Below are 986,749 nucleotides of genomic sequence, written 5' to 3'. Positions count from 1 at the left end.
AATGTCTGAAAGTGGACAAATGATGTGCAGTCTGATATCTCTAAGTTGTTAAAATGCTACATTAGCAAAAATATGGATCCTAATAATTGTCATACGTAATTGTAACTATTCTTGTTGATCAAAGTAGCCTTGCCAGACATAAGAGACAAATCTAAAAATACATTAAAAAAAAAAAAAAGTTAGATATCATTTATTATATTCTATTTATTAGAAGGTATGATCAATAGGTACATCTCATTATTAAATCTGAATGAAACATAAATTGACACATTAGAAATGAGTTTAAAAGTAATATTTTTATTGTTTTCATCAATTTTTTCCCATCTCAACCTACCATAAAGAACCTGCTTTTAGCAGGGGGGGTTGACCTCGATGATCTCCAGAGGTCCATTTGAATCTGTATGATTCTGTGAACTCTCTCTTAAAAGTGTTCTCAAATATTTTTGGACCTGTGCTCCGTCTTTATTTTTGATGCTCAGTTGCTATTGACCAGGAGTATATTTGTGTTTCAGCCAAAATTACGAACATAAGCACTGAAGCAAGTATAAGATGAACTCAGCAAATTTTAATCTAATGACAGGGAAAGTCTCCAGGAAAATTTCTAGGTTGAGAAAAAGAGACCTGAGGTAGAAGTCATACACTGTCTATTTGCTGTTTGAATCACATTGTTCATTTACTATAACCGTGATCATTAACTTTACTGATATGAAAGAACTGCTAACATGAGATGTTTCTTTTAGGAAAGTGAAATAAGTCAAGAGGATCTCACTGCCTTTCAATATACAACATACACCTTTCCAGGATGCAAAGAACAAGTCCTGGACTTATTACTACCATCCTTCTCTTCTGACTAATGAAAATAGTTGGTTGATGCTGTAAAGAAGAGGTAGTGTAATTTTGCAGCTCAGATAAAAACAGGAATGTTTCTAGGATTTCATTAAGGTTTAAAATAAAATTTTTAATCTTTCCTTGCATGGGAGATCAAATTCAGACATTTTTTTCCTACAGTTCAAGCAAACTAGACTTTGACAAAAATTCGTTTGATTGGATGAAATATATGTATATATAAATTACAACTAAAAACATTTATTGACTTGTGAAATGTTAACGCTCTTAACTTCATATTATAGAAGTCTCTCTACTTTTTCTTTAGTATTTCTGGGGTGTGTAAGATAGGCATACCTCCCTTCCCCCCCCCCCCCCCCCCCCCCCCATACTTATAAAATTAAAAGAGAACACTTTACTGCTGCTTATCACAGGCTACAACTTTACTCTTCTTTTTCTTTAGCTCAAAATGATATAAACTTGTGTTTTCATTTTGGGTTCTTTGTTTGGGAGGTTTTGGTGGAATCTCAAAATTAATCGGGTCTTTCATGGTACTTGCAGACCTATAAAGGAAATAACCTTTTTCCAATTTTCTAGCCAGTCAGTGCAACATTTTGTCATTGAAATTTCAAGGCATCAAGCATACAAACCAACTACTATTAACGTTACTCTAAGCAAGAACTGACAGCTTCTTCCACATGAAGAGAAGCACCACAGTTAATTTCAAAGCCAGTAACAAATTCTGCTTCTATAATATAGACTGGTACAATAAATGTGCAGGTAACATTGCCTTAACATCAGAACTTTGCTAGGGTTGAGTAGTCTAAACTTGAATTGCTTTGTACATTGGAGAACAGTTTGCTTTTTATAGAAACAGCTCTAGTCTCAAAAGTACAGTATCATTATCCATATAAATTCAAATTCAAAATGTGCCTAGATATTGATTTGGAGGTAACTCTGAATAACTCAGAGAGTACTGTGTTTAGCTCTGGGGCCCCCAGCACAAAAAAGGACATGGGCATATTCGATCAAGTCCAGAGGAGGGCCACAAAGATGATCAAAGGGCTGGAGCACCTCTCCTGTGAATGCTGAGGGAATTGCAGTTTTTCAGCTGGAGAAGAGGCACTGGGGAGACCTTATAGCAGCCTCCCAATGCCAAAGTGGGGCTCCAAGAAAGCTGGGGGGGACTCTATCAGGGAGTGTAGTGATAGGACAAGAGGTAATGACTGTAAAATAAAAGGGAGGAGATTTAGATTAGACACTTGGAAGAAATTATTGATTCAGAGTGAGGCAGATCTACTGGATCAGGCTGCCCAGAGAAGCTGTGGATGCCCTATCCCTGGAGGTGTTCAAGGCCAGGCTGGATGGGGCTTTGGGCAACTGGTCTGGCGGGAGGTGGTCCCTGCCCATGGCAGGGGTTAGAATTAGATGGTCTTTAAGGTCCTTTGCAATCCAAACTATTCTATGATTTTGTGAAATATATGCGGATATTTGCCTATCAACTGTGGACACTTCTTTGCCTCCTTTTTAACTTTGTTCCAGAATCAAATGATGAAACATGACATACTTTGAAAGCAAATTATCTGGAGGCTTGTGAATTTATTTGAAGTTTCCTAATCTCACAGACAAACCTCAGTGAAATAAGTTATTTTGTTTTTTACATCACTGTATTGTCTGCTATGTAGTGTTAGGATAAAAAATAATAATAATATTAAAAAAAAAAAAAGTTTACTGTGCTGAGCAGGCACTGTTAAAAATAGCACAGAAACCGATTTGACATAGATAATTGTCACATACAGTATATATCATGGGCTCCGAGACAATGTGGACTACAACTGCTCACCAGAAATCATCAAGCAGAATGTTTCTCTGAAAACTGGAGAGGTAAAGGTCTCCTGTGTGACAGGTTAAGGTGTATCATAAATGTCTCTAATCAGATGAGATTTTTTTCCCCTTACTTGTGCCTTGATGCATGTTTTAGAAATGTGTGTGGGAAGGTTCAGTTACATGAAGATGCATATGCAAAATAACATTTTGGTTAAAAATCCAACTACTCAGAGTTGTCTAATGACCAATGAGTGTTGTTAGCATTTTAAATTTTACTTTGATTTTTTTTCTTCGTCTTCCAATAACACAGTATTAGTTCTGGCCTTGACACTATTCTTTATTTTTTTTCCTATATAAAGATTTTTTTCAGGCTGACTTCTAACAAGGGTTGAGGGTTGATATTGTGCAAACAGGGAAGAGCAATAGTGAGTGTTACCTGTTGTTAAATACTGACCCCGTTTCTCTGTCTCATTGACAATTTCCCTCCAGCAAAGCTTTCTTCTCCCTCCCCTAGATGTACTAAAAGGAACTGAAACAAAGGGTTAGTGACTGTATATATGGCTGGAGTTCAGGATATCTGTATGATAAATGTTGGCTTTCCTTTGAATAGCTATGATCTGCTGTGGGTGCGCTGAGTTAGGGATTGGGTCTTGTATTTCTATTGACTTCTTTTTATTTTATTTTATTTTATTTTATTTTATTTTATTTTATTTTATTTTATTTTATTTTATTTTATTTTATTTTTTCAACAGGGACAGGTGCATATCTTTGTCTTTTGCACTATGTCCCTCAGCACTTTTAAAACCCAAGATGAAAATACAAGACAATTTCAGTGTCACTGGCTCACTTTTCTATGGATACTCCAACGTAGCACTTAAAATAAAGAAATAAGTGAATAAAAAGTGTAACTATTTTGTAATATGCATGGATTTCACAGATATTTTCAAAATTTTAAAATCAGTGTCCTTCCTGTAATTAATCTTAAATCTTACCAAGTGCATCCTCAACCAAAAAAAAAGAGAAGGAAGTAGGATGAAAGAAAAAGAGAAAAAGAATGGCATCTCAGAATAACCACTACTTCCACAGGGCCATTCACTGTAGAAGTAGAAGGTCCAAATTAAATCATATGCAAGAACAGCCTAATCACAGAGTCAATCTTCTTTAGCTAGAGAATTATTTATAGAAAGTGGGACAGCTCTGTCAGGAGAAGCTCAGGTGCAATGTATAAATCACTCTATCTATGAGTACTTCTGAGAATCTTGCATTGCATTTTTACCCTCTCCATGTTGGGCTCTATTCCAGTGAGATCTAGGTGTGTACAGAGCCTCTGTCCTGCCAGTGATTTGGTTATCTAGGGAGGTAAAAGTTTCTCTTCTGGCCAAGGAATCATGACCTGAAAGCTCTGAGCACCATTCAAACAGACTGTATTTATAGTTTAATAATTATGGGACTCTCCTGATGTATAGAGTTACATGTTCCAGCTACTCCTCTGTCTTAGAGCTTAATTTGTGATGATGATACTGCTTTTTTTTCTTTTTTTTTTTTTTTTTTCGGTGTGTGTGTGTGCCTTGATTCTGTTTTGTTGGTTTTTGGAGAGAAATGTATTGTGCAAAATTGTGATTTGAACTTGCAGGTTTTGCTTTTCTTTTTTCTTTATATTTTTTTTATTTCTTTCCTTTTTTTTCTTTTTCTTTTTTTTTTTTTTTTTAATTAAATTGATGGCAAAACTCCAACCACCTATTCAAATGTTCTTGGGTGAGTTCCAATGTATTTTCTAATACCACAGGAAACTGAGATTGGGATTCAAAAATTAATCAGTTGGTTTAGTACTATTTTCCATAGGATTTATAGGAGTCCCTACCTGCTTCAGCCCTTATAGACACTCCTATGTAGTTTTATACATGGGTCTGGATGATACTTGTCATCCAGAAGAAGGCTAATGGATTTTTTTTTTTGGTGGTGGTGGTGGGAAAAAAATAAATAAATAAATAAATAAAATCATACTACCATATATGAAAGTAGTCTTACTGCCTCTGGACTCTTTTATGATAAACCCATAAACCCATAGCGGCTTCTTTTTCTTTCTTTCTTTCTTTTTTTTTTTTTTTTTAAAGGTGGCTTTCTAGCAAATGGGAGGGGGTGTCATTTCTTTATTTCTTCTCATCTGAGTAGACCCCACAATTAATTTATTACTTCATGCTACTAAAACTTTGATTTCTTATAGTGAAATAATTCTAATTTCATACACAGCTTGATAGAAGACAGTTAATTAGTCTAAACTGTTTAGTTCATTAATTGATTTCTGAATTTACTTTTCCCTGCTGGAGTCTGTGTTTGCCTGTGTAACCTTTTTAATGACCATACTTTAGTTCAAGCCCAAGTTTGACTGCATCTTGCGATGTTGCTCTCTTTTGTGAATGAGCAGCTGCTTGTTTTGATTTGCAGTGAGTTTGAAACCAGATTTCTTTCTACAGGGTACTATGCCTGGAAGTTTCACCCAAAGTTGGAGGTAGAAGAATCTCTCTGACAATATGTTTAATAAAGTTGCCTATGTTCTGCCATCTACTAAAGTGTTTATATATTTTTTTCCACTTAATCACCAAAAAGGAGGCATGGCAGAACCTATGGAGTAATGATTTTTTATGCTTCTTTTTGGTAGAAACAACAGTAAAATAAAATAAATAAATAATGCAGTGTAAACTGTGCTGAGATCTTTATGCCAGAGAACTGATAGAGAAATCTCATGTCATTAAACTCCACCTCTGTGGAGTTTTATTTGTGTGTTCTGGTTCCTGTTTATGGGAAAAGCCTCTGATCTCACTGAAACTCTCTGAAATAGAAAGCTGAGCTTTGATTTTGTTGAGACTTTCACTGATTTGAAAGGGAGCCAGATCAGTCTTGATATTAATACAAGATATGGATATGTTCTGGATATGTTCACAGTTTTAAATTCCCGAGGTCATTTCCTGCTTTCCAGTTTGTGTCAATATTCACCCATCAAAAACATTTTAAATGCGATTTAATGTAACTATTATTTCCCCCTCACTGGTTGCTTCCCGTGTGAGTACAAAATTTACTTTGCAAGAGTAGCAGTTGAAAATCTGGAACTGCAGCTCATTGATTAACTTGGGTAAGTCTAGGTCCACAGTCTGATGTCCATACCACTACCAGCCATGCTTTGGTCCTAAAGCAATTCCACTACACTTTTCTACAATTACTTGAAGAGTAATCTATATTAAAAGACCAAGACTCTATGTTGTTGCTTAAATGCATTGCCATGTTGGTATGTGTGTAAGAAAGTAAAAGCAGGAAATAACGGGGTATTTACAGCAGACTTTCCAAGAAAGAGAAGTTACTGAACCTGAACAACTTTGTTCGTAGCCAACTGTAGAGCCCAGTCAGAGCCACAGGTACTCAAGCTAAATGGTTTACAGCTTTTGAAATTAGAGGGTCATCCCCACAGAAGTCCTTTCAGATTTGTGCATTTTAAAACGTGTAGTTGCTTATCTACAAGAATAATATATATGTTTGCTGTGTTTCACTACTTGGAGAACTTTAATAAAGTACTTAGAGTGTTTTTTGTTTTTTGTTTTTTTTTTTTTTTGAGGTGCATAAAATGCTCAGATTTTTCTTTCATATATCTTGCCAAGCATTCAAATTATGTTGTTATATTGCAAAATATGAAAGAACTTTGTTGATTAAACATCTTATTTTTATTATTTGTATTAAACATATCTTCTTTTCCTGAAGGTTAAAATGAGGCTTTTTGGACTAACCTTGTGTGTGAGTGGCTATGCTCTTAATAGCTGTGATGTAAAAAGCATCCAGTGCAAGTAATATTTAAAAGGGCTTAATTGTTGCTACCACTTGACTTTTCAGAATAGACTACAAACTTGAAAGGCAAAGAACAGCAAAATGGGGCACTTTGTCATTGTCCCTGGTGGTGAAATGGTTCTCAACATTTCACCCAGCAGGTGGGTGCTCTGAAATATCATGTACTTCACTGATCACCTAGATGTATTCTAACCATTCACTTATTTTCTGTGACTTAAGTTGGTGAAAAAGATAGAGACCTGAAAATAGACATTAAAGAGGAAAACTGCAAAGAGATTAAAGAACACGGAGCTGAGTAATAGTTGGAAAGCTTGTAACGTAAATAGATGGTGTAGATTTTTTTTTTTTTTTATCTGTGGTGTGGATTATGCAGGAACATTCAGTATCTCTAGTCATCCAAAACACGTTTTAGAGTCATGATAATAGGAATAATTTCAATTTATCAGCATGACTTTGCTAATGTGAAGCAAATGTTTAACAGGGTTGAAATAGAAAATACATCTTTTTTCTCTTCAAAATTCATGTGTTACTAATTTGAAACGAATGAAGTAGGTTTCACGGAAAAGTAGGTCATAATAGCAAGATAATTTGGCTTTGTTTGTGTTTCCTTTTTCCATCCAATAAGGTTTTATTTGAATTTTATGTTTTCAAGAGTCTCTTTGAGAAGTAGTCTTTCTGACTGGCTTTCTATGAAATAGTTGCATTTCAGAGTTGTGTGGCCTTTCCAGTCCTGTTGGGATGGTTATACAGGGTAAATATTATGTGAAAAACATTTCAAGAAGCCAGGGCCAACTGAGAAAAAATGGGTTGTTTATTTTAAATTTAGGTACTGTAAGGACAAAATAGAATTATCTTAAAAATCACCACAAATAATTTATCATGTAAGTTAGGTACTTTCTTTCTTGCCCTGTCATCAGATCTAATGGCTCTTTCTTAATTTATGACAGAAATACTGTGGAATAAGGTAAATGCCAACTATAATGATGCTGTTTGTTATGATGAAAACACCGAGAAAAGGAAATTATGTTTAATGCATCAAAGCAAGAAATTTTAAATAGGTTATTTCAGCTGTCTTGATTTATAACTGAAAATAACATTGTGGAAACATGCATCATAAAGAATAGTTAAAAGACTGTTAGATTTGGAAATGTTTCTCCCATAAATAGACATACAAATCTTTCAGAGACTATTAAACATACTAATATCCCACCATGTAATGACCAATTAGTACTTCCTGGTATAAAGAAATGTATGACTTTTCACATAAAAAGTAGTGATTTATACAGTTCTCTCATTGAGCAGTTATCTTTACCAGTTAGCAGTTTAGCAGTTATCTTGATTTGGTTCAGATAACTTATTTTTTGTTGGGAAAACCTTGCACCAATGATTGTATTGGACAACAGATCTTAGGTGAAACACGAGACTTGTTCTGAGAATATTTTTGAAAATGTGTGCAGAAATAGTATGAGCTATAGTTCAAGTCTTGTGTTGAAACAGCTTATCAAATATTTTTGGGATTCTGATGCTAAAAACATGTTCAAGTTCATAGGTAAAAGTTTTGTCATATTACTGCCTCTGCTCTAAAGAGATCAGGTGGTGTTCTTATGCACCATGAAAGCTGGTGGAGAGTTTCCTCTGATCAAAATAGGGAAATCCAATTTTATGACATGTGACCTTGGGAATACACTTGACTTTCTTCTTTCCCTGTCTGATTCATTTATCTTGTGTAATCAGAATTTACTGTATTTGTGATGAGAAGTGTTTTGCTATGTATTTTGTGCTCTGCCCCAATGAAATCTCAGTCTTGTTAGAAGCCCTAAGATAACAATAGCAATTACTACTAAATAACAATGGGATAGAAAAATATGTACAGCTTTGCAGGTGTCAACCTAACTAGTGTTTAAAAAAAAAAATATAGCAACGCCTGTGCTATGTGTCTTTCATAAATAATTATGAGTCATATTTTTGTTAAAACATCAAATTTAACAGACTTCCTACTTTTCCAAGTAGGTGGAAGAATTAAATGTGTGGGGTGTTCCCATGCTTGAACCATGGGCTCACAGAGCAACAATAATTCTGTTTTCCAATACTGAGCTTTTCTGACTCTTTTCCATTACTAGCAGTAGCAAAGCTGATTCTGGCTCTTGCATGATATGAAGCAAACAGACAGCATGTGGCATTTCTGGTTCAGTGATGACTTCTGACTGGCCTTTCTTTTACACTGTCACAGTTGAAACTCCCCCTCTCTCAGCAGCATTGAAGAATTAGAATTAGATCAGTAAAATGGTTTGTTCTTGGTTCTTTCACTCCATGTAATATCCAAATTAGTTTAATTCTCCCAGCTGCATGCACTAAGAGGCTACTCAGATATGAACTGTGACTTCAGCATGTCCTGCTACCACTATAACACATCATATTCTCAAAGCTAGCTGAGAATTATCTTTCCTGACTTCTACTTGTGCACACCTTCCCTGTTGAGTAGTATGTTTGGTTTGGTGGCTTCTCCACAGAATATAAGCAGCCCTCACTCTTCTTTTATTGTAGACTGGACAGGTGGCTACAAAGAGCCAAGGCAGTAACAGGCCCCAAGAGAAGCTAAGAGGGAGATGTATGGTCATCAGATAGACAACATGCACTTGTCTCACCAGCTGCTGAGTGCTGCCTCTGCGTGTGACTTCCACACCTTACCAAAGCTCTTAGGCTTCACTAAGCTCTTGCTTAGATGAGTCCTTGCCTGTGCACCTGCTGAGAGGAGGTTTTCAGAGATGAAGGAGAGGGACTAGCTAGCTGTTTACAGAGACACAGAAGGATTTGGCATTAGAAAAATTTGGCTTGATACTTACTACTCACTGGGCAGATGAAGCAAGAGAGAAATTATTCTCTGGCTTTCTTCTGACTTAGATTAAGATGGAAAATGTTACATATATAAGTGTCTCAGAACATAGTATTCTCTAGGGTGCCAAAAAACTCAGCACCATTTTTCTTTCCATTTTGTTTTCTCAGGTGTCTTTTTTTTGTTGTTGTTGTTTTGTTTTCCTTTGTTTTGTTTTCTGTTTAGGTCATGCCCAAGAAGTCTTACCACTATAAGGCAATGCCACCTCCCTCTAGTAGCACGACAATTTTTAAGAAAGGAGCATGAGCATAAAAGGATGGCTCAAGCAACAGAGGAGATCTATAACATGAGTTTAAAGGGAAGCAAAATAAATCTACCTCAGCAGCAGTCCCTGCTAATTCACTCTGATAACACTGGTTGCTCTAAGGGTTGACTTTACTTCATAACCGTTTTCTGAGTTTTGTGCAGTGAGGCTAAAGGATAAGACACAAGCTCTCAACTAAACTCAATAACAATGTAGTTGAAAAAAAGAAAAAGGCTTTGAAACCTTTGCTGTGTACTCCACAAAATTTTTAGATTTATTTTTGCCCAGCAGAAAAACTCTTGTTTCTGATTTGGCATTTGTTCTTTTGTGATAAGATATTTAAGGTCACCACATTCACCGTCCATTGAAATGCGGTAAATATTTAACATTTTGTTTTTTTTTTTTTATATATGACCAAATTAAATTATATTGTCTAATCAATCTCCATATGCAGGCATACATAAATACTCCTACATACATAAATACTCATACGTAAATACATACATATATACTCCTGCAGACACTTGCACATTCACACGTTAAAGCTTTGAAACAGAATGACAGAAAAAGTACATAATGCTTTGTGCTTGATGAAAAATAATTAACTTAGTCCTCAAACTACTCCATTAGTAAAGGAAAGATTAAGCCCATTGTCTAGAAGTGTTAACATAGGCCCAAGAGTGCATGTTTCACATGAGGTATGACAGGACAGATGGAGTCAGTGCCTGGGCCGCTACTTAAAATTCAAGTGGTCCTATTAACCCAAACCTCTTCTATAATAAAGAGAACAACCTTAAAGTTGGCAATAGACTGAAGCTTTCATGTAAATGTTATTTGGTGGTCACTGAAGCAAGTCTATTTCCTAATAGACAGATGTCCTTTTAACTAAAACCCTCCCAGGTGACTTCTTGTTTGAAGCTATGCCAGGTTAAGCAAAGACTAAGTAGACATGTCAACTACAGTATCCTCTCAGAACTGCTAGCATCTTTCTGTGAGAGCCTGGTTGCTAGCTCGACGGCACTTTTTTGTATGCCACTTTTGCTTGTGGCATACAGTTTTGTGATAGGTCTGTCAGGCAGTTGCTTTATATCCACACTTTGAGGATATATTGTTTTGTTTTTTTAATATAGCAGTACAAGGTGAGGTATATTTGTAAATTTTTGTTTTTAAAATGCAAGAAACTCAGTATTGTTTAGATTTAAATAGCATTGTCAAACGGAAAGTGTTTTCCTACGTAAATTAGGGAGTGGGGACCAGTGGTTGTTTTTTTTTTTTTTTTTTTTCTTTACTATCAGTAAATATCTGTCCAGCCTTGAGTAGACTGAGTGGTGGAGTTCAGCAGATCTTTTCAAAACCTACATTCTAATAATCATAAGTAACAAGAATTAAATTAATATTAACAATAACTTTTTTTTGGCTTCATATCATGTAAATTAGGATATGATCCAGGAAAGGCACCCTTAGAGGAAGATTCTGTACCCATGTCAGTACCCACTGAAATGGCTCTCTGTAAGGAATTGCCTGTGATGATCTGATTGCAGAACCTGCATATCATCTTTTAAGAGTTGAAGTAATGAGATATTGCAGGCTTCTTCATTTAAACTATAATGCTACTATTTGGTGACAAATCAAAACTTCCAAACATTCTCTGAAGAGAGAAAAAAAAAGCCCATTCTTCTGTACAGCCATCAAAGAAACACAGAGATTCGAAAAATTACTGTTAATTTCCCTGTCAGGAGCACTCATTAAAAAAATGACCCACAGAGACTTGAAGAATAAGAGGAAGCTGCAGTAAAAAATGATAACAAATGACTTTAAGGGTCCAGAAATAGAAACCAATCTTAATAATAGTAGGTGGGCCTTCCTGGCATTTCTCCTGTGTTCAAACGGCATCAATAACAATTTGGGTGTGAATGTTATGTACTGGTAATTGATGATTCTCTCCTGTAACAGATGATCCATTCTTTCAAATCCCACCCCTTAGTACAATAATATTGAATTGTCTTATGGAAGAGGGGAGTAAATTAGAACCAAGCAAAAGAAATGCTATTTCTCACAACCTGTTGTCACTGCCACAGAAGGTCATGGAGTTTAATGCTGCCCTTTTTTCTTTTTTTTTTTTCTTCTTTTTTTCAAGGATACCTGTGTGACCATTAACAAGATGTAAGCTAAGATGAGAAGGTTAATTGGACACTAAACATCAAGATAGGAGGCGATGGCTCAGTATGGTAAGGAAGGAATTTCTCCTACCTCTTGTTTCTCACTGCACACAACATAGAACGATGGGATGGGTTCATGCTGGTTTTTTCCTATGAAAATACTCATGGGTTTTCATGAAGAGTTGGTTAGTGCAAATGCACCAGTGAACTAACCTGGAGTGTAATCTGTTTTCATCTAAACTTTTTGTTAGTTTAAGCAAGACACTTGCATATAAAATAATTGCATTGTAATGTGCAAAAGGTATGTTTAATGCTCATGTAAGGTAACGTTAAACACTTGTGCAATTTCAGACTGCCACTGTAACTGCTCTGAGTAACTCCCATTATAGAAGGTTGTGAGTGGAACTGTTATATTGCTGTGCTATTTTCTTCAATATCTGAAGGAGCTCCTAGGACTTGGAATTAAATAACATCCCAAAGATAACACGTGAAGGTTGGTTAAGCTGACCCAGGATATGGTTTTGGCCAACCAGACAGGAAAAGGGGAATAGCATTTTCCAAATTAAAGCTTTAGGTAGGTGAAAGGCATATAAAATTTCTGTGTTTATCAGTATTTCCTCCTCTAATAGAAGCTCAGGTCCCAAGCAGCGTAAGGAGCAGAGTGTTATGTGTGGGCGAGAGGAAATAAATATTAGATGGCCACATTTGTTTTCCTGCTGTATGAGTTTTAAAAGAATATTCTTCCTTTGGTGCCTCTCTACGGGTTGCACTAGCATGTAACACTGCAATAGATGATTTGCAGAAACATCAGCCATTAACCTCATTGTAGTTAAACTACATGAAAGAAGAAGACTACTCCCTGTTGTTAAAAAGCATTGATTAGCCTGCAGTGGTGCTTCTCCCACAGACACTAACAGTGGAGCTGAAGTGATACTAACATAACTGAATACATTTTGGAAGGGAAATCGTAGCAAAGGAGGAGCAGCATAGCTAAAACTTGTGGGATTTAAATTTCTGAAGTTCCAAGGACAGCATACGCTGAAGTCCCAAGAAATGTGCTCATGACTTATTAGAGGCCTGCATTGGCCCAGGTCTGATTAATAGACTCCTTTTTAGAATAATATTTTTACAGGATCAGTAAGTTCTGTTCTGGATTTTTTCCCTAACTTCAACTTTCTGTAAATGCTTAGCATATATTGATTAGAAGAGACCGTTATCCTTTTTCTACATTCTCCTTTGATACCTTGAAGTAATTATGGAGCTTAAGATTTTTCAGACTCTTTATACAGATGACACCAATTTGTGTTTTTAATGAATAAGAATTGAAGAGAATGAAAGGGAGGAAGTACAAATGATTTTATCTCTGTGGAGGATGCATATTAAGTCAATAATGCATTCATTATTTAAAGTGAGTTTACTTAAATTTAAATTTTAGCTTCACTTCAGCCTCATTCCTTTCAAATTTTCAGGCAGTGCTCTTTATCACTGGAATTATTATTTAGAATTACTCTCAAAAAAAACCACAACACTTCTGTTAGTTAGAGGCTATTTGTGAGCTACAAACTCTTAGTTGTGCCTTCTGTCCTGGTAAGTATTTCCACAGTCTTAAGTGAAAATTTCCACTTAGCGTGGCCAATTCATGGCACATTTACTGTATGCTTTAAATAGTCTGAAAGGATAGCTGGTTTCTGGATAAGGCCTCAAAATTCTTAGTATTATCTAAACTGAGGATTAATATATATATATAACTTTCCAAAGGTTTTCAATATATTTCCTACTTTGCCTACTGTGCATTGTACATTATTAAAGAGTACTGCTCCGACATGCCCCCCCCAAAGAAGCAAATTAACATTTCTTGTGAACTCCGTTCTTTTGCGGAGAAGTAATAATGACTCAAGCAGCTCCAAAAGTTTCTCAGATGAATCAGAATTTATTACTTGTAAAATTAATGGCCGTTACACTCAGTGATACTGTGCATAAACTGTCATTTACAGAAAAAAGCACCCTTTTTATAGTTAGCTGTTATCGCTAACAGACCTGTGACTGTTGTGTAGAGGATAAGAACAAATGCAGCATGTGAAGGACACCATCTATGAGATTTCTGCTCATCATCTTTTGTTCCCTTTTTGTACTCCTTTCTTCTGTCTCTTAAAGTCAATTTTAGTTGTGATTTGTTACAGCTTTTAGAGGAGAGAAAGCCCATTCTAGCCAGTCCAAAGATGATGCCTGACTTCTGCTTTGGATCTGGCTTGAAGCCTCTTCAGTGTTAACATTTTTTGGGAAGTATTCACCTGCCAACGGGGACCTAAGCAAAGTAGAAATTGCTGCTGGTGTTTGTTTGTTTGTTTTGTTTTGTTTGCTTGTGTGTTTTTTAAAGATTCATTTATCTTGCTCCTTATACTGATTTAGTTTGTCTTAACTTTAAAAACTTCTTCCTCTTGAGCTAAATCCTTAAATTTTGTAGATAACCAAGTGTGCTTATTAAGTCCTGTGACTGAAAAGAGTTGTAGTTCAGTTTTGTGAACACAAGTATGCTGGTCAGATGTCATTAACTTGATCTAAGTCATATATCTTAGGAAATGCATTCAGAAAGAGTTGTTTAGAGAGAGATGATCTACCTCTACTTACACCTCCACAAGGACTTTCAAGTCTTAGCAATGGCTGGTACAAGTTTGGAGCAATTTTTTGTGTGTGTGTTGGAGCAATTCTTTGACTTCTGTGTCTTGTTTCTAGTGTAACTTGACATAACAAAGTTAGAAGAAAGTGTAATAAGACATAAAGTGGGGATTTGGACTAATTTATAGGAACATAAAACGCTGTGCAATTCTCTGTCTGTGTAATGGGGATAATGTATTTAACAACAGCAGAAGTCTAAGGATTAATTGGTTAATGTATTCATAGAACCCTGAGCATGAAAAGTGTGCTCTAAATGTTTTCTAATAGAAATTTCTGCACTACAAAAAAAAAAAAAAAAAAAAAAGTACATTCATTGCTTTTTTAAAAAAAAAAAAAAATCCATCAAGAACACAGATAATTAAAATCATATTAATAGATTTTTAGGTCTTCATTTTCCCCTTGAGGCCAGGTGTCCCTGATTTTTTTTTTTTTTTGCTTTCTTTTATTCTTTTTTTTTTTCTTTTCCCCTTCAAGCAGTGTCCCTGACTCAGTTGTCAAAGACTGAGAAGCAAAAGTGCCCATCTAGCTTTGAACTCGATACCTGTGGTGGAGTTACAAGGTTAAATAAATGGGGTGTGTGGTGTTTTTTTTTTTTTTTTTTTTTTTTAAGCTAAGCATAACACTTTAAAAAGATATTTTTTTTTTTTTCCCCCCTCCCCTCCCCCTAACATATTTTTAGGCAGCCTGCACTCCTGCCTATGTTTCTTCCCCAGTCCCAGCTGAAGATTTCAGGGTAGATGAGAGCTCTATTTTGTTTCTCCCTTGTATTGCAGATAGGGGGAGGAGGTGGTTATTAGAGAGAAGCACTCTCACTCGCTCGCTCTCTCTGTTTCTCCCTCTCTGGCTGATAGCACTTATCTCTCGCTCTCTCTCCTTCTCCTAGGTGATCCATTTCTAGGCAACGTGCTGGCTGGTGCTGGAGCTGCCAGCTCTCTCTGCATCCCACTAGCAAAGCGAGCTCCAAAAGCAACCTGCAGACCATCATCTGCCTTCCTCTGCCTTGCTCTGGGCACTCCTTTGCTCTCCTGCCCTGTCCAACCACTACCTTGCGCGACAGAGACTGCACGCCGGGCTTGATTTGCAGATTTATTTCTTGATTTTTTTTTTTGTTGTTATTTTTTTCTTCTTCTTCCAGTTGTGGGAAGAGATTTTTAAGCCGAGGGTGGGGGGAAATCTCTGCATTACTATCCGCATTACCTTGAAGTTCACTTTGTTTTTTGGCCTCCGGGGGGGCTTTTCCTGCAGGAATCCGGCTGCTGGAGCCGGGGCTGCCTGCCCTCCCGGCTCCCCGCTCCTCCTCGCTCACTGAAGGCGAGCCCATTGCTGCGGGCTCCTGGGGCTTCTCCGGCCAAGAGGGTTTGTGCGTGTGCGTGGCTGTGTGTGCTTGTGCCTGCGTGTTTGTGTGTGTGTGTGTGTGTGTGTGTGTCTGTGCGTGGGGTGGGTTGGAAGTTGCCGTGCAGCAGCCGGGACCGAGCGGATCCCTGGACCCGGCGGAAGGATGGGGATTGTCTGACCAGCAGAGGCGTCTGCTGCCCGCCGCGGCTCCCGGGCTGGATGGATTTGCTGCCGGAGCTCCCAGCAACTCTGGCGCTGCCCAGGAGCCCCCCGAAGTGACGCGGGGTCTCGCCGAGGAGCCTCGGGCTCTCTCCCTCGCCCAGCCGCAGCCGTGCGCCAGCCAACGGGATTTACTCGCCCCTCCGGCACCTCAAACTCTCGGGCTGCCCTCGCCGCGCCATCCTCCGCGGTGGCACCGCTCGGCGAAGAGAGCTGTCATTGTAAAGCCTGGACCTCCGCCGGAGATGGAAGTTTTCTCCCTCATCCTGGTGGTGTCCGTCTGTTGGACTCGGAGCTGGAGAGCGGCGATTGCAGATTCGATCATTCACATCGGTAAGGGGGTGCTGCGTCTGCCCGTGCCGCTGCTGGACACTTTTCCAGCTCTCCTTTTGCAACCTTCTCTCCTCCTGGCAGGCTTCCCCCCTCCCCGCAACCCCCCCTCTCATGTATCCCTCGCTGTCTTTGCCGGTTTTTGTTCGTTCCCCTCTCGCAATCGCTTCCCACAGGGTTTTCGGGCGTCCTCTTTCCCCCCACCGCCGTGTGCGGGGTAAATGTGTGTGCTTGAGACCTTGAGGTTTTGCGGGGCTGACGATCTGGGGGGACACACACACACAAGGCTCGGGGACACTTCCCCGCTCCCTCCCCACAGCCCCCCAGCTCCAGCCTGCCGTCCTCCTACCCTCGGCCGGGGATGGGGGGCACACCCCAAGCCTCCCCCCTTTATCCCCAGCCACGCAAAGCGCCCCCCCTTCGCCTCCCTTCTCCTCTCCCCCGGCGGAACAGGTGGTTTGGCAACGTGAGCGCTTCCCCTCCGCGGCTCAGGGGGGGCTCCTCCGGCCGCCCCTCTCCCCCCCCTTTCACCCCGGGCGCCTCCCGCGGCCGTACCGGGAAGGGTGCCCGGCTCCCCCGGCGGCGGGTGCAGGGAGGGCGGCTGCCGGCGGTGCCCCCCCTCCTTCTCCCGGTGATTGCTATGCACAGCGCTATGCCGGGCTTCCCCCCGCCGCCGTGATCCGGGAGCCTGTGTGTGTCCCCCCCGCACCTCATTGAGCTGACCGGGTTTGGTTCCCGCAGCGGGCATCCCCCCACCCCTCTGTACTGCTCCGCCCGGCCGGGGGGCGGCGGGGAGAGGAAGGAGGGCGCTGCCCCCCCCGGCCGCTCGCCCATCTGCAGGCACCGCACGCAGGCGGCGCAGGAAAGCGAGGCGCTGCCCCCGGGGAAGGGGCTCCCGGGGACAGGGTCCCGCTAGGGCCCTTAGTTTTGTTTATATTTTATTTTATTTTTATTTTTTTTTTTGGGGGGGGGGGGGGGGTTGTCCCCGTGCAGGGCCCGCAGCTTCCCGCTGTTCCCGGGGGTGGCTTTATAAACATGTCCGCCCGTGCCGGCTGTGGGATCAGCGGTGGGTTTTTGGGCAAGGGGACTTGGGCACGGGATTTGGGCAGCCCGGCCGGCCGGAGCTTTGTACAGGACACCGGCATCTGGGCAGAGAAAAGCCTGGCCCCCGCTTAGCCCCCCCTTTCCCACGCCGGAGCCCACGGGCGGCTGCTTCCCTTAGGTCCTGCAACTTTATAGGGGTCGCTCCTCATAGCTGCGTGCGGCCGGAGCATCAAATAATGCACAGGGGAGGCAGCGCTCTGTGCCCTCCTTTTAAAGGGAGAAGGGCTTGAATTTTAGTATTATTTATTTATTTATTTTTCTCCCGGTTGTAAGCTGTCAAAGCGACACTAGGAGACGGTTCTGCCTTATGATTTGTTACTGAGGAGCTTGCAACAAAGTGATCAGATCTTAGCATCTGGGGGGGAATTTTGACTGAGTAACAGATGAGGAGTTTGTAATTTTCTGCCTCTCGTCCTCCCGGCTAAAGGAGCGTTGTTGGGTGAGCTGTATGTCTGCATTAGCATCAAGGGAGACGATAGTTTCTCTTTTTTCCACGTTAATGGCATTTATGCTCATTTCAGTTGTTATATATGGTGAATACAACACGTTTTACTGCTTACGCTTTTTTATAATGCAATTAGTGGTTAGATGCATCAACACAGTAAATCCTCACTGAAAGAAAAAGATACCAAAGTATTTGCTTCTCACACGATTAATTTGTCTTGAGAGACAATTAGTACAGTTGACAAGGGGATTATCTCCTTTTATAGACTGGTTTATGTTGCCATGAAAATGGCAAATTGATAATTGTTACACAGAGCTTTAAATCTATTAAAATGAATAAGTTGAAAAGAAATGATCTGAATTTAGAACTGTTTTAACCGTAAGTGGGGAGACAGCTAAGCATTGCAAGTTGTACGGCTCATGGATGAAAATTTGGCCCCTAGTATCACCTCTGCATTTTAGGACCTGACCCCTTTCTGTTTTCTTACATTTGTGCTGAGTAAATTTATGGATAAAATATTTAGAGATAAATAACATACTGCATTTATTTATGAGTTATGAAAGGGAGTAGCAGGGTACTCTGTGAACGAATTACCTACAGAAGAATTCATAACGCCAAAGAAGAAAACAAAATGCTCACTTCAGGGGAAAAGAAATACTACCAGAAGTAGTACCAGTGCCTTAGGCAACAAGCAAAGCAAAAGCTTTATCATTTCCTAATTCTACAGTGTTTGTAAATTCAAGTGGAAAATGTTTTCCTATGTATGGAAGGGGGACATGATCATAAGAGATATCACATTACCTGTGCAATCTCGTTTTCCTGATGGCACATACTTTTTCCAATAATAATACACTAACTCTCTTGCTAGCCTATGTATCATTTGATGTGTTTCCAGCAAAGAGATGCTTTCTCTAGCCAAGTATGCTACCAGCTGTTTCTCAGACAATGACAAAAATGTTAGAATTAGTGGGTAGATTCATGATTGTAGTAGGAGGGGAATGATAACTGGTTCTTACCTATGATACACTTCCTCGTATTTCTGTCCTCTGAAAAATTATACGTGCAGCTTTTGATTAGTAGAGTAGGTCTGTGTGTATGTAAATGAGCATATTTAAAAATAAGCATTTTCCTGTATCATATTTTGAATGTTGGTAGGGCTGCTTGTGGTCTGTACATTTCTGCTGGCCTGCTATTATAAATAGAAGCTGGCAGTTCAGAAAGACTGCATTAAGCACTGTTGTGAAAATGTTGAAATGAATCAACTCCACTGCAATTTTCCTTACCCCTGTATTAAAGGAAAAAAAAAAAAAAAGGCAGGGTTACCATGTCAAAACTATGCAACTCTGTCCTGTGCTGCTTCCCTGAGCCTATGCATTGATTGAGTAATTTCATCAGCCCCACATTACTTGATTGCTTAGAAGTTTCCTAATGATCTGTATGCTGTAGGAAGAATCTGAAAGTCGTGAGTGGAATGGCAATGATTTTGTGTTTTATGAGGCTATTCAAAAAGTCGCTCTGATTTATGTAGCTCGAAAGCTCCAAAGTCTTTGAGATTAGCCACGCTGCCTGGTATTTTCTTCATACATCAGTCGTCCCACACTCCTCACTCCCTAAACAGGAGTTTAGAACAGTGCTTTAATTAAGCAGGGATTAGGTGGCATTCCTTGTCAACTGCACAATTTGTGTATGCTTTGTATCTTCTGCAGTTGATGGTCTAATGCTTTTATATTTTGTACTTAACACCCATTCTCATTTTTCCCCTTGACATATGTACATAGTAATATACCTGTGCATACAGCTAGCCTATTTCTATTGTGCATATAGAAATGTATGCACAAACACGCGTATTAAATGTGGCAAAATCAACCAAGGCAGTGGCTACATACTGTGGGTACAAAAGTTTTTGCTGAAAAAATACACTGAAGCGTTTTTTTAATATTAATTCAGTACAGCACTGCACAGCAGTAGTTCAGATACCCTGACTACTGCAAGTTGTTTCTTTATATTTATCAGTGCTTTAAGGCATGTTCTCTCAGTTGTGTACTGCCCTTAACTTTGTTTTCAATGGTAAGTTTAGATATATAGTATACAGTATAGTTATATATTATATGTTTTTATAGAGAGGTACGTATATATACACATTATACATGTATAATAACTTATATAAGTATATATATATATTTATATATATATATTTTTTTTTTTTTCCAAGAGAGAAAAGTAGATATGCTCTTCCCTTCCTCCTCTCAGCCTGCAGACTTAATGGGCCAGGAGAGGTAAATTCCTTCTGTGTTAGACAAACTCTGGGCATTGCTGGATCCTGAGATGGTTCATATTTTTAAGCTCTTCTGGATAATAATGTCAGGGCAGTTCCAACATGGGGTTTAATACTTTTTGAGATTATAGTGCCTTTAGAATATAAAAATTTATAAAAATATTTGTAAGGAAAAGGAAGTCGTCTAGCTTGGTAATATTCACATCCACGTTTTGTTGTTAGCTGTTGTACTAAAATGCACTTGGTTTGTATTGCTGTGTATATCAGTAGCCTCCTTAGAAGGTATATAGTGTATGTCACAGACTTTATTACACTATTCTCACATGTGTTTTGCAAAGAACAGGACAAGCAACTAAATGGATTTATTAAAAAGAAAAAAAAATCCCCAATCTATATGTGCCTATAGTTCCTGTAGTATCTACAGCTGAGTGTTCAGGTCTCTGCCTTGCTGTAGAATGTACCAAGGTTATTTGCTTAGCTTAAACATACATACAGTTGAAAATCTGAAGTACAGTGCACTGTGACTTAGAAGACAGTAGGTTTTATCAGTAGCTATGTTCTACTTAAACGCACAGCATGCGTGACATCCTCTATGTTTATATGCACTGTGTCTCCCAAGAGCTTAAATTCGCACTAGTATTTCAGTCCCTGTAATGTGTTTTAGTGCCAGTTACTCTGCAGCTAAAGAGGGATAATTTTCCATGCTGCAGACTGCAGCTTGCTATCCTCCAAAGGCCTGTTTGCCATTAGGTGTCACTGCTTTCTGGAGTGTTTCTTAGTGATCATCTGGGCCTGATCCAGAGTCTGTCATGATCCAGGTGAGTTGTTCTGTTACTTCAGGAGATTTTAAACTCATCCTGTGGATTGCTGACTCCAGCAGGCAGCTCCTAATCATGGTTTTAAATAATTCTTAGCATTATTTCAAGTTCTTTGTCCTTTATAAAGACAGAGAGGGAGAAAAAAAAACCAACTAACACAAAACACACAACTATCTAGCTTCAAGTGGCTTCATAACAAATGTCTGCCGTAGCAATCACTGTGGCTGGTGCTGCTGTGTGCTTTCAGATGACTCCTTATAGATGCACAGAGTCTTTATTCTCACAGTACCATCTTTGAAAAAACACACTGGAGAAAAATCTTTTAAGACTGTGACTACATAAACCTACCAACTAAGGTTCATTTAACTTAATGAACAAAGGCATTAAGTATGGTTCTCTTCCACTCCCTGGCCCTGTAAAGCAAGTGGTATTGGCAGAAGATTACTTTTGTAAGCCATTAGGTTACTCCCTAGATATAGACTTGAACTTACATCATTTTCTTCCTTTTGATATATAGCTATCTATAATCTGCCATGACAGTCTGTTTTTTGCTGAAATTTATTGGAAGCTTTTGCCTTTTGAGTTTCGTATTTTCACTCTTTGTCACTGCTGTTCCATTTCTTGATCTTATTTCAGCATACTAGTGATGGTTTTAAAAATGATTTGTACAAAAGAGTAGCTCTATCTGGCTATCAATTTCTAATTAGTTTTTCCTCATTAACTGAATTATGTATGAAAGCATGGTACAATGCTTTTTACCAACCTACCCTCCAAACATAGTGTTTTATACCTTCAGTGTTCAAAATAGTTACTGGGCATAGCCAGTCACTGTTGGTTTTTGGACTTGAGTGACCAATAGGAAAAGGAAACTATTTATAAGATGGTCTATATCAGAACAAATATCAGAAAATAATCAAAATTTGAATTCATGTTCTGTAAGTATGTATTACAATATTACAATACATGATAGCTTGGTATATGGAAGACATTGACTTGGAGTGGTACGCTTGTGAAGAGAGAAACTAGAACTGCCTACTTTTGCCTAGTTCGTATCTGCAAATGCAGCTGTCAAATTCAGGTGTTTGTTTTTTTTTTTTTTTTTTATTAGATTTTAACTCCAAATGGAACAAATTGTTACCTAACCAGTTGAGATTGGAATAAAACTTTGATTTCAGAGGCATACTTGCCATCATTGCTGAAGTCTGGGCAACTCCACACCCCTCCAACCCATACACCTTGTAGTCCAGGTCACTGTTCTCATCATGCTGACACCCACCTCTGACAGCCCCAGATGTCCTCATTTGTTTGTGCTATCTATGAATTCCAAGAAGCAAACATGACAATCATGGCTCAATACTAAAGCATAACACCCAGTTAGCCAGCAAACCCTGCTGTTACATCTGGAAACTGGGCATAAAATGGGGCTGAGGTTTCTCTGAAGCATTTTTCACCCTAGACTGATTGGCAGTCTAGCAAATAGCTTCATGCTGGGCTTCTGGAATGGAAGTGCTATTCCTTTCTGTCTATGATGTTCTTTTGTCTTCCTGCAGTATGAACAATATCCATTAGGTGCCACTTTCCTGGTAAGCTTAGGGATTGACCTCCTAGAGCTGTAGAAAATGTTAAATGAAGCTGTGGACTCTGTTTTTGTGAGAAGTCCAGTTTCTTCCCAAAAACTAATTATCTTGGGCAAAAATGCCTTGCAAGTCAAAGTGCCCCTTCACTGCTAATAAACTACTGGAGAAGATGCAATACTGAGCTGCTGGAATGTGATACTTGGCACTGAATATGTGCTAAATGCATGTTAAATAAGTGTAGTACTAGCTAAACCATCTTCAACACCAGGTAATAAAGGCTCGGGTGAAACCTCCCAAGGTCAGTTCTTGGCTGGCTAATTCATTTGAAGCAGTGCTCAGAGAAAAGGAAAAGATTATTTCTCCCGCTATGATGCAGAATTTAATTGTGTATACTTGACGTAGAAGTAGTAATTTAAACATAGAGTCTACCATGGAATAAATTAGTGCTGGATGGGTGAGGAAAGGGTGTGTTTCTTGTGTTACATTTATGTCCCTCAGCATCTTCCTACAAATGCAAGAAGGGCAGTTTCCTCCGTTACTCTTCATTTTAGATATCAGGCTCTATTTTCTCATTATTCTTTACCAAACGCTTATGTGAGAAATGATGGTGCAAGTGAAAGATGCTCTTATGCCTGGAACCGCTGTAATTAATAACGGTTGTGTGACTTGGAGAGTTATTGCTGATCTGTATAACATGGAGGACACAGACTGAATTGAAGGTTAGCAGATGAAATGCATTGGCATTTGGATGACAGTTATGAAACTTGGCAAGTGAGAAGGCTTGAAATTTTGTAGTGTTGTAATTTTGTAAGTTTCAAAATTTATATCCTAGTTTCAGTGATAATATACTTAGTTCAGCAAAGGAAGCATTCGGTATTCTGTATTGTACCGCAGAATGTACTTCAGCCTGAGAGCCCTGTTCCTGCTTCGGTCTGGGGTAACCACACCAAGCTCAGGGAAGGGATATTCTATGAGTTGTAAGTGTTGCATTAGAAATCAAAAACAAGCAAAAAACCAAGATGGGATACTTGCTTTATGATGAGAAAGGATAGCAAAGATAACACAGTCACTAGAGTATTGAGTATCTTTGCATAGTATTCAACTTACAGTGGAAGACTTGGTGCAGCGGCAAATGTATGTTATGCAACTGTAAACTGATGGATATCCCATGATTGTGTGCAGGGATAGATTTCAAGTATGAATCTGTTGCACACATTAGTTTTGAGATCATGTGGAAGTAGGGTGGAAAAAAAAAAGAAGATGAAAGGGAAAAAGTTTCCTGAAAGTTATGCTGGGTTTATATGACAAGCTATGCTCAGGAGGAAATTGAAAAGGAAGCTGAGTAAAAATGCAAGCAGACGAGGAAAATAAGATATCAAAGGCAAGAGCCACTAGTTCTCTGTTTCTGTTTTTCCAGGAGCTGTGTAATATTCCTGTAAGTGTTATGCTAAATGGAAAAGTTCTGAACCAGAAAGGGGAAAATGTGAAGGCAAAGAATTAAAATGAAGAATTATACGTGTACTTTAACCTATTAGATAACACTGTGCTGAAATGCTAATTATTCCTAATTGTTATATTTGCTTTACCCATGAATAAAATATCACATATCTAATAAAATATGCAGTGAAAATCACTATAAAATTCCTCTTGGAGCCTTTCATGCAGATTTAAAGGATTTAATCTCTTATTTCTTCATTGCTTTTTAAATCATTAACTTCCTATAATCAGTTGGATTGTTAAGGCCAATACCCAGTGAACCTAACAATAATTGCTTGTTTTGCAGAACAATTTTTTGTTAGTCCAACTGTATCTTTCTCAGATGCTTAAACCAAATTGGTGATTTCATTATAATAATTAACTTGCAATAAATCAAAATCAAATAGTACCTCTCTGGTGCTGTGGAAAGTAGCTCTGGATGAAAGCTCTACAGAGAGAGCAGAGGGTGGCATGCCAGCAGACCTGAATGTTAGCCTGGATTTGCTGTGCTTTATTTTGCTGTGTACAGATACAATTATGACGACTTTAGCAAGTCCATTTTAAATAGAGAAATGAGAATATGCGTAGAACAGGCTTTCCTGCTTTGTGACTCCAAAAGCTGCTCAGGACTCAGATTTGATGACAGAAGGTAACTTGGTTTGTTTTTAAAGCGCTCAGGACTCAGGTCTGACTGGCTGCCACTAGAGCTTAGCCTCCCGAGCCACTGAGATGTTTTGAAGTTGTCAGTTGTCTTTCTCAGGTGATGAGATACTCCTGCAGAGTTACCTAACTGATTGCAACCGGTACTGAAAGTTATCTGACACTATAGCCCATGCTGACAGCACACAGCAGGCAGATCTCTGAACCAAACTATTAAGTAAGGACATTTGTTGCTGCATGCTCTTTGTCTTCTTGCATTCTTTATAGTGCTCACCTTAAATGTTTGAGAATGTTGTAAATCCAATTTATGTACTGGGGAGTCACTGAAGGGAAAAAGAGGGCAGAAAAGATCCATTTCTCACTCAGCAAAGCCAATGTAGAATTCTGCAGTGTGGTCTGAGTGTTAAATGGCAAGCAAAAGACTGATATCTAGTACTGGGCATATTAAAATACACATACTTTTTCTTTTCATTATTTTTATTAATTTCTTTCTTTCTTTCTTTCTCATATTCGAAGCTCATGGCAGGTAGTTGTGACAGTAGCTATGTTCTGTACTCTTTTATGTATATATATATTTCTGTTCAGGAAAATAAAGTTAAACATACCATAACATAAATCTCTTTTATTTGGACAGATACAGCTGCTTTTTCTTTCTCTGCATTTCACTTATTTGATCTCTTTTGAGACAAATACACCCTCACATACTTAATGCTAGCCCTTCTTCAACTCTCCTCTTTGTGAATCTGCAGACCCAAATAGTATTGCACTATATTCACCAATATACTTGCTATAAATATCTTCTAATGCCCTACTCAGGTGTCATCTCCATGCTACAGGTTTATAACTAGCAATGGGGATTGTATTTATGTATGTACATACAATGTATAAATAGGTGCTTTGTCAATAAGCAGAGGGATTATTCTTTAATTTAGGATGAAATTAGTTTCCATCTTGTAAGTGACAACACACAGACCAGGGAGGTTTTTCACTTGCAGGCAGGAAGTCATAACGTGAATATAAATTGTGTAACGGCACCCCACTGTGCTAGAAGCTGTACAAATGCAAAATAAAAAGTTTGGCTGTCAGAAGATTTCAAGATGAAGTGAAAGAGAAGGCTTGGATCTCTGCACCCCAGACAGTTTGTACACCAGGAGACAAAGTTGCACATCTTTAGGCATGTTCTGAAAGACAAATTCATTCATTCTTGCTTGTGAGTGATCGCTATGTGTACAAAGAAAGGAAAGTACGTAGATGTCTTCAGGGACGTACTGACAGGACAGATGTGGTGTGCGTGATGTTAGTACTCCTTGGTTTGTGACACAGGATAACAAAAGGTTATTCAGGTTGGATATTAGGACAAATTTCTTCTCAGAAGGAGTGGTTGGACATTGCAACAGGCTGCTTGAGGAAGTGGTAGAGTCTCTGTCACTGGAGACGTTTCAGGAAAGGGTAGATGTGGTACTTGGTTTAGTGGGCAACATTGGTGGTAGGTGGACGGTTGGACCAGATGATCTTGGAGGTCTTTTCCAACCTTAATGATTCCATGATTCTATAAATGTTACAGTGGTATGGTTTAAGATAACTGACAGGAAACAAAGGATACCAATGTGTGTATAATCATTACCTGCAATGCGTTATTGTCAATGGAACTGGTTGTACTGGTGAAATAAAAATAATCATTATCTTACCAGAGGCCAACATTTTACTCTCTGGCTTTAACTAGAGCAGGAACTAATTCATGCTTACGTATATGCACTTTCTTTGTCTCTTTCCTTTGGACAAATGTTTCATTGTACAGTTTTGGTAAGATTCTAGGTAGAAAGAAAAGAGCCTTTTGGGAGAAGGTGGAAAAATACATTGCAAAATACCCTAGTTTGTTTTAAAGAGAGATTCAAATACAATCATTGTTTCAACAATATTTTGATAACTTCCTAGGAACTTCATGTAGTTAATGAGGCTGTAGTTGCTCTCAGAACCAATCTAGAGCAATTATTTTCTAGCTCCATGGAGTAACTCTTCTGTGACAGAATTGGGTTGCAATACAACACATATCTTCTTGGAAACATTCTGTTGGTTTTTTTGCTTGTGGTGGAAAGATTCCAAACTGAAGTATGGACTACTTCAAACAAAAAGGCTGAGGGTAGCAGGTAGGAGGAAATGTGGCCAGTGTAATGTATAAGCTAGGCAGGGAATAATTAGAAGCCCTCTATGTCACCACCATGGAGGACAATGTCTTGGTTTCACCATCACTGCTGTGCCTAGCTGCAAGGAGAGAAGGAGTTTGCAATAAAGGACAGGAATCTACAAGAACCGAAGCATTTCCACGGCTTTTTCTCTGCAGCAGAGAGGCTCTGGGAACAGGAGTAATATGGGGAGGGTTTTGGTGATACCTTATACATGGAAACTTTGGAAGGGGGTAGAGAGTTGTGGTTGGTAGCAGTGAGGGTTTGTTAGGAGGTGAAGGGGTGCAGGAAAAAAAACTGGAGCCTGAGTGATGGGCCAGGATAGCTTTGTAAGAGCAAAGGATAATTTTAGGGAGTAGCAGATAATGTTACACTGATGTGGTCTTATATGCAGACCAGGCTTTAAAAATTCGGGACAGGCCATATAAAGGAGGTGTATGTACATGCATATAAGGAAAGCTGGGAAATCCAAAGGAGTGAGGTACTGGGATTGGCCAAATATTGCTGGGAAAAAAATAATATAGTACAAATGATGTTTTGAGAACAATATATCTAAAAGATAATACTGAGTTTAAAAGAAACTAAATTATAGATTAGAAAACGTGGTTGTTTCTCCATGTCCAGCCTCCAGAGTTTTCACTGTAAAACGTTTGGTGGTTGTGGTGTGTGGTAGTTTTGTTTTTTTTCTTCTTGAGCCGATAATTGCACCTGGTTACTCTGCAGAAAGATGAGATCCATTTTATCTTTATATTGTCTCATACCATTGTACACAGATATAAACAGCGAGTGCTGAAGTGTCATCTTTCTCCTCTCTGCTCCCAGGATAATTCTGAATGTATTGTACTTTCCAGTGCCTTGGCATTATCCCTCTGATTAAATAATCTTCCTCTGTGCAGCAGTTTATTGCTGGTCTGTACCATGTATGCTCAGCTTTGTGGTGAGTGGGAGGAAGGGATGTACACAGCCAAAGCTTCTGCTCCATTGACTTTTGACCTAATTTAGGAAGAAAGAAAAGGAAAATAATGCAACGGGCTTCTGGATTCAAAGCCTGTGATCTCTTTCAAGGAGTGGGAGAGAGATGTCTAGCTTTGTCCTCACTTGAATAGTTGCATAGCTTGCCTTAAAATGTAGACCTCTCATCAGCGAGCTCCAGTGTAGTGAGTGGATCTGCTTTCATGCTTATCTAGTAGCGTATGCCCTCATTTGGGCTGTTGAGGCTAAAGCCTGGTTTTCTTTCAACATCAACCTTGTCCAGCCCCTATTCAAAGCAACAAATACAGAGCCACTAACTTGTGTTTTCTTAAAATGATGCACAACGGGACCTGGGGATAATAGTTCTTTAAATTTACTTCCATTTGAGATCAACAATCTCTAATAACAGGACTGAATGATGTATGGAAAGAAGAGGTAAGTACCTCCTCGGGGGAAGGTAGATAATGATAGTATTTGAAACTGTTATTGCTGAAAATCATCTTCTGCAAGATTTAGGAGTAAAAAGTGCTGTTCATTAAAGTACTGTTTTTTTTTTTTTTTTTTTTTTTCCAAGCATTTTTTGTTTTTTAAAGAGATGCATTTTTCCCCATTTTCTGTAAGACTGCCAAATGTCCCTGAGGCTAGAATTAATTGGCTCTTTGTGTTGTGTCAAGTAAGGAGTACAACTGTTTTCAGAAAATACTAGGTTTATAGACTCCCATCCAGAACATGAAAGGGAGAGAGAGGCTAACTTTATATAAACAAGGTCCTTGCGTCATGTTGTAGCAATAGCTTGGAGTAACAAAGAGAATATTGAAATTGTCGGTGTCTGTGCTTTGGAAGTTGTTAAAACTGATCCTGTAGTCCCCATCCCTTCATTCTGCTGAATTCTCCCTTTAGAACAAGCATGAATCCTTCACTATCCCTCTCACCTCCAGGCATCTGCAATGAATAAGCAAATACTTAGGAATAACCAGTGTTTGTTTTTTGAGGCTGCTTCAGGAGTAAGTGCCATGGAGAGGTATTTTGTTGTTGCTTTTGTCAGTGTTTTATAGGTTGACAGTTCAGATTCATTTCACAAACTCCCCAGGACCAATTTGGATTCTAATGTATTTTATCATTTTTAATACTGCTGTTTCAAAGGCCACTTCTCGTGATAGTGAGAGGTCAGTGGACAGCAGCAGATGTGTATATATAAGCTTTGAAATGACTCTTTTATGGAGGGGTTTGATAAGTATGTCTTTGAGCTGTTGCATTAAAATTCTGAAGTGTTAACTTAAATGTAATAATGCTGTGACAAAGTGTTACTACCATCTGCTAGTGAGGATCAGTACTATTTTTAAATCTCCATAATTCCCAGGAAGAGCAGAGGAGTGATGGCATGAAGAAAGTAACTCTAAATTAGTATTTAGTTCAAGGAGCTACAAACTCTTTGTGGGGACCACTACCTACAAGATATTTTGAGTCACACTCTCAGCTCACATAAAGGAGTAAATATTTGTGATATGTGAAAATATGATGCCCATTTCTATTGCAGCAGAATCCTTTCTACTCACAGCCACTTCTCATTCACATCACAGTTGCAATTCAGTGGTAACTACAGATACAGTTTGTATAGTGAAATAACTAGGGAACGTGCTCACCATGGGTACTTAGAATGCTTCATTGATGAGCCATTCCTTATCATTTAGCTCTCATGGACTGAGATATAGTTCTTTGCTTAGTATTCCTATGGGGTTTTGAACACCACTTAAACACTCAGCCTGTTCTGTATGTGAAAGTCAGTTTACACTTAGAGAGTGATATATTGTTGGAAGTGTTCTCAGTAGCAGAATGTCTCCATCCCCAGATTTCTCTCAGCTGAACATGCAGAAACAATTAATTTTCTAGTAAGAAGACTAGTTTTGAAATTATACCAAAAGTCAGCAAAACTTGCTGGTATCTGTTAGAAAATTATTTCTCCAACAGTATTAACGCACTTTCTTCATATTAATGAAGAGCTAAATCTTATTCAACATATAAAGATGGGGTCAAGGAAAAATCAAATAATGACAGACTACATATAGCTGTTGATCTTCTAGTTCAGGAAGGATTTTTGAGATTCGTGTTAAAAGATCTATTTTATAAAAATGCGAGGAAAAGGGGAAATGGGGGGGGCAACCATAAGCTTTTTTTTTTTTTTTTTTTTTTTTTTCCCTTTCTCTTCCTTGTCTTGGAAAGAATTCACCAGGTTTTATTTAGTCAGTCTTACATGGAATATAGTTGATTCTCTTTACTAGCTCTGCAAAGAAATAGACTCTCTCTCTCACGTTCCTTTAGTGAAATATTTTTGTAGTCAATATTGCTTCCTAGTGTACAGACCATGTGTGCAATGGCTATGTGGTGCACATAGCCAAGATATACTAAGACCAACTCTCTTAGATAACATACCAGCTCTTGCCTTTTATTCTTCTTATGTACTGTTTTTCCTTGCTGAAATTAAGACTCGGACTTCTTGCTTGTTCAAAAAAACAAGCAAATAAGCAAGAGACAGAACTCTCTCCCTTGTTACTTTAAGTGTAAATATCTTGACCTGTTGCAGTCTGCACCCCTGGGAAGTCACACTGCTTTACCAGGTTTTCATGTGGAAGGGTTGATCACCTGTAAAGGTACTTGCTTCAGACTAGCCACTGCAGAGACAGGGTAAATGAAAGGTTTCTTAGCTGTCTGTGGCCCAATCCAAGCGACTGTCTTATATTGTACTATCACTGAGAGGTGTTCTAGTTTACCCCGTTTGAGAGTGGGAGTACAGAGAGGCTTCTTGTGATAGAAAATGTCTACCAGAGGCATAGTGAATGGAAGCTTTTTGTACTATGAGAATAAGGTCTAGCCTTAGGGGTATTGTTGCTTTTTTTTTTTTTTTTTTCTTTCACCAGAATGACTTCTCGTATCTGATGTATATGGATCCACAGTCAGTAGTCATTAAACCTCCTCCTTCAAGGAAGCTCTGTGTATCATGACTGGCTGCTGAGTAATCTGTACAAGGTCTACTGGATGGTGACCCTTCATGAGAATGAAGCCAGACTTACTCCCACATAATTTGCACTGCTAGTTTTCTTTTAATGAAATGTTTATCTTTCTTCTTAAAAATCATTTTAGTACTGATATATTCAAAGCATATATGGTCAGAGACCGAACTTTGTTAAGAAGCAACTTGTCGTAGAGCTAGCGAGGGTGTTTTCCATCTATTGAATCTCTTGTTTTTTGGAAGGATTCATGGCTATTTCTAGTAGCTATGTTATTACTTCTCTCTCTCATTCTCATCACCTCAGTGAAGAATCAGATGGATTTCACCAGAATTAAGGGAAGGAAGCACTTGCTCTAGTTACATGAAAGAGTAAGGGTCAGGGATGACAGGAGGTGTTTCAGCTGCAGGTTGTAATGAAGTTTTTTGCCCCAATCTGTGAAACTGTGTATAGTGTGGATGATTATTAGCTATTCCTTCATTTAGATTTATGGGGCCAAAATATTTTTGAAAGTGTCCAGATAAGTGCTTTTCGAGTTTGTTTGTTGATTTTTTTATTTTTTTATTTTTGCCCACTACCTATCTCTATAAGCAAATGTCTTTTTAAAAGTGTGGTTGCCAAGAAGGTAGAGAAGTCTGACTAAAACTGAGTAATGTCAGGGGCCAAAATGAGACAACTGAGAATAAGTTAGCCCAGAAATATCACAGTATAATTTTCTTTGGAGCCTGATAGCTAAGCCAGATGATACTTCTGTGTCAGACTGCACATACTGTAGGGCAGGTATAATGTTGCCCTCTTTCCATACCTTCTGATAAAATAAATTCAGACATGGTCCTGGCCCCCCTGACCCTCCTGCTTTGTGTGTATGCTACTGTCTACCTTTCTCATTCCCAGAAAGCTTATTTCATCCCACCCCATCCCAAGTTTACTCTTATCCTCCTACTACAGATGCCACTTACAGGGGTGAGTAAAATCTTTACCTGCACACCAGCTGCTTCTTGTGCTTATGAATTGCTAAGGGGCAAAGCCACTTAGCAGTGTCTTACCACAAGCAGTTGTCTGTCTCAGGCCAGTTCCTCCAGAATGAGTTTGATGCCTACAAAAACATTTATCAACAGAGTACTCATATTGCAAGCAACACCCTTGGGCTTTTTGGAGATCCAGGCCTTAAAGATAGTGTGACTGTGTGTGGTTGCAGTTTAAGTATTTATGTTGGGATCCAGAATAATGGTAGCAAGGAAGGACAGTAGTTTCTGAGGCAACAGCTGTCAATGAAGCTTATAGCTAAACTATGAGAAACATGCCTTGTGTTCCCTGTTGCTATTCGTCTAATAGCATTGCTTAGTGTTCATGTTGTGTTAATAGTACAGTCCCACCTGAGATCACAGCCCTGTTTTGTGTGATGTGTACATAGTAAGAAAACAGTTCGTGGTGAAGTTCCTGTAATCTTGCTGTCTTGTTGTTTCTTGTCAGCTTCATTTACTTGGTCTCATGCCCCAAAACAATACTCTTATATTCGTGTTTCCAGAAAGGCAAGGGAAAGCTTCAATAACAGTTTTAGCCTGAAACTGTATAGGAAATGGTTCTGGCTTCTATTACCTCTTATTTTTCCCCATCTGTACCAGCAGATTATATTTATTACTACAACACAATTTTTGGAGCTAAAATAAAAATCCTCTTAAAATTGCTTATTTATCTGTCTGCTCCTTGCAAAATAGTGTTTTTAGATTCTTGCTGGTGTCATTCATGTAGTATACTGCAGTGCCTTCAGATGGCATCCATTTGTGTCCTAAGGCTAACTTGCCTGGGCATAGTACCATACTCACTATTCCTTAGGCTTTTGCTCGGTATACTGTATTCAGCTGCTTTCCTACACAATCAAAAGTGAAGATAGATCAGATAGACATTTTTTTTCCCCAACCTATAATCATAAATTGCAGCCAAGAAGTTTATGCAGTGGTACAAGAATGGATTTTGCATACGTTTTCTTCCATGTCATGCAAAACAATGTTTTTGCCTTCAGCTGCTGACCATTTAAGCTTCTGACTGAATACAGTCTTGAAATCTTCTCACATTTAAAGAGTTCCGCCCCCCCGCCCCTCCCCATTCTCTAAAGATCTGAAAGAAATTATCATCATTTCATCTCACCTGCTGAGCAAACCAGACCATCATGTTCATTTGGACATGTTGCTGGATCCAGATGGAACTTTATTCCTGTCTTACTTCCTTTTAGGCAATAGCTCCTAGTAGAACAGTCATCAGGATAAAGACTGCTGGCCATGTTTCTTTTTCTCATTTCTAACTGGAATGTGACAAATGAATAACATTTTCAAAGTAGTTGCTGACTGCTACTTTTTCAAGTACTGCATGTAGTTCATAGCTCATATTATTTTAATAATCCCTGAAGGCTGTGGTAGTTTGGCTACTAACAGAATCTGATAGACGTGAGTGTGTGTGGATAGTAGCTTTTTGGGAGATGTCGGGAGGGGGAGGGGGGAAGAAAAAATATTTCTGATGTGACACATTATGAAAAGCTCCCAGAGCTATTTTAAAGGAAAAAAAAAAAAAAAAAAGGACTATAACTCTTCTTACAGATGATAATTTTACAGTAAACATCATGTCCTTTGTTACAGAACATTTGGAGAAGTACATATGTAGCATTAGGTCTGAAAGCTGTTCTCTGCTTTTTCAGACTCCTTGCATGACTTCTGAAGTCAGCATGAATCATTCCATTGGTTTTATTGGACTTTGGATCACATCTTCTGTGTTTATCTCATTCCTTCTTGTCCTTTTATCCTTCCTCTCTTCCCCCATCAATTATTTCTTTGCTTTTTTTTCTTTTTTCTTTTTTCTTTTTTTTTTTTTTTCCCCACCAAAGTCATTAGTGGATGCCAATACTCATAAGCAGCCTTTCAGTAATGCATGTGGAGTATTCACGAGTGAATCAGAGAGAGAGTTTAGGGAAATTTTCACACTTCCAAATTTAAACATGGGTGAAAATCTAACTAACACATGATTCCTGTTGTTATTCTAATCTTTTGTATTGCTTTCAGTATTTCTGTCTCAAGGTGTAAAAACCTGATTCAGTAGTTAGCTTATTTTCAGTGGGCTTAATGTCTTCTGAAGCATTGATTGCTGTCAACAACTAGAAAAAGGGACAAGATGGACCATTGATCTCCACTGATGTCTGTCCAGGGCAACCCATACGTACCTCCAAATGTATGCTTGGTTCATTTGAGTGCGAATGCCTACTTTCACTGATAGAAATGGAGACAAAAAAGCATTTCTATGGCTGAAGAAAAAGACTAGAACTTGTGAAAGGTATATTCAATATTGGACTCTTTTCTGACCTTAAGGAAGACATACAATGATTGAAGCAGATGAACTGTTAAAATTAAACTACCAAGGCTCTTTATGCATTAGAGTTGTAGAGGCATTAAAGCTGTACCCTGTTCAACTACTGTTTTGACTTGTTAAACCTAGCAGAGAAGAGAATATTAATTATTTTCCCACTAAATATTGCACACTCAAAACAAGTGTTTTCTCTTTATGTCCTTACTGTAACTTAATCATATTTGCCTTTCTGGTGACTCAGATATGTCCACTGTTAAGTTTGAAAGGATGTACTACTGTCCTGTTTTGTGACTGGAGTTTCTATAACCTGCGACTCGTCCTCCTCATCAATCTGTCCTTGTGTGCATGTGTTAGTCTCTCCTCGTGTGTCTGTGGCAGCAAACTCCCCTTAACTTTCTTTCTCTCTTCCGTCTGTAGTTGCCTTGTACGGGTATATGAGGCACCAGTACAAAGGTTATCATACAGACATTCCTTTATTTGTTACCTCATGGGGATGTCTGTACACTGAAGTTCATGTGTTTGCAGCACGGTATACTTAAAGTATTTAAGGGGATTAAGTTTGAATGAGCTTTCAAAAGTTCATGTACTTCACAGCTTATTTTGAAGTAGTTCAGAGCCTTCATTTGGAAGCCCTGTTAAAATAATGAATATTTTTAACGGTATTGCATGACAGGCCAAGCAATGTAACTAGAATTTTTTTTTTATAGTTACACAACACAACAATTTTTAGCCCTCAGTATGTATGAATTCACATTTTAGAAATATTTTGATAGTTTATTATGCTATCTGGATTAATTCAATCATATTTAAAACACCCATAGAAAGAAATGTCAGTACTCAGTGCAGAACTTTAGCTTTAGGAATATCTTCTGAGCAAACAATGTCAGATGTGTAACGCTCTTTAGAAGCAAAGAATAATGCTGTTGTTAAAGCACTTGACTTGCATCCAGGAGATTTTTTTTTTTTTTTCCACAATTCCACAATGTATTGTGTGACATTAGGGAAGACACTTTTCTTGCTTCATTGTCTGAGTAACAGTAGCTTTGTCTGTATCTTCAGAACATCATTTTATAAGTGAACATGGAAAAGTAGGGGCAGCCAAGCAGGATATGGAGCTTCAAGCAAACAAATAAGACCCCCCTGCCTTGAGCTTTTCCACTTTAAGACACACTCAGAATGTTCTGTTCTGTCTGAATGATATGATCTGTAATATGTAATGAACATGTCATTGTCAGATCTTGACAATGTGATGACAGCATATATATAAAATGTTTTAGTGTGGTAGTGGGAATACTTCCTAGACTGTTCATACACATATTTACTTACATCGTCACATGCAACTGCATACTTCTACTATTTTCTTCCCCCAACAATATTCAGAGAGATGATTTACTTCCACCATTATTGAAAATGGAATATTGCTCCTATTTCAACAACAGACTGAAAATATTTACCTGAAGAATTTGCCCATTTCTGGGTGAAGGTTTATTATAGAACCATGGCTGACCCACATACTAATATCAGAAGTGAGGGGAGTGATATATAAAGAAAAATAACCCGTATCTTTCTCTTTTCTTTTTGGAAAATATAAAGATATTAAATCAGTGGGTATTGGATATTTTTATAGCTTAACAAAAGGTTCCTTTTTATGCTGTGCTGTTTAAAATGATGGCTTAACCCTTACTTGAGTGCTTTGGCCATGTTCTGTCCAAATTGGTTATGTTAAGACTGATTACTGTAGAGGATAAATAATTTTATCTGGATAATAACTTGTATATTTCCTGTATACTGAGTATTTTTATTTTCTGTTCCAACATGCATATATAGTTTGATTCTTCTATGTGTAATTCTGTATGTGTTTGTATAATCCTACAGTGTTTTCTGATAGATTAAGGAATTCATTTGTCTTCTAATTTTCCTCTTCCCTTGTTCATCATTTGTAACTATGTAGAACAATAATTAAGACAAGAGGGAAGAAATGTAGTGTGTTGATAGCTCTTTAAATCCATAGCTGCCTATTAAAAAGGACAGTCAGCCATAAACTCTGTTTATCAGTTAAATAGTACTTACTTAGGTGAGCCAGGTGGGGATAACATTAGCCATTAAATGGTAGTATTAACAGATAACTAGGTCTTCTATATGTAAATGTAGTTATTTTCTGCACCATACTGGCTTTAATAATATTTTGCTGATATTCTCTACCTAGATCTAATGCAAAGTCCAGTGCTGTAGGACGGAAGTAATTTGATTTCTGTACCACAACAGTTCTTAAAACTTCCTATGAGACTCTGTGATAACTTTGTTGATTGACTTTGGTCTGAATGGAAAGATGTATTTTTTGCTGTGTGAAAAAGTAGGTGAAATGCATTCCCTGAACTCAGAAGAGGAAGCAAACAAGTGTTCTAGATGAGATAAGCCTATTTAGTTTCACATTTAAAGCTATTCTGGAATTATACTGCACAATTGTTAGATTAGCTGGTCCAAGTGGTGCTGGAGGATGATAAATTTTAGCCATTAGCACATTAGCAATGTGAAAAAAAAAGAACGAAACGCATTTCTATTAACAGGGCTGATGGACCAGTCAAAGTAGCTTGAAACTCATTAGATGATGTATTTCCATCAACGTGTATGTCTGTAGTAATTGAAAAAGCCTTAAGGATTTGGAGACTTGTGATTATGATTCAGACACTTGCCTTCAGTAAGATATTTGGTTTTTAGCTAGTTGTTGTGCTTAGAGATATTTCTGAAAATACTACAGAGAACTACTCGGCAGTTTCCTATTCCGTACATTGTTGTGCAACTACCTGATGTATGCAAAAGACAAAAGATTTTAAGTTTATGAACAGAGGAAAGACAAACTGAGTTTGTGGAATTGTTTTCTTGATTTATTCTGTTTTACTATATATGAGGTTGGTGTATCAAATGTGTGACAAATTCAAGAAAACACTGTACACTCAATTCATTCTTTGAAAATACAAACATAATTGCATTCTAGTACTTGTTTGTGGCAGTGACTGCTGCCTGTGATAGCTGCTGGATTGTTTGCAGTCAAATGAGCAAAAATCAGCTTTCACAGTACCTAATTCAGACTTCTTAGCCCCTTGACTTCCAGCTGCTTGCTGAACAACTTCTGACCTAAGTAATTTGTTGTGGTTTTTATTGCTGTTGTTTCCTAGGAAAAGGAAAAAGTAGAAAAGCATTCCTCCCCCCCCCCCAATCTGTTAAGTGATATCTTTGAAGAAAAAAATTCTGCTGCAGAAACAAAGGAAAGCCATAAGGGTTAGAGTTGTTTGCTCCCTCCTATCCACAGCCCTCAGTTGAATACCAAATTCTTTTGAATCACAGGTGCTAGGCCACTATGTAGTATGTTGCTACTTAAGATTCTTTTTGAGAATGAGGAAGGGCTGGTGGAGGGCTGCTTACATGTAATTAATTGACAGCCAAGGAAATCAAACATTATTATAACATTTGATGCTGCTTAAAACAAGGCTCTCTATAGATTAGGAAGTATAAAGCATATTACTTTCCTGTATGCCATATTGATTTATATCAAACCAGAATAATGCATATTGATTCACATATGCATTCTGTTGGCATGTGGAAGTCCCTCCAACACATCTTCCGACTTGGCTGCATTTTCTTGTAATGATACTAAGTGTCCCACAATCAATTTACTTTAACAGGTGTCCAAGGCTTAGTAGTGCCCCAGAGCTTGGCTATAGGACAGCTTGCAAAACAAGAGTGTAATGATGTTTTACTATGTTATGTTTTGCCCTCTGAGTTGATGAGGTTCTCTTACAGTAACCATACAATTGTAGATACAGTTTCTAGTATAAGTACCATTGTATCATTAATATTAGGAATATTGAGAGATACTCGTGTAAACGTGAAGTTTCATTGTTTCTGTTGAATAGGGATAGAATAGTCTGCCTTTCAACTTCAGAATTGGGAGCCATATGGGATTGTGCAGAAATCATATCAGCTCCAAGTTATGAAAGTCATCTGCTTTCTGGCAGGTACTCAGCTGGTTTTCAAACATCTGCTTGAAAAGATAACATCTAGCTTTATTTTAGAACTCTACATTTTGCTTTAAATAGAAGTGACTTACGTGTCTGTGGACAGTACAATTGACAATGTAGTCTTTACTAAAGGTATTTTTAAGAACTATGCATGTGCTGCGGTTTCAACCTAGCAAACATTTTCAATTATAAACCTTATATGGGCAGTATTCTGTTCTGTTCATTTAGTTTGTTTATGTGGCTCTTCTGTATGCCAATATTCTTTCCTTTAAATAAGATACTTTTGAACTTCATACCAGAGTTTCCAAGAGACACACACAATTTAAAAGAAATCTTAACTTCTGTTCCACTTTTCTTTCATGCTTGCTGATACATACTACTACTGAAAACCAACTTTTTTTGGGTCTTTTACAATAATTTAGTTAAGTCAGTGCTGCCCAGATGAAATCAGTTAGCCCTTTTTGAATTTGTTTAACCCACTCTGGACAAATGCTAACTGCATGGCTTTTGTAACACAGCAAAGCACTGGTATCTCTCCTTGGTTTTGTTAGCACTCCTATGGAGTCATTTCTTAATGAGATCAGGGACTGGGTAATTTGTAATCGTACAGCAGAGGAGGTTACAGTTTATGACATTAATAGAATAAGTATTTGCTGCTAAACCACTGAGATCTGCTTAATAAAATAGATGATCTCATGAAGGAAAAACTTTTAGCAACTGATTTGAAGAATATACTCAAAATAATGGTTGTGGGCAGGAATCTAAGGATAGGATGAAGTCCAAATATCTTTGAATTTGAAGGAGTAGCTGAGGAAGAGTTTATGGGTGTGAACTGAAATCAGACAGGCTATGAGGAGAGTGTTGTCTAACCCCATGAGAACTTTATAAACCTTCATAATTTTTCCAAGCCTCATTACCCTCTTTTGTTAACTGTGGATGGTGTACATGCTAGCACTAAATCTGCAACCACAGAACCCTGGGGCAGGAGGTATGCTACATTGTGGAGTGGCCATCAGTGAGGCTTTCCCTGGTTGTTCCCACAGTCTCAGATTGGCATGGTACAACTCAGTCTAAGCACAAAAAGTGATGCACAGGGGAACCTTTCAAGGTCCCAACACCCTGTCTGTCCTCTGGTTCCCACCCTATGAGGTGAGTGGTGATGAATTATCATGAAAGCCTGTGTTTTAACTCTCCTTTTTGTGGTGAAACTGAATGCGATAGATTTGTTGACATCCTTACTGGCTAGAAACATTAGAGTCACTACTGATGTAAACATATTTATGGGAATTGCATTTGCAAAAGAGGATGGAAGACTGAACAATTTAGAAAAGCATGTAATCTATGTGCTTTCAGTCTTTCTTATTTTTATTTTAATTTAGTTAAAAATTTAGCTTTTGGATAACTTAATTATGAGTTATAAACTTGTGAGGACATCAGGAATACTAAAAGCTTTCAGACTGCTGTACAGAGAAGGAATAATCCAAAGATGACTCTTTCAAAGAAACAGCTTTAGTGTGGGTTTTAGAGTTACACGTACAAGTATGTGGTTGTGTATAATCTCAGACCTATTGCCTATTTCAGCTTTAATGTTGAAATGTTTTATTTGTTTTTCTTTTGGATTGCCAAAGTGGCTCTTTGAAGAAGTCTTTGAGCTTATTATCCATGGAACAAAAGTTTTTAACTGTGTTGATTTTTGGACAGAAAGTATTACGAGATAGGGCATCTACAAGTTAAGAAGAAAAGCAAAAAATAGAAATCATAACTGTAAAAGAAAGCATTTGAGAAGAAGAATTAAAACTACAAATCATAGATTTGAAAGAGGAAGATTAAGGACTCCATAATAAGAAAGAATTTGGGTCTAGCTTAAATAAACAACCCTACAAATTGATAGAGTTCTCGGCATTTAAGGAAAAGAATAAGTGTACTGTCTTCGTTAGTCTTCAGTAATAATCTTATTTAACAGATATATTTTCTCCTGTAAGACTTTATCTCTTCACTGAAAACTGGAGTAATGACTATTGACATTTCCAGGTACTTCTGAAATTGCCTTTAATATGCTAGTGTATTCTTATTTTTACCTCTAATTAAGGTCCAGATGTACAATCTTTTCTTAATAATCTTGTATGTATGAAGCATTGTGCTTATGAGTGACTTCACGACTTATCAAAGACTCCAGAATTATGGGGAAACAATTCTTTTGATATGCTCACACTACAATGTCATCTCCAAAATACTTTGAGGCTTCTTGATTCAGAGAGCATGACCATGGCATCTTAAATCTATGGTAGTTAGTTCTTCTCCTGTGTAGCATTATACTGAAGCAGCAGCTGACTGTTTAAAGGATATTTAATGAAGTACTTTAAACTGATTTGTATAAACTGCAGCCACTGAAATTTAGGACAGTTCAAAATTTTCTGCTTAAAGTCTGGATTATGCACAGGCAGAATGTACAGGTCTGTTATCAGACACTTAGAGCTCTTTTGCAGGGTCTCCTGACCCCAGTCATAGGGAACTTCTCTAGGAAATAAGAGGATGTGCCTTGGACTTAGTATAAACCATGGATTTACCACATTTACGGTGCTGTCAAACATGGAGTTGGACTTGTTCTGATTTGGAACCCAGATAGATACATATTCCCAGAACTATCAGTGCCATATAAATCCCTAAAAGAAAGCTGTAAAGAACTGAGATTTGTTGCTAATATCAGTTGATCTGTTGGTAGGAAAGGATTACTAGATGGGATAGATTACACAAAATGTGCTGTTTTACAAATAAACGTCTGCTTGCAAAGAAAATGCAGGTAGGTATTTCACTCCCACTAACCTTTTGGCCTTGTGGCCTTTCATAACAATTGATAAAAAAAAAAACAACCAAGTAAACACTGTTGTTGTGGGCACGGTATGGACATTGTATATCCCTACTGTTATTTGAATAGGTAGAGGTAAATCAAAGACAGTGTTATAAGGTATCCTGAATTGACTGTGGTATGCACTAAGACAGGAACACATGGGGGACTTTACTCTTTGGGATCATGTTTCCCAAAAACTGATTTTAACCATTAAAATCTCAGAAATAGTTTTAAAGCACATATAGTGTTCCCCAAATGAAACTGAAGAAATTTTATAGTAGTGCTGAGCCTCAGAGTCCTTCCAGATTTGCTTCCATGGAAGGTTAATATGAAAAGTGCTCTTTTGGTTTTGTCAGATATGACCACTCATCCTAATCCATTTCCTAAGAGTGTGTGTGTTTATGTGCACACATGCACACATTTGCTTTCTTTTCCTCAAGTAATCTTTTCCAGGATGTCAATGTCAAATAATAAGGGAAGAGATTATTTTGACAGAAACACGAGGATGCTGTGACTGGAAAGGTCATGTCCTTCACAGACAAATCGTGGAAGCATTACCTTCAGACTGATGTTTTCCTGGAGGCAGGCCATGAAGAGTGCAGTGCTTTGCAAGCTAGTATGACAAAGGAATAAAATAATGGGGAAGGAGGGATTTGAGATGTAGAGCTTGTGGGACTATCTAGATGTGTTTAATTCATTTGTTTTAAATCATATTTCTCTATTTTAGATTCAAAATGATTTGTTAGTGAAAATCTGTGAAATTATTACTGTTAACAGGTTTTTATTATTATTAGATAAACCTGGGCTGGCTGGACTGACAGATTTTAAGCAATTCTATAAGCTTTGTTGAGTCTGTGTTAGTTTGCTGCATCACCTCCTCAAAAAAGAGGATGCTAATACTTCAATCTGTGTCAATAATCTTTCTTTTGATATAGCTGATGAGTTCTAATGGACCAGCAAGTATGACATGGAGAATTTGAGGGCAGCTTTAGCATCACATGATGATTTTCTGTGTAGAAAGAAGGAACAAGCACAGGAACATCAAAGGGTGGACCAGCTTGGTATTAGTTCATCAGCCCCAGTGAAGTTTTCTCCTACTTCCCCTCACCAGAGTTGAATGTGAGTCCTGAGCAAAGTAAACAAACAAAGATATTATGGTGGCGTCTTTTAGCACAATTCTCAAACAACAGATCTATGAGGACACCTTTCCTGGTAGGCTCACTCAGTACTTGTTACAGGAAGTTACCTTCAACATTCTGCAGAAATTTACCAGATTTATTGATATTCCCAGTTTATGTCTGGGGATTTGAAGTCTCCCATGAGGACAAGAGAGCTGATCCAGAAATTTCCCCTAATTCCCTATAGAGTAGCTCATTCACACAGTCGTCCTGAGTGGGTAGTGGATAGTAGATACCCCCAACAACTGTTTTGCTATATATCCTCTTAATCCCTCAAAGGCTCTCTAACATGTCATCCCTAATGGCAAAGGCTGTCCAGTCTAATCTTTCCCTTACATAGAGTGCAATACCTCCACCTTACCTGTGCTTCCTATCCCTCCTGAGCAGCCAATAACCCTCCATCCCAGCACTCCAGTCATGATATTGGATTCATCCCACCATGATGAATGGTGGATAACACTAATGCCAATAATATCACAGCTTTGGGAAAAGACCAAAGCTTCCAGTTTATCCTTCTCGTTCCTCATACTATATGTGTTGGTATACAAGCATTTCAGATGTGCTTCTGAACCGGCAGCACTCCCTGAATCAGCATAGATGCTGCAATTAGCCTTGCCACCCTCAGACAGTGCCACGCTATCCCTTGGTTTAACGTTGGTGTTCCTGATGGTATCCCCCTACCCCATCAATCCTATTTAAAAGCCCTCTCAATCAGTCTTATCAGTTTGCAGGCCAAGAAACATTCCCCCCATCAAGACACGTGGGTCCTGTCAGGCCGCAGCAGACCTAAGACTCTTCCATGATTATAAAACCCCAAATGCTGTGAGATGCATTGGTCTTGGAGACAGGCACTGATGATCTGGGCTCTCTTGTTTCTTCCCCTGTCTCTCCCCATTACTGAGAGGATTGCTTATGTTCAGCAAGTTGAAACACCTTTTCCTAATTTGATGCCAGTGACATTTCCACAGGCACTTAGTGCTCTGTCCTGCCAAAATTTCTACTGTTTGTCACAGGCAAATCTACCTTGGCTCACACAGTCCCCCGAGGCTGTTGATCCATTCAGACTTCCTCAGATGGAGGTCCAGGAGTCCACAAAGCTGTATTCCAAAACCGAATTCTCCTTTCCAATGGCATTTGGTATTATATCGGCTTTTCTTTATTATCAACTAGTAACCTAACTCTGCTCTACAAGGCAGGATGAAGGTAGAGGCCTTAAAGCATTTTTAAATCTGCATATGAGTAAAGCTGTACTTATGCCTGCTTTCAAGGTTTGGACTATGGTGTCCGCCTACTCGCTCCAGTGGACTTGGCAGGTGGGAATTCACCTCCTTAATTTAAACATTTGCCAGGGAGAACAGGTTGAGGATAAACTCATGACTGGAAGCTTGGTGCCTCTTTAGTTAATTATGAATAGATCTTGCATGAACTCATGTAGTATGGCACTGATAAACACATAGGCGTTTGTGTGCAGATCAATTGGGTTTGGTATTTGAATACAGAGGGAAAAGATTATTTATAGGATTGTGCTGAACAGGAGGAGAATAAGAAAGGAAAACAGAAATTAAGTTTACTTGATGTGGCTGTTCTTTAGCGAGGCACACATCAGTAAACTCCATTCAGTTAACCTTTTCACTGGTGGCATTTTCTAGAATGTAAGCAAAGAAATATTCCTGCTGATATCCATTATATATGTTGTGGCTACACAGAATGATTTTATTCTTGCCACTAATGCATTTGTGCAATGTTCAGGTCTGTAGGTCTGTAACATGCAAGAAAGGTCTGAGTTCTGAGGTCTGAAAAGTTTTTTGTTTGTTTGTTTGTTTTTTTCTGATTAGAAGTTCAGACCTTGACGTACTGTGGAACTGACTGACTGGAACTCTGAGATACGTGTTTTGGTTTTGTGTTCTTTAATTATACTCAGATGTTATCTATAGTTTTATCCTTCATAAGCATCTTGGAGTAAAGGTCTTTGTTATATATTTGCGCTGCAAGTACTACGACTGGCTAACAAAGCACTGACATATAAATACATTTGTGGTGGTTTTACTCAGGTGGGCAGCCAAGCCCTGCCACAGCTGATCTCTCACTACCCCTCCTCAAAAGCGAATGGGGAGAAAATACGACACAAAGAGCTCAATGTTAGAGGTAATGATGATTTAATTAAACGGCAAAGGAAGAGGGGGAAGAAAAAAAAAAAAAGGAAAAGAAAGGCTGTGTGGAAGCACAGAGAGAGAAAAGCAGTTACTATCTACTTCCCATCAATGAGCAATGTTTGGCCACGTCCTGGGAAGCAGGGCCTCAATATGTGTAGTGATTTTGCCCCCATCTGGGAGAATGAGACAGCACTTCGGTCACATCTCCAAAATAGCCAGCAAATTAAATAAGAGCAAATCATAAAGATTTGTGTAATCACAAAATCTAAGTCTCCAATTAAACAAAAAAACCCCTAGCTTCTTTAGAATAAATCACCCTTGCAGGCCTTCTTTGTGTGCAGTGAAAAGAAAAGTAAATAATCTATTCATTTCTTTCTCTTCACTATTAACTCTAATTTTCTTCCTTTCATTCTGGTCATCTTTCTCCTCACAAGCTGCTAATGCAAATGCAGCCAGGTGATGATTTCTATTAGAAATGTTATTCAATGATGCTCTGTTCTTTTCTGGAACAAGCATAGCGCTTCACTTGGTCTCAGATGTTTAACTCCATGATCCTGTCATAGCAGTGCTCTTATTTCCTGCAGTGTGGTTCTCATCTAAAAGAACATATTGCGAACTTCAAAGCAAATGGCTTGGCACAAAAGTACTTTGAATCAGATGGTTTGGGGGGTTTATGACCATGGGACTCTTTCTGAGGACTACTTGGAAGGGGTAGTACCCACCTCAAAAAGCAGGGAAAAAACATTCCTGCAAGAAGACTGTCCAACCTTGTAAGGAACACTTTAAGGTAGGGGAAACAGAAAAGGGAGAGGATGTCTAGCAATGGATTGAGGAAGAGGAGTTGGTTAACATGGAATGTTTACATTTAAGGGATGACCACTCAGTGGGTAAGGAATTGGCTGGACGGTCACACTCAAAGAATTGCGGTCAACAGCTCAGTTTCCAGGTGGAGATTAAGTGGCATGTGCTGTTCCTCAGGGGTCAGTATTGAGACCAGCACTGTTTAACATCTTTGTCAGTGACATGGACAGTGGGATCTATTAAACCCCCAGCAAGTATGCTGATGACACCAATTTTTGTGGTACAGTTGACATGTTGGAAGGATGCAGTGCTATCCAGAGGGATCTTGATGAGTTTGAGAGGTGGGCCTGTGCAAACTTAATGATGTTCAACAAGGCCAAGTGCAAGGTCCTGTACCTGTGCTGGGGCAATGCCAAGCACAAATACAGGCTGAGTGGAGAACAGATTCTTTATTCTTTTTCTTCCTTTCTTTCTTTACTTCTTTTTACTCTTCTTGTTGTTTCTTCTTGCTTTTTCCTTTCTGCCTTTCCGTTTGTTTGTTTGTTTTTCTCTTCTGTATTTAACTTGGGTGTAATGCTTCAGTGCTGGAAATAAGCTATGAGGAGATTAAGTAGGTAACCTCTGAAAACTGCTTTGGTATTAACAAATTGCTGTCTATGTATATGATAAGCGAAACTTTCTGACAGGGGATTTGAACAAGGTAAGATCTGTAGGTATGAATTCAAAATTTGAGAGAGAAGCAAAAGTGAGAGGGAGATACAGAGACTGAGCAGGCTGGTTTAGTGGCAGGAAAAAGACAACAGGAAAATGGTGTTGTGTAGGCAAGTATGGAAGCATGTGGAAAAAAAGGAAACTTAATCTCTACTATGCAAAGAACAGTTGACAGAAGGGGCAGATAAGAGCCATGGTCACATCATCAGTATTACGAAGGTGATCCCGTCAGCATAGGAGTTTGCATGAAGTCAAATGATTACACATAGAAAAACTGTGTCTTCTTATCAATAAACAAAGTCAACAGGAACTTTCTAAAGACAGAATGTAGAAAGTGACTGAGTTTTTTTTTTTTTTTTTTTTTTCTTAAACTTGCCTGTGTAACCTGTTGTGTGAACCCCTTTTCCTTGGAGCAGTAGTTCTGCCTTTCCTGAAGGTGCAGCAGAATTTGAACCTCTATCTGTCAAATGCAGATAGATCCATTAGTCATTTATTTTGCCTGGTGACTCACTAGGTGACCCAGTCTTACCTTTTCGTGCTTGTCTTGCACAACAAATTAAAACTGAGTCTGTTACCCAGAAGCAAAATGAGACTGAAAGCTACTGACAGGCTTTCCTTTCAATTAAGCCTTACAGTTTATCATCTTAGTTCATTTCCGTCTTTCTGAAGGCAGATTTGGGAATGGAAATTTGGAATGTTCTTTCTTCCAATGGCTCCAGTCCAGAGCTATAGTGAGTTTTCAGTTTAAAAAAAAATAAAATAAAAAAAAGGTTGTGTGTTTTTTTTTTTTTTTTGACATAACTGTTGAAATGCTCTATAGTTCTGGCTTAGAAAAATTTCTATTATTGACACGCACGCTTGACTTACTAATAACAAATTTAATTAAAATAGCCACAGTACTGGGACATCTCTCTAAGGGTAACCTAATGATACAGAGATGCAATGACTGCTGCTTGATCAGGGTAGAATTAGTCTATGTTCTGCTCTGTGGCACAGCAGCTTGCTAGTGCTTTGCTACTAGATATTTCTTAACCAGGTGATAAATAAGTGTGAAATTTCTAATCCAGATACTTTTTAATGCAGCAGATTAAAATGGGAAGCAAACAAATTGTTGGAAATCTTGTTATTTTTCACTTTTAATTTTGTTTTGGTTTCATCTTGCTTTTCAGACAAGGCCTTCTTTCTCCACCAACTCAAGCTTCTCTCCAACTAACGGTTCTTCCCTCCATTCCCTCCTTTCCCTCCGTTCCTTTACCTGTTAATGTGTATTATGTTGTTATGCATCAATAAACACTATGCCCTATCCTTTTTCAGGGCATTCATAAATTTCAGAAAAGCATTGTATATTACTCTTTTAAGTGGAACTAATCATGGAATTGAAGTTGTGTTGATGGAGGCCATCACCAACCTTCCATTGACTTCCGCATGTATGACCCATACTAATAAGTCTGCAAGACAGGAACTGCATTTCAGATGTGGCTTAGATATGTAGGTCATACCAGTTACTGATTTAAGATAAATGGTGTTTGCATTTTGTTTATGCAAGTAGGTAGATAATGTTCCTTGATACTTTGCTTTTACCTTGTTGTTCAGTGTGTTTCCCTATATCCTATATCTTATTTACCGCACTCTGTTTAAATTCTTTCTGATGTCAGAATTGTTCATTTTCTCACGAGCACTCAGAGTATAAGAGTGTATTACAAACATTAATGAATTTATTTTCACAACAGTAACTTCCATTGACTTCAGTCACTGTTGCAGATATTCAGCACTTCTACAAATCAGACCCTAGGGTCTCCAGTCAAGCAACCAGAAAATGAGAGCATGCAATTGCTGACTATCTGTGAAAGCCCACTATGTGTGGGTATTTCTCGGATGGGAGTCATAGATGCTTACTGACAGCAGACTATTGGTGAGATTGGGGATTCTTTGGTTGCATTACAGGTTCCAGTGTGGAACATACTCTGTTTACTCCAATATTATCAATTGACTTATCCCCCATTTTCTCCTTTCCTTGTTCTAGGCTCTTTGCTTTGTGAGACAATGTTTTCAGTCCTTAGGCTTGTTGTCAGCTTTTTTTTTTTTTTTTTTTTTTTCCCTGTGCCCTTGTATGATTCAGCCTTTTTCTTCTTTCTTTTATCTTCTTTTTCTCCACTTCCCTTGAGATTCTTGTTCTATCATGTCCCTTGATCCAAGAACAGATTTCATTGTCTCCTTCCTGTTACAAGTACCATTCCACCACTATCCTGCTGTTGAATTGTCTCTACCTCAACAGTCATATGTTCAATTCAGATCTTTTTTTTTTTTTTTTTTCCTTTGTATCTATTATATTTCTTCCTCTTGGCCAGTCCTTTTTCAGATTTCTTGCAAAACAAATCCAGACTCCCACTCTCCAAATTATCTACATTTCTCATCATCCTATCCCATCATTATTTAGGATAATTTCCCATAATTCTTGTCTGGAGTGTTATATCATTCCTTCTTCCTCTGCCTGTAATGAAGTTTCAGTTTCCACCCAGTGACATTCTCCATCTTTCACAAGCATCTTCCTGAATGTTAAGCACCATCACTAATTCCCTTCAGCCTCCCACTCCCACTTCCCCTCTTTAGTCATTTTTCTTACCTACCGAAGAGTGTCAATCAAAACCATTCTTTCAATTTTTCTTTAATCTCTGGTACCCCTCCCTCCCCCTGATGCATTTCTTGTCCCTCTTTTGCATTCTTTTCATTAAAATTCCTTTGCCATTCTCCTTTTCAAAAAAAAATAAAAAATAATAAAAAAAATAAAAATCTTGAAAAGTACAGGAGAAATGTGCTGCTTGTTCTCTGCTCTACTTTCTGGGCCCAATTTGTCTGCCAGTCTACTAGGGCTGCAACTTCAGGGACATTCTCCGTTCATGTCAGGCTGGAAGTGGGTAGTGAATTCGTGTAGTAGGACACCTTGTGAATTTGGCATCACTGTACCTTTGAACTTTTGCATGTCAGAGGTCCATGAGGGTGGCTGTGGAATACCTTTGAAGTGAAAAATGGTAGGGCTGGGAAAGGATGCTGAGGCAGTAACATAAGGAACACTGTCACATCTACAAAAACAGCTTAACTGCTTTTAGAACCCCCCATTAGGGACTGGGAGGCTGCTATAATATCTTCCTGGACCCTTCTCTTCTCCAGGCAGAACAACCCCAACTCCCTCAGCCTTTCTTCACAGGAGAGGTGCTCCAGACCTTTGATCATCCTTGTGGGACTCCTCTGGACTCGGTCTAATACTTCCATGTCCTTCTTGTGCTGGGAGCCCCAGAGCTGAATGCAGCACTGCAGGTGGGGTCTCACGAGAGCAGAGTAGAGAGGCAGAATCATAGAATGGCTTGGTTTGGAAGGGACCTTAAAGATCGTCTAACACCAACCCCGTGGCCAATAGATAGGGAATCACCTCTCTCAACCTGCTGGTCATGCTTTTGATGAAATCCAAGGTAAAATTTGCTTTCTGGGTTGCAAGCACAAATTGCTGGCTCATGTTGAGCTTCTAATCAACCAAGTCTTTCTCCTCAGGTCTGCTTTCAATCCATTCTTAGCCCAACCAGTATTTGTGCTTGAAAAGTAGATAAGACATTTTTGAATCAAGTAATCAGCTTTGATGAATGCTGTCGTGTTGCTGTACCTTGAGTTAACTTGTGATCATTTATGTGATCATCTACCCATCTTCCGGTATACAGAGAACACCAGAGAATTTTGTGGTACACACAAAAAAAATGAAGGATTTCCTTCTTTCTCAGTAATTGAACTGGTTCAGAATGGAGTAAAGGAGCCTGAAAAGTTCATTTTTCACCTTTCTGTTGGATAGTCACAGCAATTTCATTTTGACTCCTATGAGAGTTGAATTTGGTTACATATGTGTGCATCACAGAGAATTTTTTAGGGAAATAATTTTAATTTTGATATGTTGTTACAGAGCATAGAGTGGACACCTAGAACTGGAATGGGCTTCAGGAGGTAACCCTCTTGCCCCAAGTCATTTTATGTGAATTGTTCCTAGCAGATATCTGTCTTGCTTGTTCTAATTACAGACTTTGCACATCCTGCTAGGCAATTTGTCACAGTCTGTTTCTCTCTTCACTATTTGAAAGTTTCCATTATGTTTAATATGCATTGTTCTTGCTGCAAGTTGAATCCATTAATGAACATGGAAAACAGGCTATTTCCATCCTCTTTGTAGCAGCCTTTTATGTACCTGTGTGTTATCATCATCCTGTATCTCCTCTAGCTTATCTGTAGCCTCTCCTCAATGCTGCTACACATTATTTTGCTAATCGCTGAGATCTCAGATGAGAGCATTTTATCCCAGCTTCTTAAGTAACATTTGCTGGAGCTTATCTGAAATTCTGAAAAGGCAGATACTATATCCAGGGAGGCAGATGGATAGATTTAAAAGACTGAAAAAAATGCCATCCTTGTTTACCTGGAAGGAAATGTCTCTACTAAACTTCATTCAGATCTCTGTGGATTATTTTCCTACCCAGCTTGTTGTTACTAACAGACTTTGTTTCCACTACATATTGTAAGTTTTTCCACTGTATATTGTATGTTTTTGAATGATTTTTTTTTTGTCTGGCTTATATTCAGACTGTCAAGGTACTCCTGCTTCTATAATTGCTTAATGATTTTAATGCATTTTAGAAATATCTGGGAAGTAAGTTAAATGAAAAACTTTTTACTTAAACAAAACACTTCTATCTCTTTCTCTAAAAACAAACAAAAAACCTAACCCACTTTGAAAGCAATTGTTAAGAAAATGTCTGGTTTTATGTGTGAAATTTAGACAAATTTGTTACTGTTTGGCAAACAAACCACAGAGGATGTAACCTGTTTTAGCTGCTTTACTCTTTTGAGCAGTGTGAGAGAATAGTAAGAACATAGTTACATTTTATATGTGGCTTTAGTGTCTAAGCATAACTGTCTACTCAATCACTTTGCCCTGCTGCATTTTTTCATTGTTCCCCATCCTGTTTCCTGGGAGCTGAGCTAAACATTTTGCCATCCTATTTGCATGGCAAGAGGATCATTCAAATGGGTTTATTTCTTCCTCATCTCCATTTCCTCAAGTTCCATGTTTTGGTTTTCGGTAGTTGACAGCCTTGGACTTCTTCCTCCTGGTTTTAGTGAGGGTTCTTAAGCTATGTGCACTTGGTCTTCAGATTCTTGGCCGCTTTCTCAGTCATGGCAGTTGCTAGTATATTGACTTGTTTTCTGCTTTTAGTATGAACTGCAGTCTTTTGGCGGATCCTTCATTGCAACCTTCCTTGTTTTCTCCTTTGATTGTTACCTTCAGCTTTATCACTTTTCCTTGGAACTGCTGAACTAATTGGGCATTTTGTAAACAGTGAGAAAAGTTTCACAGTATTCCCTATAAGAGTTTTTAGCTGCTTCATATTATAGTGGCTGTTCTTTTTGACTCTATTTTCAGACCTTTCCTAGTTTCATAACCAAGTGTGTGAAGGCTTGCAGGTTTGGGGGTCTCTTGCCACCAGTTTTTTTGTCTGTTTGTTTGTTTGTTTTGTTTTGCTTTATAATTGTAGAGTAAAGGAGGAGAAACTAAAGGAGGAAGAGGTTAAGAGGTTTGTTCATATGAAACTGAAACTGGAACATAGTAGGCAATAGAAGCAAGAAACTAAATGGAAAAGAAGCATGAGCATGTGTGTAAGCAGCTGTTTGCAGGATAGAAAGCTGAAAATAAGCTTGGAGCCCAATGGTAAAGTAATTTAAGTTGTATATACTACTTATCAGAGCCACAGTGAACTCATTCACAGTTGATATAGAGTTTTGATGAGATCTGCTGGTAAGGTAGACATCCCTTGCTCCTCTACGGAGTGATCTACACAGAGTATCATAGTATGTGTGTTAACAGTTCAGAAAGCTTATTGTATTAAATTAATTGTATGATAAAAAAAAAAAAAAAAAAAAAAAAAGGCTCTACAGCCATTCCCATAGTACAGCCTGCAGTACATAGTACTATGGGAATGAAGCAAAGTTGCATAGATTCTTTATTTTCTTTATTTGATGCATGTCACATGGAAAAATGAGGCAGAAGAAGAGAAAGCAAAATACTCTGGGAGACTTCACTATAGAGAATTAGCCTTTGTTGAATATCTAGTGAGTCATACAAACTTAAAATTTCATGCTTATTTTTTTCCAGATCCCTTACTTAAATAGATGAGGTTTGACTTGAGCAAGTTCTGAGTAGCCATAGTGTTAATAATATCATTGGAAATGCGCTACATAGAGATATGTAGTGAGTTCTGAGATACTGTTTTCTAACTAGCCAGCTACAATTAATTGACTCACGGGCTATTTAACCTTTAATTGCTGCCCTTCAGTTCCTTGTGGATAATATGGACCACCTTGTTTTACAGGAGAGTTGTGAAGATAGATTAATTACGTTTGCTTAAAAGAGGAGTACACTAAGATAATACAATAAGAGAACCATCGAAAGCCCATGAGGAAAGTAGTAATTCTGTATTCAGTACAGACTTTGGATGGTGTCCAGTAAATACACTGTGGGATTACACTCTGAGTAGTGAATATGAAAAGAAATGATGAATAACTACCAATTGAATACTATCTATACCCTGCCTTGAACAAAACAGATGTCCTGTAGAAAGATAATGTTTGAATGTAAAAAGAAAATATGCCATATGCATATAAGGATGTCAGGGAGAGTTGGTTTAGACAGAATTATTTCTGGAATCTTCCAAAGGCTAAGGTTTTGAATTTGCTACTTCTGTATTCTTGAAATAGTAAGACTTTTTGCTGTAGGAATATAAAATGTATGATACCTGCATTTTATAGGATTTCTACCTTTAATTTAGTCTACTGATTTAAAACTCATATTGGAAATTTTCTAGAAGAAAAACAAGTATTGGTATAATTGCAAGGTAGTATATGAAAGATGAGGTCATGAGTATATAGAAAGAGTGTTGTGTAGTCACTGAAATGCAATGAAATTGCACTGAAAATTCAATGAAATGCACTGAAATTTCTAGAACTAAATTTAGTATACATAATAAGACTGCAATAGTAATTGCTTGATCAGTGGACACAATGAACGTGGCATACCAAGAGATGTCACAGACTTGTCAGGAAACACAGGAAAAATGTGTTATTTCAGTTTATCGTGATTGCTGCCTCCCCATGTCAGCTGGGTAGTTGTCAAGTCACTTCAGACTAAACTTTCAGTCACCATAAATGACTTTTCATTGAAAAAGCTAATCAAGGAATCAATAGAGGGGCAGTTTATTGACATAGTGTTATTATACCAAGGTAAGTTCTGTAACAACATGCTTAAATTCAACATCCTTTCAGGAACAATAAAAATTGGAAGAATCAATACAGCAGTACTTCTACAGATGGGAATTTTAGAAAAAACGAAGATGTTGAAACAACTAAGAGAAGGAGCTAAAAAGTCATATTCACAGGTGGCATGAATATTGCTTAAAGTACTGGAAATATAAAACAAATGCATTAAAGCATTTTAGAAGCACCAAATTAAAAAAGCATCATTGTTAAACGCCAAGATTACAGAGATTACTATGTACACAAACATTCTTCACAAAGTTGATTTCCATTCAAATAAGATTTATTTTTACTTTTAAATTTAATTTGGTAGGGTATGCAGTAAGAGCATATATACAGAGCAAACAAGATTGAGGAAGAATTTCCAAAGACTTTTGTAGATCGTTAGGGAAGGGATTCCTGTCAGGTAGACTGTAAGGCCAGCGGATGATCAGAATGTAAGAAGCTGAAGGACAGCACTCACGTGTACACACACATACACACACACAAAAGCTTTGTTGCAGTAGTAGTAACTGTGAAATAAAGTGGGCTGATTCCCAGGGGGTGACTTTTTTGTTTGTTTGTTTGTTTTCAAGAATGTAATTTAGTAGAAGAGGCAGCAGAGCAAACTGACAAAATAAACAGTAAATATTGGATAAAAATATCTGAACTGAAGAGTTCTAGAGGACACTTAAGGGTGAAATAGTTAAATTGTAACTGTATTTACTGTGTTGCCTCTTGCCTAACACTTCTTCAATATCAAAGGGTTGGAAAATATTAATGTGATGTTAAGCTATAAAACGGTTTCTTGAGAGTATCCGGGGAACTACTAACCAGTAAGCCTGCATTCAGCAAACTGATAGAAACTATAACAAGGAGTAGTTATTGGACATATAAATACCTACAGTATGCTGGGGAGCACTCCACATGGCTTATTTAATCATTTCTCATTGTTACAATTCACTTTGGGGGCTAGAGTGGTACTATTGATAGAACTTAGGTTTCCAGAAATCATTTGATAAAGTATCTCACCAAAAAGAGTATTGAAAAAGCTAACCTGCCCTGAGAGAAAATAAGAGGTATTTAACATCAGTAAATATTTATGTCAAAGAAAAACAACACCACCGACAAAAACAGGTAGGAATTAGTGTTCATGTTCTTGTTCGTTTGTTGATTGTTTGGTTTTTGATTAGTTTTGCTGTTGTTGTTCTAATGGAGAGAATATCACAGCATTTTGCAGAGGGGTCTGAGCATTCTGGAGAAATGGGTTTAAAATGAGTAATTATGAAATTCTCCTGAGGTTGCCAAGCTAGTCAGGGTAACATAGAGAAGAAGCAACTTCTAAGAGCAATAAATGCAGATGAAGTCTAAGTAAATGCAAGGAGCTGCACAGGGAGGTAAAAGAAATTCCAACTGCAGCCATACACAGTAGTAGGTAACTAATTAACTACTGCTTTTTAAGGATGGGATACTGGTGCTGCAGTGAAAATTTCTAGGCAGATGTTCTCTCAGTCATTTGTGTCTGATAATAAAAAAAAAAAAAATAAAAATAATAAAAGGCAGCATTCACAATTATTGGGAAAGAGGGGGGAAAATCCCATAAACATTTTACTGCCTTTCTGTAAATTCACATAATGTCTATGCATTTAAGACTATCTCCTAAGGCTGTATTAGAACTTGCAGGGTTAAAAAGAAGAATGACAAAGGTTATTAAAGAATTGTTTTATCCTAAGTAGCAATTGACTAATCAAGGACTCTTCAGACTAGGGCAGATATGACAGGAATCCAGAAATCATTGTTAGGTTGAGGGAAGATGAACGGCGAATTATTATTTACAGTTTCTTCCTTGACAAGAACAATAGGGCATCAAATGAAGCTAGCAGAAGGCAATTCCAAAAGGAGAAAGAGGAGATGCTCCTCAGAAGACATAATTAAGCTGTGCAAAGCTGTACTGTGAGATGTTAGGAATGCTGAGTGTTTTTTTTTTGTTGTTTTTCTTTTTTTTTTTTTTTTTTTGATCTGAAAAACAAAATGGACAAAATCAGGGAGAAAAAAAAAAAAAAAAAAAACAGAGGGCTTTTCAATTCAAATGTAACACTACTGATTGGTAAAGTTCTTAAGCATCAAATCACTGAAGGTAAAAAGCTTTAGATGATGAGACAAGTATGGGAAAGGAGAGGCAAAGTGTAGATTTATGATAAGACTAAGCAAATAATAATTCTTAATAAGTTCTTGAAGGTCTTTTCCAACCTAAATAATTATGTAACAGTGGTGAGGAAGCTGTGAATATGATATATGAGAAAGGGTAGAGACAGAGACGTGGGAGCAAAGCTGGTAGCAACTGCAGGTAGAATAGCAGCAAGAATGGGATGTTGGCATCTATGCTGAGTAGCACTGATGTTATTTAAGTATGAGAACCACAAAAGAACGGCAAAGAAACAGAGTCAAAAATTGATATATTTTGTGTGTATAACAATATATCGTTCTTGCATTAAATTTTAGAAAGGCTATTGATTCTAATCTGGTAGTACAATGTAGGTTAGTTGATTTGAAGTATTAGATTGACTGAATATTTTTAAAGTACAAAAATTATATTTAAGGCATGTTTGCAGGCTGTTATTTTTAAAGAAAGTAACATCAGGGAACTTTTAGAATTGGAACAGTGTTGAGATTTAAATTGAAGTACAGTGAAAGTTTCTGAAGTGTGTTTTCTTGCATGTATTATAAGGAAGTAGGGATCATCAGCTAGTTTATTAGATTTGCAGAGCACATAACGTAATTTAATTCCCGGTCTTGTCATAGAACTCTTATATCAATAATATATACGTATTGGTTTTGTGTTATTTTGTTCTCTTATTCATTATTTTGTCGTTTGTTAGCATACAGTCAGTTTAACTTGTTAGCATAGCAAGAATCAACAGAAACATCAAAATCTTGGAGGTATTCAAGCAAAAGCAAGTAGAAATCAATCTGTGAGCTCCAGAGCTGTGTGTTCTGTAGGAATATTCCCCAGTGAATGAAGTGATATTACAAGCTTTCCAAAAAGTTTATTACAGAGAGGCTCAGGAAAGGCCACTGAGTATGAGGTAAGTGACTGTTTTACATTAGGCTGAGACATGGAATTAGGCTGATAAACACACTGCTTTCAAAGGCGTGCAGAAGTTGAGCTCAAAGTCATAGCTAATGAAAGGAGCAGGAAAGAGGACGTTGTTTATTGAGTAGCGTTTTTGGCCAAATCACTGGTGAATCCTTAATATAGTTATTTCCAATGTGTTGTTAATTGAGGCATGCAAAGTACCTCACAATTACATATTTCATATAAAACAGAAATTATCCAGTGGAATGTCAGGTCAAGGAACATTGCTAAATCATATTGATTGCCTTCTAACATCTGCTAGCAAAAGGTGATTTTGTGGGGTACAGTCTTGCTAGATTTATTTGTCTTTTGTAGATTTAAAAGAGGATTAGCTTCCCTTTGAAAGCTGATTCCTTTGATTACTGGTATGCATGGTTTTATTTCCAAACTAATATTCTATGCAGAATACATTGCACATGACTCTTAAGTAGTTCTGTTATTTATTTGTCCCGCTGCAGTGGGAGCTGGTTCAGAATGAGAATCTTGTATTAAGTGTTGGACAGGTGTTAGATGCAAAGTGTGAAACCACAGAAACCACAAGCTTTACCTGAGGATTTTTTTTTTTTTTTTTTTTTTTTTTTTTACTGCAGATAGCTTAGTCTCAACATTAAGAACTGTATTGCATACGAAAATGCAAGTAATCCTGGAGTTCCAAGTTTTGAATGAGAAATAATCATTTTGCAATAGTTTTTTACAAGGAAGTTCTGTCTGAGGCTTAGGTCTTAAATGTTATTCAGAAGGACTGTGATGGTGATTTTTGGGCCAGCCTGATATAGTTGTTTGCCTGCATAAAATGTTATCAGTTATTCTAAGACTATTTGACTTCATTATGCTTATAAAGAGCTTAGATCTTTGCCTGATTGGATTTTCTTAAATTGCATTTTTTAAATGCATTCTGATCCAAACAAAAAAAATCTGTTTTTCCACATATGAAACCTCTTCTGTCTGTTGTATTTATTCATATTCTGTACATTTTCATTGTGAATGGAAAAGCAATTACTCAACCCCTCATGTTTAGAGGTTTTTCAGTGGCCTTGTGATGTTACTTCTGTTATCATTCATTTCTAGAAATCTTTTTATTTGTAGCTTTATGAAATGCTTAAACCACATATCTGCGTCAGTTTTATCTGTCTGGCATAGTCAGTCTGTCTAGGTGTACTTATCAGTGGTAAAAGAACATTGCCTGTCTAAAAACAGTTATCAGTGATAAAAGGACTTCTGCAGAATAGAAAGACAAGGAATATTTTACAGAGTTGTAGAGATATTCAGAAGAACGTTTTGCATTTATGAATCTCAGGGCCTGATACAATTCCTATTGAAATTAATCTGAAATAGTGATTTCATGTGGATAGTGTTTGGTTTCAGGCATAAAGGGTTGGTCAGGAAAAAGCAGAATGGAGTTGGATTTTAGGTAGGAATCTTATGATTCTTTGCAGCCTGATTCGCCATTATGTAGTACATGCTGGACTGCTGTTAAGTCACTTCAAGTCTGGGATGCCAGAAGAATTTGGATTTTTTTTTTTATCGTAAGCAATTCAACATGGTGAAATGTCACTGGCTAAAGGTAGAGGTATATTTTAGGTCCTCACACCCGTTTGAAGAATCTATACCATCTGCCCAGTATTTCTGAGAACTGACTAATCTAGTATTTTATTGCTCTGAATCACTGACAGGGAATGACACTACACATGCTCACATGCTGTCATCCTTCATTTGATGAATACCAACAAAATGTAAAAAGTGCTGACATAATAAAACAGTAATTTATAGGCCTCTCGATTGATAGTTTCCTTTAAGCAGTGTTGTGACAAAACAGTATAAACCATATTTCTTAGTTTTTTTTTCAGTACATAACTATATATGATTCCTCCCTCCCCCAGCCCCATTGATTTCAAATGCATTTGAGTTGTCACAAGAAAGCTTGGATAGATCATCAGAACTGAAACATGGAGAGGGGAAGGTTATTTTTTAGTACAATTTGAAAATATACCAGGTATATTTTACAGTTTTCTACATAAGTTATGTAGATTTTGAAAATGTATTCTTTGGTATGTTTTTCATTTTTGTAGGTCTTTTCAGTTTTTTTGTTTGTTTGTTTGTTTGTTTGTTTGTTTGTTTTCCTATCTTTCTAGATTGTTTTTCCTTTCAGTTGTAAGAATGACACTGAAATGTTTTCCTTTGCATCAAATGACAGGTTGCTCTTCAACAGCTTCTGAAATGTGGAGAGGTTTTGTTTGTTTGTTTGTCTGTTTTATGTTTGTTTTTCATTTTCATTGACATGAAATATATACAAACACATCAAAGAGGTTTTTGTAGAGTAAAGTTCTGGTGTTAAATGTCTTTTGTAAATGCTTTTACACTAAAGATTTCTTCCTAAACATACTCAACCTTACACATGTAAAATGTTAGGCTAATCATAAATTTAGACACAGATATCTTTATTTACATAAAGGCAGACATGGTTTAAATAGAAAAAAAAAAAAAAAAAAGAGTATTTTTATTATGGGGTGTTAAAGTATGGCAAATAACAGTAAAGAATTCACTGATATTTCCAGAGGAAATCTTGATTCATTTGGAAAAATACCAACAAGATGCTAAAAGAGACTGACGAAACATAATTACAGTTGCTTCATAGTTAAATTTTCAGCTGTGCACTGAATAATAGAAGTATTTTTCTTTTTTTATTCATCATTCCTTCTCACGGAAGACCTAAACTTGAAAGATTCATTAATGTTTTCTATAATTATATGTGCTTCCAATAAAAATTTGTTTTTACTTGATATAATTACCATTTGCATGTAGTAATTGAAATAAATTTGCTTATGTAAATCAGAACACTTCTTAGCATATAAGCTACTTTTAATAGCCATGTAATTTTATGAAGTTCTTTATTCCTTTAAACCAGATCTTGTTTTCTAATTTGCATACGCCTAACATGCAAATTACTCATATTGCCCATATCTCACTAATGTTTTACTTAGTTTTAATTGCTAAACTTCTTTTCATGTGCTTTGAATGGGAGAGTTACACAGACTTTCACACTTCTGGCAAATGGGATTTTATTTTATGAGCCGTTACATGACAGAGAGTCCTCCATTGAATCAAGATTTGAAAATCAGATGCTATAGTAAACCCTGTGCTGCTCCTTTCCTTCAAGAGAGTTCATGCAGTAGCAGAGATGATGAATTTAGGCATACACCACGCGGTCTCTCACTCCAGTAGTCCTTTTAATTACACAAAGGAAGATTTAATAAAGAAGAAAAGTTGCCTCTTTGTCTCCTGTCTTCCATGGCCATCACTAAAACTGATGCAGTCCACTGCTGTTGTTCTGTTTTCTTTTTAGAGTATCTAGTGATGTCAATACAGTGACCCAGCATAGTTGTTCTTAGATGAAATTTGTTGCTTACTGGTGCTGTAGGATGTGAAGCTGGGAGGTGAACCTTTGCTCTAGAGGAACTTTGAATGTTTCACGATTATCAGTCCCTTGCTAATTCTTCCTTACTCAATTCTATTTTTTATGGTCTTGTTTGACGTTTTTGGCAGCTCTGTTAATTAAGCAGAAGTTATCCCTGATTAATGTACTGTAAGCTGCTTCTGAAGTGCTATAAATAATGTGGTGATTAATTGGTGTATCCAAATGCAGTCATCCCTTAGCATACTTCACAGATGGATTGTTTTGGTGATGTCCTGTTCTCATATGTATTACAGACATTGATTGCAGAAAAACTTATTGCTCCATTTTCTTCCGAATAATTCATTTCTTTTGATCATTAGGGCAATTGGTATAGAGAGGTCATTTTGAAGGTACAAGCATAATATTTCTGCAGATTCTACATAATAGGCACTGCAGTTGAAAAAGAATAGCACAGAATGTTTCAGCTGTGGAATTTTCAAATCTTAATGCCTGAACTTGGTTCAGTTATGAATTTACTTACCATACACAAAGCAAATACACTCCCTGGAGGATAGGGAAAATATTTCAGTATCAGTTGGCAAAACAACTGTGGTTTTCAAGTTTTTCTTGCCAACAAGGCATACAATATGCAGACAGAGATGTGATTTTTTTTTTTTTAAGAGTTGGTAGCATCCAATTTGTGTCAGAGAAAAGGCTGAGAATAATGTACTGAAAGCTTATATTAGTACTTCTGAGTTAATCATCTTTATTGTTTATTTGAGATTCTGATTTTAAATATATTAACTGGAAGGAGACTAGTAGTGCAAAAAAACAGCGAAGTTTTTCAGAGTTTGTCCCTTCCCGGAAAGGAATTCTCTGTAGCACAACAGAACTGTTTTACTTGATTTCAGATTTGGCTAACTCTTTTGGTTCTATTAACATTGAGAGAAAGCCAATTATCTCATCCCACACCTGTGAATAGAGTACTTTAAATCATGTGTATGTGTACACATGCATGCATGAAGAAACCTGTGGGAAAGGGATGGCACTTGGCAATATAGAAAGACAGAACCCTGGCTTGAAATCAAAGATTAACAGGATAGTTGGATATTTTCATGCAGATACGTTATTATAGTAACCTGCTACAATGACTCCTGTACAATGGTGGACACTTTATTGGTCGTGGTTTTGTATTGGCCATGAAGGCCTCTCTGTTTGCTTCATAGTCCAGTGGATCTGACTCTGGCTGTGTGTCAAGGACTGGAGCAGTGAAACAATGTGGTTCAGAAATTCTGGACTGCTACTCTCTGTGAGATATGGTGTTTGTCCAGATGGGATCTCACTGAAAGACAAGTCTATTATTACAGAGGAGGGGGTAGGAATGACTGATATTTATAGGAAAATTCTAATCTTCATCTGATTTTAGTGAGTTAATAAGTTGTCTTTATTCTAACACAAACATTTAACTCTCTCAATGAAACAGTAGTGGCCTCTTCTTAAGACTGTTGCTATTAAGTCATAAAGACTATTGTGTCTGAATTAGGAGACTGTCTGCACAGCACAAATTCATAACATAATCTACTGTTTGCACTAAGAGGCAATAATGTATTTCTGTAATTGTCTTCAGTAATTCAGAGAGTAGAGGAAAATGAACTGTTAATGTGTCTTTTTTTTTTTTTAAAGTGATCATGTTTCTTTTCTTTACTGTCTTGGTATTGTGTTTGTATTGATGTGCAAAAGGCATTATTTGATAACAAAGAAGTTAAAACTTTCTGCATTTGCAAGCACCAAAACAAATAAATAAATAAAACAGAAAAGGTAACATAGAAAGCCTGGGTATCAGCAGTTTAACAATTTGTAGAAAAGTTCAGTTGCAGTGGCATTTGAAATAGCCCTAATTATTATTGATAATTCTATCTGATCTATTCTTGTCTTTAGCTTAATTATGTTAACATGCTTTTTGTTTGACAGTATATGCTGAAGGATAAACTAATTCCCATTGAAGTCAGTGGGAGCTGGAAAAGATCCCAGTCCTGCAAAGATTTACATATCATGTTCACATTCAAGTATGTGAGAAGCTCTGCTATCTACAGGGAAATCTGCACATTTGTAGCAAATGATGCACAAATGTAAGTCTTTGCAGAATGGGAATTTAGGACACTTCCTTGTTCTTGACAGTCTTTGTTCTGATCTCAACTTTTTACTTCTTTCTGTATGTTTGAGAAAGTACACCGTATTGATCCAAAAGGCTTTCCCACCCATTTGAATTGGTACAGTAGATGCATAATTATGTAGGAAAAGAAGATAAAAATAAAATACCCCATCACGTATTTCCTGAATTGATGCCACAAATGTACAGCTCTTTTTACATGGCCTATATTTAAAAGGGCTCTCATACAATATTTATTGTATGTTTATACTGGGCTAACATAATTCTGCTCATAAAGTACAAGCAGATAGTACTGAGAGCACTATGAATAAAATATTTAAAAAAATAACCTGTATATTAGGGCATATTTAATTACAAAATTTCTTAGGCCTCAGAAACATCTTCGCATTCTTTTTACATGCACAGTTTAGATCAGTAATTATGAAAACATCAAGTATAGCATACACTCAAACTGCAAACACTGCTAATAAGAAGGGCAGTATATTTGCAAACAGACATTGCTCTCAACCAAAAAATCATGTCTTCACAGACACACTGTTCATTCTAATACGAGTTTAAAACAAACAAACAAACAAAAACAAAATAAACAAAGCAGTTTAACAGGAGCTTAAATGACTAACATTTTTCAACAGTCTGTTACTTTTGAACATTTTTCCAATTAGTGCTCTCCTTGGTACAAGAAGACAAAATGCTGTTGATACATCAGCAACATAAGAAAGCAGAGAAAAATCCTAAATCTTACGGAAAGTGCTTCTCTTCCCTTCCCATGAGAGATATATTGTTAGATATGTCCTAGAAGTAAACAATAGAAGTTGAAGTCTAAAATCAGTTCAGTCTTTTCTCCAGTTCTGGTTCTCACAAATGATGTCATGTGCTACCAAAAGTTTGAGAGAACTGAAATGTGAAAAACTTATTGAGAAGATGCCTTTTGGCTGAGGACAAAACCCTGAGAGCAATTACTAAACTAAGGGTATAGTGTCAGATTCAGTGGGTAGGGAGATAACAGAATAACTATGAAGAATGGCTTAGTGATTTGTAAGACAGGATCAAGGAGAAAAGGGCATGTGAGGACTTGCGATGCATTATATATAATTTCTGTACTGAAATGTACAAAAAGAAATGATATGAATGCAGCTGATAGCTCCTAACTGTGAAATAACTTAGGTATGGCTAAATGTGTGAGGAGAGAAAAACACTTCAGAGTGGAAGTCTGGTGATCCTTGAAGAAAAAAGATGGTGGTCCATAATGCGAATACAATTAAGAAATGAACAATATCATACACTGCAGGAGGCAGACTACATTTGAAAAGAACTTGTCTTGTGGTGAGCTACAGAATAGCAAGAGGTATTGTTTCACTACACCTGCTACTGGACATTATGGGGGTAATAATAAAGAAAGTAACATTTTGAAACTGTTTCATTAGAGTTGCCAAAGACTGATCTCTGTCTCAAGAAGTATGCACTACAAGAAATACAAGAAGCTGACTTTATCTTTTTTTTTTTTTTTTTTTTTTTGAATTAATCTAGTACTTGATGATCTCAGCTTTGCTATTCTAATTTGTTTTCCACCTTTATGCTTCATTTCCTCAAAAGAACACAATCCAAATCCTCCATTTGAGTGAATTCTGTTCTTTCCCCATATTGACTTAATTGTATAAAATAATTAGGTTTTCTGCTGCCATCCTGGGGAATCAGAAATACAAGTCTATTAAGCTTTTTAATTAACTGTTAAAAAATGTAGTTCTTTTAAGTGAAGTGACGTAGTACCCTCTAAACTGTAGCATATGTAGCATAAGAGCTAGGGTAGAACATATTTTTCTTTGCCAAGTGACCTAATTTATGATTTAGGATGCAGTAGATATACTGTCAAATATCAATATATTTTTTTAATTTTTCATCCAGAAAGAAGTGTTATATACTCACCTTTCAGAAGTTCAGAATTCAAGGTCAAGTTAATTTTAAAATACAGTTTGCAAGTAAAGTTTTATTGAAACAGCTTTTATAAAGGTGACAACTTTTACAGTGGCCTTTTTTAATTGAAAGAACATAAATTACACATTTCTGAGGGCATAAAAATTATGACAAACTGCATTTCCTGGAATAAGGACATATAGTTTCTCTTGCAGATGGAAATTTATATTTTGCAGCACACAATTCTAGAGTCAGTAAAACTCGATTTCTAGTCATATTTAACACTTGATTTTGGACAGCTTTTTCTACCTAATGGGCTGGTTATAAGAAAACTAAAATCCATCGGCAATTAGTAAGATATATGTATTCTATTTTGGTTGAAGAAATTTACTTTCTATAGTCAACTAAGAAAATAGACTAAAATTGGAATAAGGTATGTGTGTATTAAAGTACACATAACCTGTGAAGTACACAGTAACCTGTTTAAAGAAGGTTAAGATCTGCATCTTATTTTTACTTTTGGATAAACCACTCCCTCACTACCCAAACATTCCCTGGGGATGAAATGAAGAAGCAAATCATAATCGCCTGCCTTAGTTTAAATTTAAAGTAGCTAACTTGAATCATTGAGTTATTCTTTTGAGGTAAGTGGGATTATGTGCTTAAAACTAATCATTCATTCATGTAATGGAATGATTTTAATTTGCAAGAACACTGAAATTTTCTGACTGTATATACATATATATATAAAAAAAAAACAAAACTCCACAGACAAAGTTCATATCCGTTATGTCTGTCTGTCACATAAGTATGAAGAAATTTACCAGAAGTTACTCATTAACATTTTCAAACAGACATTTCAAACAGAAAAAATTCAACAGAAGTACGGTTGTGAAACTATACAACTAGCTATGCAAAAGAATTTTGAAGCCTTCCTCCAAACCTTCCTGCCTGTTTGGTGCTCTGCCTAGGACAGACTAAGATGCGATATCACAATACATTAATCTGTATATATTAAAAATAATAATAATAATAATAATCAGACCTACTACTACAACAACTGATTTATAACTATATGATTAATAGGTGTAGATAGGTATTGTAGACAGAAGTCAGTTAAATTTTGAAGTTGAATGCTTATTTGCCATAGACAACACTGCTTCTGGGCCCCTGCAAGGCTTCAGCCAGGCTGTAGCAATATAGCAATATTGGTTATTTGTCCAGAAAAAAAAGGATGTGTGTGTGTATATATATATATATATATATATATATATATATATATATAACCAAAACAACAACAGATTATATTTTGCAAACATTACCTACCTACAGTTATGAATTCAACAAAATTGTTATTTCCTGAACTAACCTAATTCCAAAGTAATCAGCAATAAGTGGGTTATTGTTAGCTCTAGATTTTTTTTCTCCTCTGAAAGTACCAAATGTACTGACTGAAACATAATAAGATTCAAAAACTTTTACCTTAAAATTACTATAGTTACCAAAAATAATAAAATTATATTTAATATCCCAAGTGTTCTACAAAATAGTTAGAGCCTGCTTTTTCATCTTTGAATGGTACTTAAGGTGGTAGATAGTGAAGGGAGGTAGTGAGTTTTCTTTCCCCAGCTTTGGGGAGAAGACGGAAGTAGTTTCTGTGCTCAGAGTACAGCAAGGCATGGGTCAGGGTACCGGTGGATATCTCAGCCTTATGTGAGAAGAGCTGAAAGATAATGGAAAACAAGAAGATGCTTTTGGCCAGATGCATGGATTGCAATAGAAGAAGCATGTGCAAAATGTGTCGGCATTCCAAAATATGTGTAAAGGTGTTAATATTCTCCTATGAACATCAATAAGATCTAGCATGATTATTTCTAGACTGAAGACAAAAAACAAAATGCTTCTGTTTTATTCATCATTTTATGACTGAAGTCAAAGAAATTAGACAAAATCTTTTTTTTTTTTTTTTTTTTTTTTTTTTTGTGTGTGTGTTTGTGTGTGTGTGTGAAACTGTGCAATAGATTAATGCCTCCATTTCCCATGCTGGGATATGAAAATGTTGTTATTACTATGAAAAAGTTATCTTATACAAGAAACCAAGATTTCAGTGATCACTTTCTCTGTGATGCAAAGCAAAGTATAAACAACATAAATTTTATATGCATATTTTTATATGTAATTTTTAGTCTTTACGTTGATCAGAATTCATCTCTGTTGTGTTTCAATATATATTAAATATAATTATGTTACACATTTCTAGACATATTTACATATATGTTGTTTATAACTTCAGTAGGGGAAGTAACTAATTATGAGAGAAAAGACATAGACATCTGGGGAAGTATGTTTATTTGCTTATTGTTATCAGTACACATAATTAATGTAAACCATTGCCATTTCTGTATTCTCTATTAAAAAGAAAGTATTTTAGCATAAGTGATTTCGAAACAACTGAAAGAAAATATTTTTTTAAACTTTACAGATGAAACACTAAAACCATCTAGTGATAGTCCATTATGTTGGGCTGCTTTTATGATTAAGACATCTTGGAGGCTGTATAAGAATTTTTTTTTTCTAATTCTAATGAAGATATAAAATTGATAACTAAAACTTTTTAATTCACTTTTGGCTTTCTACTTTTTTGTTTTGTTTTGTTGAATTGGAAGTGAAAGTTCACTGTATAGAGCGAAAAAGTAGCTTAAAAAAACAAACAGTAACCAACCAACCAACCAAAACTTTTGAAATGTTTTACATCTATTGAAACAAACATTCAGCCAGAATTTCTAGTACTTCTGCCACTATTGCCAAGTGGTGGTGAGTGATAAATAACAGGTCTGCTTAAATGATTGAGATTCTGAAATTACTTTGGCTGCAAGATCTGCTGTATCAGCAAAAAGAAAAAAAAATAATAAAAAAAAGAACATTTCCCAGACAATATTTCATTAGCTTTCTTCTTCCGTAAGTTATTCTTTGCCCGACTTAGATGCAGACGCTAAATACATGTGATATCCCTGATGCTTTGTAGGGTGGCTCAACTTATTTTAACTGTTTTCATGTGGGTTTACTAGCTTATTTTCATCATCTTTCATTCAATTGATCTGTTTATAGCTTTTTGTTCACAAATATATTAAAAAGGTATTGTTAGCATAATGAGGTAAATGTTAGTGATAGAGAAGTCCTCTAATTTTTTTTGTTTCCCAATCTGGACCAAGATAGACACTCACTAAGAGTTTAATCATACTTTAAAAAGCCTAAACACCCATTTCAGAAGCAAAATTACCTCAATATTATTACAAGAATTTCATTCAGGAAACAGATCATCTAGTCAGAAAAAAATGTCATAACTTGGGAAGAACAGAATGTACTTAAGATGTTGAAATCCTCGTAAATAAGCTGATTCTTAGACAGAAGATAGCAGAATGAGATCTGTGATGATCATACATTAATAATAAAGAGTAAACAGATGTTCTCCAAAATGATTTTCACATGAAATGTTGGCTTTGTTTAAGGAAAGAAAACAGAGTTAGATCTTCATCTAATATGAATTGTTATAGCTCCATGGAGAACAGTAATATAGGTGCTGAAAAATTTTATATCCATAGAGGTATACTTAACATACAGCAGAATAGCAATAGAGTTTCATGGTCAAAATATAACATTATTGAATACAACCAGACTTATTTTTGCACAATAAAATTGTGAAGTATTTATGTGCATTTTTATTATTCACTGTACAATTGTCTTTTTATTAAATATTTATTTTGATATAGATAGAAAAGAGCTGGGCAGTTCATTCTGAAGTCAAGACTATTTGGTTTCTTCAAAGTAATTGTTTAGCATTTGGCACAAACTTGTTTTCACTTATTCTCCTTTTGATATTTGCCTGACCGTAATATCAAAAGCTCACATACTGTGGTCTCTGGGCAATCCTTTCCATTCTAGTAGTAAGAAACAATTTGTGAGTCCTTGGTTTAGCCCTGGTTAAGGAAAGTTTGAATTTGTTAATGGTATGTTTTGACTGAAAATGTATATTTTCCCCACTTTTAAGCTTATGCTGCTAAGATCATTTTCTCTGTATACAGAAAAAAAAAAATAATTAAAAAGAATCACTTTGGTAAACTGTGATAAGTTTTGTGTTTGAAAGAGAGTGTAGCTTATGAACTTACAGCCTTTAAAGCATATAAATATTACAGAGGATTTTGGAAGTAGCCTTCTTAAACTCGGAGTGGGGGACAGCATAATATATGTATCGGAGGGCAGTGTGTATTCCTGTGTCTGCTCTTCTGACACACCCTTGAGTTTAGGAATGAAATGGCATTAGAGCATTATACTTTGGCTAATAGTAAATGTCTCGAGTAGAAGCATAACAGTAGCTTGCTGTGGCTTTATTATGAGTTACAATATACTTTTAAACAATATTTAAGTAAAGGTGCATTATATGAGATGTGTTGTCACTGAAATCAATATTCCCTGAGTTGCTGAGTTGTTACTTCCAGTGCAAGCACAGACTTGTAAGTGTAGAGTTAAATGAGAGGTATGTGTGAAAGAGAAAGGAAGGCAAAGAAACAAATCAACAAAACTAATAATAGAGGAAAAAAGAAAATACAAGATGTTTGTGGTAACAATTAAAGAAATAGTCTCTATAGTAGAGAATCTGGAGCTATTCTATATGCTTTTGGGATGAATTCTGAGGCTAAACCAGCTGTAGACAACTTCTTGCAGCTTCTTTTACCTTTCTGTTTATATGTCAAGTTGAGTAATATGTTTTATTTCCTACTAACATGCACAAACCTGTATCTTGTATCTTGTAGGTACCACGGTCACTTTTAGCTTGCTTCTTTGTCACCTGCTCTACATCTTGCCAAAAGCTCACAGAAGGAATACAGTCTAAGTGTCAGGGCAAGGCTTCTGTCTACCTGCCTACTAGCTCTTGATTGAAAGGTGGCTGTGGCCACTTGTGCTGCTTGTGCCTCATGTATCCCAATGTGTAAATAATGAGCTACTACAAAAGAAGTGCACCCTCACTGTGACACCCATAGTAGTGCTCCCACTTCCTGATGGCTGGTTGCACTCTCCATCCATAGAAGACCCATTGTAAGCATTCTCTTCCGTTATATACACTTGATCACACAGTGTTAAACCCCTTGGCTCCTTAACAGAGAATGTCTATGTCTACATTCCTAGCAGTGTCAGTGCTAAATAAACCATGCTGTCTTTATCTTTAAAATGTTATGAATTGCTCTGTATCACTAGTAACTGTACTGTGCATCCAAACATGTTGAGTTTTTTGAGGATACTGTAACTGGATTAGCAAAATTCAGACATGATTGTAATTTAGGTTACTAAACAGTTCATGATGTTCTTGATAACAACTTTGAGGAAAAGTTTATTATTATTATTATTATTTTTTATGAAGGATAAAAACTGACTCTGCTTTGAGCAAGAGGATGGGCCAAATCACATGCCGAGATCCCCTTTAACCCTCATTATTTTAAGAAAAGTGACTACTATACATTTCCAAATTCCATGGGCAGATCTTCAGCTGTCATGAATCAGAAGACTTCCTTTAGAAACAGTAAGCTCAGGTCACTTCATACAGCCTGAATGTTTTTCTTTATTTTTTTAAGCTAGCAAATTTTAATTGTCATATTCATCCTTATTTATATGCTTTCACACAGGGTCTAAAATTTTGCTATAAGTATTATATTTGCACCTCACAATTCTTTATAATATTATAAAGTACTGTAGATGCTGGTCATAAAAAATCTGTTACCTAGCAAAAAGATCCAGGGGTCCTAAACCTTAATTTCCAGCTATAATCAGTTGACTACACTTTCTCAACATGAACTATAATGCAGAATGGCTGTGCACCAGGATGTATACAATTCTCACAGCACTCTCTGTAAATAATCATCTTCATTCCAAATTTGTATTATAAGTATACTGATTAAAAAAGAAAAAAAAAAAAAAGACTTCATGCCACGGGCACAGCAACTTTTCCATATACTTTTCCATAGAACTCTGTCATGCACTATGACGTTCAGTACAGTGTTGCATCTCACACAACAATGGAACATGTGAAAGCTGTGGGAGAATCACAGAATTGTAGGGGTTGGAAGGGACCTCAGAAGATCATTGGGTCCACCCCCCTTGCCAAAGCAGGTTCCCTATAGCAGGCTGCCCAGGTAGGCGTCCAGGTGGGTCTTGAATATCTCCAGAGAAGGAGACTCCACAACCTCCCTGAGCAGCCTGATCCAGTGCTCCGTCACCCTCACCATAAAGAAGTTCTATAGCATGTTGGTGCGGAACTTGCTGTGATCCATTTTGTGTCCATTGCCCTTTGTCCTGTTCCCACATACCACTGAAAAGAGGTTGGCCAAATCCCTTTCTCTCCCATGAGATACCCCCAAGTAGTTCCCAGAAAAAGTTGAAGTTAGATCTCCAAAAGTCCAGGGTAGCAATCCTACTTTTTGCCTTACTTCATCCACTCCAGATCTTCAAGTCCACCGTCTCATGATCGCTGCATCCCAACCTGCCCCCAACCTTCATGTCCCCCATGTAGGTAAGAACAAGGTCCAGAAGCACCCCCCACTTTGTCAACTCCTCCACCACCTGTGTCATAATTACACATTGTAGGAACCATTTGAACTATGTGTGCCTGACCAAGTTCTGTCAAAAGATCTCCGGATAATTAAAGTCCCCCATGAAAACCAGCATCTGGGATCATGAGGTGACTTCCAGATGCTTGTAGAAGGCCTCATCAACTGCCTCCACCTGATCTGATAACCTGTAGTAAACCCCCACAACAGTATCACCCATACCAGCCCACCCCTTAATCCTCACCCACAAGCTCTCCACTTGTTCTTCACCTCCGCCCAGGTGGAGCTGGGTAAACTCTAATTTCTCTATCGCATAAAAGGGAAACTCCTCCTCCTCAATTTCAGTCATGTAGGCTGTCCCAGTGTGTCTCTGTGTTTGCAATGAGATAATGGCCTTGTGACTGTACACAGATCTTCAGCTTGTCTTCTGTATTTCCCATGCTTTGCATATTGGTATGCAGGCACCTTAGGGTAGTAGCAGGCACAGTTACCTCTAGATGGACACAAGAAGATTCTGGATCGGGTATCAGGAACATTACTTTCTCTGAGGAGTGGAGGATGTATGCAATAGGAAGGTAAAGACATATTCCTTACGTGTTGTTAGTGCTAGTTTTGTATTTTCTGTCTCAAAATTGTTGTTGCAGACCTAGAAAGAACCTTTGACGTTCAAGAGACACAATGTGTCACAAAAACAGCCTGAGGAACGAGATGCAGAGGAGGAAGGATCTTTGTTTGTTCTTTACGTTCATTGCTGTCTTTGTCTTGTTCTACTCACCAGTAAAAGTTAAGGTTAAATATTGTTAAAATAGCATCAAGATGAGATAAAACTTTTATGAGTTTAGCTGTCACCCCAAAGCAGTATCACCTTCTGCAAATTGTTATGAATTTTGGATAACCCTTGTATTGGAGTATCTTATTAGGAGTAGCTGAGTGATTCAGACAGCTTATATATTGTCTTATAACTACTTACAGTTCATCCTTAATTTTTGCCCCTTTGAGTCTGAAAATGTTACAGTAAGTATTCGCTAACTCTGGGAAATGGAATAGGGATTTTCTTATCTGCTAGTAGTTTATGAAGTGCACTTTCAGCTATTACTGTTGACTTTGACCAATCCACACTAAAGTGAATGATTCCCAAACCAAATGCAGTGTAGCCATTGTCACTGTTAGTCCTACAGTAAAGTGAATACTATGGAGGGTCTTTTCTGCACCTCCACATCCCTTTGTCATGAAGATTATTTCTGGTGTTTGTTTGTTTTTTTGGAGGGTGAGGGGAGGGAGCAGGGAGGAAGCTGGTATAGACCAATTAAAATAGTGTGGAACTTGTGGTCTGCTGAAGTTGTATTTTTATAGCAAGAGAAGAAGGATAGGTGTTACATGATATGGAACTTAGTATGAGTATATGAGAGTGTTCAAAAACACAAAGCTTGCTGGGAAAGTGCCAGAAAAATTTGCCAGGTGGAGAGGGGTCAAATATTGTTAGAGGTCGATACTGTTCATACTGCATAGAGGGAATATAACTCTGAGGGAAAAAAAAAAAGTCTCAGAATGGTCTTGTTGACTTGTAAAGACAGTTGGGAAGCCAGAAAAATTAGAAGACTGTGAACCAGCAGCTCACTTCCACGATCACAAAGTCATGATTGATAATGTAAGCTTAGTAAACGTAGACTGGAGAAAAAAATAAAAATAATAAAAAAAAAGTTTTTCCAAGCTCTGTTGAACATATCTTAAAAACTTAAATGGGGTAAACACATGAAATGGAAAAAGATGTCCTGCTCTACACAGTGTGATGAGGTTCATAAAAAGTATTAATGTACTATATGTACATTATATGTAACAATAATGTACATAATGTACTTCTCAGGTGACATTAGAGAAGAGGGATTAGTAGGAGCTTTTCTTAACTCTATTTGCTAATATGGTCAAGTATGAAGCAGGAGGAAAAAAATAAAGAGAAATTGACAAAACTATTTTCTTCCCATATAAAACATGAAGACTATTTCTGTGTCACACAATTATATAAAAAGTTAGAACTGACCCCTTTTTTCTGATGTGTCAAAAAAAGATAAGTGGCAAACAATGTCATTTGTTTCTATTATGGGAAACTTAGCCTTTAATAGCCTACTTAAAACATTCAGATATCCAGTTCTTACTTAAAAGAAAATCCTGTGTTCTGCTAACAGAAAACATTAGCTTCTGTTTTTCTTACAAACTCTCTAAAAACACCCCTGCTTTAATTAAATCTATTTCCAGTAGCTTTTTGAAAGTATCTTGTTAGATCTTTTCACTCTGAGAAAAACAAAAAAATAGTAAAAAAGAGTGAATTTTAAAGTTTTCCTCATTTTCCTCTTGCTCATTGAAGCTAAAAGTCACATGAGAATAAGTAGCATACCATTGTTTCTTTGTTTCTTTTTCTATTTTGTTCTGTACTTCATAAAGACTAGTTAATAGTAATAGAAATTTTTCTCACTTCAATGAAATATGGTCTATAGTTTAAAAATAGCTACAGATCCTTTCCTTAAAATAAAATTCCTTGCAGTTCTAAATATCGTTTCATACCTCATATTGTCTTTTGAAGTCCTGAAAAGTTAACTTTTACATGTATTTCCACTGCTTAAATGTTATTTTAATTTGTAGATTCTTTTGAGGGGAGGGGAAGGAAGAAAGAAATTTGAAAAAACTAAATTTCATAGGAGTAATAATATATATTTTTAAATATCATTTATTTTTCCTTCCTAGGGAATTAATTATGTCAGTTCCATTGAGAGCACTTGTCAGCTTAAAGCTTTTAGTTTTACAGTCAAGTAATTAACAAGAGACTTAGATAGTATCATCTATGTTAACAGATTTATGATGAATGTTACATAGTGTAAAATTACTTCGCATTACTCCTGTCTGCATCACTGCTGCAGGAGTTTATGCACTTTACAATAAGAGAAAGTAAGGATGATTTCCTCATAATAGAACAGAACTGTGTTTATAATAATGTTCAAATTGTCAATAATTGCTAAAATCACAGCAGCTGGGCTTTGTCTTCTACTTGATGGATTGCATGTGTTGGAAAGGTCTCCCTGCTATAACTTATTTGCAAGTCCTATTTGAAAGCAAGAGATTAGCTAAAAAGCTGATGCTGTGATGTAAATAGGAAATGTGATGGAAATCATGCAAAGGGGGTGTACTAGATTTTTACTGACTCCCTGTAAAATGATTTCTACTTCACGGAAATAATAGATAAGGCTGCTTTGTAACAGGGCTTAGTGGTCTTGAGTGGTGATTTCTGTGAGGATGTTTTTTCTCCAGGTATAGAAGAGGGGAAGGTGTAATGTGAATACATCTGAGTCAGCTCATTTATGAGCACTGTCACACTTGGTTATGATAAGTGAATTTCATTCCCAACTGCCATTTTTTTTTTCTTCTTCTCCTGTCTGAGAGATAAGTCCCTTGGTGAAGGCTGCAGAGGGAGGCAAGTCCTGGAGAGAGAAATAAATAATACAGGTATCTCTGAGAATCAGTTTAGTATGTGAAACACGCTTTTTATCCAGTATAAGATCTTATGTTACTCATGTGAAAGTTTAGGCAAAAACGGAAGTTAGCCATACATAAAGTACTATTTTTTGTCTACTATGGAAAAAATGCCTGACTGTTTTACCTACTTAAAGATGCTCATATCTGAGTCCAAACTGCTTCCTGAAGTGAACATACCAATGTCTAGTTCACTGATTTATTTGCTGCTGGTTGTAAACTTTTCAATAATTTTGACTCTAGTTGTACCATTATTTGTGAAGACAAATTGAGACTCAGTGGGACAGTAGCTTTTGACATTATGCTGAGGGCATGCAAAGCACTCCAGCTATCACTCCATAATCTGTTTGACTGAAATACTGTGTATTGATTGAATTCAAGCACTTCAGTAAATGGCACAACTGGTGTTTAAATTAATAGGAGTAGGGAGCCACTTTCACTAAAGATGTATTTGGCCTCGGCATGTTGGAATGGTATAAAAGCCAAGCTTATTTGCTTTTTCCTCTGTCTTCCCTGTCTGTGCCAGAAACATTGTTCTGATGCCAGATTTGCCATTTGTGCCCCCACTATTACTGCTTTGTCTCAGCTGTGTACTTAGCATCGCTACGTAGCTTACAGCTGAATTAAGTTTAAGTTCCTGTAGGAGCTTAAGTAGGAGTTTAAATCACTTAGTCATGGCTATTTTAGTTCAGGTGTGTTTTGTTTTTGTTTTGCTTTTTAAATGGACATCAGAAAGGAATTTTGCTGTTTTGGTCTACATATTCAAATTAAGTCTATGCAGTGTAATTGCATGTCTTATTCAAGGGCAAGAGTATCTTTGTTCTTTGTTTAAATCCCTGTCACTCAAATGAGTCATTTTGCTATTACTTTCTAATCCTGGGTCCGTGTTGCAAGTTTGTGAGTTAAAGGCTTCTGTCTGGATGTGGTCTTATGTCTTGTACAGCCAGGTAGTGCAATATTAAGAATGTGCTTTGGAGTTCAATACCTATTCAGCCTAGCTCTTCTGATTCATCAGGTAGTGATTAGTTTCCTAAAGACATGAAAAGCAAAATGTAGCCCCCTTCCAATGGTATTCTTAAACAGTGCAATATATTACTTTTTTATTGAAGGGGATCATAGAAACCAAGCAGACACTATTTACTATCAAATGCCTCTTCCTAGAACTCTTTGGTTAGCATATGACCTCTGCCTAATGATGCCTCTTGGTTAGAAAAAATATTTGCCACAAATCCAATTATCCTCTGATACAATCTGTCCTCAGAAAGCACTTTGCTCAAACCGCCTCCTCAGTCTTTGCTATATATATATATATAATTTAAAAAATACAGAAACTTGCCAGCAGATTTCCAGTTGGAACTCCATGTTTTTATAAGTCCCTTTTTAAGTACTGAAAAGCCGCAATGAGGTCACCTCACTGGAGCCTTCTCTTTACTTTAGGCTGAACAGACACAGCTCTCTCAACCTTTCTTCATAGGAGAGGTGCTTTTTTTTTTTTTTTTATATATATAACTCAATAAGCTGTAAATATTAAGAAGAGGTAAAAACTAGTTTTAGTTAGAAAGTAAATTTGAATTAATTTATTTTTTGGTATTTTTATTCCCATCTGCCAGGCACTAGAACAGGCTCTATGGGGAAGTGGTCATGGCACCAAGTCAGATGGAGTTCAAGTATCTTATTTATTTTGAGTCCATGATCCTTGTGGGTTTGTTTGAACTCAGGATATTCTATGGTCTGGTCCTTTTTGCACCCTACAAGGCAAAAGTCGGTTTGGGTTCAATGAGAGTATCAATGAAAATTATTTAGTTTATTTACTGTTTTACTAGCCTTTCAAGGAAGGAGATGTATTTGCGTATTAGACTGTTTATTTTCTGAAAGTAACCAGGCTACATAGCATGAATTTAACCTACTGCTTGAATTTTCTGGTGGCCAAATGTTTTTATTCTTCATATGACATTAATGATACATTTTGCTGAATTGTCTGTTCAGGCTAAGTAATGCTAGAGAAATGAGCAACTTCCTCCTATTTTGGTGGTAGCATAGTCACATACATTAGACACAAAATCAGTTGTTCAGACGTATGAAAAGACAGCTTTGTTAGCAGGACAAAGGTTATATACATAATCACCCATAAAGGATTTTCTTGCTGTGTTATCTATGAACTTCTGTGTGTATCTTTGGTTGCCTGATGTAGGATCACTGAATTGCTCAGGTCAAAAGGGAGCTCAAGAGGTCTGTAGTCCAAGCTCCTGCTCAAAGCAGGGTCAACACTGAATTCAGACTGTGTTGTCCAAAGCCCAGGAAGTCTCTGAGGACAGACCTTCCACAACCTCTCCAGATAGCCTGTTCTGATACTTCATTATCCTCAAAATGAAAGCCATTTTTATCCCCTATTATCCAGTTGGAGCCACATCTGCTTCAGCTTGTGGCTGTTGTCTCTCATCCTCCCACTCTGCACCACCTTGAATAACCTGGCTAAGTTTTTCTTTCCAATAGTCGCCATGTAAGTACTGGGGTTATGCTGTTAAGCCCACTGGAACCTTCTCTCCAAGTTCAAATAAGTCTTGTTTTTTCCAGCCCCAACCATCTTGGTCAAGGGTCCACTGCTTTAGCCAAACATCCACAAGGAACCCTTGATCCTTCTCAGCAGAGCTCCTACCTAGAGATTTTGGCTCAGCAGTATGAGTGGAAATGGAAATCACAGGCACACAACTTTGCTTTTGCCCTTGCTGAATTTCCTGAAGTTCTTCATGCAATATTTATATAACATGTATTTTATCAATACATTTCATTTTGTTATATACCTTCTTACAACTTGTTACAACAAAAATATAGGAAGCTAGATCAAGAAAAGTTACAGGAAGTTATCCACTTCTATCTCCTTGAGGTAGTATTATGATATTGTATGATGATGCTGAGACGTATCACATCCATCTTTAAAAAATGTCACACAGTATGCATTAAATGTGAATGCATATATATATTTACAATACCGCATATTAAGTGTCAACACTGAGGGTTAGAGAAACTATGGCTTAGCAGATAGGATATTCATGTGCAAATTATAAGACTTGGTACTTGATGTGGGCCTGTTACCTACCTGCCTTTAATAAAGATTTGCTTGTATTATTTCATTATTTCCCCCCCCCCCCCTCCCCCCCCCATCAAGAGTATATAATGGCTTTAAATGAGATGAAAGAATGCACCATAAATCAGGACATACACTGAAATTTAGAAAACAAACAGAGAAAATGGCCATTACCTTCTCTTGTTTGCACTGTGGGATGCTGTTTCTTAGGCAACATTCATTCAAATTGGCAAACACCTTTTCTGAAAACTTCATTTCTTGTGCAACCTGTGCTTTTTGGTCATTCATACTGAGCACCATTTCTAACCAGGTTCTATAAATGATAGTTTTTTCTCAAATTTCCAGTTGACTTCAGTGGTCATCAGGAAAGCTAACTGAACTAACTGTTCTGCTTTTGGTGGTTTATTTTTCTTCACTGCCTCAAAAAAAAAAAAAAAAAAGTCATATTATCCCTGTAGTGATTAATGTCCCTTCTACTACTATTTTCCCTGCAGGAAAAAATGTAACCATACTTAGTTAAAAGCAAGCCTAATGTGACTACATGCTTGGAAATCTTTGTGTTACTCTGTATGACTACTCCTATAACAAGTCCTGTTAGCTTTCCGTCTCTTTCTATAAGATATAAACTTGGCACAGTGTGCTTGTGGCATCACTGATCTTCTTTGAAAAGAAGAGTCTTTGTTGAGTCACAGTTTTGTTTGTAGTCGTGGTGAAACTTATAAGAATACTCCTTCTGGAGTGGTTAGTTCATGCAGAACTTACTTGCATGTTAGTCCAGGTCTGATCCACTCAGCCAGGATTTCTTTTGATAGAGAGAAGGATAATTTACAAGGAAGATCTTGAATTGGATATGCCTGCTGTCCTTGAAAAGAAGGGGAGGGAATGTGTGAGGAAAACTGAATTGAGTTGATATTTGGTAGGCAGAAGGATTTAATTCTTCTTCATAAGCAGCCATATTGACCTGGAGGTGCTGATATTCACAGAACTACTCACCGCTAATATGTAGGACTCCCTGAAGATAACAGTGTCAGTTACATAGAAAATTAGTGCTATTCTTTTTTGAAAGAGAAATTCCCATCTATAATGGCTGTAATATTTGGTTTTCTTGCTGTATCCTGGTTTATGATTATTTGTTACTACTTAACCTCAAGTTTTTTATAACTTTATAATGCAATTTTAAACCCATTCAGGAGGAGGGGAGGTGCTTTCAAATGATCTCATAAAGCATTATGCTTTAAATCAGTTTTGATGTCAGGAGTAAATTCAGAAGCCTTAGACAGAGCTGACAATAGCCATCACCTGTAAGCCAGCATGTCTAAATTGACTTTCTTTGATTTATAGGGCAGTCTTTTTCTGAGAGCTTTATAGTGTTGAATAAGTGAGGAGGTTGTGTTATTCACTCTACAAGCACTGTATTGACTCAGCAGTATTGCCCTATTTACTCAGAGGGCAATTTCAGTTCATTAGCCATAGCAATCTTGTATTTGTGCTCTTCCTAGTTACATATTTTTGTACGCTTACAAATTCAAAGGTCTATTTTTGTCAGATTGCAAAATGTGTGTAATTTATTAGAACTTCTGTACCCCACTCCTTCTCCTCTGACTCTGTGGAATTATTATTATTATTATTATTTAAGCATATAGTTCTTTTTGTTACTTCTTCAGGACCACAAATAGCAATATGCATTACAGCAACTGATCACAACTGAAATCAATTATATTTTATCTTATAATGGGGTGCAGGAAGGGAGAAAGGCTGTTTCTGTTCCATTCCAGCAGGTGGGAATTCAACACCTAGGGGGTGTAAAGCTAAAAACACTAATGCTTAGTACACAGTTTTTTTCTGTGTTCCAGGAATTATCCCAATTTTGGGATGCATAAGTGATTGTTTACTTTTTTACTTGTGCTTTGAACCAATTTCCAGTTTGTAGAAGAACTGGCTGCTTTCTGAGACAAAACTGTCAAACCATGTCACCGTTAACAGTAGAAAAGGCTTACAGCAGCCAAATGACTGAAAACCACATCTGCCTTTTGAAGTCGAAGAAAGTACTTCATTTCAAAGTTACGAGCTGATGCACTCTCTTCTGTTATCACTCATATTTATGGTGATCAATAACTTCTCTTTCCATCTGGAGAGAAGCAGCATTTCCCTAATGCAACATCATCTTAGTTTCCTGAACATCAGGATGGTATTTGGTACTTTAGGTGCATGAGGAAGTATAGGAAAGTGAACAAGGTACCCTAAGAAAAGGAGTGTGCAAAAATCTGCTGCAAAGTTTGTAGGTTGTTAGTTCTGTAGACTTTGATTTTTAAAATTACTTTTCAAAGGCCTAGTCCAAAAATGTGAAAATACAAGGTTGTAAAGTATGGCATCTGAAGTCTATGGATTTTTTTTTCCTTAATTTCAAAGAACCATATGGATTCACACAATGGATAGTTAATTACCTGCAAAGGTCTTTCCAGTACAGTCTCCCTTCTCTGATCAGGGTCAGCTAGAGCAGGTTCCTCAGGGCCATGCCTAGTTGGGTTTTCAATATGTGCAAGGGTGGAGACTCCACAACCTCTGTGCAGCCACTGTTCAATGACCCTCACAAGACATATTAAGACATATATCCATATATCTATATAAGATATTAAGACACAAGACATAAGCAAAAGGGCTTCCTGATCGTTAGAGAGACCCTCTAGTGTTTTCTTATGTTTAAATGTTTCCTATCTTAACTTGCATATATTTCCTCCTGTCCTTCTTCTGGATACCTTTGAGATGAGTTCGAATCTGTTCCTTTAATTGCTTAACATCATGCATGTTAATTAGACTCCCTCAAGGCCTTTCATGGGACTGTGTCATCTCCTGTGCTGGGTTCTTACATGTAAGGGTTCTTACATGTTTCATGTGCTATTTTTGTACACTGTACTTGTACATCCATGTATTTCTGAATCAGGCAGAGAGCAGCAATGCAGTTAAGAGGCCCAAATCCATGCAGGAACTGGGGGTACTCAACCCTGCAGGATGTACTTGAAAATTAGCATGATTGGGTCCTAGAAAAGGACTGGTATACCAAATGAAAATGCTTCAGTATCCTACTACTGGACATTACCTGTTTTTATTTTTAAACTTAGCTGCAGATACTTTGAGATAATCTCTATTTATGCCTAAGGTATCCTTGTGGTTCTTCTTCTAGCAATAGAGAGGTTAAGGGCAAGCTGATTGTTTTTTTTTAACCAGACTTTAACAGAGAAGTGATAATAGCAAGTATATTTAAGTTATCACAATTAAAAATAATAAAAATAATAAGAGCTTGGCTTGTTTCAGTAAATGTGCACATAGCTGCTCAAGTTGTCCTTTTTAATTAACTTCCCCAAATGTGAAAGCACTTTTTTTTTTTTTAACTAGAAGATGATCAGCTCTAGGTTAATTGATTTTTTTTTTTTTTAATCATCAAAACAGATGCCAATCAAATATGTATGTGCAGGTCACAAAGCATTGTCGTTGTATTTGATATCTACTTCTACTGTTGTCATGGTTCTAAACTGGCTATTGTTATTACAAATAATGAGCCTGGGAAAAGCTAACATAAAGGTTTACCCAATTTGCTACTATTTTGTACTAATATAAAAAGCTCTAATTTTATTTGCATACGTTTTGATTTATAGATCTACTTGCCATTCACTACACAAAATAGCAGATTTCATTGTTTGACATTAATTGTGAATTGAGAGAGCTTCTGAAGGAAAACTGTGGGAAACCAAAGTACTCTAGAACAAGAAAATCAATTAACATTGAAATGAAGAAATAATTACAGAACTTCCTGTCATACAAGTTAAAATATTTTTTCACTGTTCTTTATTTTACCATGGAAGTACCTCTATTTTATTGAGTATATATAATGTATGCTCCTTCCCTCATGGAAAAATGTATTATTAAAGTATAAGAAGGAAAATAATTTCTTTTTGAACTACTGAAATTTGGTTATAACACTGGAGGAAATTTTCTTCTGTGTCACCCCCCCCCCCCTCAGTTTTATTTAATTGAATTATTTTTTCTAAAATATTAATGGTTGATTTTAAAATACTTCATCGCATAACCCCTGTTCCAATGCTATGTTTAACTTCCATAAATGTTTCTAAGTATTATATACAAAATGGCTATAAATTTGAATACTAACAATAAGCCCTTAATATATTAAAATGAAAATTTTGTAGGGAGTACATACAATATGAGGGGGAAAACTTTCAAACACTAGTAAGAGTTGAGTGCAGCTTCTACTCTGCAAAATCCAGTTTTCCTCACTATTATATCTTTGAAAGGATAATTAACTTAAATGACTTTTACATTTTGTCCTTTTCTCAAACAATCTATTTTTCAAATTATTGTTCAGCTATTGATCAAATTAACATTATGATTTGGATATACTTAATATAAAACAAAGAGTAGTTTTTACTACTGTGTAGTAAGTTCTGCAGTCAAGTTGGATTTTGCTGTGTGTTACTTAAGCAGTTGACATCATGACATACTCCCTGCTGTCTCATGATCACAGAAGTTGTGCAATCGTGCCCACTCTTCCTGTCTGTAGAGCCTGCTTTAGTTTCCATGTGGAAAGCTAAGCTGATGCTATTTATATGCAGTCTGATGCTTTTTATATTCATGCTATGTTTCATTTAGAAGTTTGCTTATGTTTTATTTCTGGAATCCTGTGAGTAACATTCAGTGTCCAAGTCCTGTAAAGAAAGATTGTGGATGAGGAAATGGGCAAGACTATGATCTGTGTTCTTCATTAGCTCTGAAGTCTGCCTTCTGCTAAATAAAACTGTCTTACTGAGTTAGTTTTATTTCCACTTGAGAACTGCTTCAAGTATTTAACTGATGTTTTCTATGGAGTTCAGTTGTACAAAATGTGTGCTTTTAGGACAGCATGCTTATATTGAAATATAGTGTTTGTAACTTCCAAAAGTTGATAATTATTTGGTAATTAGACAATCAAAATAAATACTGTGAAAATGAAATTTGGGTAAAGCTATACACATGCTATGCTGTTTTACATTCTTCAGTTCCTCTGTAGCTGGTAAAGGGGGAAGAAAGGGAAATATAATCTGATTCACATGGCATTAACTGAAATTCAAGCATATGGTGTCAAAAAGGTAACATCTTGCCTGAAAGTTCAGGTTTACTTCCGAATGTAAATGAAAATACTGGTATGAAAAGTGGCTATAAGGCTAGAAGCTATAAACAATGTCATCATACATAGTGTTTCCAAAGAAATGGCACGGATATAAGGTTGCTTCTAACATATTTTGCAAGACTATACTCTGGAGCTGGATGATACATTTAAATTGTTTTGGTAAATTATGTTTCCATTAACATGGTAGTGATAATACTAGTGACTTTGTATAGCCCATGGATTTAAGACTCTTGAGCCTGTACATAAGAAAGATACCGTAGATTTAAATAAGTTAAATAAACAAAAGACACAGGTGCAAAATGTGGGCAATCATAAATTGACCAATTATTAGAATTGTGAGCTTATACAGATATGACCATGACTTCTGCACTTAGATGGAAGTGTATTTTAATATTTGTCAATATTGCCTAATCTTATCTTTCTTGTCTACATTACTATGCTTTTGATTCTGCTGCATTTTCTGCAGGAAATTCTTCAAAGAACTTGCATAGGTCATGAGACTGAAAGAGATGAATTGGACAGATGGGGAATGAAAAGTTGAGGTGACAAAGCAATGAACATATATCAACACATTCTCATGTAGGTGCCTTATTTAGAAAGCAAATAAAGCTATAAAATAATTGAAGATGAATCATTTTGATCATATAGACTACTTGTCAAATGGTCTTCGAGCTATTTCAGTATATACTTTTTTCTGTAAGTTAGTAAAGAAAGCATTAGGTGATGTTTTAAATCCTGTCTGTCAAAATACGAAGATGATCTTTAATAGTTGTTAGTTAGAATCTTTTCTATATTTGCTTAAACATCTCATTTGAATAACGTGAATGGTAGAGAACATGAAGCATCAGTTATGCCTAAACTATTACAACATACCTGTCTGAAGTTCTGGGTACTCGGTTGTACCAGATTGTTTGAGTTTTTTCAGTAGGCAGCAATAAAATCTACAACTTCTTAAGCATAACTTATATGGTCTTCCCAACAGCCTAACAAATAATGTCTGTTATGTATCATTTAGGAAGGGATGCTCCTACATCTTAATATGTGAAAATTTCAAGATTAGAGCCTGCACAAGTTGTCAGAAAACCCCACAATGAAGAGTTAAGTTACTGCTCATCTGCAATGAAGTTGTCTTCATAAAAAAAGGAAGCTACAGATGGCAAAGTATGGTAACTGTGAAATAAGTTTCCTCAGGGGCACTTGGAAAACTTATAGTTTTCATTTTTATCAGGAAAAGTGACGACTAGTGTCAACAAAATGCAAGTTGGTATTTTGTGCCTTTCTTTATAATTTCCTGGGTTTCATGGTGTGTTTTTGTTGTTGTTAGCTTGTCCTATAACATCAGATACCTTCCCCAATAAGATAATTATAATTTGGCAACTAACGATATCTTAAAAGAAAATACTTTTCAAATGGTTTACTGAAAGTTTTCAAAAAAAAAAAAAAAATAAAAATAAAGAAGATCTTGAGAGAGAGAAAAAGGAGAAAACAATTTTGTGTTCCAAAGTGCTACATTGTCTATTAGATCAGAAGGCAGAATTTTGTCACTTACTCATTCTGGAATTTAAATATCTTATTTCCCAACAGTTCCTCATACTAGTTTGTACTTTACCTGGAAAGCATTAATGGTAGTCCAAACCATATATATTGTTTCCTAGCATAGTAGCTAGTCAGCTGGATTTTGTATAGGCATAGGGTGTTCATGTTGATTTTCAAGGATTATTCAAGACCATATATTAATCACACTGTCTCTGTATATAATGCTATGGGGCTATTAAACTGGATTATTATCAGTTTAATGTAAAACAGGTCTCTGATTTACCCGGTCTGGAGTAGTAGGTCTGTTTTCCTGGTGCTGTGGTTGGCACGGTTGAGGTATGGACAGGCAGCTATAGAAACTCATTGGATTTCTGTAGGGTGTCTGGTTGGAGATACCAATAGGTCTTTGTGTGCATCTCCCTCCATATAGTTTTAGAATACTTTGTTAACTTTGTTATTTATGTCACTTCTGTAACTTTAACAAGTCTCTTCATTCTGAGCCCTTTTGAGGGCATTATACCAGAAGGATTTGAGAAACTAGGACAAGATCTGACTGTTTCTTGTACTTGGTGAAGGGTGGTACTTTTTCTTCTGTTGCCCTGCCACATTCAGGCCCTGCGATCTTAGTGTTCATGCAAAATATTTTCAATGAAAGTTGGATGCAGCAGAAAGTAGGATGGAAGTCAGAAAAATAAGGGTTGAGAACATTTATCCTCAGAGAGAAACTTTTGTATTTTGTGTATGACATGTGGTGACTAATGGAAAAGTCAACAGTAATGTGTTAGAAAAGTAACTCTTAGATGAAGTTTTTAACTCATCAAAGGCTGAACTCAGTGTTCAATAGTTTCTTGAAATGCAACAAAGATATTTTATCTATTCATCTCATATGTTAAAGGCATGAGATACTACCACTGTTAATAATGTACTCAGGGAACTTTTAAGTATGTGGAGAATAATATTAAACTTGAAAAAATAGATTATGCATGTAAAAAACAAACAAAAAAAAACTGTAAAGGGGAAGAAATGAAATAACTGAGAAGGAGCAAAATTGAAGTCTACATAAATGACACTGATTTTAAAAATTATCTTTGGTACCCAGATGTCTTTATTGTAATGCTTGTTTGCAACTATGTTGGCATGATATATTTTTCACAGTTTACACATAAACAACAACAAATTTAAGGAGAGATTAGAAGCTATTTCACACTTTAAAATCTTTTCTTAGGTACTGCATTATCAGTTGTAATATAAATTATTATATTCAGTTATTATTATCAGTTGTAATATAAATTACAACTGAGGGATTATTGTAGGTTGTTTGAATCTACAATCTGTCAGTCTTCAACAGTCTGAAAATAACTGTAAATTCTAGATACAATTAATTAAGGAATAGCCATTTTATGTTTTTTTATTTATTTATTTTTTTCTACTGGGAATATGCAAACTGTCCATAGCTTTTTCTTAAATCACCATGGTCATGGCACCACTTTAAAACACCCAGAGTTTTCAGAGAGTGAGAAATTTGAAATCATATGGAAAATTACTGAGAAAAATCTAGTTTTTTCTAAATTGTCAGGCACAAAAAAGGGTGAATATGACATCACACTGGTTCCTCCTGCATTTCCCAATGCAGCTGTGGGGTCTAAGTTTAGTATCGGACAATCTTATTCACCTAATTCTATAAGGCATTTTACCTGGGTGAAAAGAGGTTTAAGATTTCATTATCAATCTCTAATATTTATTAATGTTTGTACATTCAGTATTCTACTGTAAATTTACAGAAGTGCAAGTCTCAAGCTTGAGACTGAAGTCTGAAGTAAAAGGCAAAGCTTCCCTGACTAAGAGGTGCTTTAGACTGGCAGGTTTGATGCACTTCATTATTCCAGAGATGAACAATCCAAACATTGCCATGAGTGAAAATTACTTCTGTTTACATTCATGAGGGACTCTGACACCTGATATGAAATTTTATAATATCTTGACTTTTAAAATAACTTTTCAAACATAGTATGTTAACACTGCTTATCAGTATAGACAGTTTTCAATCTCTTGTTTATGCAAAAAATAATGTGACTACACAGGTATGTGCAAGGGCATGCAATACATGGATACATCCTAAAAGAAAGACTGTGCTGTGTGGCAAAGGGATCCAGAAGATCCTTGACAGGCTTGCAAGATAGGCCTGTGCAAACCTCATGAAGTTCAAGGCCAAGTGTAAGGTCCTGCATGGAGGTCAGGGCAATCCCAAGCACAAATACAGCTCGACATTAGTCAGCAACGTGTATTTGCAGTCCAAAAGGCCAACTGTACCCTGGGCTGCATTTTAAAAAAAGAAAAAAAAAAAAAAAAAAGAAAAAAGGCATGGCCAGCAGGTTGAGGGAAGTGATTCTTTCCCTCTTCCCCAACATAAGAAAGTCATGGACCTGTTGTAGTGAGCCCAGAGGAGGGCCACAAGAATGATCAGAGGTTTGGAATGCCTCTCCTGTGAAGACAGGCTGAGGGAGTCGGGGTTCTTCAGCCTGGAGAAGAGAAAGCTGTTATAGCTGTCTTCCAGTACCTAAGGGAGGCCTACAGGAAAGCTGGGGAGGGACCTTTTGTCAGGGAGTGCAGTGATAGGACAATGGGTAATGGCTTTAAACTAAAACAATGTAGATTTAGTGTAGATATAAGGAAGAAATTCTTTACTGTAAGGGTGGTGAAGCACTGGAAAAGGTTGTTGAGAGAAGTTGTGGATGCTCCATCAAATATTCAAGGCCAGGTTGGAAGGGGGTTCAAAGCAACCTGCTCTAGTGGATGGTGCCCCTGCCCATAGCACGGGGGTTGGATCTAGATCATCTTTAGTGTCTCTTCCAAACCCAAACCATTCTATGATTAGCATAAAAGAAAATAGCATGAGTGAATAAAGGTGGTGCATGATACCAAGTTTTGTTAACAGAGCTTATGTCCATTTGCCTTTGTTGCTTTTGCAGGTTTATATTTAACACCAAGTAAGCAATCATAGCAGTTGTGAAAATTGTATGAGAGTCATTTGGTGGTTTCATAGCTCAGTTTCTTTTCATTGTTGTATGTTTGTGGTGGTTTCATTTCTTTAATAAGTATTATTCATTAAATGAAAAGCAGTGATAGATATTCTTTCCTTTAAAAGGGGCATGTTGTAGCAGTGACTATCCCCAAATTTTCTTTATGGACTCCTCAGCCTCTGTGGAGCTTATTAAACAGCTTGAGATACTGTTGTTGATCCTGTGGAGGAAATGTCTTAGTAGTCACGGGTATGTGTTTTTTTTTTTTCTTGTTAAGAGAATTCTGGTCATGTATGAGCAATGTTTTATGATGTGCATATTGGTCAGTGAGCTTCTCACTTTCTCGTAGTAGAAAATCAAGAAGAGAATAGATTCATTGTTTAACCGAAGTTAGTTCAACATAGAGTAGAACTCGGTATTACTGGTTTGTATAAAACTAGCATTTTACTGATAATTAAATGTGTCTAGAAATAGTAGCTTGTTATACTCTACAGTTTATTCTGCAAGAAGTGGGGTGGAACAGAGGAAACAAATTATTTGATGTACTTGGTGGACAATTTCACAAAGGTGTATGAATCTAATTGCAACTGAATGATTATTTCAGCACTTCTTCTTTTTGCACTAATGACATTTTCAGATAATAAACTACTTTTACTTTAGTAAACTAAAAAAAAAAAAAGACAACTGTATATAAATGAAAGGTAAGATGATGATAATCTTAGCCCAATTTTTTCTTTAAATCTTTTTCTTCCCTTCAAGCAAAAGAGTGTTGAATAGAGGCTTGACTAGTTGTGAATGTTCTGAGCATACTGCAAAATTTTGCTTCTCTTTAAGACAACTGCTCTAATACTTATTTTCTTGCTTTGATGGATCACCTTTGGTGTAGAGTACTGTGATTTTTTCTGGGGATGACTCATCCCAAAATTCCATTTAAAAATCTCCAAGTAATCTCATTCTTCGGCTTTTTAGGATATTTGAACTCTAGCAGCTATGAAAAAATAATAAAACTAACCTATAAAGAAAGCTGACTCTTTGATCAAAGTGAGAACAGGGCAGGTCTCTTTTTACTTATTGTGTATATAGTCTGAAATTGGAGCTAAGGATTTAGTCTAATTTGCTGGTCACTTCTGCTTCTGGTCTGACACCTAATTATTTTGTAGTTAGGAGTTACAAATTAGTGCATTCTGTATGGAGGCAAAGATGCTCTCTCCCAGTAACACAAATAGATGTTGTGTTGTTGAGACATTTATGATCAATTTTACTTAAAGTCCAACTTGTAAGGCCATTAGAATATTTGCCTCTCTCCATCAGAAAACAGGAACTGTTGTGAAGAGATGCATAGACTCTTGAATTTAATGTTTTCTATCATTGCTTAAAATTAAATGCACCAAATAAATGCCCTAAGCTTCTATTGTTCCTTTCTAAGGAACAAGTATTCAGTAAACTTGCCTTATAATTTTAAGAATCTTTAGGTATACACGACATGGACTTTTCATGCATATGTTTACTTCCATCTACATTTTTTCCCTCTTGTCTGCTCTTGAACTGAACATTTGCATTCTTCAGCTGCTAGGCTGCTTTTTCTCTCTAGTGAAGACCATTTTTATGCTGGTAAATCTGCAGGGTGCTGGTGCAGTTCTAATCTTTGGCACTGTGGCTATAGCTGTGGCAGGGTAAAATTTTCCATGTTGTTATAGCAGGCGCCTGACACCTAGAACTGCTTCAGACGTCGAAACAGATTTGTTTCTTAACAGTGATACTTCATCAAAAAAATTACATGATATATCATCTTGACAATTTTCAATAGCAAAAGATAAAAATAAAAGAAATCCAAATGAGTTGAGAGTCATATTGAGAGAAAAACAAGCATAGTGCTTCCTTTGATTAAAACGCTTCATATGTTAATGTCAGTAAATGGAGAATATCTGGATTAAAATGAAATAAATTTGGAATGAAATGAATCATAAAAATACAGAAGGAACAGCAGTATTACTTTCTGCAAAACAATTTTATTTGAATTGAATGATTCAACAGTACCAAGTTTAAAGATTTAAGTGGTCAAAAATGCAAATACTTTTCATAATAGGATTTCATGGCAAATCTTTACATTTGGTGGATTAAAAAGAAGAAAAACCTGAATGCTGGGATTCGGTGTGAAAAGCAGCTTTCTAACAAAGCTGCTGCTGGATTCTTGCTTTAACCTTTCCACTGTTGAGTAGCAGTAAGAGTTCTCCCTAAAATAAATAGAAGAATCCAGTCTGTCAATTTGATTATTGACCTATTCCCAAACTAGAGATTTTGCAGATGTTTTTATAGTAACGTCTATGATTCCTTGGATGCATGTATGGCCGCAAAACAAATGCATGTTCCCTTGTCAAATATGGAGCCTGAATAATTGCTTTTTATTATTTATTTGATTTCGATATTTTAGCCATCGATTGAGAAACATGAACCATGTTTCTCTCAAACGTAAATCAGTTTGAGATTGACAAGCTTGCCTTCCATTAAACTCCATCATCTTCAGAAAGGAAATAATATAAAAAGCCCCCTAGTGTCAGGCTTAAAAAAGGAAGCACCACCAAAAAAAGTTACAATTGGCTCATAATGGCAAACTGTACAGCAGTAGCATTCAATGTCTGCCTGCATGAGTGTGGGGATGAGCCATGAGTGACTGTCCTGTGAGCCGGGGTGGTTGTTGCCCTGAGAAACAAACAGGGCAGGTCATGGGGATAGGCCTGGTATCACTCCTTTTGATCTGCCCTAAAGGTCAGGAAAAGTGCTGGTGTCCCAACCACTCCTAGAGCTAATAAACAGGAGCATGTACAAATCTGTTGGGGGATGTGCTCAACACCAGCTATCCTTCTGTTCCTCCCAGCACAGGTGATCTCAATCTCTTACCTGCCAAGTAATGCTAGGCCTACCTTCATTTCCTATAAAGCTGCATAGCTCAGGTAGATATAACTGTGTTGAGAGTGCCAACTTTAACAGAGTATTTATTCTGTGTTCCTATTTAAGATGTTTATGCGCGGGCCTTGAGTGTAATCTCACTTTAGTCCACACCAAGGGGATTTGTGAATCTGAGTCGATCACACAATTGCACACAGGTGGGACGTGACAAAGGGGAACACCCATTCACTCAAATATTAACACAACAGTTGAAGAATGCTGATCCTTTTAGAAAATCTAGATATAAAAATCTAGATGTACAGTCTATTCCTTTATGAAATAATCTGGAATTGGAGGTTATATCTCATTCAGGAAAGCTTTTTTGATGAATTTTTAATGGCATGGCCTCTTTACCCATCCCCTTTGCATTTACTGAAAATGGGCTGATGCATTCAGTTGAAAAAGACAAAGGAAATGAAAAATGCATTTATTTTCATTCTCAGCAGAATGTCAACACTATAAATCTATGTCAAGTTTATATAAGGAAAATGTATCAAGGAAATTCCTACTACAATATGTAGAACCTCTTCTGCATTAGTAGAGTACTTTTTGGAACAATTCCAAATCAGATTTTAAGTTACATCTCAAGGGTAAAGCTTCATTAAAATAGAAGGATTAAACCATCAAAACTTCTTCCTAATTATGTAAGTCCCTATGACACTTTAGCTTCCTGGATAGAATTCCTGACACAGGCTAGGTTACTGTCCTTCTTTCTCTATATACTATTAATATCATAGAGCTATATTATGGAAACTAAGGGCGTGTCTCTTTTGTAAATAACAATGGGTGAACACACCATGGAAAACTATTCTCCTTGGCTACAGCTTTATTTCATTGGACTGCAATTCAGAGCTTTGATACAGAAGTGGATCGAGATAATTAGAAATACATTATAAAGAAAGAAAAGTCCACGCCTAGAAGTTTAAGAAGAATATTAAAAAACAGTGTTAGTAAGGTTTGTTGGTTATTTACTTATTCCTCAGTATTCTGTGGCTTTGAGGTATCTAACTGTCTTGTGTGATATGCCTGAGATGAGTTTATTAGAAAATGTTTTTAAAATAAATGGTGTATAAAGCTTGGTATATCACTGCAGTGTTTGCTTATAAAATCATGAGGGCCATTCTCCCCTTTAAATGCTGGACTTTTCAACATCTTAGAGAAAGTACAGGCTTGTTCTGTTTCTTATAAAAATAATTCCTTTACTGAAAGGGTTGTTAGGCATTTGAATGGGCTGCTCAGGGAAGTGGTTGAGTCACCATCCCTGGAGGTCTTTAGAAGACGTTTAGATGTAGAGCTTAGTGACATGGTTTAATGGAGTATTGGTTAGTGTTAGGTCAGAGGTTGGACTAGGTGATCTTGGAGGTCTCTTCCAACCTAGATGATTCTGTTATTTGAATGATATGGGCACTTGTTAATAAATTCCTCTGCTATTTTTGAAATAATTCTCAGTATTCTCACATTGAGAGCTACAAGTATCTGCTTCTTTCTTTTGACAATAGAATCCTTGATACTCTAACAAAAGTGTTTGTGATGCGGAAAAGTAAAAATCAATTTTTATAAAACATAAAATGAAATAAAATACTGCTAAAATCATGCTACTTTTGTGTGTGTGAAAACTTGAGTCATCTCAAAACCTGAATGTGGAGAAAACAGTTGACCACAAGTGGTTTGTTCAACCACTATTGCCTTAAAAAAAAAAATATAAATAAATAAATAAATATATATATATATATATATATATATATTGAAAAAAAAAAACAACTTGTGAAATACTGTATGAAAGCTTTGAATGCTAGAGGCCTGGCTTTGGATGCTGATGTTTGCCTTGCCGTATAATAAGGTAACATTAAGGGTGATGTCATGAACCAGTAGGCAGCGTCATATTGTCATGCAGATCCTTGTGGTCTGCCTTCTGGTTTCTGTGGTGCTTTTGCCAACATAAGTGCAATACCATGTTCCCCTGCTATGAAGTGGAGCTTCTTAGTCATCTTCACCAGTCAGTGGAAACTGCAGAGGACAGGCTTTTCAAGTCACAGGTTTTTGACCCCCAAGATAACTGGGAATGAATGGATGTAACTGTATAGATTAATCATATCTATATATCATATAGATGAATAAAAAGATCATATAGATGAATAAAATATTTTAGCGATTTTGTCAATGGATATTTCCAGTTGTGATTCCAGTGATATTGGCTCATGAACATGCATGGCCTTTCATTTGAGGATAATAATGTTTGTTGTAACACTTTTAGCACCTTATATACGTTTAATTTTTTTTAGAATCTTATAGACAGTTAAATTATTTTTTTTTGAATCGTACCATGAAGAAGTGGTATGATTCTCATAATCACTGCTCAGATGATTTTCCTGATTTCTAGATTTTCCTGTTCCAGAAAAATATATATAGTAAGGTTCAGACACAAATGCTAGTCCTTTTTCTAAGCAGAAATAACAGTTTGGAAGACAACAGCAGCAGTGTGATAGAAATCTGCTGCCTTGTCAAAACGCCAGTCCAGGATGGAAAAGGGTTTTTGAACTTGCGTTGCATGGAGGTAACTAGGAGATATATATATTCTTCCCTCCTTGTTTATATTTTCACTTAAGTCAGTAATATTTGCATAAATACATCACTTCGAAAGACATCCAAAATTACTTTGGTTTAACCTTGCAGGAGAACAGTTTGTCTTTGCGTGCAAACCATATTGCACTTAGTCTGCAGTTCTTGCCTCTTTCTTGACCAAAAATGAATACCGATGAAACTCTGGGGACTCTGGCAACAGCTCCTCCATGGAGGATGCAGTAGGTTTCTGCTTTTAAATAGTATTTTAAATATAAACTTTTGAAGGCTTTTCTTACTTCCTATATTGTTGTTTGCATTTTTAATTTGAGAGAGTTTTAAGGATAATTGGTGAAATAATGAAATGTAATCCATTTGAAATTAGAATAGAACTTATTTTTTGAAGTAATTTGGCTGCACAACAAAATATACGGGGTCTGTGGGAAAGTGTTGTGGCAAGGGATATTCTTATGCTGAGAAGATGAATAGTGTGATAAAGAAAATGTGGCAGAGTATCTAATGTGGTAGAGAATCAAAATATGATTTTTTTCCTGGTTTCAGCTGAGATACCTTTCTTCATTGTTTTGGATTTAGGAGAAAAATAATGCTGATGTTTTAGTTGTGGCTGAGCAGGGCTTACACTAGGGCAAGTCTGCTTCTCATACTGCCCTGCAAGGAAGCTGGGAGGGGACAGAACCAGGACAGCTGACCCAAAGTGGTTAAAGGAGATTCCATACTATATGGAATGTGTTGTTGAGAACAATAAAACTGGGGAGAGTTGGCTGGGGAGCTGCTGTTGCCTAGGGACTGTCTGGGTGTTGGTTGGTGGGTGGTGAGCAATTGCGCTCAAAAAAAAAAACCTTTTTTTTTTTTCTTTTTTAAACTTAGTTTTTCCATTCCTTTTCTGTTCTGTTGAAGAGTCCTTATCTTAACTCATGAATTTTGCCTTCTGCCATTCTCTCCCCCATCCAAATGGGGGGGGGGGAGAGAGAGTGAATGGTTGTGTGGTGCTTAGCTATGTGCCAGGTTAAACCACAACAGATGCCAAGATCTGAAATAACATCATAATTTCATAATTTTAGTAGAGTTTGGACAGAATTTGAAATTTGAAAAGCATGCTAGTAGTTTGCAGTTTTGCAGAAACTATGTTGACTTAAAAAGTAAAATAATCTAGAAGGAAATCAGAAGAAATGTCCTTGCAAAATATAAAAAGAATTACCCTGTTGTGAGGATTACAAAATTATTGTTTTTGTAAATGAAAAATTCAGCAAGCTGCCAAAGGACATGTCAAAAAGGAACATCTATGTCTATTTGATGAAAAGTGTATCATGGAAGGCATGCCTCTGATATGTTGAGGGAGAAAGTATATGAAGGTATTTTTTCTTCCTAAAGTGTCAAGGGACGGGTCAATCACGTCTGTTTTTTTCTCAGGGAAATAGTACCGATATTCCTTACTGAAAAATACATAAGTTTTTCTCATGAGCCAGATGTGTATCAAGATCAGGACTAATTATTTTACTTAGTAAATACTATAATACATAGGATATATAAGATTAATTGTAAAATACAATACTTCTGACTGTAGCTGAAACCAGGGGATAAACCTTTTGAGGCAATAAGAACTCTTATATTTTCTTCTGAAACTTTGGGATAATCCCAGAAATAAGAGCACAAAAGGAGACCTATGAAATATTTTTGTTTTTTTTTTTCCAGAAGTGAGGAAACTTTTTTTTTTTTTCCTCACTACTCTCAAATGTGCCTGTATTTTCTCTGCCCTTCATTTTCTGAAAATTACGTAGTCTAAACTCACCTAGGTAGAATTCACACAGGGATAATGCAAACCTGAAAATACTCTGTCTGGTGATACATCAATTCCAAATGCAGTATAGATATTGTATTACATACAATTCTAAAATCAGTATTGGGACCAGTGCTTTTTAGCATCTTTGTCAGTGGCACTGAATGCACCCTCAGCAAGCTTGCTGATGACACCAAGATGTGTGATTATGTCAACACGCTGTAGGGAAGGGATGCCATCCAGAGGGACCTGGACAGGCTTGACAGGTGGGCCCATGGACACCTCATAAAGTTCAACAAGTCCAAGTCCTGCAACAAGTCCTGCAACTGGGCTGAGGCAATCCTAAGCACAAATACAAGCAGGGCAGGGAATGGATTGAGAGCAGCCCTGAGGAGAAAAACCTAGGGGTGTTGGTGGATGAGAAGCCCAATGTGAGCCATCAATGTGTGCTTGAAGCTCAGAAAGCCAGCCTTACTCTGGGCTGCATCAACAGAAGCGTGGCCAGCAAGGCGAGGCAGGTGACTCTCCCTCTTTGCTCTGGTCTTGGGAGACCCTATCTGAAGTCCTGCATTCAGGTCTGGGACCCCCAGCTCAAGGAGGACATGGACCTATTAGAGCAAGTCCAGAGGAGGGCCATGAAGATGACCAGAGGGCTGGAGCACCTCTCCTGTGAAAGCAGGCTGAGGCAACTGGGGTTGTTCAGCCCGGAGAAGTGCTCTGGCCAGCCCTTATAGTGGCCTTGAAGTACCTAAAGGGGGCCTACAGGAAAGCTGGGGAGGGACTCTTTGTCAGGAAGGAATATGACACAGTGGAATGACTTCAAACTAAAAGAGGGTAGATTTAGATGAGCTGTTAGGAATAAATTCTTTACTGTGAGGTTGGTGAGGCACAGAAACAGGTTGTCCAGAGAAGCTTTGGATGCTCCATCCCTGTAAGTGTTCATGGTCAGGTTGGATGGGGCTTTGAGCAACCTGGTCTGGTGGGAGGTGTCCCTGCAGGGGGTTCAGAATGAGCTGATTTTTAAGGTCCCTACCCAAACAATTCTATGAAAATACGTTGGTGGGTATGTGGATTGTTGGTCTTTATTTTCTTCTGATGTGCTCCATCCATTTGAGGAGGATTGAACATACTTTTTTCAAATATGAAAACTTCAGTGGAAGCCAGCCACTTCTAAACCCTCTCCTTATAGCTCTGTGATATCAGAGATGGTGATGTGCTGAGCATACCTTGAAGTTCATATAGCAGTGCATGAGCTATCTGTTGCATCATAACTTTATTTTGTTACTTCTGCCTAAATGTCATCTTCCCATTTTAGGGTCAGCTTTTGTAGTCTGGCCTCAGACAACTATGTTTATAAGGTTATTGGCTTTTTAACCAAAATTGTATCCCACTCCCACTATAAGGAGAAAAAAAAAAAGTGTGCTTGATGCATGGGATCATTGTGTCTTAGGGTGCACAACTGCATCACTCCTGATAACAATCCTTAGAGCACAATTATGAAAGTGGACTTAGATGACAAGCTGATAGGATGCTTCCTACCAGCTGAGTTTCCTGAGGTAACATTAGGCTGCTTTTCAGATAAAAGCTATCCAGCAAAAATCATTTCACAAAATATATTGGGTATATCTTTTATACTACAGTAAATCCTAAAACACATTGCCATACCATCTGTCAAAAGCTCTTCACAATATTGGTCTGAAAGAATAAGCTTTTTCAGTAGATAACCAATATTCAGTTCTTCTAGAACTGGAAATATAACTAAACGTATTTTGGAAAATTCTGATTCCAGTACCAGCTCTCATGGCTATACAAATTGGAGCATTCATGATTTTACTGCATTACGTTCTGAGATAAAACTTCTGGGGTGCCTGAAACAGTTTTAGAGTATAAAGGCTGTCATTGCATTACAGAGCACACCTTCAGGATGCTTTTTTTTCTTGGATAAAAATTCTACATAAGACTTTTTCTATCTCCTCTGTTTCTGATTACATGTTTCTAGTACAGAAACAAGAATGAAGGGCCTCGGGCAGTGCAACCTAACATAGGAAGACTGCATTCCCTCACACAGTTGTTTTCTACATCCATTAAAAAAGTCTATTCACATTATCTGCGGATTGTTTCAGTGAAGAAAAATTGTTGATAGAAGCAGGTATCTCTGATGCTATCCTAGTTAAGTAAAAAGGGTGTATTAAGTCCAACCTCTCTGAGTATTACTAAAATCAAGTAAGAGGGAGATTTTGCTGACATCAGTCAGCACTTTTCAGGAAGAATTTGTCCCAAAATATCCTACCAGGCTCCTCCTAGGCTTTCTCCTAGACCTTTTTTTTTCTTCCTTATTTTGTTTTCCTTATCTTCTGAAACTCCCCCCACATACTTCAAGCTTTACGTCTTTATTACTGTCTTGTAGAACTTTTTAAACAAAAGGTATTTTTTGAGTTCTGTGGAAATATCAGGATTTATTTCTGGTAGTAGTCGTAGATTCAAATCTGTGTACACAAAAGACAACAGGAACAATTCAAATCTTAAAGGAGGGGAATAAAAAAAAAAGTCAGAGAGCAATTGTACTGTAAAGATAGATGATGTGGTGATTGTGAGACCTGGAAAGAATATAAAAGTTTTATTCTCACATGCTCAACAGTACTCTGCCTTGCGTTATTAGAGATCTGCTTTGTTGAGGGATGAGATGGTGTTTATCGTGATTAAAATTAACTGTTGTTGATAGAAATCCTGTGAAGGACAGAGCTGTAATAGCCAGCTACATGACTCGCCCGCCTCCTTTACCTGTATCACTCATGATTTGTTGACTTAAATTCTAGTATAGTTGAAAAGGATGCATAAAGTTAATGCACAAAGCTTGATTATCAATGGATTACTCCATCTGTACAATGTGCACTTCAGAATGAATGGAAATGCATTACTCAAATAAATACATAATTGTCCCAATTAAATTGCTGTGTATGGCTATGCTTGCCTGCCTCCCCTTAAATGATGGATTTCCTGAACAATTTTGTTATTTTGATGACTATACTTACAAACCAACTGTTGTCAGTTCTTTATTGAGCTGTTTTCAGTGAAGGATAAGATATTGCACTTGTTGGTTTGTCAGATACTTTAAAGAATGATGGCAGCATGCAGCGAGGTATTTAGAGGATGCATGTTAGCAGCTAAAGCACCAAAATGAATAGTGGAGAGTTTCGGCTTTGTGCCTTCTACATAACAGATTAATTCTGGAAGTTAACAACTACTCAGGATTCCCTCCAGCTGCAGGGCTCTCTGAGGAATAAATTAAAACAGCATGTGAATAATTGTCTTCCTCCTCCTCCTCTCCTGGCTGTTCCTATTCTACAAGTTGGTTTTGTTCCAGAAAGAATGTAGCCTACAACTTTTTTAAGGAAAGCCTAGCAGAGATTTGATAAAAATTTGGTTATCCTGTTTTTCGACCTTAAATCTGTGATGAAAGCAAAACTGTTAAAACTTACAGTAGTACAATTCACCCTTGACACTAACTTGGTCCCATCAGAAAATTGTCAAGTCATCTTTGTGATTTTTTTTTTTTTCCCCCTCGGACATTAGCCATTTCTCTTGCAAAAGCAAAGGCGCAGATTCTGTCCCGTGTCTTTTTCATCCCCATCAGCTAGAGCATCATCAGTTTATCCATTTAAGAACCCACACCTATCAATATTTTTGTATTATGATACCTACAGAATAATCCCGTGGAGGGGATCCTGGTATACTGAAGTGTCATTATTACAAAATATACAGCAGTATATGCATTAGATAGAATCTGAGAACGTATGATGATACACAGTTTCATGTGAAAGTAGAAGAGTAATTAGGATGTAGAAGTATGTTCTATTCATCTTCATTCATTTGCAACTGGTCTGTGCCATGAAAATAAAAAGAGCAGAGGCTGAAGTGAGATGCAGCCATTTGGGGGAGCATCTCAAAAAAGCTGGATTTATTACAGTAACAGGTTGAACTGCATCCCTTGCACTTCTTCATTACTTTCTTTTTTGCCTGTTTCATGTTGTGGGCCATGTGCTGTCAATTTTTCAGCAGAGGAACCACACAAAAAGAAAGGAGTGGCTCTACGAGTACTTCTTGTCAGGTTCTGTTGTTTTCAGGTACTATAGGTGTGATAGTAAACTTGGCTGAATTGACTGACTCAAAATAATAATAGAAAATATTTTTTATTTGAGTGAAGAAAAGGGGGGGAAAAGATAAATGAGCATATTTGTTTTTTGGTAGAAAATAGACTTTTACCGTCCAAAGCTGGTTATAATTATTTCATTGTGAATTAGAGACTATAATTTCTGAGGCCTGCTGAGATTCTGCCACATCAGGCTTCTGAAATAGCTTGTTTTTAATTATTATTATTTGTGTGTACTGTAAGCCTACGATCGCTTTGCTTTGATAAAGAACGTGCATTGCAGTAGTGTGTTCATCTGTCTGCTCCTGAATTTGGTCTTAAAAGTCTTAATATATGATTTTGTAAAACATTTTCGTAGGGGATTGAATTATTCTAAAAGCTTAGTACCATTGCTTATAGATTCAGAGACCTTTATTGTCAAGGGTAAAAACAGTAAACCATGTTTTTTTCAAATCTGTGTTTTATATAACTACTGGGTCCTCCCAGATGTCTTTCATCAATGCACAAAGATCTCAAAGCAGTTGTAAAGTCACTCAACCTTTTGAGTGTCACCCACTGGCAGGCCCACGATCCAATTGGGAAAAAAACATGCTAGCATCCCATCTGCTGGTAATTATTATAAATAATGCAGCCAGCAAGTCAGGTTTACTGGATTTATGTCTTTTTTTTTTTTTTTTTTTTTTTTTTTCCTGGGCTTTTCATCAATAACAGCTATGTAGCTTACCTGCACTTCCACATAGTCGAAGCTTAATTTTTGGTCCTGGATTCAGAGCTATGACTTAAGAGTAGTAACACACTTAAGAGCAACAAATGGAAAGGCTAGATAAATACTATTTCATGTTGATGATTTTCCTTTCTTGGAACCCAGTGCTGGAAATGTTGGGGGCAGAAAAATTCTTATATCCATTGTTGATATTGGTACACTGAGTTACTTATGGGTGCTGGGGAGGGCGAATAGAAATACGCAGCAGCGAAACTTGAGGTCCTAAGAAAAGAAGTAGGAAAGCTATTTTTAAGAAAAACCTAAGAGCAGCCCAGTACTGGGGCCAAAGCTAATGAAGAAGTAGTGATTCAGGAAAAAACTCAGGGACTGGTTCTCTTTTGTCTCGTGTGTGCAAAGGAACTGCAGGTCATTACATGTGAGAACGGAGGATCTCACAAGTGGTGGCAAGTTAGATTTTGTGTATTCAGCTGTACTTGAAGTTATTGGGAATCTCAGAAATGTACTGGTACATCTTTTGGTGCAAAATTGACTCTGTAATGGTTATGTGTTTTAATAATTCCAAGTAGGAAGCTCTGACTGGATTTCCTTTGCATGTCACCTATCTCACAGAGGAATATTCGTTATAAATATGGTTCAGCTCTAGAGTTCTGGCAGCCAGCTGAAAGAGCAACCTGTGTGTTTAAGCCTAAGGGAACTTAAAGCTCAGTCATCTGTTGATGGTCTAGAATAACAGCAGTAGCAAAACAGCTTGCAATATTGGCAATGAGAGAGCTAGACACATGAATTGAAGAGCCCGTACTGTAGGAAATACAGTTTAAAGGTTCTTAGACATCAATATTTTAGAATCAGTTTTCAAAATTGTTAATAGCAATTTGATGTGTTATTTGCATGTGAAGTATTCCTAGCGTGGGTGTCAGTAGTTATCTCAGTGCTCAGAATTAGAGGAAGAAAGCTGTTTTTCCTTCAGCTTTATTATAGATTTAACTTAAATGTGTCCAAAGCTGTAGTTTCAGTGATATATTTGTTGAAACCATTTCTTAGAGGATTCTTTTAAGCTAGCTGTAAATAGTCTATTGTGTCAAAGGTGGTCTACTAGAAGTGAATGAAGGTGTTGTAATTGCTTTTAGACATCAGGCCAGACTATAAAGCTATGTAGGGATTTTAAACAGAAGTTGTCTATCTGAGTATGGAAGTAAGCGGCCATTGTCTCTCATCGCATGCCTTGTTTGTTTAGATATCTAAGGTGAAAGAGCAATTGAAGCATGTACTTCTAACGTGTCTTCCAAGCTGGCATGAATTAGAAGAAGAGGGTTGCCTTTGACATCAGAGAGGCTGGAAGAGGCAAGAAAGGAAGGAAAACAAACTGAGGGGAAGACTCGGCGCCCAGGACCTTGTTATTAAGAAAGCAAAGCTTTGTGCCACAGATGCGCAAGCAATCGCTATTGGAGAACTGCTGGATCTTCCCAATCATTCTAATGATTTCCAGACCTCCCAAATCTGGGGAAACAACCTCAGAAAGTGATTAAGAATTCTTTTTACTAGCTACCCACTAAAACTTCTTTCTCATCATGCTTCCAGTATGGGAAGTGTCAGCCTTTCTTAGCACTGCACTTAGCCTTGACAAGAACACAGTCAGAAAACTGTAAAAATGATGATGACCAAGATTTCTACAATTCTATTTTGATTACAGAACTTTAAGATTAAGTTTTGTTGTCCAGTACAGTAATGAATCCAGGAAGTTTCTCCATACTTCACTGTCAGCACAAAGAAGACTGAACTGCTTTAAGCTATTGGTGGGGGGGGGGAAGTAAACTATGTCATGCCTGTCAGTTCTGTCAGTTTATTACCAGCAACAGAGGTCATACCAGTTTGAGATGATCCTAAGTTGGTGAATTAGAGGCACTTGCCTGCCTATAGAAACTGAAAAGTGACTAAGTAGTTGCTATACATTAAAAGAATATATGCTTATTCCACATACAGGATGTATGGATGGCTTAGCCTCATTGCAAAGGCATGACTTGACTTTAGTGTCTGACTTTTAATTTGCATGCTAAACTAATTCTCAAATTCCTTACAAAGAATAGGATTTAAAACAAACAAACAACTCAAATTTCAAACAGGATATTTTGGTGCAGTGCTTATACCTGTTGCCAAAGCTTTTATATATATATATATATATTTTTTATTTTTTTTCTGTTATATGAAACATAAGTGTTACACCTTGCTTAGATCTCATTAGTTTGCAGTGGCGATGTTCTTGAAATTGCCAAGAACGGTTTATGTCCTCAGCCTGTTATTTCCTTCTTATTGTTAAAAAAGGAAAGGTAGATGGTAAATTGGTAGGGAATAGTTCCCTGAATGAGTTCTGAAGAGCTGTCAACATATAAAATTTCACTGAGTCTGAGAATCCAGATACAAAATAAGTACATTTCATATGCTGCTTGTAGTACTGTAGTGACAATCAAAAACTAGGGACAATATCTTCGAATACTGCACTTGTTGTAGTGTAGGTCTGCAGTTCAGTAATGCATGCTGTAGACTCTCAATTTCAGTTGTCTTAGAGGTGACTCTAGACATCTGTTTAAATTTATTTTTTTCCTGTCTCTGCTTGAAGGGTAATTTCCTATACTGTGAAAATACCTTCTACATACTGTGATAGGAATACATTCGATTAAGCATGAATGGAAATGGTATTCACTCATGGATTTGCAAAACACTTGGACTAAATCTGACTTAGTCCAATTATCTTTCTTTGTTATGCTTTCCTTCATGTCTATGACATTTGCATGTTCTTAGTTAAATAAGTTCTAAAGCTTACTTCTTCTGTAAGAACTTCTTTGCTCAGATGTTATTTCTCTGCTTAATTGCCTGAAATGTATTTTTTTTCTCAGACATTTTTTTTTTTTGTGGCACTAGGGTATCCTATCTGTGAAAAATTGAAACTAACGGAACCTTTTTTCCTAAGAATTAATTTAAAAAACAAACAACAACAACAAATAAAAACAAACAAAAAATGACTTAATAAAATTGCATATTTAATTGTAATTTTTGCTTTGCTTTGTAAGGACTTTTCTGCTTCATGGCAAAGAGAATGTGTGTGAGCAAGTATACATGTACGTACGCCTATATAAATCAAATGAATGTACATATAAAACATGAAATTAAATGAAACAGGTTGTTAACCAACTCATGTTACCTACATTTAGAAAAGAGCTATGCATAGTTAATATGGCTGCCTTTTGCCTTCTATCTTTTTAATTATTTGAGTGATTCTTTACTACTGTGAATAGTAAATAATGGTTCCAAGAAAAGTTGCTTTAGTTTAGGGGAGCAGAAGTATTGTTTAGTTGTGGTTCCTGAGACCAATAAATAGTTTAGGCTTAAGAGAAGGAGACCTACACATACTGATACATGTGTAGGTGAAAGCATGACAGCAGAGTTCAAAATGAAGTAGCCACCTCAAAGACTTGACTAAAACTGTGAATTTCAGAGGTTATGAGTTGTCGAAGAGAAAGCAAGGGTTCTATTATCATACCCATAGTAGACCATCTAACACCATCTGACCATGGAAGAGTTAGAATGAATTAAGTCCTTGAAAACAAATTTATCCAGAATGACTTTCTGTCAGGGTAACATTCCGAACTCTTTATGTCGATCCTTTTTTTTTAATGCCAAAGAAGAGACTAACAGTAACTGTCATCAGATGATTTCTTTGATAGTCTTGATGTTTTTTTCCCTGAAGGAAGCAAAACGTGGAATACTACCAGCTTCCCCTACTTTACCAAATAAATACTAATCTCACCTCCATCTTCAGTTATTAAAACCCACCAAATTATGCATCACAAAGTTAGAGGCAAAAGATGATCTCAGCATATATTTACTTTAACAGAGGGAGGTTAAGGTTGTCAGAGGTGAGACACATGACAGTTTTAGCAGTATCTCGATAGTTACTTTTAACACCAGATATGCTTTCAGCACCAATCTGGTTGTCAATTCAATATTTGATTTACATTTACTGGAGTGCTGAAGGGTTTTAGAAAATTAACACTGGGGCAGTCTCATGCTGATGACTGTCTTTTTTTTGTTTTGTATTGTTTTGTTCAAAGCATATTCTTTGTTGTTCTCTTGATGATATTGCCATGCACCAAAACTCTGACCTAGCTTTTTAATTTTAGCTTAGAATTAAACTTAGTCTTGCACTTAGTGTTATATTCATTTAATGCAGTAAGTGGTCATTAAGTGAAACCAGTTCTCTTAAGGACTCTTTATTATCATTTAGGTTTCCTGCCTTGTTTCTCTACGGTTTTAACTAGTCACCTTAGTGTCATGACCATCCCCTGAGCTGTATTTTTGATATGATACCTAATTGTTAACAAGATAATTTTTATTCATGCACAAGTGCTGAACACTCTCAAATGAACAAGTCTCAAGGTATGCATAAAGAACAATAATAGTAGCAGGGGGCAATTTTTGCTATATTGAAGACAGAAAATCATTGGTGTGGATTAGGTTTCTAGGTATTTGGTGGTGTTTGGATGGTTTTCCAGTATGTATCAATCAGGAAGTGAAAAGAATTTGGATTGAGTGGAAGTTGCTAATCAAATAGGTCTGCAGAGGAAAAAAAATGCTTAACTATATCTTCATATTTCTTGCAGAGGGACAGAAATTATTCATTCCAAAATAGTGCTTATCCCCCCCCCCCCTTTTTTAGGGTATTTGTAGTGCTGCAGAGAAACTTTTTTTTTTTTTTTTTTTTTTTTTATACCGTCATATATTTAATTTACCTCTAAACTAAGGACCAGAACCTAAGTGACCAACCTGAAATAAATGGAAAGAGTGATCAGATAACAGTGCTGTGGTGGTTTTACCGAGCTGGGCACCTGAGCTCCATCACAACCACTCTCTCACTCCCCTTGCTCAAAGGGAAAGGGAAAGAAAATATGATGAAAGCACTGAGATAAGGTCGGGGAGATCATTGAAGAACTATCATCATGAGAAAAACACTCAGCATAAGGAGATTAGAGAAATTTATTACCCCTTGCTAACAAGCTAGAGCAATGAGAAACAAACAAAAAAACAACAAACAAACTAAAAACACCTTCCTCTCATGCACTATCTTCTACCTCCTCCCCCCATGTGTCTCTCAGTCACTCTCTTCCCTGCTCCGATGTGGGGTCCATCCTGCAGGATGCCGTTCTTCCTGAACTGCATGAAGTTTAACAAGGCCAAGTGCCGGGTCCTGCACCTGGGGCGCAATAACCCCAAGCAGAGCTACAGGCTGGGAGATGAGCGGTTGGAGAGCTGCCAGGCAGAGAAGGACCTGGGAGTGATGGTGGATAGTTGGCTGAATATGAGCCAGCAGTGTGCTCAGGTGGCCAAGAAGGCCAACAGCATCCTGGCTTGTATCAGGAACAGTGTGGCCACCAGGGCTAGGGAGGTGATCGTCCCCCTGTACTCGGCTCTGGTGAGGCCGCACCTCGAGTACTGTGTTCAGTTTTGGGCCCCTCGCTACAAGAAGGACATGGAGGTGCTTGAGCGGGTCCAGAGAAGGGCGATGAAGCTGGTGAGGGGCCTGGAGAACAAGTCCTACGAGGAGCGGCTGAGGGAGCTGGGCTTGTTCAGCCTGGAGAAGAGGAGGCTCAGGGGTGACCTTATCGCTCTTTTTAGGTACCTCAAGGGAGGCTGTAGCGAGGTGGGGGTTGGCCTGTTCTCCCACGTGCCTGGTGACAGGACGAGGGGGAATGGGCTTAAGTTGAGCCAGGGGAGTTTTAGGTTAGATGTTAGGAAGAACTTCTTTACCGAAAGGGTTGTTAGGCATTGGAACAGGCTGCCCAGGGAAGTGGTGGAGTCACCATCCCTGGAAGTCTTCAAAAGAGGTTTAGACGTAGAGTGGGGATTGTTAGCGTTAGGTCAGAGGTTGGACTCGATGATCTTGAGGTCTCTTCCAACCTAGAAATTCTGTGATTCTGTGAACTCATCCTACATAGGCTTCCTGCAGGCAGCATCTCTTCAAGAACTGCTCCCACATAGCTCTGTTCCATGGAGTCCATCCCCCAGGAGCAAACTGCTCCAGCACAGGTCCCCCACGGGTGGGTGGCAGCTCCCCCCAGACCCCCTGCTCCTGTGTGGGCTCCTCTCCACGGGCTGCAGTTCCGGCCCGGGGCCTGCTCCTGCGGGGGCTCTCCATGGGCTCCAGGCCACATCCACCTGCTGCAACGGGGGCTCCTCCACAGGCTGCAGCGTAGAGATCTGCTCCATGTGGGACCCATGGGCTGCAGGGGGACAGCCTGCTGCACCAGGGGCCTCTCCAGAGGCCGCAGGGGAACTTTGGCTCTGACGCCTGGAGCACCTCCTGCTCTCCTGCTGCACTGACCTCGGGGGCTGCAGGTCTGTTTCTCACTCCTCACTCTCCCAGCTTCTGTTGTGTCACAGTTTTTCTATATTATTTTTCCCCCCTTTATTAAATCTGTTCTCACAGAGGTACAACCAACATTGCTTATTGGCTTGGCTCTGGGCAGCAGTGGGTCCATTTGGAGCCTGCTGAAACTGGCCCTTACATGTATCTAACGTGGGGCAGCTGCTGGATCATTCTCACAGAGGCAGCCTACTGCTACCAAAACCTTGCCATGTAAACCCAATACAGACGTTTTAAGTCAGTGTTTTATAACTCAAAGAAAGACAACTTAGATCATAGATCATCTTCAGAGGATTAAGAATTATTAACAGGAGCTACATGTGTGTAGCAGAACCGTTTCATGTTGGAAAGTGGATAGGGCTCTTCCTCTGACATGCAGTTACTGCAGTATGATTGACTCAGATAAGTCTCTAGGTTGGTGAAAGACTGTCTTTGCATCTGGGAAATTTCAGATCAACTGTGTTTCTGTTGAAAACAATGGCAAAGCTTCTGTTGACTCAAATGAGACCAGTATGGTCCCTGCAATCAAAAATCCCATGTGTGTGTGTATATATACATATATATGTATATATATTTTTTCCCCTTGTGTTTCTCTTCACCCATGACTGACTTTGGTTTTCTGTTTGGCCACAAAGCGTCTTGGGTACTTCAGTATATAGCACAGTTCCCTGAGTGTTTTTGGGGAATAAAGCATTATAATTTTGATTTGAATCTATTTTATGTTCAATATTTTGTTGAAATACTCTTATCCTAGACACTTCCTGTAAAGTACTACTCTTTAACAATTCACTTTCAGCCTCCATGTCACACAGTTAAAAAGGAGAAAGCACAGAAGTGTTAAAAGGAGCACAAAAGTGTTAATAGAAGAGTGTTAAAAGCCAATTACCTTCTCAAGCAAACATGAACAGAAAGCATGAGGAGTAAAACTGCTTTAAAAGTGTGCAATGATCAGATTTTTTTTCTGAGATTTTGGTTACAAAAGACTGAAACAATGTAATATTTAGCCAAGCTGTTTAATGACTTTTTAGAAATAAACTACCCCCACCACAGACTGGTATACAGAATCACTGTTCAGGTTTTTGAATATTTCCCTACAGTGTTTGACATTTAGACAAAACAGGAGTGTCCAGCTGCTTGAGAACCTGAAAATAAAATTAATGGATAAATTAATTATTCTACTTTTAGCATTCATGAACTTCACTAGGCAAAGTAGAACACGGAAAATCCGATTGATTTGATTTACTGTTTTCTAAGCATTTTATGGATAATTACCTATGTATTGAATCATTTCTAGTCAAATGGGAAGGTGGTGGTGTATGTGTAGATCCATCTGGGCTTTCACTTTAGGGTTTTAGGTTGGGGTCGAATAGAGGTTTGTAAAACAGTATGAAATCTTACCCATGGGTTAGGCATTGTCCTTACCTCCTTCCTAAACATTTATTCAATTGCAGCTAATCTCATTTCTTCGGTGCTAGATCTATCTATCCTCCTGCATGGGGAAAGCTATTTTGGGAGAGGTGAATGGGTGAAGTCAGACCTCAGATCCACTTCGAAAAAGCTCAGTAGGTGAATAAAATGTGTTGCGTAGGTGCCACTGAAACATCAGAGGAGAGATTAAGGCACCCAGTTACTAAAAGGGGGTGACTCAGACTTTTCTGTAGTTTTGAAGACAGAAGAGGAAATTACAGAAGAGCCTTGTCTGTAAAAGAGATTGTAGTGATTGCTTTGATTAAAAGAGGAATTGCAGAATACTCCATGCGCAGCCCTTTCATATAGTTAAATAGGATTTATATTATTCATCAGTGATGGTGTTGCAGTTAAACCACAAGGGTATTTTCTGTAGTTCTTGATTCATCATTGATAATTAGAATGATATTTGCCTGTCAATATAAGTCGTCTCTTCACTAATTAGCACAGCACTCCTGTGCAATTTGCTCAATGAAGTTAAAGAATTAGAACTGCATATATGACACATCCAGAAATGAAACTTGGCTCAGAAAGTAGGGGGCCTACACTGTTGTTCAATGTGTTAGCAGAAACAGGTTAACTCCCAAAGAAAAAAAAAAAGTGGTTTAGTGGCTACAATTCCAATAGGTCTGCCAAACGTCATGAAAATCAGAGGCAAGGTTCTATTGGTTTCAGTATCACTGGGCCACATTTTAAAACTAATTGAGGGGTTAGGAATTGTCAGGCCTTAGTGTTTATGGTGGTGGTTACTGTTGTTTTCTTTTGGTTATGTTTTAACCAATTATTGACTGTGGCAATAAGTACACAGCAGAAGAAACTATGTGAAGTGTGAATTACTTTAATATGAATATTTATATTCATGGGGTATCATGGGTAGTAGAAAGGTAAGTGGTCTTTCCCTTTTGATTTGGAACTTCCTTGAGATACAGAAATTTCACTGTTGTATGTTTTCGGTTCCGTTTTATGATGAACTTATATGACTTCCTCTAACAAAAACCTTTTACAACCCAACTCCTTCTGTATTTTGAACTTCGTGTACTGTAAACCTTTGGAATGATGTGGAGTGTGTTGCATTGGTTTTGGTTGTTGTTGTTTTATGAAATGAGTTTTTGTTTTGTTTATTCCTTACCACTTTTTCTTCATATTTGAATTTTTCCTCTCTGTGAAAGGCTTCTTTTCTGAGAGTCCTGAGATGCATGTTATAGACTACTGTACCATATAAAGGGCTGAGAGTTCAGACTTGGTAATGAACAGTGGAGGTGGAAAAGCGGAGATAGTGGAGATAAACAGATGCTAAAAATCATATTCAAACTATTTTTTTCAGCTGCTTAATTGTTGAGATCTTAGTCTCTTACCCTTTGGGAACATGTACTTTCAGATGTTATTCAGTTGCCACGAAATCTGGCTACCAATGTAGCATCTGAGTGTGAGACCCAGGTGCCAGATCACAAAGAAAAAGCAAGCAAGACAGTCGAATTCTTTCAGTTTTGTGTTTCTGGGACCTCGTTTTCTATATCTCATGCCATGATGAAGAGGACTGTTTTTGCTTCCATGGAAGACAAATATGACTTAAAATTTGGGAAGAATAAGCATTTCAGAACTAACAATTCTAAACAATCAGCCTTTCTCTATAAAAAGACCAGGAGAGGGGAACAAAGGGAGCTGATGATGGATGTATGCCCATACCCATGTTGTGTGTGTGTAACTTCAGTTTGTATCCCAACTTTTTTTCTATATTTTTTTTTCCTTTTTAATGCTACTTCTATCTCTAAATGAAACAAAATCACTGAAATCTCAAGTTTAGTGTAATTGCAAAAATCCTGTGTGTTGGCGCTTGGGTCAGAAAGCCAATGACCAGAAATGAAATGAGTAATTGATGTTATTTGCAGTGTTGTAGAGGGCTCTGAAAAATGAGGTCTAATGGATGTTGGCTCGCATGAAGCAAGAGTGATGAATTTCACCTGTCCTTTAGAAAGCTGAACCCCTTGTTTCTGTCCTTCTAATTAAAGCAATAGGAAAAGAATTTCGGAGATTCAAACATAAGTGCTAATGTGGTGTTACAGGCAAAAAGGAGTTTTTTTTTTTTTTTTTTTTTTTTGAACTGTGGCCAAATTGCTTGAAATGTACTAATGGGACCAGGGAGATCTACTAGTGCAAAATTACATGCATTGCAGAAATTCAGATTTCTTTTTAGCAAAAGAGTAAATTAATTTATATTAAATGAATTCAGTAAATTGTTCATCTCAAATACTTTGTTCCTTTCTTCCATTTTTCTATTGTTTATTTATGACAGAAATAAATTATTTCCACATTCCATTATTTTACTTAGCAGATTTTTGTTTTGTTTTGTTTTACAATTTCTGAAAGCAAAACAAACTAGTTTAACAGAAAACAATTGCTTTTGAGTTATAAGAATGGTCATCCTTTGCCTGGTGCTAAATTATGTCTTTGCTCAGCTGCTCAAGATTACTAATACTCTTACTCAAAGTAAGAGATGTTGATGTTGGTTAGTTAAGATGTTGTCAATTCTTGTAGGAATCATTTAATGATTATTGTGTTGAATTCTGCTCTAAATAGTGGAGGGGGAGAAGGAAGAAATATGTTCCAAGGACAGAGTGTGAAACTGAATAGTTAAAAATACAGTCTCCTGAGGTGTTTTGCCTTCTTCACTTTCTCATTAAAGTAGTGAGGGTAGTAAAGATACTAACGCAGAAATTAATATTCATGGAAAGATATGTAAAGCTAAAACAGAATAATTTTACGAAGTGTGTGAAATAGTGTATTATATCAGTTGCTAGTAGCAACTGCTGTAAAATACTGTCCTTGTGACTCCCACTTTTCACACATCTATAGTTTTTCCTTAACATTCCCTTCCTAAAATAAAATTTTGGGAGGATTTTCCTCCTTCTGCAATATTTTTGTTAAGGCTGAAAAAATTGTATTTCAGTCATTATCCAAACAAAAGTACAAATATAATAAATAGCCTATGTAGGTTTTTTTCTACCATGTTTTTAATAGAGACATGAAATAACTATTTGTCATTTGAACCAGATGTATTACTAATTGAATGTATTTGATTTTTCCAATGTGCATTCTAGTTGTGGTAATTGCAATCTTTTAGTGGTAATATGAAAATTAAGATTAGTTCTTTTCTTGCTTTGATAGCTTTTCATGGTATCAAGACCATTATCATATGAGTACTGTGGGTGCTTTTCATGTTTAATCAGATCAAGTGTTAGTCTTAGATGTTTTAATAGACCTCTAAAGCTTTTGGAAGTATGCTGTCAGTATTTGGATTGTGTGAATAAATTAATCTCTGATGGCTTCTCCCTAGGGGTGATCTCAGTGTAAGCAAGACAGGCGAACACATTCTGTTTCTTGAGTACAATGTGTTTGTTGTCAGTCTTAGGGTCCTGGGCTGTTCTGTCAATGCCTAGAAAATGACTGTCTCTTGATCACTCTGAGTCCTCCCCCAAAGGTGCCTTTATTTTGTAAAGGCATGATTAATAGGACTGGAAAGGACATGAAGTGTTCAGGCAGTCACACCTCCTGAATCCTAACACAAAAACTCTTTTATGTCAGGTAAATAAATAGTGGAGGTGAATTCAGTATGAATTTTCCTAAAAATAATCAAAACACATTTTTGTTTGGACTTTGGAAATCAAGGAAGTCAGATTTTTTTCCAGTGGGTACTTCTCCTTCTCTCTTTCCTTATATCTTTCCTCACCGATCAGGTTTTTCTGATCTCACTGTCCTCATTGTCCTCACCTTGTTATTCTTCTTTTGTTTTGTTTTGCCACTCGACCACCTCTCCCACCTGACCCAACTATCATATGGTCCCCCCATTTATGGGACTGTTTCTTTTTAAGTGGTGTACAAAGTGGAACATATTCCGATAGCTTCCTTGAGAGCAGTATGGAGAGTGAAAGTACTAACTGATGTGTCTTTCTAGACTAAGCACTAATTTGTACATCTCAGTTTCTTTCCCTGTAAAAACATAAATGTTTACTTACATTAAGTTTGTGATCCATTATTATATGTAAATGGTGTTGTGCTAAAATGTTACTTAACTTGATATTTTTCATCTTGTATTATATATATATGTTGCACCCAATGGGACAATAGTCTTTTAAGAATTCATGTGTTTACAATTCTGCTAAACAATTAGGAGCTCGTATCATGCTCATGCTTTCAAGATTAGAGGCTCACTTTTGTGTTTTTCCTTCTTTTTATATCATATGAAACTATGCAGTGTTTCTGTAGTGGCTCCCATCCCAGACTTCAACACATTTTACAAGAAATAACTAGGAATCCTTAGCGCTGACTTCTTTCTCTCCCTTCCTCCCCCATAGAAATTCCATATTCTCAGGGAATGTGTTATCTTTATTTTGAGTGCGAACAGGTCAAACAATTGTGTTGTTGTGTGTTGTCTAGCATTAGTCAGAGATCTATAAAGTATAACATTGTTTTTATTCCCACAGAAGCTAACAAGATTAGGCACAGAAAACAATCTTTCCTAGCGGAAAGGATCATACCTCTGTAAGGGTTTGCCTTGCAGATAGCTGAAATCATCTATAAAGGCCTGAGTGATTATTACCTCAGTGTTGTTGATGACAATCATTAGAAATGTCTGATTTTAAGAAACCACCTTCTGAACATCTTGGATTAACAAAGACAATATGATGTTAATGAAAAGATAACCTTTTAAAAACTTTTTTTTTTTTTTTTTTTTTTTAAGTTGAGAACAATGGAGGGAATTTTGGTGGTGGTGACAGTTTTTGTTTTTCCTAGGATTTTTTAGTTTTAAAGTGTGAAGGGCCACCATATTGTCAGAGCTGATGTGCAAAATAGCTTGCGTGGACTGGTTGTTATCAAGGAAAAACCCAAATGTTATTTTCTCAGGGAGAGGGAAAATTCCATCTTTATTTAAGAGACCATCCTCTACCCCCAAAATGTTTTGGAATATATAGTTCATATGTGATATCTTCACTGGTGTTTGTCATCAGACTTTCCTCGCTGATGATATGACTTCTTACAGATTAAGTAATGCAAAATGTAATAAATATTGAACCTGAATTGTTCTACTTGTTTTGCGGGCATCGTGCATTACTTCTGTCCAAAGAATATCCAAAATACTTGACTTAGCTGTGAGTTCTTCAATGGCTGGTTGAGAACGGTATATTTGGTATTGAGAGTAAAATGATCTAGACGCAGTCTTGGCTATCACTACATTTCTTCAAATGGGTTTTCTTACGAATATAGTAGGACTTCATACAGTGAAAGGAAAGTTGAAATGAAACAATAGATGAATAATACTTCACCCAGAATGCACCAGAGAGATGTTTCTTGCTCAGTGAAGTATGACACTTCGATCCTAGTCTTTTCTCCAGTTTAGAAAGCTGTGGGACTGACATTGAAAAACTGTAATTTTAAGCACTCAGAATGCAGGTTCTGTTAATATAAATCAAGCAAAATATAAGTGATAGCAAAAACAGGCCTATTCAGACTGCATGTACTTACCTCTAATCAAGTTTTCCCATGAGGTATATTTTAACTTTCTTGGTTTTCCATATGTAATGTTTAATTCATGCTTTAGTATTTTGCTAATGTCAATTATTTATTTTAACTATTGTTATTTTATGCCATGAATCCTGCATGTAGGCTGGATCTTCATTACACTAGACACACTTCGAGCAGCTAGGGAGGGTGCTGCTCTTCACTGTTCACAGCCTAGACAAATTCAGACAATACATGCAAGATTTAGCTGAAAAGAATACATTGTTCTCTGGTTCCTCAATCTGAGTACAATGAAATATTTCTCCATACTTGCTCATTATTATCCATTTGCAAGGGCACTAAACCATTGTTTGCTCAAACATTATCAGTTGAGCAGTGAGACCCTTAGAAATATTTGAAAATGTAAATACTGTACATTTGAACTTTGACAATGTATTATCATTTTCAGCTGATAATTCAAAGATTAACTCTGAAAGATATTACTCTGTCTGCAGTGTAATAGAGAAAAAAAGTTTTTTTTCTAGATATTTTTTTTCATAAACTATATGGTGTGACAAAATTATTCAAACAAGAAGCCATTGTTAAATCACGAAGACTCAGTAAAAGATTTTTTTTTCCTCAAGAGTTCTTTGGAAACTTGCCAAGAGTTTCCGAATTTCAGGAGACACTTTACTTTATTGGCTTTGAATGCAAGACAGTATTGAAAGGATGTATAATAAGGTGGTTATTTTTGTGGTTATCCACTTGCAGTTGGGCCTTATGGCAGAGCTAATACTAAGAACATGAAATAGCAGTACTACCATTTTTGTATGTTAGATGAAAATTTCACCCTTCCTCTTCAGAGATGATATATATTGGAATTATAAAGATATAATTCCTGGTGGAACATTGCTTATTTTACCATCTTCTGAAATAATGTTTAATGCTTTATTTCTTAAAAATATGAATGTTTACTCTAATACAGAAGTTTGTGACTTAAAAAAGGAAAATATTGAAGGAAAATTAGATCAGGAACTTCATTACAGATTCTTTAGACTTAGTTAACTGTTATCCACAAGTTTACCATTCCAACTTAGAAAAACTGAGTGATTTCATGTACTTGTATATGGTAGTAATCAAATGCTTTATTTTTGCATTTCAATGTCAGTGAATACATCACCTAACCTGTTACAGCCACTTGCTTTTAGCTCCTCCCCACCAATGAACTTCTTATTATATCAGAATCACTTCTTTCCAGTTCTAGAATAGGCTTGCTGAGATACTGATCACAGCTGCATGCAATATTCATTAAGTAGCTACACCAAGGATTTGCAGAATGATAGGAAAACAATTTTATTGCCTCTTCGTGTCCTAATATTTTATTGAACTGATGTATTTGGAGAACTTTACACAGTATTATGTGCTGGGAGGTTTTACACTATTTTTAGTAGGAAGTTATACAACTTCTTCCAACAATTTTGCCATGATTTCCTAAAATACGTGGAACTTATTACATAAATTCTCACCTGGAAGGCAGGGGCAGAAAAGAGGACTTAACTGTGTAAATATATTTGTAGAAGTATATTAAATACCATTTCTGTGGAGGTGCTTTCACTCTAAAGATGTCTCCCCATCAGTTTTATGGGTTGGTTTTAAAAATGAAGATATGTTGAAATAATAAGTGTAAGCTTACAGTAGATTTTTATATTGGAGGATAGTTGACATGGACAGCTGATATCAAAGTACCAAATATACTAAAACAATCAGAATTGCTAAAAGACCTTGAAATAAATTTAATTTTCTCCTTATTTCTGACAAAGGTAACCTGCTAAGGTGGAGAAAAATAACTAAAAGAGCAACTATTTCAGACTGTATTTTAACAAATACCAAGTATAGAGCTCAGTCTGAAAGCAGAAGGCCATTAGGATAAAAGTATTCAGAAACCGCCTTAGAAACATAATGCTTCAAAGAATCACTTGGACCACTGAGTACCATCTCTCTGACAATATGAAAAAGAAGGAATGGTAGTAGAAAATCAGTGCCAATGAGCTTTGGCCAACTTATAAAATAACTAGAAGTCATTTAAGGGATAAAGGTCTTGCATAAGGATCCTTAAAAAGGCATATTCAAAAGCACAACACACACCAAAAAAAAAAAGTGGTGTAAAGCACAGATAGGAAATGTAGTAAGAGCAAAAATATACTTAAATCAGATCTTTCTAAACTCAGAACTAAGTGAGTGGTAATAATACCATCTTGCTAATGGAATATATGAAAGGATAACACAAACATGTAGGGGCAAAATTAAAAAGATGTAAAAAATGCCAGTGACTAAAGGGCCATAAAAGTGTTATATTTGCCATGTTAGGAAACAAAGGAAAACATTAAATCCATTACTTAATGAGGAGGAAGAGAAAATAATGGAGAGCACCGATAAAATTCAAATGCTGTATTATCTTCTGTGTTTCAGGCCTTAAAAAAATATAACAATTAAACACAAATAAAATAGGATGAGAATGTAGGGCAGAATGGGAAAAGAACAAGTCAAAGAATATTTATCCCAGCTTGCTGTATTTAAGTCAGTTAGGTCTGATGAGGTTTACCTGCAATCCCTAAGGAAGTAACCGAATCAATGGCTCAGAAACCAGCACTGTTTATCTTGGAGAGCTCACGGAGGATGGGTTGGCCCCAGAGGGCTGAAAGAGGGCAAACATAGTAATTAATCTTTCAAAAGAGTAAAAGTGAGCGTGACTGATCTAACGTCCTTTCCTTCCTAACTTCAGGAGCTGAAAAGAGACTAGAGCAAACTAACAGACAACAAGATTTTAAGAATTTAGAGAATGGGAATAAGCAGTCTGCCTTCAGTTCAGTTAAAACATGGCTTTTTGTATTAAAATAACCTCCTATTGTAAATGAAAATTATATTGCCCCCTGCAACCACCGTGGAGACAGAATTTGAACATCTTCCCATGGAGAAGAAATCTCCACTTTTCTAATAATTGATGGAATGGGACATTTTTCTAACTGCAGCTTATATTTTAATGCTCTCTTTTTTTTTTTTTTTTTTTTTTTTTTTTTTTTTTTTGATATTGTACTTCAGTTTCTTTCTCTTCACAGAGTGGGAATTAGCAAGGATCATTGATTATGAAGTTGGAAAGCAACATTTTGCTAGTGTCTGAGGACCTGCATAACTTTTTATCCCCAGAGATATGTACGCTTGCTCTCAGATCCAGAGTAGGGGATATACTGAAAGTTTGTGGAAATTGATATAGAGGAAAAAGGGGGGGGTCTGCAATGGGGAGGATTTTCTACAAACCAGAAAGATAAGGTTCAGGCCAGGACCTGAACCTAGGCAGTCAGGTCTAGGTTCAGTCATCACTAAGTCATCACTGCTACTCTCTACTTTAGATGCAACCTCTCTGTTTTGTTCTTATAATAGCATTTATCTCATCTCTCAGGAGACATGTAAAGATAAAGACATGTTAAAGAGGGCATTATGGTTAGGAAGCTTCAGTAAAAGAAGCCTTTGGTAGGTAATGGGAACCCGCCAGCATATCTTCATAAGCTGTCAAGTGCATCTGGTCTAAAGAGGAAAATTTGGAAACAGAACATGGAAATGATTTAGACTTTTTTTTTCACGGTACTTCAGAAATTTGTTTACTACAATTTTATATACATGTATAAGTATATATGTGTATATATTAATACACACACACAAAGTGGGAGAGAGAAACATAAAAAATAAATGTTAATAGTACTTCAACAGCAGCTTCCAGTGGATAAAAACAGAGCATTCAGAAAGAGTGTAAAGCTTCAATAAAGAACTGGATCAGAAAGGTAGAAAACTTTTAAATTAAATTAAAAAAAAAAAAATTTGATGATTACAAAGAAATATCAGGAAGGTGTTCGCATTTTTTTAATGAACAAACTGTAATAGAAGTGTTTATGGACCATATGGGTAACATATTTGTTCTGTAGTTTCCTGAACTCTCTATTCAGTGTTGGAAAGTGGGATTCAGGAAGCAATTAAGTTAGAATAATAAAAATTAAAGCACACAATCTAGTTCTCCAAAACAGCAAGATAGCAGAATCATTATATTATTTTGAATAAATTTGAAAAAGATTGATTTATGACTATCCTAAATAAGGATCATTTAAGAAGAAGTGTTAAAGAAGTTGAAATAGCTCCTTGCAACTTTGTTCATCTGCATATCTGGCACAGTAGGTAAACAAAAATATTTATTTTGTATAAGGGCAAGGGGGAGTGTAAATACTATGACACTATTGAAAAAAATACCAAGTTTTACTCATTACATTTAGAGACAAATCAAAATTAATACTGTGGAAAAGTGGGAATAAAGTGCTTACTCCTTTTGCCTATTTCAAATTGACTTGAGACAAGTATCCTAATATTAGAAGATAATATTGTTGCAGTGCATTTGGATAGCTTGACAAGAACTTTTTTAAAGGGACAAAGCATTCCTCATAACTAAACTGCAGGAAATTGTTCCTGCCTGTTACAGGGGTAGCAACTAGATAATCTTAAATGTTCCTTCCACCCCAAACCGTTCTATGATTCTAGATTTAGAATCATTCTAGATTTAGATTATAGATTTATTGTAGTTCTCGTTGTTAATGTCAGTTCAGTGGTTTGCAAGGATCCACCCTATAAATTAAACAAAGCTGCTCAAAACTTTTTTAAACATTATGAAGATTAAAGAATTTGTTTCACATTCTGGTAGCATTTAAGTATGACAGACATGTACATGACAATTTGGTTTATTACTTTTTTTTATCTTGGTATTGATCCCAGTTATCTGTGTCTGAAAGGGATACCTGAAACACTACAAATGCTCATCATTTTAAAGAATTCCAGGTGGTCATCCAAACACAAACACCCCTCTTCTGTTCTCTAGCAAGGACTTACATTTTGTCCTGAAGTTAAACTTCACCTTTTGGATGCTTCATTTTTTACAAAAAGTTTAGGCTGTGTTTAAAGCTGTGCTAACCTTTTGCTGTAGGGAGCCATAGAACAATGCTGAATAGTCATGATATCATTCATATGGTGGATGGCTTTGTTATAATTCTTTCTTTGCTAAGTTGTTTATACTAAAATTGTTGCAGTAAAGATCAGTGATTTTTAGTTTGTGCTTACATTTATCAGCATTGCAAGAGAAATATTTTCCACTTGGCAGAGCATTTCTAAAGCAATGCTATAGGTTTGACAGTTACACAGAAGATAGGTACTGAGATTGACAGTCACTGTGCAAGAAGACTGACCTCAGGAGGCTGAAAACCCTATAGCTATTTTAAAAGTTCTCAAAAGCTCCTTTTGCACTAAGGAAAGTCTGCCGAAGTGTTTGTTTAAATGGATTTTCCAGTAGGAATAAACCTTTAAAGCTTTTGAATGACTGCGAGGGCTTTCTCCTTTGGAGGACAGAATTCAAGATAGCTTTTGCTGCCAAAACCATTTTGAAGATTAAGATTTTTCATTTGAAAAGTCAAAAGAAAACTCTTACAACTTAAATGACCATAGAGAATTTCCTAAGCTTTTGCTCTCAGCCAAGATAGGATCCAGAAGAACTGTCGTGTAAATGAGTAGGAGATCTGGAGTATTAGTCAGTAGCTCACATGTAAGACGAGTATATATATATGTATTTAACTTTAGGACTTACTGCTAAGTAACAGCAGAAAAGAAATATATCAAGAAAAAACAAACCCCAGCACTCTCCTGATGCTGGGTGCTATTGGGTTGATACAAATGATAGAAATTTCTTAGCTTTTTTCTTCTACCTATTTCTGCCTTTTATCTCGCACCTGTTGTATGGGAATTACATTTGTGCTTTGTTGAAGGGGAAAGAAAGAAAAAGCTGGCAAGGATAACCAAGTTCAATAGCCCATAGGAGACTCTGATCTGGCATACCTGAATTAAAACAAAACAAACAAAAAAATAAAAATAAAAAATACTCCTGCTCCTCTCCCATAGCCAATAACTGTAGCATCAATAACACAGTCATGACGGGATTAGCAAGGAAGGCGTGATTTTAAATCCTGACTCCATTCTCAGCAATGCAAGTGTTGCCAAGGATTAAGATGGGACAAAATTTCATTTGTGAAGAGGAGCAAATTATTATTTACCTTCTAAAACATAATGCTAGTCTTTAGAAAGGTAGCATAGATGATAGGTTGGTGTGGACTTCAGCAGGTAAAATAAAACACAGAAAAGAATTTTGTCTGGGCTCCAGGTGACTGACTTTTAAGTGCTGGAAGTGTTGGCTTGCTTTTTTTTTAAGCTGATTTCTCTTGGTTCTATAGCTGCACACAAAATCCTAGATTTTTAGCTCAGTAAAAGTTATGATCATAGCTGTTTTGTGAGGCCTGCATATATTAAAACAAGGGTCTGAGTTTTTAGTTGCTTTCATAGCCAAACTTCTCGGTTTTGTTATGTTCTCTGTATGTTTATCATGTAGAGAAGGTACATAGAATGCTGAGTGACTTAGAAGCCATACTTCTGGATAACCCTTTTTGGGTTTTTAATGACCAGTACATTGCAAGCATGCTTTGTTTAACATCCTGTTTCTCTCTTGCTTCTATTCAAAGGTCAAAGAGCCCCTGATGATTTTCAGGAACTACTGTTCAATATCTATTGCCATGGTTATAACTTTTGCCTCTAGATACCTCTCAGTTGGTCACCTTTGATTACTATTGAGCATTCTTCAGATTTTGGGTTTTGCATGCTCAACTTCAAAAAAAGAATTAATATTGACCCCTTCAGCTATCTTCTCATTCCAGAGGGAGGGCATATGTGTACTGACATTATTTTCATCTCACTGTTGAAGAGTTGGGCTAGTTATAAAATGATATTGAGTAGAATATAGAATATTCTATATATTCATTCTATATTCTATAGAATGTAGAATATAGAATACAGAATGAATGGTATGTTGAATTGCAGGTGTATATTTTGAATTCCAGGTGATGATCTGGGATAGCCTGTGGTATTGTCTAATCAATCAGCCTGAAATAAAATTAATATATTTATGGTTATCCTTTTTTTTTTTTTTTTTTTTTTTAATTTTTTGGGGAAAATAACATAATATTCTGTATTTTTAGGGCTTACAGTGAATTTTCTCAAGTCTATTTTGAATATTGAATGATTTTTCTATTTTCCATCACTTCTCCTTGAAATTAAGTACACCATTATCTCTTGGTTTATGTCACTGTAGCTTTTTAAAACAAAGGATTCTCCAGAAAGTAGAGAAATACAGAGGTTCATAATTTATTTACAGAGTCTGACACTCTCACTCAGCTACCTTGAAGGATTCAAAAATAGAAACTGATAGCTTGAAAAAGACCAAGAAGGTATCAAGAGCAATAAAATATTAAAAGAACTAACACTGAAGTAAAGTAACTCACAGACTGAATTAGAACTATTACTTCCTATTTTGTAGCCTTTGGTTACCTTGGCTCTTGAATTTAAAGCGACACTGATGATACCAGCTCAATGCTACTTGAGTTCGTCTGCCCTCAATGGAAGAGGTATCTCCATATACTGTATAAATTTGGCAGCTTCTATCTTAGCGAAGCATGCTAGACTTCACTTAATTTACTTTTGTTCTCCTTCAGAGAGTTCATATTCTCCGCATTTTAACTTTACTTGATAATAGGATGTTGCCGGCTTAAGGTTGTATGGCACCTTTCCATATTATGCCAGTGCAATTCTGCATTCTTAGATGCTCAGTCAAGGCTGCAGCATCCTGATGTTTCTGCCATGTACCAGGACACTTTGTTCTTACGTAATCTAAATGCTTTAAGGAATCAGATTGCAGATAATGATCACCAGCCACTGTGATATTTAAGTATTAGATTGCAGTATGCATATTCTTTTTTTGGTTGACAAAGTGAACTAGTTCTATGTATGTAACATACTCAATGTTATTTACATTAGGGAGAAGCTGTATTGGCTCTTGAATCAAGTACTCAAATTATGTACTTTTTTTTTATGCACCAGACTCGCTTGTGAACATGTACCCAGGAGGTACTGTTGACTCATGGTTTTGGAATGTCATTGGAGTTCCATAAATCTATTTCTTTCTGAACAGCTTATTTGTCTCCTGTGATGAAAAGAGAGATGTGAGAGGGATGTCCAGGAAAGTGTAATGCATTTTAACCTCAGAATTGTGCCATCTGTTTTTTCTCAAGCTGATATCACAACTAATAAAGTTCTTCTTGTTTTCTAGTGACTCTACACTATAACTGCATAGCATGTACACAAAACTAACAGATTTGTAATTTTAATACATTATGGACAGTGTGCCCTATGCTGTCATGCTTAGGGCTAGGTCTGCATTTTCTAGATTGCAAATGAAGTCTGAGACATGACGAAAATGAAGGGGAAAAAAAAATCAACTAATGACTTCTGATCCATGGTTTGTCATCCAAACCTAATGGATATTTTCAGTCTCATGAATATATTCTTTGCAACTATTAGATTGAACAAAATCAGTCTTGAAGATAAGTTGTGAAAACGAAATGCACTAATGTAGTGTTTTAAATTTCCATACTGATTTGAGTACTTGTGTGACCTTTACATGATAAAATAAGCTTTCTAGGTTTAGTATGCACAATTCAACATGCAGGTCAACTTCCAGGTCTAATGAGAGCCCCTCTCCCGTGAAGGGGAAATCTATCATTCTGTTGGATGCAGCTAATGTGGTAACATGACATTTATGCACCCTCTGATACATTCAGATATTGATACACAATCTCTGTAGATGCCTAGTCGTGTCTATCACTGAGTTTCTAGCAAAGCACTTTTTTTTTTTTTCCTTAGCTAAAATCCATATTGCTTAGAAGAGACTTCATACATGTAGGCCATTTTGATATTGCCCTAAGCTTTGTGTATTCACTTCATAGTAAGGAGGAAAAAAAAAGGTTTTAAGGCAGGGGAACCAACCTATAGTTCAATCAAAATTCTGCTGGCAGAAAACAGGTTTTGATTTTGACATAAATTAGGAGTTCTAGATAAGTAACTAATGTTTGTGCATCATCCAAGTATTTAGTACCTGTGGTTAAAGTCCAGCTTGTTGGGGCTTTAGAAACTGTTAGAAAGAGCGAAGTGGTTGGTTAACAGTCACTGTAACATTCACAGGAACAGCTTATCAACCTGATATGATAGTGTCTATCAAATTAATCATACTTATCCTTATGTATTGGAAGATAATACTGCTTTTTATTAGGTCTTCAGCATTTATGTACTCTGTTTTACTTGTTCTTAGCATCATAGAATATCCTGAATATCACCTAGAATATCACAGAACCACCCAAAAGTCAAACCATGTGTTTGAGAGCGTTGTCCAAACACTTCTTGAACTCCAGCAACTTGGTGCTGTGACTGTTGCCCTGAGGAGCCTGTCCCAGTGCCCGACCACCCCCTGGGTGCAGAACCTTTCCCTAGCACTCAGCCTGACCCTCCCCTGTCCCAGCTCCATGCCGTTCCCTTGGATCCTGTGACTGTCCCCAGATCGCCTTCCCCTCCGCTCCCCTCCCCTTGTGAGGAGGCTGCCATGAGGCCTCCCCTCAGCCTGCTCTGCTCTGGGCTGAACAAACCAAGGGACCTCAGCTGCTCTTCGTACATGTTCTCATGCTCTTCCTGATCCTTTTGCATAGCATTAAGCTTCCTTCCAAGTAAAATTCCGTAAAGATTTTGTGAATGGTTTTCTTATGATATGTCGCACTGCTGTTCATGAACTATTTTTGTTCTTCTAAGTTAAGACTATAACATATATGTATGTTCTTAGTTAACATTATCTAAACAATGCACACATAAATTAATCATGTCTAACTCTTTTATCTATGTGTGTGGAGGAAATAGTTATTAGCCTTTTCCGAGAGTTTGTCTGGCATGCATATGACTGCATTAGTCTGAATTCTCTTCACATTTTATGTTTGTTTACATTTAAAAATACAAACAACAGAGGACCTTCATGGTGCTGTGACAAAAAAGTACAGCATGTGTATACGTATATGTATATAAATGTATATGTGTACATATATAGAGACATATATTCTGCTTCACCCAAAATCACAAATTTAGATATGGATGTTCATGCAGATGTCAAAATATAAAAAAAAAAAAAATCTGATGATGAAGAATGCATCATGTTTTATAGTGATTTATTGAACTCCTGAGAGAGTGGAGTGATGCTTAAGTATTTCTAATTGCTAAGGTGTCTGATTTGATGATAAGTGCCATGTGCTTTGAGAAATGGGTAGTCTAATATTTACAACTCTAGATGATGTTTTTTGTAGAGGGCTCTAGTATGCTGCATAACAATATTTCTTTCACTGCTTGGGTACTGTACCCTAATCTGTGTGCTTGCCTCCTACTTTTTAAGCTGTATGTTTTCAGCACTGGAAGATTTAGGAACTTTAATATTGCATTTTGTTAAAATGATGCATGATTTTCTGCACAAAGTAGCATTCTTTTCCAGGCTACTTTGATGTTGAAGTCAAATTTTAGCTCAAGATCTAGTTAGGTTAAGCCCTACAAGATGTTGTCACCAAACTCTAAGTGATCCGTTAAATTTGCTTGCATGTTTCTGGGCAGCATAAGCTAAAAAAAAAAATAATAAAGAGGATGAATTATCTACAAATATCTTGTAATTTACAATAGTGTTTCCGTGTTCTTCTCAATATTACAGTCTTTCCAGAGCAAGCATACTTAAGTATCTGAGTGATTTCCATTTGGTATTAATTGCTCAAGAGAGAGCTGTTTTGTGCTTGCCTTTTTTTTATAAACGTCCTGAAAACCTTCTGGTTACAAGATGCTGGCCAAATAAGTGCAGATATTAAGTAATGTTTTGTTTGTGAGGTTTTGTGGTGGTGGTTTTGTTTTTTAGCTGGTAAAGTAGCTGGACTGCAGAGTTTATCAGTTTCAGTTAAAGTTTTCTGGTCTTCTGGCCCTGAAGTCCAAAGGAAAGTGAGGCTTGTGTAGATAAACAGAAAATTTTGCAGATTGTTCTTTGAACAAGCATTAGAAAACTGTTGGGGACCAAACTAATAGAAAAAAATGTTGGAATCTTGGCTTAAACTTGAGAGCCATTTTCAATCCCCAGACAAATCAGCTTCCCTTTCCTTTATTTTACTTAGTTTTATTTTATTTTATTTTAGATTTTGACAGTATCCCTTGGGTTGCATTTCTTAGTAGCACATTCTCCACAGGAGAACTTACTTGCATTGGCATTAAAAAGCACAACAATAAGAAGCAGGATGAGGCTCTTTAAAGTGGCAACAATAGATAACGTATATTAAGTATTCTTATATTTTTTTCATTGTATATACAAGTTTTCTCTAGATGTTTCTGATTGTTCTCCAGGTGTTCCAAAGAGTCCAGGGGCCTGAGAAATATTACATTTTGAATTCAATTTGAAAAATTGTTTTAACTATAGCAAAATTATGTGCTAAATTCCTTGCATTGATAGAGGCTATAATTGAATTAGAAAACTAAGAAATTAATAATTATGGATGTTCTAGAAGTTAATCTTGAGACAGAAATGAAAAATTAAAAAAGGCCCTTTTGTATTGTTTGCAAAATCTACCTTTTTGTGGTGCTTGTAGGAATTTGTAAGTTGCATGTAAAAGTAGGTGTCCAGTCCTTAAGAAAGCTACCAATTTAAATATATTAAATACTAGGGGTGCTTTCCTTCTGTACAATCATATACTACACTTGGGGAGATGTGGATAAGGAGCAAGTTCCATTTGGCCAAACCATACTGAAGCAAAGATCAGTATTTATATGATTTATGTCTAATGTAGTTCACAGTAAATGTCCTACTGTGTTGTTGTTGTTATTTTTAATATGGAATAGAATGTACTTATTTAAAATCCCTAGAGGGAATTGTAGATGAGATAATCATTAAGGTGAGTGTGTATTGATACACTGTTTATTAATGATGAATTCAATCAAATTAAATTTTGCTGACAGCCTTCTCAGATAATTTTCTGAGAGTTTTCTATGAATGTAGCATTCTAATACATTTTCTTAAGGGGAGAAGTCTGTATAAGTATTAGTGTAAATATAAAGAATTATCAAGAAACTGCTGTCTAAAGTAGCGAGGCATCGGGTCACAGATCGTTCTTGTTTCCTAGACACAGTTACATCCATTTATTCACTCAGGTTTTTTTCTTCAACCTATCCATACCAACTGTCTTCTTTCACTGCTTGTTGACCAGGCATTAGGGATGGTTGGGTTCTCCTTTGTAATATGGAAGACTTGTTAGTAGGTCAAAGCTCGTACTGTCTCCCCAGTTTCTCTGCTTTATGCCTTGTTCTCTGGAGTTGCTGCAGTAACTTCAAGTATCTGGGAATTGAAGTAATTTGTAATTTACCTATTTCTCATTCACCGTGAGCTCAAGCATCTCAGATGGATTACATGTCATTACATAAGATGGTGCAAATTAGTTGACAGGTGTTCAGTTGACTGTCATTTCCGTTCTTAGCTGCTTTGGCCTGAGTTTTTGAGATAACAGAAATGTTGTCTGAAACATGCCTGAGCTAAAAGTGCAAAGGAAGGTATTCTTGCTTTAGGGCCTTCAGGCTTATCCAGATCTGAAACCTGAATGCAACTGCTGTGTCTTTTTGATCCTCTGATTATGTATATTGCATTGTGGGGAAAAATGTCCCAAGTCAAGCCCAATCTATTGGTTGAAGTCTGTGGAAATAGTGAGTGATACATTGCTTAGCTGTCTGCTTCCCTTCTCATGTAACCAGACTTGGCCCCTGCACTTCAGATATAAATTTTACTTAACATTATGTCTGTTGCAGTGATTACTCTTTACAAGTTTTACACATTAACACAAGGGCTATCTAGGATATATAGGGCATTAATCCAGTAATTAAAATAAAATAAAGACAGACAAGAAAAATGTTGCCTATCTGCTTCTATCCTGTACCATTATCTTTTCAGAAGCAGAATAACAGAGTCAAAGATGAGCTTTTCAACATGGTAAAATGGGCAATATCTGGAAAAAATTGCATCTACACACACACTTGAAATATGTGCTCCTAGCTGGAAACAGCTACCGCTCTCAGGTCTATCCCTTCTAATTTAAATTGAATAAGGAAGAAATTATAGCGAGTGAATCCAGTAAGAAGCATGGAATGAAGGAAAAAATAATAATTAAAAAAAAAAAAAAAAAACAACAATTTGAGAATGAAAATAGCTCTTTCTGGAGAAACTGTTGAAGTTATAGACTGAGACTGTCATGTTCTTTCTCAAATGTTAATGGATGTGAGCTTTTCTAAGATATCTTTGCTTCCCTAAAGGAAACAGAATGTAGAGCTGTCAGTTTCACTGTTGCCTATAACCATTCTCTTTTAATGAGCAGTTTGAAATTCTGGGGATGAGCTAAACAATTAGCTCTTAGAATCATAAAATGACTTGGCTTCAAGGGTCCTTAAAGATCATCTAACTCCACCCCCTGCCCTTGACATTGGCAGGGATGCCACCCACTAGATCAGGTTGGCCAAGGCCCCATCCAACCTGGCCTTCAACTCCTCCAAGGATGCGGCATCCACAACTTCTCTGAGCAACCTGTGCCAGTGCCTCACTACCCTTACAGTGAAGAATTTCCTCCTGATGTCTAATCTACATCTATCCTCCCTTAGTTTAAGACCATTCCCCCTTGTCCTATCATTGTCTACCAGAGTAATGAGTCCTTCTCCATCTTTTTTGTAAGACCCATTGAAGTATTGAAAGGCTGCAATATGGTCTCCCTGGAGCCTTCTCTTCTCCAGGCTGAACATCCTCAGCTCTCTCAGCCTTTCTTCATAGGAGGGGTGCTCCAGCTCTCTGATCATCTTTGTAGCCCTCATCTCTACTCTTTCGAACAGCCCCACACCCTTCTTGTGCTGGGGCCCCAGCCATGGATGCAGCACTCTAGCTGAGGCCTCGTGAGGGCAGAGTAGAGGGGGACAATCACCTCCAGGAGCACTGCTTGTGCTCCATCATCTTTCCAAGGGACATAAAGTCCCTTTTGATGTTTCTGAGTCTCCTTGTTGCAGCCTCAGTTGTCCCTACATGAAAGAGCAGGAATGGGTGATAGTTCTCCAGCTTGACCAAGCTCGGTAGCCTCTTTGCGATGTCACAAATCCAGGCCCCAGGCAGACGGCAAACCTCTCTTGAGAGATTGGTTGGGCAGCAGATGGATGCCTCAGTGCCTCTCAGAGACAAATCTCTGATTACCAGCACCTTCTGTGCTTTTTCTGTGGCACTGGTTCTTATACAAGTGTCTACCTCTTGGCAGTTGCCCTTTCCTGGGTCTTGACTGTTACCAGTGTTGTTGACATCCTCTCCTTTTTTCAGCCCCAGGGCATCGTATCTGTTGCAACGGGGCACTTTGTGGGAGGGAGAGGGGATGCTCCATGCCTTGTCAGCCACCCTTGTGAGGGCTGCTGGGTCTTGGCGGCTCCCTTGCCTGCTTCAATGTAGGGAACCCTCTGCATGATGCCATCTCCCTCTCAGCTGTAAAGCATGTCTGTCCTGGAGCCAGTTGCCTCAGTGAGTCCTACAGAATGCCTAAAAAGTCTAGAAATCAGCTCTGAAAGTTATACACGTATCTCTGGAAGATGAAATACAACTGGGTCAGTGGTCCATTAAAAACAGTTGGCTGCTGTTTTCTTCCAGGTGTTTGGGTTTGATTATTTTTTATCAATACAAGTAAGAATTAAATTGAAAAAGAGATAGTTGTGAGGTTTTGCTAAGTGTGTTACAAGTTGCTGCAGCATCCTCATTGTGGTCTGAAATACAGCTGGGTTGAAAAGTTCAGGTTCACATTTACATACAGCGTTTGACTGTTGACTCTGAATTTAATTTCTGACAGCCCTAAATGCCTTAATGGAATCCAGACATCACAGCAGAGAGACTACTTGCTTTTAACAGCTCATCCTATGAGGCATACAACCCTTGAGTGAAGCATGTAGAAAAACTCTCAAAGGCTGAGCCAGTTTTGTTTCATGCCATTCCTCTGAAGGCAAAAGGAAAGTGTGTTACCGTGTACTACTGTGTCCTTAGGGCTACACTGTTCTTTGATGGCATTAAACCTGATCTAAATCCAAAAACTAACTGATAATAAAAAATGAAATGAAATAAAAATTAGATGGTCAGAGCTGAGAATAACTTGAAACAAAAGGAGGGGAAAGTAAAGTTTGTTCTGTTTCTTTTATTTTATTTTGCTTCTTTATAATGTGTAAGTATAGAAGGCTTCAATTCTATTTTTTTTTCTGTTTAATATGTTTTTTTTATTTTTATTTTCTGGAGATCTCTGGTCTTCTCAGGATTGATATCTTCATAAGAAATCCTTGTGATTAAGGGCTATCCAAATCCGTTCCCAGATATAAGTTAAACATGTTTGCCAAATACAGAATACTTCAAAAACAATAATAAAGTGTGATTTTACTTAATACACAAAAAATGACTTTTTTTTTTTTTAAGTCATAAGTCTTACAAGATTTCCAATGGATATTCATCTGAGGGAGAAAAGGTCCTACTGACATTTTTATTATTATTATTTTGAAGTCTATGTCCTTCTAGAGAGACTCATTATTCACTCTCTTCTAAAAACACAAAGATATAAATCACCTACTAATACCTGCTTCTGCATATCACTCAGATATACGTGAAGAGAAACAAGGAGATCTTTGCCAAGGGATTTTCTCAGTTTGCAAGTTTCTTCCGACTTAAACCTTCAGTAAGCAGATTTAACCCCCAGAGTTCTTGATGATAGAGTGGTTTAGAATCGGGCATTTTAAGTCATGAAGAATATTATTCCTGCAGTTCATATTGGAAGAAAAAAAGTAAGTGAAAGGGAACGGCATTTTGAGGTAACCAGTAGAGAAGATCATGTTCAACTGAAATGTAAAGGATCCAGCTCCAAATCAGAACTGAGTCCCTAGTTCTGTCTCAACCAGAATTTTCATCCTGGGTTTTAGAAGTTTTCTGGACTGATCATTTGTCCAAAGAAAGGTATTGATTCTGAAGAACTGATACTGTTTGGGGAAAACACGTTCTTGAAAAACTTTGAGACACAGCAGGAGAGATACATCTAAGCTTATAGATGAAAGCATTTGGATGTCATTGCTTCTCACGTCTAGTATTAAATCCAGAGAACTGTTGCTTTCAGGTGCACTTAGATGATTAAATCTCTTTGGTGTTCCAAAGCATAGGTTGGATTTTCAGACTAGAGTGCATCCTGGATCATTAAAAAACATTGAGCACTTGTATCTTGGCTCATGGACAGGCAGGATGTCCTGCTGCCAGGCCCTGGATGTTATGCCAGCTCCCTCCTGGCTTTCTGTGGTGAAAGAGGTTGGGTGTTGGGGTGCACACACTGCTGGCATAGCATTTTGTTAGGAGTCGGGCTGTCTTGAGTCGTGTCTGTGGGACTGCTGGATTAAGTGTTAATGCAGTTTAGGTTTGAATCCAGATAGACTAAAGTTTGTATTCCGAATGTGGCTGCCGCAGGTGCCAGCTGCTCTGCATGCCTGCTTTCTGCAGTGTTTGGCCAGCTCCATGAGCTTTGTGTCAGCCCTAGGAGTCTGATGCTCAAGAGTTACCTGAACACCAGCTTAGTGAAGTTTTCAAATGTACTCTGTGGTCTTCCACAAAACTGTGTTTCCTGTCTGTTCTTGATAGTGAATAGCAGGTCATCTCCCAGCCATCTCTCCGCTGTCCTTGGATCACGAGGAAATGAGCTTGAGACGTAGCTCTGTGAAGACACTTATTTATTCTGTTGTTATTTTTCAAAAGATTTCAGAAATATTCTCACTGTTTTTCTCGTCATAAGATTTAGCCTTTCAATGTGGCTGTACTGAAAATGGTTAAAAACAAAAACAAAACAAAGACAAAACATAAGAGAACAAAAATGTGCAGTGGAAAAGCAATGAGCAGCAGTACAGAAAACACAGGAGTCCTGTTTGCTTCACACTGACACTTTGAACTACTCCTTGAAGAAGGGTTTAGCAACTGTCACTGCCATTTGAGTCAGATGGCTGACATTTTGCTGGAGGAGCTAAGAAAACAGATCTGTTTTATCTCTGTAATTTTTATTTCCTTCTGTGGTACTAGAAGCAGTATCATTAAGGTCTCTGGTATTTAAGGTTTCCAGTCCCCACCAACAGTACCTTTCTTCTTGCCTGAGCCTTTGAGTGTGTGTTTTTTTTGTGTGTTTTTGTTTGTTTGTTTGTTTTTTGGGGGACAGGGGGTTTGTTGAAATATACTGATACTGATACATACTTTTCAGAAATAAGCAAGTTACCTCATCTGCAAAGTCCAGTGTAGTACATTATATGATTTTTTATTTTCTTTTCCCAACAGTCTTCCTTATCCCCATTACTATTATTGACATCAGAAAGCCAGCTAAATAGGAAACGTGCTTCTGGCTTTACAGTTCCAGTTCTGATAGGGGCAAGTAACATCTTATAGTTGGACTGGGAAGCAAGTTTACTGCCAGACAGTAGAGGAAAGCATTTTTCTACTTGTATTCCTCATGGACAGCTTTGGTATTTTAGCACCATCTCACAAAGAGTTCCAGCTTTTATTTATTTATTTATTTTTATCCTCTTGTTTTGCACAAGGTCATCCAACAGAAATGGCCACAGGGAAAGGTTTTACAATATTCATGCAGAATTAATGCAGATCTATAGAAGAATTTCCATACAGGAGAGAACCTATTTCTAATGTATGTTGTTGTTGTTGTTGTTTTTAATTTTATTTTTTTATTTAGGGTCACTTATTTCTTCATTTAGAAGGTAATGTTCAGCCATCAAGATCAAAATTTGCTCAGCAAAATTCCTTGGTCCTCAGTTGTTTGTCTTGCTGACTAATGTTGCAAGCTGTAGTTTTAAGCTCTGCAGGTGAGAGCTCATTGTAGTAGTATTTACTATGAGATAGACATGATGAAAATTAAAAAAATATATATACATTGAGATAGGATACAGGCAGCCCTGCTTTATGATGCACATTTTCACACCAAATGTTTTTTCCTTGATCTTTGTTAATACAGTTAATAAGAAAAGAATTAAAAAAAAAAAAAAAACTGGCTAGTGTTTCTATATTGTTAACTACTTGTGTTTGATGTAATAGAATATCATATAATTTAAGGTCTCTGTTTTTTCTTTTGCCTTTTCTTGCTTTATATACATTTCAGGCTTCTCAGACAAAAATAATTAGCTAACTCAAAAACTAAGTTGGTCCAATTTCCTACTCTAATTGATGCATGCAAACCAGCCTTTCATCAAATTTTCTTGTGACCCATCCCACCCTCTTGATTATTAACCTTAACAGATGTCCAAAATGTTACCTATTGTAGCAGACAGCTATCATCCTGAATCACTTAATGGTGTCAATGATGAGCCATTTTTGTTGAAGAAGAGAAAAAGAGGAAAAAGGGATCTGTCTGCTGTTTGCTAGGCTGACCTTTAAGACAATCTTTGTACTTGGAATTTTCTACCTCTTGAATTGTTTGTTCAAAGCATATTACTTGGTACCAGTGATAGTGCTGTGACTCAGTTGCAAGCTGGTGGAACCAGCTGAAGATTTAGAGTGACTGGCTTTCCTAAAATGAGATGTCTGTTCCCACCCAAAGACTACTTGAGAAACAAATATTATTAACTTTAAGAAGGTATCTACCAAATTACACTTATTATACAACTGTTTTCTCTGGACGCCACATCCATTTTGTTAGTTGTCAAAGATTTAGAGGAAAAAGAGCCAGAGAGGTGGTATAGGGTCAAGCTGACCATGGGTGTTACTAAATAATCAGCTCTGTCTAATTCTTACCTGAAGCTGTGTATGCCCCAGACATAAGCACTTTTGTATTCAATGTGATTATAAGGGCTTCCAGTTCTAACACCCCGTGGCTGGCGATTTGAAGAGAAATCTGACAGCAGGACTGCTTGCGCATGCAATGAAATAACTTGTTTTCTTCTAAAAAAAAAAAGGCACTTCTGCCCTCCAGGGCCTCCAGGCCTCTCTGGAGGTCAGTGTTATTGGCCGTCAGCTGAACCCATGCAGGGTCACAGTCTTGATTCTGTACCTTATGGATGAGTTGAGTGACAAAAGCATTTAAGAAGCATAAAACTGAGAAAAAACATTTTTTCAGACTATTAGCAGTCATGACAGTGCTCAGGCAAAATGAGTACCCCAGGTTTGTTTTGGTTTATGACTGACAACTTTCTTTTTAATATGAAAGAGACTAAATCTCTGACTTGGGCTTGCTGGCAAAGCATCTATAGGTGTATTTTACGGTAGAGGACTATTCATAGTCTGGATAACCCAACCATAGCTGTTCTTCAACTTTTTGTATATTAAAGTGAGGATTTGCACAGCTATCCATCCTGTAGAGTGAGAGGAAATATATTTCCACATAACATTTTGAACTGAATCCTAGAAACCTCTCATTATAATAAGTTTTCTTCCAGAAGTCTTTTTTATGAACATCCACCATGCAACCTTTGAAGAGCCAATTATAGCTGAATGTATGCTGCAGTTTGTCGCCTCCTAAGGGTTGCACGCGTTCAGTGCAGGGACATTTGCTGAGTTTTACGTTGTTTTGTTTGGGTTTGGCAGGTGGCAGGTGTTTGCTTTACTTTTGTCTGAATTATGTTTTAATGGGAAAGATACAAGCTGCAATCGCACAGTTAACTGGAAAATAAAGGACTTTTTCCTTCATTAATAAAGTGTACGAAAGAAAAGAAAACTGAAGTGCTATGCATTTTTCATGCTCTTATCTATTGCAAACCTATCTAAACCTCTTCTTTATCAGTGGGTGAGCTGCCCTGAAACGCTGGGGGTTAGTTAAAAACAGAAAAAGAAGTGCAAGGATTCTGGCTGCAGCATTCAATTACATGACCAAACTATGCCTTTCCCAATTTTAGGGTGTTTTCTTCTTTCATATAGATACTGAAGTGCTGTATGGCTAGATGCTGCAAATAGGGTGCTCACTTTATTGAATGAATGAAGACAACTGATATTTTAGGAATGTTCTGCAGGATAAGGTAGCAATAAGTTGTGTGGTTGAGGAGCAGCAAAATCAGATTGTGGTTTTTTGGTACGTTCATTGCAGAAGCAGTAAAAACAACTGAATTCAAAGGACAGACCTTCAGCTACTCTTCCCTGTCTGTGATAATGTAAAATGGCACCGGGCCTTCACAGATCTTGTTAAATTCCTTAAAATTTGATCACAGTCAGGCCTGAATAATTGACAACAATTTGTGTATTTCATTTTTGTTAGATTAAAATAAACTTTCAGCAGTATTTCCCAGCTAATTGCACGAGTTATAATTTAAGCTTTTCAGGCCTACAGACAGGTAGATAGCTCAACAGTACACTAATAATATCTGTCTATATTTCTTTTTTTATTATTTATTTATTATTTATTATTATTTTTTCTACCTTTTAGTTTTTTGGTACTGTTAAAACCACAGTAGAGGATTATATTATCTGGTACAATTGCCTTATCTGAAATTTGTAAGAAACACATTTTACCATGAGGCAAAGCTGCTTCTGTCTTTACCATAAATTATACCGTTTTCTGGCCTTATTAAAGTCACAACATGGAAGCATTTGCCATTTTTTCTTCATGGGGCTGGTCAAAATGGGAACTCGGAATACTTATGCTTTCCTTTTCCCTTTCCTTTCACTTGTTCCCTTTTTAGCCTTATTTTGACATAAATTTACAACCTAATTTTTTCTTTCTGCCTTTGTAACTGCTGCTTATAAATGGGAAAAGTAGCACTTTAAAGGGATGTTGACAATTGAAAATCTTATAATTTCCAGGAAAAAAAAAAAAGTGATTTCACAGTGGTTACAGAAACTGCATCTGATTCTGGCTCACCCTGCCAATTTTGCCATGTTCTTATAAATGCAATTTCATGTCACTTATTTCTCTTCTTGTGTTGTTTAAAATAATAATATACAAATGGAAACAAAAGTTGACTTCCTAACTATAAAAACAGGTGTGAACTTTACTGTGTAAGGAGCTTTGTAGTTCATAAATTTAATTTAAGGAATAGAAGAGTACATGTTTGTTTTAATGTAAGTATTTTTAGATACATTAGTTTAGAGTGGATTTCTAAACATTCACCAATAAAGCCTCTTCAGATGGATGTCAACTTTTTTGATAAAAAAAAAAAAAGTCAAATTCAATACAGTGTGTTTGCAAATGGGTAAGTGTGACTAAAGCTTGATACATCTTCAAACTGTAATGATGTTCCTTGGACGACTAGTTACCAGAAAATAGGGAACTGTAGGTCCCATTGTCTGGAACCATAAGCCTTTATTTCTTGAGCTAGAAGGCAAGCCTGATGCAGTTTCAGAATCGTAAAATGTCTCTGGGGTTTACTGAATGGTGGATGGTATAGTTACTTTCCCTAATTCAGAATCCTTGCAAAGCCTTGTGTACTTGTCTTCTGTACAAAGGGAAAATGATTTTGTGTTGAAGACTTAAAGATATTCCTAGCCCACAGTGATTCACGTGGTGGCCAGGATTCGGTCATTGAGATGTTCTGAGTCTTGGTAAACAACAGACATCATGAAGTTGATTTCCACTTAAAGTACAGGAAAAAAAAAAAAAAAAAAAAGAAAAAAAAGAAAAAGGAAAGAAAAAAACACACAAACCAAGAAGCAGTATTTTCTGCAGAAACCTGCCCGTCATAAGATGTTTCAGTTTTGATAAGAGACCGATTGTGATGAAAACCACTTAAAAGCTAAGGAGAGTTCCAATGGAAGCCCTCCTTTTTGAGAGATATGCATCAGAAACTTGTCTACCTTCCTACCTTCTTGCCAATTAATTTTCTGCATACTTGGCAACTGATCTGAATGATTGCAAAGTATATTCTTTGTCACAATCCAAATCTACTCCTGGTCAATTTCCTTCACCTATATATTCCTCTAATCTACGAGTACTTTTCTGGAGGTGGTAATGTCTGCTTTTCATTGCTTCGATCCCTGATTCTTTAGAGAAATCTTGCTTTCAGCTCCTTGAAACCCTCCACGCTCTACTGATGCAGAACATGGATCTTACCATCTTTAGGCTCAGTGTTTCTCAGACAACAGAAAAGCTTCCAGAGCTCTGTAGGCTTTATGGTCACTGACTTTTTTACCCAGTATCTTCCTGCCTGAAGACCTTCCACTACATGTTGCAGATTGTCTTCCAGAGGAAATTCAGAACAAGGAAATTTTTAGGTAAAAGGTGCATGAGGTGTGCTGTAGACAGTGATGAAAGGTGAAAAATGAAGATACAGCCCTGTGGAAATACTACCCCAAATCTGTTTTTGAAGAATTGATTTAAGGGAATCAAAGCAGTAGTAAGGTAGCTCTGTACTGGAACAGAAATACGTCTCTCACAACCAGTTGGTGTTGGCTGGGAACATAGTTAAAGGGAGTAATCAAAGAGGAGAGTGAAAAATAAGCCTAAATCAAAATAAAATAAATAAAATCAAAAGAAAGATGTTAAATCCCCAACAGGGTGTCTGCATTTAGAGGCAAAGTCATTTCTGTAATTCAGTCCTTCATAGAAAATATTCACGTAGAGGAACAAGTCTTCTGAAGAGTATACTCTACAAGAAATTGTTCACACTAGAATTACTTATGTTGATTTCTCTAAACTTGGCCAGCATAGAGGAACCTCTGACAAAGAAACTGTTTAGCATGCAGTATTGATCTGATGGTTAGAGGTGCTGAGTACCCAGAATCGCACACAGAAAAGGTGACTGGAGCGCATTTTTGAATGACTTCTTAAAAAAAAAAAAAAAAAAAAAAAACTTGCACAAAAGCATATGTCTCCCTTCAGAAGTCAGAGCAATAGCACTGGTTTTGCTGAGACCATTACATAAAGTTAAGTACATGCTATTCTTTCTTCTTAAGAAATAAAATGCCTAGTTTGTGTTCATACCTGTCAGATATGGGGCAGAGCAAAGAAAGTGTTTCAGGTTTTTGTTATGTTTCAAAGAACAACAAATAATATTGCTGCATAAGACATTTTATAAGGAACAAATGCAGAGAGCATCGACACAGCATGGTGCAGTACTCCAGAGATTATTTGGTATCTAAATGTGGTAACTTGACTACTAGAAGCCTTACGTGTCTTTTAATATTTCATTTGAGATAATTTGAGTGGGAAAATATATACTATCATTTAGTAGCATATACTGAGTCTGACTGAGCTGCAGTTAATTTCCATCTGTGTTATCAGTAGACCAGAAGACTCCAGGTTCTTGATTGTAAAGGCTAATATTACCAGGCTTTCAATAATCTTTCTAGCTGTTAATCTGGAGAGCAATCTAAAAGGCTGTCTTCAAAGAGAAGTCCACTACTGTAAAGTTAATAATACCCTTTCTGTTTTCATATATCTGTTCCTAAATGAAGGGAGATGAAAGTCATTCAGTGCAGGGTGTCTGAGGTGATTAAATAAATTCTGTCAGAGCAGCATGACTCCAGGAGGAAAGAAAGATGTGAATTCTGAACCTGTTCTGGCTGCTGGAGGTGGTGAAGATCTGTCCCATTGTTACTTTAATTTTGTAGACAGCAGAGGATGAAACTTTTCATGAACTTGGGTTGAAAATTCCTCACTAAGAGTCATTTGTAAAGCAGTGCTAGAATGCTGCCTCTTGCTAACCAGAAATAACAGTGAGTACTAACCTTTAATGGATTAAGAAAAGTCACTGAGTGCACTTCTAATGACAGCAACTGAATATTTTCTGGAGTCTGAAAGCTTTTCAGGAGGTTATGAAATTGTGCCTGATGGGCAGGCTTCAGTGGTAGCTGAGCGCTTTGGGCAATTTTGTCATCAGCTGTTTGCTATGTGCTGTTCTTTCCCACGTTAACTTCATTAATGTCTGACACATCGAGGAGAATTACATTGACTGATCTGCAGTAACAGCCCAATTCACTGCCCAGTGAAGCTAATGGATGTCTTTACACAGGCATAAGTTGATTTTTAGATTCCAGATGCTCTTCATTGCATATTGTAATTAGCACCATTGTTCTCAGAAAAGAGGAACGACATCTCTGAAATTGGAAACTGCGTATCTGCAAAATGATAGAGGTTTTTGTTGTTGTACTAGGACTGAATGATTTCAGTCTTAGTATGGTATTTCTATTTAAATTAAATAAAGCCTAAGTCTAATGACATAAAATGTAATTTCAAATTCCATTTTGAATAAATAAAAATGTATACTCCACATTAGTATGTCTTTACATAAAATTTGCGGAAAATTAGTTATTAATACCTAATATTGGAATCATATAGCTAACCTTTAACATCGGATTAGCAATGCTTGCACAATGTTATATCGCTTATTATTACGGCTAAAAATCTTCTCCCAATAAAACGTCAAGTATGCAGTCACAGGAAGTTCATATTATATGGGGAAAGCCTGGCCTAGTGCACTTCTAAAGAAAGAAAACTGATATCTATACCAATGCTTTTCTGTTAGCTATTGAGTGATAATAGCAAACATTTCCAAATGCTACAAAGAGCAACCCAAACAAAGATTTCCTGACTTCCTGGATTCTTCCTTTGACATTTGCATTCTATCAGAATGGACTTTTATTGATTTTTTTTTTTTTTTTTTTTTTGAGTCACTAAATCATTAGTCAGATCTGAGGTCAAGAAAAATTCTATCTTACTTTCTTACTTCTCCAATGATAATGATTGATATTTAGTCCAAAGCAGTGCAGCATCAAGAGATTTCACAATTTTTAGTGAATTTTACTTCACACCATTTCTGTGAGATTGGGAAGTGTCTATTATCAGAAGCCCTTGAAAAATGTTATTTTTTCTTTCAAAAAATTTTGCCAATATTTAAATGATGAACTGTTCTGCTCCATTTGTAAGCAGCCAGTGCTATTTTAATTATGTTGTTTTAAATCTAATGTAGGCTTCTCAATTACTTTGTAAATATAAAGAGAGATTGCTCTTAAGGCTTGCACTTCTTTCTTGCAACCTCCATTTGCTTCTACACCTACCTATTTATATTTAGCTTGCAAGAAAGTGAATTTAGAAGGAGAACAGCAATTAAGGCTTGTCATGGAAAATAAATAGATATGCGATTCTAAGGCAATAGTGCAGCTGGAAATCAGAGAAACTGAAGAAATAATTTCATTTAAATAGCTTTCTTTTCCTGAATAATTCTCTCTAAATGTGTGAATGGGAGTAAAAGTTTGGGGTGGAATACAGAAACCATATGTAAGTGTTACATATGGTTACCTTTTCCTGTTTGATTTTTAAGCATTGTGCTTATATTCTAGAGGCAGAGTAGGACTTACAGGTATGAATGAAACATATGTTCCTGAAAAAGATGGTAAGGAAATGCAAGAAGCTGATGTTTGGAGTGGATGGGGAGATCATTTAGTAAATGAAGCAGAGGAAAAAATGGAGCTAAGGCTGAGAATGGAAAGAAAAGAGGTAAGAAGAGAATGTGGAAAAGAGAAGCCAGATGTTGGTGAATAGAACACTGAGAATCAAGATTAAGGAAAAAATTAATTAGACTTTTTAAGAGGACCCACACTTGATTGTATTGTAGCCTGAGATCACAGAGGTTTAATTCAGGACCATTTCCTGAAGGATGAAAATTGTATCATTTGGTAATCAATCATATTACCCAGTTAACAAGTTAAAGAATATAGATGTGAAAAATTGCTGAGGGAAATGTGTTTTGTTTTCAGACTTGGCAGACAGTACATCCCCAAATTTCAGGAGATTTTATTCGTTAACCCGTTAAAAGGGGAGAATTGGGATTTTTTAAAAATCATTCATAGTAGGTTCTGATCAATGCAGAACACACCGTTTTTATGCTTCTATACTACTCAAAATATTTGTCAAAGAATTCCACGTTGACAAGCCATTTCATTTTTTTCCCCATTTCTCCATAAATTTGTGGAGTTGGAAGCAACATGGGACTACTCAATAATCTAGCAAAACTTTCATACTTTAGTGGCACCATCAGAAGCAAAGTAAAGTTTTGAATTATCTCAGTGAGAAATTTTGCTGATGAAGGGTAGCCTGTTAAGTCTCTAAGTGAAATGTCTCCCACCTTCTAGTCACCCCAGCAGGAGACACAATGTTTATTCAAGTTCTGGCTATCGATCTTAAGATATTTTGCAGTTTAGGTTGCAGATGTTCTTCTTTTCTTGTGGGTACCCAAACTTCCCTGACACAGATTGATAGATCTTTTTTTTTTTTTTTTTTTTTTTTTTTTTATCCCACTCTTCCCAGCATCTTTTTTTTAATTTTATTCCTTGTCACTGCAATCACCTGGGGATGTTTAGAAGCCTGTCTTCCTTCCTGAAGCTCGAGGGTTAAAAAGAGTAATGTGATGCGGTCTGTGTGATTGATCAAGAATAGATATTGCCGTCTTCCCTATTTTGTCTAGCAGGGTTACTTTATGCTATCCATCGCTTCGACATCCTCTCCCTGTAGGTTGTAATTTCAGCCTTCCTTCAAATGCATGTAGGCCAGAACCCTGGCAACATACCTTTTTATCATCTTTTGATTTCATTCACAGTGGCTGAGGTATAAGTATCTCTTGCGGCAGTTCCTTTACTTGGCCACAGAAAAGGCAAGAGATGGCATTCCTTCAGCTGATGAACGTATTGCTTTCCCTAAAGGGAAACGTGCAAGGAACCAGTTTGCAGTGTGCATATATTTTGTTCTTGTTTTTGAAGCTGAAGGCTAGTTGCCTATTTAATCTGTTTTGAAAATGAAGCAAAATCAAAACTGCCTTCTGGCTTGTCATTGACTTTTAAGGTCTTGTGAGTCATTGTCCTTGCTCCAGAAGTTCTGAGCTTGAATCTGTGCTAGTCCTCATGGGTATGGTTTTTGTTGTTGTTGTTTTTTTGTTTTGTTTTTAAGAGGTGGTTTGCCCACCATTCACTGATTCACTGTAGACAAACCGAATTTTACAAGGCCTAAACCTTACTGGAACTAAAGCTGCTGAAGTCCTGAACTGTTTTTATCAGGAAATGGTTGTGACAGTTTGTGACACAGTAGGTAAAACATTTTCCTAGATGGTAACATATTTTTTTTTCTTGCTTTCATCTCATCATTTAAAAACCTTTCTACGAGATAAAGTTTTCATTAGCATTGACTAAATTTCCTTCCATTTTTTTTTAACATTTTATTTTGACTTATTTCTTTACATGGATGTGAAAAGCTATTAAAAAAAAAAAAAAAAAAAAAAAAAAAAAAGAAAAGGCAGTTTGGCAATAAAAGTGGTAGAACCAGAATTATCTCAAATACCTGTAATGCATTCAGTCTCTGCCTGCATTTGAATCCCAGCTTGTATGCCCCACCATCTATAAAGGTTTCTGATTTGATGTGAGCTCTTTCTGCCCACTGATGCTTAGGGCATTTAGTGGCTTAGGCTCAATTACTGATCCAATAGCTGGTTGATCAGGTGTTGGACCCATTTTTGCCACTGAAGCTATTTTTAAAAAGCACATTTTGTTTTGGAAGACTCTTCCCTGTTGAGCCTACTTGTTCCAAATAAAAATAATAATAGGTGCACACCTATATATGTGTGTACAGCAGCACTCAGTCATGCGTACACTGGAGAGGGGTCTTCCCCCAGTCAACTCCTTCAATTGACACTCTCCTTGTAGCGAGGAGAGAACACAGCTAATTTCCACCAGTAAATTGCTTTAATTTCAAAAGGGGAAAAACGCTTCCTGTTTCCCAAGGGGTTACTTCTGCAGCCCTTTTGGAGAAAAATTAAATCCCCGCTGTTCAGAAGCGTTTATGCGTTTCTTTAAAAAAGTGGCTCCGGCAGATGCAGCATGGTTTGCAGCATATTCTAATTGAATTCAACAGGATGAGTGTAAGTTGCCAACAACAGCAACAAAAGATGGTGGTGGGGGAGGCAGGGGGAGAAACAGAAAATGTGTTGACAGTGTATCTGACCGACAGAGCCCAAAACAATAGGATGCATGTTTAGCATGACTGGCTCTATTCATTCTCCTGTCAGCACTTGGCATGCATGCCTCTCAAAGGCAGCAAAGCTGCAGGAAGTGTCTCTTCCTTGCACAATATAGAGAGAAATTTCCTTTACACTATATTCTTTAGTAGTCACAGATTTATGGTCTTGGTGGGTTTCTGATTAGTGAGCAGCTTTAAAAGATCTGGTAAGTTGATGATGATGATGATAAAGACTAGTATGTATACATGGGAAAGGCCTGTTATATAAATCAGTCAGTGACTGTTGACTGAGCTTTTCTCTTGTACTGCACAGACTGAGTATTTCAGCTTGTTAAAATGTGCAGGAATAAGGCTGTCTGCACCCTATAAATGCTGTTTTTCTTGGTTCAGATCCCTTCAGCTTCCTAGAATGGAGCAGCAAATGATCAATGCTCTTCAAGAATATGTTTACCTTGCAGCTGACATGCAGCCTGTGTCACATTTTCCTTTAAATACAACCTCAGGACACTATTTAATCACCTGCCAAGTCCATTAATTTGACAAGAGAGATGCTTGAGAATGACATGTAAAAAGTGAGCCTCCAATTACTCTATATTTGTAGTACTCCAGTACAGTACTTCATTTGCACAGTCACATTCTGGTGCAAAACAATCATGTCCACTTCAGGGTGCCTGGATAATGCCTCCAATCCCACTGCAAATCAACCACAAATAATGCAAACTGAGAAACTTTTTTTACTAATTTGCTTGCCATTTCTGCCTCTTTTATTCTTTCGTTTCTTTAAATCTCATCTGCAGCTTCTAGAGCTGCACTGTCATCCTGACGTCCATTTGTAGGATTTGCACTGAAGTGAAAAGATTCAAGACAAGCATTTAAACTGTAATTTAAACTGATGAACATATAAGGATTCCTGGTGAAGGGTTTCAGTCTATAATCTTCTGGTGATTTGTTGCTCTGTAGAGTAAAAGCTAAGCTATTAGTTTCCTGTGGTTGATATAAACCAGACTCCATACCCTAGCAGCATTCAGTCTCCAGTGCTTGATGAGAATCTGGTTTTGAATGGTTTTGTTTTGGAGATGATGATATGGGCTTGAGCCATGATGAACTCTCAGGCAGTCCTCAGTGCTTTAATAATCTATTAAAGAATGTGGACCAAGTGTCAAGCTTTTCCTGAAACCCACTGAGTTTTTCAGGTTTCTTGGGAAATATGTCACAAATAATCTTTCTGAAAATTAGTTCTGGTTTCTCAAACAAGCACTTAATTATATTCCTACCAAGATTGTTTCAGTCTGTAAATACTGTAACCAGGTAAAAGATGGGGTTAGTCTCTCTACAGTGATTATCATGATTTCTTTCCTTCTTGCTGCATCAAAAAACTCTTTTAAACCCCCATTTTAATTAAAATTGCAATAAATATTTTCTTAAACACAGATATTATTTCCAGTATCTCAGGGTAACTTGGTATGTGCTTTGCAGTATAACCACCAGATGCTCATTGAAACTTCTGCACACTTTTACGTTTGTGAGCAGATACTGAGATTTTGATAGGGTTGTTTAGAAATGAAAATAACATTCAACAACAGTAAAAGGGCCAAAATATACCAGAAGATATGTTCACAAGCAGATTTATTCATTAGATGAAAGTAAGGTTCAAACTAATATGCTGGAGTTTTGTTGTTTTCTTTTTTTTTTTTTTTAATTTTTCATCCTCTTTTCCTCGTTCTTTAAATAATAATAATAATAATAATAATAAGCAAGATAAAGCTTTCCAAGACATAGCTACGCCAATTTAATTTGTAATGAACTACATAACAGACCCGAATTGTTTCAGAACTGGAGTCAGCTTCTGTGATATGACAGAGTCATGTATTAGTTGGCTAGGAACATGGAGAGAGTGCAGAAACATCCAGCCTGAAGCATTGCCACCAGGACAAGAAATGATACTTGGGAGACTGAGGCAAATCCTATAGACTAATTCAGTAATGACACCAAATGCAATTTTGTTCCTATTGGGCATTTCCCTTCATGTTGTAAATAAATATTGAACCATAGAAACAAAATTCAATTGACTTCAAAATAAAGCCTGAACTGTTTTCAGAGCAGGAGAGATTTTTGCATCCATTTGACACCAAAATGGCGAAACCTTGTATAGTAAAAGCACAGTAAACACTTGAATAGATGAGCAGTTAGCTTTGAATGCACAACAAAATGTCTAAATAGAGGAAATGTACTAAAAATAATCAAAGCCCTGTACCCTTTTTTTTTTCTTTTTTTTTTTTTTAAATAGACTTCTGTTGTTAAGTCATGAGTTTCATACTGCTGTTCTGTTCTGTTTTTCTTGCTAGGCTGAGAGGTTTATTTTCACATTTGTGCCAGAACTCTCTTGATGTTAAATACTACCCAGCTAAAACTTGACTTAAGGCAGTTGCAGAGAAGTATACTAGGAACATGAAGCAATTCTCTAAGTTTGTAGCCACTTCCACAAATCTTGCTAGATCATCTTAACAGGTTTGTTTACAAGAGTGCAAAATAAATTCTCAACTTCGGTAAAAATGCCTCATTGATGGCTTTTAGTTTATAATTATTGGTCTTTACACTGAATTATACTGCAGTATCATAGAATGGCTCGGGTTGGAACGAACTTCAGAGGTCATCTAGTTCCAAAACTGCTCCAGCGCAGGTCCCCCACGGGTGGCAGCTCCCCCCAGACCCCTGCTCCTGCGTGGGCTCCTCTCCACGGGCTGCAGCTCCGGCCTGGGGCCTGCTCCTGTGGGGGCTCTCCATGGGCCGCAGCCTCCTCCACCTGCTCCACTGGGGGCTCCTCCACCCATGGGGGGGCTGCAGCGTGGAGATCTGCTCCATGTGGGACCCATGGGCTGCAGGGGGACAGCCTGCTCCACCAGGGGCCTCTCCACAGGCCGCAGGGGAACTTCCGCTCCATGCCTGGAGAACCTCCTTCCCTCCATCTCCACTGACCTTGGGGTCTCCAGGGTGGGTCCTCACTGCTCTCACTGTGTGTGGTGCAGGTTTTTGTTTGTTTCCCCTTTATTAAATTTGCTCTCACAGAGGTACAACCAACATTGCTTATTGGCTTGGCTGTGGGCAGCAGCCAGTCCCTTTGTAGCCTGCTGAAACCAGCCCTTATCTAACATGGGGCAGCTTCTGGATTCTTCTCACAGAGGCCACCGCTGTAGCCCCCCACTACAAAAACCTTGACACATAAACAAAATATTTATGTGGTAAAGAGACTTCTCTGGAGTCATATGGAAGAGAACATTAGAAGCTTTGTTGTTATGGGTGTTGGTGCCTTTTCCCTTTCCCAGGCAGGAAGTTGAATTTTGCATATTGCACTGTGGATTGTAACCTACAGTTTGACTTCAGAGGATATCTGAGTACAGTCTTATACCATAGTGTGTCAGGAACACAGGATATGGATGAAGAGAGGAGATCTGAATGTGAATACTTGCTATCATTCTATTTCTTTGGTAAATATTCATCTTTATTGATGGCCAGTTTAGTATATATACTATGTTAGGCAGCCCATCAAGTACATAGCTCTCAAGTCCTATGCAGTATAGTTTTCCTGAAGAATTTTGTCTTACAGTAAACCTTACTTTTTTAACATTTATTGTGGGAAACCATGACTTCGGTAAAGAAATACTCCCTTTTAAAATATGCGTTTTCTGTTACTACTAAATGTGGGATAATGATGCCTTAGATATCCTCCTTGGGCATGGAAACAGATCTAAAAGATATAAAAATCTGCCAGAAAACCAGTTATTTGGAGCAATGCTGGGGAAGCCCTGTAGCAGGGTTTACTTCTTCATTTTATTGTCCTAACCTTCATTAAGGAGCTCAAATACCACGAGCATGGGCACAAGACACATATATATTAGGTAGATTTCTGACATGGTCTTGTGCAGACATTTGGCAAATTAATTCAACATTTTCACAGATAAAATGTGCAACAATATAGTGAATGTATTCTGTATTTATTGGTAATAATACAGTAATAATGACTACAAAAACGATGCAATAATTAAGTGATATAGTAATGATGAGATGAAAATTCTCTAGACAAATTTTAAAGATTTATTGCCTAGTCATGTGAAAGGCCTACAGGCAAAGTCAGTGCGAGCAAGGTTTGCTCATCTTTTCCAAGTCGCAGAAAGACTTGATTAACACAGGTGTCTGAACAATGCAGCTAAATGTATGTGCTGAAATCATTTCAGTGCAAAGGGCACACATTGGATTCTAGGGTTGAACGTAACTTGTCCCTGGGCTTTGTAAAATCATTTCCCAATTTCTTTTGGTGTCCATCTTTCCTATATATATTGGGATTACTTCCTCAAAGTTTCAGAAGTAGTATATAAGAAACATATTTTCTTAAAGTAGTGAGCTGGGAGAATGACTAATACTAAAAGTGACTACAAGAGTAATAGTATGAAGGTTATGTTTCTTGCATCGGTTTCCTGTGCATTCATCACTTGGGTAGTAATCAAATGTGACAGAAAAAAAAAAGCACATGTTGTTTACAGGCACTGTTCTGCTGACTCAAAACAAAACCTTGATCTCTTCCCAGTCTGGTAACACAAAATATTTTAGGTTGTATTAGGGCTTTGCTAAAAAGAAAGTCTAATTTAATGATGAAGGGGGACAGAAGGGGTAGGGAGGGGATTGCACGTTTTTTTTTAATCCCTTTTGTAAATTAAGAAGAAAAATTTTCAAAATATTTTGCTGGCTGCAACGAGCTGCTGCCAAAGTACAACTTTTTGCCTCATTTTGGATCACAACCTTGGATTGATCAGCAGAGATCATGCAACAATAACCAAGTTTTTGTTCCTTCAGTAATGTTAGTTCTGGGTTTCCTTGTGTTTGTTTTATTCATTTTTCATTTTGATTTTATTCCTATTCAGTCTTTATATTGCAAATTTACATTTGAATATGACTGGCCACAAGATTGCTTTCTTGGTTTTCCTATATAATTTTAGCTTTTTTTTTCTCTTAGCTATTTTCAAGTTTACAATATGTTAAATCTATTTAATAACCATTAGCTTAAGTAGAGTTTTTATTTATTTGTTTATTTTCTGTCAGAAGCATTTTGAAGAGATTATGCACAAGCTTTTTGTCATGTTCAGCCTATAAGCATTCCTTCTCCCCTCACTTTTTGCTATTAATTTTTCCTATAAGATGGATCTATGATAATATCATACTGATGTTGTTTTTCATATCAGTCTTCCAAGCTTATACTAGTTGAACGATAGAAATAACAGCAGGTACTCTGAATAAATTACATTTTTAGTAGATTTACTAGTTTTAACAAGCGAATAATTACTTGTAGTGTCCGGGCAAGTCACTGTGTATAGAATTTTAGAATTATTTAGGTTGGAAATGACCTTCAAGATCATCAAGTCCAACCAAATACACGTGTATTTCTATGTGTAACTCTTGAATTCCATACAAATCTTTTAGAACCAGACAGCCTCCAGATAGAACCATTTTACAAAAGATTTTTTCAATGAACATAGAAATCATCAGGTCTGTTTAATATTACTTACTCTGTAAAACTGGAATATTATTACTCACGTGTATAGGGCTCTTTGTTAGTGGCTCTTGAGAGGTGATGTCTGAAATAAAGTATTTGGTTCTAGGCTTCAGACTGATTTGAGCACAGAACAGCTATGGTCTTGGAGATTGAAGTAGAAAGTATGCTTCATTTATTTCTTCCTTGGTTATTTCTTTAAATGTTAGAGAATTAAGTTCATCTTAAGCCCCAGTCTTTAGTTACAGTAATTGTTCATCAGAGCATAGAGCAAAATTATACAGTAATTTCTTAAATTTGCTTCAGAATATATATTCCCAAAGAAAATATATTGCTGCTTATGACATTTTCAGCCTGAGGTTTGCAAATATCCTGTTATATAGCACCATCACAGAAGTCTCCCAAAAATGTGGGAAGAAGGAAGGGGATATTTGGATTGAGAGAGGTGCCTGACACATATGGAAATAGCTCAACTGCTTGCAGTCTTGCTTTGTAAATTTGCCACATAAGAAACAGCTGAATTTGTCTTAAAATCAGAAATTATGACTCTTTTTTTATAGACTTCTTATATGTTGCTCCTTGGAAACTGCTTTTCAACAGAACTTGACTGCATTTAATTGACTTGCAGTGAGGCTTTGGGAAATGTAAATTCATAGACATTTCATATGACAGTGTTATAATTTTCAAAGAGCTTTATATCACTGAGGAACTGTGGTGTTATTAAAAACAAAGCACGAAGTCAAACTGCAGCAGAGAACTGAATTTAAAGCAGAACTTTTCAGTCATTTTCAAGGAGGAACTCACAGAATGAAATTTTCTTTTTTCTCCATTTTCATACTTACTCCTTCCAAAATTATAACCAGAATTACCAGGATTTCTTGGATGAAACTTTTGAAATAAGTCTAACTCAGATTATCTGTGAGTTATATTCTGTCTGTATTGTTTTAGAAAGATGTAAATTATGAATTGCAGAAGTAGAAATTAATCTCAAACCACACTCTAACTATGAGTAAGAACAACAAAGAAGATACGGCACTCTCTTCTATAAAAAATGGCGAGCAGTTTAAGTATTCAACATCCATGATTATGTCACTTTGAGCTCTGAACATTTGGAGAGCAAATTTTAGAGGAGGGTGGGTTAACAAAATAGTAGAACACAACGTTTACAGTTAAAGAGTGACACTAATCCAGAAAACCTGTTCTGAGAGGCAAATAGGAAACATGTTTTTAGCAACAGGGACATTTGTACTCTTTTTGGAAAGTGGATATTTCTTAGGACATTTGTGTGTGCATTATTCATGTTGAAACTGGAAACCTATATTTGTTACCCTCTGTGTGACGTAACAGTGAAGAAGGTTATATACATTAATTTTCAACTGCAATGTAAATGACATTGCACGGGAAAATCCTGCGTTGGTATTGAAGGTTGGGCCAGATGACCACAAGATTAATTTGTCTGCTTTCTCCCATTCCCATTTAAAGAGGGAGTTTGTGTGTAGATTCACTGAATGCTTCTATATGCAGCAGAATAAAAACCTGCTCTAATGAAAAGAAAAGCTGTTTAAGGAAGGGATTAATTTCAGTCAGCCTTTCATTTTTAGAGGAGCACATAAAGCAGTTATTCACTGCTGCTTTCCTCCTGCTGTCATCTCATTCTTGACCATGGTGTTCATGACATTTCACATAGGATCAGATAGATTTTTAACAGCAATATATTTCAGAGTTATCTGACTTCTCAGTGATATGCTGACTCAGCAGCTCTGTCTTAATTTTTAATAATGTAATCTACAACAAAAGGGCTGGATTTATATAGTGTGGTACTCAATAAATAACCTTTTATTCCTGTAGTACCCTCCAAGTGGCAATCTTTAGTGTCAACACCTGTATTCCAGTATTGTAAGCCAGAGTGCTCCACTGCATGAAATGACTAAGCTATTTGGAGCAAAAGGCGTGAGTAAATTTTAAAGACAAATAGGAAAGGAAAGCAGAAATTGTCTTGAAAAAAAATCTCTTACTGTAGTCTTTTTGTCACTTTTATGTGTATATGTAGGCGTATGTGTATATATTAACAACATCTCTAGCATATTGGTAATCTTCTTCTCCTCAAGGTTCAGCTGCTAGTGGAGTAAGTTGCTGCAGTTGCTCCACGCCATTAAAAAAAAAAAATAGTTTGGCAGTGGTTTCCTCTTCATCTCTACGCAGTAGTCTGCATTATTTTGCTAATTAAACATTAGTTTACCTTTCAGAAATGACAAAGTAAAGTTCCACATAGAGGCAGCGCAAGGAGTATGAGAGTAGAAGATAGTAAGCAATGACATAGCTTAACAGCTGTTTAGGATTTCGGGGATGAATTGACACTGACATTGCTTTGTGAGGTGTTCTTGCATTCACAAGTAGGAGCTAATAAAGATGACTATATAGTAAATTGAATCATTGTTTGCTCTGGTTCTAAAATGAAATATAAGCAAGTTCTTAATGTACATTATATAGCATCTTTTAAATATCTCTTTGAAAAATGCGGATAGTATTCAGCAAATTTATTGTCATCACATCAGCTTTCTGTATGGGACATTAATAATGTGGCAATAATATCTACCAAACCAGATGCTTTTCACAGCTAGACCTAAACTTGATAGTTATGGATATGATAGAAAATATGAAAAGCTTCACATTATTATCAGCTCATTTGTTGCATAACGAAAGTGAAGATTCTATTGCTGTAGTTAATCACCATATCAAGTGTTTAGTAGAACAGTGCAGAGAAAATACTTTTATTCTTATTCTGTGAAAGGTATATAGTGTAAAAACTGTATTGTTTTTATGATGGTAATATATATCGGTATCATGTATAGAAGTAGACAGCAGTCTCCAATGCCGTAACTGGTATTTGTGCAGTAATTTGGGGTTTTCAGGAACAAAGTCATTGTGATTCTGCAACATGTGCCATCAATTAGGTAACTGTAAACATATATGAGGCATATTCCGATTGTTATTCCTATTGATATTGTAGTTACTACATTAGTTTTCTACTGAAGGATCACTTAACTTAAGTAGAAGGTAGATCAATTGAAAAGATAATGTATTATTTACCAGTAGATTTTCCAGAATTACCTTTTAAAAATACGTTTTATTAGATATTTTGTAGATGAAAATGCATTTTTAATGTTCCCATTTTTTCCCTCCTCCTTGTGCTCTCCAGCCAGCAATAATATCTCCCAGAAAGGGGCTAGCAAAAGACAGCTGTTTTTTATGAGATTAACGAGAATCAGCAGAATTTGACAAATTGTATCATTTGTTGTATTAAACATAAGTGTTAAATGGTGGCTTAGAACTTGAGAACAATTAGAAATGTCTGTCAGGATGAGCTCAAAATAAATCAACAGTGATTGGAAAGTGTTCGTGCTTGTGCATATGTGCCTGACAGACAGTGTAAATAAGGAGGATAAGATCTTAGAGTCTGTTATTTCCAATTGTGAACATAATTCCCAGTGACACTGATGTGTATCTGCAACATAGCAATAGAATTAAACAGGAAAAAAAAAAAAAAAAAAAAAGCAATGTGCTTAATAGCACTGCAGATTGTGAGAACAGTAATTTTTAATATTTCCTGAGAGCACTACCTCCTCCAGCACCTGTTGTGGACAAATTAATTGACCCAAGACTATCACTAAATGTGTTGTTGAAACTAAATATTGTAAAAGGCAATGCAAAGACAATGGGTTCTCTACCTTCAGGCTTTTGTTTCTGCTTCTCTAGAAATTCTTTATTGCTTTGTAATTAATAGGTGTGTCATACAATACCTGAACCACTGCCTCTCACTATATGTAAATCCATTCAGAAAAACTTGTAATGTAAAAAGCTGAGTCTCTGTTTTCTTCGTTAACCTGTCATGCTTCCATAGCTGGGTAGTAGGCTCAGGGGACAGGTGTGGGGGTGTGGGATATCATTTAATACAAATACCTTCCTGTAGTCATTTCAAACAAACAACACTACAGAGGAAAAAAAAAAAAAAAAAAAAGGCAGAACTATATGGTTGTTTTACTGTGAGATTGGTATGTTAAAAAACAACCCTGCTTCAGCAGAAGGATGCAGAGCCTACTCTGTGTTTAGATGATAACCGCATTTTTCTTACTTTCATTGTATTTGAAATAGATCTTGCCTCTAGCAGTTTGGCAGATCGAAAAAACTGAGAAATTCCTCGTTCTCCCCTTTGTTTTATATATTTAGAGCCACAAAGCAAAAAAGCAACAAATGGAAGGAACTTCTGCATCATTTGCATGATGTCTCAGCCACATAGTTGCTCTGAGAACAGGGAGTAATTCAGTTTAAAAAGGAGCAGAAATGGGCTACATCTTTTTGTTTTATAGCTCCTGCAGTGAACAGAGGCACATTCTGCCATTGTTTGAGTGTGTGGTGCCATACAAAGTTGGCAGTGTTGTATTAAACCTAGTAAAGATCTTACTTGTCTCATTTTAAGGTGTGACTTGAGAGAGATGACTCACATGCCTGAAGTCAGGCTCACACATAGAAAGCATTTCTGAACTTGGGTATGAGTGAGGAAGCATGGTGGAATACTTCTTCTCCAAACCAACTGTTTAACTTTTGATTTCATTGTTGTGTGGGGGAAAAAAAAAAAGTGGAAAATGTTTTGTGTTGGTTTGCTTTTTTTTTCTCTGTAAAAACTGTGTTCTGATTGGGTAGAGACAGTATATTTACTCATTTTTGACTTTCTTCATTAGACAAGTAATATTAAAAATATATGCAATTGCGATGGATTATGTAATGTATTTTGGAGATAGCTACAACCTTTCCTGCTGTATGCAAGTATATGTAATGTGTGGTGAACCAGCACCGTTAGTCTCAGTGAGATTGGGACAGCTCATGGCATGACCTCAAAAAAAAAAATAAAATAAAAAAAAAAAAATTAATCCAGCCCTACCATATCACCATATTAGAACTAGACTTTTCCAAAACTCCATTGGAAAAATAAATAAATAAATAAAGGATGGTGGGTCTGATGCTCCTTGCATTTGCACAAGAAATGATAATAATGAAAAACATGTGCTGGTGTAACATCATTCAATTTCTTGAGGTTTGCTCATACAAATAAGAGATAAATGAAGTAGAAAGATAAACCCTACCTTTACAGTTTGGTGAGGTGAGGGGTTGGCATTACTTTCGCTTTGTTTTCACGTTGTGGTTGCTCTGTATGTTTGCCAGAGCTACTCTAGCAGCCAGTTTTCCTCCTCCACAGGCTACCAGTCTACCTTGGGCTTGTTCCATCCAGGAGGAACTGATGCCGGTGCTTCTGGGCGTACCTTGCTGCTCACCATCATCATGGGAGCTGTGAAAATATTGAAAAATTAAAATGAAAAAACAAGGAGCATTTTCAGAAACTTAATCGTGGCCTAGACTCTGTGGTGCTGACATCACCATGGCGCAGCAGTAGGAATCTCTGGGGAACAAATGAACCAGTCTGCTGACTTCAACATCAAGGGACTGGCACTGCCTTAAACTAGAGCCCCACGTTGGCAGGGTGTGAACCAACTACGGTCCCCAAGGGCCAAGAGGCTCAACAGCCGAGCCCTGTGCCTTGCTTGGTGTCTGCAGTGTGACATGTGAGGGAGCTGAGGACACATCTGCTGGAAACTCCCGTGTGCTACAGAGGAGTCCTGATGGAGGACTTCTGTTCCATTTGTACCTCCATTATATAGTTGGCCATCCACTGCTGCATGTACATATTGAGTCAATAAAACTTGATGGTCTGCAGTTCCACTAGGCATTTGCTGTTATAATTAAAAAGGAATGGATTTTATACAAAATTTCCCAACCCATGAATGCTCATGTGCCCTAGTAATAACATGGGATTTTATCCTACACCATCTTTCAGGATCAAAAATATCAGCCCCATTGATTTAAGCACCTAGAAACTAATGCTTCCTAACCTTATTTCACATGTCCTTCAAGACATGTCAGATGAGTTTTGGCGTGAGGACTCAAAACTAGTAGCTTCCACTCCTGAGTCTTAACAGCATGGATTTCCTTCTCTCAGCAGCTGTATTAAGTGTCTCTTTTAGAATAAGAATATATATATGTATTTTTCCTCTACAAACATTCCTGGACTTCTGAACTAGTAAATTATTGGGCCAAGTGTATTCTGCTTTTGTTGATGAGGTATGCATGTGGAATGGAGAAAGTGAAGAAAAAGCTTATGAGCTGAAATTTAACTCTGACTTCAGCTTAACATGGCATGTAATCCATATACTCCCCATCCCTTTTGAAATGAAATACTCTCACAAAATTAACTAACATGGGGCATAGAGGTGCAGAAATGTCATACTTTCATAGATAATAAGATTATGATACTTTAAAACACTGCAAGCAGTGGACTTTCTGCTTCCTTAGCCAGTGAAAACATGAATGTTGGTTAAATCTCGTCACATTTCATCCTTCCAGTTATGATGAGTTTCTGTCTCATTTTTTATGTTTTCTGGGTTGATTCCAGTAGGCTGGAGAAAATTCTCTAGAAATAGCCAATGATATATGAGTTGGATTATGTTTTTATATATTGAGGTCGGTAGGACAAGCGATCTTTGGAAAGCCTTTCTAATGATGTCATCGGTGCTTGGCGAAATTATCAAACCTTTTTCTAATTTGTCCTAGGTTCATTTAAATTGAGATTTCTGGTGACCTTATTGAGTGTGAATGAGATGGTTAAAAAACAAGAATTTTCTGCTAAGCTACAAGACATTATTGATGCGCTGAAGGTTTTTAAAAAGCCAGTGGAGAATTGCATTTGTGCTGTCCTCATCTGGATTCTGAAATAAAGCTGAAAGTAATGACATGCTAATAAAACAGGGGGGGGAAACTGGTCTTAAGTAATTGCTGTGTCAGCACACTGGCTCCTGATGCAAGCATGGCAATACTCCTTGAGTATAGTTAGAAATGACATGTTTAGTATGAGGCCTCTTTCAGCTGAGGTGGGCAGTGGGGGTGGAAGAAAAATGAACAGCAGCTAATTTTATATCATTTTGAAGACTTTTTTCCTTTTCCAAACAGTACTGTTGCATCATTTTGTAGAGTCAGTATCTGGAGGAATAATTTTGCTGCATCTTTCAGCTTTCCATTACTTCCTGTAACAATTATTCCCCATAGCCAAAAGTGTTCATTTTGGAAACATAGTCCAAACGACTTTGAGGTCGTTCCAGTTCTTTCATTTTGCAGCTGCTTGTGAGGAAAGGAGAAAGTATGTAGAAGTTAGTGTGATAAACTTCAGTTATTATTTTGTTTTCTTTGTTTGACTTGGTTAAAAGAATATGTTTGGAAAAATAAGCTTCAGAATTTTAGCATGGTATCCAGCCTCAGCGAGGGAAGAAGATAGCTTCCAATACAAAAGTAGTTAAGGGCTGTATTTAGAGCTAGCTGTAAAAACTTCAATAGGCACGTTTCACATCAGAAAATTCACTTCTGTCCACCAGAGTTCAATTCCAATTTCACAATTTTATTTATCAACTGAAATTAAACAAACCTTGACAAGCAATTAGGAAATAAAATTTCTTTTCTCCTCACTGTTCAAAGCTGCTGTGCACTGGCATCTCCTGAAAGTAACAGTGTTGTCTTTGGTGCATCTTAAAAAGCTTTTTGTGTAGCGAAATTAGATCTTCTAATGGATAAAGTTGTGGTTTCTGAAGGAAGATAACCTAATTCCAGCTAGGATACTTGGGCAGGAATTATGGCTGCATTTTTTTCTCCAAATAATTTACATATTTCTTTGTTTTACCGGTGGAGATATTCATAAACTGACGCATGAGTAATACAGTAATTTCTGTAAGGTAGCTTATTTAAAACGTCAGATACAGTATTGTTGAGATGAGAAGTTTTGAAATTTCTGCCTGATACATGGAGCTATGAATGAAATAAGGCAACAGTAGGAGCAAAACTGGAGCATTTGTAGTACAGTGAATAAAAGCATCGTTTCTGAATATTGCACGGAGTTTCATCTAACCCAGCACTTTATAAGTCCAGATGCCATCAGAGGTAGGATTTGCATCCGGCTTAGAAATGATTTTATTAGGGATATCAGTGTGTGGAAAACAAGAAGATTTTCAGAAAAGTTAATTTGTTGAGAAACTTGATCCTGAACTGGTGAATGCACTGTCTTGGAAGCAGTTCTCTGCTGAGGATGAAGTGAATTTCTGTGATGGCTCATGCAAAAGAAACTCTAGATAATTTGGACTTCTCTGCATCCACTGCTCTGTAAGTTACCCGTGTTGTTCTGGCAACAAAACCAGGCTTAAGGTGACATCTCCCAGCTGAACTCTGCAGCGTTGGCTGGAAGCTCTTTGTTTTGCCGTGTTCTGCAGTGGAGTCAACATCTGCCCTGCGTGTGTGTGCATGCAATGGTAGCGTGTTCACTTCCTCCTCTGAGGCATTTGTTACAGAATTACTTTACAGGAATAGAATTTGATTGAGTGCTATCATTATTTTCCATTTTTCCTCAAAATTTTAAGTTCTATTTAGTAACCACGTAAAATTGTTCCTCTGAATGTTTGCTAACTATATTTGCTATGTTGTACAGTCATCAGCAGCATAGGTGTGCCCTACCTAAAAGACAAGCACAAGTAGTTTTATGAGACTAGAAAAACTGGTTTAAGCAATTAGAAAATGATGCATATTTTAGGATATTCCATTTGATAGTGTTTTATACCCTTAAATACTACTTGGATACAAAAATAGTCCTTTTCATGGAGAAGGCACAGTTTTCAGCATCTTGCACACCTAGTGTTTTCTCAGCTATGTGGGGCTTTGCTTTATGGAGCTAAATAAAACAAGGGAAATAGAAATGGAGGCACAGGAGGAAAAAGAATGTTTTCAGCTGAGATTTGCACAGAGATGACAGGTGAATGAGGTGGAGAGGTAAAGAACAGCTGTTCCAGATGGCAGCAGCTTCAGGAGGGAAAACGCTCGAGTCAAAGCGGTCAGATTTGTATGAAGAGATGACGCTCACATAGAATGAGTGGTGCTGGCAGGGATATGGGTGTTGGAGGTCAGTGGAAAAATATGATAAATAATGTATATAAAGTTTACTTCTCTTAAAGTAGCCATTATTTGTGTCAATCTTTTTCAGTTCTTTTCCGCATGCTACTTGCAGTTTTTTTTTTTTTTTTTTTCCTGAAATCATCAGTAATCAGTATTTTCTGTTATCTTTGGCTGCCTCACCACATACACTGCCTTAGTTCAGTTTTGGATTGACAATGGACACTCAAGAATAAATAAACCTGAATTTTAATAACAATAAATACAATTTTCAGAAGTCTGTTTTTGAGACATCCTTTTTGACTCTAATCTACTAAAAAGAGGTGCTTGAAAGCCTCACAGACATGATTTAGGGGTTTTAAACCATAAAACATTCTTAATAGAACCATTGCATGGATTTGAGCCACGTCTGCTTAAATAGTTCATACAAGAAACAATAAAATAATAGGGAAATTAGTGATGCTAAAAATAATAAATGTATAGATTAAACAAAGTGAAAAACTAAATCCTCTAGCCTGGGAATTCTTGTTCAGTACACCTGAAGAATTGGCTGTATGAGCTTTGAAAGCCTTTACTCTGCCAGCTCCTCCTGAGTTTAATGGTTTCCCGTTTACAATGCTCTGCTTGAAGGTTTTGAGGAAAAGGCAGAACAGACACTTTCTGTCAGATTCATAAAGGGAGAAATGATTTTAATTAACCTATTAAATTTAATTTACTGACTTAAAAGTCAGATGGCTAGCTGGAATGGTAGTTTTACAAATCTGACAGGAAATAGACCTGAAATAGTGTGTATCAGCTGCTGACCTGTCTATTGATCACAGTTGTCAATTCTAACTCATTTTCCCAGTGATACTACAATTTTAGTCTTATTCTCACCTTATTTGAACTTTATATTTTTATTTAATTATCACTAAACATAATGTTCAACACAAATCCTAGCCCAGCATGGTCATTCAATGTATTAAATGGCACCTTTGGAAAGGTAATTAGTTCTTATTTCTTGGCAGTGTTCCTATACAGATACTTTGTTTTGTGCCGAGCCAGGGTTCCCCAATATTTCAATGCTTCAGAAGGAGAAAAGTCAATGCTTCTCTTCCCCTTCTGCCCTAAATTATGTTAAAACACAGAAAATCTGATTATTTTGAAGTAACTTCTTGACACTGTGTTGAGTGAACTGCTCATTGGAAGTGAATGAAGAGGTGATGTTATTGCATAAAATATGTCTTAAGCACTTATGATTAATTATTTATTATATTACAGGTAAAAATGTGCAACCTCATTTTTGTTCTTTTTTTTTTTTTTTTCTTTTTCCAAGGGGCGATTTTTGATGAATCTGCCAAAAAAGATGAGGAAGTCTTTCGAATGGCAGTTGCTGATCTCAACCAGAATGATGAAATCTTACAAACAGAGAAAATCACGTGTTCAGTGACATTTGTGGATGGCAACAATCCATTTCAAGCAGTTCAAGAAGGTAAGGTATCTAAACTGATTTTCTGCTATTATTTCTTCAGAGGTATGCAAAGTACTACTATGGTAACTTCTTACCTTTGTAAGACATTGGTACTTTTTGTTGGGTTCTTTTTCTGTAGACTATTAAATAATGCTTTTGATTTTGGATTTGGCTGGTATGGTTTGTGTCAGTCTAGTGACTTCAGATTGTAAACTTGAGCTTTTATCTATTTTGCAATTATAGACTATTGCAAAATGGTAAGAAGTCAGACAGTTTGACTACATCCTCCATCTTTTTCAGGCTGTTTTGAAGTTATTGTCAAACCAGTAGTCTTTTCTTTATGACCTCTTAATACTACTTCTTGGTTTCATTTCACACAAATACCAGCTTACTTAGTTGGAAAGCATAGGTTGTGGTGTGTCTAACCTTTTCAGCACATACACCTGAAGAAGTTACCTCTTTTATAGGAGGGATTAGAGATAACCTGGTGACTCAGAAAGCTGCCTGTGTCCAGCATGATTGCGTACTCACTCCATCTGTTGTCATTGTCCAATTATTGTGCAAGAGATGAAGATGTTGCTTGGTTGTTTGGTTTTTTTTTTGTTTTTTTTTTTTTTTGATAACAGTAAGATGATAGTAGGAGTCAATACTGGAAATCCCTCTGAGCTGGATTAGTAAGTCACCACTGTGACTGAGCAATTGTCTGGAAAGACAGCTATATGAAGTCTTTAGAAATATGGATTCGAATTTTTTTCCTAAGCATTTGTATCTCTTCCTTGTTCTACCCTCTTTCTGAGATACAGAACATATGTTTATTGTTGGTATGTTATTAGACTTACGTTAAAAAGAAAACAAAAATTGGTGACTTTCTATACTTGTGTTGGCCACTCTGAGTTCAGGTAGAACTTCGGATTTAATTAGCTAACTTGCAAACTGTTGCCGCAATACCTGTGAAGTTAAAGGTTAATATCTCTTTGGATTCAATGGGCTGTTGACAAGGTAGTGTTAATAAAAAGGTGCTTATCTAATTTTTTTTTTTGTCAGTGACATTCTTAATTTTTGAAAATGTATGATTTCATATTTTTGCTTCATTTGTACATGCAATGAATAGATCTGTATGGCAAGAAGCATTACAATCTGGACTTTGAGAAGGCTGAAGCAGAAAAACATGCGAATTTGAAAGTATTTCAAATGAAATCAATTCAATCTATTCTAGTCTTTAAAAAAAATATCATGAGAACTGAAGCTATCACGTAAGTTTAGAATCCAGAGGGGAGGAAATGGCTAAGTGAGGTCAATCTTTTTTAGAAACTTTCTGCATTGTTAGTAGTTTTTCCCAGTTGGTCCGGATGGATAATATTAGTTGATGCTCTGCGATTCACGTCGATTAACAGTAACATTTAACAATTTCATTTATCAATGAGTCAGAGCATTTGCAAATTATTTCACAGAACTTTGTTTTAAGAAATCTATTTATTTATTTCTGGTTTAAAGAAGGTAGGAGTGTCTAGAAAAGTAAAGCATGCCAAAGGAGTTAATGACCTTATACTTCAATGTTCAATTACTCATTTTTGCCAAGCAGTTACATTTGTCATTTTCGAAAATAACTTAATATAGTCAATACCTGAAACGTGAATGGAGTAGATTTGACGTAAGTTTTAATATCATGTGTCAAGGGGAAAAGGTCTGTTGTGATATTGATGAGTTCAAGAAAGTATTTGCCAGTAAAAGCTGTTTCTTGTAAATGCATGGCTGCATACAGCTCCATGGCTAGCAAAGCCTTGTATAATTTCAGTGAAGAACAAAGTTTAATCTTGCGCATGCAATATCTGTGAAAAGGTGTTTGTTAACCTATTTTTCTACAGTTAATATGTATGCTTTTAATTTGTTCTAATTGAATATATGCATTGTACTGTAATGTTTCAATTACTTCATGCCAGGTTCCTCACTTTTCTTTTTTTTTTCTTTTTTTTTTTTTTTTCCTGCATCTTTATGTCAATTTTCTCCTGTTCTTCATTGAATTTCTTACAAATGTTAATAGCAGGGAAGAGAATCTGTAACTGTTGCCACATATTTCATGCCTTATCCCTTGGGAGGTGGGGGTGTGGAGTGAGTCCAACCTGTAAGTAGAAAAACACAGAAATCTTAGATGAATAGAACTATTCTTAGAGGAAAAAAAAAAAAAAAAAAAAAAAAAAAAGCAATGTAGAAAATACTAAATATATATCATTAAAGCATTTGGGCTTGTTTCTGTATCATCTTGAAACCATAGGGTAATCTTTAAAAATAAGAGCTTTCAATGTTTGGCAGAATGTTCATTTAAAGTGTTAGACATAATGATAAGTTACAGCTGTCTAAATTTGTATAAAATATACTGCTTTTAGTGAATAGGAAAAGTTCGTACAAACTTACCTCAGATTATAAATCTCAAAAAACAGGAAGCCCATGAGCAAAGATCTGATAAAATGAGGCATTTGTGGAGAAGATACTTACAAATGTATTTTTAATAAATGGTCAGTACGTATGATCTCTACCTTTTCTTTCATTTTATTAGTTAGGGAGTTGCTTGCTAAAAGCAACTCCCAAAACTACGTAAACAGGAACACTCAGATATTTTATATATATTTTTTGAATGTAAAGATAATTAATTTGATGGGACTGGCTGACGTACTGTACTTAATGTTCTTTCCTCTGAATCTGTTTTTATAAATTATTATGGTGTCCTGAAATGTCTTCCATTTGTACCGTAGGACATCTCATTAGTGGTTCTGATTGGAGCAATGAAACCGTATGGCAAAGCTGAATGGTTTTATTCCAGAAGAGCTGTGAATGACATGCCCCATAATATCACTGGAAGTGCCCTCAGGGATGATTTATAAGCATGTTGCAGAGCACAGAAATAGGAGATGAAATTGATTTTCTTTAAGTTAGGGAAATTTTCCTCCCCTTCAGTGTATGCTGTGCCAGAGAGGACCAACAGTGAGTGTGATGCATGCAGTTTTACAGCCTGTTCGTGTCTCAGTCTTGTAGGGCAGTAGGGGCGCTCCATCCAGATGCATCGAGGGCAGGCTGGACTGTGGTGGGTGGAAAGCAAGCCCAAGGCAGATGATTTGGGATGAGGAGGGTGAGGGACCAGTGAGGTGTGTGGCTAGCATGTGGAGCTGCAGCAGGGTGGGCACAGGTTTGCAGAGGAGTGTGGCCAAGAGGGATGGCTGAGGCAAGTAGGTAGCACGTGCCAGACCGTCTTGGGACAGCTGTAATCCAGCTGCTGAAATGTGTATGTACCTATGGTAATGTATAATATGGATTTTTCCTTCCTCTCTTCCTCTCTTAATTCACTGCAAGATACTTCACGATATTTATAATGCTCTTCTTTTATGTGAGGTCTCAAAATATTTGTGTGCCTGCATGAGTGAGAGGAAGATTGTGCTTGGTTTTTTTTTTTGTTTGTTTGTTTGTTTGTTTGTGGTTTTGTGTGTGTGTGTGCTGTGCCAACCTTGGGTAGTACAAAGGGGTATCAGGAACTTACGTTGTCCTTGTATGGACAATGAAGGAAAAAGTGATAGTCAGTTTTTGCACAGCAGCAAGTTAATACTGCAAGCACTACAAAACAGGGAATTAGAGTCTATACTAGTGCCAGTTATATATATATTGTAATAGCATAGACTTGCTTTCTTCCAAGACTTCAATTTACAGCGGTATTTAAATAGGGGTGGGATAGGCCTTCCACAATATACTTAAACTGTAATTAGTTTTGAAAGGTGGCATATCTATATTTCTTTTGAATGGACTTTTTTTTTTTTTTTTCTTTTATGGGGAATTAGATCAAAATAAATACATCCCTTCTTTCTTGTTTGTCAGAAAATCACTGCATTCCTACCTCTCTCACATTTTTTATTATTCATGTGCTTACTTCAATACAGTAATTAAAAGCTAAATTTTATGGTTGAAGGCCTGGTATTACCTGCAATCCTTAATTTGTCATTAATAATATGATAATCTTGTTGCTGAAGGGCTCATGTGAAATATATGCTTCCTAGGGATTCTCAGCCGAGTTACCTTGCTAGACACCACTAGGTTTCAGTCCACTGCTACTTATTCTCTTGTCTCCCTTGTCTTCTGTTTTCCACAAAGTCCTATTATTTTAATACTGATTTACGTGTATCTGGGGGAAAGCATTTTTCACTGATGCAGGTATTATTGTTCGCCATAATTCCTATCCCAAATTTAAGAGGGTAAGTGGAGGATGGGCGGGCTATGGTAGCTTGAACCAGAGAATAATACTTGGGCTTTTGCTGATCAGCCTCCTTCAGCAGTACACTTTCTACAGTCCCTATACTGCCATTTTCACCTGCGTGTAAGTGTTAGAGAGCGAACCCTGCAGATGTTAGCAGTGCCAGAGGCACCCACAGCATCTGGAGGGCTGTCAGAGCTCAACAGAACCCATACCCAATGTGTATGAAGGGTCCTTGGAGATCTATTGCCAGTATCTTAAAGCCTGTGGCAAATGTTTCTGTTTGGTACTGCAAACCTTTATTCTACTCCTTTTTCCTACTTTTTTGTTTTGTTTTGTTTTGTTTTGACAATAACATGTTTTACCTGTCTTAAATAATATAAAGATCTAAAGATCCAATGTTTTATTCTATAGGCTACCTAAAGCGCATGACAAATAGATTTGACTGATGTTGTTTGAAATCCACTTTGTTCGACAAGTTTTCCCATTGCAATCATATAAATATAGGTTTTACTTTTATTTTTTTTTAACCAACCTTTTTGTCATTCAGGTTAGTCACCAGAGTATGCTTACAGACACCAACTCAAGCCTTCGTAATGGCTTTTGAAAGCTTATTGTGATCAGTGAAGTAAATAAGGCAGTGAGTCATAACTAAATGGGATTCAGCTGTAGAGTAAGAGAGGTTTGTAGGGCAGCAGTGTGTATGAAGGTCACATGCAGGATTTTATTCAAGCAAAGTTTTATGGTCAGAAATTATGGCCTGATGGATAAATCTGCTTTGGACTTTGGGACTAGATGAGTGTAATAAGATTGTCCTTTCCTGTTTCTTTGATTGCTATGGAAAACTGTTTAAATCCACAGATTGCATGGACTGCTAAACTTTCTGTCACTTTGTGTCAGTTATTTCTTCGAATTTCTTAGCCTTCATGGTGCTGTTTATTAGCCAGTGCATGTTCAGTTTGAGATTAAACCTTTACAAGTTTGCCCTTCTTCATTGGCTTTCCATTTCATTCCAGGTTTGCTTTCTTATTTCCCAATAAAATAGATTTTGATGTGAAAAAATATTGATACCAATATTGAGGGGGGGGGGAAATCATTTTGGACTAGGATTTGAACTATAAAATATTTAGGGGGAAAGGAGTAGAACTGTTTCAGAAGTGATATAAAATTCCATTGTAAATTCAGAAACTATTGGAAATGTTGGCAACTGCCAACTGCATGTATCATCTGCACTTCAGTACTTCAGAAAATATGGCAAAATGCTTTTTGAATTACCTAACCCTTTATGCGATTGCACAGTGTAGCAGCAGTGGTGGCGCTGACCCTTTCCCAAAGCTCTAGGTGGGAAGTTTGGTACCCTTCCACGTTTCTCTCATTTTAGTCCTACAAACCCCACAAAACCAGCCATATCAGATTTGCAGAAATATGCCATGAGGAGTCCAAGTGTTGGCAGCTGAAGAAAAAAGCAGATTTTACAACTCCTGTGACAGCTGGGAAGACAGGGCTTGCATGGGAGAAGATCAGGGAGAAGGGAAGAGTAGGTATTGACTGAACTAGAAAAGGGCATGCAGTAGAGGCTTTGCTTAGGAGGAGCAGAATGTATATTTAACACATTTTCAGCAACAATTTCAAAGCTATTGTGACCTTCCTTTGCCTGAAGGTAATTTACCAAGAGCATACTGCAAGCTGTAAAAGGACCAGATTTATTCTGAGTAAGGCATCGTACTGATTCAGCAGTTACAGTAATTGCAAGACTTCCACAGCTCTCCTGACATTGAATTTGGGGCTCCAGTATTTTCTAGTTCTGAGTTCTTACTGTAGTGCTGTTTTCTTCACTTGCAGTGCAACTTCCAGTATAGTTGTTTCTAGCTTGAACACTAAATCTGGCAGCTGTAAACTGTGCTTGACTTCCAGATACTTGAAGATAAAAAAACAAACAAACAAACAACGTTCAGCTCAACCCCCACTCTCCCTAAAACCAAATAAAAGTAAAATAAATAAAATCATTCACTCCATCAAGAATGGCTTTTTCCAGAGTACTTTATACAATGTTAAAAACATGCTTTCAGGAAAAGAGATGCAAGCCTCAATAGTCCACAGCATTCACAGATGGCAAATCTGAGAATATTAAACTAGAGATCAAGTTTAAACTAGAAATACTAGTGCAGCTGAAGAGCTGTTTCTGAAGGATAGTGTCCAAATAGCTGAGGAAAAGAAGTGAGGAGGAAGGGGTAAGAGGCCTTGTATGGTGCAAGGCAGGGCAAAATCCTGGCATCTGTAGTTATTGTTCTCCATGTTGTCTCAGCGGGTGCCTAAAACCCAACAAACACATGGTTCGTGACTGCTGTATATCTTTGTTGTGGTTTAAGGGGAAAAAAATACTGGAGTTTCCATGGAAACCTCTTCTCTTCAGGTGACCAGGAAACCTAGTAGCATCCCACTGTTACACTCAGCCCTATCACAACATTCAGAGTGATCAATACAGCTGGAGGCATTTCCGTGGGACCATGCATCAAAACAAGGAGTTGGCATTTAGGATTTGGCATTGCATACCCTCATTACCTTTTTTCAGTCTTTCTTTCCTCATACTTTCTCGTGACTTTAAAATAGCAGGAGTGATTTTCCTAAAGTGAACACCAGTTGCCAAAGTTTGGCTCAACATTAATTTTTTGTGCTGTATTTTGAACTTTCTGTCACAGAGCCTCCGCTTTCAAATGACAGACAGCAGTTTAAATGGTCCTGAAAGAACTTCTTTCCCAGACTTTTGGTTAAAAAGCATGTGACTCTCAGGCAGGCTACTAGCCTTTTTTTCCTCTTTTAAAAAAATGAATCAAAAAAAAAGAGTAAATAACTGGACAAGTGTAAAGCCCTTTGATGCTGGAGTGCAGAGTGAATTTTCTCACATCACCATTGTAGTAACTATATAGGCTGATATTTTGCACTACTGGCACTTTAAATCGAGATCAGATCATTTCTGGTTTTGCAATGTGCGTTTTTCCACTCACAGTTCAAGTGCCCAGTACGTGCTTTCATATATTAAAGACAGTACTTCAGTTTGCTGTGTTAATGTACTCTGACATGCTGCTAGTAGTTTACTTTAAAGAGGGCAATACAAATTGTGATGTGATTAAATAATATCAGTAGTACACTTAAATGTTTAAAGCCACTGTGCCTGAAGGCTTTTGGGGTATTTTATCAAACAGAAGTATAGAGACAAAGCAAATGAGAGGTGCTTCATCTTCCCAGATGCCAATTATTTATCTAGCACCCTAGGCTGTTAGTCCCCCAAAGCAATCTCCTTAAATAAGTAATGGACATCCTATCCAGATTTCCTCCACATCTTTTTGAGAAGTGCTGTCCACAAAAATCACTCCAGCAGTCAATCATCACTGTCCAACTAGAAATGCATGTTCACAGGCAGGCCTCACAGCATGTGCTGGCAACTACCAAGCAATCAACAACTGGTTTGGGTTGTTTCTGGTATGTGAAAGTAATTTCCCAAATCCTTTTTTTAAAAGTAACGTTAATGATAATTTGGGAGTTGTGCTTCTGCATTTCCCAAATTCTCTGAATTAAGTAAAAGTCACTAAGTCTTTATATCATGTGATCACATCCTATGTTTTCTTTTATCTTCATCTTTATATCTTTTGTTGTTGTTTTTCTAATCTCTTAGCACTTTGAGCACAGCCTGTATTCTGATCTGCATCTGAAACATTTGGGCATGTATGTGGTACAAATAATTTCAAGCACACTCCTCTATAGGTATATAATCAGAGACAAAATGTATTTTATGGAGGACAGGAGTGTTTTAAAATCTAATTCTGATAATGAGGAAATGAGCCATGACACTCTAGAGGTGAAGCCTGAAGTAAATTATGAAGGTCATTCTCCTAGATAAGGAAATTAATTATATTTTAGCCAAGTTCCCTGTTAAACAGAACCTTTATATTGTATACAAGCAGGTAGTTTTGACTAAATATCAATTTATGAAAAATGATCTGATCAAAAGAGAGCAGTTAGAGAGATTTGGAAACTAGGTGGAGTTTTATTAGAACACTACTTGTACCAGAAAACGTAACCTCATGTTATCTTTTTGAAAAAATGTCTGCTCTTGGACTTTAACACTCATTCTATTCAACTGTTGATGTGACTTTAGCTGTTTTGATTACTGTCCCTTTTGATTTTTTTTCCCTTTAAAAACTCAGTAATTTTTCTGTTTATTTTAAGGGCATATTTTCTGCAGAAATTTGTAGAATTTAGCAGCATTTTTGTATCCTGCTTCTCTGGGCTGTTCCACATAGCTATAGCTCTATTATTGCCCGAAGCAGAAAATGTAGCTGCAGGTCATAGCCATGACCTGTGATATCTGGAAAAAGCTGAAATCAGAACGAACCTTCCTGAGTGTGAGGCCACAAAATGCAATTAAATAAGTGAAAGTCTACAGAGGTTTTTCTTCTGACTCTGTGTCTTATGACAAAAGGGTTGTGATATATCGGACTCTGTCATCACAAAGTACCAGAGCTGTACTCAGAAATTACAGTTTAATGTCACAGAGAAAAGATTTCTGTTCATCCCAATCTTCTGTAACCTGGTGCAGGAAGGGAAGCAAGCAAGAAGCGACTTCCATTTTCAAAAATGTTTTGTTTTAATGCCAAGTTGTGTCTCAGTGGCAAGCCTTGTGATAGTCAGCCCTTGCAAAAGAGATGGGAAGGGAGCATGATCTCCCCTTCCAGGTGCAGTCAAAGGTTGGTAATGTTGGATGCAAGAAACCAAAAGGAATTTGTGGTTTAATGGCCAAATACAGATGCAGCTAACTGCCTTCAGAGAAGACTCCTACATTTCTGAGATGTCACTCATGCAGTGAAAAGAGGTGCCACTACTTCAACTCCTGAACAGGGAAGAGGAATGTTCAGAGAAGATAAAATTCAGACTACCAAAAGGAGGTAGTTTTGTTTGTTTGTTTGTTTTTAATTGCCTAGGTCTAACAGCTAATATGCTCTCTAATGAGTGAAATCAGAAGTGTGAGGTGATGTTAAAAGAAAGATCTGTCAAGGCACTTGGAAAAAGACTCAGTAGTACTACTTAGAACATGTGAAATTTTGAGTTTCATTCTGAAGTCTTTGCTAATCCTAATTCTCTGATATAAGAAAGGAACAGGAAGTAAATAGGTATACATGAAAGAAGATAACTACTACTTGATTTTTTTGCCTTTCCAATATTTTCTGTCTTTACTTATTTTTCATTTTAACCTATTTTGACACAGATGGATCAAATGCTGAGCTTACTCTTCTGTGTGCTTGACTAATTGAGTTCAGTGCATCAAGGGGTAGATCACATACATTTCAATTCTGTAATAGGATGGAACTTTTTTTTTTTCATTGCCTTTCGTTATTTGGAGGATTAACCTTTTAAAAAAGATCACCGTCCAGGTCATCCCTGCACAAAATTGTCACTTTTCCCTGTGAGTCACACTAAATTTACTGTTCTTTAAGCATAGACATACTTCTTTTTCAATATTTGTCACCTCATTTTATTTGGAGAGCTTTGGAAGAAATCAACATTTTAACGTTTGCATTACAATACACCATGAAGAATTTCCCTAAGACTGTTTTGTTTCTTCCTCTTTGCATGGGATCACTTGACCATCACCAATTTCTGTTTGAAAATGTATTATTGAAGTTATTTTTGTGTCAGAAGGGAGAATTAGCAGTCATAGTTCATATAAAATAGTACTTAAACCTTCCACCAGCTGAGTCTTTGGGTCAATAAGGCTTGGTCGAGGCAGGTTCAGGTCCTTCACAGGCAAAATGCCACCAAAAATCAGTCGATGGGTTGGGATGTGTTACATAGAATCACAATTCTTTAAGAATTGGATTCCACATATAAAAAGCAGTTGTGGATGAAACAGATAGGGCTGGATGTGGCTACTCCCCACTCCTTTCTCATATCAATACATTCAACAGGAAAGGCAGATGGTTAAGATGCTTGTTTTTAGCTAGTGCTGTCATCCTAAGACACCATGGAATTTGTGTAGAATGGTTCTCAAGCTCAAATCACTGTTTTAAGTGAAATGTGCCTGATAAATGCATTTAACAACAGCATGATCATTGCTGTTGCTGGAGTGTGTAATAACTGTGGAGAATTTGTGGTTGCGTAATGCAGTGAAGGGATGGAGCAAATGTAGATTGTCTACCTTCATTGGTGCTGAGATGATGATATGTTCATTTTGGTGTGGGGAATCCTTTTTGTTGATGCAAGTGAAGTTCATGAAGATTGTGTGATGAATGTTGATGAACATAATAGGAATTTCTAACTTGGACTCTCGTGTCCAGTCCCACAATGAGGTTGATCCAGGTAACGAATTTGCCGGATCATATACATTTCAACTCTATTTTTAGGTGACTTTCTGCTCTTCAGACATTTGGTTCATGTGCAGTCTAGCTTTATGGGAAAGTTAGAAGCTGCTATGAATCAGCAGATGCCTTTTTCTTATCTGAAACTGAAGAAGTAATTCATTCTAGAACTTAAAAATGAGTTCAAAACTGTCTGTGGATAAGTGGCTTCACATCTGATTTGATAAAGAATTTTGAGAAATTTTTCTTTATGTCACTGTTTCTTGTATTGTTAAACTTCTCCACATCCTTCTCCACAAACAAATTTTCTAGAAAACTTCTTGAGTTCTTGTTTTAGGGATAACAATAACATATCCATTTCTCTTCCCATGCCCAATTTATCCCTTTTATTTTTCCTTGCTGGTCACTGGTTATTTGACAGTGCTTGTGTCTAGACAATTTCTATAACATGAATGTATAATACAATTTCTATAACATAAATGTACAATAAGCTAAAACAAAAGCACAAATCTATAGCTTGTCTCATGGAAAAGTCAAAATTCAGTACTCTGACTTACCTCTGAAGAACAGCATGGTTACTCGTGTTGGAAGCAGCAGGCTCAGCGAATCTTTCTGAAAACTTAAGTGAGATTAGGTGTACAATAGCAAGATGGAAAATATTGAATGTAACATATCCATGGACCCAACAATGTCTGCCATAGTGATTTATCCAATGTTAATGCTGAAAATAACAGAAATGGAATAAAAATAATACATCTTACTGTATTATTTTCCATGTTTTGTAAAAATTGCTTGCTGCATGAGATCTTGGTTCAACCAACTCTCAACTAGAATTTCCTGGATAATTCAAGTCAGACTATTGATTACCTTCACAATGCAAAGGGGATTCAATCTGAGTAAAACTAGCAGAAATATGGGGAATTAAAGGAAGGTCTGTCAAAATGTAACAGAAGCAACGTAGCGAATGAGATAGTGGATAACTGCCATCATATTTTTTTTTTCCAGATATTTCTTTCTCACAGACTGACAAGCTGAACTGTGTTACTGATTTGTAGGAAAACAGTGAGGGATGGTATAAAGAAAAATGTGTAAGCAGTATTTAAATATTTGTTAGTGCCTTTCTTAACAAGCTTAATATCATGCATGTTTGAATGCAGTGGTTTTAATGCTAGATCTTTATAAAATATACAAATTGCAAATATTAAAACAAAAACTTGATGATGGCTTTTGTAATGCTTTCTGGAAAATGAAAAAATAGAGTAAACAAAAGTGTAGGTGTTTATGGATTGTAGCACAATAAAAATGGCTTGCAGTCTTTAATCTCTGCAACCTCCTCAGATTCTGAATATTAATGGTGACATGGAGCCACTTGGGAAGCATTATAGGATTCATTGCAAGAAATGTATCCCTTATATAAAAAGGCTCACGCTTTTTTGAGAAACAAACATCCCAGCCAGAAGCAAGGGTTCCAAATGTAGTTTTTGGTGACACCTTTGCAGCACAGGAGATCTTCACTTGCTGCCCAGCTGCAGGTTACAGAGTGAATGATGATTCTCTTGTCTAGGATATTATCACTTCCTCTAACTTTGTAAATTGCTCTGTTCCTTGAGATGCTGGCCATTTCGATTTCAAAGGAGAAGTATAAGTCTTTATGCATATTATCAGAATATTCATATTTGTTATTCATACTCAGATTTTGCAGGGTTGGAAAGCTTTAAGTAACCTTGTGGTGTGTATATTGGGATACTTGAAAGGGTTAAGAGGCTTTTTGATCATTTTAGTACATGATACAATTTAGTACTAAATAGGTATCTTGTTTCCTCTATAAAGACCACAGAAAAGCTGGAGAAACACTGGTGTGAAGAAGCTTGTGCTACTTCTTTCCATTTCTTTGTGGAACCTGAGGAATAAAAGGATTGCAGTCTCTGAGGGTATCAGTTGTGATGCACACAGAAGCACTTTAGCCGAATTATTAATTGTTAGCATTTATCAAGCAAGAGTAAATTATATCATTCAAAGAACTGGAATACATTGACAAACATGGTTCTTTTGGAACATGAAATGAGCACCTACTTTTCACGATTTGAATAATTTATGTCTCATATGGCTGACTAATCTGGAATCTCTTCTACCTTCCAGCCCCACTTTCTACTGAGGACTCTAAAATTTTGTTACTAGAGATGAAAAGCTATCTCCCATGGGGGAGGTGTATCTTTAATTGTGTATAGATTACAGAAATGGATAAGGAGTATTTAAGGCTAATTCTATAGCTCTCACTTTCAAAATGGGAGAAAACGATGAGTAGAAACCGATTTCTGTAACCTCTGTTGGATTATGAACAATGACATTGCAAGAAAGAGGTGGGTTTGCATTTTTCAGCTAATAAAGGGAATTTGAAGTTGTTTCCTCAAATTAGGCATATGTATGAACTCTTGGTATTTATATATAGCAATACATCAATGGGAAAGAAAGTACTGCAATTATAGAGGAAAAGAAAAAACACCACCACCTTCAAACAATAGAATAGTTTTGGATAAAGAAGTGTGTGGGTACATACAGGATATTAACTGGTGATAAAATTCTTATAGTTACCAAGGCTACAAGAACATACACGATGTGATCTTAAAATGCAGCAATAATCTCTTCCTTTAAACCTATCGTTGTAGCAGCAACTTAAGCATTTCAAATAGACATTCCCTAAAGCTTTACCTGGTATAAAAATTACTTGGCAGACACATCTGTCATGCAGAGTTGTTACATCTGGCAGCTGGAATATGTATCTAGATGGAATAGACTGCGGTTTTGGAAATACTAGAATTTTTAGAAAAGCAGGATATAATTCCCACGTGTATGTTACGCTTGGATGAAAGAAACTTTGAAATGTTTATCTAGCTTTGGTAGTCTGTCTGTAAACTCTCTTAGAGCTCATTAAGAGAGTATGCAGTCTAATTGTTTCTTAAATTGTTTAATTATCTCCATATACACGTGACTTAAATTTAATAATAAGGTTTCATATCTGGTCTGTCACTGTCTCTCATAGTTACGGAAGTGTAAACTTAAATGGTCTGTATAACGAGATTTACTTTTCCTGTTTCCAGTCTGTTTTTTTAAACAACTGAACCAAGTTTTGTCTTTCTGTATGCTGTGCTTTGGACTTCACTACATTTGGAAAAAGCACATGCTACTTGGTTGGATTCCCTGTTGCAGACCTCCTCACTAGTGGTCTGCAGGGCAGTGGTCATATGGACTAGGAACAAGAAAGATAAGATTATAACTCCAGTGGGACAAAGTGGGGTGAAAGTTACTTTGAACCCAAAGAAAACATTTCGTGTTAAGCTAGGATATAAATTAAAAGAGGATTAACTATTTCTGAACAGATCTTTTTATGGTCTCTTCTGGTCTACAGAGAATGTTGGCTATGAATGTCCATGAAGATATGTATATGAAAATAAGAATAGTTATTTTGGAACAAATTTCTATGCAGGTAGAATCTATGATATTCAAATATCAAACTTGAGACAAAGTTTCATTGCTCTGCTTTAGGATGCTTTGCTTTGATTTTTTTGATGCTTAGTTCTGTGTATGTAAATGCATTATTTGCTTTGGAGAAGATGGAAGCAGAGCATTAGGAGAAGGCAGAAGAAAAATTATCAGGACGCCTGGAGGTTTTATATAGCATTTATTTTTCAGCAGAGTAAGTAACGTATATGAGATTTCACTACAGGAAAAAAAGTCCTGTGGTCTTACTAGTTGCTGCTCCTAGGGACAGTTGTCATTTCATACAGTTTTGCCTATCAATGTAAATAGCAGTTTATACTGGAGTTAATTTTGGATTTTCTAAAACCAGTTCTCAAATATATATTTGGGTGTATATATATAATAATAATTATTTTTTTTTTTACAAGTGTACCTGCACTGCATCTCAACTTAATACAGTTATCAGATTGATGGGTACTGACTAAAACCTGTACTCTTTTTTTTTTTTTTTTTTTTTTTTTTTTTTATCAACTTGGGTAGGTTTTCATTATTCTGCTTATGATCATCAATACTGCAATGAGAGGCCTGTAGTTACGGGGTTACTCTCCTTCAGTTTTGCAAAAATACTATTTGTGTTATTGCAGAAAATCTTCAGTATTCCAAGTGTTATTGAAAAAAAAAAAAAGGGGGGGCAAACGAAAATTTACTACTATCAGATTAGCTATTATTTCATCAGCTAACTCCTAAAATTCTTGGATTACAGATATTTATTTTAGCCTTACTAATTTGAAAATATTTCTCCTTATGAATGAAACTGTTTCTAGAAAATTATATAAACATACTGAAAATTGATCTTTGTTTGTTTATTTTTTTTGAATGGTGGTGCTGTTTTTCCCATCTCTCTCTTTGCAGCAGCATGCAGCCAGCAGCTCAGCCTTCCTGTCTGTTTACAGCATCAGTATTTGGGCTGTTCAGAAGGGCTGCCAAATGGTGTGATGATAATCAGTCACAAGAAGCAAGGCTATGACAATGCAATGCAAATGCCCAAGGAGAAGAGAGAAACGTTCCCTTGGCTGAGTTAATATCAATCGCCATTCTCAATTTTCAGAGGCTCCCAAGAGTGCAATTTAGCATAATGTGCATTGTAGGAAGCTGAGAAAATCAGGGATGGGGTTGAGATGTTTCGGAGGGTTATAATTGTTATCAGTGGAAAGGCACCATACCTGAATAGCAAGAATTTGACATTTATGAGCATTGTGACTCCGTTCCTTTCCCTTTTCCCATTTCCCATAGCATCACATTCAGGTTGTTTTCAATAACACTTTGTTTTCAGTGTACTAACAAATTAAATCTGTTTACTCCAACACAGATTCCAACTTCAGGAGAGACAAGCTCAAGTTTATTGCCTGATTCACTTTTTGCTCTTTGCTCTGCATTATTATAAGAGGGCAAGAGAGCTTCATGTTTTATTCAGTTAATACAATATATATTTAATTTGCATTTTTAATGTTTTTGAAGGTGAAGGATAACAATTTCAGCAGTGCTGGACATGGTAATTTAATTGGTTGTAGTGCAATCCTAAGATTCTCAGAAATTTTTTTTTTGGTGAAATCTTGCAGAGCCTGAAACGTCCTCGTCAAAAAGATCACCTGTGTTTAAACTATCATCCTCACCCCAAGAATTAGTAGGGAGTCACAACTGCACAGCTGCCTTGGTGCTGCCTGTTTGTTCATCTCTTTACAAACGTTTACAGAAGGAGAAACCCAATCTAAATGGACGAATAGAGACCACCAAGGCATGCTGAACTCTTCCTTTCATTTCTCTGTAACTGGAAAATGTCGAGGTTATCATTTAAAAGCCATGGTTTCTGTACCTGAGAAATGGAGGAAGAAATACATATTATATTTATATTATTATTATTATTTGATATTGTATATTATATTTATATATACTACTTCTATATATTAGGTGATTATTATAATGGCATTATACATATCACTATCAATAAATAATTTATATAATACATAGTATGTAATATATTTATTTAATAATATATTAATATTTTATTTTATTATATTTATTAAAAGGGTGTGTATATGAGTTTATGATAGCAAAATTCATATTTCCTAATTCAGTATCTGCCTGTAGGATCTGGGCTTCTAAGGCAGCATTTTATTTTATTTTTATTTTTTTACCTGTGCAGATTGTGTTATAGAAAAATAAGCAAAATAAGATAAGACATATACACCCCAGGACTGCTGATGGTTATTGTATGCCTTTTGCTACGTTGTTTGTGACTTAAAGGGATGTGGACAGTTCTATTAAACAAAAGGATCTTTATTCTTCAGATTAGATGAGCTGATGATATTTTCATCCAGCTAAGTGCAAGCACAGACAGAAAAACTCTTTAATCAAATTAAAGTAATTAAAGTTGGTCCAAAAAGGCTATTTATCTATAGTGTGTAATTGTACACACTACATCAAACTGTAATTACCAAAACAGAGATCACTTAAAACATAAATTAGGTACTGTTTTTTTATAGTGTTTCTTCAACATGCCTAAGTCTCTCTTTTTTTTTTTTTTTTTTTTTTTTAAATTACTAATATCGTTGGTGGTCAATGCAAGCCTTCATTTGCTTAAACAAGTGCACATTAGCATAACTAGTCCCCCAGTGCTGCATGACATACACACTAAAGAACTGTGTGTTTTCCTCTTCCAAGTCTGCTTCTACATCTTCACTCTTGATTCATTGTTTAGGCTAGTATACATGTATAATGCAAACTAAAACTCTTTTCCCTACACGTAGTTTGCCATTTTATTCTTTTCTCTAATGCTTTATTTTCTTTTGAAGAGTTCCTGGAACACAAGATGTTTTAGATTGAATTTCATAGTTACAACATGAACATGAAAGTAGCCAAAGTGTCTAAAATTCTTTTGCCTTTAATTGGGTGAATCTTCCCCAAATTGTACTCCTACCTGTTCCTGCAGTGATATATCATCTTCATTATTATTATTGTTGTTGTTGTCGTCCTTCTGGTTTACATTTGCTGTACAGTGGAGTCACCATCCCTGGGGAATTTTAAGGTTTAATGCGTAATATTGATGGTAGGGGGACTGCTGGTCCAGATGATCTTGGAGATCTTTTCTAACCTTAATGATTCCACGATTCTATGATTCTGTTTTACCATTTGGAATCCAGAATTATGAATATACTAATTACCCCTTATCTGAGGCATGACGAATACATTCAGTTCAACATGTAGTAGGCTAGCTTTTTATTCTTTAACTTTGTTAGGCATATTTTTAGGCTGCTTAACTCGGAAATGTATTTGACAAGAGAATCATCCAAAAAAATTCCTTGTATTTCCCTTGTAAGCCAAGCCATACATCCAGAATGGGTCAGGGGATGATTTCATTGAAAACGCTTATTTAAAATTAGGTCACAATAATTTCAGCAACATCAAGTCATAGCATTTGTAAGGCAGTTTAATCCTGTATGAGTTATTGTTTAGTTAAAGGTTATTAATTACCAGCTGCCATTCAGTAGGTGGCAATGTGCCAAGAAAGCACTCAGAGGCCTCCCTGTTCACCCATCTATCCATTGTAGTCAGCTGGAGTCAACTAGAACATTTGGCTGTAGAACAGAAAACTTCAAAGAATTTGTCTGCCAAGCTTTTAAGTTCTTTCAGTTTTTCTTTCTATTAATGTAATGCAGACCTGCAGCATCATTTTTAATGTCTGGATTTAAGTAGAGAGGGAGGAGAAAGAAAGTTATTGCGATTTGTATTAGTACTGTTGTATCATCCCACCTACTAAAATATTATTACAGGTATATTAGTAATCAACTCCAGTCACAACTGTCTCAAGTTGTGGCTTTTTTTTTTTTTTTTCTGAAGTCACTAGTCACTGATCTCTTTTGAAAATTACTTAATTTTTATTGATTATTCTGTTATAATCTCTTCTACCCATCACTCTTTCCTTTTCTTTTCCCCTAGAATATTTGTCTTTGCAAGACATTACCACACAGTGTAATATATTTTTCTCTCTTAACAACTTATCAAGACCCATTGGAAATTATATTATTACAGCATATACAGTGCAATAACCTATTCAGAAATATGAAGAGAAAATCAAAGGAGAGCAAATTTATTTTCATTACACTTATGCCACTTGACACTTGTAATTTTTTTATGTGATGAACTAGTGCTTTCAGATAAAGAGCAGTCAGAGTATGTAATTCATTTGTGCATTTTGCAGTGCAAGGTTGTGAAGGAAAAGCAGGACACTTCACCAAGCGCTTCTGCATCCACAGCAGAAGTGATAACATCCTCCAGCCAGCTCCTGCACATCACTGGGAGCCCTGTGAAAAACATGCACTGGCTAAATGAGCACATATTCCCCAAAGAAACAATTGTGGGAATTTGACTTAAACAGACACAGTGCTGCTATAAATGTGCCTCTAATTTATTTTTAATTTCACTATACAATAAAAGGCCTGTAGGGCACTATGCAGATATTGATAAACACTTGTGCAAAGGGCTTTCTGTATTTATAGTGCAAGAATAATTCCAGTGACATTAAGAAAAGTCACAGTCATGTTTAAAACAAGCAGCAGAGTCCTACATGCTATTTTGGGAAAAGCCAGGCATTGTTAGGCTCTTTCCTTTGTGAAATATAGATTTTTCCCCTGAGATAATCCTGCTCAATATAACCAAAAAGCTCTACCATAAATTGTGTAGGTGCAAATACAGTTTTACAGGAGATTTTATCATTTAGAAGCATTATTACAAGAAAATGTTGTAAGGCCTCAAGCAGAAGCTCTTAAAACAAGAAGCTTTAGCATTATGTATTATTAAATAACTATAACATAGAGAGAACCATGTGAAGAATGGTTATTGAGAATTGTCCTTGAAGTTGTCCAAATAATCTTGGCACAGAGTAATCTTTTGTCTTTTTTTGTTGCATGTTTTATTTCTATATTTTTATTTCAGTTATAACACACGTTGTACATATTGAGGTATATAAGTAAAGGTTTGCAGCAAACAGGACTGTTAGCAACCTTTTGTGGTGCTTGGTGCGTGAATTGAGGCTTAACTGCTCTGTCATGTATCAGCAGTACTGTAAACCACTTTTCCAGCTAAAATTTTTATTTTGACTATTTTGGTATGCTAAATGAGCAACCATGCATGAATGGACTAAGAGGGAGAGAAGGAGGCAAGCAGAATGCGGAACTGTTGGCTTTGATGCAGAGCATGTGACAGTGGGTTGGTTTGAGGGAGAAGACCCACTCTTCAAACACTTATCTTTTCGAGGCAATAGATTTCACCTCCCTGGTGCTTGCAGATCGTAGCAGTGTGATTCAGCAGACTGAGAACATTACACTAGTGCCGAATACTGTTACTTACCTAGGTACCTTTGAAACTAATTTGTGTAAGTTCAACTTACTCTAAAAGGAATTTAATTATTTCTGTGAGGAATTACAGGATGGAAGATGGGAACTTGTTATCCCAGGCATAGTTCTGTCTCAGTTCTCACTGTAGATCTATGTACCAAATGAGCCCCACACCCTTGGGAAGGATCTGAACGCAAAGCTTGAGATGTATAACGACTTTCTGTGAATGACTGACATTCAGGATATCATTAAATGTAACTGCAGGCAACTTTCTGTTATCTCACTCTTCCAGTGCAACAGTTTTAGACTAGAGGAACATATTTTATGACACCTTCCTGCCTCACGATACTCCTACATGGAAGGAGCTGCTGTTTCCTTTCATCTTATAACTTCATTCATCGCTCTATGTGTTTGTAGGAAGACTTTACATTCAACTTGGTGCACAAACACCTGGCAGCACAGGACAAGCACCTGAGGATATAAAAGCTACTGGAAACTGAAAAGGTCCTTAATATTCTCCCTGCAGGGAGAGAAGAGAGAGAAGAGCTATGATGCATATATTTTTGTAGACAAGTGGAAGGAATAGGGAGGAGGTGCTGGCAATCAAATGTCTCAATTCCAGTGATGGAAGGAGATGAGAAGCTGTTAAGAACACTTACTGGATTTCCACTTTCAAAATCTACAACTAATGTCAGTCTTCCCTCCGTGAAGGTATAAAGCCAGTGTTGAGACCTAGGTGCATGCTATTCTGCTGAGATTGGCATTGCTGGGTAGGAAGTAATTTTTTTATGCCATCCTGGTACTAAGTCAGGAACTTCCAAAGTGGTGTAGAGATGCCTCAGCTCTACAGATGCTTCAGTAGCAAAAGTGCACAAAGGAGAAACCTTGGGCAACAGTTGTATTTGCTGTGCATGGCTTTCTGGGCTTGCTTTTCTAGTTCTTCTTCACAGTTGCTAAACAGACCTTTTAGCACTCAGTCCGTATGGGTTGCCAGCTTGATCTGTGTCTTTCCCCACAAAACTCTTGCTCTTCTTGCTTTCTCTGGACTCTCTGTGATTGCTGAGTCAGTTACCTTATTTATCCACCTTTTTTCGTCTGCCTATCACTCTGCCTCCTGAAGTGAAAAGCAAAAAACAAATTGGTTGAAGGGATAAACTTAGGTCACATTGTCTATCTCCATTGGATTAGCTAGCATAAGAATTATGCCTCTTATAGTCTGTAAAGCATTGTTGTGCATTATCAAATGGTGAGGGCTTTTTCATCCACACGTGGATAGATGTTGTGTTAGAACAATTGAGCCCTGAACACTGTGGTGGTTTTACTTGGGTGGGCAGCTGAGCTCCACCATAACCGCTCTCTCACTCCCCCTCCTCAAAGGGAAAGGGGGAGAAAATACAATAAAAAGGGCTCAAGGATTGAGATAAGAGCAAGGAGATCACTCAAAAATTATCATCACGGGTAAAACAGACTCAGCATTGGGAGATTAATGAAATGTATTGCCTATTACTAACAAACTAGAGCAGTGAAAAACAAAGAAAAACTAAAAACACATTCTCTAATCCACACTCACTGATGGATTTGAATTTATAATTAACTTATTGGTCTTTAAACTGAATTATATTGTAGTATCATAGAACGGCTTGGATTGGAAGGGACTTGAAAGGTCATCTAGTTCCAAAACTGCTCCAGCACGGGTCCCCCACAGGTGGGCGGCAGTTTCCCCCCCCGACCCCTGCTCCTGCGTGGGCTCCTCTCCACGGGCTGCAGCTCCAGCCTGGGGCCTGCTCCTGCGGGGGCTCTCCATGGGCCGCAGCCTCCTCCAGGCCACATCCACCTGCTGCACCGGGGGCTCCTCCACCCATGGGGGGGCTGCAGCGTGGAGATCTGCTCCATGTGGGACCCATGGGCTGCAGGGGGACAGCCTGCTCCACCAGGGGCCTTTCCAAAGGCCATGCGGGAACTTCTGCTCCATGCCTGGACCACCTCCTGCCCTCCTGCTGCACTCGTCTTGGGGGCTGCAGGGCTGCTTGTCACACCTCACTCTCCCAGCTGCTGTTGCCCAGCAGGTTTTTTTTTCCCCCTTTATTAAATCTGCTCTCACAGAAGTGCAAACAACATTGCTATTGACTTGGCTCTGGCCAGCAGCGGGTCCCTTTGGAGCCTGCTGAAACTGGCCCTTATCTAACATGGGGCAGCTTCTGGACTCTTCTCACTGAAGCCAAACCTGCAGCCCCCCACTACCGAAACTTTGCCGCATAAACCCACTACAAACAGTATTTCTTTTGTACCACGTGAAGTTTTGGATGTATTTGTGATCCTTTTTGATGAGACAAGCTATGTAGATGGGAGCAGGTCATGTGGGCTTTACTAATAAATAAAAACTGGTTTCTTCTTTTTCTGCTTGCAATGTAATAGTCAGATGGGAATTTGCTAATGTTTCCAGCAGAATGATATTTGTTGTATTAGTAATAGGGAGACGAAATTGAAAACGTTCTTTGTCTGACCAAATGGCCAACTTCCTTGCTTGTATGTCTGTTCCACTAATATTTATGTGGGAATTCAACAAATATTTTATTAGCAGGATCATGAAATTCTACTGAGCCAGCCTACCCCATCAAACTCGTATTGTTTGATAGTAACAACCATGTGCTTATTCTCACTGTCTGGTTTGTTGTTAAAATGATCATCTTCTTTTCTCATAATCATTATAAGTGGAAACAATGAGTCTTTGCATCTGCACTGTTAAGTTTTCATGGTGATTTTATAAGTCTAATTTAAGCAAGCATCTCTTTCTGGAGAGTAGGGATTTCTTAATTAAACAGTTAGGCTTGAGCTTATGTTTTGTATTTCATGTCAGAAACAGTATCAAACACTGTTATGGGCATGTAGAACTACTGAGGCTTAATTCTGGAAAGAGATAAGCACACGTAAAATTAAATTCCTATTGTTACTGATCTTCCATATATTTCAGTGAGATAATTCATGCCTGCATGCAGATGAATAGGTCAGTTGGAGAGCAATTTATACCTTCTTTTGAGGCATCAGATCTTGCTGGAGGAGCTGACAGTCTACAGCTATCAACCATTCTACCCTTTAACCTGGTAATAAGAAAAAAATCACTAATGGGCTTACTGAATTTTTCCTTTATTGGGTATTGCCATCAGTCTGGAAGCACAAATAGACATAACACATGATGCCAGACTTCATTTAAACAAGCTAACAGTAGTACTTAAAATAGAGTGGGAGGACTTACTCCCAGTTTGGTTTGTGACTTGAAATTCCTTTGTGAAATATGTCTTTTTTTTTTTCTTTTTTTTTTTTTTTTTTGTTAGTTTGTCTATTGAAGAGTGGTTGTGTTTCTAAAATGTAATGAGCTCTCACAGCACTGCTTAAATAACATTCTGGCAGTGTTATATTTGGAACAGAAAAACCAGGCACAGTGCTGTGATGGGGCACAATGTTGTGATGGGTATGGATTTCACAGTTACGGGGATTCTGAAGGCAAGAGCTTTAATTTTTATTCAGCTCTTATACTTGGCAGCTTTTAGCATTATGCCTATTAACTTTTATAGATGTCATACATTTTTATGTTAATGGCGCAGCTTTGAATATAGTGAGAAGCTCAACTTCTGCTCGTCAAACTAGTGTACAAGCAAAATTATGACACTCCTGCAAAATGGTTAAAAAGCTGTTTTTATTGTTTAATATCAATTCATTGCTTGTGCTTATTGATGGTAGAGAGGGATTTGAGGAAGGTATGAGCACTAACAGAACTTCACACCTGCTTAGGAGAATAATTTATACTGAATTTTATTTCTGTAGATATATGCACTGGCAATTTCAATTTTGCTGAGACTTGTGCCACATTTAGCAGTGAGGTAGTGGAAGACCACCTGTGTTTCTGTGGAGCTCGTTTTAATCATTCGATAACGAGTAGTCTGGCAGTCACATGTGACTTTCCAAAGTCTCACATCCGAAGAGTATTAAACCTTGTTTTCTTTCATTCACTATAGCCAGAGGCAAGTTTCCTGTGTGGTTTTTGTAAGGGAAACACCATTCGTAGTGCAGGTTGATGTATCTCAGAAATAATTGAGAGCCGACCTGTACTAGAACCCTTCCAACAGCGTGAAGTATCCAGTGAACCATGCAGGGGAAGAAAAATGAGTCCACCTCTGTTCTGCTGGGAGAGCTTCTGGCATGAAGGAAAATACACCAGCAGACGGATGCTTTTGGTAAGTCATTTGTCCTTCTATATGTGACTACCTTGACAGAAGTTTCTTCCACTGACCCTACCCTATTTCCCCATTTACTTCTGTTTCTCCCATTGTTCTTCTAGTGTGGAAATGCTGGTCACTGAGCTTTGGTTTTAAGTGAGTTTAGGGTTTGCTAGATCTTTATTTATTTTCAGAGAGTGAGAGGGGACGGGTTTAATTTTTGTTATGGTTTCTTGACCTACGTCAAAAGATGGTAAGAAGAAAAAGGGTTTTCTTCCTTCCTTTCTTCTGTTTGATTTGTTCTATATCCAGTGTCATTGCTATAATAATGTCCTTGTTTGCAAACAGCTGTCTAGCAGACTCAGAAAAGTACAGAATGGAGTACAGTCCATTGCAAAATTTGTAGTATTATTTTCTTTCACTTCAATCATTTGCAAATACAAAATTGCGCACATTCACAAAGGTGGTATTCATAAAAAATTCATTATGGACTACTTTCTGTATTACCTTGCCCGTATAACTTCAGATAGAAGCAAAAGAGGGAAGATACAGTCCAACTCTGTTCCTTGTGTGACCTTGGATAAATCACTTAGACTCAATTTTCTCTATGGTGTCAGTAGAAATTGTTCCCAGGTTTAAAAAAGAGTCGGTAATCATTGAATATGATGACGTTAAAAATCTGAAACTCCTCGAAATATACAGTGACCTAATCTGTCAATAGACTTTGTCCAAATTGCCGTTTGGTTGTTGTTGTTTTGGTTTGTTTTGTTTAATATGTGTATGGTAATTGGGACTAAGTACCACTTAAACTCATAGGAAAATTCAGCATACAATGTTGGCTTCTTATTAGATCAGACGTATTTTTCCTTTATTAGGAGAAATGTCAGGAGTCAGATGTGAGAATTTTCTTTTTTGTTAAAGTGTTTTCTTCTTTTTCCACAAACTGGTGCAAAAGTTGCTATTTTCCATGTTCACTTTCACCTTCTTGGATATTTTCTCATTTACAAATCATAATTTTTTGATATTCTGTACGTATCTTTCTTGCCTAGAGGGGATTTTTTTCATTACAAAAATTCTAACAAAATATATGGTAAATAGCATAATTGTCTGCATCCCAGCTAGAGATGGTCCTATTTTATGAAAAGCAGTTCTGTTTATTTGAGCAATATGCAACTTCGGAAATGTAGATTTGTATAAGTGTAAGAAGTGTAACCACCCCCCCATCACCCAAAACAAACAAAAAAACACTTATAAATGCCATTTAATGTACTTAACTTTTCTTCTGTGACTAAACAGAAATAGAATTTGTTGGTTATTTAGCCATTTACACCCAAAATTTTACCATATATATGACTGATTGTCCACTGACTTACATATATGTCTCCACATAACGAAACAAGTAAACTTAAAAAAATTATTTATACAAGAACAGTGATGCATACCACATGAAAAAAAATAATTTAAAAAATGGTGCCTATTTACAACCTTTCAAAATTAACCTTAAAGTAGTTATTTGCAAAATCTGAATGGAAAACTTTACAAGATTAAAACAGTTGTATTTTTCCATCCAGTTGGCACGAGATGTGATGGAGTATACACAGGTACTAAACAGGAGAAAATCATTCCCCATCAGCCAAGATTGAAATATCAAGATGAGCATGAGATCTAGTGGAAATTGTCTGGCATATCTGCCAAGTAGGATTTAATTTTTATCTGATGTCATTTCTGTCTGTGACTTCCAAAAGGAGAACAATGATAGTGTTATGAACACTGATGGGGCACGACAAAGACAGGATGAGCGCTGCTGATCCCAATGGCTATGTCAAAATAATTTGATAAATTCAGTTTACCTTTGGTAATACATTTAATAAACTTATTAAATGCAGTTAGAGCAGAGATGATATATAAAAATGACAACAGGAATGAACACAATGTTTGGCAGAGGTAGACATGACCCATTACCATACGCATGAGAAGCCTGAAGAAGCTTCTTGAGATCAAAAGATATATATATTTTTTTTTTGGCATGGAGTTAGTGGGGTGGTAAGTGCATCTAATCTGTGTGGTGTGAATTAGTCATTGAGTTTCTCTTAGTTTTGAATCAGAGCCATGTAATTTATTCCTGGAATTAGTGCAGTAATACTACTCTCAATTAGTACTAATCTCTCTCCTTTGGGATGTAATGCAAAAAGTGAAATTTTCAAGAGGGTACTTTTAAATGTCAATTTTTCTCTTGCATCATCTTCACTGCCCATTATTATTGTTTCTTTTATGCTGTTTTTTCCCTAAAAAATATAAATTATAAAGGAAAAATGTTGCTTTGTTATTATAAACAGAAGAAACCGTAGCAGATCTTAGCCACATTGAGTAAAATGTTAAAAACTGCATCACAATTCAGATAATGTGTTCTACAGTACACTATGTCTATTGCGTTATAGCAAGTGTGCATTAGATATTTGCTGAGTGTAGTGATAAGGGCTTAGATCGTGTAAGGTGCTTAGTTCCTAAATTTCTTCTAGTTTTCTTTTAGGATATTTGAATAAGAGGCCTTTGAAAATCAGTGGCATAGCTTCTTATTAGATGGTTATGCATAAATTATATCTACTGTATATAGAGTCTTCTCAATGTGATATCGTACAGGCAGATTGAGTGGCAACAGGTCATGTACTATACAAATAAGTCAGTGGAGAATTTGATAATTTTTTTTTTTTCCTGTTTGCTGTCCAGATATCTTATTTGTGTGTTTTATCTCTTATTGACTAGGTTGCTTTGGCTGGGAAAATAAGAAAAAAAAAATAATAAAATATATATATATAGAACAGTAAAGGCACATCACGGAGACTTTTGATGTACTGCTAACCAAGTTATACACAGTGAAAGAAATTACTGAACAGGAACAGCAAAGGCTCATTAAATCTAGTTAAGTGGTCATTTTCCCTCCTTCCTTCTCACTCAAAAAAATCAGTTTCTTCAGAAGGAAAAAAAAAAAAAAAAGTAACAATCTGTTATGAGAGCCAGCAAGGTGTAAATCACTATCTTTGTCTTCTGTGTGTTTCATAGATTCTAATTAGCCATCCCATTTGACAGTCTGCATGTAGGCTTCAGATTAGTTTGCTTTGCAACCAAAAAAGCACCAAAGACAGAGACTTGTTACCATCAAACGCATTAGTAAAGTGGCTTATATATCTATTCTGCCCATTAGAGTATGTCCTGCACTTAGAATATGTTTATATCATTAAAAAGATGCAAGAAGCAAATAGCCTGTCTTGGAATTACAGGTATATGTATTATTTTTATCTATCTATCTATCTATCCATCTATCTATCACATATTTAGTTTGGGTTTTATATTCCCTTTAGCTGAAGCAACTTTCTGGTGTGGGCTGTCCTAAGTAGCTGGGCAATCCAGCCTGTCCATAGTCATGCTCATCAAGTCTAGGATGGGAGAAAATCTCTACATCTCTGGCACTCGTTGTGTTTTTTTGTTTTGTTTTGTTTTTTCTTCTTGGGTTTCCAGCTACTGCAGTTGTCTGTGCAGCGAATTTGGTGTTGAAGAGTATATTTCTAGCAGGCTTTGCAGAAAAACACATTTCTTGTTAAGCAAAGGAGGAAGGATTTATACCATATACACCTGCACTTCTCACTGACATCAGTGTTTTTATATAGCATAATGACCATGCTGGTCCAAAGCTGAATGATACTCTATCCATGACTGTAACTTCAAAGGATATGAAGGTACAACCTGAAATTAGAGAGGAGATAAAATGTTTTGAATCTGGCTACAGACAGAAATAATTAACAGTAGTTCAAGGTTCCTTAGTCATCCTTGTACTGAACACTTGAAAATTCTACAGTACCTTTATTTCCCTGCAAAGCAAACTTGGCAATCACAGTTATCTGTAGCAAAAGCACTTTAAGCATTCCTTTCAGTTGGCAAGATTGGCGAGTGTTGATTTATTTATTTCTTAATTGATTCTATATTTTAGTGATGGAAAACATTTTCCAAATCATTGGAAATGTTTAACTGCAGTGTTTAATATTCTGTTCCACATACACAGCCATGACTCATTCCAGCTTCTCAACATTTGCTCTGTTCTCTCACACTGCCCAGCTGAGTGTTCCTCACACCATGAACTGAAGCTCCATTAGGTCTAGCACAAATTGCCTGTCTGTTTGCAGGAGATTTGTAAATAATATTAATCACAGAATCATATGGCTTGGGTTAGAAGGGACCTGAAAGATCATGGGTAGTTCCAACCCATCTGCCCTGGGCAGGGATGCCACCCACTAGATCAGGTTGGCCAAGGCCCCATCCAGCCTAGCCTTGAACACCTCCAGGGATGAGGCATCCACAGCTTCTCTGGGCAACCCTTTCCAGTGCCTCACCACCCTCTGAGTTAAGTTTGTTAACTGATGCACTTACTCCATCATAGAAGGCCACCAGGTTGGGCAGGCATGATTTGCCCTTGGTGAAGCCATGCTGGCTATCTCCGAGCACCTCCTTGTCTTGCAGGTGCCTTGACATTGCTTCCAGGAGGATCTGTTCCATGATCTTTTCAGGCACAGAAGTGAGGCTCAGCAGTCTGTAGTTTCCCAGGTCCTCCTTTCTACCCTTTTTAAAAATGGAAGTGATCTTTCCCTTTTTCCAGTTACCGGGGACTTCACCTGACTGTTAAGACTTTTCAAATATGATGGGGAGAAGCTTGGCAGCTCCATCAGCCAGTTCCCTTAGGACCCTGGGATGCATGGCCCCATAGACTTGTATCTGTTCAGTTTCATCAGATGCTTTTGAACCTGCTCTTCACTTACAATGGGAGGGACTTTGCTCCCCCTGCCTTCATCTACATGTTCAGAGAAACGAGATGTGGGAAGCCTTGACTGGCAGTGAAGACTGAGGCAAAGATGTTGAGTACCTCAGCCTTTTCAATGTCTGATGTTACCAGTTCTCCTTTCTCATTTATTAGAGGGGGCACACTCTCCCTGGCCTTTCTTTTCTGGCCAACATACCAATAGAACCCCTTCTTATGTTTTGCATCCCTTGCCAAGCTCAGTTCTGTCTGTGCCTTGACTTTCCTCATCCCATCCCTGCATTCTTCCCAGGCCACATGGCCCTGCCTTCTTGCTCCTCAGTCTGACCAGCAGGTCCTTGCTCAGCCATCCCAGTTTCCTGCCTTCCCTGCTTGCTTTTTTATGTGGGGATGGAGAGTTCTTGTGCTCTGTGAAAATGTTAGTGCAGTTGACTGCCAAACATTGTGATGCCAGAAATTAAGATGGGCTGTTTGAAGTCTGAAGCAGGCACCTCCTTTTTATCGTGGTATGTTTTGCTTCTTCTAGGAACAACATAAGACCAATAGCTAGTATTTTGTAAGCAGGATTGTTATTTTAGAGACTCTAACTTCTTGTACTTTGCAGCTAATAGGTAATTTCAGTGAACCACAGTTGTTAAAACAATTTGGGCAGCAGAATCAACAGGAATATTGCATTTCAGTATCACTAATAATTTCTGGTGACAGATTTTAAGCGGTATAAAAGAGTATGGGAGTAGGAGTTGAGATTATGGTAAAAGAGGTGAGTAAATCTGTGTTCTGTCCCCTTCCCAAATCAAGGCCAGTCGATTAACACAGCAGTGCTGAAACCTTTTTGGACAAATGTCAGCAAATCAGGCTACAGGGCTTGTTCTGCCTGTAGTCTAAATGGGTAATAACTCCCAAGTGCCTTGAAGCCAGACAGCTTTTCAATCCCCAATCTGAATTACTGCTGCAGTTTTAACCTGGTTACGTGAATAAATCATTCTCAAAAAATAAAAGTAAGAGGATATTGAACAGCCTAAGTATTTATGGCCTCTGGTTACACTGGTGCCGGACACAGGGCAAGAAAACCAATTTCCAGGGGTGGCCTACTTCATACATCACTAGTCAAGTATGCTAAAGTGCTGATGGCTAGGAACACCTAACTATGCATGATTAGACCATGGTGGCAGCACACATTTTTTCCTTCTATGTTCCTTGGCTTGAAATTTAGAGGACATATCACTCTTCAGCTTGAAAGATCAAGGGTCAAGAAGTTTCAATCTCATCTTTCTCCCATCTGAACCTTCATTTCATTTTTCTGCCCAAAACACAAGATCTATGATTAGGTGCTGTGGTGAGAGTCACTAAAACATGTCTCTTTTGCTAGTCATCTGTCTGTCTCAACAAACTAAATACAAACTATCAACTAAATGTAAGAAATAGTTTAAGAAGATCACTACTAGCATGGCCCCCATTTCCTCTGTTGGATGTCAGGCAGACAGATTAGGACTATGAGGAACAACTCTGTACAGTAGCTAGGTGTTTGCATTATCTTGCATAGGTGTCATGGTGTCATTGACCAGGAACTCTGTGAGACACGAAAACCATGAAAAAAAAACCTGCAAAGATGAGATAAGGTCCTATGTCTTAGACCAGTGGCCATGAAACTGAATGTGCGTTAATGGCATCCTCCAAGACCTTTTGTCGTTGGGAAGTTACATCACTGGGCTTTAAACAGATGAGTACGGTCCCCACAAAATTTTGCGAAGACTCAAGATGGGGTCTTCAATTATGTTGATTGTTTATTGACTTGTGGATAAGGATTTTAAAGTGTCTTAAACTGAGCAGAATGCCAATACTGATCAATTGCTGTGTTTTTTTTTTTCTTATTCTCTTGTCTAAGGAAGGAATTGGGACAATCTGATAATCAGCTGAGTCATGTAGAACAGGATCTTTGAATTCCGTATTTCTAGCATTTAAGCTTTGCAGCTTTGTTATGCAATGAATCTGTAGACTTGTTAAATATATTTATATAGAATATTCCCTACCAGAAAGTACCAGAGCAATGTTTTATACATTTGTACCATCATTAAAATTGTGAAGAAGGGATATAAAAGAGTCCTAAACCTGATAGCAGCTTCCTTGAGCAACGTCTAATGAATGCAGAAACTGCATTCAGGTGATGATTAAGAAGCTTTCCCAGTCTTCGTTCCTCCAATGTATTTGAGGAGGTAGCTATTAACTGAGAAGATGGTTCTGTGTTATCTCAGTCTGGGAATGAGACTGATTGCTGGGACTTAAATTATGCCAGAACAAACAAGTGAGATTGTATGACCTTAACAGCTCCCCGGGTCCTTTCACTCTCAGCCACATGCTTTTTCTCCTTGCCTGTATGAAATCCACTGGTCACTTTTTCCTTTGGGAAGCGAAATCAGCTCACCAATTTGGAAGAAAATAAGCCTGTCCAAAACTAACCAACCACCACCACCAAAAAAAACAAACAAGTGAGTCTCCCGTTCAGTGGACATGGTTGTGAGTTGAAGGCCAGGAGAAGAGATTTGATAGAGAACAGTTTTCATAAAGAGAAGTTTGTTGGATCAACTTGCTTGTGAAACTTAAAGGCTTAGAGTATTTTTCAGGAGTTGCAGCTGCAGCACTCACTGGCTTGGGTGCTCAGCAGAGGACTTGCTCCTGCCAATGTAGTGGCATAAAAATATTTTTTATTAGTTCTTTTTTATCTTTTAAAAAGTAATTTAAGAAAATGCCCACATTATAATAAGAGTTACTAAGCTCTGGATGTGGCTGCAATTCTAAGAACTATTTTTTTTGACACAGGGATTTGTGTATACTAGTTCAGTTGGAATGGGTTCCATATCTCTTGGAATAGAAAGTTAAGAGAGCTTTTCCTTATATGTGTTTAGAGAACGTTTGCAACACTGTTGATTTTTAAAATTGCTTTGGACTTTCAGTCTTCATACTTGAAAGAATTAACAGCCTCAACATGCTTTAAGACATTTTCTCTAACAGTACAATTGTGTACAATATGTATTACAGGGTTTTTGCTCACCTCTGAAGTACTTGTTAAAGGTCTAGTGAAGACAGAAGTTGTCATCATCCATCTAGTACCACCTCTTTTGTTCTCCTGTGCTTTATAGTAATGGAGATAGGAAAAACAGAAGGAGCCTTTAATACAAGGTCTTCTATTTATGTCCAGTAACATTTATTGTTCTCCATACTAAGAAATTATTCTTCAGGATGTATCTTTCAGGATGCATAATAAATACTAAACGAAAAACAACAAAAAAGCGCAATTTTCTGAAACAATTAAGTGAATGTTGCGTGGTCAAGCTCCCTGAATTCTGTTACTGGCTTCCTGGCTTGATAGACCAGCAGCTTGATACAGCTTGGCAATCTCTGTGTTTTTAATGACTTCAACATTGTAGTTTCTTAATGTTTTTTAAGATTTACTTAAGGAGAAACCTATTTGAATGCATTTTTTGTGTAATTGTAAAGTATTAATTTTAGCAAATTTGTAATCCCCTTTTCTTTATATGACAGTCACCTTTCTTTTCCCTTCATGCACACACATGATTTTTTTCTTCTCTTCTCCCCCCACCTCTCTGCAGTTACTAATGAAAATCTAACAGACATATTGTTGCTTTATCACTGCCCTTTGAGACCCAGACTTGCATAATGGAGGACAAGGTCATGCCACTAATATATGAATTCAATTTCAATTTGCTGATATATGTACAAAGAATACACATTACTTGAAATTTGATAATGTTCCAAAAAAAAAAAAAAAAAAAAAGAAAAGAAGAGTAGAACACAATTTAAACCCAACAGAAGGTGAATATAAATCCTAAAATGTTTTTGTTCATCTTTTTCAAAAATTCCACACTAAACACTGATGGAGGTATAATGATATTCAGCCACAGCTAATACTTGATTAACATTTTTGTTTTCAGTATTTCCATATATAAAGATGAGCAAGCAATTCAGGTATTTGCAGGGGTAAATGAACTTTGCTGAACTTCTTCAAACTCTGTATCATGTTTTCCTTTTTCACTAGTTCTATCATGTGACTTGGCTTGCATATTAGTGTGTTACTAATGACAGTAATGATGTGTGAAGAATGCAACTTTAAATTGCTATACTTAATTATAGATATTTTTTCCTTTCTGCTCTCCTGCAAAATTGTTTCCTTTTTTTTTTATTTAATAGCCAGTGATCAAATGATTTAATGAAATGATGGGTAATGAATGAGAGGTTCTACTGAAAGCAGATTTGACACCTCTGATAATTCAAGAGGTTTTGGATCATTTCTTAGGAGAAATGGCTTTAAAGAGTCTCCAGGGCTTTAATATTAACTTGTGCCTCTAGTTTAACTTTTGGATACAATTTTAAGGATGTAGTCTCTTCAGAATTGCATTCTTTGCTATTTAAAGACTGGTATTCAAATGATCTAATGAAATTATCTGTCAAAGTCCAGAGTGGTCTAAAGCAATCTCTTGTGTTAGACTTCAGCTACCTTTAGATTGAGCTATAAAATGTAGCATTTGTTGCTAGGTTTCAGGAAGTACTGTCTCCATCCAAGAGATCTTATTAAAATCTATGGACCTTTTTAGCACCTGGATTAGCTGCCAGTGCTCTGAGTAAATATATTTGAAAGAAAAATGGGGCCGATGTCATTTCTCTAAATTCCTTTTGGTTACTATCATCTTGGGTGTCACTAAATTGGATATAGAAACTTGATGTAGAAATGTGCCTTTTCTCCTGCAAGTTAATGTTTATTTTGACTGTAAGGCACAATGTAAAAACCTGCTGTCTTTTGCTCAGGGGACGTGTTGCCTGGTTATAGCACAAGGCGGGTGTATTTGTATTTCCTAAATTCTAACTTGTAAATTCTTTTGCATTTTAATTCCAGACAAGTTGGGAGGAGGTTCGGTATGGGAATGAGAGGCGCACAAGATGAGAATAAAATAGCTGAAATGGGGGGAAAAAAATTGATATACTAAATTAAGCCTCTTGTTTCCATGTTATGATAGAAATAAGTTACACAGAATATTAGGAAGCTTATGTTGAAGTTATTGGAGCAGACAATAGCACCTTTCTGGGGCACTTATGAGCTTGTGAACTAGCAGAATACCTCTCCAAGAAGCATATCAGGGCAGAGAGATAGGCAAAAGAAGTGTAAAATGCTCTCTTTATCCTTTCCACCTCATTAGTGCAACAACGTAATGAAGTTTAAGTGAGGTAGTTTGTTATGATGGAAGCTCTGCCTGTGTGCTATCCCATACTGTAGAAGAGGTCAGGCACTGCAGTGTTATTTGAAAATCAGTGCTAATGGAGTAACTTAATTAAAATTAAGTGGGTATGATTCTGTCTCTTAAATATAAGATTGATGTAGGTTACTTTTAGCTGCTTGTTTGCGTAAGGTTAAAACAGCTTGCTTGAGATATCCTCTTTTCTTTCTTTTGTTCTCCTATTTACACACAAACTGAAGTAAAAAGAAATGGTCCAAAGATTTAAGAATTTAGTGTTAGAAAAGACCTACCAGGCCATCTCAGCCTGCTTTTCTACTAGGCCTCATTAACATTTCCTAATTCCCTCATTCTTCAGCATGTCTGTTAATTGATGTCACAATAAGGACTGTGTTCATGAAAGCAAAAAGCAATTATACATGATAGGGCAATCTGCGTTGCTGAAGTTATATATCATATGAACATGAAGTCTGGCCTTTTTTATTCAGTGACATACTTAGCGCTGCCTCAACTTTCATATGGTAGCCACAGACTATGGCCTATAGAAATATGTTTCACATGTAATTCCACGCATCTATTTATTGAGGGAAGATGAAAAACAGGTATCACGTTATATCTTTTGTAGAAAGGTAATTTTTTTTAAGTGTTTATCTGGATTTTGCCCTTGGATGAAGCTTACGTTACTTATGTTTTCTCATATCTGGTGTGCTATTTATTTACTATTTTTTACATGTACCAGAAGGTAGAGGTAGCATTTACATGTATAAATATTTGCAGATATAGAAAGAAAAAAGGAAAGGTAACAAATGCAATTGTTAATTTTTTTGCTGTTGAAAATGGAATATAACGTTTATCATCCCATTTCTTCATGGTAATGCATTTCAAGAAAGATCAAATTGCCTTTGTTCATGTCACTGTCACCACAACTCTGGAACAATACCTCTACATACCACAGACTGTATAACTTGCCAGAAAATACTATTTAGTTTTACTGTGCAGTTGACACTTTACAAAGTAGAAAACTGGAAGAAAAAAAAAAAAAGCAAAATCACAGTAGCCCACAGTGTATCTCTTGCTTACTTCGGTGCAAAAAACTTGTACCTTAAGCAGTTGTAATTAGATGGGAGAAAATTGTTTGGGTTGGAACTAAGGTTAAATGCCTTCAATCATTAAAGATATGCTGCTAAAATTAAATGTGCATTGCCTCAGAGAAAAAGAACTTGAAAAAAATAATCCATCCTTAAGTGCAGAACATACATGGTTATTGTTGCTTCCCTCCAGAATTTAGGTAAACACAAGGAGTATACAAATGTACGTGCATCTATCTAATTTCCTGCTGTCCCCACTATTTGAGCTTATTTTTAATATGATTATGATTTTTGTTGCTGTGTTAAAACTACTGGGGGAACAGAGTGAGTTTGTCATTTTTTATAGAGTTCAGTGCTTTTCTTTGTGTGTTGTCATGCTGATATGAACTTCCTTAATCTTCAGGATGGTATTTCCCTTGTAAGATGGAATACTTTGCTATCATTTTGCTAGGATGACCTAGTGCTAATATATTTTCTCTTAGACAATTCTTGTAAAAGCTCTAGCAGCTTCCTACTGAAAGACCAGTGAATCATTAGCATGGCAGGAGAGAGTTGTAATGGCTTCTGATTAATCTGTAATACACCACTACTCCAATATTCTTTGTTAATGGAATTTTCGATTAGATTGATATTTGAATTAAAAGTGTTTTCATCAAATCCTTTTGTAAAGGCTGTATGTGCCATGGCATTACCATTTGTGAGCATTTAGTGAAAAATTGGCAGAAGCTATAATGGATCAGTCTCATCTTGACACCTCAGTCCAAAGTCTGAAGGAATCTCTTCATTCTTGTAATCATTTTCCTCAGCTTTTCTTACAAACTATAGTGACTAGTCACTACTGCCAAGACATTTTCCCAAGTTACTCTTTTTACAGACTGATTTTATTGCTTTGTGGGCAGATTTTCTGCTTTAGTAGGCTGTATGAAAAAGGATTAGGTGTGCAGTGGATATCTGGAATGGGTTTTGGTACTGTAATGTATAACTTACTGTGTCAGAGACTGAATCTGAAAGCAAGGTAGTATCTCTGGTATATACAGACAGTCCCCCTCATAGGATTAGCTGTCCTGACCAGGTTTTAAGTGTCTTTTTAAAACTTTGTTTCTGATTAACATTTTGTCCAAATTTTCTTAGTCTTCAATAAGGCAGAGCCTCAAAATGTTAGTAGCTGCATCACCATCTCTTGGACCACGGAGTAGATTGCACTTCTCTGCACTTCTTTTTGTTGTGATCCAAATTTGTAGATGATTTCTAAAAAATCTTAGAAAGTAGAAGTTCTTTCTGTTCTGTAGTAAAGCATCAGAGAAATTTTCATGAGAGCTTTTTGATGACTGTAAGAGCCTAATTTTTTGAAAGTTTTCATGCTACAGAGTCTCTATAAGCATAACTGCAAGCCTCCTGGAGGGCTGGTAAAAGGTAAGGGGCAAAAGGTTCCCTGAAAATTGCTATGAATCTATCTTGAAAATGAGTAGATTTGACCAGCAGTTAGGTAATACGCTAATCTAACCTTTCTGAGAGGTCATAAAATAGATTTCATGTGTCAGGCTGTTTCACATTGTATATACCTCTTCTCCCCTGTTATGGAAAAACACTTCAGTTACTTAGCAGAGAAAGATCAACTGTATAACAATTTGATATACTTTGTTATTGTTATATTTATCAAATAGTGAAAAATTATTTACTAGATACAATGAGGATAATGTTTTAGTTTGAATTCACTTTGATTCAGTTTGAAAGTGCAAATAAAGTTCTAGAGAACACCTTGCTGTAAATGTGTACAAACCTGAATTTCATCAAAGCATTTGATAAACTAGAGAGATTTTTTAATTATGTAAAATAAGCCAGCACTGCTGTTAAAATTTTGAGAGAGATCAAGCGTTACCTGCAGGAAAGATCCAGGGAGTTCTGCTTAATAACAATAAATTATCAAGGCAAGCGGCATTGATCAGAATAGCACAGGTGTCTTGGAAATTAAAACTTACTGTTCGCAAGGTAGCTCTCCAATGAGCCTACGCAATAAATGTTAAAAATATGACTGCTTCAACTACATGCAAGATTCTTGAATTTAGGGGCTTTCTAGCAGAGTTGTGGTATCTATTGGAGAGAGGGTGCAGGCAGAAGTGCATGTTTGTGTGTGGGTAATGATGCTAATCAGTTGTCAGACAAAAGGTCATGAGTTTGTATCTTATACAAATATTTTTCATTCAGTAGGTGTGATAAGGCTGTGAGTCAGCCAGATCTTTTAGATAGGTTTGCCTAGACTTTCTCTAGTCCTCAAAGTCAGTGTGCCCAAAAGACAAAAATGGTTTTTAAATCAAAAAGCCGGGTTCACCTTGAGTATAAATTAATACTTTAAAGCAGAAAAGAACACTCAAAATAGCCATATAAACTGCAAATGAAATTAAAAGTTTACAAATTTAATTTTGCCTGACTTTTCAACACTTGAAGTCTTCCCATACCTTCCCTCAAACCACTGCAGCCGTTCCTCCACGTTTTCACCCTAGCAATTTTGTGGCTGGAGAACAACATTTATGGTGTCTCTTCTGAGTCTCTAGATAAAGGCTTTTATCCATCAACTCTGAAACCTGTCTATGCCTGCTTCTCACTTCTCAATGGTTTCTGCTGTCCAGTCTCACTTCTGTCTTACAAATTCTCCTTCCCAGTCCTTCTTCTGCTTTCCCTCTCTTCCCTCCCCTTAGGTCTCTGCCCCAAGGAAATACTTTTTGTCCTCAGAAGCTTCGTCACATCTCAGTTTGCAGCAAGCAGCAGGACAAAACAAATAACAGCTTGCTCCCTGATGTGCACCCAAATTGTGCCATGTTATAACATACCTCACACAATACATGTGTAGATAACACAGTAAGTTGTGAATTAAAATAAAACAGATGATGGTCATGACAACACATTTGCAGGAGAATGTAAATACATTAGAATATCATTAAATGTCTAGAAATGTAGGAAGGTCTCTGAAGACTGAATAATACACAGACAATAAAAAGTACACTGCTCTTATTTGCTAATGACCGATTCATGGTGGTAACTAAGGTCAATGGCAAAGCTTTCCCTTATTTCGTTAGAACAGGATTTTGCCTTAGTTAGTTATACTTAAAGGACCCTGAGAAATAAAAAGAACAATCAATGTTGCAGTGAAAAGGATAATGCAGTAGATACATAGGAGAAAAAAAAATATTTCTATATATATAAAAGCAGAAATGTACTTAGCATTATGATATATGGTCTTGTTAACCTCAGACTTGAAACAGGATGGTTTTGGGAATCTAATAAAACTGCCTGTTATAGTAGCAGGTAGAAAAGCAAGACCATACATGAGAGGAAATCAGATTAATGCAGGGAACAAAAATGTATTTTTATGAAAGAAAAAAAAATCAGTGTAAAGATAAAATTTCAGATAGGGGATAAAAGACTGAGAGATGACCTCTTTGTTTCCCTACACACATGAGTATTATATACTATAAAAATATGAAATATGACTTGTTTTCCTTGCAAGTGGAAAAGAACATGTAATTGTAAATCATAGTCACAGCTGGAGGCAGTAGAAGTTTGGTATAGGTATATAACATTTTTCCTTTTGTCAGAGTTCTTATACTATGAAACAATTTACCATATAATGCTTAGACATTCACATCAAAGAATGATTTTAAGGGAAGATTGTGTCTTCCCTCCGTATTCTCAATTAAATATAGAAATAAAAGTATTCTCTCTTCCTTCTGTTGTATTTTGCCCACTTTCATCTTCATGTCAAAGCTGTGTTTTGTATGACTGTAGTTTTTCTTGCTTGACGTATTTTGACGTTTCAGAGCTGACATATGAGGGTTCAAATGTCCTCCCTTTTAAAAAGGAGGAACTGGATACCAAGCTAATTTAGGAATACTAAAAGAAAACAGTACAAAGGGAATTCCTTAAATGTAACATGGCTGTTGCATGGTGTCAGTTGCTATCAGTAATTGTGAAAAGAACAGAGTAGAACCAGCATCTACCAGTGCTCTGCTTGGTTTGTCCACTCATCTTCCTGCTACTGCTGTGTTTGGTAGGTTTGGCTGGGCTTCTGTAAAGTTGGCTGATTTGTTTTTGAACCCATACATGCCTGCATTGTGTCAAGGAGTAGACCATAAAACAAACAAGACTTCAAAATAAAGAAAAAATGCTACTTTTTTTTTTTTTTTTAAACATACTAATCTCCAATAATTCTTTTCTCAACTCAGTTTTTCTGCCCTGAGTTTCCAAGAAAGTAGAGTTTATAATCTATCACATATTAATACCAAACAACTCTCTACCTGATATATCATCTGCAGAAGATATGTGAGTGTACAGCGTAGTTACATGAAGCAAGAACAATCACAAATTTAGCTGTAAGTTCCTTAGAGATCTGTATGCATATATTTTGTAGTTGAAAGTGAGGTCTCAGTACATACAGGTGTATATTATGGTTCAGACAGACTTATGCTGCTCCAAAGAAAGGAACTGTACCAAGTGAATCTCTGGTCTTGCATAGACATAAGGTTGTTGGTTGTGTGTGTTTTTTTTTTTTTTTTTTTTTTCCCTTATTTTCTCTGTGCATTACATCTAAAATATGAAAATAGAGTGTTAGCGATACTGTAGGTATCTGTGCTCATGTTTAGTTAATTAAATGGAGTCCTAGGATGCTGTCTAGCTTTGAGAGGAGCATAGTTCATGAAAATAATCTTCTTCCATGTATTATGATAATCCTAAATTTAGTCTGTTATAGGTTTACATTCTTTAACTTTCAACTGAAGGTTTATTTTAATCATTTAATCATCTTTCAGTAGTAGGAAAGGGGCCATTCATTTTCACTCTGCTTTATTAAAACAATGGAATAAGGAAGACTTCTTACATGAATAGCACAGGCAATCAGATCCAATAAGAAAAGCACAGAGAAGAACTAATGGCCAGGAGAGAAACATAATTGATTCTTTCCTCTGGACTTTTAATTAGAAATATGTAAGTTTTCAGAAGTTAAATTTACTTGGTAGAAATGAATCAACTCTTTAAAGTTCATTTTCACACGTAGTTTCTTTTTTCCTCTAGCAGGTTGTATCTCACTTACATGCTATAATGCAGTTTGGTTTTCAATACATTCTTTACACAGTCCTATACACAGTAAGGCTGTTGCCCAATTTTTTTTTGTTTGTTCATTTTGTTTTTCTTTTCCTGAATTTATCCAAAGCTTACATGAGATTGTTTCAAGTAGAAATACTTAGACATCCTCATCTTGGTCCATATGCATGTAGTGCTGCAGTCACTGCTTTGATGCTGGTTACCATTATTATCAAATGTTCAACCAACAGGGATGAAAAATTCCTTCTCACCAATTCAGAGGGCTCCAGCTGGCAGCACTTTGTGATTTGCTCAGGAGATCTGTTGTTTTGCTGTTTGTTGTTTGCAATGCAGATGTGCGCAACCATTTTACAGAAGGTGAGGATCTAGGCTATTGAGGTGATGGCAAATAGTTTCTGGATTTTGTCATTTAGCTGAGATGGGACACTTTGGATGTGACATTTGAACAATGCCAATGACTAACAGTCATGGACCTATTCCTTTGTCTCATATGCAATGGCTATGCTCTTTGGTGGTTTGACTTTAATTTGTATATTAGATACAGGTGCAAAGGTTTTTGTAGTTGAGAGCTTCTGGGCTCCTCTGTGAGGGGAGGCTAAGGCTACCCCGTACCAGAAAAAGCCAGCTCCAGTGGCCCACCATGGGGCCTGGATGGGACCTGCAGCTGAGATGGTGGCACCTCAGGGAAAACGTGTTTACCTAAGGGCAAAAAAAATGCTTGACAGCAGCTGCGAGAGTGAGAAAAAGAGAGAGCCAGCCCTGCAGACCTCAAGGTCAGTGAAGAAGGAGGGCAGGAGGTGCTCCACATGCCAGAGCAGCAGTTCTGTTGCTGCGTGTAGAGAGGGCTCAGGTGGAGCAGGCTGTCCCCCTGTGGCCCATGGGGTACCACAGCAGAGCAGATCTCTGCGTTGTGCCCTGTGGATGAGCCTGTGCTAGAGCAGGTGGGCTGCCCAGGGAAGCTGCAGCCCATGCAGATGCTGAAGCAGGCTCTACGTAGAGGTGACCATGCAGGAGCAAGTTTTCTGTCAGGAACTTCTGTTCATGGGACACCCACCAAGCAGTCCTTGAAGGACTGCATCCTGTAGACCCACACTGGCACGGTTTGTGAAGGACTGCAGCCTGTGGGAAGGCCACCGTGCTGGAAATGTGTAAGGAGGGAGCAGCAGAGGAGCTGTAATGGACTGGCCACAGTCCCCCTCCCCATCCTCTTGTGCGTGGGGAGAAGGGGAGGAAGTAGAGGAGCTGGGAGAAGGAGTAAAGATGAGCCTGAGAAAATGGTATGTTTGTGGTTTGTTTTGTCCTCGTTTCTCACTACCCTACTCTAGTTGGCAATAAATAAAATCTTCTCGAAGTTGAATCTGTTTTGCCCATGATGGTACTTGGTAAGAGATCTCCCTGCCCTTATCTCAATGCATGTTGCTGTTGTTGTTTTTCCATTTTGTCCTCCTGCAGAACGGGAGTGTGACAGAGGCTTGTCTTAGAGCCAGCCACGGTTAACCCACCACAGGTTACAACATTAGTTTTTCTTGGAATGGCACAGCACAGATTGCTCTTCGAATGAGTAGAAAAGTAGAAGGTGCTGGGAAAAAACACAGGGATAATTGAGGAATGCACCTTCCCCATCCAACCTAGGGGACTCCATCCCTGGGAACTACAATAGATCTTTTGCAGATGTGCATAAGAAATGTGGCAGGATCTGCATTTACTTTATGGTAGAAATTGATTCAGTGAACATGTATTTTCTAGTGAAATTGAATGGAAGCCCCAAATCGAACATCATCTGTGGAAACTGAAATCACAAATATAATGAACTAATGTTCCTGCTTGTCAGAAGTTAAAGTGATGAAACAAAATTTAGTAGAAAATTTTGGGGAACTATTTTTAATCTGTACTTCCTTGATAAGCAGCTGTAGTTTGAGGAAGTCCAGTAACATCTGGGTACCGATGAATCTGTACAGAAATGCTGTGAATTATGGTATTTGCGGGCTCCTGAATTCTTACAGGATTTTTTTCATGTTCCAAACCAGCAAGAACAGGGTTGTGCTAAAGAGATATTAATACCAGTCACTTTGTCAGTCATGTTTTGCTTCTAAAGTGAAGAGGGAAGGGGGAGAGAGGAAAAACAGTTCTTTGACAAGTATATAGCTCCAGGTTTGTGCTTATTCCAGTTAAATTTTTAGCAATGAAAAATGAGTAAAAGCAGGAATGTTTGCTGTCCATCACTATTTATATGCCCCATGGAGTAAGAAAAATCAAGTTAGTGAATAACCCAGGATTCTGATGCACAAGTTCACACTCTGCTCTAAACACGTTTTGTTTTGTTATATTCATGTGCTAAAGAAGCACACTTGAAAATGGTGAAATTTCCATATGTTAAATGTCTTTAATTTTATTTCTGTTTTGGTCAAGTGCTTATCACAAACTAGAATAATGCCCCACCTACCTCTTCTGTTTTATATTTCCTTTTCCTCTGCTTTTTTTAGAAACTGGGTTGTTCATGAAGGTATGTTTTTCAAACGCCTTTCTGCATTTTACTTTCTAATTACATGACAAAGACTGAGTTATTAATGCTGTAATAAACTATCTGACTGAGATAGCTGGAGGGAATTCCATTTTTGCTTAACTTCCAACATTTATCAAACTCTAAACTGCTAAAAATTAAATTGGACCCTTAGAGATAACACTTCCCTACCAGTGTTGTGCTGAATCTGACACCAACATCCAGGGGTTATATTCAGTATTTCTTGATTGGCATAAGTAAAAATCAAACTAAAAATTACATCACATTTCTGAAACATGAGATTTTATCTTTGCTTATAGGCATTGCTTTCTCCTCTCATTATAAATTAAAATTACAGCGAGATGCATCAGTATTCCATACAAATAATGCCTAATATTATCAACTGTCAGGTCTAACAGATATCAAAGGCAATTCTTGGCCCATGTTGCCTTGACAACACATCTTGGTTTTGGCCTTCTTTGTCAATTTGAATTCTTGAGTTCGTAGAATTTAATTAAGCTGCCTTTTTTTTTATTTTTTTTTTCCCCTTAAATGCGAATCATTCAGGAATGTCACTGAATTTGAAATATATTCAAATAAAACAATTAAGAAGTGGCTGCTAGCACAATTAGTTTACAGTATGTGCTGGAAACTGAGCATATTTTACTTTCTTATGATCTGCTCTGCCATGAGGTTTCAATGTGTGGTACTGTCACATAACAGAGGTCTACTCACTGCATTTGTTTCTCTCTCAACACCCCTGTGATCTTCTCTACAAGCCCAGTCTTAAAGTTTTGTGAGACCTTTCCTCCGGGAGCTGTCACTGAACTATAGAACCACACGTTTTGGAAAGCACTAAGCTTAATGTTAATGGTTCTAATACTGTAGAGCTGATGTCAGCCCATGATACGATGCTCCAGTGGTTCATTGCCTTTGGAGTTAAAAATATCCTTCTTATTTTTAGACTGAATTAATCTTACTTCAAGTTTTGGCCATTCATTTGTGATTCTTCCATTATCAAATTTTTCTGCTTCATGTACTACTTAAAGACTGTAATCACTGTAATCAAGTCACTCCTTCATGTTCCTTTATGTCAGAGAAACAGATTACTGCTCCATTTTATGGCATATCTTCCCTGTTTCTTCAGACTCAGAGCTTGAGGTTCCTTTTGAATGTTCAACAGTTTTTCTGAAGTATGAACAACCAGTCAAGACCCAGCAGTCCAGTAGCACTTTGATTTAATAGTAGGTACAAACTAAGACCCTACTGAACTTAATGAGCATTTTCTTATTTATACACACTAAAATGTATTTTTTTAACTCACACTGTGGCAGGAGGTTGTGCAGGCTCATCTGACTAGATGCTGTGACGTCTAAGTCTTTGTCTTCAGACACTGCTCCCCAGGAGAGAATCGCCATTCAGTAAATCTGGTCTTTGCTGTTGATTCCTAGGAATATCAAAGTGTAATAGTCAACATGGAAAAGTAAGAAAAATAAGGAAACAGAAGAGCAGATGGGTTAGTTCAGAGCCTTCATTACAAAATTAAATTACATCCCAGATTTATATTAGAAGATAGAAAAATCAGACTGTGGCATTTGTTTTGACTCCTATCTGCACAGATTGTTTTCCTCTAATTTACTTGAAATTCAGGGTTTACTATCAGTCACAGTGTCACTATCTGTTTACTGGTCTGCTGCTCAGTAAAAAGGTAGCAAAAGTGACAAATCATTAATCAGGCTGGAGTATAAGTAATCTTTTTATATCATTTTGTTTTCAAAATAGATACCTATTGGATGACAAAGCAAATGACTTCTCTATGCCACTTCTTGGTTATTGTCCATTTCTAGATACTTCCTTTCTACTGGAAACTTTCACTTCTTTGATGCAACTCAGCCTGTTTGCATATATGCAGCTATTTTAGCAAAGTTATGTTTGTCACTTCTTTTGTGTCTCTATATTATATACTTTACTAAATACTTGATAGACCACGTTAAACTTCCTGAAGAATCTTTTAAGTTTTCATTTCCCAGTTTTCATGGATATATGTTTCCAGTGAAGCTTTTTTTTCAATAAGGCATTTTGTATTGCATTTCTGAAGCTATATTCAGAGTGAATGGACAAGTAATTTTCAGTTGGGATATTTAATAATTGCCATTTGAAATGAGAATACACATTCATTTGGGGCTTAAAGAGGCTAAAGTAACTTAAAACAGTAAAAAAAATAAAATGAAAATTTACCTCTATTCTTATATGTTTGAAGAAATACATCAGCTGTTTTATTGACTTAACTCCAACAGCTTGTAGGTTTCTGTTACAATTTTGATCTGGGAGCAGATATATGTTTTTTTTTGTTTGTTTGTTTGTTTTTTTCCCTTTTATGCTGGTAGTGATTTGTGGGTTTGTTTGATTGTACGTGGTATCAAAGGTCCCTAGTTAGAAATAAGCTGTCATCAGCTTAGCTGTCTTTGCCTACAAATGGGCAATCTAGTATTTTAGCCCTGTTTTAAGGAAAACACAGTAATTATGACTAGAAAGTAGTAGGAGAGGTAGGAATGACAAAGCTAAGTATAAAAAAAAAATTATCACAATCTTAGATGGATTCATAGTTTCAAGCTATTTCTTTACCTAAGTCAATAAATAAATTTTACCAGTTTTCTGCAAATGCCTCTCAGTTTGGCAATAATTTCGTAATTAATAGTTTTACAAATCACAGGCAAGAATTAATTCTGAAGAGATTTATTTGAGAAAAAGGTGGAGTGCACAGAAGAGCAAGGTACCCAAATGAAAACAAGCAAATAAATAATAAAACCAACAGCAAAACAAAAACTTGTGTATTACAAAGCTGTCTTAGAAACACACTTTTTTTTTTTCTCTCAGACTGCATCCTCTACTCAGTATGCCAGATTAATTTGGACTATAAGGGTGAGACATCTGCCACTGTAAACTCTGTCTCAGCATAGGGAAAGCTGCCCTTGGCACGGTAGACCATGAGGATTATACAGGATGGGGGACAGCTTGTTGCACTCATATGCAAAGGGCTATCTATATTCAAGGCTTCTTGTTTTACTCCTGAACTTCTCTCTTGCAATTTTGAAAGCAAATATTTGCTTAAGCTACAAGTACCAATTTAAAAAGTTGCACATATGTTTAAAGAGCTTTATGGTTATACTTTACAACTGGAGCTGTTACAAAGAACTAAGCTTCTTCCTGACGGATGTATGATTTTTATCCCTGTCATGTAAGGTGTTGTGGCAGAATTGAAAGCATGTTTAAGATGCATTTGCGCGGACCAGGTCACTTCTGAACTGAGAGATTTGGAGCAATTTTTGGTTTCAAACGAAGAGTTATAAGAAGGCTTTATCAGAGAAATGGAAAAGTGGTTAAATTAGCCCACAGTAGATTTAAAGGAGCAAGTTTGAGCTATTCAGCTCTTACCAGTTGTTCACTTTTCTGTTCTGCATGTCAGAGGAAGTCTCAAAATTACTCCAGTAGTCATTCATTTTTGCACCGCAGGAAAATCTGGGCCCTGGCTGTATTAGCTCCACAAGCCTGGGATAGACCCATGATTTATGAAGAGATTCCTGTCAGTGTATTTGAATATTATGATGTCTCAAGAGGATTTAGGATAAAAGAGGTGTTTAATAAAGTCTGCCTCTCACTTTCTCCTCTCAGCCTTCCCGCCAAAGGTGCTATTTGACTTTGCAGTGAGGCTAATGGATCTGATTGATCTTATTTATTATTTATGGATCTGACAACTGGCAGCATGGTTGAATGGGGGTATGTGGGTGGGCTGCCAGCCTGGAGCATGGGCCCTCAGAAATGAGGGCAAATTTGAGCTGAGAAGTGTTTCAGGCTGAGCTGCAACTCCTGCAGGAAGGTAGGAAGAAGAAAAATGGATGTGACAGGGACAGGAGGCCCTGGAGGTCCTGAGAGATGCTGTCTTCACTTCTCCTGTCCTCCTGAACATCCATAGCTCTGCCTTGGCAGAATCTGCTCAGGTTTGGGTGAGAAAGGATGCAGTTGAAGGCTTGGCAAAGCCCTGTCCTTGGAATTGTTTATTTTGCTCTAGTCGAATTCAACTCCTAACGCTCAGCCCATGGGTGTTAACTTTTTGTTATTGGTTACAAGGAGAAATGATGAGGAGCTAGAGAGATGTTGCAAGAGTGGCTTCTCAGTGGACATTCTTTGTTACCCCTCAAAGGTTTGGCACCTTTTTCTGGGCTCTTTGGCCAGTGAATTGAAGATTATGTGGAGAAGCAGAAAGTGATAGTGGACCTACCTTAGCCTTTTTTCTTAACATCAGGCTAAACAAGTTGCACTGTTTTCTTTTTATCTTTGTTTTAGCACCTGTGAACATTTTCCTTTGCTACTCACATACTGAGAGAGCATTTTGTGTCAAAAAGGGTGGCCTTCATTCTGCATAAAAGTGTGAATATCTACATCCCATTGGAAAATTGGGAGTGTGCCAGTAGGCTGAATATCTTGGCGGGAGCTAACAAGAAACTGATTGCACCATCGTAGAAAAATGCTAGGAGTAGTCAGAGTTACAGACTTTTTAATCAGCCATGAGTATTTCTGCACATGGTTCCTTATATGCCTTTTCACTGTGTACAGATCAAGTAATAAATATTCATATTTATGCAACCTTGCTAAGCATCAGATGAAAACTTTCAGCCAAGAAAACACACAAAAATGAGGCAAAGAGGCAGTCTCAAACTGCCAGCATATAATAAGGGAGCTGAATGCCTTCTAGGCTTATAAAGAAATGCAATCAGTGTTACGTGAGCAAGTAAAACGCTGTGACATTGCACTTGGTATTCACACATGCTGAAAGCAAACTGTGCCTGGCCACACAGCTCTTCACCTGAGGGCACCTAGCTTTGCCATCAACCTCAGCAACAGTCCCAGAGTCAACATGTAGCAATGTAACAGCTTGTAAAATCCTCAGGGACTCCAGTACAGAGCAATGAAAAATTATACTATATGGTGGTAAGGTTTTTTTTTTGTTTTCTTTTGTTTTCAGGAGCTTAGGGTTAGTGGAGAGACTTTTCGACTATTTTATCGAATTTCATTAATTATATTATGAAAATAAATTAAATCAGCAGATGCAGGAATACTCTAGTTACCTACAGTTGGGCAAACATGAGGTTGTTCTTGTAATGAAATAACAAGTCCTTAATTTTGACATTCCCAGTAGGCAACTTGGCAAGCAATTACAAGCTTTTTTTCTGCAGCTTGAATGAGACCCGTTTTCCTAATCATTTTGTGCTATGTTGTAGGATATCCTGTAACAGAAAAGGCTCCACTCAAATTACCTGAACATTGAATCCCTCTCCTAGTATTAACAAAATAGCCATGCTCAGCAGCTTTTTTGCATGTTAACAGAATGTTTGGTCCCTTTTTGAAAATGCTTTGGATTCCCATGAGATATACCTACCAGTCTCCTAAAACTGTTCTGTGTGCAATACATTCTATAGAGTACATGTCCTGATAGTAGAATTCAGCACAGATTTTTTGTTTGTTTGTTTGTTTTAGCAGGAGAGCAGTGAATCACCCAAGTCTTGGATTTCTGTGAAGCCAAACTATGAATAATGAGTTGCATAAGCAAAGACAGAGCAGGGCTTTGATAGTGTTCATGGTTCCTCTAGGAAACAATAGTGAATGTCGCGTCATGTTGCTTGATTATTTCTTTGAAATGTTCTGTGTATTCTGCGCTGCCAATGCGGTATAATTTAGAAAGTTGCCATTTAAATCCACATATCTTACTGTGATATTAAGTGTATTTAAACCCCATAAAATGCCTTCTAATTTATTTTTCATTTAGTCCATTTAATAAAATAGCAATAATGTTCTTTCAAGTGAAGGTTATGGAAGGAAAATTGCTCATACTTTTAAAATATACTCCTCAATTTGCTGTACCATTTATTGCACTGCAGAAGTCATTTACCCTCTGGAACATTCACTTAGAATAAAATTATTGCTTAATTTCTTTAAAAAACACTGGAGATTGGTCATGTTTTTCATAACTTTAAATGAAATTTTGTACATTGTTAATGCTTCACTGGTATACCTCACAATAAATTGTAAATTTATTTTTTTTCGTATTGTTTTTGAATTTACTCTCTGGAAGCTTTGTCTTCCTCTGCAATCTTTGGGGAGGTATTAAAGAATGACAGAAAATGTTACACTGGTAATGTTACGTTATCTTAAAGTGTTTTATATTCCACTGCTGTTGCTTTCAGGTTTTTTCCTCTTACAAAAGAAACCTATTTTAATTTATCCTATATTGGCTTTGAACATGTATGGGGAAGGCACATTTGGCTTACCAGTGGTGCTGCAGAGACATGCATTTTTGAAATAGCTAGACTGTTGAAATACACATAGGAAGACAAGTTCTCTCTGAAAATGAGAACACCTAGCAATCTGTTTTTTAAAATTAGCTCTAAGACTCTTGAGTCTGCTCGAAGTCCAAGCACCATTTTTTGCTTTGGGAACCTTCCACTCTCCTCTTCTCTTCTGGCACCCCTGTGTGCAAGCCTTCCATTCAATCAATATTGTTTTCAGAGGGTGAAAGTCCAAGTCAAGCAGATCTGTAACCATGACATTTTTAGAATTTAATTTCTGTATTTCAGTGATTTTCATATAAAGTATTCTCAATTTACAAGTAACAATATGTGTTTTCTAAGCTGCCAGCCCTACATAGTACCTCAGGGAGCTGTAAATCAGGCTGTGCTGCAACTTTAATGATGTTGCTGTGCTTAAATGATATTTTTCATTGTATAATTGCCCTCCACTTACACCTGTGCAACCCTGTTATTTTCAGTCAATATGAGTACTTGTAACTGTTTGGAACTGCTGATTTGATGCATAAAAGCAGAGTTAAATCACTGGTTTGCCTACATTGTCCTGCAAACTATGGCCTTGGTTTATGCATCCTCGTGGAGCAGATTCATTCCTATCTAGCTGATTATTACACTTGCCACAGTATTTTACTGATGAAAACAAAACAAAACACACACACACACACACAAAAAAAAAAAAAAAAAAAAACCCTTCTCCACCTCTGGAAAAAGAACAGGATCAGTTTTCTGGTTGGGAGTAATCTTATATAAAGGAACATAAAAATACCCCATTTGGAGTTTCAGCTTGGCTTTAATGTTTTAGGCTTAGGCTTCTTCCTAATGACTTTGATCTTTTTTTTATATATTTTTTTTTGTTTATTTTTTTTTCTGTGAATGTTTCTGTTTTTCTGTGAATGATTTGTGTCTTAATTCTGCTGTATGTATCTGCTTAGTCCCAAAGACCTGAATCTTCATCCCTGAGGGTTCAAGAGTATGGAGACAGAGTGACTTCTTCAGTAACATGGGAATCTTACAGCCTTCATAACAACCAAGAACAGTCTTAGCTCATTTCCAAAATACAGATTAAATCCATTTGTCACGCTGTTTACAGTCTGAAACAGGGTTTACTCTTTTACAGCTAATAATACCAAAAATATTTTTTACTTATGGAAATTAATGATCCTAAGTGGGGTTCACTGTTCTTTCAGCAGATATCTTGTAAAGTTATTGGTTGTCTCTGTGGGCGTCTTATTATTTGTTTATCTTGCATCTAAATTCTTTTACATTCATTGAGTAGCACCTAAATATCTTTTCTCCGTATAATATCCTGCCAGAGCTTAGAGCAAATGAAACCTAGAAGATAACTGGCCGAATTATGGAAATCTCAGTGGCCTTAACTTGGTATCAAAGTCAGAAGCTGTAAATAATTACACATGCTCATTGGCATAAATGAAGTGTGTTTTTTTCCTTCTTCTCTACATAGGTGCAGTGGTGTGTTGGTAGAGGTGTTGTGGCTAGCAAGTATGTGATAGAGGTTGGGCAGTCATGTAGTAGTCAAATATAACTGCAGAGTTTTCGGTCAACCTGGTTAAAGAAGTAGATCGAATTATTACAACAGAGTCCCTGTTAAAAAGGAGCAAGCATTACATATGAAATAGAAAAATGCAGGATCATGTAGCAAAAACATATGTGCAGTGGTCTAGGCTCTCACATGGTACCTTAAACCTCCAATGGGGTAATGAGTATTTAAACTGCAGACTCTTTCTATTTATTCGCATTCTAATGAAATATTTTAAGAAATAAATATATTTTTTTCAAAGCCCACTTTACAATTTGTTTCCAAAGTACTGACCATGTTGTGAAAGTCCCAGCTTTAGCCCCACAGTGCAAATAATGCATCCTTGAAAATGTCTTGCAATGATGATGAAAAATATGGAAAAAAAAAAAAAAAGAAAAAAGAAAAATAGGGAAAAAAAAAGAGAGAGAATCCTTTGCGTAGGAAGGTAATAAAAAAGTGTTGTAGCAAACATATCTACCATTATCTCTGATGGTAAAACAAATGCCTAGATTTAGGTCTTTAAAATATCTTGTTGTATTCATATACAGACAGAAATGCCTGAAAAATTAGTTTCAGCATGGGAGTTTTGCTTGTGCTCTAGTTAATTAAGAACACATTATTTTAAATATTCCTTCTAGTGTCAAAAATAACATTATTGCATTTTTGCAACAGGTAAGACAGCTTGTTCTACTGTTCCTACATTATTCTTGAACTTTCCGTAATACCTTTCACTTTGTTTGTGATGCCACTGCAAGCTCCACAAATGGGCTCAGCTTTAATTTAATTAGAATTTCCTATTTGTACAGAGCAGTGTGGGTGTGTGTTTACAGATGCACAGAATTGTGTGGGTTTAAAAGCTTGATGATTTGTTCTTTTGGTGTATGAAAATTAATGTTTAATTCCCAAGCTCTTAATGTTCTTTACTAGGGAAGTACAAGCACTTTTGGTAGAATCTGCATGAACATTTGATTTTCTATAGCTCGTGAACAGAGGTTTCTTGTAAATTCTCATGACAGGGAATTAGGCATTATCCAGAGTCAGAACCGTAGACAGACAGATAAAACTAGACTAACACTTGCTGATTTGCCCTTGTGAATGTATTAATCATGCCTGTCTATTATATGTCCATCTTATCTTTTCCCCTTTTAGTCCACACATACAGTGTCATTGCACTACATCTCTGCCTGTATTTCCCAAAAGGAGAGTTCAGTTAAGCTAATATTTCCTTTACTGAACAAAAAGGCATCATAGGAAGTGTCTTCTCTCTCTCTTTTTTTTTTTTTTTTTTTTTTTTTTTTCCCCTCAGTGTTTTGCATAAATGGAGCATAAGTACTTAAAAAGTGTAAGAAAAACCATCTGGGGGGGGGATGCCATTTGTTTAATTTATTCAGCTCTTAAAATCTGTTATCTGGCTGCCTCAGGTCTCCTTGTTTTTATGAGGTATTTACAATTCTTTGCCTGACAAATAAAATTTATGGTGTTCTCTTCTCAAGTTTATTTGGATTCCTGCAATGAGTGCAGTCTTTTCCCGAGGACTTGAGTGGGGCTGTGCTTTTGGAGATCATGGTCACAGTCCCGTATCACGCCATAGTTGGTCAGTGCTCTTGAGTCTTTTCAAAGGATGGAAAGGGTGCTGCCCCCTGCCCGCTTCAGCTCGAGAGTTAGCTGGGAGATAGTTTAGAAAATATGGAGATAATGTGTCTGCATTAAACTAGGGGTGGGTAGGAACTGCTTGGCATACCCTGGGTCCCTGTAAAAAGTATCGCAAAGAGGAAGCTTGCTATTCTTAATCACTGAAACTCCAGTTAGTGCTTGAGGTATCAGTAGCCTCTCTCTTCGGAAGATGTTTTCATGAGGAACAATTAACTCTCTGATAACAGCATTGTGTTGTTTTTGTTTTTTTTTTCCTGTGTTCTCTTAGACATTGGTAGTGTCATCAGGAAATGTTTTCCACCAGGTGCTGGCTGTCATTTCAAAGGGGCTAAAGCAATGTTCTTTATCTGCTCTCCATTAGTGCAGGGTACATCATTCCTGGTTGCTGTGAGCAGTGTTGTCTCTTTTCTGTTGTTTGGCCTATAACCTTGATCTCAGTCTCAGTTTTGATTATGTTTCATAGCTTGGCATCTGCTTCTAACATGATTTTCTTTTTATGTGATAGCGCTAACATACAGCTTTTGTTAGCCATGCACAGATCTAAAAAGGCAGAACATTTTGTATCCTAGTAATGCAATATTCTGTTTCCTGGTCTTGGCAGATACCATATTTTCTGATCCGCATGCTGCCAAAATATTTTTCTTAACCTATGACCTAGGGCATTTTGCCTGCTCTTAGTTAATCTCTGTAATGGCCCTCCCTTCTCTATTACATCAGAATACGATGCCTATTTTTAATGTTAATGATGGTGAAGGGCATTCCCAGCCTACACATTGTTCATTAGATGTCATATGGTTGCATCCGGTTTTAGTCAGCCTGTGATGTAAGGATTTTGTCATCCATGTAACAGCAGAATTACATTTCCTCCCTCTTCCTTGGGAAACACTTGCATCAATACACAAAACCATCAACCACCCTGTTTCTCTGTTACACCTTTCCTTAGTAAACCCTCTGTCTCCAGAAAAAAGCTTGACTGGTACAGCTATTGTGCTGACTAATAATATCTCATAGCTTATCCTTGGCTTCTCTCCATAGTTTTCTCATGCCTTGTACTTAGATTGTCAGGTCTGTAGGGCAGAGACTGTCCTTTTTGTTCTATCTTGCAGTCTGACAGGGATTTGGAAACAGCTCCTGGTTCATGGAAGAGGTTAAAATAAAAAACTTGAGAATGTGGGCAGTAAGCATATTGGGAACAACCAATATATAAATTGATAGCTATATGATACCTACTTTTAACGGAGGAGCCATGACTTTACAGTCTGTTACTTTTAGAGGAAAAGAATACTTTTCCTATATATTATTTCTCTGCCTTACACACTACCTTTGCTTTGAAAATTTGTCTGTATGGATGGTTTACTTGCCTGATTTAAATATAAATCTGTGGGCTGATTTTTTTTTTTTTATTTTCTGCAGAAAAATTAAAAGGAAGAAGGGAAAAACAAACAAACAAACAAAAAAAAACAACACATGGGATAGATTCTATAATCTGAGTTATACCCAAGGAATTGATTCAGAAAATAAAGAACTAGAACTTGCAAAGCTTAGAAATTATTATAAATGAAGGTCGTCCTGTTTTGTCTTCAACTATGAAAATCTATATAAAATGTATAGCCTTGTGTCAAATATCACTTAAGAGAAGTAGACTTGTGTTTAAATGTTTTTTGTTTACACACTTGGCAAATATTTGCTTAAAGCTCACCACTTGACTAGTCTGATAAAATGCTTTACTTCTGATGATAACCACTTAGAAGAAAACAAGGTATAGTTCAGGCAAATTAATTCTGTATTTACAATGTGAGATATCAGTGTAACTGAGCTTTTTTATCTTTCCAGCTTTGTATTTTATTTTTTCTAAGACCTTGCCTTAGGGTCTTGGAGCCCTAGGAGCCAGGAATTTATGATACAGCTCTCTACTGTGTGGTTTACTGAAGCATAATCTCTGAGTTCAATCCCAAGACTTTTTTTATTAATCTCCATGACTCACTTTTCCAGTACCCTCTATACTTACCTATGCATTTTTCCATGAGCATTTCGTCTAATTTACTATAGCATAGCTATTTTCATTTTTTTTGAGGAAAACTTCCAACTTTTTGAGTATAACATCACTTTTGGGGTTCTCCAGCTTCTCCAGCTTGTTTTTTTCTGCACACACACACCCACCCACACACACACCCCTTAATTCTCTTTTTGCTTTTTATATGCTTTTTTCCACCACTGGAATAGCTATGTGACTGTGCTCTACAAGATCAGAGAGCTGGCCTGTTGAGGCCATGATCCTGCTTGCATCAATGGCTAATGCTTGATGTGTCAGGGGTAAACAGGGCAGGAAAACATACTGAATGACACTCCGTCTTGCTGAAGATCTGAAGTTATTTTTAGAGGAAGTATTCCTTTGTGATCTCTGTGGTGAAGTGCTAACACCCAAGGGTGTGACACTGCCTCTTCACTCCAACTTTCTTGCTTTAAATGAAAAATCTATTTTCTATTTTTATACATGTTGCCAATGACAAACTCATAATGCAAATGTTTTCCACAAAAAACAAATCAAAAGGGAAGAATGTCTTATCTCAGTGTAGGTGTAAAATAAACTATTGTATTTTATCTTCGTGATTTATCTTTACATTTCCTATACAAGTGAAATAGCTTCACTTTATTAAAATGATTGTGCTACTGTGCTTGCAGTTTGCAGTATTATTTGTCATATGCAGTTGCATTTATATTTCAGGCCTTGCTGTAGCAGAAGATCATATGAAAATCCAGCTGTTACATTTTTCATCATTGAAGTTAACAGCTATGGATTTGTAATTATACCAAAGTATAGAACTTAAGCTTTTCTTCCACACGTATAGCAAAGAGCAGTCTAATGTTGAATGTTTCCATTTGAAACACAGCTGGCAAAAACATGGGAAAATTATTTATTCCAGCGTGTGCTATCTAAATTGCTGAGAGTTTTCGTCTCCATTCATTCATTCCATTATAGTGATAATGATAATAGTTTAAAAATGGCTTTAATTAATAGGGCTCATTTGTGATGATTGCTGGCATCTACTCTTTAATGCAGCGTGTCCAAAATAGCTGTGCTTCAGCTGAGTGAGTGCTGCAGATTGACAACCAAACTTTGCCCACCTTGTGCAATATAGAGGCAGGTGGCTTGCAGGTTCCTCTTTTTGCCCCCCTTACATCAGGGCTGAAATTCAGGCTGAGCAGCAGTGTGAACGTCCTAAATTTCATAACATTCACTAGGTCAAATCTGTTGCTGAGGACAAGTGCCGCCGTTTTATTGACATCCTCTTTTCCCATTCCTGAAATACTTCTTCAAAGGAATTTTGCTATGAGAACACTTAAGTTGAATCTTAAATGGAGGGTAAGGGAAGATACAGCTTGTCGTTTATGAAATATTCTGATCTCTGTATTATTAGAGTGAGGGCTTGCATGTATGAATCTCTCTCTCTTTAAAACTTACTTTTCTAAATGTTGCACTGTTTAATAGTTAAATTTGAAACCATCAGTCTGGTTCTGACTATTTCAGGATGCATTTAAGGAATAAGAGTAATAAGTAATACCCAGGCTTTCTAGATATTTTCAGATTGTGGAAATTAGGTTTTGATTCAAAGTAGTACTGATATACACCGATCCTGGACTACTGGACTAGAAGCAATGATGCACTGAAATCTGTCTTTGCTGGTTTATTGCATCAGTAAAAGTTTGACTTTTTTTTTTTTTCCCAGCCAAAATACTGGTCTAAGTATGTCTGGAAAAGTCAGACCCTGGCCAAAGAGGGCTGGGAGAGATTAGGACATGTCTCATGTAGATGTATGACGCTTGGGGAAGCTTACATTAAATTATTTGGCATCTCTTGTCACAGAGTATCCTTTTAGAGAAATAAAATGCACATCCTGTGTTGTTGGTCATTGCAATTAAACTCTTGAGTCATGAACAGCCCTTCATCTGTGAGATGTGCTTGACAGATTTTCTATAGATTTCTATCCTGATCCTGGGTGATATTTTTTCCTGAGATGTGCTTGACAGATTTTCTATAGATTTCTATCCCTGGCCCTTGGTGATACTTTTGCCTAATGGGCATCCATAGAGAATTAAAAGGATAGCTTTATTTTTATCATTATTATTATTAAATGAGTTACAAATACAGAGTTTATGCTCCTAATTATTATTATTACTGCTAGAACTACTATAGGGTTTGCAACTTACAGTTTGGGAATACTCAATGGAAATTAAGTGTGTTCAGAGCTTAGATCTTATTAAACAAACAAAATGAGAACAACAAAACCAAAAAATATTCTTTTCTTATTTTAAGCCCAAAACCATTGTGGATTTATGGCAGCTGTTTTTATAGTAGTTGTTTTGTAATTGTTTCACTTATTGCTTGTCTTTGATGACTTTGCAAACCCCAGCTGTGTGCCAGGCTACAAGTACAATAGTACTTGTCCCTGTAACAGCTCAGAATTTCTCAGTGCTGCAGAGGCCAGGGCTCAGTCCCATTAAATATTGTTCTGGTGGTGTTCCTACTATGGTTCGTCCTCCCCTTCTGTTTAAGTACTGCTTATCGCAGGTAGTGTGCACTGTGTTTGCAGTACAAATGCTTTAGTATATATTTGAATGGAAGAGAATGCAGGGTTAAGCATGGAAAGCCAAATTTTCAGAAGCACACAAGTAACTTGGAAGCAGTTCCTTTGCAAAAATTAGTGGAGGTTGTTCTCATGCAGGTATTTTTGAAAATCCCAATGAAACACTGAAGTCTTTGTAAAATACATATGTATATTTATACCGATAGGATCTCACAATTTTTACAGTTGGACTTGATGATCTTAGAAGTCTTTTCCAACCTAAATTATTCTGTGATTCTATATATAAATATAAATATATATAATAATAATGAAGGTAAACAGTCTTAGAATCACTTAATGAATTTTAAGAGAGACTCTTAGAAAAAGAGAGGCTCCTGTGGAGTATATATTTTGCTTTTCCCTGCACATAACCAATTAGCTTTGTGTCTATTGTATGTTAAAACTCACACATTGCTGACCTCATGTTCTGTTTGATTCTGTAATGCATGCTTCAGTAATTTTCTTTATCAAAATAAAGGAATAATAAACACAGACTTCTCAGGTCCCTAAGAGTTGTTTCACGTTTTGGTGTTTGGCTGTGTTATCTAGAAAGCAATCTATTTGTTATAAGAACCATATTCAAATCTTAACCTCAATATTACTGGAAAGTAACAGTTTCATTAAGAAGATCTTCTTAATAATTCTTCTTCTTTACCTAGAACAGTTGAAATAACAGTAAAGAGGGGAGGGAAGGAAGACAAAAAGGAAAGAAGAAAGAAAGATTGTAAAAAGCACTTCAAAAATATTTCCATTACTGCCTTGGTACTTTCTTGCTATTTGAAAAGCAGCTCATGGCTTCTGCAAAATAACATGCAGTTTCAAGCTTCTTTTTTTTTTTTTTTTTTTTTTTTTTTTTCCCGTACTCTTGGAGAGTTGGTGGAGGCTGGAGAAAGCAGCATGATTTTTAAAGATTGCAATGCAGTGCATAGCTTGACCTAAATTTTCCAGACAGTGGAAGGTTTGAGTGAAATCATGTCAAAGGAGAGACAGTGAGGATTTGAAAGAATGGTATTGACAGAAAAAGCAGGAATGTGCTGGATTCAGTAGAGAAGATAAACTATTATGGACCTCATCACTTAAAACACAATTCCTACATTGACAGCTCATTGCTTCCCAACACCATTCCCTGCTATCATTCTGTCTGCTCCCTTCCCTTCTAGATGTCTTAAAAATGAGGTTGAAAAAAAAGAGGGATTAGATGAATAACTCATTAAGGAAAAAAAATCAAACAAAAAACATAAATGGAGTGGAGCCTTGATAATGACTAGTAGAAATGAAGTGGTATAAGAGTCAGGAAATCTTGTCATCTTCTTTTCTTTCATTGCTTAAATAATAATGAAAAAGTGTAAGGGTTTAATTTTAAATTTCTTCCTGTGTTGGACAGGGACTGAGTATTTCCCTGTAGGACTAGTTGTGCTCCTGTTCTTACTAGTTACTCACATCTAAAAGGCAGTACTGCTGTAGCCAGTGGAAACTGTCAGTGAGCTGACACTTCTGCAGTGTCCTAGCATCTAGGTTGGGGATTTGAAATAAAAAATAAAAAAGGAAAAAGAAAAACACTGGGAGGAACATTTTATTTTTAAGAAAGATCAACTAGACCTACTGTAGAATCTTGCAGTCAGTTGTGAGAGACCAAATGTTGTGGAGTTTGTGGAGTTTACAGGTAGAAGTGGAAGTACTTATAAAAGTACTTTTTTTTTTTTTTTTTTCTTTCCACCCCAAGGGTAACAAATGTTAGTTTCCATTTATTTGAAAATAACACCTTCAGTTCAAAGATCACCTTTGAGCTTTGGCTCTAATATGATAATGCCATAAAATGATCTAGACCTAAATCATTTCAGAGATTGCATTTTCTAAACTGCTGTGTTTTGCTATTGTTAGGTAATAAAAGCTTAAATCAGCTGTAGTTTTCAACAAAAATCAGATCTCTGTTGTACTTTGCTGTGATTCTGAATGAAATACAATCAGGGTGTGTCATATTCGAAGTAAAGACTGATATATACAGTTTTGGGACACGATTATTTTCTTTTTGGGAAAAAAATAGTTGTCTTTAGCTATGTCTTATTGAGTTTTAGGGACAGGTATGTGGTTTGGTGTGTCACACTGTCTTCAGTAGCTGCTTATGTTCTCTAGAAAAAGGTATAAAGCATAAGCAGAGGTGGATTGTAGAAAATAATGATTAAGGAAGACCTCCTGTGTGATGTTTTTTTTGTGTGTTGGAATCTGTTTATAGCTGTCAGTTGTGTATTTTCCATCTTTTCCAAACACAGAAAGCAGTAAGATATTATTGTCTTCACAAATAAATCTTATCTTAAATAAATATAATCTTATTGTCTTCATAAATCAGGGAGGGCATCCTGTGTGTGTCACATCTTCAGGCTGCACCTCAGTACATCTCAGCTTCATCACTTAGCAGGCTGGCTGTTTTTCTAAAAGCTAAATAACCAGGCCAAATCCAACAACTTCAAGCAGAATGTGATTATTCATTGTTTTATTTTAAATTCAGACCTGAATGTATTTCAAGGCTGGAGCTGATGGCAGCCATCAACCCTAGCCCGAACCACCTGTCTGTGTTCACATAAACAGCACACATGCTAGGAAGATTATGTGATTAATGTTTGTACCATGTGCTCTCTAATTCTTCAGTATTTATTTAAAACATGCTAAGCAGTGTTTGTGTTACAGCTGAATGTTTCTAGCAATAGGTTGGAAGTTGCATGTCTTGGCTATTTAACCCCAGCAGTTACGGTAAGGAAAGGATGTCACAGCTGTCACAAAACTACAACAACAAACACGGGCCTGAGTGCCAAAGCACTTTTATTATTGTTGTTATTATCAGCGTACGCTGCAGAATCAGTGTCAGAGGCCTTGATTAACACAAAACGAGATAAGCTCTTGTGAATTGATGTTAGCAAAGTGCTGGTGAATTTGGAATGGCACAGTCTCTGGGTATTGCTTATTCCATCATAGTGCACCGCTTGCCTATCACATCTTCACATTGCTCATTTCCCAATGATTGATTTTTAAAGTGACAGAACATATTCCTTTCACATCATAAGGAGCTTAAACATGTGCAAAGAGATTATGCAATGAAAAGAAGCAGCCTCTCCTACAAAAACAGCTGAATGCTGTAAATGTTTTTTCTTTGATTAGGAATCAGTTCTGAAGGAATGCACTGCATAATTCAAAGATAGATCCTCTCTTTGCACACAGAGGCTAGCATGTATCAGGCAGGAGGGCAAGTAGTGTTTTCTAAGATAAGGTGGGTGTTTATCAGCAAAAGTGACAGTTATGAATTATTATTTTTTTCTAAATTATTATTGAAAGTCTACAGTATCAATTTTAATGGCTGAAATTAAATGAAGAAATGGCAGAGCAGTGAGAAGGAATTGAGCTGGTTTGCTTTTGTTGTATGAGAATGTGAAATTTCAACCTCATATTTCAAAAAACAATATAGCAAAGAGTGTACATAAAAATCAGGAATGTCCTGTGTTATGCCACTGGCACAAGCCATATTGGTGGCTGTCTCTGTACTAGGCTGTATGGTTTCCAAAACCTTATATTGATTGTCACCATGTATGCATTTTCTTTTCTTCATATTTTGCTTTCCATTCCATACTTTTTAGATCTGATTGTTGATTACAGAACAAGCTGCCATTCCTGGCATTCAGGAGCACCTATTCCTTTTGCTTCTATAGTCTCATAATTCTTTGCATTCTCCGGGAAGCTGCCATTTCTCTGTTCTCCAGGCTATACCTGCTTTTTTTGCTTGTGTGATCTGGGCATAAGAATTTGCTTCGTGTTCATTTGAGATTAGAGATCTTTCCCAGTTCAGTTTGTTTTCTGTTTCAATTATTTAGGTGTGCCGGCAGTTGTTTGTGTTGGTCTGAAGTGTGTATCTCCTTTTTGTCAGACAGTCTGCCCAGAAAGTCTCCACCAACATTTGGAATATGTGGAGAAAAAAAAGAACTTGTTGATCTGCTTCTAAGATAAGTTGACAGGCAGGTTCATTAATCCAAAACTTTCTGCAGTAATACTCCTGCTAGGGTTGGCAGCATTAAGACTTATCATCAAATATAAAAACCCATAAGACAATAGCTGGCATCCACTTAGGAGAAAGTAAAGTACAGTTACAGAAAGCCAGGATTCAGATTCCCACCCTGCTTGGTACAAACCTTGGTCACAAATAACCCACATTCCTGCTTTGCATTCTTTGAAATGCTCTTGTTTCTAAGCAATGCCACGTTGTGTTAATCTGCTCATTAGATCTGCAGGTTGAGCCTAGCTCTCCTGTGCTGTAGGTTAGTGACATTTAATTATTTGTAGTAATGCCAGGCAGAGCAAAAGTCCATCCCTGCAGCAATGCAGCAGCTAAGACACAGTCCTGTATTGAAGGAGACATAGGTTCAGGACCTATGCTATGTGCTAGGCTTGGGATCTCCCAGGTGAGTGTGACATAATTTACAGTTTTACATAATGAAATAACTTTGCTCTTTCGGCTTTATTCAAGGAAAAATTTCATGAACCCAGGGAACTCCCATAACCTTATAGCTTTTGCACTGAGCAGTGAAGATTCACATGGCACAGAAATAGTAGGACTCATCCCACACCGCTAAACCTAACTTCTATCAGCAAAGAGGCTTTACAATGAAAAAATCACACAGAATCACAGAATTTCTAGGTTGGAAGAGACCTCAAGGTCATCGAGTCCAACCTCCAACCTAACGCTAACAGCCCTCCACTAAACCATATCCCTAAAAAATGCTAGTGTCAAAATAACTCCATAAGAACAGTAATAGTCTCAAAGACTAAGTCATTTTTTTTTCCATTGAGTCATTTCAAGGAAAAAAATGTGATATATATGGTATATATGATATATAAGATATCTATATATAAATATAGATATATATATGGATATATAGATATTAAAACAGGAGCCTAAAGAAACAATTCAGAACACCTCCTGAGTTGAATAGCAAATAACAATGTTCAGCTTTCTTGAACCTTCCCAAAGTGCTCAGTAGAAGGGATATAATTCCCTTTCAACCTTGGTAGGAGTGTTCAGCTGAACAGTAAGCTGACGGATTATTTATGAAAATCTTTAATTATGAGAACCATTCTTTATTGCTCTCCTTTATCTCTGTAGCTCTGTTATAAGCAGAAATTCAAAACATGGTTCTCTAATTCTAAAGGAAATTGTCTTTCTAGAAGTTTTGAGACTATGGTTGGAATACTTTCTTCATAGAGATCAGTTTTGCTAAAGGAAGAGTGTCTTGTTTCTGTCCTTTTTTTCACTTGCATTGTGCATATGCCTTGTTAGCAATGCTACCTAAAAAATCAGCAGTCACTTGAATACTGATCTAGTTAAATACTGCTGGTCTCTGGGAACGCTGGTCTACATGGGCCTTAGTCAGAGGTATTCCAAATGACACATCACTTACCTTGAAAGACAATTTATCAAAGATACTCTTCGTAATATTTGGAAATGAATTAAATTTTCTTGGCTTTTTATTTATTTTTTTTTTTATTTCCTTGTGTTACCTGGGTTTTCTTACCATCATAAATTGCACAGGAGAATGTGTTAATGTATGAAAGACTCTCCAAGGTGAGAGAAGCAACTGCTGGTTTGTATTCTCTGGAATGACAAAAATCTTCTCATCTCTCATTAAGCAATTTTGTATTTTGACCTTTGTGTACTGAAAGAAAAGATCTTTGGAAGTCACTGAAATGAAAAATATTCACTTCTCCTTGAGTGCCTCACTGAAGTACAAGTATGTATTTTGAACCGATTAGAGAGCTTGGAAATAAATAGGAGTAAATATATGTCACATCATACATTTGCAAAGAAAACAAAAAAAAAGGGAAAAAGAGGTAATGAAAATAGGGAAAAGTGAGTGTTATTTTTGTAATGTCATGAGACTGTGCTTACATGCCAGATTTCCTTTATCGTTCTCTTTTCATAACTTAAATTACTATATGTTTCTTTATAGTTCATGTTAAAAATCTTGCCCGTTCAAAACAGTGTTGTAGTTGTGTGCTGTACTGGGGTCAAAGGCTCCCAGAGTGACCCAGTACAAAATGCTCATGTTGCTGTGGCAGACTCTGAAATTAATGGCCAGTGTGGTTTGTTGTGATTTTCACAAGGACATATTGGATCAGTGCAACCCAAGCACGAGATGTTTCACTCTTGCAGGAAGGAATAAATAAATCACAGCCTGAGTGCAGCCATTCATAAAGGCCTGTCAGAAGTGAAGGCAAGTTTGGATGTCAGTTAATTAAAATATAAAAACGGAAGGAACTATGGGATTTAAATATCCTAATGAAGTAAAAATTGGAGGATACGTGGCTTTTCAATCAACAGTACACAAAACTGTGAGGATTATTCTTTGTGTATGCTTTTAAGCCTTTAAATCATGTGCATTTGACTGGCTTAGCTTAGCTTGAGGATGTGCTAGTCCCAGTCACAAATAACCTGTCTGTTATTATTATATTTTAATACACTTCTATATCATTAGAAACCCTTTGTGCGTAAGATTCCCCAGAAGTAAAATAAACGAGTTTAGTATTGGAATCACTAATTAAATGAAAGAGGATAAGCAGCATTTCTCAGAGCTACTTGGATTGAAAGAATCCTCTAGGTATGCAATGTGGTTTTAAGTCTTCATGGCTGTGGAATTTCAGTACTAGAAGTGTTACACAACACTTTAAAATATAAAATATTTATAGTAAAGAAAACTTTTAATATTTAATCAGAAAATTCTCATTGTAGTAGTTGTTCTTGCAGGTTTTTAAAATAGAGATAATTCTGTGCAGTGTTGCTTGACTAAAAAATGAGGCACATCTTAAAGTCGTAGTCCTGTGAATCAAGAAATTTAGAAACTCATCGTAGAAGAATAAAGGATGTGCCTGATGGAGTTGTAGGTAATCAATTAATTTTTCTCTTGGCCTTCCTACTTTCACATTATGCCATTTGCCTTGCTCCCTGGTTTTGCTCAGTTCTTTCTACGACATCTTTCTCTTTGTGCATGCTAGCACAGTTACATACAGGCAGGCACAAGCTCCCCCAGCCTGTGCTCTGAGGTGCCCGCAGGCTGTGTGAATGTGGTTAGCACAGTCCTGAACCCAGGCTAAAACACCCTATCTCTTCAAACAGATTATTTCCTCGGGCTCAGGCTTTGCTAAAGGCAATCTCCCTCGTTTGGTCAACTTTGAGTGCACGCAGAGCAAGCTTGTGTCTCTCTGAGAAATGCCATCTAGATGTTTGTGTGACGATGTCACATGCTGTGTCACTCTGATTTGAGGTTTCAGCCACTGAATTCACTCCTTTTTCTCTAGTTTTATGTTGAATGGTTCTGGGTTGATTTACAGTGAGTTTGCATGCACAGCATAAAACTGTTTCAATTGTTTACTTCTGGCGTTAAATCTGTATCTTGTTAAATCTGTAAATCTTGTTAGGATATACCTTTACATTGAAAAGGTTTTCTGGACCTTTGCTGTTCTTAACCCTTGTCATACTTTTTATCTTCTTAAATTTATTGTTGAAAAAATCACCTTATTTCTTGAGGTACAAGTCTCACTAGAAATTGTATCCATATTATCAGAATATACTCACAGTATTGTACGATACCTTAACTGCAGCCTGAAAAACACCGTTAAATATCCTAGTTCTAACTGGAGTCTGTGTGTATAAGCTTATTTCTTCATCTGCAGTATGTTAATGTTTGCTATTTCAATTATGCCTAATTTCAATGATATAACAAATTAACCTTTGGAAATTCATTCCCTTGGTTATGATCTGTTTCCAGATAAGTTGGGTAGTCTTTTTTTATCATCATTTTTTAACCACCATAATAAACGCTTCATCTTCCAATCATCCATAAGAGGTATTATCTCCACGTTCATCTGAATCTTACTACTGTCTCAATTTTAAAATGCAAAGTGAATGATGATTTACAACAAAGTCATGGTGTAAATATTTAAGATTTATTGAACACAGTAAGAATATTTAACACATTATTAGGCTTTTGGTACATAACATATAGGAACATAACATTAGGAAATTTCCCCAAATGATCTACAATAGCTATTTTCGTAATAAAATTTAGAAACAAGATAGCAACTAGTTGTGATGTCGGGTACTGAGAAGTAATATCTTCCCAATCTAATATCATGTACTGAGGGGGTTGTAGTAGCTGCAGGTTTCAAGGAATTCTTTGTGATGACAATGGGGAAGTTCAAACAACAAGGTGAAGATTAGGCAATGTAAATGTACTAATAGGGAAACAAATTATTACACTGACCTCATAGCATTGTAAAAAAAAAACCTCTGAATATGCGAAGATGAATGTTCTACAAGTACTAGCTCACTGTTTTTGGCTGTCCATACTTTTCCTTTGGGTTTTATAGTAAGAAGACAGAGAGAAATCTATTCCAGAAGAGGCACCTATTCTTTCTTGAAAATGTAGATGGCATAGGATAAGATCTTCAAAAAATAAAATAAAATAAAATAAAGTCTTCAGAATTCATGGTTAGATGCCAAAATCAATAACCCAGGTTTCTAATACTGGAGACAAGGGTAGGGGGGAAAGGGAGAGGCTGGCAACATGTTTATGACAGGAACCCTGAGGTAGTAAATTCTTTTCAATGCCTGAATAAATATTCAGGTGATTGATTGAAATTTCTAAGTGTTAGATCATTAACACTGAGATTATTAATTTGATCACTGCTAGTGTAGCATCTGGGAGTGTCTCAAATGCTAATGAATGCATCCATGCAGTGCAGTCACAAAAACAAACAAAAACTCCAAACCCTCCAATTTGCAGAGAGGGATTAAATATTCAGCACTGCTAGTTGCCAAACAGTAGAGAACTTACCTATAATTTGCCTTAAATGAAAGAAAGAGAAAATATGTGACAAACCTGGAAACTGAACCTGTAATGTTCGGTTTCTGGAGAAAAGAAGGACCTCACCACTGTCTTCCTCACCAAGTTTTGAAATTTATAAAAGTTCTGTCATCCCACAGAGGACTCAACACTTTTAATTTCCATCTGGAGATATCAGAAAGTATTTTATACTGCTAATGAAAATTCTAATTAATGTAAATCATTTCACAAGTGTGGCACATTTCTACCCAAACAGTTTTTATTTCACTGAGTACTTAGCATTTAGTTCAGCTGGGGAGGATGCATGCTAATATACCTGACATAATATGAAAACATTAGTGTTTTGTGGAAGCGATACAAGAATAATACATAGATAATAGTGGTCAGGTGCTGTTGATAAAAGACACGTATTTTTATTTTCTTATCATCTTGTGAAGTTAATAAAAACTAAACATATTCATTTTGGGCTACTGGAACCTAACAACTCAAAAAACATCTGTGATTATTGTGGTCCTTCCCATTTTCTTATCTTCCATATTTTTCTAGTTGGTAACTGGTATGTTAACCTCATTCAGAGGATTCCCTAGTTCCTATCTAAAAGAGGAAGCAAGGATTTAATCAGCCCTGCCCTCATTAAAATCTTTCTAATGTAATCTGTTGTTCTCAAAAAGCTTAGCCTCAAATCTACCAAATATATTTTAATTATGTTTTAGATAGATTGTGTCTGAAACTGCACTGTTGCTGAACCAAATTAATCCATTATGTCAGCCAGTTCATATTCTTTGTATGAGAAAATTTACAGAAGAATTGCAGAATATCTAAAGTCACATGATGCATCTTTTTTAAATTGTGATTTCGTATACTGCATTCTTTTGTCTCCCACCTATGCATGGAATCCTCTAATAAAATTAAAAAAAAAAAAAAAAGACAATATATGCTTCATTGTTGTTTATTTTGTTGTTTACTTTCAGCTCTCAGTGGTAGATATTAGGAATGATATTTACCACAGTTGCATTCAAACATGAAACTATATTAATTTATCTAATTCTGTCTATAATCTGTATAATCATTAATAGAATTGCCATGATTAGGCATTTACTACAGAAAGCATACAATAAGCAGCAGATGATGTTAAATATAAAAATATTTTTTTCAGCTAGAGCATACTATCCTGGAGAAGTTCATTTTCCATGGAAAATAATCACTTCCTGTTTTAATAAGCAACCACTAAACAATTGTGGAAGACACTGCTGACCGATTCATTAATCATTTTTTAAATCTTGCTAAATACAGTTTAGGTATGGTCTTCAAAGTAGCTCTAATTACTTCAATTAGCTTTGAAGTGTATCCTTTCCCTCTGACTGTGTCTGTAATTTTGAACCCAAGAGGGCTGTCTAGGCTTCAGATCTCAGATACGTTCCTTATCCATTTCAAAATAAAATCCACTCCCAACCCTCCTCTACCTCCTTGTTTTCATAAAACAAACAAACAAACCAACCAACCATCCAACCAACCAAACAAACAAAAAAGGCATTTTTGAGGCATTGCTACAGTTTTTCCTTCTCCCATTTGGATCTTATGGGTGAATGAGAAATGGGAAACTCAGTGGACCTGTTGGTGTTTAGTCAATAAACAAGTGTCTGTGTGCCCTTTACCCTACAGATATTTGTGAGGACTAATGGTAGCAAACAAGTATTCCACATAGTTAGACCGACATTTTAAAAGACAAATATTCAATTAAACAGGCTGATGTTGAAAAGAATTGAACATTCAACAGCTCATGGGAAAGTCAATCAGCACTTGAAAATCAGACCTATTCTTTTAGTAGATAAATATGTACTTAGGAGCTTTTCTCCAGGGTGTCTTATTTCTGTAAATCAGAATATGAAATTCCCATGAAAGCTGAAATACCTATCCTCATCCCATTATCAGCTCTTAATCTATTTAAATAATCAAGTCTTGGAATAGGAAGGCTTTTTTTCTTTTCTTTTATAGTCTAGGTAGAGGAAGGGAGGACAAGAGGAAGAGTCTTGCTCAGAGAAATGGTGAAAAGAGTAAATATTTCATTTGCTTTATCATCGCCTTTGCTGATGCTTTCCTACGTCTCTCTTTTGTCAATCCTTCTTGACAATTTATGGGAGAGATGTTTTCAGAACACAGGGACGCAGTACGAATTCCAGCAAGAAATAGCAGGACTGCTCAAGATGTTGCTAAATTATATCTCAGAGGAGCAGACACCTCACCCTGTCTGCCCACTCTACATAGACAGATCCCATTTCCTTATTAGTCAATCAGGGAGTGCTGCACTAGCAAATGGATGAAAGCATTTAGCCTGGGAGAGGCTCAGTTAGGAGCCCGAGTTCCCTAGGGCCCTGCAAATGGCCCTGAAAGCTTGGTAGACTTTGGTATTTAAATGCGCTTTGGTCTGTGCTCTGTACGCTTTAGTGTGATGGCATGGCACCACAGAAAGCTGCAGAAAAGATCGATATCTAGCTTCTCTGATTTTTTATTTTATTATTTTTTTTTTTAATCAGTATTACAGTCTTGGAAGTACTAAGATATTCTCTATTGGGTTGCCCAATAATTTGTTTGTCGTAGATTTCGTATTCCTGTGGCTTGGGTATTTAGACCTTCATGTGCTAGCTCAGCCCCTGCTCTTGGAGTTGGTGTTTGTGGGAGTTCCCAAAACTGTCGTGTGAGGTGATGCGTTTCTTGCAGAAATGGTATCCTTAGCCAGCGATCTTAACATTTCAGCAAATATAAACTTCATTAAATGCCACATTGGCTACATTTTTTATTTTTTATTTTTTCAGTTTTTGTTTTAGTTTCTTTGTTTGTTTCTTTCCTGGTAAAGGCAAACCATGTGCTTGACAGGTTAAATGACTCCGGGACATTTTCTTTGCAAATGCTTTATCCTATCTGTAACATACTTGGAAGTCTAAAAAGAAAGGTTATTTCTCTGATTTCTGTGAGTAATATTTTTAAAGTGGACTTAGGTATTTTCTTTTTTTCAAAAGTACCACTTTTAGAGAAGCAGTAGATTATGTTAAATTCCCACTTGTAATGTTCCCATTTCTGTTGTGTCGAGAACATAATTACTCTTACCAGAGAGAAAGAATTGGAAGCATCTTATAGCCCTATCTCCAAACACCTGCTCATGCCTGAAGTGATCTATAATGGGGGCATTTCAGTCCCAGTTATTAACAATTTTCATGTTATGTTAAAAACCTTTCTGTACTCTCATGTATAAGGATAAAAAATAAAGCTGGAAGTTGGAAGAAACAGTTTATGAGATATGTAAGCTCCTTTACATGAGAATTTTCATCCTTCCAAATACTTGTATGGACAACCTTCCTTTATTCTTACTATTCTTTTGCTATATAGTGGAAAAATGGAAGAATACATAAATTATACATGTTAATAAAATTATATAACATCTTACAAATGTTGCTCAAATTTCATCTTTTTTTTTTTTATTTTATTATTTACTTCAGAAGATTAATGTGAAAGTTGTATTCACTTATTGTAGTGATTCTTTCAAACCCTCTTGGCTTTGCTTCTATGTTCACATTTAAAAAATGAACCGCATTTAACACTACAAATTTATTTGGCATTAAAGGCAAATGTTACTTCAGTTATGTTGCATACAGCCTTTAGATTGCTAAATAAGGAATGAGTTTGAGGTCTGTATCGAGGAATTGTTAATCCTTTCTTATGTGCACTTTTTATAGCATTTGAACTTCACAAGCTTTTTTAATGCTATACATCTTTCCTAGGCTCTATACGTCTTTGCTCTGATTTACAGGTAGAACTTTTTCTCCACTGAGCATTAGCGTTGCCCTCAGTGAGGATGTCTTACATGGCAATCTATTGTAGCAATGTGCTGAAGTAAATTGAAATTAATTAGAAGTTAGTTAAATTGAATAAGCATATATTTTCCTTAGTATTTCTAATACTCTTTCAGCCTTCCATTTCTATGAAAAACACTAGAGAAGATTCATAGGGGACTGTATTGTGCCTGTCTGTATATTACTAAACTTCATTTTTGTTTTATTCAAAATGTTTTGCCTCCAGGCTACTGAGTATGTTTGTTGACCTGTTTTCTCAGCTGATGGTTGCACCCTCAATCATGGGAAAATTGATCTAATATGTTCTCCAAACTGAGAAGATAAAAAAAAATAAAATAAAAAAATCACAGTTAAATATTTTAAAATTCAGAGAGCATTCAATACAAGCTCCAAACAAAGGTTTGCTTAGCTGCTGTGAAAACCTTTTTTTAGTCAGGTCTTCATACTAAACTGATATCTTCAAATTCAGTACTGTTTTAACTATTATCAGGCCTTATTGGGGTAGTTTTTGAAGAGCTACTGCCTGTGGGTAGCCCACACAGGATCAGTTCAGGAAGGACAGCATCCCGTGGGAGGGACCCCATGTGGAGCAGGGGAAGAGAGTGACTGTGAAGGAGCAGTGGACATGAAGTGCTGTAGACTGACCACAACACCCATTCCCTGTGCTGCTTAGGGGGAGGACATAGAAAATGATGGATGGGCAGGGAAGATGGCTTTAGTTTGATTTTACTTTTGCTCTCAATTTTGTTATTACTTGGCAATAAAATATATTAATCTCCCTTATGCTGAATCTGCTTTGCCCTCAATGGTAATTGTGATCTCCCTGTCCTTAACTCACAGTTTTTTTTTTTCTACTGTGTTTTCTCCCACTGTTCTGTTGAGGGAAGGGTGTTGTGGTGCTTGGCCGTGCATGGGTGTGAAACCACCACACCCGTTTTCATGAATCTGTTTGGGAAGGTGAGCCCTTCCATTCCCAGCTCCAGGAGAATAAAGTTAGCATGATTCCAGTTTATTTGGATCAGGACTGACTAGCAAGCTCCCTTCTAATGCTGTCAATAGTGAGACCAGTTACTGATTTAATTTTTGGACTATGAATAAAATTTACCTTTCTCTACTTTGATTACTGAAAAAAAAAAAAATATTAAAAAAGTGGGTATCCTAATGAAATGTAATTGCCCCTAAAACCAAAATTGTGCACTAAACAATAGCCTTCCTGCTGACTTCAGAGACAGGAACATTGCATGTGGTATTTGTTAAGGACATCAGAGGCTATATTGATTGAAGTTATGTTTTCAGTCCTTGACTTATTGGGAAATTTATTTGGTCAATGTATTCAGGAGTTGATGAAATTTTAAGAGATATTGAAAGACGGATATTAGAATGGTTCCTTAATGGCACAGCAAAGAAGGAGGATACAGTATGATGAAATTTATTTATTTTTTAATAAATGGATCAGTTATGTTTCCTGACTGACATCTTGCCAAAGAAGGTAGGCTATATATTTTTTTCTTTCTCCTGCATTGTTTCACAATATTTCTGCATGCTTTTGTGAAAGAAAGTGTGAATGCTTTTGGTAAGCCTGGAAGTCAATGGAAAAAATCAAAAGTTGTAAGGCTGAAAGGCATTCAAGCCCATAAGGACCACCTTACAGAATTGGCATTTCAAAGTTAACTTGGTATTTCTGGGGCACAAAGGTGTGATACACTTAAAAAATAAAAAATTGCAGAGAAGCCAATGCATAGTCTAAATTTATTTTGGAGAAGGTAAAATGGTTTTGCAGTTAAGTATTTTGAAAACTGCTGACATAATTCATGTATATATTTTATGCAACTCTTTCCTTTAAAAGAGTGCATTGAGTCATTTTTTATTTCTGTCATTTCAGCATAAACACAGAACAAGTCGATTTTTCAGTAGCTGAGACTGGTAATTAGGCACAAAGTTTACTGTCTCAAGTGAAGTTATTCCCAGAAACCTTTCCAGATAGGAAGTTTCCAGCTTTCCCTATACGTGGCTTTGATTCTTACAAATTTAAGTTTGTTAGAAAGATTCCCTAGTGTGAGCTGGATTCCTGAGATTAGCCCCCATTTTGAGTCTGGAAAAGTATTCTGTGCAATTTCCCAGGATCTGAGAATGTTTGCGGGTTCTTCAAAATTTCTGCATAATAATGTAAGACAAACAAACAAACAAAAAGGTGCTTTTTTATTGTTGTTGTTGTTTTTTTAAGCAAAACATATGAAGTAATATGTTGCAGTATTTGCATCCCCATTGTTCTAATTGTGCACATATGTTGTCTTTTGTCAAAGTTAAATGTAAGATAAATTACTCTATAAATACTGGTGGTGTTAACCATTTTATTATTGGTAACTATTAGCATCAAAACCTATATTGGCTGTTTTATTAATGGACATGTATTCTCTTTTTGGTCTTTCTAGATGCTGAAGTGCTAGTTGTAGTATTTGCAATATTTCTGTTTAATTTTTTTTATTAAGTTTACAAAGCTAGATATAAGCATTAAAGGTTCTCAATAGAATTAAATATTAAAGCACCCTGAAGCTACTTTTAGTGCTGCAAAATGAGAAAATGGAGATAAGAAAGAAAAAGCATGCTCAGCATGTAAATTTACGTTTCCAAGTAATAGGATTTGGCTGGAAATGTTTTTTTTTTTTTCTTTTTTTTTTTTTTTTTTTTTTTTTCTTCTTCTCGCCTGTAGTAGTTAATGCAGTAAGAATGTGGCGAGAAGCTTTATATTTTTCCAGTGGTGCTACACCACTGGAAACTAGAAAATGTCTTACGCAGCAGGTTATCATTGACTATTGTGTGCTAGATTTCTGGAGATTTCATGAATGGCATTTGAGTGACAACAGTTAGCCAAACCACATTTGTCATTTGTTTGGAACAGTCTCTATCTGCTGTATTCTGTGCACAGAGCCAGATTCAGTGGTAACTGGCTTGTTTTTCGTATATAATCTGGACAAGGCATGTGTGATTTTCTTATCTCAGGTCTCCTACTGAGCCCATGGTTTTATTGTTGGATTCTAAAAGCTTTTAATCACTAGCCCAGGTATCTTGAATAACAGATCTGAATAACCACGAAGAAGCATTTGTGCTCAAGGTGTCATACTCCTGACTTTCCCCATGCGATGTGTAAGAATTATAATTCCCTCTCTGATTTTCTGATAGTATTGAAGAGCTTCAGTAATGCCTTTCTTATATCTGCTTTCTGAGAAAACTTCAGCACTTCCGAAAACCACATGAAAGCTCTAAACAGATTTCTCCCAGCCTGCGCCACATCTCTCATCCCTCTCTCTCACCTTCTCCTCATGCAGTTTTGGCCTTGGGGCCTCTTGGGCTTGGCCCTCAGTTCATAGACCATGCTACTTTCAGCTGATTTTGAGTGTTTAAATTGCTTTGCTTTTTCATTTACATTGCTTTTTTTTTTTTTTTTTTAATTAATTAATTTCTGCCCTAAACATGTTTTATTTTATTTTAATTAATTTATTTATTTACTGTGTGTGTGTGTGCCCAAATTCAGGAATTAATCTCAAAAGATTAAAGCAATCAAAATGTGTAAGGTTTTTTCTCTGCAATGTGAATTTTGCTATTTTAATAACCAGTATAATCTGCTTTCTTCTATCTCATTCTTTTGTTGTGACTCATAGTCTTCCTGTAATTTGGAAGATAAATTCCAAAACAAAAATTGAGTTGTCGTTTTAGATATTTTAACTCACCGTGAAAAAGTATGTGGTTATACAACCAGGCAGTGTAATAATGAGAATTTGGTGTCAATATCCAGTACTAGTACTGTAATTTGAATTTTCTATTGGCTAAGTAGAATTGTGCAAAACATTCTAAAGAAAAAAATAACATAAGAATAAATAGAAGGGAAGGAAATTTAGTGTTGTGTGGAACTACTAATAAAACTTATATTTATGAATTCATTTTCAAGACAACTGAATAAATTGTGGTCTCACATATGCTTTAGTTATTTGAGACACTTTGAGACAGATTTGTTATATGAGGAAATAATTTTGAGTATAGAATTTTGTCTGCACACTTTTAGATCTTCCTTGTAACTCTTTAATACTCGTACATTAATTGTTGCCTTTGTTGGTATTCTTAGAGACTGAAATAAAATCAAGATAAGTAAACTGAAAGACAAATGTCCAACTGCATACTGCAACAAAGAACACTATTTTAATGCAAGTATCTCAATTACTGTTTTTATTTTACATTTGTCTTCAAAGTCAACAAACTATATTTAAATAGAACTAGAACCAAACAGTGTTATGATGGTTTCTGTTGAGACTAAATTCATTTTAACAGCAAAATTACTCTTTCTCATCCGTGAGAAGGCAGTCTTGTGTTTCTCCTCAACAGGCATCATTTCCGTTAGACAGAATCCAAGCTAAGATTCTTAATTTCTCTGTTTTGCCCCAGTGGGAGTAAGAATTTGATGCTTAACTTCTGAGATGATGAGTATGACAGCCTAAACCCAAGAGTTCCTTCAGGCCTCATATAGATTATTATAGCAAAACCAATTCCCTGTCCTGCTCTTTTTCTTCTCAATCTTCTTTGAAAAAGAAGTGGGAGAAGACTTGATTAGAGTCTTACCTGGAGAGTAGCGAGCAGCAGAAAATAGAGAATTCTGATTTCAGGCATGCTCGTTGCATCTGAACTCCAAAAATCTCTTTTATTTTCAAGAGTGTTAAGTTTCAAACTTCACTGACTGAGTGGTAGATAATTGGATTCAATTTCCTGCAAGGGGCTTCAGGAAGGCAGCTTTGACTTTAATTTTGAGCACTAGCAAAAAAAGCAGAATGGCATGTGATTAGAAAGCAGCTTTTATGGAAATGCAATGTAACAACATTACTCTGATGAAACGGCAGCTTTGCATTTGTGGTTGGCATCACAGCATTGTTTGTATGGCAAAGTACAACTTCTGATGTTGTTATGCATTCATTTTAACATAGATAAATGTAAAAGTGCTTATACAAAAATCTAGTCTTCCTAATTATTTTACAGGTTCATAAACGTGTTTTGACATTATCACATTTTAGTAAGATATAGGTGTGTATGGCATATTGCCTTTAAAAAGAGTACGGCTGTTCTGCATTCATGAATGTACATATAAATCTCCAAGTAAGAGACCTAACTTCCAATTACATATTGGTCCTGTTTATTGCATCTCCACTTGTGCTCTGTGATGGGAGTTGCTGAATTGCCACACAGAAATCAGTGTCTTTCTAAACAACAAACAAGTGGAGATTTCACATAGAAACTCTGAACTCTCAGAACTGTGTGTTCTAGTGTAGTTAAAAAGTGGACCTAAAAACCTAATCTGACATGTCCTTACTCGTACAGATATTAATGTTAAGCAGAAGTTAACATTATCTAATCCATCAGTGCTAGCCACATGGAGTGATGTGGTGTCTTCTGATATTCAGTCTCACTTTAGCTTCCAGGTAACCTGGAGGGGGGAAGCATTAAAAATATACACACCTTTTTGCCATAGTTCACTTTTCTGCAATGTGCAATTTTAGGATAGCACATTAAGATACACACAGAGTATTTTGTGTGAGAGCCCCAGCCTCTCCTCACAAAGGCTAGCCCTCGCAGCCTGGGCATCTGCACCCAAGGTGCCATTTATTCACTACAAAAAGTATTTCAGTATGGAAAACATTTTGCTTCTGAAATTTCTTCTACAGCCTGTTAGGTTTTGGAAGTCCCCTTCAAAGGTTGATGTGTCAGAGTGTGGAAGCTGTGATGAACTGCAGTGTTTTGGCATTTGGAATGGAAATGCGTGAGTTTAAGCGTTATAGTGTTTAATGAAGCAGATCTGTTTTCAGAAGGTGTTTCTCAGTTTTCTGGTTTTCGTCATGTCTTGCATACTGTTTCTGCCTTTGCCTTCTGAGTTCCCTTTTGAAGGAGATGTTCATGGATTGATCTGAGTTTCCTCCTTTCTCTGCCAGACGTCCTTTTCTCTGACCCTTTCCTTGATATCTTCATCTCTAAGTCAGAATGGCATGAATAGTTCACCTCAAGTTAGGTTTGGAATCCAGATTAATGAAAAAAAAATTCCCTCCAAAAGCCTGACTAATTATTTTCCATATACTATTGTAATTCAGGTATTTTAAATGTTCAGATAGAATATTCATAGGATTTTTTTTCATGAAATATTCATGGAAAGCTCTTTCTGATATAACTTGAATAATATTTTCTAATATTCTGTGCTCTTTTTTATTTTTTCAGTTCATCTACTGCTAAAATTAAATTAGATAAGTATTTCAGGAATTAATAATTTGACAGAATTAATCCAGAGCTCTAGTTCTAAATTCAGAATTTTGTGATAGCTCAATTTCAAAGAGGTAATTAGATAATCCTTATCTCATATGTCTTTAGTCTAATTTATTTTCAGTAAGTCAATGAGTGAAGAAAGTAAATGGTCATTTTGGCTTCGCTAGGAAGGTATGAACGTATAAATTGTAGATGGTGTGGAAGGTTGTATTGACCACTTGTTTCATGGTCCTCTTTACGTAGCTAGTACAAGTTCCCTCTCCAAAAGAAGACAACAAACAAACAAAAAACAAATTATAAAGCAAAGAAAGGCAGTGTTGATGCATTCAAGATAATGACTTCCAAGGGTCACCTCAGTTGTGTTAGAGGTGTCTGTTGTTTGATGGTATTTGGAAAATCAGAGCTTTGGAGTGGTTATGCAAATCAAAATTTCCTTTCTTTCAGCTACAACAGTTGAAAGATTGGAAGTCTTGTAGAAAATCATTTTTGGTTCATTCCATTTTATTTTTTTCTCCAATGTCCCTACAATAGAACGCATGTGTAGCCTGAGGACTTCCAATATATAAAAGTCTATACTGAGATAATAGCCATGCTTATAACATGCTGACATGTACTGATCTGATTTTAATCTGCAATCTGCTCCAATATATAAAAAATAAATAAATGTGGAAGTCTGTTTTGTTTTTGTTGAATTCTGAGAAAGATAAACTATTTGTAGAGACCTTTAGAAACAGATGAGGTTAAAAAGGTTAGTCAATGCCTTTGCCATCACTTAGGAAAAATCTCTAACGATAAAGACAAAGCTTTTGACTAAAGTATTTTCAAATACCAACATGTTTTTAAAATACATAGTATCTATTTCTAACCACCTATTCAGAGTGATCTGTTAAACATCCATGTCTGGCCCTGCATGTATTTTCTTTTTTTTATTTACCCTTTAAAAAAAAAAAAAAAAAAAGATAATTGCTGTAAATCTCCATATGATATTAAAGCCCCACTTGGTTCACACTGATTAGTATAAATTAAATATAATGGTAATCAACCTCAGCGTTTAGCATGTGATATGGAAATCTATGATTTCCATTGATTGCAGTGAAAATATTCATGTGCTATTTACGCAATATGTGAATAATGCAAAAATACTTTTTACCGCTGATATTAGTATATTTTGCAATTAGAGTGTATCCTTAATCCTAAGAGGGTATAGAGAAGTTCACAAATTAGTACTCTAGAATGGCAACAGTGCTTAAATGCGTGTTTAACCTGAAGCGTTGAAATAGTTTCACTGCAGTCGGTGAAATTTTGCCTGAAGAGTTCCGCTGGATTTGGGTATGTCAATACCATAGGTATGCAGTTATCTTGGGTGTACCAGTAGTCTTGTTGACACACAGCTGCCATCAGGAGAGCTGTATGTGTTTACTACTTGTAGTTCTCTGCTAACTACTCAAAGGCACTCTTCTTACAAGCTTCTGCCTAAAATTGAAAATGTTTCAGCAGTAGTCTTCTATAGTTTTTCATCAGTTGTCTCTCCTCTTGTTAAGCATAGGAATCGGCTTCATGGCGGGCTTCAAGGTTGCCCCTAGGTTAATAAAGAAACAGTTATTTACATTCACAAAGTATTTCTTTTGTTCAATGAATACAAAATAGTGAGGAAAAATGGGTCTTTTCAGCTCTGCGTGGACTTATAATAATGTGGACTTGAGGTTGCTACAGTATTGTTCATTCCTAGAGGAATTATGTCAACAAGTCAAGTAATTTTGCCACACCGATGCTCACATAAGTGTCATTTTTTCAGAGAGATTTTAGTTTAGTTGCAAATCCATCACTTGTAGTTCAAATAAGTTATTTAATTGCTGATATAAGAGCTTTTCCACTAATGCATGTTTTTCATTTCTTTCAAAATACATTTTCTCCTTATAGGTAATAATAACTGTTAACTCAGCAGGTAGACCACTCTGAGATCTAAAACAAGTGTATCTTTAAATAAAGCTAAGAGAATTCTAAGAGCAACAAAGCAAATGAAGCTGAACATTAGCTGCAGGAAAACACGAAGGAATGTCAGAAATACACAGTTGCTGCAACCACTCAGAAAACCCTCTAGACAACTGAAAAAATTGGAAAGGAAGTACAAAGTGGGGGATACAAAGCGCGGGAGGGCAGAAAAATAAGATACTAAAACCACAGAAGAACCCTTGTCAAGAATAAAATCTCCTAAAATGTAATGATAACAACTTAAAGATGCATAGTGCCTTTCAGCCCCCCACTTCTGAAGTACTTTGGAAACTACTGGTGGCACTGCTATAAAGACATTCACACATGAAAAGTGGCATCTGTAGAGGACACGAGTAAATAGAAAAGACAAATATTTCTCTAATAAAATTGAAAGTTGGGCAAAATATCAGAGCCATTTCCCTTATGTGAACTTCAGACAGTCCAAACAGTCTGAGTTTGCAGATAAACACACTGCTGAAGAGTTTTCTACTCATATATTACATCTTTATAAAAGCATAAAATATTAAACGTTTCCTGTTTTGTACTATTTGGACATGTAAGCTTGAAATCAAATTATGTAAAAATTAAGTATTGGAATTTAATTGAACTTTTTTCTTTCTTGAAATTAACGTTAATTCATATGACTTTGATATAAACTTCATTTCTGGTTTTGCATGTTAAAAACATGTATTAAAACTTAAATACGGATACGTAACTTGCATGAAAAAAAAAAAAAAGAAACTAATGAAACATGAAAATCTGGAGCAGGTCAAATTCTGGTTTTGTGTATTCTTTTGATGCTTTTGTTATTGACACTGTTATGAAAGGACTCATACAAATTTCTTTGGAAGAAGAGTGGTGTAATCACCTCTAAGCTTTTTGCACACTTTAATTGTCATCTATATATTTGAAAAATCATGAGGATTCCCCTTCCAATGCTTGTATGCTTGTACTGGTGAAGCTATGGATCGTTAGACTGTAGTTAAACCTAGCATTAGCTGGGAATTCAGATACTGAAATACTGCACAGGTCTATTTCATGTAAAGTCTTGAAAACCTACATGGATTAAGAATTAAGATGGTGTTTAGGATCTGAAAGATGCTTTCATTCACATTCTCACATACATCATTAGACTATAATTAAAATGAAGACCAGGGTTGCTATGAGAAAGAAATTATTGAAGACCTGTATATTAGTTTTCTTTCAGTTAACGTAACTAAAATGATTACTGCTGTCAGATGGAATCATAAATTGTTTCATGTGTGCTTTCATAAAGCTAAGATCCTTCCAGATCTCATAAAAGCTAGGGTTCAGGCTGGAGTTAGGAGTGATATTCTGGCAATCAGGGTTAGAAGAAATGTATTTCTTTTTGTGCTGTGTCAGTGCACCAGATTTTGGATGAATGTTGGTATGAGAAGGCGCAGTAGCGGACTTTTTGCTTTCAATATCTGGAAGTATGGCATTGCTCTGGTTGAAATCGTGACATAGTATGAATAACTTAAAGGTTATTATTATCTTAATAATAATTGAAGACCTGCGGGACTACCTGCTGCTCATGCATTTGCTGGCTAAAGCTAGACGTCCGGTTAAGGTTCAGGAACAAAAGATTAAAAAACTCATTGTGCATTTTTGCAGGCCCTTGGAGAAAAACACAAATGACAAAAGAGACAGCTGCTAATTTTTTGAGGCATATTGGTCATGGCCGTTTTGCTTTATTTAGGGTTATGGGAAGAAAAGACTTAAAATAGTGATGTGCTAATCTTGAAGCACAAAGATGGATATGAAAACAGAGTGGGTAACTTCATATTCTCTTTGGTGCAGGAGTACAACCAGTGATTAAACACAGAATTATGGTTAGTATCTGAGCATGGGAAATCAGTGACCAAGGTGCCCTCTTTATTGTAGGAACTTTCAAAGCATTGGGTACCCAGTCAAAGGAATAAGTGTCCTGTATTTCCTTTTCCATGACAGTGAGGGTCACTGAACAAACAGAAATAAAGATAGAGCTGGAATAGGAGTTAGAGGTGGGGAAATTACAAATCGGAGAGTTCTGTTTATTGAACAATGCCTGGAGAAATGTAAGCACTGTTTGTTGTTCATTGTGGTGAAGATGCAGGCTGGAGGACTTTAGTTAAAGCTACAGTTACAGTCTGAAGAGCAGATGTTTATGGACCCAGAGGGTACTTCATGAAAGAGTAATGCTCAACTAAACTAATATAGAATAAGAAATACGTCCTTGTTATTTTCTTCCTCTAGAAGCAGGCATATCCACAAGGGTATATATGTCTTTAAAATCGTACTGATTTTTCAACAAGAGGTTAAATAGTACCTAAACAAAGATAAAAAGATAACTTGAGTAGGTTGTTTAATCCAGTGGGCCGACTGAAAATATGTTTGTTTATACCCTAAGAGAAATGTGAGTATGATCCTAGCACTTGGATGCACCCCTAAGGAGACTTAGAGACGAGTGACTGTTTCAGCTCACCCTGAACAATATTGTGCACAGACTCCAGATATACCTTAAAACAATGAATTCAGTGTCTTACAGCTGTGTAACTCTTACAGTCACTGCACACGTTAGCATTCACCATCGCGTACATTACCAGAAAAGAAAATGAATGGAGAAAGGATTGACACAGCCCGTCTGTGTAATTAGCAGAGGTGATGGGAGCACAAGTGAAAGTGTAAGCTGCAAGTTCATGCTTGAAGGCTGGTATACTAGGAAGAGGTCCCCAGTGTATGAAGTTTTACTTTGGAGTGCCTTAGTAGAAAATGCCATGGGACTTTTTTTCCCATTTGAGAATGAAAAATGTCTCTATACTTGCCAGACCTTTGATCACTCCTCACTGTGATCATTTCTGGGCTTGCAGAGCTCCTACACAGATGGCAAAATAGGCTGATGTGATATGTCTCCGAAATGACAACACTTCTCGTGCTAGAAGGAAGCACGGTGTGCATCTGTGAGGAATATTTGTGTTGCTATTATTACCATGAACTTACAGGTAATGGTTTGGACCTTTTTTCTTTCTCCTCTCTTGGGAGTTTGTGTGTATAGGAAGGGAAGACTAATACCAGCTAATACCATGAAGGGGTATGATTTAAACAGAGACATTGTAACTTACAAACATGACATCTGCCTTTCTTGGCAAGAGAACTGAGAACCTGGAATGAGAATGCTTTGGAACTATGGGGATTCATTTCAGAACAAGGTCAGAAACATAAAAGCAAATTACATGGGCCAGTCTGAACATTATTTTTCATTAAATATCAGTGCCCAAGCTTACTGTTAGGTGCATTATTATGACCATATGTTAGGACTAAAGAAAAACAAAATGCATTTGGAAGATGCCATTGATCTTTAATGAGTATGCTGTCTGTGATTTAATGAAGCATATAGCTTGTCCAGTTCATGAAGTGGAAGGGATTTTCACTGGGGACATGTTGACATGGCAAATGCCTGGTACATTTTAGCCTTCCTATTGTCATTTTCTAGGTGTAGTTTGCTGTTGCATTGAAGGTGGTTTGACCTTTGTAATGCAGTGGAATAACAACTGGAACTTGAAAAGAATTCCCAGTGAAAGGAAAGATTGGCAGCATTATGGCAGCATTACTGTTTTCAATAACTCATTTTAAACTGAATTTAGTTCTTTTTATGTTAGAATGAAATGTGAGAATTAGGTTATCATTGGTGATCTGTATAGCAAAATGATAACATCTCATGGTGTAAGCTTTTTGAATTTTTTTTTTTTTCTGGAATGAGGAGTACCAAACTGCACGGTTGATTGGATATTTCAGGTTTATCAAGTTTCTGAATCATTTAATTCTATGGAATCCTGGTAGTTCACTTTCCATAATTTCTGTAATTCCAATTTTCACATAGAATTCACTGTAAATGATCAAGTACATGGAAGAAGTCTAACAGCAGCAGTTGTTTACCCAAACATTTACATCACAAAATCACTAGAACAATGGATTGTGTCAGTGAGCAGCTTAATAGCTGCTTTTTTTTGTCCCTCACAGGCAAGGGTGATTGGACATCAATACTAAAAATATCAATATTTGGCTTAAGAAAGAATGAGAAAACACTTAAATAATGTCAAAAAATAAAAAGTGGGGAAGAATTTTATACTGTGTCTCTGCGGGTTCACCTGACTGTCACTGATGGCAGCTGAGATGGTGGGTAGTGCAAGAATCTTCCTCTGCTCTTCTTACGCCTGTCAGAGGGCCCTTAGGCATGGTGAAGCAGTACCCCCCTCTTGATAAATTAGTTCCATTATCATAATTTTCACCTCAGTCACTTTTTGGGAGGCTTAGGCCAAGCACTATGCTCAGCAAAAGAGAAAATCCTACTTGTTTTGTCAGCTGATTATGTAAGCTTGATAAGGTTCAGACATGCAGTGAACTCTGTGTTAGCCATTTTCTATAGCGTTACTTTTGCAAAAGAAATCAATTGTACATGTCATAAGTTGATTGAAGTTTTGGCAAGTACTAGTATATATCTTAGAGTCAGTGTGCAGCTGAAATCTGATATGTTTCAAAATATAAGAAACAGGAAGTCATGGGGATAAAAAATACTCAAATGCTACCGAATCTGGCATTTTCCCATTGTCTACTATGTGATTTTTTATTTTTTTTTTAACTTTTCAAGTGTACAAGATGTCTCTCATGATGTTTGCTTTTGAGATCTCTAAATCTTTGATTTCCAGAAGCTAAAACATTTGCTGAAAGAGAAATATCAGTTTTCTAGTATATTATATCTCTCTCTACTCATCACTGTCAGCACATTGAGCAGGTGGTCTTTTGGTCAAACCCATTATGGATGCTCCTAAATGTTTGCATTATGTTCTGTAGTTCATCTATAAACTTATTATCCACAGTAAAAGTGCCTTAGAGAACCAAAAATGCATTCAAATACATATAATCATTAAGCTTCTTTTCTTTACTGGACACAGATGTGCCTGTACCATCCAATATCTTTGATGATAGCTTGAGATTTTCTAAGCACATATGCATTTCTATTTCTCCTCTACCTAATTTAACTCACCTACTTCTTCAATATTGATTTCTGGAACTTATAGAGCATCTTTAATTTAATTGTTATGTTAATCATGAACCTGAGCATACAGCCTTGTCCATCAGAACTGAAAACCCCCAGGATTTTCTTCACCTAATGTTCAAAGCCTGAAAATGATGAACAGACATGACAAAAAAATTGAACTAATTTTTAAGCAATATACAACTGTCATTGATTTTAGGTGTTATTTATTGCATCAGGCAATTCCTCTCCAAATAGGTGCTATATTAAGAATTCACTCCTTTACACTGGTAGATAAGAAAAATGAGTAGAAGGCACTATACAATATATATTCAGTTGGTACAAAAAAATTAAGCACTGAAATGACAACCAAGGCTAAGTTCCATTTTCAAAACCATGAAGACTTAGAGGTGTGTAAGACAAACTTGAAAATGGAATTTAAACACCTAAGCTATTGAAAATTGTTCTTAGCCTTACAATAAACTCAAACAAAGGGATTATCCATGTGTGTCAAGTTAGGCATATGCATTAATTCTTTTACAGAATCAAGGCCTTAAACTTGTCAGTTTAAATAGAATTTTGCATTCAGGAATTAAACTGACTCTTCGCTGATTCTTTGTTCAAATCTCCTCGCAGCAGGAGCTCTGGGTGGGCTCCTTGCAGTCCAGGTGCACATGCAGCTTCAAAGTAGTCTCTTCCATACAGGAGAAAAATAGAATTGATGATGAGAGAGGGGGAAGAAGGGGAGTGAAAAAGGGAGTTGGAAAATTAAACAACATCTCTGCATTTGAAAACCTGATTAAGTTTTTCAAAATCAAATGGCAATACTTTGAAAATTAAAGTCCTGACTTTCAGTTGCAGACAATCTCCAGCTGCCATTAACATCTGCCCATGGCTGATCAATGTCCTTTCTCCCTCTGTATCAGAAAGAAGCCTGTGGTCTACTAGTTACACGCTCTTGTAAATTGTACACATAGATATTAACTGAAGTCCCTATAACGTTTTTATTTTTAAAAGGTAAAAATGTGTCCTATTTGTATTGCTGCTTTGAACACTGGCACATTGTCTTCATCTTCTGTTTGTTCAGCTGTCACCTAAATACCCAAGCTGTATGATCTCACTTGAAAATAGCATCCTATCTGGCAACTTCAGTATCTAATGGCAATTCTGTGGGTATATGCATTATGTCTGTTTAACTATTAACCATTGTAAATTGTTTGTATCCCCAGGAACCATTAATAATGTTCAAGGTCTTTGAGGAGAGGGGGACTGTGATGTCATTCTGTTGGTGTAAGAGAATAGTTTTGAAGGCAGGTGGTGGTGGTGTTGTAGCCAATGTTTCTTCACTACCTTCTAGCGTTTACATCAGAAGTTTTGGAGGTAAGGTTGTAAGAGTAGCTCAGTTTTGTGACACAGTTTTGGAGCACTCATCTTCAGAAGATTTGAAGTAAGCAGAACTGAAAGTCTGACTATACGGATACTTTCTAGTGCTTCCAATTTAAAAACAGCTTGAGGTTGCTTGAAAACTCATTTAGAAATACCTACACAGAGGAAGCTTTCTTTTGCCTATTGAATGCAGTATGTAATGCAGCATGAACACTTCTCTCTGTTATCTTCTCTTTGTGGAGTGATCAAAACACAAGAAGCCCCGATTCGGTTTGTTTTCACCCAGTTTTTATCAAGTGCTGTGTTGTTGGGGGCCACTTTTTTTTTTTTTTTTTTTTTTTTTTTTCACACAGATTTCTCAGGAATCTGGCAGAGTTCAAGTTCTTTCTTCAAGAAAAGAGGCAGGGTGACATTTCACTGCTGTGTACATACTGCCTGCATAGGTTCTTAATATGTTAGTAATACAATGTTCATGTTAGCTGTTGATGTGTCACATTGTCCTTATGTTACCCTGGATTCTCCAAGTTGATGAAAACTGGAGAGAGGAATGCCAGGACGTGGCTTTGCTTGCATCCCATACTGTGTATATCTGCATATGTGCCTCTCTGTTGGTGGATTCCTTATGGTGATACACTATTTTCAGACATATTCTATATATAGCCACCATCATTATAAAGCAATGCTGACTTTCAGTTTCTGAGTGGATGTTGCCCCACTGCCAAAAGCTACTGAAAAGAATGATGGATGATGACATTTCAAAGTTTATCGTTATTTTTAATATGTTTTGAGATTCTAAAGGAAAGGTGCTCTACAGCATCTAATAATGTTATGGCTGTGTGTAAGATTTTCATTTCACAAAAGCCACCTCACTGCCTAGATTTAAAAATATTTTAATTCACAAATATTTCTTACATGTATTGAAATAACTGTCAAGCAGAATAGGCATATTAAACTGCTCAGTAGTAACGTTTAATTCTGATGATAATCCTGGGTATTTATAAATGTTAGAAGTCACAGTTGCAGTTAGAAATTCTGCAACAACTTACAGCTGAAGTCAGCAATTCTGCACAACTGCTCATCATTGCTCTGTTCCACTCCCTAGTCTCAGACCAGTTGTCTAACCAGAAATTTTCACATTATTCTTTTTTTTTTTTTTAATTCTTCTTCCCAGCAGAACAGAACCTTACATTATCCACTATCAAACAACTAGAGCTCTATTTCTTTGTATGTATTAGGCCTTTCAAATGCTTTGAAAATAAAACACTGCACAAGACTGCAGTTCTGACTGGCTCATCAGAACAGACCCTGATGAGCAGATAATAATTGTGTTTTCTTACTGTACTGTGCTTAGGTGTTACACAAATAATAAGGTGAGTCTTGTTTCAAGGAGCTTATGATCTTATTTATTAGCTGTACTAAATCTTAGTAATAGAGTGGTAGGAGGTCCATTTGGCAACTAAGAAGTAACTCAAGAAATATAGCTGTAAGTGCTTTAGCCAAGCTTTATAGACCCAGTCATGCAAAGAGAGTGAAATTATATATAACATAATTAATTACTCCACACAGTACATACCTTGAAGCTCTTTTTTCTTAGTGTTTTCTGAAGTCATACTGTAGCTTGAAGGATTGTCATGTAAGCTAGAGTAGGTTTCTGCTAAATAATGTAAGCAATTTAAATTTGGTTAATACAACTGTGAATTATGGGATGTTTAATACCTTTCCTGCATTATGTCTGGAACTACATAATCCAATTCAAAAGGACATTTTGGCATTACCAGTTTTGTTTCCACATTGACAACTATTTTGACTGTTTTGCAGGGGGGGAAAGACTATCCTTTCCTCCAAGAAAAAGCACCCAAACCCAAATACAATGAATTATCAGGCAAAGGTTGTCTGTCTTTCATCATATGGAAACTGTTATACTGTCTCTAGAAAAGAGCAAAATGACAATTTTGCAGTAAATAAAGTGAAAGCTTTGCCAATAAATCTTACCACTGTTCTGTACTGTGATGGAGACACTAGACTTCTGTCTCATCAAAATGATACCAGAAACAGATACTATTTTAATCTGGCATAGCATTTTGAGAATACATTAGGATGATTTTTTTTTGGACTGCATTGTTACTGTTTTGCCGAGAAGTAATGTTTAGTTTCATTCTGGAGAGGAGCCATTTGGCTCCTGTAGGCTCTGAATTAATGTTACCAATCAGCAGTGTCCACCTGAATTTTACTTAAACAGTAAAAAAAAAAAAATATAGATAGATAGATGTGTGTATATACATGTATGTATATTTTGAAGATAAGCCTGCAAATCTTCTCTCACTTTGGCCTATATTTATCTCTCCTTGCTTAGGAAACAAAACATATATGTTGTACTTTTTCTGGTGTGTGTTTTTTTTTGTTGTTTGTTTGTTTGTTTTTTCCCCTATAACCAATAATCCTACTCTTATTTGTGGTACCATTATTCTTTGGCAGAGACATTTAAAAATATTTATATGTTCAGGAAAAATAAAATCATGCTTAAGGTTCTTTATAAAAAATGTAGCCATTGTTACATGTAATTGAAAAACATAGAAATATCAATTTAAGGAAAAACTGAGTTTAGAAATAACTTAGCTATGTAGTTGGTTGGGCCATGTGTGTGTCCTAGAAATCACATGCTCGATTCCATCAGGGAAGTATCAAAAAAGGCAGCTGTTTCAAACGTACTTGAGAATATTGTCTGTTCTCCTTTCCCATTGACTGCCACTAGGGAAACAGCTCTTTGAAGCTGGAGGATGGCTGTGGCAGAAGCTGTTACTTGCTTCTTGCTGGTGAAATGACAGCAAATTTGTTACACATCACGTAAGAAACATATTAAAGCATTTCTTAATAGTACCTCACAGTAGTACAACAAAGCCCCATAATCATCCAAAATGTCAATGTGAGAAGCAGAACTAATTTTGCCCTAGGAACCAAAAGGCTGTTCCCAATAAAACCTCCTTAATCTCTGTGGCACTACCCAAAGCAGGCACGAAGAATTATCACCACAGCGTGGGTGGCAAATTTGAGGCCAGAGGAGCGCATGTGATTTACCTGGCACCTCACAGCAGCCAGGGCATTAGCTGCAGTGAGGCTGAGGAATCATGCTCACTGCTTTCCTACAGAGTATACAGCTACCGTGGCTTTGAAGAAAAAGGGAGGAGCCTGGTGTTGCTGAAAATGATGATCTTAGGGGAAAATGTGAGTAGTAAAATGGGAATAATGTGTGCTGCAGCACACGGCTTACTCGAATTTAAAAGAAACATGATAGAAATCAAATAAGAAAAACTAGTCAAGCATATTCCCTTTCCAGGCATACGTTCTTAGCAAAGTGGATTTACAAGGTCACTGCTAAAGTAGCATCGCTTCACAATCTAAACAGAAAGTGCCCTCTGTCAGCTTCTATCAAAAGTTCACCTTAAGAAACTTCTGTACTATGCTGTCTTTAGCTGAACATAATATGGTCAATGAAAATAGGGTTCTTCTTCCCTTTTTGGCAGCCAGAGGGTTACGTGATTGTTTGATTAGAATGTGGTAAGTCAAACTGAGAAGACAAACATGAAAATGAAACCACCTATATTGCTGGCGGCATCCCATTGAAGTGGTAGCAATGACCATTTCAGTTGTGGATTTTTCCCATGTAAGTTATGCATAATGTAGAGTAACTATCACTAAATCCAGTGAAAGCATGAAGATACACTGCTGGAAAAGATTAAATAATGCTGCAAAGAACAGCAATACGAAGCAAATATCTAAAGCAGATAATGGTAATCTGTTCACATTCTTCAGGATGCACTTTAATCTTCAAAGATTAGTTTATAACCTAAAGTCTTGACCACAATGACCCTTTCAGACTTATTTTTTCTATATTTTCTGTGCATTTTGAGCTGCTTTTTCACTTCTTTCTTAATACTTCTAACTTGCTAGAAATCAGTGTTGTTTACTATTTTCATTTTCAGCAGAGTACTTCCAAATGTCTGTAAGGGCTGGAACATCTTAAAAGCTGGGAAGGAAAACATATTAAAGACTCTATGCTTCTCATTTTACTCATTCTCTATCCTTTTAAATGGTAAATTACAGAACCCCTTCAAAAGCAGCCTATACTGAGCACCAGATCAAATTAAAAATGTCAACACAGTTTGTATGCTTTCAATTTCTATTTTTGATCTGCCAGCTTCACGCTGTAGGTTCATGGCTATAAGCCAACAAAGCCACAATTCCAAATTCCATCATTTCTTGATGGATATTTTTCCACTCTTTCCTCCTCCCCAACCCCCCCTCCCACCCCCTGGAAGGAAATTCTTTTCTCATAATAATTACAAAACAACACAAACTTCCCATCACTTCACAATTACAAGGGCCCACAAATACAGTTCTGGCTCTCTGTGGAGTTCAATTTTACCTGAGGCATCTACGTTCCAAACCAGAGGCTGGCGATTTTTGCAGACTTGCCTTTACCTCATCTAAACTCTTCCAAAATAAATGAGAAGCAGACAATTTCCAGAGTGTTTTTTTTTTTTTTTTTTTTTTGTAAGATAGATCATCCTAATTACCCTTTGGAGATTCCTGTTTCCTTCCATTAACTATAGTGAGGTATCTATGAATGCCTTAGATTTAAATACATAACTCTTGTGCATCTGTTTTTTAAGTCTTGTTATAATGTGTTGCTCTCTCTCTCAACTCCTCCTTAAAGGTTGCCTTTGACATGATGCCACTGTCCTGAATGCCAGAGTGCAAAAGGCATTTGTATTGCACACTCAGCTTAGCCATTTCCAGGAGAAAAATGGTATATGAGTACAATTCTTGTGGGTTTATTGTTAATTAACTTTGGACAGTATAACGTTAAACTTCAGTCTCTAATCCTCTTCTCTTTTAAAAAGGCAATTTTTATACGTATAACAGCTATGGCTTCGGGGCTTAATAACATTTTTTTAATCCCAAATTTTATCCAAAGTTTCTGAGACTTGGAAAAATTATCAGAAATCTCCTGTTAGTTTATTAAAATCACAAATACAACAGAAAAATACTGAGTTTTCCAGTATTTTTCTGTTGTATTTTTCAGTATTTTTTAAAATTCTGAAGCTGAAACCTTTTAAATTTCAGGTAAAATATAATTTATCATATGTGATGTTCTCATTTTAGATCCATCTATCTCCTATTTGCAATCATGTCACATTTTGCATTTTCAACTTTTGCTTTAAGTTACTTGAAAACAGTAGAATTAATGCATTTTCTTCACTCATTTTTGGTGTTATTTTAAAGCCAGGAATAATGATTTTTTTCCTTTTTAATATCATGTTTGTTCTATCAGTTGATCACTAAATGTATATATATTGTTTAATTTAGCACTAGCCAACCTTTGTACTTAAAGTGTACAGATCTTTTAGCCCTGGAAGTAAGTTTATATTAAAAAACTTAGCAAAGCAGTTTATAGCATTGATCAAATGAGTTACTGTGGCTGTTTTCACCTTGTTGTTTATCTCCTAAGATTTCAGAAAGTGAAGAAGGATACACTGTTGTCTTCTATTCCAAATGTCTGACAGTTTTGCTAAGCAAAAGGTTACTGTTTAGCTAAAGAAAGAATACAGTTATATTGATGTGTTGTATATCTTATAGTATCCACAAAATGTAGCTATAACACAATATCAAAGTTGCTTCATTTACTTTTTTCTATTTTTTTCACCATGATCTTAGTGGTCTAGCCTTGAGTATCTGTACCATGTTCACAAACACTTACAAATTGGTAGGTAACATTTTTGTCACTGTTAAGCAAGTGCGTGTTTCAGACTGGGATATTTGATTGGAAGAAACAAGTTGGTAGGCTTTAATAATATATATTTCAGAGCATTTTTCGTATTATTTCACACCAATCTGAGTCTTAATGTGCATCCCACAATGTTTTGATTCAGCAATGTGCACAAGCCCTCCTTTTCTGCCCCTGTTGCTATCACACACCCGTTGCATTGTACAGAAAACCTGAGGACATGACCCAAGTGCCACTCTGTACTGGTGCCATCCCAGGTGGTTAGGGGATCCATGTCACACGTCAAGTAATAATACAAATCAGCCCAAGAGACCATGTAACTATTATTACCATTATGAGTGGAGAACCTCCAGTGTGAACATAGGACCAGGAAGAAATACTGTTTCCAAATTTAAGGGCATACTGATGATCAGTTAATAGATTACACAGTTTTAGACAATTTATAAACAATAAGATTATTAACGTAAGGAGCTCAACAAAGCATTATCAATGGACGTATTTAATGCTGCAGGCTTAGCAGATGTTTTACTAGCAAAAGTGTGATAAGGCTAAGAAGGATGAGATTCACGTTCCTGTTCTGCTATACATTTCTGCTTCTTTTCTATCAGGACAAAAATAATACACCTTTTTTTTTTTTTTTTTTTAAATATATATATATTACTTGTAAGATGAAAGATTTGATGTAGCAAGAAACGTGTAACAAAAATATGTACTTGATGCACCCAATTTGGTCTCTTCAATCTCTTAGTGTTCTCCCCACCCAAATTAATATCCGACAGATGACCTCATTTAGTGCTGTCAGATTATTGACCATTTGATTAGTAAAATGATCCTTCTTTTATCCATGTCTGTTTATGACAGTTCTTTTTCAAGAAGAGAGTAACAGTATAATGCTGGGTGGATTTCCCTGTAGGACAGGTTTTATAGACATATGAATAAAATGAAGTTTGCACTAGAAAAACTGTATTCCGTTCAGCAGATGCATTTGTCTTCAGTAACTTCAGTCTGTCCTTGCTGGAGAATCTGTTAGGGAGATTTACTTGTCTCGTGAACAGATAAGATTCAAGCACACAAATGTATGGCCATACATCCTACAGACTAGCATTTGTATCTTTCAGACTGGTACAGAATGCTGATAGTTAGAGAGGTTTTGCAGTCAGATTAGCTTACTTTCCCAGGTTTATATTGTTCAACCTTTTTGTATATGTGTTCAGTAACAAAATACTCCATTCCTAGGTTGGAGTGATCCATGATCTTCAGAAAGCAAAGCTTACTGATGTCTCTTGTAAATAGTCCAAACCAAACTTAATCACCAAGTTTCTTCAAGACTAATTCTCAGTGTCAGTTCCTGAAGAGTGTAAGGAACCAAGCAAGAAATAAGGTCCTCTTAAGGATATTCAGCAATCAGAGAACTCATTCCAAAAATCTAAATGTTCTGCAAAGGTGGGGAAAAAAATAAGTAACTGTTGCTAGGAAGCCTAATATGGAATATTTTTGTAGAAACTGATTATCATAACATCTTATGCATTCAGCTCACCTTTGTTTAAATAGTGCCATGAAGTTTTACTGTTTCTACATCACCGCTTGAAGGTCAGTAAAAAGATCAGATAAAAGATGACTTTTACTTACCTTTATTTTCAGACAAACTATGTAAATCTGACATTAAGATGTGCCTTCTTATAGAATATCCAAATATTCAATTATATTTCTTAATATTCTTTTTGTTGGGAGCTTTCTAGTTTCTTCGGTTTTAGATTTATTTCAACAGCACACTGAAAAACAGGCATTTTTGAGTCAAGATGTTCTTCCTTCTACGACAAGAATGAAAAAGCTCTTCTGAAAAGACCCTTTTAGCAAATCATATTACAGGAAAATATTTATCTGCAAGCTATGTACTATATATTGGACCTTGGAAGAAGAAATGATTCAGAAGACAAAGAGCTAAGTGTTGTAATTGAAAATCACTGAAATGAGAAATATACATGTATATATAACAGATAGCTGCTAGGAAGGGAGAAAATGGTAGCTCTTTCATTCTTAAAATATTACTAGGATGGAATTAATTGATCCTATTAGAGGCAGACAAGATTTTTTTCATTAATGCCACTGGGACCAGAATGTTTCTTCTGTGTTGTCCTCTGGCAACTTAACTCCTCACTGCCTTTTCCTCCTCCAGGTATTGTTCTGCTTAGGCTCTGTACTTTAGGGAGTGCTACTACAGTCATAAGTAAGAGAAAATAAATGTGTTTGTAGAACACATATCAATGTTCTAGAATCATAGAATATCAGCGTTCTTTGCATTTATTTCTTTGCAGCCATTGTTGCTGGCAAAGAGAAGGACACCTGCTTTGGCTACTACTGACACTAGGTTAAACTGTTGTGTACTCTTCAATTGACTGATACCAGATTAATGCATCTCAGCCAGTTAGAACCTGATACCAATTGCTTAGTTCTGAAAGGCTTTCATTATTTTCTTTGTATCAATCTGAAATAAAAATACAGCTAGAGTAAGATTCTTTAAAAATCCTCTAATGTAACTAATATTCTTTGACTTCCCCTTGCCTGCTGCCCCCTGAAGTGTCACTTACTCAGGCAGCTTATACCATGTTTAAACACTTTCTTCTAAAACAAGGACTTGTCCGAAATTAGATACCTCCAGACAAGTTCTTATCTTAGTAAAGCCAGTGTAAATCCAGATAGATTCTGTTCAGATATTTTTTGTATTTACAGTTCACTCTATATCATAAAAAAACTGCCTGTAGTGTCACTTGGTTGTTTTTCTTGTTTGGCAGAAAGGTTTTAGAGTAGATGTAGTACCTGAAAACACTTCTAACTCATCTTAAAGAATGAAGTATGTTACCAGTTTTATTTCTTTAGACTTGTAAAAGCCTCTATAAGCATAATATCTAAACGGTGTGTTCTGCAGCTAACAGGAAGATAGTTATCTTTTCTGCTGTTCATGTAACTACCCTGTCTTCTCCCCACTTTTGCATGGTTTTAGTATTCACCAGTGACACTACATCTGAAACTTAGATGTGTTTGGCTTAGACCATTGACACCAGTTTGACAGAATTCATTGGGAAGGAGCATCAATCAAAAAGCTGAGACAAATAAACTTATTATTTTGTCACTGTGGTTCTCAGGCTTGGCTTGCTGGCACACCATTATCAGAACAGAAAGTGATCTTTCCTGTTCTCCTGAAGGTGTTCTGAAAATACAGTTCTTGAGGCATTAATACAAATACAGATGCTTAGTTGATATTGTATCCTTTTGCCATATACCTTGTTCATACTTCCTAGTTGCTTCAAAAGCCTCAAAATCATGTTTTTGCACTATTTACTAAGTAAAAGCATTGCTGAGAATTAATATACCTTCTAATACTGAAATGTCCTGAACTAGGGGACAAAAAAAAAAAAAAAAGGCAACAAAAAGCTCCTTCTTTGGAGTCCAGCCTGGGTAGCTGTTACAGCAGATCTATGTACATTCTTACTCTGGGATGTGTGAAGCAGAATGAATGTAAAATAGGACCATATTATTGTGTGCTTACTCTGGGTTGCTCTGAGTGAAATTTTGATGGTGAAAGCCAAAGCACCAGCCAGAAACATCTGCTTTGTAGCATATTTCCTGTCTAATGCTGTGTAATATGCATGTGTTTCATATTTGGCATAAATGTGATGTATTCTCCGATGACAATACAGAAATGCACTCTGAGAAATCTTGATGCAAACCAGAAAGGGTGTGGCATGAAATACTTTCAGTCTCCAGGTGAGCAAGCAGCTTATACCAATGGTGAGAAGGAATCACATGCATGGGAAGGCAGAGCACCAGAAAACAGAAGTATGAACTCTGGCAGCTAATTGCAGTGCATACCGTATTACTAAAAATGCACTTTAGGGAGAGGCATTAGTGAGCCATAATACAGGGTGCATTTGAAGTGAGACATGTTACATACTATGCTGAATTTACATTGAAAGCTGTTGGAATGATATTTATTTGGAACATTTTTATCTCTTCATAATGAATGGCTACATATTTATGCAACTTTTGAGAGCTGAAAAAGAAATTTTAAACAGCTCTCAAAAATACTGTGATAATTCTATGTCTGGAAAAGCTTCTCAAAATGGTCTTTTTGCTTCAGCCTTTACCTTGAAACCTTTACCTGTAAACCAACAGAAAATTGGGGAAAGAGCCATAATGTCTGGAAATTAATATTTATTATTGATTTACTTTAAACAGCTCCGTAATAACAAAGCAGGAACTCTGTTGCATTAAGAAGCTCTAATTCAAAGGTAGCTACTGAAGAGCCTCTTGTACTCCCCCAAAGTTGAACATCTCTGCCACTAGTCCAGGGAAAATATCTTCTCAGCACTCAGCAGACTTAATAAATAAATACATAAATAAATAGTCTGTACTAAGAAAGGAATAGAGGCCCCAACTTGAGTACTGCATCCCGGTTTGGGAGTTTGGGGTCTCTGGCACAAGAAAGATGTGGACCTATTAGAGCAAGTCCAGAGGAGGGCCACAAAGATGACCAGAGGGCTGGAGCACCTCTCCTGTGAAGAAAGTCTGAGAGAACTGGGGATGTTCAGCCTGGAGAAGAAAAGGCTCTGGGGAGACCTCATAGTGGCCTTGCAATACGTAAAGGGGGCCTATAGGAAAGCTGGGGAGGGACTCTTTGTCAGGGAGGAATATGACACAGTGGAATGACTTCAAACTAAAAGAGGGTAGATTTAGATGAGCTATTAGGAAGAAATTCTTTACTGTGAGGTTGGTGAGGCACAGGCTGCCCAGAGAAGCTGTGGATGCCCCATCCCTGAAACTGTTCGTGGCCAGGTTGGATGGGGCTTTGGGCGACCTGGTCTAGTGGAAGATGTCCCTGCCCATGGCAGGGGAGTTGGAATTAGATGATCTTTTAGGTCCCTTCCAACCCAAGCCATTCTATGATTCTAATGCTGAAAAAATTACAAAGCTCTCGCATACATCATAAGTGCATTATATTGTGGAACATGAAGCCTCATTTCAGATAAACCTACAGCAGATAGACTAGAAATGTAAGGGAGGTGGATTGTAGGCAGTTAATTTTTCTTATTTCTTATATTTTCTTATGTCTTAGCGAACATCACAGCTTATTAGAAGAGATTATTGAGGCTTTCTGCCCTTGACTGCAAAGTTTGAGTGCGACTGAATGCATTAATATTCACCATCAAAATCCCAATTTGCAGGGAGAAGGCCTTGCAATGAAATATCAATTGGATTTCAAAAAGCATGGACCTTATAAAATAGGCAGAGTCAATGCTGAACATGAGCTACATAAACTGTCAGTATGGGCTGGTGTCATTCACTTGAGGTACTTTCAAGTTGAATGAATGCTTAAGATGTTAATTCAGTCATAGTTTTGCGATGATTGCACCAGGTAACTTTCGTTAATTTTAATAGTGTTAATGCTATTTGTAGTTCTGTCTATCCACACTTCTGCTAAGAAATTTTAAACGTCACTGTATAGACTAAGCAGATGTATTTCACAATATGCATTTTTACATTTAAATATATGAGAGAATTGTTAGAAGCTAAAGCAGCGACGTATTTAGTGGTGCTCCGCATAAATAAATGCTCTTTTCTTCTTCCAGATCAACAAACAAGTTTTAAAAGTTTGTCCAGGACACTGAATTTTAAATCTGAATTATGTCAGCAATATGCTTTGCAATTCAGGAAATCATAAACACTGAAACAGTCCCATATCTTGTGTAAATCTGCCCTTTTAGGCAAATTGCCTTGTCTTCCATACAGCTACCTCAGGAATTAATTTGACAAATAATGTTCAAAGCATAAAAAAGATTTAACCTCTCTTTGATATCTACTAACTTTGGAAAATGTCCTCTGTTGTGAGAGCCCATGTTGCATTTAATTTCACTAGTACCTGAGGGAACTGTTTTTTTAAATTACAGTTCTGGCTAAGAAGACATGGACAGGTTGGAACTAGATGAATGATATTTCCTAGAAAATCAATGGGTTAATTATACAGAAAAAGCAAAGCTCCTTTACACTTTTCCTTGAAAGTCAAACATTCTGCCCTTACAAGTTATGACTCAGTTTTATAGAGGTGGTTATTTCCTTCATTTATGAATTAAATTAATCAAGATGCTATAAGGTATGGCAACAGAATACAAAGGTAGAAGAAAGAAGACATCTCAGTTTTGATTTTTGGAATCAGCCGTGGGTTCAGTCATTGTTCTTACTTGAATCCTTTGCATTTCCAGATAAGTCACAAATTATTACTAATTTTACAGAAGAATATTAAAATATTTGAAAAGGTAAATAATCATTTATTCCAAAGAAAGCTTTCTCTTTTTTTTTTTTTCCTTTGAAATTTATGAAAAAGTATTATTATTATTATTATTTTTTTTTGTCAGCTGATTTCACCAGAAAAAAAGTCTTTGATACTCCTTGTTTGGATAGCGTCCCTTTGTCGTGTGTCTTCTGATGAAGTGTCAGTGCTGATTATGTATACAGTATAGATTGTCTCTTACTTAATAAGTTCTAGGTGATGTGATTTATGAGTCTATTTTCACTGAGTCTTAAACATATTACTATCTGAAGTTTTATAATACAGCTTATGATTTCCTTAACTTTTCAGCAGCATTTTTCATAGCGTCAATAGCTTTTCATTTTCTTGTTTGAAATCTTACTGCTTTGTTAATTCAAAAGGTGCATTCTAGGTTGCCACAGCTCAAAGTTTTTAAGGGATTTTTTTTAGCTGAATAGAAATAAACACAAATGGAATACGGAGAAAATCCCAGATCAAATTCTTGGATTAAATTTATCTGAACCCTATCAAACATCTGATTTTTGCTTCTAATTTAATCCGTAATGATAGGTTCTCAACTTTCTAGACCATTATGTGCCAGCCAAGCTGTTGTTCAAGTCATTGTGACTATGCAGGTATGACTAAGTGTGAATTAGTTAGCAGAAGTTTCTATATTGAGATCTGGCTCATGTACTCCACCCCTACAAAGTCTGACTGGCAGCCCTCAGGGTATGATGTTCTTACAACTCTACTAATCAGAGAACATTGCCTTTGATGTATACCTCTGTCAGTTGTGTCAGTGAATTGGGACCCCATAACTCAAATTTAGTTCCAGCATTGTGTGCCTTTGGCTTGTAGTCTGGTCTTGCCTAGCTTCCTTCTGTACATTACATTTCAAGAATGTATGGTGCTCATCACAGTGTATGAAGCAAGCAATGAATTTGCAAAAAATTGAAAGTCTGGGGCATCAGCAGCTCAAATCAACATATCAAAAGGTTTCATTTAAATCTCTTTCAGAAGCTATGGACAGACCCTACCTTCTCTGAGTTTCATTTTTTCTGTCTTCAAACTCATTATTGCAATCCTTTGCAGCAGGCAGAGGAACGTTGTTAAGTTTAATTAAATTTAATGAACAGCTTTGTAATCCTCCTATGACATTCACTACAGGAACATCTTGTATCGTTATTTATTTTCTAAATGTTTTTGCCAGGTTAATGGAGAAAAGATAAATAACATGTACAGAAGGGAAAATATGGTGGTCAGAATATGATTAAAAAATAAAAATAAAAAAATTGGGAGAAAGAAACTTACAAAAAAAAATGGAATGGGGAGGAGAAAACTTGTATCTGAGTGTGCTTTTGCACAGTACATTCATTTCAGAAATATCTCAATATTCTGAAAGTCTTATGCATACTCTGGTATGTTAGATTAATTATGAACAAGAATGCATTATATGTATATGAGCTCTTATCTGCCCTGTCTAAAACCCTGTCTAACAGTAAATGGAAAACAGCTGCTCTGTTTATTTCTTTATTTTTCTCAAGGATTATATTCCCATTTCTGTTCCTCCTTTTTTTTTTTTTTTTTTTTTTTTTTTTACTGCAAGCTTTATGATATACTATTGTTTATGAACTGTCATTTTCAGTTTCATAAGAGCACAGATGTTACAAGTGATGACTTGCATTACGCTTTTTTATATAAATCTGTCTTCTAACATCTCCTCAAAGATTTATTCAATTTCTGTTGCCTAAGACTACAGTTCTAGCAATAAACAATTTGGAAAGGCAGAAATTTACCACCTACTTGCCTCCTAATCACGTTAAGAACGTTATGATACTTTTGTCTGAATGCTTTTTGAGAATTCATTAATAAATGTGCAGCGGGGTGAAGACCTACAGCATGCTATTCAAAGTGGTGGTACTCTTGTTTATTTTCAGTCCAGTGGAACAACTTTGAGATTTTTCTCATGGGAAACAACTTATTTGGCTTTGTCCTGGTGGGAGAAAATGCTCCACTGTTTTTGCAGCTGCTTATTTTCTTTTGATGCCACCTTTTCCATTCTTCAGAAGACAGAAGTACTTTATTCCTAAATTCTAGGTTGAGATTGTCTACAGGAAAGGGTGTAAGAAATGTAATGAACGTGTGTTTCTGAGTGAAAAACCAAACTGAAGTTCTGCAATAGTTGGGACTTGCTCCAAAACTCATTTTCAAGTCTTCATGTGGCTATGAATGCAAACTGAATCAGTAAGGTACTTCAGAGTTTTAAACGTTTTTAGAGAGCTTCTTCTAGTCATCAGGAAGACTTATATGTTGCTTAAGAGAAAGTACACACATTGTTTCCTTTTTCTAAAAAGGGTCTCAGATAAAAACTGAAAAGTGGTTGCTAGGGTTGGCTGGGATAACCTTGGATGTTGAACATACTAGCACCAGTGGCACTTCTCCATATAGTTGCAAGATAATCTGTGGAGGAGGTCTGTACAGAGCATGAAATATAAAGATAGCTTCGAAGACAGCTCAGAAATACTGCATGTAACTGTGCAGTAAGGAAAGAGCCTTAACTGGTAAATGGGAAATGAACAGACCACTGGGCAAGTAAATGCCACATGTTGGTGTTTGTCAAAAGTATGACTTCATTCACATCAGATGCAGATGCAGACCATATTTTGGGGTCAAATTTCCAGAGTATATCCCAGCATGATTTCCGTATTCGAACTAAGAGCTTGAGTCTTTTAGCACTTCAAAATATCTAGTGAGTTAGATTTGGTCTGTATGGCATTCTCAATGGAGGGGTTTTGTTTGTTGTGTGTACTTTTTATTAGGGAACAGACTTAAAACAGTGATGTTTCTAACACGTTGTTGCTGTTAATGCTCTAAATGAATCCCATGGTGAGACTTTCCAGATGTCCTAAAGAATAGTGTTCTCATTTTCCCTACTTCTTCCTAGAAAGAGGCTGTATGACTTCAGTGTTAGTTAAGGTCTTGTTTAGTAAATGTCCATCTTTTTGTATAGACTTCATTTGAAAAAGCACTGAAACTACAACTCATCAAAATCTGCTCATGCTGTTTGTAACTCAAGGTTTCCCTGGAGCATACATATTTATTAAAAAAAAAAAAAAAAAGTGAACTGGGATGAGAGCTCTGAGATTATACTAGTGTATCATATACCTAATCTAGATAATTTTATAGACCGGTTTTTGTCTTGGTTGAATTAAGAGTTTGACAAAGTTAGGGGTGGGAAAATATTTTGAGTCAGTTGGTCCAGGCCTAAACACTAGATTTTGAACCTGACACAGGTGTAACTTTGTGATCGCATTTGAAGCTTTTTAGATGGAATTACTTCCAGCATTTCCAGTATACTTCAGACAGTAGTATAAAGATTTCCTCTTCTTTCTGTAGCAGACTGGGAAGGATGTTGAGGGGCATCAGCATGGAGAAGGGGTGGAAAAATAGCAGTAGAAAATGAGGGTAGAATAGCAAAAATGGTTCTTATTCCAAGAGTGAGGTCTGGGTTGTCAGATTGATGGTGAGAAGCTTGAGAGGCTTGGGCTTTTTGATGAAGTACTAATTGAAATACTGTTTTACCAAAGGGGAAATAAGTTGACAGGGAAAAGCAGAAAGGTGCTTATGAACAACAAAAAAAAATATTAGTGGAGCATGAAGCAGGGAGTTGTATTTGCAATGAGGAGAGGACATGCAGTATTAACAGCTACTCTGAAATCTTAACTCTGACCCTTTTAACTGCTATCAGGGGATGTTTAAAGAGTGTTTGTGGCTTGAAGGTCACAGAGTCATGACAGGCATGTCAAAATAGTTGAGAAATACTGTATAATGTGATAAACAATCTTCCATAGTGACTTTTTGCAGTAGAGAGCGATTGTGGCATTACTCGTACTTAGTAAAATTCATACTAATGCAATAGAGCATGTGTATACACCCCCATAAATACATAACATGCAAATTGTTGGTGAGTTATCTCTGCTTTTGCTACTTATGTGAAGCAAAGCCCTATTTTAATGCATGTGCAGTGAAACTTATGGTTGCCATGGGAACTACTACTCTACATTTTGTGAGAATGTGCTTATTAATTTTGCAATCATATGGAGATTTTAACACGGGCTTTTTTGTTGCTGTTGTAATTGGTCTGGTTGTGTGTTCTCCTGTCTGACTAAAAAGCAGCTCAGAACAAATGAGTGTTTTCATTATTAGATGTTTATCAGATCCAGAAACATGAAGAAAATTGCTTTCTGTCAAGGCTAAGGAAGAGAGAAGAGCCACTGAGCCTTTGTCTCATTAATTTTACAAACAGAGTAGAGTAGTTTGCAGTTAGCACATACAGACAGTGTCTGTTTACTCTGGTAAACCTTACTGTAAACGTGATAGGTTAAATTTTAATATAAGGCTTCTACAGGCTATCATGAGGACAGATGGAACTGTGATTTTATTAGAGAGCTTAGATACCATTTATTTTCCCATCTTATTTTCACAAGGTTTTGGACAGACCTTAAACAGAAAATCCGTTTCAAGTAAACGGATTACAATGTTGAATTTTCAGGAAAACCGTGGAGACTTAAGAGGAGAATGGTCAAGAGACTGACTATTTTGTACTTGTTGGATGATAATGACAGTTATGAATGAGTTATTCTACAGGGACAGAAATCTTTTGTAGAAACTGTTCTGGTAAGTCTCCAAAATGTAATTTGCTTGGCTTACTGGGAGCTCTCTAAAAAATTAATCATTGTTGTCCGAATCCGTTTCATAAATTGATACCGTCAAGTTTTTAATAAAACTTTTATTGTTTATAAATAATAAAAACCTTGCCATTGCTTACTCAAAGGTACATCTTCTGAATTATTTTATGTGTTTGTGTATTTTAAGTGTGTTTAGTTGTGTACAATAGCTGATGTACAGGTTCTGAACCAGGACTATTAATAATTTTGGGTGAGAGAGATACATAGGTGTGTGTGCATATATATATGTATATGAAGTAAATGATTATATATTAAAATTCACCATAGATTTTTATTAGTATTTTGAATGTCTAGGTACGTATGTTTTGAAGGCCTTCTCTAGTACATTTTCATGATGCTTTGGATGCTTTCCTCATGTGGTACTTTATTGTTGTTTTTGTTGTTAATCGGTGGTTTACCCTCAAAGAAATATATTCTCAGTAGCAAAAGTGGAGACAGTTAATTACTCAGAATTTAATGTTTTCCAGCAGTGAGATGGTTCATCTGTAGATTCAAACTTCCAGCAATAACTTTCCATGTTTCAGTAGCACAGACCTTCTTAACTAAGAATGGAGTAATAAAAGTAATGAGCTCTAAATGAATCTGTTAAAGAAACTGAGATGAATGTGAATCACTCAGGCTTCTTGAAAAGCAGACTGATAGTTTCTTTGACGGCACAGGGCAGTAATGTTAAAGCAATGCTTACAAGAAATCTGTTAAGCAGCTGTTGCTGAATATATTATAATAATTTAATAAATGGGACGTAAAGTGTCATTTCCTTTCTGATAACTAGATAGCAAGAGAATTGGTCCTCTTGAAGTTCATTATTACAGATGTAGACTGTATTTTTCTCAACTTCCTCCTCTGCCTAGATTTTGCTCTTTGCTGATTGCCCTGAAGCTTCCTGGTCAAGATTTTTATTAGGAGATCTGTTAGGTATTATTATAAGCACTCTGTGTGTTTTCAAAAGGAAGTCCCATTGAGGCACACAACTGCATGAGTGACTCCTGACTTGACTGCCTGAAGAGGGGAAAGGTAAACCTGTAAGGGGCTGTGGTGTTTTGCTCTTCATTGCAAACCTAACATTTGTTTTCCACATCTGCTTCAGCCGCTACTTGAGGGTTGGAAAGCCTAGGAAACCTGTTGTCAGTGGAAATATTGCTGGACAGTGATTAAAGTATTAAGGATATAAGGAACACAAACTAAAATGACACACATAAGATATGAGACTAGCAAAATGAGTTCACAGTTAGTTTCTCTGAAAAGTTATCTTATTTAGAAGAAAAACAAACAACAACAACAACAAAAATAACACTCTCTCTAACCTGAACCTCAAACACACAAGATATCAATAGTATTGCACACCTGGCTGAGCCTAGTGCACTTTGCCATTCCAAGGCTTAGTAAATATTCTTTAAAAAATATTGGTGTTATTATGAAGTGATAAAAAATCAATGAGGCAATGATTTTCCAGTCAGATGGAGTGCTTTCTTGTTAAATTAATTCTTTAACCTGGGGCTGCAAGGTCTGAAAGAAGTTGGGAAGCAATGCTGGGTGACTTGATGGAGGTTTACTTGATGTGTTATTCCAGAGAAGCCTAAAATGAATCTGCGAATGACGTTTTTGACTACACTAGGGCACCTGCAATTATTCACTTCAACACTCATAGAAGACATCATTGATTAAATTCCAAAGCCTATTGACTGTAGCAGTGGTGTTGAACTTATTCTTTTCTTGAGATTTTGCATTTACAGTGTGCATTTAAAATAAAAGTGTGGTTGGTTGGTTGGCTTTTAAACAAACAGTAGGATGTGTTTACTGTTAACAGAGCTTTCCTCTGAACTACTGAAATTTTGTTTCTGCCAAATTGAAATGTGAGATGCAGATTTAAGAGCTAGAGTAAAAGGTAGGTCTATTTGCAATGGAAGACTTAAATAATTTCCTGTAGCCTTTTTATTTTGCTGGTGAGATGGTTAAAACTGAGCTGAAAGACTAGAATTCCTCGGTTTTTCATGTCGTATGTGTGATTTGCTGCCAGTTATGGCACTCATAAAACTGAATTAAATTATGAAAATGTCATTAAAATGCTGTATTGAAAGTTTCAGAAATTGAGCAATCTGAATAGCATTGGCTTTAATAAAATGAGAGAAAATTAACACTATTAAAGGCTTTGTCATAAAAGTGAATTGGAAGTCATATAAAAATTAAGCCTGCCTATGTCATCCTAGAAGCAAAGGAGAAACTGTCTGAGTGACTGTAAATTTAATAGGGGAAGTTATTTTCTTTTCAATAGAAAACAGGGAATATCTTTAAAATCGTGCTTCCCAATAAGTAACTGCTGTGGAACTCTGATATGTCAACAATTTAATCTTGGTGGCAAAATATATTTGAGAAGGCTGAGATCTCTTTAGATAAGTTAAAACAGATCCAACCATTACGTATGAATCTATGTCCACAGATGTGGAGTAATTTTCCAGGCATGTGTTTTAATCTCCTCCTATATGTTGGCCATTACCTTTTTAACATATCAGACAAAAGCAGCACAGGATGCATACTAGGACATGCTTACAGGTAAGGTCAAGACAATGACAAAGCCTAGATGATCATGGCCACTTCAAATGGCCCATGAAATCTGTAGGTTTTGTTTTGTTTTGTTTTGTTTTCCATAGTGAGTCATTTAAAAAGTTGAAGCCATTCAGAATGACAGATGGGAGAATGCTGAAAGTTTGAAGAGGAAACAGACTATTTGTTGTTGTGAGTCCTCTTCCTACTGAGTTATTAGGTATTTTAAAGGAAGAATAGTGGAATTCCTTTCTTTTTTTTAGGTAGAAAGGAGTTTAAGCAGCTGACCCTGGCAGAAAATTATTGCCTTTCTGAACTTGAAATTCTCTCCCCATCCCTGTGCTCAGATTCTACTGATGATTTATTTAACTTGTTTTGAGATTAAGTATGTTGAAACGGGGTTTACATCACTACATTTCTGTATTAATGTGGCCTTGATGGAATAGTTTTCATTTGCCTTATTTTAATTTTGGGTGCTATAGGCAGTGTCGCTCCAGAAATGGAGTTATACCAGTGTTTATCAAGGTAGATCTGTTAATGAGGAAGAATAGTTCTTTCCTGGCTTATGTTACTTTCTCCAAATAATAAATTGTGATTTTTGGAAACAGTTAGAAGTTAAGGGAGGAAGGGAAGAAGAAGGTTATAAAAATATATATTTAGGAAAAACAAACAGACAAAAAAAAAAACAAAAACCTGTGTCATTGATAAGTTTTTCCTGTCTTCACCAATGGTTGTGAATTACTGCATGAGGCTGAAAGACAGGAATGATTTATCATCACAGATCTACCTGGTTTGGGTCTATAAAAGTGACTGAGGTACAATACGCAAACTCCTTGTTTTGACCCAGTGTGTGTTTAATTGTGTTCCTGTGTAATGAGAGATCACAAGGTCTTTTTGCTGTAACACAGTTAAATTGCTTTGTGTTCATGTTTTGGCAGTCTTCACTTCTTCCTTAGGGAAATTTCCACTCCTTTGTGGTATGAGTGAGACCTCAAGACAGTATTATGATCACAGAAGTGGAAGATATCAGATGCATATGTAAAACATATTCTGCAAACTTGCTTTGCCGTTGTTTTCCTATTTCTGTAATTTAGAAATAATTATTATCCTTCTCAGCAACTGAAGTCTTGATGTCAAATCACTTTTTGAGGAAAGAACAGCCAAATAAGTATTGCTTGCCAGTAGTGCTTTAGTGCTACTGACCCTCATACAAAGGAAGTGACCCAACAAACACAGTTTTAAAGTAATTTATGTTCTCTCTTACTCCAAGATGCAAAGTCAGACTTTCCTTTCTCCAAATGTATGGGATAATTGCAAGAGCAAGTGGAGCATTGAAGTGCTGCAGGAGAGGGTAACTGGCAGGTTTTCCTGCTTGGAAGGTTTTAGGTGGTAACTTACACAATGTCAAGTTCAAGTTTGGTGTTTCCAAATCTCAAGACCATGTAAAAATGAGACCGTATATTTCTTTGTGTTCATAAATCATAGTGAAGTAAGATCTAGATAGCCTCAACTATCTGAGAAACTCGGACCCAAAACAGATTGGAAGTTTATTTAGATATATCATTTAAGGATCTCTGTTACAGGTTAATGGCCAGAGAGAAGCTGCAAATTTCCATCTATCTGTAATTATGATAACAAATCCACGTTCTGAAAATCCTCTCTAGAGTGTCTTAAAAATTGAAATACTAATTGTAGGTTTGCAACTGTAGCTGTGGTATGTAATTTTAATTCACTCATGCAGTGGCCAGAAAGAGAATCAGAACAAAATCACAGGCATTTGGGGTAATCATTACTTATGTTATTTAAACATTTGTTCTCAAAGGGATGCTGATATGATAAAAAAAAAAAAAAAAAAAAAAAAAAGAAATCTCCTATGCTACTGACCAAGGTATATGACAGAGATTAAGCAAATAAATTACTGCTGAGACTTAGCAGCACTCATGAGCACATGTTAAACATGAAAACAGCGATATCATTGGTTTTGTATTGAAGCTTCCTGACAAGGTATGTTTTTAAAAAGTACTTTGGTATTCTGAATCTTCGAAGTGTTTCTGTCACTTTTGGCAATGCAACATATTTCTCTGTCAATTAGCCTTACAGAAAAATGTCTTCTTACTAACAGCTCTTAAATGCTAAATTTCAAGTTGAAAATAGAGAAGATACTCATTTCAGGAAAGTAGTTTTTTTTTTTTTTTTTTTATTTACTCATGTTATGTTTACATGCTTTCTTAACTGGTTATTTACTGTGGAAGAATCCTGAGATGTGTCTTGGTATTGTTATATATTTTAGGTTGCATAGATGCCTGAGGCTAAGTTGAAGAATGCATCATTTATTATTAAATTTATTTCAACTGATTACTGTGTCAACTTCCTCTTATTTTGAAAACCAGATTCATAATGGGAAAAGAGTGCCTTGTAGGCAAATCTGTTACCTGTCTACAGCATTTAAAGCGATGACTTCTAAGGGGAAAAGGCAAATTTCTGAATCCATGAGGATGATTATATGAGAAAACATGGCAATCTCAGATACGGTCTTTTCTTTGTATGTACTTAAGATCATCCAAAGTACATTATGTACTTGGATTTCAGTTTTGTCACCTTTCAAGAGGTTATAAATCTCATGTTGTATATTTTTAAATGAGTAAATGTGTTTGATGTGGCATCAGAATATCTGCATATTCAGTTAAGAAATTTAGAAGTTTTTTTCATGATGGAAAAATTTATTCTTGATTTCTAGAAAACAAAAAGAAATCTAAGAAGATGATTATAAGCAGAGATACTCTAGTTCAAGAAGAAAATATTTATTTATTTATTCATTCATTCACATGAATGAATAAATATTTATTTAAAATTATTTTCTAGCTTTGAAATCGTTTTGTGAATTTCAACGTTTGGATCATTCAAACTTTTAATTCTAGGAGGTACTCCTACTTGAAAGTACTTAAATGATAACTTTCCAAATATAAGAACATATTAACAGACAGAATTATTCCTGTCCTATCGCAACAACAACTACAACAACAACAACAACAACAAAAAGAGAGAAAAGAATCGTACATATGAAGAAACAGGATTTATGGTACAGCAATAGTACCCAAATAGCTTTTGGTCTGCAATGGTAAGTGGATTTATGTGGCAGAGTTAAATATTAAAGATTAAATCACAAAAGAAAAGAAATATGATGTCAAATGAATTCAACCAGATACTGTAAAATTTTAACCAATTTTTCAGCAGAAGATGAGGTCACAAAGGAGTCTGAAGTCATTATTTATGTTTAACTCTTTCACTAACATCTGTAAACAGAGCAGCATGACAAACAATATTATAACCTCTGATATTTTACTGAAATTGCTGAAAGGCAAAACTCATATCACGAAGAATTTTCCATGACTTAACAAATGCTGAAGTTTGGAGATCAAGTGTTGCAATAAATATAAGCCTAAACTATGCTTACATTTTTTACTTTTTTTTTTTTTTTTTTTTTTTTTTCTCTCCAGTGCAGTACTCGAGGTGTTTTTACTTTGGTTTAGGTTGGATCTAGGCTCTTGTATCAAAATGGGAATGTTACTCCTGTAGTATTGATTTCTCTGTCCACTGCATCTGCCTTGTAATCCCATTCTGAACTACCCAGTTTAGCTGTGTCTCTTCCAGAGATTCAGGGTCTTGCTGTAAGACAACCTGAGCTCAGATGCCTGAGAAAATTGTGAAGCTGTGAGAAAGTCTGCAAGAAAATAAAAAGAAACTTAAAATTTCAGGCAGAGGACTGTAGAGACATAGATTGTTAGTACCCCAGAGTCAGGAGGAAAAGAGCTAATAGAAAAGTGTAAAAAAGCTAAAATAAAGAAAATGGAGGGACTGGTTAGAGGTCAGCAGATGTAGTTGTGAGCCACTCAGGTCCTTGGTGCCAGCAGAGTGTCAGCTTTCATGAAGAAAGCAAAAACCCTTTGAGTGTTTTATCAGGGTAGTGAGCAACCTAGCGACTCTTAGACTTGCTGTCTTGTGTCTGTTCACCTGTGTATGTACTGCTGGTGCAGTCTTTTTGTACGTGCCTGAGTGCTGCGTAAGCGCTGCTGTGCTTTAGGAGGACTAAGAAAAAAGGGACCTTGGACAACTGTGTTTGAATAGTTCTATTTTCAACGTTTGTTGATCTCTACACTGTTAATCAATGGACCAAGTGTCAGCTAAGCATTCTTTAAATGGACTTGCAACAGTGATTCATACTCTCTCTTCACCAGAAGCAATTTAGTAAGTGGTTTTGAAAGATGAAGTGGTTAAAATGATTTTTCTGGAGCAATGTAGTTGTGTGTTTGTCGATGTGTTTGTGTATATCTGGCTGGTTACAAATACATGGTGGTGTGATGGAGGGCCTCCTGGTTAATTGCCTTGCTGCATGTTTCCTGGAAGTACACATCCAGAGAGAGAGAATTCCTGATTTGTTGCTATTTTGATTGCAATGACAATGGCTTCATTGGCCTAGACACGAAGAGAAGGATGATGTAGACAGTGGCATTAAGGTGGTAGCTTTATTATTATTATTTTTAATTAACCTAACTGAAAAACAAACAGAACAAGAGATGAGTTTAGCTGAATTTGAAAGGTTTTTCTTCTTTCCAAGGTCATAGTCTGCAAGCCTGGGTTCTATTTTGGGTATCTTAGATATGGCTCAAGAGCCTTCAGGTTGCTCCAGGTTCTAAGGTTGCAAGGGCTAATAACTGAAGCTTACTTGCATGGTGTATTGGTAGTTTAACAACTTTGTTCTGGCCTGCTAAGGCTGAGCAAAGGAACTGCTATTTACTTTTTGGCAATCTGCTAGCTCAGGTGAATTCAGACTTATATATTCTTGTACACCTAGAGTGCAATCATCTTTCTTTTTTGGGGCTCTGATGAGGGTGGCCATTAGTGTGTCATCCTCCTGCCTGGCCAGACCTTCACTAATAGGAAATCTTCTTTTTGAAGTTTCCAGTCTGAATCTGGGTAGGGCACTGAAACTGTTATTGTTAACGTGCAGCTATTTAAGAACAGGCACATAATTGCTGAAAGCATCATTCAAAGTACCATTACCACTCAGTGATCATTAACAGCAGAGTCTGGACTGAATTCAGCACTTCCCAGCTGGCCATAGTCAAGGAACTGAATCACTACAGTAACTAGCTATCTTAAGCAAAAATAGCAAGTTTTTTGTCTTTGCATTTTGTTCGTATAAAATAATTGCATGAATACATTGGTTGTAGTTGGAAACTTGAACCTTTTTCTTCACAATTGTATCTGAACTTGTATTCTATGTTAAAAAGTAAAATAAGCTTCCGTAGGAAGTCCTATCCTCATGACCAACAGCGGGTTTTTTACTAGAATGCTTAACAGCATCCCCTGTGACAGTATTAGAAATTTTTTGAGTTTGGATGTTAGCATAATGTAATTTGACACTGGTAGCTCTGTATAAATTTAAAATATGTAAATGCATATGCATGAAAACATGCTCCAGTGATTTTTTATTCACTGAACTGTGCTTTGGATGATCAATCATTAATAATAGCAATTTTAATAATAATAAATAATAATAATAAAGAGGCCTTTGTTTAATCTGCAATTGCAATAGTACCTGTGGGATTTTATCATGCACCTCTGAAATTGATAGCAAAACTCCTGTTGACTTTCAGGGCTACCCTGTTAGTATTTACAGCATGATTGCTGCTTCTGGTCATCACAGATGGTATCTGCACTGGGCCTGGAAGGTTTCTCTTTGACTTCAGTTGGACTTGGACAAGGCCCCATCTTTGAAACTGTCTGCAGATCTCAGCAGCTAGAGGTCACAAAAAGGGGAAAGAGATATTACAAACAAGTACAAGGTGAATTTGAATGCTAGACTCATGTCCCCAAAACAGTTCCTTAAAAAAGCCTGTATCTGGTGAATTCGAATGCTATGCATGACATGAAAGACCAGTTGTCCATTTGTATAGCTATTGCTTGCTTTGCATTTGGAAAACCTTTTAGCAGATTTATGAGTCTTTGGCAGAGAAAGTCTGTACTTGGTTATACATTATTGAGCTTTCAGACTCTCTCGTACATGCCCCCCAACATTTGAAAGATATGAAGGATAAGAAATCAGTGAAAATAAAGTTGAAAGAAAAGGCATCAGTGCTAATGAATATGGCAGAAGAAAATTATATAAGCTATAAAGTATGAAAAGTGAATTGAGATTAAGTACTTGGAGCAGCATGCATGCACACACCAACTTTCTTGCACGGAAAGATGTTCAATTTTCAATATATTGCATGTGACTATTCATGGCAGGTATGTTATTTTTTCCAGCAGGATAATATGATTCATCAAGCTGTTTGTGAAGGATGGGGTAAAATAATAATAGCAAATAATGGCTGATTAATAGTACTCAGCTCAAATTCAGCTCCTGATCTTGATGTACTCTTCTGAATTGGATACGTGGAAATTTTGAAACTTGCCCACTTTCCTAGGGTGATAAAAGCAGTATTACAACTAGGACTTTGCATTCTTTTCACTTGTGCTTTGTTGTGAGAAGAATAAATCTGGCTACTTTCACTGGGGCATATGTAAGCAGAAACTACAGGAAATCCTAATGATATTTTCCTCCTTTAAAGAAGAATTTAATCAGTTCTAGAAACTGACTCCCTCAGTGAATACTTCACGTATCATTCTCACTCAGCTGTCCCCATTGTGTTTGCCCATGGCCCCTTGTCCCTTGTAAGATGAACCTGGAACACAGAACATTCCCCTGGTAAACCACCTGGGTTTGCAGGTTGTCTGTTGCAAGTAGGAAGAGATCAGGGTTGCACATCTGGAGGTTAAACTGAATAAGAGCATGAAAACATCTGTATGTCCTGCAGTTGTGCAGGCACTCTTGTTTTCTTCCTTTTTATTTCATGTAGGTGACTATTATTAAGATGTTCTGATGGGGCTTGTGGGCTCTGTTAGGAAACAAGTTTGTCATCACGATTTGCATTCTGAGGTAATGGTAAGATCCAGACCAATTGCTCTGAAGCAACAGAAACCTTGGGTAATGGTTTGAGAATCAATGCCTAGAAAGAGCAAGTGGCTGTGAATGGCTTTTGTTGTGGTGCACAAGCTGCCAAAAGGGTGAGATGTCACAGAGGCAATGCAGGTTTAATTTCCAGAATGGGTTGAGGAGGAATTATAATACTGAGTACAATTAAATGAAATAAATGTTCAAAAATAAAATAAACGCCCTGCAAGCAGCACCCTACTCCCTGCATTTTAGATTCTCTGTTTAGGGATGTTTTCAGTGTATCACATCAATTAAAGATGCAATTTCACATCAGGAATGTATGGATAGAAACTGCCAAACCTAATTGGAGAGCAATAACTATTCTTGTGCAGAACACTTTTTTGTCATCTTTATATCAGCACAGTGTAATAAAAATTAAAAATCTGGGTTTAGCATGCTTCATTCTTAGGAGGCAATCCTAGCATTTTTCTCACCTTAGAGAGCAGCTTTTTCTTCTCCAGGTGTTTGGCCTCATTCCAAAAATTTTGCATTGCTCATTCTGCTTCCCAGTCACTCTTAAGAAAACGCTTCTCTTTGCTTTTCTCATCTTTCCTTGACATTGCTTACATCCAGAGGTATTTCTGAAGATCCAATTCCTGTTAAACTGAGAGCTTTTGAAGTAAGCATATGTATATTTAGAATTTACTGAAGCTTCCTTGAAGAGCTGTTCTTGAACTCTTTGAGTAGCTCTAATGAGTTTCCTTAGTTTGATTTAAAAACGTAATACAGCTCAATGTTATAGTAAAGACTCCAGCTATGTTTCATAATACATGTTATGGAAATGTTTGATGCTGCAGGAGAAAAAAAGAGAAAGTCTGGGTGTTGTTTTTGGTTTGTTTGTTTTTGTTAGTGAACTGGCAGACAAAGAACAAGCTAGGAATGAAAGCTGAAGCTACCACCTACCATTTAACATGATAAATAGTGTTTAAAGACCTGTGGTGCCAACCGAATACAATATAGACAATAGGCTTAGTATAAGAAATCATTTATATATATACACATATACATAAGTGTGTGAGAATGACTTAGCATTTTATTTAATAAAAATAAAAAATAAAATCAAAAAAAGAAAACAAAAGTTGATGGTAGTGTCCATTGCTCTGTTAATGGAATTAATTAAATCACTGGGAACAGGGGCTGAATCTTGTCCCTGATGCTTTATTTTCTTCTTAGATGTAAACTAAGTGCTTGGAAGTGAGCACAAAAGCAAGGCACAATTAAGAAAACCTGATTGTCTCTTTAATTCATAAATCTTAGGTAAATGTGCTAGGAATCTTTTGTGTGTTGTCTTTATGTTCTCTTCCATGGAGCATTTGATCTCCAGGTAGATTAGAAGTCCTTACAAGATGCCAGTGACAACAAGCATCATGTTAAAATCACTGGATCTATTCTGGGATTATATTTAAAGAGAACTGTTTTCTCCTAAAAAGCGTAACCCAAGTGATGTACCTCTCAGATAACACCTGTTAGGAACCCGGAATCTTTCAGCAAGCTTGGTATTTGCACATGAGCAGATGGATTTCAGAAGTAATCTAAGAACTGAATGAGAAAACCGAATGCTGCCATAGCTAATCCAGTTTTTATTTCCTCTCTAGGCCATTCAGCTGCAAAATAAAGTAACCAGAGCATTCTGAAGAATAATATTTTGCTTTTAATATAACCATGGTTCTTCTCATGTTTTCAGGAACCTTTCTTCCACCTTCATCTGAATACTGTGTTAGGAGAAAATCTTGACTCTAGTTACAGAAATAATTCTATCTGATGGTGATCCCCAATATATTAATCAGTTTTCCTCAAAATAACTTGGAAACATTATAAAGTACCATCCCTGAAACTCTCCATAGTCTGTAGAGAATTTAATGAAAATTATTCCTTATATTCAGCCGTGTAAGATTTTCTGTTTGGAAATGGAAGTAGTGGTAGTTTTTCCCTGTTTTGAGGTCTGATGGGATTTGAATACATTTCAGTTCTCTCTGTAGCCGGGGAAGAATATTTGCAGGCCAGCGAAGTAAGGGTAAATTTGCAGTTCACTAGTACTAGTTCCCCATGGCTATGGCTGGTGTAGATACTCTCAGTTCTTTACTCCACTGCATGGAGGTACTTCATAATTGTGCTAAGAGTGCTTAGAAGGCAAAAGCCAGCTATAAGGAAATTGTGTGTTAAACACTTAATGTCCACTACTTATATGCAAAATTATCCTATGCAGAAAAGCCCCCAGAGCTATTACCTACAATATATATCAATAGGATTTTTTATCTGAGGAGTAATGCAGGAGAAGAATCTGAGTATCTAATAACCTATAGTTCATGTTACCAGTCCTTTTTCCACTTCTGGCTTAATGTTTCCTACTTGATTGTTGTTTCTTTGCTTGTTTGCTAAATTTGTTTAATATTGAAATTTTCTCTCTAGAGGTAATGGACTAGGAGAACTAAAAGACATTTCAGAATATAAGAAAAAAATGTGTAAATATCTTTTCCTCCAGGTGGATTTAGAGGCATTTACCTTCATTACAGTCACTGCTATGCCTACAGAAGACTGCTTTGTTTTTGCTGTTGTTTTTTTCTCCAGAAAATCTTAGCTCAGAGGTTATGGGTGACAAGTAAACTTATATATTGAACCAGAAGATAATGCCAAGGCCTGACCCTTAGAAGATTTCTCTACTGTAAATACTTTAACCAGGATTTTGAGATCAGTCCCACCATGCAGAAATAAGCTACGTAACTCAGCACAGATACTTCTGTGCTTGTATGTAGAGATGTATTTTCAGAGCTATTTGTGATTAATGGTGATTGCCTGAAGGCAAGAAAAGGGTTGTGTTTTTTTTTTCTCTCTGTGAGAAAGGCAGTAAGTGTGTTACCAGTTCAGCATGCAATTACCAGTCCTAGCTTAGGTGCATAGCTGCCTAAAATTTGCCATTTATTCGATGTCCTTGTCAGATCATCAGTTATGCACCTGCAACAATGAGAGGCTATCATCTGGGACTAAAGGCATTTAGGAGTTGTTGATTTCATTTTCTGTCTTAAAATTTTTTGGTGAGTGATGATGGAATTAAAAAAGCCTCACATAAAAAGCCATTAAAAGACAGACAAGACAGGGATGCAGTAAGGCAAATAAAGCTGCTTAGTGTATATTAGCCAAATGCCATAGGGAATAGCTGCTAGTGAATTGTACATTTTATTCGACTATAAATACTCTGAAGGGGTTTGTCTTCACTATTTTGTTCTCTGGATCAATTTGTTCCAAGAAAACGCAGTCCAAAAATTCAGAAACCTGCAGCAGTGCCTGTGAGTTCACATTTGTGTACAACAATTTGCAAGCAAGAACAAAGGTACAGGCAAGTAAATGATGCTTTTTGTAGTGCCAAGGTAACTGAGGCTTTAGTCTTAAGTAATCTGAAGATTTAGTGATTAGCTAATGCCTGGGAAATGTTTCAAACGTGGATACACTGCAGATTCCAAAAAGATTAGTAATTTGCTTATATTTTATCAACACAGTTGCTACTGAGTGCTGTGGCAAGGATGATGTATGTGGAGGCAGCTCTGGAGAAAAGCATGGAGAAAGCAAGAGCAAAGGGAAGTGGAGAAGTAGGATGCAAGAGTTAGAGATCTGGGGGAGGGGAGCCATCTAGTTAAGGTCAGAGTAAAGGGACAGGAACCTGATAGAAATGGAAAACCTGGGTCTGTAAAGTTGGTTACTAGTGTGTGGGAGGGGAAGAAACAGGGTGACATTGGTGGGGAGGAGGAAGAATGGAAGCTGGGAGTCACAGAGACAGATTTAGAATGTTAATCTCACCACTGGCATTTTAAAATGCATCTAAGCCATTTTAAGGAGGATGTTTTGCTTTATATTTTAACATTATTATTATTAAGACTTCTGAAGGCGCTGGTAGTAAATTACGACAGCAAAAATCAGGCCATTTATATGCCAAGTATGGCTGGCATTGGTGACCTCAGGGTACCATGCAGCAGGTCCCCAAAAACACGGTGCAAAGGGGCGGCAAATCGTCTTCTTCACTTCCACATGGAGGATGTGCCACAGGGGAGTGTTATCTGTACGGCATCACTTGCCCTTCAGAGAAAGGGCAAAACCTGATTTGCTACTAGGTTGTCTGGAGAGGGCTCTAATCAGGCTTGATCACAGCAGGGGCAGGCATGTCAGTGCTTTCTCCACGTTATGGTTGGAGCAGAGTGTACTGAATTATTTCACCCTGACGATGTATAACTCTTACAGCTCAGGCACATCTCAAGCCTTGGAGCACTTGTTTAGTTTTACTCTCTCTCATCCTATCAGTATGTAAACCAAGGCTAGCAGCTCTCCAATGCCTTTACCTTTCATATGTGGTCATGCCCAGAGGCTCAGTCTTCCTGCTGCATGCTAGAATCCAAAGAGTAAGAATTCACTACTACTGTCTAATGGTCTACTTGGAAAAAAATCAAATGTGTGGTGCTGTCTTGGAGTGCTTCTAGAGTAACAGACACATCTTTATTTCAGGTGAATGGAACTTCTTTCCTGACTGTTTGCAATGAATCTCTCTCTGTAAAATAGTATACAATCCCTAGCTGTTTTCGTCATTGCTGAGGTTCTACCTGGTCACTGCTGGAAGTTGTGGCCAGCTTGACAGTAAATGGTAAGCCAGCCTTTCTCATGAAATTGGACCTGTGAAGTTCTGCCAGCCCTGAGTATGGCCGTATGTGTCAGGATCCATTAAACTGCTCTCCTGTTCATCTTCACACTCACTTATGACACAGAATTTCTGCGATGTGAAGTGACTCCTCAGAATGATACTTTGACATGTTGGTGCTCTTGGACAAAGAATTAATGAGAACTAGAAGGCAAAAATGGTAAAATAACAATGATGAACCATGCAGAGATAGTTTGAGAGAAGTAATACCTTTGGTGTTGGCCATCTCTAGATTGGCTAAGCCATGGGCCTTTCAGTTTGTGAACCAATTTGTAAGTCACGATATCCTGGATCCTGAAGCAGTCACAGACATGTTGAAAGAGCTTTTCTTAAAACAATAATTCATCTCTGCACTGTCTGTTTTACACAACTAAGCTTTTATCACATTGGAGACCAACTGCTGCCCACTACAGCTGCTGCACTAGTTCAGTTGACCTTGACTGTCTAAATAGAAATTGCAGTGATCAGATCTCTGGATTTGTGACCGTGGACAAAAAATTAATGAAAGATATTATAGGAAATCACTTATGACTGCTTTTCTTAGTTCAACCACCAATGGATCTATTTCCACGCCATGACTTTCTGAAATAGTTGGGAACAATCTTATCAAAATATACTGTCAGGTTACCATCAATAAATCAAATTTCCTCCTTCCACACCAACACAGCAATGTTATCCTTTCTGCAGATTCAACAACAGAAAGTGAGTTTTCATCCTCCTCGTGCCATGAAAAACTAAGTTGAGGGAAACCCAGATGTTCTGCAGTAGCAACAGAAGCTGGACACCAATTATTTTTCTCTAAGTAATCAGCAGAGAACAAATTTATCCTTCTTAGATGGAGGCCCATATGCTCATTGATTGTAGGCATACACTGCACAGGCTGCTGTCTTTCATGCACTGTGTTGAAGGTGTAAAGAAGGCTGGAGGGAATAAATATATTTAGCATTATTAAACCTTTTATTGTTGGAATAGGAAAGTATTTGTGATCACTGAAGCTGTCAGTATTTACTGCAGCTTTTTTTTAGTCCAACAAAACAAAACATTCAGCTGGAGTGATCTGTGACCTTAAGACTGTATGGGTCTTTTATCAGCTAATACAGGTGCTCTTTGCAGGTTTAGGGTCAGCAAGTATTAGGTACTGCTGTATTAGGACTCTGCTGAGTCACACAGAGGCATTATTACCTTCTTTGTTGCTAGGCCTTCTGCTGAGCAGTGATGGCTCAAAATTATATATGAATGAGAAATGGAAAAAAAAAAAAAAAAAAAAAAAAAAAAGCTTGGGTAAATACTTTCCCTGAAGTTAGCAAGCCAAAATTTTTTTGCTATGTGTGTTGGTGTACTTGTAAGAAAATACAGTGTATCTTCACTTTGCAAAATGCTGCATGATGCAATTTTAGAAACTAAGAAGTTCTGGGAAAGCAAGGATATATGGATTTTAAGGAAAGGAGAAAATTTTCCAGGAATTTACTGGATGTCAAGATGTAGGAGAATATGTGATGGACTTGAGCCTGCTAACTGAGAATGGCCTCTGAAGCTTTCACACATGAGGATGGTGAAGAATATTAGGGAATCTTTAAATATCTTTTTGCAAAACCAAAGACTTTTGGAATAAAATATCTTGATGTTTACTTTCTCATTAAGGTGTCTGTCCTAACAAGTGTTAAGTGTTACTTGTTCATATTTGTGGGAACAGAAAGAGAATTTCCCAATATGTTTTTAATCAATTACGTTTCTATTCTGCATGTCAGTAACATCAGTATGATCATAATTCACGTGTTTTAGGATTAAAGATGGTCTTTCTAGTTATAAGCATCTTGGAATGCATTAACTGATGTGACTGTAGTAACACCCTATTTGACTGGAATTTATTAAACTGTAACAAATGTTTAATACCTCAGAGGGGACTGTCAAAGGTGAATGGTATTATCTAACCATGTCTAGACAACTTGTCAGACTAGCAGAGCAATTGGAAAGATTGCTATTTTTAGTTTGGATTAAAATCAGAGACTTGAACTGAGGTGAGGTGAAGTTTGGGATATCTAAAAATATCAGGTAATCAGGATATATTTATCTTTTATTATGGTCTTTTAATCCTATCTACAGGTTGTATGGTTTAACTATAATACTCTTGGTACTTTAATGTCTTTGAATGGGAGACACTATGAGAATGACAGGGTATTGCCACTGAGCATTACTGAGTATTTCAACTATTTGTATGTGTTTGTTGTTAGTTCTTTGAGGTTATTCTTGATTTTAGGTTGAAAACAACACCAAAAAAAAAAAAAAGTTAAATTTCTTTAATGTTCTTTTCTGATTATTCAAGTCCCAAAGTTTGCTGATGTTGTTAGGAGTCTCCTTTGATCCCTGTGACCTTTGGATCAGGTTGTAGACACTTTGTTTTCCTGCTATTTTTCTCTTCTTTCTTTGGCATAATGAAATACTTGGAACATATCCTGAAGTGTTCTGGAAGTGGAGTATTTTTTCTTATAAAAAAAAGTTATCTTTGCTGGAGATGTCCTTGGATTCTTATTCTTTGCTTTGAAAAAGTGTTTAAGCATCAGGGTATTACTCAGCTCCAGCAGACACAGGTCACTAAGACACTTCATTTTGGTGAGGATTTTGATGGGAACGTTTGTTATCCATATGAAAACTCTCAACCTGCATTTTTGTTTTCCTTTGTATAGATGACATATATATACTAAACCTTTACAACTGTCTTAGAATGGTTATTTCCTACATAAAATAAATCACATCCAAAAATTGGTTACTAAAAAGAAAATATGTTTTATTTCCCTGAATGCTTTCTTTGTACAAACAGCAGTGTTACTCATAATTAGTACTCATACCAGGTACTTTGAATATTAGAGAAGTTGAGTATGTCTCCGTACTCGAGGCATCGTGTTCACTGAAATTCTGTTCTGTTTAGCACACAATGTAGTAGAGATATTGTAGGTTCACTGTATATTTTTCCACCAAACAGTGTGTTTCTCTCACCCGTGGACCCAATTGAATTCCACTCTTACAGGACTTCAGGGAACACTGACTGGGGTTATTAGACAAGGTTTTGTTTTAGAGGCATATTCCGTCTTTAGATCTGTGCATTGGGTTTCCACCGCGGTTAGTATGTGACCACTGAAACTAGTAGAAAACCTCTATGTGGTTTGAAGCTCTGCAGCTTCAGGCGTATAAGGATGTGGTTACCCAAGAGACTGCTTCCGTTGGGCTGCCATGGTCCCACAGCCATTAACATCAAACCCACCCAAGCAGGACCTCAGTGGGAGTCGAGCACGGTGAGCAGGAGTCAGGAATGCATCAGCTTCCTGCTGTGTCTCCCTTCCCACTTGGTTTGCAGTACCTGCAATTGCTGGTGCCTGCATTCCTACCATCCGTCTATCTCATATTATGTCCTCGTGACATCCAGATTTGGGATTGGCATGGAGAGAGGTTGATCTCATCTCCAAATAAGAATTGATACAAACACAGAAGACAACCCTGCAAGCCATTTTTCTCATCAGCTTTGAGGAATATAGTATGTGTTTTGTTTTAACATGTTTAAAGGAGTGTCTGTTACTGTTCTGTGTTTCTGAGGAGTCAGCTTCAAGAACTCAGGAAGAAAAGACACACTTATTAAAATATAAATAAGAAGTCAGGTCTACCTGACTTGGTAGCATCTACCAAATTCTGCTTTAAAATACATTATTATTCATTATACACCTTCCTACTGGGGCAGCGATGAATTTGTCCCCAGGCATTTCCCTGCTGTGTTGATTGAATTCAGACACTGCATTCAAATCCGAGGTGTGCTTAGGAGCTGCAGAACACAGGCTTTGGCTGCTTGTTTCCAACCCTGGCATCTGGGTGATTGGCTCTGTCCTCTCCTCTGACCTCTTGTCCAGCTCTGCTGCTCAGCACTGTAGCAGCTGTGAAAGTGTCCAGAGGGGCTCACGAAGGGTTAGATGGCTGTTGGCTAATTATGCAGATGCGGCTGTCAGGAATTTAGCTCCCTGTTTGATGTCTGGGTACAGTACAGCAAAACGGCAGTCTGATTTTTTTTTCCACTGTCTCTCTCTCTGCAGACTGCACACTTGTAATGTTTTTAAAAGACTGCCGATAGGTATTTTCTTGGAAAAGAAAAATAAGCAGTCGTACTCTGACCCCCGAGCCAGTATGTTTTGGTGCTGTTGTTATTTACACATCATATTTGTGGATCAGTTACATAAGTGAGTTTACACTTCAGAACCAGTTTTGGTTTTGACTCATAAAAACAAACAAAAACGTTTTTCCTCCAGATAAAAGTATTATATTTATTTTCTTACTTGTGGGACAGTGACAAATTAATTCAGGCCAGTGACACGGTACTTGCCATTTCCTGTGATTCACAGAAATAGGTCTGCGCCAAAGCCTGATGTTCAGATGGCTTTGCAACCTCAGAATGTGGAAGTAGTCTGTAAGCAGACAGGACCATACCTGTCCCTTTCTCTATCACTTGCACAACAGGCTTTGCAGCCCCCAGTCAGCTACCGCTAGGGTCCTTATGTTAGGGTCTGATTCCTTTCTGCGCCAGCAGTGGTGGGTGCTGAGTGCTTGGTCTCTGCTGGGCTCTGCAGCTCATGCTGGTCTCCCATTGAGATCTAGAGGCTTCTGTGCAAGGGTTTCTGCAGGTTAGGTTTCCTTAATTAAAAGTCTGAGAAGCCTTGGACAAAACTTAGGTTGCATACTGGTTGTGAGATAAGGAGAACTTTGGTGACAGGGTGCTTTGTGGTGAATGCTCTATCCAGTGCTAACAGCGACCTCAAGTAGTTACCTCATGACTAGGTGCCGTGGTAGCATGTGATGTTAAAGAATGAGTATTATTTGATTTCAGATGCATCCTTGTGTTGTGTTCCTTACAAATAATTTAACACTCTTATTGACACCCCTACAATGAGTTTCACCTTACAGCTAGACCCACTGAACGGATTTACACTGCAAGTTAGAGGGTAACTGCTGAGCTATTCAATCTGCTACAAAAACACTTAGCTCGAGTACAAGTAGTAGCATAGCTGTATCAGCTCCAGAGCCTGCAGCAGCCTGAAATGCCACTGAGCGTGGGAGCAGAGGTATCATAATACTCCCGCGTGGGAGAGCTGCTGCAGGAGGAAGCCCATGGGAGAAGTTTGTCTGCATTTATCGAGACGTGTGCGTGCTCACAGACTTGGTGAGGGTGTTGTTCCTCATCAAAAAGTTTCTGTTTACAAGTAGAACAACAATGAAAATTGGCATGCTGTCAGAAACTGGTTTTATGATGGCAATAGTACAATAATGTTGACTTTTAATTAAATGAAGTTGACATATTTTAAGTCTCCAGATTAACCATCTGTTGCTGCATTAATGAATATCCTTCATAGCATTAGATCATGAACGATGTTTTGCTATGTTTTCCTTTTTTTTTTTTTTTTTATATATTCCCCCAGATAGCTTTCTAAAACATATACTTGTTGATTAAGGCATGAAATATTGGGCAGAATCAATTTGGATGAGGCATTTACCCACTGCGGGGAAATGAACTTTGTGCACAGGATTGTATTTCCTGTATTCCTGCATTGCTTCTCAGTTAAAATGTTTCTGAGCAAGAATTTTTGATCGTTATCTTTATCACAATTCTGTGCCAAATACCTCCTTCCTATAAACAACACCTTCTGATTTATGGTTTGTGAGGAATCCCTGTAAACATATGTATCTTTTGCACAGGCAATTAAACTTGGAAATACTTCTGCTTCTCTTTATAAAGGTGGGATGTTTCAAATGATTGTGTTAACTTAAGCAAGATATGTTTCTGTATATGTTTTGTATATTGAATTTTTATCTTCAGCACCAGATGTATTGTGCATAAAACAAATATTGTTTTGTAAAAATGACTCCTGCAACCAGCAGCTAAACAATACATTTAGCTCCATAATGACAGAGCAAGTAGCTGTAAAGAAGGCATTATGCCATAATTTGCAGCTGCATCTTACTTTGCTTTAGGTATTTATACTGCTAATTACTGATATGATATTTACTGTTTACAAAATGAATTAATTTTACTATAACTTAATCTAGATGAGCATTATTTTCCTTCTATTACCCCTCTATAGGGAGCTGTTTGGATATTGAATGTGCTTTCTGACATATCCTCAGAATGTTGTGGGTTTTTTTGGTAGTCTTACTGTTTTTATCTAACAGTTTGATACTTTCATGGACGCTAGTAAAGACACTAGTGTGTTTGTTTGTTTGTTTTTGTTTTTTGAGGGGGTGTGCTTAAAGTAATAGAATTTGTTACACTGGTTTTCATGCAATGCTTTAGCCTTACTGGTGACTGTTGAGATGGGGTTGAACAAGTCTCAGCTGATAAGGGTAATATTTAATTTAATTTTATTTTATTTTAGTATTTCTAACTGAAGAAAGTGTGGTAGCTTAGCTGACAGAAGCATGTGACTACATTGGATACTCATCATGAATTCTGCTTTGCACAATGAGAATGCAGGTTCTTTTGGGTTTGTCATAAAAAAAAAGGCACAGACACTTGAGACTGATAAACTAGTGTAATAAATGACTGAGTCCCAAATAGGATTACAATTAAAGTTTACAATTTATTAAATGAATAGAGGCAAGCAAACAGTGTTGGGTGCGCCGGGAGTCTCTGCTCCACCAAGACGCACACCAGTTACATCAGGTGGCTGGTTTTTATGCTCCTAGGCTAATACATATTCATCACCACTTTTGGAAAAGGCAGGGTTATTATAATTAGTTTCCTGGGACCTGAACCATCCCACGGACGCATGCGTATCAGTCTCCGATGATGCCTCTGTGGGTTACTTGTACCGAAGGCTCATAGTCTTCCTCCCAGGCTTTGTCCTTCGGTCATTCTTCAGCTTCCCCCCTCTCCTTATGTAGTAGTCTCTGGGCCAGATGTCAGAAAGTTGTGTCTCGTGCAATAGTCAGCAGTTATTTCAAAAAACAGCCCCCTATTCTCCTATCTCCCAGACCCGAGTTTCAAGGTTTACCCTTCAAACCCTCTATCAACACGAACTGCTAGACCATTCTTTTGCAAGATACAAGAACTATATACACTAACCACTCTGTTTCTCTTGGACTTGTGGTTATACAAGGGTATGTAAGACAGAAGGTCACATTTCATCATGAGGCCCAAGCATTGTTCCATATTGACACGAATCAGATGAACATATTTCACAACTAGTTTATTGTGTCAAGAAATGAAGTAATAGAAAAGGTGGAAGCAGTAATAGAAAAGGCAATAGCAATCTTATGACCCTTCTGACATTAACAGAAGTAATGCGGATGGTGATGGCAAACGTAGATTGCCATCCTTCTGATGCCGGAAACCTTGAATATTGCAGCACTGGGTGAACTCCTTCATATTGCTCACACTGCACAGATCCCATCCATGGTAAAATTTGTCAACATTGTGGTCTTTGGAGGTTTTATGGGATTTTACTAAAAGTAAACAAAGCTATTAATTATTTCTGCTGTCAAGTGGAGTCTTACATATAGATATGCTGTTTAATGTCAAGATAAAATAAGGTATGTATATGGTGTCATCCACATATACTGGGTGATAACCATATACAGGCTCCTCCATTTCAGTTTGTCAGCTAAGTCTGTCCAGCAGCCACCAAGTTTTCCAGAGAGCAGTGTGTTCCTCCGCAGGAACAAGGTAAAGGCAATCCTGGTGTATGCACAAGTTATATGGAGATTATTCAAGCCAATTTATGGGTCTTTACAAGAAAGGCCTGTGGTTACACTCTGCTTAGATTCTGCCTGAAATCGCTGTCTCTTTTACTACTTCTTCTGGTGGTCTGCTGCAGATTCCTATCTGGTTTGTGAAACAGCCAGACATAGCTAAGGCGCCCTGGAGCAGCCGTTTGTGTGGCACGGTGTCTGCTAAAAACCTTGTGGTGTGGTCCAGGTGTTCCCCTTGCTGTGTGAGCAGCATTGACAGATGTCCTGCTTTATTGATGCTGCCTTCTAGTTGTCCTGAACTGAATGTGCAGAAAAACACACAGCCTAGAACAAGGGACAGAGAGAAACAGCTTTGTGCCTGAACTCCTGGGGAAGAAGACTTGATGTATTGATCGTTTAAGATCCTTAAAAGTCAGATGTTGTCTGAGTAAAGATGGATATCTGACAAAATAATGATGAAGTAAAACCAACCCTGTGGAGGGCTTTAAAGTCAACAGTGCCATTTTAATGTTAATTTTCCATTTTAAAAATCAGCCTTTGAAAACACCTTCTATATATCTGTATGGTATCTCCCATTAATTTGATTAATTCCACATCTACTAATGTTCTACTGCAAACAGAACCCGACGGTTAACTGCTGGTTTTGTTCTAATATTTGAAGAAACACACACACACACACACACACACACACACAAACAAAACACACTCTCTTGAGTCCATTAAAGTGGGGTTGTTTTTTGTTGTTGTTTTTTTTTTGTTGTTGTTGTTGTTGTTGTTGTTTTTTTTTGAGGAAGGGGGGGAAAAGCTTTGCACTTTTGTTAGTATAAATGTTGTTAGGCTTTGATATACACGTTTTTCATGCCTAATAACTGATTGTTATCATTTATCAGTATAATTTGAATCACTGTTATCCTGAAGGGAATTGCCTGATTAAAATTATTTATCTCTCAAGAAGATGAAAGAATGCCAACGTATAAAAGATTACCAAGTCAAATTTTCTAAATTCAATGCAAAACCAGAAAGTGAAAGGTTTTCTTTTGTGACATGCTGGCAGAGAGTGAGGAGCTATTCTCCCTGTCGCTGTATTTTCCCTATGTTAGAAGAAAGAAGCTTCAGCTACTTGGTGAGTACTTCTGGTTCTAGAGATCTTCCCTGTAAACAACCTGTCAATAGTGGTCAATCCAAATGCCAGTTCAGCTGTGAAAGGGCTTGTTCCTCAGCTGCTGCTAACTGCTTGTGATGGAAATGAAGTTCATATTCTTTTAGGTCTTCCTCCTCAGTGTTATCACCTGCTCAGACACATTACAATTTCTCTGGAAGCCAGGACTTCATTCTGAGTGTGTCTCTTGCTTCTCAAAGTCCCCCTCATGAATATTGTTTCATTTAAAAAGATGACACTGCCAGCTGTACAGGAGGGATGGACTATGGCTATGACTGCTGTCTCTTGGAGGCGGTTTAACCCAGCCTGGTGCTGTGAGGTTTGACAACCTGAAGCTGCAGGAAAGATCAGTGAAAATTAATTGGGCTTTCACCAGAAAAGCAAGGTCAGGCGTCAGAGCCACAGCTCCTTGGCGGTGGACACTGTGAGCAGCTGAAGTCAGTGGCTGCTGGGTGTAGTAGCTACGTGAATAAGCCCAGCTCCCTCTAAGCTGTGCAAGTTGCACAGTGTTGCAGGTGCCAAGGTGGTGGCAGACTGAAGCAACCTGTAGAGACAAAGCAATGAAGGTTGCCAGGGCAACCTGATTTCTTGAATCTGAATGAACATAAAGTATGAAATATCGACATAAATATGGTTATGCTTCATTTCCTAAGAATACAAACTCAAAATAAGTCAAGCTTTATTATTGTTTCTATCTGCTCTGGAAATTCTTTTAATTTTAGTGTGATGAGATTTTTTTGTCAACAGAGCTTATATTCAAGTGTTATGTAGTTTACGTGCAATGATGGGACCCTAGAGAGCAGAGCACATGCAGGCTTATGGTTAAAAGTGTGCGGGGACTATTTTCAGACTTTGTATACTGCGTATTTTTCATTTGCTTTCCTGTTAGCTTATGGCAATTAGTAATGAGTTAGTGATTTGTTGCTTGGTGGTTGGGCTATATAGAAAGGTGATATTTTTAGAGTGAATTCAATGGCTGAAAATAATGCTTTCATCAATAAACATAAAAAAAAACAAACAAACAACAACAACAAAAGAACACATTTAACTAGAAAAGTTGCGTTAAAATATGTCTTGAACTCTTTGGGAGAAGTCTAAAAGCAGAGAGAGGTATCTAGCACTATGGAAGTGGGCTGTTTTGGCATTATATTGCATTTTACCTATACAATATTGCAGCATCTGAAGATATATTGCGGAGCCTGAAGTAGCTTGTTCTCACTTGTGATTGAGATTTTTAAGTGTTGGGTTTTGTTTTAAAGAAATTTCAGTTTGACTGCAGACTTCTGGTTTTCCTATCTGAAAACAAAGCATGTTAGGTAAGAAAAATGTGAAGAACTGCAGAGGCTGGGGAACATAGCTGGGTGCAAGTTCTGGTTATATACTCATATTCTATACTTGTTTGACCTTGGTTTGCTGAGCAGCTCCCTTTTCCAGTGGCTGGAGCAAGCTTTTTTAGCAGGAGTATGCTAGTATAGTACGAAGCCTCAGCAAATAACTCCTTCCCAGAGAAAGGCAGTGTTCAGCTGGGAAAGAACCACAACTTAAATAAGGGCTATAGCACATATGAAGACAATTATCATTTGGCTGCATGGGTGTATGGCCTCAATTTCTTGTATGTCCTGCTTATCTTTGTAGGATGGAAGTCCAGAACAAAAGGAAATAATGTCATGGGAAGTTGTTGCTGTGAGATTTTGACAGCAAGAAGGAATTGAGATAAATCCTTCATGTAGCCAGGCAGAAATACTAAATGGTGATACAGAACTACATTTCTAAAAGAGGAAAGCTATGAGGAAAGTTCAGGATCTTATTTTAAAATGTGGGATTGGAATAAAATTTGAAGGTTTTAGAGCTACAGCTGTAGCAGCACTATACTATACAAAAGCTAACATACGTAGAGATGCTGGCTCAGGTAGTTTTTCCCTGTTCTCATTGATGCAACGCAGACATGGATGAAGTGCTCAAGGTTTACAGTCAAAAAAGTGAAAATGAAGTTATAACCAAGTGTTTTTATCATTCAAAAATTGGTAGAGTTTGCTTCAGGACTGAACTGTAGTAAATCAAGGAGATCAGGCACTTTATTATGAAGGCTTATGGTACAGGCTGTGAGGGTTGACAGATGAGCTCAGCACTTCCACGTGTGTCTCTCTCTGTTAGGAGTATAAACGAGAATTTGAAATTCTACAGATAGAATCATGAAGCCAGGGATCTGTTGTCGTTTTAATGTTAAATGATTCAAAATCTGGATAAATTGTTGCCAGTTCATCCATTGTTCCATTTTCCTCTAGAGGTAATTGCCTTAAAATAGCCAATACTACTATATATAACTCAAATATATATATATTGGATTTAGAATTAATTTCCTTAAAATGAATGGGAAATGAATCAAAGCATACAGGTCTTGCCCTTTAATAATAAAGGCTATCTCGAAAGCCAACATTCTTTTAAGTGTTTTTTGGGTCTACAGGTGTGTAGGGGGAGTTAAACATCGATTTCAAACTCAGAATAGCATGCAGCAGGTCTGGTTTGCCTCTCACTGTTTTATGAAATACATCTCTCTGCTTTCTGGAGTTTGTTTGTTTTTTTCTTTCTTGTTGTTTTTTTCAGTACTGCTAGTAGCAAACTTGGAACTGCATAGCCAGAATGGCAATGTGTAGGAAAGCCCTTGTGTCCTTGCTTAATGTGTGACTTCAGCTAAGCAGGAATTGGTCAAATGGTAGAAGGGCGTAATGAGAAGTACGTCTAGCTATGGGAAAAATTCACATGGAAGTGATCTGCACTGAAGTTTAAATATGCATAAACTGCATCTTAAAAGCATTGTTTGGTGTGTCCTAGACATGGGTTTCCCTTTCACAGTGTACCCCAGCCACAAAGAATTTCCCTTTCACATGATACAATTTTATTTCATGCTGAAACTTTATTTCCATTTCTAACTCTGAACTTCAAAAGCAATCGCTGTTTATGACAATGGCAACTATTCGTTAGGTAGTTGAGCTTAATTAGAGCTGAGCTTGATTGATTGTTTTCTATTAATTCTGTCAGAATCAGACTTTGGTTAATATAACTTATATTTATGAAATTTTGCTCCAGTTTGCTGCAATATTCAGTTTATCATTCCAATTGTGTCCTTCTAACACAAAACTCAAATGAAAACTGACAGTTCTTCACACAGTGCCTCTTCAGAAGCTGTCACTTGGTGAATACCATTATCAGCATAAATTTGGGTTGTTGAGTGTTTTAATAGAAGTAGCCTGATATTATCTTAAATAGCCTGCAAATGTAATTATTTAGACATAAACAGCATGTAAATAACTGGTTATCTATCTGCAGGAAGGAAACTCTTTTCAGAATCATTCAAAAATGCCTTAGACATAGGAACTGTTGATGGTATTTTGTGCTGCTGGTGACAGATTGACAACTGTGAAACCAGCTCTTGCAAATCTCTGTTCATTATCTGTTAATTACCCATTGACTTGTGCCTCTAAACTTTAGCCTATTGCATTTGAAGGGTAGGGTGTGGTGGTGGAGGAAAGTAGAAATGTTTTTCTCAACCTGAGTGCTATGGTTTTAAGACCATTAATCTAAACATCTGAAATATGAGGTGCAGAATGGCAATTTTGGCTTTCTTTAAAAAGATATCAAGGCTTAGATCTCCTGTCTTCTTTCATGCTGCTTTGTGCTGTTCTGGCAGATAGGAGCAGCAGGGCAGCTGGCACAGCTTACTGCCCAGGGAGTGTGCTGGAGTCAAGAAAATCCCTCGGTGGCATTGTGCCAGAAGAGCCGTCTTATTTCACTCCTTTCTGCAGCCTGCAACACAAAATATGTGTTAGAGGACATTTTGGCGGGGAGGGGAGGAAGAGGGAAAAGATATGCCTAGAGTAAATCCAAGGGTCCAGGAAGGCTTTGTCTCAGACTTGAGTGTAACTTAGAGCAGCCTTGAGACAGCTCCAAGTGGTGATGTGAAGTCAAAAGGAAAATGGGAAAGCCAAAGGACCAGTGCTTCAACAGGGTCAGGAAAAAGCTCTGCTGTGAAACATTCGTCCTGATTTATTTAATATTGGTATACAGAGGCAATGTGCGCAAACTGTAAAGACAAAACTAATTAAGTTCAGAGTTTGAAAAATAGGTATAAAGCATCCATACCTGTTCTTCAGCATGAACTTGGAGGTACATCTGATTCAGAAATAGTTCTTTAAATGGACTAGACGAGAACAGAACAGGAAATCCATTTTACTTTTACTGTTGACCAGCTTGATTTTTTTTAAGTGTACACCATTGTACAGAAATTGGCCCTTATATCATAGGAAGCCTATCACTGTAGTGTATGGTATATTTGCACTATCAGAGCAATAGGATATTGGAGAGAATTGAAAAGCCAAATTGCAATGAAACTTCAGAAAGAAATGGTCAAGATTACAGCCAGCTGATCTATTTAAATTTATATGCCGAGGCAACAGCTGCAAACTGTTAGGTTTGACATAAATCTTTCTATAATGCACACACATACATGTAAGTTATACTTACATGTGCAAACTGTGTCCAAAATATGAATGTTAGTGTCCTCCATGATGTATATTTGGATGTTGTATTTAGTACACTTCATTGCTACTTTTCACTAAATATTCTACATCATAATTATCCGCGTTGTAGTGGGAATTTTTGGTAGATGGCCATGGTCTTGAAGTGCTGCATAAACTTTAATGAATTTATCCCAGCCATACCCAAAGGGAAGTTATTGCCTAATCTCTATTTTTAAAATACATGACTGACTCTTCAGGAGATTAGGACTAAAATTGTCAAGTAAACATTTGTTTGAAGAGGCATGATTTGAATTTTCAGAAGTATGCAGTTTTTACAGCAGTATTCCCATTCAGAAAACTGTTTCAGTCAGACACAGTTGCAGTTTGAATGCTTAGCACTTCTGTAAATCTGGCCTCAGGTGTTGCACACTGTGCATGCAGGAAATGAGAAACTCACAATTAGGAGCCATCTGTGAAATGTTTGCCCAGCATCACATTGGAGCTCGATCGCAGAGATGGGGATGGAATACAATTCTCCAGAGCAGCATTCAATTGTCTTCACCATCAAACACTCATTTCTCTTCCGTCTGTCTCCAGCACCATTTATTAACTCCTTGCAGCATTGGCAACAAATGAGGCATGGACAACCTTCACTACTCAGCCCTGATTCATTTGTGTTGTGTGGTCCCATACTACACATTCAGTGAGGCACTCCTCCCACCAGAGAGGGGAAAAAAGTACGTTTGTAAAATTAAAAACTGATAGTTAAGAGAGAGCTGAATACAGACATTTTTCCATAGGTTCAGAGTACTTGTTGTTACATCCTTATTGTTCTTTTAGTGCAAGTCTGGTGACTTTAAAATATTTTTATATGTGTGTGTGTGCTTTCACGTGTTTATGTATTTAAATAATTTCTTCGATAATGGCAACTGTTTCTAAATTCTTAAGCAACCTAAATGTATTGGATAAAAATATACTATAAGACATTTAGTTGTGTAGGTTTGGGAAGAAGTTGGCATTATTAATATTAGTACTAGTATTAGTACTGGCATTATTTAAGCTTTGACCTGAGAGCAGGAATGGATAGTTCCGAGCCTGGAAAATGCAGACCAAAAAGAAGAAAGAAATCAATATATCTTGGAAGTTAATCCAAAACAAAATGTCAAAATGATAGTATCAAGGAAAAAATGTTTCAAGAAGAGCTGAATAGTGAATTCCTTTGCTAAATACCTGGAAGGCTACTCAAATATAGAAAGGCAGTAGTTTCATCTTTATTGTATAAAGCAAGCTTTGGTTTCACAGATACACTCTTCTACATTGAGATAATTTGCTCTGTTGCACTGCCCATCAAGGAGTATTAAGGTCTGTAGGTGAGAGGCGAAGATGCGTTGTTTTTTTTGTTTTGTTTTGTTTTGTTTTTTTTGTTTCCTTCAGATTTCTCTGAGGACCTGATAATGATAAATTCTATATCAAGAAAATGTGGAGAAAACAGCTTGAATCTCAGGCACTCTGATTGCTGCTTAATCTAAAACAGTTTGCCAAATGCATTTTCATCAAGATTTGGAACTTGGGAACAGCCCTTTAGTTTTGAGTCAATAGGATGTTCAGAACTAATAGATTGGTTATCACTTAAGACTTTCAGATAAGTTAACTGCTCAGATAAACTACAGAAAACACCCAGACCTAACTGTACGTGTGCAACATAAGTGATGCCCACAGGACGTGGATGGTGAGCTCTGCTGAGGAGTCTTCAAGGACAGCAGCAAGCAGAGGTGATGTGCAAGGAGTATAGGTAGTTCAGAATATGACAAAGTCAGGGATGGGAGGGTCAAGGAATTGATAGTTGTACTGAAGCGTTTAGGATCTGTTTGTGGGGAAAAGGAAAAAAAAAAAAAAAAAAAAAAGAAAGAAAGAAAAGGCTCTCAAGTACTGTATTCTGCAGGCTCTGCTCTCTGCCTTCTACAAGCAGGGTTTTCTGTCACTGTAACAAGTCAAAGCCAGCTCCTGATGTTCTCCAGCATCTTTCTAAACAGCATCACTTGGTGATGACTCGTCATCTGCTGGTCTCCCATGGGTCACTACGTTTTTGGTGTTTCAAGTCTGATATTCGAGGTAAACACCAGAGTGCAACAGCTGGATTTACAGCTGAACCAGAGACCTGGAGCCACCCTGTTACCTGCTGAGACCTTGTATGCACTCATTGTTGCACTAATAAAGTCAGGTGCTTTTTATTATTATCATTTTCAGTTATCCAGAGCCAAAGCAGTAGAGTAGATATTTATGAGTATATGAGTATATTATGAGTATATATGAGTAGATATTTGGCTAAGATAATTTATGTAGACACTCCGTATTAAGTCCAGAAAACAGTTGCAACAACAGTTAGTGTTGTTTATGACTACTTAATGCCACCATGGAAATAGCAAAATAGTGATAGTACTGGTTATCTGTGTTCTGCTACCAATACAGGATAAAACACAGGGAGTACAATTTTGTAATAAATAAAATTTCGGTTATAGAAACCATGATCTGTCAGACTTTCACGTGACCGTTTTTGCTGAACGCTTTTTTTCTGATTTTTTCATGGAACTTCAATTAATGTGTGTAATATTTCTGGAGGCCCACTTGTTTAATACAATAATTTTATGTCCATATAGGAACTTCAGGCAAGGATAATGATTACAAGACTTGGCAATAAAGATGGGATGTTGATAAATATGTGGAAAATGCATGTGTATGTATGATTCATATATATTGTATGCAAGTATGACTGGACTCATCTTCAATCTAAATAAGAGACAATTAAATGTTTCATAGTAGATAACACACGGTGTTATAATTAGGGGTAAAATTTGGGAAACCTAACTCAAGGCTTTTTGTCCCAACCCTTACTCATGTTAGTAACCTTATTCCTGGAACAACATGGACAGTTCTACAAATGTTGTTTCTGTAGAGACTACATGATAGTGACAAAAGGCACCATTAGGCGAATCTGTGGGTGAGTTGGATGAATGCAGCTTTGTTATATTTAGCTTGCACATCTTGGGATCAATAATGTTAATTGCCTTATGGAAAGCACTTCATCATGTAAATTTTGTAGTTGGACTGTGAATATTTGAGCTTAAAAGAACAGCATTGACTTACATTTTTCAGTCTACGTTTGGCTGAAAAACAGGAGAGGAAAGCCCCAGAGGTAAGAGATTTTGTATGTGCTGAAGTATGAATTACTGTTCCATGTAATAGGAATTGTCTATTGAACTGAAGTGACTTACCTTTTTGTCTCACAATTCCTGAGGGTAATTGCCATCTCAAGTGCTAGATAAGTAGAGTAATAGTATAAAGCTCTCTGGGGAAAAATAGTATCAATTTACTCTTATTTCCAATTAATATTTTTTCCCCTCTTATGTTGAAGTTTGTAATTAATTAAAGTGTGTGTACATACTGGGACAATATGTACATTGTTGGTGACCTAGAGACACCCAGGAGCTGGTACCAGCAAGCAAACAACAACAGAACTGCAGCTTGTATGTTAAATCTTTAATACCTCTTTAAACCTTAGCCTCAAAACATGTTTAACCAGGAAAATGACCTGAAATGTTGATGTTATCAAACTTGAATTAATCTAGCTAAATCAAAGTACTTGTGCATAGTTTGATACACAGAATAACTATATTTACCACTACTAATCTCTGTTGTGTTTCTGTGGGATTTCATAAGCTTAACAAGGCTTAACCATGGCTTCTAAAATCAGCATAGGTGCTGCTGGACATAATGTGAGGTGTCCTCTTCCTTTTTCATTTATATTTCATTGGTGTTTAAAAGTACTATGCTATTTGACCTCTTGTCCTTATGATGAGTGACCAAGATAAAGAACTGGACAGACCATTTTAAACCTTTTGGTATGTTCTGCAAGACAATGCATGTAAAATGTAATGTCTTAGACAAATTTCAGTATCAGTAATTTAAAGTTTTCTGCAAGTTCTGGTATGTCTTGTCCATCTCACCTGTGCTCAGGAATTTCTTTTTAATGTAAATTTGATTGAATCTGAGTCTTGATGAGGTCATAAAACTATTTTGACAAATCTCAAAAAAAACCTGACGGATTTATGTTGTATTTTGGAACCAAATAGAAGTAATTTCTCATATCCTGTGAGTGTTCAGGATGTTTTTGAGCTTAGATGAATTAAAACTGATAAATCAGTCTCAATAAATCCATGCAGTGCTTGGATAGATTGGTTTCTTCTGTAGTTTCCATTACATGCCGTGCTGTATGAACATTATTACTTTGTTACAGAAGGTAACTTCCATAATTTATCCCAGAAGGAATTAACTCTTTGTATTAGACAGCAAGCCACTAAAAAAAAAGTATGTTTTTTTTTTTTTTTTTTTTCTGTACTGTAGGCATTAGACATCAGAGTTACAGTTGTTATCTGTAGGTGTGTACTGTATAATTATTTTTGCTGTATTTTTTTATTAAGCATATAGGCTAACTGAAAAGCTTTAAAGGCATATAGGAGCATGAAAAATGCCACTTCTATATAGCTTGTATAGCATTTATTGAAGAGAGCCTCTTAGTACTGAATATTTTAAAAATAGCATGGACAGCTGGTGAACTTGGGTCATTATTGGACATTAGAGTCTATCCTGTTCTCATAATCACCATCTTGAGACAACACACAGGAAAAAAAAAAAAAAAAAAAGCATTATGGCTATTTCTGCTGTGCATTTCGTATCATGAAATGCTATAAAAGCAGCTGTGGGTCCTTATGGGTCCTTACTGGTCATCCCTATCCAGCTATCTTCATTGTGGCTCCCGCACAGGTAGGCAACCCCAGGGATCCAGTTTCCCTGGCTAGTTCCTAGAGGGTACTGTTAGGGTGTCCCAGCTGGTGTGGGTGGGTGAAACCTCAGGAGCACCCAACACCCAGAGAGTGGGCAGACAGTTTGGATGACTTGCACTTTGCAGTGACCCACTTGGAATGACCCGGTTCTGCCAACACACCTCTGTGAAGGACATATGGCATGGCCCACACCATCATCTCCCACCGCCACCAGGATGCTTCCACTCACAGTCTGTTTGGAGCTTCGGTGTTGCTCAGGGAGAACCTCTCTGCCTTCCTTTCAATACAGAGCTATCCACAAGGCCACATGAAAGGTCAGGAAGGCATGTTCTGAAGTAATGGAGGTAATTGTCTTGAAGAGAAGATCCAGAAGAGCTTTGACAAGGAAATTACTGTCTCAACTGTAGAATAAGCATATCTTTGAGAGGAGGAGAGAGAGGGAAAGAAGGCACCCTGGACTTCAGGAATGGAGGAATGTCTTAGAAAACTTGTCAAACGTCTTGCATATTTACGTAATTGTGAGCTTTCCTTATTTACAGAATTGCGAGCCCTTAGCCTTAGACACATTTTATGGCCAGTGGAAAGACTTTTTCTGGGGATAGCATGCCACAGTCTGTGAATTAACAGTTGTCAAAATACCTTCACTAGCCCTTTTCCAGAGCCGTGAGGAATCCATAGTGAGCTACAAGGGTTCACCTGGACCATACCTTTTTTTTTTTTTTTTTTTTTTGCTTCACCCTGAATGAAGAGGGAAAGCCTGCACTGTGGTTTAACCCAGCAGACAGCTAAGCACCATACAGCCATCTATCCTCTCCTTTCCCCTGGCCAGTGGGATGGAGGAGATAATCTGGTAAAAGGAAAATAATAATAATAAAAACACGGTAAAAGCTCTCGGGTTGAGATATAAACAGTTTAATGGGACAGAAAGGGAAGGGAAAAATGATAATAACAATAATAAAAGAATGCACAAAGTAAGTGATGCACAATGCAATTGCTCACCACCCACTGACAGATGCCCAGCCTGTCCCTGAGCAGCAGTACTCACACCACCACCTTCCCTCTCCTTGCTCCCCCTCCTGCACCCTGGCCAGCCCCCCCGTATTTATTGTCCAGCATGACACCACATGGTATGGATTCTCCCTTTGGCCAGTTGGGGTCAGCTGTCCTGGATCTGTCCCTTCCCAGCTCCTGCTACACCCCCAGCCTGCCCGCTGGCAGGGCACTGTCAGAAGCTGAAAAGTCCTTGGCTTAGTATAAGCACTGCTCTGCAACAATTCAAACATCAGCATGTTAGTAGCATTGTTCTCATGCTAAATCCCAAACACAGCACCATGCCAGCTACTAGGAGGATAATTAACTGTATCGCAGATGAAACCAGGACAAAACTGCATGTAACTGTCTTCCAGACTGGCATGTGGTTTAAAAAAAATAAGAGAAAAATAAAAGATCTGAGGAATACTGGTGAGTTTTTTGAGTGACAGGCTTTCTTCTTTTTTTCTTTCAAAAATATTACATAAGGAGAGCAAGGGTTTATGCTGACTTTGTCATCTCCTCTTTTCACTCAAGTGTAGGATGAGACAGAGCAGAGAAAGCAATGTCTTCATTGTGTGCTCTTTAGTTGTTTTGACTTAGGGTGGACTTTAATTTGGAAATAAGAAGTGGACAGCCATATACCAGGTCAAAAACACTTTGGAGAATATCTCAGACTCAAAAGGCTGGCAGTAGCCAATAATATAGGACCAACAAGACTGTCATTCCTTTTTGGAATGGTAATTAGAGGCTGAGATCGTTAAGCATCTGAACTGGCACTGGGACATAACCCCACAAGTCAGTTACCGCTGGTCAGGACTGGGAGATCAGCCATCACCCCATCTTCCACCACAACTGTGTTTGCTTCCAGACTAAGTTGTGCACCCTCTGGACTGCTGAATCTGAGTTCAGCTGTGTGGTCATAGCTCATCATTATGCCGTGCCCAGCTGAGCATGGATGAATTTGATTTGATAACAGACATATGCTCTGAGTGCCCACAGTTTCGGTGCAAGGCATTGGTGCAACTTAATTATTGTTTGTCTGATGGTCTTTCAGACCATCAGACTTTCAGAGGAATGTTTTGTGGTTGTTGGTTTTTGTTTGTTTGTTTGTTTTGTTTTTGTTTTGTTATTCAATTTCTCTAAGGGTCAAGCCAGCGTGGTTTGCATTTATGTTCCTTTTGTGAGCTATCTGCCCTATCATGGAAGTAACCTTTATAGTGAAAGTAAATCTGAAAAGGTCTTGAGAGATCTTTTTCCTGTAGCTAAGTGCTCTCTTTCAGAACAGTGACACTTTGTATAGACCACAGTAAATGAATGTGGCCTGTGTAAAAGCGCTTCATAACTGTGCTTCAAATGTTGTGTACTCGTCCAGTAAGAATAAAAAATACTTTTATTTATGAAATCTCACTGTGCTCTGAGTAAAGTGTTTGTACAAAGGGACTTACCTTTGGATAAATGTTCTCTTTTGTATTTGTTTTTTGTTTGTTCTCCCAGTGGATGGTAAGCCCATGCAGTGCTGCTGAATGTAGAACATCTTTCAAGGTTAAGTAGTCCCTTTGCAAGGCCAGCGCAGTTTGCTGGCACTCAACAAGATATTTTTGTTATGCTCGATAACAAAGTATTTATATGGTTTATAACATGTTTTCTGGATTCACTGCCCTGTATACAAGTGTGGTGGCCCCCAGTGGGACCTGACCCTGCAACTGCAGGAGCTTCCAGCAGGGACTTGGCCTGACAACCAAAGGACTATGAAAGATCTAATACCAGGAGCTGGCAGCAGTCAGCATGTCTTTCCACATGCTAAACCGAAGCTGCAAACCACTGTGGTCAGGAAGAACTCCAGTTTTCCAAGTGCTTTTGGGGCAGCAGATGAGCAGCCAATATTGTGTGCACGCATGCCTCTGAGTGAGTGTTTCCCCCTGAATTCTGCACATTTCTGCTTTATGCTTTGATCACCTACTCTCAATAAAATTAAACAGAATGAAGGCTGCGTCTGACTAGTTACTGCTTTTGGCTAAAAAAGGATAGATGACAGAGACAGGGAACATGAGAGAGAGAAAATGAAGAACAAACACTGGGAACGGTGATAACACCTAGATCCACACTATGTGGTGGCATCACAGGTGGGGAAATATTTGGGCAGTGTATACATCGTACACAGACCATATGATGAATGAGTATGCAGCCAGACTGCTTGCTTTACTTCTCTTCTCCCATTCCTCCTTCTTTCCTAGCACTGTTGTGGTAGTCTTAGGCTGTAACGTAATGAGTGGGAGAAAGCCATAGAAGCTGTGTGCACAAGGTGGAAAGTTGTTAGCAAGTCCAGCAAGAGAACCCACATTAGAAAAGGATGTTCATCCTGCCACAGGTCCACATGGGCTAAGGAAAGGAAGGGTAGAGTGCTGTGTCTGGGAGAAATTATTTGTGTGTGTGTGCTTAGAAAGGTATAAGGGGAAGAGTATAAGCAGGCCTCTTCTTTGTTGTAGACAGGTTAAAAAGTAGGTCAGAAACCTGGCCAATTTGCTTTGGTTATGAAACAAGAATCTATTCTCATCTTTAATGTACAACAAAAATAAATTTTGATGAAGATACTATGTTTTTGTTTGGTTGTTTTTATAGTCTTGTGGTCTAAAGCTCCATAGGTTATTATTCAGACCTACTGCCTTTAAATAAAAAAATAAAATGCAAACTTCATGTTTCATTTTTTGTGGCTCTAGCAAGTGTAAGTTACAGGTTTAATAATTAATTAGATTGGAGATAATAGGGTGGAAACAAATGCCCCAATAAAAACCTGAGGACAGGGGTGAGATTAAATGTGTTCTGAAGCTTTATTGTGTGTGAAAGTTTCCAGGCTGGTAAATGGGATCCAGTAAAAACTTGCATCCTTTGGTAGTCATATTTTTAACAAGAGGTGGGATGCAGAATACTTCCAGGATGTTACAGCAGGGGTAGAGTACAAGGGCAGGCTAACCCACTGCCACTACAATACCTCTCCTACAGAGAGCAAGTTGATGTATTAACTTTGGCAAGACTTACATAACTTTTTATGCCAGTAGAGTTATTGAAAATTGAATTATGGATGGGAAAAGAATACAGATTTATCTAGAAAGGATAATTCACGTGGCATTTTTAAGCCTTTAAGCCTTGATTTTCATGTTGCAAAATCATTATGTATATAGTGATCTCTCTTCCCATTGCTTGCCTTTTAGCCTGTAGAATGAAAAAATGAAATAAAACAAAAACCCCGAGCACTGGCAAGTGTTTTAGTTTGCTTCTCTGTACTCATGCAGGGAGCCTTGGGACTACAGAAGGGTTAGGAAAAGACTTCTGAACCATTGACCTGTTCTGTTGCAGACCGCAAGAAAACTCAAATTCAGAGAACTTCTGCTGGTTATGCAGTTTATTCATCCATCCTAGAAGAATCAATATTTTATACATATCCCCACACACAAACACAAATACATGGAATGTGGGTGTCTCAGTGGCTATGCTTTGTAGCAACTGTCCACAAGAAAATACAAGCCTTCCCATTACTGAGTGAAGAAGATAAAGATAAAAGCTGTCCAGTGGAGTCTGATACATTGGAGAAGTTTTATGAACTCTTTTCTATGTTAGATATACGTTTGATGGCGATCTCTCTGTGACATGTTATTTCTGTTCCTGAACGTCCTGGTAATCCTGACTTTTTTTTTTTTTTAATTAGTTTCTAAAGTCCTCCTTCTCTTGATCTTAGTAAGTAGTAATTAGTTTTAATTAACTATTAACTGGTGTTTTTTAAAACACTGTTCAATGTTATATATTTCTATATTTTTAATGTGGAACTTTTTCAGCCAGCTATGGCAGCTTAGGAAGTATAAAATGAAAGGAGGACTTTTGGGCTGTATTTTTAAGAGATTGAATGATTTGTTTATCAGACCTTTAAAAATATATAACTGCACTTTTTATTACTGTACTATACAAGCAGTGTGAGCTATTGCTTATGAAGAAAGACATGTAAAAGCTCTTAGGAAGATTTACTTATGCATTTCGGTGGACCAATGAGTGAGTTCTGTCAGTTTAAGAGTTTTTCCTATTACTGTAAAACAAGTTTATGTGGGGTGTCAGAAAAGAGTCAGCTACACAAGTCTGACTTGGGTTTGTGCTTTACAGCTTTGTTTGCAATAGGAGGAGTTGGATGGATCTAGGAGGAGGATGGGCTTCTGATAATCTTTACTTCAGACTTGTAATGACATGATAATGTCTTATTTACAATTTTTGTATCTCAACCAACTTCTCACACAGAAGAGAAAGTTAGTAATACTTCTGGAATTTACTTACATATACCACTGCGTGTCATTGTAATAGTACTAAAACTAATGAATGGTATGTTTATTATCTTTATATTACTGACTTTGAAGTCATTCTCAGATCACTGATTTTTCATGTGGTAAACATAATGTAGATATAAGTAGAGTTGTTTTCTGTATACGGAGATGGAGAACATATCAGTGGTGTGCGCAAGAGAACAGGTTTGTGCTTCCAGGTGAGGCAGAGACCCAAGTCAGTAAGTCTGTAGCTGAAGAACGAGTGCTACCATGAATATGCCTACCCAGGTCAAGAAGCACTTGAGGCCACATGAGGTAGCAAAATGGCAGCCAGGAAATAGTTATGGGCCTCCACATTGAGAATGTAACTCTGCAGCTTCTGGATCTGTGGGGTCTTGTACATTTGACGTGCAAATGTGGCTTTTAAAGACCATTCTTAATTTTCCACCATTTCCCTTTGCTCCACAATGGTGCTTTTCTGTGTTAAGTGTCTAGCAAAGGTGTCTCTGTCTGGATCAGATGGACTGGAAATTACTCTGCATATCTCCACTTGTGCAGTTTTCTTGCTCTGTCTTACACATCCAAATGTGATGTTACTTGCAATAGGTCATTCTACTTCTTGTGGTTTCTTTTTACTAGTTCATTCTACTTTCATGTGATTTTGAGCCTCATTTCTGGCTTCAACACCAACCTCACAGGAACAGGAATGGAATTAACATTCATTCAGAAATGTGAAACCCATCACAAGTTAGCTATTGTTACCTTTAAAAAAACAATGTTGGGAAGGGTATTCCGAGAATAATGTGTCTTTTTTGAGAGATAACCACACTGCCCAGAATGCAAATGTTAGTGGGTTTATTATTTCTTTTGTGCTCATTTTGCTGTATCTTGATGTGCTACAATAGCTTCCTCTACCCAAGGCAACATAAGAGCTTCACAAGCTCATGACTTGCTATGCTAACAGTGAGCGAACAAACAGAAACTGTAATTACTGGCTTAGCCCCTTTCCTTTACGGAACATCAAAAGCAATCACTTAGCTGATAAAATCTGTGGTCTATTCTAAATGAGCTGTTGGTACTCCTTTTAGTAGTTTATCATTTTTTTCTTTGATGGACTGTATTTAACATTTGGGTAAAAGAAGCTAGGAGAGAAAAGCTTTTAAAAATGATTTTTTTTTTTTTTCCCCTTATTACTCCATAATGGATGCTGGTACAAATCGTTAATTTTATTAACTTTTTTAAAAGGAACTTAGAACAACTGCTAGAAACCTTATTATTATTATTATTATTATTACAGATAAGTGTGTTGGACACATCGCTCTTATTCTATCTAAAAAAAATTCAAGATCACTGTTTGACTAATGTAGAAATTGAAGTCCCAGGCCCTGAGCTATTTGTTTTTGTACATATCCATTGCTGTAATATCAGAATGAAGTGCTAGTAAGTACACATGCCTTAGTCAAGATGAAAAAAATACCTTTTTTTTTAAATTGTATTAAAATGTTGCAACAGTGTGTTTTCTAATTTTTGTAGCCTGACAGATTAACAGCATCAGATTAATACCTGGTTACAGTAATTGGATATTGGTAACAGTGGTGTTAGCAGAGAGATCCTATTAGCTTGTTTACAGAGCAGCCTTACATGGCTAATCCAATTCAGAGCTTAGCATTAATTATAGCTATGCAGAGATGAATGGATATTGGGTGTAGCACCTTTCTGCAGGGAAGCTGGTTCTGGTGGGACAGCATCAGTTAAATTGAAGGGATGACTGTGAATCATCAGTTTGAGAAGAGCATACCCAGAAAAAGCTAATCTGTGCATTCGCTGAGTCTGGTGATCGGGATAGTCCATACTTTTCTTCTGGAAAGGAGAAGACTCCAGAGGGTTGTCCTTGTTTCTGTGAGAAGGTGAAAGAGGTGGTGATCATAAGCTGTCTGTATGAGATTGCAGTGCAAAGGTTAGTTTGCACATCTTTTGTCTGTGTTTGCATAGACTGTGTGATAGGAAGGGCTGCTCTTGGTGTTTAGTTAGCATGGCTATATAGGCAGAAATGTGTGCTGAACTACAAAGGGTCTTGGTGTTGGGTCCTGTAAATATAATATTTAGGCTCAATTTGAGGACAGAAGGCAAGAACCCTTAGGGTGTCACACGTTGTATGAATACAGAACTTGATTGAGCTTGTGATCAAGTTTTTAGTCTGATGTAAGTGAAGTAAAGGCAAAACCAGGTAACTCACTTTGAAGTCCACCTAAATGTTTATGATTTGTTTTGATGACTGCAGGCTTAGTTTGCTTTCCACTCTTGTATCCTCTCCTGTATCTGAATCTGTAGTGTGTGTGTTGAATAGGGCTTTAAGAGCATTTTTTTTATTAATATTATTTCCCCCACAGCAAAACCAAGATGGATGGGAGGATGAGAGACTCATGAGAGTTTGAATACTGTGAAGTGACAGAAAGGGATAAACTCAGTTGTTGTATATTTAGGATGAATACTTTGGGGTTTTGGATGAAAGTATGAAAGTATGGAGTATGGTTCTGTTTCTTGCTTGGTGAATTTTAGCCTTTTTTTTTTTTTTTTTTTTTTGGAGACTTTCTAGCATAAGACTTTGCAGCATAATTACTATGCATTGAAAATATAGGCTTATTGTATTAAGCATATAAAATGTCAAATAATAATATTGTAATACTGTTTTTTTCTCAAGAAGTGTGGAATTTACAGAAAGGGACTAGTAATTAAAACTGTATTTCTATGTTCTCTGTGTCCTTCAGCAATGTAAAGGATTTTAACCTAAATCCAATATTTAAATATTTTTGTAGCAGAACTTAATAGCTCATGAAAAGGTATAGCTCTTGAAATGCAGTGTGCTTATGATGCATGCATGAAGTTGATAATCATATGAAGTGCTGATATTACAGCCATTCTGTTTTCTCCTTTATTTCTTTGGTAACTGCCACAAACTTGTCCATTTACTCCACATGGACCTGCTTCCATCTGAACTGAGTGCTCCATTTCCTCCTGTACTTTTCTTGCAGCATCCCCTTCTACTTATACATAGTATTTCAGAGCTGACAGAATTGGGTATTCATAGAAAATATATGCAAGATTCACCAGGCAAGGATTTTCAATTTCACAAGGTGAAATTATAACACTTTTGAAGTCAGTGACAAAACTCCCTCCAACTGCAGCAGGACCTAGATTTTATCCTCAATTTTTAGGCCCAGATAAACACTTCAGATGTGAGATTGCCTACTTCAGAGTTTGCAGTGAAAAAAATGATAAACATAGAAACAATGGCTGTTCCAGAAAAAGAGTCAGCAATTATATAACCATTAATTAAAAACTGTATTTTGTATTCTTACCTACTTGCCAAGGTCATAGTATGTTTCTAGCTTCTAGTCTGATACTGATATTTCACAGGCCCATGCAATGATATGTAACCTATTTTACATTGCAAAATGCAAAAGAAAGGGAAACATGGTGTCATTATGTTCTCTCTACACACTGGTAATGTGGAATGACCAGGTTACTGGAATTAAAAGCAGTTTCTGTCCTTTTATAATCAGACAAGCAAGTTTAATGATTTTCTGTAAATGAGTGAAGCAGAAATGTGGGTTTTAGTCAAAGTGATTTAGAGGACAGGCTTGCTTGCTTTATCTTTTTTTTCCCTTCCAAGACTGGTAAGTAAATGGAACAGACTAGTAAGTAAGCAAGAACGTTTCAACCACCCATGCCAAGCTCTCAAAGCATGAAAGCACAGGCACAGTTTAATTAAATTTATCCAAGAAATCCCTAGACTAAAAAATAAATAGATAAATAAGCAACATTGATGAGGCTGTTCTTCTGTTAATTTCAGTGGAAGTGCTTGTTTATGGACATAGGAAGACACATGCTGCCCCACCACTATGTTGTGATCACTTGGCGTTCAGGACTCACAAAGACAGTTCGTCCGGCTCGCTAAACTTTATATTCTTTGTATTCAATGTGACAGAGAAACTGTTGATGTTTTTTTAAGCCTAAAAGTAATATTTCACTATATCACATTCAACTTTGTAATTCCTAAATACCTTTATTTATTTTTATTTATTTATTTATTTAAATTGAGGTACAATAGTACTCTTGAAACTACACAGCAAAAGCATGGTGTAAAATTAAACTTTATTAATTTCTTTCTTTTTTTTTTTTTTTTCAAAGTCTGTCTAATAAAAGTTGCAGATAAATTAAGCATATACATGTTACACATTTTGTAACATGACTTTAATTTTCCCTCTCCCGTTGAAAGCAAAATGTAGGAAAGAACATCCACAGGGAAGTTCTAGGTGGCAGGTGCTACCCTGATAGTGCCTCTGATGATGCCTTTCAATATCATGTGTTTGGGCTCTGGCTCATGGTTGGTGCTCCAGCCATTACACCCTACTTTTTTCTCTTTCTCCCAGCACAGAAATCACCATAAATATTCTTACTCCTAGAGCTTTGTCTGAGCAGTCTTTCCTGCCTAATCTGTTCAAGTGTTTTGTTTTGGACGGCTGAAGTATTTGACAGAAATCTTCAAAGTCTGAGTGACTCTGATTTTCAATACTTATAAAATTTACATTTATTAAATTCAAATTGCCAATACTACTCAGTTCATGCTGTCCTATTTTTTCTGTTAGATTTTGCTGTTGAATAGGAGAAATTAGGTGGTTTAAAATGAGATTGTGATGCACAATGTAGTGAGAATACATAAGCAATTTCAGGAGCATAGACTTGCACCTGTCCATCCAGGCCAGAGGAGGTAAATAGTTGGAGGTAAATTGGATTCCTCTTGGATTACTAGGGAAGCTCAATTGATGACAAGCTTTCTGAGAAGTGCTCACTACCACAACTGCAAGTGGGTGTCCTTTTAAGCTGATGTCCTACACAGGCAGGAGCTAAGAGCACGAGGTCTGTTTCTGTGAGTGAGGCAAGATGCCCTCTCCTGAGCTGTTACTGTGTGGTACTATGTCACCCCTACTATAGACGTGCTTCTTGGGTCAATTATAAAATTGACCTTATAAAAGGTCAATTTTCATAAATCTGCTTGAAAATCTCTCACAAGATGCTTAGCAGATTGTTGTGTTTGGATGTTGTGTTGTGCCTGTGTTCACAGTCATCCTTCTTCAGGAAAGTCTGCAGCACTAGTTCCTCTATTTCAAGGCATATTATGCCTCACGAGTCTTTTGCTGGTGTGGGTCCTACTTGCCTAGGTCTGAAAGATCAGTACTACTCTTTCTTTCCTGTTATGTTTCAGTTGCAAATGTTGTGGAAGTTCTGAAATAATCATTCTTCACTTCAAATAGCCTGAGAAGCGCATACATGTGAACAGAACAGGTGTTTAAATGCTCTCCTATGCCTCTATCAGTTTGCTGAAGCAAGTTGATGAAGACCTCTTAGCATTCTTTCAGAAGTAGTGGCTGGCCCTAAATTGATCACAGTAATTCAAGTTTCACAAAAAAAAAAAAAACAAAACCATGTTGCTTTCTCCTGTTGTGCATGGAGAAAACAAACAAACAAAAACTTGTCTGTGTATAAGTGAAGCGGGTGACATATAAGAAAGTAGTGTTTTGCTTTTGTTTGTTTTTTGATTGTTTGCTTGGTGGTGTGTTGTTGTTTTCCTTTAATAAATCAGGAGCTCAGTGATGCAGTGAATGGGGTTTACGTGGCAAGACTTTGGTAGCAGGAAGCTGCAGGGGTAGCTTCTGTAAGAACATTCCAGAAGCTGCACCAGGTTAGATAGGGGCCAGTTTCAGCTGGCTTCAGAGGGACTTGCTACTGCCCAGAACCAAACCAATAAGTGATGTTATTTGCACTTCCATGAGGGCAGATTTAAAAAAGGTGGGAAAATAAATGTAAAACACTTGCTGCTGCACAGCAGCTGGGAGAGTGAGAAGCAGCCCTGCAGCCCCCAGGTGAGTGTAATGCAGGAGGGCAGGAGGTGCTCCAGGCAGGCAGCAGCAGTTCCCCTGCAGCCTGTGGAGAGGCCCCTGGTGGAGCAGGCTGTCCCCCTGCAGCCCATGGGTCCCAGATGGAGCAGATCTCCATGCTGCAGCCCCCCCATGGGTGGAGGAGCCCCTTGTGGGGCAGGTGGATGTGGCCTGGAGGAGGCTGCGGCCCATGGAGAGCCCCCGCAGGATCAAGCCCTGGGCCTGAGCTGCAGCCTGTGGAGAGGAGCCCACGCAGGAGCAGGGGGTCTGAGGGAGCTCCAGTTTGCTCCTGATGGATGGACCCCGTGACACGGACCTGTATTGGGGCAGTTCTTGAAGAGCTACTACCTGTGGTAAGTCCATGTAGAATCAGTTTGGGAAGGATGGCATCCCGTGGGAGGGACCCCACATTGGAGCAGGGGAAGAGAGGGATTGTGAAGGAGTAACGGAGATGAAGCGTTATGGACTGTAACCCGTATTCCCCTGTACCACTCAGGGGAAGCAGGTAGAGGGTGGCTGGAGGTAAGGTGCTTTTAGTTGTTGTTTCTCACTGCTCTAGCTTGTTAGTAATAGGCAATACATTTCATTAATCTCCCAGTGCTGAGTCTGTTTTACCTGTGATGGTAATTGTTGAGTGATCACTCTGTCCTTTTCTCAGCCCTCGAGCCCTTTTTATTTTCTCTCCCTTTCCCTTTGAGGAAAGAGAGTGAGAGAACAGTTACGGTAGATCTCAGCTGCCCATATGTAATTTGTGCACGTGTGCAGAAATTCTCAGAATAATAAAGGGAGTTAGTTTGAGCACATGTATTCTTAAGTCTCTTCATTGCCATTCAGTTAATTTCTAGGTGACTTAAGGAGTGCAGTGTAGCTGAAATCCGATGTGGAACCTGAGACACAAAAGAGGATGCTGACCATAAACCTACCGATTGGTACTGTTAGCTGCTTGTCGATAAATTGAATGCTTTTCCACAGGAAGACATACAGGCTTAGAGAACTCAAAATATATCATCCTGTTTTTCTTTGCTTTGGAAAGATGGAAGAACAAATCTCCTTTAAGGCTCAGAAAAATCTTTAAAGCAACAAGATAGCACTTCTATAACAAATTAAGATCCTTTTCAAAAGGGGAATACCTACCTTGCATCTGTAAAGATAATTCTCTGTTGGTTTAGGATTACAATTTTTTCAAAATAGAACTTGTTCTAAAATTCTGGAATTCTTTGAGAAATCAATTCTTTTTGAATACATGGAGGCAAATAATTTTCTATTAGCCCAGTTTTGAGGCAGGCATAAACTTTTCACCCCACTCATCTTTAGGACAGGGTGGTGTGATGGAGCCTTTGTTAGGCTAATGCACTTGACTACATGCTGGGGTCAATCTCAAGTTATGGAAAAGAAATTCTATGGACTTCCTCTACAGGTTTTTTCTTTAGCTTTGGTAGTAGGTGCATAGTTAACTTTAAATCTAAGAGCAGATTTCACCAATGGTTAAATTACATTTAACTTGATGGAGATACTGGACAAACTAGAGAGCAGAGGGGAAGGTCTTGAGCTCTGCTCTCTGTGGACAGCAACAGGACCCGAGGAACGGCATGGAGCTGGGACAGGGGAGGGTCAGGCTGGGGGTTAGGGAAAGGTTCTGTACCCAGAGGGTGGTCGGGCACTGGGACACGCTCCCCAGGGAAGTGGTCATGGCACCAAGTCTGCCGGGGTTTAAGAAGCATTTGGACAATGCTCTCGGACACGTGGTCTGATTTATTTATTTATTTACTGGGGGGTGGTCCTTTGGGGACCCCAGAGTTGGACTTGATGATCCTTGTAGGTCATTTCCAACTTGGATATTCTATGATGATCTGTGCTAAAGCCATAGTTATGACATATTGTAACCGTGTTCAGAAATTATGATCTGCCAAAGCAATTCTGCAAAAAGACTATTCATCTTTTGGTTTGAAAAAAATATCAAAGATTTGTGTAATGAGCATTGAGAGAGACTGGTGAAAATGTCTGGTATTGGAGTGGCTAATTGAGGCTTATATCTTGGTTTCAGTGTTTGGGAGAAGGAACAGACCCATGAATTTGTTAGTGTTTAAGTCAAATCACATTCATTCCAGGTTTCAGGTGTTTCTCAAAAGTTTTTGCCCACATATGGTTCATAGGCACTTCCTGTGTGGTGAAAGTTACAAATTTTCAGAAGTACAAATGTTACAGTATCTTGGAAAACTTCCTAAATACCCTTTTTAATTCTTTTTTTTTTTTTTTTTTTTTTTTCTGCGTGCTAGAAAGAGGTGTTAAAAGATACAAATGATTATTGAAAAAGGAAAAAACAGAAAGGGAACTGATAAACACTTCTGATCTATTTCCATCTCTTTGTCAAAATGTCTGCATTTTGAGGGAAATAGGCAGCCTTTTTATTTTGTCAGCACACACTGGTTTAGCACTGCTGTGGTCTTAGGTTGGAACTGCGGGTTCTGGGATAATAGTGGCAACAAATTATGATGCTGAGCGTTGGTCCAGATGTTTATCCTGAGGTTAAAATCATATCAACAGTGCAACCGGACATGATTTGTTTTGTCTTCTTCCTCCTAAAGCAATGACATGTTATGACAAGTCAGGAAGGGGAGAGAAGGACATTGCTAGCTCATCTTTTAACTCATTCAGCAGCTCTGTTGCACATCTCTGTATTTTCATCTTACAAAGTAGGATTATGCAAAGGAACCTAGAAAAGCTTTTACTTTGTAACGTTTCATGAAGACAAATGAGAATATGAATTGAAGGCTTTTCCTAATAAGTCTTCACATCTAGATTCATGAGCTGTTAATATATATATATATATATATATATATATATATTTACTGTATTTGACGTATTGATAGCTTTTGTTAAGGAGGCTTATTGCAGAGTTCTGTATCTGACTTTTTGTACAAATTCTGAGTATAATTCTTTAATGTTTTTAGACAAAGAAGAAAAAAAAAAACTGTCATTGGCCATTTACAAAACAGACTGGATTGAAATGCTTGTCCAGAGAGAACGTGGTAGGCAGCTGCAGGAAGCTTAATGACTTTTCCTGCAATTGAGTGTTTGTTTCCATTTTGTAATGAAAACGCCACTCCTGTTTGCTGCATAAACCATCAGGAGAGCAGAATGTGGTAGTAATGTTCCTTCCTTTCCCCACTCCTCCCACCATCCTTGGAGATGGGATGCTGCACAGAAAACTGTCCTCTTGCCACCTGCATGTTATAGCTGCCGATTTCCTCCTGAATGGTGGTCAGTGGTAGCAACGTGCCATCACTGAGGATGAACAGTGCTGTACTTTGGGGTCTTTTAGCACCCATACAGACTGGGAGATAAAGGTTTTTCCAACTGCTTTTGACCTCAAGATGTTCACAAGTGAGAAATAAGAGGGAGGCATTTTCAATGGGCAATTGCTGAATGCATCTATTTTTAACACTCGCTAGCTGAAATAACTCTTCCATGTCTTGTAAAACAGGTAATTTCTGTGGGGTTAGGGTCTCTGCAAGCATGCACTGCTTCCTTTCTTCCTGTTTAATTTCATTTGCTGTTTGGAATCATTGGTGTTAGCTTAGAAGACAAATGTTTTTTAGGCCTGGACTGAAGTATCTGCCTCTATGGCAGAATCAGGGCAGTTTCTCAAAAGAACAGTCTCATTGCTGAATGTTGGGATATAAAAGAAACAGCCAGTAGAAGACTTTGGGAAGCATCCCCAAAAAGATCCCTATAGCCCTGTGATTTAGCTGACCTCCATAGCTACAAAATCTTTCAAGTCAGCTTTACTGGTTTTGTAACTACACAACTTTAGCTTTTTGCCTTGCGTGAGTGTTGCACATCTCAGTCATATTTCTGCATTTAAGTTGCTCTTGGAAACCCATACTTTCTTCAATTTCTTCAAAGAGAAAATTGCTGCGATAAGGGAGTGACCCCTTTGGCTTATCTTCAGCTCCTTACGCTTGTCTATGTATTTACTATTTACACAATAAATAGAATGTATCCAGGTAGAGCTGGGGAATGATTTCCAGATTAGTTTTAGCCCAAAGCAGAACACCCACAGCCCTGGAACTGAAGGCCCTTATGTCCCCAGTTCACTTCTTCCTCCTTTCTTCTCTCTCTCCCCTGACACACACACAGACCCACACTGGACATATGCAAGGGGAAGTCTTGTAAATAAGTTTTATCTTAGCTGAGATGGTTACTTCATTCAAAACTAACTAAATATAATATCAAAAGGATATTAAAGCTCATGACAGGGTTAACTGATCTGGACACAAGTGGCTAGCCCTAAGAGGGAATTATGGGGTAAGCACAAGTGGTCTTTGAGCTGTGATAGGAACCTCTTACTCAGTGACCTCTCTACCTCCTCAGTCAGCATAGCACCTGAAGGTGTTTTCTGAAAGTTGGATCTTTGGTGGTATATCAGAAACGCTACAAACTAGAGTGGGGATGGCAAAATGTTTTCAAACATATTGTTAATTTACAAAAGAGTTTCTAATTTAGTTTTTAAAGGCCAATAACATTTTTAATTAACTCTGTTTAATTTGGGAAAAAGTCACATATTTATGGTTCTAGAAACTGAAATGTAAAATGTAGAAGACCATTTCTTTTTGCAGTCATTTTGTTACTACAGTATGAGAGGGGGGTGGAACCCACACCAAGTTGTGAGTGTTGCCAGCATTATTCTCATGCTAAATCCAAAACACAGCACCATGCTAGCTACTAGGAAATAAATTAGCTCTGTCTCAGTTGAAATCAGGACATGGAATCAGGCATCTTAGGAAAGAGTTTTGTAGCTAGAAGAAGGCTGCAGGAAAGAAGAGCTCAAGGACGTGTTGACGGTTCTGCTCCACTGGGCTAAAGCTGTGTATTCCCCATTATGTCACAGGGATAGTTGTTGTAACTTTGAGAACAAAGATGAAGTTCAATTTCACTTTTGTTTTAAAAATTGGTCTGCATAACTACAGCTGTGGGAGGTAGGGAACATAGAAGACTGTAGCATTTGTTCTCTCTCCTCCATTGACTTGCTTTGTAATCTGTGGTAGATTGTTTCATCTCAACACCTTCGGGTTCTGTTTGTTAAAACGGGGATAATGTTCTCACACTTCACGGGAGGTAAGAAGCAAAATTTACTCATGGCTGCAGAGTGTTTAGAATTTCCTATAAATCAGGTGTTGTTAAAGTGTAAAGCATTCTTCACAACAATATGAAAGCAGCATTAAAATTTAGCTCTTTAACTTCTCCTTTTGTAAAGATGAGTCTTCCCTGCAGAGATCACATTCACCCTTACCGAGATGTTTGCAGTGGAGCACCTCCAGTCCTGAGAAACATTTTCTGATGAGATTGATATTGGCAAAACAGTTACCTGGCGTAGGTGGGTTGGCTTATTACTGGGAGGGAGCTCAGCTGCTGCTCTGCTTATGCTTATAGTTAGCTTTCTGTGCATGAAGAATTAAGGCTAGATAACTGGAGCTGTGGTTGTGTTCAGGTGCTTCCCCATAGCTCTGCATGTGTGCAAAAGATTTGGCACAGAATCTCCAGCTGTTGTACAGACAAATGGATCAGGGCTTCTAACGTTTAGCTTTATTCTTTCATTTTAAAGAAATTATTGGTAGGGGAAATAAATGACCTGATAAAATTTTATTGGATGAGTTTATGATTTTATGTTCCATTTTAAAGTGATCTTGGGAAAAGTTAGCAGTAATTAAAATTGCATTTTTTTAATGACCCTGTAACAACATGAAAGGGTTATTCTGGCATAATGTAAACTTTAAAATCAAACTTTACTCAGTCACCTGTGAATAGGTTCTTAGCAGCAGTAGAGGCTTGCTTGCAGAGTACATAATGTTTTTACTTAATTTCATCATTTTTAGGGGAGGATGAATAGCAAAACTTCCAGTAAAGGCAGAAATAGCTATGAAAATGCATGACTTAACCCAATAGATGAAGACCGGTCCCCGGGAAGAGTCCAGTAGATCTCTTCTTGTTTCTGTGCCACAGATTGCTTCTTCCCTTGGATTCTTTTTTTTTCCTCATGTAATAACTCACCTCTTTCATTCTGTCCCTTTCAATTTTGCAGTGCTTCTCAGACTGTTGTTCCATTTCAAGAGAAAATGCACTGAAGGACCCACTTTAGACTTTTGTATTGACCTACAGCGAATACAAAGGAAGGTTTCCCTCTTTGTGATAGGGAAGAGTTTAGTCTGTAATCCTTCACCTGCTACCATAGGTTGTTATTGCAAAGATGCATATTTCTTCTTTTTAACTGTGTTTTTGCTGCTCTACTTTGTCCTTAATTTGGAGCTGTCAGGTGTGTGCTGAGCCACTCACAGGATATAAGTGCAGTTCATGAATCCTAACAGACCTTATGCAGCAGAAGCACCACGGTGCTCATGTTGGCCAATGCAGCCATGTGCAAGAAAAAAAAAAAAAAATCTTGTAATGTGGTATAGTTCTAATTTGTGGACTTTGAGATGTTTTGGCATATAAGCCCCTAGACAGCTTTATCTATTCTAGTGTGTAACGGTTACTTAAGAGAGCAAAAAATTGAGTGGAAGTTGCCTACACAGGTATCTGCAGGTCTTTAGTTGTTCTGCATGAGGATGTAGTTTGTGTGCGTGTTCATTCAAATTGTGATAACAAACTGATGTATACTGTTGCGTGTGGGTTTCTGGCTTCTAAAAGTCAGCAGCTGAGTCTCAAAGATAGGTAGCAGAAGAGTCTGCCTCATTTACATAGGGTGGCACATACGAAAATGTCAAGGTAGCAAGGTGGGTTTTGCTTTTTGGGCTGTAGATTGACAGAAGTTCATTCACAGCTCATCAAGAGTTGTGCAATCTGTGCTAGGCTTTGATTATGAGCTAAGCACTGAATGTGATGCAGACAAAAATGCCATTATCCAAACTTAGCCAGGTGTGCTTCATGCAAATTTTCTCTGAAGTCTACTGCATTTTAAACCATATGGTAATTTGCATCAATCTTAAAGTGCATCATTGTAAAATTGCTAGTAATTGGGACATATCCCAGTAAAATGGGTATTAAAATGACATACTTCAGATGTGCTTCCTGTAACTTACAGGCTACGATAAAGAAATACTGTGTACCATCTGAAATCAAATATTCCATTAAAAATGCTAAAGCTTACTTCATACCATGTGATAAAACATCTCAAACATCAAAGCCGTGAAGAGTGTGTATCTGCTTGGAGCAAAACTAGCTTTATCTACAGAAAGAAAAGTGGCAGGTTCTGTGGCGTGGGGGTGGATTTTTGTGCATTCTTCTATCAGGTAGCTTGTGAGTATAGGAGGTATGTTTTTCAACTCATAAACTCCTCTCCTAGCTGGCACTTTTGATAGTCTTCTAAGACCTGAGGCCCTTTGCACCTTGCTAGCTCACTGTGACTGAAGCAAGCGGGAATGTTTCACAGGGAATGGAAGCATTCAGTGCATCCTCAGTCTAGTCAGAAATAATATTGTGGGGCACTGCTTTTTGAGAGTCACACCTTACTCGAGCTGCATGTTTGAAGAGTCAGTGATGGCAAGTTTTCTTTTTCTGAGTCTCGGTCTATCAAAGGAAATAGAAGAGCTTCACTCTGAGAAGGAGATTTCCTGCTGGTATCACCTAACAATGCACTTTCTGATTTCTCTAGCTTCAATGAGAAACAGCTACAAGAATGCTGGCAACTGAGGGAGTGGGAACATTAGTTAGAATCTGAAGAGAGGAAATATTCAGTAACATTTTAAAAATGCTGTAGCTTGCACTTTCACACTGTTCACTACTTTTTTCTTTTTTTTTTTTTTTTAAAGACATTCTAATTTCACTTGCATTAAATATCATTAGCACACGTAACATTAATTCTGGTCCTGACCCACTTGTAAGTAGGAAATACTCGTCTCTAAAATTATCAACAAATTCTGTACAGCAAAAGTACGAGATCCAGCACAGTGTTTTCCCTTAAATTTTATAAAAGCATGTATGCAGTTGTGGGCGTACATTATCAATGAGTTTTGACTTGATTCTATGGAAATGTAATTACTGCTTTTTTTATGGTGTGATAGATTAGTTTTGGTATTGCTTTAGTTGCTTGTATAGTCCTCATTCCTAGTGTACAGTATTTGGGGCTAGATGGGCAGGCAGTATAGACTGTAATGGAATTAGTAAGGGCTTTTCATCGTACAATAATTGTCAATTATCTGTATGGTTGCATCAAAGCAGAAAGGAAACGCAGCTGAGTTAAGCTAACACAGTTGCATATCAAACCGTGTGGTCTTCACCTAACTCTTTCTAGTGTTCATTTACATAATTATGCCAAAGCAAAAACTGACTTTCACTCACAATCAATTTGAACGTTAATTGTACATGAGTGCAATCTTTTAATTATTCCTTTTGTGACTGGAGAGATAAGCTGATAAGGCATAAATGAACAGCGATTAGGAAATTGAGCAAAACAGGGAAAGCCAGTGGAGGGAAAGTGTGGAAATAGGTGCATTTCTCTTGCCAAGTTTCGCTCTTCTTTGGTTCATAAGGTTAATGAGTATATGCTAGAGATTTGCTTCAGGTTACAGAAATTGCAGACAAAAGTCTTAAGTGAAAGAAGGGTCAGAAAGGGAATCCTCTTCAAGCAAAACTGCTCTTTTATTTCAATCAATGCCAGAGGAGACATCTTTGCTCAGTGGCTGGAATATATTATCCTTTTCAAAAGGCCAGTTGAAAGAGGTTCAATAGATAAGCTAATTTTAAATCAAAAGCTGTGTGATAATACATTAATCTCCCCTCATCTGACATTTTCCACCCGGGACAAAAAAAAAAAAAAAAATACAGAGGCTGCGGCTGACCCAACATAAGGACTTTAGCCTACCTGCACAAGTTAGAAGGAGGGATGAAGCTCTCACATGCCCAAGGGCAAGGCTGGCAAGGGGCACAGTGGAGAAACCAAAGCCCTGAGCTGCTTGATAGGTGTCACAAAGAAGTTCCATGTATTTCAAATGGGGCTGCAGTTAAAAGAAGCACCACGAGAGTGCATGCCTTTACATTTCCAAAATCAGCCGTTCGAAGACAGTGCTTTCCTAATTGCTTGCAATTAATTTATTTGTTTCTGATTTCTTTTCTTATGGTGTATCAAGGGTTAAGCGTTAAGTCCTCCACACCATTGGGAATCTCCCTTTCAGGGTTAGTTGATTATTGTTTCTCTCGTCTCAAGCTGTTCTAACTGAAACATGGATATCCAAGGTTTACAGACCACAACATAGATCCTCTTTGCCATCTCCAGACCTAACCTGTTCAGTGTCTGTCTCAAACGCAACTGGGGCTCTGTCCCTACCAGCTAAACAAATTAGACTACATAAGGGCAATTAGTCTCTCAAAACTGATCCATCTAGTTGTCTTAAGAGTAATGGAACCAAATGAAAATTGTGGGGTTTTGCTGACATTACACCTGCAGTACCACGATGTGTCTCACTGCCTTCATCTGGTTCTCCCTGAGAGCACTTTGCTGTGCCTGATGGCTGAAGGGATGTGAAAGCAAATATATAATGTTCCCTTCTTGCTTCCTGCAAAGTAAATTAGATTTTTCTCCAGAATTTGTGCAGGTTACCTACAGAACCCTGAGAGGATTTATTTTTTTTAATTTTTTTTAAAAGCCTTTCTAACATTCAGACTGAGAGGTGAAAGGGGCAGCACTGAAGATGGGGTTGATGAAGTCCTGTTGCTATGAAGGGAGGAGCAGAGGCATGGTTTAGGAGTTTGGAGGCAGATAAATTATGCAATTCTACCTCAAATGTTTTTGTTAAGCTGCAATTTGTGTATGGCCTCGGGCACATTGTTCCTCATTCCTTATCAGTTATTCCCAGCATGGAGTGGATGCAGCAGGAGCCCCTTCCTGGGAAGTGCAGCAAGAAAATAGGAAATATCTTCAGAATTTTAACATCTCCTTGTACATTATTTCAGTAATGACCTCTATCTCTTGTTTTCTGTCCATTTTTGATATGCATCTCTGCAGCTGGAGTTCAGTTCTGTTTGTAAAGCAGAACAGTAATTCCAGATTTAATGCGGGTATTACAAAACACACAGTGGTTTTGACTCAGTAGCGTTACATCTCAGATCTCATATGCAGCTTTTCTCATAAGGCCTGGACTCATTCTGTAAGAAAGATGAAACAACAGAACTGTTACAGAACACGTCACCTGTGAAACAGCTTCATGTAAACAGCATCTAAGAAAATCTGCAAACACAAACAACGCTTTACACAATCAACCAAACTGTTTTAACTTCTGAAAACGTACTACCTCTCATTAATACCTGAATTTCATAGGATATTGCATTTATTTCCATAGTATACATTAAAAAAAAAAGTTAGGCTTTTTGGTCCTTATCTTAATGTGAGCAATAATTAGTAGTTTAACTAAAATTAGTAGTTTAACTGAGGCATATACCCAGCTCTTGAGTGCTGGCTGCCAAGAGCAAGGAGGAAATCCTTTCCAAGGTGATATACTTTTCTAAAGATATATAGCATATAAAATGCAGTGGTACTTTATGGCATTAATCAGCATGTCATAGCTTCCAAAATGAGCTCCTGTCAGGGAGCATATATTGGTGCTCTGGCTGATAATGGCCTCACTAATTTATGACAGACTACCATGTCTGTAATAATAAAAAATCTCCTCCTTGTACACTTTTGATATTTTCCCATTGATGCATGTCATTTTTGAGCAGGATAAAACAGCTCTGTCATAACATATAATATCTCTGTTCTGTAAATGCAAACTATGCTATTATACAGAAGGAAAATGTTAATACTCTACTGTGTAGGCAAGATAATATAAACAGCTTTGCATTGTATTTGTTCTTGGATAACGGAATTCATTTATCCACTCAACTCTTACCTTGCTCTATTTTGAAAGAAGCTTTTTAGAAACACATACAAGGTTTATTTCATATAAGAATGAGTTTCTGGCTTGAAGATTGTAGAAGGTTTAGTTTCAAATCAGTAACTTGATCTATTGGTAAAATCGCCATTTCACAAACCACAAATAACAGAATATTGATAGTGACTCTTGTGGAGATGATTCTTTATTAGAATAATTAAACATTATTTGAATCATAAATAGTTCTCAGTTTAGACTTAACCATTTTATCAGTGAACCTTTTTTAATAAGTGATACAATTCAAGGAAGTCCTTTAAATAGTGTCTTTATGAAGAGACTAACTAGGTATTTAATATATTTTATTTCTGCTACACTCTGCTGCTTGTAATGAGTGCTAGCTTACTGGGTAGATTTTTAGAATCAGAATTTACTAATTTTAGTAAGTCAATAACTGGGTATTGCACAATATGTAGAAACTCATATTTATATACACTTAGTGTGTATATTCACAGTGTGCGAGAAGAAAATTGCCATTCAATTTGAACAAAATAAGATAGCTGGAAGAGGCTAAGATATAAACTTTTGGTGTATCCTATATATTTTTAAGGGAAAGCAAAAGCTAATCCCTGACAATTCTTGCCCCCCAAAAGCCTGTGTTGATTTTGAAGGCTATTTCAGCACTGGGGAGAGCGGAGCCAGATAGGCCAGTGTTGCTCAGCCACCTTCTTGTGAAAATGCAGACCAGCTCTGAAATTTAAGCATGCTCAAATACTTTGCTCTCAGCCCTCATGTTAAAAATGTCTCTATGGTGTCCTTGATAGTCCATGACAATTTGTACTCTTTCAACTTAGGAGATCAAAAAAAATCTTAGAAATGATAGCAAGGAGTATTTCCGTGTTGAATACTTCTGAATTTTCACAGATTTGGATAGTGCCTCACTACCTATACTATAACATTCCAGTATGTGTGAAGATAACACAGGATGGTTGTGAAAAGTTGCAACAACCATGAACTGCTGTTGAATACAAGGCTCCTTTACCTTGCTGAATCACTTCATTGTAGCATTACTCTTTGTCAAATGTCCTTGCCCAATGGGATGTGGGCACGTGCTTGGAGATTCAAATGTTTTTCTTCACATCTTCCTGTATTGCTTCTTTTTGGTCAGAGTGGGATTACCAGTTCTTTAACCTACTGGAGAAGTCTCTGGGAACCAATTCCAGTCCTCGACAGAAGGAAAAATAAATAAATAAATACACATCTCTTGTTTCTCTTTCTCCCTCTTCCTTGCACAACTGATGATAACAGTGCTGGAGGGATGGGTGTTCATACCCTCTTGGGGAAAACAAAACAAACAACAACAAAACCAAACAAAAAAACAGCCATTCCTCACATTATGCTCCACCTGGTCTGGAAAACCACAAAAGTTTCCACTGAGTTTTTTGACCTGTCACTAGCATGGACTCCTCAGGGAAAACTGGATGAAGGGAAAATACTCTCCAGCAAAAGAAGGGAGACTGCAAGTGAAATCATTCAAGGATTTATAAGTAGTTGGCATAAATCACTCTCAAATACAAGGCTATTTTCCCATCTCCCTACTGTGAAGTTTCCCATCACTATGGTATCATGGGGCTTTTTCAAAGTCATCAGAAATTTTAGGATGCTATCTAATAAACTAACTTAAAGTCATAGTCTTTTTTATTCTTTTGTTTAAAAGTCTTTATAATTATACTGAATATTTTTGGGAAATTAGCCATTTGAGATATCAAATACCAATATGTGTTGTGCACCACGTTAGACATCTTCTGACCCATGCATTGGGTATCATTGTATTGATTCCTTGCGAACTAACATTTTTTAGTCTACTGACCACTTTAACTCCAAAAGTGAGATCCAAGAAAAAATTGAAGGAATTAAAGAAATATCTTTGGTGATAAATGTAAATATCATCATTAATTTATTTTTATACTTTAAGAAGATAGAAAGGTAAGTGTAGGAACAATACAATGCACAAGCTTCTTGTCAGAAAGAAAAGTACAGGGTATGTTTTTCTAATCAGAGTGCAATGAATCTGATATATGCCTGTTTGGGAGGGTGGTGGCTGTTGATTAGTGAGCCTTTTCTGGTGTAAAATGACATAGTGTGAAACATTAAACTTCACTGATTGCACTACAAGTTTCTGCTAGATGACTTATGTCAGCATGAAAGACTCTTGCAACGCTTTTTGCACCTCTTTATTCTGAAAGTAGCATTTACTATAGCCTTTTTGGGGTTTTAAAATCTTTTTATATTATTATAGTTTTTTCATCTTTATATATAAGGGCCAGACACCCACACTTAGCATTCTCTATATCATGTGTTGGCCTATGGTCTGCAAGGGATATTGTTTTGATAAGAGTCCCTGAAGGTGTCATTGCATAAGGAACAAAATTTACTTTTCCACAGATAGTAGAGATGATAGCTCATGCTACCATTTCTGGTAATACACAGAGAAATACACACATTTATATGTAATCATAACTTACATGGCACCCAAATGTGCTGATCGTAGGAAACAGAATGCTGCAAACATCATTCATGGGGTCCAGCAAAAAAGACACTTCCTGAGGCTGAGTGATTCAAGAGGCTATTGTATTCCCTGTCTGAAGTAAAACTTACTGTAAGTAAATTTATTGTTATCAATATAAGAAGTATCCCTGTCAGCCTTTTTGGTACATACCAAATGTCAGTAAGGTCTCTTGTATGAGGTGTATAGACAGAAAATGTCTGTCCATTTGTGAAAACTATCAAATCATAACTTTAATATGGACATTTTCATGTAAAAATGCTATGTAAATGGAAGACTTATTAGTCACAAAGAAAGATAAGAGTTTAAAAGGCTTGAGTATAAAACAGCAGATTACTTTTAAAGTTGTTTTAATTCTGAAGTACAAAGAGTACTGCATAATGAAAAGCATTGGCTGGTAATGCTGTATACTTCAAAGACATAACATTTTTTTCTTGTAAGCTATTTGTAAACTTTATTAAATAAACCCATCAAACATTTACTGGGCTTATGAACGGTGAGTAATGTCGCTATTAGGAGGCTCCTGGAAGCTAAGAATGGAGCTGAACTTAGACCAGCAGAGAACTGCCTTGAAGGGCTTTTGAGAAATTGCAGGGTGTCGTGGTACTGCATAGAAAGCAGCACTGATTGAACCTGGGAGGCCTGACTGCTATTCTGGCTTTGCTATAGACTTGCCATGCAGCCAGATGTTGGATGATGTGTGTGAGCAGTGGAAGGAAAAGGGATTAGGATGACTTCTCTCATGTGAGTTCTCTAATGCCTTGAATATGGAGCCTCACTCCTGCCTCTGCTTTGTAAGCCTGGATTTCCAGTGCAATGTCCTTGATTTCACATTGGAAGCGATTGTGAATGCCCACAGCTCCTCACTCAGCATGCTGCATGGGGTACTTTCGCCTTTTTGTAGATCGAAGCCCCATCTAGCAAAGAAGAGAGAATGAATCAAGAGCTCTCCTTTCCTCGCTGTGAGCTCCCACCACTAGGTTATTGCTTATGCAAGTGCAATAAGGACAGCATCACTACCATCTCTTCCACTGTTCACTGTGTTTTGCTAGAAAACCTTAAGCCTGATCATGTGGTTTTGGACAAACAGGGAATAAGTAAGGACAAGGAGAGTGCTGTGACTGGCAGGCTATGTTGTTTCAGGACAGCTTACATGGAAGCTGAGATGTGACAAGGATTGACACCACTTTTGGCACGCGTCTGCTGGTGAACTTTGTGCAGTTGTGCCCTCAGTCTATGGACATTAGGCTGTTTCTTGCTCAGTTTGTATTGTCAGTGGAATCACGAAATCTGCCAGTTTCCAGTATAGGACCCTGAATGCTGTTTGTGCTCTGTGACACAGTCACTGGGAAGTTAGATTAAAGATGTGTAAGTCCTTTATTGGATCTGATTCCTTGTTCCCCAAGGAAGCTGTGCATAGCCCTGCACTTCGTTTTGCTCTCTCTGCTGTACCCCACAGCTACTGATGAACATTCTGCTCATTGCTGGTTAAAAGAATGTGAAGGAAAATGCCTTGAAGCAAAATATATTGATTCACAGTAGAAGAATAAAACGCATGATAAGAAAACACTGGAGAAAAAAAAAATTTTTTTTTTTTCTTTCTTCAAGTAAGGATTATACACAGCAGGAAGGATTCAGATCAGTGATTAGAGAAAGAAATTCATGGTAAACAAAAGCACGTTTTGCTAAAACTCTTCAGTAATGAATGTAGAGAAGTTACAAACTGTGGCTGGGTTGCAGTGTTTCATCTCTTACTAAACAGGATGTGCAAACACGAAGGCAGAGACCAAATCCACAGTTGCTTTAAAAACAACTGGATGGGTGGCAGCCTTGCAGTCCTTACTGTTCAAAGTATTCAACTCCATTTTTAAAACTAATGGTCAGCAGGAGAAACTAGGAGCACCTCACCCAAGGCTGGGAAGCAGCGAGGTTATGACAGTGGAGATGGTTCAGCTCGCTCTGGCTGAAAAAAACAGAACAACTTCAGTTTCGCTTTCTGTGTAAGCCACCACCGATCTCTTGGCAATGGGAAACAGAGCTAACCACTGTGACAGCTTTGTAATCAAGCCTCAAACACTAAAATGTGCTTTCAAACCTCTGTAGTAGCTTGGCTTCCAGTAGAATGGCTTCAGTTAGCAGCTAACTTCAATGCAAGTGAAACACTTTCTTTATTTACTTATTTGTTTTTGTACAAGCAACCTGACTGATGAAAAATACTCAGGATTCTCTGGGTTCCACAGTCCTAAGCAAAGGAGAGCAGGTCTGGTATTTGCCTCGACCTAGGTTTCAGCTAGACAGCAGTGATCCAGTTTGGGACATGCTGCCTAAGTATTTTCCTGTAAGTAGGAAGAAGTACTGTGAAATCTTGGAGGAGTAGTTCATTTTTCCTCAGTGGTAGTGCCTTACGCTGGGACGTTTTGAGCATATTTTTCTTCTTAGTGGATCAGTGAGACAATGGAGTGCCTTCTTGACAATAAAAACCAGTAGTTTTTATCCTTTCTGCTTAAGACGCACACTCTGAAAGGAGCTCTATAAAGGGATCAATAGTGGATCATTGAGAAGAGGAAAACAGTCCAGAAGTTGCAGCAACAGATTAGGAATTGAAAATCTCATTTCAAATCCTGTCCAGCCACAGACTGGACAATTTACTTGTCTCTCTGCATTGTTTCCATCACATGTAAAATGATTATATTAATGCTTTTGCAAGCTATTAAGGTTATTACTATGGGTGTGTAGTGCATGTTAGAACAAATGTATGTTGTTTCATACTTGGCATTAGAGTATCCAAGGCATTATGGCTTCTTGCCTGCAATTAAGCTAGATACCGTATGCAGGGTTAGTGGCTGGCCCTTTTGGTGGAGAAATTGCTGATTTGCTCAGGACAGGCCTGTATGTATCCAGGTGGCACTGCATGGCGAAGGAAACACTGGATGGAATGTAAAGGTTATGAATGCATCTGTAAACACCTCTTCCAGATCACTGTATGTGACATTTCATTGGCAGAGAAGGATACCTGTACCTTTAGTGGACGTTGATATGCAGAGTTCAGAGGGTGATTTACAACTGCTGAAAATTTGCCCCCTTATTTTCTTCTGCCTAATCCTACTTGAACGTAAAGCAGTGCAGGTAGCTTGGTTCTGTTTCTCCCTGGACTCTGACTGATGCTGCACTATCTCTGATATTATTGCTACTGGCCTTTTCTGCCAGCAACTCTTTTTCAGATAAATGTGGGGAATTTTTATTGACAGCTTATTTTAACAGATCTTATGATGAAAGATGTTTCTCTTGCAGGGGTAGAGAGCAGATGTGAGATGGGTTTTACTGGCTATGAGACAATTTATCTGAGGTGTCTGCCTTGCTGTTACTCATCAAGTACTATAAAAAATTAGATGCAAAATGGGCAGGAAAAAAAAAAAAAAGAGTAAAAGGGCACTTCACGTCCTTGTGTCATGCATTAAAGCAGGCCAAGAAGAGCAGACTCATGCTGCCAGTATCACTTCTCTTTTGGGTAAAGCTGTACATGGTGGAGTTCTTATCCAAAATAGCAGATAAATTACCACGTTGAGTGCAGATGTAGATCTCGAAAAAGGATTGTAGGCATAAAACCAAAGAAAGACACCATTTGGAGCACTTGCCCTATCTAGGTAATACCTGGTTTACATTTATACTACATCTTTCTGCTCAGAATGTGTCACAGAGCAAGTTTGGGCCAATTGTCCCATCTTCACCTTAACGTGAAGAGATTTACTCACTGCCTGTACCTGGTGGCTGGTGTCAGTGTTTGGCTTTCCTGCTGTTAGGCTTAATCTCTGGCTCTTCTTTTTCTTTAGCTGCATGAAGGGAAAGGAGGAGGTTATTTAAAGGCGCCCACAGAAGAGTCATTGGCTTGCATTTGTGATAGACACAGGGTGGGAAAGAGAGGAATGAAAATAGGCAATTTTGGAAAGTTCACCCTGTATAAATGTGTATATATTGAAGCTGTTGTGTTATAGGAAAGAATAAGCAGTAGAAGAAAAATGCTCAGAGTGATAACAGTATGACAGGTGTATTTCGCTGCTTGAGTTCATATGAAGTAATATTTTCAGCTGCATGTTCTTAAAAACAGTAAATATATTAGAGTATGTACAGTGTGTATATAAATTTATATATATGCAAACATGTGTATGAAATGTTACATAAATAATAAAAATGTTGCTTTTTATCTTAGACATACTTCATATGTAAAATTGGTGGATGAGTGGATGCTGCCAAAGTTTACCCAATGAGTCATTTCTAAATAAGGTGAAATCATATGATTGAACGTTTGAAAATGAACCAACCCAAGGCCTATTGACATGACAAGAAAACATGAATTTATATGGGCTTCAGCTCACACTCTGAACAATAAAATCAGGCCTGTGCTTTCTAGTTGAACAGTATTGTTCTAGTGAAGGGAAAAAAAAAAAAAGTAAGCAATTGGTGTTTTAATGAACAGTTTTTGCAAGAGAACAAATAACTTTAAATAACTCAGTTCTAATACCTGCTAAAATTATGCTTTATAAACTGGAGCTTTTTTTCCTCATTATTTGACCTAGTATTGTTTACTTACTTCTCTATTTTGCATTAGCAGCAAACGTAGTAGGAATACAGAAAGGCAGCAGGCTTTAGATGAATTACAAAAATTTTAAAATACACTTTTTCAGATTTTGCTGTAATTACATCCTGATCACAACTGAATTTCTTGTTGATTCATTTTGGCTGTTAATTCCAAGCCTATTCATTTTACTATATATAATTAGTTTCAGATAAGTCTTTAGCAACTATGGTTTTGAAAAAAATATGCATCAAATATCAAATTTTTTCTTACTGCTTCAGAAAAAATGTGCTTTATTATTATTCAGCCTAAAAGCTGTTCACCTTCCGCAGCAGTACTAGAGGTCTCAATTTAAAGTGAAAACTAAAGAATTTGTCAAGCCTTAAAATATGCATAAAACCCCATAGTCAGAACAGTATTTTTTTTTTTTTTTTTTTAAATCCCCGTAATCAGAGAGGTAATTTCTTTTGGATTAAGTTTAAAACTAGTATCTCCTGGAGTGTGAGCTCAGAATTTAGGATTTGGAAGTTAACACTGGTGATTAACATCTGTGCTGGTTTTATTGTTCCTATTTTAGTAGCCTTTGGAAAGAAACAAAAAAGTTGAATTATTTTTGGTAGAAAAAGGATTAAGGTTCTCATTCATTTTCAAGTATTTCTGTTTGCATCATGCTCTTTGATTTTTTGCTAGAAACTGTCAAATTCTAGCAAAATGGAATTGGTAGGTCAAGTTTCAATCGTTTCTTAAATCTATCAGCAGTGCATCTTTCATTGTTTTAGTGCTTTGTTTGTTTTTTTGTTTGTTTGTTTGTTTGTGTTTTTTTTTTTTTTTTTTTTTTTTATGGTTGTCATGATTGAACCTTTAAACAGGACTGTCTTACATAGTGACACTCTGCCAGGGTAGTTAAAGGAAGGTAAACTAAACTTTCTAAAATTAGTTACGATTTTTCTTTTTTATTTTTGTAATTTGTAGAGACTGGTCACCTGGAAATGGAGAACAAATTAAAGGTGATTTGCCACACTTGATCCTTTTCAGTTTGTCATGGATAAGCTAAAATGGGTAATGTTGAGTTACTGAATCTTCTGAAACCATAGTGAGAGTTTCTAATTTTGGAAACAAGCAAGATACAGCCTCTCGAGGAAAAACAGCAGTAGTAATGGCTAGTGTGTTATTCGGTGCTTGAAAGGTATGAAGTGATTTCCTCAGTGGAAGTAGAAATTCCTCAGAAGTTGATGGCTGAGACCTGACTTAATGTCCTTGAGAGATTTATAATCTGGGGAAAGAAGTAATTGTCCAGTTAGAATATTTGGAGAGGTGACCCTTGAATTTGCAAAGTTTGTGAAGAAGTTGCTTAAGTATTGCTGTATGATTTATTAATCCCCCAGTTAATAACATTTATACTGAAATGGCTTCTTATATTACTAATAGCAGAAAATGACCTTGACATATTTGTGTATAAAGCAACTTGCTATATATAGCTGTGATATTAAGCAGTTTTTGCAATTTGCAATTAAACAGCTTAAAGAGGCTTGTACACTTATTGACTGTTTAAGCATCAAAGATATTCTGTGGCATATTTTCCTACTTACAGCAGTTATCCTTGAAATTACGTGTTCAGAGTGCTTGTAAGGCACAGTAGGTTTTAATTAAAAGATTGCTAGAATTCTCTGAGTTAGATTTAAATGAAAGTTTTCCATAAGTAGTCAAGAGGCTTCCATATGAGGTTCCTGGTTAGTTCTTGTGGTTGTGAAAAATCACGTGGTATATATTGATTTCTGTAATCATTACCGTGGAAAAGGTTTCTCCTGAAAGCTTTGTGTACTCTTTTACTGCATGGAAGCAGAAATTTTCTAGGAGTCTCTTTAATGAGCCAGAACACAGTCTTCATGGAGCAGAACTGTGCAATAAAAGGAGAAGTCCTTTAAAGTGTATTCTGAAATTTGATACAGGTGCAGGCAAATTTTTAAAGACCAATACTGCAGAACATTCATATAAGAGGGGTTTAGTTTCCCTGTTTCTGTTGACACTTACGTAAGTGACAAAATGTACTAGCAGTAGAATCTGGATCTAAACAAGTGGAAAACATTGAAAGAATACAAAAACCTACAAAATAGCACCTTGCAGAAGGATAAATTGATGAGTACTGTTCTTTAGTGCTTTGTCTTCAGTAAAAAGAAAGGTGTGGATGTAGCACAGCTAGGTATTTCACAAATAGAAATGTGTCAGTCTGAAAGCCTTTTTTTTTTTTTTTTTTTTTTTTTTCTGGAATAGAGATTTTTAATCTCACAACATTACTTCCACTCGATTGATTAGGAAATACTGCAGTTCCTCAAAATCAGATCCACAGTTGAGACTGTGCCCTGGAAAGAGGGGTAAACTAGCTGTTAAGTAAGGTTTCAACTCAAAGTTACTCATATGGTTGCAGATTCTACTTCACTGCCCTCAGAAGATGCAAACTACATGCTCACTTTGTTCAGTTGTTGTAAGAGAAAGTTGCCATTTTCACTGATGAAATCATCACTTTTTTTAACCACTGTAGGGTTGGTTTAGCTTTTAGCTTTATTTGGAAATAAGTTTTAAAAGGAATTGAAGGAGAGGGGAAGGACCAGAAAAATAAAGCTTTCCTTGTGCTGTATACCATCTTGTTGGGAACTGAGAAGGTTTTGAGTAAAGTCCAACTTTCTTTTGTCCAACCATCCATTCAGTAGGTGAAATAAGTTGTGTATGGTCATGTGTTTATTTAGACAGTATCTTATGTACCGTGATCAAATGTATTCAGGATTACTCTCACAGCTCCAAGATTTTTTTTAAATATGCTTTTATAACGTACAATACATGCTTTGCTACTAAATGAACTTTGAGAAAGCAAAAAGATTTCTTTCAGGTAATTAGGGGATTAGGAACTCACCAGAAGTAGATTTTCTTTGTTTGCATTGTTGTTTATTTACAGGAGTCTAAGACTGTTCAGATAAGCTGCAGTTCTAGCCTTGGCACATTTCAACTTTTTAATTCTTCTTCTTTTACATAAATTCTTTATTAATCCCCTTTTACTGTTCTGTATTCTTCGTGTGCTATTTTGTGGCTGTAAAAACCTTACAATTTTTTCCTCTGCATAGTCTGTTTTTCTCCTTCCTCAAAATATGTTAATATTTCATTGGATCTTAATGAACAGTTTGGACTGGTTTCATAAAAGTGATAAGTAATGTGTGGATCATTAATAAAGGGCTTTTCAGTCTTATTTTTGCCTTCTTGGAAATAGTCCATACTTGTTCTTGTAAATTAAATGTTCTGCCCATCCAGTTATGCTAAAGTCAGAAAGGTATATGGGCAGAATTGAGGTAACTAACAACACTGAGAAAATCTACAGAAATAAATGCAAATGACAAATAATCCTTTAAAAAAAAAACAATCCATGCACAAGCGGGGAGTGAAGCTAGAGAGAATACAGTAAGAAACGTTTTTTTTTTTTTTTTTTTTTTTTTTTTTTTTTTTTCCCCATTGAATCTAATATCTTCTGGGGCCAAATTTTTATTATGTGCTAAGAGGACTGAAACAATCATAACGATTAATGCAGTTGGCTGAATATCCAAATATCTGTGTGCCAGTTCCCTTTCCTCCATACTGGTCTGCTTTGACTCATGTTCATATTTCTTTCACCGAAGTTGTTGGAAGCTGCTGTGAGCCAATGTAACAAGGGTTTCCCCTCCCCAAAGAACCACTGATTTGTGAAAACAGGGAGATGTGCATGCTTCTCCGTAATGCGCGTGCTTCTCCATATGGGTTTTGTCTGTTTTGCCATGGACCCCAGCTGCTGATGCTTCACAGGTTGTTTTTCTGCAGTTTTTGTTTTCACTTTTCTGTTTGGTCACTGATAACCTTGCTCATGGAACAAGGAGCACACGGTGCCTTTTCTGTAAATAAACAGTTCGCATCCTCCCCTCTCGCCCTGGGAAGAAAATTCTGGTTCTTCTTGTACCTTCCAGGCAGGTTCCCTCATATATATCCATTCTAGTCCCTTGGGGTTGGGTAGACATGGACATGATGATGGGTTGAGATTTGTGCCCTTCGCTTCCCCTAGAGAATAGTACATAAAGAAGTCTCAAACCCAAGTGACTCCAGGAATGAGGAATGCTGCATGATCACGGTGACCAGCATCAAGCAGAAGAGAGAAGTGTTGTGCTTTTTCTCCCAAAAAAGCTCCCTTTTCTGTTAAGAGAATGTATTTTTTTCTTTTGTTTTGTTTCCTTTCAACCTTAAAAATGATTTTTCAATATGTAATCATGCATCATCTCCCACCAGAGCCTCAGAGGACAATTTCGGTCCCTGTAGCCCCTATGATTTCAGTGGCTTCTGAGAGGAGTAGTGGTTAATTGGAGATGATTGGAGGCAATTCCCCTCAGCGTGACATTGTTTTGTTGCACACTGGTAGGAAAGGAGAGACTTGATTGGAATTTCAACAAAATGAAAATAGGAAAGTGCAAACATGTTAAATGTAACACTGCTTATACCAAATATTGTTCAAGAGTTAAAAAATAATAATAAAAAAAATAAATATTGCCCACCAATTTGAACAGCAGTTGTTTTGCCATTGAAGTGCATCGCAATGCAGTATATATGCAGGGCTGTGGGTGGAACAACTGGGACCGAGAGCAGAGATGCTCTTCTGTGAGGCATCTTATTTATTAGTATGCAGATATTTTAATCAGAGGGGACCCAGAGGTTGCTTTAGCCATAATGAAATGGGGGAAGAAGAAAAGGTTTCTCTATTCTGAGTTTTATTCTTCTGTTGCCTTTGGACCTTCCTCTGAAAAACAGAAAATGCTTTGCATATTTTCATTTGCCATTAAGGCAGCCCGTACCTAAGGTTAAGTATGCAATTAGGTCTTCTTTAATAAATGTGCTCTTTGTCAACACATCGTTATACTTGCTGGAATCTAATACAAGCTGGTGCTTTCCTAAAATTTGCAATAACCGACCTTTAACAGTTCAATAGATCAAATGAGGCTGCCTCTTCTGCTGTGATCAAAGCCAGTTAAACACAATGCATTCAGTCAGCAAATGACTGGCTACGTAGCCATTTAGCCCCTCAAAAACATCACCAGCATTGATCACGCTCTTTCTGCTAGGTAAATGTCCAAAGGAGACACTGGATTGGGTCATCTCTTTCAGGAGGACCAAGAGTCAGATTTTCACTTGACAGTGGCAGTGGAGCTGCTTCCAGCTCCCTGTGCTACCATTTGTTTCTGTCTCTAAGCTGTTTGTAAAGCAACTCTTACTGTGGGTTCTTGGTCTTGTGCCCATGCTCCCTTTTAATTTTAAATCTTGGTGTCTCTAATATATTTAATTTGTATTCTAGGGCACGTCTTCCTGGATATCTTGTGTGTGGTTTGTTAGGGCAGTCGTGGTGTGTGGCAGAGGATCTACTTGTTCTCTCTAGCTTGCAGCTGGATGCTGAAGGGAACATCATACAGTAACAGCAATGCTTATGTTTCATGGTGTGCAGTGTAAAATCCTTGACATTTGATGCACGTTAAGCAAAACATTTGGTGTTCCTGTAGTTTACAACCTCTTGAGGGCTAAGCAGGATTGATGACAGTTGTATAATGCTTTTGTGCTTTAGTCACAGCATTTGCAGCTCACTATTCCTTAGGAGTGTTGCATGCATCATTTAATGCTGCAACATGCTCCAAGGTGCTTTATGTGAAACTGCCTGATTGATTGCACATTCAAAAGTTACTTTGTCTTGGATCTTCTCAATTATTGCCTTGGAACATCTGTGGAACATCCTTACTAGAAGTTAGAAAAGTACTTTTACCTTAAGAAATTATAAGCAAAAATAATCTGAGAAAAAGAAAATTACAATGTTTCATTTGAAATCAATGCGAAAGTCCACCCTCTTACCTGTGATTTACAACAGAAATGTATATCACTGAAACATAGCATTACTATCATTCCCTGAATTCTATTTTATGTAGAAAGGAAAGGGGAGAAAAAAAATCTTCAAACCCTTAAGACTTCTATTCTTGTACAATAAATAAAAAAATGTTGATGCTAACATGGGATACATATCCCCATATTACATAACTCTGTGCTCTCTCTAGGAGCAGGCATCCTTTAATAGTGATGTCTAGGTTTCCATCTCCATCTTGTAAGCATTTCTGTTTGAACTTTTAGCTTTTAATTTGTTCGTTTTAATTTTTTCACTTGGTACTAGATAAAGTAAAATATAAAAGTGCATTTCTGGGACCACTGGCAGTGAAGTGAATTGATCTCAAACGGAATATGTGCACATGTAGGAGTTCAACTGTTTTTAGTGCTAGTAGTAATGGTGAACATCTAGGTGTAGGCATGAGACAGAACACTACGGTGAAGTAAATTGTGCAAAAATTATACCTTAGTGTTTTGTTCAAAAGGCGAATGTCTTTGGAGGAAAGCACATAAGGTTGGGGTAGTTGATAGAGCTCGTGAATGGTAATTATAGCTAACGAGTCCCTTCAAAGTTTAGCACTGAGGTAGTTAAAAGGAAGGTCATGGTGTTTTACAATGCAGGTACGGTCTGAGACAAAACGGGTTTATCCTAAAAGACTTTGTCTCTCAAAGTGCAGTGAAAAGGTCGTGTAGTGATTGCTAACCCAAACTGCATTTCTTGCAGGCAAAGGGACTAGACTCTGACTTCATTCTTTTGAAGAAATTCATCTTCTGAGCTGATGCCACATGACTGCAGATAGTAAAGCACTAGATCTTAAAGATAGATAAGACCATGCCGTGCTCCTGCATGAGGTTATGATTCCCTAGCTGCACTCATTTCATTATAGCCTGGAGAAAGAGAAAGCAGTGTGACAGAGCATGGCATCTTTCTAAACAAGTGCATCAGTAGAAACCCCCTGCAGAATTTTAAGTCATTCATCATCTTCGCACCCTCATCCTTCCTCACTGTGCTGATAAAATACTTTGCATCCATTATTAAAACACATCTTTCTGTATTAGAATGGCCCTGAAGCCAAAGCTGTTCTCTGCTTCATTATGTGAGGCCAGAAACTATACAAACTTCTAATTTAACTTGTTTTCTGACAGTCTGGCATTGTCAGTTTGCTTTTGGCAACTAACTTTCTTCCCTACATTGTTCTCACGTACCAAAAATCTGCAAGTTAAAATGAGATGACATATTTGTTTGTGGTTTGCATAAAATCAAACAGACTTGTTATGAACTTTATTATAAGGAAACAGAGACTGCAATAATGGGTGCCCAAAGCAAGATACCCAGTGTTAATGCTAACCCAGTGTGAGCTGTAGATTTGGTACAAGTGTTGACTGTGCCCTGCCATGTTGTATCTGGTATACTACATCACCCCAGATATGTCTCACCTTAGCTTAAGATTGGGTGCTATTTAAAGTGAGTATGATGTACAGGATTTATTTAGTTTTTGTGTGAATCTAAGCAGAGTAGGCTGTAACGTGTGACCGTCTGTCTAAAGGAAGAAGGAAAACTATATTATAGGTGTTGTGTATTTTTAAGTCTTACTGGAGTCCTTTGATGGTACAAAGTGACACATTAGATTAGTATATAAAGGACTAAATTGAAAGGGAGAGTGTGAAAGAGGCCCTCCAGGACCAACCTGGTATTTTCTCATAGAAAAGATGCACTGTTCTACATAGCTTGTTTTCTTGTGTCCTAAAATAACAAAGACAACACACAAAAAGGCAAATATCAGAATATTTCTGAGTTGTTCCCTGGAATGTTATTTATTTGTCTGTGACAATAGGGTTTGTCTTACACCACTGCAATGGTAATCTTGGAGGGTACACAAGCTGTGTACAACAGTGTTTTACTTCAGCATGTTTCATGCACCCTAGAATTCAATGTTTTTTTTCTGTAGTGAGACCAGTTAAAGGCTCATGGCAACCTGCCGTGAGCACAGCCAACCTGAACTTTCCATAAACCTGATGTGGGCAGAGTTGCTTGTACCAGTTTCATGGGTATGCTCCGCCAATGTAGGATGACTGTCAGTCTTTTCTGTTCAGAGAGGAAATATGTCCTAACTCTTAGCTGCTGGAAACCATGAGAGTAAACACTGTGCAAGTAACTGTGCATATACCCATTTGCAAAAGTTTACTTTTATGATCAAAAGGAGGCAGCAAGAGAGATTTAGGAGTATAGATGCTTTTCAAATGTGATTGTGAGGGAAATAAAAATGACTTAGCTGAATTTTTGCAAGATAAATACCAGTGCCTTTCAGATGTTTAAGTTTAAAAGCATTAAAAACAATTCATCATTTTATTGGAAGAAAAAAGTAAATGAAAACAACAAGCCTACCTACAAGTAAATTTTCAATGCTTTTTCCACAATAAATTTCCAAATCCTTTGTTATGGGTCTGTCCTGCTGACATAAATGTTGGGGGTGGGTCGATCATAGAGGCAATTCCCATAAAACTAAAAGGAATTTTGCACATACATTTTTCAGAGGGAGATTTCATATGTATTTCAACATGACATTATGCTTTATCTTACCAGCCATCTACAGACTTGAATTTTCCTTAGGATTTTCTGACAGACCATGACAAAACACTTTATAGTGACACAATAGCTCATTCACAGCTGTTATACTCTATTGTGCTGTATGGCATAATTGGGAAGTGTTTTAATCCTTTGACACCTCACTCTGAGTAACATGGATTATTGACATGCTAAACCATGACAGCACTTGCTACAAGCTAACAGTCAAGCATCTCCAAATGTTCAACAAGCTGCATCTCTGTATTGCACATATGTTATGTAAGATGTATTATAGCAGCTACTCACAGACAGTAGACAAAAATCTGGGCGAGAGATATCCAGTGAGTGATCTTACATACAGGTTACTTCAAGGTGTCAGCTTGTAAATCTCTGTGTTTTATCACGGGGGGGCTGCCAATAAGACAAACAGCCCTTGAGTTTGCAGGATGTTGTTAAAACAAACATCAGTTTTGTTTAGATGCTGAAGATCCTAAAGTCTGTTATGTTGTGGAAATACGTATTTTCCATTTGTGATTATTTTGGTTTTAACCAGACTAAAGAAGAAATAGGAGCTGGGGATTGTCCTTAAGATTTGCTATTCCTTCAGGGTAACACCAACTTTTACCACCAATACCATGTAACTGTCTCTAGACAAGGTCTAAACAATGGAAGCGATTGGTACTTCCACTTTATCATTACCATCTTTCAACTTTGCATATTTACATATGAAATTAAGTGACATATAGAAAGAAAAGAAGTAAGAATGCTGTACTAATAGTAGAATGAGCCTCTTGTAACAAGGGTAGATGAGGCATTCTGTTACTCAAGCAAAGTTGAGGATGTGGGAGAAGAAAGAGGGGAAACCCACACAGAGCTCTGAGATGCTGTTTTTCCCTGGTATGTGTGGCATAAAATGTTTGATAGACTGCAGGAAAAATAGGCAAAGATCTGGATCTCTTAACATGTGTAAAGTGTCTTAGTGTTGGGAAAGTCTCTGGAACAGTTGCATGCAGGTAAGTTTTCAGAGGGAGCTGGCTGGGGAGAATTCAGACAACAATTTAGGGGTAAATAATTTAATATATATATAGAAGCACAAGGTATATGACCAACTAGTTGATGGAATCATTAACTTCCAGGATCAAATGGCTTTGGTAAATGATTAAACAGTAAAGAAAAAAGGCGTATGTATATATTTTTTTTAATTTGAATAATTCAATAATCTTGACAATAAAAATAAAAATACACAGTTTGTATGTCTCACACAGGTTTGGAAAATCTCATGTGCAGCAGCTTTCCAAAGAAACATGTTAGAAATTGAGAAGTTTATTCATAGCTTAGGCAGCCAAATGAATCTGCAGTAGGCATGAATTTCACAGGGACAGCTTGTTTTGCAAAGTATCCTGCTGCTGCTTTTTTTCTGGGATAGAAATAACTGAGACTAGAATAACTAGACTAGACCCCCTTATTTTTGAGCTTCAGATGGAAACAGAAAATATGAAGCAGTATCGAATTATGTATTCTCTCAGGGTAATAGGACTCATACACACGGTAAGAAAATATCCGCATGTTACATGTAAACATACGCTGTTAGAAGCAAGCATACAGCATCAGGACTTTTTCCTAGCACCCAGGAATAAATTTTCACAAGCATGGAAAAATGGCTTATGTTCAAAGGCAACTGTGTATAGTGGTAGATACGTACTTTATGCTGCAAAGTTAACATATATGGAACAAATAAAGTGTGTAAATAGAGAGACTCTCTAGCTCAATGGTATTCATTTTGGGCATTTCCCAGCTCTCAAACATTGTTCTATTCCTCTTGACCAACTATTAATAGGTATCTTTACCAACAGTCCTCCTCCTCCCTGCCAGAGCCGTGCCTTTTTCCTGAAAGTGCAACCTTTCTCTAAAAAAAAGGACAAGCCTGGAGGATAGTAATAGATTCATCACCCTGTCCTCCCCTTATGGACCACAGCTAGCTCAATTCAGCACAAATATTTGCTGAGTTAATTAGACTTCTTTTCTAACCTCGGAGTAAGTTGAAGTAATGCTTGGGTAGATTCTTATAATATTTAATTGGTATGTGGGTACTTGCTTCTTTCTTACGATTTTTAGTTTTGTTACTGTGAAACCATCAGGTTAAACACAAACAAACAAAAAAAATATTTTTCATTCAATTATGCACTTATTTTATGATCCTCTTAAAGATTTATGTATGGGCTTTGCTGTATTTCTGGAATGATTAAGTAGCTTAGTCTACCTGGGCCCATGTGGGGTGAATCCTGTGGAGCTTTAAGGATCCAGAGTTCTGCATTGACATAGCTCCAGTAGTTCAAAGCCTGTAAGATGTTGGTTATGTTGATGTATTGTTGATATATGTTGATAATTTTTCATACACATGGTTTATCACTGAGCACTTTTTACTTTCTAACAAATACCTTAAATTGATCTGAAGTAAAAGGGAAAGGTAATTGTCCTTTAAGGAGACAAGAGCAAAATATGATCTTTATATCTGAACTAGGTTTTGGATCAAGTCTTTTTCTATCCGCTCATATTTAAAGGCAGAGGGATATTCCAAATAAATTATTCTGTGCCCCCTTAAGCATGTACATAGTCTTACAGCCCATAGAGTTCTGCTCAAAGGTGAATTTCTAGTCTTAAGGGTTAACTCAGTTGAATAGTAATTTGCTGATACTTTGGGCAAGACAGGAGGCCCTCCGTCAAGCAAATACTAATCCTTCTGCAGCTATCCTTCTAAATCCTTCTGAATACTAAAAGAGTATTCCACTTTTTTTTTCACATTCAGGCAAAATTATGTGATTGCTTCAGTGTAATTGTAAAACAAACTAATTTTGCTTCAATAGCCATTTCAAAAGGAGTTTATTAAATGGATGGTAAGTACTTATATTTTCCCCTAGTTGGGATTTTCCTTTAAAATATCCTATTTGCTTAGCACCATTATAGTGCCATTACTGTTTAGATTTTATTGCTTCCTTTCTTTTGAGAAAAAGATGCGTCAGCCTTTTTGTAACAAGACTAGGCAAAAGTAACTCATAGAAACCTGTAGGTTCTCCCCTAAACAATAATCAGACTTTAATTGAACGGCAAATTTCCTCATTCCCTTCCTCTGTGTCCTGGTTTCAGGACATCTTTGAGCCTTAAAGAGGAGAAAAGATACAGGCTTTTGAGAAGGAACGTGTTCTCTTGTGAAGTTTAATTTGTAGACTATTACAAAAGCTGAAAAACTCTGATATGAAACAATCTGAGTCAATATAAGTATAATAACCATCAAGAAGATTGTCAAGGAAGACTTGAAATATATGACTTAGTATTAAATACGTTGGCTTCTTTCTTAAAGAGAAACAGCAATGGTGTAAGCAATGTCATATAGCCCACCATCTGATATTTATACGTATGTATATCTAAAAAATACTTATCTTGAATAACGAGAGTTGATATATATCTCCGTTTACCAGTGTATTTAGGCCAATGAATATTTGTTTTCTCGCTTGAGAAAACATACCCAGAGATTTTAGACATTTGTAATCATAACCACAAGAGAAAGATTGAAGGCCATATTTGAAACACTATAATTTTCACTTCTTATTTCAGAGGCAGAAGCACTTAATATGGGCAATTTGCAAAGTGCTGAGAGGAATGTCATATCCTATCATTTAATAGAATTTGTTGATGATCTGTATCTCCCAGTTCTCTTTCAGAAAACAACCTGCCTGTGCAGCACAAGTAGGAATACACACAGTAGCCTGCATTGGTGGAAAAAAAGATTGATTCCAGACTATTATTGATTATTTAACATGTAATAATAATCAGAATACATCTCTGTCCTGGTTTAGTGTATTCTCAGCTTGCAAAATCCATGAATTCTTTGTTTGAATAGTGGCAGAGCTGTGAACCAAATTTCATTTCAACCTTGGGCAGGTCAGCCCGTTGGCAGTGTAAATTTGTTCAGTTGACTTGCCACCCTCTCTTCTTACTGATCCATGCATGACTCTGCATGATTGTATCTGAGAATTTTGTGACTTTTTAAACCTGTTATGTTTAAAATATTTTGGCAGATTATGATTGGACAGTCAAAGATCATTTTTGGAATAGCAATCAACATTTGTTTTATGTTACTACTGTATTACCTAGGAGAATTTACTTTAAGTAACAAAGAAATAGAGTGAAAGTCATTTTAAGCCATTAAAAAAAAATAAATATTAGTTGTCATTTTTAATCTTTCAAAACCAGTTATGCAAATAGAAAAGTTCGGTTTGATTTAACTGTTAAATATGTTCACTGTAAAATATTGGAAAATCGATTGAAGCTACCAGACTTGCACCAGTGAACTGGGAATTCACTAAATATTCCTGCTGCTTTTAACAGCTATTTGCTTTTTTGAAAGGAAAGTAATATTTTCCATGATGATTGCTGTAGTGTTTCAGTTATTGATAACAGTGTTTCAGTTGATCATCACTGTGCATTTTCATTTTTAACAGGAGTTGAGGGAAAGGGGGAGAGGGGATGAGAAACAATCCTGTAGACACCAAGGTCAGTGAAGGAATGGAAAGAGGTGCTTCAGGCACAGCAGCAGAGATTGCCCTGCTGCCCACACAGAGACCATGGTGGAGCAGAGGAGGAGGAAGAGTGAGGAGGAAGGAGCAGCATACAGGAGCTGTGGTGGACTGACCACAGCCCCCATCCTCCTGTGCTGGTTGGGGGGAGGAGGTAGAGTCAGAGACGGAGGACTGAAGGTGGGCCTTGGAAGAAGTGAGGTGTTGGGGAAAGTGGTTTAGTTTTCTGTCTTCTCACCACACTGCTCTGTTTTAAATGTCAATACTTTTAATTAATTTTCAGCACAGTTTACCTAAATGAAAATCCCTTGGTTTCTTTCACTCTTAATCATGTCTGTAACTAGTGAAAATTGTTTACTTGCCCATCAAAACTTTCATTATAGGCAAAATTATATGTATGGAATCTGTTTCCTATACAGTAGCTACTTGTTTTTGTTGTTTGTTTATTATTTTCTAGTTAATGTATCAATTTGAGCTGAAATAGAAAATACTAAAAATACTAGGTCTTACTTCCAAGCACTTTGAAGTTATGAAAGATTGTTCCCATGTAGCATGTAAATATTGAACCTAATTCTCCATGGTTTGTTCACTGGTTTTGTACGTTTGACCAAGTAAAAGCTAACATCTTCAATACTAATTGGCATGGTCAAACAATTCAAAATTAGCAGTCAGAAAGGCTAGGTCAGGACAAGACTTAAAGGGAAGTTTTCTGTCTGGTTGGTAGCAGCACATGTGCTGCTCTTGCAGCAGGTTGGTTGATGCTACCTTTTGGGTTATGAAATGCTGAGACTCAGGCATTCTTCCTTTTCTTGTATCTGGGAGAATAAGTGAGTTGCTTGAAATTTACTTATTAGCTGCCAACTTCTCAATAATGCCTTTCGTACAGGTTTATTTTTTTTTCCTTTTTTAGTCCTACATTTGCCTGAAATATTTTTCCCAGCCTGTGTGGGTTTGCAGGATTGACCTCTGCTTGTAGGTTTTCCCCTTCACCCTTGTGATCCTACCATGCCTCTGGACTGAATTCCTAAAGTGAAACTGAATTTATTCCTCCATGCTTTATAAAAGCCGCTGAGCTGTATACAGTCTACTTACTTGCTTCAGGTATTTTGTTAGCTACAGGAAATTTTTGGTACAAATAGTTTGACTGTCAACATTTGTCTTCCCCTGAACTTGACCTCTGGTACTGTGTTTTGGTTTCCAATTGCTGTGTTTTTCCTTTTAGGCTGGGTAAGGATATTATTCGTTTTTCCATCTGCATGGCTAGGTCCGTGTAAAGAAACAGTAACAGTACTAACTGTGGAATCCCTCTGAAGTTCATGATCTTTCTGGATCAGCTAGCAAATAATTGCTTGCTTACTAGCATCACGAGCATGCTGTAAGTGCATACAAAAGCACACTGTATCTTGGTTGCTTGAGACCTTTTTCTCCTTTCCGAGCTGATTAAATAAAGTAAATTAATTCATACATACATAATAAGCATCTGCGTGGTCGGACTGCCAGAAACAAACACATTTATCACCACTGCTAGGAACTTGTGTTGAGCAAATGTCGTCTAAGTCTGATACAGCGGCAGCCCTGTGACAGATTTAACAAGATTAGATGACCTCCAAAAAAAAACCTTTGCAAAGCATTACAGATAATGCTATGCAAATTGACAAGCAACACAGACAAAAAGCTTAATAATTACTCCTTCTCCCTGTTAAAACATTTCCTCTCTTGGAGGTCAGTCCAGGTTAATTTATAGAGTCCAAAAGTGTCTGTTACCCACAATGTGGTCATTTTTCAGAAAATGAAGGAAAAAGCCCTAACAGTTTAAATTAGGAAAAGTGATCAGTGCAGATTATGTTAACAGGTCTTTACTGAGCCTCAAAGGCCAGGGAATTTCAGTTTACAGTTGGAGCTTGTCCAAAAGAACCATCACTCAGTATTATGCGACCCTACCGGGTTAGAAAATGGTTTTAAAAGACCAAAAAATTCCAAACAAACCATTGAAAGTAATTGCTCTAGCAGTGATGCGCTCCTATGTTGAAGTTTTTTTTTTCCGGATAAACTCAGTGGCATCTAATTTATGGGTCATGCTTCCCGTTACCCTGTCTCATGAATGCTTTCCAAGATAACAACTTTTCTCATCAGAACAGTTCATCCTATTGAGGCATTTGTAGAATTGTGTCCATTGGGCCTAACTTGGATCAAATATTAAAGCTTTACTGACAAATCTAATCTCTCTCTTACAACAAAGTGATTAACTTTGGGTATTTTTAGTAGTTCTGCCAGTTTCAAATCGTTATTTATATGCATGTTTCAATATTTTTTAGGGATCTGCCTTTTGTTATCCACCATAATTGTAAGATGACCCATACTGCAGCAACTACAGCTTGTGTAAATGTGCTTACCTTATTGGGTAATAGGTTACAATGCAAGAGATCATTGTGAACTGTAAAACCGAAACAGAATATGGAAACTTTTGATTTTTTTTTTTTTTAATAGATGCATGGTTTGTTGACTGAAGGGGAAGCCAAGAGCTTTTAAGCTTTCAATATGAGTGGGGATCTTGCTGTTGAATCCCATCTTCAAATCACCCTCACTCACCTCTTAGAGCAAGCTTGGAGCACCCTGACTGAGTTTCAACAGGCAGATCCACCCTGTTGGCTGCAGGGCATGCAGTCCACAGGCCCTGCACAGCTCCGAGGTAACCTCTCCACCCAAAATGTGGGACGTGTGAACCATGCTGATTGTGTCACCCCAGTCAGTGTCAGATCACAGCTTTCTATGCCATGGTTAACCGTGCATGGCAGATTAACATGTACACTCCCAAATGTCTAAGATGAAAGATTTCTCACCAGAATGGTCAATAGCCAGCTCAGTTTTAAATTTAATAGTGATTTGGGACAAAGTTCTCCTATGATATTTTGAGAGCTTCTCTTGAATTTTCTTTTGAAAATTAGATGCTAACAGCTCAGTCATTGTGGCAGTTTTGAGACATGCCTACATGAAAGTGGAATGAGAAATAGATATGTTGGTAAATAAATAGAGAGCTGGTGATGTATTTTCAGTAAGACTCTGAATGCAGATTTGCAGAAGGCAAAGAGTTGTTATGTCATTTAAGTGAATGACTGCTTTAAGTTATCAAGCCCTGTTAACCTCCATGTACTGTTTGCCACAGCTCTGAAATCCATTTTGCAGCATTTTCATTAAAGATTAGCCCAGGGTCAGAACTACTTTCCCAACTTCTCCATAAGAAGAGGCAAAAAAAAAAAAAAATGAATAAACAAAATAGTTTATCTGGGAAAGGGAAGAATTTTTTCAAAGCTGCTCTATTCCCTGGTTATACTTCCGAAGAAGTGGTGTGGGTTGACCACATCAGATCTTACTCTGTGTTCTGACTGCTCTGCAGAAAGAGGACCTAATATTGCCCAAGAACTAGCTCTCATGGACTTTTTCAAGTTGGTGCAGCTTGGTAAATAACATTTTTTTTACTAACCTCAAAGCTCAGTTCCAGGCCTGTTGTTACTTTCCTGTTGTTAATCATAGTCACTGTGTGGAGTCAGTACCAAACCATGATGAATGAGTAAAGGGTCGATGGTAAGAATGCAGGGGCCAAGCTGACCTTCTTGTTCTAGGCAGATGCTGTACAAATAGATTGTAGCAACACGTAGCTCAAGCAGAGAGTGGGAGAAAGCATAGGTATTTCACAAGAATTTCATGTCCCATAATTAAGACAGAACCTCCTCATCTTTTCACTCCAATGCTACAACCCTAGTCTTGTTTTTTTTTTCTTACTTGCTGTTTGGTTTTGTTTGTGTGCTTTGGATGTTTTTAATACAACATCTGTATGGTAAAGGAGAGTAAAGAACTGTTTGTAAATTGCTGTGGAGGTTTCAGTGTTCAGCATGGTCCCAAATCATCCATTATACTATTTGGAAATCTAGGGATAAGGAACTGCCTGCAGATCAGTACAGAAGTTTCAGTGTTAATTCGTTCAGTGTGGTTTAGTAGTAATTCATTATACGGGTTGGAAATCTAATTTAGTTACATGTGCCCCTTCAACATAATACCTTGGACTTCTGCCGACTAAGCACATGTAATCCGCTGACCAGGTGGCCTAAGCCCTGTCTTCTATTTTGCCTTTCTCCTCCTGTTGGTTCACCATGGATGTTTAGAGAGTCTTTGCTTCATTGAAACTGATTATCATGGTACGGCAAAAAAAAAAAAAAAAAAAAAAAAATTAATCTCAGATGACAAAGAAAAACATTTTTGCTTGCAGGAGCATTATAAATGCTGAGAAATATTTTTTGAGGCAAATGGTAGATTATGAAACAGTACAAGAAAAGCTTGGAAAATAAGAACAATCACAAGACTGTCAGGCTAATATGACCAGGGAAGGTTTTAACACGATTACTCTTTTCTCCATTCAAGGTGATACATTGCTGTGTTTGTTGCCTTGTTAATTACAGTTTGCAATTTTAATTTTTCTGCAGTGGTATATTCTTATGTTATAAAAGAATGTATTTTGTAGGGGGAGGGGGATCACACTTGCCAGATGTGTTTCTTGTTGCTTGCATAAAAATAAGAATAAATGAATCTCACACTAGAAAATATAAGCTGATTGGTGCAAGAATCAATTACAATGAAATAGCCAATTCTCCCCTATGTACAACACTTTATGGCTGGTTAAATGTCTCGTATTTGCTGTGTTATAAACCATCAGCTATTGGTCACTGCTAGAGGCAATGTGTTGCATTACTTCGTTCAACAGATGATATAGCAAATCCTCTGTTTCTTGGAGATCAATAGAATGACAGGGCTGCCTTGTGGTTTTTGAGTTTTTCATGTTCTGTGGTAGAATGACTCTCCTATAAATGTGCGTTTTATCCATATTAAAGAAAACATTAATTTTAAAAATGCCCTTTTCCTCACCTGTGGAAACACTAAAAGAAAACAGTATCTGACAGAATTAATTTAGGGCTAAAATTCAAATAATCTTCTGATGTCTGAAACTTCAGTGCTCTCATTTTAAGTTCCTGATCCCTAGCAAGTTTTTCAATGCTTATTTCTCCCCATCCTCTTTTATTCCCTTGATTGGGTATCAATTTATAGGAATTTCAACTAAGAGACTACCCAAGGGAAATAAGTCTGTAAAGTCCATTTGAAAACTGAAGAGTTCAAATGCCTTCTCTACTGAGCAAACAAGAGGACTGATGAATATTAAAAAATTCTGTCCTCATTACAGCATAACACCTGAGAGTGAGTAGCTATAATCAGAAAGACATTGGCTTTATAGACCTGTGGCTTTTTTCTAATATGAAAGGGTCAAGTGCTTCAGTAGATGTGAGCTATCATTACCATATACTGACTCTTCCAGATTTTTTTTTGTGTAAGCTAAATATTATGATTTTACTTTTGCATATAATAGGTATCATTTCATACAAAAGATCCTTCCATGTTTTAATTTTAAAACTACTGTTATCACACAGTTCAGGTCCAGATATTAACTCACAGTAGCAGTGCTTTGCAATAAGATATGGTCCATAACTAAATTAACCCGTATTATCTCAACTATCTGCTACTTGGCCATGTTGCACATTTGGAATCCTGAAAATAATAGCCAAGAACTTACTTAGTTTGTAGCTGTATACAAAATGTTGATTCTGCTTTGCATAAAAAATATTTATATTGTGTTATCTTCTGGCCAAACAACGTAGAGTAGGTACGTAAAGTTTATATATGTTTAAAATGATTCTAAGCAGTTAGACAAGTTTAAGGAAGAAATGATCCCTGGAGGACCATTAACTAAGGACATGAACTCTGGCTTCAAGCAGCAGTTGCTGAAGGTTGGGCAAATATGCTTGCTCTGTGTTTATTTCTAATTATCCTGCTGTCCTGGGCTTTGTTTGGCTCTCATTTCTCAGTGATAATATTTGAGTATGTTTCATGTCTGGCAAGGGGTGTCCCAGTTTCTATTAAATAATATCCATTTAGAAAATGTTTCAGTATGATGTCATGCATTATCTAAAATACCAGACACTTGGATATGCTTCCTGATTGCCTTGTATGCTCGTGAAGTAGCAAACTCACATTTGTACCTTGAAGGAAAACTATTTCAGATACAGTGGATAAATTTAATGTAAATATTGATAAGTAACTCCTGGGATAATGTAATTTTTTGTAATAATAAATAAATAAAGAACATGAGATTTTACAGTTCATTCTCTGCCTTCCCAAATAACATTGGAATTTCAAAAGGAAAAAAATCTATCTTATGTATTGTCTCAGGCATCAAAGTGTTGCTCATTATTGCCTTTAGGAATGTAGAGTTCAGCAGTGGAAGGTAAACAAAGCTCTTGAGCATGGTACTGGCATTTGTAAAGAAAGCTGCTGATAAATTAATTACGAGCAGCATAAAGACATGAAGCATCAGCATTAATGTTTGATAGCACTACATAAATCTTCGTAGTTACATTTCATTCATTTTAACTGGGAAAGCAGATCATTACAGGGTATAGCTTTTCTGATGTTGTTTTTTTTTTTTTCTTTCTTGTGAATCCTGAGTAGTGTCACATAAAATTAAACTGTGAATTTTTCCTACATATTTACACAGTGTAAGGCTTGTCATGACTGACACACATTTGAGTGCATACTGACAATTATTTTTGAGAGCGCCACTGAGAAGGAAGCCCAGACTTGTAATATTCTCTAAGTGCTGAAGACCATATAAGAAAACATTTATCTTAAACCCAAAGGTTGTTATGTTTTGTAAGTCAGAGGTGTACAAATACAAAGGAAAATATAAAACCAGGCAAAGAAAAAAATTCCCCCGGCATTTGCAGTTTTATGCGTAAATTAATATATACTGAAGCTGAGGGCAGGTGTACAGTTCAGTTGATAGCATATGGCCAGCAAGATCATTTGACTTCATTGTGCACATTAAATAATCATGTTCATAAGTTAATTTCAAACAGATGTGTTTGTAGCATAAAGCATACGTAAAAGTCTGAAGAGGCTGTTTCCAAGACTGCGATGAACTGGTTTGTATTAGTAACTGTGGAAAGCAGCCTGTTCTCTGTATAAATTCAATGAAATGTTTTGGAGAGTTTGCAGTCAGAAGATAATTACGTAATTTTACTGGCTTTGTTAAACACATTGTTCAACTGGGTTTCATAAATATTTTCCAGATTGATATTTCTACTCTCTTTGGAACATAAATGTAGATTTCTCCTTTTCGGTGTTAACACCTCAGAATTTTGAATTGCCTTGACACCAGTAAATATTTTTGTAGGAAGTTTTTCTAGTTTGGAAGCTCATTAGACTGAAGTCCTTGGCTTATCTCTGTGTTATTAGAGTTGTTATTATTTTGATACATTAAATAATGATAGATGCTTGGGCTATGTTGTTTAGACTGTAATCTCTGTGTTTCCTACTGCTTTTTAAAATCATATCTTTCTGTTCTCTTGCATCTTCTGAGTTGTTTGCGTGTGCAAAATCTAGGCCCTGAAATTAGACCTTTGCACTCATCTGGTACATGTCTCTATACATAGAGGGGGGAAAAATGGATATAAACCAACAAGTTTCCAAATCACTAATGCACTAGAAAGATTTGAAGCTACAGGAAGTTTTAAACAGGTTTTGAACATACTTATCATACTTGTCCACCTCGCTATTTAAAGGATATCCAATCCTTGTGATACTACAGCTTTTTGCACTTTTTCATTGTTTTCTCTTCCATTTCCTCTCTTGCAACCATCTCATTTTTATGTAGCTTCTTCTTTTGGCCACCTTGTCTGCACAATTCCACTCCAGTTTTGCAGCTGTATTTAATCTTCTAACAAGTCCATCACTGACACAGTGACTGGAGCTTGCATTTTCCATCAGACTCCTCCGTGCCCAAGCCTTGTGTACTGCTGGGGAAAGCAAACCATCAGGTAGACATGCTAACGAACGTATCAGTTGCTGTATCCCATCCATGTCTCCCTAATAGCAAGGAACATCATTTCACCTTTTGTTACACTAAAATTTGAACTGGCAGCACCAAAATAACATTTCCAGCAAGCATTTTCACTGTGCAGTAATTTTCAACCAGCTGGGACTGGAGAGGCTGAAGTAGAGTTACAGAGAAGTAGAGTTATTCCCAGGCTGAGATTTCCAAAGAACATGCTTTATTTTGGCTTACTACAATACAATTTCTAACAGTCATAGTTTTTAAAATACCCATGTGATTGCTCTGGGGTCTGGCTGTATGGCTCAGTATTTAAGTAAAGCTTCAGGTCCTCCTTCTCAGAGTTCGGTGATAAATCTTCCATTTCTGTGACAAAAATTCAAATCTTTATTTTAGTGAGAAACCAAGCAATTGGAATCTAATTCATGGCTTCCTCCTTGAGTACTCCATCAGCTTATTTTAAATAAAGCAGCCATAATTGCTAATAATATGAGATGGAAAAGGAATGTCTCAAATAAGCTGGAAATTGTAATTTATTCTGACAGTCACATGCTGGATTCAAGTGAGTAAAGCAGACAGGATGGGGGAATGCCTCTGGTCCCTAATGTGTTCTGCTCACCCCCCGTTGACAGTTTAAATTTCCTGCTGTAGGTCTGACCAAATTATTATGTTAGTAATAGAGCATATAAATGTAATATAAACGTGTAATATAAAACAGAAATGCCCAGAAATTTATTTTGTGTGGCCACTGAAGCTGTGTCCCAGGTGTAGAATGGACAGTGTATTAAAATCTGCTCACAACTGAGATGAGCAGAGATGACATGCAGCCTGGCTGTTCTCTGGGGAGAAGGAGGTGAAAAACCTTTGCTTATTTTCTGTGACCTTCTAATATGAAATCTTAGGTAACCTTCACATCTGTGGCTCATTGTGGGTATTGAAAACAATAGAAGCTATGCAGGCAACAATATTTACTTGAATAATCTGAAAGTATAAAATGTGTTTTTTGTTTTGTTTTTCAGAGAAAATTGAGCAGCTTTTACTGCCACCACTGAAAGACAAATGACAACTGGAAATAATTCTGTCTCACTTTAATATCTTAGTAATAAAAAGGGTTTTAATGCCTTAATAATACAAAACTTGCCACACTATATCAGTATTTCATCTTGTGTAGCCAGTATTTAGCAAGTGAGGTTGAAGAAAAAAAAGCTGAAAGAATTTATAAGGCAAATAACATCCTTTCTATAACTGCTGTTAATCTAGTCCCATAATGTCTAATGCACTCGTCTACAGAAGATACCGTATTTTGTGATGAAAAAGATAATATAAGATCTGTGTTCTTGTGGATAATTAGCAGCTTCCATGACTGATTATATCCTGATTTAACTAAACACCTTTATGCTAGTAAGTGTATCTTGTACTTAAACTTTCATAGTGTTGGATTGTCACGCGGTGTTTCTCACCTGTATCCCCCGTGATATCCTTGTCTCTAAACTAGAGAGACATGGATTTGATGGATGGACCACTTAGTTGATAAGAAATTGGCTGGATGGTCACACTCAAGAATTATAGTCAATGGCTCAATGTCTAGGTAGAGATCAGTCATGAGTGGTGTTCCTTGGGGGTCAGTATTGGGACCAGTGTTGTTTTACATCTTTGTTGGTGACATGGACAGTGGGATTGAGTACACTGTCAGCAAGTTTGCCAATGGCATCAAGCTGTGTGGTGTGTTGACACGCTGGAGGGAAGGGATGCCATCCAAACGGATCTGGACAGGCTTGAGAAGTGGGCCTGTGCAAACCTCATGAGGTTTGCAAGGCGAAGTGCAAGGTACTGCACCTGGGCTGAGGCAGTCCCCCACACAAATACAGGCAGGGCAGAGAATGGATTGAGAGCAGCCCTGAGGAGAAGGACCTGGTGGTGCTGGTGGATGAGAAGCTCAACATGAGCTGGCAATGTGTGCTTGCAGCCCAGAAAGCTAACTGTGTCCTGGGATGCATCCAGAGAAACGTGGCCAGCAGGGTGAGGGAGGGAGGGGATTTTCCCTCTCTACTCAGAGCATCCTGGAGTGCTGCATTCGGCTCTGGGGCCCCCAGCACAAGAAGGACATGGACCAGTTAGAATGACTCAAGAGGAGGGCCACAAAAATTACAAAGGGGCTGGAGCACCTCTCCTGTAAAGACAGGCTGGGAGAGTTGTGATTGTTCAGCCTGGAGAAGAGGAGGTTCTGGGGAGACCTTATATCGGCCTTCCAATACCTAAAGGGAGCCTACAGGAAAGCTTGGAAGGGGCTTTCTGTCAGGGAGTATAGTGATAGGATAAGGGGAATTGATTTAAACTAAAAGAAGGAAGTTAGCCTAGTTAACAGACATTAACTGTTAGGAAGAAATTTTTACTGTGAAGGTGGTGAGACCCTGGAACAGGTTGCCCAGAGAAGCTGTGGATGCCCCATCCCTGGAAGTGTTCAAGGTCAGGCTGGATGGGGCTTTGGGCAACCTGGTCTGGTGGGAGGTGTCTCTGCCCATGGCAGGGGGTTGGAACTGGGTGGTCTTTAAGGTCCCCTCCAACCCCAACCATTCCACGATTCTGTGATACTAAGAATGAATACAAGGATTTTTCTGTTAGCAAAAACTGGGATTGTTTTTGTTTTCCTTTTCAGCTGCTGATAACCTTCTTTACTCGAGAACTGTCACGGTCCATGTATGCCATGCTTTATTTCTCAAGGATTTCTTCATATCATAGGCAGAGGTGTTGGGAAAGAAATACTGGCCATAGCTATCTTGATGGCTTCATATCTTTCTATTTTTTTAAGCTGGTTGTATTTCATATACAAATAAATATGTGTAACATTATGTAATCCATAAAAAATATGTTTGGAAAGCTTGCAAAAGAAAACAAAACACTGGCTATCATTACTTTTGGAGACCAAGGGGGAGAGGTAAGATTGCATGAATGTCCATATTCATATCTTCAGTTTCAGAAATCTGTATTTATTGAAAGGTAACTTTACAAGGTGGAATAATCACTGGATAGCCGTAACTATCTCATTTACTGCATTTGCTAATTTACTTCTTGGGAGAAAATCCGTACGTATCATACAGGTTATGATGTCAGCCAGGACGAGTAGATCAAACCTTTTGTCTATATCCTGACCTGATACTTCAAAGGCTGGCCATGCCCAATCCTAGCCACCAGTATTCAGATATATATTTTGATGTGTTTCTTTGTGCAACTTATTGTGTTACTGAGCATTGTAAACTCCTAAATTTAAAGCAGATTTATTCTAAAATTTATTCTATTTCTGTGCATAGTATTTATATTCAAATTGGTTATGAGTGGGGTTATAGATCACTACTTTGCCAAGAGCTTTTGCCAGGAACTGGTATTTTCTCTGTAGATTTGTACACTGCAGGTCTAGTGGGGAGAAAGACTCATGGTAGCATAATTAAGTTGCAAGTATTAACATAGGGAAGATCTAAAATCAGGGCCCAAGAAGACCAGAAAGTTGAAAACTTTTATAATATGGTCTGACAACCAGACCATATTGTTTTCAGGTTCTGAAAGGATAAAGCTTGTGGTACTTTACAAGTGAGATCACATTGTGTTTGTGCATCTGAATACAGCTTCTGTTCTAATGAAAATTTGTAATGATTAGACTGTTGTGGGCTGGATTCATTAAAGGCATTAACTTGTGTTTGGGCATATGTGTTTGTGTAGCTGTATGTGTGATATGTGTATATAAATCCATTCCCACACAGAAGATTTCATTAGCCTTAACTTTAGATTGCTAGACAGTGTATCCCACCAACACAACCTGCAAGGAGAGGGAAGGAAAAAAAAAAAAAGAAAAAGGAAGCTGTTTTTTTCTAGCATTGCTCTTTTCATCACTAATTACTCTCTCTTATACAGAAAGTTGGAATCTCTTTTCATCCAGATGATAGGGAAGTAGTTCATACTTTGTCAAAATTTCCTGATCATATAGTGATACATATATATATCAGGCTTTGTGACCTGTGTACTTTTATGTGAGATGGGACCACAGATGGAAATTTTGAGAGAAAACTGTGTTGCTTTGGAAATAGCGTTTCATGTTGGTCATCTTTTGTTTGCAATTTGCTTGTATTTACATCAAATTCCACTCAGCTTTCCATATGGTTTAAGGGTAAATAATTATTTTTGTGATAATGGTTACACATAGATGTTTCGTTTACCATCAGTCAGTGAACTGTGGGACAGCTGAGCTTGGTGGGTCATGCTGGTGCATTACCAGGACAAGCTCTGTGGGCAGCTTTTAATGGGGTGATGTCTTTGTATGTTAATTTTAAACGTGGGAGTCATCCAGTCTGAATATGATTCTCCTTTAAGGGATCTCCCTTCCTGTTCTTCAATTTATACTTCATCTTGCAGAAGTTATCCTCATAACCTACGGTTTACGTTTTCAGAAGCTTGGCTTTTCCGGAAGAACGCAGTGCTGCCATGTATTGAAGGATTGCTCCCTAGTGACGTATCTAATATTATTATATTTTTTCTGGAAATGTCGCATATAAATAAAGGCCAGAGATCATTTGACATCTCTGCCAAACCCCCTCCATCATGCTGCGCTTACTGTCACAAGACATTTAGTTTCATAAGAGAGCAGCTGTGCCAAGTGTTCCTAACGAAAAATGAGTACCAGTCAAAACTGGTTTGGCTTTAACTACAAAAACTGTAACTCAGGCCAGGGTCATAAAAAGCTTCCAAATATGCATCAAAAATCACCAGCTTCTATTGCTCTCACAGTGTCTGTGGGCTGGGTGGACTTTTCCTCAACTCACCAGTGTCCTACTTCATGTTACTCTCCTTGTATCTCCCAGGTGTCCTGGGTGGGGTTTTCCTCTTCTGTTAGAAATTAGCATCAGGACTTCTCTGGTCACAGACCTCTTTCTTAAGACAAAGAAAGCCATGAGACTGTTACACCTTAGACACTAGGTTTTCTCTGATGAATGGAATGATTTCTTTTAAGGTTATTGGGTTTTATGGAATTACAGAACATGGCCACTGTAGTGTCCTTATTTCTTTAAGCTATGGTGAGAGAATTTATTGTATTAGTGGAATATAGTCATTTATTTTATGTTGTCTGTGATGCATAGAAATATGTGTCAGCTGTGCAGGAGCAAGTGGGTGTGCCACTTTGGGGTCCTTTTTCTTACCCTCTGGTTCATACACATCCTATATGTCAAGATGGCAGATGAATAATGCATTTTTAGTCTAACTGTATATTTGTTCTATCTAATTTCTCTTGCTCTTTCCAGGTCTTGAATTCCTTTCTCCCCTTGATTAGTAACCATGGTGCTTGTAATGTGCAGCAATTATAGATTGGAACATACCAGCATAGAGTAATTTATGCAAAAGTAATTACTTAAATGACTCTTCATTATATTGCAATCAAATCCTAGATGCTCTGGTATAGATGTTACATATCCGATCTCAGCATGCTACTTAAAGTCTTTGAGTCCAATTCTGAGATGTTGTAAATCAGTGCAGCTCATCTCCACATCACCAGTGCTTTGAGAAGGACTGCACAGCCTCATGCAAACTGAGAGCCTGGCTCGCTGGTTTACAGCTATGAAAGAAAAGATTTTGAACTTGAAAACTAGTACAGGAAGGTAGGTCGGAGTGAGACTGAAGTATTCTGAGAACAGTAGTCTCAACCATACAACATCAGCAATAATCCCGTTTCCTCTCTGAAAGTAAATTGAGATAATTTTCAGCATTGTTGCTTTAGTCACTGAGTTAGCCACAAAGGGGTGAGTGATGCATATGTCAATTTTAACTGTAGCTGGTGTTAATTCTTGCTTTTTTTTTTTTTTTTTTTCTTCTGGCATGCGTGGTAGCTGTTGGCTTCCTGAAGGCCTTATATCACTGTTGTAGTTTATCTTTCAATCCTTTTTAGTCTTCATAATAGAAAATTTGCTTTTGATGTTCTCTCAGCAATTTGGGGGAAATCTGACAGTAGCACATCTGCATTGTGAGATGTGTGATTGAGGCTTCACAATGTCATAATGAAATTAGCATGTCTAGTTCATGTTGCAGGGTAGTGAAAAACATTCCTAAGTAGTTGCTTTTTATCGAAGTATTATAATTGATTGCTCTCTGAGTAATATGGAAACTCAGCCTCATTTCCTCTGTAATTCAGAATGAAATCTGAAAATGCCCAAATCCTCTGATGATGCACGGAAAGGTTATTATCAACCATGAAAGTCTTTGTGCAAGCACTGCTTTTGCATTTTAAGCTATCTAGCTGTTTGCTGCATTTTGTGTGAGTGCACGGAAAAAAACAGTTTGGAGTTTTCCGTGTATTCAGAGATTTGCATAGAGCACATTTAGCTCAATCAGGTCTTATGACAGCAATTCCAGGAAAATCTAAAAATCTCACAGCTACAGTGCTTAACATGGTCAGCAGGAAACGCCAGGGAGAATCCGTCTTTCTGGTTCAACTGCTTTGTCATTAGATAAACAGCATGGCATCTGTGTTTCACTGGAATATTTCTTCCAGCGAGAAACTGTTTTCTGCCTTTTATGAAACAATTTAGTGCTAAATGTCTCTATTTTTTTTGCAATTCCACCTCTTGGCCTCCTTTGTATTTCTTATGAAACAATGGCAAACTGAGCTCAATTAGTCTGTGAAGAGGTGATGCCACACGTGAAACATTTTAATGTAGACCACTGGCTAAGTTTGTTTGTATTAAGACTGTTGCTACTTTGATTTCATGGTTTTATTAGTCAGCTTGTCTGTGGGAGATTTCTGAAGCTTTATTTGCATGTGACTATGCACACGAGCTTCACCTATATGCTACAGCTATATCTTACTGAATGTCTACATAAAATGAAAACAGGTGCTGGTTGAAAGATACCTTTTATACAAGTCTAATTTCAAATAATACTTTGACACTACAGAGGTAGAGATAAAAATAAGAGCTTTGGCTTATTTCCATTATCCTTTTACTTTCAGGATGTTTTATATGGCAAACGTTTACATACAAAACAGCAGTGTACAGTTTCCCGTTATAGAATCTTAGAGGATTTTTTTATAGTATCAGAGGACTGGTTTAGTCAACAAGTTTCTGTTCCATGAAAGCACTTTGGTTGCTAGAAAACGACTTAACGACCTTCTGTTCGTCACAGCAAGGATCTCGAGTAGAACACATTGTGCTCTGAAAGATGCTGTGTAAAACTGGCACTGTGGAGTGCCGGTGCATCTTGAACAAAACTTTGCTAAAGTTTTTAATGCTGCATTAAATAGTTGGAATAATAACCCCCAACAAATATTTCATTGCAAAAACGTAGATTTATATGAAGAAGAGACACTTGCTATTATTTTGTTTTTATAAGTAGTTTTCAGCTACTACCTCATTTGCAGAGGGTTATTTAGGCTTTACTGAAATTTGGATGCAGAGATCTTAAAGGTAGCCTTCCCAGACTTGGCAAATATAATGACTAACTTGAATTGTAGGTAAGCCACTGAGTTTTATTCATTAAGAAGAAAGGAAAGGATGTTGTAATATATACACAAAAAAAGTTTCCCTTTTTTACAAGACAATCATAAAATTTTAGGCTCTACCATTTTTCATTTGTTTGTTTTGGATAAAGGATCAGCCATTTGTCACTAGTTAGGGCACATTTAGCTCATATTACAACATTTGGAAAGACAGTGCATATCTGAGGCTCTTGCTAATTTATCAATTTGGAGGATGTGTCTAGCTAGTAAATGAATATATGACTACTCCATGTGGGCCTATGCAGTCATTTGTTAGCCTGCCAAGGGGACAGGACCACTGAAAGAGCAGATTTCAGTAGTCTCTAGCCTCAAGTACCGGGAAGGTTAATGGATACGATGAGGGCCATACCACAGGCTTTGTGCTAGGTAAATAAAAGCTAATATCAGGTAGTCTTCCTGGCTAAAATGCTACCTTCATTTAGTACATTGATCAAATTATATTGCCATGTACTGAAAAGCAAGTCTACAATGAATGTTCCTGTACAGATGTATTTTGTGAGGTGATGATTCAGTAATGCAGACTGCAGTGGGATAGTTTTTGCTTTCACGCTTATTTTTTTTACAAAATATACACCACCAGGGCCAGTGTCCCTTACATATTTCTTTCCTGGATTCCTATTTTTGCTAAAAGGAACAAATACATTTGAAAAAGAGAAAACAACCATAAAAAGGGTATGTTATCAAGGTTGTTTGGACACTTGAAACCAAGTTAGAAATATATAAAACATGAAAATTAGTGCTTAGAAATCTGTGCCAAACTTGTGGGTATTGAAAAAACATGTATTCAGCTTTAATTGGGTCCCAGCTGAGCCATGCTGGGGTGGGGGGGTGAGATGTGGAGGGGGCAGAAAGCAGTGCTTTTGATAAAGGTAATATAAAACTGTAGCAATTTCGTACTCTTCATTTAGGTATGGGTGCTTTCTTTGTGGATGGTCCAACACATCACTTTTCTGTGATGGCCCAGAATATAGTAAATGTGTCAGGTTTCTATAAATTCTTATTGAAATTACTGAAGTAATTTACCCCAGTCCTACTTGTATTCCTTTATGACTCTTTTCAAATTCTGTAAAGAGTGTATGAATTGGTCTTTTAGATCTGCTGTGTCATCATTAGTGCTGTTTACTTCATGGCATGATGATGATATTGAAATGTATAATAAAAATGTTAGGTTATTGATGGCAAAATGCAAAATTATAAAGACCCGTCTTTACAAGGAAGATCTGAGCTGAAGATTTGTTTATGAGTTTTGACATTTTTATTTTCCTCCGCTTTAAAATTATTCTTTTTCTGGACTCCTTGTTTTTAGTCTTGGCATGAAACAAACCATTTCTACTTGGATAAGTGTTAAACTGCATCTTGTACTGGAGCTTTCAGGACTTTCATTTATTTGCTTATTGAAAGTGTCTCATGTTAATTTACTCAAGATCACCCTTGGCTAACAGAAAGAGAGAGAGTGGACATTTCATTAATTAAATAGAAAAGCCCAAAAGTCTGTGTGGAGGATGAGAATGAAAAACATAACTGCACGAGCTCAGCACTGTATTGTGACTGAAAGCCAGTCAGTCGGTGATTACCTTCAAAAGTCACCATATTGAATTGAAAAGAGCAATGAATTTCCATTCTTTCTTAGAATAAAAAAAAAAAAAAAAAAACTTTCATTTTAATATGTTTCATTAGGATAAGTTTTGTACAAAGGAAATGCACTTATGAATGACATCGTTTGGGTACTTTCAACACTGGTGAGAAAGATTATCTGAAATATGTAGCTAATTAAATCTGCATAATTTAATAATTAGATTTAATTAAGGAAAAATGTAGTCAGTTTTGACAACTTACAAAACAAAGTTCTCCCAAGCTACTGTTTTTGTGTTCCTTTATTTCAATTCACAACCTGGAAAATTGTCCAAGGAAATACTTTTCTTTGACATTTGAAACAAATTAAACGCTACCTGAAATTTCAAATTAAACAACATATATTACATAATCTGCCAAATTATAACATTTAGGCCAAGATTTACATGGATCCACCGATCTTGAAAGAGTAGGCAAATAAATTATTTTCTGGATCAACCCCATAGCTCTTCGCTTTTAAAGTTGTACTGAATTATAATATACTTTTGCTTATTTAATAGGTTGTGTTTAAGAGCAGAGATCTTGGAAAGGTTCTTTGAGGTTTTTGTAGTGTATTAAATAAACACTAATGTTGAAATGTTAGGATTTCAGGTAATATCTTAGTAATATATCCTTGTCCCAGAGGATGCACAGTTGCTAGAATAATCCACTTCGAGTATCTTTCATAGTCTTTGTTTTCTACAGATATTATGTCTGCTTAGCTTTCTGCTCTAGCAATGTGAAATCTACAGAGACAGCACAAATGAGAAAATATTTGAATGTGTTTATCAACAATGACACTAATAATGCAATTTATAGAGTAATTTTCTGTAGCCTTCAGCTTCACCAGGATTACCAAGATTACCACCTTTTTTCCTGTTTTGGAATGCATAAGAAATACACAAAGCTCTGGAGGATTTGGAGTTACTTCATGGATAACAATTATGTCTTGAAAATGTAATTCTGCTTATTTCACTTTTAAATACTTCATTTCATGACTGCAGAAAGTGTTACTGTTATTTGCTCCATGAACCTGTGTCCTATCTTGCAAAGGTATCAGAGGAAGATCAGCTATTTCAGAGCTGTTCTTAAATAATGTAAGACTTCTCAAAAGACTGATCCTGTTGAAGTCTCAGACCCTAGGATTTTCTATTTTGTTGATAAAAACACATTCTGGGGCTAGGATGGTGGTAGCCAGAATGTGTTGAGACTGTTAATAGGTCTGGAAGAGCCAAATTACGGTTGTCTTGGCATATGACATGAGCAGTAAGAGGAAGCATAAAAAGGCTGGGATTCTGGTCTGGGGAAGAAAATGCTGTGATGGGGTTATGACTGAGATGAATAAGATCATAAAGGCAACACAGAAGATGAATGGAAAACTGTTAATTATGATCTCTCATAGTCGTAGCACAACATAGGGGGCACACACCAATATTAGTAACAAAATAAAATAAAAATCACAAAGTATAAGAGAAAGCACCTTTTTCATGGTTTTCTTTAAATAATGAGCTTCTGAAATTTGTTGCCAGAGGAGAAAATGGAGACTGACAATAGGGGGGAGGTTCAGAAAGTATTAGTTAAACATGTGGGCAGCAGATCCACAGTAGACATTGGAGGAAGGAAGCCTTTTCCATCCAACATCCCTGGGTTAGTGACTGGGAAAGGGAAGTGGGACAGTAAGCTGCAGATATCAGTCCCCCGGATAGCTTTGCTTACTGTCCCATTCATCAGCTTATTTGGTTTTGTGTGGGAGAGAGAGAGATCACTGGTCTAAAGAACAGGCCCAACAGAATATTTCTTACAGTTCTAAGCAAGTCTGCAGTTTGAAAAATATCCACAAAAGCGCAGTAGGAATTGAATTATAACTGGGCTGATTCATTGTTTCATGGTTTTCTTCTGCCATTATCATTGTTAGCATGCACTCTCCTACATACAGCAGCAGGAGCAAAATCTCTAGAGGGCTTCCTTCTGTATGTCACTTTGTTGCCCTGTTGCTCTGGGTATGTTGACACCGTTTTAGTCCTGTGATATAAAGGCAAGTGTATTGCATGTACGTGCATTTGAGTTTTGCACAATTCTGGATCATGACATAAATTTGTGCTAATAGTTGCGTGGTGTTATTCAAGACAAATCATAAACTCCAGAAGGGCTGCCTGCTGCTGACCCAAGTGAAGAGCCTGGTAAGAGGTTGCATCAGGTCCATCTAGCTATAAAACATGTCTGCAACAGGGCTTTAGAGGAAAAGAAAACGACAGTCATCTAATGATGCTTTCCCTTACTATTGCTGTTACTGATGTCAAATATGACATGTAGTTTTCAGTCATAAATTCAAGTGGACATCAGCTATGGTTCTCTGATGTTGTGATTATGAAAATAAAACTAGCAAAATCTACACTACTTGTGCACTCCACTTCTGTAATTATTTCCTGGGAGCACACTATAATGATTAGGCTTTGGCTAGCTGAAAGCCTCTGCACAGTTTTCCTTAAACTCTGCAGAAATTTGAAAATGAAGCCAAATGCACAGCTTTTGTAGATAAGTAATAAGATAATGAATTCGGATTTTTTGTAGGTGGATTGAGGTTTAGGGGCGGTAACTGAAGAAGCATTATGTCATTCATTTTGCATTGACCAGTACTTGCACAGTATCAATTGTCTTTCATCTGTATACCCTAAATCATTACTGGTGAGGGCAGAAAAAGTTTAGGATGAAAGGATCAAGAAATATCCTACAGCTACAGGATGAAATGAACAAAATGAACATCAACACCTGTTGGTAATTCTGAGATCTAGACAAAAGTTTTAAGTATAGTATAATAAAATGTACAGGTAGATAGCTTAAATGCTCAATTAAGACAAGGTTTCTTGAATTACTAGGAAACTCATTGAAGCCATTGGATAGCCAAGACTTGGTGCTACCCACTTTTCTGTCTCTGTATACTTGCAAAAAGGGCACAGACAGAAAGACTCTTTTACTCAGTTGTTAAGTACCTTCTGCTTCAAAACTAATGTAAATGAAACTGAGGGAAATAAATTGTGTAGTGTATCTGACATGGTGCTGCGTATGGCCAGGTGACTTCTGTGTGTGTCTTCTGTGTATGCTAGCATAGACAGCTATTGTCATAGACTTGAATGATAACTTCTGCTTTCATGAAGTACACAGTAATAGGGGTTTGATTTAGGTATTGCAGACACACCCAAAGATTTTTCCAAGAACTTGAAAACATCACCAAGTTCATAAATGAGCAAGGCATTATTATGTCCTCTCTAACCAGCATACTTCATACATACTTACAGTCTGTGTAAGCAACAGAAAAACACTGTACATAAAAATAGAAAAATCAGTAAAGATGTAGTGTTCTCATTCACGTGGACTATTGCTTAAGGAGCAGGACCCCAAATTTCTGTGAGCTCTAACACTGTCACCCCCAAAGTGACACCCTTAGTTTGTTTCTATGTTTTTGCTTCTTTGATCCCAAAACCTTCATCAAGGATAGAAAAACTTGAATATAACAATTGTACACTCTGAATACCATGTAGCGATGAAAGCAAAACTTGCATCATTTTTTCTGGGGATAAGCAACATTGGCTTGGTGTAGGAATTCTGTGAAACACCCTAATCCAATTCATCCTCTAGCCTCTCTAGAGAGATTAAAATATCCCATTACCTTTACATGATCCTTTTCATTAGGATTAGAGTCGTGCTTCTCCAATGGGAAGGAACAACGTCGTGTCACTCATGTTGACATGAGCAACAACATGATACCCAAACAAACCAAGCAGCAAATACTCAGTGCTGTGTAAATGAGCTCTGTATAGAAGTTTCTTTCTAAGCAAGTAAAATCCTACTTAAAATGCATTTAGAGGAAATTAAAATAGGATCTAATCCAAAGACCCAGTAAAATTAATAGCAGGGCTCATGCTTGCTGCAGTTCTGCGTGGTAATGAACACATTCAGAGAAGCTGTGATCTGCTTACAAATATTTTCCTAAAGAGAATAATAACATGCATTTGCTTTGAATTATTCACTCTGACCTCAGACTGGGTTGTTCTCATGAAACTCTGCATAAAAGTCTTGGTAGATCCTATAGGCAGATGTTACTGGGTCTTGTAGAGTGTTTTTTTTTTAATCATAAATCTTCCTGTAGAGATGAGCTCTTGCACACCTTTTCTACCAAGCTAGAAAGTTTTAACAATAGTCAGAACTTATTAAGGGCATAATTGCTGATGAATGGCAAGACATTTCACTTATAATTCAAAGCATGCTTCGTACATCAGCCTGAATATTTGAACTGTTCTGTAGAATTTAATAGAGAACTAAATCCCTTCTGTCATATTCTTGAGAATTGTTAAAAGAATCGGTAGAAAGTTTATCACAATCTAATCATTCAATTCTGGTATCTGTAAAACCTCTTAGGCCTCTCCGCAGAGCCCTGCTGTTATGCTCGTATTACAGAATTATTTCATATCATATTCATCAACTAAATATCAACTAAGTGTTTGTTATTAGAATACAAAAGGGAATGCTTAAAAAAAAAAAAGTGAAATCAAGCTATACAAGTAGAAACATTTCAAGTGCTTTGAAATGTTTTTTGTTGTTTTTTTTTTTTTTTTTGATTATTTGTTTTGTGTGTGGCTTGTTTTGTTTCAAGCAGCCAAATGCCAGTAAATTTTGGCTGAATTTCTAGACAACATCAATTATTTCTAGAGCGAATTATGTTTACCTCATATGTAAATGACCTTGGAGAAGGACACATTACAAAAAAAGTGTGCTACTGGCAAAACCAAACTTTGGCTGATGCTAATAAATCAGACTGTGTGTTGTAAATACCACATGTATGTTTAAATACATAGCACCAGTAGAAAACAATGCTGGATTATTGGGTAATTCCAATAGATTAGCGAAATGGAAGTTTTAAAGGACAATGAAACAGAGACCCAAAAGTGTTGATACACACAGAGTAACTGGAAAAGGGAGAGCAGTGCAAACTTTAACTTAGCAAAATTATTTGTGGGTGATGAAGTCTGCACAGTGTACTACTACATGGCAGCAGGGAAAGCAATTTTTGATAGGGGCTTGTAAATAGAAAATTAATCTTATAACTAATTTTAAATTATTTTGGCACAAATTGAAGAAATAATAAAATTGTGTTTGGAATAATGTGTGCACTTCCAGTAACCTTATAGTAAGAAGGACATTGCTGACATTAGGTTGCAAGAGGGACCTCTAATTTACAGTCTGCAAAATGTGAAAGATTAGCCAAATCTGATCTGTGGAGCTCTAGGGGGGAATAGAATGAGGGGGGTATCATCAACATGTATAAAACCCAGGAGAGAATGGACGGGATTGATGCTAGTATAGCATTATTAGAGATAAGTAATTTAAACCACCAAGATATCTAAGAATTTGTGGAGTGAGAAGAAATTAATTCATAAGAAATTGAATCACTTTCTCTAAGCAGAGAGTAGGTGAAAAACAGGCCCAATGTCCTGAGTCAGCATTCAGTAAATTGGTCCAGAAGGGAGCTGAGCAAGATTTTGAAAATATTAACTTACAGACAAGATAGGTTTTGTACGGCTGTGTTTGCTGCTTATCAAGGTTTCATAAAAGCTGAGTTGGTGGCCAGCTGTCACCTTCACACAGCTGTCAGAAAACGGAACTTGTTTTAATGTCTTTTGGGGAAATACCCACTTACCCTAAATACCTTTTCTTTTCCAGCTGAGACAATACTTATGCCTGCCCCTTGGCAAATGGTGTTGACAATGAAGTGTCTGCATGCCTGAATGGGTTGTAGTGGTCACTACTTGGCTGTTCCCAACTACGTTGGTTGAAAACATCTTTCTGTCAGTGAAAAACAGTGGGTCAGTACACCCTAAAACAAGTTACTTTCTTCTGTCAGAAAATGTGTGAAGCAGAGAGAGACTCTGCTGTGTCTTCTTAAAGATCACCGTGCCATAACAGCACCCACTCATGGAGCATTCAGCATTTCCCTGTGCTCTTCCCATCTGTTAAAAAATGTAAGCATACAAAGACGATGAATTCTCTAGGTGCCATTAACAGGTAACAAATCTGGCAGCAATGCTGTTACTGGAGGTGTTGCTTTCTCAGAAGGAGCCCCGTTCTGCACTAGATTGTTTCACAGGTCCTGTGCATGATTAAGCTCTGAGATGGTTGGCAGAATGGTGATTGGCATGGCAGGACTCAGCTGCTCTCCTGAACAACTAGAAAGAGATGATAATGAAATCTCATTGGCTTAGACATTGTTATACTCACCTTTGAGATCCCTTTTAGCATTTATCAATTTTATGGTAATTGCAGGTGGTGTATTTTTTTCGGGTTTCTGTCAGGCCTCATTCATTTGTATTATTATTTTTTTCTCTTTGGAGAGCTGTGTAATTTTTTTCCCAAAACAGAGCTGTGTATCTTCTAGCACTAATAAAAATCTTGTCTCTTTTCATTGCAACTCGCCTCCAGAGCAGGGCCTTCTGGTGTACTCTGAAGCACAGGAGATAAAATAATCAATAAGCCTGGATTTGAAAATGAAATGCAACATTTGTATTGTTACTGAGCTGTACATATCCTAAAACAGATGGCTTTGCGATGAGGCTTTTAGTGCGTTCATAAGGATTTTTGAGTCATATATGATTTTTATTTTGAAAATATAAATTGATTGAATGACTACTGGCATAATGACTTGACATCTATTATCCCCTTTCATAGATCAAGAACTGTAAGTGATGTACAATTAGAGCAATGCGTAACAGAACTCTTGAAATCAGATGGAACAGTCATGTATTCAGTGCACAAAACTCTCCTACTATTTTTTGTTGAAAAAATATTTTAGTCTTCGTCATTACTGGTATGGCTGCTTGCATATTTTGGTCTGTGCCTCTCAGCTCATACTGTAGTAAATAGTAAATGCATACGCACCAAGATGGTTAGTAAACATTATTTATCTGGTGGTGGCAGGCGTGAAACAAAATGTGTTTTTTATGTGTATTTGTCCTTTATACGTTGCTCTGATTAATTTTTCGTGTCAGGATGTATTCTTAGAATTCAGTTTCTTTCAGATACAGTGTGCTAGTTTAAAATAAGAAGAAAGAGCATTTTTGTACTGCTTTATAACCAGAGGTAGCGCTTTGACTACATAAGAGAGATCCCTTATCTGGATTGAGATTTGCTCCATTATTCCTGGACATTCAGGGAGAGCAGCACTGTTATGGCAGTCTTCCAGATAATATAATTTTTAAGGTGGATAAGAGGGATAGCCAGAACACTTTAATGAGTGAGTGATATTTGGTATTTTCAATTGATAAGACACTGAATCTCTGAAGAGCATCCCCTCCTACATCCATGTGTAACTGCAGTCAAGTCCCAATGTCTCTTACTCATTCATATCACACACAGAATCACACAGAATTTCTAGGTTGGAAGAGACCTCAAGATCATCGAGTCCAACCTCTGACCTAACGCTAGCAGTCCTCACTAAACCATATCCCTAAGCTCTACATCTAAACGTCTTTTGAAGACTTCCAGGGATGGTGACTCCACCACTTCCCTGGGCAGCCTGTTCCAATGCCTCACAACCCTTTCAGTGAAGAAGTTCTTCCTAACATCTAACCTAAAATTCCCCTGGCTCAACTTAAGCCCATTCCCCCTCGTCCTGTCACCAGGCACGTGGGAGAACAGGCCAACCCCCACCTCGCTACAGCCTCCCTTGAGGTACCCATAGAGAGCAATAAGGTCGCCCCTGAGCCTCCTCTTCTCCAGGCTGAACAAGCCCAGCTCCCTCAGCCGCTCCTCGTAGGCCTTCTTCTCCAGGCCCCTCACCAGCTTTGTCGCCCTTCTCTGGACCCGCTCAAGCACCTCAATGTTCTTCTTGTAGCGAGGGGCCCAAAACTGAACACAGTACTCGAGGTGCGGCCTCACCAGAGCTGAGTACAGGGGGACGATCACCTCCCTCGCCCTGCTGGTCACGCTGTTCCTGATACAAGCCAGGATGCCGTTGGCCTTCTTGGCCACCTGAGCACACTGCTGGCTCATATTCAGCCGACTATCCACCATCACTCCCAGGTCCTTCTCTGCCTGGCAGCTCTCCAACCACTCATCTCCCAGCCTGTAGCTCTGCTTGGGGTTATTTTCCCCCTGTACTCAGCTCTGGTGAGGCCGCACCTCGAGTACTGTGTTCAGTTTTGGGCCCCTCGCTACAAGAAGGACATGGAGGTGCTTGAGCGGGTCCAGAGAAGGGCGACGAAGCTGGTGAGGGGCCTGGAGAACAAGTCCTACGAGGAGCGGCTGAGGGAGCTGGGCTTGTTCAGCCTGGAGAAGAGGAGGCTCAGGGGCGACCTTATTGCTCTCTATGGGTACCTCAAGGGAGGCTGTAGCGAGGTGGGGGTTGGCCTGTTCTCCCACGTGCCTGGTGACAGGACGAGGGGGAATGGGCTTAAGTTGAGCCAGGGGAGTTTTAGGTTAGATGTTAGGAAGAACTTCTTCACTGAAAGGGTTGTGAGGCATTGGAACAGGCTGCCCAGGGAAGTGGTGGAGTCACCATCCCTGGAAGTCTTCAAAAGACGTTTAGATGTAGAGCTTAGGGAAATGGTTTAGTGGGGACTGTTAGCGTTAGGTCAGAGGTTGGACTCGATGATCTTGAGGTCTCTTCCAACCTAGAAAATTCTGTGATTCTGTGATTATTGCGCCCCAGGTGCAGGACCCGGCACTTGGCCTTGTTAAACTTCATACAGTTGACCTCAGCCCATCAGTGCAGCCTATCCAGATCCTCCTGCAGAGCTTTCCTACCCTCAAGGTGATCGACACACGCACCTAGCTTGGTGTCATCTGCGAACTTACTGAGGGTGCACTTGATGCCCTCGTCCAGATCATCGATGAAGATATTAAAGAGGACCGGCCCCAGCACCGAGCCCTGGGGAACGCCACTAGTGACTGGCCTCCAACTGGACTTGACTCCATTCACCACGACTCTTTGGGCCCGGCTATCCACCCAGTTTCTAACCCAACGAAGTGTGCGCCAGTCCAAGCCAAGAGCAGCCAGTTTCTTGAGGAGAATGCTGTGGGAAACGGTGTCAAAAGCCTTGCTGAAGTCAAGGTAGACCACATCCACAGCCTTTCCCTCGTCCACCCAGCGCGTCACTTTGTCATAGAAGGAGATCAGGTTCGTCAGGCATGACCTGCCTTTCATAAACCCATGCTGACTGGGCCTGATCGCCTGCTTGCCCTGCAGGCGATCAGGCGATCATTAGCTGTGATGCTGTTACTACAAGCATATAGCAATTACCCTCTTACTAAAAGGACATGGACAGGGGCAGATGACAAAAATGTAATATCTGATACATACCATGGTCTTAGACAATCTGAGTAGATCTGAAGGTCTTCTGTTGCCTGAGAGTTGTCTCTCCAGTGTCTCCTCAATAGAGACACACCTCCCCACCCCCTACCAAAAAGATAAACACGCACACCCCTTAATCAGGCTAACAAACAAATTTAGAATTTGTTAAACAATGGATGTGTAGAAGCCCTGTTGAAGGACACATTGCCTTCCCAAGGTGAAGCATCCTCAGGCAGATCTGGCATTTTTTTCAGAAGTCCAGACTCACAAGGAAGGAGATCATGGGCCTTTTTTGATTTTAAAAATATGTTTTTGTTTGTTTGTTTGTTTGTTTTCTACAGTACCTCCTATACACCTCAGGAAGCAGTAATAGCACAGCTAGACATGAAGAATTCATACCTCATTTGAAGACATACTTTTATCATAGTTATTATGGCCAAATTTAAAAAAAAAAAAAAAAAAGTATAAGCAATCTTCAAAATAATTACTGGACAACTTTTGTAGGATGCAAAGCATTTGAATGAATCAGCTTGTGAACACTTATTGCATTAATAAACATCAAGGATTCAAAACAAAATAAAACTAATCTTTTAGATTTTTGTAGAATTTGAGAGGCAGAGAAACTTGCAGTTTGCCATCTACGCACAATTAATATTTCATTTCATTTGCTCTTTGAAAATCCAACACTCAAGACAGTGTCAAGACTTGGTGAACTTGGTGAAAGGAGATGGTGATTTGCATCTGGCTAATCCTATTTCAATATTTAGCATTAACTTCCTGTTTTTTTTTTTTAGTTAATCTCAACCTGAACATTAAAATCCAGACTGTATGCTGACAGAAGCACAGTATGCTTTAGCTGTTTAAATGGAAATTAAACACAAATGTCAAGCAGATAATCTATTAAGAAAAATTCAAGTGTATTCTGAATTTGTAAAAAAGGACAACTTTTTTGTGTCCTGAAATAAGAAGCAGTTCTTATCATAGAATCATAGAATCATAGAATCATAGAATATCCTGAGTTGGAAGGGACCCTTAAGGATCATCAAGTCCAACTCTTGACACCGCACAGGTCTACCCAAAAGTTCAGACCATGTGACTAAGTGCACAGTCCAATCTCTTCTTAAATTCAGCCAGGCTCGGTGCAGTGACCACTTCCCTGGGGAGCCTGTTCCAGTGTGCAACCACCCTCTCTGTGAAGAACCCCCTCCTGACGTCCAGCCTAAATTTCCCCTGCCTCAGCTTAACCCCGTTCCCGCGGGTCCTGTCACTAGTGTTAATGGAGAAAAGGTCTCCTGCCTCTCGACACCCCCTTACGAGGAAGTTGTAGACTGTGATGAGGTCTCCCCTCATCCCCTCAATAACACTTACTGTGCCACTAAATTGAGCATTCTTAGGGAATGACAGTAAAATTGATTAATTTATGGCAGAAATCTGAAGTAAATACTGAGAAAACAATGGCATCTTTTTGAAACATAATTGCTTTTAGAGGTCAGACGAACAGGTTTATAACAATTTACATGCTAAGTACACCAAAATTTCTTGGGTAGAGAGGGATTTTGTTTCAAGTTTTGCAACTGAATCATTTCATAATTATTTTTTATAGTGTTGCTCCTTCATGTTACTGATACTGTATGGTGTCTGCTGCTAGTAATTCATGTTTTGTGCACTGCATACATCACTGGCACGCTTTTTGTCTTACCAACCAAATATTCATTGTCCTTTGGTAAAAGCATTTTCTGTTCTGTGATTCCCAACTTAATGAGTCAATGGATTAGGATCAGTTATAAAACATCATGTTCGGTATCAGAATTACACTTAAAAATAATGATAACAACAACAACGACAAAGCCTCTGATGGCTCTGCCACTCCCTATAACCTCACAAAATCATGTCTTGGAAGTCACAGAAAAAGTGGAGTTAAGACAGTTTAATAGTATAAGCACAATAAAACAAATTGTAGTTTCCGCTGACATCCACTGGAGCAATGTTGAAAATGCATATCCTTTCTGAATCAGTGAAGGCAGTCAAGCCTTGGGGATTCACTTTTCCAAGAAGATGTGTAATATTCATAGTTCAGCATTTACTCTCAAGGCTTTATCAAAAAAAGAGGAAATTAAAATTTAAGAACAATGGAGGTTTCAGCAGTACTCTCATTGGGTTACTCCGGCCATACTCACTTCTCTGTCCAGCAGAGGCTGTGGAGACTTGCACTGGGTGTACTAACATGAAATATAAACCTTTATTTTCTTTCCAGTAACAGCTTAGGAAAGCATGGTCCTAAGTGTAGAGCAGGTTTGTTATATCTGATTTTAAGGTGTAGAAAAGCAGAATATTTATTTCCATTGCTTAAAGAACAGCTCGTTGATGTAATTATGAATGCTAGATCTGTCTTGACAAAAACTGTAATCATAATTTAAAAGAGCAAAAACTTCAGACACTCAACACCATGAAAGTGTTTTCCAACCTTTAGAATATGAGAGCTGTCCTTTTCCATTATCACCTTTGAGGTAATCCCCAAAGGAAAGGTTACTTCCTTGAAACTAAGAGAAAAAAATGTCTTCAGGTAACCTGCAGATCAAATGGCACCACAGTTGATTGCTAACCAAGTCATGAAGATTTTCAAGCTGTCAGTTATCTTTCTTTCTATATCAGCACAACTCCTAGTGCTCTGCATGACTTGCTAGCTGTGGAACAAGCATATTTTGACAAGCATGTTTTCTGCTATTATTTTTTCTTAACTTTTAATAATATCTGTACCAAGCCAATTCAAATATTACTGAAAGTAATTTCTGGTTTTGACCTGGTTTTACACCAGAGGATAGAATCTTTGCAGTAATACACAATCTCTCTACCAGTCTTTAGACATCTTAGTCTTTATAAGGCTATACAGTTCATTGTTCAAGTTCATGAGTTCATCATCTCAAGGAATATCTGATGTCTCCCCAGACAGGCTAATCACAGTCTTTAAGTATGGTGATGTCCATTCTTCACAGGCATCTTCATCCCACAGAAATTTTCGGGTGTTTTCGGTGTTTTTGGTAAAGATAAAAATTTGTTTAGAAGGATTTTTTGCCTCGCTGTCCACCTTGGCTAACAAATATAGTGAATTAGCATAGTTCACCTATGAGAGAAAGCCTTTGGCATTTTTGTGATGTCAGTAATCTCATGCCACTAAGAGAAAAAATACCACTTCTATTATCCATCAAAAAATCGACAGACAGCATGCAGTCCTGCCAAGGTGGAACCATGTTGTGTACTTGCTGTTCGTTCCAACCCTGATAATTACCTTATTGATGTCATGCCATTATGGAGTTCTTTATCAATAACACATCTTCCCAGAGATATTAAGACATTACGTTAGATCCTATAAAGTTGTTTTGGGGGAGGGATCTAGATGGAAATCCATTTGGAGTGCTATTTTTTCATCTCATACAATTATCTAAAGGTAAAGACCTGATTATTGGCTGTGCTTGATAATGTGTCCTTCACAGCCCACATCCCCTCTCTCCTCCTTTCGCCCCTAAATCCATTATTGGTTTGATATGCTAAGACAGAAGATAACATGAATCAGTAACAGTAGGTATAGCTTGAAGTCCAATCACACTTTTGAAGAGAGAATACCTCTTTCTGGTTATCATTTATGATGGAATTGTGGCAGATGGCCTGAAATACTCTGTAGTCATGGGAGAAAGCATTTGTTCCCATCTTTAGCTCATCAAGGCTGATGTTACAAAGAATGTGTTCCAGGAGTCTAACTTATGGTATGTCAGAAAGATCTTGGGATAAATGAAGATGAAACTACCTCACCTTATCTAACTTCTACTTCAGGCAGAACAAAGGCAGTGAAGAATGTACAGCATAGCAGTATCCTTAAGTTATCTTTTTCTTTATGATGCTGATGCTGCAAAATGAAGCTAATGGTGCTGTGTTCATACTTTATCTTCCATTACAGAGGCCATAGAGTTAAAACCAAACCAAATCAGAAAAATCTAAGGACTTCATTCTTTCCAGCAGATGATTCCAAACTTCCTTGACTCTGTTACCATCATCTCTGAATTTTCCTGCATAATGACAGATATATTTTTTTTTGTGTGTGTGTGTGTTTTTTTTTTTTTTCTCAACCAAATCTGCTTGGTCTTTTATCCTTGAGAGGAAAGGAAAAAGTTCTTCTTACATACTATTCTAGACATTTTGTCACTCAAACTCATAGAAGGATTTTTATAGTTTGGGCAGATTTTAAATACATGACTTGCCAGATTTGCTTTAAAAAAAGGCACCACTGTGGGAGTATGTTCAGATTAAAAAGAGAATGTTTGTTTCATACCTCAATCTTGTTGCAAATTTTTCTGAGAAACCCAAACACTATATAAACATTGAGTAAATTACTCTAGGACGTTTTTTTCCTGAAATTTGCTGCATTATATATACTAGACTATGATAATGTAATAGTCATTTGAGACTGAATTCAGGAGTGATATGAAAAATGATATGGTTTAAAACTTGGACTCCAATATAACGAGTTACAATTATCAAAATGTCATTTATACGCCCTTGAACAAACAAACGAAAAACACTTTAAAGTTAGAATAAAGACAGTTCCCCACTCTTCTTACGTGTTTATCTAAGTGTTTTATTTGTTTTTGCTGGCTGGATTGTTGTCATGATTGGATCTTATTCTGTGATCAGTGGATCATGCTACTTTCCATACTGTATACCATCCTGGTCAAGGGAATCAGATGACCTGCATCACTGACAAATGAACATGAACAAAACAAAGTTGATTTCATATATGACCTGGAGGTGGGAAAAAAAAAAAAAAAACAAAAAAAAACAAAAAAAAAAAAACACAAATCATATCTTTTCAGATTCTTTATGTGGGCTTATTTAGGTTTGCTTAGATTAACTTCTGAATATGAACAACTGTCAATCTTCATTTATAAAATTAAAATATATTCTGTAATGTTAGGCTTGCTTTGAAGCTGAATTGAAACTAGTGGGACCTACAAATTGTTGCCTTAAGAAAGTGTGTTCCTACCATCGTGTTTCTGTACCTACATAGATTTTGATAATGCAGTTTCAAGTAGCTTATGTGTTCTTTCAGGCATATAGCTAGTATTCCAAGAAGAATGAGACTGAACTTCTTTCATTGTTTAGGAAAGATTTGCTTTGCATTGGTTTGACTGAACCTGGGAATTTGATGGTGAAATGGCACTTTGGAGAAATGCCATATAGTAATAAATCATTATGAAATAAGCTTAAAATATCCTTAATTGTGGCTTTTTATATTTCACAAAAGAATAATTAGTGCTAATGTGTTTCAGAACTTTCCAAACTGGGTTTTTCTGTTCTTAATCATACATTAAAAGGTTCACATTCAAACAAAATCATTTTTACGTAACTGAAAGATACGGCAAATGCATGTTTTGAATTTTCTCGTATAACATCCATTCATGATATCATTCAGATGTTGACGCTTCCTTTCTGAGACTAATCAAGGTGATTTCATTAGCAATACTCGTTTCTGAAGAAAAAAGAGTTAGCGTAAGATAAACTTGAGCCTTCCAGCACTCCTCAGGTTTTGCTGTCAGTGTAATTATAAAAGGTTTGTTCAAAAGAGGAGGCAAAACAGGCAGTATCGCTCAAGACAGCAGCAGATTATGTTGAAGAGTTTAAGAGTTAATTTTGGATATTTCAGGTAAGGGACAAAGCTGAATCTTCGGCCAACTGTTTGCACATGCAGATGCCCTTTGAAGCAAGAGCAGCTTTTCCAAGGAAACCATAGTCATCTCTTTGCCAGTATCAGTAGGAAGAGAAATCCATATCCACCTTGAGTGCTACTTAATCATTTTCTTTCCATTCTTTTTTGCTTTACTTGTTGTATCTGCCTTCCTGCAGCCCAAGAGGATACATAATCTTTTTTCTTTTTTTTTTCTCTATGCCAGAGAGACATGGATGTGTCTGACGTAGTGGGCGAAATTAGAAAAAGGGCAGGCAGAAATAGTGTCAAGATAAACACGGATGTAAAGGGTGCTGACAATGCATCCCCAGGCACTGAGTCAAATCACATGGATAGCCATCATGTATTCCAGTGAGTTCAGGAATCAGGGCACTGATAAAAACACCCTTGGGAATGACCCCTGGAGTGTTTTAACTGTGCAATGACTGGGAACTGCTTGCTGTTAGGTGGCATGGGGTCTGTTTTGAATCCCATAGTGGCCCTAACTTGGGGGAGGAGTACCACAACGTTGGCTCTGGAAGGTTAGAAAGGGGAAGGCATCTCAAGCAAGGGTAGATTAGAAAGACTTTCAAAGCAGGGTCTTCTTTCTACTGTATTTATTATCCAGACTTCTACTGAATAAGTCTCCAAGATATTTTACTCCCAAACACACTGATCACTTGTACACTCTCATCCCTGCAGTTAATCACTAGGAATCTTAACTGATTTTTTTTTCCCTCCCCTTGCTGCCACAAAACTGAATGTTGCTATCATTTAGGAAGAGACAGACAAATTCAGTGTTGTCTGTCTTGCTGAGGCATATCCTTGAACCCCTTTATGCAACCTGGTACATAGTTGTAGTAACTGTCAAAATATCTAGGTTGCTGACATTATGGTCCTAATTTTCTGGTGTCATTTACCATTTGAGTAATCCACTGAATTTAGAAAAAATAAATAAAAAATAATAACTAAAAAATCTAACTAACAGAAAAATCCCTTCCGTATAGTTGAGATAGCATTTTGTTTGATCAGAGGTATGTAAGTTATGCTTTATACAGTTAAATAATATTTATTTGAAAAAGATGACAACTTTTTTCATATTCAAGCACATTTTCCTATTTTACTGTCTAGTTCTGATTTAAATCAAAGAGAATTGTGTATATAAACACCTTTGAAGATCTGGTTACATCTAGGAAGTTTATTAAAAATGTAAGGCTGTGTGGTACCTCAGCATAGTGGATGACAGAAATCAGAGATGTTTCTAAAAAAAATATTGATGCTATGTTTGTATATGCTTGCATAGTTAAAAGAGTGGTGAGTTTTTGGTCCGTGCTTTAAAATATGTTTTTACTTCATTGTTAATGTATTTTTTCCAAATACTGAAAATGTGTTGACTGAGTAATTAATTTGCATCAGATGAGCATTCTTAGAAGTAAGTATTTGGCCAACAAATATCTACTTTCAAATATATATTTAAGACCTTTTATTCTGCTGAAATTGCCACTGAATTTGCTGTAGATTAGATAATTATCTTTTTTTGTCCTTACATTAAAATCAGCTGAGCTTCATTCAGCTCTTTCACTCCTAAGTCTTGTAATTAACTTTTTTTTTTTTTTTTTTTATGAAATATGAATAGAAGATAGAAAACCTGGGAGTTTCCTATCTCCAGAAGTTGGAGAGTGACTAATTAGCAGAAAGAGCTGAGGAGACTGAAAACTGTACTCACATCCATAGTAGTATTGATAGGTGTATCATGTGGGAATTGAGGTCATGATCCTGTTAGAGCTCCACATGCATAGCAAGACTGACGAATCTAAAGACTTTCATCCTCTTTCTCTTAAGTTCTTCCAAATACAATAAGCACATAACTCAAAGAAATTTTTGTCTCCGAAATTAGTGTATTGAAGAAATTTCTGATTATTTTCCTTTTATTCTTTTTGAGGATAAAATATTTACCACAGAACAGTAATGTTCACAAAATAAAAGAATGTGTGTTAGAGAGAATTTATTGGGAAAAAATAATAATAATGAAAAAGTAATGATAATGTAACTTGATACAGAGTTTATGGGTGAAGATCACTGGAATTGTGCAAAAACACTTGTGAGATAATAGTCCAGTTCTCTGAAGAGAACAATCTAAATACACAGTAGAGTTCAAGAGAAATGAAAAGCAAAGAAACGATTTGACCAAGGGATCAGGCAAAGATGTTATCTTCCAACTTGACTTTTTCTTTTCCCAATCATTTTTCTTAGGGACAGGCCGTGTTATATATTCTGAGCATCTTACATATAAAGAAATTCATGATTAGCACATAGAAAACACAAAGACTTTCATTTATGAATTAAAGCTTATAGCAAAGGCAATTACATACTAAACCTGTGTGATCCTATGTCAATATATAGGACGACAGGAGCTCAGCTCTCTTCTCTGTCATTTTCTGAAAACTAGCCTTTGGTATTGCCTCACTTATGTGCTTGGAAGCCATACTAACAAATCTTCAAACCATTCCAGACATAGAGCTCCCCCAATAAATTGGTGCTGTATTGCTTGGTAATGTTCGATCTTGATGTTTTCAAAAATCTAAGAAATAGGAATACACTGGTAGGAAGGAATTGAATTCAGGCTAGCATGTACTTGTCCAGTGTGGTAAATCAGGTCCTTTAGGAAAGAGGAATCCAGTTTATATAGTGTTATGGGTCTGCAATATGGCAAGGCATGAGTCTCAGTTCTGAAAAAGCAGGTCATCGCTGTCCTTTCTGTGTAGAACTCTTTTGCCTGGGGTCATTCATCAGTAAAGATAAATCTTTGTAACTCTTTGAAAATATGGTAAATGGACACTCTAGATGCCACTGTATTCTGTCTTAATGCATGTGTGCTGTATGTGCATCGATGACATTGCTTTCATACATTCATTTTAAAATATTTTAAGTCTTTTGGAATGGAAGTAAAAAAGGCTTCACGATTGTTCCTAAATCCAACATTTCCTCACTCCTATTTCTTCTCATAAATCAGTAAATAGACATTGAATAAAGAAGTGCTAGCCAAGGCTGATAGAAGATGGGTACCTCTAAGTAACAGAGGAAAGCTTGCAAATGTGCTTTCACAAAGTGGAAAACTGGTCGTGCTTCAGGTATTGGCACAAACACTGGAAAAATAATAGTGGAATCAACTGATCTATTCTGTGAATAGAAGGTACCTCACCAAAAAGAAGTTAATGTAACACTAGTAATTACTTACAGTGAGGGGAATTCTGTAGATGTTTGTTAAAAAAAACACAACTTAACAGCATTGTGTATGGGCTACCATTTTAACAACACCAGTGGTAAACTCAAAACATATTTGAGGATTTAATTATAAAACCTCTGCCAAATGTCTGACAATGTTTCTGGCACTATCTTGACAAGGGGAAGGAATAATTCAAAAGGAAAATTCAGAAAATACTAGCTAAAATGTTGTGATTGAGTAATACTTAAAACTCATGCTTTGCTTCTGCCTAGAGTGCAGGCTGGGATTACCCACGGTCTAGTTGAGGCAAAAAAAAAAAGTCTTTAAAGTCTACCCAGTGGACCATTCTCTAAGAAGCTTTGTAGCATTTGGGGATTTGCTAAATATTGCTGGGGGCCTGAGGATTGCCCAGTTCTGTCTATCATATATGGTTATGATTCAAGTCCTTGTTGTCTGCAACATATATTTAAAATTGCTTAGTTTTCAAGTGTAAGTTTCAACAACAAAAAGCCTAAATTATTGCTTTGAATAAGCATAAATTGGTGTGGCTCTATTAAAATCACTAGAGCTACACTGATTTATGTCACTTCAGCTTCTCAAAGGGGTTTTGTGATGGTCTGGTGAACTTGTTCCTGCAATAATTATGTGAAAGATGATAGCTATAAGATGATATAGCAGCATCTGATTGCTGCTACAGAACAGACTCTTCCAGAAGTCATTTTTCAAGTTAACGCATTGCATCTAACACCATACAGGTCTCGCTGCTTGCAAACTTTGCCTGAAACTGCAAAGCACTTGGGTGTTGCTGAGATGTAATGCTAATTAACTGAACTGCTTACCTATTCAGGTTTTTAAAATGCACCATTCACCAAGGTGTATGAATACCTTTCACAGTTGCTAAGATGATTAATGCACTAAGTCCTAGACAAACCTGTTAGGACAATGGGCATCACTGTTCATTGTTATACATTGGTAACCTAGCATGAGCCAGGTTTCTGACCAAGGTATGTGCAGCACGTGGTGGGCTCTGTGCTAGAACTGATGAGAGTCCTCGCTCCCAGTGCCAATGGTTCCTATGCCAAGTTGGTTGAGACAGAAAGTTTGCTATTTTTGAAGTATACAAAAATTGCATTTCTGTATCATTTCTAAAGAGTAATTCCTAAACCAATTCACAAATTCATTTGCATACCTGTCTCAAATTACTGATACACATCAAAGTGCTAAATATTCCTAGAACTGCAGTATTTCTTTTTCCGTGTGTCCTGCTCACTCTATGTTGCTCTTTCTTGCTAGTTAATTTATACTGCACGTCAGACTGTGACATGTGGCGGTGGCAAAATGGATGAATTCTGTTACTACCCTGGTGTGTGAATGTAAGTGAGGATGTCAGTGCTCGTTTTTTGTGGAGCTGCCACATTGCACAGCGGAAACCATGCATTTCTCCCAAGCCTGTATCTTACACAACTGTACAATAATCATTTTACCAGATAACAACCAGAGCATGCCGAGAAAAACATGCACGAAAGAATTCAGTAAAAGTCTATGAAATACACTATGAGATACGTTGTCTTGGCAGTATGGGAGAAATACCTAATGCTGAGGAACAAGGAAAGAAAATACAGCAACCTCCTGACAGGCACAGTTCCATTTCTTTCCCCCTCTCTTTCTTACGGCACTTTCCATTTTTGAACAGACCTTTTGCTTCACGTGTAGTAAGTGCCATTTCTGTAGCTCATGGCTCTCACTTTACAAAGCGGCAGTGACTCTCTTTTACCTCTTAAATTTGCTCTGTTATGGTAACTGTTTTTAATGCTAGCTTTTTTTGGTTTCCCCCATTGTCCTTCAGCTAATTCTTGCTAGAAAAAGTAATCCTGTACATAACCTTCATGTTCTCCTTCATTTCTTACACAGATGTTGAGGATTATTTGGCTGGGCTGTTCTCTCACATCTCATCACTAATCTCTTTTGTCAGCTTGTCCATTCTTCAGACGTTATCTATTCTTTTGAAGTTCCTCACTTCTGTCCCTTATATTCATTGAAGGAACAATGACAAAAGATCCAGTGAAAATAGCAGCACAATTTACATATTTTAGACTAATGCTAAATGTATAGAGTTATGCCCTTCCTTGTCACTTCTTCTCATTGTTCCATGCCTAAGATTTTTAAGACCTCGTTGATCCATAAGAGATAAAAATTATAGCTTGTTGGACTTGTCTGTGGTTGAAAATATTAATATTTGACTCTCGATTGTGATGGAGGACTCTGTTCCTTTTATGTATTTTCCTTGTTGTTAACTCCCCTGCACCAGCTGTCTTCAGTACAAAGGCAGGCAGATGTCTGCTGACAGCTGTATTTAGAAATTAAAGCGCTTTCCAGATTTGAATCCAGGATCTAAAATTTTAAGATCAATGCACAGATACCATGGAGGTGAGAAACTGTTGTTTTCAACAGGGTTTTGTCTGAGTACCACATTGATCTGTCCTTCCAGTCAGTGTTTCATCATGTTCTTATCCTAAGAAAACAACAGCAGGCAAAACCGCACTATTTCACAGATGCTGAGCAAGCTGATATTTATTTGTTGAGCAGATGAATATTTTCAAGGAATATCATACAAATATATCAGGCTGATGGTGTAGTAATCCTCATCTCTGAGGAGGTCCACCCAGGAGGAATGTTTAACTGGCTTCATGTGCTTTCAGCATTAATTAGTATTCCAGATAGATTAGTGAGAGTTGGAGCCCTTAGGTTGCACCAACGCAGTATCATATTTCAGAGCTGTGTAACTGTACTAAAATCTAACATGAGTTTTGTTCCTCTACCTCTGGCTCTTGTAGTCACATATCTGTCAAACAAGTCAGTCAGAAAGGTTAAATATATTTATAAGGGCCTAAAGATATTTTTCCAGGTGGAACCGTGCACCTCGTGCTGAAGAATTTGGGAGCAGGGAAAAGCTTTTGTGTTACCATCATCAGTCTGTTGCAATATTTGTGCTGCAGCATCTGGGTGTAAGAGAAGCTCCTGCATTTCTCATGGTGATGGGGAGGGAAGGTGGGAAATCAGATGTTTCTGATTGTAATTTCAGGCTGTGTTGTGGGAAATCAAAACCAGTTCCTCACATGGGTTCACCCCAGGCAGCAGCCACGCATTTAGTCCCCTCTACCACAGCACAGGGAGGAAACGGAAGGTGAGAAGACTGGAGGATCAAGATAAAGTCAGTTTAGTAAGTGAAGCCTGGAAGCAAAGCAAAGGAAAATTTATTCACTAATTCCTGTCGGCAGGCAGATGTCCAGCTAGTTCCTGGGAAGCAGCCTAAGCACACACAACAGTTGCTTGGAGAGACAGTCATAATAACCATCCTCTGATTCCTCCTTCTGTCCTTTAACTTCTGTTTCTGACATGATGCCGTGTGGTTTTGAATATCCTTGTGGTCAGCTTGGGTCAGCTGTGTCCTCTCCAGTTCCTCATATCTTAGAGGAGAGCTGTTGATGCTGCTTTTTGGTGTCCAGCAGCAGCAGCAGGCAGTGTGCTTCTTCAGTTAAACCATTCAAAGAGCACATATCACTCTGGCAGCAGCGGGTCAATTTTGTTGAACATCACTTTGGATCATCCGCTGCCAGTGGCCAATGCCTGACCCCCAAACAGTGCAACCCACCTTCCTTTTACCCAGTCTACTCGGAGCTCTGCTTGATGTGGTGACAAGGTTCCTAACTGCCCTCAAGCCTGGCCTTTGCCTTAAAATTCAGCATGCAGAGCAGAGTGTATTACTGGTGTGTCACAGCTCATTGAGCCACATAATAATTCTGCATGCATCACCACTTCCTCCCACAGTAAAAATGCTTGGCATCCAGGGGTTGCATTATGGTAAAGATGGTATGTGTGCTTCAGGAGCAAAGGTCTCTTAATGTTAATGGATAGCTAAAAAAGCGGCTGTCACATTATATACATTACACAATACATTTGTGATATATTGGAGACTCTTGTGGGGACGCTAACCGCCCAACTCATCATATGTCCATTTTTAAAACTGTATTGGTTCCTCTAGCTAATACATTTTAAATTCCATTTAAATATTTTATGAGATGCATGTAAGATAAAAACAGCTTTATTCATAGAAGTGTTTTCTTCTCTCAAGCCTATTAAAATTTCAATTATCAAACATTCCAAGTTCCTCAGCAAAAATTCATAAGGCTTCCAATACGTTATTTTACATAAACAAATGGTCATTGTGCCTGTTGAATTGGTGTTGCCTGTGTTGCATTAAGTTCTTAGATTCCACCATTGCTCAGATAGGATTCTTAACTTTGCAGCATCGTCTGGCTTTATTTTGCGTGTGATACAGTAAATGATTAATACTCCAAATGTACCTCGAATATTGTATCTGCTCTGCTTCAGATTCAGCACAAGCTCTTTAAAGAACTTTTCCCCCCTCCTCCTCTCACTTAAAAGTAATACACCTATGTTGTAATTGAGACGCTTTAAACATGAAAGTTTAGATTGTCTCTACACCATCTCTTTAGTTCTCTCACACTAGTACTTCCCCTTTCCAAGCATTTTCCAATAGCTTCATTGCCTTTTCATTTTAGTATAAAAATAAGAAGTCTCTACTTCTTATTTTTAGCTTGTCTAAACGCCAGCTCTTTTTCTTATTCTTTCTTCCTGATGTTTTTTTGGCTGCCGGGTTTTCAATTGTCATGATTTCACATGATCTAATCTTCTTTGATCGATACCCTATATATCTTTCTCCTCACTGTTTTATAATACCATCTCCTCTTAATTCATCTTCAAAGTATGTAGATGTCTTCTTCCCATTTCTTTCCTAACTTCACATTTCACTTTTCACATTTCTTTCAGACCTACGTTCTCTTTCAGCCCTACTTTTTTCTTTCTCCTGATGTTCATTCTCTACACCATATCTTCATTATTATTATTCCCCCCCCCCCCCCCCACTTTCTTCCTTCTCTTTGTACTCAGAGGGCCTTGAGTGGATCTAAAAAAAAAAAAAAAAAAAAAAAAAAAAAGAATGAAGAATATTGGCCAGGTGGGGGGGGCTTGCTATGTCAACCTCTAAGCCTGTGTGCAAAATGAAAAGATTTGCTTTTTTTTTTTTTTTTTTCTTCCCTCTAACCAAGATTTTTAAATATACTTCTCAGTTTTGCAGGGCCTAAGCAGCATAGTTTGTTTTGGTTTGGTTTTTGTATGTGTGTTTTTGTTCTGTTTTGGTTTGGTTTTGGTGCTCATTTATAATTTTATGGCAAATCATGTGGAAAATTACTTAAAAGCAAAATAGGAAAAAATCAGACAGGGACTTTCTTGAATCTGATTACAGCAAGCGAGGAATTTTCCTCAAGAAAAAAATAATGACATTAATAACAGATGCTTTGGGCAAATGAGGCCAACATTTGCTTCTGTTTATACTTGATGTGCTCATTAAATATAGATTTAGGTTGCATGAGCTGTTCAGAAAACATAAAATATTTAGCTGGTACTCTAATGTTAATTTGTGGTCACAGGCCCCGCGTGTGTAGCGGGATGTCGTATTACAATATTTGTTCTGGAGACCAAACAGAAGATGTGATGATAGACAGTTCTCACGCACTGAATTTCTCCCTAAAATTGGCACTGGAATTTCATCCATAGCCTGTGACATTTCTACGTGGGCAAAAGCCTGCCTGCATGAGCAAACACTCAAAGCAAAAACAAGTGTAACGAATTCGTGTCACTGATTGATTACACAAAGCTATTTATTACATTCAACAAATGATCGTGACAGCGACCTACCACACTGCCTAAGCTCAGTCTGTTGTAAATCTGATTCTTTGTTAAGACCTTATGTAGAACAATAATTTCAGGAACATTTCCTGAAGAGCTGTAAGCTTTTGTTGTGGCTGTCAAAATCCTTTCAGTCTAAGAGCAGAAAGTTTTAGTCAAGCGGTATATGCTGCTGATTTCAGTTTGTTTTTGGCTCGTTTGAAGAAATCAGCTTAATTTGCCTTCTCTGGTTATCACAACGCAGCCAAATGGTTGTGTAAGCAGGTGGCAAAAGACTTGAGAACACGAGCTTGGCTGAAAAGGTGGAAGCCATGCCCAAACTATAAGGAGCCTGGGAACAAGGAAATGAGCCAGCATTACTGGGGGAGATGAGGCCATTCCTTTTGGTAGGTAGGTAGATACAGAGTGAGCTTGGCTAGGGACAGCTGGATGAACTGAAGGAAAACTGCCAAAGTGTTGAAGTTCAGAGCTGGTTGTGTGGTGAAGAAGTTGAACTTTGCAGTAGAATTTCATTTGGACAGTCAGAGCAACACAGAGGCCAGAGGATTTGTGCCTGGTGGGAGTTGACAGTGATCTCAGTTTCTGTCAGTGAAGGCATAAATGGGAATGTTAGTTATATGGAAAACAGGAGGAAAGGTGGCTTCAAGGTAGATACTTAGTAAACACAACCAATACCGATTGCTTCTTTTACGAAGTATCTCCCTTGAGCCCTCCTTTTCTCCTGCTTTCCATATTAATAAAATACCAATCCATCCAACCCTCAGAGTAAAGACAGCTGGAATTAGTAGAGGCTTTGGGAAAGGAAAAGGTACCATGTTGCTGGGTTAACTTCAAACTGATGGTGAATCTTCCAGGAAGACACATCAGAGATGGACTCAGTATCGTTAACCCTGCCCATTCACTCATGGTTTTGGGACAGGTACAAGGAGTATGTTTTATTTTCTCTTTTTCTTTCTTAAAAACTGTACTTTTGGTTTACTCTTATACCTGGGTATACTTTAGAGATTCTTTCTGCAGTTATTATTTTGAATAATCACATTTTTTCACTTCAAAAACAATCTACGCTGACAACTCCGTGCAATCCCAGTCTTAAGGACCTGCAGAGTGTTGAAAAGTTTCTGGTAAAAATGCCTAGTTGTAAATTTCCTTACACCTTTGATTCTGTAGCAATAAAAGAGTTGAAATTTTAGTATAATTATGCAGCTAACTAAGAACATACTCAAGACACCCACATATCTATTTAATACTGTCCAAACAGTTTGGAGATATATTTAGATAAATACATGTTATCTTTTTTTAATAGAACTGAATAGTTTTAAATGCAGACTAGCCTACTGAGGTTCCTGGTTAATGTGCCTCTGTCATGTTCAACATTTCAGGGATCATATTTCAAAGCAAGTTTATTTTTAAATCGCATTTTAGTCTCTGATACAGTGTCTGCAGTTTGGAAAAGAATCAGCAAATGGGGCTAAGTAAATGCAATCACTTTTATCCTGTCAGTATTAATTTTCCACGCAATATTTGGAATGATTTTATATTCTGTTTAAATGAAACATTTTCAGCTCTCTCAGTGAAAAGATAGCACAGCCTTTGAATATGCACACTGCCTGTTTTACCTCTGTGTACTGCTGGTGCCTGCTTGCTATACAAAGTCATTTATGAGCATAACGCTGACTCTGTGTTTGAGCAGATTTTTGCTTATAGTTCCTCCACAGTGAAGGCTGGAGAGGCAGTAATATTTACTAATTGTTATACTGCAACTCATTCCTAAAGTAACTTTAATTTTGAAAGTGGAAATGGAAAGTGTGATGATCCCTTTGTTACTTGCAAGACAGACGAATGTAGGAGCTTGTTCACTAAAATAGTTTGATGAATTATATAAATTTCAGTGGCTTGAATTCTTTTGGAAAAAAATGAAAAGAATCAGATTATGCATACTATAATTTCCATGGCTAAGGCTGATATAATTGCTATCTCAATTCAGAAGACTATCTTCCTATTAAGATATGTGTACAGTTTAGCCAGTCTGCATCGTGGTGGTAAGTGTCACGCTTGGAGATTGTTTTATATTCTTCTATTGAAAAAGGAATGCAGTGAAGCTTCACTTGTGTGTGTGTGTGTGCTACATAAAGTGAGGTTGTAGAAAGAGGAATAGAAGCAGACAGATTTTGCTTCTGTGTTTAATCAATCAATAAGTGCAAGGAAGCAATTTCGACAATTTTAAAAAATAATATATTTAATAATAAAAAAGAAATGCGTACTTGAATTTTAGGGTGTGCTTCTTGTGGAGTAATTTACTGAGTAGCACAATGGTGTGACTCCCAAAGGCATAGTCGTAGGGAAGCTTCCTGGGCATTTCTTTGATCGAGCAGCCGGGGCAGCTCCTTCACCCAGCATCTCAGGCTTGTCCAAATCACATTTAGTGTAAAATGGAGTGCATGTCTAACAGGGAGGGAGATCTTGTTTGAGAGTATGATAAATGTCGCTAAGACTCATTTGCCATATATCTAGAAAAGAAACAATTCAAACATGATGTTAGGGCACTATAAAATGAACGTCATTGCCATTCTCTGCAGGCTAGCTATAGGGAAGGATACTGTTCACACAAGAATATTTATTTATTATGTTTTCTTTTGCTGCTGGTAGCATTTTCTGTTGAGAAAATTTTTCTCTCTCTTCTTTTGCCTTTGTATAACTCATATGGTTTTAAGAGCCGGAGTTATATTTCTCTCCATGCACTATGTCCTGTTTTATATTGAGGAACATCTTTCCTTATATCCTCTTTATGAGGGAGGTCAAACCCTGGAAGAGGGCTTCAGAGAGGCTATGGGATTTCCATCCCTAGAGATTTCCAATCTCAGCAGGATGATGCCCTGAGCAACTGGATCTAATTTTGAAGTTAGCCTTTCCCTTAGCAGGGGGTTGAACTAGATGACCTTAGGAGGTCCTTTCTAACATAAGTTTTTCTGCATTTCTGTGGTTATTGGAACTGAGATGTGTTTTTTCAAGTTAATTATAAAGGTAATATTAGATAGCCCTGATACTGATCTGTCTGTGCAACAGAATGGTGGGAATATATCATTAATTTATAGAACAAGTTTTTTATGAATATTCTTAAGTACATTACCAAGGATTTCAACTTACAGAGAAATTGGGGGGGCGATGGCTTACAGATAAAAGAAGCATGACTAAAGGCTATGAAGGAGGAACAGCTGTGTCTAGTGATGGAAATCTCTGCCACCTAGCATTTTTATTTTTTTTATTTTTTTGCCAATACAGAAATTGGGAACAATGAAAACTGTTTAGCTTAAGTTTTGCTTACAAAACTTATCTGTTAATGTATTTTCATGTTGCTTCTAATGTGCAAATATACAATTGCCTTTTAATTTACCTTTCATATAACTGTTTATCAGCCTGCTTAAAGAACAGTTAGTGAAATACTAACAAAAGGTTTGTGTCTAACCTTTCATAATGCCTTTAATAGGTGGTTTTCAAAGAGGTTGTTGAATTGCAGTTTTGTAGAGCTGTCTCAAGGTGAAACTTGCTCATTTTGTTGAGTAGCAAAAGTGGTGGAGGAAATGAACTTTTAGTTACCCTTAAATAAATGTATCTACTGTTGCATGTATATACACAATTCTCTTATTTTTATCAACCTAAAAATACTGTTATCAGCTAATGAATGAAGAGGGCATTTAAAAGATTGTTAATGCAGCAATATTGATGTTGCGGAGCCTTTTGCTGAAGATAGCATTTCCAAGCAGTTAAGGAGATACCTCGTTTTAGGAGTCCATGGTATTCTCACCTCAAAGTTAGAGTTACAGCTCTAAGCTTTAAAACAGAAAGCTAGTCCTCCAGATGAGGCACCCCGTTGCCACTGTTGATCTCTGGTTTGTACAGGAGCTGTAAAACTGCTCTGGGCTGGACTTCCCTAATTCACTGTAAGAGAGAAGTGGAGCCTGTATTTCACAGAATCCCAAGGACCGCACTTTCTAGCAATTGCTCCATGCTGTGAGGCACATGGGGGTACCTTTGCACAATTTTTCCTCCTTTCCTTCTTTCACCGTTGCAACCAGTTTGCAAGTTGTTAGTAGGGGAAGCGAAAAGAAGGTATGAGCTAGCAACAGGACTTTCTTCAGTATGTTGTCCCTGGATTTCTGGACCTTTTCCGGAAAAGTTACTGGTTTAGTAAGTTTGAGGATTGCTTTGTTGTATTTTTCCATGAACTTAACTATTACAGGGGATCAAGACAAGAGGAACAAAAAAGGATGGCCCATATTATAAATATGAATTTGTTTGGCAAGGTGAAGGAATCACGTTTAACTAACTTACAAATTAAAGACTGTAGCAATGTTCAGTGACATTAAAAATCCCTGGAAGTGTGGAAGAACAAAAGCTTCCCTGACTGTACTTAGGGCAAGAAATAATGGGAGTAGATTGCAGCAAGGGAGTCTGAGGTTAGATATTAAGAAACACTTTTAAACCATAAAGATTGTGAAGCATTGAAATAGATTGCCTCTGGAGACTGCATTAGTTCCATCTTTTGAAGGTTTTTAAGAATAGATTAGACAAATATCTGATGGGAATACTTTATATATAGTTGATCCTGCTGTGGGGACTTAAATGACCTCTTAAGATCCATCAGCTGTCTTTTTATGATTCTTTGTAAATAGGGTGAATTTTGCTGACTGCTCAAGAGGCTTGCTGAAAACCAAATCTTCTACATAGTCTTTGGTGCGAGTCCTACACAATCAAAAATACGATATGTTCAAAAATACAGTGGATTATGTATTATGCTTAATCATATTATACTTGGCCATTATGTTTGTAGTTGGAAGGATAACATTAATTCTTGCTAAATACTAACAGTCAAGAAGTTTGGTGCAGGGAAAACATGATAGAAAGGAATGGGCTGGTTTTGTCAAAAGAAATTTGCAATTGGAAAAATTATGGAACAGATCCATATACCCTGATTACATTGTATGGATTTGGATTAGAATTCTCTCACAGAAATATAATGGGAAAATTGACATTTCAGTTAGAGCAAAGCCTCTTTTTAATTCCAAGCTTTACATTTACATGGTGTTTCCCAACATAAGTCAAAGCACAAAGCATGATAATTGTGTTGTGTTTTTTTAATGTCATAATGTGTCAAAATGCAATACATTTTATTTTTTTTTAATTGTGAAAATCAGTAAAGGCAACATTGCCTAGTAGTGATTGTCGATTGTTTTATAATAAAACAGTTGGATGCAATGCAATGATGGTGTTTTAATGTGACGTTATATGCGTATATTAATGAAAAGAGTTGCTCACTGAGTTACTATACTGACTACACTGACTGCTAAGCCTGCTCTTCCCAAACCAAAGCATCCTTGACATTTCAGTGAAAAAATGATACCTTTCATTCTTCCACTTTCAAAAAAGCCAGTCTCTTCTAGCCTCCTTGAAAACTGTAACAGAATACTTCGTGTTGATGCCAAGAGGTGTAACAATGGAGAAAATAATAGTCTAAGCTAGTGAAGAAAGAGTAGTCAGGCATTGGAACGGGTTGTCCAGGGAAGTGGTGAAGTCACCGTCATTGGAGGGTGTTTAACGAAAGGTTGGATGTGGTGCTTAGGGATATGGTTTAGTGGGTGACAGTGGTGGTAGGGGGATGCTTGGACCAGATGATCTTGAAGGTCTTTTCCAACCTTAACAATTCTAAGAATGTAAACAAAGCAAATTTTAACAGTTAAATGATGTGTTGTTTTTTTTGGGGTCATTTTTTATTTTATTTGCCATTTGCCATATCCAATTAAACATTAAATAAATGCAAATTTTTCTTACTGGCACATTAGGGTTACTGTCCTGTATTTTTTTTTTTTTTTTCCTGTATCTCATTGGTGCTTCTACATCCCTACACCTGACTCTAAACATGATCACCTGGGTATGATCAGGTTCTGTGTTGTACTAGGAATTGAAGAAGCAGATAAATTACTTCTTCAGAGGAAACCTTACTTTTGCCACCTATAACTAAGGAGCCAACAGTAACTGGTAGAATTTTGGCATGCTTGAGGTATGCATATAGGAGGAATTTCCTAGAAGGGCAATGAATATAAAACTGCTATTAACATTACAATAGCCACTTTACACTGTGAATTTCCTGCCATCCAGAAATAGAATCATGAAGTATTAGGTAATATAATGGATTTAAGAAAATGCAGAATGATTTGAGTGTGAGTGAATAATCTCTTTTTACATATTTAACAGAAACATATTAGTGTAAAGTTTTCAGTATGGTGGCATGGTAAAGAAATAGTTATAATCTATTACAGTAACCAAAGGAGAAACAGCAGTCTATTGTAAGCAATATTTTAAATAAAATATACTTGCTGAAATTACTGAAGAGCGAACTAAAATAAAAATAAAACAACGAATACTGAAATAACTTAGAGGAGGGTATTGGTTTAGATGGGAAATGATAGGAGACAGATTAGATAAAAACAGCTTAGTGATTTTTGGGATGAGCATATAACTTTCAATAAACAGAGAAAAAAATGTGTAGTTATGTAAGTACGACCTGCTATATATTCAAATGTTTAAATCACTACATCAGTGCATGGTCACACAAAATGCAAAGATGTGTCAAATTTGCATTACAACAACCACAACAAGGTGAAATTCAGATGTGACAGAATCTTCCCTTAAGAGAAGGAGGGTGGTGTAAGTCAGTCAGAGCGAAGCCATCGCCAAAGGTCCCATTTCTGCTCCCAATTCTGTCGGGGCCACATGCGACCTTTGGACACAACACGGTACATCTGGAGCTGCAGCACTGGTCTCTGCAGTGTGCTGGGAGTCAGAGGAGCTTTTTATTTATTTGCTAAGTACTGTGTGAAGTTGTCCTTCTGATGTCTCAGCTGGCATTGCTCTCACAGTCATTAAATTGTGGCACAGGCTCTGGTGTAGGCACAATGATTCCCATATGCCCTGTCTAATCAGCTGGTGGTGGGTGCCTGGGCATTAATTAACGTTGTTTTAAGTAGGAGGAGGAAAAAAAAAAAAGATCCGAAGGGGATAAGTGAGTATAAAAAATGCACAGCTTATCAGAAGCTGTATAGGTTACCTTTTCCAAATTGTGCCAGTTTAAAACTAAAGGTAATTAGAAGAGTAAATTACAGGGGAAAGAAGAAATGGTTGTTTCACTTTATTTATTTATTTTGTGGTTTGAGGATCACAGTTTGAGGGGGGGGAAGTTTTGATTGATTCTGACTTTATAATGAAATACCTTTGTAATAATAAGACCTGTAAAAGCCCATGCTTTGGTGACAGCACAGGTTTGAGGCTCACTGAATGGTGAAGCTGTGAAAGCTCATTCTTACTCTGACAGTATTTTAAAACTTTCCCTTACAAAATGAGGATTTTACCCCTTGGTTTGTAAGTATGCTTGTACATATATGCTTTTTAATACAGTTTATTCATGTGATGGGAAAGATTCTTTTGAAATCATTCATATTAGTTCAGTTTAGATACTTGGCCTTAGCTTATTGAATGAGAACTTCTAGAATGATAAAATATTTGAAGAAAGGGGAGAAAAAGCTATTAGATCATAAAATCTGTTTTTCTGCTGACGTTCACACAGATAGGTATATTTGATATTCAACTCCAGTTCAACATGATCTTAGCTAAAGGGTTTAAACTTTATAGTAACTCAACTTTTGAAGCTTTCAGCGGGGTACAAACACATCGTTGTGTCCATCAGTAATAATTTTACTACAGGTAGCTTTCTGAATCACAGATAGGTGTCTTCCAGGTGGTTTTATTTTCACATGATGAGAGGATATGTATTGTATGTGAAAGTAAAGAAGGTCATTTAAGAAGACAGATGCCTCTTTTCAGATTTGATTTCATTGTCCACATTTGCAAACCATAAAATTAATGTTTATGCAAAATAATTGAGGCAAAAGCACAATTACATTGTGGTAATGAGAAAAACAGAAGGAAACGTGGAATGATATAAAATAAGACCTCTGGTTTATATAACCATATTTGCTAACTGAGGAAATGTATGTATTCTAGCTGGTTCCAAACATTTTTTTTTTCTTTGTTAAATTAAGTAGTTAAAACACATTAACTGAAATATTAACTTTCTGCTTATGTCTTTAGACCCTTTAAGGGAAAGGAGGCTGTGCTGTAGCTGAAAAAGCTATTCATGTTTTAATAAAATGCAGTGGTGCATACATAAACTTATATCCTAAGGTGAAAAGCATGTGTTCATCTCATTTTCCTATTGTTCTACATGGTAATTTTTGTATATAATTTCAAGTTGGCTGAGATCTGGGCCTAATATATAGTTGGTTGCAACTGGGAAATCGATATCAAACAGTTGTGATCAACCACATGAGATATTTGGAGAGCTGGGAAAAATAAAAGAAAATAAAGGAAAGAAGGTATGTGAAGGTATTGTCAAAGTTGTGAGTCATTTAAATAAAATGTAACATCTGGCTGATTGCCAAGCAGTTCATTGGGCAGGTGCATGATGATTTTAGCACTGCAGTTATGCCAGGTTTTATTATCTTTGCCCCGCTTAATTATCAAACAGGAACATTTGTGAGAACTTTTAGGAAATTAACTTTTGGAGAAAACGTGTTTTTTAGGGTAGTTTGTGGGTTTTGATCATTTTTACTCTGCTGTTTGTATAGTTCTGCATCTAGTGTTTCTAAAAGAAAAAAAAAATCACTCACTCTGCAAGAAATCCTTTTTTAAAATGTAAATGGAGATTTTTGTAAGCCTGCCTATCTGTGTGGGACCACAGCAGCACATCACTCGCTGACCTTCCCAGAAAGCAGAGTTCTGCCACAAGCTGTGCCTGAACTTGTGTATGGTCTCACTGTCTTCTGCAGTAAAAAGGCACAATTCTTTCTGATGTGGAGTGGCAGAATCTCGCCACTAGAAATGAAACTAGTATCATCACCTCTTTGCTTGCTGAGTTATTCCCTTTGACATTGATCTTTATGCTTTAGCTGCAGCAGAAAAATGGCAAAAGCTAGGTTAGGAGGAAATGTCCCCTGACTGCCGTAGAGCAAACCTGGACCTCTGGCATGGGTTTAAGAGTGGAATTCAGAACTTGGGGATCTTGTTGAACTACTAATGCCCTAAAACCAGTAGGGGAGGGAGAGACAGCAGCAGCTCTATCAGTGCTAGGTCAGATAGTGGTCAGTGTCATGTAAAACATGGGGCCAGATCTTCTTGCTTTGCTTGATTTTTTTTTTTTATTATTTTTTTTTTAAGTTTGTTGTTGTTGTGGGAGTTGATTGATGTATTTAAGATTGCCTGGCGAATATAGGAAGACTGAAAATAAGTAATTCTATAGGGCTTTTACTTTCCTTCTGTCAACACTGACCACTCCACCTCCAAGCTCACAGCTACAATAGCCTTACCAAAGGCTTTTAGTCTTACCAAACTGAGCTATCAGAAGAGCTTTGTTTGTTTGTTTGGGGGGGGAGTTTCGGTGCGGTGCAGAGGACTGAACTTAGATCGTTTCTGAAATAAGGAAGCAGCAAATACTGGCTTTAGCATCATATTTCCCTGGTCCTTATCCTACCTCATGCGTAACACTTTCCAAACTATGCAGCATGCAGGTAGCAGCTTGCAAGATCAAGGGAATATGATGGGTGGCATGTGAGTGGCATAGAGTCCCTTACAGGGATAAAAGAGCTGGAGATCAAAAGGGAATCCAAGTTGAGGTAAACAAGGGTGGGAGAAAACCTTGTAACACCAGTGCTGGAGTAGGGGTTTGTCAGGCTGGGTTGTTTGAGGACACTTTGGCTGATAATGAAAGATATATATATTTTTAAAGATCATTTGAATATTTGGTTTAATGCACTATTTCATTAAATGGGCAAGCATGCCCTTCAGAGTTAGGGAGTCACGCTGCTCTAGAGCAGGAGTCTGAGACAGGATTGGCTGCTAATGAACAATAGAAATAGGCAAATAAAATAAAATAAAATAGAGAGCAGATCAGAAATAAATGTTTGCACTTAAATGTGTTTGAAAGTCAGTGTCAGTGGTCTAATATGAATTGGAGGGCTCAAGAATCTCTGGAGCTGTTCTGGCGGCTTTCAGCTCAGATGTCAGTCAGCCTATGCAGTGAATAGGTTCAACGAGTTTTTTGTTATTTTGAATCATATCTGATTTCAAACACTGTTATGCATTTCTTGTAAGGCTTCCTAAGGTCCAAACCAGAAAATGTATTTGGAGCCAGGAATTAAAATGTAATGCCTTTTCTTTGAAAAAATGGAGCAGGACTGAGAGTGATAACTCTTCGTTTTTAATGTGAGAACTCTTCTTTTAGCCTTGGTCTTCAGGATGTTTCCTGAGCACTTTGAATGAAGGGTATTTTTTAAAACTAACTTTCAGATACTTTTAGCAGCTATATCTTTAATACCAATCAGAAATTACTTGGAAAACTGCTGTGAAAACTGAAAACGGGGCTTGGGCACCTGGCCTGATTCATTGAACTACAGATAGCTTTCAGCAGACATGAGCTGTAGAAAGCATCAGGTGGAGAAAAATAGCAAAAAGAATTAGCAGTTAAGTATGAGACAAGTCTTTTGTTAAAGAAATTGACTTCTCTTTGTCCTAGCATAGTGACTTATACTAGTTTTTCTACCAGCCTTCCAATCTTTTTCTTAGTACGTATACTCGTATTTAATGATATTCCGATATATCGACCACTTCCAATTAGCTTAAGTCATGTCTATCCTTCGCTATTTGAATAAGGGTTTTATTTTATTGGTTTAAAAGGTTTTGTTTAAAGTTTTTATTTTATTTGAACCCTTTTAAAGGTTTTATTTTATTTGAATAAACCTTTTGTTCCCAGGACTATCTGTGATGATAGCAGGCTGTCATTCTCACATTCACTGTTCTACCTCATACATTTATTTTGGAATATGCTTCCTCTGCAAAACAGTGAGGGAGCAGAGGACTGAGGACTGACTTCTTGCTAGTAGCCTTAGGTTCACTGTGATTAAACAAGAAAATCCTTTTTATAGATATTTCAATGGAATGTAAAATCTATAATGGCAGTATACAAATGCAGTGAGGTTCAGCCGAGGTTTTGTGACTGACTTTTCAAACACAGCACTATTAGAAAAATAGCTGAAATTCAGATCTGCTGAACTCTGCAGGTTATTTTTAGTCATGGAGTTTTAATAAAGTAGGGTTCTTGAGGAGCAATACAATTGCGTTGTAAAAAGTTGAGAGATATAAACAAGATGAATAACATTATTTATTCACTTGCTGTTTCTCACAGGGCAAAAGTTCGTGGAATCATAGGGGAAAAGTTCGTGGAATCATTTGAGAGTGTCTAAAGAAACAAAAGAGTGGTGTATGGGCAGAGGGACTCACAGCTTCTAGGGCTTCTGTAGGCAACAAGTTTCAGAGAGTTCAAAAAGTGGGGCGTTTGTACGCTTGTCTTGGTGTAATTCCTGCTGTCTGGGAGAGAAGCAGCACAGGGAAAAAGCAGATAAATCTGTACATTAGGTAGTAAAGTGGGGAGCAAGTTAATGCTTTTATCCAATTTATATGCCATAACCAGATCCAAAGTGCCTAGCATATTTTGCAGAGCAGTGTACTAATGCCTCTTTAAAATCCATTCAGAAATCTAGTTGGAGACAAATGAGGCGTAAGAAAAGATGTCAGGCTCTGCAACCAGCAAGTGTGCTGAACAGATACTGCGTGGTTTGTATGAATATGGACGAAGAGTAAGAACGGGAAATGAATAATTGGAGGGTCTGTGTGTGTCACAGTACGTGTGTGGTGTAGAATCTGATCGTTTTCCTCAGGTGAAGCCCTTTAACCTCCATCCCAAATAGATGGTGCTTTGCTTTATGAATAGTCTGGTTATCCCCCTGGGGGAAGAGTAATGCTGTTTGTCAGAGTGGCAAAATCTAGCTCCTTGAATCCAAACCGGTGACATATCTTGTTTACTTTATCACTGCTTCCTTTTGTAATCGATCTGAAAGTTCAGCTGTTGCAGAAAAGTGACAAATGGTTGTTGCCCGGTATCTGTGGAAACTATCTGGGAGCCTTTGTAAAGACTGGGGAGGCTGTTGCTGGTAAAGATGTAATCTAATGAATGGCAGAGCAATTGCAATCTGAGAGGCAGAATGGAGTTGTAAAACAAAAAATGAAAGAAACATTGGAGAATGTGTGAGGAAATCAGATAAACCTCTCATTTATTTCATATGGAAAAGGATAAGATACTGACCATTGTATTTGGCTGCAGGTTTGCCAAAGCATTTTCACACAAACACTGATTTCTTTTCCTTGGAGCATGGTTCTTCACAAGAGATGTCTGAAATTAAATGTATCGGACCATTTCTCCTTACTGCCCTCTCCCAGCATTTAAAGGAAACACAAATGTGGATGCAATAAAGGTAATGTTTTCATTTTACCCTAGGTTAAACTGGGTCTACTGAGAAATAACATTTATACAAATAGCTTTATGTGCGTCTAAGAAAATGTGAAGAAAAAAAAAAAGTCCATGAATTATTAAAATAAAGGAGATATCCCAAGTTCAGCTGCTCTTGACATGCTGCAGCAAAGTGTGGAAGTGCAGCCTTAATTTATGTTTAACCAAAGTAGCTTAAGCACTAAAAGGATGTGGGGAAAAAAATCTATATATTGTTGACAAAAAAAAAAATCAAATGAAGAAGGGATTATGGAGCAGTGTATTTCAGTGATTCTCTTAAAATGGTAAGAAAAGGTTAAGAAAGAAACCCAAGATGGGAAAAAAATAATAATAAAAAAAAAAATCACAGAAATAAAGTCACCAGTTGGGTGGGTGCTCTTTGTAAAACAAAGGTGCTTCGAATGCGTGTAGAAAGCCCAGAAAATTGTCCACAGCTGTTTGGAGTTACTGTTTGAGGTTCCTGTAGGTTCCTGAGGTTCTTGTAGGTTCCTGGTTGGAGGTTTTACCTAGTTCCTGTCAGGGCTTGATGAGAGAGACTCAAAATTCAGTGAAGCTACAGGTGAGATGTACATGAGCTGCCTACATGCAGGGTCTTTCTGTATTTACAGACATCACTGAATGTGGAAGGTCAGGGTCAGTCCCATGGGGAGGCGATGGGCATCAATCCAGTTTAAGTGAGATTCAAACACTTCAAAACCTTACTCAGAGCTCTCCTATAGCTCAGTTCTTTCTATTGAAATTGTGTTGCTTTGCACCTGTAGCACTAGAAGAACAGATCAACATTAATACCTTCTTGCATATTTAGCCACTAACTGAGAACTTTTAAGTGTTACTTACTATTGCTATCAAATATGGCATATTTACACACACAAACCTGAAAATGTACTGTGGATTTGCTCATCTGAATGATTGGCAGGGAGGTGGGATTCTCAAACAAAATGTAGACTGAACACCTTTTAAAATCTATTTGCAAAGGTATCTCCTAGGGCTTCTGGTGGAATTGTGTTGTGCTTCTGGTTCCTTCAAATGGTGTTACTTAAAACTGCATTTAGACCAAAAATTAAATCCCACGCATTTCAAACTGACAACATGGACTTTTCAGCATCTTAAAATAGATAATTGAAAATTATATTTAATTTTTAAAAAATAATCTTATTTAAAAATACAACTCTCCTCTGTGTAAAGCCAAATTAAATAGATAAATCTTTCTACCGGCATAGGGCAAAGAGGAAGCATGTTTTATTCATGTAACAGGCTGCTGTTTCACACTGATGCAAATAAGGCAACATGTGAACTAACAGCTGCTCTCAAACAGATTGCTGCATGTCACAATCTGCTAAAGAAGCACAGCTGGAGAAATCTGCAGAACATTTTTAACTGTAAATCAAACAAACTAGGAAAGCATTAAGTACTGTACATACAATAGCATTGATGTTTACAAAGGGTTTCCCTCGCTCTGTGTAGGGAGAATGGTTTCTGTTCTTAGGCTGCCTTCAATAAAATATTCAGCCAACCCAAGCCAGTGAATACCCAAGATATTCATTCCAATCTCAAGCACTTCGCTGTCTGTTGGTACCATGCAGATGTTCTAGCAGGGCTGTGCAGGCTTATGTTTTACCTGTCGCAATGTGAAAACCACTCTAACTTGAACTTTCCTTGTGTCCTTCTTTTCAGTAAGACTTTGGTCTAGGAAGCCAACAGGCACTCAAATAAGTACTCATATCAACCCTAGGACAAGCTGTCTGACTCAGAATTGAAGTCAAATTTGTCAAGCAGATTTGTTAGTTGTATTATTGCTTGAGGACAGAACTTCTTTGCTTTTTGCTTCTCTTAGCAGGGAGAAGTAACACTGAAGAACTTACTGTTCTTGACCTTGGCTACATACTAGCCTGGCCTTCTTTTGACTGGCAGATGCTAGCTGGTAAACTAAGGCAAAAGTCACAGTGGGAAGTGCTGAAAACAGAAGCATCCAGGATGGTCAGTTAAATGTGTGAGCTTAGAGGCCATTAGGCTAGTAGATAAAAGTGAAATCCATGTCTTATGCCTCTGTACACTGGAGATTCAATGAATAAATATTTGTAGAGTTGCTGAAGGCAGAACAGACCTTAGCGTACAGCCATATCAATCTTTGAAAAAGCATTCAACTGTTTCTCTGAGATGGTCTTCATCATGTTGCACCATAGGAGCAGGGTGTAGATACATTTGTGTGTAAGATACGCGATAAAATAAATGTTAAGTGGTATATTTGAAGTGTTGTAAATCATTGCATTGTTTACAGCTAGGAACTGCATTGCAAGTAATTGCTTATGCCTAAATATTTACATACCTTTGAGCAGCATTAAGACTTTTGACTCGAAGAAAATTATCTACCTAGTGCCTTTAAAGATTAACTTTTGACTGTAGTCTTTTTTTTTTTTTTTTTTTTTTTTCTTCTCTTACTATATCAAGTAACATTTGGTTCTTCATAACTTCAGACGCCTGCTTTCCTTTTATAGATCAGTGCTGTAAGTGACTGTAAGTGCTTACAGGGCCTGATTCAGCAGAGCATCTTAACAGGTACATGCGAACTTTGCTGCGTCAGGAGTATTGCATGGAGAATGCAATTCTGTTTGTTGCCTGTGTTTTTCTCCAGAAGTGACTTCTGTATATAGCCACTTATAGCGTAAGAGTATTCCTGGCATTTCAATGAGAGCAGAAACCTATTTCCAATTAAATAATATCAGTAATGGTTCAGAAAATGGTTATCTGAAGTCAGTGCCTGATATTCGGGGTCCTGTTCTGTCCCTTGAGGCAGAATTTTTTTTGTTTTACATTAGGCTGTGAGACATTTTCATTTGTCTTTGCAGTTTGATCAGTGGCCATGATGGTGTAACACTTCATTCACTGCTTCATCCTTTGATTTTTTTGGTATGCCTTAATTAATAAATGGCATTATTTATATTCATGCCTTGTAAAATCCTTCTATGCTTCCAGGTTAAGCAGCAAGATGCAGCACTTTGCCTTTCATTGAGAGTAGCCAATACTGCCTCTTAAGTTATGAAGTGACATATTCTGAAACATAGTTTTTAGGGAACTGAGATATGTCAAGAAATTTTGTAAGTGAAGGAAGATTTACTAATGGACTGAAAATTAAAATGTCTTTTGTGGTGAAAGAGTGCTTTTTCTGGATGCCTTTGATTTGTCGTTAGAGTCTTTGTGCTTTTCTAACTTTAGCTTGTGATGAAAATTTATTTTTTATTGCTTAAATACTGCTTTAATTTCCAGTTAAAACAAAGCAAGTATGGCTGTAATGAAGCATTATCTATAAAGAGTGATATTGAATGATAAATACCTGGTTTTGAAGGCACTACAACTTTTTCTTTTTTTTTTTTTTTTTTTTTTTATTGTACTGTGCCATGATTTCATCTACAATAAAAACAATCTGATCCATAATATTTCATATTCAGGCATTACTTCCCGAATAAGAGACTGGTTCTGTTATTGAAAAGAACAGATGAAGCATGTAAATAAGAAACCTAGAAAGACAACTGAAATGCAAAAGATTAGCAGTCACAAAACAAGATGCACATTAATGGCTTTGTTTTCCTCTCACGTAGATTAGAGCTCTCTCTTCTGAGGGTATGCAAACACAAGATGAAATAAACTAGCAATAATTAGGAGTATATCAAAGCCATTTAATTGACCAAAACTTGTCTTATGATACCGACATGTCCCTAAACTCTTCTTCTCCATCAAATAATTCCACCCAAGCATGACTTATAGAAGTGACAAGAAAAATTTTAATTTCAATACGCTAGATTTGTTAAACTAGAACTACTTAAGCTATTTAAATTGCAATTGACTGTACTTAACAGTAGCTCCAGACTCCCAGAAATGACAATGAAACCCCATATTACTTTTTTTTTTTTTTAATGGGCTCTAATATTGTTATGGCTTGTGTCAATTATCAGCGTTGTCTTAGTTACCAGAAGTGCAATATATTTTCTTTCCATTTAATTCTGGGGAAGGGGAAGAGGGGAATGATGTCTGATACAGAAGCACAATTACTTGTTAAGTAAATCATTTCAGAACCATCTCTTCTTTTTCACTGGAACATTGACTGCTCTACCATCCTCCTTTACATTTCACAGTCAGAACAATAGATACATTATTTTTAAAACAATCCATTTAATGCAGATTACTCCTGGAGGATGAAGATAATTTCATGTTGAAATTGCAGAGACGTGCTTGATCAGAAAGGAAAAATAGAACAAAATAATTTTTCATCAAACTAGCCCTTTGCTTTTAAAGTGACGTTTTATTTGAAGAGAAAAATTGAAGGCTATTAGATTAATGAGTAACTGTCTCATTTCGGCACTGACAGAGAAAGCAAAAATGTTTCAGAAGTTAGAGCTGAAGACATAAAACAATGGCGAGGTGACTTCTGACATCTTATTCAAGCAAATATATATTAAAAAGCATTTGCCATAATTTTTATTCTGTACCAAATTCATTTAGGAAGGTGCTTTTTGTTCACAGCCTGCCCAACATTATGTTTCAAGATGGAGAAGTTTCCCAAGCGGGAGAATAAGGGTGTTCTAAAAAATTAAAAAAGAAAAAAAGGTGTGGTGGCGCAGGGAACGATATTTGTAAGATCTAAATGAGCTGAAGGTACTTGGAAGGGGCACAATATAGCAATGTAGTTGAATATTTTGTTTTGAGAGTATGAAATCATTTCTCCTTGTTCACTTCCTAAACCATCCCAATGCACAGAAAGAAAATCAAAAATGTATATTTTGCATACGTGTATTTCTTCCAGTAATATTCAACAGTTTTGAAGCATTTCTGGGGGAAAGTTGCTATAACGTAGCACCAAAAGAAATTTAAGATGGATTAGTTCTAAAAGCAGCCCCAATTATTGATTTTAAGTTATCAAAGAAAGAAAAAAAATCTTCAACAGAGGTAAATGATGCATCCTTCACATCTGTATTGTATGAGTAAAATCTAAAGGGAAACTCTTCCCCACAGAATTTAAATTTTCAGAAGTTAAGCTAGAACATCAGTAACTAAGTAAGATATTAGTCTTCCTGGAACAGACCAAGTGAAGTCTTTGGGAAGAGCTGAGATCTTAATTACTTCAAATAATAATAATAATTAAAAACAAAAACCACAACAGCTTCTACCTCCATTTCTCAGGCTGTGAAAGAGCTCAGGAGCTTGTCTAAACCTCAAACCCATGGGACAGGGATGCAAGGTGTTGTAAGGCAGTTTTCTAGGTATTGTGTGCAAAGGAAATGAGTAAATTGCTAGTTGTTATTTTCCAACTGAGGCTTCAGGTGATTTGCAGAATGCGATATGTGATATGTTCCTTCACTACAGCTTTCTTTTAGTGTAGGTTACTCCTTTGTGCTCCCACGAGGCTGATTTCAGAGATGTACAGCAACAGAATGGTAAAATACATTGTAAGAATTCGGTATGCACTTCATGTCGTGTTCTTGAGAGCATAAAAGGCATGGCGCTAACAGTGGCTTGCAACTAACTGCATGCAAACCTGATTTAAAACTTGATGCCTAGGAAAGAGGCATAAGCTGGTTTTAGTTTTTGAAAGAATGTACTAAGCAGAGGTGGAGGTAAAAAAAAAAAAAAAAAAAAAAAAAAAGGGGTAAGAGCAACCTTCTCATAAAATATATTAATGTAATTAAAGAACATGAATTATGAACATACAATGTAGTAAACAATAGTAGAGGAAGATAACTTGTGGGCCCTCCAGAGACAGTGTTGGCATAATTGTAGGTATAGACATCATGTCTTATCTTGGTTAATGTTCTAGGTAGAATAGAATTACTGTAAGAGAAGGGCAGTGTGCCCCACCTATTTTGTGATTACCAGCTTTGAGACAGGTGGATTTAATATATATATATATATATAGGCAACTGTTAATAGTTAGCACTTTGCACTTCAGAATTGCCTCAATAACCCAAGTATACAGGAGAGATGTTGGTTGATTACTGTTTTTTAAATTTTAAAAATGGAAGATGAAATACATTTTCAACCCGCTTTCCCTTTTTCGCATCTTCACCACCCTGCCAGAAAACAAGAAACTTGACCATGCCAAGTAGTCACTTATATTAATGGTATTCTGAGCCTGCGTCATTGGAGAATCATACCATTGAAGAAATTCAGAATGAAATTTACATAATTTACACAATTTGGATAATTCCCATTGACTCATTTTTTCTTCATTACCAGTTACAGTCATTGCTTTATTTTAATTCATGTTCTTTCTCTCTCTTTTTTTTTTTATCCATCTTTCTTAACCCAAGACAATGTCAGCCAACAAGACAGGTCAATACTAGATAAGTCTATTAGATTATATTATGGCTTGTTACTCATATTAACATCAAATCTTATACCAATGCATGACTTATATATATATATATATTTATTTATTTGGGATAAGCATCTGATATAAAGACAGAAGACATGGTGTAAAAATGTGTCATTCTAATAGGGTATCAGAACAATTTCTTCTTGGGTTGCTTTTCTTTTTCTTTGTTTTTCTTTCATTTATCTCCTGTTTTGATTTTGTTCCTGTAGCAACGGTTATTTCTTTGATGCCTACTTTGTCACAGTCTCTTCTTTTTTGAAAATAAGATAAACAATCTAAAAAAAAAAAAAAATCCTTTAAAAGACTTCATGCCACAGTGGGTGTTTCAGTAGGCAAACTGAGTTTACAATTGCCAGCAAAAACTGTGGATTATAACCACACCACAGACCTCGTGCTATGCTTCATAGGTTTTATGCCGATGTTTAACAAGCAATTTGAATGTTAACCTTTGCTTAAACTTAAGGGCCTCATAGTGTCTTAATGTGACCCAGTTAATTACATGAAGTGTTACAAAGTGTTACAAAGCATGTGGCTCTGAGAACTTGCCTTTTTGTCTTCCTTGCAACTATGCTGTTTGCTATACTCAGCTCTCGAATGGTTGCAAAAGGAATAAAGAAATTGTAAGAAAGTGGTTGTGCATAGCTAATAGTCTGATCTCCATTTAAAGAGGAGCAAGCTGATTTTCTCTGTTCCCAAAGATGTAATCGGGAATGTCTCGGAATGAAGTACACTTGGCAGGGGAACGTGGTGTATTTCAATTTTGTCTTCTCCCTGATGTGTGCAGTAGCATCCTCTGTGATTTTTGTTGTTGTTGGAACAGACTTTTTAGAGACGGGACATCAGTGGGACATCTCTGATGAGACTGATTTGGCATAATGAGTAAACGGAGATGATTGTGGCTTAATTGGGACATTTTAACAAAGAATTCCTGTTAATGAAGATTCATTCAGCAAGTACCAAGGGGGTAAAAGAATGATTAACCAAGTCTTAAGTAAGCATGGAATAACATGAAATTACAGATTTTGGCCATTTAATATATTTCACAGGAATAATTTAAAGGATTTTTTTTCTTATTTTGTTTGAATTTAGTTTCTTGCACATAATGTGTATATGCACATACACAAACACACACTTTAACTATCCAGTTGTCTTGGGACAATGACAGTCCCCTGAGGACTCTTAGGTTGTGAGACTATAGTAGGGTGTCTTATATATTGAAAAATTTAATTAGCACTGAATGAATCAAATACGTTTACTAGTGGTTGAATCTCAATGCACTTACCAAAAATGAGCAGAGCATTCATTTTTCAAAACCTGAGCAAAAATTCCAGCTGTGTTGAAGCATGTAGCTAAAATAAATAAATAAACTAGTCATCATTACATATTTTGTGATTTATCTAAAGTGGGTGGATCTTAATCATCCCTGTTAGGGGATTTTCAGAGCCTAACCAATGCTATTTCCCCCCACGGTTTTTGGAAACATTGTTCTAAGCTGCTTACACTTACAAAGTATGCTAAGTGTCAAAGTACAGTAGGAACCTCAGCAAAGTAGTGAGCAGATAGAAGTGCACAATGTTAGAACAGTTTTCCTGGAAACTATATCAATAGTTATGATAATGTAAATTTATTTGGATATATTTTCTTGTGCTATACCAGCACCAACAAAGTCCTTGTCACTCTTCAGTGGCTATTGTGAGAAAATCTTGTTCTTGGGGCACCATCAGACCTGGGGGAAACAGCACTGTGTCCCTGTCTGTGCAGTTTTGTTATCCTTTGTACCTTTTTTTTCCATAGACTAGCACCAAAGTAAGGCACCTCTCACAAATTAAACACGTTTGTGTTATGTGTTATAATGTTGCAGGAACTTCTGGATGGTTTCATCTCCTGTTAATAATTGGACTAAAATCTAGCACTGTCACTTCAGTGACAACTAAACTATGATAGGCACTTTTGATGCAAGTTATCGGTGTCATACTTTGACAAATAAAATCTGATCAAATAGGAAAGGAGTCATGAAAGACTGTTTGTGTGAATTTTCCTTTCTACCTGAATATTCCTCTGCCTTGTGATGTTTTGGCTTTTTTTTTAACAGGTCAATGAGACCTTTCCAGAGATATTCTGGAACACAATAACGTCATTTCACTAGATGTTGAAGTAAAAAAGATGTACTGATTCTGATTGAGAACATGTGGTTTGTAGAGTCTCAGAGTCTGGTTGATGGTTATTTCTCTTTGGGCAGCCAGGACCCATCTCCTGTACCCAAGAGCTGTAGGATGATGCTTAGCATGGAAGACCAATATATCAGCCACTGCTGCTGGTCATTAAATTGGTGGTTTACCAATTGATCATCAGGTATCCCATGTCCTAGGGAAGCATGTGTGTTTTGAAAATGAAAGGGGCGAGAAACTAAAAAGGGAATAAGGCAAAAAAAAAAAAAAAAAAGTAGGTGCGATGCTTCCTCTGGTCAAGGACTGACTTGGCTGTTCCCACGGCAACGGAGCTCAGCGCTCTCAGGCAGCTGCTGATTACACTGTGAATTTTATTTGCATTCATGATTAAGGAGGAGTATAAGAGAACTGAAGTAAAGAATTAAAAAAGCAATAAGAGGATAAAAGACCTTTCAATCAATGCTCCTTAGAAGCTTTAATTAAAAGAAATGTAGAAGGAGGGGGGAGGGAGAGAAACAGAGATGGGAAATTATGGTAAAATTTTAGAAAATTTTATTTAAATGAAGAACAATTGTTGCAGAGGTATTGGAAGGACTGCTAGCATCACCGTGAGCTACTTATATTTCATAGCTTTACACCATGTGCAAAGTGGATTTATTCATTATAGGGAGGGCTACTATCTGTCAGCATGAAAAAAATAATTCAATCTGAAACTGCATTTAAGTGAAGGATTTACAATATATTAAAGCATTTGGGGGTTTTCAGATGTGGCTCTGTGCTACGTGCCACCTTCGCTTTTTAGTTTGTTTTATTGTGTTTTGCATTGTTTGTTGCAATCATCAGGGGCTTTTATATAAGTACATGTCAAGCCTATGCTACATATTTGTATGTGTGTATAATACATATATATATTACACCCACATAAAGGCTAGCACTGAAATACAGAAACTTAAAAGCCTCTTGTACCCTTAATAATTGGTGTATAACTCAGTCAAATTACTGATGTCGTGTCATTGAAATAAGAAGAATTCGTCCTTTCAGATGTACTTTGGAATAGATGATTGTGAACTTTTTTTTTTTTTTTTTACATTCCTTCTAATAAAATCAAAGTTTATGAGAGCCTGACAGTGGGCAAACAGTCTCTTGCCTTACAGGAAAAAGGGTGGTGGTTTACAAGGGAGGATAGTTTTGCCGTTGCCACCAATAGCACTAAGTTTTCACTCTGGACCTTCATCTTCTTCACAGTACTGCAGCCCAGCTTGAGAAACTGTATTTTCAATACACAGTTACTCTCACGGCTGTGTATGCCCTGGACCAAATCCAGGAGATGGTAGGGAAGTGAGACATTTGTCTTTCTGAATCCAATAAATTTGGAGATTTAGGTGGGTAGACAGTGAGGCAGCCCACAAGTATTTATGTATAAGAAGGAGAATCAGCACCTTTGTACCTATGTTTTGCTCCAGGTTGAGAGGATACTGCTTACAGTCTTGTCTCAATTCCTAACTTGCTCTATATTTGGTAACATGTTAAAAAGAGAAGATGGTTTTAACAGCTTTCATCTCAGTGAAAAGACTTGTGGTTGTTTGGTTAAGTGAACATGGTTAGCAGGTATTCATCGTGTCTGGTACACAGCAAATTTTTAAGCTTATTTGACAGCTGGTGGAAATATTCCTTTGAATGACGTGTGTCAAAGGAGATGTATGCAAGCAGAAATAAACGTGAATATCTGAAGTTAATGCTGTGTGTAAATATACATAAAATTAGCTCTTTGGAGTCTTTGGAAACTTTGAAATTCCTACCATGTTTCAAAATTAAGTGATGCATTTCAATATTGAAAACAGCTTTTAGAATGACAGCTGTGTAACAATAATAAGCAGGATGTTAAATCCCTAATATTCAATCCTCATAATTTCAGAGGTAGCTATAAGCACTGAACAAAGGAAAATAAAATATATAGTTTTCTGGTGGGAGATACTTATGTCTTGTAACAGACAGTTTTAAAGTGAAATGGTTTACCTGTAGAAATATTTTCTCTGAAAAGTTGGTTAATGCTTGAACCAGCTTCTATCTTCAACAACAAACTAACTATTTGAGTGTTTCAGCTAGGGTAATTTGATTTGGTGTAGACATACCACCTGTTGAATGTCTTTTTTCCTCCTCCAGTAGTATTTGGAGTTTAGATCCTGCAAGCTTTAATATTTTTTTTATTGAACCACTAGCCTGTCTATTATGTCAAAAGATGATTCAAACTTTTAAAGGGTACTCAGCAGGGAATACCGAAGAAAATAGGTGTTGAGAAGATGAGTGAGAAAAAACGCAGAGGGTATCATTTGTCACTGCTGAAACTCATTACCGATGTGAAAGAGATCTGTGAAGAGCTGAGCATTTCTACTAGAAAATGCCAGAATGATGTTTAAGTGAGATTTGTAACAATACACCGGATGAAAATGAATGCTTACTGCCCCTGTGCTGGGATAGATCTGTTGCTACAAGGAATTACGCTACGTATATCCCCAGAGCAGTGACCGCTGTCCACCCCATCTAATCGCTTTGGGTATCAGGTGTTTGTCTTGAGCAGACACATTGATAACATGCATATTGTTATTCCGCTAAGCAAGTAACACTGCTACTCCCAACCCCCTCGTGTCTTTAGAAAGCTCCCCTAAGATGGAAAGACAATTCTGAGGAAAAAATGGTTTACTGAAAAAAGGAGATAGGAAAAGCAAATCGTAACTTGTAATTGTTATAAGTTCTTTTTATTACTAACCAACGACAGACCTAGTAAACAAGCCAAGAGCAGTAAATTTATAACACTTCTTGTCTTTTTAGTCAGATTAAGATGATCAAACTTCCTGGTTAGTAGTGGGTATTTTGAGGTGTTGACATTATGCTACTACTTTCTTGCTTCCATGAACTTAATTTTAACAAGCAGGAAAACGACACTGGAGGTTGGCCACCTTTTCCCTCTTCTATGCTGACATCTCAGGGCTCTCTTTTGCCCAGATTCTGTCTCATATCTGCTTTTTTTTTTTTTTTTTTTTTTTTTTTTTTGAGAAGGGTATGACAAAAATATTAGTGAGGTTACACTATTGGAAAACTGTTCCAATATGACCTTGCTGCTGTAGAGAAGAATTCCTCAGGAGAATCACAAGTTTAACAGAAGATGGGGGGAGATAGCACGTGCACTCCTTGCTCCCCAGTACTGGTATTGCTGAGGGACATAGCGTACTGCTGGAAAATTAAAACAGGCAATCCTGAAATACAAAAAAATACAGTATTTTGCATATATAATTAGGGTTAGTTCTTCACATTCATCAGAAGACAATGGTAAATAGGTATCCAGGCCTGTATTTTCTGCCTTGTAATTTATAAATTAAATAATGTTGTTCAGTAATTTTTTTTATATACATTTCCTCCCCCTTGTGCCACGCAATGCAGAATGTTAAGATTCTCTCTGTATGGCTGTAATGTATGGAAAATAGTTTAAGTAAGGAGTTCTTGAGTGTTAAAAATGCCAACACACGCCCTTCTGGTGCTATCTTTGTAGTCTAGTGTCATCCTTCAGTCTAGAAAGTATATGGGGAAACTGCCATGTCAAGAAAACAAATTCAGCTCAGCTGCACAGTTTTCATGGAGTATGAAATCATCTCATGGAAATAATCTCTTTCCCTGGATTTCTCTTCTGAATTAAAGTTGTGTAGGAAAATGACCCTGGACTGTTAGCATCCCTGAAGTGGTCTACTTGTAGAACACAACTTCCACACACTAATGTAATTGCTAATTAAGCTAAAGACTAAACACAGAAGACCTTAAAAATAAAGCATTTGAAGAAATGTTTGCCATTATTGAACAAGAAATCTCTTAGATCTCTTAGAATCAAGAATCTTAGATCTCTTAGAACAAGATCTCTTAGAATTTTCTGAGGTTTTCTATGCTTTAAATGAATTGAAATTGATCTGGCCTGAATGATTTGAGATGTATACTTGCTTGCATGAATGTGATAAAAATAACCAAATCGAGCACATAAATGCTTGAGTAATGCATGTTGTAATTGTAATGTCTAGCTTTAGCACTTCCAAAATGATTGCAATATACATGAACGGAAGGACATATTTTAAAATTTGTGGCCAAAATGGACTATAGTCAAATTTGAGCTTGCTAAAGCATTTGGAAAGAGTTCAGGTAGTTGGCAAGCCATAAGCTGGCTGTTAATGAATGCAGGATATACTGCCATCTTATTCTGGGCATGTGGAAGCTTTTCTGTACTTTGATTTTAGTGAAGTTTTTTGGTAATATATGTGTTTACTTGGTTATATTCAGCCTTAAAACATATCAATAAAAGAAACCCGCAGATTCTGGTTTTAATAGAAAAATAATTTGTCTGTCATTCTGGAAAGAAGCCTGTATTTCATTCACATCGTGATGGGTGTGGCAAGCTGTTTTAACATGGCTTTCTGATGAGAGTTGGCTTGGCAACAGTTTTTTTTTAATTTAAGTCTTCCATCCAACGTTACGAGGATATATAATCTAGATGCCCCTACTTCTAGGAAATCGCTTACTCTGAAAAGTGAACATTATTCATGTGCTGTAAATATGCAACATTTTGACAAATCATTGCATCTGATTAACAAGGTTTTCTATGACATCTGTGAGTCACTGGCAAGCCCCAGTCCTAGAGGTCTGTGGTTCCAATATCCTTTTTTCTCTTTTCCTTTTTTTTTTTCCATCTTAAACTGGCAAATGCAATATAGTGGGGAACTAATGCCTCTATCAGAGCAGCTTGCACTTAAATTATAATGGATTGATTGGCCTGCGCACAGGCCAACAGCCATCCTCACAAGTTGCTATTTTTGCTGGTTGTGCCCACATGAACTAATAGAGCATTCGTAACTGATACACATTTACATGGATTTTTTTCCCCCTATTTCTGTTAAGCTAAAAATCAGTGCAGCATTCTGAGTTTTTACTGAAGGGATGCAGCATCTCTGTTGTTTGCTTTCTCTGTGATAATGCTACCATAGTACTTGCAGTCAAGCATCAGTCACTGTTTCCTATAGAGAGATTTTTGCTCTTGAAGTTCAACTTGACACATCATAACCAACCACCCTGCAGCTAGTGTGTGCTAGCAGGAGTAGTTACTGTTTCTGTTTACTCTGCAAAGGGCTGTTATCCTGTGAGATCACCTTTGCACATCACTGCTCTGTAGCACCAAAAATGATTTCTAACCAGAAGACCTATTTCTCTGTTCTCTTCTGGCTAAAAACAACACAGTATCCTGTGCATCTGTGCATTTTTTTTATTTTTTTTTTTTTTTTACAACTTCTTAGCACTTTCCAGCTGATGACTCACAGCTCCCCATATCCAGGATATTTAGTCAGTGTGATGGCTCTTGGGTAGCTGCTGATATGGGCTGTCACTGTGATCTGACATTTCCTTGGTGGAGCCAACAAGAAGTCTGCTTCCGTAAAGGCCATGAAATCTGGGCCCCCCTGCTTGTTTTTCTCATAAATCTGAAAATATTGATTCCTCCAAAGCTTCTCTTCAAATGCCAAGTGAGGGGGAAAAATAAACATTTGTTTCCCTGCTCCATTTTTTTCTTATCTGAGTTCCTCTCAACCTGCTGAAGCTGTTTAGATGGGGGGAGTCTCTAACATTGTATTTACAAATCCCTGAGAGAGATGCTATGAAGCAATAACATGCGGCCATGCCTTGTAAACATTTAAGGAATCATCAGAAAAGAATTTAGATTAATTTGATGCTTCTTTTTGTAAGCTCTTTTTTACAATTATGTTTGTGCCAGGGACATGCAACTTAAAAACATAAATATCCCTTGTTCCAGGGTTACATTTGGCAGCAGCAAAGAAAGATTTTGTTCTGAGGTTCAGTGTCCAGGCTTGTGTTTGGTGAAAGAAGGATGATGAACAAGTAAGGGGACCAGGAAGTTTTAATTAAATGCAATATCTTAATAATGATCTGATGTCTTAGATCCTATTCAGTGACTCAGCAACATGAAATGGCATTTGTGGGTGAATAAAGGGGGAAAACATCCTTTGGGTTGTTATCCCCTGCTTCCTAAGGGATAACCAGGGCTGTAGAAGCCTGTCTGTTAGGATTAGAAGCAGTATTACCTCCAGCAATCTAATATGATTCTCTTGATGTTACATAGTGCTTTTCTTAAACTCAGAGTACTGAACAGTACATCCCAATTGATACAGAGCAGTGCGATCAGGTAGGTTTAGTAGTTTTCTTATCTTTCTAGCAAGTATTATGGGATAAGGCAGCTTTCCATAGGAAAAGTGGTACCAAAGAAATAGAGGGCAAATGAAATCATAGTAGACTTTTTTCTTCTGAACCTTTCTGTTTAATAGCAGTTCCATTTGCTTATACTAGATTTGAATTTGACCTAGTTTTTTTCACTCAGAACAAATTAATTATTGCTAATGAGAATTATACTGACATGGTGGTTTTTTTGCCTATATATATGTGTGTGTGTGTGTAAAAATGGAGCAATTGCACATTAACCAGCAAAACTTATTTGCAGATACTTATGTTGGTCCACAATGATTTGTTTATTTATATTTGCCCCAGAATAACCTTACAGGTTAACATGGTGACAGGATATAGAATATTTCACAGAATCATACAATCAGAGTGGTTTGGGTTGAAAGCTTGTATTGAAGATCATCTTATTCCAAGCCTCCTGCCAGAGGCAGGGGCACCTTTGACTAGACCAAGTTGCTCAAAGCCGCAGCCAACCTGGCCTTGAACGCTTCCAGGGATGATGCATCCACAACTTGCCTTCCTGTTTGTGTTTTCAGTGATTTGGATCATCATCTTGAACTTCTGGTTTTCCTCTTATGCCAGATGAGTGCTCTGAACATTATCTGTAGTTTATTCTGGGATGATCATCGTTTACTCTTCACTGTTGCAGCAGTTTCTGTCCATAAAAATAATATTGTTCTCTTTCACCTGCACTATTTCACTTAATATAGACAAGGTATGAGGGTTGATAGCTTTTGTTTCTAACATTTTTGATGACAAAGCTTGTGGATATCTTTGATTCTTTCAGATGCAAAGCCATAGAGATTAATGAAAACTCAAAATATATGTGGGTGAGGTAAATTGTGTACCATATAACCCCACATTTAATATGTTATCGGTGTCTCATGAAAAAAGATGTGTGTGCTCATCTGTGGTCCCTGCTTAGCAGCATGTCTGTCTCATAAACTAGTACAGCCAAGATATTTCAGTTTTGGAAAGAATAAAAACAAAGTGGAGCTGGAGGAAGTACAGGGTGGATCCCTGTTAAGAGCCTAAAATGAAGCATTTTATTTTTTATTTTTAGGCATGGAGAGAACTCTTCCTAATGGAATAGTAGCAAATGGTTTGAAGGGTTTAATTTTCAGATATAATCCTTGAAGCATTATATATTTTTAGTGTCTTCTATTATGTTCAGACATTTTGCTATCTTACTGGTATTTTCTTTTTCCCTGTCAGATTTTAGTTTAAAAATAAAAAATAAAAATTGAATAACAAAGTGAGCTCTCTTAGGTGAGTCCTCATGAGTATTATTTTCACTGGCAGTCTAAAAAATGGCAAAATATTGGTTAAACACTAAATCCTATTGTGTAGTGATTTTAATTTCATAATGTCCCCTGCCCAAAATTAAATGATGTACATTTCTCATTCAAAATCCACGCACAGCATCACCATAGAATTCTTGTCTTTATACTGCCGGATTGGACAGATTCTATCTTTATCAGCTTTTACGTGCATGGATTTCAGAGGGATGCCTCATTTACATGTGAAAAGAAGGTTACAGACTGTGACATAGAGAGTGGTGCTGGCTACTAGGATAGGGTGTAAATTTTTGATTTATTGAACACCCTGTGACCATCTGCGGTAAAGAGGGTAAGTTACCTCTCTGTTCACACAGGTCACAACAAGGTAAGATTAAATACATCGTTACAATAGCAACATGTACCCCATCTCACTTGAGTGTCATATCACATGTCCTGAAGAGGAGCAAGACAGTTGTAATTCCTTTCCTTTAAGATGCTTGTTGGTTATGTGTTTCATAACCAACTCCCTCACAGCAGTCTGATAAAGACAGCTTGGATAATGGGGGGATTTTACGCCTGTGTGCCATTAGACTTCTTGATTTGGCTATTAGAATCATAGAACATGCTGAGTTGGAAGGGACCCACAAGGTCCAACCCGTGGCTCCACACAGGACCACCCAAAGATCTGACTATGTATCTGAAAGTGCTGTCCAAATGCCTCTTGAACTCTGTCAGGCTCAGTGCTGTGCCCACTGCCCTGGGGAGCCTGTCCCAGTGCCCAACCACCCTCTGGGTGCAGAACCTTTCCCTAACCCCCAGCCTGACCCTCCCCTGTCCCAGCTCCATGCCGTTCCCTCGGGTCCTGTCGCTGTCCCCAGAGAGCAGAGCTCAGCGCCTGCCCCTCCGCTCCCCTCGTGGGGGAGCTGCAGGCTGCCATGAGGCCTCCCCTCAGCCTGCTCTGCTCTGGGCTGAACAAACCAAGGGACCTCAGCTGCTCATCATATGTCTTGTCCTCTGCAGTCTTTGTAACTCTGTACTGGACGCTTTCTGTGTATCTTTCATGTGTTTTATATCCTTTTTATACTATAGTGCCCAAACCTGCACATAGAAGAGGAAAAAATTAAAAGAATAGAATAAAATGAAAACTTTATTCCAGTTGATAAGAAGTATCTGTTCTACCTGAAGCAGAATGTTTTGTCTGAAGGTTTGTAAGAAGCAGCGAGTTGAGAGTCTAGATTCACAGAATTCCTGTGGGAGGAGATTTTCTTCTTTTACTTGATAGCTGAGTGGTTCGTGCACACAGTCAGGATACAGAAGGCACAAATTCTCTTCTGTCACAAAGGATTTCAACTTATATCTCTCATAATCACTGTACTATAAGGACAGTGTGTCTGGTAGGAGAATAGTGGGCTGCTGGTCCCTTGGGTTACTGCCCTTGATCCATTAAATGTTTGACAGCTTACGTGGAGTGAAATGGCCAGAGAGGTAGTCTTGGGCTTCGCCACCCAGTGTATTCCTGTCCAAGGAGCCACAGGAGCACACGAGGTATAGTTAGCAGGGAAAGAAGAAAATTACATCCTAAATGACTAATTGCTTACATGTTGATTAAATTGAGCATTACTCACAAGTGGTGAGCCTCTCCCAAGTAAACAGGGCAACAAAGATCATGTTTTCCAGCAAGTTTATAATTAATGGAAAAAAATCTTTCCCAGTATTACAGGTCCCCAATGTGTATCTTCATCTGGGCTGTAAGGGCCATATCACATAAGAGAAAAGTGATTCAGCACCGTGGCAGAGGAAGTGGATAAAGAGAAGGGTTTATGAGCCCAGATTCAGGTGAACCAATTTAATTCTGGAATCTGAAGGTGTCAGCAGCATTCTGGATGAAAAACTGGTGACCTTTGCTTGCAGAGACAGCTGCTAGTAAGAATTATGAAGAGGTCCCGACTTAAGTCTTCTAAAACACTGTGTTTGTGACATGGTAGTAAAATCCTGCAGCAGCCTGTCTGTGCTAGGGGTTTTACGCATCCTGCCCAGAACAACTCTAGTAACAGTGATGGAAGATTTCCTAAAATGAAGTCAAGGCTTTACATTAAATTCCACTTCTGGTCATATAGCCTACAATGCACGTTTACTGAGTGACCTGAATTGGTAAAAATACATAATGTGATTGTTATGAACAATAATAGACCTTCTGTTAATATTATGTTACCCTGTAAATATGTGGCATGCAAAGTAAACAGTACTACAGAGCGCCTGGTTTAGCTGGACTAGTTGGATTTTTTTCCCTTGCATTTTAGATTGGTTTAGGCATTTTTCACCTTGGTTGAGTTTGTAAGAACAGGTCTTTACTTTGTTTAAATTGCCAGTGTTTATAGTATATCTGCCCGTAACCCCCTCCTGTTCATACCAGTTCGGGAAAACAAATGGTACTGTAATTGTGTAAGGGGTGGAAAAAGTGAAATCTTGAAAGGTAGAGTTTCCCTTGGCTGATGTTCTAAATTAATGTGGGGGGGAAAAGCAATGGTAAAGTCAGACAAAAAGCAGTCTTTGCTAGCCAGCAGTTCTTTTTTCTCTAATGATGCCTGCCTCCCAAATGCCAGATTGTCTTTCTTATTGTAAAGATTTCCTTGATCTAGTTTGTACAGGCTTGCTTAACATCCTAAAGCCATGCTATTTAAAAATCCACACACTTGGAGTTGGCAAGTTTTGGATTCGTAGAATTGCTAATCCTCTTCATTTCAGCTGCAGGAAAGTGGTCATATCCTGCATTTTAGAACGTTGCCCTTCTAATTTTATCTTTCTTCATGTGAGCAGCATTCTCTCTGAAATGTATTGTTTTATCTAATCTATTTTTCATAACAGCAGTACTGTTAGCAATTCCCTTTGCCGTTGTATCTATTAAAAATAAAACAATGGTATCAGTCCACTGAAATAGCATTATGTGCTATAGTCTTCCTTTGTGAAAGGAGAAAACGATTTACAAATAACAGTAGTCCCTGGCTCTGCAGCAGGATGTGTTAGTGCGAATCCCTCAGCCTGTGCCAGCTCCTATTAACAGCAAAAAGACAATAACCGAAGGCAATGGATAGTTTACATATTCGGCAGCCAGAAGGAGCTTCTATTTCTGTTATACTCCCAGGTATAAAAAATTTGCATGTAAAGAAAGCTGTCCTTTTGCTGATAGAAACATGCAACACAGTGACATTTCAGTATACGTGTGATTACAAGGTGCTTGGATATGGTACATTGGGGATTGTATCTCAGCACCATGGTTTGTTTTCAAAAAACAGCTGAATCAGATCCTAAAACAGCCAAAATATGAGTATGGCATGAGATCTGCAGCCCTCTGAAACTTCTACCAGCTTTCATAAAAGCTTCTTTGGTTGCTTTCATCATTCTCCAGTGGCACTGGCAATCCTGGTTTTGATGGCAAACTTTAAGACTTTCCCAAAAATTAGTGCATGAAACCAACCTCCCAGACTCCTCTGTGGAAGCTCATGGAGAGAGTGACAAATGACCACGTAACTGCAGAAATATAAATTAGCTATATATATTTATAGCTATATAGAAATAAAGCTATAATAGAAATCAGCTGTATGTAAATATAGCTAATTGTCCTTGTGGCAAACAGCAAAAGGTTAAGACAGAAGTTCCATGGTAAAGCTGTGGCTGTGGTTTGTTCTACTGCAGAGATACTCCTTTATTTATTTATTTATTTATTTATTTATTTATTTATTTATTGTCCAAGTAGGTACTAGGCATTCCATCTAGGTCTCTTCAAAGCAGTATACCTGCATCTCTTTTGAAAAGAAATTAAATTTTGGGAAAGAAGCCCTCCCAAGGTAGAGTTAGGATAAAGCATGTGGATGATGCCAGACCTGGGAGGCATTCCCAAGGTGTTTAATGTAGCTGTAATCGCAATTTTAAATCGCTGTCAAAACTCAGCCTTGGCATGTGCTCAGTACTGACTGGCACCAAGCAGTCCAAAAACTGAGGGAATAAGAAAAGTTTTTTTTTATTGGAAGAAATAGATGAGGTTGTTAAATTAATAGGGAAGTTGCTTTAAACAGAGCATTTTACTGCATTTCCAAGGCTTTGTACTTGGTTTTCAGATACATAAAGACTGAGAACAGGGCTGGATATATATATATTATTTTTTTCCTAATGTTTTTTTTTCTGTGTTTTAAATACCAGTTTCTGAGGTTTTTAAATCTTAGAGGTGAATGAAGATACTAGTTTTTTTGCCATTCTTTAACATCACTGGGTTTTAACATTGTTTGAACTCTAGCAAAGGTACTGATATTAGAAATAAGATTTTTATTTTTTTTCTCCTGCCTATTCTATTTCTCCTGCCTATATTCTAGCCTATGTCTATTCTTTTATTTCTTGCTTTGGAAAGTGTAGTAATTTGACAGTCCTTATACCTGTTTCAAACTTCTGTGCAAATCATTCTGTGGAATCTGACATTGCTCATAGAAAATAATAAGAAATGAAAGCTGCATTAATTCAAATGTCAATTTCAGGCTAGAAAAGGCTTTCATTTTCTATTGTGGGGACAAAATCACTGGATTTTGGGTCATCTCTTGCACTAATACTAAATATATGCCTGTGTTAATTGAAGCCTTACAAAGGACTGACCTTAGATTTTTCCTGCAGTTGGATGGCTTAAAGGCTTAGAAATGCAGGCAGCAGCCTCCCAGATGGAGGATGGGAAAATAACACTGCTCTTAAAGTTGAAGCCTGACTCTTTCTCTTGGGTTTGCACTTGGCTTATGCAGCTTGGCTCAGAGTATTGGTGCGCACAGACTGAGGTTGAAGATAGTTGTGTGATATTTTCTATGTCTGTATATATGTATATGTGTGTGTGTTTATGTGTACCACAGATATAGCAAACAAGAAATGCTTGCATCTCATTCCTAAAAAATAATTACATTGAATATGAAAAAAAAAAAATGTATTGACTGCATTCCTATTAAAAATAAACAGGTATCAAAAGCAGCAATGGGGAGAGAATGAGAGAAAAAGGCAAGCAAACTGACAGTGCCTTAGTATATAATTTTCTTCCTCCTAACAAAGGAAAATAATTGACTGAATGGAAATCGAAAAATGGTGAAGTGTACTTGACTTGACTCTCTCCTCACTAATTCTTTGGCCAAAATCAGGAAAAGTCAGAAAACACCTTTCCAAACTGCTGAAAGGAGAGCAGGTTTGGGCTATTTGCTAAGCTTAACCCTTATGTTTTGTACAAGTTCTGCAGAAACAGATGTATAAACAATGGAATAATGTACTAGAATTATGCAAACACATGTATTACAATGCATTTTAAAGTTATTTACCCTTGGCAGCTAGTCATCTGTAATTAAATTTCTGAAAACTGACCTTCCTTTTTCCTGCAGAACACCTCTTGCGGGACACTAATGAGATGCTGTGGGAAACCAAGGCAGTGCCTGCTCTTTGATCAGCCCAGCCCAGTGGCAGAAGGACTGTGTGGGCTTTACTGCAACGCCCTTGGCAGCACTCACGTTACTAAGAAAACTTTGCTTTACCCAGTCCTAAAGGAACATTTCTGAAACATGCTTGCTATTTCTATTGTGCATGCAGGATTCAAACAGCAGTTAGGTATTCAGGATGACACTGGCACATACACAGACCTGCCTCTTGCTGCTTAACTAAGAATTGAGCAGAAAAAGACTTCTTTTGTAACTTCAGCTCTTCATGTCTGCTGCTTAATCTGCTGTATGATTCCTGTGTTTTGATATATGGGAATTACTATACTTTCATGAAGTATTGGTTATGTTGGAATGAAAAGAATGTTACTTATTTCAAGTCTTTTCACTTGTTTGCCTTAGCTCTCATATGGCATGATATCTGTTGTATCGTGGATCAGATGGTGGTATGTGGTACTCTGGTTTAGTACCAGTTTCAGGACAACCCTACAAGCTACGAGAGCTAAATGGTGGCAAGTGCTTTTTTCCACATGGGCACCAAACTAGAGCTAAGCACCATAGGTACAATGCACAGGAGGCTACCAGATGTGAGTTTTATGCCTCCTATCATGAGGTTGCATAGTGAAAGGGGGCTAAAATAATGCTACTTGCAGTCCATAACCAGGAGTTCTCAATACAAGCAGCAAGCCTCATGCGTTCCTCAGTCACATCTAGCAGTGACAGAACCACTTGCTTGAAACTTGTGATACCAATGCAAAATGAGTCTATGTGTCACAAAGACATCGTCCTGTAGAGGATTCAATGCTTGCCTTGTACAGAGTTGCTGTAGCAGTGTGTTTCATGAAAGAGCAGGTGGAAGGGGAGAAAGTCGTGTCAGTCACTGCAGGAAATACTGAACCCAGAGGACTGAGAGCTGCAGTGGAAGAAAGCTGCTAATATCCAAAGCAGCACAGTGGGCTGGTGCTTAGATGCAATAGTGATTACAGGTTTTTAAGAGACCTAGAAAGAAAATCATTATTTGCATTCAAGGGAAAAGTGAGCAAGTAAACTCAGCAGTTCCACTGCTCCACTCCACGTGGCATTCCTGCACCTGGCATTGATGTCTTTCACTGGACAGGCTAGATGCAGAAAAGCACATCTGCTCCACTTCTGGATTCTGATGCCTTGCATTTTTACACCCCACATAGTTATGAGTTTGTCAGGGAGAGACGTAGTTCAAAAATGCTACTTCCAGGCAAAGAGGAGCTTTACCTCTGGTTCCAAATGGGAAGAATGTCAATTGTTTTCTGATAGTGGTCAGGAATGTCTTCTGTTGGACGTGTGTCCCTTCATTGTCAGGGAAGGTTTTAAAATCTCCTGGCACTGGTAGGGGTTCATGGTGTGTGTGGTTTAGATCAACTGCTGCTTCCAATTAAGGTTAAGTGTTTAGTGTTACCCAAGTGTTCCTTATTGTCAGTGTGTATTTTCTATTTCAGAGTTATGCAAATTTGTTTTTCTGTGACATTGGGAAAAGTCAAGGGAAAAGAAAACATGCATTACTGTCTTTTTCTGGCATCTCTGGCAACCATTAAAGTCAAAGCAATCTCAGTAAAAGGTTGCAACTGGCACCAATAGAGCACTGCACCATTATTCCTGGAGTAACAGAGTAAAAATAGACTCTCAAACTTAGGCACATTTTGTCTTCTATCTCCTTCCCTTCAGATGCTAAGGCTGCTGCCAGACCCTGCTGCTGCTTTGTCTATAACATGCACCAAGTTGACTTTTCCTCAATGCCCTTTCAACTGACACATTTGTCAATGTATTGGCCATCTTTGCTGGCTTCCCTGCTGTATCTCCAGTTCTCTTCCATTATTCCCACATTGCAGCAGCTGGCATCCTCCTTGATGTCTAAATGGATTTATTACTTCCCAACTGCAAATCTCACTATCTCATTGCTTACCAACTAACATTTAACAGCCTATTCTATGACTTCAAGGCTATAATTTAACCCTTTACTTTTCGTATTCCTTTATTGTTGTTCCATGTGAAGACCTGTGGGTTCTCTCTCTTTTTTTAATGTCCATGCCTTCCATTAGTTCTGTTTTCTGAATCTCTATATTCTCTGTATAAGCATTGCACCCTTAATCCTTTTTTTTTTTTATTTTTTTTTTATTTTTTTTTTAAGTGTGTTCTTCTGTGTTGTCACCATCTTACGTGGTTGTTAGTAACATATAAACTATTTGAGGTTGTTAGGAACAATTACCCTGTGTATCAAATGTGAAACCATGTTGAGGATATTTGTAAGTAATATAGGCTGAGATGCTGGATCTCTCTGTCACTGGTACCGAATACTCAGTCTAAGGAAGCATATGTCATTCTTCAAAATGCCCAATCATGAGAGTTTATTTCCCAATTTTCACAGAGTTTATTCCCCCCTCTTACTTCAATACCTTATGATTTTGTCTGTAATTTCTTTGTGAAGCTCTTACTTCTTAATTTAATACTTCTGCTTAATGCACATTCCCCACATCTTCTGCCATTTTGTTTTATCCACCAAGACGGTCTCCCACCTACCTCTGTGGTTTTATTTGCCTCGTTCGCTTCCTGATACATACTTGCTTGTCTCTCAGTGTTGAGGCACATACCCCACATCACCCATAACCAAGAGTGTGCCTGCCCTGGGGTCACTGCACATCTGGGAAACTTTGTCATTTAATTCCACTGTTGTAGGCCACATTGCTTTGCCTTTCAAATCTTCCCTTTTTATAAAGCTTGGTTATATTAGGCTCAGAACATAAAACGCTTTTAGTCACACACTAATGCTCAAAACAAACAATGAAAAGCTCCAACAAAAGACTTTGTTTTCAGTCTTTGTGCATGTTTTAGCTTGGCATGGAAAATAATTTCCTTGGTTTGCTTTCTGACCTTGGGCAAGTAATTCCCCTTGGCACATCTGTTTTCTTCTGTGAAATAGAGATGAAGATGCTGAGCTTCTTTGCAAAGCATTTTCAGAGCTACAAATAAAAAGTGTTCTATAAAAGGTAGTTGATATTTTTATTCTTGACATGATTGTTATTCTGTGTGTCAGTCAGCGAAATAAGCACAATGTCTATTCTTAGCAAATAATAATGGTGGTAGTTGTTTTGACTCGTCGAAGGTTTTCTTGAGTGGCTAAGTTGCTAATGGAAGTGATGTTCTGAACTCCTGCAGACTTCTCAGGTTTTTCACACCCATGTATTTTTTGAAACTGATGTACTGTCTTCCTTGCTTTCTTTTTATTCTCACACAAAGTTTTTTTTATTTTGATGTAGGGTCTGTTTTTCTCTTTCATGGCAAATACAAGATCTGGCCTTAGTATTCTTTGGTCTTCAAATTGTTCTGCTCAATTCACTTGTCTAGTAGAATTGCCTTTAAAAAAAAAAAAAAAAAAAAAAAAAAAAGGAATTAAATGCATGCCTTTTTCTTTCTTTTCTTTTCTTTTTTTTTTTTTTGGCATATGAAGAGTTTCCTTTGCAATGCCACCACCAAAAAAAAAAAAAAAAAGTTACGCTACTGTCCCTTTTGCTGTTTGCTCTGTAGGAAGAAAGCTTTCCCAGATTGCTGTTCATAGATTTCTTTTCCTTTGGGGATGGTCTTATTTTGAGCAGTATTGTTCAGTAATATCTGTGCTTGGGAGAATGCCAAGCTCGTCCAGGGCAGCACAGGCAGCTCTTTCCATTGTAGGGCTTCCAATTAAGCTAATGCTACCAGCTGTGTGTTCTTTTGTCTGCCCTGGACTAGGTTGTGCTATTGTGCTTCACACGGCATCTCTCCAGCAGAGCCTGTTGTCTCCATACTAATAGGCTGGGCAAGAAAGGGGAGTTATGAAACATTAGCACTCAGGAAAGAGAGGGGATGTAAAGCAACTTCTGGCAGCGTGAATTATACTGAGAAATGCAATGGGTCTTCTAACCGTGGGAAAAATGGTTGGGGGGAGGGGAGAAGGGTGTAATCTTTTGCATTTGGATCGTGCAAAAGTGTCTTACAAAGGAAATAAGGTATCATCGCAGATAGCTAGTGATAGGACTAGAGGGAACGGCTTCACCTTGCACCAGGGAAGGTTTAGGTTGGAAAGTAGAAGAAATTTTGTCTCAGAATGAGCAGTCAGGCATTGGAACAGGTTGCCCAGGGAAGTGGTGGCATCACCATCCCTGAGGGTGTTTAAGGAAAGGTTGGACGTGGTGTTTAGGGATATGGTTTAGTGGGTGACAGTGGTGGTAGGGGGATGCTTGGACCAGATGATCTTGTAGGGCTTTTCCAACCCTTATGATTCTATGATCATAATCTCCAAAGCGTAAGAGAAATGAGATTGCCCATCCCAAATAAGTCATCTAACACAGTAATGTCAGATGTGGGACCAGGATACAATCCTTCAGATTCTCAGCCTGGTGCCAAGGCCTCCAGATCTTGTTGTTTCTTGATATTGGAGGAAATGTGTTGAAGAAGTTTGGGGGGAAATTAACAAAAGAGAGGGAGGGGGATACATGAAGAGGAAGAGCAAGTTGCTTTGGCTGGAGTAGATGCTAAGGAGGGAGTGAGAACAGGCCATGGGAGCATGAAAATGTATGTTCTGTAGTCAGGGAAGAAAAAACAAGTAGGAAGAAGTTAAATCTGAGTTGGAAAAACTGGAGGGGAAACTTGCCTGACAATCTGGCTGATCGGTGGCAAGGAAAGTGTGATTTTTGTCAAATGGTATTTCAGATCACTGTTTTATTCTCTTAACAAGAATTTTGCCCTGGCTTGTTTTGAGCAAGTCTATAAAATGAGAATTGCTAATACCCAAGGTTTAAACATGATTTGTTGTTGGTATTTTTTCTCTAATACTTTTACATAGACTTTCAGAGAACACAGAACTAGAGTAAATCCCTGTGATGTTACCGGGATGTTATATGTTGATAAAATTGTCTCTAATTATATATTAAGCTTCTTTAAGGCTCAGTCTTTTTGTTTTCATATAATTGCTGCTATGCTGCAATTCTCTGCTCTGCAGCAGGCAAGCTAGCTATTAAAGAGGGTATCAAGACACTATGCACTACTTAATAACTTCTCAAACAGTGCTGGTAAGGAAAATTAAAAGATTGAGCAACAGTGCAAGGGTGAAGATGAACAAAGTAAGAGATGGAGGAAGTTGCACGGTAGACTGAAGTAATATATGCTTCATCATTAAATAGGTAATCAAGTATAATCCACTGAGGGTTACACATGAAATGAAAAGTTTTCATTTTCTTTAATGGATGAATGGAAAGTGCTCATGCAACAGTTTGAGCAAGGATGCTAGCAACAGATGAGGTTTGGCTCGTGTCAGCTAAGGTTCGGCACACAAAGAAATGAGAATTTTGGAGTCATTCATGTCAATTAAGGCCACAGTTTCCACACACTCCTTATTTTTCGGTGGGCTACATTAACTTTGTAGGTAGTCATCCTTGCTGGGATGTCAGGATTAAGATGTTGATTTTGTGGTTTCTCTAACACTTTCTCCGGTAAAAGTCACTGCCTGGCTTTAATCAGTTTCACCTCCTTTTCTCTGCTCTTCTTCATCTGATTGTTATCATCTCTCCAACAGTGCTAGCTGGCATCCCTTCCTCTTGCCAGGGCTGCCAGCACTGCAGCTTCTTTGCACTTCTTAACCACGGGCACCCTAAAAAGCAGTGGTACTTTTTCTACAATATACTCATCTTCACGTGCTAGCGGAGATGGAAGCTAAAGCCATTCTTCAGCTAAGGTTTTGTGTCTGTGTAACTTCTTTGAAATACTATTTCAAAATGTTTTTCAGGTAGTTCAGGGTTGCTCAAAGAGTGAGGAGCTATCACTCCTCTCAGCCAGGGCCTGGGTGCAACTGCTCAATGCCAGGTGAAAACAAATTTGAGAAATGTTAAGTATAGGAAGCCTTACTATTGCTTCTCTGCCTGGTGTGATAATTTGGCAAGGCAAGTTCAGTGTGTGTCTCTCTAGAATTTAATAGAAAATGTACAGGTTGGCTTACAGTTAAATAAATCTTGACTTCTGTCCAAAGAGAGATATTGTTGAGTTCTCCACTTAGTAGTCTTTGAAACTTGGCTTTTGCAAGCTACGCTTACTTCAAGCTGTCTCATTGTGTCCTGCAAAGGATGGTGTCAAAGTAAGATTTCTGTACATCTTACCTCCCTTCAAACTTGTGAGATTTCTAGTTTATTTTTCAAGGCTCAGATGAGTTTTTAAATTTTAATGTGATAGATTTAATGTTACCATAGTTGGCAAAGCCTCTTTAAGGAAGGAAATCTGACCCAAAAAAAAAGACTTCATAAAAGGCTTGTTAACAAAAACATCCTAGAGTTGTGGTGTTTTTGTGCACCAGAGATGCAAATGCTCTTTCTAGTAATGTTTTTTACTCTTAAATTTATTCTTTAGCAGAATTTTGGATTATTTTTCACAAACAAATAAACCCCAGGGGTTAGGAAGCACATCTGTTAAAACTTAAACACAAGTTTGTTTTCCAGTCAGGACAAACTGAAATCCCTTAAAGGTTAATTACAAGTGAATTTAAAACACTGTTAGTGTTCCAAGTTGAGTAGTGGAAGGGAGGATTGGTTAATGTTTACAGATAAAATGTAAATGAAAAGGTTTTCTATAGCTATATAGAAAAAAAGAAGGAAAGAAAGGAAGAAAGAAAGGACAGACTTTTATCTGCATTGCAGATGAGAATATTCTTTAAGATCTAGAGAATAGTGCTTTTTTTTTTATTTTTTTTTCCTCACGTCTTACTCTTATTTCCTTCTGAATAGTTTTCAGGATATATTAAAAATGTGCTGTCACTCATCGCGAAATAATTCAGTTCTAAGTCTGGGATGAACTGTTGTGTTATGAGGGAAGAATAATTTGCAAGAGCAGAATTGCTATCCGAAAGTGACTAAAAAGATTTAATGAAAGTTTGAAACTAGGCTCACTTGATCATGGGCCCCACAATCACATTTTATCCCTACATCTTGCATCTGAGATTATGAACACCAAACAGAAAGCCCCATAGTTTATCTGTTTGAACTTCTAAGTTTTCATGTTGTGTTTCTTTCCTTTTTTTTTTTTTTTTTTTTTTTTTTTTTTTTTTCAGGTGAGCGCATTTTTGTAATGAATTTATGGATGTTTTGAGACTGTTTTAGGGGTGACAGGTAGGCAAAACACTATTTTATGGTTAGCATGGCTTCTTACTTGGGGGGATGAGAACATCTCATTGGAAGAAATCCAGACTTATTGTTATTCCTTAGTCTTTGCAAGGAAGAATTTGCACGCTGTGGTCCCTTGGTCTTCATCTGCATCCTGAAACTGAGCAAGGATTTGCAGAACAGTCAGCACAATATTATTCCCAAAGTAAACAAGAAATGGTAGCTTGTATAAAGCTATAAAGATATTCTGATTGACTAGTGTCTGTTTATTAGGTGCTCAAGTCACCTGATGTTGAATTTTGCCCCTTAAATCAATTGTTTATTGTAATCTGGATCTGGATTAGTACAATCAGGGTGATGGTAGGGGGTTGATTAATTTTCAAAATGGATTAATAAATCGGTAAGTATTTTCTTCATGTGTAATGTATAGAGAAAACCTCAGGTTCTTATGGACTGGATTTTTCTCTCTTATTTCTGAATGGATGGTGGGTTCCTGGCTGTCCCATTGCAATGGGGAACAAACTAATCAGAACATCCTTCCAGGTAAACCATTATCCATCTGGTGCTGAATCTTATAGACTCCAAAAGAGAGAGTAGGAAGGAGATGAGATGTTTCTGTAGAAAGGCAGTCCTCACCTTCAGCAGGAGTCAAGAGAAAGCTGATATATCCCACTCAAATAGAGCCCTTCTGGTTTCAGAGTCTTCAGAGCACTTCTGGAACACAGGGCAGATATACAGGGAAAACTGAGTATAACCTGTCTCTCTCTATCTCAGATAACAGGTAAAGTCTTGTTTCTCCAGCTTCGCATTCAACTAAATAGCTTAGAGGTACTGCTTTACATTTATAAAACATGGAAACAACCCAGGAGCAGAGAAACTGAAATGATGCTAGCATTGAAAACGCCATCTATGGGAATGACATTGGGATGTGCAAATCAAGTCCAATGGACCAGGACTTATTATTTAGAACAGAATTTAGATCTAGATTCTGTTCAATTAACATATACTAGGTTAGTAACCGTGTACTCAGTACTACCTTAGTTTCTAAATTATAAAAAATGAAAAGGACCCTAGAATGCATCTTGGATTACTTAAAGGGTGGCCCCTCATGCTTTACACGCAATATTTAGCATTTAGGGGAAAAAAAAAAAAAGTTGCTATGTCTTTTGTTTAACCAACAATTTAAATGGGAGCAAAGTTACACTCTACAGACTTACTCTGAAGACTAGAGATCTTACATAAACTTTTTCAATCTGGCTTGTCAGTTTGTGGTATATGAGGCTGATATGTTGTGATTCATTATCATGAAAAAACAGTGAAAGATGAGGAAGAAAATGGTCTCATTAATTGCAAGAGTTAAATCTCAGTCCTTTTTTAGTGTTTCTTATTTATTGCTGCACAAAATAGTTTCCTTTTAAACCTGCTTTTATATATAGATTTTTTTGTTACCTTTTTTTTTTTTTTTTTTCTCCCTCAATTACAGCAACTGGTAGTTATTTAAGATTCTACCATTGTTTTCATTTTAGAGAGAAAACATTTTAAAGACACATTTGTAACCATAGCTATTTAAATTCTGCTTTGCTGGAAGAGCTTATACAAGCTGATAGACTAGATATAAATTATTTATTTCAAGTTGCATTGGCTGTGATCTTTATTTTAAAAAAAATAGCATACTGAACACAAAATTATTATTTTTTCTTTCTTTCTTTCTTTAGACACCATGCCAAACTAACTTAGAAGAGATTTTACTCAGAAAGACTGATTTTTTTATTATTATTATTTATTTTTTATTTTTATTTTTATTTTTTTTTGCTGGCAATAAGCCCACCACTATTGGAAATTCTGTAACTTTGCATTTTGAGGTAGACAAGAAACTGAAGAGTGAAACATAAGGCTGTGTACTTGCAAGTGTTTATTATACAAGAAAGAGTCTGTATGTATATCTGCAATAGAGAAATACTTTAAATTCTGTAGACAGTCCTGATATTATCTCTACACAATGTGTGGAAGTCTGATCCATTTTATTCTTTTAGCTGGTGAAGGTCCAGTTTTTTAATAGCACCTGTTATCAGGTTATGCAGGTGAATTAATGTCTTTCCAACTTCTGCATAGACATAACTTACGAAACAATAGCATTTAATAAACACTGTTGTTAATTCTGTGTTCCTTCAGTGTTAAGCCTGCAATGTAAGTGAGTACAAACCCATTTGATCTTGACATTTTTTTCTGTCCTGAGTGGTGAGGTCTTAAAAGATCCAGCAATATTTGTGTTTCTCTAATCGGTTGCAGATTAATACACCTTGATCGTATCGGCAGTTGAGTAAGCATCAGGTTGGAAATACAACCTCTAAGGAGGTAATAGTAAATAAACAGTTTTGATTGGCAAGATACCCTTTTTTAGCATCTAACTCTGTGTATTGGATAGTCTCTAAGTGTACAGAAATAAGACCATTTGTGAGCATAATTAAGTGCATATTGCCCCAACCCAACACACACAGTGCTTATAAGCACTTAATGGAAGAAAGAGCCAAAAAGGCAACTTCAGCCCTGAGGCTATTGTAATAAATATGGTGCAATGCTGAGAGGGAAGATTTTAAGCCTTTATTCGGTTTGCTTGCTGGTATTAGCATTTGGCCCTGTGGAGCTAAATGTTCCGTGCTGCTTTCTTCCCATTCACGTTTCAATAACATGTTCCACAAAAAGAGTGTTTCCCACTTCACAGTACTGTGAGTGCACTGATTATGCTCAGTCTGAAATATGCCTACAAGTGTACACATTTCCAAGTGATTTTTGTAATGAGGTCCAACTGGTGTATTTTTAAATGTTATACTTGAGATACTGGAAGGTCATACTCCATATTTTATTGAAATGGATGGTATCGGGACCTTCTAAATTTTCATTGAACTAAAAGTAGGCTTTTGCAAAGTCTAGTGTTGATGTTTGTTTTTTTTTTTAATCTATGGCTATCTAGCTGTAAGGATATCTATCGACATATAAGTAGCTACAGGTATTTATCAGTGGATAGATCAATATCAATAAAAATAGTTTCTCGTGTGGTAGCATTCTTATTGGGATATGCAATCTAAATATTGCAATACTCTATGGAGAACTGTATCAGGAAAGAGATTCAGGATCTGCATAAATGCAGCTAGACAAGCCTGTTACCTCTGGTGAAAGTACAGATAACGAGGAATGTAAACGAACAGCATACTAGATGAATAGCTAAAGAGATTGTTTAAAGGCGTTCTGAATATTAGAAACTTGTGATACACTGATACTTTTTTGCCCAGTTGACAATAATAATTTGATAACGTTCTGAAAACGAATAGTTGTAAGTATTGAGAATCTAGTACCTTTAACCTGAAGCCCAGGAGCTGCTCCAAAAGCTGTGGTATATTCAGAACATATACAAAGGAACAATTTTTCTGAAGTCAAAACACTTGGAAGCCACTCTATGAGAACACCCGTTCTCCCATATTTATCTGCATGAAGTGTTCTCATCAGTCAGAGCCTCAGTGGCATCAGTATGCCCTGGGAATCCATCATGGCATGTTCCAGATCTCTGAATCTTAATTAGAATAATGTACTGGCTTTATAAGGTATTCCTCTGCATTCATGGCCTCCAGTGCCATCCTTTGGCTAGAAAGTCAAGCTCCCCATGAACCTGACTGCAGTAACTCCATTCAGGTTGAATCGTTTGTCACGTTGTAAATATTCCTATTGTGATCAATAAGTGTTTGCAGAGTAAAACATTACTCACTGTGAGTAAGAGCCGTATGATATGAGACAACAGGTCTGACGCTAGTATATTTTTGTCTTTTTAGGGAAATGTATTCTCGCATGTGGGTTTCTTGTTTTTGCCTGCACCTGTTGTGTGCACAGAATATTCCTACAAGATAAGCAATTGCACAGTTTTGTATTATATTTGCATATGTAAATGCATATTACTCTTTACCATACCATTACTTAATTTCCATGCGTAAATGCAGGTTAACTACACATGTAGCTTTGCCAGTGGCAAATTGAGTATTTCAAAATTTAGCCTTGGGTGTACTCTGGGGAATTATGCTACAAGCTTGTGTTGTTTCCTCATTCAAGCTCTCAGTTCTATTAGAAGCCCAAAATAAACACTTGACTGTACTTTGTTTCACCGGGTAATGCTTCAAAATTACAGGCCTAATTATTATTAATTCTTTTGGTATTTATTGATTGCATTAACATTAATCATGATAAACACCTCTGGTATTAATGTGGCTGTCATTTGTGTAGTACTTCACATTGCTTGCAACTCAGCCGTCATTAGCTGGACCATTAGTTACAAGGTACTCTTTTTTTGTGCAAGCAACACCATGACTTTCTTAAAGAAGTAAAAAGAATGTGCATACTGTTCACTGAACTTTGAAAGCATTTTGTTTTAGTCTTTTTTGTTTAAGGAAAAAAAAAAAGCACAATATACCAAAAGGATAAGTTACATAAGATTGTTGTTTGCTTCTCTTAGAACCCAAAAGCAACTCGTTTTGCTTGGATAAGTTAATGTATGTAATCATATTCAGCTGTCTTCAAAAGTTGACAGCAAGGGTGGGCTGTTTTTTTTCAGATTTTCTCTGTATAAAGCAAAGATGCTACTCATGGAGCTGTTGTGCTAGACTTTGAAGAGTGCTTCTCTCCTTGGGAAGCCATGTTAATTCAGCAGCTGTAATTTGTTCTTAATGTTCCTCAGAAGGTCCAGGGTAGGTCCCATTTTGAAGAGAGAAATCATTTCTGGGCAAGGTAAACAGGGCGGTCTTTCAGCTTTCACCATAAAACAGCTCAAAGTGAATAGTAAATCTTCATGACTTTAGTGAATTACTCAGTGTACAAAATTTTATCTGCATTTCACGTGGTTAAAACTGCCCAGTGTCTGCGTTTCAGCAGCAAAAATAGGCCCTATGCACTGAACTGCTCTCATCATCTTGAATACCTCTGTGTTTTCTTGCAGCCTGTGACTTGATGAACCAAGGCATCCTGGCCCTTGTGAGCTCCATTGGCTGCACATCAGCGGGATCCCTGCAGTCGCTGGCAGATGCCATGCACATCCCTCACCTCTTCATCCAGCGCTCGACGGCAGGAACACCAAGGAGCGGCTGCGGGCTCACCAGGAGCAACCGTAATGATGACTACACACTATCTGTCCGCCCTCCTGTCTACTTGAATGATGTCATCTTGAGGGTGATCACAGAATATGCCTGGCAGAAATTCATCATTTTTTATGATAATGACTATGGTAAGTATTACCCGGGCAATTTCTGTCAAATCCATAATACCACGGAAAGCAGTCACGCTACATCTTTGTCTTCTACTAGAACGTTTTGCTTCTAAACATTTATGGTTCTCTCAGCATTTCACATTACCTCAGAGAAATCTATTTCTAAAATCCATCAGTGTTTACAAGTTTATTTGATGACTTCTTTGTTAGAGTTAGCTGATAAATGGAGAGCTTACCTGGCTTTCTATTCTGCTGGTGTTTGAAGTGTAAAAATTTTAGCATGTTTTCTTGTTTTTTTTTGGAGTATAAGGAAATACAAGGTGACAGTTCAAGAGGTAACATGTAAGATTTATGTTCTGTACAGTTATTTCCTGTGTAGAAATCTCTTGTGTTATATGGGCTTACATTTGATGGTCAGAAGCTGAGGCAGCAGTGAATGTAGGACAGAGACCTCAGCAAGAACAAGTTGCTATTTCTAAATGTGAAACTTGTAGAGAGAACTTCTGTAGAGTGAAGCGCATGTAGAGGAGGGCTGGAGAAGACCATGTTCCTTCTTTTTTTAAGTGCATTCAGTGTTCCTGAAATGTGCTGAATTGACAGTGGCTGTGTAATAGAGTAAGTGAGACACAGACGATGGCATCACAAGTTAGACTGTGCCATCCAGCTTGGTGATTCAGCCAAGTTCAGTCCAAATATCTTCTATTGCTGAGAGGAGATCTAGACAGATTGCTGTAGAATAGATGTGTTATTTAACTAATTTTATGATCTTTTTCTAGGGAAAATTGCTTTGAAACCAGACTGGTTTTCTTCAGACACATCCATTATTCATAAGTAATCATGACTTGTTTGGATGAACATTTCAAAACTTTATTTTCAAAGTTAAATCTTCAAGTTGTCGAAAAAAGCTCACTTCAGCGATTTGCTGTGCATAATAACTGGTTCGTTCAGGTCAGGTGTTATTGAATTTTGTTCCTTGGCTACATAATAAATTCTTAAATTAGAAATACAAAAAATGATGAATAGGAGAATTCCTATTTATAACAAAGCAGCACCTGAAAGCACCAGCCGTAGATCAGGAACATGCACATAACCCAAAAAGCCTGCAGAAGAGAGTATTTTTGTTTTATGCATCTAAGTACCAGCGTGTCTTTGAAGAAGACCATAGTTATGCCAGATAAAAGATATCTTTTTGCATGTATTTGTTTTAAAAATCAAACTTTAATTTTTTTTTTTTTTTTTTTTTAATAACTGTATTCATAAACACTAGTTTTAAATTACTTAAGTTGCATTCTCAAATTAAAAAGAATGAAGTTCAGACCCATGCTATTCTGTCCTTGATTTCTGGGTACAAATCCTGTTATGGTTTGTGTTCTGTAATGCAAATGTCTGCCTGCAAGGAATAAGTTTCAGACCAGTAGCTAATTTAGTGATGCATCTTCCCCAGATGTGACACAAGAGGAATAGTAAGTTTTCCCACCATCTTCTATGCTTTTCTGACTTCAATAGGCTACAAGTAATGCTGTGTTTATAGAATCATAGAATATCTGAGTTGGAAGGGATCCACATGGATCATCAAGTCCAACTCCTGAGTCCCCAGAGGACCATCCAAAAATCAGACCATGTATCTGAGAGCGCTGTCCCAATGCTTCTTGAACTCCAGCAGACTTGGTGCTGCAATCACTTACCTGGGGAGCTTGTTACAGTGTCTGACCACCCTCTCAGTGAAGCACCTTTTCTTGATATCCAGTCTGAACCTCCCTTGTTGCAGCTTCAAGCTGTTCCCTCGGGTCCTATTGCTGGTCACCTGAGAGCAGAGCTCAGTGCCTGCCCCTCCATACCCTCATGAGGGAGCTGCAGGCCGCCTTGAAGCCACCCCTCAGTCTCCTCTTCTCTAGGCTGAACAATCCAATCGACTTCCTCATACATCTTCCCCTCTAGACCCTTTACTATCTTTGTTGCCCTCCTTTGGACACTTTCCAACAGCTTAATATCTTTCTTATACTGTGGTGCCCCAAACTGCACAGAGTGCTCAAGGTGAAGCCATGCCAGCACAGAGCAGAGTGGGACAGTCCCTTCCCTTGACCAACTAGCAATGCCATTCTTGATGCACCCCAGGGTGGCCCTCCTGGCCACCAAGGCACACTGCTGGCTCATGGTCAGCTTGCTGTTGACCAGAACCCCCAGATCCCTTTCTTCAGGGCTGCTCCCAGAATCTTGTTCCCCAGTATGTATGTATAGCCAGGGTTGCCCCTTCCCAGGTGCAGAATTCAGCACTTGCTGTTGATAAACTTCATATTGTTGGTGATTGCCCAGCTCTCTAATTTGTCCAGATCTCTGAGCAAGGCCTCACCACCCTCGACAGCATCAACAGCTTCCCCCAATTTGGTGTCATCCACAAACAGGCTCAAAAAAGCCTTCAAGTCCTTCATTCAAATTGTTTATGAAAACATTGAAGAGGACTGGTCCTGAAATGGAGCACTAGGGAACCCCAGTAGTGACAGGTCACCAGCCTGATGTAACCTCATTTACAAGAACCCTCTGGGCTAAACCTGTCAGCCAATTGTTCACCCATCTTATTATGCTTTTATCTAACTGTATTCTGCTCATTTTGTCCAGAAGGATACTGTGAGAGATAGTATCGAAAGCTTTACTCAAATCCAGAAAGATTACATTGACTGCCTTCCTTTGGTCAGGTAGCTAGCTGGGTGATTTTGTTGTAGAAGGAAATTAAGCTTGTTAGGCATGACCTTCCCCTAGTGAACCCATGTTGGCTCTGACTAATGACTGCATTGTCCTGTGTTTTTCAATACGTCCTAGAATAATCTCCATGATTTTACCAGACACTGAAGTGAGACTGACAAGCCTGTAATTGCCGGGATCTTCCTTTTTGCTCTTCTTAAAAATTGGGACCACACTTGCCCACTTCTAGTTAACTGGAACCCCTCTGTATTCCCAAGACCATTGAAAAATAATTGAGATACACCATTGAAAAATAATTGATGCACACCCAGCAGACAGACACCTCGGTAGCAGCATGTTCCCCCCCAGAGCTCTGAGAGGCTGCATTGGCTGTGGTGGGAGCTGAGCTCCTGGAGGCCATGGCCTTCTGCCAGGTGGATACCATTGCCCCCTAGTCAAGCTGGCCAAGCTTCAGCATTCTTCCTGCGCACCCTGCTGTGCTGACCTCCTGATTGCTCGTGCTCCCCAGGGGCTGCCTTTGTAAAACAGATGGGGGTGCTCCTGGCTCTGCCCACACTTTGTCAGACACCCTCGTGAGGGCTGCCGGGTCCTGGCGGCTCCCTCAGCTGCCTTGATGCAGGGAACCCCCTGCCCACCACAATCCCCTGCTCCCCACTGCAGAGCGTGTCTGCCCCGGAGCCGATCGCCTCAGTGTCAGACTAGACAGATTGGTAAACTGACTCTAATTAGGGACTACTGTCATGTACATCAGGAAAAGGTGCAAAAAAAATCTATATTTAGTATATACTAGGCAGTCTGCTGTCCCTCTCCAATTATTTGTGGGGTCTGTTGTTTTTTTTTTCGCTTTTGTTTTTCTTGGACTTTTTTTTTTGTAGTTGGGATCCAATACTTTGAATAGATAGATATTAAATACATTTTCTTTTAATTTAATGTTTAACTCTATGTAGGGTTGTTATCTGTGCAAAGGCAAATATTTATTTATTTATTTATTTTTAATTGTGCTAACTCCCTGATTTGAAAAGCCATCCTGAGGCAACAAGCAGTTTCTATATTCTCATTACACTTCCTTCAGTCTCTTTATACATTCTTACTCTGCTATTTCATTGAATATCTCCTCCTCCCCTTTTAATAAGGAACAAGAGAGCAGAAGTTTCAGATTACCATCTCTAACTCAAGGCCTCTTGTTATTCTCATTACTATGAGACTTGTTCTCTGTCTCCTTCTTTCTGATACTGTAATGTCTCTCTAATTCCTCACTACTCTGTTTCAGGTGAAATCATTAGGCTTGACATAGTATTTCACCTGTTCTTAATTCTCCTAGCCAGTTTTTGATCTATGGCAGTAGTTTTCCCTCATACCTGTGATGACAGTATTTTCATAGCAGTCCCTAGTGAGCAATCTTGCCAGGAGCTTATTATAAATCTTAATGAATTGTGTCACTTTCTCCCCTTTTCCTGCTATTTTACTGATATATTCAAAGCATTTCCAGTATGTTAGCAGGACACAGTTTTTCTTCCCAAGTTTTTTTTTTACTGACCAAAGAGGGGCTTGTACAATGAGTGGGATGGAAAGCAAGGGCATAAAATGAGTAGCTGGGATCACTTGTTAATGGATTATAGAGCGGAGACTTCTGAATTCAGTGTTCACTCTGCTTTGAGCAGGAGGTTGGACTACATGACCTTCTGAAATCCCATCCAACCCTAATTATTTGGTGACTGTGATGTTTAAGAACGTAAGTTGTTGGGATGGGTCTGTAGATATGAAATACTAAACATAAACATATAAAAAAATAAGCAAGCCCAGGATCAGTTTAGGCTTTATAAAAGCGAGTTGGTCCAAGAACCCTGAAAGAGCTTGGGTAAGGAAACATTGGCTTCTGCGCCTGTTTTAGAAAGAAATCAAGACTAGGCATGCAGGACAGAGGCCCTGGGGGTGAAGCATCCCAGTGGTCAATATGTCAGCACAGCAAAGTGTGGTTGCAAGTCCTTGCAGAAGCCACCAGTCTCATTCCTCAACTTGCCTGAGAGGATCTACTACGATGTCTGATTTTTCATCTTTCAGCTCACACAGACCTAGACTTTAATGCAGGATGGAAGCTTTGCTCCCTTCAACTGCTTGCAGCGGTTTATATTAGACATTTTAATGTAACATTTAGTATTAAATGTTAAAGTAGGTGGGAGACCAACACTTGCATTAGGATTAAATTCAATTCTTATAATAAGGAAGATATTGTTCATTTATTTAGAGCTAAATACATCATTCAGTCCTCTGCAGAACTGACACTTGTGCAAACAGACCTATTTCTTGCCCCAGTTGTTTTTTTGCATATAGCAATCTTTCCTTTTCAAGGCAGAAAGCGTAACACTAAATGATGTCTCCATATCACTAAATGGCACTTGAGAAGTAATGGGAATATAGATTTTGATGTGTTAATCCTTTAATTTTTCCTATTGTTCCTACGTTTTTGTAAGTTAGAAAATATGAGTGTGCTGTTGGCTTGGTTCTGGCAACAAGAAGAGTTCCATTAAGAAATCATTTCTCAGTGATTCAATTTAACAATTTATTACCAAATACATTAGTTATATTGCTGAAATAATTTCCAGTAATATTTTTAACACGTGAAAAAAATGTTTCATATTTACAGTAAATTTTCCTAGAGTAAAATTATGCTCATGTCCAAAGTAAGTAACTGTGATAAACCAGATCCCTTGCACCTTTAAAAGTGGCTGATTTGTGTGTCAATATATAAATATTGTAGATTCTTATTCCTATGAATTGAATTGCTTTTGATTTTTATCTTGCAGTCTATCGTAGATTCTTTTTCACTATCAGGGAGTTAGAGTATTATTTATAGCTGGAAATGTGTCTTTCTGCAGGGCAGAGAGTTATTTGCTGGATGTTATCCTTTTGTAAAAATGCCAGATTCTTTCTGAATAGCAGTAGACAAGTATATTCAGTTTTAACATTTTAACGCTTCTTCCAGCTAAATGCTAGAAGATTCAAGTACACTTAAAGTGCCTTTACCAAGAGAGAAAGTCAGTCTTTGGAGGAAGCAATTATTTCAGTAACTCATAGGCAGCTGGATGTTAAAGAAGGCATGCAGAAATGCATTTCTGGAATAACTGACATCTAATTTTTTCACTGATAGGTATTTTTTCAGGTAAAACCGTAGTTAGGTTGGCTATTTAAACACACACACACACCCTTGATAACAGTAAAAATAAGTATTTTTCTGCTTTACATAGTTAAGCTCACTAAAAGATTTTAATAAAGCCTTTGTATATATAGTGTCTTGTCAGTAACAAATGAAGGGATAATACATTTAAGCATCCCTATTAGCTTCTACTCTTCTAGTACTTACTGCTCATTTCAAGTGGTAGGATCACTGTGCTGCAGAAGGTAGCTCTGCATCTCCCTCTTTCAAATGTAGGGAATGGACAGAGACACTAAGCCTCTGGACTTGTCCCTGTGACCATCAACAGCCTTTTCAGTAAAGGCACTTTCAGACCGGATAATGTATATGTATAGCTTATACCTCTGGAAATCACTAAATTTAGAATTGTGAGAAGAGCCACTGACATCTGTAAATATTTTGATCAAGCTTAACCACGTTATTACATCTTTATTTTATAGTCTCAAGTCCAAATTGAGTTTGTAACAGTAAATAATGCAAATCCTGGCTCGGTACAGGCATGCATCTGCTATGGCCAGTTTCTAAATATTAACCTGAAAAAGACTCTTATACCTTGAAGGTGTTAAATCACAGAGGGAAACAAATGAAATAATTGTTTGAGATCTGAATGTGAGCACCCCGGCTATATGAGCAGAGTAATTTACCTAGAATACCAGAATACGGTTGAATTGTTTATTTATTTATTTATTTATTAAATCTCTATGGTGTATCAACAAGGGGCAAGATTTTCCAGTTCAAGTCTTTCTCTTCAGGCAGTTTACAGCTCACCATATATTCCAGGAATACATAGATACTTTCCTGTAGTAGTAAATTTTTTATGAAAAAAACAAACAAACAAACAAACAAAAAGTCAATCACTGCAAGAACATAATTGTGAATTTTGTGCAATTTACAATGTAGGTATCTCTGCATTTCTAAGATAAAAGTGAGAAAGTCTAGCTGTTTGAAAACATTTATTTTTAATGTTTTGTTGGTGCCAAAGCAGATAGAAAGATTCTGCACTTTATCTAGAAAGATTAGGGGAATAAGATTGTTTCTTGGGAATTAATGTTGCCTTATTTCCTATTCTCTTTTATTGTAATGGTAGTGATATTTTAAAATCTTTTGAAAAAAAAAAAGCTTTGAAACCCCACTTATCTGTCCAGATTTCTGGCCTAACCTTATGTTTTTCTACCCAGCGTACCTTCAATATGCAACCATTGTTGTTGATTTACATCATATTAACTGCATATATTTGGCACTGGATATTTACCAGTCACTTAGGTGGTAATTTAATTTTAACTTCTGCAAAGAAAAAAAATAGGGCTGCTACGAGGCAGATTTACTGTGTGAGGGTTAAAGGAGGCAGTCCCATAGCAAGTGGAGGTTGAAGAAATAATTTAAAACTGCTGGAAGGAAAGGAAGGAGGGTAGCAGTAGAAAAGACTTAAAGAAAGCTCTCACAGAAAATTCCATATGGATTTATCCTCTTAGTTCTCAGCATATGTGAGGGGTTCAGACTATTTGTGCTGGGGAAGGATGAAGGCAGCAGTGAGGTGCTTGCTCACATGAGTAAAAAGATGTCTCAAGCTCAGTCTGACAGAGGAGTTGGGGGAAAGTCCCAAAATAAAAAACAAGCTCAATGAGGAGAACAGTGAGGTCTGTAAATACTGAGGATGCTAGTAAAGAGCTCTGTGAAACTGTGAATTTAAATGAGAGCATTCCCCCCAACCCTGCCCAAGCAGGATGGTTCCAGCCTAATATATTAAACTGTGTGCAATGAGATAGCATGGGAGTACAATTCTTTAAAGATCCTGAAAAAAGAACGGGGAAGGCTGAGCTGGGTGAAGAGAAGGTTGTTAAAGGGATGGTATTCTGAGCTGAAGTCCACCTGCAGGTATGGGCTCTGGATTCCAAGCATCTCCTTTGAGAACCTATAAAGCAAATAATTTCACTGTCACTTGCCTGCATAAACATTTTCCAGAAAGAAATAAATGATGACCACAGACAAAGATGTGCTTGGAACCATAACATTTTCAAATCATTTAAAGTTTTAATGCAAGTTTAATAAAGATTCATAAAAGAATCACACTCTCCTTAATCGATTGCAAATGCTCATAATTACCCTGAGGCTGTTTTCAGCTGCCTGATGACTATAATATTCTCAAGTCTGTCTCCAGACAGTCTTAAAACTGTTTATTACTCATCTGGCTCTTTGCCAAGATCCTGTACTCATTTACTTCACTGTGCCTCAATAAACATATAATTAATTCAAGCTTCTTATTGAACTTTTTTTTTTTTTTTTGGATTAGTATGTATTATGTCATCCAGATAAAGAGGAAAGGAACATGTGTTTTTCATCCATGTAACTGTAATGTGTCGATTACATTGCAAGTTGGTAGCTGTTTGTGAGAACTCATGTAATAATTTGTTTTGGCTGTTTGACATACCACTGGAAATTGAATATATATTTTGGTTGTCCCTTAAATTATTTAACTTTTGAGTTAACTGAATTACTCTGTAATATTTCTGCCGTGGAACAATGGCCATGCTCTTGTTTTTTACACTGATAATAGTAGGGCAAATACATTCAAGGAGCTATGAGTGAATATGTAGAAAGGTAAGAAAGGATTATCATTTGATCAATTTCCTTTAAGATGGAATAAATCTGACTCTCAAAGGCTTGACTCTGTGTCAAACTCTGTGTTGTGTTAATAAGGAAGGAAGATCAAGTTTTTGTTTCTAGAATTTCAGTGTTGAGCTCAAAATCAAACTGTAGATGTTTTCCTAATATCTGTGTAATGTCTCCCTAAATGATATGTTACTTAGAGGTTTTGCAGATGTGTGAGATTTCATTTGGGCATGTGCAGACTGCAAGCTTCAAAAAAAGAAAAGTGACATTTTAATACTATTTGCATTTGGAAGACTTTCTGAGTACCTCATTCTTGTATTGTTCTCCACTGCTGTTAGCTAAATGTCTTTCAACTTTATAATTTTAGTATCCTTTGAAAAGTATTCAAATTGAGCCTGAAAGTGGATATTTTGGCAACTAAGTAAGTGGGCAGTTCTCAAAAGAGGAACCCCTTGATCAGAGTATTTTGCATGTTGAAGAAATTATACCACCATTAGAAAGGAGGCATGAGTTAGTCATAATGATGTCATAAAAGTCAGGTGGTTTCATAAATTGAAAAGAAAATTTCTCTGACACAGTTTTAACCGGTCAAGAAAAAATGGAAAAGGCTAGAAATGATTCATTGCAGTATTTGTAAATCTTATTTTTATCTATATTGTGGCTTGCGTTCCTCTCATTGCCAGTCCATTCATAAGGTATTCTTGTGCCCATAGTGTAAATCTTTAATCAACTGAAAAAATTATTGAGGAGCAGATTGATGTTCAGTCAGAGAACAATTTGTCTTGAGTAAGATTATCACACACACTGTCATACTTATTCTATGACCAGGAAAGGATGCAAGGACAGTCAGTCACTTCACTGTTCCTTGCCACCTCCTTGGACAGAGATGTATGGTACCTCACACTTCTGTAAACCAACAAGGTGTTCTGAGGACCTACAGGGAGAGCTAGTATATCATATACTGAAGTATAGATTTCTGTTAAATAACGGTGTGTATCTAGGCATAGAGCTGTGTCGTACAGCTGTATAGGATATAAGCACAATTTTTCAAGTTTGGCATAATTTCTAAGAGAAGAGTAAATGCTGAAGATAAACAGCGCTAGGCTCTAAGCTGTTATCTTTGGAGGCAACAGATGAGAAAAATTTATTTCTCTGCAAGATGTTTTACTCAAAGAAAACTACAAAAGGCCTTTTGGAAATCGCTAATGCAAACTGTAGTCAAACAGAATTTGATCGAAGAAGTAGAAAGCAGGTTATACAGTCAAAAGTACGTGACTGTAGAATTTATTGGCTTGTCAGCCTCCATGAGTGAGGGTTGATCACAATCTGGCTCCCGTTCTATTTTCAAAAACCTAAGGTAGCAGCTGATACTATTAAGGATTAGTTCTAGCTTCAATTTTATTTATCTATTTTATCCTTTTTTATTTTTTTTTTTTATTTTCTTTCTTCCCAGTTATAAAGCTGAGAAACTCAAATGAAAAATCTTGTGTCAGTCATCACTACAGTTGGAAACTTAAGTCTTGCAGGATTTGAAAACTACAAAAGTTAGCATCTCTCCCGCAATATTGGTTTGGCTTCTTGAGATTGTCTGTATTGATTTTTCTTATTTGAAGTGTAATCTTTAATAATTGAAGTATGCCATGAAACAAAAAGAAACTAATGTGAATGGCGTAGTCAGAGGATCCTTTAAAATACAGATTTCCTAGACATTTCAGTAGTGCCACAATAGCTCATATCAAACAACAAAATTAGTGTTACATGCTCTTCTTATGGTTTGATATGGAAATATATTTAGAAAAGCCAAAACAGTGTTTATTTTTCTTCTTTTTCCTCAGCTAGATTATATTAAGAAATTTGAAACTTATTTTATGCCTTTTTTTTTTTTTTTTTTTTTGCATGTGTGAAATTGCAGAAAGTTGCAAGTGAGGGAGGAAGAAAGTCACTCTTACCATTTATACATTTTCAGTTTTCCCTGAGAAATATAATCTCTACTTGTTATATTCCCAAAATTGTGATAATATAAATGGTATTCCACCTGCAATGAGGCATTTGAGCTTAAATGTATTTATAATGAGTTGGAACTAGTGCTCAGTTCCCAAATACAGATAAAAATCAGTGAGAGTGCTATGTAAGTGTTGTGGGGGGGTTACGTGGCAAGGTTTTGGTAGCAGGGGGCCATAGGGGTAGCTTCTGTGAGAAGGATCCAGAAGCTGCCCCACATTAGATAAGGGCCCCACCAGTGGCCAGAGCTGGGCCAAAAAGAGATGTTGTTTGCACCTCTGTGAGAGCAGATTTAAGAAAGTGTAAAAAAAAAAAAATCTGCTGCTACACAGCAGCTGGTAGAGCGAGAGGAGTGAAAAACAGCTGTCTAGACACCGAGGTCAGTGAAGAAGGAGGGGGAGAGGTGCTCCAGGCGCTGGAGCAGAAGTTCCCCTGTGGCATGTGGTAAGGACCATGGTGAAGCAGGTTTTCTCCCTGCAGCCCATGGAGTATCACTGTGGAGAAGATTTTCATGCTGCAGCCTGTGGAGGAGCCCCTAGTGGAGCTGGTGGATGTGGCCTGGAGGAGGCTGTGGCCCATGGAAAGCCCCCACAGGAGCAGGCCGCGGGCCGGAGCTGCAGCCCGTGGAGAGGAGCCCACGCAGGAGCAGGGGGCTGGGGGGAGCTGCTGCCCACCCGTGGGGGACCCGTACTGGAGCAGTTTGCTCCTGGGGGATGGACCCTGTGGTACAGAGCCATGTGGGAGCAGTTCTTTAAGAGCTGCTGCCTGTGGGCAGCCCCCGCAGGCTCAGTTCAGGAAGGACGGCATCCCGTGGGAGAGACCCCACATGGAGCAGGGACAGATACGGACCATGAAGGAACGGTGGAGACGATGTGCTAGAGACTGACCACAGCCTCCATTTTCTGATCCCCTGTGTCACTCAAGGAGAGGAGGTAGTACAGGATGGATGGGGGAAAGGAGTTTTTGGTTTCTTTCCTTTGTTTCTCTCTTCTCTAGCTTGCTACTAATAGGCAATAAATCTTACTATCTCCCTACTCTGAGTCTGTTTTGCCTGTGACGATAATTGTTGAGTGATCTCCCTGTCCTTATCTCAGCCCTTGAGCCCTTTGCATCGTATTTTCTCCCCCTTTCCCTTTGAGGAGGGGGAGTGAGAGAGCAGTTGTAGTGGAGCTTGGCTGCCCATCTGAGTAAAACCACCACAGTAGGTGCTTGGTTTTTGTTTGTTTATTTTTCTTTCTTTTACTTTGGAGGTTCACTGAGTTACATATAACCTGAATAATGAGAGGGAATTCCACTGCTGTTAAAGTAGGATAAAGGACTATTATTGAATTTATTGAATTATTATTGATTATTATTGAATCATCATGTTAAATTGTTGTTTTTCTTAGCCTAGACCTCAAGCATGTTAATAAACATAAACACAAATACAGCAGTGTGAATGCTTTGTTCAAGGCTTTAAGAGTGGTGCTACAGTCAGAGTCCAGCCAGAGCTGCACATCTCCCTTGTGTGCAGTGCATTTCCATAATTAATAGTTGCTGTCATGTTAGCCATCATTGTGTAAGGAAGAATCACTGCTCTCAACTTACAAAGCTTTCTTGATAAGAATTTGAACAGTGCCATTTGTTATACAATGGCTTTTCTCATCAACTGTACAAATAAAGTGGTCTTTTGTGTAAATCAGCCAGTGAATATTTATGACAGGTGCATTCACCTTTACTGCCACAGCTGAATCAGATGGAATTTATCATCTGGGTACTGCAAGGAAAATGTTCTCAGATCTAAAATGGTATCAGAGGGAGGATGAGCTAATGATTGTAAACCAAGTTTGAGATAACCGAAGTGCTCAGCAACAGCAAGTGCCTTGTAATTTAGGTGGTATACAATGGTAACAGTGGATGGATTAATTTTTTGCTGTTGGTGACTACGGCTATCTTTCTCTTTTGGCTATAGCATGATGTGAAAATTTATTTTTAAAGATTTGTATCTATATCTAACCTAAAGAGTTCTCATTTTTTAATAAGAGTATTACATAGTTGGCATACGAGGTGTTCATTTAGTGTTTGCTGTTCATTTTGTATGGAATATAAAAGCTTTACTTTTACATACAAAAGCTGCTTTTTCTGTATGAGATACCTTAGCCTCAGCCTATCTCGAACTAGGGTGTCCTAATCATTAGATTGTCCTCAAGACAGAACAAGAGACTTGCTCCCACTGAAATTGGCATAGAAACAGAAATGGAAGAGGTAACTTATGCGATTCAGCAGTGAAGAAACTTGTGGAAAGAGCAAGTTTTATTATTTGATACTAAGATCAGGCAGTGGAAGTCAGGAATCCCCTTGTTTCAGGTGTGTCACATATATATATGAGGTCTAGCGACCTCAGTAAAAAGAGAGCTAAGACACAGCTCTTGTAAATCTGGTGTCAATGAAAGCTCTGGACTTTAAATCCTCATGATCTATTGAAAATACTGGCTACTTAACCCTCCCTATCTGCCTGCTTGTGCATACATGTGTTTCCTACCATAAAGTTGCCAAGCTTTCCATTAAATGGTGCTACTGTTTGTGCTAGGTGAGGTCCAAGTGTTTCTGCCAGGTTGGGCAGTCAAGATTTAGGTATCAGACCCATTGTTCAAAGGATGCTTAACTTTGCTCTGAGTATGCTCTGCAATAGTATTTAAGATGCTTACCTGTATCTTAAGGTCTCTCTCAAGTACCCAAAAGATGTTCAGTGAACAGACTGTATGGGTTTAGGTGCTTGCATATCATTTGCTGTGAACTTTCATAGTTCACCTCCTCATTAACTGATAGTAATGGCCAGCCTGCGGTAAAGCTGGCACCTGGATTCACATCTCAGCTTAACTCGTCAAGTGGCATTTGAATATATCAGCCACACCTTCAGAGAGTAGGAGGCCATGGGTCTTGCATTCACCCACACAAATAAAGTTTGCTTCCTTGTTTGTTGAACTTTTCCAAGCAAACTTTACAATGTCTGACATCAGCCACAATTTTGTTTGAAAAGGGGAATATTTGGTAATGTTTCTTTCAATTTCCAGCCAGGTTTAACTCTTATAGCTGATGCTGAATATCTGATTGCAGAATGGTACCATGTTCTTGTGCATGCATGTGTAGAGTTGAAGTGATGGCTATACAGTAAAAAACAGAGAAGGTAATTTAACTAACAATGACACTGAGATGGGAGGAGGAGGAGGTAGCTTTGGCTTTAGTATCAGTCTGTTTCTCTACGGTAATGTTGACTTTAATCAGTGAGGAGAATAATTAATACTGGTGATAATGGGCAGCTTTTCTGCATTTCTGGAAATGGCTGTGATTCATCTGATTTACATAGAAAACAGAAATGTGTCTCCTGGCTGGGCAACAGGTTGGCTAGCAAATTCAGGGCGAGAAACACCTGTGTCCCAGACATGAACAGTTCTGTGTCTCCGCAGTGGAGCCATCTGTGCTACAGGTTGCTTGCCAGATTTTTCTGCAGAAGGAGTTTATCTATTAGGAAGATGATTCCACAGTGCAGTGTGGAAATGTGCCACTTTCAGACAATCCACGCAGGAAAGATAATGCTGCCCATTCAGTGGCAGCATCTGTTCTTTGGCATACGCTTTGAATATGATCATTGCTAGTGACTTGCTGATGAAATATTGGAAGTACCATCATGATTTAAAAAGCATTTAAATAGCAGGGTGTTTTTGTGCTCTCTGTTGTTTCACAGCAGCAGGTGAGCATCACCAATATCTCCATTTTTCTACTGGGTAGGCTGAAGTAAAGCAGAGTCTGTATTTGTTTCCTGTCCTCGGCATTGTGTTTTATCAATGCCAATGGCAGAACTATTCAAGAAGTTTTATACAACATGATTTGGTGTCCTTTCCATTAGGACATTACTATTTTCCTACAAGCAGTGGTACAACACTGTTGGCATGACCACCTGATAAATGCAGAACTTCAGAATACTACTGGGCCTTTGCCACTTTTGTCCCTTCACTCAATGAACATTCACTACAGTTTCTTTAGTGTTTATATTTGCAGATATTCATGGCAAACAAAACAATTTGACCCTGTAATCTGGTTTCTGGGACAATGCAGATTATACAGAATATCAGTCGATAATTCCAGCATGTTTATAAATTATGGTCAAGTTCAATGTTCTTGTTCTGAAAGGACAGATAAAACTTTGTATCTGCATTCCATGTTCTGGTATCGGAGAAGAATATATGGATTTATGCTACAGAATCTAAATTTTAATAAAAGTTTTCCTACAAAATTCATTTCCTCCCTGAATATTTTGATGGTATATCTATGTCCAATCTCCATATGCTCAGTATACTTCATTAATTTGGACTCTGACAGTTTTTAATCCAGTTCTTACTCCGTTTGTCTGGTTGTTAAATAATTCACAGAGTCCTGAAGCCACAGGAACTTCAGAATGAAGGAGTTGAAGTGGAAAGAAGTTATTTTATCATTTGCATAAATCAAAGCATATTTGTAGCCGTTCAAATGATCTTGTTGTTTCTTAAATTGGTGTTTACAGTGCCAAAAAAAAAAAAAAATCTAACATCTCTGATTAGACTGATTTTAATTTTCCTGATTTAGATATTAAACAGAAGCTGTAATTGGTATCTGATTCTCTTATAGAACTTTATTTTTAGGATAAGCATGTATTTTATTTGTGTTTAACCTATTCTTGAAGTGTAATTCTTTAGTAATGCTGGTGTTTTGGCAGTCTTTGAAGGCTGGTGTTGCTGTGCTGAATGCTGTTTCTAGCCTAAATTTCTGTCCAGTTTGCAGTATTTTAGAGCTCTAGGCAAGAGAGCCAACTTTCTGGTGGTGGCAGACTGACTTCTAAGACTAAGGCTGTTGAATTATTTTTGTGGGCTGCTTGGCTCTAAGCTGTTACATGGCCAGGTCTTCATATATGGAAGTGGCTTTGGGAATCTGTTGCCTGAAGAGGGTGGCTGCTTGTAATGTTCTTTAGCTGGGACATCTTTGCAGAGCATTTTCTTTACCATGGAGACTGAACTTTGTTTTCCTTATGCTACTCTTTTTCCAGAAATAAGCAGATCAAGATGGGAATGTTTTTGTGTGCCTCAGATCTTTTTCACTGTGCCACTAGATTTCTCTGAAACCCAGAACCTCTCAGTTACCTTATTTTGCCCATGCCTGAAATCAAAGGGCACCATCACATGTGTTTGGTAGCACCTTTAAACTTCAGAGTGTGTAGCCTCCCTCACCCCGATCTATAAACACATAGGTAAACAGAAAGAGCATTGACTAAGGTTGGAAAAAAGGAAAGCTTGCCTTTAGTTTTAGTAGAGTTCTTCCAGCAGTCAGCACAGAGACTTCTAGCTCGGGTATTTTCAGCTTTTCCCCACAGGCTAATCATGTCTGGGTGTCGGAGTGTTGCTGTTAGAGTCCTCAGACCATGTAGGGTTCATCTGCCATGATCGCTGGCCAGGCCTTAGCTGCTCTGCTCTTGTACTTTCCCAGTCACATTTTCCATGCTAAATCCACATGTGATACCTCTCTAATCTCTGCAGGGGTGTCTCACACAGTTTTTTCTGCCGTGTTGTGGATGCTTTGCTGGGGGCAAGGAGGAGGGGCACACATCATCCTCCCCTGCAGCCCAGACCTTTTGTGAATCCACAGGACTGCCACAGAGCAGCTGAGCTCTGGGAGTACTGCTGCCTCAAAGGCTAGGGGAGGCTCCTGGGGTCTAGGCAGCTTTTTGGGAATGTATTTAAAAGGCTTTCTCACAATATTTTTCTCAAAAGGGCTGATTTTCATTATTTCTTCTAGTCTTAAAATGGACTTTGGTCCCTCTAAAGGCCATTGCCTGTCAGTGTACTCCTATGAGAATGTAGTAACTGCAGTCCTGATAAAATAAAACAACAGCAATGTGCTCTGCTATTCTCTGTGGTTTGTCATGGGGTTGCCCTGAGCTGTTATCACAATGTGCCAGCATGGTATCACTTTTAGCTCCTGCAAAATAGGCCGCCCTAAGGGTCATCTGAGAGCCCTTTCCTGCTTGAGCTTGTGGCTGTTTGTGTAACATCTCTTCTGAGGCTCACAGTCTGCCATGTTCAGGCATCCCCCCAGTCTGCTCTGATTTTCCAAGCTTTTGCAGCCCTCCCATATCATATGAGAACTGCATCTATACAGTTCACTGTAGCATGAATGTTTTTTAGGTTCCCATTTCCTAATATGATTAAATCAACAAGGGAGTGCGAGAAGAAGATAGGAGAAGGAGGAAAGACCTCAGAGCAAGCAAGCACTTGAGAAAATCTAGTTGGAAGCCTTCTCAGATACTAGATGTTTCCTGAAGAAAGAGGTGTGCTCAGTCCATGGCCTCAGGTGTGACTGTTCCCTGGAAAGTGAGTGATCCAGACAAGGCGCTGTAAGAGCACCATGGTTGTAGGAGGGAGGCAGAGCAGAGACTGCAGTCCTCCAGGGATGGATCGAATACCATGCCCCTAATGCCTGTGCCCAACAATATCTGTTATGTTGTCTCAGGCTGCATCTTGTTCCTCTAAATGGGATCAGGTTGGTCTGTAGGAGGCTGGTGCACAGGGAGGGAAGGATGTTCTGCTGTGTCCTCAGGGAGAGCGGGTCTGAGTGACTGCACATCAGGGAGCTGGTGGCTTGGTTACATAAAAAAGATTTAGAAACTGCAGTGCTGAATGTGGGTCAGAAAGGAAGGACTCAGGATTTCCCTGAGGCCCAGGAGATCCTGCTCTGACTTGGGAAGTCATCGAGAGATTTTAATTTGGAAGATTCTAGTTTTTACTTCAATAAAGCCATTCAAAAGAGGGGGAAAACAAAAACTACCCCTTTTCACTCTTAGCTATGAAATTCAGTAATGGAAAAGGCTTCAGCCAGCCTGAGGGTAACATCTCAGTGTGAGAGCACCCAGCGATTTCTGTCCAGGGAACACTAAAGATATTGCGAGGTGGTGGTGGTGAAAATTCTTAGTGTTTTGTGGCCCAGATCTTTCTGACTCACTTTTAAAGAAGGATTTACTTGGCATGAGCCAGAAGGCTCCATTAGAGCAGTAAGCTATGGAAGACAAATTCAGCCAGTAGTGGCAGCATCAGAGTAGAGCAGGCAGTACCATTGCAACTGTCTGGCTTTTGTTTTTCAAGGAAATAAACAACTGTGCAATTTAGAACAATGTTAAGACTTTTTAATGAGCTTCACTTAGTTGAAGCTACGTAGTGTTGCTGTGGGTAACAAAATTTTGAGTCCAGCAACAAAAAGAATCTACTTCTTCCCCTTCTCCCACTTCTAAGTGTCTCTGACGACCCTTAGTCAGAGGAAGCACTATAAGTTGCAGTCCACTTCACTGCTACTTACGGATTTTAGCATGAAAGTCCTTTATGAAACTAAAATGATGATTGACTGAGCAAATTAGGAAAGTTGCTAGAAATATGTATTGGTTTGATTTTTAGTGTTTTTTTTGGACTGGAGCAGGTGTGTAGCCATTGTTTCTTGTGTTTTAGTACTATAAAAAATGCCACAAACATAGCTCAGGGAAGAGCTCCAATGAATTTGAAGTTAAAGCCCAGAGGGGTCTACCTGATACTGAACAAAACATTTTTGTGAGAGAAGCTGAATGGCTTTCTGTGTCTTTTATTCCACTTACCAATTAACATCTTGCTTGGCTTTTGATTTTCCTAGATATCCGTGGAATACAAGAGTTTTTGGACAAAGTATCTCAGCAGGGAATGGATGTAGCATTGCAGAAAGTAGAAAACAACATCAATAAAATGATCACAGGGCTCTTTTCCACTATGCGAATAGAAGAACTGAACCGCTACCGGGACACTCTGAGACGGGCTATTCTTGTGATGAACCCCTCCACAGCCAAGTCATTCATAACAGAGGTATGTGTTCAGCAGTGGTAACTTCTTACTTGGTTTATAAAGTCAGCAACCATTTGTCAAAAGGTTCAGTTTATTTGTATTTATTTATTTTTAAATATTTAAATATCCTCTCTTTTAGATAATCATTTATGGGTATTTTTTTATGCCCGTAAATGTGCCTACAAAGCAATATAACTACATTCTGCATGAACAAAAGCAGTTAGGAAATACACAGAAGAATTAGCCCTTCAACTCCTTTTTTCAAGCTCATGGATATTGCACTGCTATTTCCTTGCTCTTTGCATCCATTGCTTTAAAAAAAAAAAAAAGCCAACTTTACAGCTGATGGTTTTATAGCTTATAGTTTTATAATCTTTTAGTTACTTAGCATATGCATCCATGGATAAAATCTGTTTACTTGACAGGCACTTTATCTTTTATAAAAAATAATGTTTGATAATAATCTGTTATTTACAACTGAGTAGTAGTCAGGTAGTGGAATGCATGAAGGATTGGATCTGACTGAGGAATGTTAGATGATAAACTAATGTTCTGCTTACATATTTAAACAAAAATTGCAGGCAGCATGCACAGTTCTCAAAAATCTCATCATGGTTTAGAGATAGAAGATTTGTGCAGAGCATTTGGCTATGACTTGCATAATTTATCTTTTAAATGTGTGGCGTAGTTCTCTTCAAACACCACCAATATTCCAATATTTCTCCTGTTAATTTTATTTTATTTTACTTTTTAATGTGTGTTGACATTCAACCTGTGGTTGAAAGTACCTTTTTTTTTTTTTTTTTTTTTGGTCCACTGAAATATACTTTCTCTCTACAATAATTTCCTTAGGATATATTTGTAACTTCTTTTTATTATTATTATTCTTTTTTATTATTTTTCAACTTTTGTGTTATGTAGGTCTTCAGAAATTCAGGCTCAAAAACTGTGTATATGTAGTCTCAATTAAGAGACTTTTAAGAATATTACTTAGAAAAGTTTTTAGGGGATAGGTTTGATTCTTTTTTTTTTTTTTGGCTAGGCATTCTGCTGTCCTCGTTACACACTCAAGCTTGCTAATTTTGAATAATGAGTCTTTGCTGCACTATCCAAATGTTTGCCATGCCTTATAAGATGTGAACAATTTGTGTGAATGTTATAGATTGTTCTGTACTGTTTTTATCACCTAAGTCACAGATGTCTTATTTTTCAACAAGTGGCATTGTTAGATAGTTCATACTTCAACCTGAAAGCAGAAGGATTCAGGTCTCTAACTACAATACACGTAATTCAATGAGACAAAACTCCTATGTTGTTCATGAAGGAAAACGCTTTAAAATTAAAGAAAATATATTTGCTTTAGCATCATTTATTTTTACAAACAGAAGCATAGTAAGAAAGTTATTGTCATATTTTGAGGTTGCAGGCACTGAGCTTTTAAAATATTAAAAAATAAATAAAAACTGTAAAACTAAAACAATGTCCAATATTGCCAAGAACGTAAGCAATTTCTTTTAGAGTTCTCACCTTGGCATTGGACACTAAAATAAAGTAAGACTGTGATTTTTCCTTGCCAGGCATGACTGTCAGGAAAGGCCATTGTCTTCTTTTGTGTGTAAGGTTCAAGCAGAGAGTCTTGTATCAGATGCTCCATTACAGGTTTTGCCAGCAAGTATTTTGGGTATGACATGGGACTGGTAAAACTGGCAGTGAAAGCCTCTCAGTAGGAGGAGTTACACAAATGGAAGGGCATTACTGCCTGTACTTTGTGTCTGTTGGTGTGGGGGATCAAACTGCACTTCCCAACAGCTGCATCCCCAAATCAGTGCCTGTGCAAGAAGAAATTAGCTGGTATAGCTTTGCCAATGGATAATCAAAATCCGTTAATTTGCAGTTGAAGGAGAAGCTGTACCTTCTGGACAAAGAAGTGATGAAGCATATGGATGGCCAATGGGTTAAGACATGCCTTCCTACACAACCCAAGTGTGGACATGCTTATTCCTAAGACTGTGCCTTGTGCCTGATCAGTCTAACCTTGTAATTCAGCTTAACATAATGGAATTAGAACACAAAACATATGGAGTTAATAAGAAACAAATGCACATATAGACAAGAGTTCTGTTTCGTTTTGTTTAAAAATATATTATGGCTTCTCTGCCCAGGAGATGCATTTAAGTTGCCTAGTCAGATGTCAGCCTCTCTCCCTAGGCATCACATAGTCTCTGCTTCTCAGTCCCTTCTTCTTGGACGACTGAATTTGGCTGAACCCCCTCATTGTTTAGCTGAGAAGAGGGTTCATTCACTCTGCAACAGCTGTAGTAAGCGTGGGCTTGATTACTATGCAAGTAACAACTTTTCCAGGGTAAATAGACAGAAGCTTGTGTAAATAGGCAGTCTGCAAATCAGAGATTCCTTGTGGTAGAATTTATCTTTGCTCTGACTCACTGAAATATTTATTTTTAAATAAGAGCGTGCTGGGTTTGAGCTTTCTATTTTGTTTTGTTGGTATTTTGCTTGTTTGATTTAAGAAGCGTTGCCTTTTGTGTTGGGTTTTAGCTGATCCCTTCTTTCTCTCCAGCTTTTTTATCTCTGGAGCTTGCAGAGATGAGATGTATGCTAGTATACACAAGAAAATGGAGACTAGGATGTAAACAGACTGTTCTGACCATGGAGATAAAAAAAAAAAAAAAAGTTGCATATTAATTTGTCCTCTGTGGGGCATGAAAAAGCAGGGACACTTGGGAAGTGGAGAGGTTTCTCTCGCCTTTTTGGCTGTAGGATTAATATAAAGAGAGAGGGAAAGACCAGCCAAATTCTCTAATGTCATTCATTGCTTTGAGCCCAGAGGATGGAGGTAATTCCGCTTAAACAGGGATATTTGTGGGGCTACAGACTGGGGATGCATGGAGCTAGCAGTGATTGGGACTACTCCCCAGAAGAGTTTATGGAAGAATATGAAAAAGTCCTATGCCAGGAATCTAGCAGTGACTTGTTCAGTTTTCATTAGGGTAAGGTATTTCTGTACCCACAAATAATCATCTAGGTCCCATACATGAAGCAAAGTACTCCCATCCAGACTTATTATTACTGGAAAGCACCTGACAACCAACCCTTTAATATAGGAATTGTTATGCTACAGTAATGCTGGTGACTGATGTGAACAGTATGCTGCTTGTTTGCTTTTTATTTATTTATTAACATGTGTTCTTCTGAACTTCCAGGATGTGAAAAGCTATATGGGGGAAGAGGAAAATAAATAGGATGCAAGCTCAGCAAATGGGCAAAAGTCCAGGGTTAGGTGTTAGAAGAAAAGATGGAAAAATCACCTGATGCTTTAGCAAAAGAGCAGGGACTCTGGGACAAGAAAAATTCTGTCCCCGTGCCAGCCTTGGTGGGAAGGCATTTCAAAACCATTAGGAAAGGGGAGAGGGAAACCACCCTCATGTTGAGCCTGCTTTGCCAATCGAGGACCATGTGTGAGAAGGGCAGTGACCTCTTTCAGAAACAGGTGAGAACGCTTCGAAACTTCTTGTCATGCAAGTGAAGTAGTATGCAAGTGAAAGACAAAAATGAGTCTTTATAGAGCAAATATCATTTTAAGATGAGTTGTTACTGAACCTTCTCTGTGTTATTTTTTCTAATGGTTACTGTGAATAGCACAAGTAGTAACACTTATTCTGTGAAATTACATTGTTTCTTGTGGCAACTGTCCTGCTTTTTATTATGTCATCTGTTGGAAATAACAGGAAATTTAACCTTAAGTGTTTCAAAAAATAAAGCTTTTTTTATGTAGTGACATGGTTTTACCAGATTTCAGCTTCAGATCTGATCGTGCTGCAAATCAGATCTCTTAGATCAAAGATGGGGATTTGCTTTAGTGTTACATAGCTCTCTAAGCAGGCTTATTTCTTTAAGCAAGTCATGTACTGTGAATTAAGAAAGTCTATTCAACTTCTTATCCACAAGGTTTTTTCAGCCTTTGTGTCCAAGGTCCATGGACCTCTTCCTCTTTTTTTTTTTTAATAATTTTCTGCGATGCTGTTTGCATCGAGTTTTACATGTTACTTCAGTGTCTGTCTGTGTTTTGTTCTATTTATTAATAAAGAAAAAATAGAGAAAAATGTGATATATAGTTAAGAGATAAAGGGAATTCAGTTGAAAATAGAAGATAAGGATCAGAGTGGTGAATCTCGATGCTACTTCCACTGAAATCTGTTGCCAAGTTTTGGTGGGTTTCTGTGGGAGCAAATAGTAATGTTGTTTGTTCAGTCATGAATGGATTACATACATCAAAGAACATGGAAGACTCCAGATAAATATCAAGTATGTATAACCAGCTCTGGAGAAGGCAATATCATCTAGGGCATTCTTTAATTGCATGTGCTAGGTGGTACCCTGCTTCTATTTGTGGCACAGCTGAACTTGTAGATCAGCTGTTAACTCCTGTTTGCCATGGATGCCTCTGTAAAATCTTGTAAATCTGAGCCCCTGATCTTCTGACAGGACTTCAGTTTTGCTAGAAGAGATGATCTTCAGAGGCTAAAACCAAATCTTACAAAGTCAGTGACTATGTTTTCTGCTATACTTTTCTTGTAAGCTGAATGCTCTATTATTTAAGGGTCTCTTTCTCAACAGTTTGTGTTGTTTTTGTTTTTGTTTTTTTTTTTTTTCAAAGTGTGTTTGAGTTTCCTAGACCAACACTCTCCTCAAGAGCACTTGCTTTTTTGAGAGTCCATTCTCTATGTCGCAGCTTGTGGTGAAAAAAAAAATCCCATTCAGCATGCCCCACTGTAATTTGCTGTTACTCACAATCTAATTAAATATGTTCCTTTTTTTTTTGTTGTTGTTTTGTTCTTTCTATAGTATTAAACACAGAATATATAGCTGCAAACTGAGCTAGAGGCTTAAAGGATTTTTTAAGTTCTCACGATCTTCCAAATCCCTTTACTGTTCAGTATGCTGAACATGTCGCAACTTTCATCCTTTAAATGTAGCAGAAGATTCTTATGTGACTTTTTTTTTTTTTTTTTTTTTTTTAACCTGCAAGAAGGGAAGCAGGGGTCCTTGAGGTTTCCAGATTTTCACCTTTAAGTTAAAATCTGAGCAAATCTTGGATTTACTCTTCAGTCCAATTTCCCAACTTCTTCTGCTTCTGTAGCCTTTACTATAGGCCATTCAGCTGATGAATGATGAGATGTGAAAGCATCCCTCATTTTCCAACTCTTGATGAATGGAGTGATGTTGGTATAGCTTTTCTATGCACCTGCTTGCCATAGGCACAAGTTCAAAGATGAGACATTTTAGTCATAGGCAAATGAGAGAGGAAGGATTTTCAGTGCTGAAATAAGTTAGCTTCAAAGGGATTTGTATCACATGCATCGTCACCATGACCATAACCTGAAGCAATCCGTTCTGTTTCTGTATTTTCAGTAAAGCATCAGGAAGAGAGTGAAATTAAGGTTCACAGTGTAGTGATAGGATACTTGAGGGCAGCATGCAGCTCTTGCTGTACTTAATATGGTTTATTTTACTACCTAAAATGAAGAGAAAACATCAAGGGAAATCTATTCCAACACAGAGTGTCTAGATCTGCCTTAAAGAATAACATGGAGCAGGCAGCCATCTACAGGTCCTTTGCACTGATAAGGATTTTAGAACTAGGGCTTTACCTTTGCTGTTCCAGAGAAGTAAGGTAGTGGATCAGTAGGGTAGAGCACAGCTTGTACGTTTGGGTTGGCTGCATGTTGGTCCTGTTTCTTAATTAGAATTGATAATCAGAGCAGCTAGGGAGAACCAGAATACAGGCTTGCTTATCTTGCAACCAGCTATGCCTCCCATGTTTATGTGATGTGAAAAGTGAGACAAAAGCCTGCCTGATGTTATAAGTCTAATGGCGCCAATATACCATAGTTATCTATGCTCTGTAAGCTTTCTGTGCTTCTGATGGTACAAAGAGAGCCTCAATGAAGGGTCTGTCCAAAAAAAACAAAACAAACAAAAAAAAAAAAAAACAACACAACAACAACAACAAAAAACCACAAACTAACTGGAGCATTTGTTTATTTTACGATGAATCACAGCACAGTTGAGGTTGGAAGGGGCCTCTGGGATCACCTTGTCCAACAACCCTGCTTATTTCTGCATTTATCTTCTTTCTGGATTTTCTTTTCATTTTTTAGTGTTTATTGTGACATTATGTGCGGTGGTGTTTAATGACATGATATTTATTATAGATTAATATTGATGTGATGCTGGTTTCTATCCTATGCCAGAGGATAGCAAAGTTGCAAGATCTGAATCAGGTCTACCTCTTTGCCAACAGCAAAACATGTAGCTTATTATTTTGTTTCTAAAAGCAGAACTTATTTTGTTAATAATTCAAAAAGTACATTCATTATATACATGTATACTTAACAATGTGCATGACTGTAATTGTTCTGTGTCTTGTTATGGATACAAATATTTACACTATTGTCGTTTTAGTAGTTACACAATAAAATGCCTCATCCCTCAGTATTGTAAAACAAGAAAAATTCCCTGCTGGATGTAAACTTTGACCAGTACTCTCGATTTGAACCTTTCTACTTGAAATTTTAGAACCAACTTATGATCTAAATCTCTTCATCTATCCTTAATTCTCCTTCTATCCCAAACTGTAAGTTTCAGTCCAGATTCATGAGTCTTGGTACATTACAATTCACGAGTCTAGTTTGATTACAATGTCGTAAGTAATTTATTGCAAACGTTGAGAAAACCTATAGTTAAACTGCTAGTGATTTCATCTGACAAAAAAAAAAAAAGAAAAAAGAAAAACTTTTGCATTTAAATACTGAGTAGAAGATGTAAGATGTACTTTATGAGCAACTTGTTTGCTGTTGTGAAGACAACTGTTTGGTTATGTGTTCCTATAAATTTCTTTCTGTTAATGTAGATGGCATTTAATGACTTGCTCATTGCCATTCTCTTCTTTGGGACCTTGCTTGTTGCTGGGTGTGCTGTTCTCTTGACTAAAATAAATAATTGAGAGGATGAGCTCCCATCATTTTTAAAGATCTAGTAACTAATAACTTTTTTTTTTTTTTCTGTTTGGGTTGGCTGTTATTTCTCCTGCTTTCTTAAATTGCTATCACGGTTGATTATATTCTGCTTTTATTATAGCAGAGATTTTAATTGGATCTGATAGTCTTGGTTACTGCTTATCCTTCCTCCCTGCTTTTATAGCTTCACTATAAACACCTCTGTTGTGTTCCTCCTGAGACAAATGTCTTGCCATGGAGAGCAAATTGCTTCAACCAGCCAAACAGAATTACATTTAAAATACATAAATAAATAAATAAAGCTATAAAACACATTAATGAAACAATGTAACAAAGCTATTATATGCACATTGATGGAGACAGTCAGTATATTAAAGTATGTTATTTTCCATGGAGCTGAATGTGGCTGTCTGATTCATGGGGGTGTTATAAAAAGCCCTCTCTGAGCATCTGCAAAACTAATATGTAGTTGACGGCCACAGGTTGAGCGCCTTTTTGAAGTAAAATGACAGCTAGAGAAGATTAACTTAAAGGGGTGATAAGATTTGACAAAACTATTTCTAATCCAATTCTTCCTCCAAAGTCGTGTAGCCTGAGTGGCAGAGCTGCTCTGCCTCCTTCCTTTTCACCAGTAAATGGAGACACAGCCAGTACATTAGCCTACCTAGGCTGCCTTGAAATATAACTAATTTCCAAGTTACAAGAAAATTCAGTGTTGAATGTTTTTAACCCTGAAGCACAATTGACTCATAATCAATTAATATCTAAATTATTTTGTCCATCTGTTAGACTGAATTGAGGAGAACTAATAGCTATTAGTTCTTCCATTTTAAACGCTTTCCCTGTGGTAATGATGAAATTATGCCATTACTTTGTTCTAAAGAAAAAAAAAAAAACAAAACACCCACCCCTATTCTAGTGTTAGCTTATAAATTACTTACGATATTTAGCTGAGAAGGATCTACCACATTTTAACTTTTTTTCAAAATGCATGTTGTATTTTTGGTCTGGTTCTAGTATTTTTTGCCATGTATTCATCAGCAAATTTGCAATAATTTAAATTCTTTAAAATTTGGTGAACCAAACTGGATAATTATCTGCAAATAGATTATCAGTACATTAATAAAAAAAAAAAAAAGGTTAGTTACATCACTAGAAACAACTGCCATAAGAATGGGAACTTCAAGATTGAGCATGTTTTTGTGGATGCTTCATAATCAGCAATGATATTTTTAAACACTGTTATTAAGATGATTTATGCTAGTTTGGAAGTACTTAGCAGAGAGTAGCTGACTTTGGTCTCCACAGAGCTTAAGATGTGGACTGTTGCTATCAAGAGCTGATTTCTGTATTAAGCAATACTAATTTTTCAACTCCCAACATCATATTTCCCTACTTGGGACTTGTATTATTTAGCTCATTTATAAATGATTTCAAAAGATTTGTTTTTGTCCAGGATATTCTGTTTTCAAATGGAAAATAAATTAATGGTTGTGATTCATCTCAAAATTTCCTTAAATGAAAATAACAGCTGTTTCTGCTGATTGTAAGAGTAGATGAAAAAAATATGATTTTAATTTTGTAAAAACATGCTATCTACTGGTTTCCTTTGCCATCCACTCATCTTTTAATAAGAGCCCAGTGCTTCCTTGGAGGGTTCACTCATTTTATCTCCACTTACGAGTGACTAGGCAGCCAGCACTAATGAAGCTGTTGATAAACCCAAATTCTGCAGAGAAAAAGCATAGACTACTCTATGAAAAAAAAAAAAATACTTTAAGTATTGATTACAAGAAAGCTAATTACACAAGTACTAAAGTTTGTTCATGTCAGATTACCCAGCTGTGGGATGTTGGTAACCTTTTCTTAGACCAGATTATCTGGTGTAAGTTGCCAGAAAATTTGTCCTGATAAATACAAGAAAACAGGGTAATATGAAACAGTAAGTAGATGGTGCATCCCATAGTGTTACTTCTTCAGGATCCTCTATAATAGCACTTGCCACAAAGCTGCTCAGTGCCCTTCTTTGGGATTTTGACTGCACCCTTTTGCTCCTGGCATATTCAGTAGTGACCCATTAGTTAGCTCTGGCAGTGGCTGCGATACATGGTAACTGTTGAACCTGAATGTTGAAGCGTTCAATTTTCTCAAACAGTGTGAAGGAAAGAGATACCATACTCCAGACTCTGTTAGATCTTGAAAGGTATTCTTGAGAACCACATGAGATTTGCTGGGGAAGGGAACCTGTGTTTATCTTAAAATGGATACATATCCATCCATACGTAAGAAAGTTCATATAATTCAGAGCAAATAAGGCATGGGAAGCAGCAGGAGTTCAGGCTGTCAGCAAAAATTAATTTAAGCATCAGTGACTGGACATGAAAACACAGGGAGAAAGAAAAAGAGAAAATGGAAGTCTGCTATGTGATGCTATTACCCTGCTGTGTTAAATGAGGAAAGAGATCCGTTTTGTCTGGTCTTTTGTGTTTAACCTGGCTTCTAAGCTGGCATTGCTGAAGATTTGCACAGCCACAAATTCAGAAGAGATTAAATGAAGTGACTGATTTTTTTGTCAGCTTTCTTTACAAGTTGGTAAATAAAGTATTCTTAAAGAACAGTTCACATACAGTATTCATTTTAGTTATAGAGGCGTGAGGGCAGGAGCTTCTTTTAATTCCTCCTAAGACAGTTGCAGAGTGCATTGAACAAGAAACTGTGGAGATGTAGAGGAGGGAATGGAGAATGGGAAGAGGTAATTCGAACAAACTTTCTCAAATTTCAGTCAAACCAGTGCTGGAAGCAGCTTCCCACAAACTCTGATTTAAGCAGAGAAATTCGAAAATAAAGTACTTGGCATTTTGGGATACTCTGAAAAGTGGAAATTTTTCACATATGATACCCTTAAAACAGTTCATATTTGAATCGCTTGGAAATGTATGAACAAAGAGAGATAATGTGTCCTGAGAACCCTTGTGGCTTTGAAAAGTAGATATGTATTTCTTAAATAAACACTTTAATATAGAAATTTTCTGCCCTCAGAATAGAGGGGCTGCTGGGTCTACAAAATTGCTGATTCGTGGACAGCTTTTCAGGTGGGGCTCATAATATCTCCAGCATTTGCAACCGACAACATGGTACAGATGTATTTTGTGGATGCCTTAGGGTACTTTGGGTTACAACTTCTCCAGGTGCTTCAACATTCTGTCAAGGGCAGAATGTCACTGTCTGTCTCTTTAGCTGATCATATTGATGTTGAGCTCTTTCTTTAAATCTGAGTGGTACAGTAGTTCCTAGTCCACTTCAAAGAGTGATTTAATGTTTCAGTCTGGCCATAAACCATTCTGTGGTTTATAAAATACCTCAGTCATCTCGGCATTCTTGATGAAGATCTGTTTCTCTGATTGCTCTGAGATGGTTTGGTCTCATCTGAGGTTTGATTGTAGTCTGGAGGGTAGGTAGTGCATGCTCAGGTGTTTCTCATTGTGGTTATCTGTCAGACTCTAAATTGGGCAACTTTGAAGAAGTACTGTGTGATAACCATCAGCCAGGTTTGAACTGAGCAATTTATATCTGAGCACATTGGCTAGTGTTGGAAAAGCTAAGTAGCAGGTCCAGCCCATATTCTACAAATCAGCACACAGAAAAGCTTGCAAAACACACTTACCAGCTGTGCACTTCAAATGTGTAAATTGCAACACACTTCATGTCTCCTGTGAACTTGAATTCTGTGGGGCATCCTCATGATAGCAAGTTAAATGTGGATCTGATTTGTGCTTCTTCGATTTTTATTTTTGGCAACAGTTTGCCTTAATTCTAGGGAGTGCAAATTAATAATTACAAAATAGAATCATGTATTATTTATATTCTGTTTTACATATATTCCTCTAACATGCATAAGCCAAGAAGTGTGCTTGTAGTGCAGAAATCACACCATCAGTACATTACTGTTGGAATCAGTATTTAGGGAATCAAGTTTGTGGTTTCAGTTCTGTAAATGAGTTAAATGTTGGAAACACTTCATTGATTTTAACGGCTGAGATCCTGACTGAAGCCAGCTAGGATTTTTATTTTTATTTTTTTTCCATAAAAATAAAAAATGAAGTTTTTTATGGTCTGTGCTTCCAAGACAGTTGGGCAGACTACCTGAGACTTTGGCCCTGAATAGTCTTTCACAGAACTTCAAAACTTTTGGGTTTCATTCCAAGCTGGAATAAAACCAGTCTTTTAAATATCTACACCCTCTGCAGAGTTGTGTGACCTTTTTTTCATGCTGTTCTCCTTCAGACTTGCTTTTAATTTTACTTCCAAGCCAAGTGCTTTGCATTTCAGTTTGGCTTATTATGGTCATGGGTCTTTCATTACTGAGAGAACATTACTGTCTTTAATATTAAAGCATTTGTGTTAGGGAATTATTGCCAAGTGCTAAGTTTGGGATGAAAGTACTTTTTCCTTGTCCATTTCGTCAATTTTCGTTTTCATCTTGTTTAGATGGGGGTTGCGAGCCTGCCATTAGTGAGCATCCTAATTAGGCTTGCAACGGTGAACCCACGCAGACTGTCAAACCAATGTTCAAAGAGGATGCAGAAAGCTAAGTGCTGTCATCAAATTAGTTGACTGACTTATGCAGGCTAAGGTACAGCTGGATCCACCGCATACACATTGAATAAGAGAGGAGGCAGAGTAGAATGAGAGATCCCATAATGTATGACCAGTTTCCCAATGCCGCTGTCTGATCATACATCACACTCATCATGTGCAAAGAGAAACCGCTCAGATTGTATTCCCCAACTTTGCCATTTCCCAAAAAGTTGAACCATGAGACCCTTGGTCATACCAAAGACCACCAAAAGAGCTAAAAAATCAGATCATCATCTGACTTCTGCCCATTATCAGAAGGAAATGATCAACTGAAGAAATAAACATGAAAATGCCTGTTCAGGTCTGAGATCTAAATCTAGGAGGAAGGAAAATGTAATTTCTTGTTTTTCCACAAAAGCTTGCATATAGTATGTGTATGTATACAATAGTACAGAATTGCAGTGAAAGAACTAGGAAAGGAATATGTCAGTTTTGATAACTTATGGATGCTCTTATTTGTGTTAAAATTTTTTGTAGTCTGAACATCTGAAAGAGATAAGTGAAGATTTATTTCCAGGAAGCAGTATTAAGAATATATGAAGTTAATTGAATTTTTATTTGAATCGAAACTTGAATTCAATATTGTCATTTCTGTTCACTATATTTGTTCTATCAAGCAGCCCAATCTGAGGTTTTGTAGTGTATTGTCTGTCTCTCTGTCAGTGTAGCAATATTCCCTGAGGTACAGTTGTTTAGTGTTTGCTCAAGGAACTTTTTTTATATTTGTGCAATACTAAAAATATGTATACATTCAAGGTATTTGATGCTTTTAATGTACGATACGATTAAAAAAAAAAAAAAAAAAACAAACTTTTTTTTTGGTTGGGGGGAATAAGAGATACGTCTCAACTGCATACTTTCCCCTGGCAGAAGGGGAATAGAGGCATAGAATCTCCCCCGGGAGAAATTGGTGGAGCTGCTTTTGGTTCTGACAAATACTTTCTTCTATGGATTTTAAAATAAATTCCACGGGATTAGATTTCAGTGTGCATATACATATATATATATAAAATAAAAGTCCAAATGACAGATTTAATCCTGTTACAAATGTACATCCCTTTACAGGACCAGAAAGTAATATTGTGTGATGTGAAAAGCTACAGATTGTGGTACTTGGTTCTGCTAAGATTTGAGAAAGTCAAGAAAGTCAATGGAAGAGCATAGAAAATTAATCATTGTTGAAGATCAGTTTGTGTATTCATTCAAAATAATTGCATTTCTGTAGCTTGCTTCCATACTGAACATTTAATATAGTTGATACTTCAGTATGATTTATATAATTTCCATTAAGCACATTTTATTATTTTGACTAATCCTTTTTCATATTTAGTTGTTCTTTATAAGGTAAAATCTTCCTACAGTGAGTTTCCCTTTTACTGCAATGTATTATAAAAGTCCTCTAGTTTTTAGCCTTGTAGATCTTCCTTTGTCCAAGTTTTTTAAGATGCCCGATACATCAGTTTCTACTTAAGTCAGGTGTGTCACTTCATTTTGCCTTGTTGGCTTTCTGTGGAAAAGAAACTTTTGCATGGAAACATACACCAAATATATCTGTCATCTCATTCCTTTTCTATATCAATTTTAGGGAAGATTTTTCTCCTCTTAGGAAAGTAGAGTTTGTTCATCTTCATCTTTATAATAAGATTGTATAATAAGTTGCAACCAATCTGAATCTGAAATGATTGCTGCTTGATACAGTCTTGCTTTGGATAGATACCTTTCTGCACCTTGCTGCCTTTTCTCCCATTGCTTCTGGTAGCCATATGGACCACAGCCGCTAAAGCATTATCTTTGTGGAGCCCAATGCATGTGTCAGAGGAAAAAATTGGTATGCTACTCCCATTTATTTTGTATCTGATAAAATTTTCCATAACTTGTCCTTTCTGATTAGATGGCATCCCGCTTTTCACGGAGTGACTGAGTCAGACCATCCTTTGTGTCGTCATCTGTTGTTAACACAAAGTCCCATTTGCATTTTCTGTTGTTAGTGCTTTTGTTGTTGTTATTTTGTTTTCCTCCCTTCCATGAGTTAATGCCCTGCTGACTTGAAATACCCTTCCTCCTCAGTATTACATAGTCTGCTGCTTTGCGAAGGAGGAAGGAAGGTTCTTCAGGTTGGATGGTAGGAGAAGGTTCTTCACTGAGAGTATCATTGTCCACTGGAACAGGCTCCCCACAGAAGTGGTCACGGCCCCGAGCCTGATGGAGTTCAAGAGGTGTTTGGACAGCACTCTCAGACTTGCAGTCTGATTTTTGTGTGGAACTTTGTGGAGTCAAGAGGAGTTGGACTTGATGCTCCTTGTGGGTCCCTTCCAACTCGGATATTCTGTGATTCTGTTCTATGAGTCTATGATGTCCCTGCAAACATCATCTATATTCTACTTTGTCTTTTGGGATATACTCAGTTCAGTCTATTTAACTTCAAGACAAAGTCCTTTGAATTTTAAGATGATGAGCGTTTGAATTTTGGAATTTGAAGATGATGAGCCTTCTGTGCACTTGCCCAAGGCAACCACACCTACTGCACTCAGTACAACTACACTGAAACTTTTAGCTTCTGGTTGCTTGAAGATTTTTTGGTTTGCTTTGTTTGATCCGTCAACTAATTTTGTTGATACTTGCTTTCCTTGATACTTTACTTTTCCTCAAGAGTCAGGGTGGAGAACCCCATAATCTCCTTGCAGCTCATAGTTCAATTTCCATTGCAGCCTGCTTCTCTTTTACCACAGTGACTTGAGTTTGCTCTGTGGTTTATGTTCTGCAGCTTTACTTGCTCAAGGAGTTAATTTCTCAAGGATTACCCTATGGGTTTTACTATTTTGATTTCATACTAAGTGATACACAAAAATAGCAAGTTTTCACTGAGGGTAAAAACTTCATAATTTTCCCAGAAAATGCAGCATTTGATGGTGAAAATTTATTCTGAGGCAGAAGGCAGTACGTGAATTCAGGAGAAATTTAACACAAATAGAGTATTAGGCATTTTTCACAAAAGCATATTTCACACCAAAACATAATTCACACCAAAGCATGTTTCACACCGAAGCATATCTGTACAAATAAGTAAGTTTTTCTTTTAGGCAATTAATGTACAACAACAAAAAAATCTTTCTTGGTTCCTTTTGTATGACTTTTAACTGATTTTCCTGGTGGTGCCTATTTTTTCAAGGAGCTCATATCTTATGATAACTGTAGGGTGGATTTGTTTGACACAACCCACTCCTGTTAATACCTTTTGTTCAGCTTGTAGAATCTTATTCTTTTGTCTCGTCTGTACATTCAGCACAAGGGTGTTTCATTTTCTCTGTATTATTGGCATGTATTATGTTTTTCCATACCGAGAACTCCCTATGAAGTTCTCTGTTTATGAACAGTAACAAAAGGTATAAATATATATTTGCATCATCCCTTCAGTACATAATTATTTTAAAATATGAAGAATTACATTTAGAAAGGAAAAAGAAGTTCTGTTCTCATTGAGATTTTTGAAGGTAATCGTTTTGGTTTTTTTTAGTAAATAAATTCATCAACATTAGGTCCTTGTCTGTTTCGTGATAGTAGTTCATTAAAATCAGTGACCTTTCTACTAGATTACCAAAGCGAATTTTAGCAATATAATAGCTCTTAATAGCCCAAGCTCTCCTACAGTATGGATGGCTTTCACAGTATGGATGCTGGTGATTTGCAATTGAGCATAATTATTTCCTGCCGTCTTCTCTTTGTACATAATATCTGGACAATTATGTTTGTGAACATAAATTCAGGATCTGCTCCATGCTTATGACTCAGATTTACTCTCTCTGGATCTACATCCAACTTAATGTGTTCCCTGTCTTTCAGACATCTGTTATATCTAATCACCTAAACTAAATGCTCTAATCCTTATTAGTTTACTGTAGTCATTCTGGACAAGCTACTACATTCTCATACAGCCCATATTCCTCAGTTTTTCCCTCTTTCAGGATTTTTGCATTTGTGCAATATTTTGAATATAGCTAATTCTATCTGGAAAGTAACATTGAGGTACAGGCTTTACCAGTAAAAGTAAAAAGAACTATAATTTGTTCCTTGCAATTGCAAAATTTTTCTCTGGTCTTGGTAAATACAGTCTCACCCAGCTAGAAGCTATTCAAAATACCGGTGAAAGGTTATTTTTCTAGCTTATTACTCTAATAATCTACCTGTTCTTGGGTATGCCTTCTTAGTGTTACAAAACACAAAGCTTTTACTTTTTTTCTTAGAGCCTTTCTTTTGAAGTATTTATTTTAAAGGGTGTTCAGATGTCAGCTCTTGTTTTCTTTGCCCATCTATTATTGTTCACTGCTTTCTTTCTCGGTAGTCTTGCTTCTGACATGATTGTCCCTTGCACATGGAAAGAGCACACTATTAATTCATGCTAAACCAGTTTTTTTATCCTGCTTCAAACCTTCCTCAGAACTATTTTGTCACCTTGCCTTTGATTAACTTGACAATGCATAGGCAGCTGTTATGCTGAGACAACTGCCTACTGTGGTGAGTAATAATCCCTTGCTTCTTTGTAGTCCTTATCCACCTGTCTACCCATCTCTTTCTCTGTCTACCTACATATCTATTTTGTTTTTATGCTTCAGATATTAGCTTTTAGGACACAGGTACTCTTTCACCATTATGCATGTGCCCAGATGGGTTTTGACCTATAGGATTTCCTCTTGCAATGTGCAATGTTGTTAAGAATATACCTATGTTGAGGTCCCAGAGGTCCCACACTAGCCTAATTTGCTGGCTGCTTTGGCCCCACCCTCCTCTCTGTTCCTAATTGCATGTTGCAGTTCCTTTGTGCCAGCTCTACCACACATTTGACTGTTTGCTGAGTTGTTCCAAAATGCTAACACAGCAGGTAATTATCCACTTTTCATGTAAGATGGCTATGATGTTGCTTTCTATTAACAATCTTCAAGTACATGAAATACCTTTTTTTTTTTTTTTTTTACTGCATCTGTATCACCAATTAAAACTTGGATTTGAAGTATGTTTCTTGATGTTGTCATAAAAGCCATGAAAGGATAAGAATATTTAATGTAGCTCTAGTGTGAATCAGTTTATACAAGGAGTTATTAAATTGTCTAGAACTTGCAAACTAAATTATTACTGAAAATCCTGGGAAAAAAATGGATAATCAAAAGCTATCTCAAGTAACAGAAAGTATGACAAAAACCTTTATAGTTAAATGTGAAAGGTAATTCCAGCAAAATTAGCACATTATGTTGTCTTACCATTATGAGGGAAGAAAGAGATTTCAGTTCCGATGGTTAATGCACTCAAACATGTTGTAACATAAAGAATGATGTTTGAAAGAACTGAGTAATACTGGGAGCATACGTATGTGTAGTTGTAATGACTGCATCAAGCAACTTACACCTTTTCTAATTTAATAAAATTTTATTTATTCATACATGTCTCTCCAGTACCAGAGATGGTCATAACTCTTGTCTTCCCAGAGTCTACTCTATCACCTGTGGTTCCTCTGGGAGGGATTTTAGCTATAGAAGACGTTACATGGTATCATTTCATATTTAATATTGTTTGACTAGTTCTGCTGAGTGCATACCTGAATTAGATACTATAAAAATGTAAGGGGGATTAAAACAAAAACAAGTCAAACAACAACAACAACAAAAATCACAACAAAACAAACAAACCTCTTCTATAAGGCTTAGTTCAATACTTCAATCTAAATTATGGTTTGCCTCATTTGTAGGCATCAGCATATAGTATCTGGATATAAACAGTTACTCAGTGTGCAAATCCTAATTTAATTTCTTCTGTTTTATTGCTATAGTCACTGAAGTGCTAAATTATTGTCTAGATCTTTCTACTACTATCCACTGTGGTTGCTGAAACTAAAAAATACATTTGTTCATATGAAATCCTAGGTGCTCTTCATAAACCAATCTATCGTAGAGAATTTCTTAAATCATTGATAAAAGTAACAACATTTAATTTTCTGCACTTTGAACACATTGGTTACTTGTGGTTTTCTCTCTGTCGTTAGTCTCCTGTAGATAGTTGCATGTATTATGACTTATGTAGTGCAACATTACCCCCACTGTTGGCCTTCTGCATACAAGCATTCTCTGGAAAAAGAAATTAGCCTTTTGTGCTCTCATTTGTAGCATTTTCCAAAAATGAATGTGTTCTTCAATATTTGTATATTCCTGTAAAGAGTCAACAATGTATCTCTGGCTCTACGGTTGCAGTTCCTCCTCTCTTGCATCCTAGATGAATTAGCTCTGACATTTCCAGTTTTGGCAATCATGGAACCACAAATCTTTCTTTTAAAGATCAAATTATCCATAGCAATTAGTTCCTCATAGAAAGTCAAAAGCCCTGTTCGTTTGTGTTTTTTTTTTTTTTGTTTTGTTTGTGGGGGTTTTTTGTGTGTGTGTTTTTTTTTTTTTTGTGACAGATGGGTAAATTTCCCTTGGTTAACCAACAATAAACATTTCTGGTAACATGCAATACTGGAGCATCATTTAATTACAGTCTTGAAATCAAATTATTTGAGGCCTACATGTATTATGTTTGTTCAATTTCCTATGCTGTTTTGGTCTCACAAACAAGGTGGAACTGATATACTGACAATAGGAAAAATGTTCAGAAGTGGCAAGGTATGGAAGGATCTTAACTCTCACTTGGAAAGTAACATGACCTTAAGACCGCAAAACTTCAGTGTTGTTTAAATAGACTTAGTCTCAAACACCAAAGTTACTCTAAGGGAGATTGATTTCAGTCAGAGGTAGAAGTCTGCCTGAGTCTACGTGACATGCCAAAGCAGAGGGCCACCTTCTCTTAATATTGCAGTTTCCACTTGTGCAGTGAAGTGCCTTTATTTTATTTGAAAAAACAATTTGCCTATATTTATACATAATCTCAAAAGAGTTAATGAAATTATTTTCAAGCAATGTACCTTTGTTTTCCATAACAATGAGTTGTTTGCAAGTTATCAATTACTAGTTACAAGGTATCAGTTAAGAACAACTCACAAGTAGGAGAAAGAAAATTCTAAATTGGTAGCAGAGAATTCTACATTGATAAATTATTAAGAGGTTGTTTTCTTTTATGTCGATGGAACACTAGTGGTACTAACTATATAACTGATTGAAAATACAATGAGAATAATGTCAGCAAAATTCATTCAGGTACCATGTGCGGCCTCTGAATAGTCAGCCTCTTAGAAAAATTAAAAAAAAAAATAAAAATCATTCTTTCAAATGCATAATGTTCAACCTGCTTTCCTAAATGTGCTTGCCATGATGCTCAGTGAGAAGGTAGTGTGCTATTTTTTTGTTGTTGCTGTGAACTTGAAGCAATGTTAACTGATGCCCATTCACACTGAAGAGGCCGCTACTATTTCTGGCACTCACTTGTGCCAGTTTGTATCTGACACTTCGAGTCCTTGTGCTGAGGAGGTTATTCAGGCAATGCCGATCTCTTGGAAAGAGACAGCTTGGTTTATTTTATCCTGTGACACTGGAGATGGTTTTCTTACCCATGCAGCCATCACAATCTTGACAAAGATTTTCATTTTACGTAATGATTTCACAATAGTTGCTTTTGAAACAATTGGATGTACAACCACCAAATATTCTATATTCATAAAAGTACTAATATCTGTCTCTCTTCTATTATTTTTAGTAAAACTGCTTTCCATGCCTACAGCTTTTTACATTATCAAAGTACTCACACACATTAGTTCAACTCAGAAATATCTGGTGCTTTGTATTGCTAGTAGAGTGGGGGGGAGTTGTGCATAATAGAAACTGATTTTGGAGGCATTAGGAAAAGGAATAGAAAGAGGTCAAGTGCAAATGACACAGCTACTTAGAAAATGTGAAGTTTATTGTATAAACAGTGAGCTTGGGATTCCATTGTTTCAAAGTGTGGTAGCTTTGAGTTGTATCAAAGTACTCTGTCTCAGTGTTTGAACCAGTAAAATACCACACGATTACAACAGCGAATTGTACAATCATCTTATACAAGATGTGTATAATCTCTAGGCTAGAAATAAGATTTTGCAGCTCTTATGGAGACTGCACAATGAATTTGGAGAACTATTCAATGAAAATTTCATTTTTGTTTTTCTGCGTTTCTGTGATTAGTCTGGGACAGTAGTGAGGAGAGATTTACTGTAGTCTCTCTGAAACAGCTATGGAGATCGCTGATCTGTGATGACATCTCTCTGTCTGTATGGGATATATACCTATATACCTTCATTCATTTTTCTTTCCTGAAGCTCACTCTTTGTCACTAAGTTGTTGGAGCTTTTATTTCTTCTAACATTTCTTCCAACATATACAATATACTTACATAATATATACTGAAAACACATAACATGGTATTTGTTTTGATAAATACAATTAGTACTGCTCTTAGCTTTTTTTTTTTTTTTTTTTTTTTTGATAATTCTAATAATTGTGCTTTGTCCTTCATACAATTCAAATATAATCAAAACTTGCTAAGTGTCAAACATGACTCTTCAGGAATTACTGTAGTGTGTATCCCTGAGATGAGCTCTGCGGTTTGGAGTAGTGTCATGTAGCAGAAATTCAGAAATATTCTGATTGTTTCAAGCTGTAAAGACAAAATATGGTGACTCACACTGAAAGTTGGCATCAAATTTGAAGAACCTACTAGAATTAGGCATCAAATTACCATTCAAATGAAATGGGAATTTACCACTTAACGCTCAGGGGTCCTAGAAATATCTGTTCAGTACATTTTGAAATGATCAGGACCTCTGTCACTTGTTTAGAAAATCAGTTTAGAAAAGATTTAGGGATGTAAGCAAAGACTCATTAAAAATGTCAGACACAATTAATTCAAAAATCTTTCACACTGTAATAAGAAAATCAAGACAGATCATGGTTTTAATTTCAGAAGAAGGGACAAGAAAATGTTCCTGCTTTTACAACCGTAAGGCTTCTAATGTCAGTGCTATCAGTTCTTCAGGTAACTGCTACCTGGTAGCTTCCTTCTAGTTTCAGAAATTGAAGATAAAATGACTCAAAGTGCATACCAACGTCCAATTTAAGTTCTTAAATATATTAAAAATTAAAAGTCTTGCCATTATTGATATCTGAAAAACAATAGGGAAGTTAAATGTCTAAAAACTTCTTTTAATTTCCTCAGTTGAAATTTAGGTGTATTGACCATTTGAATTCCAGAAGGTGGATGCAGAAGTGTTCAAGTGTGCACTTGGCGTTGCTTTTAAAAATGTTGGCTTTGTGGTATAATATTTTGATGCCCATAAAATATCACAGATACTTTAGTTTTCTTTTACAGGCAAATACACTGCTGTGTTTTGTTTGGTATATTTTTTAATTTTATATGAAACACATTCATAACAAAATCACTATTGACAATTCATACAATGTAGATGTGAAATCCATGGGGTTACAAATCTCAACTCATAAGGATATACATTTAAATTTATACTCCTACATTGGCATCCTCAACAAGCAACAGATTAGAATGTGCAGAGACAGCAGAGACTGAAGAGAGGGAAGATGCTCCTCAAACAGTGATAGGTGAGTTAAACCATAAACATTATAAATTGGTCATTCAGAAAACCTGAACTAGAATTCTATGGCCTCTTTAGGTGTATATAAAGAAGGGAATACTTTCAGCTTTAGCTGTAAAAAGGATCTGATCAGTAGTGGGAATTTTTGGACACTTTCAAACTTCAGTGAATTGCAGTGAAAAAACAATATTTGAAAGCTGCTTTTGGAAGGGAAATTTAGGGAAAGAAACTCTTCTGCAGCATTGTCTTTTCATGATGTTAACGTGTAACTAAAAGTGTAAATAGAGAATCATTATTAAACAATAATGAAATATAGTAGCATAAATGCATGAATTCACAGCAACGATGAAGTCAGTAATGTCGGATGTGGGTGAAATGAAAATTTGTTTACCACAAAACATGTTACAATTGGCACATTCTCTAAAGCCCATGTGTTCATACACAAGGAGTTTTTTATAATGCACATAATTGCCTTTGTGTTTTATTTTTGATACAGGACGAATTTCAGATGGGTTATTCCTCCAGAATACATTGTAGGCAGTGTGAGCTTTCTTTGTCCACAGTTAGAGTGGGTAGGCAGCTAAGTGAGTTCAGCTGGTATAATGCTGAACATCACTTAATTATCTTAATTAATATACTCTGGCAGGAAGGGTATATTAATATGGAGTTTGTGCTTCTTCTGACTTTCATTCAGGTCAAAGTGTGGGTGGAGCAAGCTCATATTTGTTCATAATGTACTGTGCAGTTTCAAAAGCTGGAATGAATCAAAATACCACCTGGAAGTACTGTTAGAGGATCGTGGGTTACTGAGGTTATAATCAGATTAAATGGATCCGTCTGTTTTAGAGATATATAAAACTTGATCACAATTTCTCCAGGTTCTTAAACTTCTCTTTTGGGGGCAGCCGAACTATTTACACTGGAAATTTCTGTGGTGTTTTTCAGGAATATATCATTTTATAAGCCTTGATTCTGGCAATTCACATTCATCCATATTTACAGAAATGGTTATGGTGTTGGGAGGTAGTGTGTTATCTTAGAAAAGAAAGCTTAGAAATCCAACTGAGTAATTAAAAGGTGTTACACTTAATGAACTGTACTACAGTTTCACTCTATATTTATTCTCTATTTTCAAATAACTCCCATTATTTCCCCAATTCTATCTCTATCTTGAAGTGTTGCTATAGTCCAAACTGAGCAATTACGTAATGTAGAGAGAAGCAGGGAAACTGTCTTCTTGAGTACACGTTCGTTAAGTATATTTTTATTATTATTATTATTATTTTTTAATATGCTTTAAAGCTGTTCCTAAGAGTCTTTTTTTTTGTTCCCATCTCTTAGCAGCTATTGTCTGCTGTATTCATCTTTTTGTCAGACATACACACATTTTTTCTTGACTTCTGAGTATTAATATTTTAAAGAGAGACATTTGGAGGAGAGGAGGAAGGTCACAAACTATTCAACAAAGCTTAAGAAAACACCAAATCAGTTTCAAGGCTACAGAGAATGCAAACCACACACTATACTTAAAGCTGTTGAAATTATAAAGTAGGTAAATTGGATTTTTATGGAAATTTCACAGAAAGGCTCGTATTTCCAAATACCAGTATAATATCTGAATCAGGGTGAAATCCGCATGAGATTTGCTGACTTTAAAATTCAACACTTTCATTTTATGCCATTGAGCAAAAAACTAATTTATTTTTTTTATCCATATTGCATAAATAACAAAATGAAATTTTACCCTCTGTTGGCTGGCAATACCTTGCATTAGCCAAGATGAAGTCATTAGAGAAGCATTATATATAGCTTTGCTGCATTTCAGGGTCTGCTGATGTTTCCATTACAAGCCCTGGCTTTCAGGGTTATGTAAAACCAGAAGCACAAATTTATTTCAAAGGCAAATTGAAAACTTCTGTCATCATAGAAGCATAATAAAACAGAAGAAAGAAACCAAGATTTACGATGACCTCTTGCATTAAGTGTAGGGGTCAGTAGTATAAGCTCCAACTCCTACTGCTGACTTGCTTTGTAAAGGCAGGCAAGTCCCTTCGCTTTGTGGTGGCTGCCATATCTTTTTCTTTTTGGAATTCAGGTATCTGGGGAAATTATTATTTTGTTAGGGCTTTTGGCCACATGGCTTAGTTCTGTTCAGGTAAAATACCAAAGAACAAAGAAAGACGTTTTGTGTTGTGAAATGCAGGAGGCTGTTTCTGTCTTCAAGAGTAACCGAAGGTCTGGAAAGTTGTTTGATCTTAAATGACTTTTGTCATTTCAAATTGGACTGATTTGAAGCCCATCAAAGGCCAGACTCTTGTCTGTATTTCCCACTGAATAAACTATGTTACCATGAGTGACTTATGGATCTCAGTCCCAATTTTTTGCCATACAGAAGAAACTAGACCAAGATTATTGCAAAAACTGAATTTAATGCAGCATTTTCCATTCTGTTTTGCATTCTAGCAAAGTGTCCTTGTCTTAATTTTCAGGTGAGTAATACAAACATATGACATTTGTCTTATAACAACTTCTGTGACATATTTTTCTAACGCAGTTTTCAAGCTTTACAGTTTGAAAGAGCTTCTGTAGTAGAAAGTCATCTTAATCACTTCAAATTCCCAAACAGTGTTTGGTACAGTCAGGAAAAACAAGCAACCAAAAAACTTTATAGTCAGAACTGTATGTGTAGTCCAACTGCACCAATAAATATTTCTTGTAGCTAAACAAGCCTTAGCCCAAACATTCATTCTTTGGAAAGTTACTGAGTAGCTGCTTTAACAAGCTTAAGTCAACAATGTAATTCAAAAACTTCTCTAGCTTCTCAGCAAACTCCCAAAAGAATGTCACATTAGCCTGGTGTCTGAAAAGTGTATTTTTCTACAGTGTGAAAAGCTTTTGAACTATTAATTCAGTGATTCAGATTAGGATACTGAAGAAAGGGAAAGGTGTTTTCTCTGAAGTATTTAAGTTTTCAGTGGCTACAGAATGACGAACAAAGTCTAGCACTTCTGTGAAGATGTCCCTTCTGTTTCTTTCCGTGGTTTCTAGACCTTAGTACAATCTAAAAAGTGTGTGTGTGTAGTGGGTTCATGTGGCAAGTTTTTGGTAGTGGGGGGCTGCGGAGGTGGCATCTGTGAGAAGAATCCAGAATCTGCCCCATGTTAGATAAGGGCCAGTTTCAGCCAGCCCCAAAGGGACCCACCACTGGCCAGAGCCGAGCCAAGAAGCGATGTTGTTTGTGCCTCTGTGAGAGCAAGGGAAGAAAGGGAAAAAACAAGTCTCCACACTGCAGCCCATGGAGGAGCCCCTGGTGGAGCAGGTCAATGTGGCCTGGAGGAGGCTGCGGCCCATGTAGAGCCCCTGCAGGAGCAGGCCCTGGGCCAGAGCTGCAGCCCGTGGAGAGGAGCCCACGCAGGAGCAGGGGTCTGGGGGGAGCTGCTGCCCACGCATGGGGGAACCGTGCTGGAGCAGTTTGCTCCTGGGGGGTGGACCCCGTGGTACAGAGCCATGTGGGAGCAGTTCTTGAGCTGCTGCCAGTGGGCAGCACTGCAGGATCAGTTTGGGAAGGATGGCATCCCATGGGAGGGACCCCGCATGGAGCAGGGGCAGAGAGGGACCATGAAAGATCGGTAGAGACGAAGTGTTGAAGTGTTGTGAACGGACACAGCTCCTGTTCCCTGTTTTGCTGCGCTGCTCAGGGTAAGGAGGTGGAAGAAGGTGGATGGGGGGAAGATGTTTTTAGTTTGTTTTCTTGGTTTCTCACTTTTCTGGTTTGTTAGTTAGAGGTAATAAATTTCTCTAATCTCTCTGTGTTGAATCTGTTTTGCCTGTGGTGATAATGGTTGAACAATCTCCCCATCCTTATCTCAACCCCTGAGCCCTTTGCATCGTATTTTCTCCCCCTTTCCCTTTGAGGAGGGGGAGTGAGAGAGCAGTTGTAGTGGAGTTTGGTTGCCCACCTTCATAAAACCACCACACCACAGTATGAGGAGGGGATTCTTAGGCCCTGTCCTGGCATTTTTGTTGTGTTTCTTGTTATGCTTTTGTGTAGCAAGAACATGGGGGTTTCTGCTCCTGTAAACAAATGAAAGGCCCTCTCAGAAACAGTTGGAACTAAACAATTGACAGCTGTCATTTTGGTAGTCTTAATATATTAAAGTATACATTGAGCTCAAGCATGAGTGTCTGAAAGAGGCAGTGCTAGATGCTTAACTATTTTTCTGTGCAGTGCTCCTTCCGCCTTTAGAAAATGCTGAGCTACAATAGCAGAAGGTCCCAGGGAAGGAAAATCCTGCTGTGCTTTTATCTGAAAGGTGGCTTCTCACACTGGAGAGACAAGCTGAGGCAAGAAGGGGAGGAAGGTCTTCTGGGTCTTCCCTCTCTTTTAACCTCATTGTAGTGATCACAGTGAGCTACAAGAAATGGTCATGACATGTTCAGACACTGTATGAGAACAGGTACAAGTATGATCCACTGATGAGTAGAAGAGTCCCTGCTGTCCTTGCCTAAACAATGTGTGAAGCCACTCCCAATGAGATATAGTGACTCTGGAAGTGTTTTCTTTATACTTCCCTTTTTTTTTTTTTTTTTTTTTTTTTTTTGGCAGGGGTGTATTTGGACTAGAAATGAAAACAGCACTTGTTTCTTACTGATATCAATTATTGTGTGTAAGCTATTAGAATTTCCTCCTGCCTTTTTATTATCAAAGGAAAGGGCATGATGTTGCTCCTGTGCCAACTGAAGGCAGAGAAGAAAGGAGCAGTGCATAGGTCCTCCTTTCTTCTTTTATCTTATCTTGGCTATGTTCAAGGAACAGAGAGCTATGAAGCTGAAGCAGTCCCTTCAGGATGAGGCCTTTGTTACTTTCTTTCTGTATGTCTTCCATTTCCCATCACTGCAGCAGATTGTCTCATCTTGTTGTTCAGGTTAGGTGATATGAAAAAAAAAAAAAAAAAAAAAAAAAAAAAGCTTTATTAGTTTGAACTGTCATTAACTGTTCTTTTAAGATTGCTTCTACCGAGTTTAGTTATGTGAAATTGAAATGCTGAATAATTATGCAGTTCATTTCTGCATATAACTGAAAATTTGTCCAGTATTGATATTGTTTATATATGAACAAATCCTTCAGGTCATGGTTGGATGATATGAAACCATATGATGATATGGTTTGATGACGGTGTGATGATATGGTTTGATATGAACAAATCCTTCAGGTAAACTGGTAATGAATTTCATTGGAGCTTGCATTAATGGTACCTTGGAGAAAACAGAAAAGATGTGCTAATCCAGATCAAGAAATGAATCCCCATACCAGTAGACATATAAAAAGCTTTTACAAGCTGAAAGCTACAGCACATAAAAAGTACTATATTATTATCGATGCCTATGTTTTCAAAAACATTACTCCTGTATTTTTATAGTATAGATAACACCTTACTCCAGAAATCATCTTAGATATATCTTTTTATTCACTATCATGTAAAGATATTGTCAGCCAAAGCCATAGCTTTGCATGGACTACAGATATATGTATTGCTTTTTCCCCTCACGTACTTAGAAGATTAATTTAGAAGTCATATATGCAACTAGCTAGCTTTCTGCTGACCACAGAATGATAAAACAGTTTGGATTGGAAGGGACCTTAAAGATGACCTAATTCTAACCCCCCTGCCATGGGTGGGGACACCTCCCGCTAGAGTGGGTTGCTCAAAGCCCCATCCAGCCTGGCCTTGAACACTTCCAGGGATGGGATGATCATTGACATGTTCTCCAAAGAATACCAGTTAATCATATGTTGCGATTATAGCTATATTTATACTAAAATAAATATGGTGGGGGGGAGGGGAATTAAAAAAAAAAAAAAAAAAAAAAAGGGAAAGAAAGGAAATGTTGTGCCCTTAGGAAAGGTTTTTGGCTTGGTTTTATTATGATTTACAATTTAAGCTCAGTGTGTTATTGGTGAAGCTGGAGAGAGGAGGGGGAAAAACTGAACCAGCAATCAGGTGCCCTGAGGAGACTGACACTATCTTTTGCTTTCTCATATTCCACTCAATTAATTTTGGAGACTAAGACATACAGATAGGAATGTAGATGCAAATGATCATTCAAAAAGCAAAAAGTTGGGATTTCTGTTGTTTGAATTAATCCAGTCCTTAGGCATTTAGAAAAAAAAAAAAAATCTGTGCAGAATCGGTCCACATATCAAGAGGAAAATAATCTTCTGTATATTGGGACATAACATTTTTTATTTAGATCAGAACATCAATGTCAATTGTGTTTCTCAACTGTTGGTGAGTTGGGCATATATTACATTATTACTGTATAAATCTGAGAACCTCAGGAACTAGGTAACCGTTTTTCATGTTTCCTTGTTTTGAGAAGGGACAGTTCAGAAGATGCAAACAACATGCCATGTTTGCAAAGTAGAAAAAAGAAATATCCCTATAAGCCAAGTGTTTCTGAATATCATTTGAAAAATATTTGGTTGTCAGACTTTCAGGAGAGAAATGCCAAAACGAATGTATCTTCCTCTCAGATTTCCTGGCTTCACTTGCAGCATGCCAGCTAAGCAGTAGCTAAAATTATTGCCAAGAAATTAGCAGTACTTAACAAGGAAATATATATATATATATATATATATATATATATATATATATATATATATATATAGTATATATAATAAACACCTCATGAGAGAGTTGGAGTGAATCATTTTGAAATATTAGACCACTGTAATTAAAGTAAAGTACCTAGACTACAGAATGAGTCACAGCATGAAACCATTTGAAATACTGTATGCAAAGCATTTACAATGTAATTAGGAAATGTGGTTCTGTCCCACCCACTGGCCTTAAATAATGATGCAAAAATTTATTACTTTTAGAAAATGAGCATTCTGACTTTATCATCATCTTCAGGACACCATCTTCATTATAAGTGGTTGATTTCTTACCATGATGTTGTAATTCCATGTAAAAAGCAGAATTGAAAGAATAGTTTTTAGAAAAACCCTAAGATATAACTTTGAAAAAAGTTAACAAGAAACAGTTCTATGCCAATGCAGTCAAGTGTCTATGAGCTATAATATGATAGGGTACCTGAAATAACTGATATTTTCCTGAGAAATATTTTAGCTTCACTTTAATCTCTGCTCTAAAACAAAGCTTCTCACTTAGCCTTCTCCGTTGTCTTCTCTTTTCTCCTCTGTCCCTCCTCCCACTAAGAGTTGCAGTGCAGTTGGAAAAAAAAAAAATAAATCTGATTTATATTTCTATGAGAAAAAAATGTTCTCACCTGGCCTTGATACTCAGTATTACAGTATTTTGGGTGATTGTTTCTCCTCTCCTAAACTTTTCCCCTTTGCTCAGCCCCTTCTAACCTGTTCACCAACTCCTTCTCTGTCCTAAGACATCAGTTTAGTAAAGTGCCTTCAGTTTAGGCAAGAGTCTTCTCCTGTTAACTTAAGTGTCCTTTTCACCACTACGGGTTTCTGTCTGATTAATATAGCCATTTGTCAAGAACCTACAGACATTACACCTCTTTCTCTGCATCATGTTTGAAAAGTCCTGGCAGTCAGGTAAAGTCCCTGGTGACTGGAAAAAGGGAAACATCACTTCTATTTTTAAAAAGAGTAGAAAGGAGGACCCGGGGAACTACAGGCCAGTGAGCCTCACCTCTATGCCTGGCAAGATCATGGAAAAGATCCTCCTAGAAGCAGTGTCAAGGCACATTCAAGACAAAAGAGGTGATCTGTGGCTTTCTGTGATTGAGTGACTGCATCCATTGACAAAGAAAGACCAATCGATGTCATCTACCTGGACTTCTGCAAGGCCTTTGACACAGTCCCACATGACATCCTGGTCTCCAAATTGGAGAGAGATGGATTTGATGGGTGGACAATTCAGTGGATAGGGAATGGGCTTGAGGGCTGCACCCAGAGAGTGGTGATCTATGGATCTATGTCCAAGTGGAGGCCAGTGACAAGTGGTGTCCCTCAGGGGTCTGCCCTGAGATCGGTACTGTTTAATACCTTTATCAGTGATGCAGACAGTGGGATCTAGTGCACCCTCAGCAAGTTTGCAGATGACACCAAGCTGAGTGGTGCAGTTTATATGATAGAAGGAAGGGATGCCATCCAAAGGGACCTGGGAAAGCTTGAGAAGAAGTGAAGCTAATAAGGTTCAACAAGTCTAAATGCAGGTGCTGCGCCTGGGCTTGGGCAATCTCAGATGACAGTAGGGACTGGGAGAAGAACTCATTGAAAGAAGCTCTGCAGAGAAGGAGTTTGGGGTTCTGGTGGATGAAAAGCTCAACATGAGTCGGCAGTGCACACTTGCAGCCCAGAAGGCCAACTGCATCCTATTTAAACTGTATCCTAACTATTTAAAATCAAGATTTTAGATGTTAAGCTCAGTATTTCTATCCATTCTCAGTTGCATCTCAAGACAGTTTGCTTAGTTTTATTTTCATATTCCATTTATTTTGCTCAGTTGTGACTGAAATTGTAAGAAGAAAGGTAATGGAGTAGTTTGAATGAAAGAGCAGAATAAGGATTTTTCAATCCATGTAATTGTTCCAGGAAAGCTATTCAGAATGACTTGTCTATAATCCACTTTTCCACTTGGAATAAAATATTTTATTCTGTTACAAATCATTTCCCTCTGAAAGCAACAATTTCTGGTGAAACCAACGATGAAAACAGATATACTGTGGACCTAACTCTGCCTCAGCACAACAAAAAGAACACTTAACTTGATATTAGTTGAGTTTCAGGTATAAATACACTGTTTTGTTTTCCTGGACCTCGCTTTTGTTCATACCTGGCAATGTACTTCCACCCAGCTAGATCAAGCTATTTTAAAATGAAGGAAATTTAATTTGGTTTCAGTTTAAGATTTTGTCTATGGAAACAAAATTTGAGTCTTAAAGCATATGAGGCTAGTGCATATTAGTAAGTGTAAAATTAGCATAAGTGCTTATGAAGTGAGCTTATCCCATATGAAAATTTGATGTTGGTTCCAGAGTGCTTTTATAAACAGATTTTATTTTTTTATTTTTTTGTCATTTATAACTTTACTAGCAAATACTTGTGCTGACGATGCTACATATGAGCATCAGAATTAAAATAAGCAGTTTACAGAGGCTGATAGAGGTGTATTTTCTGAAATCCTGTAGTTCTTTCCATTCAGCTAATTTCCATACTGGAAATAAACCCTTCAGAAGTTTTTGTTTGCTATTCTTTTCTTCAAAATGCTAAGAGCTTATGGCTTCTAATAACAGAAAGTTTGATTCTACAAATCATTGCAAATTCAAACCACAAAGAGTGGGAAATGTTTGCAAGTAGGCTTTACGGCACCTTGTTATCTTGTGTTACGGCAGCTCTTCTATTGCCTATATTAAACTAGCTCTTCTTAGCCAGTCTCCTGGACATAGTCTGTGTGCATTCAGAAGAAAATATTTGCTCATTAGTGAGTCAGGGAGGTGAAAGAAATCACTGCTGCTACAGAGGATTCTTCCTTATTTCTCTGGATAGACATTTTGTTACATGCTAGCATTTGTAAGTCAGATAGCATATTAAGAAAGAAGGGGGGAGAATAGGAATTGAGGTGAATTTTCATGCACTCGCATTAGAGGCAGAAATGTTGCTGACCTCTTGAAGTTATGTGGCCTATTTTTATCCATAGTTCGCAGTTCTGTTTGTTTTTTATGTGTTTTAGTTTTAACATGAAGTCTTTAACATCAGAAGTCTTGTAGGAACATGACAGCTGAGAGAAAGTGGCTCCAAGATGTATAGGTTACCTGAAGACCATAATAGAAAATGGAAAAGATGTGTTTTAAAACAAATGTGCATTATTTGTTAGCAGAAAAGGTTATGATTAGGTAAGGTTTTTGACAAGAGGTGATTGTCAACATCCTGCTCCCGTACTTGTCTTATGTTTAATTTAATGCCAACTTCAGCTTCCCTGCAAGATGCAGAGAATGGCATGGTCCCTGGGCTGATAGCCTTTTAACCTTAGAAATCCAGGTAATGTGTAAAGCAAGAGACTTAAATCAGTCACCAAGTAGGCTGCATTCTGCAGTGACATATGTGTCTGATGTTATTAACTCAGTGCAGAGAAAGGATCCGCTCAGTTGCTCAGCTGTCATTTTGCACAACAAATTCGATGCAGCATTTGATTCTTGGAAAATACAAACAGTGCAGAGAGAAGGCAGTCGAGTCTGTGGGCCCACACTACCCTGGGAGCCTTCACCCTCCCAAGGGAGGAGCGTGTCTCTGCAGCAGAGTCACAGTGACAGCAGGACCCTGCAGCTCTCTGAAAGGTGAAGTCATGTACGGGAGCATTTTTAGAACAGCAAAGGTTCAGTTTTTGCAGACAGAGCAAAAGAAATTGTGTGTTTGAAGGGAGGATGACCCCTGCATTTTATTTTATTTTTTTCCCTCTAATGTTGTACAGCTAGTAGACCTTCAAGAGCAATGCTTCTTGGTGCTGATATTTATTTGGGGCCGGGGAACAAAGAGGTTACTGCAGACAGGTATTCTGGCACGCTCAAGTGTTTCAAGCTCAACAAAGCATGACAGTCATAAAATTAAAAAATTAAATTCTTCAGGTTTGTGTTTAATCCTGACACCCCACCTCTCCCTGACCCCCCCCTCCAATTAAGAACAACAGATTCGGTACTCTGGCTCTTCGCCCTGCTTGGCCAGGTGGTTCATTTTCCAAGGGTGAAGTGGCTTGTGGCTTATAATCTGTAAATCAGGCTAGACAAATGTTATTGCTGCTCATCAGTAACAGTTTGTCCCTGCTTTCTGCTGTTTTTGGTGTTTTGCCTTTTTGCTCAAATGAGGCAGCAGAGATGTTTCATTTAGAGTGGTATGTCCACATCTTCTCTGTGTCCTGAACAAGGCAACCTCTTTGGGAGGTATTAGGGGACATCTGACTATTGAAATAAAAAGAAAGAAAGAAAAATCCTATACCTGAAATGTCTTCATTTCCAATGTCTGGACAGCTCAGTGATTATTAGGAGAACTGGAGGTAAGAAGCCTTTTGTCTCGTTTCAGCTCTGAAAGCTGTAGTCTAGAGAAATACTGGAAAATTCTCCCACTTATTCCAAATGGACAGACGCATGTTGGGCTTTTAATGTAAACCATTTCTAATGATGCTTTGTATTCATAATGCAGTACAAGTCGGTGGGACTTCCTATATATATGTAATATGGCCAGGGAGTTGGAATCCACATCGAAATAGAGGCAAGAAAGACCTTTTCTTCTGGATGTCATTAAGCTTTGAGAAGTTTGTATCTCACTCCTGAACTGGCTGTGTCTGTTCTTCCATTTACTCTTGCCCAGTGCAGTCTCTGCTTGCTGACTTGCAAGCAACTGTTACACAAGGAAAAGATGCGAGAAATCTAACATAACAGCAAGGAATGAACATTTCTCTATTAATCTGAATGCACTACAGGATATGGAGCATAATTGATTCCTATTCCGAACTGGAACTATTAATTACTTAAAATAATGAAGCCTTAATAACACCTTCAGTGTGTATATATTTTGCAGGGGAAAAAAAAGGAAGGAGAGAGATAAAGATATGGTTATTGCCTTGACATTTTGGTAATGGGATTTTATGCTGAGCTAGAGTTCAGGAAAAGCGCAGCAAGTGAGACTAATAGAGAGTAGGAAGGAAAAGAGCAAAGGTTGGAAGGTACAAGGGAGCGCTTTGAGGCTCCACACAATTACACTTATCAACTCTTTTGAGCTTCCCCTGCTTGCCGGTCTGCTTCTGACAACAACAGCTCTGAGACTGGAGGGAGAGCATCACTGCAGTGACTGAAGGCATCCTAGAGGCTAGTAATCATCATTGTAAATACAGAATTCTCTATTTTCATTTGTGTCACTGTGGATTATCTAAAAACTTTTTTTTTTTTAATAGCAAACTTCTGCTAATTATTATATGCAAGTAGATAATAGGGGGGAAGTCAGTCCTCCCCCCCTTAGCTGGTCAGTATCACTGATGCCCCATATCTTGCTTTGTTATGACTTGCTGCTTTCTTTGCTCCTCCTTGTGTTTTTACATATTATTTTGTTAGGCTCTCTGAGAGGGTGGGGGGCTTGGTTATTTTGCAGGTGTACTGGCTGTGCATCCAGTGTTTTCTGATTGCTTGCTTGTTTGAAAATTTAGATGTTTTGTATGCACAAATGCAAATGTGTGTATTCTTGCGTACAGTTATGGAACTATCGAACTATATATTTCATACTAGTTCACTTCTCATTTTGAAAGTAGTTTTATTTAATTCGCCCTTTGAAAGTTTCTATGTGAAAATCTCGGCATTGCTATCATTTATCAATTCAAGCTGTGGGAAATGATTCCCTTAGGTGTTATGGACTTCAATTTTGGCTCAATGTAGTTTAAAATGAAAGTGCAGCATGCTGGTTGGAGCAAGCAAGAGTGGGGCTTAGTAGTAGATAGACTGGTGATTCTAAAAGAGCAAGCAGGCCAAGGCAAAGGTCATAACCTGTAATTAATAGGATTTAATTATAGGCTTTGGGCTGAAGTGGGATGTCTGTCTGTGTTCTCTTCTTATTTTTCCTTTCCTCTAACCTTTTTTTCAGTATTTTTCTTCATAAAACATTCAAATTGTCAGAAAGGTGAAAGAAACATCAAACATCCCCCCTCTCCCCCAGTCATATATCCTCGTATGCAGATTAACCAAATGAAATGAGAATTCAGTGGGGCTCTGGAGTGTGTATAGGATTCTGTAAGTGGAACTTCTTTTGGCTCAAGGACTTGAAGAGGTTTCTGAATAGAAGGATGTACAGATACACAGAAGATTTTTACTTCTTGTGTTTCATTTTATTAGTTCTTCATTTTGTCAGTTCAATTGCTTTCTTTTGTCTTCCCTACATTTCTGCTGCAAGTATACTACAGAAAATAGATTGTTTAGCATAAAATGCATCTATATGTACATAAATGCAAAGCTAGTCAGCAAAATTCAAACAGTTTTGCAGGGTGCATATGCATACTACCTATGAGTGAAATAATCCTCTACTGACAATGTATTCACATGCTTTTATTAGAAAATATAATTAGCATTAAAATGTTTGCATTTAGTTGGGATAATTTAGGTACTTCCCTGGTATAGCCTGTTTTTTTCTGGAGTGCTGTCTGATACTGATACTTCATAAGTTCTCAGAGCATCTGAAATTGAAGCCTGCATTGTGAGTTTAGCAGTGTACATGATACCATGCTGGAATACTCTGAGAATTCAGAGAATTATTATGGTGAGAGGAAACACAGAAATAAAGGTCTGTTTTCTCTGATTGTTCAGAGGGTTTTCCAGTATGCAGTAATAGAGGATAAATCACAAAGGGTTCCAAAATTTGGAGAAAATAAGCACAGAGAGCATGTCCAGCCAGTTTGTTACATGAAAGCATCTTGCTTGTTGCAATTATTTGCTTCGCTATGAATAGTGAGCACTACAGATTTTGAAGGCAATAAATTTGTGAAAAGAACTGCAATAAAACATGTTGTTATGAGAAATGTTAATTGTTTGTTGGAATCATTAGAGAGTTGTGGGAAAGTAATAAGAAAAGAAGAGATAAATCAAAAACTGTGTTATAGAAAAAGTTAATGGTTTAACCACCAGGAATATGTACAGCGGCTTAGTCTCAGCTAAATGTGTCTGCAAGTCATTTCAGATTTGAAATGAAAACTTTCTCAGTAAGTTATTCATAGCTGAGTTGTAGATCCAGTGGTAAAATTTCATGCTTTTTCTAAATTAAAAGGAAAAACTGTCTTATTAATCAGAGTGAAATGAGGCTAGCCACTATGGTTAATGTGCTAATACAGTGTTTAAAAAGAAAAAAAAATTAATTTGTGCTATGATAAATGTTAATTTGAAAGCAAGACAGACTATACCAGTTCCATAATTAACTGTAAATGCTTCACCCCAAGGACTTTGTTTAGAGCAGTAACTGATTGAATAGAAAGGATTGAATAACTGTGACTAAATCAACAGGTCTTAAGCAGCTTATGCCCAAACTTCTGTTCAACCAGTCTCTCCCAAGCATTGCCATGGTACATCAGCAATTAATATCCTGAGGAGAAGGCGTGTTCTTGCTTTGCTTTGTAGGATCTAAACTGGTGTGCTGATATTGCTCTGTGCTCTGATGCACAGCCGCGTGCATTCAGTGAGCTAAAGAGTTTGCTTCTTGAATTCAAAGTTCACATCCAACTTCAAATCTAATGGAAAAATGGTTCACAGTGAAAACTGTGTTCCATCTGGGGGCTTGACCTCAGGTTAATTGTGGTCACTGTAGGATAACTGACTTTTTCACTGTAGCGCTTACTCATGCTCTGGTTTAAATATGTTTGAATTATTTAGGTTTCAGGGTTGTTTTTTTGTACCACCATATCTTTCACTGCATTGCACTGTGGACATTTGGTGCCTTCAGTACAAAGCTTGATAAACTATGAAAAAAGACAAACCTAATTAAATGAGAGGTAACCACATGAATGTGTGTATGCCTGGGACGGATTTTTATTTATTAAAATTAGCAAATTAGACGCTAACTTTTCTTGGTTGTATGTTTTATCGGCCTTGAATTGTAAAGCTATACTTCCCTCGTAGTCCCCTCTGTCCTGTCCTTTGCATTGGTGTTCTGTGAGGAAATACACAGTAACACAAGAAAGATGAGTTGCTCTGCATCTAAGTCTGGGCAAATATCAGTATCACAAGAGCTGCAGTGCATCAGAGCTCTAAACTGAAAGTGTTGTTTTTCAGAAATATTTGGAATAGCCCAAGTATCTCTGTATAGAATCATAGAATATCCTGAGTTGGAAGGGACCCACAAGGATCATCAAGTGCAACTCCTGGCTCCACTCAGAACCCTGCAAAAATCAAACCACATGTCTGAGTGTTGTCCAAATGCCTCTTGAACCTTCAGCAGGCTTGATGCTGTGCCCACTGCCCTAGGGAGCCTGTTCCAGTGCCCGAGCACCCTCTCGGTGAAGAACATTTTCCTAATATCCAGCCTTAACCTCCCTTGACACAGCTCCATCCTGTTATTTTATGATTGTTTTCATACACATTCTCATGAGGAAGTTCTGCTTCTGCCCTAGTAAATCTATAATATCATCACGTTACCCTGGGAATGAAGTGAGAGCACTGGCATGTTGCAGCAGTTGGCTGAAAACAGTCAGCTTCTGCTGTATGAGACAGCACCACGGTTCCTAGGTCTGTAGATACAGATTTGTTTCTACCCTCAAGATTGAGGCAGCAAGTAGACCTTTAGGGGTATTTCCTTTGCACCTACTTTCCACTATATATGTATTAATATATATATATATATATATATGCAAAATCTTGTTTCGTCTTAACTATGTATATTAAGATCTGGGAATCTAAGCACTTCAGGTATACATTGGCAGAGTTCTGCTGACTTAACTCTCTTTTTAGGGACTATTTGGGTGAGGTAACATTAGTTTATTGGACCTATTTTACAACATGGTACATATTTTACACAAGAGAAGTCTCTTCTGTAACTGAACATTACACAGCACATTCCCAGGTTATGTATGGACTGAATCATTTTATACATTTTATATTGGCTTCACCGTCTCACTAGCCAACACAGATCCTTCATTTCTGAGCTTTGGGTATGGTCATAAATAATTCACATATAATACTATAATCTCCTTTTACTAGGCTTTTCTGTGCTGTCATGGAAACAATGTAATTTGTTTTAGTTTGAATAAAAGCTTCATAAAATCATCTTAATAAGGGATATAATTTGGTGCCAAATTTAATGTGACCATGTTATCTGTTTTCTGTTGTTTTATATACCATCATTTTGAGAAAAGAGGGGTGAAAAAGAAGATGCAGACTTTGAAAGATCTGTGTCCCCTTCCTGAGACTGAAGCACAATAGAAAGGGAGCCAAGTTGTGTACATTGCAAAAGGCTCTTTTCTGTCTGAGGTTCTTTGTTGTCTGAGGCTCAGTGCTTGTCTGTTCAATATTCACAGAATTTCCTTGTTGTTTCCTTCCCTTTAGGAAGGTGTCATTTTTGCTTTATTTTATAGGTTATTTTTCCAAAATCAGGTATACTGTTCTGGATATATTCTGTTGTATCTGCAGTTAACAGCACTCATAGTAGCTTCTGAGTAATAATATCTCAGTAGTGCATATACAGAACATGTATAGGGTTTATTAGAAAGTAATTTTAATCCAAATGTAGTGTGATGACTCTGTTAATATTCTTTCTTGTCCTTTTTCTTATGGTTTCTTTCAACTTTACTCCATGCTTACACTGTCAAGGTAGTAAAATTCCGGTTAAATAATGTGCTTGAGATGATGGAGAAAGCTTTGCAGACTAAAATACAGAAAAATCCATGATGATTGCATCAATGTTGTTCACTTTATTATCTGATTTAATACCTCTAGGTGCATTCATGCTCGTATCAACTCAGGCTCTAACGTAGACAGGCCACAGGCAGTGTTCAGTCAGTCTTAACAAGGTTTGAACGCTGGTTAAGTGCTTGCTTGCACTCACCAGCTAAGCTGCAACTGTGCTGGGAAACTGGATGTTACCTTTACTGGCGTGAATATAGCTGAGAATGTTCCTGCTTTGGTAGAGTAGCTGATGGACAATACCTTCTTTCCTGCTTTCCAAATCTGGAGATTGATTTCAGAAAATTCAGTCACTTTTTTACCTCTTCATCATTATCATTTATTTGTAGTAATGTGTTTTCCAGCTGAGTCAAGGACCAGAATCCCGTTGTGAAGAAAATTGTATTAAAGCCAAACAAAAACAATTTCCTGTTGTGTTATGGTCCACATAACTGCGTTAGCATGTTTCACAACTGTCCCTTTCAATATTATGTACCCCTGGAAGGAAGGTGCATCTATGCATCCTCCTCTTCCCCATTTATTTGTGCCTTGCTCACCAAAGGGATAATGTGACAGCACCTGAAGTAAGCAGAGGGGAACCAGCGCCCATACTTAAAGCCTTTTGAGTGTCTCAGTATTGAATTGCAACAGCTGTGAGCGATGTAAAGGCCAGGCTCCATGTCCCAAGGTGAAAGAGCACCTGCCAATAGAATCATAGAACCATTAGGGTTGGAAAAGGCTTCCAAGATCATCTGGTTGAACCATCCCCCTACCACCAATGTCACCCACCAAACCATGTCCCTAAGCATCACTCCCAACCTTTTCTTGAACACTACCAGGAGCGGTGACTCCACTACCTCCCTGGGCAAGCCGTCCCAATGCCTGACTGCTCTTCCTGAGAAGAAATGTCTCCATTTTCAACTTAAACCTCCCCTGGCACAACTTGAGGCCATTGCCTCTAGTCCTCAGACAGAGCGAAGCCCCAAAGGCTTTCAAACAAAGGTGGCAGTCCATGCACTTTTTTCAGCTGGGTGATGCCAAGTACGTTTGTGCTTTAGATGCCCCTTAGACAGGTGAACTACAGGTGTGCATGGCTATGGGGAACCTTGGTGTGTGTGTAAGGATGGACATGTGGTGAAGTAGACCCTGGAGCTAAAGAAATGCATGCTGCTACCAAAACCTGATTTTCTGCTTACAGCATGAAATGTTTTAAGATAAGAACACTTACTTAAGTTGCATTAGGTAAAGCAGTATGATTTTTCATTCCTTTCATTCTAACCTGCTTATACTGAACCAAAGCAGGAGTTCTTGTCATGATACCTCTAATCCTAGCTACTCTCAGGTAAAATTTGATTTTGGGGTTTGAATGTACGTATTTAAGTCAATTTTTTTTGTTGCATTTGTTCTCAAAGTAAAGGCAAAAATTATAGTCCTCTCTTTAAAATGTCAAAGTATAATCATAAGAAGAGTGATAATTTCTTGCCAGAGAAGGTATCTCATTAGTTTCAGTTATTGCTCAGTCATGTGCTAGGGTGCCATTGTTAGACATACAAGCATAGAAAAAAGAAAAAAAAAAAAAAAAAAGAAAAAAATGTATTTTATTGCCATAAATAATAATAAAAAGAAGTAATCTATGGGTTATTGACACATTGTGGAAGATTCATATTTTGACAGAAACATGGCACTGCTCTGCTTTTATCTTTTGAGGAGGGAGTGAAATAGATATACAATAAGAAATTTTGATTGCTTCTTTTTGTTTTGGAGACATGTTGTGGCATGCAGAGGGTCATGGGTCAGAGTTTGAATCATTTCTGCTAGAGGGAATTTTCTATGAGGTTTGTGAGGAAAACGTCCCCTCAAACATACAAGCATCTTCAGATTGGGAAAGTAACCCTGAATGATGGTTGCTCCAAAATCCTAGAAAATACTTGGATTAAGTAAATTTAGGGACTGGAGTATAAATGTTGTAAAGGACATCTTCACATGTGCAAAGATGCATTCCTGATCCCTGTCAAAAAGTTGACCATAAAATGTATAGGAAAAGACATGGTAGGACTGTAGTGCACCAAGAGGACTAGATGTGTGGTGAACGAATATGTGTATACATGAGTTGTGTGTCGTAAGACAAGATAAGAGGAAAATAAGCTCATTTTGTTTTGTAGGTGCAATGGTATGTTTACAGATGGCTGTATTTTGTAGCCATTATAACAAGTGTCAGACATTGCAATAATGAAGCTTTCTGATATATGTTTCCAGGATGCCAGTGCAGAAAATGATCTTTAACTTCTCTTGCATACTTAAGAGTTTTTGTCTTTCATGAGCTTTAGTGCATATCCATCTCTCACGAGCTTTAATCCATATTTATTTAAGTCCCTTCCTTTCCCTTCTCTTAGTTTCTACTTGATCATAAAAGAAATTTTCCTTTTTTTTTTTTTCCTCTTTCGTTTTTTAGAATTCTCTTGATTTCTGTAGTGAAATGCTTAGAGTGTGCATAAGAAAAAATTACTATAAAAAGATGGGTTATGGAAGGCAATACCAATCAAAGTGATGAGCAGTAGAAGTAAATGTGTCAAAGTTTCCCTGGATGCTGTTGCTCTGATGGCCAAGTAGAAGGTGGCATCTTGCTCAGTAGAGGGGCAGCAGTCAGAAAAGCTGGAAAAAACAGGGGGTAAATACTTAGAATATATAAATAAATAAATAAATATGAAATACTAGTTAAGGCTCTTCAGGTGCAGCCTTTCCCGTGCCTCTGAAATCAGGCAGGGATATGTTTCTTTTCATCCTGATGGAGCTTCAGTGGTGGAGATCAGTCGTGGTATTGGCAGATGAGAGAGCATCAGAACTCCAGGCAGACATCCAGGGCTGACAGGGACATAAGTGCCCATCAGCAGCTTAGGCAGTGCCATACATTGGCAATGGTCAGTCTGAAGAAGAGAAGGCTCCAAGGAGACCTCATTACAGCCTTTCAGTGCTTAAAGGGGGTTTATAAAAAAGATGGAGAACAACTTTTTACTTGGACAGATAATGACAAGACATGGGGGAACGGTTTTAAACTAAAAGAGGGGAGATTGAGATTAGATTTTTGGAGGAAATTCTTCACTCACAGAGTGGTGAGGCCCTGGCACAGGTTGCCCAGAGAAGCTGTGGATGCGCCATCCCTGGAAGTGTTCAAGGCCAGGCTGGATGGGGCTTTGGGCAACCTGGTCTAGTGAGAGGTGTCCCTGCCCATGGCAGGAGGTTGGAACTGGGTGGTCTTTAAGGTCCCTTCCAATCCAAGCCATTCTGTGATTCTGTGATATATAAAACACTTGGATGAAATAGTGTACTCCTAAATGAGGCAATGGAAATGTTTTCAGCACAGTTAGATAGCAGTGTCTGGGCATTTATGCTTAATTGCATGGCAGATGTGCATCCCATTCCAGTGATCTCTGTCTCTTGTTGCTCACAGGTGAGGTTCCTGGATAGGGAAAGGTTTTTCCCCATTCCTGTCCTTGACTTAGCTTTGGGAAATGGCTCAGGCAGTCGCCTGACACATTTGACACATCTCTACTGTGCTGTGCCAGCCTGTCTGCCTGGGATGTGTTGGGATGTAATTGGACGTGAGATGGGCCATAATTATGCTCACACATTCAGAGTTTTGCTTAGGTCAACAGCAAGTTTCTCTGTAATTTATTTCTTCATGACAGATGTGTAGTTTTCCCACATCCTGCACAATAGACCAAATAATGACCTTCCAAAATTGTTGTGATTTCTTTCTTTCTGCCTTTCCTTTTCTTTCTTTCTTTCTTTCTTTCTTTCTATTTTTTTTTTATCTGGCTTAGCTTTTGTTGTGGTTTAACCAGGCAGGCAGCTAAGCACCACACAACCATTTGCTCATTGCTTACCCTCCCAGCTAATGGGGATGTAATCAGGAAAAAAATAGTAAAAGCTCCTGGGTTAAGATAAAGACAGTTTAATGGGATGCAAAAGGAATGGAAAATAGTAATAACAATAATAATAAAAATATACAAAACAAGTGATGCACAGTGCAATTGCTCACAACCTGCAAGCCCATTCCATCCTTAAGCAGCTGCCCCATGTGCAGCCAACTGCCTTATATTTACTGTCCAGCATGACACCACACGGTTTGGATTCTCCTCTCGGCCAGTTGGGGTCAGCTGTCCTGGGTCTGTCCCCTCCCAGCTCCTGCTGCACCCCCAGCCTGCCCGCTGGCAGGACAGAAGCTGAAAAGTCCTTGGCTTAGTGCAAGCACTGCTCTGCAACAACCAAAACATCAGTACGTTATCAACACTGTTCTCATCCTAAACCCAAAACACGGCACCATGCCAGCTAATTAGAAGAAATTAAACTCTATCCCAACTGAAACCAGGGCAGCTTTCTACTCTGTCTGTATATTTGGAGACTCACAAAAAACTCATGACATACTTACTCCCAGCTGAAAATACAACCTTATAGCCAACTTGTTTTCCCTATCAATCAGTCTGGAGAGAATAGTGCTCTATCTTGTTGATCATTCTTGTGTAAAGCTCATGTATCACTTCAAGGATTGTCTGGCTATTGGTTCTGTCAGTTTGCTTCTATCACCGTCCAAAAGCAAAGACCATGTGCACATAATATTAATAGATGGAAGAGGAGATATATATCACAGCTCTGGTTCACGTTAGTCAAAAAGGATGATTGAAAGAATGCTACAAAAATGCAGTGCTTAAAGGTAAAAAGATGTTTGACAGTACCTAAGGGAGAGAGAAATGTGATTCTGGAAAAATTATGACAGTCTGTATGATGTGCCTTCCATAATTTACATCAGGGACCTGGACCTGTAGTCTCTTATATGGATGAGTTATTTTTCTCACGTGAGTAATTTTGACTGAGCAATTATATTGAGGAGCTGTTGCCATAAGTATGAGTCAAGATACTGATGTTTATCAGTCTCAACTCCAAAAAAACAATTAAAAATTATGCCATCAGCTTCTTTTTCGTGAAGAAATACAGTCAGAATCCAGGTTTAGGCTGATATGATCTTTAATGCTTCTTTTTGCAAAAGCATTTTCCTTCCTGTTTCTTCATAGCTCCTTTTACTAAGGCTATCACCTCTTTCATGAATGCTGTTAAAATGCAGAACCAGTTTTCTTTTTAATAATGTGCGTGTTGAGGTGTTTTTTTGTTGTTGTTTGTTTTTGTTTCTGTTGTGTTTGTTTTTGTTTGTTTGTTTGTTTTCCTTTTCTGGAATGCTCAAATTGTCATAAAGTTCTCCTACTCTTTTCACTTTCCTCCATCAAATCTTTCTAATTTATTTTTAAAAGATGATAGCAGGGATCTAATTTAAGCTTCTTTGTTCAGTAAGTGAAAACAAATGAGCAATTGTTCCACAATGAAAATTCCTGAGAAATAATTCTTATCGCCTTTATCCCTGGAAATTATTGAAAAACTGCACAGAATAGCACAAATTACAATTTCTTTAAGTATGTTATGATGTGTTTTTTCTTAAAATTGCAACATTTACCTCTCCTATAAAGCCTTTGCATTCTGTTTTTAACACCTTAAAACAGAAGTTATTTGTAATACCTACCCATAATTGAGGGCTAGAAAGTTTCACCTGCTTGTGTGAATAAGCACTTGTTGGCTGGTTGTGCTGTTCAGTAGCTGGTTATGTGTGATCTGATCTGCTAGCATCCACCCCTTTATTATTATTATCAGACATAACATTACATAGAGTACTTTGTATTCAGTTTGAAATTTATCTTGGTAACAACTTTCAATGAAATACCTGAATGATTTCAGATCTAAGGTAAGCAGATGGAGCTTTGCAAATAGATTGATTACCAGCACCCCACCTGCAGTGCTGCATTCAGCCCTGGGGCCCCCAGCACAAGAAGAACATGGACCCATATACTGAGTTCAGAGGACGGCTATGAGGATGATCAGAGGGCTGGAACAACTCTCCTGTGAAGGCAAGCTGAGAGAGCTGGGGTTGTTCAGCTTGGAGAAGAGAAGGCTCCAGGGAGACCGTATAGCAGCCTTCCAGTATCTAAAGGGGACCTATAGGAAAGCTGGGGAGGGACACTTTTTCAGGGAGTGGAGTGATAGGACAAGGAAGAATGAATTTTAACCTATAAAAGGGTAGATTTACATTAGATACCAGGAAGAAATGATTTCCTGTGAGGTTGGTGAGGCACTGGAACAGGCTGCCCAGGAAAGCTGTGGATGCCCCATCCATGGAAGTGTTCAAGGCCAGGCTGGATGGGGCTTTGGGCAACCTGGTCTGGTGGGAGGTGTCCCTGCCAATGGCAAGTGGGTTGGAATTAGATGGTCTTTAAGGTCCCTTCCAACCCAAAACAGTCTACAATCCGATGAAAATTTAAAACCTTTACGAAATAAGGCTGCTGGTGTTTTGATTCACACCTTTTTGAAGACTCATTGAGTCCTTATGCAGATCTCCTGGATTTGCAGAGGCTTTGGACCATTACTAAGAGTGATTGATATTGTTGCTGAGTCATCAAGCCCAGAAACAAAAATGGCTGATGGGCTTCACATGTGATACTGCTGTTTGGTAGTCAGAATATTTCTGGTACATTTACAACAGATTTTATCTTGGTACATATAGTGTTGGGAGGATTTTTTTTGTAGGGAGCTTCAAGCCTGCAGCCAGTTAGAACTCTATTAAACTGCTCTTGATTCTTGAACTCCTATTACCAGAAAATAAATAAAGAAATAAAGAAATAAATGCTTTCAGCCTGCTTACTTGGAGAGGAGCTGAATGCTAAGTTTGTGTGCAAGTCAAAAATGTGGGCTATCTCGCTTGAACCTTTGTTGTTGCTGTTCTCTACAAATATGTGAAATGACAGGAGAGGCACCTCCATAATGCTGAAGAGCAAAAAGAGCTGATGGCTTTAGTGATATTTTGTCACTTGAGCAGTGACCTTCGTTAATAACACCTGTGATAGGAAAATGAAATACTTTCTGTTTCAGTAATGTCAAGCTGATGCTTGGCAACAAATGCTTTTAAGGCGGACAGTGAAGAAGAAAAAAAGAGCAGCACTGTTACATTCTGCAGCACAAGATTTTTAATATTTCCCCTGCTATATAGGCAGACTGGATCTTGAGTTTACTAACAGATGTAAAAGGAGTTGAAAACACATTTCCGTATCACTAAAAAAATACATAACATGCTGCCAACATAATCAGGGCTGGATTTTCAAGGCATTCAACTTACATTTAAAAACCTGAATAGAATGGGCAAGTTTTCAAAAGCAGTCAGCATCCTGAGGAAAATCTGGCTACCTTATGGATGCTGAGTAATTCAGAAGGACTAGCCCCAAAATAGTCCCTTAATACTCTAGGAAAAAAAGAAGATGGATTGAGCCTTACATTTTCAGTTTGTTGATATAAATTTGATCTATATGTTTAGTAATTTTCCTCCCTAAATGCTTTTTAAACCTGTAAACACAACAGCACCCACACCTAGCAAAAGAGAGCAGAAGAATGATGTCAAATGGACTGTTTTAAATTTAATCAATATTTTATTTCCGTTCAGTTGCTGGAACTGGGGGCGGGCAGGAAGATATCCTCATGGAAGTTGGCTGCTACTAAGTGAAGTGGTATTTTGTCTTTGGGTTTTTCATTTGTTCGCTTTTAAGCAGTGACATACCAAAAGTGTTTGCTCATACTACCAAAATGCTTTCCGAATCACTGACCCTGTTTCTTGTATTGCTGTTCACTGCTTCCCTCCTTTGAGTTCTTCCTCAACTCCCCTGTTTTTCAGCCTCTTTATGACAGTGGTTTCCATCCTAATTATCTGTTATTCTTCTTATTAAACTGGTGTAAAGCAAGAGTAATTGTAGTACAATATGTAGAATTACTCAGGTGTAAAATCAGGTATGGATGAGAAGGGAAAGGTTATTTTAAAACACCACCCTTACATGATTCCTTTACAAGTTTTATTTGAACCAATGTCCTTTTCTTGACTGCAGTCAACCCAACTAATGCACACTGGGAAAGAGACTTAGAAGTGTACTTTTCTTCAGTTTTAGGTGTTCACTGCCTTACTTAAGTGGTAAAATTATCCAGTTAATCACGGTGCACAATTAAATATAATATGAATATACCTCCATGCTGGAGACAGATTTAAAGAGAGAGTAAATGTGAATTTACATATTTATATGAGCTACCAAAAGAGCACATATTGAAATTATGACATATATCATTTTATCATCTGCACTTTCTCCTGCTGCATTCAAAACTCTCTTCACTAGCTGCCTCATTACCTAAAGCATACATTAAAAATGACCCATCATCAAACTTGACAGTCCTTTTTCCTCCACTAGTGAAAGCCTAGAGCTAATGGTTATTTGCTTGAGCTTCTCTTGGCAGATTAACAGGTTGAAAGGCTTCTTCCTAACCACAAGTTTTGACATGAACAGAAATGTCAACATCAGCAAGGCAATTATTTTCCCTATATTGGAGGACAAGTCAACAGCCTTCAGTCTGGAGATGGTTTGTTCAAAGGGTAGCTCTTGCACGTCTTCGGGTGTGAAAGGTGGTGAGGTGTTAAAAAGCAAACAACAGTTGTGAGAAATCTGTTATCACCTTTTAAACTACACAAAGGAGGAAACTTTGAGATTTCATCACAGATTTAGACTTCTTATGTTTGATTCTTCACCTTCAAATGTCATGACAACCAGCTTAATTCATAGCTCATGTTCAACTCAGACACTCAAGTTTTTTCCTTCACTTTCTACCTTCCAAATTGACTTCAGCTTAAAAAGCAAGAGGAACAGCTGAGGAGCAGAGATCTTTAAGCAAAGTACTACTATGAAAAATCTCCAGTTACATATTGAAAAGATTCCAGTAAATTCTTAAGAAAAGGTAGCAGAAGCAATTGTACAACAGTAACAAATCTGAATTTACATGAGAGTTTGAATCTCTTTGTTACTTTGAAATATGCAGTTTCCAGGTGGGAGGTATGTTATTTTTCACTGAGAATACCATTTTCCTACTTTTTAGTGTCTGTCTTTGAGTGCAAGTGGCATAATGTTGTACTCTTAGTTTTGATTTCAAGCAGAGTAATTCAGAATGGAACTGTATGGTTTTTGCTTTTGTTTTGTTTTTGCATGTTTTACAGTAGATGTCACAAGCACTTTTTATAATGATAATCAAAACATAAATCAAAACATAAATTTGGAAATGGCAAAACTGACTATAAGAATAAAATGATCCTTAAAATGAAAAATCTTTCTAATGCTTATAATAAGTATCACTTTAAACCTGTAGTCTACAGGTTGACCTCAGAGGAGGATGCGTGGGTTTAGATTCCTGTAAAATAAACACATTATTAGCTCTTCTCAATGATGAAGGAAATGAAAAATTTTAAATGACTATTTCTACCAGACAGAAGGCACTTTTAGTGTTCTCAGCACAAGCTTATGGTCATATTCTCTGAAGTATTAATGCTGTGTTTATTTACAGTCTGGAACATTTAACTGTTGATTTGTTTTCTTATATGCCTTTAATCTGGGTCTGATTTCTCTACTTGAACAGTTTCCATCTCTTAAGATCTCCCCTGTATCTTAAAATCTTAATACAAGGAAGGCGAAGTCTTCCCTGGAGCTTTACTTGCTTTAAATATAATAAAGATGGCAAGCAAAATCAATGTAAAACTAATTATTTAGTGGAATAACACAATTTTATTTAGTTTAAAAGTATCATCTGTTGAAATAAATCTGGGAAACAAAAAGGAAAACTGATCAAGTGGTTCAACTGCTTCTTTCTTTTTCAGAAGAATGTGCTCCCATTAGACAAGCCCATTAATTGTCAGCTATCTCATCTGTGCTTAGAAGGACACTGAAAGACTTCGTTTCCCCCAGAGAGCTGTAGAAGCTTGCTTTTCAGTACTTGGTACCTAGATGATGAGTAGTCAAGGGAATTCGCTGTCAGGTTTCTCCCAGTGTATTCCATTTTGCTTATAAGAAACCTGAAGGAACAAAATCCCGGGAAAGGATGTTGCTCCGTACCAGTAAAAATAATAAATACCGTCATGTGGTTTTTTTCCCCTCTCAAGTGTGGAAATGGTTAGAGATTAAAATTGGATTCCAAAAATATTGCCTTCGGTGAAGAGAGATTTTTATGAGCTTTAGTTTCTGGTGTGCAAGAATGAGCTTTACAAATCAGCAACTGATTTCCCTACTGAGAAGTTCAAAGGCTAAGACCGGAGACATAGAAAAGGTCTTGCTGTGACACCAGCAGGAAGTAAAGATACAGATAGCCTGATAAAACAGCAGTGTTTTAATGAAATAAAAGATAGTAGAAAAAGAAGAAAATATCCTAACAGACAGGTTCAGGATTTCCATGCTCAAGTCCTGCAGTGTTGAATTTGTTGTACATCTCTGTGCATTTACTTTTCCAGTCTTCAGCCTATCACCTACCTTTCTTTGTACTACCTGTACATCAGCGATGTAGCTGTCTTTTAGCTTTAACGTTTTGGTTTGCATGCTACTGTTTGAGGAGCCATCTAGACTGCCCTCGGTGCCCAAACTATTCAAACCACATTTCTTCAGTTAAAGGGTATGCTGAGAAATGGCTTCTGAGTTCTTATATTTGTTTGGGGATTTTGCAGGGTGGGACAGGTTCCCTGTCTCATATACCTGTATAGGATAACATTTTTAAATCATATCTTAGTGATCAACAATTGCTGTGTTCCTGGGAGAGATGAAGACAACAGCAGTGGTGACTCCAAGATACAGGTCTATGAAAAGACCAGACAAGAAGTCTAATGATATTGGACAAAAGCAATTTATCAGTCTTCCAGCTGGAAGAGTACAGTATAGATTACAAGACAGTGTAAATGGGGCATATTGTAGATAGAGGATGTTTGGAAGAGGTTAGCATGAGTTTGTCCCAGCTCAACTCTTGGGAAAACTAAATGAAAAATCACTTTCTAAATGATTTCAGTACCAGTCAGTTCCAAAACAAGGGATTATGCAATGCCATCTGTTGGCTTCTGTGAAAAATCAAACAGAAAATGTGGTTTGCTTGGTGGCGGTCCAGCAGAAAGAGAATCTGCTCCTGGTGGGGCAGAAAATTAACACGAGGGCCAGCTCTAGTTGGAGACACTTCTTCAGCATTTTGAGAAATGAGTCATGACACCGCAGTGGCTACTTGTAGAGAAGTTCCAGCTGTAGCAAAGCTAAAACTGGAGCCTGGGAGCTGTTTCCTACGTTTCAAACAGGAGACACTTGAGATGGCCAGATTCCTCATGTATCTTTCCATACATGCAGATGAATTTTGAAGATCCAGAATAGTTTTCCTGTGTGTCTGTCGCAAGGGTTCTTGTCTGTATCTTGTAGTTTTGGCTCATGTCTTCAGGCCGTATCTTATAAGGAAGGAGACATGTAGAGAATTTTTAATGTCATTTTCCAGGAAACTGCATGCCCCTTTTGTTGGGAAGCTATTTTGCTTTCTTGCTTGTTACTGTAAGAAATATTATCCTGAAAAGTAATGAGAATTATTATGAAAAAGGCTAGCATGCTGACAATGCTGCTGCTTTATTTGCTTTGGATTGTCTCACGTTTAGTCCCTTTGAAGGTCTGAGTATGAACAATAGAAATAGCTGTGATAAATTGTCAGGCTCTTCCAAAGATTCGGAAGTTCTGCAGTTACTGCCAATGACAGATGGTTTGTCCTTGCTCATCACTTGTCTTCTTGACAGCATTTTTCTGCTCTCTGCAAAATCTCCCTTGATGTGTAGTTTAATTCTTTAGAAAAAGAAAATTATTTTCTGCTTCATCCATGTTCTTGCTCATTAGTTCAATAGCACCCGTGTTTGACTAGGTGGAACACCTTCCTCATGAACCAGAAGCTTGACTTATTTTAAAAGGGTGTTAAGAAAACCACTGGAGTTTGACATGAGCGCATATCTGAAGTTACAAAGATGTTAAGAATGATCTTTTATATCTACTGCTGTGGATAGCACTCCATACTCGACAGGCTGTTTCGTTTGCTGCAGGATTTACGCAACTAATGACAGTGTTTTCAAATAGTACAGTGTGAACTCAGGTTGAGCAGTGGTTGAGTGGTTAGAGAATGAATCTTTTTAGCTTTTCCACAATTTCATGAAGTCAGTTTCAGAACTGGCCTGCTCGCATACTGCTTTACTTCTTCCAACTGGAGAATTATGTGATATGTCAGTAAATACTAGCAGTCGATAAATGAAAAAATGCTGAATGGCAAAAAAATAGAAATTGTTCATTTAAGTTGTTGGCTCTATTGGCCATTCTCTGCTTGTTCCCTGATTTAGTATGGTGAGACAGAACTGTGAGTTGCTTTGGTCATTGGACTAAAAGGATGCAGCTCCCCAGTTTCTACTGGAGTTCATCTGCTTATGCACATTCCTGCAGTAAAGACACTCAGCAGCACACTGGAAATGCCACCTCAACAGTACAAAATGTTTTATTTTGTATTGTTTTGATTGTGAACATCAGAAAGGCAGCCAGCCAGTTTCAAATATTTACCCTCTCAAAAAGTAGTCTGAACTACACAACAGTTGATACAGAATTATGACGTTTCTGCTGTTTCTAGCTGCTGCTAATATGATTCATCAGAGTTAATAAAGCAAAATATTGTCTTGCAGCCATGTTGGGTTAGGCCAAAGACTACTTCAGTGTCTTATCTATAAAAGCTTCCATAAATGAATGCCTAAAGAAGAGTTAAGAATGGGATAACCATATACAGTACTGTGTCCTAATAGTCTCTCAGCTACCAGCTGTGTTTAAGTTGGGAGAGCCTGCTGTGTTGAGTATAGCTTTGTGTACCTAGTAAACCACAGCTGGATTCTTGCATGATTTCCCCTAGATAAGTATAAAAAAAGAATTTGTCAATATGTGTATGGTTTTATTCCTTTTCGGAAAGGGTTAGCTCCCTGCCATTTAATATCTGTGTAGGATTTTGGTGTTCTGCCATCATTTTGAATGCACGCTATAGTTTTTCTCAGTTTCATCTTAAGAGGTGAGCTATATAAACAATATGCTCACCTGCCTTCTGTCTCATATGGAAATTTCCAATCTGTCCCTTGCCTTTCCAGAGTGCACAGCACTTGCTTCTTGTCACAGAGCCAGCAGAACAAGCAGATGAATCTGAAACTTGCATTGTATTCACATAGTTGGGGTCTTGAGGTCCCTAGCTCCTACACGCCCCCATCAAATTGTTTTATTGCTTCTAATATGCAGGATATCAGATTTCTGTTTCATTATTGCCCTTATGCCTTTGCAAGTGTTATTTTGTACATTCGTTGTTCCCTGGCACAAAACACAAGTTCATGTCAGCTCACTTGATATGCATGCAGATGTGAATTTCAACAAGAAAAAGATTGTCACTCAGATAACAGATACATTTAAACTTTTTGAACATATTAGCTTCAACAGGAGTATGTAATGAAGTTGTTTAGAAAGTTTCTATGACTTTTTTTTTTTTACAATAATGTTATTTGTTATCATCCCTTCCAAGTGAAGATGCAGTGGCTTTCTAAGTAAATAAAACAGCAAACTCAGTAGAAAGACAAGGGCATTATGGAACATTGTGTCATGACTGTAAAGACATGCCACTGTTTTGCTGACAGATAATTAGAGCTAGGCTGTGTTGCTGCTAGCTTTAGATTATATATATATATATTTTTTTTTTTTGACCGATTTAATATATTCAGGAACTTGTAAACATGTGCTTAATAACTGCTGATTGAGAGAATCTTCTGACAGTCAGATTACGCGTATGATTACTATTGGTGTTTGAAGAAAACTTCACAATTGAACAACTTGTTTCAAGCTTCAAAACTGAAGGAAAGACACATGCAGTATTGTATTTATTTTTCAGTAAAAAAGTGGCTGTGCCTGTTCATTCTCCTAATACACTGAAAAACTTAGCACAATAATTGTAAAATATCAGAAGTCTATTAACAATGGTAGTGATAATAGTGAAATGCCCTACAGTTCATACAAACATAGGTCAGAATCTGCACTGCCCAACTTCAGAGTTGATTAAACGAAAAATATTGGCCATCCTGGGAGAAGAGAGGTGCTGAGAGGTGAGGGACTGAGACACAGCATCCTGATCCTGCTGAAATTGGCAGCTCTTCTGCGAGTCATTTCAGGGTGACTTAGGATTTCATCAGTTAAGGCCAGATGGACCAGCAACACAAAGATGGTCCTGAAATGCCAGTTGAATGCTGGGTCCCAGTTTAGAGGTAAATCTGTATTTCATCCATATTATTAATAATAATAATACTTAGCAACTTTCTTGGGTTATCATCAGTTGTATTTTTAAGCAACCACTTTCAGAAAGAGAAGTTTTGAATGGAAGCTTTGGGTGGATTGCCTAAGGAAAATGCCAAAAAGCAACTTGTGACAGACTGAAAGGAAAAGTGAATTCTTAAATCATGGGTTATTCATAGCCCATCTAAACTTAGAATATATTTGTTTGAGTGTCTCTGAGTATATTACAAGTTCATCTCAGCTTGACACAAGCTTTTTGAAAATGGATTTAATATTAAATAGATTCATGAATGCATAAACTTTAATAGATAAAACATGATCTTTCTGCTGAGGAGTTTCAACTGCAACTAAAAAGAAAACTGATATATTTCATCTTATGCTTTGCAAGTTACAAATAAATCCATCATGGTTAGCCTGAGATGTTTGAGTGAGACCAGTCAGTGTCAAATTTAAGTGGTCTATGAGCTGCGTAGAATAAAAATTGTGACTTAAAACCCTACTCTGTTGTAAAGGCCTTATCTAATTGAAATTTGAGAGAGTAGACAAAGTAGTCACATGTAACCAAATATTTAAAAAACAAACAAACAAACAAAAACAAACTAACTGAAACTGAAGTTTTAATGTCAGGGTAAAGTGCATTAAAATCTGATCAGCAGACGTTTCAGGCACAAAGAAGTGATCAACCCCACTTTTTTTTTTTTTAGTAAAAACTGAATGGAAAGTGTTAATATACATTTTGTAGAAGATTGCTTCATTCTGAAGGTTCAGTTGAGTGCAATTTTGAAGCAGAGCAAGAGCTGAGGAGTATTCTGTAGAACATAATCATTTCCATTTCCCTAACACCACCAGGAGCCTTGACTCTGAAGATCTCCCTTTGACAGGTAGTCTCAGAGCCACAGAAACCTTGGGAGGCTCGTCTTGAGCACGGTAGTCAGGGCAGAACAACTGTCCCTGGTGGGATGTCCTGAACCCAGAAGTTTGGAAGAATAAACTTGGCAGGGAAAGAACCAGCAAAAAAATGACAGATTTTCAAACCTACTTTTGTTTCTGGATATTCTGCTTACTTTCCAGCATAAACACATGCAGATTGACTAGCAGGATTGTTTTTGCTTCAGTCAGGTGTTGATTTGTTTTGTCTCATGGTAAATTTAAATGATACTGCTTATGTTGTAAATGGCATAAACTTTCTGTAGTTTGGAACTTGGGAGTAAATGCTGCCTCGAGAACATTATGATTACTGTTGTGTCAGTTTTTAACTTTTCTGTCTTCCTGGATGCATTTGTCTTCCAGCTGGTTTGATATGAGAGAAATGTTACAAACGATGCTCCAGCTCTAGCATCTGCTCAGGTCTTGTTGTCATGCCCCCCATCTCTTACTCATTTTCTCTCCTTTTCCTTTCCGTGTGCCATGTAGACACCTACTGTAGAGAATGCAAGAAATCATCAAAGGAACACGGCAAAATATGTTGTTGTCACCACAGAGAAAAAGCAACAAATCTAAATTTCAAGCAAAGCAAGAACCCTGATTCCTACTGCTAATAATACTGAAATTTTCCAGGAGCACATTAGCAGCCATGGCTTTCATTTCCTCTGATTTCTTATTGGCGCTCGGAGAGTTTCAAATAAGAGCTCCGTTCATATACTGCTGCTCTTGTTTTTTTCCCCGGTCTCTCTAGATCAGAATTTCCAATCTTGCCTGTCACTGTAGTAAATAAGTAGTGACCCCAATTCTAATGGTCTCTGAATTAATAATGAAGGTTAGCGGTATGGGGTCTTTTGCTGCTTTTAAGGTTTGTAGCTGGTTAAATTGTTCTCCTTTGGCCATGGTACAGTATAAATTGTAATCATCCTGGGCAACTACTATTAGTGGTGGTCATTGTTAAAAGGCAAACATGCCTGCTGTACCAAGTAGTAACATGCCAGCACCAGTCATCTATTTAAACGTTATAACACTGCAAGTTCCATGCCATGATTCTGTTTTTGTCTGTTTTTTTTTTTGTTTGTTTGTTTGTTTGTTTTCTAGGTTTTAAAACACTTTTAAGTATCCACTAGTTTTAAACTGTGAATCAAGATGGTTATTATACAAACAAAATTAGATTAACTTTGTTTTAAAACTATAACAGTGTCAATGTCAATTCAGTTTCATTTTGAGAAAAAAAATACAGAGGCATCCAGCCTCTCCTGTAGTTTTACTGGTCTTCATCCAATCAACGATTTCTTTTCTAGCTAATGAAAGAAGACCATTTGCATTTTTTTCTCCTCTTTGCTTCCAGTGCAAAGGGGAATCAAATATGACTTGCCACAAAAGTGTAGTGAATTCAAGAAGGGAAATAACAGGGCTGAGTGAAAAATGAGTTAGGAAGTAAAATTTCAGGCCAGCATGGAGGCATCTCCTAGACTATTTTTCAGCAAAGGAAAGGACAGGGTGCATGGGAGAGGGATTTGAGGCCCTCTGTGAGCATAGCCAGGGACAGGCCATCGTTTGTCATTCCAGTGACAGCACTCTTTCTCAAGAAAATTGTTTCCTCCCCACTCTGTATTTATGTGTTTCTGTAAGTGTAATTTCTATAAGAGTTGTTGGCTTTTTTTTTTTTTTTTTTTTTTTTTCCCCTCCAGCTCACAGGCTTCCAGGCTAAGTATGCACTGGGAAGGCCTCAGAGGCAAGAGTACAGAAATCTGACATGAGTTGTCTGGTATTCAGTTTTGGCCTTCCTCTCTGTTGCTTCATCTCACCGCACAATATTAAGGCAAAAACGATTTCATTTTCTCCTCAGTCGACTGAAACATATTCTCTTCTGTGATGCCAGCAGAGAAATGTATTTTCCAACTTTAATTAGCAAGTCAAACAATAACACAAATGCTTCTGCAGAATTTTACTAAAGGTTTTCTATCCTCAGTTGAATAATAAAGGTTTTAAAGAGCATGTGCTTCATTTTTTGTCATTTGCAGACAGCATCCATTGCTTTTTTTTTTTTTTTTTTCTGGTTTTCATAAGAAAGATGACTGATAGCTGATTTGTTCTCTATTTCAGGTCGTGGAGACTAATTTGGTTGCTTTTGACTGTCACTGGATCATTATAAATGAGGTAACTATCAAGTGAACATTGCTGTGAACCATGAACCCTGTTTCCAGGCTTACTGACAAATATTTATGCCAATCTTGCCTTTGCCAACAGGAAGCAACAACAAAGTTTAGGCATGCTGAGAGGGTGGACATTTAATAGAAATAGAATGACGAGGGTTTGGATTTTGCTGTTTTGTCTTGACTATTTTAAATAGAAGTCCTTGAATGCATAAATGAAAAAATAATCTAAACAACAAACAAACAAACAAACAAAAAACTTTCCTACTGGATATCTTGAGCTTTCACTTTTGTCTTGACTTGAGCTGACTGTTTTAAAAGAATCTCCTTAAGATCATTTTTCATGCAGAACAGATCTTTTCTACTGGAGTGTTTGTGTTTCATTCATATTTTGATTACTTATTAAAATATAAAAATAAAAACACCATCTTTCCCTCTCCTATAAGACTTTCCCTAAAATTCAATCATGGTTGGTACCCAAAACCTCAGTGGGAGGCTTTTTGGTAGACTTCTCAATCAGGTCATATGTCAATGTTCCTGAAGGAAAAGAAAAGAAGTTAAACCGAGATCCTATTTTTAAACTGTGAAATAGGTTCTTCCATGAACACTTGTCAGCTAAACTATGACAAGTCAATGTGTAGTAGCTTTGCATATAAAACATTGAACAATGCGGTTGTTTGTAGATTTGAAGGCATTCAGAAGGTTGTTTTTTTATTTTTTATTTTATTTTCTGAAAAGCAATTTAGGTCCAGAATGGCTGAGTTTCCGGAGGAAGTAACTCACCCCTAATGTGTAGATCATGCATCTCCTTTATGTTCTCAGAATAAAAGCTTGCTCAGAGAAATTGCATGTGAATTCCAGATCTGCTCTCTGGATTTACTGTGCACTTCTGTTTTCCTATCTAGTTAACAGATTTTCATTAGTACAGTGTGCTTAATAGCAAGGTAACTTAATATGAAGCTTTTTTTTTCAAGGTTATAGTAAGGGATAGTGTGTTACTATAGTAAGGCCAGTGGATTTCAAGCCAATTTTCTGTGGAGAAAATTATGCTTCATTAAGTCCTGGGTTCAGGAAAAAATATTTCTTTGCACCCTGTATTGCTCCTGACCAGTAATTTTGTTTGTTCTTCAGCACTGAATAGAGTGGACCTTAGTGGTTGAGAACCCCACTCTAAACTACAGAAGGTCATGTGAACTGCACACAGATTTTCTTTTTCCTGTCAGATTAAACTACAATTCACTTGCAGTGAGAGGTCTCTTCAATTGGAGAGTTGATCTGTACTCTTCTGAGTTACTAGTTTTAAAAAAGACATGATCCAAACCTAGATCAGTAGAAGTCAACCATTAAACTCAGTATCAAAAAAATTCCTAGACAGGTTCCTAGACAGAACCCAGAAAAAGGTATTTGCTTTTTACATGCATCAGCTCTTCCACTCTCAAAACCAAAAATAAAACCAAGGTTCCATTTCCAGCATGCGTGCTTTCTATATGTTTTGTATTCAGAAATTAGTGTCTCTATAGAAGAAATTTTGCTTTCTGAGAGTTATTTGCACATTGCAGCAGACAAAACACCAGAGCAATCAAAGTGGTTACCACTCTAAACCGTCTTCTCTGCTCCAAAAGTTGTCCTATCAGCTGTGACTCCCACAGCTAGAAGAGCTGAGTAATGTATGCAAAGACACAAGCATCATCCCTTCTTTGTTTCATAGTTTTGTAGGTAAAATGGGTGGGAGCTGAGATTAAGCTCATTCTCACAAGCTATGCTGCAAATGATAGTCATTAAAATCTTGTCTGTATCCCATTCAAAGCTGTCAGCTTTGATGAACGTGAACATGTTTAATGCCATGCAGAATAAACTCTTCAGCTATCTCAGATTCATCTGCTTCTGGACCTAAATCCATGTCCCCACTATCAAGCTCTGTTTGTTAACTCTGTGATTTAGACTTGATAATCCTTGTGCATCCCTTCCAACTCAGGATATTCTGTGATATCAAAATGCTAACAATCTCAATATTTTGTGCATGCAAAGATCAGATTAGCCATAAGATGAGCTGATGACATGGAAGAAATCATGTTTTGATATGGAAGAAATCATGTTTTCCTTTGGGTAAAGGAAAACTGTGTTCAAATCACTACATTCAAATTACACAGAAATGTAAATATTTCCTGAATGATAAGTCTTGCATAATATTATTTATTTATTGTAATAATATTGTAATAATAACCAGTTCAGTACCAAAATCACAATCCCCACGCTTCAACAGTGCAATATTTGGAAATGGAATAATTTACAGGACCCCTAGTGTGTAGTATATAAAATATACTTCACACTCAAAGCCAGTCCTTGAGATATGGTTGTCCATTAACTGTTGATGACCACAGCACTTCATATGACCATGAAGTGATCTGAGAGCTCTGCCAATTTTTCTTCAATTGTCTACACAAATCTTCTGTAGTGAATGTGGACATCCATGATTGTATGCGTGTATTAGCAAGATCACTGACAACAAAGTATCTATAACAGTGCTTCTCTTGCCACCTAATTTGAAAATTTAAGATTCTCTAATAGAGTGAAAATGCATTGTTTTGCAAAGTCTACACCTGACAACTTCCTTGCCATGAGATAAATTATCTGTCTTTCCTGCTCCATCACTGTGCCAAGGGGATACAGCATACTGAGTATGATAGCATGGAAGGAAATACCGCCTTCAGTTTTGAGATTGTGAATCTACTTAGGTTTTTGAGGTAACATCTGTTATTTTAATTGCTTGCTTTAAATGCTGTAATGCATAGAAATAGTTCCTTAATTTTTATTGTACCATTAGATGCTATTTTAGGTAATACAGAAAATTTGCTTGAAGACTATATCAAAACCAAAATGCATATGTGGGAGGGGGGGGGTTGTTCCTATAAAATGAAAGGATTCATAATTTGCTAAAGCATAATACATCTTATTAGTCCTTTGCAAATAATACAAATCTTTTCTGCCTGATCAGTGCATTCAGTTGAGGAAGCACTCTCCAAATAAATGTTCCTATTTCTTCAGGGCCTTAAAGCAGATGGTACAATTCTGTATTTAAAATTTGCAGGAGTCATAGATTTGAATGTAATCATAATCAGATATGCCTTAACAAAATGTGAGAATGGATTTCTTTCTCTCTCTCTGCCTATCTTTCTCTCTGCTTTCTTCTTTTTCTGTGCACAGTAGGAAGTGTAACCTTAAAAAGCTCAGGGTAGTAAAATTACATTTCTTTATTACTCTTAAATCACAAACGCACAGTAAGCCTAGATTTTATTTAGTGGAACCGAAGAAGGGACATTTCTATGATTGTCATCACTTTTCCTTCCTCTGCTCTTTTTTTTTTTTTTTTTTTTTAATGAAAGAAATGTCCCTTTTTTAATTTTAAATCCATTCCTGTCTCAAGCATTTTGCTTTGTTAAAGCATTCAGGGACATCATAATATGCCCAAGGCTGCCACCAGTACTCTATTACTATTGTTTACTCAAGGTGACTCTAAAACACTTTACGCTGCCTACAGTAGCCATACAGGAGGTAAAAAAAATATTAATGCTGCTACAAAAAATTGGTCAGGCTTCATCTGCAATAATATGCCTGACTATGACCAACTGTACTAAAATAAAACTAGAACAAGTGCACAGAAAAGTTGATTTGTGTGAGAAGAGACTGGAAAGGTTGGCTTGGTTACCCTATGAAAACAAAGACTGGAAGGGGATATGCTCTCTGTTTACATATCGAGTGTGAATAAATGTATCCTTGTCAAGGAATACAGAGGACAAGGTTGCCACAAAAATAAATGAGTTCAAAATTGACCATGAATAAAGTGAGGACGAAAGTTAGTAGTAGGTTTGTAATTACCAGAAGTGTCAGCGTCTGGAAGAACCCCTTTGAGGAGAAGCATGTGTAAAAAACTAAAACTATTTTAAAGAACAGTTGATTGGAAAAGATCTAGTGACGGGTTTGTCTGTTATAGCACAGGAGAGTAATGGAAAACCTATGAGGCTGCATTCAAAACCTGCCTTCAGATGACCATGTGTTTTTCATAGGAGGGGGCTGGTCATCTACTGATGCATTCAACCAGTTCTGTTGTGTTTTTGCCCATTGAACTCCAGCACTGAACTTCAGCAGAATCAGGTCCAAAAATCATAACTCAATTCCAGAAGCTCATGTAATTCTACATTTGAATGAGGATAATTGATTAATATTAGTGTTAGAGCCTTGCTTCAGCCCTTGGGTTTTTCAACAGTGACAGCAAGTCAAGTGTGAAATGCCACCTTGTTTGGTATACCCTCCTTCTCATGCTGATGACAGAGCTGCTGGGTCTTTTTTTCGGACAGGTTCGAGCTGATGGACCTAGGAACATTCTACACATGGGAATGGCTTTCCCTACTTGCTCTAAATGCTCTTACATTATTTTCTCTGTCAAAGTTAAAAATAGATATGATTCTTTTTCTGCCCCTTTTTCTCCATCTTATCTCCCTGCTCTTTCTTCATCCTCCCCAGAATCTAAGAAACTCAGTGGAGATGTAATGGGGCAAATGCTCATGCAGGTCAAGATGTTTCTTAACTTGTCTTGGAGCTACATCTGCTTGCACCTTTCCCTCAACTGCTCCTCTTTTGAAAGTGTTGAGGAATACAGAAAGGGCATACCACAAGTACTGTCATGCTCACCACTGCTCCTGCCAGGCAAGAACACTGACAGCTCAGAGACCTAAACGAGAGGGTATGGGGGGTGGGTGGATGTGGAGTGGACTCCATCCTGCTGTGGCCCCTGCTTGTCTTCTCTACAGCCAGATTTCAGAGGAGGAAGAAATATTCCCCTCTCTGCGTGTGATTAAGGATGTGCTGAAAACTTGGCACTAGAAGAGCTTAGGGATATGGTTTAGTGGAGGGCTGTTAGCGTTAGGTTGGAGGTTGGACTCGATGACCTTGAGGTCTCTTCCAACCTAGAAATTCTGTGATTCTGTGATAGAAGTAACTAGAAGTAACATGGAAAATAAGTTATGTCCAGTACATGATGAGCTCTGGAAGCATCTTGGATTAAAGTTAAGATGCATCCATAAGGAAAGATTCTTGTTTGGGGCCTATTACAGGAGCAGATAAATAATGTGAATAAATTCTTTCCCTCCATGTCTCTCAGTAACTGTGCAGTTGCTCTATGGTGAATAGTAATTCTGTACCTAAATTGCTTATCTTAAAGAAACCAAGCTGAATGGCAATATACACTGGATGCCCAGTCTTATTTCCCACTGGAGTCTGTGCCTGATATGTTGAGATGATCCTCTTCAGTCCCCCTTTTTCCATTTCATCTGCAAAGACCTATTCATTTAAAATTGCAGTCCTTTCTTTATTTGCTTGCCTACTAGGGTGAAATGGACATCTATTTTTATCCATGTTCAGTCTGAAGAAGGACCACCTCCCCCTTATTCCAAGTTCAGACCAACAAAAGAAAGGTTTGGAACTATATCTTGTACTTTGGATCTTTCCAGAAAAAAACATAAAACCTAACCTAAAATTATACAGGTGCCAACTCAGTTCAACTTGGCCAACTTTGTGATTTTTTTGACATTTGGTACTTGTATAACAGATCATCTGCCATCCTCATATCATTATACTCTATCCTCCTTTGAAGTGCAAATGAAAATTGTTTCCTCTCATACAATAGTTGCTTTATATAGTTTTCTTAAGTCAGATCCAAAAATCAAGAATGAGAGATGATATTGGAGAGTCATTATATAAAAGGCTCATCACTCTGCCAGTGCCAAGTATTAAGAAATGACAAAGAAATACATAGCAAATGACTGAAGTTGAGTTTGGGTTTGCATGGTATTGCTTTCCAGTTAACCTAAAATTTGAATTTGTGATATAATCAGTGGAACTCACAGCACTTAAAATGACAGTTATTATTCTATTGATGTTTATATCTTAGCACCACAAGAAAATCTCTGTGGTGTTTGTATTCTGTTATTAGCTCCTGGGTGGTCTATAAAAATATGAGGTAGCAAATTAATAATTAAAATACATAAAAAATGCTGATTACAGAAGAAAGAAATACACTTTTGAGAGAGAAAAGATAAATGTTTGAGCAGCTGAAAGTTAAAATCTCTTTTAAAGTATTGTTTAACAAGGTAGGATCACCATGCAGGTATGATTTTTTACATTACTAAAACCATTCTAATAGTCTTGCTATTACAGATTGGTCACAGTATGTAATGAAACCAGACACACTTCTTGTAAACACTCCAAGAAAGGATATAGTTTAAAATGAAGATAAGATTCTTGAACTCTCCTTTCGGATTTTATTAAAAATATTTTTAAAATAACACAAGCTTTGCTAAAACAGCATATTTTTTTTAACATTACAGCTAGTGAAATGATAAAAACTAAATGAAAAGACAGAATCTTAAGCTGAGAGAAACCATTATCTATGGTACATTAAGGATTAATCGACCGGAAATGCAAGATATTACAGTGGACACAGCTGATGCCATGTGTTATTTTTGTTTGTGGAAAAATCTATATTTCATAAGGAACATTAATAACAGATGCATTCAAAACTATGGCAATCTGTGAAAAGAAATAAAATAGTTTCACTCTAGTTGAGAGAGCTGAAGTTAAAATTTACATCTCATGTGTTTTTCTTCAGAGATTTAAAGAAAATAAATGCCAATATGTCCAAACCAGATGTTCCAAAAGATGACATTCAAGGAACTTTAACTGAAGATTCAGGAAAATAAAATAAAATAAATAAATAAATAAATAAATAACAACAACAACAACAACAAAAAAAGGATAGTTGTCTCAGTGTTTGAAGAGCTTTGTTTTCAAAAGCCTTGGCCACCATTTCACAATAAAGAGTCTGTCATTTGCATTCAAATCTATTCCCTGGTTTCTCCAAAGAAATGGGCTTAGAGATCATGACACTAGAGGTAAGAATGACAATGGTGTTTAGTTACAGGCATAACAGTGCAAAAGTGCAAAATCCTTTCAAGAGAAGATAGAAATACGCAAATGAGAATCAAATATTCAATAGATTGTAGCTATATGCAAGGGTATTTTAAATGCAGGCTGTTAAAGGGAGCTCCTCAAGAACTTTCCTTACAGGGCTGTGGGTAGGGGTGTCCCCCAGGGCTCAGTGCTGGGTCCGGTGCTACTTGACTTACTCATCGGTGACCTGGATGAAGGGGCGGAGTGCACCCTCAGCAAGATTGCAGACAATACAAAGCTTAGCAGAGTGACTGACACAACAGAGACCTGTGCGGCCATTCAGAGGGACCTGGACAGTCTCGAAAGTTGCGCAGAGAGGAATCTCACGAGGTTCAACAAGGGCAAGTGCAGGGTCCTGCACTTAGGGAGGAATAACCCCAGGCACCAGTATAGGTTGGGGGTTGACCTGCTGGAGAGCAGCTCTGAGGAGAGGGACTTGAGGTTGTAGTGGACATTAAGTTAACCATGAACCAGCAGTGTGGCTAAGAAGGCCAATGGGATCCTAGCCTGCATCAGGAGGAGTGTGGACAGCAGGCCGAGAGAGGTGAGCACCCTCTGCTCAGCTCTGATCATGCAGGGCCAGGCTCCCCAGTATAGGAGGGATGCAGAACTTCTAGAGAGGATCCAGCGTAGAGCCACAAAGATGATTAAGGGATTGAAGCATCTGTCCTGTGAGGAAAGACTAAGTGAGCTGGGCCTGTTTAGCCTAAAAAGAGGAGATTGAGAGGGGATCTTGTCAACCTCTACAAATGCCTGAGGGGACAATATAACGAGGATGAGGCCAAACTCTTCTCAGTGGTTGCCAGTCTGAGGACAAGGGGTAATGGTTATAAACTGAACAACAGGCAGTTTCATCACCATATGAGGAAGAACTTATTTAGGGTTTGGGTGACAGAGCGCTGGAACAGGCTGCTTAGAGAGGTTGTGGATTCTACCTCTCAGGAGAAACCCACCTGGATGCAATCCTATGTAACACGTTCTAGGTGCCTGCTTGAGCATGGAGGTTGGACTGGTCGATCTCTGGAGGTCCCTTCCAACCTCAACCATTCTGCAATTCTGTAAATTATCCCAAAGTTAAATGTCTGGGAAGTTTTGGGGCATCAGCCTCTGTTATTAAGACGGATTATGGACGAACAATTAAGTATGATGGCAAATAAATTCTATGTAAAAAAAGATGAACAGTTTTATACATTATTTCTCCTTCTTTGCAGAAAAATAGACAGAGATTGCCTTGAAAACAGCGGGTGAAATTATTTGAGTCCTTAGAAACAGCCTGTGTATAGCAAATACCAATTTTTTATGTGCAGGTTGAAGTTCGTTGTGGTTGCCCCCAAGCCCATGCTCCTCTCTATCCCTACATTCCCTGAGAGTCACATCTTTCAATGGTGTGAAGTATTGTGCTGCAAAACTGCAGTAGTTCTTACTATGTAAAGAACTGTTTTCTGATTTCATTAAGTTAAAGTTCCTGCCTTAAAGTTAACCTTTTAAGCTTGTTTCACATATTAGTGTATATATTTAGTAATTTTTTCCTTTGAAGTGTTTTTCCATGGAGCTGAGAGTTCATCTGTAAGCCTTAATAGGTACCCTATGGAGTAAAAGGTTGGTTTTAAATTAGGTTTTGCTATAAACAAGCACATACACACCTGGAATGCTCTAATGCATTTTCTTTGCTCTTATGGTAAATGATGTTCACTAAGTTGCACATTCTTGATGTTCTGTTTCTAGGAAATGAATACTTAAGACCTGAATAATTATCTGTACCTTCACAGCTTCTAAGTAATGTTACACTTAGAAATACATCATGCTATGACTTCCTACCGATTTACACATTATTTGCCAAGAATGCTGTGCAACACTTTTAAGTAAAGGATCAGAGGTAAAAGGACGGGGAAAAAAAACAACAACAAATGAAACAACTAAGCTGAGTTACACCTACAAAGATTCAGGCAGGTTAGGTATGGTGTATTTTAGACGTTTGCAATTCTTACAGGAGTGGTAGGACAGTTGTAGTAGGTATGTGTATGTTCTTCTTGAGACTGTGGCAGAGCTCAGGAATAGCCATGTAGCAATCACACATCTCTTGGTCCTCTCCGTTTATTTATTCATTTATTTATTTATCATTTATTGGTAAACTGGTAACATTTCTGTGTTTTAACTTTTATGTCTATTGTCTCCCTTGCCTTATCTTTCAGGAAATAAATGATTTGGATGTGCAGGAGCTGGTGAGAAGGTCAATTGGAAGATTAACAATTATTCGACAGACATTTCCAGTCCCCCAAAACATAAGTCAGCGCTGTTTCCGTGGCAACCACAGAATATCTTCATCACTGTGTGATCCAAAGGACCCTTTCTCCCAAAGCATGGAGGTAGTTCATATACTGGTCTAGTCCCAACCCGGGAGCTGTCTTCTTAGAAAAGTTCAAGGTTTTTCCCCCGAGGCTTAGTGTAATTTAATGTTTATTTTTCATGTCCTCTCTGACATGCAGTTTAATGTTTCATGGCATGACAGGGGAAAATACTTGGGCAGGGGATGATCACAATTCTGATGGACGAGAACAAATTGCGCACTCCACAAGTGAGGAAAAAGCAAAAGAAAGCCACGTGATCTCCAAACAGCGGGGTATTTGTTTTGTTACATTGCTTGAATTTTATTTTTTGTCATTTCCCAGTGAAGAATTTGCTTCCTATAGCCAATGTTTTCTAAGTTGCTGCTCTTCTCTGAGCCATATGTGCTGTAGATAGGAAAGCTTTCCTGGGGACCACCCACATCATTTGTTTCAAGTATTTTCATGTAGGCACCTCCGTCTATCTACCCCCCACTCCCCCATCGTTAGGATTCATGATGACAAAGTTATGGCAAATCAGGAATGTGAAATTGCCTTAAAAGGTCAGTTTCACTTTTTTCTTTCTTTCTCTTTTTTTTTCAAGGTCATTTATGAACTGGTGAAAAGATGGCTGTATTGGCATCGGTGCAGAAGGAGCACATCTGACTTAGTAGTAAAGAGAGCAGGCATAGTGCCAAAAGGAAGGAGTGAGAGAATGGGAGAGAAATAGCATGGTTTTAAAGAGTGACTTTACTTGCTTAAAATGATAAATCTAAGGAGAAAAGGAGAAGTGTGGCTTGTCTTTCCTTGTTTCAGGTTAACTATAAGAGCTATTGCTTCACTAATTGCTCACAAAACAGCCAGTAAGTGCCTACTAATGACATGAAAAACTTCAGCCATAGTACACTGCACAGTGGTCCTATTAGTGGTCTTAAACAGGGCTGCATAAGTTCAATGGATGCATAGAATATCTGTAGGGGCTATTTAGGAACTGTGAAAAATTTGTAGGTTGTTCTGTTCTGTTGTGGCAGCGTTGTCCTAGGGGAAATTTTTGTTAGTCTATGGATAATACATAAAAATGGAGGGTGTGATTACGTGCAGCCGCTAGAGATTGCAAGGAACAGTTTTCATGAACTGAGTTACTAACTAGAGCAATGTGAAGAAAAAAAAAAAAAAAAAGTATCCTGTTAATAGCAGGCTTCACATTTTGTTTGTTTTTCACTTCAGCTTAACTTTTATTTCACTTCAACGGTGAACTGACTTTAGGAAAGAAAAATCTTTTTTCTTTTTCTACAAATTGGCAAATTCCATTTAATGTGTTAGTTGCGACCTTATTATACCTTAACCTATGCTTCCTGATCAACCTACAGCTTGGATAGCTGTAATCTTCCCATCCAAAGCTTTTATAACATCTCACTTCAAAGAAATGATGAAATTTTGGTTTAACTGTTTGCACAGCTCAGTTTCTATGTTCTTGCTTTCCCTGAGATGGCTGCTCTTCATTAGTAGCTAGAGAAACAATACCAAATAGTGACAGGAAGAAAAACTCTGGCGTCATTTCCCCTGTGTCTTCATATGATGCGCAGACATTCAAGTAGCTTTGGGGTTTGTTTGCTGTTTCTTTGTTCTCCCCAACAATATTATAAATTAACTTCTATTCCAGTGGGGAGTTGGAACAGTTTATAAATTGAAATTTCTAATGATTTTTTTTATGCCATCGAAGTGTGACTAATCAGAAATATTCTCTGGAAATCATGAGGGTGGACTTCTTTATTTTTTTTTTCCTAAATTACTCCACCTAAAGGCTGTGTGAATAATTAATTTTTTCAGCACCTTAATTAAAACACTGAAAAAGATAAAAAAAGATCATGGTGAAGGTCTGTCATTATGTGTCTGGGATTGGCCTAGTCAAAATAACAATTGCTATGAATTTGTATCACCATGGAAGCCTCAAAAAGCACAGGAAGTCAAAAAACTGGATTCGCAGAATTACTTACTACCATTATCCTTTTGTTTAAAAGCTCTGTGCAGTAGTCAAGGTATGAGTAAAATCAGCATAGTTAATGCAGATTAATCACTCCTACATAGTCTGATTAAAAGAAATATCTTTCTTCTACACTTTGGAACAAAAATTCACATCTGAATTTTGAATTGCATCAAGAGGAAATTATCCAGTTAGCTTGATAATGCAAGAGTCCTGCCATTAGTCTGAGAGACTTGGAATGGATAAAGTATCAGTAATGGATACCAGGCAATTAATCGAATGTCCTAGGAAACATCTGTGGAAAACGACTAGAACTTTAAAGTGACTTTTAAGTTTCAGCCCCACTGTGTGTGTTGGCACAGGTACTAATGGGGCATACCTCTGGCAGTGGAATGGAAGGGTGATTGAGAACCAGAAATTAATTGTGGTTTCTTTATCATTGTGTTATCAGTGATTGATTGCTGTAACTGCTAAGGTGAACTATTAGTAAAGGAATAACAATGCTTAATAATTGCTGAATTCTGTACTCTTGAGCCCTATTAATACTTGATGAAGGCCCAGCTATATTACTCTTGGATTTGTAAGTGCATCCTTCCTGATGAACTGTGACAAGAGTCTTCTATTCCCATGATATTAGGTTATGGAAGCTACCTTGAAAGCAATGTCATTTCACTGGGAAATGATGACTTGGCATTTGTAGTCCTTCATGTATCAATTTAGTCTTATTAGTGGCCTTATTGTCTGTGCTCTCCAGAGTTTTGTGTGGTGGTTGGTTGTTTTTTTCCCCTTTAGTGAAGGCATATGTAAAATAAACATATCTCACAGCATAGTAATAAGTCCTTCTCTCTCCCTCAAACAAATGTCCCGCTGGTGATGACTTTTTGGGGGAAATATGGTTTTAGCTGAAAGGCTTTGACTCCTTTATAGGTTTAGAGAATAAATAGACAAATCATCCAAGTTATTTTAAAAACGCTCAATTAATCTGAACCCAGATCCTCAGTCCGTGCTTCTAATCCTGTCATACACAGTGATGCCTGGCCTGAGCATCTGCAGGAAGCAAATTAATTCCTGTGTGAGTACTGAAATGGAAATAAAACCACTGGAGTCACGGAATGAGCCTGAGTAAGAATTAAGGGCTGTATTCCAGAAACAGGGTGGGAAGGATCACAGTCATTTAAACGAAGAGTAAAATAAGGATCAGAAGTTCTGTGAGTTTGTGATATTAATGTAAAGGCAATAGGGAATCTTGGGAGTTTATTGGGAGGGGAAAAAAGCAGACCATGAGATCTTCTTCAGTAAGATGTGGAAGGCAAAATGCCCCAGGAAATTCTGGCCAGCTAAGGAGACAGATCACCTCTTTCCTGGATGCTGTGCAGGGAAGGAGTCTGTCACAAAACCTTTCTGTGAGAACTGTACAGAGCAGATTGCAGATGACACAGGCAAAGCCATCATAAAGATGGAATTTACATAAGAAAATAAATAAATAATAATAATTTTAAAAGGCTATATGGAAGGTATTAGACAGGAAGAAAGGCTTTTTTTCTTCTTCTTCCCCTATTTTAAGGTGATTTTCCAATTAACATCTTAGATCTTCAGCATTTTTGTGCTTCTTTGGCATATACCTCCTCCCATTAGCTGTGGGACTTTCCCAGTCTTTGGATATTTTCACAAGGTAGAATAAAGGTATTCTCCACAAAATTGGCATAATTTCCTACTGTAAACTTCCTTCTTTTAAGGTTTTGAGCTGATCAGCTGTATGTTAGTACAACTGACTTTTTACTGCGTGCACTGAAAAGTACATATATAGAAATGGTACCTGGCTAAGTGGAATTGGCACATGAGTAATTTCTTTTCTTGAGCTCCAGTGCCTTCTCACTGATGCCAAACTGGAACTTTTGGACACTGCATGTGTGTAAACATGCTCACAGTGAAACGTGAACACATATAAACCATAAGACCTTGGCCCTGCGAGGAATTAACAGCCATTGCCAAATACTCTGACAGAAAACACTGTAAATTTCAGAACTAACATGCAACTGCACACAGAGGAAGATTTTGCTGGGTCCGATTTTATACTAGAAATTGCCTCCATCAGAATTGCCTGCAAAACTCAGGAAAAATAAACATGCTGAAATTATTTTAAAATTTTCAGAGTTACTGTTTTTCAAAAGAACAAACAGCCTTGAACAGAATTTGATGGTGTCCAAATGTCTGGCAAATGACAAATTGAAAATTCCAAGTAACTGGTTAAAAATAAAAAGAAGTCTGCTTACGGTCACGAGCAGGGCTTTAAATCCTCCAAGTGGAGCTGTGCCAGCTATTGGACTGCCTGTACTTTACGTGTGTGTAGTTTGTCACTGCAAATCAATTGTAGCATTACAGACCCTAGCTGCTATTTCTACCAGAGCCAAGGAGAGGACTTTTTGACTCTTACGGTTTCTTCTTAAAACCAAATAAGTCATTTAATTACCAAAGGATTATGAGAGAGGCAAAACAAATGATAAATTCTAGCTGCTGGCAGGAGACCACAAATAATATGCTAATACTCTATTTTCAATGTCTGCAGATTTCCAACCTGTATATATATGACACTGTCCTTCTGCTGGCGAATGCCTTTCATAAGAAGCTGGAGGACAGGAAGTGGCACAGCATGGCCAGCCTGACCTGCATCAGGAAGAACTCTAAGCCCTGGCAAGGAGGACGATCCATGTTGGAAACTATCAAAAAGGTACTTTTTTTCCAGTATTTCATCATCTTCGATTTCTAAAATACTTGCAGTAGTATTTCCATCTGAGATGTGTACTGTCCTTGCCAGTACCAGTAGTTGTTTTTTGAAGCAAAAGTTTTGATATATCTACAATTTTTGAATGAAAACTCTTTAATTGTTTTTCTTTTCTACGTCATAATTTTTGAAGTGAAATCAGTGAGTTTGTTCACCAAAACTATCAAACACTAGTAGAAAATAATATCGTATTGAAAAATTATCACAGATTAGGGGATAAACCAGAGAAATGTACTATATTTATTATTTGTGAAATAAAGAAGAAAAAAGTTGGGCAATTACACTCAGCTGGTGTTCTGTGGAATTTGTTGTTCCACTGCTATTGACATTAATATATATGCATAATAGAAATGAGGGAAGGAAAATGGATGACTATAGAGTCATCTAGTCTATACCTGGCCATTGCAGAACTATTTCTTAGATTAGACGGTGCTTTATCCAATGTTAAGTTCTCACTATTTCTCTGTGAATATTAGTTCATACCTAAATCATGCATATTCCCCAAATGATTTTCTTATTCTTCAGCCCTTAAGTATATTTTTCCTACTTATTTCCTTTCTTCATGATGTTTAAAGACTCCACATACTTAGAGACAATTTTCACAGCCTTCCAGGTCAGCATTTAGTCAAAATATGCATAGGTTGGTTGTTTACCCTTCCCTGTAAGTTATTCTGTTCAGCCTCCTTATGTTATTGATGTCTTTCATAAAACTGTCTTCTCATTCGTCTGCATGTACTTTCCGGTAATGTGTATTTACATTTAAAGTGCTGGCTGTGTCTGCATTGTAAACACCAGAAAACAGGACAGTTAAAAAATAAAAATAAAAAATTAAGCTTTATTTATGTCTTTAATTAAAAGGACATAAAATAATTTTAAATATAATGTGTTTTTGTGAAGTTGCTGTTCTGTATTAGGTCTTTACAGCAGAAATGATGATGATGTAGGCAAAATGTAAAGCTCCTTGGAACACTTCCCCCCCCCCCCATCCAACCCAGGTCCAACCTGCGTTAGCTCCCAAATAATGCTTCAAGGACTTTCTTTGGTGGCTGTCCTCAGTTACCATTCTAATAGTTGGAAGTCATGAGACTGCAAGGATAATCCAGGACACATTTCTTATTACAGGGGCAGGATATGGCTCTAAGTGGCTCTAAAGAGTATCACAGGGCAATTTCAAATTCACATTTGGCAGTCTCTTGTATTTTATGCTACTTTACAGGCAAGGCTGATTCTGGAACTTTTCTTATCAACTTGCAGTTTGTAAATACTGGGGTGCACTTTAATAAACTAAAAGCTATTCCTACTTACTCAAATCCAGATAGGATGCCTGAGCCAGAGAAGTCAAAATACCCACTTCCACATTAGAATTAGAATTTGATATCTGAACTGAAGTTTCAGGCAAACTCTGGTAGTCCTGCTAGCAGTTCTAAATTTTAGTTTTGAAGTGATCCACCATGAAAAGGACTGGTGACTGTTTTGTATTTGCAAATATTTGCTTGCTTGTGACATTTGTGGATAGGAGACTGATCCTATTCTCCTACATAAATGTCCTTCATGCTGTGTCCCACCACTATTGTATCTTTTTGCATCTCAAACAGCCAGGGTTTATTCCATTTTTCCTGTGTTGCCCTAACTAGCACGTCCAGTTTATCTTCTTCCATTTCCCACCTCTTAAAATGGTGCGATTAATAAAATAAATTCCTTCTGTGGCCTTTCACAACAGAGCCACACTGTCTCAAAGATCTTTTTTTGCAGTACTTCACCCTGAAATGTGAATAGAAACCATTAGTAAAAAAATGAATGCATTCAAGAAGGCAAGAGTAAGATGAGGTTCCAGGGATTTGGTCAACTTGGTAGAAAGTGAATTGAACACTATAGAAATCTGTGACATGCAGTTAACCAAATTTATTTCCTGTTGCTTTTGGGTTTCTCTACTAATTGAATGAGATGGCTTTGACAATAAGCCATTTTGCAGGTGTAAATGGAAGTGTACAAATGTTTCTTGCACACTGCATTGTGATGGCTAAGATGAATTTATGGAAGCAACATGATAAAGTTGAAAGTCAAAAGTAAGCCCAAAACTGCAGGCATAAATTACCTGTATGGATACTAAAGATTGCTGCAAAGTGTTGGAAAAAGTACAGGAAAGAGGAATTCTGCTTCAGTTTTGTGATCTACTTTCCCTTTGAATTCACTGACCTGGTTATTTAGAAGAACTTCAGGATCACAGTTTTGCATACTTTTTGTCTTCTATCATTGTGGAACATCCACTAAAACCAACAAATTAAAAGCATTTCTTAAAACCCTTTTCCTTAATTTTAATCTTGTAGGAAAAGAAGAAAAAATGGCCATGTGGTATTTAAGTGGTTTCAGAGTAGAAGATTCTGCATTTTCATCTTGAAGTCACCACAGTTTCAAAGATGTAGTGTATACTGGAATAGCATAGGAAAACATTGCTACGGCTCAGAGCAAAGATACACTTGACATTCTTAAATGTACCTGGAAAAAGGATTCCCACCCCCTGCACAGTTTTAACTGTACCTTCATAACAATCTGAGTCGCATATTTTGGGGAGGTTTAGGTTGGATATTAGGAATAACTTTACCGAAAGGGTTGTTAGGCATTGGAATGGGCTGCCCAGGGAAGTGGTTGAGTCACCATCCCTGGAGGTCTTGAAAAGACGTTTAGATGTAGAGCTTAGGGATATGGTTTAGTAGAGGACTAGTTGGTGTTAGGTCAGAGGTTGGACTAGGTGATCTTGGAGGTCTCTTTCAACCTAGATGGTTCTGTGATTCTGTGATAGTTGGAATCACAGTCTTGTCCCACATTGCCCCTCACCTCACTGTAATTTTAATGGATGGTCAAGTACAGTGGTGGTGGGGAAACAGTTAAAGAATGGATGCCTAGTTCCAGACTGCCTGCCTTAGAAAAGGACTAGCAGTGAAGTAACTGTTCTCCTGTCAGCAGCAAAGTGGAGGTAATGTTGCCATCTTACTGCTACTCGCAGCTTCTTGTCTTTAAGAAAGCAGAGAAATGGGTTCTAGAGGAAGCTTTTCTAGAAGAAAACCTGTCTTCTAGAAAAAGATCATGAAACGGGAATATCTGTCAGCATTTTAACTGCCAAAGGGATCTTCCTCTGATTTCTGGAAGAAAAAAATAAGAAAAGAGTTGGGAAATCTGTATAAGCTATGCACTGAAGTAAGAGAAAAGGTTGCTGATGTACCTGCAGCCCCACTGGCTAAAAATAGCAGAGTTCTGGAAGTAAATAGAGAAAATGGCTTCTTTGTGATTAATGAGCTAGTATGGAAGAGCAGGGAACAAGGGAGGATTAAAGAGTTTCAGAGATCTCTTGAAATAACAGAATGGCTATCTGAATCATTCCCTATTGTAACTTGTTACTTTTCATTCTTGAATACTTGATTCCTGGGTCTCTGTTCCTATAAACAACTCCAAAAGTTGATTTACTGTGTGATTTCAGCTGATTGGAAAATCTAAAAAGCCACTAAAATTAATAATAATAATTAAAAAAAAAAATCTAATATCTGTTTCTCTCCATTCTGGAACTGAATAAATAATTTAATTAATCAGGAAATACAATCCTACTAATGAATTTGGACAGCTCTGGCAATTAGACCTAAATTCACTTCTGCAATAGGAACTATCCCCAAATGTGTGCCCTTTTTTTTTTTTTTATTTCTCGGTTAAGCTATTTCACTGTGAGAGTAATAAGTATTAGTCAAAAATAATTCTACTGTTGGAAAAATTAATCTTCCTGAATAGCCTGAGAATAAATGTAAGTAGGATTATATGGAGGATCAACTCAGAAAAAATGACATCAAGTTACTGCATATATTCACTCTCATTTACCTGATCTCTTCCCAGTCACATTTGCTTAGCTCACTGACAAACAACAAATTTTTAGTGCTAGCAGCAGCATAGAGCTGTTCCTTTGTGGAAAATGTGCTGCAACTTTGCTGTTTCGTGAATCATGGGCAAGAATTGTCAAATGGTTTGGGTCTCAGAATTGTCAGTTGTGTTCAGGGATGACGTGTGAAAAAGATGCCAAATTGTTTTTCGGACAGTGGTGTACACTCTTTTTCTGCAGGCACCTGAAAACAGTGTCTTTAGCTGTAATAATTTTATTAATTTTTTCAATATCAGATTTTTAAACATGGAAATCATATCTGATGCTTACAGCATTTTTTATGCCTATAGCCACACTTTTTTTTTTTTTTTATTGCAAAATAGCTAGGGTCTGAGCATAACCAGAATTTGAAAAGGAGCTTTGTGAACAAGTGAAATATTTTGTAACTGATGACTGGCAAGCTGACATTCCCATGTGAAGTCCTGACTGCTGGGTAAATAGTACTTTCTTCAGGGACGTACTTACAGTATAACAGTGCCTAAGCATATATAAATTGTAGTTTATCTTGCCAGTCTAGAGGGGACTCAAGTAGGCTTTGACTATATTGCCAGCTTTATAATAGCTCTGCGAAGCCCAGAGCAGTAATCAGAAACATAAGTAAAACATTTTTGTCCTAACAACTGACATTTCACTCTTCGGTTTTAAATGTGTCAGGAAATTGCATGGTTGTGGCTCAACTGTAGAAGAATTTTAGAGTGGATAATAAATCTGTCTTTTTTCCCAAATAGCATTGTTTCTGTAAGTTAAATGGAATGAAAAATTTATTTGGCTCTTACCCATTATCTTAATTAATGCTGACATGGTTTGAAAAAACCTCATCAGGAAGTTAGTGGATCAGTAACTGTCACACAGATTGCCATTTCCACTGTGATCTCTTTCCACTTTGCATTAGAGGAGGGATATAAAACACATTCAGTAAATCAAGGAAGTGTTTGAGGGATCCACACTGTGAAAGACTAATGTACACTGTGTGCAGAAAAATGGGAGCAGTGTCCTGAAGCTCTCACTAGGCCATATGCTGTGCTGTTCCCTCAGCCGTGAGCAAGAAAACAAGCTCATGTGCCAGGCAAAAAAGGTTGCGTGGGGCAACAAGAACCAGCAGATTTCTATTACAGGACTTCCTGGCCTGTGGGGCTGAGGCAGCAAGGCAGGTCACAGGTGGAACTAAGATGTCAGGACCTCTAAGATGTTTCCTATCAGATTTTACTGTTGTTTTTCATTATATGGGTGGTTCCACACTGTTTTACCTCTTTTTCTTCACTTTCCAGGCCAGGAGTATTTCCATATAATCTGAGCTTTTATTACATTTATTTCTGGTGTACACAGTGTAGGAAAGAACTCTAATCAAAGACACTCTTACATGACAAATCTTCAAAGCATGAGAAAATTACCAAATAGATGAATGAGAAAACTTGTTGTTATGGTTACTGCTGGATTTCAGGCAGATAAAAATAGCTTACAGACATGCAGTTTGTATCTTGCCCCAACATTTGCAGCCATTTAACAATCAAGGAAAATAAACTTACACAATGGTTTTGGATAGATTCCATTTCAAAATCCAGTAGCACATCTGTTGGCCTGTACTAGTTACGAGCCATATCCAAGGAAACCTGTGCTTTCATAAAAGGTGGATTTCATTGCTTCATATGTAACCGAGGTGAAGTCCTTCTTCAAATGATCTTTTTTTTGATTATATTTACTCAAATAGAGACAAGAGTTGCCAAAAAAGAGAGAGAGAGCAGTTTAATATTTTAGTCTGAAGTATCAAAAATCACTTACATTTGAGACATGCTTGTATCTTCATGTTCCATAAGTTATTAGGAGTGCTCTCAACCTGAAAAATTAACTTTAAAATCCCTAATTTGAAAGCACTTTGCAACAAAATAAGAAAGAAAAAAAAAAAAAAAAAAAAAAAGAAGTTCCATACACACTTTCTACTGCACTGAGCACGTATGTGAACGGAACTTTTTTGTTTCTTATTTCCTTTATTTTATCATTTCATTCCAGAGTTTTCACTTGCTATTTCTAGACATTTCATGAGGCTAACTTGAAAACATTATGCATCTCAGGTGGTTTATAACAGTGTAATTAATTTTCGTGCTCAGACCCCCATATTCAATTCACATTGTGGGGGAAAAGTTTTAGGAAGTAGAATAGGAAATATGAAGTAGAAGTATAATAAAGGCAGTATATGGTATCAGCTCAGTGGTGAAGGAGTAGGAATAGGTGTAGGCTGTCAGGGAGGGGCAAGTCATCCAGGTGAAAGTTTCTGGGAGTCAGACGGAGATCCCTAGTCTTGCAAAACTGTGCTGTTTCACAGGCATTTCCACATTACATATACCATGAAATTCCAGTTTAATTACTCAAAAAGACAGATGAGCCTGTATAAGGAAAAAAGACATGTACAACAGGTTGTTTTTTTGTTGTTGTTGAAGAATAGTATGTAGTCAAATGAAATTTACAGAAATTTGTTTTGTATTTATGAAACTTGGATATTTACCTAAGGACAAGTTCAAATGATTTCACAGGTAATCAAAAACTCACTGAGTCTTTACTCTGTACCAGCCAGAGGTACGCTATCCCAATCTAAAAGCCATGAGTGTGTGATTATTACAGGATTGTGCTCAAGCTAACAAGTAATCTGAGTTCTGATAACCATAATAATATGCATCAAAATTGCCCGGATGACTTGGAGTCATGCTGAAAAAGACTGTGTGGTCATACCTTTTAATCAGGATTGTGTTTTTTCACTTTTAGTACTTCATCTGAAAAGTAGAGATTGTAGAAAAGGTTAAAAATACATATACATGCAAAGTATTTTCTTGTTATTAGCTGAAAATGACACATTATGAACTATGTAGAAAATGTTGCCCTGACAATGCAAATCTCTAATCTTAAAGTTTTAAAGGTATCGATGAGTAAATTCCTCATTTTACAGTAGTCATACTAATGTTTTACAAAAGATCAGAACTTTATGAAAACTCTCAATTTATGTTTTGAAGAAAACCTATGCATTTTGTATGGTTTTATAACAGAGGTAATTAGTTTTTTTTTCTGTGCATACATAAAATATTATTAAGGTTTCTTGGATGAAGTGGGTTAAACATGTAATTTTTCCTATATCAAAAAAAAAAATGTGGAAATTTTCTAAGGCTAAAGGTTTTCACTGCAGGCATTTCACACGGCTCTGTTGATTTTACAGTTCCACGTTATCATAGTTTTTATAAAAGGCTGAAATGTTTGCTATGTTGAATGAACCCTGGAATATATTTTAAGAACTGTTATGGCATGTACAGCCCTTTCAGTTTTGATTCCTTATAGTAAATACTGTTTCATCTTTAGTATTAGCCCTTCTGCCTAAAATGTAGAACAAAGTAGAAGCAAGCATGAAAATTTGCTGCACTACTGTTTATCTGATGCATTCCTAGTTTCAGAAAAGATTTGTGGAGGAAAACAACTGATTATATTCAGCTAAACAAAACCCTCATCACTTGTATGGATCACATATGGTGGTGATCTCAAAATGCTTCTAATTTAATCCAAAACTCAACCTGATATCCTGTGGAAACCTGTTTTGGATGAGAAATGTTTGGGGGAAAGAGCAAAGTCATTTTTGTATAATTTCTTTTGTATGTTTGTCTTTAGTTTTGATTCCACTAAAACTGGTTGCAAAACTGCTTTTCTTGATATGGGATTAGAATTTAATGTCTTACTGTTGGTACAAAGAGCAAATGTTGGCATGCAAATAAGCTAAAAGTAAGACTGCTGCTTGTTATTACATCTCTCAGCATTGTTGAGTTTGATTGTTTTGTGAGGAAATTTAGTGACAGAGGGACAATTTAGGGTTCAGAATTTTTAGGGATATGTGGACTTGAGAAAATTGTCCTCATTCTGGTAGTTGTATGTGTATAAGTAGCACAAAAATCCCTTGAAGAAACAAAAGATTGTTATTAATTGGCTACTTCTCAGTTTTCACTCAGTTTTCTTTTTGTTGTCATTCTTTTTGTTTTTCAATAGGGTGGAGTGAATGGTTTGACTGGAGAACTGGAATTTGCAGAAAATGGGGGGAATCCAAACGTTCACTTTGAAATTCTGGGGACAAATTACGGAGAAGATCTTGGCAGAGGCATCCGTAAGGTGAGACTACATATTATTCAATCAAGACACTGCTTTTTACTAATTTTTTTTAAAACTATCTTGTGTGCCAACCTGACAGAAAAGTATTTGATGACAGACAACATGTACATATGGTTGAGAGGAGTAAGAAATGTGAGAAAAGTCATGAACTTCTAGATACCCATCCATTTTATCATTGCAAAGAGCATTGCAGTTGACCAAGGTGTTGTTCATAATACACAGTATGCTAATCGGCTGGTAGGCGATTGCAAAAGACTAGCAAACGCTGTTGTTTTGTAATCCTTGCAAGCCATTTCAAAAATATCAAGTTTTACATTGGAAGATATTTAGAGCTCTCAGCTTTATACTTGATGCTTATGGTCACAGTAGGATGCTTCAATTGTTGGATGATTAAAATTCATAGCTATAGGAAGAGAAAGTCTGTTGTGAGATAGACATTTTTGTAATTTCTTGTCTTCACTCCTATGGAAACATCCTGTACTTACAAACTTTTACAGAAAATATGTAAAGTTAGGTACTTAGCTGCCAGACACAGTCCAAATACTTTGACTGAGATTGGGTAAATTGCATACATCTAGAGCAAAAGAAGCGGGTCTCTATTTGCAATTCATATCCTTAGCTTTGTAGGGTTAGCCCCCTGTCTGAGATGGCAAAAGTAGAAAAAATCACACAGTAACATTTCAGAAATGAGAAGGGTAGATAAGCTTTTTCAGTAGCAGCTCTTCTTCAAAAACAGACCTCCTGAAAGATAATACCAAGATTTTTGAAATTTACTGTATTGGATCATGCTGGTTTTTATAGGTACCTAACCTGAAGGTATTGTCTCAAAGCAAATGATAGAGAAAGTTATCTTAATATATATATACTGCTTCCATGTGTCAGTGTCACTATATGATGAAGTACATCATTTGTCTGCATACCTTCTGCAGTAATAGATAAGTGCTCTGAAAGAAGAGAGAGATAAATAAGAAGTTAAAAGTGACTCTCAACTCCTCTGATTTTCATCAGAATTTTTGTTCCTTTCCTGCTGTTTCTGGCTCCATTGTATCATCTGTTGTCAATAAGTTAATACACATGTGCCTATAGCTATGACACCTTGAGCAGAGATCCTGACAGATGCCTCGGAAGCTAAATGGGGCTGGATCTTGTTAATATTTAGAGGGGCGCTTTGCAAAGCCTTTAGGCAACCAGAATGTTGGATGAATCTTTATTCCCTCACCTACAAACTGAGTCTGTTTCAACATATTTGGACTTGATTTATTTTCCATGCTGTGCATTTAGTAGCTATTTATTTTTTAGACCAACTAAGTAGTCTTTCCTAAGACAAATCTGTTATGTCTTGATTTAATTTAATTGATTGATTTTTGTTGGTTTTTGACTTCAGGCCTGTCTGGGCAAATGCCTGAGTGCAGCATGCAGTTGTGTTCTCCCATTTCACAAAAAGATAGAACTGAGAGAGATCTATAGAAGGGACTGGGAAATACAGAAATGCTTACAGAACTTCCTATCTTTTCTAACTCCTCTTCAGCAGTGTAATTTAAATATAAGGCACAACTTTAAAGTATGGTATAGTTTACATTTAAAGAGGAAACTAATGAGCATGGGCACACAAGTTGTGCAAAGCAATGGCATTCCGAAACAAGCAAACAGGCTTTTTGAACCTTCCTAGTTTATTCTTTATTGCACTTCAAGGACAAAGAGACATTCATTGTCTTTGGAAGGAAATAGTTTGTCAAAGAGAACAGAGTTTTGCACAGAATATAATTAGACCATGAAAATCAGTGTCATAAGACCCTGTTCAGAAGAGAAACAAGGTTAAAAAAAATAAAAATACATTTTTTCAGTTTCCTACTATGTTTGGCAAGATGAGCATTTAAATTTATATAGAGAGAATACAAGAATTTTTTCCTGATGGAAGTTGCACTATAAATGTCTATTTTCAGAGTTTTATGGTGCACTGCAGCTAAAATAAATAAATAAATAAATATGTCCAGAACAGATTTAATCTGTTCCAATATTTTTTTCTAAATGACATTCAGTGATCCAGAGAAAATTCTTTTCTCTGAAAGCTTTCTTTAGAAAGAAATTTCCATATACAAGGTGAGAACTGTTCCTGAATGTGTCTTTCAAAATAAAAAGATCAAAATAATTTAATTAAGCATTTATTTATTTACATATTTATTTCAGTTGAACCATAAAAGGATTTAAAATGAATATGGTATTTACAGTCAATGTCATACATACAGTCAAAAAACAAGCTTTGGGGATCCTAAAGCATTTACATCAGAGATGAAGAATAAAATATATTTTAAGGTGAAAATGCCAGATTTTAGTTTTAGTGCTTTGACAAAAGTTCATGCCTTTTGAAATTTTACTTTTCAAATTATGAGCCACTAGTGTTGGAAGCAAATTGTAATAATTACAGGAGTCAGATGTATTTTTGCTAGTCACTAATTAAAGTACTCTTCAGATTTTCATGTATTTAGTAGTCTTAAGTACAGAACTACTGAACCATCTTTACTTCTTAGCTCTAGTGGAAGCAGCTGCAATTAGTATACTGAAATTTCTAAACAAATGCATCTTCCCCAATTAACGTGTTTCCAAGTACTTTTGCAGAAGATAATGAAGGGTGAAATCATGACAAAAGGCCCATTGAAGTCATTGGGACCAGAAGGTCACATCAAGTCAAGTGTGTAAAGAATTTTTTATTTTTTTTTCCTGAGGAATAATTAATTGATTTTAATTAAAGAAAGTAACATTTTAAAAAGCACTCAGATTTCTCAAGAATCCAGATTGTGTTTGAAGTAAGTTCTGTTTGGGTCCCTGAGTTATTCGGTTACCTCTGAAAAGTTCACCTATTTTTACAGGTTAATAATCCTTGGACTCAAGAATATAAGCATTTTAGGAAGAATCAAGAAGTTACATGTGTGTTTGTCTTTACTGCCTAAATTAAACCATGTACCTAGCAGAAACTGTCTGCAAGTCCCCACCTTCAACTTTCATGGGTTACCATCATATCTGGAAAGTAGTGGGAGCATTGACATGAAAGTTCCTTGTGTAGGGAGCTTTCATCTTGCAAGGAATTAACAAATTCAGCAGTGGGATTTGCCTGAAATACAACTTATCTCACCTTGATGTACCGTTACATCTGCAAATACCATCCATCACCTTGCAGACTAGGGATTGCTTATGTGTTGCTGGGGTCAGATACTTTGAGTAATACAGCTAGATCACTGCCAGATACTGATTTTATTGAAACCAGTGGTGATACAGTTCCAAGGAAACTGCAGAAAAATTCTTGCTTTTTTACATATCATGCTGTGGCTTGCATTTGTGCAGATATAGTTATGTTCAGTAAGAGACACGGGAGTATTTCTGACATTTCTCTGTTGGCATTTGTCTGTTGGTATTTGACATTTGAGTGTGTATTCTTTGACATTTAAATTTCAGTGCAATACTTTTATCTATACTGTTGAAATAAAAGCTGCCATTCCACTGAATAACTGTCCAACAAACAATTGAATGGAAGGGAGTTGATAGCTCAGAGGAGTACTGTCCTATATCTAACTGGTGTAGAAAACAGCATTGCAAGAATAAAGTGTTTTTTATGTTTCTTCCAGTGCTCCATGTAATCCCAAGTGGACTCATTCTCAAAGGCTTTGAGCTAGACCTTTTGAAGTTTAGAGGACTGTCTTGGTGTTCCCACACTGTTTTTCTTACCGCACATGGTCATTTGGAAACTGTACATTTTGCTCTGCCTCTCTATCCCCATTAGTGTACACCCACCTCCAATGTATTTCCCTTGTCTTCTGGAGATGGTTTCTGTCATTGCCTCCATATGAAGACATGAGAGTATGTGCCAGGCTCTTGTCTATCTCCCTTGCTGCACCACAGTGTCCTTGTCAGGGCTTTCTTTGCCTTCAGATCACCTAGGGATGCCTCAGAGCAAGGACCAAGCCAGGAATATGCAGGAAAACAGATTACCTGGGAGGGGCAGCTGAGTAACCCCAGATGCTGTGAGGCTGTAGCATTCGTCTGGTAGGATTTCAGGACTCTGCCCAAAAACCTTTTCATTTAATGACCATAAGGAGAATGTCTTCTATATTTTAATCCAAGGGATATCTGTAGTGCAAAATATTTAATGTGAATGTAGGTGAAGGCAGCCTGTGGCCATAATGCCTAACAGATGTGGTGTTCCTCTCTGCTCTGCTAGTTCGAATGATGGGATATCATAACGCCCTGTGGCGTTAATGCATGAAAGTTTTTATTTTACAGATTATTTAGGGTTACATGCAACATTTTATAGTTGTATTATTTGTTCAGAGATGGGAAAACTGTACTGCATTTTTTTGTTTTCATTCTAGTAAAATGATTGCTACGTCTCACCTAATCTGAGAATAGTTGATTGCAATAGTGGTATTGCCTTGTTTTCCAGCCTATCATTTTTTCTTACATTTGCATCAAGAAGCAACATATATTACAAGTGTATATTTGGCTTCACTCTTGCAGAAGCGGCTGTCTCTTCTGCTACAGTTAAAACTTTTTTCTTTCATCTTTTATTCCCTTTTGCTTCATTAGTTAAAAAGAGGAGTTAAGACAGCTCTGCTGACACCTGTTAACTAGCACTATTTAATAACCAAGAGCGGACACAGTATTTTCGTCTTGGTTAGCTACTTAAGGTAAATTACAGGTTCACCGGTTCCTTTTGTGATCATGATCAAAGGTAGAGCTCTGTAAAGTGATTTAAAAATGTATATATATCAGCGCTTGTTACTTTAAGCTGTGATCTGTCTTAGCTGCTTCTAAAGGCTGATGCGCAGTTTATGATGTGACTGGAAGATACACCTGGAATTTACAGAGACATTGCTGAAGGTGTACTTTTTAGTGAGCTGAAAAGAATTTTTGCTGTGTCTGCCTCTAGCACTGATAGCAATGATAGACCTGGCAAAGTACTAACATGATGCTCTCTTTAAAACAACTTTAAATACATAAAACAGCCCACTAAAAATGAGATAAAGAAGTAATTAAATACCATGGTGGATGGAGGCTGGCTGTTCTAGTCCGGTGCTTTACTTACTTATTCTGAAGAGTATCATTTCCTTCCTTTATTTAGTGCTGTGCAATGGGTGAAGATACAGTGACTGATCCTTCCCATCCTGTTAGCTTCCAAAAATATTTTGTGAAATTTCAATTTAATCTAATTTGGCTAGAAAAGTTGGGAATTTGGATGTTACCACAGTGAAACTTGCATTAGTAAAGAACAGTGACTTACTTCAAAATGTACTTCTGTTTAGTTTAAGTCAATCTAAACAGACATCGCGCATATTAGACTTCTGAAGACTAAAGCAATGGAGATTGTATTCCTGAATTTGATAAGTTTAAAAAAAAATCCCTGATTTGATTTTGAATAAAGCATATTCTTTTAAAATGTGAGACTGCAGAAAGAGACTGACTCAGAGTAATTTATAGCCTACCATCCGCAGAATCTGTTAGGTTTTGGACTCCGATGGGAAAAGAGATCTGAATCCTGGTGTTAGACAGTCCAGGTGCCTGCCCTGACCCCAGGCTGTTTGTCTGGACAATCAAGTATTTCAGTGTTCATAACAAAGAGTGAAGTAAAGAAGTTAGAAATGGATTCTGTGATGCAGTGGATGCAGCCAAAGGAATATGGAAAACCAAGGTTCAAGTCCTTCTAGTAGTCCTTTATTTATGCAGAGCAGCTAATATAGGATGTGTTATGAGCAACCCCATGAATTACTCACCTGTAGAGTGGGACATTCACCAGGAATAAGGAGCCTGAGTCATATTTGTGGGCAAATTTAGCTAGCACACAAACTTTCAAACTCCAAATAAAAGCCTACAAAGCTAAGGCAAACCCAGTGTGATAGCAACATGGTATCCCACCTATTTCTTCTAAGAAGAAGGATGGTAAGCTATGTCTGCTGAGCTCATGCACTCAAGCATTCAAAGGTTGAGGGACCTGTCATAAAAAGGAAAGCTGATTTTATGCTGTGAGTCAGGTAGGTGTCCAGGTTTCTCAGTTCTGAATAATGGTTGGTTAAGTGGCTAGTTAAAATGCATCTCAAGCAATTAAATTACAGGCTTATGCAGTTTTCAGCATGCAGATGCATGGCTTTAGCAGTGATGTTTATAGAGTTGTAGGAGTTTGAAGTCCCCCAGATCTTTCAAGCCTCCTAGTAACTGTAGAATTCTGAAATGAAGGTTTTGCTCCTGCACTGGGAACAGTGGGAAAAAGATAAAATGCAGTGTGGCAGGAAGGGACAGTGCAATAGAACCCTGGGGAGAAGCATTGGTGTCAGACAAAAAATTCCCCTTGGGACCTTGGGGCTCTGTCGTATTTCTCTTGGCAGTTTTGGCAGGGATGAGTCCATCTCTATTTTGCTCAGAATTTCCATTCTTGTCAAAACTAATTTAAATGCTCTTACTGAAAGCTGCTTTTGGTGGATTGGGAGCTGCCTATTTTGAGTGATTGTTTTCATTAGAAAGAAACAAATATTTTGTATGCAATTTAAATTATATAGTTTTGTATTTTTTATTCATCAGGATAAGAGGTTTCATTTTACCCCCTTCCTGCTAATAATATAGTTTTCTTGGAAGCAAAGAAAAGGAAAAATATTTATCTCTTTCAAAGTTGTGGTTTTAATTTCCTTGAATATCTTGTTATGACAATGGACGCTTGAGAAAGATCAGCCATAATAAATAAATAAGTAAAAGGTACTAATTGTATCTGTAACTCCTGTTTTCCATTGAAGCTGTTAGGCAAATGCCTAACCACAGAGGCTCCACTGTGATTATTCCGTATTTCAACATTGGTGTAAGAGCATGGAGTGCCACAGAATTTCACTCATTTATTTTTTATCAGTAAGGATTTATTTTTTTATTTTTTTTTGTCCTATGGTATTCTAAAGAGCAGAAGTTCTCTGAGTTAGTTTTTTGTTTGTTTGTTTAAATAATGAGCGTGGGAAAGACAATTTGGACTGAAACATTGGTCATATTAGTGTAGTGTATGGAACTTGATTTATATCCTTTACCATTAGACACTTTTCTTTTCCTCCATTTTGGGGTTCCACTCTTCCCTTTGCCCTGGTTACAGTTGGCCACAGGCTGACCAGACCAAGGGATTGTTTTGCCAAACTTTATGTCTGTAATTGGTAAGCATTTACAGTTTGATTTGTTGGGCACACTTTTGAAATACCCTTGCTATGGTTATATGGCTTTTTCTGCTGTGTAAGTAGCTGTGAGAGCCTCCCAGTGAACATGGATCTGCAAAAGTGGCTGGCAAGTTGTGGATTTTCATCCTTAAATACTTCAGCTGAGCACATTAGCTTTGTAACTCACTTTAGAGATCTAAAGAGCTTGGAAACTTTGAAGTGCCTCCAAAGTGACATTTTAAGTAATGTCAGAAGGAACTATGTATATTTAAGAATGGACTTAATGCTTCATTGACGTCTCAGGCAGTAATGCTACTATATGATTTTGCAAATCCTGTTAGGGACTTCTCCCCACTTTTAAGTGCTTCAGAAATGTTGTTCATCATCCTTAAAATTAGTAGGATAAGGCACTCAGCTTAACCTGAAGTTATTCGCTTTAAGGTAAGGATTCTTAATGAAATATAGGTAAAATTCAGAATTAAAGCTTTCAGTGTTTGCCTTCAGTTCACAAGGGTAGATTTGGTTTTGACCAAAGCTATCACCTCATGAAAATGAAGTCATTTCATGGATACTTTTAATGGAAAAAAATCCCAGCCAACCCCAAATTTGTGCAGGATTTGCTGTTCCACGTGGATGCATACAAGCCTATGAGACCTGATGGGACTCATCCCAGGGTACTAAGAGAGTTGGCTGATGTCATGTCTTAATTATTTTTTAATGGTCTTAAGAAGCTCAGGAAGTCCCTGTCAAGTGGAAGCTGGCAAACATTCCAGTTTTGAATAAGGGCAATAAAGACGACCCTGGTAATTACAGGCCTGTCAGTCTCACTTCAGTGCCTGGTAAAATTAAGGAGATTATTCTGGGATTTATTGATAAACACCTGAAAGACAATGCAGTCATTGGTCACAGCCAGTGCAGGTTCATAAAGGAAAAGTCCCACTAAACGAACTTAATTTCCTTTAATGACAAAGTCAACCACCTAGTTGACCAAGGGAAGCCAACTGATGTGATCTTTTTGGATTTCAGCAAAGCTTTTGAATCTGGTACTCACGGTATCCTTCTGGACAAAATGTCCAGCATACAGATAGACAAATACATAATATAATGGGTGAGCAATTGGGTGATGGGTTGAGCTCAAAAGGTAAATGGAGTTACCTCAGACTAGCAGCCAGTCACTACTGAGGTTCCTCAGGCCTCCATTTTAGGGCCAGTTCTCTTCAATGTTTTCATAAATGGTCTGGATGCAGGACTTGAAAGCGTACTAAGTAAGTTTGCAGGCTTCACTACACTGGGAGCAGTGGTTGACTCCATTGAGGACAGAGAGATCTTCACAAATTAGAGGGTTGGGCAATCACCATCAATATGAAGTTTAAGAAGAGCAAGTGCTGGATTCTGCACCAGAGATGAGTCAAGCCTGGCTTTACATGCAGTCTGGGGGACAAGAGGCTGGAGAGCAGCAGCCCCGTGGAAAGGGATCTGGCAGTTCTTGTAGATGTCAAGTTGCACGTTAGTAAACAGTGTGCCCTGGCAGCCGGGAGGGCCAACCATATCCTATGGTGCATCAGGCACAGCATCACATGCCAGTCGAGGGAAAGGACTGTCCCTCTGTACTCTACACTGGTGTGGCCTCACCTCAAGCACTGCGTGCAGTTTTGGGTGCCACAGTATAAGAATGATATAAAATTGTTAGAGAGTTCCCAAAGGAGGGCAACAAAGATGGTGAAGGGTCTAGAGGGGAAAGATGTATGAGGAGCAGCTGAGGTCCCTTGGTTTGCTCAGACCAGAGCAGGCTGAGGGGAGGCCTCATGGCGGCCTGCAGCTCCCTCACGAGGGGAGGGCGGGTGCTGAGCTCTGCTCTCTGGGGACAGCAACAGGACCCGAGGGAACGGCATGGAGCTGGGACAGGGAAGGGTCAGGCTGGGGGTTAGGGAAAGGTTCTGCACCCAGAGGGTGTTCGGGCACTGGGACAGGCTCCCCAGGGCAGTGGTCATGGCACCAAACCTGCTGGAGCTCAAGAAGTGTTTGGACAATGCTCTCAGAATAAGTATGTATGTTTAACCCTAAAGTAATCCAAAAGAGGGGGTGTAGTTATTGATTTGTAAGGTGAAAGGGGTGACAAAAACTAGATCTTCGGCCACTTAAGTATTTCCATCCATATCTCGATGTAAACTGCATATCCTATTCAAAAATTAATAGTAATTGGAAAACCATGTAGACAGGAGAAAAGGATGATAAAAAATTGAGCTACTTCTTTTAACATGAGGCATGATGAGACAGTACTGGGAAATGGGTCATTTAGCTTTAGCTTTTCAGGGTGCTGGAGGGTGCCATTCCGATCTCTGAATTATGAGCTCAATGCAAAGCCAGGGGAAGGCTAAGGTGTGTAAAGGTTATGATACAGATTGTAGGTGATAATATGTGGAAGTAGGTCTACAGAGATTTCACCTGATTTGATAAATTGTTAGGGTTTTTTGTTTTTTTTTGCTTTGCTTTTTTTCCAAAAGCATAAGCTGAGTTGACACAAGTAGGATGGCCTGCTGTGTCCTGCCAAGACAGAACTGTGTCTCCCCACAGTACTGAGCTGTTGCTAATTTGCACGTTTTTGTGAGGGGTTTCTACTTGAAGGCTATGTTTTCTCACAGGCTGTTGAGCCTCTGTGGTATGTCTGAAAGGGCTGGCAGGCCCGTATTGATCAAAACTTTTCTGGTACAAGTTCTGAAGTAGGCAGATTGCTCTTCTTTCACAGTGAGATTTCTTTGTTCCAAGCTAACCTATTTATAGGAAAATATGAAAGCATGTCTTATTAGATGCTGAATGTTTGTGTACAGCAGAGATGAAAGCAAGTCTTCTTTTTTTTTGCTTGTTTGTTTGTGGAAAGACTATTTCATTGAGCTTGATGGTGATGACATTTTCCTGATGGTAATCAGTAGTATTCTCCTGCAGTGAGGTAAACAGTCCTGGTAAGCCCAATGACCTTTGCTGCTGTGGACAGAGAGTGTTTGGTGTCACTTTCTACTAAAGCGGGGAGAACCCAAAAGCAAACATTTAGTCCCTTTATTTCCCTCTCCACAGGCTGTGGGATCTAGAGGAGCTAGCCAAGTCATAAGCTGATTGGGGAAACTGGTAACTGAATTAATTGAAAATGTAGGGTATGTGGATTTCCAATGAGAGGACTTTTTGTATATCTATGTAATATCTACTACCCTCAATCTCTGCACCTTGAGAGTATATTTACAGTGGGAAGGAATGTGAAAACATCCATGAGACTGCTAAAGGCTCCCAAATTCATCAATGGGACACAGTTATCTATAGGTAAGTTTCAGTACATTAGCAGAGAGTCAAGGGTCAGCTGTCCCTTGGTGAGTGGAGAGTCGTGCTTGCTAGGGAGAACAGCTCAAGTTGATGGGGGAGTCTCCCCTTTGGACTGGGCAATAAAATGTAAGTGCAGTGGTTAGCTAAGGAGAAGGAGGAGAAATGATGTGTCAAACTGTGGAAATTGTTTCTGCTGTTGTCAGCATAGCAGAGCTGAAAATACAGTAAATCTGTTTGTTGTGTTGTTTTTAAGACGCATAAGAAACTAATGGTGATATTTGAAAAGACAAAGAGAAGCATCCCAGTGATGTCAACTTAGATAATGTATTATTGTTTATATTGCATTTTAGTTTCCAGTTCATATATTTCAAACTATGGCAGAGTTTATCATGCATAAATCATCATTTGTAAAGTAGAAGTTTTGAATTACTTTTTTCTAATCTACCAGAAGAATTTCAGAATTAGAAGCAGTATTTTGTTGTTTTGACATTGCCTTTATGCCATTCCTGAGATACGTTTCCCATATTAATTATGGGAAATATTAACTATGTTTCCCATATTTCTGCAATTAAAAGAAACTTGTGATTTCCAGAGATAAGAAGTTACTTCTGTGTAATAGGAAAGGGCCTCCTCACTGAACCTTTTGAGTTCTTTTCAAATGATAAAGATGAGGTTGATGAAACTTTCAGTAACTTCATAATATTTATAGTTCTTTCATAGTGTTGAAAAATTGTTATGATCCAGCCTTAAAATCACAGTGCTTGGGTTTTTGCCCATTCGGAAGTTATGATATAATGCCTTAATCAAAGAGTAAGTTACAATAAAAATTAATAATAAATACTCTTGTTATGGTGTATTACTACTTAAAAATACACAGCAGAAGTAATAGAAAAAGAGTGATATGCGTTGTCTCAAGTGCTTCACATATTCATCACAGTAATTAGAATGAATTTAACTTGATGTAACCTCTTTCTGAAAAAAATGTGTTTCAGGGAGGGAATATGTTTTAAGGAATACTGCAATATATGTCTGGGAGATGTGTCAGAAGATAATCTCAGGCTTACTTACAATCCTACTTCACTGAGTTTCTCAAAACCTGTGAAACTTATTATGGACATTTCTATTTGAAGTGCAGTGGTGGGAAAAAATATGTTTCTTGTATAAACAGGAAAGGACAGGGTGGTATGCATTGTAAAAGAGTTTCTACTGAAATATGAACTCAAATTGAAGTTTATTTCAGTAGTACATGTGAAAAAATTTATGACAGCTTAAAAAAGCTCACTGAAATTTATTGCAAGTGATGGTACGATGATACTGAGGTGATGAAGTTGAACTAGCAAATTGCTGTAACTAGTAAAGTTAGCATATTTGTAGACAGCAGAAACATACATAAAGATAAAAGCGCATACAGGAAATGGTATCTCCCTTTAAAAAAAAAAAAAAAAAAAAAAAAAAAGGAAAAGAAAATCAAACTCCTTTTGCAGTGGAGTTGTCCAACAATTCCATCTAAGAGAGCGATGAGCCAAAGCAAAACCAGAGATACAGAACAAAATAAATAGTTCAGTTGGAATGGGCCTTCAAAGATAATCTAGTCCAACAGTCTGAGCACTTTGGGGCTAACCAAAAGTTAAAGCATGTTAACATCTCTTGAACGCAGATTAGGAGCCAAGACATGGCTAGAGCAAGAAATAATGGCTGTTACTGTGGCTGGGCGAGCATTGTTAAGGAGCCCCCACCTCTGAAGCAGAAATTCCGGTTATTCACTCTTTCATGAGTGATCCCAGTGTCATTGCAAATATTGCCACAGTTACCTGTTCTCTATTACTCCTACACCCGGCTCTCCTGTGATAATCATGCTACTCTTCAGATGTATGATCTTTAGCATGTACCTGCTTCATTTGTTGACTCTTTGTACTTCTTCCATCTCATCTTTGCTTTCTCATTGTGTTCCTTAGAGCTCAGGTTTAGTTACACATTCACTGCATTTTCTTGATCCATGCTGAAGCTAGCTGCTTCTGTGACTTATTCTAGTCATACACATAGTCTGAAATTCTGGATTTGTTCATTTTGTGGCACATTGTTTTGGTTTTATGTTTATTTTGAAAAATGCACTTTTACGATAATTATTGTATACGTATTATAACCCATAAAAATCTGATTTAAAGTATACATTTTAATGGAGTGTGTTAATAATGAGCATTAGTGCTTTACATTAACATTTTCATGAAATGTGCAGTTTGTATACACCTCTGCTTATTTTGTATCAAAACTTTATCATTTTTAAAAATAATGTAATTATACTTTAAGGCCTCTGTTCTGGTGTTTTGCATCAGCTGAGTCTAGGATGTTTTAGTACACAAAGCATTAATATTCGGAATTAGTACTCTAGTACTCTTACCTCTACATTTACTAACTACTGACAAAATCTGTCATTTCCCTGATAATAAGAAAGTCTAAGATTTTCTTAGTTCAGTTTAATTTGTGCATTATATTACTTGAGACGGGTATTTGAAATATAAACATACTAAGTAAGAAAATAAATATTTTAGCTAGAATCTACTTAAATAACATATTCATGATTAAACCACGGTCATCACTCACTGGAACTGTAGTATTTAATGCAATTTTGTTAAAATATTTATTAAATTCTAAAGGGGAGTATCAGTCCTAGTTATGACACAGCAAGTAAACAATTTTATAAACTCTTTTTCTCATATCACTCCTTTCTTCATTAAGAATTATCTTCGTCTTCTTCCTTTTCATGTTTGACCTGCCATAACCACCTTGCCCAGCAAATCCCTATCCTCCTGGCCAATCCAAGTCTCCTGCTAGGGATATGGGTTTCTTGCTGCTTCATTTGGCTTTTTACTCAAATTACAAGTTCTGCTTCTGAAGGTAGAAATTTGATGAGCATGCTTTGTCTTTCAATGTACCGTACAGTGAGGTTGCAAGACCCACAGCAATTTTGCATTAGCAAAGAATGATGTCTGGGCATGTTTATGTTTTGCTGAGATGCTGTAGGTGATGGTGTCAAATGCATGAAAGGTTTCACAGTGGAAGAAAAACCTGCACAGGAAATGTTATGTCCAAGCATTGGGTTAGGTTGATGCTCCAATTCGCTGTCATAGCAGTTTTGTTCACATAGTAGATTTTAGCTAGTGATGCTACTTGATAGATCTAATTCTACAGAATTTATTCCAGAACAATGCTGCAACTTAAAAAAAATAAATAAATAAAAAAAATGAAGTGCCACATGAGTGGATGTTAATTTCAGCAAGTCAGTTGTATAAGAAGGAACAGATAAGGTCAACTTTCTGTCTTACAATGATAGTGATATAAGGGAATATTTTATCCAGAAGCCCAATCTACAGTGTTTTCATCGTTGGCTTACCTGGTTGCTTGCAGAAAGATTTTAAAGTACAGATTTCTGGTAAGTGTAGTCTAATGTAAACTGTGTTTCCCCTAAATTTTGTAATCCATTTGATTACAAATTATATTTTGAAATAAATTTGAAATACTAGAGTAATTCACAGCTAGTTTGGTCTGTAGTAAAGTTACAGTGAGTCTCTTGGTGCGCCTGACTGTGGATAGTTAAACTGATTTCTCTGTTTGGCCATGGGGCTTTTTGTACTTTGAATAGCGTGGAAGTTACTGTCTTCTCTTGCTACTAACTTTGTTGTTGAGGACCCGACACCCTGCTTGCTTTTAGCTTTTCTACTTACTATGTCTGCAGGAAAGCAAAGATGACAAGACCAACTAAGTGATGGATATCTTCCCACATGAGGATACAATCTTTGTCACTTTGTGACTGTAGGCCTCCAACAGATTGCATTAAACAGGGTTTGATGCACTGAATACAAATATTTTTAGCATCCTTATGTATTAAAGCAATTCTGTTCAGTCCAGAGGGAAGTGAATTGCACATCAAACTGGTTTCATGGCAAAGGTCTTCATGCTATTTTTTTTTATTATTATTATTTTGGGGGAGAAGAGGATAAATATGACAGGAAACTTGATAAGAAATTCTGATATTCATTTTATAACACCATACCCCACATTTATTACAGATCATTTCCTCCAAATTTTTATGAATAAACAGCTTTTCAATCCCAGTTATTTATGCCTTCTAAGTTTTATTAGACTCTTTTCTAGCAGCTTTGCAACATCCAAATTGTCAGTCCATTAGTCATTAGAAGCTGTTTTCTAGTTTGTTGTGCCACTTTAGCATATTGAAGCAAATCATTTCTACTAGGGAAAATGAAAACATCAATAAAGAAAATCAGAATGTTCTGACACCTTGCTGAAGAAATGCATTTTCCTCATTATTTTATTTTTTATTTTGCTATTCTTTCCACTTGCCTTAAAAAGAGTGGAAACATCCATATGGAAGTGTCTGGTCTAGTTAAACACACTCTAAAAAAAAAAAAAAGACATCAAACCACTCTAAACTTTCAAAGAACATTGATAAAATGAAGCATATTTTCCTCTCTCCTTATTTTATTACTATTCTTTTACCATGTCTTTTCAAAACTGGCATTTCAAGTACAGATGCATAATAATGTACCAAATTAGCCAGGCTGTATTATCAGTGTGCTCTCTCTCAAATCCTGTGGTATAAACGCCAACATCTTTCTGTAAAAGACAAATTAAAAAGACAAAGTATTTTCCTATGAATTACCCATGTCCATTGAAATGTTAGGTGGTAAAACAGTAATCTTCACTTGGGTCTGAAAAAGATAAAGATGTGTTTGAATGAACAGCTTTTGCCAGATGTATGTTTCAAACCATGGGGACAGCAGTAGAGTAGACTCAAAATTGCAAGAAGCCATTGACTGGAAGATGTTACAGTCCGTCAGAGACCACAAATAACAGAGCTATGACAGATATTTTAAAGAAAGATTTTGATGGAGAACATTTTAAACTTTTCAACCTGGAAGTCCATGGATAACTTCAGGGAAAAAAAAGGGGGGGGGGGAGGCATACTGACATAAATAAATTTCATCCAATATAGAATAGCTGCTGTAATAAGATCATTAAGGTCTGTGAGCAGAAGCAGCCCTATAACTTGCCATTTGGGGTTTTGAAAGAATTAAAATCCTGGAATAGAGCTTAGAGGTAAAGTCCCCATATTCTGGAGAGGTGACATAAAAATGAAAATAAAACTTTGTTGCTATGAACATGGTTGTAGAAGGCAAGCAACTCTTAATATTCTGCTTTGAAAAAAAAATGGTATAAAGTACAATATATGTATATATATTTCATATAGATTCTTAGTTTTATTCTTTTCCCCCCTTTTTTTCTTTTCCATTTACTCAGGGATGAGAGGATGTAAGCTAAAAGAAAGAAAGAAAGAAAAAAAAACATCCACATGAATGCTCCATAGATTTTAAAAGCAAAAATCTGCAGAGATTATTTGCTATCATGTTTGCTGTAAAGGTATATGGCTCTTGTATGGGATCTTCTAATAATCAGAGATATTTCACTGCCCTCTCTTGGTGAGAGTTAAAACTGGTCTCTCCAGTTTCATAAACCTTAGCACAAGAGCAAAAAGGATTTTCATTTGATTCAAGTGTTATTTGCTAGGATATCATTGCAAGTGGGATATTGTGGATTAATAGGCATCCATAAACTTTTGATAGGTGTACTGTTTATTTCAGCTTGAAGTTTGTGAGTCAGTTCATTGCTTTGGTCTATGATGTGTGGACACATGCGTATAGGAATATCTATTTATTTGTGTGGTTTAATCTTATACAAACATCATGATAGTATGTCCTTTTCCATAAATGTGTACAAAAATTCAAGAAATATCTTAAGCAAAATCTGTGTGTTTCATGAGCAGTGAAAAAGCTAATGAAATTTTACTTGCTTGCTGGAATGATGACCTTGTCACTACTTTATTAAAACCTATCAATTTTAGACAGCTATTCCAAGTGCATATGTTAACGGGTAATCTCCCTCTACAATATGCAGAGGGAGGCACTGCTTTAGAAGGGAGTTCAAAGCTGTGAAAGGTATTTGGAGGTATTAGCTAGCTAAATGCACAGTTTAGTTCCAAAATCTATCAATATCCTACCTCCTCCAAATGCCTGAAATGACTAAGTTCTGCAAGATCCCTGAGTAACCCCTGGAGCGAAGTTTCTGCCTAATATTTGGGAGAACTGAGAAGTCATACACGGAGCCTTAACCATGACTGATTTGCTAACCATACACTAGTAGGAAAAGTGTTGTGTAGCACACAACAAAAACATGAGCTTCAGATCCTGTGCCATGATTAAATCTGATTAGATTAAATCAAGGACTGTAGTTAAGCTTCAGTCAATTTTGTGTTTCACTTCAAAGTAATCAAGCAAATTCTTCAGTGATGGCATTATTGGTTCAGAAAGGCTGTGAACAATTTATAAATGCAATGGATTTTGTCTAAATAGTTTGCAACTCCCAGAGGGATCTTTTTTGATCAAGGCTGTGTTCTGCCTTCTGTTTCAGGAGGTTTGTGTTATGGCAATGTTTATGAAGGGGTGAATGGACAGAAATAAACCAACACATTTCATCTTTTGCTGGGATTTTTTTTTTTTTTTCTCAAGCCAAAGAAGTAAAAGAAAAGAAAAAAAAAAAAAATGTTATATGTCCAGAGCTACTCAAGCTGTTTGGAGTCCAGAAACCGCCTTTTTTTTTTTTTCTTTTTTTTCTTTTTTCTTTTTTTTTCTGAGAAATACTAAGCCACAACTTGCTTATATTGGTAGCGCAGCAAAATTATTAATATGTTTTTTCAGATCAATGGCTTGTTCCGTGGAAACACAGATTTGGCTTTTTCCTCTGTCACAAGCTGCTTGGTTTGAAAGGATGTAGACATGCAGTAGATATGTCAGCGTGAGAAAGTTTGAGTGAAGCCAAGAGTGCAGCAAATTCCAAAGGAAAGGCTGACTGGAAGGTGAAACCTGATGGAAAGGCAAGGAGAGCCTGCAGATGCTCGTAGGCAGTAAACATGCAAATCCTCTCCCTCCTCCCTCTAAAGTCACTACTGCCCTCCACATAAGGCTTTGTTACTATGCAGGATGTCTTCCAATAAAAGTTTGCTTTTCTCCTTTCTTGTCTTGCATTGAGTATAAAGCACCAAGACCTGACTTTTCACCTGAGGGTTAGCAGGAGCTCCGCAGATCACACAGCCCATTGTTTGCTGCTGTGCTTACGGTCTGTATCCTGTAGTGGTCCTCTCCGAGCCTCTAGTGGGGAGCAGGCGTTTCTGGCATGTGGCAATATCAGCAGGTCTGACCTGGTACCGAATGAAGGTCATGCTTTATAAGAATTCTCTCAGTTCCCCAGCAGTTGAGCCAATCAATCTGTAAGGAGCTTCTGCAAATGTCACCTTGCAAACCGACTACACGCTTTGGCAGGAAATTAGAAGGAGCAAAAACAATTCAAGAACCAGGTTGAGAAATGGTTATTAATTTTTTTCTTGTGTGTCTTTGCTGAAAGGGGAAATAATCATATCTCTTTCAGCACAGCAGAAAGAGAGGAATCATGACACATTTTAAAAATTCAGTATATTTGATGCAGCAATCTTGGTACATGGTGTTGTGAAGTGCCTCAGGGCTGCCACGCAGTTCCCTGCCTTCTTTCCTGTGTAGCTGTTATTTTAACTCAATCTTGTGGGATATGTCCCATCCCCTATTGCATTTTTTAAGGAGACAGATTTGTGACTAGCTGGTATTCTCTACTGACTATTTCTTTAGTAGTAGAAAGGCCAACATTTGAACTTGGAAATAAGAACCTGGCTGGCTGGTGCGCTTCAAGCATGGTGCAGAATGGCAAAGCTCTGCTCCTCTCTCGTTTTAATTTCTGATATGATTAGGTGATAAAACAGCAAGGACATTTGCTTTCCGGTGCCCCTATTAATGTGGGAACAGAAAAGTTATGAGGAAGAAAAGCTGTTCCGTGAGAAGTATGGGAGGGGAAGGAGTATGGCACTTCCTGTGCCTGCTTTCTGTGTTTCTTTTGTTTTGTTTTTTTGCCATCCAAAAGTTCCAAGCACACCTGGTCAGTGGGTCAGTGTGAAATGCCGAAATCAGCATGTGGATAACTCCTCTGCTCCCTGCTACAGTTTGGCACAGTTAAAAGATCACCATCCTGCTTTTAGTAGTGACTTCCCAATAAGCTGGAAAACTAATCTGAAAGAAACATTTATTTTTAGTCTTTCATGGCCACTGCCCTCAGACTTCTCTTTGTAATTCAACAAATGAAAAGAATTCTCAGTGCAGTTCCTGATTGTAATTTTAAGACTAGAATATTTTTGTCATGTGTGTATTTTATTTATGTAGGAATAATTACAGTGCCTTTAAATTGCACCTCTTTTAAGTCACAGAGCACTAGGAGGACCTAGGAGAGATGAGAGGTTTTTGGCAAACACTGCTTCATTTTATGATCATCCAGGTGCTCATCACTATGTATGCATGCATGTATGGGTGCAGGCACACACAAACAGGTGGCCTATGGTTTGCCTATAAAGGGATAGGCTGTAGAGCTGTCTGTGTTAAAACAGATTGCCCAGAGTCAAATAAAGGATGCTCAGAAATCCCAGATGCCCCAAAGGTGAGGTGGAATTTTGCCTCCAGTTCCTTCTATCTTTCTAAAGCCTTGAGGCTCTTTCCTACCGTACATCATATATCATTTGGGAATCTCTAATTCAGAGGGTGCCTAAGTTGCTGGGAGGGATTGCTTGCTGCAGCTCTGCAAAAGGCTCACAGGCTGATTGCGGGCAGCAGTGTGTATTATTGGGCTCTCTTTTTGTTTCTATTCCTATTCTTTCTGTTGAGCCCTCTTCGAATGGAAGGTCACCCCATCTCCTCTCTTCCCAAGTTCTGGTGGTAAATTAGAGGACTAGGTATTCAGAGCTTTGCCACCGCTTTATAGCAATAACGAATAGATTATGCCTGAGACAGTCACAGGAAATTGTGCCTGGGGGTTAACTTCTCTGATTAATAACTTCACAGGGAACCATTTCCCTTCTTGGTTTCTCTTTTCTTCTTAACCTCCAGCACTTTTGTCCTTCCTTTCTTGACTCAATACTTCTGTGTCATCAGTTTTTTCCGTCTTTTTGTCCCTCCCTAACGTGCTGATAGATAGATACGCTCAAGGAAGTTATCAAAGAGCATTTTTCTCTTGTTCTTCTGGATGAGTCGCTTACCTGACTTCTATCATTGTAATGTAAGTGTGTAATGAGCCAAGTGACTTGGATGGGGAATTAGAAGAGGGTCACTTGCCATTTATTTTTGGTTATGGGCTTAGATGGAGCAGTCCATTAGAGCTCCCGTTGGTCCTGAAAACAGATTTATGAGAAGGAGATTGTTTTATCTTACGTTCTTATCTTATGTTGTGCTGTGGTCTCTGGTCACAATTGGATATCACTTGTGGTCATTTCCATTCTGTTTCAGATTTATGTTTTCAGCCGCATGGTGTTCATTAACGTTTACTCTTCCAATTTTGTCCCTGATGTTTGAGCATTAGTAAATTTGTCAGACTGAGAGCTGTTTATCTGTGGAATATTGGATTGATTTTTCTGTTGGCTTTAGTTATTCTTTGTGCTAGATCATCCTTGCTGTAAGCTGGTTTTAGTTTCCTTTAGCCTTGATAGAATTCTTCTTCACAAATGAATATATTTTTGCTGGAATGTTTCATTTCATTTTTTTTTTTCTTCCAATAAGACTATCTGCAGAAAATTCACAAAAGCTTCTTGAGAACCTTAAGATACACTAAACTCCTTTTGTGTGTAAATTTTCATATATGTATGACTCATCAGGCTACTTTAAAAATGGCGTGGCAGAAAATGTACTAAATAAACTAAAAAAAAAATAATTCAACATACTCTAAGTTCACACTTTTTTCTTGTGGCAGGACATTAGTATAATTAATAAATCAGTAATAATTAAAAATATCAAGATGTTTTATGAAATGAAACAATCATATTCTGGGTAAAAGTGATTTTAGCTGTGTTTTGTGTGTGTAATGTAAATAAATACATATATGTTAATTTTATTTACATAATTGTTCCTTGGAGAGGGAAATATAATCTCACACTGAAAATATACTTGATGAAAAACACTAGAAGCATGGAGAGGGGTTTTTCTTCTTTTTTTTTTTTTTTTTTTTTTTTTGGCCTAGTATAGTGTTGGAATCTAAATTTCCAAAGGCAATGGGAGCTAAGAGTTTTCAGCCTCTCAGGATGAAAGAACAATTTAAATGTCCAATTAAAGTTTTGAGCTCCTAACTTTAGGTCCACAAGTGGTCACACTTAAGGCATTTTTACATTAGAGGCATTTAATCTATTTAACAAAAGGTTCAGAACTGTATGGTCAATAAAGCTCCAAGGATGATTTATCCAAGAGAATTTTAAATATTATATATTCATTTATCATTTCTTGGTTAGTTTCCTGAATATTTTTCACCATAGAAATAAGTACCTGCTTAAAGACAAATGTGCTTTCTGTGTCCTGTGAATTTGAGCATCTAACTCACTATCACCAAGCTGCCTCACCCCTTGCTTTCTAACCTCCTTGAACCAGAGAGGTAACGAACCTAAGTGTGACTGAATCCACTTCCTAGTCCTAGAGTGGGTCAATGGTTTATGTTTAAAGGATTATATGCATTATACCTATCCTCTATGCTACTTTAAAATTATAAAGCGTGATCACAACACAGCATTACAGTGCATTAGGGTGCTGTTACTTTCCCAGCCCACTAACCAGCTATCTGTAGTGATAAGGGTCCTCTCTTATCACTTAGGCAGAAGTAACCTTGGGAGGCATCACTGCCCAAGGGGAGGTCCTGGTGTGCAGCCTGCTGTCATGTCAGAATTGCTCAAAGGGCTCTTGGGCTGCTCACTGTTTATGGGGTAAGGTGGTTGACTTATGGTCATATTTGCCTACAGATGATAATTTCTTCCAAATTTGACGTGGATCAGATGTGTGGGTGTGTGTGTGTGGGGGTGCATTGCTCAAATTAGTCTTCGGCTTTGGTCTTTGGTCTCCCTCAAATTCAGGATGCAGCCATCACAAAATGGACAAATCTCCCACGACTGCCACTGGTTGTTATCTGCTTAGGCCAGATGCTGTGAATAAGCCAGGTCTGTGAGGAAGCACACCATCACAGGTGTGCAGAAATTGTGCTCAGTACATTTGTGGGAAACTCTCTGCTCATTTCAGTTGCTTTGGGGATCGTGCCTCTCGTCATATGTTTCTTCATGACGTAAGGGCCTGGGCACAAGCAGTTCATTTGAACCATCCATGTTGGGTGTGTCTGAAGTGATCTTAGACGTGCTCCTCCTGACTTTAATTCCCAACACACTTATTCAAGCTGTGGGACAAAAGAATGGGGTCAGTCAGTTACTGTGACCATCTCTTGCAAAGGCAGATGAAAGCTCTCTCATATCTTTATTCACTTTGTCTGCAGGAGCAGAGCTTGCTGCCAATAGTGTGCCTATATATAATTACCAGCATTTAAAATGCCAGTAAAATACCTTTAAAAATCAATGTTCTGAGGCAGAAAGGTGGTTATCAGGGTAGCGGTAGGCTTTTTTTTCCTTCAATTTTAATTTCTGCGTGTTCAATTGCATTCGAGTTTACAGAGAACAGGGAATGGAGGGAATTAGTTCAATCTATTTTTAAAATTTACATTTAACTCAAGGTCCTGAATTAATGTGGACTGCAAACTGTGTTTTAGAAGTTCACTGACCTTTTAAGCATAAGGGTATTTTCCTTTGCAACTATGCACTGAATCTAACTTCTCTCCTCTCCCAATCCCATTTTGTTTCAAAAACAGAAGGGTTAGGACCATAAGTTACGGAGAGATTTAGTGAGACTGCAGAAGATTTTTCATAGAAAGAAGTATAACTCTAGACACTGTGTTGAGAAATAAATGAGTAAATGTTGTAAAAATGACTGTCCACCTACTGTTCTTTACTGAACAGAGCCTACACAATTACAGCTGAGCACCTGAAAATAACATTTGGGGGTTTGGGAGATGTATACGTGCCTTCATTTTGTAACTTCTGTCTTTAAAAAAAAAAGTTGCTGCAGGACTTCAAGATTATGCAAGTGGGTTTTTGAAGTTGCTGAGCTGATATGGGGAAAACTTCACAACTTCTGTTCAAATTAGACATCATCTGCAGCTTGTGAGGCTGATGTTTGCTAGCGGCTCCCCACAATGGTGCTACTATGCTCTAACGATGAGTAATTGTGCCATTATAAGGCAAAATCCAGAATATCTTCCTGAATGTCACAACCTATTTAACAGGGAAAATCATTCAAATGGTCATAATTATCAGAAGACGTTTTCACTCCTGTGGATGCTGGGAGCAGAGAACCTGTATGCTCGCTTCCGGCCTGGCTGTGTCTTTTGGAGCAGCAGCCTGATTGCACTTCCATTCTCGAGGGCCATTGTCAGGCTGTCTGTATTGATTTGCACTAAGGATGCATTGTGCGTACCAGAGATTCCCTGCAGGATTCATGAACATATCATAGCTTCTAATCAATCCTATTCTTGTCCTGTCTGCAATTTCTGTGCAGCTTAACACCTCAATAGACACTGTTACGTGTGGGGCTTTTTTCCTTCCTTTCTTACTATTTTTAAGGAACTGATCTGATCACCTGAACTATCTGGCCTAATAATTACCCGTTGCCCGTTAAGTTTGTTGTGACATACAGTGAAACCTTGGATAAATGGCAAAGAAAGGCACATATATGATTACACCATTTAAGAGTTTTAAACACGGGGGCAGACACCTGCTGTATATAAAGAGAAAAGGAGTATTTGTAGAGCTACAACGTGGTGCTCGTACCCATGTGGTAGTATTAGAGGCAAGGAGGTGTTGAATAGTGAGTGCAACCAATATTGTTATCGTCAGGCTGAGGAAGTTAATAGTCCAGACCAGAGGGGAGACATTTCCTTTCTGAACTTTGACTCAAAAAGGGGGGAGCTAGGTACCATAGATTTTGTGCTTCCCAGAATTTATAGGATGAACATTCATGAACCACACATCTGTATCGTGGCTTCTTCATTGGCAGCTGAAACCAGTTTTTGTAAATATATGGATATAGATAGGGTTTAATGAGAACTTTGGCACTTCATATTCCTTTGTTGTGTTTGTAGTTTATTTACCATGTGAATACACTTCAATGTGTTTTTATTATGACTGAAGAAAGAAGTAGCCAGCGTTTTAGGGTGTAATACATCTTTCCTAAGTCCTAATACTGCATCTTTTTCACTTTTTTTTTTTTTTTTTTTTTTTTTTTTCTTCATTTCTCTGTCTGCTAGGCTGTCACTAAACGCAGAAGGGTGAAGTACTTTTAAGTGCATGAATGGTATAAACATTACCACGGGGGCTCTGATGTGTAATTAAAAAGACACCAGGAAATGGGTTGCCAAATAGCTGGGCAAAGGCAGGAGTTTGAACTGGAGCATGGCATTGATCGTTCTCCACAAGGTTTGCTATTTCTTCAGACAGGAGACCCCTCAAGCCCCTTCCAATTCCGAATGTACAGAATTGGAGTGAACCTTTATCAGAGTAAGTTTAAGGTGCTTTTCTGTCTTGTCTCTTCTTGAAAAGAGACCTACCCCTAAACATTGGCGATTGTGTATATGTTGAATTAGAGTAACCTCTGGTTTGGAGATTACAAAAACAATCTAAAATGACAAATTCTGCAAATTTTACACAGCACAATGTGCTGTATAAGATATTTTTAGTTTCATTTTCAGCATACCCAGTACTTGGATGTGTTTCTTCACTAAAATTTAAAGCTGCTGCCTGCAAATTTATTGCCTTGGACATCTGCCTTAGAAGTCAGACAGCTATACTACGGAAACTGCAAAGCAGATTTAATGTGCTGTATAATGTGGTGCTGATTTCAGGTTTGAAAGTTTCATTTATCTTTTGTAAACTAAGGCAAATTATATAAATCTAAAATTTTGTTAATTTCTGAGTTTTCTGTTCATTACCATGTTCATGCTAACATAGTAGTTTAGTTTTTCAAAAGAAAACACTATCAAGTTAGTTTCCTTTTTGTTTTCTAGGATGGAGATTTTATCCAGTTCTATAATTATATTTACACTGTAGACTTATAGGCAAATATAAAGTTGTTCTGAACTGAAAAATATCCATGTGTTACATTAATGCAGTTAAACCCGAACTTAGTAACTTGATTCTCCGTAAAAAGTCTTGGAAAAGGCCAAATACAGGCAGTTTTATTTCATTTTATTTTTTCTCTCTGAGCATAAGCTAAGCAGCTGCCTTACATCATCCAGTGTAATATGGATCAGGTTTGTACTTTACTCATTGAGAGGGTTGCCAAAAACAAATAGAAACACTGAAAATGAAAAGCTCTGTATTCCCATACGACGACTCTTAAAATAAAATTAAAAAGCAAAATTCTGTAACTTCACTGGGAGTAATACATATAATGAAAATGCTCAAGTGGCTTTCTAGCAGATGCAAATAACTGGAGACGTTGTTTAGAAAATTCATATAGTGAATAATGATAGGTCTACAAGTGAACCATGAATATAGATTTTAATATGATTACTTATATCATTTGGTTCTCGGTGCAGTCATAATAATGACTGGAGCTTACAGATTAATTCTGGTTTTCATATCTCTCTCTTCATCTTTGTGTTGCTGTTTGGAATTAAATACATCATATCCAGAAAGATGCATATGTATCTTAAATAAAAAAATCTGTGCAATTTCATGTAAATTTTTCTGCATTGTACTTAACTCACAGAAATTGTCCGCTGTGCAAAGTGAAATTCTTATCTACCTGTTCAAATATCTTTTGATATCTTGCAAATATCTGAAATTCTTATCTACCTGTTCTACCTATCTAAGAATTAGTGAAATTCTTATCTACCTGTTCAAATCCAAAAATGAGATTTTGTTCTCAGTGCAGTCAGCAGAATTCCCGTAGAAGGTTGTTTTCCACATTGTGTTTTTCAAAACTAGTGATTTCCATCTTTTTTTAGAGCTTAAATATCTAGTTCATGTATGAATATGTCATACAGCACAGATCCCAGGAGATTAGTAGAGACCAGATATTAGTAATTTCCTGCTAATATGAAACTCTTCCTTTATCATTTCTGTCCTTGAACAGTATGTATCTAGGGAAAGCCTTTCCCTCATATGCTGTGACAACTTCTGTTATTTGTGCCTTTAATCGTAAAAAAGGTGTGTTGTTTCCCCACATAATTCTGTATTTAGCAGTGCTGTTGCTAATTCTGTTTAACTTCTCCCAGTTTCCTGGATGTTTCTATCTATGAACAGTGCAACTTTCTTTTTTTTTTCCTCAACTCTTGAAAGGAAAGAGGGAAACCTTAACTGTAAATCTTCAGCACTGAATAATAAGTCTCTCCCAGATGAAGTCATCGTCTCAATCACATATTTTTGGAATTGCTCCTCGAGACTCCTACTGGATTTCAATTTTTCTTTTGGTAAATCCAAAAGTTTTTCTGGAATGTGAGATTTGCCTAACTGCCATATAACATTTTTATATGTGCATAAGTGTCCTTCATCTCCTTTTTTTTTTTTTGTTAAATGGGGTACCATTTACCATGAAGTAAAAGTAATATAAATAAGAAGTAATGTGTATTCCAGTTGTGCCAAGGCTCTGAATTCATGCAGTATTAATGAAGGTTTTGATTAATACTTCCACATAAAACTAAAGGAGACAGAATAAAGCCTTTTCTATTAGCATCCCCACCCTTGTCTCTGCATTTTAATGAAAGCTTTGTTAATATTTAAAACACATTTAAAGCCTCGAGTACATAGGAAAGCTATGTATTGAAAAAAGATATGGACATTTTATTAAACAGAGCTATTTGAACAAAAGGATAAATGTCAGGCTAATAATGCCAATGACAAATTCTGCAACTTGCAACATAATTGAAGATTTTAAAAAGTATTTTGCACTTTCATCCTACACCAAAAGGAAAAAAGTGTCACTGGGCAAATACTATGCTTATATTTAGATGCTTCCAGCAAATCACTGCTGACTTATTCACAAACACTTAATTTAAATAGTATATCTTTTGTTAAATATTGTAATACAGCACTTGTAGGCTCCTGAAGTGCCACTGCACTACAATGAATCAAGTAATGTGTTCCTGCTAACTGAATGAAGTATTTTAATAAGCAAGCCTGATTCATTTAGACATTTCCATTCATCAGACGAGAATATTATGCTGTATGAGAAGGAACAATGCTGAATATGCTTTTGATCACAATTTTTCTAACAGATTAACTCAGTTCTTAGGTGAAAAATAATAATGCCTTCAGCCCTGATGCTTAGTGGGAAAAATCCTTGGAAACCAGTCGGGTAGAAAAAGGAAAATATTTTGCTTACTGTTCAGTGCATCCAGTCACAGTATGCTCTAAACTACTTGGACTTGTGTTTAAAGAAACGTGTCTACATTAAACAGCCAGAAGCCAACCCCTTCATTCAGTAAGGTCACACGGAGCTGTAAAGTAGAGTGCATCATGTTGTGTTCTGATTTTGAATTGCAGTCTGCTTAGTGCACTCATTTAATACGTTCAGATGAGCCAAAGCTCTGCTCTAAAGTGCATCTAGTACAAAGAACTTTCCCTTATAAAAAATGATGAAGTTAGATGGCCTTACAAGGTCCCTTTCATTTTCTTCTTCAACTATTTCTTCTTTACCTCCCTCAGTGCTTAGGTAGGGAATAATCTTTCTATCTCTTTCTTTTTCTTCTGGTTACTGACAACCTGGCCTCTTCCTTTTCCCTATTTCCTGGATGTGAGTTCCGACTATTTGACATGGGTAGAAGAAAGGTAGGAGAAATTTGTCTCTGTGGATACCATAGTCCCAAGTTCACTTGATCTATGCACTGTGTCTTGCTTGTTCCATGCTTATTATATATAAAATAATAATAAATAATATATATATTAAAAAAAAAAAACCCTACAAATCTGTGGACACTGCTAGAGATTTCTGATTTTTTTCTTACAGGTCAAAAACTGTATGTTTTGTCCTCTGGATGTAAAATGACAGAATTGTTTTACCCAGTGAAGATTGATCTAACAAGGCATTGGTTTCAGTTGATATTGGCTTTCTGTAGAACTTCTAATATATATTTAAAAAAAGAAAAAATCAGGCCTATGTTATGGAAATTTGAATACCTGGAACTGCAAGCACTCTAAATCTGTGGTCATGTTTTTCTAAGCACAGGTCTTTGGCTTCTCACATTCGTCAAATGTGTATTAATATATGCTTACGTGTGTATGGATGGGCACTTAAGTTCATGTAAATTTTCACTGAAACAGATTTGAGACACTGTGTTGTGGTTTGTTTGTTTTCTTTTGGCCCTTAATTCTTAATGTTAACACTGAGCTGTAGCATAGCACATCAGAAATGCTATAGTATTTGAAGAAGTAGGTGTGTAACACTACTCCTTTTCACATATCCTCATGCTTTTGTTTATCTTCAGTGGTTTCGTTTCAGTGGTTGAAATCCATGAAAGTACTCATATAAGTAATAATTACAATATTTAGCTACAGGCATTTACCACCATATTTCTGAATGAGTAAAGTCAAATGCTTTAAATCACAATCCTAGAAACTTTTTTTTGATGGAAATTGGAATATAGTTATCAGCTATACTCCCTTAGCTTTTTCAAGGGTCTTCATTGTTTGTAATTGTTTTTAATATGTTATGAAAATTGACATTCCCCAGGGCCTAATTTCTTAATATATGGTTTAATCTTATGTTATTCTCCCCTGTTCTTTACTCATCCCCCCTCAATGCTCTTCTCTGGTGTGTCTGGCTGCGTGCACAAACACACCTTTGTGGTCAGTTTTGTTTCACCAAGTAATCATTGTCCTACCACTAATAATAACAGCTCCTGAACATTGATAATCATTTGTTAACTGTGGGGGAAGATAATACAGTGCAATTGTTTTTACTAGTAAAATATTCAGAAGATAATCTACATAATGGGATGGTATAGATGGTTTGTGTACCAGAAAACTATAGCAAGGAGAGGGGGTACCAGCTAGGCAGAAAATACTCTCAAGCTCCACCAGGTGCATGCTCTGCTCCCCAGAAAAAGAAAGGTTTCTGACAGCAGTGCCTAGAAGAGTCTAAGGAAGAGGGTGAAGAATGCTGCAGGTGCCACTCTAGCTTTGTCCACAAATCTTGAACTGACGTCCAAAAATACGTGAAGTGTTAGCTGAAAAGAAACCAAGGTGCTTGGCAGCCACTCCAGAATAAGATTAAGCAAGATCCTTCGTGGCAAGAGAAGGGTGGTAACCTCAACATGGGGAGGGAAGAAACATGTCAAACCTAGATTTATAATGCCGCAGCCAAGGTTACTGCCTGCTAACTCTTTGGGCTGGGTTGTTGTGGGAAGCAGAGGGCTAGCCCCAACTTTTTGCAACATTTTTGATGGTTGTTTTCAGCCTCTGGCATGGTGGAATGGGGCAACCTGCCCTGCTTGTTATAGCACTATGACTTCATCCTTGGCTAGTGGTCCTAGGGCATCCTGATGCTGTGCACTTAAATTCAACATTGTCTTGATATCAAACTGCTACCTACATTTCCTTTTAAAGTTTTTGTTTGTGTGTTTATTTTACTGTACATCTGACTCTTGTGTCATCGTCCTTTTATGTTATCTTTCTCCATCTCAGCTGTGGTCTGATTTACTTTGTGTTTCATTCTGAGTCATCTTTTTCTGTATAAGGAACTATGTGCGCTTCATGGCATATATGGCTAGTCATGAAATCATGGTGTTTCCTTCTCCATTGAAGTCAAAAGTGGTAGTTTTATAATCCTCTTTTTGGGTTGCTGTTAAATATCTTACATTGCCTGTTTACTGTGAAAGCACTTTTATTTGTCTGAGTGTAGATGAAGAATTGTATATATTTTCCTTAAATAGTTCTGGGTGAAAGCAGTTTGTTGTGAGACAGAACTGCAGTCCTGTAAACGTGTCTTAGGTTCATTGCTACTATAAATGTAAAATCTGTCTTTTTACAGTACTTAGAGTATTTTCTGTCTGAGACTCCACAAACATTTACACCGATTAAATAAGACAGACTAAATCCAAGAATTACACAAACATTTTCTTTATGCATTGGGATTTTATGTTAGAGATGGATGGCCAAAGACATTGGCACTGTGAGAGTTTCTTTCAGCCTGTGGGTAAAACCTAGTTCTGTTCCTGGTGCAAAAAATATAACCTTTTTGATAACCTCTCGCAGCCTGTGCAGAAGAGGCTGATGTTGTCCACCCATTAAAAATAAAAAACATATATATTTTTTTTACATCTGGTTGGTAATCTGAAGCAATTAGTGTTCAAAAGTAAGATGCAAACATCAGTAGAAAAGTAACTCAATACAGTAAAAAAAAAAAAAAAAAAAAAGTATGCATATGAAAATTTAGTGCTGAGAATCTAGTACTTTTAACTCTCTCCAAACAACAGTATATGAAGACGCAACTTTCCATTTCCTTTGCGTTTTCTTCATGTATCTCCCACCCAAGCCCAAAGCTGACTCCTTGTATTCAGACTGGGAGAACTGCATGCCCCTTGACTTAATCCAAGTTACCTATCAGCACTGTTTTACTGTTATAGGCCTGTTTGATTAGATCATTAACTTGAAAATGCCAGGATTTCTGGTTCTGGCTAAAATTATGGTGATTTGTTTGTTTGTGTGGTGTGTTTTTTTTTCAAGGACAGGGCAATTAAAAAAAAAAATGGAGAAAAGTTGGGAGAAGAAGGTAAGGTCAGTGCTCACTTATGAAAAAGATAAATCAGTAGAATGAACAGAAAACTGAACTTCCACTTACCATCATCCAGGTAAACACACTTTGAGAAGGGAAAGAAAAGGGGATTGTTGGTGCTGACACCCAGTCATATATACAGTAGATTTTATCTACTTCGGGATCTTTTCAGAAATCAAATAAAAGATAGAGCTAACTAAATTTCACCATCCACAATCAAATTGGGCAACATTTAACCTAACATTACTTTTTGAGGGAAAAAAAAAAAAAAAAAAAGAGAGATGTCTCTATAAAATTAATAATTCTGAGACCCTGTTAGCTACCATACCGATCAATTGAAAATAAATGTCAGTGACTTTCCTCTGAAGGTATCTAGCAGGAGTAGGTACCTCAACAGTGTCAATTAAATTGTCTCCCTTCCTATTTCTGTTATTTTCATCTGTGTGTGTCATGATTTTGTGCTCTGCTTCCTTATGTGATGATCATATAACTGGGGTGGTGAAATGTGTGATGTAACCAAGGAATCAAGGAATTTTTTCCTACGTTTTTTTTCTTCCCTCTAAGTAATTTACACTTAACAGAGAATGAGTTAACTGAATTACATGATAACCTGGGCAGGGTAGGCAAGGTATGTAATTTTACTTTTTTCATTCACTAGAAAATTTAGTAGTATAGTGTTTTCCTAAAGTATATGTTGGCGAGTAAATATTTTTATAAAAGTTTACTTATTTGTTTATTAGAAGAAGAATCAGACTTTTCATTTTTATTGTTCAGTCACTTGATACTGAAACTTGAGTATCAAGGTATTGTATGCATTGCAGAAGCATCAAGGGCCCCTTTATCTAAGTTCTGTGAAACTTGTCTTGGAAAATGGAAATGTTGCATTAGGTATTTTTTGTCTCTTTTTGCTGGTTATTCAAAACAAATAAAAAACTGTCTTGGCTCATAAAAATACCCTGGGATGATAGCAGGAATAATAAGTGATACAGAGATTTGACAGCTTGCAATTTATGTGTGACTGCAAAATATATGTTATGTGGCCACATGGCCTGAAGTCTACATGAAAGAACATGAATTTGGTTGAACATGAATGTTGCCTACTATGGCAGCACTGTAATAAGTTTTGAAAGAAATAAAAATTCACTTAATGAGCAATAAAATAATATGAAAAAAAAAAAAAAGAAAAACATTTTTGATGATTTCAAGAATTGTGTCTTTATATCCTTACAATGTGTTAGCACAGCCACGGCTCATTGAAAGTTCTAGCTCCATCCTCTTTGATATTTCTGTTCCTTTGTTGTTGTTGTTTAAATGCTCTTAACATTTTCCCAAATGAAGAGAATGTGGCTTAAAAATCCCTGTTTGAAATTCTGCAACCCTGTGGCTCCATATGTAAAAGGAGTCCCCTGGAGAGATGTGCAGCAACCTGGAGAAACTAAGTATTATTAACGGAGGGGAGGACAAAAATGGGAGAGAAGGTTAAACAGGGAAAGAGGTTTTCCCTGGACAACTCAACCTATTCCATTTAAAAGAAACCAAGCTTTTATTTATTTATTTTTTAAACTGCCTTTGAGCTTTTAAGTTTGATTTAACATTGTTTCAGTGAGGCAGACGTTATTTTGGATTATATACTTAATGTTTTATAGTTTTTGAAGGCACAAGGCTATCTATGGAGATTATACATTTCAAGTATAGATGTTAGGAAGGAAATGTGTACAGGGTCAGATTCAGGCAAAGATTTTAGTCCAGGCTTAATTTCATCCTTATTAAAAATAATAATAGAGCAAGAAAGGATGTAGTTATTTAAAATAAGTTCAAGTTGCAGCAGGACTAAGCAGGTTCATATGGTATGTGCTATCCTGCATAAAAACAGTTTCCTAAATGAGACTGATGGATGAGGTTTGAATATTGGTGACATTCTTTTGGCAACTCTCCGTGAACTGATGTGGCATTTAGATCTGCCAGTTTTGTAGGACAAGAACTGCTGTACAAAGTCAGACTAAAAATTGACCTGACTTGTTTCTAGCAATGGCAGTAGTAAGTGCTACAGAAAAGTACTAGAATAAACTTGGTATTTCTTTCTGCATTCTGACTTTGTGCTCTGTAGATATTTCAAACAACTGTATGGGGCTTTGATTTTTGGAGCATGATATTAAAATGTGTCATTACTTCATGAGAGGGAACAATATCATGCAAGATCTTGAGTGCAGATATGAGTGATTTCTTTGATGCACCATGTCTCTGTAGGAACTGATAGAATTAAACATGAGCATTGGGATTAGCCACAAACTTTGAGTTTTAGGCATATTCACTTAACATTTTGCGAGCTTCGTGATGGTCTCTATAGATCTCCAACAAATCCACACAGGATTTCACAAACAGATCCCAGAGTCCAGGTATTTTAATGATCTCCTTTAAATTCACTGCTGCCTTCTGAAAGCAACTGTGCATTTCCCATTCAACAGACAAGTCTTCAAATCCATCCTTCTCATACTCTAAGAGGATGTTCTTCTGCTTAGACCAGCTATAGTAGTCCAGCAGTCCCCTGTAAGCCTGAATCAGTTTCATCTCTTTATCCTGAACAGTTGTTTGTTCTCCAAACCTTCAGTTTTTTGCCAGGGACAGGTTTTGGTAGGCTTCACCTAAACCTTCAAGTACCTTTTTACTCCTAAAGTTTTCATCTATGAAAGAGTTGAACTCTTATGCTGCTATGCGAATGGTTGCACAGAATTTATGTTCCTATTCTACAAATAATCTCTAATGGACCCACGTATTCTGTAGAAAAGTCTTTCTCTAGTGCCTCAGTGTAGAAGGTCAGAAACTATGTGGCTCTTTTCCACTGCTTCTGTAGTGTGGCGTCCAGAATGTAATTTAAACATGCTTCCTTGCTCTTCCTGAAGCTTAATTTGTGTTCATGGGAAGGTGTGGCTCAGTAGAAGTGCTGTGGCAGGCAGGACTGGTGCAGGGCTGGCAGCAGGGCACTCCCCACCTCAGCCAAGGATAGCTGTCCATGGCCACATGGGGAGCGGCCAGCACGGCGGCCATTACTGGCGGCCTAGCGGCAGCACGGCCACTACAACCCTCGCTGCCTGAGGGCGGCCGCCATTTTGACCGTGGCGGGGAGCGGGGCCACCTGGACGCGTTCCTGTGTGACACGATTTAGGTATTCCTGCTCTGGCAGGGGTATTGGACTAGATGGTCTTTCAAGGTCCCTTCCAATCCCTAACTTTCTGTGATTCTTATTTACACTTATTTACTCTACCTGTTTTATTGTTGGTAGTCAGGTGACATTAAGAGTATGGAAAAGATTTTTTTTTTTTTTTTTTTTCTGGAAGATGTTGCTTGTCTGTTCTTAACATCATTGGCATGATATAAGTTGAACATTCTCTCATGATACAGAACTGACTAATGAACTACTTTATTTTTAATTTTGATTTCAGCAATGACTTTTGACTCAGATAAGTGTTAATACTGCTATGATAATACTAATACTTCCAGGTTACCATTTTCTAATCCTCCCAATCTGATCATTTTTTTTGCCTTAGTCTTCACTGGCAATGGCTCTAGCCACATAGCCCAAGTCCCAAATGGCAAAGGCAGTGACTGAAAGCATGAAGAACTGCCCACTGTAGGAGAACATCAGGTTCAAGACCAGCTAAGTAACCTAAAGGTCCGCAGTGTTGGGACTGGCACTGTTGAATATCTTTTTCAGTGACGTAGACTCAGAATCAAGTGCTCCCTCAGCAAGTTTGCTGATGAAACCAAGCAGTGTGGTGCAGTTGACATTCTGGAAGGAAGGGATGGGATGCCATCCAGAGGGACCTTGACAGGCTTGAGAGGTGGGCCTGTGAGAACCTTATGAGGTTCAACAAGGCCAAGTGCAAGGTCCTGCAACTGGGCTGGGGCAACCCCAAGCACAAATACAGGCATGGATAAACTCAGCATGAGCCATCAATATATGGTTGCAGCCCAGAAAGCCAACCATATCCTGGGCTGCATCAAAATAAGCGTGGCCAGGCGGGCAAGGGAGGTGATTCTTGCCCTCTGCTCTGCTCTCATGAGACCCTCCTGGAGTGCTGCATTCAGCTCTGGGGCCCCCAGCACAAGAAGGACATGGACCTATTAGAGCAAATCCAGACAGAGGAAGGCCATGAGGATGACCAAGGGGCTGGAGCACCTCTCCTATGAAGACAGGCTGAGGGAGTTGGGGTTGTTCAGCCTGGAAAAGGGAAGGCTCTGGGGAGACCTTATAGTGGTCTTCCGGTACCTAAAGGTTGCCTACAGGAAAGCAGGAGAGTAGTGATAGGACAAGGAGTAATGACTTAAACTAAAAGAGGGTAGGTTTAGATTAGATATAACGAATAAATTCTTTACTGTGAGGGTGAGGCATTGGCACTGGTTGCCCAGAGAAGCTATGGATGCCCCCTCCCTGGAAGTGTTCAAGGCCAGTTTGGATGGCGCTTTGGAAATCCTGGTCTAGTGGAAAGAGTCCCTGCTTACGGCAGGGGAGTTGGAACTAGATGATCTTTAAGGTCCCTTCTAACCCAAATCATTTTATGAAACTATGAGAAGCGCTTGAGTCTTTCCACACTCTAAGTGCAGATTAAAAGACATCCATGGCATTTTAGTAGATAGAAGCCAAGTCTAACCGCTGCTTTTGGCATGGATGGAGAGATTGTGTCTAACAGGAAACAGGAAATGAAGGAAAAAAGAAGGGATATAAAGAATGAATGAAAGACAGACCTGAAGTGGATAGAAATAATATTGGCATATTAGAAAAGAACTTAGGATAAACAAAAGAAAGCAAAATCAATCAAGACTGTGTGCTTAACTAAGTTAACTAATTCACCAATCATGTCAGTGTTCCAAATACAAGGGTTTAGAGTAGTTATTAAAACAGAACAGACATTTGTAAGCTTTATTTTAAGATGAATTCTAGAAAACTAATTGCCTAGCTTTAAGAAGTTTATGAATGTAAACTTGTATCACAGGCTATATTTATCAAATAATAGTATCAATTGTTTTCCTTAGAAACTTTATTATAAACAGATTGTTTTGGAGAAAAATTATTAGAAAACATTACCAAAAGCATTTCACAACATGTACATTACAATTAGGATGGATTTCAGTTAGTCAACTGATAATCCTGATGTCAATGTTTATTAGGCGAGAAGAAAATTAAAACAAAATAAATTCAAGTGTTTTAAGGAGAAGGTGAAATGAAGATGGAAGTGAAATGCAGTTACTCATTTTCTGCATCTGATAATTTTATTTGGGTAGTTTTCAGATGAAATGATATAATTCAGTATTGTGTCTGAGAAAACACTTTTAAACATGTCTTTTCTGAAAAATATAGTATGCCTATAGCCTGCATTATGATCTTATGACACACCTTGAAAAGGATTTAGCACCCCCGGTTTTAAAGATGCTTTAAGACTTTTCAAATCCTTAAAAGCAGAGTCTGCAGATCAAGACCATTGCTATCAATGCTGGAAATAAATCAGAGAATCTGGATTTATACCTGAAACTCCCAGGAGGGGAAGTTCTCCCAAGAAAAGCTTCATGTGACAGGCTTAAGCTCCATAATGTTTTCTACATTCAGATATAAATCCATTTATAATGAAGAGGAGAAAAGGTAACAGTAGTTTTAATATCAGATTTCCCCTATAAAATGACATTTTTATCTACACACAGATCCAATTGCAAAAAATACCACTCCCTGAAAATCCAGGAAAGCTGATTTCTAAGGGATGTCCTAGCATTTCATTTTAACTCTTAATATTACTCATTATTCTGAACCAGATCAAGGAATACATCAAAGAAATTGTTGAAAAGAAAGCATCATATGATGTGCATTATCCCAGAACTGTTCACAACAGTAGTCTTTATTTTAAGCCTCCAGTCCCACCACTACAAGAAGATCACTGCTACAAGTAAGGGTTGGTAGGATCAAGTCCTATTATTATTCTAGAACAGAAATTGCTCAGTCTTTGTGAAATTAACACCCATATTGACAAATTATACAGAGCTGGAAAGCTGCATCTAATTTGCATATAAACTGTCTTTACTTTTTCAAGCAAAATAAATACTTCTAGGGTCAGGCACTGTCATGCTGGAAATTGTCACAGCTCCCGTCCCGATTTACATCACTGAGAATTTGCTCCACTGCCAAAAACAGACTTGAATGAATGAATGAACTTAACTCTTATCTGAGTTCATTTAGTAATGACATGTCCACAGTTCGTGAACTAATCCTTCAACTCCAGGGTAGCCAGGGGCACTCTTGTAGACAACATTTTTAGCCCCTCCACTGCAGGATTTTCTTCAAAAGTGTGCAGTTAAAAGTGCTTTCACTTCTCTTGACAACCTGCCTATCTGTTTTATTATTGTCATTGCTTTCCCTCAGGCTCTGCCAAGAAGTTTGCACTTGCAGCTTGATCAAATTACATGCTTTCCCTTGATGTGAACATGTAAAACACCATTGTGCCTGGTTCAGGAAATGACAACAAATTACAGAATGTCCTTTATTTACGTCACTGATCTGAATCCAGTCCAAGCCACTAGCAACTGACTGTCATTCCTAAATAACCCCTGTGAGATGGGAGAGAGTCTTAATCATTTTATTTTTATAAACAAAGTATTTTATCAACATGAACAAGAAAAGCCTAAAAATTCACATATGGTGTAGCTGAGCTGCAGCTGAGCTTCACTGGAAAGGGAAAATATTTCCAACAGATGTTGAACTGTAAAGCAGCACTTGATTGACAGCAGCATCTTGAAATGATTGAGGAACAGAGGCTGCTCCTCCTTGTATTTTAATTCACCAAATGGGAGCTTCTAGTTCTCCTCACAGTCACCATTATGATAATAATATTAGTACTGATTAGGTATCTAAACACAACAGCAATAATCACAGTAATAATACCACATAACAAATAGCAAAGGTAGTAATTTACATAAAAAGTACTATTACCAATTACCTCTAATAATGAGAATTTGAGGAATATCTCAACAAACCTATGCCACTAATACTCTTCTCCAGCAGCTTTTAGAAGCTCAAAAAGAAGAGAAATAAAACCAGCAAATCCTGGTGGCTTTTTCTGTCAGGCTTTGAAGTAAGACTCTCAAGTCTAATCACGCACATCAGCTGTGCCTTAAAATTATAGATAAGATGGAGTTTGAGATTATCTTTGAATGATTTAGTGTTCCCATATCAAAAAAACAAGCAAACTTTCCTTTGGGCAAGTAAAGCCATGTTCTTCTTTACTCAGGTTTCATGTTTTTGTTATTCGTGATACCAAAATTCTTGCATTACTTCTCACTTTATGCCAGGTCATGAATTTTGTCTTTTACATATTGATCCCTGAATTTCTCTTCATCAGTAGTATTATTTTTAAGGTATGGTATTATTGTTATTTGGAGGGCAGAGTTTAGTTGTTATCATTCTGTTAAAATAGAACTGCTGTCCAAAATTCTTGAAGATGGATGTGGTTTCACATTAAAATTAATCAACCTGATAAGATTAATAATCTTTGATGATCACATAAAATTTTCCCAGGTAATTCATTATGTAAATGAAATATTTAATACTGGATCATTATTTCTTTGAATGCATACCATCTGGGCTATCATATATGATAATAGATCGTAATCTTGCAAAGAAGGGTATCAGAGTTTTTGCCAAAATTAGAACTCTCTGGAAACTTTCAGAAATCTCTTTGGCCTCTGTAGCAATTTATGAAGTATATTTTAAATACAGATAGAATAGATGCTAACTTATGCAGCTCACAATTTGTAAATTAAACTCATATACATCATAGTTCAGTATCTGTCACTGCAATATTTCTTTTGCAATTCCTGTCTGATTTACCCTTAAAAAAATATTGTTGCATTATTTAATATGATGCTTAAACTAATTCATATTACTGATAAGCTTTTGTGTTATCTGATAAATCAGCATTCAGAGTAGGAAGCATTTCACTTGGCCATGCTTGTGCTATCAGATTGTTGACAAAGAAAATTAAATGTGCTGTTCTCATTAACAGCAGTGGGAACTGAATTTACAAAACTGAGATGAGAAATCTCTTGCATTAGCTCTGCAGGCCAGCTCACATCTATTGCTAATAGAAGTCTACCTGTGTTATATACCAGCTTTCAGTCGCTCTTCAAAGTAATCTGGCATTTAACTTGTGTTTTCCATAGCATCAACTGCCTGTCAGCACATAATAAACTATGCAATTTTGAGAGCCATGGGGTTGAAAGGAAAATATCATAAAATAGGATGTGTGATGTAGTATTGAGTGCTATATGCAGTGCATGTGAATAGAATTTGTGTGAGTGTTTACTTAACTCATCTTCATGGGAAATAATTTTTACTGTAGGGTAGCAAGGTCAGTCTTACTGCTGTTGAGGTACATAGGAAGTGCAGGACTACTCAGACACTAGGGGATCAGCTCAGGACTGATTTTATTGATTAAGGGAGTTACATGAAATGTTACAAACTTCTAAAAAGGCAGAAGGTCTGGAATCAAAATTGTGCTCTGGAGCATCATTCTGAACTGTTTCATTTGAAATTTAGTCCTGCATTTTTCTAACCAAATGCTTTTGTCACTGAAGTATTCATAACATTTTATTTATTTTAAGCTGTGATAGGTACTTATAAAGCTATAGTAGTGGCATCCTAAGGAGATGAGGTAGCTAATCTATCCCAGTTTAGAGAATGGGAGCTCAGACATGAAGTTGAAAGCCAAATTGTTGGAATGCCTTGATATTCCTTTGATACAAACAAAAATGATGCAATTGTTGGGAGCGGACAACAGGGGCTGCTTAGTATTAGGCAATAAGACTGCTTTGTGTCAGACAGCATTAAGAGAAACTTTTAAGAAAAAAATAATAGTTTTCTGTTTGTTTTTTTTTGTTGTTGTTGTTTGTTTGTTTTGTTTTGTTTTAATTTTATTTTGTTGTTGTTTTTAATCTTGTCATTACCAAGTTGAGCTAACTGAGTTGTGTTTGAATAATAGAATTGTTTAGGTTGGAAAAGACCTCTAAGATCTTGAAGTCCAACCCTTAATCTAGCACTGCCAAGTCTACTACTAAACCATGTCCCTAAGCATCACATCTAAATATCTACCAGCTTGGGGGGCTGGGTACACAGAGAACAACTGGTCTTATACTAAAGGCTGAGGTAAAGTCATTAAATACCTCAGTCTTTTCCTCATCTTTTGTCACTATGGTTCCCCCCCATATCCAATACAAGATGGAGATTCTCCTTAGTCTTTCTTTTCTTGTTTATGTCTTTCTAAAAACATTTTGTCTTGTCTTTAGCAGCAATAGCCAGGTTAAGCTCAAGCTGGGCTTTGGGCCTTCTAATTTTCTCTCTGCATAGCCTCATGACATCTTTGTAGTCCTCCTGAGTGGCCTGCTCCTTCTTCCAAAGGTCATAAACCCTGTTTTTCTTCCTGAGCTCTAGCCACAGCATTCTGTTCAGCCAGGCTGGTCTTCATCCATGCTGGCTCATCTTTCAGCACATGGGAGCAGCTTGCTGCTGTGCCTTTAGGATTTCTTTCTTGAAGAGCATCTAGCCTTCCTGGACTCCTTTGTCCTTCAGGGCTGCCTCGCAAGGGACGCTGCCAACCAGCCTCCTTGATAGGCCAAAGTCTGCCCTCCAGAAGTCCAAGGTGGTAGTTCTGCTATCCCCTACTCCTTACTTTTCCAAGGAACAAAAACTCTTATTAATAAGTGATTGCTGTGCCCAAGAAGACCTCCAACCTTTGCACCAGCCACAAGTCATTCTCTGTTCACAAGAAAAAGGTCCAGCAAGGCACATTCCCTAGTAGGTTCACTCACCAGCTGCATCAGGAAATTAAATTCTGCATAATCCAGAAACCTCCTAGATTGTTTCCTCTCTTCTGTGTTGTATTTCCAGGAGGCATCTGATAAGTCCACCAGAACAAGGGCTAGCAATTGTGAGAATTCTTCTGACTGGTTATAGAATATTTTGTCTGCCTTTTCATCCTGCTTAGGCAGTCTATAGCAAACTCCCATGATATCTGTCTCATTGGCCTTCCCCCTGATTCTTACCCATAAACACTCAACCCTGCTGTCGCCTTTATTAAGCTCTAGACAATGAAAACACTCTGACATACAGGGCTATCACACTGCCTCTCATTCCTAGCTTATCCCTTCTGAAGAGTTTATAGACATCCATTGCAGCACTGCAGTCATGTGAGTCATCCCACCATGTTAGAAAATCACTCAGAGTGATAAGAGCCCTGTGAAAGAATTGTTGGAATTTTGTCTATACTGTGCTATGGTTCTTGCCAGCACTGATGATGGGCAATTGAATTGCTCTTCTCACATGAACTCTGCATCAGGATAGAGTTGTGGCACTTATATTCCTCCTGGATGCATAGGTTTAAAAAGCAAGATAAAAGGAAATTCAATCATCTCATCACAGCTGTCAACATCTTACCTTTGACTATATATATATTTTAAGTAGTTCATTATATTCCTGTGGTTTCAAAAGTGGGAGTGAGAAGTGGAAAGAGAGCTGTGATTCTTTAATGTGACATTGATGATAACATTCCCTTTAAAGTTTAGGATGGGTCATAAAAAGGCAAACTATGATCAAAGGAGATAATGAAGGTTTATGAAAAGTTACTGAATTTTCATTGAGTTAATTGGATACAGAACTGCTTGGCTAGGACCTTGTCTATCTTTTGTGTCTTTCCTTGATTTTTTTGTGCTTGATGTGGGGCAGTGGGAAGCTCTTAATCACCCTAAGTTTTTCTAGCAGGGATCTCATAGGGCACTATAGGCATTGCAAGTGAAGAATCTTCCGTGCTACAGAAGAGGCTTCACATTCATCTTAGCTGTATATTAAAGACAGGTGACAGTAGCTTCATTACAGGAAAAATCCTAACTCTGCTATCAATTTCCACTTCACCTGTCCAGATTCCTTGTGCTTATGGGCTTTGCTGAATTCATGTAATTGGAAGGGGGGAAAGAGACCACTGTAAACTGTGTTAACTTAGATCTGTTAGCCATAAGTCTTAAGATAACTGATACGGCAGCAGTAAGATTTGGGAACAGATATATGAGAACTAGCCAATTTACACATTGTGCAATCTGGCTCTGAGCCATAAAAGTATTTTTTCTCAGTGCATTCTCTATACTTGCAGATGAACTCAGACTATACGAATTCCTGCAGCTGCAATGAATTCTTCTATTCTAATGACATGCAGTATCTTTTCTGCCATCTTCTGGGTTTTGGAATATTTTGTTGTTGTTGTTGTTGAGTGGTTTTCACTGCTGCACAGAAAATGAATTAGAAGTATAGCAAATGCATCTGCTTGGCATAAGAACAAAAACAGATTTGAGAAGCCTGGTATTAAACCCTAGATTTTAGAATTGCAGGTCTTGTGTTGTAATAATTACAGGTTTTACAAAAATTTTAATACAAAGAATTCAGGAGAGAGCCTTTCTTTATTCCAAGTAATCCCATCCCTTTTCTTCCCAATATGCACCAGTTATTTCCTATGGGATTTCACTGTCTTTGCTTATCCACCAATTTCCTAAACTCTAACAATAAACTGAAGGTTTTAATTATATGTTTTGTCTCAGAGTGCCAGGACTAGGAGTTCAAGAGATTAAAAAAAAATATATATGACTCCAAACTTAATATGATGGATAATAAATTGATTCCACCCAACTTTGTAGGCTATATGGACTGCCAGAGCTGCTGGTCCTGTTGCCAGTCCCATGGCACACCCTAAGACTGGAAGTCTGTGCATGTAGCCTGAAGTCATTCATCATAGCTCGTCTTCCCTCTTTGGCTAGGAATTCCATGCTAAATATATCTGCCAAGGATGCACCACAGAGTCCCGTCCTGTTAGATGGTTTGATAAAAGGTTTCGGCTCTCCAGTCCAAGAAATGGAATGCTGAAATTAATGATTTGAGTCTCCACCATATTTTGTTTTTGCTGAATCATGTCAATACTTAGATGCTATGAACAAATCAGTAGGAAATGTAATGTGTCAATTCATTCAACAAGATTTATTTGCAATGAATTTTTCAGCCAGATTCCTTGAGAATTTGAGAAGAGCAAAATAAAAGTGAGGCTGAGCATTTAAAAATGAGAGGTCTGATCCAAAGATGACTGAAGTCAGTAGATTTTACTCTATTTCTTAGGCCTTTGATATGGGATCTGAGTGAAAGAATTAGCTGTCTGGGATTTTTATTTATTTATTTATTTATTTATTTATTCATTTAAGATAAGATTAATGTATTAGCTAAAGAATAACAGTTATTATTTCCTGACTTTCAGAATCTGCTTTATCTTTTGTTCTTCTGCATTTAAGGAGAGGTGTAGTGTTGTTTTTTAAGGTAGTAATTCATGTTATGTTATGCACCTAGGATTGATTTCAATGTGGGAGGGTTTGATATAGGGTGAAATAGCCAGCCAGATGCCAGGAGAAATTACAAAGCACTGAGTCAAACCTAGAAAAGACAAGTTTGTCCCATGCAAAGAGACATTTTTTCTTAGGTGTTTTAAGTGAGAAGCCTGTGCTTTACTAAGCAAAAGAAAAAAAAATCTCTGTAAAGAAAAAACAGCCATACCTGATACTCAAAGAATTGTTTCATCCAAGAAGAAAGAGTAGAAGCCAAACCCTTGAAACAGTGTCATTGGTTGTCAGTTCTTTGGTGTTTTGTTGTTTGTTTTGGTTTTGTTTTGACTGGTTAGCAGCAAGCCATTATCTAATCCATTAGAAACAGCTCCATGAAGTCTATGGCAAATTTCAGGTTTGCAATGCTAATAAGGCACTTTATTAAGTAGATACCATGTGGTATTAATTGAAAACAATGTCTAAAAAGACTGCCAAAACCCGGAACTCTAATGCTACCATTATGAGCTATGAGTTTAAGACTTTTCTCCTATTCTGTCAAGGAAGGGTGTATCAGTAGAATTTTAAATTCTGCATAATGCAAATTTTAACAACATGATGCAGTGCCTTAGTGGTAGAACAGTTAAAATGTGAAAATAGAAAATGGACCTGTCTGCCTGTCTCAAAAATGTTTCAGATAGTGTACACAAACTTTTCACAAGCTATTTGTTTCTCTGCTGGATTGAATTTCCTGTCCCAAGTAGAGTTAAAAGTAGGTCATGAAACTTTTTTTTTTTTTTTATAAATTTTGAGAATACATTTTTTTTACAGTCTTCTTTTCGAAAAGAGTTAGAAAATATTTGCCCTAGTTTAAAAAAAAAATAATTAAACCTCACTCTGAGACAAAACCTGGAACATTTCCAGCTAGAAAGTAGAAAGCAGGTAGAAAAATAGTAGGAATAGAATTCAGTACAAGTTATGCTAAAACGCTCCCTCCTGTATTATCACTTAAAAACAGATTTATAGAGTTTCCAAGGTCCAGCACTAGTCAGAAATTAGAAAATGACCAATTTATTTGAATGCCAACTTTCATAATTCAAACAATTCATGTGTATGAGCTATGAGAGAGTTTATTTTAACCTGAGCAGACATCTGGCATAGAAAACTTCAGCACATGCGGTTGAAATTGCAGTTCAAACAAATGAAAAAAGGATGTTTCATAGCACAAATCATAAAGTGACCTTAATAACTACTGAATAAACCTCCGTCTATGATACCTGTCTGCTAATACAGCAATTTATGCTCCTATTCTCTATTTCTGCTGCTGTTATTTCTGAGCTATAGTTACATTTGCCCTTAAGCAAAATAGCTTGGTTTCCTTTTTAATATATTTTTTAACCTTCTTCAAGAAACATCTGTCATTGGTAAAATTTGGTGGATAACTAAAAGAGGAGATGTCTACTGTAAAGCAATCTGGATTAATTGATAAACTGGGATTTGAGGGATCAGAGTTTTATAGGAAAGCAGATTATTTGGATGGGAGATAGAATTGTTTGGATGAAGGAGGGACCTAAAAATCTGAAATTTTCTTCACCCTACTTGCGGAAGTTTGCTTTCCTATTATAAAAACATCAATCATCTTGAAGCACACAGATATCCCCTGGACAGAATACACTGCCTTGATGCTGAGAGAGCATCACCTTTGGATAGAAAGGGCTGTCCTTCATTTCTTGTTTAAATTATGCCTGACATCCCACTGTTGCCTGACTGGAAACTTGAATCAAGTTCTTCCTTTCTTCTTGCACTGATTCTTGGCTTCAATCACCATGCTGACTTATGAGTAATGACATCTGCAAAGATATCCTTTCTTAGGAAGATCAGTCATCATTTGCAGTGACACAAAAAATATTTTTTATAGACAAAACCTCTTTGGTCTCCATTTCTCAGTGTTTCAGCACTCTAAACAGAATTACTTTTGGTGCAATGTTGTTTTTAGTTGTTTCATTGGGCACCATCACCAAGCAGTCTGGTTCTGTCTTCTCTGTAATCCTCCCTCCATTTTTAGCTATAGTCAGCAATTAAGATTCCCCTTCATCTCCTCTCTGGAATGAATAAACCTGGGTTTCTACTACTTACATTCTCACAATTGCAGCCCAGGCTACAAGAGTACAGACCATGTGAAAAGCCTTGCAAAGTCAAGCAACCTGCCATCTCCTCATCCACTGAGCCAGGACTTCTCATTGTAGAAAGCAATCAGAAAGATCGAGTATGTTTTAGCCAGGAAATCACTGCCACCTGTTCCTCAGCACCTCCCTGTCCATCGTGTCTTTGGAAATACCTCCCAAAGGGATTTGCTAGATGCTCTCCCAAAGAACTGAGGTTAGGTTTACCAGTGTGCTTTCTTAAGTCCTCTTTCTTGTGCTTTTTGGAAGATGCGTGTCATGTTTGCCTTCTTCCAGTCACCATAATCTGTCAAGATCAGAGAACATAGTTTTACAGTGATAACTGAACCTGTCACATGCAGTCCTCTGAATTCTTTTGCTTATTTAAGAAGCCTCTCATTAATTTACACGTGTCGCGATTGTCATTCCCCGAGACTGTGCCACCAGGTGCAGGAGCTGGAAGGCCTGGAAGCAGACCTTGCCAGGACAGATTCAGGCTAAGAAAGCTTAGAGTTTGTGTTTGTTGTCTCTACATGGGGAGTCCTACGTCCAGTCCTTCACATACCTACATATCCTTAAATCTCCTAGATGCATGTAACTTCACCTGAGTGCCATCCAACTTCTACCTTTCTGTAGACAGCTGTTAATGTGCTAATTAACAGCTCTGCTGTGGAAAAAACAAACAACAACAACAACAAAAAAAACACCCTAATCATTGTGTTTTGGTCTCAAGGTTAGCAGTCTTGGCAAGCAATCCCATCATGGTGTTGAGGTTGAAGAGACAATCTTCTGGTCTCTGTCAGCCTGGCTGTTTTGTGTAAGCAGTTGGTATTTATCAAGGCCATGATTTTCGCTTCCCTAACTGTCTTTTTGGTTTACTTTATTTTGTTTTACAACTCCTTTTTGACCTATCTCACTCGTAAGTAATCTGTTATAACCAAGGACAGTCAGGCCCATAGGGAAAAGGTTATATCTTTTATAAGACCAAATAATACAGTTGGAGGAAAAACAAGAAAGCTTTTTGTCTCAGAGGACTTTCATTAGTTTTCTGAGCCCAAAGCTTGTTCTCTGCCCTGACTGTATCTCTTGGTCTAATAAAAGATATTACTTCCCCCTACAAGCTTAGCCTGTTTATAGAATTACACCAGCACAGCTGCAGTGACACTTCCATATGAGCAGGGGGACAGAAGCAGCTCACATGATACAAAATCCTGTGTATACATTAAGGCTATATGTTCAATACAGTTAGCCTGAGCATAGAGATACAATTAACGCAGAAATAGATTGGGCTGATGAAAGAATTAGTCCAAAAGAAATACGGCCCTATTAGCTATCTGGAGATGGGAACAAAGTTGTCACTGTATTAAAAGTGGGAATAGAGTTGGTGGAGTGGCTTAAACCTTGTGTTCATCAGGGAAATAGCATGTAACTGTAAAGAAATATTGAGGAAATTCTCTTAGCTACTGAAGTGAGGTAATTGTGAATTTCATTAGCTGGGGGAGAAGGACGTTGGTGAATATATTACTAGGTAGTCAGTTTGGGGTTTATTTGGGTGCCAGGGGGTTGGACTTAGCACTGCTTGTTTGCGTAAGGACTTAGTCAATTTTGATTGTTCAAGAACTTTAAATATGTTAAAAGCTCAGAATGACATTTACTGAGAGTAGGACCATCACGTACTGTGTAATGCTTACACAGGGTTACTATTAATACTTCCTTTAGAAATTATGTAGACTGTATTTTCTCAGTTTCTAAAATGGATAAGTATTGAATTGATAATTGCAGATGTCCATGCCAGGAACGTGATAGCCCAGTCATGAGACAAAGATGTTCTGTAAGGACAATGTGTCCAGACAAATAAATCAGTGAACTTTTCTGGTTATTGAATGCTCTGGAGAAACTGCTTGTAATCTCTGTAACAGCAGCTATTAGAGGATATTATTCCATGAATAAATTTGTATATGAAAAATAGATGAATTATTCACTTAGGTTTAGTGCATCTTGTGTAGAAGCATTTTACCTTTCCTGTAGCAGTACAAATTCTCATTTAATGAGTGTTTTAATGCAATGAAAAGATTGCTGAGCATAAACCCCAGGTGTTGTGCTAAAAATGGAGACATATTCAAGACCTATTCTAGGAAGAAATATAGTTGTGTTTGCAGGTGTAGATATAGGGTTGGATCCCCAGCTAGACTAATGAGGCTTGTTTTCATTAAAACACTCCCAAGTTACATCGACCAAGAATCTAGCCATGAGTGTCTTGTGTTCAGCTTCACATTTGCAAAATGTGATTGCATTCTGGGAATGCAATGAAGTGCAGGTAAAATGAATAATATATAACTAGTGTCAACACAGTTAATGAAAGTATCTAGAGTAAAGTGTTTAAATCAGAACTAATACTGATGGCCTAATAGTCTTCATCTGTGCTTTAGACAATGAACAGATGCCACACCAAATAGGCTCTTTTGACTTCTTTTTTTTGCTTGTGGGATTACAGCATATTACCAAGGATAGTAAAGATGGCAATTAGTTTGACAATGAAATTTTAAAATACCGTAATGCTAAGGAAAAAAAAAAAAAAAAAAGTAATAATAATAAAGTAGCAGAAGCTTGTGCTGTAGCATCAAACAATAGTATTAATTTCTTCTTTCTACATTTATCAAAACCAGTAACATTCTCTTTGAAACAAGTATAACATAGGTGAACACTCAGAGAAGTGTAGTCCAGACAGACAAGAGCCATCTTTCAAGCAAGCACTCTTTGTCCTGAAAATATTTGTACCTTCTCTAGTGTGGCTGTTAACCCAAGGGCCTACAGACTGGAAGATAATTATCATCCCCAGTGAAAACATTTGAATGTGCATTGGAAGATAACGCAGTTGTACCCACAGGCTGTTGAAAAACAGGCCTCCAGGATTATGTTCCTGAGCTGTATCTAGCATTTGAAGGGATAATATTATTTTTCCTTTCCAGCTGAAGTAATTTCTCTCTTCTCTTGGGAAGGAGTTTAACATACTCACTTTCATCAGCAGAGCAAAAGGCTATTATCTGACATATTCATGGATAGATATGCATAGTTAGAGCATTTTTGAACATTGCCAACCCCTCAGGTAACTGGTTATACAGGGGAAACAGCCCCGTAGCTATCAGGCAGGTAACACAAACATGGGGTAGTTGAAACTTGGGGAAAAATGAGGGTGAAGTGCTTAATTTTAGTTATATCTCTAATGATGATCATGATTACAGTAAAAAGCTCCATTAACATTTAAGGTAACGCAGTTCCTACTTCTGTTTGCTTACAGTCATATCAAGTGGGTGCAGCTGAAAATTGGAGCAGCAAGTCATCTGGGCAAATATCGTAGTTGTAATATGTTGAAGAAGTTAATTTGAGCCCAGTGATTGATTTGTTAATGTAATCAAAAATAGGCATTTCTCCCCTCTTAAAAGTAGTAGGTCTTTTCAAATGGAAAGATTATTTTTTTTTTAATTGGTATTATCCCTTGAAATCAAATCCTAGAAACACAATAGTGATGAGCATGGTATAGAGCTACTTATCTAGTTAACTAATCACTGGTGTATGTGCCACAATATGTTTTTAGAAGGAGCTTTGCAATGTTACAATAACTTAAAAAAAAAAAATAAATTAGTTGTTTAAAGTTCTCAGGTTCTTTGCACAATTTCAGCATTTTGTATGCTAAACAGAATCTCTTATGGGAATACAGTCTACTAGAAAATAAAATTCTCATCCCTTTCAAGTTAGATTTATAATATGTTTCTGTAGTTTTAATTACCAAGATACAATGTTAATTTATTTTTGTGGCAACTTCCAGTGTCATTAGGGCAGTGATTTTCATTTGTAATAAAAATGTACTTTACTGATTCAACTATTCTAGAGAGGGCTTATTAGAGGCCTTCATCCTTCAAGCTAATGTTTTATTATTTTCCATAAGGATTCTTTATTTAAGCCTTCAAATATTTAACTACATATCACTTGCCATTTAAATGTTTATGATACGTAGATTGTTCTGTCAAGATTATTCACTCTAATGATAGCAAACGCTGGCAGTGTAGAAAGCGATGAGTGTGTAAAATTACACTGCAGGCCATTCAGGTTCTCCAGAGGAATCTACTAAAATGTTTGGTCTTGGTAGGCAAAACTCAGGTTTTTTCCTATCCAAAATTATTTAACCTTCCTGTTTGGTTCAACTGAAAGATAAAGCAGAACAAGTTTTTTTGCAAACACTTCTCAAAGACTGCTTAGAAACTTTGTGTCTAAGTATCAGACTAGCTTTTTTAGGTGTCTGAGTAAGATTAATAGTCTGCCTCAGTAATGCTATTTTAATGTTTTGGTTTGGTTTTAATTTTTAGTAGTAAATAATAGCAATGTAGAAATACTTGACGTTTTTACAAAATTGTATCTGAACCCTTCTTTACTAGTCAATACTTTTTTCCTACCCTCTCAGCATATGAGATCCATGCCCAGTCATTACCTCTTTCTCTAATATGGAAGTACCCACTCCTTTATGCGGATCCACTTTCACTTGCCACCAGCAGATCTAGTTAGGATCTGGCTATTCTTTTCCAAAGTACTGATTACCAGTGAATACAGTGAGTTCCAAACTTGCTTTAAATACCACATGTTAAGTAATGCATGAAAGCGTAATGTAAATATTTTTGACAGTATTTTTACAGTTCACCACTCAGCTGTGAATGCTGAACAGCATCACCATCAGTAAGAAAGACAATTACAGTTTTTCTGATGGTCATATGTCTCTGAGATCACTGAGGGTATCTTCAGAAGGCTGTAGGAGCACAGGTCTTACTTGGACACAACCTTTCTTCTATGTAATTATGTCCTGTGGTATGTGAAAGGAAAGAAGCTAAATGCATTTTCTGTGCTGAAGGTGAGTGCTGGTAGTTAGAGAGGAAATTGCTTTTGATCCTTATCAGTTCAGCATTTGGTTATCACTGTAACAATTCTGTCAGGGACTTTAGAAAAGAAGTGAGTACAAAAATAATTTCAGTAATGGTTTATTGATGCTGTAAAGGTCTGTGGGTTTAGAGCTGAGATCATCTGGAAAAAAAAAAAAAAATCTTCAGAAGGATTATCTGAACCATATAGAGGGACAGACCCCTGGTATGAGATAGACCATTAACTATTTCCTGAAAGCACCTTTCCAGTGCTCAGTGCTCCTGGCTCCTGCTAGATCTTTAGGACTCTAGCTGAACACATCTGCTCTCATTGTGGTCACATGTAGCAGGGCGATGTCCTCTTTCATAATCCAGGTATCACAATCACTACCATTTCCTCAAATTCACACTTGGCCTTTCTGTTCTCCACTTCCCCACATCTCATGGTCCAAAAACAGCCTGCAGAAGGAGGTGATACTTTCTTTAGAGAGTAGAGAAGAAAATTCCTGTTTGCTGTGGGCTTTATCTACCCAATGCATTTACGTGGTCCAAGCTGTTGCTTGTAACAGGTACTCTATTTGGTCAATGCTGTGCTAAGTTTATTGGTTCCTTTGCCATCATCTCTGATTCCTAACAAAGATGCTCTGTGCTGAGGGAGTAAAAAATCACCCCACAACCATATTTTCTGTACTACCAACTTCTCAAAAAAATATGATCCAATACATCATTTGTAATATCTAGTCCTTAATGCACTGAAAATTGGTGACACTCTAGCCATTCAGACTGTGAGCGTGGGTTATACTGGAATAATATTTTCTAACGTATCAGTGACAAAATGTTGCTTTGATTTACTAGCCAGCATCAAGCTAGTAAGTCAGTGACATATCCACCTTAGCAAGCCTCTTTTTATCTGACAACACTGAAAATAAATCCTGGATTTTAGGAACAGAGTATTGATCTATGTGTAAGCAAAGATTGTTTCAATCTTTGCATTTGCCATTTAAGCGTCACAGGAACCTGTAGAATCAACAGAAAGTGGTTTATCATCTAGTGCTATGCTTACTGCAATGTCATGTTAACTTCTCTGCAGTGATAAACTTGAAAGCAATTTTCAACTAACAGCTTATTTTTGTTTCCCTTTTTCACCAAAGGTCTTCTGACATTTCCAGGCATGCTTTGATACAAGCATGTAAAATAGAAATAAGTTAAACTGGCTGAAATTTCACGTGAATTTCTTGTTCTCTATCCACAAAAATAATTTATACATAGATTTTTTTTGGTTACTGTTGATGGTTTGTGAGCAGGTGTTTTATAGTCCCTGTGCATGGCAAGCATATTGCACTGTCATGTAAGAATAGGAGATGGCCTCATCACATCCTTCTATGTGCTACATTTAAGAAAGAGTTGGCAAATTCTTCTGTGCTGAACAACAGAGAGCACAAGCTACTTTGATGTGGCATAAGTCTGAAAAGTTTCTAGACGGGTGCACATACGCTTCAAAATAACTGTATCATCTGTCCTGGACAGTGGTACATGTTCTCACACTACTTCCATAATAATTCCTTTGTCTCTCACATTGGTAATGAGAGGTGAATGTGTCTGAGGAGACGGGGCCCAGATGTGCTGGCTGGGATAAAAGTAGCATCTTTTCACATGTGTCTTTTTTTGGCTTTTTATCTGGTTTGGAAGGAGTGTTTTCATGCCAGTACATCACTGAATTGAGTAAGGCAGGAGTGATTTTTTTTTTTGGTGTCTTATTTACTCTTATCTCATGCTGAAGAGTTGTGTAGCGATTCCAGCCATTATAAGTGCATATTTTAAACATGAGGTTGTTCTCTCTCAAAGGATTTCAGACAATATATCTGCATAGTATGTGCATCCTACGAATACTTCCCACATTTTACCAAGTTCCAAGTCCTGTGAATGCAACTCTTCTTGTTCATGCATCAGGAAATCACTGTAGCCATACTGCCCAGCGAGCGTTTGGTTGTTATACATATATATATAGATGTAGACATATACACACGCTTTTGTCTAAGTAGTGATGGAGTATTGCTTCATTTAAAATCATTTTCCCAATGTAAATGGAAGAATTCTATATGGTATACCTGAAAATATATATCTATATAATTAATAACATTTTGCCTCGCATGAAAAGATAACCAGATACAGAGTTCATTGTGCAAGCAGTGGTGTAATAATTCCACTTATGCTTCAAAAATACAGCTAAGGTGAGACCACTGAGATTAGTCCAGATGTTCTGTACCCTCACTGGGCCCTCTGCATACCTAAACACATAATTCCTTGTCAGCTGCCTTTAGTACAAGCACAGATTTCTTTAGTACACAGGCCTGTACTAGTGTGGTTATTCTGCTCCTGGGCTGGAGCTAGACAACAGCCCTTCTTATTCCTCACAGCTTGAAGTGATGAAGCTAATGCACAAATCGCCATGTAGATTTACTTCCAGAACTGACTCCCAGACTGCTAATTCTGTAGTTACATTCAAAGGGAGATTTTCATTGTGGGGAAAAAAAATAATAATAATCCTAGGTGCTTCTAGGCACGTCTGCTTGCTGAGCCTAACACAAGGCGGAGTGGAGGTACCGAAGTCACCCAGTGCTGGCAACAGGCTGCTGCAGACGCAGGTTGTTCAGACCTGGCCAACTTGCTCCATTCTGAGGGATTCACTTCTCTGGTTTATTGGACTGGATTTGTTCAGAATCCTGTTCTGTAAACCATTTCTCTCTAAGTAAAATAGTGCTGGGTTTGTCCTATGCTATTGCAATTTTGATTTATTTATGGAACTCTGCCCACAGAATTTTTGAGCCCTGCAACAGTGCAAATGCATTCCACTTTGTCAAACCCTTTCTGAAAAATCAAATCCCCAGAAAGCACCTTATTAAGCTGAAGGAAAAGCTGAGTCCATTGAATGTTCTTAAACTCTCAGGGAATTGATGAGAAGCTGAAATGTGCAGTGCATATTTTGCTGTTACCTGTAGAGAAGGAAATTCATACAGTTCAGTGGAAAATAGTATTTTTCATTGTTTGCCGCTGATTGGGTTTGATCAAAGGCTTGACAGTGGTACAAAAATCCTATATATCATGGTCTAATAGGAGCTGCAGCAGTAACTGTGTCTGAGTACTTTCCTCTTTGATTTCATAAAGATTCAGTGATGCCCCAGCATTGCATAGACAAAGTTCAATTATAATTTATTTCTTTATTTACTTTAGAACTTGTGTGATTTAGATAAAAGACTTCCTCATAAAGTGTTAAAACGCCTAATGAGAGGGAACTAGTGATTTGCAATTAAAAACCTAAGTGAGTGTATTTAACCTGGCCACAAATCTCAGCTTACTTGATGTTATCAGTTTCCCTGGAATAATTCAGACATCACTGAGCAAACTGGCCATGTAAAATGAAAGTGATATTCATGAATTTTACTCTGGAAATATGAAGTTTGATAGTCTAAAGAAGGATTTGCCTCCTGAAGAGAAAAAGAAGTGTCTGTTGGGGGAAGATCATCGCTTTCTCTTCTTTGGAGGAGGGAGATTCTATGAACATCGTTTTAAGTTCTTTTATTTTTCTTACCTGATAAACTATAATGAGGTGATAGTGTTGTTTCTACACAGTAAAATACATAGTAAAAAAAACATGTAAAAGTCAATATCAGACTTAATGACTAGTATCTGTCTTCAGTGAAGCTTCTTTTTTCCTTCCCAACTTGCTGCTGTTCACTGTGTAGGCTGGGTGATACATGACCAAGTCAGGTCACAGGATAATGTCTGAAAAGCGACTCTTCTTGTGTGGTTGCTGGCCTCCCTTATCTGTTGACCATAACTCCACCATCTAGCAACTTGCTGGTGCCAGCCATTACATTCCTACCTCAAGTTTCAGCGATGAGCAAACAAAAACCTGCCTTCTTATAAAGGTTATTTTACCATTCAGGAAATGCTAGAACATATCAGTAGCCTGCAAGAGCTTGCTTTCACCGTGTATGGGCTGTGGCATAGGACTATGGAAGAATGACTGGTGCTTTCCCTGTGAGTTCTTGGTGCCTTTTAACACATCTTTTTTAGGAAAAGATGTGTTAAGGTTTTCAGGGGACAGGAGGAAAAAAAAAAAAAATATATATATATATATATATGAAAGGTGAAAGCAAGAGATGCAGGACCATACAGCAATGTATTTTTTCCTATCTCCCTCATAACACAAAAGGAGTAACAGGAGGTGAAGGGAAGTTTCCTGAGAGTAAGAAGTATCTGAAAGAAAAAGGAGAATCAAAGGCTAAAGAGAAAGAAGAAGGGACACAAAGTGATTGGAAAGATGAGTCAAAACTGGATGAAGTGAAAGCAAGAGAAAACCTAGGTCCCTTTACCAACCAAAAAAGAGCAAGATGGGAAAAGGCATAGGAAACAGCAGGGAAGATCAAGGGAAAGAAAAGTAAAGAGGAAAGAAAGTGTGCTGGAAGTACACAGGGAAATGGCAGGAGTCATTGCAATATGGGAAAGAGCAAAATAACCCCAGGTTAGGGAGCTGCTGAGAGAGTACTGGATTCACAGAGAGGACTTAAAAGGGGGAAAAAAGGTGTTTTATAAAGATAAAAGAGAAGACACTTAGAAATGGCAAATGGTAGATTAAAACCTCCAAATTTCAAATGAAAGGAAAAGTAGTAATAAAGAAAGTAAGCAAGAGATGAAGGGGGCGGGGGAGCGGAGTGAGGGACCATTAGAATGACACCACTGGCTTGCGGAAATGGTTTATTATCTTTGAGATGTGGTGATTTACTATACTTTCCAAAAAATCACACCATTAGAGTTCCTCTGGAAACTTGGCCTAAGCACTAAGCACTGCTTCATGAGTGGAACACATGGTGAGAACAGCTACGTCGTCTATGCTTTTTTCTCCCTATATTCAACATTTGTCAATGGTCTAAAACATCCAATTATAACTTCTGGCACCAGTCTGGGTGCATGAGGCCTTGAGAAAATGTTGAGTCAAGAGCTGGAAGGCAAACAAACAGCACGTTACCAGCAGGTAGCTTTCCATTAGCTTCTTTATTTCTATTCACTAAGAAAAGAAATTTGGGCCGGCTCCGAAGTGAAACATTTTATTAACTGTGTGCTGTGTTATTTGATCATGTGCTTTGGCTTTGAGGAAAGAAATCCTTACTTAGGTCATTTGCACTTCTGTCTATGATCAGTTAATAAAACAAATAGACAACTTCAAGTGCTGTAATTATGATCCTTAAGCCACAAGATTTAAAACTAAACTTGTGTGCTCACATTCTCCTAACATAGCTTGAAAACAGCAGAGTGAGTCCATTCCTTCTAGTCCAGAGGCAAATTAAAGCAATAAAACATACTGCACAAAATAATAAATGCACAGAACTATATAGGTTTCCTTACACAGAATGCAGGAGAAACAAGTGCTGCTATGCATTATACAATTTGTTGAACATAGTCTTTTCTATTGATTTTAACAACTTATTTGCTGAGTATTACCTAAGCTTCAGTTGAGAAGTCAAACAGAAAGCTTTCCAACTAACCAGTTGTATTAGGAAATTTTGTGTGAAGTCCTCGTTTCTTTAATCAAGCCGAGGATTACAAAGGCCATTGGCTTACCCAAGGCCACCAGACTTTTTGCAGATGCGTTTGACTGACTGTTGGGTGATGGCTGTGGGGTTGAGCAAATGGGACTCTACCCAGGTAAGAGAGTGTCCCCAAAACTTTTAATTGCTGACCGTATCTGAATGACAACCAAAACATGTCTTGTTTGGCTTACGTTCTGGGAGACAGTCTTTCCTCTGTAGGGTTTTGGCACTGATTTCCAAGTCACTTGGATATATTAGACATCAATTGAGTGCCTGAGTTATCAGACATATTGTGTGCAAAACTATTTTCATGTTTTCCTGCTTGGATCTTCCCTAAACTGCTGTCCTAGCAATCTCTGTAAATGCTGAGTCCAGACTTCACACAAAAAAATGTTTTCCTATATTAGTTTTTTGTTCTATCATTCTTGAGTCTTGCCAGCACACCTGGGATTTGGAAACTCCTATTTGAATGCTGTCTTGTGAGACATTCATTACATCTCTTCCAGTCATTTGAATTTACTATATTTTGGAATGCAGCAGGGTGTTATTAATGCATATTTCTTCTGGTGAAGTCCTTACTTGGGAAAAGTGAGTTCCTAAAGCAGGTTAGACCCAGGTCATTCCCTTCGAGAAGGGAATTTCTGAAGAATTTTTTTTGGTACTGCAGGCACAGATGTTGGTGTTTCCACAGGTGACCAACTCTCTTAGGAGCTGCTAATGGAACAGCTCCTTAATAGTGCTGTGTGCGGGCATTACCATCAGAGATTTTTCTTAGACTGTAGTAAAACCAACACCTTGTTCACTTTTTTTTTTTTTTTTTAAGGAGGCCAAGAAAGTCAAGAAAAGAGAGCAAGGAGGAGTGATAGTAAGTTTAGGTGTTCGGATCAATTCCAGTAGCAGATGTAATGATGTTTTGCAGCTGTCTAGAGGGGCTTTAACAGGCCTGAGAGGTGGGCCTGTGTGAACCTCTCGAAGTTCAGCAAGGCCAAGTGCAAAGTCTGCCACCTTGATCGCGGCAATCCTGAGCACAAATATAGGCTGAGTGGAGCATGGATTGAGAGCAGCTCTGGGGCTGTTAGTAGATGAGAATCTGGCAATGTGCTCTTGCAGCTTAGAAAGCCAACCATATCCTGGGCTGCATCAAAAGTCGTGTGGCCACCAGGGTGAGGGAGGTGATTCTCCCCTTCTACTCTGCTCTTGTGAGACCCCACCTGGAGTGCTGAGTTCACCTCTGGGGCCCCCAGCATAAGAAGGACATGGAAGTACTAAAACGAGTCCAGAGGAGGGCCACAAAGATGATCAAGGGACTGGGGCTGGATCACTTCTCCTACAAAGACAAGCCGAGAGAGTTGGGGCTGTTCAGCCTGGAGAAACGAAGGCTCTGAGGAGACCTAATAGTGGTTTTCCAATACTTAAAAAAGGCCTACAGGAGAGCTGAGGAGAGAGTCTGTCAGGATATGTAGTGATAGGACAAGAGGTAATGTCTGTTAACTAAAAGAAGGTAGATTTGTATTAGATAAAAGGAAGAAAACTTCTGAGGGTGGTGAGGCCCTGGCACAGGTTGCCCAGAGAAGCTGTGGATGCGCCATCCCTGGAAGTGTTCAAGGCCAGTTTGGATGGGGCTTTGGGCAACCTGATCTAGTGGAAGGTGTCCCTGCCCATGGCAGAGGGTTTGGAACTAGCTGATCTTTATGGTTCTTTCCAACCCAAACCATTCTATCATTTTATGATACTATGATTTTTTGTGATTGTCCTCAACTATGATCACACCAGCCCACTGTATTTTTCTCAATTAACTGACAGAGTTTTAATTATATGTTACACTGCCAGCAGAGTTCACTGGTTTCATGTGGAATATTTATATTGTAGGTTTGATTGTGGAAAAAATCTGCCTGTAAGCTCTGTCCTAGAGGCATTATAGATTTTAGTGTTCCAAATTCTGTATAAATCACTGCCTGGAAGTTGGAAATATGCATAAAATAGATTTTGTCTGTTTTAATATTGATTTCAAGTTACAGGTCTTCTACAATGTATATTTCATATAGGCAAAAATTTCTAATAAAGAAGCACCTTCGTAAAGGGAGGTCAATTCTTGTCTCTGCTAGTGAAAGAGGAGAGACAAACCCATACTAGGAATGATGGCAGAGGGGCTAACAAGTGGGGAAGTGGTCTGATCGAGGAGACTGTACGTTGGGTAGTAAAGGGAAGAGAATATTAACAACTTTTACATCTTCATGATTTTGTACCTGAATGTAGCGGAGTGAACACTGTCGTTAAAATAAGTGGAAGAAATTTCATCTGAAGTCAAAAGCACTATAAATGACAAAAATCACATGGAACAAAGAAGACAGGTACAGTGCTTAATAATCACATGTATTGTTCTAAATAAATCAACCAGAATTAATGTCAGATTCTGTTACTGCCTGATCTAGTCTTTCATTTCAACTATCAGAGGCAGCACAGAAGAAAAAGAGAAGCAAAAGCAGAAGCAGCAGATGTTTTGCAAAAGCAGTTAAGTGAGAGGTAGAGCTGAAGAGGAAGCTTCATACCATCCCCCTTGCTGTTTCAGCAATAGCTACGTTTGCTTTTGCTGCATTGACATGCTCAAATTGTCATCAATAAATGTTGATTCGTTTTCGCCTAATAACAGTAAGCAGCTCACACTCAAAATCAATTTCAACTTTATTGGCAAGGCACTGCACATTTGTCTTCACCATGACTGTGCTGCATAAAGGAACAATTGAACTGAAAATTAAATGAACAATAATTGAAAATAAAATGTGGCTTTTTAAAGGAAAATTAGTGCTATGCTAAATTTGTAGCAATCAGTTATGTTGTGCTCTTTTCTGTTAAAAATGTAGAATGGCTTGTGCTAAAAAGTTAATTATATAAATATGTACACAATAATGTACATAATTAAAAGTGGACTTTACCCTCAAAAAGATACAAAGGCTCTTCAGAAACTTCATAGGGTTTTAAATCTGGCAAAAGCAGTACAGTATCTGCGGATAATTAGGCTTTCAACATATTTGGATATGCTAATTGGATCCAAGTTCTAATTAGATTCTTTATGCGACTGAGAATGACAATCACTGAATTAATTTAGTGTACTTTTATTCTTAACTTAGTGCTGTTTTCAATATTTCTAATACAGAAAATGTAGACTACCAAATGCTTTGCTTTGTAGGATAAAAGTGATTTATCTCATAGAGTGTATGGTGCACACGCTTCAAATCCATTCGCTGTGTTTCACAGCCCTATTAATGTAACACACTTCAGCAATTAGGTTTTTCAGCTCAAACTGTTGGGCACCTTTGCCAGACGAGGGGTGAGGTTCTGGAACCTGTCAGCAGTTCATTGGTGTTGCTGTTAACAGCTAGGCATGCTGTGGAGGAGGTACTGAAAAAGCAGAGCTGGCTCCAAAGTCCTGTGAAGTCAGTCATTGTCCTTCTGTTGTTTTTTGGATTTAATGCCGGTATTTTTACAGGCCAGATGAATTTTGCAATTAATTCCAAAAATGAAACCAGTAAAGCTTGTACATGTTGCCAAGGGTCTATTGCTCTGTACCTTAGATAATCATCTATCATCATGTAAGAATGTAGGATAGTTATATTTTCAGAGGAACTAAATTGCAGGTCACTATCTACTAAACTCAGATTAAAAGGCAGTTAGCCTTAGAGAAATCCCAGAGCAAAAGCTTCTGTCCATAACAGCCCAACAAATATGGTAGCACCAATGCAAAGCATCTCATAGCTGAATTCCTTTCTCTGCACCATCTATTGCAGTCCTTTCTAAATACTTCGGTGTGCCTGTGTGTCTTTTCTCAGTCATTTTTAAATGGGATTTTTAACCTAGCTAAAAATCACTGCTGTTTCATTATCAATGAGTAGTATAAGTTTTAATTAAAACCAGTTAATTCCTTTCATCAGAGTTCCACTAGGAACGATGGGCTGGAGCAGACAGCATACTGAAATTATGGTAGCTATTATTTCTCCAATTACTGTATCACTGGAAGTCAGGTAGAAGTACTTTTACAGCCATACTACTTTTCAAATCTTTTTCATTAATACAGAAGTCCTCCCTGAGCTCTTCTAAGGCAATACATGTTCCAACCCTGGACGCTGTCATCCATTACACTCTGGTATTTAAAAGCACAAATATCCCTAATTGCTTCATTTGCAAAAGATGAATCTGCCCACAAACTCTTCTCTGACTTTCTGTCCCATTGATTCCAGAAGGTGTTCTGTTTATTTCATATGTTCTTGCTTAAGAGAAGTGATTTTACGGGTGATGCAGAAACAAATTCTTCTTTCTCTTTCAGCTTGGCTGCTGGAATCCCGTCACTGGTCTGAATGGGTCACTAACTGACAGAAAGTTGGAGAATAACATGCGAGGAGTAGTTCTGCGTGTGGTGACTGTGCTGGTAAGCAGAGATCCTCATTTTGCACTTGAAGGAATATTTTTTCTCCATCTTTCCTCATCTTCTTGACTAAGGGTAATTGGAAAGGATTTTTATTAGCTACATCATATTACCAAGAACTTAGTCAACGTTAATTGTCTAAATTCTGCTTGTCAATACCAGAGTAAAGGAGCAATTTCCATGAAATAAAATTATCAGTAAAGTTCATTTCAGAACATGAATCAAATGCATTAAAACCTTCCACAGGCACATACTAAGTTAGATAACACAACCATATGAACTGATAAAGGTAACTTCAAATGTCCTGTTAGCTAAAGTTACCTAGCTGAAACTCTAAATGATTCATAAGATGTAGCTGCCTTCCAATTACCTTCCCAAAATGAGTACAGCCTGACACAAATTGCTGCACTCAGAAAAATATTCAAGATTATTTTAGAGGGAGTGATGTTAGTTCAGTAAAATGCTTACTGCTCCCTCCTGGTTCCTTCAGCCAGGTGCCTCCGTTGTGGACACTTTACATTAAGCAGCTACTGTTGGTTTAAAGCTGAACAGACATTGTCTACCAGGACAGGAAGGTATTTGTTGAAATCAGGCCAGTTTATTCCCTGTCATAAGCTTTGGCTGCTCAATTGCTTGTCAGAGGGGAAAAAAAAATAAAGAAAAATAAATATATGTGAGATGTATAAGCTTCTTTGGAGCAGTGCCCTCTTCCCCCCAACCCACCCTCACTCCACAGAAAGAAAATAGAAAAAACTGCAATATCCATTGAGGTGTATACATACATTGATAAATACCTGGTGGGAGGGTGCAAAGAGGATAGAGTAAGGCTTTTCAGCAGTGCCTAGTGACAGGACAAAAGGCAGTGGGCACAAGCAGAAACAGAGGAGGTTACCTCTGTACATCAGGAAGCACCTTACTGTGTGGGTGGCAGAACACAGGTGCAGGTTTTCCACAGAGGCTGTGGAATCTCCATCTCTGGAGGTATTCAGAAGCCATCTGGACATAGTCCTGGGCAACCAGCTCTAAGTTGCTCAGCCCAAACGAGAGGGTTGGACCAGATGACCTTTCTACCTCAACCTCTCCATGACTGCATGAAAGTTGACCCACGGCTGCAGAACCGTGCTACATTATTATATTGAGCTACTTCCCTATCTCTCCTATCTATGTTTTTCACTGTGGGTTTTGTGTTTGAGGGCCTGAATATTTGCTTATAAAGAAAAGGGTAAGAGTGAATCCCATTGCTGATGTTCCATGATAAAGGAAAAATCTCTGTTAGGGATGGAAGGTGGAAACACTAGAGTGAGCGTCAGCCCTTCAATTATTTCTTGTGTCTTTAGAAGCTATTATCTGTCAGGGTGCCCAGTCTGCTCCATCTCTTAGTATGCTACCAGATGTCTTGCCATAGTGTCTACAAAACAACGTGAAACAAAACAAAAACACACACACACATACACACACAAAACTCACAACTAAATAAGAAGGATGAATTAACAGAAGAAGACAAAGCAGTAGGGTTCTTTCATACTTCATTAATTGCATGGTCATCAAAATAGTATCATGATGACAGTGACTGATCTTTGTTCTGCCTGGTATGCATTTTAATTGATTCAGTATAATTTTGTGTTGACAAAATTGTTCTGTGGATGTTGTCTAGCAAAATAGAGTTGTCTAGCAAAAATAGATTGGTGTCTTTGACTTTTTTTTCTTATTTCTTCTCCTTCCCCCACTCTATTCCTCTGACTTCATACCCGGTTATCAATCATTTTAGTTAGCATGCTAGAGAATATTCTTCTTTCAAGTTATTATAGTATGAATATTTAGCAACTTGCAAACATACAAAAAAAAAAAAAAAAAAAGGGCATTAGTTATGCTGATAGGATTCCATGTTAATAATAAAAACAATTGCATTTAATGTTCATCGCACATCACATGTCAGTTCAGGCTCCTCTCCTGGCTGCAATCCTCATGTGATGTAAGCATATTCCAGTTTTGGTTTTGTTGACAGCTTTAAAGCACAACTAGTGAAAAACACAATTACTCTGAATTGTGCTTTGTTGAAATCCACTAATTTACCATTTTGAAAACTGACTCATTTTATATAGAATATGCACTGAAGGCAATATATGAGGAAGATGAGAATGATTCATGTTGGCTTCATAATGTAAGGATCCACTTATTCTCTTAAATAGTAGAGCTTTGTGTGGTTGTTCAGTGCAACATAGACAAAATCATCTGAGACCCACATTACAAACTGAGGTTCATTTAATTTTACGCAGCAAAGACGAGAGACAAGGGTTTTGCAAACTGGGTGAATTGAGGGAAAAAGTAAATACTTACTCAAATTCGTGAGCCAAAAATGGTATTTTTCACCAGCACTTCCCTTGATTGCGTACTTTCACCCAAATTCCAGAAATCAGGAGGATAAAATATTGTTTCTCCCTTAACTGTAATGGCTGAGAGAGAGAAGCAGCCAGGCAGACACTGACAGCAAATCAGGCTGCTAACTGAAAGCCTGAAAAGAAGTTGGACAGTGCAGATGCCAGAATTGCAAAGTGATTATTATTTCTAACCTTATCTAGTCTTTAGATGTTCATAGGTGTCGCTACTGCTCCTGTGGGTGACAGAGCATTATATAGGGTGCTTACCCTGTAGCAGTTTCTCTTACTACGCGTAAGTAAGGGTTATTCATGAAGATATGCTGGTTTCTAAATTGTAGTTTGATCTGAGAATTAAAATGTACCTGTAATTAGCATATCATTACTTCAAACGTATCTGTTGCTTTGGGATTAAGTTATATGGCCTTTGCTTGTTACTAATTTGAGCTTGGTTCCCATCTTCATTCAAGTAGCTTATTGTAATGGGACAATTCTGTTATTTTTTCTGGAACAGAAATAGATAAAATTTGGATTTGAGTGAAGTCGTGGCTGAGATGACACAACACCGTGAAAATGAAGCAAAATCATTTTTTTGCAAACAGTGTATTAATGCTTGTTTTCTCTACTTCAAAAACTAGACTCTTAGTCCCTCTATTTGTTGGTATTCAGTTTGATCTCACAAAACCTTGGTCATCAAAGACACCAACTAGAATTTCATTTAGACCTATTTATTTTACAGCAGTTATCAAAAGAAAATTGCTGTTAAGATATGGCCTTTAATTTTGTTATTTCAACTTATACTTGTCTGGTCAAAATGTAGTGTCTTTGAAATCAACAGAACTATTTTATATAAAAAAAGACCATAGTAATAGATGGAAGTCCATTGTTCTTCCATGTTTATGCCTGCTGTATAGGACTAGCATGGGGATTTATATTTAATGTGTGTGATGAAAAATGTAAGGCTTTTGATATGTGCATAGGAGGGATTTCACCCACCAACTTTATTTTATTTTACTTTATTTTGTTACCATCCTCCCTTTTCCATCTTTCTCTGAGTTCTTCAATTAAGTCTATACATGTCTGTTAAAATAAAGTGAATTATTAATAACAATAAGTTATTAAATATTATTGTTAATTCTGCCAGTTTCTAACAGTATGATCTTGATCTGGGAAAACAGGAAGGCTTACACAAAAATTAAATAATAATACCTGTGAATATGAATAGATTTCTTTTCACCATGATTTGAGAAGTTAACATGATTTTTTTAATTTGTCCTGTTAACCCTTCTAACCTCCCATGTCTTTCTGGATAGCAGCCACCCCCTCTTCCATTTTCATTTTGTTTTGCCTTCATGTTGAAAAGGAGAGGTTCTAAAAATATGAGATAGCAAATTGCAGCATGTACTACATTGCACTTACTATAGAATCATAGAATCACTCAGGTTGGAAAAGACCTCTAAGATCAACTAGTCCAACCTAACCTAGTACTAAAGTCCACCACTAAACCATGCCACTAAGTTCTAAATCTACACATTTGTTGAAGACCTCCAGGGATGGTATCTCAAACACTTCTCTGGGCAGCCTATTCCAGTGCCATACAACCCTTTCACTAAAGAGGAATATTTCTATTATGATATGAAACATTCTGCATTCTTAAAAAAATAAATAAATAAATAAAATGATTGTGATTAATTTTCCCAAAGCAGTCCTTCAAAAAGTCTTCAAAAACAATTCCCAACATCTGCATCCATCTACTAATCCCTTTCCCTTGATAAATTTAATAATTATGGGTTATGTATCTTCAGATCTAAAGCACTGGACTAGAGAGAGACTCTGTCACAGAGTGTAGTGACAGGACAAGGGGTAATGGTTTTAAACTACAAAAAGGATAGATTTAGATTAAATATAAAGAAGAAATTCTTGACTCTGAGGGTGGTGAGGCCCTGGCACAGGCTGCCCAGAGAAGCTGTGGATGCACCATCCCTGGAAGTGTTCAAGGCCAGGCTGGATGGGGCTTTGGGCAACTTGGTCTGGTGGGAGGTGTCCCTGCCCATGGCAGAGGGGTTGGAACTAGCTGATCTTTAAGGTCCCTTCTAACCCCAGCTGTGAAGATACTCTGGCTACTCTGAAGATAATGGGAATTATCTTTGCATAAATAGGAATAGGAAACAATTCTTTGCTCTTTATTCTGGAAGGAACTATAGTAGTGCCTGTGGACATGTGATTCAATGTTTTGGTCTGACTTGGGTTAGCATCTTTCTTTTAACACTTGTAGAAAAGTTTTATTTTGTCTTATTGATTGTCAATTGTCTCTGGCTTGGACTGGTTCCCTACGTGCAATGAAAGAATCAAAGTTTGAATTTTGTGCTTGACAAGATACTTTTAAGTGCAAGCAACTTGCTGGTGAATATCTGAAACATATTCTGAGTTCTGAAATGTAGCTCAATGAAAGGTCAGCATAATAACTCCAAACAAATCGAGAGTGTCTTGAATGAACAATTTTGCAAGTACAAATTTAGCTGGATATCCATTTTGTCGATTTTAGTTTATCCTCCTCATTTTCAGCTGCTTGGTTTTATTGAAAGGCAGCTAGAATACAGCAGATATTCTCATAATATCATTTTAGTTGTAGTGGCTATTAATGAATTATTCATATGAATGTTAAGCCACCAGAAACTAAACGAGATTTGGTTGGTTTGACAATGAATAGGCCAGCAGGTATCCACAAAATCATGTTTCTAAAAAAGCCCCTATTGGTTGAAAAGGCAAAAGTTTGAAATTCCCTGTTTCAAAGAATTAGCAACTTGGTGAAAAGTAGAGAGCCTTTTCTCAAAGTGCATGAGGCGTAACTTCCTAGTGGCGTGAAATTCATTTGAGAATTTTAACATGGAAGATAGAGCTATCAAACTGAGGTATGTATTTTCACATCTTCATTGATCTGAAAATGCAGGCAGATGAGGGAAACGACAGTATCAAGTGATACTGAATTATACTTTGCCATACATCCCAGTGTACAATTTCTTGCTATTTATTACCCACGTTGCTTGCAGAGAGCTAGGTGGAACAGAGGCACGTTGGTGACCATGTCTCCAGGTGAGCACTGTGGGAAATGAGAGGGCTGGCAGAAGTGTAGACAAGCATAGGAAAAAGAAATAATAAAAATGCATCATTGGCACCAGGGAAAATGTTTTCATATGTGGAGTAGTTTAATTCTCAATGACTGGCATTTAATGTGTGAGCCTTAGTTGTGGAGATTAGGAAAGAAACAAACCTAAAAGCAGACAATATCTTTAGGGACATGAGCTGTCAGGAGGTCTGCATCTTCAGATCCTTTTTCTAGCGAACTTCCCACTTGGATAGAAAAAAAAAAAGATGAAATGTGAGATATGAAGCTAACTTCTGGTTTTAAAGGCTGAGGCTGTCTTTGGGATTTGACCTCCAACGCTGGTTTAAACAAAGTGACAAAAGTTCTTAGGGGGAAGCTAGAGTAGCTTTCAGAATGATAGAAAAAAAGGAAAGGCATAGAAGAGATGAAATAAGACAGTGTTTAAGTATACTCAGAGGAACAAAGTGATAAAGGATTAAAAAATGGCATGACAAAATTGTCCTTAAAATAAAAGATCAACTGCAGCAAAGATTATGTAGGGGATACCTCAGAAAATATGAAATATTTTATAGTAGTGTATAGTCAGAATAGTCTCAAAGATAATTCCCTTTTCCCACATTCACAACAGAATGCTCTGCACTTCTCTGAAGCCTTCCTCATTCTGTTAGGCTGCACTGTCTATGCACCAGTCTAAAATCTTTTTTAAAATTTTGAATTATGTAATGTTTTATACTAAATTATGTGGTGCTCTGTGTATCAGTATTGTCAGTATATTGTGTTGTGCATGGTGGTGAATTACCGATAGCAGAAGAAAGGTCTTGGGATGTGGTAACAATTAGAAGTGTTACTTGACCATCAACTGTAGTATTTATGTTTTATGTAAACATTTTTACTTTTCTACCAGTAAGGGATAAATCTTTCTTTGATGGACATTTATGACAGTGAATTTGAATGGCAGAAAAGCTGTAAGTGATATAGTTTATCTAGAATCTTTTATAAAATCTCTGTATTCCATAACTCAGTAATTTATTTGGTATATACCATATATGCTATAGTTCAACTACTTAAAAATTATCTAAAATTTTAGAATATTTCATTGCTGTAAAAATGCATCATTTCCCAGGCAGCAACAATTCACTGTGCCTTTTGATTTGTATTCCTTTTTGCTACTCTTATCCATCTGTGAAAGAAGGCTGGGGAAAAAATGGATCTTTTATAGACAAATACATCAAGGAAAATGTTCAGTAAAATGGTGGTAAATTATAGCAACAGTGGTAGATGTGTTCATTTCATCGGTAAATGAATCATCATCAGGAGCAATGATGCATGACATAATTAGGCTCGCTATTTATTATTTTTCATAGTTAACCTAGTTGTTGACAAAAAAGCTGTCATTTGGTATAAGATACTGATGAGAGTGACTTGCTCCCATGGAGAAGTCAGTTGTTATTGGAATGTCTTTTCACAAGGCAGATTTTCCAGCTTGGAAACTTGAGTTCAGACTTCAGGGCATGATTCTGGACAAGCGTTTACTGTAACTGAATTTTTGACATTAACAAAAAAGTTGTTTAGTTTTACAGGTTTTAGTAATAGTTTGCTCATGTAATGCTAATGTAAGGAAGATTCTTTTTAAAAGAAATGGTAGGGACGTATGCTGACCTTATGAATTGCTTTTTACTCTCCTAAAATCTTACTGTTGTATTTTTGAAAATGGAAATAATTGTTCTTTGGTTGGTTAAAAGCTCCCTTAATATTTTCAAGGAAAGCAAGCTTCATAGTTGACACAAATGCTTACTTCCCATTGTAAAGTGTTCCCATTGTGTAGTTCTCAGAGTAACTATTGCAGTTTCTAACACCAAGAATATGGAGGCATTCAGGCTAAGAAGGCTGTGGACTTTTCATTGTCAGAGGTGTCAAAAAAGAGTAGGTCCATGTTTATACTGGTTAATCTAGGTAGCTTTATATTGAGTCAGAGGAAAGAAAGACAGTTTTAGAGATTCCTTCTACCTGGCATTTCTATAAAATGTTATCTAGTTCTAAGAAAATAAAAGCCTTTGCTATTTGGGCTAAAATAAAAGGAAGTACACACTGAAAAAAAATGTTGCCTGTGGAAATGCAGGATAGTAGCTGGAAGAGCTGACTGCAAGTCATTTCATTCACTGCTTGTCTGTATATCCAGCTTTAAAATTATCTAGATTATGTCCTCAATTTTAAGAGAGAAGTTGGTATTACAGGAACAAAACAACCTAGTAACTTGTATAGATAATTATTGACTAAGGGGGGAGGTTCACAGGAGCAGTTTGGGTTGATTGGATTCTGCTAGGAGACGTTAGCTAGAATTATTTATAATTTAGACACTATTAAATATATAGTGTGCAGTGACTGTAATAGTGGTGTTAGCCAGGCTCCACATAATGTTTTTTATACTGCTTCTTAAACAAAGATTTTGTTTTATGAAGGTACTTATTAGAAACCATTTAATTTAAAAAATAAAAATAAAAAAAAAAAAGACACTTTCACTGCAGTTCTAAGGTTGATGATGTTATGTCTTGCCCTTCACAAATAGACTTTAATTTCTGAAAATAAGGAAAGAAATCTAGACAATTTGAGCAAGATACTTTTAGAAAGCAATGAGATAGTGCTGGGAGATTTTAGCTTCACAGTAAGGAAGTTTTTTCCTGAAGTTTCCTGGTTTTTATCATAGGCTCTCAAGCAAATAGAAACTTTAAGGCCAGGAGGTGATAATAAATATCTTACGTGGTAGTTATAATAATTATGAACATTTAAGCAGAGACCAGTGCGTGATTTCTCCCTCATCACCTTTTTTCTATACTTACTCAGCATAGAAAATAGTGTCTGCTATTTTTCTAGTTTGCTTTCCCAATTCAATATTTTAGAATCTATTAGCATATGAAAGTTTCTCCTTACTCTCTGGTGCCTCCTGGCTCCAACTGTACACATCATCTTTCTTCAGAAGCACAAACTTCCAAAACACACAGTCGTGCCATACATTGAATGAAGCCCAAAATCTCTGTTCTGTGCTAGTCAACTGGGATGCTCACCCCTCCCAGACTTCTACGATCTCACCTCTGCCTTTTTATGGTCTATATTTCTACACTAGTCCTCCACTCTCTACATACAAACAGCATGCAATCACTACATGTATTTAATCACTACAGTGTATTTAATATACTTGGGTGCTTAATGAAAAAAATCAATCTGTTAATCAGATTGCAGCATTAAAGCAATGAGGCAGAGAGAAAGAGTGGTATTTCTCAGGGACTGAGAATGATGGCCCACAAAGAAAGATAGAATCAAATAAGGTTCCTAAATTGCATTGTGCCCTTGGCCATCTGCCCTGCCTCTCTTTGTGAGGGTTGCAGTCTCTGTTTAAGGTTACTTTACCAAGCAGGAAATGGTGACAGAAACCATTTCAGCTGTTCCCCTTCAATCGATAAGTGTTGATAACTGAGCACTGTAATTAACGTGCAGGCAATCATCAAGGCAGAGTGTGCTTTGATTAGGTATTCCTCACTTTGTCAGAGATTTAGTTTTGATGTAGTCTGCTCCCCATAATCCTCCCATTCCATTTTCCCCTGTCTCCAAACACTTCCGTATGTTTTTGGTTTTCTGTTAGAAAACACATTGATCACTCCATGAATTTTTCATTATCATTACCAGAGGTAGTGTACACTAGTGAGGCTTCATTGAGATATTAATAATTCCAGTGATTAATATAAAAACAGAAACTAGTATCCCCTGATAGAGATAGAGTTTGTCTTTCCTCTTCCTCTCATCATGCCCGTACAAGGACCAAATTGAAATCAATAACTAACTGGGCACAAGTTATGTTTAATAGCTGGTTTATGTCCCTTTGAGCTATATCTAGCTTATATTAAAACAGGTAGGTCATAAACCTTACAGTTATTCACACTGTACATGCCTGCTGTGATCCTTTGTATTACAAGCATTAATCTCAGAGCAGCTGGAGAACCCAGCTCCTTCTATTTTTCAGTTAATATTTGAAATTAATTTTTCTAAAGTAGTAGGTGCTATGCACAAGGTGAGGTGAGTGTCAAGGAATTCAAATGCTTTGGGACCCGGCTGGGGCCACAGTTTGACGGTAAGTTAGATGCAATGCACAATGTGGTAGGGCCAACCTAACTCACCTGTGTGTCAAGGGCTATCTCTCAAGGCTCCTTAGCTCTTATCTTCTCACTGACCTTCACCTATCTCTTCTGCTGGGCATATTTGCATTTCAGGTAGATTCATGGAGTTCACAAAGCATACAGAATTTGGCTTTTAAACATAAAAGGGTTCATACACTGATTACAATTATCCTTGCATACTATGCAAGACAGAAAAGGAGGTGAACTTCATGAGAGTACAATGTCCTGAAGTATTATGTGAATTTGTTGTGAATAGGAGCTCTTGAATGGCTGCTGGAAGTATAATGTAGCTCCCAGCAGGTTAATATACCTGTACTACAGTTTGGCTAAATCCAGTATCTGAGCTTAGCTATGTTAAAACCAGCATTGTGTTCTTCAGGCATACTCTAAAACACTCCAATCGATTCCAATCTCAATCCATATTCCTATCATATAACTATAATGGTTCAGAAAGAGCTATTAGGTGCATTAAGTTATTGTGAATTAAAATCAATACACAAAGCTTGGCTGCATCCTAATAGACCATTGCAATAGATGGCTTTGAAAGAAGCCTTAGTCCTGTTGCAGAGCAATAGGAGATATTGGGGGGGTGGGACGGTGGCTAGCATCTTTCATTTGTTTGTTCTAAATAGCACTAGTCTAAATAGCAAAATAAATCCATAAGCTGCTGTTTGATTCCGAAAATATATATATATATATTATTTAAAGTGCTCTTTAGTCATTAATGTGAAAGAACAAGCTCAAACTCATGCCTTGTTGAAGATGAAAATAAAACTATCATTGAAAAAAGTGAGATGAAATGAAGCACATGCATAAGGACAGTGGCAAGTGAAGGCCTAATTTAAAATATCCTTCTTTTAATATTTTCTTCAACTTCTATGACATGAACTAGCTTCTTGCTGTAGGCAAGGGGACATTTTTGTTAGTACAACCAACTTTCTAATTAGTCTGTTTGAAAAGCAGAGAATCTGAGAAAGGTGGATTTAGGTGCCAATATTGTGACATAGCCCATTGGCACAAGAGGATATTGAAAGAAAATAATACTTTAATTATCCAAGATTTTGTAGGTTTGAAACCTTCATCTTTCTTTTAGTGTTATTAAGGGGTGGGGATTGTGTTATGTTTTGCAGCAACTTTTATAACTGTTGCTGGTGGGAGAATTTCTGTAATGAGAGAATTAAATGTTTCAATTGAATTTTGGTCATTGATTCTAACATGAAGTAATGTACATTACTGTTCAATTAAAAAATAACAAGCTGCTGTGCTGTTCTTAGCCAAATATAATCCCCTAAACAGTGGTCAATAAAGCAGTTGAGGAAATTAAGCATTTGGGGCTACTTATTTCACTAAACTCTTTTGGGGAAAGAAATGCAAAATAGCTAATATTTAAAAGTGGGGGATTAGTTCTTTCATGAGTCAAGAAAAAAAGTAATTATGTGTAGCAACAAGACAAAAGCATCATGTGCTTGAAAATGTTTTAGTTATGGTTCATGATGCCTTCTTAGTGCTTCTTGTCAGTTCTAATGGCTGTGCTTGGTCATCCAGCAGCCATCAGAAGGGTGTTGAGTGATCCAGTAATGAGAGTGAATTTCACTCTTGGGAGCAGTTTCTTAGCCTTTGCCAGGTGATAGAAGTTTTTAAGTGTCACAGGGAATATTCACGCCACGTGATTGCTGAGGCTCTGCTATGTGAACCATTTAATGTGCCTGTCCATGGCTCCTAGGGTCAGTGCTGAACACAGGTTGACAGTCTCACCCACAACTGAGCTTGATTTCTTGCTTCAGTTTTTTCCTCTCTCTTCCGATTTTTGCTAGAGAAGGGAAGATGTAATGAATACAGAGTTCCATGTAATGAATACAGAGTGTCAATATTAAAGCATTATATCCCAGTGTGTTCAGAAAATTCTGATGAGTAGACACAGAGGTCATTTTCATATGCTTTATGAATTCTAACCACCCATATAATTACCTAATTTTGAAACTCTCTTCCAAGCACAGTAGAAGCACATAAGGCCATCCATCTGCAGTCTGAGTCAAGCCCCAATGCGTGTTGTAAATCCCAGCAGAGATCAGTTTCTCTGATCTGACAAGCCAGTAACTTTTTCTTCACTTACTAATTTCTGTCGAGCCTCCTGGCTAGGAAGCTTTCCTCCCCACAGTAAGGGGAAAGGAGGATTCGGCTGAGCAGGAGAATAATACCAAACATTTTATTTTGTTTTAGCTTTTCCTTTTATACAGGGTGTCCTGCCTTTTTTTCATCATTTATATCATCAGGAAAAGCGTAAGACTGCCATAAATGAGCATAACAGAGCAGTTTATGATGGCTCCATATATAGTTCCTGTCCTGAAATAAGTCTCAACTTAAAGCCCCAGAATCCACCGTTGTAATTATAGAGAAAATCTGTCTTGTTGCCTGTTAAATGATCATTAACAGGTGGGCTGAGACCACCACTTGGTTGTCAACAGGTCACTGAATGCAAACTTTCCTTCCCTTCATATTTAGTGAGAATTGTGTTGAAGATTTGAATGGTGCTTTTCCTCTATATTCAAGAGTTTTTTCTGTAATTTGTCCAACAAGAGAGAACCTATCCAAAAATACCAGATCCTCCAAAATGTGTTTTCACAGAAGAGCTCAAATACACCTATCAAAGCTTGGAGTTTAAAGTCGCTCTTCTACTTCCTATTAAAAAACATCCTGAGTCATCTGGATTTAGGGATATATTTTTCCATACATGTAAATTGTCCCTGAATGCTCCACAAGCAATTATTCTCTTGCTCTCCTTCCCTGCCACCTCAAAGGACTGAATTTAATGTTTGACTTTACCACCAACCCCTGTAGCACAGTTACAAATTGCTGTTACTCTCCGATTGTCTAACTTGTTAAAACAATCAAGTTGAACTCAGAGTAATTGTTCTTTTCTGGTATTTAGCTTGAGTGTTACTCCTCCTGTTTCCAAGTGGGAAGGTCCCCTCTGCCCAAAAGCTCATCTCTTCCTTTTATTTTTAGCTTTATAAGTTATAAATAGGGGAAATAAAACGATGACGTCAGGCCTACAGTCACACTGTTACTTACAAGCTATTGGTATATGTCTGAGAATTTCATCAGAGTAAATAAAAACTATATTTTGTATTCTTAATCCTAGGCTCTTGAAGCACTTAAAAGAACCTTGTGTTGCTTCATTTTTATGTGCACCAGAACCTAAGTCCTGAATAGGTAGCTGTTGGCCATTTATCTCATTGGAAAAAAGCAAGGAAGTGCAGCATTTCTTTCCACTAATCTTGCATCCAGGCTGCTTCAAGCTCTATGCATTCAACCTCTGATTTCCACTGATTTGTTGTTTTGAAAAAAAAAAATTCTTCATCCCCTACTTACCACTTTTAAAATTCAGGGCAGGTTTTGAGGGCTGTGTTTCAGCTGTGTGGCATTTTTGTGCCCATATTGCCCTGTAATCCATTCACCCTGCACGAGCCCAAATTACAGTCTCTGCTGTCAGCTTGTGGTTTTACCCTGGCAAGTCCTTTCACGGGTGAAATGTTTCTCTCCTTGGTCAAGGCAGCTTCCTTTTGGATCCCATGTTCCTTCGTTATCATGTAATTCTTGCTTTCCACTATCTGATCTTACTCTCTTAAAGTCATGGTTCACCACGGTACAGATATATACGTAAATGCAAATGTTTTAAAGCATTAAACAGGCTAAAAGGAAAACCTCTGGTTAATGTGTTTCTTCCTGACCCAGCACAGTTGGATTCAGTTCTCAGATGTACAGGCCCTGCAATCTGTGCATTCCACTTCTGCACATGGAAAATAGTGATGATAACTCTTTATTCCTCAAATGAGTATTTCAGTGGTAAACACTAATTTGTGAAGCTCAAATAACACTGTGGTGAGCATCTGAAGACATGTTCAGGTAAGTTGTCTGAGCTGATTAACCAGCCTCTGATACCAAAAGGAGCATGTTCTTGTTATTTCCCTCCCTTCTGCTTGTACAGTCTTACTCCATTGCTTGTACTGGCTCTGGCATTTGCCTGGACCCCTGGTGATCAGATCAACTCACTCAACAAAAATGGAGTAGATTTGTGCTAGATAAAGAGTTGAATTACTTCATTAAAGGAGCCAAGGGTCATCAGAGCTATTGCATAAGAGTGTAGCAAGTTCTTAAATTATATCAGTTGTAACATGCATCCTGTTCCTAAATTACATCTTGATATGTAGCATCTTCCTTTAAATATTTATAACCCTAATAAATTGTCAAGTCTTCTTGCAAACTTGATCTCTGCTGTCCCAGAGATCTTTCCCAATCCTTTTCTGTGTTATGTTGCCTTAATCTTGTGTCTGCCATTAGCCTTCCTAAGGGCAATATCCAGCTTCTGTTGCTTTAGGGGATAATCATTCCTGGAACCAGACTTTGCCTTCTTACAGTTGTAAAAAGCAATGTGCACAGCTTCACATAATATAAATGTTACCTGGTTGCTGCTGACTTTCATTTCCCTGTGGGCATTATGGGCTGTGTAAAATCCTTTGATCCCACTGAGTATTAAACACACCCTCCTCTGTATCAGGGCAGCTCACTTAGATCCCAAGTAAACACCAGATAGTGATGACCATGGAGCTGTTTTGAGAATGAGTCCTAACCAGGGGCTTAGTAGTGCTGCATTCAGTTACAGAATGACAGAATCACAGAATGGTTGAGGTCGGAAGGGACCTCTGAAGATCATCTAGTCCAAGCCCCCTGCCGAGCAGGATCACCTCGAGCACATTGTGCAGGATGGCATTCAGGCAGGTTTTGAATATCTCCAGAGAAGGAGACTCCACAGCCTCTCTGGGCTACCTGTTCTAGTGCTCTGTCACTCTCAGTTAATGACAAGGAGACACACTAGGAGTAAAGTAGAAGGAAAATAGTTCCTCAAAGTTCACCATTGCACTTCGTTGCCCATGGAAGAAAAGACATCCCCTAAATGTACCTGATCAGGATTCAGTTAATTGGGGTCCAAAGGAAGCTTCACCACTGATGTGAATTTAGCCACCTCCAAACTCAGTAGTTAGCATGTGAGTCATCTGCTTTGTACAAGCTTAATTTTTATTCTCATTATTTTTCTGTTGAGAAGGTGAGAAGTGTATTGGCTGTTTTTGCTTTGTGTATTTTCTTTTTAAAAGCTCTTTCTCCAGGACGAAAATAATCATTTTTAACGTCAATATTGTAGCAGTATGTATCTCTTTCCATAGGGAGCTCACAAAACACTCTCCCAGTATGAAAATAAATAAATAAATAATAATAATATTAAAAAAAAAAAAAAAAAAAAAAAAGCAGCTGGCATAGTTTCAGCTTGCAGCTTTAATGGGGGAAAAGAATCAAGACAAATACTTTTGTCCTGTTTCAATGCCTTCTGAGAATTGTAAACAATTACATAAAGAAAAAAAAAAAAGTAACAATATATTTGTTTGGTTTTCTTTGGAATATGTTTAAATATTTTACCGCTCCAGGCTTCAGCAGGCATTGGGAAATGTTAGTTGTTTTGCATACAGATATTTGACCATTTATATTTCAACATGTGTATAACTCACTGGACATTTTTTTGGTAAAACTCTCAACATCAAACAGTATTACATAGCTTAATAAAAGTGAAATTAGCCACAAAAAATGCATTTTAAAGAGTGCTTTAAATCAGTGCAATTAGCAATTGCTTTTTAACAAATTGAATAAAAATTTAAAATATGAACTATTTTCTAATAACTCAGAAATAATAAGAAACAATTTCTTTCTAGTATGAAAATTTTCAATATCTGAAATATCCTTTGCACATATAAATCTTTAGATTTTTGTGCCAAATATGCTTAGATTGATAAATTACAATTTTTTTGTGGAAACATTTTTGTATTAGTTTGAGTGTATATGTGGGAAATCTCTCATACAAATAATCAAAAAAACTACATTCAGTCTGTGTTTTCATCTAGGAGAGGCTTTCATCAACTTAGTCTCAATTCCTTCAATGTTTCTAGAACCCAGTCACTGGAAAACTACTTTAAAAATTCACTTGCATTTGCTGTCCTCCATTTTTATTTTATTTGGCTGATCTTGGATAATTTGGAAGAAGGGAATTGATTCTGACAACTGGGAAATAGTGCCTTGATGGGCAGTCAACCTTCCTTGGTTGTGTTCATTTACTTGTTACAGGTTTTTGGTTGGTTGGTTGTTTCGTGGGGGGTATTTTTGGTTGCTTTTTTGTTTGTTTGTTTTCTGATTTTCCTGAAGACAGAAAAGAACATCCTGCTAGGAAGGTCTCCTTGCTTGCTTCATTGGTAGCATCTTCAGCATGTGGCTATCCTCATGAACGTTAACTTAATAATTTAAATATGGTGCATTTTTTATTCCAAATACCTATCTCCTGCACTTCAGTGGTACCTGTTCGGAAAGAGTGGTATACAAGGAAACTAAAAATGCTCTTGAATTTGTGAGTAGTACTTTGGCTTCTGAGGTATTGACAGAGTCAAGTCTCAGAATACTAAAAAAAAAAAAAAAAAAAAAAAAAGTTTATTAAAACAGTAACAAAAATGCCTCTGGAGATAATGTTTATAGAGTTTGGGCCACAAAAGCTTTTCTTTTGTATGCTCATGGTTTATGTAGATTGGGAAGAAGTGGTGGCAAGGTTGCTTTGTGTGCTTGTAATTGTCGCAGAACTAGAATTTTACACCTCCAAATAGATCTTTTTGGTAAACTCATAGTAAATTACAGCATAATGCAAAAGACTAAAGGAAAGAAATGTATCATATTTTGAAGAAAAAAAATACACTAGTGTTACAGAGCCGTTGTGAATTTTTTCAGGGTTTTGATAATTTTGTTCTGCTCAGGTAAATCAGGCAGATGTTCTCAGAGGAAGTAAAAAACAACCGTAAATGAGATCTATCTCTGGCAAATGTATTTCTGTGCTCAGAAATATGATTTTTTTTGTGTGTTTTATTTTAAGAGGATGTGAAAGGTAATGTCTAGAAATTAAATACTCACCAGGAAGAATAACACAGAAGGGCAGCAGAGGATGGAGAAATTAAAGTTAGCCAAACTCATCTCTTTCTGGGAATATTATTAGAAGTATTAATAAAACAATAATAATAAAAGAGAGAGAAAACAGAACTTGAAAAGAAGAAAAAGAAAAGCATATTTTTTGGAAATCTTACCAACCAACTCCAACTTCCATTTATTTATTTGTATCCTTCATTATGGTCATCTTTTTGATGCACATTCACCAATTGTTCTTATAGACATACTCAAGTCCCCTGATTCTTCCTAAACTAAACAAATGGATGATCTCTGGAGAAAACACCTTAGAAAGAAAAAAATTGACCATTTGATATTCAAATTTAGATTACAGTAGAAGGACAAGATAAATGTCTGTTGCTACAGCGTGGCCTGTTTCACCATGGTTTTCTTTCCTTATGGCATGAATTAAGTCACATTTGTCACATACAGTATTTACCCAGACAGTGGAAAGTGGCAGAATCCTTCATATTTATGGACAGACATACGAGTGTATGTCTGCCATGCTGAGCATAAGTGCAGACAGAAGGCGTTACTGAAAAGCATTTAAGTTGTAATGTCACAACAGAAGATTTACTTCTGAAATATGTAATAGAGGAGAAAATTTCTTACTGGGAGTTTGAGATAATTCTGCTGAAGTAAACACATTAAAAAATAGCATCTTGAAGAATGGAAGGTGCACTGCTAAAAACATATTGCTGGAAAATTTTGTGTAAACCATTCTTAAGTTCTCCTTTATTATTATTATTTTTTTTTTTTTAAAGGTACCTTAATGTGTCAAGCCCTTGCTTCACTAACAGTTGACCCCTTTGTTTTCTGTGTAGGAAGAACCCTTTGTCATGGTGTCTGAAAATGTTCTGGGAAAACCGAAGAAATATCAGGGCTTCTCAATAGATGTTTTGGAAGCCTTGGCCAATTACCTTGGCTTTAAATATGAAATTTATGTTGCACCAGATCACAAGTATGGGAGTCCTCAAGATGATGGATCGTGGAACGGACTGATAGGAGAACTGGTATTTAAGGTAAGGTTATTAATATCTTATTAAATAAAGCCATGTAATAAAATTAAGTAATACATTTGCATCTGCTGGTAACCTTTCTTAATGAGTCCTTGATAAAATTTTGTTCATTGCCTGTGTTGACAGTATCTGATAGTGTGCCCAGGTGCATCAGATGACAAAGAAAAAGCTAGAAACAGTGCTGGGTGGCAACTAATTAAGAAGTAAGGGCTCTTTTTTCCATCCAGAGCACAGTAGTATGAAATCTGAATACAGTCAAATAATGGGATGCACAGCATCCTCATTAGTTTGGCAAGACCTGACACAAATGAGTTGAAGAGGTTGCTCTAAAGAGAAAAAATTGGTGTTGCAGTAATTAGTGATACATTACATAAATAATGTATAGCACTTAGAAAAATGTTGGTGTGATGAATGCATGAAATATATAATCAACAGAAAATGTTTTATTGATATATAATAACACATTATGCAGATGTATGAATCAAGAGTAGTATATTCTCTATTCTGTAATTAATAAACCATTTAGTCTACTTAATTTTACATTAAACGTTCAATATTGTATCATAAATAAATTAAACCAAATGTGCCATTTTTTTCCCACTTTACACATCCTGTCATCTACTCTCAGTTTCTTCCACTGAGAGGGAAAGAAACGGCTGGGCAGACTCTACTCTGCTAATGTCTCTTTGGTGTTGTGAACATATATATTTTATTTGCTCTTAGTTAACCTGTACATGCAGTTTTTACAGCTGTATAGGTGCAGGTTTTACCACTATAGAACCCAACGTTTGTTGTTTTTCTTTAAATAACTGCAGTAGATATTCACGTAAATAATTTACTGGTGGTTTATAGAAATTCTTTTCCAAATCTGCAGGTGAAATTTAATTGATAGCCAGCAAAGAATAAGAAACAATGCAGTCAGACATAGGATTTATTAAGTACTTGAACTAAAACATAGAAAAATGCTGGAAAACATATCTTGCAGTAAAGAAGAAATGGTCAAAACAAAAATTCAAAAAATGAAGTTATGATCCACATGAAAAAGAAAGCAGTTACAGTCTTAACTTATTCTGCTTGCCTGAGCAGTACAAAGTGTGTTAGAATGGAAAACAAACATATATGCCATAGCCATGGCACAGCTTGTACATCTACGTTGTAGTAATAAACTTCCTTTGTTGTCTCCCTATGCCTTTATGAAGCCTAAAGGTGGTATTCTGTAATCATACATGGTGAGCTGGAACAATTTAGAAAATCAAATTTTCTTCCAACTTCAAAAATGTAAGAACTAAATATTCCTTTTCTAACTATTAGACTAACACCAGAATTGCCTATCAATCTATTTTTATCATTTTTCTGCTCCTTAAATCTGATGTCATACCATACTCTACTCTCCATAGTACTCAGGAAAGGATACTGCAGGACACTGCATAACTCAGGCTGGAGGTGTCCTAGTCCTAGATGGCTCTGGAGATGGAAGCAGTCCTGGAACATTTTTTGTTTAAAGGGAATGATTCATAAGGCAGCAATCACAACAACAGAAATCAGACAGTTTTCATGAATAAATATATATGGCATTCTTGTTCCCTTACTAGGCAGGGATTCACATAACTCTAACACCCCTATGGCAGTAACCACTAGATCTGTAAATACATGTCATCGGTAGAACAGATTTGCCTGTCTGCTACCATTTTGATGTAAATGACTCTTAATGGATGTGAAATTCTTCTGTACAAGTATATGTAGAAGATATGAAGAGTTAACAGAACTGCACTTGGAATGTGAAACCCTTGTCTCCTCAGTACAATAGCAGTGTATCATTTTTCTAGCATCTTCCTCACCCCTTGTATAATTACAGTAAAGGTTCACTGTGTCCTTCCCTTTTTCTGACCCTCTTGAGGCAAAAGAGAACCTCTGGGCGAGCAGCCAGTGTGTATCTACCCCTTACCAAGCGCAAGCTGTTCTTGAAAGGCTGCTTTCTTATTTACTGTGAACTGAGTTTCTGCTCCCAGAACTCAAATATCTATCTGCTTGGCAACTTTGCAAGGGGAAGCAAGGGAGCAAAGAATGGTTTTAAATTAAAGGTCTAACCTGTTTAAAATAGTGTTTCCTTGTTTTCTCAATCAAGTATTACATGATAGTCTGGCCAACATGTGGAGAAAATCCAGAAACAGAGGGGATGCTCTTTGCCTGTTAGTGCACGAGCCAGAAATGAGTTGGGAACAATGTATTTCTACAAAAGACAAGTCCCACTCAGCTACAATGGAAAATAGCTACCTTCTCTTTTTGAGTGCATCTCATTAAAAAAGATGTCTGTGGCTGCTACAGATGTGACTCATGAAATGGTAGTTGCTGCAACAAGCGCATAATTTCTGTGTTGAAGACCAATATATACTACTTGCATTAAAACAATTCAGAGCCCTGTAGTGGGCTCTTGTGCAGGCTAAGGGATGGAAGTCTTGTGCTGCAAAGTGCATGCCCTACATCCTCACAACCTTACAGAGTTGAGCTTCTGCCAAGTTTACTCTGTTCCTGCTCCGAGGACAAGGTATTCCTGTCCCTAGTGGCTGCTAAAATTGGAGCTGGTATCAGCAGATCAAAGCAGCTGGTCTTTAGTGTGAATAGTGAACCCACTCAAGCCTCCCCTCCTTCATTTGTCAGGTCTTATATTAGGTACACCCTTGATTCATACACCTTCTCCTTTCAGCATAACCTGAACATAACCAGGAAATGAAGTGAGGCTTAGAATGTATCCCACAGAGCTTCAGCTCACAAGCAGGATTAGAGTTCAGAGGGCAGCAGCTTCCTATAGAGAGGCTGAAGCCCATCTTGGAGGAGCAGTCCCTTACTGCAAGTCTTTCTTTTGCCACTAGTTACCATTTTGCAGCACTTTCTTTGGTTGTCCTCAAAGCCACGTTAACAAACCTGTGTGACAGGCAAAGGAGGTGGTTAATGCCACTTGTGGGAGAGGATAGTAGGCTCTAGCATGGCTCTGGACACTCTGGTGAAATTTATATTCATAAACTGTTATTTCCAACATTGCATAATGCTACCTCATTTGACATATATATATATACAAATATATATATATATATATTTGTTTTGTTTGTTTGTTTGTTTGTTTTTTCCAATTGAGGAGCCATCAAGAAGTAAATGGCATAGGATTAACTACCAGATTCCACTTAGTTCTGTCAGAAATGGAAGGCCAAAAACATGCCCAAGAACTTATAAGAGAAACTACAAGCAAAGTAGAAGGCTCTTATAAGGCTTTTTTTTTTTTTTTTTTTTAATGCATCTTCCTAAGGGAAGCAGCATACGAATGAAGAAGGCACACCAGGAAGCCAAAGTGACAAGAGAAAATAGTAGTTGAGTAAAGGCAGAATTATTTGTGTGTGTGTCAACCTCAGCAAAACAGTCTCTCTAATTAATTTTTGCATGTCCATGTTAATGACTGCATAGCATGTGTGACTGTGGTTTATTGCTTCCAGCATTCATTGAAACTTGATTTAACATTGAAAGTAGATAAAATGAAAGGCCTCCTGTGAGCAATTTAGTAGATTCATGTATTTTCCCTATTCTTGGTCATGAACCACAGGAATAATCATAAGATCACTCACTTTACATGTGCATGAGGTGTACTGCCTAAGCAATAGAAAAGGGAATTTCTAGGCATTGCTGATGAGCTGATTCTGTGACATGGATAGCAAGACCATCAGGCCCAGCTGGTGATTTATTTCAGATTTTCTGATTCTGGAAATGTTCTATAATGACTTCAAGAGACTTGCTGTTCACTAATATAAATTCCTAAGCAGGTGACCTAAACAAAAATAATGCCCGCTACTGCTTTTCAGGCAGTTTCAGGATTCAGAGTTTAATTCATCACAAATGTGTTAAACAGACATGTAAGATACTGATAGTTGGTTGATTTTGGCACTGTGAAAGCTGGGTGGAGAATTTTACATATTTTTAATTCAGATTGGCAGCTTTACTTCTAAATATTGACATAATTATATGCATTTACCTTTCTATCTCAGAAGCACTAAGTGAACCTTGACTTCTTCAAACTGATGTCTCCTCTGATCCAATTTGACATGTTAATGACAAGCATTTAATTTTTTCATCTTCCAATTTAATACAAAGTGACAGAATTTGTGCATAATTAGGAATGCTCAACTTCTGTGGATAAACTTAAGTTAAACCTAAGTGTGGTTTTGTGTTAAACGTGCAGTTCTCTACTAACCCTAAGCTTATGATTTAATTAAGTTAAGAATATGAGTTGTAATAGTTCAGTATAACCTTAATTTATATATGGAATAGGTAAACACGTGAGTACTGGGAAAATGGGACTTATCTCTCTCCTTTCCATTTCTGATTTTACTAACTTTATTTTTTTACAGCAAGACATAACTATTATCACAATTGCTGCTGCAGTATGATAAAGGAAATGCAACACTTCCATTAGGACAACGTTGTTCCTTTATCATGGCTAGCTGATAAGCAGAGTGGAACTGTAATGCTGTGGAATGTGGAGAGACTACTCCCCAGGGATGTAAAATAGAAGCAGTATTTCCATTAATATCACATACTGTGCCCTTCAGTGTATTTCATGGAGAAATATGTTTTTCATCTAAAAGAAAATGAAAGAAGAAATCTGTTAATCCTCCAGTAATATTTTTTTTTTCCCAAAAGAATTTCTGCTTATGTATATTGTTTTTCACTGAAGATTCTTTAAACACATACAACTTCAATAGTACACCACAATAATCTATTGCAGTAAGGAAGTGTTTTAGTAACATGCTGATAATTAATATCCTAGCTAAAGTTAGAAGAGGCAAAGTATTACTTAGCGGTTCTATGTGTCCTCCTGTAACCCGTTTCACTTTCATATATACTTTCAAGAAAGAAAAAAAAAATAACATTCACTAAATATGATGTTATTTTCCTGCTTGACAACTGTTGGTATAGATTTGGAAATTCCTGTGAAAGTACATTTATGTTCACAATCATGGAAAACATTTCAAATGAAAACTGATTTGCAAGGACTGAACTGTCAGGAGATACTGTGAATCACTTAAGTCATTTGTTGGCTAAAAGTTTTGTAATTAGAGGATGGAGAAACTCAGCTGATGCTTCCATGGACAGTTTTGATGAAGTTTTTACTTGAATTGCTTACTAGAGTTTCGAGTTTACTGCTGTTGTTGGGCAGTTAAATCATCACTCACAAAAGGTTAATAGAAAGGGACATGAAGTAACTTTGTGGAGTCGTGCTTTCAGCTGCGTACATCAACACAGCTTCATTTAAGACACTACAGAATCTAAACTACTAATTAAAGATGAATCTCTAATTCATTGCTTATAAGCAAACCAAACACCTTTTTGTCTAAATTGTCAGGCCCCCAGCTACCTTCCACTATTTTCTCAAGCCAGTGAAAATTGACATGAATGAAGTAACATCATGTAAACCAAAGACTTCATCGCACTGTGATTAAAAATATGTCTGTACCATGGATGACAGAGTGTTTTGCAGATGGCATTTTGCAGATAATTAGCAAATTTGATTCTAATCAGTTTCAGCTTTCATACATTGTCACTTAATAGTTCACATTTCTAAGAAGCTGGTAAGATCCGCCTTCTTTGGACAAGAAGAAAGAAACTCAGAACAGTTAATAAAATTGACTCAGTACTGAGACTTTCATGCATTTGTGCTCTTCCGAGAGACCACAGAAGTGGATTGAATCAAACCAGTAGCAGCTTTAAGTATTTTTAAGTATTCTTTCTCATATTAAAGTATCTAAAATTTACAGCCTTATTCTTCAGTATTTGGTCTTTTTTAAACAGTGTTACTGTGTCTGCTTTAAATACCCTTTCTTGTTTTCACTGCAGTTCTAATTGTATCTATAAAAAATAAAATAGCACTTGCTGTAATTGTGCCCAGTGTCTCTGGAGACTTAATACCCAGACATGCTGTGGAATACAATGATTAGTTCAAGGAATGTTATTCATTCCCCTTTCATCTGAAATGGGTTCTTTAAATTAGAATATATATATATATATATATATATATATATATATATATAAATGGCACAAAGGATGTCCAAGGTAGCCGCAGCACAGATTGTTGTAGGAATTGCTTAGCAGGAGGATATAGAAGAACTAATACTGAAGGAATGCATGGAATATCTGCTATTCTGTACTTCACACTCTGCAGCCAAGGTTGGTGTTTTTCAGAATGTCAGGCACCCCAAATGCCCCAGTACATATACGATGCTCTTTGTCAGGCAGTGGTCCTTCGACATGAGCATCATGTCATCAGAGTGTTGGATATCATCTAGCTCAGTCAGGAACTAATTTCTGATCAGAAATGCTGTACTCAAGGTCTGCCTTTTGCCACAGTGACAATGATGGCTTCAATAAGCCAAGAAAAATAACAGGAAGCAGATTTCCTTAAGCTATTGCCTGTACCTGAAGTATTTTGATTTCTTGGAAAAATAGTAATTTGGAGAGCTAATATGCCTGAGTCCACTAAGCAAAGTTTGCTCACAGAAGCTAAAAGAGGTGATACAGCTATTCTGTTGAATACTTACATTTTTAAGTTTGTGAATGTTATGTTATTAACAAGCTATTGGCCTTGGCATCTGCTTTTCTATGATAAAATTAGCCACTATAGATCAAGGAGGAACAAAGAGCTTTTCTGTAGCTCCTGCTCATACATGTTATTCTCTCTCTTTCCTCAGAGAGCCGACATAGGGATCTCTGCCCTGACCATCACCCCTGACAGGGAAAATGTGGTGGACTTCACAACACGTTACATGGACTACTCAGTGGGCGTGCTGCTTCGGAAAGCAGAGAAGACGGTGGACATGTTTGCCTGCTTGGCACCGTTTGATCTCTCCCTGTGGGCATGCATAGCTGGTACTGTGCTGCTGGTAGGGCTACTGGTCTACCTCTTGAACTGGCTCAACCCCCCGCGTCTTCAGATGGGATCCATGACCTCCACAACGCTTTACAACTCCATGTGGTTTGTGTACGGATCCTTTGTGCAACAAGGTAAGAGACAGAAGGAGACTGCCTCTGAGATAAAACCTGTGCATCCTCTTGGTTGCCATAGATACCATCCTCCTCCCTGCCTCCTGCCTCCTGAGGAACTGGGAGCACTGGAAAGCCGTGTGCTGTGAGGTTTCTAAGGCAGTCAGCAGCCTAGTGTGGGAACCACGATAAGTTCGGAAGCACTATATGCTAATTAGTTTTAATTTGTAGATGTCTAATTAGAGAAGGATGATTTCTTGTGCTGAAGAAAGAAATATTATCACCTGCTCAGCAATTATTCATAGTTAATGTGAGTGCTGTATTTTGATGCAGTCAGAAAATGTTGGTGTATGGTTTTTGAACTAAGTTTAGATGACCACCATTACGAAACGTGCTAAATGAATCATCTAGATTGGAAGAGACCTCCAAGATCACTGGGTCCAACCTCTGATCTAACATTAACAAGTCCTCCACTAAACCAAAACACTAAGCTCTACATCTAAACATCTTTTAAAGACCTCCAGGGATGGTGACTCAACCACTTCCCTGGGCAGCCTGTTCCAATGCCTCACAACCCTCTCAGTAAAGAAGGTCTTCCTAATATCCAATCTAAACCTCCCTTGGCACAACTTAAGCCCATTCCCCCTCATCCTGTCACCAGGCACGTGGGAGAACAGACCAACCCCCACCTCACTACAGCCTCCTTTAAGGTACCTGTAGAGTGCGATAAGGTCACCCCTGAGCCTCCTCTTCTCCGGGCTAAACAATCCCAGCTACCTCAGCCGTTCCTCGTAGGACTTGTTCTCCAGGCCCCTCACCAGCTTCATTGCCCTTCTCTGGACTCGCTCGAGCACCTCCATGTCCTTGTTGTAGCAAGGGGCCCAAAACTGAACACAGTACTCGAGTGGTCTTACTTTATTTGGTATCCTTTCCTCCCTCTTATGATTTATCTCATTTTTTCCATATAATTTTTAGACGCAGCCAAGCTTCTCTGGCCTCCCTGGATGCTTCTCCTTCCTTCCCCTTAGCATCTGGTGTAGCCTGGTTTGGTTTATATTCCCAAGTCCTTCAAAGTCTATCTCTTTTGGCAGAGATCTAACCATGTATCCTGAAGGCATCAGGGACAACACTTCAGCTTGGTATATACTTTTTAAAATCCTAACCTACAAATTGGAGGGATAATGCAAAGTAGAATAATGAAATACAGCTTTAATATAAAAAGATGGTTCAGGTATTAACACTTGACAACAAAATAGAACAGGTACCTTCTGGTATTTATGCACATAATTGTTTGCCAGTCTGTACTGGCACTGCAGATATGCCTCTTTGTAACTCCACGGGGCATCTGCACTAGAAAAAGCCAAGGCCACTGCAGCTTCAAAACACTTGTTTTTTTTGATGGAATGCTATAGGGAAAAGCATTGTATTTACATAATGCTGGCAACATAATTTAGAAATTACCTTATTTTCTGTTAGAAACAGTCAGATGACATTCATAAAAGTTGATGGTATGCATGAAAATCATCTGAAACTTCTAGAAGCAGGGGGTGAAAGAAGAAAGTAACACTAACATCCAAAAAATAAAATAAAATAAAATAAAAGCTGAGGCTGAGGATGTCCACAAGAGGTATGCTTTTAAATGCATCAACCTAGAGAGAATACTTTTGGAATTACCATTTCCATTGAGCGGTGATGGCCAGCTGAGGAAAGCTGAGATTGTTTTATGTTTGTTTGTTTGTTTGTTTATTAAGAAAAACAAAGACTTCAGAGCCAGCTTAGTGCTACCAGAGTTGTTTTTTTTCAATTGTATGTAGGTGGATTTTCAAATTTTCTTTCCATCCAAAATATTCCCAATGTAACTGTTTAGGGAATCCAACTGTGAGAGAGCAGTTGGTCCGTTACAGAGCTAGACTCATTACATCTGTCTGCCTTTTAGGTTAAAACTTGTGAATTAGTTTCTTTACTGCATGAATGTGAGGTGATTTTACATAAGTTTATTGCTTGATATTATCCTTAGCACCCCTGCTGTACTCCCAACATCATTAGTCCTTAAAAGCTTTATAGGAGACTGCCCAGCAAGGTTTCAAAGGAGGCAAAGCTAGTTTAATCACACACTTCAGCCTCATGAATTATTATTTGAATTGTTTGCCTTATGTCTAGCCAAGTAAACCTGTGTTGCCCAGTGTCCAAAAGTTTCCCAAGTCATAGATCAAGAGTGGTAGCCTGCAGGAGAACACTTCAACAGATGCTTGGATAGCATATAAAGAAACAGGGTTTCAGACCAATCAGTAAAGCGAGTGCTTGGGGAGTGCTGAATTAATGCTTTGAACAAAGCAGGAAGATGAGGAGAAAATAAGATTAAAAGAACTGGGACCAAATAACAACAACAACAAAAAAAAAGTAATGGAAAAAGAATTTACTGGAATAAATAAGAGGAATTTGGAGATCCGCATCTGCTCACTGTGGATTATGTGATGTAAATCTGTGTTAATAAAAGCTGCTGGTGGGACATGGTAGCTCAAAGCACCAAAACTGTTGTGGGACTTGAGGGGAAAAAAAAAAATAAAAAATGACAGAACTTAAGACAGAACTTAAGTGTGAGACATTTACATATAGAGAAAGAGATCTTACCACCCTACCAAGAAGAATTCCTGCATAACTCCTTAGAATCCACTATAGTAATCTAAAATGTTCACTTTTTTCTTACTGAGTGAGGGTAAGCTATGCATATATCTCTCCTTCAAATTACAAGCAGAAGGACAGTCCTTAATTTGCTAGAAGGGAAAAAAAAAAAAAAAAAAAAAAAACATTTAATATGGTTGATACTAGAATATAAGAAACTTATAGACCAATTTAAACACAAAGGCTCAGAGGACTTCAAAAATCCAGCGTGAAAGAGTAAAAGATCCATTTATAATGTCAGCCTGCATTTCACATTCAATTTGAATATCACAAGAAAACTGTATTAGCTGAAGCTTTATTGTTTACTAACCCTTGCGAATACAGACAAATGAAAGTAATTTCCATTGACAGACTAACTGGCTATTGTGGTAATTTTGCTTCTGTTTTCACTCGTCAGCTCTTCATTCAGCAGAAAAATGTGCAGGTTTCATTTGTTTTGGAATAGCCAGTCTGTTGCTATTAATTGTGATTGGCATATCTTAAGTGTGGCAGCATGGAACATTTCAAATACTGTCACGTTCACTTAAGAAGTCTTTCAGCTGTGGATTTAAAACATGACAAGGTACTCATTTCTGTTATCAAAACACACAGCCAAAGATGCTTTTATATCCTGCACTGAGAGCAACAAAACAGCATGAACCGAGGATTGGTAGTGCTTTGATAATGCTGGATTCTTTGTTTGAGGCTAGCCAGCATGTTCTGGTATCATCTTTTCTTTCTTTCCTCTAGCTAGAGGAAAGATTTGCAAGCACAGAGGCTGGCTCCAGAACCACCACAGATCGGGAGAGGAAAAAGCCTTTTGGTATAAAAATATAAATCCTTCCGTAAGGAATCGTGTAACTACTTTAATGATACAGAAGGGGTTTCTTTTTCTTGTTTCCTCTGAAATAGTTGAAAATTCTGCAGTTTTTAGTAGGCAGATTTGGTCTGCTGTGTCAGGTTATTTTATGTCAGCCTGTCTGACGTTCTGATCAAGTTCTTTTAACAAGTTCTAACCTTTGCAGTTTTTGAAACACCAGAGAAAAAATACTGTGTCTGTGGACTAGAGTCAGCACAGTCCTGTCTGGTAGTTTTTAAGGCTATGAAGTACTGTCATACTTTTTAGCAAAATTTCAGTACTTTTTGTTTCCTTAAAGGTAGACTATGGAACTAGATTTAGGAGTCTATTAGCCTTTTCTTTGCCACAGAATCTTAAAGCTTAAATTTAGTCTGCTAAACATTTTTATTGAAGAAGATTCAGAAGTTGACAGAGGATGGGTCTTGCTAGACTTGTTGCTCACTTGTGACAGGTATACACACTAAGCCAAATCCTCAGAGCTAAAGTTTAGGCAGAGTATTTCTGTACTTGCTTGCTTGAATGCTTTTATATACACTGCTTCATACATTGTTTAAACTTGGGTCTTGAACTTAGCTTTCAATTTTTATTTTTTTATTTTTTTCCCATGTTGGAGTGACCACATAGTCTAGATACCACTTCTGAAAGTCTTGTAATATAGAAGTATATTTTCTCTCAGTCCCCCTTTTAATTTTACATTCATTCATTGCAGGTATCAGAGTGTATATATTTATATATTTTATTTATTTATTTCTGTGTAAGTTGCATGTAGGTTTTTGTTAGAAGAGAGGGTTTTGGGCATAGAGCTGAAATGTTCGATAGGCTTATGTCATATAAAGCGTGCTTTTCAATGAAAAATGATGACCATTAGAGTGCTTGGTCTTACTACTGAATCTCTGCAAGCACAGATTCGCAATCTACAATCTCAGACCACTGTGAAGGCGAAACCCTTTCAGTGATATTGGCCATACAGTGCTGTGGATTAGATTAAAAACAAATGCTTTGGACTCTACCGTTCACCCAAGCGTGAAATTCTGTAGCACATCTTTTATCCGTCATTTGTTTATTTATGTCTAAAGATGCAGCAAATTCACAGGTTGAGACGGTAGAACATTTTGGTTGTTTTGAAACATAGCTTCATGATTTCTGAATTTGTTCTTTTCCACTTGCTCATATTAGAAAAATAATTTGCATTTTGATTTTTTTTTCTCAAAATTAGCTTTTTTAAGTTGGGAAGAAAATGGTTTCAAGGTTTCCTTTTCAGTTCATTGCCAGCAGGAACTGTTTGGTGGTACTTAATCTTTTGTAGGTTTCCTCTCTCTCTTTATATATTTCTCCTTGGCATCCTAATCCACTCCTTAAAGGTTTTTCTCTGTGCCTGCCTCATGCTGCAGCTGGGGCTCAACGCTGCTGCAGCTTTCCTCCTGAGCATCACTCCTATTGACTCTCTCAAGCCCTCTATAGTTATATGTTCAACAAAGCCCAACAAAGGGAAGTGCAGAGTTGTGCACCTGTAGAAGAACTCCTCCATGCACCAGTGCATGCTGAGGGAGACTGCCTGGAAAGCAGCTTTGCAGAAAAGGACCTCAGGTCCTGGTGGACACCAAGGTGAACTTCAGCCAGCAGTGTGCCATTGCAGCAAAGAAGGCTAACGGCATCCTTGGCTGCAGTAGGCAAGGTATTGCCAGCCAGTCGAGGGAGGTGATCCTGCCCCTTACCATCAGCAGTAAGGCCACACCTGGAGTACTGTGCTCCCCCTTGTGAGAGAAACTTGGAGAGACTCCAGTAAAGGTCCACTCAGATCATTAAGGGACAGTGATGATTACGGGAGAACTTCTCCTAAGAGGAGAGCAGGAACTGAGAGAGCAGCCTAGAGAAGAGGAAGCTCAGAGGGTTCTCATCAATGTCTGTAAATACCTGAAGGGAGGGTGCAAAGAGGATGGAGCCAGGTTCTTTTCAAGGGTGCCTACTGGCAGGACAAGAGCACAAAATGGAACACAGAAAGCTCCATCTGGATCAGGAAACAATTCTTTACTGTGTGGATGACAGAAGGGTGGAACCGGTTGCCCTCAGATGACCTCTAGAGGTCTCTTCCAACCTAACCTACTCTGAGGTAGGTTAATGTCCTAATTCTATATTATACAGTATTTGCTCAGTTTTCTGAAATTCTATACAGCTCCATTTGTCATTCTCTTCTGTCCTAGTATTGATGCTACTCTCTCAAATTTTGCCCTCAATAGAACATGCATTGTTGAAAACCTTCCATATGACCAGGGACAGGACCAGGAAATTGGTCCCAGTGCATAAATAGGGTTTAATAAAAACTTTCTAGTAACAACTTTGCTATAAACTTCATGGAGATTAATTGAATCAACCTACTACAATGGCAGAATGTCTACTTATACTTGCTGAGGACCTGGTTTAATATCCTGAAAGTTTTCTGTTAGCTTCCTACTGTTTTATGGGCACTTGTTATGAAATATTCTAGAGAGCACTCTGCTATCGTTATTACTAGAGAAAAGCAATGATTTAGAAAACAGAAATTCAGATTTAGAGTTATTCACAACTCTTTGTATAATAGATTGTGGTTTTTTTTCAGACACATGAAAAGCTGCATAATTTTTAGCAGGAACTTCCAGAGGAATGTTCCAGAGGGTTTTCTTTTGAGAGTATCCTTTCAAATTTGGCTTCACATTACAGTGATGAGCTTGCTTAGTTTAATAGAATTGCTCTGAATGTAGACAAACTACTGAAGTTATACTAAAAATTACAATGTTTTGTCTTTAATATAAAATACACAATAGAAAGACTTCTGTCTCTTCTACCTCTTATCCTGCTATGTTCATTTTACTTTGAATTTTTCTGTAAGAGGAGATATTTCTGAACTTGTGTGGCAGGATTTTAGATTATGCAGGTAAAGATGCAGGGCTGTGTTTCACTTAAGTTGTGTTTCACATCTTGAAAAAGAGTAGGCAGATAGTGGGGGTTTTGATTGCTTAGGTGGTTAGCTGTTTTTCTTTTGTTGGTGGTGGTGGGTTTGGTTTTGATTTTTGCTATAACAGGACATATCTTCAAAATTGCTGAATCATTCAAGATTTAATCACTTCTCAATGATCCCAACAAAATGAATATTCACTATTGTTTTATAAATAGGGTTTGAACACAGGATAACGTGTACTAAAAATGCAAAAGTATTGTTTTGTTCAGAGATCTTGGTATTCTTGCTTAACCTATCAAGATTAGGAAATAAATGATGTGAAAGCATCACTGATGGGCCATTTTTTTATCCCCTTATGTTTTGGCTTGTTTAAAATGCTGATCACAACAGGAGGTTTCAATTGGTCATCAACGGTGTCAGCAATGGTCAATTATGTTCATAATGCCCAGTAAATGAGCGAATCTTACTGTTTGCCTTGTTAAAATTACATTTCATAAGAGCAGTAAGATAGGCTTCAAGCCTTGGTACTTGTAGCCATTATAATACTTCTCAGACGGTTAAAGCCGCTCAGACTTCTCAGTCATGTTCCTTGTATTACTACCCAAGGCGTGATATAAGCCTCCTGAAATGCACTGCCTGGAGTGTGCTGTTGCTTAATAAATTACTCCATCTTGCTTATCTTATTCTTGGCATATCAATATCAGCAGGAAAACGTTATCCTGTAACAATGCACATTCCTAGTGACATTTTCTCCTATTTAACTGTACACCAACCTCTTTGTATTTAATATGCGGAGGAAAACAATTAAAATTTTTGAAAAAATGTTAGCTATCAATTATATCTTCACATGTGATACTTAGCAGTGAAACCTAATTATTTTTAAGCTTAACAAATCAAAAAAGATCCAGTGCATAGGCTTTAAGACTAACACTTAAATCCTAATTTGGATGCTGCTTCTAGGTTTCTGGCTGACCATAGAAACTTCAATTGATATCTTGTGCCCCAGCTCTTAGTTGTAAAGTAGAAATATTACCTACCTTCCTTCATAAAGGCTTGCTTTATTTCTTCTGATAGAAAGCATAATTTAAATGCCAACCTCATTAATTAAAGTTAATTTTAACTGCTCTTCGAACTTATGCCAGGTCTATTCCAGTAACAAGGAGAATAGAGTTGCTGAGCCTAAAATGCACTTAAAAACTGGGCATTGATCTGGGAAAATGGAAGTCAGATGCCAAACATGTTAGAAAGGAAGCCAGTTTCCATGTTTTTCTAGCACGTACACCAGCAGGCATATTTGCAACATTATCATTCTACCTTTAAACATGAAATGCCCAAATTCACATTTTAATCTACTAAATCTAGGAATATGCATTAGTGTGTATATCTACCTTCTTAAAGTCATCTCTCTAAAACGTGTACTGCAGTCCTGTAGTACCCATACCTTTTTTCCACGTCTTAATTGTTTGGCCAACCCTCTTGACAACATGAAAAGACAGCTACATTTTGGTAATTGTCTTGTATGCATCAAACTGCAAGCGATCAATGGAATTGACAAAATATGCTGAGAATTATTGTCCTGTATAGAGCACTTATTTGCAAACACTGACTGTAACTTTATGTGCAAGGCACTTTGAGAGGTTTGTTTGTCTTTGAAAATGTAATTCCAAGGAGTAACCATGCTCTAAGTAAAGTGTTCATAGTATGGGCATCTGTTTGCAGCAGTGTGATATCACTAGCATTAAACTGCCAAGCAATATGCTTAGATTTTTCCCTAAATTGAGGTTAAGACTCAGGCAGTCCTCAGAGGCATCTAAAATAATGGATTTCTATATCTTGTGTGCACCTGCTTACTTGAGTAATAGCACTGTGTACATGGGGCAGTATATTTAGAGATGTTGCGTCTGACGCACCTCCTGTGAGGAGGTGGAGAATGAGTGGCGGTGTGAAAGCCCAAAAACCACCTTGCTTCCCCTAGGACTAACTCCAAGGCTGATTAATTGCCTAAGAAGGTAATGTATAAATGCTGAACAAAACAAATGAGGCAAAAGGAAAAGTAGAATGTGGATGTCCATGGCATCTCTTCACCTTTCTGTATTCTTTTAGAAGCATATTTACTCAGAACAATTTATTTAATTGCTATTTCTAATAATGTTTCTGATAGACTATATTCTATATCTGGATAGAGAATGGGTATGTTAGATTCAGGTTAAGTAATCAGTTCTGACTTCTCAGAGTTCATCTGTGTATAATAGATATTTAATGGAGGAAATAGTGAAAAACAACTTAGCCAGGAACTGACTGTTTCTTCTACTGAAAAAGGAATGTAACCCACATTTTCATCTGCAAAGATGTTTAAAACTGAAGAGGCAAGCCTTACTTGTCCTGCTAATTGATTTCCCTGCCCAGAAGCTTACACTTAAGTTGGCAATTTTGTCTGCTTAAGATAAGGAGGAAGTGAGAAATGAGTTTTAGCTTTATTAAAAATGCTTCCTTCTGCTTGGATGAGAGCAATGTCATCTACAAACTGATCAGCGTTTTCAGTGGAGGTTTTCTGAGGCACCAGACGAGCGTGAGTTTAGAGGGGAGCCCGTGGTAGTTTTCCATTGCTTTTCTGGTCTGCAGGGAGTCCCTCCTCTGCAACAGCTGTGCCGTAGCTTTACCCGCCCGTGTGTCTCTTCTTCATACCACCAGCTGGTGGGTAGGTGCCAGGAAAATTGTCTGCAAAATGTAAGGCAGGAGTAGAAAAGAGGATTTGAAGCTGTTGGCAAAATTGTCTCCCTTATTCAACTGTTGATGTGTTTTTGTTTGTTTGTTTCTTTTTCCTCAGACCTCTTCTACTGTTAAAATGTGTAGAAACAGAGTAGGCCAAAATTAATGTTGAAAGGAAACAAATAGTGCTGCAAGTCTTCTAACTTAGACACCCCATTGTTTTCCCTGATTGCTGAGATGAAGTTCCACTCCCATTTCAGTAGATGTGGGAGAAAGAAAGCTGTGGGGTGCTTTGTTTTGTTTTTATTATTATTTTTTTCATTTTGTTAGCTTCCCAGCAATTACTATGGTAGCATCCTGTAGCTGCTGCTTAATTTTCATTCTTCCACCCTCAACAGGAGAGGAGAGATGATAAAGCAGGACATCACCTTTCCAGTGCTTTTTCAGCTAGTGAGATGGTGTTAGGTTAAAAATGTGTGATGCCTCGTCTGCCAGACAAGAAATGAGATGAAAGAACATGTTTGGTTTTGACTGAAGAGTCTGCCTCCCCCACACTAGGACAAAGTAAAGGCAATAGTGAAGGGGAAAGATAGAAAGTCTTCTGCAAATAGACTGCTAAGGAACAGTGACAATAAATTTGTAAAGCTGAGTGGGAGTGTTAGTTGTTCATGCCTAGACATACTTGCTAGTAGAACATTTTTTAGATATAAGCTCCTTAGAATAGCTTCTTTAATTTCTCTATCTATTCCCAAAGAGAAAAAAACATGCTATCCAGTGAAGACATCTTCGAAGTCGTTTCTGGCTTCTGAAAAACGTGAGTCGTGATCTTAAGCAGGATGCTAGTTGATTTGGAGTAAAAATAGCAAGTCATTCAGCTTTCGTACATAAGCATTTGTATTAGTAGTTTTCATCAATAATGACATCAGAGCTGTATTCTCAGTGAAACTTAAAATTATGAGATTTTTGTTTGGTTGTTTTTTTCTTTGTTCACTGTGAACTTCCATATTATTACTTTAGGTCATCATGAGTTTTAGAGATCCCTTTAACAGAGATCCCATAACAACGTTATAGGATGTACCTAAGGTGGAATTTTAGGCTACATTCAGAATGTGTTATCTAGGAATATAACTAGAGTTTCTATATTAGTGATGGTTGAATTCTGTAAGGTTAGGAGTTCAGTGCAAGGAAGCAGTCTGAAAATTAAAGGATAAGTAGAATTAGTGACATGAAAACTGTACGTGATTCACTTGCTTCTGAAATAGTCAGGTGCCACACTGATGATGGATGCTTGGAAATCTTGCAAGAGGAGATTTATAAAGTATTTTGTAATACATTGAAAGTCCAAGAAAAAGAAAGAAAAAAATTTCTAGTATGTGGTCTTTTCTTAAATTTCCTTCAACCCTAAAATTTGGAGTTAAAAACCTGTATAGAGGTTAAAAAAAAAAATGGGAAAAAGTAGTGCAGAGGCTTTACTGGAATTATGTTTGTCCTTCTGCTCTCACTGAATTGTCTTTTGTTTTGCTTTGTTCATAATTGTTCATTTTCAGCCAAAGTGGACTCTTTCTCCCTCGTGTTTATAATGTCCTCAATGACAGGCTCTTAGATAAAGCAGCACTTTAATACCTCATTAATGACATTGTTCAGTTTAATGTTAATTGTATGTGCAGATGGCCTGTTTTCAGTCCATTGTGCACAATTCCTTTTGCCATCCCAATAGGTACTACAGATAACACTCAGTAGGCTATGGAAAGGCCAGGCCACCACTATGTAAAACGGTGTATGACACTTTGCTTCTTAACCACTTTATGAATATGTACCAGAGATGTTAATTGTGGCTGATTGTTTGAGACTTCAGAGCATGTGTATCCAGCCATCAGTAACAGGGAGGTTGGGTCTCAGCATCTCTTGAAATCTAATCAGAAGGTTGCCACCGTGTAAGGTTATTTGTTAAGACTAAGTGCCAATATTCTCCAGAATAATAGCCAGCATATATCATTTTGATGTATTCACAGTGGCTGCCAATAGTGCCTTTATACAGGCATGCAGTGAGGTGCAATCATAAAAGCACACATCACAGCCCTGCAAAAGAGGATCCCCAGAAGTTCTTTGTGTTTTTTACACATGCACATTGAGCTCTAATCAATGCTGGCAACTACATGTATTCATAATTATATAAGGAACATTTATTGTCCTATGTTGTAAAAATGGTGACAGAAGATTATCTGGTCAGAACTTCTGAGCAAACAACCATTGGGAAAATTGCTAGGCCTGTTGCAGTTATTTATGATCATGTAACTCAATGGTGCTGGATTTGGTAACCCCAAAATTAAATTTGAAACCCTGCCAAGTCTTCTGGTAGAACAGGACATTTCACAAGCATTAGTACATGAATTTTAGGCTGACCTGCTCATCAGAGGTGTGCAGAAGCCTCACAGTTGAAATTTGGTCATACAGAATCAAGAGGTTTGCTTTCAAATATCAAGAGTGATATTTGAGTATCTGAATATCTATAGCATAAGTCTAAAAGTGCTTCATCTAAGAGCTTCCAGTAACTTCAGTAAGTATATGGAGTTGTTTCCATTTCCCAACTTTAGCTAGTCATACGTTTTCTTTTGTAATGACAGCAAAACTGAAAAATGAAACATATTTTTATGATACATTTTCCAGCACCTCATAGTGCAATTATTTCCTCACTTTTAGGAGCATTGTAAAATCTATCCATCCCTTTTTCTGTGTAATTATATTGCACAAGTCACTGCAATGTATTGGCATTAAATTACTGCACATTGTTGCTTGTATAATTTTTTAATCTATGATGCACTTTGATTTTCAATTGAAAACATCACATTTTGCAAATTCTGCAGAAAGATTGAATTTGATCACTATGCAGTTGCTAATATCTGAAAGGAATAATTTATTTTTTGGATCTAGGCTTAAAAGACAGGGATTAATTCCTGTTGCACTCAGAGATTTCGTGCTATGTAATAGAAATGCAAATCTGACAAATACATGTAGCTGAAATATCACTGATACCAGGAGCAGCTAACCCACAGGCATTTGCTGTGTGGTGATGTGATGTGCCTCCCTTCCCAACTTTTACCTCATTGTCACAATTTCAGCAAGATGGGTGGAAGGAAACAATTTATTGTTGGGAAGGGAATTATAAATACAGTATAACTAATATGTTATGCTAACATCATTTTAATCAGGTAATTATTAAAGGACTGTTTGGCCTTTAAGGACATTGATTTAATGAGAATTAATTTAATGATTGAATACTGTTTGTGTAACATTATCATTGCTAGTGATGCGGAAAATTGGAATCTCAGCTCAGCTGAAAAGAGGTTAGATTTTCCATTATCACATTAGATCTTTTTCTTCTGGAAAGCAGTTATTAGACCTTTTTTTTAATATAATTTCAGTATATATTTAAATGTTTGGTCTTTATTTAAAAATTTCTGACTAGAAAAAGTAAAAATGTTCCTCATTGTACAGTTCTCACTTTTAATCAGAGACTTGAATGTCCATTTAATGTAGCCTTAAACAAATTCCATTGAATTTTGGTCTTGACTTGTTATTGCTTTTCCCGTGAAACATTTTGTCTATTGTCATTTTCTACTTTCCTCCCTGCAAATCTGATCATTATGTTTGGGATGAATAGGATTTTGGTTTATGGAATGGTTTACGGCTATAAAGAAGCAGCAGTTTTATAAGTAGGAGCAGGCAGAGCACATTTCTATCTAGATCATTCTCAGGCTGAATCATGCAGGATGTAGTCACACTTTAGGAGTAATTTAAAAGCGATTCCGACCCATTCATTTTCAAAATGGAAATGGTGAGCATTGTAGAATGGCTGTATTCAGTACCTGATGATTAGGACTCTGTTAAAGAAGACCTATATAGGTACAAATTCCATTTAACTAAAGGGATGTTATATCTCATTGCTCTTCTTAATTTGTCCTTAGTTGATCTATTGTCACAAATTATTTTTTATCTTTAACAACTATATTGTACAAATCAAGATCCAGGGAGAAAAGCAGGAGAAAAATATGAATGGAAGCACGTATTAAATAGCTGTGTCTGATAGAAATGTACAGATTAATTAATTTTCAAACAAAAATTGAATCAAGGATAACTATGACAGTTACTGCTGTATCTTGGCAGTTTTGCAAAGGAGTCTGGTTGCCGTGTGATTACCCCTGTGTCACTAGAATTAAGCCATTGCAGCAGAGACAGCAAGCTGGGCAAGCTTAGTATTGGAAGACAGAAAAATAATCTAACAGAAATAACAGGCTCAGATTCATAACCACTTTGCAGTTTGTTCCCCCAGTGGTAAGCCAACACTGCAGTATTCTGAAAATCTTTCAACAATCTTCATGGGGAACGCTAGCCCTTTCCATGGTAGAACATTTTCTAGCCTCACATAGGAGGGTTTCAAGGAACATAGCTGAAGATCCTGTGTTTCAAGTGAAATAGTTTGTGGGTAGTCATTTGAGCCATCTTTGGGATATTTCTGTTTGTCCACCAGGCTGCGTGTTAAAGCCCTCTGACCAGATTTCTGAGGGGGGTGCACCAGGCCACAATTTGATGAGGGCTTTGTGGCAGTGCCACTGGTGCTTGATTAGCCCCAGCATTTGAAATCTCAGCATGGATAATCTTTTCCTATTAATGAGGAAACAGAGCCGAGCAATGAGCCTTAGTATGTAAGTCAAATGCCAAAGGCACGTCTGAACAGATGCACAGCAGTAGCAAATGGAGGATTTTCAGAGGGAGTTTGCAAGAGTTTCTTTCTGATACAAGTCTAAATTCAATTATTTGACCAATGACAGAAAGCTAATGGTGAAAGAAGTAGCATGCCATATTTTCTTCCTTGCCAGAGACAAAAAAAAAAAAAAAGAAAAAAAAAAAGACTTTTTCTACATGAATTTTCTATTCATGAAAGGGGGAAAAGGAAAAACTGCTATGAACATCAGAGAAAATGAGTTCATTTTAAAGAATTTGAGAAACATCACTATTTCTAATCCAGGAAAGAAGTTGAGTCTTGATCAGAAGCTATATTGCAATAGAAAGAAATATTGACAGTATGTAAACGTCAGAGGTAGAAGTAAAGGGCAATTGAATATAAAAACAGAATATAGGCAATCTGTCACCTTCTAAAGGGAGTACCAGAACCTTAATACAGCACAGAAACAATCAGTTTTGTTTACGTTCAAGCACAGAAATTTTCCCATGAAAAATACCTACGTAGATATTTCTGATGAAAAATTAGAAAATAAAAAGAAATTGTATAGAAGCATAAGAGGGGTTTGTACAAGTACACATGCAGGAAATGATTGTGTATCTGTGGAGCCCAGCAGCCATGTAATATAGACAGATCATCCTTGTACAGAAAGAATGGTCATCCAAGTGGACAATAGGATGAAATGCTGTCTTCTATCTTCTTTGAGCCAAGATATGAAATACAACTTGGAGGTAATTACTGGCCAGCAGCAACAAAGAGTGACAAGGTAAGAAAGTGATACCTCTTTCAGACTGGAGCTGGCTCATGCTTGGCCTCCTTTTCAGGAGGATGGAGGGAGCCTAGATCTACCTGCATGAGGTCGTGCATATACCACCAGGTTAGCTGGCTTCCAGAGTTGTTGATAAGGCTCTGTGTGTATGTATTAGATACAGCTTCTCAAACTACTTTACAGAGTACAGATAGGGATTTGAAATAAGCCTGAAGGAGAAGAAAGATCATCCCTGTCATATAAAGAGGAGGAATAAATGAGGAGATCTTTCTTCTGTGGATCGTTGCTTCCCTTCTGTGAGGGCAATGGGAGCTGTGCCTTCCACTCAGCTGAAAGGAAACATTCTTCCAGGGAGTAAATGTAATGAGATTAGTTGGGGGATCATTACACTAACAAAAACAAATGGGAGAGAGTAAGTGATTGTTTATTTCAAAATTAAGACATTACAGAAACAAAAAAATAATAGTCAGGGCACCAAATGACAAAGTGAACCTATTCTTTAATTGCCTATAGACCAGTGCCAGAAATCCAAGGAGTAAACAAGAACAGTTGAATTAATTCACAAATATAAATTTTTCTTCGTTATGTTACTGAAATCTAGTAGGAAGTTTCATGTGATTAGTGTGCCAACATATAACATTATGAAGTACTGAAAGACAGATGGACAGGGTGGCCAAAAGGGGAAGAAGAGTGGCACTGTGCCAAGACTGAATTAGGTATTTTGGAAAATTTTAAAACTTGGAAGAAATCGATCTTGATTTCTTGTGGAAGAGCATGCTAATGACTGGAGCACAAAATGAGATAGAAGTCGATGTTTTTTTTCAGACCACCAAATCACAGTGGAGTAGAGGATGATTGGCTCCTCTACTGCTTATCTGTAATGAGTAAGGGAAAATGTGAGATATAATAGGGGAATTCAACCTGAGTGATGTATGTTTTAAGTCTCAGATTACCCATGCTGCAATATCTTGAACATACATATAGAGCAGATGGAAAGAAAAGGGAACATTGATTTCAGTGAAGAATTGGAAGCTACAAAACTCAGGAAAAATTACCTGGGGAGCAAGTGTACACAAGAGGACAGAATGGCATGTGGAAAAATGCTTTATAATGTGTTGCTGGGAGCTACGCCCAATCCATGCACTGAGCAGTACCTTGAGAGAGAGAGAGAATATTGCTGGAAGCTGTTAACAGAGGAAATTCAAGGAAAAATTCAGTATAGACAAGGACGTGATATATTTGTTTTGTCCCTTAACCGTTGCTTGATGACATATAAAGGACTAGTGTTCAGAAAAAAATATATGCCAGCTATAAATTCAGAAGAGCTGTAATGCTGTTGGAATAGGCATATGAAAATGTCTCTATCAACCTGTATGCTAGGAAGACGAATACACAGACATCAAAAATGTGTCTAATATTTCTAATTTGAAGATTAATGAACACCAACATTTTTATGAATTTACAATGGCTCCACTAAATTATTTTTGTGGTAAGAAGGAGAAAATAGAAACATTTCAACTTTTTTAAATGCTTCAAATATGTCTTTTGAAATGGCTCTTGTTTTTCATTTACTTTCTCATTTATACATTATGTATAAATGTTCAGTTGGCTCTTGAACCTGTCCAGACCTTGTAAAAGCTGGCCACCAACTCTGCCTCATGCTCAGTTCCTTCTCTACTCCCAGTGCTGTGCAATGTGCCAATATTTGCAAGTCTAGGGAATGCAGCTACTAATTTACAAGCTTATTTGGAAGGCATTACCAATTCAAGGAGTTGTATTCTCCTGTTGAAGAATACACATAACGCCTGCTGTGGTCAGTGGGTATTACCTGCAGCATACAATGTAATATTAGAAACTCAGGTTATGACATGCCAGCTTGTATCTTATGGAAATGAATGTGCTCTGTACAATTCAAGGAAGAATGGAAAAGTTTGGGTGCAAAGTGAAAAGACAGGAAGAAAAATGCGTGATGAGAGATTTTCCAACAACTTCCCAGCTGCATTTATTTCACAGCTGGTAGAAATAGGTACAGGCTTCATTGACTATAAAGTATTTTTTGTCCTATACCGAATTGAACATTTCCAATTGAAAACAGGAGAGATTTTACATTATCAAGAAAGTTTTTAACAGAACAATAGGGGTAGCTAATGCCCTGAAAGATTCTGCCTTTGAAGAGCTGTGCTTTCCAGAGTTTTGTAAAGATAACAGAGCTCTGTCAAACTTTAGGTTTTGTTTCACATGGCAAAAATAGCTAAAATATAAAATGCCTTTGCCTCTTTGTTAATAAAAACTACTCCCCTTACACCCACTCTCTATTAAATGCCCCTTTCACACAGCAAACATAGGATGTACATTGATCTAAACTGTTGCAGCAGAATTCCCCACTTAATGTATGTGGAAATGGAAATTGCAGATGCACAGCATAATTGATGTGACTGTTCTAACAAGCTAAAGGCTAAACTGCAGCCAACTCCCAGTCCTTTGTGTTTTTTTTTCAAAGGCCAATAATTCACTGAATGTGGGCAGAATTTTTGCGAGAAAAAGAAAAACAAAAACAAAAACCTGTCCTCAAATAACCTGCCCTATTATTTCTTCACCTCTCTTTTTCAAGCACAATTAAGATGCCTGCTTTGCTAGTTTCTCAGCAAAGCAGTCGCAGTTAACATCTTTTTCATGTTTCTCAAAATTATCTGAAAAAAAATCTGGCTAAAACTCCCTAAATAGCAATTCAGCTCACTGCTGACCTCTAGCAGAGACTATATCAGCTTAAATGATGGAAATTTGACAAAGTTGTTGGCAACTGAGATATGTTTGTAAAGTGAGAGCTGTTGATGGTAAGTGTAGGTGACAAATTGAATTTCTTATATTATAAAATGTAAAGAATCTGGTCTTTGCATTTTCACTGACAGCTATATTTTTCACAAATAGACATCACAGGTGTCCTAGTGTCATCACTGTAGGAAGGGCCCTAGAGCCTTTTGGCTAGGGCCTCTCTCTTCGTGTATGGACAAGCTGCAATAGACTCCTACTCTGGCTCTTAACTCACCCCCAGAACATCATCTAATGGTGTTTTCAAATTTGGGACATAAGATAATGGTCTTTCATGTCTATTCTGTGTGTGTATAGTTGTTTAAGAAGTCATTATTTTTGTCATTCAAACCCAAGGGAAAATGAGGGACAGAAAACAAACAGTTAAAACAGTTAACTACAATGTCAGGTCATGTAGAGCTACCCAGATTAGGTTTAGAGTTGACGCAATAGAACTAACTTAATTATACATCCACTCTGAAGTTTTTCAGTTTGTGGACTCTATGCTGTCAGATTATTTGCTTTAGTAATAATACTGATGATGATGATGATAATAATAAATGCTTTTTGAGCTGTTAAACAAATATTTTTTTTTGTTGTTAATATTCTGCATTCCCATTGATGTTGTTAAATCAATATTGAATCAGAGAGAGATCTTATCTTGCAGATGTCCTCCCTGGATGGCTAATGACAAAAATTGCATCACTTTTCAACAAGATGGCTGCCACCAGACCTGACCTCAGAAATGCTAACTGTGGTTAAAACTTCTTCATGAAAGTTCACCATTTTTTTTGTTGTCAATAAGGACTTATATCTGATACGTTTTCCAAGTTCTGGACTACATAGATGAATATTTTTTCCTTGAAACAAGCAATTGATAACTCCATGAAAACAAGGTGTCTAGAGAAATAGTCTCTGCATTTTGAATTATTTCAGTTTAATCCAGAATTACAGAATACCGAGGTCTCACCAGGTTGTGAACCTCCGTTTTCCTGTTTTGGCCATTTTTGACTCATGATTTTATAAATCCTGTCTGTAATCCTGTATTACCAGTTTTACTTTAAACCGTTAAGGCTAATGGGCAGGAATGACTTCAAAGGTATTAGAAATCTGTACTGGCGTTGTATAGGTTAACATTTTATCTCCTAAGGTGACTTTTCCTGATATTTAGGTCTGTCATAATTATACATTATAGTGCTCGCATTGCCTAGACAATGCATTATTTTTCTTGCCTGCTGATAGTTAGCTTGAAGCACTTGGAAGGAAGTGGAAATAAACAAAAACTGATAAAATAAGTTGCAGTCTAAGCCTGTCATCTGAAGTAGGCCAGCATTAAACCAGCCTAGGATTAATGAAGGAGAGCTACATTATATGAGAGTGGGAGGACTAAAAGTAATTGCTTTTACTGTCACTTCTAAGGTAAATCAGCTATTTCAAAAAGTTCCCAGTAAGATTGCTTTTTGCTAGTTTATTTTACTCTGGAAAATATATTTTCATCCCTGCACATGCAGTCTAAAAATGTTAAAGGCAGTTGAGTTTTTAAATGATTTTTAGTACACATCAAAAGTGTTGACTGAATTATACTGGGAGCTGTAGTCACAAATACGTGATCTATAGGTATTGCCATTTGTGCTCCTTTATACACTTCTGTGTGTTGCAAGGGTATTGGGAGAGCCAAGTCTAAAGAATAATACAGCCTCTGTATTCATTTGAGGTCTGCATTACAAGGCAACTCCAGGACTGCTGAGTATCATCTTTAATTTCCATTTGTTCCATGAATGGAGCTCAGTATTTTTAGGAGTTGCTTGGCAGACTATGATAGTAGTCTTTTTGGTGTAACTGCAGCCAGCATGTTAGCTCACATGGATTAATTTTCCTGTGGGAATGAGGTGTGGTAGGAAGGGTTTTACTCTGGTCACCAACTTGTGTTTACATGACACCTGCTCGCACCCTTTGCCACTACAGGTTAAGCTTTACTGGTTTAGTAAGAAAGACAGGAGGGAGAGACTGGGTACTCTTCTTGGCTCCCTCCTCCCTTGCCCTGTGTGTGTGTGTACGTACATATCTGTCCTGTGCAAAGCCACACATATATGCTGTGATACATAAAAGCATACACATACATGAAATCCATACTTGGTATTGGGAATGCTTCCATGAAGCAGAGCCCTGGGAGGTTTACACGCATGCTACTTTACATTAAGAATGGCAGCTGTTGGTTCTGTAGCTCTTTTTCCCCGTAACACTAATGGAAAACCAATGATTACTTCTCTCCTCAATGACTCAGTGCTCTTCTGAACTGAGAAACCAAGTAAATTTGGACTGGGAAAAACAGCAAAAACAACAACAACAAAACTCTAGAGAGTTTTATCCCTAGAAACAAAATTGGGGGAAAGGAACGATGACATTTCATAAGGTGAGCTGTCAGGGTGAGGGAAGTGTTTTAGCAAACAGTACAATAGAACAAGACTGTATGGCATTAATTCTCCTATTAGATGCCAAAGAAATGATTCTATGGCAGTAAAAGATCTCCTTTGGTTTTTGTTTTTCTTTCTTTTTTCTTTTGGTTTTCTTTCCTTCACTAGGATAGGTGGAGTAGCCTGTCTGTTGTGTTTAGAAATCATACACCCCTGCAGCTGCCATATCAGTCCTTTAGCAATGTTTTAAGAAGCATCAGTGCAAAGATTTTTGAGTCAGGTTGAGCCAGGGACACTGAATTATTTTGGTCTGTGTTTCTTGTATTTACATCCAAGCTTTGTCCTCAAGTTCCATTTATTGGCTGCTGGTACACAAGATGTAAGTATGAATTAGGAACAAGACTTTCTTCATGAACAGCTAGGTGAACTAAACACACTGGGATGATCAGCACTCACAGTTATTTAAAATCTGTTGTTAACATGAGTGTTAATAAAGAAGAGAGAGCAGTGAATGGTGGGGACAACCCTACTGATGTATGGGAAAACTCCACTGTATGAACAGTAGGGGAATGATGTTGCTGAGGGATCTGTCATGGATTTCATGATCACTTGTTGAACAGCATCATCAGTTGAAACTTGAGTTTACCCAGAAGACAGCTGCTTGACTTTCAGTGGTCCTCTCTTTTCTGACATTTCATTTCAATAAAAAATGTGGGAACTTAAAGTTTTACTCATTAAGCTGAAAAATGAAAATGCACGGATGCCCAGGAGATCATTGGCTTCTCCTCTATCACTCTACTCATTTCAACCTAATACAAGATTATCTGCAAGGATTGGCACCTGAAAGTTAAAAGGACAAACAGCCTGTTCCAATAAATTGATATAGATGTCTTTTCATTTGATTAAAAATCATTTTCAAATGAAATATTCCAAAGACATTGCAAAAACTGATGTAAAGTGGAAATGTCCTATTAAAAATCATTTAAAATTTATGCAAGGGGGAAAACCAAATCTTCAGATGTTGAAGTTAATGTTCATCTTTGGAAGTCCTCATATTGGAATAATATCTCCTGATCTGATTGGAAGATTCTTGTTTCAGATAATTACATAGCATCTTGGAAATAGAAAGAAATTTATTTCTGACTGCAGAGGTCTAATATATATTTTTGTCTTTCAGTACCGGAATTCTTAAAAGGCAAAAATTTGAATACTTATGCACTTAAAATATAAATGAATGGAGTCAGTTACTATTTCACATGTGGCACAACTCCACGTGACTGAGGTAGAAAAAAAAGCTTCAGATTTTTTTTTTGTATGATGATGCAGAATTCCCAGTGCTTTAGGTAGGTAGGACAAACACTGAACAAAACCAGTAAGGCAGTCCCTCATATTCAAGCACTGATTAAATGTCTAGACAGTTTGTGTTCACAACTAAAAATTATTTGTACTTAGAATAGGAGTCATTATAATTCGTCTTCCCATTTACTAGGGAAACATGAAGAAGTTTTTACGTAAGTGAAGATCCAGTATGAAATACTTATACGTGATTAAATCTGTAACAAGCTGCTTTGCTTATGAAAATTTCAGCTATCATACTACCATAAGATTTTGCATCTGAGAAAGCTCCATCAAAATAATGACCACTTTTCAAAGTGCTGAGTACAGGGGGAGAGGGAAAGGGTGAACATCTTTAGCAGTTGACTCTGGGTGTTTGTTGGATTCACCTAGCCTTCCCATTTGTTTGTAGCTGTGACAAAACTTGCACTACAGACATAATGGGTATTTATAAAAGAACATATTTTCTTTCATCTAAAAAACTGTGGGTTTGTACATTTTTAACTGGAAGGTTATTTCAAAGACTCCATGTTTGGGGGGCAGCTATTTGCATACAATATAATGCTTTTCATGGCTTGCTGTTCATATGAGCAGTAGTGAGCAGCTCAGATCCTGTGAGCCACTAAAGAGCTGGTAGATTTAATTGCTGCTAATGTTTTGTTTTCATGGCATTTTCTTTTCAAGAAAAGTAGCTATGGGAATACAAAATTATTTTGCACTCTGGCACATGTTTTTTTTGTGTCCTGGTGGACTTGTAGCAAGTGGTACACATAGGTATGGCTCTCATGAGCATCTGCTTGGCTAAAGAACTGTGAAAAATAATTGTGTTTTGATGTGTTTTTTAAACTTCATATTCTCAAGAATGTAAGAAAAGCTTAATTAACATTTGTAGATAAGATCTGTAAGGAAAGAACATTGTAAGAATTTCCTTCTTCTCTTTTTGTTCTGAGATTTCAAAGTCTGTTGCCATTACTGGACAGAACAGGTGGATGAAGTGCAGTTAAAGACACAACAGCAAAAGAGATTAAATACAATAATGATGGCTGACTGTGCATGTCCAGTATTTTATATCACATGGAAAGCGTGGCTCCAAAATCCTGCTCATTTTATGAAAACAAATACCCTGCCAACCTTGGGGTACAGTTCTCTGGTGCGAGGCTTGAATAATGAAGATCTGGGCTTCCTTCTGCCAAATTAAAACTCTTGCTTTTTCTTCTTCCCCACAGGAGGAGAAGTCCCATATACAACCCTGGCAACACGACTGATGATGGGGGCATGGTGGCTTTTTGCTTTGATTGTCATCTCCTCCTACACGGCAAACCTAGCAGCTTTCCTCACCATCACGCGCATTGAGAACTCTATCCAGTAAGTTGATGAATTGAGGGAAAGAAAGGTTGCACATACACATGGAAGGTATGAATGTTCTAGTTCAATGTGAGAAAAGGGAGAAATAATTATCCTCCTGAGTATTTCAGTATGTCATTCCGTGGACAATAGACTTCCAGTCGCCCTGGAGACACTTGAACTTTAATATCAGAATTGTTGGTCTCTGGCAGCTGCTGTTCTGTGACATGTATACATGCACATATATATATATATATATATATATACATACGTATTTTGCAAAAACCAATTGAGTTTGGATAACCAGTATATCAGTATTTGAAGCATAAATTGCTGGTGTGTGTTTTCAGGCTGTGCTTTCCTCTCAAGTGCAGTGCACACCACTTGTGCTCTGACACTTGGATCAGGAGGGCCCTTCTTCCATGTATGGGGATATCAAATCCAAATTCACCTTTTCTTGCCAAAGCAAAAAATATGTGATAATAGCAACAAACAATTAAAAATTATTGACCGGTTGTCTTCTCACCTTCCACTCCCTGGTGCTCTCTTATTTCGTTAACAGATCAAATTAGTTCTTTTTTTTTTTTTTTTTTTATGTCTATTGGTTCTTTTGCTTCATGCCTCCCTAACATGAATGTCCTCATCTTCTCCTGTCCCTTTATGGTGAACTATTATTCTGTTGGACTTTCCCATCCTTTTTTCCAGATCATTTCATCTCTCCACACCACAGAAACCTTTCTAGGTGTCCTACCCTCTCTGCCTGCCTTTTTGTGCTTGTCTGCTCTCCTTCAGCAAGCAGCATGCTGAGTTGTTCTCACTCCCGCCACTCCAATGACCTTCCCACTACCCACCTAAATCCTTCCTCCTGGGTCAAGCAGAAACTAGGAAATGTATTGAAGCATTAGCTAGCCAAGCTCTCCAAGGGGTAGCTGGCCATTTTTCAAAAGCAGGTTTTTAATCTTGAGGCTACATGTGCACAGAAGTATTTGAGAGTGACAAACACAGCCTTTCCCATAAATCCTTCTTTGCAAAAAAGATAAAGTAGCTTTAAAGAAGAGAGACACATTCTGCTGTATTTCTTTCTCTAGGAAGATAAGAAGTTGACCTTCAAGTCAGGCTCAATACTGACCTTAGAGTTTTCTCACTCCAGTTGTTGATTCTGCTCCCTGTCTTCTGTGGTCTTGCTGCCTCTAGTTCATCTGCTTTCCAAATCTCTTTGAAATGCCCCCTGAGACGGTTAGTTCAGGGATGTAGATCAGGTAGGGGAAGCTCTGGTCTCCTGTGAATTCACAGGTTAGGTTCAAGCACCACTGCATACTAGCCAATCACACTAATCACAATCTCACTAAGACACTTTTCCTTTATGTGAAGGTTTTCTGCATGTTAAAAACAATCCATGCACATGGACAAATAAACATCTCCAATTGTAGTCAGATTTTATTTGCAACTATATGCCCAAGCTCAGACTCAAGAGCAGAAGCAGCCCCTCGCTTTGAGCACATGGTTGCCTGCTGACTCTCCTCATTAGGAGCATCCTCTTGCACTTTCTCTTTCTTGCTGCTCCCTCAGAAAGGGAAGATTTGGTGTCTCATGGTCCAAATTTCTGTTGTCTTCAGCCCAGGCAGTACCAGCCCGTATTTGTTCCCAACTGGAAATGAAGTGTCTGTGATTGTCATCCTTTCTTTCTGTGCACTGTAAGACACGGACATGTAAAACAGACCAAAGCACCTGAGAAGGTCATTCCCCTGTCACAGTTGCATCACCAGTTAAATTGAGTTACTATTTCCTGTTGAGATCTGAGTTACAGATTTTGAGATTCTGGAGTGCTGCAGGGCTATTTTGATGCAACCCAACTGTTTGACTTGGTAGTCCCAATTATAATCCCTTCACAATTTACAGGGGAGTAAAATGAAATTCTTCATTGATGTTTGTTGATCATCTTGAGGTTTGGAGAGAGGCTGATATATTATTTTTAAGTTTAGAAAGTCCTACATTTGACTAAGGAGTTCGAACAAACAACATTCACATTTGTATATGCAAAATAAATAATGATGATATATTCAGTCATTCTCTTTTTCTCTACAAATATGAAATATGCCTCTGCATCCTGCTTTGAAATTATGATTCTTCTGGTTTTGAAGTAGTCCAGAAAAATGTTCAAATTACTGTGACAAATATCTGAGTTTTTTTTATCATATGTAAAAAAGCATAAAATATACCCAAACTATAACTTAATACATCTTCAGCTTTTTCTTGTAGTTTATTATGATGTCACTAGAAAATTCCCAGTGGAATTCTGAGGTTATTATGTAAAGTTGGGACTACATTGGTCTTTGTGCTGTATTATTTATGGGCAAAGTCACTGAAAATGTTTTATTCAGTAGAAAATGTTGCAGCTGGAAAGCTTCTGAAATGAAAGAACAGAGACATTTATCAAAGTGCTTGTAGCTCAGAAATAGAGTAATTAGATGTGTTAAGTATCCATTAGGGAATGAAGTTATCCTAACTATGGTGAGAGTGTAAAACTTTAGTTTACAAAACTGCCAGAATTGGTTCTCAAACCAGCACGTAACAGAAAAGCTGTTTGTTTACCATGCTGAATTACTGCAAAGTGGCAAACATGAATAAGCAATAGAGAAAAAAAGCTGATGCTCTTTTTTTCTAACAGATCAAATTGTACCTTAGGGAGCTTTGAGGGCCAGAATGGAAATAAGTTTAAGTATTTAAAGAAAATAAACCAGATTCTGCTCATAGTACTATCTAGCCAGCTACTGAAAAGTCATACAAATGAAAGAGATTGAAGTCAGTGGGTTTGCGCAGATGTAACAAGTAGTTAATAGGTTTTCGTTTCAGATTTCCAGCTAGTACCAGATCTGACAGCGTGTGGTCCTTCTGATATCTTTTATGAAAGATAGGAGGCTTCAAGCCGCCCGCAGAACACTTCATTCCTATGGAACATTTCAGTAGTTACTGCATTGCAACTTAGAGAACAGCTTTTGTTCAGAACTCTTCCATCTTCCTTTTCTTGGCTGTTATAGTGCTTGGGTTGCTTTTCCTAGTCATGGTGTCCAGAAGCTTATTTTAAGAAGAGCAGACAAAATGTTGTTAGGAAATATACTAGGAGAAGGACTAGTGAATTGTTCCTATTCCCTAGAGAGTCTTGAAGTAGATCAGTGTGTAACCTCACTTGAGATTGATGGAATTTTGTTCTCTGCTTCACTGATTAAAATTTGATACAGCTTTAAAATGGACTGTGTTTCCAAGCAAATGGCAACTCTTAATACCTGTGGGAGTATTAATAATAATATCAGCAGGCAGTGCCAGGAACAGAGACATGCAAGTCATAAAGTACTATGTAGGGCATCTTTTATTCACACTTGATCCCTATATCAGATGATATTTAAATCAAGACAAACAGCATTTCAAGTGCCAAAATATTATGGCAGCAAAGCAAAGCATAATTTCTGTATTCCTTAGATCTTGACATCACTGTCTCAAATGCAACATGAATGAATGGTAATTAAGAGTATGTTCTCTTGGAAAATGCCAAATAAATTTGGAGGACTCATGCTATTTCTTGTAGATGCTGATGCTATGAATTTCACCACTGAACCTCTATTGCCATTACTGTGTCTTATGATTCTGTTTGGATAGAATTAGAGCCCACTGGCAGAGAGACTGATTTTATTCAGGCTGCACTGCTTTCCTTGGTAAAGTGAGGATGTCACCACCATCTCAAAGGCACTGAAATTTTGCCAAGAAATCAGGGATCGGAGGTGAAGCCAAAGGATTTGTCATAAGAAAGGCTAGTGGTAGGTGGCTTCAGGTTTAAATCTAACCCACTGCTAAAAATGTGGAAGCTTGATTAAGACTTGTGACTGCACATGTTACAGGAAAGAGTCTATGTCTTTCGTAAAATAAGAAGTTCATGTTATGTTCTCCAAGATACAAGCAGTGCCTCCTGTTTGATAAGTGAAACCTCTGCCTCCAAATAATGGCAGCATGGCAATAAAACATGCCTTTTGCAATGCTTCTTTTGCCTAGTCATTCTTTTCACAGTGTTTTTTCTAACTGTGATTCACTTTAAGCTAAGATGTCCCCAAGGCTTTAAACAGCTTGATACAACTGCCTACATGTTTTCTGCAAGGGGGGTTACAGAAGAATGCAGTAATTGGAGTAGATATTTCCTTACTCCAAAAAAACAAAATGTTCCTTAACCTGTCCTTTTACGTGATACTCCCAGATCTTCAAACTAGCAAGCAGCATTATTAGTTTCTGATACAGTTGTCACTGCCAACATTCAAAGCTCTTGGCTTACTGTGCCCAGTTTCCTAGTATCACCTCTGAAGTAATCCTTAATGTCCTAGGGGAAAAAAAATGCATAGGAAATCTTTATCAGAATTAGTCATAAAGACTTAAGTATAAGCAATGAGATTCATACTATCCTAATAATTTTAATGAGAAAAAAGCTTAACATAAAGACCGTGTATAATATTGTTCCCCACAATGCTTCATGTGTGATAACCAAAAAATAAGCTGAACTGTGACTTGTGTATTGCACTGCACGGTCACTTCACTATAAGGAGAATCTGTCTATATGCAAGCTCAGTTAAAAGCATTTTATTTTATAGCATTTTTTTCAACTTTATGTGCTTTTTATTTGGTTTTAAGCACTTCTATTACCTTACTGCTTCAAAATGAGAAATTCAAAGAGAGAGGCTTTATTTAAGTGTGGAATTATAATACCCATACTCATCTTAGAAGTACTTTGCTTTGCAGGTATTTCAACTGAGATCAGTAAAACTACTGCAAAATTAAATTCCCATCCAAAGTGAATAATGCCATCAGAATTTGAGCTTTAGAGAATATCCCATATGAATTCATCAACTTAACTAATACTTCTTCCTTATTCTGAGGTCTGGTCTGGCAGCTGTGTGCTGAGACTGGGTGACATACTGAGGCTGGGGATTTACGTCTCCACTAAAGCTATTTGTCTGAACAGAGAATAAGTTGTTTAATCCAGGAATAAAGGTACATTGAACAATGTGTAACCTGCAAACCAGACTGGAGGCATAGTAGTTAGAAAAATTTCGTTCTTTTGCAAAGGAACCTCAATGATTTAATAATTTTATTAGTTCTGTCGAGGTTTGTTGGTGGCTTTTTGTTTGTTTGTTTGTTTGTTTTGCCATAGCTTGGCTGCTAGGTTGTGTATGTTATTCCAGAAGTGTGCAGGTTATAAAAAGCAGTTTCTGAAGCAGGTCATATATATTATTATATTATTTGGCTGTTTGTGTAAGGGGATGTAGTCCATGATGTGATAGGTCTTTACCATTTCAGCAACATGCCTACATAGCAGCATGCACACCTGTACATTTCTGAGACTGCAAAACTTTCTCACTCCTCAGCATAGGGTCAGGTGAACAAGAGCTTGGGGTTTGCAGCTGATGATAGCATTTAGTTCATCTGTGGAGTTTAAACGCTTCTCACTCTTGTCTTCTTGCCATTACTTTCCCAGCATGGAGCAGCACCTAAAATGTGCAAAGGTGCAAAGTGGGGCAGCTGAGAGGCATCCTGCATTTTAAGATAGGACACCAAACAGTGAAGACCTGCAGACTGTAGTTAATGCCTGACTATACAGCTACCTTGCACTTTCCTGAAGGCATCAACATAATTCTCCTCCTTGTTATTTCTCTGCTGGTGATCCTTTTGCATGTGATGGCACTCTTACTTGCTTCTCACTGATAAAATGAGAACTCTCCCATACCTGTTTGCTGTGCACTTCTGGACAACCACTTAAGTCTAGCATTGGTTTGCCTGTCAGAAAATAGCAAGGTTGCTTTTATAGCTGCAAGATATACAGCGGAGCTGTTTTTCCTTTTGCGCTGTTTCTAACTGCACTGTTTTGTGGCAGCAGTTAAATGTATCATTTATATACCAGTTAGCAATGATATTTCAGAAAAAAAGTGCTTTATTGCTTGTTACATTAGAAATTGTATGGCTATACAGAGTCTTGTAAAATAATGACTGCAGTTTTGCTAGGTGTTGTCATTAGAAATTGGAGATGGTAAATACTTTATGTGTACTTTTCTAGTAATATGTATGACAAATAACAACAATTACAGGACATTACAATATGTATCCTATGACAGTTTGTTGCACTTATGAGCTCTGCCAGGAGATACAGAAGTACATTTGTGGCAGCTAGAGTGACACAGAATGGGTGAATATAGTAACTTGTATTTATCTAGTGCCTTGCATCAGTGATGCTTTTGACAGATATGTAGACTATAAATGCAATAGTAATACACCTTCCACTACACCAGACTTTGTGTAATGGTGAAAGAGGGAGAAATTTTCACCAAGGTGCCTGCCTTCATAGGAGAGGTGCTCTAGCCCTCTGATCATCTTCATGGCTCTCCTCTGGTCTTGCTTCAACAAGTACATGTCCTTCTTATGTTGTTATGTTGTTAGTCCTCCTTCTGTAGCCTGCCCGTACTTCTACCATCTTCATATTGTTTAATGAAGATGTTTTGAAAACTTTGTTTATTTTAGTAATTTCAAAAATGACTATAGTTTTCCCTGATGGCTACCTGAAATCTACCTGATGGCTATCTTTAAAATTTATCAACCCTTATTTCAGTTTATTTATTAAACCTGAGTATGACATTTTACCTAGTTGCTTACTTTTGTAATTCCCCTGATCACCACTAGAGCATTTAAAAAATATTTATCACTTCCCTTTCATGCACTGGCTGTAATGAAATTTCACATTTTTGCTAACGGATCAGCATTTCATATATAATCTTTCAGAACTCATACCTGTTTATATCTGGGCTTGATTTTTTTTTCCAATTTTCAGTTATGAATAAGCCACAATACTTAGGTAAGGTATCTCCTGATACCTCAGTCTACTGCAGTCTTACATTTTTCTTCCTAGAAAAGGGCAAGTCTCAGTCCTATGGTAGGAGACTGATGTACTAATTTTCAGCAAAAGCTTCATCTTGCAGCTAACCTTTGGTGATCCTCTGTGTGTACCGATTCCTTGTAAGTTCCTTCCTGCTTATGTTCTTGAAGAAGAATGCCTTCTTGTTGGAGAAAGAGGAGAGAATTGTGTTTTTTTAATGCTGTTGGTTATTTACCCTTCAAAATTGAATTTATCCTTCCCTAATATTTGCTATATATTATCTGCTTAGAATTTGGTTCTTGTGCAATATTTTTCTAAGTCCATATATCTGAATTTCAAAGGATTTCTGTTTGACTCAGTGAACCTCTAAACCCTTGCCTCTGAACTCTACTGTTTTCTTACTTTGTTTCTCACTTTCTGTTGTGTTCAGTGGCATACATATCCTTCAAGATCTGTTTTCTTCAGTGTCATCTCTGAAACATCAAAGAATTCCCCTTTCTTCCCCATGTAAGGTCATTTTTACTAGTCTTTAAATTAACATGTTTCAAAAATGTTACATGGAATTTGATGAATTTCCTGCAGTTGAGTTTACAATTTCTGCAGCTGCAAAGAGCTTTTTCAATTTGTTATTGCCTGCTTTTAGACAGCGCTCAGCCCCTTGATTTGTCCTTAGGTGTCATCCACTAGATTCGTGCAGTTTATACAAAGTTAATTTGTGCCAGGAAAGCTGTAATGGGTTTTAGGCAGTAGACATATTGCAGTAGTTATTTTGAAACTTTAATGAATTCCATTAAAGAAACAAAGGTATGGGAAAGCAGTTCTATAGGAGAGGAAAATAAAGGCCAGGACATAAGGAGGCTTAAAAGACTATAAAAATATATATATTTTAAGGCCAAAACAGGGTTGACAAAGCTGTACTTGGGACACTTTAGAAACTTCAGAACTGGTTCATTTATTCCTGTTTATAGGGAAAGAATAAGACTATATAATATGCAAAGTAGAACAAATTTATTGGACAGAGTAACATGGACCATAATGCAGAGGCAGTTTGTGAAACCATAACAGAAATCATCCTGAAAATGGTGTAGGATGCAACCTCCCGTGTGTGATGGGTGCACAGTTCAGTACTGGAATGATGCCCAAAAGCTGCTCTTCGCCATGTAACCTGGTAGCCCAGACAAATACTCAGCCCTGGTGCTTCGGGCTGTTTTCAGTGAGTTCTGTTGTTAAGACAATTTAATTTGCAGTGGAGGGACTGGAGTTGCTGGAGGGACTGCAACACTCCCTTCTCTCCTTTGCCCCAGCTCAGAGGAGCTCTCAGCATTTGACAGGATACTCTTGCTCCTTCTATTTTTTCTTTTTTCACCCATTTTCATTTTTCCACCCCATCTTTTCACTTCATGTTCCTCCTTGTGTCTTAAATCATAAAAACATTTTTTTTCAGTCTCACTTTGTCTTCTAAAACAAAACAAACTGAGAAAAAAAGAACAAATGAAATTGGCTTGACAGCCATCTTTCTGTATGTTGCCCTTTGCTTGCCTGCAGCTCCTTCCTCTTGAAAATGTGGCTTCAAGTCTCCTGTGTCTCTTTTCTTCACCAACAATTAAGGTCTCTCCAGGATCTCTCAAGGCAGACAGATATTCCTTATGGCACTGTCTTGGACTCCGCAGTCTATGAGCACGTCCGAGTGAAAGGGATGAATCCTTTTGAGAGGGACAGCATGTATTCCCAAATGTGGCGGATGATTAACAGAAGTAACGGCTCAGAGAACAACGTCTTGGAGTCGACTGCAGGCATTCAAAAGGTACTGCTATGACTTACTTTTTCTTCCCATTGAGACTCTCTGTGGTAACACCAGATTTGCTTAGTTGTTGCTTTTGACTGTAAGGGATGCCTTTGCACCCAGATAATGATCATGCCTAGTACCAGCTTCTGCAAGCCCATTGCATCAGCACAGAGAACTGGGGCTTCTCAGCTTGTTTTTTTAACTACATTTTAAAATGTAAGTACCTAGAGTGCTTGCTCTGAAAAGGATTTATAGGTATAAGAGATTAATGCATTTGTCAGGATGCAAAATGGGAATAGGATCACTGGACTTCTAATACCAAAAGACATGGCAATATACTGTACAAAGCTTAAAGCGCTTTCAAGACAAGACATTGATTAACTTATTTTGTAGGCTCCCAGCACTGAAAACCTTGGCTTTCAGTTGTATCTCTGAATCATGCATGTTTCAAGAGAGGTAGGCAGAAAAAGATTATCTATCTTTAAAGAGACATGGCCACTTTTGCAATGAGTTTAACAGAGGGAAAATAATTTGAAAGCAAGAGTCAGTTTTTGCAGGGACATTTTTAAGTGCAATGTTTCCCTCCCTTTTTTTGTGGTTGAGCTACAGCTTTTATAAGAAACAGTCTACGAAATGGTTCAGTATGACTGAATAATGGTTAGTGGGTGATTAAATACAAACTTTATCTCTACCATTGTACCTTCACATTGTTTTAAATACCATATTTTGCAGATTGATTTTGAATTCAAATTGTGACAGAGCAAATATCCGTAGAGTTTTGTGTTGTCTAAAGCTTGGTTTTAAGACTTCTAAAAATGGGGGCAAACTCTGTGTTTTGTGTGCACTGAAATCCAGGGAAACCTATAATTTCTGGTGTTTGACACCAGATACGGAGACATAAGAGAAAAGGCTATGTTAAAAAGAGTTGTGAAGCCACTGTTTATGTCTTGATAATAAAACAAAAACAAAATAAAGATTATTTGGAATTTTAACAATCACTAATCCACCCTCTGTATAACTGAGATCATATTTTCTCCTCTGAAGGACAAAATGGCATGAATGAAGAGGCAAGGAAGGCCCTGGGGAGCTGCACTTTTGAAACCCTTTTAGAAAAAGTCATAAGCTGAAAAAGCAAGGGAAAAAAAAGACAGTCTGAAGATTTATTGGCTAGAGGAAATTGCTTTTTTTGAGAAAATATGTTTTAGCTCTGTTTGCAAGGGTCTGATAAGGCTAGGTTTTGACTTTTGTGTATATATTTATTTATTTATTTATTAAAAAAAAAAAAAAAAAAAAGCCCCCCCCACCTTCTGGTTTGCCTTTCCAAGATATACTAAGGGAGAATCAGAAAACAGAGAGCATCAAACAGAGCAGTCAACACAGACAACAGTGTTGACTAATTGCTTTTAGTTGAAAAAAGCAACCAGTGTATCATGCTGGCAAGTAATTCCAGATTATAGTCTTTGATACCTAGTTCCTGAAAACATTGCAGTTTTTGTCTTAAAACTTACAAAAACAAAACTATCTGGGTTCTATCTGGCTCCCATGCCTCCAATTCCCAGGAACAAGCACTTGCAAATGGTGGCATAAAATAACCAAGTTGTAATGCGAGCAAGCTAGCCACCCTCCAGTTTTAAAATATCAGAGGGCCTGGTTCCAGTGAACATACACATCCACCTATGCAGTTGCAGTTTCTCCCCTTCTTTTGCCTTACAGAAAGAAATAACACAGAAAAAGGTTATCTGCCAAATTCTGTTCACATGGAAGCTTTTGGGGGATTGCCTGCTCAGGAAGAAAGGTCTGTTGGTTTAAAAAAATATTAAAAAAAAAAAGAAAGAAGCTGTGCCTTTCAAGAGTCATTTAAGACTCTTCTCCCTCAGCTGGAAGATGAACGTGATGTTAAAAAATACTCTTAGGCAAGGATAATTAGAATAGAATAGATCAGTTGGAAGGGACCTTCAAAGATCATCTAATCCAACTGCCTGACCACTTCAGGGCTAACCACAGGTTAAAGCATATTATTAAAGACATTATTCAAATGCCTCTTGAACACTGACAGGCATGGGGCAACCACCTCTCTGGGAAGTCTGTTCCAGTGTTTGACTGCCGTCACAGGTGGCACCCTTTAAAAAGGATAATTGATAAAAGTCAGGGATTGTAATCTCTGTGAAATACCTTCCAAAAAAATCCAAACATTTTAGAGTAAATTCATAGGTCCCCTCTGCCTATTCATAAGCTTCATAAAACCCTTCAGGGCCTTGAATGACTCTAAGCCCACTGGTCTCCCTTTGTGCTTTGTTTTGTTTCTACTATTAACCAGTGCTAAAGCGTCACTAAACAGTAGTTTTTTCAGGCCCTGCTTGCATCCACTCCGAGATGAATAGGGTTTGCAAGTAGACATCACAAAACGACTTGGTTAGACAGGCAGGCAGGCTTTGCAATGTGGAAAAGGCTTAGCCAAGCATTTTTTTTATCTTAAAATCCTGCAGTTTTGTCTTGCTTCTATTCTGAAAATTGTATTCTTTGTATTTGGAGGAAAGTAGCAATTTAATGTGAATTTATCTATAAACAGGGGGAGGGGGAGTTGGATGAAATGCTGACTTACTCGGCATATAATCCTGCTTGCTCAGCAGGACAGTGCATTTGCTGTACCTGGGACTTCATGGGGAATCTCACCTGTGCGAGTGGGAACACAATGCAGCCAAATGACAATGATTGCATCGTCCCATTTTGCATCGGGATGTCTGTGGCTGTGACTTGTTTTTCCTGGTGGGAGGGCAAGGCTGGCAGGAAAAGAGGATGGGAAGATCATGACATCTTAAGTTTCTGGAGTTTGATATGTATTGGGCCTTGTCTTGTAAATCAGGTGAATATGTATCTCTGAGCATCCACGTGAACAGCAGTTTACAGCATCACATCTGGTTAGAGAGCAGCTGGGTGGATTTACCCTGAAAAGACAGCAGAGTTTTAAATACCTCCAACAGGAGACAGCCAGAAGAGCACAGGCACTTTAGAAACTTCTACAGCTTTTTGTCTCTTCCTTTTTCAAAAGACAACACAAAGCATCTTAAGATCTGTATCAAAGCAAGGGAAGAATTCAGTTGTTTGTCCTGCTTTGTCAAATGGAAACGGATGAGAAGCTGTCTGTATTCCTATATATGCTTGGATTATTCCAGAGAATATTCACTTTTATCTCATTTTTTCTTTATTATTCGTAAGTGTTTCGTGTATCTCAAATTGATTTCCCTTTTTTTGCATAGGTTATGAAATATGCATCTCATTCTGTCAAAGGAGTCTCTATTTTCGGGGAAGTTATTTATTCAGGGAGGATTTACAGAGGCCTAAGTCATGCCTGCTTAAACATTCATTGAGGACTCCAAGAAAAATCATTTAGGCTTAAACATATCACATTACATACCTTTTTATGTCTTCTTAAAAAGCACATTACCCTGCTTAATCCTTTACAAGCACCACAGGCTTTCCTATCCTTGGAACTATTCCCATTTAAAATATAATGAAGTGCTTCCATTGTGCCCCTGTCTGCTCTTTCTTCCCTAGACTATAATAGTGCCTAATGCCCTATCCTACCCACCTCATTCCTCTGAACATGATACTGTAGCCTACAGCATCTATGTTTTTCTCAGTTGTACAAAGTAGAAAATTTCTTTACCAGGCTGCATAGGCAGAATCAAAATGCATTTGAAACCTCTTGTCTGTTTAACTTCAAGTGCAAAATATTTAGCTGGTAGGAAACTTGATAATGAGTCAGGTGAATTAATGTTTTTGGATGGTGCAATAAAAGAAACTCCTTTTACTCTCTCAATTCCAGAGCATTAATAATTCCTCTTTAACCCTCACCACAGTATCAAAGGAAATCTGGCCTTGAGATTTTGATTTTCTTGTCATTTTACCCACAGTGAAAGCATGTGAGTAATTGCTGAGCCTTTTCATTTTCCCTGGACGGCAGTTTTACCTTCCTGAGAATACTGCGCTAGTAGTAATGTTATTGTTTGCAATACCTGTGAATAGGCCATAACAAAAGCTTTGCTAAGGTGATTTGTCTGGTGAAGAAAGGGGTAATAATGATCTGCGGCTCTGTGCTAGGACAAATTATCAATAACTAGATGTGGTTATTCTTAATTTGCAATGGCATGAAGATTCCTATTGATGAACCAGAAAACTCCTGAATTAAGTAATTAAACTGATTTACTCATGAACTTGCCATTGGAATTGTCATTCTGGTGGCAGATATACTCATTACACCACAGAAAGACCCAGTTAATATTTTCAAGTCCATGCATCTTTGTTATGGACATTTCTAACAATGGAGCTAGCCAATAGAAAGACACCAAAAATAAGAAATAACAAAGCAGAGGGTTTGGATATTGGATCTGTACTGTGGTGCAGTAGTTTGACAGTGGCTGAGGAAGGGATAGGAAGCAAAAAAGGCAAGAGCGTGTAAAAATACCATGACTGCACACCAGTCCCCTGTATATCTTTATTCTCTATAAAGGGATCAACTACACTGTTGGTTCCCCTCTGCTTCTGGAGGTTACAATTCTTGCACAGATGGGATGTTCTACTGGATGGATGTGCTACTCCACTAGTAATAAGTTTCAGGAGTACCCTTAAGACTTTGTTGCACCCCACAACTGAAGGTACAATTTATCTATTTCGTAATTACCTTCTGCTTTGTCCATGGCTCGGAGCCTACAGGTGCCTGGGGGTACCAAACCCACCTGCCTCACTTCAAATTGTTATGGATGGTCTGGCTCTGTCTTACTTGTCATATAGCATCCTTTTCCTGGAAAGCAAGTCTCACCACAAAGTCTGAGCCTGATTTACAAGTGATATGCTGTTAATAATGTCAGGAGGAATGCCTGATCCACTGGCACTGTAATGTTTGAAGTCTCATAGTTTGTCCACATGTCAGTTTATGGTGGTGGGACTGGAATATATTTCATTGCAAAGCGCATTTCTAATAGCTTTACCACAACTTGGCTCCAGTTTGCTTGAGCCTAAAGAATAACCAGCCTGAAGAAAGATTTTTTTCTGCAATCCTGTATGTCTTTGCTCCAATATCTAGGGCTTAAGCAAAGTAGCAGCAGTGAAAAAGTTTAGATTCATAAACAGTGGACCAGAAAACATTGCAAATGCAGTGTAGTATTACCTTCAGGCATCATCAAAAGGCTAATAGTTATCTGCATTAGCCTAGGGGTTAGTGTGCTTTGGGTGTTTAATAACTGAGCTGTGACAGAGCATTAACAGAGCATTAGGAAGATTCTGCATGTAGTTTAAAAATAAAAATGTAAAACAGCTTTCCTCTTGCCTCATTTTCTCAGAATTTAAGGTAGTCTCAACAAAAGGCTTGCCGTCCCTCATGAATGCTCCAAAACATATTCCAAAGTTTGATCCGACTTAGACTTTCTTGAGGGTTTTTTGTCTTGGGTAGAACACCTGTGAAAAGTTCTTATTTCATGCAATTTGGCTTTATTCCAATAAAAACTTGAGTCAATATTTGAGTCAGCCTGTGTATCAAGAAATGGATCTGCACACACATGTTCATCCAACAACCAAGTCGGTCATTGCCATATTCTTTTTACCTCCAAAGTTTCCTGAAAATGTTATCTGAGTTCATCTTGCTTCATCTTACGTGCTCCTGAATGTACCTTCAACCTTTTGCTCTCACTGAAATGCCATCCAAGTTGCTATTGACTTCTGTCCAAAGATATTCAGCTAGTGCTCTGTGCAGATAACTTGCAGTTCTGTTTCTCCTACCTGAAACTGAGCCCTTTGTATCTGAAATTATATATTTTTTTCCTCTAATGTTTTTTCATGGATGTATCACCACTAATGGAGTTCAACATAGCTAAAACCTAGACTAGCTGACTCTACGTCTTTCCCCCAGTTTTACTTTCCATGTTCTTTCTTGTGGCATTCTCTTGCTTAAGCTTATAATCTAATGACGTTATTTGCTTATGTTTTTTCTTAACTTTTGTAACCAAAGTGTGTCTAAATTTTATGAATTCACCCTTCATAACATGTCTATGATTTAGCCATACAACCTTGTCCATTACTATAGCAGTTTTTAGCATTGTTTTCTCTGAACTTTACAAAACTCTCTTACTGCATTAAATTCTACTGAAAATGCTCCTACATGCCACCCCAACGCCCCCCCCCAAAAGAAAAAAAAAAAAAAAAAAGTTTCAAGGCCCTTCATGGCTGACCTTCATGGCTGATTCTGAAACTGCCTGTGGTTTTCTCATTTCTGAATTGAAAATCATCAGTGTTAAGTTTCCAGTGCAACACTTTTCTCTTTCAAGCAAGCATCTGTATGCATTCTCCAGGGACTCTTCTGTAAGGTATGAAGTTTTCCCTCCAGACATTCATCTTAACTTCTTCAATCTCCTTAACGTACTCCTTTATTATTGCACTAACAAAAACCTTGACAACTTGGTCTCTGGTGTACTACGATCACTACCCATCAACTGAGCCACCCTGTTTTGTTTTTGCTTTATGTTCTTTCCCTTTAGTTGGCTTACTTTATAATTGCCAGTAAGAAAGGAGAGAGGAATTCATGATTTAGTGATCTATCATAGATATAAAATATCCATCATAGATATAAAATGAGTAAAACCAAATAACTACTGTAGCCCATAATCAACTAAGTTCATGAACATGCCCATTACTAGAGGAAGAGTACTTCTCAGAAGACAAATTATGTCTGACTTCTGAGTCCTTATCCTCAAAGGAAAGCTACAGGCTAACTTCAGAAGAGCATAAGAGCTAAGGTTTGTAGCAGCCTAATATGATAAAAAGATAGGGGAGGGAGAAAATATTTGACTGAGCAATTGGTCCTTATTCTCTCTTTCATTTTATCCAGCTTCATTGTTGCCAGCTACAATTTTCTCTTTTTTCTCTTGGATTGTCTCATTGATTAACATAATTACATTAATTTCAGAGATATTTTACTAATCTTGAAGTTTTCTGCTTGTTTTCAGACAAGGCTTGTTTGCCTGAAAGCCAGGTCATTTAGGCATCCCACACCCGTTATATCCTTTCTTCTATTTAAAGGTAATTCTCTCTTAAAAAAAAAAAAAAAAAAATCTCTCTTTAAAAAAAAAAAGGTAATTCTCTCTTAAAACATTGCTTCACTTAGATTCTTAAACTGTCATGGCTACAATAACAATACTTCCACCATGCACCTAAATTAGGCACCTAATTTTTAGGTTGGGCACCTAAATTAGGCACCTCAAGTGCCTAATTTAGGTGCCCAACTTTCATTCCTAGCTACTGTAGACAATTTCCTTCTCTAGAGAGTGGTTGGGAGTGCCTAAACTATGGAACTATTTTTCTTGGTGGCTTATTTTGTACAGAACCTATCACAGTAAGATCATGTTTCACAACTAGAAAAGGCAATAAAAAATAAGAAATGGCAAAATATACCCTGTGGAACTAATTTTGTTTGAATCCTGTAGACTTGCATTCTGCAGAGAACTGAGACCAGACTTTACAGCTGGAGGCAGGATGGCTGACAGCCCTTTGAGGAGTGAGCATGAGATGGGACGGGCCCTCATGCTTCATTCTAATGGCCAAATATAAAACTAAGTACTTCTTGCCTTAGTGTGTTTCTATCCCTGTAGTCATCTTTTCACATGACAAACCCAGAGAGGAACCTTTGTCTCCACCAACAAACCTTTGTTGGTAGAGATTTCACTTGAGGTTTCTCTTGTTTAGAAGTGGACTAATTAGGATGGTGTCATGACAGAAACACACAGAGTGCATCCCCGATGGTAGGAGACCAGCTCTGTGGAAGTGTTTCTGTGGCTGTGTCACATCTGAGCACTGCAATACTGAACATCATATATGAAAGACTTCAAATTTTTCACTAAGTAATGCGAGTGCTGTTTTCATTTGCACTGGCTGGTGATCAATTGTACGAATGCTGAACACCCTCCTGAAACCAGGATTTATAGGAGATGGGAAATTTTGGAATGAAATGAACAACAAGTAAGAAAACTGACAATTAGGAAGTAGTTTAAGAGTTTAAGTAGTTTAAGCGTTTGCAGTCCATGGTTGTAAAGGTTGAGTGTAAGCATGCCAGGATAATGCTTAAAGGAGATTTTATTTCTAGCATTACTTGTTGCTGAAATTTTCTTAGCTGGCCGTGCTCAGTATTAGGGAGGCACCTGTTAGAAAGAGTGGCATAAACAGAGAAGGAAAACGCCTCTACCTCAGCTACACCTAGGAACGTAGCTAAATTTGGGCATATCTGGGTCTTCCACAGGAATGCTGCTGTCATATTCCATGAAAGGAAAAGTTTTCTGAGTGTTCACTATGTGAGGTGACGTTAGAGCCATTGCTCCCATGCTGAACCATCTCTGTGGTTCACCTCCCATGGCTGTGCCCTTTTTCCTTGTTTTGGAATTTAGTTATCCTAAGAAAGAAAAATTCTATAAAGTGCCTGAAAGAGAAGAGTAGCTTGGTATCTGATGCTCTCTCATTTGGCTACAGGTGACATGAAAGGTATAGGCACCTATTTTTCTGGTCCTGTGAGCTCTTATTTCTCCATTTTATCTCTATTAACTTAGTTCTTTTCCTACTGAGGTTCTGTACCATTTTCAGGTTCATGGAGATGAGTAATACCACCATACCAAGGGTGTCTGGGGACTACAGAGGCTCCTACGCAGCTTCAGCAACCTCAGCTCTCTCTTTCCCTTTTGAATTCCTGCTTCACTTTGTTCCCTCCCTCTCACTTTTTCTTTTTTATTTTTTCAGTTTTTTGATCCTCCATCCTTTTTGGTTGGATCCCAGCTCCTCCAACTTTTTCCCAGCTCTCCGAGCCTTTCTTCTTTCCCCACCTCACCTCTCTGTACGCAGTCATACATCTCTTTTGCTATCTCCATCCACTTACACTGTCTCAGTGTTTATCTCTGTAACGAATTCTGAGACTTTCAATTTTCCATCAGACAAAGCTTTCCAAAACCCTGGCTGTCACTTTGAAGCCAGCTGCAGGCTCACAGTATGGTGGGCTACACTGGGGACACATCACGCATAGATCAGGGGAAATGCAGGCTCTGACTAATGATCAATAGATGGAGACAGGAGAGCACACTCTTGCTTCAGGCACAGAACTTGGGTAATGTATTCGCTTTCTCACTTAAATGTTTCCAGCTATCATTTTTACGTATTAACATATTTTAATAATACACAAATACGTTTTGATGCATTAACAAATGCAAATGATGGGATTGAATATAAGGTTGTTTAAAGGATATAAGCAACAGAAAAAAAGCCATGAATAGAAGTAATGAGAACAGAATATATAAAAAGTGCTGTATATTCCATCCCTGAAGCATATCTGGGTCTGCGAAGCTGCAAGACTAAAATAGTGAGAGAAATATAAGAGGTAACAGAGAGATCTTCATTCATATTTGTGGAGCTGCTGTAGCAGTTGTTTATAAGAAAAAGTTTGACTTAACAGATTTATATAATTTTTGTAAAATAACTTATTACCACCACCACCCCAAAAACAGTCTATTCCATAGACCAGCAAATAAATGCACTGCAGAAAGTACATTCGTAGCAAGTTTCTGCTTTAAGCCATTCAATAGTCCCTCATGAAATCGTTCAGAATTTTTCAGTTCTAATGGTCTTATATTCGTAATAGAAAAGCCAAAGAGGAGATCTCAGGGAATACCTGGAGTTCCTCTGACAGCAAACATTAGACTAACACCCTTAAATAAGTCAATACCTTAATAAACAGATTGGTAGGCAATGAAATGCTAGTGAAATAATAAGGACAGTAAGGAAAATTAAATTTGAAACTGAAAAGCACCGACAGAATACTCAATAAAATCAACCTAGGTCTCTAACATGTATAAGAATCAAATATCTAAGTATCAGAAACTTTAGTTAAATCCGATTGCCCTTAAGATCACCTTAGTCTCCAAACAGGAGGAGATGTTTAAGATAACATCTAGAGAAATAAAGCGCTGAAAAATCCAATTTTTCAAATATAAAAGAGGAACCCAAAACTCTGTGTTTCTCCAAATGATGTGCCTTTGTTTACAACTGCAGGTTTATGCTCCTAAATACCTGTGTGCATTTAAATGCTATACCTCAGAGAGGTCTCGAAGGACCAATCTGAAAACATCTGGTCTGGAAGGCTAGAAAACTGTGCAGGCTTTGCTGCTGGCTGCTTTTTGACGTTGTCCTTAGTCATCAGATTAGAGATAGTGGGAAATTTTCTAGTAAAATTCCATTTTGTTGGAATTTGTCAATCTGAGGAAAAACAAAACAAAACAAAAACAAACAAACAAAAAAAGGATGTGTTGTGCTTAAGTGGGGAGTGTGGGGAAAGAGGAAATTTCCGATCTTGTGTTTCAGACTGAGTGGATGTTGCACAAAAATATTAGTGGCCTACAACGCAGAGTGCCAAACACTATTAGGTTTTGCATGCTTAAATCATACTTGTGCAGATAAAATTTGGAGTTTGGGATGTAAGGGGTTGTTTCTTTAATGGACAACTGCAGTAAGCATAAAGTCTCCAGTGGTGAGGCTGTCAGGCTGCACTAAAGTCTGGGGCTGGGACATGATCAGCAGCTCCTGCACGTTTGTTGCTCTCTAGCCTTATTCCGTATGCCTCCTTTGGAGCGATATGAAATGCAAACACACCACTTCAACGCCCAGTAAATATTTCAGGGGGTTTCAAATCCCATCCAGCAGAGCCAGAAGTTTCATGTAGTTTTCTTCCTAACATCTGTGCAGGGTTCTGAAAATGTTTTGAAGAAGACTGGGACTCTCTGTGTGCTCTGTGGCTGTGCATATTGGCTGTGGATGGGGCTGGGAGTAGCCCAGAAGGGTATTACTGGGGCCGCCTATGGGGCCATCATCTCTCTGAACTGCTCTGGGGGGTGTGCAGAGGAGCTCTTATCGAATCAACAGCATTTCCAGTTCCTGCAGGTTGTGCATGGCTATGGCTTTTCTGTAATGTATATTATGATGCCTCCTGCTAATGTCTCTTTCTGACCTGATTCAAGCAACTAAGGAGACATTTTCTGAGTGCTTTTCTTGGAACTAAATCTACATGGAGTGAACTTTCCAGCCAGCAAGTTAAAAATTTAGAAGTAACAGCATGGCATTGAGCAAGGTATGCTAGGTGGGTAAGCTGGCTTTCTTAAAGTGTGTCAACTGAGAGCAAAGCTAAATTTTTCGGTTAAATAAGCAGAATCTTTCCTTGAGCTAAAGAGTAATGATAATTGTTGTTTCCACTACTTTTACCATTTTATTCTCTTCAGTCAAATTGCCAGCAAGCAGTTTATGTCTCTCTGTATTTGAATTAGGCAGCAGTTGTCCGGTCTGAAAATGTGGCTGCAATAAATCAGCATCTTTTTAATAGCCAAGATATGGGAGGAGAGGATTAAAGTGCCATGTGGAGTGTTTTAAGAAGCATTTTATCCAGGCTGTAATCACATTTCATTCTGCTATCAGTTTGCATAAAACGCGCGATCTAGATAGACAGCACAGCTCCCTCGCTGGGATTGCAATGGCAGGAGAGAGCTGTTTACCATTCCTGGCTCTAAAGCTTTCCTGCTGCATGGGAGTTGATTGGTGTTTGTGGCTGTTGTTTGCAGAATTGCTAGTTAATCAAATAAAACAGACCCCATTCCCTGCTGAATATAACACAAGGAGGGGGATAAATAATGGAATGCATCAAGATGGCTGGAAAATACAATGCGTCTGTAATGAAAAAACAGTAGATAAGCAGCTGGTATTATACTAGTCTGTAAGTACCAAGGGGTTCTGGTCATAACATAAATCACAGAGCAGAAGCTTTCTTTGTTTTATCACTCTGACCTCAAGATGGGATTTCCCTGTAATACATTTCTAGCAAGAATTCTCAACCTGCGAGTAAACAAATCTAGGACATGGCGCCTTCCCAAGTCTTGTGCTTAACAGTGATACAAATTCCCAAGAAAACTCAAAATCTCTCATCAAGTATCAATCTTCCACCAGTGGTAGCTGCAGTTCCTGGGTACTCCTTTGAACACGAGATGGATGGCTGGATCATCTTTCTTGTGCTTGATCCAAGGTATTGCAGCATGCTTTGGTCCAAATCAGTCTGAATTTGTGACCTCTTGTGAGACACTGAAAAATATAATCTGTGTCTTGCAGCATGGGGAAGGAGTGTGGGCTAGCTTCCTACACTGCAAGTGGTCAGAAGATGACATCCAAATTTGAAAACCTCTAGATTTTGTTGCATGCATGCCAGGAGTCCTGAGCATCATTGTGGTTTATGTGGTGTTCCAAGTGTGCACTGGGGAGGCACTGCTACCCCATCACCACATTCTGGACTGAACATTGGTATGAAAAAACACCAGTCTGTTCATCCCTGATAGAGGAGAGGCACACAGCTAGTGCTTGTTCAAAAGCAGAATTTGGAATTAAAAAAAAAATAAAAAAAGTAGGTGCTTATAAGCCACAGTATTTTAACGACCAAAATTTTGGCTTCAAATGCTACAATTTCGCCTAAGTGCTGTCTTTACAAGCAAATTGTTATATGAATCTCTCCTTGAGTCCCTAATGTTACTAAGGAACATGTCTAAATGTTGCAATTCACAGCATAGCCTGGAAAAAACACACAATAATGTCGGTGCGCATTGGGCAGGTATAAGCAATAAAGGCGGGAATGCAAGGAAATGTGAGCATCAGTTAATGAACGTCTGCAAAATGCTCTCAGTCCTTCAGATGATTCTATTATTAAACTGAATGTCTTGGCTTATGCTATAGTTGTGCTGGAAGCTAAATGAAGGAGATGGTTTTCTTTAAACAGCATCTTGTTCTTGATTAGCTTGAATATTAAATCATTTTGGATTCAACAAAGTGAGCAGCAGATGGAACATAACAGAGAGCAGGAAAACAAAAAGATAGAACATGACATGAGATCACGCAAGGGAATCAAAGTACACATACACAAAAGTAAATCAGAAGAGCTCAAACCAAAATTCTGGCTAAAATAATATATAACATATGTTTCAGAATGACAGAAGTAACTGTGGAAAATATTCAAGGTATTCTTTTGCCTTTTCAGAGATGCCAATAATCATCTTGATTTTTGAGAACTGTACTTCTAAATATGCCCTCCCATTCACTGGTGTAGAGTTTCCCCACGTTATCAGCTGTGATTGTGCTTTTGCAAAATCAAAAAGAAGTTTAATGGAAGGGTAATGGAAGGTAAAACATAACTCTGTATTTACACTCACTGATTCGGAAGCTGACTTGGCTGTTCTAGACCTCATGAATCAAGCCACAAAAGGGAAATCTCCTAAGAGCAAGAGTTACTTTAGTATTTTGGTACATAACATCCAGATCCATTCCTAGCTGAATGGAGACAAATTACATCCAAAACCAGAGAAACTGGCAGAAGGTTTGCTTTGAACTCCGTTCTGATAGTAGTCCTAGGCCTGATGAGTTTCTTCTGTTCTGGTAGAGTTTTGCATACTTTTTGACAGACACTACATCAAATTGTGTTGTATCCCTTCACAAGTTATTTTGCATACATTCTGTACCACTTTCAGCACATTTTAGTTATTACTACGCAATAAAATGTTTAAGCTATGAGGTGTTTCTAACATGCCGTGACAAGTTTTATGTACATTGTGTGACTGTGGTTTTGATTTAGCCTGCATCATATTATAGTCACTCTGTAGCTTTTTTTTCTTAATTTTTATTATGCTCTTGCTGTATTTTATCTTTTTACAGGTCTGTTTTTTATCTCTCAGTTCATTCAGCTAGAATATCGGTAGGCCTAGCTCTGCTAAGCTTGCATACCTCATGTAGATGCAGAGTAAGTCCACTGAACAATGACTTGTCCAGTAGCTGCCAAATGTAGGTGCTGTACTGGGCCTTGGATTCCCATTGAATCTGCATTATTGGGTTCTGAATATTTTGAAATGTGACAAAAAAAAAAAAAGAAAACCAATAACTAAAAGGAAATCAAAACAGACAAGAGAAAATATTACTTTGTTTTTATCTTCTTCAGCTACCCTGAAATGTACTTTTCATAGATATGTCAGACATAAGACAAGAGAGGATATTTTTTTCCTGGCATCATATTTCCTATGCTTTCTTATGTACATCTTGTGATACTTGTCTTCCAGAACTTAACATGAATGAGACAGCAACAAAGATGCTACATTGGATTTGATGCAGATGTCCATCTGTAGGAATTATGCCTTCCATTTGTGTCTGAAGGGATCACATTTTCAGAACAACAACCCACATGTGCACAGTTGTGCTGCATATGATGTTGATATAACTGAACAGAGAAAGATATTCTGAGCACAAGCACTGTGCAGCTGTTTGTCTGGGCCTGTGTGCAGACCATGCTGTTCCCACATATGCAGTGGCTGTGCATACACACGCAGTAACAAAGCTGCTTTCCCTATAAACGTGGTCAGGCATTTAGCACCGATTTGTGAGAAGCTGTGTAGCATCCTCTAATATTTTCCTAAGCAAGTGAAGAAGAAAATTCATTGTCTTCCATTTAGAAATCCATACCAACTGAAAGAAGGAGGAGCATTACAATGCAATAGACCTGGGCAAGCCAATTTCAATTTTTGTTTTGTTTTGTTTTGGTAGCCATATAGAGCCTTCTTTTCACCCTCACCTCTGGGCTGGCAGCTCACATGTTCCCAGACGTAGTGAAATACCATAGCTTCTCTCTGATTCTTCCGAAGCCAGAGAAAAAGCTCAGTTCTTCACTGCAATGAGTATAAATGTGTTCAGTGTACTATCCTCCTCATAGCATAGTTCTGTGAAAGAGAAATCATTTTTAAGTTAGGTTATGAGATAAAAGTGATTAGCAATTAACTATCAATTTAGATATTCATTCTTCTTATAGTCAAGGTCCAATTTCTTTTTCAGTAAAATTAATAAGACAGTGAATAAATAAGATTATATCTCGTAACAAGGTAGTGGCGTTTTTCAAGCAGTCCCCACACAGATGCTAGATGATATCTGCTGCACATTGGATGAAACACTAGAATGTCAAGTTGATGATTTTATGATGTTATTGCTTGTATTTTTCATTTTCCTTCCCTGTTGTTTAGCGTTAACTAATGAAATGATTTCATGCACTCAAGGAAGATACGTACTGGTGCACATGATTAGCTGGGCACTTAAGCTGTCCGCACTGTGTGCACAAAAACCTGATTTGCAAGTACTGCGTGTACCAAAGAAAATCTCAGCTGATGATCCTAATTCTAGGTCAAATGCTACTTCATTTTAAGAAGGCAAATCAGCTGATTGCATTGTATCATAGCAATTAAAATTGAAAAATACGTTTGCCATCACTTTCTCCATTTCCTGAATATTTTAACTCATTGATTAAAGATGCGTTGGTATTTTTATTTATGTGGTAGGAACAAGTATTTGAATATAACCCAATGGTATTATATTTTTCAAAAGTATACCGGTGACACACAGAATACACATCAAATTCATATTAAGAAAACAAGTAAGACTGGCTGACTAATTGCATTATTTTTACTAAACAATTCTTGTTTATGATCTGATGAGATCTCAGAGCAGATTGTGTCCAGGTTTGAATCTTGGGGACTCAAGCACAACATAAGGAGACAAAAGTTGCCATGATGACCAGACCTATGAAATCTAGAGTGAAACAAGAAATACAATTGCTTATTGTATTAATGATTCTATTTATATACATGCCTGCAAATATAAATCAAGTAAACCAGAGTTGTCATTATGGATTTATCCACTGGAGTATTACAGTAACTGAAACAGTATGAGGAAGAAACTATTTTCACAAAACATTATTGTTAATTTTTCTCTTTAAAAGCTCTAAAATTACCAGGATGCCATAGTAGAATATTTTGTATTGAGGTATTAAGTTTTGATCCAGATATTTTCCATTTTTAATTGTTAGTCAATTGTAGGGAAAAGTAAGTCAGGTTGAAATCAATGAAATATACTCCATCGGGAGGGGAGGGAAGGGGAGGGGAGATTATAAAAAAGATACCTGTTTTGTGTCCAGTTCCATTTAACATTTTCATCAAGGCTCTGTGTTTAACTTACAACTCTAAGCTTGCGTCAAGTGTACTGCCCAAGAATTGCTGTTTCAGGAGAGTGGAGGGCTCAGAAATCTTTCATGGAAATTATCAGTCCTGAATGAGTCCTCCAGCACAATACAGAATTGAGTGATTGTTTTAATTTTTTAATTTTTATTTTTTTAAGATCTGTTAATGGTAAACTCTTTTCTGGCATCTCAGCTATCCTATGGGGGCAGGTCAGGATGAATTAGAGACAAATATAATGAGAATACATGTATTGTTCTTCATTCATCCATTACAAAGGTGTGCAAAATGAATGCTATAGCTATGGATAAGAGGAAATGACTGCACCGGTTATAGCCAGAGATGAATGAAGTTGTGTACACTTTAAGGCAAAGGCTGTAAGCATTTTCACAGAATCATAGAATAACTTAGTTGGAAGGGACCAACAAGGATCACCGAGTCCAGCTCCTGGGTTCCCAAAGGACCACCCCCCAAAAAAATAAATAAAATCAGATCATGTGTCTGAGAGCACTGTCCAAATGCTTCTTGAATTCTGTCAGGCTCAGTGCAGTGACCGCTACATGCACAGGGAATGCTGTCTCTATTTTCTACTCTGGCACCCTGTTCCCCCCAACAGCTTGCTGCAGGGCAGGCAACAGCAGAGAGGAGCTAGCTTCTAAGATAATTACAGGGACCGGACCACACATGACAATTTGCTGGGTCATCTTCTCAGTTGTCTGCATAGTAAGAGCAAGCAGGCAGTCTGACGAGTAAAAAGATGATGCTGTGCTGGTGTTCATCTTTCTGCAGCTCCTACTGTTTTCCATAGATCCTAGTAAAATACAAAAGAAATAGAAAAGCTTACATCTGTAACATTTTCCTTTCCTGTGTGTTCAGAGTTCAGTATATTAAAATCCATTCAGGAGGGTGCCACTAAACAGCTGACAAGCTGGTGACAGGGGGCAGTGTGGTGGCATTAGGAAACCACATGCTAACAGAATAACAACACACTGACCCAGGGACAGGGGAACGTGTTTGTGCAGCATTCTTCATCTTCTAGGCTGCAGGGACAGAAGGGACTACCCTGCCTGCAGGAGACCTGTTTGGGCTTAAAATGATTGCTTTTGTTGGAAATACTGTAGGGCAGAAACTTCTCTGTGACACTGCTCAGTGCAGGAGCCTAAGTTTACAGCCATGTGAAAAAAAACACAAGAATGAGTAGTGGTAGCCCTTACTGAACTCTCAGGACAATGGAAATAGCAGGTATGGACAGGAGGTAGAAATGCTGAGGGCTTTCAACACATCTCAGTATCTGTTAATGCTGCACAGATGGGTAATCATGGGCTGCTGCTTTAGGCAGCCATGTGAACCCCTGTGCTTAAAGGGAGGAGTCACTGAAGAAGAAGAATGATGGAATGATTGAGGAGGGGGTGGGAAGAAGGAATGCTGTGGAGCATTTCTTTTGGAGTTTCAAAAGATTGTGTGTAGATGTGCAGTGCCCAACTGGCTCCATCCAAATTTAGGCAGGAGATCCCTATCAAAGACAGAAGGATAAAATGGTTCAAAAAATAAGGTAGTTAACAAATTCTTTTGCATGAGTCGGGGAACATCCTAAGTCCTACTACCACTCTGGAAGTGGCCAGAGCTCTTGTACAAGTAATGTATATAGCTATTAAAAAGCAACAACAGCAAAACTTCAGTTTGTTTCCAATAAGTTTCTAAAATGAAAAATGAAGCTTTTTTTTTATTATTATTATATATGAGAATTTACTGGAGGATTATTTAGTAAACTGGGTGTTTTTGCAATTAATTTTGTTGTGCGTACTTTTTCAGATGAAGAATGGTGTTGTTGAACAATTTCTTGACTTTTGATGACTTTGTTACCTTTCAGTTGGTATTCAAAACGTATTTATTTGAATAAGAAATGTTGTCCAAGAATTACAGTGATATTGACTCTCCTTTCTATTCTAAAGAGTGGCAGAGCCAAGTTTGGGACAATAAGAGTCTCCAGTTAGCATCATGCTGGATTGATTTAATTCAGACAGGGATGCTGCTTTTCTAAATTCAACTGCATTTATCTTCCTGCTACCCTAATCCACAGAATTTTACTTTTTCACCCAAATGAAGAGGGGTGATCTGTGTACACTCCCACATTTAAATGTAGTTTCATTGTGGATTAGCTGACCCAAAAATGCAAGTATATCAAAACAAGAAGTCTTTGGTTATGTAAATGCAAGTCTATCAAAAAGGGGAAAACATTATTTAAATTTGTCTTATTAATGGGACTGCCACTTGGCTACCACAGTTCTAAGTCTTATAGGAGCCTGAAATGCTTTCATGTTGTTTCTGCATATGAATTTCACTGGTGACACACTTAAAATAGCCTCCAATAGTATCTGCAGCATCAAATTGTCATAAAATAAAGGAGAAGTTGGTATGGAAAAAAAAAAAAAAAATAGGCTCCTTACCTTTCAAAGGTCTGCTTTGCTGGTTCTTTATTTTCTCTGTTTTGTTTTTTTTCTCCTGTTTTCCTCCCATCTCAAATTAACAGTAGCTGTAATGAATCTGTGGTTCAGCTGGATGACAGCAAGCAGAGTGATCTGCTGCCTTTTTAGTGTTTTGCTGTGATTACCTGGAGAAGTGGCTGACTCTGTTCTCCATCCGCACTCAGAAATTGGACCTTTGGCCTCCGCTCTATTTTGCTCTGGTTATTATCTTTCAAGATGCATTTAATTGCAATGGTAAAATATGAATGCATTGAGCACAGGCAAACCAGTCTAACACAAAGGCCCTCTCTCATTACAGTGCTCTCGGGCCTCAGTTATTCTTCTAACTCCAGACGAATTACTCTAGGTCTGCCCACTGTAACAAAAGTACACGTGATGATGAGGCTCTTCTCAAGAAGTTGGTGGCAGGTTGCATAAAAGAAATTAATGCTTTTCCTGATGAAGTTTTAACTGGAGAAAATAGACATGCCATTGAAGCTGATATGCCAGTGTAATGAAAGATAAACTTCATACAGAAGAGGAGATGAGGTTGGGATTTCTAACCTCTTCTTTCTTTCCCTAAGCTCCCCAAGGTTTCATTTCCTGCTGCTGTTCACTCTTGGCCACTAAGCTCAATAATGCTTTTAGAAATGATTCTGCACTTTTCTGTTTGATTAAATACTGAGAATAAGTTTCAGTGTTTGTCAAACAGTGACCCTTGAATTTAAATAGCTTTCTGTGGACACTGCAACATGACATCCTGAAGTTGTTTTTATTGTTATTATTGTTGTTGTTGTTATTATTTAATTAGCTGCTTGCCTTGATGACTAAATAGAGTTTTATGTACACAGAAAATTTTATTCTGTGCTCTAAGACCACCATGGGGATACAAATCCCAATCTGTACTGCAAGGAGCTAACAAATTCAGTTTATTCTTCTCTGATTGCATGACTGCTTTGCACTCAAGTTGCATAGGTCAGCCACTGATGCCAGCCTACAGGGAAGTATGTGGTAAGAGGCTCCAACATTGTAGTTAAGAACTATGAATAGTATAATTTGGAGAGAATGCTAAATAAGTGGGTTCGGTTTTGCTCTACAAAAGTGAAATGTGAGATTTTATTTCACAGGGATCCAAACAGAGATAATCCAGAAATTGTTCCCTTTGTGAACCAAGACCAAGGTTTGAAATCTTAGTTCCTGAAGGAAAATAAATTAACAAACTGGAATTTCTCTGAAGGCAGATCTGACTTCTGCTTCAGCCTGATAAACAGCATCTTCATTTTGCAGGAGGATTATGGAGATCAATGTGTCTCCAGTCCCTTCTGGAAAAAAAAAAAAAAAAAAAAAAAAAAGAAGAAAAAAAAAAGATGTAATTGCAGATGCCATCTAACTACTATTTGGCAACATCTGGCAACACAAAAATCCTGATTTAAGCTTCCACCATAAATTTTATCTTTGCTTTTTCCCATTTCAGAGCACAATATCCACATTATGTATATTAGCTCTCACTTATATATTTGCAAATTTTCCTTTGCTTTTGTTCCCTTTTTTCTTTCCTCATGTAATAAGAGCCTTCGTAAGGCTGCTTTGCAAAATGAAGCACAGCCCTCTGCAGTCTGCAGCTACTGCTTACATACCAAAAGTGCAAAAATTGTTAGAAAACTTAGTGTTTATATATGCCAAAGTCTCAGGTTCACAGTGATAGGCATAGGACTAGCAGCATCTGATGGTGTTTTTTCCCTGCATAGTCAGTGTAGTGGAATGATCAACAGAGGAGTACGTGTAAGGAGTGCCACTGAACGTACCACATGAAGCAGGTGATTAATCAGTGTCCTTGGTTGTTTTTAGGTCAGAACTAGAGCCAATGCTGCTGTATGCAGGGGTAGAGTCTGTTTCTGTTCACGTGTTCTTGGCTAAAAGACAGCTGGCAACTTTGTAGACAGAGAATGGTGCACAGTGCTGTGAGGGGAAGGATGGTGCCTGCCTTGTGATGGAGATGCACAGGGAAAGCATCACCACCATGTGGGAACAGGATACTGAGAAAATGGGCCCAGTCAGCATTATCTTACCACTTTCAGATATTCTCTCAGAAAATTCATATAATTGGAATCAGTTGAATCTTAACTTAAGATTTCCCAAGCCTTAAATGTCGTTTTGTTCTCTTTTTATAGTAGGTAACACAATTACATATGATGAAATATTTAAAAGAGGAAAAATAAATGCCAATTCTGTTTATCCTGCTCCTTATTTCATGTTTTTCCTTCATGAGCATTCCTTGTATTTCTTTTAAAGAGGAATTTAAAATACAGAAAAGGTATTGTCCAAGAATTCAAGTCTGAAAAATTGTAGTAGTTGTTTGCTGTTTAGTTACAATTATTTTTCCTGAAATTTATAATTTTTTACACTTGGAAATGTATTTATGGAATGCTGGTACACAAATGCATTATTCATCCTACTCTTCATGAATGGGTTAGCTGTGAGAAGAAATACTATTCACATCAGTGTTGGCATAAAATATGTGCATATACAACAGCGTAATGGCTTTAAATGCTTTCCTAGTATAATTCAACTGGTTCTTGGTGGAATCATCGAGGATAAATTTCCACTAATATCTACAGGCCAGGGCTTCAGCAAATAAAACTCAGAAAATGTGCAGTGATAGAAAATAGAAATAGAATAGCCTTAGAGAAATAGTTTTACCATCTATGTGCTCATGGCCCCTATTCTTTATAACAACTCTCTTTACAGTAACTCCTTTGAAATTGTTCACAAAACCATAAAGTGAAGTCAAGTATTTTTGCCTGGTACCATCCGTACCTCCTGGTTTCACTTAATGACCAGCATAGCTCATGAGTTCAAAATACCCTTATGAACAACTAAGAGATTCGATTTTCCTCTGCTTTTGTTTTTATGGCAATAGTCATCAGATACTCCGAAACCTTTTTAGCCTCTGCTGTGCTGACAGGCAGGATGCTGCCGGGGGGATCCTGCTGGAAAGCTCAGTTCTCCTTGTACCGGCAGGCAGCAAGGCAGGGGTGGCTGCTGAATGCTAACATGCTGCCCCTGTACAAATGCCTCCCCAGCCATCCTGCGCTGTATAAACCACATTCAGGTTTGCCACCATCCTGAAATGTCATTATCTCAACTCAAGATGTCACCATAATGGCGTGGAAATTGAGAATGGGAGATGGAGATCTGCCACTAGTTACAAAAAGCCATTTCTTTTTTGCTTTTGTCTAGCCCCCATAATTGACTGACCATAAGCTCTTTAACTTTTTCTGATAACGTAGAGCTGGCATTCTTGTTATTCATTTTGAGGTCCAAAGTGGAAGTCTTGAGCGTTGCTATTGGAAAGCTAAAAAATATGCACTTCTCACAGAAAGCAAGAGAGAGTGAGGGGCATAGGTTTTTAACTGACTTTTTGTTCTGAAATTCTGTTCTCCCTCCTCCCTGAGCATCATCCGTTTTTTTCAGTCTATAGCTACCTGTAGGTCTCTGTAGGTGCAAATCTATACAACATCAGCAGTGTTCAAGATGTGCTGTACACCAGCAAAATTTTATTCTTAGATCTTTGGTTTGATTTGTGGATGGTCCTGCATGTTGCCAGGAGTTAGACTCAATAGCCCTTGCAGGTCTCTTCAAAGTCAGGGTATTCTACAATTCTATGATTTTTAGGTTAAAACAAGGCTGAAGCAGTGTGGAAGATCCATGGACAGGTGGTTGATGCTGTGAACCTCAGAAGAAGTTCTTGCTGAAGATTTCTCATGACCTGCTAGAACACCCTGGTTGTCTCTTAGCAAGACAAGACTTTTTTCCTCATATGAAAATTATGAATTGGAGATAGTTCAAAAGTAGTATTACTGCTAATGGGAGGGCTGAAATGATCGATTTGCAAGAAAAAAAAATAAAGAAAGCTCTATTAGCTATATCCAGCTTGAATAAGTAATGGAAAAGCTGATCAATAATTAAAAGATGTCAGCCCCCAAATTAAAGTATTTAGAACCTCACAAGGAAAAATAACTCAGAGACTAGGAGTGAGAGAACATTATTTTAAAAAAGTAATAATAATAAGGTAAAAATAAATACCTTGAATAGCATTAAAACCTGTTAGGGTGAGGAGTAGTTCAATAAAGGGAATGATTGCATGCTTGGCAGTTGTAACTTACGTTTGCTGTATGGATTTGAATTGCATAGATTTGTAAATAAAAAGGACAAAAATGCTTTAAAAATGTGTTTTGCTGCATGGAGCAATCATGTGTTGAAGGTAGATGGTTGGGATGATTCCATCCGGCTCTTCACTCTCTCTTGCCTCATGTGCTTTAACCAAGACTCACTGTGATCTTATCAGTGAGAAGTAATATCTTTTTGTTACCATGAACTGTGATATTATCAGGTCTGCTCTAAGGATATTATATATAACACTTCATCACAGCTATTATTGACAGTAAGCAGTTTTACCACTTTATATTCTCACTGTGAGTTGTTTTACAGCAAGGCAGCCAAATCAAGAGAATTCTTCCTGACCAGCTGAGCAGCTGATAAGTCTTTTTACAAGCACTTATGTGAATTCAATGCCATAGGATGTTAAAAGGGTGAGGTATGACAAAAGCAGGTGTCAAAACATGCCCCTCTGCTCTTGTCATCACCTCAAAGGTTATTTACCTATATGTAAAACTACTCATCTCTTTAAACCACACTTTTTCTCAGTTCTTCTGTGTGTAAAGTCCATCTGATCCTCTTCATAATTTATTTCCCCACTTCTGATCTTGTGCTCTTGCCTCCTATTTCCCTCCCTTACTGCCTGCACACCATGATCCTTCCAGGCTGAGTCATTATCCTTTCAAATGCTCCCCGAAAGCACTTTTTTCTTACTCATGCTCTCTATTTCTTAGCCAAGTGGTGCCTTTAGGAAGATCAGAGTAAGTGCACTGGCACAAAATGAAGCTAGTAAGCACTGTGTGAGTTGTGGTGCCTTTAGGATAAGCATACAAGTTGTATTGTTTATTAACAATAAGGTTTCTTGTACCCTCTATGCCCTGGCCGTTTAGATAGACCTAAACCTCCAGTGAGAGACAAAAGAACATTCTTAACCATTTTCAGAGCCTGAACATTAAAACAAACCCAGTCCTGCATTAATGTGTGTATGTATTTTGAAAACATGTTTTTTTTATCCTGCCAATCACTCAGAGTCCACAGATAATACTGCTCCCACATCTACACGAATCCTCCTGCTACCATGTCTACAAATGCAAATAGGAAGAATTCCCTTCCCAGGCCTGCAGTGTCTAATTCAGATTGATTATGCATGAAAAGGAATGTGTCCCAAATGCAATAGTTCCTTGTGCACTGCATCTTGTGAGCAAGCAGCCGGTGTGACTTGCTTCAGTAACTTTTATGTGTAAACAGTCTTTAAAAACATAATCTACATTGTCAAAGACTAATCTAGATGATGTACTGACATTGCTTATCTTGATATGCTGACTGGGTTTTGAATTCTCTTTGGATTGCCTGGCCCCAGATGGCCTTTTTGTGTGTTGTTTACTTTTCACTTAGCTGTCACATATTTATTCCCATTAGATGTACAAAGTCAATGGGTTGAGCCTGGTTTTACAGCATAGCTGGCTAATATGGCATAGGGAAAACTCTGAGTGAAGCCAAGCAGACAGTCAAAAAAAAAAAAAAAAGCAAAGTGATTCTTCAGGTCTAACACAGAGACCAACAAAGCAGGAAACTGGTACACAATCTGGTACAACATATAGAGAGGTTTGTGTTGTTTTTTGTTTGTTTTGTTTTTTAGAGAAATGTGTCTAGACTAGAAAGTGAAAACTCACTGAAATAGAAGAGCATTTATTTAGATCACACTTCTGTTTTTAAAAGCTTTTTTCTGAATACATTTTAAAATGTTGTACACATTCCATAAATTTAAATTAAGAAAAAATAATCTAGATTTGTTTCAAATGTAGCGGATGGTAAAATATTACTTCAGAAGCCTATAGAGATAATGAGTTGTTTTGGATTTATCTTAATCAAGCAGAATAACCTAGATGCTCTTGCTGCACAAAAGTCTTTGAAGATATATAAAATCCTTCATGTTGGCTCTAGCTGAGAGAAACGCACACTATCTCCAAAAAAAAAAAAAAAAAAAAAGAAAAAAAAAAGAAAAACACTAGTTCGTGTGATCTTGTCCACAATCATTCACCGAGTCCAAAAGACAAATGGGTGTTCCTGCCATCTGTGGGAACGTGAAGCATGACTGACGTGTGCACCGTCTTGAACTGCACTCTTCCATCTGGATATCCACATATACTCTTCTGCACTTCTCCCTGTGTGAATACCTGTCTTCCCACTGAGTAGTTGCTTTACTGGTTCAAAGAAAAAGCTCAGTGGAAGATTAGGGGTGAAATTTAACACTGATGGAGGGAGCTTGGTGTTTCCTCTGGTTCCCTGAGCAGGGAAAATAAATGTTTCTCACATGGGATTGTTTCAGTGATGGCATGTTGTTCACAGATCATGTTTCTTCCGTTTCCGCTGAGCTGCTCAACCAAAGCACCACATTGTAACAGTCATGGTGTGTGTTTGGTTTTGACAGCTCTTGGGCACCCAAACTTCTTTTTCTTCAAAGAACAGATTGTGCTGAGACTGCCACCTTTTTGAGGTGCACTGACCTCCGTTTGGACTGAACAGTCCATCATCTAAGCTCTTGTTCTGTTCACTGCAGGTGAAATATGGGAACTATGCCTTTGTATGGGATGCAGCGGTACTGGAATATGTGGCCATCAATGATGGAGACTGCTCTTTTTACACGGTCGGGAACACTGTTGCGGACAGAGGATATGGAATTGCACTGCAGCATGGCAGCCCCTATCGAGATGTTTTCTCACAAAGGTAAGTGCTCGGTGAAAGGAAAAACAGGTCCTAAGAGAAGGCCTCTCTCAACTCTGGACTGTTCTTTGAAATTAATTTTCTGCTAAGGGAAAACATTGTTCTTGCAATCTACTTCATGATTTCTTGCATAGGCATTCGTTTTCTCGAAGATATGGGGTTGTTCAAGTTTGTAGAAGCTGCTTTAAGAATACTTCTTGTTGCTTTTATTTGGTTTGCTTTTGTTTCTCATGATGAACATTAGGAGATAGGCTGAACTTGATTAACAGAAAATTGACAAAAGAGTTGATGCATTTGTTTTATATGGACATTATTCAACCTTTCCTGCTATAGAAGAGTTCTCTTAAAGAGAAAAGGGTAAACCTGACAGCTGATGGGAAAACTGAAGGGATGAACAAGTATATTTGATGTTTCAGTGAAAAAACCTTTATTAGAACCCAAAAGCATAGATGCTGATCCCAACACTAATGAATCTCTTGGTCTGTGAAAATGAGATCTCTGGACGTACTTCTGGTACTAAGTTCCTAGTAGAAACTGAAGTGCTAAATTAATTTTATGTATTGCGCCTTTGCAACATTCATGCTTCATTCCACTTTTGTTTCCTAAATCAAGATGTGTGTGAAACATACATAAAAAAATACACGTGCATCTGTGGTCTGACGGTCTGACTGTTAGGAGAAGATGTGGGTAAATCTCATGATTCTTTTTCATTCTGAACCTACTCTTTCAACCCACTTTCTTTTTTTTTTTTTTTTTTTTAGGTTTGCATTAGATTCATGTAACAAAATTTTACAGTAGCTGTGAAGAAATTTTCTTAGTGTGGCTGGACCATTGTATTATACTAATATGCTTCACTCAGGCTCTTGCCTCTGCTTTCAGACTTTAGAATGAGACAGTGAAAAATGTGATTAATGAGTAGCAGTATGCAGATTCAGAGAAATCAGTATCTGAATATCTGCTCACACATACTGAACAAATAAGGAAGGCTTACATTCTTTGAAAATGTTGTATTTTTGGAAAGATTCAGCTGAAGTTTTTGCTGACATAGGATCAACAACAAATTTAATTTCAATGAAACGTATATATTTGCTTTATGTATTACAGTTAGCATTATAGGCCATTATTTAATGAATGCTTTAATATTCTGGACATGACCAGGTGCTGTCCATTAGAAGTCTCTGGTCGGATTCTCCATGCAAAACAAAGGAGCAAAATTTCTTTCTGTAATCTTTCCTAGACATGCTTCCATCTGCTAGAGGTCTCAGGTGTTAGTCAAGGTGTTAAGTTGTCTTCTTCAGAGCATTACCCATTTAAGCTTGAGCACAAACATTTGAAGACAGGGGAATTTCATAGGCTGTGTCTTTATTACATTTAACGTACCTGCCAAGTGGCACGGCATGGCGAACAGATGAGCTTTCCTTGTTTGCCCCACTATCGCTCTGTAAGTCAAGGTGGTTGTATACAAACCGCCCCTTAGGAATGGTTTCTGACATCATTTATAGAGTTATTGTAGTTCTCAGTACATCACGGAGATGGTCACAGCTGGCTCTGGTAAGAGATTATCTTCTGCATCACAGTACTCAGCACCTGGAGAGGCTGGTCTTCTGATGCCTTCTGCAACTTCTGGATCATTGGTCTGTGCAGGCCTGACATTTCCAAGAACAATTTTATTTCATAACAAAAATTCAGTGTATTATATTTTGAAGGTGTGGGAAAGCAGAAAGAAGCATAAGAATTTGCACATATACAGCTCTTTTTATCTGAGGACCTTCGAAGCACTATTTAAATATTACCATCTCTCAGTGGAAAGTAAATGCCACTTCCATTTAATACTAAGGGAATATATAACATAAGGGGACTTAAATGAATTCCCAAGGTCGGATGTTTTTCCCTGGTGAAATCAGAGATCGTAGGCACTCAGACTTCCTAATTTTCAGTTTCCTGCTATAGTTATCTGAGTTCAGCCAGATGAAGAAAGGGATTATTTGTGAGATCTTTGACCACAAGAGGGTCTGGATAGATATGCAAAACTTAACACTGCTGAGAAAATAACTTGTTGCATTATCAAGACTGATGGCTGAACAGAGAAATTGGAATTTGCTTTGAGTTATGCTACCTAACGGAGAATTAAGAGATGTATATTCTGCAAATGTCTGTGCTGCCCTTCTATTTTTATTTCTGTATTATGAGATCTTACTATATTGCACTTGTAATGATGTCCATAAATACAAATTTACACTTTGAATCTGCAAAGCATAGTATAAGAAACAAACACATGAAGAGGAATCATGCTTACAAGGTAGCTTACAAGCTGTTGTTTTTTTCCAAAAACCCTTCATTACCGTTCCTTATGATTACTTCCATGTGGTTTTCACAAATCATCCTTACTTTTTTTTCCTAATGAAAAGGCTGAACAACCTTCAGCTGCTGCAGCCTGCATACTAAATAGAGAGGAAAGTAGATTTCACTGGGTGGGATTAGCAAATGTTCACATGAATATTTCACATTCTTTAATGCAGTAGGGAACTGGATTGAAATATATTGGCATTTCTTGATCTTTCCCAAAATAAATATATTTATGTGAAAATACAGGGCTTCTCTTTTATGAAATTTCATAGAAACCCATAAGCTGCATAGTGTGAAATCCCTAGGGTGCATCTGTAAAAGGTCTGGCAAGATTACAGGAGATTTTGGTCTCGGTGCAGGAAGCATGGGCATGAGTTTAAGGCTTTTCATTATTTTTTCTGAACGTTCAGGCCATTCCCAAAGAAACAGTAAAAGAGATAGAGAGGTGACTCACCCCTCGTTCCCCAGGCTACGGGGCATGAGTTGCAGTCATGATAACACTGGTGAGGTTTAAACATTTGGGATTTCCAAACACACACTGTTTGGGATGTCTGCTATGCTGTTCTCTAGGGGATTAACACATGCAAGGCACACAGGCTGCAGTGCCTGGAGCACGGTGTGTAGACGGTGCTAACAATCAGTACACCTGTGTTCATAATTTTACAGGTGTAAAGAAATGCTTCCAGCCTTCAGAGAGAGGACTGAGCACTGCCACATATTTGAACTGATGCAGCTGAAACTTAGAATTTTATTTATAAATGCAGTCTTGGGAACAGTGAAATACTGGTGCCACTGTTTGCCACTGGCTGTGGCAAAATTCACATAACTTAGCAACTGTGCACATTTACTGTTAAAAAATTAATTTCAGCCACACCAGAGAATCTGAAACCCAGTTCAGGGTTATTCTCTCCATCCTGAAGGAAATCTAACATTTTGGAGATGAACAAAAAGTTTTTGATGAGAAGAGTCATGTCATTTAAAGAGCAGTATCAGTATACCTTAAAAAAAGCCTTTTTTATGGGTACAGTTTATTGTAAGCCAACTGAAAGCACTGCAAAGAAACTGATCTTTGAGACTTTTCTTTTTCATATGCAGAAAATCTCTTCTAGGCAAAAATAAATGAATAAATAAATAAAAGACATGAGCAACAGCAAGAGGTCGGACTGCAGAATGAGGTTAGCATTTTGCTGTAATGGGTATGGGGAAGTGGCCAGCAGGGGTCCCAGGCAGCTGCTGTGACCACTTTCTGCCTATTGCTGCCTCTGAAAGCAGGTCCTTCAAGTCCATCCAAAAAATAATGTGTGTCAGTAGCACAAATAATATAGGAAATGCTAAGGGTAATATTTGAATGAGGTACTTGTCATAGCATCCTGATGACTTCATTCATGTGTCGGAGATCTTAACAACTGCGTCTGGCCATGCCATTAGGCAGCCAGTTGATGTGCTCAGGTGGGTTGCTGTCCCCTTGCCTTTGTCGCTCAGGCTTTACCTTCTGAGCACTAGCAGCCTCCATGCAGTGTGTCAGTTTTCCCTGTCTCTCTATTTTTCTTTCAAAGTAATGACAGGGGCTTTAATAATAGGAGCTGCCAAATTTCGTAGGAGATCTTGAAGAGGATGTGTCATTTGATTCACAAGGAACCGTATACTGACACTGAGTTTGACACCTATTAAGTCTTTTCAGCCCTAAACTTTAAAACTTCCACTGCCCCCCGGAAGGCATAAATATAATTGCACGCTCTTTCAGAGTACTTCACAGGCTGCCCATGCTGCCTGCAGTGCAGCAGCAATGGCTCGAGCACTGCACCGGTGGCTGGCTTCTGGAGGGGGTCGAGGAGGAGGTGGTGGGGAAGCTCTCTGATCCCATTCACGTCCCCCTTCCTCTGCTGGTGGACTCGCTTGTTCTGCAGCCAGGCAGCGTGTTAGAGGCAGAGGGAAAAGGAACACTAATTTCACACTCATCAGAGGCCAGCTTCTCACTTAAGCAACTCAAAGCTGTCAGAACCAAGTACCACTGAGAAATTAAACTAGAGTCGTGCTGCATTTCTCATATTCCAACACTGTCCATGTGCGCTCTGCCCCAATGACTTCACTTTTAACTAAAAGGAAACAGCAACAATGGGGGGAAAAAAAGGCAAAATGGACCACAGGGCTAAGTAGAATGGGATTCTTGCTCATTGTTCATCAGCTGTATTTCCCTAAACAGCACTCTCCATGGCCAAGCACAGGTTCCCGGATGCATGAAGTTGTCTGTGTGCAAAAGAAGAAACAACAGCCACGCGCCTCCCGGTATTCATTTGTTAGGGGCCAAGTATGCAATGGCACATTTCATGGAAGGTACAGACACCGTGTAGCTTCTGCAGAAACCTCAAATTTAATTTGGCATAAATCACAAAGGGTGACAAAGAATTTTTGTTTCATCTAGAGAAGCCAGTCATTTCTTTCTGTCCTGGGGGAAAAAATGAAATGGAGATTTATAATGATTTCCCCATGGCGAGCTTTAAGACACCTCACTAGCAGAAAGCATTGCCTTTTTCAGATGTCCAAAACTTTAGAGGCAAAGAGAAAGCCATCATGTAGAGTTTCAGACTCCCCCTTAGCAAATCATTAGAGGTATGCTTTAAATAAATGGTATGTGTTTTTTTTTTCTTGTCCTTTTTTTATCTCATCAGCAAAACCCTGAGTTTTAGAAAGTTCCTGCCCTGAGTCATAAATATGTGTTCTTCTTGTCTCCTCGCTATTAATTCTCTCTCCTCGGGTTTTCATTCTGTCTTGGAGGTCACTGATGTCCAAAGACTACAGTGCAAAGAAAATTACTTCCTTCCCAACTACCTTCATTTCTTTTTCTGAGTCCTTGGGACTACTAGTCCTTTCTTTGAGGAAATTCCTCCCCCCACGTATTTTTTCAATGAAAATCCAAGAGAATAACCCTTACTTTCTAATTTATCCTTTGCCAGACATGGGTAAAAGAAGAGTTATAGTTTACATCCTAACCCGGTAGAGGGCTGGCCATAATGATCTAATTGGATTTTTTGTGATTAAATACAGAGATCATCAGAAGAACAGTAAGTAGATGCCATTAGTAAGAGCTCAGGTTTGCTTTGCCTCCATTATTTGTTTAGAATTGCAGTGCTGTTCTGAGCTGCATATAAAAAACTTAGAAAAATACAGCAGAGAAGCTAGTAAAATTGCCTACATACACACCAAGAACTTTTTATTCTACCAGAAAATTAGAAAATTCTGCAAATTGGGAGGATCTTTGGACCTGAAGCAAACTCTGATTTTTAAATAGAAATCTTTAATTCTTAGAGACTGCCCTTAGATCATGTCACAAGTTCATATAACTGAAATTACATTAAAGGAGAATGTGACAATTAGTTCCAGATTTCAGAGCAATTTGACATGAGGATCTAGCATTAATTAATTCAGATATAATCACTGTTAAGAAAAGAGTTAACTTCAGAGTAGCACATAATAACAAGATAGTTTCTCAGAAAAGCAGGATGTTAAGTAAAAATCCCTCTACTAACATACCAAAGTAATATTTATCAGTCATAAAAAAAAAACACATTCTATCCTTATTTTACAACTGTACATTAGATTTGCAGGAGTGAAACCAGGAATTGCATTAGGCCTTAGGTCTCAAAACACATCCACCTTCCTTGTTTCTGACCCAGGTCCTCTGAGATAAACCACAATAGATCTCCATGCCTTGAAAGTCTTACGTCCATGGTAGATTCATGGTTGGAAGTTGAAAGAGACAGGGACACCTACAGAAACACGCTTTAGCAACTTTTTAGTATGCTGTAATATTAACTGATGGGGGTGGTTTAAAAGGTTTTGCAGCAGGTCTGAAGTTTATAACATGCACATAATGGAAAATGTATTCATGAAAATATATAGCAGCAACTAGCAGGTTAGCGGGCTTTTAAAATATAATATTAATTGATGGGGTAAGTTAGAGGATGCAGAAGTAGCAGCAGTCTGATGAAGCATGAGGAAGAAAGTCATAAGGGAAAGGCATTAGATCTTCTTGCATTCGTACAGCAATGAGCTATGAAAATCAGAGAAGTGCTTGCCTGCTTTGTGACAAAAAAGCTTGCCTGCTTTGTGTGCTCTGTATCCAATATATGTGGAGAGTTGCTGAACATTGGAAGAGAGATGCCATGAAAAAGACACCTCCCCACATTCTCATTTTCCTTGCTACTCTTTGCTTTGCAAAAGGGCACTGCATTCAGTTTCAGAAAAACAAGCCAGGCAAGCTGTTTATGCATAAAAGTTCCCCATCATTAGTCCTGAACTACCCCAAAGTCTAATTGTAATGTGTTAAATTGCTGGTAAACATCACTTTATTTCTTACTAACCCTGTCCATTTCTATAGCTACCTCACATTTGTCTTGCAGAATGACCACATAGTGACCAAAGATGCTTGAGCAGTACAGTCAGAGGCAGTAGCGTTGCTCAACCAACGAGATGGAAGTAACGTTTATTGTTAGCTGAGTTGTTCATGTGTTTTAAAGTTTTATAGAGTGAGCGCACGACTGCAGAATTTGAAACTTCTTGGTTATAAATCTGATGACAGTAAAGCTAAAAGTGAGTGGCTTCCCTCCGAGACCTTTCCATTTTATGAATCTCTAATGAAGAGGTTATGTTTGTGGTTAATGCACCCTTTCCTGTAGTACTGTTCAGTTTTTGTGGCCACCTTCTCTTATGCTTTTGTCCATCAGCCTTGAGGGGAACAGGTTTAACTGGGCATCAGTCTTGACTTCAAACTGAGTGGAAAGTGAGTGCAAAGTTTTCCCAGGAAATAAGAGGGATCTGGCTGTGTGACAACCTTTTTGGGAGAACCGTAATAACCACAAAAAAAGGTTTAGCTCCCCTACCCCTGTGGCAGTACTACCTGCTATAGTACTAGTAGTATAGTATAGTATAGTATAGTACTATCTGTTTCTGATAAAACACAGGTTTCTGATAAAATGAGCAAGAGTAGCAAAATGGTAGAGAATAATAGACCTTTCCTAACCCTTTTTGTTAGTTTAGATGGTAATTGACCTTTAGCTGGGTCATAAAGCTAATCTTCAGCTGGTCCTGTTTTCCAGATAAAAATGAAAGGCTTCTGTGTGAAAATAAAGCCTGTTCTAAGCTGAAAAGTGCTCTGGTAAATAGTGAATGTGATGGTATGACAATGTGGGGGTATGACGATACCCAAGCTAAGAATTTTGCTTCTGGGGTGTAGAGCCAAGGAAGAGCAGCAGCAGGGTTTGTAGCAGATGTGTCTTCCTTCGCTGAATTAGCATGCAAGGAAGAGGTAGGTCCCTATCATTGACCTTGTTCAGAATGGGCTACCAAGCAAGCAAACCTTAGCACTATAGGCTTTGGAGGAGTCAAACCAGATAGAAGCATTTACTAACACAGATCAACTGGAAATGGTTGGGACTCTTGTTTGTACAATCTTTTGTGTGCTACTTTAGTGCCAGTGAAGCTAGATTTGCACAGAATAAAGCAGGGACTTGATCCCAGCCGTCATAGATCTGACAACTTTTATAAAAGCCAAGTGCTTTCCAGAGCCACATTTTGTACTTAAACATGACTTCATTCTGCTTTATGGCTAAGTGCAAGCAGGAAATAAGGATGGTATGGCCAAGAAAAAAAAACCGTGCTTGCCACTTTATTCATAAAACACTTTGCAAAGTGCATTTAGCAATTTGCCATTGTACCCACCTGCACATAGAGCTTTCAGTGCAGGGCTCTGACACTGTATTTAGTTCATACTTTGACTGCTCAGCTAAAACTTCCATTTGTATGCATTTATTCTGCTTCACACATTATGTTATCAGTCACTTTCAATATTTCAAAGTCACAGCAGTCTTTTTCTGACACACATTTGTCAGAATGAACTGCCTTGATTGCTGTTATTACAGACTGCAGTTCCTGAGTAAGGGAAAAGTCTTATACAGAACCAGAATAATGAAATTGCTCAATAAAACAATAGATAAAACAGAATAAAATTAGACTAAATGAATAGAAAATAGAAGCTTGAAAAGACCTGCCAAAAAAAAAAAAAAAAAAAAAAGAAAAGAGAGAGAGAGAGGAGAGGAATGCAAGGCAGGATTTATAATCCCACACAACACAATTAATCAGGAAATATCTAATTTTTTATGCTGATATTCAAGGTATTGAAAATTGCTCTTTTCTGCTTCCTGGTAGTGACTGAGTAAAGTACATCTTACTTTGACTTCCTCTTAGTCAAATGCTTTATCGTATTCCTCTAATGATCACTCTCAACAGAAGGATTTTAATAATCAGTCCATTACAGTCCCAGCACAATATAATGAGGGGTTTTGGCCTAGCCCGAGAGGGTACTTACACTGCTGATTAACTTTAAGTCCTTTTGGTAGTAATTTATCATGGCACATAAGCACATCTCTCTCTCACATGTGCTTAAATACATGCAGGGGCTTTGAAAGTTCCATCTTTAAGCCCTTCCAGTTTAGGATGCTGGGGGAAGCACACTTGTTTGGAAAGGAAATAATCCTTTTATGCTTATTGTAATTTAAAAAATATTTTTTTGCATTACATTTACTACTGTTGTCTTCAACTGAAAGAAGAGGGTAAAAAGAGGCAAACTTCCACAGCAGTGAAGTAGAGCTGCCACTGAATTACCTTGCTTTTGTAGATATCTACATATTGCAGTTGCTCTCAACAAAGCAGAAAAGGTGAAATAGCTACACTGGCTCCAGTTTCATAGATGGGGTTCCTACATATGCCCAATGAGATCATGTGTATCTTTTAAGACATCTGAAGCCCATAGAACAGATAAACTTTGGGGAAAAACAAACAAACACAGGGAAGAATTCTGTTACAGTAATATTTGTAGAGAAAAGAAGCAGAATAATAAGGAAGGATTTGCAGCCTTTAGTGCAGGGATTAGAAGTTACTGACCTGGGACTGAATTTTCTTGGGTTTGCATGGGGTATCCCTAGAGTGACACATGATAGGAGGAGGCATGCAGAGCTGAGCCTTCAGCTGGCTGAGAAGCTTGCCCTCTATTTTGTGATACCGTTTGGCTGCACTAGTTCCCTTGGATTCTGGAGGACTTTGCTTAATTAGCAATGGATCTTCAGATCAGAGAATTATGCCAGATTTCTACTGGCCTAGCTGATGAGATGATTTAATCCTATAGATATATCTTTGGCATAATTTAGATGTTAGGCCCAAGATTAGCATCCCCATGAAACAGGGAATTTATGTTCCTTTCTCTTTTTTTTGCCTGTGAAGTGCTACACAAAGCTACATAAAGGCATTAGCTCTGACAGTCACGCTTATGTATTGTGCAGCAGTCAGGGCTTTCAAAAATCTATCGGAGTTCACCCTCAGCATCAAATTCCCCTTCGTCCTTCCACAATTTTATATAAGTCTGGAGAAAAGTGTAAAATCCATAGAAAAAAAAGCAATTGAAAATGAAGCATTGTTAAAAGCCAGAGGCAATGAAGGTTTGTTTTCATTCTTTATGTCCCTCTTAAATTAGAAATACCTAAAACTTTTTTTTTTTTTTCTTTTTAAATAACAGTCTTGCTCCCATTGAAATACATAAGGTCTCTTGAAAATAAGGGCTCTTAGGAAGAACCATTGGCAGGTGTTTAATCCAAGAACAAATACATCTGTAGCTGTATATATAAGTACATCACCATGCTGGCAGCACCATGTATGTTTTATGTTCACCCCCAGTCTGCAATGTGGGGAGCTACACCAGCACCCCATTCTTCCTCTCCCTCCTGCCAGCTTGATTTCAAATTCCCTGTTTGCTTTTTCCTCGTTTCTGCCCAAAGTGCTTTCCTACTGCTGTTTCAGTTAACGCTGAGCCCTTTGGCCAGGCTGGTGGAGCTGGGCAAGGGCAGCTTTGGGTCCACAGGGTGCCTCAAAACTGGCAAACTGGGATTGGGTCATGGTGAAGGAGAAAGGTGTTTGTTTTTTTTTTTTTTTTTCCAGTTTCCAGGAGGAAGCGTGATCTGTTTGTGTGTTCGCTGAGCTGAGCTGTCATCATGTTTTAGCTTATGTTTTAAGTAAAGGCTGGGGAAGAGGCTCTCACCAGGAGACTTATGTCCTGGGCTGACAGTACTGGGAGCAGACCATGCTGTGCTCTTTTCAGCCTACTGCAGACCAAGATGATTCCCACAGTGCTGCATTTTAGGTTCAGTTTTGAAGATTTGCTTGCTTGCTCAGAGACACTTTCTGGTCCCCACAGGCACTTCCATACATACTAGCATCATTTTCCAAATTGAAGAAAAAGCAGAGATGCTCGCCCTTCATCTTGGCTAGGCAATGATAAGCTCCTTGCTAAAACGTTTAAATGTTACATCCCTTTACATCACTAATACACATCTGGCAGATCTTTTACAGCTAGAATTATCGCAGGGCTGAATCTTAATAGTGACGGTGCGGGTTATCTCTGTGTAAATAGCACAGTATCTTTATTCAGCAGGAGAAATGCTGCAGGTCTTGATTGATATATTGACCTGGATAAACAGGACAGTTTATTCCTGTTTGGAGATGCCTTCTTAAAACTCAGTTTGTGATGCTTGTGGATAAAACTGATGATTTATTGGTCCTGGATATAGCAGTATACCCAGTGTGCTGCCTACAAACAAAAGTACTTTTCTCCTTAGACCTGACACCGGATTTCATGAGCCTCTTCCTGTGCTGCCAGTGCTAATGTAAACATGGCATCAGGGCAAGAAGTGTCCTTATTTGTCTGCTGCTCTTTCCAGCAGCCTGCATGGCTTTCATTTGGGGCATTAGTGTTGCTTGCCTTGAGTCCTTGCACTTTGACAGCAGGGTTGTAAGAAGCTTTCTTGGCAACGTTTACTTTTCTATGGAATCATTTCCTAGTTGGGGGCATCATTACCCACTCTGAACTTGAGCCACTGAAAGGATTTCTTTCAAAGAAATTTCAACTAGCTTCTTGGACTTGGTTTTAAAGGAATGAAGTAACACAGACCTGAAGGAGGAAATACAATATTCATAGGATTACTTTTTAACTCAGAATTGGGAACAAATCATGAAATTATGAGGCAATTGCTCATAGCCCTGTCAATCAGAACTGCAGCTGATCGTTTCTCTTGTGTTACCTGTCTGTTCCTTGATAACACTGCAGTTAGCTAAATTAACTAGTATTAGCTAGATACTTGAATGTCATTAGGAATTCTTAAACTGAAATCTTTGTTAAAGTTGAAAGTAGAAACCTGTTATTTGATAGAAAGAAATAGGAAAAATAAATGCTTATAATAGTTCCAGAATCAGACATGACAAAATGAAGCAAGTCTGAATTCAGAGGAGGTGAGGAATGCAATTAATTCAGCCAGCCAACCCTAAATCAGCCTTGTAATGATGCTGTACAGTTAACATATGGTTATGGTATTTCCTTAATTGTTGGAACATGAGAAGATAAAAACAAGTGTGTTTATTTCATTTCAGTTTTGTAAGAACATGTTAGATTTTTGTCTTTGAATGATTACGTTGTGGCAGGCATAAGAAGGCTAGTAAGCCGAAAGCTTAGAAAATTGAAAATGCACGGGAGGAGGCTGCTTAGCCCTGATTTGCTCTTATGAAAATCTTCCTCTGGCTTTACCTACAGCTGTAAGACATAGTCAACCCTTTGTCACACAGGATGCTGAATAAGGTGTTGTAATGGCCTTTCTGGCCCCGCTGTCTGTGAATCTGTTTGCTTGATTTTTAAACCACTCTTCCTCTGCAGTCAGCCTTCTGCTTTCTCCTCTAAGCTTACACTCTGTTACTTTGAAGCATCTCTCTGTCCTATTCAGGACACTTAGGTCACCCTCAGCAGCATATGTGAATGCTCCAGCCTGGAGCATGTATAGCCCCAGGACATCTGGGAATACTCCAGATTGCTTACTGTCCATACCATGAACCCACCACAAACTTCCCACGATCTGTTCTGCTTCATTACGCTGTTTATTGAATTTTGCTGCTGGTATTGTCTTCCGTACTCTTGGGACCAGCATCAGTTGTCATAGCAATTACTGTCAGATGGTTGCAACTTGTATGCTTGAAGGAGGGTAGGAAGGCTGATGGACAGAAGAAGTAGTTGTAGCTCAAAGAAAATATCAGTTACTAATACAGCTTTGTGACAGAAATATTTGGGGCTGTAGATCATTTGACTTCAATCAATAACATGTGTCTTTCACATTAGCTCCAGATACTATTGGTTTGTTCTTTAATAAACAGGGTGACATTTAAAATGATTGATAAAAGAAATGGTTCTACATCTATGAAGCCATTCTGCAAGTTGCTATAGCAGTCATATGTCTGCCAACCCTGCATGTGGCTTGTCCATTTTATCACAGGAAACAGTTTACAAAGGAGCCCTGAGGCATGTTTTTAAAAAAATTATGGTCTCTCATTAATGTCCTTTATGATGCTTAGTCAAAGCTTCCCTAGTGCTCCAGGGGAGACAGGCTGCAGAAGCGATGGCTGACCACGCATCTTGGGTCATCTGGCCGCATTATGCTGTGGGTGGGACCTGCAGGCAGATATTTCCCTTGCAGTTAAAATTTGGGCCTGCCTAATGGCACTTCTAAAATGGGCAGGTTTGTTTGTTTTTCCTTTTTATGAAGCGAAGGGAAAGCTAAGTCTAAGAACTTAGATTTTGCGTGCAAGCTTGAAGAAGATCCACACGTGCTAACAGCATGCTTTAGTGCTGCCTGAATTATATATGGTTTTACCAGGTAATAAACACAAAATAGAAGGCTTCATACCCTTGACTACTAAACCATTCCACCCAATAAATTTCCCCACAGAAATTTTATCTGTACTGAGAAAGTTGAAATCCTTGTAAATAAACATAAACTGGTAGAGAAAATGAAAGATAATTACATAAATAAGCCACATGTTCATAAGAGTAATCTATCAAGCTCTTTTCCATAAAATACTGACAGAAAATTGGTAAAGTGGGGCCTTGGAGCAATATTACAATATATATCTATTAAAATATTCTTTTTTTTTTTTTTTTCCTAAAATAAAGCAACCCTATCCATGCTAAATATTCTGGGGAGGAGGAGAAGTGTAAATTAGATTTCCTCAGTCCATCGCTACATAGACAGGATCAAATTAATTTCTTTCAAAATTCAGAGAAACCGCTTCCCAGCCCTCTCAAGATAGACTGAATATGAAAAAAAGTATGTTTCTGGCGCATCTTGGCACAAATTTCTTATTTTGCTGAGCAACTTGACACAAACAGAGATGTTTTGAAACATCCCAGACTGCTCAAAGGTTGGACTATGTTTAACAAAGAGGAGAGGATGGATCTTTAGCTTATTGATTGGCAAAAGTCTGAACACGAGTTGCCTACTTCTCCATCAGGAGTCTGGCTTTCATACCAGAGGGAAAAGAGGATTGATTCTTTGCACACAGGTTGTCATATACATGTCTCAGGCTTGCTGCAGGGAGGCTCTATCCTGTGCCTGATGAAGCCACACAGCTGGTTTCCCAGCGCACCTCCTAACCACATGCCTTGAAACACAGCAAAGGTTTTGCCATGCATAGGGTTGCGTTTTAAAGCCTCTCAACACTGAATGTATCAATATTGATCATGTGTTGGAGATTGCATTTCTCGATGCTTCACTCTTTTGTAATCAACCCCTCTGAGGGGAAAAAAATAATACTTATCTCACTGGAGTCTCAGGGGAAAGGAAGAAGGTTTCTTGTCACACTTGAGTTAACAGTTTTCTGACTGATGACATTTAGAGGAAGTTGAAAGAGGATTAAAGCTTTGTGATGCTGGTTTATTTCAAGAACATGATATGTTTAATATGATAATAAAGTGGGAATTTTTCTTCTGTGGTTCTTACGGAGTTGGGGTTATTTAGGATGAAATTAAGGATAAAGTAATGGCTGAAGTCAGCCATACATGTTTCTGAGGCAGTCGGATGCAAGGTGACAAGAGACAATTTTAAAACCTTGGTGGAATTTTGCTACAGAGAACTTGACAGCAAAGCCGGAATGAAAATGATACCATAATGATCCATTTTACATGGGAGGCTGAAACTTTCAACAGTGTTGGAAGGCACTTTGTTGTAACATGCTTCAATTTCATAGCCATGCTGACCTTGTGTATCTGGGATTATCATCAGCAATGGGCACTAGAGAAAGTGGCTTCAGATTACAGTTATATAGAGGGCTGGTGAAGTGAGAGATAATCTCATATTCCTTCACAGACACATGAGAAGTGTAAGGAAAGATGGTGTTTCCAAATGTTAGCACAGAAGAAAGAGCATAAAATCCTCACAGAACTGAGGGATGGTTCCCGAACCATCCACTAGTTCTAACACCTGGGTCCATCCTTCATCTTGTTACTCTATGGGTGCTAATAATAAGTAATAATAACAATAATACATAGATAATAAATGATAAAACTACGGTAATAGTGTTACAAGTAGGTTGCTGTAAATACATCTCTACTGGACCGGGAAGCCTGAAGTGTGTTTTTAATAAAGAAACCTTAACTTTTGAGTAAAATCGTCAGGGTCTCACAGGAGTGAGGCTATCATTTAATATCCCCTGTAGAGCTCTGAAATAACTTTGCATTTGCTTAGCTATTTATATGTTCTCTTATAACAACATTTTAAGTAAGTATGGTTAGCATTAACACAGTTAACGGTTCATTACTATTATATAGCTGGTTTTATTTACAAAGACCAATCACTCTAGATCGTTGAAAGACAATCTGTTGGCAAAAGCCAAGTATCAGACAGTTCCCAAGGCCGTTCAAAGCGCCTTACTTTCCCTCAGGTGCTCCAAATTGTGTCTGGGGTTGTGCTGGGGCACAGCCCCCTCTCCCATGTTGGCTCTGCAGGGAGCACAGGCATTTGGTATTTGAAGCTGGGCACTGCAAGGAGGAGAGGAGTAGAGGTGTGGGGACTGCTCCAGTGCTCCTGGTCTTCCACATGTCCCTCACCGCAATCCAAAGCCCCACGAATGTTGCCACTGCACTGGTTTCAGCTCTGCAGTCCAAGATCTTTGTCTGATAAAGCAGAAGACCCACGAGACAAAACAACAGGCAATTTACTTTATTACTGTTATATGACCATAGGAATCTAAGGGATCTGCTGGGTCACTGAATCCATTATCCTGCTATGATAGGCAAGCACACCATATGGTTTCTTTACAAATTCATCAGGCTGCATTTCAATACCAGTCTGGGGGGCTTTTTGTTCACTTGAGTGTTTTCCTGCGAGAAATGTCTTGTTTTTTCTGGTGCTGCTATTGCTGGGAAGCTTTTCCTGACTTGTGTGTCAGAGTGTTCTTCCTAAGTCCAGTCCAGATTTCTTCATAGCCAGTGTATTACTGTTTGCTTTTGTTAATGCTGGCTTTTTCTTATCTTGCTTTTGTCTGTTTTTGTCTTCACTCGCTCTCAGTTTTCCTCCTCTTTTTCTGTGTTCCTCAGAAGGGCTTTTATTCTCCTGCAATAAGGCCTCCTTTCTCTTTTTTATCCCTGCATCTCATATTTGCACTTGTCCTAGTTTATTGAAGGCCAGTAATGGCAGTTGTGCAGTGTGTCAGATGAAATCACACCTGTACCTTCCACAGTTCAAGTCAGAAATTTCTTCTTTGGTACACTCTGGCACAGCATTTGCCTCTCTCACAGCTTGATCATACTTGTGGGTTAGGGTCAATATTAAACCCAAATCTTTGTTCTCATTCATATCCAAGCAATGAATTCTTAGCTGATAAGGCATACTGTCCTTCCTCATCAGCTGTGCACTCAGACACTCCACACAGTAAATAGTTTTTACTAAAACCTCTCCTGAAACTTTAAAAGAAACACTTGACAAGTTGTAAGTTTGAATAATACATAAATTAGGAAGGCATTTTCAGATAGAGCTATCGTTACATGGCAAATTGACATCAGTATCTGTAAAATTCAGAATTTTTAATTAATGCTAACTACTGTGGCCAGCCACTCACAGCCATGTTGGGGTGGCTTCTTTTTTCTTTCATTTTTTGTTTCTTTGTTTTAATCTGGAGCTGAAAGTGGCGTTTGGTAGAAGCAATGTAGCAGTATCAGTTTATACATTCATGTAGAAAAGGCCTGATGTGAATGTATGACTGAAGTTTAGTTTAAAAAAAAAAAAAAGACTTCATTTGGTTGGTTTTTTTTTTTGTTTTTTTTTTTTTAACAGACAGCTCAGTTCCATTCACTTTTCTCACACCCACTCTCCTTCAGCTTTAAAGGAATGGTAGTACAGAGGAGAATGCCGTTATTGTAAACTAAGCCTACGTTTTTTTCCAAGCAAGTCTTTATTCTTTGCAAACCTGAAGAATAATAAATGCAGATTGCATCAGAGATGTAGCTGATGATAATAACACAACATTTGGTCTCTGATTATTCATTGTAGTAGAACAATTATGGAAATCTTGAATTTTTCTATGGTGCCATTGAGATTTACAACACTTCATTTCAAAAAAACGTAGAACAGACTTGGCAAAAGTAGAACAAAGTCTATTTTTCTCTTTTCCTTATAGTCAGAGATAGTACTTGTGATTCTTGTGATTGCCACCAAGAGCCTGCTTTCCTGTAAGATCAGTGAGATGAAAAACATAAATTGCCTCAGTGCTCTTCACCTGGGTCCTGAACCTTTTAGCAAAACCTGATTTGCTTTTGAGACTCCAGCAAAAGCCAGACTCCAGTGCATTTCCCATGGATTGAAATTTTATTGCAAGCATTTTCCATGAGAACTGCTGTTATCTCTGCTTGATAGATAAATCTGTTATACGTTGTGATGGATTTTTACATGTTAAATAGCATAAAATACTGTTGTTATTTGACAGAGATGGGCTATTGGAAAGTAATAAGTGAAGTCAAACAGAGATACTTTCTTCTCTAAACTCTCTTTGGATTGACAGCTGTATGTTTTCTTTCCAATAATTGGAAGTTTTCAATGCGGGTATACTGCTGTATCTGTGGGAGAGATTTGATCTGTGGTCATTGAGACATAGTTCTTTTTTGGCTAGTACTAGTAAAAATAATTGCGATGTCAGTTCTGTACCTGAATTACTTGTGATAGATATACTTCAGGATTAGGCAGTCTGCTCTCTGAAATAATGAGAAATGTCAGGTTTTGGTTAAAAAATGAGGAGTGAAATATCTCTGCAGGTTATTATCATTTTGAGGGATTGTGGTTCCTCTCCATTATTCCCTCCACTATTGTTGAATTGTCCAATTTAAGTGAGTAACAGCACATTCTTCCTAGAAACTGTTGGTGGGAGCCAAGGAAATAAAATGTAATAGAGGGATCTATTACATAAAGGATATCTGTATATAATAGCCATTGGCAAAGTTGGGAGACAATAGCCAGGAATCAAATTCACCAACTTGAGACTTTTTTGTTTTGTTTTTGAAAAATCTTAGCTACATACACTGAGCAACCCAGTGCTACTAGGAAATGCTTTCTTTTGTACCATTCCTGCTGATATTGTTAGCACAGCAGTCTCACAGGTTGGATTCATTCCACCTTCATTAAAGCTCGTAAAGCTACTATTTAAAATATTTTGCAATCATGCATGAGTAGCTATAGAAAAAATATCACATCATGCGTTGTCACAATTGTAAAGAGGAGAGTGTGTTCTAATTGTTCAGAATTCACAGTTTTCCATATGTCCTGCAGAATCAACTTCAATTTCTATCCCTTTTTAGAAGAAGACATTAGATTATTATTTTCCAGTCTGACCAGAGAAAGGGCAGAGATAATTCAGAATTTTGCAAATCTTTTCTCACCTATTTTCAGTCACTGACTATGTGCCTGAGGATCAGTTTGTTGTAGCAAAATTGTATGTGCAGTTTACTACCGAAGCAACTTAATAGTTCTTGAAGTTGATACTTGCCTTTGACAGGCACTTCTTCAGTGATTATAGCCATAGAATATTAATATGCCCAAACTTATTTTCAGTTAGCAGTATCCAGATGCAGGTCACCCTAAAATAGAAGTTGTTGGGTATATCAGCCTGCCCAGAAAATGACATTTTCAAAAGAGCATCATTCCTTGCTTTGTTTATTCCTTTAAGACATCTTGCCATTTGGCACAAATCTGTGCCAGCAGGCTGAGCATCCCTTTTGTGAGGAGAAAAGAGTGTGATTCTGCAAGAAGTCCCTTTTGGGAAATTAATGTAAATGAAGCAAGGTCTACACTACCATGAGGGTTTGGGGGGCTCTTCAGTGAACCCTCAGAAACATTTTGGATCATCCTTCCTTGCTCCAGTTTTGCCATCTCTATTTGTGTTGAGTTACCCACATGACCAGTGGGATGAGCAGACACAGGGCATACAAAACTCACAGGTTGGTGGGCTACAATGGGTTTAGGCCAGTTCTGATTGCATATTTAGATTACACATAACAAGGAACTTTTAGAAAGTAAACTCTGTTTTTAAAGATAACTATCCTTTTTACCACAAAACGCGTTAAAATACCATAAGCAATTAAATCATTATGCAAAGCCACTAGACTTCATTATTTAGGTCCCAGCTGCCATTGTAGCACATGAATGCAGTATTTTTCTAAATGAGGAACAACCTTCTTTTCTCCCTTTCACATTAGAGAGGTGTAAGACAGGCCAAACTGTCATGCTTAATTCGTCTTTAATGAAAATGTATTTATTTGTTTTTCATTTCGTAAGTGAATTTAGGATTTGGTCTGCACAGGGAGAAGAAAAGAAATCAGTAACTCTTCTCTGGGCTAAGATCTTGTTGTGTCGTGTGCCAGGTTTTATTATGAGGCAAATTTTTTATGGCCACATTTCAAAGCCTTGTATAACAAAGATTATAATAAAAATGTTCCAAGGGTCTACATCCATAGCAGGGCTGGTGTCGCTGTTGTGTGGAATTTAATTTGCTCTCATCAAATCACGTATTGCCACAGTATGTTGTGTCTGTCTTTTTGATTTACACAAACAAATTTCAGAGTAGCTGGGGTATGCTGGCATGATGAGATGAACAAGAAATGTCATCCACCGCCTTAAATACTCTACATTGTAGTTTTGTTGTTATTCCTTACAGGTAGTGCTACTGCTGCTCTGTTAAATAGGTTTTCATTCATTCCCAGTCCTTTTTGCTCTGCTTTACTTAATGATCCATGTCAGGAAGTAGATGCCAGCTTAGAACAAAACAAAATAAAATTGATTTTCCCAGTTGTATTAAATTTATTTTACAGCATAGAAACTATCAGTCCAATTCCTCGCTGGAGCAGCAAAGCCTGCAGCGGTACTCAGGTAGAGCTGCCCAATCTGACACACGCCCAGTCTGGAGTGAGCACATGGGTTAGCTGGTTTGCTTGTTTTTACACATGCCAGAAAGCAGAAGGAGCCCAGGACATTTTCCCTCGCAGTTGGGACTGCAGAGGCACTAGTGCCTGCGTGAGAAGCGTGCAGATGTGCTGCTGGCTGCACCCTGCTCCGGCTGCTGGGGGACAGCAGCAGCACCTCTCCCTCAGGGCATGCTTTCTCCCACCCCACTCTAACAGAGGTCTGTAAATTGAAGGAAATCCAGCTCTTAACTTGGAAACTGGAGGTGGAGATGGAAAAAGCTTGTTAAAGCATTCAGTTCATTTCCCTGACAAAGCAGATTTGTCCTCTGTGGTTCCCACTGCTTCATCTGTGCTCTGCATTTCCCAGTGCTTCTGCTGTCCTGGGTTGTTTCAGAGGGGAATGAATCAAGCACTTTATCTGGTCATTAATAAGAAAAACCTCACTCTCCTGTGGTTTTCCTGCACTTCTTGCTGCAGGAAATATTGAATGATTGTTTTACCCAAATTTCAGTGTTTTGTACTCCATAACAGTAGCCTTGTAGGCAACCACTACCTGATTGATATTAGATGAGCACTGTCTATTTGTATGATCCCTGTCACCACGGTACCTGAGCACCAAAGTGGCAGCTTTCTATTCCTTTCCTGTACGCACAGCAGGTTGGCATGATTTATGATTGTCGGCTGTATTCGTAATACTTATGTTTGTGCATGTGTGTGCTTAAATGAGGTGCAGCATTTTACAGAGCTTGCTGATTTTAGCCCGTGTCAGCGTTTTCCAGGGTGAGATAAGACAGGACTTTCTATCATTTCCCAAAGTCTCTGATTTTTCAGAAAAAGCAAAGGAGGAACACTAACCAACCGATGCAAAAGCGACCGGGCTCTGTGTTTACAGAAGGAGAACCAGTCCTTCCTCATCTGTGTAAGCTCTAAAAAGAATGGGAAATCAGAAGCTACCAGGAGAATTGGGGCTCTCTGCCCTCTGAGAATTGGGTTTGAGGATGATTGGCATGGACGTGGCTTTGTTAATGGCACTGTTGTTTAACCACTGTAGTGGCTGGTGCTTAATAGGAAACACCTCTCATTGCTAATGCTCCACCTCCTGCAGGTTAAAGGGTTTACCTTACTTCAGCTTTCTTCTCCTCTGATATTGGAAAAGATTCCCAAGTAGGGCAGAAGATGAATCTTCAGACTTACAGAGCTTTGTTGACATAATGTTTACTGTCAACACACAGCCTCCTTTGGCTCAAAAAGTGCATTGCAAATAAAAATGTCATCTCTGATTCCCTGCAAAATATCTGCTTTCTCTGAGAAGTTAATTACTGATTTCAAACCAGCTGAAATAAAGCCTGATGATGGCCTTCTCTTAATTTTTGACAAGTGATGGCTTGATTGGAGCTAACTTTACACAGCTTCAAATGTGTAATTTAATTGTGATACATTTCCATATCCTCAAGTCCGCCAAAAACAATGTCAGAGGCCAGCCTATTTTCTGGTTCTTTAACGAAGGGGGAGTTGCAAGACCAGGGAAAGGCACAAAGAGGAAAAAAGTGAAAGCTCTCAGCAGATGATGCTCAAGTCTGCAGCTGCAGAAGCAGTGCTGCACTTTAACCAGCCTCACACATCCAGGTAATAGCAAGGCAAGACAAGGTGGCCACGCACGTGGCAGGTCTGAGGAAGGCAGCAGGTGACAGTGACACTGATGGATACCTGAGGCTGCATATATTAGCGAAGCCCAGCTTTGAAGACGGTTTCTTCTGTCGCTGCTGTTGTTGAGATGACTGAGCAAGGGAAATGGGTGAGTCATTAAGAGGTCGCTTTCCTCGCCCCAGTGCCTGGGTGATGGATGCATGGATGGCTGCTTGAATGCAGAAACGTGCACCTCAGTGGGCATGCTTGTACCTCCCTGTGCTCGTGAGGTCAGCTTCAACCGATCAGGGATTTATCCTGCCTAATTCAGCACATCCCAGCAGTGCCCTGGCCTCACCCCACTCCAGCCCCATGCTCCCTGAGCTGTGCTAGCTGGAGAAACGGAGAGCTCAGCCTGCCTTCTCTGCTTTTGGGGGATTTGTGCATGCAGCTCGGCAGCTACAGAGCTGGAGAGGCAAGCACAGCCTTCACCACATACTCCTGTAGCACCAGTGCCCTTCTGAGCTCAGGTGAAAGGGGGAACACCCTTTGGTGTTCCAAGCTTCAGCTTGGAGAATACGCGTATCCACACAGCTCTTTTTTCTGCTGCCCTCTGGGTCTGACAGCCCAACCTCATCGCTCAGATCCTGTGCATAGCAGGTATTTCTGGCCCTTCACCCATGAAGCCATCACTCAGACTATTTTTCTTGCCTTCAGCCCCCTGGGGAAGGGAGCTGTTTTATTTCCTCTTTATTTTACTTATTTTTTTGTTTGGTGTGTGACCTTAATCCTTGATTAAATTAAACATGCTTTGTCCCACCAAAGCTTCTCCAAACCCAACAGGATTAGGCCTTTAGTGAGTTATAACAGAAGCAAAGCCTCTAACTCAGAGTAAGTGATTTCCTTCCTTTCTATGTTTTCCTGCCAGAAACAGTGAAAAAAGCCACGGGAGACAAGAATAATGCAGTCTTATTTAGTGAGTGGTGAATGTAGAGTCTGTTATTTACCCTCTATCATATTAAACTGAACTGAATGTTTGCTTGACATCTACCTTTGTGTACCTGGCCTTATTCTAATGGCAGAAGGCAAATGGAAGAAGAAAAAAGAAAGAAAAAAAAAAGATCTGGAAATTAGTGGTGGAAGAACGGTGACTTAGAAACTGATTGGACCTAGATGATAGTGTTTGTCCACATCTGGCTCTTCTTTGAAAACTGTTAGAATTTTTTTCAGTGAAAATGTGTTTCTATGAGAATATGAAGTTTGGCATTGGCTCTGATTATTTACCAAAGGCTGATGTAAATGCTTATCAACCCTTTGTATTAAGCACATGGAGGGATGCTGCTCTAACTGTGCACGGACCAGAAACTAGCTACCTCCATGGCAGCAGTCACAAGAGCTGACGAATGCAGTCTTACCGCCACTGTGAGTGCCGAGCTCTTCACCATCCCAAGCCTGTAGGTCTGCTTGGACTCAAAATGCACGTCCTCTCCTGGTTCTGTGGCTTTCTCCACCATCTACCCAAAGTCTGCTGGAGGACCCAAAAATCATTTCTGTGTGAAATTTAGGTTGTGTTAATCTATCCTGCCATCAAAGCCTATGCCCATGCTACTTCACCCAGAAATTTTGTTTACCTATAAAGTCGATGTAATGAAGCACCATGTGCCAAGCCATGATGAGTCCTTTCTTTTCTTTACTACCCTGGCCCACCACCCCACAGCCCTTCCTGAAGCAAATTTTTGGCAGCTGCTGCTGTGGCTAATCTCCTGGGCTGGAGAAAGAGCAGCCAGAGGCCAAAGCAAAGGGAAGGGAAACAGAGAGCTTTCCATATCTCACAGCTTTATAGGGGCTATTTGTAGGCCATATGAAGAGGAACCAGGGAAGAGGAGCAACAAAGGGGGCAGAGAGATATTTGAGAAACCTATGTGCATCCCCTCCTAGTTCAAACAGTAAATTGAGGTATTTCGTCGTGTTGGACTGTATCTAAACCACAAAATTATTGTTAAATCTTTTTTGAAGCCACCAGGGAAGCATGTATTTAGTGTAATATAGAATTCTGATTCTTAACATAATCCTACAATTTTCCTATTTTCCCTCTCATTTCGAAGGCTTGCTGTCATTCTTTCCACTGGATGTTTACATAATGCCTGAAATTTTGACAAGCTCTTATTCATTTGCTCCAGGAAGACACACACTCCTCCCCGTCAGCAAACACAGCTGTTTGCAGCAGCCCAGGAAGGCTTCACTGTAGATAAACCTATGAGTTTTTCCCCAGTGTCTCCAGCATGAGGAACTTCATGGAGAAACACCATCCCTAATAACCAGGGATGGAGCCTGCTTCGACTTCACATCTTCCTTGTCAGCTGCAGAGGTTTGCCACCCCCTCTGTGTGCTCATGGATGAGTGTGCAGCATCTGCATTGCAGTACCGTTAGCCCAGGGATAATGGGATACCAGGGGGACCAGCCCACCACCTCCAGAGCTAGGTTTTCACATCAGGCTCTTTTTCGGGTCCCTTCTGTGCTGGCAGGCTTCCAGGTGGGAGCTCACCACTCATTCCCTATTGCTTTCCTGCTATTTAGCAGCTCTTTTTCCATTTTCCACAACCAGTAGAGGTACCCTTGAGATGCTTTTGTAATTTTGGAGTGGTGGCAAAGGGAGAAGGATGCTGGGGCTGAACTGCAGGCAGTTCTCGCAGGACGCTGGTTCCTCCTGGTTTCACTAGCACCATGTCTCTACCCCGCCACCTCCCTGCTTGCAGCAATTTGATATTTCTTCCTCTGGCCCAAAGGCTTTTTCTTTGTAATTTGCTTTTCACTTCAAACCTGGGAAGGAGAGACAGCATGCCTCCAAGCTGAGCCTGAATGGTGCATGGGGCTTTGAGTCTCTGACAAGCAGCTGGCTGCAGCTCTGAATATGATCTAAGGGAGAGAAACATGCCCAACAAACTCCTGCCACATTCACTTGAAGCAAGAGAGATTTGTCCATACATGCTTTTGCTGAAAGACTATTATGCAGAACATGCAAAGTATCAACTACTATCCATTTTTAGAGCCATTGTTAAAGAGAAAATTAGCATTGAGGAGGAGACAGTGGGAGATTTCTCCTTCTCCCCTTCCCTCCCTCCCATAGTACAGTGTCTTTATTCTGTTTTCTTTATTTCTCTTTGTCTTACTGGCATACTGGTCTCTGAACCATGCTTTGTTTCATTTATATTGAAATCAGCTGGCAGAAGACAAAGTTCACAGCATATATTTAGAGCCTGTGTTTTTGAGACCGTTAATTATTATTTTCTTCCATCTTTCCTGGGAAGCCGCTGGTGATTTGTTTTCAGGTTCATTTCATGAGTGTTTACTGTCATTTACTATGAACTCTGGTCTTTTCCTTTCTCTGCCTGTCCCTCAAAATGTTAACCACATGCTGGCTCTGCTTTGCATTTCTGTATCTGAGTTTGTATTTTAATATTCATTAGGTATTTGTACTGACAGCCCATCAATACATTAAATTAGTATATATGCAGCTAACAAGTATGGTACATGCCTAACTGACTTATAACAACATTAAAACAGACAGACAGAACAGATTGTCTCAGCAGGGTTTAATAAACTGTAGTTATCCGCAGTCCTTGGGAAAAGCAGACACGCAACTGCAACGTACAGTGCTCCCTTGGAATAAGATCAGCTGTAAATGTGCTAAACTAACCATGGTTTGTTCTTCTGATTAGAAAGCTGAACTTTCTTCCATCGTTGAAAAGCTGCTTAGTCTTCTATTCTTCTTTTGAACAATTAGGTATTCGATTATAAAGTACTGAGCATTTTAGTTCAAGAAATATTTAATGTACATCAAGTAGCGTTGGAGCTGATAAAATGCATGCATTGCTCTATTCATACTCATGAAACGCTTTGAAGGTATTGTGATGTCTACAAGTAATTAGTATCGCAATTAGAATATCATTTTTTCTGCTAATTAATAATAATTTGATGAAAATGGGAGCTTCTTTGGATAAGAGGTACTATTTCTTCTCTATGTCAGTGAGAGGGTAGCTCTTCTAAAACGGACAGAAGAAAGCAGGCAGAAAACTGATGCCAGGTAAGAAGAGGGCTTCTCTGTCTGATCCTTTAAGGGTGGGACTGAGTGCCATCCAAGAAGTTTTCTGGAGAAATCTCCTGTCTCTGGCATCCTGGAGAGAGCACTGACCCCCTCTTGCATTACGAGAAGAAAAGATAGAATATATGTACTACTTATATATACTGTTTCTCTGTATTCAGAAAAAGCACAATTAAAAAATGCACAAAAAAAATATGAAATAGATAACAGACACTTGAAAAATATGAGCGAAAAGAGTTTTGAAATGACATATTTATCTGATCTTTCCCATCTTTGTCCTGAATCAAGTTCTCACATAATTAACTTTACTGGTGAGAATTATCCTCTAACTTCAATGGAGTTACTAAAGAAGCTTCTTATCCTTCACTGGGGCATCAGAAGTGCTCAGTTTAAGCCACGGTAGTCCCCCTTCAAGCACTTCATTATACCAGGCTTGGGACCTGGGTGTGGGTACCATCACTGCTGCACCAGGATGTGCTCAGGAAGAGTTCTGCAAAAACTGTAGGGCTTGAGACAATCCCTTAAGCAGGGTTTGTCTGCCATGTGGCTTTTGATTCCCTACCAGTTAACTCGAAGCCACCAAGGAGCACGGAGCAAATAATCAGTGGCGTGCCATCAGAAGGGAAGCCAGGGTTAATGCACCTGACCCACACGAGAACAAACGTGGAGTGTTTGAGCATGGTCCACATAGCAACAGTCTCCAGGCATCGAGGTCCTTGTGCAGCAGAGCTGCTGGCATCCTCCTCGAGAGCGCACACAGCCACTGTGGGAATCAGGAGATGCCTTAGCAACATGTTTAAACATCCTTCTCAAAATAAGGATTATTTATTTTGTTCTCTTTTTTTATTTTATTTTTTTTTAGTTTGATCTCTATTTATCCCTTTGCAGTGGTCAGCTGTTGTTTAAAACGTTCAGACTTGTTTAACTTTTTTCCTTCTGTTAATGAACAGCATAAAACCTCTGAGAAGCTGCCACTGGATGCAATAGCAGTACCTAAGATATGTCAGATTGCATTTAACATTGGATTTTGCTTATTTATATAAAGGGAGAAAAATCAGCAGAAGCATTTGAGCTGTATTTGCCTGGGTAACGCTGCTGTGAACAGTTTGAGGCAGCTACTCCAATAACAAGAGTGAAGAGCCACCTGTCAGTAATCAGGGGTAATTTCTCACAGCCTTGGTCAGGTTTTGTATTTTAGAAAATCAGGGGCCTTTCATTGCATTTGTATTTGTTTGCAGCTTTTTGAAGGGAGATGAGAATAAGACCTGAGCACCAGCTTTCTCCCCAGACTTGTTTCTTTTTTTCCCACCATGCTGGGGCATTTCTTCTTCTTAGGACCCATCCAGCCTCGCTGACCATATACAATAGGAGACCCCAGAAGAAAATTGCTTGCTTATTAGAGATATCTGTGCGTTTTCACTCATAACTTCATCCCTACCCAAGACAATAAAGGTATGTTGGGTGGTTTACAATGACCATTACCTCTTAAGAGCATCCCAATTTTTTCTATGATTTTTTTTTTTTTTTTCTAATGGACAGCCCACGAATTTATAGTCCGTCAGCACCTAAAAGGCCAAGCTGTGGGCTGGGCAGTAATTTCCTTTCTCATAAACAAGCTCTCACAGACCAACCTCCATAAAAGATGTACAGATCTAGGAGCGCTGATGCTTTTAGTTCATTAGAAGATAGGTTTCATTTCTGACATACCATTAAAAATAACCCCAAAAAATAAAATGGATGAAGAGAAAGCTGTTTGTTTATTTTATTATTTACAAATTCTAGGATATAAAGCTTAGTGTAAAAACTTGAAAACAGGATGTGCAAGTGCAGAGGACATTTGCTGCAGAACTGGGTAAGTCTGGGAGCTGAAGAAGGCCAAGATACATTGTGATCATCCCTGGTTTGTGCTTGCTCCAGGAGTTTGTACTTAAATGCAAGCAGGGTGGCAATGAATTTTTGGCACCAAGAGAGGGCAGTTTTCCTGGGCACTGCTATGCCACAGAGCTGCTGGAATATGCCTTAACCTATGTTATGCAGTATTTAGCCAGTAACCACCCAGATAACTGGGTAACTGACCCATCTCAGCTATCGTTACCGTTTCGGTGAGTTGGCATATTACGACAGAAATGGCATTTTCCAGAGGGGAAGTTTTCAATTCTGGTGTGTTTTTAGCCAGCTTTTTGTCTGACATCCCCAAATCTGTGTTCTCACTCTTGTTTTCACAGTTCGCAGACTTACAGCTTCATTTTCCTGTAGTCTTTAAGCAAAACCTTGCATTGCTTCCAGTGTGGCTTTTAAAAACTAATAGAATCAGAATTCTGAGTGCACTGTAGTCAATGATTTGTTTCCTTTCCTGACTGCCTTGGAATTGGTCTTTTCTGACATATGCAGACTATGTATTTTGTTCTTACTCAGTTTTTCTATTGAGCTTTATTATGTGATCTAGGGGGAAGAACTGTGTCATGCTATTTAAGCAAAAGGAGCTTTAGGACTGTCATGCATTACTCCAGTAAGCTAAAATCACCCTGACTGTGTTGCAGAGCCTGTCTGATTGGGACTAGGGGGCTCAATAATGAATCTTGAATCTGCTTTATCTTTGAATGAGTCCAGATGCTTTGTTAGGTATCAGTTCTGTTCTCCCTCCTTTCTCTTTTTTTAATCTCCTTCTTTTTTAATGTCAGAATGAATTGATCCCAGGCTGCTCCTCTGTACTCTGACACTTCTGAATATGGAAGTGTCACTGTAAAATGAACCATAGCAATTTCCTAATAAGCTACCTTCAGAGAGAGTTATAGTTTTTGACATTTAGTTATAGATTTTTCCCTTGTGCAGGAAGCCTCATTCATTTCATGCATGCTAACCATGGTGAGAAAAAGTCATTATTAAGTATTTTTCATACTTTGGTCTATTGAACAACCACGTCACATGCACTTGCCAGTCTCCAGCAGGCTGCAAGAGGTTAGCAAGAGTGGGAAATGGAAGGAAGGATGGAAGAAACGGTGATGCTTTGAATGAAAGCTATAGTAGCAAACTCCTCACAAAAACTAGTAGTTCTAGGGCTCCTATTCCAGCATACTGGGCTGATATTACTGCTTCCTTCTCAGAAAGTTGCTTCCAGTTATCCAGGCTTATTGGTTCAGGTTAGATCAGGGCTCTGGGCTGACTTCCATGAACCCAACTCCAGAAATAGCTATTTCTGCTGGTAATTAATAATCATTAGGTATATTATTAAAAATATGTATGTTTTATATATTAATTTAAAGTGTTCTATATAGCTTGTTACTGTTATCACAAATGAGTAGTAAAAAGAAGTAACATGATGAGCATTAACTAAGTTATTTATCGCTTCAGTTTGCAGATACTGTTTCATTCTCAGACAAGCATTTGTTTGGAATACTGAGCTGCAAACAAAATTCATTAATTCATCTCGTGAATCTCAGTTTTAGAAAAATTGTGAGATGCTGAAGTTCTGTCTATAAGAAAATAGAATTCTCATTTTGTAGAGGTCTGGATATGGGTCTGGAAACAACAAAGCTTTGCTCACCCATACTATTTTTTAAATTGGTCCTAAGCACAGCAATTTTAAAGTGGTGCTTTGGGCCCAACAACAACAAAAAATCTCACTCTGTTTTCTTTGGTGCATGTAACAGTTGATACATCATTGTAAGTAAAACCCTTCTAAAGGTGCAAAGAGCTGTTCCTTGTCAGACAGAAGCAGGTTGGAAAAAACTATGAATACTTTCTTCCAGTAAGAAGCTTACAAACGTGCCCAGAAAGTGCATTACCCAGTCTAATCTTAACTGTGCTCACTTTTTGCTTCTAGTCATGACCAAACCTCGTGCAGAAAATTGCAAAATCTTCATTCCAGCTTAACTAGCGTGATTAAAGGAATGGTGGTGACTTCAGGTACTAATGATTTTTTGCAAGATGCACAGGTTTTTAGTAGTGTTGTTAGCAACTCTCTCTTCTCCAAAATATTATACTTTGGTCTGGTTTTTCAATATGAAGTGTAGCAGGGTATTTGCAGAAGTGGCACCAAAGCAATACATACATGAGATTTTTAAAAAATCCTACAAAATGAGGGAGAGAGACAAAACGCACCAAAGTCATTTATTCCCTTCCAGGAACTTAGTAGACATTGGCTCAGCCCCCCCGTCACCTTCCAGCTGGTCTGCTGAGTTCTTCTCCTTTGGGAGGGAAACAAAAATGAGTTCCCTGGGTGATGAGACGTAAGGAATTGTTCCAGAATTGGAGCATTTAACCATAAAAGTTAAGTAGAGGTGTTGTTCATCTCCCTAGCTAAAGGCAACGTGCTGAAATATGAGGCTGAGTAGAATTTAAAAAAAAAAAAAAAAAAAAAAAAAAAGCTTCTAATTGCATAATTAGACTGCTGCAGGAGATGAAAGGGCAACACCGTGCAAAGCATGGCTAAGCAAAAAAAAAATAAAAAAGATGAAATGCTTATCTACTTGATGAATAAGAATGAAGGATCTGTAAAATGTCTCTCTGTGTGTTACAGGGAAATGTGAGTTTATTAATACCAAGAAAGACATAAACATTAATAACGTTGGATTAGGAAAAAGAAGAGTATTGTCATTAATATCAGACCAGATCTCTTAATGGTACTTTCTGGTTTGTCATGAATTCCTCATTCAACCCTGCACTTTTTTTTTATTTATTTATTTTGCCACCCTAGGATAAAGATTGGAGTAGTTATAGCAATTTCCAGATAGATACTAATTTTACTGGTTTGGTGGGTAGCTCAATCCAATTCCAACTAAAATCAGTTGCTAGGTGTTTATCAGCTTCACTTGGAGCAGCTTCTTACCAGGTATAGTACTGATCTGTGCTTGTGTGTATTTGTTGTACCCCAAATTAGGCTGTTAAATGAACAGAGATGCACTTAAGATAATGCTTGTCCCATGCCTCACAGGTGTGTAGGTTGGAGTAAAAATTGGGTTATTTTAAGGGAAAGAATTCTGCCAAGCTGTGATTTATGTAGCAGGCGGACACTGAAGCTGTTTGGAGGTTTGACACATTAAGAAACATCTCAGTGGAGGGGGCAGGATTCTTTGAAAAGATCAAACAGCCATTAAAAATTCAAGCTATGTGGCTCTCCCGATTGTAATACTACAGACTTAGGGTTATAATAGGATTACACTTTACCTGGGGATGAGTATACATAAGTATGCGTATGCATTTTGGTCCAATAAAAATATTTATGTTTTGAAAAAATAGCGATAGTACTTCTACTAAAGAAATTTATTTAAGGCTGCTCCATAATTGTAATTAGAATTTTTGACAGCATGAGATGCAGCTCTGTGTGTTTAGCATGTCATGTAGATCCATGGGCACTCTATTAAAAGGTCAGCTTTTTACCCTACTCTATTTTTGTTCTACAAGCTGCTGGTACCCAGCTTATCTGAGTGTTTCGAGTAGTGTCTTAAGTAGGCTGAATAACCTCTCCAAAGGTGCTCGTTCTCCCCACGGGGCAGGGAGAGGTGCTGCTGGGTGTGTGGCTGTGTTAAGATGCCCCTTGCTAGGTATGTTGTTAATTTGGGCTCTGAAGGGGGGGGAGAAGGAGGAAGTTTGGAAGAGCTCTTCCTTCTGGTGGCCTCTGCTCCCTGGGCTCAGAGCGGCTCCCCCTCGTCTCCCATTCCCACCCACTGTGTTCTTTAAGGAGAGTTACGGTGGTAAAACTGAAGGTAGTCATTGACATACTCAGGGCCGCCAAGCATCTGTGTCTGGGAACTACCTTGTCATCTCAAGTAAAGAACACTAAATAAGTAGTTCTCAAGTGACAAATAATAGTTGGGGTTTTGTTTATTTGTTTTGTTTGTTTTGGTGTTTTGTTTTATGGGTTTGTTTTGTTTTGAATAAGTGCTTTATCAGATGAATTAATTAAAGAAGCTGCAAGTTTCCATCTATGTGCATTTGGTGTTGACTGAAGTTCCCTGCTCTGCCAGCCTGTGCAGGCTGATGTCTTTCTCTCCCCCCTTAAAAGGTCTAATTATGCCATAAGCAGGTACCTTGTTCTGTTCTGTCTCGTACTCTGCCACATTACCATTAGAAACAGAAAGAACTAATTAAATAAGTATACTAAATGACTATTTTCTCATTCATTTATTTCTGTCCAATCTCATTGCATATTCTTCTTTAGCCAGGGGATAGATAAAGGAAGGCAGAGCCTGTCCTTTCATCAGTTCTTGGGGGTTTAGGCTACCTTTAGGACTACTACAGTTTATGGAGGTTATTTTTTTAATTCTTCCTGCATTCTAAGATTGAAATCCACTCTCCCAGCATCTACTCTCCTCTACTTAAACACAGCAGAAGAAACCAAAATTTAATCCTGCCTCAGTCTCACTGTGTTCCAGTCTATTAAAATTTCAGCTTAAGAGGATGTTGGGATTCTTTAAGACCTATTGGATGAAACCAAAGGTCTGGTGAGCCCAGTACCCTGTCTGCGATGCCAGTCAGCGGTTTACCAAGTGAATGAAACCCAGGCACACACTTGGTATTGTTGCCCTACTGTTTCTGCAGCCAGCGCCATCTGCTCTGTGGGTTTGTGCTGCTGTTCTCTGGGAAGAAAAGGAACCGCAGACAGCACCAGACATCCCATTTTCCCACTGTCTACTCTCTCTCATTAGCCTGGGGAAGGAAAATGAACAGTGCTCTGTGAATGGAAAGGTCCTGTAGGAGCAGGCTCCCCTTAGCTCATGGGCATTCCCTTTCTGTCTCATTTCTGAGCAAAGGGCAGTTCATTGCATTTGAAGCCTCGTGGGATGTCAGAAGCAGAAGGTAGATGATACCCATCAAGACTTTAGGACACAGGGCTCCATGCATTGTGTAAAATACAGTTCTGAAAACTATGTAATTTATCAGGCAGATGTAATTCCATCAAGGGGTTCTGGAGACGCTACAAACCACATCATCCAATTATAGCTTGGAAATTCAGTTACCGTGCCTGCAGGAGTAAATTCTGCTCTTACATCCTATAGTGTGATTCTGCAAACCTTGTTTGGATGGCAGCAGCATTGCCTTCTTTCCCCCAGCACAGTTGCAGAAGGGTTTTTGTGTGGCATATTTTGGTGGAATAGAAGATGTATTAAAAACATTACCAGTGGATACAGAAAAAGGAGAAGGTACATGGAGTGCATTTTTTTCCCCCTTGAGAGCTCTTTACTTAAATTCCACTTTAACAGGTTTAGTAGCCAGCTAGATACAACCCTAGCAACATGGCCAGAGAAGCAGGAGGGATAATTAGATACAATATGCTGGCGTTAGTACAAAATAGACAGTTTGACTAGTTTAAGTAAACATTTGGGTTCCATTAGGCTGTGCTTATCCTAATACAGAGAGACTGTTCTAACAGAAAAGATTATGTTTTTTTTCAATCTGCAGGGTATTTCTAAATAGGAATAAGAAATGTTGATTTATCCAAAGATTGAACATCTCTGTGGGTGAGGAACAGTTTGTTTTAGATGCATTTTACAGGGTACCATGAATGGTTTTGCTGGATTTGCTGTTAATGTACTATTTCTAAAGGAAATATTAATGCTCTTAGGGCCAAGCTCTAAACCTCTGATATGTAAAAACAACTCCCAAAGTACTCATTTGGTGTTAAGTACTTAATCTTTAGAGTGTATCGTATTTTGTTATGATTGCGTATGTTGACAAATGCCATCGAACCTCTTAATTATTAATTTATTTTGTAAGTGCTCTATTTATTTTTGTTCCATTAAAATAATTAATATCTGTCTATCCACTCTGAGAGGATGCTGTTTCCAGCTTTCTGATATTGAAGCTTCCTCGGTTCAGTCCTAACCCTGTCAGTCCTGACACCTGAGCTGAGGGCAGTTTGATTGGGTTTTGTAACATGTGTGTCTTCAGGTGAAACATCTTCACCCTGGCCAGGGCATTGAAGGTTCTTTAGAATTTGCCTGAAGACCAGAAAATAGGCTAGAGGTCATGGCCGATTTTTTTTTTTCTCATTTCTTGAGACAGATGCACTTTAGAAACCCCCAAAACCCCCACCCTCCTGTTTTTATGGTTAACACAGGGAGTTTTCAGTTGTATCCCACTGCAGAAAAAAGAAAATGTGTCAGGCTATTAGATGGCACTGAGTCCCAGCACAACAATTGACCCTTCAGATCCTACATGACTTTTGAAAGATACTGCCACTCTCTTTCACTACACGAGATAAGTAAAATGGATGGGATGTTTGTTCTAACTGGCTTTTGTGTAGCTTTTTAGACATCAGCCTTTGCAGTTCTCCTTAATTTGTATCGAGCTTTTAGAAGACAATTTTATGTTTTCTGAAATTCTTCATAGAATCATAAGGTTGGAAAAGACCTCCAAGATCATCTGGTCCAACCATACCACTGCCACCAGTATCACCCACTAAACCATGTCCCCAAGACATGTTTGTATTCACATTTGAGGTAGGTGATGGAGGTTTAGTCTCAGCTGAGAACGTACATAAGTACAGGTGAGTTTAACAATGAAATGCGACACAAATGGGTGCACGCTAACTGTGGGCAGATTGGCACCAGTGGCTGTGGTGGCCCTAATGTCCCCCAGAGCCATCCAGAGACCCTCAGCTTCTAAGTGTGTCCTGTGAGCAAGCAGCACTCCAAAGTAGCACCCTCATAAGCCGTGGTGGCCCTTTACATCGTGCACTGCACCACGGGGCCAGCTCCTGCCTGCATGCCTTCACACTGTCTTTGGGCATTGTCTGGGTAGAGAATGAGTTTGCAAACTGGGTTTTTCATTTGCTAGAAGAACTGTAGCAGCATAGGCAACTTCAGGCTTTGCTGCATTTCAACTCCTCCTTTGCATCAAGTGTGTGTTAAAAGCTGGGAAAGACTCGTGAAAAGGGGACAACCAGCTGGGCTTTGTGTCAGTGCTGCATGTCCTACTTCTTCAGCTGGGGATGGGCCCTTGTCTCTCCACTGAAGACATTTTAGGGTTTCCTGAGGCTTTCAAATCAGATCTGCTGTCGGAGAGAGTGCTGCTTTTCAAAAGGTATCCTGATTGCTAAATACCCTGTTAAAATGCAAAATTCCTTCCAAACAAAAGATTTAATAAAAGACCATTTTTCTTTTACTGCCTTTTTTACAACCACTGCAGCGTATGGTACCCTCAGTAGTTTTACAGCCCCTTTGCCACTGCCTTGAGTTTACTGGCCGTAGTAATATTTATAGAGAGTGCAGACATCGTGCTCTGCACACAGAGTCTGCTAGCCAGCACCAAGGATGATTCACGGGATGGATTTTCTTGTGTGTCGTGAGATTTGTCAGTAAAACAGGACTTGTATTTTTTATTATTCATATTTTTTCATGCTCTGAAACATTCTGGTCAGCCTTCTTTATTTCAGTAAAACCTCTGAGGCAAGGATTTTTGCTTATCGTTATTTGAGCTCTCCAGGCATTTTGAAATGAAGACTTCGGTTGATTTTTCCCACTTACAGGGATGGACTGTCTTACAGCAGATGTAGCTCCTCCACCTCACCCTCCCATGGAGAAGGCTGCTGTGAAGATGTAAGATGAGCATGCGGGGAGAGGGAATAAACCCCATACTTTTTTTATTATGAAACAAATAGTTTAATAAATGGCAAAGTGGAGCATAGCTTCCCCTCTGGCACTATTTCAGGTGGTCTTCCCTCAGGGGCTGGCAGTACTGATGGAAAGACACATGCAGGACGTGAAGATGTCTGCTGTGGAAGGGGCTAGGTCCTGAAGGACAAAGAGTCTACAAGATAAAGAAAGAGGATTTTTAAAATTTATTTTTAGATGATTTAACCAGTCTCCTCAGCTGTCTGAAAACACTGCAAGTCCCAAGCTCAACATTTTGTTTCATTAAGTTCTGCCCTAGTAGGGGGCATCACCACCCTCCCAAGCCCCCCTTGTCAGCAGCCTTTGTTAGTGAGGAGATTCACGGTTTCAGGACCAAGGTAGGATGAAAAGCCCAAATGATGCTTTTCTTCAGTGCTCCTGGTGTAGGGGCACAAAACCTCCCTCGGGACCTAGTAGAGGCACATCCAGGTCCTCGCTTATCTTGTTGTCCTTTGGAAAGTGTCTGTTGCACTGCAGGAAAACCCACTGATCGTGACCAGCTCCACTTCGGTTTGGTTTATTTCTTCATACGATCATTGCTTTGGGCTTGTAGAAAAACAGGAAAGGTTTCTCCTGCTGCAGTGCTCCTGGAGAAATGGGGCTTCCTCCAAAGCACTTCAGATGTAATGTAGCTCTGCTTTCATGTGGATAAAATGGCTGAAGCTCTTCTCATCCTTCCTTCCACATCAAGCATCCCTCTAACACTGTCAAAACCTAATCACAAACGAAGACGTCTCCCACAGAGGACCTCTTTATAACCATAGCAACTCCATCAGCAGCTCGTGGTCACATTGCAGAGCTGCTTCTAGGAAAGGATAGCTTTTCGTGCACAGAGGGGGCACCTGCAATTGTATTTTCCCTTACTGTAACAAAAGCAGGAGGAAAGCACATCCAAGGCTCATATTTACTTTTTCTTGAATACATGGTGACTCTTTACAATACAGGCAGAATGGTTAAATTGTATGAATGAGAGGGGAGATGCAATTTCCAAAGACAGCGGTTACATTGCAAAAGAAGCTGATGATTCATGAGTATTAACAAAGTGCTTTGACCATCGTTTCAAAACGACATTAATATTGTTATTACTCATGCAGTGGCATTTTATTGCATTCATTTCCCTTTTTAACAATAGAACCAAGTTTTTCTTTTTTCCTGAGTAGTTACAGCACATATCACACCTATTGGTCTGACAATAAATAGTTTAGTGAAGTGTGGTGGTTTATTCCAGCACAGGCTACTCTTCTATTAGTTTTCTGAAAATCGACTTTAAAATGACATTGCTGGGTCCAGTGTTTATAGTCTCAAAAATTTTCAAATCAGTGGTGCTCACGTTTCAAATAGGAATATTTCCTTACTTCCCTAGTTGCCAGCTGCGCCAGTTCAGTGCTAACGTAGCATTACAGTTCATCAAGTTTCTTCAAGCTACCTCTTTACCTTGACTGACTCAGTGCATTCCCTTTGCATTTGGGCACATACTGAGGTAATATAATACCCTGCATTCAGGTTGTTGCTGTCCACCTTTGGCTAAAAATTTTGCATGTCTAAAGATTATTTCCCAGAAGCATGAGCACTGTGTTCTTATTTAACTTTGTCCTCTCTGAAGTAGAATAAACTGCAAGGAATGAGACCTTTATAGTCTCTGTGTCTCAGTTTTGCAGTTTGCCTTAACCCAAATTAACCCTCAAAGACAGAAACTGAAAATGTTAAGATGACTTCAGGAGAGAAAAGGAGGAGACAAAATATGCTGGGAATAGAACAGACGTTTGGTGGTGTTTTTGTTTTCAAGATAGGGCCCCCCAGAAAATTGACATAATGTTGTCAGATACTATGTCAAATATACATTGACATAAAAAAATTAATAAATAGTGACATTAAAACGTGAATAACAGATTTTCTATTCAAAACTATTTCTGTATCTTTAAAAAGTGAAGGTTCTTAGATGGTTAAATCTGAAACAAAGCATTTTACTCTAGGCTCGAAGAAATATTTTGGTAGAAGTGAAATTACTTTTTTCTTTAATTGCAAACAGCCCCTAAAATTAATTATTTGGAGAGTCCTAAGGAGAAATAATGGGAATTGAATATGCAGGTTGGATACTACTGAGCAGGCAAAAAGGAGGTGTTGTTTCTGCATGCAACACCGGTGAGATTTTTTATTGGTTGTTAATACCAAGTTCATTTCTGGTACAGATACATCATAAAAATTCAGAGCTGTAAAAGCAGTCTGGGATCTGAGAAACATGACTTTGGAAAGATGTTAGAATCTCAAGCTATTCAGCTTATCAAAACGAGAGTGAAAAGGTGATCATTTGGGGTGTGATTACAGTGTGATTACATGGGAAGAAAATTTTGATAAAGAGTGCTCCAATCTAGAACAGAAAAGCATGACAAAGTCTAAAGGTTGAAAATTGAAGCCAGATGAGCTCAGTCATGAGTTAAAGCTTTTGGGTTGTTTTTTGGTTTGGTTTGGTTTTCTTGTGTGTGTGTGTGTGTGTTTTTCTTTTGAACAACAGCAATTATGTTTTGGAATAATTCCGTGGGGAAGGAAGATTCTGCTATTAGTTGGAGTTTTTAAATCTTACCTTTCAGAAAGATGTGTCCTAGTTCTAACACCAGCAGAGGCTTTCAGAGGGAGCGTTGGGTGGAATTGTTTCTCCTGCTCTCTCTTCTGCAGGAGGTCATGCAGTAATGATCATCCTCTCTAGCTTCACTAGCCCAAAAGTCTGATGGGATATATTACTTTCTGAAATCAGCATTACTTATTGTCAAATTGTACGTTTTTGCTTAAAGAAAGACTGGCCAGTCTTACTTCATGACTGAAGAGACTGCTTTCTCAATTTTGGAGATACTTGGGTTTTAGTTATTGTAGTCCAGAAGGAAAGGAAGAAAGTTATGTCAGCGGTAGTGCAGACCAAATTTTAATTTCCAAGGTTAGAACCCAAGTTTTTAGAATTGTTAGTCAATTTATGGAATATCTCTTATACAAAGTTCTTTTGCAGAAATACTTTCCATAATGATATTTATGGATTGAGACAGGAAAGTAGATATAGCCTATTGGTTATTCATTGTATTTGAATGAGGATATAGAACCTCTGAGAGGAATTGCATTTTTGTAGAGAAAATGTATTATTCCCTGGCAGCTCAGAATTAAAGATCAGTTTGTATTTTGCATTATTTTGCCTCCTCTTCAAAGAAGCTGCAGATCAGGCTCTCCTGTATGAAAGCACAGGATGGCTATTCTCTGGTAAAGAGCTGAATCTGTATTGCTTGGCTGGTATTTCTGTATCTTTAACACAGAACCAGCTCTTTCACTGTTGGTAATGTTCACAGATATTACACCTATCCCTTGAAAAAAAGGATGTTGTGAGAAAGCTGTGACTGCAAGCACATGAACAAAAAGGGAATTGCATGTCTAAGCAGTTCTATTTGAACAAAAAGAGGAATTGCAGGTACGAGCAATCCTGTTGTAAATGACGTTCCACAAGCTACCGTGATGAATAAAATATTGATTTAAAATTATCAAAAATCAAGCCAAACTGCCACTTGGGAATGAGTAATTACATATGCAAAGTTGGGTGCTGAAAATACAATTTGTAGTTTTTGTCGTACCATTGCAGCACTATATTTTCAATCATAGCTTTGAAAGCTGAGTTTGCATAGCTCAAATTTTGATTCATCTCGGAGTGTAATTTCTCCACACAGAGTAGATCAGCTACTGGCAGCACTTGAATTAATGGTGGCTTATGTATTTGGACTGTGAGCAGTAAATCCTGCCTTCATTGTCACATTTGACACTGTGCATTGTGTAAGATCATAATATTTAGAGTGTGTCTTGACATTTGTGCAGAATATTTAGATTTCTTATTTATGTTGCACTGCACATAGCTTTTACCAGAAAGGATCTTGAAAAGGTATTGAGCAGGTAAATTAATATATTTATTAAAATAGATAAATTAATTTAATTGCAACTACTTTCCCAAACAGCGTTTAGGATGAGAAATAAATCTTACTATGATTTGTACGTGTCAAGAATAGGTCCGTGGTAGTTGATGCCTTCCTGACAGAAAAGGAAATGTCCTTGCGATAACTCATTTTCTGAACTTGAAGTGGGCCACTGAGAGAAGGCCTAATTCATGTAAATTGAATTGAAAAAGACCTGTGGGCCTAACTGTTCCTGCTAGGTTCAGAAGCTGCAGTTTCTCTACTCAGTGCTGCATCTGAAGCTGCACCTGTCTCTGGTGAGAGCTGAAATCCCATGTCTGTCATCTCTAAGGGTCTACCAGAGACTGGTGGCTTAAAATTCTGGTAGGGGTTCTCTGCCCATGACAGTGCTGTGGCCATACCGCTTGCAAGTGCCACATGAGAAATGCTTTTGTGAGCTAGGTGACCTGACTTCACATCTTTAATAAGGCTAAAAGCCACTGGTGTGTTTCTACGAGTCCCATTGTTCTTTAGGTAGCCTTTCTGGTGATAACTTTGGTCACCTTTGTGACCAAATGCAACAATCCCTTTCTTCTTGCCTGGATTGCCTAGATGGTCGCACTCAAAGGGTTGTGGTCAATGTGGTCAATGGCTCAGTGTCCAAGTGGAGATCAGTGACAATTGGTGTTCCTCAGGGGTGAGTAGTGGGACCAGCACTATTTAACATCTCTGTCAGTGACATGGACAGTGGGGGGGCGGCAGGGGGGTTGGAATTAGATGATCTTTAAGGTCCCTTCCAACCCAAACCATTCTGTGATTCTATGATGATTGCACAACGTGATCATATGATTCTGTGGTTCTTCAAGTGGCACTCAAAGGGTATACTTTAGCCAACTTCCTTTGATGTCTGAAAGACGGAGCAGCATGAAATACTAAATGTGACTACAAACCTGCATCTCACATTGCTGTTGGAATTTATTGCCATGTCAGTTTTGGGTCATAGTCTCTAGAGGTTTCCAAGAGGAAGGTGTCCTCATATGTGGCCATTATCTGTATGGGGTGTACCTAGGCTATCATGGTTTAAAGGTAACCCTGCTGTCAGGCACCATTTTTGAGTGAAAAGAGGGAGCTTGGTGCTCCAGGGTACAGCTTGAAGCTGAAGTACCAAATCTCAGAAGGGTGAAGTAGCACAGGTAATTCTTCTCTGGGGGCACACAGCCCCTTTTTAGCTTATCCGTTGTTTCCTGGAATTACCTGTCAGACTGAGCCACATGAGAAGTCAAAAATCCAGTATCACATTTTTCACTTTACGTGTTGGTCTGTTGTGCTTGCAAAGAGGAAAGAACAATGCTTGGAATGGCAAATACATATATCCATATATATATATGGATATATATACACACGCACACTGCACAAAATATCCACCGCTATTGATTTACATTGTTGAATACCATGGTATATTCAGTTCCATGGCAGGGGTGCTCTACAAAATGAATCTGCAATCCTTGAAAAAGATGGGTGTTCTATATGCCAATACAGCTCTGAAATGTGGTAAATATAAGTTGTGAGGGGTTAGAAGTTCAGTGCATTGTGCAAGCTGAAATCCCATTTGAAATTCTTCCTCCATTTGACCAGTGCTGTCCTGTGAAAAAAAAAAATTACCTTCTCGTTACAGGACAAAGCTGCTCTGTAATTAGGATAATGATTTTTTTCTACAGTTGTCTTTTATCTTATTTTTCTAGTTTTTTTGTTATTAAGGTTTTGAAATTAAATATATTGGGAAGTCTCTTACAAAGTGCTAATAAGAAAAACTAAACTGCTGGCTGCCAAAGATGCATCAGATGAGAGGTGGTTTTGCTTAACTTAGCCCAGTGGGAACTGATAATAATCTAGTGAATAAGAAAGACCCCTCATTTGAAAGGATGTGGTCTCCTTTCCTAATGAAGTGGCTGTTCCTGAGACCTTTTCTGAACCAGCATCTTATCAGACACAAAACATAAAGGCATCGAGGTAAGCAACACAGCTATCACTGCATCACTTTTATCTCTGCACAGTGGGTACTGTGTGGTGGAGGAAAAAAACTGAGACTGTTATTCCAAGTCTCATACGCTTTCTCTTCCCTCCTGCCCCCTGTAACCAGGAGGGAGCTGTGGGGAGCCATCTTGTGTTTTCTGACAGGGTCTGTAATGATCTGAACCTCACGTTGTATGACCGCTGTGAGGCAGGGACCTCTCTCAGTGCCCCTCGAAGGCTTCACGCCTGCCTCCCTGTCAATCGCTCCTCTAAACCGTGGTAGTGCAATTAAGAGCTCTTCAGACCTTCTCATGTTTGATGGCTCTCGAGGTGAGGTGGTTGCTTCACACCTCATTCACTGTTGGTAGCACTTTGCTGGGGTGGGGAGAGCACTGCACAGGTTAAGAAGCGCTGGTCTAAGTAATTACACGAGGAAAAAATAGCTTTGCTGCTTGACTGCCATGTGCAGTATTGCATGCTCCATAAAGATGATGGAATTTGCCTGCTGCCCTGCTTTAACACAGCTCTGTGTGGGTCTGCTTGTCTCAATGCCTGCACTGAGATCTCGTATCGTACCAAGGCAAAATGCACTAGTGCGAGAAATGTTCGTCTTGCCTCTAACAGCACCTGCAGTGAGAAAACATTGCGACATCTGCTCCTTGCAATCCATTCGCACCCCCCTTTGAGGTGCTGGCATTCCCCAAACCTGCTGGCACTCCACCTACACCTTGCCACGACATACAAGATAGAGTCATATAAAAGTTATGAATGTAGTTATGTCTAGGATACAGCCGTCCAAAGGAAAATTCAATGGAAATTCAGCAATAAGAAGAGTTTGTCCTGGTGCTTAGAGGTAGACTGGATGTACCTTTGCCACCACTGTTTATAACGTGGCAAGAAAGGTAAACTTGCCCAGCTCTATGCTATCAATTTGCAAAATCCAGAGATGCTGAGATTATTTATCTGCTCTGGGAAATGCTGCCTGCAATTCTCAGCTTGGGAGATAATGCAGTGATATTATGATCTGTGTGTCTGTATGAAAAGAAATGAAATTCATTACATTTTGAAGCCCCATGACTAACAAGCTTTATGCTGTTTTCACCTGTCTTTCCAGTGCCCATACTAGGTACCTCTGTTTTTTTTATCAGACTGTCATAAAGCCCTTATCAGACTGTCATAATTTACTGGAGTCAGAAGGCAGACAGACTGTAAGATCAGCCAATTTGCTGTCCTTGTCTACTTCCCCACGTTGTCCCCAGCTCCTCTCCAGATGAACAAGGTCAATCAGCTTGATGACCCCATCCCCTCGGCTAAGCCTTTAGCTGCAGAGAACAGCTCCAACAAGGCGCGAAAGGTCACATCTCCTTGACAGAGAATTAGGCGCTAAATGAGGCTACCGGCCCTGGTTAGGGAGGGATTTGCTGTTGACTTCACCCACAAGGTGCATCCTTAGTGCTCTGACCTGCCAGCCTGGGGACATGCCCCACAGCGAGGGGGAGTTTTGCTGGGTTTGGTGCTGCAGGGCAAAGCTGTGATAATAAATGAAGCAGAAGAGTCAAGTAATGCTACACGGTAAATAAGAGTGTGTTTGCAGCTTGTTTTTAAGCAGCAGGCTGCAGAGAAATTGTGAGGGTCTGAAGCACTGCACACCCCAAGAATGTGACTTAGGGCCCTCAAAATGAGGATATCAGCTTTTCAGAGAGGATACATTTAAAGAAAATTAAATTAATCTATCATTTTTGCCCCAGTTTTTAAGCATCTTAGAGTGACATTGTCATGGTTCTTCCCCATAGCAAGGCAGACTGCAAGCGAGGAACAGCTAACAAAATGCAAACATGAAGTTTTCCCAGGCCTTTCTCAGCATGTATTGTAGGAGATGGTGCTGATGTTTTCTCCATGTATTTTCTGGACATAAGACTTCGAGCAAGGCTATGGAGTTGAATCTGTGCCTTGCAAGTGAAGCCCTCCTGCCCATGACTTCAAAAAGTGAGCAGGCAAACAAGGCTGAAGCATCCTGGCAGCCACTGTAATGTAGCAACTTATCCAGAAAAGCCTCCTACTAGTCCCAGGGCCATGCACAGGTTTCGAAAGGCAGGCAATGCAAATGGATTCATGCACCCTGGGCAAAATTCATAACAGAGAAACATGGAAATACAGTGCACCCCCAAAAGTAGTTTAAAATTAAATGCAAGGCTTTTTTTTTTTTTTTAACCTCTCCCCCCATCCACTACTGAGTCTTAAAATGGGATTTATTCTCTGTCTTATTGGTTTGAAATGAGACAAAGCAAAGGAAAAAAAAAATAAAAGAAAACAATAAGCAAGTTACAACCTTGAAATTCATTCTTAGCTCTAAAGGGTTTTACTTGAAATCTGGTTAAACTCAAATCTTGCAGTAAAAATAAGTTTAAAAAAATCCATAGTGTATCACGTTAAATATTAACTCAATTTGCAGATATGTGCACAGTCTTAAGGAGCTCATCCATCAGGAAAAGAAGTAAAATCTGACTTCTCTTGCAGATGTGAACAGGAACCGACAATTCTGTCAGTATTATTGCCCTAAAGCAAAATGGGGGTAAGAAGAGAGTTAGGTTGTGTCAGGGCCTTTTTGCCTGCAGAAGCTTTCTGTGCTGGCCTGTGCAGCGCTTTCCCCTCTGCCAGCAGGGGCATTAAAACAAAATATGCCTCCAATGCATCCCAACAAAGAGGCTCCTATAGGTCTGTCAGTGATAAAAGGAAGACTAAGGAAATTGTAGGCCCTCTCCAGAAGGAAACAGGAGACCTGGTCACCCAGAGTATGGATAAGGCTGAGGTGTTCGATGACTCTTTTGCTTCAGTCTTCACTGCAAGGGCTCTAGCCACGTAGCCCAGGACCCAGAAGGCAAAGGCAGGGACTGGGAGAATGATGAACATCAAGTCCATGGGACCTGGTGAGGTGCATCCACGAGTCCTTTGGGAGCTGGCAGATGTTTTTGCCAAGCCACTGTCCATCATATTTGAGGAGCTGTGGCAGTCCGGTGAAGTTCCCACTGACTGGAAGAGAGGAAACATAACCCCCATTTTTAAAAAGGGGAAAAAGGAAGACCCAGAGAACTCCAGGCCAGTCAGTCTCATCTCTGTGCCTGATGAGATCATGGAGCAGATCCTTCTGGGAACAGTGCTGAGGCACATGTGCCCCATGATATCCTTGTCTCCAAAGCATGGATTTGACAGAGGAACCACTTGGTGGGTAAGGAATTGGCTGGATGGTGGCACTCAAAGAGTTGAGGTCAAACTGCTCTGTGATTCTCAGTGCTCTCCCAGGGCTCTGCTCAGCCTGAGACATGGCACTGTGGACAAGGTAGGTGCCGGGGGGCAGAAGGCTTGCTCTGACATCTGTTGCCGCACTCAGTAATCTTTCTGACTAGTATAAAAGGCTTTTCTTGAGCAGGCAGCATGGGTGAGCTTTGCCTTTTTGCATCCATGTGCTTCCTGTGCCAGACAGGGTGATGAGTGGCTAGTGCAGGCTCTGCTCCAAGCGCAGTACAGCTGAAGGTGGTCCTCTCCAGCAGAGAAATTCTGTGCTGGGTATTTAATTCCAGTTTCTGGAAGAGCTGGCTGGAAAGCAAGAATTCTGTTTCAGAGGGAAAAAATAAGAAGAAACCTAAGCTTTGGTATCTGGTTTTGTCCAGAGGCTTTACAGTGCAGGCAGGCTCCTCTATCTGATTTTATGAACCCTGCGGTAACTTCCTAACCACCCGATTTACTTGCAGGGACAGGATGCTCTTATCACTGTCTCCGGCATGAGTTCTTTCCTCTACCTGATAATTCCTGTTATAGAGGAGATCTGGTTTCCAGTCCCTGCTTTGAATTGGGTAAACAGGATAGGAGCTGAGTTTGCCCACACTGTGGCGTGTTTGTCTTTCTCTCTGAGAAATTTGGCCTGAGTATCCAGTTTGAGCTGAAGTCCAACCAAAAAGGGAGGGTTGGAAAAATAAAAAGTAAAGAGGAAAACAAATTATTAAATTGGTTTATAATTTAAATCAGAATTAGAAACTAGCCTAAACAAAAAGCTCACTGGAATCATCTCAGGCCTAACTATGTCCCTACAGCAACATCTATGGAAATCTCTCTCTAGCATAACTATCTCCACAAAGCCAATCACAGACATGTCTGAATGTTTCTGGACTCAGAAAAAAAAAATAAGTAGTCTTTTTTAAATCAATTCTCAGAGGTTGGATACATCTTTATAAGAAAACAATCTTTATTTACAGAAGTCAGGCAAATCCGCTTTCCTTCCATGCTGTCTAGAAAAACTATTAAAGGGAGATTTTAGCCAGATGCTTGGTGATTAGCAAAAGCCTAATTAAAGCTGCTTTATATAGTCGATCATAACTATATGAATCTTAGAGCAGCATGAGTGCACTGTAGAAAGCCCCTGCTCCTGGTTTCTGCCAACCATGTGAAGAATGAATCTGAGGTTACTTGAGGTTTTTAGTTGTAGACCTGCAGCCGGTGTCCGTGAGATGCACTGCAATAAATATCTTCCGTCTCCCTCTCTCCTGGGGAGTGAAGTATCCCCTGGAGCTTGTCTCCAGGGATCTCTGAGCCCTGCCCCAATAATAAATGCCAGCTGAAGATGACGGGTTGGGGCTGCACGGAGCTCGGCCCAGCTGGTAACCCTGGGGTTGTGCCTGTGGCCAGGAAGCACCTTCTGGCAGCCAGGGAAAGGCTGGGCTGCAGCAAAAGCCATCAAATGCTGTCATCGATGGAGACGCTGAGCAATAGAGTCAGCCTGCTGCTTGCTCGGGAAGTCACAGAGAATGCGCTCTCACGGCTTTGGCCTTTTCCACCTGTCATAACCTGCCAAACTGCTCTTTTTCCCTGCCTTCTCTTTTTCCCCATCTCTTAGGGAAACAAATATCCCCGCTGCGAAAGGGAACAGGGAGAGAGGAGGCTGGGCTCAGCTCTGCTCGCACTGCTTACCTGAGGCACGATCTTGCAGCACCTGCTGCACGTTCTCTGCCCCTGCTTCCTCTAAAAGCAGAGCAATGATACTCACTGTTAATGAAAATGCTTCTGAGATTAGGTACGTTCAGAAAATTAACATAGCAAGTTCCCCAAATTTGTCAGAAGTTATGACAATTTGCTTATAGAAATTCTCCTGTGAGAGAGAAGAGACAAATATTTTGAAAGGCTCTCAAGTTAATGTGATGATAAATGCCAGGATCTTATTTTTCAGGCTGTTCTGATTTACGCTGTCTCCTTTCCCTACCTTGGGGCTCTGTTACATCTCTGCTCCCAGCAGTCGCAGGCAGCTGCTGGTTGCAGGGGGAGAGCTCCTGTGGCATTATTTATGGCAGCTCTCAGTGAGAGGACAGTGATTTACTGCGTGTCATCTTCTGCATCTGTGAGTTTGCGATGGGACTGTTCAGTGCAATCCTCTTCCGCAGTCTGACGGAGTTAGAGAAAGGTGAACCGGCTGGGTACAAGTAGGAACCTGCTAATGTCCTCCTTTGCCCTCCAGCAAATAACCTTTTATTTTCTGGAATTGGGAAATTAGGGTTGGGAAAATCACTCAATTCACCCTCCCATCTCTCAGGAGAAATAGGAATAGTCCTCATTCTCCCTCTAAACTTGTGAGGCTGCCTTACAAGCCTTTCCTCCAAAACTCTGCTTCTGGCTGCAGCGGACCTTTCCAGGTAGACTCTCTGAAGGGACCTGGTTGTCCCCAAGCCTTCCCTGCCCTCTCTGCTCGGCAGCATGCAGCAGTGCAGCAGCAGCCAGCTCATCAGAGGCTCTCAGATCAGCTTCTGTTGGCAGAAGGAAGGCCGGCTTCTCTGTGCTATCAAAGAAGCTGCAGAATTGACCTCATGCCCTTGATCTTGAAAAAGATATGCATAAATCGTCTGAACAGGCTCACTGGCTTATCAAAATTGAATCTCAGTGCCAAGTCACTTATTTTTGACCTGCACTATAAAATTGTTAAATTCCCTGCAATCGGCCCACTTCAGAGGAAGGCTGATAGAATAGCACCTGGGAATGCAATGCACTTTATTTCCGTGGTTATTCGTTTTAGCCACAGATGATCTGGCACAAAACACAGGAAAGCACCGGGATCCATTTTGTGGCGTTATGCAGCAAACGCTGGCAGTGCATTTCATCAGTAGCCACGAGCTAGGCCAGGCTGCGCGATAAAACACAGCCCAGAAACCTCTGCAGGAAGAGGCTCAAGGGGCTGTGCCTGCCAAGAAGGAAGGCAAGGGTCCTCCTCCAAGATTTGGGTGGTGGAAATTGCAGGGCTGCAAGTGGAATTAATCATTTCATGAAGGAAGGGGCAGTAGCTACAATAACAGAGAGTAACTGTGGCCGTTATCCAGCCTGGTTGACTATGAAAGATATTTGCTTCTCCTGTAATTGCAGAGTTGGTTGGTCAAGCTGTAAAACACTTTGAGGATATAAGCGATGTGTGCTGTCATTGCTACTCAAGCTTATGTTTTGTACGTCTTGTTGCCCTGAGCTGAACAGAGCACAGGTATCAGGACACTTAGCAATATGGGAGGCGGGGACGAGGACACTATAAAAATATAGAAAACTCCCAAACACTGAGAAAGAATTAGAGGCTCCAAGACTGCAAAACTACATACTGAATTTGTGTTACTTTCAAGAACAGAATTTAAGAAAATTACTCAATTTAACTTTGTGGACTTTGGTAATCATGCCAAAGATAAGCAAGGAAATAGAAGGCAGAATTCCTCATGGAAATCACTAAATTTTGTCACAAAATGTCAAATGCTTTCAAATCACACAGGCATTTAAAAATATATATCAGCCTGTACTATTGCTCTGTTAGGAACCTGATTTTTTTTTAAACATTAAATTTAAAGATTAAAGTTGAGGTTTTTCCTTGAAACTTTTCCTTCTTACGTGATTTGTAACAGGCTGATGCTTGTTTGCTGCTGAATGTCACTCTGGAATAACAGAAATATGGGACATAAGAGGGGAGTGTCCCTGCATGTGACCAAAACATAGGTTCTTTGTAGATCCATTCTGGTAAATATGCAGCTTTCATCTTCAGAGTACTTAAGAGGTACTTTTTTTGTTGTTGTTTGTGGGGGTATTGTGGGGATATGTGATTGATTAGGCCCCAAGTGAAATGTATTATTTGGGCACGTTTGGGGAAAATGTGTGAATTTTTGTCATACCATACTCTTCCTTGGAGCTGATGATTTTTAGATTGGCTAAGGCTTTGCTGATCTGTGAAATGCCTCTGACTGAAGGCTCTGGCATGGGAAGGTTTCTGCCCATATGTGTGACAGATGCGCTTTGAATATTAGTACCTTTCCTCACCTTACTCCCTGGAAAAGTCTCGGGTCTGATCCAGATGAATTAGTTGCACAGAGAAGCAATTATTTCCTGGTGCTTCTGTCTGGGCTGGAATTTCTGACAGGCAACTTAGCTGTGCTAGTGGCTTTGCTGTGTATATATATTTTGCCTATGAACTCTTTTTTGCACAGAGCATACATCCATCGAGCTTGTGTAAATACTGTCAGCCTAGATCTGAAGGAAAAAAAAGAGGTATGAGGTAAATGCGAAGCTTCAGATCCTGCTAATCCTTTCTGCCCAGTTTCCTCCAGCAGTGAAGGTCATGGTAGGTGTGGAGTGCTCTGCCTTGTTCCCATGCACAGAAAACAAGATGCCAAAAACCATCACTATGCACATCAGCGGGTTCGGGACTTGCTTATTGCAAGGCAGAAGGGACCAGAGGACCTGATTATGCAAAGTCAGGGAGACAAGAATACAGGCAAGCTGGCTGGCTGTGGCTCTTAAAAAGTTGTAGTGTTACTGGGGGGGATGTCTTTATCAACAGAATAAATACTTGGTCCTCCTGCATGTTGTTAGCCAGATTGAATAACATTTGGTTTTTATCTAGGCACTTCTCTGTAATATAGAAATCTCCCCTAGTGCTACCCAGTGAGTAACCACTGTGCTGCTTCCAGCCCTTACTCACAACATGCAGAGCAGCCTGTAGCCCCTCTGGACACACTGCAGTGCAAAGGTGGGCAGCAAAACATCAGATTTTGATCTTTTGTGACCACCAGTAGTGAGCACGGTTTCTGTCCCAGTCTTACCTCCTTGTATGTCTATCAGTAACCTCTCCTGGTGGCAGAAATCCTACGCACATGAGTGAGCGGTGTGGCACGCTGCAGCAAGATGATGTGTTGTCGAAGATAATCACCAAGTCTCCTGTAGAAGAGGAGATAGACTAATTCCTAGTATATCTCCCTGTACACATGGGGAGCACAGTTACAAAAGGCACCAGTAATGCATCAAGGTCGACCAACGCACAGATTTGGTGTGCCATAGCAGGCAGGCATTTCTTTGCTTGCAAAGTTGTACTACTTTATCTTTCACCCTTTCTTTCTACACCCAGGGCATGTTAAAAGATCTGGATGCTCATTAAGGCTGGTGGTAGAGAAATTCATGATGCCTAGGCAGAATTGGGGAAATACCTGAGGTTTCAGCAGATAGCCCCTACACTGCCATGTCTAGATTTAAAAAACATTCATTAGTAAGACCTGAGGAACACTTTAGAGTGTATTTAGGGGTTGTCTCTGGAAAATAATCTTCTATGAACACTTGAAGAAGACAAATCAGATTAATGAGCTAGATTTTAGAGCACTAATGTATCACGTGGAATTCCTTAAACTTCTGTGTTTTCATTGTCCAAGGGATTGTTTGGCATGGGTTCTCCTCAGTATAACATTAACTGAACTTATAGGTTGATGAGTCAACAGAAGTACTGATTTCAAACCCAAATGGAAAACCATGAGTGGGAATGGATCTCAGAAGCTTTCACTACTATAACAAACCAGCTAGGAGTTAAAATCCTTTGAGATATTTTGAAATGTCAAGTTTCAGACACAAAATGTATTACCATGATTTGATTTTCAGACTCTGTATTCATCTGTCTAGCTTGTCCTATTCTATCAATGACTGTTTACCTTGGAGATAGATTTAAACTCTTGATCTGGGTTCTTTGTAATCCAAATTTTGATATTTAAATCAAGCCATGTAAATAATTCACTTATAGACCCTCTAAAAGAAAATTTCAAAATTTTGTCTCTTCATTTTAAAGGCTTAAAAAGCTGAGGACAAACAAGTAGCTTCAAAAACTGAGAGAATCATCAGCTATGTATTTCACACATTTGCCTATGTAAATAGAAAATGAATGTCTAATATTCAAATGATACCTAGATATCTTTTAAAATGGGCTGTTCTAGACAGTTACCAGGACTTGATGTGACTGATACGCATTCTGTTTCTAAAAAATGTGGCAGTTTGTATTAGACTGAGGCTTTCCACTGCCTGAAGCATGACTCCAAGCAATGATGATCAGTTCCAGATTCTTACACTGAAATGAAACATTTTTACTGGCATCCAGTAACTCAGATATCACAGTGTGCTAAAGGATGATGCTGACATCGACAAAGACCACCCATGGTGTTCCCTTTCCAACTTCAGATATGCCCCAGATCTTTGTGGGACTTAGTGTCTTTTCCTTTTGAGCTCTCCTCCATCTTCTTGGCTTGCTTTCATTCTGCCTGTTATCAATTCGCTGGAGCCCAACTTTGATATTAGGAAAAATCATATTGTCGTAGCAGTAATGACTGCTTGCCTTTTAAAGGTGGCATAAACACATACAATAGAAATTAAACTTCACTAGTCACCACAGCTCTTAAGATTAATCATGTTAGTAATTTGAGTTCTCATGTAATTGCATCTCAGCTGAAGATGAGGCTTGCATATTCATTTACCAGCAGGTCAGGTTCAGTGAGCTTCTCTTCTATTTCTCCTTCTCATAGGACATCGGCAGATGGTCCAAACAGATGAGTTAAGAGTTATTCCTTATGATCCAATTAAAAAAAAAAAAAATCTCTTTAAAAAACAACCATTTTAATATTTTGATGTTTTCTAAATGAAGTAACTGGTGTCTGAAAGGATGCTTTTTTTCTAAGCTTTCTGGTTTTGGCTAAGCCAGATATCCTGAACTGATTTGTATGCAGGAAAATGTCACTTTCATGTCAAACTAACCAGAAGGGTTGAGTTCCCAAGTGTGCTCCATGTTGGTCTCTGCTGTTTGCAAGTTAATGGTGAAACTCCCACTGCCTTCAGACATTGAGGGCTCCTGATTTGAAGTGAAAGCGTCAATTGTGCCACTTCTGAAAAAAGCTACTGTTCTGCTTACATCCAGCTGGAGACCTGTGAGTCAAGCCCTCAAGTTGTATATATGTAATCATACTCTCTCCTCATATATTCAAAATGTCATTTATGACAGCCCTCGGTGTTGCACAAGCATTATCATAGGGGAGAGCTCAGAGAAATTGTAATTTTAGGATGGAGCATGATCTCCATGCTGTGGCAGTTGTGTGAGATAGCAGCTAACCTTTAGATCTTCAAGATAATTTTGCAAGCAGTATGCAAGATAACATTTATTGGTGTAAATTGAGGAAAGATATGGAGCTATCACAGAGAGCCTGCTGATGTCTGCTTCAGTCTTCTGCAGAAGCCATGACCTGCCCTATCCATCCCTGCACTCACTTGGATGGGTTTGCTGCTGGTTCATGGTAGCAAAAGCAAGAGGAAAATTAAAGTCCCAGGCATTCACGTGGCCTATAAAGAACTGCATTTCCATAAAGCTCACTATCATTTTTCAAGTAATTTAGCAAATTATCTAGGACAGGACTGAGATACATGTAGTGCACAAGTATACCTTGAAGGTAGATTTTTTTGTTTTAATAAGGTTGGTCAGGTGCCGCCGCCATTTCGCAGCCACTCGCCGAGGCGATCAGCTCCGGGGCAGACGCATTCTGCAGCAGAGTGGGAGATCAAGGTGGGCAGGGCTTTTTCTCCAGCATCAAGGCCACTCAAGGCAGCCACCAGGGCCTGGTAGCCCTCACAAGGGAGGCTGAGGAGGCACGGGCAGTGCCAGCAGCACCCCCTACCCTTCTCCAGTGATAGGACCCGCGGAAACAGTGTTAAGTTGAGACAGGGGAGGTTTAGGCTGGACATTAGGAAGAGGTTCTTCACTGAGAGGGTGGTTGCACACTGGAACAGGCTCCCCAGTGAAGTAGTCACTGTACCAAGCCTGTCCGAATTTAAGAAGTGTTTGGACTGTGCACTTAGTCACAGTCTAAACTTTCAGGTAGACCTGTGCAGTGCCAGGAGTTGGATTTGACGATCCTTATGGGTCCCTTCCAATTCGGGATATTCTATGATTCTGTGGTGGCATACCATTGCCGTAATGAATTATTTTGGTGTTTACCATAATAGCATTAAGCTAATGATATTTGTGTATCTATCTTTAGGTGTTTGGTTGTCATTTAGGATTTATAAAAAGGTATTAATTCTTTTATCACTGCTTTCTCCCAAACAGGCAACACATGGAAAGGTCTGTATGGTGAAAGGCCAGTAAAACACACCTTTTTTTTTTTTTTTTAATAATAAAAGTAAGCAAATGATCTTGAAGGATTGCAGACTTTCTTTATCAGTTTCTGAATTGTTGGCATTTAATACAGCCACATGGCCTGAATAAAACTATTGTAGAACAGTTCTTACAAAGTTCTACCACAGTTGTGTAATAAGTATAGTTAGTATCTCATTTGTTATTACTGCAGGTGCTATTTCACTTCAGTTTAGCATTTTGTATTTGGGAGAGTGTTTGTGCAAGTTTAACAGATTTAAGTAAAAACATGTTCACTAATTTGAACAAAGTGATACTAATTTATGGGATCCGAGTCACGAGTGCTGCCTATTCGGAAGCTAATGGTCAATTGCTGAGCAAAACCAGAAGGTCAACTGTTCTCTCTCCTACAATTGCTCGATATGCAAATCCTTAATGTCAAACACCAGGTCTGTTTTACCACAGCTGTTTCTATTGTATACAGAAAGTGAGAGGTTTATCCTGCTTTCTGCCAGCTGACTTCCCAGTGACAGCAGTGGGATGCTGAGGGCTGCTGAAGGGCAGGTGTGAAGGTGGCTGCCTGCCCTCCTTCGTGGGGCACGAGTTATTTGGGTTTTGATCTGCTTGCAGTCCCTGCCAGAAAACAGGCTTCACAGCTGGGCCCAAGGGCACTCTTTTGCTGGGTCAAGTGGTAGGAGCTGGTGGAGAGGGAGTGTGGATTCGTCTAGTCTGGCAGCCCAAGCTGCATTTGGCTACTGTGAAAAACTGCCTCTCCTGCAGCCTGTGATTGGTGGCTCATTAAAATGCTTGCTTAAAGATAAAATAAAATTGGAAAAACAAGAACTGTTTCTTGAAAATGAGCATTTCTTGTTTATGGTTATCAAAACCTGTAGTGAACAGGAGTGGAATAGCAGTGATCTCTGTCTCTCAAGGTGTTTCATTCATCTTGCACGCTCTCCTACCATCACCTCAGCCTGCTCAGGAGTGGGCATGAGCACTGCTCTGCTCTTTGTTTCACCCCAGGACATTGATTTCTGCACTACATCTTCCTACACTTGCTCCATCTCCATTTTTCAGTGATCAGGTACCCCTTTTAATTCTGGGCTTAGGTCTAGAGGTGGTTAACTGGGTAGTGCAACTGGGGCTGGACAAGTAACTATTTTAGGATGAACTAAAAAGTTAGGAACTGTTTTTTTGTTTTCTTATCCCTTTATTCTGTGCATTTGGGCAAGACAAAAATCACGCACAAATATTCACCTACTGCATATAAATACAAATAAATCCTTTACTCTCCTCAGCAGCTTGGGCAGCAGGGGAATGACAATATTTGTTGGTTCTTAGGATAGCATTGAAGTTAATGCTTCGTGCCTCAATGTGCATCCCTTGCAAGGCCACAATGATGAGACCAGAATAATGAAATTTCATCTTATCTCAGCAAGACAAGAGGGGAACTTAATTCTGCAAAGACTTAGCACCAGATGTTCTTTAGAAGAGCTACAGGATAAGGCTTTTGCCCAAGGAGTTTGACTCCCTGCTAGCTGCTGAAGAAGTTACTGGAGCCTAATACCTCCTGGTGCAGGAAGCTGATATCTAGTAACCCTTCCCATCTCAGACCATGCCCTAGCATTTCAGGCTGTAAATGGCCTTCCGTGTTTTCTGCTTCCTACTTCTAACTCAGAATAAACCAGCAAACTCAAAAAACAGCATTGTCACAGATGTCTACATTTTGTAGCACTTGTGAAGCATTTGTGATACATTGCTCTCATAATAAGTTTCATTTCTGTGGGTGTTTTGGAGGAGTAATCACGTCTAACTGCCAGCAGCAAGGTGTGTGGTTACTGAGCTGAATTCAGCCCTAGTCTCATTGTTTCAGTAGGAAGGGATTTGTTCGTATCAGTGTCAGATTTGGAAACCACATGCATTTCAGTTTTGTGTGCTTATATCCACTAGACATCAATCAGCACTACGAATTCATAGAATCACAGCGTGGTTTGGGTTCATGGTTTGCTTTTTGGTTTGAATGAAAGTATATGTAGACGTTCTCTTTTTTTATTATTATTATTTTGCAGTTTAATAACTTTACCTCATTGCCTTGAAAAATGTTACTGTAACAACTCGCCTGCTAGAGAAATATATATTATAACCCACACTCTATCCATAAGCAAGTTTTAAAGGTCATGTCTTTCTTCAGACAAATGAGATTATTTCAATGTATGGGCTCCTTGCATAACCTTAAGCTGATGGTATTTTGAAACAGCAGGAAGTCACGCACCCTACTTCTTTCCACCCCTCTTACTACTGACTCACACGCTGCAATGCCAGGCCGTGCTGCAGGTTCAGGGCAGCCAAAACTGTCAAGGAAAAGTTCAGTCGTGAGACATTTGGCCTTGTGAAGAGAGGACCTGCTGAACGTCATCATAGCATTTAGCATATCGTTATCATTCATAGCATTTAGTTAATGCATTATTATTTTAGTCAGTTATTAAATCTGAAAATCAAATACCAAACTGATTATAGCGTCTGCTGCTCAACAGGTATCTGATTAGATTGTGTGAGGGCACCCAGCAGGAGCGGCAGCCGAGGCGTGTATTTTTATGGCAAGACTGCCATCGTGTGGGAAGTTCTTGCAGCGTGCAAGTGTAACGGTGCCTGCAAGCTGCACGCTTCCAAGAAACTTTCCTTCCTAATGTCATTCCTCATGGAATTTCAATAAAAGTACACGTTTCAGTTCCGAAAACGTGCTACAGAAAGAGTGATTTCCCTAAGGGGTAAAACTTGGGTAGTGCTAAATCTTCCCAGTGTTAACTATTGTCTTGGTTCCACTAACAATTGAATTCACAAACAAATTATTTCTTAAGTCTGATAGAACCAGGGTCTCTTTTATTTATTTATTTTTTTTTCCTCCTCTGCATGAAGTTGATATAGTTCATTCATGCTCTCATCATTTCTCCTGCTACGTAGTTTATATCTCAACATCTGTTTTCAGTTGCGGTTTCACAAGGCTTCATTATAAACTTTCAATTTCTTAAGCTTTTCCATGTAATTGTTTAATTACTGTCCCTGGATTCTGCTTCTATTTTTTTTTTATGTTTTCCTTTAAATAATTGAACTTATATGTTACATCCATAAAGAAAATTGACGATAATTACCAGGAGTACAATTAGGAATAAATCTCTGTTAAGGAACAAGCTAAAGTTCAGTGTTTTATGCAAATGCCTATTGTTGAAAAGATGTCTTGTGTAATCAGAAATTATACTGACAAGTGAAGAATCATTTAATTAATGAGAATAGAGCAATCATTTGGATGGTTCATTCTATTACTGACTGAATAAAAGAGAGAAAATAGCCCTGCTCAGGGATTAGAGCTGCTGCTGAGAGAAAGGAAAAAAAATACAGAATGTTATGTAGATAGTATAGTAATTCCTAAATACAAATATATATATATATGCCAAATTAATCTTTTATTACTTGGTAGGAACTTATAGAAAGGGTTCTGTTTGTCAGAAATGATGACTGTCTGCTTCCTCTGCTAACTTAAATACCTGGGCTGAAATATTCCCATCAATCCTAAGGCAGGATGCAAGGGGAGTGAGAATGGCATTGCAGTGAGTTTTGTCTATAGGCACTGCATGCCATAACAGAGACCAGCATGTGGCTCATGTTTACAGTCACAGAGGAGTAGTTTTGGTAACAAGGGACCTCCAGAGGTCTCTAGCCCAGACCTCTGTTTGAAGCAGGTCCAGCTAGGTCAGGTCACTCAGGCTTCCTTGCCCCGTGGACCTTCGAATATGACCAGGGATAATATGATCAAAACTGTTCCAGTGTTTGACCTCTCTTTTTGTAAGAATTTATTTTTTATTTTTTTTTAAATCTAGTTGGAACTGCTTGTGCTCAGGCATGCCCCTGTTGCCTCTCCCCTTGTCACTGCTCACCTCTGAGAAGGATCTGGCTGCAGTTTCCCTACACTCTGCCCGTAGGTGGCTGCAGGCAGCAAGAATGAGCGTGTGTTTGGGCCCTGTCGCTCCAAAGCTTCTGTTACATGGGTGTCATACAGCATCTCATGTGTCCCTTGAAGCAGAACGGAGAGTCTTCCAGTCCTTGGCTGATCCCTGCCTCCTTTGGAAGCTGCAGGATGGGACTTCTCCGGGTCGGCTTTGGGTTTCTGGGCTGTTCAAAAGCCCATCCAACTCTCACCTTGTTCTCCAGTCTCCAGGGCTTGGGCCTTCAGCACTGTACTGCCAGCTTGCACTGCGCACAACTTGTCCCGCTTCTTATAAACAAAGTTACTTGAACAAGGTGCTTTTGGCACCTCTGGTTCTCAGGACCCTAGAAAGGCACTGTTCCCATTGATACAGCACAGGGGGGGGAAAGCAGCTCGCCCTTAACTGGCTGGGCTCTCAGTCATGGGACATACTCCTAGGCAGGATGAAAAAACTCACTCCAGAGCTGTGCTGGGGTTTCAACACAGCTGCATGAAGTCTCCCATTCCTGGTAGGACCACAGTGTAAGCATTCAGACATTTGGATGTGCCATAGCAAATTCAAAGTCTTTATTAACATGTCCACATGTTCAAATGGAATGAGAGATTGAATGATGTCTGTACAGAGCAGCTGTTTTTGTGTTTTTGTTTTTTTTTTTTTTACTTCCAAGGTGCATTTCAATCCCCTTTTGCAATACTGTATTTTTCTGAGGTTGGGAAAGACCACTGCAGTGGTCGGTTATGGTAGCCACCAGTCAGTGGGACTGCTCTCCTCCTATGTGGTACAGCTTCTGGTAGGAGCATCCCAGACCTCTGCTGCTTTGTGTGCACTTGGATTTTGTGCATGCTGTGTCAAATGATTGCACAAAGTGATTGTTTGCTTTCCAACACTGAAATGAAAAACAAATTTATTACATGAAGGAAAATATTCATTTTGTTCTACTCTTTTTAAATGTAATAATTGATTTTATTTTTAGTTTTAGTTTTGAGTAACCAGAAGCATCCGGCTGCTACTCTAGGCACTTGTGGATGTTTTTAGAGATCTCTCTGTAAGGTTTTTTTGAGATTAACAAATTAACCAAATATGAAAATCTTCCAAACACAGTTTTTGTTTCTCAAACCACTCACCCCAAAGGAAGTCTAGCAAAATATGTAGGCTTTGCAATCTGCCCAGCAAATATTCAGCAGCAGGCTGGGTGTGTGGGTGCAAGGATGAGTGAGTTCCACAGCTAAGAGCCTTCCCATGGAAATTGCTTGCCAACAGATTGCATGCTCCTGTTGAGCAAGATTAGTTTAGGTCTTTGCTGAGTGCAATTAACGTGATACTGCCCTACACTCTTTCCAAAGCAGCAGGTAGGTAACCAGATAATGATCAGTTCACAATAAGATAATGTATCCTGCAGTATATCTGAACGGTATTTTCCCCAAGGGAATGGCTTGAAGCTGCAACAGGAACAGGTCAGGCTGGGTATCAGGTAAAAGGTTCTTCACCGAGAGGGTGGTCAGGCACTGGGACAGGCTCCCCGGGGAAGTGGTCATGGCACTGAGCCTGCCAGAATTCATGAAGTGTTTGGACAATGCTCTCAGACACATGGTCTGATTTGTTCATATATTTTTGGGTGGTCCTTTTGGGGACCCAGGAGTTGGACTTGATGATCCTTGTGGGTCTCTTCCAACTTGGATATTCTATGATTCTATGAAATATCTCTTCTCCAACTATTAAAATGCAAAATACGTATTTTCAAATATCTCACATGCAACAAAAGATTGCTGCGGTCTGTAGTAAAAGCCAGTTAAGAAAATAAAATGTACTAACTAAAGCAGTTTCACTAAGCTTCTGAAAAGAATGAGAGACCTGTGGGTGCTTTTGTGCATCTAGAGGGGAGCATGGATGTCCATATGCTCAGTCTTACAGGCAACCTCATATTCAAGCTTTCTTTTCTGCTAACTCAGTCTGTCTGGATTCCTCCGCAGCTTGGCCTTCCAGACGCACAAGAGGGTTGCAAGTAGTTGGGTTACAGCCTCATGCCTTTGCACTAGATGCCACCTTAGCGTAACCCCTGACTCTGTGCTTTCTCCTGTAGGATTTTGGAGCTGCAGCAGAATGGCGACATGGACATACTGAAGCATAAGTGGTGGCCAAAGAACGGTCAATGTGATCTTTACTCATCCGTGGATACCAAACAGAAAGGAGGCGCCCTGGACATAAAAAGTTTTGCAGGTGTTTTCTGCATCCTCGCAGCTGGGATTGTCCTATCCTGTTTCATTGCAATGTTGGAAACATGGTGGAATAAAAGGAAAGGCTCTCGGGTTCCGTCAAAAGAGGTATTAGACCCTCCATTTCTCATGGGAAATTTTCATGCACCCTAAAGATGATTGCCTTGAATTTAGATTATTGCCTTTAGAGAGGGTGGGGGAAATAGTCCTTAACTTCCTACTGTTTAAGGTAAACATTCCTCAAAATCTCCTTAGGTATTCTTTCTAGAGAAAATTGAAAGAAAAAAAAAATGTATATTGGTGATGTATAAACGTTCTGAGTAAAACGCAACCTTTACTTGCAGAATAATACATTATTAGTACATCAACATTTGGTGCATCATTCCCATTGGTGAGAGTTAATCCTCACCAGTAAGTTCAGAGGCTTCTTGTCTTTTTCTTGCAAAAGATATCCCCTAAGCTCGATGGCTGAGTCTTTCAAAATAGACTTTCAGAGCTTAGCCCTTTAATCAGCAGTTAGCTTCTTAAATAAGCTTGTCCTGATTTTCAGAACTGTTAACCTCTTGGGACTTCCACAAACTTTGGTTCTCATTATTTAACCTGAAGTCTGAGGAAGCAAGAGTTCTTCAGATTTTTCAGAATCAGGCCAGACTTGTTTCTGAAATCTATTACGGACTTGGTTTAGAAAATCTTGGACAGTGAGTGGGGGACGTGTGTCTTTTCACACCAGAGATGAGTTTGGTTTCACACCTGCATGTGCAATGCACTCCTTCCCATGGCAATCCACTTGTTGCTTTACCAGCCATTTCCACTAGCAAAAAAAAAAAAAAAAAAGTTATTAAAGTATACTTGGCAGAGATGCCCAAAGGTGAACCTAAATATGAGCTATAATATAGTGCTATCAATTATAGCTATTTTATGTAGCTTAGATGCTTGTTGTGGGGTATTGCTGTTAATTTGTGTGCAGTGGTCTCACCTTCTCTGCAGCTTTTCCATTGTGTTTATTCCTGCTAATCTAATGCTGTGTAATCAGGCAGGACTAATTATGCTACCTAATTAGACAGCATTGGCACTGATGTTAGAATACTTTTAATCTTTTCTTGCCTGTTTTAATTCCCAAGCTTTTTCTGTTAAAGATCTGGACCGGACCATTCTTAAAACCAAAAAGAATCTCTAGTCCTTTAATTGGCTTTCTCAGGAATGGGAACCATCTAGTTTCAACTGGTAAATTATCAAAAAACTAAAATTTACAATATTGCTGTTTACCCGGACTTTCAGAATGTCATACTTCTTATTTATTTGGTGCAAAACATAATAATTAATATCAAAGAAAAAAAAAAAAAAACAACCCTGATATTTTATATAATTATAAAGTGTCCCATTTAAATTTTCAAACATAGAGTTTTGAACGTATAGTTTCCTCAAATGGTGTAATTTGGCCTCCTTGATCTTTGCCATGTATTCATCAGCTTAGCTTTTAAAATTGCATCTCAAAGCTCCACTGAAAAGCTTGGCTCAAAAAAGTTAATGCAACATGGACATATGTGCTGAATGCCCCCGCTACCCTGGATGTGGGGGTCATTCAGCAAAGAAATACATCTTAACTAACTTTCTTAAAATTCATTTTAGCTTCCATGAAATCCATTGGCTCTTCCAGGCCACTAGTCCCGAATCGGGGGTCAGATTGGGCCAGTTTGTGGTCAGCAAGCCAACCCTTTTTCCTGGTGGCTGCCATCTTGTGCTCCAGAATGCAAGCATTTATACTGAAAAAAAATTGTCTTATGGTTGCGAAGATAACATTTCAGTCGCGTACCAGAAGTAATCCATTCAATGATGTCTGCCTGAGTCTGCAGACAGCCTTAAACGGTAGCTCTGAGAGAAGTATGAACTGCCCCAGTAATCTCAATGGGATGTTGACTCTGAAGCCTGATGATAATTTAAATGTGAAAACTGCTGAATATTTCACTACTGATCACACAAGAGAGAAGAGGAAAGATCATATTATGGAGATGTGCACAATCTTACAGTGAGTGGGTCTCATTTTGGTGTATCGATTGGGTGGAGATCGGGTTGTGGGCTAAGCATGGGAGAATATCACCGCTTATATATTTTCACTGGTCTGACCCTAGCCCCAAATGCATCTCGGAAAGAGAAGAATGAGGAATATTCTGAATAACTTACAGAGGCTCAGAAGTAATTAAATTCAAATTGGCGTTGGAAATTACGGTGTTTGTATGCTTTTCAAAATTATAAAATAATAATATGTAAAAATAAAAATAAGGGCTGTCCCTTAGAGACATAGTCATGACTTGCATGTGCTGACAGAGCCTCTGTATATTTCTTTCGATGCCCACGTGGCCCCAGTTCTTCTGCATCCATATGTAGCTCCAAAGATTTTAGGAGAGAGCTTTTGGTGAATGCGTTTGGTTTTGGTGTCACCTGTGTGGTTGTTATGTGCATCCATGTCTATGTCCACATGTGAATAAACTATAGACAGAAAGCTATGCCCGAGAAACGAGCACTGCATTTTTTCCCTCCCATGATGAGCTCAAAGCCTCTGTGGTCAGGTTTGTTTCCAAAGCCACCATCCAGACCCTGGGAGAGCCCTGATGCCCCGTTCCCCACCCCTTTCTTCCCCCAGTTTGTCTCCCTGTCCCTGCCCTTGGAGGGTAAGATCCCAGAGGGGAGCTGGTCCCTCACTCTCCCTTGAGTCGGGCTTTGTATTCGGTGTGGTACCGGTGCAAATATTTGGTGATCCGTTTTGCTAAGCAGATGAACTCCTGCAGTTTGTTCTAGGTGGACTTTTTCAGAGTGCTTGACTTCATCCCTAGACAAAGGAGGGACCTAAAGCCCATTCTGTATACTAGGAGTTTTGCGATCGATTCAATGAGCTCTGGATCAAGCCAGTCATTGAATTGCAGTAATCGAGTCTGGAAGTCATCAGTGCACATCTATCGGCCGCCCTATTGTCCTCTGTGAGGTCCTAGAGTGTGAGATATTTCTAGTGGCCTGGAAGAGCCAGTAGATTTCACAGAGATTAAGGTAAATGTTCAGGTTAGTTGGAACTGATTTTTGTTCTGAATGAGCTGCGCTACCTAGACTGAGGGAATATCCCTTATGTGTGTACACGTAATGCCACTTTGAATTAAGCTTTGCAGTTCAGTAGAAATATATATGTACAACGCAGGTGATTTACTGGGTCACCCAGGACGTTCTCCTCTTTTTTTAATTCTCATGCATTTAAATTCTCAATTATAACGAACAAACCTCTTCAATTGAGTTCTCTTGGGGGAGAGATTTAAGAAGGAAAAAGGAGAGAGGTAAGAGAGGAGTGATGCTGTATTATAATGAATACACCAGGCCGCCTTCTCACCCACAGCAGCATAATTCCATCTGAATTGATGGCATTGCTTCTTTGTAGGTAAGGAGAGAATTAATCCCTTCTTTGGCATCACAATTTAAAATTATCTGGTGTACTTCTTCCTGCGTGATGTCAATGAGTCACCAGTGCTCGGATTTGGGTCTGGAAGTTCAGCTTTTCTGCTCCACAATTTGTAATTTAAAAGCAAAAATCAATCTGAGCAGTTTTTAGCCCTTCCTTAAGCCCTGAGAGAATGAACGCTGATGAAGACGGCAGTCTGGTCCCTGAGAGCCTCCCGTTTTGACACTGAAATGTAGCCATCACTGCAGCGATTCAGAGCTGGCATTAACCCAGATGTCCGAGATGATGCTCTGTTTTCACTGTACAAAGAAAGCTGCTGGTAGCACTTGGAGTTTTGTCATTCATACTCAGGGCTTGAAGGTAGCTGTGGAAGAAGGGTCTGCTTGGGTTTGTTTTAGCCCATCCAGCTTCAGGAGGTGGGGGTGTTTGCTGGTGGCGTTAGAGCTGTCCACAGCTAAGATGAAGCTTTAGTTAAGTGTGTATTGTGTTTACCGAGCGGTTCTGATTGCACTGTGAAGCTTCAATCCTGCAAAAGAGATGGCAATAGTGAGTGGTACATCTTGTTCTTCTCCTTCCCCAGGATGACAAGGAAATCGATCTGGAGCACCTCCACAGGCGCGTGAACAGCCTCTGCACAGATGACGACAGTCCCCATAAACAGTTCTCCACGTCGTCGATTGACTTGACCCCGCTGGACATTGACACTTTGCCCACCCGTCAAGCACTGGAGCAAATCAGTGACTTCAGAAACACTCACATCACAACAACCACCTTCATACCGGAGCAGATCCAGACGCTGAGCCGCACACTGTCTGCTAAAGCCGCTTCTGGCTTCTCCTTCGGCAACGTACCTGAGCACCGAACTGGCCCCTTCAGGCACAGGGCACCTAACGGCGGCTTTTTCAGAAGCCCCATCAAAACAATGTCATCCATCCCTTACCAACCAACTCCTACTCTGGGGCTGAACCTCGGTAGTGATCCAGACCGAGGCACCTCCATATGAGCATCAGACCAAGTTTCTTCACTCTTTCTTTTTTAGGACTCCCTTTGCAAGGAGCAGCTGTAATATTGTGGGACTAACATGGATGTAACCTTTTTTTCCTTTCCTTTTTTTTTGTTTGTTTTGTTTTGGTTTTGCTTTTGAGGGTTTTTTAATTTGTTTGTTTTCTTTGTTTTCTTTTTTTTTTTTTTTTCTCCTTTATTTTATTTAAGAAAAGAATCAGGATTATTTGTAACAACTCTTCCTCTTCTCTGCTTTCTCAGCCTGGTCTCCTCCTCTTTCTCCCTTTATTATCTTTATTACTTGAGTCACTTATTCTTTGGTTTATCACCACATTAGGTTTCGGTTACTTGAGGCTTTTCATATACTTAAGTATAGGAAACATGTAGTGATTTGATTAATGCATAAAAAACCCTGAGCATTACTTTAAAGAAGGGCATTCGCTCCTCCTCCCGCACCGCCTTTTTTTACTATAATTGCAATAACTTAAGTCCTTTACATGTATTCTGCTGCATCCGGTCAGTGCTCCACTGCTGTGCGTCCTTTTAACTGTGGACCAAAGGCAAACCCTGCGATTTAAAAGAAAAAAAAAAAAAGTATTAAAAAAGGCAAAAAAATAAAAAATAAAAAAAAAGGAAGTTAAAAGACCATTCAGGCCCCATAATACAAGAATGCAATTTTGTAGGATTACAAAAAGCCATTACTATGCCAGTAAAGACTACAGTTAAATCTACTTTTGCACTGCAACAGTGCATATGACCTTTATGTGATTGTACAGTGTTAAAAGTTTTTCTTATGTACAGTAAACTGTATCATATGGCAGAAGCCTCTGTTGTGTTAAATAAATTAGTATCTCATACATATATATATATACATATATACACACAGGTATGTATATATATATACATGTATATATAGCTATAAAATGGCAGCCGTTGCTATTGCAATTCATTTAATAAAGCTTTAGTAAAAATGTGTTGTATACAGGGGAGATGTACAGTGCAGGGGGTCTTTTCATTTAGAAAAGACAGGTTGCTTTAATGTTATCCTGACTTGCGTTGTTTGCCAACAGAGCATATTTTATACTTTTTTATTAGAACATCCAGGGCAATTTAATGTTTGTACCTAGATGTAACTCGTTCGATTAGGTTTTGCATTGGCTATTGAGCATTCTATAAGGCTAACCTTGATAATTTTACTTTTCATTAATTAAAATGGAACACTCTCTTAGGTATACCACACTCGTGAGCAACTAATATAGCTCTGAAGAAGTTTAAACATAGATCAAAGGTTAATAAATTATTTTCCAAGTCAGTACAGTTGATCGATATGATAATGGTGTTAGTGGAGAAAAAGCCCTTGAGAAATACTGATGTGGCCTTAATTATAATTACATATTGTTTGAAGGGGAAAAATATATCTGAACAGGCGCTCATTTTAACCCTTTGTGTGTTAAGTTAGATTTAGAGGAGCTACATACTTTTTACATTAGTGCCAACTGTATAGAACAAGAGAAAGAACAGCAGTGAGAGCAGAACCAGTGCCTGTTTTGGCACCAGCTTTTTAAAGTAACACTGTTACCTGTTAGAAATGTAGGAAGAGCTTTAAATTTGTAATCCTTAAAATTAAAGATGCAGTTAAGTAGAAAGCAAGCAGTTTATCCTGTGAGGTTTCATTTTTCTTTGTTTTGTTTTATTTATTTATTTTTTTGGTTTGGTTTGTTTTTTAATGCACATACACTTATTTTAACCTAACTCATTCTTTGGCTAGGATTAATAGGAATCAGCCTATGTGATTTGCTTTAGGATAAATTAAAAGGTATATTCTTCAAATCTATTCTATTTTGACGCTAATTCTGTTCTGGGGGAGCATCTTGTACTGTCACTGTTTTTTGTACTAAATCTTCAAATATTGTCTACTGTGTAAGGCAGAACAAATTCTTATTGTGCAAAAGGCCATTTTGTTTCCAGGGTAGCAAGTGTCTAAAAGCATGCACAACTTGCTTCCCCCTTGTAACATTCATGAACTCATCCACACCTCTGAGCAAAATTTAAAAAAGAAAAAAGAAAATTTCTTTCCAACAAGCTACGTAGGGACATACCAGATGTTGCAGTGATTTTAGCTATAAAAAAAAAAAAATGTTAACCATGTATGATATTTAAAATAGGCCTATTTTGATGTGTTGCCTATTATACAGATACACAAAACACTTTTTGGAGGCCTCAGTTACAAGTGGCAGAGCTTTCTGTGTATAATTTGTCTAAATAATTTGTCTAATAAAATTGTTTTCTAAACTTGCGTTTCCTCCTGCTTCAATGCTGAGTACTGTGAGATTTTCCATCTGTGGCAGGTGTCTGCCCGTTGATGTTTTTACCATACCAGAAATTGCTGCACAATTCACTGGCTGGAAAAATAAATAAATAAATAAATATTAGAAAAGAAAGAAAAGAAAAAAAAATACACCCACATCAACTACAAACAGCTTTTACAGCAAGTTACACCACCATCGCCATTCATTCTTCTCATTATTTTCTGTGTAGTAAGCTCATGAATATCACCAAGATCTGTGTTAATTACACTTAAAATTGGAATTCAGAAACGTAGCATTTCAGAGAATGATTTTAGAATTCATTGGCATGGACGTGTAAGGGACATGATTGTTGGAAATACTGCGCCTTATCTCTGTCCTTTTTGGTGTAATCTAAGAATGTTCTTGGAACAAGGATATTAGTTTTGCAGAATTACATTCTGCTATCTCTATTTGCACAGAAGTTAGTTTGCTATGACACTGGGCATATTCTGCTCTTATATTTGATGAAAGTTTTAATGTGAGACTATTTAGCCTGTATTTCATTATGGCCTTGTCAATCCATAAGGATTTTTAACGTGTTAAACCTACTGTCCTCGTCATTAGTAATTCCTGCAGGATGTACCGCAGTAGCAAGTCACGATGATTTAACTTTCAGCATCCATTTGTTTGTCTGTTGGCTTTTCACATTCAGTGTGTGTCATTAACTGGGTAATACCTGAATTCTGACCATTTTCTATTACGTTCAGCAGGCATTCAGGAGAGAGGATGTTGGAATCTCTGTTAATAGTTTCAAAAAACACAGTGGAAGGAGTTCTCAATTCATTGCTACATTAGGAAAAAAAAAAAATGAAGACAGGTTAACATAAAATTCTAAAGGAAATTAGCTTATGGAAAGTGACTTGAGAATAAAATTTAAAGGTGTCTATGCACTAGTGTCAATAGGCATGTATGTCAACAGGCACTAAATGCCCAGCAACAGGATGCTACAGGCATATTACAATATGTCTAGGAGGGACGCCTGTAGTCCGCAAAACACTTGTGTGATTGGGGTCCTTAGTTTTGGGGTATTCCTGACCTGTAAAGTCACCGTGACTTCTTGGGAAATGCTCTACTTTGGGCACGACAGGTCATTCAGTTTGCATTTAATGTGGGTGTCGTCCCTGTCACTTATGCTCACAACCACACCTATGCAGAACCACAGCCTATTTACCCTTCATAAGAGGCTACATAAAGGAGAACTCTGTGACATTTCTCCTCCCTGTCTTCAAATACAAAGCCAGTGAAGTAACAGTACAGTGTTAAAGACTGTCGAGCATTACTGCCGCAGTAGATGCACTGGTAATACCAGCTGGATGTATATAAGTATGAATTGTTTGCCTGGTGATCCCAGTCATACAACCACTTGGATGTACCAGCTACATGCAGAAAAGCAAGCAGCAGCAGAAAGCACATTAATCTGGTTTCCACGACTCACTTGGTCAGGTTGCTCCATTGACCCCCAGTGCACTACCTGCAGATAAACACTTGTCCTGCTGTGGCGCTCAAGCGAATGATTACAGCTGTCACTGAGTCAGCTGTGGTGTGATCTGAGCCAACATCTCAGGGTTTTCCCTCCTGTCTTGGCAAAATAAAGTGCTTTAAATATAGGTTTCCCTAAATATGTTAGATTTTTATGAAACATTTTCTCTTCCTTCCACACTAGCGTGGGATGCTGCGAAGTAATGTAAGGATGCCTTTTCTGTGCTGAGTTGTAAGGCATGCTGGATAAGTTTGATAAGTATAAGAGTAAATTTCACAAATCTGCACAAAGGTGATAGGGTGAAAAGTAAAAGAGCTTCCTATGTGCACACTCGTAGTTGTAGGTGATGAAATAACAGTCTCCGAAACAACAAAGATGTTGTACCAACACAGCCCGACTTTACCCATTTTTCCCTCGGCCCAGATAGCTGTTTCCTCTTTATCCTGTGGAGCTATTTTGAAATATATGTCAAAATCAGGTATTTGCTCCTAAGAATGACTCATAGAAAAACCTTTCAGGTTAGCATGAGGCTGTGAATACATGCATTCACACCGCACATCAGGACTAGGGGGCAGCTGCAAACTCATCACCTCATCACCCTACCAGCTTGTCATGGCCTTACGTGGTACTGTGCATGAAGACAAAAGTCAAAGCCTCCCGAGGAAGATGAGTGCAGGTAAAGTGATTCATGGCCTAATGAATTCCTAACCATAAAAACTCTCACAGATCCCCTAAAAAATTACAAGAGACATGAATTTCATGAAGAATTACCTTTCGAGAGGCAGAGTTATAAAAATAAATTTTCTATCTGTCAAGATTTTCAAAATCTGCCCCCCTCTCCCATTCATCACAGCGGTATGACACTTTGCATGTGCTACAGAATTTATTTCTGTAACATTCATTAGAAAGAACAAAAATATTACAGCCAGAAAACTGAATTCTAAAGTAATTAACTACTGGGCTCTAGGTCACACAGGAAATTTGAGACAGAAGCAAGAACCAGCTCGCTGCTGTAAGGGGAAAAATAAATCCTTCCTCCCTGATTGCTCAGGGAAGGAAGAGAAAAGAGAGGAAAGCAGGGAACCAAGGAGAGTTTTGCACCACCCACGTGGGCTGCAAGTGGGAAGAGGCAATGTTTGTCCCTTTCACAGGGCAGAGACACCATTTTTCAGATCAATTCTGGCCTCTTAAAAAACGAGGGGGGGGGGGGGACAAAATAAACCTGGAAGTATTTCAAGAATTTGGACAGGCTTTGGCTATGCTAGACTGAGAAACCGAGGGTTCATTCACAGAAAGAGCTGCCTACGGTGGCATTAATGACTACAACGCGATTTGCAGTACCTTCCTGATCAGCACCAAGGTGGCGAGGGCAATGGGGACAGAGGAGGGGTGACGAGAACAAGGTATGAGACCTCTGAAAGCCCATCAAGCCGGTCTCCAGGTTAGTACAAGAGTGCTGTGGCCTGCTAATAATAATAATAATAATAATTATTATTATTATTATTATTATTATTATTATTATATATTTAAAGCAGCTTTATTTGCATTGTGACAATGGCTGGCAGCTGGATTTGATAGTGTTGTGAATAAAGCTGTTCATTTTTTTTTTTTTTTTTTTTTTGACATTCCACAGCAATCCCTTATCCTTTATCACCACTTTGGAGCAGGGAATACTCCAGCTATCAGTCATCACAAGTCTGACCACCACCTCCCTCAAGATACAAATAAAGTAAGAAAGGGAGTTTAGGATAAACTTGTTAATTAATAAAGGAAGGGTGGGGGGCACATGCCTGCCTTCATTAGGCAGTCACTGAGCTCCCAAGCAATCCCAGCACTGCAGGTGCTTTCCTGATTCTTCTGGCCCATGCTGCAGCCAGTGTGGCAGCAAAGTAACTTGGCTTCTGGAGGTTCAGGCACAGCCCGTGCAGATGTGGAACAGGCAGGTTTGCTTTTGCAGCCCTCTACCCTCTTGGCATTACAGCCCTCCAGGTACGTGCTCTGAGGCTGGGCAAGCTGTGTTTCAGCTGCTTGCTTGCTCCTTCTACAAGCAGGGAATTGAATGGCAGCAAAAGGTAGATTCAGGTGGGGCAAAGGTGTTGCTTGTGCCCCTTATTCCATTGCAGAGGGACCCCCTCCAGCGGCAGGCAGAAGGCGCTGCTTCAAGCGTTTTGCCTGGTAGCCTGGTGTGGAGGCAGTAAATGTAATGCGCCCGCTGGAAATAAAACAAAAAAGGGGGAATAGGCAGCTCTGTGAGCGGATCACAGCCCTGCAAACGCACCGTGGGGAGGTCTGGTTTGGTTTTGATTATTCCCTGTGTAAGGCTCTTTACTGCAGAGCACAGTAGGAGCAATCATCACCGTTGACCTGTGTTGTTACTAATTAATCCTTTTGCTTATGCACAGCAATGGGAGAAAGCAAGCAAATGCTGTGATCAATGCTCGTAATGAGGCTGCTTGCTATTCCCACACTCTGACACAACTTTAAGTAAAAGTCTCTGCAGCGTGATGGTACCCACAGCAAGAAACTGATGTAGTAGGAACAATGTGCTGCTTTACAAAACAGTGCTTAGGCAACACGGAGGTGGTTGTCTTGCTCCAGCTTATACAGGCCTCTCCGAGCTATTTCTGCTGTTGCTTGGATTGGTTTCGTATCTCTGCAGGTCTGGGGAATGGCAGGTGATGTTCTCTTCTCACTTTTCCCTACCGTCTTTCCTCGAAGAATGGAGTTCCCCAAAAAACACTTCACTTGATCCAAAATAAAAAATCCTGCTAGGATAGCTGCAATACCCAAGGTACAGCTGATATGGGACACAGGGAGCTTTGTTCTTCCTGCACCGAGGTGAAAGATGAGTACAAGGAGAGGTCGTACACCTGTAAACCTGACTTTTAACAAGTCCATTCATGCAATCTTCAGCAGTAAAGGCTTGCTGCGTTATATGACAAACACAGGCCTGCTCAAATCTACACTAGGCCTGTTAGAGTGGTTTAGAAGGGGAAACCCGATTTGCATGAGTATTTCTAAATACTTATTCCATAAAATACAAGCAGCTTTCCTTCTCAAACTTAAAGCCAGTGCTGGCAGGTTATTATTACTGTGGTATATGGTCATGGTATGCTGTGGCATATCGTCCTTTGCTGGGGTTAACGTGGAGCACGTGTGTGAGTTCCTCTTTCATAGGTTGAAACTGTGGAAGAAAATAGCTGGCACAGTGTTTTCGTGTATGTTTTGTGTCCCTTCACCTTCTCGAGTGTGTGGTGACCACTTAAAAAAGAAACAAAAAAAGGGGGGGTGAAACCCAGTATTAAAGCACTCTGTTGCTGTAGTTGGAAGCCCCAAACCCCAAGAGACTGCTAGCTATGTGCAGCACCTAGCTGGACACTTTTCCCTCACAGAGAGTTTTGTCTGAAATTTGCTGAAACCTTCATACAAAAGCAGCACCAGGCTGGAGGGGCTCAACTCCCACTCGTGCCTTAGCAGCAGGGCGCGGCCGGGGCTGCCTCAGGGACATCACCTCAGCCCCGGCAACCCCTCAGGGCTGAGCATGGCTCCCGTCACGGCTCCGCCGCCGCCCAGCGGGTGTCGCTGCGGCACCGCCCGGGCTCTGCCGAGGGCCGGGGCCGTCCCCGGGCTCCGTGAAGGAGCCGTGAAGGGGCCGTGCGCGGCCGCGGTGTCCCCGCCGGTGCCGCTGGGCGCCCGCGCAGCGCCATTTCCCGGGAGACCGGGCGGCCCGCGCCGCTATGCCGGCGGGATAATGGCGGGGGCCAGCGGCGTGTCACCTCTTGTGTGCGCTTTGCAAAGGGGAGCCCAAGCGTGGCGAATGGGACACAGACCGCCATTGTGCCGGGGACACTTTAATAACCCACACCTACAATATCCAACCTGTTGTGCGCAGGGGGACGGCCCCGGGCCGCACAACCCGCCCGGGGGGCTGCGGGGGACGAGGCCGGGCAGGGAACGGGATCGGGGCTGGCGGCGTCGCCGGGCAGGAGCCCCCGCTGCCCTCCGGCCAGAAAAGTGTCATCGCTTCCATGATTTTCCCTTAAATCCTGTCGTTCTCACTTGTGCCCCTGGCAGGGCATCGAGGGGTGTGTGGCAATGCACGGCTTTCGTTTGGCAAAGCATTTGTTGCTGCTGTGTTGGATGGTGCTCGTGCCTTCCCTCCCTCCACAGCCATACATTATACACGTACATACATACACAGCCTCACACTATACGTTTCTGTGACCTCTATACAGTTTGCTACATGGGCTGCAAGCACTCTGCAGCTAGCCCAGTGGAAACGGGGCAACGGGTGACAGCTCGCAGGTGCCTGGCCCCAGCAGTCTGCCCTTGCAGACTGCATCTGTGGGCCTTGCATCCCACACATGGGACACCAGGTAGTTCTCTCCCCGTGGGAGCTCCTAAACCTTGTACCAAGCTGAAAACACCCTGGGAATAACACTGCCAATGAACCACGTCTTTCTTCAGCTTCAGGGCAAACAGAACTGCAACGCCAGGCTATGCCAGAGGGACAGGTCTTGCCACAGAGAGGGTTTTTGCGAGCCTGCTGGCACAGGAGAACTGCTTTGCACGAGCTCCAGGACTGTCACCGAGCGTCTCTGTCTCTGAACACGAGTGGTGAGACCATCCAGGGCACGTATTGCAAGCAACGCTCTACCGAGGCGGTCAGTTGTCAGCTTGGACACATAGTGGAAAAGAACTAGTACAATTAGTACCCTAGTTCTACTTTATTAACAAGTGTTTAAAAACTCTTAAGACTCAAGGAATGCTAATTTAAGATACAGCAGGCAGGTGAAGGCGTCATTCAGAGGGGCTGGTTTTCACAGCCATCCCCACCAGTGGTTTCTGAACATTGAGTTGGAGCTGCACAGTGCTGGAAACTTGTTCCCGGACACCTCTTTGCTGTCAGGGATTAACAGAATTGGCTGAGGACCTCCTGTGGATGGAGAGGTGGGTTCTTCTTGGCTGACAAGTGTTTCCTTTTTGTGGGGAAGTACTCTGTAATCTGGGGGATTGATGTAAATGTTGGTTAGCGCCCACGTGCATCTGTCTACTTGCTTTTGTCCCTTAGAGGACAAAATCCTTCCTTATGTTACTTTTGCTTTCATGACTCCAAGTGTGCCAGGAGTTTTGTGGGTACTGGAAGTGCCTGGATGTGGGGACTCCTTATCCAAAGCCCTGTACAACTCCAGCAGATCCCTGCGTTCCCAGGTTACTGCTCTGGTAACACAGTTAGTGTTGTACTTGTTAAAATGCCAGATTCTTCCTTTTTTCCTTTTGCTGACATGTCAGCTGTTATTTTTTTCCCATTTCTCTACTGTAATATGTTACCTGTGTTCCACAGAGTGTCTGCAAGCTAAATTTTAGTTTATGGTCTGACCCTATTGTTCTAATATTTTCCCAGAGCAGGTCCTTATAATTCTTCTCTGGTTAAGCCTACAAAGAGAGAATGCTCTGGCAATCACTTAACAGTAACAACAACAACAAATCTATGCCAGCAATTCTGTGCCTAGAAATCTGAAGTGCTTATATTCCCTTTGCTCTTGTGCGAGATCCACTGAGAGCAACTGGAGCTGACCAGATGTAATTTGAAGGGAATATGTTGGATGGATGTTAATTTTTGTATCTTAAACTAGATGGAAATGTTGTTCTTACACTAAAACTTGATGGCAGTGGTCATTTTACTGGTTAAGGGGTTTAGTAAAATGTATTAAGTAGCAGCATGCTAGACAGCAGTTGCTTTTAAAATACTTTCTACCTGCAGTGTCTTAAGCAGGAGACAGTTGTTCTGTTGTTGCTCATTTCAGGTGACTGGGACATGGACTTGTGGGTAGCGTGTGTGAGCACACACAGGCCCAGCAAACTTCTTGCAGCCGCAGAGGGCAAGCAAACTAAATCTGGAATAAAATCACTATTAAAGGTGTGAGGAAATGAAGTTAGAAAAAGTTGAATCAATTTATGCAGAGGCATAAAGCCTCTGAACATGTCCCTTGGGCCTGATACTCATGCTTTTATTGCATTAAAGCATTTTTTCATCGCAACAAAAACCTTCCAATGCTGTGCAAGGTATACTTTTTCTGAAGCTGTTCACTCTTCTTCCCCCAGCACTTAGTTCTGGTGCGTACTCTGTAATGCAGACCCTAATCCAGGAGCTACTTGGTCTCCACCTGTTGCTGGGTCTCTGGGTTGAAGTTGCTCTCAGGGGCAAAAAAAAAAAAAACAAGCAAATCCAGCCCTCTGCATCGCCGTGGCCAGGCTCTGCGCTTAGGGCAGGCAGCGAGCGCTTGCTTGCTTCCAAACCATCTAGGGAAACAGCCCCTGAAAACGCCTGTGTGATGGTGCTTTGTGGTTTGCTTGGGTTTGGTTTTCTGAAGGCCTGTTATGAATGAGTCCCACAGCCAAGTGTCTCAGCTCTCAGAGACTTTGCAGGGATTGAAGGCCTTTAGCAGCTTTCGAGGAAATTCCTTGCCAAGCAGTTTCCATGCCACAAAGCGTTTAAAACAGTGACTGAAAGAAAATCATTAGTGATACTTCCATAAATAGAAAGCAGTTTATTTTAAAAATATTAACATAAATTAAATTCTCAGCAACAGTTGGAGCATCTTAAACAAAGGGGCAAAGCATACATAGGTATAAATTCTCCAGATAAGATTTCCAAATATATGATGAAGCTGAATTCATTGTGAATTCAGTGGCCCCAGGGGGTAGGCAAGTACTGCTGAACGATGCTTTACAGGTCTCTTGGGGACAGGGTAGGTCCTGACTGTGGTTCTGCCCCAGATCTTTACGGGGCAAATGTCACCAGGAAGCGGGAATCACTTTTGTGGGCGCTCACCTACTCAAAGCGGGTGATATTTTGAAAAGATCCACCCAGGAAGATTGCTTTGCAGACCTGGGGCATGTCTGCGTCAGTGGCAGTGTGGTCCTCGTTACCCATGGGTGAAAAGCGAGTGTAAAAGGGCAGGTTTCACACGTGTTGGAGGCTGCAGTGATGGGCTGAGTACCTGGGCTTTTGCGTTCCTCACAGTCATCGCTTCTGATTCATATTTAAAACACTTCTGAAAGTAAAGTACCACGTGCTGATCATAGCGGGAGTCTTTAGAGGGACTTCTTGGATCCTGATCCGCTTTAAGCTCACGTGTTCAGAATAATGTGACAATTAACACTTTGTTGGGTGACTGTTCCGATGATGCAGCAGGTGAGGCCAAAAACCATCAGGCTGGGCAGTCTCTTTACGTATTTGCTGCAGCTCACCACAGATGCAGGTTTGTGATGTCTGGATGGGGTTTGCCATCCCAGTGCTGGAGACCTGTGCATGACTTTGGTCGGTGACGCTGAGGCCGTGCTCTCTACCTGCTTGTGCACTGCACTGCCCAAAGAGCAGCTCACCCTGCCAGGAGAGGCACGGAGAGGGTTCTGCTGGCTTTTTTGAAGGGAAGGGAGGAGAAAGTGGGGCAAGGCAGGAACGAGATACTTCCTAATCTGTGGCGGTGCCTGCCGAGCAGCCTGCTGATCCTGAAACGTGATTGAATGAGTAATTAGACTGTTGAGTACAATTAAGCTGAGGGCTGACCCATGCGCTTTGTGTGCTTTGAAAGTGTCTCTGCCTGTAATGATAGAGGAGGCTTTTTTTTGCAAGTTTCTCCCTCCTCCCCCCTTTTTGTAACCTGTTTTTCTGTGCCACCACTCTGTGCCTGACCCCACGTTGCTGCCTCAACCAGCCTGGGGAGGAGGGAAATCTGCATCAAGACAGGGAGATCCGTCCAGTTTGCTTTCCCTGGAAGGCTTGGACGCTTTTCTGGGAGCGGGCAGCCTCCTCTGGGAGGCTTCCCACATCGCTGCTATTGTCGGGTCCGCGTTTGGGGCCGGTGTGCTTGTGTTTCCGACTCCCGTCAAGTCCCCGTGGCGGCAGGGCGTGCCTCGCACCGCTTCAAAAGAGCCAACTCCTACAAAAGGAGAGAAAAAAAAAAAAAAAAAGAAAGAAAAAAAGAAACTCAAGTAGGCTCGAACATACAAAGAGAGGGGAAAGAGAGAGAGAGAGAGAAAAGCGCCGCATACACAATGAGCTCCCACAGCCCCGGCCGCCCCCTCCCCGCTCACTTTTACCTCAGCCCCGGCCCCGCCGCGCTCCGTGAGGCTCCGTCAGGCGCCGCGCGTGCCGCTCCCCCCCTACCACCCCTCCCTCCCCTCCTTCCCCCCCCCCCCCCGCACCCCCCCTTTCCCGCCCGCCCCTCCCCGCCCCGCGCCATTGGCCGCCCCGCCACGCGACCGGCGCGAGGGCGGGCGCGAGGGCCGGGGCGCGCGGGGGCCGTGCGCGGGACGGGACCCCGGCGCGTGCCGCCGCCGCCGCCTTAAAGGGGGGCGCGGCGCGCGGCCGACACCGGAGACGGGCGGGCGGGCGAGCGGGCGCCACGCGCGCGCTGCCAACCGCCGCCCTCAACGGCCGCTGTCGTCGTCCCCCACACGCACGCACACCAAGCCCGCAGCCCACATGGGCTCGCGCTGAGGCGGCGTCGCCATGAGCCTGCCGCGGGCCGCCGAGTGGGCGAGTGAAGGCGGCCGGGACGCGGCGGCGGTGGCGGTGGCGGAGCCGCTGCTGGGGCTGGGAGCGGGGCTGGAGCCGCCCGGCTGCGGCTTCGCCCCCGGCTGGCTGGGCGTGTGCTGCGCCGCGCGCGTGGCCGCCCCGCGGGACGACGAGGAGGGCGAGGCGGCGGCGGCGGGGCGGCCGCGGGGAGCCGCAGCCACAGCGGGGCAGGAGGGGAGCGGCCCCGGCGGGGCGCGGGGGGCGGCGGGCGGCGGCAGGGCGCGGGGTGGCGGTGGAGGTGGAGGTGGTGGAGGTGGCGGTGTCCGGCCGCAGGTGAGCGGCGTGCAGAAGCAGCGGCGGCTGGCGGCCAACGCGCGGGAGCGGCGGCGGATGCACGGGCTGAACCACGCCTTCGACCAGCTGCGCAATGTCATCCCCTCCTTCAACAACGACAAGAAGCTCTCCAAGTACGAGACGCTGCAGATGGCGCAGATCTACATCAGCGCCCTGGCCGAGCTGCTGCACGGCCCCGCGGCCGCCGCCGCCGCCGCCGCTGCTGCTGCAGCCGCCGCCGAGCCGTCGCCGGGCAAAGCCGAGCCCCGCGGGGCCCCCTTCGAGCCGCCCTGCGCCGCCGACGGGGCCGCGCTGCCGGGGCCGCCGCCGGCCGGGCCGCCCCCCCTCGGGCACGGCCACGGGCACGGCCACGGGCACGGGCACGGCAGGACTCGCTTCCCCCCGCCGCCGGCCGCGGGGGGCTTCCCGGTGCCGCTGGACCCGCTGCGCTTCCCGTCCTTCCCGGAGGGCGCCCTGCTGGGACCCAAAGCGCCGTCGCCCGCGCTCCTCGTGCCGCAGCCCGGCCACCACCAGCAGCACCCGCAGCACCAGCACCAGCAGCAGCAGGAGCGGAGCAAGGCGTCGCCGCGCTCCCACCGCAGCGACGGGGAGTTCTCGCCCCGCTCGCACTACAGTGACTCGGACGAGGCCAGCTAGGGCGCTGCCGCCCGCCCCAGCACGGACTTGGCCGCCGGCGGCCCCGGGAAGGGCTCCTCATGGGCGGCACAGCCGCCCCGTCCGCGTTTGTACCTTCGTCCCGATGTGTAGCTGCCGCCCGCAGAGCTCCCCGTGCCCAGAAGCCGCCGCCGGCCCCTCCCGCGGCGACCCCCAGCACCCCGCATGCGGTCCCGTCCCGCGATGAGCGGGGCCAGGCGGCTTCCCCTGCCCGCCGTCGGGGGGATCCCGGCGCAAGCACTTTAATCCTGCGGCTGCCAGGGGACAGCTCCGGCCGGCCGCTCGCCGAGAAACGAAAAACGGTCCTGTCGTGTCAAACTCCCATGATCCCGTTTTATTTTGCTTTTTTTTTTTTTTTTGTGGTATTAGGAAACTTATTTATTACGGAGTGTTTGCTATTGTTTCTGCCTTTTTTTTTTTTTTGGTTTTGTTTTTTAACAAAACTTTTCTACGACGAGAATCGTTTATTTTAATTTTAGCCCAGCCAGCTGCCATTGTTTTATGTATTATTATTATTTTTTTCGAGATCAAATAAATAAATAAATAAAAAACAAACGAACAAAAACACAAACCGAAGAGATGTTGGGTTACCTCCCCTCCCCGGCCAAGCCTCCCCACCAAAAAACACGGGGGGGTCCCCGGAGCCGCGGGCAGGGAAACCGGGGGGCTCGGGGCGGGGGAGCGGGGCTCGCTGCTGGATTTTGGGGGAGAGCGGAGCCGAGCCGAGCCGTGCCGGTCCCCGCAGGTGCCAAACGCCGCGCACCTGCCCCGCGATAACCCCGAGCCGGGCGGGCGGGCGGGGGCCGGTCCCGCCGGGTGAAAAGTTCAGCCCCGGGGTCAGCTCCCTCCCGAACCGTCCCTTCCTTCCCTCCCGGCCCGCCGGGAAAGTTTGGGGGGTTTTAGCCCGTTTTGCGCTAGTTCGGGTTCGTTTCGTTTCCCAACGAGCCGGGGGCGCAATTTGGGGAGCGCAGAGGGGTCGGGACGGGGCCCCCCCGCCGCCCGCAGCGGGTCCCTCTCGCCCTGGCCGCTGAGCGCAGTGGGTCCTCGCGGCCACGGCGGAGCTTTCGTTGTCTGAGGGTCTTTTTTTTTTTTTTTTTTTCTTTTTTTTTTTTTTAACACTTCTTTGAAAGAGATACCCGGCCGCATTTCCATTTTCAGGTTCAGCCATAGAGTTTGCATAACAACCGCTTGGCAGCCCCCACCCCCCCACCCCTCACTCCGTTAACAAGCTGTAACGTATAGCTGCAGGTTGCTATAATCTCATTAATATTTTGGAAACTTGAATATTGAGTATTTCAGGCTGCTCATTCCCCATATGCCAGGCCACTCCCGCTATGCTGGCTGGTTCCTTTCTCTCCATTATTAGCAATTAGCTTCTACCTTCCAAAGTCGGATCCAAGTATCCAAGATACTAGCGAAGGAATCAACTATGTGTTGCAAGCTAAGCATGCTTAATATCTCCCAAACAAACAAAGAGACAACATTTCTTTAAGTAATGAAGATGGATAAATCGCTTTATTGAGCCCGCGACAGTGTTTGTTTTGCACGGACGAGCGCAAAGTTTGGAACAAGAGCGGGGACGCGCACCGGCCCCGCCTGGCCCTGGCTTTGTGGGGTTTTAGAGCTGCTTTTTTTTTTTTTTTTTAGGGGCTTTTCTTTGAAAACAGCGCACTACCCGAGCGTTAAATTTTGGCTGCACACTCCGTATCCTCCGGGGGAGGCGGTCGCCTTTGTGCGTGAGCCCGTGTCCCGCCGGACACGCGTGGGGGGCAGCGGGGGCCGTGTCCCCGTCCCCCTCCCACGGCGGCGGCGGTGGTGTGTGGGGGGGGGGACACACATTGGGGACAGGGGACGAGCAGGGGGGGGGTCCCCATTCTCAGCGCGGTGCCCGCAGCTCCTCGCTGCCTTTTCGCAGCGAGCCGGCTGCTGTTTGCTCAACCTCTGGCCCCCGGGGAGGGGAAAAGGGGAAAGGGGGGGGGGGGGGGGGCAGCGTTTCTTAATTAGAGCGGGGCGGACAATGCGAAGGGGCGGACAAGTCCGGAGGGGGGGGCTGTAAGGAGGAGGAGGAGAGGGGGGGGATTTTGGGCTGGCCGCTGTCCCGGCCGCGGTGCGCCGTGTCTGGAGCGGAGCACGCGTTGTCAGCTGGTGAGCGCCGCGGCTTTTCAGGCGGCCCCCCAGGGGGCTGCGCACCCGCGGGGAGCTCCGCCGTGGGCCCCCCCTTCGTCTGCCGACCCCCCACCCCCCCCACAACCCCGGCCGAGCAACAACAGCCAGCATTCACGCCCCCCGCCCCGCTCCCCCATCGCCCCGACAGCAGCGCGGTGGCGGCCGGCAGCAGCAGCACGCCGGGGCACGGCCGGGCACACCCGGGGGGGGGCCGCAGCCGATGGAAAGGGGAGGAGAAGGGGGGAAAAAAAGGGACGGGAGGGGGGTCGCACACGCGTGGGGATCCCCCTCTGGGGATGCTCGGGTCTTGCACCTGCTGCAAAGCCGCCGGGTCGCTGCCGTCCCCCCGCAGGAATGTCACCCGCTGGTGGCCCCCCCCCCGGGGCCAGCAAAGCCCCCGCCACCCTTCCACATCGCGGTACCCCCGTGCTGGCCCCGCTGCGGGGCTGGGGGCTGCCGGCGGAAAGCCCCCTCTACACACACAGCGGGGACTCGTTTGTCTGGGGTGGGGGGGAGCCCCCCAAAAGTCCTCCTGCAGAGCTGCGGCACCCCCGGGGAGCCGAGGGCGTGCGGCAGCGGCTGCGACGAGCGCGGTTCCTGGGGTTTTGGCCACTTCCAGGCTCCCCAAGCGCTATCAGAAGGCAGGGATGCTTTCGGGAGCCCAGCCAGGACGTATCACGGGCTTTCTGCCCTCCCCGTGCAGCAGCCGGGACGGGATGGGGCTGCCTCCCCTGATCTCCCCCCAGCCCCTCCTGCAGCGCCCCGGCTCGTTTTCGCCCCCCGCTCGTTGTCACCGGGGGTGTTTGTGTCCCCTCTGCCAGGGAGTGCGAGGTTTGGGGCTGGGGGAGCAAATCCCTGCTGCTGGCAGAGATTTTGCATTTCACCCCCCATTTCTTTCCTCGTTCTATTCCTTTCCTTTCCTTTCCTTTCCTTTCCTTTCCTTTCCTTTCCTTTCCTTTCCTTTCCTTTCCTTTCCTTTCCTTTCCTTTCCTTTCCTTTCCTTTCCTTTCCTTTCCTTTCCTTTCCTTTCCTTTCCTTTCCTTTCCTTTCCTTTCCTTTCCTTTCCTTTCCTTTCCTTTCCTTTCCTTTCCTTTCCTTTCCTTTCCCGTTTCCTTTTCTTTTCCTTTTCTTTACTTTTCCCCTTACTTTTCTTTTCCCTTTCCCTTTCCTTTTCTTTTCCCTTTCCCTTCCTTTTCCGTTTCCCTTACCCTTTCCTTTTCTCTTCCTTTTCCCTTTCTTTTTTCTTTTCCCTTTCCCTTTCCTTTTCTTTTCCTTTTCCCTCTTGTTCCTTTTCTTTTGCTTCCTTTCCCTTTTTCCTTTATTATTAATATTATTATTTCATTTTTTCCTTCTCCCCCCTGCTCTCCCCTCTCCTCATTCCCTCCTCATTTCCCCTCCATCCCCTTCCTCTCCTCCTTCCCCCCTTTTTGCCCCCCTCTCCCCCTGCCCCTCAGCGAAGCGCGCTCCCGCCGGGGTGCCCGGGACAGCGGCGGGCGGCGGCGCGCACCCGCCGCGGGCGAGCGGGGCTGCTGCACTTTTATGGGGCGGTTAATCAACTGCACATCAGCGAGACAGCGCATCAGCCCATCTGCTTGATATATATTCAGGAGGGCTCCAGCCCTTTTGAAGTCTAATTTCTTCCCCGGGAGAACGCGCCGGGTAATTTACCATCATTTCATACGCCTCGCGGCCGCCGGGTTAACCCTTTCCCCAAGCGCTGCCTCCCGAGAGGTTGGGTTTCGTGCCACGAGCTTGTCAAAGTGTCCCTTTAATGACAGGGGGGCTCGCCGAAATCACAGCCCGCAGCCCACCGGCACCGTACCCCAGGTTAGGAGGGGAGGGGGCTTAAAGGAGCTCTCGGGGACAAGCAGCCCCCCCGGACCCGCCGGGGTCAGCGCGTCTCGTTTCATCTCCAACCACCCATATCTGCTTTTATGTGTGGGGTTTTTTTTTAGGAGGATCTCTGGCGTTCGTTTTTGTTCCCTTGGTTGATTTTTTTTTTCTTTTTTTTTTTTTTTGGTGGTGGGGTTGTCCCAACGCGATGCTCAGCGGCACAGCTGGAGGATCCCGGGCTGTACGAGGGGCAGAGACCCGGCGGAGGGCAGGGATTGCTCCCGAAATTTTGGGAACTTCCCTTCTCCTGCCTCTTTCTTCGGGGGCTCCCCCGGTGGATGCTCCTGCGGCATCCCGCAGCGTTTCCCCGCTCCACGCCCCTCTCAGGTGCGCGCTTTGAAACGAGCCCGGGACGGTTTTAGCGGCATCACCTGCTCCCCATAAAGAAATAAAAATAAATAAATAATAGGAAATAATAACGCTCGGACAGAAACGAGAACCCGGCTTATCTACAGTCAATATTTTGCCGGGGCCCGGTGGCTGCCGGCTGCGGGGCGGGATGCGCGCAGGATCCGGCCCCGGCCCCGGCCCCCCCCATCCCCGTGCAGCTCCGGGGCCGCCCCGCTTCTGGCCGGGAGCAGTGAAAGGAGGAGGCAGGGCTGCTCCTCCGGCAGCCCCGTGTCCCTCCTGCCGCTGCCATCCTCCTCCGAAGTCTGTTTTTTGCAAGCTGGGAGCGGGCACCGGGCTCTTTGGGAAAGAGGCACGGGAAAAAGGCAGCGGGCAGGGGGCTAAATGCTTCCGTATCGCTGCTTGTCCTTGCAGTTCAGCTGCTGTTGGGAAAAGTTTCTCTTTGGTTTGTGTTTTGTCTTTACCTGCCTGCTCTTTTTGACTTTTCCCTTGGATTTTCCCCTACCGGTACTAATGCTGAACTAAGTCCCAGTGACACACGAGGCTCCCTCAAAATGCTGGCAAGGTGATTTTTGGACAACTCCCACACCCACATGCTTAACCCTACAGCGATGGCACAGCTGAGAGCCTGCCCGAGGTTTAGGTCAGTGTCCCTGTCTGTGCAGTTCTCAGCCCCACAGCTGCTCCCCGTGTCCTGGGGAGGTGTTGTCCTGTCCGTGACAAGGGACACGAGGCCCAGCAGCATTAAAAGTGACTTGGAGCATGGGTTGTGTGCCTCCTCATGCTTCTTGCACGGTGCACTTTTTTCCAGTCGCTTCCAAACTATTTCCAGCGGTGAGGCGTTGTTCCGTGCAAGGGATGGTGCTTTTCTCCCACAGGGAGATGGTTCCCCCAGGCCGTGCCCCCTTTCCCCATGCCCTAGGAAGCAGGTTGCACAGCAGACACCTTATCCGAATTTTACCCTGTTATTTGGGGTGGATTGAGAGGGTGGAAGTGGTAGAGATTTCTGTTACACGTGAGAAACACCTTGGGAAGGATGACAACTGGATGCAGGCTTCTGCAGGCACAATCATTCTCCCAACCTGTGGCTTGTTCCCTCCCCAGGCTTGATGAGGGGCACCTGGAGGTGAGATAGACAAAACCAGGCAGCATGGGGTGCTGGAACTTTCTCACCAGCCAGAGGTTATTTTTTGGAGTACACAGGGAGGAATGATACAGCCTGATGTGCAGAACATGCAGAAGTACCCCCAGGCCTCACTCACATCTCAGGTAGGAAGAATATTTCTTGGTTTTCTGAAATTACCACTGCTGCAGTGCTCATAGCCAGACTGGGATAAATATAGGTAGACTTGTGCTGTTCTGTTGCTCTGCTTACCCAAATTTGTTACAGAAATACTCTCAGAGCAAATGTTCGTGTGGTTCTTTTCTGGTTGTGACAAGTCTTTTGGATGAAATCAGTTACGCTTTCATTATTTGGGAGAAAGCTACCAGAATGTCCAATTAACCCCATTTCTTTTTGCATTGGGAAGCATCCTAGAAGCTGTTTGTTGAAAAAGGCTTGAAAAAAAAAATTTGGCTTTGAGATAGGAGGGCTCTGGATTTTCATTAGGGTTTCCAAGGGCTGCCTGTTGAGAAAGGTGGCGAAAGCTGAGGAGCATTGCTGGCTGTAACCTTGGGGTCAGCAAGTGGTGAGCTCACTTCACTCAGATGCTGCTGTCACCTGTGGCACCTCGGCAATTTTGTGGTCATAACTTGAAATGTTCTGAGAACTGGGAGTGAGAAATGTTATTCCCCAAAATGGAAGCAGGAAAAATGAAAGGTGAGCATCTAGATCCAGGCTTGTGGTATTCAAAAGCCACTGACTGCTCAGAGGTTTGCCTTTATTTTTGTGGCAGCTTGCTGCTTGGCACTCGAAGGGAAGTCAGCCTCTTTCTTATTTCCAGAAATATTGGAGGGATAGCGATGGGTGTGTTCTGCAGTTACAGTTATCATTCTCTGTGTACACCTTGGTGATAGTGTGGGGACGTGGCCCCGAGATTCCTGAAATACCTGGTGGTGCAGGACCAGAGTCTGTGCGCAGGATTGGGTGGGTAGGCTGAATAAAACTGAAACCAGGACAAGCCTGAGGCAAATGTTGGAAACAAATAGCTTGTCATCCCTTGACAGAGCTATGCATTTAAATTAATACATATGTGTGTATATATATATACATATATAATATTGATTTTTTTTTCATGAAAGTGTCAATTCTGATGATATTTCAAAATAAAATGTGTGGAATGTAAATGAACAGCATCAAGCCGAGGTGTGTGTCTGTCTGAGCGAAAAGAAACATTACAGATAGTCTGAGTACTGCCATAACCCCCCAAAAATTGTGGAGCCCTTGCTCTCAGCCTCAGTTTGTGTTTCCTGTAAATGATACAAATATTAATGCTTGATACTCCCGAAAAAGTCTTTGATTTGAGCAAGAAATGTTTTGTTTAACTAATGGGAAGCATCAGATGGTTTTGTTGGTTGGATCTATATGTTTTCCAATTGAAGCTCTGAATTCAGTTTCCGATTTTTGCGATACCAAATTGGCTTGAATAAGAGTGTTAGCATCGGGCACGTAGTGAGTTGTTTAAAGTCATTAGCTGTACTTTTGGAGCTTTTTGGAAAAACTAGTGAACTTTGCTGTCAGCAGATCCACATCAGCTTCTCTACTACTGTTTTAAGTTTTCTATAGCATCATGTTATCTAGGGAAAAATAAGTTTTAATGGCATCCCTTCCTTCAGAAGCAATAGGATACAAAATTTCTAATAGGAAATCCCTGTGTTGGGCATGCTGTATGCCCGAAATGAAAACCTGGGAGGAGTCACAGTGTCCCCTGCTGCAGCATCAACCTGCAGGACAAATACTTTGGCCAAAAGAAAATGTGTTTAACTTTTTTTTTTTACTGTACCTGATAGCACACAGTTAAGTGTAACAACATAAGATGGCCTTTGAAGTTGCCTGTAAGCTGCTCTCTTGATTAATTCAAAATTTTAGGTTTACACACCCTGCAATAAACTTTTATTTATGTTTTATCGCAACTGAATTTTGCAGCTTTTGCGCCTACCTAATAATAACACGGTAACTGCTGAGGCAGGTGAATCAACAGAGTGAAGTCTAAACCCATTCAGCAATGGCCATAAAAAAAAGCCCGGAGCAGGGCTAACAAACCCTCCTGGCTCGCTCTCCTTGTGCTAGCTGTGATCCCGGCTTCCAGCGGCGGAAACCTTGGCACAAAGGAGTAGTTGATAACGTGGCTGCACAAAGGTCCCGCACGCGCCGCTCGCGTGCGTGCCGAGCGAGCAGGCTGATCCCGCAGCTCCTGGCGAATTGCTGGCTGGCACCTCAATTTATTTTATTATTTTATATATATATATTTTTTTGCCCCCAGAATTATTATTTTATGGCTTTCCTGTTCCTGATTCCCCGCAGCAGTGGGAGCGCTGTCCATGGTACCACCGCCTGCATGCTCAGCCACCTTGTGCTGCCTGGGAGAAGATTTGGGGGGGGGGGGGTCAGCGTGTGCCCACTGGTTTGTTTGCTATTTTAAAAGGTTATTCAGTTTTATTTACCCCTGGTCGTTGACTCCTGTTTCTTCCCTTCCTGCTCACACAGACTCCTACAAAAATAGATGGTGAAAACCATTTTTTTGCCCCTGTTCAACTCTTAGTGTTTTTATTCCATGCAGCATCTATAGCCATAAGACCTGAGTAATATGCAAAGCTGTTGTAGTTTAACCCGGCAGACAGCTAAGCACCATGCAGCTGTTTGCTCACTCTCCACACAGAGGAAAGGGGGAAAGAATCAAAAAGGGAAAAAAAAGTAAAACTCATGGGTTGAGATAAGAACAGTTTAATGGGGGGGCAGGGGAGGAAGGGGCATCCAAAACAAGTGATGCACAATGCAATTGCTCAATAATCAGACAGTGTCCCCAGCCAGTTGCCCCCAGTTCCATTGTCCAACATGACACCATATGGAATAGGACATCCCTTTTTGGGTCAGCTGTCCTGGGTCTGTCCCTTCCCAGCTCCTCGTGCACCCCCAGCCTGCCCGCTGGCAGGACAGAGTGAGGAGCTGAGAAGTCCTTGGCTTGGTGTAAGCACTGCTCTGCAACAAAGGAAACATCCACATGCAGTCAGCATTGTTCTCATCCGAAATCCAAAAGCCAGCACCATACCAGTTACTAGGAGGAAAATTAACTCTATCACAGCCAAAATCAGGACAGAAGCTTGACCCATGCACCAAACAGGCCACTGACTGGTCATTTCTTCTCAACTCTACTGATTGTCTTTTTATAAACTGTGCAAGGAATTTTCCTTGTGATATAGCTGAAGACTATATTACTCTGTTATGTATGCATTTTAATTATGAGCTCTCACAGGAAACAAAATATTTCATTCTGAGTATTTATTTTTCTTTGAAGTTGCAAAGTTTTTATAACAACTGTTCAGAGTATCAATCTTAGACAGCTGAATCTTTAGGAATGCTATCCAACAAGAGATCTATGGTTTGCTGATTTAATTTAACTACGTTGCTCATCAAAAAAGCATCAAACTGAAGTACTACAGGCTGGTGAGAGGATGGCTTTTGACGAGAAGTACCGAAAATATGCAAGAGTGTGACATGGATCATATTTTCAGAGTACAGAGCTGATAGGCCCAAGATAAAAATCTAACAAACAGATAAATAAATAAAGCACAGATGTTTGAAATCACAGTCTCTCCTTGCTCTCCTCAGTTCCCCACTCTGCCAGCTGATACGAAGCAGCAGCTCTCTGCGGTGAGCTAACATCAGCTAGGAGGTGTTAGCAGGTGACACAAATCAGGGGAAGGACTTCATTGCTGTCTCCCTGCCTGGCACTGGCATGCTGGTGTAGCACACTACACTGATGGGGTAAGCTGTGGAGTTACAGGCAAAGCCTTAGCTTGCTTTCTTCTTCAGCCGTCTTCAGAGCCGGAATAAAGGATGCATTTGGTAGACACCAACTAAGAATTTTGTCTGAAATATTCCTCAAAAATTTTGCATAATCTGATCCTTCTTTGAAGTTTGGCTCTCATTGGCTCAGCTAATCACAAGGAAGCAACTTCTCCAGACCTCGTTGTACCTGGTCCTTTGCTGTTTATACAGCCCCAGTGGATTTATGCTGGCAAAAGCCTCTGCCTGAACTGCCTCTGTATAGATAGGTGCAATCTCGATAACTCATGATGGGCTGGTATCCACTTCCCATGTTCCATGAAGAGTGAGAAAGACAGAGACATAGAGGCAAAACACTGGTGGTAATAAAAATGCTAGCATCAACAAGTACAAGAGAGAAAATAAAAGATAAAGTGAGGATATGTTAAAAAAAAAAAAAAAATAGCTTGCAGATCTGTAATCTGTTAGAATTTGCAATTATATTACAAAGAAGTATGCCAGATAAAAGTTGTTTGCGTATGCATTCTGTTCTGATACAAAATCAGAAAGAAAGCAATGCTGATAGCATTTTAAAAAGCATGTGCTTTTTTCTGTGAAAGAAACAATGGCAGACACTGCTGTCTCTGAAACAAGAACTCTTCATCTTCCTGAGAACTGTAGATAAAACTTCCTTCACAGCTTGAGCTGGTGCAGGAATTGGAAGCTGTGATAGGATCCGTGTTTGTACTTCTCCGCATAGCTGTGCTTTGCTCAGACATGGTTGAACACGGAGTTTGATATTTTTTTTCATTGTTTGTATTATGATAACATTCCCAGTAAGCAGGTGAGCGCTGGAACGACAAGGGTGTAGCTCTTTTATTACTGTAAGTCATCTTTGTGCTCATAAATAAGCCTTTGGAATTAAATGGGATTACTCAACTGTGCAGGAGTGCACAGGATGTGCCCATAAACTGAATTAAAACAAGCTATCCAGCATATCTAAAACAAAGATCCACTGCAAGAAGTAAGAGCCCTCGCTGATGATGTTATAAAACAGTTTTAAAACAATCATTGTGTGTTTTACATTGGTGTTGGACCTTGAAGTTCGGCTTTGTGTTTCTAGGTTTGGTGACTTTTACATGTACGTTATGGGGCCTGCAGAACCCTGCTCACACAAACAGGGGTGCCTCATTTGGGACTCTCAGGTGATCACTCAGATAAGGGTGGCAAATGCTGGCTTTGAATGTCCTGTGACAATTTATGCACTTAATGTAAGGATATACCTGAATCAAAATATAGGAGGTGACTGAATCAGGGCCTTGAGGAGCTTCCTCATACTGCATGAAACGCCAGCTCACCGTGTGTGTTGAGAGAAACTTGCAGAAGTTCATCTTAGCCATGTAGGTTTCTGAAAAGTGGGAGATCCTCTAGGTCATAAGACATGTATCCCCCTACAAACATAAATTAAAAAACAAAAATAAAATTGATCTCTTGCTAGATACTTAAAATACATGTATGAATCAAAGTACATTTATTTTCAGGGGTGTTTCTGTTTGTTGAGACGTATCTGTTACGTTTGTATGAGACGTATCTATTTATTTTGAGCAAGGATCTATATATGTGTGTGTGTGTATAATATATACAAAGGCAAAAAAGGACAGTTCATCTCGTTTACTTAGAAGTTTACTTCCTTCCCATTTCTGTAGCAGGCATAACTGTTAATTTGCCAGCACAGCAATTTCTCCTGGCACGTGAACTACCCATTGAAAGGGCTGCTCCTGCAGCTCTGTGTGAATCTTCTACCAGAGGGCTCCCAGACAATGGTGCTTGTAGTGGGTGCCTGCCCTTTGCTATGCAGCCATAAGGGGTGTTTCAAAAGCCCCCTACACGAATGAATACCTATTCAGCCAGCAGATGGGGATTCGGGAGGGTAGGCAGAGCCCTGTGTACAGTACTGAGCTGAGTCCATGGCTGTGTCTTTATGAAAATTCATGTATCTGCACGTGTGTGCATGCTATTTTTCATCCTGAAGAAGTGGCAACTCATGCCTATAAATAAATTGGATAACTGCATCAAAGTTTTAGTCTCAGTAGCAATAGAGGGAAGCAAAGTGTCCAAATGGAAAAGCTAATCATCTACATATTTTTTCAGCACAGAGGCAGAGTTCAGATTTACTTGCATTTTGGATATAAGTTTAGCTGACATGAGTTTTATCCAGGTTGGGGTTCTCTTGGCAGTAGTTTGCTTTCTTTTCAGGATGATGTTTTTTGAATGGGCAATAAAAACTGAGCACACACGACAGGGTGTGTGCTTGGCTGCCTCACCAACGTGCCTTGTCCTTGTAACATAAGGACATAGGAGCACTTCATAAATGCGTCTTGTAGCATTTCAGTGGTACAGTATCACGTATTTTATGGCTGAAATAAAACACAAAGAAAGTTTCCTTTTGAAGCTTTATGTAAAACTTCTATAACAGAAAGAAAAGGAAAAAAATAAGCGAGTTTCTTATATTTTACTTTTTATTTCTCATGTACTTTGGCAACAGCATGAATAGTGAAACAAGCACTGAGTATAACACAGATGCATATAATTTTTCAAAATGTCTTTGTATGTTTCTGGTCTATTAGTGGAAATTGTTTAACTACAGTCTTTAAAAATCTATTTAGAAAGGCCTCTTGAGAGAATTAGAGTATTAAATTGCTCAGATGCTGTTTCATCATTACTTTTATTTTTAATGCAGGGAATATAAATGTTTAGTTGCTGGATTTACCTGGGAAATTAAGCAACTGTATTTTTTAAAATACAAGATTTCCCTGCAAAAATGCTCTGATTGCTTGCCGGGGTAGGGAAAATAATGCCTCTTTTGGATCGTTATATGGTCACGAAGCTATCATTATTCCTTTCTCTTTTCTCAGGATCTCTTTCTTGTTTTCCTTTGGGCTAGTCCAAACCCCAGATATTCATGTTGTATATTCTGAAATCCCTCTAGAAGCTTCTGCTCTTGCTCCTGTTTCATGCTGTAGTTTCATGGTTACTGCATACCAACTGTGTCCTTGCCTTACACCTTAAATTTTCACATGCTTCCCAGTATCTTACCTAAAAGAAATGTATGTCAGGTCAACTTTCTATCTGCCATATACTTTTGCCACCTTTCATCAACCTGCTTCCTTCATCTGTGACTACAGGAGGCCTTCTGCCTTCTTCTAGTTCCTTTTCATCAAAGCCCCTCTCTATCTTCTTTAAATACATATATTTTTAGTATTTCATAGCACCTGCTGTACAAGTATTGTTATGCACTTGGATGAAATAAGGCTATGGGTCCCATTGAACTAGTTTTGGCCTTAATATTTCCTTGTTAGCTACAGAGGGCCTGCCTCAGAGCTGCTTCTCCAAGCACTGTGTGGTACTGCCAGGAATGGGCCTACAACTCGTGGCTCATAGTTGAATGTTCAACCATTGCAGCCTGGTCTCCAGAAGTAGAACTTATCAGAAGTTAGATGTTGCCTCCCAATGAACACCAGAAATGGTATTTTAGATGTGATTTGTTGTTGCCAGAACCCAGTGCCAAGCGTTCACAACCCACTTCTGTGTTCATCCTTCTTGTTCTGGCAAACCTCTCATGTGCTCCGCTGTTTAATTCCAAACTTTAAACTTGTCAGGATTTTTTAATTCAATAACTTTGTGGTGGAAAAAAAGTTTCTTTTTAGTGTGTTTTGCAAACAATTCTGCAGGAAATCTCAGCTGTGGCTGGAGGTGGTGGGCCTTGAAGGCCTCTGCCCTTTAGCTGCTTGCAGTTATGAAGGCCTTCCAAAACGGGTGGCTCTAGGAGAAGCTCCCAGCATCAGGTTCATCATTAACCCACTGAAAGTCCCTGAAATCCCACCAGGGATGGTTTGGAGGCTCTGGATTTGCCTGTGGTGACCTGGAGAGGTGGCGATCTCTGGACCTATTACAATCTGCCCTGAGCCTGGCAGCTGCCGCCGGAGCTGCCATTTCTGTCCTTGCACAGGCAAAACGCAAAGCAGGTTTAATTGCAGAAACTCCAAGGTGGCTTGTCTGAAGCCACATCTCTTTCTGAATTTTCAGTGAATGGTCACTGGAACCAAATAAAGTTTCAAAATACTGATCTTCTGGCCAGTGTTTTTTTTTTTTTGTTTTTGTTTTTTTTTTTTTTTTTAATTTAGATGACAGAGCTTATTGTTAGCTTCACTTTTTGTATTATACTTGTATCTTTTATCATGTTAATTGTCAGTAAGATTATGTTATGTAATGCAGGCAAATTTATATATATACTTAACAACCAGAACAAGATTTGTGTTATTTGTGTTATATTTACATGATATTAATCAGTGGGAGGACTGCAAGGGTGTTTCTTGTTAACCGCTCCAACCATCAACAAAATCAAGAGCACATGGTTTTCTGGTTTAGGTTCATAAAATTCCAACTGAAAGTAAACAATATGAAGTTCATCAACAGGAATCTGTATGTGAAAGCCCACTTCAGTATCTTTAAATGAGGCTGATGTGCATTCATCCCTAATACAATACCAGAGCACTCCTGATTACAGCTGCAGCCAGAGTTCTGATGCCTCTTTGATGCCAAACAGTGATTTGGTAAAGCAAACTGGGTGCCTAGTATTTGAATTTCATTGCCTCCTTTAGTCCAGACCACATGTACTTTGCTTATCATTTGTTGCAGCTTGGGCAACTTCAGCTGGCTTGTGCAGGTGGAGAGGAACACACCTGGGAGAAGTTGTACTGCAGTCTGTCATTGCTCTGGGCTCTGACTCCCACCTGCAACTTGAACAAAAGTGCTGTGAGTGGAAAACAATGGAAGCAAGAAGAAGGTTGGGTCTTAATTCAGATGCTGAGCTTGAAAATTAAATTGAAAACGAGTCTTCAGAAGTCAGGGTCATTGCAGGAAAGTCAAAATGAGCATCCTCAGCCCCAGCTTTTGTTGCTGTGCCTGGAAGAGGAAGCTCATCCCTGCATGGAGCTCTTTTTGTTGTTTGTGCATTGACTGACAAAATCTGGTACTACAAGCGGTAGGGGGACAGGAACATTTTGCTGAGCCATGGAAGATGCAGAATTGAGTGGGGCTTGTGAGGGAGGGTGGCAGTACAGGTCTCCCTGGTGCTGGGAGACAGGCAATGTTTCTGTAAACTTCTAAAGGCATTTGCAGTGATTTTCTTGCTGCTGTTGATGTTCTTTGGGGATTTTTGTATTACGTTATGAAGATAAGGCTAGACATTTAATTTTGCTATGTAACAAATGCTACAAAAATGACCTGCAAATAGATAAGTATTATAGCTCATGTTAACATGAACTTTCACCTCGCTACACTTTTATTTGCTCCCATTTCTTTCTTTCAAACATGTAAGTGATATCGAGGCCTGTAAACCAAGCTGCTGGAATAAACAAGAAAATGGCATAGACAAGGCAGGATAAATGGGCGGGGAGGGATTTGGCTGCGGGTTATCAGCCATTAATTATTCATTTGGTAAACAATGAGGGAGTGCAGAAGTAGCCAGGACAGGTAGGCAGAAGATTAGGTTGTAAGATAATAGAGATAAGGGCAAATAAAGAAAAAAATCCTTGGCAAATAAAACTGAATGTTATTCATAACTGTCACAAGCCTTCTTATGCCATAAAAGAAAACACCAGTGAATTATTAATACCTTTAATTAAGGTAATTTCACCAGCATTTGATGACAGAGTTGAATATGACTCATAAAGCCAGAGTTTTACAAAACGTCAATACAGGAGGCCTAATCTGGGGCAACAGCTGCAAGCATTTCTGACCTCATGTTTGAGTAAAACAATGTAAAATCTGAGTTTATTTTTATTTAAGTTCACAGAGTTTGGCAAGACAATAAAGTGCTGAGTAGAAAGAAAGATGTGGTCACATGAGTTTCTAGCCTTTGTGATTTTGCTCTCCATGTGTCTGAGACAACTTGTACTGACCTCAGTTGTCTGCATACACATCAATATGTTGTGGCTTTCTATCAGTATTCACACATAAATTATTGTATTGAAGTTTTCTCAGCAAAGATGTATTGGCGGAGCAAGAAACACAAGGGTAGAAATAGCATAATTATCCAGTAATATTATGTAATCAGATTTTTAACTGATGAGCAGCAAAACATAAAGCATCCTAGTAGAGGGGGGCACAAGGAATGATCACTTAAATAATGCTTCAGGGAGGAGGGGGCTTAGAGTTGATATGTGCTCCTGGACTTCGCCCTGGATCTGCAGTCCCCAGATGACCCCACCATGGGACCTGTTTTTCAGGGGACATTTACACTCAGTATTCAGGTTGTCACAAATGTTTAACAGTCTTGTGGTATTTTTAACAACGTTAAGGTCTTGCTGTACTGCAGCTATGTTTCCTTTTTGTTTTTTCTTTTTCCCCATACATTTGATTACTCTTGCCATTTCAAATCAGTACAACATCTGCAAGTCGTGACCCAGACTGCTATGTAAGGCTGCAGTGCAGCCCTGGCTGTTTCACCTCAAAGACAGATGTCCTTCTGTGGCAAATGAAATGATTTCAGCATAGATTTATGTTTTTCCCCAGTTTATTCCATCAATAGATGCTCCAAGATCCATTAAAGTTCTTGCATGAAAGCAATCATGAATTTGTCAAGGTTGGAAAAGGTCTTCAAGATCATCAAGTTCAGCCATCAACCTAGCATTTATTCTGAATCCCTGAACTTATTTCTCTGGATAGAGAAAACTTCTCGTATTTGCTAAATGTTTAGGAATTTAATGTTTGTTAAATGTTTAAAGCGCAACTGAGATAGTTCTCTGCTGTAATAATGTGATTTCTGTTACTATCATCAGTTGTTGGTGATGCTATGTTCTGAGAACCAGTTCTCAAACTGAGTAGCTGCTGTTAGATCCTTGCTTACCCTGTGACATCAGGAACTTAATACTTGTGAAACAGCTTAATTGGTCATCCCTCCAATGGCTCTGTTATGTCCCAGAGCTGCTGCAATAAGTGTGCTGAGCGCTTATTCCCCTTAGCGCTGGGATGGAAGAAGCAGTGCTTTTGGTCAGGTGAAGAGAAGCCCATGGAGATCTCTGCCTGTGCTTCCTCTGTATGAGATTTGGACGTGTGAATGACATGTTGCCTCTGTGAGGAACTGTGTTTTCGTCAGAGGACCAGAGTTTGGGCCCTGCCACTTTCCCCAAGGCAAGAGGGATGCAGAGTCTTTCTGCAGCTGGGGGCACACACTGCATTTGTCCTTCTCCATGAAGGGACAGCTAGAGATGTGTTTGGCTCGATTTTAAGTGAGGAATAAAAGTCATCAATTGGGTGACAGAGGGACATGGGGCTAAGTATTTCCTTGGAAGCTTCAACTTTTGTGAGGAAAGAACCAATGTCCTGCACTTCCTTTGCTTATCCCACGAGGAGGCCAGTACAGCCTCTCTAGCTCATCTGTGTCACTTATTTAAGTTTTTTCCTAAAAACAATCCAATGCAGAGCATGGAGATGAGGAGCCTGTAGTAAGCTCATGTCCCCTCACACTTGCACAAACAGAAAGTTTAGGCTTATAATTACAAAGCCAGTTTTCATTTGGGCTGTTTTTCTTCCTGCTGTTTCACTTGGTCTACTCCTCTTACAGCAAATCCCACCCTTCAACATCTGAATTTGTTTCAGTTATTTAAATGATATAGTACTCATAAATAGCATGCAATATGTAACAGCAGTAAGGGCTTAGCTGCTGAGAAAGACATCAAATAAATCCATGTTGTAATAATTACAAAAACTTTGCAGTTTCCAATGTCTCCTTTCCCCATATGCCTAAATTCATTTTCTATTTTCTTTTATTGCTTCTTATTTTTTAAACTGTATTCTTTTTACTAAAATAAAGTGAAAACAGGAATGAGTGTGCTTTTTTTTTTTTTTTTTTTTTTTTTCCCTCTATAACTATATAAAACTTTGCTTCAGCAGTATTTTCTACCTCTTGGCAATGGCAGCTTAGCGCTAGCAAAAAGGGAGGGTGGATAATGTGACACGCATTTTACTTTCAGCAAGCTTGTTACACCAGCTCTGAATTTTTCATGAAGGCTTCAGTAACCTGTAGCTGAAGCTCGGGGGGTTTCCACCACAAAGAGGTGGATCGGCTTAGCTCTCACTTCCCATCTGGCACCGGGTGACAGGGACAGTCGGGGGCTGGAGGAAACCTGAAGAAGAAAAAAGTTCATGTGGGACATCCATTGTGATGCATGAAAAGCAAAACATGTGCCTGTTGTAGGGACATATCTTTGAAACACTTACTTATCTCTGGCTTCAGATTATATTTAGTCAGGGTGTTTTACTTGAGTCACCGGCGCAGCTGTCCTGTCTGTAAATAATACTACAGATAGACTCCCTCAGACTTTTTTTTTTTTTTTTTTTTTTTTTTTTTCCCAAGCATGCATTTTCAAACTGTCAAGAGATGCTGTAGTACAAACTCTGTACCTCTTGTTTGTCTAGATGCATGTGCCACTGCCTGGCTAAAGTAAGGCTTGAATTAGACAAAAGAACAACTCAGCCTAGTTATTTAAATACATATTTTTTTAATAACACCAACAAAAACCCTGGGTCAAAGGAATTGATCTGATTTCCATTTAATTTATTAAAAGCAACCCAAATGTAGCTTCCTAGGAAATAAACTGATGCTTAAAACCCTCTGCAAAACAAAACCGTGTGCACTTGGCAGCCTTCTAGCTGTTGCTTCCCAGCAGCAGTGCCACTGCCTGTGCATGGGAGCTGGGCTGATGCATCGCTCTGAAAGGCTCTGTACATGCTCTGTTACACACAAAAGTAACTGCTGAAGTATTTTATAAGCAACATAAAAGTTGGAAAGACAAAGATTTCCACAATTGCATAAAGCCAGATTTTTTATTTTTGTTGTGAAAATTCACTCCGAAAGCAGGTTTCAGTGTCTTTACATGCAAAGTCTGTGGTACCTTTCTATTATTATTATTTATTCTTTGCAATTACACAATAGCATCAGTTAATTTGCTGTTTTCTGTGTATGTACTGACTGCTGAATATGTGATTCAGCTGGCCCCATACTTATGGCACACAGTCTGCATCTTATGCTGTACACAAACTAGCTAAGCTCTGCATGAAGTTTTTCTCTATTTTTCTGCAGTATTTTGTGTGCTTCCCTGGCAGTATTTTGTGTGCTTCCCAGGCACCGCTTCAGTTCCAGGACTCTTCTTTGGGATAGGACAGTAGGGCGGTGTGGGTTTTTTGTTTGTTTGTAGAGAGGAAGGGGAAATAAGGAAACTTATGCCTGAACTCCAGACTAATTTGGGGTGGTCAGTCTAAGATGTTTATGGATAGCCTCCGGCTCTTGCTGTTCCAGCTTTAGCTGCTGCTGCTCATCTTTTCTGCCCATCTGAAGCAAATTTTTCCAAGAGGGACAAACTGCATCCCACCTGTGAATAACTTGCTTAGGTTCCTTGCCAACCAGAATTAAACTCCTTTGCAGCAGAGGATGCAGCTCTCTGCGGTGCTTGCCTTGAAGCGTAAGGCCACTCTGCCACCCCCTGACTGCTCGCTAGACCACTTGCAATTTCTGCAGCCCTTGAGACAGGCAGCAGCTTTTCTTTTCTTATTTATTTATTTACTTATTTATTATTCCTACAGAGCCCTGATTCAATCCCTGCAAGCATTAAGTGAAGCAGTCATCCTATGGGGAAAAAAAACAACAGTCAGTGCTGACAGAACTAAGGGACGTATTGCCGTGCATTTTTAACAGCAACCTCAACTCTTATATTTCCTGAATTTCTATGCTGTGATGTTGCAGTTTCAAGTGTCTTTACTGTGATTCCTGTTTTAATTTTTCTAAGTTGACAGTGAAAATGAATGGAAAGACTAGGATTTCAGTTCTGTGTCTTCATGCTAATGTTTAAGTTGTCCAGGACAAGATAAAGACAAACTTCTGTGACTCAGGCTAGTGGGTTACGGGTTACGATTATTAGCTCTCACACTTGAAGGAAACTAATATTACTGACATTAAAAGCCTATTTTGCTCTGATTCTTCAAAAGTCCTTGCTGTCCTTGGGGAAGCATTGGGGTTTGTGGGTTTGAAGCTGTCTCCCGGGACCTCATGCGCCCACCACTCACTCTTGCAGCAGCCCAACTCCTCCCGTTCTTAACCCGCTTCCCCTCTCTCATCACATTGCTGTCCCCGGTGCCTTCCTCCCTGCTCTTTCAGTTTCCTTGAACTGTTATGCTCTAGATAACAGGCTTTATTAAAATGATCTGTCAATCTTGCTACTGCAAGGCATGATCGTCCTGAGAAGCCTGTTCTAAAAGATAAGTGTGTTTGCAAGTTGCTTTTTGCTGTTCAGGGAGGTTAGGATGGATGTTTAGCATTGAAACCCAAATCTGCTAGTGGCACTGGGCTTTGGGTCCGGCTTTTTACCCTCAATGTCTTCTCTACCTGATGCACCTTGACTGCTCTTCCCTTTTCAGCCTGCTTAAGCATGCTCTGTATTAGACTTCAAGACATCTTAATATTTGTCTAATGTGGCTGACTGCTCTTTTGAACTGCTTTCAGCATGTGATAGGGAAAATGCCTTTTTTCTTTTTACTTTTTTTTTTTTTATCCTCCACTAAGAGGCTTATGACAGTACTTGGTCATGGGAAGCAATGCAGCAGACACCACAATAATAATAATAATAATAAAAACCTCACAAAACTAAAAGCTCAGATTTGCAGATGCCTGGAATTGAATATTTTTTTTTTTTTTTTTTTTTTGTTCTGACCTGCGTTTGTCAGTAAGATATTAAATAACCAATGTCAGGTTCAGCTTTTGTCTCCGGGGGTCAGTGGATGTAACCTGCTCCCCGTAAATTCATGGTTTATGAGGCAGTGGTGATCTCTGCGCAAGCGGGAGATGACTTTTGAACTCACGCAGCCTCCGATGGGAGGAACATTACACTTTATGGGCATGTTTAGGGGCTGTTAAGGCTGTTTAGAGGCTGAAAAGTCTTCCCTCGTAAATCAGGGAACTGGCTCGGGAGGGAAAGTTCTTCTTGTCCCTAGACAAACAAACCTGCCTTGCGAACACATCCCCTGCATCCATCCCTGCTGGAGAAAAATAGCAAGTGCTGTCATAAATACATTTTCTCTGCCTTTTTTTTCCCTTAGCTCACAAGTAATACACTTCTTCTAAGTATATTACTTGTGAGGAAATCCATAGTAATCAATACTAAGGTTTTTCTTTTCCATGCTGCCACATGTTCCTAATAAGAAACAACCCATGAAGGGGGAAGAAAACTCTAATTATCAGTTCAGAGAGTTTGCAGAGAGTTTATTCATCAATACTGTGCTGTCTAAGCTGCTCCGAATGCTCAGTGAAGTAAAGCAGTGCCTTTCTCCCACCAAAAATACAGGGAAACTGGGAGGGAGAAATCCTGTTCCTGTTGAGCAACGCACAACAGAGCCATTTTCAGTCCCTTTCCAGTGTCGTCCTCTAGGCACTTGCACTATCGCATACAATAGTGCTGAGTTAGGGAGGTTTCTCCCTCCGTATACACACAGGGGACGTCCTGCACTATACTGCTGAGCCTGACTCATTTCCCATCACACGGCAGCCAGGGTGGCCCAAGACATCTTTACAGAAAGGGAAAGAGCAGGGGTCTTACTATCCAGGGGGCAGAGTGCAGGTTCTGCAAGTACTTCCCATTACTGGGTGGGGGGAAATAAGGTTGCAATGCATCCACTGGCAATTTCTAAGCAAGGGTCATTTCTGCAGAAACAGCACTGAAAACGTGGGTCTGACTCGGACAGAGCCTGTAGCACCCTCCTCCTGCAAGTGCCTGAGCCTTAGCTGAGCAGGAGCAGGCTCAGAGAGAACAAGGGCATCAGGATTAAAACCTGCTGTGTGTTAGCTCTCAGCATATCTGGACAGCTGCTTTTTGCCCTTTTAACGCTTTCCCCTAATTATTAATAGACAATCATATTGGGGCTTACGGGTATTTTTTTTGTCTTTTGGACTATTGTTTCTGTTAAAGCAACAGGAGCCTTGAATCTTCTTGTGTGCATGTGCTAATTAGAAAATTGAATAAATTGGCACAAAATTAACCGTTCTTCTCAACTCAAAGGCAGAAGTTAAGTACAGGGTGAGCGAGATCAGATGGGACGTGTGCTATCAAAGCAGGCTGAAGGGACAGCTTTACATAGCCATAGTTATTCTTTCTCTACACTGTTGTTAGCAGTCAGATACATATTTAATGGGGTTTCATTATATCCTATAAATGCTGGCACTCGAATACTTTCCCCAGGGCATTCTCTGAATAAAAGAAAGGAGAAAATGACGAACGCACTTAGCACATGCACCCACAACTTCATGATAAAAGCCAGCATTTCCCCATACAACACCTGTTGTTGTAGCTGGGTTAATTACTTTTCATTGTAATCAACTGCCTGAAATATTTATCACACTGCCTGTAATTTCCCAAATCTGAAAGCGACACCCATAAAAACAACAACACTTTTACTCTAATATTTCAGGTACTGCATTCTGTGGGTTCAATTTTTTCTCATTTTCAGTCCATTGTGCATTAATTATTATCAGAAATTTCCATTAATAAAAAGCTTATTTTTAAGTGAAAATGAATCTCTTACATCAAAATACTGCTGCTTACAATAATGATTTAACAACATCGTATCTGAATGTATAATACTATAATACTCCCCATTTCCATTCCTCCTTTCTTGCCTTTTCCTGAATTACAGGAGCTATAGATCATACAGACCTGTGGTGTGGCCCTGATGAAAAATGTGAACTTTATTTTCTGTAAGATACAAGACATGATTTTTATGGAGGGAAGATGTTTGCAGAAAGGAAGAAGGTGTGTAAGGAGGAGACCTGTGGCAAAGCATTTGGAGTAGGTTTGGGAAAAATCCATCTTGTAAGCTTCCTGGCGGTACCCAATTCTGCTCCTGGTGTAGGTGATGGAGCACATTTTTTGTTGCCTTGCACAAAAGCAGGACTAGATCCGGTAATATCAAAGAGCGCTCAGCAATTTTCAACCTTTAGTATTTTATTACAACAAAAACCATGCTAATATAATAATGACTGCCCCCAAATCCAGTTTCTTAGCAGTTCCATTAAGTCATTGTGAAGTGCACACTGAGGTAAGATTTGAGTAACTTGGCTGTTGAGTCCTTGGATGTTTTGCTCCAGATTTCAACCGATAGTGGTAACATCCTGGTTACCACTAACTCAGCAATGGCTGTGCTCCTCCAGCGCAAGGAGATAGTTTAGCATTGCAGTCTTCCCCAAGAAACAAATCCTTTAGTCTCTGGGGAGGCCAAGGACGTTGATTATTCCAATGTAAAGCTAAGAAGTGTTGTCTTCTGTTATATCTGAGAAGATGGAGAAGCCTCGTTAGCACTATGCAGAGGAGGGAGAAAAACAAATTGGGAAGCCGTGTTCTGTGTTTTTAAGGTTCTTTAAAGCGGCCTTTCCACAGCTCTGAAGTATGGACTAGAGTTGGAGCTAGGAGAGTAAATGTGGTAGACAAAGAGGAATGTACACGATGAAGTCATAGAATCACAGAACGGCTCAGGTTAGAAGGGACCTTAAAGACCATCCAGTTCCAACCCCCCTGCCATAGGCAGGGATGCCACCCACTAGATCAGGTTGGCCAAGGCCCCATCCTGCCTGGCCTTGAGCACCTCCAGGGATGGGGCATCCACAGCTTCTCTGGGCAGCCTGTGCCAGTGCCTCACCACCCTCTGAGTGAAGAATTTCCTACTAACATCTAATCTAAATATCCCCTTTTTTAGTTTAAAGCCATTGTCCCCTTGTCCTGTCATTATCTGCCTGACTAAAAAAGTTGCTCTCCACCTTTTTTATAAGCCTCCTTTAAGCACCCCTCTGTTGGTGCAGCCCAGTAAAACACTAAGCCTGGATGATTGTTGACAAGTTAGCTGAAGCCTCATAAGCTAAAAGAAAGGTATGAGCATATGAATGATGGAGTGAGAAATGGGTAAGACTTTTTGATGCCCTTCTGACTGCAGAAAGAGCAAAATTGTAGCAAACACAGCTATCTATTTGGAAGCTAAAATTATCAGCTCGGACAAATGTATCCTTTCTACTTTACTCTAATGTTTGAATACCTTTTTCCCCTCTTCTCTGAAATGATAATTTCTGTGGAGAGAGAGAGAGTTCTTTGGAAGTCATGCTCCCAGGTAATTACTATAGCAATGAGATAATTTTTAAGCAAAATGAGTGAGTTCTCAAGACCAGCCTGGATAAAACCCAAAGCAATGTGGTCTGATCTCATAGCTGACCCTGATGTGAGCAGGAGGTTGGACTCGAGGCCTCCTGCTATCCCTTCCAGCCAGGATTACACTACAACCTGAAGACAAGGAGCCTGTAGCCAGGCACTGAGCTGCTGAGTGGTAAATACACTTTAACCAGCAGTGCTAGCTCTTTACTACTTATTTTGTGACAGGAAAAGGTGTGAGGTCTCCTAGAGAGTGACTGCTACAAGCTTGTGGAAGTTGAAATAGCCCCCAGATGATTCAAATTTATGTCACTGGTTCTTTTGGTTTATAAATCTTTTGGGGGGGGGGGGGGCTCTGACTTTCGCTATTTGTTTCACCTTTTGCTTTTCCTAAACTATCAGTCACTAATAGGTATGTGCTAAAAAACTTGCTGTTTTTAACCTCAGCACCTTTGTGGAGGAGAAAGCTCTGCCAAACCTTCAGCTGCCTTCTTGCACGTTTTCTCTGCTTTCCCTACCTTTCAGGTGTTGCCCCAGATGCTTAAAACTCTTCAACTTACTTATTTGCTCTGGGAAGCTTACAGTACATAGGACTATTAATTGTAGTTTTTCAAATATAGTGTTCAGGTAATAGTGCAGTGTGGTTAGTTGGCTGCTGAAGGCTTTAAAGTCCAGGCAATTTAGAAAGAGTCATTGCCAGATGAGCTGTCCGTCAACAAGATTGTTATTCGTAGGTCTAACGTCGTATCCATGTGTAACAAGATTTTGATTGACAGGAAAGTTTGTTTTAGAAGGAGCAAAGGTCAACATTTCCCTGACAGCTTAACAATGGAAATATTGCATCATCAGTATATCTTATGGAAAGATACATCTACATAAATGTAACATGCGATGGTGCAGCCCTGACACAAGTTGAAGCTCTGAGCTAGGATGAAGAATTAGAATACTTGGAAATAAAGTTACTTGTGCTTTACCTTTGTCTTGTAGCATAGTCTTAGAGTATCTCTGGGTATGGCTTGTGCACTGAATTTGACTCATGTCACGTAGAGGTGCCTTCTCTGCATGGCACCGTGGTTGAGTGGATGAGACGTTAATTGACTTTGTCAGGGACTTGCTTGGGGGACCCTGAACAAACGACTGCACCTGTGCTTCCCTTTTCCTCTCCATTTAAAAGGGAGAAAGCGTTTAGTCTCCTGTGAGTTTTAGGGATGAAGAACTCCCTAAGTACTTTTGGCTGTAAAAGAGTTAGTTTAAAAAAAAAAAAGTGGAAGGTGCATAAAAGATGCCAACAACTGAAAAACCAAAAAGTTGAGAATATCAGTCCTTCTGGCAAACCTCTCCTCATCTTTCTGCCTGTTTTCTTCCTTTCTCTTTCATTTCCTTCTCAAATCTCTCTGCTGTACTTTGACAGATGAGCTCATTCCCTCTAGTCCCAGCCTACTTCTCAAACAATTGATAGCTCTTCACTTTGCCTGTGAAAATTACTTTGGCATTTATTAATGTACATTAGGCTAAAGCAGACTAAGTTACTTATTGCTATAACAGAATTGTGTCGTGATCTGAGATCTGAGCTATTTTTTCCTTAATTTTCCTGTTCCGTAACACTTGATAATCCCTTTTCCTAGTCTCTTATTGGAAGAAGTCATTTTAATGCTCTCTTTTAGTGCTACAGTCTGGCAGTTCTGATCTTCACATGTGCCTGTGTTATAAACCCAAAGGGACTGAACCAACTAAGCTCGTGAAATAGAAATTCAAAGGACAAAGCTCTCCAAGCATCTTCCTCTAACACAGCCCAAGCGTTTAGTTAACATTTGAATTAGACACCGAAGGTCAACAAATTCAGGCCCTGCCAGCGCAAGTGGGTCAGCGAGAGCTGTAGGTGGGAGCTCTCCCTGCTGCCCATGTCCCTTTGTTCGCACATGAGGATATCACAAAAGGCATCATCTCCTGCGTGTCAGGTTTCTTTCTCCACTTCTCCAACATAGTTATCCTGTTCCCTTCAACCGCTAATGCATGGGGTCTCTCCTGGTGCCAGGGTCCCTCTCCATGCTGGGTCACGATTCCTGTCTTCTCCCATCTCTGGGAAACCCTTGAGCCCAGGCTGCCCAAAGACACCTCATTTTAACCTCACGGACCATGAAAAAGCAAGAGAAGCCTCCTCAAGGCACAGTTAGAGAATAGAAACAACAGTAATACAAGGAAGTGGCTTCTGAGGAGTGTTACTCATCAAGTTATTAATTACTTCAATACTGGTTATATTTTAATTCCTGAAAGCTAAAATTCAGTACTAATTATTATTTTTAACCTGAAAAATTCACCTAATGTAGTTGAAATAAAAGGTGATAACATTACTACCGGGAATGACAGATCTTTACTCTAAGTAATTCAGCTTTGTAAGCTATGCATTTTTTATTGACATTTCTTTGTTTTTAATTTTACTTGCAAGTAGTAACATTCCTGTTCTGCATGAGCAGAAAAGTTGGGACCTTCATGTCTGATAGATACTGATGCAAGCAAAGCTGAGCTGAATTTGTATTATTCCCCTTCTTCTGGCAAGAAAAACCAATCTTTTTTTTATAGGCATTATGTTTTCATTAACATTTTCCATGGTAAGTTTTAACGTTTTTGCAAATTAAAGTAAAATTCAAAGCCTCAGTATTTGTCCCCCAGCCAAAACACTCTGATCCACCATAATTACTAGGTTATTTCAGTTTGGGCTACTGCTGCAAATTCTTGTGATGTGGATTTCTCATCTCAGGCTGACCTTCAACCACTGCCCAGCTAGGGAAAAACGATGCTCTGGACTTTGGTGACAGTAGCTTTTTATGTGTAGAAATGCACTTAAGGAAGGAGAAACACTACAAAACCCAACCCCTCATAACGAAGTAGTGAGCATCTTGAAACACAAGGAGGGCACAAGTGCTTATCCCTGGAGGCTTTAGTTGACTTGGTAAGGTTTCACCCAGCATTTTGAACCACTTTAATCTGCCAAGTGCATTGTCTTGGTGAGGGCAAATGATAGAGCGCCTTGTTGTTCTGGTTTTAATGTGATTAATAATCCTTCCATTGCTAAATGCTAGCATATCTCTGACTTTGCAAGCCATGTCAACAAGTGACTGGCAGCTTATCTAAATGCAACTTTCTGCGGGTGAGCAAGGGATGAGCAACGCCAATAAAATTCCTTTCCTCTCAGTTCACCCACACTGGCCCCTGAGATGATGGCGCTTACCTACTGGAACAACATGGTTTCACCTGCCTGGTGTGAGAGCAGATAACAAGGCTTTGTGATGCAGCAGTCCCACCTGGCTGAGGCAGGCTTAGACCTCTGTATGCTGCCATGCAGGGTGCAGTTGAGAATGCTGAAGGTTTTTAGGATCACCCTCTTCCAAAGTTGCCCCTGGTGCAATATAGGCACATAGCATGAGTGCTCTCCCTAAAATGATGGGGTTTGCCCGTTGGGATAAGAAGGCATCAACAGGTTGCCTTTCCAGCAGTAGCCTACATTTGGGGTAGCATGGTTGATTAATGTTTGTATCTGTGGCTCTCGATGCAGGAGTATGCCCAGAGCAGAAATGCTGTCCCTTTCACATATTGGAAGGAGGAATTTTTGATAATGGGGATACAGCAGCTTCCGTGTGTGATACTGCCAGTGCAGGCATTGCTCTGCACCTTGCCCCGGTGGCTCAGAGCAGGCTGAGTGCAAGCACTTCCTTTTGCAGATTGCTTTTATTCCATCCCAGCTCTCTGGTTATCTGATGGAGGGTGATCCCGGGGTGAACCCGGAGCTGTTGACATGGGCTGGGTGGTAGGCAGCTGCAGGATGCTGGGTACAGGCAGCATTAACCAGATTTAGTGTTGAAGTAAGTTCATTGCATTTAAAAGTGTCTTGCAAAGCCTTTTAGAGCTTATTGTTTGTACTTATTTCACTCTGCTTTCCACCAGCATGGTTGCACCAGTTCAGTCCTTCGCATGTGTGCTGCTGTAAAAGTGCTTTCTTCGTATTTCAGTACAAAAGCAGAAAAAGTGGGGTGAGCACCCGGCCGGGGCTATTGTCTGGCTGCCCATTTGCACCAGGCTGAGGGCAGCCCCGCATCTGCCATGTGCCAGAGGGATGCCCTGCCGGGAACCAGGGCTGCTTCTCCTGCCAACAGGAGCAGGATTGGGGCCAGCACGCCGTCAGCTTGCACCGGCAGAGAGCTGACAGGCAGCTCTAATCCACGCTGCTGGTACCCGGGGATGGCAGGGCATGAGCGCGGGGACAACAAAATAGCTGAAGCTGCACGGCGAGTGGCAGGGCTGGCTCCTGAGAAAACCATAAGGGAGGGCTCTGTCAGGACCAGCAGAACACGTGCCCCTTCGTTTAGTGGAAGGAAATGTTGTTGCCCGTGCTTATATGAGTGTTATGTCCCCTTTGTGGAGGGGTGTACTGAAATTCTGTGTGTTATAGTGTAGGGAGGCAGAATCCATGCCAGCGGTCTAATATATGTGTGTCTGGGGGGGTTGTGTTGTTTTGTTGTCAATTTTATCATACAGCATCAGGTGTAAGCTTCACATCTATATTTCTAACTGGTTTGCAAAGGATTTGCTTTCACGACCTCCCAGTTTTCATCCCCCAATTTGATTTATCAGGAAGTGCCGTGTTGACATTATGCTGCTGTTGTGTTTTTGATGGCAAGCAACGGAAGGAATATAAAAGTCCAGTGTAAACGCTTTGGCTAAGCGAATGTCACTTACTCTATGTTTGCACTATCCCTGGCACTGTGGGCCCTGACCCAGCTATTAAAACATAATGTTAATCATCATCATCATAATCTGCAGCACGCTGCCGCACTGCCAACTGGCTGTTGGCACCAGCTCTTGGGGAGCAGAAGGGAAGGCTTTACATCAAACGTGCTGGTGCCCAAGTTCAAATTTACCATTTTTATCTTCAAAGCCCATCCCAAAGTGGGGAAGGGACTGCCTCACGCCTCGGAGATCATGACCTCCCATGACAGCTACATGCTTCCAAGACAATGGATCTGTCAGCCGCAACAGAGAGACTTGGAAGGGTGGGAGACAAAGATCTCTAGGCAACTTGGCCCACGATTATGGAATGCCTGGAGGAGATCAAAACCACCACAAAACTCGCCACCTCCACATCACGCTTAAAGACCATGGCTTTTCATTTGTGCTTCCCCACAGTACACCGTCCCCTCACAGAAAAGAAGAAAGTCAGTGTAAAAACACGTGCTTGTAGGGGTGTGGAGGCAGGAGGTGGGGTGGAAATGTAGATATATTTAGCTGTTTGCTTGCACAGGAGGCGCTCAGGGTCCACGATGAAGAGTCCGGTGCAAATGTTCAGCCATCTGCACTCTCAGTAGTTGGGAATATCAGTGGGACCCATTGTGATCTTTATAATGACAGCCGCCTGATAATTTTCTTTGCGAAATGCTGTGTTCAGGGCCGCACGAGACTACACTAGAAGACCAGTGCTACGTGTAAGATGAGCACTAAAAATGAAGGCAGCTCCAAATGAAATGCCTGGAAAAACGTAAAGATCAAGAGAATACCCCTACTAAGTTTCACATCCCTGCTTCTAAGGATGTCTGTGATTAAATAGGAACAGGCATGGGCCTTACATCTACATTGCTGAATGCTTCCCAGGAGGTCCACTCTCATGCACACTTGACATTTCTCCTACATAAATTAAATTGAAGTGATGTCTATGTAATTTAGGATTAGAGTATTAGAGGCACCTCCCAGCGCCTCTCAAGGAAACTGCTGGTGTTTTGTTAACATTAGCAAGTATGTCTAATATGGAGTAGGTTGTTAGTGGGAATAAGAGCATTGTCATACGAGGAGTAATATTGTACACATAGACATTGCAAGAAAGGAATATGTTTTTATTTGTAGTTGGAGGAAAACTGAGTAGAGAACCATGTTCTTTAACTAGTGACTAACTTACCAGTACTTTTCAGCCCTCAACTCTCTATACAAACCTTTCATTCTTAAAATATGCATCCTTCTTCAGTATATTTTGAGTGACTTATGTGTCGTAGGCCTCTTTCTTGCTTTCTTTCTTTCTTTATTTGCTTTAGTGGTATTTAGAGAGTTTATTCTGCTTGATTTTTTTTTTTTATATATTCTGGAACTAGATTAGTACAACCCTCAGAACGATTTCACCTTGTGACAGCTAGTCTTCCTGTTCCTGTTTGCACTTTTTGAGTAAATATTGCACCCATGTAACAGTAAAGCAAGCTTTCAGAGGTAGCTTATTGTTTTACCATGAACAACATATTCACAAAAGAAGGATGAAATAGTCACATGTATAGCTGACAGTAATACTAGTACTTCACATTTTTTCCCAAGCATCAACAACTATCATTTGCCCTTTCCTATGGGATGCAGCAGCAGGAAGTCCTATGGTTCTGGTCCCTCTTCTAACAGTATATCCTGACCCTTTTCTCCCAGCACCAATTCCCTTTATAACCCTTTTCCTCGAAACTGGGAAGACTGGGAGATGCACTAGAAATTAAGAATCAAGAAGGCATTTTATAGGGGTATAAATGTAAACACAGGCACCTCTCAGTAAAAGATGTTGATTGAAGGTATGAGTCCCATACCTAAGAGAAAGAAAAGGACACTGCTGGAGCAGAGCAGATTAGGAGTGGAAGATGGGACTAGAAAGAAGAAGAAAATTCCTTGTCTACATATCCTGGGGGTCCTTCCCTGGGATTCCACATCAGCCTCCTGCCTCTGCTCTGGCTGACTTGCTCTGGCCTTTTCTCTAGAGCTTCTGAGATGCCCTCATCTATCCAGCTTGACCTGTAGCATCAGCTGCTTGCTTCTCTTACTTCAGTGGAACCAACAGTTTGCCCACTCATAGGAAATAAAAGATGTTTTAGCTAGAGGCTTTATACAAATAAAGTAGTACAAATCTACAGATGTGTCAAGGGAACAAGTTCATGTCTCTACTGATTTACACATTCTTGCAGTCCCTGTTAAAAAATATAAATAAATAAATTACACTACCAGGAAGCAGTAATTCTGCCTGGTGAAAATCTTCTCCAGGGTTAAGCCCTTTGGTGATATCCTGAACAATTTTTTCTTGTGCAAAATGTAATAATATCATTGCATATGATTTAATTTCAGAGGAATTAGTAACAAGTTTTCTGACATGGGAAGAAAAAAATCCCATTCTGTCGACAAGCTGTATCATTGTCAATTGGCAAAAATGGCAAAAGCACATTAAGGAGCAACTCTGCAAATCAATTATTTCATGCGAAGGCCTTGAGGATAGCTTTCTTTTAAGATTACTCTCCCCTTTAGGAACTCTTTTGTTGTGTTGTTGTTTTTTTGTTTTTTGTTTTTTTTTTTCTCCTCATGTCAAATGTGAGAGGGTAAAGAATCACCCTATTGTAGTAGCCTGGAAGTCGATGTAGTTTGTGTTACGAATCTTTTTCTTTTCCCATGACAGTATAGTGTGAAGAAACTCCTTGAGTGGTGAGGTGCATTGCAAATGTGGTGAATTGCATTTGCAAAATAAGTACAGCACAAACTCTGTTGCCTTCTAAAACATGTTAACTACTGTTAGGTTCCTTGGAGGATTTATAAGCCACCTGGATCAGCTGCTGTAGTTACAACCTGAGGAGTGATGGCCTCCGATTGCATGCCCTGCAAATGCTTAACAACCACTTTGGGAGTAGCAGAACTGGCGCAGCCTCCACTGAAACTTTCCTTAAAAACTTTCAGATGAGAACTTGAACCTCAACCCTCTCTTAAATCAGTGTCAATGTGGTTGCCTTCTCCTGGCCACCTGTTTCTATGGAACTCGTGGGATCTTGATGCTTTTGAACCCTCAGGGATCGGTCACTTTTTAATGAAATTGATCTATGGATTCAAAAGGGAAGAAGGAAGAAAGAGCAATAAGAAACAAGCTGGAAGACAGGTGACTGTGTGAGACTCAATGCCTTGGGAAAGGAGGATTCAGAATGTAACACTCCTCCCTTCATACTGCAGGGACTCATGAAGCCCTGCTCTCGTGGTTGTGTTTCAGAGGGAAGCACAGAAAAAGGTTTATTCCTTACTGCGATATAAGGAGCATATGCTGGTCTGCTTTTATGGAAACTAGATAAGAAGTACTTTTTTTTTTTTTTTCTCAAAATAATCCAGGGCAATGCAATCAAAATAAGCATTTACATTTCAAGGAAATGTTGGTAGCATATTGTACCTGGAAAACACTTGATTCTGCAAAAACTTTAGATCATGGGACAGGGTTTTAGCTTTTGTGAGTCCTCTGTTGAAGGCAGAGGACTGGAACATAGCATGCCTTTATAGATGTGTTTCCTTTGTCGGACTTGGGGTTTTACACTTGTATTTAAACAAAACTTTCACTGATATTTTAAAGACTTCTGTTGCTTCATATCTGGAGTCTGTCACAGTCTGGTGTCCATTTACCTGGGATATCTCAAAGTTACAGTCAGAGAGGATGGTGGTTTGGTGGGAGCAGACTAAATATCATCGCCAGGAGAAAATGAATTTCATAAAAAATCCATGGGTTTACTTTGTCTGTGATTAAAATAAATAAATAAAACATACACAAAATAGATGAAAATAAAATATTTTCTTAAACACTACCTCTCTATCTCTTTAGACACAGGCAAAGTGACGCTATAATTAAGAAGTGGTGAGTATGGGCAGACTGAATAAAAGGTAGCATACATTGGATATCTAGTTTCTTTTATATTAATTAAGCTTTCTCTGTTTGATAAACCTGGCTTTACCTGAGCTCATTCAATTGCTAAGATGTAGGTGATTGTGTAGATTCACCCAGAGAACTGGAATAATTTTCTGTGTATCCTGCTACTTGTAGGAGATGTTCTGCAGAACTATCAGAGGAGCGTTCATCGCAGTGGTGGATTTTGAATTTAAAAAAATGAAATGCCAAAGTTGTTTCAAACCATGTTTCTTTAGGAAATATATTTTAGTTTGTAGTTCTAAGGAATGAAAATGAGGTCTTTTCTTGTGACGATACCTATTTTCAAATTCACATATCATTCAGAGCTGTACTTAGACTGCACAGGAAGAGTGAACACATTTGACTGGATAAACCAAGCAGAATATAATTGGAGAGCAACCTGGCATTGCCAAATGAGATGCATTTCGCTATTTACCTAACTCCTTCATATTAATTTGACTAATATTTATTTCTGTTCTCACCCTTTGTCTGGAAAGAGCTTCTTGGAGAGTCACACAAGGAGAGCATTTGTTTATGTGCGCTTGTGTGTTGAAATTTACTAAGGATCCAGTCTTCCAAAAATGTTCTTGTGGTTTTAGATTAAACCCATTTTTGATATGGGTAATTCCTGGCAAGCATAACCTTTATGATCTTTGTTGGATTTATAAAAGCTGGATCAAATGTGTAGATAACTGTGTTCAGTGTGATCCATGGAGATCTCCCTTTCTGGCTTTCTGACATACCCTCTCTGTCTTAGACTATGGGTACATTAACAACATCCTCAAAAAGAGGAATACTTGCACATTAACAGAGCAATTTACATTATTTTATTTTATTTTAAATCACTGAGTGGAAAATAATACTGAATGTCTTTTCCCTACCTGTCCTGGGATATTTGTAATCCCATGGGTGGTTCTGGATTGAGTCTGCCAGCCAAAAAAAGACTCTGGACTGAGTCTTTACTTGACCAAAGGCATCTATGAGTATGGGCAGACACGGGCTTCTGCTTATGCAAACAGAAATCTCTCTCCATTAACTCCTGGCATGGAGGATCCTGTCCCAGGATCCCCCAGATTCCTGCCCCTTCCAAAATGCTGCCTTCGTGTGATGACAGCCCTCTGTCCTTTTTATCTCTAGGAGACCAGAGCAGGGGATTGTTTGGGCTCACAAAGCATTTCTTTTAGAGAAGAGAAATGCTCTTGCTTGTAGGCTGTGATGCAGCTCAGCTCTCTGCAGTATTAGTTTCCACTCCTTTTGTTTTTCACTGTCAGCAAGTGTTACCATGTATACTACACCACATTTCCCTGTCTGTGACTAAGGATTCCTGTGCTGGCTGAGGGGTGGAAATAATAGCAAAAAGGTCCTGGTGGCCGTGGGCCTTGTTCTTTTCAAAACTCCTGCTCCCATGGCAACAAGGCCTATTAGAAGGTAGCAGTCTTGTCACCACAACTTTAAGTCCTAATAACTCAGCCAAAAAGATAAAACGAAATGTGGCAACCTTATCTTGCTCAATCTTTTGCATAAAGTAATTTCTCAGAAACATGATCAGCAGTAGAGACAACAAGTGTTTAAAGGGGAGAGGCTTTGAGAGGAGCAAAATCCATTCACATCCGAGTTTTGAAAGATGAGTGAGAGATGGAAGAAAACATGATATCGCAGCAATCTTTTTACTTCTTCAGCACAGCGAACAATTGACCCAAAGTTTCAGATTTTGAGATTTTTATGATTAATAGGCCAGCTGGAGATTTGAAAGTTGCCTTGTATCTGAAATAACATTTGCTTTATGAAATTATTATTGATTACAAACACTTCTGCTCCCCCAAAAAATGGAGAAAAAGGAAAAAAAAAAAAAAAATAGTTTAAACACTTCCTGATCAAAGCAGGAATATTTTGTTCAAAGATCATTTTTTGAAGTGACCTATATTTAAAAGGTATGTTATTTCCCAAAGGCAGGCAGTATAGTTTCACATTTGTTACCTGTCCTGGCTTCAGTCCTACTGCACAAGCATAACTGGCAGTGCAGGTTGGCTTTAGGTGTTGAAGACTCGCTCATCTTTGTAGTTACCCTACATATATATTGCCTATACAGTTGTATGCCATAAACAAGTGACAATTCCTGCCCTTGTTGCAATTGCAAATCCAAGTGTTACCATGGTATAGTACTACTGGATGTTTTGTGCCGAGCAGAAATGGTAACAGAGGTGCTATTCTGATACCTCATAAACTGGATTTTATGTTTCAATGTGAAAGGCATCCCAGTCGTCGATAAAGCTGCTGGGAGTGAGGTCTGTTTGCTTGAACCCAGCGTGGTTTTGACCAAGGGAGGACCTGACTTATCCCTGAGACAGTGAGGGGACTGCCCACATCACGAGCAGGGACTCATCTACAGGAGGTTTGCCGGTCCACTGCTTTAGCAGGCTGGCCTGGTGTCCAAGTTAAAAAGCTGTAATCAGAGGGCCTCAAGCCTGATGTGTTGCTTAGCATATCGCAGTCACTTTCTGAAATACAGAAAAAGCAGCATAGAAACCTGACAAAATACCAGACAAAAGACCGTAAAGGCAACCTGAGAAGCAAGGATGTCTCACAGGGGCTCTGCACTTTCCTTCTGAAAGCAGGTTATGTAGGACGCTGCTCTCAGCGCTGTTCTTCAGCCTCCCCAGCTCATGCACCCTCTCTCCTGGTGTTAGGTTTATCGCTTAGGTTATCGAGCAGTGTGATAATCCCGCGTGAGGGCTGTGCATTTCAAAATGGCTGAGGGATGCCTGCGGAGTGAGCCAAAGTGCATTTGTCACCGTGTTAAAGGGGGAGACACATTGACCACGTAGGTACATGAATTTTAACACCTGGGGGTCTGATATGAAAAACTGCGAGAGGTAATAAAAATCATCACAGAGACAAATGGTTTCTTTTTCACTGTGGAGCTCTCCTTTTCGGCATGGGACACATCCTCAGCGAGGCTGAGTTACCCTGAGGCTGGATCTCCTTTCAGAGATAAGGGCAGAGTAATTTGTTTCCCTTTGACTGGAACATGGGTTAAAACACGCTTTGCCAGTACTTAGATCTTTCTTTGTTCTTTTGTTGCTATAATCAGAAAAAGGATGAAGAGACCTTTTAGCCAATCATAAAAAAGCCAGCTCCCGAAGTTCAGTTTCTCTTCCCGTGTGAGGGTAATATTATCACAGTGTTTTAGGATGCAAGTATGTACACAGATTTTGGGGCCTTGACTGAATGTGTAGCCTCGACTAGAAGATTGGCCAGGTCCTTTTATAAATAGTAGGTAGCTTCAAGCTTGGCTACTTAAGTGGTGTTGATATTCCTGTGGATAAAGTTCTATCACCACCAGAATAACTGATCAGAAAAAAAATACTGTATATTATACTTCTGCAAGCATGTTAAAATTTGATTTTCAGTAAATTTGGGTCTAGTACTTGTTCTGATGTCTGCATCAGTTTGTTCTAGTGATTCAGGTGAAAACCTCATAATAGCCTTTGAGAGAAAAATCAGATTAAGCTTTGCACTTGGGGAATGGATTTTTTTGTTCCCTAAGCAATATTGATGCTAGCATGGTTTTAGGTGTTGTGTTTGTGAGTCAAACAGATGTGTGTACATGCACAGCAGCTTCAAAACTTCTAATACTTTTCAGTATATAGCATTACATTTTATATTTTACTTTTCCTCTGCTTTGTTTTGCTGCTGACTCTGTGTGTGCCTGGGTGCAACTGCTCCTTCAGGTTTATATCTTATATGAAATCATTAGAGATGTCTTGCTTCTGTGGAAAAGCAGAAAGGGAAATAAAGTGCATACAAGTCCTGTTCACAGTGGATACTCTTTTGAGCTGGATTGGTAAAAGATGAATCAACATATTTAGGCTTCAGCTCAGAAAATCACCTAGCTTGAGCAGCTGGGTGAACCTCACTAAGTAGAAAACCAGACTATTTATTTGAGTTGAGAATGGATTAGAAAAATATTTGAAATAATGAAATTGAATTTCTTGATTTTTTTTTTTTTTTTTTTTTTTTTGAGACAGAGTTGAGTGAATAGTAGACAGCATAACCCTGTAGCTCTCAGCATATTGCTAGCATCTAATATGCTTCATGCCTGGACTACAGCTTGCTTAATTTTGCTTTGTTCTTCCCCAGACAGTTTACAATGCTTGTGTATTGAGTATGTGGAATCTGTTGGCACAAGGCAGTGGAAGAGTTAAACATGGGTGAAGAGGGAACTCATTCTAGGAAATGTAAGGCTTTTGCTGTATTTTGGTTGTTTTTAGTTTTTATTTGCCTTGTATCTACTAAAGCAATATGGAAGAGTGTGTTCTTGCTGATTGCAGTGTGCAGCCAGATGGTCCACCTGTAGTTCTGGAAGTGCAGAATAGAAGTGTAAGATGATGAAGGATCTAGAGGGGAAGGTGTATGATGAGCAGCTGAGGTCCCTTGGTTTGTTCAGCCCTGAGCAGAGAAGGCTGAGGGGAGGCCTCATGGCAGCCTGCAGCTCCCTCAGGAGGGGAGCGGAGGGGCAGGCGCTGAGCTCTGCTCTCTGGGGACAGCGACAGGACCGGAGGGGACGGCATGGAGCTGGGACAGGGGAGGGTCAGGCTGGGGGTTAGGGAAAGGTTCTGCACCCAGAGGGTGGTTGGGCACTGGGACAGGCTCCCCAGGTAGTGGTCAGTGATGGGGACTGCACTGGCTTGTTAAAAGCTGTGCTACTTATAAGCAAGTAAGAAATCATGGATTTAAAGGACTGTGAGAGTTGTTTTCTGCCATGCATAGACACACAAATAGAGGTACAGTATTTTAGCGCAGATCATTAAGCCACTTGGGCAGTGGCATGCACGAGACTCCTCAGTTGCAGCATTGCTTTTTGTTTTCTACTGCATTTTCTGGTATTTCCTTATGCAATATCCTTCTGTGGGTTTTGTTGTTGTTTTTCTAAACTCGACGGGGAACAACACAAATACAAACACCCATGCACGAGGTAGGACTTGAGTTACCCTCACACCCTGGAGATTAATACTGCTTGTGGGTTTTGCATGTCTCCCGTATTCGGGAGCTTTCACGTGATGCTGCTTAAACAGAGCAACCAGGAGGAAGGAACAATGTCCCTCTATCCAAGGCCGGACCCGCATTGTTCTGTGCGTAGCCTGCTGATGAACGTGAGATGGCAAAGTCATCGTCATTAGACGGAATTTAATAGTGAATCAAAGTTGGAGGAGAGAATAGGCTGAGCTCAGCTTCAGCCTCCCTTGAGTCCTGCTGAAAGATTAGAGGGAAAGAGCAGGGCCTTGCGAAGTTGAATGTATCAGATTGTTTTTCAGTAATAGTTGTGCCTGTTGTAAGCCACTGAGAACCACCCAGTTTAACTCTTTTTGGAAAAACAGATCCCACAGAGGCTGAGGAAGCAAAGGAAAGGAGATGTGAAGGAGGGAAAGATGATGCTTGATTTTATTTCATTCTATTTTATGTTTTAATTCTGCTACCCATTGAAGAAAGAATCATTCAGTTCAGAAATTTCATTTTTGTAAATTAAGCTAAAATTCTCTTTAAGGAACAGAACCATTACTCCTCATTGTGAATATGTGATCCAGAGGGGGCAAGCTCCAGGAAGACCGAAAGTAAAATATTGCTTGCTTTCAGTGTACTTCCACCAACCCAAATCCTTCACAACTGGATGACTTTTGTAAATATTTTGGTCAATTTTCCCCTGTAATTACTCGGAAAGCTGCCAGTCAGGCACATGATAGTTGCTGCTACTGGGCAGTGAGGGAGTTAATGCAGAGTGTGAAGAGAGGGAGTGACCCTCCAAAAACTCATCTACCAGCACCTGTACTCCAGGATCAGGCAGGGTGAACAATAAGAAAGCAAAATGCCGTTAGGTGATCTTCCTTGCGCAGTCCCCGCAGTGTCTCTGGGCACTGGCTCCTCGCCTCTGGTTTCCAGCTCCTTTTCAGGGGGAAGCCAGATGATGGCAGCTCAGCCTATCAGCCTGGGGATCAGCTGGGTTGTCCCAGCAGCTTTGTTCTTTTGTTCAGGTCTCAGGACGTGTTATGTAGCAGTGATAATATCACTTGGAAGAAAGCTAAACATCAGCTAGAGAGATCTCCACGTAGATTTGGAATTTAAAAAAATACCACCAACAAAATAGACAAAAATGGCTTTGGGGACCCCTTTTCTCTCTCCCTCTGCATGAGCCTGCCTCTGTGCTGATGGCTGTCTCCAAGGGTGCCTTGCGCTTTTGCTGCGTTCATCACAGTAGTCTGGGCAGCTTCTTAAAATCTGATAAAACTCCTACTGAAGCTGCTCCAGAGTTGCTTCTGTAGTTTCTCCAGCTCCAGGAACATTGGGATATGTCTTTACTTCCTTTGCCTTAGGGGAAGCAGAAGCTCTTGAGGATACAAGTGTGTTTTTGTTTTTTGTTTGGATGAGTCCATTGCTTTATGTTCAGGAAATAAGTAGTAGGATTGGGCCACATTTTGTTTTTTATGGATGCTTATCTTAATTGGGCCTGTTTAAGTTCTGACTGCCAATGCTTTGTAGTGCTGCTCCATGCCATGGGAGTAGTTTTACAGTGTTGATACTTTTCAGTTCAATTCTAGGCATCTCTGTCAATTCACATTATTACAGAACGCTATTTAGTGTAACATTGAAGCTTTTTCTCCTTTCTTGTCATTTTTGTCAACCCCCTGCTCCAAAATTCATGTGAATGCTCAGCAGTGTCTGCTCTAGACCTTCTCATCTTCCCTCCCAAGATTGCCTTCAGCTTTGTGATCACAGAAAAGATACCAAATAAGAAACTGTGCCCTCAAAATACTACTTTTATTTTAATTTCAAATCATTTGATCTTGTTGACATGAAGTCCTGGTATTTGAAACAGACTGAATCTACCAAGTTACAGGACTGGGTGAAGATGTTTTTCCTTTTTAAAATGTCTATGGCACACCACCAAATAAATGTCCTCACTGCATCCAAACTGGGCCTTCCCTGCACATTGGCTACTTTGTTTTCCGGCGAGCATCAATCTGTGAGTGTGCCCAACAAAGGTTTTTGTTGTGTTTTAAGTTTTTAGAGAGTCTCAGTAAAAATTTTGATCAGGTCCCCAAAGGGCAGACTGCAGGGACAGCTGTTGGTCTGGCCAACGTCACCTGTACTACGGGGTGTTTGCCCGAATGCCATGTCAGAGTGGCTTTTAGCCCAAAGTGCCTTATAAAACGTTCGCAGCTCGTGTTCTCAGAGTCAAAGCCACATCTCACAAAGGACCTCTGACTTACACAAAGCCAAAGCACACTCACCTGGGAAAAGGGCCCGAGCCAAACATTTCAGAATGAGACCCGGAACACAAAGGGCACCAGGAATAATTGGAACATTAGCAGGCAGAAAGCTGTAACTAACCATCCTGTCCAAGGAGGCATGACTTTGAATGCGGATCAAGGCTATTTTGTCTTGCTGACCGCTTGTAGTTTTGAGAGGTAGACTCAAGGGAGTCTTACTAAACCACTAACTCACCATGACTGACCCCAGTGTATCGGCCTTTCACACTACATGAGTCTGCGCCAGCAAGCTTGAGTTTACTGATGTGTTTCAGACTAATTAAGGTTGGTTTTCTTTAGCATTTCTAATGAAATTCTACCTCTCCAGAAGTATGTGCCGGCACAAAAAAAATAAAGAGACCCCAACTGAAAAACGAAATGAAACAAGAAGAGCTGCACAATAGTGACAAACTATTTTCTTTCTTGGCTTTATTAACCTCTGTAAATGTCAAACCTTTTTCCTAAATAGCCCTAGGCAGTACAGATATTTTTGGCTAATACAAAGATCAGGAAAAAAAAAAAAAAAGAATGCTCCTTTTTTTTTTTTTTTTTTTTTTTTTTTCTTTTCTCCTCTTAGAAGAAACATTGACTCTGTGCTCGGTGTGGCTTTCAAAATTAAACCTGATCATTAAAAGGAGTGAAAGCATTTAGGGAAGCACAAAGGCCTTGAGGACAGTTGATGCTTAAAGAGATCTCTCACTAAGCTGAGTTTTCTTTATTTGCTGCCTATTAAGCTCTTTGGCAGCACACAAAATGAAAATGTCCTCATACTGAAATGCACTAATTCCCTGACAGAATATTAAAACCACATCCTATGTTTTCTGTCATTACCAAATGTTCTAAAGAGTGGGGAAGGGAAATTTAGTCTGCGGATTACTTCAGCTGAGGAGTGGGATCTGCTCCAAAGCTTTGCTTGTTTTTATTACATAAGCCTGCATTAGGAAGTTGGGCAGCAGGAGAGTCTTGCAGACAAAAGGTGCATGGCGAACAAGAACAAGCACAAGGACAGTATCATTAAGGTGGGGTTGCCATATACACTTGTTGAAATGCAACTGCAAATTCTGCTTCAAAAAGGTTATTAGGGTTAACTGCCTGGAGCTGGTGGGTCGTTGGCAGTCTCGGAGGAGAGCTGGGGAACCCAACAAGTGCCCTTGGTGCCTTGCAGGCAAGCTAGGAAGGAACTCAGGACGTAGCAGAAGTGAGAGCTAGAGTCCTGTGCACCCAGCAGCTATCTATACTTTCTGGAGGCTTGGGACCCATAACACCATAAGGGAAAGGTTTGCTGTCCTGTAGGTGTCAGCATTGTGTGTTTTTAACTGACACCATACTTGGAGAAGTCCACTCATCCAACTAGGAAGGGGTCTCAAAAAAGACATTAGGACATACCCATGTCAACATGTTGTCTTTTGCAGTAGGTACTTACTGTGCCTATAGTACCGATATAAGTTAGGCCAGTAATATTATATGAAAATATGTGTGTTACATACTTCTGAAGCAAGAATTGTCGTGATATATTTGGTATTGGAACTGGAAGCTTATTTTTTCTACAGCTGTTTTGCCTTAGCAAAAATAGTTAAGGATGCCTGTGGAAGACACAAGCTCTCTCGCTCCTTTCCCTCTTTCTTTTGGTACATATATATTGCAAATCAGTGCTTGGGGAGAGGGAATAGCAGTGGTCCCAGCATGGCACTTGAGTTCTCAGATCATGAAAAGTGCACTAGACATTGGCTGTAAATGCAGTCCCTTTGAGTTTCAGAACACAGAATAAAAATCTAAAAGAGTAAAAATGAAAATTTGTCCCGCTTGTTGCAGTGGAACCAGGGAGTTATAAAGGACCTGTGAACAATATTGAGTTTAGGGTAGCACAATCACATCACAAAAGATTTACCTTCACTCTGCAAACTCAATATAGGGCAATAACAATCTATTACAAGCAGAGCAATACAACGTCAAAAGAATATTTAAAAGAACTAGACAGAACCTTTAAATCACCCAAATTGTATTACGTCCTCCCAGAGGAAATACCCTGGGGACAATTCCTGGCCGGGTTTTTAAGAGGTGGTGTTCATTTACCAAAAGTTATATTTAATGTATATCTTACACATAGCCTGTAATCTTGCTTCTTCTAAAAACCTGTGAGGCTGTAAACAAAATACACTTGTCCTCAAGGAATGATTAGGGTGGCAAAATGATAACAACTGCTGTGTATGAGCATGTCTATGTGTCCCCGAGGTCAACATCAGTGATTCTGCTGTAAAGCATCTGCTTTTGCACAGAGTAAGTCAGCGGAATGGGATGAGTGGGATACATGCCACATGTCTCTGATAGTCTAACTCTAGAAGTGAACAAACCTGCAGGGACTGTGAAGAACAGAGGATCTAACAACATACCAGCTATCTGGGCACAATTCTGGTTGGTCCTCCCTTCTACTTTTGCATTAAGCAAGGATTTCTGAAACAGTTACAATTTGGTAAATTATTGAAAGTGACTGGCACTTATGTTGCATCAATTTTCCCTCTTTTCTAAACATAACTTCTTAAAACATCCCCCCTTCCCCTTGCTGCATATTATGAGATTTTTATTAAGTTTTATTAAAAGACAGAGCCAGGTTCTCCTCAGTGCCAGGACAGGAGGCAGTGGGCACAAACTGGAACACAAGAGGCTCCTTCTTGTACATCAGGAAACGCGTTACTGTGCAGGTGACACGTTACACAGGCTGCCTAGAGAGGTGGTGGAATCTCCCTGATGGTGATCTTCTAAAGCTGCCTGGACATGGTCTTGAGCAGCCTGCTCCGAATGGCCCTGCTTGAGCAGGGGGCTGGGCCACATTACCTCCAAAGGTCCCTTCCAACCTCAACCATTCTGTAGTTTAGCCTGCAAACTCACAAAATGTCTAGCAGCCAGGGCTATCGCTCTATGCACACAGGCTGGATCCCAGCTTTGCATTCAGTGATGAGGAGAAATGAGACAGAGATAACTAGGCACTGACACTTTGAAAATGCTGAGGAAAGAAAACTAGATTTGGGAAGGTAGGCACAAGAAAACAACCTTCTTCACCTGTGTCTCACTGGTAGATTTGCTCCAAGGTGTAACAGAGTATGTACAGAGCCATTAGGAGGCAAAATAGGAATTACTGTACGCCCCTGTTTCAGGAGAATTGGATTCCAATTAATAGAAGGGGCAGCTTTGGTGGTTAACTAAACTGCCTTCAAATCAAAGGTAATTCAGAGCAGGTCATGGGATTGGGTTAACTGCAGAAAGTCTCTTGCTTAAATCCCCAGGTGATACCCGACACACCCGAGCGTTACCTTTTCAGATGGGAGCACAGACAATAAGCTCAGAGTCGCACAGTGGTTTCTTTGCATTTGGCCCAAAAACCAAGCTTAAAAATACAAACAGGCTGTACTGCACAGAGGGTGAAATGCTTAAATGTCAGAATAGCATTGTTAAGGCCCTATCTGTATGCATAGCAACTATCGTGTGCGCTGCAGAGAAAAGAGCTTGTTTCGTGAAGGCGAGCGGGAATAAAAGGCCCGTATCCTGTTTTACCATTCCCAGGTGGCTTTGAAAAAAATTCTTTAGCAATTAAAATGTTATTGACCTCAGTGACATGTGGATCATGTCTCTCAAAACCGACAGTAAATATACAAAATGTTTGTGTAAATACATATATGCATTTAGCACAAGTACTAGTTAACAGAACAAACACTTCTTTAACAGTCGATGGAAAACTTTCTGCATTTTCAGGAGGGTATGGAGAGAGATTTATTAACTTTTACTTTTTTCACATTCTTCAAAGGGGCTATTGTAGGACACCAGGCCACATAATCCCATGCCTATACGCTGACACATAGGAGAGGGGTGGGGAGCCACGTTGTTCCCAGAGTCTGTGAAAGAGCTGGGTGCCACTGTAATACATGTGTTTGGGTAACATAACAACTGTTTCCTCTTTGTGTCCTGAGAGTGGCCTGGGCACACCAGGAGAAACAAGCTGGGTCATTGCTTCTGACCCAGGCACTCTGGGAAAACTGAGCCACAGGTGGGGGTGTCTCTGCCTTTTGTGTGGTATTGCTGGCAGGGTAGTGGTAGCCACTGTAAGGTTTATATCTATATCTTTTTATCTATATAGTAACATGGAAAGTCCTAGCATGTTGCTGCTAAATTAGCTCCTATTTACCTCACCTGAGCAGGCAGATTTAGCAGAGTCACACACTCATTAAAGCCTGAGTATAAGTGATCTGGGAAGCCTGTGGTCAGTTTTACCATGCCCTGAAGCAGCATGTTTTGCTCTGTGAGCTGGCTGAAGGAGCATCTTTCTTCCTAGCTGGTTGTTTGTACTTTGTGGGATCACATGAAGGTATGCGGAATTCCAGGAACTGGCACTGAGAAAGCTCAGTGTATTTCGAGGAAGGCATGTTGAGGACTTAAAGGAACATTAGGTGGAAAGGGACATGATGTTCATGATGGCATTCATTTAGCCACTGTTGTAGAAGTGGCTACTCCCTTTCCTGAGGGGTTACTAGGAAAAAAGGGAGTGTTTGGAAGTGCAGTTCCCTTAAATTTCCTAAGTGAATGAGTTTGGTCTGTATCGTGTATTTATGGGAATGGAGTTAGGAATGCATCCATGATGAAACAGGGAAGAGGACCAGGGAGAACTGCTCCAGCAGCAAGAAGAGTGCAGGGAATATTCATGAAGAAATACATTTAGGGTATTTTGGAGTGAGTCTGGCAGTGATTCCTGTGCCAGGGGTCTGGAGCCCCCTGAGAAGGTAACTCAGGAAAGAGATGTGGCAGGAGAGGACAGGAAAGGGAATACCCTCGTGGCTCAGAAAGACAAGTCTGCTTGGGCATGACTTTGGTCAGGGCTAGGAACATATTTTCTGGGAGAAATGGCTTTAGGTGAAGGAGGTCTGGTCCTGTCTGTTTCTTCCCTCTTACTACCAGCATACTTGATTTCTGCAGTTTTCAGTAGTGGAAGTTCTCACATCTCCCAGGGAAAGAGCTGAAAATCAAGTGTTTAGCAGCTTACTTTCTACATGGATGATTAGTCCCTCTGAAATGTCCTTTGGATCTTCCCTGCTTGAATACATTTATCTTGCCTGTTTCTTATGTGGTTGCTACTTAAAACATACTTTTCATGTGGTCGTTACTTAAAATATATATTCTATTCTTTTTTTTTTTTTTTTTCCAAGAAGAAACAAGAATATCTTTGTCCCAGTTTTTCTCCACTTTGTATCATCAAAACCATAGCCTATCATGTGATTGCACTTGCTTTTTAGAACTTCAGGCTTGAAGTTCCTGCTTGCAGGATAGATATGTTTTGCCATCGGTCTGTAAGGTCTAAATATAAGCTACTGTAAGACAAATGTCAATCCAGGGTAATGTTTTCTGCAGCCTTTCTTGTGAATAGGGTGAATGTCTTAGTTATGGAAGCAATCTGAAATTTCATGCAAGCTGTATCAGAGGAAAGTTTAAACAGATCTCTGTAAAACATCATCATGATCCAGAGCACCATTTGGACTCGGGTGATGATGTTCAGACTGTATGAGGCCTACTACCCAGAGAGCTTTGCTAAATCTGTGGAAAACTATTGCCAAGAAAGGTATTCCAAACTGCGAGGGAGCCTGGCAGAATCTGGGTCGATGATAATGTGTCTGTGCAGTGGGTATGGTCGGAACTGCATCTTTTCTTTAATACCAGGTGTGATTGTGGGAGCAGGCAGCAAATTCAGATCTGCATAAAACTGAAAATAGAAGCAGTCAGTCTCTATTTGTTTTCTAAGAATGAAGTTGGTAAACTGTGCTGCAAAAGCATGATGCAATCCTTCTGTATCTTACTCCTGGAGTATTGTCACTGTGGACATGGCTGCGATAGGTCAAATACGGGAGAAGCAAAATGACAAGTTGTCTGCTTTCTCCTGAATTGAGGGTGACAATGGATATGGGGTAATGATGAGGACGGACCAGTCCCGCAGAAGAAGCTGGTACCAAGTGATTTATCTACAAATTGTTGTAGGATGCTCCCAGGCTGCTGAGAAACCGAGAAAGAGAAGGGAAAGGGGTATGACTTCAGTGTCCAGACAGGAAGGATTGGTCAGAAGAGAAGCAGCTGCCTTTCTGCTTGTTCATCCAGATCTCTGTCCGTAGCTTCTGTCTTCAGTAACTCTGAAGCCCATATTTTTTTTGTCCTTTACAAACTGAAATCTCATGAAATCAAGAGATTGAACTGCAGGTAGACTATCAAAAGTCAGAGCGTTTCTCCTGTGACCTAAACACACCAACATTAACCAGGTTCCTGCAGACTGGGGCTGTTGGCAGGAGCTGCCTTCTCCCGGAAAATAAAAGGTGTGTTAACAAAAAAACCTCCAGCCCCCAAGAGAGCAGTAGGTGGGTAGGAGTTCCCCATCTCTTAAATTCTTATAGAGCTTTCGTTTTCACTTCTGTGATGCTAATAGTTTCCCTCTCTAATTTCTCAACTAATTAGCTTATCTTTCCCCTGCAGGTTGGGGGAATGAAAACATAGCTCCTGCTGGAGCTCTCTGATGTCCAGGCAGACATCTTGAGAACACAGATCGAACTGATAGCAGGCTATTTTATAGGGTCTTAAAAGCCACTGAGAAACTAGCAAGGCCCATTAAACTTTCTGTCATGCATATGATGAGAAAAATATACCAGCATAAAATCCACTTTATTGTCCGACTGTGACAGCAGCAGCTATTGTGCCGGGGAGCTTTTTGGACGGCAGCTCCACGTAAGTGTTTCTGCTCTGCTGCCTGGTGGAGTTTGGGTGAAGGGTACCCAAACAGAGGGGGCTTTGTGATAGGCTCCCAGTGACCCAGAAGGAGTATAACACACAGCACGGTGGTTTGACAAGGAGGAAAAGCTCAATAAAAGTGGAGTGACCTCCTTCAGTTTCCTGTTTCAGGCCTCAACGTTTGCTTCTTCGCACAAAGATTGGTTCGGAGAGCTGGTTGCACACTTTATTCGAGGCTCTTTTCATTGCAGGCTGGGGTTAGCTGCCTTTTCTTAGGGGTTTTCTCTTCTCCGCTATCCTTTGATATTTTTGAGCAGACAGGAAAAAATATTGCACTTTTACAGGGGACCATATTCACTTTGAACAACAAATATTTTGCATCCACTGAGCTAGAAATTCAGTGTGAATTATAAAAGACTTTCCATTCTTTTTTACCTGAAGTTCTACTTTATGGTCTAAGCAATCTACAATGAAAGCAAGAAAACTATTTTTTTTTTTATTTTTAATTTTTGTCTTCAACTTATTGCTAAATAATTATTTGTCCTTTTAACAAATCCTGCTTTGTATCGTGTTGTATACTATGTTGTAAAGATACTGGAAGAGCTCTTAAAACATTTCACAACCAGACTGTAAGACTACATCACACAGATCTTGCGCAGAGCTCCCTGTAAAATGGACTGAGGTCCATTATGATCAGGAAAATGCATGCTGGGTCCAGCTGATGCTACCTGGAGAAATTAAGCAGTCAGCATGCACCAGGTTGCACTAGAGCACTGACCTGGCCTGTTCCTTTCCACTCAGATAGAGGGCATCCTCATGGAGCACAAATGATCAGAATTAACATTCTTGTAATTTTTCTGGTAACATTTTTTAAAAATTTATTTTGGTTTGGGCTTGTGTTAGAAAGTCCCCAGAAAGCAGTGTGGTTGGTGAATACGGGTGGATTTTTGACCAAGTAAACCTTTTTTTCTGGAAGAACTTTTCCGTCTTATCCCTTCCCTCCACAAGACAGACTTGTGTCACGGATTATTTTAGTTTCTTTCCATTGAGGGAGCATCATGTTTCTGTGAATGCATGTGTTATAACTTCTGGGCACGACTTTAGTAATGTGGAAACTGTGGAAGCTATTTCTGCTCACCCAGGGTGGACTCTGACTTTCTCTGGGAGTGCTAGCTGAGCTGTCCCTAGAGCACTCTAGCCAAGTGCTTGGGGATGCTAGGCGTGACGTGTACAGTCCTAATGCTGTGCTTGGAAGGGGCCTGATGGCATTGCTGCTTATTCTTAATTGCTGTATTTTTTGGATGGGCTTCTACCTTCTTGCACAGCTTCTGCTGGCACCTCTCTGCTTGTATTTGCACTGCTGTGGCAGAGGAGACTTGCTTGAAGCCCCCATGCAGAGACGTTTTGCTTTATGCCGGGTGCTGCCCAAAGATCATAGCTGACAGGTTATATGCTTTTCCCTAAGGAACTTAAGACCTTATCTTGGCACTACTCAGAGATCTTACTAGCCTGGTAATACTGGGGCTCTGTAGTTCTGGATGTAGCCATACAATCTGCTGATGCCAGACACTTCCACAGTCTCTCTGAAATACATTTCGATGTGGTTTTTATTTAGTGGCACTAAGAGTGTCTCCCTATTAAGACCATGCTCTGCAGTGAATCAGGATGTTCATTGCTTGCTTATATATTTGGGGAAAATGAGTTATGTCTTTTGGAAGTTGTTTTTTAATTAGCTCTCCAAAAATCTGTGTTAAAATCCTGGTGGTTGATATGGAGTGTCAATTCATTGCAGACTAGTGGTGGTGGTGTTTTTTTTTGTGATCAAGTTTTGTAATAGAATAAGCGTGCATTTCTAGCTTCCTCTGTCCTAAAAACTTACTGAAATCTGTGAAATTTCATTCAAAGAACACTTTAAAGAAGAATTGATCCTATTTAACGTATTCAACCAGTCATCAGAGACTAATTCATAACAATACTCTTCAAAGGTATCTCTGAAAGATATTTTTTCAATTAACTGCCAGCTCTCCTTACTCTCAGACCAAAGCAAAGAATGCCACCAACCTTTTACTCGTTGTTTTGTACTATAGCTTTTATGTGGGAATGCTAGATCCGTGCCTTACCCCCCTTCCTCTAAAACAAACACACACACACACACACACACACACACACACACACACACACACAAAACAATCAAAAAACATCAAAATAAGAACAAAGGAACAGCACACAGATTTCTCGATTCAAGGCTGAATTCATAAAGCTGGCTGCTCGCTGGTCAGCAAGTGTGTTTGTGGTACAAATGAGGCCGTGTGCATCTTTTGTAGTCCCTGCTCTGCAGTCCTGCTGCATTTGTGAGCACAGACAGAATGGGAAATGCAGACAGGCTGAGTGGCCAGTCCTGGCTGAAAGCAGCCACTGCCTTTAAATTCACTCTGCTCTCTTTTGAGGGCATGCACGGGGTGATTGAAATATTTTTCTCACTTAAGCAAAGATGAATTTGGTAAGGAATAAAGTCTGCTTACACTGGAAGCAGAACTGCTCTCACTTGGGTGATCAATCACAGTCACTGAAATTAATCCACAGACAAATGCTGAACTTCAGCTTCCAACTATCCACTGGCTAGGATCTCAGATTTTAACATTCATCTCTTAATTCTAGACCTAAAACTTGCAGTTGAAAGCATTCAGGTTAGCTCTTAGACCGTTCCTAATGTTTCAAAAGGCTCACTCAGACGTTTCCACACACACCCCGGCTCTAGCAACACTCTGCTGTACTCCGAAGTCTGACCAGTCCTCAGCAAGAATTTCAAACTCCTCAATAAAACACAGAAACAGTCAAGGCAGAAGGTGATCTCACTACACAAAGATACTGATTTGTGTATGAGTAAGTGAATAATCTTTGTTTCAACCGGACAGGAATATGACTCTTAGAACACTTTAAATTTGGCTTTATTTTAATTTACATTGCTTATTTATGGTGGTCTATTTTTAAAATTATTTTTATTTTTTAAACACCCTGAAACTTTCCTTATGATCTGAAAGCAAACTTCTCCTGTTGATTCGGGCTGTGGGCAGAAAGCTCTGTCTGAGGGTGAGAATTAATGCCGAGCGTCCTGTCCCCCGCCAGGCTGTGCTTGCTCCCTCCGCCGTTCCTGCAACCTCTCCCATGCTGCTAAGGTCCATGTCAGACAGAGCCCCCTGTCATGTTCCCCTTTCACTCACTGCTTTTTTCTGAGAGCTGTCACCACCCCCTGGAAGCACATCTTCAGTGTAGACACAAGGCTCCTACCAGCCCCGGCGGCAGGCTGGGGATGTGAAAGTAAAATTTATGTCTGGTGGAACTCGGTTTGCATTGGACGTTTTCAAATTTCGGGTTACTGCAAGGGAGGCTGTGCTGAATATGGAAAATAAGCCTGGCTGAGGGTAAGGATAAAAACTGCTAGTAGTAAGTCTTTCCTCACCTCGCTGAGATTTCAGATCGCTCAGACATTTAAGTCTTTGCAAGACACTTTCTTGAATGCTGAGAGGCACAATTGTCACCTGCAGCATAATATGAATTGCTTTCCTTCAGCCTGTTAGCAATGACAAACATGTTAATATATTCCTTTTATCATACTAAAAGGAATTTGAGATGTTAGAAGTCAGGCACATGAAAACTAGGAGGTGTTGGAGGGAGATGACGTGCATTTGGCTTTTTGTCCCTTGGTACGTACTCACTACTTCTGTCTTTAATTCCGTCACTGTGTGCTATTTATTTTCACAAGCAGCTGTCAAGGTGGATAGCAAATAAATGAATAAACAGGGTTTGCACATTCAGTGAGTGAGAAATGTGCAGGAAGAGAAAAGATGGTCTAGTCATTAAGGTGGTGCCAGCTGCTTGCTATTGCAGAAGCAAAGAGCTACAAGTTCTCTCTATGCTCCTTTTCATACCCCCTCTCTCTGTCATCGCTATTTTCCCCATTTCCTGATGAAACTGGTTCCCTGTTGTTCAGCAAGCTCTGCTGAACTCTCAGAATAAGCTTATTTAATATGGTAACAACCATAATAAACAGGTACACCAAGGCTGGAAAGCTGTATCTTTCCCACAGCAGGATAAAAGAAGCCTTTGCTGTTGCTACACATTGGCCACTGCCAAAAACAAGCAAACAAACAAAAAAAATGAAATTATGGCCTTATCACTGAAATGTCATGCGTAATAGTATTGATGTTGGTGGCAAGGTGCTGCCAGTAGGATCTGCAGGGGAAGCCATTGGGAAAAAGTGTGATGGGAAAGCATCATTTTAATTTTTCTTTTTTAATATCCAAAACTATTTTAACTGGCAATAAATTAAATTAAACTTGCCCAAGCGAAGTCTGTGTTGCCCATAGCTATAACTGGGAAGTGATCTCCCTGTGCTACTCTCCACCCACAAGCCTTTTTGTCTTCCTTCCTCCCCCTGTCCTGGTGAGGAGGGGGAGATGGAGAGCAGCTGGGTGGGGGTCTGGCAGCTGCCCAAGGTCAACCTGCCGCAGTCGTGTACAGATTTGGAAGTCAGGGATGAAATTTTATTCATCTATTCACTGTGTATTAGTTGTGATGAAGGTTCTTGCAAGTTACAGCAGTCCAAAAAAAAAAAAGAAAAGAAAGAAAGAAAAAGAAACCCAAAGTCCAACTACCCACAGACGCAAGGATAGTACGGAAAGCTCCCTATGTTAAGAAACAGAGCAATATCGTTCTGTTAGATCTTTTTCCTAACCTCGACCCACTGCACATCTTTTTCATTCCTGCTTTTTTCCCTGAACTTTCGCCCCCAAGGGTGTAGTGGCTTTATTTTTGTTTTGTTTCAAGACCAAACAACCCGTCATGTGACTGTCATTGGAGGCTATTTAAATTCGGGCCTCGCCGTGTGCTATCACTTCAGGATCGCTGCCAGTAAAATGGGAAGAACCCTGTATGAATGTTTCTCAACATTATTAGAGTAATTCACTTTTGGACCCTTTCCCTGCCCACACGTCTCTCTGCCCTAAATCTTGATTTCCTTGCCAAGTCGTGTAATCCTCTGATCTTTTTCCCAGCGAGGTTTCCGGACTGCAGACAGACAGCAGTGTAACACTTGTACCGTGAGCCCGCATCACTGCTTCTCACCCGTCACGTCACAGCTGAGTTCAGCCAAGATATAGACCGAGAGCAGAAGCCTTTTGATTTCCAGAGCAAGGGAGCTTGTGGCACGCTTGAATCCTCTTGGTTAGCATTCCCTTTTTTCACAGTGCCTTCAGGTGCCAACCCTGTGGGCGAGATTCAAGTCAGTTCTTCCAGACGCTTGTGTGTGAGGTGAGCTCTGAGATCCGCAGGTTTTATTGCAGTCTGGACAGGAGGTGACTTCATCAGTATGGTGGTGCATTTCTGCTCCTGAACGAGGTGCGCAGCCGTTGTAATTTCTCTGTGTGTCAACAAGAAAGGATGTGCAGCACATGCAAAGGATTCACACTTGTCCACTATGGTTTAAGGAACATTTCTTCGTATGACAGGTTAAGTCCAATTTTATTCAAATATAATAAATCATCCTCCAGATAAAAATGGACTAATTCTATGAACATCTTAATTATCTTTTTTTTTTTTTTTTTTTTTTTTTTTTTTTTTTTTTTTTTTTTTTAGCAACGCGTAGATCTTCTTTCCCAATTTCATTTTGGGACAGATCAGGTCCTGTGAATCTACAGTTAGGGGTGCTTTTGAAATGCAAGTAGCAATGTCTTTCCAAAGCATGCCTTCTCCTGGGTTAATTAACTAATAATAGGATCTGTTTTAATAAGCAAAAAATATTACAAGTTTCAGGCTAGTTAGTGAGTTGAGTTAAAAACTGGTGAAAAATACAGGGTTTACCTTGTCTTGCTGATGTATGCGACAATTGCTATCTGTGCTTTTGTAGCTATGCTCACTACACCCTCCTGAATTTTCTTTCTTTCTTCTTGAGAAAACCAAGCTTTGACACACACCTGGTTGACGTCTCACTGTAGTCTATACATCTAAGTTAGATCTCCAGAAAACTGTCCTACAAATTTCTTCCTGCCACTTCTGATTATTCACAGGTCTCTTTGGAATATGGAAGTACTCACACCCACATCCAGGTACTACCTCAATGCATCTTTTCTAATGCGATTAGTAGCAGATGGTGTAAAATACCTTTTTGAATCTGAGCCTTACCGCTGTTATAAGGATTTTCTATGCTAAGGATAGCTTTCATATACAAAGGTAAAAAAAAAAAAAAAAAAAAAAGCCTCAATTTTTGTGAGGACTAACAGTTTCTTTGAGAATTATTTCCTCTGCCCCTAGACAGCATTGGTAGTAGTCACATGGGCACCCCAGTACATTTGACCAATGCAAATCATATCCAAATCATCCTGTTAATAATGGGGATTGTTACTGGACCTTATTAACAACACCCTAATATGATAAACTGGAGAATATGTCATGTTCAGGTCCATGTTCCATTTCATCCTGCAGATTTATTTGGCTAGCCAAAATCTACAATTAAATTTCACTTAGGGGGAAAAAAAAAAGTAGTAAATGTTCTCAGTGAAAGCAGGGACAACCTCTAATTTTATCATGAATATCTGATGCTTAGAAGTGCTTTCACGCTAACATTTAAGGTGATAGCCATAAACTGCAGCTAATGCATATTGCACATAAATGTTGAAACAGTCGTGTTCTCCCCTCCTCCCCCCCCATTTTATATCTTGGCAATTCTGCTTTACCTGAAAATGAATCATTTTAATATGTCATTAAATAAATTTGCTTCCAATTGAGGATACTAATTGTACAGAGGTTTAAAGACATCAGTTGTTTTTATTACCTGGCTGCTAAACATGATTAAGTGAAATACTGGAAATAAGATTGCAAATTTAAGACCACAAATTAAATGCCATTAAGGGAGCAATGATACCAAATCACTATTCACAGAGCTAAATCAGTTGTCAATGTCCATGTACAGGGTAAATCTGGAGTAGTTTTATAAATAGTTTATCAAAATCATGTTGGGAAAGTCAGTAAGCTTTGGAAAGCCAAGAACTGTTCTCCCAAATGTGACAATCCATTAGGGCAATAGAAACACCTTGTTCTATCAGCTGGAAAATTCATGTCACATATGGCCAAACACAATTTCATTGGAACTTGAGGTCATACTGAATGTGTATCCAGTTATGTGTATCTGAACTTTTTTTCCCTAACTTAGTAACCAATTGTCTTTAACTGAGCAAAAAAATGTGTGCCATGAAGCCATTTCTGCATGTAATGCCTTATGATTTTTGTTGAAAAATTAGCAACAGGCTTGATAGACAGCCATGTTAGTAACAGACTTCATGGCACAGCCAGCCTATGGTCTACTTCAGATTTCCCCAACTATTTGTTTCGCTTGTGGTGCCTAATTCAGCTGTGGAAGTGATATCTCATTGTGGTTTGAAAAGTAGTACAGAAACGTGACCAAAGAGTTTAAACAATATATGTATATATTATATATAATAACAAGAAGTTCTTGGTTTTCAAGCTACATATTTGGTTTAAGATTTAAAAAGTTATTTCTTCTGTTGTTAAATGAGAAGTTTTCAGACACACAACAGTCTGAAACTGCCCACAGCAGGAGGCTACATGACTGGGAGGTCAGTTCCTACCAACATGAAGTTATTTCAAGGCTGCTAAGAGTCCAGTGTCCTATCCTGGTCCAGCTAACAGGTGGCTTTAGATAGAGTCAGATTTTCTGCTGTTGAGCAGATTCTTATTTCTGTTACTTCCACAAAAACCCAGCCATTCTGTTAGCTTTAGTAGCATGGTCCGAGCATGCACCATAGCACAGAATTGACTTCTCTCTTTGAGTCTCGTGTTCCAGGTTGAGGGTTTCCATACAATTTTGCAGAAAGCAACTCTCACTGGGTTCTTCTGAATAGCTTGAGGAGGAAACTTTTTTTCCCCACAGTGACGAAGCATAAGTGTTTTAATTAACAGGAGACTTTTTTTTTTTTTTTTTTAATCCACCATTCCATATACTAACACTGTTTAAGCACCGGCATCAATACAACTGGTGATATTGGTTTTGGTTTTACTAATTATCCAGGCACATGATATTACACTCTTGATGCAATTTTAAATCCATCAATTTCCTCTCATAGGATCTCAGCAAAAGCATGCTTAGGAAATACCTATCCATCATTATTTTTCAGGCTGTTAAGAAAACAATATTTATTTTTTCTCTCCAAGGTTCCCAATGAAATAATTTGCTTCATGTTCATCTCTTGAATTGCAGTTAGTTATGTCAAATGAATCTCTTCTAATATCTTCGCTTTTTGTGGGATGACAGTCTTTTTAAATATGACCTTTTCTAACTTGGAACAGGAAACTATATTGAAATAAAGAAAATTAAGTGGCTTTTGAGGATTTACATGTAGCTGATTCATTTGGTCTATCCAGTCCTAAAGATTGGATGTCTCCTATTCAGAAGGATTTGAGTAGCATTTTCCTGTTTCAAACTTGTTTATCAGGATTTGGAACCGGCTATTGGTACTATGGCTGCTGATAGTGAGCACCCTGGGCTGTATCTTGGGTGGTAGGTATTTCCAGTGTTAAGCAGTAATAAGAATACCATCTCCCTGTCCTTTGGGAGAAGTGAGGTTCAGTTTATTTCTGACTACTTTGGCTGGTTTATTCGTACCTGAAAGCCTGGGACCTGTTGGAGTTGTCTGAGCCAGTGTAATTCGCTGATCCTGCAACCCCCTCAGCACCTTCCTTGTGCTCATGTGCTGCTCCATGGCTTGAAGGTGCACAGAGCTACCTTCGAGGAGGTACAGGTTGTTCAGCAAAAACAGCCTATTCACCAGCATTGTCTGGTTCCAGCATGTGTCCCACTGGTACCATCATCCAGCTTAATCAACTACTGCTTTGAATATCTTTTACGTGATACAAGTGCCCCCATTTCTGCAGTTTCTTGGCTTTTAGCAGGCAGTAAGTGAGCTTATTGTTTCATCTTCGTGTGTTATAATAAATCTAAGGTCTGATGAGGACCAATGGAGGGATTCTTTCAGTAGGCTATTGACAAAGTCTTCAACAGTGCAAGTCTTGGTACAAACACTGTGTAAAGCATTGAGTATTCAGGCAAAAATACCACTGAGCACAAATATTGACCAACCTCATAGCCTAATTTGTAAGGAATAAGAAGAGGGATTATCCTCTGATAAAGCTGACATATTTTTGTTGGTCTTGATAAGCACTCTTCTAGCACTCTGCTCGTAAAGAAGCTGGATTAGTAGATGGCCATCAAAAAAACAAAGCTTATGTAATAAGTAATAAAGTAATATCCCTTGATAATTGGGAGTGGAATGCAGAAAGGAAGATAAAGGAGGTTGAGGAAATCCTGTTCCTTAGATGTAGGTCCAAGGAGTGGCTTCTGCATGAGAAATGACTGAGCATGTTTGGACTCCTGCAATAGAAAAGACTTAAGGTGAGGATGGTAAAGATGGAAAAAAAAAAATAAGGAGAAGCATGGAAATAATGGATAGGGATAGGCTGTTCCTTCTTCCATCTATACTCAAAATCTAGAGCTGTTGGATGATGTGATGAGGAAGAATGGTCAAAACAAATACAAGAGGGTTTCTGCACTCCAATATAGAGTACCTGCATGGAACTCCTTGCCAAAGGGTGCTGAGGATTTAAAAATCTTACATGGGCTCAGAGGAAGAATGGACAAATATTTGAAAGGCAGATCCATGGTGGATTAGTAAATAATCTTAGATTAGTAAATAATTTTATTTTATTTTTGTTTTGACCACAAGGGAAGGGACTTCTTCCTGTCTTTAGGCTGGCTGAAGCAAGCTTTCTATCCCACCCATTAAGTTCCAGTGAAAGATGAAGGCTACTTTGCATACCCTTCAGGGACACCAGCTCCAAAGAGAAAGTTTATTTTCATTATATAGACTTACCTAATGTAGCACATATATTAGCACTTCTAAAATGTCTTAGTACAGATTACTGCAACATAATCTATAGGCAAATATTTTACTTATGCAAAATGCCCTAAAAGAGGGAACGATTTTATTTGTCGCTGAGATCAATTTCCAGGAGACATGTAATGTTGTGTCTCAAAAATTGTCTCCTGCATCTGTCAGCTTTGCCTTTTATGAAGGTTTTGTGGCTTTAAATTAAAAAACCTTGTAAAGATATATATATAAATAAAAGAGAATGCAATGCCCTAAAATCAAAGCAAATAAAAATTCAATGGGCCTTCATATACTGGTATTTGTACTCAGAAAGCAAGATTTAATAAAATTCTTTAATTTTATGGCAGAAGACATGTCAAGTGCAGTTTACATTTCTCAGCCAATAATCATATTTTCTTGCAAGTGGCTGATACATTTATTTTTTAGAGACAGACACAACAAATAATAAGGGTTTTTATTTGAGAGGAGAAACAAGCATTTTTATCAAGATGAAAGGGGTATAATAAATTTATGAGACCTCACATACAGCTATAATATAATAAATTAGGAGGATTAATGGAATTGTGGGCTACAGTAACCCTCACTAGTAGAATGCCTATTTTATGGAGCTTGATAATATAGTTTATCATTGACTCCATGGGAATTCCCACAATATATTAGCTGTGGTGTAACAATAAAGCACACACAGTAAGAGGCATGTCTCTTTTGACACACATTCTCTTCCCACACTTATTTTACCAGGGAAACAACTCCGGTGCAGTTTAATTAAACTGCACCGCAATGAATTAGTCCAGGTCTTAGCCCCCTGACAGTGAGGAGCCTGGCATTACCCCAGGGGGCTGTCCCCCTGTGACACCAGAGACTACAGAAAACCTGGGAAAAAAAGTGTAGGGTCTCTCAAGTGACACTGTCACTGTGCAAGGCCTTAGCTGTCAATCACAGGATCTGAAAAAAGCTCAGACCCCTCTGCATTCAACTTTATCTGCCTACATTTGTTCACTTTGATCTAACCTTTAGGAGGAGATCAGAAAGTGATGTGGAGAGGCATTTGGAAGACCTCCCCATTTATGAAGATGGCAAACTTCAGTGGCAGGAAAAAAAAAAAAAAAAACAACCTGTCAGTGGACATTCAGCAGACATTTGTTTATCTGCATGATTTTTTAAGTTTTCAGAAATAGGAATGAATCCAAATTGGGATGCTGGAGAAAGGAATTTTCTGCAAGAGAAGGTGGCACATGTGTGTGTTGAAATCTGAATCCAAGAGGAAATGCTTGGATTACAGGAGCAGGGACGAATTCCAGCCCCACAGCCTGTGGGACTCTGGTGTCACACAGCCTGTAGGACTTCCTGAATCCATCCATGTTTCTTTGAAACAGAAGGTACCTTTCTAGAAAAACAGCAATTCCCTCGGTATTTAGACATTGCCAGGATCAGAAGGGCCATCGCAATCTTTGGGAACTGTTGAGTGGTTAGCTACTATCTATTTTTAGAAAGGGACATCTAATTTTGTGGATGATATTTATCAAAGGTACACTTGTGATATTACGCCATTGGATGGTGTAATGTCTTGTGTTAAATCAACAGAGGAGTAATCCGTTACCAAATTTCTGTTTCTGTCCCGAGGGTACTCAAGGAGCACCATAAAGTCACCTTAGCTGGAGCGCAGAGGTCTTCAGTCTCCCAGCAAGTTCTATTTCCTACTCCTTTAACTGATGCTTCATATCTCATATCTATCACAAGTTTATCTAAGCAATCATAAGGTGATATACTCCTCAAAGAAAAGAAATTGATAATGATTTTTAAAATAAAAAATTGAATTGTATAATTCTCATGATCTTGGAGAGGAGTTTAATACAGACAACAGTATTTCCCTAGAGACAAATACTGAAAGAGATAGGAAGGTAATTCCCAATAAAACATCAAAATGGTCATCCATTATTTATAGATAAGCCTGTATGGAACCGTTTATTAATTCATAAGACTATTTAGGGATAGAAAATGAGAATTTAATCTTTTCTAAATGCATTTTCTAGTAAGAGTTCCTTGCCAGACCCAGCCTAACAATTTTTGAATGTACACGCCGTGCCACAGAGGAATTCATTAGACAGTGGCAATTAGATCTCTAATCATTGGGCACTGCTGGAATTACTTCACTCCATTTAAATGCCAGACATGGCACCTTAGTGATTGGTTCATCCTGTCGCCACATTTCCATCGGCTACCGAGTCTGAGAAATGACAGTCACATTAGATGTCATGTAAAGCATCTGACCTTGCTCTCCCAGCACTTGATCTTTGCACTTCAGGCGGACGTTTATCATCGTCCTGCAGAGACAGAACTCAGGTGGTTCGGATTCACCACTGGCTTTCATGTTTTAAAGGGATTACAACAGTCCCTTAACTTTATCCTTCCATAGATTTTTGCTACCAGCTGGCCAGGTGAATTTACTTGGTGGAAGGAGAAAGGAGTAGGTTCCTGTGGGTCAAAAGACTAGGAAGAAGTGTTTAGTCTCAGAGGACATAGTCTTCAACTCACCCCAATTCCCTGTGCTTATAACTGTTTTGCTGGTGGAGGTGAAGAGTTCTATTAGTCAGTTTTTGCTGCTTTGTTCCTTTTATGACACACGGAGTACAGAGGCCGGAGATTTTCAAGTGGAATAAACACATCAGGGCTTTACCTATGATTCTTACCCATCAATGCTACTTACAAGCCTCATATTTTGGAGGCAGGCAAGGAAAGTGGTATTGACGGGCGTCATTTTGTCGGACTAGCCACTGTTACGTTAATGATTTCATGAACACGACTTTTATTCCACCTGTTAACTTAATTTTGTCTCAATAACTAATCAATATTTGTTGTAATTACAGGAAAATATAGAGGAGTGTAAGAGACTTTTTCTTCAGTAAAAATCAGTAAAATCTCTACCAAGATTTTCTGTAGCACACCAACTGCTCATAGTTTTCTTAGTTGTTTTGTTAGTTCCTTCATTATTTTTTAAATACTTCTTTACTGATTGATAAAATTATTATTTATCAGTCACAGGTAGGGCTTACTAGGAAATCTTGTTAAGAAGTTGTTACTGTTTTTCGCTTAACTTTGATGGAAAAGATATGGGACTTTTCCCACTGAATTCACTCCTTTCACCCTCCCAATCTGGATTGCAAAAGTGATGATCTTTTAGGCCATGGCTGGGATCTTATCTAGCTTTGTTGTTCAGAACTGACACTATAAGGTTAGGTATGAAAATTAAAAAGTACCAGTCATCAGAACAACTGAGAAACTCAGAATTTCCTTGAAAAGTTAAAAACTGTTTTGCTGAGATATGTCTTATTTCCGACATTTTGCAAATTCTAAATAAACAAAGATTGGTTAAACTATGAGAATGTAGTGAGTATGATTTCAGGGGCTCTATGGCAGCGAATTATTAAATTATTAGAACTTTCATTCTGATTGTAGTTTTTAAATGTTGTATATAATTCTGGTGTGGACAGAACTGTAAGACAGAAATTCGTGAATTAGCTTTCATTCCAGTGTGTCGCCTTACTGTGGGAATACACATACATTTTTACTTCTGCAAGGGGCAGGGCAGACTCCATCCAACTATGAAAGAACAAAGGGAATGCTATTTTGTCTTGTGATTCAACACCATAGTTGTCAACTAAAACCTATCTGCAGGTTCTTTATTACTGCTGTGAAGTCAAAAGAAGTGTGAAACTTTTTTTCTTATGCTGAACTGAAAAAAAATATATATATATAACTAGGGGTAAAACAACCCTCATAGCTACAAAACACAAATTTGACCTGGGAGGTGTTAAGAGAGATTATATGATGTTAATTTTTTTTATTTAATTTTTTTTTACTGCAACATTTCTTGCCACTGTAGGCATGCTTATGGAATAATCGGTTCTGGTGTGTGTTATGCATCCGGTGCCAAAGGTGAGAGAGAGAGTCAAGGTCAATTATCTGACCGTTGTGCCCACAGCAAAGGGGATTTTTGTGATTCAGAATTCTTATCAAGGGCAGGAACGTTACATTCTGTTGGAAATCCTTCACTTTCTTATTTCACTGCTGCCCTCCTTTTCTGACTGGATGTAGTTTCTACCTTAGAAATGATTTGTCATTTTTTATTTTTTATTTTTTTTTGTGATTTGAAATGTGACTACCTGTCTATTGTCTATATATAAACAAATGCATGTTTGACCACGTAGCTTTCATTAATACTGTATTAGCAACTCAAATAGTAAAGTAAGCCTAGAATTCCACACAAATGTGTTAAACCATCTATCTTCTATGATATAGTTTTTATTGTAATGCAACTTTATGCAACCCTTAAATTACAATGCAATGAAGCAATATTTGGGACATTGTATTTCATTATTGTATTTTATCATTGTATTTTGTGTGGGTGAAGTCTTGCTGTGTCTGAGAGCACTAAGCAATGACTGAAATTCCTAATTTGTGGTTGATTTTTTTTTTTTTTTCCTTAATCAGTGCTTTCCTGGATAGCCAGTTGTTTAAGAGAATATAGAAATAAATCTATTCAAACCAAGTTCAATAATTGCACTAACATCATTCTTAATATCTGAGGGCTCTGCATAGCTACAACTGAATTTGAAGTCCATGTTGATTCTCGGTACCTGAGCTTGAGACTTAGCTTAGTCTCTGTTTGCTAGCTGGGCCTCCTGCCGAGGAGTTTGACATCAAAGAGACAAACTAGCTAAGTCATAATTAGCCCCAAGCTTGTTTGGTGTAAATTGTAAACAATATATCAAGTTGACTAATTGTAATGAGTCTAACTACCAGACACTGAACCTTAGGGATTGGCGCGCCTTGTCGCCACATTAGCTCTTGATGCTGCATCTGAGAGAAGAGTCATGTACAGTCTGTGCGTCAGGAATCCCAGCACTTGAACCCGGCACTGCTCGGGGACATCCATCAATGTCTTCAGCGGACAGGAGTCAGGTGCCCCTGATTCTCCAGGGCTTGTGCAAACAGAGCGACTCCGCTGCACAATTTCTCACATTAATCTGTGAGATTTGGGAGACTCTTTCAGATGGAGAAAGGTTGAAAGCAAGCAGAAGACTCTTCAAGAAAGTCGCAGGTAATGTGTTACCATTTTCAGTGATGCAAACTGTCTTCTGAAACATGATTTTACTTGAGCCCCTTCTTTCCTATGTTATTTCATAACGTTCAATCATCCAGAAGCTGACATATCTAATCTACGGAAGGCTCACTAAATATTTATTATTTACCAGGAAGAATTTCCCTGGCATCACACAAAAGCAAACAGTGTTAAGGCGGGTCAGAGCGAGTCGGTGCATTTTGACAAACAACAAAACTGTCGGGCTACTGATTTTGCCACACTGACGCAGATGCACTGTGCGGCCACATCTGCACATGCCGCTGGTGTTCAAAGCTGCAGGTTCAAAGGCTGCGATGGGCACGATAGGAGAAATAACATGCTACTTGTCCAGGTGTACGTGCTCTATCACAGTATCAATACAATATAGGAACAGAGCAAAGAGTCTTAGTGGAGCAAATTTTGGTGAGCTCATATTAACTCTGGATATAGGAAATACACACACGTGTAATTTAGGTCATGTGTGGTGACAATATGGGAACAAAGATGAATGACTGAAACCTGTAATTGCAAAACAGAAAGCTTTTAGAAGATAAGAAAAAAGTCCTTGTGCAAACAGCAAGCTGTTTTATTCTGTTTATCCTTACTAAGACACTTTTCTTCATATTTAAACTGCATCTGATCTTGTAAGTATATGAGGCATGAAAAAGAGAGAAAATATTTTAAGAGCCAAGACTGTACATAACATTTGGCGCTGAACTATGGTGCAAGGAAACAAATTATGAAAACTGTAAAAATCTTCCAAAATTCAAGCGATGTACACGCTGAGGCATGAAATGTCTGCGAGAATTAACGAAGTGTTCCTTCATTACTCAGTCACAGCTCTGTCCTCTTGCTTTACTGGAAAGTGAAAATGTTTCTCAGCTGATTTCTGGCTTCTAAGGGCAGCGGGCATAGCTTCTGCTGCCACCCAAGCAGAAACAGATCCTGCTAAGATCATCTTAAAATGCAGTCCTGAGCAGAGTTTATCCAAATGTGATGTGCCCCTTAAATAACTTATCAAAGTCAATGAAATAAATGCTTTCTTCAGTCTCACAAGGATCCACCGTGCAAGGGGAAGACTTTTTCTCCTTCCCTCTAACATACATTTAGTGGAAGCTGGAAGCTGCAGACAGTTGCCCACTGGCACAGTGCAGCATCCATGCCTCCTGTCAGAGCTGCCTGAGTCCTGCAGGGTCACTGGGAGGAGTGAGCAGTGCAAATATATTCCAGTCATTAGTCATTTAGTCAGTTGTTATGCTCACATGAGAAGTTATGAGTTGTACTCTAAGGCTTTTCGGGCAGAACCACGCTGGCAAAGGGTCTTCCTTTGCCAGTGTCCTCTTTCAGAAGGAAGCTGCTCTTGGGGTTAAGTTTCTGAAGGATGGTGATGTTTATATGTTACAGGATGTTTTTTATAAATTATTTATCATGTTTGTGGCATCATGGAAAACTGCATAAACCAGTATTTTAATTGCATCCACCTATCTTAGCCTTTAATACCATTTCTAATTACTATATATAATAATGACCTCTCCTTTTTGACCCCTGATTATCTGATGAAGTTACTCGCTCATAATTGGTTCAGGTATTCCTGGGTTTCGCGCAGGTTCTCTTAATTTAAACACCACAGCTCAAAATTCCTCATAGCATAATGGCAAGCTTGGGGCTTTGATACTTTATGAGACTGAGGAAGGTATGCATCCCACAGGCTTTGAAGTGACGGGCTTCTGAAGCAAGCAGACTTTACGGGCCAATTCACAAACACTAGAGAAACAAAACAGACGCTGAATCTACTTGTCGCCAACTGATTTTGAGTCAGTGCCGATTGGTCTGTGAAACAGAAAACAGTTTCTCCTAAGTGTGTTGTGCTCGCACCGAAATCTGAAACTCAACTGTGCCCACTTAGCTGGTTTATTTTAGTGCGATAGGAAGAACAGTGAGCCTTTATCATGATGACAAAGGTAGAATATTTGCTTGTCACCAAATGCTACCCAAAACGAGGGCACCAAACTGTACATTCCACTTCGTGCCAACAGCGGTTTCCCTGTGGTCGCCAGCAGGCCAGGAAAGCTATTCTTCACCTTGAAGGGATTTAAGGTGTTGAGTAAGGACAGGCGTGATGCCAGGTCTGACAGATTTGCTGGCTCAGAGGGACATTCAGAGCTGCAGATGTGTTGCTTGTGCTGCAGGCTTAGCACGGACCCTGTACAAAATCTTACAATGGCTTGCAGCAACACACTGTGGAAGGAGCTGCAGGTAACCTTGCTGCACCGTAGGCTCCTTGAGTGTCCCCACACCGAGCTGATAAAGGATCAGCTGGGCTCCACCGGGTGCAGGCAAGTTGGTGCCCTTTGGAATTGCCGTCTGTTTGCAAACAGGGTGTGCTCCCTTCAGATTGAGCCCATGGAGGGGGTGAGTAAAGGAATTATGAACATTGTTATTCTAAAGGTTCCTATCAGTTTACCTTTGTTATTACATTGCCCTCCCCCCCCCCCCCCCCTCCCATGAGCTACCACAAGGATCCAGAGAACCTAGTGATGAAAACCCACACCTTTGTTAAGCCTGGCCAGCCTCAATTTGTAGCAGCATCATTTTTTGTTAACCTTTTTCACTGTGATTCTGTGATTTTTCTACCTTGGAAAGCAAGCCCCCGTGGTGGTTTCCCCATGGATAATATAGAAAGTTGAAGGAAGAGCTTTTAACTGTGGTCAAACACTGTTTTAGCCATCGTCAGACAAGACTGCATGATTGACTGAGTGTGCATAAAAAAGGAATGAATCTAAAACACAGAAACAGCGTGCATCAGTTGAAGGCAAAAGTGTTAATTCGTGGCCCAGTAACCCACAGCATCTGAAATCTTGATTACACATAAGATTCCCCTCTTAATTATCCTGTATCTCTGCTACTGTGGGATGGTGATGATCCAGCCCCTCATTTCTGCCTGAGTCCACGCCTCCTCTGGCCACAATGAAATCCCTTGACTCTTGTTAGCTGCCTTGCTTCAAAGGCCTCTTCCCCTCCCTTTTTTTTAATCACTGGTAATGCAATTTTAGTAACACAGCTCTTCTAAGAAATCTTGAGATAATCAGACTTCCCTCTGATTTAAATGGCTTTATTGAAAACGCAAATATTTTAAAGACCGTTATTGCACTGATGAAGTATTCACTGTAGCTATATTCACATATAGCACAATTTAGTTTAGCACTTTGCACGTTATCTACCTAGTTAAATCTATATAATTATAATTATATAATTATCTATATTAATATAATTATGTATAACTATATATTATCTATATTACCGATCTATATCCAGGTTTAGCACTTTGGGTACGCTGTCTATCTAAAACATTTTCTGCCTCTTGTCTGAAAATGCAGGGAATTAAACTGATAAATAGGGTATAAAAATATGCAAACCTGTATAAATACTGCAGTGTAAATATATGTACACTGATCTTTTTTCAGTTTTGGGCTGACTTAGGACTTTGAAGTTATGTATGATGGTAATGAAACAGTGAAGTATTTTTTAAGAGTCGAAGTCTGACAGGGGCAGTTCTCTTTGTAGTCACTAGAAATAGAACACACATCAGACATAAGTTCAAGTGTCACGCTACAGCTGAGTGAATCCCAGTATCCGTAGTTTGTAAACGATGATTCCAACATTTTCCCAGCTGCATTCTTGTAATAGTTTCATTTAACTGTAACTTAGATGATCCAGTTACTTAGAAAATGTATTTTGTGTAACAAGAAAGAAAATAAACGAAGGCAATGGTTTTATTTCTCTAACTGTCTAAAGGAAATTTAACTCTGAAATCATTTTTCTATTAATGCTAAGATCTTAAATTGACTTTTGAGGCTAGGGAAAAAGAAATGCAAAAAAAAAGAAAGTCCTTGACCTTTCTCTTTTGGGCCACTAGCAATTTAAAAACAAAACAAAATGATGTGGGCATTTATGCTTTATTGCAGCAATATAGGAATATCTGAAAAAAATAAAACTGATATCCTGGTATTTTAATGTATGTCTTTCTGTACTGAGCGTAGTTTTGTCACCGCCTGCTTTTCTACTCTCTCTCACTGTAAATTTATCTTTCTTGAAGTTTGCTGTTTTCTTGGTGTCTGAGGTCCATCCTTCAGTTCCAAATGAGAGATAAGCCTAACAGCATCTATTACATCATCTATACGTATTACTGCAGGTAAACAGCACAGCTGAAAACCTTTACAACAACTTTGCTGTAAGATGTATAGTAGTGTCAACTAGATACCAAATAGTGATCATTAGGCACTTCTGAGTGGTGTTTTGGCACTCAGCAATGCAATCTGTCCAGGAAAGAGAGAATCGTGTTTTTCTAATGGGATATTTTTAAGATTAGGTTAATTGCCCTTAGCATCGTTGTGGTTCAGGTGTGGTGCCTGCAGCTTGCTGGCTGTTGGTGAACCCTCCTGTTGCCACTAGTTTCTTGGAAGACCACTTGTTCCTCTCAACCTCTGTGACCAGTTTGTACAATTTCTGTGGGGAAACACCTTTTTGTCATTTGGGTTAATCTAAAAATGTACTGGCTAGCAGAAGTTAGCATGATATCTAGCTGTCTCAATTTATATATTTGCTACCTGGTTGGGTAAGAAGTGCCAAAGTCATTTACTTTGAACTTATCCTTAACTTATTCCAGGGAAAAAATATTTATAGTATCTAGGCTAGATGATACACTTAGAAATATGAACTGACTCCCTGTAGAGCCTCAGAGTGTCAGGAAGCATGAAGCCAGTGTTGGAGGCACAATAGTTTTGAAACATCTGTCCCAGCTCTTTATTTGCTTCTAATCTGTTGCACTTGTTACTGCTAGTCAGGTGTCTGCTACTGATCTGTTGAAGAAAAAAATCTGACACTCCTCTTAAGTAAATTAAATTTGGGTGTTACTTTTTTGGAGATGCAAAAGTTGTTTTGTCAAAGCAGATGTTTTCTCTTGCACTTGACTGGCAATTTAACAACTCTGACCTAGCAAGAGGCAAAACTCTTACAGTTTCATGACTTCCTTCATATGGTGCTGTATCTTAACACATAGCTCATTACTGGGTCTTAACTAGAGCAGGCATCACTTTGTGTTGTTGATAGGTTTTGGGTAGTTATTCCCCAAGTCCTTTTTTTGGCATTATCATAGCAGTGACAAAATTTGCAAAGCTTTTGAAATGACAGTAAGTCACCAAGTGACAGCTTGGTTTTGGGTGCAGTTTGAAAGAAAATTGAGTAAAATGTATGTTGAAATAACAAAGGGTCCTAGAGATGTTTGAAAACATAAATTCATCTAGTCCTGTTCAAAATCTGAATTGATGTCATACAAGTAGACCAAAAATAGGGTTAAAATGTAGATGGATCTCAAAAACTGTATTACGTGCAGCAGGGCTTGGACAATGATTATCAAGAAGGACACCTGGATAATGAGCAAGGAGGAAAAAGAGCAGGCTGTATACATTCCTCTCTTCCTCCTTAGAAGTAACCAGAAGGCTAAAGCAGATTTGCCATTTTATCTGGCATCTCCCGGATAGAAGCATGTGCTATGCAGCACACACCCATGGGGAGCCTGAGACATCCGACCTTCATGTGTGTGTTAAATTGAGGAAGAACTGTAACTACTGCACGCACGCTGTGTCATCAGGCTGTGCATGTGTAAAAGCCAGTGGTGTGAAATTTGCATTCAGAACAAGAGGCTAGAGCTAAGCAGGGCAGCCTGTATAAACCTAGACAAAAGGCCAAAGTCTTTGTATCCCACCTGGAAAAAATCTCTGTATGGAAAAAGAGTGTGGCTGGGAAAACCTGGAACATGCGTAGTCCTACCCTTGCAACCGTTTGGGCAAGCATTTCTATATGCCTTAGGCATACCCTGTGTCTAAAAAGACAATGCTATTTGCAAATAAATTTCAAAGTATTTCTACTGTTAGCTTATACCTAGAGTGCTATAACTTCAGGGACTGAATCTGATGTCCCTGACCATACCATGGAGCTTGCTTTTCCAGCTAGGACCCAAACTGTACTGGCTTAGACAAACTTTTTGGACATCCTTTTCTCTAGAACATGGCAATTATGATGTAAAAATTAAAGGTGTAAAATTAATGATGTAAAAATTAAATCATATAGTCTTTGCTATGTGATCAATACACATTTAACTTTCTCATATTAAATGACGTAAAAGAAATAAAATACGGTTGGGTCCTTAAACTGTTCTGAATGGAGGAAAGAAATGGCAAGAAAAAGAAACATTTGTTTTCACATGAACACATCATAATTATGAGAAACGTTCAGGTAGCAAGATAATGAGTAGCATATATGACCATATAATAACCTAGGAAAATAAAGGTGGATAACATCCTGCTTCGTTTATGATGCACGGTACTATAGAATAGTGTCATTTTCTTTAGTTTGAGTTCAAATTGAACAAACAGATATCCTATTTGCACATCATTTAAATGAGATACAGACTGTAAGAAAGTCTCATGCTGTTAGTCACCTATTCACAAGTGTTTCGGTTTGCATGCGGAAATACTTGCAGGTACTTCTGTGTTTGCTGACTTACTAGCGTTTATTTGTGAGTATGTGCATAAGTGAAGGAACACTTGAGCAGGAAAACTTTCAGAACCCTAATTCTCTGAGAAAATATTGAGAACAGACTTGAGTTTACTAAGCCAGATAAACAGAAAGAAGCATCATTAAACTACCAAAAAGTCAGTGATGGAATATAAAATCAACATGAATCTGATCATTTTCTAATCGCAGGGACTCTCCAAATAAGTATAAACTAAGGGAACAATTTTCTGTCAAATGTGCTTATCTGTAAGTGTTACAGACACTCTTTTTTTTCACTGTGGCATTTACCTGCTGTGAAATTTTTACATCCAAATCCACAGCAAAAACATACCCTTCTTTTTTCCTTTCCTGCTTAAAAATAAACAACCAAAATTGCTTTTAAGCATTGTTTTTAAATATCTATTTCAAATCAATATTCAGAAATGTTTATAGTCAGTCGCACCCTTTCCCATACTGACTTTTACTGCAGATTAAGGAAGTTGAAATAAAAAGTTCCTGCACTAAGTAACTATTAATAAACGTCATGTTTTCACAGCTCTGTAAACAAAGTACAGAAAGTAGCCTTACAATTCATGCATTTAGCTACTCCAGCTTGATTTTTTAAGCTCTCTTTCCTAAATATATGTTTGGTCTTGTTCCCCAAATGTATTCAGCCATGTGATATGTAGTACCAGCTCATTCATATCAGATGAAGTGTGACTGGAAATAAAGCTGGATCTTTTTAAGAAGACACAGTCCTTTGCTCCATATTTCCAAACCAAAATAGCCAAGTTCATTGTATTTTTGCCTACATTTCATTACTGCTCTTCTTCCTTCTAAGTGAAGACTAATGTAAAGACAATTGCTAAAGAAGAAGCAATCATAATACCCTATACTAACTAAATTCAGACTTACGGCTACTCACAGGAGAAATACATGACAGATCCATTGTTCTGTATTAGCAGGATATTGTCCCAGTATATGAACACATGCAAACTTTGAAGGCTTTGAATATTTAAGGCAAGACACTAGTGGCTCATCCCAGTGGGAACCGCAGAAAAGGGGAACCTGATTAAATTTAATGTCATTGTCACTTTTTTTTCCATTGCTAAGAATTATATAGGTAGCCATAGCTACCACACTGTTCAGACACCATGACCACAATATTCTCCCTCAGAGGTTGGCGTCAAGGGCTGAATTATTCACTCCAAGAATGTGATTCATTACTAGATGTGATTCTTGCAGATTAAAAGATTTGTCAGTATATAAAATACATACACATATTCTAGAAGCTTATTTTAAAATCATTGTCACACCCTCACCAACCTGAACAGCTACTCGTTTTTCTTAGTGTTATATAAGTTTGGAGCACGTGTGCCCCTGTGCCATTCAGAAATCTTGGAAGTAACAGAGCAGCTTTTACTGATTACTGTACTACAAAAGATGAAGTTGAAAACTAAGGTAGGAGTGTGAAGAAGGCTGCTTATAGACACTGAAATTAAAAAAAGAGTGCTTTAACTTAGTTTCTTAGAAATGTTTGCCTGCTTGAACTATCCTCTTATCTATTGTTTATTCTGTCAAATGAAACCTCAAATATATATTATGCTTAACTGCAGAAAGTGCGTAACACTGTTTCTCCACTACTGTTTCTGTTGCTAACTCCCATCTTCTGCAGACTTGCCTCACAGTGTTATTCCTAAGTTGGATAGACTAATTAGACTCATTTCCATCCCAAATAACTTCTGTGAGCATGCCTCATTTACCACTCACTGAGATACATGAATAAAGAAATGTCTCTATCTACAAGGATCTGTCCAGTGTAAAATGGCTGGTACCTCTAACATGCTTAGTGAACACATTTTTCATGTATGTGATGCTAGTGGCTAATTTTAGTTTTCCTTTTGAGTTCTAAAACAATTCTCTAGCTCACGGTGCTTACAAAGCTTAATTCTGCAGCAATCCTTTCACATACAATGATTACACTGACACAATACCTCAGAGTTTTGCTGGGCTTAGGGGTTCAACAATGAAGAGCACGAGACGGGAAGAACCATTAACATTTATGCAACTTGATCTCAACAGGGAAGCTGATGATAGGCAAAGTGGCCAAGAGCCTTATTCTATCCCCTGTAATTGTTTCCACCGTTTAGTGTACGGCAGGATTATTGGGCTGAGCTGTTAGGTTAGCACAGAACTACTGTACTCTAAGTGATTTTCTCAAAAATTTTGAGTGCCTGCGTCTCTGCTCAGGATCTGTGGGAGCTACATTGGCTTCTCCTTGCAAATCAAGCCATACATCTAAGCAGGGCCTGCAGAGCCAGAGGGAAAAATTGAGTGCCTAGAAGAGAACTACATATCCAAATACTAAATGCTGTTTGGCTCACCAAAGTTCCTTTTAATAAATATTGTTTCATTTAGTTTAAAAATAAAACTAAATAAAATATTTGAGTTGCCATGGGATAATTCGTGTCGTGTTACCCTAGGTGGAAGAAAGCAGTTGTTACTTTTTTCCACTGGTGAAGTTTCTCAAACTAATTGGTCTGGTTATTTTTATTTTATTTTATTTTATTTTATTTTATTTTATTTTATTTTATTTTATTTTATTTTATTTTATTTTATTTTATTTTATTTTATTTTATTTTATTTTATTTTATTTTATTTTATTTTATTTTATTTTATTTTATTTTATTTTATTTTATTTTATTTTATTTATTTTTTTTTTTTTTTCCCTGAAAGGTTTAATATCTATTACCTTATTTTGAATTCAGGAAAGGGCTTTCTGAATAATATAGTAGGCATTCTGGAATAGTTATTGTTCTAAGTTAGAAATAGGTAATTTAACCTATTTTTATTTAGCTATTTGTTTATTAATACTTAGTGTCTTCTAACTTGCCAGGGGCACTTGCTCAAATCAGGTATTTTCGTCTTGTGCAAACAGCCTTTTGAAAATAAAGTGCCTACTCACAGCACGGAGGGCTACAGAGCTGGCCTGGTGATGGAGTCAGGGCACCGGACCTCCATTTAATATGACTACAAGGTTGGTAGGACTCTGCTGTCTTCAGAAACCAGAACGGCAGTGGCTTTTGACTGCCATCTTGTTTTCTCAAAGGTAACCCAAGTCCAAAAAGAAATGCTTGAAGTTGTGTGTGTGCTTTTCAGCTTGGGTAGCATGAGGGAACAGCCCCCCAGACAGCTCTTCTCCCCACCTCAAGAGGTGTGCGGCCCTGCTCGCGCTCTGACCGGCCCGTCACGGGAGGTGGAGCGTGCCCTGCCCCAGGCACTGCTGGTGGGACAGCTCCTGGCTCCTCGCCCCCACTGTCCCCTCAGCAGGGGGATGCCTGCACCCTGGGAGCCTCTCTCACACATGCTGCTCCACCACAGGTATGAGATAACCAAAAAAACAAATATTGCCCTAATGCAGTTTTAAGTCAATATTTTGAGCTGCTGTCTGGCCTATGTGATGAGAGCCAGAGGTTGGAGGTCACCTACCTGTTGATGATGGCAGCAGGAGCACGGGAGGCAGATTCAGCAATCATCCATGCTACTGTTCAACTAGGTTTGTTTGCTGATTGAGTATATCAGTCACACAGCTCATCCCGGTCTCTTCACTGGGAGCTTTCTGCTGATACAGAAAAGAGGGACACAGGAGAAAAAAAAGAAAAAAAAAGAAAAAAAAAAAGGAAAAAAAAAAAAAAGAAACAGATCTTATTACTGATAGATCCTATTTTTAACCCTTCTGAAATGTGTTCTGCCTTTCTTGGAAATTTCTGGGCAATAGTGGGGATAAATCCAGAGGGTTTGTCATTGAACCTGAAGGGGATCAGGATTTGGTGCTAAACAGCTCGTGGCCAATACATCGGTGAGGGAGTGAACACAGAGGCTATCTGTATAAAGCTTTAGCGAAGTCTGTGTGACTGCTCTGCAAAGGAAGCCTGGCATCTAGTGGACATTTAGCTGCTGCAGCACTTTGACTTTTTTTGGCTAGCAGAACTGGGGGTTACCGATCCAGAACCCCGCAAAACGAGTGCTGGTGTTCAGTTCATGTGCCTGACTGCAAGTTGTCGTGAGCTTTTGTCCTAACCACTGCTAAAAATTTATGCTGAGTCTTAAGTCTGTCCGGTTGCCACTTTAAAAGATATATTTGAGCTGTTTTTTTTTTTTTTTTTTTTTTTTTTTTTTTTTTTTTAATAGTTCCTCCAGGAAACTTGCTTTTGTGTAGTACATCATGTTTTCTGTTGTGCTTTTTTTTTTTTTTTGGTTGTTTTTTTTTGGTTTTGTTTTTCCCATAATAATTACAAACTTGTAGAAAAAAAGCATACAGAAGATGTATGAGGAAATCATTCTGAATACCTGTTCAGAATGAGAGAATACAAGATATAATCTTGATAAAAGGTACTATGGGAAGAACTTACATTGTTAAGTGTGAAATACATTTTATGTATTTCATTAGATGTTCCAACAAGATGCAGACAAAACTGAATTTGTGTTTTCCTTAAATTCTGAATTTAATGTGGGCATGCAGAGTATCTCTCTTAAGTACCCATTTATGTTTCTTTTATTTCAAGTTCATATTCTGAGTTCATTGGAGGCCAAGGTAAAAGCACGTGTAGTGCTGCACAGTTGCTTTGAGTAGATGTTACTTTCATTTAGAGCAATAATCTGCTGTGCTTACTCAGCTAAGTTATATCTTACTGTGCACTTGCTCCAATTAAAAGTAATAGGACTGATTTTGGTATAAAGTAATATTCAATATTAACAGAAGGAAATGACATGATCCATGTATTTAAATTATTTTATGTTTATGAAATAAGTTTAAAAAATCAACTTTTTCACAGTATTTTAGAAGAAAAAGCTAAAAGAGTTTTCTGAAAATGAATTCAGTATGACTACTATTGCAAGTGATGGATCCAAGTCTCTGAAAAGTTTGTTTGTTTGTTTGTTTGTTTGTTGTTTGTTTGTTTGTTTTTTTAAAAAAAGATGGTTGTAAACTGCTTTTGTTGAGCTTGGGCTCACTACAAACCCTCATGGCATTTCCCTCCCCCTGGTGGACATGCGAATGAGCTTTGCTTGCTTTCTAAATCAGCTAGCATCCCTGATCCCGCTCACCTTGCTTAGATGTTGGGCGACCTATTTCTGCAGGAAATGAAATCTCCTAGCGGGCCAAAATTGATCACAGAAATAATTTTTTACTACAGGTAGCAGTGGAGAGATTTTTCCAGATTGGCACTGAAGAAATTAATGGAACAGTAATGAAATGCTTGATGTGCAGATGATGCAGCTTGTCTTCCTCTGGTAGAAAATTCTGTCATGATTAGATTGTTTAACCAAATACCCATAGAAGAGACAAAGGCATGAGAATATGCATTTTAATAATCTTAGTCTATTTAAATGAGAGAAAGTGCTTCACTTTTAAATAAAAGTAACAGAGAAGTGACAGAAATGTTAATGAATTTACTTAAAGTTCATTTGAAAACTGAGCTGTCAGCATAGCAGTGAATTAGAAAATAACGCACTGTAGTACTAGCTAGGGAATACTTAGCAAATATCCTTTTGGCTTTTGCAATGTAGGCAATACAATGTGTTTGTGTTTTATGCTGCCATGCCAATTAAGAGGCACATTTGTTTTCATCCCAAAAGGTTTATTCTGTTTTAATTGAAAATTTCAGCAAAGCCTTACATGTGAAGCATGTCTTCAGAAATACTTACTAAATATTCCCCTTCCCCTGCCCTCCAAAAAGAATTGAATATAAAAGTTAGAAATTGATAAAAACTTTGGGGGGTTGATACACCCCTGATAATTTAATTACAGCCCATATTGTAAATAACTGCTGACTATTTCTCCTTATTTGAAGCATAATGTATTAAAATCAACTGCATGGACTTGTTCACATGATATTGTTGTATTGCATGGTAAAAAACAATGAAAAGGCTAAACTAAGGAAAGCCCCCGTAAGGTCTACATATTGTTCTTGTTAAAATCAGGTGCAAGAAGGGAGGTTAAGAATCTGGGAAAAACATAATGAAACAGAGAAAGAGAGAAAGAATCATTAAAGAAAATGAGCTGGGAGGGGCTGCAGATCATCCAGTCCATTCTCTGCCCAAAGGCAGGATCAACTTCCAAGTTAGTCAGCTTTGACAGCTGTTTGTCTAACAGGTTCTTAAAAGACTCTAATGATGAAGAATTCACCTCACCAGATGTTATACTCCAGTGTTTAATTATTTCTATAGTCTGGAAGAATTTCTTAAGCCTAATGCAAGCACTACTTGTTCTGTTTTTCATGAAAATAGGACACAGACTTTTCTGTGTTTCTTGCAGCACCTTTCTGTGTACTTCAAGACATGCTCTCCTCAGTATTCTCTACTTTATATTCAGCAACTCCAGATCATTTAATCCTCCTTTAAAGGCCAACTTCTAGAGAAGTGAGCACGGAGTTTTTTCTGGACTATCTCAGATTCAGCCACAACAAAAGAGCTGTATGCCTCGAACTGGACACAGTGCTCTTGCCTTACTGGGCATAGAGTGTAATAGTTGTACTCAAAGGAGAGTGTAGTGTTAGGCGTGTACGCATCCTCATACAACCAAGTGTGATGTTTCCATTTTTCATAATGGCATGACCTGTTATCACTCCTAGATTTGCTTCTGCAGAATGGTTACTTAGGCTTTTTTTTTTTTTTTTTTTTTTTTTTCCCTGTATTGTATTTCTGCATTTTTTATATATACTGTGTGGAACCAGTCCTTGTTGCTGCTGCGTAACATGCTATTGTTTTCAAACAATTTCTTCACTTAGGCAAGATGACTTTGAATTTTAATCTTGACCTCCAGCATACTTACAGTCCCTTCTCAGTTTTCTATCACCTTCGAATTTAGTATTCAAAGTGTTTATTCCTTGACCTGGGTTGTAAATAAAAGGACTAAATAGGGGCCATGCGAACACAACTCCATTTCATACGCTCCTCTGTGTTGACTGCTATGTTGTCTTTTAACCAATTCTGGAGTCTAATCTAGACCATGTTTCCATAGCTCATAGCTATGCTACAGGATACCCCAATTTACGGATATGCCACAATGGCACAGTGCAAAAAGCCTTACTAAAGTCAACATATACAAAATTTGCTGGTTTTCCCATATTCATGAGCCTTCCTGCCCTGATGCAAAACAATGAAAATTGTTTTCGCCTTGCTTTTTCACAAATCCACGGTGCCTGTTGCTCCTTAGGCTGGGGTGGGGAGTGGCCATTAAGTGCTTATAACTTCTTTGAAATTTTATTGGCATAATAATTCCCTCTCATTAAAAGCATTTCAAGGTTCAGCTTCTCATGTTGCAGCCCTAAAGAAGTATCCTGCAATTTAGAGTTAATGCAAAATCTCACTACGTAGATATATCAGCAGAGAAGTGTCATCCCTTCCTCCAACATTTAAATGTGTGAAGCTTTTACTGAGTGCAGATAGTCAAATGCAGCCTACCAGTAATCTTTACTATGACAAGGTTTATAATGTTACCTAAATGAATTAAAAGGCAGTTAATATAAAAAAAAAAAAAAAAAAAAGCGTAAATCCCAGTTTAACTATGTGAGCTTTTCTAAAATCCCATGTCAAGATAACTTCTTAATGAAATGGCTGATTGTCAGGTTTGGCATCAAGAGGTAAAAATATTATTCTAATATTAAGATGTGGTTTTAGGATTAAGACTTATTTTCCTGGAAAGCAAAATACAGTGTAACCAAGTGCATTGATCCAATTACAGAAGCAGAAATGAAGGAATCCTAGGAGTGGAGATGCATATATATTTTATCTATTTTTATATGACAAACTTTTACTCAAGATTTTAAATACATAAAACTGAAACAACAAAGTATAGAAGGTTACAAAGGAACTTAAATTAAAAAAAAATACTGCAAAGTATTTATTTTTTTTTTTTTTAATTTTAGAAAGAAGTGCATGTCTAAATATATTTAGGGTTTTGTGATCAAAAAATCTGTATTATATTTCCCCAGTCATTATGGTAGGTTTTGCCATACAAAGATCTTTTGAGTTTTAAGAAATGTCCCCATTTTTAAAATAACATCTTACCTTAGAACATCTTAAAAATGTAATTTTGTGTGTGCATTCAGACCAGTGTTGTTTTAAAATATAATGATAAGACATACTATTATACTGGATATTTCACTAGTTAATAACACCATTAATTACTTATGGGAAAAAGAAATATATGACTTGTTATCATTCCAAAGGTCATATGTCCAGCACTTCAGGCAAAACTGATTTTGATTAAACTGCATTTCATTCAAATGTGCTTAACTCTTTTAAGTATTAAATAAACTGTGACTACTGCTTTCCTTTCTAGCATAATTATCTGAACTGATGTTGATTCAAAGTGCTTAGGATACGGAGGACACCACTAAATCAGGAATGATGAGGGAAGACAAAACTTGCGTTAGATGATCACCCTTGACTATGCCCTATAAAGAATGTTATAAAGGATCTAAAGATAGACTGTAGTCCTGCAATGAACTCTGCATGGGTGATCTGCTGTGCCCAAGTGCAAGTACAGTAGGGGCAGAACGAAATGTGAAACTCCCTGATTGTTCCAATGAAACTGATATTCCAGCCTCAGATAAATCTATCAGTATATACCTGTAATACTACTACCAGCACATGCTTGTAAGGAAAGGATCTGGACACAAGAAAGTCATTTGGCATAAACCATAGGTTGAAGATGTATTTCATGGAACGAAGCTTTTAATCAGCACAAATAAAGAACAAATTCAGACTAGTCTATTTTCATTTCTTAGAAAAACCAACAGGAAATGTCAACCATTAAATCTTTAGGTCCATCTTTAAGTCGTTAGGTCTTTTTGTACCTTCTAGAGGTAGGTAAAAAGGAAGCTGCATTAACCTTAGTAGCTGCAGTTCACAACCAAGTTGCTACTCCAACATATACGGAGAGCAGTAAAGTGTTTTTTTTTTCTTTCTTTTTTTTTTTTTTTTTTAAATGCTGGACTGAATCACACACTTAAACAATTATTCCAAACTAGTACTGCACACAGTTTAATGACTTTAAGATTGTAAATTAACTTTGAGAAATTAGACAGTACTTTTAAAGTGAAATTCACACTTTTGTAAGCAAACATTCTATAAATGTCTCCACATTTGGTGAAATAAATGGTTTCAAAATCTTATTTCATGTGTAGAAAGCATTTCTGGAAAATAAATAGTGTAGTTCTACTATTTGTGCAATCAGCAATAGATTGGGCATTACTCATTTGGCTAAATTCCATTCAGCATGCTTCAGTAGCAATTCCTGCTTTATGCAGGAAATTTTTGTAGCAGTCACACTGAACACGAAGAACAAGATACAAAAACAATGAGGAATGCATATCTAAACATGCAGGAGCATTAATAGGTAATACTCGGCCAACAAACTCCCCTGAAGTAGGGATCTTGCTGTATCTCTTCCAAGACCTCGCACGTAGAGACCAGAAGACCCAGGAGAGTTTGACATTGCAAATATTTTAATTTGCACTCCTGACCATGATATGATCCTGTAATGAGACTGGAAGACACAAAATACTGATGGTAATTCATCAGTGCCCAAGCTCTCCAGAAATGCCCCTTTGGCTTTTGTCTTCCCTGAGTTTGCCTTCTGAGAAGAGCCCCCTTTTGCTCTACTCCTTCCAAATACATTCCCAACCTTCTCGCATCAAAATGAAGTTAGTTTAGACAGAAAAACAAACAAACAAGCAAAATGTTTGAACAGAAAATGCCTAAGAACTGAAGTCTCCTAACAGCTTAGAGACCCTTTACTACCTTCCTTCTATAGTTATTATTGTAAATATGTAATTTCACAGGTGTCAAAATGACGTCTTCAAATGACTGAAGCTTACTACAGGGGACTGTTGGCTGCTGTAATATTTAGCCCAGTTTTCTAAGCAGGACAAGTTTCCAACCCAGCAAACTCTTCCTTCCTGCTCCCCACAAACCCTTCTGAAACGGACATCTAAGTTTCAACCAAATTTGAAAGAGAAGCAGAAGTCCTCGCAATAAGAAGTTCCTTGGAAGTGATACTCGGAGAGGAAAAGGCTTTCCTGTTGCAGTCAGCTGCTCAGTGGATACTGCACGTGCTATGGCGAGGCAGCTGTCTTTGCTGGGTGAGGTTAAAATGCAGGGCTTAAATGGGGAGCCACAACACTATGTAGAGACAGATAGAGGGGGATATGGAGGACAAAGTCCTAAACTAATAGGAAATCAAGCTCATTAACCCTGCTGTTCCCAAATAGAGTTGTTTACATTCTCATTGAGCCATTACAAATGAAACAGTGGCATGCAAAGGCCTTCATGTTCAGCAGGACTGCTTAGAGTGCACAGACATCATATTATGTACATCTTTGCAGGAGGGCAGCGCAGTGTGGAAGGGTGAAAAGCTGTGCATATGGGCTTGAGCAGGTGACAAAGCTGGTGAGGGGTCTGGAGAACAAGTCCTATGAGGAGCGGCTGAGGGAGCTGAGGTTGTTCAGCCTGGAGAAGAGAGGAGGCTCAGGGGCGACCTTATTGCTCTTTATAAGTACCTTAAAGGAGGCTGTAGCGAGGTGGGGGTTGGTCTATTCTCCCATCTGCCTGGTGACAGGACAAGGGGGAATGGCCTCAAGTTGCACCAGGGGAGGTTTAGGTTGGATATTGGAAAGAACTTCTTCACTGAGAGGGTTGTGAGGCATTGGAATGGGCTGCCCAGGGAAGTGGTGGAGTCACCATCCCTGGAGGTCTTTAGAAGACATTTAGATGTTGTGACATGGTTTAGTGGAGGACTTATTAGTGTAGGTCAGAGGTTGGACTCAGTGATCTTGGAGGTCTCTTCCAACCTGGATGATTCTGTGATATGAACTGTGCTAAAGACTTTTAAAGTATCTTTAGGCACCAAAAAATGAGGATTATGTAAAGCAATACCAATGCTGTTCTATAAAACCCAGCTTATCCTCTTATTTTTCCTCAAAGGATGTTGTTTTTTATTGTCTCCCAAATAGAGAAAGCTGTCTATTCAATGGACATCGAGAAGTAATAACCCCCTTGGGTATGAAAGAAAAGAGACATCTCTGGGACAGTTCCAACCTGAGGCCTTACTCTGTAACCACTGTGCAGCTCGCACATCAAAATAGTTTGGATATTCATGTATTTAATTATGGCGGGGTTGCTACAGCAACATCATGTACAACGTGCAACTCCCATCGCTTTTCCAACTGCAGCTGTATGAACTAGTTTAAACATTTTATTAGATTTTTTTTTTTTGAATTTATGATCAAGTACAAACCCATCTCCACCTGACAGCTTGTCTTGTTGCTCACGATTTATAACAAAGCAGAAGCACTTCCCACCAATCCCATCCAATGTTTGGGGGCAAGCACCAACAGATGTGCTAAGGGAACCTATATCACAGTCCCTGTTGATTTTATCCCACTCTGGTGTAGCTTTGGCACGTTCTCACATGGTAATCAATGCAGACCTTCCCCCTCACTTTTTTTTTTCTTTTACAAAAGACAGCATCTTTACCAATATTTCTAATTGTGACAGGACATAAAATGGGCATAAACCAACAACAAAAGAATAGTAGTTGAAAAAAACACACTTATTAGGAATGGTGATAGAGATGTTTTGTCTCAGGCCACTGTTTACTAATAAACAGAATTTTTACTAATAACTTGTCTATCTGTAACGTGTAAATTGTAACTTTTTGCATCTAGACAGACTTTAATGTCTATTATCAAACTATTAGAATTGATTTTACTTCTACTCAAGATGATGCTTGAATATGCATCAATTTTAAAAGGAGTGATTTTAACCTGACATTTTTGTTTTCTTTTCTACTCTCAGTGTTTGGGCCATTATTTTATACCACTGCTTCGTAAACCTTCACAATTATCTCAGAAGGCCTCCACGCCACCTGGTATGCTCAACTGCATTGCTGGCATAGCAACAAAACTGCAGCTGAAGTAAAACAATCAAATTTAACGACTTCAATGTTGCATATAAAGCAATTCTCTATGTAAACAGCTTCCCTTCGTATTTCTGCTACCGAGGTTTAGAACAAGATTCTTTCAAAAAAGCATCACAAATCACCCTTCAAAACAGTAGCAGAGAGCAGTCTGTCAGTTCTCCAGTAAGCATGAGCTGTCTAACTGGCACCACTACCACCTCAGACGTTTTTCCTGCCTTGCTTGCCAGGAATTCAGTATAGCATATTAATAATACTAATATCTCCCAATTACCTAGTCTTTTCAAGTTCAAAGCATTTAAAAAAATATGAAATAATCTACGACAGCAATTTCCAGATTCATGCTAATTCCTGTTAACGCAATGCTTTTAAAATCTGACATGTTCTGGAGTGTTGAATTTCATCCCTTTCATTTTCAGTGTTTTTTTTTTTTTTTTTTTTTTTTTTAGCTTTTGTCTGATTTTTTTTCCCCAATTTCTGGAATTTGTGACTTTTTTTTTTTTTCTTTTCCCCAAGACTGGTGGTACTGCCTGCCTTGATGAGTCAAAAATAAACTCTGACCTGAGTTGACATTTCCCTATACACTGGCTTTCTCCAGAGTCACCTTCCTTTCCCAAGTCTTCTGTTAGTACTCCCTCAGTATCTGACTTTGTCCTTACAGTCAGTTAAGCAATGTGGCTTAATATCTATCACACAAAAATTAGTCTCACCTTGAGGAAAGAATGGGCTCTGCATTGTCTGGATTTTTTAAACTATGTATGTATACGTGTGTTGCTGTAAGTTTGTGTCAGGCAATCATGCCAGACATGTTAGCACTAGTATAAATACTTTGCAAAGAAGGTGATGAGCTTTGTGATGGTTATTAGATCCCAAGAGGATGTGAAAGTGCCCTCAAAGTCCACCCTTTTTCTTCTTCTGATCCTCAACCATCTTAGGTTCCTACAAACTCCACTATTTCCTTTCAGAGGAGTAACGGGCCTTTTAGGTGGGTGGAATATGAGTGTAAATGTGTCAGCTGGTAGTGTCCAGACCCTGTATGACAGGCAGATCCTTCTCCCTTTCTCAGGCTGACCTGATGTTTGCATTATTTACCATAGATATGAGTTGTAAAGCAGAATTCTCCTCGAAGAGCCACACAGCAGTTGCCTTTTTATGTCACCAGTGTCTATAGCCCAAGCACTCATTTTTTCCTCAGTGCAGTTTAGCCTTCCTCAGACAATAACCTCATATGACTTCTGAACCATCAAGACTTCGACCACCTGCCACCTCTGCAAATCCACCTGCATCTGTCTCTGCAGGGAAAATCTGACTTTCATTCAATTTACAGGTTCAACTTCATCTTTTCCTATTTCAAGTCCTCTGCTACCCAAATATGAGATTAACATTTGACCTGAAAGCAAGACATCTTTACTGGAGCCTGGATTGGAAAACGGTTCCTCCAAATAAGTTTGCTCCTCAGAGCTTAATTATGTTACTTATTTACCTGTTCAGTGGTCACTTTTTTATTCTTGCTCTAGAATAGATGAAAAAGACAAACTTCCACAACAACACTGTGGAATAAGACAGTACTGAAAGACACCGCTGATGGGTTTGTTACTTAGATATGTGACAGGGAGAAGCATTTTGAAGTCCGTACCACTTCTCCTTGCCATTTTCCTGATGGAAAGGGCAAAAGAACTGCAATTGGGTACAAATGAGTCAGATTATCTGCTCGTGCTGGGTGTACGTGTGTTTGTTGAGCGCTGTAATATGTTGTTAAGGTCATAGGGGCAAAGCGAGCATTGACTACTTATTTGAGAGAGTCCCTTCGAGGGGAGCAGACTTCATTATAATGACAATAACGATTCAGTATGAAGCAGCCAAGACTACTGATGAATACCGATGACAGAAAATAACATCGATAGAAAGAAATTTCCAGGTAGACCTAATGTGTGCGTAGGTGCCATCTCTGGAAACACTTGGAAACGCTCCCATTTTCAGGCTGCTGCGCGTTTGGCAGACAGCAGCACGTCGAGCCCTGCCCCACGCAGCGCTGGCAGGGGCAGATAACCAGCCCCACATGGCACAGCCGTGACCCCACGTCGGGCATCTGAGCTGCTGGTAACTTAAATAAGTGGTGTGTAATGGTAATGGTGAAGGAGCAAAGTGGGTGATGGTTAAGGCGAAGGAGCGAAGTGTGAGCACAGTGCTGGACCTGGCAGGATGGATGGGGAAGTGGTTCATGTTTCTTTATTTGGTAGCACAACTTCTCCAGAAGGTTTTTAACAGCAGCAGCACCCGGCTGCCCGAGATAACATTTATTTACTCCTGCCCTGCCTTGCAGCGCGTTATTCCACAGGTACCCCTGGTACCCCTGAGCCTTCTGAGCTCGGGTACCTCTTTAAGCTCTGGCACCTCCCAGCCTTTTAACGCGTGTGGGCGCACTGCTATGGCCTCAGCGACCTCCACAGCCCTTCCTCTGCCCACACCGAGCTCCCTGCGCACCCAGGCCCCACCACACGGCCTGAGGGACCCCCCCCCACCCTCACCCCCTTGTTCCCCTCCCCTCCCCTCAGGCCGCCGCCATCTCCCCGGCGACCAACGGCCGCCGCGGCAAAACCGCGCGAAGCCAAAGCGGGCGGGCGGGAGGGGCTCTGTGACGTCATAGCGGAGCGCCGGCTCTGCGGGGCAGCGGGGGCAGCCGCCATCGGGGCGAGCCGGGGTCCCGCCACCCGGGCTTCGGCTCCGTCTTCGGCTGTTTTCGGCTCCGTCTTCGGCTGTTTTCGGCTGGGCTTCGGCTCTGTTCGGCTGGTTCCGGCGGGGCTCGCGCCAGATGCGCGGCAGGTGCCCGTGAGGCGGGCGGAGGGCGCCGCGCTCCCGGCATGAGCCTCTTCAACCTCGACCGGTTCCGCTTCGAGAGGCGGCGAGGCGGCGCGGGGCAGGAGGCCGGGCCGCAGGGGGCTCGGGGGCAGGCAGCCCCCCAGGCTGGGGCCGGGGATGGCGAGGAGCGGGGCGCAGGAGAGGATGGCGGCGGCGCCGGGCCCGGCTCCCCGGCCTCGGGCGGGGCGCAGGGAGCGGGTGAGTGTGGGCAGAGCGCGGCCGCTGTCCCGCTGCGGGGCTGTGGGGGGTGTTTTTTTACCACGGTGTGGAGGTTTGGCAGCGGTTTGCACATCAGGAGGTGTCAGGGGGTCAGTTTGTCGTGTAGGGGCCGCTCGGTAACCTGGTAACCGGGGGTGGAACGGCTCTTCCCCTTAAGCACGGCTCGCTGTCTGAAAATACCTTCAGCTTCCTCATTTACACGCTGTTTCCCATACTATTCCTTTTCCACACTAATATATTAAGGTTTTCAGAGAGGAAAACACCTTTTTGTTCCCTGGTGAGCTCAATACTACACATATTCAACGTTTTCAGTAAGCTAACATGACACACAGCACTGCAGATAAGCACTTGTCTTCGCTCTTTTCAGCACTTGTTTCTGTCTCTTTGGCTTGGGCCTGGGTGTGCAAAGAGCCGAGAAGCCTGTCACAGCCAGCCCATGAGGACCTCAGCCTCACTCGGAGCTCTGCAGCAGGCCCCTTTGCTGGCGATAGCTCGTGGTTTTCGTGGAAATGTGAAAAAGCTTGCTCATGGAGGCATCTGTGCTGCTTGGCTGATGCGTTCACAATATGCTGGTTGTGTTCGGATTCATCAGCCAACGCTGGTATGCTGCTGTAATGGCTGTCAGCTGCACAGTCACACTCACTTGTGATTAATTTTTTTCCTTGTTACGCTGGCAGCTTTTCTGTTGTTGAAGGTGTGAGAATGGATCAGAAACAAGTAATTTTTGTTCTTCACTCCATACGTTTTGGACATTTTTATTCTGTCCAACTTTGGTTACAAGTGTCAAGATGCAAGTGTCCTTGAAGAGATCAGGCAAACTGATTACACATTTAGGTAGTAGTGGAGCAACAGCATCCGTTGGTGTTGTTTAACAGTTTTGAAGGCTAGTTATTGTAGTCGCTTATCTATATGATAAGAGAACCTTTTATGTGAAGGAGAAGTTCCTCTTTCTTTCACAGATGATCCAGACAATACTACAGTAGACTGATTACTCCATGAATTCTGGTGTTGTGCAGACTGAGTGTTTTCAGTTGACTAGAGCGCTGTCTTGCTTGTGTTATTAAACATCAATAAATGTTTAATGTTTAAAAATAAAACAACAAGAATTTTGGCTTCGTAGTTGCCAGTCTGCAGTTAAACAGCCTGTCCAAAAGCAGAGAGAGTGATTTGGTGGCAGGGCAATGATTGGACCAGATCATATTGGAGGTCTTCTCCAACCATAATGGTTCTGTGGTACCACAGGAAGCGAGCAGCCTGCAGCTGCTGTGTCTGCATGTGTGTGTCTTGTTGAGGATTGCTAGAAAAGCTGGCACTCAGAGGAAGTGTGCTTTGGGACAGAAGTAGGCTTCCTGGTTGTGGTAAGTCACTTTTCTGCAGCGTAGGAGGTACTGATTGCCAGTACTCTTCTTGGGTGGTAGGCATGGATGCAGACTAACAAATGGTGCTGCTTGTCTTTGTAAATTTTTTCCTTTAATCTACCCTAATGAAAGACTCAGCTTTGCCAGTGGATGCATGTACTACCAAGACCAACGAAGTTTGGAGCTTGTGTTTTTTAAAGTATGGGGCTTATATCCTACAAAGGTAGGACAGAGGATGGATGAATGGCCTAAGAGGGAAGGAATACCTGCTATAGAAAGGCATCTTTTTTTTTGTTTGTTTGTTTTTGGTAGGAGTATAATAAAAGGCAGCCTAAAAGAGGAACTGTTGTAGAAGGCTTAGTAATAGTGAGAAAACATGTGGGAGGCAATTGTAACCAGCAGTAAATCAGAGTTCAGTAGAAGTGCAGGGCAAGGTACCATGAACACATGCTGGTGTAGAACAGGGGTTCCAGTTAATGCTTAAAGTTGAGATGTAATCACCAATACTTAGCATTTACGTAGTGCTTCATTTTTCACAAGTATTGAGCGTTTAAAGGATTTGGAGTGGTTTTGCGTGAATATGTGAAAAAAGTCACATCATTTTCATGTAACCCATTTAAATGAATTAATCAACTATTTTAAAAACTATGTAATATTTTCTAAGCCTGTAGAAGTGGAAATAAACAACTCAAATTTTGTCTGTAGGATATGAGATACCTAAACGTGGAAGAATAAACTAAATTGGTTTAGCAGTTGCATGTCCTCTTTGCTTCCTAATCATCATCAGGAAGACAGAATTTTTCTTCCTTTCGGTCAAATAAAATAGGCAGTTGTTGTCCTTCTGTATTATCATGCAGAAGGAGCAGAGGTGACCTGCTTAGGGCACAGTGTACGCTCTCTACTGCTAACTGCATAAGCAAAAGTATTGAGCAGTTTTGTACAAGAAGCTGTTTACATCAAGTTAGCTAAAAATAACCTTCTGGAAGTGCTCAGTAAATCATGTGAGGACAACATTTACCTGTATTTCTTCAGAAAACAAACGCAGTGGATTTGAAAAATACTGATGCATAGAGCTGAGATAAAGGGGAGAGTGCTCCTTAGTTCACGTGTACAAACCAAAACAATTGATTAAATAACAGGTGACGTTTTTTGTCCCACTTAAGTTGGTATCACGCAGTCATATTGTGTATGTAAAAGAATTTTAAAATCAGATGCTTTTCTTTAGAGGTGAACAGTTCAGCATCCTTTACTAGGGATTTCTTTGGATTTCCAATTTGTTGAATATTCCAAAATGTGCTTCGAACAAAGAGAGACAAAAATAGTAATTCCATTCTTTTTAGGACAAAAAAAGTTAGATCGTGTCTTGTGCCATGAAATGCCACTATCTTTTCAGATATTTTCTTATTTTTCCCAGAACAAGCTAGTACTGCTAGGTCGTTCTGCACCCTAGGTATGTAATGCTTCCTGTTGCTTTGTGTTGAATGTACATACCTTACGCTTCTATAAGTAAGTAAGTATTTTGCAGTATGATGGCCATAACAATGGATTGTCTTTATACGCTTACGTATTCTGCAAGTGATGCAGGCTTGCAGTGACTTTGCAGCTGAGCTAGAGGTGATTAATTGTGAACATCACTTCACTGAAGGGTAGGACTATCAGCTACTGAGGGATAGTTACCAGGTCATATCTGAAAGATACCGTCCTAAAAAGCTGTGGAAATGCATCAGGGTAGTGCATTGCAATTTTCTGTAGGGATCAACGTTACCTAGTAAATAATTCACACATTAAGTCTTATTATTATGTGGTGAAACTGTCATCTTATTTGTAAGTAGCCTGGTGTACGGATATAATGAGATGATTCCAGCTGTAGAAATGGAGCAGAGCTGTGGTGGAAGTGTATGAATTAAAAGAATTATAATCAGGAATTTCAAAATAAGATTTGCAAGCATGATTTTTGTATTCAAAATTTCAAAATTCAAAATTTCAAGATTCAAAATTCATGGTTTTGTATTCAGTTTAGATTTTTGTATTCAAAAATCATGCTTGCAAACTGTGAATAGTAGATGGAAATAAAAGTTGTAGATGAAATTAAACCATTGCTGTTACTGGTGGCTAATTATTTTTTGTTGATGTCCTTTCTGTGCAGTTCAAGTATCTAACCCAAATGATTGAACTGTCAGGTATCAGTGTGCAGTGTCACGTCACTCACTTGCACTGGGGCTACATGCTTTTTGTATTCTTATCTGTTGTCCCTTTTTTTTTTTTTTATGACCAGAGGAAGCCATGTATTTTGCTTATTCCACAGTTCATAGGATATCATTCTACTTAATCATTTCTGGAAAAAAGTAATGACTTCAGTACCTCTTCTGAGCATTCCTGGGAAGATAGGTTGAACTAAACATTTTTAAATGGTATCTTTATGAAGCATCTTAGTCTATTATTGATTGATTTTTAGGGTTATTGTAGCAAATGAAGAAGACTTTATTTGAAACAGGAATATTGGTGAATTTGTAGACTATAGCAATATGCATTTGATACTGCTTTCTGAAACTGGGTAGAAATTACCTTCTGTTACTTTGTGCAGTGGTAGTAAACAAAGTTAGCTTCAAAGTATTACTTCAATTTTATTTTTATTCAGGAAAGAAAGGGCCAGGCTGCTTTGATCATGATGTGTGGTTTGTATTGTAGGTTGCAATTAGAATTATAGGGCTATGTAACGTGTCTCCACACTAGGTATATGTCTTCTGAAAGACTGTAGAAAGTATGTTGTTTAAAAACAAAAAAAAGTCAGGTTATAAAGTGAAGCTTAGTAGAGGAGCTGTGTGTTTACTGACCATGCTAAACACAGCATTTGCTGCGATGTTAGAGTTTCATTTGAATACCTTCATCCCTGGCTTAAAACTGTCACCATATACTTGTGCACAGTTGGATCCAGTTATTCTTATGGAATCTCTTTTTGTGAGAGCAAAAATTAGTTGTTGAGTTTTTCTTTTCTTTTCTTTTTTTTTTTTTTTTTTAAACTAGTACTACTGTACAAGGTTATGATTTGCTCTAAATACACAGGAAGGACTCCTCTTCTTACATATGTGACTTACTTTTTTCCCCCCCATCTGTCCTCTCAAGGGATTGAGTTCAATGGAATAGGCAGAGGAAGCAGAGGAAGGAAATAGTGCTTTTTTTTTTGAGAGGGAGAATGCTTTTTCCTAGTAACACAGCATTTCATAGGTAGAGGAGTTAGGAGCTGTCAGGAACAGCGATTGCTATTTAAAGTAAAAATAAAATGAGAAGGCACCAAGTGGAGAAGTAAATACACTTTTCATTTAAATCTAAGCTTCTTCCAAGGCCTGTTCTAAAGAACAAAATCATTTAGAAGGTTGCGTTGTTTTTGTAAGCTTGTTGGTTTCTCTTTATATCCAATACAGATGCTTAGCAAAGCTGTAATGGGTGCCTGCCTGCATGACCTGCTATTGCAGGAAGAGTGTGTTTGGAATATAGTCTAACTGACAAGGCAAAGATCATGGAAGCTGACTTGATTGTTGGTGTTAATTCATTAGAGATGGTGTAGAGATGTTATGTTACTTCAATTTTACTCCTCACAATTCTGTGCTATTGCAATAACCCTCGCTTGGCTAGCCCATCTTTATAACGTTGACAAATGTTGTGTTTCAGTCTGCTAAACTAGAACTGCTTTTTAAACCAGCTAGGGAGAGGTTGCTGGAACAAGTTTGCCCACATCTTTATATTTAAATTCAATGGAAGTGTTTGATACTTACCCTAATGTCTCTTCTCCTGCCTTCTTCTTAAGATATCTACATACATATAGGTTTTACATAATGAAAACAGCCTTGTGAGAGACAGCATGTCTCCTTCCAAATGTGGGCAGGTAGGAAAAAGTGCAGCTGAAGAACTCTGCTGCTAGGGTGTTGGTCTTGACTGCAGGAGGGCCCGTCCCGTTTTGGAACAAACAGTAAGCTGCAGCGTCGGCTTCTTAAGATAACACCATTGCTTTGCTAAGTGAGGCACTTGGCCCTGCTAAAAATCATCGCTGTAATTTTGTGCCACACTTGAAACTGATAGAAAAAGGTCTTTTTTCATAAAGAATGAATTTGACAACATGTAGCTCACTTCTGCATTTGATTATCTAATGAATTTATTGTAGCTTTCAGAGTCTTTCTTAGTCTGAATTCCTTTGGAGTAGGAAATTAGCCTGGAGAGTTTCTTCACCCATCTGCCTCCCAATTTGATGTATATTTTTGTCTGTCATTTATAGGAAAATACATCTATATTCTGTCAGTTTTTGGAGTTTTGTCCTCTTACAACGTAAATCGGAAGCTGTTAACAGCAGGGAGCTCCCAGTTGTTCAGTACCAGCTGCAGAGATGGAGTTTGTTTTGCTGTACATTGAGTAAAAACACCTCATCTCTACACCCCTGAGGGAGCACAGAGGCAGGTAGGGGAGCATAAACAGCACAGCCTGTCCCAGCTTCTGCAGTGGCTGTCCCACTGGGTCAGTGACTGCCAGCTGGTACCGGGCTGGACCAGCAAGGAGGTGAGGTGCTCTGGGGAGTCAGGCAAGGACCAGAGGCTCTAAGTCACCCCCTGCATGTGCACGAGGCAGCTCCAGGTGAGGGTGACCCAACACATGAGGGCACTGGTGTGGGCTACAAGGTTTTGTGTTTAGGATGCAGTTTTATTCAGCTGGAGATAAGTGAGAGCTCTGGTTTTGCATATGGGAGCTGTTGTCAGTAAGAAGGGTGATACACTCTCAGCTGGCCCCTCTCAGACTCATTATGGTGTCTGCTATTCCTTAGGGAAGTCAATCTCGAGGTTTCCATCTATAGCAGTTACTGAAAACGAAAGCTACCTGACCCTTGAATGGTGGCAAGCATGAAATCTTGCCTTGGTCTGTTCAACAAGCCGGGTATTACATTTTTAGTCCTGCTTCATCAGTGCTTATCTCTGAGTAATGCCCGTGGTTCTGCAATGAACGTAGGCTGGGTAACAGCAGCAGGTAGGAAGCAAACTTGCCTGTCACTTGGGAAGCAGTTCCTTTGTGGGCCTGAGAGAAAGACAAAACCTTTCCTGTTCCACATGGTCAGTCTGAAATACGGGGGTGTCAGATCACAGAGGTTTTTAGCTGAGAATTGAAACTGATTTATGATGTGCTTTTCCTTCTTCCTACTCCTGTATTTCATCCTGGTAGACTAACATACGGTTAGATGTGTGTTACTTATATTCTGTAAGATCTTACCTATGCGTAGCTAAGACCATCTGAAGATTGACTGTAACAATTACTTTATTTGAGTTATTTATGGATGGTAAAGAAGTTTGAGTTAAGATCACTCTTATTTATTTAATTGCTGTTAATAATCTCCATTTTCAAGTTCTTTTTTCCCCCTCTCAGCAGCGCACTACATAACACTGAGTACCGTATTTTTTAGTTTATTGGGTACCTTTGGCCTTTCAAAGCCTGTATCGACTAGTAGTTTAGTGTCAGCTAATTGCTTATCGTTGTGCTCCTGTGTTTCTTTCGAATGCTGCCACAGTGGGTTATTTTAAATTATTTTCTACAAGATTACTTTTGTACAGCAGATGCTCTCTGAAGCTGTCACATTCTCCACTCCGTGCATTCTTCCTCCTCTCTTCAGTCATGTGCCTCCAGGGCTCATAATTTGTCTGGTCTTAAACAGCATCACTTGGCATGGTAACCGTGCGTTGTTTAGTAGCTCTTTTCATCACTGGCTATAAAAATAGTGAAGTAGTAGAAAGGAATGAAGCACAGATAGTGTGTGGGAGTAGTGCATCGGGTCAGGCTGAGATTCTGGCCTCATTGCTTCTGCAAAATGCCTTGAATGCTTTTCTTCAATTGCTGACACGAAACGGCACACTTACGAGTTGTCAGTTGTTACCAAATAGTTATGTGTAGTGCACGTTTAAAGATGAAAAGATAGGGGCTATGTGTTCAGGTCCACACGAGTCAACTACAAATTTGTCTTTTCCTAGTGTGTGTGTTTTTTGTTTTTTTTTTAAAGGTGGCAGAACAGCTCCAGCCTTGGTAGGTGCTGGATTGAACCATATGTTTTAACTTGCCCAAGTTCATATGGGAGCATCTGAATTTTACAGTTATAACCACAAGAACTGCTTTGAAATATGCAGTATGTGAGGCTAGAGCACACTGTGCCTTTGGTACAGTGCTGAAAGAGGGCGACAGAGCAAAGTCTAATAAAGCGCAGGCTTTTTTGTTTTGGTTTACAGTGTTCTGATCCTCTCTCTGCTTTAGTTTCAAGACCCATTTTGTATATCACATGCTGTGTCATTTCCCTGTGTGGTCATGTTTTCCCCATCTAGATACATGCATGGAACTGGCCTCAGGTGTAGCTGACAGGGATTTTACCATGCTGTATTCGTTACTAGTTCAGGAATTGCATGAATGGGTTGGCTGCTTATGCTCATGGTTGTCTTCTGAGTATGTTCAGAAGTGAAGATGCAGTATGAATTAATGCAGGCACAGTGGCTCAGTTCTACAAGTTTCATGGCAAGTAAGACGTGGTTTGTGAGATGCAATTAGAGAATGTACATGTGGAGACGGATTCTGTTTACCTTGAAAGTACACCAAGTGTCCTCCTGTGTTTTAAGTTGCCTACATAAGAATTGTCTAGAGCACGATGCAGAAAAGAATGGGGATGTAGATCGTATCTATAGGATTTGCATCTGTACCTGTTAAGACCCTCAGAGTAGCTTTCTAATCTCCTGCTGTGTAACAGTGATGCACCCTTCCTGAAAGGCTGTGACAAGCAGATTATAAACCAGCCATCAGATACACTGCTGTGTGTCTGTCCGTGTCCTGATTAGCCTGGAAGTAGCTCAGAGGACTCTGCTGATTTGTTTATTTCTCCCAAGATAAACATGCATTTAAATAATTACTAGTGCTCTTAAACTTTGTGGTTTATAATATACAGGTTTCTGTTTGTGTGAAATAAGATCACTGAGGTGATTTTGCCAGATAAGTTACAGCTTACAGGAATTTTCTGTGCATAGGGATATGAGTTCTGTTTAAGTGGTTGCACTGTATGATGAAGTCATAGCTGTCTGATGCTATAAGTATGAATAAATATTTGAAGTTTGAAGTCCTAAGTCATTTTCTCCCATCTTTTCTCCTATTAAAATGGCTTGTACAGGGTACTCCAGTGTCCCAGAAACTCCTGAAGATGAGAGGACAACGAAGCTGTCTTATTTCAAGCGTCGAAGAGGAGTACAATTCCTAGATGTGTCTTCAGACAGTGAAGATGAAGAACCAAGAAATTTCCATGCTGCAAAGTTAAAAAGGGTTTCAAGGAAAGATGTGACTGTAATGTAAGCTTTAACCTGGTTTTATGTGATGTTTATGGAAGCTGATGTGATGTTTTAAATTGTAATGCTGGATTAAAAATCAGATACTGGGTTCTGATTTTACATCTTGCAATTTATCCACCCCTAACTAAACTCTACTTGATTTTCAGGGGAAAAAAAAAATAGAGCTCTGAAGTGTCTTCTTTGAGAACATGGCTTAAGAGGGAGGAATTCCATGATACTGGATGACATCTGTGGTGTTCATATTAAGTTCGCATATTTGTTCCTCTGAAATTATTTTCATGGCACTTCAAAGCTTAACTTTAAAATATTAGCTTTAAGTTTTAAAACATATTGGAGTTTGTCTAAGCCCGTTTTTTTTTTTTTTTTTTAATATAGAGGGACAAGAAGGCAAGCACTGCTTCTGTGTGTAGTGTAAGATTTTTTTGAGCTAAATTATTATGTATTAGGTACGTGATGTGTTTTATTATACGTAGTGAAAATTTTGTTAGTGGTTTAAAAACATATTTTTTGATGAGTTAGGAGGGAAGAGAATAGTGTGCCCATGTCACTTCTGTGGGTGCTAAAAAAGGAGCATTGAGAGTGCAGGAGAGACAAGCTGTGTGCACGTATCTTACACGACCAGCTGGAATGGTTTGAAGAAACCCATCCTATTTATTATCTGCTAGTTATACATCTGTGTGACCAGAATGTGCTGGTTGTCTGTGCCCCTTAACTGTATTTCTGCCAAGCAAAAAAGGATGGTTTCACCTGCATATGTTGATAATCTGCTTGAAATAAAATTTGTTAACTTTAAAGGAGAATGCAGTGGCTCTTTGGCCCAATTTGCAGTCCCTATGCAGAGCATGGAGTTACTGGAGCTTATCAGCAGACATGAAAAAGTGCTTTTCCCTTCTGCTTTTATCTGAAATTGTTGTTGTTTTTTTTTTAATGCATTTTCCTGAAGTCTCAACCTAAAGCAGATATTAGGTAAGGAGAAAAAAAAAATCTTCAGCAGTTTGCAGAGGGAGCTCATTATCTATCTATGAGCAAATGGTTTAAGTTGTAGATTGTGCAAGGATACAGGGGCAGCACGGTGTTTGCATGCACCATATTGGCTTGTGTGCAGTGCTATGTAAACAGAGTTATGCTGCTTCTGGGATCAACCAGATTTGGAAGCAGTACAGTCAGTTCCGTGCAGTACGGAGCAGAAGCTGAGAAGCCATGCAGGATCCAACTTGTAGAGCCACAGGTTGCTATTTCCCCACTGTAATCTGATTACTGGGGGAGAGACAGGCAGATACCAAAGCAGCTCCCAGTAGGATTCATCTGTGTCTACTGTGAGCCATATCCTCTTGTACTCTTCGTTATTCCTCTGTAGCCACTGATCTCTGCTGCACTAGGCACCCCCCTGTTCAACTCTTTGTCATGGCTCATTGGCCCAGGTGCTAATTGATGTACACCAAATCCACTAAACTCCCTCACAAGTGGTATTCTGTGTGAGCTCAAACTGGAATGAGGAGTGTGGCAGGAGTTAGCTTGGGTCTGGCCAGGCTTATTAGTTCTGGCGTGTGCTGAATTGAGCTTGGTTCTGCAAAGAATCAGCTGACCAGGTGTCTTTATACTGTGCTTCTTCGTACATGTTTTACCTAGAGGTTGGGGATTTTGTGAATTTCTTCCTTTATGTCTGGGTATCCTAGCCTCAGTTATCCTGGATAAAAGATGTTCTAGAGCAGAAAGTACAGCTTTCCTAGGCTTAAGTGAGGTAAGCTTCCCTGGGTGAGTTGCTATCTAGGCTTTGTTGGAAAAACGGACATCTAACACAATAGACTTTGTGGGTCAGAGTCATACTGTTTTAGTGGTTACACGAGTGTTTCTTGATGCTTGCTAGGAACGTGATTGTGGAGAAGACATGATGTATGCAACTCTGGCTTTGTTGACAAGTGTTGAGATGTTAATCCCTAATAGGAAAGGATAAGGTAATTGCAGTGTTACTATATCAGTTTCAGTTGATGTCCTCTTTATATACAATTTATGAAGAAATTTTTTTCCTTAACAAGGCAGAAAGGTTTGAAATACGCTAATAAATTTTAACGTGCCACTTTGTTACGACTTTTTAAGGGGATGCTAGTTGACCTTCTGAAGCCTATGACTAGATTGGTTGGTGGTTGGAAGAGGAATTTGGATTCTAAGACATTTAAGATACTACTTAAGGATCTTCGCATTTTATTTTTTTGAGCTGAGAATTAGGACAGGAAACCTGAAATTTATTTATTTCTTTTTAATAAAGAACTTAGATCTGTGTGTCTGTTGGGCAGATAAACACTAGACCATTTGAAACAAACTGAGATAGTCTGATGTAATTCAGTTAGCTGAAATAATGAAATGTATTGATGTTTTTGTTAAATTGATCCAATTTTGTTAAATTGAGGTGTAAGTAACCTCTTATACCCCAGTACAAAGGTAAGTCATAGGATTTTCTGTCTGTTCCTTCTTCCCTTTGCCAAGTTGAAATGTGTTTACTGTAAGCAGAAATGTATACTAAACCATAAATGCTTTATTTTTCCCAGAGTAGGAGATAGCACTTTGGGTACAACTTGGTTCAATTTTACTGAACACATGTAAATATGTCTTGTAAGGAAGGAAACTGGATTTCGACTGTTCCTTACTTTGGTGATACATGAAGTTTTTTGCAAACAGTGTCTCATGCGAAAGGTGGAGGGCGACAGTTCTACTACTGTATTTTTCTTTCTGTAATACATGTTTCATGTGCTTAAATAATATGCAGCAACTTATTTAAAAAATACTAGTTTCTTTTAAAAAGCTAACATTTAACCATATAAATTTCTACTCGTGGAGTCCTATTGGTTTGGGTTTACAATGACGATCTTGCGGAGTAAAATGTAGGAAGCAAAAATCAAACTGAATTCTTTATCTGTCCCTCATATGTCATAGCTCTGAACAGTCTAAGGATGATGAACAGCCTAAGGATGACCTGACTCAGTTGGCTTATGTCAATGGTAGAGAAAAGCTGCCAGACATGAAGAATGGTGTGGAGGAAGACATCAAAAGTGCAAAGCTGGAAACAATGAAGGAACTCTTCCCCCAGAGAAGTGACCAGGATTTATTAGAAGTAATAATGCTCTATTCTCTTCATTTATTTTGATGACTATTTTGTAGGCAGTATTCTTGTATTCTTATGCTTTTGGCATTACAAGAGGGAAGAGCCCCAAGTCTTCCTAGCAAAAGGTGATATCAAAGTATTACTTCTTGCAGGGGAAGTACAATCATGCAAGTTTGTGTTTTGTTTTGTTTTTTTTAAACTGTGTGTGTGTGTATGTATGTATGTATATATATATATATATATATATATAAATAAAAGAATCAGGTCTCTTCAACAGTGAATTCTAGGGTATAGTACACTTTTTTATTACTTTGTGCTGTCCTGACTTTTAACCTTACTTAGAGCTACCTTGGTTCATAACTAGTGATAGCTGTTGCTGGAGTGCAGTTAACTGGTTAATGCAAAATGAGCGAAATCGTTGTTGTTAGCTACGCTGCATGAAACACTTCTCCTTTGCTTTCATCAGATTTAATGCTTAAAGCCCGTACTACTTCCAGTGAGGCAAAAAGAGTAGGCTTGAAATTACTCCAATTTCTTAAAATTATGCCTCTGCATAAACCTAAGATACTCTTGGCCATTCTCCAATGCACAGCACAAACGTACTATAACATTATGGTAACTTATTACAGTAAAATACATCTTCATTAGGTTTACCTCTTAGTGCTGATATGTAACTAATTTTTCAGTAGCTTTAGTTTTTGAAGATAAATGCATTTAATCTATTAAGTTGCCAAAGAGTCTTTAAAGAAATGCAGAAATTCAACTGGTATCTTTGCTGAGTGATTATGCAGTTGTAAATAGCAATCTTTTATTTTATTTTTGTCCTGGAGGGTATAGTATGAATTATGCTGTAAATGCCCAGAGCACATGAAGTTTCAATTACCGCACAGAATGTACTTAAACCAAAGAGAGAACGGTTCATAGTAGCCTAGAAACTAACTAAAAACGCTGCTTGTATAGTGTGTGTGTTTGCTGTTTTGTGGGTTCAATGAGGAGTGACTTCAGTGGTATTTGTAAATGCTTAGTGGTACGTAGTGCTGATGGTTTCTGTTCTCAGGAGAGCATGAGAGATCCTGTATCAACAGAATTTTGTAGTATGTAAGGGCTGTGCAAGCATTTTTTCTATGGTTACATATCCAGAACATTCTTGAGGGAAGATGAGGGAATAATGGGCAAATGTATTGTTCCTTTACAAAGGATCTGGAACAGCTTGTCCTGATAAACTCTACATGACCAGTGAATGTTAGGAAAAAAAATAGTAAGCTATAATAGTAGTAAAATAGTAAGCTATAAGCTCCTATGCTCCTTTCAAAAGGAAAATATATTTATAGTAAAATTGTAAGGCAGTGTTTAGAAATGGGAACAGATGCTTGGGAATCAGATCTCCTCGTTTTACGTGTGTTGTTCTGTTTGTAATCTTTAGGCTCTTTGCTTCTGTTGAAGTTACCATGCTTGGAAAAAGCAGTACTTACTTTATAAGTCTCAATATTCAGTTAATTTGTAAGAATGATCTATGCTGAGATTGCAGGTAGATGGAGAAAAGAATCTAAGGTTGCAAGAAAGATAATCTGTTGGAGGCACGTTTTAAATTTGGTTCCAGGAAATCAACCAGTGTGACATAGCAGTATATGAAAAAAAAATCCATGAGTTAGGATGTTAGGTTTTTGGGTCATCTGGCTTTGTGATAGTAACATTAAATGTTTTTGGAGATTTAAAAAAAAAGTTTACTTAAACTTCATCATATGTTTGTGAAATAGGAGGTGGAAAAGAAAGCAAAATAAATTAAATTTAAAAACGTGCTTGAAAACAGCTTTAATACAAAGTGTTGCCAAATCACAGCTGATGTGATTGTAATCAGTCTAGATGATGATTTAGTACCTGTCAATTTTGGTCTTGGATTTGGAATTTACAATAAACGACTTTTGGGTGTTAGGGCTTTGTTTTTTTTTTTTTTTTTTTTTTTTTTTTGTTTTGTTTTGTTTTGTTTGTTTGTTTTTGTTTGTTTTTTTGTTTTTTCTTTTTCCAAAGTGTATTTCAATCCTGCTTATTTATCATCATCCTCTTTTTATCTGGATTAAATCTTACTACTTAGCTGGTTTTTTTTGTTTTCTCAGTTGATAGAATCGACATGCACAATGGATGAAGCGATAGCTGCTGGTTTGAAGTTCAATGATGAAGGTATGTTTGAAGCTGCAGACTTTGCAAGGGGAAAAATGAGAAGAGGATGCATACCAAAATTGAGAAATAGAAAAAATAAAGGGAAATATATTCTGTGAAGTTCAGGATGGCTTTAAATGTGGGGTCTTTTAAGTAAGCGACTTTTGTTGTTAATGGTTCCTGTGTTGCTTGGAAGTTGAGGTAAATAGCAATAGGTTAAAGATAGTAGTACTAAATGTTGTGGGTGAGAAACCTGGTGATAAAAAAGAATTTTAGCCATTTCTAACTAGAACTTTCTTGTGTCAAGCCCTGTCGTGATTTTCTCTTCAGGTTGACAAGTCTGTAGACTTGTAGTTCCTAGTAAGAACTGGTAGGCTTAAACACTAATGCAGATAATTCCTCGTGGTTCTGTAGCAAAACATCCACCAAAACATGCTTTGAGTCCCCAGAGCTTGTTTAAGGTTTTCTTTTTCTGCATCTGAATTCCCGCAGTCTCATGATGTTATGTGATGTTACCAAAGAATCCCAAGATGTGGGAATGTGTAGAACGTGATATGCATGTAAAAAAGGTCATCATTCTCAGGCTTTGGGTTTTGCTCTTGACATCACCTAAGTTAAGGGTTTAAACCTCTGTATTCTGTTAATCTTTTTGACTGATTTGTCATGTGCTTGTGGTGGGAGAAGAATGAAAGGTCATTATGAATATTATGTCTTAAAAAGCTGTTTTATCAGTCTCAGTCTGTTTACAGTGTAGTTGTCTGTGACTTTCTTGAAAGATCTTCATGGTTTGGATAGGATGGAGAAAGCTGTTTATAATCACTCTTGATTATTTTATTTAAGTGGTTCATGTGTCTTTTCGTACAGATCAATTTTGATTTTGGATTTCCATGGATTTGGAAACTATCTGTAGGAAGCTCATGTGCTGAGGGAGAATATAGTTCTATTCTGTATCTAACGTAGAAGATGATCTTGTGATAATTCAGTTCTCCCTGTTGTGCTTGTATACAAAAGTCAGAAGAGGAAAAACATTACAACTTCCAAGATTTTTAATAGTTAATGAAAAGCTCATTTAAAAAAAACAAAAACCCTTTAACACAGGATTTTCAACCATTTAATCTAACCAGACCATGCTTTCTGACTGTCGAGTATTTTGAGGTTATCGCTGTGTGCATGATTCTATAGATAGGTGGGGAGAAGCCAACACATTCTCAAGGGACATGCTACGTCTGAGTGCTGCTCCTGGAAAAACCCTTCCTGGAAGATGATGATTACTTTTCAAGGGTTTTGATTAATATTAAATCACTTCACGCTAATAGACATCTCTAAATTTTGGTGCAATTCAATGTTTCAACTAAAATGCTGATTTCTGGTATTTATACTCTGCCTTTTGGCCATTTTTGTGTTGATCTAAGGGTGCTGTTTCATATGCTTTCGATAGAAGCCCACAGAAGAATCTTGGCAGCAGAATTCTCTTCAATCATATCTGTTATATAAAATATTTAGCTAAGAATGAGCATGCCTGATGGTATAAATCATCTCATTTTTGGACACATTTTTTTAAAAAGTGGAAACATCATTGAACATCTGCTTCTCCATGTCAATTTTTGACATGCTTTACTTGTTACGAGGTGTTGACTGGGTGAGAAGTGAGGGACAAGATAAAGTATTATGAAGTATAATTTGGCTTAAAAAAAAAAAAAGTGGCCTGACAAAGCATTCTTAGTTTGGTCCTTTCCTTAATAGTGACAAAACTTGTATAGTTTGAATTGTTGTTTCTATAACTCAAATAAGAATCATTGCAGATAACTTACAGGTACAAAGATCAGATGTGACACACGGGGAAAAAAGTGTGCACGAATGAAAGATGTGAAGTTACAGCAATACCTTCTTCTTGTGATTCGTTTCCATTGTTGCTTTCTATACATCTTGAAAACTATGAAATCGGTGTGGGTTCTTCTGAGCTAACGCCTCAAGTGAAGTTCTCTGATGTTACTGCTTTTTGAACAGAGAAATGACTGTCTCTTTCATAATAGTGTAAGAAAGTCACTGTCATACGGTGTTTTGCTTTTTGTAGTGGTAACAACAAATAACAGTGGAAATAATTACAAGTGCCTCTAAAATTTGAAACCCTTGAGTTGCTTTTCTCAGTGCTTGTTGATTAAAAAGAAAACACGGAGTAAGGTTTTCTCTGGAGGGTCCCATGTACCCTGCCTACACTCCAAGGATGAATCCTAACTAGCAATCATACAGCTTCTTCATTCCCTCAGCAGTGTTGCCTTGGCCCAGGAAGCAAAAATCAGGTATACCTTGCAAAGTGAATGCCTTTAGGAAGTTGTTTTTCAGTTGTAGATGCGTTTAGTTTCAGATGATCACAGACTGATTTATAAGTAATTTTATATTGGTAGGTTCCTGAGATCATGGTTATCCAGATTCTCCACTGCAGCTTAATTGTCACTCAAATTGCTCTTGACCAGTTGTATTTATTTCTTTGGTTTTCCTCCAAAGACCAACATTCATTCAGCCCATGACTTCAAAGAAAGGGGGGTTAATCTTGGAAATACTCTGTGAAGCCTGTGTGGCAGAGAGGTTTGCAGGGTCCCTGTTCACGTTCAGAATTAACAATCCTGAATGCAGTTCTAGTTGATCTTAAGCAATCTTAAGATCTTAACTCCTTAACTCTTCTAGTGCTTTACCCAACAGCAGCCTGACTGCCCTTAGCCTTGGTATCAAGGCTAAACACATTTTTTCAGTCTTAAGCTAGTAGTATGTTGTGTTTTTTTTTCCTGCCCATATTGTTTAATGAGATTCTTGGGCAGAAAAGTCAAGTGCGTTGTTCTCTGAATGCTGAAGGAGAGCTGCGTCCCCCCTGTCGACATATTCTCTGGATTCTTTGAGGTGCGCTGCTTCTGTGTGTTTTATATGGGTATGTAGAAATGAATATGCTCCAAAAAATCTTACCAGACTTTTCTGGTAGATATCTGGAACTTGAATGAAGAGCTAGTTATTGCTGGTGCTTGTCTCTGCCTTTGGGAAGTGTTATTTTTTTAATCTATATGCAACTTCCATTTTTGATACCAGAGTGAATTAGTCTAGTGGAAAATGTATTTGGAAGTATTTTCATACAAAAATGTGTTTCTGTGCAAAGATGTGAACGCTTAATTCTTCACAATTAAAGCTATTTTGGTTGTCCATATGGTCCTTTGGATTTGAAAGCAAGCATGTTTTTTGTGTGTGATCAGCTGAGCTCTGCTTGTTTGCTGACTATCCTTTGGCAGTCTGGGATGAGAGGTTGGCTGCAGATGCTTGTGACAGACATGAAAGCTCTGCCAGCAGGCTTCCAGAAAGATTGGGAAACTTTAAATAATTTGAACTATAGTAAAAAGAGTAAGAGTAACATCTAGTAAGAGTTGCTGCTTCAAGCAACATGAGGTGTGCATCGTGGCAGTGAAAATGCACCTGACTGGGCAGGTCTTAACGCTCAGATGGTAATCTTTGTTTATCACCTGGGCCCAAAGATACTCAAAATTCTGGCTCATGTAAACTGTTCATAAATAATTCAGGTATCACTGATATTTGGTTATCTCTGACTTGATACACATAGTTCTCTTAGAAGCGTTTTGATTTAATGTTGAAAACTGTTTGATAGTAACCTCTAGTGGGCACCTGAGCCAGAAATCAATCACCAGCACTACCAGATTGGCAGTGGAGTGCGTTTCATAACTCACAGCTTGGTTTTAGCCTTGGTTAGGCACCAGATTTCCAAAAGCACTCAGCTTAAATAAAATCTTTCTTTTGGAAAACTACTACTGTTAAAAGAAAGATACAACTTTACTCGTACGTAAAAATAAAGCTGTTTCCTATGAGACATAATTGCTTAGTTGCCAGAGTACTAAATAAAACTTGAGGAGTTAAATAAGGTAAAGAAACGTATTTTCAAGCAGCGGCTGTGCTTGGAGTTACTGTGCACCTGTGGACTGTAGTAAGAAACTACTACAGAAGACCATTCAACATCTTGTGCAGTTAACAAGTAGTTCCTATAGCTCTGGTTTGAATCATCCCACTGTATTGAGGTAAACTTAATGAAAGTAATTTCCAGTTCTTTTCTGCTTCCTTTTTAAAGCTACCTTTCGCAAAAGGAAATTAGAAGATTCTCCCACAAACCGTGACAACAGTGATGAGCAATCTGCAAAAAAGCCAAAAGCTAATCGTGTAAGTATTGGGTTTTCTGTCAAAGTGCTATGAAGTAGGTGGAAGTGTCTGACTTGATCAGTGACAATAGTGGCATGAACTTCGTGTTTTTTATCAGAAAATCCCATCAAATTCAAATCTTGCCCTCTGAGTTTTTCTGCTTTATTCTTTTTGGCAATGCTAAGTGAAGCTACCTGTTTTGCTCTTCAATATTTATAGATTTGTGTCCTAATTAGCCTAGTTACTGCTCTCAGGGTAGAAATTGATGACAGGTAGCAGCAGTATGTGAGGAACTGGGTACAGTTCAGCTGCTGTGAATGTTAACGGGAGTTATCAGCTATGAGGCAACTTGCCTCATCGGGTCATTCCTTATTTTTCCTCAAATACGTAAAGTTCAACATCTTTTGTTACTCTTATCCTTTGCTATAGTAGTGATAGAATCAGAGAATCGTTTAGGTTGGAAAAGAACTATGGCATAGGGAAATCTTGGAAAGCAATGAATCAGATAGGTTAAATGCAATGATTACTTTGACCTTTGTGCACAGATACTGAACTACTACCCAGCTGGTGTAGCAAACAAGCTTCACTGGACCTGGTTTTAGGCAGCGGTTTGATTTCTATACTTAACAGTTCTGTTACAGTTAAAAGACTGAGGAGTGGGGAAAAAAAATCCTCTGAAATGAGGATTTTTAGAATTTGTACTTGAGATTAGTAATGGGAATGCTTGCAGTTTTTTTTAGCTCATGCTGAGAAATTTTCTCTCCGGGATAACTGGCTCCAAAAGCTAGAGCACGCTACATCCCTTTACTGGCTCTTGTATTTACCACAGCTCTTTTCCTAATGGTGCTGTGGACTCACTGAGGGAAGGAACCATGACCTCTGTTACCTGGAAGTACTTCTGGGTGATTTAGTTTGTTTCGTTTAGCTAAGTAAATAAGTATGTTGCTATCTTTGCTGTAGATAAGTAGACATGTAACCACTTTGCATTCAGTTCCTGGGAAGGAACTTGCTTAATTATATATATATTTTTTTTGAGTATGTAACAAAACAGCTTGTGGCATGTAGAAGTTTTGGCACTCGTTCATAAGAAACCTCCCTCTTTCCCAACTTAGAGTAGCTGTTAGTGGAGCTCATGTTGACGAAAACTTTTTGCCAAGTTTTGATGTGACTTTATGGTGCTTTGACACAGTATTGATTCTGTTGTGTTTTTGTTTCTTTTTGAAACATATAAATCTTCATATAAACATGCCAATTGACATGTTTATAGGCTCTGGCGAGTTAAATACTACACACTTGTTAGTCTCCTTAACCTCCTGAATGTTAACCCTACTGCCTGAAATATGCAGAATCACTACTAACTATAGTTTTTATTTTAAAGAAATAAGAGCTAGATAATTTGAAATTATTTATGCTTTGGTATGTAACTTTGCACTGTATATGCTAATCAAATAAAGAATGCCAGTCTTTCATGACGGAAGACTTTCTACACTCTTGAAAGTTTTAGCTGTATTTTGAGTATTGATTGTGTATGAGGAATCACTTCTGCAACTTGAGATTTGTCTTAAGTGCTTTTGTCATTTGGAGTGACTTTTTAAGGTAAGCAGTATTGATTAGGTTTGATTTCTCTGTAAATTGCATTAAGTCTAAAACGGATTATTTTTTTTAAACATAGCTGGATGGGTCAGAATCTCAAAGACAATGGGAGAAGCGAGAGATGCTTGTAAAGAAGCTGCAAAATACATTCCCCGGATTGGATAAGGAGGTGAGCTCATGTCTCCTGATAACAAATCAGATTTTGATTTCTTAAGAAAATGGTAGCTGTCAGTAGTCCAAATGAAGCAGTCCTTATACCAGCAGTGCTCTCAGAAGGTTTCAAGAGTAGGAAGGCTTTCACTGCTCCTTCCCTTGGAATGCAATTTGCTGTTGACTGAGAGCAGCTGGAATTAGTCAAAGACTAGACAGAACTTTCTGTCCTGCTGTTTTGGTCCTGATGGCAAGCCTGGCCTCCTATAAAATGTATGGGGGAAATCGCCCTCCCTCTGGCCCTCGCTCCCCACCGAAGATGAGATAATGTGTGTGTTGTGGTAGTTTAGTATCTGCAGATACTCAGCAACTGATCAGGGCCTTTTAATACTGTACTTTTAAATTGTTGGAAGCAAAGCTTGTTTATGTGTTCCCACCCTTTTGAAAAGTGGGGTGCAGGTCTGTGCTAAAGATGAACTGAAGGTTTTTCTACTTCTGATTTCCTTAATTTTGAGTCCTCTGACTTAAGGGGGTAGCGGAAGAGTATTTGCCTTATGGGATTAAAATTAAGTGTTCATATCTCAGTGTTAATATATAGAGAATTCTAGTTTCTGCTTATCTTAACTACAAAACAAAATTTCTCATCGCTTACTAGGAGCTGAGAGATGTACTTCAGGAACATAACTGGGTGTTTCACGAAGCACAGGAAGCTCTGAGAGTATTTGCAGAAGACAGTGAAGGTAAAGACAGATTTATAATCCATTTTATCCCAAGACAAAACAAACAGGCTTATAGTATAAATCTTTTCTAATGTCCAGCAGTGACAGTCGTGACAGCACTACATCTAGAAACTTTAACTGGTACTTGAAAATAGTATTGAGGAAGGGAAGATAGAGGTAAAAGAACGAAACTGGATTTTTCCTTTACTTTTCAGTATCATGATTTATCATTCTTTATAAGAGAGAATTATTTTTGCCTTTCCTAATATAGGCTTACATAAGGAGTTGCAATTACTTATATCATAAAATATATTCTGAAATGTGTCAAAGCTGACATTTGTTCCCCTTCCACTTCCTTAAAAATAAGTTGTTTTTTTTATAACTTGAGTAATTTGTAATTCAGTAACTGCCAGTATCTGCATAGGTGACATGTAACGTAAGCTTATTTATATTTTTGAAATACTTTTTGGTATAGAAAAATACTAAAAACAGGCTTTAAACTATGCAACCAACATGTAAATATCACTACATTTGTTGTGGTAGGGAACAAGAACTCAAAAACTGTGACCCCAGGTAAATCTGCGCATTAGAACTTAAATACTGTTTAATGAGTTGATGACTTTTCAGAGTGTTACACAGCTGTCAGAAATGTGTCTGTTTTGCTATATCAGCTGTTTTCAGTGCTCTTGGGGATAGGATACTATTCTTAGTTCTCTCTGCTTGAAAGGAATCCAATTATCCGTATGCCTAAGGTTGGTTCCTTACCTTCTCGATAACCAGAAGGAGAAACAATAGATCCTGGGATTGGAGTCGCTCACTAGCAAGCTGGGGTTGGGCAGAAGAAAAAGCATTGCAAGTGAGATGCTGGGGGGGGAAAAATCCTTCCTGAAAATGAGTTGCCCACATGCTGTTAAATAATCTCCATCTTACTTCAAGGCAGTAGTGTTTTTGTGGTATGAAATACCTAGTTCTTCCAGTTTCTTTAGCAGGTGCATGTTTGTTTTTTGTTTGTTTGTTTGTTTTTTACCCTGCATTTAATGCTTCACTGAGATGCCTTAAAACAGAAGAATGTATAATTTGGAGGGGTGGAGGGTGAAAGTTGGTTTATTTACTGGAATCAACAGAATTCATTTTTGGCAGTTGGAATGAGTGGGACTGGTATCTCATCCCAGTAGTATTATCACAACTCTTAAGCTATAAGAGGTTGCTCTTACCTCAAAGCTTCTGCAGCTCACACGTACAATGTTGTGTTGCTCTTCTGTGTTCTAGGATAGTTGCTCAAAATGCTGTGCTATTTGAGCAATATACAAATTAGTGTTGTTCACCTACTCCTAGTTAATACTATTTACATGTTTTAAACAGACTTGAATGGCATTTGCTGCGCTTTTTTCCCTTCTTGGTAACACCTGCTGTTGAGGCGCTGTGTTGATATAAAACACAATTTTAATATTACATATGTGACTTCATTTTGGAAGAGCAGTAGGTTTTAATTTGCCCTTAACCAGTATGTGTTGACTTGTTGCCTTCTCTACACCACACCTGTAGGCGTGGAATTTCCTTCCAAAAGTGAAGTTTCGGACTGGACCAAAGTCTCTGCAAGCAGCAGAAGTGATGAGAATAAACAGAAGTTGAAACGGAAATCTTCTGGGAGGGAGCAGAACGGCTTTAGGAAAAAAAGCAAAAGTGTTTGGAGCACTAAAAGAGAGATGGAAGACTCGGAGGACGAGTCAGGTTCCGAAGAAGGTGGTAGCTCCCTTGACCAGGACTACAGCAGTGGTGACGAAGTGATGGAGGATGGTTACAAAGCTAAAATCCTTAGCTTCCTGCAAGATGCTTCCCCCAGTGAACTCACGCTGATTCCCCAGTGTTCTCAGAAAAAGGTTCAGAAGATAATAGCGCTCCGGCCCTTTAATAGTTGGGAAGCTCTGGTAAGTCTGCATTCTTGTTTTAATATCCCCAGCGTGCCTAGAGTCAAGGTGTCTTTGGTCTAGAGAGGCATAGATGGGTGGCCTTAGCCTGATTAGGCTAAAATACTACATTCATTGTAAGCCAATAGCATTTCAAACAGTGTCATATGACCTAATTTTGAATGAATTAAGGGGTGATTTTGCTGAAAAACTCAAGCTGATTGGCTGACATTACTGTCACTCACTTTTTAGCGTAGAAACTTGGTTGATTTCACTGCAGAAGAAGAAATTAGAGCTTTCATTTAGGAAGGAGGTGTTTGCTAGCCTGTTCTGAGCTGTTTGAGCTGAAAACCCATGCAGAAGACGAGAATGTGGCAGAACTTTTACTGCAGCTACTCTAACAGCAGCAGCAGCAGCTTCAAGGGTAGCTCCATGATGAAGATGCCAGCATGGATATTTTCAGTTTTAGACAAGGAACAGTCATTGTCTGTGTTTTGTTCTTTTTTTAATCTGCTTCAGCTTTGTCTCTAGCATGGTTTTGCTAGCTAAGCAGTGCAGCCATTTTTTTAATGGAGCAAGCTGCTGTGTTTTTATTAACAAAAGGTAAAGCATCAGAAGGCTAAACCACAATCCACAACAGAAGAGAAAGCAATAGCTCTTGGTAAGTAGATTATCTGCTGTCACTGGGATGTTACTTTCAAATGTTTCCCATGGTTTGTTTGTTGCCTTCACCTTTCATGCATTTCAGTTAACTGCAGGACGTCAGACCTAATACGGGCAGTGTTCTAATAAGAAATTTGAAGTGCGTTACGGCAGGCTGTCTTGGTTTAATTATTAGTGCTTTGAATTTTAAGTCAATAACTGTGTAGGCCTTCTTAAGGAGTAATTGGTACGTGTTTTTTTGTTTTTTTTTTCAACCAGTCTGTGTTTTGAAACCACCCCACTAATAAATACAAGATCTGTTTATATTTCTTTAGAGAAGAATATGATTTCTTCGATATGCATAAAAACAAATAATAAATGTTATTGTGTGTTTTACGACAAAATAACAAAAGTTACTAAAAAAAACTTTCAAGAAAACAAAATGATCTTTGTAAGAGTTGTCTCCCAAATGGGGGAGATAAGAGAGAGATCCTTGAAAAAAGAAAAAAAACAAGGTACAGATATGCTGCAAAAAAAAAAAAATCCGTTTTGCCTCAAGCCTTTGGCTTCTTAGAGAACATCTGTCACACGGCAGTTCCTTTCTAAACTTGTTGGGTTTTGCCTGAGCTTAATTCTCTGCAGAAATATTTGCTACAGGGCTCTTATCCTTTTCTCTGTGTAAAATATTTAACAGAAAAACTGTATGGGCCTGTTCATGTTCCAAATATTTCTTTCATAAAAAATTGCTGCTGTCAGCAACCACATGTTTGTCTAGTGTTGTGAATACTTGCCCAGAGTAGAAGTAATTTGCAGGAAACTTCAGCAGATGTTTAATATCAGAGTGATTTAATTGTTTATAAAGATCCAGTAGCTTAGTGACCCAGCATTTTTCCCTACCAATTAACAGAATGGTAGAAAAATGTAGAGAGTTGGTTGTTTTAGCACTGAATAAATTGACTTAATTTTAAGGTATATTTTTACTGTAATAATATCTACTGTAAAGATACTGTAAGTTATTTTGGTAAAACCTTTGTAAAGCACTCAATGTTACTGTTATTTAGGAGAACAGAGGAAGATCTTAAGGCTCTCTGCCTGAGGTGAAGATTAATGGCATTAATAGGAAAGCCTGTTCAGAAATTGGATGACTTATTCCAGGAAAACTTAAATTAAAATGCTAATCTTTTTCCAGTCAAACCTTTTAAGTTGCCTTAAGACTTTTTTTTTTTTTTTTTTTTTTTTGATGGATTTAAACAGATTTCAAACTTAAGAAGTTACTGAGAATACTTGGAATTATTTAAATATCTGCTGTAAAAATACTTAGGGCAGATGTTTAACTTGATCTAGTGATGCTTGTAATGCACAGGAAAAAAATGATTAAACAAGGTTCTTAGAGTAAATGAAGAGAACTTGAAATGTCTTTACTCACAAGAACGAATTACTTTGGCAACTTCTAAGTGCTCGTGCTGTTGATCCACTGTAACTTCAAGGAGCGTAGTTTTATGCAATTTTCCATGTTAGAGATAACACTCCCAGCTAGTTTCCTATCAAATACCATCTTGCATGAGTGGTGCTTGGATATTTCTTGGAGGCTTTAGCTATCTGTTTCTTCATTTGTAGTATCAATGGTTTTCTGGGTGAGTACTGGTGACCTCCCTTGGAATATACTGTGTGCCTAACGAGAATAGGAGGTTACATATATTGGGATGCTTGTTTTCCTAAAAAGTGTATTTCTGAGTCAAAGCGTGTTGCTTTCTGACTGGGGGGTATCTAAGAGCGTGGTCTGCTGTTGTAGAACCAGACAAAGCATGGAGCTAAGATAAAAGAGGGTGTGATGCTGAAATTGGTGATCTTGAGGAGCCGTTGAGGGGCATCTTCTGGGATGGGTCATTAGGGATTGTAGCACCGGGAGAGCAGGTGGGTGACATGGGGTAGACAAGCTAAAGGGCTGCCAGCAGAAAGAGGGGTTGTGGAGACTAGGAGAAAAGGGAGGGAGGAGTATTGAGGACAGGTCTGTTTGATACCTGATGCCTTTCCTTCTCCTTCTTACTCTAAAAAACTCAGTGATGAATTATTCCTATAACTGCACTCTTTTTCCAAACTGTTCAAATTGGCTCGTGTTGGAAATGTCATCCTCAGAAAACAGGTTATAAACCATGATCACATAACCAAAATACCTGTAGGTGTTCAGGGTGTGTGTGAAACAAGAGAGAGACCAAAGACTGGCTAAAAAGGCCAGAAAGAGCCTATCTGAACCTTCTGGGTTTGTTGTTTCTTGCCCTGTTGTGTTTGTGTGATACAATTTCATGTTGATTCTTGTAAATGTGGACATGCATACTGGAGGGAGCTTAATGCTAAAAACCTTTTAAGGTTTTATAAGTAACTGCTTAAATTTCCTCTTTAGTGTTGTCTCTAATTGCTCTCATTTGCAGTCTTACAGTTTCTGTCCCAAAGCAAACCATCTCTTTTGGTAATGAAAGACCTCAAGTGATGACAGTAGTTTTAAAAGAACTCAAAATTATTAAGGAATACATGCAAGTTATACCAATGACACTAAATATTATGTGGAAATTTTGACATAGCACATTTTAGTTTGTCATTTCATTTGAGTCATCACCACCCCCTAAAATGTAGACTTATCTGTCATATTCTGTTTGCTGCTATAGTATATGAGGTAAGAGAGAAACATCCCCAGGGAGGGGAGGTTCAAATCTGCTGTCGTTTGTTCTGTTTGGCTGTACGTGTACAAACTCCCACAAAAATGAAACTAGCAAAAAAAAAAATCCAGAAGTCTTGCACTAGAAGAAACAGAGTGGACGCAGCAAATAACTTTGGGTCAGAAATGGCTGCTGCTCGAAGTGAAATGGGGCTTTTTTTGATCAAGGTTGAGGCTGTCTTTTATCCTTAAGCAGTGAAGTGAAATCCTGAATTGCTTTCGCGTGTTCCAGACTGAAACTGAGCAGGCTGCCAGTGTGGTTGGTGGTCGTTCACCCTTGGGCACTGCTGTCACGCGGGATCACCACGGGTGTTTGCTCAGGTGTGCTGTGGAAGCTTCCATGTTCACGTGCCCGTGATGGCCTCAAAGTTTTGGACCCCTTTGGAAGGCAGGGGGTGCGAGCCCCTAGTCACCCAAAGGCTCTCCTCAGCTCTACTCATGTTGTACGTGACAGCATAATGCTGTTTTTCCATGTGCAAACCAGTGGCTAAATTTTTTCTTGTTGAAACTTGGAAATGAATGTTAACGTGCTGATGTGAAATAATAGAACTTTTTAAATAACAGATGGCTTCATTCTCCATGCCTTCATTTATAGATTACAGGATTTAGATTCGTGCCAACCAGAGCTTTAGGCATCAAAACAAATGTTGAAATTTTTTAATCGCCTATTAAAAATCGTGTTCTTTGCAACTGTTTATTAAGAGATGTCTACTTAGAAAACTTTTGCACAAGTGTTGACATGTGCCTTTAGCCTGGTTTAACCTATGACTGTTGGTAATTTTTTTTTTTAATAGACAAAACCACAAACAAAATAAGACTGAACACTGTAACTGAGGACTGTCACTAGAGGGCATTGCTTGCTGGAGTTTTCTGAAGTCAAACCACGACCTACCTGTATTGGTCATTTTACAGAAACTGGCTTTTACTCTGCCATATTGATCGCTTAATACATAATAATCGTTCTATGTTAACCCCTTCCTTTTAAGAAAGGAATAATAGGAGGATATATTCCTGTTAAGCCTTGTGCTAAATTGTAACAGATGCAGATTTTTCTGAATTTGTCAGGTGTGGTTTCACACACAGGGCAAACCTGTACTTCAGTTTCAATAAAAGAATGGCGACTCCAAAGGTACTTGTATTCTTCAATTCTTAGAATTTGTTGATGAAGGACTGTGATAAGGAGTCATAGGGGGGGAGAAAAACGTGTTTTCATAGAACGATTCAGGTTGGAGAAGACCTCTAAGATCTTCTACTCCAACCTTCAATCTAGAAGTGACAAGTCCACCGCTAAACAGTGCTAATGTGTTCTATATCTACATGTTTCTTGGAGACTTTTTTGAGTAGTTGAGGATGGTGGCAGAGCAGTTACACCACTTAAAGGTCTGTTCTCAACCAAGACAGGAGAAAATACCTACCTTTTATTTAAGGAATCAAAGTGTTATGGAAAGCAAAACGTACTCATGGATCAACTGCGTGTTTCTGTTTTCAGCAGTGGTGTGCTTCAACTTTGTAAACCAGGCGTGCTCAGGAGTTAGGGCAAACCTTGTATTAATGGGTATTTCCATCAAAGATTCCAGTATTTTGACTCATCTGCCAGCTTGCTTGCTGTGGCATTTAGAAAATGTATTTGTTTTGCAGAAGGGCAAATAAGGTTCAAAAAAAAAAAAAGATAATACTGACTTCAAACATACATGTGCTAAAGAAAGCACACCGAACGTTGCTAAAATCTTGTCAAAATGGTGGTGCTATCATTGAAAACTACCTGTAAGTGCTAATGACCAGGTTGTTTTATGCAAGATTACAAAGAAGGTAGTATTCATTGCAAGGAAAAAAAAAGTTGAAGTGAATCTGAGTTTGATAAAGTACCTTAATGCTGTTGTGGTGTGACCCTGGCAGGCAGCTGAAACACAGAAAGCAGCTCTGACCCCACATGCGCACACACTCCCCCCCAGCAGGGAGAGAGGGAAAATTGGAAGGAAAAAAGTGAGAAAACTCTTGAGTCAGGATAGAGAGAATTAACTACAGAAAGCAAAAGCAGCACACACAAGCAAAGCAAACCAAGGAATTGATTTACTACTTCCCACTGGCAGGCAGATGTTCAACCATTTCCAGGAAGGCAGGGCTCCATTGCGTGTAACAGATACTTGAGAAGATGAGTCGTAACTGCAAATGTTGCCCCCTCCTCCTTTCCACCTTAGCTTTGGTGGCTGAGCAGGGTGTCAGGTGTATGGTATGGGATACTGCTTTGTTCAGTGTCCTGGCTGTGTCCCTTCCCAGCTTCTTGCCCATCCTCACCCTCTTTTCTGGTGTGTCAGTATGAGAAGCTGAAAAGGCCTTGACCCTCTCCAAGCACAGCTTAGCAAAAACTAAAACATTGGTGGGTTATCAACACTGTTATGGTCACAAATCCAAAATGCACGACCATACAAGCTGCTGGGAAGAAGCTAACTCTGTCCTAAAACGAGTACACACAAAAAAAGTGAAGAACTGAAAGAGATGAATCTAGTCTTGGCTGGTTTTCTGAACATGCCAGTACTTGGAGACTTAAAAAAGAAAAAAAAAAAAAAAAAAGTTATTTTGTGGATTTTTTTTAACCCTGAAGTCTTTGTTTGTTTGTTTTTTTTCACTCTGCCCACAACGGAATTGAATGTTCTGTTTGAGATACCAGTTAGATCTGGGATTTAATAATGCTCAGCTGTGGTTGGATGCATAATGAAATGTGTGTTTTTTACTAAGAAATCTACTACTATCTCCCTACTGTCAGTTTTTCTGGGTTTGTATTTTTTTTGTTGTTGTTCATGCATTTTTTTTGTTTTGTTTTTTGTTTGTTTATTTATTTTAACAGGTCTGTTGCCAACCCCTTCTAGGCCAGCATCAGTTTCTTAATAGCCTTCCTCATATCTTGGTTTGCTTTGATCCTTATGTTATGCTCATACCTTGTGTTTTTAATATCTAGCAAAGATAGCCAGAGCTGTTCTGTATTAATCCTTGGTATGCTGCAGGTGGATAGAGGGAAGAGCAACAGCTACACGAATCACTTCATTTTTCAGGGCATTCCAGTAGAACAAGGAAGTGCTGAAGTGCTTTGTCTCTTGCTGTTCTAAGAAAGATTAGGGGAAAACTTGCTGAAAGCCTAAGGAGCAAAACATGAGTCCTCCAGTGCTGGCAGCACAATCTTGTAAAGCTTTGTGAACTGAAAGATGATAGGCACAGTGCTGGGAGTTGTAAACCAGTGTTTGATCTGCTACTTCCCTGTCTGATACCAGCATTCACAGTATTTTATTCTTTTGTTTTGCAGTTCACAAAAATGACTAAGACTAGTGGCTTGTCAGAAGACATCGTGTGGAATTGCAAGATCCTGCTGAAGGAGAGGGACGTGGTTCTCAAGCTCATGAATAAATGTGAAGACATTTCAAATAAACTAACAAAACAAGTAACTAAAATTACTGAAGATGGAGGATGTGGATGGAACATAGAGCAGCCTTCCATTCTGAATAAGAGGTGTTGTTATTTGTTAAATATTTGAAAGGGTGTTGGATAGTAAGCCGTGCTTGAACGTCAGGATTTTCAAAATTGTCCCCTCTAAAAGCAGAGTTGTGTTTGCTCAGCAGCTCTCAGGGATCTCGCCAGGGATGCATGTGCAATGCTTGAGGGAATGCAACAAATGTTTTCGGGTGCATCAGGAAAGATAAGGATTATGAACATAAAATATATAACAGTGTAATGGCACCAATTTTTTATGAACGTAGAATTTTAAGTGATGAGATTGCAAGTTGTCCCTGTCTTCCAGACAAATGAACAAACAAAACTGCTTCGCTAACAGAAAGCCTTGTGTGTCAGACGTCAAATGACAAATAATCTGGGCAAACTTGCAAAGGTTATCAGCTGCACTGGGGACCTCAGTCAGAAAGTAGATACGCAAAGTGATCTGGAACTCTATACAGTGGGAGGAATGCAGGGGGATGCCCTGGAGGAAAGGGTTTCTTCCAGGCAGATAAATTGGTAATAGAGAGTTGAGGAGGATTGGAAATAGGTGACAGGCAGAGGAATGGGATGGGACAAATTTTTGAAAAGGTTAGTAAGTGTGGAGTTTAAGTGGCCAGAGTAGAACCTAAATTAGGCTTTGTAAGGTTTAGTGGTAAGTAGCAAAATAATTTTTCTAGAGTGAAAATAGAAGCAGAGAGGGAAAGGGAATTGTGTGAAGGGAGCTTATCAGTGGTGGTTTGTTTTGTTTTGGTCTCTTTTGGCAAAAAATGCAACAGTAGGCGATTTGGTGGAGTGTTTTGTGGATTGTGTGTGTTTTCTGTTTGGTGTCCACACTGGCACTAATAACTATTGCTTCATATTTTAAAAATTACTGGCTGTGTAACGCTTTTTAACTGGTTGTCAATCAATAATTTAAAAGAAAGGATTTTATTGTAGTGTTCATTTTGATTGTTTAACGCTTATGAGAATTCAGATGCACTTCTTAGTTCAGAGATGCTCTTTGGTGTTCAGGTGATGAATTAAATAGTTCATGGTTTTTCTCTGGATTGGAGTAAAATACAGGCAGCATTAAATTTGCCATACTCTAATGAACATAAGTATAAAACTGTTTCATGGCAAAACAAACAAAAGATGGTAACATGGTAAACCTGAATTATTATTATTTTTTAAACAGTTTGGAACTGAAGCCATATCAGAAGATTGGTTTGAACTGGTTAGCACTTCTTCATAAACATGGATTGAATGGTATTTTGGCTGATGAAATGGTAAGTGTGAAACTGGTTATTTAAGGACTGTTGAAAGTATTGTAAGTGACTTTGTTATAATCTGCTTAGGACTTGGAAAAAATGAAAGAATTTGTCATTTATTTTTAGCTAACACGAATCACAGTTTCTCCAAATGTTTCCCATATTTTTTTTTTCAACACAAGTAGTTGCTGAGCTCTCAACTTGAAAGTAAAAGGTAACCTGAGATTCATGGACAGTGATAATTACAAGTCATATGATGTCATCTGATGGAAAGGAACCAGTTTGTACCACAAGATCATCCTTGAACCATTTATTTTCATAGCTCTGTGCAAATAAATACCGTTCACTCTGCTTGTCCAGTGTTTAGCTGTAGTGAGCCCCTATCTTCTGCATTTCTACATCACTTTGAAAATAGTTAAATATATGGGGAGGGAGTGACAAAAACAGCACAAGCCTTTCCTGCTTCTCCAGCATTTTGACCATATATTGTCAATATGCCCCTCGTGAGTTGCAAAATTAGAGTTTTGTTTGAGGTTTTGAGTGTCAACTGATTTTAATCCTGGCTGTCTTTCGTGTTGTGATAAACTGAGTGAACAGATTGATTTGCTTCACTAAGCCATAAGCAGCGTTTCACAATTTATGTATTTTTTCATACCTGTTAGCACCAGTTCATTCTTACTTTCTGGTAGAGAAGATGAAATTTCAAATCCATGGTGCAAAAGACAGTAAAGTGAGCACTGGTAGAAATGTAAGCATATTGCAAACAAACATGATTTCCCTATTAAATTCCACTTTCAGAAATAGCTGAACTGTCATTTGCATGATTGGTTCAGATGCAAGGAAATGGTTAGTTTCCAAATGAGCTGTTGTCTGAACCACAGTTTCTTGAAGATTTGAGGGATGAACTGAAATGAAAAACTTCATGTGTGATGCAGGTTAATACCTGATGCTCAGATGTTGAGCTGAAAAGATAATTGAGTTTGACTGGAGCTGTACTTGAGAAGGAAATGTCTTCCGAAAATAATGCTGATTAATTTTTTGCAGATCTGTAGTCTTTAGTTAACACTGACTACAGTGTAATCATTTTAGGAATATGAAACACTATTATGTTCTAGAAACTATAAATTTTGTTTAAATTGATTTTTTTTTTTTTTTCCTCCTAGGGCTTAGGAAAAACAATTCAAGCTATTGCATTTCTGGCTTATCTCTACCAAGAGGGCAATAGAGGTCCCCACTTGATAGTCGTGCCAGCTTCAACATTAGGTAAGTTGTAAGCCTCAAAATTATTCTTTTTTTTTATTATTATTATTTTTTTTTTTTAAGAAAGAGACTGGGGAGGTAACTGGATGGGCTGTCAAGTGAAGATAATACTTTCATGAAAGAAAACAGTTTCCTTGTGGTGTGATATTCAACTCCATAAATCATCTGAAATGGAATGTAATCTGTACTAGAGGCATGCTTGTACTGAATTAATTAGAGCATATTAAATAAATCCATATTAAGTCTGTCTGCTTCGCAAAACAAACAAACCTGCATGTTACAATTTGATCTTGTTTAGCTAAATCTTTTACTGAATATTGGCTGAAATTTCTAGTCTTCAGATGGTGCTTCATTGCATTCAAAATATTCAATGCCTTTTTCGTCTTTGCATAGAATCTTTAAAGGCAGATCAAAATCCTAAAACAATTAAGCTAATAGTGTGTTTTGGTTGTTTAATGACATCGGTTGAAAGTACAAAGAATAGAGTGGAAAAAAATACATCAACAAAGCTGATGAGTTTTAGGAAAAATTAGTTCTTTGGAGTTAAATTGGGTTTATTGAATGACTAGGAAAAAAAGCAGCAACTTTAACTTAGGAAGAAAATACTGCTCTTAATTTCTGAAACCAATACTTTTTTTTTTTAACGCATCAGAAAAGTTGTTCGACATCACTTCGAAATTGGCATTATTGGTATGCTTTTAAACCTACTAGAACCCAGGTTTTCAAAATCTAAGGTGTTGTAAATGAGTGCTTTTGTGAAGTGAGCTGTAGAGGCTTATAAACTGTAGTGGCAGCTTGGGCAAGCCAATATTATTTGATGCTGTCAAGCAGGTAAAGCCTGGGAAGCGGTCTGCCTATAGTTTCTCTGATACTTTTCCATTGAGGGGTCTTTTCATCCCTAGCTTGGGTCCAAGTGGCATTTACCAGAAATCCCCTTCCTCAGTGGTTTGTGATTGTTTGAGACTAACCCTCACGCACAGTGTACTGTAAAGCACTTTTCCCTTTGGCCTGATAACATTATCAGTGGCTGCTTTGATGGCTGCACACCTGGGACTGCATAGAGTTAGGAAGCTTTCCCAATTCCCAGAGGCATCGTATTTCCTGATGAAACACTTCTAAATGAAAACGGTCAATAAATTAAATGATTGCTTCTTGAGGAAATAATGTCTGGGGGAGAAATCAGGCTAAGAAGTAATGAAATGCAGTAGGTACTTGTATTATTTTAGACCTGGTAAGGTGGTGGCTGTAAACCATGTGTATTTGATTTCAGCAGGAGTTTGGAGTGTAATTTAGTTAAGCAGTAGGAAGAGTCGCATGAGAAAGGTTTATTTATGTTATTTTCGAATTGCTGTATAAAACTTCTGAAACCTCTTGAAGGAAGACTCTAATGGTTCCTGCGTTGTCAATTGTTGATTGCTTAATTTCCCTAAATGCTACCATTTCTCCAGTGTTTAGAAAGCAAATTCTCTCAAACGTTAAGAAGTATAAGGGATTTGCATTAAGATCAGGCTTCTGTTTTAATGCTGAGGTGCATTTGGAATTATGTAAGATGTGAGTATAAATAACCTTGTCTTTTTTTAAATGATGTCTTACAGATAACTGGATAAGAGAAGTTCATCTGTGGTGTCCTGAACTGAATGTCCTTTTTTACTATGGTGAGGAGTGCAATTTAGAAATTAATCCAAGGATACAGTTGGTTCCATGTACAGCCTCAGCAGACATGAGTTGTTCATAGAAGCATTATTTTTAAGTAACTGTTTAAATACAGATATTTAATACTGATAGTATTCCTTTATACCATCTTAATTTTTATATGCATTAAAATTAAATGTAGTTGTACTCATGTAGTGTTTTGTCCTTCTATAGGATCCCAGGAAGACCGGAAACATCTCCGGGCAGACATTAATAATAAAGTTGTAGATTTCAATGTCATTGTAACTACGTAAGTACAATAGTTTAAAAAAAAAACAAACAAACAAACAAAAAAAACCAAATTAGTTAGCATCTACTGACCTCTAGTGGTATAACAAAATTAGTTATCTGCCAGTTATATTTTACTGAAGACCATGAGGTTTTCCTCAGTCTTTCTGCGTGGTGTTTGGCAAGAGCCAAAGGCAATTGGGGTTATTTTTTTCAATGTCACTTAACAAGGGGTGTGTAAAGCATGTTGACCTATCTTTGCTTTGCATGTGAAATTCAGAGAACAAGTAATGAAAAAGCAATGTTTAGAATTCGGTAATGGGAAAAGGAATTTCATTTTCTTTTCAAGTAATGATAAAAAGATGTTTATTAATGCTGTAGCAGGTACTGTGTTTTTGTAAAAGTTTGGTATGTGTCTTGTGACTTGGAAAGTGTTGCAAAAAGCATTGACTGATAACTCACATGGCTGATTACTTCTAGGCAGCTGTAGTTTAAGGCCCCTTATGTTTCTTTCTGTAACTCTTAAAATTAAAATTATAATTTATATATTCTATATACTAAATTATATTATATATAATATAATATATATATTTAGTACATGTATATAGAACATAATGTAGTTGTGGTAGCAGAATGTTCATGTTAAATTTGCATTTAATGTGCGTTTTTATGATGAATTCTTCTGACAGGTATAACTGTGCAATTAGCAGCTCAGATGATCGAGGACTGTTTCGCAGGCTGAAGCTTAACTATGCAATTTTTGATGAAGGTCATATGCTCAAGAACATGAGCTCTGTACGCTACCAGCACCTTATGACAATTAATGTAAGGGACTTAGTAATAACCCCCTCAACAAACAACTCTTTTTACTGTTCTGTCATTATGGGTAGTGGGGAAACAAAAGAAATATTGATTTTAAAAGTCATAGATAGATCGTGGTCCAGAACTTGGTGATGTGCAGGTGATGTTGAAATTTCAGGAGTAGATCCTGCATTATAAGCTCTTTCAAGGGAAACGACTTTGCAAAAAAATGTAGTTAATATCTTAGAGCATCATTACAACTAGAGTAGTAGTTCAGTTTCAGTGTTAAGCAATTTCCTAGTTTAAGCTACAGTAAAGATTATAAAATTGCTATTCTGAAAACAAAAATGACTCATATAAAAATGTTGTAGTATATAAGGATGTATTCTGATAGGACTACAAAGGAAAAGCTAGCTTTAAAATATTTTTTATTGTAGCTTGCACCCTAAGTTAATAGCATTTAAGAGAAAATTTGAGTACAGCCCTTTTTCTAATGACTGATTTAGCGCTGTAGTATTGGTACAATAATAATATCCTTACCACTTGAATTACTACAACTTATTTTTCAATATTTTTGTTAAATGCATTTTTAAGAAGCTGATCTCTAAGACTTTAAATTGTGACGTGTACTTGCAATTCAAAACTTGTTCTTAAAATATTCGATTTCCTTAAAGATATGATATGTGGGCAATGAAAAAAAAACACAGGGATTTTCTTACATCTGGATTATGCTTCTTGAATAATCTTAAATTGTTCTGAGGTCAATTGCCCACAGATCGCCAAAATATCTTGTTGACTTCACCAGGAAATAGTTCCATGAGATTTAAGTATATTTTAAATTTCAATAGTTACAATTTAAGTTCACTTTCTCAGTTCTCCGTGAGCTGTGTTGCTTCTTCTAATACTATTTTTAATCCATTTGACTAATTTTTCTTATTACTATTTTTCACTTCGGATGAATAGGCAAAGAATCGCTTACTGCTAACAGGAACTCCGGTTCAGAATAATTTGTTGGAATTGATGTCTCTCTTGAATTTTGTCATGCCACATATGTTCAGTAGCAGCACTAGTGAAATCCGAAGGATGTTCTCTTCAAAAACAGTAAGTGTTGTATATTCTTTTCTCCAAGTTAACATTTTTTTTTGCCATACTTCTGTGTTGTTGATACCTTATGGAAACAGGTAACGTGATTACAAAATCAACAAAGTGAAACAATGAAATAAACCATTTCAAGTAGAAATATGTCATAACAAGATGTCTCAGAATGTTAGGTCATATTAGATCTGTCTCTTATGGCTCAGTTTCCCTAAAATCTAAAAAATTGACAGATAGCATTGTTACAGCTGAAAATTTCAAAATGCAATTGAGTTCTTGCAATATTTTCTTTAGAAGAGTGCTGAAGAACAAAGCATATATGAAAAGGAGAGGATTGCACACGCGAAGCAGATAATAAAACCATTCATCCTAAGAAGAGTAAAAGATGAGGTAAATTTTATTTTTAAAATAATTGTTCCATAGCATCAAAAAGCCTGATGATTTTTGGGACTAACATGATTCAGTGCTGTATTTCGTCAATGCTAGTTTTACCTGTTTATCTAAGAAAAGCAGGAAACTTGAGCTACTCTTCATCTTCCAGGAGTTTGGAATTAAGAATGTGACCTGCTGCTGCAATTTGATATTTAGATGCTCAGTATTTGTTGACTGTTTGCAGCTGGGAATTTTAGTTAAGAAAGATCACTGAAAGATTATTTAGCGCACTAAGCAGTCAAGTGAGAGATGTCTTCATTTTAAAATCCAAAACCTATCTGCTTCTATTTATAATGGGATGTGTAAAACACTGGAAAACTTTAATAATCTGAAAAGTGTATCTGTATCTTACTGTGATTCTTACACACTTAGTTGTCAGTTTGAAAAATAAATTACTGTGATTAATAGCAGAGTAGCTTCCAAGTATTGCATTCGTTATTTTGTGTGTTTTTTGAGGTGTGCAGGTCATGTTACTTGAGTAGTGTGTGTGAGATGTATAACCCAAAACACGTGCTTAATTTGTAAATCAGTCTGTTGACTCAGTTTCAGTTAGTAAAGTTGCAGCCAATGAAAGGGTGAATTAGAAGAAAGAGTACAATAGCTTAAAAGCAGGCTTGTAAGATAGCAGTCAGTAATTCCGTACAGTTTTTACATGCTACTTTTTTTTTTTTTTACTGTCAGGTCCTTAAACAGCTACCTCCCAAAAAAGATCTCATTGAATTATGTGCTATGTCTGAGAAACAAGAGCAACTCTACTGTGATCTCTTAAATAAGCTAAAGAAAACTATTAACAGTAACGGTATGTGATGGTGTCTCATTTGCCTTTGCTGGATTTCTTTTTCCATGCCTACGTTGCTGTTAAACGTGACTATAAAAATCTTTGCTTTCAAGAGATGTCTAACACTCATAGTGGCTATATTCCTTCTATAATTTTTTTTCCTAAGTCCAGTTAATAGGTGAAATATTAAATGTAAAGAATATTCCTTATAATATTCTGAGAAATAAAGATGCATTATATACCTGTGAGCTGCTTCTGAATATGTTATTCCTTTGTTGACAGAGAAAAACTCTGATATGGGAAATGTAATGATGCAACTTCGAAAAATGGCTAATCATCCTCTCTTACATCGTCAGTATTACACAACTGACAAGCTTAGGACAATGTCCACACTCATGCTCAAGGTAAGGCGATGAGATTCAACACAAGTTCTTAATTTTAATTTAGTGCAGCTTAAATAGACTTTGTCAGTCCTTTGGTCAAAAGTGCGTCTTTGCAAATCTTAATTCATTGTTGCTGCTTTTTTATTTCTGTGTCTATCCAGTGCTCTAATCAAGCTCTGTATGTGTTTTAACACTGATTCTTATATCAGGTGTTAGAATGGAGAGAACAGTTCTGGGACTGCAGTCATCTCTTCATTAGCACCCCCTTAATACTTCTTCCCTCCACCCCAAAACTTAAAACCAAAATACTTATGAAAAGGTTTTGGGAGGACACTTGAGTATATTGGTATTTGTTGAGTAGCAAGAAATCTAGGCTATACAGAAGTAAAATAGGGAATGTAAAATAAATACTGTACTATTAATTTTTTTCGTCGTATGGCTGGGGTTAATGCCTGTGGAGTTTGGGGAAAATTGTTGCTGTTTCTAAAGTACAAACAAAAGAGAATTTGGACATGCAGCAGGTACTTAAGGAAGTTGCAGCTGGCTTTGAGTATCTCCAGCTTGTTTAAAAATAAAGCCAGACAGGATTGGGGGAAGGGGAGAAGTCACCTATTGGTTTATGAAGGATTTTTGTCCCCTTTTTATTCCTGCTCATACCATCGTACTCTCCAGATGTGGCTTTTCTTTTCCTCTTTCTTCCAGGCATGACATCCCTCTACCCACCCTACATCTTGGGCTGGGCTTCCCATGTCTTCTACCATCTATCCAAGGATTGGATCTCCCTTTTAGGGAGTTGCCTCTTCAGGGGAAGAGATCTGATACGGGGGTGAAAGATCATAGGGCTTGATGGGAACTAGGTAATGACTGTGGAGGTTGAGCATATACTTCTTAGTTTTTGGTAGTACAAACTATTTTAAAAGCTGAATTGCAAAGTAACAATCCTCTACTATAAACCTGGGGTTCTAGACTTCATCTTTTGTTGCTTGCATGAGCCATGCTCTAGCATTTGTCCATGTCTAGTTGTGCTACTTTGTTTTTGTTCTTTCAGAAATTTTGGATGTAATTTTGTTTGTATTTTCTAGTCTGCTTAGCAAGGTTGTGTATTGCATTATTTCCCTTCATTTTTTTGCTAATAGGAACCCACACATTGTGATGCAAATCCTGACCTTATCTTCGAAGATATGACAGTAATGACGGATTTTGAACTACATTTGCTTTGTAAGCAATACGCTAATGTCAGTGACTTCAAGTTAGACATGGATCAGATCTTGGATTCTGGAAAGTTTAGAGCACTGGAACGTATTCTGTCTGAACTTAAAGAGAAGGTTTGTAGTACCAATGGCTGAAATGTCCTTTCCTGTCCATCTAATGGCCATCTCTAAAGAACTGTTACCATCTGCTCACAAGTAGCTGTATATGCAGGCCAGTTGTTTTTGTGCGGAGTATTACAGTGACTTAATGCGTGCGCAGTACTGCAGAACGGTACTTAATACTTGTAACGTGTAGTCCTACTTGTGCATTTATATAAACAACGAAGTTACAGAACCGAAATAAGAGTTCCCATTCTTCCAAGTGTTCATTCTGAGTTAACACAACAGCTGCTGTATCGATGGATAGTATTTCCACATCCATGAGATTTGAGTCCGACTTTCTTCTGGCAATTGAATAAGAGTGTATTACACTGACTCAGCATATGTTGTTGTTTTAATGTAAACAAAAGAGGTCACTGCTGTGAGTCATCTATTCAAACTGGCTAATTCTGCAAATAAGCATGTAGCATAATACTTCAGAGGATCCTGAATTTGCACAAGTGTGTGCTATTTGATGCAATAGGGTGCCACTGGTCTGTATCTTACAGAAAGTGGCATAAATTTAACATTTCTTTAATGAAAGTAAGTAAACACACTTTTTTTTTTTTTTACACAAATGATAAATCTTTTCTAGTTCATCATCTGTAATTCAAGTGTTTAAAAGCTTTTATTTTGCTTTGTCATTTCCAGGGTGACAGAGTTGTGTTGTTTAGCCAGTTTACCATGATGCTGGATATCTTGGAAGTTCTCCTAAAACATTGGCAACATAAGTATATTAGGTTGGATGGAAAAACACAGATTTCTGATAGGTATGTCACTCTTATCTATGATGAAGTCTATTTAAGATGAGTGAAGAAATGGATGTATGTGTGGTAGGAGGATGTGACATAACACCCTGGATTTTCTGAGGTATACATGTAGAATTCTGCAGTGGCTGGGAATTGACTCTAGTTAGGGCTTTAATGTTAAATTTCGGATTGTGTTATGGTAAGGCTGAAAGGGGAGTTTAGATGATCCGATTACCATCGTAGCACATCCAAATGGAAAACTTGCATCTTCAGCCCTAAAATATGTTTTGATTTGCTTGTGTGTCAGGATGATGTAACAAAAGCTCACCTTTAGAGATTCCTTTGAAGTGTAGTTTATTAAAGCAGACAGGTAAGCCCCTTTCATTCTTTAGGACAAACTGTTTCCTTTGTCCTTTCCTTTGTTCTCCTGTTCAACAGCTGAAAATGTTGCAGTGGTTTTCTTGTATTCGAGCTGCGATAGTTTTCAACTCTTTCCTGTTCTGTGACTTTTTGGAGATGCTCTTGCTTTCTTTTCAAAACAAAACTTTTTTTTTCTGTGATATTACTTACTTGCAGCTAAAATCTCAGGCTTTCTTTCTCTGTGATGTGCAGTTAGTCACAAACCTGAATTCTTTTCCTGTCCTGTGCCCCACAGATCTATTTGTTTTGCATACTTCAGTCCTCCCCACCTTTTTGCACCAGCTTGCTTATCATGTTCCGTGATGGTAATCCAACATTTTTGTCCAAGTTTCACTTCATCCTTTGCTATCAGGATGTCACTCTCAAAGTATGTTTCTTTGGTCATGCCTGAGGATAGTTGGTACCCTTTATGTCTAACTTTGGTATGGTTGGTACCCTTTATGTACTTCTGAGTTGCTTTGCAATACCACTGGCCTGTTTTTAAGGAGATCATCAACTTAACTTCTTCTCTTTCAACTTGAGAGTGAGAGTGTTGTTTTTTTCTAAGGCCTGATACAAATGTTCTTCTGTTCTGTAGGATACATCTGATAGATCAGTTCAATACAGATATGGGAATATTTGTGTTCCTCCTGTCAACCAAAGCTGGTGGCTTGGGAATCAATCTGACTTCAGCAAATGTTGTTATTCTTCATGACATTGATTGCAACCCATACAATGATAAGCAAGCAGAAGATCGATGCCACAGAGTAGGTCAGAAAAGGTAAGACTTCTTAATTATAATGTTTGTTTTTCTTGGAGGCAAGCTCTCAAAGCAGGACAATATTTTGATTTTAAAATTCCATTTTAAGCAGAGACTTACGTAAACCAGCTCTGGATTGCATGGGAGCATAATTGTCTTACAGTTAGAGTGCTTAAGCAGTAATTGCTTTCAATTAAGTGGTGCAGACAGAACGAACCTTAACTGCATCCTATTCCTTTATCAAATTCTCTATAACTTAAATTTCTGGTGCTAGAAACTGGCGTATATGAATGCAGATCTGATGTCTTTGGAAGTGGTTAGCAAAGCTCTTCGTCGTCTTCCAAAGATAACGAATCTCTAAAATGCTACACTGTCCTGAAAAGTGAATCAATCATCTGCTTTAGAATCCTCAGTAAGGAATAAGTTGTTGTGGGCAATAGAATGTGTTCAGTAACAGATATTTTGACAGTAGTGTGGGACAAGGAGAAGTTCAGTTGTTTCTATTAGCACAGGTTTTTGAGACCACATAGCCCCTTCTGGTGGCTGAGTGTAAGAGGAAAGAAGTTCTCTGGAAGTACAGAGCACAGATGGTCCAAAAAGAAAAACTAGAAGTTCGAGTATTGCCCTTTAACCTCCTTGTTTTTAAACCACTGCCACCTGAGCAAAGGCCTGAGTCTTTCCCATTTGCACTAATCCAGAGAAACTACTACAATGTATTTATACTATTTTATGCTTTTTAGAGAAGTGAAAGTCATAAAGCTGATCAGTAAAGGGACTATTGAAGAATCCATGCTCAAAATCAGCCAGCAGAAGTTGAAGTTAGAACAAGATATGACTGCAGCGGATTCGGGTAAGTCTCCTGCTCATAATGATGTCCGCTTAAGTGAGTTAGGGAGATCACTGAAACATGTTATTCTGAAAAACAAGATCTGTGATTCAGATAAGACAATTTTGGTTTACGTTAAACTAGAAAGATGTATTGTGCTGACTTGCTGTGCAGTTGGACAGGAAGTGCTCTTGGAATCTGACACACAAGTCAATGCTAGATGCTTACAAGAGAGGATTTTGTACAGTTTTGGTATTCCAGACTTTTGTCTGAACACTAAACACTAATGCATGTTTTTATCCTTCAGGAGAAGAAGGAACCATTCCAGCAGATATAGCCACATTATTAAAAGCCTCATTAGGCCTCTAAAATGTAAATATGTTGTGGAATTCAAGGAAGAAAGGTAACATTGTACCCCAAGAACTCGTTCATAAAGTTCATGGTCACCAATAATGTAAATTTATAACTTTTTATAGTTTCTTCATTGTATTCCTCATGGTATTGATGATTTTTAACAGCAACAGCATTCTTTTGATGCTTGAAAACAGAAATAGCACAAATGTGCCAACATCAGATGCTGAAAAAACGTTATTTTCCAGGACATTTTTTAAAATGGGGACCTAAGTAGTAATTGTTTTAACAGATCTGCTACTGCTTAAAATTTGTCAGTATTTTTGTAATTATTTCTACCTCCAAATATATATATGAAATGACTGTCTGTTTCACTGGATTATGCGTGTAGATTTTTTTATATGTGCCTTATTTGACAATGCTCGAGTCTGTTTCTGCTTGTTTTGGTTCACTTGATGTACTGTACTGGTTTTGTACCAACTTGTTCAAATAAAAACTCCATCGATTAACAAAATGTTTTCATTTTGTGGTTATTGTGGGATGGGGGTTGATAAACTTGCATGTTATGTTTCCTTGCGTGTAATCCAAGAGGCAGCTTTAAAATGAGCTGGAATGCTCTATTTGACCTGGTGTGGCTTTATCCAGTAGTAGATAATATACATGTAGTAGATAATTTGTTATACTCGAATCAAAGTTGTGATAGAATATAGGTTATAAAAATAGTGCCAAACAGAGCTCTCCATCCAGAGTGCAATCTGAAGTCTTTCACTGAAGAAGAGAGTGGAAGCTGAAGAAGGAAAAATCTGTGAAGAGCTACAACAAAATGCAAGGAATCGCAAAAGCAGGTAGATGTGAATACACATCTCTGCTTAAGATTGGACCTTGCTTTCATTTCTGCCAATAACTGTTTAATCTCTGAACTTCTTGATTTATGTCACTTCTGTAGTAACATGAAAAGGGGGGAGGTAAGTAAGGGGAAGCACTTTCCCGGCATTGTTCATTTGCAGCCCAGAGGATTACCCAAGTCTGTTGCGGTTTACCTACTTAAAACAGACAGTGGAGTCCTCTTGCAAGCACTTGTCTCCCCTTGAGTTTGGGTAAACTGCTTGCATCTACAACCCACCCTGTTGTTAGCAGTTCCACATACCTGCTTATCCCCTGGCTGGAAGAACAAACTGTTTATTCATTCGTTTTGTTCTACACCTGTTTTCACCCTTGCCACCATTGTTTGTTGCCTTTACTAGAAGAGATACTGAGCAATTGAATGTTTTTGCAGCTGGAGAACTAGTACTGGGGTGGGCAGCAGCTCGGCTGGGCAGCTGCATTGTTTGTAATGGTGTAACAGGAACAACAAGTGTTTGAGAAGCGTGAAGATTGTTGACAAAGTGGGTAGTTCCTCTTTGTATTGGCTATGTCCTTAACCCTCCCAAACACTTCTATTCCCCTTTATTCTGGTTTCCTCCAGCACTGAAAGTCAAAAAAAAAAAAAAAAATATATAGGTAAGATTACTTCTGTCCAGTAAGATTAATTTCTCTTCCCTTTGAGAACCCACCGGACATTAATTGGATTGATGAAACACTTCATTAGCAGTGAGGGAAAGGTGGCTGGAGCAACACCTCTGCCTCAGGCTCTACTCTACTCAATCAGCTTTTTAGATGCATCCTCTCAAAAACAGAAGTGATAGAGTCTGATTTGGAATTGCATACCCATATGAAATTAATTCAAATGATTCTAAAATTAATAACTTAAGATGCTTGCAGTGTTTTAATCAAAACGTGAATTTGTTTTTCTACTGGACAACTGATTTACATTATTGTCTTCGGTCTCTTCTGGATCCAGGCTGCAATAGCAGGAAGTGCTTGCACTCTGTCCCTGAGAGCCAAAAGCCTGGGGTACTTGTCTGCCAGGTCAGGTTTGCAGGACAGAAGTGTTGTACTGCATACATCCCAATAGAAATCGGCCCACGTTACCTGGTGGAAAGGGGGGAGAACGCAGTTAGTTTTAATCAGTAATCTCAAAAGCTGGGACTACTAATAGTCTCTGCAAACTACAAAAATGAAGCACGGATTGATCTGCTTTGAGCTTTTTTTCTTTGAGCTAGTAATTAGATATAATGCAAAGCTTAACAAATAAATAGTTAATATTTGTAGGAAGGACTTGATTTTTTTTCTTATTTTTATATATTAAATTGAGCAGTGACTCGAAGCAGAATTCTAAACTCGTATCTCTATTAACTAGTACAAAGGCATTTAAAAAGTTTTGTGTTAACATGGAAACTGGCAAATCTGTCCTGCTTTGCCTTTTCTAAAGGTATGAGCAAAACTCGCTTTGCAATTAAGCAACCAGTTGTGTATCAGTAAGAAAAAATACATATTTTTTTTTTGCAAGATACCATGGGATGGCGTAAAATCCAGAAATTCAGCAATAGCCAACAATTGCATTTTACTGGCAGTCTGGTTGGCAAGGGAGAAATAAAAATAATACTTACAGATTTCCCCACCAGCCATTGGTTATCCCCCAGGAAAGCATCCAAATCTTTCAGTAACTCAGGTGCTTTGTTGGTGAGGATGTCATTAAATGCTTGTTGCTGAGGGAAGAACAAAGTACATGCACGTCAGTGGGTACGCACAGCAGCCGGCAAAATTGAATTCTTGGGGGTTTCTTGTGAGAGAGATGGACAGAGAAAACTGGAGAAGGTGACGGTGGAATCGTTTGGTCTGGCCCAAATTTTAAAGTATTCCCTGTTTCTTATTCCCTGCTGCTCTTTGGAGGAAGGAATCTGTTAACATCCAGGTAAGAATTAATGAAGCAGAAGTAGCAGATATTTAAGATAGATAAAAAGCAGCAGCAGGTGTCAGTTGAGTATGTGCAAATGGGCACTGTACAGCTTCTGAAAACTGAAGTAATTACCTGTGAGGTGTGTTAGATGCCCCAACACCCAGACTTTGACTCGGTGAGCCATGTGAAGAGCCAGTTGCTCCCTTAATGCTCCAAGATGCTGAGTGCTCCCACAGAGCAGCGTGTGGTGGTGCTGCTCATCTACAGGTATTAACAGGGCAGGAGCCCTGCACTAGGTTTGGGAAGAATTCAGCTGTGAAACTAGACATGTAGGGGACTGAAGCTCATGGTCTCTTTCTGCATGCAGTCTATCAAATTTCCAGAATCCCATAACCAAGTCTTTCCTGCTGTCAGTCAAATCTTGGCCGGTTATTTGTCTTTGCCTGCCCTTCTTATGTGAAGCATGCAGCCAGGTTTTTGAGCTTTTGCTGGATGCATCTTTGATCATTTATGTTATTGGGTTATTCTCAGTTTTTGTCCACACAATGAGATTTGGGTTGCTTAAAATACGTGGTATTGAAGGCTAAGGTCTGTACTGAAGGGTACCTGCCTTATTTGCATGTTAGGGGATGCAGGCTAAGACCGAGCAGTGGTGTTTCTCTGCCATTTCCCCTATCAGAAAGTTTTGAGGCCGCTCACAAAGAGTTAACTGTTTCTCAGGGATAAGGAAGGATTCCTCTTTTTCTCTGGCCACCTGCGTGGAAACGAGTGAGATTGCGAACTGCTGTGATCAGCTGGCCTGCCGTGTGGCACCGTTGGTGCAGTTAATATTTGACTTTTTCTTGGGGGAATGCTCTCAACATAGGTTAAACAAGCCCTGCTGTATAATAACAGTTACTTTCAACAGCTTTGAAATTCAGGTTAATGAAGAAAAAATAAAAATTAGAAAAGGCAGCAGACTAGATGCTGGCTGGAATACAACCACTATTTCTGCAGACCAAATTGAAGTCTTGGCATCTCCTTCTGCTAAGAGCTCAGTAACTGAGTGCTGTTACTGCAAGTAACAGCCAGAAGTTTGCAACCCAGAAATGTTGTAGCTGTAGGGTTTTTTTTTGTTGTTTTTGTTTGTTTGTTTGTTTGTTTGTTTTAAGTACCACCTCCTGCAAAAATATGTGTGGGTATGTAAGAATGTATTATTACCCTGCATTATATCTTGTAGTCAGTAAGGCAGTGATCTGTTCCACCTTCCACCTATGTTCACTTTCCTTTGCCTGTTTTCATTTTCTTTCTTTTTTTTTTTTTCTTGCTACTGGATAGCTGACACTCAAATCGTGTCAGAAAGAAAGGCGTTCCTCCTGTCACAGAGGGAAATTTTCTGACTTTTCTCCTTTGCCATGTGTAAGTTATTTAAATCTTTTTGGCTCACAAGTCTCCAGTACTCCACACTTCCACCACAAGGTGGTGGCAGTGGATCCAGGAGGAGAAAGGGAGAATTAATAGTGCCAGAAATACCAGAAACACCCAGAACAGCAAGGTTTTACATCATCTTTGGCCCCCACACACACCCTCGCAGCATACGTGCACTCAGGCACACCAGGCTTGCCTGTGACCTCTCCTCCCTTCTGTGTTCGGCGGTGGTGGCGTGAGCTGGGCCTGTGTTTGGGAGCAGTGCTTTGGGACGAGCTGGGGCACAGCCGAGAGCTTCCCCGTGACAGAACAGCAGGACGGTGGCAGCCGTGTTTCTGCCCTGCTCTGTGAGCAGTAGCGTGGCTGTTCCTCCATTGCTTTAAAGTCATGAGTCAAAGCTTCCCTCCCCACGTTAGAAAACTTCAGGAAGCCACTAGGCGATGAAGTAATTGGTGTTTTTGAATACTGAAACTTACACATATGCTTTCCTTCTGCAAGATTTCAGAGTGCTGTGGTAAATTTCATCGCTTATTATTATTTTTTTTGTCAACATTTTGTCTTTCACACTTTCTATAATCCAATATCCCACTCAGTCTGAAACGTTTGGAGGGAGGTGGCTGCACTGATGGTTAATGGTTACGTGTGGTGTTACACCACTTTCCTGAAAGGATCAGGTCGTCTGCTGGGTCAGAGCTGTGCATAACCAGTACGACGCTGGAGTTCACTCATCCATCGCCCTGTCACTTGAGCAACAAATCTGCAGGGCTTGCATTTGCAGTTCTGGTAAGCGAGTATAGCGAGAGAGATGGATACCAAAAACCTCAGGTGCTGTGGGACTTGCCTGTGACTGTGTGTTGAAGGAGCTGTGGCCCTGCGGTACCCTCAGCGTTGGTATTAGCAGAAGCACCAAAGAGGACAGTGACAGGGCCTAGAGGGTCTGAAGAACACGGTTGTGGTGACAGTGAGGGAGGTGAGGATATGATCCTCACCTTTTCAGCAGCACCCACAGCCTTATGCTATTTTCATAATTAATTGAAAACATTTGTCCCTGGCAGCTGCAGTTACTGAAGACTGACATGAAATGTCAAGAAGAAATCAAGAAGTAAAAATTAAAAAGTGTAGATGGGATGGAGCTGTTAGTCCTGCTGAGTTAGCAGAAATAGAAAGACTGGAGTTTAGTCTGTGACAGGACACAGGTATTACAGTGCTGGCTGGGATGGGAGTGTCCTGTCTTGCCCCTCTGAAGAGCAGTTTGATGTGTATATACAGATATATATATATATGCATGGCATCCTCAGATCCTCAGTGTAAGGTGAACCAGGGAGGGAAAGCTGAGGATGACCTATTGCTGCTTCCACTGGGAGCAAAAATCAGGTGGAGGAGGAGGAGGAGGAGGAGACCTTGGCTTGGTTACTCTTGAGGAAAAACCACAAATGTCCTCCAGCTCAGCTATGTTGAGGTGAGTTAAGATGATGGACCTAAGGGTTGGCATGTGCCTGTTTTTCCAGGAGATGCCAAGAAATGCATTTGTGGCTTAAGTGGTATCTTTGTTTAAATTAGCGATTGTCTTACTTTCACTTCCTGATTTTTCTCTGCCCATGGGAAAAGTGTCATGAAATCATCGATGGTGTCCACGATGGCATCAGCCAGGGCCTGTTCCACGGGAGTCTGACCTGCCAGCCCTGTGTGAAGCAAGCATAAGAAGGGAGGTTACAGCAGCAGCGTCTATTATTTGCACTGACACGTAAGCAACATGGTCTGAATTTTCCAGAGGGATGCTTCTGTTGCAGTCTGATGGGAAAAGCCATCAGGGGCATGTTTAAGTGGGAACTTCTGACTGTAAAAGGAGCACGGTTCCAGATCAGCATCCTGATAGGCGACTGGCAGGGAGGTGGTGTGGGTGGAAAGAAGACTTTCCCATCATTTTTCGCTGCCTCATATTACCACGTGGAAGCTCGTCATTCCCTTCCCTTGCAAGTAGTAGATGATATCAGAGATGGAGGAAATTGGCAGAAATTTTATTGCTAGACATGTGAAAATACGTCATGCTTGTGTTCTGGAGAATAGTGCTGGGTGTTTCTCCCTGTTTCCTCAGACGGAAAACGTGGGATATTTTGGAGACATTTTGAAAGGCAGCTTGTGTCTCTTTGCTGAGAATACTTTAAAAAAAAAAAAAAAAGATAGCACTCACTTCCCAGCCCGTCTTCAGTTTGCTGATGTTCAGCACACCACATCTGCCTTCAAACAGACTAGGTTTGCAGATGAGTCTGAATGACAGCTAGCTGGCCTAAAGCAAGCCCTGACTACTCTCTTTGATTACTGACATTACTAAAGAGTCTTATATCACTTGATCTAGCCGGTTGAGTGCTTTCATAGCATGTAGTATTTAAAGATGAGTGAAGTCACCATCTGATCTAATCTCTCTGCCAGCACAGAATAGTTGCCTAAATCTGCTTCAGAGTGCTCTGTCTACTGGCTGTGATAATCTCTAGTGCTTTCAAAGGTTCCTCGCTCTGGTGTTTCCTGGTTAGTAAGACAGCTCACAGAATCACAGAATTTCTAGGTTGGAAGAGACCTCAAGATCATCGAGTCCAACCTCTGACCTAACGCTAGCAGTCCCCACTAAACCATATCCCTAAGCTCTACATCTAAACGTCTTTTGAAGACTTCCAGGGATGGTGACTCCACCACTTCCCTGGGCAGCCTGTTCCAATGCCTCACAACCCTTTCAGTAAAGAAGTTCTTCCTAACATCTAACCTAAAACTCCCCTGGCTCAACTTAAGCCCATTCCCCCTCGTCCTGTCACCAGGCACGTGGGAGAACAGACCAACCCCCACCTCGCTACAGCCTCCCTTGAGGTACCTATAGAGAGCGATAAGGTCGCCCCTGAGCCTCCGTTGAACAAGCCCAGCTCCCTCAGCCGCTCCTCGTAGGACTTGTTCTCCAGGCCCCTCACCAGCTTCGTCACCCTTCTCTGCACCTGCTCAAGCACCTCGATGTCCTTCTTGTAGTGAGGGGCCCAAAACTGAACACAGTACTCGAGGTGCAGCCTCACCAGAGCCGAGTACAGGGGGACGATCACCTCCCTAGCCCTGCTGGTCACACTGTTCCTGGTACAAGCCAGGATGCCGTTGGCCTTCTTGGCCACCTGAGCACACTGCTGGCTCATATTCAGCCGACTATCCACCATCACTCCCAGGTCCTTCTCTGCCTGGCAGCTCTCCAACCACTCATCTCCCAGCCTGTAGCTCTGCTTGGGGTTATTGCGCCCCAGGTGCAGGACCCGGCACTTGGCCTTGTTGAACTTCATGCAGTTGACCTCAGCCCATCGGTGCAGCCTATCCAGATCCTCCTGCAGAGCTTTCCTACCCTCAAGCAGATCGACACACGCACCTAACTTGGTGTCATCTGTGAACTTACTGAGGGTGCACTCGATGCCCTCATCCAGATCATCGATGAAGATATTAAAGAGGACCGGCCCCAGCACCGAGCCCTGGGGGACGCCACTAGTGACTGGCCTCCAACTGGACTTGGCTCCATTCACCACGACTCTTTGGGCCCAGCTATCCAGCCAGTTTCTAACCCAACAAAGTATGCGCCAGTCCAAGCCAAGAGCAGCCAGTTTCTTGAGGAGAATGCTGTGGGAGACGGTGTCAAAAGCCTTGCTGAAGTCAAGGTAGACCACATCCACAGCCTTTCCCTCGTCCACCCAGCGCGTCACTTTGTCATAGAAGGAGATCAGGTTTGTCAAGCAGGATCTGCCTTTCATAAACCCATGCTGACTGGGCCTGATCGCCTGCTTGCCCTGCAAGTGCTGCGTGATGACTCTCAGGAGAATCTGCTCCATGAGCTTCCCTGGCACTGAGGTCAAACTGACAGTTTAGCTGTCTGGAAAAGTACCCGGAGAGCCGTAAGGAGTCACAGGGACGGGTTTTCTGTCATGCAGAGACAGGAGAATAAAGTTAGTTGGCCGGGAAAGTCAGGCCAAAGCCCAGGCATTTAATGCAGAGGGAAACTCAGATGTGAAGGGGATTATTTGTTAGTTTTCCTCTAAATGTACATAGCTATGGTGCAAATACAAAGCTCTGCCAAGTGACTTCAACCAAACATCATGGCACTTCATGCTGCAGACTGTTACTTTGAACCGTGCTGTTTGGTTGGTTGGTTGGTTTTTATTCTTTATGTGAGTGGCTCTAAATTTTGTCATACAGCTCCAGTGTCCTGCAGAAATCCTTCTGCCTGGTTGGGCTTGTCAAGCTGTTTGCTTCTGTTTTTGCTGTGATTGGATTTTTTTATTATTATTTTTTTTTTTTTTCCAAAACGTGAAAGGCTGGTGCAGAACAGGGCAAAAAAATTGTCAAATGTGTTACCTGATTCTCTGGCAAGGTATCTTGCTATCGCCAGGCTCTGGTGAATGATAACTCCGTCTACTTCCAGAATAGGGATTTTGCCAAATGGGATAGCTTGGAGAGAGGAAAAATAAAATAAAATTTAATCACAGCCCTTAACAGTGGAAGTCTGTAGCAGTTGCACTTTTACCATTCTCACCCTTGGAGGGAAAGCATGATTAGAGCACTTAAGAGTTTCACAGTATTTCTGTAGGGAAATGTTATAGACATAGTCTAAAAAGAAGAAAAGTAAGGTTAAGGAGGTAACCAGATCACAATGCAAGAAGGCAGCTGTAGTGTAGAAATCAACTATTGCATTTCCTATTTCCTAGCCTCCTGCTCCAAAGCTTGAAGAGCCCCTAGATATCCTGAATTCCTTATGCAGAGAGACTTTTCAATAGAGACTTATTTTTCTCTTTCTTCCCTGCTTTCTTGTTCCCAGGAGAGTGACTGTCAAGGTTAGGCAAAGCACTGCTGAAGATTTTGTAGTGCAGGATCCAGCTGAGCTATGAAATGCAAGATTGGGCCAAGACTACAGAGTTACTTTTTTGCTTGCTGTTGATTTAAATTCAACAGCAGTGATTCAGAGAAGTATCTGGATTTCTGAACTTATCTTGTGATGAGCCATTTCACGTGACAGTTCTCCAAAACAGATGGTGTGAAAGCTTATCTCACCGAGAAACAAATACAAATCTCACACTGACACAAATACTAAGGAGATATTAAAATCTACTTGACTTGGCTTGCATTCAAAATAAAAACTCAGTTATGGGGAAAAAGCCTTCAGACATTAAAGATAGGGGAAGGCAAACTAAGCAGGCGTGATGTACATGTGTAAGAGTTTGATATAAGAAATAAATCTTACTTTTGAGCCATTGATTTAGTAATATATTGTATGTGAAAACTTGGGCTGCTGTTGTGCTCTGTTTTGGCCAGCATGCTATCAAATGGGGCTGGAACCTTGGAACAAAACTGAAGCTGGGAAAAACATGGAAAGCTGGAAAAATTGAGAAGTAGGTGACCATGGGGTCATCAATATGATACGTGGCAGAGAATTCAAGGTGCAATAAATCATGTGTAGCATAGAGAGAACACACTCTAGACATCTATTCTGGTTCCCTCACCTATTCTGGTCACTACAAAAGTCTTCGCTAGCTTGTGATTTAAGAATGCCAGCAGAGTTGGCTGATGGGGTGGGAGATTTCTCTGATTACTCTGTAAGTACAGGGCTTCCCTGAATGTCATCGCACGCAAAGCAATGTGAAATTGTCTCCTTTAGGGTGGTGAGAATCCACTTGTGGGAGCCTGCAGCTGTTTCCCAGAGGAATTTTAAATCTCTGTGTTTCAAAGGATGTTATACGATAAATTTGGTGTATGGGATTGCAAGTGCTGATCAATCCAGCCAAATGCTTTGTATCTGGTCTTCATCTTCATTACACTTTTTGTAAATAAGATGCATGCTCATCTTAAGACTGACTTGCAGTATAAAAAGTTGGTGATGGAAAAGTGAGAACATGGGCTTTTGGAAAGGTGCAAGGTGTTTTCAAACCCAGGAGAACTGCCTTTATGGGACTGCTGGAATGCCACTGCTATTCCAGGATTTAGTTCTTAATGAGCCTGATCTACAAAAAAACTCTGTGTGCATTGCTTAAGTAGGTTTCCTAAAAGCAGTCTAAATTGCTTCAGTCTTTGCATATACATTCTTCCTGTGAATCATGGAATCATAGAAAATCCTGAGTTGGAAAGTACACACAAGGTTCATCGAGTCCAAAGCCTGGGTCCCCAGAGGACCACCAAAAATCAGACCACATGTCTGAGAGCACAGTCCAAATGCTTCTTGAACTCCAGCAGCTCGGTGCTGTGACCATGTCCCTGGGGAGCCTGTCCCATTGCCCGACCACCCTCTGGGTGCAGAACCTTTCCCTAACCCCCAGCCTGACCCTCTCCTGTCCCAGCTCCATGCCGTTCCCTCAGGTCATTTGTTTTAATTATCATTTTAGATATGGCTTGGATCGGACTCCTTATTAGCATAAGCTATGGGAAATGGAGGAATCCATGTGTCAGTTCAACTCAGTGTGTTTAGTGATTTAATTTTTTGTTGCTCCTGCAGGTAGCTCAGCTCAGCTGCCTATTAGATGTATACCTGCTTTCCACGAATGCTACTGACATCTCTGCTTTTCTGACCCCTATTCCCCCTGTGCTAAGAAAGTGCACCCCAGATTGTATGGGATCTAAGGGTTAGTGATTTGGAATGCTTCTTCTAAAGCAGATAAATAATGAAAGGAGACAAATAATGAAGCCTGATGCACTTGTGACCTGTTTGCAAAAATAATTAAGTTGCCACATGGCTCTGTGGTTTAGCATGCAATATGTGAAAGTCACGTTAGGTACGAGAATTTAAATGTCAAATCTATATCTGCAAAATTAAATTGGCAGCTGCACAAAATGTCCAGGATTCTTGTGTGGATTTTCTCTGCATCTGAGCACAGTACCTTTCTTTTTTTTTCCCCAAGTTCAGTGCACTGTGAGGCCAGTATAAATTTCAATACTGATGACTAGCAGAAGCAAGAGAGTGCAAAGAGAGTTAACTGCTTTACACCAGGGACCAAACATGCAATGCTTGTTGTTATTGAAACAACAACTGACTTGTTGCATAGAAGACTTCACATGTTTCTTATCCAGGGAGCAGCAAGGTCTTGAGAAATCTGCATATTGCTTCAATGAGAATCCAGACAGGAAAAGAGCATCCCAGCATGCTGAACTGAAAAGATCTCTGGTGGTGAAAATCAGAAAGGCTTTGGTTCTGTGCTGTGGACTTACAATGCAGAATGCCCTGGGCACCAGTGTGTCCAAAGCCATGGAGACATGAAATATTTGTTCATGTCGGATACCAGCACATCCTTCAAGCACATGTGAGTAGAGTGGGTGAGTATGTCACTGCCAGCACTGTCTGCTTACAGTGGTTTTCCAAACACCCCAGACCAAAACAAGGTTGAGCTTGGTGAGAGGGTCATAGATGAAGCGTAGCCAGCTCAGGAGCACTGAGGGCTACCCTGAAGGAGTTAACTGGCCCCAGTGAGAGTGTGGCTGGTCCGAAGCAAATTTGACTAGGGCAACGTGACTAAGCCAGCCTCTGTAGCAATAGTTGTCAAAACACAGCAATGACAGTTCAGGTTGGGAAACTGAAATTGCTTAATCCAGGAACAAAACAGACTGTTTTCCAATGAGTTTACACATGGAGGGGAAGTCGAACAGCCACAGCTTTGACTGGCGTTTTACTCTGTTGCTCATTAGAAGGAAAATGAAAGCCAGCTTGTTTGCTTGCTTGATGACAGCAAAAGGAAATGAAACATCTTTTTGACAGTTGAGGAACATGGGTGAAGGTGCAAAAGACAGCTTCAGGGTAGCAGTGTGGCAGTTCTGCTTCTCAGAGATTTGGCCTTTTCTGGATTATTTTATTTTTCTGGTGGCCCACAGGAATTCTAGTAATTTTCTATACCCTCCTTGAAAACATCATTAATGCCTCTTCACACTGTTGATCTGTTCACGTTAAGATACGGTTACCCTTTCCTGGAAAAAACACCCTAATTTTTAAAATTAAAAATACACCAATACAGCTATTGCTTTGCGTCCAGTAGAAATATTCGTACTTACATGACTCATAATGCAGTATAAAATTAATAAATCAGAGTAGATTTTATTGCACATTGTCCCATGGATTTTAAATAAAGAATTATTATTGTGTGATTTATAATGGGATAATGGGGTTCTTTTTTGGTTAAGAGGTAGTGAATATATTGTTATCGTTACTAAGCAATGAAGTCTTTAAAGCATAACAGACGGTAAATGGAAGATATTATTTCCTTTCTTGTGTCTTCAGAATGGGGTTTGGTTATTTTTCTTTCTTATACAGAACAGAACATTTTTATCATTTTTTACGTTGTTAATGGTGTAATCAAGCAGCTGAGATTGATGTCATAGTAAGGTACATGGACTGGTCAAAAATGGGGGAAAACGAGTGTCAAAGCTATGCTTCTTACTACAGTGTCTTCGATGAAATAGATTCTCCTTTGCATTGAAAACTGACCATTACTACTTTCCCCTTCCAGTAATATTTAAATTGGATCATGAAAAACACATCAGATACTTCACATCTTCCAATAGAAACATACAAAATATTTACTTTTTGTAAGGCCAGCAGAGGAGCAAGGCTCCTGAGAAGTGGCCAGACTGGAGTTGGAGACATCCAGCATCCATAACTTCTAGAGATGTAGGTCCAGCTTTAGTGGTGCAGCTATTACAACTCAGATTTCCATTGGAAGACACTGCTATGCCCTACCTTTTACCCAGTGCTAGTTATTGGTATACCATTTTAGCTAGAGCTATGTAGCAGCCAGTCTTCAGGAAATGGGGCGGGTGTTCCCTCACAAAGTTCTTGTCTGCTGCCAGATATGTCTAAAGATTCACTTATTAGGTTGGAAATATGTTCAGTGCAATTATTCTGTCAAGTTTCCTGATGACCTTTCACGAACCATTCCACCCCCTAAGCAGTTTATGGGATGTTTACAACTACTAGTGCAATTAAAGCATCATTTGCTATGACTATAAAGTCTGCGTAATCGTCATTGCTTCAAATTCCTTGAATGAGGGACAGAGCAGTGGCTGTTCCTGCACGCTAGCCCAATATTTCAAGGGGATGCTAACTGTGCACGATTGCAGGGGATTCTCTGCTTTATCATGTCTTTTGTCAGTGCAATGGCACTTTTTTGTGAGGAGTCTGTTATGTGGTAATACAGATCTTGACAGTGCCTATTATGTGATCGTGCGTGGATCTTGAATTGACTGCAGTATAAATGTGGTACATTCAAGTCAGTCTGCTCAAAAGGAAATGTAAAAAAATGAGCTTGCTTACTTATTTTGACAATTGACTTTATATAGAGCAGCAGGTCATGTAAAGTTCCTGCTTGAGATTCAGGTGTGCTTATTTATTTATTTATTTATTACATTATGTACTAAGCTGATCAACACTACTACTTGCATATTAGCTTTCCTAAACTTGTTCATATAAAAAAGACAAATTTTGCCTGAAATGGAAAATTTACCAAAAACTATCTGATTGGTAACAACAGGAAAATCAAAAAATGTTGAGCTACAGAAAAAATTATTCTAGAGCATATAAGCCAAATGACATATGTTTTTAATTTTATAAAACATAAAATTAACATAAACATAAAACCTCTCCCCTGCAAAATAAACTCCTACCACTTGGGTGTAAACAAAATCAAGTGAGACAGTACTTCTAGGAGCAAGGAGTAACTTATTTGACTGAAGAAGCTAAAACGACAAGCTTGCTGGTGAGAGCCACTTGAAAATGCCAAAACAAACAACAAAAACATCACACTTTTCTGTCCAGTCCAAAATTAAACTTACAGCAGCTGCAAGTCTGCTTTCTAAATGAACTTACTGCACATTAATCTCGATGCAGGCATTTCCTATCTTCCTTTCAATTTTACAGAAAAGAAATAATGAAGTCTCTTGCTCAGAAGAGTGGCAGTATTTTCTAACTTGTATGTGATGATGATTTGGGTGGGAGGGTGGTGTTTGCTGTGAAACTGTACTTTAATGTTTTGGTAACTGATGAAGCAAACCTCTCCTCTGTGGAGACAACTCCTTGTGCTCCTAGAGAAAGTCAAAGAATTTGACTTGTTCCCTTGAATCATGAAAAGACTATCCTTGTACTTGAAGGCTTTGCAGTCTAAAATGGTTTTAGATCTACCAAAGACAAATGGGTAAATGCAAACATTTGTATGCAAATGTGCATAGGAGTTCTTAATAGAAAGCAGTTTGACTGTGTGTTACTTCTTAACCTCAATGTGCAATGAATTGGGCTAATTTTAATCGTTTTTGAGGCCTACAAAATAAGTGGTGTACCAAATCGCTGCTATTTTAGCTGTTGTTGCATCAAAATGTAGCCGTAATTCCCCCTACTGTTTTAGCACCCTTTTTGTTTTCACCAGGCTGAGATGGGCTAGAATCTGCTAATTGAATGTATGTTCAGACACAATGCAGGCAAAATGGGAAAAAAATATACCTGAGCTTCACAAGAAGTCATCTCTAGACTAGAAATGACAGCAGTGAGAAAATCCATCAGCAGAGTGAACTATGCCTGTGTGTACTCAACGGGTTGGAGCGAAAATGGAAAATTTTTGGCCAAGTTCCTGTAACTTGCTTTCCCAAGGACTGGTGTTTTTTCTGATGGCCATTCCCTCTTCAATCCACTCCTCCATGGAAGGAACTGAGGCACATGTTGAAAATTCAGGTTAACAGGGAATGCAAGTGGCTTGTTTGCCTTACAGTGAAAGGTTTCATCTGCCATATGAAATGTTATTGTCGTGTTAAGACACACAAACCCTACACAACATAGCTGAGAGGCAATAGTTTTGCATGCTAAATCATGACATAAAGCCAGTGTTTAGGTGCTTATATTGGGGCAGCGACCATTGATCTCGTATGAAAGGCTGTTTGCCTTAAAGCCCTGTTGCTACCATTTATGCAGTTTTGCTTCATGATTTGCTTGGGGAAGATTAGTTTGTCTGGAATTACTGTGAGTAACAATTGCTCCACAGAGGAGGAGGACGTGGTAGTCATCAGCTTTTTGGTCTACAGGCAATTTCCTTAGCAATGCTACATTGTTTTGCAAGAACTAAGTGTCTTAACTCTGGTTTTAGTTGAATCTCTTGCAAACTGTCTGCAATGCAGGCACCACTGGTGGCAAAAGCCTCCATTACCAAGTCTTACCGAGGCAGAACTATAGCATCCAGGTATGAGATGTATTAGCACTTTCAGTAATAAATCTAACTATTTCTTGATATTTGAGAGTTTTCCTGGTCAATTAGCATGATTCATTCCAGTTGCCATCCACTGACTGACTGAAAGCAAAGCCTGAAATTTCTAAACCAGAATAAATTTTGCACAGATGGTTTCCTTAATCAGAGAGCGGTAGCATGTCCTTGGAAATCATTGTACTAAATTTCTCATCTACTGTGAAATTTCATCCAGGCTTCAGTCACAACAGAGGCTGCTATGAAAGGCCATTAGGCAGAAAAAAATGAAAAATCCTAATTAACCCTTAGTAAATCTTCTCACAAACTTTTCACATCACAGAAAGAGAAAGAAAGAAAGAAAGACATCCAAAGGCTAGATGCCCTAACAATCATTCATTAAGGCAGCAGATACAGCTACAGACAGCATGACTTAGGATTTCTAAGGTGCCTCTGCTCCAAGTCTTTTGGTGGTAATGGGGTTGCAGCGGGGCATACACTGTAGTGGATAGGATATATGATGCTTCACAGGGAGGTTCATCCTATGAACACTGATGAATTGTACACAGAAAGAATTTTCCTGCATTATTTAGTGTGCTGGCTTGGACTCTGGGCATATTCAATTAGAGATGCAATGCCTTGGCTAATAGACCTGCTATTTGAATAACTTTTTCTGAGATATAAATACCTCTGTAGCCTTTAAGTCACTATCTATGCTTTGTCTTTTTAATTTGTCTTGCTTAAATTCTAAAATTTTGGATACTGGCTTTACACATTGCTAATATTCTCTGAACTTTGTTTCAGAACATAAGTTGCTGTGTGCATCTGAATATGTGCATAGATAAATATGAAAAACGTCAAAAATATGCTTTTTCCTCAATTCATTTGAATTCTCAGTCTTGCCTCTAGCTTCTGCTTCACTTCCCTGAGTGGGGAGGTGGGGGGAGAGTGAGAGAGAGGCTATACCACATGGTCAGCAAGCTTTAAGCTCAAAGAAAAGGTTTCCAAAGTCAGTCATCTTTAACTGAAAAGAGCCTCTTTCCACTGTTTTGCTTAAACTCTTCTTTGTGGGTTGTTAGCCAATGTTTTCTGGATTTGAAGATCATCGTTTACTTCAACTGCTACAGGACAGCAGCAAGTGCTTGCATATTTGTCATTCAAATCACTGAGAACTTTTTGGGAAAGGGTTGAATTTAATTTCACCCTACAAGAGTTAGGTAGCCTGCTGACTGGACTTACTTAAAGGGCGTCAAAACCTACTAAGAAACATTGCTTAATTAATGGGAATTGCATTGTGCATTAGTTGTGCATTTTCCCCAAATTTAAGGTGCTGTTCTTCCTTCTGGATGTTTAAACCTTCATAGCCTGTATACAAAGCACGTGACAACTCCACAAAATGAAGGCACGAATGTTTCTGATTTCATCTACCCAGTCTCCCAACGCAAGCTTGGTTTCATTTGAACTGAGGTTAATATAATGAGCAGAAGTAACACCCAGGTTCAAAGGAGGCTTCTTTAACTAAAAAAACTTGGGACAGAACATGGTAGCCTGCAGCGTGCTCTCAGAAGGCTTTGTAGGGCTGTGCTGTTCTTGGGAACAGCAATACTGACATACCTCTTTTGATCCTTTTTTTCCTTCGTCATTAAGTCATCTGATTTATTTTTCTCTCATCACTTTCCTTTGAAGACCTTTCTTGTTACAAAGGTGTGTCCTTCTTGGCAGTTCTTTTCCAATCTGGCTTTGTAAAACTAGGGTGAAGGCTGCACTGTGGTTTTTGAGACCAAACCCTCTACAGTACTCAGGAAGATTAGCACGTATTTGGTCTGCTTTAGACAGGCAAAAGCTGAACTGAATTGATTGGGAGTAACAGCCCATCTGGATGACAGCAGGTCACTCATTTTAGATTACTTGAAGATTTAGGTCTGAACATCAGGAATGACATTTTGGCTATCTTGAATCTTTGCAATAAAATTTGCATATCTTACATAGAATCTAAGAGTTTTGAACATGTCTCTCTGGTCATGAAACACATAGGTACCTCCCCAGTTGTATTTTGACATCATATCTACGGGAGCTTTAGATACAAGAATCTGTGCTACTTACTTGGTTTGATTTTGGGCCAGTCTGCTGCTTCTATCCTGTGGTCTTCGTACTTCTTGCCTGAATAGGCAAACAGGTAGCGGCTGATTTCTGCTCTCCCTCGCAGATTGAAGTATGTCAGCTTGTAGTGGGGCATCCTTGAAAGGGAAGTCACTGGGTTACATTAGACATGAGCAACCGAACTCCTTTTTACCAAAACACACTGTGTGTGTGTTTGTGAAACATGCTCGTACAACGCACTGGACATATTATGCTAAGCTATGGTGTGTTGTAATTTGCAATCACTGCGTTAGTCACTTTGCTCTGCAGTTGTCAGCCACAATATTCAGACACGGGCAGCTACAGTTCAACCTGCAGTTCCTCCTTAGATAGCTCCAGAAAGATGGCTTGATTTTTCAGTGGTTTGAAGAACTCTCAGCCTACACTTACTTCTGTTGTGACTTCAAGCCCAGGCCATTTCTGAAGTGTTTCTCAGAGTGAAATCTATAATCTAAAATCATAAAGTGTAACAGAAAATAGCTTCTTTCTTGTGTAGTAATTTTGTTCAAGCTTGCCCTGCTCAGCTTCTAGTGCATATGGAGATTTCATTCAAGACAAAGTCAAAAGAACTGGCTAAGTGTTGAAATTTGACTCATTAACTATTATTACCTTATTTGCATAGGCAACTGACAAGTTATTTTAGAAACAAAATTTGCTGTGGCAGCTAGTCTACACTGTTGTTCTGAAATAAACACCATCAAATTCTTATAAATTCTTGTACAGGACCCAAAGAAGGCTTGAAATGACTTTGTTAGGTTTCAAGTGAATTTCTTCCCTCAGTTCATGTTTGGAGTCACATTGCAGGATGGTTCAATGTTTTTCTTAGTGTAAGAAGCAACAAGAGAAAATACTCATCTGCTGGATCGTACAGCAAAGATGATGTAGGAAAGATGAATACATAAGGCCTCTTTAAACCAAAAATAAGCTTTTAAACTCTGTGGACATAGCACTTTAATATGAGGGACCTGTGGGCTCAGCTGAGACTTGAATGTATTGGCTAAAAGATCCCACGTCCACTTGTAATGCAAAGGTCTTTCTCATTGAGAATGTTTCAGCCTTAAAGCAGATCTTGTATGCTATTTATCATCCTTTTTATGTACACAAAGTTCATAGTGTTATTAATAGAGCATGCAACACAGACAATTTGCATTGCACCAGTAAGGAAAAGGAACCATCAGTAAGGAAGGGGAACTTTTTTTTTTTTTTTTTTAATGAGTAAGCGTTACTGGCCTTGCAAGAGCAGCAACCTTCTATTTAGTCATCTTGCCTTGGAAAACATATGCCTGAGGGAAGATGTATCATCAGCTTTCACTTTAGAGGGAGAGACTGTTTGCTCAGGGAAAAGGGGAAGGCTTGTACTTCATTCATGCTGAAGTGCACAAACTGCATTTGCCATTTTCTCCTCAGAAGTAAAACCATCCACTTTCCATACAAATAGTAGGAAAGGGAAAAAAAAAATCACAGCAAATGAGCACAGCAGAGACTGCTTAATTTCCTATGAAAGACACCTGCTACCCTTCAGCACACAACAGGGTCAGAAGAGATTATCAGTAAAGGGAGATGTTTTAAGGTCAGCAGCTAGGATAGCAAGCAATTGCAGGCAGTGGGAGCTACCAGTGGAGATACCTGCAAGTACATTGTACCAAAAGCATCACTGCCATTATGTCTGAAGCCAAGGAAGTGTTTAATTTTGTATCGTATAAAAGAGGGAAGCCGCAGGCAAAATGAGTTATATTTTACAATGTGGTTAGTTTCCTACATGTGTTATTTAACAGAAAATAAATGTGCTGTTTGGTAAACAGAACTTGCAAATTACCAGCCTAGTTGTTGTTTTCTCTAAAAAGAAAACTTTTGAGAATTCCAAAGTTTTCAAGCGTGCCTCAGGTAAGTGATGTGATTTTGTTACCGTGTTTTCAAACTTTGTGCACAGATTTATTACAAGGCATAGTCTTTAAAACAAAAATCGCCTGAAACCTCTGACACATAATAAGCTCAGGTCATGCGTCAGTGTGTGTAAGAAGAAAGGATGACTTTGGAGGGTGTTTTTGACTTTTCTCTACTCTTGATTTTGTGTGGTCATTTGAGAGGAAGGGACAGCATTTAAGGTATGAGGAAGGCTGGTCTAGAGATGAATGAAGCATAGCTTTTCTGGATGCAAGCATCTTGAAACAGTCTAATTTTTACTGTGGGAGAATTTTATATATAGATGAGAAAGAGGAGTACAATCAGGAGTAGTGAGGTGATGTAAAGAAAAGAAAACTTTGGCAGAATATCAGGAAGTCTTTCTGCCTGTTTTAGTAGGCTGTGGAATATTTTGGTCTATCAAGGGAGTAGTGGAAACTATTGTTTGAAATGTTTAAAGAAAAGCTAAACAAATTTCTAATAATATGCTGTAAGAAGTGATTAAATATTTGCAATGCTGATGCATATTTAAGCTTATGATTTTTTTACCATATGTGAATAACAACCAAAAAAAAAATAACCCTACAAGGAGTTTACCAAAAATACTTGACATTTTAGAGGACTCTATAGTTTTATTGTAAGCATGCTTTTGTAAATGTTTGTAGTGCTTGTAGGTTTTATTTTTTATTTGTATTCATTGTGAAATGTCAGGAGTAGTGCTTCCTAAACAATTCCAAGTAGATTTCTAAATGAAAGAAAAGGAGAAAAGGTTGTGTTCGGAATAGGTTTTTTGTTTTTTGTTTTTTTTTTTCTAAACTTTAAAGGAAAGAAGATGAGGTTGGTTTTTCCTTTATTTCATCCTCCCTCTGTGTTTTTTAAAGGAATGAAATGTGAGGAACAAACTAAATCTTTTAATATATATGTATATCCAAAGTGATTGAAAACCACTTTGTTATCTGAGAACTACAGTGTTGAGTTTCAGGTAGTACTAGTACAGAAAAGGGGAAAAAATATTGCCAAACTGGAATCTTTATGAAGAAATCTGGAGGACACGCAAGTGAACAGTTCCAGTGTCTGCAAGGTGTGCAGTGCTTTTGCTTGTCCTGAGAGACAGTAGATGTCCCTGTCCACTTGTAAATCACAGTTGCACAGCATGCGTTTTGCCCACTTGAGACACCCTCATGTAGAGATCTCTGTTGTCAAAAATCCAGCATTCTGAGTAATGCAAGGAAAAACTCCTCAGTCCCCCATCTGCACTGTGAAAAACTATGGGTTTTCTTTCCTATAATATATAAAGTCTGGTTCTGTCACTGTTAGAAGATTTTTAAAACATCTAACATTTCCCTCCAGCAAGCACAACCAGTAGCGTTGGGTTGAGGTTCTCCAGTGTACCTCTACAGAACAAGCTGTCTGTTTGGAAGAGGTGACGCTTTGCTTTGTACATGTATTTGTTTATGTTGGGAGCTCTTTGGGGCTGGGCAGCCAGGGCCTTGCACGGTAGCTGTGTACAAATAACTCTGAGTGCACCAGTCATGGTTCATACAAGTTGTTGTGTAAAAATAAGACATAGCAGACCACTCTGAGGCAAGAAAAAGACATGCAATCAACAGAAATTAACACCTGTGCTGGTCTGGGGGTGATTGACCTCGTAGACAGCAAATTTAGGTGGCAAGTGTCCACCTGTGTCACAGGTTTCCTCTGTGTTCCAAATCAAATGTTTTTAGTTTACCTAATAAACATTTGGTTTCTTATTAATAAAACCCCAGAGAAGGAACTCCTTTTAGATGGTCTATGTTTAACATACATGTATAAGATAGAAGTATGACAGAAGACTCCTGCCAGAACTTGGATGTAGACAAGTAGTATGCAAGTCTGGTAGGCAAGCACTATACGAGCTGACAGAGATGTCAGCTTGAGTTTTTATCAGTAGTTTTTCACACAGGGAGCTCTATTTCATATTTCTCTGCTAATATGACTTAGGGTAGCACTGGTGAAATTGGAGACCATGACTTAGCCACCAGTCAAAATAGAGAAGGTTGGGTCTTCCCAACTGAAGCTGCGTAGCTTGGTGGATATTTTTCCTTCCTTCTTAATACTGTTTTTAAAGTAGTTGCTGTTTCTTTACATGGAGTTTGTGCAAATTTGGCCTGAAAAAATAGGTGACTATGTCTGAAATGGATCCAAATCCAACAGCCTGATTTTGAATTTCCTACCAAGGAGGAGGTTGGTACTGTAATTTCAGGTAATTCTTAAATTTACTCACCTATGTATTTTTGTGGTGTCCTAAATGTACCATGCCACCTTACACAACCTAAAGTTCTTCTAATCCATCTCAGCTGAACATTTTCTCAAACCCAGCCACTGGGTCCAACAGTGCTAATGCCAGTTAGGAAACATGATATAGAAAGGAAAAGGGGAGAAGTTGTCTGGCTCTGCTTTTCTTCATGGTATACATAGACAAAAGTGTTGTTACACGTTAAAAGAGTTTTTCCTTAGGCTACTTTGTCAGAAGTAGCCTATACAAGTATAAAGCATGGATTTTTTTATTTTGTTTATTTTTGGATGCTTAGGAGCCAAGAAGAGTTCTGTTACTTTGTGAAGCATAAAGAGATGTATTATCCAGGAAAGGCACTGGTTAAAGGAAACTTACTATGCCTCATTTCACCTGAGAAACACTAGGTATGTTAAGTTTATTTTTACCTGATTGTCCTTCTCAAACATAGAGATTCCTCATCCCTGTAACTGGAGAGCAGAGGACTAAAGCAGTTCTCTCCTTCCCCAATTTTAAAATGTTTCCCTTTCCAAATGATGTTTTTTTTTTTTTTTTCCTGCTATTTCCACTGAAGCCGTGGACATTTCCACGAGTTACGCAGCCAGACAGGAGAGACCTGTGCGTCTCCCCAGACTGCTTGTTTCTGTAAATTCAAAGAGCCTGTCAAGCTTCTGTCTATAGCACTGAAAAAAAAAAAAAAAAAGTGAGCTGATAAATAACCAGGGTTTTGGCTGAAGTTAAGATAGCAGATATTCAACTTCAAAGTCCTTTTTGAAGAACCTAGATGGTCCTCTTTAATCATGCAGCTAAAAGAAAAAATCCTCATTTTCCTCAGAATATGGACAAAAGTCCTTTTCTGAAGCATGAACACCTGCTTCTTTTAAATATGGAGTCAAAAATATTAGAGGCTCAAAAGAGATTTTAGATCTTTGAAAACTAAAAACAATATTTTTTTCTGCCTAAAGATGTTTTAATTTATTAACTCTTCTTTTGCTGAGAAAATTTCCATGCCTCTTTTGAGGATGAGGATTGGATAATATTGGTAGATTAATGGAAGACTTTGCAAGTCTTCATATGGAAGATTTCAACAGCGGCCTTTGTTTTGACACAACAAAATAAAAACTTTGAGTAGTTCTATATAATTGCTGTTGGCTCTGTTTGCTTCTCAGAGAGTTGATGTCAATGGTTTCTTCCCACTCCACACCAATTATAGGAAGTAAACTTTTTAATTTGATCCCTTCTTTTTCTATGCCAGATAGCAATCTGGACTTTGGAGAGGAAAGAAAAAAAAAAGCACTGCACCCTCTCTTCTGTTTAACACACAAATCATCTCAAGTAAATGTTTATGCAATTTGATGTAGGACTGAGTTTTGAAATAACAAATCCTAAACATAATAGCTACAGCCTGATACGCCTTAGCTTGATTTTCAAGATTAGATTACATGCAGACCTGCAAAGAGCTACAAGCACTTTTTTTTTTTTTTTTTTAGGGGGGGGGGTGGAGGGAGAGGGGAGTTCATGAGTTTATCCAGTGCATCGGTTATTTGCAACCTGTGGTGGTTGCAAACATGAGAAGGATCCTTAAGGCATTGCCACATGATTACTGAGGAGTGCTAGTAATATGTTCAGTGACCCTGCTATGTGCGTGAGGGCTTTTGAAAGCCTTATCTGTGTTGGTTTAAGCAGAAGATTGGGAAAATGCTTTTTCTGAGAAGTTTTTGAAGGCAAGAGGTTGAAGTGAAAGTAGTTTAGATGGACTGGCACTCTAAGGAACGGTGTTGAAGGAGGAGGTGAGTGTCCATTGGCTTTCTCCCAGCTGCCTTCACAATGATGGCTCCTCGTGTGACTGCAGCCAAAACTATATGAACTCCAGTATTTGGAGTTCATCACATTCCCTTTGAAGTGATTGAGGGATGCTTGCATCTGAGCAGCACAAGGCAGCAGACAGGTGGTGATGGGCAGATCCAGGCTAAGTACTGTCTTTTTTTGCTAATAACACAGCTGGGAAGGTGTTGCATTTCTAGGTTCCTGAAAGAGCAGTTATACCTTCTTAGATAAAAATGGAAACAAATAAGCTAACATACAAAACAAAAACCAGAAATCCATCCAGGCTACTGTTTCCTGCTTTTTCCATGACCTCCATGGGAGGTATTTTTGTGTGGCAATACAGGCCTTTCCATATGTAGAACTATGCATAGAATCATTACAGAAAATGTTAAAAAGTAGCGAAGTAGTGCTGCCTTAGGATGTAGCGGGCACCTTTCTCGTCCATCCATTCTCAATGCCCCATCCCCTCAAACCTACCTCTACATCCATCACTGTCCTTGGGAATGCTTTCCATTAGCTGCAGCAAGCCATGGATAAGTATCTAGTGGGGGATACCATCTTCAGTGGGAGGAGGAAGCACCAAACAGGTTTTGGTCCTAACTCTGTTTTAACCTACGTTTTTGCTAGAGTCAAAGCAAGTGTTGGATTAAAGAGTGGTTCTTGTATGTGAGCACATGCTTAATTTGTTGAGTGGCCAGCTATCAATCTAGTGCCTTCACATCATCATTACTGAGCCAGACACCACAGTGGTGATCTGCTCAGTATTGCAACAAATGTCCTGGGAAAGGGCAGCTTCTCCTGCCTCATCTGCCAGGCTCTTTGGCTTATGATCTGAGCATCTGTGATGATTTTGCTTTCTGTTTCATTCTCAGCCTTCTGATTTATAATTATTTGGTCCCAGTTTTATGTAAATAAATTCCTGAAATTGTTTTGTACAGCCTCCCAAGATGTAATGAGCTTCAAATGAATAAATTACACACCTGAGAACAAAGGATATGGAAAAATAAAAGTGCAAGAGGATAAATCTCAGGAAATATCCTAGCCACTCCTTTGTCTGGATAATTTCTAAGGAGAGACTATTTAAATCTTTTATTTCCTCATCAGATCTTTTAAAAATTCCCTGAAGCACATTGTGGTAGAACAAAAACCTAAATAATCATAATTCTTGCCAACACCAGTCATTCTTGTAAAATTCATGCCTTGTGTCTGTTTCTGTAGTCTTCAGATAAATCAACACCCACTCACAATACCCCTATAAAGCAAAGGATAGCTGCAAGTTGCTTAGCTGTGTGTTAAGTGGATTTGTCAGCTCTCCAAAAGCAGTTGCTGGTCTTGCCAGGACAATTTCATATCCACATCCTGAACTCTCAAGTTCATCCAACACCATAATTTACGTAACAACCATCTAATCATCTTGACCACCTAGTATCTTTCATTGGGTTTGGAAAAGAAAGAGCCCTTTTTTTCCTCCTACCGCATGCACATGTGTGTATATATACAAGGGGAACTATGAACACCGGCTCATTCTCTTTGCTAGTCTAAACTGAGTTGTTCTTTAACTGTCACATGTTGTGAATCCCAAACTAGCTGAGATTAAAGAACACTTCAGACATAAAAGAGAAAAGGTTAGATTTTCAGGACAATGTGCATTTCCTGTAGCTACCATGGATGTAACCTGTTATAGTTTTATTTAGTTTGCAGAGATTTCTAGCACTGTCCGTGAGGCTTCCTGTGTCCTCCTCCTCCGGCCTAGGCCTGGTGGTGTATACCCTAGTGGCACCAGTGTTTTTATCTCCTGTTTTTTCAGATATTCTGAAATTGGTTTCACAGCAGAATGAGCTGGAGGAGACCGAGGACCCATTAAAGTGCTCTTTGGATACTGCCAGTCTGCTTGAGGAGATCAATGAGGAGAAGTGCGGGCCTACAGCCTCGAGTAACACCTGGACAGAAGGCTGGGGGACCACCTAGGTCTGGTGGTAGATCGCTTGACTTATGTTCATGAACTGCTTGGTGTGTAAATCTGGAACCTATTTGTCCCTACACTTCAGGAGAATGTACTTATTGGACAACAGTTTACAGCCAAGTCAATCTTTTTCATGGATACAATGAGCAGAGTCTAGCTCTGGGACAGTGACCATGACTTTGGGTTCCTTGAACTGGCACAAAATACTCATTTACCTATGGCACACAGTTACAGAGACTGGTGTATTGTATTTGTTCTTTCTGGTTGACAAGTAAGTTTACCACAGAAAAATTGTGAAGCCTTTCAAATCCTACTTTCTGTATATTTTCATTTGTTCTGTTACTCCTCAAATTCAGCCCAGCATGAGACAGTATTTGAAGGATTCTAGTGTCATCTATCAGTGGGTGGGAGTTAGAAATGGCAGCCTATGAAGGTTGCAATACCCGCTCTCCCATCCCCACAAATACCACCTGGTGCAAAATAGGTGGTGTCACAAGAAAGCTTTGCCATTTGTTACCCAGATCGAAAGTGTAAAAGTGCCTATCTGATATTGGTTGAACGTCTTTTTTTTTTTTTTTTTTTTTTTTCCTCCTGTTCCATTTCATGTTCTTGCTTTACAGAGTCGTTCCAGCAATACCATATAGTCACCTCTAAGGAGCAAATAGAGTATTTAATTTTTTCAGTTCATTGCTGTAGTTTATTTTACAGAAAATTTAACAAATCTACTATAGGTAAATGAGGTTCTTCACAATGTGTAGGATTTATGTGGAATTTGGCAGATTCTACTTATTTTATTGCATTTTCTTCCTGGACTACCTGGTAAAAGGGTGAAAATATTCACCTGTTTGAGATTTACAGCATATATGATAAGTCTTCAGCAGACGTGAAAACACAGCTTTCAGCAGTGTGGCATACCACTTGCTAATCAATACCAGCTGTAGCTGTTAGTGTAATTACTCCTGTAAGATTTTGCTCAAAAACGAGCACTCTCCTCAACAGTTTCTACTTTGTAACGGCTTAATAGAAGGCTGTGTATGGCGAACAGCAACCAGAAATCTTATGAGCAAATCTTATGAGCAGCAGACTGTGTTCATTGGAGTATGAATGCTGCACTGAGGACAACAGGCTGAAACATTTATTAACTGCACAAAACCAGAATTCTAGGAATCCTGATGTATAATTTTGGGGGGGTTAAAATTGAGAGAGCTTCAGGGTAATTTCTATCAAAATAGATCTAGTATGTTTGTGTGCTGCTGAGACAGGATTTTCACATTATGTATACATTTTTAGGGAGTGGTAGATGCTTTTTGGGGTTAAAAACAAAAAGGTAAACAAAAGCAAACTTCTGAAAGACCTCTCTGACCATTTTTTTTTTTTTCTTTCATAGTTTGCAGCTTTTGCATGTAAATGCACTAGCATTTCAAAATAGTTATAAGGATCATAGATGTTCAGAAAAAATACTATAAAGCTAAGGTTGGTTTATTTGGTTATATTGAAACAAGCAATAAACACTGGCTTTTAGCAGAAGAAATGTGCAGGAAGAGTATAGACACAGACAAATGAAGGCAATGAGATATTAAAGGAAAAAAAAATCCTGAATAGATATTCAGAGCATCATTTTGAAACAAAAGATAAAAATCAACAATGAAACTCATATTTTGGAAAGGAGAAAATGCAGCAAGTAGAAGCAGATGCAGAAGGATTTCTTCTATGAAATAATGGTGAGAATTAGGATGAGAGTACGTTAATCCACTGGTGAAGCAGAGGACAGACAGGAATTTGGAAAATGGACAGAACAGTGCATAAAAATGACCTGGAGGAATTGGTTAGTGCTGCTTAATATTTATCTAATTCCTCTGACATTAGCCTAGATTTGGTTTGGTTATGTAAGTGAGTGCATATGTCAGCCTTCATGTCTAATAGAATATTGCTTTAAAATGTTTCCTTGTTTACTGGAAGCCCACTGTAGAACCTCAGGAGCTTCCCCACATCAGCTTTTTGCTGCCTTTTCTTTGGATGTATCTGACAAATACCCGGAGTATCAAACCAGCTCATTACTGATAGTATCAGCTGCGGGTGAGAAGTGGGGGCTTGCTTTTACAACATGCCAGTAATTTACTTCTTTGCCTCCAGAGAAGAAACCTCTGAAACCTGCTTGTAGAAGTGCATGTGATAGTACAGATGTCCAAAGCAGAGCAGGGAGCTTAAAACGCCTGTAAGCAGCAAAAAAAAGTTTTATAGATGGGGCAACTAAGTTGCACATGCAGACGATGTGTAAAGCTTGTGGTTATCCCTCACGGTGTCAGCAGCTGTAGTCAGTTACACTGAATAAATTTAACAAAACTGTAAAAATGAAATACTTTCAGTACTTGCTATACAAGTAGAAATATTTGTCAAAAACAAACACCATGCAGCTGGTATAGAAGCAGCCCTAAGGAGGGCAGAATAAGATTAGAAGAAAGGGGAAAGAAGAAAAGTCAAATTCTTGCAGTAAGGAAAGCTGAAACAGAACTCACTTTGGTGCAGTGCTATGTGATCTCTTCCTCAGTGCACAGGAGCCTCTCTGAGTGCTGAACTCTGTGGAAAAGGCTCATATATACTGTTTATTAATATGCAAACCACTCCCCGTGACAAGTATGCTATCATGATTCTTCCACCACACACATATACACACACACCCCAAATGCATCATTTCCTTGGATAACAGAATAACAAGCAAGCTCTTTGGGACTTTTTTTTTCTTTTTAAAAAAAAAAAAAACTATTGCAGTAAATTGGGTACTGGATTTTTTCAGCTTGAGTTCATGGGCAAGAAATACTTTGAAATGCTTTTTGGGGTAAAAAATAAGTAGGCATCTGAATGGTCAGACAATGTGGATATGAGCAAGATTTTTTTTTATTTTTTTTTTCTATTAAAAAATAAAAGGCATGGAGCAAGACAAGAAACGTCTTGGCTATATTAGATTATCTCTAGCTAACATACAGCCATGATCTGACCTAAGTATAAAACAACATATTAAATACCTGCAATTACATTAAAACAGAGGTGCCAGAAATAAAAAATAAAATAAGACTTCCAGGCCTTTTTCATGAAGAACTAAGTGATTCAAGAGGTGGTTTTAGTTGTTGTTACCAGCGAAGAAGGGGAAAGAATATTCTAGCAAACCCTGTGCATAAGTAATGCACATTAGTAGTCAGAGCTCTGTGAAGTTACTGGTCCTTATCTTATCTTTTAATGTTTTCCCTCCTTTCTCCAGTTCGTTTGTACTTTGCCCTTAACGAAGTCTGTTCAATGTTGCTGTGCTTTGCTTTTCTGTTCCTGTGTTGCCTACATGCAGTGGTGTTGGAGAAAGACTTGTTGGTGTTAAAGGAATAGGTCTGACTTGTGCCTCACAGATCTGTTTTGGAGTTTCATTCTTTTTTTTTTTTTTTTTTTTTTTTTTTGTAAGTCAGTGGCTGTCAGTGCTCTTTGCAGATGCAGAGAGCTGCACTAACCAAAACACTCACCCCTGTGATAAGGAGGTGCCAGAGCCTTGTAGCTCCATCAGTCACTTGCTGCAGGTCAACCCATTTCCATGCAATAAATCTATTCCAGCAGTGTTAGCAGCTGACCTTTTGGTCACCACCATTTTTTACAGCTGAGAGACAATTTTATCAAAAAAACAAAACAAAACAAAAAAATTAATCAGGGCTGGTATAATCTGAGTTCTGAGCCAAATTTCTAGGCTAACCTTAATGGTGGCATTTCCTTGCTTTTGAGTTTGCCTTGAATTTACAATGCTGCTTTATGCTTTAATGTTCCTTTCCTCCAGCGTGTCAATGGAATGGGGTAGTTTTGAGTACATCCCAAAGAGGGAAGTTAAAAGTGGTTTAACTAAAGCCATATTTTACTGGCTTTTAATTGGTCATTAAATATTTAAAGCAGCTTAAGGCACCATGGCAGTTCCTTCAGTTGCAGAGAAGCAGCTGGGAATTCCTCTTTCCATTTCATTAGCAGAAAATTGAACTGGAATTTGTGGTTCTCAAAAGCTTTGCTTTTGGTGAAGACGTAAATGGATCTAATAGGAAACAAATTTATCTCATAAATATTTGCAAGGTTTTGAGCCACTATGAAGCTTATGTTACAGTAGAGTGTGGAATACAGACACATGTTGAGGGTTCTGGTTATGAACCCTTTTAAAGGGGAAATAGAAGGAATTCTCCAGGAATTGTTTTTAACACCCGGCAGCTTGTTCCTACCTTGGCTGGATTACGTGGTAAAGAATGCATGGTAAGAATACCAGTAGTTTGTTTTTAATATGAGGTGATTAATGAGTTAAAACTGTACCTTCTCTCCAGAAGTTTTCTATGTTTAGTTGGTATAAAGCACAAGCACTTCTTTGCACTAGGATTATACCTCAAATGAATTACAAGATAGTTTAAAAAAAAAAAAAAAAAAAAGCCCTTTTTTACTTTACCTGTAAGAAATCGACGAGAAAAGCTCTGCAGCCTGTGGCAGAACTACACTGTAAGATTTACAAATATTGTTTTTCAGAAACACATGTTACTCAGGTGAGCACAGCTTTTTACAGGATCAGAGGTAGGTTTATTCTTCTGAAGAAAAAAGAATTCTTCTTCTCTGCTACATGCCACTCACTGCACATGCGAACAATGAAATAAATTCCTGTGTTTCCTAAAATTAGAACAGATTTGTGCCTGTGCATTTAAAATAATGAAGTTGGTAATGCATCGAACTGATTTAAGCTTCAGTTCCTCTCGTTGTGATTTCTTGCAGATTAAGCTCTCCATTTATGCTGCCCTTTCACCCTGTAACAGCTGTTGACAGAATGAAAAAAATTGATAGACTGCTAGTTGTATGCAGTTGGCCTGGGACTTTGTATCACAATTTGTTGCATGAGGGCTCTTCCTCGAAGTGATATTTGCTTCTGTATTTAGGACTGTGAAAACAAACTGGTTAAGATTTTGGTCTGTAAGTGAGGATCTAATCTGGGTGGAGAGACATCATTTCAGGTCAGTCACCACCTCATTGCTGTCAATGGCAGAGGTGTTTTCTTAGGAGAATCTGCTGCCTCGCCACCCCGAAGGTTGCATTTTAGCCCTTTGCCCTTTGGTGATAAAGAAACTTACTTATGTTTTATTTTATTTTTTTTTTTTTTTTTGTGGTTGGCTGCAGTCCACACTGGTAAGCCCTGTGCAAAGCTCTGCAGGCATGTGTTTGGGTATTTCGTAGAATCACCAAGTCAGTTCTCTGTGCATGTGATACATGGATACGAAGACATTTACTGAATGACCTCTTTTCTTCCTTGGTCAGCACCGAGGCTTTCCGGTCTGTTTGAAAACCCTAGATAAATGCAGAGGAAGCCACATGGATTAAAACTAAATCCAAGATTTAGCTCAGCAGATGTCCCTTTCAGAGCATTCACAGGGTGTTATAGGATCAGTGCAGTACAGCCCACATCTTTCCTCATCATCCCCTAAGCAATGAAGAACCATTCCCCTGGCTGCTGAATTGCTGTCACCCTTTTCCTACCTGTTTGCCAGTTACTGCTCCACCTTGCATCCCAATGCTAGTAATTAGGTGGAAGGTTTGAACTAAGATGCAGCATTATTTCATTCTTCTGCCCAGCTGTAAGCCTGGGTGGTGAGACATTGTTGTATGTTTCAGGAGGAATATCTGCAGCAGAAGGGTCCTCAAGTGCTCAAGCCAAAAATTTTGCTGTCTATATAGAATTAGTCATCTCCACTTCCTTGGAAATTATCTCACCCAGCCATCCCTGCCTGTTTATTTTATGAATTAGAGCATTTTTCTTTTACTAATAAATGTTCATTTGCTCAAGTCAGTAAGTATAAGACATAGGAGAAGAATAATACTACCTTTCATAATGTTAAGTTCCTTAATGAGGGATACTGTGCCTGTACGTGGAAACCTGGAAATGCACCAGTGGCAGTTGGCCTTTTATGTTTATATGTAACAGAGCCCAGCATTTTTTCTTCTCTTTTAGCAAATGGCAAATTCAGCCAGAGAAATTCAGCTTCAGACTGATTTAATGTTTCGCAAATTCAACCTAAATTTACAAGAGGTTTTGCTCAAAGAAGAAAGTATGATGGCAGGACTGAAAATATCTGGTATTTCATTTTGGCAAAGTTTTCACGTTTAACATCTTCGTAGTGAATTACTGCATACTGAATTACTAGTGAATTAATTTTTTAAGAAATGTACAGAAAGGGTCAGGAATGCATCTGGAAGATTATCCATGCGCAGCTGTCCTTCCAACATCACTGAAGCTTTAGTTAGAGGCTAAGTTTAATGATCAATCAGATCTAATGTGATCTGGTTTTGCAACTTAACAAAGCAATCAACAGACACTTGCCATTTGGGGGTTTGGGGTTTAGCTGGTAAATTTATTTCTGTGCCCCTGGCAGCAGAGAGCTTTTGTGCAAAGAAGACACAATTCAGCATGGAGACACAGAGTGGGACTCCGTGGCGTGTCAGCTGATGCCTTATCCACATCCATCTGTGGTCTCTCTGCTTTATTTCCCATTACATTCTGCAGAAGTTCCCACGTGGAATGGGAAAAAAAAAAACACATCATCATGTCAGGGTCAGTCAGCTGCTTTTCATGTTTCAATTAATTTTTTGTTTTCCCTCTGTCAAAAAGAAGTAATAATTAAGAATTAAATATTTGTGCAAAAGTTGCAGAGGATGAGAGCTTTGTACGTTGTTTCATGCATGTGATCAAACTTGAAAAATGGAGGCACTGTCTGGATAGTTAAATCATGGGGCTTCATCCACTTGTAGACCTTTGCATTTGTATTACAATTGTTCATGTGAAGAAATCAGATGTGTTTTATAAGTAAGAGAGTAGTATCTGATTCATATAAGTAGGCCAATGTAATTAAATGTTAAACCTCATAATGTAACACAGTTTGTGCCATTTCCCTGATTAGTTCCACATCAGTTTCAGCAGGGATATCACTGCACAAATGCATAACTTAATACAAATAACACAAACATTTAAAGAGCAACCTTCTTAAAAAACACATTCATCTTCTTTATTTCCTGGGCTAAAGGATCTCACTAGGAAGCCCCAGGGGCATCCTGAGCAGACATAGGGCTGGGGCAGGGAGGGCATGCCCCCAGACTGCAGATACACACGTTGAGGCCAAGGGAAGGGAAATCCTGCTCTTCAACCTTTTGAAATGTGAGATTTCCCAAAAAATCTCCCAGTAGTTCTTTGTGATTCAGCAAAATGAATCATTCAATACCATAAACCAAGATGGATCATGACAAACAGGGTTTAAAAATGTTGTTTGTTTCATTTCTTTTCCAGATAATTGCTGTAGGAGAAGTTTTCTGTTCCTGGAAACATGCAGGGGTGATCTAGCCAAGCAAGCAAGACAAACAAGTCAGTCCATAAGGCTTAATTTTGCCCCCATGCAATAGAGCTGTAGGTGCCTCGTGAAGCATGTAAGTAAATGGGTCATCACACCCAAAAGCCAGGTTTCCCCTTCTAAAGCAATCTGCGTAATCCCAGTAGTGACTTTCCATCAGCAACTGTTTTAATAATGGTAAAAGCCAGTACAGGTGTCTCCAAGCATAAATCCATGAGGGAAATGCTTGAGTCTGTTTTCAGAGACCAGGTGCACTTACCTAATCCTGCAGCTAGCCAACATCTGAGGCCCACTGTGTCCCAAAGGTATGGTTATGTTGAAGGAGGTTAGATGCAGTACAATAATATACAAGATGTACAATAATATATAAGAAAATCTCACTGAAAATACTAGTTGAGGAATGAGCTTGTTTAGCTGAAACACTGGATGTCTTTGATTAATGGTTAGTTCTGAGAAAGAATTAACTCCAAGAAATTGAGGCAGTTCTTGGAACTGATTACAGGGAGAGGAGGTAGAAGTGATGAATCTTTCTCTGTGGATCAGAGACTTATTGAACTCAAAAGCCGGGAAGGCTTTGAGCGTAGAAGTCAGTAGAAAATTAACAGAAGTCAATAGAAAATAGTTATGGAGTTATGAGCAAGGAAATTGTCCATTTATGCTTTTGTGCTTAAGGAGAAAGGGATTCTGTATGTTCTGCTTCTCAAAGGCCATGGCAGAATAAATAGCTCTTAATCTCCTATTTGGATTCCTTTCTGTTCTGCTTTCTCCCTGAATTAAGCAGTAGTCTGAAGTGCTTAAACAGAAGCTACTCAGCTATTCTTTGTTTTACTTTTTCCATAGCTGGTATGAATTAAAGTAGGTAGGTAAAAGGCCCTCCTCTATTCTTTGCCCCCATTCAGTAGTCATGGCTCCTGATATTGCAGACGAGCTCTTGCACAAGTGCATTTGGATCACGTAGTATGCCTGTTCCTCAATGAGCTGGCTGTGCTGTGCATGAGCAACACGCAGCATGCAATACTTCTGTCTGGCTGAGGCTGAGGGGGACTTCTGATGCGTGCTGCTCTGCCCCATGGTGCAAACACTTGGCCTCCCAGCCTTTCCTCCATGCCCTCGTTTGGGTCCGTGTAGTGTCCAAACCTGTGGGCATGCTGTTTTAAGGGTACGTACTTGCTGTTATTTAAAGCTCCGGGCACAAAATACAACAGGCAAGCATGTGTCTGGTAGATAGCTTCATTCCTAATTTGCCTATAGGAAGCAAAATACAAAGCATGGTGGGTAGATCTGGAGGCTGTTTCTAAATCTAGCCATGAATATCTCCATCTTATGCTTGTCCGCAGTTGTTGAGGCTTAAATATATGAAGGCAGTGTCTGTTTAGAGGCTTAAAGTGCAGCAGAAGGGAGCTGGTATTTGTCTGATATCAAACCAGGTGCAAAACAGCAGAACTAATTATAAATCAGCAAATACCAAACACAATTAAAAAGATAATCAGATGGGGAATACTCTCCAGCCTGCGATGACGACAACCTGAATACTCCAGGCTGGGATAGCTTTTCCTTTCCTACATGCTGTCGCAATGGATATTAGGAAGAATTGGATATTGGGAAGAATTTCTTTATGGAAAGGGTGGTTAAGCATTGGAACAGGCTGCACAGGGAAGTGGTGGAATCCCCATCCCTGGAGGTATTTGAGAGAGGTGTGGATGTGTAGTCTCAAAAATGTGGCAGTAAGGGACGTGGTTTAGTGACGGGACTTGGTAGGTCAGGTTGATGGTTGGACTTGATGATATTGAAGGTCTTTTTCAGTGGAAGTGACTCTGATTCCATCTATTTCCATTCTGGTGATCTTCCATCTGTGGATGGAGACAGAGAAGTGTGGCTTAAGACTCTCAACTTGCAGCTCTGCATAATGGAGGACCTGTTTTCAAAGGTAAAAGAGAGCACAAAATACGTGTGGTACCTGGAATCATGATCTGGGTCAAAACACGGTTTCCAAGCACAGTTGCATTTGATGTTCTCTCTCTGACAGCCAGACACAACATTAATTATGAACGCGCAGAGCAAAACCGCAGCATTCTCTCTTTACATTGCCTCTCTAGAAGCAGAAGGGGAAAAAATACTATATTTTCTGCTAATGTTCTCATTTCAGCTTTGGGTAGATGAGTGCCTCAGATATGTTTGTATAGACAAGATAAGCAATTGGCTAGAGATTTACTGCTAGAGATAGCAGTACAGTTTCCAAAGTGATAGAAGTGGCAGCGAGGAAACTGATGTGGCCAGAGGAAGTCATTTTAGAATAAAATGATCTTAAGTAACCCTAATTATATTACTGCTTCACATCAATACAACTTCAGTGTTTTGAGCTTTAATTCATATGAAGATCAGAGCTTGCCCTGTTAGGATGCCTGGATTTGTTTTCTTTTCTCCTCAGTGTAACAGGAAATAATGTGAAATACATCCAGCTTTCACAGAATTGAGCCTTCAAGGTCAGAATCAGTACTTTTATTCCCTTGTTCAAGTCAGAATGCCGTCTGTCTTGCTGTTGTTTCCCTTGCTTAAGTTTTAAATGGTTGAGATGCCTTTTTGGCAAGTCGTTCCTAAGAGGTTTCTGATTTTCATTATTTAATCCTCCACCATTACATTGTGAAAATATTTTTTTCTGCCCTTCCTCCTCCTCCCAATTTTCTTATAATGAGATTCAGATAACACAACCATCTTTAAATAAATAAATAGTAATACTTTCAAATAGCCACCACCCCAAATATTTTTGTTTGTCTCCTTCCTTCTTTTTTTTTTTTTTTTTTTTCCTCCATAAAATGTAGAATTTTAAGGAGAGAAAATCAGTAAATCTTCCCTTTTTGACAGCTGTGGTCATGAAGCCGATGCATTCAGCAAATACTGACTGTGAGAATGCTAAAGGGGCTACATGTATTTTGCTGTTAAATTTATAGCTCTATTTTTTTTGTTGTGTGTGTGATTCTTAAGTACAGAAAGTGGCAAACTGAAGTGGTGTTTGCACAGAAGCTCACTGAATGCTTTTGCTGTTTGAGCTGGGAGTCTTATCATTAAGACTCTTAAGGATACTCACCACTTACAGGGCTAGCCAAGGGCAACACAGCACTTCACCAGAAATATTTCTAGTAAGGTTTGGGTGGGATCGATGTCTGAGAACCCTTTGTTAACAGGAAGAAAAAAAAAATGCACCGTGTGAAAATACTAAGTTCTGCAGAGTTACAGGCATTCATATTTTTGTCATTGTCAGCTGGGGGAAGGAAAAATGCTTGAACGTTGATGTAAAACATTTGATTCACTCATACATATTTTGGACCATTACACCCACTCTCATAAAATTGTAGGAAAACAAATTGCTTGGACTGCAACTATTTTGATGTCTTGTTCAAAATATTTGCTGTAATCTTAAGGCTTTCGCAACATCTTTATCTACATGTAAAAGTGTGTTTTTCTTAGCTAAAATAGGTCTTTCTAAGAGCTTTAAGTACCTGTGTAAATTTTCTTTTGTCTCCACGGTGGCTTCTTTGCTGTTTTGATAACTGAGATAATTTTTTACCTGAAGTTTCTTGTGGAGTTCTAACCTATTTGGAAATGTCTTACTGGATGACACAAAGTTTGACACAACATTGTTTTATGCTAAGCATCAATATGTGGATGTGCAACAGCCCGTGAGTAGTAGATGTTCTCCTAATCCTTCCGTACAGTAAATAATCCCTGCACTTCTGCAGGGGACTGAAACTGAGACAAGATAACATATCTTTCTGTTTTCTTTTTTGGGTGCTCTTTTTTTTTTTTTTTTTTTCTTTTTTCTGGAAACCATGATATAACCTCTCACTAGTTCAGACAATGCACCCTTTTGTTTCCACTGATTCAGACAGCATCAGGAAGAGAGGGAAGCAGGTTGCAACATGGGGCTTGGAAGAGATGACTGTCTTGGTGGGGTGGGGCTGAACATCAGACCTGGGTTGCACCAGGCGGGTTGCACGCCTGAGGACAAAACAGAGTTATTTGTCCAACCCTAAATATTATTCTATCGGTCCAACAGCTTGCCTGCAGGCAGCTTTCTCACCTCTTTACCCATCTCCTGACCTGCCTGAATGAGTGACTGGGGGAGTTTTATTTATCCAGGTAACCACTGGAGTCTGGGAGAAGGCACCCAAGCCATCCCAATCATTGCATCTCCTGACAGGAGATAATGCCATATCATTTCCTTCTGTGATGTGTGTGAAAAGCATAAAGTCTCCTTAAGCGGTAAACATGATCTGCTTCTCACCACGCAACGCATAACCCAAACAAATGGATTTCCTGTCTTCACGCAATAGGAAAACGTTGTAGAATATGTTCAGCATGCTTCATCTGTCTCTTCTTCCATACCAAAATTCTTCCTACAGAGTGCTTCTTCAAAATTGCCACTTACAGTAAAATGTCACTAAACTTATTAAATGCCTGTTAAGTTTTCTTTTAGTCAAGCTCTGTCATTGTACAGGCTTTCAGTATTATTCTTTTGTTTTTCTACTAGAGAAACAGTAAAATCATTGCAGATTTTTTTCTGATTTCTTTTTTTTTTTTACTATAGTAATTAAAGAAATGCAAGTAGCTTTGTGTGTTCTTGAGAGTTGATATAATATTTTATAAACTTTTGAGAGCTGTTGAGCTAAAGTAACGGATATTAAAATTTTGTGTTCATTTAAGGAAGCTGAATCTTCATTTAAGGAAGCCGTTGATGACAATGCTAATGACTCTGACCATGAGTGAGGACAATTCTGGCCAGAAAGGAAATGCAAGGAGTCCACAGACAAAAATCCACCTAGAGAGGTAAGGATCCCTCTTTTCTGAGTTGTCTGGGGAGACTTTTATCCCCAGTAGAAGCTGAACAGTGGTGCTTCTCTTTCCAATCTCAAATGAATCAGTCATCTGATAGAAATCAAGGCATAAAAACTTTTCTGTACTGTGAAGAATAAGGGCTTCAAGGACACTGCATGAGACCCAGTGAAGTGCCTTGGTGTGAAAGTACAATAGGAATTTATCGGGAGCGGCTCTATTTACACTTGAGTGTTTGAAAGCAAGGAAGAATTGTCACCTACAAAGGTATATATATTGATTTAGTTACTAAGTGACTCAGGAATAACATCTATGTGCATTCTTTGGAGAACAACAAAAAAAAAAGGACAAAAATGTTGGCATACATCCTCTAAGTTTAGCACTGTTTATACATGTATTTTCTCACAAGTTTTATTTTACATAGGTCTTTCTGTGCTTATGTAGGGAATTGAACCAAAAAGCAATCAAAGACAATGTAAACATAATCTCTTTTAACACATTGAAATGCTGGAAAGATTTGCCCTTTTCATGACTTTGGTTGCAAACACTTTAGCCGACCCCTAATGCTGCAGATGACGTGTTTGTTCCATTGCTGAAGCTATCTTTGACCTCATTTCTTCACATTAACCACCAACTAGGAGCTAATCAATAGGAACTATTTGCAGTTATTTGTAGACCAATGAAAACTGCAGATGATGCAAAAATGGATGTTACATGTGCAAGAATGTAATGGTAATAGTATGATTGCTTAGCATTGCTGCTACAGATTATGGTGTTGAAATTACAGTTACAGTCTTGAAATCATCTGGCCCAACCTCTCTCCCCCCGCCAAGTGAAAACCCAAAATATTTTATGGACTTGTGCGATACCCTATGAAAGTTTCAATACCCAAGTACATTATGCAAATTTGGGACTTATTCCAGGAAGGTGTTACATGATTTCCTTAGGACTCGATGAGAGTTCTGAGCAGTAAGCAAAGGACTTCTGCAACCTATGTGGCAGTAACTTGAAAACAACCTGGCTTGGCCTGTTCATAATTTAGTTAGACTTTGAACCACTCACTCCTAAGTGGCATCCCTGCAGCGGCCAAATGGTGATGTTCATTTTTTATATACTGAGTAGAAAAGACAAATCGTAGATAACAAAACTGCTGTCATTATGATCCATAGCATTTTTATTTATTTATTTATTTATTTTTTCCCTATAGGGAACAGTCTTTCTCCAAGTAGTCTTTTCTTTAAACCTGGTGACTGTCTTCCTAGTCACGTGATTGGGGAGGAATATTTAGCAAGTCCCCAGTCACCCTTGGATTCTGAAATAGTGAAGGCATAAGCCTGGAAAAAAAGTGTCATACTCTCATGGATGACGTGCATGAGGAAATGTAATTCTCAGTTCGTGAGTACTATATACAATCAGCCTAACTAATAGAAACTGATAAAAGTGCTGTTGTAAGTAGATTTGCCTGAACAAGTATTTTAACTAATTCTTACGGAGTCAAGGAAAAATGCACACCCTCATTCCAGAAGAGTAATAGATAAAGACTTGTCAGATGTGCTTATCTAGTGTCAGGTGTTCTGAGTGAGGCTTCCTCCTTCAGACTATTTTCTGACGCTTTCCATCTGGCATTTACTACGCTTGTAGTACAGAAGTTCTGCTGCTCTCCTACTCTGGGAGCCCATGGGGATAGGTAAGGCTTTATCCAACATGCTGAAAGTGTGATGTCCTGTGCAGAGCAGGATCTGAGGCCCTGCTTGTGCTGGTGGAGCGTGTCCTTTCAAGGCAGGTTCTTAAGTAACTATCAAGCATTGCATTGTGCTCATCCCGTCCTCAAGGACATATCTGCCACAAGACATGATCCTCCTCGTGTGACCTCAACTCATACTCTTTGGGTTTTCACTAGTTTGACAAGTTTGATAAAGGTGATTTCCCAGTACTGAAGCAATGCAGGTAAATACAGCTATTAGGCTTTGTGCTGGGACAGGACAGAGCAGTAGTGAAGAAGCTTCAAGAAATATAAGATTTGTATGAGGGTCACTTTCCAGGAACAGGCAGAAGTGGGACCATGACCAACAGACACAGACCTAGAGTGGGGAACCTGAAATGTTGCAGACTTCAGCCACTTCTATGTAAAAGATAAAGGAACACCTGAAATGTAAGACACTTTAAGTTGGTTTGAGATCAGTGTTCCCCCCCTTTAATGCTTTTACTCTGGGAGAATGTTACATTGCTCACTGAAGGGCATCCAGTCACTTGGCTAAAACCTGGCTTTTAGGACTCCAAAAACCTAGGCTTTAGGACTCTAAAGCAGGGTACATGCTTTTTCAAATTATCCAACTGTTAGGCACTGCCATGGTATTGACTAAATCAAATAAAAAATGGGAGAGGAGACCTAAATTGACTTTTAATTAATTGGCTGAAAGTTTGTTCTGTCAGGAGTAAGCTCCTTTTTGTAAGTCCTAGTGCATGTCCTTTGAAACAATCACTGGTGGTCATTGTTAAGAGGAGGATGCTGTACTGGATGAAGCACAGCTTTGACCATGACCTGTACAGCTTCATTATGAATGAGGAATGGTTTCAGAAGAGCAGCAATAAATATAAATGATATTATATAACATCATAGATACCATAAAAGTAGGCCAGGGTTAAAGAAAGGTTATTGTACTCCTTTTGAAGAATATTTGTAAATCACAGAGGAAGAGAGTACAACAGATTATCAGTGAATAAGCTTAAGAAAGAGTGGATAAAACTACACTGTAAAATTGAGTTCAAGGAAAAAATCAAGTGTTTTAGGAATGCTTATTTGGGAAAGCTAAGGCCCAGTGTTCTTTGGAACACATGCATGGCAAATGGAACAAAAGATAAAAATAGAAATAAAAATTTCCAGACATCAGTGACTGTCTATAGTAGAAAAGATATATGCATATCTTTTTCAGGGCTTAAGCTTAACAAATTCTTTCCCTTCTTGCTAATGTTAGAATCATGTTTGTCTGAAACGAATGTTTCTAGTTAAATATTCATGGAAGTGCATCTTGAGCTCAAATGCGTCATGCTTAAGTGCTTTGCTGAATCTAGATGTAAATGAAAAACTCGATAGAGTAAACTAAAAATAGCTTCCTTTAAAAATAAACTTAATTTGGAAAGTCATGCTTGAGTGAATGATCCAGTTTTCCATAAACATCCACTCAAATTTCCAAGTTGCTCGGAAAATGAAATAATTATTGTAAAGCAACAAAACATTGCGGTTTAAATACTCCACGTCTGGCATACTGTAGTCACTAGTTATTTGTCTTCGCTAATTAACTCAGTGTTTCATGCTTAATTTCAGCTTCTAAACCAACTCACTGCACTGAAGATGTTTCAGCTGTCAGCTCGATGGAGGTCGAGCTCTTCTTTGGGAAGTGTGAACGCACTTGCAAAAGGTGGTGCTGGGGATATGGATTTGTGAATGGCACTTCTCCCTCTCTCTCTCTCTCCTTTTTTTTTTTTTTTTTTTTTTTTAATAATAATAAAAAGACCAGGATATTCATAGGAAAGCCGGGCTTTTAGGCATGCAGGAAATGCCCTGTGGCTGGTACAATTGATTACGCTACTTTGGATGATCAGGTGAACTCATTTATAACATTGTTTTTATAATCCTGTCTTTTATAATCCTGTTTTTCCATACATATCCTTTGGGGTTCCCAGACAAAATATCCTGACTGCCTGCAATCTTCAGAATATCAACCAATATGTTTTATAAATAACACATAAAATGACCAGGCAATGAAACGATCAATTGATTTTATAATGAAGCATGAAATCAGATAGTCTTTGAGATAGAGTTGAGAGAAGCTGGTGTCTGATCTGATTAAGATCAATGTAATTTTATGCTTGTTAGAGCTCAGCAGCTGCTGGTTAAAAGACATTAGTTTAGCTGTCAGAGAAAACCATTGACAGGTTTTACTTGGTGATACTCCATCAACAGCTAAGTCTTTAAACTAAGGGGTTTTGGTGCAGTACTGAAACAGCCTGTTTGTATCATGGGAAAAAATGAGACTGCAAAAAACATTCACTGGGTACTTTCTGTTCACAGTAATAAGTTCATTACTGAGATAGAATAGGGAATTCAATGCATCCCTATGGGCAAACACATGAGAGTATTTTGTAAAAACAGGGAAATACTGGGGAAAAGCAAACTGAGCATTAATATGTAAAAGAACATTAGATATCAACAGACTCCTGAATTTTTTAGGTTATAAATCCTTTTGAAGTATAACAAGGCCAAAGGAATTCAAGATGCTTGACTGCTTTTTCTGTAAGGTGCAGTCTTGTTTTGTTTTCACCATGGTACTTTCCATGAAGACAGAGACCTGGGAAAGATGAGTTTCAGGTGGCAAGGCAGCTTCACTACCTGACAGGAACTGTTTTGCATCCACCTGGTGCCCACATGGACTCGCGTTTGCACAATCAGAATGTAATTGTGAAATTAAGATTTCTTAAACTTATAGCATGATACACAAAAATCTCATCTCCAGGAAGCTGCAGTTGTATCACTGAGGAGTAACCTGGATAGGAAAATGTTCTTTTCCTTGAAGCATGAGCTAAAGTGTTAATAGGGGAATTCCTAGCAGAAGAATAATTACACTCACCTGATAGACTCTATATAAATCTCTCTGAAGGGGCTATTGTGAGAGCTAAAGAGGATTTTGAAATGCCCTGCACAAAAATAGTCTGGTATTTGAATGCTGAGCTTTGTTGATTTTTAAAAGTTCATATTTAAAGGTATTGTTTTGTTTTGCTTTCCCCAAGAATCAAAGTCCTGAAAAATCAAGAATTTACAAGCATAGAGATATTTTTAATCTCAACAGGATATGCAAATATGTCAACATTCATAAATTGATTATAATTTGAATTACTGAAATATCCCAAAGCACCTTGTAACTTCAGTATTTATCCAGATTTTCCCATTTTAAGCATCCTGGAGGTGTGGGCAAGGGGAAAAGTGTTTTTTTTTTTTTTCCTTTAAAAAATATTATAGGTGTTCTTCCTTTACCAAAATAGCTTTCCTGTGAATCACCTGCTTATGTGACTCCCACACACCAAGCAGTTTAGTCAGAGATAAATTTATAATATTCTCCCTGGATGAGAATAGAAGCCAATACATTGGGAGAGGTCACCTCTTTTGTTGTTTTTCTTAACTGCCAGAAAGTAAAACATGAGTCAGTTCAGAAAAATGAAATATACTGATTTGTACACAAACCACTTTAAAATGAAATACGGTTTCTCTTAAAATATTCTGAATTATAACTTTTTTTTTTTTTCAGTAAAATATGTGTTTCCCTGGAAAAAAAAGCAGAGAATGGATTCCTGTTTGAAGTAACCACAATAAAGAGCTCTCAAGTAGTTCTATGTAATATATTGAGTATTTAGTCCTCTACAGAGTTTTTCTTTGTAGCAGAACTTACATATTATTAATAATACATAATATTATTAATAATATTGTTAGTAATATTCAATATTATTAATGTTAATAATATTCAATATTAATATATTTCTACAATATCACACTGATTTCTTTTTTCATTGTATTACTGACTTTTTATGTTATAGCTAAGCAGCAGTGTGTTTTTTTAATTTTTAGCTAGGTTAGGAAATGGAAAAACCAACAATACATTAAGTATAGAAAATGTGAGTGAATACATTTTGGAAGACAGCTTAAGATACTTAAGCAGGGAAGTTTGAGGAAAAAATATTAGCACAATCAAATATGTCTGCAAAAATTAAGCAATTTAAATAATTTCTAGCATGTTAATACGCTTTATATATAAAAACAAATAGTGAGTCTACCCACACGCTGTTAACATCAGGCTGGATGAGATTTTGCTATTGATGGACAAGAACGTGCCATTAACACTCCAATGTGAACATAGTTTCTTGGTTTCAGCAGTCCATTTGCTTAGCTAGAATTCCTGGCGTCTCGTTTGGTCTTTTGAAGGGTGGATGAGGTGATGTGTAATGTGTCAATTCTTTTGTGAAAAGTCCCTCCCAGGTAGCAGCACTATTTTAAATGGCATAACGTGGCAGACACCTTGCAATGGGAGAAGCAAGAGGCATCTCCATAACTCACTCCCTCTTCACTTTTCACAAGTTAAGTAAATTTTTCAGCAATTATTGATAGCCAGGTGAAGCCACCACAGTTCCATTACATTTAGATAGGTCACACTGCTTCATTATCCCATTTTGAGCTATGGGTGAGTGCAAAGTAGTAGGTAAATGTAATACCATTTTATGAATGTAATACTATTTCATGCTTGACCTTACAAACAGAACAGCATTAGCTTTGTTAACAGACTTCCCTTGTTCTGTGCACCATGCAAGAATCCAAAGGTTTTAAAGTGTTGTGCAAATCTGTGTTAGTTAATATATACTGTCATGTGTCAAGAAATGGGGTGTGTGTGTGGGGGTGTTTAATACAGTGTTAATACCCCAAAGACACAACTTTTTTTTTTTTTTACTATTAATATTAAAAGTACATATGCTCTTTAGCAAAATGAATTTGAGTCTTAAAATGATACAAGATAAATCTATGCAGTAAAGTCATAGCTGGGAAATAACGCTTTCTTTATGTGAATCTTTTGCTTTTCATAAAATGTGAAGGGCATGCACTGATTAACATTCTTGCATTCAGGAATTCTGCCCTTATACTTCTCTTTAATGTAACTACCAGTGAAAGTTTAGCAGTTCATTTTTAAACATCTGTTATCCAAGGAATTGATTTGTCAGTATAAATTTGTCAGTATAAATACACAGTAAAAAAATGTAGTTTTCAGAACTAACTCTAAACCCTAGACTAAGTTTGCTAAGGAGCTTGCTTCTGATAACTTATTTAAGACAATTATTTTGGGGGGACGTTTTTGTGTCAGCACGTGTGTTAAGTATGTAGAGTTACCACTTCTAAGCAAAAAATACTTTAGTCAAAATAAATTTCAGAAACTGAAAAACTATTCTATATTTTCAGATTTGTGACTTAGTACTTTGCTCTTTTAACAAACCAGTTGTTCCACCTCAGCGAAAAATCAAAAAGTTGCTTTCATCAACACCTCTTTGCCTTTCCTTCTTCATTTCAGTTCTGTCTGAGACTCATTTTGCCTACAGCCTTTTCATGAGATGTATGACATCGCTAGGAAATACCATGTCCAGAGGCAGTCCTATGCTATCAACCCATGTTTATATTTTCTCTGTAGCTTTGACCCCTTCAATTAGGTGTATGTAGAACCATTGTGAGATCAGATGAAAGAGTTAAGATACCCTGTGGAGAAAGCAGGAGGTTCTCCAGGTGCCACCAAGGCAGTGGTGATCAGAGGTATGGAAATGCTTGTTCAGGGAAGGGATTGTAGAAACCATTACATGTGCCAAATCTGTCAAGACTAATTATTAGTATTAGCAATAACTTATGTGGTTATCATCAGATGGTGGTGAAATAGTGACAGCAAGATTAACAGGATGTTTATGTAGTTAATCCTTTGATTGATGTATTGTTTATAAAGTGCTATGATGTTCCTGAAAATGTAAAGCCTTCAACAAGACAACTAATATGAAATAATAAGTTGGTGCAAGGGTAAAATTGCAGTTGTGTTATTTTTCATGGTGCCATGCCACGCACCTGGAACATGCAAGCTATGTTCCTGTGAGACCAGAACAGGATCAGGGAGGTCTGAAGTGAAAGAAACAAAAAGCACTGAGAAAACAGAGCTGCAGCTGTACCTCAGGCAATGCAGGCCAGAGGCAGTTGGGGTGGATGTGCCTGTTACACTGAAACTTCAGCTTTGAAAGACAGTGCCTGGGAGTGAAATGGATCTGGGGACTGCTGTTTGGTCTCTGAGGGTGAACAGAGATGCAGGTTAGCTCTGGCAGGAATGACAAAATGCTGGATATGGCATGTGAGTCACCAGCCTGGTTTCCCCAGCCAAGATACGCCTTGGAGAAATCCCTGGTCAAGCTAGAAGACCAGACTGACGTTAGGTTTACCCTAAGTGGTGTCATGTCTCTGTTTCTCTTTGTTTCATGCTCTCTAATCCCAAGTTTAAACCTTGACTTTATTGACTAAACTTGGTGGTTTTCCTTTTATTCTTTTCTCGAGAATTCAAAGTCAAGCCAGGTGACTCATGGGTTAGGCTTTTCAAGCCCCAGGGCATGTGTTTGCCATACCACGTGGTGCAGAAAAGAAGCTTTAGGGGCACATCAGTATTATTTACATAGTGTGAAACATCTGAACAGCACTAGAAGATGTTTTCTAGTTACCAGGAGACTGAATCTTGCCAGGGTAAATTCTCTAATGGGAACTCATACGCTGGTCACTTGAGCAGCCCCTTCTGACCATGCTTTCTTTGCCAGCAGGAAGAGCTTCCAGGAGTGGAAGAAAGTAACCACAACCTGCAGCCAAGAGCAGATGATGGAAACAGACTTTCAAGGGCATCACGTCCCTGCTCTGCGTGTTATGGTGTGTGAGTATACATTAAAAAGGAGATCTGGATATGCGGTGAAACAGGAGTGAAAGCATGTGCAGTTTGTGTTGCACAGCCAACTCAGGAGGACCTGGTGATGATATCAGGTGCCTCTCTGTAGTGTGAGAGGCATTTCCATCGCTAGATGCTCCTGCAGAACCCAGGCAGGATCAGCAGGCTGTCAGTGCAAGAATACATTACTTCACCATCTGTTGATGCTGGCAGCTGGAGAGCCTAGAATATTCTGGTCAAGCCTCCTTTTATCAGATCTTGTCATTGTTGAAACTCTCGTTTTTTTGGATGCAAACAGTTTGCTCACACCAGACTACATTCTCAGCCACCATCTCTGTGATCGTTATGTGCTATTTGGCCAAGGGAAAAATTAGACCTTACAAACAAATATATAGAAGTATTTCAAATTCCTGTGTAGTTATTCCCAGCTAGTAGTTATTCCTCTCTCCCAGGGAGATAGGTTTTCGTTTGTTTGTTTGCCTTTCCATTATAAGGCCCTGTAAATACGACCCTTTTGGCATATTCATGTCTCAGATTGTTGCTTTTTGAAGTACAGCAATAAAAGACTTACAAAGAGGTTACATGCCATATTTAAATATCTTCACCTGTGCTTCACCATGTTTTCTGCTACCCCTCAGGTTCTTCTCCAAACAGTTTCTCAGTTTCTTTGCTGTAGTCAGATTGCACATGTTGTTTTGTGTTGTACTTTTTTTTTTCTTCATGTGGTGTGTGTGTGTGTGTAAACACATTCACTTCTGTCTCTGGCCCACCAATACAGCCAATTTCTACCTCCCCGTTTTCTACCTGCTAGCCTTTTTTTTTTTTTTTTTTTTTTTTTTTTTTCTTCTCCTGTCTAGCTCTTCAAAAGCTTACTCTTCTGGCAGTTTCATCAGGAACTTCAGTTCTTTCCAGTTAAGTGTTGTAGCCTTGATTCTAGAGCTGTGACACTCCTCGGAAGGATTCAGCCATCCGTGGTCCAAGAGCTAGCTTTGATATGGCACAGCTGCAAAACCTTGGACTGGACTTCTGAGAAAATTGCTTAATGGTAAGAAAGTACAGAGATGAGAGCCATGCAAGATAAGAAAGGGAAAGCTGGAGGCAGAGGCAAGATTAGCACAGCCTTTTCCGCCTAATGGATTACTTTTATTCTATATTGCCAGGTCACTCAAACCCCCTTCTCTTGGGACACTGGCTGTTAGATTGCACTCTCTGTATGAAACCTGATCTGAGCAGATCTCACTGGTGGTGGGCTGAAGTTCTGTTTGACAGTTTAGGTGTTGAAAATAGTGAGCAAAGAGAGAAAGTTAGGAAAAAAAGAAGTGACAATGCCCTTGAAGGAAGGGCTAACAGTGTCTTCTGTTCAGAAATAGATCTCTCTGGCAATGTGAAAATAGACCAAGTCTTTGTTCTGAAAGTGGGTGTGAAGATCAATGCTGTAAACTGACTTCTGTGCTCACTGACTTACAGCAAATATATGAGCCAGAATGAAGCTTGTGGTATAACAGTAGGATTTGGTTCCATGAGGTAAGGAAAGTGATTTGTTACTCACTTGCTGATGGACAGAGGAGAAGCTAACAGGTGGAAAACACCATATTTGCATGAAAAATGGCTTAATATTTCTCCTGTATCTTGTACCAAATCTGAATTTGCCATCATTTGGCTTTACAAGATAGAGATTTAGGGACCTTTTAACTTATTTTTGTTTTATTAATAACAAAAAAAGTCATGGCACGTCTTGCCAGTTAAGGTCAGGATTTTTCCCTTGTTGGTTCACAAAACTATATTGTTGCTGTAACGCATTTCTTGGCATTGGGGGGTGGTCCTTTGGGGACGCCAGAGTTGGACTTGATGATCCTTGTGGGTCCTTTCCAACTTGGATATTTTATGATGATGATCTGTGCTATGATTGGCTACTGGTTTCTAACAGAGCTACAATACTGAACTTAATGGCGTATTCAGACAAATACTACAGTGTTAAACATACCTGAGACCCTGCAAACCTTTGCTGTCTGTCTAGCAATCTGCATTATGCACAGGTAGCTTTGGTTCCTGTGGAGTTTGTTAATTTTTTCTTGTATACTAGTTATAAAAATGAACAGCTCCAGTCCATTCTTAAATGTTGATAATACAAGTTTTTGACTAATAGAGCAGGTGAGAGAGAAGTGGATCTGCTCCATCTCTGAATTTTTGGTTTCTCACAGGGTTTCTACTCCTTTCTTTGCAGCTGGAAATTAGTTTGGATAGAAGTAGAGCTGATGCTAATGTACAAGCCTTACATTTTGGCGGCAAAGCACATCTTTATCTCTGCCAAGGGAACGTATAGGTGGTGGTGGTGGTTGTTTTCTTGTATCGTTTGGCAATAAGAAAGGGAACTTCAGGAAAAGTTTAAAAAGAGGAAGAGAACTGGGGAATTTATTTGATGCTATTACCTTGTCATCCCATGTAGCCATATTTCTGGAATTTTATATTAGCAAAGTTTACTTGATGGATTAACATCATGTTGCTTTTTCTGAAAGAGCAAAAAGTTGTGCTTTGTTTGTCCTATAGGCCTGCCTTCTGCTGAGTTGGACAGTCAGATGGAGAGTTCAAAATTGCAGTTGCCAGAAGAAATGAGCAGTAAAGATACACTTAAATTTATCAGTGAGAGTTATTTACTATATGCTTTCTAAATTAAAATGGTTTTTAATCAAAATGTATACCTGCATACACAGGTAGGCACTCCTAACACTTTAATGTGTACTATTTGACCTGTTTAGAGCTCTAATCTTTTTTTTTTTTTTTTTTTCAGCAACATTTATGCATAAATTCATGATTTAAAATAAAAATCTATTTAAATTATTTAGAAATATGTGAACCCTGTTTCAGATATACCTGAAGTGGTCTTTGAAGTAGGCCTACATAATAAACTGCATCTCCAGAAAAAACTCTCCTATTAGTCCGCTCTTTTAACACCTTATTCTGTCTGCTTCTCTTATTCTTTTGTAGTTTTGAGCTTGGGGAAGAGTATCTACCCGTGAAACCACACAGAGCTGATAGCTACTTTTACTTATTTTTTGTTTTCTTCACTGTGCTTGGGAAAAAGTTTAAGTAATTTCAAAGCTTTCAAGAGAACTTATTTCTAGAGGAAACTAAGCTTTTTCTCATTCTCATGCAATAGAATTTTTGTGTTTTGGTTTCCGTGAGAAATACAGCAGTCATGGAAGCTCTTGATGTTGCTGCTCTTGCTTATGCTTGTTGGAAAGGGAAGGAGGACACCAGGTGGTCACAAAAGCTCAGACACCTGAGTCCCATACTAGCTTCCTTCACAGTATTCAGCAAGTCTTTCCATTTTTACGTCCTGTTCTTCCCTCTTTATGAGGCTAACAACTTCCTTCCACCTTTTATGATTTCTGTAAGCTTGCTCCAGCAGACCTGAAATGCAGCCATGTGCAACTCAGTTAAATGAACAATAGTTTTGGTGCTTGCACTGTTCATGACTTTTCCTGCTTTTTAGTGACCTTGAGAAAGAACAGTCCAAAAAGCTGGTAACATATAGACCCAAGTCAGAAAAAAATGCTGCTTTTTCTTCAGGGTTTGGATTGTATGAGGAGCACCATTATGTTCACAAACTGTTGTGCAGAGCAGACTTTGTGCTAAATACTAAAGTAGTTGTCAGCACAGGTAGGCACCTTGTTTAATGTCTGAAGGCAGGTTTCATCTTAAATCATTTCCTAGTAGGATTTTTATTTTATTTTTATTTTTAGTGACGTGCTGTATTATACCTGTTTTGCTGATGAAGGTAAGTGAGCCCTGATGCCATCTGTATGAGATGGGATACGGATTACAAGAACTCATGTGGTATTACAACAAGAAAGGCTCAGAAGTGGAAACCAGTCCATGACAGAGATTATAGTCCAGAGATGGTGTAGTGAATGGAACAGGACTTTGAGTATATAGTAAATATAAGTATCAATGACGTTACTTTTAATGTCAGCGTAGCTGAAATGTATATTTATGTGCTAGTAAATTTATCAAAAAGAAGAGCTGCCTCATCTAATCAGTATATATTCTATATCAAGAGTCCTGCAGATACAGTTTGAGATTTATTGCACTTACGCATGAGTCTATGCATGTAAATATGGAGGTTTGTAGATATGGCATTAATCTTAACTGAAAATCTCAAAATGCAAAGGGGCAAAGTGGCTTTTCTCACTGCTGGCAGGGAGTCTACAGTAAGAGCAAGAAAAGAGACAGGAGTTTAATGGTTGTGGGGTTTACATGAAATCATGGACGTTGAGATCATGCGCCAGTAACATTGCCACTAATGTGTCTTGGCAGAGGAGGCACCAAAGAGAGTGGAGGAAGTGAAGGAGACAGATCTAAAAAAAGCCTTGGTCCTTGAAGAGACCTGTCTGTAGCTCTGTGTGTCTGCTGCTGTAGACAGATTACCTGACTTGTAGGTCAGTCTTGTCCCAGTGTGCGTTAAATCTGTCTGCCTGGGAGAGGCGTTTGTGTCTAGGCCCCTATCTAGAGTATAGTGGTAGCGGTGTTTGTTCTGACATAGACTTAAGGTTTCCTAAACTTAAAAAAATTCAGTATCACAGGATAGTTTGTATCAATGAGATAGCTTGTAACATGGGATAGCTGCAGCAATAAAATAAGACAGGCTGTTGTTCTGGATATGGGAATGAAAATGTTTTATGTTTTCCTTCCTGCTTCCAGGTGAGACATGTCAATATTTCCTTCTTCCTACTCCTGGTCTTCTGAAATCTGCAGACAGCAGACCTACTTTTTAAGGAGTGTGGGAGCAAAATGTCTTGGTGCTTGCATTATGTATCTTTGATGGACATTGCTGCAGCTCTACCGACCAGCACTGAAGGAAAGGCCAGGAACCTATCTACTTCTTGGCCATCTCCACCTTCATTTCTGTTCTAGACCTCAAATCAGGCATCTTACATGGAGTGGACTGACCAGGGTCATCCACTGTCATAGAGAAGGTATTAGTGATGGCTTATTTTGAGAGTAGCAATGAAATCCAAGTTTATTCTCGCTTCAGGATAAAATAATTCTGATGCGTCTAATTCAATTACTGCACACTGCTTCTGCTTTCTGTGGTAATACTTAAGTATTTTTTGTATTTGTCCCTGAATCTTGATACTTGAGACTGAAGGCTCTAATGTTCTAATTGAGCTTATTTAAATGCTATTTTATTCAAGGTCCTTCTTTATTGTAGGACTTTTTGTGAAGACCAACTCAACAACTCAAAACACAGAATTATTAGGCCTTAAAATAGCTGAAGAAATTGTTATATATTAGTCTTTGCCTCACAGTGCATCTTGGTAGTTTCTGAAATTTACTGCTTGTATCATACCCTTAATTTTAGTAGGAACTGGATTGTAGTTCCCACTGGAAAGTTTGAGAGTTCACTGGTGGGAATAGGTGGCAAAGAAGGACCTGCGGAGCTAGAACTGCTGTCTGAACAGTGAGATTTGGTTTGCCAGGGCATAGCTCAGGAAGGTCACTTCAAACACACTTTCATTTCCGTACTCTGCAATGTGCTGTATTTAGAAAGTGGCAGACCATTACTCGTGAGCACAGTGCACAGCACACGCAGGGCCAATGTTTCACAGTGTCTCTAGGGGTGGTGGTACTTGTGTTAGGTGGTATGTTGGATTCCCTGGAGCAGACACTTAACAGAGCAGAGCATTTTCTGCTAAGTGTTCTGGGCTGGGATGTCCAAGCGGTTGCACAACAGCACAGCTGTTGCCAAATACTGTATTCCTTCTGGATATTAACAGTTCTACCTTTGTCTTTTCAAGGACATGATGGTCATGGTTACATTATGTCCAAGTATATTCTTGCCTTTCTTAGAAATTTCTATATGGAAACCAAAGACCTACAAGGACATCCTTGTTCTGCATGTCTCTTTTTGAAACCATGTTTGAATTAGGGAAGCAATATGAAGTTGGTTTTTCTTTATTTTAACCTCATTATCAAGAGCCCTTGTCAACATTGACACAGGACTCTGATGCATTAACCTCCCAGGATGAAATTCTCTGGGACTGCTTTTTACGCAAAAGGGTTTTGTTTTAAAGCACTTAAAGTGTGAAAATGTTTCTGTTGTTTCCATTTATAGAAACAAGTCACCTTTGACCAGAAATGAAAAACTTCAGTATAGAAGATAACAGTGGAAAAAAAAAGTCTGTGTGCTGTCACTGCCTTGACTTTGACAGAAAAATCTCTAACAACTTATGGAAAAACCCTAAAAGTCACAGAAAACATTTTTGACTGAACTGGGCCAGAGGAAAACTTGTGAGTTAATCAGAAAACAGAATGTCTGTCCTTTGGAAAACTCTGGTATCATAAAATGTTTTTCAATGAAAATGAGAAAAATTATTTGTTTTCCTTTGCAATTAAAACGTTTCAGGTGTCATGTGAAATAAGTTGGACTTTATAAAGTTGTCAGAATCTCGGTAGGATGACTTGGAGTGCTCGCACTGTTGTTTATAGCAATCCCAAAATGAATTCCCTAATCAACCTGTAGCTATTTTAAACCACTAGAAGATTCATCCTTAGCAAATAAGGGCTGCTGAATTAATCCATTTTGCTCATTGGCATATGACTGTTTTCCCACTTCATATTTAATTATTCCTTATCCTGGAGCACAAAACACATTTTGAAACATGCCTTTCTGCTATCCAGATATCAACACATGACTGCAAATTAGCTGTTGGTTTTTGACAGCATTGCCTTTCCCTGGCCTCAACAACAAAACTGGAAATTACTTTAGATGGTTTCTTTTCCTTTTAAAGTTAGAATACACCGATTCAGTGGCCATGCAGTTCCCCTTCATTGCACTCTCTTCTGCCAGTTTTTTTTTTTTTTTTTTTTTTTAATAGTCAAGCTCTGCTCACATTGTTTGCACTCCTCAATGATCACAACATCAGTGGCCATGAGTACATCCATAATTCCCTAAAAGGCATTAGCTGCCCTGTATTGCTAGTGATCATGGGTTTCAGAGGTCAGGCATTGTGTTGTCAGTCCCAAGTGCCCTAGGAAACAGCACTTGTGAATCGTTTCTTTGATGTGAGATGCCTTTGAACCTCATTGCGTAGCCTATGTTTTGGCTGCAGTGAAAGAAAGATGACCTTGGTGCAGGCTCAGCTCAAAGATGACTGTTGGAGAGGCATCACCTCTTGATTGACCACTGGGCCTGTCTTATGCTTGGATGTTTACAGTCAACCTCTGCTCCCTCCCTGTCTGGTGGATATAACACTCAAACCTTGCAGTGTGAGGGGATACAAGCTGTGAAGGCACCTCATATCAAGGCGGGTGCCCTGCGGAGCTGGCTCCTGAGAATGCTCGCCCCAGGCATGGCAGGTCTGCAAGATTTGTGATAAAGCCTTCATCACTAATGGTAACTGGAGAAATCCTAACATGCTCTCCCCAACAGCTGCTCAATCCAAGTTTCAGCACCCATTCCAGCTGTTGACAATTATACTCTCCCTGTAGCCTTAGTTAGATGTGGTGTGTGTCACAACAGATCTAACCTGTTAAACAGATGCTGCTTTTTGCTCCAGCAGGGATTCTGTAATTGACAGAAAAAATGATTTTGATGTATGGTAGGTAATGTTTCTCAATTTGTTCAATTCACCATTTGGGATTAAAGATGTCATAGAAATGTAAAGTGCTATTATTCATTCTAAATGACTGTCCCGTTTTCCTTAATAAAAAAAAGTTTATACTTTTTTTTTCCTGCATTTTGCACTCTGGTTAGTTTCTTCATGTTCCATTTTAGAACTACTATTAACTATTCTTTTACCCTAGGATATCAACATCATCAATCACACGGGACATTCTTCTGACCTCTGTTAGGCACTTAACAATTTCTGACCTTACCTACTTCTTTAGTTACTTGAGCTTTCAGTCTACTATTACTAATTTCAATGCAGTTTCAGTTCTTTTCACTGAAACTCTTGCTGAGTTTAAACATGCAAATGCACTTCACAGTACTTAGTGAGTCCAAATTGTCTGGTTGTACTTGTTTGCTTTACTATATTTCCCCATGACCCGGGATTAATTACAAACTGATGAAATATCAGGATTTGTTCTTCAAGACTTTATGTGAGTGCATGAAAGAGAGATACTGAGACAGCAGCTCAGTAAACCGCTGGCTTGAGGCTTAGTTGTACCTAAATGCTGTCATTCATGGAGCCAACTCAAACCATCAATCAAAACCCTGTCAGTCTAAACAAAGTTGAAGCTTGAAAGTTTTTGCTTTAGTTGGCATTTAATTCTCTCTTGGTGTCCAATTCCTAACTTCAAGTAGAATATCTTGCACAAAAAAGGGTTCATTTCGAGTCCAGCTCTGCAAGGTATTGTGTGTAGTGGCCTGATCTCAGAGAAGTTACAGCTCCAATAGGAATGAACAACAGCATGAGCAGAGTGAGCTGTTCCCCAGAAAGGTCAATTAAACAATTTAACACCTCTCATCATTTCACAGGACGTCATTTCCATATTTGTGTAAGAATAAAGGAAACCCACCTGTGGATGTTAGAGGGCTGAAAAATTCTTTTTGGCTTTTGTCACTTTAAAGGATACTTAAAGCACACTAGTGGTAAAAATATATCCTCAGTTAACAAATCATGAATCTAAGTAGATTCTGAAACTGCAGAGACATTATATAGTACTTCTGGAACTACATACATTTTTTTCTGAAAGCCAACTTTTATGGAAAAAAGTTGCAAGATACTCAGAATCTTTGTACCTCATGACATGTCTAGAACATTAACGTAATATTTTTAAGGGAAAAAAGGTAACCTAATGGATCACATCATTAAGGTAATAGATACAGTGAGCAAGGAAAAAAAATACCGTGTAGCTGTTAGGATGTCTAAAGTATGTGTTGTTTGGTGGATTTACATGGAGCATAAAAAACAATGTAAAGAGGTGTATTTTGCTTTTAAACCTGTCCATGATCAGTAGATCACAGAGATCACGTCAACAGGTGGACCTGAAAAATAAAGCATTAGGGTGACAAGAAACAACTGCCTCTGCAAGACAGCAGCTAATACTTGTTTTTATTGGCATCTTCAGAGGGAGGAGTAAAACCTGTCAAGTCAAATAATTGAATGGAAAGAAGGTGCTTCAACAAGTAATGGAAAAATGATCAACATACAGTACCAATGTAGAGAAATTTACGTATGACAAAGATACCTTAATTTTGGCTTTTATAATACAACACAAAACTGTATATTATACATGCTTTTACTGTTTGTTTGTTTTTAACTGAAGTGCATGGTATTTTGTTTCTGTTCTGACATAATACTAATTTTATTATAACATATACCTCATATCTTTGGGATATTGAATGCCAAAGTGAACTTTATTTTAAAATCTAGGCATCCAATTTAGGCAATGCTTCTGTATTCTCCAGCATTTCTGGATTGTTTATATGTACACATTGGCCATACTTGTAAGTTTTGTGTCTGTAGCTGAATATTCATCATCTTAAAAAGAATCAGTCAAAGAGTTAATGATACTGGTTGTTATTAAACTACCTCTTAAGCATCCTGCTCTACCACTTCCTTTTCTTTGCTCATACCTGACAAATCTAATAGGTACATCAGAGTCCAGGCTATTTTACAGACACACCTCACTATGGCAAAAAAAAGTGTTTAAAAGTTTGTGTTCTGAGCACAAAGATGTGCTAAAGCTCATCTGATTAAATTTGGTTTACAATTAATGCAGCAAGAAGGAAGCAAAATATTTTGATTTTTTTTTTGGAATCACTAAAAGTTGAATAAGAAAGACAAATCAGGAAAAAAAGTATATGAAAATATAATTAAAAGGTGTATTACGAAAGAGATTTATAAGAAGGAGAGAACTTAATATGGTACAAATCAACTCTGGCCATTTTTTTTTTTTTTTTTTTGAGTGATTAAGTATGCAATTGTGTGTTAGGCTCTAATGGTTCTTCAAAGTGTTGGGTGCTAATATATAGGTGTGCCAGTTTATATTGAAATAGACAAAATAGAGTATAGACCAGCAAAGAAACTGAAGGATATATTATATATACAGTATGTATAATATACTGCATATTCATGAGTGTGTAAGGACACATTATATGCTTACGCTCACTGTTGTTTTCTCCAAGTGCTGGAATCCTTCTAAGTTTCTGATAGCTGATAAGAGTCCCTGAATCTTTTAGAGACTGTATTGTTTTCTTGTTGCACATGGGAGTTCTTCACTCAATACACTATATACCTTCTACCTCCTGTTAGGAAACTGGGCTGTTGAGCACCAGGATTACCAGAAGCATTTGAGATGAGAAATTTAAGCTTTGTATAAAGCCAAGCTAGCTGAAACAATCCTCATATTTATGGAAATACTTATCATTATCGGTAGTAAAATCCTGAATTGAAATTCAAAAAAGCTATGTAAAGCTGGCTGCATCCTCAGATATATTTAGAGGAAGTTCCATTTGTTTCTTTTGAGCCCTTTTTCTCCAGACAAAGATCACAGTCTCAGAAATCCCCTTCATTCACTTGTTTTAAAAGGTGACCACTCAAACCATATATATTGAAAATAGTTGATACATTGTTGAAAAAAATATATAGTGATTGAAACCTGTTTGTGATGCCTTTCTGTCCAAAACAGCATGTAAGAAAAAGGGGCTCTTGAAGAGAATGTCTGCCACCTCATCCTTTGACTTTTCATCACTTTGCAGAGCCCCTGAAGATCTCAGCTGTACAAATGTAACACCAGTGAGGTACTGTGAGGTAAGAAATTCCTAGAGCACGCTCAGTGCTGTCCCCTTTATTTTTTGTGGTTACTCAAGCATCCCCAGGTCAGGCAACGTGTTGGTACTTGAATGCTGAACTGTATGCCTGAAGATGAAATTTCAGTGACTGCAGGGCAGTAGCTATGCTTGACACCCAGTCCGTGTTGCTCAACAGCCCAGAAAAAAGCCAGCTGTGGGCTTAGCTTGTGGCTGCCCATGCGTGCAGTGTCACAGAGCTACCCTTGCCCTGCTGCGTGGCTCTGTGGGTTGCAGGGATGGAGCTTGGAGTAGGCGAGGAGGGAGCACGAGCTGGTTTTTGGGGATGGAGGGGGGAGCGGGGGGGCCAGCTGCTGCTTCTAGCCACCTAAAGCAGGGGGGAGGTCACGGGGAAGGCAGAGCCAGGCTCCTGGCAGCGAAAGCATAAGAGGCTACAAGCATCAGCAGCTGTGAGGGAAATCTCAGACGCCGCCCTCCGCTGCTGGCTGCCCACCCAGGACCGTGGGGAGCAGGTATGGGGAGGGAGGATGCTGAGCCCCGGGGTGAGCATTGGGCTGGGCTGAGACAGAAGCTGCTGGCTGGAATGTCCTGGAGATGCAAAAAAATAAAAAGAGGAAAAAAAGAAAAAAGAAAAAAACATGTTTGCTTTTTTTTTTCTCCTTTTTTTTTTTTTTTTTTAAGTCATTTTTTTTTTGCACTCGTAAGGGTTGCAGAGGGGCTGGTCAGGCTGAATAATGGGACGAGTGGTTTGCTGGGGGTCAGTGCTCCAGTTCGATATGCTGGCGGAGCTGTCAGGCAGGGAGCAGAGGAGGGCTGGTCGCCCAGTGGCTTTTTAAATGCTGGGGTTGTGGATGCTCCGCAGGATGAGCTGCAAGCTTGGCGGTCCTGCGCGGAGCAGCCACGCGGAGGAGGGAAGGGAGATGCTTTCATCTGAACCCAAAATGTATGTGCCGGGAGGAAGGCTTCAGAAAGTGGGAGCTGGGCAGGGAGAAGGGAAGGGAGCCTCTCTTCTGCTTTGTTTTCTAAGGAGTTCTTTGAGTGAATTGTTTGTCCTTTAAAAGAAGAAAAATATCTCATTGAAGTTGTTTTGATTTAATGAATTCTGATTGTGTTTTTGTGCAGCTGAGCCAGATCTCCCCAAAGGAAAATTAATTTCTTTGTACTGTTGTGTCTAGATTTTTAGCATGGATTTGGAGTTTTGGTTGATGGAAAAAACCCTGGCTGAGCAGGGGAGGATGTAGCAGGTGACTGGGAAGTGTTGCATCATCAAGATCTAGTTGATTAAACCTTATTGTGACCTGGTCATTAATGCTCAGAAAACTGTAATGAAAAGAGAAATATTGAATGAAATACTAAAGCAGATTTCAGAGTTGTTATCCTTTTGTGAAACTGATTAATGCAAAGTGACCTAAACGGCCTGCTGTAGGAAGGTTTGTCAGTTGTGTTTAGTGAGGATTATTTGAAAACATTCATAAAGAAAAGAGGATTTCCTTGTGCATTGAAAATTAGTTATGATGCAGAAAACTGTGATGCATCAGCAACCCACATATGAGGATTTATGTGCTACTGTCCTTATGCCCCTCTGTCTTGTATATCCCTGACCTTATAGCTTTACAATAAAACGTGTTGACATTAGAGATGAAAGATTTCCTACTAAATCTTTGATAATTTGCCTGTGCTTAACTTCATGCCCTGGCATTCAAAGAAGTCTACCAATAATATTTGCTTCATTTTCTATCAACAGTTGTCACACAGACAAGTTTTAGAAGTCGGAAAGGAAAAGTTTGGCAATGAGGTGGGAAAAACTCCAGCTTTGGAAGCTGTGGATGTCATCTCATTGCAACAGGTCATTGTCCTTGGATAAATCAGAAATAAAAAAGTTGGGGACAGCTTCTGTAGAGCCTCTGAAGCGTAGGTGACATCTAGACAGATAAATAAGGGGCAAGCAAACAGGAGTATGAGCATGTAACTTAAAATTCCATATCAAATCATTTAAATGCACTGAATACACTCTGGTGCTGCTGAAGCTATTCTTTTCTATTTGATTTTTTCTTTTTTAATAACATCTTTACTATGGTGGCTGAGAGGGTTGTGCTTGCAGTTAAACTATCTCTAAAGTTTGCTAAGAAGCCCAAGTTTGTTTCCTGTCATTATATATTCTGCATCTTGAACTAGTTCATGTTCTTTGTTATTTTCTCTTGCCATTATCTTAGCCATGCAAAAACACGCGTATGAACAAATATTCCTCAGTAGGGGCATGAAGTGGTTTGATGTTGTTTGCCTGCCTTGATTTTAGGAATTTCAGAGGTTGCAAATTATCTCCCATAAGGTATCCCAGTGTGCTGGGGTGCCAGCCCACAGGGAAAGGGTGCCCGCTGAAAGATAATTTGCCTGAACAGTTCTTGGCCAAGCAGAATATCAAACAGAATTTATTTCAAATGCCAGACTGGGCTAAGTATACAAATATGTCTTTGCATAATATTGCAGGCGATCTAATGAGGCTGACAACATTCCTGAACCACAAGAGCATAACAAAGCAACACTACTAATGAGGTGATTCAGCCTTTGGTATCAATGTAACCAAGAGTTTCTCAAAGTTACACAAACATAATAAGAAAACATGGAGTTGCAATACAGGCCAAGCTCTTTCATCCCTGAAAAAGAGAAAACTTAGTACTGTGTTAGAGTGAAGAAGTCACTTGCATTGCAGCTGAGGGATGACTGCCAGGCTGACTTGCACAAAATGGTTGTGCACTAAAAAATTTTTGCAAAATGTTGGTGTACCCTAATAGAAAGCTCCATAAACAGGTAGATGGACCTTTCTGATGTTTACCATGCAAATGTAAGAGAAGCTGTGAGAAGCAAATGAATTTAGTGGACGATGAAGACCAGAAGACATGAGTGCTGGGTGAGGATATATGCCTGATGCATGTGAAAATTTGCAGACTGCCATCAGCACAGCTGTGCTGCCAGAGAAATTTCTGGTCAGATGAAATAAAGACCATGCTAATTGGATGGTGATGCACACAACTTAAACAGCTGAAGCTGATAGAGCAATGGGGGAAGAACTACCAGTGAGCGAGCTTTCTTTGTGCCCTAATAAGCTAGCAATGCCTGAAAAAGAACTTAATCTCATGCAAGAGAGAAATTTATTTGTTTTTGAATTATAAAGAGGGCAAAGAATTTTTGCTGAGTCTTCTGCAGACAATGACCCTTGTGATTGGCAAACTGCACTTACCTGATAAGTTCTGCTATGCTTTCTTTACTGAATCTTCTGCTAATATTCAAATAATGGAGCTGGCTAAACCTTCACCATTATAGAGGAATTATTACTGGAGAAGAAAGTGAATATGGTTTAGGAACATAGAATGTTGGCTTTACCATCCTTTCGCTGACATAAAAGGACCCTTGCTTTATTGCATTCCAGTAAGATCATTGCACAGAAGACTGAGAATTAGCAGATGAATGTTAGAGGTGAAGGCAAGAGCGCCAGAGAGCCCCTGCATTAATGCTGTTGCTTGGGAAAACTCTAGTAACGCTGAGCAGGTAAGTATCAGCCAGTTATTCCTCAAGTAGCTGATGAGGAAAGGCAGGTTGTCCCAAATGCTAGAGGACTGCCAGTTGTGTATTTGTAGTCTTTCCTCAACAGAGAGAGCATGAGGCTGCAGTGTGATGGTGTCCTGGGTAATGCTTTGAGACCTTTAGGTAGTCCATTTGAAATTGAATAATTAAATATTCAATGATAAAGGCTGGGAAATTGCTTTTCAGTGCTGTTATTAGCTCAGTGTTTGTTGTAATCAGATGGTTATCACAACGTTTAATCACAGCAAAACTAACAGAAATAAAATACTTTTCTGAAATAAATGGAAATAAATTATTTTTCTGCAGTTGGGTGGGCTGAGAAGGGTGCAGCATGGGCTTGAATGTGACATGAGGGATGAGCAATACATTGTTAGACTTCTTAGTTTGTTTTGGGAAATTGTCTTGTGCATTTTACTTCACCAGCTTGATTGTATGCTTATTAAAAAGGAAAGGTTCAGAAGGAACAGTTTCTGTCTGAGATAAGAGGCAAGAGGCATGTCCCACACCACCCCGAATAAAAAAAAAAAAAAAAGTGGGGGCTTCCATGGCTTTCCAACTTGATGTAGTAAAAATGGTTAGTTGAACCTAACTGGCTTATGATCTTCTTCTTTTGTAAGACGACGCTTTCCTTTAAAATCAGAGAAGGAAGCTGGCTTTGTGCTGAGATTCTCTCTTCTGGTAGCTGTAAGATGATCTGGTAGATGTAAGAGGATGCATCCCAACATAGATGTGCTAATTGTTTCGTTGTTTTTTTTAGGGCCTTGAAGCGGTCCGTGGAAGTCATTCAGAGGAAAATATAGTTCTTGATGTAATTAAAATGAGAGATCACATTAAAACAACCACATTGTTGTCCCAATGTTTCTCCAGATCAAGCTAAAGGAACTTGCTTTCGTGTGAGATGTTGTTTCCTCCAAGATGAGCACTGTCAGGAGATTGTTAAGGATATTTTGAGGTACAGAAGTCACTTTTATTGTACATACCTATTCGTGCCAAACATGCCAAAGCACACTTCATTATTTTAGTATTTTTTTATAAAATACTGTAGATAATAAAGGACCAGGAGTCCTTTGGTGTTGCTATAATTGCTCTTTAATTATGTTCATATTGCAGTTTCTTATCAGTTTGTCACTGCTGTGTAAATCTTCCTCTGAAATACATCTTCAGTACTGTAACAGCTTGCTAATCTTATATAGATTTGTCAATCACACTTGGTCTTTCTAAGTTTGTTCCCTTAGCAATGCTAAAGAGGCCGGTTCTACTAAGGGAGGATCTAGACATTATATTACTTACAGATTTACCTGCCAGGTGACTAGAAGAGCAATGATTGTGGTTGAGGGTTTATTTTACTATGTTTTTGGGAGCTAGGGGAGGTTGTGCTACTGTCAGATTGTAGAAGCTGCATTCATTTGGCAGTGAATGTCTCTCTTTGTGGAGATAGAAGTTCTGATTGCATAGGTTGCTTTGAATATATCTCACCTGTTTATTTACTTCTCTTCCCAGTCATCTTCGTTATCTGTGGTGGTTTACTATTGTAGACATAGTATTTAGAGTATCTAGTGGAAATTTTTTAGACTAACTTTTTCTCACTTGTTAGACCATTGTACTAAATAGTGTGCTGGTTGTACAGTAAAACTAGGAAATGAATTATAAAATATTACAAAACCAGATTTTCAGTGATACTGAGGTATCTGACAGCGCAGATAAACACCATGTATTTTCAACAGCACAAGAGAAGAGTAGCCACCAGTGCAATCAATAGGTGTGAAGTGCCTAAAAACCTGTCTTTTCATGCAGGAGATAGAGCCACAGTAGGAGAAACCGCTACAAATGAAGCAGAGCACTGCAGTCTTCCTATCCAGGAGTATGGTCCCTGTACAAATTTCATAACTATTAAAGCTAGTCTACAGCACCTAGGGGAAAAAACTTTATAGGCTTATTTATTTATTTTTTTTGTTGTCAGTCCTCAGCTCCTTGTGAAAATTTAAGAAGGTAGATAGAAAGGCTTTCAGTTTACTGAGATGGAATACCTGTCCTTACGTAATAGAAATTACATTCAATTTTACTTACGCCTTAATGCCATATTTTTTAGTTGTATGTTTTGTGAGGTTGCATTCATGGCATGCTGGAATATTTTAGGTTGGAAGTGTCATAGTCAAGTCCTACCTCTAGCTACAAGGAGGGATAGCTTTAATGTTTTGAAATTGTCTTGTGGATGAAGATTGTGCAGCCTCTGTTTCAGTGCTTCACCAATCTCACTGAAAATTCTGCTAGCTGCAACTTGTCAAGCAAATGGAAGCAAGCAGATATTGGATGGGAAAAATTCTCAGCTTATAATGATTAGGTATTCCTTTGATCTAAACAGGAAACAAATGCTGCAGAGTTCATAAGAATATCACAAGTGTGCTTGAATTTAGCAGATCAGTGTGCACGTGCTGTATCTCCAATGTTCTTTCCCTGAGCATCTGCTGCCAGATGCTGTCAGTTATAAGACATGGGAGCTGTTAGACCTCTGGTTAGACCCATTTTAGCAGTTTTCATATACCCAAACTTTGATGAAGAAGTGATACAAATGGCATCAGAATGCTGGGGGTTTACTTTAAACTGCCCAGCCATCCTACTTGCCATGACCAAAAAAATTTGTTGGAAATTTCCCTAGTTGGTGAAGAATGTCTCCGGTTTCAGACCTTCAATTAACAATATTTCCTGCATCAGAACAATCAGGAAATGTAGAGAGCAGATTCTTCGGTAAAACTGCAGCTTTTAACACTCAGCTGGTAAAAAGTGCAAGTAAAGAATAACTGAAATGTAGCTAGAAGAGATGTTCTGACTGCTATCATTAAGCTTCCTTCATCATTCACCATGCACACTACATCATGAGTTATGGAATAAAAAATACAGAGCATATCTGCTAATCCAGCAGCAGAGCAAACAGGCATATTGATGTAAAATATTGGTAATATGTATTTTTAAAAGTAGTATCAGAAAGAATATATGGACTATTACTGAGTCATCAACTTCTTGCCTTAATACTTTTATTAGGAGCCATTTTCATTTTGAAATTACTCTTTGAAAAGCTGATATCAGTTCTTGATTTACTTATTTATTTGATTTATTTATTTCAGAAACTTAAAAATAAGCATGTTTCCATGTGATCTCCTTTAAATTGCAGGGTCCACTTCACAGAGCAGCTCTCACACAGATGCCCTGGCAGCAGCTGAGCAGGCCTCCCCGAGAAGCTGATCAGTGCAATGAAAAGACTACTGATATCTAGAGGAAATATATAAAACCAGAGGTGGCTGGTGAAGGATTCACTGTGGGTTTTCAACAGTAAGGAAGAGTGTTTTTTGTTTGTTTGTTTTTTCTGTGTTTTTTTTTTTTTTTGATTTTTTGTTTTTAATAAAATGCAGAAGTATGCATTCAAGCTCTTCGAAACCTCAGAGCAGGATGTTATATCCACTGTCAGAGATTATAATTTCAAAATGCAGTGCTAACTTGTGTAGATTGACAAAGACAGTTCTTTGCATGCTCATGTTAAAATGAGTAGCACGTGAGCATCCCCCAGCATTTATATGCTACTGCTGTTGTGTATAAATGATTTCTCCCTGAAGACTGCAAACATTCTTATATTAGAGAACAACTCTGATATCTTACTTTAGCAACACTGGCTTTTTTCCAGCACACTTTAACTCTCAAAAAAAAAAAAAAAAAAAAAAAAAATCCTGAATTTTCCACCTACTGCCTTGCTCTTACCCTATGCTAGCAGTCGTTCATTCTCTCATGGAGCAAACAAGCACTCATTGAACTGTGATAGTTCAGATAATTTTGATGCAGTACTAACATTGATTAGATTTGTTCAGTCTGCTGTCTCCCTGGGCTCTTGTTATTTGGGGTGCTTTTGAGCATAGCATCAAGAACATTTTGAAGGTGTCCAAGAGGACAATATGATGAGAGTCCCAAGGTTCACATTAAGCAGCTGGCTGTGCCAGTGTGCAAGTCTGTAGGAGGTGGAAAGGGGAAGATGGACTTCACCCAGCTCAACTGAGTGTTAACAGCCTCTGGTGATAGGCTTTTACTTCCTTGATCTTCAGAAATGCTTAAGTCATGGTTGAGCTTGATTCTTTCAGGTTTTGCACTCTCAGGTTAGATTTGTATGTGTTTAAATAGAATGCAGATTTCTGTAGGGGAAAATTTTCTGAAGACCTGGTTAATAATAGCTTTCTTGGTTATAAACCCACAGTTGTACTGGAACAGAATTATTCTCAGAAAATGTGCCTTTGGTATCTTTGAAACTTCTAGGCTGTGGAGAAAAAAAAAAAAAAAATGTTGCCTTGAGGGTTAGCTATAGGTACTTGGTTTAAAGCAGTGAAAAAAAATGTGCTTGTTACTTGCCAGTGCAAACTTACAACCTCAGTTGGGATGAACACTGGCCTAGCTATGGACCAGATGTCTGATTTCTAGCGCTCAACTGCCTCTGCTAGCTGTCCTGTCGTACAAGGCACTGGCAGTTCCTAACCTTGTTTGTCACTTTTGGATGAGATGCATCACATTCACAGTTCAGCTTGTTAAACCAATTGTTGCCTTGATCAAATGTGTGCTATCAACGTGTTTGAGTGCTCCTGATGTTGGCATGTAAACCGATTGGAACAAACTGTGGAAGAAAAGTGTTGTCCAGCGACTGATAGGAAAGTACGTTTTCCACTTGTGGATGTGTGTGGTTTGATTCGACTCTGCATGTCAAATTAATCCCTATTTACTCTGTGGTGTTGTAGTTGCAGTACAGTTAACCAGAACAAGAAAAGTTGTGGGTTATTTTTTAAATTATTTGTTAGTAATTAAAGCTATTTATATGATAGTGTTATTAATGTTATAATTATTAATATTTCCCATAATTATTTAATATTCATGAAGGATCTGTTCATCACTGGCTCTAGTAGAGTTACTACATAGCAACTATCTTCTATTTGCTGATTCAAGAGTTCATACATAAAAGATATTCATTAAGCCCCAGATTTTGTAATCATTTCAAACAAGGTGGTTCTTCATACTGAAATAGCTCCTTACATGGAAACGCAGTGAAATTACAAGGGACCTGGCAAGTATTACCTGGTAGCTGTTTTTGTTCAACAAACTGCCTCAAAACCAAGTGCAGACTGACATGGGGATGGCTCCCATCTTATTATGCCTAAATATTGTTTTGTATTTACCTTTAAATTTTCAAGTTCTGCCTGCATAAACATGAGTTTGTTGTTGTTTTGTTTTGTACAGTAAAATTTTGTTCTGATCTGTGAATCTGCGCAGCAGATGAGCACAGAGAAGCTGCTACGCTGTTAATTCACTCTCTTGTTAGTGCACATTAATCCTCTATGTAAGCAATCCCTTACTTAAGCTCATTTTACTGTAAATCATCTCTACAAGATGAGCTTGTATCCATGACAGAAATCAGAGCATAACTAAGGCTTTATGTACTCTTATCCATGTAATGCCAATCACATCAGTGTTTCTGAATTTGATCTATTATTTCCTACCCCTACCCATTGAATCAGACCTGCCCTTTCCTTCCCATTTTAACCAAATTTATTGCCTTCTGCATTACAATCTTTATACATCTCCCCAGCTGGGAGGCAGAAACAGATGGCTGTAATTATTTGGACATTGTTTTATCACTAAAAAACAAATTACAAAAGCTCTCGTAGAAGAACTTTCCTCATCTGTTAAGTTTTCCATATTTATTTAGGGAGAAATAGACTGAGTTTATTTTTATGTCTGGTGCCTGCTTCCTTTGCCAGCTACTTGAGGGACAGCTGTTAATTGTTTATCCTCTATTTGCTTGCAGATCTGTTAGTTTCCCTGCCAAGAAAGCCCTCTAAACAGCCACGTAGGTGACAGCTTTTTGATGTTGTAGTCACATCGCATATAAGGGTATGGCCACATTGTGATTTATGCGAGTTGTCAGGTCCAACATCTTGTACAGTCAAAATGCAAGTGATTGTAAGATTAATTTAGAAGGAGCCAAAAAAAATGAGCACAGGATAGGCAAGTATGCCAGAAGCTGACCCTGGTGCAATTACTGGCATTCTTCATGGACTGCTTGTTTACATTTCTGTTTTTGTGTGAAATAATCAGGTCATTATGGACAGTGTCTTTAAAATCTGCACTCAGGAAATGAATGTGTCTTCAGCAGGGGAATTATAGTGTAGTCTTAAGACCACAAAGGCAGAAGGCAAAGCCAACCTGGGGGAAAAATGGATAGGTGAAAACATCTCATGTGAGCCCTTGAAAATTTGCTTCACCCATTAAAGAGTGAATGTATTTGCTGAACAAAATGCAATGTCTTACTTTATTATCTCTTAAATCAAGTTATTATGGAGAAGGAGCCTGACTGGCTTATACAGAACAGGCTCTTAATCCTTTTTTATGTGGCCATGATGATACAGAGTACCCACAAGCATAGTTCATTGGACTAGTTGTGCTGAATCCAGAGCAGCCACGCAACACCACAGCAGTGTGAAAAGCTGAAGCTGAGGGAAGCACCTTGCAGCACATCTTTTAAATGTATTTTTGCAAGTTTTCGAACTGCTTGCTCAGAGGATCTAAGGTCACTGTTAATAAAATTAAGATGAACAGCATGAAGTAAAACCTCACAGAGTATTCAAGCAATGGCAAGACACGGATACAAAATATGTGCTTTGCCAAGTCTGAAGTGTGAGACCCTTCCACTAATATAAACCATTATTTTCTTTTTTGCTCATTCATACCAGCTGACACTGACCATATATCATGTCGGTGCTAAAAGCAAATAACATAAACCAAACCTGGTAAGACCACAACATTGACAGTGCTGAACATGACCTGCTGTGCTTAGCTGCTGTTTTGATTACTAAGTCATGTGGAAAATTTTGTAATGGCTACATTGGTTTTCTGAGGGTTGGGAAGAGTCGCAGCAGTTTGGAATGTTCTTTAATAGTTTAATTTTATTCTTACTTTTCAGGAGAAAATAAAAGTACTGGAAAAATAGATAGGGCTGTAACAGCTTTTGAGAATACCAGCAAAAATAGCTTCTCATTACAGTGCGTGACCAGGGCTTCATTTTTTTTTAAATGTTTCTAGTCTACATTTTAATATAGCAAATATTTACATTAACAAATATTTAGCTTGTTAATTGAAATTACCATAAAGAACAGCTTCTCATAGATAGGGTTGTAGGAAAAGAGAAAAGGCTTCTATGAATATCCTAAGGCCTTGATGATACTAACTGTTTTTCTCCCATTGAGTTATTCTGTGCAGAGGAAGGGTCTGTATTAGAAAAGCAGCATTTGCTCAACAGAGTAGATAAAAATTCTCAACCTTAACCAAAAAGATTTAAATACTCTTATCTTTTTTGTTTGTTGAATTCTTCCGAATTGTTGAAATATGTGACAAAAATGAGGTATAAATTATCTGATTAGCTTTGGAGCCATTTGTATCATTTTTGCCTGTTTTATTTAGGGAATTTCCAGTAGTTTAATGGAACTACTTATTATAAAAAGTTGAGGCTTTCTGTTGGAGAAATATATATATGTACACATATGCATCAGTACATTTATCTTTTTAGATCCATATTACAGTATTACAAATGGTTTTGCCTTTATCAGCTTGTCACAATTTGTACAGCTGGATTCCGGCCACACACTGTTGTTATCAAGGAAGCACTGACAGAGTGAATAAGTAGTCATCTTCCCATTCAGATCTTAATGTTGCTCTCACTGTTGTTAACATAGCAGCAAAAACAGCTGTGATATTTTATGGCCTTCTCTCAAGGCAAGATACCTTCTCCAAAGCTTGTATTCATCTAAACAGCCCTCACTTCAGAGGCTTGCTGAGATCACAGGCTTTGTGAAATCCCCAGTATTTAGTGCCTTTCAGTCTGTAAGCATCGATAGTTTATGTTTTGTTCAGTACTGCCAGCAAACTGTCATCTGAGTTTACAAATTGTGACATTTTTCAGCTTTTGACACAGCTCACCACTAGTAGCTGAATAAATGGGGCCAAAGCATGCAAGTTGGCTTCTCCTCAGGAGAGAGAGATAAGGAGAGCCACCTTTGGGTGTGAACTATATTGCAGCTGGTTTCTCAGAAGAGCTTCTGCAACAGTGAGTTTCCATATGAAGAAGTAAAGCGTAATATGTACGGCAGGCAGGGTTCTGATATAATGCACATATTCTGTTAAGAACATTAGATCTGAGGGAAGAGGAGAAGAGTTCATCATGGATCTTTGCATGCCACAGCCCTGAAGTGGCCCAGACAGCACTTGCTGAAAGCATGAAGCTACTTGTGTTTGGTGCCACCAAACAGCCAGGATTATGTTTCCCCACTGAGCCAGCTTCCTGTGTACTGTTTGCTCTTACACTACTCACTCTCACCCCCAGCCCCTACTCCCACACTTTAAACAGCATTTTTAAGATAAATTCTATGCAGGGTGACATTTTTTCATGCTGCTTAACCACTGGGAATGTCAATGACGCCCCTCATTGTGATTCGCAAGAGCAGATCCTTCCTTTGATTACTTTCTGCTCCAACAAGGATGATGTTTCTGGTGCAGTGCCACTTTGGAGGAAGCCATTTTTTTATGGATAGAGTCTGCCAGACTGAGAAAGCCTGAAATCATCCTTCTGCTTTAAAGCAGTAGTTTTTGTAGCATTTAAGACACTGCTTCAGCACCAGGGACTTTGTTCTCACCATTTCTGCTCCAGACCCATTGTTTTCTGAATGCACAGGACATGCTATGCATCTCACTCCCTATTGCTGAAAGCATTGTACACAACTAGCATAGTAATGCCCATGGCTAGAAAACTGCTGCTGTGCAAGGAAGGAGCTGATGTGCATGTGCCTCATAGGTAAGTGAGGAATAATAAAAGGCAGAAAGGAGGAAAAGCAGTGTAGGAGATCATGGGAACTAGAAGGTAGAAACCGCAGAGATTTCTCACAATTTCCAAACGGTCCCTTCAATATCTCCAGCTGGGCAATGTTTGTCGTCTTGAACCTGTTCATCTTGAAGCTTGTTTACCTGACTTGGTAAATAAAAATTGCCACCAGGCTGGCAATTCGGACTCCACTCATTGATAACGCTAATGAGAGCTGAGTGGATTAGCTGTAGGCTGTCCTGCCGCTGTGTTCAGCCAGTGCTAAGTCTGAATTTGTTTCAGAAAATACACAGACGGTTGTTTTTCTTCATGCGCTGGTGATGAAGAGCAGTGAAAGAGGTGTCAAGGCTATTTGATGTATTTGCACTTACACAGGCACTGCTATTGCTGCTGTCTTTTTCCTCCGCTGTCCTGCCTTTCCCATGATGGTTTCCCAGTTTTTACGTTACGGTGAGTCAGTGTGGTTTGGGAATATTTGGGGGATTTTAATGTTTGTAATTGTGAAGGCTGAGGGAGGGATTTCAGAAAACCACAGTGTGGTTGAGGTTGGAAGTGATCTCTGGAGGTCATCTGGTCCAACCCATCTGTTCAAACAGGGCCACCTAGAACAGGTTGCCCAGGATCACTTCTAAGGTGGGAGACCCTGTGACCTCTCAGGGCACCTTATCAGTCTTCCAATAAACGTGAAAGTATGATGGGCTATTCCTTGTTGAACTGATCCTTGTGGTATGTCAGCTAGTTCTGCACCCCAAAGTGTAGCAGTTACCTTTAGCACTTTTTATGTTAGCCTGTCTTTCTTTTTTTTCACATCAGCACCAAAACAATTCCCTTAAGATTATTCCAGTCTGTTTTGCCTGTTGTTGCTGTTGTAGGTTTGTGTGTGTGTTTTGTTTTGTTCTGTAGTGGTAAACAAAGCAATGAAGGCTACTTGAAGGATACTTGATTTACAGGGGATGTGATAACATCACAGATGTGTCTATTTGATTTGAAAGCGAGTGCTCTGCCTCCCTTTACCAGTTCGATGTGCTGAGCAAGTGTCCCCTGGAATAAGTGTTTTGAATGTGCTCAGTTCTCCTTTTCTTCTGTCTCCCATCCAGGATTTGAGCATGGCCACCCAGCCACACACTGTGACCAAGGTGGAGATCCCTGACCACGTTCTTTACACTGTAGGAACATGTGTTCTTGTTATTGGCTCTATTGGCATCATAGGGAACCTCCTGGTTCTCTATGCATTTTACAGGTATTTCCTTCACAGTTAATCTGACTTGCCTTGTAGCTTGTTTGTGCCTGTGGGCAGATGTTCTGCACTGATTTCCTCTTAGATTAAATCTCCAAGCAAAGGTTGATGTCATCAATGACATACACCCCACATGCAACCATGCTCATCACTGATATACTCCCACGTAAATTACTCATGTTTTAAGGTTTGTAAGAAAATAAAGAAATAAATATACAGAACCTTGTTGTAGTAATACTTCTAATGAAAAACGTAGAGAAAAGTTTAATACTTTTAATACTAGAAACAGCGATCCCTACCTTGCATGTTGCTTCACTCCCCCTGCAGAGTTTGCAGGTTATTTAACAAAAGATGATGCTCTTCCAACCAGCCTAGACTGTCCTGCAGCTAGAGTACACAAAAAGCTCATGAAAAGAATAAATAGCTGCCTTCAACTCCACACAGTGTTGCTAGATTTCCAAATCCTTCTTGCTCACTGTTTGCTGTCATTATGCATTTTGATGCAGAGTGGGTCTACAATGACAGAAACACCAGCGGGGTTATGAATCAAGCTTTAGTTTACTATTCTTAAATGTTTAAACTGAAAAACCATGTATGGTTGATTTGAATAACTGGGTCTTATATGAGGGAGAAAATTGAATTTCTTGCAGCTGCAGATCACTTCATGATTTTTGCAGCATAAGCTCTCAATTTTTCTTGAAATTTGTTTGTTTTAGCTGGCAAAATGAAAGTATTAAGCTGTCAAAGTAGAAAAATCTCCATAGGCAGATGAACACCTGCAAAGAAGTGAGTTCTGCACCCCTCTCACCCAGTTGTTGCAGAGTTATGAAAGCCGTGACTTTATTAGTCATCTCAACACTTCTGCAACTATCTTAATTTCTCAGTATTCTTTTATTAATAAGAGGAAAGGAATTCCTGCTAGTTGCAGATATTGGTATTTCAGAAGCACATGAGAGGCCTCAACTGATAGGCTGAAGAAGACACTCAGAGAAAAGAAGGTTCATTTCAAGCTATTGAGAATTGCTGCATGCATTTTCCAAGAACAAAGCTATGTATGAAATCCTCTTTGCTTCCTACACTCAACAGAATGTGCAAAGATGCCTCTTTTTGTACCTCGCAGTGTGAAAAGTCCTGAGTTCAAACTCTAGGTATCATGGCTTTTACTTCTCCATGCAAGCAAAACAGTTTCATTTTGAGGGACTAGCAGTTCAACATTACACCTTCTCAGTATATTCATCAGAAGTGCCAACTGTAAGGTAAAGGGGCGGTGAACTCACAAATTAATGTACCTTGTGGAACTAATATTTGGTAAGAAAAATAAGGGAATATTCAACCACATAACCCAATGTAAGAGAGAGGTTCTTTATTCCATTACCACTATCTTTACTCCTCTTAGCCAGAGCCAAGGGTAACCTTGAATACCAGCTGACGGATTCCTAAAAGGTTGTAACTCCAGATTACCAAAACCAGGTTCTTCTGCTCTTTAACCTGTGTCACAGCCTGGGTTTGCACTGTGCAGCACACATTTGGTGTAGGTGCTCTTACAGGGACTCTAGGAAAGAGGCAGACTGCTCTTCCCTGAACAAAGCCATGTTTTTCAAAATAGGTGGAATTCTCTTCTGCTGGTTGAGGAAAGGATTCATTTTATCACCCCTGCATTTGTCAGTCACCATTTTGAAATGACTGCGTCTATAGTAGTAGTAACTGACAGGTGGTTGGCAATTGACGGTGGCAAACAACCACCTGGAGAGTGTTTGTTTATGCTAGTAAGTAAAGCTATGAACTTACTGATTGTTCATTTAGTCTATTTAAAGTCATGTGTTTCTCATCTGTTTTTAAGCAACAAGAAGCTGAGGACACCACAAAACTACTTTATAATGAATTTGGCTGTGAGCGACTTCCTGATGTCGGCTTCTCAGGCACCAATGTGCTTTGTCAACAGCTTGCACAGAGGGTGGATCCTTGGAGATATAGGTACTTCTCAACACTAATTCATCCCTCAGCAGCTCCACACTGCCTGCAACCTGTTTTAGCCTTAACAGTCTAGGCTTGTGCAATGGAAAGAACTGAACAAGACTCTGGAGTGACAACCCAGGTTCTTGACATGATTGTTCCACATGATGGCACATATTTTGTGTCATCTTTATTTTGGAAAGAAAGTAGTCAACAACACCATGTAAATCAAGTGATTCTTTAGGTTGTAAGAGCAGATGCCATGGCTAAAGATGGGTAGAAAAACCTTATTAAGTCATAAATATTTTTTCTGTATTAGTTTAAGAACAAGTAACCTTTTAGAAATGTGTGTTGATATCTACTAACATTCTCCCTAGGATTCTAACAATTAATTAAAAGATTTAAATAACAATAGTCAGTTGAGGAGTGTTTGTGAATATAAACTCTGCAATTTTAAAGATATTTTAAGTCTTGCTTATGCCGTTAGGTAAAAGTAGACCACATCTTATTTACTTAGTATAAGTTATCACACTGCCACAAATTAAACCATTGATTTAGGTTGAGTGGGACTTGGTCCTTAATTGGGGATTACTTTAAAAGTCTGCTTTAAGATTGAATTTGGTATTGCAACTGTCTCCCATTCCTCATAGTCTATTGTCTGTAACCACATGGGGTGACACCAGATCTCAAGTAGTGAGGGACCATTTAACACAGGTTTCTGAATCAGGTTTGGTAGAGTGTAACTCCACAACTTTTCATCTGCTAGTCCAGTGCCTGAGTGCAAAGAGGGGGGAAAAATCTGTTTCAGTTAAAAAAAAAATATCTATCTATATATATATATATATAGATATATATATATATATTATATATTTTTATTAAAAAATATATAAATATTTTATTAAGTGCTATATTTAATAGGAGCTGGAGCTATGTTTTACAGCTAGTCTTTTAGCCACCAAATTTAAACTGCTCCTGCATTTTGATGCCATATAAACCAAAGTCATTTTCTGAGACATCCATTTGTCATTAGCAGACAGATATCTGCTGCAGCCTGTTAAGATCGATATATTGGGCAACAGTCCAGGAAAAAGTAACATTAATTAGATTGGATTTTCTTTGAGGCAGTTTTCCATTGACAAAAGGTTCCCAGCTACAGCCCATGGTGGAGAGTAGAACTTGTTAACATGTACATTTGTATTTTATTAATGTCTGTGTTTTTCCTAATGAACACTTAATTATGCAGTTGTGAGGCTAAGAAAACTCATTTAATGGGAGAGAATCTCTGAGCCAAGTTAAACGCCTCCCCCCCCCCCCCAAAAAAAAAAAAAAAAAGTAAATAAATTTGTCTTGTCAGACTATGAGAGAAAACAAATATCTGTTTAAGAAAAGGAAAAAAAAGTCATTGCCATTTTGTGCTTCAGGTTGTGACTTGTATGCTTTCTGTGGAGCGCTCTTTGGAATAACCTCGATGATGACCCTGTTAGCTATTTCTGTTGACCGCTACCTGGTGATCACCAAGCCCCTGCGATCCATCCAGTGGACCTCAAAGAAGCGCACCATGCAGATAATTGCTGCTGTGTGGTTGTACTCACTGGGGTGGAGTGTGGCCCCACTCTTCGGGTGGAGTATGTCATCTGCTTGCATTCTCTTCTAGTGTTCCCTGCATGATCTGTTTTGCCTTGCTCAGGATATTAAAAAATAAGATTTCAGAAAAGGTCTTGAATGGATGCATAGATACTGCCTTGTGGTTTGCTGTCATAACATATTATCTACGTTTATTGCAGTGCCGTGCCCTGTTTTTTTTTTTTGTTTTTGTTTTGCCCTGGGCTATGTTCAAGAAGATAAAGCTGCAGACTGTGATTTAGGTATACCTGAGAGTCTGGCAATCAAGACCATTTCTCCACGCGTACACTTGCATTCTTAGATCACGCATTATAATACAGCCAGCATAGGTCTTGACTATCTGTACAGCATGGCATTTATTTTCATCACTCAGTTGTTGGACTGGTGACTAAACAAACTTTGGGCATATGTGCAAATAACCTATTCCTTTTATTTCATAGGTTCCTATGTGCCTGAGGGCTTGATGATTTCCTGTACATGGGACTATGTAACCTACTCCCCTGCAAACAGAAGTTACACCATGATTTTATGCTGCTGTGTATTTTTTATTCCCCTAATAATAATATTCCATTGCTACTTATTTATGTTCCTGGCCATAAGAAGTACCGGCAGGTAAGTTCAAATATGTAAAACTCCTTCTTTCTTGTATTAGAAGATTTTATCAAATTAGGATGCAGTTAAATCTGAATCTAAAATTAATCTGAATTGAAATTGGTGATAAAGTGGCAGATAATTAGCAGCTGCAGCTGAAGAAATATTTTTGCCAATGTGAAAAATGGAAAGGATATGCATTTTGGAGTAGAGAACAAAGTAGTCTCAGGTAGTTCTAGTCTTAGCCCAGAGTGTGGTAACTATTAGTACTTCAGATAATTTGATAGTTTTTGACAGTTTTGATGTTTTGTATTTCAGATTTGCAATAAAAGGAACATGGTTCCTGTGCACTCCAGTATGGTTGTCAGCCCCAAGGGTCATCCTAAATAGTATGTAGCAATGGGAGCATCTCCTACCTGTGAGCTGCTCTATAAGTGTAACAGTCCTCAGATTTTTGACAGCTTTATTTAAGACAGGCATCCCAGAAAACCCTGTGCACCACTAAAGCAGATACACAGCCACACACACAGAATTTGGCTACATTTGTTAGGACTTTTTTTTTTTTTTCCCTCCAAAAGCCTTGGTTTATATTTGTAGGGTTGAAGTAAAAATTTAGGAGGGTGCTAGATCTGTAAAAGAATTTCATTTTGTCAGCTTGTTTCCTCTAATGAGAATATTACTTGTCTGTTGTCTGATCCAACCCTGTCTGAGGTTGTGAGCCCTTCCTGCTGCTTGCTTCTGGTAATTACTATCTTCAACTTGAAATAGGTCTTCCTTTAACAACACTTGTATGTAAAAGTTATTCCTATGATAAATGATATAAAATTACTTTATCTGTGTGTGTGTGTGTGTGTATATATATATATATATATATATATATATTTTTTTTTAATTAAAGCATAGGGTGTTTTTTTGATTTGTGAAGAGGAATCAACATGAGGCTTTTTGGCAAAAATACTTGTCAAAAATATTTTGACAAAATTGTTAGTGAGTAAACCTGCAGGGAAGTAAAAATGTCCCCCTAAGCATTTTGGGCTGTATTCCTCAGAGTAGTGAGGCTATTTCAGCACGTGTTACTCAGTAAACTGGACTTTGTCCCTTGAAAATGAAAAGTCATCAGATTTCATTTTTGCATCCAACTGTGCTTTTCCTTGCTTCACCTCTGAGAGCAACGAGGGGCAGGGAATATCAGTGTGTCAGGGTAAGGACATGTCAGCCCCATTCTGTAGTCTCAATGGTTTCTCTATCTCAGTCCCACAGGCAGACTGAGCCCAAACAAAATGCCTAGGACCACACTACATAAATTATGTTTTAGATTTTTAACCATCAGAGGACCAAAGAAGAGTGAGAGCAGGAAAGATGAAATCTGCTTCATTTTTACACATGTGCAAAATGCATTAGAGAATTAGAGAATGCAATAGCGACATTGCACCTAGCTTCTTCATAGGATGGTGCTGATGTATCTGTTTTGTTTTGTTTTGTTTTTCCTTACAGAGATGTTCAAAAGCTAGGATCCTGCAGCCGGAAATCCTACCTCTCTCAGTCCATGAAGAATGAATGGAAATTGGCCAAAATTGCTTTTGTAGTCATCATTGTGTATGTCTTGTCCTGGTCTCCGTATGCTTGTGTCACTTTGATTGCCTGGGCAGGGTAAGTGGAAGCATCATTCAAAAAAGCACTTATACCAAAATGTTTATATGATTATCTTTTTTTTTTTTTGGAAAGGCTTTAGGTAGTTATTAATTAGAGGTAATGATGTGCCCTTTACTGAATCAGAGAATAATCTAGGTTGGAAAAGATCTTAAAGACCATCAAGACCACCCATCAACTTGACCTACTAAGTTCCATCACTAAACTATGTCCCTTAGTGTGACCACTGTCATTGTACCACCATTATATCCTTGTGCATAAATTCAGCAAAGGGGTTACTTGTCTAGTTTTTGTGCACATTTTTAATTATGATGCTTTATCTGTTATTTTTGGTACACATTATTTTCTCTCCTCCATGATACTTTTCTTGCATGAAGTCTGGTTTCATGGAGGAGTTACCTCTTTTCTCGCCTAATACTACTTCTCTCAATAAACTTCCTCTGTTGCTTCCTCTGGCAAAGGGCAGAAAAGAGGCTATATTCCCAAATCTTCACTTGTGAGCTCCTGCCTTCCTTCCTTCACCCATTCTCCCCTCCAAGAGGATGTATTGTCTTGTCAGTGCATGCTCTATTACTCTAGTTGTAATTATCCTGCACTTGTGTTGATCACATGTGACAAAGAATCACTGTTGATGTTCGTAGAGTATCCAAAAACATATATTTTTTAAAAATAAAGAATTAGATTGTGACTATCTGGGAAAAGAGTTTGGCAATAAGAAATAAGCCAGAATAAAAATTAAAATCTTCTAGCAAAAGCATCCATACTGCACAGTAATGGGTGTCAGTGACCCATGCTACAGAAGGAAGAGAAAACTCAAAGTAGTGGGATGAATAGTCCCATTTTAGACTTTAAGCTTCCACAGTCAGTCATGTGGTTATCCCTGAATAGATAACTGATTACTTGCACATTTTTCACCTCTTCCAAGTAAATGAAACCAAGTATACACTGTCAAAAGCAAGCCTTTCATCTGAGCAAAGAATGAGTTTGAAAAATTACGTTTTCAGCAGTATTTCTTACCACAAGACCACAAAACAAAAGCAGTCAAAAAGAGTGATATGTTTCAGTAAATTAGTATTAATCCATGGCATAGCTCCCTGTAATGATTTTTCCTTTGTTTTAGCCGAGGCAACACGCTAACTCCGTATTCCAAATCTGTGCCAGCTGTTATTGCCAAAGCTTCTGCAATCTACAACCCCATCATATACGCAATAATTCACCCGAGATACAGGTACAGTAAGCATATAGGTATGTGTACAACTCTACATGCAAAGGTGCTTTTTAAAATCAACAGACAACCCCCATTCCTTCAACCTTGCCCTGTGCAGTGCATGCTGCAACCCATGGATGCTGGTGGTCAGACCCTGCCCCGTGTCCATCTGGTACAGGGGGACTAAATTGCATGTGGAGCTCTAGGTGTGGCCTCAAGAGTGGCCTGCAGAGGGTATCACTTCCTCCCTTCACTTTTCTTTCCCCTCACATCTCTGCTCTGATGGTGCTGCATGTCACCACAGCTAATGGGAGGACATGATGGTGCTCAGGGTCATCTCTTGCCATATCAGCTAAAGAGCACTCCACAGATAATGGGTCACAACCAGTGTGGCCTATAAATCATATCATCACGTTGATGCAAATGTTCAAAACTTAATTCTCTGAAGCTTCAGTACTAGTTGATTTTGGGAAAAACTCTGTAGGAAGCAAATAGTATCTTTATAGATATTCTGTGCCAAGTGGGTGCTCTAAGCTGATAATGCAGGTGAAGATCCCTGGAAATGAGAAAGGTTTTCAAATATCCTGAATATACTGCCTTTTGGTTAGCAGGCTTTCTAACTTTGGTCAGTAAGTATTTGTCTTCAAAAAGTAAAGCAAACATTTCTGAAATACCCTCCTTTGTGGAAAGAAGTATATTCCAAAAGCTCAGTTTTCACATTTATTTTGTTTTTGTTTTATATTTGTCAGATGAACTTTTGGAGAGCCTTTCTATTCTTTGCCTTTACCAAAAATACTAGCATTGACTTTTATTTATATATATATAATGTTTCACAATATACTAATATGGTTGAGTGGGCAAAATGTACATATTTTTACAGATATCAATTACTGTATGTTTTAACACAGACAACTGTGCTAGCCCAGCACAACATCACTTACAAATACCCAAACACTGTTCAGTCTCAACCAGCTGCATGGTTAGCTAACTGTTCTTTCCTTTTTAGTTCTTTCTTAACTCTCTCCCAGACAGTGAATCAGTTTCTGAGCCTAAAGGTATGAATTATGCTTTTTATCCCGGTCTTTTGACTGCAGTTTGTTTCCACTGAGGTGAGGTAGCAGTGAGTTGTACAAAAAATATCTGTGTGTTGTCGAATTGATGAGAAACCTATAAGAATAAGTGAATAGAATGATAAGGAAATACCCCATAAAAGACACCTCCAATGAATCAGACACCTTTCCCTTCTCAGAAGAAGGTTCGTTATAATCTTCATTAATAACTTCTTTACAGCTCTCAAACATCCCAGTGGGTGTCTAAGAGACCAGCCTTCTCCAGTGTTTAGGAAAAGTGTAAGAAGTAACCACCTTGCATTGCAGAAAGGTCACCCATTTGTGTCCTCACTGTATAAAAGACTGAGATACTGCTCTTTGGCCTATCTAGGACCTGGAGATGTGTAGTATGGGCACATCAAAATTATTGGCTCTTCAGTTGTGTGGTCCTAAAAGGATTTATAAAATTCTTTTGCAAGAGAATGAGACAGCATAGTGCTCTGCTGAATGGTTTCAAACAAGGACAAGCTTACTCAGTGCATCCCAGAGACTGACCGTTTCTGAAAGCAACGTTTTTATTTAGAAATGCTCTCCCAGCTTCAGCTGAGAAACACGTTCAAGAAGTGGCAGTCAGTCACACCTATTAAAGCTTCTAAAATGCTTTCTAAAAATCCAGCAAAAGGTTTAGGGATGTGATAAATTTTTGGAGGAAAGACAGGGATGCCATGGAGATAAATGTAGAACTGCCACTAGATGGCAGGGTTGGTCGTCTGCACAAAGTGTGTCTAGCCCGTGAAGCAGAAAATTTGCTGTTACATTGCCTGAAACCGTGATTTTGGAGCTGGAACATAGAGAGCTAATTGTTTTAAATATCTGATGAACGAAAGAGTGGTTGAAGGCAAACAAACAAACCTTAAAGCTTTTTAGAAGACTAGAGGAAATATACCCAGAAATGGTGACAACACATATCTTGTATGACAATATCTGCTACCATAACTAAGACTTTTGCGTCCTCCAGAAGACCTGAGTCCATTTTAGTTTTTGAAGGTTAAAGAGTATTTCAGTTTAGAATAGAGAATGACTGCTCTCCCATGGCTTGCATGAGTTTAATGAGAAGATGTGTGTGGATGTCTGACACATTTTGAACCTGGTATTATTTTTCTGAACCACAGCTGTTGTGTTCAGTAATTCCTTATATTGTTTTTTACAAGTGTATTTTCAAAGCAGATACAACAGAGCGTACTGCTTCAATTACTCTTTTCCTACCAGCATTGGCTTTACATGTAAGGCTGTATTAAGAAAAAAGGCTCATGCCAGAACAGGATTTCAGATACTCTCTTATTTTTTTTTTTCCCTGCTTCTTAATTTGTATTTCAAGACATATCAACAACAGAAGTGTTTATGCAGTTGTTGTGAAGATATTTTATAGACTTGGGATTCATCCAGTCAGGAAAAGGAGTAATGTTGTGTCCCTTGTGGTGAAACAAGCATGCAGCTTTAAAACTGAAAAAGCAGCTACAGTTTGCCAACAAGTCAGCTGGTGAAAATATGTTGGCAGGAGCAATTTTGCTTTAATAGTGAGTAATGAGCATGTATGTAAAGATCAACATTTCTGGATAGTTTCTGAATCTTCTAATCTTTCACATTATGCCTTTAAAGTAATTTATCCGATAATATCCTTAATGGACTAGTCTGTTCAGGCCCAAGAGTCAGGGATTTGGCAGGGGTAGTAGTAAACTGCAGTTTTGCATTGAAACTACTGAACTTTGTTAAATCTGACTTCTTTTGAAATCTTACTTGAAAACAACACACAGATATCAGGATCTAAAGAATTCAGGTACTGACAAAAATGACAGTGTAATGCTACCAAAGCAGGCTGCTATTTTACACAGAGAATTGCTGTTGCTGCATCTTAATATCTCGACAAATCAAATGAAATCAAATGAACCCTTTTGTGGGATTTCTTTACAACAACAACAACAAAAAAAGTATGCTGCAATGAATGTAACTGAAAATGCAGTGTGGATCTCTGTGTTAGCACTTGGCTTTTGAGAAATGAGAGGTTCTTAGAGGTTGTTATATAAGCCTCCACCCACCAATTCCTACCAGTAAAAACAAACAAAAAACATCTGGAACATCACTGGAACTAACAAATATGTTAAAGTAAGTAAAAGCATGTAAACCTTAATTTCATGAAATGCTGTTCTGTGAGGGAAGAAAGTTTCATGGGCAGAGGCCGATGGCATGACGGCCGACAGAGGTTCAACATGGCTAAGTGCTGGGTCCTGCACTTTGGCCACAACAACCCCATACAGCGCTACAGGCCTGGGGCAGAGTGGCTGAAAAGCTGTGCAGAGGAACAGGATCTGGGGGTGCTGGTCGATGCTGTCCTGAACAGGAGCCAGCAGTGTGCCCAGGTGGCCAAGAAGGCCAACAGCATCCTTGCTTGTATCAGGAATGGTGCAGCCAGCAGGACCAGGGAGGCGATCATCCCCCTGTACTTGTCTCTGGTGAGGCTGCACCTGGAGCACTGTGTTCAGCTTTGGGTCCCTCACTACAAAAAGGACATCGAGGCCCTGGAGCATGTCCAGAGAAGGGCTATGAAGCAGGTGAAGGGCCTGGAACAGAAGTCCTATGAGGAGAGGCTGAGGGAGCTGGGGTTTGTTCTGGAGAAGAGGAGGCTCGGGGGAGACCTCATTGCTCTCTGCAACTACCTGAAAGGAAGGTGTGGGAAGCTGGGCTTGGGCCTCTTCTCACAGGTAACTATTGATAGGACTAGAGGAAACATCCTCAATTTGCACCACGGGAGGTTTAGGTTGGAAATGAGGACACATTTCTTCTCAGAAAGAGCAGTCAGTTATTGGAAGGGGTTGCCTAGGGAGATGTTGGAGTCCTCGTCCCAGGAGGTGTTTAGGCAATGGCTGGACATGGTGCTTAGGGACATGGGTTAGTGGGTGATATTGGTGGTAGGGGGATGATTGGCCCAGATGATCTTAGCGATCTTCTCCAACCGTAATGACTCTGTGAAATGCAGTGCTCTGGTTAGCATCACCCTGCCAGTCCTTGGCAGCAGTGCGGAGCAAGGCCAGCTGGCATTGCCCAAGGAAGGCTCTTGGGCTCTCTGCTCCATGCAGGCCTGGGAGGAATAGAGCCGTTTAACCATTACTGATGTTTTACTTTAATGACTAAGGCAGGTTTTAAGTTCTTTCAGACCTAGATCATTCTCTGTTTTTCCAGTGAAGAGCAGAAGAGGATGCTAATTCCTGACAGAAGTTGTAGGAGTTACTATGATACAAATAAATAGCAATATCTTGAGTTTTCTGGCCCACTCCTCCTGTGTCTTAGCACAGAGGAGGCCTTCGTAGTAGCTAACCTGAAAGTCTTCTGGGTTAACCTTATAATTGGAAGCAATCATGTTTTTCAAGCTATTTTCAGTTCTTGCTACTCATCCATGCAGCTCTTCCATGGGTGTTTTGAGCCAAGGCTCTGAAGCCACCTGTTATTTTCCTTTTGGCCTTTCAGTTGAGTACTTTCCACTAGCTATATCATGCTGTTTCCATGTGGTCTTTAAGTCAATCAAAAACAAAAACTATGCTGAGATTATGGAAAGAGACAGTGCTGTCACCATACCATTTTCAAAGCTGCATCATCAGTGTGTCATTAAGTAGTTTGTCTTTTTCTTCTACTATTTTCCTTCAGAAAAACCATCCACAATGCTGTTCCATGCTTGCGGTTCCTGATACGAATATCGAAGAATGACCTCCTGAGGGGCTCCATAACTGAATCATCATTCAGAACCTCTCTCTCCAGCCATCAGTCTCTTGCTGGCAAGACCAAGAGCACTTGTGTTTCATCAGTTTCCACTGGAGAAGCTGTAAGTCTTGTCTTGTTTCCACCAAGGAAAGTGCATATAATGTTTCTCCAACTCCAAGCATAAGTTACTAAAAATACATACGCAAAATTAGAGAATGGAAAAGAGTTTGTTCTCGGCTAAAGGTTTTTGGTCATGTGAGGTCATTTCTCCAAAGCCTTTGTGTGAATTCAACCATGATGATTTTTGATCAGAAAAAAATATTGGGACTAGCATATCTGGTTGATTCAGATGCTTACATGGAGCATGGGTGTTTTGGTTAAGTCTTTAATATGAATTTGAAGTGGCATTGTCAGGCACCCCCCATGTCAAGCACCAACCATTTGTCTCATCATTCAGTAGGTGAGATGGAGGACAGGACCATTTCCCATATAAAGTATTCTAACCTATCCTGTCTACTTTAAAGAAAGTCCAAGAAAACTTGTTCCTTTATTTATCTGTTTTTTAACCCAGAGAAGTGAAAGGCTCCTGCACCTGCTGTGAGGTGTGGTGTTCTGTAAGCGTTGTACCCTAAGTCTCAGTAAGGACGGTGGTCGGGCTGGAGTATAGTTGCCAATGGTGTGGAGTATTTTTGAAGGAAAAACTCATGTCTTAGGAATTCAGCATTTATAACGTGTCATTTAGGTTACATTTTGGGGAGAAAAAAAAAAAATGGCAGCATGAGCCCTGTCTCTCTTTTCCAACCAAGCAGAATTAAATGGGAAGCAGGTCTCATAGCAGGAGGGTTGGAGGAGCTAAGAACATAAAAGTCTCTCGGGGCTCCTCACAGCCCTTCTTGGCATGACCTCACCTGCCCCTCTGCATCGCAAGCAGCTGGCCTTGCACACGAAGACACTGGGAACACAGGGACCCGCACTGCTGGGTGGCAGCCCTGGCACAGAAAGCGCCCAGAGTGGCGGCTGCAATCCGTAACCTTCCATAGAGGTATAAATTGCCGTGACAGGTTGAGCAGTGAGCTCTTGGCTCTCCTCTTCAGCCAGGTGACAGTGCTCTGAGTGAGGAGGAAGTGATTCTTTGCGTGCTGCACCCTGCAAGCTGCTGCTTCCAGGGGGCTGTCACTGAGAGTCAGACCATGCAGCTACGCTTCAGTGAAATCACGAGTGACTTGGGGAAAACAGGGGTCCTTGAGTTGGAAATGAACCTAGGGCCACAAGGGAAAACAGCATGAACAGTGCACCCATCTTGAATGAGATACTGTGCAGAGCAGATCAATACTGTTACTGTTTTACTGTTTGGGAGATAGATAAGTACTGGACTTTGACAATTATCCATATCCAACATTCTCTCTGGTTCATTAGTAGCTATACAACTTTTTTTTTTTTTTTTAGATGTTAATGGATTAAAAAAAAAAAAAAAAGGAAATGTAGCACTGAATTTTTCCTTGAGACTCAAAGTTGCTCCTTTCAGATAACGCCATCAAGGAGATTTTTGAACTTTTTCATGGGAGACAGACAGTAAAGCCAACACACCTGAGCAAAAAGCACACCATTCACTGGGAAACCAAGCAGTACCAGGCAATGTAAGCAGAATTCCCAGGGTGCTGAGAAGAAATTCAGACCTTATGGTGATTAAATCAAAGAGAAGAATAAAAATTAAAAACCAAACAAACAAGCAAAACAAACAAACAAAAAAACCCACACACTTTAATTCGCCTGAGGGGGAAGACTTACTGCCTGAGCCCTAATAAAAAGAATCCACCCTATTACAAAGGACAGGTTACTTTATCAATGTGTCAGTAGTCTAGAAAGAGTGTATTTGGTACGGGATTGTTTAACAGCCTGAGCAAACAGTCCACCCGTGTGAGCCACCCTGAGATCATGGGGACCACTTGTCTGCTTAGACTTGTGCTTGATTTGCGCACTGTAGGTAGCATGTGTAGCACCATGGAAAAGTGCTAGTATAGTTTAAAAAAGGGAGGATCCTCACTTTTTTTTTTCTACCTTTTGCCTATTAATTTTCCTTGACTTGAAGTCTGTTCCTAACTTCTCTCCCCATTAATCCTTTATTTGATGTCAAATGCAGTAATATCTGCTGGATCATTCATCCCGATCTGTCCTTCACAGTTGTTCACTACTTGGTTTTGGTCCATTGGGGTTAGCAGGTTATTGTGTGAGTTTGGCTGGTGCTGGTGTTTAAAGAGGTGGGATAGCGTGGATAAGAGGCTTCAGCCCTTGGCACAACTTTTGCTTACAGGTCTCAAATGAAACAACTGCTGTTAGCGATGCGCAGTGCTGTGCTGTGCCGAGCTGACACAGCCAAAAGTAATTGTTCTCAAGGCAACTGACAGCTCAGTGCAGCTGTATGGCTTTCAGCTGAAAGAACAGCTGCTGAAATAAAAGCTCAGCTCAATGACTTGCACATGACAGCAGCACAGAGTGAAATTTTGGAATGCTCCAATAATGTATTGATGGGCAGGAATGACACTAGCAATACTGTAAAAGCAGCAGCTGTTCCCAGCAACACTTTCTGGTGTGCTGTGTACATGTCAGTACAGAGAGCCAACATATTTGAGTCATATGAAGTTATATTTAGTTTGATTAAGTGAAGGAGGAGAAATAAACAGCTAGCAACACCTAAATGCACGAGCAAGGTGATGCAGTGAAATTGTGCATTAGCTTCCCACTTGTGTGGAGCCCCATCTGTCTATCCCTATCTAAAAACTGTTGAGTAAGGTAGTGGAATGATACCACAGAAACTCAATCAAAAAATCTCCACACAGTTAGGCATGATTGATGGCCTCTGCCCTAGCCTGTAAATGGAATGGCATGGCTGCAGTGTCATGGTTGTGCTCCTTGCTGGCACGTTCTTGGAAGATTGATGCAGACCCCACCCATTGCCTCTCGTCCAGTGATGGTGGTTCAGAGCAGAACTGAGCCTGTGGGGCTTGTGAAGTTCTGGGTGGTCTGCACATCTAGCTGAGATGTATACAAATGTGGTTTTGAACCTGTGCCTGTCCGTGGTTTTGGACCAATTATGGTCATGCAGAATGCCACGGTGCATGTTAAGCATAGCTTTTGGTTGCACTTGCTTAGATAATGGGATCGCATCTTTAGACACCAGGTACTAAGCAACTATAAGCATAACACAAGCAACCAGATAAAAAAGAGTGAATAACTTCGTGGTTAAAAATAAATAAATAAATATATATATATATATACACACACATATAAAAATATAGAAATAAAAAATAGAAATACAAAAATAAAGATAAACGACAAGATCAAAAATCAAGTCTCTGCCTGGGGGAGCTTTGAATGTGAGATCTATGTTAGAACAGCTTTAGTTTCCTGTAAGTGTGCAAGATTTCTGCTCAAGTTTGAGAACTTTTAGAATTTGAAAAAGGATGTTATGTCTGAAATCCTTCACCATCTGTAATTAGACCTGGAGCGACGTAGAGCTTGACCCTGTAGAGCCAGCTCATGAGAAACTGCAGCCTCAACGAAGTCATTCTTTCTCAACAAGTCTGAGTCCGGAGAAGAGAGATCTGCTCCCAGAGACCTGTAGCTACAACACAGCATCTGTAGAAAAGGTAAGGAAAAAAACTGTCTTTGCTGGGGAATCTCCATTGTAGTGCCTGATCTTGCTATATAGCATGTAATCTCTGGAATAATCATTCAGTCTTTATGTCCATTTGTTTCATCTGCAGGTTTTATTTATATTGATATTAATGTCCTCTTTACTGTCACTTCTTTTTTTTTTTTTTCTTTTCTTTTCTTTTTTTTTTTTTTTTTTTAAGTAATGAGAATGCCAATAATACCTTATTAAATTTTTTCACTGACACGTTGCCTGGTTTTGGAAAGCCAAGATCAGCTCACAGCTCTAAAGCTGAATTAAAGAGGATTCAACAGGGTCAAATGTAAGAAGCTGACTTTGTCTCTTTGCATGTTCATCTACCCAAGGTCTGGTTCCTCCCTTCCCGACCCTTATGTTGACATTGTGGCAGCCTCCTTTCATCACAAAGTCAGGGCTGCAAAACAGAATTTGACATGATAGAAGCCACCCTTTTTACTCTTTTCAGTGTACATTAAAATGTTTTATTTTTGTTGAGGGGGAAGACGAGAAAGAAACTCCCATTTCTCCCTAAGGGTGGGAGAGTCTGGCAGCTGCCACCCTTCCCTCACTGAAAGAGGAGATGGTGAGTACTCAGAGCATCTTCTGTGGATGCATCACACTCCTTGCCCAAACCATGGAGGTTTGGTGTCCTGCTGTGAGGAATTCCCCATTCTCTGAGGAACTGCTAAGGATGGGAGCAGTAGGTCACCCACAAGTCAGCTTCTGCCACTACAGTATAACCAGTTTCAAAATGAGTATTTGTGTGATGGCACAATGTCAAGCACATGTCAGTGCTATGTTTTCAAGAACAAAAAGACTTAGGATTTGCAACAGACAAGGATTGGCTGGGATGAATAGCCCCTACTTCTTCGTGGAGCTATTCTGGCATGTAGAGTCTCTGGTGTGGTAGAGATAGCGTAGCTTAAAGCTGAACTTGTTCTAGAAGTTTCCAGCCATCCGGTTACATGGTTCCTGCATGCATCTGCCCTGTCTTCAGTCATGTCTTCTTAAGGTCAAGTCCTGACAAGTCTGGTTTTTTTTCCTCTAACTGTTGTGAATAGTATTGATTAACAACAGCAGTGCAGGAAGTGCAGCAATGATGATAAGACTGTAGAGACGGGCTTCCCGTATCATCTTCTATCACTTTTCAAGGTTGTCTGGATGTCAGTTTTCTGGGGCAGCCATCCACCCTCTTTCCCATAAGCCTTGTTTCTATGATGTTGGTGCTATGTGTGTGGCCCAGGTTTATGCTTACTGAATGTCCTTTCTATGGCACTCACAGGCTCAGCTCTTGCTGAAGATAGGGTATGGGCTTAAAGAGGCTTTTGGTGGCCACTCTTCAGTTCCAAAGAAATTTAAAAGCTCTTGAAATGACTATAAACGACTTGTTTCTGCCCAAAGGCTAGTTTTTCCCTGCCAGTGAGGATCAGCAAAGCTGTAACTTTAAGTGAAGGTCTGATAGCATGAAAGGCTTTACTAGAATTGCAAAGAAGCAGTGCAGCTTTATGAAAACTCATGCTGTGCAGACTGCAAGAGTCACCTTGCTCTTCATCCCTCTTCCCTCCTCTGTCTCTCTGATCTGGTAAAATGACTGCTGTGGTCACAAAGAGGTGAAGCTTTCAGGTCTCATACCTTGAAAGCCAAGGGGAGGTGGTGATGAGTTACCACAGCCTCCTTGTGGCACATGTGGTTTATCTTCTTAGGAGATGGAAAAAACTGAAGAACTAAACCCAAGTGTCATAGCAGTTGGTTGCTTGAATTGGACAATATTGATGTAAACTGACTTTAATTGATAATATTGACTTAATATTGACTTAAATATTGACTTAAACTGGTGTGGACGAGTGTACACCTTTTTATCCTGGCCTCAAGAAAGCTTCTTGTTATGAAAGGATTGTAGCTGGGCCTTGGCTTCAGTTGTGGTGGCAAGCAACGCAGGCTCAAAAGTTCTGCATGCTTCCACTGCCCACCATCAGCCCAGTGTGTCCAAGGTTGTAGGCAAGTGGCAAAGACAAGAGATTATCTCCAGGTACTGGCTTTTGGTGTCACAAGAAAGTAGAAGGAAACGAGACCTGAAGCAGTCTGCATAACTGTTCAATAATTAAATATTTTAGTAACTGCTGAGCAGTTAGCTAGTAACTAAATAGCAGCTTTAAAAATGATTTTTAGGTGTTTATTTTAGTGTTTTAATAGCATTGCTGGTCTATCTTTGACTGAATTCTAGTTATGGCACTTCCAAAAGTCATCGCTTATAGAAATGCAAGTGTGAACTTACTGAAGGGTCACCTAAGTCTTTGATTTAACAAAACAGATATATATATATACATATATATTTATTTTTTAGGAAAAGCATCTTAGGCTTTCTTTAACAAAACTACCTTACTACCATCTAAAAAAAATTAATGCAACTCTAAATTCTTCACTGACTGAGCTAAAGATTTCTTAATCCCATAGATCAAGAAGCATTTGGACAACACTCTCAGACACATGGTCTGATTTTTTGGGTGGTCCTTTGGGGACCCAGGAGTTGGACTTGATGATCCATGTTAGTTCTTTCCAACTTGGATATTATGTGATTCTATGATAATGTGTGTTTGCAGTTGTGTTGCCAAAAAAAAAAAAAAAAAAGACGTCTCTCAAATGAAAGTAAAAAAGCTATTAACTGTCTCAGATTTGGTCCTTTTTAAAGTACAGAAACACATAGGACTTTCTTCTATCACAAAGATGTGATCCAGCCTTATGGCTTATTGCAATGAGGGTGGGAATAGGCTTGGTGTAAAGTGACCTAGGAAACATGGCGTGGTAGTGAGAAGGCCCTTTTGGAAGCACTAAAATGCAGGTGTTTACTATATGGATAATGTAGGTTTGAATGCTTGATTTCAAAGGAGAGTTGCCAGGTGTGCTCTGTGCATCCAGGTTTCATATCAAGGGAATTACCCAACATGAAATGGCGGATGTTAGCTCTGGCCTTGTGTCGATGTGCCCTGTAGAGATGCCTATGATAGGGGAAAGATGGCTCACACTTGCTCAGAGAAGTTGTCCAGCAGGAGCGCTAAAGGGAGTGGGCACCTGTTATTTAGTGCTGCTTTAAACACTGTCATGAACAAGTGCTTCAGTTGTTGGGAAAGCTCTGTGTCCTCTGGGACCAGGATGACTTCCCTCAGCAGGGCAGTGTGGGGATTGGCTGTCACTCAGATGAACCAGTGCCAAGCTCTTTTCTTCTCTCTTCACTCCTTGCACTGAGTCAGCATGGGCTGAAACCATCCCCAGATTAGCAGTCCCAGTGCTTTAACTAGCAAGGCTCTCCCTATGGGAAAACCTGGAAGTGGTGTCATGCCCACTAAGCCATATGCAGAGCAAACCCAACCTTCTGGTACAGTTAAAACAGCAGACAGGGATGTTTTTTTTTTTTTTTTTTTTTTTTTTTTTTTTTTTTTGTCTGTTTGTTTGTTTTTTTGTTTGTTTGTTTGTTTTTGTTTTTCTCGTTCTTTTGAAGTCTTGATTTGGAAGAACAGATTTTACTTCTCTGTCAGGTTTATTTAAACCACTTTTTAGCATATTATGCTTCCCTCCAGTGGATAGATACAGTGGCTAGAGAAATCATTATCAATAGGTATTTGTAAACAATTTGTGCCTGTGGAATAGAACTTCATAATGCAGCAATTTATGCCTGTATCTAATTTTAAACCTAGACTGACAGAGAGAGACATCCACAGCAAAAAGTCTGGTTTTTAGTTTGCAAAAACGTGACATTTGTTTGAAAACAAATGCATTTGCTTTTTGTCTGTAAAATCAAACTAGATGCTATAAAATTATGTATTTTTACCAAATTACTTTATAAGATGACAGTCCCAAAATGTAAATAATAATATTAATAAAGCCTTCCTTATTTGAGTTAAGGAACTGTTTATTTTGTAAGCATAAAGGCAATAATTGCAGCCCACTGACTACAGGGAGACGGTGGACTAAGAGTCACCCTGCTGGGCTGTAATCATGCTACAATCTGGCCTAACAATTTTAAAAGCTGTTTCAGCATTAAGGCCCTATAAATCAATGGGAATTACATACCAGAATGCTTCAAGAATGCTAAAGTTGAATTCATGATGTTTGTGGGTGCCATAGGTATATCTACAACAGAGGGAATATTTTACAAAACTGTTAAAAGAGGCCCACACAAAGTGTAGATAATTAATGTGATAATTAATGTACTTTAAAACCATATTAAGAGTAGTAAGTAGAACTGGAACTCAGAAAGATGCTCTATAGCAATCTCAGTAAAGATTGCTCTTACTCTGAATTCTGTCAGACTTCTTGGGAATACACATATAATGAAGTAAGCTCTGCATTGCACGTTAAATGTTGATTCTTCCCAGGAAGAATCTATAACTTCTTTCTCTATCTGGCACAGTGATTTTATGACTTTAACTATCATTTTCTACAGCAAGCAAAAATTAAGCACTCATGCCTTTCATTGCCAGTGCATTTAAATATTAACTAACACTTTCAAAGCTCACTTACTTTACTCTAGTTTTTTATACTGTGCAGGAAGAGTTATGTAAAGGTCACAGAGGAGTTGCCATCAGGGCCAAGTTAGAAATTTGAGTTCTTTGAAAACGAACAGATGTGAAATGGTTAGCAAAGCAGAATCTCAGTTGCTGTTCTTCCTTTCTTTGTTGGTGGAAGTACTGTCCAGTGTACAAAGCTACCAAGTTTGCATGAGGCAGTAGAAGGAGCCACTTCAAGACACCGTGAGTATAATGTCCTAGAGTCTTGCCTGAAATCTTTTCAATGAGAGAGAGAAGTACAGTTATCCAGTACCTTGAGACATGTCAAAAATGGCATTTTTTTTATTTTTATTTTTTTGTCAGATAAAGGAATGAACTTTTCTTCTTTCTTTTTGATCTCTGATGGTATTAAAGCACATTGTCTTTTGTTTCTTTTAACATTCCGCTTTCCAAGCTGCAGATGTTAACACATAATGATTTTCCTTCTTTCTAGTTAGTGATTCAAATGTTTAGAAAATATGACCGGTGACTCGAGTAGCAAACAGTGATACTGAATATTTCAAATATTGGTTTTGATAGACCTGTGCTGTACGATGACACTAAAGCTTATGTCTCCGCTCCAGGTGTCACTGTCCTCCAGCTGTCTGGAGAAGGTGCTTGGGCAGTCAGTCCTCCACAGTCCCCCTGAAGCACTCGTGGCCAGCTCCCTAAGAGCAGCTTCTCTGCCCGTCGGTTTGAATAGCAGCAATGTCAGCAGAGGAGGAGGCTCAGATACTCCATGGATGGAAGCTCAAGAAAGTCTAAATAATAGAGGCTTGGACTCTATCATTAGCAATACAGTCCCTCGCATCATTATCATTCCTACCTCAGAGACAAACCTATTTCAAGAGGAACTTGATGAGGAAGAGACTGAAATATTCCACTTCCATGACAAAAAGAGTAATCTGTTGGATTTGGAAGGGCTTAGCTCATCAACAGAGTTCCTCGAAGCTGTTGAGAAATTTCTATCATAAGTGTGTCAAAAGAAAACTTTCCGGCAATTATTTTCTTGGCATCTTCTCTGCTTAATTATACCAAATAACTGAAGCCTTGTAGGTTAGATCATCAGGCTTTTTGTATGTTTATACAGTAGTCACTAGGCAGCCTTCAGTTTTATCTTTGTCCAGACCAGTTCAGGCATGGAAACAAGCTTTCTTTCAGACTGCACTGCAGGAAATGAGCAGTGGAAGATCTGGCAGCATGATCAAGTACCATCAGTTGAGTCGCTCTCCTGCTTCGTGGGGCCCTGAACCTTGATTTGTAACCACAGATGCCAGCAGAAGGAAAAATAATTGAACCAAGAGCTGGGGGAGCTGCTGCATGCTTCTGCTACCTGCATGTGAAACAGCATTCATGTTTTGGCAGCTCTCCTCTGGATGGCGAAGGGAAGCACCATGAGGCCACAGCTTCCACCAGTAATACTGCTAGATGACCTGAACTGTCTTTTAATCAAATTACTTTCAGCATTTTTATTTTATTTATTTTACTTTATTTTTTTTTTTTGTAATATGCAGCTTTCTAAATGTAAAAAGATGGACTTACTGTGTAACTGGGAAGTAACTGCTTGCTTATAAAGTTTAGTGATAGAAGTTTGGATTTTACCTCAGCATTAGTGCAATCACCTGAATGTCGCAATGCAAGGTGAATGTGCTAAATGCAATGTGCTAAAACTTATAATTCCACCTATAGAAGCATTTAGAGCACCTTCACTTAAAATGTTGATTAAATCTGGATGAATCCTAATGTGATTAAAAGGGTGAACTTTCACAACTGGCTTGACAATTCATTGTTGAGAAGAAATAAAGCCTTGGTTGCTATATATCACTTGTTTCTTCAGTGGAGATTCTTCTCTATTCTCCTAAAATGTCCCAGAAGGATGTCTTCTCCTACAGGTCCCTTACCAGAGGCCTTCAGAGTGGGTAAGATGTCACCTTGGGGAGAAAGCTCCACAGCACTGTGGTCTTTGGTACAAGACCTGCAGTCACATTTTACTGGTCGTTAGTGTTTATTTCGTCGGTTCTTTACATATATATAGCTCAGGCTTGCAAGACGCTCCCAGCATTTTATTCCTAAATGCATTCTTTCTTTTGTAAATCATTTTTCCTTCTTAAAACATGTTCTCCACATCTTCCCTTTCAGCCTCTGACCTTCAAATGCAGACAAGTTGAACCACATTATTCTTCACATAACATCAGTATATCTTGGTAGAAAGTTTCTCTTGGTAGAGTTTCTCTGGATATAACAGTGCAAACTTTTGCTCCAATGAGTCTAGTAGCACTCCAACATCCAACAAGTGTCTGGACATGGGAATTTCTGTTCCTGCTTTCTGTTTGTTCCTGTGACTCCATCTCAGTGCAGAGAACTGAGAGCACTTACAAGTAGTGTGGACACACTGACTGGTCTTGAGAAGTCATCTCCTTGTTCTCCTGATGTAAAGAACAGCCAAAAAGATAGAAAGCTTGGGTGTGGTCACTTGCTGTGTTTGTTTGTTTGTTTCAATGAAGAGGATAACGCACATCTTGTTTGCAACTAGAAGAGAGTATCAGGGTTGAAACGTGACTGCAGTACAAACTGAAGGCCAAAGCATCTCAGAAGAGAGAGGAATACCTCCAACCTCACAGACCCATGCCCTGCAGGGTGTCAGCATAGCAGACCTTCAAGATGACTGAGACACTTGACTTTGGGATAGGTTTTGCTCTTTTGGGGACATAAACCTCTGCTAAGTTACAGTGGTGATTACTGATACAGGCTGCCAAGCGGTATTCCTGTCAGGCTGCTTATTGCAATGCTAAAGCCATCAATTCTGTTATTACTTGAGCTACTTGAGGTGTCTGGAGACCCTCACCAGAAATGAGGCCCACAAACCTCCTTATTTTTTGGAGAGGGTGTGGGGGGAAGGAGTGGTGGAGCATAGGTGTGTCTGCATATGTATAGTTGTACATAACCCCAGCCAGGCTGCCAAAGGCTGTGCCCAACGGGCAGCAGGTTTTCTGCTGGGTGCAGACATCATGCCAGGCTCTCCTGAAGTCAGCTCAGTGCTTCCAGAGGCAGTTCCTCTGCTGGAGGACCAGTGCCAGTCAGTGGGTGGTATGGCACAGCTGCCAGGGACTGGAATGGGGACCTTCTCACCTGCAGCTCCTTGGTGCCAGGCTGCCATCCAGCATGTGGTCTGGGCCACAGCGAGTAAGCAAATCCTAATTAAATACCCCATTCATGCAAAATGGATGAGGCTTAACATGCTCCTTTGCCACCTTTGATTCTTCTTCTGTGTTTTTTTTTTTTTTTTTTGTGTTTTTTTTAATGTTTTTTTTCCTATGCTGACTGTGCAGCCAGTGACCTTACTTCTTGCATTTAATATCCTCAGCTGCAGTATCTCCTTTCTTCTTGATCCAGATGTTGGAAGCAAATGTTCTTAAAAGCCTTCCAAGTCTTGTACCTGACTTTTACTGCTGTAATTAACTCTAAATAACAATAACAAAGAATTTCAGTGTTCCAAGATACAAAAACATGCCCTTGAGAAGATCTTGCACTTTGGTGTTCACAGACTTGTACTGGTAAGACTGTAGACAGGATATTGCCATATTTTACAATGGGATGAAGAAAATAAGACCTAAAGCAACAGTGAACAAATTCCCCTGTATCCAGACAAAGTTTTGCATTCTACTTTTTAGCCTGCAAGATTGACTTTCCAGTGATCTCTTGCATATGTGCTAGTACTAATAATGTGTCTCAGAAAAGTAATGGGCTTTTGAGGTATGTGCAAAGAAGTGTTCCACTTTTATACTGCTGATGTTATTCACTATTTGTGCTATTGCTTCTGCAGCTAATGTCAAAATTACTGTGTTCTTCAACTGATTTAGGCTAGAATGCCAAATGAAATAGCAATAGAGTGATAAAACAAGGTTGTATGCAATATCAGATACATTTATTACCATCAGTGTGTGATTTTGCAGAAACATCAGTCACGGAATAAATCAGTCTTAAATTGACTGCTACTATACAGAAGAATTTTAAGTACTTCTCTGTTGCCACATTAGACTAGATGGCACATACAAATGTACAATATTAACTGCTGATTCCCACTTCACAAAGACATGTATTGGTTCACTCAAACAGAATAAAAAAATTCTTAGGAATTACATCAAACTATGCATCCTTTGTTTTTCTTACTTAATGATTAATTTCAGGAACCAGCCAGAGAAATATGGAAGTTGAGTCACAGCTTTTGAAGCCTGTGGCTCTGATCCAGTGAATAAGAAGGTGTATGTATAGCTTCATTTACAAGAGCAGCTCTATTCAGGTCACATAGGCTACTCACCTGCAACCAAGCACTTGCCTAATTGAGACCATAGCCTGACAGGTTGGCATCTGAAACTAGAGTTCACTGACTTGGGAAAATCTGAAGTTGCTCAGCAACTTTCAAAATAAGATTGTTTTAACTGGGATGTTAGAAATTACACACATTTGAAAGAATTAGCCCAAGGCAGTATGTTAGAACTGTGGCAGCAGACTCTGATCTTTGCACTACATCTGAATGATGATAATCCAAACATTGATTGTTCGTGCTAAGTCCTTGTATAGCACAACTATAGGTTATGTTCCAATTTTCAGGAATAAAAACAAGTTCAGACCACAAGTGTAAATGTTGTCTTTTACCATAAATCAGTGAACAATTAATTAATTTTGATAGTTAAATAAAGGTTTCAAATAAGAAAAAAAGATTAATTGTTAGAATCTTAATAAATCTTGCTGGGTTGAGTTGGCATGAAGCAAGATTTATACTACTTTATTCTAGAAAGCTCATCCAGTTTGCAAACACCCATTTACTTCCCTCCTTCCAGGAGAAATCAAGGAGTAAAGAAACACTTCCACTCTGCTGTCTGATAAATATTTGTGTTCCAAAGAGACATGTGATGCACAAAATTGAAAAACACTGGATGGAGGGAAATACCCTCTTTTTAAATTTCTTTACTCATTTTTTGTCTTTTTTACACCTGGTCTGTAGGCTTTCGCTATTTTTTTAAATCTTTTTCTGTCACAACTACTTGAAAGCCACGTAAGCTAGTGGAGAGGTAGAAGCTTAGGTGTGTATCATGCAGCATTTTAAGCACGGGCTCCTTTCTCAGCTGGGAACAGATAAAAATTGACTGTGCTTCAGTTCAGAAGCACCATGCAACTTCAAGGTAAGGTCAGACAAGGTGGAAGCAGCTGAGATGCAGCTGCCACTCCTGGGTAATCTCAATGCAAGCTGGTGATTATTTCTTGGTTTGCAAATCATCCATAGCTTCAGTCTATACCTTAGTGTTCTGGCTGCATGCTTTGAGTGGACAAATAGTTCAGTGGAGAGTTTGTCTGTGGGATGCTTAAGCTGTGCTTGTCACATGTAATGTGTATCATGTAAATATTTTTAGTTTAAAAGCCAGATGCATTTACCTTCTTAAAGCAGTTTCAGAAGGCCCTTGTCATCCTCAGGACCCTGTGCTGGACTGAATGAGCAAAGACATAGGCAATAACATGAGAGAAGGTTTGTCACAGCTGCCATTGCCAGCAGCACAACTTTCTCAGGGTGACATGTCCCAGACTTGTCTTTCCACCTCAAGGGGCAAGCCTGGTCCCCGTGGAACAGTGTGAGACATGTGAGAGCGGATGCATGCAAAAACGGGAATTTTCAGAAATTTATATGGATATGTGTTAAATGTAGGTAGATTTTCATGAGGACAGCAGAAGATGTCTCCCGGGAGTTTCTCTTTGCCAATTTTTAGGTTCCTTTCCACTGTAAGCAGGTGGTAAAGCTCTTCAAAGAAGCAGATGGATGTATTTAACGTTAACAACTAATTTTCCATGGGCGTGCTCTTGGAAACAAATGATCCCCATTTCCTGAGTTGGAGGGAAAAAAAAAATCCAGCCTAGAGCAGCCTACAAGTGTGGAAAATTTGAGACTGAACACATTTGAATTTGGTCAATGTAAACCAAATGAAAACAAGAGCTTATAATGGAAATTGAGCCACCAGGGCTGTAGCAAAACGGCCAACTCCATCTTTGTAGGAAGGGAGCTGGAGCCCAGATGGTCCCATCTGGTGAAAGCAATCCAAGTGAGAAGAAGTGGCTGGTGGGTCCATCCTGAGTCCATTTCTGTTGGGTTATCCAAAGATGGGAACAGAAAAAGACCTGGCTGTATTCATCTGCTGGATGCAGACAGAAAAAGTCCTGCAGCAGAGGAGAATTTCTCATCTGACGGTGGAAAGGAGCATTGTCATCCATTGTAGATGATACAACAAGGATGTCTCATCTGGAGTACTCCACACATTTCTCACCATTCGTAGTGAAAACAGAAAAAAATGATATGTGTAGTATGTGGAGGAAAGGGGGATGAGAAGTTTCTCCTATAGTTGTACACTTCATTTGTTGTGTTAAACCTAACAGAAGAAAACTGGGGGGATATGGCTGCCTTTAAACATGTCTGGGGAAGACGATGGTTTCAAGTGAAATGTCAGTTTCAGCACAGGAATAAGTTAGCATTAGTTAACAGGAATAAGTTAGAATTAGTTAATAGTGAAGTAATGGATTCTGATGGGGTTTTAAGTGTTGGTTATTTTTTGTGCCCAGGACCTGTGTGTTTTGGGGTTATAAAAGAAATGACTCTAATACCACACTACAGCCTCATATTCATTGCTTCAGTAGAACAGTAATAAACTTTTAAAAGTCCAAATAGCTGCAGAAACAAAATCAGGTATTAAGAAAGTCTTGAGAAGACTGATTTGCTGCCAGTTTTAAAAGGGACAGAGTGGTTTGGATGTCAGTACATCAGTGACTGGCAGGAGCCCCACTGGGGAGATGCAGCAAATGTCCTGACAAAATCCAGCCATCGAGTATGTAGCTGCTTCTGATTCGCCAAGGGGAGACACTGCTGAATGACCAGCAGGCTCTGTCATCTGTTTTTTTGCCAGCTTTAGTGGAAAAATTGCCTGTCCCCTAAGGCATTTTGCAATGTGGAAATAAATTCAGCTTCAGCTGCCTGGAAGGGCCAAGCCCGCATTTTGTTCTTATTCCCTCTTCACCACCACTGCTTGAAAGCCACACACTCCAGCTTCTGTGAGCTGAGCTGCTTTGGCCTTCTCCTCCTGGCCCCAGAGGTTGTTTATAATTGCAGTACAGCTGAAGACTTCATTTTGCAGTATTGGGGAATCCTGCAGCAAGTGCCGAAACCTGTACAGCCCCTGTGGCTCGCTGCTGCATGCCTTATCCCCCCACCCCTTGGTGTACCAGATGTACTGGTCTGCTAGGACACAGGAAATGGGCAAGCGAAAAGTGGTTTTCCGTGGTTTCACCGTCTTGCCTACTTTGGGCATTAATGTGTGTTTTCTTTTTTTTTTTTTCCTTCTTTTCTTCCCTCCCTTCATCCCCTTTTCTATTTTTTTTTTCTTTGTGGATGCCTTGGCATACATCCCCTCTGGCATAGGATGTTTCCTCAGAAAGCCTTTGTTTCTGTGCTGCTCTGAATTTATTTTTCCCAGCGTGATGATTTTTCCTGGAACAGCTTCTGAGCCCTGCCGAAGGTGTCTGGTAGACGGGCTTTCACAGTTGGGTCTTCATGCTGCACTTGGTGCTGTTAACGCACCAAGGCACATGCTTTGGGGTGAAATTCTCCCTGTCCAGCAAGAATTAACAACTAAGATTTCCAGACAAGAAGGTTCCACAGCCGTGTTTCCATTTTGACCACAGTGTGGTTTCCAAAAGCTTATGAGAGAAGGGTAGAAACTGGAAAACTGGGAGGGGGATTTCAAGCATCCCACAGAACCTGCCTGCTAGAATCGTGCCTCTTCACATGCCACCAGTTCAGACAAGACTGTTGTGTACTGCTGGCACGCTGCTGTTTCTAAAATACTGAAAACTCTGATAGCACAGGCTGCAGGGATATCAGCGGGCTTAATAAGCCTAGGGGAAAAAAAAAAAAAAAGAGAGGGAGAAAATCAGTTTGTGGGTGGGAAACAATGGGCCTCTCAAGACAAAGAGCAGATAGTGAAGAAGTCTCCATCTTGCTCCTCGAGTCCTGGCCTCCAGCAGCCGCAGCCAAGCTCAAGATGGATGATCCCAAACACTCAGGAATGACAGATTGAAATAATCATGATACTGGGTAAAAATGAATTCTGTTTACGATGAATTCTGTTTAGATAATTTTTGAGTCTTGACCTTTTCAAGCTTTGCTTTACAGCCAGAATAGACAGGAATGTGATTTTTTGCATTAAAAAAATAATGAAAAAAAAAAATCATACAGACCAAGGGTCTATTTAAGTTAATGTCCTGGCCAGCAACAAGTGTCTAGGAAGAGAACTGTAGCATATACTAATAATTTCCTTCTTTACTCTCCCAGCCTTCAGCATTCCATGGCAGAAATTGTATTTAATAAGCCTTCACAGACTTTTTCCTTCCATGGATTTATGGAATTGCTTCTGGGACTCATGTGAAAGCCTAACAACCACAACACCTCCCCGGGGCTCTGCAGTTTAATTAGGATTTCCATGAAGCACGGCCTCCCTTGGCTTGTTTGGAGATAATGCCTTGTAATTGCATTTGGTGTCCTCCAGTTCTTGTAGGGTATGAGCAAGCAAATATATCTGTATCTCCACATATGGTCTCCTCTGGTGTCCCCCCCTACACCCAGGACTTCCACCCCATAGATAACAGCAGGAACCAGCAGTGCAGTAAGGCCACTGGATACTGTGGGCAAAACGCAATGCTGCTTTGGTTGCTCCTCCCCACAAGGAGCTCTGGGGTCTGTTGTCCTCATCCTTACCCCCTCACGGCCCCCGTGGGCAGGCCCTCACCCTCTGCCTGCTCTTCTGACGGCATCAGGGAGGTGTGGGAAAGGGCCTGAGACACCTGGAGCGGAAACAGGCCATGCTTGTAGTTAAAGGGTATCTGCAAAATATTTACAGGCTGTTTAAGGAGTTGGCAAGCCCTTCGAGGACTAACTTATCAACAGGCTGTCTCCCAGCTCTTCTGGGAAGGAGGAAAATGTAATTATCCTCATTTAACATCAGGAGAGGCTAGGACGTAGCATAAGCACATGCCCAGGTGGTAGCAGCATTGTGGCAGTCTCCTACTCTCTCCAGTCCAAGCGCAGACAGCAGACCCTTCACTCCCCCTCATTGCAGCACATGGACAAAATAATCAAAATACTTGGATTTCAACAGTAGGTATTACATCAAAAATACAGAGCAAACTCCTAGATCTGAATAATGTAACAGCAGTGATGCTGAATCTCATCTGGGACCCAAATTTTGCAACTTAGTATTTCTACCTGCATAGCACAGTGAATTTAAGTTACGGACTCAAATAAACAGTCAGGATTGCCACTGAAATATATGGCTGGGACCCACTCTAGGACACACGACTAAAAAGTGGGCACTGGATCAATTATATTGACTCTTTATTCCGGTATGCTTCATGGATGTAAACTGAAATTAAAGAAAAAATGGTATTTGTAAGGGCAGGGTTTCCAAGCCTTCTCTTCCCAAAAATGTAACCTTTTTTAATAATCAGTTTGGAAAAATTGTTGCCCACACTTCTATTCTAGCCTACAGGTAGTTTAATTTTTGCATAGTAACTGAAATATATAGGCCCAGTTTTATAAAGCATTGGCAATGACAGAAAGAATCCCAGAACCTTGTGACTGTGCTGTGTGGGATGTTCTGTTAAAAATCAATATTATTGTTATTTTGTCCCATAAAGGAAATGGCTTAGGGTGGCATAAGGACGTGCAGCATGCCTGCATAAATGTCCTCGTACTGACCTGGTGAAATATGAGAAACACTAATGTTCCCAGCGCCCATCCATCACTGCTGCTCACAGACAGGTGTCAAAGGAAAAGCTTTGGTCTATTTTTGGTGCAGCAAACAGAAAGTTAAATTAAAAAAATAAAGTGTATGAAAGGTAAGCATTTCCAGGTACTTTTCTTTTTTTTTTTTTTTTTCTTTTTTTCTTTTTTTTTTTCTGTAGCCTGGGGATGACTGGAGTCACAGGGTACCTTGGCAGGAGATATTTGCCTCCCCCGAGCACAGAGAAGCGATGCTTTCTGAGGGCAGCCTGTGGACCAAGGTGCAACTCAGGTGAGTATATCTTCACCTTAGCAACTGCTGCAGCTTTGGGAGAGAGCAGCATTCCTTCCAGGCGGGTGACTGCTGCTTCCCCTGGCTGCTGCTGCTCACAGGACCCACCCAAACACAAGGGGCTGAGTCGAGTCTTTTCCGCCAGGGGCTGCAAGGAGAGGACGGCAGAGCAGAGGGAGGCAGCTCTATTTTTAGCTGCCTGAGACACGCAGACCTCAGGGTGATGGGGAGCAGATAATTACGTAATAAGTCATACCAGGATGTGCTATTTAAATCTATCTGGTCTCCTCCTTATCTCAAGTGCTGTACTCGCAGTTCCCACTCTGAGTGCTTGTAATCAAAATAACGCGTTTTCCTGGAATTTGCTGCATGAAGTAATAGCCTATTTAACCAGCATCTCTTCATGCACTGTTCCTCCCTGGGTAGTGTGTGCAACTAGGTGCTGCTGTGGTGGGGATATTGGTAGTTCCAAGTTATTTGTATCTTGAAGAACAAAAGGGTGGGGTGACTAAAAGACTGCCACTAGGTGCTGGGAAAGGGGGTTGCTTTTGAGCAGGCTATTGGGATTTAAGTCATTACTGCATCCCACTGAACCTCTCTCCACGCACAGCTCTTTGTGGCTGTCTCCACATCTCTGACATGTCTTTCTCACGGGTAAAAATGCTTTTTCCCAGTTCCACCAGCAGCAAAAGAGGGGAGCAGTGGAAACAAAGCAGCTGTTTTATGGATAAAGGGCAAACGAAGTTGTGGAGTCCTTCACTGGCATTATTCAGGGAAAGGCCACGTATGCTACTGCCATTTGAAGCAGTGATACCTTTTAAAACCATAAGCTTTTATCCTTTCACTGCTCCAAAGCACTCAAAGGAAACATGTCCATTAAAAACAAGACACCAGTCTGCAGCTCCTGGGAACGTCCTGTGCCACGTGCCGGATGGGTGCTCTTGGATTTCAGGTGACGCAGGGGCTATATCCAGCTTCTGGGCACCCAGGTACATGAAGATACGTCTCAGCTCATTAATAGCAAAGGGCTGAGCTCCTGCATCCAGACTGGCTGGTAGTTTGGTAAGAATCCAGAAACACTCACTGCAAAGGTTTCTATTGTTTTGTACACGAACCGCAAGAAATTGGAAACAACAAAAAAAAAAGAAGTGGATGAAAGGTCTCTCTATTTTTATGTAGCAGTTTGAAAGTGTTGGGTATCTGCAGCAATATTTAGTCCAACGGAAAGTGAAATTGAATCTGCCTGACATAACGAGAAAGCGTCTGGCAGAGCCTGGTCCAGAGGAAAAGCAGCATCTCAAAAACTTAATTTTTAAGATGAATATGCAGTAGAACTAAAAGCTACAGTATAGCTTTGGATCTGGAAGCACAGAGGCTTTGGAGGGAAAACAGAGCTGTTGGTGTTTTAAAGCATGAAGTGTATAGACCATGAAGTGAGAGAGAAAATGTTAATGGTGTAAGCTGAAACTTGGCAGAGCTGCACAGGCCAGACTGACAAGTGGCAATGCAACAGGGAGGGAGCAAATTCAGAACAAGAGCAAACTGAATGAAAATGCCACCATAAAGGATAGAAAGTTGCTTGCCTAATACTGGTACAACAGGTGAAATTTCTCACAGCTGTTTTCAGCTCTTGAGAACACTTCTGCCTTCTGCTACCACCACAACACTATGGCAGGTGTCCCCAGTTAGCATCAGGCAAGCAATAAAAGAGTGATTTCATTCCCCCCTTACCAACTGCAACTGGTGTTTCTGTGAAGGAGTGGTTAAAAGACACAGTTTTTGATAAGGTATCATTGTATTTTATTTCTTATAAGAAATAACCTAGCAAGGAGTAAATTAGAGGAATGGGCTGGTGGTTGTCATATCCCTCAGTGGCCTGGGGCTGGCAGTAAGGGAATATTGGGGGTACAGGATCCTCTGCTATTCCCTTGCTTATGCAGGCTCTGCTTTGTGCTGTGCTTTCTGCTTTTTTTCTCTGAGCATAATTTTGTCTCCCTGAGGCCTAGCATATCCAAGAAGCATTTCAGCTGCTTTTACTAGTACTGAACATACTGAAGAGATGTAGTGCTTTTCCATCACAGATGCTGGCAAGTCACAGCTGCACGATCTGGACAAAACTTTAGCGCTGTTTTCTAGTCCTTTCTACAACTCTTCGTTCTTCACTGCACCTGGACCTTTGTCTGCATCCAAATACCAAAAATGTCTGGTGTTCGTATAAAATACCTCTGAAACCTCTCTTACAGTGATAACTTCTGCTGAAAGCAGCAGAAAAGATAGAACTGGCTTCTACCAGCCTTGTTGCTATGAAGCAGCTTGGGAGAAAATTATCATGAAATTGACTAAATACCATAAATGAAAGGAAAATGCCTTTTTATTTTTACTGCTCTGGCTTTGAAATCCTCCTTGTAGACCACACAAAAGCAATCTGGGAAACCAAATAAAATCAATGTCTGTGAGCTGTACAAGCAGGTTAAGCTGTTAATTAACACACTCCTTGGTTGTCATGTTAAAGTAGTTAACGTGCTTTGCTAATGCTGCTTTGCCACTTCCAGTGCTGTTACCATATTACTGCTGCTGTTAACATGTGGCTGCAACCTTGCCAATGAGAAGCATTGTCCTTTCTGTCTCTTTATGAATTTTGTCTGTCTTCTGTCCAGAGCCAATTCTACAGTGCAGTAACAAAATCCCAGTCCAACCAGGATTTGTGGTCACCCATTATGCTGCTAGATGCTAATGGATGAGATAGCAGCAGAAGTTGCTGTTGAAGCCATGGGCGCAGAAAATGTTACTGTTAGTAATAGTTGCTCCTTTTTCCATTAATCTCTTTTGGGGTCTTTTCTGGGAGCAACTTCAGCTCGTCATGAGTTTTGTTTAGTGATACAAGGGAGTTCCTTAAGAGAAGAGCCATGTGCTAGCTGAAGAGCAGTCAGTCTTTAAAAATAGAGGTTTTTAGAGTGGTGCTTGTCACTATGTTCATAGTTACATGTGCTCTGACCTGCAGGAGGGCCAACAGTGGGCAGTGGGTGTGTACACTAAATGTAAAGTAAGCAAAAGTTGAAACTATATTGCTCATTGATGGTTTTGCACTGTGCTCCTTCAGGATGCATTTTTTTTTATTATTATTTTTTTTAACATAAGCTATTATTCAAGTGCATTGCCCAAAGAGAAGTGATATTGCCTTGGGGAATTAGCAGAGCCCCCTTCTTTTCCATATTTAACTGGTAAAAATGGAAACATTGCTCCAAGAGGGTCTCAGGATCCCATCTGTTACCCAAAGCTGAGAGATGGAGGAACTGGAGGTCAAAGTTTGAGTTCAGCTTCCTGTGAGAAAATAAAGCAGAGTTTCCTTAAACATGTTAAAGCTATGTTTTGTATGGATTGTTTGTCTCCCAGCTCTCATGAAATAATTCTTTCAGAAGTATTTACATCTTAAAAGCATTCTTCCTTGGTTTCCATGCTTCCTCACTGAAGGTATCAGAGTAAATTAAATCTATAACTTGGCACTTCTCCTTTTTTCATTTTTCCTCTTGCTGTTTTCCAACACTTTCAAAAGCATAGCCAAATTTTGAAAAGCTGCAGTATAACAAAGCAAATTGATGGAAGAGAATCCTTGGGCCATGTAGCAGAGTGAAAAAGGGGGAAAGGATACAACAGAAAATCCAGACTTTTGTGCTTTGATGGAAAATAAAGCTGGAAAATCTTCTCAGAATAGTTTTCTATATTATATTTTTGTGCAAAAATGGAATAAAAGTAAAAGCAGAAAAAAAATCTCTGGCCAGATTTAGTCCTAGTCCATGAAATCTCAGTCCTCATGTTTGTCCAAGAGCAAATGGAAAGTCAGATTTAAATTAGCGATGGCCTTGTGTGATTCGAACAGCTGAACTATGTTGCCTGGTAACCTTTTTGAGTTATATTATATACAGCATTGAGCACTCAATACTGCAAAATTGAGTGAAAAAAATAGCTGCAAAATGGCTATTTGCCTAATGGAAAAGAAAATGGAGAACACATGGACCAAATTAAGAGGGAAAAAATTAGGCTGCTTCTTCCCTCTTTCTTGTACTGGCTTGGTTCCATGTACTTTGATGGAGTTGTTCATGAATTATGTTGCCATGCGATGTATAGAGCTAGTAGCATAGGACTTAGGTAAAGGAACAGTGGGCATTTCAAGCCCACAGGACTGTTTGTGGGGGAAAAGAGAGCTAAAACTGAACTAAAAGTTCTTCCCCCTCACTGTAAGGAAGAAATGAGGGGACACAGTATCCCCTTTTCCCTCCTCTGCAATCTGAGAGGGAGATCTGGAGCTGCTCCTCTTAGAAGGGCTCCAGGACACCTGGCCGTAGGTAAGGTAGCTCTGAAAAGAGATTTATTTCATTTAAACATCTAAAGTACAACAGCTACACAGGAGTTCTTTTCATTTTCACGTGTACAAATAAAGACAGAGCTTCACTCATTGGCTGTTAATTGGCACTGATGGGTAAACAAGAAAGAACTCAGCCTGGCTAGGTCATTGGGGGCAGCTGTATTCATACTAATTTATTTATTTTTTCAGTTCACTTGATTTGGAAATCAGTGAGACACAATAAATAGAAATCCATGAGGTTATCATTCACAGCATCACGGTTGGTAGAGCTCTGTTTGAAATCAGCAGGACTGTCAAGCCCATGACACAGCCAGGCTGCAAGCACTCAGTCATCGCTTTGCTCAGGGTACAGAGGAGTGCTGAGAAATGACCAAAAGCTTTCCCAGAAATATGCTGCCCTGAAGATTCGTTTGTTAAGCAGAGGCTGTGCCAATGTGGTGCTCTGCCAGACTTGTACCTCTATGGATATGTCTGCACTGACTGGCTTTCTGTGATGCATGTGTCTGGTCCTGTTTGTTTGGGCTGATGTCCGAGGATTAAGAGATTTGGGAAAACTCATTCACTCTGTCATTCTCTCTTGCTCTTCTCAGTTGCTTTGGCTGGATTTTCACCTGCCTGAAGTGGGGAGATGGACACAAACTCATGACTCTTAGACCACACTCCTCACAAATTGCAAAACCTTCTGCTGGTCCCTTGACAGGAACCAGTGGGACTCCTGTACAGCGGGCTTGCATCTGACCTGCCTTTTTTCTTGCTCATTATATATCCACAGTCAGAAATCCATTTCTTCTAGTGATCTTTAGTACAACCTGTTTTTCTCCTCTGGTGATTATCACTGTGAAATGTTGTTTGGGTTTTAGCAAAAGTAGCCAACTTGAAAGTTGCATGAAATACTGTATCTAAGGCTGTGACTTGCTCTTTATGCAAGCAAACCTTCTCGCACAAATATCCTCTAAAAGAATTGGTTATTGAGTGGTTATTAGCACTCACCAGCTGTGCTAGAAAAGGTTTTTTTGACCTCCATGATGAAGTGTAATTCAAGGGCCTGGGCTGACTTTCTTGCCTCTCTGGGTATTGGGGCAGCATTGCCTTCACTGTGTGCAAAATAAACATGCAAAACCAGGTCTCTCACTTCACAGGTCGCCCTACAGCATGCAGTTTCCATTAGCACAGTTTGTGCCACCTGTGATTCCCATGAGCATTTCTGTGTAGGTGGTAATGCTGTGCCAGTCGTTCTCCTTGGGGCTTGATGTTTTCACAAGCTTGTGTTTGCTGGGCAGTCAGCAAAGCCTATAACTGGTGGGTCCTGTACTTGGTCAGCAAACAAATTGTATTTCAGTCTCCTCTCCCTTTGATTTCCCAGCACAGCATTGATCCTGATGCAGGCAGCTAAGTAATATGTTATTGAGACATCTTCGCTGTGATTTGGAAAAACACTAGGTGTCATCAGTGAGGTTTTGATTCTTCCAGCAGTAACATCTGTGTGTGAGAACCCACAGCAATGCTGCTGATAGAAACGTTGACCGAGGTCTTGGTGCGTTTTTATAGCAAAGCCGAGAGTTTCTGAAATCCCCATCCCAGACAAGTCTAGCCAAGAATTGAGGTTGTCCAGTAAAAACCATGTCAGGATTAAGTCTGTCTTTTAAGTGCATATAAGGCTATTTTTTAAAAAAAACTATTTTTATCAAGAATGAAAACATTATTAAAATACCAAGTGAAAAACAATTTTTCCTTTATTTGGTTTTTAGTTATCAGTCAGATCTTGTTGGGGATTTGTTTCTTCTTTCCTCCCTGATCTCTCTCATCTCTGCAGGAATCTCTCTCTTGCAGTACTGTGTCCCTAGAAGAAAATGGGAATTATCTTGTTGTTCAGAAACATTTTCTGTCACTGAGATGTCAACAGTGATGACCCTGCACAGTTCAGCCTCCTGGTCCCAGAGGAACCCAAAAAAGGATTCCCCCCCAAAAGGGGGCAGAGAAGTCACTTAAAAAATAATAATAATTAAAAGAGAGAGACAAATGCAAGGATTTGAAACTGCACCAATAAATTTCAAAGAGGTTAAAACTCCTCAGTCAGGAAAAAATCTCCTTTTGCCAGTGCACTCTCCTGCTGAGTCCTCCAAATCCCTGAGAAGAAAAAGGTCTGCTTTTGACCAGAAAGGAGGAGGTTGTGTGTGTGTGTTTGTTTGTTTCATTCTGGATAATGATCCTTTCTTTTTTTCTCTCCCCTCTGGTCATTTTTTCTGCTAAGATTACAAGGATGGAGGTGGCAGCCAGGGAGAAATTCAGGGGGGAAAAAAAGTCATGTTATCTGTTTTCCACTTCTTTTCCAAAACATGTATGTATATTCCTTTCATTTTAGTGTTAATGATAGTAATTTTCAGTACACTCTAGGTAGTTCTGATTCTTTTGTCTGCTTTTTGGGGAGCCACCCTTTGAGTCTGAGCTGCTATGGATGAGGGAGTTTGATCTGTTTGTGTTTAGGAATTAAACTCACCACAGACACTCCTAATCCTTCATTAAGTTCTTGCAGGTGTCAGCTGTAGTGGTACTGGAGACTTCCTAATCTTGGCACTCACACAGTCTAGCCATAGCTTAGGTTCAAAAGCCTTTATAACATTGCATTACTCAAGAAAGTGTGCACTGTGGGCTAGAAGAAAACCCTTTTGCCTCCACTACTGATTTCGGCAACATCTCAGACCGTATCTACATAAGCAGTGGGGCTTAAGTGGTAGCATTTATAAAACCAAAGCAAACTTTAGTTTTGTGTCTGAAAAGTAAATGTGCAGCCCAGTCCAGTTCCTTTTAGCTGACTGGCACAAATCCTGGATTAGACATTAAGAATATGCTTAAACCAGGAAAAAGCAAAAAGTCATTCAGGAAATTGTACTACATAAGGAATTAGCTGTAAATAAAGGAGATGGCAGCATCCATGGGAGAGAGCGCTGAAATGCCACAAATAGAAATTGTCAAAATAAAGCTTAGAGAGTTGGAAATAATAAAATAGCTTTCTAGGATAGGTTTCTATCATGGTTAAGTGTAGAAGCAGTTTTGGGTTGACCTCATAAGGAAAAGGACCACCAAAAATCAAAAGGAAAGGTGGGCGATGTTGTTCGTAAGATGACTGCAACAAATCACTGGGTTAATTTTGGGAGAAGGTCAACACGTCTGGAGAAGGAGGCATTGGAAACAGTCATTTTTAGGAGTTTCTATCTTGTTCTTTGTTGTAGAGCTGGCTGTTTTTTCACTTCTTTTCCCATGTTTCTATCTCTGTTTCAGCTCTTGAGATAGTCATTAACTAAAAACACACCTTGCAAACCACTCTTAAAGCAAAAGATGCCCCCAGAATATTTTGAACCTATGGTACATGCTAGCTATGCTTTTTCTTAACCTCCTTCAAATTTAGCTGGAATATATTTAAATTTTATACATATGTTTTTAAATTTACATAGCTCTCTATCTACAGGGATGACAGTTAACCAGCACCTAGGTGCCCCAGCTGGAGAGCAACAGGCAGTGAAGGGAAACCCAACAAATTTGCTTACAAATCCCATGATGTCTTTCCTTCCAACACCATGCCCTGTATACTGGCAAAAGGCTTTGTTTTTTGATTCTCTTCTGCTTCTGCATTATCAGCCTGTCTTCCTTTTCCCTTCTACGTTTTTTTCCATCCTTGTTAGATCACTTCCTTTAACATTAAAAAAATAACTAATTTTAAAAATGAACAAACAAACAAAAAATAATGAGGCAGGGTCCTCCTCTTTTCCTGCCGTTTTTTTGTTAAGTAATCCCTACCTTTAAAGCAGGAGGTGTTCTTGTTCAGCCATTTGTCATTGTTCCTCAGTTTCTGCTGAGCTATGCTCTGTCTGCTCCTTTAGGTGCAGCTTTTAGTTCAATTCTTTTTTCATTTTATATATCCTAGGAGACCCTGGGGCTAGTCCCTTCCAAACCTTTACGTGTATAATTTTTTTTTTTTCTCCTTGCTTTTGCTGCAAGCCTCAGGGAATTTATGGGCATACACATATGTGGCCTAAATGTGACGTAGCAGAACTGAAAGATGAGGGTAAGCAAAGCAATGAAGAGCAAATACTCAGACCCTAGGACGTTTTGCTTGAAGCACCAAGGGCCTTCAGCTAACTTTCCACTATAGCCTTTTTGTCACTTGGATAGGCTATTATTAGAATTAAGGTACTCAGTCTTGTGTCCATTACAGACAGGCTGCTAATAAATCGTATTCTGTTCCATTTCTCCATAGAGAGATTTCATTTTTGAAACGTGGTTGTTGACTGCATCTCTGGCAGTCTAAAGCAGGAGTAAAATGCTGCCCTTCTGCTGTGGGATCAGTTTGCATTTGCTGTGTGAATGTGTCCAAATGAACGTGCAAGCAGCAAATGGAGACTCACACCCCCTGCCTACGCAGGAGCTTAGATCCAGAAGCAAACTCCTCTTGGTCTGTATATAAATAGAACTGTATGTAAAATCCCAACACCATTAGCTTACACAAATTGTGTATGCCAATCATTCTAAAAATTTTTTCCAAGCGAGCAAATCCACGGTAAATCTAAGAGATAATCAAATACAATGTCTTGTGGTCACTTTACACCTTTGGTGACCCCATCAAAGCATGCCAGTGCTTTGCCAAAATCCATGACTCTGTTTGCAAACTTTAGCTCTTCCAGAAAGTTTATGCACGTGATGCAATGTTTCTTTATTAAAACTCCTGCTCGTTTTAGTCCCTTCGTCTAATTTAGCTAGGGTCAAACTAGGTTTCTAGCTGTTGGAATAAAGCTTAATGTGAAGAAATATCACTACTGGAATGATACACTGCCTGTCTGCTCCTTAGCTGGAGAAATCAATACTTCACAAAGATATGGGGAAGACACAAAAGCCATAGGCTAACAATTTATTGCTGATATTTAAAATGTTTCAGAGATAAGTCTATGTTCAATGTGACAATTTTAAGACAGAGTGGAAATGTAAAATTATTCCAAAACATTGCCATCTGGAAACAGCTGTTCTCCAAAACTGATTAATGCTTATAAAGTGTGTGTTCCTGATAATGGCTAAAATAGATTGTAGTTCTACTGATGCCTGAAGTTTGGAAGATATCAAAGCACCTTACAATGTATTTGTCAGACTCTGTCTTGGGCTTTGTAATCCCTCTTCACTGAGGACTAATTGCAGTTTTCCACTGGGGAGCTGCAAGGTGATGTGAAAAGAGGCAGTCCTGGTTCTGCTCACAAAGAGCAAATCAGCATCACGGCTGACAGTACACACCAGCTTTTTGTGTTGAGATGAGACGAACAAAAATGAAGATGTTTATAAGAGGAAAAACTCTCCCTAAAGCTAAAGGGACTATGCTGTGGTTCTCAAGCCACATCCATCCATGCAGAGTCTGGCCAGTGATCACTAAGGGTGTGGGCTGAAACAGACAGCACAAACATTTTTCCAGATTCAAGTTTTTTTCAGATTGAGAATAGAGAGATATTAGTAAGTTTGATTGGCCATGTTCCTTTTATTTGGAGAAAACTCAAGTTGTTTCAGAATTCATGCTTAAGTAGAAACATTTGTCTGGGGTGGGAGGAGGATTTAATGATAAGCAGGTAGAGAGCTTAAAAAAAACCTGATTTCTCCTCCAGTAAGCTAAGAGGCATAACAAAGTCTCATTCACCACTTTCCTATTCTGCACATAACACGTATCTTTAATAAACAGATCAAACACCATCCAAAAAACTCGGTGAGGTTCCCCTTTCCCAACTGCTCTGAGGTCTGCTCCAGGATTTCAGTCCTCTGATCCCTGCAATGCCTCCAAAGCCTAGCTTTAATTTATTCCACTCTCTCTCCCGGCTGAGACTATCCCCCCTAGCTATTTTTCATCAAAAAGAAGAAAACAGATTTTCTGTGTTAACACAGCCAATGGAACGTGTAATGCTTTCAGTTTCACAACTTCCCCCAAGGAATGCCGTACCAAGACTTTCTGCAGCCCCATACCTCTCTTCCCAGTGCTGTTACAGATTCAAGTGTTTCTTTGAAATTTACCATTTGGGAGTTTCTTACTAACATGCTTTCTAGTCTTTTTTTTTTTTTTTTTTTTTTTTTTTTTTTTTTTTTTTTTTGTAGCCATCCTCATTTCCTGCAGTTTGTTTAATAGCTTCCCAAGCACTGGTAAATCTGATACTTTCCTGAAGTGCAGGAAGATAAAATCTACTTAATTTCTGTAGTCCAGCAAATATACTCTCCTACCTAGAAGGGCTATGGACTGAGTCCTACAGCACCTGTTTTTAGAAAATATGCTCCACTTTGTTCTCTCCTTCATTCACACCTGTATCTACCTACTTTGTATCAAAAGCTTCTTTACAGTCCTCTCTATATCTGGGCTCTCAATAACTGTATGTTTGGCTTTAAAGCCCTGTTTTTTTTCCACATATGCTCTTTTTTATTATGCATTTTTTTTCCTGCATATGCTCTTTTATCAATCAGCCCTTATCAACATCATCTCCAACGACTAACTTGAATACCTAGATTACTAGAGGTGCCCACAATTCTGGTAGCCACCGTTTGGCATGCTCACCTTGCCCAAGGCTGCTTCAGCCCCAGGAAGTAGCTCCGGTGACAAGAGCTGTCCCTAGTGGACTAAGGACATCCCTCAGCCCCTGAATCCACAGTGAACCTACACAAGACTGAAACATGCCTGAAAGAGCCTTTTTCCATTAAAATAGCTCATCACGTTAGCTAGAACATGCAAGTCATGCAGACGCTTTATCCACACAGTCAGGAGGAGATCAACGAGGCAGGGTGGGGGAAGTTATGCAAAAGCCTGGCCAGACAGACGCAAAAAACAAAGCCCCACACCCTCTGTCTGGTGATCCTGATGACTGAACGGCAGTGGAAACATCTTTATTTGCCAAAAAAGAGCGTCTCTCCTCCATACAAGGAGCTGCGAGCTCTCCTTGGTCTTTGTGGTCCTTCTGGGTGCTTGCATCTGCCATGACAGGAATGAGAGGGCAGTCTGAACTCGTCACTGGAATGAAATACGAATTTCCTGCCATCGCTCATCCTTTACCTCTTCCTCTCTTACTAAACATATAAGGACGTGGCTGGCTGGAGATTGGTTTGTTTGCTTTGCGAGCCCTTTCAAGTCCAGATCCTGAGGCAGCAGGGTTGGTTAGGGCTGCAGGACAGGGCGCATTGTTCTCTGCCATCAGGTCCTGATTTGTGCGAGAAGGAAAAAGTCATTCCTCGTGCTGGCTGCCCTCTTAGAAATAGAGCTGCTTAGAGGCATTTTGCAAAAGTTTTGGTGAGGTGTGGAAGATGTGCTCTGTTTTCACTCCTTGCAATCAGATTCTGTTTTTTTTTTTTTTTTTTTTTTTTTTTTTTTTATTTATATATATATATATACACATATGTTTTTTTCCCCTTGAATAAGCTATCTTGAAATAAATTTGATTATACTTCTCCTAGTACATACTTTGCTTATGACATTTTAAAGTACTTCATGGTATGTAATGTACTGTATGCACGATATACTATTTTCTTAAATCTATCATCAGTTTTCTTTCTCTGCCCTTCCTGTCAGCTAAACTGAACTGAATCTCAATTTAAATTTCATGGGTGGAGAGGGAAGGAAGAGAGGAGAGGTGGAGGGGGAAGGAGCAGCAAATTGTTTTGCGAAAGGTCTCTGGGCTGAAGCCATGCTTTTGTTTGAAAATGTAGATACATACCTAGTGACTGCTAATGTTGAATATAACATCATGGTAATAATCTATGAGAGAGCCTGCATTATAAGTCATGATGAAAATATGAAATTTTGGAATGATGAGAAACTCCTAGAGCATCCTTTGCAGCATGTTTGGTCCTGTGCCCACAGCCTGTGGGATGAGGAAAACCAGCCCATAGAGGCCAACTTGCTGATTCTTGCCTGTGCCTCTGTTTCCCCAGCAAACCACTATTAATTCACCTGTCAGCCTAATGAAAACCAGGAACTGAGGTGAGGGTATCACCGGTGCCCTGCCAGAGCTGGGCTGTGGGTGGGAGGACCAGGGGAGCAGCCTGCCTTGGAGAAGGCCAGGCTCCACTTTGGGGTCTGTGTTGTGCCTCACAGGGGGAAGCTTTCCAAGAAGGTTTTTCCCTGCTCTGCTAGGAGAGGTGGAAACGCTGCCCACAAAAGAGAAGCAAAACTATTTTTATAGCCTCTTACGCTTGCGCTTCCTTGGATTTTTCAGATACTGCAACAATGAATGCGGTCATGTTTGGGAGCTCCTCGGCTACTGCGGTGTTGCAAGCTGTATGAGGTAATACAGAAATATTCCATTCATTTCCACGGACCGGCTCCTTGGCCCTTTTCCAGCAGCTCTGTAAACTTGTAAAACTGATGGATCAGTTTCCCAAGGGTCTTTATTACCAAGACTTCTTACTTCTCAGAAACTGAAACAGCCTTACAGACTATTTCAAGGATGCAGAATGGCTAAAATAAGTTTTTATTTAGTGTTCCCTAGGGTTTTGTGCCCTTCTTCTTCTCCCAAAGTCCCTTTTATGTCGTGTTTAGCACAGGAGAATGGGATGGGACTCTTAGGGCTTATCTCTGTCAACAGGAAGAGGTCACTTCAGAATGAAGTTAAGTGCTACTGCTCCCTTCCTCAGGGGCAGAGAAGACTGCGACGGCTGAGCAGAGGTTATGTGTTGGGTCAGTCTGACAAATCGGCAGCTTTGGGCTGATTGGGATCTGCTTCCAATGAGGTCCGGTTAAATATGTGCACAATCCAGCTTTGAACGTAGTCCTGCATGTGAATTAAACTCTACAAAACACTGTTAATTTGAATTTTATTGTGTAAAATCAGAACCAGTGGATGTCTCTCCACTGTCCTGCTTTGCTAGCCATGTCTACTCTGTGTCGTTCAGCCAACCGACTCCTGACTGAAGCAGCCTGCTGTTCAGCTGGCTGTGCAGGGCACAGACGGGTTTGGGGGAAGGAAAAAAAAAAAAAAGGGTTGTCCAGGTGATTCTGGTTTCTGAAAGACAAAACATTTGAACATATATATGATATATTTATATATGAAATGTATATAACATCAGATATATGAAATGCACAATATACATATGATAAATTTATGTATGCAATATATAATACTTTTATATAAGAAACAAAAATATACTGGCTAAAAAGGAAAAGAAAAAAACAAAACTGTCACCCATGAATGCCTCTGAATGATAAAAGCTGTCCCCTTCCCTTCCAGTTTCAAGCATGTAAATCGGAGGGGAGCAGAAGAACCACTTTGTTCCCCAGCCCTGCCCCCGGATATATAAATAGCCGCCTGGGTGGCTGCTGGAGTGCCTCTCATTCCAGAGATCTTTGGCCACCCTCTTATCAAAACAGAAAGACTGACTTCACTCCCGCTCTCTGCCGACTGATTTCATGCTGGAAACAGGTAAGGCGGCCGTGGCCATTGTCCTTGAATTGGCCACCTACTTCCAGAGGTCGAGCAAAGAGAAACGCGCTGCCAACATTCCTCCTTCACAAAATAAACCAGTGCTTGAGCAGTCCCAGCTGACAAATGTTCTCCAGAGTGATGCAGAGCAACCATCCCAGGCGGGCTAACAAGGGGTATCGAGCTACAGTGCTGGGGAAGATGCGAAATGCGAGACAAAGCCTGGTGCCAATTTTAAACGCTGGAGCTGGGGAAGGTTTCCACTGGATGGTGAAAGGTCTGGGTCACTGACCAATGGTGGCCCTGGGCATCTGGGGGAGGACAGGGCTGTTGTCCCAGTTCTAGTGCTTGGGAGGCTGGCATTTACACCCAACACCATGATTTGGTGAAACCTTACTGTCAGCATCAAAATTTCCTGCCTGCTTTCATCTTCTTAGGCATGATAAGAGCTTAGAGGCAATGGGTGGTGGCTAAAACCTTTCACTTATCCCCTTCCCGCTTTCACTTTATTTTTTCCTTCCTCCTCCTTTCTGTTACTTTAATTAGTCCCTAATATACATTGATATCTTGTCCCTAATATATGTTGATATCACGTCTCAGAGACACTGCGGCTACCCTCGTGCAAGAGGGGTCATGCATTTGACATGTATGCCATGCCACAGATGATTGATGCCACCCTTCTGTCACTGTCATGTTTCCTCTAAAACACGAGCTTAGAGGGTGAGGGGATTGTATCCCTGTGCTTCAGAGAGTTGTTCTCATAGGAAGAGAAGGCAAGCACAGGCCGGTGCCTGGCTAATGCACCGCAGACACCTCGTGCTCCTCCAAAGTGCTGTCAGCTCCTGGTTATCCCTGGATTGATGGTGCAAGCTGCAAGTCCCACCTGTAGCCGCACAGATGCTGTGGGCTGCACAAGGCAGCTGCAGTAGGTCCTGCTTCACTTGCAGGTGTTTGAATTGCCCTTCCTCTACAGAAAACGTTTTTCCATAGCTGGGGTAAAACATAGTAAATGTGCTCTTCAAGAGTCACCTAGGTCTCCACAATTTGGAGTTATCCTTAATTGTGCCATCACCTCACTGATAGGAAGCACAGAGAGAGATTTGCCTCTGAACAGCTTTATTACTTTTCCTTGTTCCTTAATCTATGTAAGCCTTCTTCTAACAAAGCTAAAAAAAAAAAAAAAAAAAAAAAAAGTCTACCACACTGTTTTTTCCCCATCTTTTTTTTGGTTTCCTATCCTGTTTTATGACAAGCCACTGTTGACACTGTTCTTTACTGCTGCTGCTTTGCCAACATTGGCAGCATCACATTTGGTATCCAGGAAGACATTGTGAAATATCTTCATTTTTTTTAGTACTAGCACCGTTTCCTTCTTCATGCAGACCTCTAGGTGGGTTTTGAGTCCTGGTGGCTCTGCTCTGAACTTCACTACAGACCATGCTCACAGCACCTCTGCTTTATTTATTTATTTATTTATTTTTCTGAAGCATAGCTTATTGGGCTTTGCAAAGGCAGCTCTCATCAGACCAGCCTCATAGCTTTCTTGCCAACTGCTGGCATAAACAAAAGAAACGTGTCCTCTCCCAGCTCTAGTGCGGCATCTGATGTCTTCCCCCAATTCTAACGCTGCTGAAGACCATCATTTTTACATAAGATATGCAGGAAGACAACAGCAGGCAATGCTGCAAAATAAAGGATCAGGCAGAAAGCAGTTGTTGGAGTTTATATGCACTCATACATGTAAACTTATACAGATGTATGTATGGATAAACTAAAAGGTCTGGAAATCATTCTTAATGTTTTCATTAGTGAGCTAAGCATAAAGACTACAAGTTTGCTGGTGAAACTTGTGGATGGTGAAAAGTTGGAAGACACTGTCAGGAGGATGGAAAACCCGAAAAATGTTATGGGAAGGAAATAAACCAAATGAAATTAATTTTAGAAGCATAGATGGCTAAAGAATGCATATGGAGGTTGCCATCAATAATTGCTGTTAGTCTGAAAAAGCAGAAGCTGAAGATAGAAGTGGGAATAAAATGAAACAGGCAACTGCATGGTACCTCTGAAGCACTGGTATAATTTTTCTCAGACAAGGAAATATCCTGGAATACGTTGAACAAAATGTTTCCAGTGGAGATACTAATTCTGTTACAGAAGATGACGTTGGGAAGGTGTTCCCAGGATGCTATATATGATTCTGATGTATCACGTTCAGGGAAAATACAAATCTGAATAGGTGTAAAGAAAGGCTACTGAGATCATCGGGAGAGCCATGATCTTTCCTTACAAACAGAGGCAAGGCAAGCTCAACTCGCTTAGCCTAGGAAAATTAAGGTTGACAGGGGATATGATTTCCATCTAAAAATACGCAGGAGTGGAACTATTGAGAGGGAGAAGAACTATTTAAATTTGTCTGTGACTAAACTTAGGCTGGAAATCAGATGCAGTTTCCTGATCATTAAAACAGAGGCAAGGACAGCCTTCCGATAGGTACAGCTGGGACAAAAAAAAAAAAAAGCACCACTTTAAAGATGTTAATTTTGGTAGTGAAGAAAATGCTATAGCACCTTAGGAGGGAGAGGCAGGGGCTCAGTGATGCTTTGTGTTCATCTGATTCCTGTATCTACACGAGGAATGTGTAGGGAGGTGACAGTCTCAATGTTGCTAGAGATGCAGGATGTCTCTTCGGTTGTCCCTTTGGTACCTTCTGTTATTCTTCACTTATGTCCAGTGTTTCAGCCCAAAATATTGGCACAGTCCAGGCTTCATTTTTCTGCCTGTGACACCCAGATCTATGCAGCAGCTAACCTTGCAAAATTGACAAGGAACAGGAGTTTTCACAAGCAGCAAGAGGGATATAAATCACTTTAACATAATTCACACATAAATATGGTGCTGGTGAGTGTAAATTTGGTACAGATTCTTCAAATGTATAAATATGAATGTCTCTGTTTCTTTTTCTCTCCGTTTCCCTTTGTCAGTAAAGATTAGATGTCTTTTATTTACCGTGGGAATAGCTATTACTTGCTTTAATATTTCTTGTTGCCAGTGGCTAAAATAAGAGTTCTTTGACATGTTTTCAGGTCTCACTGCTCTCATGGATAGTTTATTTTACTTTATTTATTTATTTTTCCCCAGAGAAATATAAGTTTAGAGGTGGTAGCAAAGGCCTAGAGAGGCTTCTCTAAATGCTGTGTCTTTTTTTTTTTTTTTTTAAATGGGTTTACCTAAATGGTTATAATGGTTAGATCAGTCAGTGCAATAGGCAAGCTATGTTTGTTTATTTATTTAGTTATTTTCTGTACCTTTGTAAATGCATTGTTGGACCTGTTGATACATTCAAATTTCACCAGTTTGGACTACCTTGATATTTGTAACAGTATAAAAAACAAACAAACGACAAAAAAAAGACCACATAGAATCAGCTGCAGTGCTTTGACTGACTTACAATGACAGCCCCAAAGGGCATTTTCAGACCACCTCTGGCCAAACTGCAAATGGATCTTGGGAAAAGGCTGCCTGTGGCTGTTGATGACTGAATTAGTGGTGCTGGTGGGAAGAAAGGAGAAATGGTGTCAGGGTTGAGCTGTGCCAGGCTGCTCCCCAGCTGCCAGGCAAAGTGCTCATCATGCTCCAGCTTGCACCTATCCCCTCCCTTGCAATACCTTACATAAAAGATTAGAGGCTGAGCTGCACCTCTTCTCCCATGGCATTAATTAATATAAATAACTGCACGGATCACTCTGAAGGGTTGGATGTTTACCTGCCAAGCCCTACATAATTGGTGATCGTGGCGGATGTCAAGCCTTGCTTTGAGACATCACTCAGCAAGCCCTTCCCGCACAGCTGATGGACGGCAATTAAACCACACCAAGCCACGGATTCCTGCAGAAACCCTTCCCTGCCATTAAGGAAAAGGAAATTTTCCTTAGCGGGTAGATGATTGAAGTAGCTGCTCCTGTATCGTGCTAGGCTGTCTCAAAAATGGGAAACATGAAGTCTGAAGGTTTTTTCCATGCATTTGTGTGGTTTAAGGAACAGCAAGGGGTATGACAGTCTGGGGTAGGGTAATCCGGTAGTCGAGAGCTGCACAGGAATTTGGAAGAACTGGTTTCATTTCTTCCTCTGAGAGTTGATTCCTTGCACATATAAATGTTTACTGCCCATGGACACCAGCTGTACCTGGTGGCAAATGCTTCACAGGGCCCAGGGGTGGTATGTGTCCACCTCACTGGTGTTGTGATGATGTTATGCTTATTTTGGTGTGGGGAATTCTTTTTCTTTTTGATGTAAGAGAAGTTTGTGAAGAGTGTGATGATTGTAAAGTAAGAGAATATTGTGATTATTCTTAAATATGCTTTTCACAGAGGTGAGGGGTGGAATGTAGTTGGTTTATGTGGCAAGGTTTTGGCAGCAGGGGACCATAGGGGTGGCTTCTGTGAGAAGAATCTAGAAGCTGCCCTGTGTTAGATAAGGGTCCTGCAGCTGACCAGAGCCGAGCCAGTAAGTGATGATGTTTGCACCTCTGTGAGAGCAGATTTAAGAAAGGGGGGGAGGGGGGCGGGAAGGCTGCTACACAGCAGCTGGGAGAAAGAGAGAGAAGTGAGAAACAGCCTTGCAGGCACCACAGTCAGTGAAGAAGGAGGGGGAGAGGTGCTGCAGGCACCGGAGCAGAAGTTCCCCTGCAGCCTGTGATGAGGACCATGGTGAAGCAGGCTGTCCCCCTGTAGCCCATGGAGTACCATGGCAGATCAGATCTCCATGCTGCAGCCCATGGAGGAGACCACAGTGGAGCAGATAGACCTGCACTGATGGAGGCTGAGGCCCATGGAGAGCCCCCGCAGGAGCAGGCCCCGGGCCGGAGCTGCAGCCCGTGGAGAGGAGCCCACACAGGAGCAGGGGTCTGGGGAGAGCTGCCACCTGTGTGAGACCTGTGCTGGAGCAGTTTGCTCCTGGGGGATGGATGGACCCCATGGTACGGATCCATGTCTGGAGCATTTCTTGAAGAGCTGCTGCCTGTGAGAAGTCATGCAGGACCAGTTCAGGAAGGATGGCATCCCATGGGAGGGACCCCACGTGCAGCAGAGGCAAAGCGTGAGTGTGAAGGAGCAGTGGAGATGAAGCATCATGAACTGACCACAGCCCCTATTCCCTGGTCCCCTGGGCCACTCAGGGGGAGGAGGTGCAAGAGAGTGGGTGGGAGGAAGGTGTTTTTGGTTTTTCTCCTTTGTTTCTCACTTCTCTAGCTTGTTAGTAAAAGGCAATAAATCTTACTGTCTTCCTACTCTGAGTCTGTTTTGCCCATCACAATAATTGTTGAGAGATCTCTGTCTTTATCTCAACTCTTGAGCACTTTGCATCGTATATTTCTCCTTTAATTGTATTTTTCCTTTGAGGAGGGGGAGTGAGAGAGCAGTTGTGGTGGAACTGGGCTGCCCACCTGAGTAAAACCACCACACAGGGCTGAGGATGAAGCAGATTTTAGCCCCTAAAACAGCCCAGGTTTAACATGACAAGGGAGTAACCTGGACTTCCTCAAAGGGCCCTTCATGTTACCCAAAACAAAGAGATTGGGTTGGAGTTGCATTCATCCAGGCTAGCAGGGGAGAAATATTTAACTTGTAGCACAGACTGTGGCCTGCATATAGGTGGCCCTTCCTATCCCTGGGATGGAGAAATAAAATAGGTTGGAGTAGATTCCAGTTTTGGGGTGGATGACCAAGCTTTGAATGTGCCTGCTCAGTCACTGCAAAGGAGCCAGGTAATGACATACTTATTTCCTTTGTTTGCATGATTTATTGCATTTCAGGGGGACGCAGTGAATAAGGGCTATTTTATTAGTAGCTATTACTTTTTCTTTAAAAAGAGAAGTGCTATTAAAAACAAACAAAAAGGATTGATAAGCTAAAATAAAAAAGAAATCAGGATGCAAAAGAAAAAGACCATAAATCTGCTTATAGCAGTAAGAGCTTGAATGGCTGTCTGTCTGAAGTGGGAAGACTAATGTTGTTGATATTTCAATCTAATGAAAGCCACAGGCTTAAAATTGGACTGAGCGGCAGCATTATGAGTGAAACTGTTATAGAAATTGAAGCAGTAAGGTCAGAATATGCAGCTGGTGGAAAAACGAGCTGAGGACAAGTCAGGGTGGATGGCACACCCAGAGGAAAAACAGGGGAGGAACAAATAAAAAAAAAAAAAGGTGAGAAGTGAGAGGAGAGATAAGGTAAACTTGACTGTGTTTGGTTTTTGTTTTGTTTTATTTTTGACTAACAAAGCTGACACAAAGTGAATTGTGTGGGCTCAGCTGCTCAGTGTCTGCTCCTGCACAAGGAAACAAGTCTTTAGGGAGTTAGGGTGATTGACAGGATGCATGGGAGAGTAATTCAGTGCTGGGTATCTCTGCAAACCAGGGACAGGAAAAAGAAAATAAAAAATAAGACAAGAAAATTAAAATGTTTCTGTGATACCAGTTTGAGGCGGTTTAGGATTCACCACGACTGTAGCATAAACGCTCACCCTGTCAAAAAGCTGACTGCAGCCTCAGCTTCTCAGAAACACTTAGAACATGCCTAATGCATTTCATTGCTGGGCAGAGAGTTATCTTGGAATAAGCTCTTAGGCCAGGGATGATATTCGCATTCTTAATTCACATTTAGAGTGAATTAACCCCAAAGAGAGGGTTACTTCACGCTGGATCCAGCCGCACACTGACTACAACTTGCAATAACGTTACCTCTGGAAGAAAAGCAAAAGTGAAAGTAGTAGTGCAGCACAAGCACAGCCTGCAGTTCTCTGTCTCAGCACACAGAAAGCAAGTGTTAGATTAACTGCCGTTTAATTGAGAATTATTTCACAGTGCATTGTTAATCTGTTCATAATTTATGGTCTCTTTTTGCATTTATGAGTTCCTTTGTGTACTTCAGGACCGCAGGTGATGTTCTCCAGCAGGTTCTGCAGTACCCATTACCCAGCACCTAAGGCATTTCATTAGCATTTAAACAAGACTTAAGTGCCTGAGTAATTTTGAGATAGGCTGCATCTGCGTGGCTAGATGACTACTGCATTTAATTAATTTCCAGACTTCTTCCTTCCTCATTCAGGGGGGAAAAATGCAAGCTCTGTCTGAAACACGGCAGCAGTAGGAAGAACAGGCAGGCCATGGTTCTGGCTGCTGCTGAGGTTTGTCCTCCACTCGCTATCTCTCCTTTCACCATTCATCCCTAATGAAAAGCTTTCTCAAAGAGGAGAACATTTGAAAGCAGACCAAGAATGATGGGGTCTCAAACAGCCTCTGGAGGGTGCGAGGGAAAATAGGCTCATTTGTCACAAGCGGATCAGGCTGTGTAGAAGTGGTGATAGCCCCGAAGACCATCAGCTGGGAGCAATGCTGGCCAGGATGCGATGGTGGCCAGGATGTGGTGGATGGGCACAACACAAGATGGGCAAGGTGGCACTAAGGATGCCCACCAGCCAAAGCCTCCCTGTGAGTTCCTCTTCAGTCCTGCTGAGTTAGTCCTGAGATGGCCTGTCCCCACCTAGCTCGGGCAAGTGATTCATCTACAAATAAAAGCCACAGACTTTTGGAGAAATGAAGTGGAAAAGGATAGTTTTTGTTGATGTGGCTAGCTGGTAGCCCAGGATAAGTGCAAAACTTTGGGCTATGTGCTCCGGTGAGCTGTGAGCAGCTTGCTGCCCAGCCGGCTGGCACAGGGACATGCTGACCTTGGAGGCACCACATGGGTCACACTGGGGAGCAGGGTCCTGGAGCTCTTTCTCCTCTAATAAATGAAACAGCATGAGGGTGACCTAAGGTCCTTGTGACACAATGAAAAATCCCTGGGATGGGGAATTTTTACCTCCGTGAATTAAAGTCATGTGAGAGAGTCTGTGTGCGTGTGTAATGGGGATTTTCAGTTTTGCCTGATTAAAGACATTTTTAATGTGAACAGAGCAGGGTAAGGAGGACAGATTTCCAGAAGAGTTGTTCTGGTATATTAGTCTGGGTCTTGGATGCTTTTATTGTTGAGATGTGGTGTGAGGGACAGGCACTTGGCTCAGTCAGGACAGCTAAGGGGGTGTGCAGCTCCCTGGGACAACATTAAAACCTCTCTATTAAAGCTCACAAAACTAAGACTAGGAGGATGAGGGACAGTGCCACCCTATTCTTAAACAAGGACAGATAGGCTGGGCGGGATCATGGTAAAGAATTGTGTTGCATTGGCTGTGATAAACTCAGATTTAAACCTTTCTTCTGCACTCTTTCTCCACAGCAAATCTATGCTTGAAGAGCAGATTGAAATTATTGCAGTTATGGTGCTGCTGCTAATGAGATGCCTGTCTCTTTCCCAACCACTTTCATTTGTAATCACTTTTAATGAATGGGAAACAGAGAAGGGAGGGAACCTCAAGCCTCCCTCAGCTGTGAGACACAGCTGAACCTGCAGTGTTATCGCTGCTGCATCTTCACCCTGCTTCTTCCCACTGCAAAACATCAGCCAGCAGGTCAGTAAAGCACTGCAGCATGCTGCTTGGCCTGCCTCTGACCAAACGAGGCTGTGGGTTGTCAGTCTGAAAGTCTTTGCGATAAATAACTATTCTGCTGGCAGGCAAGCCCATGGCATAACTCTTTTCATAATTTGATCAAGCTTCATCTTAAAACCAGTTTGATTCCTTGCACCCACTCCTACAGAAACCTCCCTTTCCTCATTATTGATTCCTAAGTGAATTTATTCGTGGTCACTTTATACCCAAGTGTTCTCATGCCAGCATTGTCTTTTGGTTAAGCACTTCTCCTGCCTCACTGCTGTTCTCAGCTTTGATGTACTTTGGGAGGCGCTTATATCCCTGTTATATTACTCCGTTGAAAATAAAGCAAAGTTTTGCCCTTTTTGGAGAAATTTCCCTGTAAGACAGCTGTGGCAGTCTACACATACGGTGCCTGTTGTGTGCTGGGGGGGACACTTTTGGGGACGGCAATGTGCAGAGATCCAGCACCCTTTCGTTGGCCCTTGCGTTTCACAGGTGTGCCTTTAGTTAGATGTGCGCAAAGCAAAATAAGAAAAAAAAATAAAGAAAACAAACAGAAAAAGCGCATTTCCCTATTCAAAAATGGTTATTATTTATAATTAATAATAATAATGAACTCCAGGGCCGCCCGGCAGCGGTGCATTTGAGGATTTCCAGCTCCGCGCGCCCCGCCCCTGCTCCCGTCCCTGCCGTGCTGAGCCCAGCCGAGCCAAGCCGTGCTGAGCCAAACCGAGCCGAGCCGTGCCGGGGGAGGAGCAGCAGCAGACGGAAGTGCAAACAAGAGCGGGGGGACGGAGCCGCCGCCCGGCAGACGCCGCGGGTGTCCTCGCCGCTCCGCGCCCTGCAGGCACCGGGTGGTGAGCGAGAGGCGAAGGGGCGAGGAGAAAGAAGAGGAGGAGGAGCGGTAGAGCCGGCAGGTTGGGCGGTGGGTTTGAAACTCTGCGGGGCTTCTCGTAGCTTAATTTCACCGTGGGCTGTAATGTTACTGTGGTCCCGAGTGGGGTTGGAGGGGCGTCCCGTGTCTATGCGGATACGGGGTGCCGCTGGGTCGCTTGCCCCGGGGACGGGCTGCCTGGCTCGGCTCGGCTTGGCACGGCTCGGCACGGGGCTCAGGAGCTGCTGGAGGCAGTCTCAGAGAGATAGCCGGGGCTTGGGGTCCGTGCCGGCTCTGCGTTTTGAAGTTCCCCCCCCCCCCCCCGCGCCGTGGCCCGAGTTAGCGAGAGTTTGATAAAATAGGCGCAAGTTGCACAATTTCGCCCTTGGCTGCTCGGTTGTGCAAGGCGGGGTTGGTTGGTTGTAGCGCTTTCTCGTAGGTGCTGCACTGGCGTGCTGTAAGAAGTGCGTGGCATTAAATTTGGGGGGAGTCCGTCGGGGTCTGCCGCTCCTTCCTGCTCAGTTTGTAAGGCTGGAGGTGCGGGCACGGCAGAATCGAGGGAGTGAGAAAGGAAAGGTGAGGGATGCTGAGAGCCGTGCTCGGCGTTTCAGCCAGCAGTCTCTTCCCAACTCTGTTCGCTTTGAACAGGGAGGAAAAAACCCTGTGTCCTTTCCTAATGTGACTTAACCTTTTACTAATGGAGTTACTGTAACTAGCTGTTACACTTTGAAGGCTTGTGCAGTTTTTTTTTCCCCCAGTTTGGGCTGCTAGGTAAAGCCTTCTGCTTCTGGCACATGTGCCTCTTGCTAGATGTGGCTGTGGTTTGTGGTGACCTGTCACCAGGGTGGACCTCATTCAGAGGGAACGAAAGGCGTTGCTATTTTCCTACAGAAAGAAGCCTGTGACTAATTGAAATCCTCTTTTCAGGAGGAGTTAGAGTTGTAGCTCTTGCTTCAGTGCTGAGGGAGAGACCCAGCTCACACTTGGTGGAGGCTTTCTCTTTCCTTCCTCCTCTCCAGCTGCAGGAAGGGTCAGGGTGCGCGCTCCCCTCTACATACACCAGTGTCTGCTGAGGCATTTCGGGATGTGCTGAGACAGCTCATGGGGCCAGAGCTGCCCAGGTAGCTCAGCTTCTGCTTCCTCAGAGCTATCTCCTTGTCCCACCTCAGGCCAGCAGCTGTGCTTGGCTTATTTGAATGGCTGTCAGTGTTAGCTGCCCAGCACGGTAAAACCACCACAGTGTGGCTGCAAGCTCTGCTGTCAGACTTAGAAATTATGATTTAGAGCAGCAGGTCTCTGTGGTTCTGTGGGGTGAACCCAGAAACATGTGCTACCGACACCTCTTGGGGAGTGACTTTAAATGTCCTTCTGTGCACCTACATGGCTGCGGTGGCACCTCGGGCAGCCGATGAGGCTGGGCTGCGTTTTCAAAATCTACTGCCTCAAAAAGAAAAAAATAAAATCTTTCACCTGTGTGTGAAGAGGTCACACTCAGCTTGGTGGGTCTGCAGCCTGCTTTCTTCAGTTTGACTGGGGTGCCACCTTAAATGTCAATGCACGAGCCTGGAATCCGGCTGTGCTACGGTGTAGGCTTACACCCGCGCACGCTGGTGTGTACTTTGCCTCGCTTCAACCATACAAAAATAGATGGGATCCACTACCTAAGATGTCATTGTAATGTTACTTATCTGAGGTGAAACTGAAGCCCTTATCTCTGACTCTGAGTGGCAATTAAGTGCAGAGGTTGCCTTTTAAAGGTAATTTGTTGCCCGCATTTGTGCGGAGGGGAGGGAGATACTTGGGCTTTGCTTTGTGTTTTTTTTTTTTTTTTTTCTTCCCCAGCATTAAGATGCAGCTGTGAGTATTTTAACTTTGCTAAATGTGAGTCTTGTTGTTAACATGTGTTTCATCTGTAGCATTGTTATACCAATATAAAGTTACGCTGTAAAAACAAAGTCAGGGTTTTTATTTTCTTCTGATTAACCTCAAAGTTGTGACATTTTGACATCGTTTTAAAGCTGTCAGACCATAATATGTTTAGAAACAAGTTTTGAGCTGATGACATTTCAGCATGTGGTACTTATTTTGTTAGAAATGAATGTGTCGGTGCTGGGAGTTTCTTCTGTACTTGGATTTAATGGATATTATCAATTCATGCTTGTCCCAACATTGAGGTTTGCCCCCCCTCCCCTCAATATTCTGTTAGTAAGAAGTACTTGTCAAATGTTTATGTGCCTCTCTTGAGATCCAAGTTCTTTAGCACCAGAGATCTTAAGTCTTAAGCCCGTGTGAACAGCTCCTTATGCTTCTTCCTAAGCTATTAAGGACAACAGTGTATGAGGAATAAAAGTATAAGTAACGACAGACCTGGAATGAATTTTTGGCTGTTCTTATTGTATGGAAATAAAGATGTTAAAATGGTAGATAGTGACTTTTATATTTATTTTCTTTAAATTAAAAGCATAATCCTCTTCCACAGGCATCGATTCTTTGGCTTGGATCCTTGAACGCTGAACACCATGAGCAACTATACCGTGTCTCTTGTCGGCCCGGCTCCTTGGGGCTTCAGGCTCCAAGGTGGCAAGGATTTCAACATGCCCCTGTCCATCTCTCGGGTGAGTGCATTTACCTCTCTGCTTGTGTGCAGTTGTCTGTTATGCTGTGGTCTGCCTGCAGCCTTCAGACTGCAGAGCCATGAATTACGGGTGCTGGGCTCAACTTGCCCCATGGCACAGAGGGGCTGTTTGCTGGTGGGGACAAAGCTGGTAAAATACGACTTCTGCGTAGTTTGAAGGCTCCAAGGAAACTGTACGTTTTCATCAGAGATGGCTGTTTTATCCACATTCTTATTTGTGCAATGAAGCAAACAGAAAGCACCCTTGATTTCCCCTCCCTGCGCACCCTCAGAGAACAGCAATGGGAGGCTGGCAGGAAACGGGCTGTTTTCTGCGTGGGGCTGAGCCTGTGCAGTTCACATGGGAGGCAGCAGAGAAAAAACGCTTATGCTCCCATTGTTTATTCAGCCCTTAACAGTTAGAGAATCTTCTGGTGTCTGTTCTCGCAAATCCCACTATTTGCAATAAAAAGGCACTTAAATGACAGAATTTACAAATAGCGACTCATCAGCATGTGCCTGGGTGAACATCCAACTTTCTCGTGACTTTTTTTTTAATGGAGTATGTGCTCTTAACTGATATTCACAGGAACGTTTATGGAGTACGTGCTCTTAACTGATATTCAAAGGATTTAAGGAACTAAGTCAAAACAAATGTGATCTTTGTACCCAGGTGCTGTCTAACTGGTTTCCTACTTTTAAAACTGTTCTCAGTGAAGAATTTTCTTTACATGTGGGCTGAGTTTCAAAATCTTCCTCAGACAACTGAAACACTTTATGTGTATCATATAGGAACAGAATTTGCATCATAAAATTGATGCAAATAAAATTGATGCAATTGGAAATTTGTGGGTGAACAAAACTGGCTCCTCATGGTTCTTGACCCTAGCACCTTTAAACTGTGATTTGTGCTGTGGAAGTGTTTATGTATAAATGACAACTTCTCTGTCAGGAGCTTGCCTCCCTCTCCTGCATATTCTTGCAGTTTAGTGACAAAGATGAATTATTTTTTACACCTGTTGGGACTGCAGAATTGATACTGCACTGGGAGAGGGAGCAGGTTTCTATTTGGGTTTATGCATCATGGCAATATTTTTAGCTAATCTCAACTAGTGATTCAGAGCCTGCCAGTTCATTTAGGCATGGCTAATCTTAGTTACCTGTGGATTATGCTGGTGAAATTAAAATACGGTTTGATTCTGAAGAAATATTTATTAATTAGCCTAGATGAGTATTTTATCACATTAATTGAATGTGCTGTGTGCTGATTGAAGGAAGCAGCTTAAATAGTTATGTATAAAAGCCTGAGTTATGGAACTCCCTACTGATAAGTGTCCGTGCCCACACGAGTGGAGCATAAGGAAAGGTGGGGACCAGGGTGGCTTGAGGGCTCTGACAGTACATGCGGAGGGGAAGCACAATATCCCATTCACATGGTGTAGCTCGGCTCTGCTCCACGGCTGAGCCATCTCTTTTTATTTGAAGTTAATATTGTGCAGATATTGGACTGCCTGGTGCTTTTTTATGTTTTAAACCTTTGGATCAAAAAAGTACTTAGTTCTGGTAAGCCAATCCGGCTTTGGCTCGATAGCTGGAAGAATTCAGTGCTGTGTTCCTGGTATGCTGGAACAGCCTGTACCATTCACCCCCCCACACCCTTTCTTTTCCTGATGAAGCATAAATGCCTTCCTGCATCTGAAGACTGCTAATTAAATTATTTTAGCAAAACAGTAATGAGACAGCAGAATTATGTTCTTTGGCAAGGAGGACCTCTTCCCCCTCCCCTTCAGTTTGTGCTCTGGATGCTGAGGACGATTCTGGCTGCTTTGCTGAGGGCTAATTTCCTGCTTTAGTTTAGTTTCAGCTCCTTGAAATTAAGTTCAAATAAAGTACAGTTTACAAAGCACAGAAAATGCACTGTTTTCCAATGCTGTTTATCTGAAAAGCTCGTCTTTTATTACTAATAATTTGAACAAATTAAGATCTCATATGTTTCCTGGAGAAAGTTTTCAGTAAGCCATTAGGCAGTGCATGGAATGTCATTTCAATGGGAGTATTTTTTGTTGCCTCTGTGTGGTAAAGTCAGTCTGTTTTGTGTTCTCCAGTTGAAATTTTTAGTGTCAGTTAGTGTTACAGTATAATAGGCTAATGTTACTGCAGGGGTAGCAATAACACTTTAACACTTGCATGTTATATACTCATTGCAACGTCATAAGCAATAGCATGGGTTTAGTGCCTCACAATTGCTACAAATACAGCTGCATGCATCTCATGGTATATAATGTACGCAATGTTGGGAATATCCTTACAAGTAGTGGAAGAAATCAATGCATGCAATATCTGTGGTTACATATACTCTTATAAAGCTGGACTTCAGCTGGGTGGCTTCCTTGGGAAGGGACTTGTTGAGCCCTACTGAGTGCTATTACATGGGTCAGAAATCCAAAGGCACGAAGGTGTGTTGGGAGGGGTTGGGGTAGGATTGTGATCAGGGTGTGGAGCAGGGGTATGGCTCTCGCAAAAGAGTCCTCAGTGGGGAGGAAGCTACTCTGAGAGTAAAACAATTTGTTCTTTACCGTTCAACCAGGAACAAAAGGTAGGCTGAGGTGGTAGATCTCCATCTTTTTATTATCAGTAAACTGTTGAAGTGGCTCAAGTCACCACATGCAGCTGTACTGTGGGGCTTCCAGGTTCTGCAGTGGTACTCACGTAATGAGAGATTGCAAACTGTGGCTAGTTAACCCCTAGTGCAGG

At 38.6% G+C, this 986,749-nt stretch overlaps 6 protein-coding genes and 1 pseudogene across 10 annotated transcripts in view; 5 read left to right on the top strand and 2 right to left on the bottom strand.

Moving 5' to 3' along the window:
• Positions 1 to 16,257: 16,257 nt before the first annotated feature.
• On the top strand, positions 16,258 to 719,231 carry GRID2 (glutamate ionotropic receptor delta type subunit 2; the record flags this gene model as incomplete). 2 transcript variants are annotated; one of them, XM_084285975.1, is made up of 16 exons in its annotated part: positions 16,258 to 16,345; positions 156,219 to 156,374; positions 419,317 to 419,601; positions 437,771 to 437,976; positions 492,864 to 492,917; positions 502,111 to 502,284; positions 506,793 to 506,954; positions 514,948 to 515,067; positions 574,689 to 574,790; positions 592,291 to 592,488; positions 599,217 to 599,529; positions 621,966 to 622,104; positions 630,596 to 630,791; positions 656,054 to 656,220; positions 714,654 to 714,894; positions 718,809 to 719,231. In XM_084285975.1, 16 exons carry the CDS (start codon positions 16,258 to 16,260, stop codon positions 719,229 to 719,231), a joined length of 3,024 nt encoding a protein of 1,007 aa, XP_084142101.1. The 2 variants fall into 2 exon arrangements, with proteins under 2 accessions (XP_084142101.1, XP_084142102.1); XM_084285976.1 differs by lacking the exon at positions 419,317 to 419,601.
• On the bottom strand, positions 547,436 to 548,368 carry LOC311209391 (TATA box-binding protein-associated factor RNA polymerase I subunit A-like; annotated as a pseudogene). The gene is made up of 2 exons: positions 548,313 to 548,368; positions 547,436 to 548,217 (listed from the first exon to the last, which is right to left on the bottom strand). The product of its transcript is annotated as a TATA box-binding protein-associated factor RNA polymerase I subunit A-like (transcript).
• A 12,345-nt stretch (positions 719,232 to 731,576) lies between the features above and the next one.
• Positions 731,577 to 732,572, top strand: ATOH1 (atonal bHLH transcription factor 1; the record flags this gene model as incomplete). Its single annotated transcript, XM_084286395.1, has 1 exon — positions 731,577 to 732,572. The coding sequence occupies one exon, from the start codon at positions 731,577 to 731,579 to the stop codon at positions 732,570 to 732,572; it is 996 nt and encodes a 331-aa protein (XP_084142521.1).
• Positions 732,573 to 815,229: 82,657 nt separating this feature from the next.
• On the top strand, positions 815,230 to 857,824 carry SMARCAD1 (SNF2 related chromatin remodeling ATPase with DExD box 1). Its single transcript, XM_084285454.1, has 23 exons — positions 815,230 to 815,613; positions 824,170 to 824,344; positions 827,276 to 827,453; positions 829,559 to 829,622; positions 833,722 to 833,810; positions 835,462 to 835,551; positions 836,188 to 836,272; positions 837,797 to 838,179; positions 844,812 to 845,014; positions 846,174 to 846,264; positions 847,410 to 847,509; positions 849,102 to 849,161; positions 849,373 to 849,448; positions 850,116 to 850,251; positions 851,191 to 851,328; positions 851,617 to 851,712; positions 852,436 to 852,553; positions 852,815 to 852,936; positions 854,052 to 854,240; positions 854,916 to 855,034; positions 856,011 to 856,193; positions 856,913 to 857,022; positions 857,306 to 857,824. Exons 1-23 carry the CDS (start codon positions 815,418 to 815,420, stop codon positions 857,365 to 857,367), a joined length of 3,063 nt encoding a protein of 1,020 aa, XP_084141580.1. The 5' UTR covers positions 815,230 to 815,417; the 3' UTR covers positions 857,368 to 857,824.
• A 1,331-nt stretch (positions 857,825 to 859,155) lies between these two features.
• HPGDS (hematopoietic prostaglandin D synthase) lies at positions 859,156 to 885,396 on the bottom strand (the record flags this gene model as incomplete). The annotated part of the gene is made up of 6 exons (XM_084285758.1): positions 885,365 to 885,396; positions 874,849 to 874,982; positions 865,907 to 865,999; positions 863,108 to 863,217; positions 859,839 to 859,937; positions 859,156 to 859,320 (listed from the first exon to the last, which is right to left on the bottom strand). The coding sequence occupies exons 2-6, from the start codon at positions 874,979 to 874,981 to the stop codon at positions 859,156 to 859,158; spliced, it is 600 nt and encodes a 199-aa protein (XP_084141884.1). The 5' UTR covers position 874,982; positions 885,365 to 885,396.
• A 32,392-nt stretch (positions 885,397 to 917,788) lies between these two features.
• LOC311208974 (melanopsin-like) lies at positions 917,789 to 949,055 on the top strand (the record flags this gene model as incomplete). The annotated part of the gene is made up of 10 exons (XM_084286024.1): positions 917,789 to 917,869; positions 927,902 to 928,044; positions 929,882 to 930,015; positions 931,416 to 931,619; positions 932,058 to 932,229; positions 933,703 to 933,858; positions 934,979 to 935,086; positions 939,814 to 939,988; positions 943,365 to 943,514; positions 948,666 to 949,055. 10 exons carry the CDS (start codon positions 917,789 to 917,791, stop codon positions 949,053 to 949,055), a joined length of 1,713 nt encoding a protein of 570 aa, XP_084142150.1.
• Positions 949,056 to 981,237: 32,182 nt separating this feature from the next.
• Positions 981,238 to 986,749, top strand: part of PDLIM5 (PDZ and LIM domain 5) — a 79,901-nt gene continuing 74,389 nt past the window's right edge. The window contains exons 1-2 of one of the 3 annotated variants that reach the window (XM_084285550.1): positions 981,238 to 981,432; positions 983,861 to 983,996. In XM_084285550.1, coding sequence (XP_084141676.1) covers positions 983,901 to 983,996 — 96 coding nt within the window. In that variant the 5' untranslated portion in view covers positions 981,238 to 981,432; positions 983,861 to 983,900. The remainder of the gene's footprint in view (positions 981,433 to 983,860; positions 983,997 to 986,749) is intronic. The other 2 variants (XM_084285549.1, XM_084285548.1) reach the window with 2 other exon arrangements.

The sequence above is a fragment of the Netta rufina genome (assembly GCF_964035555.1).
Source record: "Netta rufina genome assembly, chromosome: 4".
In the NCBI taxonomy this organism is placed as follows: domain Eukaryota; kingdom Metazoa; phylum Chordata; class Aves; order Anseriformes; family Anatidae; genus Netta; species Netta rufina.
This window is presented reverse-complemented; position numbering and strand designations above follow the sequence as displayed.

What these genes read in the sequence shown, in the direction of transcription:
- SMARCAD1 (XM_084285454.1), top strand. Translation starts at nt 815,418, where the DNA reads ATGAGCCTCTTCAACCTCGACCGGTTCCGCTTCGAGAGGCGGCGAGGC. An exon ending in ATTTGCAGAAGACAGTGAAG is followed by an intron (nt 836,273 to 837,796) that starts GTAAAGACAGAT and finishes CCACACCTGTAG; the next exon opens with GCGTGGAATTTCCTTCCAAA. An exon ending in GTATTTTGGCTGATGAAATG is followed by an intron (nt 846,265 to 847,409) that starts GTAAGTGTGAAA and finishes TTTTCCTCCTAG; the next exon opens with GGCTTAGGAAAAACAATTCA.